Source organism: Mastigoproctus giganteus, chromosome 12 (genome assembly GCF_048544385.1).
Source record: "Mastigoproctus giganteus isolate SK-2022 chromosome 12, ASM4854438v1, whole genome shotgun sequence".
NCBI classification, from domain to species: domain Eukaryota; kingdom Metazoa; phylum Arthropoda; class Arachnida; order Uropygi; family Thelyphonidae; genus Mastigoproctus; species Mastigoproctus giganteus.
The window spans coordinates 99,296,787-100,262,429 of NC_143586.1; the positions used below are offsets into that span (position 1 = coordinate 99,296,787).

A 965,643-nucleotide genomic window follows, 5' to 3' on the forward strand; every position below is an offset into this window, starting at 1 on the left:
GGAACAATTTGCCCTTGCAGATAGTTGAGGCTGATAAGTTTGAATAAATTCAAAGAACAAATGGATTGTTAGTGTTGAGTGAGGGCAGAAGCACATACTTTATATTTTCCTAACCCCAAGGGCTCACATCTGGTGGGTATGGACTTGGCCAATCCAGGGTCCTGAGCTGGATATCATCATTCTTCTCTTTCTTGGTGATTCCCTTCTACTTTGGTTCTCTCTCTCTCTCTCAGGGTAACTTGGGAATTTTTTTTTTTTGGCTGGCACAGCATAAGCCTCAGGCTTCCTTGCACCATATAGCTAATAATAATAATAATAATAATTATCTGCTTTTTTTTTTTTTTTTTTAGCCTGTGCAGCAAAAGCCTGTGGCTTCCTTGCATTGTATGGCAAATTACTATTACTGCTAAAGCTAATTTGTCCAGTTTTTCTTCCTAAACTTTGTTCAAACTTCCATAACCCCAGATGGCACGTTGTTCCAACAGTTAACTACCCACTGATAAAACAAATTTCCACACATCTATCCTGCAACCATCCTTCTCATGTGATTGTTGTATGAAAAAAAGAGTAAGGATGCAATCAGCCTATTCAATCCATTCATAATCTTAAACACCTTTTGTTTCCCTCACAAATCTTATTGATCTTCTCTGTAGCTGTTCCAACATGTCCACATCCTGACTAAAATTAGGTTTCCAGATCAGCATTTAGTACTTAAAATGTGGCCTAATCATCACTATATACTGTACAATGAATAATTACTTCCTCATCCCTGCTGCCAAAATTCCTGTATATCATTGACAAAACCTCATGTGCTGTCTTAGAAGTCTTTTATCAATGCTCAGTGAACTTCATGTCTGACTGCATCTCGGTGTGGTACCACAAAATTAGTGTTATTCTGCAATAACTGCTACTCATATGCAGTACTAGCTTTTGTCAAGTTAAACTTCAACTGTCACTTCTCAGCCCATCTGCCTAATTTCTGCTACTCATATGCAGTACTAGCTTTTGTCAATGTTAAACTTCAACTGTCACTTCTCAGCCCATCTGCCTAATTTTTCTATATCTCATTGAAGTAGCATATCCTGATGATACAAAAGTTTCATCCTGAAACTTCTGTATCATCTACAAACTTAGACATTAGCCTGAGAAGCATTCATCAATAATGTTAATAAATATTGAAAACAACAATATTACACTGAACCCTGAGTTACTGCACTTATAACATTAGTTCAAGAAGAGCAGTAGCCATTGATAATCACTCTGTCTTCTCCCACTCAACACCCATTTATTCACCGCAGTAATTGGCCCCTAATCTCAAACTTCTCCAATTTGTATAGCATTCTTTTATTGGAACAGCATCAAAAGCTTTTTCAAAATCCAAATACAAGACATCAAAATTCCATTTTGCATCCAGTTCCTTTGTTACAGCATTGTAGTATCCAGTCAGACTGATCAGACAATATCATTTTTGACAAATCCAACAAATCTATGATGTGACTGCATTCTTGTCTACGTGGTACTGCATTATTTCTTTAACCAGTGACTCCATTATTTTACCTGGAACAGAAATGGAACTGACATGTCTGCAATTACTCACTTCACTCATTGATATCTCTTTGTGAATTGGTGATATATTCACACATCTCCAGTCCACAGGGACTCTACAGAATCTAAGGATGCTCTTATAATTATGGCTAAAAGTTGGCTGATCCCTTTTGCTGCCTCTCTTAATATAACTGGATAGATCCCATCCACCCCATGCACTTATTAACATTTAGCTTCAACAATCGCTCTTTTCCCTCCCTTCCTAGGTGTGACCTAGCGTGAGGGAAAGAGAGAGTGAATGGGAATGAGTGGAAGAGCAAATATAACTTGCCGAAAGAATACAAAGTTAAAAATAACTTACACTACTTTATATATACTAACTACATAAACACTATCACTGCACTTCCCCCCCCCCCCGGCCTGCAAAAAAACTTGCGGCTAGGCCTGCACCACAACTGAAGAATAACAGTAAGTTGAGGTGCTCAGAGAGTGCAGTGCAAAAAGCAAGAGTCGAATAAATGAAATGAGAGATAGAAGAATGAATGGAAGTGTTCCCCTCCCTGCCTTCCCCCCAGTCTTCAGTCTCCCCCTCTCACTAAACCAACCAAGTATACCCCTTAACAATGCTGCCAAATTCTAATCAACGTCTACATTCTACCAGTTTTGTGTAAATCTCTAAGACAACTAACACTATTATCTTTTATCCAGCATATAGCCTCACATGTCTAAATTTCATAAATCAAAATTTTGCCCGACTTATTAGGCCTTTTAACACATCTCAAGCATTCAACCCCAACCAGCGATTTCCTAACAGCAATCCCATTCATCATTAATGTCAAACAGGTAATTTTTTTTTTTTTTTTAGGTCCTAGCCACTGAAATCCCAGGAAACTAGGTGGCAGGACCTGCCAGAGCAACTTGTTGTGATACTGGACACACCCAGCTAGCCTCCACGTGGGGAGGTATGGGCAACATCGGGCCCCACTAGGGGCCTGGTGGCCAATAAGCCGGATAAACAATGGGCACAACACATCACACTGCACAGACATGGCCCACATACTTTCAAGTCTCTGGCTTGACAGTGTACTGTCCTCGATACAGCGAACACGAGCGGAGATGGGAGAAATTCCAGGTGCCATCTGACACAAACATACCTCATGCCTCTTCTCCCTTCCTCTCATTTATCATAAAATTATTTAGCCCATCTTGGAATTTCCCCAAATCTTCATGCAGAATTTGACAAATCATCTCTTTATTCATATTAAACTCAGCCATCATTCTGAGATTAAAATAACAATCTCTTGCCACAATTTATGAACTTTTGTGACTCTGTACTCATTTCAAAAAAATTGACAGATGTGTACCCCTTGAGTCATTGGGAATATCCTAACATCTCTTTCATTTTCTTATACCATTCAAACTTAACACTTCATTAGCATAAACATTTTTTTGCATTTGATACATTTCGATTGCAGATTTTCCAATCTTAAAGCAAAATTTGATATTTGTTTGTTGCCCCATTGCAAAATCATGACAAAGAATCTTAGATTCTTTGAACTACTAATGATGGTTAATTATTTGTATGATTTTAAACACAACAGCAACTTAGACTGTACTGCTTTGTATATATTATGTCTGTAAATTGCACATGTTCTGTGGTCGTTTTGCTGTTTGCTGGACAAAAAAACCTAAGTTTCCAGAGTAAAAATCCATGCTATCCTCACCTGAGATCAGCTAACTTAACCACCATTTTGAAAAAGTCCTATAAAAATTCCTCACATTATTGATGGATTCAAAAGTCAAGTCTTTTCCAGTAAGTGCGGGGAGATTGGTGATTATACCAACCATGCTACCCACAAGGGCACTACTAATAAAACTGGTTGTTACATGCCACCTGTCAGCCTACTGGATAATCTCTGCACTGTTGGAGAAAGTTTGAACTACAACATACCACTTCCATTATTTTAAAACTCATTGAAAATGACCACAACAACACCAGTCAGGAACTTTATTGCCACACCTTGCATGTCTATTCTAGCCAATCAAGTTGTCTATTAATCTCAGTGGTCTTTTACCAACACACACACTCTCTCTCTCTCTCTCTCTCTCTCTCTCTCTCTCTCTCTCTCTCTCTCTCAGGGTAATTCAGATTTTTTTTTTTTTTTTTCTTGGCTGGTGCAGCATAAGCCTCAGGCTTCCTTGCACCATATAACTAATAATAATAACAAATTATCCATTTCTTTTGAGAAGAAGAAAATTATGCTACTAGGGTTTTCTTATTTACACTCCAACTGTTAAAAGCATACAACTGTTCATTGTCATTTGTGGCCTTCAATAAATTTCTGGGCACCGTTAAGAAGAATAAGTTTACCTTTAACAAACGTTTGGATCGCCTTCATACAAAAATGAAAAACTACACTGCTGAGTTGATTCAGATTTCTGCCAATTTATTGCAGTCACAGTATGGCTTTGTGAAGGCATGATCTTGTCTGAAAAGTTTCATTGCATACTGGGATGCTATAACAAAGGAACATATACTTGTACACCAATGCTAGGAGCACAGTAAATAAATTTGATGAATTGAAGTGCTGGATCAATTCATCAAATGCAGGCATTGAGCTGTCATTCGGATATAAGGGATGCATGGAATGATGCAAGGGGCAATGTTACCAACAGCAAATTCTAAATAGGATATGCAGTAGAACCCTGATAAGAAATTTCTGCATAAGAAGTTTTCCCCTGTACTAGATTTGGTTTATTAATTCCCCGATTTCGACTCTATATATTGTAATGTATTATTTTCCTGCATAAGAAGTTTCCCAGATAAAAAGCTGTCCAGCATAAAAAGAACGTGATAAAGAACACACGGTGTATTATTATAATGACGTTTTTCCACTTAATACATTTTTTAAATATAGAAATTCTTTATTTTTATATTAAAAAATATAAAACAATATAAACATTTTGGTAATCGAACAAGTTAATGCATAGCATCATTTTAGTTCGTAGTAAACCACAGAAGTAGGTGAAATGGCATTGTTTTTTACATCTCATATTGTGAATGCCTTCACGAGTTGCCCTGATATTTCACTACCTCCAATAAGCAACACTTCACCACTGGACAAGACTAATATTACTTATTCTCAGAAGATACCACCACCCCTGGGTGGTGGTATCCACCGAGAATCCACTGGTGAAGTGTTGCCTATTCAAGAATCCACTGTTGAAGGTAGTTCAATATCAGGGCAACTCATTGTGAAGGCTTTCATAATGTGAGATGCCGACCGGGTTATCCGGGTGGGTAAAGTACCTGCCTGGCAACCCAAAGGTTGTGGGTTCGAATCCCGCCTCGGGCTTGGATCAAAGTACTGCAAAAAAACCTTGGGAGGTGCATTATGGCCAAAGAAGCTGATGTGCCAACAACTATAAAAAAAAAAAATAAATAAATAAAAAATAATGTGAGATATAACAAAGACGATGCCGTTTTACCTATTTTGGTGATTTACAAAGAACTAAAATGATGCTATGCACTAACGTGTTCAATTTGTGAATTTTCCATAGCCGGAGGCTTTCAGCACTAAAACCTTTTTAGTAAACATTTTGATATAATGGAAGTGACAAATTGCAATTGTCACATCCATTCAACCACGTTAAGCATTAAGTTCTGATGGTTGTGAACAGTTCTGAATTACTTAATGGATTGTTGCTCTGTCTTATTGTAAATGTGACCTCTTAAGGTATGTTTAAACTCCAAAGGAGCTCTTTCTTCCAAATTGGTAATGAGTTTAATGTACAGAATGTTAACCAATTAGAAATCCTCAGTTTAAAAATGTTTCCCATAAGCAGAGTAAAATATTTATAAATTCTGAAATAGTACTTAAAAATGATCTTTAACTTATGTATGTGTATCTTTTCATTTTTATTGGTGTAGTTAATGAAATGTCCTAAAGTCATTTTCCTTTCTAAGAAGTTTTCCCTTGTAAGAAGTTCTAAACCTCCACTCCCTTGGAAACCTTCTTATCTGGGATCTACTGTAATTCAGGGATATAATCATAGATGCTACTAGGTTTTTCATACTAACTAAGAACTACTGTTCAAGGCGATTAGACCTAAATGGATGTCACATAAATTAATGAGACTCCTAGCAGAAAAGAAAAATGCACAGGATTTGTATAAATTAGCAGGTGATACAGAAGACTGTGATAGATATAAATTAGTCTGTAATCAAGTCACAAAGGAGGTTAAGCTAAGTCAGATTATTAGAAGTCTTTGGTAAAGGATATAAAGATGCAGAATATGAATATGGGGTGTATATTGTGTATATAAATAGCAGACAAGACATAAAATCTAAGGCAGTGCATCCAGTTGACATAGATGGCCAGTGCAAAGTTGAGTCAGTTTATGTAATGTATAGAACTAAGAAAACAAATAAGAGCAGGAGTATGTTATAGGCTATAGGTTATAGTGATGATGAGTATAAAAAACAGCCATGCAGAGAATAGAGTGGGCCAGTAAATTAGAATAGCTTATAATGGGGATAATAACTTTCCAGATAGTGACTGGAACGTGTGGGGGATCACTCACACACTAGCTGGACTTCTGTGGGTTTACTGGACGACTGTTTTATTGCAGTATGTTAGAGAGGCAACAAGAGAGAGCAATACTCTTGATCTGATTATCAGCAGCAATTATTTATGCATTAAGCATCTTCAGATAAACAATCTGCTCAGCGGCAGTGATCACAGTATATTGAAATCGGATTTATTTAAAGATGTAACTACATCAAGGGTAAAGGGAAGGACTTTTGCTTTTGTAAAGGTGACTATAGTTGACTCAGACAATTTTTAAATTCTACACAGTGGGACCAAATGACAATACTATCAACAGTAAATTCTAAATGGAAGGTATTCGGGGATATAATCACAGTAGGCCTTTCACACCAACTCAGAAATACTCTTCAAGGCTTAGACCCAAATGGCTGTCAGATGGACTAATGAGACTTATGGTGGAGAAGAAAAATGCATGGGACGCATATATATTATCAGGTGATACAGAAACCTATGTTAGATATATACTAGTCTGGATTCAAGTCATAAAGGAGGCTAGGCAAGCTAAGACAGATTATGAGAAGTCTTTGGCAAAGGATGCAAAGGAAAACAGCAAAGCCTTCATTACTTATGTGAACACTAAAAGGAAGGGGTTGAATCACATTGGTCTGCTTGTTACCGATCGTTTAAGTTTTGACGATCCTGCTCTGGTTGCTGACAAACTGAATAGGTGTTTTAATCTACACTCACACATAAGGAATTCTTTAGGGAAGGGGATGCCAGAAGTTTATCACACTCTAACCAAGAAATAAATAGAGAAAGTGGAGGAGAAATCGTTGAAGTTAAACATAACAGGCACCTCAGAAAGTAAGCAAACCCTTAGCCATCAATCTTTTTAGGATTATTTGGGGTATGTCCGGATTCAGGAGAGACTGCAGTGGAGTGGACATGTATGAATGTTTCCCCAATTCACAAATGCAAATCAAAAGGTGACATGAATAATAGAGATTTGTTAGCTTAACTCCTGTTCAAGAGAAAATAATGGAGTCTGATTAAAGAAGTAATGCTGTACCATCTAGACAGAAGTGCAGTTATAATTCAGTCACAGCATGATTTCTTAAGGAGCGATCTTCTCTGACCAATTTATTGAATAATATGATGCAGTAACAAAGAAACTGGATGCAAAAAATAATTTTGATTTCATATAATTGTACTTCAGGAAAGCTTTTCATACTATTGTATATAAAGACTATTGTGCTCATTGGAGCAATTTGGCATTAAGGGCAAGTCACTGCTATGAATAAAGAGACGGGCGAGTGGGAGAAGACAGAGAGTGGTTATCAAAGGACACTGCTGCTGGTGGACTAATGTCATTATTGGAGTCCCACAGAGTTCGGTGCTGACCCCATTTTTGTTTTCTGTATTTATTAATGATATTGAAGAAGGTATATTAGGTTTAATGTCTAAGTTTGCAAATGATACAAAGGTTGGCAGGATGGTTAATGACAGTAATCAAGGTATGCTACCACAATATGATCTAGAAAAATTAGGTAGATGGGATGAGAAATTGCAATTGACCTTAATATTAAAAAATACAAGGTAACAGTAATTGCAGAATGATGTACCAACTCTGTGGTACTATACTGTGTAGTGGAAAATGATGAAACCTGGGGGTAACGTTGCAGTGGGATATTAAGTTCTCTGAGCAGTGCAGTCTGTCTGTTTGCACTGCTCAAACAGACTGCCAATTGAGTTTTGGCAATGATATAAAGCATTTTTGCTAGCAGGAGTAAGGAGGTGATTATCCCATTGTATAAGGCAATGGTCAGGCCATATCTTGAGTACTGCATACACGACTGGAGGCTTCATGTCAGGAAGTATATCTGCTGGAATGGGTGCAGAGAAGGGCAATGAGATTGGTGAAGTGAATGAAAGGGTGGTCTTACCACGAAAGGCTTGTTTTGCAAATTGCAGCAGGTACCTGCAACAAGATCTGATAGCTTCATGGACATTACACTTAACCCTACTTTAAATACAAAAAATAAAAGAGCTAAAATTTGGGATTTATTAATGGGTTATTGGCAGGATTGAAGGGCATTATTATTATTATTGAAAAATTTATTCCCAGTGCTCTGTTTGCTTCCCAGCATTCTGTCTCAAAATAGTTTATTCCTAATCTTTACACAATATCCTTGCTTTCTGGTCATGGATCTATAAGTGCTAAAACTGGTTCAATTTATTTTAAGATTAAAGTTTCCATTCTTGTGTGTCCCTTGAAAACTGAGAACATATTCTTTCCCACTGTTATTTTTATTCCAATCTACTCCAGCCTGTTGAAGCTTTCTGCGGGTCACTTGTTTCTGGTTCTGAAACCGTTTTTCTTGAAGCCAACAAAAGTGCTCTTTTCCTCTGTGGAAAAGTTCTGTTCACTTCAAGACTATGCTACCAAAGTGTTCTCCCATTGTTAGTTACTAGGAATGCCAGTTGACTCTAATAAAGACTTCTACTGTGTCTTTGATCCTGACTTTAGATTTCTACTCAAGATTTTGACTATAGATACCTGATCAAAACTTTTGGTACTAATACTGTATATATATATATATATATATAATCTTATAGAATAATTGAATGGAGAAGCTATTGGTATATGAGGGGGGAGGAAAGAAGACACTAAAAGAAGACACTGAAGACCTCTGAAGAAGACACTAAAATTATGAATGACACCGCAATGCTATTTCCACCTTGGTCGTCTCTTCAAAATTCCATTTGGTTTATTTTTCTATTGTTACATTTATCTTAATTTTGATTCCTTTCTTCCCCCCCCCTTTCGGTCAACACGTATATCGTTCCCAGGGTACACCGTATTTTCATTAGTCTAATTCTAAGCATAAATATCTACTTACTATATTTTATACTAATAATAAATATTCTTTATATATATATATATAGTATTAGCAATGATATATTATTAGCAAGGTATACAAAGCAATTATCACAGATTAGCAAGAGTGCTGTGGCTCGGAAGAAAAACCGAGGAGGGCGATTCTCCAATGCATCCCAGTCTAAAAAATACGTGAAATGTTTGTGGATCTTTCTAGAACAGGACATGATCTAACCAAGGTGGATGTCTTTGTGTGCTAGGTGCAGAAACTGTGAAGAAACTAGGTGCAACTCAGCATTCTAATGGGCATCTATGAGAGTTTGAGATGTCGGGTAGATGCCCTCGAGGAAATTAATATCAAGGCCCATCAAGCTCTCAGCTACCCAACTCAATGCCAGAGTTCACTCCTGTGCATCAGGCAACACAGTGGAAATCCCCAAGGCAGAATAAGCTGGTCCCACAGGAGCAAGTTATTGTTGGTGACTCTATTATCAGGGAGATGGGGAATATATAATGCAAAAAGGATAGGTGGATCAGGACCAGGGTATGGCTGCCAGAGGCAAAGGTTGATGACGTAAAGCAGATATCTTTTAAAGGCACAAAAGGTGATATTATTGTACACGCTGGCACTGATGACCTTAAGAGTAAGAGATCTGCAGATTTATTTAACAAGTACAGGTCAATGTTGAAAAAAAGCTGAGTTAGGGTTAAATTTGAAAGTATCTGCAATTCTGCCCAGACACAATACGAGAGAGTATATGATGAGAGCCTTGTCAATCAATTCGGCCCTGGTGAGATTGTGCAAGGCTCACAGGGTAGAATTTTTTTTCAGCATGGTCTGTGCTTGCTAACAGGAGAGACTGCTTCTACAGGGATGGGGTACACTTAAATAAGAAAGGGTGCAAGAATATTTTCTGATGCCATCGAGGCAGTGTTAGGTGGGTCAGAAAACTGCTAGCTTGGGGGAATTCACAGACTAAAAGATTAACAGTAGCCACAGGCAGAGGCGAAAGTGATCCTTGCACTTCTTTTATTGTAATAAGCAGCAGCCTAGAGATCAAGTTGCTGGGTATTTCAAGAGCTGTTGGGAGTCATCATGTAAATACATGGGCTATGTTAGGGTAACTAAGGATAAGAACAGGTGTGTATATATACTTGCATGTACATCAATGCTAGAAGTATAGTAAATAAATTTGATGAATTTACAGTGCCGATCAAGCCATCAAAGGCAGATATTGTAGGGATATCAGAGACATGGTGTCACACAGATATAAGCAGTGCAGAATTTGGGGAGTACAATGTATACAGAAAGTACAGGCAGGGGAGGAAGGGAGAAAGGGTTGTGCTGTTAGTTAAGAAACACATAAAATCTAAGGAAGTGCATTCAGTTGATATGGGTGTACAGTGCAATGTTGAGTCAGTTTGGTGTGACAAACAGTGGGAAAACGAAAATGAGAGTAGGAGTGTGTTATAGGCCTAATGACGCTGATGAGTACAATGAACAATTGTGCAGAGAAATAGAGTGGGCCAGTAAATCAGAATACAGGTAGCTCTCGTTTTATGCTGGGGTTAGGTTCCTGGAGGGACAGGCGCAAATGGAACCCTTTATATAATGGAGTCAATCAGAAATCACAGGATTAGGTTCCGGACACCAAAAATTTTACCTACCACTTTGCATCGATTGTTTTATTTTATTAGCATTCTTCATAGCTGTAGCAATAGTCGATGGAGGCATATTCATAGCCCTACACACATTAGGGCAGCTTTCGTCAGATTCTATCCTCCGAATATTACAATAGGATTGAATTAACTAATTTTACCAGACATGGCTTGTCTTTATTCTATTAAATTAAAAACTTTATAACATGATTGTAAAAAACTGCACACGGCTATCACTATTATTATTATTATTTAATTTATTAATAGCACAATTAATAAAAAAATGTTAGCGTAATAAATTTCCAACACGTGTAAATAGTGTAAACAACAACCAACTGAATGCTTCACCGCATGGGCCTTTACTACCCGCATCCACGAGTGGTTACTTTGAGGGTGGGAATCTTTCTCGCCTCTGATACAAATGCACTAATTGCTGATTGGCTGAGATTGTCCTAAATCATGTGAACAGTACACGATACATAGCACAGTATGATATCGATAAATTGTCTAATGATTTTAACTTTCCATTTATAAAAAAATTGCAAAAATAAATAAATAAAAATGGCATTGTGGTTAGTGATCGGCGCTATTGCAAATCGAACCAGCGCAAAATGAGGGCTACCTGTATCTTGTAATGAGGGATTTTAACTTTCCAGATATAGACTGGAACTTGTGGGTTGCCACTTACAGACTAGCACTTGTGGATTTATTGGATAATTGTTTTCTACAGCAAGATGAGGGAGTAACACTCCTGATCTGATTATCAGCAGTGAATATTCATGCTATTCATTAAGAATTTACAGATAAAGGAACCACTAGATGTCACAGTGTACTGATGTGGGATTTACTTAATGATGTAACTACCATCAAGTGTAAAGGAGAGGGTTTTTGTTTCGTAAAGCTAACAATAATGATCTCAGACAGTTTTTAAATTCAATACAGTGGGATCAACTCATGATGTTACTAACAGCAAATTCTAAATGCCTTCAAGGAAGTAATCTTTGAAGGTACTAGGCTTTTCATACAAACTAAAAAATACTGTTCAAGATTTAGACCTAAATGGATGTGAGATGAACTAATGAGGCTAGTAGCAAAGAAGAAAAATGCATAGGATGCATATAAATTATCAGGAGACACAGAAGAAAGGGAAGGGTTATTGCTTTCGTAAAGGCAACTACAATGGACTGAGACAGTATTTAAATTCTATACAGTGGGCCCAACTGATGATGTTACCAATAGCAAATTCAAAATGGGAAGCATTCAAAGAAGTTATCTTGGAAGCCACTAGGCTTTACATACCAACTAAGAACTATTGTTCACGGTTTAGGCCTAAATGGATGTCAGATTAACTAATGAGACATATGGCAGAGAAGAAAAATGCATGGGATACATATAAATTAACGTGTGACACAGAAACCTATGATACATATAAGTTGATCTGTAACCAAGTTACAAAGGAGGTTAGGCAGGCGAAGGCAGATTACGAGAAATCTTTGGCAAGGGATGCAAAGAAAAACAGCAAGGAGTTCTTTACTTACGTAAACTCTAGAAGGAAGGGGATGAATCAGATTGGTCCACTTGATATCGATGGGTCAACTGTTGATGATCCTGCTCAGGTAGCTAACAAACTAAATGAATATTTTGCATCGATATTTACACATGGGGAGTTGTTCAGCGAGGGGAATGCCAGAGGTGTATTCAACTCTGGCAGTAAGCTAGACAATCTTGTAATAACTGAAAGTAAAGTGGAGGAGAAATTGTTGAAGATATACACAAGAAAGGCAGCTGGGGTGGATGGGATCCATCCAGTTATATTAAAGGAGGCGGCAAAGGAAGTAAGCAAACCCTTAACCATAATTATGAGAGCTTACTTTTACTCAGGGGAGGTACCCACAGACTGGAGATGTGCAAATGTGACTCCAATTCACAAAGGAGGATCAAAGGCTGACACAAGTAATTATAGACCTGTGAGTTTAACTTTTCTTCCAGGAAAATTAATGGAGGCACTGGTTAAAGAAGCACTGCAGGATCATCTTGACAAGACTTCAGTTATAGCTCGGCACAGGGTTTTCTTAAGGGGAAGTCTTCCCTGACCAATTTGATTGGATACTATGATGCAGTCACAAAAGAACTGGATGCAGGGAATAACTTTGATAATATATATTTGGATCTTAGAAAGGCTTTTGATACTGTTGCACATGGAAAACTGCTGCACAAATTGGAGCAGTGTGGCATTGGAGGCAAATTGCTGCTATGGATAAAGGGGTGGTTGAGGGGGAGCAGACAGAGAGTGTTAATCAATGGACACTGCTCATTGTGGACTAATGTTATTAGTGGAGTCCCTCAGGGTTCAGTGTTGGGTCCATTATTGTTTTCTGTATTTATAAATGATATTGATGATGGTATATCAAGCTTAATGTCCAAGTTTGCAGATGATACGAAGGTTGGCAGGGTTTTCAAGGGCACTACTGACACTATGCTGCTGCAAAAGGATCTGGAAAGGTTGAGCAGATGGGCTGAGAGATGGCAAATGAAGTTTAACATTAACAAATGTAAAGTACTACATATGGGAAACAGCAACCCCAGAGCAACGTATCAACTCTGTGGTACTACACTGACAGTGGTAGAAATGAAAGGGACCTGGGGGTGGTTGTGCAGGCCAATATGAAGTTCTCTGATCAGTGCAGACGGGCTGCAAGAATGACTCATGGTGTATTGTCAATAATATATAGGAATTTTTCTAGCAGGGATAAGGAGGTGATTATTCCCTTGTATAAGGCAATGGTCAGGCCACACCTAGAGTACTGTATACAGGTCAGGAGGCCTCATTTCAAGAAGGATGTAGAGCTGCTGGAACGAGTACAGAGAATGGAACAAAGGGGTGCTCTTAAGAAGAAAGGCTTAAGTTTTGCAAATTACAGTGTCTGGAGACTAGGCACCAGCGAGGTGATCTGATAGAGGTGTACAAAGCCTCGAATGTTTGAGCATGCTCAATGCTGATGGGATTCTTCCTCTTGCTCAGAATAATCACCTGAGAGAGCATAAATTCAAATTGAGGAAAGACAGATGTAGGATAGACTTGCGGAAATTTGCCTTTAGCCAGCGGGTGGTTGGTTGGTGGAACAGATTTCCATCCCTTGTCATGGAAGTTGATAGCCTAAATAAGTTTAAGGCTCAGCTGGACAGGTATTTCAAACGAACAGAGGGGGGTGAAGTGGAAGTGGTTTTTTTTTTTTTTTTTTTTTTGTATGATGCTGTATAAGCTTGCTTTCTTGCATCAAATGCCTCTACTAATGCTAATGCCTATGGCAGATATAATCTGGTCTGTAATCAAGTCACAAAGGAGGTTAGTCAAGTGAAGGCTGATTACCAGAAATCCATGGCAAAGGATGCAAAGAAAAACAACAAAAACGTTTTTACTTATGTAAACTCTAGAAGGAAGGGGATGAATCAGAATGGTCCACTTGATGTTGGTGATTCGACTGTGGATGACAAAGTGAATGAGTATTTTGCATCTCATTCACACATGACGAATTCTGTAAGGAAGAGGAGGACAGAAGTTTATAAACTAACAGGGATCTGAATGATTTTGTAATAACAGTGGAGGAGAATGGAGGAGAAATTGTTAAAAATTAAACATAAAAAAGCCACCTAAAGGCAAATTTCCGCACGTCTATCCTACATCTGTCTTTCCTCAATTTGAATTTATGCCCTCTCAGGTGATCTTTCTGAGCTAGAGGAAGAATCCCATCAGCATTGAGCATGCTTAAACCATTCAAGGCTTTATACACCTCTATCAGATCACCTAGCTGGTGCCTAGTCTCCAGACACTGTAATTTGCAAAACTTAAGCCTTTCTTCGTAAGAGCACCCCTTTGTTCCATTCACTAATCTTGTTGATCTTCTCTGTACTCGTTCCAGCAGCTCTACATCCTTCTTGAAATGAGGCCTCCAGACCTGTATACAGTACTCTAGGTGTGGCCTGACCATTGCCTTATACAATGGAATAATCACCTCCTTATCCCTGCTGGAAAAATTCCTGTATATCATTGACAATACTCCATGAGCTACTCTTGCAGCCTGTCTGCACTGCTCAGAGAACTTCATATCTGCCTGCACAACCACCCCCAAGTCCCTTTCATTCTCTACCACTGTCAGTGTAGTACCACAGAGTTGATACGTTGCTCTGGGGTTGCTGTTTCCCATGTGTAGTGCTTTACATTTGTCAATGTTAAACTTCATTTGCCACCTCTCAGCCCATCTGCTCAACTTTTCCAGATCCTGTTGCAGCAGCATAGTGTCAGTAGTGTCCTTGACAACCCTGCCAACCTTTGTATCGTCTGCAAACTTGGACATTAAGCTTGATATACCATCATCAATATCATTTATAATGTTATACTATCATCAATACCATTGATATACTATCATCAATATCATTTATAAGATGGAATCTATCCAGTTATATTGAAGGAGGCAGCGAAGGAGTAAGCAAACAAACCCTTAGCCATAATGATGAAAGCATTCTTAGATTCAGGGGAGGTCCCCATGGACTGGAGATTTTCAAATTTATCCCAAACTCACAAAGGTGGTTCAAAGGGTGACGCAAATAATTATAGACCTATTAGTTTAACTTCTGTTCTGTGGAAAATAATGAATTCACTGGTTAAAGAAGTGATGCTGTTGTTGTTTTGGTTTTTAGGAGCATTAGCAACTAAGGCCATATTGCTCCGGGATATGCAGTGGTCATTCCCTGATCTTTCCACATCTTCCGTATTTGGTGGTGACGGGCTCGAACCCCGGTCTAATCAAGAAGCATGTGATACTGCTCCTTCCCACCTGGCTACGGAAGCACCCAAGAAGTGATGCAGGATCACCTAGACAAGACTGCTGTATTAGTTCAGACACAGCATGGGTTTGTTAAGGAGAAGTCTTGTCTGACCAATTTGATTGGATACTACGATGTGTTCACAAAGGAAATGGATGCAAAAAATAATTTTGATATCATACTTGGATTTCAGGAAAGCTTTTGATACAGTTGCACATGGAAGACTGCTGTACAAATTGGAGCGGTATTGCATTAAGGGCAAGTTTGCTGCAATGGATAAAGTGTTCAGTGGGAGACGGCAGAGAGTAGTAATAAATGGACACTGCTCTACACGGATTAATATTATTAGTGGAGTCACCCAGGGTTCGGTGCTGGGCCCATTGTTGTTTTGTGTGTTTACCAATGATATCGATGAAGGTATATGAGGCTTAATGTCCAAGTTTGCAGATGATACCAATGTTGGCAGGGTTGTTAATGATAGTAAAGACAGTATGCTACTGCAACAGGTTCTAGAAAAGTTAGGCAGATGAGCTGAGAAGTGTCAACTGAAGTTTAACATTGACAAATACAATGTACTGCATATGGGTAGCAATAAACCAAGAGAAACGTACCAACTGTATGGTACTACACTCAGGGAGGTGGAAAAGGAAAAAGACCTGGGGGTAATGGTTCAGTCATATATGAAGTTCTCTGAGCAGTGCAGACAGGCTGCCAGAGCAGGTCATGTAGTTTTGTCAATGATATATAGGAATTTTGCTAGCAGAGACAAGGAGATGATTAAATGTTTGTATAAGGCAATGGTTATGCCACACCTTGAGTACTGCATACAGATCTGGAGGTCTCTTGTTAGGAAGGATGTAGAGTTGCTAGAACAAGTACAGAGAAGGGCAACAAGATTGGCGAGACGAACAAAGGGGTTCTCTTACCAGAAGAGGCTTAAATTCTGTAAGCTGCAGCATCTGGAGATTACGAACCTCGAGGTGATATGATCGAGGTGTATAAGGCTATGAGTGGTTTGAGCAGGCTCAATGCTGATGGGATACTTATGTTTGCTCAGAATAAGTACCTGACTGGGCATAGATTCAAATTGAGGAAAGACAGCTGTAGAATAGATGTGCGGAAATTTGCCTTTAGCCAGCAGGTAGTTGATTACTGGAACAGAATTCCATCTGTTGTGGAAGTTGATAGCTTAAATAAATTTATGGCTAAACTAATCGAACATTTGGAATGACTGGATGTGTGAAATGGGAATGTTTTTTTTTTTGACTGTATAATGATGCTGTATAAGCTTCCTTTCTTGCATCATATGCCTCAACTAATGCTAATACACTCTTGACCCTGGGCTGCTACAGCTTTACACTGTACATTTTATTGCTCAACTTATCTTACTGGACTGAACTTTTCAAGAATAAGACAATGCTGATTATATCTAATTTCATTTGATATTGTATATAATTTTATGCAACTGTGTATAATTTTTATGCTTCTGTTGCTATCACTGGAGTGTGAAATGTTATCAATGTTTTTTCACTCAGTCTTTTTTTTTTTTTTTCATTTGCTCTCTCTCTCTCTCACTCTCACTCTCTGTCAGGGCCGGCATAAACTTTTGCCGGGCCGGGTTCAAAATTTGCGTGGGGCCAAAAAAAAACACATAAATAAATTATTTATTATAAACACATTATTACATATTTTATAGAATATTATTAAATAATTTTTTTGGCCTTTTTCGTTGCAAATTCTTTAATTACATCATCAGAATTTGCTACCTCGCTTTTGATAGCCAAAATAGCCAGAGAGGTAAAACGTTCTTGGCTTACTGCAGATCGAAGGTAATTCTTAATTAATTTAACTGCGAAAAACTACCCTCGGCTGAAGCTACAGTTACTGGCTTTGTCAACATTATTTGCAAGGCAATTAATAAATTGGTGTATGCTTCTGAAAGATTGTTTTTTTATGATATATTTCATTGTGTCAAGACTCGAACAATTTTCTGGCATAATCGTCCGGAACATCTTGATTTCTTCATATATGGGACCATCTTGATTTCTTCATAAGAGTGAACAGCTCTTTCACTATTAAAACGACATTCCCATCTAGTATCTGATAATATAGCTTAGGAGTAATTTCTTGAATATGTTTTTTAAAACATCCCAACGTGATGTTGATGCTGCAAATGTCGTATATATCTTTTGTAAAACACCAAAAAAGGTTAGAGCTTCGGGTGAATATTTTGCTATGTCTCCCAGTAACAAATTCAAATTATTACTTCCGTAGTATGGTACTTAAAATGCTTTTGTGTTTTCACGCAATATATTTGCTTGTACTCCCTGATGTATTCCCCTCATGTTGGCGCCATTGTCATATCCTTGACCACGACAGTCAAATAAATTTAATCCCATATTGCCCAAAATAACCTTGATTGTTTCAGAAAGCCTTTTCTTGTTGTATTGTGGACTACTTCAAATTTAATAAAACATTCTTTTATTTCAACATCATCATCTGTTATAGTGATGTAACGAAGAACAACTGACAATTGTTCTTGGTAGCTCACATCTGGAGTACAATCCAATAAAATTGAATAATATTTTGCTTTCTTTATTGCATCTATAATTAGACTACCTCCGTAGCCAGGTCGGCAGGAGCAGCAGGGCGTAGCACACGCTTCTTGATTAGACCGGGGTTCGAACCCGTGCCCACCAAATACAGAGGATGCAGAAAGGTCAGGGAATGACCACAGCATATCCCTGGAGCAATATGGCCTTAGTTGCTAATGCTCCTAAAAACCAAATAACAAATAACAGCATCTATAATTACTGTTTGTACTTTATTTGCCATTGCACTTATTAATTCATTTTGAATTGAATGGGATAAATAATGGTGTCCTTTTATGGCTGTTCTATTTAAATGATCATTTAAAACTGGGTCAAATTTTGCAATTAATTCAATTAAACCCAAAACATGACCATTGTGTGGTGAGTATAAAGTATCGGAAGTTCCTCGGAAAGCTAAATTATGTTGGGCCAAATATAAAATAGATGCAACTATTCTTCGAAGAACTTGTTTCCAACGTTCAGTTTCCAGTTTTAAACAATTTTCGAATTCTTTATCAATTAGGTTGTCAATGCGGAGATTTTGCTCTATTTGAAGCCATTTGTTTATAGCTTGTAGATGTATTGAAGATCGTTCGTGCATTGTGATTCGCTGAGTTAAATGAGACCAATCACAAAATCCATCTGCCCCCAATGAAACATCACTTGTAGAAAATAATTTGCAAGCGAAACAGTATATCTTATCTTTAGACTTAGAATAAATTAGCCATCTTCGTGTTTTTCTTTGTCCATTCACTAACGTTCTTGTAAAATATGTTGTAGAAAAACTTCTTTTGTGTTCATTTTTAGGGAAGTTAAATTGGCTGAATTGTACAGGACCATGTTTAACTATCAAACTTACTATTTTATTTGTTCTTTCAGTCGGCCACATACCAGGATCTTCAATGTGTCAAAATTCCTATCTTTTTCTTCCTCAGGACGGTTTCCAGTGTTTTCACAATTTTTGGTGGTAAATTCAATTGTTTCTCTATTATCGATATCTTCCATTTCTTCTTCAGAATGGTTCCTGTTTTCTCCTTCCACAGGACGGTTTTCAGTATTTTCACTACTATTGTTGGTAGAAAATTCGATTGTTTCTCTATTATTGATGTCTTCAATTTTTTCTTCGGGGTGGTTTACACAATCGTTCATAGAAAATTGTGTTGCGTTTCTGTTGTTTTTAAATTCATCTGTTTGATCTGTATACAAGTGTTCTTCAACATCATTTGGTCATCTTGTTTCAATAACGTATTTCATAATACTGTTTGTTTGATGCTTAACATAATCATCTTGCTTCTTCTTTCTTTTTTGATTTTTCAGTTCCACCCATGTATTTTCTTCCACGATCTCTATCTCTGCTAGCCATACTGGATACTAAAAAAATGATAATTTACAATTTAATTTAAAAAATAAAAACGGAACTTGCCGTAAAAAATTTACACGTAGCAGCTATCAGCAATAAATCTCTCGCAACATCACAACACAACTAATTAACGAAATGAATAAATAATCATAAATGCAACATGTAATGCATAGTGCACGCGCCCAAAAGACCAGTCGTATATTTAACTGATCATCATGACATCATGTTTTTAAAATACATGATGAACAAAATACAGTATTTTGTTTGTCTGGTCGTACGTAACGACATACTGTTGCGAAGTGATTTTCTAGTAGGTTGAATGGTGGGGATTTGCTTTGCCAGTCGTTAAGTGACACGGACACATTGGGGAAGTACAGCAGCAGAAAAAGCATACGTATTTGTAAGTTGTAACGCGACGCTTTAGAAAGCGTGGGGCCGGGTTGCGGGGAACGCACTGAACCCGCCTCGCGCCGGTGCTGCTCTCTCTCTCTCTCTCTCTCTCTCTCTCTCTCTCTCTCTCTCTCTCTCTCTCTCTCTCTCCCTCCCTCCCTTCCCCCACCCTATCTGCTTGCTCTCTCTATTTCCTGCTCTCTCCATTTCTTGCTCTCTTTCTATTTCCAATGGCTTGGGCCACCAATGGCACATGATTTGCTGATACCCACCAATATTGCACTACCTATGGTGAGTGTAGGATTTTGCCTCTTTCTCACGAGGCAGTAGGCAGTCATATAGCAGCCTGCTTCCTGATGGAAAGGACGGTTAACGAGAAGCAGCTTTCTAAGCAATCATTGTATTCCTGGTAATTAGGTGGCCAGAAACAACATAATCTTACACACACTTCACAAACACATATTAACACAACATCTGACTTTTTTATAATATTGTGTATCAGTACAGTGTATCATAGTAAAGTTAAACTAAAGTTTAAGGGCTACCCCCACCATAGACATATACATACATGCACTCCGTTCTGTACACCTTTACTCCCCGTATTCAAATTCTGCATCCCTTATGTCTGAGTGGCACTGTCACGCCAATATCCTTACAATTTCTGCATTTGATGATCTAACGAGTACTTCAAATTCATCAAATTTTTTGCTATATTTCCTGGCATTATTGTACACACAAGTATATATATGCATCTGCATTTACTCTTAATAATCCTAACACAGAACACATTTTTTTTCCATAAAGACTCCCAACAGGTCTTGTAATTCCTGACACATTTTTTTCTAGGCTGCTGCACATCCCAACAGAAGCATTGCAATAAACACTTACACCTCTGCTTGCAGCTACTATTAAACTATTAGACTGTGTTTCCTCTCCCCAAAAACCAACAGTTTTCAGACCCCTACACTGCTTCAAAAATATCAACAAATATTTTTGCACCCCTTCTATTTAAGCGTATCCCATCTGTGTAAAAGCATTCTCTCCCTTAAGAGAATGCTTTTACACAGACCATGGTGGGAAAAATTCTACCCCATGAGCCTTGCACAGTCTCTCCAGGGCTGAATTGATTGACAAGGCTCTCATCATGTACTCCCTCCGATCGTAAGTGGACAGAATTGCAGACACTTTCGGATTTGATCCTAACTTGCAACTTTTTTCTCTATATTGCCCTGTACTTGTTAAGTAATTCCGCCATTCTCCTACTCTTAATTTCATTAGTACCAAAATGTACAACAACATCACCTTTTGTATTCTTAAAAAATGACAGGCCCTACAACATTATTATTATTATTATTAGCTATATGGTGCCAGGAAGCCTGAGGTTTATGCTGCACCAGCCAAAAAAAAAAAATTTCCAAGTTACCCTGAGAGAGAGAGCGAGAAAAGTAGAAGGGAATCACCAAGAAAGAGAAGAATCGTGATATCCAGCTCAGGACCCTGGGTGTGCCAACCCATACTCAACAGATGTGATCAACCTTTGCCCCCTGGCAGGATCCTATTCCACCTTTCCTTTTTACAAAATATATTTCCTGTTTCACTGACAATAGAGTGCACTGACAACTTTCTCTGGGATCAGCACTCTGCCATGAAGATATGTTAACATGTTTAATATGGCCTAGCATGCCACAGGAATTCTGGGCGATATTAACTCAACTGCTACCCACAGTTGTTCAGAATTGGATGGTTGCAGATTTCTATTCAAAAGAGCTAGTTCCACCTCATCTCACAGGTGCTTGATTGGATTCAGATCTGATGACTGGCAAAACTACTGCAATAGGCTGAATTCACTCTCATGTTCCTGGAAACAGTTCTATAAATTCTGGCATTATGACATGACACATTATCCAGTTGAAAGAATCTATTTGTAGGTGGATACACTGCATCCTATAAACGGATATACCTGGTCAGATACAAATCCAAATTTTGCTCTATTGGTGTCAAGGGCCACAGTAAGGCATGAGGGTACGTAATTACCCATGATTTGAGTGACCGTGGTTCAAGCTTATGTAATTACTAAATATAGTGCTGTTTCTTGTATTTTTTTTTTTTTTTTTTTTTATGTGAACCCCAAACACGAGAGGTATTAGAACCTATAGTACTCAGTACCGTGCTTGGGTTGGAGGTTGAGAAGACGAAAGAAGATATTTGTTGACATTGGACTTGAACTTCTATAGATTGTAATTTTCAGGAAATACATATGAAGGAAGGTTGTTCCAGAAAACGGCAGTTGAATGAATAAATGAGGAAGATGAAAAGTTGGTTCTGTGGGTTTGAAGTTGGACAGTAAATGGATGTTGGCGGCACGTGTTCAGACTGTTTTGAAAGAGAGAGCGGGAATTATAGAAGCCAATTCAGAAGAACAGTGCCCATGGAAGTATCTGTAGAAGAGGCATGCAGCAGAAACAGTACATCTATGAGAAAGCGAGTGGAGAGACTCTGTTAGAGATGAATCATTAATTAACCTAATTGCCCTCTTCTGAATGGAATCAAGAAGCCTGAGAGAGCTTTTGGGGGCACCACCCCAGATGTGGGAACAATATTCCATGGCAGGGCGGATTTGTGATTTATACAGAGTGAGCAGCTGTTTGGAAGAAAAGTAACGCCGAGAGCGAAAGAGAAAACCAAGTTTTTTAGATGCAGAGGAAGCAATATTTGTAATGTGCTTGTGCCAAGAGAGATTTGAAGTCAGGGTAATCCCCAAAAGAGATATATCATTTTGCCTAGAAATCGGAGTATCACTAAAGATAAGCATAGGAGCAGAAGAATCCTTTTTGCAAGATATAACACAAGACTGAGTTTTAGAAGGGTTGAAATCAACTAAGTTGTGTTTGCCCCACTGGAGAATTACTTGAAGATCGGCATTTAAGGAATTGGCAGCAGATTTTCGAGAAGTTGAAGCTGATTGAGCAGGACAAGGTTTCTCAAAATGGAACGTGGAATGCAGTGTGCTATCATCAGAAAAACTATGGATGGGATTTCCAGTCAATGGAAGAAGGTCATTAATATACAAGAGGAAAAGAGTGGGGGAAAGAACTGAACCTTGGGGGACACCGGCATTAGTGGAGAAGTTAGAAGACAGAGAGCCATCTACCATCACCCTCAGTGAGCGATCACAGAGAAAACTGGATAAACAATTACTAAAAACAGTTGGCAAACCATAAGATGGAAGCTTGTTTAGAAGACCTTTATGTCAAACATGATCGAAAGCCTTTGAGATTTCAAGAGCAACTACTTTTGTTTCACCGAACCTTTCCATTGAATTAGTCCAAAAATGGGTAACATAAGCCAGAATATCACTAGTGGATCGAAACTGACGGAATGCGTACTGGCGATCGTTGATCAGACAGAAGGTTTCTAGGTAGTTTAAGAGTTGGCGGTTAATTGATTTCTCCATTACTTTAGAAAGAGTAGAAGTAATTGCAATGGGACGATAATTGGATGGGAGGGATTTGTCACCCTTTTTAGGAACTGGTTGGATATGAGCAAATTTCCAAGCAGAAGGGAAAAACACCTTTGGAATAAGAAAGTGAAAAAACGCGACAAAGAATAGGAGTAAGTTCAGGAGCACAGGTTTTGAGAACAAGTGGAGAAATACCATCGGGACCTGGAGCTTTCTTAGCATCGAGATTCGTCAAAATCCTTCTGATATCCTTTTGACGGAAGACCACAGGAGGCATTGAATGGAGCGTGTTGGGAATGGTGGGAGGTGGTTTACCAAGATGATTAATACATGAGCTGGAAGAAAAATGGGATGCTAGCAGGTCAGCTTTATCCTTGGCTGAAGTGACAACAGAACCATCTGGTTTGCACAGAGGTGGGAACAGACATGGACAAAAGTTGCAGCCAATAGCTTTGGCAAGAGACCAGAATGCTCTTTTTTTTTTTTTTTTTTTTTTTTATGAAAACCCCAAACACAAAAGGTATCAAAACCTATAGTACTTAGTACTGTGCATGGGTTGGAGGAGAAGTATGGGGGGAGGGGAATGCCGGAAACTTTGCTCTAGAGACTAAACATGGGTTTCACCACTTCAAGCCTCCAATAAGCAAAGTGGTGGTATTTCTCCGGTTGATGAAAGTCATCTACCACCGCTCGGCTACCATTAGGGCAAGAAGCAAGTTTTCTGCTCTTAGCCTGTTCAAACTCTAGTTTGGACTGATTAATAACTGCTTTACAATTTTTGCGAGCTTTGGTGTAGGCAGAAAATGAAACTGAAGAATTGGAAACAAGCCAGTTACGATATGCAACATTCTTCTCTTGAACAGCCTTAACACATTTATTGGAAAACCAAGGTTTAGAAAAAGGACGAGATTTTAAATTGGAGTGTGGGATAAAGGATTCCAATCCTGCAAGAATAATTTCACTCACACACTATCTGAGCAAACGTTGACATCAGAAGTTTTGAAACAGTAATCCGATGAAAGAAAAGAAGAAAAGAAGTCTCGCAGGTCATCCCATTTTGCATTCTTGTAATGCCAAACAACACGGGATTGGGAATAGCCATGAGATAAAGGTTCCATTGGAGAAGAGACAATCACCAAGTTGTGATCTGAAGTGCTTAAAGGACCTCTCACTTCGACCGTGTACTTAGAAGGGTTGTTTGTGAGAAAAAGATCAAGCATGTTGGCTGTATGAGTAGGATTGTCCGGTATTCTTGTAGGTAAATGAACAATCTGTGCTAGGTCATTAGTAATTGCAAAAGCCTCAGCATCTCGGTATTCTATCCTCAGCACCTCAGTATTCTATCTTGTAAACTACTCTGATGGTGTGGTCATCCCCAAGACAGAAAAGTTATTTTATTTAAGGGGCCCAATGTTCATCATAAAAACACTCACCACCCCACTGCACGAACAATATCAGCATGTAATATCGACACCTGGCAGAGTGGGTCCATGGATTCACGCTGTATCACCACATATTCTAGTACTTCATCAGCATGAAGTACTAGAATATGTCAAACGTGCCAAATTATTTTTGTCATGTTTAGTGAACGTGCCAAATTATTTTATCAGCAACAAAACAGTTTAGAAAGCAGTGACATACAGTTTAAATTCACTTTCATTTCCAGAAATTATGACAGGTAAGACATAATAAGTACAGCACTAGTGACTTTCTCATAACATCAATACTAAGAGGATGAAGATTTATTCATTAACCTACATTAAATTTATTTTATAAACATAAAATTGGATTTTTTTTTTTATTACAAGTACCTAGCATAAAATTCCCTCACATACTTAGCAAAAATATTTCATGGTACCAGGTACAAAGCTGATTCTAGTAGCTTCTAGATCTGCCCCTAGGTGGCATGCAACATTTCCAACATGTGGCAGATTGCAGCAGAAGGTTGGCCACTCCTGCAATAGACTGGGCAGTTGAGCAGCATTTCCCTTTTAAGTTACTAAAAGCTATAAATACTTTTATGTTTTTATTTTTTTTGAGGTCTGGATTTCACAGACTCAATGCCAGATTTATAAGAGGTCCAGTGGAGGAACCTACACTGGTGTTCAAAGAAAGTGCATTACCTAGGAATTTCATATTTCTAACCCTTTTTCGCAATGGTATGTTACATTAATAACTAGCATCACAAATAGAAATATAAACAAAAGATATTTATTAATAGTTAAGGCAAAGCTAAGTAATATTTGACAGGTGTTCTCAAAATATTCCAAAATGAGAATTTGCAACCTTTATACAACAGTTTTGGTAAACATGACAATTATGGTTGAAATGTTATCAAAAGCCCTCAATTTGCTTCAGTTCATCATTTTATATGGAAAACAAAATGAAAAGTTTACCAGGTGCAAACTAATATTTAGTTGAACTGCCTCTGGCCCCGATGATGATAGCAGCATACCGTCAAGACATTGACAAGATCAATTTCTGAAGTTAATCAACTGATAGTTTGTGGTTCCAAACACGAATTATGAAGTTCACAAAAGGTCTTTGGTTTCTTTCTGGTAACTGCAGATTCCACACGATGCCAGCAGTTCTCTATACAATTCAGGTCCGGCCGGGTGTTTCCTGCCCAGCAAAGAGTTGTAATGGACCGTTTTTTTACACCTGTAACAAATGTAAACACATTACTGTCGAAGCTCTATTGCAGAAATGAAGCTAAAGTAACTACAAAAGTGCCTACTTACACTTTTTGCCCGATGACAGGAGCAAAGTCATCCTGAAAGTTGCAGTTACTTTACAGGTTGAAATGGTCTCTAATGGTTGGCAGCAATTTGCTTTCCAGTATAGACAGGTATCCATTGGCATTTACGGAAACTTTTATAAACTGCAGGTGATACGAAATGCACCCCCATATCATTTGGCTGGTAGGGAATTTCACTGTAGACACCATACAGTCTGGATGGTATCCTTCACCACATCTACGGTGAATCTTTTGTCTCCCATCAGAGCCATACAGGTTGAATTTCTTCTGATCGAAGAAAATAACTGACTTCGACTGCTCGGGGGTCCATTTGACATGCTCCTTACACCAAATTAATCGGGCCTTTTTCATTTTTTGTGTGAGGAAGGGCTTCTTCTTAAGACGACGGGCTACAAGTCAATTTTTGAAAAGGCATCTTCTGACTGTTACTGCACTTGCTACCACTCCTGTATGTTCTTCCCATTCTCTTTTCAGCTCAGACAAAGAAGCTTTACTGTTTTTAAGGCATAAGCGCTTCAAAGCTCGGTCCTGTTTTGGTGTAGAGACTGATTTGCATCCAGTTCCTTTTTTCCTATCAGCAGAACTAGTATTCTTGAGTTTGGAAAGAAATCTACTCACTGTCGACTGATTACAAGACACTCTGTAAGCAATATGATGGGAAGAACATCCTTCCTCACCTAAAGCAACAATAGAACTCTTTCTTAGAGGCGTCAACTGCACGTAACTCGTGATCCTGACACAAGCAAGGAATGACTGCAACTCTTGCAGAGCGTGCTTATATAGCTGAAAGTAACAGCTGATGCAATATTACGTCATCACCTACGCATGCCAATCTTATCTGATGCAATGTGTAAGAAATATTGCCATATACTTACGTTATTCAGACTACAATTACAATTTTAAGGGGCAATGCACTTTCTTTGAACACCAGTGTATATCTAAGTACAGCCACATATTAAAAATTGGCATTGGCAACTCCACACCAAACTGATATCATGGATTAGAATATTGTATACTAAGACAAATGAATAGAGTGGTGGGCAACCCTCTCGCAAGTGTTCAATGTATAACTTCAAACTGACAGTGTAAAGTATAACTTAAAACATGATAGCGTAAGGTAAAATGCAAAACATGATGGCATAATACTATCACTGTATTGACAATACTACACTGCATGTAGTATTGTCAATTAATCAATTAAATTGCATTTAAATGGAAATCATGCCCCACACTAGAGCAGCAAAGTTCTAGTGTGGTTCGGGGAAGAACCAAAGGGGACAATTCTCCTACAAAACAGCTTAACAAAATGTGCAATATTTACAGACTTTTCTGGAACAGGACAAAATACGACCAAAAAGGATGACTATGCTCTCTACACTGAACACAGTGCAGAAAATAAGAAGAAATTAGTCACCAACTGAGCATTATGATGAACATTTATGAAAGTTTGAAGAGTAAGGTAGATGCCCTCAAAGGATTTAAAATGGGGAGGAGCCCATCAGGCACTCAGCTGACCAGCTCAATGCCTGAGTTTACACTCATGCTTCAGACAACACAGTGGCAATCTTTAAGACAGAATGTGCTGAACCCACAGGAGGTAGGTATTGTCAGTGGCTCTTTTGTCAGGGAAACAGGAAATATGTTGTACAAGAAGGATAGTTGGAATAGGACTGGGGTATGTCTCCAGTGGCAAAAGTAGATGACTGACATTGTAGATCAGATAACATATTTTAAGGGCACAAAAAGTAATAATGTTGTACACGTTGGTGCTAATGATATTAAGAGTAGAAGATCTGAAGACTTACTTAACAATAAAGTCGCGATTAAGATTAATTTGAAAGTGTCTGCAATTCTTCTTCAATTCACATTGTCCAAGAATTGAAATACTTAGGCATAATACTAGACTCGAAATTAACATTCTATCCACATCTGTTATACTTGGCCAAAAAAAAGTCCAAAACTATGCCAGAATCAGCCAATCCAATTAGAGTCTCAAGTGCAGAACTCATTTGCAGAGCAGTGTTTTTACTTGTAATCTCCTATGGTGCAGGTGTATGGTTCCATCACACAGCCAGAGTTAGAAACAGAGCAAAATTAAATAGCATTCAAAGAACAATCTTATTAACAATAGCTAGAGCATGCTGTACAGTTAGTATCCTGGCCCGGCAAGTTTTGGCTGGTACCATACCACTGCACCTTGAAATTGCAAAAAAAGGGCTATATATTAAGACTTAAAAAAGGAATCCTCATGGGTTTCCTAAGAACCCCAAACCTTGCCAATGACATCAAGACAGAGAAACAACAGATTGCCGCATGACTACATCAGATAGGGCAAACAGAATGGGAGCAAGAGACCAAAGGTGCTACTACCAAAACGTTTTTTCCACACATGTGGCTATGGTTAGCCCAAAACCACTGAAGTGGTATACTTTTCCCTCCCCATGCCCAGTGAATTTCAAGCCGGGGGGGCTCACATCTGGTGAGTATGGGCTTGTCACACCTAGGGTCCTGAGCTGGATATCATCATTCTTCTCTTTCTTGGTGATTCCCTTCTACTGTTCTCTCTCTCTCTCAGGGTAACTAGGGAATTTTTTTTTTTTTTTTTGGCTGTTGCAGCATAAGCCTCAAGCTTCCTTGCACCATATAGCTAATAATAATAATGGCAAAATCTCTACACGACTGAACATACCTGAATTGACTCAGAAATTACCGGACTTTACCAGATTTGATACTCTGCCTCTGGGGACTCCTTTGGCTCATTGCCAGGGGACCATAAAGGTAAGAAAATAACAAAATGTGACTGATGGGAATAAAGGCAGGCTGGTACTGCCCTCATCATAGTATACATCCAACCAAAACAGATTGAGTTCCCAAACATGACAACACTCACGGAAAGGATTTTAAAGAGGCTGCTATAGCAGCCAGGGTTACCTGTCAGCTGGTAAAAAATAGTAAGCTGCGGGTTTCTGAAGTAATGCTAGTATGAATGAGGATTGAATGAATGAGAACTGGAGTGAATGTAAAAAGTGAGAGTATGAAAGGAAATGCTAGGAAGGGTGAGTGAATAATAATTTATGCCTCTGAGGATGAATGGGTGAGAAAGTGTGAGTGCTAAAAGAGTAAATGTGGAAATTGAGATAAAATTAGTGAATGACTGTGAAGTCTGAGTGAATGTAAGGGTGAAAAGGTGTGTGCCTGGATGAATGAATGAATGCGAGAAATAGTGAATGTATAAATGTTGAAGGCAGAATGTAAAAGTATGACAGGAAGTTTGTTTATAAAAAAAAAAAAAAAAAAATAGTATTAGTATAATTGTTATATAAATGTATGTTTTTTGTTGAATTAGATATGTAGATAAATATTCTCCTAAATGATTTGTATGATTTGATTTGATTTGTTTTGTCATTTAAATTCTGTCATTTATTTGATTTGTATGTCATTTAAATTCTGTGTTTTCTTTAAATCATTTGCTTGTTTAAATTGTTGCTTGTCTTTAAAGCAATGGTTAACCAAGCATTGAATTATTTTAAAAGCAATAATTGGACAGGCATGATTGACAGCTTGATGTCAATTTTGCTTGTTTAATAAGTCACCCCCCCCCCCCCCGGTGTGAATGAGAATGATGGATGAATGGAAAAAAGAAAAAAAAAATGTATAAAAAAGTTGTAAAATATAAAATGTTGCCTTGAAATGTAGGGGCAGACTATAAAATATATATATATAAAAAAAAAAAAGTGTGCAAACGAATGTTATAAATTGCATGTTCTATTCCAGCCTCCCCACCAGATGGACATATGGCCATGGGAACCTTATGGACTCCAAGGTCATCCATGCTGTTGGCTGTTCCTAGCTGGCTTGCTATGAAATGTTGTCCCAGGTGTGACACAACCAAAAGCACAGCTCAGCTGCTACCATTAGGCCTTCCTAGCCATGCTCCCTTGCATGGTCCTTTGCCTCCACTCCCCGGGAGGGAGAGGGAGGTTATCCCCTGGTCTCCTCCCACCTCACCACCACCTCTTTCCCCTATGGTGGGGGCATGGGCCTACTCCACTGATTTGGGGATCTCTATGGACCCCGTATTTCTGTATTTTCCCCCAGCCTTCAGTCTCCCCTCCCCATAACTTACAACTACTACCATTCGAATCATTGTTAAATTGCTTGAGCCCTACACCCAAAAACTTGTATAACAAATCGCATAACTAGTACTCCTTTTGGCTGACCCCTATCTACAGAATGTTGTGTGTTTTTTTTTTTAGGTCCTAGCCACTGAAATCTCAGGAAATTAGGTGGCAGGACCTGCCAGAGTAAATAACTATAATACTCGTGTACCTGATCTGCCTCCACAGGACAGAGTGTGGGCAATGTTGGGTCCCATTAGGGGCCCATCAGCCAAATGACCAGAGGAAAAGCGGTACACAACACTACACATATACAAGATCCATATACACCTTTAAACCTCTGGCAGTGACAGTGTTCTGTTTCACACCTACAATGTATACTATGCAGAGATGGGGGAACCCCTGGTGCTGTTTGCACACTCTACACTCATCATGGAACAAGTAAATACATGGGCTGTGTTTGGGTAACTAAGACTAAGAGCATGTGCATACATACTTATTATTATTATTATTAGCCATATGGTGCAAGGAAGCCTGAGGCTTATGCTGCACCAGGAAAAAAAAAAATCTGAATTATCCAGAGAGAGAAAGAGAAAAGTAGAAGGGAATCGCTAAGAAAGAGAATGATGATATCCAGCTCAGGATCCTGGGTGTACCAATCCCAGATGTGAGCCCCCGGGGTTGCATGTACACCAATGCTAGGAGCCCTGTAAATAAATTTGATGAAAGTAGCAATTAAGTTATCAAATGCACACATTGTAGGGATAACAGAGATGTGGTGTCAGTCAGACATAAGTGATGCTGAACTTGAATATGGGGAGTATAATGTATACAAGAAGGGCAATCAGATGGAATGGAAAGACAGACAGGAGGTATGGAAGGGAAGGATGAGATGGGATGGAGGTCTGCCTCCACGGGACAGAGTGTGGGCAATTTTGGGTCACATTAGGGGGTCCCAAAATTGGGTCATTTTGGGTCCCATCAGCCAAATAACCAGAGGAACAATGGTACACAACACTACACATATACAAGATCCATATACACCTTTAAACCTCTGGCAGTGACAGTGCTCTGTTTCACACCTACAATGCATACTACACAGAGATGGGGGAACCCTTGGAGGGTTATGCTCTTAGTTAAGAAGCATGTTAAATCTAAGGCAGTGCATCCAGTCAACATGGGTTACCAGTTCAATGTTGAGTTAGTTTGGTGTGATATTAACACTGGGAAAACAAAACTGAGAGTAGGAGGGAGTATGTTATAGGTATAATGACTGTGATGAGTATATAAAATAACTATACAGAGAAATAGTGGGGCCAGTAAATCAGAATGTCTTATAATGGGGAAATTTAACTTTCCAGATATTTACTGGAATTTCTGGGTTTGTCACTCACACACTTGCAAGACTTTTGTTACTGGATGACTGCTTTCTACAAGCAGCATGTTAAAGATACTCTTGATCTTGTTATCAGCAGTGATTCTTCATGGATTAAGAATCTGCAGGTAAAATTCCCACTGGGTGGCAGCAAACACAGTGTACTAATGTAGAATTTAATTAAACACATAACTACTGTCAAAGGCAAAGGGAAAGATTTTTGCTTTCATAAGGGTGACTACAGTGGTATCAGACAGTTTTGAATTCTGTGAAGTGGGATCAAGTGATGATGTTATTATTATTATTATTAAAATCAGTTTATTACCACAAGAAACCTTGGGTAACCCTGGGATGGCATTGTGCCAGAAGGATGTGAATATTTACAGCCAAAGGTGCAAGGAACACATGTACAATATACAAGAAGATGTGGGCTCGACCTGAGAAATTTACAGGATTAAACATATAATTGAATGGAGACAAAATGAAGTCTTTATCATATATAAATAGACAAGTAAAAAAAAAAAAAGAGAGTGCAGTCAGTTGTGTCCAGGAGCAGGTGGTAGAAGTTCTTAAGGATTTCGTTCCTGTAGAGCTTGTCTTCACAGAAGATTGTTTGTTTGTTATTAGGAGCATTAGCAACTAAGGCCATATTGCTCCGGGATATGCGGTGGTCATTCCCTGACCTTTCCGCATCCTCCATATTTGGTGGTGATGGGCTCGAACCCAGAGTCTAATCTAGAAGCGTGTGCTACACACAGCTGCTCCTTCCCACCTGGCTACGGAGGCGCCCTTTCACAGAAGACATATCAATGCATATCCCAAATTTATTGAAGATCAGAAGACAACATGTCCCTCAGGGAATCAATGCTTGACAGCTAAGATGCAGAGGGAGACAGAAGTCTGGGTGCTCCCCTCTTGCCTTCTTTGGGGGCTGAGATTAGCATTAGCATTAGTAGAGGCATATGATGCAAGAAAGCAAGCTTATTCAGCATCAGCCAAAAAAAAAAAAAAAAAAACCCACTCCCATTTCACCCATCTGTTCGTTCCAAATACCTGTCCAGTTGAGCTTTAAATTTGTTTAGGCTATCAACTTCTACAACAAGTGATGGAAGTCGGTTCCACCAACCAACCACCCGCTGGCCAAAGGCAAATTTCCGCACATCTATCCGACATCCGTCCTTCCTCAATTTGAATTTATGCCCTCTGAGGTGATTATTCTGAGCAAGATGAAGAATCCCATTGGCATTGAGCATGCTCAAACCATTCAAAGCCTTATACACCTCTATCAGATCACCTCGCCGGTGCCTAGTCTCCAGACTCTGTAATTTGCAAAACTTAAGCCTTTCTTCGTAAGAGCAACCCTTTGTTCCATTCACTAATCTTGTTGCCCTTCTCTGTACCCGTTCCAGCAGTTCTACATCCTTCTTGAAATGAGGCCTCCAGACCTGTATACAGTACTCAAGATGTGGCCTAACCATTGCCTTATACAAGGGAATAATCACCTCCTTATCCCTGCTAGAAAAATTCCTGTATATCATTGACAACACACCATGAGCTACTCTTGCAGCTCGTCTGCACTGCTCAGAGAACTTCATATCTGCCTGCACAATTACCCCCAGGTCCTTTTCATTCTCCACCACTGTCAGTGTAGTACCGCACAGTTGATACGTTGCTCTGGGGTTACTGTTTCTCATATGTAGTACTTTACATTTGTCAATGTTAAACTTCATTTGCCACCTCTCAGCCCATCTGTTCAACCTTTCCAGATGCTGTTGCAGCAGCATAGCGTCAGTAGTGTCCTTAATGACCCTGCCAACCTTTGTATCATCTGCAAACTTGGACATTAAACTTGATATCCCATCATCAATATCATTCATAAACACCGAAAACAACAACGGACCCAACACTGAACCTTGAGGAACTCCACTAATAACATTAGTCCACGTTGAGCAGTGTCCATTGATTACCACTCTCTGTCTTCTGCCACTCAACCAACCCCTTATCCATAGCAGCAATTTGCCTCCAATGCCACACTGCTCCAATTTGTGCAGCAGTCTTCCATGTGCAACAGTATCAAAAGCCTTTCTAAGATCCAAATATATAATATCAAAGTTATTCCCTGCATCCAGTTCTTTTGTGACTACACCATAGTATCCAATCAAATTGGTCAGGCAAGACCTGCCCTTAACAAAACCATGCTGCGTCTGAGCTATAACTGAATTCTTGTCTAGATGATCCTGCAGTGCTTCTTTAACCAGTGCCTCCATTAATTTACCTGGAACAGAAGTTAAACTAACAGGTCTATAATTACTTGTGTCAGCCTTTGATCCTCCTTTGTGAATTGGGGTTACATTTGCACATCTCCAGTCTATGGGTACCTCCCCTGAGTTCAAAGAAGCTCTCATAATTATGGCTAGGGGTTTGCATACTTCCTTTGCTGCCTCCTTTAATATAACTGGATAGATCCCATCCACCCCAGGTGCCTTTTTTATGTTTATCCTCAACAATCTCTCCTCCACTTTCCTCTCAGTTATTACAAAATCATCCAGCTCACTGCCAATGTTTACTTTACCTATGTTTACCAATGTTTACTTTACCTACATCATTCTCCTTCCTGAATAACTCCTCACGCGTGAATGTAGATGCAAAATACTCGTTTAGATTGTTAGCCACCTGAGCAGGATCCTCAACTGTTGAACCATCAACATCCAGTGGACCAATCTGATTCATCCCTTTCCTTCTCGAGTTCAAATATGTAAAGAACTCTTTTCTGTTTTTCTTTGCATCCTTTGCCAAGGATTTTTCGTAGTCTGCCTTTGCCTGCCTAATCTCCTTTGTGACTTGGTTACTGACCAACTTATATCTATCATAGGCTTCCATGTCACCCATTAATTTGTACGTATCCCATGCATTTTTCTTCTCTGCCACATGTCTCATTAATTCATCTGACAACCATTTAGGCCTAAACCTTGAACAATATTTCTTAGTTGGTACGTAAAGCCTGGTAGCCTCCAAGATTAGTTCCTTGAATGCTTCCCATTTTGAGTTTGCTGTTGGTAACATCATCAGTTGGTCCCACTGTATAGAATTTAAATACTGTCTCAGACCATCATAGTCGCCTTTACGAAAACAAAAACCCTTCCCTTTACCTCTGATGGTAGTTACCTCCTTGAGTAAATCCCACTTCAACACACTGTGATCACTGCCACCTAGTGGTTCATTTATCTGCAGATTCTTAATGCATGAAGAATCACTACTGATAATCAGATCAAGAGTATTGCTCCCTCTTGTTGCCCCACGAACATGCTGATGTAGAAAACAATCATCCAATAAATCCACAAAAGCCTTGCTAGTGTGCGAGTGACCAATCCACAAATTCCAGTCAATATCTGGGAAATTAAAATCCCCCATTATAAGACTCTCTGATTTACTGGCCCACTCTATTTCCCTGTACAATATCTTATTATACTCATCAGAGTCATTAGGCCTATAGCACACTCCTACTCTCAATTTTGATTTCCCTATGCTTATGTCACACCAGACTGACTCGACACTGCCCTGTCCATCGATGTCGACTGGCTTCACTTCCTTGGACTTTATGTGTTTCTTAATTAATAGCATAACCCCTCCTCCCCTCCTGTCCTGTCTATCCTTTCTATACACATTGTATTCCCCAAATTCCAGTTCCGCATTACTTATATCTGTGTGACACCACGTCTCTGATATCCCAATAATATCTGCCTTTGATGTTTTGAGCAATACCTCAAATTCATCAAATTTATTTACCAAACTCCTAGCATTGGTGTACACGCAGGTATACATGCACCTGTTTTTATTCTTAGCTACCCTAACACAACCCATGTGTTTACTTGTACCGCAGTGACTACCAGCAGTCTCTGAAATATCCTGCATCTTGTTTTCCAGGCTTCTGCTCATTTCAATAGAAGCAGTGCAAGAATCACTTCCACCTCTGCCAGTGGCTACTGTTAATCTATTAGTCCTTGTATCCCCCCCCCAACTAGCAGTTTTCCGACCCACCTAACACTGCCTCGACAGCATCAGCAAAAATTCTTGCACCCTTTCTATTTAAGTGTATCCCATCCCTGTAGAAGCAATCTCTCCTGTTAACAAGTACAGTCCAGGCTGAAAAAAATTCTACCCCTTGAGCCTTGCACAATCCCTCCAGGGCCGAATTGATCGACAAGGCTCTCATCATATACTCCCTCCTATCGTGTCTGGGCAGAATTGCAGACACTTTCAAGTTCAACCCTAATTCACGGCTTTTTTTCAACAGTGACCTGTACTTGCTAAGTAATTCCGCCGGTCTCCTACTCTTAATATCATTAGTGCCAACGTGTACAACTATATCACCTTTTGTGCCCTTAAAAGATGATATCCGCTCTACAACGTTAATCTACAGATTAATGTGGATACCGACGGAGCATCAATTCACCCCGTTATAAGTCATGCAAGCGTGAGGACATTTCTTGTCATGATAAGATCTCTCCAGGGAGTGGTGCCCAGATTTGCTTATAGGATAGATCTGGAGATAGTTTGAGGGTGGCCTACCACACTGTTCATCCATCTAAGCAACCAGTACTCCAAACTGAAATACCTGTTTAGGTACAAGGCAGGGGCAGAGGACCAATTTTCGGATGCATAGAGAGGGATCAGAGTAATACACCTCTGGATGTGCCGAACAAGCAATGCTGGCTGATGCAAATGAGCTCCTGATGCACTGCCCAAAGTGCCGCACACATCTTCTGCCTCATCCTGACAAAGTGAAGCTGAGTGCATCTCAGGTGAGGCCAAGGTTAGTGTAAAGTGTGTTTAGGGTCTCACGGCACCAGGGGGTTTCCCCCCTCTCTGCATAGTTTTCATTTTGAGTGTGAGACAGTACTCTGTCAAGGCCAGAGGTTTAAAAGTGTGTGGGCTGTGTATATGTGTAGTGTTATGTACCATTGTTCTTCTGGCCATTTAGCAGTTAGGCCCCTATTGGGATCCACCGTTTCCATACTTTGCCCCATGGAAGCAGGCCAGGTACACAGTAGATTTATATTTACCCTGGCAGGCCCTGCCACCTAGTTTCCTGGATTTCAGTGGCTGAAACCTATAGGAAAAAAAAAGGGGGGGGGGGTTAAGTGCTGGGAAATGAAAAGGCCAAAAGAGTTTTATGCAGGCATGATTTAGATTTTGAGAGCTTGTGTGACAGCCTGGTGGGGGGACAGAAAACTGTCTCCTCCCCACCAGGGAAGAAAGGGATGATAGGGCCACGCAAGGAAGCTTGGCTTGGAGGGCCAATATGGCTGACAGCAGGGCTGTGCTAGGGTCTTTGTCGTTGTGATCTTCCTAGATTCAGGTATGTTTCCATCATTTGGACTGGAGTCCATCCAAGTCCAGGTGGGTTTTTGTTCCTGGGACTGGCTCCGATCCAGGATTGGTGATCTCTCGTCATCTCTTCTGGTGTTTCTGAATATGGCGAAGTAGTGCCAGTCCAGTGTGTTATCATTCTTCCTGGTCAACGTGTACTGTCACACATGGGGTTGAGTCCTGTCCGGAAGTGTGGTCACTTCCATGTGAAATCAGTGACGGTGTAGTGCCAGTCCATTGTCAGGTGATTTACAGTTCTGATGATGTCTCTCCCGGGATGGAGCTTAGGTCAGTATGGGAGGTCACTTTTTGCACCAGCACCCCACAAACAAAGATTTGGATATCATTTTTAACCCTCTTTTGGTTATCGGTAGTTCCGCTGATTTGGAAGGGCTCAGATGCAGCCCAATTGTGGCAAGATAATTTTCCAAGCTCAATATCTGCCTAGAAGCTTGTTAGTTGATATCATGAATCTGATGAGGATGATCAGAGCTCGCGTAGAACTTCAGATCATTGCAATAAGAGACAAAATTAGGATTCCAAGCTAGGAATGGATCCAAAACTGCTGCAAACAGGAAAGCTGAAAGTGCACTCCCTTGCGAAATGCCTTTTGAGACGTCAATAGTTACCTGGAAGTCACTGTGGGTCAAAAACAGGTGTCTAGGAAATAAAATTGACTTCAAAATTTAAAGTAAGGTATCTGCCAGACCAAAGTCGTGTTTCAGAATAGTAAAAAGAGTTGGAAGGTGTATTGTCATATGCCAATTTAATGTCCAGGAATATAATATCAATCTTTGAGAAGATTGGTAGTGTTCAATCTCCTGTGCAGAACGGCATGCAGGTACTCAGGCCTGCGTGCAAAGCTTAGGATACAGGCCTCACATTAGTAAAGAACAACTGATGGAGATTGGTCTCAAGTCTTTTGAAGATTTAGGTTTCTTGATCTTTGGAATGGGCTTAACATGGTAAGTTCTCCAAATTGAAGGAACTATTCCAGATTGCAGAATTTGTCTGAAAAGGTGAAGAAGAAGGTCAACTACAGGAACTCCCTGACTAGAAGACTCTTTGGTCCTTATCAAAGATTTGGTTGTTTATTTTCCTCTGGGAGCTCTCTTTGTATCTGCATGGTCTCTTGCTGAGTGCGAGGAGGTTCTGCTTCAGTTTTGCTTATTATTATTATTATTATTATTATTATTATTATTATTAGCCAATCGTGCAAGGAAGCCTGAGGCATATGCTACACCAGCCAAAAAAAAAAAAAAAATTCTGAGTTACCCTGAGAGAGAGAGGGGGGGTTCACCAAGAAAGAGAAGAATGATGATAACCAGCTCAGGACCCTGGGTTTGCCAAGCCCATACTTCTCAACCTAAATTGAGAGGTTGTTGCAGATACCCAACAACCTCTTGATGCAGGTTGTTGGGTTCACCAGATGTGAGCCCAACAACCTGCATCGAGAACTGAGTATCTCTAGGGGTGTTCTACAAGGTTGGATTGTCACTGTCTTCCTCTTTGCAGCTATCTTGGAGCCATTTCTCGCCACATCAGATAATTTCCTGTGCTATGTCGATGATATGAAGAATTTCCTATGAACAAGGGACCAGAGGTAATCCTACAGCATACTAAGCAAATCAAGCAGTTAAAGAATTACCTTGAAATCATTGGCCTAAAGCTAATCTCCCTCAAATCAGCTCAACTGTCCATTAAAAAAAAGTAAATCAGTGAATGAAGTTCCACCATTCATAGGGAACTCCAGAATAAAATCCATCAAACACCACCTCGACCTAGAGTAGAGGTAATGTTTGACATATCTCATCCTTGTAGTAAGCTGACCTTCTCTCAGTACTTTTCTCACAGAAAGCAACACAGCATTACAAGCCATTAACAGGAGCTGGTGAGATGTCGTGAATCAAATCTGGTCATGCATTATACACAAGTGTCTCAAGCCAATACAGCTCTATTCATCAGCTATTTGGTCCTCTGCAGCTGACACATACTTCAAAAAACACCTTAGTACTGAATACTGGAGCCATCAATGGATTAACAAAGTCAGAAGAAGGTCCTTCACCATCCTGTGTGCTATTCTTTGGATTTCCATGGACTGTGCCTACCATGGGCACAATCCATGGAAATAGTAGGTAATGACCAGGAACCTGCATATCAGAGCACAGCTGCTTATGAGGCCCTTGTGCTCTTCACTAATCATCTTGGATGTAGCCATGTCCTGTTATGGAGAAGAAATAAATATTGAGAAACAGTTCTCCAATACTCTGAAAGTCTTCAATACACTAAAAACTGATGCTGAGCAGTGGTGAAGGGGCCCAGACAACTAGGCGGTGATCATCATCAAAGCCAATAGAGTTTGTAGCGTGTTACCAATACAGAAAAAGGAGGCCAAGTTGTTGGGAGCCACCAGGGCCTGTAGAGGCCCTGCTGCAAAGAGACTGTAGACAAAACATAATCCAAGAAAATCCTAATGAATACCTATTTTGCTTTCAAGTTTAAACTGTTCGCTAGCAAAAACCTATATGCAGGGCTGTAGTGGAGGGTAAATACGGGTATATATGTGTATACCCAATTAGGCTGTTTCTGGTTTTTGAAAGACTTGAAAAAAAAACAAATCTTATTAAAATATTTAACATAATTACATTCATTAATAACATTTGCAGAGTATACTTTCTGCTAATTTTATGACTACAGCACTGCTTACATCCCCAGGGGCTCACATCTGGTGGGTATGGGTTTGGCACACCCAGGGTCCTGAGCTGGATATCATTATTCTTCTCTTTCTTGGTGATTCCCTTCTACGTCACTCTCTCTGGGTGGTTCAGGAATTGTTTTTTTTTGGCTGGTGCAGCATAAGCCTCAGGCTTCCTTGCACCATATGGCTAATAATAATAATAATATGGTAAATTCCATTCAATCTTATTGTCTTTAGAAAGTGCATTTAAATTTAGTGCCATTTTTCACAACTTCCCCTTGTATATACTAAAATGTATATACTAAATTATGTAACTATTTTGTATTTGTTTTTGTGCAAGTGTAACCCTCTAGCTGATATACTGTTCTGGATTGGGTCATACTTGACCCAGTACCGATTAAAATAAAAAATAAATAAAATAATATTCTAAACAGTTGCCAAAATTTTGTGAAGGATCAGAGCTGTTGTTTCTGATTATTGCAACGTTTCTGTAGGATAGAAGGAATCAGAAGTGGATTTAAAACCTCCGTGGGGCCCAACAAAACACGAGAGAAAATTTAATATCTGAATTTTTCTTTCAGAGTAATGCCCACAGCATACTTTCATTTATATAGAATCATTTGGAAGGGGACCTCTAGAGAGAGAGAGAAGGGGGGGGGGTGAGAATATGTAGAAAATGTTTGTTTGTTTGTTATTTGTTATTTGGATTTTAGGAGCATTAGCAACTAAGGCCATATTGCTCCGGGGATATGCGGTGGTCATTCCCTGACCTTTCCGCATCCTCCATATTTGGTGGTGACGGGCTCGAACCCTGGTCTAACCAAGAAGCGTGTGCTACGCACTGCTGCTCCTTCCCACCTGGCTACGGAGGTGCCTACCACTGTAGAAAATGTGATGTAGCTCATGCAGCTTGCAATGAAGTGTGACAAAATTTGGTATGGCGGTGTACCATAGAATAATGATGAAATAAGGAGACAACAAGAAACTTTGGACGGGTATAAGGCACATTTATAGGTGTTCATAATAGGTATGAGAATTACCAAAAAAGGTCACATTACAGAAGTCAATACATGCGGTAAAATATGGTCATATGATATCAGTACAGCATATGATCCCCTCCAACAGCTAAACAGGCCTGACATTGATGCTTGATATAAGGGCATCCTATAAGATTCTGTGGCAACAAATCCCATTCTTCCATCAGTGCCCCCTCGACGTGGGCACCTGTACGTGGTGAGGGGACCTCCCAGTGACGCTGCTGGACTTCCAGACTAGCATCACTGGGATGCAACGCCCACAGCCCAGGTTCCAGGCTTACATCAATGGAATCCGGCGTGTTTGCTGTGCGCTGCGACCCGTGGAAATTCGGAAAGGGGGATCCTGGTGGTTGAGGGGCCCAGCTTCAATACACCACTTTGGCCCCTGCTTCGACAAGACGGGTGGTCCTGGAAGGCCTGGCTAGAATCAATCGGCTAGTAGGCTCGCCTGCGAGGGTCAACCGTGTCAATGCCACACCCCTACCCTCATGGTCCGAGGGACAGGATTCAGGCTGGCGGCGGTGCGGGTATAGTGTCTGGGTAGCCCTGGCGTCCCACTCCCGAGCGCATTTATTGCATGCCGGGTAGTGGGCGTCCCTTTGGGCTCCATGGTGGGTGGGGAGCCCGGGCACTGAACAAATAAAAAACCTCTATGAATCCTGATAAACTTACTCCTTCAGGGGCCCCAACCCAGTCCCTATCTGAAAATTTAGACAGTGAAGCAGATAGCATTATTGCTAAAAGGAGGCAGCGAACCGAATTACCATCAGGGCCAGTCCCAAGGTTCTTAATCATGCATTCTACCAATGAGACACCGATTGGTAAAATGTCGCCCTTTTTCATTCAAAAAGGGTTAGATGGGTTAGCAGGTTCACCCAAATCAGTTAAGAGGCTTCGTTCTGGAGACCTCTTAATTGAAACTAAAAATGACAGGCAATCTGAACATCTCCTCCGAACAACATCAATCGGAGGAATCCCTATAACAGTGACACCACACAGAACACTCAATTCATCCAGAGGTGTCATTTCGGAGTGGGACCTTCTCGACGTAACCGAGGAGGAAATCTGCTCCAAATTAAAACCACGGTGAGTCATTGCCATCAAGAGAATTACTGCGCGAAGGGATGGAAAAATTGTTAAAACCAGGAGCGTTATCCTGACTTTTAACTCTCCTAAACCTCCTGACGAGATTAAAGCTGGATACATCAACTGTTCAGTGCGTCCATACGTTCCGAACCCTTTATGGTGTTTTAAATGCCAGAAGTATGGACATTATCAAATGGCCTGCCGTGGAGTCCTTGCATGCGCTCGATGCGGTGCAAAGGACCACGAAACAACAGCATGTTCAGCCGCAAAACCCACCTGTATTAACTGTGAAGGCGAACACCCGGCCTATTCACGAGCATGCCAGAGGTGGAAAGAAGAAAAAGAAATTCAACGGCTGAAGGCAGAGCTAAATATATCATACCAGGAGGCAAGGAAATCGGTCAAACCCCTGAATATCAACAAACCTACCTACGCCCAGAAGGTAGCAGGGAGATGTTCCGTCGAAACTCAGACGGACATGACCATTCCTCCAAAGGAGTCTTTCACTCCCATCGCGCGATATCTTTTAAGTTCTCAAAAACCTGCACAGAAGGACCAATCAGCTGCCACTCCTATATCGGTACCTCCTAACGCTCCACAAGTAACAAAGGTAACTATGAAAGAAAAGAATAAGAAAGGGGAAGTCCCCCCCCTAGTACCCAAGATAAGATGGATATTGAGCAGAAGGAGGTACCCGAAGATTCAGTCTTGGAACTCTTTGCGGAGGAAGAAATGGATACGGGACAGCGTACATTCTTCCCCAAAAAAAGATAAATCAAAGACTGATAAAAGTAAGCCCTCGGCACCTCGGAAGCCGCCTGATGGACCCACCAAGCCAAAATAATGGCTAAATTCCTACAATGGAATTGTCGTGGATTCCGGCGAAATATTGATGACATCAAGGCCCTCCTGCAAAAGCACGAGCCAGTTTGCTTTTGCTTGCAGGAGACATATCTAAAGACAAATGATGATCCCACCATGCACAACATCACATTTTTTTGAAAGGATAGAATTGCGGATGGCTCTGTACATGGGGGAGTGGCTATCCTTGTGGGTAACCAGACCCCAGTGCAGCCCTTGCTAATTACAACCAGCATAGAGGCTATTGCAATTCGCCTTTCAGTGGGATTTTTAATAACTGTGTGCTCCATCTATTTGCCACCTGGGACTGACATCACCCAGGCAGACCTTGATGATCTTCTAATGCAGCTGCCTCCCCCTTTCTTACTTCTCGGGGATTTTAACGGACATAACACCCTGTGGGGTAGTGCTAACATCAACGGAAGGGGACGAGTCATAGAGCGTATGCTCAATGACAATGACCTTTCCCTTCTAAATACTGGAACAAACACCTTCTTCCACATGCCTACCCGTACTTTTTCTGCCATTGATCTCTCTATCTGCTCCCCTTCTCTACTCCCTTCACTCACCTGGGAAGTGGAGGAGAATCCATACGGAAGTGATCACTTCCCTGTGATAACCTCGTTACACAGTGGGAGACCATGTCTTCCCTTCAAGTTACCACGGTGGAAGATTGATCAGGCTGACTGGACTGCCTTCCAACATCAGGCAATTTTTGATCTTAGCACGGTCAGTCAAGAGCCTATCAATGATGCAGTTAAGTATATCACAGAAAATATTGTCCAAGCAGAATGCTGTTCCAAAAACATCTGCCCGGTTTCCACCATTTCCCAAACCTTGGTGGAATTCAAAATGCACAGCAGCAAAAAAGGCTCAAAACAAAGCGTGGGGGATATTTCGCCGATATCCTACCACGAAAAACCTTATAGCCTTCAAACGTGCACAAGCCAAAGCACGCTACATCCATCGTCAGAGTCAAAAGGAATCGTGGATCCGTTTTACATCATCTATTAACCAGTCTACCAACTCTAAGGTAGTCTGGGATAAAATCCGGAAAATGAAGGGAAAATATACATCCCACCCTTCTTCAATCCTAGATTATAATGGATGTGCTATTGCAGATCCAACTGCAATAGCCAATGCTCTTGGGGAAACATTCTCTAACATCTCCGCAACATCCTCGTACTCCCCAGAGTTCCTGGTCCTGAAATATAAAATCGAAAAACAGGCACTTAGCTTTAAATCTAAGAACATTTAAGAACATTTATCCCTACAACGGGGATTTCACTATTCAGTAACTGGAAAGAGCCCTCACTCTTTCCAAAGCAAGTGCTGTTGGAGCAGATGGCATCCATTATGAAATGATTAAACATCTTTCACCAAAATCTATGGATTGTCTGCTCCTTCTGTATAACAGAATCTTTACTGAAGGGCAGTTTCCGGACTCCTGGCGAAAGGCAATCGTTCTTGCCTTTCCTAAGCCAGGAAAGGATCCAAAAGTCACCACCAATTATCGTCCTATTGCTCTGACTAGTTGTCTGTGCAAGATCCTGGAGAGAATGGTTAATTTTCGTTTAATTTGGTATCTCGAATCAAATGACCTTCTCTCCAACATCCAGTGCGGCTTCCAAAGGAACCGGTCCACTTTGGACCATCTTATTAGATTGGAAGCATCCATCCGGGATGCTTTCCTAAAACGTGAACACTTGGTGTCGGTGTTCTTTGACATGGAAAAAGCGTATGACACAACTTGGAGATTTGGCATTTTAAAAGATTTACATAGCCTAGGCCTTAAGAGGGCATCTCCCCTTTTTTTTTTATTCAATCCTTTTTAGCCAATCGATCGTTCCAAGTTCATGTGGGATCCTCACTCTCTCGCTCCTTTAGCCAAGAAGAGGGAGTACCACAAGGATCAGTATTAAGTGTCATGCTTTTTGCCATAAAAATAAATTCCATCACAGAACAACTTCCTCTGACTGTAAACAGTGCCCTCTATGTTGATGACTTTAGCATTTTTTGTCAGTCGTGCAACATGAGAGTTATTGAAAGACAACTGCAGAAAGCCATTGATAGTCTGAATTTGATAGTCTGAATTGAGGTATTACTCAAAACATCAAAGGCAGATATTGTTGGGATATCAGAGACATGGTGTCACACAGATATAAGGAATGCAGAACTGGAATTTGGGGAGTACAACGTCTACAGAAAGGACAGACAGGATAGGAAGGGAGGAGGGGTTATGCTATTAGTTAAAAAACACATAAAATCCAAGGAAGTGAAGCCAGTTGACATCGCTGGACAGTGCAGTGTTGAGTCAGTTTGGTGTGACATAAGCATAGGTAAATCAAAATTGAGAGTAGGAGTGTGCTATAGGCCTAATGACTCTGATGAGTATAATAAGATACTGTACAGGGAAATAGAGTGGGCCAGTAAATCAGAGAGTCTTATAATGGGGGATTTTAATTTCCCAGATATTGACTGGAATTTGTGGGTTGGTCACTCACACACTAGCAAGGCTTTTGTGGATTTATTGGATGATTGTTTTCTACACCAGCATGTTCGGGAGGCAACTAGAGGGAGTAATACTCTTGATCTGATTATCAGTAGTGATTCTTCATGCATTAGGAATCTGCAGATAAATGAACCACTGGGTGGCAGTGATCACAGTGTCCTGAAGTGGGATTTACTCAAGGAGGTAACTACCATCAGAGGTAAAGGGAAGGGTTTTTGCTTTCGTAAAGGAGACTATGCTGGTCTGAGACAGTATTTAAATTCTATACAGTGGGACCAACTGATGATGTTACCAACAGCAAATTCAAAATGGGAAGCATTCAAGGAACTAATCTTGGAAGCTACCAGGCTTTACATACCAACCAAGAAATATTGTTCAAGATTCAGGCCTAAATGGTTGTCAGATGAACTAATGAGACATACTGATACTATGCTGCTGCAACAGGATCTGGAAAGGTTGAGCAGATGGGCTGAGAGGTGGCAAATGAAGTTTAACATTGACAAATGTAAAGTACTACATATGGGAAACAGTAACCCCAGATCAACGTATCAACTCTGTGGTACTACGCTGACAGTGGTAGAGAATGAAAAGGACCTGGGGGTAATTGTGCAGGCAGATATGAAGTTCTCTGAGCAGTGCAGACGAGCTGCAAGAGTAGCTCATGGTGTCTTGTCAATGATATACAGGAATTTTTCTAGCAGGGACAGGGATGTGATATTCCCTTGTATAAGGCATTGGTCAGGCCACACCTTGAGTACTGTATACAGGTCTGGAGGCCTCATTTCAAGAAGGATGTAGAGCTGCTGGAACGAGTACAGAGAAGGGCAACAAGATTAGTGAATGGAACAAAGGGTTGCTCTTACGAAGAAAGGCTTAAGCTTTGCAAATTACAGAGCCTGGAGACTAGGCATTGCCGAGGTGATCTGATAGAGGTGTACAAGGCTTTGAATGGCTTGAGCATGCTCAATGCCGATGGAATTCTTCCTCTTGCTCAGAATAATCACCTGAGAGGGCATAAATTCAAATTGAGGAAGGACGGATGTCGGATAGATGTGCGGAAATTCGCCTTTAGCCAGCGGGCAGTTGGTTTGTGGAATAGACTTCCATCGCTTGTTGTTGAAGTTGATAGCCTAAACAAATTTAAGGCTCAGCTGGACAGGTATTTCGAACGAATTGAGGGGTGAAATGGGAGTAGTGGTTGTTTTTTTTTTTTTTTTTTTCTTTTTTTTTGGCTGATGCTGAATAAGCTTGCTTTCTTGCATCATATGCCTCTACTAATGCTAATGCTAATGCTAATTCCTGGGCACTTGCTAATGGCTTCAGGTTCTCGCCGGAGAAGACCGTTTGCATATACTTTTGTCGCAAGCGTAATCTTCATCCTGAACCTGAATTAAGGCTCGGACAAAATGCTATTCCAGTAGCAGCGAACACAAAATTCTTGGGACTCATATTTGATAAAAAACTGACCTTTTTGGATCATATCCGTCAACTCCGCACAAAGTGCATAAGAGGCCTTAATATGCTCCACTCGCTCTGCTCTTTATCTTGGGGTGCAGACCGATGCACCCTTCTACGGCTTTACCGTGCACTTGTGCGATCCAAATTAGATTATGGGTCCCAAGTATATTCTTCAGCCAGAGACAGTGCACTTCGATGGCTGGACTCTGTCCATCATCAGGCTCTACGTATGGCTACTGGAGCATTTCGAACATCTCCTGTCCAGAGCTTATACGTCGAAGCAAACGAACCACCGTTATCGCTTCGACGTAAGCAGTTGTCTCTAAACTACGCTCTAAAACTGAAATCCCTGCCAGACCACCCTATGTGGCTAACCGTTTTTGAGCACGATGGGAAAATTTGTACAACACCCGTAAGACTGCCAATCGTTCTTTTGGTATTCGTGTCCAAGAGCTACTCAAAGAACTTAATATAAAGGTAGACAAGGTTGCCCAAACATCAAAGCAACCCTTTCCACCCTGGCATGCTCGTGTTCCAGCATGCGACTTGTCGCTTAGAAACTGGGGAAAGTCGGACACTCCATCATGTGTCTACCTGCAGCTTCATTCAGCACACCGAACTGAATATTTCGACTTCGAGCCAGTCTACACAGACGATTCGAAGTCAGAATCATATGTGGGATCTGCTGCTGTCTTTACAGACAGCACTATATCAGAGCAGATTCCCTCTGAATGCAGTATATTTACTGCAGAGCTGCATGCTATAGAGTTAGCCTTGGACCACATTAGTGAATGCCAATACCAACGGTTCATTTTATATTCTGACTCTCTCAGTGTGTTACAGGCTTTAATATCCGTGAGGTATAATCCTCATCCGGTTCTGTCTAGCATTCAGCAGAAGATTCACTTCCTGCGAGAACGTGAATATGATATCCGCTTCTGCTGGATTCCCAGCCACATTGGGATTAGGGGAAATGATTTGGCTGACACCGCAGCCAAATCACCAATCCCTAATAATAATCGCTGCCTGTCAGTCCCCTATACAGACTACAGGCAAACAATACAGCAGAAGATACACTCCCAATGGCAGGAGTTGTGGAACAGACAGACTGGGAATAAACTATATCGTATAAAGCCTGTAATTGAACCGTGGCAGTCTAGTCTGCGCAGGAATCGTAAGGAGGAAGTTGTTCTTGCCCGGACCCGCATAGGACATAGTCATTTGACACATTCGTTTTTGCTGAGGGCTGATGACCCTCCTATGTGTGTGTCCTGTGGCACAATTTTAACGATCAGACACCTTTTAATTGACTGTCCAGATTTTAGCAGCACTCGTTCTACCGCTTTTAACCATCTGACTGAGCCGTATACACTCAGTCAGCTTTTATCCGACAATGACGTGTCTGCTGTTTTTAGCTATTTTAAATCAATAAAAGTTTTTAATTGTATTTAAAATTTGTGTTATTGTTATGTCTTTATTGGTTTATTTTTTATATCTTTGTTATTATGGATTAACATTGATTTTGTTATTGATATGGATTTTGTTATAATGGATTAACAGTAACCACTGGCAGAGGTGAAAGAGATTCTTGCACTGCTTCTATTGGAATGAGCAGAAGCCTGAAAAACAAGATGCAGGATATTTCAGAGACTGCTGGAAGTCATTGTGATACAAGTAAACACATGGGTTGTGTTAGGGTAGCTAAGAATAGAAAAAGGTGCATGTATATTTGCGTGTACACCAATGCTAGGAGTTTAGTAAATAAATTTGATGAATTTGAGGTATTGCTCAAAACATCAAAGGCAGATATTGTTGGGATATCAGAGACGTGGTGTCACACAGATATAAGGAATGCAGAACTGGAATTTGGGGAGTACAATGTGTATAGAAAGGATAGAAAGGACAGGAGGGGAGGAGGGGTTATGCTATTAGTTAAAAAACACATAAAATCCAAGGAAGTGAAGCCAGTCGACATTGATGGACAGGACAGTGTCGAGTCAGTTTGGTGTGACATAAGCATAGGTAAATCAAAATTGAGAGTAGGAGTGTGCTATAGGCCTAATGACTCTGATGAGTATAATAAGATACTGTACAGGAAAATAGAATGGGCCAGTAAATCAGAGAGTCTTATAATGGGAGATTTTAATTTCCCAGATATTGACTGGAATTTGTGGGTTGGTCACTCACACACCAGCAGGGCTTTTGTGGATTTATTGGATGATTGTTTTCTGCACCAGCATGTTCGGGAGGCAACTAGAGGGAGTAATACTATTGATCTGATTATCAGTAGTGATTCTTCATGCATTAGGAATCTGCAGATAAAGGAACCACTGGGTGGCAGTGATCACAGTGTGCTGAAGTGGGATTTACTCAAGGAGGTAACTACCATCAGAGGTAAAGGGAAGGGTTTTTGCTTTCGTAAAGGAGACTATGCTGGTCTGAGACAGTATTTAAATTCTATACAGTGGGACCAACTGATGATGTTACCAACAGCAAATTCAAAATGGGAAGCATTCAAGGAACTAATCTTGGAAGCTACCAGGCTTTACATACTAACCAAGAAATATTGTTCAAGGTTCAGGCCTAAATGGTTGTCAGATGAACTAATGAGACATATGGCAGAGAAGAAAAATGCATGGGATACATACAAATTAATGGGTGACATGGAAGCCTATGATAGATATAAGTTGGTCAGTAACCAAGTCACAAAGGAGATTAGGCAGGCAAAGGCAGATTATGAGAAATCCTTGGCAAAGGATGCAAAGAAAAACAGAAAAGAGTTCTTTACCTATTTAAACTCAAGAAGGAAAGGGATGAATCAGATTGGTCCACTGGATGTTGATGGTTCAACAGTTGAGGATCCAGCTCAGGTGGCTAACAATCTAAACGAGTATTTTGCATCTACATTCACACATGAGGAGTTATTCAGGAAGGGGAATGTCGTAGGTGAAGTAAACATTGGCAGTGGGCTAGATTATTTTCTAATAACTGAGAGGAAAGTGGAAGAGAAATTGTTGAGGATAAACATAAAAAAGGCACCCAGGGTGGATGGGATCTATCCAGTTATATTACAGGAGGCAGCAAAGGAAGTAAGCAAACCCCTAGCCATAATTATGAGAGCTTCTTTGGACTCAGGGGAGGTACCCATGGACTGGAGATGTGCAAATGTAACCCCAATTTACAAAGGAGGATCAAAGGCTGACACAAGTAATTATAGACCTGTTAGCTTAGCATTAGTAGAGGCATATGATGCAAGAAAGCAAGCTTATTCAGCATCAGCCAAAAAAAAAAGAAAAAAAAAAAAAAAAACAACCACTACTCCCATTTCACCCCTCAATTCGTTCGAAATACCTGTCCAGCTGAGCCTTAAATTTGTTTAGGCTATCAACTTCAACAACAAGCGATGGAAGTCTATTCCACAAACCAACTGCCCGCTGGCTAAAGGCGAATTTCCGCACATCTATCCGACATCCGTCCTTCCTCAATTTGAATTTATGCCCTCTCAGGTGATTATTCTGAGCAAGAGGAAGAATTCCATCGGCATTGAGCATGCTCAAGCCATTCAAAGCCTTATACACCTCTATCAGATCACCTCGCCGATGCCTAGTCTCCAGGCTCTGTAATTTGCAAAACTTAAGCCTTTCTTCGTAAGAGCAACCCTTTGTTCCATTCACTAATCTTGTTGCCCTTCTCTGTACTCGTTCCAGCAGCTCTACATCCTTCTTGAAATGAGGCCTCCAGACCTATATACAGTACTCAAGGTGTGGCCTGACCAATGCCTTATACAAGGGAATAATCACATCCCTGTCCCTGCTAGAAAAATTCCTGTATATCATTGACAAGACACCATGAGCTACTCTTGCAGCTCGTCTGCACTGCTCAGAGAACTTCATATCTGCCTGCACAATTACCCCCAGGTCCTTTTCATTCTCTACCACTGTCAGCGTAGTACCACAGAGTTGATACGTTGATCTGGGGTTACTGTTTCCCATATGTAGTACTTTACATTTGTCAATGTTAAACTTCATTTGCCACCTCTCAGCCCATCTGCTCAACCTTTCCAGATCCTGTTGCAGCAGCATAGTATCAGTAGTGTCCTTAACAACCCTGCCAACCTTTGTATCGTCTGCAAACTTGGACATTAAGCCTGATACACCATCATCAATATCATTTATAAATACAGAAAACAACAATGGACCCAACACTGAACCCTGAGGAACTCCACTAATAACATTAGTCCACGTTGAGCAGTGTCCATTGATTACCACTCTCTGTCTTCTGCCACTCAACCATCCCTTTATCCATAGCAGCAATTTGCCTCGAATGCCACACTTCTCCAATTTGTGCAGCAGTCTTCCATGCGCAACAGTATCAAAAGCCTTTCTAAGATCCAAATATATAATATCAAAGTTATTCCCTGCATCCAGTTCTTTTGTGACTACATCATAGTATCCAATCAAATTGGTCAGACAAGACCTGCCCTTAACAAACCCATGCTGTGTCTGAGCTATAACTGAATTCTTGTCCAGATGATCCTGCAGTGCTTCTTTAACCAGTGCTTCCATTAATTTTCCTGGAACCGAAGTTAAACTAACAGGTCTATAATTACTTGTGTCAGCCTTTGATCCTCCTTTGTGAATTGGGGTTACATTTGCACATCTCCAGTCCATGGGTACCTCCCCTGAGTCCAAAGAAGCTCTCATAATTATGGCTAGGGGTTTGCTTACTTCCTTTGCTGCCTCCTTTAATATAACTGGATAGATCCCATCCACCCCGGGTGCCTTTTTTATGTTTATCCTCAACAATTTCTCCTCCACTTTCCTCTCAGTTATTAGAAAATCATCTAGCTCACTGCCAATGTTTACTTCACCTACGACATTCCCCTTCCTGAATAACTCCTCATGTGTGAATGTCGATGCAAAATACTCGTTTAGATTGTTAGCCACCTGAGCTGGATCCTCAACTGTTGAACCATCAACATCCAGTGGACCAATCTGATTCATCCCTTTCCTTCTTGAGTTTAAATAGGTAAAGAACTCTTTTCTGTTTTTCTTTGCATCCTTTGCCAAGGATTTCTCATAATCTGCCTTTGCCTGCCTAATCTCCTTTGTGACTTGGTTACAGACCAACTTATATCTATCATAGGCTTCCACGTCACCCATTAATTTGTATGTATCCCATGCATTTTTCTTCTCTGCCATATGTCTCATTAGTTCATCTGACAACCATTTAGGCCTGAACCTTGAACAATATTTCTTGGTTGGTATGTAAAGCCTGGTAGCTTCCAAGATTAGTTCCTTGAATGCTTCCCATTTTGAATTTGCTGTTGGTAACATCATCAGTTGGTCCCACTGTATAGAATTTAAATACTGTCTCAGACCAGCATAGTCTCCTTTACGAAAGCAAAAACCCTTCCCTTTACCTCTGATGGTAGTTACCTCCTTGAGTAAATCCCACTTCAGTACACTGTGATCACTGCCACCCAGTGGTTCATTTATCTGCAGATTCCTAATGCATGAAGAATCACTACTGATAATCAGATCAAGAGTATTACTCCCTCTAGTTGCCTCCCGAACATGCTGGTGTAGAAAACAATCATCCAATAAATCCACAAAAGCCTTGCTAGTGTGTGAGTGACCAACCCACAAATTCCAGTCAATATCTGGGAAATTAAAATCCCCCATTATAAGACTCTCTGATTTACTGGCCCACTCTATTTCCCTGTACAGTATCTTATTATACTCATCAGAGTCATTAGGCCTATAGCACACTCCTACTCTCAATTTTGATTTACCTATGCTTTCGTCACACCAAACTGACTCAACACTGCACTGTCCAGCGATGTCAACTGGCTTCACTTCCTTGGATTTTATGTGTTTTTTAACTAATAGCATAACCCCTCCTCCCTTCCTATCCTGTCTATCCTTTCTGTAGACGTTGTACTCCCCAAATTCCAGTTCTGCATTCCTTATATCTGTGTGACACCACGTCTCTGATATCCCAACAATATCTGCCTTTGATGTTTTGAGTAATACCTCAAATTCATCAAATTTATTTACTAAACTCCTAGCATTAGTGTACACGCAAGTATACATGCACCTGTTTCTATTCTTAGCTACCCTAACACAACCCATGTGTTTTCTTGTACCGCAATGACTTCCAGCAGTCTCTGAAATATCCTGCATCTTGTTTTTCAGGCTTCTGCTCATTCCAATAGAAGCAGTGCAAGAATCTCTTTCACCTCTGCCCGTGGCTACTGTTAATCCATTAGTCTTTGTCTCCCCCCAAGCTAGCAGTTTTCCGACCCACCTAACACTGCCTCGATAGCATCAGCAAATATTCTTGCACCCTTTCTATTTAAGTGTATCCCATCCCTGTAGAAGCAATCTCTCCTGTTAACAAGTACAGTCCAGGCTGAAAAAAATTCTACCCCTTCAGCCTTGCACAATCTTTCCAGGGCCGAATTGATCGACAAGGCTCTCATCATATACTCCCTCCTATCGTGTCTGGGCAGAATTGCAGACACTTTCAAATTCAACCCTACTTCACGGCTTTTTTTCAACAGTGACCTGTACTTGTTAAGTAATTCCGCTGGTCTCCTACTCTTAACTTCGGTTCCAGGAAAATTAATGGAGGCACTGGTTAAAGAAGCGCTGCAGGATCATCTGGACAAGAATTCAGTTATAGCTCAGACACAGCATGGTTTTGTTAAAGGCAGGTCTTGTCTGACCAATTTGATTGGATACTATGATGTAGTCACAAAAGAACTGGATGCAGGGAATAACTTTGATATTATATATTTGGATCTTAGAAAGGCTTTTGATACTGTTGCGCATGGAAGACTGCTGCACAAATTGGAGAAGTGTGGCATTGGAGGCAAATTGCTGCTATGGATAAAGGGATGGTTGAGTGGCAGAAGACAGAGAGTGGTAATCAATGGACACTGCTGAACGTGGACTAATGTTATTAGTGGCGTTCCTCAGGGTTCAGTGTTGGGTCCATTGTTGTTTTCTGTATTTATAAATGATATTGATGATGGTGTATCAGGCTTAATGTCCAAGTTTGCAGATGATACCAAGGTTGGCAGGGTTGTTAAGGACACTACTGACACTATGCTGCTGCAACAGGATCTGGAAAGGTTGAGCAGATGGGCTGAGAGGTGGCAAATGAAGTTTAACATTGACAAATGTAAAGTACTACATATAGGAAACAGTAACCCCAGATCAACGTATCAACTCTGTGGTACTACGCTGACAGTGGTAGAGAATGAAAAGGACCTGGGGGTAATTGTGCAGGCAGATATGAAGTTCTCTGAGCAGTGCAGACGAGCTGCAAGAGTAGCTCATGGTGTCTTGTCAATGATATACAGGAATTTTTCAAGCAGGGACAGGGATGTGATTATTCCCTTGTATAAGGCATTGCTCAGGCCACACCTTGAGTACTGTATATACAGGTCTGGAGGCCTCATTTCAGGAAGGATGTAGAGCTGCTGGAACGAGTACAGAGAAGGGCAACAAGATTGGTGAATGGAACAAAGGGTTGCTCTTACGAAGAAAGGCTTAAGTTTTGCAAATTACAGAGCCTGGAGACTAGGCATTGGCGAGGTGATCTGATAGAGGTGTATAAGGCTTTGAATGGCTTGAGCATGCTCAATGCCGATGGGATTCTTCCTCTTGCTCAGAATAATCACCTGAGAGGGCATAAATTCAAATTGAGGAAGGACGGATGTCGGATAGATGTGCGGAAATTTGCCTTTAGCCAGCGGGCAGTTGGTTTGTGGAATAGACTCCCATCGCTTGTTGTTGAAGTTGATAGCCTAAATAAATTTAAGGCTCAGCTGGACAGGTATTTCGAACGAACGGAGGGGTGAAATGGGAGTAGTGGTTGTTTTCTTTTTTTTTTTTTTTTTTTGGCTGATGCTGAATAAGCTTGCTTTCTTGCATCTTGCATCATATGCCTCTGCTAATGCTAATGCTAAATAACATTTCCCCTTTTTATGTAATCCACTTTCTATATCCCCACTTACACAACAACTGACTTATAACTTCTCAAAAGATTTCAGGTTCAGGGGAAAACTTTAAATATCTGATAGAGGTGTATAAGGCTTTGAATGGTTTGAGCATGCTCAATGCCAATGGGATTCTTCATCTTGCTCAGAATAATCACCTCAGAGGGCATAAATTCAAATTGAGGAAGGACGGATGTCGGATAGATGTGCGGAAATTTGCCTTTGGCCAGCGGGTGGTTGGTTGGTGGAACCGACTTCCATCACTTGTTGTTGAAGTTGATAGCCTAAACAAATTTAAAGCTCAACTGGACAGGTATTTCGAACGAATGGAGGGGTAAAATGGGAGTGGTGTGTGTGTTTTTTTTTTTTTTTGGCTGATGCTGAATAAGCTTGCTTTCTTGCATCATATGCTTCTACTAATGCTTCTACTAATTATACATCTGGACATGGTGGCCTAACTACTTAGGTCACTGAATGTTTTAATTTTTTTACATATGACCGGTATTTGGCGCATTATAGCCTCAGCTGCTGATGCGCCAATAAAACTCAAACCAAATCAAACCAAAATCCATCAGTGCACATCTGATGTTGGTGGGATGGTACCACATTCCTCATTGTCTCTAGATGAAATAACATCTAGAATCTGATTTTAGGCTAAAACGGGACTCATCAGAAAACAGAACTGCACCCCCATTTGTAAGGACTCCAAGTCACATGATCATGGCACCATGATCAATCCAGTTTAGATGAGCTATGCGGTGGTTTGGGGCAAATGGGATACAAACCGCTGGCTTCCTTGAGTAGAGTCCACTTGAACTGAGCCTTCTTAACACAATTCAGTTGGAAATGTTTTCACTTATAGCTGCAGCAACCCCAAGAGACAGTTGATGACCGAACACTTGTTCTGTTAGAGCCAGATAGCAGTCTGTTCTGGTTGATGTAGCCCTCAGGCAATCTTGGCCAGTTCTTGTAATGGTTCCTGCCTCCTGAAACTGCTTCCATAGTGCAAAGATGACACTGCATGACATTAAGCTAACATATCACTTCCGCATGTGACTGCCCGGCTTCAAGTCATCCAACAACCCACCATGTCAAAGGATCATCTAAACGACGATGACTTGCATCCTGAGTACTGTAGATGCAGCAATCCCACTGGCCAAGCCAAAAAACGGGAAATGAAGTGATGTGGTCACAACCCATGTTTTTATAGGCACAAATAACTGGCATAAACTGAGGCTCTAAGGTGGTAGATCGATTTCTATTGGTTTCTCGGAATTTGCATGCCAGGATGCCTATTATATCAAATATTCGCCTTTGGGAACACTGTTCACAGTGAAATATTAATGAAAAACATTTTGTTCTGTTAATTTGGTCAAGCAATGTATATAGAGAGATAACTTGAAATTTTACAGAAAAAAAAAATTTTTTTAATTTTTATTGGCTCAACTAATGGGATGGCTTGACAAATCTGTCTAGAAGACCGAAACATAAAATTACATTGAAATTTGTCCAGTGAGAGTAATGGAAGGATTTCGATGGGAGTGGACGGACATGGTGAAGACAGTAGGCACATTACACATTTGTGAACGCATATTTAAAAAAGCTTATAGGATACACCAAAGAATGTAAGAAAACTAATGTTGGTGACCAGTGTTTATTATATATATTATATAATATAGTAACATATATTTCGTTAATGTTCTTTTTTTTTTTTTTTTTTTTTTTTGATTTGGTAGTTGTTGGCGCATCGGCTTCTGTGGCCATATTGCACCTCCCAAGGTTTTTGCAGTACTTTGATCCAAGCCCGAGGCGGGAATCGAACCCGCGACCTTTGGGTTGCCGGGCAGGTACTTTACCCACTCGGCTAGCCCGGTCGGCGTTAATGTTCTATTTGATATGCAAACAGTAAATGAACAAGTTGTCTAATATATGCAGTGCCTTACATTCCCGGTGTGTTAGCAAACAAAAATAATCCATGAATAAAAAGCAATGACTTTTATGTTCGACCCGATAAAAATTCATTTCTGTACATCCACTAATGCCCATTTGTCTCTTCAGTCAGCCAGCAACACTTATAATTATTATGCTCTGATATTATTTCTCCCTGATTGGGGGTTCCACCTCATGACGGTATTGCTACTACGTACATAGGATGGTTGTTGTTATGTCGGGTGTTACTGTTGGTCGAGGAACTCTCTGACTATCCTACAGGTGTTCGGGATTGCGACTTTCTGGAGTTCCTTGTTGGTGTTCACTGGAAGACCTATTGCTGCTAGGCTATTATGATCTTGATTAGATCGGGGTTTGAGCCCGTCACCAAATACAGAGGATGCGGAAAGGTCAGGGAATGACCACCGCATATCTTGGATCAATATGACCTTAGTTGCTAATGCTCCTAAAAACCAAATAACAAACAACAACAAGCTATTATGTAGGGTCTTTGGCACCATACCAGTGGTTAACACAATGATCAGGATGGTCGTTACTTGTTGCATATGTTAAGTTCATGTACTTCCTGACTATTCCTTATTATTATTATTATTAGCAGCCATATGGTGCAAGGAAGCCTGAGGCGTTTGCTGCACCAGCCAAAAAAGAAAAATGACTTACCCTGAGAGAGAGAGAGAAAACAAGAGTCAGAAGTAGAAGGGAATCGCCAAGAAAGAGAAGAACGATGATATCCAGCTCAGGACTCTGGGTGTGCCAAGCCCATACTCACCAGATCTAAGCCCTAGGATATATGGATGACCTATGTGATATATAAGAGAAAAGAAATAATAACTGTTGAATTTCTATTAGTCGATTTTCATGAAATTTGTAAGGGCTCAACAAATTGTTCTAAAAGAGCCAAATATAAAATGTCATTAAAATCCATTCACTGAAAGTTGAGTTATTTAGATGGACAAAAAATAATCACTGGATTTCTATTGGTCCGATTTTTTATGAATTTACTGATGGATCGACAAATCGCTCTGAGAAAGCGAAATATAAAATTTCACAGAAATCCATATACTGGGACTCGAATTATTAGATATAGATGGAGCTACATGGATATTGTAAAGACAATAGGTGATTTACACATATATATACTAAATGCTCTTAAAAATTTACATGGTTAAAACCAATATGAATTTGAATGTAATTATTCAAAACAATCCCTCAAACAAGAGTAACAGATATATATATATCTATATAATTTTTTTTATGAAACCCCCAAACATGAGAGGAATCAGAACCTATAGTACTTAATATTGTGCTTGGGTTGAAGATTGAGAAGATGAAAGAAGATACTTGTTGACATTAGACTTCAACTTCTGTAGACTGTAATTTTCAGGAAATACATATGAAGGGAGGTTTTTCTACAAAACAGAAGTTGAAGGAATAAATCAGGAAGAACATAAATTGATTCTGTGAGTTTGAAGTTGGGCAGTAAAAGGATACTGAGACGTGCAGCACGTGTTCGGACTGGTTTAGAAGAGAGAGAGAGAGAGAGAGAGAGAGAGAGAGAGAGAGAGAGAGAGAGAGAGCAGGAATTATAGAAGAACAGTGCCATGGAAGTATCTATAGAAAATGCATGCAGCAGAAACAGAACATCTATGAGACAAGAGAGTGGAGAGACTTTGTTAGAGATGGGCCATTAATTAACCTAATTTCCCTCTTTTAAATGGAAGCTAGAAGTCTGAGAGAGGTTTTCGGGGCACCACCCCAGATGTGGGAAAATATTCCGTGGCAGGGTGCATTTCCGATTTGTACAGTCTGAACAGGTATTTGGAAGGAAAAAAAAGTAAAGCCAAGAGCAAAATAGAAAACCCAGTTTTTTAGATGCAGAATAGAAATATTTGTAATGCGCTTTTGCCAAGAGAGAGATTAGAAGTTAGGGGGTAATCCCTAATAGAGATATTTGATCTTGTCTAGAAATCTGAGTGTCATCGAAGATAAACACAGGTATAGAAGAATCCATTTTTTTTGCGGGATAAAGGTGGGACTGAGTTTTAGAAGGTTTGAAATCAACTAAGTTGTCTTTTTCCCACTAGAGAATTACCTGGAGATCAGAATTTAAGGAATTGGTAGAGGATATTTGAAAAGTTGAAGCTGTTTGTGCAGGGTAGGGTTTCTCAAACTGGAAGGTAGAATGCAATGTGATGACATCAGCAAAACAATAGATAGAATTTCTGGTCAATAGAAGAAAGTCATTAATATACAGGAGAAAAAGAGTGGGAAAAAGAACTGAACCTTGTGGAAAGCCAGAATTAGTGGAGAAATTAAAAGCCAGAGCGCCATCTACCATCACCTGCAGTGAGCAGTCAGAGAAAAAATTGGATACCCAATTACAAAAAAACAGTTGGAAAACCATAAGATGGAAGCTTATTTAGAAAACATATGACAGTTTATGGCAAACACAACCAAAAGCCTTTGAAATGTCAAGAGCAACTGATTGAGTTTCACCAAACTTTTCTATTCCATAGATGGGTAACAAAAGCCAGCATATCACCAGTGGATCGACACAGGCAGAATACGTACTGGCGATTATTGATCAGACAGAAGGTTCTAGATTTCTCCATTACTTTACAAAAAGTAGAAGTGCAATAGGATGATAATTGGATGGGAGGGAATCATCACCCTTTTTAGGAACTGGCTGGATATGAGCAAATTTGCAAGCAGAAGGGAAAACAACTCTGGAATAAGAAAGTAAAGAACAGGAGTAAGCTCAGGAACACAGGTTTTGAGAACAAGTGAAGAAATACCATCAGGGCCTGGCACTTTCTTGGCATTAAGCCTGTTCAAAATTCTTCTGATATCCTTTTGATGAAAGAAGTGTATGGAAATGGCAAGAGGTGGTTTACCAGGATCATTAATACAAGAGCTAGAAGAAAAGAAGGATGCTAGTGCATTAGTTTTATCTTTACCTGAAGTGGCAATAAAATCATCTGGTTTGGACAGAGGTGGGAATAGAGATGTGAAAAAGTTGCCACCAATAGCTTTGGTGAAATTATTTTGGAATTTGGTGGACCAGAATGCTCGCCTACCATTTGGACTTAAAACCATTCCAAATGTCCATAGCGAGAGAATAATTATTCATTACTGAGATGTTCAAGAAATAAATCTACTAACCATAATTGAATGAATCGATTATTACCATTATTACCAGGGGGGGGGGGCTACAAATTTGTTAACAAGGCACTTGCTCGAACCTCTTCCCCCCCCAATCTCCTTCTAGCACATCCCTAGTTCAAAGGCATCTTATTCCACCAGACACTTCCAGGCCTCACAAAGACACAATAATGAATACCTGGCAGATCTGAAATAGGACGTACTTTCTCGAGCTGTGGAAGCATTTTCTATTTCAAGTTTGCGGATCCTAGACAAAATTTCTTTACATATCTCCTTACAGGGGAAGTGGGGGAGGGGGTATTGCAATAATGGTACGAGAGTGTTCAATAAATTATCTACCTACCTATGAAGGAAATGAGATAAAAGGTGAAATTCTGTTTTTATTTTCCAATGTACCTTCCCTGAACTTCAATACACTTGTTCCATTTTGTTGACAATGAGGAAATACCACATAAAATTCTTTGTCCTTTCCATCAGAGAACGCAGAAACAGTAAACTTCAGTTCATTATCATCAGCAAAGTGACGTCCACGTACGTTTTTCTTGAGGTGTCAAAACAGTAAAGTCGCTGTAAGTCAAAGTAAAACCAGATCCGGACTGTAAGGCAGATGGGTAAGTTCTGTAAAGTCACAGTTTCTCAAAGCAGTAGCAACAGAATATGACCTGTGCACTGGTGCGTAGCCAGAAAGAAGCAGCACACCTCTGGAAGTTTTCAATGGCATTTTTCCTTTATGACATCCCTTAGGTTGTACAGTAGGGTTGCATATGATCCCCAGTGACTATCTGCTTGTGTTTCAAATAGTTTATGTACAAAATTCCCTCAGCATCCCAAAAAATGGTGGCCATAATCTAGCCAGTTGAAGGTTGTGTCTGAAATTTTTTTGGGTAGGGGAGAACCCTTGTGCTTCCATTGCATTGATTCTTGTTTGGTCTCAGTATCCCAGTGATGAACCCACATTTCATCACCCATAACAATTCTGAAGATAAAAGTTTCAGGATCCCTTCCATAAAACTCTAAATTCTCCTCACAACACCATACTCTGAATTGCTTCTGCACAGAAGTCTGAAATCTGGGGACCCATGTTGCACTGACCTTACTCATTCTGAAATTCATGGAGGATGTAACTGTTCCCTCAGATATATCACATTCCCCAGAGATTTGGGACACCTTTAAAAGTCTGTCATTTAGTACAAGGGTTTCCACCAAAGGCAGACTGGCCATAAGACTTACAGGGGGGAACTCTGGTGGGCCGGAGGGATTTTGACCATAAATACTAGCATGAGGCCGCTGCAAGTTTTCCCCAGTAAGAATTCTTGATCCAGTCAGCCTCTGGTTTCCACAGGTTGGCATATTTCTGGAGTGGTCACTGTAGCAGGCCTTCCTGGATGTGGATCATCTTCGATGAACTCTCTACCCCCAACATGAATTAGTTTGACTAGAATTTCACCTGGTATGCCGAAGGTGCACTGTTGCCATACACAGGCACCATCCTTTCATGAATGGTCTTTGGTCCATTTCCTTCTTTGGCAAGAAACTTGATGACTGAACAATGCTCCAATTTCAGAAATTCCATAATTTGATAAAGGTGTCTTCCTTCTTTCTGTTATAACAGCATGACATAAAAATATAGTGGGATCAAAATTAGTATGATTAAAGTTGAGATATGTAGGAACGTGAAACATCATGGATCATTGAAATATAACTATGGAAAATACCTTAGGTAGACAATTTATTGCCACCTCTTGTATTTCAAGTATGTACCAATTTAAAGCAATTTTTATTTAAACAAGTTAGTTAATGTATGCTGTGCATTTCAGGCACATTAGCAAATAATAATCTAAAAAAAAAAGCAAAGCCTTTTATGAGCAAACTGAGAACATTTTGTTTCTGCCCATCCACCACACTGCCCATTCAGTCCTTCAAGAGCTCATGTTAATAAACATAACATCCAGTGCTTAAGTGACAATATACAAATCAGGGCCAGTTTTGGGCTGTTCGCCACCTGCATGCTGAGATATTTGGCTGCCCCTATCAATGCGGATCGTGAGTAGATTCATAACCTAACTCAACTCATAGGAGCCTGCTAGTATGTTTTTATGACAGTTCCATATAGTTGACAGGGGTAAAAAAATCCATAAAAATATTTGTTATATTTATTTCAATTTTATTCAAACCAAAAATGTACAACATATATAAAACAGCAGTAACAAAATGTACCCATAATGTACCCATTCTTCAGAACTGCACTCTTCTTGCTTTCTTTTTTGCCAATTCATCAATAACATCTGATAATTCTAAACTTTCACACAATTCCTTTTCTATAGCTAACAGTCCTAGATCATTAAACCTTTCTTGAATCATTGACGTTCTTAAATATGTTTTTATAAGTTTGAGTTTCGAAAATCTCCTTTCACCTGATGCTACACTAACTGGTAATGTCAGAAAAATTCTTAAAGCTATAAACAGATTAGGAAATGATGACATCAAGTTATTTTTTGTAATATATGTCAAGTTTTTTTAATGGGTCTGCAATTCTACTGCTCAAAATTCTATATGTTATCAGCTCACTCATTGAAGAGCTGAAGACCATCAATATCCTTAATACTTGTGCTTCCTTTATTAATTTGAAGGGAAACATCTAAATCAAAACAAGAGTTTTTAATTTCCTCTTCAGTGATTTCTCCAAATTCACAAAAAAATTTAAATACATTATTACATTCATTTAGATTTTCAAAACTTTCCTGAATGGAATTTAAGGCTGTATCAAATATGTTTACGGTCATGTTTGGAGAATACATGACCATAAACATGACCATAAAAAATGGCCGTACGGCCATTGGAGAATACAATATTATTTATTAAAAATGCCACATTCGCTATTTCATCGCCAACCACTATATTAAAATAATATTAAATTTGATTTTAATTTTATTCTTTAAAGTGCACTATCGGCCGCCCTAAAGATTTGGCCGCCTGCATGCATGCACCCACTGCACACCTACCATAACCGGCCCTGATACAAATACAGCATATGGGTAGCCTATGTGATATGTATGAAAAATTAATAAGTGGTGGATTTCTATTGGTTAGATGATTTTAATGAAATTTGAAAATGTTCAACAAATCATTATAAAATAGAAAGATATAAAATTTTATGAAAATTCATCCACTGGGAATCGAGTTATTACATGCAGATGGGGAAAATGTAATAATAATTGTCAGATTTCTATTTAACCTATTTTAATGAAATTTGGGATGGCTTTACAATATCTTTAAAAAAAAAAAATCCATCCACTGGAAGTCTAGTTATTACATACAGACGGTAAGGAGAGGAGAAAAAAGAAAGGGTAATTGCTGGATTTCTGTTGGTCCGATTTTAATAATATTTTGAAACAGCTTGATGAATCTTTCTAAAATGCCCAAGTATAAATTTCATGAAAATCCATCCACTAGAATCCCCAGTTATTGCATGTTTAAGACGAACAGACATGGTGAAAACAAAGGCGCGTTATGTATATATTTGCTAATGTGACCAAAAATGGTATAATGCAGCAACTGTTTGTGCACACCTAATTTTGCAACAGAACTTGGACCAATGGCTGTCTTGGGCCCTACAAAATTACGGGTCCTAGGGAATCGTCTTATTTGTCTTAGTGAAATTTGGCCTTGTCCTCAAGTCCAGAGTTTGCAACTCCTGAATTATCAATTGGAGGGTTGAGATTCATAGTGGTGTAAGTCAGTCTATTCTGATTTTTGAGAACATGGTGTTTTGTGTTTGCATTCATAAAAAACTCAAATAATTTAATTTAATGAATTGTGATACACCTGGAGGTTAAAAAAAACTTTAAAAATTTACACGAAGTTGACAATTTTTGTTAATATTAAATTTTTTGGTCAGCAGTGTTTATATAATTGACTAACACCAGGAGTCAGCAACCTGCAGCTCACGAGCCACATGTGGCTCTAACTTTTAGCCCACATGTACGACAAGCTATGTATTTCCACAAGCAAATATTTTCGAACACAGACTATAGTAAAAATAAATCACGAAATCGTCTGAACAATGCAAGCCTCTCAGCATGTTTAAAGATGAAAATTACGGCATACTCATCCGATGTTGAGAGACTCACTCAAGAAGTTCAGCAACAAAATTCACATTAATTTGTACCTAATTGGATGTTTGTTACATTTTTTCAGTATTAATAAATAATATTTCAAAAAATATATTTTTTAATAAAGCACCTTCCCAGTCTATTCCATTTCTTAAAAAACTCCGCCCCCCCCATCCCAGCCTGAGCTGAGGTGCCACTCTTCAGATTGTTTTTTTTTTTTTTAATTAAATCAAAAATGGCTCTTCACTCAAAAAAAGGTTGCCGACCCCTGACTTACACCATTATGTTTCTAAGTAGCTTACCTATTTTTAAATGGTAAATTACTGTAAGGAGATGACTGTGTTATCAAAACTATGATTAGATATGAAACTATATCAAAACAGAAGAGATTATATTTTTTCCCTTTAAAAAAGGACACTATAACAAAATTTTAAAAAACTTGAGTGATAGACACATTGGAAATTTTTGTCAAAATAGTTAAGATTGTTTTAATTGTTGTAGAATGATCATAAAAAAGCTAAGCTGAACATAATAAATTTAATGTAAAAATGGTCACAAAAATTTTAAAAAAATATAGTTGCTTTTTTGTTAATGTTCTCATTTTTTTTAAAAAAAGCAATTAAAAAAGTCATCATCACTAATTCAATAGTCATACAATGCTGCCACCAGAAACAAACTACTGTTTATACTTCATCTTCTTCGTAGTCAGATACGGGACCTAGATCAACTTTTTTGAGCTTCTAATACCTTTAAAGAAGGCATGGTGAACTGGAGGGATGTATTTGAGAAGGTATAGCATGTCTCTTTTCTTTAGAAAGTTCAGCACTCTGGGACCATCATACAACTTTTTTTGTTCAGTACTTTTCAAGCTCTTAGGTCAACCCTCCTTATTGGGTTTGACATTCAGTTCCCTGAAAGGTGTCTTTATCCAATATACATTTGTAGAAAATCATAAATGGGTTTTCCTTTTTCATAATGGAGCCACTGTATCTTCAACTAGTTTAAATTTTCGCCTTCAACATTCTTCTGTTTTGTTATGCCCTTTTCAAGAGCTTCTGTTTTCAAAAAGTTATCTTGTTGCATCTTTACAAACATAAACATGTTGTGTCTTCTGGCAGACTTCACACTATCGTACCATGCATCCGGAACATAGATAATCTTGTTTTTTCCAGCTTGCTCATTCAGCCCAAAGTCTGAGTCATTTGGAAAGTAAGAGTGGCCAGAAACCACAAATTTGTGGTCTATGACTTCAACTGAAGTTTCTTGAATCAATTTCATTAACGATAAAAATACCTTGATGTTCTGATTTTGGCAAGTACACGTGTCACTGTATATCATCACATGCCTTTTTTTTTTTTCAACTTAATATGCTTACTCAGGCAAGAAGCAATCTCTTGTGGACCTCTGGATGTATTGGTCTCATCCCTAACGTACATGTAGCCAAGGTTATTTGTGACATCATTCAAACCTAAATTATAACAGTACATATTGCACCTATAAGTAGGCCTCAGAAACAGTTAATTTTGGGAGTGGCAGGGCTTTTTATAAATCTATTGTGATTATATAGATGTCGGAATTCCCCATTAGCCCTTTAGTTGATTTCTTGCTTTCTCTGCTTTTGCCAAATGCAAAACATGTTGCCCCTCCAAATCACATGTCCTTTCTTTGTCCTTTTCTATATCAATCAACTGTTTGTACTTGCCACAGGCCTTGCAGTTTCGAGGAATGTGAAAATGTAAATTAAATTCTGTGTTGAAGACATGCCTCTCTTTCAGTCTCTCTTTGCTCACACCATTCACAATAAAGCACATACATTTTTCTTATGTTCAATTCTGGGCTAAGGAACTTCCTGTTCGGATTATCTTTTTGAGGGTAACAACTTTGAAATGCTGGGAAAATATTAATGTGATCCTTAAGTAACTTTTTTTGTTTAATCAGTTATCTTTTGTGCCGCTACATGTTTACCCCTTAAATATTCTCCTGCAGACTTCTCCTTCGTTACTTTTTCTAAAGCTCTTATCACCCTTCCATCATATCCAAAATCGAGAAAGAATTTTTTACAAACACGTAGTGTGGTATTTTTTTTTTGAACAAACTTAAATTTAAACTAGTTGAAGATACAGTGGCTCCATTATGAAAAAGGAAAACCCATTCTTGATTTTCTACAATTTGTACATTGCTTTCCTCCCCAACTGTCATTCTGAGTCTGCCTTTGCTTCATAGGTTCATGATGTATAAGGCTGCATAAATATGCATTCTGTCAAGAAATTAATATAAAATTAATATTCGGCCATGGATATAAAGTTACCAAATTGTTTTCTCCTTTTCTCTTTTGTTAAGGACTCTATAAGCCTTTTTTTACAACCACAATCTAAGTTTTCAAACTGCTTACACTCGTTAGCATTTTTTAGCATTAGCAAAGGCACATGCTGCAAGAAAGCAAGCTTATATAGCATCAGCCGTCAGCCAAAAAAAACAACACACACCCATCTCATTTCACCCATCCTCTCGCTCCAAATGTTTGTCTAGTTCTGCCTTGAATCTATTTAAGCTATCAACTTCTACAATGACAGATGGAAGTTTGTTCCAGCAATCAACCACCCGCTGGCTAAAGGCAAACTTCTGCACATCTGTCCTAAAACTATCTTTCCTCAATTTGAATTTATGTCCTCTCAGGCGATTCTTCTGAGTAAGAGGAAGAATTCCATCAGCATTGAGCATGTTCAAACCATTCAAGGCTTTATACACCTCAATCAGGTCACCTCACAGGTGCCTAGTCTCCAGACACCGTAATTTGCAAAACTTAAGCCTTTCTTTGACACTCACTATGATCTAAACTTTTTGCTCATGTTAGCATTAGCATTATTAGAATTAGTTGAGGCATATGATGCAAGAAAGCAAGCTTATACAGCATCAGCCAAAAAAAAAAAAAACCTTCCCATTTCACCCATCTGGTCACTCCAAATGTTTGTCTAGTTCAGCCTTAAATATATTTAAACTATCAACTTCCACACAACAGATGGAAGTCTATTCCAGCAATCAACTACCCGCTGGCTAAAGGCAAACTTCCACACATCTATTTTACAACTGTCTTTTCTCAATTTGAATCCATGCCCCCTCTGGTTCTTAATCTGAGCAAGTGGAAATATCTCATCAGCATTGAGCCTGTCAAACCATTCAAGGCCTTGTACACCTCAATCAGATCACCTCGCAGATGCCTAATCTCCAGATGCTGCAACTTGCAAGATTTAAGCCTCTCTTGTTAAGGGGTTCCAAGAGAGGAACAAAGGGGTTCCTCTCTTGGAACCCCTTTGTTCCTCTCACCAATGTTGTTGCTGCCCTTCTCTGTAATTGTTCTAGAAACTCTACATCCTTTCTAAAATAAGGCTTCCACACCTGTATGTAGTACTCAAGGTGTGGCCTGACCACTGCCTTATACAAAGGTGGCATTCTCAGCCCATATTGTTAACTATTCAAAATAACTGCTGACATCTCCTGGTTAGAACAATAGCTTTGACTTACTTTGCTATGAAACTAAACAATGGACATCTAGGGAAGGTGGGAAATATGAACAGCTCATATTTATAAAATTACTGACTATCACTATGATTCTCAACATCCTAACTGTTGGGATTATCAAAAGAATTCAGCTAGAGACTTGGTAAATTTATGTAAAAATGAATGAATAAATGAATAAACGAACCATTATTGTTGTGATATAAATTTAATACAGGGTTTCTCAAACTTCTTGATGCCGCGATCCCCACTCCATGAATAAAACTAAAACCAATCTTGTTGCCATTCTCTGTAATCATTCTAGAAACTCCATATCCTTCCTAAAATAAGGCCTCCACACCCGTACATACTATTCAAGGTGTGGCCTGACCACTGCCTTATACAAAGGTGGCATTCTCAGCCCATAAGCATAAAACTGTGCAATAAATATATATCCCAATAACTTTGAGAGATATTTTATAGGAAATAAACAAAAAATATCAAATTTGGAATTCTATAGTAAGAAATATGAATATGGTTAACTAATGAACAGATATCAAATAAATCTTCATTGGTTAATAGATTTTTTTTACCAAGACTACACTTACCAACATTAAGATAAAAATAGAAACCAAACATAATAACATAAATAGCACAAGTGGGCAAAGGGGCTTTAACCTTGTGATTTGGTTGATGAAACGAGTGTTAAGAACATATCTGTGATTTAACTATTATTTTTACTGTGAACAAAGATGATTTTTTTATACATTACATATTCAACCGTGTCCAGCGCAGACCCCCCATGTGGGACCACACCCCACAATTTGAGAAACACTGATTTAATATATATATATATATATATATATACAGCCACTCCCCGACTTAGGTAAGGGTTGTGTTCCGTGGAACTCTACATAAGTCAGAATTTCCCTAAATGCTTATGCAGCACTCACAAATTTGATTGAAGCAAAAAAGAAATGTTTGACGAACATGTAAATAGAATCATTTATTCCTTTTTTTTATCTCATGCGCAGGAAAAATTAATAAAGTGTACAAAATTATAAAAATTTCAAAATTATAAAATTACCAAAAGAGAGAGACAGTTATAATGTCAGCAAGTTTTACCTTTCGAGCATCGTTACCAGAATGAACTCTCCAGCGGATAAGTAGCCGCTGCGGAAGTTGAGGGCTGTGGAGATTTAGAAGGGTTTTTCCAACACATCACAAAATTTCTCTGCAGCTGCAGAATTAGCACTGGCAACTTCACTGCATACTTTGATCTTTTGGAAATCAGCGCGATGCTTGAATCTATTAAACCATCCATTGCTTGCCATGACATTGGCTTGGGGTTTGCCGTACTTATCCTTAATACCTTCATAAATACTTCTTGCTTTTGCTTGAATGCCCATTGGACTCAGGGGCACTCGCTTCTGAATCTGATTTTCCATCCATATTATTAATAGCTTTTCCATCTTCAATATAGCGTGTGATCACTGTTGATCTTAAATGCGTTGATCCTTTAACATGTTCTTTTATACACACACTGTCCCTTAAAATAATATTCACTGTTGAGGGAGCGAGACCTAATTCCGTGCAATAGATGACAAACTTTGTCCTGCTTCGTACTTCTTAACCATTTTCATCTTCATTTCTGAATCAATTTTGTTTCATTTCCTAGCACTGCTAGCACTTGCACTTTACATTGGTCCCTTTCCCTTCACCATTGTAATAAGTAAATAGGAATGAAGAGAAGATTCTGAAAATTTGTTTTTAATAGATTAACAGCAGCTACTGTTAATCTATTAGTCCATGTATCCCCCAAGCTAGCAGTTTTCCGACCCACCTAACTCTGCCTCGATAGTATCAGCAAAAATTCTTGCACCCTTTCTATTTAATTGTATCCCATCCCTGTAGAAGCAGTCTCTCCTGTTAACAAGCACAGACCAGGCTGAGAAAAATTCTACCCTTTGAACTTATTTCAAGTAATACCGTAATGTTCTTGTTTATACTCTGGCACGACCACCAGGTCAGTGGAGTTTACAATAAATCAATCAATACAAATGTTAATTGTATTTAGCAGTCATATTTCACTCGTACTCCTGACCACTCGGCTATGTCAGGCCTAATGTAAAAACCCATTCCGGCTATCAGTATTTTTCCAAATGCAATAAGATCGAGTTTTCTACCCATTTATAATACATTGCGCTAACAAAAAAATCCCATTAAACCGGAAAGTACAAACTGTTTTTATTGTTTTATGGTAGTGAAGAAATGTGTTTTAGAAAAATATCACAAAGGCATTCAGAATTGATTCTTATAACAGAACATATGATAATGATGAAAGTGTAATACAATTTCCATTATAAAAATGACCTTTTAGAGAGATGGCTTAATTATATAGCAAAAATTTCAACTTCCGAGGTCTTGGAACGAATTACCAAAAAAAAAAAAAAAAAAAACAATGTGTTATACATTATGATATTTTCACGATACCTCCATTTATTCCTACAGGATGAAAAACACATTTCCATGATTTTTTAAAGTTTGCACTGGCCAGCAAAAACTAAGTCCATAAGTCAAGTAGTACGTAAACCAAGGAGTGGCTGTATATTAAACCATCTTTATATTAAAACAGTCGTTATACTTTCGTCAAGAATGGTTAGTACACTTAGAACTGTTAGGATGCTTAAATTTAACTCCTGAATAATAAATTATACAATATAAATTAAGAATAAATAAAACTATGAGTAAAAATTTTCATAAAGTTTTCCATCTTCATCCAAATTTTCATCTTTCTATCTTCTTCTTTTCATTTTCCAAAAAAAAAAAAAAAGAAGGAAAGATAATAATTATCATAAACCCAACAACCAAATATGCTTAATGGGTGAAGAAGATGGGTAAAATTACAATGCGCACGTTCTATGATAACAAAACTGGATTGATGCCTGAATGAATAGAAGCAGCTACCCAGCAGAGCAGCGACACACATGCCGGAGAACCCCAATATTAAACATTGGGAACAAAATGGCTTAACCTTCAAAGAATTTGCAATGTTAAGTTATACTATTCTGTATTTCTGGGAGAGAATTAAGCAATAATCTCTCTATACATTAAAAACTTTTCCTCCTAGTGATCTTTATTTGAGCCAAAGGGAGAAGAGAGAACGAGGCAATTACGTCAGTACAAATGCAATTAATTATTGACAACAGCCTCTATAATGTTCACCAACCTCATGCACTTGCTTCCCTGTCAAACATTTGATGTTGCATTGTAATGTTTTTGTATATTAATGAATATTGTATACAGTATTTGTATACACTTTAGTGTTTTGTAAATATTTTAAATATTTGCACAGTTTGTGAATAATTCAGTTAAATATTTTAGTCCTGCTCTTTGGGATGCAACAATATTCCTCGTGCATTATGGAACCCAAAGCAAAAGGCCTTTTCCTAAGTGACATATGGAAATGCAGGATAATAATTAGATAGTGATATTTATTCGACTTTGAGAATTCCCAGCACTACAAATGCAGAAGTAAATAACTACATGGGTCATTACCTGATTAGAAATCGATCAGTGCGTATCGACAGGTGTGTCTTTTATGTAGAAAAGATTTGACTTGCTGTATACCTCTACATTTTATTAGAAAAGTGTGCTCGGGGGGTGGACGAGCAGGGGGCAAAGCCCCTAATAATTATTAAAGAAACAAAATTATGAATTTATTTAGCCTTAGTCGCTGATGCTCCTAAAAACTGAATAACAACAACGAATTTATTTAAATGATAATTAAAATGAAATTATAATATTAATCAATAATTTTAATTAGATTATAATGTTAATCAATAATTTTAATTAGATTATAATAAATAAAATAAAATAAATACATTATAAAAAATAAATAAAAACAATAAATACATTATAAAAATAAAATAATTTTTAAATTATATATAGTTAGGAAGAATATCCTATCCTCTCATGTTTTTTATTTATTTATTTATTATTATCATTTTATTTATTTATTTTTTTTTTTTTTTTGCGGCTACTAGGATTCAAACTGCTTCGGCATGCAATGGTCTCAATGTTTGACGGCAGAACGCACAAGCATGTGGCCATCCCAAACCATACACAGAAATCTGATTTATATTTTTAATATGCCATATTTTTAATGTACTTATTATGTACTTATTATGTACTTATAAACAGCAGAGAAGGCATAATTCAAATAGCAGAAGACTACTATAGAGAATTATACAAGGAGCGAGGGAATGATACCAGCAGTGAGGAAGATGGATTGCAAAGTAGCAACACATACGACATACCCGATATTCTTCCTGATGAGGTAGAACATGCATTGAAGAAAATGAAGAATCGGAAAGCCCCGGGGGAAGATGAAGTTACTGTAGAGTTGTTAAAATTGGGAGGAAGAGACATAACACAAAAACTGGCAAGGCTCTTCACAAAGTGCATTAGAAAAGGTGTGATGCCTAAGCAGTGGAATAATGCAATCATAGTTTTGCTGCATAAGAAAGGAGATAAATCAGAAATTGGAAATTATAGACCAATTAGCTTGTTATCCCATATCTACAAGTTGTTCACAAGGGTCATTACTAACAGATTAGAAAGAATACTTGATGAGAATCAACCGAAAGAGCAAGCTGGCTTTAGGACAGGATTCTCAACTATGGATCACCTTCACGTAATATCACAGCTAATGGAGAAAGCAAATGAATATAAAACACCATTATGCCTGGCATTTGTGGATTATGAAAAGGCATTTGACTCCATACAGCATAAGGCAATGTTTCGGGCACTGGAAAGACAAGGCATAGATACTCCATATATTATGATTTTGAAGAAAATATATGAGAGTGCTACATCCTTTATTAGACTAGACAAAGACAGTAGCAAATTTAAAATCGAGAAAGGAGTTCGACAAGGAGACACAATATCTCCGAAGCTGTTTACTGCTGCCCTTGAGGAAGCTTTCAGAAGATTAGACTGGTCGCAGAAAGGAGTCAATGTGAACGGAGAGCACCTAAACCATTTACGATTTGCAGATGACATTGTGGTCATAAGCCACGATCCCAAAGAATTAGAGGAAAATCTTAATCAGTTATGCACAGTTAGTAAGGATTTTGGACTAAAGATGAATATGGCTAAAACAAAAGTAATGATGAACAAGTATGCCACGGAAAGGGAAATAATGATTGAAGGAGCAGTAATTGAAAAGGTGGAGTCATATACTTATCTGGGACAAGTTATTAGCTGTAATAATGATAAATGGCTGGAAGTCAAGAGAAGAATAAATTTTGGATGGATAGCATTCAGGAAATATAGTCACATACTGAAGAGCAATATCCCAGTTTGTCTGAAACGTAAAATAATGAATCAATGTATACTCCCCACCATGACTTCTGGAAGTGAAACTTGGGCACTCACCAAAAGAATGGAAGAGAAGCTAAGAACTACACAGCGAAGAATGGAACGAATTATATTGGGAATCAGACTGTTAGATAAGAAGAGAAACACATGGATTAGGCAGCAAACTCAAGTAAAGGACATTCTTATCAAAACTAAAGAACTAAAATGGTCTTGGGCAGGACACATAGCTCGAAGACATGATGACAGATGGACTAAGAAAATAACAGAATGGTACCCAAGAGGAGCTAGAAGAAAACCTGGAAGACAAAGGCGGGGATGGATAGATGAAATTCATGAGTTTTTGAGTAGTAAATGGATAGCCAGTGCTCAAAACAGAAGGAACTGGAAAGTTGCTGGAGAGGCCTTCATCCTGCAGTGGATTGAAAATGGCTGATGATGATGATGATGATGATGATGATGATTTTTAAAAGATGAGTCAATGGCTACTAAACAGCAAATTAACCCTTTGGAGGGGTAACACCGTCTCTGAAATGTTAATCTACTCACTAGTTTAAAAGCAAATGTATTGGAAAGCAGGAAAGGAAAGCTCGTTGTGAAGGTAAAGTTTGTTCTGCGATTCGAGAAAACATTCATCATACTCTACTTACGCCATCGTAGTGATAAGGGAATGTGTCACAAATTGTACAGATCACAATAATTACCATTAATAGAAATATCTGAGGGAGATCCCACCCCATTCAGGTACTTATATACTGAATTACGTTCCAAAAAATTAGCATAGATTCCTCTTTCCTACATTAAATCATTGGACAGAAATTTGATACCTGAACAAACAGAATGACAGATCCCAGGGTAAAAGTTTTCAATTGTGCAACTTCTGCTCAGAATACAGGCAAATTAGAAAGGCTTCAGAGATATTAGGTATTCTAAAGCAGTGGTCCGCGAGAGAATTTTGGTGGTCCGCAGAGTAATCTGAATATATTTGCAATTTTCGTGTTTATTAAAATGTTTCATTATATTCTGATTCTACTTTTTTGCAATTTTCGCCTTATTACGTTGCATGTTTATAAAAGGCCCAGTGCAATATCCGGTATTAGCGATGTTTTTATTGTAAAAAAATATAGAAAGCTATTTCTGCTTCTTATCAGTGGCCTAGCCTGGACATGGCGCAGTTCGCAGTTCTTAGGTAAGTGATCAGTGATATTTTTATTTTAACTGTGCACAGTGTCATATTTAATGGCATCAAAGAGCTTTCTTGTTTGGTTTTAGATTCAAATAAAATAACCCCAATGAGTGAGAAAAAGCAAACAAGCATTTTGCGCTTCTTAGGTAATACATCGCCTTGTCATGAGTTGGTTAATGAATCAGAGCCACCGCAAGGCATTATCAGGAAGGACATTAGAACTGGAGGCAGAGAGAAGAAAAAGTTCACAGTTTCAAGAAAATATGGTGCAGACTACTTGAAGTTTGGATTTATCCAAGAACCTGGAAGTGAACTGGATCCACGGCTGCTTTGTATTATATGTTCTGAGAGTTTATCTAATGATGCCATGAAACCTTCGAAACTCAGCAGGCACTTGCAGTCAAAACACCCAGATTTAGCTAAAAAGCCAGTTGAATACTTAGCATTAGCATTAGTAGAGGCATATGATGCAAGAAAGCAAGCTTATGCAGCATCAGCCAAAAAAAAAAAAAAAAAAAAACCCTTCCACTTCACCCCTCCGTTCGTTCGAAATACCTGTCCAGCTGAGCCTTAAATTTATTTAGGCTATCAACTTCCACAACAAGTGATGGAAGTCTGTTCCACCAACCAACCACCCGCTGGTTAAAGGCAAATTTCCGCACATCTATCCTACATCTGTCTTTCCTCAATTTGAAATTATGCCCTCTCAGGTGATTATTCTGAGCAAGAGGCAGTATCCCATCAGCATTCAGCATGCTCAAACCATTCAAGGCTTTGTACACCTCTATCAGATCACCTCGCTGGTGCCTAGTCTCCAGACACTGTAATTTGCAAAACTTAAGCCTTTCTTCGTAAGAGCAACCCTTCGTTTCGTTCACTAACCTTGTTGCCATTCTCTGTACTCGTTCCAGCAGCTCTACATCCTTCTTGAAATGAGGCCTCCAGACCTGTATACAGTACTCAAGGTGCAGCCTGACCACTTCCTTATACAAGTGAATAATCACCTCCCTATCCCTGCTAGAAACATTCCTGTATATCATTGATAAGACACCATGAGCTACTCTTGCACCCCGTCTGCACTGCTCAGAGTACTTGATATCTGCCTGCACAATTACCCCCCCCCAAGTCCTTTTCATTCTCTACCATTGTCAGTGTAGTACCATAGAGTTGATATGTTGCTCTGGGGTTGCTGTTTCCCATATGTAGTACTTTACATTTGTCAATGTTAAACTTCATTTGCCACCTCTCAGCCCATCTGCTCAACCTTTCCAGATCCTGTTGCAGCAGCATAGCGTCAGTAGCTTCCTTAACAACCCTGCCAACCTTTGTATCGTCTGCAAACTTGGACATTAAGCGTGATATACCATCATCAATATTATTTATAAATACAGAAAACAATAAAGGACCCAATACTGAACCCTGAGGGACTCCACTAATAACATTAGTCCACGATCAGCAGTGTCCATTAATTACCAGTCTCTGTCTTCTGCCACTCAACCATCCCTTTATCCATAGCAACAATTTTCCACCAATGCCACACTGCTCCAATTTGTGCAGCAGTCTTCCGTGTGCAACAGTATCAAAAGCCTTTCTAAGATCCAAATATATAATATCAAAGTTATTCCCTGCGTCCAATTCTTTTGTGACTACATCATAGTATCCAATCAAATTGGTCAGGCAAGACCTTCCCTTAACAAAACCATGCTGTGTCTGAGTTATAACTGAATTCTTGTCAAGATGATCCTGCAGTGCTTCTTTAACCAGTGCCTCCATTAATTTTCCTGGAACAGAAGTTAAACTCACAGGTCTATAATTACTTGTCAGCCTTTGCAGCTGACACAAGGAATTATAGATTAGTTACTTCTGTCAGCAAATAACTAATCTATAATTTAATCTAAAAATTCTTCCATTCAACAGTATTGAATGGAAGAATTTTTACGCATCCTTTGCAGCAAAGGAAGTAAGCAATCCCTTTGTGAATTGGAGTTACATTTGCACATCTCCAGTCTGTGGGTACCTCCCCTGAGTCCAAGGAAGCTCTCATAATTATGGCTAACAAATTGCTTACTTCCTTTGCTGCAAAGGATGCGTAAAAATTTGCAAAAGCAAAAAAGTTCATTAGCAACAATGATCGTTGAAGTTAAGTGCTTAGTAAAATCCTCTTATTTGATAGCACTTCAAATCGCGAGATGTAAAAAGCCATATACGATTGGAGAAGAATTAATTAAGAATTGCTTGTTACAAGCCTGTGAAGAGGTTTTGGGGACACAGGCTGTCCAGAAACTGAAAGGAATTCCTATGTCCGCTAACACTGTGAAGCGTAGAATTGAAGACATGGCCGAAGATACTGAAAATCAAGTAATTGCACTTGTGAAAAATTCTACGTTTTATTCAATTCAACTTGACGAATCAACAGACATAACTAACAAGGCAGTTATTCTTTGTTTTGTGAGGTTTGATTGCCAAGGAGAATTAAAGGAAGAACTCCTCTGTTCGCTAATCTTGTCGGGTAGAACAACAGGCTCTGAAATTTTCAATGCACTCTATGGTTATTTCCTGAAGCACAGTATTGAATGGAAGAAATGTGTTGGGATATGCACAGACGGTGCTGCAAGCATGACTGGACATCGTTCAGGAGTTGTTGCAAAAGTGAAAAACTTTGGACACCCGGACATCTTGTTTACTCATTGTATTATACATCGTGAGCAACTTGTGGTGAAAAGATTATCTCCAGAACTGAACGAAGTACTCTCTCTCTCTCTGATGTAATTAAAATTGTAAACGAAATTCGCCACAAAGCACTCAATTCTCGAATATTTGAGGCACTTTGTGAAGAAATGGACTCAGCATACTCATGTTCTTCTTCACGCTGAGGTGAGATGGCTGTCGAGGGGCAAAGTACTAACCCGATTGTTCGACCTGCGCCAAGAAATCAAGTTATTTTTCCAGCAGCAAAATAATTCGACGTTTGGCCGACAATGTTGCATACCGAGCAGATATTTTTTCTCTGTTAAACGAGCTGAACACGTCCTTGCACGGACAGTTTACGGATGTGTTCACACTGCGAGGCAAAATGGATGCATTTCAAAGGAAGATATTGCTGTGGCAAACGCGGTTGGCTGAAGAAGATCTGCAAATGTTCCCAAATTTTGATAATTAAATGAAACAGGAGGCTGTCAACCGACAGGTAATAACTCTTGTTCGATTGCACTTACAGTCGCTCACTGACTCTTTTGGTTGTTATTACCCAAAGGAAGACGATCCCAGACACGGAAATACGTGGATAATAGATCTATTTTTGGCGAAAATCGAGGATAGTAATTTGAACATGAAAGAAAAAGAAAGCCTAATCGATCTACCATCCGACGACAGTCTCAAAGGTAAATTCCACTCGTCCCTAACAAGATCTCATTTTGGCTTTCGTAAAAAGTACGGAAAGCCAAAAATGAGCTCAAAATTTCACTCAGCACTTTCCGAGTGCTGAGTGAAAAGGCCATCAAAATTTTAATTTCATTCGCAACTACATATGTGTGAAAAGACATTTTCATCAGTTACGGCAATTAAAAACAACAGTAGCGGTGTCGGCTAGAAATACAAACGGTTCTCCGTGTTGCAGTAACGTCATTGGAGCCAAGAATCCAACAGCTTATTTCAAACAAGCAGCAACAAATGTCACACTGATTATTTTGCAATAATTAATCCTTTATACACATCTATGTCGAGGTGCACTCGATATTTGATAATTGTTAATGTTAATTCTTTTTTAATAAAATGAAATTTAAAATGTTTTTTGCATTTTTCATAATGAAGCTATCTGCGTTTATTTATTATACTTTTTTTTATCATTATAAGGCCATTATATCAACATTAATGATATCCAATTTTTTGCAATTAACTTGGAGTGCAAAAACAAGTGTAAGTACCATGTCATATTTAGAATGTTACTTTTATGGGAAAAATCATGGTAGTGGTCCGCAGGATTCAAAATTTTGAGTTTAGTGGTCCGAAAGGTTGGCGACCGCAGTTCTAAAGCGTTCTTTTAGAGACTTTTATGACACCAGCTATATGATTTAAGTCTAGCAAATAGTTGTGGCTGCAATTTTGGAGTATACCTCGCTCATTTGGTCACCAAAAATCAAGGGTGTGACGAAAGATGTAAAAATTATACATTAAATAAATACTGGTATTAAAGGACTCCAGGTGTGCACTTATAACCGTAAGTGTATTATGTTTGTAGAAGTGCATTCGAGGACCGATATTATTATTATTATTATCTATTTAAACATTAAAAAAGTTTTCATCCTAGTGATATTTATTCAGCCAATGGGGGGGAAGAGGGCGAGGCAATTACATCACTACAAATGCAATTAATTATTGAAAACTGCTTCCGTAACGCTCACCAACCTCCTGAACGTGATCCACTGTCTAACAGTTGATGTTGCATTGTAACGTTTTTTTGTATATTAATGAATATTATATATTTCGTTAATACTGCAGTTTAGTATTTTGTAAATACAGTATTTTCAATATTTGTATAGTTGTAAATATTTCAGTTAAATATTTTAGTCCTGCCCTTTCGGATGCAGCAATATTCCTCATGTATTATGGAACCCGAATCAAAAGGCCTTTTCCTAAGTGACCTATGTAAACTCAGGTAAATAATTATATATTGATATTGGCTGAAGTCCAGTATAGTATACACCGACAGGTACTCTGATTAAAGCAAGGAAGACGGCGATAATTGACAAGTGAAGGCACCTCCTTTTTCTCATTGTTTTGTTTCGTTGAGGAGGGGGAGGCGGGCTTAGCTTAAGTAGGATGTTTATCTCTCCATCCCGCTTTTTTAAAATGGTAAAACGAGTTGCCGATTTAAAAACAGCGGCAAATGTGGAGAAATACACTCTAGGCATATCAACCAAGGAGGAGAGTGGGCAGGGAAAGCAGTGGCATTGGCCAATCACTACTTTGTTCCTGTCTGTTTGTCGAAATATGGGAGTCACAACTTGTCAATCACTGCTTTCCCACTGTTTTGCTTGCCGCCATGTTGGAGGGTGTACACCGTTCTGCATTTTACTGTGATATTTATATGACCTTGAGAATGCCGCGCACTACAATGCACAAGTAAATAATTACATAGGTGATTTCCTCATTAGATATCGACCAGTGCGTTTCGACAGGTGTGTCTTTTAAGTAGAAAAGATTTGACTTACTCCGTATACCTCTACATTTTATGTAGAAAAACGTGCACCGGGGTGGGCGAGCAGGGGATGAATCCTCCTAATTATTATTATTATTGTTGCTCTTATATCATTTCTCCCTGATTGGGAAGCCCACTTCGTGACGAGTACTGCTACCAAGTACACAGGGTGGTTGTAATGTCTGGTGTTACTGTTGGTCGAGGAACTCCCTGACTATCCTACAGGTGTTCAGGATTGTGACTTTCTGAAGTTCCTTGTAGGTGTTCTCTGGAAGACCTAGTGCTGCTAGGCTGCTATATAGGGTCTTTGGTACCATACCGGTGGTTGACACGATGATCGGGAAGGTCGTTACTTCTTGCATTTGCCACATCTCCTTGACCTCATGTCTCAGGTTCATGTACTTCCTATTTTTTTTCCTCGTGGGCTTTCTGGACATTGCTAGTTTTGGGCATCGCTATGTCAATCAGGTAGGTAGACTTTTCCATCTTGTCCACAAGGGTTATGTCCGGTCTGTTGTGCGGGATGGTGTTATCCGTTATTATGGCTCGGTCCCAGTACAGCTTGTGGGTTCGGTTCTCTAGTACTGCATGGGGTTCGTACTTGTAGTATGGTACACTTTCTTTGGTCAACTGGTATTTCCTCGCTAGCTTCTGATGTATTATCATGGCTACCTGGTCGTGTCTATGAGTGTACTCAGTCTGGGTGATCACCTTCCATCCCCCTGTGATGTATTGAATCGTTTTTGAGGCCAGATGATATCGTCGACATGTGTTATCTGACATTCCGGGCTCCTTTGCGATGTATTTTCTATTGTTTCTGGTGTTGATTTCCTGATCTTGGATGGCTAGCATGACTCCTTCAGCCTCGGGGAAGAGCGTCCTGCTTGTGAGTTATGCATTGGAAGTAATGTTATCGATGTCATCTTGATGGAGGTCATTGTAGTGTCTGCCATGGAGAGCTGTCTTTGCCATCTTTCTAGCTTTGTTTCTTGTGTCGTCTGGGCGGGAGGGGACTCCTCGCTTAGGTTGAGTGGGATATACCACGTACGGTGGAGTGGTGCTGTGTTGTTCTCGAAGTAATCCTTCAGGTTAACTATCACTGTTTTCTGTTGCTATATCAGGCCCCTTCCTCCCTCTTTCCAAGCTATTGTTATTCTCTCCACTGCTGACTTCATGTGGTGTTGGCGGCTCTTAGTCACTATTGTTCTTCTTATTATTATTATTGTTTATTTTACTATTTTTTTTTATTATTTTTTTTTATTATCAGAAATACAAATATTAACTAGCAGATTCTTGAACAGGGGTTATCCCATTAACACAATAAATCGAATTAGGGTACAAGCTAAGGATAGGATACAAAATACTGCACCAATCAACAATAGTAATATCAAAAAATACTTTATTTCTGTCCCATACGTTGAACAGTGGCACAAACAGCTTAACAGATTCTTTAAAGATACCGAATTTAAAATTATAGCTAGGCCTATACGGAAGTTACACACTATACTGAACAATCGCTCGGTTCTTTCCGCGTTCGCAACACAAATTAATGATCTAGTATACAACATTTCTTGCGGTGATTGCGACTCGTCTTATCAGGGTTCGACGCGGTTTTCTCTTAATATTCGTGTAAATCAACACGAAGCCTCAGTTCGTGCTTCTCGTTCAGCAGCGTCAGAATTAGCCTTTCATGCCATTAACGAAAAACATACTTTTTTATTTAACGAGGCCAAAATACTTAACGTTCAACGTAATTATACGCGACTATTAATTGCAGAAACCATTGAAATTAAATTACACGAGAATTCTGTTAATGTTCGGCGGCCATATTTGATCTCCGATGCGTGGACCTTTACGCGCATGCGCGAAGACACATAATCACTATTTAAGTTGCAGGTTTAGCCTGATTCGGTGATTTTCATTCCTGTGATCACGACAGTCGGTCGAAAAGCATTGTCAGCTTCAGGAAGGAAGATCGTTTTGAATATTTTCGTTATTCTTTTAATTGCGTTAATTTGAATTTTAATTGTTTTGAATTGATTTTGAATTGTGTTAAATTGATTATTTAATTATTTATATTTTACTTTAATTATTTATATTTTACTTTAATGGACCGGTAAGTTGTCGATTTTTTCGTTTTTTCCGTTTTAATTTCTGGAGGGTATCATACGGAAGTGTTCCACGTACTATATTGAGGTAAACTCCTCTTATTAATTTACTACTTTTATTATTAGCCATATGGTGCAAGGAAGCCTGAGGCTTATGCTGCACCAGACAAAAAAAAAAAAAAAAAAAAAAATTCCCACGTTAACGTGAGAGAGAGAGAGAGAGAGAGAGAGAGAGAGAGAGAGAGAGAGAGAGAGAGAGAGAGAGAGAGAGAATCACCAAGAAAGCAAGAAAGAGAAGCATGGTGGGTTGAAATACCCGCTTGGAATGATGGCGATTTCAGAAATTTCTTCAGGTCTTAGATGGAAATAAAACAAAATTCTCTTCAAACAAAGATATCGAATGACTAGAGAAATTGCTTATTAAATACTTTTTCTTCAGAAAACACTGCAATTATCATTTTTTAGGATGGCAGGCCAACTTTAAACTCCTTTCATTAGAAGAACATTCCTAGATTTCAAGCTTTTAAATAAATTAATTAATAATGTGGAACAATCAAGTAAACTTCTGGAAAAAGTAAATTTTTATTGTCCACCTCGACATGAAAGAAATCCTGTTCTATTCAAACAGAATTTTTCAAAGATCAACATTCTATTTTATCAGTATTTTAATCGAGTAATGAAGATATTTGAAAGGCTTTGTTAACCTTTTTTCTTAACAAAGAATCATTTACTAAGTAAGTACTTCTATTCCCAGAACAGAAGTTGAACTAACCGGTCTGTAATTACTGATGTCACCTTTTGATCCCCCTTTTTGAAAATTCGCGATACATTTGCACATCTCCAGTCCGTGGGGACATTTGCTGAGTCCAAGGACGCTCTCATAATTATGGCAAAGAGTTTGCTTACTTCCTTTACCGCCTCCTTTAATATAAGTGGATATATCCCATCCACCCCAAGTGCTGTTCTTCTGTTTAACTTCAACGATTTTTCCTCCCAGGGGCACACCGTCCACCTGTGCAATGTGTGTGACGCACAGAGGCACTAGGAGGCCAAAGGTAAAATTCGTTGAATTTTAGAATTTTATTTTCTGATGTTTTTAATTAATGGGGCACTATATAAATTTTAGCACACAGGCGCTGCACACTCCTGGAGTGCTCCTGTCTCCTCCACTTTGCTCTTAGTTATTACAAAATCATTAAGCTCCCTGTTATAAACTGGTGTGCAAAACTTAAGGACCAACTATTTCTAAAGGTTACAACCACAAAATCTTTACTTAAGGTACTGGTTACTGATGAGAGTAGATTCAGCCTCAGCAACGATTCTGGACGTCAGCCAATCTGGCGAGAGGTTGGCACAAGGTATCACTCCGCAAACATCACTGAAAGGGATCGATATGGCGGTCGAGGTGTTCTCGTCTCTGGAGGCGTTATCTTGGATGGACGTATACAACTCCAGATACTGGAAGGCGGTACTGTAACCGGTGCACGCTACTGTACTGAGGTAATCCTTCCCCATGTGCGTCTGTTCCGAGGTGCCATTGGCCCCGGGTTCGTGTTTATGGATGATAACGCCATACCCATCGCACTGCAGCTGTGATATGCTTTTTGAAAGTGAGGACATCGTCTGTATGGATTAGCCTGCCCGTTCCGCCAATCTAAATCCCATCGAACACATATGGGACACTCTGGGGAGACGCCTAGTGGCACGTCCACACCCACCAGAAAATGTTCACCAGCTGAAGATGGCCTGACAGAGGAAAGGACGATGTTACTGCAAGAACTTATCAACAACATTGTTCTAAGTATGGATAGGCAGTGCAAAGTCTGCATCAACATTAGGGGTGGCCATATCTCCTACTGAGGACCACCTCTTCCCTTTGTTCCATCTCTGGCAGTGATTCATCTGTATCATGGCAGCCAGTGTATTGTTGCCATTTTTGAACAAATTCCCGTTTTGTTTCCGTTGTTGTGTCGGTGTTGTTTCCTTCATCATTTCTGTACCTCAAGAGGTTCCTTTTGTATAATTTTCCCATATCCAGGCCTCTCCTATGAGAAGCTACGGGTGAAAACCTGACTGGTCCTTAAATTTTGCACACCAGTGTAATTTAATAAGCTTCTATCCTTCACTTCCCTAAAGAATTCCTCATTCAGTTTGTCAGCTATCTCCGCCGGATCATCAACAGTCGAACTATCGATATCAAGCGAACCAATCTGATTCATCCCCTTCCTTCTAGAGTTTATATAAATAAAGAAGTCCTTGCTGATTTTCCTAGCATCATTTGTCAAAGATTTCTCTTAATCTGCCTTCGCTTGCCTAATCTTAGAAAGGCTTTTGATACTGTTGCACATGGAAGACTGCTACACAAATTGGAGCAGTGTGACATTGGAGGCAAATTGCTGCTATGGATAAAGGGGTGGTTGAGGGGGAGAAGACAGAGAGTGGTAATCAATGGACACTACTCATCGTGGACTAATGTTATTAGTGGAGTCCCTCAGGGCTCAGTGTTGGGTCCATTATTGTTTTCTGTATTTATAAATGATATTGATGATGGTATATTAAGCTTAATGTCCAAGTTTGCAGATGATGCTTAATGTCCAAGCTTAATGTCCAAGTTGGCAGGGTTGTCAAGGACACTACTGACACTATGTTGCTGCAACAGGATCTGGAAAGGTTGAGCAGATGGGCTGAGAAGTGGCAAATGAAGTTTAACATTGACAAATGTAAAGTACTACACATGGGAAACAGCAACCCCAGAGCAACGTATCAACTCTGTGGTACTACACTGACAGTGGTAGAGAATGAAAGGGACTTGGGGGTGGTTGTGCAGGCAGATATGAAGTTCTCTGAGCAGTGCAGACGGGCTGCAAGAGTAGCTCATGGAGTATTGTCAATGATATACAGGAATTTTTCCAGCAGGGATAAGGAGGTGATTATTCCATTGTATAAGGCAATGGTCAGGCCACACCTAGAGTACTGTATACAGGTCTGGAGGCCTCATTTCAAGAAGGATGTAGAGCTGCTGGAACGAGTACAGAGAAGGGCAACAAGATTAGTGAATGGAACAAAGGGGTGCTCTTACGAAGAAAGGCTTAAGTTTTGCAAATTACAGTGTCTGGAGACTAGGCACCAGCGAGGTGATCTGATAGAGGTGTATAAAGCCTTGAATGGTTTGAGCATGCTGAATGCTGATGGGATATTGCCTCTAGCTCAGAAAAATCACCTGAGAGGGCATAAATTCAAATTGAGGAAAGACAGATGTAGGATAGACGTGAGGAAATTTGCCTTTAGCCAGCGGGTGGTTGGTTGGTGGAACAGACTTCCATCCCTTGTGGTGGAGGTTGATAGCCTAAATAAGTTTAAGGCTCAGCTGGACAGGTATTTGGAACGAACAGAGGGGTGAAGTGGAAGGTGGTTTTTTTTTTTTTTTGGCTGATGCTGCATAAGCTTGCTTTCTTGCATCAAATGCCTCTACTAATGCTAATGCTAATGCTATATGCATCCCACGCATTTTTCTTCTCTGCCACGAGTCTCAGTAGTTCATCTGACATCCATTTAGGCCTAAACCTTGAAAGAGGAAACCTGGAAAGACATTTTAAAATGATGCATAAAAATTATGTAGTTAAGTAAAGCATGACAGTGAATTACGCAAGTCTAAAATTACAGAACTGAAAAGATGTCTTTCTGCTCAACAGTCCACTCTTACAAAGAATACATCGAAGTCAAAAGCAGCTACTTGCATTTTACCGAGTGAGTTATGCTCTTGCAAAAAATAAGAAACCTTCTAGTGATGAATTAGTATTTAAAGACACATTTTCCGAGGCAGCATATTAGCATTAGTAGGGCATATGATGCAACAAAGGGAACTTATAATAGCATCAACCAAAAAAAAAAAAAAAAAAAAAAAAAACACCATTCCCATTTCACTCCAAATGTTTCTCTAATTCTGCTTTGAACTTATTAAAGTTGCTGATCTCCACTACAACAGATGGAAGTTTGTTCCAACTATCAACCACAAGCTGGCTAAAGGCGAATTTCCGCACATCTATTCTACAATTGTCTTTCCTCAATTTGATTTATGCCCCATCAGGTGATTAATCTGAGAAAAAGGAAGAATCCCATTAGCACTGAGCTTGCTCAATCCATATAGCCCTTATACAACTCAATTAGATCATCTACCAGGTGCCTAGTCTCTAGAAGCTGCAATTTGCAGAACTTAAACCTTTATTGGTAACCCCAACGCTTTGTTCCACTCACCAATCTCGTTGCCCTTCTCTGTACTCGTTCTAGCAGCTCTACACCTTTCCTGAAATGACGCCTCCAGACCTGTATACAGTACAGGGGGTGGCCTGAACATTGCCTTATACAAGGGAACAATCATCCCCTTATCCCTGCTAGGAAAATTCCTGTATATCATTGATAAACACCATGAGCTACTCTTGCCGCCTTTTTTGCACTGCTCAGAAAACTTCATATCTGACTGCACAATTAACCCCAGATCCTTTTCATTCTCCACTACCCTGAGTGTAGTACCACACAGTTGATACGTTACACTGGGGTTAAACTGGGGTTAAGCATTACACTGCTACCCATATGCAGTATTTACATTTGTCAATGTTAACCTTCAGTTGTCACCTCTCAGCCCATCTGCTCAACTTTTCCAGATCATATTGCATTAGCGTACTATCGTTACTGTCATTATCGACCCTGCCAACCTTCATATCGTCTGCAAACTTAGACATTAACCCTGATATACCTTCATCAATATCATTGATAAATACCGAAAACAACAATGGGCCCAACACTGAACCCTGGTAGACTTACTAATAACATTAATCCATGAAGGACAGTGTCCATTGATAACCACTCTCTGTCTTCTCCTATCCAAACATTCTTTTATCCATTGTAGTAATAACTTGCCCTTAATGCCATACTTCTACAATTTGTACAGTAGTCTTCCATGTGCCACAATATTTATTTATTAATTTATATATACACGTTTCGCACAAATGGGGCACACAGACCTTAAATAAAGGTGAGAACGCTAGGAGTTACAGAAAATACAAAACAGTAATAATCAATACAAAACTAGAATTAAAATATATACAAAAGCTTTCCTAAAATCCAAGTATATGATATCAAAATTATTCTTTGCATCCAATTCCTTTGTAACCACATCATAGTATCCAATCAACTTTGTCAGACAAGACTTCCCCTTAACAAACCCATACTGTATTTGAACTATAACTGCAGTCTTGTCTAGATGATCCTGCATCACTTCTTTAACCAGTGACTTTAACCATTATTTTTCCTAGAACAGAAATTAAACTAAGAGGTCTGCAATTACCCGTGTCATCCTTTGTTCCCCCTTTGGGAATTGAGGACACATTTGCATATCTCCAGTCCATGGGGATCTCCCTTGAGTCCATGGAAGCTTTCATTCACAATTATGATTTAGTGTTTGCTTACTTCCTTTGCTGCCTCCTTTAATATAACGGGATAGATCCCATCAACCCCAGGTGCCTTTCTTAAGTTTAACTTCGATAATTACTCCTCCGCTTGGTTCTCAGTTATTACAAAATCACTTAGCTTCCTGTTAGAGTTTGATAAACGTCTGGCATTCCCCTCCTTGAATAACTCATCATGTGTGAATGTAGATGCAAAATACTCATTCAGTTTATCAGCTACCTAAGCATGATCATCAATAGTCAAAACATCTATGTTAAGTGGACCAATCTGATTCATCCTTCCTTCCTTTCCTTCTAGAGTTTACATAAGTAAAGGACTGTTTGCTGTTTCGCTTTGCATCTTTTGCCAAACATTTCTCGTAATCTGCCTTCGCCTGCCTAACCAAATATATATATATATTTTTTTTTGTTGTGACTTCAAAAATAAACCACAAATAATTTCTGTCATCAGTGACATGCAGTTGTCACGTAATACTGTGACACGGCGAATGAATGAAATGTCTCGATTTGAAAGAGAAATTAATGAAAGATATTAAAAATTGTACTGCATTTTCCATAAAAGCAAAAATCTACAGATGTAACATGTATCCCAGCTTATAATTTTTATTCGAATGGTTTTTAAAGACTTTTCAACCAAGGTAGAATTACTAACAATTATTCCACGCTAAAAGTTACAACTCGAAGTGATGATATGTTTAACAGTTTTAAGAGACCAACAGCATTCATTTACATATTTATAAGCTTGTCTGAATAACTGCAGATGGAGCCCTGGCTATGGCAAGTCGTCACACTGCATTTATCAGACACACATGGTAAAAATGACGATGGCTTTCCAGATTTTCGTTCCTACCACTGCATTATTCACAAGCAAGCCTTAGCATTAGTAGAGTCATACGATGCAAGAAAGCAAGCTGCAGCATCAGCCAAAAAAAAAAAAAAAAAAAAAAAAACTCCCATTTCATCTCTCCATGCGTTCCAAATGCCTGTCTAGCTCAGCCTTCAATATATTTAGGCTATCAACTTCCATAACAAAAGATGGAAATCAAATCAACTACCCGCTGGCTAAAGGCAAATTTCTGCACATCTATTCTATAACTGTCTTTCCTCAATTTGAATCTGTGCCCCTTCAGGTTCTTAATCTTGGCAAGAGGAAGAATCCCATCACCATTCAGCTTGCTCAAGCCATTCAGGGCCTTATACACCGAAATCATATCACCTCGCCGGTGTCTACACTCCAAGCGCTGCAATTTGCATTACTTAAGCCTTTCTTGGTAAGAGTACTCCTTTGCTTCCCTCACCAATCTTGTTGCCTTTCTTTGTACTCGTTCTAGCAATTCTACATTCTTCCTAAATTGAGACCTCCAAACCTGTACACAGTACTCTAGGTGTGGCCTGACCACTGTCTTGTATAACGGCATAATCACATCCATGTCTCTGCTAGCAAAATTCCTATATATATCATTGACAACACTCCATGATCTACCCTGGCAGCCCGTCTGCACTGCTCAGCAAACTTCATATTCGACTGCACAATTACCCCAGTTCGACTATAGTATCACACAGTTGGTGCGTTTCTCTTCGGTTATTGCTACCCATATGCTGTACTTTTCATTTGTGAACGTTAAGCTACAGTTGCCACTTTACTGTCGTTAACAACCCTGCCAACCTTTGTATCATCTGCAAACTTGGACATTAAACCTGATATACCTTCATCAATATCATTGATAAATATACAAAACAATAATGGGCCCAACGCCAAACACTGGGGAACTCCACTACTAACATTTGTCCACGAAGAGCAGCGTACGTTGATTACCACTTTCTGTCGTCTCCCACTCAACCATCCCTTTATCCATTGTAGCAACTTAGCCTTAATGCCATATCTTTCAAATTTGTACAGCAGTCTTCCATGTGCAAAGTATCAAAAGCGTTCTTGAAATCCAAGTATGATATCAAAATTATTTTTGGCATTCAGTTCCTTTGTGACCACATCATAGTATCCAATCAAATTGGTCAGGCAAGAACTTCCTTTAACAAACCCATGCTGTGTCTTAACTATTACTGCAGTCTTGTCTAGATGATACCGCCATTCTTCTTTAACCAGTGATTCTACTGTTTTTCCCGAAACACAATTAAACTAACAGTTACTTGTGTCACCATTTGAACCCCTTTGTGAATTGGTGATACATTTGCACACCTCAAGTCCATGGGGACCTCCCCTGAGTCAAAGGAAGCTCTCATAATTATGGCTAAGGGTTTGCTTACTTCCTTTGCTGCCTCCTTTAATATAACTGGATGGATTCCATCCACCCCATGTGCGTTTTTTATGTTTAAATTCAATAATTTCTCCTCAACTTTGCTCTCAGTTATTACAAAATCACTTAGCTCCCTGTTGGAGTTTAATAAACCTCTGGTATTCCCCTTCCTGAATAACTCCTCATGTGTGAATATAGATTCAAAATACTCAATCCATTTGTCTGCTACCTCAGCAGGATCATCAACTGTCGAATCACCGATATCAAGTGGACCAATCTGATCAATCCCCCTTCTTTCTAGTTTAAATAAGTAAAGAAGTCTTTGCTGTTTTTCTTTGCATCCTTTTCCAAGGATTTCTCGTAATCTGCCTTCGCCTGCCTAACCTCCTTTGTGACTTGATTACAAACTAGTTTATATCTGCCATAGGCTTCTGTGTCACCTGATACTTTATATGCATCCCATACATTTTTTCTTCTCTGCCACGAACCTCATTAGTTCATCTGACCTCCATTTAGGCCTAAATCATGAACAGTATTTCTTAGTTGGAATGAAAACCCTAGTAGCCACCAAAATAAAGTCCCTGAAGGCTTCACATTTAGAATTCAACGTTGGTAACATCATCAGTTGAACCCACTGTACGGAATTTAAAAACTGTCTGAGAAACCTGTAGTCACCTTTACGAAAGAAATAGCCCTTCCCTTTAGCCTTGATGGTAGTTACATGTTTAAGTAATTCCCACATCAGTACATTATGATCACGGTCACCCAGTGGTTCCTTTATCTGCAAATTCTTAATGGATGAATAATCATTGCTGATTATCAGATCAAGTATATTACTCCCTCTGGTTGACTCTCGAACATGTTGCTGTAGAAAACAGTCATCCAATAAATCCACAAAAGTCTTGCTAGTGTGCGAGTGACCAACCCATAAGTTCCAGTCGGTATCTCGAAAGTTAAAATCCCCCATTATAAGACATTCTGATTTACTCGCCCACTCATTTCTCTGCACAATTGCTCATTATACTCATCAGATTCATTAGGCCTATAACATACACACCTACTCTCATTTTTCCTTTCACAGTGCTTATGTCACACTAAACAGACTGAACATTACATTGTCCGCCAACATCAATTGGACGGACTTCCTTAGATTTTGTGTTTCTTAACAGCATAACCCTTCCTCCCTTCCTGTCTTGTCTATCCTTTCTGTACACGTTGTACTCCCCAAATTCTGCACTGCTTATATCTATATGACACCACGTCTCTGATATTCCAACAATATCTGCCTTTGATGTCTTGACTAGCACTTCAAGCTCATCAAATTTATTAACTATACTCCTAGCATTGGTGTACCTGCAAGTATACATGCACCTGTTTCTACTCTTAGTTACCCTAACACAGCCCATGTATTTCTTTGTTCCACTGTGACTCCCATCAGTCCTGGAAATCTCCATTGCCTTGCTTTCCAGGCTGCTGCTCATTCTAATAGAAGCAGTGCAGGAATCACTTTTGCCTCTGCCTGCGTCCACTGTTAGAGTTTAATATCTTTATTGTGAAGTAGAGTTACAGCACAATATCCCATCACGGCAACGAGCGCCGGGGGAATATGTGTGTTCCCCCAACCTACCAGTTTTCCGACCCACCGATCACTGCCTCGATAGCATCAGCAAATATTCTTGCACCCTTTCTATTTAAGTGTACCCCATCCCTGTAGAAGCGGTCTCTCCTGTCAACAAAGCACCGACCAGGCTGAAAAAAAATCAACCCCCTTGAGCCTTGCACAATCTCTCCTGGGCCGAATTGGTCGACAAGGCTCTCATCATATACTCCCTGATATCGTGTCTGGGCAGAATTGCAGACACTTTCACATTCAACCCCTAACTCGCGACTTTTTTTCAACATTGACCTGTACTTGTTGAATAGGTCTGCAGATCTCTTACTCTTAATGTCATTAACTTGCTTTTAAATGCTTGAAATTGCTTAAAATGCCTTGTTTGCTAAAATACCGAATATGAAAGATAACATGGACATACGTTTAAGATTGCTAATCCGATTCAAGACGACTTTTCAAATTACAAGTAGAAGAAAGTGACAACTTGGAGCACACTGAAGTGGCAAATTCTTGCAAAGATTAAAAGACCTGCTTCTTGAAATTAAGTTGTTCCTTGTCGCGAGAGGTGATGATTACAAGCAATTGAATGATGTTTGGCTTTTAGATTTAGCGTTTTTACTGGCATTAGAATTAAACTAAATGAATTTAACCTCGACATAAAAGGCAAGGATGAACTGATCTTCCCTATGAAGTTCCATAAATGCCTTAAAGCAAAAAAATTAAATCTACTTATAACCAAACTTAAGGATTAAACTTAAACTGAATTTACAAACATTTTCAGACGTTTTCAAAAACTTGACAGTATGATTTTATGTCTTATCCGTTCAACACAAGTAGAAAAAACTGCAGAAAAATTTAATCTTTGTTTAAAATTGATAATCTTTAAATCATATATATATATATATACTTTAAATCATGTATGATATATACTTTAAATCATGAGCTCAAAGGGAAATTTTCTGGAAACATTTATCAGAAGACAGGTATCCCAATCTGAAAAAATGCGCTGAAAATTTAATTGTGTGTTCCGGTTCGCCGTATTTATGCGAGTCAGCATTTTCGCAGATAAAAATGATAAAATGAAACTACAGAGCCACTCTGACAGCCGAGCATTTGGATTCATGTCTTAAGAATTTGTCTGAGCAGTTACACGCACCATGTTTCGAAGAAATTGTAGTCGAAATACAGTGCAGAACATCAAATCCTAAATCTAAAAAAGCTAATGGAAGTTCTAAAACGTGAATTTTTTTATGTTTTGATTATATTTATATAAGTAATTTTTGTGTAATTAAACAACTGTATTGTTTTTTGCTTTTCACAGTTCTTTATCTTTATGATTTAAAAATTATATTGTGCAATAAATGCCCTCTTTTTAAAGTAGATTGCTGTTAGGAATACATCAATAAATTAGACCTCTTTTTTTTCTTTTTCTTTTTTTTTTTTTTGTAAATACCAGTGGGCACACCTAATCTAAATGAACGAGCCACTCTGAGGTGAGCTTAATGCTTGCACCTACTCACGAGTTTGCAATGCCGACTTTACATACCGCACTAGCCAAATGTTGTCTGTTTATTGCCTTCTGTTGAACTTATCTGTGCAAGTCATTGCTGCCACTGACCTTTCAAATAACATCTTTCAAATAACATTTATATAAAGAAACACAGAAAATATCAATATAAACTGAGTGAATTCCTATCACTCTATTATTTATTTATTTGCTTGTCTATAATTTTCATAATGCAGGCCATGCACTTGGAAATAATAAATTTCGTGTTTATACTCCGGGACAACCACATGGTCAGGAGAGTTCACAGAGCAGAGATAGGATAACAAACAACACCGTATTTAGCAGTTACGAGCTTGAACCTCGGTCACTCAAAGTGCGTGTACTTATGCACTCTCGCGCCTGATCACTCGGATAAGGTGGCCTGTTGTTGTTGTTGTTATTATTATTATTATTATTATTATTATTTTATTATTATTAATTTAATTATTTCTAAGTGCCCTGCATATATATATTTCTTTATAATATAAATATATAGTTTTAAACTATGAAAAATATTTGACTTGGCAAATATTTTTGCTAATGCGCCATAAAACAGATGCTAATGCGCCATAAAACTCTTAAACAAACAAATAAAATGAAAAATATATGAATGACGGGACCCACACAAGACCTGCCAAGACTGAATGAAAAAACATGGAAATCACAACGAAATAGCACTGTACACTTACTGTTTATCTTTACAGTTTTTATTTCATTGGTACTACTTTTTTTTTTCTGTATATATATATATATATATATATATATATATATATATATATACTAGGGGGCTTCGCCCCTGCGCTCGCTTCTGTTGATAAAATAAAATACTTACAAAAGCTTTCGACTCTCTGTGTCTCTTCCTCAGCTATGAATACATAAATACGTTACTATATCTATATAATATCGGCGTAGATAGACAACGCTTAAACAGAGGCGGATCAAGCTAAGTGGGGGACCCAAGCGGTAAAAATTTCGGGGCCCCTTTTCCGAATTATGATCGTTTTTCTTACAAAAAAATCTCATTATGAAAAATAGCGGCCTGTCAGGGCAATTTGCTTTTAAACTGAAAAAAATTACAAACCTCAAATTTTTATTTTATATGTAGCCCTCTTCCCGCATATCATAAATCGTATTTAAATTTAAATCAAATTATTATTTTGGGAGGGGTCGACTTTTTTGTGTAATTAAAAAAATATATATTTACTTAATTTTTGCTTATTTATGCTATACTAGTTTCATCCCCTGATGTCCAGTTAAAAGTTAGAATCCCGCCAAAACTCAAATAAATTCCCTTCAAAAGCTTAAATAATACCGCGTTATAGGACGGTTGATTGTATACAAAAAAACATAATTTTCCTCGAATCCCCTTAGTATTCCGGGACCTACGCGGCCGCTTAGTCCGCTTACCGCTTAATCCGCCTCTGCGCTTAAAGAAAAACTGCGATCGTAGTGTGAAAGGTATTTCATCTATACCTCATATTGTACTTATCCTTCACAACGAGTTACCATGTGCTGTATTGCATTACCTCGAAGTTAAAAAGTTAACTGCAGCCATTATCAACCCACTGCAGGATGGAAGCCTCCTCAACAATTCATGCTGAGGGAAATGGACTATAATCTGCCACGCTGGTCCAGTGCGGGTTGGCAGATCGACGGTATTTAGCAATCACGGGCTTAAACCTCGGTCTACTCAAAGAGCGTGTGCTACTGCACTCCAGCCCCTGACCACTCGGCTACGGAGGTCGGGCGCCTCCGTAGCCAGGTGGGAACGAGCAGCAGTGCGTAGCACACGCTTCTTGATTAGACCGGGGTTCGAGCCCGTCACCACCAAATACGGAAGATGCGGAAAAGTCGGGGAATGACCACCGCATATCCCGGAGCAATATGGCCGTAGTTGCTAATGCTCCTAAAAACCAAATAACAAACAACAAAAACAACATACGGAGGTCGCAGTAATGCTTCACTAATAGAGAAGAATACTGTCACTTATTCTCGGCGGGCACTACCACTCAGACGGCACCGTTTCAAAGCTAGTTGGATTTTTATCGGTGGATGCCTTTCACACTACGATCGTAGCTTTTCTTTAAGAGTTGTTTATGGTGTATCTAAAATAAATAATTTTTCTGTTTATACTCCGGGACGACCAAACCGTCGGAGAAGTTTACAAGATACACAGAATACAAGAAACAGCGCCGTATTCAGCAGTCACGGGCTTGAACCCCGGTCACTCAAGGCACGTATACTTATCTTAAACTCTTAAAATAATATGCCTTGTTGCATTTAGTTTATTTAAATAAATACGTTACATATGGAATCAAGAATGGTACCGTGTGGTAATGTTAGATAAACATAGCGCGTGACCGCGCTTAAGAAGTTTGTTTTACCACAATAAAATAAGCTTCTCTTACGTATTTTGTACTTGTTACGTTTATCACGTAACCAACGGCCTCCGTAGTCGAGTGGACAGTAGCGGGAGTGCAGTAGCACACACTGTTTGAGTAGACCGGAATTCAAGCCCCTGACTGCTAAATACGGTCGATCTGCCTGCAGTGGTTTGATAATAGCTGCAGTTTACCTTTTTTCTTTTTTCTTTTTTACCACGTAACCCGCATCTCTCTTCTCCCATTGGTGAATAAATATCACTAGGGGGAAAATTATTTTAATGTATAGAAAGAAAAGATATAAAGAAAAGGAAAGAAAAGAAAAAACAATACGCGTAAATGGCAGTGTGGTCAAAAAAAGTCAGGACACATATTGATCTTGGTCTGAAATGGGACGAAAACCTAAACTTCACACTCCATTTCGGCTATGTAAAAAAGAAAACTGACGCAGCGCTATGGACCTCCAGACAAAAACTGGTGGGTATCAGGAACCCTGACCTTGTTAAACAATATATTTTAAGATGCGTCATCCCCATCCCTCTCTCTACGCATCTCAGATTTGGTCTTCTGCCCCAGATGCTACCATCAAGGCTTTCCTGGGTTTAGAGTACTGGATGCTGAGATGGTTAAACAGAATCACTACGCAGCCATTTACATACTCAAGAACCATTTTATATGCCAACTTGGATGTCACGCCTTGGTCTCACATTATTGTCACCAAGAACATTCTCACGCTTACAAAACTGCTGACCGGGAGACTCGACTCGCCGAAAACTGACTACCTGCTGACTTGGCCCCGCATGACGCAAAGGTGGGCGAATAGAACATCATCCCCTCCAATCAGTAGCGCGCTCACGCAGCTGGAAAGCCTTCGGCGATTTTTTCCTTTGAACACCAATAAGATGTTCAACGATCTTCAAGCAGACACAGAAAGGCTTTGCGCAGAGAAGAGATACAGGACTGAAGTGTTTCAAAATGCATTACTCCGCCTATAAATGTTGAGTGATGCCCACATATGAAAACAAAGGAGAATGCAGGAAATGAATGAACTGGTCAGGACTGTTTTTGCTCCGCACTGGTGCTCCTGTTATTTTTATATTGGACGTCTTGTCTTTCTGTTTTCAAGCTGTAAATAGTGGTGTAGATGAGAACATTCTCTAATTCATTGTAAAATTGCAAATTATGCTTGTGCTCTCTTTCTATCCGCCTGCCCTGTAAAATAAGGCAGTGATATGTATAATATAATTAAAATTAATTAGACAATGTATAATTTATAAAATGTATAATTTGTATAATTTATAAAGACGATGATTTGTATAAATTATAAATGGATAATTATGTATATAACTTATATTTGTATGTATGAATGTACACCCCCTGGTTAATAGCTGTAAGCGGGTGTCTCTTAGGAGAAAATAAAGATAATAATAATAATAATATGCAGAGTTCAGTCATTACTTGGGCCATCTAATAAACTGTATACATAGTATAGATTCGCAATGAAATGATAATTCCACTCCCCATACATTCAATCTCTTGTTGCAAAAGTGGGCCAAAACTGCTTCAGTTAAGCATTGATTTGCACATAACATAAACTGTTGCCGCATTGACATCAAAGGCTTCGATTTCATGGCCTGTTACAAGATAGAAAAACACGAAATTTTCTGGATATAAAACCGACCGCCTAACTTAGCGGACTAACTGTTCAGGTTTAGAAAAAAATTCTTTATTAATTAAATAATTTTTCTGTTTATATTCTGTAACCATCACATGAAGTCAGAGGAGTTCACAAGATAAATAAAATATATTATACCGTATTTAGTAGTCGCCCGATTTTGAACTACGGTCACTCAACGCCTGTGCACTTTTGGTTCCTTGCATTGACCACTCAGCTACGGACAGCTGGTTAGTTAGGGTACTGGAACTTCGATCTTTCGAAACAGGTGTCAAATGCCAAGCTCATTGTGACTGACTTGGAGGCAGTTTCCGTCCTTGACTTTCGTTAACCCTTGTGCAAATAATAAAATCGGTGAAAATTTCTAGTTTCTAAATCGTGGGATTGACGTCATCGGTGACATATTTCCCGAATACTACTGTCAACGACACCGGCATGACGTCAGTTCACGTTTCGTCAACTTTACCAAAAGGTATATCCGTCCATCTTCCTGCCTCTAATCAAAAAGTGAACGAATTTATAAAAGAATGCCCCATAATATCGGCCGCACATGCGTAATGTATATACTGTCTCCGTGTATAGCCTGTCGTGCTCGAGGTATCCCTCTACCAAGAAATCACTAGGTTCTTGCATAGTTACAAACCAGGGCTCCAAATGGAAAATTTTAAGAAACGCAACGCAGGATAAAACGCGCAAAAGGCATATACATGATATTGCCGATGCTTATGGCGAATCGGAATAAAATCTGGCTAAAATCTATTATTTGGGTACCACTTGTCTCCGCGCAGTGGGCATGGTCGTAGAACGGAGTGATTGTATGGTCGAGTTCTGTGATTGGGTGATTATTGTGAAGGCGTTTTGTTTCAGATTGTTTTGTGTCGTTGAGGTGGGGTTCTTAGCTTAGGTAGGGTGTTTATACCCCCATCCCGCTGTTTTAAAAACGAGTTCCCGATTTTAAAACGGCAGCAAGTGGGGGATAAACACCACAGAGAGTGGGCGGGGAAAGCAGTGAGTGGCACCTGCCAATCACTACTTTGTTCCTGTTCGTTTGTCGAAATATGGACAAATACCCAAGATCTGAATTTTTACCGAAACTTTTTCTGGTATCCATTCCGAGCTCGAGTGAATCTACGATTTCTTTCTGCTAAATTAATGTAATATAAACTATGTATAATGAACAGAAATATCTAAAAAAAGTCAGACCGTTTTCTTGATCTTCTTTCCCACTAAGGCTAAACTGGCAGTTGCGCTGAATTCTGTAATTGTGGTCATGGTCCACTGGGCTTTCTTCTTTCCCAAGCTGAAAAATGGACTCTACACGAAAATTTAGCAACCATAACAGGTTCTCTTCTCCAAGAGTTAAATCATCTGATTCTTGTCCAGAATCTCTGTCGTTGTCGTTTCTCAATTTAGTTTCAGAGGTAACGTTAGTGAGCTTGACATTCTGATCTGCGAAATTTGTGTCGCTAGTCTTTGTCGTTGATTCAGTAAATGAATATTTTAAAATAATTGGTCTATGTCTCATACCTTTCGCTGAACTATTTTCTTGGAAATAACTTTTGTCATTTTGCGAACACCTGCAAAAGTTTTTCACACACTGTCTGGTTTGGTCCAGGTAACTACTGAAGTCATCGCTATCTTCTAGCGAATCTGTCGAGTCCGATAAACTGTCAATTTCTGATAATGACTCTAGATAGGAACTCTCGATGAGATCCCAAAACATTTCATCTTCGCTAGATTCGTATTGCTCGGATTTGTTAGAAGTATATTTACTGTAACGTATCAGTTTACCACAGTGTCTATTTTTTTCCTTAGAAAACTTCTTTTTTCCAGTTTTAATTAGAGCAGCACTTTTCTTACACCTCTCAAGAGACGAGTCAGCATCTTCGTTAAACAGACGGCGTTTAGCGGTTTTTTTCTGCTTTGACGAATCCTCCATAGTAACTTATAACACAAGAAAATGTTTCTTCAGTAATCGTAAAACTATAACATGCAAATGAATGATAAAAATTTGTTTATTCTGCTATCTCGGCAGATCACTTTGCATAAACGAACGAATTGACAACCGAAATGGAACGTCACGCGTCACTCAGTTTACATGATCAAAATGCTTGCGCAGCGCTAAACTAATATAGCAGTCTAAAATAAAATGGCGTAAAATTAAATGAAATTCATCAAATTGAAAAATTATTTCATATTATACGAAAAAAATAAATAACCCAAAATATTTGCCTTTTTCACGCTTTTCGTTTTAAGTATAACAAAATATATATATATAAAACATAAAACAAAATTATAAATATATTAATTATATATAATTAAATCTATATTATATGTAATATATTAAATCTATATTTATTATGTAATGAATGTGTCTAATTTTCATTCGTATGTTAGCCGCTATTGAAGAAATAAATGCTTCTTACCAGTTCGCATTGCATAAAATACGATGCTAACTTTTAAATACTTTTGATGCTTATGTATTATACCAAGAATACAGTGCATACAATACATTAAGGATTCCTAACATTTTTGTACAATAACCACCTTTCCATTTTTCTCTGTCACCTCATCTCCCACAAAATTCTAGTTTCAAAATTTGTCAATAAAATACGTGGTCAGAAAATTCAATTTTTGTCATGGTCAGAAAATTCAATTTCTGGATCTTTCTTACTTCCCCTAGACTCCTGCCTCAGCTCCGGGGGGGGGGGGGGGGAGGCTATCCTGTTTAAGAACCCTTGCCGTACATGTAACTGAAACAATTATCCCTTATGGTCTAGAAAAGGATAGCGAATGCTTAGAAAGCGATACTCACCTTGAATTAATCTGCGATGGCTTTCTTAGGCAGCGTGGTTAATATTTAGGTTGAATTGTTAAATTGAATAAAATTAAAAGGGGGGAAGTAGGTAAGTGTTGACTGAGTTAAAATATGCGCAAGGAAACAGAAGCGTACACATCCAATCCTTGGTTGTCATTGAAATAAAGAAGCAAAAGAATAATTTAAAACTAAATCGGTGAATACGGTGAAGCCAATAGTCGTTACGGGGACTTTCGTTGGTTAAAACGTCTTCAGTTGGCAATGTGTGGAGAGTGAACGCGCATGCTATTTAAGAAATAAATTATACTCTCGTGATGCCTTTTTTGACATGTGGGAACTTTAATCGCGAGAGGTTCCAAATTGGAGAAAGATTGAAGGGGAGTTTGGAATTTAGAATTTTAAGGTTTGAGTGGTGCCGGTCCCAATCAATAGCTAGGGCTTCATATTCAAATATTCGGTAGCTGGATTTTAGTTTAATGATGGAAATGGCAGAGTCAATGAGGGGGGTGTGGTTGAAGGTCTGGGCTTGAATTGTAAGTTCTGTAACAGATTGGTTACAGAACTTACAGATCAGCTTTCGCTAATTTATCCTCCTTTCTGGTCAAAATTATAACCCCTCTTATTAAATTTTCCACATTCTAGATCAATAACACCAATCAAGCTTTTTAAAAAAAATCAATAATATTACAATATCCGATAGTCTGTATCGGATATTGTAATCTTAGCTACCTATGACGTCACTTCTCTCTACACTAATGTCCACATTCCATTTACTTTACAAGCCTTACGCAAGTTTTTAGAAACAGACAATACCTTAACAAAACGCACCTCCCTTTCTATAGACCATATTCTTGAGCTCACCACCCTTCTATTAGAAGCAAGAATTTTTTAGATTTAACAAAAAAAATTTTCAACAAATATTTGGCTTACCGATGGGCCTAGGCAATTTCGACCCCATTGTCCGAAATTTAGCTAGCCGCCATAGAGAGCCAAAATCTACACCCCTTTCCCCCTGAACTAAAACTATACATGCGCTACGCCGACGACATTCTTGTAATAGGCAACAGATCCATCATTGATAACCTCTTCGTAAAACTCAACTCTATACACGACAGACTTAAATTCACCCTTGAAATTGGACAAAACAATCAGATAAATTTTCTCAATCTCACTATCTATATAACAGGCACAAAATTAAATACGAAAATTTTCAGAAAAAATACAAACACCGGTAAATACCTACATTTTGCCTCTCATCACCCCCTAAACACTAAAAAAGCAGTTTTATATAATCAAATTCACAATGCACTTAAGTACAGCTCCTAACCAACTGACCTTTACAACGAAATCCAATATCTCACCGACAAATTTATATCCAGAGGTTACCCCCACCAACTTATTTTAAACACAATCTCCATCGCTAAAAATAAAATTAAATTTAACAATCCAACCAAAGACTACAATAAAGCAAACATCCGCATAGTCCTCCCTTATCACAATGAACTCGTAGGACAGTTCCACCGTCAATTTAACGATACTGATATCTCCCTTGTTTTTTCCGCCTACAACAAATTAGGATCCTTCTTCAGCGCCTATAAAGACACACACAAATATCCTACAAACGACCTCAATAATAAAATATACTTCATTAATAGTCAACCAAACTGTAATACATGTTACAGCAGAAGTACCACTACCAAATTTGGCTCATTTCCATAGTCTCATGTCTAACCAATCTGTTACAGAACTTACAATTCAAGCCCAGACCCACAACCACACCCCCCTCATTGACTCTGCCATTTCCATCATTAAACTAAAATCCAGCTACCGAATATTTGAATATGAAGCCCTAGCTATTGATTGGGACCGGCACCACTCAAACCTTAAAATTCTAAATTCCAAACTCCCCTTCAATCTTTCTCCAATTTGGAACCTCTCGCGATTAAAGTTCCCACATGTCAAAAAAGGCATCACGAGAATATAATTTATTTCTTAAATAGCATGCGCGTTCACTCTCCACACATTGCCAACTGAAGACGTTTTAACCAACGAAAGTCCCCGTAACGACTATTGGCTTCACCGTATTCACCGATTTAGTTTTAAATTATTCTTTTGCTTCTTTATTTCAATGACAACCAAGGATTGGATGTGTACGCTTCTGTTTCCTTGCGCATATTTTAGCTCAGTCAACACTTACCTACTTTCCTCCTTTTAATTTTATTCAATTTAACAATTCAACCTAAATATTAACCACGCTGCCTAAGTAAGCCATCGCAGATTAATTCAAGGTGAGTACCGCTTTCTAAGCATTCGCTATCCTTTACTAGTCTATTAACACGGTACTTGAAGATCTCTAAAACTTCGCATTATCCCTGATGGTTATTCCTAAAGCATGTTCTTATGTTTTGCTTTTTGCATTAATCCATAAATTGAACAATATTCACATGGTATAAGCTCGAAGTTTGGGCACCCTTGTTATTGTGTGTTATTACCTACACCCCTCCCAAAAAAAAAACTTGGAACGCTGATCTACCTTTGTCTGCTTGAGGCATGGAAGATATAGGTGGCAAGAAATATTGAAATATGAATATTTCCTAATCATTGTATTCTAATTTATCAACCCTACTCCCTTTCATACGAAAATTCTTGGCAAGTAAATTGAGTCTTCAAAAAACAATAAAATAAAGATAATATTCAGCATAATTATAATCCATGTGTTTCTTCTTCATTTCCTTCATCTATTTCTGGAATCCCTCCTTATGTTTACATATCCTTAGATAACAAAACACAAAACCAGTAGTATTGGAGGATGGTATGAACGAAATTGACTAATATTCTTTTGCGAATGAGAGGGACACGCGTTTTCCCCCAGGAGGAGGTGGGTACCGATTTGGCGGAAAACAGTATTTGGGAATAAAACGTTTTGTTTTCTCTCGATAGATGGCGCTAGTTGTAATTTAAGAATTTAATTTTAAATTTATTTTTACCTTTTGGGTGAACTGGAATTGTTGATGTCCAGCGGGCTTTGGCATTCCCTCTCAGCCCTGCATTGAAGGCTGGTTCGGGAAGTTTTATCTTATCTCGATTTATTGTCAATGTGCCCAACATAATGATTCTATTCAACCATTTGTGAACTATATTGATTCCGCCGTGAGAGCTTTACAGAATGAACAAATATTCCTGTTAATGGATGCTAATTATTATTATTATTATTATTATTATTAGCCACATGGTGCAAGGAAGCCTGAGGCTTATGCTGCACCGGCAAAAAAAAAAAAAAAAAAAAATTTCCCTATTACCCTGAGAGAGAGAGAGAGAAGTAGAAAGGAATCACCAAGAAAGGGAAGAATGATGATATCCAGCTCAGGACCCTGGGTGTGCCAAGCCCATACTCACCAGATGTGAGCCCCTGGAAATGGAAAGACTTATTTTATCTAACTAATTATTTTATTTAACTAATTTTATTGAAGATAATATCCAATACAGAATTCAGTTAAGTTAAATATTATTAAAAAAGAGAGAGAGAGAGAGAGAGAGAGAGAGAGAGAAAGAGATTAGCCAATATGATGATCTGAAGAAAACTCACCTAAAAAAAAAAAAAAAAAAAACAAGGAACCATTTAAAACTGGTAAGGGCTGGGTGTATAGATTTAAAATCCAGGGAGCAGCCGTAAGTGCAGATCAAGGAGCCGAAACTTTCAAAAAATAACTTGTTAAAATTATTGAAGAGGGGTATTATGTGTAATATTTCTCAACAAGTTTTTAACATAGATGAAGCAGGACTTTTATGGAAACGAATGCCTAAAAGAAGTTTCATATTGAAAGAAGAAAAAAACATGCATGGTTTCAAAGCAGCGAAGAATCGGTTGACTTTATTGTTGGGTGGTAACGCTGCGAGGGATTTAAAATTAATACGCGTTTTAGTTTATTTGGAAGAGGGCCAAAGTTCAACCCAAAATCGACACACTTTTCATGATTAAATTCATCAATTAAATTAAATCAATTAAAATCAATTTAGATCAATTAAATTCATGATTTTAATTGGAATCTTAGGTTTAATTTTGATACTTAAGTAGTTACCACATAATTATATACGTATGTAATGCAGAATATTTTATATGTACAAATATTTGAATATTAAATATTTTGACCAACATTTGTGCATCTTTTCGCTACCGTTTATTATTGATTAGGAAATATCCTATGGCACTGACACCAACTCACAAATACATGTTACCTAATGGGGATGCGGCGCTAGCTTACCGCGGATTCACTTAGCGCTCTGTTTTTCCGGAACGAATTATCAGCGTTAAGCGGCGGTCACCTGTACTGTTAATACCTAATTAATAACTAATTCATAACTTATTACATTAATTAATATGAATAATGTATTGATATTAATCGAAATAATGGTTTATCGAATAAGTAAATAATTTAAATCTAGATATTTCTAGATGAGACAAGAAACATGCTTATGACTTTCTTGTGGACAAGAAAGTCATAAGCATGTTTCCGTCTTTATCTGTATCAGTATCTTTCTTAAAACTCCAATACCAAAATTATCTGAGTTTTGATGCTCGAGTTGTAAGAAAGATACTGATATTTATATTAGCAATGCCCATTCGACACTGTGGAATGCTCAACAAACAAATGAAAAAGGGGAACTTTTAGAGGAAGTAATTATGACACATCGTCTAAAAATTCTTAACACACACATGGACATCCACCGACTTTTGTTTCCACACGTGGACAATCATTTACAGATGTCTCCTTGGCAACACTGTCTTTGGCCCAAAGGATCTCGGATTGGCAGGTTAAAACTGATTGGGTAACAAGTGACCATAATGTTATCAAGTTTACTATGACAGATATTGTTTCTCGTTCTAGATCGGATCCTTTTGATGTGCCTCGTTTTCACACTAGGTCTGCAAAGTGGCAGGTCTTTAGCATTAGCATTAGCATTAGCATTAGTAGAGGCATTTGATGCAAGGAAGCAAGCTTATTCAGCATCAGCCAAAAAAAAAACAAAAAAAAAAAACACACCACTCCCATTTCACCCCTCCGTTCGCTCGAAATACCTGTCCAGTTGAGCCTTAAATTTGTTTAGGCTATAAACTTCAACAACAAGTGATGGAAGTCGGTTCCACCAACCAACCACCCGCTGGCCAAAGGCAAATTTCCGCACATCTATCCGACATCCGTCCTTCCTCAATTTGAATTTATGCCCTCTGAGCTGATTATTCTGAGCAAGATGAAGAATCCCATTGGCATTGAGCATGCTCAAACCATTCAAAGCCTTATACACCTCTATCAGATCACCTCGCCGGTACCTAGTCTCCAGACTCTGTAATTTGCAAAACTTAAGCCTTTCTTCGTAAGAGCAACCCTTTGTTCCATTCACTAATCTTGTTGCCCTTCTCTGTACCCGTTCCAGCAGCTCTACATCCTTCTTGAAATGAGGCCTCCAGACCTGTATACAGTACTGAAGATGTGGCCTAACCATTGCCTTATACAAGGGAATAATCACCTCCTTATCCCTGCTAGAAAAATTCCTGTATATCATTGACAAGACACCATGAGCTACTCTTGCAGCTCGTCTGCACTGCTCAGAGAACTTCATATCTACCTGCACAATTACCCCCAGGTCCTTTTCATTCTCCACCACTGTCAGTGTAGTACCGCAGAGTTGATACGTTGCTCTGGGGTTACTGTTTCCCATATATAGTACTTTACATTTGTCAATGTTAAACTTCATTTGCCACCTCTCAGCCCATCTGTTCAACCTTTCCAGATCCTGTTGCAGCAGCATAGCGTCAGTGGTGTCATTAACAACCCTGCCAACCTTTGTATCATCTGCAAACTTGGACATTAAACTTGATATCCCATCATCAATATCATTCATAAACACCGAAAACAACAACGGACCCAACACTGAACCCTGAGGAACTCCACTAATAACATTAGTCCACGTTGAGCAGTGTCCATTGATTACCACTCTCTGTCTTCTGCCACTCAACCATCCCCTTATCCATAGCAGCAATTTGCCTCCAATGCCACACTGCTCCAATTTGTGCAGCAGTCTTCCATGTGCAACAGTATCAAAAACCTTTCTAAGATCCAAATATATAATATCAAAGTTATTCCCTGCATCTAGTTCTTTTGTGACTACATCGTAGTATCCAATCAAATTGGTCAGGCAAGACCTGCCCTTAACAAAACCATGCTGCATCTGAGCTATAACTGAATTCTTGTCTAGATGATGCTGCAGTGCTTCTTTAACCAGTGCCTCCATTAATTTACCTGGAACAGAAGTTAAACTAATAGGTCTATAATTACTTGTGTCAGCCTTTGATCCTCCTTTGTGAATTGGGGTTACATTTGCACATCTCCAGTCTATGGGTACCTCCCCTGAGTCCAAAGAAGCTCTCATAATAATGGCTAAGGGTTTGCTTGCTTCCTTTGCTGCCACCTTTAATATAACTGGATAGATCCCATCCACCCCAGGTGCCTTTTTTATGTTTATCCTCAACAATCTCTCCTCCACTTTCCCTCTCAGTTTTTACAAAATCATCCAGCTCACTGCCAATGTTTACTTTACCTACATCATTCTCCTTCCTGAATAACTCCTCATTCGTGAATGTAGATGCAAAATACTCGTTTAGATTGTCAGCCACCTGAGCAGGATCCTCAACTGTTGAACCATCAATATCCAGTGGATCAATCTGATTCATCCCTTTCCTTCTTGAGTTTAAATAGGTCTTTGACAAGGTAATAAAAGAAATGTTTACTCCTGAGCAGATGGGTATTATGAAATCTCTTCCTTTGGATAATCAAGTTGAATTTATACAGAACACTATTATACAGGCTTGTGAAGCCTCAATGAAATTTAGAAAGCGCAAACCATATCACGTTCCTTGGTGGTCTTCTACATTAACTGATTTAAAACAGCTTACTAGAAGGACTAGACGTGAATTCCAGAGGGCGAAGAGAAATCCATCGCGTGCGGTACTTGAATTGACGATTTTACAAAGTAGATACAAACAAGCAAGACGAAATTATCATAATGAGATTCGCAAACAAAAAAGGACTTCTTGGGAGAGTTTAATTAGCACCCAGGGAAATAGTGATCCCTGGGGACTTATTTACAAGCTTGTGACCAAAAAGATTCCACCAGGGGAAATTTTCACTTCTGTCACAACAGCAGAAGGTCAAAGTACCCTATCTTGGTCTTCTACTATAGATAGAACATTAGACGTAATTATACATCAAGATTCTGATACTAATATGTCACCGGAACAAATTGACATCGTACATTTAAATTCTAACTACACAGGATTGACTGAAGAACCTCCATTCTCTCTGGAAGAGGTCGAATGCGCAATAAAATCCATGCGCTCAGGTAAATCCTCTGGGTATGATAAAATTGAGGTAGATGTTGTTAAAAGAGTCTGGAAAATTGTACCAGCTTCAATATTAATTTTGTTTAATTCATGCCTACGAAGTGGTGAATTCCCTAGAGTGTGGAAAAGAGCTTTGCTCAAAATCTTGCTTAAGAATCCCAAAAAACCGGCTGAGGATCCATCATCATATAGGCCTATAGCCCTTCTCCCAGTTCTAGGAAAGGCGCTAGAGAAGGTTGTTGCCAGTTGATTAATTGCAGCATATGCCGACAAAAGACTTGCTTCTCGAGACCAGTATGTGTTCACCAAAGGACGAGGGACAGAAGATGCATTAGTTAGACTTCTAGATATTCAGGCTGATACAGATTCCAAGTATTTGCTCGGCCTCTTTGTGGCCTTCAAAGGGGCCTTTGACACCCTTTGGTGGCAAAGTACCCTGGCGAGGTTCCGGGAGGCCGAAGTGTCCATTAATATATATAAGCTTTTAAAGAGCTATTTTTCTGATCGTACCATTTCTGTCAAATCTGGACTGGAGGAGGTCTCTCGCAGTGTTACAAGAGGATGTCCACAGGGGTCAACACTTGGTCCCTTGTGCTGGAATCTGGTTTTTGATTCCTGGTGGGTTAAGAGTTTTCCAGCTATTCATATGATCGCATACGCTGACGATCTTACAATATTAATCCAGGGTAATTCTAGGAAAAGCCTTGAAGAATCAGCAAATGCTGTGCTGTTAGAACTCTCCAACTGGTCTTCAACACATAAATTGCAGGTTTCTATTGCAAAAACGTCTCAGATGTTGCTTAAGGGAAAGCTTGACCATGGAAGACCTCCAGTTATTAAATATAGGGAACAAACCATTAAGTACTTATCAAAGACCAAATACCTAGGAATTTATATTGATCATGCTCTCAGTTTCCTACCACATGTTCAGTATGTGAAAGAAAAGGCTAAATTGTTCCTGAGCCGAATTAAACAGATAACAAGACAAGACTGGGGTCCTAGAGGTCAAACCTTACGACTTCACTATAATTGTGTGTTTTTGTCGATAATTTCTTATAGAGCTGGTGCATGGGGCTTTAGAGCTAATAAAGTTGCTGTAGTAAAGCAACTGTTACAAGCACAGAGGGCTGCCCTCCTAACCATGTCAAGAGCTTGTCGAACTACCTCCACGATGGCTCTTCAGGTTTTGCTTGGGAAACTACATGTCCATTTTGAAGTTCAGTACCGCTACCTTAAGTATCACCTTTTGAAGAAAATACCATTGACCTATGATAACATCCAATTAGATCTAAGTGCTCCCATTAAGACTGAGAAGACAAGATTAAGGCAAATTTTTATTGCAAAATAGCAGCAGGAGTGGTCTTCATCTGATATTGGTGCGGTCACAAGGGACTTTCTGCCTGTAGCAAGTGAAATTAAAAAGGAGGAGTTAAAGTGGTTTTCGCCGAGCTTATATGGTATGTTTATATTAACTGGTCACGGAAGTATAAATACTAAACTTCACAAACTGGGACTTTCACCAACAACATCTTGTTTGTGTGGCCAGGAAGAAACTGTTAACCATATTCTTCATCAATGTCATTATTATAACGATCTTCGATGTGACCTACTTAGTGTAGTTCCTAACTTGGACTCCAGCAACAATAAAATTCTGGTTGAGTCTCAGACAGCTTTTAATGCTATGAATGTGTTTGCTTCTCGTGCATTTAAAAGAAGAACCGATATTAGGTCCTAGTTTTAATGTTCCTGCGATTTCTTGGATCCTTTCTTGGATTAGGAAAGAAATATCTCTCATTTTTGATTGGATTCTATATCTGCAACTGATTAGTATCATTAAGTGCTACATTATACTTTCCTGGATTTTATAATAGACTTGTTCTTGATGTGGAACTGTTTTCAGCAGAATAGGTATTTATTGTATAAGGAATTTTGCTCTACTCATCGAGATATTATTTGGCCTTTAGCGTTTCATAGTTTTTGGAATTAATATTTCTTTGTGAGTGACATGTGACCACTGTGACTTTTCATATTACAGACATTTCCTAGTAACTCTGTTATTAACTATCTTAGACTTTTTTGGCTCTCTTAGAGAAAGTTCTTGCCTAAATACATTAGGCAAGAACTTTTTAAAACATAATTTTGAACCCTGCCTAATGTGATCTCATCTAGGATTTGGACGTGTATATTACTTTTGCGTTACCCCTGAAACATTTTATTTATTGGGCCAGGTTATGGCATTACCCTGGCATTACATTGGACGAATCTGTACATAGTGTATATTCTGCTGTGTTCCTGAAGAAGAGGATATTGTACATATTGCACATAGTGTCTTTCTGTGGAGCTTTTCAGAATTCGTGGAATTTGCTTTCACTGTGTTTTTTGTTAGAAGATCAATTATTTCTTCAGCAACTGAAGACGTTCTGCCTACAAGGGGTTAGGCAAACTGTAAATTAAGATGTTTTGCTGATCCTAGTTCCTAGGATGGGATTTTCCATGAGATAAGTCTCCATGGTTGGAGAAGTTAGTCCACTTCTCCATTTCTTCCTACTTTATTCTTGCTTTACTTCTTCTCACTTCTAACTATTGGAGAGTCCCTCTGTTGATTCTCCTCTATTCTATCCATTTACCTCCCCAGATCTCAAACTTCTCCCTCTGTATTCCTCTTTTTCCACTTCATTCTCTTTTTCGGGCACTCTCAGGTGTTATGCCCTGGGCTTGCCCAGCAGGAGATAATTGATCCTGGCCGTCTCTACGTGGTGGGGATGGTGGGGTGAGACGTAGTGACCAGGTGTTACTGCTTCTTACCTGCTAAGAGCCAGGTACCGGCCGATAACATAACAACAGAACACATCATAACACTTACACGTCCAACACACTACATACAATTGGCCGGTTTTGGCATAAGCTTCAACACAAGAAGTACAATAGCGGCTTATAGGGGAAACCCTGGGATCCGCCACAACAACACATGAATATCCCTGAATATCCCTGAATTCCCTCTCAGCTAATGGGTCCAGAGAACACCCAACAAAATTTTACTGTTGTTTTTCCCAATGCAGTGACGTGACGTCACAGGGAAGTGGGAAGTGGCATTAGCAGAAATCCACTTTCCTAATTCTTCGAATAATATTTCCAAAGGCTGGGCAGAGTTTACAGCTTTCCAAAACAGTTTATCTTCTCGACAAACAGAATTTTATGTTTTGGAACCAGAGTACGAAAATTCATCCAAACTGGTCGAACATATGTGTAGTCTTAACAACAACATAGAATTGAAAGTTGTTCAGACTAAGTTAAGAGAGAGATTTACACTCTACGTCAAGAACGGAAGCGAACTGGTGATTCCCTACCAAACGGCCGAAGTTGTCGGTTTGGGTTGGAAATCAAAACTGAGGAAAAAGATTGATATCAAGCATAGAACTTTCAGAAGTACACACTTGGAAAATGGATACCCAAAAATAAAATTGTTCTTTCCCTGAAACCAGACGAAATAAATAAATCTTTATTTGTCCTACCAAATTTAAAATATAGGTGTACATTGGTAAGTGACAAATTCCCTTCACGGCAGAAAATGCCAGGGGATTACCATAAAATGTGAATAAAAGAATGTCTAAAATATACAAGAAAGGTTAAATATACACGAAAAGATGACATTTAAACTACATTACTCTTCACTACATTTCTGTCTAGAGTCCTGGCAATTGTAATACAAAAGTTCATCTTAACATCACATCCACTGATCAACTTGTGCGAGATATACATTATTCAATTGCGTACACGCAGTTCTTGACAGAAATTCACACAACTACTAGGCAACAGTAGCCTCAACGAGCCACACTGCTGTTTGTTTCCTATATTTCGAATGTTCTATGAGCCTTAGTAGGTCAATTCCGATATGTGTTAGGCACTGAATTGATTCTAACGCACTGGCGGGTATAAACCTGTCGGCCATCTTCAGTCTGTTGGTCTTCATTCTCAAGGATTTTGTGCCTCTTAATGCAGATGGCGGGATGTGCCACTCACAAAGCTGCCAGAAGCATGGTGATGATATCGTGCCAGTCATCATTTTGATTGTAGTTATTAATCGTTTCCAGGCAATGATGTCTGGTAAACGCTGCGGTTTAAGCTGTTCAGAGAGCTGCGTGGTCCTTAACTGTTGAGGGAGATGGTGCTTATGGCTTTTACACTTCAGCAGCCAGAATTCACTCTCATATATTCTCCTAATGTGGGTAGGGGTGGCTGACGCCCACAATTCGGCGCCTTACAAAATGGCCGAATACACTGTGCTTCTTAAATATCGTGCGGTTGTTGCAGTCTGTTTCAATGTGCAAAATGTGCTGTTTTGTTGCCCAACGTAAGTAGTTCATTTTCTTTACAATCAGGTCAATATGAGACTTGAACGTAAGTTTCGTATCAAATGTTACTCCCAGATCTCTATGCGTCTCAACAACTGGGATAGGTTTGCCATTAAGTTTCGGGTGTACGAGCGTAGGCGATTTTTTGAGCGAGTACACCATGATTACAGTCTTCTGCGGATTTAGGGCCAAGCCAAATTTGTCTAAGTACACGAATAAGTTCAGAAGCTTATAATTAATCTGCTCACACAATGCCCTATTGTTCATGGACGGTTGGATGGGTGTTAGGATCTTAATATCGTCTGCATAAGTGCATACATTAACCCTACCGTTGCAGAACGGAATCATCATGGCGGTAAAGAGGAGTCCAGATAAAACTCCACCCTGTGGAACTCCTGCATGGAGTTGGCGTTGGAGGATCTGACTATCTGTGCGGTAATAAATGGACCGACAAGTAAGTAGGGCCTGTAGGAACTTCAGCAAATTTCCTTTTATTTGGAAGGCGTGTTGGAGCAGATGAAGTAAGGCATGTACATCCAGACTATCAAAGGCTGCCTTTGTATCGGCATAAATTATTGCAATTTCCTTTCTGCTTGGAAAGCATTTAGTATCGCAGCTTGAACTGTGAGGAGGTTAGTTATTGCTGATCTTGCAGTTATTGAATAATGAATTTGTTGAGGCTGCCCAGCCAGTATCTGATTCGACAACTTTGGCAACAGCGCTTTCTCCAGTACTTTTAACAGGGTAGATGCAGTAGATGTTGGCCTATAGTGCTCCACAAGATTAGGCTTTGTAATTTTCGGCATTGGAATTACAGCGTACTTATTCCAGTTCTCAGGGAAAACTCGGCAAGCAAGGATAGAGCTATAAATTGCTTGCAGTGGCTCAGTTAGGTAAGGGCTGAGACACTTTACCATGAAGTGGGGGGGGACTCCATCAACTCCAGCTGTGTTAGTTGGCCTGAGGGAGTTAATACTCTGTATTAGTGCTTCTTTAGTGATAAGAACAGACTCCATCTTATTGTCAACTAATTGATCCCACTCAAACTCCCTGACTTGAGACTCATGATATATGCTGGAGAATCTGCTGATGTGGTCCATCCAAGCTTCTTTGTCAAGCCCCTGATTTGTGTCACTTTTATGTGTGCAACGAGGTAGCTTTCCCCTGTCAAGCGTGTCTTTCATGTAGCGGTTGATTGCTCTAGATTTTTTCCCTATTAAATATTGCTCTGGCCCTCGAGTAGTTAATTCTATTTTGTGTGTCATTAGACAGTTTCCATTTTCTGTGCAGAGTTTGCCTTAGTTTAAACAATGCAGTTAGGCTAGAGTTCCACCAGGTTTTAGATTTTGATGACTTCCTTACTACTTTGGAAGCCGCAAAGTCTGTAATAGAGTTGATCCAACTGGTTAAGAGAGTTGTTGCAAATAAGGCATCACATTTGAGTAGACAATCCCACGGGATACAACTGGCAGCAAATAAGCATTTATTTGGGAAAAAATTAAGAGCCAGCTTGTCACTTCCTTGCCATTGAAGTCCACATACGGTAGCATTATGAGCATTGCAATTGGGCTATGATCGGATGGAAAGAACATTTCGGGGGGTACATCAATTATACATTTACCAGAAGACAGAATTAGGTCAAGTCTATTTTCAGCTCTTGGAGGTTGGTCATTGATAAGAGAGATGGAGCATGGCTGTAGTTTATTTAACATGGTGTCCAGTAGGTTATTGAGCTGTGGTGAAAGGTTGAAATCTTCACATACTATATGGGTGGCTGACACATGTAATTTGTTGAGAAGCCAGTCTACTACATTATTTATCATTTCTAGACTAGGGACAGGTGGAATGTAAACGACTGCTATATCTAAGAGTGCTGAGTGGACGTTTAGAGTGACAAGTAATACCTCATAAAACTCTGAATCTGAGTAGGCGACCGAGATTATTTCAAGTGCTATGTCACGTACAAACAGGGCTACTCCTCCATCCCTCGCTACAGATCTGGATTTGAAGTAGGCATTGTATCCAGCAGCGTCAGCAGCGACTAGAGACTCTTGATGTGGCTGGAGCCAGGTCTCTGTAAGACAGATAACGTCAGCAGACCATGACAAGAGCATTTGTTCCAATGTGTCCAACTTGTTTCGTATGCTCCTAACATTCTGATAAAAAATCTTCCCTATGGATAATGGTTTTATCTGTGTCCTAGTAGGTCTTCTACGGGGTATAGTCTTACTTTGTATCATGTGTCGGGTAGTGACTATTGTAGGAATTCGATTGACATCTGAATGGCGATTCGGTAGAGGTTCAGTATCCTTTGTAACTAACGGGGTACATATATTCTGCGATGGTCTGGTTTCCTTCCTTTGGCGTCATACTTGTGTGGTTGTCTGCGCGGGTAACACAGTGGTATCATCACCGTCCTCTCCACACCGGTGGAAAAGGCCTGGGTTCGAATCCCGTCGATGACGCGAGGAACTTTAATGGGCTTTTTTCACTCCGTGGCTGAGTTAGTTGGTCTCAGGCGTAGATAGCAAAGTTTTTCTCCCCAGTAACTGGGGTTTTTTCGTCCAGCAAAACAGGCAAATCAATTGAACATACGCAATTTACAGACACAAATACGGGTTAATGTATTTAATTACGGGCAACCCTAAAATAATGATTTGGGTTTTTTTTTTTTTTTTTTGTGAGTTTGTGGTTGGCTTACTGGGATATACATAGCGAGGTAGTTTTAATCTCGGCTGGCCGTTGTGATAAAAAGGTCTGATGAGAGCTCCCACTGGCCAGAAGGAAGTGGCGGCAACATTATTAATATCTTTTTCATCACACTCAATTTTGAAGGACGCATATGTGGCTGCCCTCTTCAGTAGGGTGACTCTTACAGTTATATTCATGAGTTGTAGGCATTCAGACACAATTTGGTCTGGAGTAGTCTGAGGGTCGACTCGGGAAACAAAGATTGCTTTAGATTGTTGGATGGATCTTGTGATCATGGGTTTTATTCAAGAGGAGAATGATGCACCTGACAATCTACCGCAATTGTTATTGGTAGGGTATTGTGTACCAGCTGCCAAGATGGAGTTTTTTCGGCTGTACCCGCTACGACTAGATGAGTAGGAGGGGATGGGAGGTCTTTGAACAACTTTTCTTTTGAAGAAAGTTTCATTTCTGTTCCCATATGATTTGTTATTCAGTCTATTAGGCATAGGGCTACTGAGACAGTGTATAGCATTCTGGATTGGCGGGGAATCCGGCAGACTGGTATATGAGCGATCAGCGGACCATCGAGTGGCGCCCGGTGCGAGTGTAAAATTCCCCATGGTAATTACAGCAGTGTTTCCAAAATCCTATAGGCTATGATGAAAATTGTTCCCGTAATTAAGGCAAGCGTAAATATCCATGGTTTTGACTCTCCCGAAATCAAAAGGGCTTTGACAGCACAGGATGCAACTTAGAAGGGACTGTCAGAGCTAAGTTCCCAGCCGATATAAATAGAGGCGTCAACTCATACTTTGTTTACAGCAACGTGAACGTAGACCAGATTGTAGGCAATACTAAGGCGCCCCTTTTACGAGTTGTACCTTTTGGAAACAGAGGCGAATTCACACATTTAGATTATTATCCTTTGCTGTTTTTAACTTTCCACTCCCTATCTATTCAGAGTTCGTGTGTTTTATTTAACTCGCTTAAACCTACACATGGATGACAAACAACTTCCTAATACTGAGGAGTTTCTTTCGTCAGTATCTACGGCTGAAAGTTCTGGGTTATTAAATCCACATGTTGCCCTCGAGGGATCGGATGATTCTGAGTCTTCGCAAGATGAAGCTTTTCGTCAGAAATCTCTTTCCGCTGAACAGATGGAACTGGATGGCTCATTGCAGGACTCTACAACGCAAAAAGCACTGGCTAAAAATATACAGTCAGAGTTGAATAGTGATATCGCAAAAGGGAAGCCAACGAATGACAAGTTGGATACAGGCTCCGAAGGTGAATTGAACTTACAAACAAAGCTAAATGAAATGGACGCACCTGTCATTCTGGGAACCATATCGAAACTTCATAATGATTTTTCTGGGTTTCTCTTCCAAGAGGGAAACAAGATTACTAAAACAGCTGGTAACATCCTAAGAGAAAAGTGGCATAATTTGGAAACCGTGACAATGTCACTTCTCATTGAAAACGAAAAACTAAAGGCACTTAATCAGGAGGTACAAAACAGAACAGATCTCCTTGATAGGATTATAAATACCTGCCCGGCCTTTGTGATGAATTCAGATGCGGCCAGACGAGAGAAATCAAAGGATCTGATGCGATCCGAGGTTATCGATTCTCAGCTGATAAGGGAGCCACACCTGTCATGTTCAGAACCTAATCATTCTGGGTTACTACCTGCTTCTCCTGTTCCTGTTCGAATTTCGGTACAAAAGACTGGACAACCGAAAGTTAAAACTGATAATGTTCTTTTTCTTCGGGCTACAGACACCAGTGGGTGCAAAACAAGTGGCGAGTTAAAAATCTCGTTACTAAGACCCTCAAGTCTGATCTTAAGACTGTTAAAATTAAGTCCCTACGCATGATACGAAATAAAGGAGTTATTACAGAAACTGCTACCAAGACAGACTTAGAAAATTTATCTGCTTCTGAGTCTCTTACTTCGGCTGGCGTCTCTCTCGGTCGCCCTCGCATGGGAAACCCGTCTTTGCTTCTTTACGACATTCCAAAAGATTTAACTAAAGAAGAAATAATCGAAAATCTTCATGTGAAAAACTTGGCTGACAATGGATTTTCCTTAGAGGAATGTAAACAGGAAATTGCTCTCAGAAATTCCTCTCCCGTGCAAGATCATCGTCACTTGTGAATTGGGTAATAAGCTTCCCGCCAAGAATGTACAAACGCCTTCTGTCACAAGAAAGGATTTTCTTATCTTGGAGTTCTCACAAATTCCGTCGGTTTACAATTGTAACAAAGTGTTACCTTTGCTTAGGATATGGGCACACTACACAGTTTTGTTCCCACGAATCCCCTTCGTGCGGTCACTGTGCCCGCAGTGGTCATGTTTTCTCTGAGTGCCCTCATAAGGAAGAGGCGGCTTGCTGCGCAAACTGCAAGCGACGTAAACGGGAGTACAGCCATTCTGTAAAGGACAGTGAATGTCCTGAATATAAAAGAGCATTAGAAACCGCAAGAATAAGGACCGCTTATGAGTAATTTGACTCATAGGCGGTCCTTATTCTTGACTCATTACTCTGTACATAATGTAAACAACACTACCTCTCTAAACGGTTCTACGCCAGTTTCGTCTGTGAGGGAGAAAGGCTGTCTGAGGATTATGCAGATAAACGGCAGCGATCTCGGGCAGTAGCTGACGAGATTAGGCTTTCTGCCGAGACAAATTGTATTGACATTGTCAAGATATTGACATTGACAAGATTGATATTGTTATTGATATTGATATTGTCAATGTATTGATATTGACAAGAGCCTTATTTTGCACGCGTCCAGTCTGGACAACAGTCTAAAATCCTGGGTTACTCGTTAAAAATGAGAATAATACAACCCGTTGACCAGAATCGCAAATTATTATTATTATTATTATTATTATTATTACTAGCCATACAGTGCAAGGAAGCCTCAGGCTTATGCTGCACCAGTTAAAAAAAAAATTCCAAGTTACTCAGAGAGAGAGAGAGAGAGAGAAGTAGAAGGGAATCACCAAGAAGAGAAAAATGATGATATCCAGCTCAGGACCCTGGGTGTGCCAAGCCCATACTCACCAGATGTGAGCCCCTGGGGTAAATCTTGTATATTAATTCTTAATGACTCTTTAGACATCACGGTTCTTCGTGGATTTTGCACTCAGTTTTCTACCTGCGTTCTTGTCACACACTCCGTAATGAATTTTTACTTAAGTTCTCTCTACTGCCCTCCGTCGGAGGACTTTAATCACTCTCTTGCTTACCTCGAGACTGTGATAAATACTTTGGGACCGAATAGCAATATATTGATCTCATCGGACGTCAACATAAAATCAAACTTTTGGCACAGCTCTTCTACAGATGCACGTGGCCTTCTCTTGGAGGAGTTCATAATTAATCATTGTGTTTCAATTCACAACAAGCCTAATCACCCTAATACTTTCTCAATTTATGCAGGAGAATCTAATATAGATATAACGATGACAAACTCTCACTTCGATTTGCGGCTTACTGACTGGACTGTGTATATGGACAGTGACCACAGAGTCATCTTTTATATGCTTTCCCCTGATTCTGCCGTTCTATCTTCACACACTTTCTCACAGCCAGAATTAATAAGATTTTCCATTAGAAATATTGACTGGAATGCTTTTGACTCTTCCATTCTTCTGGACCTTAACGAACAGAAACTTGCTTCTTTTGTAACCTCACCTATCTCTCATCAAGTGAACTATATTCAAAATGCTATAATAAAAGCGTCATATAAGTCTTCTAGGAAAAAGAGGGTTAATCAGAAGATGTGTTCATGGTGGACGCAGGAGTTATCCCAGTTAAGAAGGGAAGTTCATCGAGCCCGTAGGTACTACCAAAGGCATAGAGACTGGCCCCAAGCCGACGTTAATCGTTTTTACCAGCAGTATTCTTCATTCAGGAAAAGCTACGTGAAGGCCATTGCCTCTCGAAAGCGTGAAACGTGGATGAATTTCGTTCACACCTCTGGAAATGCTAACCCTTGGGGTCTTCTATACAAGATTATATGTTATATGTCTATACAATATTATATACTATATGTTAGAACCTCTGGTTCTAACATATTTGGCTCAATTGTGGCGGACTCTGTGGAAACACTGAACTGGCATGATTCTGCAAATGCAATCTTAGATGCTCTTTTTCCGTTGGATGATCCTACCTCAGACTTAGCTGTTCATTCTAAAATCCGATCAGACAATGAATTTTATGTGTCCTCAACAACCACCGAACCTTTTTACGTTGGATGAACTGCAGGCTGTCTCGCATAAAGTTAATGTTCAGAAGTGCCCAGGACTAGATCTTGTAGAAAACATTTTTATTATCAGAGTCTTGAAATTAAAACCTTATGTTCTTCTAAACTTATTCAACAGATGCTTTCAGAAAGAAACTTTTCCGGAAATTTGGAAGGTCGCTCTAGTTAAGTTGATCAGAAAGCCGGATAAGCCTTCTGGAGCGGCTAGATCGTACAGGCCGATCGCTCTGCTGGCTAATTTGGGTAAATTGCTAGAGCGACTAATGGCCATTAGATTGAATACCCCACTGGTAGAACAGGATCTGCTTTCAAGGAGTCAATATGGATTCTGCCCCGGACATTCCTGCGAGGATGCTCTTGTGGACTTTGTCTCTTCAGTTCAAAACTTGGTACATAAATATACCCTGGCCGTTTTCATCGACTTCGAGGGCGCCTTCGACTTCCTTTGGTGGGAGAGCGTCCTGGAGCGTCTGCGATCGGCTAGGTGCACCAACCACCTTTACCTTTTAACCCGTAATTACTTTGCCAATAGAACCATAATAGTCAAGGCTAAACATAGCCAAGTATCAAGATCAGTATCTAGAGGGTGCCCACAGGGCTCTATATTGGGTCCTTTTACATGGAACATGGTGCTGCAGCAGTGGCCCTCTCGATCTTTCGATAACGTCAAAATAATAGCGTATGCAGACGATCTCACCATCTTGGTAAATGGTAACTCTAGGGCCGATCTTGAAACTACCGCAAATTTTGTTTTCTGGGATCTCTATGATTGGACTGTGGCCAATAAGCTTAAAATTAGCTTGTCGAAAACAAAGATGATGATTCTTGGATCAAAGTTGGATATCTCTCGTCCTCCGTTGGTCAAGATCAACAACATTCGTCTCCCCATAGTTAAAGAGTAAAAGGTTCTAGGAGTGGTAATTGATTCCAGTCTCAATTTTATTCCTCACTTGACAAATTTATCATCTAAAATACGTAGATTTACTGGTGCAATTGTTAGGGTGTCCCGTGATGAATGGGGGCTCTCCAGAAAAACTTTAAGGATCTATTACAATGCAGTTTTCCTCCCTCTAATCACATACTGACGGTGCATGGTTTCACAGGGCACGGCTCAAACACTTCAAAGCAAAACTCGCTTCATTGCAGAGAACCATTTTGCGATGTTTAGTTAAGGCATGCAGGACAGTCTCGACGCAAGCTCTGCAAGTACTAGCCGGAACATTACCTTTAGACTTGCAAGTTACTTATAGAGGATTTTTATACAGACTGAAAAAGCAGACTGAGACCGAATTTCTTGGAATAACCATCAACCTTCAAGATGATGCTAAAAGAGAAAGAAGGAGACTGTGGAACGAGTTAGTTAACATCTGGCAGTCTCGATGGGATACAGCTCCCGTTGGTGCAAAAACGAGAAAATTTATACCACAAGTTTCATTTCTCCTTGATAAGCGTGTTCGATTGTGGTTCTGCATGGACATATTCACGCCTACCTGTTGACAGGACATGGATCGAAGAACCAGAGTCTTCTTAGGTTCAATTTATCACAAACAGACCTCTGTTCGTGTGGATCACCAGAGAGTTGGGATCACATCTTGTTTCATTGCTCCCTGTATGACGATCTCAGACTTCCTCTTCAAGCATTTACTAATTTTCAACCAGGACAGGAGTCGTCTCTGCTTCAAAGATCTGAGTCATATCAGATTCTTCAGGCTTTCGCTCAAGGCGTATTTCTTCGAAGGCGTTCAGTGTCGACAGATCTCAACAGAATGCAGCATAATGGTCCTGCTGATGGTTAGATCTCCTTTAATAATATATAAACTCAAATCCTCAAAAAGTGAAATTTTTCCTTGGCCAGCAGACAAAATTAAGTGCTTTCTTTCTTTCTTTCTTTTATGCATTTATATATTATCATATATATTTTTTTTTTCTGTTTACTAATTTTTTTATTTATTATTATTTTTTTATTATTATTATTTTATTTATTTTATTTTATTTATTTTTATTATTTATTTATTTATTTTTATAAATGTTTTATTTTAATAATTTCGGTTCCAAATCCAGCACCATGGGTGATCGCTTTTTTTTCTTTTTTTTTTTTTTTTTCCTCTGGAATGATCCCCCAGAGGATCCTGGCCTACCTTCTGACAACATTAGGTGGGTCAGAGTCTCTCTTGAGACAGTACGTGCTTTACATGGACTGGCCCACCTTCCCGTGGTGTGGACGAGTACCCAGAATCATCTGTCCAGGTGACTGATGCTTCTGGGTAGCCAAGCGGCCAGAACAGAACAACAGAACACACGCATAATACACACAAACCGACGTCACACATATCTGGCCCATTTGTAGTGATACTGTTCTTCACAGAGATACGAGGCGGAGTGGAACAAACGTTCTAGGAGCCGCCCTTTACATATACACATGTCCCTATCTATTCAAATTCGCACAGATAGTGGTCAGCTTTACCCATTCAGATCAGGCGTAGATAGCAAGGTTGTTCTCCCCAGTAACTGGGGTTTTTTCGTCTAACAAAACAGGCAAATCGACCATAGAACATACGCAATTTACAGACACAAATACAGGTTAATGTATTTAATTACGAGCAACCCTAAAAAATAATAATTTTTTTTACCCATTCAGAGAAGGGAAAACCCTAATTAAGCTGCATTTCCGACCATAATGAATGCCTACGTTCCATACTGGTGGAAGTCCGTACTTCGCCAGGTCCCCGATTCAGAGAGGTCACGGACTGGACAGCCTTTTCCGTTCAGCCTATAGATTTCTTTCCCCACTTCTGAAACCAGCCCCTATGATCATAGGTCGCCAAGTGTTGTCGGCTGGGCGCAATATTGTCTACGATGTTATTTCTGGAGTGCCCGTGAAGCGAGCATTTATAAATCGAGCATCTGAAGAGAGAACAGCCATTAAACAAAAAGTCAGCAACCAGAAAGGAGGTAGCCGCCGGAAATACCAAGATATTTTTCAATTATTTCATTGATAATGTCTGAACTGGATCTGTTCGCCCAACATGCAACTAATCTGTGTCAAGCATTCTTCCTGCGTGATGTTCCTATCCATTGCTTCTGTGGACATGACAGGGCCAATTGGATGTTTCATTTCAGGAATGTTAGAAGAATATCTAGACCTGAGAAAAACTTATTTACGCCTCAAAGGACAGCTTACACAAGCCGATGGTGAAGAAGTGCAAGAGAATGTGGGCGTTATTAATAATTTCTTCCACCCTCTATTTAGCCACGTCGATCTTTTTGTAAAAAAAATAAGCTTGTCAACCCTGCTTCAAATACGTACGCTTATAGAGCCTATTTAGAAAAGTTTCTGAACTTTGACAGTGGTGCTAGAAACTCTCAACTTAGTACAGAGCTGTTTATTAAAGACAATGTTTGAGACGTGGGAGCGATGTTTTCCCGAGCTGATAGTGGCATGTACCAATGTATGAAGTATTTTTCAAAGTCGAAAACTGTTGAACTTTTGGGTCATCTCAGACTAGATTTGTGCCACCAAGCCAGATATATCGTTAACAACCTGTCACTTCGCCTTTGGGATTGGTTCGCAGTTCTGCGGAATTTTGTCTGTTATCTCTAGATGCCACTGCAAAGATACACATAGGAGAAGCGTGTCTTTTTGTCTGCAAGGTTAGGTTTAATTCACAGATTCAGCTTGCTCATACGACTGTTTTAGAAAAGAACCCACTTGTTTACCCAATTAATAGAGTCAACATTACTTATTTTTCTGTTCCCAAAGGGATGAGCGACTCGACCCAAGAAAACATGCGATTGGTACTGGACACAGTACTAATCGTAGGTACTGTGTCCAGTGAAAGATTCAATGGATAATTTAAAAGCAACTCTTTTAATTTTTCGCGTTATAATTTGTGTTACTTGCTTTTGACTGCAGGTGGAGTTCAGTTTCCATCAATACCTCTTATGCACGAATACAAGAACGGACATTACACGAGATCCTACCTGTAACTTTTTACAGCTCTAAACAAGTAGAACTTAGACTCTGGAAATGATGTGTAAAAGTTGGAATACTCAGAAGGCAACGTTCTTTATGCTTTCGACTTAACACCATATCAGAATGCAGTCGGCGAACATGTGACCTCTACACATCGCGGAAGTGTATGCATTGAAATGAAATTTGCATCTCCTCTTCCCAAGAACATAAGTTGATTCTGTATGCAGAGTTTGAAAACGTGCTCTTTATAATTAAAGACAGGTCCGTCCTCATTGGCAATGAACACTGAACAGATCGTAAGAGTTTTAGAAGCTGACGGTGCATCGGAGAAACTTCCAATTGGTATTTGTGCCCGTGACGAGTTACCATCAAGAAAGAAAGCTCCATTAGTCGTCAATACAGATTTTTCTCATCATTCGGGAACACACTGGGTGTCTATTTGCCTAGGAAAAAACGAAAGCCAATATTTTGATATTTTCGCATGACCCCCACCTGTGGATATTGCTACCTTTCTAAACAAACAGAAGAAGAAATGGACTTATAACAAGTTGCAAATTCAACACCCAGAATCTGTGTCCTGTGGCCTTCATTGTATATTTTTCTTAACTCATAGATATAGGGGCATTTCTATGCCAAATATTGTAAACCAATATTATTGTAAAGATTTGTGAGCGAACAATGTAATTGCCACTTTAGGCGTAATTCAGCATTTACTTACTAAATAAAATGTTTCGAAAAAAAAAGTCTGTTAATTGAAAATTCATACTCCCAGACCAATCCAGTTAAATTTGCTACTCAGGCGGTGAGACGAAATAACCGTTGCGTACTTCCGCTTAGATCCACTCTTCCACTCCTTCAGTTTTATTTGTAGAGGCGAGTGTTGCTGCGTCTGTTCCTCAAATGGAATGCTGGGTCACTATACAGAACGATGCATACCAGCATTCGCCTTTAGGCCTAAATAAGACTGAAGAGTTTGCAGGTATATTTTTACTTTGGAATCGGCTGGAATGTCTTGTTTTTTTAAGATGGTCGACATCTGTTCATCTAAGGACACTAGTTGTTGTTGTTTCGGTGGCTCCGTAACAAGCAGGAATTTATGGAATGATTTGCTCATTTTCTTAATAAGCCTGTATTAGTAATAGCGGCATGTGATGCAAGAAAGCAAGCGTATGAGCTTATGCAGTATCAACCAAAAAAAAAAATCACACAACCATCCCCTCTAAATGTTTGTCCAGTTCCTCCTTAAATTTATTTAACCTATCAACTTTAACAAGACAGATGGAAGTTTGTTCCAGCAATTAACTACCCGCTGGCTAAAGGCAAATTTCCGCACATCTATTCTACATCTGTCTTTCCTCAATTTGAATTTATGCCCCCTTAGGTTTGTAATCTGAACAAGTGGAAGAATCCTATCAGAATTCAGCGTGCTCAACCCATTCAAAGCCTTATACACCTCACTCAATCAGATTACCTCGCAGGTGCCTAGCCTCCAGCTGCTGCAATTTGCAGCACTCTCTTGGTAAGAGGATCCCTTCATTCCTCCTCACCAATCTTGTTGCCCTTCTCTGTACACACTCAAGCAAATCTACATCCTTCCTAAAATGAGGCCTCCTGACCTGTACGCAGTATTCAAGGCGTGGCCTGACCATTGCCTTATACAGAGGGACAATCACCTCCTTTTCCCTGCTAGCAAAATTCCAGTATATCATTGACAAAACTCCATGACCTGCCCTGGCCGCCTGTCTGCATTGCTCAGAAAACTTCATATCTGACTGCACAATTACTCCCAGGTCTTTTTCACTTTCTACCACCTTAAGAGGAATGTACCACACAGTTGGTATATTCCTCTGGGGTTACTTCTACCCATATGCAGTATTTTGCATTTGTCAATGTTAAACTTGTGATGAGAGGTATTATGATGCTACCCAAAAGTGGAAACAAAGCGCCACTTTGCTGTTGAATTAACCTCTGGCGGGTTTTAAATGTAACTTTTTTATTTGCGAGTGTCCTCAGAAGCTTTTCCTTCCGTTCAAACTGCCATTCTTCTTGAGCAGTTACAGGCATATTTCCCCGAATCAGGTTCTTAAAAATATCACAAAGTGAACTGGTGTTGAAGCCTTCAAAAGAGAGGTGGCTTGTTCGGCTTTCTCTTTTGAGAGATGTTTCATGAAATTAGCATGACGTTTTAATCTTCTCACCATGAAGTACTGTCTGCTACTGTCTCACCTACGTTAGACATATGCTACTATCTCACGTTAGGCAGTATGTGTGATAGCAGGCGTAATTTCTCTTCTGTGTCCTGACAGAAGTCAAACAACAATGAATGAACTTCCCGCGTCGCTTCTTTATAAATATCTACAAGGATACGTGATCGACCTGGCAACACCTGCGTAGCCATTTGCGAGATTTGGCGAGTCTCGAGGATTTTTAAATACTACCAAGTAATGAGAGCTTAAACTGTGAACGCTGGCAAAACAAGTTTTGAGTAAGAAAAATTACACTTAGATTTTACAAGGAGATTCCTGCCGGATGTGACTTTCCCCTCCTCTAAGTCAGCACAGAAGTGGCTCTCTCTAACTCTTGAGATATCATTCCTAGTCACTGGGCATGGCTCATTGAACGAAAAGCTCTTCCAACTAGGCCTGATACCCTAGACGTTTGCTACTGCGGGGGCCAAGGAGAATTGGTTCCACCTTTTCTTCGAGTGCGCTCTCTACGAGGACCTGAGGCAAGACGCAGCAAATACCATCCCTCTCACTGAAAACAAACTGGACATTCTGTTACAGACACCACAGAATCTTGCTGCCTTCCAGAACTTCTCGACGCAAGTATTCATGTGCAGGAAAGCCTCCTACAGAATAATACAGGCTACGAATGGGGATCCCCAGACAGCAGCTTAAAAATTTTATTTTACTAATCCAAAATTTTTAATTATCTATATTTTTGTTTTTATTTTATTAATTTTTTTATTTATTTAATTTTTTTAAATTTTATTTTTAATATCTTTTATTTATTATTATTTTTTTTTCTCTCATTTTCTCTTCGCGCTCTGCACTAACCAGAATTAACATTATCGCTTATCAGAGTATACACTCTGTGATTAACACGGCAGAAATTAGTTTACTCTGTGAAGATCTAGTTGTCATAAGTTGCTGGTCGTCAGTTGCAATTCCGGAATTCATTGATTTCTTCAATCGGACGATCTATATTTCCAGGACTATTGCTTTAACTAAATCAAATACCAAATAACAGGAATCTCCACGATACAGTCGATGGGCTTCATGAGTCATGTTCCAATTCTGACTCGTTTTTGTTGTTGTTGTTGTTGTTAGTAGTATGGAGTGGGGAGAGGGGGATATTTTTTCATTAACCACAAAGGGAAACCCTCTAGCAGGGGTATCCCCAATAGTTTTATAAACAATATAGAAAATGAAATCATAAAAATGTCATGTAATTGTAGTGAAATATAAAATAACATTTAACAAGTAAAAATATACGAGGTGTGGCAATAAAATTCCCTGACTGGTTCCCGGTTGCGGTCATATTCAACTAGTTTGAAAATAAACTGAAGTGGCATACTGTCGGATTCAGGGTAGGGGCAACAGGGAACGTTCCCTGTCGTCTTTCGGAGAATATACATGTACACCAATCGTTTAAATTCTCTTTAGCTACAAAACTTTTTTTTTCATCATTAACATAGGATTTTATCTATTTTTGCATTGTGGCTCAGCTATTTTCAACTGACTACAGTTGGCAACACTGATGCGGATGTGGTCGCCATTCTAGTTCGAGGCGTCACGCAGTTTTGACGTGCCTAATGTTTACTTCAAAATAATTCAGACTTTAGCTGTGTGCTAGTCACATTATGATTGAGTGTCATATTTGTTTTGTTCTATGCATTATTTTGTGCTTTGTTTGTGCACAAACAAGGCACAAAATGGTTCCCCCCTATCATAAATGGTGCCCCTCCTGTCATTTCTTTCTGGATCCGCCACTGCATACTGTAATTCAAACTTCCTCCAACAGATGGTGGTACAGAGAATGTCCAGTACGCTGACAGGTTCCAAGCAACAGCCAGTTTCGTTATTAGCGTTAACGTTCCGTGTCATGATTTTGCAATGGAGCAACAAACGAATATCAAATTTTTCTTTCAACTGGGAAAACCTGCAACAGAAATGTATGAAATGCTAAAAACTGTTTATGGTAATGAACTGTTAAATCTTTGCATGATGACACTCTTCGTTGCTTCTGCTCATCCTCGAGGCTGCGCAGCACAAATTTTGCATAGACCTCCCTTTTCATAAATTTTCATGCAAAATTTTACTAATCATCCAACTCGTCAACCATCATTCTGAGGGTCAAACGACCCTCAGAATGATGGTTGCCACAATTTCCGGAACTTTTGCAAATCTGCCCTCATTTAGAGAGGTCGACGAAACGAACGCCTACTTCTTGGGTCATTGCAGACATCCTCCCGTTGGTCTTTTAACCGATTATACCATTCCAACGCACTGGTAGACTTAATCCAGACTTCTCAAGGCAATCCTAATTTCCTCGACTGTATTATCACTGGAAATGAGTTTTGGGTATTTCAGTACAACCCAGAGACGAGACATCAGAGCATGCAGTGGACTTAAAAATAATCATCACCAAGGCCCAAAAAGTTTCGTTTACAGAAGTCTAGGATCAAGACGATGCTGATCACATTTTTTTTTGAAAAACAGAATGTGATTCACAAGGAATTTACAACTGAAAGGTTCAGTTAATTTATAAGGTTCTGTTAACTAAACTTCAATAGTCTTTGAAGAACGTGTACGTAGAACTCAGCATTGAGCTCTGCGTTCTTCAAAGACTATTGAAACGCATTTCCCGAGAGAGGCCGCAATTTCGAGAGAAATGCAGCTGGTTCTTGTCGCACGACAATGCCCCCCACCCCCGGCCATTCCGTTTGTTGTAGAGACATTTCTGACGAAACATGGCATTGTATATAGATGAACCAAGACGTTTCAAGACGTTAGTATGTTTATGTTGAGAATAAAGAAAAACGTAACCGCCAAACAGAACACATCTCTTTAAATCTTCCCTGGCTGTTTTCAGAAACTTTTAGAAACGTGTAATAAGCGCTTTCGATCAGGATGTGATTACTTTGAAAAAAAAAAAAAAAAATCCATTTTTGAGCTCCTTCACTTTGTGTTCTTTTTTATTGTACCAGTCCGGGAATTTTATTGCCACAACTCGTACATGTTTTCATGTACGAGTTGTGGCAATAAAATATTGTAAAATTTCAATGTACGAGTTGTGGCAAACCACTGATCAGTTTTTCTGATCAGTGGTTTCTTTTAGGGAGGTTTTCCTACCATAAATTTTGTCGGAGAACCCCTTGATTTTCTCTCTACTCCACTATATGTATTATAGGTTATTGACGAAACCACAATTTTTTTAAAATTTTGAATCAATATGATTAAGATTTTCTGTCATATATTTCAAATTCTCTTTCTGATTTCTTCTATTTCTGTTAAGTATATCTATATTTTCTTCTATTTCTAGATGTGGGGGATAAGATTTTCTATTCCATCAATTTTTTTATCAGAAGTGAAAGCAAGGGTTTTCTACCACAAATTAGTGTTAAACGTTCACTGGATGCAAAATTATTTTCTCAAAAACAGAAATTATAAAAAAAATGATTGTTTTATTCATGTTTTTGCTAAAATATGGCGAATGGTAAGATGTTGAAATTACGCCGATTTCTGTGGTAAAAAAATGTAACCTTTACTTTACATAACAGGAATATCGCCGTGTGAGGAAATTATTTATTTATTTATTATTATTATTTTTTAATTTCAGTAAAACGTTCAGTACGAAGCCATGAAAATTTTTCTAGAATTTTAAATGCTCTCCCAACAGGAATAAAAGGTGTGTCGTTAGTTTTCAGTTGTGAAAAGAGGGCGCTAAAAGGAGCAAAAAAGTATTGTCCTTTACTCTTGTACAATAAATCAGCGGGAACTTGTTGGCCTTAAGTCAGTTAAGGACCAAGTGGATAATGAGATTGTAGATGTGGTGCAGTTTGAACAATGTCGATAAATAACAAGATAGGCTCTACACACTTTGAACCCACATTTTTGCTGGATTTGCTTTTCTTTCGTGCTAGATAATCTGGCACTTTTCATGATTACGAATTGATGGTAGAAATTTATGACCTGGTTTGTAAATCGCGATGTAAATTCACATAGTTCCAGTGTTTGCTTGGATTTCATATTGTGAACAATCATCAAATAGTATGTTCACTGTAGAAAGTTGATTTCTGAAATCACTATGTAAATAATAACGAATAATAACATCTTTCCTTCATCATCTGGAAAAAGTAAATAACTGATAAATGATAAAAACAAAACTACAAGTAACATGTGACTTTCCACAAAAGAAAGATAATGCACCGAAGTTTACACTCGGCTGAATGCATATTATCTTTTTCTTGGCTTTTCGGAAGCTCCGAATTCCGTTGCTTCATTTTCTTATTATTTATACCGATTCATTCTCAGACTTTTCCATTCTCATTGCCAAATGCATTCTACGACTGGTGCCGGATCTGGTGAACAGAGGAGAAATTATCCCACCTAGCACCTGAGTAGTTAAGATCACGTTTGAACTTAATTCGAATTTCATTATCAATTAACCATTTATATATCAGAAATTTCCAAAGTGTGGAGGGACACACCTGGTGTTTTGAAGGGGCACGTGTTGTTTGTATTAAACAATTTTTTTAACAAAATATTGAAAAACTTTTTTTTTTAAATCCTTTAGTCGATGTAGTTTAGTTAAACGTGTTGAAGTATATAGCAATTTATAAAAGTACGTATGCTCAGTTAAATTTTTTGGCAAATCTATTTAGTTGAAAGAGAAACGTGAAATTTATGAAATACTGTATTTTAAGTGGAGCGCAAGGTATAAAAGTTTGGGAACCTCTGATATATACCATAATTGTTATACCGTCCCATCACTAGATAAATACTGCCGTCTGTACCCGCTCCTGCCGAGAGAATATATCTCGATGATTTATCTCGCATTCTTTAAAACAAATTATCTGTTTAGAGATGTAAGTTGATGAATCCAAGAGAAGTTATGATTAGATCACTTAACTTAATACCAAATAAAGAAGTTCCTCCGGTGTAGTCAAAATTTTATCCCCACGCTAAAATGTCTAGAAATTAAATATGAAAACGCATGCAATGGTAATCTATTGGATTTTTTTTTTTATTTAAGGAGTCAACAATTGAAGGTTAACCGACTAAGTCAAAGATTAATTTTATAAAAATAAAATAAATCGGGTACTTTCGAAGAGAGAGAGAGAACACGAGCCATTTTAAAGACTATCCGAAGAACTGCTAATGGAATAGTTTTAAAACAGTTTAGGAAACGAATTGTTCAAAATGACAACCTTAAGCAGATACAAGCTGCTGTGGTAATACAAAGTCTCTGCATTTTGAAAATTATTCTCCACGCCCAATCACAGACCTGTGACTAATTCGTTTGTTCAATTTAGATTTTGCATCAAGGCAACCAAGGCCATGAGACTTCAGTATAATACGCATATTCTGCGGTATGTTTTTCGGATGAAAAACTACAGTTTCTGTGAGAAAAATATGCAGTTTTCATCCGAGACCGACTAATTTGGCGACAGTTAAAAAAAAAAAGCCAATAAAAGTTCCTCCCGTCCAGAGAAAACATTCAAGCTCAGTCTTCTTCCACATTGTGCAAGAACAGCGATCGTAGCCATTATACCAGCTGCGAGGATACATGTGATTGGTATTTAGAGAGGATGAATCGACAACAGCAGACACCTTCATGTTATCATAATAAAAATTCAACATTATCTTTCTATAATCTTGCATTTAAGGAATTAATACAATGGATGCAACACTCAGGATAAATGCCAAAAATATTTCAGCATATTGAATATTTCGTAACAAATGTTATTTCTAAACGTTGTTTATTACCGAGCCATTAAAAATTAACCTTACCTCTGTCATAACAAATGTCATAACATAATCATTATAGTGAGCAATATTACAGTTTTCACCGCAGTTAAATAAAATTTGCATCTCAATTTTATATCTGTATCCACCGAGAAAATATATCTGGGGGCAAGAAAGCTTTCATGTATGTGAATACAAAGAAAAAGAAACCGAATCAGATCGACCCTTGCTTGCGTACGGGGAGTGGGAAAGTATTAGATAAAACCCAGCTGATGTTTCTGATGAACTGAATAGGTACTTTGAATCGGTCTTTTCTGAAGAAAAACCCTTCATGCCGAAGAGAGGCTGTACGAGTGAGCCTGAAATTAGTGATTTCGAAATTACTGATGACTGTTTATTAGAAAAACTTTCGAGCATGAAAGCAAGTAATGCTCCAGGAGTTTATGACATAACCCAATAATTCTAAGGGAGGCCCTCGTGTGTAGTACAGTTGGTAGAATCGCGGTCCTCCCCGCACCGGGTGGAAAAGACCTGAGTGCATGTCCCGTCGATGATGTGAGGAATTTTTATGGGCCTTTTTCACAACATAGCCTTTCTTCATATGGACGCCTTTTGCCGATCTCACCAGGCGAGTTACCCGTTTCTGGCTCCATTCAAGAAGCACAATGCGGTCTCCATACCTGAACACAGTATTCCAAGTGTGGTAATGGGATAACAATGGGATAATGACGTCCTTATCTCTACTAGCAGTTGTTCGATACATCATCGATAGGACACCATGGGCCTTCCTTGCAACCTGTCTACAATGCTCAGAGAACTTAAAGTTTGATCGTATCATAACACCCAAGTCCCTTTCCTCCACTACCGGCTTTAGTTTAGCTCCATCAAATGTATAAGTTATTTTGGGGTTACTGTTCCTCGGGTGCAATCACTTTGTTGGATTAAAGCATAGCTGCCATTTTTTTTACCATCCCTGAAGTCTATCTAGGTCATTCTGAAGAAGCTCTGCTTGGCAGCGATCATTAGCTACTCTACCAATCTTTACATCGTCTGCAAATTCAGACATCACGCCCTCTATTCCTTCATCGATGTCATTTATGAAAATCAAAAACAACAGTGGTCCTAATACTGATCCTTGGGGAACCTCACTTCTTACATCAACCCAATTTGAGGAATAATCGTTTATCATAACCCTCTGCCTCCTGCCCTGAAGCCATCCAGCTTTCCATCTAAGGATTTTCTCTCTGATTCAAACCTGTTCCAGCTTATAAAGTAACCGCTCATGTGGGACTGAGTCAAATGCTTTGCTGAAATCCAAATAAACAATGTCGAAATTATTCCCAAAATCCAGCTGTTGAGTGTCCCTGTCAAAATAGCAAACCAGATTAGTTAAGCATGATTTTCCCTTTGCAAAACCATGCTGAGTATCCTTCAGAATTCCGTTTCTATCTAAATGATCCTGAATTCTAACTTTGATCATTGTCTCCGTGATTTTCCCTACTACTGGTTAGACTAACGGGCCGGTAATTTCCCACTTCACTCTTAGAACCGCCCTTATGTATTGGAGACATATTGGCACTTTTCCAATCCAACGGAATCACTCCCAAGTCCAGTGATGCTCGCATAATTACCCTCAATGGTTCAATGCACTCACTTGCCGCCTCCTTTAAGATTATAGGGTATATGCCATCAACCCCAGGAGCCTTACTGGCCTGTAGGCTAGAAAGTTTTTTTATTAAATAAACATATGAAATGTCAACATCATTAATTACATTTCTTTCAACTTCACTCTCATAATTTCTCACTTATACAAAGGGTTTTTCTTCTGTAAATATCGATGCAAAGTAACTGTTGACTTCATCTGCAACTTCAGCTGGGTATCTAATACTATCCCACGTCCATTACATAAGGGTCCAATCTGGTTTGTTCTTTTCTTTGCATTTATGCATGTGATGTGAAGAATTCCTTTCTCCCCCCCCTCTTTGCTAGTGATTTCTCATAATCTGCCTTTGCCAGCTTAACCTTTTCCGTGGCACTGTTACAGATCTTTTTATTACTCTGTAACTTTTCCACGCTGTCTTTTTTTTTTTTTTTTTTTGGCTCAAGTAATCTGGCAACTTCATTATTCATCCAATGTGGAATCCTCCTCGTGGAGTATTTTTTTAATGGTATATACGCATTCAAGGCTTCTGTGATTAATGTTTTAAAGGTATACCATAATTCAATTGTATTCGCTCTCTGTGAGATATCTACCCAGTTAACAGAGTCCATGTAGCACCTTAAGGCATCGTAATTTCCTTTCCTGAAATTATAACCCATTCCTTTGCCTTTAACTACTGCTACCTTTCTCTCTCTCTCTCTCTCTTCATCGTCCACCGTAGAACTCCGTAATCACTTCCTTCTACTGGTTCCTGTACTGTCAGCCCTATTATGCCATCTGGTTCATGGGTGGTGATGATGCTAGAGTATTCTTTTCCCTAGTACTTTCCCTGACATTTTGATACAAATAACAATCTAGTTGATTAAGGCTAAGGCGCATTTAGGGCTAGAGCCTCAAGCTGCGAACAAATTTAGACTATGTATATAAAGTGCTTAGCATCATAATACACAGCCAATGGCTGTGTATTATGATGCTAAGCACTTTATATACACAATCTAGTTGATTTAAAAATTTTGTCCCCCATGTGGAGTTTCCCTCCCATTTGCTCCAGTCAATTAGAGGCAAATTAAAATCACCCATAATAAGACATTCACGCTTACTTGCCCTTTGCTTCCAACTGTCTCACACCATACAGATTCTATATAAGCATGCGAAACGTCTGAATCCGGGAAGGCTTTCGTCGCGCTCAGGCTGCTTTTGATAAGAAGCATAATCCCACCACCCCTTCTATCTTCCCTATCTCTCCTAAATTTATTATGCATACTGTACTGAAACTCGTCATCCCCTATCTCCGGGTAGTACCACGTTTCCGTAAGCCCTATTATGTAAGCGTTACTTGTCCTAACCAGCAGTTCGAATTCACTTATTTTATTGACGACACTTCTGACATTACTGCACAAACAATTAAGACTTAGAGTTCTTGTATAGTTAACTACCCTGACACACCCCTTAAATTTATTTAAGCTCGCTTCTTTGGTATTAGCTGCCCGTTCATTTGAAACGTTTCTGCCCTCAGAACATCTTGCTAATATGTTCTGTTGAGGTAACAAACAAGAAGTCTTGAGGTATGTGCAAGCGTTAACTTTACCAATATTATCAGATAAACGCGTATTTATATTACCCTTGTCCCCTCAAACTAGCAGTTTCCCTGAACCTTTAATGTATCCTCAATAATACTGGCAAAAACTCTTGCACCACCTTTGTTTAAATGTATCCCGTCTCTACAAAACTGTAGAGACAGTTTTGTAGAGACGGGATACATCCTGCGCTGTAGGATGGCTGCAGCGCAGAAGGCAAATAGTTATGATCAATGGATATTCTTCAGATTGATGTAAAGTCAAAAGTGGAGTCCCCCAAAGGATCGGGTTTTGGACCACTGTTGTTTTTGATTTTGATAAACGACATCGATGAAGGGAAAAAGGGCGTGATGTTGAAATTTGCAGATGACGTAAGGTTGGAAGGGAAAGTCGTTAATGATCAGTATCAAGCAGAGCCCCTTCAGTATGACTTGAACTGGCTTCAAGAATGGTCAGAAAGTGACATTTATGTTTTAATGCGGCAAAATGCATGGTCATATACTCCGTGAATAGCAATCCCAAAATAAATTATACACTTGGTGATGTTGAATTAAAAACAGTAGAGAAAGAAAGAAAGGGATCTAGGAATTGTGATACAGTCAGGTACGAAATTTTCTAAGCAGGCAGTCAGGAGAACCCATGGTGCCCTACAGATGATTTATCGAAGATAGGTCTACAGGATTTATTTATCCTGTAGACCTATCGGTCTCCCTATTTCTACAGGATTTATTTATCCTGTAGACCTATCGGGCTCCCTATTTCTACAGGATTTATTTATCCTGTAGAAATAGGGAGGTCATAATTTCAGTGTGTATGGGAATTGTAAGATCGCATTTGGAATATTATGTCCAAGTATGGAGACCTCATATAAAAAAGATAGTGAGCTTCTTGAAAGAGTCCAAAGACGGGCAACTAGCATAGTGAGATCGGCAAAACGGCGACTATACGAGGAAATACTTCGATTATGTGGGCTACACAGTTTGGCAACCAGGCACCTTAGAGGGGACCTGATTGGGGTTTATAAGGCTCTGAGAGGGGATTAGTAAAATTAGTGAAGGTGAAATTTTCACTGTTATAAAGAATTCCAGAACTGACACTTTAAGGCCACAATTTAAAATTACAGGGAAAGCGGTTTAGACTATAGATTGTATGAAGTTTTCTTTCAGCCAGCGAGTTGTTGATTGCTGGAACAAGTTGCCTCTGCAGGTGACTGAAGCTGACAGTTTTAAAAAATTCAAAGGTGAACTGGATAGTTATCAACATGAGGAGGAAGTGCACAATTATTGTTTTCTTATCTTCTTTTTTTGGCCGGTTGAGCAAAAGCGTGTGGCTTCCTTACGCTACTAATACTAACACCAATTAAAGCAATAAAAATACTTAACATGTTTTAATGCCATTCTAATAGAAATAACAGATAGTGCCAATTACTGAATATCAAAAGAATAATCCTTCAAAGTTTACAATATTATAATTTTAAAGTTGTCTTAAGGAAAAAGAAACACACAAAAATATATATAGATAGATAGAAAAAATAGCTAGATCAGCCAGTCAGATCTGTTCAGAACTTATGTTTTTATTCATTTTTTACTCTCTTACAAACTACATAAACAGAAAATGAAAAGCTTTGTATCCTAAGGTTTTCTTTCTTCCAATCTTGTGACTCCGTAATAGCCTTTAATGTTATCAGTAAATAAATGAACAGGTTGTAAACTGGGTCAGTGAATTACGGAGCAAGAAACTGTTGATGCCTTGTTCACCTTGGAAATAACTTGAAATGTATATAACTGTAGTCTTGATTTATTCTCTCTGCTATAAGTGCATGCGATTGAATCTTTCGAATGCAAAGTAAGGGAAATCATTAAAAGCTGTAGAATATTGACCATCAGAATAACGTACTAATTTAAGTTTATGCCCAGCTTAAATTACTTCAATGAATGTAAAAATTGTCCAGATATCTTGAGAAGGAGAATGCGGGAAAAACTATGGATAGGAAATTAGAGGAAAAAGATCAGGAGGAGGAAGAAAAAGAAGAGGAGATTCCGAGAAAGGAGAGATGATCTGAAGAAATACTCAACAATATGCCTGTTGTAGGCGTTTAAAAGAGGATGACTAAGGCAGGATAATCTAAGGGGATTAGCGTTATCAACAGGCTGCATTAAATTTTATAAAAAGAAAAGGAACAAGGAAGTTCACAGTTCAGGATTCCTTTATGAAATTAAGTTCCATCGAATTATAATATATCCCAAAATCGAGCTCTATTTTCTTTTTCTTCTTTCACAAAACATTTAATTATTTTTCATTCTATATTGCAATCTTTTTTTTTTTTTGTGCAATCTATATTTTGCAATATTTTCTATATGCAATCTACTATTTTATTGAAAAAGCAGAGAATAGCTGTTACTAATTTACAGTAACTGCTGTCCTCTACTTTTGCGGATATAGAGAAGTTGTAAATTAGGGAGAGCGGTGAAGAAGAGAAGGGTATGAGGCCACATGCGTGTGCTCGCACACACAATGCTCTTAAGCCAGTCATATCACAAGGCTTTAAGATCTTTCGCACATTAAATTTCTGCAAAGCGGAGCCCAACCAGAATGTGATGCATATCCCACAATTGTCAGGAAAATGCAGTCATAAAATAAGACTAATGCTTTACCCCTGATGCCCCATTCTTTCCTTTAAATTCGAACAATCATGCCCCAAACTTTAGAATTTTGTCCACAATGTATGCAATGTGGGTTATGAAGTCTATCTCCCTGTCAATCATCACTCCCAGATATTATAGAGTTTTAATTGATTGAAGACTGGCTCCCCCTAGTATTACCCTTGGATTCCTTGTTACTGATAAATGGCACTTGAGTAATACGGTTTTACTCTTTGTTTTTGAAACTTGAAGTCTGTGCAAATTGAAGCTGTGATAAAGCCAAATTAAATGCTCTTCCAGTTGTGATCAAGTGTCACCCTTCACTAGCATAACCTGGTCGTTAGCGTATGCTACCATATTTACATTGATGTAGATGCGTTTCAGCTATTCATATCCCTATATTCCGTATTCCACATCACAGGCCCAAATATGTGACATCCCTGTGAACAATTCTAGTAACTGATCCAAAGCAGAGTTAACAGTGACTTTCCCGTTATTGAAGTAATCCTTGATTACCGAATAAATCTGATTGGACCATTTAGCCTCGTAACATCATTAATACACTTTGCCAGTTTATTGTAATAAACGCTCCCGCAAAATCAATGAAGTTACCTAGACAGTATTTCGCCTGCAATTGCTGCACTATAATCACTAGTTGCCTAAGTGCATCATCCGTTCCTTTTCCTTGAATGAAACTGTATTGTGCATCTGACAGGATACCATTGTCACAGACATATCTCATTATTCTGGCAACCAACATACGTTCATAGATTTTTCCACAATCCGCTTGGCAATGCTATCGGATGGTAAGAATCCACCAATTCTGGAGGCTTCGACTGTGATTTCAAAATTAATTTCAACGATGCCTCTTTCAAAATATCCGGAAAAATCTCATCTCTCAAGAAGGAATTATGTATAGTAAGCAAATGTAATGGCATCACAGAAAAACTTCATTTAATTACCTCACCCTCAGCTAGATCCGTACCGGTATATCTATTGTTTTTCATTTTATGAATTGCCATCTGCAACTCCTCTGCTTGAAATTGGAGCTCATTTCCCACGCCCGAGTAATTTTAAGTTAAGCAACATCATATCTTCGTATGCTGAAATATTAGTTTCATTCTCATTGTGATGGTTCAAATCTCCCACCAAATGGTCAAGTATTAGTGTTGTACTTTCCTCCCAAGTACGAGTCGTCCTTCCTGCAGCCTAAATTGAATGTGTAATCACCAGCAGGGTGCCGTAATTTGTTACTACACAGTTTAATGTATATACCAGTCCCAGGGATTGTTGTTTCCACATTTGTACAAGACTCTTCCATCCATTTCTCTAACGATCATTCGTGTGTATTTCCATCTTGCTCGCCTGTATTCATTTTCGAGGCTTGTGTTTCATTGCCTCCCCGACAATTACACCTCTGTTGCAATTTTCTTGCTTTAATCGTTTCCTAACGGAGAAAGGAAACGATTATGATATCCACCACTGGACCGGAGCACTTCTTATCTAGGTGCGTCTCATAGCCTTCACACACCTCCAGTAGCCAATCTTTAATACTTGGGCAGCTGCAGCACCAATCTCTTACAGCATTACCATTCCAGTTTTTGAGCACAACTGCACATCAAAAGTATCCCAGTTTGTTGATTTTAATGAAAATCTACGCAATACACCCTGTATATTCCTAGGTTCACAACGGGAGATCAGTCTCAACTATAACTTGATTCCTCGATGATCACTAAATACTCAATCTGGTTCGACAGCCCAATTAGTGAATAGTTCAGTTGTCTGAACAGTTGACAGCATCATATCAACATTGGATTCTCTGTTTAATGTCCAAATGCGCTGTGTTCAGCAGGGTGACCGCAAGTGGGTAGGCGAGGTAAGCGTCGCTTACGGGCGGCAGTTCAGGAGGGCGTAAAAATTTTTTTTTGACATATAGAAGTCGGACCTCTGTTTAACGAACTTCTTTATAGAGAAATTTTCTATTTAGCGATTTTTTTAAAATTCCCCTGGGTAATTACATTTATAATAGTTTCAGTAGAACGAAGGAAATTTCCATATAACAAACGGATTACGAGAGACTTTACTGGGAACGCATTGTTTGCACCTCTGGCTTTCAGATAATTGAGTCAATTAGTGCTGCTGCTAAGCACGAATTAAGAGCCAAAGGGATCATCATACTGCAACTTAGTGCTACTCTTAAAACCTAACCAACCGCCTGTGCCACATACCCAGAAGTCGCTCTGGTCATCTGATTGGTTTTATACAATCAGATGATCAATGTGACTTCCATCGTTTACCAGTATTCAACAGGTCATGCAAATAATTCATTTGAAATAAATATAGCACATGAAATTGCAGACAGGTTAAGTTGCTTATCTGGATCTGTGTTTCATATATCTATATTTTGCAGTTATAAAATTTTTTTCTTCAAGTTCTCTGCCCTCAGGCAGGTTCAGGGCTCCATTAGCGCCATGCTTCTCTATCTTGTACTATACTTTTAATTCCTGCATAATTTCCTCTTATCATCCAATCCATCATTCCAATTCTATTCCTCCCAACGGTTCTCTTCCCACACATATACCTCTCAATCCCTTTCCTCTACATGCTTTCTCTTCTCAATGCATGTCCTATAAAGTTATTTTACATCCTTCGTAATTCTATACCAACGTTCTCTCTTCTACTTTCCTCAAAATCTCATTATTCACTCTGTCCACCCATTTCACCCTTTCCATTCTCCTCCACACCCACATCTCAAAAGTTTCTAGGCGTCTAATCTCCTCTTTCCCAGTGTCCATGTTTCAGAGCCATAGTACAACAGTCCATATTAATGTTTTCACCATTTGCTTTCTTAATTCATTCTTGAAATTTCTTCTCAATAGTTCTTTTCTATTACTAAATGCCCCTTTGCCCATTGCAATTCTTGTTTTTATTTCTTCCAGGATTTATCCATTTTCTGTCATTATGCTTCCAAAGTACTTGTATTTGTCGACCTGTTCCAATATTATTCCATCTAATGTTACATTGATTCTTCTTCCTGGCCTCTTTGAAATTACTAATTTTTTCCTTTATTAGCAATTTCTAGTCATCTGCAAATCTTATTGTCTTTATCTTCTCCCTTCCTACTTTTACACCTCCTTTCAGCTCTTCGAATTCTTTCATCAGTGCTTCTGCATACGAATCATATAGTATGGAGGACATGGAACATTCTTGCCTTACACCACTACCAATGGGAAATTAAGGAATATTTTCAAGAAAATAGAACAGAGGAAGCAATCCAAAAAATTCTCGATTCGGCTACTTTCATTGGCGTTGCCGCTTAGTTTTCCAGAAGTAAGCATTGTTAGGAAAAGATTGAAAAAACGTCATTTCGATTATGAAAGTAGAGAGGAAACTATTCAGGATCCGCAACAAAATTTCAAAGTAAATTTTTTCTTTCAAATTATGGACTCAACAATTTTCTCGGTAACTGAAAGGTTTAGAAATATGAAAGAACATGTAGAAATATTTAAAATATTTTATATTTCTGAATTTAAAAAAAATAGTCATATAACGATTTTCTAAATCTTTGCAAAGATTTACATAACAAATTAAGTGACATTGATCGTAATGAGTCTGATATTGGTTTAGCATTACTGAAGAACTTAAGAGTACTTCAAATTTATATTAAACAACATTACTCCATCTGAAGCGTCACAATATATTTTTAAAAACAATTTTAAAGATACTTTTCCAAATGTAGAAGTTGTATTAAGAATTCATGCAAATGAAGGGAACAAAGGGGTGCTCTTACCGAGAAAGTTCTGCAAATTGCAGCGTCTGGAGACTAGACGCATGCGAGGTGATCTGATTGAGGTGTATAAGGTCTTGAATGGGTCGAGCAGGCTCAGTTCTGGTGGGATTCTTCCTCTTGCTCAGATTGCGAACCTGAGGGTGCATGAATTCAAATTGAGGAAAGACAGTTTTAGAATAGATGTTCGGAAATTTATATTTAGCCAGCGGGTAGTTGAGTGTTGGAACAAACTTCCATCTGTCGTTATGGAAGTTGATAGCTTAAATAAATTCAAGGAAGAACTGGACAAACTTTTGGGTCTGGGTTTCTCCCCCATTTTTTTTTTTTTTTTTTTTTTGGCTGATGCTGTATAAGCTTGCTTTCTTGCTTCATATGCCACTACTAATGCTAATGCCAATTTTTCTGACTTTAACAGTTTCAGTTACCTGAGGTGAACGAACTTTTTCAAAATTAAAATTAATCAAAAATTATTTACGATCGACAATGACTCTCTAATTTGGCAATAATTTAAATAGAAAATGATCATTTGGAACAAATAAACATAAATGAAAAAATTAATAAATTCGCATCTCTTAAAGAAGAAAACATAAATTTGTATATATATATTTTAAAATTATAATTTTCCTTTTATTTTATTATTGCGATAGAATAGAATACGATTAATGTGATTTAGAATTTAAAATTTATTTCCAGAATTTCAGAATGATTTTGTTATTTTTGTTTGTTGTTTCATTATATTATATATGTAAGATATGTTGTGATTCTTTTCTTTTTCAATGAATTAATAATAATTATTTACGCTTTATTTTATTTTTTAATCGAAATATTTTGGGGCGGCAAATTTGATTTCGCTTACTGGCGGCACATAGGGTCGCAGCAGCCCTGGTGTTCAGTTCGGTTACGAACGGACAAGTCGTGCTGAGTCAGTTGGTATAATCACAGTCACTACACCGGGTGGAAAAGACCTGAGTTCGAGTCCTGTCGATGAGGTGAGGAATTTTTATCGGCCTTTTTCACAACGTGGCTGAGTTAGTCGGTCTCAGGCGATGGTAGCATGGTTTTTTTCTTCCAGAAACTCGGGTTTTTCGTCCAGCAAACAGAAAATCGACCTCAGAAGCCAAGCAATTTACAGACAATATACACGGAGCGATATAGCCTTAGTCGCTAATTCTCCTAAAACCCTACTACTACTACTCATGCTGAGTAATTAACTCCAACAATTGTCCCTGTTCATCAGTAGCTCTACTGAACCGTAATGTGTTTTTCGAGTTACAGTCCATGCAGATAATAACCCTCTCACTTTGCAAGTGGTCCAGTAAGCTTTCAATGTAATTCAAGTGTAATGCAATGTCACTATCACAATGAAAATAAAAAATAAATGCTCACCAAATAAAACTTCATCTCCTCTGTTTCAACACAAATACTTGACACCGTATCAAGGGTATAATATCAATGGAACAGAATGACCGACAAGTTGTGTTTAAAAACGAGATTTGTTGCACGTAAATTTCTCTGACTGCACGAGGCAATTTTGATGCTAAGTGAAAACCCATATCTCTGCCGTCGCGTTCGTACTGCTCCTGAATACAGGCAAGATCATTCTTTCGCAGTTGCAGGCTATTCGCAATTCATTTTGTGCTATAGTTTGCTGCATACCAATATGTTGCATGTTCTTAAATCTACTCTTACGTTTATTCTACTAATACATTATCATGTAAGGAGTAAGCCGTCCGTTCAATTATAAGTTTCAGCGCCTTTTCGTATTATGGACACTTTTTATCTTTAACCGAGTGGCCTGATCTATTCCGTCTCGATATGCAATTCGCACATGAGAGCAGTTTACAGATACTAGGACAGTTACAGTATGAATGCCCATTCTTAGCGCAGTGACTGCGGACTGGTTCACGACGATTACACGTTTTCGAAGTACAGTATGCCCGAACGATTGACAATTATAACAGATGGTTACGAGATAAAATGGATTTATTCTGTAGAACATCATTCCTAGGTATATCCGTCCTTGTTGTAATAAATAGTTGTACACATGCCCTGACACCTCATTGCCCAATTTCTAGCTGTTTTAAGTTTTTTTTTGATGCTCTTGAAGCAGATTAAAATTTCACTCTCCATTTCCATCTTTATCATCGTCATGTAACGTAAACTGCGTTCATAGAGATCATTCATGAAGTCACCCTTACTTATGTCCTCTTCCACATTATTGACTATTAGTTTTTGGCCTGGTTTTCTTGGTTTTGAAAAGAGAGCCCCCAGCCGGTTAATTCTCTAATTCTGTTTTATACGATCAACCTTTCATTGTGTTTTATACGATCTCCATTTTCTAACTCCAAAACAATACCTTTTCTCCGCCGTTTTCCTCACCTTACGTGATCTTACGGACTTTAACATACCAGTCAAAGCTGTGCCGACAGCTTTCTGAACGTCATTACCTGTTTTGAGGTGAGAATCCTTCTTAGCCTTAATAACAAGAACATGACAATCTATTCCTTTTTTCTTCCACAGATCACTGTTTTCTACAGTATTGTCCCCTGAACTTGTTGTCCCAGGATTCTTTTTAATAGTATTATCCCCAAAGCCAAAACTCTTGACTGCATCACTACATATAAGATGTTATTCCTTCGTAAACCCGCACTTTCACCCTGTTCCACTAATCGCAATCTCTGCAATTCTCTTATTTGAGTTTGATTTTCCTCAGCGATTTGCTCCAAACACGACACTTTTACCTTCACACACTCATGTGCTTCCTATATAATTGCCGTGTTTTCAATTTCACCCCACCTTGATTGGATTTCTGCTATATCCCTACGATTTATTTAATTTCCTTTATCAAATAGAAATTGCTGGATACTACTGTGGAGCATTCCAGTGACCTCCATCACAGACATAAACAAACTTGCCCATGTTTAATCGTAGGAATACCTTTAATTTTTCTTGCTTCACCTCTACACGATAACAAGAATCTCGGTTTGTGTGTTCGTGTGCTACTTCCGTGATATCGTTCGACCCTAAACTGTTTTCATCTGGTTCAAAGTCAGGTACGAAGGTATGTTCAGTACCAACTACGTGAGTTGAACCTGCAAGTGGGGATGTTGTACCTTCCAACGAGAGCTGTACCCAAACGACACAGTGAGTTTCCAATTCAGTATCATATTCACTATCAATTCACTATTCAGCTCCCACCTCGCATGAGTTTCATATCAATTTCCACATTCCGCTGTAATCGCTCTAACGCCAACGTCTCTTTTGTATGAAACAGTTTCCGTCTTATTATTCTTCTAGTGTTGATTTTTTGACAGTGCAGATCATTTGCATTGGAATGAGGAGTACATTATTTTCTAAAACATCCCGTTTAGTTATTTCTATATTTGTGCCTAAAAGTCGACCACTCTTGTACTCATTACAAGCACGATCTGTAGCAGAAAGGGGACTGTCCTCAAGCGCTGCTCCGGATACAACATCCTCCCAATCCTTGTCACTTATTTGCGTTACATTAACCTTATTTCCCCCACCATCATCAATCTTCTCCTTTCCAGAGGTTTTACCATCTCTGATTTCATTCTTAAAGTCTTTTTCCTCGCATTCTTTTTTTTAACCACTTGTCCTTTTTTTTTGAAGCATCAGTTTTGAAGTTTTTTTAATGTAGAGCTGATGTTCCATATTCTTTTTTAGCGTTAATATCTGGATGCATCAGTAAAATATCAGAGAGAATTTCCGTGATCCTTCTTCCAAAGTCAGTTACAATGCCACTTGGGATAAGATCATATTGCTGTGAAAACTCCATATCGTCAACGCTCTGAAATCCTTTAGGAGATCCCTATATTCCCTTTCTTGTGTTTTGTTTGTGATTCAATAATGTCCTTTTTTTTTTTCTTTTGCAGTCTCACAGTCAAGAATGAGCCAATACATCAGTACAGTAATGGCTAAAAAAACAGTGGTTTTCGACCTTTTTTTAACAATGGCACCCTTAAGTAATTTATTTTATTTTGTGGGACCCCTACTCAGTTTTCTGCCTGTTAGATCTGATTCTTTGTGTATGTGTATATATATATATATATATATATATATATATATTGACTGAGGACACTCATAGACATGACCAGGTAGCCAGAATAATACATCAGAAGCTAGCAAGGAAATACCAGTTGATCGAAGTACGAACCCCAGGCAGTGCTAGAGACCCCAACCCACAAGCTGTACTGGGGCTGCGCCATAATAACGGATAGGACAATCCAGCACAACAGACCGGACATAACCCTTGTGGACAAAAAGAAAAAGGCTACCTATCTGATTGACATAGCGGTACCCAACTCTGGCAACTGCAGAAAACACATAGGGAAAAAATCAGGAAGTACACGAACCTAAGACAGGAGATCAAAGAGATGTGGCATATGCAACAAGTAACGACTATCCCGATCATCGTGTCAACCACAGGTATGGTGCCAAACACCCTACATAACAGCCTAGCAACAATAGGTCTCCCAGCGAACACCTACAAGGAAACTCCAGAAAGTCGCAATCCTGAACACCTGTAGGATAGTCAGAGAGTTCCTCGACCAACACCAGGCAAAACAACAATCACCCTGTGTACTTTGTAGTAATACCCACGAGGAGGAACCCCCAATCAGGGAGAAATAATATAAGAGCAATAATAATAATAATAATAATAATAATAATTTTGAGATTTTTGCTGAAATGTCAGCATCATGTACATGTGAATAAATGGTGGAGAAGGTATAATGGAAGCCAAAAAATCTACACTGCTAAACGCATCAAATCAGATTTAAGAGCTGTTGGAAATTTTTGGGCAGAATATGCTGGAGAATTCAACATTATAGCTTGACTACTCCGCTCCTTTTGATTTTCATTTTCCACATTTATTAGACCAACAATTCAAAAGGGACATTGATATTCAGCAAGAAGTTTGCAACCGGTTATACGAGTATGCAGCCGCCCAGATTTCTCAAAGCATGAGCATTTTGATTAAACAATACGACAAAAGCATCAATCGTTTCGGTGATTTTGTGAGAAAATAGGTGGTAGTTTCATATGAATATTTTAAAGTTCCTCAATAAAGAATTCTTTGCATATAACAGCCCTTGAAACCAAAGACGGACCTCCTATTGTTTGGAGGGTATGGCAGGAACAGGAAGGACCGAGTCAGCCTTTATATGAAGTGTGACAATAAAGCTCCCGGAGCGGCGCCTCCGTAGCCAGGTGGGAAGGAGCAGCGCGTAGCACACGCTTCTTGATTAGACCGGGGTTCGAGCCCGTCACCACCAAATACGGAGGATGCGGAAAGGTCGGGGAATGACCACCGCATATCCCGGAGCAATATGGCTTTAGTTGCTAATGCTCCTAAAAAAAACCAAAATAACAATAACAAATAACAAGTTCCCGGACTAGTGCTGTTGCGATCTTTAGTTCAATAAGTTTGAAAATAAACGGAAGTGGTATATAGTAGTTCAAAGTTCTTCCAACAGGTGGTACAGAGATTGTCCAATAGACTGACAGGTTGAAGCAACAACCACTTTCGTTAGTAACGATAACGTTGCGTTGCACGATTTTGCAATGAAGCAAAGAACGAATATCAAACTTTGCTTTAAACTGGAGAACCTGAAACAGAAATGAATGAAATGTTAAAAACTGTTTATAATAATGAAATGTTAAGTCGTCGCCTGATAGAATATTAGGCAGGCCCAAAAAAGGGGGCGTCATCAACCTCCCCAAATGAGGACAGAATTAGGAAAGTTCGGAAACTGTGGTAAGAGACGTCGTTTGACCTCAGAATTATGGCTGATGAATTAGATATGAATAAGGAGACGATTCGTCAAATTCTGCATGAAGATTTAGGGAAAAGGAAGGAAATTTGCGCCGCACAACCTCACGGATGAGCAGAAGCAATGAAAAGTGTCGTTATGTGAACACTTCATCCAGAATTGTCATGAAAATCCCAATTTCTTCGACTATGGTCACTGTAGATGAGTATTGGGTGTTTCGGTACGACTTAGGGAAGAAGTGGACTTCGAAATCACTGCCAAGCCCCAAAAACTTTTGTTTACAGAAATCCAGGATTCAGACGATGCTGATCGTGTTTTTCGAAATAAGGGTGTGATTCGCAAAGAATTTGTACCTGAAGGGGAGATAGTCAATGTTGCGTTCTACGTACAGGTGCTTTGAAGCACCTGTACCTAGAACGCAACATTGACTATCTCCCCTTCAGGTACAAATTCTTTATGGAATTGCATTTCCCGGGTGAAGCCGCAATTTCTAGAGAAAGGCAGCTGGTTCTTGTCGCGCGACAATGCACCCTCCCTGCCCATTCTTCTTCTTCTTCTTCTTTGGTCCTTAGCTGGCAGCTGGGGGAGGCGGTTGGCCACGCAACCAGTATGCTGCTGTAGGTGCCGCAGGGTTTCGGACTTGCTCTGTGATGTTCTTCCATACCTTACGATCCATGGCTTCAGTCCTGGCCTGGTTAAGGTCGAGACGTCGGCTCTTCAAGTCATCTTCCACTTGCTTGGCCCACGTTTTCCTAGGCGCGGTCCGTTGGATGCTCCATTGGGTGGGTCGTTGTCTCCAAAGGAGTGTGGATGGTATTCTGTTCGTGCCCATTCTACATACGTGGCCAAACCATCTGAGCCTTCGCTTCTGGATTTGGTCGGCAATGGTTGGTTGCTGTTGGCATCTGGCGCGGATGGTATCATTAGTGATGCAGTCGCGAAGAGAGATGCCCAAGATCTGCCGCAGGCATCGCATTTGGAATACCTCAAGTTTGTTCAAATCTAACTTGAGACAAATCCATGTTTCCGATCCGTAAAGAAGAATGGGCAGGATCAAAGTCCGGAAGAGTCGGATTTTAGTCTTTGTGGAAATGTTGGTCCTCTTCCACAGACACCATTTGAGCGAGGCGAACGCAGTGGCCGCCTGTCCAATTCTGCTGTGAATTTCCATGGTGGATGCAACTTTCTTCTCCTGGACCAGCGACCCAAGGTATTTAAAGTCCTGCACTTGCTCGATCTGGACGCCTTCGAGATAGATGGTGGCTTGCGACCCATCTGTTGTCAGGGCCTTTGTCTTACCAGCATTGATCTTCAAACCGTATGGCCGGGCAATGCGGGCAATGTCGTAGAGGATTTCCGTGGCTTCAGCGTCGTTACCGGCAAGGATAGCACTATCATCAGCAAACATCAGGTCAGTCACATAGTGATCCTTGTCATATTGTATGCCCTGTCTGTTTCTGAATGCTTGCCTCATAATGGCATCGACCACGATGTTGAAAAGCAACGGGGAGGCTACATCACCTTGGCGGACTCCAGTTTGGATGGTAAATTCCTCAGATAAATCGTTCTGGATGCGCACCTGGCTGGTTAAACCGTTGTATGCAGTTTGGAGGAGTGTGATGACTTTTCGAGGTACATGTTCAACCTCTAGTAGTTTCCATAAGGCAGGCCGGTGGACACAGTCGAAAGCAGACTTAAAGTCAATGAAAACAATGACGGTTCGCTGTCCACACCGGATCCTCTCCTCCATCAGCTGACGAATGGCAAAGATTTGATCACAGCATCCTCGCCCGGGTCTAAACCCTGCCCATTCAGCTTGTTGTGAAGACATTTTTGACAAAACATGGCATTGTATATATAGATCAACCATCCAATCTTCCGATCTATCACCATCGGACTTGTTCCTCTTTCCCAAGATGAAAATGAAAATAGCCCTCAAAGGAAATGGATTTCAGGATTTTGAACATAAAGAAAAACGTAACTGCAAAACTGAACATCATTTCTTTGGACGCTTTAGCTGCCCTTTTTTAAGAAACTTAGAATGGTGTAATAAGTGCATTCCATCCTGTGGTGATCGGTTTGAATGAAAATAAAACCATTTTTGAGCTATTTCATTTTGCGTTCTTTTTATTGCATCAGTCTGGGAGCTTTATATAAATGCCACACCTCATATACAGGGTGTCTCAAAAATACATTGCATAACTTCAGGAATGAGTTCCTCATATGTAGACAATAAAAATATTTTATATCAACATAGTTCCAGAAATGCTTGGTTTCCGAGTTTTGAAGGTCAGTCTATGACACTTAACTGTTAACATCACCTTGTAGTAATTGTTCAAAATATCCATCTTCTGCCTGAATACAGGCCTCACATCGACGTCTCAGGGACTCTCGAAGACGATGCCAAATTCCTAACATGTTTCGTATTGTCTCACAGCCTGCCACAATTCGATTGCGGAGAGTTTCCAGAATATACCAATGACTTTAAATGGCCCCACAAGAAGAAATCAGTGAGCGTGGAGGCCAGGCAGTTGGTCCATCTCTACCTATCCACCGACCAGGAAACCTTCGATTCAGGTAATTGCGGGCTAGGTGGCTGAAATGTGCGGAAGCGCCATCGTGCATGAAGTGTGCTTCTTGACGAATGATCAGTGGCGTGTCGTCCAAGAAATCAGGCATGTTGTTTTCCAGAAAGTTTCTGTATGCCTGCCCTGTGAGTTTGTTTGGAAGGACATGGGGCCCAAATAACTTATCATCAAAAACGCCCAGATGTTGAGGCTGAGCCGCTGTTGGTGATGTGATGGAAGAATTGCATGTGGGTTTTCCTCAGCCCATACATGCTGATTGTGAAAGTTTTGGATTGCGTCTCGTGTCAACTGTGATTCATCTGTGAATATCACTGAGGTAGGAAAGTGAGGAGTTGTACCACACTGCTGCAAGAACCACTGGCAGAATATTACTCGCGCAGGGTAATCTGCCGGTGACAAGGCCTGTACCCGTTGCAGATGGTAAGGATACAGTTGGTGTTCTTGCAACATTCTCCAAATAGTCGAACGTTGAACAGCCAGTTGCATTGCTATTCTGCGTGTGCTGATTCCAGGAGTGACATGCACAACATCCAAAATCTCCTCCTCTACTTCAGGATTCGTAGATCTTGGTCGTCCTCTGTCGGCAGCACGAGGTGTAAAGGTCCCATGTTCATAAAGGTGGCGATGGATACCTTCAAACGTTTTCCTGTCTGGACATCTTCGTTCTGGGAACCTTTCGTGGTACAAACGACGAGTCCCCAGAGCATTGCCGTCCGCCAAACCGTACCTAAAGTGTATATCCGCTTGCTCCTGATTTGAGTAAATGGTCGGAATGGAAAACCACCAGATTCTGTCAATACTTTGTGATGAAGGAAATCACCTGCGGGAGATAAGACATTACGGTTAATAACTCGGAAACCAAGCATTTCCCGAACTATGTTGATATAAAATATTTTTATTGTCTACATATGAGGAACTCATTCCTGAAGTTATGCCGTGTATTTTTGAGACACCCTGTATAGAGATAACAGGAAAATTGTACTGTTTACAAATAACTTAGAAATAGAACGTGCAAAAATCATGGAATAATCGTAGGGAGATAATTACTTATTTATTCCCTACAGGGGGCGTATTCAGGGGTGGGCATAGAGGGCATATATCCCCCCAAACAAAAAATTGATATTAAAGGAACAGAAGGCAGGAGGCGTTCTAAAAATAAAAAAAAATAAAAAACTCAAAGCCTGGTCGCCATGCACCTCCTTACAATGATACCTGGATATGCCACTGCTTCCCTATGCCCCTTCTTTCCTGTCAACTTTCCTAAAACTACCACTACCTTCACTTAAACGATTGTTTTGTTGATTTTCTGTAGCAGAAAGGGAAACTTTTTTCTTTTTCTATAACAGAAAAGCCTGCATTTTAGACTTTTTTTTTTCTCGGTCCTTGCTTAGCGCTACACACACACACACACAAAATAAATAAATAAATAATAATTCTCGCTTTATTTATTCCTAAATGAAAATCATTTGTACAGTATTTGCATTTAGGAATAAATTTATAAAATGTACAAAAATAAATACTTATTATTGTACATTGCAAAAATAAGTATGACGTGTACACAGATGTTAATCGCAAAATTCGTTCTTAACTTGAAATTAAGAAATATGGACTATGCGAACATTATAGGTGTAGGATGATGATCATAAAGGATAGTGCATTGAGCTAGGCAAGTAGCAACGGTTGGATGCTGAAATATACTTACCACAAGTTGAATGGAATGCATCGCTCTCAGTTAGAGGTAACAACCCGTGACGCAAAAAACCTGCTGGTAAATGAAACGCACGATCGTTTCCATGAAGTCATTCGTATTCGTATGGTTATTCGTTTACCTTAAAAACACTTCTTTTTATTTTCTTTTAGCAAGGACGAAGGAAAAATAAAAAAAAAAACGGCTTCTGAAAGAAAAATAACTTTAATGGTGTGGTTTCTTTTGAGCAGAATTTCAGTTCTACTCAAAAGAAACCAAGTCATTAAAATTCTTTTTCTGAAGGAAATGATCGACATTGGAGACTGCAAAAACAGGGAGCCACACAAATGAAAGAATTTCCCAAAACAGAACTGCTCAAACAGGGTCACCCAGACAGGAAATAGCTTTACTTCCATTTACCTGGATGTTATAGACTTCCGGCTAGATTGATTTAAACGTGATCCTGTTTATTCATACCAAAGAGCACTAAAACGATTAACAGAATATGTCGGAATTGCAGCATCGGTTATGTGGAGACTTTAAGCTCTTTCATGACTTTTCAGCTCTTTCAAACTCAGACTACACATGTTTCTTGTGTAGTCTGAGTTTGATTCACCGCTGCGATCGTATTTATTCTCTCTCTCTCTCTCTCTCTCTCTCTGACCTGAAATCAGCTTGTAGGAAGTGAACCTAGCTACATTAGTAGCAAAAGTCCATGCAGAGTGCTAATGAACAGCTATTGAAATAGGCATAAAAAATTAAAATAAATAATGCATATAATTATCAAGCAGTTTCGCGAAGCCGCTTTAGAAATAAAGAACTGCAACGTAAAAAGAGAACAGAAAGTAAGTGAACTGCGCACTATAATCTTCCAAGAAGGTTAAAATTTTCGTTGAGTGCCCTTCATGTGCTATCAAATTTCTCAATGACAGGTTTACAAGCAATTCTTTCATAAATTAAGATCCTGCCTATCATACGGTGCATAAGCCCATTGTAAAGGAACACTTATTTCAATTTATACAATTTTTATAAACAAATTATATTCGTGGCTATTATTAGCAATATATAGTTAATGCAATTAGTTATAATATTTTAAAAATTTTCGACACTTGACCATATAATTTCGCATGAATTATACAGATAAAGTAATGCAATAGTGGACATTCATATATCTTGACGACTTTATCAATACCCGCAGAATTAAATAACTTTTCAAGCACCTATTAACTTGTCCAAGAATGAAGACAACCTTGGCCACTATTTTGAGAAGTGAACGTAGATTTGCTAAAGTGATAGTAGTAAAAATAATTGGAGCGAAACTTATAAGAATTGATAGCATAATCATGGACTGAAAACTTTTGACGATGAAAGAATGCTTTGACTGGAAAATTGGTATGCACTCTTCGTTATAGCTGTAACACTTACACAAATATCTTTAGCAGATAGTAATACGGTATTGCTACCGTATTACTATCTGGTAAAGGAATTCCCTTATTATTCCTGCTACCAGGAATTCCCTTATTATTACTAATACCCACAGCAGTAGGGAAATTAAACAGGAAAAAATAAATAAATAAAAAGAGACTGGAACCCATTCTGACAAAATTTACATTCAAGAGCACAATTAAAGATATGCCCAATGTAGAAACGTTACATGCGTATAGATATGTGCTGTAGCATATACAGGGCGGCTCCTGAAGCTAGTTCCACTTCGAAATTAGATTAAATTTAGTCTACTATATCGACACAGTAGCAATCCGAATATCTATATTACAACACAATGAGTGGCCACTCTTTTAGGTATGCCTACCCTTTTTCGTGAAATGTAGCGCTCCTTTAGTAAGAGCTACATATTTGTTTTATATCGCACGATATGAACACGTGATGTTCTTACTAAAGGAAAAGAAAAAGAAAGTGCGATAAAGAGCAAGATGAGAGATTTAAATGAATTTAAACCTGACACGGTACTCGGTTACAGCTGCACCCGCATGAGTTATCTCGTAAACTCCAATTCGCATACAACCTTGTCTCGAGTGTATCAAAATTGTACAGTAACCAAATAACGTCCTGCCAACAGCGATCCTGTAGTTGGAAACAGCTCGTTGAAGCGAGAGGCAACAAGACTTGTTCAAGACTTGTGTAGCAGAGAGGCTACAGTAAATCAAATATCAGCCTAATACAACAGTGGTAACCAACAACGCATTTCAGAAAGCACAAGTTGTAGTTCTTTGTCACGGATGCGATACCCCATCCGTTTCAAGGTGCTACAGGTTGGAGTACTGAAAAAACGTTGTCTGATCTGGAGAATCCCGGCTCTTGTAGTTTTTAGCTGACGGTAGGACCAAAATATGGCGTGAACAGCACGAGTTCATGAATCTATCCTACTAGGTGTTAATAATGCAAGCTGATGATGGTGGTGGTGGTAAGGAGTGTGTTTTCGTGGTGCACATTAGGCACTTGATATTAGTGGACCAATATGTGAGTGCCGCCGCAGATTAAGTAGACATGAACAGTATCTTATGTAGTAAGATGCTGTACGTATCTTACTACATAACTATATACGTTATATTGCGTGTCTTATCTTGTCAGAAATTAATGAGTATATATATATATATATATATTATTATTATCGCTTTTTACCCACAATCCAGATGACTTCAACTGGGGCCAACCATCCAGACTGAAGGCAAAAAACGACAAGAAGTTCTCTGTTTCTGTAATGATCAATATATGCTAAGTAATTTAAATCTAAACCAGATATAAACCAATATAGGCCGAATATAAATCAAATATAGTAATTAAAAAGTTTAGAAATTTTAGAATCAAAACAATATATCAAAATCAGCGCATGCTAATATCATTTTATCCCAGTGTCTGAGGATTGCTTATATTTGCAATAATAATAAAAACTGTTCAGCAAACATAATAGCATTGTACAACAAGTTGATTAATAATAATTTCCCTATCGCTTACCTGAAATACCACTTCAGGAAAGCGATAAGCATAATTAATTTCAAAAATTTGTTTTCTGAACCCATTGGTTCAATATAATTGTCATATTTAGTGCCATGTATATATGTACATAGGATACACTTTGCATTCATGGTGTCTTACGGCGTAGAAAACTTGTACCCACCGGCTTGCAATTTACAGTGTATCACTTTTTTTTTTTTTTTTTTTTTTTATACATAGTTAAATTCATTTATATAGTTAAATTCATTTAAGTTTACTTAAGTTCACGCTCAGGTAACATGCAAATTCAGCTCAGGGTCCTACCTACAGGAACGAGTTTGCGATCCCGGGCATACCTGAGCCACAACTTATATCTAGTAATGTCTTTAAGCTGTCCTACACTCTTTATTTTTATTTCTCCGAAATTATTAGGGCAATCCGAGGACGTAGGAGAAACTATTTCTTATCTATACCACTATTTTTCGCCTTTTTGGAGTTCAGGTTCTATTATTCCTACTCCTTGAGTTTTTCTTCTTACTATCTGCATGTTTCTCTTTGCGTTAACTTAGATTTGATTGGCTAATTGATTAATTATTTATTTATATTTATTTTTACCGTATCCATCACATAGAGGGCACCACATATTATTTTGACGACTATTACATTATGTCCTGGATACGGTAAATATGTAGTAGGTATTACAGTATATATTTAATCTTATTTTAATCATTAAATTACGTTCTCTGTCGGGTCAACGATGATTAATATATGCTTACATTTATAATTTACTTATATTTTCTTACTTTTGATTCTAAAATTTCTTAACTTTTTAATTACTATATTTGATTTATATTCGGCCTATATTGGTTTATATTTGGTTTAGATTTAAATTACTTAGCATATATTGATCATTACAGAAACAGAGAACTTCTTGTCGTTTTTTGCCTTCAGTCTGGGTGGTTGGTCCCAGTTGAAGTCATCTGGATTGTGGGTAAAAAGCGATAATAACTTTTTTTTTTTTTTTTTTTTTTTTTGCGTTTTTCTTAAATCCCTGAATGTATTATTTGACTGATTTACTTTTTCTATTATTTTCTATTATCTTTAATATTTTATAGACATTATGGGTGTAATGCATGATTACTCTCAACTGCATTGACCCATAAATATTAGTTACAGTTACAGTCGTTATAATTAATAACTTTCTTTTTTATCACTAATATATATATATATATATATATATATATATATATATATATATATATATATATATATATATATATATATATATAGTGTGTGTGTGTGTGTGTGTGTGTGTGTGTGTGTGTGTGTGTGTGTGTTCTGGCCTTTACTACCAGGAAGCAGCGATCATCTGGAAAGCTGCTTCCTAGTAGTAAAGTCCATGCTAGGAGGAGGAGGAGGCCACGACTATGAAACTACTGCCTTACCAAGTAGATAGTACTCTATGTAGATGAATTATGTTAGAATGTTGAACACTGACCACAACAATCAGGAAGCAGCGATCACTAGAAATGAAGCTTCCTGGTACCCGTCTGGGCCGTCCCTGCTAATGGTAGGCGTGAACTAGAGGTATCAGGAAAATCCCACCAAGAAAGATGTCAGCCACGAACAGACTCCCTCAGACGTATATTCCCTTATACAACAGAAAGAGTAATTGTATTTGTACCGAAATAATATATATATAAGTTATATTAATATATTGAATTAAGTATGCATAAATGATGTGAAAGTGCCAGTAACTAGAAGGGTGAGGAAAGTAGAAAAAGAAGTGTAGTAGATTTATGAAAGGTGAAAGAATGTTAATATCCTAGAGGTTATGATGAATTAAGAAAATTATGGGATGAATTGCCAAGCCAATATAAAGTGCGGGAACTGTAAGGTAAAATTAATATATCAAAATGCTAATAAAATACAAATAAAATGCAAATAAAAATAAAATGGTGTAGCTGTCATTAGATATGGGGGGAAACATTTTTAATGCAAAAATGCTTGATCTGATGTCAGCTGAAATAAATATTGATACATGATCAGGTATTTCATCAGGGGGACTACACCTGACTATGTATCAGGAACTGCGTTTCTATACTTGTCCATAGTAGTAGAAGAAAAGTGAAAGGCCAAAAAAAAGCAACGAAAATGAAATTAACACTTTCAAATTCAGTATGGACAAGACAGCCCCCACAGGGACTACCTTGTCCATACCCATTTATATATACAGGGTGTCTCAAAAATATTGGTACAAACGTTTAGGGGAAGTAGGTAACATCTAAAGGAATGTGAATCGCATAGGAATCCATAACCGGAAACGTCAGGGGAAATTGTAGCAGAGGCACAAGAAGCAGAAATGACACAAGACAGTAATTAGTGGCAAACATTTATTTGACATAATATTAACAATGGAGTACGAGATGGATGCATTTCATGATGTTACAACAGATGCTCGAAGGTTCCACCATGAGACGCGATGCATGCGTGACACCGACGCAGTATGGATTGGCGGACACAGTCGAACACACCTGGATTTTCTTTGACAGTAGCAACAGCGCAGACGAGTCTCGCCACGAGATCCATTTCCGTCTCCACAGGCGATTCATACACGATAGATCTGAGGGCCGCCCACAGAAAGAAATCAAGGCTCGGTAAATAAGGTGAGCGTGGGGGCCAGGCAACGGATCCGCCACAGCCAATCCATCGACGCCCAAAACGCCTGTTCAAATGGTCACGAACACACCTTCCATAATGGGTAGGCGCCCCGTCATGTTGAAACCAAATGTTGCGTCTCACATTTGCTGGAACATTATCAAGTAACACTGGTAGAACTTGTTCAAGAAAGATCCGATATTTAATAGAGTTCATGCGGGATGGTAACAGGTATGGGCAGACTAAGCAGTCACCGACCATACCTGCCCACACATTTATTGCGAAGCGATGTTGTGCCGCATGGGGGCACACACTGTGTGGGTTGTCGTGAGCTCACACATGAGCATTGTGCCGATTGAATAAGCCTTCCCGAGTGAAATAAGCCTTATCCGTGAACAAAACATAGGCTGGAAAATTCAAGTCTTGTTGAACAGTTTCTTGGAGAAACCACTGCGCAAAAGCCACACGTGCAGGATGATCTTGGGGGAGTAGTAACTGAACCCTTTGGAGATGAAAGGGGTGTAAGGAATCGTCGTGCCAGACACGCTGTACACTGCAACGAGACACTCTTAGGGCAGAGGCAACGGCATGTGTGCTGGTAGCAGGATTATTCTGGACGGTATTCAACACACTTTTTTTCATGGCGGGAGTTCGCGTCGAACGTGGTCTGCCCGTACTGCTCCTGTTACCTCTAAATGACCCATAATCGCACAAATTTTGATGCACACGAGCAAACAAACGGTGGTCCGGTACATGTCTGTCTGGGAAGCGTTCTCCATAAATTCGTTGAGTGGCTCGTCCATTGCCCTCTGTTAATCCATACACTAGGTGCATGTCTGCCAAGTCACAGTTCGTATATCAATGCATGCTCTTCGTGCGGCGACTACTGCTTGAATGAGTAAACCAGAAATTTTCCCTCTCGCGAACTGATGCACATTGCCGTCTACCGACTTACGGTGACGTTTCCGGTTATGGGTTCCTATGCGATTCACATTCCTTTAGATGTTAGCTACCTCCCCTAAACGTTTGTACCAATATTTTTGAAACACCCTGTATATAAAAATGGATATCAAATTTTACTGTGGCTGATATCAGATGTATTGCATATTTGCTTTATTTCCCCTTTTTTGAACCTTTGTCAAATTAGCATATCCCTATCTGATACCGTTAACTTATTTTTGATGTAATTTTATTTTACAGGTTATTATATATGTATTTCAGCCATATTTTTCTTTGCTTTTGGCTGTCTGTGTAACTTATTATAGACATATGTTTATTTTTGCATTCTTTGCTGCTGCTTTGCGCGCTTTGGTGCAACTGTCATATCCAGGTTATTTTTATTTGTCCACTATTCCTACAGTTGTTAATTTATTAATATTATATCTTTATTTTTTATATATATACAGTGGCGTATTCAGGAGGAGGCGGAATATGCCCCCCTTATCCATGAGTATAAATGTTCGTAGGTCTATCTGAAAAAAAAAAAAAAAATGAAAAACCTGGTTGTCAAGCCTCCTTACGATGATACCTAGATACATACGTAATATGTATATACATATATACAGTAGACTGTCGAAATAACGACACCCCAAATAACGGAATATTCGAGCTAACAACACATTTAGGTCGGTGCCGAAAAAAGAAAACGGCGTCACGTGAATACTGTATTTGTTTAAGTTCGCCATTTTGAAAGTGAATTCTGTACTGATATCATGGATTACACGCTGTTTCACATTCATTTTAAACTGAAAACCCCTCACTATGGCTTCTAATGTTAATAAACCTCATACAGAGAAGGAAGAAAAGAAAAATAACATTAAAGCTTAGTGTGTTACAGCGTTAATTCCGCCCCACTTTTTTCTAATTACAGTTAAGTAATGACTGAAATTACCATACCCTTGCCACCCTAGATACTTTTCAAAATTTCAATTTATTAATAACCTAGAGTTTCACCTAAGCAGTAAAAGTGGATTAAATGTCATTAAGAAAAGGGTGTGTGTTTTTGTAAAGAAGATGGCGAAATTATTCACTATAACTGTGCAATACAGATGTGTTTTAAAAGCCTACAGTTGTTTGTTTGTTATTTAGTTTTTGGGAGCATTAGCAACTAAGGCCATATTGCTCCGGGGATATGCGGTGGTCATTCCCTGACCGTTCCGCATCTTCCGTATTTTGTGGTCACGGGCTCGAACCCCAGTCTAATCAAGAAGCATTTAGGGCTAAGAGAGGGATTAAGAAACCGTGATTTTCACGTGAATAGATATCTGAAATACCTCTCAGACTATGTAAGCTCTTCACATATGTATGCTATAGCTTTACATTTACCTAAAAAGGAGATATGGAAGAGTGGCAACATGCGTTGCAGGGATATTTCTATACATGGCGTGATGAGGGGATAACTAGTTACCCCTTTGACTAAGATTCCATCACGTGCCGACCGAGTGTGTTAAGACTTGGATCTCCCCAATTAGAGCGAAGTGTTGAATAAACAGTTTGGGAGAACTTGGGACATAAAAGCGGATCCTCGGGAGTCAGTGTGTGTTAAAGAGAAGGTTAAGAGTGAGAAATGGTGTGGTAAAGACTACGAGATCTGACAAGGAGATCCAGCGACTCCCAGCCAAGGAAGAAGTCAACTTCTGATGAGATAACTCCCAGAGTCGTCCAAATCGACTGAGGAATCAACAATCGTTTGCTGATTGGGCCAGTGCGACATCTTAAGCTGGTAAGTCAAAATGATACAAGTATGAAAGTGTCTGTAAGCATGATGATGAAATGGTTTCTTTCTAGTTCATAGAACTTATATTTTAAGTGTAAAACACATAAGTTTGTTCATAGATTACTTGAATATTTTTGCAAGCATGAAGTGTCATATTATGCCTATATTAATGGAAAGAGTGAAGTGTGTATTTTCTTTCTTGTAATAAATCATGTTATGTTTTGTGTTATAAATGTTTCTCTTTTCTCTGCCAAAACCTCTCATTCAACCAGAGAACAATAGAGTTAGTGTTAAAATATGATTAAAAGTTTATTGAGGCGTCGAGTAAATTATTTGCATAATTGCTCGATGTTAATCACAACGCTAAAATCCAAACTGCGGGATGGAGAGGGGAAGTGAACTTCTCCTTCTCTATTCTGAGTAGAAAAGGGTGTGTGTTTGTGTGAGATTTTGTCCTATAATACCACTAGACGAAAACAGAAGCAGAAGAGTGAAAGTTGACACCATACCATACCATTAGGCAAACATGTTAAGTTAAAATAAGATAGCCAAAAACGTCTTAACTACACTAAGAACAAAAAGTATTAGTTGCGCCTAGTCTGACTATAGCTGTTACGGCCACGCCCTAGAGCACCACGAACAGTAGAGGATTTCGTGGCTGACAAGTGATAAACTTGATATAATAAAGAAAATAGAACGGGGGTAAGCAGAAGTGTATTAATGGCAGCATTAGATCGTCAACATGTTTATGTTTTTTATGTGCAGTTAATAAAATTGCATTCAATCTATTTCTTACTCAGCCTCATTATTTTTGCATTAGATATATTTAAAATAAAATTTTCTGGATAATGGAAAAATCGAAATAACTGCATCTTTAATCCCCCGAAGGTGCCGTTATTCTGAAAGTCTACTGAAAGTGTACTGCAATAAGCTGCCAATCAGTAGCGTAGGAACGCCTTGGCATTGGGGAAGGTGCCAAGGGCGCCAGTATCAAAAGGGCGCCACTGACAGAACATATCAGTTCTGTGCCAAGCTATTTCAACATCCGAGGCTAGCTGACGAAATGGCGCCCCTAGATGATGTTGCATCAGGATGAGAGCAAAGGGCGGGGTGAAAATTAATTTTCGCCAAATGGCGTGTTTACAGAGAGCGATTCAAGTCTGTATGTCCATAAATCTGAGTACATACTGTATAACAGCATTTACAGACCAGAACGTAGCTTTGAAGGGACCATTCAGGCGACCACTTCATCAGCGCATGCATAGCAGTTCACAATTCATGCATTGTGTCTGCGTGTGTAGTACAGTGGTATCTTCGCCGTCCTCCCCACGCCGGGTGGAAAGGGCCCGGGTTTGAATCCTGTCGATGATGTGAGGAACTTTAATGGGCTTTTTTTCACTCTGTGGCTGAGTTAGTCGGTCTCAGGCATAGAGAGCAAGGTTTTTTCCCCAAAAACTCTGGGTTTTTCGTCCAGAAAAACAGGCAAATTGACCCAGAGAACACACACACAAATATAGGTTTATATAAGAAATTACGACTAAGGTTTATATAAGAAATTACGACTAAGGTTTATATTAAGGTACTAGTGACCTTAATATAATAATTTAAATTCACGCATCGTGTACGTTCTACGATACTGAAAAAGTTATAAGTTACAAATAATGTGTGTGTATAGTGTTTTGTGGTTAAAAACAGGTTATCGTGAATATTGTGATTTATAATTTAAATGAAACAAAAAAAGCCCAACAAACCAGAGCCTACTGTCCGAATGTGGAATATGCCTTGATCTGCCCACTGGCTATGGATACATAGAAAGTAGTTGACCAGCTCGACTTCCTGGGATGTTGGATGGGTTTTATGGGTAACACTAAGTTGCAGTACTATTTCTTGAGGTATAAATTTCTTACCTAAATTTCTTGAAGGCCAGCAGTGCGACATTGCTACCCAGTTAAGTCTCTTATATTTGTTATATGGAAAATTTTCTTCGTTCTGTGGAGATTGTTTTAAATGTAATAACCAAGGGGAATTAAAAATTCGCTAGAAAGTTCATTAAACAGAGGTCCGACTGTACTTGTTATTATTTATTATAATTTTACCAATTATCGAAAAAAGGCGCGTAGCTATGAATTTGCCAAGGGCGCCAAAAACCTAGCTAGGCCTCTGCTGCCAATGAACGTTTCTTGCAGTAGCACAGTTGGTAGAATCGATGTTTTTTCACAGCGACTGAAAACGAAATGAATTCAAATCCTCTTGATGATATGAGGAATTTTAATAGACATTTTTCACAACATGGCTGAGTTAGTCGATCTCAGGCAAGAGTTTCGCTTCCCCCCCACCTTCAGGAAACTCGAGTTTTTCGTAAAGCAAACAGGCAGATCGACCACAGGACAGATGCAATTTATACCAATCCTTATTTATACCTATTGTTCAGGCCTGCCACTAAAAAGCAGGGACGGGTACCAGGAAGCTTCTTTTCTAGTGATTCCTGCTTCCTTGTAGCTAGTGGTTAGTGTTCAGCATACTTATGTAATTCGTATACCGCGCAATATGGCCTAAGTTGCTGATGCGCCTAAAATAACTCTACAACCAGCAACAATCCTATCGAAGGTAAGAATATATATTTCTGTATTTCCAAGGGGTACTCAATTTTTCACTACGCCACTGAACAGGGAGGGCCGGGATGTAGGTGTCGCGACTGAGGCACCTGTTTTAAACACAAGGCTAGAAAGGACGCAAGAGTTAAGAGATTTGGTGATGTTGGACCTTTGTACGTTCAAGTGATATAATTAATTGGAAAGGCGAGAAAAGCCCTTCCGAGTAACTTGCCTCGGGCGCAGAAATACCTTGTTTCGGCTTCGGAGTAGGGGATACTATGGCTGAGGTATTTTCTGTCACATTCCTCAGTAGAAGTTAAAAGTTTTCAACTGATTTGTTTTCTAATAGTTAGAGTAATTTACTTTGGACTGAGCTTCCACAGCCATTCCCTTTCTCCGATTTTATTCTTTCTTTTTAAGCTTGCATTGAAATTTCGAAAAACACTTGGTAAAAAGCGTTCTCTGAAAACACAATAGCAAGAAATGTAAATACTAGTATAAGCATTTTTTCAGATAAAAGAAAGTGTGGGGGTGGAGTGAGGAATGGGACAACTGTCGCCTTCTAGTCAGTTGCACACGAGTTAGTACAAACCAGTTGGAATAAATGCTACAACTAGCAATTTTTAACTGCTTTTCTTTCCTTGTTGATTAGCAGAAAATCAAGGAAATTATTGCTAATTGCATATAAATACTCGACTCGAGAATAAAAATCACTTTAACCATATAAATTTATTCTAGAGTAGTAGTAATTCTACAAAAAAAAAAAAAAAAAAAAGTCGATGTGGGATATAAACTTGGTGAACAGTTTTCTCTTTTGGAATCCCCAAATCTTTTCCTCGGCAATAATTTAGAGCTATTTTATATACGATCTTTTCTTCATTGCGTTTACTAACAAGTGTTCAAAAGAATGGTTGTTGTTGAAATTCTACTTCTTTAGAATAAGATTTTAACAGTCACGGCTGTATGCTATGTGTTATTTAAAATGAAATGGAGATAAAATAAACATTTTTCATTCCTTATACTGTATATGTACTTGTCTATGGTGGCACCCAGACTAACGTCCATCTCCACCTGTATATTCTGTGTTCAAATATTCTACTAATGGGCCTGTAGTGTAAAGTGTGTGTGTAATATGTTATAAGAAAAAAAAAAAAAAAAAACAGGCCCCTCTGCCACCAGGGAGCAGGCAATGGTGCCTATCCCTACGCATGTGAAGCCCGGTCAGGGGTCTCCTTCACTCTCTGTGCTATTTGCACTAACACCCCGCACCCACCGGTGGGTGCCAACAATCCCACTACCAGGCTGTCCATACCTGGAAGCCTAAAAAAAAAAAAAAAAAAAAACCTGCCTCGACCCATAAGGTAAGTCCTGCATCAGATTTCTTTCTGATGCCTGCAAACAAAAAAAAAAAAAAAAACACCAACTCAAACGAGTTTGAAATTGGAGAAAAAAAAAAACAAATAAATAAATAAAAAATAATAAAATAAATACAACAATTTTTTATTTATAAAAATAATAAATATAAAAAATAATTTATATTAAAAAATAAACACAGAAATAAATAAATTAATTAATTAATTGTAAATAAATAAATTAAAAATAATAAAGAAAGAAAAAAATTAATTAATTAAAAACATAAATTAATAAATAAAATAAATAAAAAAATAAATAAAAAACACAACCTGCAAGAGTTTAAATCCCACATCAGTTTTCTTTCTGATGCCTGCAAAAGCAATCGAAGAAGAGGTAAAAAAAAAACCTCCAGCAAAGTTGCAGGGAAAAAAAAAAAAAGTGTACAATTCTAATCTATATTAACCAGTACAGTTAGCTGTTTCCTTTTTTTAAATACATTTATACAAAATTCCTGGAATACTGAAAAATTTTCTGAACCGTGTACCCATTGAGCTTCAGCTCCTTGATTAAAATCTTGTATAACTGATCTTAAACTACACCTAAATTCCTCATAAAGAGGACAATCATAAAAAACATGTTCCCATGTTTCAGATAATCTACATATACAGAAAGGATCCTCCTCCAAAATTAGGACACATAACTTATATTTAAGCAAACCATACCCTGTGATTATATAAGAAGCTTCAATGCAGGGAAAGAACCATTTATTATGTTTATTTCCAATATTAAAACATACATCAGGAATAAAAACCCTAGTTACAGCACCAGTCACGCTGGTGCTCCAACGTTCTTACCATATTCCTGTTAACTTCAATAAAATATTTTTTTCTCTCTCTCTTCCGATTAATCAAAATATCATTCGTAATTCCCATGATCGTAGCTTGTCTGCCCTTCCTTAAAAAAAAGTAACTAAAAGCTCTATACACAATATACAAATCCAAGTGGAGTGCCCCAGCAAGCACCTGAAGAGCATTAGTCGATACTGTCATACACACTCTCAAAATTGTTAATAACATAATACGCTGTAATGAATTCAGCTTATTTTTAAACTTGACATTGCTTAAACCAGATAGAGGCAACGTAAGCTACAATGGGTAAAAATATAGCCTTATAGTAAAGACTGAGGACCCTTTTACCGAGCCCCCCCCCCCACTCTTTCCTGGTAATCTGGACTATAGAGGCTGTGTATTTCTTTACTTTACCACTTAAGTATTCCAAGTGGGGTGTAAAAAATAAATTGCCATCCAACAAAATCCCTAAGTATTTGACCTGAGACACCAAAGGTATCTGTTTACTATTAATAATTAATCGGGGTGGTCTCTTGTAGTCCAGTTTACCTTTCAATAACATCATTACAGTCTTATTAGAAGAAATTCTGAGTTTATTATTCATAGTCCAATTCATCAGGCTACCGACTACCACTTCTAGTTTACCTTCAATTACTCGTCTGGAATTCCCCTCACACAGCACCACGTCGTCCGCATGTGCCACCTTGTGACAATCCACATAGTCTTGTTCTAACCAAGTGTTAAGGACCAGGTTCCAAAAAATCGGTCCCAATACCGAACCCTGGGGGCACCCTCGATTAATTCCTCTCTCAAATTTCAAATGTTGAGAACTAACTATAATTCTTCTATCTGATAAATAATCTCTCATATTGTGGAGTTAATCTTTCGTACCTAAATTGTCACGATTGCAGCACTAAGGTATCTGCCAACCCATCGAAGAGGGGGGCAATAAGCTTTGAAACGGTGCCGCCTGTGGGAGCTTGATGCTGTCCGATTTACTGAGAATAGGTCTTCCCTAATGGGGAAGTGTTTAGTTAGTATTAGTAACGGCCGCATGGTGCAAGAAAGCCTATGGCTTATGCTGCACCAGCCAAAAAAAAAAAAAAAAAAAAAAATCCGAACAAAACAATGATAAAAGCAAAAAATAAATAAATAACTAAATAATAATAATTAATAAATAAAAAAATAAAATAAAAAATAAATAAAAAGGAAATTAAACCTATCATCCTATGCGCTTCCCTTACCCGAAAGTACTATCCAGATGACCTTTGAATTTCCCCAAACTGTCGGCCTCTACCACCCATGAAGGCAACTTATTCCAGTAATTTATAACTCGCTGGCTAAAATAAAACTTCCTGCAGTCCAATCTAAACATTTCCCCCCGTAACTTGAATTTATGTCCCCTAGTTCCAGCATCATTTATAATCTTGAAAATTTCGTCCTCATTCATTTTACTGATGCCTCTCAGAGCCTTAAACACCTCAATCAAATCTCCTCTAAGGTGTCTAGTTTCCAAACTCTGCAACCCACATATTCGAAGTCTTTCTTCATAAGGACGCCCTTTTGCCGATCTCACCAGGCGAGTTACCCTTCTTTGCACCCTTTCAAGAAGCTCGATGTCTTTCTTTAGGTGCGGTCTCCATACTTGAACACAGTATTCCAAGTGTGGTCTAACATAAGCCTTATATAATGGGATTATCACGTCCCTATCTCTACTTGCAAAAGTTCGATAGATCATCTATAGGACATCATGGGCCTTCCTTGCAACCTGTTTACAATACTCAGAGAATTTCATGTCTGACCGTATCGTAACACCCAAGTCCCTTTCCTCCAGTACTGGGTTTAGTTGAACTCCACCAAGTGAATAAGTTTTTTTGGGATTACTGTTTCCCAGGTGTAATACCTTAGACTTTGTTGGATTAAAGCACAGCTGCCATTTTTCTGACCATTCCTGAAGTCTATCTAGGTCTCTCTGAAGAAGCTCAGCTTGACAGTGATCATTAACTACTCTACCAGTTTTAACATCATCTGCAAATTTATACATCACGCCCTCTATCCCTTCATCAATGTCGTTTATGAAAATTAAAAACAACAGTGGTCCTAATACTGATCCTTGGGGAACCCACTTCTTACATCAACCCAATCTGAGGAATAGCCATTTATCACAACCCTCTGCCTCCTGCCTGAAGCCATCCTTCTATCCATCTAAGGATTTTCCCAGTGATTCCAACCTGTTTCAGCTTATAAAGCAACCGCTCATGTGGGACTGAGTCAAAAGCTTTGCTGAAATCTAAATAAACAATGTCGAAATTATTCCCTAAATCTAGCTCGTGTTGCTTGCCTATTCGAGGAATTTATGAGGAGTAACTGCCCCTACTAAATATATTTAGTAGAAAAGAGAAAGAAAAGATATATCCTTGAAAATTCAAATATTTAGCTGGAATTATACATTACAACCAGTAAAAATGGCTTCATCATGATCTATTGATGATTGTTGAAACTGAGTCTTTACATTTTGTAATTTTATATTTATTCTAGAGATTTGCGATTGGATAAAGTTTATTTATTCTTTCAGTGGCATATGTTATTAGTTATTGCCTTATTGAAGAATAGAAGTGTCCACCTCACTTTGAAGAAGACCCACTTTACAAGAAAAATCAATGCAGGACTCCCACAAGGTGGTGTCCTGTCTGGCCTTCTCTTCTCAGCCATTCTGATTCCTTTTATGCGTCTTCGTGATGATGCTATAATATATGCCGACGATATAAAGTTTCTGACCTTAATCCCACCGTCTGCAGACCCAATGGCAATTACGTCTTCCATCACAGAGAATTTGACCGACCTTTCAACTTACTTGAAGATGTTTGGATTAAACCTTAACCCTTCAAAATCTGCAATAATGATATATTCATTGAAACACCAACCAACAATAATTCAACCTTCAGTTTTAGGTACTCTCATCCCAGTAGTTACCTGCCATAAGGATCTCGGTATCTATTTTGATCCGAAGCTGAAATTTAATGTTCACACGGAATACCTCCGGAAGCGATTTAACACCCTACGCTGGAGAGCGAAACAACACCTACTTCATTCCAATGATGCCGCAACCACTACCAGATATCTTCAAGCCACTGTTTATCCGGCTATTTTATATGCAGCTGAGATCTGGGCATCTGCGTCGCCCTCTCTTCAAAAACCGGTGTTCTCGTGTGAATACTGGACCCTGAAATGGGCCACAAATAAGCATCGCCGACCCCCTCAATTGAGAACAACTGACATGGCTGAGCAGCTAAATGTACCCAGGCTTCCGAGGTTAATTGACAGCAGGCGTTTAATGACCTCAGTAAAAATGTACACAGGAGTGATAAACGCCCCAAACATCTGGGATTTCTGTCAGTGGCAATCCTCCGCCATCCTTGAGGTCAGAGCCCACACTAACCCTCAAATACAACCGGCTGAAACTGTGTAGTCGGTCTTACCTGCCCAGGCACTCCCCAAAATTCAGGCACTGCTCCGTCTTGGAGTCGACCTACAAAAAATGGCTACCGACTACAAATACCGTCACATGCTCCTCGAGTGGATTACATCGGTGGAACTGGGATAACTTCCTCCATATGACGTTCAGTCCTCATATTTTCATTATTATAATTTCATTTTTACATGTTTAATTTGTGTAACTAATAATTTCCATGTAATGGTAAAAAATGTTTTGCCAATTAATCTCAATATTATAATGTAAAACTCCTGGCCATGTCGCCGTGATGAGTATTATTGTCTCTAGTACATGTCCTGTACTTATCAGCAATAAAGAATTTATTTATTTATATATATATATATAGTTGGATGACTTGTTTAGATATGATTGGTTGAATCATTGTACTGTATCTTGCTTCTATACTTTGATTTGAGAGTGTTCCCGATGTAAACAAATCACCAATCTGATTGGACGGGCTGACACGCCCTAATTCCGGGTACTTGTTAAAAGTTACAGTAACCACATATATTAGCCATCGCATGTCTGTCTTTATCATCATAATAACCAATGCACAAATAATACAGTGGAAGCAGATGCTTAATTCGAAACGTCGTGTAAATTTTGATAAAGTTAATTTAAAACTGTTATTCTGATATAATATTATCGTTAATAATAACATTCACTGTATACGATGGTAGCAGACATCCATTGGTTACTATCTGAATTTATGCAGTTATGATAACAGAATTTGATCAGCAATCTCAGTCTTCACCCACAACCACATTCACAAACATAAGTGTTTGGCGACGTTAATAACATTAAACGTAGATAATGAAATAAAATTTATGAAATTAAATAAATTAATCAAACAAATTTTATTATTTAATTTTAATTGATAAATTATGTGAAATTATTAAATAAAATGGTTACTAAAATAAAATTAATACTACTCGTAGATTTATGAAATTGAACTGTTTATTACATTCTAACATTTCATGAATAATTACATTTTCCTATCAGAGAATATGCTATTAATTGAGCTTTTAAATTTGCATTCAGATTGTAGAAATCAGGTTTCCCCAAGCATAGTGTTAACAATTTCAGTGCAGGCAGGTAAAATAAGTGATTCTGCAATTGTATTGGATTTGGCTACCATTTGTGCGATCGATTTCATAATGTTGTTTTTTTTTGTTGTTATTTGGTTTTTTAGGAGCATTAGTAACTAAGGCCATATTGCTCCGGGATATGCTGTGGTCATTCCTTGACCTTTTTCGCATCCTCCGTATTTGGTGATGACGGGCTCGAACGCCGGTCTAATCAAGAAGCGTGTGCTATGCACTGCTGCTCCTTCCCACCTGGCTACAGAGGCGCTGCTCCTTCCCACCTGGCTACAGAGGCGCTGCTCCTTCCCACCTGGCTACAGAGGCGCCTCATAATGTTGTAATCGAATTCATAAAAGAACTTTGCTTCCTATTTTGCGTTTGAAGACTCTTAAAAACATTCAAATCTTTTTTCTGCACATGATGGATGTTTTGTGGTAAGGTTCCGGCGTAATTTACTGGTACCATTGCTTCATTTTATGACTGGTCTAGGCAAATAAGACATATGGGTTGAGAAAGAGAAGAATTATCGAAACACAAATCCATATTCGATATTTTTGGCTTCATTATATCCTAAAGAGCGGCTTTATCTTTATTTTTGGGCTACTTTGTTTGTCCCGTGAATCTGATGACTTTCTAGCTCCCTTCAAAAAGTTTCCATTATGGGTGGAAAATAAATATGTACAAAAGTTAAATTTGGTTAAATATAAAGTACTTAATGAAGCAATTTAATAAATATATTTTGAATAATTATTTGTTTTTAGATATAAACATTGATTTTTATTTCTAAAAGTAAGCAATAACTTATTATACGTACATCTTTTCAGTAGAAAAATGTGAAAGCTGGTGCAAAATAATTCGAAAAAACCAATGAGCAAAAAAAAAAAAAAAAAGAAACAAATCGCGTCTAAAGAAAGTCAAATCTCATTTTTTTGCGTTTAAGCGGTGATATGGAACTCGATTTTCACATTAAAAAATGGATTTTTATCAAAGGTAAGAGAAAAAACATTATTTAAAGTGTTTTCCACTGATTTTTTTTACTTTTCCACTGATTTTTTTTACTTTACCACTGATTTTTTTATTATTTTTAAATTATAGAAATTTTTCTTGCATAAGAAATGATTTAAATCGTTTTTTGCCTTGTATTAAAAAGATATTTTTCAAATTTAATGGAAATGGAAAAAAAAAAGAAAGAAAACGTGATTTTTATACTTCCAACAAAGGTCAAACTGAAGTGCTTATAAACTAAAATCAGTGGCTGATGAAATCGCATTCAGCTATATCCGGTTAGCGATGCCACAATTCATTCTAATTAGGCTATTAATTATATCTTTTCGTATAATAAAATTACAAACCAATAAAATTTTGAACGGTTGTACAAATTGCATTTGATTTTTTATAACTATGAAAATTTTATAAAATTAAATCACTCGCTGCACACCAGTAATCTTCACTTTGGGAAGGTCTACTCTATACGTGTAACGGCCTGCGTAGCCGAGTGGTCATAGCAGGAGTGCAGTAGCACACGCTCTTTGAATAGACCGGGGTTCAAGTCCCTGACTGCTATATACGGTCGATCTGCCAACCCGCACTGGATCAGCGTGGCAGATTATGTTCCATTTCCCTCAGCATGAATTGTTGAGGAGGCTTCCACCCTGCAGTGGGTTGATAATGGCTGCAGTTTACTCTATACGTGTAGTCCTACAGTTCTCTCCCCCCCCCCCCCGACTCTTCGGTATCTTGCGGTAACCATGGTAGTTATGTCACTACTGTAGTTTCGCCAATGGCGAAACTACCGTAGTGACATAACGTACCATGACTAATATGTATAACAAACTGACGTTTGTTATACATATTAGTTATACATTTTAACGCTTTACCCCAACTGAAATTTGTAAACTTTTTAAAAATCAACACTCTGGAATAATGTGTCAGACTATTGTCACAAAAATGTCAGACTATTTAATGCATATTCAATTCTTTGTGGGTTTCGCTGAAGGATTTCCATTACGAGATTATCCCTTTCCCTCCCACCCTCCGCCTTGAAGATGTCTTTACTTTCAAATTGCTTCCACCCATTATCAATCGATTTAAGTTCCGATAGCCTCTTTGTTCTGTAGCGTATGCGAAAATCATTTTGCACACTAGTTGCTGGATGACACAAAAATGCTACTTCTTTTTGTTGTTGTTGTTGTTTTCTTCCACGGAAAAGTCTTTTAAAGAACATCCCCCTCATCCCCGTGAACGGACGAAGATTACGTCTCCGGTGTGCATTAAAAAAATTTATTCTTTATATATATTTTAGTATTTAAGAAGTTACTCTTATATGCATGATTAGTATATCAAAGAAGCTGTAAGTAAATTATGATAATAATAGTAAAATATGGAAGAAGACAATACTATATACAATACATTTTGTTTTATTCGCCTATAAACACTTCCTAATTCATTTCACAAATATACGTGGTCTCAATTCCAATCTCAACGATGTCCATTTCCACTTGCAGTCTGCCAAACCCCATGTACTTTTTATCACAGAATCTCAGTTATCGGTTGATTCAACTACTGCTTATCTCAGATGCCCAAATTATTCGCTGTATGATTCCTTTCGCCTCAAAGGTGGTACTTGTGCATATGTCCGTTCTGATATTCCCTGTCAGAGACTTGGCATTTTGGAATCTCCTCTCTTTGATCTTCTCTGGCTTAAAATCTCTCTACCTCATTATGTCAAATTCATCTGTTGTCCCTACCCTTCTCCAAACTCCACTAATCACTTGGAGCTCTTTGACTTCCTCTCTTTGCAACTTGACTTTCTCCAGCCCAACATTCCTAACAGTGAGGTAATTTTCCTTGGTGATTTTAATGTTCACAACTCCAGCTGGCTTTCATTTTCTAGTCACACCGACCCAGCTGGTCGAGATGCTGAGGCTTTTGCAATTACTAATGACCTTGTACAGATCGTTCATTTACCTACAAGAATACCGGACAATCCTAATCATACAGCCAATACGCTTGATCTTTTTCTCACAAACAACCCTTCTAAGTACACGGTCGAAGTGAGAGGTCCTTTGGGCACTCCAGATCACAACTTAGTGATTGTCTCTTCTCCAATGGAACCTTTATCTCATAGCTATTCCCAACCTCGTGTTGTTTGGCATTACAAGAATGCAAAATGGGATGACCTGGGAGACTTCTTTTCTTCTTTTCCTTGGTCGGATTATTGTTTCAAAACTTCTGATGTCAACGTTTGCTCAGATCGTGTCAGTGAAATTATTCTTGCAGGAATGGAATCCTTTATCCCACACTCAACTTTAAAATCTCGTCCTTTATCTAAATCTTGGTTTTCCTATAAATGTGCTAAGACTGTTCAAGAGAAGAATGTTGCATATCGTAATTGGCTTGTTTCTAATTCTTCAATTTCATTTTCTGCCTACACCAAAGCTCGCAACAATTGTAAAGCAGTTATTAATCAGTCCAAACTAGAGTTTGAACAGGCTAAGAGTAGAAAACTTGCTTCTTGCTCTAATGGTAGCCGAGCATTCTGGTCTCTTGCCAAAGCTATTGGCTGCAACTTTTGCCCATCTCTGCTCCCACCTCTGTCCAAACCAGATGGTTCTGTTGTCACCTCAGCCAAGGATAAAGCTGAACTGCTAGCATCCCATTTTTCTTCCAGCTCATGTATTAATGATCTTGGTAAAACACCTCCCACCATTCCCAACACGCTTCATTCAATGCCTCCTGTGGTCTTCCGTCAAAAGGATATCAGAAGGATTTTGATGAATCTCGATGCTAAGAAGGCTCCAGGTCCTGATGGTATTTCTCCACTTGTTCTCAACACCTGTGCTCCTGAACTTACTTATTCACTTTCTTATTCCTTCTGCTTGGAAATTTGCTCATATCCAGCCAGTTCCTAAAAAGGGTGACAAATCCCTCCCATCCAATTATCGTCCCATTGCAATGACTTCTACTCTTTCTAAAGTAATGGAGAAATCGATTAACCGGCAACTCTTAAACTACCTAGAAACCTTCCGTCTGATCAACGATCGCCAGTATGGATTCCGTCAGTGTCGATCCACTGGTGATATTCTGGCTTATGTTACCCATTTATGGACTAATTCAATGGAAAGGTTCGGTGAAACACAAGTAGTTGCTCTTGACATCTCAAAGGCTTTCGATCGTGTTTGGCATAAAGGTCTTCTAAACAAGCTTCCATCTTATGGTTTGCCAACTGTTTTTAGTAATTGGTTATCCAGTTTTCTCTCTGATCGCTCACTGAGGGTGATGGTAGATGGTTCTCTGTCTTCTAACTTCTCCACTAATGCCGGTGTCCCCCAAGGTTCAGTTCTTTCTCCCACTCTTTTCCTCTTGTATATTAATGACCTTCTTCCATTGACTGGAAATCCTGTACATAGTTTTGCCGATGATAGCACATTGCATTCCACTTTCCATTTTGAGAAACCTTCTCCGGTTCAATCAGCTTCAACTTCTCGAAAATCTGCTACCAATTCCTTAAATGCCGATCTTCAGATAATTCTCCAGTGGGGCAAAGACAACTTAGTTGATTTCAACCCTTCTAAAACTGAGTCTTGTCTTATATCTCGCAAAAAGGATTCTTCTGCTCCCATGCTTATCTGTAGTGACACTCCGATTTCTAGGCAAAATGATATATCTCTTTTGGGGATTACCCTGACTTCTAATCTCTCTAGGCACAAGCACATTACAAATATTGCTTCCTCTGCATCAAAAAAACTTGGTTTTCTCTTTCGCTCTCGGCGTTACTTTTCTTCCAAACAGCTGCTCACTCTGTATAAATCGCAAATCCGCCCTGCCATGGAATATTGTTCCCACCACTGGGGTGGTGCCCCCAAAACCTCTCTCAGGCTTCTTGATTCCATTTAGAAGAGGGCAGTTAGGTTAATTAATAATTCATCTCTAACAGAGTCTCTCCACTCGCTGTCTCATAGACGTACTGTTTCTGCTGCATGCCTCTTCTACAGATACTTCCAAGGGCACTGTTCTTCTGAATTGTCTTCTATAATTCCCGCTCTCTCTTTCAAAACAGTCCGAACACGTGCCACCACCAGCCAACATCCATTTACTGTCCAACTTCAAGCCCACAGAACCAACTTTTCATCTTCCTCATTTATTCATTCAACTGTCGTTTTCTGGAACAACCTTCCTTCATATGTATTTCCTGAAAATTATAATCTTCAGAAGTTCAAGTGCAATGTCAACAAATATCTTCTTTCGTCTTCTCAACCTCCAACCCAAGCACGGTACTAAGTACTATAGGTTCTAATACCTCTCGTGTTTGGGGTTCACATAAAAAAAAAAAAAAAAATCTATATATATATATATATATATATTCAGGAAATATAAATCTAGCATCTCCAACAGGAGTTTCCAGAAAATGTTAGCTTCTTTTTGAATTACCTCGTATATACGCTGTCTTACCAAGTCGGGAAAGGTGTCCTACGACTATCCCACCACGGCTTGGTACATGACTATCAAAAGTCATGTCCAAAATGTTTCATGACGTTTGATAGGAATAGTGTATACCGATAAATTATGTGAATTGCGTAGGAATCCCTTCAGTCTGTAAAACTACACTTTTATTATTATTTTTTTTTCCTTTTTTTTTCTTAAATTTTTTTTTCCTTATCTCCTGTTAGAGATGCCAGATTTATGTGTCATGAACCTATCATGCGAATAACACAAAATGTATTGATATACAGTATATAGTATTATACCTTCTTCCGTTTAGTATTAGCATTTGATATTAAGGTAGTACGTATTTAAAAATATTAGTTTAATCGTTATAATTTAAAGTGTTATATGATAGTCTGTATTTTATGTTTATTTTCTGAAATTTCAGGTAGAGGCAACGGGTACACAGATTTTCACTACATTTGTACACAGATTTTCACTGATGTTATTTGACAGATTTTTGTAATATATTTGTTTTTTTTTTTTTTTTTTCTAGAGTGCCAGACATTGGAGAATTGCCAACTTTTAAAGCTATTGTTAACCTTATTTGAAGAACAGGCCATTCAGGTATTAAACTATACTTCGCCTAGAACAGATGACTGTCTCATTATGACGACTTTAACCTTGAACTTAGCTCAGATATCTGTCGGCATGCTAAAAGGAGTTGGCCCGTTCAGAAACCCACACAGCTGTATAGAGGTCAAATGCATACGACCTTTTAGTCTTTGGCGCTTATTCTTCAGGTGAGAGAGAGAGAGAAGGACTGAAGGAGAGCGCGTTCTTGTTCTTGTATAACAATAGAGAAGGCTGTCATTTATTTGGTGTTGATACTATAGGAAGATTGTGAAATATCACATTTGAATAGTGAGAAAGAAATATAACAAGTTTCTGTGTAAAACTAAGAGGAAGAAAGCACACGTAAGAACTGCTAACGGTATAATTGTTACTTTTGGATATTCTTCAGTCTTTTAGGATACCTGTACAGGGCTTCTTTTCCATAATTACATAATACAGTTAAGCGGGAATATTCTTCGTCGAGAACGAGTAAAAAATTGTAAAAAAAAAAAATTGACAATGCATTATTGTCAATTTACTGATTTAGCAAATATAAATAAATAAATTTTCTGTTTATACTCGGGGACGACCAAATGGTCAGAGGAGTTCACAAGATAGACTGAGTACAAGAAACAGCACCGTATTCAGCAGTCACAGGCTTGAATCCCGGTCACTCAAGGCACGTATACTTATGCACCCGCGCGCTTGACGACTAGGTTACTGCAAATTCAAGTTTTATATGTAGACATTTGTCAAAATCAGTAAATTGAGGAGTTTATGGACAGTAATAGTCATAATGAATTAGAGGCATGTGATACAAGAAAGCAAGCGTATGAGCTTATGTACCATCAGCCAAAAAAAAAAAAAAAAAAAAAAAAATGACACAATCATTCCCTCTAAACGTTTATCCAGTTCCTCCTTGAATTTATTTAAGCTATCAACGTCCACAACGACAGACGGAAGTTTGTCCCAGCAATTAACCACCCGCTGGCTAAAGCCAAATTTCCGCACGTCTATTCTACAACTGTCTTTCCTCAATTTGAATTTATGCCCCCTTAGGTTCGTAATCTGAGCAAGTGGAAGAATCCCACCAGAATTCAGCGTGCTCAACCCATTCAAGGCCTTATACACCTCAATCAGATCACCTCGCAGGTACCTAGTCTTTCCAGAACTTAAGCCTCTCTCTCTTGGTAAGAGGATCCCTTCATTCCCCTCACCAATCTTGTTGCCCTTCTCTGTACATGCTCAAGCAAATCTACATCCTTCCTAAAATGAAGCCTCTAGACCAGTACGCAGTACTCAAGGCGTGGCCTGACCATTGCCTTATACAAACGGATAATCGCCTCTTTTTCCCTGCTAGTAAAATTCCTGTATATCATTGACAAAACCCAATGATCTGCTCTTGCAGCCTGTCTGCATTGCTCAGAAAACTTCATATCCGACTGCACAATCACTCCCATGTCTTTTTCGTTTTCTACCACTCTAAGTGTAGTACCACACAGTTGGTACATTCCTCTGGGGTTACTTCTACCCATATGCAGTACTTTGCATTTGTCAATGTTAAACTTCAGTTGGCACTTCTCAGCCAATCTGCCCAAATTTTCTAGATCCTGTTGCAGTAGTACACTGCCATTAATGTCATTAACAACCCTGCCAACCTTTGTATCATCTGCAAACTTCGACACTAAGCCTCATATACCTTCATCAATATCATTGATAAATATACAAAACAACAGTGGGCCCAACACCGAACCCTGTGGAACTCCACTAATAACTTTAGTCCACGAAGAGTAGCGCCCGTTGATTACCACCCTCTGTCTTCTCCCACTCAACTACCCTTTTATCCAATGTAGCCACTTACCCTTAATACCACTCTCCTCCAATTTGTATAGTAGTCATCGATGCGCAACAGTGTCAAAAGCTTTCCTGAAATCCAAGTATATATCACTACTTTCTTTCTTTTATGAATTTATTTATTATTATAATTTTTTTAGGAGTGCCACTACTTTCTTTCTTTTATTTTTATTTGTTTACTTATTTATTTATTTTATTTTTTAATTTAAGTTTATTATTTTTTAGAAGCACCACTACCTTTTTTCTTTTCATGTTACTTATTTTTATTTTATTTATTTATTTTTTTATTTTTTTGTATTATTTTTATTATACGTTTTATTTTATTTTCTTCTACTTCATTTATTATTTCTTTTTTATTAATTTCTTTTCCATATCCAGCGCCATGGGTGGTCGTTTTTAAGTGGGGTTGTGCGGTGGCACAGTGGTATTGCCACCGTTTTCCCCACACCGGGTGGAGAAGGCCAGGGTTCGAATTCCGTCGATGATGCGAGGAACTTCAGTGAGCTTTTTTCACTCCGTGCCTCAGTTAGTAGGTCTCAGGAGTAGATAGCAAGGTTCCCCCCCCCCAAAACTAGGGTTTTATTCGTCCAGCAAAACAGGAAAATCGACCAGAGAACACACGCAATTAACAGACATAAGACACACTGCACGGCAGATGAATTTAATTATTCGGATGGCCTAAAAAATAATAATAGTTTGATTTTTTTTGATGATTTGTGCCACTGTCGCTCACTGTTTGGCAGAAATAAAGCGAGACAGACGTCGACGGCCATGTTCATCCACCATCTTTCTCCGCCCACAGCGCTGTCCACGATATGTTATTCCGGAAATGGCGTATTCCTGATACACTCTTGATAATTTCGAACCGGGATAATGCAATTTCTGAATCACCTTCGCGACAGAGTAACCCATCCGTCGGCACCCATTATCATCCCTATTTCAAATTTGGTTAACTCACGACGTTTATCCTTACTGTCATCGAATTACCGTCTGCGTAAATGCAGTGATTCAATTTACCTATATACCTGCCAAGCGGTGGATTCGTCCACTAGCGAGAGGGATGAGAGCGTTTCGTTTCCCAGGAACCAGGTATCCCATGAATTCTGTCTTTTCGGTGTATGTCAACGAAGGAGTGACGGAAATTTTCAGGATGAATAAGGGGAACTCTTGTTCAAGATTGGTAGACTACTTAATAATCAGTGCCAAATAACGCTTCTTCAGAACAACGTTCAAGGACGGTCAGAAAAGTGGTAGTTAAGTTTTAATGCGGCAAAATGCAGTCTTACACTTGGGGACTTCATCCCATATTGTAAGACCTTGCATTTGCTGCTTGGTGAGGTTGAATTAAAACCAGGAGAGGAAGAAAGGGATCCGGAGTTACAGTACGGTCAGACATGTTCTCCAAGCAGTGTAGACAAGCGGTAGGGAAGCCCATGATGCTCTATCTATGATTTATTGAACATTTGCTTGTAGATATAGTGATTGTCATAATCCCAATGTATAAGGCAATTGTGAGACCGCAATACTGTGCTTCCGTATGGATACTACACCTACAGAAAGACATCGAGATTCACAAATGGGTCCAAAGATTGGCAATGCGCCTACTGAGATCGGCAAAGAGACATCCATATGAGGAAAGACTTCGAATATGTCGGACTACAGAGCTCGGAAACTACGCACCTTAGAGGAGACTGAGGCATGTACTTTTTCGAGAGTTGAAAGTAATTTTAATGAGGGTGGAAATTTCATTGTTATAAATGGTTCTTAAACGTATTAATTTCAAATTACGTGGGAAAAGAATTTTCGGAAGTTTTCCTTCTGACGAGTCGTTGATTACTGGAATAAGTTGCCTCCGTGATGGGTTTGGCCTAGTTTGAGGAGATTAGCATTAGCATTAGTAGAGGCATATGATGCGAGAAAGCAAGCTTATTCAGCATCAGCCAAAAAAAAAAAAAAAAAAAAAACACAACCACTACTCCCATTTCACCCCTCCGTTCGTTCGAAATACCTGTCCAGCTGAGCCTTAAATTTGTTTAGGCTATCAACTTCAACAACAAGTGATGGAAGTCTATTCCACAAACCAACTGCCCGCTGGCTAAAGGCAAATTTCGGCACATCTATCCGACATCCGTCCTTCCTCAATTTGAATTTATGCCCTCTCAGGTGATTATTCTGAGCAAGAGGAAGAATCCCATCGGCATTGAGCATGCTCAAGCCATTCAAAGCCTTATACACCTCTATCAGATCACCTAGCCGATGCCTAGTCTCCAGGCTCTGTAATTTGCAAAATTTTAAGCCTTTCTTCGTAAAGAGCAACCCTTTGTTCCATTCACTAGTCTTGTTGCCCTTCTCTGTACTCGTTCCAGCAGCTCTACATGCAGCGGTCAGTTGGTTTAACGGTCAGTTGGTTTAACAGACAGAAATTAATACATAAAAAATAAATAATTTTTCTGTTTATACTCTGCTATGTCCACATAGGATCAGAGAAGATGGTTTTTTTATGAGCTAGAGAAAATGCTGTATAAGTGAGACGCTACTACAAAAAAAAAAAAAAAAAAAAAAAAAAGCTGTCACCCGCAGCTTCCCCAAACCGAGTGGAAACAGCCTGAGTTCGAATTTCGTCGATGACGCGAGGAACCTTAATAGGCTTTTTTCACTCCGTGGCTGAGTTAATCGGTCTTAGGCGTAGACAGCAAGGTTCCCTCCCTCCACCCCAAAAACTGCGGTGTTTTTTCATCCAGAAAAACAGGCAAATAGACCAGAGAACACACAATTTCCAGACACAAATACAGGTTTATGTAATAAATTATGGGTGACCTGCAATTTTTTTTTTTTTTTTTTTTTGTCACACACAGCTGAATAACTAACTTATTAAATTCTAACAGGGAGCTTAATGGTTTTGTAATAACTGAGGGAAAAGTGGAGGAGAAATTGTTGAAGTTAAACAGAGGAAAGGCACCTGGGGTGGTGGGATCTATCCAGTTATATTAAAGAACTCGACAAAGGAAGTAAGCAATCCCTAAGCCACAATAATGAGAGCATCCTTGGACTCAGGGGAAGTCCTCACGGACTGGATATGTGCAAATGTATCTCCAATTCACAAAGGGGGATCAAAGCGTGACACGAGTAATTACATATCTGTTATTTAACTTCTATTCTAATAATGGAGTCACTGGTTAAAGAAGCATTAGAGGATCATGTAGACAAGACTGGAGTAATAATTCAGACACAGCATGAGTTTGTTAAGTCTTGTCTGACAAAATTGATTGTATACTATGATGTGGTTACAACGGAACCGAATACAAAAAATTATTTTTATATCATATACTTAGATTTCAGGTAAACTTTTGATACTGTTGCACATGGAAGACTACTGTACAAATTGAAGAAATATTGTATTAAGGGCAAGTTGCTACAATGGATAAAAGGGTGGTTGAGTGGGAGAAGACAGAGAAGGGTAATCAATGGACGCTGCTCTTCGTGGACTAATCTTTTTAGTGGAGTTCCTCAGGGTACGTTGCGCCAACTGTTGTTTTGTATATTTATCAATGATATTGATGTAGGTACATCAGGCTTAATGTCCAACTCGTATGCAGATGTACAAAGGTTGGCAGGGTTATTGATGGCAGTAATGGCAATGTGCTATTTGCAACAGGATCAAGAAAAGTTGGGCAGATGGGCTAAGAAGTGGCAACTGCAGTTTAACATTGACAAATGCAAAAGTACTGCATATGGGTAGAAGTAACCCCAGAGAAACGTGCCACCTCTGCCATACTATACTTAGAATAGTGGAGAATGAAAAAGACCTGGGAGTAGTTGTGCAGTCATATATGAAATTTCTGAGCAGTGCAAACAGGCTGCCAGAGCAAATCAATTGACTTTTGGTAAAATAACCATATTGTCAATGATGTACAGGAATTTGGCTAGTAGAGAAAAGGAGATGATTATCCCTTTGTATACTGGCTGCCTCCACGTGGCTTGGGATGTGAGTCAGGGTGCGGGGGACCAGGTGTCCTCTGCCCCCTGGCTGCGAAATGCCAGGTGCCGGCACTTAACATTCAACACAACCCACAGATACACTGTACAGGGGATATTCAGGGGAATATTCATGTATTGTTGAATTGGATCCCAAGGTTTCCCCCATCAGCCGCCGTCGTACATCTTGTGTAGAAGCTTATGCCCAAACCGGCCATTTTTATGTAGTGTGTTGGATGTATAAGTGTAGTGATATGGTGTGTTGTTATGTTTTCGACCTGTCATTCCAGCAGATGGGAAGTAGCAACACCTGGTCACCACGTCCCAATCCCCATCCCCGCCACGTGGAGGTGGCCAGGATCTACTATCACCTGCTGGACTAACCCAGGGCAAAAGACCCTAGAGAGCCCAAATTAGGATGAAATGAAAAGGCTATGGAAGGAGGAGTTTGGGAGCTGGAGAGGTAGGAAATAATAGAAGAGAGGAGTATCAAACAGAGGAACCTTCCAATAGTTAGAAGGTAGAAGAAATAAAGCAAGACTAAAGGAGATAGAGGTGAAGAAGTGGACTGGCTTCTCATGTTATGGGAAATAATCCCATGTAGGATTCCATCCTAGAAGCTAGGATCAGCAAGATTTTTTGAAATATAATTATGTCTAATCTCTTATGGACATTGCTCCAAGCACTTATAATTTTTTTTTTTTTTTTTTTTTTACCCCAATCACGCTATAAACAGGTTTCACGTCTTCAGAAGAACACCAAGAATTTACACACAGTAGATACAGGAACACGTTCAATATCCAGCAGGGTATATTTGATTACAATGAGTGTCCAATCATCATCAACTTCTGATAAAATTATCCCAAATTAGCGAGTCTAAGCTCCTCTCTTCTTTTAAAAGCACATGACGCAAAGGTGTTCAGTGCTATAAATGCCGCTTCAGATCGGATAAGCGCAGGTTTATTTCCCGTTGTGAAGATATCTGAAACAAGCTGCAATTCACGCCTGTAGTCTTGATAATATTGACAATCGAAAATAATGTGGTCAATACTCTCTTCCTGCCCACAGAGACAAAGCAGGGAGTAGGAGACAATCCTAATTTGAATAATTCTATTAATACTCCCGTGGCCGGAGAGTAAAAATGTACCATTCAAGCCAGGTGCAAACCACAAAGATTCTCTCTTCCTGAACTCCATCACCGATGGTAAAAACTCTCTGGTCACGGCGCCAAGTTCCGAAGTGACCAGTCTCTTTGCCATTTATCTACATAAATGGAACGAAGCCTTCTTTTCTCAGATGTTAAAGAAGCATCTAGGTCGAGTTGCACATCATCCAAAGTGACAGGTATTGATTGCTTCAGGTGATACATCATATATCTGTATTGTATTTCATAGTGTAGGGGTAATTTTCCCAATAACCCCTGCAAAGCCATAGTAGAAGTGGTTCTATACGCCCGTGACATCACCAGGAGGGCAGCACGCTGGGCCTGCAGAAGCTGTTTCATAATTGAGGACTTGTTGGCCCTATGTTCCCACGCTCCAACCGCATAAGCAATGATAGGTAAAAAAACAATTATAGTATAACCTGAGTGAATGACCTCTCAGACCCCATTCTTGCCTGGTTACCTGTCTCAATCGGGATAAGAAAGACTTGCACTTCTCTTTCACATATCTTGCATGGGGTAAAATCTTAAGGCACCATCAAGTTGAATACCTAAATATTTTATAATGGCAGTATATTTAATTGTCTGTCCTCTATACTTTACAGGTGGCGGTCGTTCTCTATCTAATTTTCCTTTTAAAAGTATCTGCGATGTTTTAGTTGTTGAAATTTGCAGTTTGTGAATTGCAGACCAAGTTGAAAGTTCTTGTAAGACGGAGTTAGATATGTCACTGTACATTATTATTATTATTATTATTTTAGGGTTGCCCGTAATTAAATAAGTTAACCCGTATTTGTGTCTGCAAATTGCGTATGTTCTATGGTCTATTTGCCTGTTTTGCTGGACGAAAAAACCCCAGTTACTGGGGAGAAAATCTTGCTATCTACACCTGAGACCGACTAACTCAGTAACCGAGTGAAAAAAGCCCATTAAAGTTCCTCGCGTCATCGACGGGATTCGAACCCAGGCCATTTCCACACGGTGTGGGGAGGACGGTGACGATACCACTGTGCTACCCGCGCAGACTATGTCACTGTACAAAAAATTACTATATTAGGATTACCCGTAAATGATTACATTAATCCGTATTCGTGTCTGTAAATGCGTGTGTTCTCTGGTCGATTTGCCTGTTTTGCTGGACGAAAAAACCTTAGTTTCTGAGGGAAAAAACCTTGCTATCTACGCCTGAGACCGACTAACTCAGCCACGGAGTGAAAAAGCCCTCTAAAGTTCCTCGCGTCATCGACGGGATTCGAACCCGGGCCTTTTCCACCCGGTGTGGGAAGGACGGTGACGATACCACTGTGCTACCCATGCAGACTATGTCACTGTACATACCTACACATACATACACTTGTCGGTATTGGCGCTATGTCTTGTCAGATGCATCAGCGGCTTATAGGGGGAACCCTGGAGACCGCCGTACAATACACAAATACTTTAAATCCCTTTGTATAAGACAATAGTCAGGCCATGCCTGACCATTGCCTTATTGCTTCCTGTTATTGTTTCCAGTTATGGCTTCTTGAGACGTAGTATGCTTAATTTTTTTTCTAGTTAATACCATATTTAACCTTTAAATAAAATTTAGATCATGAAAATATGACAATGCATTCAAAAGGGTATCTGGGCAGTTCGACTGTTGATGATCCTGCTCAGATAGCAGCGGCGCCTCCGTAGCCAGGTGGGAAGGAGCAGCAGTGCGTAGCACACGCTTCTTGATTAGACCGGGGTTCGAGCCCGTCACCACCAAATACGGAAGATGCGGAAAGGTCAGGGAATGACCACCGCATTTCCCGGAGCAATATGGCCTTAGTTGCTAATGCTCCTAAAAAACCAAACAAAAGCTCAGATAGCAAACAAACTGACTGAGTATTTTGCATCTACATTCACACATGAGGAGTTATTAAGGTTTGAAAATGGCAGAAGGTTATCAAATTGTAGCAGGGTTAATGATTTTGTAATAACTGAGAGCAAAGTGGAGGAGAAATTGTTGAAGTTAAACATAAGAAGGGCACTGGGGTGGATGGGATCTATCCAGCTATATTAAAGGAGGCGGCAAAGCAACTAAGCAAACCCTTAGCCATAATTATGAGCATTCTTGCACTCAGGGGAGATCCCCACGGACTGCAGATGTGCAAATGTATCCCTAATTCACAAAGGCGGATCGAAGGGTGACACGAGTAATTACAGACTAGTTAGTTTAACTTTTGTTCCGGATAAAATAATGAAGTCACTGGTTAAAGATGCATTGCAGGATCATCTAGACAAGACTGCAGCAAGAATTCAGACACAGCATGGGTTTGTTAAGGGAAAGTCTTGTCTGACAAATTTGATAGGATATTATGATGTGGTTACAAAGGAACTGGATCCAAAAAATAATTTTGATATCATATATTTGGATTTCAGGAAAGCTTTTGACACTGTTGAACATGGAAGACTATTGTACAAACTGGAGCACAATGGTATTAAGGATAAGTTGCTACAATGGATAAAACGATGGCTGAGTGGGGAGAAGACAGAGGGTGGTTAGTAATTGGCGCTGCTCTTCGTGGACTAATGTTATTAGTGGAGTCCCACAGGGTTCGGTGTTGGATCCTCTGTTGTTTTGTATATTTATCAACGATATTGATGAAGGTATATCAGGCATAGTGTCGAAGTTTGCAGATGATACAAAGGTTGGCAGGGTTGTTAATGACAGTAATGGCAGTGTGCTACTGCAACAGGATCTAGATAATTTGGACAGATGGGCTAAGAAGTAGCAACTGAAGTTTAACCTCGACAAATGCAAAGTACTGCATATGGGTAGAAGTAACCCCAGAGAAACGTACGAACTGTGTGGTACTACACTTAAGGTGGTAGAAAATGAAAAAGACCTGGGAGTAACTGAGCAATGCAGACAGGCTGCCAGGGCAGGTCATGGGGTTTTGTCAATGATATATAGGAATTTTGCTAGCAGGGAAAAGGAGGTGATTGTCCCTCTGTATAAGGCAATGGTCAGACCACGCCTTGAGTACTGCGTACAGGTCTGGAGGCCTCATTTTAGGAAGGATGTAGATTTGCTTGAGCGTGTACAGAGAAGGGCAACAAAATTGGTGAGAGGAATGAAGGGATCCTCTTACCAAGAGAGGCTTCAGTTCTGCAAATTGCAGTGGCTGGAGACTAGGCACCTGCGCGGTGATCTGATTGAGGTGTATAAGGCCTTGAATGGGTTGAGCACGCTGATTCTGATGGGATCCTTCCACTTGTTCAGATTACGAACCTAAGGGGGCATAAAATCAAATTAAGAAAAGACAGATGTAGAATAGATGTGCGGAAATTTGCCTTTAGCCAGCGGGTGGTTAATTGCTGGAACAAACTTCCATCTGTCGTTGTGGAAGTTGATAGGTTAGATAAATTTAAGGAGGAACTGGACAGGAATTTGGAGGGAATGGTGTGATTTTTTTTTCTTTTTTCTGGCTGATGCTGCATAAGCTCATACACTTACTTTCTTGCATCACATGCCACTACTACTACCACTACTATGGTTCAGCCGTCGCAAGTAACGTAGTAACAACATAATAGCTTTCAATTCTCTCATTATGTCTTTTATTACTTAACAAAATACACCATATCAAATTTCATTATTTATTTTTTGATGAGAAGCCTGTTGCATAATTTTCATGAGCCCGCACCTTAACTAGTAACGGGTCGTGACTGTAGACGCTGACTAGATCTTTATTGCAAAATAAATAAATAAAATAAAATAGAATAAAATAAAAACTTATTGCAATATCCCATTACAGCTGTAGGTGGGGTGACCAACCATCCCGAATTTTGCGGGACATCCGGATTTTCGGCTCTCTATAGAGGCGTCTCGAAAGAACCCTAGGCGGGATGCCATTTGTCCCGATTTATCACATAACGCAAAATAAATAATATAAAATATAATAATAGATCGTACTAAAGTTCATTAACTAGCATAAGGTGAATGTGTATAGAAAGTTTAAATAAAATAAATCTGCATTTACAACTTCGATGTTTATTTGTCTTAGATTCCCGAATAGGAACAAAATCTAAGCGTCTAATTGGTACGCATATGTGTGTGTGTGTGTGTGTTGCCAAAATGAAAAAATCCCGATTTTTTAAAGTCGATATCCCGAAATTGCTTGATCAAGAGTTGGTCACCCTAGCATTGGCCTTCCACGGTATGCTATAACCGGAGAACGAAAATATTATTTATTTATTTTTTTGCTGGTTCGAAATATATTTTTCTGACCTGTATTTCACTTTTCATCTGAAATTCAAAAGTCAGCATAATATTATTATGATAAAATTTTATTTTACCGTTCTCCTCTGTGTTATGCAATTGTGAATGGCCTAACATTAACTAGCTGCTTGCTTTTTTTTTTCTTTTTTTCGGAAACTTTCATCCCTTACCACGTTTCAGCGAAAACGTTCGTTCCCAAGTTTCTTTTTAATTATTTGTAACGTGTTAAGAGAAAAAAAATTCTAACCGGTCTGATTTTCGAAATGCTCGGCAGAAAATAATCGAGATTTGCATATAAAGACCATCATACACGTTTAATCCTTTGATACCGTATCGTGTAAAAAAACGCTTGCTTTGCTTGCAACAGGTGCCATTTAGCATTCCTGAGATTTCTCCTCTTGTCAGTCGTTTATCGACTATATACGCCAGGTAGAAGATGACCAATCAAAGTTGGAAACATGTTGCGCTTTCAAGGTGAGGATCTTTAAGGCGATCTCTTCTGCTTGTTGATTCTGTTCATTGAAAGGGAATCGTTCACAATGCTATTAATAGCAGGGGTGATTACTGTGTTATGTTTACAAGCATATCGCATTATTTAAATGTTCAACTGATTTTAAGCTGACAGTGTTTCGAGCTCCAAGCAAGATACGTGTTTTGGTGAAAGTTTGTGACATTGATTACTTTTGTGTCACGTGATGTTGCGTTGCTTCTCACAGCAGCGTTTGTGATGGTGTACGGGTAGTGTTGTGTATAGAGAAAATGTTTAATCTTCGTACTACAGTTTTAACTCTATGATAATTGGAATACACAAGAATGGCATAACACCGCAGAGAAGAGATGGATGTCTTAGGAGAGGACCAGGCATTACAAGCCGTGTTAGGTAAGAGTGAAAAGTTAAAAGACTTTCAGTGGTTTCACCTCTTTCACTTGTTCCTCTCTGAGCTGTTAGGTTAGGCCTAAGGGTATGACGGGATCTTGCTGTCTTCTGTAGTAGTGCGGTCATTCACATTTCTCGTGTAAATTTAAAAGGACATTTCTTAGAATTATTGAGTATATGTGTATTTTTTCAGTAAATGCTGCTTAAAAAGTATATGTGACTTTGAAATGCAATGTAATGCCATAAAAAGGCATTACTATTTTTTAAAGATTTTTTTAGTTAAATTGGAAATATTTTTATATTTACTTACCTAAGTTTCATGGTGTTGTTAAAGGTATATATCAGAAGACATAGAAATAGTGTAATTTAATTATGCATGTTTTACATTGTCCATAAAGTTTAGCATCTCTGAAAATCACATAGCAGTTAACTTGATGCTTTTTTTCCTTGTTTAGCTGGTATAACCATTAACATGCTTTATCATTTCCTTCCTTTCTTTCCTGGATGTCTCTTGAAAGAACTTTACACTATACTCGCTTAATGAGTGTAATTTCTTCCGCTTATGTTTTGGTGGGGGCTAAATAAGTTTAAGTGTAATGGAGCCAGTGTTGTTAGTCGAATTCGTGAGTAGCGAAGTCTTATAAATATAGCAAGCCGCCGTAGCCAGTGGTCAAAAAAGAGGGTACAGGAATAAACGCATTAGAGTTAACCGTGGTTCAAGTCACGTGACTGCTAACTACTGTGTTCTTGTTTTTCTTTATTTTTCTGTTAATCCATCAGGCCCTTTGTGGGTATCGCAGAGTATAAACAGAAAATTTATTTTATTTTTTTACTAATTCAGAATGAAGAGAAAATAAATGTAATTTAAATGGGTAATGCTAATATGCACATCCTGTGATACTATATAATCCTATCATATGAATACTGAATGCGTCTTATACCGAAAAGTGTTTTTGTTTTGTATTGCGTTGTGGTTCTAAGTATACCTTGTTCTTAAAAGATGTTCTTATGATTGTCATCAGTAGACAGCAATGATTAGAAGAATATTAAATTTTGACTTTTGGTGAAATAATCATATCGCTAGCAAATGCCATTGGTTGTATAAAATTATTGGACCAGGTATTTCAACATTTGTTTCAAGCTTATAGCATACATCATATGCGTAACACTGTTGATGCCTCCGATGTTTAACCACCATGTCCCCATGTGCTTAACAAGAAATTTTACTCATATGTGAATACGGTATAAGAAAGAAGAGATTAAATCAGATTTCCTTAAAGTATCATGCCATCCTAAAGATGGCAGAACCTTCGCCAATGCTTACAAATGTTAAGGATTTATGCATTTTCATGTGAACATCTTATCTTGGGAGGTCTCTTCAGCAACATGTGCAATTTACAGACTCCGAACAGAAGTTCCAGATCCCAGCTTATATTCGAGTTAATAAATGTAAAATAAGGACATACTATACTGTACAGTATCAAATTCGGCTAACTGCGAGGTAGTCAAGAAGATGTGAATTGTAAGAAGAGTAACTCTGTCACCTCACAATCCAAGGTATTTGGACAGTGGCAAAACTATAAATTCTAGACCTCCTCCCAGATTGTTTAACGGCTTCATGCGATCTTTAACAGCCATGTCAAATCAAACCCCTCGGATCTCCGCGCGGTGACGGACCGGGAGGTTTGAGAGTTTTGCCAATGTGTTTGGGTTAATGTAGAGTAACTTAGCTTGTTCAGTATATTCGAACAACTATTCAAAATAAATTACAGGTATATAAAAAGAAAATTAGGTAGTAACGAAGCTATGACTTTTGATGATTTAGGTTGCACTGGAACCGAAGTTTATACTGCAGTAGATCCTTCGCTATTTCATATCACCTGTTGCACTGCTGCGATCGAGTCGTGAACTAAAGCTGCAATATTTTGGTAACTTTTGCCGAAGATTCAGTCTATCATACGTAATTGCTCTACTGAATAGTCGGCGCATAGCAGTGAGAAACTTAGTTATTCCTGCTTGTAATATGTATAATCCTGTGGGTTAAAGAAAAAAAAAAAAACCTGTTCAGGTTAGTTACTTTAAAATGAAGTAAGCAGTGGAGTTGGTCGTACATCATTTCTGTGGAGTGTGTAAACTATTTTCCAGACAGAACGTATCGATTGGCTTGATGACAGCAACAGGTGGTATTAAAACTCAGTGCCAGATTAAGGCACCGGCAAGTAGGGTCCCTTTCCCGGGGCACCATTCTTTAAGGGACGCCAAACACAGAAGAACAGCGAGGCAAGAAATATACTCTATATCCTTAGAAAAAAGGGTGCCGAAAATCTTTCTGCCCGGGGCGCGAAATACCTTATTCCGGGTATATTCAAATTGACACAATTACGCCCAAAAATATGTATATACAGTCGAAGCTCTTTATAGCGACCCTCTTCTTAACATCCCACACGTTATAAAGGCCCAAGGTATTTGGTCTCGTCCAATTTCCCATTAACATAATGCTGTTCTATGAACAATCGATATAACGCCCTTCCGATATAACGAACCCTTTTTTAATTCCCCCGAGGGGTCGTTATATAGAGCTTCGACTATAATAAGATATTCAAAAAATAGCACATTTATTCAGGAAATATAAGTAAGGACCGAAATAATGAGATCCGAATGTTATCAGTGCTTGTTTAGATAGCTACAAAAAAAAAACAACAAAAAACAAAATTGTGTAAAAACCCAAAATATGAAGCATAATTATTGATGAATGTCCGGTATTGGGGATTCACTTCATATTATATTTATTACTTATCATAGATATATATTTATTTTAATAGGTGGATATGGAGTAATATTATTTTCACCCTTTTTACCCTTGTATAAAACTCATTTACATAACCGATTTTATTATGTAAATGATTTCAGTATCCAACTTGGGGGAATAATAGTACATCTCTAAAATCTCCTGTTAAAATGAATTTTATGGTTGGTGTAGTACTGTACTAAATATTTCCTGAAACCCAACTTCCGTGATGAAATTTAACTTTACTGGGATCACAGACAAGCATCAAATGTATTATATGACATTTATATGAATCTTAAATTTTTTACTGATATTAATACTTTTTGCAATTATGTATTTACTAATTACCAGGTGATAGTTTACATTTATACTAAGAATATAGAAATCGTGCATACATGAATTACATTAGAACATCGATTGTCCGAACTACATTCGGATAATTGGAGTGAAGAAATTATGGGAGTGAAGTTGAAAGAAATGTAATTAATGATGTTGAAATTTCACATATTTATTTAATAAAAAAACTTTCGAGCCTACAGGCTAGTAAGGCTCGTGGGGTTGATGGCATATACCCTATAATCTTAAAGGAGGCGGCAAGCGAGTACATCGAACCGTTGAGGCTAATTATGCGAGCAACGCTGGACTTCGTTGTGATTCCGTTGGATTGAAAAAGTGCCAAATGTGTCTCCAATACATATGGGCGGTTCTAAGAGTGAAGTGGGAAATTACCGACCTGCTAGTCTAACCAGTTGTCAGGGAAAATCATGGAGACAATGATCAAAGTTGGAATTCAGGATCATTTAGATAGAAACGGAATTCTGAAGGATACTCAGCATGGTTTTGTAAAGGGAAAATCATGCTTAACTAATCTGTTTTGCTATTTTGACAGGGTCACTCAAGAGCTGGATTTTGGAAATAATTTCGACATTGTTTATTTGGATTTCAGCAAAGCATTTGACTCAGTCCCACATGAGCGGTTACTTTATCAGCTGGAACAGGTTGGAATCAGAGGGAAAATCCTTAGATGGATAGCTGGATGGCTTCAGGGCAAGAGGCAGAGGGTTGTGATAAATGGTTATTCCTCAGATTGGGCTGCTGTAAGAAGTGGGGTTCCCCAAGGATCAGTATTAAGACCACTGTTGTTTTTGATTTTCATAAATGACATCGATGCAGGGATAAAGGATGTGATGTCTAAATTTGCAGATGATGTAAAGATTGGTAGAGTAGTTAATGATCACCGCCAAGCAGAGCTTCTTCAGAATGATCTAGATAGACTTCAGGGATGGTCAGAAAAATGGCAGCTATGCTTTAATCTAGCAAAGTGTAAGGTATTGCACCTGGGTAACAGTAACCTCAAAATAACTTATACACTTGGCAGAGTTGAACTAAAGCCAGTAGTGGAGGAAAGGGACTTGGTATTACGATACGGTCAGACTAAGTTCTCTGAGCATTGTAGACAGGTTGCAAGGAAGGCCCATGGTGTCTTATCGATGTATCGAACAATTGCTAGTAGAGATAAGTACGCCATAATCCTACATCATAATCATATTATTTACCTACAGGAGGAGGGAAATGCTTAGGTCCATTTCCTTTTCTCTTATTTATTAATTATTATTATATTTTTTCTTCTTATTATTATTTTATTTTATTAACAGCAAGATACACAACAGGTAACCATTAACAGTGTATCTGAGAACAGAATAATGAACACAATTGATGACAATAACATGAAATCCAACAGGAAGATAAACATTGATATAGATTTAAATCATATGTACAAAAGAGGATTGCTTTAAGTTAAGTTACCAGTAAAACAAATAATAAATTAATTTCCAAACTTCTGCACATCTATCCTACAACTGTCTTTCCATAACCACCGAGGCTCCTGAACTGGATATCATCATTCTTCCCTTTCTTGATGATTCCCTTCTACTTCTCTCTCTCTCTCTCTCTCTCACAGGGTAATTCAGAATTTTTTTTTTTTTTTTTTTTTGCCTGGTGCAGCATAAGCTTCAGGCTTCCTTGCACCATAATACTAATAATAATAAATTCAAATTGAGGAAAGACAGATGTAGGATAGATGTGCGGAAGTTTTCCTTTAGCCAGCGGGAAGTTGATCAGTGGAACAGACTTCCATCTTTTGTTGTTGAAGTTGATAGCCTAAATAAATTTAAGGCTGAGCTGGACATGTATTTGGAATGAATGGAGGGGTGAAATGGAAGTGGTTTTTTTTTTTTTTTTTTTTTTGGCTGATGCTGCATAAGCTTGCTTTCTTGCATTGTATGCCTCTACTAATTCTAATTAGTTAGAGAATAGAAAAATAATAAATAAGAATAATAAACTATAATAATTAGATGAGAACTAGTCACTTTGCCGTTTAAGAGAAGAGGGAAACTTGTGGATGGAGTTAATCAGTGATTAGGAGTTGTCAATGAGAGTCATTTGCTGATTCTCTTCAGTGGACTGAACTTCATAAAGTCTCAGGTGGCAGAGTCAAGGCGAAACAGTGTAAGGCTCCTAATTTGTTTACAAAGAGCATTGAAGTTTATTTTACTAAGGATATCAGATGCTTCTTAAGTTCCAGTGATTACTTTGGCTAGAAGGATGATGTCAGCAGTAACTCTTTTAGTGCACAGAGGCCTGAGATGAAAGTCACTCAGCGATTCATAGTACACTGTGATAAAATAGAGGATTAAGGAACGTAAGGTAATGGACAAAATTTTTTTGGATTGCTTTAATTTTGTTAATTAAAGTTTTCGTGTGAGGATTCCAGATTGGTGAGCTGAATTCAAGCATTGGGAGAACTATAGTTTTATAAAGGATGACAGCATATCTGTAGTTTTTGAACTTGTAGGGGTTCCGTTTGATAAATCCCAGTGTTTTGAATGCTTTTGCTGGTGATTTTAAGGACATGGGCATCAAATTTTGCACTGCTGGAGAAGAGAATCCCCAAGTCGTTAACTTGGTCACACCTTTCGATGATCACAGAGTTAATAGTGTACTCCATATTTATTAGTTGTGGAAATCTGCAGGATGAGAAAGAGATTACTTTGCACTTCGGAGAGTTAGCAGACAAGCCATTCAGAGATAGTCCGAGAGAGAATTTATTGAGGGTGCATTGAAGATGCTGAGAATTGGTTATCACTGCTGAGTAGACCTTAAGATCATTTGTATAGAGAGCAACTTGAATATTGGAGGTGCAGATGAAAGAAGGAAGATCATTTATGAAAACAATGAAAAGTAGAGGGCCTAGGGGAGAGCCTTGAGGTACTCCCCTTAGTGATATAAAACGGTCAGAGTTCACTTGATTGACAATAACGATGTTATTTATGATTATTGTTATTTATTTATTTTTTTGTTATTTTATGATTGTTATTTATTTTTTTTATTATTATTTTTGTACTATTTATTATTTTTTATTTATTTTTTTTTGGCTGGTGCAGCATAAGCCATAAGCTTCCTTGTACTGTGTGGCCATTGCTAATACTAATTCATGTAATTGGGACCAAGGTTGGTCAGTTAATCAAATAGTTCGGATAATCAAGCATACACCAGAGCAGCAAAGCAAAAGGCTCAAGCTAATGGGAGTGCTGTGGCTCGGGAGAACTGAGGGGGGCAGTTGTCCTCTAAATCACAGCCTGAAGGTTGGCAGGGTTGTCAATGACACTACTGACACTATGCTACTGCAACAGGATTTGGAAAGGTTGAGCAGATGGGCTTCGAGGTGGCAAATGAAGTTTAACATTGACAAATGTAAAGTACTACATATGGGAAACAGCAACCCCAGAGCAACGTATCAACTCTGTGGTACTACACTGACAGTGGTAGAGAATGAAAGGGACCTGGGGGTGGTTGTGCAGGCAGATATGAAGTTCTCTGAGCAGTGCAGACGGGCTGCAAGAGTAGCTCATGGTGTATTGTCAATGATATATAGGAATTTTTCTAGCAGGGATAAGGAGGTGATTATTCCCTTGTATAAAGCAATGGTCAGGCCACACCTAGAGTACTGTATACAGGCCTGGAGGCCTCATTTCAAGAAGGATGTAGAGCTGCTGGAACGAGTACAGAGAAGGGCAACTAGATTGGTGAATGGGACAAAGGGGTGCTCTTACGAAGAAAGGCTTAAGTTTTGCGAATTACAGTGTCTGGAAACTAGGCACCAGCGAGAGGTGATCTGATAGAGGTGTACAAAGCCTTGAATGGTTTGAGCATGCTCAATGCTGATGGGATTCTTCCTCTTGCTCAGAATAATCACCTGAGAGGGCATAAATCAAATTGAGGAAAGACAGATGTAGGATAGATGTGCGGAAATTTGCCTTTAGCCAGCGGGTGGTTGGTAGGTGGAACAGACGTCCATCCCTTGTCGTGGAAGTTGATAGCCTAAATAAGTTTAAGGCTCAGCTGGACAGGTATTTCGAACGAACAGAGGGGTGAAGTGGAAGTGGTTATTTTTATTTATGTTACTTTCTTTTTTTTTTTTTTGGCTGATGCTGCATAAGCTTGCTTTCTTGCATCAAATGCCTCTACTAATGCTAATGCTATTAAAATGCACTACTTGCTTGATGTTTGTGGATCAGTCGGGTATGGGACATGATACTGCCATGGGGAATGTCTTTGTGTGTGCACGATGCAAGGAATGTAAGGAAATCAGGTGACAACTCAGCGTTGTTATGGGCCTATATGAGAGCTTGAAGGACAGGGTGGATGCCCTCGAAGGATTAAAAGTTAGGGGCCCATCAAGCTCTCAGCTGCCCACACCAATGCCAGAGCTTGCACTTGGTCATCACGCAACACAGCGGCAGCCGCCAAGGCAGAATGCGCTGGTCCCAAAGGAACTAGTAGTTGTTGGTGACTCTATTGTCAGGGAAACGGGAAACATGCTTTGTAAAAAGGATAGGTGGAACAGGACCAGGGTATGTCTGCCAGGGGCAAAGGTTGATGACGTTGTAGAGCAGATATCTTTTAAGGACACAAAAGGTGATATAGTTGTACACATTGGCACTAATGATATTAAGAGTAGGAGACCGGCGGAATTACTTAACAAGTACAGGTTACTGTTGAAAAAAAAGCCGTGAATTAGGGTTGAATTTGAAAGTGTCTGCAATTCTGCCCAGACACAATAGGAGGGAGTATATGATGAGAGCCCTGTTGATCAATTTGGCCCTGGAAAGATTGTGCAAGGCTCAAGGGGTAGAATTTTTTTCAGCCTGGTCTGTACTTGTTAACAGGAGAGACTGCTTCTACAGGGATGGGATACACTTAAATAGAAAGGGTGCAAGAATGTTTGCTGATGTTATCGAGGCAGTGTTAGGTGGGTTGGAAAACTGCTAGATTGGGGGCGATACAAGGACTAATAGTTTAACAGTAGCCACTGGCAGAGGTGAAAGTGATTCTTGCACTGCTTCTATTGGAATGAGCAGCAGCCTGGAAAATAAGATGCAGGATATTTCAGAGACTGCTGGGAATCATTGGGGTACAAATAAACACATGGGTTGTGTTAGGGTAGCTAAGAAAAAGAACAGGTGCATGTATACTTGCGTGCACCAATGCTATACACCAATGTGTACACCAATGCTAGGAGTTTAGTAAATAAATTTGATGAATTTGAGGTATTGTTAAAAACATCAAAGGCAGATATTGTGGGGATTTCAGAGACGTGGTGTCACACAGATATAAGGAATTCAGAACTGGAATTTGGGGAGTACAATGTCTACAGAAAGGATGGATAGGAAGGGAGGAGGGGTTATGCTATTAGTTAAGAAATACATAAAATCCAAGGAAGTGAAGCCAGTCGACATTGCTGGACAGTGCAGTGTCGAGTCAGTTTGGTGTGACATAAGCATTGGGAGATCAAAATTGAGAGTAGGAGTGTGCTATAGGCCTAATAACTCTGATGAGTATAATAAGAAACTGTACAGGGAACTAGAGTGGGCCAGTAAATCAGAGAGTCTTATAATGGGGGATTTTAATTTCCCAGATATTGACTGGAATTTGGGGGCTGGTCACTCACACACTAGCAAAGCTTTTGTGGATTTATTGGATGATTGTTTTCTACATCAGCATGTTCGGGAGGCAACTAGAGGGAGTAAGACTCTTGATTTGATTATCAGTAGTGATTCTTCATGCATTAAGAATCTGCAGATAAATGAACCACTAGGTGGCAGTGATCACAGTGTGCTGAAGTGGGATTTACTCAAAGAGGTAACTACCATTAGGGGTAAAGGGAAGGGTTATTGCTTTCGTAAAGGCGACTACGATGGACTGAGACAGTATTTAAATTCTATACGGTGGGACCAACTGATGATGTTACCAACAGCAAATTCAAAATGGGAAGCATTCAAAGAACTTATCTTGGAAGCTACTAGGCTTTACATACCAACTAAGAAATATTTTTCAAGGTTTAGGCCTAAGTGGATGTCAGATTAACTAATGAGACATATGGCAGAGAAGAAAATTGCATGGGATACATACAAATTAACACGTGACACAGAAGCATATGATAGATACAAATTGATCTGTAACCAAGTTACAAAGGAGGTTAGGCAGGCGAAGGCAGATTACAAGAATTCTTTGGCAAGGGATGCAAAGAAAAACAGCAAAGAGTTCTTTACTTATGTAAACTCTAGAAGGAAGGGGATGAATCAGATTGGTCCACTTGATATCAATGGGTCAACTGTTGATGATCCTGCTCAGGTAGCTAACAAACTAAATGAATATTTTGCATCGACATTCGCACATGAGGAGTTATTCAGTGAGGGGAATGCCAGAGGTGTATTCAACTCTGGCAGTAAGCTAGAGAATCTTGTAATAACTGAGAGTAAAGTGGAGGAGAAATTCTTGAAGATAAATACAAGAAAGGCACATGGGGTGGATGGGATCTATCCAGTTATATTAAAGGAGGCAGCAAAGGAAGTAAGCAAACCTTTATCCATAATTATGAGAGCTTCCTTGGACTCAGGGGAAGTATGCATGGACTGGAGATGTGCAAATGTGACCCCAATTCACAAAGGAGGATCAAAGGGCGACACAAGTAAGTACAGACCTGTTAGTTTAACTTCTGTTCCAGGGAAATTAATGAGGAACTGGTTAAAGAAGCACTGCAGGATCATCTAGACAAGACTTCAGTTATAGCTCAGACACATCATGGTTTTGTTAAGGGGAAGTCTTGCTTGACAAATTTGATTGGATATTATGATGCAGTCACAAAAGAACTGGATGCAGGGAATAACTTTGATATTATATATTTGGATCTTAGAAAGGCTTTTGATACTGTTGCACATGGAAGACTGCTGCACAAATTGGAGCAGTGTGGCATTGGAGGCAAATTGCTGCTATGAATAAAGGGGTGGTTGATGGGGGAGAAGACAGAGAGTGGTAATCAATGGACACTGCTCATCATGGACTAATGTTATTAGTGGAGTCCCTCAGGGTTCAGAATTGGGTCCATTATTGTTTTCTGTATTTATAAATGATATTGATGATGGTATATCAAGCTTAATGTCCAAGTTTGCAGACGATACAAAGGTAGGCAGGGTTGTCAAGGACACTACTGACACTATGCTACTGCAACAGGATCTGGAAAGGTTGAGCAGATGGGCTGAGAGGTGGCAAATGAAGTTTTAACATTGACAAATGTAAAGTACTACATATGGGAAACAGCAACCCCAGAGCAACGTATCAACTCTGTGGTACTACACTGACAGTGGGTAGAGAATGAAAGAGATCTGGGGGTGGTTGTACAGGCAGATATGAAGTTTTCTGAGCAGTGCAGACGGGCTGCAAGAGTAGCTCATGGTGTATTGTCGATGATATATAGGAATTTTTCTAGCAGGGATAAGAAGGTGATTATTCCCTTGTATAAGGCAATGGTCAGGCCACACCTAGAGTACTGTATACAGGTCTGGAGGCCTCATTTCAAGAAGGATGTAGAGATGCTGGAACGAGTACAGAGAAGGGCAACAAGATTAGTGAATGGAACAAAGGGGTGCCCTTACGAAGAAAGGCTTAAGTTTTGCAAATTACAGTGTCTGGAGACTAGGCACCAGCGAGGTGATCTGATAGAGGTGTATAAAGCCTTGAATGGTTTGAGCATGCTCAATGCTGATGGGATTCTTCCTCTTGCTCAGAATAATCACCTCAGAGGGCATAAATTCAAATTGAGGAAGGACAGATGTAGGATAGATGTGAGGAAATTTGCCTTTAGCCAGCGGGTGGTTGGTTGGTGGAACAGACTTCTATCTCTTGTCGTCGAAGTTGATAGCCTAAATAAGTTTAAGGCTCAGCTGGACAGGTATTTCGAACGAACAGAGGGATGAAGTGGAAGTTGTTGTTTATTATTTATTTATTTATTTATTTATTTATTTTATTTATTTTTTTGGCTGATGCTGCATAAGCTTGCTTTCTTGCATCAAATGCCTATTCTAATGCTAATACACGAGACTACTCAGTTTATACAAAACAAAGTGTAATTAGGTCTACAATTAAATTATTTTACACATGGTTATTACTTCTCTATTTTGAAATACAATGTATTATAAAAAATAATTTATTTCAGAAATGGTGTGTAAATAAATAACCACAATGTTTCGTGGTTATTTATACTTAACCACAATATTATATTTATTTTGAACTTACCTAATTGTTGTTCGTGGTTTCATTCAACTATAAATCACACTTTTTTTAACATAAAAGGAAATAAACAAACTCAAGTAATTGCACACAAACAAGAGTATAATGAATCTTGGGAAGGTTTATTTTTTAAAAGATATAACCTTGAATTTTTCTTTGAACCATGCGAGTTTGTCTTTTTTTCGTGGCGAGGTCTCATCCTCTCTAATAGCAGTGTCTCTGTAGAACTGCATTCAGACTGTTCCATTGCAGTTTCTAGCACAGCAAAGACCTTCGTGTGAGTGGGCCCGCTCCCTGCTTCCTCTTTGTCATCAAAATCACCTTAAACTCAGCACGTTTTCCATCCTGGGCTAATGCAACAATTTCTTCTTTGATTAAAATATGATAACCAGGATCATCAACATGATTGTTTAACCATGTCTCTGCATCATCTTGTCCTCACTCAGAAAAATCAGAAATCACTTGAAATAAAGTTACAATGTCACCTACAATTTCATTCAAATCTTTCACACGTGTGACCATCTCTTCAGCAGTACCCCAAAGTTTATGCCATGCCTTTTCAGATTTCCTTCCGACAACTCGTTCCAGGCATCTGTTAACATGTAGCAACAATCCTTAATATTGAGCTTCTTTGAAAACTCAACCATGCTTTCTTCATCTCCCTCTCATAGTAGCAAGCAACACAAGACTTGTTTTTAGTACATATTTTTTAATTTTGCTATAACACCCTGATCTATTAGCTGCAGCAGGGCTGTAACAATTGGCGGTAAAAACCTGAGAATGAAGTTCTCCTCGATTGAATTCAGTTTTTCAGTAGGGTGGAATGGTGCATTATTGATAATAAGCAAAACTTTAACACCTTTACCCCTGTTTTCTTGATGGCTCTTCATACTTGGAATAAAATCTTGGCTAAACCAATTCAAAAAAATGTTCGAATTCATCCAAGCATTTTTCTGTGCTTATATTGTACTGGTAGGCAAGTTACACCTTTAAAGCATCTTGGATTCTTGCATTTTCCAATTGCCAACAATGATAAAACATGTTGTCCACTTGCATTTGCACACATCATAACTGTAATACTCTGTTAGCTTTGAAACCAGGATCAGCCATTTCATGTCGCGATGCAAGTGATTTAAGAGGTATTGACTTCCAGTTAAGACCAGTTTCATCTGCATTGTAAGCATCATTCTTGGAAAACTTTCTTCATCTGCCATTTTCAGAAAAGACTAAAAGCTTTTTAACTCCTCTATTTATAAGATTTTTAACTGCTATAATGACAAATTCGGACTATTTCTATACTATACTGCATATATCTTCGAATAAATAATCAGAAACAAATGCATTTAGTGGCAGGAGTAATATTTCAGCATAATAACCAGTGCACTAAAAGTAGATACTCTAATTTTGGGTGAAGGGGGTTTGGATAATCTACATTCTGCTGTATTTGTGACTACTAATTTTTTTTTTTTTTTTTTTTTTTTTTTTTTATGTAAACCCGAAACACGAGAGGTATTAGAACCAATAGTACTTAGTACCGTGCTTGGGTTGGAGGTTGAGAAGATGAAAGAAGATATTTGTTGACATTGCACTTGAACTTCTGTAGATAATTTTCAGGAAATACGCATGAAGGAAGGTTGTTCCAGAACACTAGCTGGGAAACCTCCTAGAGAGTTACCAATAGGTTTGGTCCAGTATACTAACTGGCAGCTGGCCTGCGAACACCATTTTAGAGCTGTACTTTCGAAATGTAAGGGAGATTGGATCTCACCATGATGTTCATTATAACCTCAAAAGTCATATTATGCGGCATGATGGAAGAGATGGAGAATATTGAGTTTTGTGACTACTAATATTGATTAATCAAGACTAATTTATTATCACTGATTAAAATAAATTAGTCTTGATAAATCAGTAGTAATAGTTGCAAACCATAATTTTTACAAGTAATATATAATTTGGTGTCAAATGTGAAGATAAACACACAGAAATTCAAATTAAACTCGTAGTTAAAATCAGGTTCCAGCATTGCAATGAAAAACCAAAATGTTTTCCAAATTATTCATTCACATTTCTCAATCACTATAGCATGTTTATTTTCTCTTTGCTATTCATAATAACTGCACAATCCTACACCAACCATTATTAAATAAAATAAATAAATAGCGTTGTGTTATATTAAAATAATAATGATACAAATAAATGAAATAGAATGATATATTTACACCTGATAAAAAGGTAACTGTCGTACAATAAAATATGAAATTTGAAACTATGCTGCCCATGCTCCTGTAGAAACGCGTGCTGAGAACCGTGAGCCTGCTGATATTTAAGGATGTGCTGTATGATAAACCTCACTGTTGAAAAAGGAGGCAGATGTCTCTGAAAGCTACGGTGCTTTACCGCTTTTATCATCCTGTGTTTTATCTACATTGTTTATTGTAATTATTCATTGCAGTTTAAAATGTCATATTTTATTGTACAGATAGTTACCTTTTTATCAGTTTTATCTGGCGTAGTTATATATAGGGGTAATTATATATAGTGTGTGTGCGTGTGTATATATATATAGGGGTCCGTGAACTTTTTTGATTTTTGAAAGGGTCCGTAGATCTCAGTAGTTTGGGAACCACTTTACTAGATGATTATTTTCAATGCTAGCATGTTCGAGAGGGAACGAGAGATAGCAATTTGCTTAATCTGATTATCAGCAATGACTTCATGCATTAACAATCTTCAGATAAGTAAACTGCTAGGTGGCAGCATTCAAAATGCATTGAAGTGGGATTTATTTAAAGATTTAACTATTGTCAAGAGTAAAAGGAAAGGGATTTTGCTCTTGAAAAGGTGACTACAATGGTGGTAGTAGTAGTGGTGGCATGTGATGCAAGAAAGCAAGTGTATGAGCTTATGCAGCATCAGCCAAAAAAAAAAAAATCACACCATTCCCTCCAAATGCCTGTCCAGTTCCTCCTTAAATTTATTCAACCTATCAACTTCCACAACGACAGATGGAAGTTTGTTCCAGCAATTAACCACCCGCTGGCTAAAGGCAAATTTCCGCACATCTATTCTACATCTGTCCTTTCTTAATTTGAATTTATGCCCCTTAGGTTCGTAATATGAACAAGTGGAAGAATCCCATCAGAATTCAGCATGCTCAACCCATTATTCAAGGCCTTATACACCTCAATCAGATCACCGTGCAGGTGCCTAGTCTCCAGCCACTGCAATTTGCAGAACTTAAGCCTCTCTTGGTAAGAGGATTCCTTCATTCCTATCACCAATCTTGTTGCCCTTCTCTGTACACGCTCAAGTAAATCTACATCCTTCCTAAAATGAGGCCTCCAGACCTGTACGCAGTACTCAAGGCGTGGCCTGACCATTGCCTTATACAGAGGGATAATCACCTCCTTTTGGTCTTAGACAGTTTTAAAATTCTTTTCTGCACATATTTGCACAAAATTCTTTTTTGTGCAAATATTCTTGCCCCCTTTCTATTTAAGTCTATCGCATCACTGTTGAAGCAGTCATTCCTGTTAACAAGCACAGACCAGGCTGAGAAAAATTCTACCCCCTTGAGCCTTGCACAATCTCTCCAGGGCCGAATTGATTGACAAGGCTCTCATCATATGCTCCCTCCTATCGTGTCTGTGCAGAATTGCAGACACTTTCAAATTCAACCCTAACCTTGACCTGTACTTGTTAAGTAATTCCACCGGTCTCCTCCTCTTCATATTATTAGTGCCAGTGTGTATAACAATGTCACCTTTTGTGCCCTTAAAAGATGATATATGCTCTACAACGTCATCAACCTTTGCCCCTGGCAGACATACTCTGGTCTTGTTCCCACTATCCTTTTAGCACAGTATGCTCCCCGTTTCCCTGACAATAGTCCCTGACTATTGTCAGGGAAACATGGAACAGCAGTCTCTCCTGTTGGCAAGTACAGACCATGCTGAAAAATATTCTACCCCATGAGCCTTGCACAATCTCTCCAGGGCCGAATTGATTGACAAAGCTCTCATCATATACTCCCTCCTATGGTATCTGGGCAGAATTGCAAACTTTCAAATTTAACCCTAACTTGTGACTTTTTTTCAGCATTGACCTGTACTTGTTAAGTAAATCTGCAGATCTCTTACTCTTAAGAGAGCTTACTCCACATATTGCTATAACACCCACCAATTTTAAGGGAGAAGGGATTAAAGTCAAAAACTAAGTTTCTAGTAAAAATGATTTGATATATTTTAAGAAAATGTTACATACAGTACTAAATACTGAACAATGGGGTCTATTAACCTTATTCTATTTACAAAAATGTTTATCTGATAAAACACTTTTGTCATGTTTTGTCTTTTATAATTGTATATTCCCATACAAGAAGTGTCTTCCATACAAGATTCCAGCAGTAGTCGGTCAACATATTTGGACTACATTTTTACCTGGTATTTTTTTTCCATTTGAGAAATATCTTGGCGAAACCTTTCACAGTGTTCATTGGAGATCACTCCCAAGTTTTTAGGAAAAAAGTCTAAATTTGAATGTAGGATATGAAGCTTTAATGACAGGTATTGGTTTTCAGACATTTACCTATGATATTTGAAAATTCAGGGTGATGAGAACTTTTTAAGCACATATTTGAGGTGCTTGCTTAAATTTATTCCAACTACCCATTTCCACAACACCAGATGGAAGTTTGTTCCAAAATCAGTTACTCTCTGGCTAAAAGCAAATTTTCACACATTTGTCCTGCAGCCATTCTTTTTTAATTGAATTTTATGCCCGTGTGTGTTGCTCAAAAAGAATATGGTTGCCATCAGCATTTGGTTTACTCAATCCATTTAAAGTTTTAATTACTTCTAAAGGGTCTGCTGACATACATCTAGTTTCCAAGTTCTACAATTTGCAGAACTGAAGCCTTTCTTGGTAGGAGTACCCATTTGTTTCCCTCATTAATCTTATTTTCCTTCTCTGCACTGTAACTTGTATGCAATATTCAAAATGTGGTCTTATTCAAAATTGCCTTTTACAGTAGAATAATTACCGACTTTTTATATCTTCTGGCAATATTCCTGTATACCATTGCCAGAACCCCATGAGCTGTCCTAGCAAGCCTATCTGCACTGCTCAGAAAACTTAATATCGGACTGTACAGTTACCCCTATGTCTCTTTCATTCTTTACCACTACAATTGTATTTCCTACAACTGTATTTTTGAATGGCAGAAACTGTTACTTGTCTTTCTTTGCTTGGATGTGTCTTCTTTCATGTTAAATTGCCAATTATAATCAAAATCTCATTGGCAGCAGTGAAATAATTTGTTCTGAATAATGAATATTGTCAGAACATAATAATTTATGTTCTGACAATATTCTGTCTGACCCTGAATGCATTTCAATTATTCAGGATCAGACAGAATGTTTTGTATATCTTATTTTTTTTGTTATACAGTATATAGCCATTTCCAAATAGCAAAATGTAAATACAAAGTTTTTTTTATTTTATTATATTATTTTTTTTAGACTTACAAAGATTTCTAATTGGTTTATTTATCAGTGTTACAGTATGATTAATAAAATAGATTAGATTTTCTTCACTATGTGATCATTATTTCCCTTTTTAGCTGTATTTAAAGATGCAATTATTGCAAATAACTAAACTGTTTCAAATAATTCAGAATGAATGATTTGACCATACTCTGTAATTCTGAAAAGAAAAATAAGTGTCAAATTTCATTAGTAGTTAAACAGCAGATTCTCTTGTTTATGTAACTGTGTATATGATTGGTTTTACTTCTATTATGTAATCATGGGCATGATATAATAGATAAAAGTGAATGCAAAATTGCTAAAATATATATAAAATAAGCAGTGGTGGGATTCAAATAATTTAACAACCGGTTCGCTGCCCTAATGACCGTTTTAAGTTTAAAAAAACTATATTCCGAAAGGTAGTTTATTATTTCATGCAGTTAATACTTAAATAAGAACAATAAAAGAGGTCCACAAAACTAGATTATGTTATAAGAAAGAGTTTTTTTTTTTTTTTTTTTTTTTTTTAAAATATTAATGAAAAAATATTAAATAATACCTGACAAAAAACAATAAAACTGTTATTTAAGATATTTCCATATTGCTTCTTGATTGGCGTCCTCACTTGCAATTTTCTTTGCTTTTATCCGAGCATAATCGGCAGAGTGATTTATCCTTAACCATCTTTTCACTGTAGGAGTAGGATCTCATTCCTTTAGAGGTAGGCCGATTAGACTAATAGTCATTGTGTTTGATATATTAGAAACAGTTAGGCGACGTCTCTTCTCTGAACATATTATGTTCATCTTTGAAAAACCCCTTTCCGCTTCTGCTGAACTTATAGCAATTGTTCTGACAATATTTTTAGCTCTTTGAAAACTTTCCCAGAGTTATGCAAGGAATTTTTTAAAACGTTTTCCATGAAATCTCGATAATCATTAATATCAATTTGGTAATTAAAAAAATCATTAAATATGAGCAATTATTCTTCAGCTGCTTTCCATGGAACTAGTACTTCTTCAATATTCCAGTAATCTGGCTCCAAAAATTAAGAAATTGTAATTTATTCCTATCTTGAAATTGGCTACAACTTGCTTTTAAATGTTCATAATCCATTAGTCTTTTTTTCAAATTCGTTACGATGTTTTCTAAAAGTCTTTCCTGAGGAAGCCCGACAACGCGACAATTTTCTACAAATTTTATATTTTTGAAGGCTTCTGAAGTAATTAATTCATCAACTTTTTTTTTTATGGACCCTTTTCCTTTCCAAGCATTTGAAATGCTTTAATAGATCTTATCATGAGTTTTCCAGCCTTTATTATGTGTATATTTCTTGCTTGCAGTGCATTGAAAGAAGAGAAATTTCGTTTAAAATATCAATCATCAATGCCAAATCAGTTATAAAACATATTTTCAAGACGGGCAGCCATATCTAAGTACTTTTTATTTGAATAAAAATAGTGATGTAGCGCTGGATAAGCACACCACACAGCTAGGGTTGACCTTAAACTATAGGCAAGCCCATCTTGGTCCCAAAACTCTACCAATCTTTATAATTTAAATTCCAAGTCGTTCGGATATTTTGGAAAGTTCAATTTAGTTCTTATTGGATTGATGAAAAGTAGTATATATCTTATCAATAAATATTTTAAAATGATTTACTTGCTTTATTTCCTTTATTGAATCATCTAAAACAAGATGGAGGTGATGATTTAAACAGTGCCATATTATTATGTTTGGAAACTCTTTTGCAATCCTAGTGCTCACTCCAGATTTTCTCCCAAGCATAATGCTGGCACCATCGGAGCAAAATCCTATTAAATTTTTTTCTAGGTAGTTCTTAGTAAGCTCAACATTATTTAAAATTTCCATAATTGAAGAACATATTGTTTCTGCATCTCGTTTTTTCAATTCAACTAGTTCAAAAAAAATCGTTGGTAATGTAACTGAATCTTCAACTTTTAAGAAAAGTATAATAACTGGTTTGCAGGATATCGTTGAAGCTTCATCAATAATCAAACATATTTTCAGATTATTTTCAATAATTTTATTAAATATTTCTTTTTTAATTTTCTTCGCAATGAAATCAACTACTTTCACAGCAGTTTTATGAGAATGTAATCCTATTCCCATATATAATCCATTTTTAATTTGCAGTTCTATCTGAAAATGGTTTACATTTTTTTGCCAGGCTGTTTTTTTTTTTCGGTTTTTTTTTTTTTTTTTTTTTAGGAGCATTAGCAACTAAAGCCATATTGCTCTGGTAATATGCGGTGGTCATTCCCTGACCTTTCCGCATCCTCCGTATTTGGTGGTGATGGGCTCGAACCCCGGTCTAATCGAGAAGCGTGTGCTACGCACTGCTGCTCCTTCCCACCTGACTACAGAGGTACCTTTGCCAGGCTGTAAACTGTATTAAATACTCTACAAGTAGCACTTAAATATTTTTCATTCATCATATCTATTACTTTTGTTATTGAATCCTGCTCACATTGTTTTAAGTTCTCTTTACAAATGTTATGAGCTTTTGATGAAAAATGTTCTTTCATTTTTTTCCTTAGAGAAGTTTGTTGTACCTCTTTATTTTTCCCCTGATGCCTCAATCTGAAAACATTTCCGTTCTTTTGACACATGAACACTTTTCTCTTTTATAAAGTCATATTTTGCACAATACTCGCAACCTGACTTTTTGCTAAAAATTACCAGTCCATCATATTTTTCTTTAAAATTGTTATATTGTTGCACTGTCCAGCATTCAGGAAGATTATTTTCAATTTTGGAGTTGTTATTGTTTTTATTTCAATAATTGTTGTGCTGCTTTCTTCAAGTTGGAGTGGTTGTGCTTGTGAATGTTTTGTAGCATCCAAGGCCAATTCTGATTTTGGTTTCTTATTGAAAAAATCTGTCAAACTCTGTTGCCTTTTCATCCTTTTAAGGGCTACTGCAAAAATTTTAAAAAATGTTTTATTTTATTATATTATAGAGCAGGAGCGGATATGTGCCTATATATTTGAATATTTTTACTGGTTCTGTCCATGGTCATATCATAAACTTTTATAAACAAAGCACTGTGCTTATACCATTGATAAACATCAGTCAGAACATACATTTTCTTCATTTTATCGATACTAAACGAAAATTTCCTGTTTGTCACGGGAAAGTTGTGATAAAAACGTCTTAATTACCACGTGCACACTGGCACAAGGATTCTAGCATGGAAGAACATTCTTCCACGACTTCAGAAATGGGCGATAAGATAACCCTTGAAATCTATATTTTTGTTGGTTCGTTTTGTCCTAACTTCCTATTGTTTTTATTGATCGGAGAACACCAATGCACTCGTAATATCTAGTGTGAATTTAGGGCGTAACACAAAGCTAAAACAAATGACAGCGTTTCACTCCCTGGTTGTTTGGCACTTTTCTCTTTACATTAGTTTGTTTACTTAAGTAACAAATGCGAGGGAATAAAAATGTAGTATTTCATCAAAGGTATAATGAGTTTTATGAAATGAAAAAAAAAAAAATTCCGTCTAATTTTTTTCACCTATTGACGTAATGAACATTACTACTGGCACTTGTAATATGTTGTTGCATAGATGAACGTTAAAAAAGAGTAAGGAATTAAATTTGTTTTTTCCACATTGGGTGGCTGCCCAGTTGCCCACTTTAGAGAGAACCCTGATCACAAGTGCCATTTTAACAACTGGTTCGCCGAAATCAAAAAATTAGTTATCAGTTCTGCTGAACCGGTGCGAACCGGCTGAATCCCACCACTGAAAATAAGATAGTGTTACATTGCTTAGAGTGGAGGGGGGAACACCATTCCATGTTAGTCGGTCTTTCATCCCACTCACTAAACAATTCAGGTCGTGGCAACAGTAATCAGATTGACTGAAGGGACAAAAAATTTTCCCTCTAACAATAGCTTGTTACAATATTAATCCTGTAGTAATGACGCCAGTTGTTACGTGGTTTCTTTTGTTCAACGGATTTGTTAATTGATGTCTAGGGCATGGAGGGAGCAACCTTGCTTAGGTGTTCCTATTATTTTCCCCCATCAGTGAGTTTAGGGCATTTTTTGGCTCCATTGTTTCCGACTCCTATTATTCATTATTTCCCTTTTTAGTCTAGTAGTGAAGTAGGACCCGATCCTAAATATACATCTTGTGGTGAAGTAGGACCTGATCTTGTATATTCCCAGTCGCCAACAATGAAGGCTGTGATTTGGATTGGTGTGTCGTGTAAAACGTCGAAAATCTTGGTTAGATTTTGCAGCGTGCAATAACCTTTTAAATTTCCTCTTATCACTAGTTCTGTTGCTCTCTGTGTGGATGAGAATTTTGGCAGAGAGATAAACATTTCAAAAACACAACATCATTTATTGATAAAAAGAACAAACATACATCACATTTTCACTATACATGATGTAAGCACAATATGCCATTTGTAATTCATAAAGATAACATAGAAATTCATAATAAGGGTCATCTGCTTGTGTGTATACTATAGTAATTCCATAAAAATAGCTGTTGTTATTATTTCAACTTACTGCATAGAAATGTACTATTAAAACCATCTATTCCTTGGCAATATTTATCAAGTCACAGGAATACTAAAAATAAGAAACACCAGATATAACAGATTCACAAAATATTAAGAAACACAAAATATTGGAAATGTAATCCCCTCCCTATTCATATTACATATTAGCATCATCATCATCAGCCATTTTCAATCCACTGCAGGATGAAGGCCTCTCCAGCAACTTTCCAGTTCCTTCTGTTTTGAGCACTGGCCATCCATTTACTACTCAAAAACTCATGAATTTCATCTATCCATCTCCGCCTTTGTCTTCCAGGTTTTCTTCTAGTTCCTCTTGGGTACCATTCTGTTATTTTCTTAGTCCATCTGTCATCATGTCTTCGAGCTATGTGTTCTGCCCAAGACCATTTTAGTTTTTTAGTTTTGATAAGAATGTCCTTTACTTGAGTTTGCTGCCTAATCCATGTGTTTCTCTTCTTATCTAACAGTCTGATTCCCAATATAATTCGTTCCATTCTTCGCTGTGTAGTTCTTAGCTTCTCTTCCATTCTTTTGGTGAGTGCCCAAGTTTCACTTCCATAAGTAATGTTGGGGAGTATACATTGATTCATTATTTTACGTTTCAGACAAACTGGGATATTGCTCTTCAGTATGTGACTATATTTCCTGAATGCTATCCATCAAAAATTTATTCTTCTCTTGACTTCCAGCCATTTATCATTATTACAGCTAATAACTTGTCCCAGATAAGTATATGACTCCACCTTTTCAGTTACTGCTCCTTCAATCATTATTTCCCTTTCCGCGGCATACTTGTTCATCATTACTTTTGTTTTAGCCATATTCATCTTTAGTCCAAAATACTTACTAACTGTGCATAACTGATTAAGATTTTCCTCTAATTCTTTGAGATCATGGCTTATGACCACAATGTCATCTGCAAATCGTAAATGGTTTAGGTACTCTCTGTTGACATTGACTCCTTTCTGCGACCAGTCTAATCTTCTGAAAGCTTCCTCAAGGGCAGCAGTAAACAGCTTCGGAGATATTGTGTCTCCTTGTCGAACTGCTTTCTCGATTTTAAATTTGCTACTGTCTTTGTCTAGTCTAATAAAGGATGTAGCACTCTCATATATTTTCTTCAAAATCATAATATATGGAGTATCTATGCCTTGTCTTTCCAGTGCCCGAAACATTGCCTTATGCTGTATGGAGTCAAATGCCTTTTCATAATCCACAAATGCCAGGCATAATGGTGTTTTATATTCATTTGCTTTCTCCATTAGCTGTGATATTACGTGAAGGTGATCCATAGTTGAGAATCCTGTCCTAAAGCCAGCTTGCTCTTTCAGTTGATTCTCATCAAGTATTCTTTCTAATCTGTTAGTAATGACCCTTGTGAACAACTTGTAGATATGGGATAACAAGCTAATTGGTCTATAATTTCCAATTTCTGATTTATCTCCTTTCTTATGCAGCAAAACTATGATTGCATTATTCCACTGCTTAGGCATCGCACCTTTTCTAATGTACTTTGTGAAGAGCCTTGCCAGTTTTTGTGTTATGTCTCTTCCTCCCAATTTTAACACTACAGTAACTTCATCTTCCCCCGGGGCTTTCCGATTCTTCATTTTCTTCAATGCATGTTCTACCTCATCAGGAAGAATATCGGGTATGTCGTATGTGTTGCTACTTTGCAATCCATCTTCCCCACTGCTGGTATCAGTCCCTCACTCCTTGTATAATTCTATATAGTAGTCTTCTGCTATTTGAATTATGCCTTCTCTGCTGTTTATAAGTACACCCTCGCTATTCTTCAGTTTCAGTATCATTTGTCTTTCTGTATTACTGCTCATGGCTGCTGATTTAAATCCTTTGTTTTCCCTTGATGCTTGTTCTACTTTTCTTGTGTTAAACCTTATGTCCTCTCTGAGTCTCTTTCTAATGGCTTTGCATAACTCAGTATACTCAATTTTCTCCCTGTCAGTGTTTTTCTTGCTCTTCATTTGTCGTCTTTGGTTCATCATGACAAGTGTTTCTTGACGAATTTTTTCTTCTTTGGATTTCTGTTTCCCTATAGGTTTCTTGGGCTTTATCACTTTCAAAAAGTTGTAATATTCCTCGTCGATATCTTGGTCCTCAGCAGTCTGCAGAAGCTCATACTTGTTCTTAAGTTCCAGTACATACTGCTTTTTCTCCTTTTCTATTATCTCAAAGACCTTTGTATTATTTACTCAAGTCAGTTTTTTCCTTTCCTTTCCTACATCTATATCAAGTGTACATCTTACCATTCTGTGATCACTTCCAACATTTACCTTATTCAGGACGGTAACATCAGTCACAATATATCTTCTGTTAGTGAGGATGAAGTCTATTTCATTAGTTGTTAATCCATTTGGACTCTTCCATGTCCACTTTCTGTTCACCCTTTTCTTGAAAAAAGTGTTCATTACTGACATTCCTTGAGATTCTGCAAATTCCACAAGTCTTTCACCTCTTTTATTTCTTTCACCAATTCCAAAATTTCCTATAGTTCCTCTTTCTGCGCTGTTTTGCCTTTTTCCAACCTTAGCATTGAAGTCCCCCATAATAATAGTGTAGTGGGTTTTCTGCTCATCTAGAAGACTCTCAATTTCAGTGTACATTTCTTCAACCTCTTCATCATCATGGCTCGATGTTGGTGCATAAATCATTATAATCTTTAGCTTGTACCTCTTAGAAATCTTGAGTATTAGTCTTGACACCCTTGGTGATGTACTTTTGAATTCCAAAATGTTGTTTTTAAAATCTTTATGGACCAGAAACCCAACTCCACCTTCACTCCTTTCACTGTTTCCATTGGTGTACAGCAGATTTCCACTTGATAAACTTATGAGTGATTCATTTCTTCTTCTTGTTTCAGCCAAACCGATTAGCAGTCATCATTAATTCAATCATTAATGTTATTATTACATCTGCTCCCTGTTCCGACATTTATTTTAATTTCAAAAGCTATATAAGGGTTCCATATCTAATGTAGTTGATCAAAAAAGCATATCATAGTAACATTTGAACGTTTGAAATTAATAACACCTTATTAACTTACAAATACTGGGAATTTACTAGGCAGAAACCATTTTATCTCTATCATTAATACTCTTGCAGACATGGGCTCTCATATTTATAAAAAATAATTTGGCTTATTGAGCCTATGGTGTGCATTGCCTGGTCAGAGGGTCTCTAGGTTTTCCTGCCAGTTGAACAGTCTTGATCACTTCCTGTCAGTGACTCCTTCTCGGTGGTGCAGGCTTACTGGATCTGATTTGTCGAAAATCATGGTCTTCTCCTCTCCTCCCTTCCCTTTCTCTGCCCCTGGGTCTTCCAAGGGCAGGCTTTTATGTCAGAAATTCTCCCAAAATGTTTATAGAATGCCCGCTTCTTATTGGGTACTAATGAGACAGATTTGTGCCCCAAGACACTCGGTCGGCACGTGATGGAATAACAGCGAAAGGGGTAACTAGTTATCCCCCATCATGCCACATATTCAGTATGTCCGAAATGCATAAACACTATGTCCATATTTCCTCTTTTGGAAATCGTAGAACAATAGTATCCATACATAATCCCTTACATAGGCTCAGTTATTTGTTCACATGAGAATCACGGTCTCTATCCCCCTCTCTTAGCCCTATGTTGACGTTCCATACAACATGAAACTCCCTGATGTTTATAAAATTCGGCTAAACTTCTGACCTGTAAATGCTCAACGGAAAAAGTGGTTCCTTGATTAAAACCATAGGCTCTTAAAACAAATCCCTATTGCTCAGTTAGAGTGGAAATTTTGCAATCTTCATCACATAACACAACCACTTTTGAATGGCATTTAATTTGTTTTTCCTTTTACCTGAAAATATGGGTTAACAAGAAGTGATGTTTTGAAGGTACCCTGGGTAACAAGGGTATGATAATTTAGTAATTTACAGTAATCAGATTGACTGAAGGGGCAAAAATTTTCACTCTAACAATAGCTTATTACAGTACTATTGGCAAAAGAAATGAATGGACAAATATTTAAAAATATGGCGGTATTAATTATTATTGTCCTATTTGCACTTTTTTTTTTTTTAACTTTTGGGTACGTAAACATTTTACTGTCTTTGCCATTTGTGATTGTGTAGGGCTGTGCATTAAATACCTTGTCATTTCAAATTGAACTAGTATACCAAGCACACAAAGTGACATAAATTATTGCCACCAAGAGTGATGAACTTTACAGTATTGTATGAAAAATAAGCTTTGACAAAAGTTAACTATTTGAATTTTGTGGTTAATCCAGTGTCTTGTCAATTTTTTTCCCACTTTTTTTTGGCTGCTGTTGTATGAACTTGCTTCATTGCATCATTTGCAATACTAATGTTAAAGCTCAATTATCATATGTTTGTGTCATATGTCACAAATATGCATTACCTTAATGCTTCACATTAAGGTAACGTTTATTTGTCTGAAATTGTCAAGGTAGGGCTGTGTATATTTACCCTTATTAAAAATGGAAAATTTAAACACAGAATATCCTACTAGAAAACTTGAAACAGTGTTTTTATCTGCTTTTTAAATTTATTTTCTGCAAACCAAGTGGCTGAGTGCATTTCATTTAAATTTTTTTTTTTTTTTTTTCTTCATTTATTGAATAAAGTGGCCCCTAGCCAAAAAAGAAACCTCTGGCAAATCTGCTATACATATATGACATACATGGTACAAAATACAATTATTGACAATATCTTAAATACAATGTAGACAGAGTGGGTAGAAATCATGGGATACCTACCTAGTAATGATTAGGCCCACCTTTTGCCTGGATAAGGACAATCACACGGCGAGGCATTAAGTCCACTAGTTCACGAAAGTGTTCCACAGTTATTTCTATCCATGCTTGCTGCGCTGCTGTCCATAATTCCATCACATTCCTGGTGGGTGGAAGATCCAAAGCTCGAACGGACCTTTCCACAGCATCCCAATGCTCCACAGAGTTCGTGTCCGGTGAATGGGGAGGCCATTCCATGGTGGTAAAATCTTCAAACCATATTCTGGTCACCAAGTGTGCCTCCCCCAGGTATCTCTGGGGGGAGGCACTGTCCTGCTGGAAAAGTCCATTGCCCTGTAGGTGCACGATGACCATGAAGGGATGCAGATGGTCTGCAAAGTTGGACACATAAACCGGACCATTGAGAGATGTCTAGACATACCAGAGGTGTGCCAGTTGTGCATGCCCCAGACCATTACCGATTGTCCACCTGCCTGAACAGTTCCTTGTTGACATGACTGGTGCATAGCTTTGTGCAGTTTCTGCACCAGATACGCACTCTCCTGTCCTCTCGAAATAACTGGAAATGGGTCTCATCGGAGCAGGAGACCCGTCTCCAGTAATCTAAGGTACAATGCCAATGTTATTTTGCCCAGTTGAGGCATAGAGTCCTGTGTCTTGGTGTTAGCAATGCGACTCTGGTGGGTTGGCAGCTCCCATAACCTATTGTGGCTAATGATCTCCTTAAGTTCTTGGTGGAGACGTTTCGGGCACCTCTGTTGAAGTTTGGCGGTGATTTGTGCCACTCACTCTCTTTTTGGCTGAAACAATGTGAGACAGACATCGACGGCCATGTTCATCCACCACCTTTCTCCACCCACAGTGCTGTCCACGATAAGATGTTGTTATTTTATTATTATTATTATTAGCCATATGGTGCAAGGAAGTCTGAGGCTTATGCTGCAGCACCAGCTAAAACAAAAAAAATTCCCAAGTTACCCTGAGAGAGATTCAGTCAGTCAGAAGTAGAAAGGAATCACCAAGAAAGAGAAGAATGATGATATCCAGGTGAGGACCCTGGGTGTGCCAAGCCCATACTTGCCAGATGTGAGTCCAGGGGGTGATATTCTGGAAATGGCATATTCCCAATACACTACACTCTTGATATTGTTGAATGGAGATAGTGCAATTTCTGTATCACCTCCGCGATAGTGACCCCATGCGTTGGGCACCCACTATCATCCCTCTTTTAAAGTTGGTTAACTCACAACATTTATCCATACTGACATTGAATTACCATCTGTGTGAATGCAGTGTACTTATATACCTGCCAAGCAGTGGGTTTGTCCACTAGCGAGAGGGGGGGTGACAGTGTCGTGTTGCCCAGGAACCAGGTAGCCCATGAATTCTGTCCTTTCAGTGTACATCATCAATTAATTCAATCAGTATGAAATGGCAAACTAACTATACATTTTTAATGTTCAACCTGAACTGAATAAGCAGGATAAATAGAACACTGAAGTTTTTCCAACAGCTGCACAGCACAGGAAGGAAACATATTCTTCTGATTCCACTATAACACAAGAAGTTGTATGAATACTGATGGCAAACTAGATATACTTTGCAATGTTCATCCCAAAATTAGCTACAGCACAATGAGCTGGACAAGCAGGATAATTAAAATACTAAGGTTATTCCAACAGCTGGGCAGCACAAGATACTGCACAGCAACAATTACAGAAGCATGAACTGTATGTTAGTGAACAAATAGTCTAAATATACCAAATTACAGCACCACCAACTGCACAGAATCAAAATGCACAAAGTCAACATTAAGGTAGGGATTTAAACACATTCAAGTAGAAGCAGCTATTCAATATAATCAATCAAAACTGGTAGTTACAACAAAAATTGCCGAAGCGACACTGTCCACAGATGTGTTACATCCCAGAGACTGTAGACATGTATAGTATCTTATGTAAGGCGGCTCCCAAACGCTAGTTTCAACTCTGCCGTGGTACACTGATGTTACAAAAACTCTGCAGAAAGGCCAGAAATGTGTGTAATGCTATGTATGTGTTTGTTAAGTTGTTTAGTTGTTTCTGGCTGCTTTGCTATCAGGAAGCAACAAGCACTAAGGTGGTGCATCCTGATACCCATCTACGCTGCGAGGAGATGGGACCACAACTGAGTGCAAACTGCAGCAAACCTAGAGTGTAATGTACTGAATGTCGAAATTCAGTACATCCCCCCCAAAATATGAACAAATAAAATTAAATCTAAACAGTAAATTAATGTAAATTATAAAAATAAAAGTAATTAAAAGTTAAAGGAATAAAAAATTAAGTAAAAATAAATTTTTGAAAAAAAAATAAAAAAATAATCTGAAAAATTAAAGATAAAATAAAAATAAAATTCAGAAAAAATAAAGATAAAAATAAGTTAATGAAATGGGGGACGGGGGATCCCACACCAGTTTAAGGTGGTGTCAGCAGATTATCCTGCCTCAGAACCAGCCTGAGGCCATCAGGAGATAGAAGTCAAGAAGATACAGTGATATCATTTGCCCGTCGTACAAGTTTGATAACCAACTGTCCACATCGAAGATAGTACTTGAGCTAAAAAATGGTGGTAGTGATGATGGCGGTGGTATCACAAGATGGCAATGACAGAGATGCTGGTCTGGGAGAGGGGGAGGGAGGGAGGGAGGGAGAGGGAGGGAGGGAGGAGAGAGAGAGAGAGAGAGAGAGAGAGAGAGAGAGAGAGAGAGAGAGAGAGAGAGAGAGAGAATTTAGTAGAAAATTTTATTCAAGTACTGAGAAAGGAATAAAAATATTGCTTCTCAAATTGTTATTCTTCAATTAAGATTACAAAACAATAAAAAATGAACAATTACAATACAAAACCATTAATGAGAAGTACAAGCCTGGATAACCAGTAATATTTGCTCCATATTTGATGCAATGTTTGAAATTACTAATTTCATGTCATCTTGTGGATCAAGTCCGGAACGCTTCTTTTGTTTTTATAGCTGTTAATTTTGAGAAACCAACCTCACATAAATTTGTAGACCCGAAAGGTAGCAATGTTTGTATTGCCATTTTCGATAATTCTGGATACTCGTCTCGAAGAGAAAGCCAGAATTTTTCCCAAGTAGTCTTGAAAAGAGCACATAATGCTTCGTCAGATGACAAGATCTTCCTTTTGTTGCATGGTCATTTCAGGACATGAAGAAATATCAAAAGCAAAGGGATCACGAATCCAATACAGCTTTTTTCCTGGAGATATATTAAATCATTTGGAAAAATTCTTAATTAGCATTCTTAGGTGGGTGGCAATGATATTGTTAAATGTCACCATTATAACAAAATCAGAAAAGCATGGAACATTTCAGTATTTTTACTCTCAAATTCAGTTTTCCAAAGATGAAAATTATGTTAGATATGTGCAAAAGCCTGAGTCTTATGCTGCATCGAGAGAGAGAAGAATGATGATATCCAGCTCTGAGCCCATGGGGGTAAATTTTCTATGTTATCACTGAGTATTAATATATTCATTGTCTTTGAAAACTTAAATTTAAATCATTAAGTTTTTCAAATATATTAGCAAGGGAACTAAGTTTCCCAAGCCATTTTTGATTTGTAAACAATTGAGCAAGGTTCTGAATTTTATCCGATAAAAACAATAAAACTGTGTTCAAGGTCAAAAAGACGTTTCTACACTTTAACCACTGGACAACCACCTCTTTAGTATATAAAAGAAGCGTTTCATCCTATGTCATTACAAAGCATTGTGAAAAGTCTGCTATTTACCGTATTTCCCCATGTATAAGATACACCTTTTTTCGGAAAATTTGGGGTCTAAAAACTGGGTGCGTTTTATACAGTGGTTGTAGATTTTTTTTTTTTTACTTGCATTTCCCGCTTTTTGGCACTTGTTGTCTTTGCGCTCATTGTTTCGCACTTGTTACTGGTATATTAGGTTACGTTCTGTCACGTTCTGCCCAGAAATGGCTCAGAAAAGATTTTCATACAGTGCTGAATTCAAGTTAAAAGTGATCCAGTTGCAAAAGTGAATGGAAATCGTGCTGCTGAACTTAAGTTTGGTCCTCCTCCAACTGAGAAAACAATCAGAGACTGGCTACGGGAAGAAGAAACCCTACTGAAAACCCCATGGCAGAAGAAGGCCATTAGAGGCAAGTCAGCAAAATGGCCTGATTTAGAGAGGGAATTTTAAGATATGGATTGAGGAGCAAAGGGTAATTGGAATTCCTGTGTCCACAAAGATGGCTCAGCATGAGGCAAGAAGAATTGCTGATGAAAAAGAAGTTACTGATTTCAAAGGAGGACACAATTGGTGCTTCAGGTTCATGAAACGGAATGGACTAAGCATGCGTACATGCACTAGACTTGCCCAAAAGATGCCTGAAAGCTATGAGCAGAAGGTCTTTGAATTTCATCGTTTTGTCATTCAATGTTGGAAGACACATGTTTGAGTTGGGAAAGATTGCAAATATGGACAAAGTCCCCCTTCAATTTGATGTCCCAAGTAACAGAACTGTTGATAAGAAGGGGTGAAAACTGTAAATGCGAAGACAAGTGGACATGAAAAGAGCCATTATACCATTGTTCTAGCTTGTTGTGCGGACAGAACCAAGCTGCCTCCTCTGCTGATTTTCAAACGCAAAACAATGCCAAAAGAAGACATTCCTCGAGGAGTGATTGTCCACGTTCATGACAAGGGTTGGATGGATCAGGATGGGATGAAGATCTGGTTTGAGAAAATTTGGAGCAGGAGACCAGGTGGGCTCTTACGCAAACCTGCCCTATTTTCCTTGATCAGTTCAGGGCACACATAACAAAAAATACGAAGAAGATTGCTGCCGAGAAAAAAACAAAACTTGCCGTCATACCTGGAGGCTTGACATCCCAGCTCCAACTACTTGATGTCAGCATTAACAAACCCTTCAAAGCTGCCATGAGAGACGAATGGAACCAATGGATGAAGTCTTCTGGGGACAATTTGACACCAGCAGAAAGAGTGACGAAACCAACTATAGGAGAAGAGTGTACCTGGGTAAAAAGATCCTGGGATAATATCAAGATTGAGATCTTTGTCAAGTCATTTAAGAAGTGTGGCATTTCAAATGCATAGATGGAACTGAGGATGAGGCAATATATGAAGACAGTGATTTGTCATCAGACACAGATGAGGACAAGCTAATGGATGGGAGTTTTGACAGTGATGAGTTGTATGAATTTTATGATGAATAAAACTTGAGTTCAATAACTTTATGTAATACATTTTTTTTCAAATTTCGGGCCCCAAAATTAAGGTGCGTCTTATACACGGGAGTGTCTTATATGTGGGGAAATACGGTAAGTTCAGATCTAAAATTTATATTGTATTTTCTAATTCGTTTTCCAGCTTTAGTATCCAGTCTTCACCAGTGAGCGATCTTACGTTGTAACAGGCCAAGTTCAGTTTCTGTGCATGGCAGCCTGATCGTACCCAGAGATTCTTAGCACCCTCTGCTTCTACTCTGATCCTCTCGCTGCCATAAGAGGGTGAGTGAAAGCTGCTGGGGACTGGGGGCCATTTGATTTGTTGTGCTGTCATGTGCTCGAGGGTTTGGTCTTTTCCTCTTCACGCTGACCAGGCATCTTGAAGAGAACCACTACACGTTCGTTGCCACTAAGTGACATAACAGGACTTACCATCGAGTTATTCGAGAGAACCCCCTCCCATTCCAACATTTTCTCACTCACACCTCCAGAGACAGAAGCCTCAGAAGGTTCTTTGTTTACACTCACTGAGAGTTTACACTGTGACACACATGGATCTTGAAAATCTAGCCTACGTTGAAGAATTTCAGTTTTTCCTTAATTTATGTTTGAAATTTGCACACTTAGCTTTCTCTTCACCATCAATGAGATCTGACTGCTGAGCACCATTTTCAAAATTTTAAAACTTGCAACATCTTCCAATTCAATGCTGCAAGTATTATCACATCTGAGACCACCCATGTGTGTATCTGACTCCATTTGATAAATGTGTATCCCAAAAATGTAAAATAATGTGTAAAACCTCAGCAACAATAGAGACAATTCCAGACAATATACACATTTATACTAAAAACGAACAGTTCAATAAAATCTGTAGAACCTTTAAATTTTTTTTTTAATTAGAAGGAACCCAGGTGGCACCACAGATCATAGATGGCAGCACATGACCTCGTCAACAGGAATATGTTTTCAATATGTAACTATCAAAAACCCACTACCATACAACCATTCTCTTGGTCGATTTTACCAAAAACCCCATCAATCCACTGATCCCCAATGGTACCTATGCTTATTCGAACTTGATGGAAGACAAGTCTAGATAAGAGTAAAAAGTCTTAATTTCCAGATGCAATCCTATATATCCTCACACAGAAGTGGATCGGACAGATGGATCTCGGAGTACCCTACCAGGCTATAGCACAATACGAAATTCACTTAAATCTTAAAGATTTTTAAAGCACAAGTAGTCCATAGATAAAAACATTATTGCAGCCATTATAATATTACATTATCATGGGAATTTCCAAAAGGGAGCACAGAAATACCAAAGATGTCGCTGCATAAACAGACAGCCAATACTAATAACCATATAGGGGGCACTACAGGCCTTCTTCCTCCATTGATAATGGCTATATAGGCTTATACTAACTAAATTGCAAAATCTTTAAAATTTTATTTTTTTTAATATGAAGATATTTTGTCCCAAAATTAGATGCAACCAATCAGTTAGATATACCCTTTTAGCTAATTAAAGTCCCCCCCCCCCAATTCATATGTAGATTTTTAAAAAGTAGCTCTTTGAATTTTGAAGTACCAGTATTATGCTAAAGCATTGGCAGCTGGAATCGGCATCTAAAACAAAGAATGCTTTAACTGCCAAAACAGACTTCTTAATCATATCCCAAATATTATCTTTACTTGAATAGAAATAGTCAAACCCAATAGACCTTATTCACACTGTATCTGTGTATCACAAAAGAATTAAAGTAAACACTTTAAAACCATATTTATAAAAGCATTTAGCAAAAGCGTATATAATAGCAACCATTGGGGGGTGTAGAGTGGGAATATGCCCACCTTTTAACCATGTGTATAAATGTTTCTAGGTCTATCTAAAAAAAAAAAAAAAAAAACACCCAGAAACCTGGTCATCATGCCCCCCCCCCCCCCCATATAATGATACCTGTATATGATAGCAGCAAACCACTTATGACAGAAGCAGCCATCACAGCTAACCTGTGATGGATGCCTCTGTCATAACATTGTGCAGTCATTGGCTCAGTGCAACTGGCCTCAGAATATTCTGTCATCTCTAACAGTAGAGCAATTAGCTCTCAAATTTAGTTTAGAATAGCTCTCATTACATGAGCCACTGAAAAATTGTCAGGGTGCTTTGTATTTTATACATTGAGGCTATGGCTGGTGCCAGAGTGACCAGTCTTAACCATCACAGATTAAAATCAAAATAAATTTTTCATGTTTAAGAAAAAGTATACAGAGTAGTAATAATTTATGTAATTTATGCTATACTGAATTAAAATAGAAATAAAACATACGATCATTGAAGTGTTCCAAGTGCATTCTCTTCTTTCAGTTCAAATTTCTGTATATGATGTTTTTCACACAAGCTTTAATCTGTAACCACTAAGAGAAATCAAATATTATTCTCTAATTTTGGACTGTATGTCATATGTTATTCAGACAGCACAAGAGGTGTTTATTGTAACATTTGCTGTTATAAATGAAAATTCGGTAAGAGTAGAAAACAATTTTTAAGGAGTTCTTGAAATTGTTATTTCAACTTGGGAAGGCATAGTTGGTTCCATAATTCATAAATTTGGAAGTTTTTAATGGGAATATAAAAAATGAGATGGTAAATTGAATGATAACAGAATCCAATATGTTAACAAAAACATGTTCTTAATGTTAAATTTGCTATGTGTATCCTGCTTCTGCCTTACTCTTATTTAGTATTTACTCTTTTATTTATTCTCTGCTTTTTTTTTTAACTCTTTATTTATTATTCTACTTGTTAATTTACTCCTTATATACTCTTTACTATACACTAATAACATTATTCCAAGAAGAGCAGTGCCCATGAATATCTGTCTTCTGCCACTCAACTGTTCCTTTATTTATGGTGGTAGCTTGCACCTAATAACACACTGCTCCAATTTGTACAAGTTTTTCTTGAGGAACAGTATTGTTTTACCGAAATCGAAGTGTAGATGTCAAATTATTTTTTGAATCCAGTTCCTTTTTTTACTATATTGCAAGTAGTTGATCGGATTGGTCACACAAGGTCTCCCTTTAACAATTCCATGCATGCTCTGATTGCTCTATAACTGAATTCCTGTCAAACTTTGCCCTTTATGAATAGGGGAGACATTTGCACATCTCCAATCTGTAGGAATCATCCTTGAACTGAAGGATGCACTCATAATAATAACTCCAGGGGCTCACTTCTGGTAAGTATGGGCTTGGCACACCCAGGGTCCTGAGTTGGACATCATCATTTTTCTCTTTCTTGGTAATTCCTTTCTATTTCTCTCTCTCTCTCTCTCTCTCTCTCTCTCTCTCATAATAATAAGAGCTAAAGGTTTGCTTACCTGTTTTGCTGCTGTTAATATAATTGGATAGATTTTCTCAGCCCCAGGTGCCTTACTTGCTTTTAGTTTAAACAATTTGTCTTCCACTTTCTTCTAAGTTATCACAGAAGCATTTAGTTCCTATTTATAATTTGTTATATTTCTGATATACCCATCCCAAAAAACTACCTTCACATGTAAATGTAGATGCAAAACATTTATTCATTTTGCCATCAACCTTAATGGGATTACCAATAGTTATGCCATTTGTAGGATAGTGGACCAATGTGGGTTATCCATCTTCTTCTTCTGTTATTAAAATAAAAGAATTCTTAGCCAAAGACTTCTTGTAATCTGCCTTAGCTCACCTTAGTGACTTAATTGCAGACTAGTTTGTACTTAATATATTTTTCAATGTCCGTCTGTTAATTTATAATCATCCCACATTTTTCTTCTCTGCCACTAGTCTCAACAGTTCATCTGAGACTACAGGCAGAGAAATAACCGTTGTTTTTTAGTTGGGATAAAAAGCTTAGTTTCTGTGATTGTTTCCCTGAAAACTGCTGATTTAGAATTTGCAGTTGGTAATGTCTTCAGTTAGTACTGAAAGAAATTAAACTATCTAAGACCATTGCAGTCACCTTTATGAAAGTAAAATACCTTCCTCTTTAGGGTAGTTCTATCTTTAAGTAAATCCCTCATGGATGCACTGTGATCATTGCTGGCTACTGATTTGTTTTTGTGAAGATTCTTAATTCATGAAGAGTCGTGTCAATAATCAGATCATGTGTTTTTTTTTTTTGCTGATAATTAGAGCTTTCTTATATTGCTTCTCTAACATGCTGGTTAGAGAAAAAACAGTAATCCAGAAAGGTTCTCCAACCAACCAACCAACCAACCCACCCATGTTAGTATCTAGAAAGTTAAAATTTCCATTATAAGACATTCTGTTTCCTGGTCCACTATTTGTTTGTGTAGTAGTTCATGCAGCTAAGGTAAAGAGAGCCAACACGAGAACAATGAGAAACGTCGGATAACTTACGCGGAAAATTAGTTTCCTGACACTGGACTCTAGCGCTGCTCGCTCGGTAAACAGATGGTAGGTGTTATTGGTCTGGAGCCGAAATCGAGAAGGATATATTGATTGACAGGTAGGCTTGGCAAATGATCAAATTATTGGTGATGGGTGCAACAGACGACAAGCTACTATGTAGTCATTAGTTGGCATTATAATGGGTATTAAGAATGGTGCATAATAGTTTTGTGATGAACAGTAAACAGGTAATAGTAGTGATGAATCTTTTAAAGATGGAAGAAATTTGTAACGAAAATAAAACGGTTGATTTTTTGATGAAAACTAAATTAATAAAAGTTTCATTCTGTTCATTTTTATGTTCTTCATTATGTTTTTTTTCTCATTATTAAAAGCAGATTTTTCGAGTTCATGAGTGTTTTTACTATATTCTTGATTTAGGTTTGGTTACGAAAAAAGGAAAAGGTTTCTTTATTTTTCATTATATTTTGTAACCTGACCTTAAAAATAAAAGTACAGTAATAAAAAAATTAATATTTTGTTAATAAACAATTTATGCGCTAGTCCACCCATAATTCTAAAGAAAAAAAGGTTAGGTTACCCCTCCATTTCGAGAGGGGTTCAAGCCCCCATGAGATTCAAGTGGAGGTAACCTGACCTTTTTTTCACCATTACGGAAAGCGTTCATTAGGGCAAGTTACCATTAGTGCTTCTGAGTGCTACTAACTTGATACTAAACCAATGTTATCGTGTGTTGTGTTCGCACACCAATCAGCACATCTTTTGCCACGCCTACCTGTCAATCAATATATCATTCTCGACTTTGCTCCAGACCGATAACACTTACCATCTGTTTACCGAGCGAGCAGCGCTAGAGCTGTATCGGGGGAAACTAATTTTCCTCGTAAGTTATCCAATGTTTCTCATGTTAGCTTTCTTTGCCTTTGCCGTTCATGCATTTTACATTTGACCTGTTACATACTCCTACTCTCATTTTTATTTTCCTAGTGCTTATGTCATACTAAACTGACTCAACTTTACACTAGCCACCCCCATCCAGGTGCACTGCCTTAGTTTCTGTGTGCTTCTTCACTAAGCATAACTTCTCTCCTCCTGTCCTGTCCCTTCTGTGTACATTGTGCTCACAATATTCAAATTCTGCATCCTCTGTGTGAGCGATCTATGTTTCTGATATCCCTGTGACTGTTTTTTATAATTCAACCATTAGTTAAAATTGATGGTGGGCACGAATTTTAAATTTTCTACTATACTCCTAATGTTGGTGTACACAGAATTATATGTGCACCTGTTTTTGCTCTTAGTAACCTTAACACAGCCCATATATTTGCTTTTCCCACAAGGACCTCTACCAGGCCTTGTAATCTCCTACACCTTTCTTTTAAAGTGGCTGCTTGTCTCAATAGAAGCAGCATAAGAATTAATGTCACCTCAGCTCAGGTGTAGCTAGATTTTTGGTGCCCTTGGCAAATTCATGGCTACGTGTCTTTTTTTTTTTTTTTTTGGAGAATTGGTAAAATCACAATAAATAATAAATACAGATGGACCTCTGTTTAATGAGAGTGTAATGCACAGCCTGGCTCACCTCCCAGTCTTGGTGGCATGCAATGCGGAGTCCCACTAGTGGCCCTGCGGCCAAGCAGCCAGAGGCACAATAATACTCTGACACAAACCAGACATTAAACGTTTTCTGGCTTTTACAGAGATTGTGTACTTCTTCACAAAGTACTATGGTGCAGATGTGTGAAACCACTGGTGGCACCTTCCACAAAACGCTGTCACTATGATTAATGAACTTCTTTGTAGCAAATTTTTTTGAATTTCCCCTGGTAATTTCATTTAAAATAGTTTCTGTATAACGAAGAAAATTTTCCGTATAATGATGGATTGTGAGAGACTTAATTGAGTACACGTTGTTCGCACCTTTGGCCTTCGAGCAATTTAGGCAACAGTCCTGTTGCTAAGTGTGAATTAAGAGCTAAAGAGATTACCATATGCAACATAGTGGTATCATTAAACCTATCCAACTACCTGTCCCACATACTGAAGTCGAGCTCTTCAATTAGATTTTCTGTATACAGGTAACGTCATAAGGGGGGTCATGGCGACCAGGTTCGGGTATCATTGTGAGGGGGGCATGCAACCAGGCTTTTGAGGTTTTTTTTGTAGAATGGCTTCTACATTCTTTTTCTTTAATTTCAAATTTTTGGTTAGTTGGGGCTTACGTCTACTCTGCCCACGTCCACAGCCAGTGGCAGATCAAGGTTTATTCCACATTCAGACAATAGGCCTGGTCAACCTTCTACTGTATGCACCCTGTTAGAGATTCTCTCTCTCTCTGAGCAGCAGTGCACTTTTGCCACTGCGTTGATATTATTATTATTATCAATTTATTACCCCAGGAAACTGTGGGCCACCCTGGGACGGCAATGTGCCAGGAGGGAGTGAGATTTACATACTAAGGTTCGAGGAACCACACGTACAAGAGTACATGCGTGCTTGACCTGATATATTTACAGAGAGGAACTTACAAGAGCTCAAAATAAAAACAAAGTTTGTAATAAACAGCAAGATAAATGCAGCAGGCAGAAAGGTCCAGATGTAGGTGAACGTCATAGATTCATAGCTGGTAACACTTAAGTATTTCCTTTCTGTAGAGCTTGTCCTCACAGAACTTATCAGGGTGGATGCCTAATTTATTGTAGATCTGAAGGCAATTGGCCAGAAACATGTCCCTAAGGGAATCAGTGTTTGTAAGCATAAGCCGCAGAAGGAGGCAGGAGTCGGGGTGTTCTCCTCTTGTCTTCTTTGGCCCAGAGATTAATGGAGATATAGATGGAGCATCAATTCAAACTGTGATAAGCAGAGCCAGAGTGAGTGCATTTCTTTTTGTGATGAGAAGTCTCCAAGGAGTGGTACCTAGATTAGCTTGGAGGATGGATCTGGAGATAGTAAAAGGGTGGCCCACCACCCTGTTCATCCATCTGACCAATCAATATTCCAGACTGCGATACTTTTTTTTTTAGGTGGGAGGCAGGAGCAGATGACCAAACTTCAGATGCATTGAGAGGGATAGTGGTAATGCACCTCAGGATGTAGTGACAAAGCAGTGCTGGCTGATGCACACCAATGAACTCCTGACACACTGCCCAAAGTGCTGCGTACGTCTTCTGTCACATTCTGACAAAGTGAGGGTGGAAGATGCGTCCAATGTCCCAGGTGAGGCCTAGGTCTGTATGGGAAGTTACCCTTTGCATCCTTTCACCACTGACGAAGATTTGAAAGGGTTCAGATGCAGCCCAGTTGTGGCTAGCTTGTAGTTTACCAGTTTCATTATTTGTGTAGAGGCATGTTGGTTAATATCAAAAATCTGATGAGGATGATTTGAACTTGTGTAGAACTTCAGATCATCGGCATAAGAAACAAAGTTAGAGTTACATGCTAGGAAAGGGTCAAAAACAGCTGCAAAGAGGATAGTTGAAACACACTCCCTGCAGGATGCCTCTTGTGACGTCGAAAGTTACCTGAATGTCATTGACGGTAACAGACATGTCTGGGAAGTAGAATTGACTTCAAAATTTGTAGCAAGGTATCTGCCAGACTGAAGTAGTGCTTAAGTATGGTAAACAGAGCTGGAAGGTATATTCTGTCATATGCTGATTTAATGTCCAGGAAGATGATGATGTCAATCTGGGATTTGTTGTTGAGAGATTGTTGGATTCTGAAGAAACCGAGTGACCCAGCACTGCTTTGGTCACTCGGGCCTGTGACCAAAGCAGTGCTGGGCAATTGCTGACTGAATCGCTTTTATCAAGATTTTAAGTTAAGAACACCAGATGGAGATTGGTCGCAGATCTTTTGGAGATTTAGGTTTCCTAATCTTTAGAATGGGCTTGACATGATAGGCTCTCCAAATTGATGGAACGATTCCAGGATTCATTTGAAAATGTGAAGTATAAGGTCAACTATGTATGTGCTGCATATTTTTACTATGAATAGTGGGAAACCATCTGCTCCTACAGTAGCTTTATTGAGTAATTTGTCAATGACATCAGTCAGGGTCCCTCTAGATATTTCTATGTCATTCATCTGCACCCTAGGTAACCAGTCCTCCTGTGAGAGAGGAATTTGGATCGGGACAATCTGCCTGCAGGAAGTTGCACTGTGCCCATTCCTATTAGAGCTTTTTATCAATGACATGATTATTTGTATGATGTGAAAGAATCCTTCCACCCCCTCTTCAACTGATCGAGAACAACTTGGTTTAGAACTTGCCTTTTTCTTTTTTCAGGAAGTAAGCTCTTTCTTTCTTAAAGATGGTAAGGTTCTGAGGAAAGTTGTGATTTCTGCCATTTCTGATAGGCCTTCTGCTTCTTGATGAAGGCCAGTTTGGTTTCCTCTATAGAATCAGAATATAGGCATCCTCCAGTCAAATCCGTTCAGGCACTGTAAAATAGTGTCCGGCTTCAGGCATTAGCATTAGTAGAGGCATATGATGCAAGAAAGCAAACTTATGCAGCATCAGCCAAAAAAAAAAAAAAAAAACTTGCACTTCACCCCTCCGTTTGTTTGAAATACCTGTCCAGCTGAGCCTTAAATTTATTTAGGCTATCAACTTCCACAACAAATGATGGACGTCTGTTCCACCTACCAACCACCCGCTGGCTAAAGGCAAATTTCCGCACATCTATCCTACATCTGTCTTTCCTCAAATATTTAGTAGAGAAGGCAAACCTAGGCAATTCAGCAGCATACTCATCCGATAACTCAGGGAAATTGTCCTGTATGGATAATTGACATGCAATTGGCAGGTGATCTGATTGCAATTGGAAATTGCTAGGCAGGAGCTGGATGCCTGGTAGGTTATGGAATATTAGGTTAAGTGCTTGACCTCCTCTAGTAGCCGGTGCCAAAAACTGTGTAAGAGCAAAAGTCTGAAGAGTTGACCTCAAGACCCACAAGAACATCCTCATGCTTTGGCAAGTTGAAATCACCCGCAACTACAGTTTGAGTTCTAGGAACTAAATTTGTTGCCAGCCAGGTGAGCAGCTCAGATTTAGTCTTCATTGTGATCTGGGGGGGGATGTAAATCAGGCAGCATTGGATTTGGATAAGGGGGGCTCCTCAGCCTTCTACAAATTGCATTGAAGTTGTTAGACACTTACTGTTGTCCTTATTGGCTGGAAACGACTGCTAAAAAAGATTTCTATACCACCACTCCATCTGGTGTTCCTAGGATTTCCAATCTGCTTATAGAGGGTGTTAAGAGGCACAAAATCGAGCTGTGTATCTGCCAATAGCTATGTTTCAGTAAGACAAATGATATCAAACTTGTCAAGAAGGAGGATCAGGAGGGATTGGAGCTTATTTTTTATGCTGCATACATTCTGCCTGAACCAAAGAAGCTTTCCATCATGCAAATCTGGTTGCATCTGGCCCTTTTGTTGTGATGCCTGTATGTCCTGTCTGTGTCCGTTGTAAGCAATCACTGTACATCTCTCTTGAAACAGCTTAATGAGAGTACCTACAAACCAGCAGCCAGAATTCAAGACTATATGCTTCACATTCACTGGACAGGAGATGATAAAGGAAGAGTAGGTCGGAAATCTTGTTTTGACAGCCTTTGCACCAATCTTAATCCCATGCTCATGGGCAAAGAGTGCCTTCGATACTTTCCACTCGCATTGAGGGACCCAGTCTTGAAACAAATTCTTTCTCTGGTCTGTACAGTTGATATATTAAAAATCTCTTACAGCCTTTTCGGCTGAGTGACCGAAACCGGTTGGCCTAGGGCAGATACTTTTGTCTCCTGTATTGGTTGTTCCCTTGAGGTTGCACTGTCGAAACATCTTGGGCAGAAATAGCCATTCTGGAGTTACGGCTGGAAGATTGTGCTAGAGAGTCCATTTAATCAGGATGACTTAAGGCAACTACCTGAGCAAATGTTTGCCCCTCCCTGTTTTTGCGTGGGGTTCTCTCATGTTGTGACTGTGGTAGGACAGGTTCAGAACCTGGCCACCATGCTTATTCTGTTGTCTCCTGCAAGGTTGGTAGGGGTTAGGTTCACCTGAATTCGTGCACTGATCCTATGTATACGAGGACTATCAGCAACCAAGAGTAGGCCATGCTCAACAGGATAAGAATGCGAGGGATGTGTACCCAGTGGGTTTGACTCCACAGGTGGAGCAAAGATCTGCTGAGTCAACCTGTCTGCAACTAGTGATGGACTCTGTAGATTTTTTTTGATTAGTTTTCTCTTGCTGGAATCAACCAGTTTGGGCTGAGGGTTGTGGAGGGGTCTCATCCACTACACGTAAGTGCACCTGAGGTTTCCGATGGTCCATCACTTATGTCTGACTAGAGGGAAAACAGCATTCGTTAACAAAGATTTTCAGATCTCTGAGTTGTTCTTTCACAGCATGAGCACTTGATCCAGGATTTCTGTGTTTTGGGCTCTAAGCCTTCCATTCTCAGCATTAAGGCAAGCAAGAGAATCCATTATTGGAGACAGAACCTCCCTTAAGCTGATCTTGAGATCCTCAGGGAGGGCATTGAGTGTAGACATGTTCTCACTTAAAACGTTTTTAATTTCCAAAATTTCTGAGGGGGATGTTAACATGGGAGTCTGTCACGGAGGCAGCTGGAGTGAAATTGGATTCCCACTCCAAAAAGGCATCATCTGTCCCAATGCGTAAACTTTCCTCACGAGGCGTTCTTGGCACAGGCGCTTCCGATCTTCGAACCACACACATCAAACAGCACGGAGGACGTGGATGGACTTGCTTCGGTACGTGTGATAGAAAGTATATCTTCCTCCGAGATATCTGCTGGTTTTGAGTTACTTGCACAGAGGTGGCACAGCCATTTTCTTCTCCTTTGTTTGCTTAACTGTTTAACTTTAGGTGTGTGGCAATTATGGCAGAAGATTCTCCGACACAAAAAGCATGGGGCCTCTGGTTTACTCCCATAATCATTTGCACAGGACATTTGCTGAACACCCATTATATCCTTCATTGTATCAATCTAAATGGTGAATTGAAGGTGCACACTTAAGAGGAAAGTGGATTACTAGGTAGGCAATTTTCAGGAAAGTGAAAAAACAAACAGAGCTAAACAGTCTTGATGCAATTAGTCAGCTTAGCAGCTTGGAGAGCAGTATAAATTCTGAGAAAGCACAGACTAAAAGACTAGCAAAAGTAGTCTGTTGAGAGCGTTGTCCAGGCAAAAAGTTGACAAATTATTCAAAAACTTGGTTGCCAAGCAAATAGTAGACAAATAAACAAACACTTGATTGCCAAGTTTCTTCCAACTTGTTTACGAAGGCCATCTCATAAGTAATGGGGGGGCGTAAATAGGTCAGAATTGTAAATGGCGTGCAATACAAAGGGTCAACTGGCAAATTACTGCCAACGCAGTGCACCTTGACCTTGTGATATAGCCAGTAGTGGGCAGGAGTTAGCGAGCAATGAAGGCTAATAACCATGGAGTTAGCATCCAGGCCTTGAGACAAGCAAAGGCAGCGAATATGAATACAGTATAACTAAAAAACAGATCACGAAAAAAAAAATAATTACCTAAAGGTTCGTGGTAGTAATCTTCCATAAGGATGCAGAGGATAACTCGGAAAGTCACTATACAAAAATATTACTGTAACTCATGAAAAAAATACATTAAACACTAACGCACACCCTCCCATAATTGCTGTTAGCAGTTCTAGAATTATTCTGGCTAGATAGTATGGAGAGAATCTTGAATCTCTATATTGTTGTTGTTTTTTTTTTTTTTTTTTAGTTAGTTGTTGGTGCATCAGCTTCTGTGGTCATAAGGCACCTCCCAAGGGTTTTTTTTTTGCAGTACTTTGATCCAAGCCCGAGACGGGATTCGAACCCGCGACCTTTGGGTTGCCAGGCAGGCACTTTACCCACCTGGCCAGCCAGGTCGGCTCAATATTATGTAATATGTATGTATTTCTTATGTGTGCATCTCTTATGTCTGTATAGATAAATTATAAAGGTTGAGGTAAATATCTATTATAAACCTTTCTTAACACCATGACCAAGAGTGGTTTTTCTTTATCCAAAATGGTCATCTGTTGTTTCACGGAAGTGAATCATCCAAACTTTGCCATAAATTTCCCCTATTTTTGTTACAGTAGTTGAATATCCAAGTGACTCCGACATTTTGGACAGTTTCAAAAAAAAAAAAAAAAAATTCAAATTTAAGAACTAGTGACAATATGAATGGCATCATCATTTGTTTCATCCTCATTCGAATTATGTTCTTTTTCGTTGTCACTTTCAGGTTTGGAGTGGTTTATTGTAAGGCAGTTTTGTAAATTAGAATTTTTATTTTATTTCTTTCTTTTTTTTTTTTTATTTCCTCTTTATGCAGTCTTTCTATGTGGCACTGATGTCTTTTTTCTTTGTTGGCATGTCTAAAATTAATTGGGCTTTTGTTGTTTTATTTAAATTATAAATCACAATATTCACGATTGCCTGTTTATATAGCAAGCACAAAAACACTATACACACATTATTTATAACCTCTAACTTATTCAGTATTGTAGAATGTATGCAATGTGTGAATTGCAAACTGTTATGCATTCAAGCGTGCTGATGAAGTGGTCACTTGATTGGTCCCTTCAAGGTTAGGTTCTGGATGGCAAATAGAGGGATGGCTTAGTGTTACAAAATTTGGAATTCAAAAAAATAGGAAATAACAGGAAAAAACTAGGACATTTTTAATTTTAAGACAGAAGATGAAAAGAACACATTTTAAAAATTATATTTATTACAAAAAAATTACAATACTTATTTATCGTTACTGCCAATCATTTGCAGTAAGTCTGGATTATAAAGTAAGTAATCATAAAATATTTTGCAATCCATTTTCAAATTATAAGTAGCTAATAAAATACTATTCACAATATTTGTTTCCATTTTATTTCTAATGTTGCTCCATTTATTGCTGATTAATGAAAATACACTCTCTACATTCCCATTGTGGACAAAAATAGAAAATGTATATATGAGCAATTTTTAAAAGCTCAGAACTCTTGCATTGATTAAAATATTCAGCCCACTTTCTATGGACTAATAAGTTTTCCCCAATTATCATCTTTCTTTTTCTCAGAAACAAATTCCTTAAAATTCATAAATTGGTAAAATAATAACTATCAAATAACTACTGTCATCAATTTTTACTCCTTTTCATAAAAAAATCCAAATAACTCTGTATATCATTCCATTTTGGAACATCCTTTAATTCCATGAATTGTAAGATTTTAAACTGCTCCAAATTTTTTGTCCATATTTTTATATATGCTAATGATTGAGTATACATATTTTCAATTTGATTTTTAAATTTGTCAATGTCATAATCTTTTCCATTTTCATTAATTTTTTACAATAAATAATGAATTTTGAGTTGCACAAACTTGTATATTCTTCCTTGCAAATGTTATATGTGAGCTCTTCCAGGTATCTGGATTCTTTTCTTTTCCTGGTTTTTCATTTCCTCTTCTATTTTCTTATTGACGAGGTGGAAATATTGCAGGTTGAATGCACTCCCTGTTTTCTGTTGATGCTGAGGCTCCAAACATTTTTATGAGGAAGACTTCTTTAAATTTCCTTCTGTTGTTTTGGTTGTCTGTAGAGACAATTCTAGTGTTGTTGAAATCCTATGTGCCACCACATTGGAATGCATGTCGGGCTGTGTCTAACTTTAGGACTCTTCCATATTGTACATTTTTTTTTTATGCGGGGATTTTTTTTATGTGGGGATAATGTGGGGATGAGAAAGCATGGTGAGACAAATAAGGCTTGTCTCTTGGATGCTTCAGTGTGTTTCTGAATTCGCCAGATTGCAATTGGGTTCGATACAGATGGTAGAGGTTTCTGATCTTGTCAGAGAGAGAGATTGAGAGAGATTTAGTAGCGAAGCCATAATTTGATTTGTGTAATTTTGAGATAATGCAACCTTACTTCCATGGGCACTGTTCTTCTGAATTGGCTTCTTTAATTTCTGCTCTCTCTTTCAAAACAGTCCGAACACATGTCGCCACCAGCCAACATCAATTTACTGTCCAACTTCAAACTCACAGAACCAACTTTTCATCTTCCTCGTTTATTCATTCAACTGCCGCTTTCTGGAACAACCTTCCTTTATACATATTTCCTGATAATTACAGTCTACAGAAGTTCAAGTCTAATGTCAACAAATATCTTCTTTCGTGTTCTCAATCTCCAACCCAAGCACGGTACTAAGTACTATAGGTTCTAATACCTCTCGTGTTTGGGGTTTTCATAAAAAAAAAAAAAAAACCCCTCCACATTGTTTTTATTTATTTCATTATATTGACCGAAGGTGCAATGCACAGAATATTTAATGAAAATTCATTTTATGATGAGATGATTTTTTTTTTTTTTTTAAATTACAAAAAAAACTAGGACGCAATTGAAAAATCCCCGAGGATGCCCTAAAAACTAGGACGTCCTCAGAAACAAGGATGTCTGGTAACCCTATCTAAGCTGCTATGTAGTATGTACTCAGATTTAAGAATGCATGCAGGTTTGAATTGCCCTCTGCCATTTGGCAAAAATTAAATTAATTTTCACTCCTCCCTCTGCTCTCATCCTAATGCAACATCATCTAGTGGTGCCATTTCAACAGCTTACTTTGTGTGTCGAAATAGCTTGACACTGAACTGATGTGTCCTGTCAGTGCACCCTTCTGATACTGGCACCCTTGGCACCTGCCCCAATGCCAAGCAGTTCCTATGCTACTGCCTCAGCTAGCTGCTGCCGTTAAACTATTATTCTATGTACCCTCCTCAACCTAGCAGTTTTTCAATTCACTGCATGCTGCCATGATAGTATCAGCAAATATTCTCGTACCCTTTCTATTAAGTGCATCCAATCCCTATAAAAATAGTTTGTCCTGTTAACAAGCACAGACTGCTTAGAAAAATTCTATCCCATGAATTTTGTACAGTCTCTCCCCAGCCGGATTGATTGACAGGGCTCTTATTACACACTCCCTCCTATCATTCTGGAGAGAATTGCAGACACTTTCAAATGTCACTGTTTTAAAAGGAGAACATCAGTGAAAATGGAGGGAGAAAATATAAGAGCTAAGAGGACATTTATTACGTTAAATATTAAAATAAAATTTTTAAAATCATAGTGCAGTTTTTACTTCATGCTAATTCTTTTCGATTAAATAATATATTCAATCAATTTAATAAGAAAAATAATTATGGATGCATTCATCTTAATCTTTATTTTTCTGATGAATTTATTTTCGACATACCATTCTTGGAAAGATATTTGTGAAATGCAGACAAGATGATACTTGAAAAGAGATATGATATGATAGCACATAGCATTCCATGTGTCAGTCTGAAAAGTCTTGTCCTGCACAAACAGCTTCAATTTCTTGAAAATCCACAAAGTCAATATAAATCGTTATTTCCAGGTAATTCTCCAATGGGCCAAAGATAATTTACAGAGCTGGAACTAGGGTGGGGCAAGCTGTGTCAGCCCCAGGAGCAACGTTTTAAGGGCACATCCAACCAGTTATATATATTATAAAATTGCTTAATTTTTGATTTAATTACAGTCGGACCTGTGTTTAACAAACTTCTTTATAGCAAATTTTTTGAATTCCTTTTGGTAATTACATTTAAAAGTTTCTGTAGAATAAAGAAAATTTCCATATAATGAATGGATTACGAGAGACTTAACTTTGTATGCTTCGTTTCCATCTCTGGCCTTTAAGCAATTAGAAAGCATAAATTAAGGGTTAAAGGGATTACCGTTCCACAATGTAAGTGATATATAAGACGTATGCAGCCACCTATTCCATATAGCAAGAAGTCATGCTAGTCAACTGCTTTCTATAGCTAGTCAAAAGGATTAAGGTGTATTCCTGACATGGATAATAGCTTATGGTCAACTTGTGTTCTTTGTTTAAAATAAAAATAAAAATTTTATTAAAAGAAATACAGTAATACCCCGAAGTTACGCGATAGGTGGGTCCGACGAAAATCGCGTAAGTCGAATTCGCGTAAGTCGGGGTACAACTTTGCATATAAATACATATAAATTTTGCTTAATTGGGACCAAGGACTAACAAAAACACTAGTTTAGAAGAAAAATATTAATAAAATTGCAGTTCTTTATACATATTAATACAAAATATGTATTAAAAAAACAAATGACTTACATTAAAAAGTTATTTCGATGTCGATGGCTTCATAAAATCTAACAAATTCGTCTGACGACACAGCGCGTTCTTTTTTTCACGCAGAATTTCTTCGTAGCAAGCTAATAATTTTTTTATTCCTTGCTTTGTAGCTATAACGCGTTCTTCGTTGGAGTCTATGTTTTCTAAAATTTTTAAGCCCTTTACAATTGAGCCCTTTTCAATTTTCAACCTGTCAAGTTTGCAATTGTCATGTGCTTTTCGCCGTTGCTTCGTTTAGGCCTGTAGCACGTGCAATATCACATGGTCTTTCATTTCGCTCAAAGCGTTTCACAATTTCATATTTTTTTCTCTATCGACAGAGGCGGACTGGCCATAAGCCTTACAAGGGAAACCCCAGTGGGCCAGTGTGATTTTGGCCATAAACCATAGTATGAGGCCATTATAAATTTTCCCGGGTAGGAATTTTTGACCCAGTCCGCCTCTGTTTATCGATAATTGCTTTTCTTTTTCTCTCTGAATCTGCAGTGTCTTCACCAGGACGCTTCCTTTTCACACCTTTTAATTAAGTATTTTACTCATTTTTAGGGAATAAAGCACAATTACAAAACGAGGAGGCACGCTTGATACGCATAAACAAAGCTGCGCGCATGTAGCAACTGAATAAACAACACCATAAAGGCAGAGATACACTATTAACACCTCACATTTCTAGGGGTTACTACCATAAAACAATAAAAATCCAGTTGCGTTTCTGCTAGTGAAATCTGTTATAAACTGGTAGTAAACTCGATCTAATTGCATTTGCGATTATACCGATAGCTGGAATTGTGTTGGTTTTTACGTTATTATGGTGAAATGTGTTTCTCCTTCACTGATATAAAAAACATAAAAGCAGCAAAGTTGAATTTTGTTCATCTTTCGCTCTCATTCTCCGCCGTCGCACCGTATATCGATAACATATGAAAAACGACCTTGAAGATAGTGGGCGGCAGGGTTGCCGAACGAAAAAATCAGGAACCGCGTAAGTCGGGGTATTACTGTACTGCATTATCTTTGTACTGCTACTTATGATTCCAGAAATTTTTGTGAGAGTGGTAAAAATTATAAATTCGGGATTTATAATCACTTACAGAAAAAAATATCAGGGAGGAACAGTTATTTACAAATTTTGAAAATAACAGATAAACTCCAATTACAAACCCTACAAAGTATGGCCTGTTTTCTGATGTCACACCTCTGAGCTCTTTGGTTTGTCCTCCAGTGGTTAGCACTGGAGGTCGAACAATTTTTCAAATATCTGTTGATATTTCAACAGATATTTGAAAAGTGTTGATGATTAAGTTTCACACCAGCCAGAAGATAAATAAATTCAATACTCTAACTAAAAACACTTTATTTACGATAAAATAAGTATAAAATAGATATATATTTACAATAAAATATAAATAACACTGATAAAATATACTAAAAACCTAGAAATTAAAAGCAATAAAATTTGCTGTAGCTTTCGGAGGCAATAAAGTAAACGCAATAAAGTCCGCAAATTATGGGAAGTCTGCTGTGGCAGAACATTTCTGGGAGAAATAACATCAAATTTCCCCGGAGGATGCTGTCATCACAGATCATGCACAGGGGTTCTGGGACCGTAAATTGCTTGAGAGCTTACGTATTGGGGCAGCTAGCAATACTATTAATAGAGATAGGGGTGTATGTCTACACCTCTCCTAGCTTTCTTGGACGTGAACGGTTTCAGCTAGCACACTCCCGAGCCATTTCCGGTCCAGGTGCGCAAATGGAAAATTCCAACTGTGGAACCATGTTACATGTGCTGTGGATCTGTTATTTAAGGATGTGCACACAGTAGACATATGCTGCTGAGGAAGGGGACTGCTGCCTCCGAAAGCTACAGCAAATTTTATAGCTTTTAATTTCTAGGTTTTTAGTATATTTTTTCAGTGTTATTTATATTTTATTGTAAATATATCTATTTTATACTTATTTTATTGTAAATAAATTGTTTTTAGTTACAGTATTGAATTTATTTATCTTCTGGCTGGTGTGAAGCTTAATCATCAACATGAATTGTCCCAGCCTTGTAGGCCTATTTAGGGAGTTATTTGAAAAATCATGTTTGATCAATTCTGCAGGATATAAAATCTGTGACCCCTTTACAACTTCTCCAATTCGTTCACGAGTATTGTCTAACAGAATCTTATCTAAATATAGAAATAGCATTATGAATTTTTCTTACCCTGCCTGTAACAGTAGCTTCTAGTGAAAAGTCCTTCAAAGTGAGAAAAATTCAATTAAAATAATACATAATACACCTTCATTGTATATTTTTAGTTTGTTATAATGTTAAAAGTACTATATTTTGTTTCTATGATTTTTATACTAGATACATAAAACTAACTGGTTTTCTAATTTCTTTGTAGTTATATGTACTTTATTTGTAGTTTATATAGAATTAAATTCTCTGTAGATATAAACAAATATTTGTAAATTTCTTTTTCTTTAATATTTTTGTATTTTTACATTTCATTGTATTATTTAAATTATTTTATTAATAAACATATTCAAATTGCAGAGGTGTAGCAAGGGGGGGTGCAGAGGGGAAATTCCCCTCTGGGCACCGAACTTCACAGGTGCAAACCGAAGGAATTATCTATCACAATCAGGGCCACATGAAGACGTGTTGCCCTCTGGCATCAATGACCCTAGCTATGCCATACTGAAAGATTGATTTGACTACCTGCATATCATCATCAGCCATTATCAATCCACTGCAGGATGAAGGCCTCTCCAGCAACTGCATATAATGGGAACTTTTTTTTGATTGGTTGGTGACAAATGATGAATGCTGGGTGGACAACGAAGAAACCATTGCATGGATGCCACTTTGATTCATCTCAGGAAGTCATCAGCGAAGTGGAATCATGGTTTCAGGCAAAAGTGCCGACTTATATGATCAAGGCATTAAACAACTGATCCATAGATGGGAGAAATGTGTTACTAAAGATGGAGAGTACATAGAAAAGGATTAAAGTTCCTGTGAAGTTTCACCTTACTAGGGCTATTATTTCTAGGTAAGGGTACAAACTTTTTTGATATCCCCTCGTAATGTACTGCTTACAATTCTCTTTCCTTAGAATTTTTTTACCACTCAGAAAGTTTCTTATATTCCATTTTTCTTTCTTTTTAAGAAACTAACAGTAATATTCCACCACTGCAGCATCCCAGCAACCTTGGTACTGTATATATGTTTCCATTGTGGATGTGTTTTGATGAAAGTATTTCCCCTGCTCATCATTCACATCTCATAAAATTTGTAGCGAGATGAGAATGAAGATAAAAAAATTTTCAAAGATTTTCATCAGCCCACATCTTCATAACATTTCATAAAATTGACATAGTGGCATAGTATTTGGAGTCAGGGGCCACTGGTGACTTCCCACATCTGCACCGTATGTACTCTGTGATGAAATGCAGAAATACTGCAAAAGCCAGAAAAAGTGTAGTGTCTGGTTTATGTAGTATTGTGTTTTGTTCTGTTGTTGTCTGGCTGCTTGCCTGCAGGGCCTCTAGTAGGATCCTACATTACCCGACGCCAGCATGAGCCAGGCTGCCCATTATACTCTTGCTAGTCACTGCCAGGGTCACTTGGGCTTTGGGTAGATAGCATTGAGAGTGGGAGGAAGTTAGAAGGACAAGGAAGGGAGGCATCCTTTGGTGAGGGATGAAGAATGAGTTACTCCCTGTTCTGGGGCTCTCCCAGTAGACAGGGAAAAGTTGACAGAGAGCAAGACTAGATTGCCCGCATAGAGATGGTCACCATTTGGCAGCTGTTTTCTGTGATTCATCCAAGTGAGTTTTCTTCAATTATTAGTTTACTGGTCTTGCTGCTGGCTGAGCTCTAATAGAATTGTCCTCCTGATCTCAAAAGCAGCTTGTGCAAAGGCTGAGAGCGGTATGTAGGTGTCTTTGTTAGGAAGGAAGTGGTGCTCTTCCTCATTACAAGAAAGAGACAGTAGAGAGGTGAGCATGTGGCTTCTAGGTGCATGGTAAAGGTGGCAGTCGTAAAGCATATGCTCCCAATTTTCACCTTCTCCACAAACACAGAGGGTAATCATCAATTCCTAGTTCGATTAACTTGGCTTTGAAGGAACCAGGGCTGGTTAATATATATGTAACGTGCAGGCCAGGAGTGTACCAAGGTGGTGGGTTCAGATATGTCATCAATACCTGGTACAAATCTGTGGGTGACTCGTCCTTTGGTTGAAGTGATCCAGTCTAACTGCCACATATGGATGAGGTGGGATACAATGTTTTTTCTTTCCTGTTTCTGGTTGTTGGTGAGGTTGATTACATAGTCCATGGTTGTCATTGGCAGAGTTTTCCTATGGTGGTATAAGAGCCCTCTTGCAATCACTTCCATATGCAGCCTGAAAAACAAGCCTGAAAAACAAGATGCATGGTATTTCAGAGACTGCTGGGAGCCATTGCGGTACAAGTAAACACGTGGGTTGTGTTAGGGTAGCTAAGAATAGAAACAGGTGCAGGTATACTTGCGTGTACACCAATGCTAGGAGTTTAGTAAATAAATTTGATGAATTTGAGGTATTGCTCAAAACATCGAAGGCAGATATTGTTGGGATATCAGAGACGTGGTGTCACACAGATATAAGGGATGCAGAACTGCAATTTGGGGAGTACAATGTCTACAGAAAGGATAGACAGGATAGGAAGGGAGGAGGGGTTATGTTATTAGTTAAGAAACACATAAAAACCAAGGAAGTGAAGCCAGTCGACATCGCTGGACAGTGCAGTGTGGAGTCAGTTTGGTGTGACATAAACATTGGGAGATCAAAATTGAGAGTAGGAGTGTGCTATAGGCCTAATGACTCTGATGAGTATAATAAGGAACTGTACAGGGAAATAGAGTGGGCCAGTAAATCAGAGTGTCTTATAATGGGAGATTTTAATTTCCCAGATATTGACTGGAATTTGGGGGCTGGTTACTCACACACTAGCAGGACTTTTGTGGATTTATTGGATGATTGTTTTCTACATCAGCATGTTCGGGAGGCAACTAGAGGGAGTAATACTCTTGATTTGATTATCAGCAGTGATTCTTCATGCATTAAGAATCTGCAGATAAATGAACCACTAGGTGGCAGTGATCACAGTGTGCTGAAGTGGGATTTACTCAAAGAGGTAACTACCATTAGGGGTAAAGGGAAGGGTTATTGCTTCCGTAAAGGCGACTACGATGGACTGAGACAGTATTTAAATTCTATACAGTGGGACCAACTGATGATGTTACCAACAGCAAATTCAAAATGGGAAGCATTCAAAGAACTTATCTTGGAAGCTACTAGGCTTTACATACCAACTAAGAAATATTGTTCAAGGTTTAGGCCAAAATGGATGTCAGATGAACTAATGAGGCATATGGCAGAGAAGAAAAATGCATGGTATACATACAAATTAACACATGACACAGAATCCTATGATAGATACAAGTTGATATGCAACCAAGTTACAAAGGAGGTTAGGCAGGTGAAGGCAGATTACGAGAAATCCTTGGCAAGGGATGCAAAGAAAAACAGCAAAGAGTTCTTTACTTATGTAAACTCTAGAAGGAAGGGGATGAATCAGATTGGTCCACTTGATATTGATGGGTCAAGTGTTGATGATCCTGCTCAGGTAGCTAACAAACTAAATGAATATTTTGGATCGACATTCACACATGAGGAGTTATTCAGCGAGGGGAATGCCAGAGGTGTATTCAACTCTAGCAGTAAGCTACAGAATCTTGAAATAACTGGGAGTAAAGTGGAGGAGAAACTGTTGAAGATAAACACAAGAAAGGCACCCGGGGTGGATGGGATCTATCCAGTTATATTAAAGGAGGCAGCAAAGGAAGTAAGCAAACCCTTAGCCATAATTATGAGAGCTTCCTTGGACTCAGGGGAGGTACCCATAGACTGGAAATGTGCAAATGTGACCCCAATTCACAAAGGAGGATCAAAGGCTGACACAAGTAATTATAGACCTGTGAGCTTAACTTCTGTTCCAGGAAAATTAATGGAGGTACTGGTTAAAGAAGCACTGCAGGATCATTTAGATAAGACTTCAGTTATAGCTCAGACACAGCATGGTTTTGTTAAGGGGAAGTCTTGCCTGACCAACTTGATTGGATACTATGATGCAGTCACAAAAGAACTGGATGCAGGGAATAACTTTGATATTATATACTTGGATCTTAGAAAGGCTTTTGATACTGTTGCACATGGAAGACTGCTACACAAATTGGAGCAGTGTGACATTGGAGGCAAATTGCTGCTATGGATAAAGGGGTGGTTGAGGGGGAGAAGACAGAGAGTGGTAATCAATGGACACTGCTCATCGTGGACTGATGTTATTAGTGGAGTCCCTCAGGGCTCAGTGTTGGGTCCATTATTGTTTTCTGTATTTATAAATGATATTGATGATGGTATATCGGGCTTAATGTCCAAGTTTGCAGACGATACAAAGGTTGGCAGGGTTGTCAAGGACACTACTGACACTATGCTGCTGCAACAGGATCTGGAAAGGTTGAGCAGATGGGCTGAGAGGTGGCAAATGAAGTTTAACATTGATAAATGTAAAGTACTACACATGGGAAACAGCAACCCCAGAGCAACGTATCAACTCTGTGGTACTACACTGACAGTGGTAGAGAATGAAAGGGACTTGGGGGTGGTTGTGCAGGCAGATATGAAGTTCTCTGAGCAGTGCAGACGGGCTGCAAGAGTAGCTCATGGAGTATTGTCAATGATATACAGGAATTTTTCCAGCAGGGATAAGGAGGTGATTATTCCATTGTATAAGGCGATGGTCAGGCCACACCTAGAGTACTGTATACAGGTCTGGAGGCCTCATTTCAAGAAGGATGTAGAGCTGCTGGAACGAGTACAGAGAAGGGCAACAAGATTAGTGAATGGAACAAAGGGGTGCTCTTACGAAGAAAGGCTTAAGTTTTGCAAATTACAGTGTCTGGAGACTAGGCACCAGCGAGGTGATCTGATAGAGGTGTATAAAGCCTTGAATGGTTTAAGCATGCTCAATGCTGATGGGATTCTTCCTCTAGCTCAGAAAAATCACCTGAGAGGGCATAAATTCAAATTGAGGAAAGACAGACGTAGGATAGACGTGCGGAAATTTGCCTTTAGCCAGCGGGTGGTTGGTTGGTGGAACAGACTTCCATCCCTTGTGGTGGAGGTTGATAGCCTAAATAAGTTTAAGGCTCAGCTGGACAGGTATTTTGAACGAACAGAGGGGTGAAGTGGAAGTGGGTTTTTCTTTTTTTTTTGGCTGATGCTGCATAAGCTTGCTTTCTTGCATCAAATGCCTCTACTAATGCTAATGCTAATTTTATCCAGTTTTCTTTTATTTCTTTTGAGGATTACTTTGTGGCACCAGGCACCTGCACCATAGCACGAAGCAGGACAGCCTTGTAGATGATTGTTAACGTTCTTCTTTTTAGACTCCAGTCACATCTTGTAATTCTGAAAATCATGCCTGTGTATTTCCTGATCTTTTCTACAAGACGTTTAGATGCAGTTGTAAGGTAAGTTTACTGTCAATTGTAATTCCTAGATATTTGAATTTGGTTACAAAGTTTTACTAGTCTGCCATCAATCCTGATTGTTGATGATCTAGTGGCATTGAGGCTGCCTTTGATTAGAATGGCTTGAGTCTTTTCTGTTGATATTTTTAGTTGATGTGTGGTTGTCTAATCATGGATAGCTTTTAGTTCCAAATTTGTTCTTTCCTCAAGCTGAGAATGTGTTTGCATCTGTAATGATAATTAGGTAGTCCGCAAAGGCTAGAAGTCTTGTATACTCTGTTGGTATTCAGGAGCTCATCTAATACGATTGACCAGAACATTGGCCTGAACACAGACCCCTGGGGGCAACCTTTAGTGACAACTTTGGAGGATTATTTGTATTTTGTACAGACCATGACTGTGCGACTTGTCAGATAATTCTGTAGGCGGTAGAGATTTTTTTGGGAGGATGGAAAGCCTCAAATGTTAGGCCACCAGAGGGCATTTAAGGCCCCAGCAAAGTCTATGGAGATAGCAAGCTGATATTTTTGGTCATAAAGTTGACACTAGAGATTCATAAATTATTATTTTTATTATTTTTTTTCTTTCACGAAATCTGTGCACAATTCCTGTTAGCAATTGCCAATCTGCTAGTTCAGCCATCTTGTTGTTTCTTTATTTGAGGCTCATTGAATATTCCTTCTTTCAGTTTTCCATCTGTTAAATGGGGAACGCTTCTCTTAGGTAGCAAAATCCACTTCTTTATCCAGAGCCTTAACAAATTCATCTTTTAAGGGTACAAAAGGTGATATTGTTGTACACGTTGGCACTAATGATATTAAGAGTAGGAGACCGGCGGAATTACTTAGCAAGTACAGGTCACTGTTGAAAAAAAGCTGTGAATTAGGGTTGAATTTGAAAGTGTCTGCAATTCTGCCCAGACACGATAGGAGGGAGTATATGATGAGAGTCTTGTCGATCAATTCGACCCTGGAGGGATTGTGCAAGGCTCAAGGGGTAGAATTTTTTTCAACCTGCACTGTACTTGTTAACAGGAGAGATTGCTTCTACAGGGATAGGATACGCTTAAATAGAAAGGGTGCAAGAATTTTTGCTGATGCTGTCGAGGCAGAGTTAGGTGGGTCGGAAAACTGCTAGTTGGGGGGGATACAAGGACTAATAGATTAACAGTAGCCACTGGCAGAGGTGGAAGTGATTCTTGCACTGCTTCTATTGAAATGAGCAGAAGCCTGAAAAACAAGATGCAGGATATTTCAGAGACTGCTGGGAGTCATTGCGGTACAAGTAAACACATGGGTTGTGTTAGGGTGGCTAAGAATAGAAACAGGTGCATGTATACATGAGTGTACACCAATGCTAGGAGTTTGGTAAATAAATTTGATGAATTTGAGGTATTGCTCAAAACATCAAAGGCAGATATTGTTGGGATATCAGAGACGTGGTGTCACACAGATATAAGTAATGCGGAACTGGAATTTGGGGAATACAATGTGTATAGAAAGGATAGACAGGACAGGAGGGGAGGAGGGGTTATGCTATTAATTAAGAAACACATAAAGTCCAAGGAAGTGAAGCCAGTCGACATCGATGGACAGGGCAGTGTCGAGTCAGTTTGGTGTGACATAAGCATAGGGAAATCAAAATTGAGAGTAGGAGTGTGCTATAGGCCTAATGACTCTGATGAGTACAATAAGATATTGTACGGGGAAATAGAGTGGGCCAGTAAATCAGAGAGTCTTATAATGGGGGATTTTAATTTCCCAGATATTGACTGGAATTTGTGGGTTGGTCACTCGCACACTAGCAAGGCTTTTGTGGATTTATTGGATGATTGTTTTCTACATCAGCATGTTCGTGAGGCAACAAGAGGGAGCAATACTCTTGATCTGATTATCAGTAGTGATTCTTCATGCATTAAGAATCTGCAGATAAATGAACCACTAGGTGGCAGTGATCACAGTGTGTTGAAGTGGGATTTACTCAAGGAGGTAACTACCATCAGAGGTAAAGGGAAGGGTTTTTGTTTTCGTAAAGGCGACTATGATGGTCTGAGACAGTATTTAAATTCTATACAGTGGGACCAACTGATGATGTTACCAACAGCAAACTCAAAATGGGAAGCATTCAAGGAACTAATCTTGGAGGCTACGAGGCTTTACATACCAACTAAGAAATATTGTTCAAGGTTTAGGCCTAAATGGTTGTCAGATGAACTAATGAGACATGTGGCAGAGAAGAAAAATGCATGGGATACATACAAATTAATGGGTGACATGGAAGCCTATGATAGATATAAGTTGGTCTGTAACCAAGTCACAAAGGAGATTAGGCAGGCAAAGGCAGACTACGAAAAATCCTTGGCAAACGATGCAAAGAAAAACAGAAAAGAGTTCTTTACATATTTAAACTCAAGAAGGAAAGGGATGAATCAGATTGGTCCACTGGATATTGATGGTTCAACAGTTGAGGATCCTGCTCAGGTGGCTAGCAATCTAAACGAGTATTTTGCATCTACATTCACACATGAGGAGTTATTCAGGAAGGAGAATGATGTAGGTAAAGTAAACATTGGCAGTGAGCTATATGATTTTGTAATAACTGAGAGGAAAGTGGAGGAGAGATTGTTGAGGATAAACATAAAAAAGGCACCTGGGGTGGATGGGATCTATCCAGTTATATTAAAGGAGGCAGCAAAGGAAGTAAGCAAACCCCTAGCCATAATTATGAGAGCTTCTTTGGACTCAGGGGAGGTACCCATAGACTGGAGATTGCAAATGTAACCCCAATTCACAAAGGAGGATCAAAGGGCGACACAAGTAAGTACAGACCTGTTAGTTTAACTTCTATTCCAGGGAAATTAATGGAGGAACTGGTTAAAGAAGCACTGCAGGATCATCAAGACAAGACTTCAGTTATAGCTCAGACGCAGCATGGTTTTGTTAAGGGCAGGTCTTGCCTGACCAATTTGTTTGGATACTATGATGTAGTCACAAACGAACTGGATGCAGGGAACAACTTTGATATTATATATTTGGATCTTAGAAAGGCTTTTGATACTGTTGCACATGGAAGACTGCTGCACAAATTGGAGCAGTGTGGCATTGGAGGCAAATTGCTGCTATGGATAAGGGGATGGTTGAGTGGCAGAAGACAGAGAGTGGTAATCAATGGACACTGCTCAACGTGGACTAATATTATTAGTGGAGTTCCTCGGGGTTCAGTGTTGGGTCCGTTGTTGTTTTCGGTGTTTATGAATGATATTGATGATGGGATATCAAGTTTAATGTCCAAGTTTGCAGATGATACAAAGGTTGGCAGGGTTGTTAAGGACACTACTGACGCTATGCTGCTGCAACAGGATCTGGAAAGGTTGAACAGATGGGCTGAGAGGTGGCAAATGAAGTTTAACATTGACAAATGTAAAGTACTACATATGGGAAACAGTAACCCCAGAGCAACGTATCAACTCTGCGGTACTACACTGACAGTGGTGGAGAATGAAAAGGACCTGGGGTTGAATTGTGCAGGCAGATATGAAGTTCTCTGAGCAGTGCAGATGAGCTGCAAGAGTAGCTCATGGTGTCTTGTCAATGATATACAGGAATTTTTCTAGCAGGGATAAGGAGGTGATTATTGCCTTGTATAAGGCAATGGTCAGGCCACACCTTGAGTACTGTATATAGGTCTGGAGGCCTCATTTCAAGAAGGATGTAGAGCTGGTGGAACAAGTACAGAGAAGGGCAACAAGATTAGTGAATGGAACAGAGGGGTGCTCTTACGAAGAAAGGCTTAAGTTTTGCAAATTACAGAATCTGGAGACTAGGCACCGGCGAGGTGATCTGATAGAGGTGTATAAGGCTTTGAATGGTTTGAGCATGCTCAATGCCAATGGGATTCTTCATCTTGCTCAAAATAATCAGCTCAGAGGGCATAAATTCAAATTGAGGAAGGACGGATGTCGGATAGATGTGCGGAAATTTGCCTTTGGCCAGCGGGTGGTTGGTTGGTGGAACCGACTTCCATCACTTGTTGTTGAAGTTGATAGCCTAAACAAATTTAAAGTTCAACTGGACAGGTATTTCGAACGAACGGAGGGGTGAAATGGGAGTGGTGTGTGTTTTTTTTTTTTTGTTTTTTTTATTGGCTGATGCTGAATAAGCTTGCTTTCTTGCATCATATGCCTCTACTAATGCTAAATGCTAAATTCTTCATTAATCCAAGCTTTATATGCAAAAAGTGAAGAACCGTTTTTGGTTCAACCAGTGGAACATATTTTATATTACTTCTGCCTATTAAAAATTTCTTTCCTCTTTTCCCACTTTTGCACAGTGTAATGGAACTGATGGGAATGCATTTCCATTGTGCAGCAAAACAGCATTTTAAAATTAATTCTGATGCATCAATAAATATACACCTTTCATTAGGATTGTATTTAATGCACAGTTTGTTCAGAAGACCAATGACATCTTTACAGGAACACATGTAAAGTCTTCCATAACAAATTATTTTGAAAATACTTTGCGGTGTTTTTGATATTAATTTTAATATCAAAAACACATTAATTTTAATTTATGCTTCATGTTACTTCTATTGTCGTAACCTAGAACTAAGGAGTTATGCTTGCTCTTTAGATAAATTTAACTCACAAACTATATCAATCAACTTTTATTGCTTAATTACATGTGGCATGTTATAATTTTTCAGGTTGGTAGCCCAAATCTGTTGAACTAGCAACATATGCAACACAAGAAACCTTTGTAATTATGCTTCCGTTATCCCAAGAGTTTGGGAGATCTAGTATTGACAGGTCTTATTGCAGATGATATGTTAGGATATCTGGTGTTATGATTGTCTTTTTTCTGAACATCCCTGATATTTTTGTCATGCAGAAATAGCAATCATCGCCGTAGTTGTGTGGTGCTTGCCACACCATTGGAACAGCAAAATGCATACTTTTAATTTTCCCACGTTAGTTGCATCCTCAGATTTGTGGTGCATGTAATTCAACACATGTGTAGCCCGAGGTTTTTCCTGATCGGCAATCTTACAATCAAAGTATAGGGAATATGCACTTCAGTAATACCCTTGGTTTTTTCCCTCTGTGTTTTTGTTGCAAACCGCGCGCGCACACACACACACACACACACACAAAGCAGAAATTGTCAGGATGATTTAGACACTTTTTTGAATGAAAAAATATTTAATCTTTTGCTTCTGCTTAAACGTTTCACCAATACAATGCTGAGCAGAACACAGAAGAATAAACAATATGCAATAGATAGGCAGGTAAACTACATGTACTCTCACTACAACTGCCTTTCCTGAAAGACAAGAGGTGGGAAGCAGACATACTAAGTTGAATATATTAACCCTCCCAACATTACTGCCATCTTTATAATATTTGCATGAGCACATGCACATATCATTTGCATTAAGATCAGTGAAATGTTTACTTCCCTAGATGTAGTAAGATATATGTATTATGGGTAAACACAAAAACTTGGATATTAGCATTAGTACAGGCATATGATGCAAGAAAGCAAGCTTATACAGCTTGCGACGTGATGATATATGTCAGATTGTGACATCTGTTGTGATGATATGAAATTTTAAGAATTATTTTTGAAACCTATGTATAAAAATTAACTGGAAATAGCTTATATATTTGTGGAGGTAAAAATCATGTTGGCAAGTGTTATTTTCCCTGGCATGGAGGTTAAAAGAGTAGGAGACTGGTGGAATTACTTAACAAGTACAGGTCACTGTTGAAAAAAAGCCATGAATTAGGGTTGAATTTGAAAGTGTCTGCAATTCTGCCCAGACATGAGGGAGTATATGATGAGAGCCTTGTCGATCAATTCGGCCCTGGAAAGATTGTGCAAAGCTCAAGGGGTAGAATTTTTTTCAGCCTAGTCTGTACTTGTTAACAGGAGAGACTGCTTCTACATGGATTGGATACACTTAAATAGAAAGGGTGCAAGAATATTTGCTGATGCTATCGAGGCAGTGTTAGGTGGGTCGCAAAACTGCTAGCTTGGGGGTCTACAAGGACTAATAGATTAACAGTAGCCACTGCCAGAGGTGAAAGTGATTCTTGCACCGCTTCTATTGGAATGAGCAGCAGCCTGGAAAACAAGATGCAGGGTATTTTAGAGACTGCTCGGAGTCATTGCTGTTCAAGTAAACACATGGTTTGTGTTAGCGTAGCTAAGAATAGGAACAGGTGCATGTATACTTGCGTGTACACCGATGCTAGGAGTTTGGTAAGTAAATTTGATGAATTTGAGGTATTGCTCAAAACAACAAAGGTGGATATTCTTGGGATATCAGAGACGTCGTGTCACACAGATATAAGGAATGCAGAACTGGAATTTGGGGAGTACAGTGTGTGCAGAAAGGATAGACAGGATAGGAAGGGAGGAGGGGTTATGCTACTAGTTAAGAAACACATAAATCCAAGGAAGTGAAGCCAGTTGACATCGCTGGACATTGCAGTGTTGAGTCAGTTTGGTGTGACATAAGCATTGGGAGATCAAAATTGAGAGTAGGAGTGTGCTATAGGCCTAATGACTAATGAGTATAATAAGAAACTGTACAGGGAAATAGAGTGGACCAGTAAATCAGAGAGTCGTATAATGGGGGATTTTAATTTCCCAGATATTGACTGGAATTTGTGGGTTGGTCACTCGCACACTAGCAAGGCTTTTGTGGATTTATTGGATGATTGTTTTCTACATTAGCATGTTCGGGAGGCAACTTTTTTTTTTTTTTTTTTTTTTGTAGTTGTTGGCGCATCGGCTTCTGTGGCCATATTGCACCTCCCAAGGTTTTTGCAGTACTTTGATCCAAGCCCGAGGCGGGAATCGAACCCGCGACCTTTGGGTTGCCGGGTAGGTACTTTACCCACTCGGCTAGCCCGGTCGGCCGGGAGGCAACTAGAGGGAGTAATACTCTTGATCTGATTATGAGTAGTGATTCTTCATGCATGAAGAATCTGCAGGTAAATGAACCACTAGGTGGCAGTGATCACAGTGTGCTGAAGTGGTATTTACCCAAAGAGGTAACTACCATCCGGGGTAAAGTGAAGGGTTTTTGCTTTCGTAAAGGTGAATACGGTGGTCTGAGACAGTATTTAAATTCTATACGGTGGGGACCACCTGATGATGTTACCAGCAGCAAATTCCAAATGGGAAGCATTCAAAGAATTAATATTCAAAGCAACTAGGCTTTTCACACCAACTAAGAAATATTGGTCAAGGTTTAGGCCTAAATGTATGTCAGATGAACTAGTGAGACATGTGGCAGAGAAGAAATATGCATGGAATACATACTGCATAAATTAACGGGTGACACAGAAGCCTATGATAGATATAAGCTGGTCTGTAACCAAGTCACAAAGGAGGTTAGGCAGGCAAAGGCAGATTACGAGAAATCTTTGGCAAAGGATGCAAAGAAAAACAGGAAAGAGTTCTGTACTTATGTAAACTCTAGAAGAAGGGAATGAATCAGATTTGTACACTTTATATCGATGGTTTAATTGTTGCTGATCCTGTTCAGGTAGCTAAACAACTAAATGAGTATTCTGCATCAACATTCATACATGAGGAGTTATTCAGGGAGGGGAACACCAGAGGTGAATTAAACTCTGGCAGTGAGCTTATTGATTTTTTAATAACTGCGAGGAAAGTGGAGGAGAAATTGTCGAAGATAAACATAAGAAAGGCACCTGGGGTAGTGGGATCTATCCAGTTATATTAAAGGAGGCAGTAAAGGATGTAAACAAACACTTAATCATAATTATGAGAGCTTCCTTGGACTCAGGGGAGGTGCCATGGACTGGAGATGTGCAAATGTGACTCCAATTCACAAAGGAGGATCAAACGGTGACACAAGTAACTACAGACCTGTTAGTTTAACTTCTGTTCCAGGGAAATTAATGGAGGAACTGGTTAAAAAAGCACTGCAGGATAATCTAGACAAGACTTCAGTTATAGCTTGGACACAGCATGGGTTTGTTAAGGGGGAAGTCTTGTCTGACCGATTTGATTGGATACTATAATGTGGTCACAAAGGAACTAGATGCAAAGAATAATTTTGATATCATATATTTGGATCTTAGAAAGGCTTTTGATACTGTTATACATGGAAGACTTCTGCACAAATTGGAGCATTGTGGCATTGGAAGTAAATATCTGCTATGGATAAAGGGCCGGTTGAATGGGAGAAGACAGCTAGTGGTAATCAATGAACACTGCTCTTTGTATACTAATGTTATTAGTGGGGTATTCCACATGTTATTAGTGGAGTACCCCAGGGTTCAGTGTTGTGTCCATTGTTGTTTTCTGTATTTATTAATGATATATTTATGATGGTATATTAGGCTTAATGACCAGGTTTGCAGACGATACGAAAGTCGGCTGGGTTGTTAATGACACTAATGACTGTACGCTGCTGCAACAAGATCTAGAAAAGTTGAGCAGATGGGCTGAGAGGTGGCAACTTAAGTGTAACATTGACAAATGTAACGTACTGCATATAAGAAGCAGTAACCTCAGAGTAACGTATCAACTGTGAGGTTGATACTACACTGACAATGTACTGAGTTACTACACTGACAATTGTAGAGAACGAAAAGTACCTGCGGGTAATTGTGCAGGCAGATATGAAGTTTTCTGAGCAGTGCAGACAGTCTGCAAGCATGGTGTCTTGTCAATGATATACAGGAATTTTTCTAGCAGGGATAAGGAGGTGATTGTCCCCTTTTTGTAAGGCAGTGGTCAGGCCACACCTTGAGTATTGTACACAGGTCTGGAGGCCTCATTTTAAGAAGGATGTTGACCTGCCTCGAACGAGTATAGAGAAGGGCAACAAGATTAGCGAATGTAACAAAGGGTTGCTCTTATGAAGAATGGCTTAATTCTTCATAAGAGTATTGAATTAAGTATTGCAAATCATGGTGTCTGGTGATTAGCACCAGACACTGTGATTTGCAAGACTTAAGCCATTCTTCATAATTACATCACATCAGCCTGCAAGTTGATATGATTGAGGTGTATAAAGCCTTGAATGGTTTGAACATGCTCAATGCTGATGGGATTCTTCCTCTTGCTCAGAATAATCGCCTGAGAGTGGCGATTATGATTCAGATTGGGGAAAGACAGTTGTAGGATAGATGTGCGGAAGTAGATGTGCCTTTAACTAGCGGGTGGTTGATTGCTGGAACAAACTCCCATCTGTCGTAGAAGTTGATAGCTAAAATATATTCAAGGCAGAACTAGACAAACATTTGGAGCGGGTGGATGGGTAAAATTCGAAGTTTTTTTTTTTTTTTTTGCTGATCCAAAAATAAGCTTGCTTTCTTGCATCATGTACCTATGCTAATAAATGCCAACAACTAGATAGAGAATATTGCATTATTTCGTTGCCCCTTCAAACATGTTGGTGTAGAAGGCAGACATTAGCAAATCAGGAAACGTTTTGCTGCTGATGTGCTGCAAACGCCATGAGATTTAATTGAGTTCCAAATGCTTTCAGTGTAGAATATCTTGTTGGTAATATCATCAGACGGTCCCGCTGTATAGAATTTAAAAACACTCTAAGACCACTGTAGTTACTCTTACGAAAGCAATAGTCCTTCCTTTTACCCTTGACGGTAAATATGTCTTTTAGTAAAACCCACATTAGCAAACTGTGGAGGTCCGCATGGACCTGATCCTCGGAATTTGGACCGGGCCGATTAACACGAATGATGCTCGGGTCGGATACAAATAAAATAATCGTAATGAATTGTTATTTCAAACATTTCGGGCTATTTCTTACATATATATATATTTTTTAAATGTGTATTATTTGTGTGTTGACGCTTTTAATTGGACAATAAGTCGCACACTTCGTCAACGTCTTCAAAATTCACTGAATTTTGTACTCTTTCGTGGAGCACTGCAAGCCCTGAAAGAAATTTTCCCGGATTAGCAGTGCAAGGCGTCAAACCAATAAAAGTAGCGGCAGTGTTGACTATTTTATTTCTGCACAACAGTTTGCAATAAGAAGCGTGTGAAGAGAAAGTGCCTGGTAGAGGTGGATAATCGATATTCGTTTTTGAATTATTAAATATGCTAAATTGAAAATTTATTACATTTTCTTCTTTTTATAATTAATGCTGATAATTATTTTGATAATTGTTATGTAATTATTGAATTTTGAATCTGAAAGTTCACTTTTTTTATTATTATGAAACTTCAGAAACTAATGCTAGCGATTTTATTTACACTGGGGTTCAAAAAAAAGTGCATAACCCCTTAAAATTGCAATTATCATCCGAATAACGTGAGTATAGGGCAATATTTCTTACAGATTGTATCAGATCAGATTGACATGTGTAGGTGATGACTTAATATTACATCAGCTGTTACTTTCAGCTATACAGGGTGATTCACTGCCAGTGCGACAAACTTGCAGGAGGTGTAGGGGCACAAAGACGAATCGGAATCACATAGCATTGCAGGGTCCGAAATGCCTTCGTCATGCGGTAGAGGACGCTGAACGGGAGGTCGCGTGAACAGCGATCCCGCTGGAACTCAGCATTTGCGAACCGGTTTCCGAGGCAGTAGGATGGACGAGTATTCAAACGTTGAGCTGGCCGACATTCACCTCGTGTATGGAGCTGCGGACTGTAACGGGCGCGCCGCTCTGCGCTTTTACCAGGAACGTTTCCCGCACAGGCGTGCTCCTCATCATACGACTTTTGCACGTGTGCACAGAAGGTTACGTGAGACTGGTTGTTTCACGAGAGGTACCACGAATCGAGAGCTAACGACGAGGACGACAGACAATGAGGAGAATGTCCTACGTCTTGCTGAAGGCAATCCGAGTACGAGTACTCGAGCGATAGGCCAACAATTGGGTATTTCCCAATCCACTATATGGAGGATACTGTTAACAAACCAAATCAGTTCATACCATCTGCAACGCGTCCAATCATTGGAGCCTGCGGATTATCCACTCCTGAGGACTTTTGCTACTTGGTTTCTTCAACAGAAACGATTCGCAAATGCTGACTTCCAGCGGGATCGCTGTTCACACGACCTCCCGTTCAACGTCCTCTACCGCATGACGAAGGCATTTCGGACCCTGCAATGCTATGTGATTCCGATTTATCTTTGTGCCCCCTACTCCTCCTGCAAGTTTGTTGCACTGGTAGTGAATCACCCTGTATAAGCGCGCTTTGCAAGAGTTGCAGTCATTCCTTGCTTGTGTCAGGATGGCGAGTTTCGTGCAGTTGACGCCACATAGAAAGAGTGCTATTGTTGCTTTACGCGAGGAAGGATGTTCTTCGTCATATTGCTTATAGAGTGTCTTGTAATCATTCGACGGTGAGTAGATTTCTTTCCAAATTCAAAAATACTGGTTCTGCTGATAGGAAAAAAGGAACCGGACCCAAACGAGTCTCTACGTCAAAACAGGACCACCGCGTTTAGAAGCGCTAATTCCTTAAAAACCGTAAAACTTCTTCGTCTGAGCTGAAAAGAGAATGTGAAGAACATGCAGGAGTGGTAGCAAGTGCAGTAACAGTCAGAAGACGCTACTTCAAAAATGGACTTGTAGCCCTTCCTCCTAAGAAGAAGCTTCTCCTCGCACAGAAAATGAAAAATGCCAGAGTTATTAGGTGTAAGGAGCATGTCAAATGGACCTCCGACCATTGGAAGTTATTTTCTCGGATGAGAAGAAATTCAATCCCCATGGCTCTGATGGGAGACAAACCATTCGCCATAGACGTGGTGAAGAATACTATCCAGACTGTATGATGTCTACAGTGAAATTCCATACCAGCCAAATTATATGGGGGTGCATTTCGTATCGCGGAGTAGGCCACCTGCAGTTTATAAAATGTTCCGTAAATGCTAATGGATACCTGGCTCTATTGGAAGGCAAATTGCTGCCAACCATTAGAGACCATTTCAACCTGCCAAGTAACTGCATCTTTCGGGACGACTCTGCTCCTTGTCATCAGGCGAAAAGTGTAAGTCTGTAGTTACTTTAGCTTCATTTCTGCATTAGAGGTTCGACAGTAATGTGTTTACATTTGTTACAGGTAAAAAAAATGGTTGGAAGAACGGTCCTTTGCAACTCTTAGCTGGCCATTAAACAGCCTGGATCTGAATCCCATAGAGAACTGTTGGCATCGTGTGGAACCTAAAATTGCCAGAAAGAAACCAGATAACCTTCATGAACTTCAGGAAGCCATAATTCGTGTTTGGAACCACTATCAGTTGATTATCTTCAGAAATTGATCTTGTCATTGCCTCGACGGTGTGCTGCTGTCATCAGGGCCATAGGCGGTTCAACTAAATACTAGTTTGCGTCTGGTGAACTTTTCATTTTGTTTTCCATTTAAAATGATAAACTGAAGCAAATTGAGGACTTCTGATAACATTTCAACTATAATTGTTGTGTTTACCAAAACTGTGCTCATTTTGGAATATTTTGAGAGCACCTGTCAAATATTACTTAGTTTGCCATAATTATTAATAAATATCTTTTGTTTATATTTCTGTTTTTGATGCTAGTCATTAATGTAACATACTATCGCGAAAAAGGGTTAGAAATGTGAAATTCCTAGGTGATGCACTTTATTTGAACACCAATGTATATAAAAAGTTTCAGTCGGGCTGGGATAAAAATCGGGTCGGATTTGGGTAATTAATTTGAAAAACAAATTCCGGCTTGGGTCGGGTCATCTGGACTCCGGACCGGGCTGGGTAAAAAAAAAAAAAAAAAAGTCCCGTGCAGACCTCTGTAGCACATTGATCACTGCCACTCGGAGGGTTTTTTACCTACAGGTTCTTAATACATGAAAAATCGTTTCTGATAACCAAATCAAGAGTATTGCAGGCAACGAGCTGCTTTAATGCAGCACATGGACTGCATTAAAGTAGCCCGTTTTACAGGCCCACGTACCAGACTTTCCTCGATTATGGGAGAAATATCTATATATATGGACATCTCTATCAATATGTATATTTGAATAACATTTAAAATAGTTGGAAACGGAATTTTTCATAATAAAAATAAAATAAAAAGTACAGCATACATCAGAGGCAGCAAAAAGCATATTCCTCTACATGATGCTTGAAATATAACCATACAAATAAATTAGAATGAGAGTTAAAAATAAATAAAATAATGCCAGCAGTATGGAAAGACAAGAGCGAAAATAATCGAAATTAAACCTAAATTAAATCAAACCAAACAGGGAGGGAAGAGAGGTGTAACAAGAGTAAAAATATTGCAGCAGAAACTTTCTAAAATAATTTAGAAAATCTAAATGTAAGAATAATAATTCATTGAATTTTGAAAGCCAATTAAATAGAAATTTAACCGCGCCTCCCTCTGACGGGCACCAGGTCCAAATTTATGTGAAATATCACCAACACAGATGTAAACCATTACAATAAAACAAACCAAAAATAGACTGACCATTACGCCCCGTCTCGATGGGGCGTAATGTAATTTTCAGTAATTTAATTGCATATTTATCATATATATACAGTATAATGTTTGTATCCGGCCCGATCACGTAGTCAGAGGAGATCACAGCTAATCATTTTAACAGGGGTACAATCGGTTATGAAACTTTTAAACCTTGGCATAAAAAATGCATAGTGAGATTCTGAAAACAGGACCGGCTTGATAAAAGCTGAGCTGCCCTTTACCTTATACAAGCAGAACTAAATGTAAAGGGAAAATACAGTAGTTATATTCAGCCACTTGCTCACCATGATGTCTAACATGTATACAGTATAATTACCAAAAGGGTTACTAGCTACATTATGTTCTTTTCTTCCTATGAACGATGCCCCCATCCTTGATTGAGTGCGTGTTGTGTATCAAATTGCATGTAAGAATTGAATTTTGTGATATAAGAATCCAAAAGGATATTGCCATAGATAGTTTTAAATGTAAACACTCATGTCATTTTATGCCATCAGCAACTTTATTCTGCGTAATCGCTCTTGGTGGTGCCTGCTCATTCTTTTGAATGAGGTGGATACCAACTGGCAACAAACACTAACAGCAGTTAGTGCTCACATCGAGTGTTACAAGTATCAGGTATCGGTCTCGTTTAGTAATCAGCTTACTCTGTACCATGGACGATATATTCATCCACGTTAGCGTACGGTGTCAGCGATGCTATAAAGTTCATTTATCGTTGTCTTCTGACAACGATAAACACCCTTTACAAGAGAAAACAAGACCAAAACGAATTTAAAATTAATTTAAATTTTTTCTGTTTAACTTTTTTTTTTCACCTTTACTATCCAAGTCTAATTGATTACCTAATTAGACGTTATAAATATCCGATTCGCATAGAGTTTAATGTTGTTACAGAGAGAGAGAGATGTGTAGGCCTGTTGGACCAAATTAATTTCAGGCTACCATTTTTTGATTACTTCATGCCTCATGATAAAGATATGCAATATTAATACATATTCATTTTAAAAAATTATAAACGACAAGGACGGTATTGAATTGTTTTATTCACTCGCTATATGCACCTACCGTTGTACGCGTGTGCATTAAAAACATTTTATTGAATAGAACAAAACATGGCATGTAACAGATGATTGAACATAAACTAATCGTACTTTTTTCACGATTGCCCAATTTATATATAGTGGTGGACAAAAAAGGCTGCATCATTTGTGAATTTTGCAAGTAATGTGTTTTGCGCTGCATTGTGGGTTGCAGAAATATTCGAAATGCATTTGTTAGATGGGATATATATCTCTGTGAATGAAAGCCAATAAAGACTCCACCTGATATACCTAATTGCTATAAATATCTTCCCAAAGGGTTAAATGCGTAATAATGGAAATATGAGAAATCATGCAAATGGCAATCATGACAACCAAACATACATTTTATTGCATTTACGTGTACAAATTTAAATGACAAGTTAACGTAATAGTATTATATACTGTAAATCCGTAAAATAAGTCCTCAATATTTTGTTTTTCCTTCTCGAGCTGCAGTTACAGCCTTGCAACGACCTGTTTGCCCAATTTCGTGGTACCGCACCCTAACAATATTCTCCTGCAGCTGACTCTTGCTTGTTGGCTTCTTCTGAGTACCAGCAATTTTCAATAGGATTCAAATGTGGACTGTTGCCAGGCCAGTCCAACACTGTAATGCCAGCATTTCTTAGGTATGACTGCACCTTAAGGGAGAAAAACGAGGGAAAACATGGGTGTAAGTAAGTTTTAAGCCTTGTGAGACAAGAAGACAAACTCATCATTAAATCTGAATAGCATAAAACTTACCAATTTTGCAGTGTGGTAAGGTGCTGAGTCCTGTTGAAAAATGCAGATTTGGACGTCTGTGTGGTGATCCTTAATAATAACGGGGTTCAGGCACTCATCTAAGATAGCAGTGTAGGTTTCTGTATTCACCGTTCCTATAATAAACGTTATTCTCCCCACCCCTTTGCTTGTTATGCATCCCCAGACCATATGACCGGCGAGGAACTTTACAGTCGGTGTCATGCAGTCAGGATGGTATACTTCTGATTTTCGTCTTCTGACATATCGCTTCCCGTCCGAGCCATGCAGGTTGAATTTCAATTTTTCAGAAAAGATGACGATGTCCCATTGTTCTTTTGTTCATGAAAATTCGTTTTAGCCCAAGCAAGTCGCTTCTTCCTCATTTGTTGGATCAACAAAGACTTCTTGAGCTGATAGGCATGCAGACCACATTCCGAAAGCCGTCTTTGGATAGTTCGTGTACTTGTTTCAAAGTCCAGTTTTAGACGAGAGGTACTAGCATTGCGATTACGAAGGCATAGCCGTTTCAAATATCGATCTTGGGAAGGCGTAGTCGCTCTCTTACGGCCTTATCCAGGTCTTCTCTTCACATCACCGGTTTCACGTGTGGGGGGTGGGAAAAAATTTCAGATTCTGGGGGGATAGATGTTATATTATTATTATATGTTATTTATTATAATTAATTATAATTTTATTAATTATAATTCCTGTTATTAATAAATCTCTTTGAACTTTCAGACCCACCTCTCTTAACTTTGTATTTCCCCGTTTATTTTCCCCCTAATTTACACCCTCCCACATTAACACCTGACTTGTATATTGCACAGAAGATCACAGATTCTGGGGGAATAGAAGTTCGTGTATGTCTCCTCTGGACTGGCTGAGTATTCAGAATGACTCGTACTACACTTGATAAACATACAATATTGTTTATTCACAGTATATACATTAAAAGAATAATCATACATCATCGTTTGGGGATTATGTTAATTAATAGCATTATGTCTCTTCGTGTCTTTCTGCCTTTTTTCCTTCTGGTTTAGGTTACATCTCATAACATTCTCTTGTCTTCTAACAATTTAAACTTCCCAACAGGGATTACAGCAGTGAGCATAACACCTATATGTGTATTTTCCTACGTTTATAAATCCCCACTATAATCTTTCTATAATTATCCCTTCCAAAATAATTACATGTGTATAGAACAGGGCTTCTTAAACTTTTTTCATTCACGACCCCATTTATGATTGCGAGTTTCTTGGCGACCCCATATAAATATAAAAGAAAGATAAATTAATATTTTTTGATGATTTATTTATTAGGTAACAATATACATATGAAAATATATAGTTTTAGAATTCGTTTTGAAACATACAAAAATCTAAAATTAAAAATTGCACAAAAAATTGTAAAATTGTATTTATTATAGTTACAAAAATTATATGCCCTATTTTTCATCAAAATTGCATTTTTTGCAATAACATAAATAAAAGGGGATTCTGACCGTCTTAGTTCGCTCGAATATATTCGAAAGCAGTCGTTGAGTTTGAAGTATTAAATTAAAATTAAAGTAAAAAAATTAATGAGATGGATGTGCCTGTTTTTTATTGCATAACAAATTAAATCTTGGTGGAATGTTTGACACTGCTGGACGTAAGACCTCTTCAACATTTTTTAGCGCTGAACGATACTGGAATTTAATATGTGTTAAAGCTGAGAAAGTAACTTCACATAAATATGTAGTGTTGAATGGCAGAAGTACATTTAACGCCATATCAGCGATTGTGGGAAATTCAGTTCTAGTTCCGATCCAGAATTCAGTCAAGGACTTTTTGAAATTGTAGTTTTAAGTTTGAGTCACTCGAAAGCTCAGCAAATTCCTCTTGAGCTTTAAGTGGCAGGTGATCAATCTCACTTAAGCCAATCCAAAACGGCTTTTGAATCCAAACTATTTTTTGGAAATCAATATTTAATATAAAATATGTACGGAACTGTGTTTCTAGCGCTTTTAAGTGATCTACAATAATTTTCGCAATAAAAGTTTTACAATGAATTTTATAAAACGATTATAAAATTGTCGACACTGGAAAACATTTCGAACGAATTTTTTTCTACCCTACTTTTCCAAATGTTGATCTTTTTGATAAAACTTTCAATTTTATCATTCGAAGTAAATATATCGCAATTTTTTCCTTGGAGAGACAAGTTGAGATCGTTTAATTTCGCAAAAATATCTGACAAATAACACAGCTTGGATAGCCATAAGTCATTTTGAAAAAAAGCAGCAAGTTCACATTTTCGTTGGGTTAAAAATATTTCGATCTTGTCCTTTAATAGCAATAATCTTCTTAAACTTTGACCTCTTGACAACCATCTTACTTCTGCATGTAATAATAAAGTTGTGTAGTTGGAATCCGTATCCTTACAGAGATTTGAAAATAAGCGGCTGTTAAGGGCATGGCTCTTAATAAAATTTATAATCTTAGCATCCTGAAGCACATCGTTCAATTCTGGTGCTAATTTTTTTGCTGCAAGGGCCTCTCGGTGAATAAGGCAGTGAGTAAAAGTTATATGATCATAATGAGCAGCTTGAAAAAATGATTTAAAACCAAAATTTTTGCCGGTCATCGTCTTGCACCATCTGTGCATATTCCACAGCAATTTTTCCATTCTAAACCTTCAGTTTTTAAAAATTCGTCAACTTTACAATATATGTCTTTCCCTGTAGTATGGTCTTCCATAGGACGACAAAATAACAATTCTTCCTCCACGCTTTCTTTATAAACGTACCTGACATATACTAACAACTGAGCCAATTTAGTAATATCAGTTGTTTCGTCCAACTGAATTGAAAATTTTGGGCTTTCTTTAATTCTTGTAATAAGTTGCACTAATTGGTCCTTGTTAATATCAGAAATTCTATTCGAGACAGTGTCGTTCGACAAAGGAATTTTTCGAATATCATCGCCATATTTACTTCCATGTAGTATTTCTACCATTTTAATAGCAGCAGGTAATACAAGATCTTCTCCAATGGTGAACGGCTTTTTATTTTTAGCAATACAGTATGAAACTTCATATGACGCTAGTAAACATTTTTCACTAACGGTTATAAATTTTTCAAAGGATTTTTTTTCTTTATTTAAAGATTTATACAGTCTTTCAAAATATCTTTTGGCTTATTGACATACGAAACATGCTTTGATTCAAGATGTCTTTTTAATTTTGATGGTTTCATACTCTCCGGAGCCAATAATTCATTGCAGATCAAACAAACTTACAATTTTGAAATGTAAAGCCAAATTGAAGAAAAGACTCATCATATTTTCTTTTTCGCACATAAGATGCCTGTTTTTCAATATTTTGTCCTACCTGAGAAGAGTTTGTAGCATTATTATCTGCGTCATTGCTATTCTTATTTAAGTTCAGCCATTTATCCATGGCCAAAAATTATTTTGATCCTAAAATACAATAAATATATAAAAATAACATATTGCATATAATAATTGATTTATTAATTACCGAATAAATAAAAAAAAAAACTAAAATCTCGTTACGGCGGAACACTGACAATTGACTACACTAGAAGAGCGTCAATACTACACTAGTTCACATTACAGTCAGTGTTATTGAATCATAGTCTCGCTGCACGTGTGCGCGCGCATTCCTCCCTTTGTTTTTGTAAAGTGTGTTTAGGGTAAAGCGGCACCAGGGGGTTCCCCCATCTCCGCGTAGGTTACATTGTATGTGAACCAGTTTACTGGAAAAGCCAGAGATTTAAAAGTGTATGGACTTTGTATATGTGTGATGCCTTGTACCGTTGTTCATCTGGTCATTTAGCCGCCAGACCTCTACTGAGGCCCGACGTTGCCCCACTTTCGCCCCGTGGAGGCAGACCAGGTATCCACTTGAATATAGTTCAAGTGGATACCTGGTCTGCCTCCACGGGGGTTTGTTTGTGTGCAGGTGTGTGAGTGTGACTCTGCACAAATACACATCTAGATGTTATAAAATCGTGTATTTAAATATTTGACATTAAAATCTCTCGCGACCCCAGAATTTTGCTACGCGACCCCAAATGGGGTCGCGACCCATAGTTTAAGAAGGCCTGGTATAGAACATAATCTCAACTTAAAACACACTAGTCTCGAGTACATACATCTAAATCTTCCTTGCTTAATAAACTTATCTTTTGATGAAGTACTTATATCTTATGAACCTTTTCCTTCCTTTTATGCTAAACAATACCAAATCTACTATCAACTAAATAAAGACATTTCCTAAAGTCCTTTCCCTCAATTCAAGCTTAAAACTATTATCTGGTACTTACATAACACTTAGGGGATCACGCTTTACACAACCTTTTTCTCAGCTCAGGGGCGGCCACCATCATCAATATAGGGAATCATCAGACTCCTACTGGAATTAGTCATCGGCTAAAAACTGCTGTTCATCTACAGGAACTCACTCTTTTCTCCATAAATGGGTTGCTCTGGCCCGCTTTGGGCGTCTGGTCAGCTCGACGATACTGGGGTGCATAATAAAATTATCAGGACTCTCCTTACTGCTCTATCGAGAAGGCAGACTGGATAACTCTTCCTTATCTTTCTATACCGAGACTTTTCGATCCTTATCACTCAGCTCCAGCATAAGTGTTTCCATCTTTCATTGGGCATCTCCTTCCTATTTCTACGTTGCGGCTGACTTCTCCCCGAACTTGCTTAACGAATTGTCTTTGCGGCAAACTGCTTCAATTTCCACTACCACATTCCAGCGATTCTCCCGGCACTTCTCGGGATTTCTTTCCGGCCGCACATCACTCGGGCACACCCACAGGAACTCTCAAAACTTCCAAAACTGCCCAAATTGTCCAAAAAACTGGAACTCTCACTGTAACTCTCTTCTGTTGCATCTCCTTTTGTTTCAGCCACCCCTTCTATTCTGATCCAATCGCAGTTCGTTCTTCATCATCTCTATATTCTCATTTGCTCTCTCCCACTTCCTCCGTTTTCTTGGCCCTTCCCTTTCCTGGGGAAACATCCGAGTTCTAGAAGCTTCGATAAACTTCCGGAAGTCTAGAAATTTCTAGATATTTCTTTGTGATCATTCCGAATCACTTACCGCTATTAGTCCACTCTGTTTTTTCTCTACCGCTCCTTGAAATCAGTAAGTGCTCAAGGAGTCGGTTTGTTTTATCTAGCAGCTACATGGTGTATGCAGCATCCAGGGTTCCTTCCACCCTCTTAGTCTTTAAAACTCTTCCTCTGCACAGAGGAGGAGTCGGTTCCCTTGTTCTTTTCTTCCAAAGAGCTGCTCACTTTCTGTTTATACCGACTTGAACTGCCCTTACGTTGCTCCCATTGTACTTTGGTGCCCTGTCCAGCTACCCCCGTTGTTACGCTAATTCTCCCCTACTTAACTGTATGGTACAGAGCGATCGCGATCTAATCTGAAAATCATCCTATGTAAATAATATTATTTAATATATATATATATATATGTTATAATATTTATAACATAACATTCCCTGGGATAAGTGTAAGAATTTGGTTCCTACACACACTTTAATTTCAGCACCCGGGATACTGTTGACTGGTGGCAGCCTATTTTACGAGCGATAGCACGCATAAGTGTAAAGTGTATTCGTGTCTAGCGGCACCGGAGGTTCCCCCCAACTCCGCGTTGCTTTCATTGTAGGTGTAACAGTTCACTGTAAAGGCCAGAGATTTAAAAGTGTATTGGATTTTGTAAGTGTAGTGTTGTGTTTCGTTGTTCTTCTGGCCATTTAGCCGCTAGACCCCTGCTGGGGCCCAACGTTGTCCACACTTAGCCTCGTGGAGGCAGACCAGGTACCCAGTAATTGATATTTTACTCTGGCAGGCCCTGCCACCTAGTTTCCTGAGATTTCAGTGGCTAGGGTATTAAAAAAAAATAATAATAATAAATAAAAAAATAAATTAAAAAAAAATAATCGCTGAAAAAGGTTTAAGCCGAAAGAGTTTTGCGTGCGCGGTTTGAATTTGGACATATTTTAATTTTTAACACTGTGTGGGACATGCGCTGGTGTATAGACAGAGTAGGGGAGGGAGACTAAAGACTGGGGGGAAAAGCAAGAAGTATGGGGACAATAGAGTAGGTGTCCCCCAAAAGCAATGGGGCAGGCCCATGCCCCACCAGAGGTAGAGAAGCGAGGAGTGGCAGGGGGGAAACAGGAAACCGTCTTCCCCCTGCCTGGAGATTGGGAATTAAAGGTGAATAGGACTAGGGAGTCCTATTCAGACCGCCATATGGCGTAATGCAAGTACTTCCTGCATTTATGTCCAGTCCGGGCTTTTTGTCACTTGGTTTGTTTGCATGTAATCATCTTCGTCGGTTAGTTCCTATGGCAGTGTCTGACCAGGTTCCTTGTCACTTTGCTATTTTCTTGATCTTTGTAGTGTCCTGTTGGGTCCTTTGATCCATTTATGGCCTCACTTTGGTCGGGGTTGTCTTCTTCCACGCTCATTTTGATTTCCTCTTACTCTTTGCAGTCTTGTGGGGTGGTCGATTTTCTTCGAGCATGTAATTTACTTTCATTCATTGTGGATGGCAATTTCCGTTCTTCTTCGGTCGAAGACTTCTCGCGCAAATTGGCTGAAAGCTGCGTTGTCGTCTTCTGTGTCCAAGAGATGGTATTCTTTATTTTTTTGGTATGTACTGTATTTTAGTTATTAGCAGGCTTCTGTGTTCCTCATAGCACTCACAGTCGTGCATTATATGATGCCATGTTTCAGGCTCACCACAGGTGCAAGTTAGCTCCTCCGTTATACCTAGCATGTTCAATTTTGCCTTGAATGGGCCATGGCCCGTTAGTAAGTACGTTGCATTTAACCCCGGGTTAAACCACGGGGGGGGGGGGCTTTTGGATACGTCTTGGCAACCAGTGGTATGATTTCTTCGTCACTTCGCCTTTGTTTGATGCTGTCCATCTGTCCTGCCACAGCTGTAGCAGGTGAGCCACGATTCTATGCTTTTCTGCTTTGCGGTTGTTGTTTGGTTCTAGGGTGAGTCCATAGATGGTAGTGCGTGTTCCCTTAGACAGGTGGTACATGAGCCTGCAGCGAGTCACCTCCAGGTCCAGTGGGAGGACTGTCAAGACCTGGAGGGCGTGCGTGCTCACTGTTCTGCATGCACGAGAGATGATGAGCATAATGCTACGCTGGATTGTGTCCAGGTGTCTTTTATTTACTACTGTTCCTGCTTTTTTGTACCATATCGGGGATCCGTAGGTAATGGCGGGGATGAAAATTGCTTTGTAATACAGGGACAGGGTTTTTCTGTTTAATCCCCAGTCCCTGCGTGAGACTCTTGCTATTAATGCTGCGTAATTCCTTAGTTTTTCTTTCAGGTGGATGATGTGAGGGGTGAAGGATAAATTACTGTCGATTGTAATTCCCAAGTATCGTATTTGTTTTGCAAGTTTCATGGTTGCTCCTGCTATCTTTATTTGCGGTGGTCTGTGGATGTCAAGCATTCCTTTCAGTAGAACAGAGTTCGTCTTCGTGGGTGAGATCTTCAACATGTGTAGCTTTGCCCAATCCTGTAACACCTGTATTGCCTGGTTTGCATGAGTCTCCAGGCCCGATCTGGAGTCTGCCTCCACCATCAGGACCAAATCGTCAGCAAAGGCCTGGCAGCTCACTTCGCCCAAGTCCTGAGCCAGGAAGTCGTCAAAGACAATGTTCCACATGAGTGGCCCCAAGACCGAGCCCTGGGGGCAGCCCCTGCGGACCCATCGAGCCACTTTTCGAAAAGGTGTTACCACCTCAATTCTTCGGTCAGTTAGGTAATCCTTTATACACTTGTAGAGGTTTGTTGGGAGCGCTGCCTCCCGGAGCCGGCCGAGGACGCTCGGCCACCACAGGGTGTCGAACGCCCCTGCAAAGTCCACTGCAATGACTAGGAAGTACTTCCTGTCGCATTGGGTTGCTTTGAATATAAGGTTTTGGACTGCTTCTATGGTTGATAATCCCTGTTTGAATCCATATTGTTTTGGTGATTCTAGGTTTGCAGCTTTGTAGTGGTTCATAATTCTTTTATGCAACAGTCTTTCGTATAGTTTACTCAGGGTAGTCAGTAAAGCTATCAGTCGGTAGGAATCCGGTTGTTCCGGTGGCTTGTTAGGGTTCTTCAGGATCAGTTTCAGATTTGCGGTTTTCTAGGAGGTCGGAAATTTCCCCGCTTGCAGGCAGCAGTTTAGAAGTTTGAGCAGGAGGCCAGGTATGTGTTCCACAGCCTTTTTGATCAGCTCCGGCTCCAGGAGGTCCGGTCCCGGGCATTTCCTATTTCGCATCTGTGCCACAGCATTTTGTAGCTCCTCCATGGTGAAGGGCGGCTCCATTTGTTGCGATGCGTATGCTTCGTTCGCTTGGGAGATTTCTTCTTGCTTGTCACTGAGGTTGTCTGGGGGTTCTAGAATGATTGTATTTAGAATATTATTAATTGAATCATCCCATGTTTTAGTGAGGGATCCTTGAGGCGTTTTTGTTGCCGTCGTTATTTCCCCCCTGGGGAGCTTATTTGTGGTTATTTTGTATACAACCCCCCAGGGGTCCTCATTTCCGGTCGCAGAGACTAGTCGCTCCCAGGAGGCTTTCTTATTTTTCTTTATTTTTTCAGTGTAGGCATTGTGTAGCTGTTGGTATTGATGTCTTAGATAGGCTACCTCTGCGGGTGGCCAGGTTCTCCGCGCCCTCTGGTATTCTTTTCTCTTTATTTGAACTTGCTTTCGTAGTCTTTGTAACTCCGGGGTCCACCACGGCATGGCTCCTACGGAGGGTGTCTTCCTTTTCATCGCCATTTCCGCTGCAGCGGTTATAATGTGGGTAACTTTCTCCTGCATCCTGTCTACGTTTTCCATCCTGTCACTCTCCCATCCGGTCACTTCCTCTTGTGCTTTGCGGATCAATTGTTCTCGAAAGAGCTCCCAGTTTGCCTTTTTGATGGCGAACCTGCTCACCATGTATTTGCCATTTGTTGGTCTTGGCATCGTTCTCTTGATATTGAAGGTGATTGTGCGGTGATCCGATGTGGTCCAGGCGTTTTGCACAGTCCAATCAGTCACATGAGCTGCTATGTTTCTTGTGGTTAGCATGATGTCTATGGTTGATTCCCATAAGGTGTTGCAGTATGTCGGTAGATTGAAGGGTTGATTCTTTACAGTGAAGATAGAATTTGCTAGGAACTCCTCAAGCCTCTGTCCATTCCTGGTACCTCGTCGGTCTGGTGTAGTGCTGTGCCAGACAGGGGAGCGGCAGTTTACATCGGCGCTGATTACGACTCTTTGTCCTGCTAGGGTTTCTTGCACTGTTTGTAGGTAAGTGATAGCGAAATCTATTTCTATTCCGGGTCTGCAATACAGCGAGATCATATACAGGCTGCCAACAGAGCTAATAATATGGGCACATGCTGCCCATGGCGTGCAGAGTTGTGGTATTTTAGTTGTGGTTATCTCCGGGTTCCGTACTATCACCGCCGCCCTCGGAGTGTCTTCGTTGCATTGTACAATTTTATGTCGGAGCGGATAGCCCCTGACTTGCCCTGTGTGAGTGTAGGGCTCCTGTATCAGGATAACATCTGCATTTGCCTCATCAGCGCTTTGCCGTACTTGGTCGGCCACTGCTCTGGCCCGCTGCGCGTTTATTTGGTGCACCACAAGGATTCCATTATTAAATTTCTTATGGTGTATCCCCATAATTGATTCGTGACTGGTATGAACTCTTAGCTTTCTGGTAAGTGGGGCAGTTTGTGTCGCGTGTGGAATGGGCACGATCTAACCTCAGGGATTTGCAGTTGGTGCAGATGGGATCTTTTTCTTTCTTTGGGCAGCTGCTGTAATTGTGGCCCATTTCAGAGCAGTGGCCACATGTTGCTTCTTTTTGGGTGCAGGTATGTGTTGTGTGGCCGTACTTGCAGCATCCGAAGCACCTTGGTACATCCACACGTTCTCTAAATCTATGACTGCTCCACTCTATGTATATGGTGTTTTGCATTCGTAGGATCTGCCATGCTTCGGGGGCCAGCTCTACCACCCAGTTGCAGTTTCCACTATTTCTAGATTTTGTTCTGTACTTGGGTATGATTAGCTGTTTTTCATCCTTGTCAGGTAGTTGGTTTAGGAGGTTTTTCCTGTATATCTCTTCCCTTACACTTTCAGATGTCATATCCTGGTCAATATCAAAAATGATTACAGATGGCCCTTTTCTTTTGGGGGCCTCCGCGGTAAGGCCTAGGGTGAAGATCTTGGGGTTTGTTATTATCTGCTGTGCTTCTTCTCTGGTTGCTGTTTCAATAACTATTCCGGGGTTCCTGGTTTTTCGGATAGCTTTGATTCTAGTAGCGCCGAAGTCCTCTTTCAAGTTCTCTGTGACTTTCTTCTTTATTTCCTCACTGGTGGATTTTTCATTCCCTACTGGTCGTACAACCACAATGTTGGGTGTGGGCAGAAGGGTTTTTCTTTTGACCGATTGACTTTTGGTCTGTACATTTGTAGGTTTCCTCAGCATTTCTGCGTAAGTGGGTGCCCGCTGTGGCATTTGTTTTGCTCCACATTCCATGTAGGCCTCCAATTTGGCCTTATTTGTTATTGCTTCTACGTGGACCTTCTGTAGAACCGTTTCCAGCTTGGTCCAGATGGTCACAATTTCTCCTCTGAGGGCAGTGGTTATTCTGCTAAAGGATTCCTTCAACTTGTTTTCGAGCTGCACCCGGAGGACCAGCATCTGGTCCAGAACAGAACCTTCGGGCAGTGTAGGGTCCATGGGGGGGGGGATTCCGCATTTTTTGGTGCGTCATTGGCATCCCGTTTGTCCTCTGTAATGTCATTCTGTGTGGCAGCTACTTCATTTGTTTCCTTTTGCTCGGATTGCGAGCGTGTTTTCCTTTCTGATTTCGGAGCAGTCATTTTCCAATTTTTTCCTTTGGTCGGATGGGGGGGGGGCTCCTGGGTGGGGGTTCTCCGCCTCTTCTTGGTTTTCTATCAATATCGAATCATTATTTTGATCTTGTTCCCCAGCGACGGTAGTTCCGATTTTCTCTCCATTTTGTTGGTATTTCGGATTTAAGAGGTTTTCCGGATTATCGGGTTTTGGGCGTGCTAGTTGAAAGTAGGGCTCCAAGAGCTGTCGATGGACACTAACCACAAGTCCGTAGGTTTATTACTTGTCTTACAACTGGTAATCGCAAATTTAAGTTCTTCCGTTGGTCACGTGGTGGGGGAGGGAACAGCCAAGTGCTAAAGTGCAACCAGAGCGATGGGATTAGTTCCCTGTGGTGTTTTCGGGGAACGCCGAAGACGATGGTGACATCACGATTTCAATGTGTCGCACGAGTAAGAAGTTCACGCGTCATCATGGAAAGTTTATGGGAGGGGGGGGGGGAAGCACAAAAGTCATGATTTATGAAGCGTCAAAAGACAGCAATTCTGTCTGATGTAATAGAAGCATTATCTGACGCAATACCTTTGCTTAGCTACATACAAAACGACTAATCAAACAATATCTTATACGTTTCACTACAAATGTTACTTGTTTTTTTAAGGTGATGCAGTTTTTTTTGTCCACCACTGTAGAATGAATAATTTGAAATGTATATACTAATCGTATCGAAAATAAGTAATGTTCTGTAACGAAATTAGTTGTCATTCTATCGATATATATTTTTAAGAAAATAATCACACATTACTTGATACCTTCTGAACGTTTCGCGAACCCCCTGGTTCAGGAAACGTTCAGAAGGGAAAACTACTCTGGATCATGAATGTCTCGAGCTAAATGCCGAAAAATCTGCTCGGATGACGTTCACAAAGAAGAAAAGAATAATCCCAATACATGTCTCTATAAACGGACATCAAATCAAGTTAGTCAACTTTTACAGGGACCTCGGTTTGGTTTGGGATTCGAATCTGGCTTTTCTGGGGCACTTCAAGGAAGCAAGAAACAAATCCTATGCAGCCGTTTGGTCTGCGCGTCAAGAACTGGTTGGTTACGGCAATAAGAAGATAATATCTAAATTTATTCAAACTTGTGTTGTTCCCGTGGCTCCCTACCCGTCGGAAATCTGGTCCTCCAACCTACATGCAGCAGTTCTTGGGGCTTGAGTATTGGCTGCTGCGACCCTTCAGGACATCCCTTTACTATTAGGGCTATGCTACACTCACTGCATGGAATGACCCATTGGAAACACATAATCACTACTCGCAATACAGTCAGTCCTCGTATAGCACGATAGTTGTGTTCCTAGAAACCCTCGTGCAATGCAAAATCGTGCAATATAAACAATAGGCCCTATGGGAAAAATAGGGTTAGGTGCCGACCACCCAAGATTTGAACACACATTGGTAACCAAAATATTACTAAACACAATAAATAATCGTAATAAAATACTTACGTATTTTATAACGATTAAAATACGTAATAAAAATAATGTTATACTTTTTTATAAAATTTTTAATTATTATTATATTTTATTATAATATAATAAATAATACGTAACTATTTTTTACGAATAAAATACCTAAGTATTTTATTACGACTATGACGTATTAAAATGTTGCTAATGCTTTTGCTTCTATCATAAGAAAACTTGTTTTTTGTTTGATTTTCTATCCAAACAGATGACAGCCGTTCCATCTCTTCCAATTCTTTGTGTCTTAATCTAATGGATTTTAATTACACTTTGAGTTGTTCCTGCTATGAAAGTTGTTTTTATTTTCTCTGCATTCTTTGTAATTCTCGGGGTTGCCTCATTTAGGTCTGTAGCACGTGCAATATCACATGGTCTTTCATTTCGCTCAAAGCGTTTCACAATTTCATATTTTTTCTCTATCGACAGAGGCGGACTGGCCATAAGCCTTAACCGGAGAAACCCCGGTGGCTTGGAGGCCAGTGTGATTTTGGCCATAAACCATAGTATGAGGCCACTATAAATTTTCCCGCTGAAGAATTTTTGACTCAGTCCGCCTCTGTTTATCGATATTGCTTTTCTTTTTCTCTCTGAATCTGCAGTGTCTTCACCAGGACGCTTCCTTTTCATACCTTTTAAGTATTTTACTCATTTTTAGGGAATAAAGCAAAATTATAAGATGAGGAGGCACGCTTGATATACATAAACAAAGCTGCGCGCGTGTAGCAACTGAATAAACAACACCGTAAAGGCAGAGATACACTATTAACACCTCACATTTTACTAAAGCACATTTAGTAGTAGTAGTAGTGGCATGTGATGCAAGAAAGCAAATGTATGAGCTTAAGCAGCATCAGCCAAAAAAAAAAAAAAAAAAAAACACACCATTCCCTCCAAATGCCTGTCCTTAAATTTATTCAACTTTTATCAACTTCCACAACGACAGATGGAAGTTTGTTCCAGCAATTAACCACCCGCTGGCTAAAGGCAAATTTCTGCACATCTATTCTACATCTGTCTTTTCTTAATTTGAATTTATGCCCCCTTAGGTTCGTAATCGGAACAAGTGGAAGGATCCCATCAGAATTCAGCGTGCTCAACCCATTCAAGGCCTTATATACCTCAATCAGATCACCGCGCAGGTGCCTAGTCTCCAGCCACTGCAATTTGCAGAAGTTAAGCCTCTCTTGGTAAGAGGATGCCTTCATTCCCCTCACCAATCTTGTTGCCCTTCTCTGTACACGCTCAAGTAAATCTACATCCTTCCTAAAATGAGGCCTCCAGACCTGTACGCAGTACTCAAGGCGTGGCCTGACCATTGCCTTATACAGAGGGATAATCACCTCCTTTTCCCTTCTAGCAAAATTCCTATATATCATTGACAAAACCCCATGACCTGCCCTGGCAGCCTGTCTACATTGCTCAGAGAACTTCATATCTGACTGCACAATTACTCCCAGGTCTTTTTCATTTTCTACCACCTTAAGTGTAGTACCACACACAGTTGGTACGTTTCTCTGGGGTTACTTCTACCCATATGCAGTACTTTGCATTTGTCAAGGTTAAACTTCAGTTGCCACTTCTTAGCCCATCTGCCCAAATTATCTAGATCCTGTTGCAGTAGCACACTGCCATTACTGTCATTAACAACCCTGCCAACCTTTGTATCATCTGCAAACTTCGACATTAAGCCTGATATACCTTCATCAATATCATTGATAAATATACAAAACAATAGTGGACCTAACACCGAACCCTGTGGGACTCCACTAATAACGTTAGTCCAAGAAGAGCAGCACCCATTGATTACCACCCTCTGTCTTCTCCTACTTAACCATCCTTTTATCCATTGTAGCAACTTACCCTTAATACCATTCTGCTCCAATTTGTACAATAGTCTTCTATGCGGAGCAGTGTCAAAAGCTTTCCTGAAATCCAAATATATGATATCAAAATTATTTTTTGCATCCAGTTCCTTTGTAACCACATCATAATATCCTATCAAATTTGTCAGACAAGACTTTCCCTTAACAAACCCATGCTGTGTCTGAATTATTGCTGCAGTCTTGTCTAGATGATCCTGCAATGCATCTTTAACCAGCGACTTCATTATTTTACCCGGAACAGAAGTTAAACTAACTGGTCTGTAATTACTTGTGTCACCCTTCGATCCCCCTTTGTGAATTGGGGATACATTTGCACATCTCCAGTCCGTGGGAACCTCCCCTGAGTCCAAGGATGCTCTGATAATTATGGCTAATGGTTTGCTTAGTTGCTTTGCCGCCTCCTTTAATATAACTGGATAGATCCCATCCACCCCAGGTGCTTTTCTTACGTTTAACTTCAACAATTTCTCTTCCACTTTGCTCTCAGTTATTACAAGATCATTAAGCACCCTGCTACAATTTGATAACCTTTTGACATTTTCAAACCTTAATAACTCCTCATGTGTGAATGTAGATGCAAAATACTCATTCAGTTTGTTTGCTATCTGAGCAGGATCATCAACAGTCGAACCATCGATGTCAAGTGGACCAATCAGATTCATCCCCTTCCTTTTAGAGTTTATATAAATAAAAATCCTTGCTGTTTTTCTTAGCATCTTTTGCCAAGGATTTCTCTTAATCTGCCTCCCGCCTGCCGAACCTCCTTTGTGACCTGATTACAGATTAACTTATATCTGCCATAGGCTTCTGAGTTGCTTGATAATTTATATGCATCCCATGCATTTTTCTTCTCTGTTACGAGTCTCATTAGTTCATTTGACAATCATTTAAGCCTAAACCTTGAACAATATTTCTTAATAGGTATGAAACTTTTAGTAGCTTCCACGATTAATTCCTTGAATGCTTCCCACTTAGAATTTACTGTTGGTAACATCGTCAGTTGATCCCACTGTACAGAATTTAAAAACTGTCCGAGACCACTGTACTCGCCTTTACGTAAGCAAAAACCCTTTCTTTACCTCTGATGGTAATTAAATCTTTAAGTAAATCCCACGTCAGTACACTGTGATCACTGCCACCTAGTGGTTCTTTTATCTGCAAATTCCTAATACATGAATGATCACTGCTGATAACCAGATCAAGAGTATTACTTTCTCTGGTTGCCTCTCGAACATGCTGCTGCAGAAAACAATCATCCAATAAATCCACAAAAGTCTGACTAGTGTGTGAGTGCCCAACCCACAAGTTCCAGTCAATATCTGGGAAGTTAAAATCCCCCATTATGAGACATTCCGATTTAGTAGCCCACTCTATTTCTCTGTACAATTGTTCACTGTACTCATTCGAGTCATTAGGCCTATAACACACTCCTACTCTAATTTTTGCTTTCGCAGTGCTTATGTCACACCAAACTGACTCAACCGTGCACTGTTCATCTATATCAACTGGATGCACTTCTTTTTATTTTATGTTTTTCTTTATTAACAGCATAACACCGCCTCCCTTCCTATCCTGTCTATCCCTTCTGTACACATTGTACTCCCCAAATTCCAGTTCGGCATTCCTTATATCTGTGTGACACCACGTCTCTGATATCCCAACAATATTCGCCTTTGATGTCTTGACCAACACTTCAAATTTATCAAATCTATTTACTATACTTCTAGCATTGGTATACATGCAAGTATACATGCACCTATTCCTATTCCCAGCCACTCTAACACATCCCATATACCCACGATGACTCATCCCATGTTTCACGATGACTGACATCCGTCCCTGAAACCCCCAACACCCCTCTCTCCAGGTCGCTACTTATTCTAATAGAAGTTGTGCAAGAATCCCCTTCACCTCTGCCTACGGCTACTGTTAAACTATTAGTCCTTGTATCCCCCCAAGCTATCAGTTTTCCGACCCACCTAACACTGCCTCGATAGCATCAGCAAATATTCTTGCACCCTTTCTATTTAAGTGTATCCCATCCCTGTAGAAGCAATCTCTCCTGTTAACAAGTACTGTCCAGGCTGAAAAAAATTCTACCCCTTGAGTTTTGCACAATCTTTCCAGGGCCGAATTGATCGACAAGGCTCTCATCATATACAGTACTCCCTCCTATCGTGTCTGGGCAGAATTGCAGACACTTTCAAATTCAACCCTAATTCACGGATTTTTTTCATCAGTGACCTGTACTTGTTAAGTAATTCTGCCGGTCTCCTACTCTTAATATCATTAGTGCCAACGTGTACAACTATATCACCTTTTGTGCCCTTGAAAGATGATATCTGCTCTACAACGTCATCAACCTTTGCCCCTGGCAAACATACCCTGGTCCTGTTCCATCTATCCTTTCTAAAAAGGATGTTTCCCGTTTCCCTGACAATAGAGTCACCAACAACTAGTAGTTCCTTTGGGACCAGTGCAATCTGCCTTGCGGGTTGCCGCCGTGTTGCGTGATGACCAGGTGCAAGCTCTGGCGTTGATGTGGGCAGCTGAGAGCCTGATGGGCCCCTCAATTTAGATCTTTCGAGGGCATCCACCATGTCCTTCAAACTCTCATATAGGCCCATAACAACGCTGAGTTGTCGCCTGATTTCCTTACACTCCTTACATCGCGCACACACACCAAGACATCCCCCATGGCAATAGCATGTTCCGTTCCAGATAGTTCGGCAAACATTTCACAAGTTGCACATTTTTGAAGGCTGTGATGCGTTGGAGAATCGGCCCCCTCGTTGGAGAATAGGATTTCCGGTCAATGGAAGAAGGTCATTAATATACAAGAGAAAAAGAGTGGGGGAAAGAACTGAACCTTTGGGAACACCAGCATTAGTGGAGAAGTTAGAAGACAGAGAGCAGTCTACCATCAGCCGCAGTGATCGATTAGAGAGAAAATTGGTACCCAGTTACAAAGAACAGCTGAAAAACCACAGAATGGAAGCTTATTTAGGAGACCTTTATGCCAAACACGATCAAAAGCCTTTGAAATGCCAAGAGCAATGGCTTGAGTTTCACCAAACTTTCCAATTGAATTTGTCCACAAACTATCACCAGTGGAATGACAATGTGGAAATCCATACTGCTGATTATTGATCAGATGAAAGATTTCCAGATAATTTAAGAGTCAGCGGTTAATTGATTTCTGCATTACTTTGGAAAGAGTAAAAGTAATCGCCCACACATGAGCGAAAGAGTAAAAGTAAAAGCCCACACATGAGCATTTTGCTGATTGAATAAGCCTTCCCGAGTGAAATAAGCCTCATCCGAGAACAAAACATAGACTGGAAAATTCAAGTGTTGAACACTTTCTTGGAGAAACCACTGCGCAAAAGCTACACGTGCAGGATGATCTTGGGGGAGCAGTAACTGAACCCTTTGGAGATGAAAGGGGTGTAAGGAATCGTCGTGCCAGACACTCGGTACACTGCAACGAGACACTCCCAAGGCAGAGGCAACGGAACGTGTGCTGGTAGTAGGATTATTCTGGACGGCATTCAACACGCTTTCTTCCATGGCGGGAATTCGCGTCGAACGTGATCTGCCCGCACTACTCATGTTACCTCTAAATGACCCATAATCGCACGAATTTTGATGCACACGCGCAAACAAACGGTGGTCCGGTACATATCTGTCTGGGAAGCGTTCTCCATAAATTCGTTGAGCGGCTCGTCCATTGCCGTCTGCTAATCCATACACTAGGTGCATGTTTGCCAGCTCCCAGTTCGTATATCGATGCATGCTCTTCGTGCGGCGACTACCGCGCCGTCTACCGACTTACGGTGACGTTTCCGGTTATGGGTTCCTATGCGATTCACATTCCTTTTAGATGTTACCTACCTCCCCTAAACGTTTGTACCAATATTTTTGAGAAAATCTGTATATATTGTTAATTTGTTAGTTATGTTTATCCTCCTAGCAAATGTTTACTGTGTAGGGGTAGATGTAACTTTTTTTTTTCCTTAACTTGAATAAATAATAAATGTCAGATTTGAGGTCTGATGGAATTTGTGCAAGAATAATTGGTGGTACCGGTAATTCAGGTCCTTTGGGGTACTGGCCTTACAACTCAAGTAATGTTGGTGGGCACACAGTTTTCTGATTGTTTTTTTGCGTTATAATTATTAGGTTGACTGCTAGACAGAACCATAATGGGCTGAGGGTATCTCCCTAGAATTCCTCTTCTAATGGGGATCGATATGGTGTTAATGTTCTGAACCTTGATGGTGGTCCTCCATTTCGCCATGGTTTCTTCTAGAAAGTGCGTCAGTGTCGGGTTAGCTTTGTAGATCTTAAGTGCCTATCAGCCAACTATGGGGCAAGGAGTCGAATGCAACCTACGAGGAAAAGATCATGAAGTACACAGACCTAAGACAGGAGGTCAAAGAGGTGTGGCATATGGAATAAGTAACCACCATCGATCACCGTGTGAACTAGTGGTATGGCGCCAACGAACCTACATAAGAGCCTAGCAGCAATATGTCCAGAGAACATTCATAAGGAATTCGGGAAAGTCGCAATTCTGAACACCTGTAGGACAGTATGGGTGTAGCTCGATCAACAGTTATAACGGCCGGGCATAACAACCACGCTGTGCTCTTGTCATCAGGACTCATCAAGGTGTGTTACTTCCCCCCCCCCAAGGCGAAATAATAAAATAATAATACTGTTACAGTTAACAACCGTGGTGCTATTAGTCGGTCCTTTTCCAAACAGACTACACAGTATAAAACGAAGGAAATATGTTACTTCTCCAAAGGGGAAAAAAAAAAAAAAAAAAAAAAAAGGTAATGCTAGTATTAGATAGTGCATTGTAGATCTACTAGCATCTATTTCGCTGAGTTTCAGGACACTGAAGATGAATTAAATTTCCCTACTCACACCTCACCTGTGAAAAGTTTTGCGAATGGAAGGCTTTTGTCTGTGTTGTTATATTGTGGGGACTTCGTTTGATTCTCCATATGAAGAAGCTTATTATAATAAGCTTTTTTTTTTAAGAAGTATGGACATGAACACCAGCCATCAGCTTTTCCAAAGTATCATTATCATCATACAAGAAATGGTGAAATAATGGCAATTAGAGGGTTACCATTTATTTTTATATTTCTTTTCAAGTGCGCTAGAGACAGACTACAACTGTCTAGTTTTAGAATTAAAAGCTTGGGGATTAAAGAATTTCAAGTGCAGTATATAACTGAGAGATATCTTTTATATTATTTTTTTCCTCCAGTCAATTTTTCACTTGTCCTTTCACAAAACTGTACCATAATGCATAACTGTGCCTATAGAAACTGTGTTTTTGTGAAATCGATGTGCATTAATTCATCCATCCAACCATTTCCTGCAAATCCATATATTTTTTTATTCCGCTTACTTCTAGTCAGTCAGTATATCCTTTGTTTCATACAGGGACCTTAGCAGTGTAAACACCATTTTGATGTTATGCTGTTCACATCAATGCCTTGATTAATGTCACTGTTGTTAGAAACAACAGTAAGTAGCGTGGAAATCACACTGACGATATCTGTTATGTATTATTAACATATGTTTTCGGCAACTATTTATTTTATTACTTTTGATTCTTGAACTGCATGTTTTATGAAAATGTATTAAATATTCTTATAGGCTGAGACGGGCCGCAAAGAACGTTTAGGTGGGCAGCATACGGGCCGCGGTAGCGCATCACTTTAGAGCAGAGTTTCCCAAACTTTTTTTTTTTAGTCACGGAACACTTTTCATCTCACAACATATTCACGGAACACTTACGAAACACAAGTTTAGCTGAAACCAAAGAACTATTTGTTAATATTTTATTACATGTGACGCACTGTGCATCAGGAGCATCTTTATTTCCAACATATGTAAAGCCGAAATTCAAGTAACTATCATCATACTTACGCTTTGGTCTTTTCTTTTATTAGTTGGTTCCTGTTTTTTTTAATTCGGATTGTTGGGGAACAAAAGGCTGAGATTGTTCATCCACCCTTTGAAGTGTGACAATACTGTATTGTATTCGTTTCATCGACCACAATTACACTACTAGAAGTACTTTTTTTCTCGTTTTAAAGTTCCTTTTTTCAAGTATGCTTCTCTATGCAAAGCCCGCCAAAATATTGTTCCGCGGTCTATTTCATTATTAGTCTATGCCAGTATATTTATAACAGGAAAAAAAAAATTATGTTAAATATTATAATAATACAAAAGTGGTGTACGCTGCAAATATGCAAAATTTATTTATTTTATTTTTTAATTATTAATTACAATTTTTCGCGGAACACTTGTTCACATCTCACGGAACACACTTGGAGAAACGCTGCTTTAGAGTAACAATATTAAAAGCTAATTAGTATCATTAAAGATTCTGTTTAAAAAAAAAAAAACATCTTCAAACACTAACTGCTCAATTGGATTTTTGTGTTTGTAGGACCTGATGTTGGATTGTTCCAATTTTTTTTTACATAACAATATTTTATTTATTATTTTTTATATATTTTTTATTATTATATATTTTTTATTTTATTTATTGTTTTTTTTATTTTTATTTTCTTTTATCTTTTTGCTGGCTTCCAGGGTTGGGCAGCCTGGGAGCGGAATCGCTGGTCCCCACCGGTATAGCACTACTTCCGGTGGGTGCGGGATTTTAGTGCATGAGGCACTGTCAGAATAGTGTACACAGGCCCGGTTCTACGTGCCTGGGGACGGCCATAGGAGGGCGGCTACCCGGGTACCGGCTGCTTCCCGGTGGCGTAGAGGCCTTCCATACAGGCCCGTTTTCCAGAGGTTCTGCGTAAATTCAGTTTTTCAGGTGGAGATAGACGGAAGTCTAGGTGCCACCATAGAAATAATAATAATAATGCTCAATTGAATAAAACAAGAGTGGAAATTTTGGAATGTTACTGACTGTTGGGGTGGACGATTTTTCGTTAACTCCATCATTGTCACACAGGGTCATCATAAAACCTATATGCACTATGAAAAATGTAATAATTTAGGATGGAAGTATGACAGAATCAACCATGTAAATGGCTGATTCTGTCATCATTGTAAAAACAAATTTACTATAGTTTTAGAACAATAAAAAAATAATCACATCGCCAATCGTCGACGTAAGGACCTAGAGATCATTGAACTATCATATACAGACCGATTACTTATGTGGCACCCCCTATTATCATTCGGCGCCGGAATTCCGCCGATTACGGCAGTTTGCCTTCACAATCGTATTACTGTCTCTTCGAAGGCCTACGAGCATATTTATAATTGTCTAACCCGCGGCACTTGAATAGGATGTAGTCAACGAAGGGGTGTCCGATTATTAATGGTAGGATTGTTGTTGAATTTTAGGGGTATCAGCGACTCAGACTATATTTCACCGGATATATTACGTATATAAACTGCGCGTATCCTGTGGTCGATTTGCTTGTTTGCTGGGTTAAAAAAAAAAAAAATGCTATCTTCTCCTGAGACCGACTAACTCAGCCACGTTGTGAAAAAGGCCCATAAATATTCCTTGCTTCATTCATGGGATTCGGATTCAGGTCTTTTCCACCCAGTGATTGGTGATTATACCAACTGTGTTACACGCGATAGCAATAGTAGGGCAGTGTATGACATACAGCGCTTAGGTAGGACGCCAACCATCAACGGAGGAACGTCTCCAGATATTAACCATATTCCTCTTGGGATTTGTGATAGGGAGGTGTATGTAATCATGTATGACTCGCCACTCCAAAAAACAGCTTTTTATTGGGCTACAGTCTAAGAGCGACAGGCTTTACTGCAAATTGGACGGTGTCTGGCATTAGTCGGGGGTGATTAGTCGCTTGTGGACCACTGCACAACCGTATTAACCCATATCATGCAGCGTCCTGCACACTGTGCTGGTGCTAAAGTGTGTCCCAATCGTCTAAGGACTGTGCGTGCTGCGACAACGTCAATGTGCATTCAGAGAGGGCGATTCTTCTGTTAAGTTGCGTCAGATTCGGAGATTTTCCAGTACGTTTCGTGATGGTTTCAGTACTAGTTCACTTCTATTTGTAGATCACGTTACCCATCGTCAATCTAAGATTCCTTGAAATATCATGTACAGGCCGACCGCTTATGTGGCACTCTATTATCATTCAGTGCTAGAAGTATACTATGAGAACTACCTCAATCGCGGCATTTCGCATTCACAATCGTACAATCTTGAAGGCCTAATTTATAGTGGTGTTTAATACGTGGGGCTTGGATAGGACTGACAAACCATCAACGGACGGGTCGGATATTAATGGTAAGGCAGTGTTATATACTGTGGACATCCTTACAGAACTGTGAGCTGAACAATCACCCCCCCCCCCTCAGCATCCACTCAATTTTATCCATAGCAGGCAGTATGGATCCAAGACAGTCGCTAAAACATTCAATTTAATCCAAGTGCTGGTGTAGCTCCGAATCTTTAATTAACTATAATTAAAGGCGACCAAAGCCCATCTTGTTGTAACGCTTCAGTGAGAGGAAGCAATCTCATAATCAACAAGGAACCGAACTCGTTTATCATTTCAACCTTGTTCTCTAACTGGGCTATACTAACAGATGCTCATATAGCAAGTAAAATTCGACATTAATGAGGTTTCCCTCACCTAAGGATATATCACTCCTTGATACATCCTAATTCACAGACCCGCTTTCCACTGTCAGCTACTGCTGGCTCTAACCTCATACTCTTAATTCCTCATGAAAAACTTGTTATTACTACTTCCGGACATCTATAATTTCGTCTTGGAAGAACAACTTCCCTGCATCTTGGAATCCCCCATACCATAAATACACTTATAAAAAGCAATAAGCCTCTCATGTAATTGAAGTTCACCACTTCCTAGGCATCCTGCCGTTTAAACTCCTCGCAAAAGCCTTCACCTCAGAGTAGCAAAATATCTTATCTCTCACCATCCTCTCCAAATACACTTCCCATCAAGAGGCGCACTATAACTCTGCTGTTTTTGCGCCATAAAAATCAAATCCCATCAAGAAATGAACTGTTGCAGAACTCATACAAGATATATATTTTAATAAATAAAACATAACGCAGTAAACCCAGGTGCTTGTTCACGTGCGCAATGAGTAAGAACGAGAATTACAAATTTGCCTTTCTCAAATTGCTGACGTCATGTCATAAGAGGCATCTCTGATCTAGTGCCTGGTGTTCTCACATGCTGGCATTCATAACTAACCCCATCCTCCAGGGACTCAAAGAAAAAAGCGAAAATGGTTATCACTAAGGTTCGACAAATTTGTTCATGATCTAGTTAACAGCTTGAGGAGTGGATGGCATGCTTAAAAAAAAAAAAAAAAAAACTTTCTAGAACAGCCGTTACGCAGTAAACTAGTCACTTGAAGAAGTAAAAATAGCAGTCCACCTAGACTAGGGGTAAATTACATAACTTCCCAAAGCAACAGATAACAATCAAATCTCACGTTATGATACTGGACGGTCTGTTTATAATTAAACATTATGAAAAATAAAAGCTTTTAAATTTCTTTTATCTTTATGATTAACTTTTATCTATATATGAAATTAATTATAAGTGATATATTAACTATTTACAGCATACTGAAGCAATGCGAATCGAAAACGCACAAGAAATGTTAAATTACCGAATCACTTCTTGAGTTACAAACATCCGATTAATTGTGCATGTGAACAAAGCTACTTATTAATAGAAACCGTACAGAATGTTTGCGAACGCACAACCTTCGAATATTTATTATTATTTTTCCCTGATCAATTAAAAAAAGATAGTTTCTTATGCAGCAAACTAATTGCGAAATAGTTCAATAATTATTGCAGGGAAAGCGACCGAATGCGACTGATTTCGCTATTATTCTTCATCACGTTCCTCAATCAATATAATTCATTCCGTAATGATGTCGATAGTTTAGTGTCCGCACTAAGAGTCCATCGTGCTATAGCTTTGTCGAAAGTCGTACCACAGTGATCGTAAAACAAAGAACTGGCTGTTCAACCAAACAGTTGCTGGCATACTGACCTGTAAAATACCAGTTACTAAGCTGGGATTTTTAGCCGCCAAGGTGATCGTGTTTTTCGCGCTCTGGTCAACACGTATGTAAACTTTAGATTGGTTTTGACTTCATCAACTTGATATCCCTGCCTTGCCTTATAGAAAAATGCTCCATCCATGGAGAAAGAATTCACTTATGTCGAATGTCTGCTTGAGGAAAAAGATTCATAATACTGGAAAGTGTGTTTAGGGTCCAACGGCACCAGGGGTTTCCCCCATCTCCGCGTAGTTTACATTGTAGGTGAACCAGTTGACTGGAAAAGCCAGAGATTTAAAAGTGTGTGGGAATTGTATTTGTGTGGTGTCGTGTACCGTTGTTCATCTGGTCATTTAGCCGCGGGACCCCAGCTGAGGCCCAACGTTGCCCCACTTTCGCCCCGTGGAGGTAGACCAGGAACTCACTTGACTTAAGTTACTCTGGCAGGTCCTGCCGCTTAATTTCCTGAGATTTCAGCGACTAGGACCTTAAAAAATAATAATAATAAATAAATAAAAAATAAAAAAATAAAATTAAAAAAAATAAAAAAATTGAAGATATATACATGCAGTTGTAATTTATTTTTGAATGTTTGCATACAGCGCATAGCGTCCATGCATTCAAACGGCAGGAGCAGGGCAATGCATGTGATAGGCTGAGACTGGGCGAAAATTATTTTGGATTTGATTAATTTAGGATGTAGGGAGTTTGCGTCGTGTATAGATAGAGTGGGGGAGGAGAGGCAGAAGGCTGGGAGGTAAAGGTAGAAGTATGGGGGCGACAGAGTAGATGTCCCCAGGTGGTCAGTGAGGCATGTCCATGCCTCACCAGAAGGAAAAGGAGGGTCGGCGGAGAGAGGGGGGGGGCAGAGTGTCTCCCCTCTTCCCGCCTGGGTCTGGGTTTAAAGTAATCGAGTCAGGTGCTCGATTTTGTTCGCCAATATGGCTTGGTGGCAGCGAACTGCACGATTCAGGTCGGTGTGTTCCTTTGACAAGTCCAGGGTTGTGGTCAGTCTAATGGTTGTAAGCCGTGTCCTTTATTCTTAGTAGAATCAGTTTCCTTGTAGGGTCCACGATGCGGCAGTCATGATATTTTGTCGTTATCAGTTCTCAGCTTGAATTAGTTTTATTGTTGTTGATCACGGTTTGGTTGTACGATAAGGGTACGTCTCCCCTTGTAGAGGTCTTCTGCAAATTTGGAGAATGCAATGTATTGCTCTTTACTGTCGAGTAGGTGCTTTTCTCCTGGAGATGAGTTGGCAGCGAAGATCATCGTAGAGCCGGCAATCGTACATGAGATGCTGCCAGCTCTCAGACTCTCCACAGCAGCAGGCAGGGTCCTCTGTGATGCCCAGGGCTGTGAGTTTTGCCTTGAATGCTCCGTGTCCGGTAAGTAGAAAGGTTGTATAGATGCCCGGTGAGAGCCACAGCGGGGCCTTCGGAATACTGGACTGGTCCTTCCAGTAAGGTGACAGCAAAAGAAAAGTTCTTTTACCCGTCCTGTTCACAGCAGTTATACCCCATTCATGTGAACCGCCAAACGTAATCACTCATGTATATGTAAACATAATACTCATATCAAGATGCTAAACAGCGATCTAGAGGAATTCGTTAAATACCTGAAGTCGTTTAATGTCTATCAATCCTAACAAATCATCTTCTCATGGAAGCATAACCCATCCCTGGTACAGTTTAGAAAGATCAGCCATGACAAATGCCTAAGCTCACAAAGGCTTAGGAGTGATACTGGACTATAGATGTTTGTTCTTCAAACATACTGATTCCAAAATCAACATGCCTTAGATGGAAAGCAAAAAAAAAAAAAAAAAAACTTTTGCGTGTCGGCTGTCCTGCTCTGGTTCCAAATTTTATCAACGCCACAGATTTTCCAACAGCACAAAGATCTGAGCATCAGCAGCTCCTACGTTGGTCTAAGGAATATTCATCTCCGAAACAGCATTGAATTTGGACTTTTAGAAACTAATCTCCCACACGTTTTATTTATTTACTTATTTATTATTATTATTATTTTTTTTTATTAAACTTGGCAGTCCCAGCCAGCTTTCCTGCCACATATATAAAAAACCGCACAAGTAACTTATGTAATACTTATAGTACAACAATATCACACATATTGCCACCAGTTGGTTAAAATCCCATTTAAAAAAAAAAAAAAAAGCAAACTACAACTAGTACGACCCGAGTTATTATTATTGTTGCTCATATATTATTTCTCCATGATTGGGGGATTTCCACTCCGTGATGGGTACTGCTACCAAGTACACAGGGTGGTTGTAATGTCTGGTGTTACTGTCAGTCGAGGAAATCTCTGACTATCCTACAGGCGTTCAGGATTGCGACTTTCTGGAGTTCCTTGTAGGTGTTCTCTGGGAGACCTATTGCTGCTAGGCTACAATATAGAGTCTTTGGTACCATACCGGTTGTTGACACGATGAGTGGGATGGTTGATACTTCTTGCATATGCCACACATCATTGATCTCATGTCTCAGGTTCTTGTACTTCATAATTTTTTCCTCATGGGTTTTCTGGACATTGACATAGCTGTGCCAAACACTAGCAATCAGGTATGTAGTCTTTTCTGTCTTGTCCACAAGGGTTATGTCCGGTCTGTTGTGCGGGATGGTCTTATCTGTTATTATGGCGCGGTCCCAGTACAGTTTGTGGGTTCAGGTCTTTAGTACTACCTGGGGTTCTTACTTGTAGTATGGTACACTTTCTTTGATCAACTGGTATTTCCTCGCTAGCTTCTGATGTATTATCCTTGCACCCCGCGGTGATGCGTTGGATCGTTTCTGAGGCCAGGTGGCATCGTCGACATGTGTCATCTGACATTCCGGGCTCCTTTGCGATGTATTTTCTATAGTTTCTGGTGTTGATTACCTGGTCTTGGATGGCCGGCATGAATCCTTCAGTCTCGGGGAAGAGCGTCCCGCTTGTGAGCCATGCATTGGAAGCAGTGTTATCGATGTGATCTTGATGGAAGTCATGGAGTGTCTTCTTTGCCTATCTTTCTATCTTCGTTTCATGTACCGTTTGGGCGGAGTGGTTTCCTCGCTTAGGTTGAGTGGGGTATACTACTTATCTATCTTCCTTATGGCCTGGTGGAGTGGTGCTGTGTTGTTCTCGAAGTAATCCTTCAGGTTAACTATCGCTGTTTTCTGTTCTGTCAGGTCTATCAGGCCCCTTCCTCCCTCTTTCCGAGGTATTGTTATTCTCTCCACTGCTGACGTCGGGAGGTGTTGGCGACTCTTGGTCATCATTGTCCTTGTCTTTCGCATGATATCTTCTAGCTCGGTGTTAGTCCAATCTATGACCCCGAATGTGTATGTTATTACTGGAGCTGCGTACGTGTTTATGGCTTTAACTGTGTTCCCTCCGTTCAATTTTGCTTTCAGCAGACTTCTGAGTCTCTGATGATATTTTTCGGGCAGGCACTTCTTGATTTCCTTGTATTCCAACTGCTCAGCCTGCATCATCCCTAGGTATTTGTAGGTCTCCCCTTCTGTCATAGCCTCGATCTCTTTACCAGTCAGCAGCTGGTAGTTTCGGCCAACTAATTTTCCCTGGTGCAGTGTGTGGGTTTTGCATTTTTCTAGACCAAATTCCATCCTGATGTCCTTGCTGAATTCTTCGATGATCCGGAGTAGTTGCTGGAGTTGCTTTTCGGTTGCCGCGTAGAGCTTGATGTCATCCATGTACATCAGGTGGATGAGGGTATACAGGTTCTTTCTTCGAGGTTATATCCATACTTGCTGCCGTTGAGCATGTGGACAGCGGGTTGAGTGCTAGACAGAACTATAGTGGGCTCAGAGCATTTCCCTGAAAGATTCGTCTTCTAATGGGGATTGGCCTGGTTGTGATATTCTCGACCTTAATGGTGGTACTCCATTTCGCCATTGTTGCTCCTAGGAAGGTTTTCACTATCGGATTGACCTTATAGATCTTTATGGTCTCTATTAGCCAGCTATGGGGTACGCAGTCAAAGGCCTTGCGGTAATCGATGTAGGCCGTGTATTGGTTGTGGTGCTTCTTGAAGGCTTGCTGCATAATTGCAGCATCTATGGTTAATTGCTCCTCTACTTGCATCCTTTCTGCTGTTCGGCCATTATGTTCTGACTCTCTAAGTGGTCTGATATCTTCTTAGTTATGCAGCTGGTCTTGTACATCGTTGGGAGGCATGGGATTGGGCCTGTATTTTGCCGTGTTTCTTTTATCTTCATCTTTAGGCTTCAGATATGTGACTCCTTCAGTGAGAAACTTCGTGATTGTCTCCGGGTGCCTTATCATTCGATTGAACTGCTCTGCTAGGTGCTTGTGTGTGCAGGTGAGCTTCTTGTACCAGTAGTTGTGGATGTTATCAATTCCCGGGGTTCGCCAGTTTTGGGTGTTCCTGATCGACTGTTTTACTACTTCTCATATCTCCCACTCTCTCATCTCTTGTATGTCCTTGGTTTTCTTCCGTTCTACTTCTATCCAGGGTGCTTTGCTGTTATGTCTTACTTCACTGCTCCAGATATTTCCCCAGAACTCTTCGATCGTCTTCTTCTCGGGTGGTCCGTTTCCTGCTTTCTCATCTTCGCCCAGTTTCCTATAGAAGGCTCTTTGGCCCTCATCGAAGATTCGGTTGTTTATTTTCCTCTGGGAGCTCTCTTTGTATCTGCGTAGTAGATACAAAGAGAGCTCCCAGAGTTTAGTCTGGGAGTCTCTTGCTGAGTGCGAGGAGGTTCTGCTTCACTTTTATAATCTATATAAAAGATATATAATTTTTTATATAGATTATAAAAGATAGACAGTATAACACTCACAGGCTGATTCAGCAGAATGTTCATCAGCCAAAGCTCTGGTGAACATTCTGCCACTTGCATAATAAATATTTTCATATTCTCTGATTTCTGGTGTCATGTTTGATGTGGGCGCTGTCTCTGTTGGGGATGCTCTTCATCTTTCCTATCAATTTCTTACTTTTATTACCTTGTTGGTACTGGGTCAACTGACCTATCTTGACTCTTTTTGAACGGTTTGGAATTTTTGAATTAGCACTAAAAGTACACCCAGAAATACTATTATCAATTATCAAGAACCAATTATCCGAGGATAATTGGTTCCAGAAAGTTCCACTTAAAATGGGGACCAATTTTTGTAATGTTCATTATTTAAATAAAACTAAATGCAACTGGGCATAATATTTTAAGATTTTATATCTATATAATATCGGTGTGTAGATACGCCATAGACAACTCTTAAAGAAAAACTATGACAGTAGTGTGAAAAGCATCATGAGCATATTGTGCTCATCCTTCACAACAAATTGCCCATGTATTGCACTACCTCGAATAAGTAATGCTTTACTAATAGAAAAGACTATTGTTACTTATTCTCGGTGGGTACCACCACCCAGACTGCATCGTTTCAAAGCTAGTTGGCTTTTCATCGGTGGGTGGGCAGGTACGCTGGTATTGGAAGTGAAGCGTTACTTATTCGAGGTAGTACGATACACGGGCAACTCGTTGTGAAAGATGAGTAATATAGGTGTAGTATCTACACCGATATTATATAGTAATGTTTATATACTTGTACATAGTAAAAAATGGATGAAGAAACTGAAAAATGAGAACATTATTTTATTAAACATTTTTTATTATGATATGTCACACAATGTAAGGTTAAGTAAAGTTTATTAAAGATACACTATTTTTCAGTTGTACGAATAGAGTTGTTCGTGTTTTTTTTTTTTTTTTTTTGTCCTATTTTTTCAGATAAAATTGTGTCGTAGCATTTAGTTATGTCTTTAACTTCGCGCTTCACATTTGTTGCACGATCATAAAGAAAATCGTTCTCACAAAAAAAAAAAAAAAAAAATTGGTCAATTTTCTCAAGGGAAAATACTTTAATTTTCAAATCCTCGTAACTGCGGGGACTCGGATACTGGGGACCCTTGTGTGTGTATATATATGTATACTGTGCTGCCACTTTATTATGTGCTCCCCTGCTGAGCACACAAATGGTTTGTCCCACAGCGTTGCAAGTCACACGACCACAGTTGTGGATATAAATACAGCAGAACAACCTTTCTAGTATCAGTTAAGCGTACAAACCGTAGCAAGAATTTGGAAAAGGAGTGATCTAACGGACTTCGAACGTGGCATGGTAGTAGGTGCAAGACGTGCTGGACAAAGCATCTCTGAAACGGCAGTTCTGAACTTTTCACGCACCACAGTTTCAAGGGTGTATCGAGAATAGTGCAACGAACAGAAAACATCCTCTCAACGGCACTGCTGTGGAAGAAAATCGCTTGTTGATGAGAGAGAGAGAGAGAAAGAGAGAGAGAGAGAGAGAGAGAGAGAGAGAGAGAGAGAGAGAGGTCAGAGGAGGATGGCTAGAATTGTGCAAGCAAACAGACGGGCCACAGTGTCGCACATCACGTTAGAATACAACCTTGGTGCGCAGAACAAAATATCGCAACGGAGCACTAATTGCACTTTGTCTCGAATGGGCTACAACAGTCGACGGCCACATCGCATACCGTTGTTATCAATGAAGAACAAGAGAGCATGCCTCCTGTGGGCACAGCAACACCAGCACTGGACTATCGAGGTTTGGAAAACAGTTGCTTGGTCTGACGAGTCGAAGTTCCTGGTGCATCATGTTGATTGAAGGCTCAGAATTTGGTGAAAAGTACATGAAATCATGGACCCGTCATGTCTGACGACTACTGTGCAAGGTGATGGGGGCAGTGTTATGGTGTGGGGAATGTTTTCTTGGCACACATTGGGTCCATTAATATCCATAGATCCACGTCTGAGTGCCACCTAAATCTGAATGCGTCTGAATCGTACCTAAATATCGTTGCTGACCAAGTGCATCCGTTCATGTTGACAGTTTATATCAGTTAGATGGTTACTTCCAGCAGGATAATGAGTCGGTGCACAAAGCCCGAATCGCTATGGCACGGTTCCACGAACATGAGAATGAGTTTTCTTTGCTGCAGTGGCCCGTTCAGTCCACGGATCTCAATCCTATTGAACATCTTTGGAATGAGCAGGAAAGGGCTGTTCGCTACAGGCCTACACCCACGTCGAATCTCAAGGAACTGCGTGACACACTCATGTCTGCATGGTACTCCATTGCTGCACAACGTTTTCAGCATCTTGTTCAATCCATGCCTAGACGAATTCAGGCTGTTTTGAAGGCTAAAGGAGGCTCAACACGCTGCTAGGTAGGTGTACCTAATAAAGTAGCAGCACAGTGCGCGCGCACACACACACACACACAGAGAGGGTGTCTCAAAAATACACGGCATAACTTCAGGAATCAGTTCCTCATATGTAGACAATAAAAATATTTTTTATCAACATAGTTTTATCAACACGGATGGAAATGCTTGGTTTCCGAGTTTTGAAGATCTGTCTGACACTTAACTGTTCACATCACCTTATAGTAATTGTTCAAAATGTCCACCTTCTGCCTGAATACAGGCTTCATATCGACATCTCATGGACTCGCGAAGATGATGTGCCAAATTCCTGCCATGTTTCGTATTGTCTCACAACCTGCCACGTTTCGTATTGTCTCACAACCTGCCACAATTCGATTGCGGAGAGTTTCCACATCAGCTATCGGAGTCGAATACACCAATGGCTTTAAATGGCCCCACAAGAAGAAATCTGGTGGGTTTAAATCAGTGAGCGTGGAAGCTAGGCAGTTGGTCAACCACTACCTGTCCACCGACCAGGAAACCTTCAATTCAGGTAATTGCGGGCTATGTGGCTGAAATGTGCAGGAGCGCCATCGTGCATGAAGTGTGCTTGTTGACGAATGATCAGTGGCGTGTCGTCCAAGAAATCAGGCATGTTGTTTTCCAGAACGTTTCTGTACGCCTGCCCTGTGAGTTTGTTTGGAATACATGGGGCCCAAATAACTTATAACCAAAACTACCCACCCAGATGTTTTGAGGCTGAACCGCTGTTGGTGATGTAATGGAAGAATTGCACGTGGATTTTCCTCAGCCCATACATGCTGATTGTGCAAGTTTTGGATTCCGTCTCGTGTGAACTGTGATTCATCTGTGAATATCACTAAGTCAGGAAAGTGAGGAGTTGTACCACACTGCTGCAAGAACCACTGGCAGAATATTACTCGCGCAGGGTAATCTGCCGGTGACAAGGCCTGTACCCGTTGCAGATGGTGAGGATACAGTTGGTGTTCTTGCAACATTCTCCAAATAGTCGAACGTTGAACAGCCAGTTGCATTGCTATTCTGTGTTTGCTGATTCCAGGAGTGGCATGCACAATATCCAAAATCTCCTTCTCTACTTTAGCAGAAGTAGATTTTGGTCGTCCGCTGTCGGCAGCACGACAGAGGACGTGCTCCATTCAATGCCTCCTGTGGTCTTCTGTCAAAAGGATGCCAGAAGGATTTTGACGAATCTTGATGCTAAATAAGCTCCAAGTCCTGATGGTATTTCTCCACTTGTTCTCAAAACCTGTGCTCCTGAACTTACTCCTGTTCTTTGCCGCCTTTTTTTTTCACTTTCTTATTCCAAAGGTGTTTTTCCTTCTGCTTGGAAATTTGCTCATATCCAACGAGTTACTAAAAAGGGTGACAAATCCCTCCCATCCAATTATCGTCCCATTGCAATTACTTCAACTCTTTCTAAAGTAATGGAGAAATCAATTAACCGCCAACTCTTAAACTACCTAGACCCTTCCGTCTGATCAGCGATCGCCAGTATGTATTCCGTCAGTGTGGTTCCACTGATGATATTCTGGCTTATGTTTCCCATTTATGGACTAATTCAATGGAAAGTTTCGGTGAAACACAAGTAGTTGCTCTTGACATCTCAAAGGCTTTCGATCGTGTTTGGCATAAAGGTCTTCTAAACAAGCTACCATCTTATGGTTTTCCAACTGTTTTTAATAATTGGTTATCCAGTTTTCTCTCTGATCGCTCACTGAGGGTGATGGTAGATGGCGCTCTGTCTTCTAACTTCTCCACTAATGCCGGTGTCTCCCAAGGTTCAGTTCTTTCCTCTACTCTTTTCCTCTTCTATATTAATGACCTTCTTCCATTGACTGGAAATATTATCCATAGTTTTGCTGATGGATAGGACATTGCATTCCACTTTCCATTTTGAGAAACCTTGCCCTGCTCAATCAGCTTCAACTTCTCGAAAATCTGCTACCATTTCCTTAAATGCCGATCTTCAGGTAATTCTCCAGTGGGGCAAAGACAACTTAGTTGATTTCAACCCTTCTAAAACTCAGTCTTGTCTTATATCTCGCAAAAAGGATTCTTCTGCTCCTATGCTTATCTTTAGTGACGCTCCGATTTCTCAGCAAAATGATATATCTCTTTTCGGGATTACCCTGACTTCTAATCTCTCTTGGCACAAGCACATTACAAATATTGCTTCCTCTGCATCTAAAAAACTTGGTTTTCTTTTTGCTCGGCGTTACTTTTCTTCCAAACAGCTGCTCACTCTGTATAAATCGCAAATCCGCCCTGCCATGGTATATTGTTCCCACATCTGGGGTGGTGCCCCCAAAACCTCTCTCAGGCTTCTTGATTCCATTTAGAAGAGGGCAGTTAGGTTTTATTAATGATTCATCTCTAACAGAGTCTCTCCACTCGCTGTCTCATAGACGTACTGTTTCTGCTGCATGCCTCTTCTACAGATACTTCCAAGGGCACTGTTCTTCTGAATTGTCTTCTATAATTCCCGCTCTCTCTTTCAAAACAGTCCGAACACGTGCCGACACCAGCCAACATCCATTTAGTGTCCAAGTTCAGACTCACAGACCCAACTTTTCATCTTCCTCGTTTATTCATTCAACTGCCGTTTTCTGGAACAACCTTCCTTCATACATATTTCCTGAAAATTACAGTCTACAGAAGTTCAAGTCCAATGTCAACAAATATCATCTTTCGTCTTTTCAACATCCAACCGAAGCACAGTAGTAAGTACTGTAGGTTCTAATACCTCTCGTGTTTGGGGTTCTCATAAAAAAAAAAAAAGGTGACAACTCCGCGATACGAAATGCACCCCCATATCATTTCGCTGGTAGGGAATTTCACTGTAGCACCATACAGTCTGGATGGTATTCTTCACTACGGCTACGGCGAATCGTTTTTCTCCCATCAGAGCCATGCAGGTTGAATTTCTTCTCATCCGAGAAAATAACTGAATTTTACTGCTCGGGGGTCCATTTGACCTGCTTCTTACACCAAATTAATAGGGCATTTTTCATATTTTGTGTGAGGAGGGGCTTCTTCTTAGGACGACGGGCTACAAGTCCATTTTTGAAGTGGCGCTTTCTGACTGTTATTGCACTTCTACCACTCCTGTATTTTCTTCCCATTCTCTTTTCAGCTCAGACGAAGAAGCTTTACGGTTTTTAAGGCATATAAGCGCTTCAAAACGCGGTCCTGTTTTGGCGTAGAGAGTCGTTTGCGTTCGGTTCCTTTTTTCCTATCAGCAGAACCAGTATTCTTCAGTTTGGAAAGAAATCTACTCACTGTCGACTGATTACAAGACACTCTATAAGCAATACGACGGGAAGAACATCCTTCCTCGCGTAAAGCAACGATAGCACCCTTTCTTCGTGACGTCAACTAAACGCAACTCGCCATCCTGACACAAGCAAGGAATGACTGCAACTCTCGCAGAACGTGCTTATATAGATGAAAGTAATAGCTGATGCGATATTACGTCATCACCTACGCGTGTCAACTTTATCTGATGCAATCTGTAAGAAATATTGTCATATACTTACGTTATTTGGACGACAATTACAAATTTAAGTGGTGATGTACTTTCTTTGAACACCTCTGTGTGTGTGTGTGTGCACACACACGTATAGTGGATTGTACTTTTCTGCTCCCACTGATGTTAGCTTTTCCACTTTTTTTAAATTTCTTTTTAATATATTTTTATTAGTTTTTATCTCTATATTTAATTTTTGGATTAATTGGATTATATTTACATGGGGGTAGCTGACGATGTGCTAACGCTGCGTTCGTACCGCCATCTATAGCCAATTTGTTTCTATATATTTTCTGTTCAACTATTGTTTTGGCAGTGGTGTGGTTTGGCCATGCGAGTACTGTACTAGGCTTTCTGTTTTATTATTTTTCGCTTCTAAGGACCACTGCTATGCAAATTTATTGCATCGGCCGTTTGATCTTAGTATCATTCCGTCGTTGCATGGATTTGTTTAGCGTTCGAAATGCAGTGATTCCCTGACTATTATTGGCCTCGTGGTCCTCTGTCGAGATGGGGCATAATGGTCAGTCTATTTTATTAATTGTTTGGTCATGTAATGTTGTTAGTCTACGTTTCCACCTTAGTGAGATTTCACATAATTCGGAAACGGGTGCCTACTAAGTGGCGCCGCTAAATGTCTTTTAATTGGCTTAATTTTCTAAATTATTTTAGGAATGTTGCTTCAACGCTATGCTCTCCTTCTTTATCCCTCCCTATATTTTTCTGTTATTGTTATTTTATTTGGTTCAGTTCATTTTCACTCTTCTGGTTTGCTATGATACTGGCAATTATTCTATTTTAATTTAGCTTATATATACTGTATATAATAACTAGGCTTATCCTCTGACATTCTTGCGTATCACAAACATACTGTATGTTCTTAAAAAGGTTGGTCTGGTGAATTTTTTAGATGAAATCGGGAGATAGCTGTAAAAAGCCTCAGTGCCCCAGGTGTAGAAAAAGTTCTCCCGTCAGTGACGTTTTTGGAAATTAGATCTCAAACGGTAGGTAATTGTTTAGCAGGGCAGAGTAGCAATTTGAAGAATCCGAAATATTGGCATAACTATGCGTGAGGAGGGAGGGTGTTTAAATTCTATACAGTGGGACCAACTGGTGCTGTTACCAACAGCAAATTCTAAATGGGAAGCATTCAAAGAATTAATTTTGGAATCTACTAGGCTTTTCATGGCAACTAAGAAATACTATTCAAGGTTTAGGCCTACATGGATGTCAGATGAACTAATGAGACTCGTGGCAGATAAGAAAAATGCACAGGATGCATGTAAATTATCAAGCGACACAGAAGCCTATGGTAGATACAAGTTAGTCTGTAATCAAGTCACAAAGGAGGTTAAGCAAGCCAAGGCAGATTATGAAAATCTTTGGCAAAGGATGCAAAGAAAAACATCAAAGACTTCTTTACTTATATAAACTCTAGAAGGAAGGGAATGAAGCAGGTTGGTCCACTTGATATCAGGAGTTCAACTGTTGATGATCTTGCTCAGATAGCTGACAAACTGAACGAGTATTTTGCATCTACATTCATACAGAGGAATTCTGTAAGGGAATGGAGGCCAGAAGCTTATCAAACTTTAACAGAGAGTTAAATGATTATGTAATAACTGAGAGCAAAGTGGAGGAGAAATTGTTGAAGTTAAATATAAGGCACCTGGGGTGGATGGGATCTGTCCAGTTATAATAAAGGAGGCAACAAAGGAAGTAAGCAAACTCTTAGCCATAATTATGAGGGCATTGTTGGACTCACGGGAGATCCTCACGGACTGGAGATGTGTAAATGCGTCCCCAATTCACAAATGGTGACACGAATAATTACAGACCTATTAGTTTAATTTCTGTTCCTGGGAAAATAATGGAATCACTGGTTAAAGAAGCATTGCGGGATCATCTAGACAGGACTGCAGTAATAATTCTGACACAGCATGGGTTGGTTAAGGAGAAGCCTTGTCTGAACAATTTGATTGGATTCTATGATGTGGTCATAAAGGAATTGGATGCAAAAAATAATTTTGTTATCATATACTTAGATTTCAGGAAAGCTTTTGATATTGTTCCACATGAAAGATTACTGTATAAAATGGAGCGGTATGGCACTAAGGGCAGCTTGGTACGATGGATAAAAGGATGGTTGAGTGGGAGAAGACAGTGATAATCAGTGGACACTGTTCTTCGATTAATAATGTTATTAGTGGAGTCCCATAGGGTTCGGTGTTAGGCCTATTGTTGTTTTGTATATTTATCAATGATATTGATGAAGGTATATCTGGCTTAATGTTGAAGTTTGCTGATGATACAAAGGTTTGCAGGGTTGTTAATGACAGTATGCTACTGAACCAGGGTCTAGAAAAGTTAGGCAGATGGGCTGAGATGTGGCAACTGAAGTTTAACATTGACAAATGCAAAGTACTGCCTATGGATAGAAGTAACCCCAGAGAAAAGTACCATTTGTCTGGTACTACACTCAGGGTGGTAGAGAATGAAAAAGAACGGGAGTAATTGTGCAGTCATATGAAGTTTTCTGTGCAGTGCAGAGAGGCTGCCGGAGTAGGGTCATGGGGTATATATACAGAAAATTTGCTAGTAGGGAGAAGGTGGTGATTATTCCTTTGTATAAGGCCGTAGTTAGTCCACGCCTTGATTACTGTGTACAGGTCTGGAGGCCCCATTTTACGAAGGATGTAAAATGTGTTGCTAGAACGAGTACAGAGAAGGGCAACAAGATTGATGTTTGGAACGAAGGGGGCTCTTACCAAGAAAGGCTTAAATTCTGAAAATTTTAGCGTCTGGAAACTAGGGTGATCTGATTGAAGTGTACAGTAAAAGGCATTGAACCGGTTGAGCAGGTTCAATGCTAATGGGATTCTTCCTCTTGCTCAGATTACGAACCTGAGGGGGCATGAATTCAAATTGAGTCAAGACAGTTGTAGAATAGATGTTCGAAAATTTGCCTTTAACCAGCGGGTAATTGATTGCTGGATCAAACTTCCATCAGTCGTGGAGTTGAGAGCTTAAATAAATTTAAGGAAGAACTGGACAAACTTTAGAGCAGCGATTTCCAAACTGGGAGGCGCGCCTCCCTGGGGAAGCGCGGACTAGTGCAAAAGGAGGCGCGAAAAGTTTAACGGAAAATATAATTTTCATAACATATATAAATAATAAAATAAATATGTACATATAAATAAACTTTCATAACATTTAAATTTTATAACCTATTTTTTAAAGCATTTACCGCCACCTATCTCACTCTAATTTCGATTTATTTATTTCGTATGATGTGATCAATACACGAAGGAACCAGTTTTTTTTCTTGCTTCCTTCGTGTATCGTGGCCGGGATATCCAACCAACCGGTTGGTTCGGCACCATCCACTGTCCAGCCCGAGGCGGGAATCGAACCCACGACCTTTGGGTTGCCAGGCAGGCACTTTACCTACCCGGCTAGCCCGGTCGGCCCTAACTTCGATATAAACATGAGATAAACATTTATTTGGAAAAAAAAAATTATATTTTGCTGAAATAGATTGATGAATTATGATTGATATGATGTAATGTAATGTAATATATATAATTTAATGCGTACTATGTATGACATTTATAGGTAGATTGCCTGTATAGTATTAGCTGCATGGTTGAAAATATGGTTTCAGCGGTGTGCTATTGTGTTTTTTATTGTTTTTGGCGTGATTACTTACTGATAATAATCGTTAATTTAGAAGTTGTATTTTTTAAGAATATAAATTGAATTCTAATATTTTTAGACGAATGGATAAATTTTTGACTGGTTACAAGAGAAAATCCACTAATAATGAAGATATTGATGCTGATACAAGTAAAGGTAGTGGGAATACAAGCAACAGGGAACAAGGAGGTAGAACTCCCAAGAAAATACGATTCAACCTATTTATCATTAGTATTCACAAGTGTTATTATAGATGGCTTGGAAAAACCAATGTGTTTGTTTTGTACGAAAGTTTTGGGTGCAGATAGTATGAGACCAGGAAAATTAAAACGGCACCTTAAAACTATGCATTCTGAATAAGTTGGTAAGCCCATAGAATTTTTTCAAAGAAAATTAGACGAGTTTAATAAACAAAAGCAAACGCTAAAAAAAAAAATAGTTTCTGTTCCATCAAATGCATTGCTAGCGTTGTACCAAGTTTCTTACGGAATCGCGAAATGTAAAAAAAAACACACAATGGGAGAAACTCTAGTTTTGCCAGCAGCTATTGATATGGTTAAAATGTTCGGCGAAACAGTTGCGACAAATACCGCATGCTGATAATACAGTTGGCAGAAGAATCGATGATATATCTGAAGATCTTTGCGATCAGTTAGTTTCTCGACTGCGTACTTCGATGTTCGCCATACAAGTAGATGAGGCAACTGGTGTAGCTAAAGATGCTCATTTAATTGCATATGTTCGATATGTTGCAGAAACTAATATAATGGAAGATATATTATTTTGCAACCCCGTTCCTGGAAAGGCCACATCCAATGAAATTTTTAATATAATTGACACTTTTTTTGATGAGAACGACATAAAGTGGAATAACTGCATTGGACTCTGTACTGACGGAGCACAGTCAATGTCAGGACACAAGGCAGGTCTTCGAACATTAAAAAGAAAGCACCCGAAGTTATCTGGACGCACTGCATGCTTCACAGAGCAGTTCTTGTGTCAAAAAATATGAGCGAGGAACTTAACATTTTTACAAAAGTTACGAAAGTTATAAACTACATAAAAAAAAAAAAAAAACAGTCCTTTAAAATTTAGGTTGTTTGCAAAGCTGTATGGAAGCTAGTTATAACTCACTTCTATACTATTGTGAAGTGCGCTGGCTATCTCGTGCAAAAGTGATTCAAAGGATGTTTGAACTCAAAGAAGAGATTGCAATTTTTCTCGATGAAAATCATAATGAAGAGGCAAATTTATTTAGGAATGATAACTTTATTGTTAAACTTGCCTATTTGGTTGAAATTTTTGGAAAATTGAGTGTTTTGAATAAATCAATGCAACGACCACAAATGCATTCACTGATTCAAAAAGACAAAGTGAAAGCATTCATAAAAAAATTGGAGCTATGGAAATCAAATTTACAAAAAAATAAGTTCGACATATTTCCACTTTTAAATGATTTCTGCGCCAGAGTTAATATTGAAGCAAACAAAAATCTATTTACTGAACACTTGGATGGTTTGCTAATGCACTTTTCACATTATTTCGAAGATCTTGATTTTACAAAGTTCGCGTGGATACAGAATCCATTTGTCGATGAACAAGATAATGAATTTGGATTGACAAATATTGAAAAGGAAAAATTGATAGAATTATCATGTGATACTTCATTGAAACAAAAATTTCAGAGTGAAACCCTAGTTCAATTTTGGTTGAATTGAAGTGAAGAATATAATACTTTGTCAAGCAAAGCAAAGCAATGCAAGTACTGCTGCCATTCGTAACATCATATTTATGCGAAACGGAATTTTCTGCATTAGCTGCAATAAAATCCAAATATCGAGCCCATTTAATAGTTGAAAAAGAGCTACGAGTAGCACTCTCCTCAATGACACCCAGATTTGATATACTTTGCGCTAATAAACAAGCACATCCATCGCATTAAAAACAAAATAATTTAAAAAAGAATATATGTACAGTATATAGTAAAACCTTGTTTTTATTCTGTCAATTACGTTTTTTCATTTTTTGTATTAATACATTTTTTACCATTTAAAAATGTGTCTGTATTATTTTATGAAATAAAGGGGGGGAGGCGCCAAGATTAGATTTTTTTTTAAAAGGGGGCGTAGTAACATAAAGTTTGGAAACCACTGCTTTAGAGTGAATGGTTGTGGGAAACGGAAAACCTTTTTTTTTTTTTTTTTGGCTGATGCTGCATAAGCTTGCTTTCTTGCATCACATCTTGCATCTACTAATGCTAATACTAAAAGTTTTAAATACTTGAGACTGGTGTCTGGAAAAGATAAAAGTTCTGATGATCAGCGTCTAACATGCCTTTTGTGCTCGTATTTGGCTCTGATAAATAATCAGTATACGCTAAGATTTATGTTAAGTTTTATTGGCTGTAAAACTGTTAATCAGTACTATCCTAACCTTTTTTGACGCCAACACACTAAGCACGTGCTAAAAATAATTCGACACACCATAAAAAATGTTGCAATTAATCGGAAGCTCACCCTTTTGTTAAGTTGGTGGTAAATGCAACGGTACACAACTTCCATTTTTTTCGGGCTAAAATCGTGTAACCACGAGTATGAGAAGAGGAGGAGAATTAGTCAAGGCCATCTGAAATTGAAGGCTTCAGTTATTAGCTTCGAAAGAGATTGATTGATCAGTTATTTATTATTTTTTTTTTTTATGGCGAAATCAGCTTTGAAAAGAAGAACGTGTCCGGAGTTAACTGGTTGCTGCGTATAAAGCATGGAGAGAGAAATTTTTTTATTCTAATCACTCAGTATAATTGTATTTTAATCATTCAGTTCCATGAATTAAAGGAAATCTGGGTGATTGTTATTACAATGACGAAATTTGGCGACTCCTTTGAACACACCTGACACTAATAAACTGGCTAATGATGTTAATTAGTGAAACACGAGAGAGAGATAGATCTCCCTCTTACGTGATTAGTTGGCCCGTGATATTGATTGGCAAGAATTAAAATTTACCCTTCATTAGTACTATGGGCAAATAAATATCCAACATAACTATGCATGTTTATTTAGCCAAAGGGTTGGTTAGCAAGTTTGAATGCTTATTTTTTAGCGCTCTGTCTGGCTATGCTTTGCTTCTACGGAATGAAGAAGATAATTGGCGACGATTTGGTCGATCAGTATATACGCATATTGTAATTGTCAACCTTCTTTTAGTATTATGAGCTAACTAGTGATATCCAAGACGACGTCTTGTTTGGTTGAAACTGCCAAGTCAGTGAACGGCATCAATGTTCATTTTCGGTGCCGGGTATCAGGATCTATTTTTCCCTGGCGGTAGCACAGTTGGTATACTCACCGTCCTCCCAAATCAGGTGGAAAAGACCTGAGTTCCAATCACGTCAATGACGTGTGGAAATTTTATGGGCCTCTTTCACAGCTTGGCTGAGTTAGTTGGTCTCAGCGAGGGTAGCATGGTTTTATTCTCCTGGAAATTCGGGTTTTTCTTCCAACATATCAAGGGCAGAACACACGTAGTTTCCAGACATAATATATAGTACATGGTGCAATAAGTACTTGGACCATAATATACACTGGTGTTCAAAGAAAGTGCATCACCCCTTAAAAAGGCGCCTCCATAGCCAGGTGGGAAGGAGCAGCAGTGCGTAGCACACGCTTCTTGATTAGACCGGGGTTCGAGCCCGTCACCACCAAATATGGAGAATGCGGAAAGGTCATGGAATGACCACCGTATATCCCGGAGCAATATGGCCTTAGTTGCTAATGCTCCTAAAAACCAAATAACAAACAACAAACAAAACCCCTTAAAATTGTAATTGTCATCCGAATAACGTAAGTATATGGCAATATTTCTTACAGGTTGCATCAGATAAGATTGGCACGCGTAGGTGATGACGTAATATTGCATCAGCTGTTACTTTCAGCTATACAGGGTGTCCCAAAAATATTGGTACAAACGTTTAGGGAAGGTAGGTAACATCTAAAGCAATTTGAATCGCATAGGAACTCATAACCGGAAACGTCACGGGAAAGTAGTAGCAGAGGCACAAGAAGTAGAAATGACACAAGACAGTAATTAGTGGCAAACATTTATTTGACATAATATTAACAATGGAGTAAGAGATGGATGCATTTCATGATGTTACAACAGATGCTCGAAGGTTCCACCATGAGACGCGATGCATACGTGACACCGACGCAGCATGGATTGGCGGACACGGTCGAATACACCTGGAGTTTCTTTGACAGTAGCAGCAGCGCAGACGAGTCTCGCCACGAGATCCCGTCTCCACAGGCGATTCATTTTTTTTTTTTTTTTTGTTTTTTTTTATGAAAACCCCAAACACGAAAGGTATCAAAACCTATAGTACTTAGTACCGTGCATGGGTTGAAGGTGAAGTATGGGGGGATGCCGGAAACTTTTCTCTAGAGACTAAACATGGGTTTCACCACTTCAAGCCTCCAATAAGCAAAGTGGTGGTATTTCACTGGTTGATGAAAGTCATCTACCACCTTAAAATACACGATAGATTTCAGGTCCCCCCCCACAGAAAGAAATCAAGGCTCTATAAATCAGGTGAGCGTGGGGGCCAGGCAACGGGTCCACCACGGCCAATCCATCGACGCCCAAAACGCCTGTTCAAATGGTCACGAACACACCTTCCATAATGGGCAGGGCGCCCCGTCATGTCGAAACCAAATGTTGCGTCTCACATTTTCTGGAACATCGTCAAGTAACCCTGGTAGAACTTGTTCAAGAAAGATCCGATATTTAGCGGAGTTCATGGGGGATGGTAACAGGTATGGGCCGACTAAGCAGTCACCGACCATACCTGCTCACACATTTATTGCAAAGCGATGTTGTGCCGCATGGGGGCGCACACCGTGTGGATTGTCGTGAGCCCACACATGAGCATTGTGCTGATTGAATAAGCCTTCCCGAGTGAAATAAGTCTCATCCGTGAACAAAACATAGGCTGGAAAATTCAAGTCTTGAACACTTTCTTGGAGAAACCACTGCGCAAAAGCCACACGTGCAGGATGATCTTGGGGGAGAGAGTAACTGAACCCTTTGGAGATGAAAGGGGTGTAAGGAATCGTCGTGCCAGACACTCGGTACACTGCAACGAGACACTCCTAAGGCAGAGGCAACGGAACGTGTGCTGGTAGTAGGATTATTCTTGACGGCATTCTACACGCTTTCTTCCATGGCGGGAGTTCGCGTCGAATGTGGTCTGCCCGCACTACTCCCGTTACCTCTAAATGACCCATAATCGCACAAATTTTGATGCACACGTGCAAACAAACGATGGTCCGATACCCGTCTGTCTGTCTGTCTGTCTGGGAAGCGTTCTCCATAAATTCGTTGAGCGGCTCGTCCATTGCCCTCTGCTAATCCATACACTAGGTGCATGTCTGCCAGCTCACAGTTCGTATATCGATGCATGCTCTTCGTGCGGCGACTGCTGCGCCGTCTACCGACTTACGGTGACGTTTCCGTTTATGGGTTCCTATGGGATTCACATTCCTGTAGATGTTACCTACCTCCCCTAAAAGTTTGTACCAATGTTTTTGAGACACCCTGTATAAGCACGCTCTGCAAGAGTTGCAGTCATTCCTTGCTTGTGTTAGGATGGCGAGTTGCGTGCAGTGCACGCCCGAAGAAAGAGTGCTATTGTTGCTTTACGTGAGGAAGGATGTTCTTCCCATCATATTGCTTATAGAGTGTCTTGTAATCAGTCGGCAGTGACTAGATTTCTTTCCAAGCTCAAGAATACTGGTTCTGCTGATAGGAAAAAAAGGAACCGGACGCAAACGATTTTGAAGCGCTTATGCCATAAAAACCGTAAAGCTTCTTCGTCTGAGCCGAAAAGAGAATGGGAAGAACATACAAGAGTGGTAGCAAGTGCAGTAACAGTTAGAAGACGCCTCTTGAAAAATGGACTTGTAGTCCTTCCTCCTAAGAAGAAGCCTCTCCTCACACAAAAAATGAAAAATGCCCAATTAATTTGGTGTAAGGAGCATGTCAAATGGACCCCCGACCGACCAGTGGAAGTTAGTTATTTTCTCTGATGAGAAGAAATTCAATCTGAATGGCTCTGATGGGAGACAAATCATTCCCCGCAGACTGTATGGTGTCTATAGTGAAATGATATGGGGGTGCATTTCGTATCACAGTAGGGCACCTGCAGTTTATAAAAGGTTCTGTAAATGCTAATGGATACCTGGCTATATTGGAAGGCAAATTACTGCTAACCATTAGAGACCATTTCAACCTGTCAAGTGATTGAATCTTTCAGGACGGCTCTGCTCCTTGTCATCGGGTGAAAAGTGTAAGTAGGCACTTCTATAGTTACTTTAGCTTCATTTCTGCATTAGCGGTTCGACAGTAATGTGTTTGCATTTGTTACAGGTAAAAAAATGGTCGGAAGAACGGTCCTTTGCGACTGTTAGCTGGCCAGCAAACAGCCCGGACCTGAATCCCATAGAGAACTGTTGGCATCGTGTGGAACCTGAAATTGCCAGAAAGAAACCAGAGAACCTTCTTGAACTTCAGGAAGCCATAATTCGTGTTTGGAACTACTAACTATCAGTTGAGTATGTTCAGAAATTGATCTTGTCAATGCCTCGACGGTGTGCCGCTGTCATCAAGGCCAGAGGCGGTTCAGCTAAATATTAGTTTGCGCCTGGTGAACTTTTCATTTTGTTTTCCATTTAAAATGATAAACTGAAGCAAATTGAGGGCTTCTGATAATATTTCAGCCATAATTGTGGTGTTTACCAGAACTGTTGTAAATGCCCATTTTGGAATATTTTGCGAGCACCTGTCAAATATTACTCAGCGTTGCCTTAATAATCTATCCTTAACTAATATTAACTATCTTTTGTTTTTATTTCTATTTGTGATGCTAGTCTATCACGAAAAAGGGTTGGAAATGTGAAATTCCTAGGTGATGCACTTTCTTTGAACACCAGTGTATATAGTCGAAGTCGCTAATTCGCCTAAAATTCTAAAAATCAATCTCTCTCTATCTCTCTATGGCTTCCCCCCCCCCCCTATTTTCCTGTTTTCGCTTTCGTTCTGTGACTACTTTTACTTTTTGTTTCTCTGCCCTTTCTGAAGAACTATCATTTTAATTAAAAGTTACAGATTGTCTGCTTGAAAATAATCTTTACCAGATGTGTTGAGTGATACATGTGTAATCCTTGCATAATCTTTGTATTGTATTTGTAGCGGCGTCATGTGTTAAACGCCTATCGCAGCCGTCTGGTTTGCTTGTGAAGCACTTCGAGAACATACACCAAAAATAACGGATTACCCGCAGTGAGATCGACTACCTTGTAGTTACCAAATGATGCGCATGACTATACAACCGACTTTCCTCGCTGGGCACAAATCACGGCATTTACAGCTATGTTTACGTCCACTGCATGGATCTCTGGCGCCGTACTGCAAGATGCAGTCTTTCAGTTAACTACTCTAGTAATTCAAGGCCAAAGGAGTCAACAACCTATACGACTTGATATGGGCTTTTTGAAGCCCAGAAACGGAAGTTTAGACTTATAAAATGGAAACGTGATTCGTTTTAAAAAATTTATGTGACCCAGTTATTACAAAGGTGCAAATACGTTTAATCTGTTGTAATCACTGCCAGATTGTGTAATGGCCTAGATATTAATAGTAATACCAGCCTTAAATAATAACGTACTGTATTTCACAAACTTGTGGGTAAGGGCCTCATATAATTTTACAGCATAACAAAGAATTGTAAAAATGCCCATTGGCCAGAGTTACCCTAAAAAATGTTTTTTTTGTTTCCCCCCCCCCCATCTTATTTAAAACTTCTGGTATGGACCACATTTGAAAAAGCCATCAGAGTAATCTTACTATATAACTGCCCTGTACTACTTATTACATTCTCCAAATTGCCTTAATTTTACTAGGTTAAAAAAAAAAAAAAAAAAACTTCAATTATCCAAATTCCGCATATAAAAAGAATCAACGTAACCTAAGGTTGGGAAAACAAAGATACTTGTTGACATTAGACTTCAATATGTGTTGATTGTAAGTTTCAGGAAATAAATGTGAAGGAAGGTTGTTTTCCAAAAGTTGAAGTTAAAGATATAAATGAGGAAGAAAAGTTGGTTCTATACGTTTTGAAGAAATTGGACATTAGTCCAATTGCTTCAAAACGTACAGAACCAACATTTAATATTTAACGTCCAGTTGCTTGAAAAGCATAGACTGATTGCGGCATGTGTTCGGACTGGATTAAAAGAGACAACTTTGGCAAACACCAGCATTAGTGTAGAAGTTAGAAGATAGAGAGCCATCTACTACCACTCGCAGAGGGCGGTCAGAAAGAAAACTGAACACCCAATTGCAAAAAAAAAAACATTCAGCAGTCTGTAACATGGAAGCTTGCTTGTCAAGAACACCTTTATGCCAATCACGGTCAAAAATACAAATTCAATGGAACCAAACTGTTCCATTGAATTTGTCCATAGATTGGTAATATAAGCCAAAATATCACCAATGGATCGATACTGACGGAATCTATATTGGCGATTATTGATGAGATGGAAGTTTGCGAGATAGTTTAGGAGTTAGTGATTCATGGATTTTTCTATGACTATAAGTGCAATGGGACAAAATTGGATGGATGGAATTTGTCACCCTTTTTAGGTGACAAATATCAGCAAATTCCCAAGCATAAGGAAAAACCAGTGTGATAAGAAAGTTAAGAAAGATAAAATGGCAACATGGTTTAATTTTTTTTATGGCGCATTGACAGCTTAGGCCATAATGTGCCCAGTCAAAGTAAGTTCAGGAGCATTGGTTTTGAGAACAAGTGGAAAAATACCATCAGGACCTGAAGCTTTCTTGACATCAAGATTGATCAAAATTCTTCTGACATCCTCTTTGACAGAAGACTAACAGGAGGCGTTGAGTAGAATATACAGTACTGTATTGGGAATAGGAGGATGCGGGTTACCAAGATAGTCAATACAAGAGTTAAAAGAAAAGTAGGATGCTAGAAAGTCGGAGCGCCTCCGTAGCCAGGTGGGAAGGAGCAGCAGTGCGTAGCACATGCTTCTTGATTAGACCGGGGTTCGAGCCCGTCACCACCAAATACGGAGTATGCGGAAAGGTCAAGGAATGACCACCGCATATCCCGGAGCAATATGGCCTTAGTTGCTAATGCTCCTAAAAACCAAATAACGCTAGAAAGTCGGCTTCATCTTTAGCTGAAAAGGCAGTAGAACCATCAGACATTTTAACAGAGGTAGAATATACGAGAGATGGACAGTTGTGACCAGTTCTTACCAGTAGTTTGGTAAGAGACCAGAATGCTCGACTACTGTTTGGACAAGAAGAAATGTTTAAAATATTATCCTGTTCAAAATGTAGTTTGAACTGATTAATAACTGTTTTATAAGCTTGCATCAATAACTGATGCAAGCTTTAGTGTAAGTTTAGCATCTTTAGAACATTTATTGTAAAACAAAGGTTTATAAAAAGAACAAGATTTTAAGTGAGTAGTATTGGGATAGGCCAGGGTACTAACCGAATTTGAGGGTACCCAGGAGGAGGCGGGAAGATGGTATTTGGAAATAAAAAGGTATGTTTTTCTCTCGGTAGATGGCGTCAGTTGTAATTTCAGAATTATAATTTTTAATCTTATTTTCTTGGTGGGTTTTGATCCCGGATCTGTCTGGCTGTAGTCTATCTGCGTTTCCTTGGGAGATAGAGAGTAAAGGTGGTAATTGAAAGCAGCGGTCTGTGATGTCAAAAAAGTTTTTGAATGTGTGATATGGTTTGCACTTTGAATTGTGGGTCTTAATTGGGGAGGTGTATTCTGGAAAGTTTATTTTGGAGTGGTTATGTTGTGGAGGAAGGGCTGCCGCCCTGTCGCAGATGTAGCACCTTCTTTGTTTGCTAGAAAAAATTTTTTCTTCTTCTTTTTTTTTCCCCCTGAAACAAAAATTCCTTGCTATCTCCATCTGTTGTTGTGATCTGAAAATAAAATTATCTATATTCACAATATGATACACACCTAAAACGATGACATTTTCATCCGTTTTTGAGTTTTCTGCGCACTGACATGATGCTATTTCTCAAACTTGTACGTTGTTAAACTTTAAAGCAGCCTGTGGCCCTACTAGCGTTTTAGTCTGAAACCGTGGTTCCTTATTCCTCCCAGCACCTACGTACTTGCTTCCCTTGGAACACAGTACGTAAGCCTTTAAAGATAGGCTTCCAGCCGTTTCTCTGTGCTGTATAATCAAATACACTGGTCGGCATCAATTTCCTCTGAAATAATTTCGACAGATTCTCGTAGCGTAGGAAATGTGTTGAAAAAAGTTCTCACGCTCAGTTTTCAAATATCGTAGGTCAGTGACCGAAAGACAAGAACTGTAGTTGGTTTAATCATCTTTTTTTATCTATTTATTTTTTCCCAGAACATTCCGGAGATTTGTAGAGAAGGTACAACATTCGAGAAGGTACGAACGTTCTAGAATATTGTTACGTGCAGGAGAAAGATCGGGATGTTTCTGGAAGGTTCTAGAAATTTTGACGGAGTTCTCTATAAATATTGTGAGCCTTCTAGAAACTTCTCTATCGGTATATATACGAGTGGGTTCCACACCAAGCAAGCATTTTGGTATTTCAAAAATTGTTTCAGAGAGCAAGTGGTGATGGTGAAAAAAGTGAAGTGTTTGTGAGCAAGTGTTGTGTGCATTAGTGTAAATAGTGAACTGTGTTTAAATTAGAAATAAAAATCTACAGTTTCTTAATTTTGTGTTCTTATGTGCGCGTACCTCAACCGTAGATGAAATATGCCGCGTTATTGCTGAATAAGCCTGATAGCTTTTGCTACATTTGCGGAGAAGTGGTATTAAAATCGCAGCGGAAGCCACTGTCACAACTTGTGAGAAAAGCCTATGAACTCTATTTGATGTAAGGTCGAAGACAGTGCCGGACCAAGGTATTTCCGCGCCCCGGGCAGAATGAATTTTCGGCGCCCTTTACTGAGGATGCATATTTTCTTCCTCAATCTTCTGTTTTTGGTGCCCCTTAAAGAATGGTGCCCTGGGCACCATTCTTTAAGGGTCACCAAGGTATTTCGCGCCCCGGGCAGAATGAATTTTCGGCGCCCTTTACTGAGGATGCATATTTTCTTAATGTTCTTCTGTTTTTGGTGCCCCTTAAAGAATGGTGCCCTGGGCAGGAGCCCTGCTAGGCTGTACCTTAAGCAACGTCAGATATACAAGAATCATCCTGAATTTTAACAGGGAGCGAAAAGAACCCCCCCCCCCCATCAGTGATCTCTGCATCGATTGGAACCACAACACTGTCAAAGCCGTGATTTTGCCCAGTGGATGACTAAGTTGTGCAGATCCGGAATTGTTATTTAACGTTCTATGAACGGATGAAGCACTCTTTCACTTTGCTGTATTAGTGATCAGTATAGATGGGCCAATTTGGGCAGAGAAAAATCCTCATGTGAATGGATTTACGGTTGACGCTATTATTGGTCTCTTTTTCTTTGAAACAATGCATTGTTTTGATTCCATATGGACGCAAGCGACAAAAGAAAGCCATTTGTCAAGAAAATCCGCAAAGTCACATTGTTTTAAGTAAATAGATTTCACTGGACTTCCCATTATATATTACTATAACAAACAGTCATGGATGACGCAACACACATTCAGCGAATAGCGTAGAATTTGATCACGAAATATCTGCAAAATTGCAGATATGTTTTGTTGAGCTTAGTGATGGGTAAACTATTCTTTTAGCTGACCCGGGTAATTACAGAAAAGTGACTCGAGTTACTGTACTTCGAAATAAGTCAGCATTCAGCATAATCATCCTTTTGTCACATTTTGATTTAATTTTTTTAACCTGGACAATGTGGCAGGCCACTTTGTCCGGGTTACCAATGCTAGCTACCCACTTGTAGCAAAAATTTCGTTTGAAAACCTGACAGTTTACAATATTAGTTGGATTTGTTTGTTTATTTTGAAGCAGAAAATGATGTACATAATTGGATCAGGTCATTTTTCTGTAACTGGAGCACTGGTGTCAGTTAGGTGACTGCGACCGTGATCAATGAATCTAATCATTAGATAATTGCCGACCGAGCTAGCCGGATAGGTAAAGTGCCTGCCTGGCAACCCAACGGTCGCGGGTTCGATTCTCGCCTCGGGCCGAATATCACGATGGTGCCGAACCAACCGGTTGGTTGGATATCCTGGCCACGGTACACGAAGGAAGCAAGAAAAAACTGGTTCCTTCGTGTATTGATCACATCATACGAAATAAATAAATAAATTAGATAATTGATGACTCGAGTCATTCACTCGCTAGCCATCACTGATGCTTAACAACTGTGCAGTACATTACATACAGTACTCTGTTCTCTGTGTGTTAATCGAAGTGAACTCAGTTTTTTTCCCCTCCACAAAACTTCAAATATTTAAACATTAGATCAAGGGATAATCGCAAATTTTAAATGTTGTTATCGAAGACGAGTAATAGAGCGCTTAATCTGGACAAAGGCTCACACTGAAGGTTAGTATGAAGTTGTCATTGAAGTTCCTGTGGAATGCATGGAATGTCAAAGTATATAAAGCGCAGAATTGTTCTGGAAAGTGATTTTGCTACGTTGGAAATGAAGCTTAGTATTTGATGATGCCGATATGGAATAGCTGTGTGAAGTCGCCAGCCACAAATATCACTTCTGGTGATGCTGAATTTCTGGAACAAAGCAAATGTGCTATGAATGGTAGTAAAAACGAATTACCACAAGCAGTGTCGGATTTATGAAGTCCGAGGCTTTGGCGCATATATTTTAGTGGCCCTAAAAGTAAGGTCGCAGAGGCACCCCAGACAAACAGTAATTGTCGCCTTTACTGCAACCTTCAGGTTCTGGAGCATCTGGGGCTCTGAATCCGGCACTGACCACGAGTTGTCAGAAAACAGTGTTTCGACTGCAACAGCTGTCATGTTTAGTTGCAGTTTTGTTTTTCCCCCCCCACTAGGCATTTATGCTCAGAAAATTGTACGAGATAAAATGGATTTTATTAATCTGTGATGAATATGAAAATAGTGATTTTGATGTGGTTAAGTATTGAAATTTTAAAATTAAATTTAAAAAATTGAAAATGCACATTCACTTTTTGTTAATTTTGCTATAATTTTTTTAAAATTTTATATAATATTGTATTGCGTTTCACCCTTTTTGTTTAAGTTAATTTTATAAGGAATTAGTATTAGTAATGGCCGCATGGTGCAAGAAAGCCTATGGCTTATGCTGCACCAGCCAAAAAAAAAAAAAAAAAAAAAAAAAAATCCGAACAAAACAATAAAAACAAAACAAAAAAAATAAATAAACAATAATTAATAAAAAAAAAAAAGGAAATTAAACCTATCATCCTATGCGCTTCCCTTATCCGAAAGCACTATCCAGATGACCTTTGAATTTCCCCAAACTGTCGGCCTCTACCACCCACGAAGGCAACTTATTCCAGTAATTTATAACTCGCTGGCTAAAATAAAACTTCCTGCAGTCCAATCTAAACATTTCCCCCCTTAACTTGAATTTATGTCCCCTAGTTCCAGCATCATTTATAATCTTGAAAATTTCGTCCTCATTCATTTTACTGATGCCTCTCAGAGCCTTAAACACCCCAATCAAATCTCCTATAAGGTATCTAGTTTCTAAACTCTGCAACCCACATATTCGAAGTCATTCTTCATAAGGACGCCCTTTTGCCGATCTCACCAGGCGAGTTACCCTTCTTTGCACCCTTTCAAGAAGTTCGATGTCTTTCTTTAGGTGCGGTCTCCATACTTGAACACAGTATTCCAAGTGTGGTCTAACATAAGCCTTATATAATGGGATTATCACGTCCCTATCTCTGCTTGCAAAAGTTCGATAGGACACCATAGGCCTTCCCTGCAACCTATTTACAATGCTGAGAGAATTTCATGTCTGACCGTATCGTAACACCCAAGTCCCTTTCCTCCAGTACTGGGTTTAGTTGAACTCCACCAAGTGAATGAGTTATTTTGGGATTACTGTTTCCCAGGTGTAATACCTTACACTTTGTTGGATTAAAGCATAGCTGCCATTTTTCTGACCATTCCTGAAGTCTATCTAGGTCTTTCTAAAGAAGCTCAGCTTGACAGTGATCATTAACTACTCTACCAATTTTAACATCAATTTTGACATCACGCCCTCTATCCCTTCATCAATGTCGTTTATGAAAATTAAAAACAACAGTGGTCCTAATAGTGATCCTTGGGGAACCCCACTTCTTACATCAACCCAATCTGAGGAATGAGGAACCTGCCCTGAAGCCGTCCTTCTATCCATTTAAGGATTTTCCCAGTGATTCCAACCTGTTCCAGCTTATAAAGCAACCGCTCATGTGGGACTGAGTCAAAAGCTTTGCTGAAATCTAAATAAACAATGTCAAAATTATTCCCTAAATCCAACTCGTGAGTGACCCTTTCGAAATAGCGAACCAGATTTGTTAGACATGATTTTCCCTTTACAAAACCATGCTGAGTATCCTTGAGAATTTCAATTCGTTCCAAATAATCCTGAATTCCACCCTTGATCATTGCCTCCATGATTTTCCTTACTACTGAAGTCAGACTGACAGGTCGATAATTTCCAACTTCACTTTTAGAGCCACTCTTATGTATGGGAGATACATTTGCACTTTTCCAATCCAAGGGAATCTCCCCAGAGTCTAGTGATGCTCGGATAATTAGCCTCAATGGTTCAATGCACTCGCTTGCCGCCTCCCTTAAGACTATAGGGTATATATCATCAACCCCAGGAGCCTTACTGGTCTGTAGGCTCAAAGTTTTTTTCATTAAATAATCTTGTGAAATTTCAATATCATTAATTACATATTTTTTAACTTCGCTCCCACAATTTCCCATTGCCACAAAAGGCTTTTCATTTGTAAATATCGATGCAAAATACTTGTTGAGTTCATCTGCAATGGCAGCTGGTGTATTTAATACTATACCCTTTCCCTTACGTAAAGGTCCGATCTGGTTTGTCCTGCTCTTCTTGGCATTTATATATGTGAAAAATTCTTTATTCCCTCCCTCCCCTCTTTGCTCTGTTTGCTAGTGATTTCTCATAAACTGCCTTTGCCTGTCGAACCTTTTCTGTGGCTCTGTTACACATCACCTTGTAGCTGTTATAGGCTTCAGTACTTTTTATTGTTCTGTAACCTTTCCATGCCACCTTTTTCTGCTCAAGTAACGTGGCAACTTCACTATTCATCCAACTTGGAACCCTCCTCGTGGAGTATTTTTTTTTTTTTTAATGGTATATACGCATTCAAGGCATCTGTGATTTAAAGTTTTAAAAGCGTACCACACTTCAAATGTATTCATTTTCTGCACGATATCTACCCAGTTAATAGAGGCCATGTACCTTAAGGCATCGTAATTTCCTTTTCTGAAATTAAAACCCATTCCTTTGCCTTTTACTTCTGCTACCTCTCTCGTCATCATCCACCGTAGAACTCCGTGATCACTTCCTGCTACTTGTTCCTCTACTGTCAGCCCTGTTATGTCATCTGATTCATGTGTGATGATGAGGTCTAGGTTATTCTTTTCTCTAGTACTTTCCCTGACACGTTGATACAAATAACAGTCATCTAGTTGATTTAAAAATTTTGTTCCCCATGTCGAGTTTCCTTCCCATTTACTCCAATCAATTAAATGCAAATTGAAATCACCCATAATAATTTACGGATATAACGGAGTTTTCAACAATCCGCTTAGAAATGGGTTCAAGTATAAGATTGCAGTTTCTGTATTGTAATTTCCGCATGGTTTCAGTACCTTTTCAAATAAATAATACTATTCTTTCTTATAAAATGTGTTTATAACGTGAAGGTTTTCTTTTCTTGTTTCAACATAAAACTTTCACGTTGAATCTTTCCACAGTGTACTCTATTTTCTTCCAGTGGTAAAACAGTGTACAGTTCTGTTCTTTTCCGTTTAGAAAATATTGAAATTTCAAACGAGAACAATACCCATAATGTAGGATTTATAAATTTAAGAAGTGTGTTTGTGTGTCTGACTCATTAACACTTCATAGTTTCAAAACGTTTTCTTTCGCCACGTTACCATACTAAATTGCATTTATATATTAGTGCCAGATAATCGAATCTATAATAATAGCCGTCATAATTTGACGTGTGATTGGAAATTCTAAGATTACAACTTAGTCATGAATGATATTTACGATTCTAGTAGCAGTGGAGTTAAAGCCTGCCGTCTTAGTTATCAGTGCGCAGACGTTGCGCAACTGGAAAAACCAGAAAGATTAAATGAGTTGTTTAAAGAATGATCCGTTTACACTCAGTCTTCAGAGTCAAAAGAAATAAAGGCGGTTTTGCAATAAAGCTGGAGGACATCTGATTTATGATGTAACGTTGTAACACCGCGCAACCGAAAGTAAGATTTCGCCTGTAGTTTACCTGGAATCATTTTTACAAACAAAATCTGTCATATAATAAATTGCTTATTTCAAACGAACAGCCAAGTGCCAGCAGCGAATATTTTCTAGTTTCCGAAGCACATAAATTGGCTCGGTGCAATAGCGTAAAGTGCGGAGGACTTATTCCAACTTTTTTTAAACTATCTCCTCTCATATTTTGATGCTTTATTTCTTCCCATATTTTGATGCTACTCTATACCACTAACCAAGACACAACTCCCCACCAAAACTTCTCTACGCACTACGTCTATTCACGACCGCACTTCTCCATACCACACACACGACTCCAACACAACTCTAAAACACCACACCAAAATCGCCAAGGTCTCACCCGAAAGAACGCAAAATATCCCGCCACTCACTCCTTATATACTAAATTACGCACCCATTTCTTCTCCCCTTATTTTTCTGTAATCCCCGTTAATCCAGTCGACCTTGACTATCATATACCCTTTCAGTCCACTTCGTTTTGTAATTCGGCGCCTCCGTATCCAGGTGGGAAGTAGCAGCAGTGTGTAGCACACGCTTCTTGATTAGACCGGGGTTCGAGCCCGTCACCACCAAATACGGAGGATGCGGAACGGTCAGGGAATGACCACCGCATATTCCCAGAGCAATATGGCCTTAGTTGCTAATGCTCCTAAAAAAAAAAAAAAAAAAAAAAAACCAAACCAAACCTTATAATTCCCCTGACTCGGCCTTTTCGAGGAAATCGGTCTTGACCTTCTCTGGATCAAAGTTCTCTTTCCTTTCTGAGAAATTTTCCTCGCCTTTAGGCAATTTCTTTACCCGTTTCTATTTTATTCAATTATTTAGCGTATTCAAATAAATATTTGCTGAATTAAGCTAAGCTGTATTAAGATATAGTATCCAAAATATATATATATATATATATATATATATTTTTCTTTCATTACTAAATAAGCCAGAGCTTACAAGTACCAATTCGCGATGTCGTCTGATTTGTGCTTCTTGCAACTCCAGAAAGGCAGCATTGTTGATACCTCAAAGAGTTTACGAATATATCAGTACTGTATTCCTTTTATCTCCTGTTAAAATTGGAGATAAAATGTTTCCCATTCTGACACCTTTTGCTTTATTTTCATTGCGTTGTAATTTATTCTATATATATATATTTAGTATTAATATACTTGTTAGTGTTAATTTTGCCTTAGCCTCGATACTATACTAGAATCTTGGTTTTTTATCATGCAGTATGAGTGATGTCTTTTGAAACGAGATCTAATATTTCGTCAGTCTCGTCATGGCGAAATCTAATATTTCTTACAATTTCGAGAGTTCAGCAATAAAACGGTTTTTTTCAGGCCGGCCGCTAGATAGTCCACCGGACTTGAACCTATTGGTAAATTTCTAGAAGGCATCCGGATCAGCTAGTGATCGAAGGGAGTTCGAGTAGTGTGAATGCTGAAAGCAGGCATTGTCGAGGCCACGTTATGTCACGGAGCTGGATATATTCTTACTGTATATATGTATCCAAAAATTTCAATAATTTAATCACGTCTCCCACCTAAAGGATATTACATAACATGTCCCTCCCCCACACCACCACCACTTTTACATTACTACTGAATACATTAGGAATAGCTAAACCAATGGGGGAAAAAAAAAACTTATCTGCGAAAACTTCCTCATTCATTTCTCAAATATATATAGTCACAATTCTACTTACAATGTGCTAAGCCTCATCTCACTTGCTCTAATTATTTACTCTGATTCCTTTCGCTTGTTTTCACAAGCGAAAACAAGTTTTTCACAAGTTTTCTCTAGTGACATGATTGTATACAGAAGAATAGACATCCTTGTGATGCATTCCCTGCCTGATATTGACCTCGTCTTTCGCGGAATTCACTATCCGCGAACTTTCAGGACCGTTATACCCTGTTCTCCGCATATTTGTAGAATCCCTTAATAGTGTTTCTTAAATTCTGTCCTTGTTTGATTTTGATGTCAGCCTGTCGATGAGCTATCAGTAGAAAGAATAAGAAGTAATATATGTTTTTGATGACCAAGAACTCGTTATTGATGCTGCTGTATCAGAATTTTATGTTATAAAAAGAAATGTTTATAAAAAAAAAATGACCAGGTAAGAAATATTGCTTTTTATCCATACCTGTTTCTAAGTTTTATGATATGTTACTGTGGGGCAATAACTTTTTTTTTTTTTTTTTTTTTTGTAATTGCGTATTAACAAAACAGGTTGAGAACCACTGTATTAAGCTACTTCCTCATTTAGTATTCTGACGTAATTGTTTACATGAAATGTAAATTGAATGCTCAAGTGTGGACCGTCTTATTGAATCATTTGGCCTTGTTCAGTTTACGTGCTGTCTATCCGTATTTTCGGTTTTTTCACGAAACACTAAAGGATGTTACATAACATGACGTTGGCTAGTGTGGACGGCTATTGACAGTTTTGAGGTAAACTATAATACAGTCGGACCTCTCTCTTTAACGAACTTCCATATAACGAACTTTAATTTACCCTTGGTCATTACATTCAAAATACTTTTCGTGTAATGAATAAAATTTCTGTATAACGAAATGATTTAGAGGATTGGGTTCGCATTGTTCGCACCTCTGGTCTTCAGGCAATAGAGTTGACGCTGTAGAAAGCACAAATTAAGAGCTAAACGGATTAAGAATTAATCCCTTTAGCTTTAATTCCTCGAATTAAGAGCTAAAACATTTCGCAATTTAATGGTGCCTGTAAAATCCTGCAGGAGGAAACTGGCCAACCACGGCGCGGGATAGAAAAAGAGGCTTTGGACAAAGGCCTCTCCCAGAACCTTGCATCTGGTCAGCTGGGAGCTCCCAGCTGACCAGCATATCAGAAATATTAAGGCATATTCCCGACGCGAGCATTGGCTCTGATTAACCTATTTCCTACAGTAAGCATCCTATTATAGAATTAGGAGAGAGTGATTTTCCTCTATCTCGGAAATTCATCTGTTGTTTCAAAGAAATGAGTCATCCACACTTTCACTAAATTTCACCTATCCCTGTTTTCATGGTAACAACAAGTGGTCCTTAATTTCAGCTTTGTTTTAAGTGCTGTGCAAATAACTTTACAGGAGGAAATCCCCGAGTGTAGTGTGAAAAAGTGGAAGTGCTTAATAGTGTAGATCTGAGCGTTAAAAAAAAGAAAAATAAATCGCTTTAAAATTTGATATCTCTGCCAGTAGTGTGCCAACCATTCTGAAAAACCGTATTTCGATTTTCAAACTGTTTGAGGAAAGGGACCCAGTCGGAGTATGCATCTTTTCTGGGGCACAAAACATTTCAGCCGGTTCTGGTTGGATGGACAAAATTTAAAGAGCGGTCGTGGCTTACTCGAAAAAGTTATTTCTGATGAAAGTGGAGTTGCAATCGAAGAAGACTATACCCATTGGAAAGAAACAGTTTTGAAAAATATTGAGGATTAAGAGTCCAAATACATAGTCAACGTTGATGAAAGAGGTCTATTTTTTAAATATTTGCCAAACTTTTAAAGGTGATAAATGTGTAGGTGGTATAAATATAGGTAACCCTCGTATAACACGTTAGTTAGGTTCCTATAAAATGTCGTGTTGTGCGAAACCGTGCTATACGGGACTAAGAAAAAGTACAAAAGGGGGGGGGGGGTTACGTTCCAAAAGCTAACAAAACTACACTGTTTCGTTAACAAAATGTTAAAAAAACTAATGAAAATACACCATTCTAGATTTTGTGTATCTTCCAATATTCTCTTTAAAAAATCAGTAATCTAGGTTTGTTTGCTTTTGCTTAATAAATCTTTGTGAATTTCATCGTATGTAACTAAGCATTTTTGAAGCTTCCTTTTGAATTTTGGGCTCCTTTCATTCAAGAATCTGCATTCAAAAAATAAGATTCTAATTGCTCGTCTAAGTTTATGCCTTCCCGTATGCTTCTTAGTGTAAAATTTGAAAGTTTAGAATTTTCTTCTGCGCTCTCATCCTCTGAATTGATTTGGTTTTACCCCGAATGCCATTTCCACGAAATCCTCTTCGCCATCCTCATTTTCTACCAGTAATTCTTGAACATCTTCAGTAATCATATCTTTTTTTTTTTTTTTTTTTTTTAAGAGCGTAGGTGACTGAGGCCGTGTTACTCTGTATATTGTCTATAAATTGCGTGTGTCCTGAGATCGATTTTCTGTTTTGCTGGGAAAAAAACCCCGAGTTTCCGGGAGAAAAAACCATGCTGAGTTAGTTTGTTTTAGGCTGAGTTAGTCGCCTGAGACCGACTAACTCAGCCACGTTGTGAAAACGACCCATAAAATTTCCTCCCGTCATCGATTGGATTTTTAACGTAAAATTTTCAAGTTTAGAATTTTCATCAGTGCTATCATCCTCTGAATTGATTTGGTTTTACTTCCGATGCCATGTCCACCAAATTCAAACTCGAGTCTTTTCCACACAGTGTGGGGAGGAGGGCGATTCTATCAACTGTGCTACCCACGAGGGCTTCAGTAGTCATCAAAACCGTTCCCTCCTACCGACGTGGCAAATTCTGCTATCACACCGATTCCGTTTTCTGCCTGTTCGACCAGATTTCCTGAATGAACTGACTCTAGCCATACATTTTTCCACACGCATTTAATGTTATCGGTTTTACTTCTTTCAGCGATAAGCTATGATTCTGATACAGTCCCCAATTGAGAAATGTTTCCATGCCTCCATTACTTTAATAGATTCCGAATAAATTTTTTATAAAATCCATTATAACAATTTTCCGGTGTACAGTAATGAGTTTTAAAGGTGGATATAATGCCTACTGTTCCTACCACTACAGTTGTACTAGCTTAATACAATTGGTGTACTATCCAATAGTAATAAAACTTTGAAATCTAGATTTTTTCCACAAGTTCAACAAGTACAAGTTCAGAAGGTAACACGGGGATTTCCCAGCAAAATAAATACAGGGCTTTCTCAATTTTTTTTGAGTAGCGAGTCAACAGCGGAGATTCAAAAAGAGTTGAAATGTTGAAAAATTACATCCAACATAATAGCAGGGTTTCCCCCGCGCAAAAACTCAAAAATACCCTGTTATGCGAGGTTTACCGAAAGCTTTTGGTAATAGGCAAACGTAAACAACTCATGTTTCAAAGGAGTAAAATCGTTAGAGTTGGACTACAACAAAAAAACTTTGAATGACAAGCGAAATTTTTGAGCAGTGGATTTTAAATTTCAATAGAAAGATGACGAAAGAAAACAAAAATCGCGTTGATTGTCCGCAACTGCCCTGCCCACCTTCACTCGATAATTTCGAAACTTACAAGTGTGAAGCTTGTTTTCTTTCTGAATAATTCGCCTTAACTGCAGCCAGTGCCATGGGACCTTGCTCCATCGTAAAAAATCATTTTTTAAATATTTTCACATGTGAGTAGTAAGGGAGAAGCGCCTCATACATGTTATAGCTTAGGGCCGCAACAAGTTTAAATCCGGCCATGACTGCAGCCAATGGACCAAGGCATTATCAAGAGTTTGAAAATGCACTACCGAAGGCTCTTAATGAAAAAAAAAAAACATTATATTGAGAATAGAAACCAACCAACCTGTAGATTTGTGGATTTGCATATTAGAGTTGGCGAGAGTGTGGAGTTAAGATGTGATGGAAACAATAATTAAGAATTTATTTCGCAATAGCAGGTTTTGCTAAAATGCTAATTAACAAAAACGAGAGATATGAACTACTAGAAGACATTGAGTAATCTTGGGAATAGTTCCAAGCGAGGTTTGATCAGTGGGGAAATTGTTCTTGACGAATTTTTAGGAGTTGAGAATTTCATGGTAGCTGAATATCCGAGTGACTCCAACATTTTGGAGCGTATTTAAAGAACTAGTGAACTAGTGACAATATCGACGATGAGTTGGATGAAAATGACGGCAATATTAAACATTCCAAATAAGCAACGTTGCCAGCATTTGAAACTTTGCATCGAGGCCTTCAGTGGAAAGAAAATGTAACAAAATATGTCAGTGGTTAAAGTTTAAACAAATTCGAACATTTTTATGAACGGTGTACAGTAGAATCCAGTGTACAACAAAAAAAAAATAACCAAATATTTTACGACATAATTCTTAAAAGCATACTAACATATTTTGCGCATCATATACGTAGTCATTTCTTAATATCTATATGTTAATAAAATGTTAGAAAATGTAACCATTCCCACTTATTTTGCATCTACATTCACACATGAAGAGTTATTAAAGTTTGAAAAGGCCAGAAGGTTGTCAAATTGTAGCAGGGTGCTTAATGATTTTGTATTAACCGAGAACAAAGTGGAGAAGAAATTGTTGAAGTTAAACATAAGAAAGGCACTTGGGGTGGATGGGATCTATTCAGTTATATTAAAGGAGGCGGCAAAAAAAGTAAGCAAACCCTTAGCCACAATTATGAGAGCATCCTTGGATAGCACACCAGTTGTATTAACCTAGTACAAAGGGGGATCGAAGGGTGACACGAGTAATTACAGACCAGTTAGTTTAACTTCTATTCTGGGTAAAATAATGAAGTCACTTGTTAAAGATGCATTGCAGGATCATCTAGACAAGACTGCAGTAATAATTCAGACACAGCATGGGTTTGTTAAGGGAAAGTCTTGTTTGATAAATTTGATTGGGTATTATGATGTGGTTACAAAGGAACTGGATGCAAAAAATAATTTTATATCATATACTTGGATTTCAGGAAAGCTTTTGACACTGTTGCGCATGAAAGACTACTGTACAAATTGGAGCAGAATGGTATTAAGGGTAAGTTGCTACAATGGATAAAAGGATGGTTGAGTGAGAGAAGACAGAGGGTGGTAATCAATGGGTGCTGCTCTTCGTGGACTAATGTTATTAGTGGAGTCCCACAGGGTTCGGTGTTGGGTCCTCTATTGTTTTGTATATTTATTAATGATATTGATGAAGGTATATCAGGCTGTGTCGAAGTTTGCAGATGATACAAAGGTTGGCAGGGTTGTGAATGACAGTAATGGCAGTGTGCTACTGCAATAAGATATAGAAAACTTGGGCAGATGGGCTGAGGAGTGTCAACTGAAGTTTAAGATTGACAAATGCAAAGTACTGCATATGGGTAGAAGTAATCCCAGAGAAACGTACCAACTGTATGGTACTACACTTAAGGTGGTAGAAAATGAAAAAGCTCTGGGAGTAATTGTACAGTCAGATATGAAGTTTTCTGAGCAATGCAGACAGGATGCCAGGGCAGGTCATGGGGTTTTCTCATGGGGAAGGTCATGAATCACGTTTCCTGTTGCCACTGGTGCAACAGGAAACGTGATTCATCGGACCAGACGACCTGCTTCCAATCGCTCAGGGTCCAGTTTCGATGCTCGTGTGCCCATTGTAGGCACTGTCGTCGGTGAACCATGGTTAGCATGGGCACTCTGAGTGGCCTGCAGCTATGTAGCCCCATTTTCAATAGGGTTCGATGTACTGTGACATATTACTCCCTTCACGAGCATTCCAATTACCGGCGAGTTGCGCCACAGTCACCCTTCTGTTGGCATGTACCATCTGGGAGAGCCTTTGCTGACCTCGAACATTGATGAGCCGTTGTCGTTCAACACTTTGTTGGCGGTTCGTGCGTTTCCCCTCCTCGGATCACTTTCGGTAGGTACTAACCACGGCGGACCGTGAGCATCCCACCAGCCCTGCCGTTTCGGATATGCTCTGACCTAGTCTGCGCATGTAGCACAGTGGCAGCGTCACTGTCCTCCCCACACTGGGTTGAAAAGGAGCGGGTTCGAATCCCGTCGTCATCGCGAGGAACTTTAATGGTCTTTCTTCACTCCATGGCTGAGTTAGTCGGTCTCAGGGGTAGATAGCAAGGTTTCCTCTCCAGAAACTGGGTGTTTTCATCCAACAAAACAGACAACTCGACCATAGAACACACAATTAACAGTTATAAGACACACAGCATGGCAGATGAATTTAATTATTCGGGTGGTCTAAATATAATAGTTTGGCTTTGGATATGCTCTGACCCAGTCGTCTGGCTATTACAATTTAGCCTTTGTCAAACTCGCTTAAGTCCGCTGCCTTTCCTATCTAAAGAAAAACAGTAACACTGATTAATATAGCGCTCAGTATCAGGGGTTTTTTATATCGTGTCCCGACCCGTGCACGCTCCGTAGTTCACCTGCAGTTGCTAGATTTGCATAACGACTCGCTGGTCATAATGTTTTGGCTCATCAGTGTATAACATTCATATCTTGTGGGTCAATCTTTCTTCATCAGTTTCCTTTTTAGTGTTGACATAGGTAAATAAGTTTTTGATATTTTTATTTGTCAACGACTTCTCGTAATCATCATGTATTCGCGTAGATGTAGAAAATAAAAACAAGTATTCAATATATGATTTTTTTTCTTTCATTAAAAGCTGGGCAAACATTGATTGCAAAACCTTTTTTTAATGGTATAGCATCCTATGGAACAAAAGTATCACTTAATAAATAAATAAATAAATAAATTTTCTGTTTATACTCCGGGACGACCAAACGGTCAGAGGAGTTCAACGAGTACTGTATTCATTAATGTTTGTTTTTAGTATGCTTTTAAGTTAATTGCACAGTTGTATTATTCTTTCTTTCAGTTAGTTAAGAATCTGTTTGTTAACTTAAATAAATAAAATTACAAGGAATGTTATTTTATGATTTCCTGTAATCCAATTTTGCCCTGGTCTGTTTTATCACGAATTATCGAAACTGTGCTGAGAACTGTTATCTCCCAGTGTTAACAGATGGCAGCACTGAAATTGCATCTACACACTCTCCATCGAGGCGCTAACTATGTTGTTTGCTGAGAAGTGATGTGATGCTACATGTTATACTCTGCCGTGGATTCCTATAGAGAAGATTTCTTTCTCATATAACTTTGAGCTGGCCGTAGGCTAGTAGTTAGCGAGCGTGGCCATAAGTAAAATTCAACTGTTTTAATAATTCAATGAGTGCAATTACAATGAATTGTAAACTCTTCAATCTAGGCATCTCAGATCACAACTTGGCGATGGTCTGTTCTCCAGTCAAGCCTTTTTCTTGTGCCCGTTCTCAGCCTTGTATTGTTTGGATTTACAAGAATGCGAAATGGGATGATCTGCTCTATTTCTATTCTTCTTTCACTTAATTGGATTACTATTTTAAATCTTCTGATGTCAGTGTTTGCTTAGATCATGTCATTGAAATTATTCTTGTAGGGATGAAATAACACTGTTTTCCAGTAAGTGTGCTGAAGTTGTTCAAGATAAGAGTTTCCATATCGAAATTGGCTCGCATCGAAATCTCCAGGTTCATTTTCTGCTTACACTAGAGCTCGGAACAATTGTAAAATAGTTATTAATCAGTTCAAACCAGATATCGTTCCATTTCACTTAACTCTGCTCTTTCCAGATTAATGGAGAAATTCATTAACCGCTAACTCTTAAACTATCTGGAAACCTATTTAATCAGTATGAATTCCATCACTACGGATATTTTGGCTTATGTTACCCATTGATTGAAAAATTCAATGAAAAAGAGTTTTAAAACTCAAGCAGCTGTTCTTGACAGTTCAGGGTTGTTGTTGTTTGGTTTTTAGGAACATTAGCAACTAACGCCATATTGCTCCGGGGATATGCGGTGGTCATTCCCCGACCTTGCCGCATCCGCTATATTTGGTGGTCACGGGCTCGAACCCCGGTCTAATCAAGAAGCGTGTGCTACGCACTGCTGCTCCTGGCTACGTAGGCGCTGACAGTTCAGGGACATTTGATCGTGTTTTTCATAATGGTCTTCTTAACAAGCTTCCATCTTACAGATTTATTGCACTATTCAATACAGACTTCCATCTTACATTGCACTATTCAATACATTGTGGGCACTACTTGTTAATTTTTCCATAACTTTAAAATTTTCAATATTACTTGAAAATTTTCAACTAATATTGAAAATGTCTCCTTTTGGTCTATCACTCAACTCAGTGAAAACCAACTATATTATCGTCCTTTGGGCTAATCATCCTAAGAATTTAGATATTGTATTAAGAGTAGTCTGTTGATTACTGTTCAGTTTGTGAAGCTCTTATTTATTCTACTCGACGAAATCTGTTTTTTTTTTTTTTATTTAATAAAACGTAATTTTTACAAAAGCTAATGAACGGTTTTTTAAGGGCCCTCAAGAAGATTTACCTAGTAAATGTCAGTTGTTCTTTATATCAGGCATTTTTGTATGGACTCAGGAATGGAATTCTGGGTGACTAAATGAAAGAAAAAATTAAATCCCTCTCAATTCTGATAAAAGATCGTAAATTTAATTCCACTGAAGAACTTAACCAAGCACAAAATGTTTTCTGTTTATTGACTGGCCAGGACAATTTAAGCATTTGAACTCTATAGGATGGCGAATTCCTTCGAGAAACCATACAAGCCCGCTACGGCACCTTGTATGCGGGATGAAAAACCTTCCCCTCCCCCTGAAAGATAAATCAATTTATTTTGCAACCAAATTCCTTGCTGTTGCTGTTTCGATCTGTTGAAACCTGAAAATAAAATCTGTATTCTTAAAGTTTTTTTTTTTTCCTTCCAAAGTTCCATCTGTTCTTGAAAAGCTGAAAATTAAACCTGTTTCCATGAAGTCTTTAATCTGCAATGATTTTTTTTTTTTTTTCTCATAAGCAGTACTTTGTGAATATCGATAACTAGACAATTCAATTTTATTCTGGTTATATTGCTCTTCTTTGGAATTAAAATGGGTTGTTTCCATCTGTTTTTGAGACCTGAAAATAAAATTATCTGTATTCTTAAAGTTTTTCTTGACCAAAGTTCCATCTGTTCTTGAAAAGTTGAAAATTTAAACCTATGTGTTTCCTTGGAGTTTATCCAGTTTATCTGCAATGTTGATGTGTAAAATCTATTCCAAAGTAAAACTAAGCAGTTGTTAAAAGGTTATTACCTGTTCTTGAAAATTAAACGTGTGTGTGTGTGTGTGTGTGCGCGCGCTCATGAAGTCGATTTTATCTTCACCGTAAAAATGATTGCCGGGAGAGTCTCAGCACCCAACGTTTGGGACACAGTGTGCTGGCGGATTCCCCAACCAGGTCTCCGCTCCACTCCCAAGCTTCTTGCTCTTCCTTCGAGACTACATTTGAAAGATCGGTTCCTCCCTTATCAGAAGCTCCACCTGGTTCAATCCCTGGATGCTGAATTATTTAAAATCATAGATGATAAAAAGTATAGATGGATCATCCTAGATCTCACGTGGTCTCCAGAACTACCAACTGATCTCAGATCGTTATGGCGGGGCAAGAGACTCTCAGAAAACTGGACTTGAGGAAAAGCTTTTGTTATCACAATTTGTTATTTTGTATTAGTTTTCCTTTCAAGTCAATGTTATCTGCTATGAGTACTTTTTTTTATTTTATTTTATTTTTTATTTTTTTATTATTTTTTTTTATTATATAATTTGCTTATAATTAATCTTTACAATTCCTTTATCTCTGCCGTTTGTTAACCCCTGGCATGGTGCCTTGAAGGGTATTGTATGGTCGTGGTACCTGCGTGTACCGGTGAACTGTACAATAAAGATCTTATTTATTTAAAGATCTTATTTATTTATTCTGGTTATATTGCTCTTCTTTGGTATTAAAATGGATATTTTCCCCTTGAAAAGCTATACAGAATATATATTTCTATTGTCAACAGTTTATTTTTACTCCAGTACATCTGCCATCTCTGAGTGCCTTACACTATCTACCTTTTGAACTATCTACTCATACTTGTTTTAACATATGTTAGCCTATATCTTTTAAAAACTTTTTAAAAAATTTGTATTATGTTACTTATTTCTATACCCATTGATATAATGGGTACTTCTGACATTTGAAATTCAAATGAAACATGCTACAGAAATGACTAAAAGGTTCCGTGAGACCATTAACCTATTCCTAACTGTGTACAGTCCATCGTCCCGCTGCAGTTACTTTGTGTTACCACAACGAAACCACACTCTCTTGACTGCAGCCAAATATTCAACATGAGAAACTTGGACATATTTCTTGTCCATTACAGATCGAATACGCACTCTTTGAAGCAATTACTGTTTGTCAGTGAATGTTTCCTTCTACTAATTGTCATTGTCGAATGAAAGCTGATATTGTTAAGTGTTGCGTGTGTTAGAAGTCATGAAAAAGAGCAAGTAAAAGAGTAGTCACGATATTATGGAAAAAAACATCCTCTAATTATGACGATGTTTTTCGTATAGAATGTTTTATCGACTCATTAACATTTGTTTGTTGTTTATAAGCCAACGATAGCAAGTCCTCTGAAAGTAAGCAGTTTCTGTGCTGTATAGGTTTCTGTCGTCTTTTGCAGAAGTTTTTTTTTTTTTTTTTTTTTACCCCCCATATGAAAAAAACCCTCATTATTTGCATTATAGCTTGAAGTTGTTTTTAGATTTGTTGGTGCATCAGCAACGTAGGCTATAATGCGCAACAGGTTCAAGTACTAAAAGTATATTATTTTAGTAACTTATAATTATACAATACAGGAATACGAAATCCATGCATTATAAAGAAAATCGTATTTCAGGGTTTTTCAGAAATCATTAGCGAGACTAGTATTCCTAGCTTATGTAGGTCTGTTCTTTCTAATTTTGCAAGTTTTGGAGAGATTTAGATCTGATTTCTAGACTTTTTTTTTATTTTTTTTTTATTTTACCGATGGCGACACCATTAGTCACTCTTTACTGAAATTGATGCGACACCCTCGCATACTTTATTTATATTTTTACTGTTTTGTGCATGTGTAAGTCTCTCACCAATTTAGAACATTTGGGTCAGATGTTCTAAACATCTGACCCAAAAGCGTACAGACCAATTGCATTACTTGCCAACATGGGAAAATTGCTTGAACGAGCTCTCAGAATCCAGAAACTGTTCTACGACAAACAGCTATTCAAGGGTTCAGTGTCAGACAACGTTGACTACAAAATCATTTTGAAGTAAACGTTTTTGTAATTAACCAAGAAAAATTCATTTGACGTTTTCTTGGTTTACCGAAAATATGCTTTTTAACATGTGTATTGATTGATTTATTGTAAGCGCCACTACCTGGTGGTCGTGCCGGAGCATAAACAAGAACTAAAGAGAAGGATTGGGAGCTACAGTTTGCTGTTCCTAGCATTCGAGAGCGCTCTCCCACCAATGAGAATCTAACGTACCCTCGAAATCAATAAAAATGGCCAACTCGTATTTGGTGGTTAAGGAGTTTATATGTTGAATTAAGTCCACTACGGCGTCTTCACACGAGCTTTCCGGAGAAAATCCGTATTGCTTGTTTGATAATACGAGGGCTTAGTGTCAGATAACGTTAACTGCAAAATTTCATTTTTGTTTTGGGACAACTTCAGTTTAACTTTATACAAATAACAATGCATATCACGTCATAGAAATGTATTTCTCTAGTAGTTTACAAGTTAGCTTGGGCTTATTAATCGTATTTAGCAGTCACAGGCTTGAACCCCGGTCCACTCAAACAGCGTGTGCTACTGCTTTCTCTGTGCGCCTCCGTATCCAGGTGGGCAGGAGCAGCAGTGCGTAGCACACTCTTCTTGATTAGAGCGGGGTTCAAGCCCTTGACCACCAAATACGGAAGATGCGGAAAGGTCAGGGAATGACCACCGCATATCCCCGGAGCAATATGGCCTTAGTTGCTAATGCTCCTAAAAACCAAATAACAAACAAACAAGCTACTGCTCTCGCGCTCCTGACCACTTGGCTACATCAGGCCTAATTATTTCCAGGACAGACAAGTTCTAATAAAATCTAAACATCAATATATTACTAGAGCTGTTTACAGAGGGTAGCCCAGGATTCCATTCTTGGACCTCTGATATGCAGGCGATGTTACGATATTATCAGGGGAAAATCAAGAGCAATACTTGAATCCAACACCAAATCTGTTCTACAGGATCTTACAAATTGGGCCAAACTAAACTGAACAAGTTAAATATTAATCCACTTAAAACTAAAATGTTTCTGTTGAAAGGTAAATTAAATCACAACAGACCTCCACAAATAATCTTCAACTTCCTTTGATAACAGAAACGAAATATTTGGGATTAATATTGGATGAAAAATCAAATTTCAATGCCCATCTATCTCACCTGGCGATTAAAGTTAATTTCTCCAGAGCTCTCATACATATTACTTGACAGGACTGGAGTTTTTCGAGAAAACTTAAGTTTTTATTACTCAGCAGCATTCATCTCTATTGTAACCTTCAGTGCCAGAGCCTGGTTTCATAGGTTACAGAATAAAAAATTTCAAAATATATTAATTTCTATACAAAGGAGCATATAACTTGCCTTGGTGCGGGCCTGTCGTACAGTCTCATCAGCTTCTCTTCAAGTTTTTGTAGGATCTATTCCACTAGATCCTCGCGTAGCTTACAGGGAATTGTGTTATAGACTGAAAAAAGGAATTCCAACCGACTTCTTTGATATTAGAATCAACTTGAATAATCACACCAATGGTGAGAAGAAAAACATTTGGAATGAACTTGTTAACATATACTAGACACGATGGGAAACGTCGCTAACCGGGCAGGTTACTAGAAAGTTTTTCCCAGAGGTTACTTACCTAATGGATAAATGAAGAAGAAAACGGTTCTCCATATCCACGCAGATGTCATATCTCATCACTGGACACGGATCACTAAACATAAATTGTACACATTTGGACTTCATGCTAACCTCTGTTCTTGTGGACAACGTGAAGTCTGGCAGCATGTTTTATTTGACTGTGACATTTATGAGGACTTGAGAATTCCCTTAAAAATTGTTAGAGATTTTCGCCCTGGACTGGAATATCAACTCGTGGAAAATCAAAGAAATTTATTCCACCTTCCAGAACTTTGTGTCTCTTGTTTTTGAAAGACGCCGATCTATTTGACAAACACCAACTGCTTCCTTCTGATTTTTTTTTTTTTTTTTATCTACGCACTGTTTGTGTTATATGTTAGGTGTAAATATGTACTATATACTATGTAACCATATCAACTTAGTTTCAGTTCTAGTATTATGTTTTATGCTGAGTGTAAATATGTTCTTTTTACTGATGTAACCATATTAATTTAGTTTTAATGTTTTTAGTTTACCTTAACAGTTATTGAATGACTTGGTTTGTTTGTCCACATTTCTTTGCTCCGTTTGGGCCATATAAACTTGAAGATTTTTACCTCCCGCGTTTTCCCTTTCCTGAGTACGGGATCTCTGCGCCCCTGGGCTTGGGCCTCCCCCTTGGGGATGATTATCTGTCCTCATCTGAGGATCTACAGGGCTAGTTGTTGAGGCATTCCTCCGTGTGGACGGGATGGGTTACTGTAGAGCAGAGGTCGACAACCTGCGGCTCTTTAACTTTTAGCCCACATGAAGTAAAGTTTGAAATGGAGTTATACAGGATTTAAAAATCAAGGACATGTGGAACAAGACTTAAAATGCCTTAAAACTGAGATTGAGGATTTGGAGAGGTAAAAGGCTGCCCCTGCAATTCTACATAAATGGATGCCAATAGATGCGTTGGAAAAGCAAGACCAAATTGTGTTCGATGCGTGGTGTAGCTTACCGAACATGTATATAAATTTGAAAATATTTACGTTTGGACTTCTCTCAGTTTCTGGTTCGACGAATTTCTGCGGGCAAATATTTTCGAACATGAATTATATTAAAAATAAATCAAGGAACCGTCTGAACAATGCCCGTCTCTCAGCATGCTTAAAGATGAAAATTATAGCATACATCCCTGATGTTGAGAGACTCGCCCAAGAAGTTCAGCAGCAAAAGTCACATTAATTAGAAATATTATTAAAAAATAACTAGGGGGCTTTGCTCGCCCACCCCCGCGCACGCTTTTCTACATAAAATGTAGAGGTATACGGAATGAGTTAAATCTTTTCTACGTATAAGACCCAGCTGTCGAAACGCACTGGTTTAAATCTAATCTAATCAGGACATGACCTATGTAATTATTTACCTGTCCTTAGAGTGCGCGGCATTCTCAAGGTCGAATAAATATCACAGTAAAATTCCAGAACGGTCACCCTCCAACATGGCAGCAAGCAAAACTGGAAAAGCTGTGATTAGCAGATGCCACTGCTTTCTCCTCTCACTGGCCTCCTAGGTTGATATGCCTAAGATGGTTTTCCCCACATTTTCAGTTGATATGCCTAAGATGGTTTTTAAATCGAGAACTCGTTTTCCCATTTTAAAACAGCAGGATGGAAGGATAAACACCCTACCTAACCCCCCCTCCCCCACCTTCTGGACAACACAAAACAATCAGAAAAGAGAGGTGCCTTCACCTGTCAATTATCGCCGTTTTCCTCGCTTTCATCCAAGTTCCTGCTGGTGTATACTATACACGACTTCAGCCAATATCACTATGGAATTATTTACCTACGTTTACAAAGATCGCTTAGGAAAAGGCCTTTTGCTTTGGATTCCATAATACATGAGGAATATTGTTGCATACGAAAGAGCAGTACTAAAATATTTAACTGAAATATTTACAAACTATACAAATATTTAAATATTTACAAAATACTAAACCACAGTATTTACAAATATATAATATTAATTAATATACACTGGTGTGCAAAACTTAAGGACCAGTCAGGTTTTCACCTGCAGCTTCTAATAGGAGTGACTTGGATTTGGGAAAAGCATACCAAAGGAAGATCGTGAAGTACAGAAATGATGAAGGTAACAACACCGACACAACAACGGAAACAAAACGGTACAGAGGGACTTTATTCAAAAATAGCAACATAGCACTGGCTGCAATGATACAGCTGCATCACTGCCAAAGATGGAACAAAGGGAAGAGATGGTCCTCAGTAGGAGATATGGCCACCCGTAATGTCGATGCAAGCTTTCCACCGCCTTTCCATACTTAGAACAATGTTGTTGATAAGTTCTTGCGGTAAAATCATCCATTCCTCTGTCAGCACCATCTTCAGCTGGTGAACATTTCTGTGAATGTGCCTCTAGGTGTCTCCCCAGACTATCCCATATGTGTTCAGTGGGATTTAGATCGGTTGAACAGGCAGGCCAATCCATACGAACAATGTCATCACTTTCCAAAAGCATATCAATAGCTGCAGTGCGATGGGGTGTGGCGTTATCAATGATAAACACGAACTCTGGGCCATTGGCACCTAGGAACAGATGCACATGGGGAAGGATTACATCAGTACAGTAGCGTGCACCAGTGTACCGCCTTCCAGTATCTGGAGTTGTGTATGTCCATCCGAGATAACGCCTCCCCAGACGAGAACACCTCGACTGCAATATCGATCCCTTTCAGTGATGTTTGCGGGCAAATACCGTGTGCCAACCTCTTCCCAGATTAGCTGCTGAGACTGAATCTACTCTCATCAGTAAAGAGTACCTTATTCCATTGTGCTGCTGTCTGGTCCTTGTGTTCGATGCACCACTGTAAACAGTGTCTCTGATGGGCAGATGTTAAAGGGACACAGTGCACTGGCCGTAGTCCACCTTTGTGGAGTCGCCTGGCCACAGTAAACCGCGATATCCTGAGCTCCTATGCAGCTGGTTTGAAATTGATCCCACTCTCTGGTGTCGGTCCCACTTGGCCTGTAGGAGTGTATAGCGGTCATCATTGGGCGTTGTTTTACATGGACGACCACCACTGGTCCTTTGAACAGCTGTACCTGTAGGTTGTTATTTTGGTTTTTAGGAACATTAGCAACTAGGGCCATATTGTACCGGGGATATGTGGTGGTTATTCCCTGAACTTTCCGCATCCTCCGTATTTGGTGGTTACGGGCTCGAACCTCGGTCTAATCAAGATTAGCGTGTGCTACACGCTGCTGCTCCTGCCCACCTGGCTATGGAGGCACCTGTACCTGTCTGACTGAAGGCCGACCACGCATGTGAGACGATGCTATGGGCAATATCGAACTTTGCAGGCCCACTCCTTGCACTTTGACCTTCCTTGAGCTTCCCAATTATTCGATCCTGGGTAAAGTCATCCAGATGTTGTCTACTGGCCATTTCGTTGTCTGCAGCACTGTATGAAACTAATCGAACGTCTGTAACAGTCGTGCTCACCGTTCGGTAATTTACACATAACTGCTGAACTGCTGCTTTTATCTGTTTATGTGAGCCCTCTCATCACGATTCAAATTTTTGCATGTGCACCAGCTTTCTACTGAACCGCCACAGTTATGCAAATCGCCACAGGCTGTTTCGTTTGATTTTGTGGTTGTAAACTTTAGAAATAGTGCTGGTCTTTAAGTTTTTGCACACCGGTGTACAAAAAACGTTACAATGGAACATTAAATGTTAGATAGTGAATTACATGCACGAGGTTGGTGAACGTTATGGAGGCAGATGTCAATAATTAATTGCATTTGTAGTGACGTAATTGCCTTACGCTCTTCAACCATTGGCTTGAATAAATATCACTAGCAGGAAAACTTTTTAATGTATAGATAGATATTTCAAAATATATATTATTTTAATAAAACACCTTCCCACTGTATTCCATTTCTGAAAAAACTCTTCTCTCCCCCAGCTCGAGCTGAGGTGCAGCTTTTGAATTTTTCTTTTTTTAAATTAGGTCAAAAATGGCACCTCACTCAAAAAAGTTGCTGACCCCTGCTTTAGAGGCATTTTTGGCTTTGTCTCCTCTACATTATAAATTCACAGTGTTGTTTTGTATGAAAGCTGCACATTTAAACGGCGGAGTTGAACAAACGTTCCTGGTGCCGCCAAACCTGTGACTTACATACATATGCCAATGAGCCAAAACATTATGACCAGCGAGTCATTATACAAATCGAAGCAACTGCAGGTGAACTACGGCGCGTGCGCAGATCGGGACACGGTATAAAAAAACACCTGATACTGAGCTCCGTTAATCAATGTTACTTTTGTATTTCAGATGTTAAAGGCAGCGGACTTAAGCGACTTTGACAAAGGCCAAATTGTATGAGGTATATTGAGGGTCTAGCGGCTCCTGGGATTTCTCCCATCTCCGCGAATGTTCTATGTATCGGTGACAGTACCCTGTCAAAGCCAGAGATTTAGAAGTGTGTGGGTCATGAGTAGTGTTATATGTTGTGCCCATTGTTTATCCGGCTTATTGGCCGCCAGGCCCCTAATGGGACCAGACGTTGTCCATACCTCGCCACGTGGAGGCTAGCCGGGTGTTACCATTGAGTCAATTGTACTCTGGCAGGTCCTGCCACTTACTTTCCTGGGATTTTAGTGGCTAGGACCTAAAATAAAATTGGAACGACCGCGGTTGATTTTAAATCACTTACATTAAAGCACTAATATGGGGTTTGACGCTGAAAGCCTGTTTCTGAAGTGCCTAAAAGGTTGGGCGAAATTTTTTGGTGTATTTAAATTTGGACGTGTAGGGCTATACGCTGTGCAAGAAAAAGTGCTGGGAGGGGAGAATGAAGGCTGGTGGGTGAAATAGGAAGAAGAGGGTCGATAGGGTAGGTGACCCCCAATTTTTTCAGTGAGGCATGCCCATGCCCCACCAGAGGGAAGAAATGGTGTGGCAGGGAAGAGAGGCGACAGCAAGCCGTCACCTCCCTCCCCTGCCGGGTGTGGGAGTAAAAGAATTGCACTGCACAAGAGAGTGCAGAGCATAGAGCCAATATGGCTCCGTTGAGGCAGCAACTTGGAGTTTCTCTATCTTCGTTGGTCTTCTCTGTCATTGGTAGCCATATTTTTCCTCAGCTATGAACACTTGTTGGTCTGTTAGCTATGGCTGTGGTTCTCTTCATCATGGGAAGATCCGCAGCTCCATGGGGTTATTCTTGCGATCGCTGGTTTTAGATGATTAGTAGTAAGCAGGTTCCTGGGCGAGGTTCTCCTTGAGTCCTCTCCACGCATGTTCTGTTTTTTTTTTTTTTTTTTTTTACCTTCTGTAGATGGCTATCAATGTTTTACGCCTACCAAATAGTTTTTGGGCATATTCCTTTAGCTCCCTGTATTCCTCAAGTGAGTCCAATAGATGTGATTCCAAGTTCTTGGGGAGGTAGTGTATTGCAGTGATCAGTCTGCACCTGAGGTCCTCATAATGGGTGCAATCATACATAATGTGCTCCCAGCACTCAAGCTCCCCACAGGCACATCTCGGATCCACCTCAATCCCCAGCGCTGCCAGCTTGGCTGTAAAGGCCCCGTGACCAGTCAATAAATAGGTGGTGTATAAGCCAGGTTGAAACCAAGTTGGGGGACTGGGGTACATCCTGTCGATGTTCGGAATGAATTTCCTGGTGATATTTCCCTTATTTGAGTTGGCCCAGCGCTCCTGCCAAACTTGCATCAGGTGTTTTTGCAGCCTTGTCTTTTCATTTTTTTGTGGTGCATTAACGTCCACAGTATAGCCATGGTATGTACAAGGTATTCCTTTCTCTATGTGGTAGTTCATTCCCCTACGCATGATCTCTAAGTCAAGGGGAAGAGCTCCGGCCAAGACCTGCAGCGCGTGGGTACTGGTTGTCCTACAAGCACGTGTAACTGTCAGTAGGATTGTTCTTTGCGTTGCATCAAGGATGCGTCGGTTTACTACAGTTCCTGTTTTGGAAAACCATATTGCTGAGGCGTAAGTGATGATCGGTAGGAAGGTTGTTTTATAAAACAATGACAGGGTGCGTTGGTTTAACCCCCAGTCCCGCTTGACGATCCTAGCCACCAATCCAGAGTATCTTTTGATTTTGGCTCTGATATAAGTTAGATGGTGTTTAAAAGTAAGATTACCATCCAGTATAACTCCTAAATATTTTAACTGGGTCACTAATTTTATTGTGGTAGGTCCCACCTTTATTTGTGGCGGTCTACGTATATCAAGCTTGCCTTTTAGCAGGACGGAGGACGTCTTTGTTGTTGATATCGTCAGGCAGTGGGTTCTGGTCCAGTTTTGCAATATCAGCATTGCCTGATTGGCCTTTTCCTCTAGCTGGGCCCGGCTATCTGCAGCAATGGTGAGGACCAAATCATCAGCAAAGGCCTGGGAGCGCACATCACCAAGGCGCAAAGCCAAGAACCCATTCAAAACCATATTCCACAGGAGCGGCCCCAGAACAGAACCCTGGGGACAGCCTCTGTGGACATCACGATTCACTCTACCATAAGGTGCTTCCACAATGATGCGTCTCTCGGAGAGATAAGACCTAATTATGGAATATAAGTTGATCGGCACATGTGCCAGCCTTAGTCTTGCCAGTACGCTCGGCCACCAAATGGTGTCGAACGCCCCAGCGAAGTCAACAGAGATGGCTAGAAGATATTTATTATTGCAGTTTGCTGCTGATTCCGATAGGCTACGCAAGGCTTCCACAGTAGACGAACCCTTCTTGAATCCGTATTGCGATGTCTCTGTGAGTTTCGCTGCCTGGTAATGCTGATTTATCCTTGTACAGAGTAGTCTTTCAAGCAGTTTGCTTGCAACCGGCAGTAGGGCTATTGGCCGATAGGAGTTTGGCAGGTGGGGTGGTTTGTTCGAATTTTTGGCGATTAATTTTACCTTTGCTGCCTTCCATTTTTTGGGGAAGATGCCCTTAGCCAAGCAGCTGTTATATAGGTGTAAGAGGATTTCTGGAACGATCTCCACGGTCTTCTTAATAATTTCGTGTTCTAAGTAGTCCAGGCCTGGACATTTATTATTTCTTATCGTGGTTGCCATTTGTTGTAGTTCATCCCGTGTGAAGGGTGGCTCCTGAGTGTCTGTTGAGTAAACTTCATTATCTTGACAGATGATAAGTTGCTCTGGCAGTGATGGCTCTATTGGTTTCGGGAAGATGGCATCCAATATATTGCTTATAGATTGTTGCCACGTGGTGGTATATTCACCTTGTGGTGTCTGGGTGGTTGAAATGACTTCCCCCCTGGGAAGTTTATTCGTCACTATCTTGTATACCACACCCCAGGGTTCGGTGTTCCCTGTTGTGCTTACAAAGGTCTCCCAGGCCTTGCGTTTGCTCTTGACGATCGCATTTGTGTAGCTGTTTCTGGCTTCTCTATATCTTTCCCTTAAAGCTTCAACCTCATGGGCCGGCCATGTACGCCTTGCCCGCTGGAATTGTTTTCTTCTTGTAATTGTTTCCCGTCTGAGCTGTTGAATTTCCAGGGTCCACCACGGGACAGCCCCCCGGATCGGGCTTCTTCTTTTTATTGCTGCGTTGCTGGCTTCTGTTATTATCTTGGTTACTTTAGTTTGGGTTTTATTGGGTTCCTCAAGCTGATTTGTCTCAGTTAGATGTTGGGCCGTTGCTGGTATTAGGATTTCCTTAAAACGTTCCCAATTTGCTTTGCGGATGGCATATCGGCTCTGTATTTGCTTGGATATTGGGGCTCTGTCAAGTGACCTTGCTATCTGATAGGTAATCACTCTGTGATCGGACGTTGTCCACGAATCCCGAACAAGCCAATCCTTAATATAGCCTGCGACGTTCCTAGTGGACAGCGTGACGTCGATCGTGGCCTCCCACAGTGTGTTACAGAACGTGGGCAGTTGGTGTGGCCGATTTAGTACCATGATCGGGGAGTTAGAAAGATATTCGTCTAGTATTTGCCCGTTCCGAGTTCCGCTTCTGTCCGGAGTCAGGCTGTGCCAGGTGGGGGATCGGCAATTGACATCTCCCCCTATGATTATTTTCTCGTCTGGGAGCAAGTCTACCAAAACTTGAAGGTATTGTGTAGCTGGGGTAATGTCCTCCCCTGGTCTACAGTACAGTGCCACTATGTAGAACTGGCCTAGTGGCGTCACTACGTGGGCACAAGCTGCCCATGACGAGCATAGTTGTTTAACTTTCGTGACTGTGTAGTCTGGGTTGCGTACCACTACCGCCGCCCAAGGGGTATCTTCCTCATCGTGTACGATCTTATATGTGATTGGGTATCCACACACCCGTTTAGAGTGGGTGTACGGCTCCTGGAGTATGAGAATGTCTGCATTGATTTCGTCAGCTTTTATCCTTAGCTGTTCTGCCACTGCTCTGGCTCTTTGCGCATTTTGTTGGATGATCTCTATTTTGGATGTATTATATTTCTTATTGTTTGTCTCCATAGTCGGTTCTCTTTTGGTATTGACCCTTTGCTTTGATATAGACCGGGCAGTTTGGATCTCTGATCGAATGTGTGTATTCCATTTTGGCTGCTTTACAATTGGCACAGGTTGGATCCTGTTCCCTGTTGGGGCAAGTTTTGTACTCATGGCCCTTGCCAGAGCAATGGCCGCAAGTAGGCGTTGTCTGAGTACAGGTGTGGGTTGTGTGTCCGAACTTGCAGCACCGAAAGCATTTCGGCACCGCTGCATGCTCCCGGAACCGGTGGGATCCCCATTCTATATATATTCTGTTGCAGTTCTTCAGCTGTTGCCATGCAGATGGGTCTAGTTCAACTACCCAGTTCCTATTGGTTCCCGATCTGGTACCGGTTGAATACCTTGGTGTTACCGTGCATTTTTTTTGTTCTTCCTTCTCAATTCCTTAAATTTCTGGTGACAATTTCAGTTGCTAGTTGTTCAGGCGTTACGTGGTCTACATTAAATATTATAATTGAAGGCCCACGCTTTTTTGGCGGCTCCGCTGTTAGCCCTAACTTGACAAGTTTTGGGTTTTCCATTATTGCCTTCCAGTATATCTTCCTTATTTTCTGTTTCTATTGTAATGGCCGGACGGCTGGTGGGATGCTCACGGTCAGCCATCTTTAGTACCTACCGAAAGTAGTCAAAGGAGGGAAAACCCTCGAACCGCCGGCGAGGTGTTAGACGACAATAGCTCATCGATGATCGAGGTGAGCGAAGGCTCTTCCGGATGGTACATGACAACAGAAGGGCGACTGTGACGCAACTAGCCGGTAATTGGAATGCTGGTGATGGTAGTAATGTGTCACAACACACAGTACATCGAACCCTGCTGAAAATGGGACTGCATAGCCACAGGTTGCTCCGAGTGCCCAAGCTAACCACGGCTCACTGGCGACAGCGCCTACAATGGGCATTCATTTCACTTATTAATTACACACAATATACAGTCTCAAGATTATGTACATCAAAGTATATACGTGATTTTATATATTTACATATATTTAAAGCTCTGTACATCAAAGTATCCACATGATTTTATGTATAAAATATATTTACATATATTTAGAAACTCTGTACTTATCATTGAACACTCGTGTGTTTGCGTGTAAATGTGTTCTGTAAACAGGGTGGCTCCCAGACACTCCACTTTGAAAACTTGTGAATGTGTAGCGTCTCTACAAAGCGGCAGGCCTCTTCTCCACCAGGGAGCAGCTGCTGCCTGTTGTCCGTCCCAAGGCACGAAGAATCGGACCATCTGCCGTCCTATAAGGCACAAAACGACCACCGGAAGTAGTGCAATACCAGTGGGTGCCAGCAATCCCGTTCTATGGTTGTCCAAACCAAGGAGCCAGTAAAAAAAAAAAAAAAAATGCTAGTGGACGACTTAGTATTCACATTTAAATTACATTTAATTAAAATTAATAGTCAAATTAACATTTTCCAGACAACTTAATTTTAACTTTTACATATCACCTCCCGTGATAGTTATTGAATTTACACAATGCTATTTACATCTTATTAGCTATTATTAATTTGCATATTATATTTTTATTATTTATTTACATTATGTACAATTGTATTCCCTCAAGTTTCCCACATTAATACTCCTACTTACAAATTATGATAATGATATTATAATTCAATTTTTATTAATAGTAACTTAAAAGACACAAGGAGACGACTAGTCAAGATGAGACGTCGTCTCTTTGTCGTAACTGTTGAACCTTCTTCATTTCAACAGCAACCAAAGGAATAAAACCTAGTCTTCTTTGTCTCCCATAAGTTTGCAATGGATGTTCACCATGAGAACATTGCAACCACCTAACTTTAATTTCTCTACTTTAATTTGCTCTTCACATTAACTGCAGGTTAAATCACTTGTAACTTGATTATTTATGAAGATTTTTTGCTTGCAAGGAAGAATTTAATCCATAAAAGAAATTTGAGTTTGGTCCTCAACAGGAATTAAGGGAGCGACAGCCACCATGAGACTGTCCCCCAAAATAGGAAAACGGTAGATCTTGTCCCTTTTTCAACCAAGGCTACCAATCTTCTGTCAACGTCAATCTATTTTTCCTTCATAATGGTCATCATTAATAAAATTAATGAATGCTCATAATGAAAAAATTTCCACTGCTTGAATTGTCCTTAGTCCAGACCCAATCGATCTACATTTAGCAAATTAAGTAGACCAATTAACTGTGCACTAATAATCATTCTATTAGAATTTAACCTAGGCATAATGTCACCAATTCACATGAGTTTAACAGCATACTGGAAAATGCAGTTAAAAACCCAAAATTATGTGATGTCTCTTGCTGTATTAGTCAATTTCTGGTTTAAGTATCCAATTCCTACGATAAACAGGCAATAAAATTATTAAAAGGTCAATTTTCCTCATTTTTATTCATCTGGGTCTGTGTATATCCCGGGATGAAAAGTTGAAGGCAAATTTACGTTTTTTTTTTTTTTTTTTCAATATTGAATTTTTATATCCTCTGTTCTAACAGGCAGGGGCGCTGTAAAAATTACTAAAAGAAGTATTTGATTGGTCAACCTATATATCAATGTATGAGTCTGTAGCACCAGTGGGAGCAGAGATAGTGAGGTCATCTTTACTGCCAAAAACCTAGCTCAAATTTGCAACTTTCATATCTTGAAGCCAAATTATGCAATGAACAACAAATTTTCACAAACTACGGCAACTAGTGCACCTTTTCTTTTATTTAAACAATATTCTGAATTTGTTATGCGGGTGGCGTTAAAGTCAAGGCCTCCATTTTTTTCCCCAAGATAGTGTCCGTTTTGTATCATCATTCACAAATAGATCCTTTCCAAGAAATCGCATCGACATTAATCTTATGTGTAAGCCACTGACTGAAATAAGTAGATGACGCCACTAGTAAAGCATCCATTTTGATTTCACACTATGGGAACCATTTAGATGAGACTTAGTGGAACATCCAGTTAAATATACTATGAAACAACTTTGCTTCTATTTACTTTTTCAACATTAATACCAGTGGAAGGTGCTTTCAGTGTCCTTTATCATGAATCCTATTATGTGGGCAGCCATTTGGTGTTTGTCTCTCAATCACTGTATAGACTAGGCGTAAGTAAACACATTCAGGTTATAAAATATTTCGTCAGGAAGGAAAACCATTCTATTCAGCTATATCTAGTCATCAGATTACGGATGCACCAATAAATCTAACAAAATCATCAAATTAGGATATTTTTACATTTTCGCTTCCTCTTACGTAGGTTTGCCGCTACAATTTGAATATCCATGTTGTAGGAACTCCAAAAATTAAAACAAACCCAGCATTAACAGCTTGGGTAGATCAACGTTTTCAACGAAAAATCATATAACAGATCAATTTACTAAGATTCTCCATAGTCTCAAATCGATAAAGGAACTATTCAGTTCTAACTTAATTCTACCTTTGCTCTAAAAGCGAAGTCCTCAACTGTAGTCACTTTTGAAACACAGCCACAGAGAAGTCCTGGAAAGCTGCAAAATTCTCGGGACTGTCTACCAGGATCGATACATTTTCCTCCGTCAGGGTGGGAATTCTTTGACGAACACGTTGTCTCTCTTGACTATAAACACACAGTTAAACAAGACGTGTTCCCAAGTCTCATTCTGGCCGCAACTACAACAGCGGTCCGGTTCCAATCCCCTGAGCGAGTCATGCCCAGTTAAGAGATACGTTGTCGACATACGAGGATTAAACCAACCAGCAACAGTACAGGTAGCCGCAAAGTCAGCCTGTGACAAATATCTCTAGTAACTTCCCCGTGAATGCTTTGGTTCCACCTCTCCTGCCAACACTCAGTTATCGTTATCGAGAAAGATTACCAAATTCGTAATCTTTCTCGTTTACTGTTATTTGCTGGATCAGAAACTACATTTAAAATGCTCGTTGAGTTTCCTTTTTTTTTTTAATTCATGGCAGATGACAAGATCGATGGGAATCGAGCCAGCCAGAACCTGTAGGGCATTATTTGAAATTGTCCTTGGGGCATGCATAAAAGTAAGCAAAACCGAACGCTGTAAAGGTATTAATTTCGTCTTGACTTTAGATTTTATAGCAGCTCTAAACCATACATCCGCTGCATATGAAACTATGGGGATAAATATGGTCTTATAGTATAATATAAAAAATATACTTTTTTTTTTTTTTATTAAGCCCCCATTCTTTCCGTGAAATACGAACCAAAGCAGCTGTAAACTTTTTAAATTTTAACAGCAACGTTGCAGACATGCTCAAGAAATCCGAGTCTATCATCTATTTTTAGGCATAAGTATTTTGTCTTGGAGACGTAAGGCAATTGTTTTCCATACAAGATCACTCTAGGAGGCCTTCTATAATCAAAGTGATTTTTGAATACCATAAAGTTTGTTTTTGTGGCCGATATTTTTAATTTATTAACTTGTACCCATGCAGAAAGATCGTCCAGAACTGTTTGAATCTTTTGTTCCAGTGTGGCTGATCACACCAACTAAATCATCGGTATATGTACTATCTTCATATATTCATCACTCTCTCTCTCTCTCTCTCTCTCTCTCTCTCTCTCTCTCTCTCTCTCTCTCTCTCTCTCTCTCTCTCTCTCTCTCTCTCTAGTCAGCCATTGACCCAGGACTGCATTCGAGAGGAGAGGCCCCAAGACAGAACCCTGAGGGCATCCTCTGGAAACAGTCGCTTTATACGTTAGATGTTTAGCACATACTCTGATATGCCTGTTTGTGAAATACAACCTGAAGACCCGAAAAGTATAGTTATCACATTTTAACCATCCGCAATTTGAGGGCGCTTTTCCACCAAAGGCTTCTTCTGTAGAGTGACTTTTTTTTGAAGCCGTGTTGACAATCGGAGCATAAATTTTTATTTAAAAACACATCCAATATTCTAGGAGAAATTAACCTCTCAAACAACCTCCCCAAGTTCGCCAGAAGTGAAATTGGCCTGAACGCTCTGGGATCAGTTCTTTTCTTATTTGGTTTGTACAAGATTTTAAGTAGTGCAAGTTTCCAGCAATCAGGAAACAACCCTTCCAAATAACATTTATTAAATATGTTAAAAAGATTTTCTGTCTAGAAGCTGATTTTCTATAAGATTTATCCCCGGACATTTTTTTCTTATTTAATTTTGAAACAGCTAAGCCTAGATCTACCAAAGTGAATAGATTTACATCATGACGCCCAGATATTCATTATTTTCTTTGGGAATTGCTTTTGTTCTGCATTATCCGAATTTGGGTCATCTTTAGGGAAGAGAGAGTTTACAATTGTGTGCACAGAGGAAAACCAGTCATCGGTCTCTTGTCCTTCGCTTATAACTGTTTGGTATATTTCGCTACAGAGCAATTTATTTCTGGTAATTTTATAAATTATACCTCAAGGATCAGTGTTAGCCTCTTCTCTGACAAAGTTCTGCCAGCTATTCAATTTGCTTTTGCTAATTGCAGAGTGATATTGTCTCCGTTTGTTTCTATAGTCTTTCTTGAAGATTTCACTATCTTCATCAGATAAATGTCGATTTCTCTGGAATAAATCCCGCACCCACCGGAGATAGTGCAATACCGGTGGGTGCTATGGCAACGCGAGCATCGAAACTGGACCTTGAGTGATTGGAAGAAGGTCGTCTGGCCCGATGAGTCACGTTTCCTGTTGCACCATGTGGACGGCCGGGTACGTGTGTTTCGGTTCCTGGGGAAGTGATGCAGCCTGGATGCACTGTGGGAGGAAAACAAGCCGGTAGGGATCCGGTGTCATGCTTTGGACAATGTTCTGCTGGGATACCCTGGGTCCAGTCATCCATGTGCCGGGAACTCTAGCGTCTACTAAACATCGTTGCTGACCAGGTATACCCTTTCATGGCAACGGTTTTCCCATCTGGCGGTGCCGTCTTTCAGCAGGATAATGCACCATGCCACACCGCCCGGATTGTTCGAGACTGGTTTGCAGAACATCAGGAAGCCTTCCAGGTATTGCCCTGGCCTCCAAATTCCCTAGACATCAATCCCATCGAGCATCTGTGGTTTGTGTTCGAACAGCAACTCCGATCTGCGGCATCTCAAGCACGGACCTTACAGGAGTTAAAGGATCTGCTGGTTACATGTTGGTACCAAATACCACAAGACACATTTAGAAATCTTGTAGCATCCAGCCTCGCCGGGTACGAGCTGTTTTTGCTGCACGTGGAGGAGTATTTCTTATTGGGTAAGTGGTTATAATGTTTTGGCTCATCGGCGTACATGTGTAAATATGACATATACGTATTACACACGTGTAATATGAGGAATAAATAAATTGAGTAGGCGGAGCGTCCTGCCAATTTCTGTAACACTAGGCCATATTCAAAACGTTCCCGAAATGATTTATTTATTTTCAAAAATAATTATTGTTTTCTCTCTCTGATTGCTCAGATGATGAAATACTTCAACTTAGTTGTTAGTCAGTACAACTTTCTGGTATGAATTGAAATTGGACGATTCCTTTTTTGGTTAAAAAAAAAAAAAAAAAACCCAAAAAAACCCCTTCTAACATAATGTTTTTAAATTTATTATTATATATATATTTTTTTTGTTAGCTTCTTTCATAGACGAGGTTTAAACCGGACATTGTAGGCGAGTGGTCAAACGCACGGATAGAATTGTACACGCGTTTGAGTGACTGGTTCTAGCCAACGTAACAGTAATGTTTGCACCTTCACGATGGTGGGACTGTTAGTATTCCTGAGTATAACCTCCATGCACAAGTACATGGTGGGTGACCACCGAGGTGTGAGCCAACGTAAGCAGGGGTCGAGGTGTGGCGCCCACACTACATGGAGGAACGCCGCCCTTCTATGTTACCAGGCAGTACTAGGTGGTAGATGACTTTCATCAACTGGTGCAATACCACCACTTTGCTTATTGGAGGCTTGAAGTGGTGGAACCCATGTTTAGTCTCTAGAGCTACGTTCCGGTCAACCCTTCCCTATCTCTTCCATCATTCAGTATGATTGATGACTTTTGAGGTTATGATGAACATCGTGGCGAGATCCAATATTCCTTACATTTCGAGGGTACAGCTCTAAAACGGTGTTCGCAGGCCGGCCGCTGGTTAATACACCGGACCGAACCTATTGGTAACTCTCTAGGAGGCTCCCGGATCAGCTAGTGTGTAATCTTGCTACCTCTACTCTGCCAGATAGTGACTGGAGGGAGTCAGAGTAGTGTGTATGCGGGGAGCATTGTCGAGGCCACGTTATGTCAAAGATCTGTCAAGGGTATATTCTTACCCATGTGTACGCTATATCCAAAAATTTCATTACTTCATACAGCATGTCCCACCTACTTTTTCTTACTATTGAATACACCATGAATTGTCAAACTAATAGAGCAAGCTTATCTGCGAAAATATCTAAACCTCCCAAGCACTTCCTAATTCATTTCACAAATATACGTGGTCTCAATTCTAATCTCAACGATGTCCATTTCCACTTGCAGTCTTCCAAACCCCATGTACCTTTTCTGACAGAATCTCAGTTATCAGTTGATTCAACTACTGCTCATCTCAGATGCCCAAATTATTCGCTGTATGATTCCTTTCGCCTCAAAGGTGGTACTTGTGCATATGTCCGTTCTGATATTCCCTGTCAGAGATTTGGTAATTTGGAATCTCCTCTCTTTGATCGTCTCTGGCTTAAAATCTTTCTACCTCATTATGTCAACTTCATCTCTTGTCTCTACCCTTCTCCAAACTCCACTAATCACTTGGAGCTCATTGACTTCCTCTATTTGCAACTTGACTTTCTCCAGTCCAACTTTCCTAACAGTGAGGTAATGTTTCTTGGTGATTTTAATGTTCACAACTTCAGCTGGCTTCCCTTTTCTAGTCACACCGACCCAGCTGAAGCTTTTGCAATTACTAATGACCTTGCACAGATTGTTCATTTACCTTCAAGAATACCGGAAAATCCTAATCATACAGCCAATATGCTTGATCTTTTTCTCACAAACACCCTTTCTAAGTACATGGTCGAAGTGAGAGGTCCTTTAGGCACTTCATATCACAACTTGGTGATTATCTCTTCTCCAATGGAACCTTTATCTCATGGCTATTCCCAACCTCGTGTTGTTTGGCATTCAAGAATGCAAAATGGGATTACCTGCGAGACTTCTTTTCTTCTTTTCCTTGGTCTGATTACTGTTTCAAAACTTCTGATGTCACCGTTTGCTCAGATCGGGTCAGTGAAATTATTCTTGCAGGAATGGAATCCCTTATCCCACACTCCACTTTAAAATCTCGTCCTTTATCTAAACCTTGGTTTTCCAATAAATGTGCTAAGGCTGTTCAAGAGAAGAATGTTGCATATCGTAATTGGCTTGTTTCTAATTCTTCAGTTTCATTTTCTGCCTACACCAAAGCTCGCAACAATTGTAAAGCAGTTATTAATCAGTCCAAACTAGAGTTTGAACAGGCTAAGAGTAGAAAACTTGCTTCTTGCCCTAATGGTAGCCGAGCATTCTGGTCTCTTGCGAAAGCTATTGGCCGCAACTTTTGCCCATCTCTGTTCCCACCTCTGTCCAAACCAGATGGTTCTGTTGTCACTTCAGCCAAAGATAAATCTGACCTACTAGCATCCCATTTTTCTTCCAACTCATGTATTAATGATCTTGGTAAAACACATCCCACCATTTCCAACACGCTTCATTCAATGCCTCCTGTGGTCCCGATGGTATTTCTCCACTTGTTCTCAAAACCTGTGCTCCTGAACATACTCCTATTTTTTGCCGCCTTTTTTCACTTTCTTATTCCAAAGGTGTTTTTCCTTCTGCTTGGAAATTTGCTCATATCCAGCCAGTTCCTAAAAAGGGTGACAAATCCCTCCCATCCAATTATCGTCCCATTGCAATTACTTCTACTCTTTCTAAAGTAATGGAGGAATCAATTAACCGCCAACTCTTAAACTACCTAAAAACCTTCCGTCTGATCAACGATCACCAGTATGGATTCCGTCAGTGTCGATCTACTGGTGATATTCTGGCTTATGTTACCCATTTATGGACTAAGCAAAGGTTCGATGAAACACAAGTAGTTGCTCTTGACACCTAAAAGGCTTTCGATCGTGTTTGGCCTAAAGGTCTTCTAAACAAGCTTCCATCTTATAGTTTGCCAACTGTTTTTAAAATAAATAAATAAATAAATAAATCTAGTAATTGGTTATCCAGTTTTCTCTCTGATCGCTCACTGAGGGTGATGGTAGATGGCTCTCTGTCTTCTAACCTCTCCACTAATGCCGGTGTCCCCCCAAGGTTCAGTTCTTTCACCCACTCTTTTCCTCTTGTATATTAATGACTTTCTTTCATTGACTGGAAATCCTATCCATAGTTTTGCCGATGATAGCACATTGCATTCCACTTTCCATTTTGAGAAACCTTGTCTTGCTCAGTTAGCTTTAACTTCTCGAAAACCTGCTACCAATTCCTTAAATGCCGATCTTCAGGTAATTCTCCAGTGGGGCAAAGACAACTTAGTTGATTTCAACCCTTCTAAAACTCAGTCTTGTCTTATATCTCGCAAAAAGTATTCTTCTGCTCCTATGCTTATCTTCAGTGACACTCCGATTTCTAGACAAAATGATATATCTCTTTTGGGGATTACCCTGACTTCTAATTTCTCTTGGCACAAGCACATTACAAATATTACTGCCTCTGCATCTAAAAAACTTGGTTTTCTCTTTCGCTCTCGGGATTAGTTTTCTTCCAAACAGCTGCTCACTCTATATAAATCGCAAATCCGCCCTGCCATGGAATATTGTTCCCTCAACTGTGGTGGTGCCCCCAAAACCTCCCTCAGGCTTCTTGATTCCATTCAGAAGAGGGCAGTTAGGTTAATTAATGATTCATCTCTAACAATCTCGCCACTTGCTGTCTCATAGACGTACTGTTTCTGCTGCATGCCTCTTCTACAGATACTTCCATGGGCACTGTTCTTCTGAATCGGCTTCTATAATTCCCGCTCTCTCTTTCAAAACAGTCCGAACACGTGCCGCCACCAGCCAACATCCATTTACTGTCCGACTTCAAACTCACAGAACCAAATTTTCATCTTGCTCATTTATTCATTCAGCTGCCGTTTTCTGGAACAACCTTCCTTCATACGTATTTCCTGAAAATTACAGTCTACAGAAGTTCAAGTCCAATGTCAACAAATACCTTCTTTCGTCTTCTCAACCTCCAACCCAAGCACGGTATTAAGTACTATAGGTTCGAATACCTCTCGTGTTTGGGGTTTTACATTAAAAAAAAAAAAAAAAAAAAAACGTAGCTGGTGTTCCTTGTATTTTCTGCCGTTGTACATCTCTGTCGACTAGGGCTTACAGTACCGGTCAAAATCTTAATACCGATATTTCGGTATTTTTAATTTATTATACCAGTATTCCAAAAACAAACGCTTTTCTCAATAAATTTTGATGATAATTAGGTGCAATAAAGTAAGGAAAATAACAAGTACTGTAATTACTTGAATATTCCGAAAAAATTATTAAAATACAATTATTCTAAAGACAAAAAAAAAAAAAAAAAAAATTGTTACTGCAAGTTTAGTGATGTTTAAGCATTCACACTACCCGTCCGAATAAAGTGAGCTCTTCAGAAACATAAGCAATCAGTAGTATGATCGCTTAAAATGAATCTAATTATGGTACATACAGGTACGTAATTTTGGTACATATTTGATTAGCTGCAGAAAACGCCCTTTCGGATTCTATTCTGGTACTATTGCAAAAATACTCTTTTAGCAAAAATAGTTAAAAGTATTTCATCAATTTCCGTTTCAAGTTCATCTTTTACAATCTCATTGGAGTCAGGCAATTTCTTGTTTTGGAAAGAATTTGCGGAACACTGATGTTCTGTTCAATGTTTGTCTTCCATGGTTGAATTATGTTCATCATTTTCTGAAGGAGAAAGTTTTATTAAGCGAAGTATAATTTTCACTATAGTATCTTTACTGAGTTTGAGAGAGAGCAAAGAGTGGGGATAAGGAATAAAGAAAAGAGCAAAGAGAGTGAAATTAAGGAATTCTTCACATATATAAATGCAAAGAAAAGAAGGACAAATTAGATTGGATCCTTATGTAATGGGCGTGGGATAGTATTAGATACCATAATTGAAGTTGCAAATGAACTCAACAGTTACTTTGCATCGATATTTACATAAAAAAAAAAAAACCTTTGTGTCAATGAGATATTATGGAAGTGAAGTTGAAAAAAATGTAATTATTGATGATGAAATTTCAAATAATTATTTAATGAGAAAACTTTCGCCCTACAGGCGAGTAAGGCTCCTGTGGTTGATGGCATATACCCTATAATCTTAAAGGAGGTGGCAAGTGAGTGCATTGAACCATTAAAGCTAGTTATGAAAGCATCACTGTACAGGAGAGATTCCGTTGAATTGGTGTAAATTGGAACATAAAGGCGGTTCTAGGAGTGTAACGGGAAATTACCAACCGGCCAGTCTAACTTCAGTAGTAGGGAAACTCATGGAGGCAATGATCAAGGGTGGAATTCAGGATCATTTAGATTGAAATGGAATTCTGTAGGATACACAGCATGGTTTTGTAAAGGGAAAATCATGTTTAACAAATGTGGTTAGCCATTTTGATAGGTCACTCGTGAGCTGGATTTAGGGAATAATGTCGACATTGGTTATTTGGATTTCAGCAAAGCATTTGATTCAGTCTCACATGAGTAGTTACTTTATAAGTTGGAGCAAGCCGGAATCATAGGGAAAACCCTTAGATGGATAGCACGATGGCGTGAGGGCACCAGGCAGAGGGTTGTGATAAATGGTTATTCCTCAGATTGTGTTAATGTAAGTAGTGGGGTTCCCCAAGGATCAGTATGGGGACCACTGTTGCTTTTTATTTATTTATTTTTTATTTATTCACACACAACTGTATATACATTCTCACGATATATTAATCAATTTATATACAATATTTATATACAGATATACATTGATTGTATGTGTCCTGATATGAAGGGTGGCTCCTAGACATAAGCCCATCTCCACCTTTTACTCCTGTGAAAGCTCAGAACGTCTGCAAAACAGGCCTGAAAAAAGAGCGTTATGTCAGGCCATTTCGCCACCAGGGATTAACCAACACCTGGATCAACCATTCTCTATGTGTGCTGTAATGCACAAATCCTGCACCTACCGGAAGTAGTGCTATACTGGTAGGTGCCAGCAATCCCGCCCCCAAGGCTGCCCAAACTTGGAGGCCAGCGAAAAAATAAAAAATAAATAACAATAATAATAATAAAAAAAAAAAAAATTCCAACTAAGAACAATGTATACTTGTCGAAACAAACGCAACATTATACAATTATTTACATGTAAATAGCAAATACATACACTTAGAATGACATTAACTTAACAATAACACTTAGAAACATTAACATTAACACTTAGATTAACATTATCTCCACTTAGAGTCCATCCACAAATGCAAGCCTGCATTTGGGTATCCAGGAGCAGAAGATCATCTCGCACTGTAAACAAGAAACATCCTATAAAGATGACATTACACGAAGTGTTCTGTCGTCAAATGTGCAACACTTCCCTTAATTGGTATCCTGCAATAGATTTCTTAACTCCTGTCTTCTTTTAAAAACTTTGGCCGAGAATTCCTGAAGCAAAGCAAAGATGTCCCACCTCTGAACCAAGAGAGGTAAATTATTCTCCGTGAGGTTTGGTAACCTATTTAGTAATTCCTGCCTGTCTGAAGTATACAGTCCGCATTCAAGGATGACATGTCTCCAAGATTCAACCTCACCGCACGAACAGTAGGGGTCAGGTTCTAATCCTCTTTCAAATAGTTTGGCCCTTAAGCCATGTCCAGTGATTAAGTAACTCGTGGTCATGGTGGGAGCAAACCAAGAAGACACCCTCCTGTCCATTGCAAAGCTTACGGCTGGAATGAAGCCTCTTGTAATGGTTCCATACTCACTCAAATCCCAACGTTGCTGCCAGCAATTCATATCTTGGTTAAATAATATATGGCCATCAAATGTAAAAAGGTTCCTCACCCCTGGTGTAGAGTCTGTAGACCAACACGCTACTCTGGGAAAGAAGAGGTTACTGTCTCTTGAGTGGATACTGTCTCTTGTCAGGGTCAATATAGAGTTAGTTATGTTATAGCGACCTCAGGTGTTGGAATGCAGTAAGTCGTACGAGGTTAAAATTGCTATGTAATGGGAAGAACAACATTAAACACGATGAAGCAGTACCAGTTGAAGCAGATAAGTTTAGATACATAGATGACTTACTTGTAGTAAACTGCACCAATTTTTTACAACTACCTGGATATTGATACCAATATCCAGGTAGTGATGCCTTTAACTTCAATGTTATCAAATTCACACACTGGCACTCAAACATTTCAAAGGAAGTGCATGCAAATATCATTTAGATATTAATGGAATATTACGAAAGTGAAATCCCCTGCTTTCAGTCCTTGTATATATTGTACAGATTATACCCCATAACCTCTTTCGTGTTTCAAGGTCTGATAAACTTGTGCCCACCGATTAGCTGCCAAAAGGGGTATTAGTATTTCATTTTTTATTATCATTATGATATTAAAAAGTGGTAATTTTTAAATGGCATTCTAATGGTACTTATTTACCATTATTAACAAAACTGATTTAAACACATAGGCATACTCCCAGAACTACAATGTTCAGGGTTCTACTAAAGCAACGGGCTTTGCAACCCTGTTGCTGCACAAAAAAAAATTATAGTACTAAGTCTCCATAGATAATATAGTAATGAATATATATAAAGAATATAGTAATGATGTTTGATGATACTGCACAAAAACAAAAAAAAAAAAACTTTAGCGTTTCCTGAATTAATGAGAATTTGGTTTCTATGAAGTATGCTTTGTGTAATTACACCGATTAGATCACATTATAATTAACCGCGTTATGGTAATTGAGAACGCCTTCCGAAAGTAATAGGTTCTCACTCTCCTCTACGCCAGTTCAGGTTTTGTTTATCTCATTAGATCCGGTAATTGCAGAGGATGAACCAGGACTGCAGTTAGACCGTCTACAAGACCCTCCCAGCACTTTGAACAATATCTTTCCTTATTATCTGCATGTTAGAAACATATTATTACGGGAAGTGATAGAACCGCGTCATGTAATCACGGACTCTTAAATCACTGTGTCGATTTATTCTTGAGTGTTTCTACTTAATGGCATCTGAAAGAATATGTACAGTTGTCGCCTTACGATTAAAGTGTTAAATATTTCTCATTTTGTTCAAATGAGTACCAAGTGAGTATTAAACTTATACTCGCCGTTGCGCCTTTTTAACTTAGTTTCATTTTGACACACTTCTCACTATAAATAATGGTTTTTAGTTTTATTCTTACATCCGTAATACAAACATTTAGGAATGGTCCTCAATTTTACAGACGACGGAATAATTCACAGGTAAATGAAAATAGTAATACTGCTGTACTTTCAACCACGTTATCGAACATAATGTTCTGTTTTTAAATTATAAATGGTCATCTTATTGAACGTCTGAATCTTTACACAGCAGTTTCATCCAAACAGTATTCTATCAGTTTCATACAGCGCCAGTGCCCCGTGTTGGCTATTCTTGGAATTATTATTTTTTTGCACTTGCGATTCAGCATGCATTGAGTAGTGTCCATCCCAAATTTAATTTTTCTGCTATTATGTTTTCCACCTGCAGCTAGCTGAAGTGACAAACTGAAGGTCTTTAAACTCACAAGTGCAAGCATAATAAGCCGCCGCATATAACTGCTTTTTAAAGATTTTTTTTTCTATTCACAACCTACGAAACTGTGAATTAAGCAAATAAAATTTGCTTAATTCACAGTTTCGTAGTGTATCTCCTCGGTGGTTTAATTTTTTTTTTTTTTTTTTTTATCTCGTTACAAATTGTAGTAAAAACTGTGTTTTTTTTTTTTTTTTGTTTATTGGAATTTTAATATACAGAGTGACCAAAAAATTCAGGAAATGATGAGCTTACCAATTTTTCGGATGTATCTCAGGGAATGATGAAGCTTGCCGATTGTTCGGATGTATCTCCTTGAAGTAGGCTCCTTGACACTGTATATCACGGTACTAACGCCCCAACTTCTGGGATCATTCCTGACAAGCTTCTTTGGAATTGCCGATAGTTCCCGTCTCACATTCTGAATAATTTCCTTTGTCGTTGTAGATCTGACCTTTCAAAGGAGCTTTTAAGATTGTGTGTATGTGGGGGGTGGGGCAAAATCAGAGAGAACTTAATCCAGTGAGTATTGCAGATGGAGAATCACACTGATGCGAGTGCTGCAGAAGAAATTCTTAAATGGAAAGTGCAGGATGTGCAAGGGCAGTAATTCTGATGTGAGCATCAATTCCCCTGATGCCCACCTTTATCGACTGTTTTCTCCGAACGGCATCGCGCAGTTGCTGTAGAACAGTTCTGTAATATTGCTGGTTCACTGTTTGACCATTCAGGATAAATCCATAATAAACAATTTCCCACAAGACAAAATGCGATAAGCATGATCTTCATATTTTGATCGAGATTGTGTTTTTGGGGGACTTTGAGGGGATGAAGTCTTCCATTAAGATGACTAGGCCTTTGTTTCTGTGACATAGTTATATATCAACTATTCGTCACTAGTAATGATAGAAAAAACAAATCTTGGTTAGCAGCAGCATGTTGATGAAGATCCTAACATGTGAGAACTCGCCGCTGTCTGTAATCAGCAGTGAGAATCCAAGGCCCCAACTTAGCTGAAACGCGTCGCATTCCCAAATCTTGTGTTAAATTTATTGACATATCCCATAAGAAATAGTTTCACTAGCAACTTTATGGATAGTTAAATGTCGATCACTTCTGATCAGATCAGATCACGAGCAATTGAATTACTGTGTTTGACTTGAATTTGAAGGGTGGCCAGAGTGAGGATCATTTTGGAGACTAACGGCCCCGCTTAAACTTTGCGAGCCACTGAAAAGTTTCGAACAACACATATATTCTCCAAAAGTTGTTATTAATTTCATGGGTTTCTGTTACACCTTTACCTAATTTGAACAAATTTGCTGCTAGTAAAATCACTCATTTAAAATGCTACGAAACACGCAAAATACCTGTTTAACGTGTGCTCATTCAGACTGACTGCAGATTGCAGGGTGATCCATAACGTTACTATGTCTATAATAGATAAATTACAGAACAGTTTGCGACAAGTCTCAACTCTCTGCGATGCTGCTATTTCAAGATATAAAGCCAGCCCCCGACCTTTTTGCCCACATTTCATACAGTAGGCTACGCAACTAATGAAACGTCGGGATTATACCTAAAGCGTATACCTCAAATCATCATAATCCTCATTCATATTATGACTGAGAATTATGATGATTCGAGGCAATTTTGTGTAACATTTACACTATAGGTGCGTTAAGAAAAATGCATGGCTGTGATGAACTTTGTGTCAAATAAAAGAAAACAGTTAAATATCAGTATATCTAGGTATTTGTGTGATGCTGATATAACCAAAAGCTGTTGGATCCATTTGCAAAATATTTATCCAAAATACGTTAAATACTTTGACTAAGGTGTGAAGAGTGGGAGAGATCCGATAAATAGCATATCGGTTATAAATAATTTTGCATTTAATTGCTGTATTATAATGTTATGGGTTTTAATACATTTATTTGTTTTCTTATATTATTATTATCTACCGCTTTCATTTTATTCCAAGCTGACACTCCTTAAGTGCGGTAAATTTTTAAAAGAATATGAAGATCAACAGATGGCTTATGAGAACTAGGTAAACTGACTGGTATTTCCTACCACTTTCGAGGGGGGGGGTTTCCTGTTAAAGAAGTGGGGACAAAATGCCCGTAAAGTAATTTTTCTCATACGAGCGTCTGCCAACCTCTCTCTCTCTCTCATGCTTATCGCTTTCTGACTTACAGTTCGATCTGCCCATTATCTTAAATATTAGTCTTCATAGGCAGCCAGAACGCACGACTAAACATACCATTATGTATTATCTTTACCACTTACAGAACGGGGTGGGGTTGTAATTTTTTTTTTTTTTTTGAACGGAATCTTTTCCAGTATCGTTGCTTATTTCATTTATTAGTAATGAGGTCACAAAGTCTACAGTATGTATCTTACTTGGGAGGAGTAGGAAAAGAGGAACAACATATCAGATAACTGGTTTACAGGTAACTGCTGCCTTTTTCGATACTTATGGTTTTTGCCGATAATCTTTCCATGACATGTGTTCCTTAATCTCATAGATAGATAAATCACTATATATATATATATATATATATATTATTTTATTTATTTATTATTATTATTTTTTTTTTTTGCATTACACGTGGGCGTTTAGATGATCATCATCATCCTCCTTTCATACTTCATACTTCCCGTGTTGTCTGTTTTATGGTCCTGCAAAGGAATATACATGCTATTTATTTTGTATTTTTATTTCCTCTTATAAAGTATCCAACCAAAAAAGTGTCCATTTAATGTTCTGGTCGTAGGTGTGTGTTGGCAGTTGAATTCATGACATGCATAGCTCTAATAAATGGACATTTCTTTTCTTTTCTTTTTTTCTTTGAGATATTGCTTTTTATACGTAAAGTTGTCACATTTTCAAAATCTCTGACCCAAATATGATTTGTACGAGGGGCTGCTTATGAAGACCAGTGGTGTAATCGGACCGGAACGACGTTCTGTACTTTTTTCTAAAAGTCATAATAGAAAATCATTAAATTTATACACCTAATATTATGAAACAGTGGCATAATCAAAGGGTGGGGGGGGGGAGAAATATCTATTTTACCCATTGCTACTAAAATATATATTAATAGTAATCTTTAAAATTAATAGATTTCTTTAAAAATTTATTTAAAAACAAAAATATAAATTTCGCAATGAAACTCGAACGTTTCTTACTAAAGTATAATATGTTAGATAAAGAGATCCAACGAATGAGATATACTGTGATGCGTGCGAACGCTGCATTTTGATTCGCCATGAGCTGAACGCTAGAACTGGTTGTTCTATGAACCGTGAGTCTGAAGTCTGATTCAGTTACTGTACAGTCGATGTGGCGTTATCATAGTCTTCTGCAGAACGAGCGTTCCGGTGCTATTTTTTTTTAGCAATACACCACTGATGAAGACAAATAAAAATATGTATTGTAAACCACTGGCACTACCATGCTGTGACGGGACTAATTGTTTGTATGTATATCATGCTGCAATTAAAGATTCTATTCTATTAATATTTAAGATAATGGGTAGATCGAACTGTAAATCACAATTTTCAATTTTTGAAAATCACAATTTTCACCTTGGTGGTCAATCTTGAAAATTTTTTGGTAACTGAAAAAAGAATTTTCGCTCTGTTTTCCTTTTTGCTGAACGAAAAATCCTAGTTCCAAGAAACAAAACGATGTAACCCTCCTCTGAGCCAATTTTAAAAAATTGTGTATATATATAATTTGTGTACACGTTGTGTATTGTAGTTATAGGCAATTGTCTAGTTAACAGGTGGAGAAATTAGGATAGAAATAGACGCTCCTGACCTCGTATTACACTAATAGTCCAGAGTGTGGGTGGAAACATTTTAGTTGTAGGAAAGTGTCTGCGCGGTAACACAGTGGTAGCGTCACCGTCCTCCCCACACTGGGTGGAAAAGACCCGGGTTCTAATCCCGTAGATGACGCGAGGAACTTTAATGGGCTTTTTTCATCCCGTGGCTAAGTTAGTCGGTTCTGGCGTAGATAGCAATGTTTTCCCCCCAGAAACTGGGATTTTTCATCCAGCAAAACAGACAAATCGACCATAGAACACACGCAATTAACAGACATAAGACACAGCACGGCAGATGAATTTAATTATTCGGGTGGCCTAAAAATAATAGTTGTAGGAAAGTAAACAGTATATGATTGAAGAATATAAAGCTAGTGGTGGGGTTATCCGGTAACGTGAATTCCCTTCCACGTTAGTAACAGCTCTGGACATTTAGGCAAATACAGAAACCCCTCTCTCTCTCTCTCTCTCTCTCTCTCACACACACACACACACACACTTTAAATATATGTATTGTTTCGTATATATATGTGTATATATATATACATATGTATGTATATATATTGTTTCGTTCGTTCACCTTAGAACAACAAAAAAAAAAAAAAAAAAAAACCTTTCCATTTGTCTTCGTTCTAAAAAACAAAAATACTACAATTCAAATGAATGCATCATGAGCGTTTAATTTTAGTACAGATTCAAATAAATATATATATATATATATTTTCAAAATATTTCGGTTAATTCGGTGAAAGATTTCGCTGAACACCAGCATTCGGAGGAACGCAGGATGAATAATCCTGGTTTAAAACATTATGGCACATGATACAAGTATTGAATAGTTTCGTAAGTGACGTACATATTGTCGGGGGGGGGGCTATAATAATATCATAAATTATATTCGTCTCAAATGGATTGTAAATTTAATTTTTCTCTATCGTTCTTTAATAGAGAAAAATGGCAACAAAACCAACACGGAATCGAAAATATTTATTCGCTGTTCCTATTTATTCCACATTATTCGCTGTACGATTCGTTTTGCTTCAAAGGTGGTATTTGTGCCCTGATATTCCTTCTCAGAGACTACTAATGTGAATTCTCCTATTTTCGATCTTCTCTGGCTTAAAATCTCTCTACCCCATTTTGCAAATTTCATCTGTTGCCTGTATCGTTCTTCCAAATCTACTAATCACTTGGAACTCTTTGATTTCCTTTCTTTGAAACTCGGCTTTCACTAGCCCAGTAGTTCCCAACCTTTTTTGACTCGCGAACTCCTTTCAACATAATATTTTTATCGCGAACCCCTAAGCCTATATTCTCTGAAATCATATAACAGTACTGAATTTTCATTATAAAATATATCCAGTACTACGTTTTTATAAGCGACATTGCGTAATAAAAATTATTATTAAGTATTATTTATACTTTGTAAAGCAGTTATTAATCAGTCCAAACTAGATTTTGAACAGGCTATGAGTAGAAAACTTGCTTCTTGCCCTAATGGTAGCCGAGCATTCTGGTCTTTCTAAAGCTTGGCCGCAATTTTTGCCCATCTCTGTTCCCGCCTCTGTCAAAACCAGATGGTTCTGTTGCCACATCGGCCAAAGATAAAGCTGACTTGTTAGCAACCTATTTTTTTTTTTTTTTTTTTTCAACTAATGTATTGATGATCTTGGTAAATCACCTCAAACCGTTCCCAGTACACTCCATTCAATGAATCCTGTGGTTTTCCGTCAAATTAATGTCGAAAGGATTTTGATGAATCTGATGCTACGAAAGCTCAAGGTCTTGATGTTATTTCTCCTCTTGTTCTCAAAATCTATGCCCGTGAACTTACTCCTGTTTTGTGTCGTCTTGTTTCACTTTCTTATTCCAAAAATCGGTGGGTGGACAGGTACCCTGTTGTTGCAATAGCGACAGCCAGGTTATGAAGTATAACTCCACAATATGAGAGATACTTGATGGTGTGCATGGTTTAATCTTAAACTATTTCTTGACTAAACGTCCAAGAGTATGGAAAAGGTTGTTTATGCATGGGTCTACACTTCCATTATTTCTACTACCCAGGTAGTGTGCATGAATCTGATTATATCTTGCATTACCCATGCATAAACAACCTTTTTCATACTCTTAGACATTTAGTCAAGAAATAATTTTAGATATTTATTTAACATGATATACTGTAAGATAGTAAAGTAATTATAAGGAATTGTGGGAGATGTAGTTTATTTCTTTGGCAATTATTTACTTTTTATTTAATTTTATTTTACTTTATTGTTTATTATTAGTTATATTTTGTAGTTTACAATAACAGACGCCATTACAGAATTTTTAGTGCGAACCCCTAGGGGTTCGCGAACCACCGGTTGGGAACCCCTGCTCTAGTCCAACTTTCCTAACAGTGATATAATTTTCCTTGCCGCTTTTAATGTTCACAGTCACAGAGACCCGTCTGATCGAGTTGGCTTTTGCAATTACAAATGGCCTGCGTAGATTCATTTACCTACCAGAATACCAGACAGTCGTAACCACACATCCAATAATCTTGATCTTTTTTCACGACAACCTATAAAAGTACACGGTCGAGGTGAGTGTTTGTCTAGGGGCCTTAGATCACAACTCTGTCAGGATCTCTTCTCCAATAACCACTTTCTTTGTGGTTCCACAGTTTTGCAACAGATGACGGTTGCGTGTCTTGCGCCTCACTTCCCGTTCCAAAATATTTCAGCGATGTTAATTTAGATTAAGATCAGGCGAATTTGGAGGCCAATCAAGACGGGTGATATCTTTACTGTGTTCCTCGAACCCGTGCACAGTGCGAGCTCGATAACAATGCGCATTATCCACTTGGACGATCCTGTTTCTGTCTGGGAAAAAGTGCAACATGGCAGGATGCACATGGTCTCCTAAGAGCTGCTGGTAGACCTCACAAGTAAAACATTGATCTCTAAGCACCTAGGGTCTTAGTTTTTGCCAATAAAACAAAACGTGCCCCATAAACCGCCATCTGCCTGGATAGTGGGCAGCACCGAGCACGAAGGGTTCGTGGACTCCTGTTGCTTGCGCAATACGCGAAGGCGTCCGTCGGCGTGTTGCACCAGGTATTTTGGACTCATCCGATCAGCACAAATTTTATATTTCCAAAATCTATTTAATCTAATAGTTATGATTATCTGATTAACCCAGGCGCTAATGTTCCTCCTGCAAATGAATATTCACCAGATAATCGAAACCTCGTAGAGATCAACATTCATAACGCCTGTCTTCCATTTATAATACCACGGCTGTCCCAACTCGAGGAAAATTTTTGTCTCAAGTTTGAGCCAAGCTACAACGGGCAAACATCAAGACAGTGTTGGCTACTGAGGTCTCAGCACAGGTTGAAGCGAAACCCATCAAAACAAGGCGCCTTACTTATATCTCTTTTGTCATCTTCTGTCCTCCAAAAAAACAATGTATAATTCTAGATCTTACAATCTGGCTTCCAGGAACCCTGGTTAAATCATTTATTGACAGTGATCATAGAGAAAATTTCTTCACCAACGAAATCAACCATTCGGCATAGTAACCATCACACCAGGAACGTATAAAACCGAAATGCCTTCAGCTCAGTTGCTTCATCCAAAACGTTAGAAGTCTCCCCAACAAACTAAATACGCTGCAGTCCCTGCTTCTCGTGGAAGAATATGAAATCATATGTATTACAGAAACCTGGTTACCCGAGAACGATCACCTAGATACACTCATGCAGCCGACACCTTATGGTTCTCTAGAGAATTTCAGAGACGCCAGAAGAGGAGGTGGAGTTGCCCCGGTCTTCAGAGAACATTTCCCACCCACTAAAACCAGCCAAACACGCAAATTTGAAGATCTATCCACAGTGTTATCGAACAAGAGCACCCGGATACAAGGCCATCTTTCGCACTTGTATTACTTCAGGGTGGCAAGTTGCTCATTCGTATACTGTTGGCTTGGTGACATACATACAGGGCTAGGGATTCGCAAGTAAGGCACTTTCCACAGGCGCCGTCTAAATTAGGCTCCGCGCCGCATTGCATATATATACATCTGTTAAGATACGATATGAATTAGGCGCCGGTACAAGGTTTTGCCTAGGGCGCCACAAACTCTAGCGTCGGCCCTGGTTTTTTACGATACGGCGATGGATTGCAGCGAGAGAGATCTTTTGCTATAAGAAAACTGAAGACGCTGCGTTGCACTAGCCTGGACACACCTGTCACCAGATGCGGATTTAACGGCGGGCGCACCGGGCGCGCGCCCTGGGCCCCGACTTCTGAAGGGCCCACGCAAAACCCCAACAAATTAGTTGAACTAATATGTTCAACTATTAGTTCAAAACTTTGTGATTATTATTATGCTATTATTAATTATATTATACATATATTATATTCAAATTTTATTGGAAATAAAACATTAATAGTACATAATATTTTTTATTTATTTAAAAAATGGTTAACATGTATTTTTATTTTCCCTGTCTCTTTTTTTTAAGGGGCCCAATATTTTCTTCTGCGCCCTGGGCCTCAACCGATCTTAATCCGCTACTGCCTGTCACTATGAAAGCCTTATTGTCTCTCTGCTGCTGTTGTTGATAACTTCTCGCGTATATAAGGCAACCAACCAACTTGCCCTATTGTTCAGTCTAAACATTAGTACCAATACCTAAATTTTTACCCAAAGCGTAATCTAAATTTAGACAATCGAGGTCTCATTTTCATTTGGCTTGCCCTTGTGTTTATAGAAGTTAGTGCCAGATAATAACAATGCAGATTTAAATGGTGTTTGTGTTTCTCATCGTGAAATGTACGTAATATAATTTAGAAAAGATGAAACAATTGTTATTTTCAACTTTCTGCTTAGTTATCTTCGATTTATCAAGAAACCAGGACCCTCTATTTGGATTCTTCAGAATAATGTATCCACATGTAGATATTTTTATTATTTCGAATAATATGAATACAGTATTTCTAAAAAAAATTCTGCTTTCCCTGTCCGGAAGTATTTAATCCTTTTAATTGCATTCTAACGGGTGTTCTGATGGTGCGATTAAAAGACACACACACACACACACCAGAAATGCAAGTCTCTTAAATATTAACTGCGCTATGAGGAATTGCTGGGCGGATCAAACGTGTACTATTATGTGTAATTTACAAAGCCATCTTGTATCATGTCACACAAAATAGATTACTATCTGTAAAAAAAAAAAACACAAAAAAACCAACACACTAGTATTATATAAAAAGGATATCATTAATTTTACTGCGAGGGCGGACCCAGTTTCTGTTTTCTGCCTTACTGTATGTTCATAATTGTAACGTTATCTGCGAACCATGGTTTGGAGTTTTCAGCCATGCCCAAAGATGTTTATAGTCGATTCTGGCCACAACTTTCTATAGAATTAAAGAGTACGTTAAACCTAGGCCTTTGAAGTGCTGATATACGTAGTATTGCGTGTTTGAATAACCGAAACGTAAAAGGCCTGAACGTGATTTAAACACTTCTCGGACCATGCACGGCATTTACTATACTTGATGCATGACTCTAGGCTTTGGAAACCAGTAGGTGGAACTGGACGGATGGCAACTAATTTTGAATTAGCTTTGTGTAACTTGCTGTACATCGGTGGCAATTTGTGGACAAAATGTTGCGCCGGCCAGCTAAAGAAATGAATGGTTGTATTGCCGTTCTCTCTCTTTCTCTTCCCTCACTCCCCCACCCTCTATGTATATATAAACCACAGATAGAAGTATGGTGCGTTAAATCATTAAATGGGTGTCGCTGTTTATTAAACTTGCATTTTTAGATGCAGTAAAGTATTCAACGAAATAATTTATTGACTGCGTTTTTCAGGACTTCAAATTTAGAAGCTATTGAAGTATTTTTAATGGTTACGTTAGACGAGTTTGCTTGCATGGCTTAGCTTAGGCGTAAGTGCCAAGCAACTAAGATAATATGCCAGCATGCCATGTCTGTAATTGCGTGTTCTTCAATCGGTTTGACTCTTGTGGGTAGCATAGTTGTTATAATTACCGTCCTCCCCACATCGGTGGAAAAGATCTGAGTTCAAATCCCGTCAATGACAGGAAGAATTTTTATGGGTCTTTTTCAAAACGTGGCTGCGTTATTCGGTCTCAGACGAAGCTAGCTTGATTTTTCGTCCAGCAAACAGAAAATCGACCAAAATACACGCAATTCACAGACGTTATATACGCCTCAATATTGTCTAAGTTGCTGATCTACCTAAAACACTACAACAACGGTTGTCCGTTGGATAAAAAATCGTGAGTTTCTGGAAGAAAAACGATGCAGTGCGTGAGACTGACTAACTCAGCCACGTCGTGAAAAAAGCCCATAATCCTCGCTTCATATACGGGATTCGAACTCAACCCTTTTCCACCTGATGTGGGAGGAAGGTGATTATAAACCACTGTGGTATTCCCCTCTCCTCCTCCCAATGATGTGCGTTGGGTGAAATTTAATGCAAGTTGCACTTTATAGTTTACTTAAATACTACCTGGATAAGAGGACTCAACTCTGTATAAATGAAAATTTTGCATAATCTTCTATACATTAAAATAATTTTCCTCCTATTCAACCAATGGAGAAGAGGGATGTGGGTTACGTAGCAATATGCAACAAATACTAAAATACATAACAAAAGCTTGTTTTACTGTGGTAAAACAAGCTTCTGTTTAACGTGTTCATGCTAGATAAACCTCGTGCACGCGCTTTGTTTATCTAACATGACCACGCGGTGCCATTCTTGATATCCATATGTAACGTATTTATGTATTCATAGCTAAAGAAGAGACACACACACTGTCGAAAGCTCTGTAAGTATTTTATTTTGTTTTATTTTATCGAAAGAAGCGAGCGCAGCCCTCTAGTATATTAATCACCTAGTTTCTCTGTGGAAAGTATCTTATGTAGTATTTACTTGTACATCATTTTATTGAACTGTTGGCAATGCTAGTTATCTAGGTAAAATGTTTACCTAATATAAAGTCCAAATTTGAAGAACTATCGTTTATTAAATGAATATCCATTCCATGGACAGCGGATCAAATGTATATATATAAAAAAATCTGTAACTTTGACAGTATAATAAACAGTTGGTCTGCTTATTCAACGCTAAAGAGCAGTCTTATTTTGGCCAAAGTTGAAAAAACCGAGGAAATTCCGTATATTTAATCCTAATTAAGTATGAAGCATGTTTGTCGTATTAAGTCAAAATACACAATTTTCCACTATTTTAAGATCTAAAACGAATGGCATGTTCCCAACTATAAGATACGATATAGTAAGGAACACGCCCTTAGTTTGAAGCAGCTGCATTATGTGATACCACCGTGTTACGTAATACAGCTGCTTCAAATGCTTTTATGCTATATTTTATTTTGTCACAACAACACCCACTCATATAAAACAATAAAAACGCGAAATCCAACTGTAATATGCATATATTCGGCTTATTTCATGTATGGCGCAAGTGTAATAATAGATAACAGCCAGATTTTGTATTTAGTCTTGAATGAAGTGTTTCCCTTCAAAGGCCCATAAGTTATTTTTTAAATTATTTGTGGTTAGTATTTTCCTTCTAATTTTAACAACCAAGAAAAATATGTGCAGTGGGCACATATTTTTCCCAAATCCCAGTTCCAAATGTTAATGCTGCCTTTCGTAATTCTTTGTTGAATTTCGTCTTCGGGCCTCAGGGTGATCTCTAACCTAATTTATGCTGCAATATCGATACAAGTTTGAGGGGCTACTTAGATGGTACATGTTGCCCTGCTAAAAATTCTATACTTTTTCTTCAGTAAACTGATTTACTACACATGGAGAAGTGGATCATACTTAATTATAGTATACCATTTGTGTTATAGTTGTAATGAGAATAAATATTGAGAAGACAAGGGTGTGAGTTAAATATTGAAATAGAAGGAGAGAGAGGATATAAAACAGGTGAGCAAGTATAGATATTTGGAAAGCATAATGCCGGTAGAAGCGAAGAGCAGCACAGAAGTAATAAGAATAGCACGGTAAAAAGCTTTAGAGAAGCGTAGAAGAATATTATGTGGGAGAGTGGAACTGGTTTAAAGAATTGGTAAGGCGTCTGGTATGGAGCATAAACATGGACATCGAAAATGGAAGGTATGAGAAGATTGGAAAGTTTTGAAACGTGGATAGGTAGAAGGAGGTTTGAAAATATAAGATAGATTGATAAAGTTATAAAGTGAGGTTTTGAGAAGAGTGAGTGAGAGATGTTTGACTGAAATAATCGAGGCCGGAGGAGTAATTGCATTAGATGTGTTGCGATGTGATGGAGAGAAAAGTTGAGGGGGAAGCGGCCCCGAGGAAGATTGAGGGAAAACTATGATTGATGAATTCAGAGGGAATGGTGAATATGGGAAGATAAAGCGGAGGGCTTGAAGATAGGGAGATATAGAAAAGTGTTGTGTTATAGTATTTGTGTGTGTTTGTACCTGCCCCTGCCAGAATTCCGATGATGTGACTATGTACGTCCTCTTTCTATAGCTATACTACGGTTGCTAAAGAATGAGATGGCGGATCTGTGACACTTATTTATCTTCAGTAAAAATAATATTTAAGATTTTCATTGCATTTATCGATTAACCCTCGTATATATACAATTAAGTGTCGTACTCGGGCTGTAAAGTTTAGTGTTAAAGAGGCTAATGAACATGTTAATGCGACGTAAAAATTGTGGTAGTCTTTTTATAATGAGAATTATTACCAAAGGCCCACTATGTCAAAAATGTAATGCCATCGTTATTAAAATCCCCATATAGTAATTATGTTTAGAGAAAATCGGTAATATGCTGTGGTGGGTAAAAATCTTCGTATTTTAGCTGGGGATCGTTAGGTAAATGAGAGGATAGTGCTGGGTGATCCGTGTGAAACCAGGGAACTTGGATTACTACCAGATTCTTAAATGGGTGCCGCGAAATTACGAACTGATCCCGTCATACTAATGGAAATTAATCGCTCTTTTGTGTCGCGAATAGTATTTCATAACCCGTGTGCCTTGAGTGACAAATGTTCTTTCTTTTTTACTATTCTAATATCACTATTGAGAACTTTTCTCAGCACAGTGACACCACTATATTGATGATAAGTAAAACTTACGAAGATAATAAAATTTAATGATAATGGAGATCAGTTTTGATATACAGGGCTTTTCAAAATTGCATGGAACAAATGCAGGGGGGAAAAGAAAGTCTGAGTGGGTTGTCATCCACTTTTTCCAGTATCCATGCACAGTAACAGTTTCATTTTTCATAATATGCAGGTAAACGTTGCTCCTTAAGATTTACGATTTTTGCGGTAACAGTTTTAATTCGTCACCGCTGCGTGACAACTGCCGTAAGACACCCCCTTTCGTTGTGCAGGCCTCCATAGTTATTTATGTGGGAATGTGCTGTCAGGCTCTCTCGAACTAGGCGTTTCTCGGTCAAAACAGTCGACGTGCGAACAATATTTACACGATTCACAATATTTACATTTTTTTTTTTTTGTCTTACTGAACATTTTCACAAGTTTACATATCGCAGATTTTGGTGGCTCTTCGACATCGAAATTGCCTAGAAAAATTGAGTTTTTAAACGACTCTGTTTTGAGGTAATGTTCTGCCATGAACATCTACAATCTGTTGCATTCACATCTGTGTGGCTAGTTGGCGCCCTAATCAGGCCTTTTTATGAATCGAAAGACCCAAAACCATCCACTTCAACTTAATCTTGTGAGCAAAACCGAAGGATGACACGGTCCCCCCCCTGCATGACTAACTAATTGTGAAAATGCACTAGTGTCTGTCGACTACCACCGAACCACATGTCCAGCTCCAATCACTTTCTTGCCCTAGCTACTGCTTATAAACGTACTGATGTGACAACTCATAATTCTGCTTTTCAATCACTTTCAATTAACAGTATAATTTCCACTAGGCCTAATCTGTTGAGGTACTCAAAAGTATCTACAAATAGATCAGCACTTATAAAAATTCCCTTTCAACTCACCCTTAAGAGTTTTCTACCAAAATGTCCGGAGCCTCCCTAATAAGCTTGAAACCCTCGAACAACTCTTGTTGTCCAACAGTGTAGATGTAATTTTTCTATCAGAAACATGGCTTGAACCTGACCAGGAGTCAATAGCCTGCGCTCCGGCCGCTGAATTTTCATCGTTCTTCACATCAAGATCTCAATCTAGAGGCGGCGGTGTTGCCATCTTCGTCAAAGATTCCAACATTAAATTTGTGCCTGTCACATCTAGCAACTCTTTATTTTATGAAGCAATACTCGTGACTGAAGTTTAATGCCTGTTTAATCGATTTAGTGGCAATCTATATACCCCATCTCCAGATATTGCAACAATTGACGATGCTACCGGCTGGATAATGAGTAAGTTACACCCTTCTGCTACGCATATTCTCTGCGGCGATTTTAACCTTCCACCACATCTGAGCCCTCTCCTTCAGCGACTAATGAACAATCTCTGTCCATTAAAGTTTACGATTATCAATGAGGAGCCAACGAGAGGCACTAATCGTCACGACTTTATTCTGTGTTCTGACATTTGCCGAGTCGACATTCCACCAGAAACGTCCTTCAAATCAGATCACGACCCAATTGCATTACTTCTTGTTCTGCCTATGCCCAGCTTCAAGTGCCATAATACTGTGGAAAAGAAAATCATATTTTCTCCGACTTTTCTTGATCCCAAAATGTGCCTCGAGGCAGTACAGTCTATTCCATGGCATGTGCTTGATGGATGTGACCCAATCCTCGCAGTTGATCTAATCTCAAGATGAATAAATGCAGTCACCCTCTATGCATCAGCCAAAACCGTACGCATTTCTCCAAGGACTAGAGCTTGGTGGACCAAAGATCTAGCACGCAGTTTCCACAACAAGCAGTACCTTCACGGGCAGTGAAAAAGCTCTGGCACAACCCAAGATCGAATTCTATACTCCAGAGCAAGAGCTATTTTTAACAGACTGAAGGCAATAAAGAGATACACCGATGCTACCTTGTCTAAAGGAAAAGCGCCATACTCATCCAGACACAGTCTCATTAATTCAAATCTTGATCTATATAACTGGATGGACTACATTTCAAGATTCAAAGCCAATTCCGCTTCTGCTGAAATTCCTCTTCGAAACTCAATTTGTTCCTACTGACGACCTTTGCATAATTTCCTTCACAAGACAGCAACTGATATATGCTATTAACTCCCTGCGTCCATCTAGTACCACAGGCCGAGATAAGATACCTCATTTCTTAATTAATTGCCTTAGCCCCTACATCCTAGATACATTGCTCTCAATCTACAACTCTGTTCTTTGTACACGAGTTTTCCCTGCTCAATGAAATGAATACTCTGCGAGTCCGCTGCATAAGGTTCAAGTGCCAACAAGCCTAAAAGATTTCAGACCAATCTCAACTTCTTCCACCCTCCTCAAACTTCTTGCAAAGGTACTCCTTCCAGCATTAAACAAACATCTGATGCCACAGAAACCGAAACAGTTCCATTTCGCAGTCTAAAATAGATCCACCATAACAAACCTCATGGCCGCACAGACTTCTTCAGGCCTTCGAAACTAAATCCGAATTAGCTATTGTGTACGTCGATATTGAAGCTACTTTTGACAGTCTAGACGTCACAGCCCTTCTCAGTCTTCTGCAATTATTCTTCAGGATTAATATAGACCTACTAGCTTTCTTCACCGCCTTATTGAGGAATAAAAGTGTCCACCTCACAATGAAGAAGGCCCACTTTACAAGGAAAATCAATGCAATAGTCCCACAAGGTGGCATTCTATCTGGCCTTCTTTTCTCAGCCATTCTAATTCCTTTCATGCATCCCCGTGATGATGCTCTACTATATGCCGATGATAAAAAGTTTCTTACCTTAATCCCACTGTCTGCAAACTCAACGGCAATTACGTCTTCAATCACAGAGAACTTGGCCACTCTTTCGACTTACTTGAAGATGTTTGGATTACACCTTTACCCTTCCAAATCTGCAATAATGATTTACTCATTAAAAAAATCAACCAACAGTAATTCAACCATCAGTTTTTGGTACTCTCATCCCAGTGGTTACCTGCCGTAAGGACCACGGTGTCTATTTTGATCCGAAGCTGAAATTTAATGTTCACACAGAATACTTAGGAAGCGATTTAACACCCTTCGCTGGAGAGCGGAGCAACACTTACTTCTTTCCAACGATACCGCAACCACTACCAGATATCTTCGAACCACTGTTTATTCGGTTATTTTATACACTGCTGAAATTTGGGCATCTGCGTCGCCCTCACTTCAAAAACCGGTGTTCTCGTGTGGGTACTGGACCCTGAAAAGGGTCGCAAATAAGCATCGCCGGCCCCCCTCAATTGAGAACAACTGACTTGGCTGAGCAGCTAATTCAGTGCTTTTCAACCGGGGTGCCGCAAAAACATTCCAGGGGTGCCACGTAATTTGGGTTTAAGTTACTTAAACTTATTATTATTTTTTTATTTATGTTTATTTCATTATAAAACGGTGTACAGTATCTTTTTAATTTTGTGGTGATTTATAATTGATGTTTACTTAGTACCTCTATATAAAGAATAAAATTATTATATACCATATATATATATATAATAAAATAATAATATTAAGAAGCTAAGTAATCATAGAGTTTGGAGAGTGCGAAAATGAAGATAGTGTTGATTATGGATCATATATATAAAAATAAATTTTCTGTTTATACTCCAGGACGACCAAAGGGTCAGAGGAGTTCACAAGATAGACAGAATACAAGAAACATCACCGTATTCAGCAGTCAAGGGCTTGAACCCCGGTCACTCAAGGCACGTGTACCTATGCACCCGCGCGCCTGACCACTAGGCTATTTGTATTATGAAATGTAATTTTTATAATTATATTATTGTAATAACTATCATATAACACACACACACACACACACACACACACACACACACACACACAGAATCGGATGTAGCAGGCAGAAAATTGAGTAGGGGTGCCGCAAAATAAAATAAATTACTTAGGGGTGCCGTTATTCTAAAAAGGTTGAAAACCACTGAGCTAAATGTACCCAGGCTCCCGAGGTTAATTGACAGCAGGCGTTTAATGACCACAGTAAAAATGCACACATGAGTGATAAACGCCCCAAACATCTGGAATTTCCGTCAGTGGCACAATACTCTGCCATCCTTGAGGTCAGACCCCGCACTAATCCTCAAATACAACCGGTTGAAACTGTGTAGTCGTTTCCTACCTGCCCAGGCACTGCTCCATCTTGGAGTTAACCTACAGAAAATGGCTACCGACTACAAATACCGTCATATGCTCCTGGAGTGGATTGCATATAAATAAATAAATTATCTGTTTATACTCCGGGACGACCAAACGGTCAGAGGAGTTCACAAGATAGACAGAATACAAGAAACAGCACCGTATTCAGCAGTCACGGGCTTGAACCCCGGCCACTCGAGGCACGTGTACTTATGCACCTGCGCGCCTGACCACTAGGCTACGGCGGCTTCACTGGAATAAATTCTTCCAAACTGGGTTACGACGTTCAGTTCCTCTTTATATTTTCCTATTATTATAATTTAATTTTTACATGTTTAATTTTCTGTAACTCATAATTTCCCACGTAACTGTAATTTTTACCACTTTAATTCATTCCTTAATGTAAAACTTTTACTTAATGTAAAATTTTTCCATAATGTAAAACTCCTGGCCATGTCGCCGTGATGAGAATTGTTGTTTCTAGTACCTGTGCCGTACTTAGCAGCAATAAAAGTTTTATCATTGTTATTATTATATGTTGCTCTGTGTTGAATACCATGCACAATGCTATTTTGAACGTTCAGAGCCACGCACGCTTGCACCACGCATGCGTATCTGTACTTCTAAAGGTTATTGACAGTTAGCGAATAGTGCAACGCCACCTATATAATTTATCTATGCATTATATAGGTGGCGTTCCACGGTTTCGCTATCTGTTGACAACCCGCTTGTCTCTAGCGAATAGCACACCAGATGGTGAAAACACCATTTTGCTATTTGTTTCTGGCGTTCTTTTACTTGATGTTATTCGCATTTTCATGTGTGCCCATTAAACAATCACGCTGTATAAAATTTTCTGTTCATACTGGGGAACATCACATAAGGTTAGAGGAGTTAATACTACTTTCTTAATTAAATAGAGAGAATACTAAGACATCGCCATATTTAATAGTCAAGGTTCGACCCACGATCACTCAAACGTAGTTCTGTAGACTCTCCTACCCTTCTATACTATTGACTACTCGGCTATGCTCAGGCTTTATATACATCGTAAATATCCAGGCTATTGCAAGATGACTACACACTATAGCCAAAATATTCGGACACACACGATTAATTGCAAAAAGGGCTTTTAATTGAAAAACTTAATGAATTGGACTACTTTATCCAGCCTTGTATGACAATTTAAATCTCCTCCGCCCTCGGGGCGTTCTGCTAACACCCGGTAGGTATCGATATTAATTTGTATCCATTTCTTCTGCAAAATAGCTGCTTAACCTAATCCGGCGCTCCAGTTCGTCCACAGTTGTTCATTGCGGTCGAGATGCGGTTCTGAGCCGACTAGTTCTGTATGCTCCTCGCCGATGCTGACGGGACAAGTTTCAGTACTTCTGTCGCAGTGTAGGTAGCTCATAATTGTCTACGTCCAAGTAGGTCATGGACTTCTCGGTTTTAGGCACTACCACTTATGCAGCTCTTCAGGGATTGCTGTTTTACTGATGGATGGATGTTCCTGAGCGCTCTTGAATTCCTTACGTGATATTTTTCGCAGATGACATGCGTGAGTCACGAACTACAGTCTTTATGGTCCTTTGAACACATTCTTGGGGCTATATTTATTTATTTATTTATTTATTTATTAATTAAATCTGTTTATTGCTCTGCCAAAGAACGCCTCCAAAACTAGACGGGGCGCTTCTAAAATTTTATTGGATATCACCAGAGATTCACTTTTCCTATTACCAGTTTCAAGATGGATGTTTCAAGTTGGCTGTATTGCGCATTTATGTATTGTGTTGATTGCGAGTAGAAAGAGAAAACGACGATGGTGGATTCATCCAGCAAATTCAAATAGGTTAAAAAAAAAAAAAGTTTTACTGTATATTATGTTTGAAACACACAGGAAATGTCCTGAGAACTTTTTTAATTATTATTTTAAAGAATGTTGATACAGAGTCTTGAACTTCGGATGTTAATTAGTGGGGGGGACGCAAATTTTGATCCTGTGATGCAGAAATCAGTACCGATGTTTGCATCTATGCTTTATGTGCTGTACCGACTGGCCAACTCCCCCTAATTGAAATATTTGTGTTCTTCGTTTGTAAAATTATTTTATTTCTACCCGCTATTCTTATTCAGAGATTAAGGTACTGTATTTGTGAGACTCGGTGTCTTACGGAATTACTTTCGGGAACATAAAGGGTAACTTCCTGTTTGATTTTACCGCACGGGACTTCTCAGAATAAAACTCCGCTCATTACTGTCTTCCTACCAGTTGACATTATTTCCAGATAGAATATTGACAAGCACTTTTCATCCATTTGAAGCTGAAAACATTCCCCACTCCCCACACTAACGGAGTACTTTTCGTGCAATAAAGTACTGTATTAGTGTTGTTTGATTTTACGAATGTCCACGTGAAGACGCCAGTTTCAAAGTTTGCAACACAGCTATCAATAGAAATATTTTCTTGAAATTTCGTTAGAAGATTAAATATACATCCAGAAAAGGTGCTGTACCGATATTGATCCCTAAAAACAATTACAATAAAGCAAACTTTTTTTTTTTTTTTTTATCAAATGTGCATTGCATTTGGGGAAAAAAAAAACGCTTTTCCCCGTTTCCAGCGTGGCTACCAATGGATGAATTTCCTCGAAAAGTGTTAGTAGACACAATACACATTGAAGAAAGGAAGTACAATCTTTTCGTTTTTCAGAAACAATCCGTTCAATTCTTTCCGTCAAGTTTTTTATGCCAAGAAACAGCTGCGTGCATTATTATTTATTATTTTTTTCCCCCTGTATCACGCTGACAACGATTCTGTACTTTGCGGTCTTACTGCGTGTTTTCATTGCTTTCACAATATTTAAAAAAAAAAAAATAATAATAATAATAAATAAAAAAATACCCGAAGTTATGTTTGAAACGAAAGGTTCTCAAAATTCGTTTTGGAAGAAGACAGAGACCGCACGTGATTCTCATTTGTTAACGCCGACATTAGCTGTACTGTTGCAGTGGATATTCTTCAGCAGTTTTTCCAATTACTGTTTTCATCTTATTTAATAATAATAAGGTTCTTTATTAACTTAAATTATGTGCGTTCGTGATTCCGTACACAGATAACCAGAAGAATCTACCAATAAATTGTCTCTGCAAGTGAATAAACTTGTATTTCGTTAACTAATAAAATAGAAGTAATATTTCCAATAAATATAAAGTTCAGAACTGAGCTTTCTGATCCTTCTCATCATTAAACCCCAGGGGCTGACATCTGGTGAATATAGGCTTGTCACACCCAGGATCCTGAGTTGGATATTATCATTCTTCTCTTTCTTGGTGAGTCTCTCTCTTTCTCTCTCTCTCTCTCTCTGGGTAATTCAGAATTTTTTTTTTTTTTTTTTTTGGCTGGTGTAGCATAAGCCTCAGGCTTCCTTGCACCATATAGCTGATAATAATAATAATTACATAGTTCATCTCAGTTCGGAAACATTTATTTTCCGATTTCAATACAACACTCTGCCTTTATTTCTTTGTTGGAGTAGTCTTTTAATGACTTGTTGTACAAGGGAGGCCTCCTTTCCACCTCACAAATAAACTCCTCTGTCAAACATTGTCTGCCCCAAAGTATAATAAACAAACCAATTAAGGCCAACCACTCCATGCACGGGGAGAATATCTCCTCAGGCTATACAAACGCCAAGGCGTACGCGCTTGTAACGCGTCTGAAGGCGTTGGCAGGCGTTTTACGCCAGCTTACGTCGTCCTACGCGGCGTTCGAAGTGCTCGTCTAGTTTGCATGCCTTTACCCTGTGCTTCCTGTAAAACTGGGCGTTGGAAGGCGTCGCCGACGCCCGCGCTTCAAGCGCTCGTCTAGTATAGCCCTTGGAATACCTGTGGCTGTCCAGATTTTTTTATTTTTATTTTTTTTATTTTAAGTTGTTGACCTCTTCTTCAAGAGTGTTTCCATTTACAATGGGTTTCCTCAGCCTACAAGTCATTTCTTGTTAGGAATTTTTTCCCGCCATAAAGTGCGGTTCAAGGTGTCTTGGTCGGTTAAGCCTCGGGCTGTCATGCACTCCCGTACTCCATCCATCCATGTCCTCCTAGGTCTTCCTCTTCTCCTTCCTGTTGACCTATGATCATTAATCTTTCAATAAAATATGCGATAGTGGATTTTGTAGGTTTAGGTGAGCTGCAGTTGCAGACACTGAAAGGTTACTGATGTGGCATCCAACCACCATCCCGAATTACAGTCTAAGTTACCATCCACGATCGACATTGTTTTTGAACGTATTGCTGCTGCACGTGCAGACTCACGTGCAGCAGCAATACGTTCAATTTATATTGATTTATTTTGGGTCATACTGGTATACAGTATTGGTGGATGTGTTTACGCTGGTATACGTTTCGGTGCTAATCAATGAGAAGCTAGCCATTTTAAGAAAATGATATGAACAGACGAACTGAATGTCATCTTATACTATGCTGTACGAAACCATTCCAATTCCCAGGCTGAACCGAACAGTTCGAATGAGTGTTGGGGGAAGAATCGTTATATTAACCTATTATTCCTATTATTTAAATTAGACAAAAGGAAAAAAATAAGGCAATAAGATGGAAAGAACTTCACAATCCTCGTTTGTTTAATAGAATGGGAAGCGGAATAACAAAAGAATCAGAAAATTATGTAAAAATGATTGAAATGATTACTCGTGACTTTTGGATTTTCACCCATTGTTATTAGTAAAGGCCTTGGATGAAGAAATGAATAGTTATTGAATTTACGTTATTGCTACATTAATTGTAGTAGCTATAATAAATAAAAAATAATCAACATTTTTCCTGCTTTGCTTAAATAAATATTACAAATTAATTGGTTAAAGGGAGAATTTTTTTAGTAATTTCATGTCATAAAATTGCGATCCAGTAACCCAGGGTAGGTTGGTAAATAATACAAGAAGCATTAAAATTTTTATTACATTAGTATGTGTGTTTATATTTTTTGTTGCGATAGTAGTAGCATTGAGAGAATTCATTCGGATATCGTAGTTAGCCTCTTTTTTAAATGATAGAATAAATGCCATTCTATCAGTGAGAGTTAATTTTGTTTCCTTCTCTGCTCGAATAATAAAAGGGGGGAAAAAAAAGAAAAAAAAAAAGCGTGGACACGCATTTGTTATAACCGGGCATAGATAAAGCAGAGAGTAGGTGGATAAGCCACCTACTTCGCCTGAATAGCTTTTTTGTACTGATGAAATGTAACAATGGTGAAGCCAAATGCATAAAGAATTTCGAATTTCAGTTAAATATCAGGGAAACTGGTAAATATTGATACTGTAGTGAACAATGTGTTTTGTTTTTTTTTTTTTTTTCCCCCCATTCTATAAATTATTCTTATGGCAACAAAAGAAAGCACATTAGATTAGAAAAGTAAAAAAAAAATTTTTTTACTTTTAATGCAGGCTTAGGTCTTTCTGTGGTTTCTTACTCGAAAAGTAGGCCATTTTGAACCTGTTTGTGAAATAGCTTTATCCAAGGAAATTAGATGTTAGGTAGATATGCTGAAATAACGAAGAAAAAAAATAATACAAATATACAAGGTGCCATTTTTTTATCCTGCGATTACATTATTTTGTTATCGAAACTGTTAGTTTAAATGTAGCGCAACGCATTAAGGTCGCCGTAGCCGAGTGACTGTGTGACTGGGGTTCAAGCCCGTGACCGCTAAATACGTTGCTGTTTCTCGTATTCTCTGCATCTTGTAAATCCTCTGACCGTGTGGTCTTCCCGGAGTATAAACAGAAAATTTATTTATTTAACGGCACGAGAAAAATAACCCAAATTTCAGTTTTAAATCGTCGGTTTCTGACAAGATTGCACACCTTAACATGCATATACAGCAATCTCTATTTTTACATTTATTTTTCTTTGCATAACAAAATGTTTCCATTGAATACAAACATCAGAAAAATAACCATTATTTTGACTTTAAATCTTAAATATTCTAAGAAAACGTCTCGCTTTAGAGCCTATCAGTATAGACTAGTGCTCCTTATGAACGTGAGGAGCACTAGAAGAGTTATCTCCTATACTATAAAAATGTCATAGCATTTCGAAAATTATTATTTTAAAAAGGTATGTCTTTAGAAAAAAATATATATAACATCATCTAATATATCCCTTCTTTAACCCCCCCCCCCACTTTAATATGAAAATAACCTGAATTGTTGGAATATACGAGTAAATTTTGCAACAAAGAAGGTTAAATCTCTCTCTCTCTCTCTCTCTCGGAAATTCATGATAGGTTCATTAACATATGTATATAGCCAGGCTCTTCATCGTATCAAGCGACGTTCTGGAGTAGTCGACTAAAATGGAGAAGAGAATCACCAGAATGTGACCCGCCAACAGGATGACTGCTTCACATTTCTTCCAGAGTAATTCTGGAACTAATGGTGAAAGACAGACAAATAAAGGTCGCAGAGATAGTCTATGATACTGGCATATCAGAACCAAGTGTTTTGTGCATAATTCATGATAAACTATGTCAAAAGTTTTCTCTTTGGGTCACAAAGATATTGTTTCCACTTTATAAAGATAAACAGGCAACAGTTTCACAGAAAAATTTGAACATTTTCAAAGGAGACCCAGAAAATTCTGTCTAGATCCATCATTGGAATCCAGAAACCAAACAAAAATCTCTACGTTCGAAACACAAGGGGGGTGGGGACGAATGCCACACATTCTGAAAACATTTAAGACGGTATAGTCTGGGAACATCATAGCAATATTTTTATGGGATTCAAAGGGAGTTTTCCTTGTTGACAATATTCTTCACAAGACTGCAGTTTCTGGTGTGAAGTTTGTATTAAACAAATTGAGTAATTCCATAAAAAGGACCCGACTTGGAAATCTTTTGGGTTTCTGTTACTTCATGTCAATGCGCCGATTCGCGAGTTACTTGTTGCTGTTTCATTGAAGGATGTGGAGTCAAGATCTTTCTTTAAACGATTGTCTGTTTAGAAACAAACAAAAAACCTTCATAGACGTCTTTTTATATTGAAAAATAATTCCCCATAATTCATGGGCATTTTTGGCACACACTTGCAACTTTTGGTTAATCAACGTGAAACATCATTTTCCATTTTTTTAAACATAACTGCTTAAGGGACAATTAATCAATTTGCATATCACTAGGTTAAAAAACTTAAATTGAAATTTCTCTCTGAAGTATGTAGGGTTCAAAATATATATATTATCAGCTGTTATAATCTTTTATTTGAATCGAGATTTTTTAATTTTTTTTCTTTTTATTCTCTCTCTCTCTCTAGTTCCATTTCGAGTATTTGTTGTCCGTCAGTTCCTTGGTCGATCTTCTTTCTTTCTATAAAGTGGGTGGAGAAGCATTCTATGTTTTGATAAAATATGATAAATCTTTTAATTCATCACTGAGTAAGCAAGACCGTTTTAGAGGAGTTATTATTATTACTAGTTCATTTAGCAAAGGTTTACTTTCACCCCTATTACACAGTTGACCAGCTAGAAACTTCATCTGCTTAGGCTATTATATTGACTGAGCAGATCTAATATTTGGATAAAACAAGTCTGGATGGAATGTGCTTATTTGAGGATAAAATGTAACGATTTGCAGAGCCATTAATTAAGGTTGCTGAAGGTAGAGAGATTCTTGGTCCATAAATACATGGATTAATAACCGGGGAGAATTGGTAATTGGCAATGAATCCCAGTGATGCGAGAAATGTCTTGAGGGACCCTTAATCTTTTTTAGCTACAGGTGACCCTGCTGATCTCGAGGGACTGCTCACCATTATGAATGGAGAATTCTTAAATTAATAGGCAAAAAGAAGAGGATTAAGTTCCAGAAGAGTTGGAAAATACAGAAAACGCAATTTTTAAACAGGAAAAAGTTAATACTCTAATGTTAATTATAATTATAAAATTATGTTTTCGTGGATTAGTGGTAAGTATTTAGCTTACAAACAATTAAATAAAGCTCATGAAGCTTGACATGCTGGGAGATAATAGGGATTATTTTGTTGTTGGAAGAGCTAGATATAGAGTGTGGAACTTGACGCAGTTGAAGTAGAAATTGTCTTCAAGAATTGTTTGATTGAAAACTGCTAAGCTTTCCTTTTAATTTCTTTATAGAGTTATTTGTGGGATAATACGGCAGCTTCCAGTTTTTCAGCCACAGTGATGCAGATTTAAAGCCATGAGAAGCAGCACTATGATCAAAACAATCAGTGTGCCACAAACCAGGAACAGCCGTAATAAATGTATATATTTTTATCAGCATACCCCCCCCCCCATTAAGATGCGAAGTTTAAAATTTTTGTGATTGTACGCCTATTGGATATATATTTAATAGATCCTGCTGCTTGTGGCCCATGAGCTGGGGGAGGGGGGATCTCCCGGAAATTTCCCTTTGTCCTGCTGGTTCAATTTGCCTTTGATTAACGAGCTATGTACTCTGTAATACTATTGGATCACATGGGTGTTTCTGCCAGTAATAAATCAAATTAAAATTCGTACGCTTTATCTGCGTTCGATTTCGATCATGGAGAAATTTCTACTCTCACTGAAAAGACCAAGTCCTTCGGGTTGAGCAGCGAGTCCTTAGCCCCGAAGACCTTAGTCTCGTGATTATATTAATGTTATGGTTAAAGTTCCGTAGTTAATTAATAGACAAATAGAGTACCGTTATCCACGAATCTGCCTAAGAACAATGGATAACGAACGGTATTTTCTATACCTGTGTTTAACTTGTAGAAAATACCGTTATCCATTGTTATTAGAGAATCGTGGATAACAATATTCATCTCGAAGTTGAACGTACGCCAAGTCTTAGCTCCGAGGACTCGGTGCTTAGTGTTCAGTGAGTGCAGAAAGTCCCCTCCCCGTAATCGAACGGGGATACGAATTTTTATTGCATTTTTGTTGTCATGGTGGAGTTACGTTCAAAAACTTTTCCAAGTAACTTACTGACTTGAAATTAGGTGATTTATTGTCCTGTATAAATCGCTATCCATTTGTTGTACAGGCAACTCCCGTATAACACGATACTTCAACAACACGGTTTCGCTCTAACACAATTGATAAATTGCGGCTATCCTCGCACAACATGATACTTAAATAACACGGTTTCGCTCTAACACGGTTAGAGAATTTCGTTAAACCTCGCATAACAGGGTATTTAGAGCTTTTGTGCGGGAAAAACCCTGCTATTATGTTGGATGTAATTTTTCAAAATAACCACTCCTTTTGAATCCCCACTGTTGACTCGCTAGTCAAAAAAATTGAGAAATCCCTTTATTGTATTTTGTTGGGAAATCCCCGTGTTACGTTCTGTGCTATTGAACTTGTGCTTGTTGACTTGTGGAAAAATCTAGATTTCAAAGTTTTATTGCTATTGGATACTGCCATCCAAAAGATTTAAGTCATCCAAACGTTGAATTTATGTTCCTACCACCACAGTTGTACTAGGTTAATACAACTTCTTTCATTCAGCCATAAGATCAAGGCATTATGTCCACCTTTAAAACTCATTACTGTACATCGGAAAATCGTTACAATGGATTTTGGAAAAAAAATTATTCCGAATCTACATCTACTGAAGTGATGGAGGAATGGAAACATTTCTCAATGCTCTAACACGGTTAGAGAATTTCGTTAAACCTCGCATAACAGGGTATTTTAGAGCTTTTGTGCGGGGAAAACCCTGCTAATATGTTTGATGTAATTTTTCAAAATAACCACTCTTTTTGAAAGCCCCGCTGTTGACTCGCTAGTCAAAAAAATTGAGAAATCCCTGTAGTGTATCAGAATCATATCTTTATCGCTGAAAGAAGTAAAATTGTCAACTTTAAATGCGTGTGGAAAAATATATAGCCAGAGTCAGTTCATTCAGGAAATATGGTCGAATCGGCAGAAAATGGAATCGGTGCGATAGTAGAACTTGCTACGTCGGTAGGAGGGGAAGGTTTTGATGATATGACTACTAAAGCCCTCGTAGGTACCACAGTTGTTTTTGCGGGAGGAATTTTTATGGGTCTTTTTCACAATGTGGCTGAGTTAGTCGGACTCAGACGAGGGTAGCGTGGTTTTTTCTCCCGGAAACTCGGGTTTTTCGTCCAGCAAAACAGAAAATCGATCTCAGAACACACGCAATTTATAGACAATATACGCAGCACAACATGGCCTTAATCACCTATGCTCCTAAAAAAATAAAAACAGATATGATTACTGAAGACGTTCAAGAATTACTGGTAGAAAAAGAGGGTGGCGAAGCGGATTTGGTGGAAATGGCATAGGAGGTAAAACCATATCAATTCAGATGATGATAGCGCAGATGAAACTTCTAAACTTCCAAATTTTAAGCTAAAAAGCATACGGGAAGGCATAAAATTAGTCGAGCAATTAGAATCTTATTTTTTGAATACAGATTCTTGAATGAAAGGAACCCAAAATTCAAAATGGAGCTTCAAAAATGTTTAGTTCCATATGATGAAATTCACAAAAATTTATCAAGCAAAAGCAAACAAACTCAGATTACTGATTTTTTAAAGAGAGTAGAAGAGACACGAAATCTAGAATGGCGTATTTTTCTTAGTTTTGTTAACGAAATAGTGTACTTTTGTTAGCTTTTGGAACGTAACCCGTTTTTGTACTTTTTCTTAGTTCCATATAACACGGTTTCGCACATCAGTATGGCAAAAAATCAGTAACCAAAACAGAGTTCACATTCAATGGTGAAGCCACCGTTTTAAGGAGCATGTGGCTGTCCCCAAGCGTTTTAAGTGCTGCCGCTTCGGCCACACCACACACACACATGCACCCAGACTGAGCCAACCTGCGGGGCACTGTGCCGAAAAAGGGCACAAATACGACACATGCCCTAATAAATCCACCGAGCCCGTCTGTGCGAACTGCAAGGCACAGAAAATGCAACGTGACCACTCAATCATGGATAATAAATGCCCTGTCTACCTGAAATACAAGAGCATACACCAGGCCCCAACCGATTATGGTACGCCGCATAAATGCTATAACACCAAGGAGATTAAATTTTTACGAATTAACGCGCAGCGTGCTCGAGCGGTAGTATACCAAATAAGGAAAAAAGCTGACGAAGAGAACATCGACGTTATCCTAATACAAGAGCCCTACACGCATAATAAGGAAGTCAGGGGGTGCCCCCCCTAACTTACAAGATCGCCCAAGTGGATGGAGGTACCTCATGGACCGCTGTAGCGGTCCGTAATCCTAATATTACGATCACGAAAATCGTACACTTTTGCTCGGCCTCGGCTGCATGTGTGCACCTTATTACACCTCTAGGAGAATTATATGTCGTCTCGCTGTATTGTAGGCCAGGAGAGGACATCTTACCTGCAATCAGATATATGCTGATAGTCCTTGCAGAACTTCCCAACGCAAAAATTGTCATTGGCGCTGATGTTAATTGCCGCTCACAGCTGTGGCACAATGAGACTGAAGGCCGACGTGGGAATGGCCAGCGACTGGAGGAATGCAAATTCCACTTTCACCGTAATAAATCAACCAAACAATCCAGCAACCTTTTCCAGTACTCTTTAGGAGGCCACAATCGATGTGACCCTTGCGACCAGATCACTGGCACGATATCTCTCGAACTGGACGGTACATGACTCATGGATAACATCCGACATCGGGCTATTACGTTCCATCCCATTGCTTCCTCACCAACAATCAGACAGATAATGCATAGATATGCCCTCGCCAAGGCAAACCTCTTCAAGCAGGTGCTGGCCGACCCCTCTCACAGGCTTCAAGTAAGTGACTTCCAAACATTAAATCCAGACCAACACCAACGTGCTGTCACAGACATGATCACATTGGCCTGCAACATCTCCATCAAAAGGAAGAACCCCAAACCGGGTGCAGTCCCTTGGTGGGGCCCTGAGCTAGAAGCCCTAAGACGCGAAGTAAATCACAGACGAAAAACTTTCCAGCCAGCTCGCAGATCATGGCCAGAGGCTGAGGTAGAAGCCCTCAAGCAGCAGTACAGGGAAGTCCGGATTAGCTACACCGCATTAATTAGGAAGCCCAAACGAAAATCGTGAGAAGACCTTGTTTTTACTTTTGGCAACTGGGATCCCTGGGGAGTAGTCTTCAAGGTAACTACCAACAAGCTCCCCAGAGGTGATTCCATCCACAAAGATCCCTCTTGGAACTATAACCACGAGTTGGCACGCATCGATAAATAACATACTTGATGTAATATTCAAACAGCCAGCTGCTCCATCCACTCCGCAACAAATACAACTGTGTGAAGACAACAAAAGTTACACCACGCAAGCAGGAGCCTCCATTCACAGCGGAAGAACTCAGTATTGCAGCATCAAAACTGAGAGACAGAAAATCACCGGGACTAGATTTGCTAGAGCCGGAAATTGTGAAAAAGGTGGCGGAGTACAACCCAGAGCTTCTCCTTAATCTATTTAACCATTGTCTCCAGTGTGGATTGTTCCCAATAGACTGGAAAATGGCAAACATCATGCTAATTTTGAAAAATTCCAGCAAACCCCACGACTAACCAGATTCCTATAGACCCATCGCTCTCCTGTCAGTAAAAACAAGTTGTTTGAGCATCTTCTAAGACAAAGAATAGAAACATATTACAACAATGCCAACTTACTGTCCCCAAATCAATATGGATTCAGAAAGAGTCGTTCCATTGCTGATGCAAAGAGCACGGACAGAAAATATTTCTTAGCCATTTCAGTGGACTTTGCCGGGGTGTTTGACACACTCTGCTGGCCAAGCATCCTCGCCTGACTCTGTACAGCAAATCTCCCTAGCAACCTGTACCAATGCATAAAAAATTATCTTTCACAGCGGAGCATAACCGTCAGGACACCGTATAGAAAAGTTACGCGCCAAATCTACAGAGAATGTCCCCAGGGCTCTGTTCTGGGTCCTCTACTATGGAACATCGTACTTGATGAGCTCCTGAAGATAGATCTGCAGAATGTCCAATCTCAAGCATATGCAGACGACTTAGTCCTTACTCTTGCCGCTGATACTAGATCCCAACTGGAAGCCGCAGCAAATAGAGCACTCGGAACTTTACAGGACTGGGTCTGGCCCAATCACCTGGAAGTCTCACCAGTAAAGACAAACTCCATCCTGCTTAAAGGCTCTCCGAACGTAGCGAGGCCACCACAAATCAAAATCCAACGGAGAACAAATCCGGTTAACCACTGAGATGAGATATCTTGGAGTGATCTTGGATAGGAACCGCTCTTTCACACCACACCTGAAATATCTACATACCAAGATTCGAAAATATACTTCCTCCAACCACTCGCGCACAGTGCGGGTGGTTGGAGGAAGATTTTTGCCACATTAGTGGCAAGAATCGCACGTCGGGACTGGGAATTGAAGCGACGCGCGCTTACCCTCTTCTATAAGGCATAGAAGGCCTGGGAGCATTGCCACCAGGGAGCAGCTAACACCTGGATAGCTGCTTCCTAGTGACCTTCCCTAGGCACGAGGAGCTGGAACTGGGTCTACTTTCTCTATTGAGCGCTTACAACGCTCAAAATCCCACACACGCCGGATTAGTGCAATCCCGCTACCCGGTGGCCCGTACCGGGGAGCCAGCAAAAAAAAAAAAAAAAACTAGTGGTAATTACACTGGAGAGATCTACTGGTAGCTCTTAGAAGACTATGTGCACCTTGCCATGTTGCATTTTTTTCCCGGACAGAAACACGATAATTCGCGCTGTCATCGGGCCCGCACTGTGCGCGACTGGTTGGAGGAATATAGTGAAGTTATCACCCATCTTAATTGGCCTCAAAATTCGCCTGAGCCCAGTCCAGTTTAACACCTGTGGGATTTTTTTTTTAAACGAAAACCCCAAACACGAGAGGTATTAGAACCCATAGTACTTAGTACCGTGCTTGGGTCGAGAAGACGAAAGAAGATATTTGTTGACATTAGACTTGAACTTCTGTAGACTGTAATTTTCAGGAAATACGTATGAAGGAAGGTTGTTCCAGAAAACGGCAGTCGAATGAATAAACGAGGAAGATGAAAAGTTGGTTCTGTGAGTTTGAAGTTGGACAGTAAATGGATGTTGGCTGGTGGCGGCACGTGTTCGGACTGTTTTGAAAGAGAGAGCCGGAATTATAGAAACCAATTCAGAAGAACAGTGCCCATGGAAGTATCTGTAGAAAAGGCATGCAGCAGAAACAGTACGTCTATGAGACAGAGAGTGGAGAGACTGTTCGAGAGGAGTCATTAATCAACCTAACTGCCCTCTTCTGAATGGAATCTAGAAGCCTGAGAGAGCTTTTGGGGGCACCCATATTCCATGGTAGGGCGGATTTGCGATTTGTACAGAGTGAACAGCTGTTTGGAAGAAAAGTAACGCTGAAAGCGAAATAGAAAACCAAGTTTTTTAGATGCAACAGGATTTTTTGGAACAGGAAGGGAGGTTTATGGACACGCAACCGTCATATATTCCGACATCGTGGAAAGCTTTTCACAAAAAAGGAACAGCCGTAATAAGTGCATATCTTTTCTATCTATGTATCTTTATATATTTTATACTACGTACGTCTTCAGATCAGTTGCTAGGAGAATAGCGGCTGTTAACTTTGGGAACGGTGCCCCAAACACGGTATTAAGTAAGTAGGTTGTCATAATTTATTGATCACTCAGTGTATAAGTAGATTGTTATCTATTGTAGAAAATCCGTGTTGTCAAAGGCGCTCGAAATTAAAGGCTGCGCTGATCCAGTACTATGTTCAATACATTTCAGTATGGAAATGTAGTAATTTTCCCCTTTTTTATGAATAATAACTAGGGGCTCTGCCCCCTGCTCGCTTTGCTCGCCAACTCCCGCGCATGCTTTTCTACGTAATATGTAGAGATATGACGGAGTAAGTCAAATCTTTTCTACGTGAAAGACACACTTGTCGAAACGCACTAATCGATATCTAAACTAATATATAAAATAAAATAGAAAGTGTAAGAAAAAACTATAAAAAGTAAAATTGTGTGAATGTTGAGTGAATGAAAGTTATTATTAATTGCATGTTCTATCTTAGCCTCTTCACTGGACAGACGGATGACGATGCAGGCCCTCAGGGGGGCCTCATGGTTATCCAAGCTGACACTATGCTATAGCTTTTCCTAGCTGGTATGGTGTGGGATGCTGACACTGGCCATTAGGGTAACCCCCAGACCAGTGTGGGACAGAGCTGCAAAAAGCACCCTCCACCATAGGAATCTCTTTCCCTATGTTCTTTTATTCCTACCACCTGGGGTGGTTGAGTGTCTTTCCCCCAGTCTCCTTTCCCCACCCTGGGGAAAGGAGACTGGTGGCTCACTCCACCAACCACTTTCAACTACCACCTTCTGGACCAGGATGGGCGTCCTGTACCAGGGGTCCCCTTACTGTCTCCCCTTTCAAATCAGGAGTGCCTCAAACTACTTCCCTCCCTCTGTTATCTGCCCCTTTTATCCCACCCTCTTCCTATTTCCCCATTACTCCTTTCCAATAAAAGTTTTTTTTTTTTTCTTTCTTTTTTGGGGGAGGGAGAGCTCTCTTTGGATGCCTAGGCGACACCAGGGTTCACCTCGCCAGAGCTTTCTTCTCTCCTGTGTTCTGGCCCGCCTCTCCAGGGCGGTGATGGAAACTGCTGGTATTAGTGGCTCTCCACCAGCTTCCAGGCTAAGTGGCCAGAGGAACAACACAACCCACACTAATACTTCACAAAACACAGATCTGCGCGGTAGCACAGTGGTATCATCACCATCCTCCCCACACCGGGTGGAAAAGGCCCGTGTTCGAATCCTGTCGATGACGCGAGGAACTTGAATGGGTTGAGCACGCTGAATTCTGATGGGATCCTTCCACTTGTTCAGATTACGAACCTAAGGGGGCATAAATTCAAATTAAGAAAAGACAGATGTAGAATAGATGTGCGGAAATTTGCCTTTAGCCAGCGGGTGGTTAATTGCTGGAACAAACTTCCATCTGTCGTTGTGGAAGTTGATAGGTTGAATAAATTTAAGGAGGAACTGGACAGGCATTTGGAGGGATTTTGCGGGAATGGTATGATTTTTTTTTTTTTTTTGGTGCTGCATAAGCTCATACACATGCTTTCTTGCATCAATGCCACTACTACTACTTTAGTGGCTTTTTTTCACTCCGTGGCTGAGTTAGTCGGTCTCAGGCGTAGATAGCAGATTTTCCCCCCAGAACCTGGGGTTTTTTCGTCCAGCAAAACAGTCAAATCGACCAGAGAACACACGCAATTTACAGACACAAATATGGGTTAATGTATTAAATTACGGGTAACCCTAATATTATAATTTAAATTTCAGAAAACATACACTGGCCTTATGCTGCAGGGTATTGTATTCTACACAGAGTAAAAACGCGGAGTTGGGGGGGGGGATACCCCCGGTGCCGCCAGACAAAAAAACACAACAAGAGGATACTATGTCACTGTGATCGATATCTGATCAGGAAATAATCTGTGTAATTATTTACCTGAGCATTTGCAGTGCGCGGATTCATTCACTATGTAATTATTTACCTGCGTTTACATAGGTCACTTAAGAAAAGGCCTTTTGCTTCTTGTTCCATAATGCATGAGGAATATTGCTGCATCCCAAAGAGCAGGACTAAAATCTTTAACTGGAATATTTACAAACTATACAAATATTTTAAATATTTACAAAATATTAAGCTACTGTATTTACAAATATACATTAGTCATTAATATATAAAACGTTACTGTGGAACATCAAATGTTAGACGGTGAAGCACGAGGTTGGTGAACGTTATGGAGGCAGTTGTCAACAATTAATTGCATTTGTAGTGACGTAATTGCCTCGTCTCTTCTCCCATTGGCTCGAATAAATATGACAAAATAGGACATCTGGAAAATTCCAAAATCCCGCGGATTTCAGAGTTTCGACTGTACCTTATTTATACTCGCACCTCTACACATAATAGTAAATTGAAAATGAACAGGCTGCAGGAGGGGGGGGATTGTGCATTTCGTGAAGCCTTCTCACCATCCCTAGGGGAGGTGAGAATGAATGTATCTTTGTTGAAAATAATCTTAAACAACTAGTCAAGGATATGAGTGTAGGCAGAGGCGGATTTAACGGCGGGCGCACCGGGCGCGCGCCCTGGGCCCCGACTTCTGAAGGGCCCACGCAAAACCCCAACAAATTAGTTGAACATTAGTTCAAAAATTTGTGATTATTATTATGCTATTATTAATTATATTATACATATATTCAAATTTTATTGGAAATTAAACATTAATAGTACATAATATTTTTTATTTATTTAAAAAAATGGTTAACATGTATTTTTATTTTCCCTGTCTCTCTCTTTTTTTAAGGGGCCCCAATATTTTCTTCTGCGCCCGGGGCCTCAACCGACCTTAATCCGCTCCTGTGTAGGGGCATTGTTTCAGATTAGAAGTAACTGCCACATATATTGAGAAACTAACAATGGCAATTAGTGTCAAAATAAGTAGTATAAATAAAGTGTTAAAAACAGGCAAAAATCAGAAAGTTCTCAGGTTTGTTTATAACCATTGAATTTAGTAACCTTCATGCTCAAAAGATAAAATGATATCGATTGTAACATAATTTCAGTTGGAAATTGGAAAAAAATTAAGAGAACTTTAATGGAAACTAAAAGAAGTACGGGAGGTGAAAGTCTGTAAAGACGGGAAATTCAAAAAGCCGTGGGGGGACACAAGAAATTAAAAAAGGCAGTTAAAGAAAAGAAAATTTTGGCAAATAAATATGATAAATTATGAACGTGAAGAAAACTTATAAGGCTAAGATATGTGTGAAAGAAGCTAAAGAAATATCCTGGGAAGATTTTGGAAGAGGCGTGTAAGACAAGTGCCAGGAAGATAGAAAACGTTTTGGTTTAAAAATCTCAGAACAGGTTGACAACCATAACTAAGACAATTAAAAATAATACGGGTGAGTTAATAGAAGAGGATAATATAAGACTGAATACAGTACTTTAAAAATTGCTAACGAAGAGGAAAAAATTGAAATGAAGGAAATAATGGACACGGTATTGTTGAGGTAGAAAATGCTATTAACTGAGGTGGAAAATATCAAGTATGCCATACATGCTGTCTTTCCATACTTAGTATGGTGTAAATGAACAGGTGTAAATGAAGTTAAACCCGAAATGTTAAAAGCTGGATTAAGAACATTGTCACAGTAGCTGCATCGCATTGCCCAGAAGTCGTATTCCAAACGACAGGGCATTAAGCTGAATTTGGATATTATGGAATTTCATTGTTTAATGAACTAGGAAATATTTGGAGAACATTCAGATTTTTTGGATAAACATATGGGAAGGGTGCCAAGGTCGAATATTTTCGATAAAGAAAAGTCACGGGGCTGTATTATAAATGAGGAAATAAGAAAATCCTTGAGGTAATTGTTATTCAGTAAAAGGTAAGCGAAGCAAACTTCAGTAAAAGATAAGCGAACTGATGGTATGCGTATAGAGAAAGCAGATTAGCTAAAGAGAAATTTGGAGAAAAAAAAGTAAAGAAAAGAAAAAGATAATAGGAATAGAGCAGCAAAAGGGAACTTTTCTCTTTGCTTTTCAAAAATAAGCTGAAATAAACGTTACAATTTTTGCGTTTCTTAAAAGGGGAAAAAATTACATTCCAAAATCAGTAAATCGTCTTTAAACAGTTAAGAGAAATATTTTTTTTGCACGTTTCTAATGAAAACTTTGTTGCTGTATAACTTTGTGCACAATTATAGTTGTTCACCGCTTATAGTGGCTGAGAGCGTAAACCAAATTTGTGTTCCTCTGAAAAATAAAATTTTTTTAAATAGTATAAGCTATTTTTGAGTGGCCGCGTTCCTTTGGTTCTCCATCGCTGTGTCAGAGGTACACCAAGAGGAAGGCGAATCGATGTCAAGCAAGCATTAGAAGAAAGAAGACTAAAATCTAACAGGAAATTGGATAGTAGGAAAATAGTAAATGGAAGGTTGAGAGGATGCATTGGCTGCAACTGATTTGGACGATGATAATGATATTAATAACGATATAAGAGATGCAGTTGCTTGAATTATCTGTTTTATAGTAATTTATCACGTAGCAGATTTTTCTTGAATAACTGTGGCTGTTGTATTATTGCAGAATGATAATGGTAAAATTAGCATTCTCAGCCGATGCTTATAATTCTTAATCAAGCGTGTTTCACAGTAATTTTAACTCCTTTTTCCTAAGCCGAAGCCCTCAACAGGTATATTATTAACCTAAATTTTCAATAGGATTTGGGTTAACAGAAACATCTGTTCCCTGCAAATTTATTCTATTTAAAAATCTTGTATTTACTATTCCCTGGTGCCAAATAATTGATAAAAGTAGTTTCGTTATTACGCCGGCATCAATTAAAAATTTCCGCAAGCTGTTTAATGGGCTGAATTAGGTGGCTAGATTCGCCATGGTTGACGTAAGAAATGCATGTTTATGAAGTGTGACTAATTACCTTTTACTTCTTTCTCTTATCCTTAAAATACAGATTGTATCTAGTGCCCTTGTTTTTACGTTTTGTTTCCTGTTCCATCGTTAAAAATAAAGACTTGTTCTTGAATATTATATGGAAATAAAGATTCCATAACTGCAACTTATTACATAATATAACTTTTTGTAACAAAATGCTTTTCTCTGAATCATATATGACTGGCGCAAGATTTGTCTACAGCGACATCACAGACTTACGCTGCTGGTATTAATAATAATTAATATTAATAATGAATTCGTGATTAATAGTAGTAGTAGTAGTGGCATGTGATGCAAGAAAGCAAGTGTATGAGCTTATGCAGCATCAGCCAAAAAAAAAAAAAAAAAAAATCACAGTATTCCCTCTAAATGCCTGTCCAGTTCCTCCTTAAACTTATTCAACCTATCGACTTCCACAACGACAGATGGAAGTTTGTTCCAGCAATTAACCACCCGCTGGCTAAAGGCAAATTTCCGCACATCTATTCTACATCTGTCCTTTCTTAATTTGAATTTATGCCCCCTTAGGTTCGTAATCTGAACAAGTGGAAGGATCCCTTCAGAATTCAGCGTGCTCAACCCATTCAAAGCCTTATACACCTCAATCAGATCACCGAGCAGGTGCCTAGTATCCAGCCACTGCAATTTTCAGAACTTAAGCCTCTCTTGGTAAAAGGATCCCTTCATTCCCCTCACCAATCTTGTTGCCCTTCTCTGTACACGCTCAAGCAAATCTACATCCTTCCTAAAATGAAGCCTCTAGACCTGTACGCAGTACTCAAGGCGTGGACTGACCATTGCCTTATACAGAGGGACAATCACCTCCTTTTCCCTGCTAGCAAAATTCCTATATATCATTGACAAAACCCCATGACCTGCCCTGGCAGCCTGTCTGCATTGCTCAGAAAACTTCATATCTGACTGCACAATCACTCCCAGGTCTTTTTCATTTTCTACCACCTTAAGTGTAGTACCACACAGTTGGTACGTTTCTTTGGGGTTAATTCTACCCATATGCAGTACTTTGCATTTGTCAATGTTAAACTTCAGTTGACACTTCTTAGCCCATCTGCCCAAGTTTTCTAGATCCTATTGCATTAGCAAACTGCCATTACTGTCATTAACAACCCTGCCAACCTTTGTATCATCTGCAAACTTCGACACTAAGCCTGATATACCTTCATCAATATCATTGATAAATATACAAAACAATAGAGGACCCAACACCGAACCGTGTGGGACTCCACTAATAACATTAGTCAACGAAGAGCAGCACCCATTGATTACCACCGTCTGTTTTTTTCCAACATAACCATCCTTTTATCCATTGTAGCAACTTACCCTTAATACCATTCTGCTCCAATTTGTACAATAGTCTTCCATGCCAGCAGTGTCAAAAGCTTTCCTGAAATCCAAATATATGATATCAAAATTATTTTTTGCATCCAGTTCCTTTGTAACCACATCATAATATCCTATCAAATTTGTCAGACAAGACTGTCCCTTAACAAACCCATGCTGTGTCTGAATTATTGCTGCAGTCTTGTCTAGATGATCCTGCAATGCATCTTTAATCAGTGACTCCATTATTTTACCCGGAACAGAAGTTAAACTGACTGGTTTGTAATTACTCGTGTCACCCTTCGATCCCCTTTGTGAATTGGGGATATATTTGCACATCTCCAGTCCGTGGGAATCTCCCCTGAGTCCAAGGATGCTCTCATAATTATGGCTAAGGGTTTGCTTGGTTGCTTTGCCGCCTCCTTTAATATAACTGGATAGTTATATTAAAGGAGGTGCTTTTCTTATGTTTAACTTCAACAATTTCTCCTCCACTTTGCTCTCAGTTATTACAAAATCATTAAGTATCCTGCTACAATTTGATAGCCTTCTGCCATTTTCAAACCTTAATAATTCCTCATGTGTGAATGTAGATGCAGAATACTCATTCAGTTGTTTGCTATCTGAGCAGGATCATCAACAGTCGAACCATCGATGTCAAGTGGACCAATCAGATTCATCCCGTTCCTTTTAGAGTTTATAAAAGTAAAGAAATCATTGCTGTTTTTCTTAGCATCTTTTTCCAAGGATTTCTCGTGGATGCCCACTGGATGGTCATCCATTCGTTACCATTCGACTCCGAGTCAACACTTTCATGACATTTTCTTGGCTCTTTTCGAACGATTTGCCGAGCTGTTCCGAATTCGTTAAAATTGGATAAATAGAAAAAAAAATTTATTTTTATTTTTTTATTCATATCTGGAGCAGTAAATAACCCTTTGCTCTTTACTTGCAGATACAAATTTGCGAAGTGGAATGCAAAGGGTTAGTTGTTGGAATCAAATATTGGATGGACTGGAATTCTCAACAGTGTCGAGTAGTTGATTGCACGATGGCTAAATGGCCAACACTGAATCTTGGATTCCGTTGTTTTCTTCTATATTTATCAATGATATTCATGAAGATATATCAGGCTTAATGTGCAGATGATACCAAGGTTGGAAGGGTTGGAAGCGACAGCAATGACACTATGCTACTGCAACAGGATCTAGAAAAGTTGGCAGGTGGGTTGAGAAGTGGCAACTGAAGTTTAATATTGATTATTATAAAGTATTGCATATGGGTAACAGTAACCCCAGAGTAAAGTACCAACTATACGGTACTACACTGAGGGTAGTGGAGAATGAAAAAGACCTGGGGTAATTGTGCAGTGAGATATGAAGTTTTCTGAGCAGTGCAGACGGATTGCCAGAGTAGCTCATGGGGTCTTGTCAGTGATATACATGAATTTTGCTAGCAGGAATGAGGTGATTGTCCCTTTGTATAAGGCAATTGTTAGGCCATACCTTGAGTACTGCATATAGGTCTGGAGGCCTCATTTTAAGAAGCATGTAGAACTGCTACAACGAGTACAAAGAAGGGCAACCAGATTGGTAAGGAGAACAAAGGGGTGCTCTTACCAAGAAAGGCTTAAGTTCTGCAAATTGCAGCGTCCGGAGACTAGGCATCTGCAAGGTAATCTGATTGAGGTGTATAAGGCTTTGAATGGTTTGAGCAAGCTCAGTGCTGATGGGATTCCTCCTCTTTTTTTCAGATTACGCACTTGAGGGTGCATAAATTCAAATTGAAAAAGACAGTTGTAGAATATATCATGCGGAAATTTGCCTTTAGCTATTTATTCACTTTAGCCAGCGAGTGGTTGATTGCTGGAACAAATTTCTATCTGTCGTGTCGTTGTGGAAGGTGATAGCTTAATTAAATTCAAGGAAGAACTGGACAAACTTTTGGAGCGAGCGAATAGATAGGTGAAATGGTAAGTGTTTTGGGGGGAGCTAATGCTGTATGAGCTTCCTTTCTTGCATCATACACCTCTACTAATGCTAAACCTTGCAAAGCGTCTTACCATCTCAAGGAATATTCTCCATGTTAAACCTCAGGTTGGCGTGGAGAATACGCCTTGAACCATCAAGGCTAGCTGGGAGAATACTTGTTGAAATGTTTTACCTAGCTCATGTGGTTTATTTAGGTCATATGATGCTAAACCTCACACTTTTGTGAAGAGATTTTCAGGGCTGGAATTCTTAAATTTGACGATGCTAGATGGAAGTTACAAGCATTGCCGAGACTGTCCTTCACCACATGACTATCAACAAGTTCCATTGCAATAGTCAGGCCACCCTGAAGCCACACATTAACAAGATAAGGAGCCAGACATTTGTTCCCTTCCAACGCTGTCGGAATGTTTCCCGAACATTCGCATAAAGTAGAAAAATATTCTACTTTATGCGAATCAGATAAAGTAGAATATTTTTAAAACCGTATAAGACGTGCACTGTTGAATAGCGGAAATTGAACCGAATAAAGAGTAATGCAGTAAAACCAAGCTTTACCGGACTATGTGGAATGGGGGGAAAGGCCTCCAGCTAAATTCGATTATCCCTTAAACTCAAAAGAAATGCAAATTAATCAAATATTCATAGGAAGAGAAAGCAAGGAAGAAAAGAGAGAAAAACAAGGAAAACGTTCAAGGACTTAGAACGCGGAAAGATGCCCTGGCACATTCATAGTGTCTCCCGGAAATATTAAAATCCACCTGTCTAGCGCCTCACGTTTCCAATGTAGATCTTCCTGAGGTACTGGCATAGTGGTTAATGCCAGTAATCTGCCAATAACCGTACGCTACTGCAACAAAAGCTAGAGATTTCTAAATCTGTCCTGTGGTATCTGTTACCAACACATGACCAGTAGATCCTAACTGGTCATGTTACCAACACATGACCAGTAGATCCTAACTCCTGCGAGGTCCTGTGAAGTTCTGCGGCATCTCAACCTCGTGGCTGAGACGCCGAGCATCTGTGGTTTGTGCTGTTCCAACACAAACCACAGATGCTCGATGGGATTGATGTCTGGGGAATTTGGAGCCAGGGCAATACCTGGAAGTCTTCGGTGTGTCTCATCGGTGTATCTCACAGTTAGTAAAGCCTGTAAGACGCTGAGAGAGTCGGAATATAAAATGAACCGCTGGTTCATTGGCATTCACTAATGTGATACAAGTAAATGTGCTCTGCAGTAAATATACTGCATTCAGGGAGAATCTGCTCTGATATCGTGGTGTCTGTAAAGACAGTAGCAGATCCTACATGCTTCCTTCCTACATAGACTTCGACCTGTCTGTGTAAACTGGCACGAAGTCAGAATGTTCAGATCGGTGTACTGAATAAAGCTGCAGGTAGACAGACGATGGAGTGGCCGACTTTCCACAGGAAAAGTCACATGCTGCAACGTGAGCATGCCAGGGTTGAAGGGGCTGCCTTGGTGTGCGGGCAGCCTTGTCTAACTTGATCTTCAGTTCTCTGGGACACGAATACCAAAAGGACGATTGGCACTCTTATGGGCTTTGTACAAACTCGTGGCTGAAAAACGGATGGCCATGTGTGAAATCCTTGCCAGACCATGTAGTATGGTCTGGCAGGGATTTCAGTTTTAAAGCATATTTTAGAGACAACTGCTTGCGTCAAAGCTATAACGGTGGTTCATTTGCTTCAACATAGACTCTGGACAGGAGATGTTTGATTCGAACCGTGCGCAGACGCCATAGTTCATGTTGCAGACCTGCTGAGATGTGTGGCACATATAGATCATCCTGTGGTGCATATAGATCATCCTGTAACCACTATAGCTGATGAAGGCGGCCGCTGCTGCCGAAAGCTCTTATATTCGTGGTTCTAGTGATTTTAAACAACTTTTATCGCTTTTAATTTTATATATTTTATTGAATTTTATTCTTGTTATACAACATTTATTTTATATTATCATCATAATAAAGACGTTTTACAGATTCTAGTCAGTGCTATTTAATAGCATTACAGATGAATTGCAGAGTTCCTGACTCCAGAGGCCTTTCAGTATTACTGGGATCCGTAATCCAATCTGGATCGTAAAAGTGCACGCATTCGCAAATGGTGCATTGGTCTGCACCTCTGAATATTCTCCGCTCTCTCTCCTGCGGTGCGATATTCAGGCCTCTCGTGCACTTTATACGAAGTTGACGGATGTGATCCAGAAAGGTCAGCAAGAATTTTGTGCCTGGAATAGCATTTTTTCCAAGCGTTCAACAAAAGTGTTGCAGTTGTATTTCAACAAAAGTGTTGCAAGTGTAAGCGTAATCTTCATCCAATTTGCAGTTGTCTTTCAACATTGCGAAGGAGATGACGATTTAATGTGCATGTGGAAATGTCAGATATTAGATGACGCTGTACTGAGCAGATGACACACATTAGATGACGATTAATATGCAGATGACACATTAGATGACGATTAACATCTAGATGGAGGTGTGACTTGTTAGATAAATAAAATAAATAAATTTTCTGTTTATATTCCGGGACGACCAAACGCTCAGAGTAGTTCACAAGATAGACAGATTACAAGAAACAGCACCGTATTCAGTAGTCACGGGCTTGAACCCCGGTCAAAGGCACGTGTACTTATGCACCCGCGCGCCTGACCACTAGGCTACGGCGGCCTCATTGGATGACGAGGTGCTATTGAGATGACACACATTAGATGGCGATTAACATCTAGATGAAGGTGTCACTTAGTAGATGACGAGTACTATGCAGATGACACACATTCGATCACGATTAACATCTAGATGGAGGTGTCACTTAGTAGATGATGAGGTACACACATTAGATGACGATTAATATGTGATGGAGGCGTCACCTGTTAGATGACGAGGTACTATGCAGATGACACATTAAACGACGATTAACATCTAGATGAAGGTGTCACTTATTAAATGACGATGTACTGTGCAAATGACACACATTAGATGACGATGTACTGTGCAGGTGACACATTTAGATGACGATTAACATGTAGATGGAGGTTGTACTATGCATGTGACACATATTACATGGCAATTAACGTGCAAGTGGAGGCGTCACTCCATAGATGACGATGTACTGTGCAGATGACGATTAACACATTAGATGGCGATTAACGTGCTTGACATGTTTAACGCCTCCACTTTCACGTTAGATGACGTTATATCACACATTAGATGACATTGTACTGTGCAGATGACGATTAACATGTGACGTCACTGATTAGATGACGATGTACTGTGCAGGTGACACGTATTAGATGACGATTTAACTTTCACTTGACGATGCAGATGATGTCTTAGATGACGATCTAACATGCAGACTAAGATCGAACTGAAATCTCAGTTTCAATGAAGCAACCCTAGCTACTGAAATCAGTTCAGTGAATTCTCACGGTGCCTATAAAAAAACAAAAACAAAAGGGGTTAATAAAAAAAGAAAACGTTTGATAGATGTTAAAAGAAAAGGAGGAGAGGTCTTGAGCGTATTTCTCTTCTGTGTCCAGAGGAGAAATATAAAAAGATTTCTTGCCATCGTGTTAGGGCAGTTTTGAATGATTGATTTATATGGAACTGGGAAAGATTGTTTCTGGAGGCTGTTGATTTTACAGTTCTGTCAGCTTCTTCATTTCATTTTATTCCTTTGTGTCCTGGTATATTTGTGTCCCAGCCCAAAAGTATTTCCTGTTTTGCTTGTTGATTTTGCAGTTTTGTCAGCTTTGTTTCATTTTATTCCTTTGTGTCCTGTAACCAGCACAAAAGTATTTCTTGTTTTTCTTTAGTTAAGTCTGTTAGTATGTTTAATTTGCCCAAGACTGTTCTTGGGCAATATATCCCATCCAGTGATGGGATATATTGTTTGTGGTTTGTATGGCTTGTATTACACTTAATGAATCACAGTATAGTATTGTTCCCAAACGATATGTGGTTTTAAGTGTTCCAGTACTATTTGAACTTCTACTTAATAATTCAGTGTAGACCTGCATTCTTTTGGAAGTTGGGTTGGCAGTGTAATGTCTGGGAAAACTGCTGATGCTCCTACATGGTTCTCTGATTTTGATCAGACTGGAATATTGAGTTCTATTAAAGTTGATGTCTGACAAAGTATTTTTATTCCAGATTTGTGTGGAAAGTTCAAAAGCTGTTTACCCATGATGGTATTACGTGCTCTTCTGTAGTAGAAACAGAAACATTATAAGAAGAAGAAATCTTTATTGTACAGTAAAGCGTTACTTATTCGAGGTAGTGCAATAACATGGCAACTCGTTGTGAAAGAAGAGCACAATATGAGACACAGAGCAAATGATGACTACTACAATAACTACGATTTTATATAGATATTAAACTCTTAACTCTTAACGTATTTTGCCTTGTGCATTTAGTTATTTTCAAATATTACCATATAAACCTTTTGGCATCTCTCATATAGTGTGACTATCTTTACAACTGGGTTGTCATGTCTGTAATACCAGGGTACCTGCCAACCCACCGATGATAGGCCAATAGCTTTGAAACAGTGTCGTCAGGGGGGAGGGGCTGATATTCACGGAGTTTCCGAGAATAGGTAGCAACAGCCTTCTCTGCAGGGGAGGCATTGCCTATTCGAGGAATTTGAGTTTTTGAGTGGTGTGAGTTGAAGGAGTTACTGTCCCTTTCATTCTTCTACACTGTTTCTTTTCTTCTTGCACTCCTACTATAACTTTCCCTCTACTTTTTGCTTTTCTAAGTCTAATATGAACAAGAGGATAGTAGAGTTATTATCCCACACATATACAAAAAGCTTTGGAACGGTGCCGTCTGGATGGTAGTACTCACTGAGAATAACAATAGTCTTCTCTATTAGTGAAGCGTTAATTATTCGAGGTAGTGCAATACCATGGCAACTCGTTGTGAAGGAAAAGCACAATATGAGACACAGAGCAAATGATGCCTACTACAACCATCATAGTTTCTTAAGAGTTATCTATAGTGTATCTACACCGATATTATATAGACAGTAAAGATACAATAATGTGCCCGCCACAGCCAGGAGGCCAGGGGCTTGGCAAGGTTAAGGGGTAATATAAAAACATGTACAGTATAACAAAAAGATTAAATTAGGTGTCATGAAGAAATTTTGTTCCGCGAATAATCCGGGTTTAAGTTCTTCTAATTTATTTTTTCTATTCGGCGGAAAATCCGATTGGTATTTACCATGGAGTGCATTGAAGTGCCTTTCTAAATTTCCTTTTTTGGGTATAGCGTTCCACGGAAGCATTGCAAATCAAACAGCAACATTTTGCTTTCACCATTAGTATTCTAGTTCTCACTCTTGATGAAAATGATACGTTTTACTCTTTTTCGTAGTATTCATTTTAAATCTTATTCTTCTTCAAGAGGAGTGTTTCCATTTACAATGGGTTTCCTCAGCCTACAAGTTATTTCTTGTCAGGAATTTTTTTCCGCCATAAAGTGCGGTTTAAGGTGTCTTGGTCGGTTAAGCCTCGGGCTGTCATGCACTCCCGTACTCCATCCATCCATGTCCTCCTAGGTCTTCCTCTTCTCCTTCTTCCAGGAGGTATCCATTCCAGCATAACCTTTGGATATCTGTTTTCTTGCATCCGTTTTACATGTCCATACCATGTTAGACGCTTTTCTTTGATGGTGTCAATAATAGTCTTTCTCACTTCCATTTTTTCCCTTATGTCTTCATTCCGTTTTCTGTCTCTTCTAGAAGTTCCTGCTGAGCGTCTCCAAAAATCCATTTCTGTGGAGAGCAATTTGTTTTCCGCTCGCCTATTCAATGTCCAGGTTTCCGCTCCATGCAATAGAAGACTTTGTACAATCGTTTGAAATATAAGTTTCTTTGTTTTATTTAGGATCATTTTAAATCAAAAGGTATTAAATTAACATATAAGTACTGTCCAGTTATTAAAGGAGCAAAAGCAATGCTTACCGATTAAAACATTTTAAGTTGCGCGAACCGGAAAAATATTGTCTGGACAGCTAACGTAGGATAATTGATGAAGAGGATTCCCGAATGAGGAAGTTGTTTCCAAAATAACCGGACAAACACACCACCGTTTATTGCTCTGTTTGGTTATATCCTTATAAGAATCAGTTTTGAATACCTTTGTGATATTTCTTTGAAGCTATTTCTGGAGGTCACGACTATAAAACAATAAAAACAATTTGCGGTTTTCTGTTAGTGCAATCTAATTATAAACGGTTAATAAACTCAATCTTATTGCATTTGCAATAATACCGACAGCTGGAATTCTATGGTATTTTACATTATTATGATGAAATGCGTTTCTCCTTCAATGAAATCTTCAATCATGCAAAAAAAAAAAAATAATAAATAAATAAATTTTCAAAATCTGCTCTTCATTCCTATTTTTAAAGTTTCGTAAAAAAAAAAAAAAAAAAAACGTGCAGGTAGCGAAACCCTCTGCGCAATATAAAATTTTGGTAGTTTACCTGACCGGGCAAATCGACGGATGACTGTATATTTAAAATTCGTCGTGATCGACCGAATTTAAAGCAGCGGTCGACCTCGTTGGCCACCCTTCCTTTAGACTTACGCACTTGTTACATTACTGTTCATAGCTTTCTTTTCAACATCAGCCATTGGTTGTTTCGCCCTTTTACATGAAAGCACGTGCAGTTGGTAATGGTTGACTGGTTACGTCGTGCCCTGCCCACAGAACAGTACAATCAGGAACGTTCCGTTAGTAACTGTATATCTAACTGTACACGTTTTTGTCTCTGCGAACAAGCCGACTCCAAGCAAGCAGCTACTAGTGGTTATCTAGGTAAAACATTGAGCGCGTGCGTCTGATTTCCTCCCCCCCCACCTGTTGTATCTGCGTAAGAAGTGGTACAAATTTAACAGCTGAGTGGAATCGATCTGGCCTAGTATATTCCCCATCCATATTAGGTACAGAGCATTAATCCTTTAGAGGTGCTTATATTCATATATTTACGAGTATATCACATATAAAAAGTATATCATTCTGGCTTGCTATCCTGTTATGTTTGGTTCTTTGATCTGTAAATGAGTGGCTTACAAAGCTTGTGTTAAAATAGCAAGCTAAATCTGTCTTGGAACTTGTCATAGTATATCTAATTCATATATAAAAAATGTTCTTAACATATTGTCATCCCAGCTCTTAGTAGCCTCTAGTGATTGTCAGTTGCCTCCGGCTACACTACAGGGACAGTTCCTGGCAAGTAGCTGGACGGCGTGCTACCTGAAGCTTGTACCGTGTTATGTATTTTTCAGGTTAGTGTTTTAATTTTTCGTTCTATATACAAAAAAAAAAAAAAAAAAAACGAAGAAAAGAATTAATATAAAATTTAAGATTATAATATAAAGTCGAGAAAACGCTTGCTTATTTTAAGACAGTTATTGTCATCTCAGCTAAATTTATTAATATTACCATTAATATTACCAGAAAACGTTTGAGTCATTCGCAGTATTCTGGCATATGGGATATTTTAATAATAGTTTTAAAAAAAGTATTTCTAGTCCAGATTTCAAGTACGTTTTATCGAATATGAATTGAAAATTTTGATTTCGAAATACTGTACTGTATTTTAATAGTGACAAGGGCATGTCCAACTTAGTGGATCATCATTCTTCTCTTTCTTTGTGATTCCTTCCTACTTCTGACTCTCTTTCTCAGGGTAACTCGGGAACTTTTTTTTTTTTTTTTTTTTGGCTGGTGCAGCATAAGCTTCAGGCTTCATTGCACTATAAGGCTAATAATAAAATAATTATGTTTACTATGCTTATCCAGTGATACACGAAAACTATTTTAACTTTCGTGAAGTTCTTTATTTTTCAGCCGTTTGTATTGATTTTTACTGATTTGTCAGCTGTTATACGCACCCAAAATGGACAAAAAGTGAATTACACGGGTTTTCAGAATAATCCTGGATACTGTAATATTGTATGAAAATAAGACAAATGTGATCGTAAAAGTAAATTTTTGTTTCTCATTTTAACGCGCCAATTAGAAATAGCATAATTTAGAAGCTTTATAAATGTATTTTGTGTTTGCGTATTTATATACTTCCACGGTTTGTCTTCAAATATGTTGATCTATAAAGTTCAGAAAGTGAAAAAGAAGTGATTAAAGCTAGGTTTACTTCTCTTTTTTTTTTTTTGTTTAGTTAAAATTTTAGATATTTGACCGATAATAGCTAAAGTACTCTGTGCCAAAAAATAGTAATATATACCTAAAATATCTTGACGGTTTTATGGTCGTTATAGAAGTGCAAGATGTAAGAAGTGTAATGGCGAGCTGAAGTTTGACCTAAGAAATACAGTGTCAGGTTTTGGCAGTAAGTAATTTTGTGTACTCTGTATAACAATATAGTTTCGCCACTTGCCATAGACCGTAGGAATTTCTAAACGTATCTTAATTGGGATATGTAGTTAGTTGATCTCAGGCGGAAGAAATAAGGTGTTCCCCGTGAGTCCCTGCAGAGCATCTAAATACAAATTTGTATACACAGATGCAAACACGTTACGCTGCGCGTGCGCTTTAGCACAGTGCTTCATTAGGGGATCGAATGTATTATTTGTATACACTGTATTTTTATTTTTTGTTTTATAATGTTATAATTTATAATTTTATTTATAAAATTATAATTTATATAATAATAATATTATTATTATTATTTTCCATTTGTAAAATTCTCAATAAGTGTAAATGTGATACTTATAGAGAAGATTTACCGGTAAGTGTTGTTGGTCCGGTAGCTTTTTTTTGCAACAGGTAATTCCCAAAATGAAATAATGATTAATGTAAAGCACTATCTTCTGTGGATTTCTCCTTCTCGAAATACCTTGAACCTTGCCCTTGAACTTTACACACTTTCGCCACCGTCGTACCCACGCATTAAATGCTTTTTGCAAGCCATTTTTCGAAAGACTGCGAATTGCGTCCATTGTGCCTCTGCGTGCATCGTTGTGTCGGACGCGAAATGCTTTCCTTTCGCAGCTTTTCTCAGGCGTGAAACAGAAAGAAATCACACGGGCCAAGTCCCTTAAATGAGGGGGATGTGGCAGACCATCAGCATTCAGCTTGCTCAACCCATTCAAGGCCTCGTACACCTCAATCAGATCACCTCACAGGTGCCTACTCTCCAGGCGCTGAAATTTGCAAAACTTAAGCCTTTCTTGGTAAGAGCACCCCTCTGTTCCCTCTCACCAATCTTGTTGCCCTTCTTTGTACTCGATCTAGCAACTCTACATCCTTCCTAAAATGAGGCCTCCAGACCTGTTCACAGTACTCCAGGTGTGGGCTGACCATAGCCTTGTATAACGGGATAATCACCTCCCTGTCCCTGCTAGCAAAATTCCTATATATCATTGACAAGCCTCCATGACTTGCCCTGGCAGCTCGTCTGCACTGCTCAGAGAACTTCATATTTTACTGCACAATTACCCCCAGGTATTTTTCACTTTCCACTTCCCTGAGTGTAGTACCATACAGTTGGTACGTTTCTCTTCGGTTATTGCTACCCATATGCAGTACTTTGCATTTGTCAATGTTAAACTTCAGTTGCCACTTCTCAGCCCATCTGCCCAACTTAAATAGATCCAGTTGGAGTAGCATACTGTCTTTACCAACCCTGGCAACCATTGTATCATCTGCAAACTTGAATATTAATCCTGGTATACCTTCATCAATATCATTGATGAATACACAAAACAACAATGGGCCCAGCACCGAACCCTGGGGAACTCCACTAATAACATTTGTCCACGAAGAGCAGTGTCCATTGATTACCACTCTCTGTCGTCTCCCAATCAACCATCCCTTTATCCATTGTAGCAACTTACCCTTAATGCCATACCTATTCTATTTGTACAGCAGTCTTCCACATGCTACAGTATCAAAAGCTTTCCTGAAATCCAAGTATATGATATCAAAATTATTTTTGACATTCAGTTCCTTTGTGACTACATCATAGTATCCAAATTGGTCAGACAAGACCTGTGCTGTGTCTTAACTATAACAAACCCATGCTGTGTCTTAACTATTACTGCAATCTTGTCTAGATGATTCTGCAATGCTTCTTTAACCAGTGACTCCATTATTTTCCCTCGAACATTAGTTAAATTAAGAGATCTGTAGTTACTTGTCACCTTTTAAATCCCCTTTGTGAATTGGTGATACATTTGCTCACCTCCAGTCCATGGGGACCTCCCCTGAGTCCAAGGAATCTCTTATAATTATGGTTAAGGGTTTACTTACTTCCTTTGCTGCCTCCTTTAATACACTGGTGTGCAAAATTTAAGGACCTGTCAGGTTTTTAACTGTAACATCTCATAGGAGTGGCCTGGATATGGGAAAAATACACCAAAGGAACCTCGTGAGGTACAAAATTGATGAAGGAAACAACACCGACACAACAACGGAAGCAAAACGGTACAGAGCGACTTTATTCAAAAATAGCAACATAGCACTGGCTGCCATGATACAGATGCATCACTGCCAAAGATGGAACAAAGGGAAGAGGTGTTCCTCAGTAGGAGATATGGGTACCCCTAATGTCGATGCAGGCTTTGCACCGTCTGGGAAAAGTACACCAAAAAAGTCCATGCTTAGATCAATGTTGTTGATAAGTTCTTCCGGTAACATCGTCCATTCCTCCGTCAGCGCCATCTTCAGCTGGTGAACATTTTCTGGTGGACGTGATGTGCCGCTGGGCGTCTCCCCCAAAGCGTCCCGTATGTGTTCGATTAGATTCAGATCGGCGGAACGGGCAGGCCGATCCGTTTGAGTTATGTTTGCGGGATGATACCGTGTGCCAACCTCTCGCCAGATTAGCTGACTTCCAGAATCGCTGCAGAGACTGAATCCACTGTGATCATTAAAGAGTACCTTAAGTAAAGATTTTGTGGTTGTAACTTTTAGAAATAGTGGTGGCCCTGAAGTGTTGTACACCACTGTATAACTGGATAGATCCCGTACACCCCAGGTGCCTTTCTAATGTTTATCTTCAACAATTTCTCAGTTATTACAAGGTTATTTAGCTTACTGCCAGAGTTTAATACCTCTGGCATTCCCCTCCTTGAATAACTCCTCATGTGTGAATGTAGATGCAAAATATTCATTTAGTTTGTTAGCTACCTGAGCAGGATCATCAACAGTTGAACCATCGATATCAAGTGGACCAATCTGATTCATCCCCTTTCTTCTATAGTTTACATAAGTAAAGAACTCTTTGCTGTTTTTCTTTGCATCCTTTGCCAAAGGTTTCTTGTAATCTGCCTTCGCCTGCCTAACCTCCTTGTTGACTTCATTACAGACAAGCTTATATCTGCCATAGGCTTCTGTGTCACCTGATAATTTATATGTATCCTATACATTTTTCTTCTCTGCCACGAGCCTCATTAATTCATCTGACATCCATTTAGGCCTTGAACAGTATTTCTTAGTTGGAATGAAAAGCTTAGTAGCCTCCGAGAATAAGTCCCTGAAAGCTTGCTATTTAGAATTCAACGTTGGTAACATTATCAGTTGATCCCACTGTACAGAATTTAAGTAGTCACCTTTACGAAAGCAAAAGCCCTTCCCTTTAGCCTTGATGGTAGTTACATCTTTAAGTAATTCCCATATCAGTACATTGTGAACACTGTCACCCAGTGGTTCCTTTATTTGCATATTCTTAATGCATGTATAGTCACTGTTAGTAATCAGATCATTAGTATTACTCCCTTTAGGGCGCCTCCGTAGCCAGGTGGGCAGGAGCAGCAGTGCGTAGTACACGCTTCTTGATTAGACCGGGGTTCGAGCCCGTGACCACCAAATACGGAGGATGCGGAAAGGTCAGGGAATGACCACCGCATATCCCCGGAGCAATATGGCCTTAGTTGCTAATGCTCCTAAAAATCAAATAACAAACAAACTCCCTTTAGTTGCCTCTTGAACATGCTGCTCTAGAAAGCAGTCATCCAATAAATCCAAAAAAAGTCTTGCTAGTGTGCGAGCGACCAACCCCAAGTTGCAGTCAATATCTGGAAAGGTAAAATCCCCCATTATAAGACATTCTGATTTACTGGCTCACTCTATTTCTCTGCACAATTGCTCATTATACTCATCGGATTCATTAGGCCTATAACACACACCTAATGTTATTTTTCCTTTCCCAGTGCTTATGTCACACCAAACAGACTCAACGTTGCATTGTCCACCAACATCAATTGGATGTACTTCCTTAGATTTTATGTGTTTCTCTAACTAATAGCATAACCCCTCCCCCCTTCCTATCTATCCTTTCTGTACACATTGTACTCCAATTCTGCACTGCGTGTGAGACCACGTCTCTGATATCCCTATCTCTGATATTCTATCTCTGTGAGACCACGTCTCTGATATCCCAACAATATCTGCCTTTGATGTCTTGACTAGCACTTCAAGCTCGTCAAATTTATTAACTATACTCCTAGCACTGGTGTACATGCAAGTAAGTAGACATGCATTTGTTTCTACTCTTAGTTATCCTAACACAGCCCATGTATTTATTTGTTGCACTACGACTTCCAACAGTCCTGGAAATTTCCATTGCCTTGCTTTCCATGCTGCTGCTCATTCTAATAGAAGCAGTGCAAGAATCACTTTTGCCTTTGCCTGCGGCCACTGTTAACCTTTTAGTCTGTGTATCCACCCCTAGCTAGCAGTTTTCCGCCCCACCGAACACTGCCTCGATAGCATCAGCAAATATTCGTGCTCCTTTCTATTTAAGTGTACCCCAACCCTGTAGAAGCTGTCTCTCCTGTTAACAAGCACAGACCAGGCTGAGAAAAATTCTACCCCTTGAGCCTTGCACAATCTCTCTCCAGGGTCGAATTGATTGACAAGGCTCTCATCATATACTCCCTCCTATCGTGTTTGGGCAGAATTGCAGACACTTTCACATTCAACCCTAACTCGCGACTTTTTTTCAACATTGACCTGTACTTGTTGAGTAAATTTGCAAATCTCTTACTCTTAATATCATTAGTTCCAACGTGTACAACAGTATTACCTCTAGTGCCCTTTAAAGATGATATCTGCTGTACAACTTCATCAACTTTTTCCACCTGGAAGACATACCCTGGTCCTGTTCCACCTATCCTTCTTGCATAGTATATTCCCCGTCTCCCTGACAATAGAGTCACAAACAATAATTAGTTCCTGTGGGACCAGCGCCTTGGAGATTGCCTCTGTGTTGCCTCATGCACAGGAGTGAGCTCTGCCGTTGAGCTAGGCAGATTACAGCTTGATGGGCCCCCTGATATTAATTTCTTCGAGGGCATTTACCCTACACCTCAAGCTCTCATAGACGCCCATCAGAACGCTGAGTTGGTGCCTAATTTCTTGACACTCTAGGCATCTAGCACACACAAAGACATCCTGTTATTTATTTCAGTTCAGAAGCTTAGTTACATGTGATTAGAGAAGAGCAATTAGGTACCAGCTTAGGATGGAGCGTAAGAAAAGACTAACTGATACCATGTGATAACTACAGTTTAGTTTATTGGCTGGTGGTAAAAGCATTAAAAATTCTGATAGATACAGAATTAAAATTATTAAATTATAATTGACCACGTTTTTGATGGATTTGTTTACGGAATCTTGTCATCGGGCCAGAAACGAGCCCAAAACATATACTACCTACAGTATCCACATTAAAAATCTGTAAGTAGGTAAGTATTGTTTTTTTTTTTTTTTTTTTTCCTCCTGTTGATGATATTCCGTAGGCCAGTTGTTATTAACCCCCCCTTTTTTTTTATTTACGAACTTGAGTAGTAACAGTTTTTCACAAAAAAATATTGAAAATAAAGCTTCAGTAACACAGTATGTAACACAGAAACCTGAATGCAGCCAACGCTGCATGTATTTTACAAAATTTTCCTCTATCTGCTTGATTTATTGCGAAAACAAAATGTTAGAAACTAAACTCGGAACTTTCTACCCCCATCCCCCACGAAGATGCACCTTTAAGTGGTGGTTCGTCGAAGACACTGAAAGAAGTCAGGCTCTCGACAAAGCCTTCTAAATGTATTCACGTTGACTCTGACATACAGGCATACCTCGGTTAAAGTTACCTCTGATAACGAAGCTTCGATATAACGAAGTCAGCAATTTCAAGCCCCATTTAACATAAAAAAAATATTCCAGTTTAATCACCTGAAATCTAAACAAACTGAAGAAATTAGGGAAACCTTTGGAGCTTCTCGTGGTTGGTTCGAGAAATTTAAAAAACGGGCCAGGATTCATAGTGTAAAATTAACAGGAGAAGCTGCAAATAAGTTTCCAGAAAAACTAAAGGAAATAATTGAACGTGAAAATTTTCCAAATTTGGTGTTCAATGTTGACGAAAGCGGTTTGTTCTGGAAACGGCTACCAACAAAAAGCTTCATTTCTATTGAAGAAAAATCAGCTGCTGGGTTCAAAGCAGCCAAAGACCGTTTAACGTTACTCTTTGGATCAAATGCCTCTGGCGATTATAAATTAAAATTGTTATTAGTTTACCATTCAGAAAATTGGAGGGCGTTAAAAGGTAACATAAAAATGAATTTACCTGTAATATGGAAAGCAAATAGAAAAGCGCGGGTTACCAAGGAGTTATTTACTGATTGGTTTGTTAACCACTTTTGTCATGAAGTAAAACGGTATTGTCAAAAAAAAAAAACAACTTTGAAGAAAAAGCTCTTTTGTTGTTAGACAATGCTCCGGGACATCCTACTGATCTTAACACGTTGGACACATGCATTCCTGTCAAAGTTGTGTTTCTTCCAGCAAACACAACTTCCCTGATTCAACCATTGGATCAGGGAGTAATAGCATCATTTAAAGCTTATTATCTGCGTCGAACATTAAGCAGTTTAACTGAACTAGAGGTTAAAGAGGAAATGACAGTTAAAACTTTTTGGAAAAACTACACCATTAAAAACGCAATTGAAAACATTGATAGTTCTTGGAAAGAAGTCACTAAGAAATGCTTAAATGGAGTTTGGCGCAAAATATGGCCAGAAGTTGTACTAGAAGAAGAAAATAACATCCAAGAAATTAGAAATGAAGTTATCCAGATGGCTCAATCAATAGGTTTCGAAAATGTCGATGAAGAGGATGTTAGAAATTTATTGAATGCAGAAGATGATGGTTTTTCAGTGGAAGATTTAGAAAACCTTGTTAGCAATAAGACGAAGTTAAAGAAGTTCCTGCCGAAAAAGTGTTAACAACCAAAGATTTAAAAAGGTGCTTAAATGACACTGAAAACGTTTTAAATTTTTTTAGTGAAAATGATCCTGATTTAGGAAGAAGTGTTATAGTTAAGCGATCAGTGTTAAATGCAATAACTCCGTATAGGCAATTGTTAAATGAAAGAGAAAAAGAGCATAAACAATCAACTTTAGACTCGTATTTTAAAATGTGATTTCACTTTGTATGTAAGTTGACTGTTTATTTAATAAAACTTTTCTTTGTCCGAAAAAAAAGCTTTTCATTTTCTTTAAGTAGGAACGGTATCACTATTCTAGCCATAGTATTTTTACCTCTGAAAACGAAGTTTCGCTTAACGAAGTAATTTCGTGGAACGCATCCTATTCGTTATTCGAGGTATGCCTGTATTAATATTAATTAGTACATAGTAGTATCAATAATATAATTCTTAGAACAATTAAAACTAAAACTGTTAATTAAAATCGGGATTGTTCAGCTACTTTTGAAGAATACAATACATACTTCGACAGAAGATAGATGTCTTTAATCTGATTTTGCATCAAACTTGTTGCGGTTTTTTGACATTACTGAGGTTCAAGTTAAATGCTTTCTCGCGTATGTTACCCGAGAAGCTTTAATGTCATCATTTATTCTCCTCTCGGCTAGTTTGGTTCTGAGATAACGTATGCGGACATTGGTAGGAGTACCTACGTTGTGAATTAAAAGATCATACACTGCCACAAAAAAGTGCAAAGTCTATTCTTAACTGTTGTGCTGGTTGTAATAAAACATCTTCACTGTTAGAGCAGTGCACAATAAAAGACAATTTCGCTGTTACACTGTAACAGTGAAATTGTGAATTCCTCTGCTGCTCGTTGTACAGAGTATAAATGGAAATTATTTATCATTATTTAGTGATTTCTTGATCACATTACAGCCCAGTTTAGAACGTTGCGAATTTTCTTTTGACGAATTTGTAGTCGGAACAGAGAATTGCTAAAACTTCTATAAAAAGAACACAAGGAATCTTACTCCCCTCTCCATCTACGGATCACACATTTCATTTCTCTTTAACTCCTCGCTTGCATAAACCATATTCATTATCATTCGTAGATCAAATGTGCTAGTGGTAATTTAGGTCACAGTGCACATGAATGAAGTGATTAGGTCTTTGTCCTGTGTACGAAAAAATCTGATCATTGAGTCATTAGCGCATTGCATTAAATGGTACTTTGTCTCTCACATACACACTTCTCGACCTTCGTTCATTTTCACGTTAGATGATTTGCTTACGCTTGAAATTTGAGGGCGTCGATAGAAACCTTAATTGCAGGTAGGTGGTAATAAAGGGCGACACACTTGGCGTAGCGTAAAGATCGTATTGTACATTATGTTTATTTATTTTTTTTTCTCTCTCTTTTTAAAAGCCTCGAAGCTTGCTGTTTGTTTATTAGTTAAGAATAAAATTAAATTTATTTATTGCTGCTAACTACGGTACAAATACTAGGAACAATAGTTCTCATCATGGCGACATGGCCAGGAGTTAAAATGACATTGATAAGTTTAGCGAAACCTTTCTGTTATTAATGAAGATAATTATTTTTAATGCAGTTTTGGTGGTCTTGTTGTGTTCGATCCTTAATATGCCCTAATAATCACCCTATAATCAAGTAAGCAGGCATGTAAAGTCATTAATCCTCACCCAGAAATTAATTAATTGAAGGCACTGTTGATTCAACTTTCTGTAAGGGCACTTGCATTGTAGAACGTTGTTGATTGCAGATGGCATCAGTACCAAATTTATTGTTATTGTATGGAGAACATTATTACGACAATTTATTTATTTCAGTGCATATTACAGGACAGCAACATGCGAGAAGGTCAAATCACTTTCAACCATTTAATGCTAACAGAAGTTTCACTTTTTTAAATTAATACAAAATCAGATCAAAATCTATTAAAAGAGTCAGAAACGTGGATAATTCCAGTCAATTTGTCATGGACATGTGTTTATGTAAGGGGCGGCTCCTAGAACGTCAGTTCAACTCCGCCTCGTATCTCTGTGAAGAACAGTATCATTACAAATGGGCCAGATATGTGTGTGACGTAGGTTTGTTTGTTTATTATTTGGTTTTTAGGAGCATTAGCAACTAAGGCCATATTGTTCCGGGGATATGCAGTGGTTATTCGCTGACCTTTCCGCATCCTCCGTATTTGGTGGTCACGGGCTCGAACCCCGGTCTGATCGAGAAGCGTGTCTATGCACTGCTGCTCCTGCCCACCTGGCTACGGAGGCGCCTGTAACGTAGGTTTGTGTGTATTATGTGCGTGTTCTGTTGTAATGTTCTGGCCGCTTGCTACCCAGAAGCTTCAGTTACCTGGACAGATGATTCTGGGTACTCTTCCACACCACGGGAAGGTGGGCCAGTTCCAGTAGATGGGATACCTATGGTCTCAGAGTATGAGACAAAAAAAAAAAAAAAAAAAATTCCTTCTCTGGGGGCCCACTCTAGAGGGGGGGGGTGAAAACCCCGAAAGGAAGAGAAAGAAAAGAATAAAAATAAATAAATAGTCAATTTGTCAGTCACAATTGAATATAAGCAAATGCATCTAATCTTTATCCTGTATTTCTTTTGCGTGCAAAATATGAGTGGGTCGATTCACAGGCTATTAAATATGTCTTAGGTATTATGTGGAAACATGGCGTTAATATATTTGAAATTTGCCAGTTTGCTTCAGATATTCGATCCTTTTGAAGTCAGTTTTCCATTGGGATTGAAGGAGACAATTGTGGAGTTCGAAGAAGCATCGATTCTATACTTAAGAAGTTGGCACAGGATTTTGATGTTCGTTGATTTTAATTGAGATTCCATTATTACAAAACATCATTACAAAATTTATAACTTTATTATTATACTGTAGTGTGATGTCATCGAGTCAGTGATGAAAACAATATTGTTATACACGTAGTGCCATTTCATTACCAGTGTTATTTTATTTCATTGCTGATTTAAAGCGTTGTTTGTGATTGTAAAAGCATCGATATACGACATATGTAATTGTCAGGGAAATAAGGGCGTATAAATGGCAGTTGTACTTTTAAATAAAATTTTTGTGTGCGGTTCAGGACATTCACATCGGATCAGAGGAGTTTAAAAGATCGAGATCACAAGGTTATTACCGTATTTTATGATATCACGCAATTCAAACACGCGGCGTGATCAGTAGCACGTTTACGCATTAGCGCCCTAGTCGCTCCTAGTGCCAAAATATATTCATCCGAATACGCAAAATTTGTAGAGAAGTAGGGGTCCTAAAATTTCATAGCACCTCAGGGTCACAAGTAATGTGCATGTGCTATTCGATATAACTCCTGTACTTTCACTGACTATTGCTTTTTGGAAGGAAATTATTTTTTTTTCAGTCGTTGCATCTAGTAGCGATACTCTTCCAAAATGAGATCAAGTCCATTGCGAAAATATCGTATTTTCTTTCTAATGCAGGCTTTGGGTAAAAATACTTGTAGTAAAACAGGTTGGAGATGTTGATATTTGGATTCCAGAATACATTTTTAACTGCGGAATTAATTCCGTTTGCGCAATCACAAAATACTCTAGCACAGTGTTTCCCAACGTGGGTCCCACGCCCCACATGGGGGCAATTTGATTGTTCAGGGGGGCAATTCAAAAATTGCTCGTCTAGAGTTTAAAACAACCGCCTACTATGATTTAACTTGTACAAAAGAAGAATTGTTGGTATCTCAATTTTAAATAAGCATTCGTTAAATGTTGTACTTTCTATAGAGCTGCACTTGAAAGTTTGGAGTAATATCAACTACAGTTTGCTCGGAGAGTATTGCTTACTATGCGTAGTGAAGGAATAGTACATACTGTATCGGACGATTGCTTATGGCATATGCAATGTGCAAGCAAAGTGGTTGTCTACTGTAGCCTACCGCAAACTCAGCATGTTATATGAAATAGGTAATTCCTTTCATACAAACGCTCGTTTGGGCATCGTGACTGTACATTTGGATAGGTTTGACGATCTCAGATTAAAATAAAAATTACTTTGTCCACGCACAGAATTATTATTAATGAAGAACCGTGATATACAATGGTATGTATTTGTCATATATGTATTTCTGTGGTCTCAGTAAATAAGCAAATAAGTCCAAAAACTCGAATTTGCAGGAGAGGAAAAATAAACTTCACACTCTCATATAAACACGCATATATTCGAATATACAAATATTTATTACTCACGCTAAAACTACAATAACGAAGATAGCTGCGTGTCACATAATAGTAAATAATAAATACTTTATTATAGTGCACTTATCTCATTTTTGACAAATTAGACTTATCTGCTTGTTCACAGAGACCACAGATTTAATAGCCCGAATTCAGTAATTCGTGTGATTTATTCATTCAAAAAGCGTACTAATAATTAATTTTGATATATTAAAATAAAATTAAATTAACTTTAATGCATAGTTTATTTTTAGTTTTTGATTTATCTTATATTTATTTCTTTCAGTTGCGCAGTAAAATGAGTAGTGCAAGTAAAAAAAAAGTTCGTCAGTATTCAGAGGAATACTTAAAATTTGGTTTCATACCCGCTATCCACGATCAAAGGTCACCTTTTTGTCTTTTATGCCAACAATGCTTGACCAACGAATCAATGAAGCGAGGTCGTCTTGAGGCGCATTTGAAGGCGAAACATAATGCTCATGTAAATTCAGATTTAGATTACTTTCAAACTTTAAAGAAGAATTTTGAAAAATGAGCAACATTAAAGTCTCTGTTTATTGCTCATACTGCAACTGTCAATCGTACTCTTGAGGCTAGTTATGAAATTTCTTTACTCATTGCTAAATCTGGGAAAAATCATACTATAGGAGAGAATTTAATCAAACCATCAATATCAGCATTTCTTAAAACAGTTCTGGAAAAAGATGACAAAGACGTGAAAGCTATGCCACTCAATAACGATACTGTTAGCAGAAGAATAGATGAAATGAGTGAAGATATTGAAATACAACTTGTTGGAAAGCTGAAAACAAGAAAATTCTCAGTGCAAATGGATGAATCAACTTTGAGAGACAGTGAAGCCGTACTGATAACTTATGTGAGATATATTGATAAAGGTAATTTTGCTGAAGAAATGTTATTCTGTAAATCATTAGAGAGCACCACCACTACCTCCAAAGATATATATAATAAGCTAAAAAATTACTTAGATGACAATAATATACCAATGAAAAATATAACATCTTGCGCTTCAGATGGTGCTCCTAATATGATGGGCAAGAAAAATGGCTGCTTAAAATTGATGAAAGATGAGAATCCAGAAATGCTTCTTGTGCATTGTGTTATTCATAGGGAAAACTTGGTAGCTAAAAATATTTCGCCTGTTCTTCATGAAGTACTAAAATCAGTTATAAAATGTGTCAATGCTATTAAAGCTAATGCCAAATGTGAGCGTCTCTTCAAGCTTTTTTGTGAAGAACAAAATGGAGACCATGTGAGACTTTTACTTCACACTGAAGTAAGGTGGCTCTCGAAAGGGAACTGCTTGAAAAGATTCATGGAACTATTTGATACTATTAGTGACTTTAAGTGACAAACCTGAAATGAAGCATCTGTTAACGGTCGATGGTAAAGCATTTGTGAGTTATTTAGCCGATATCTTTGAAAAACTAAATATATTAAATAAACAACTTCAAGGAACAAATAAAACTCTCGTCGATGCAAAAGCGAAGATATTTGGTTTCATTACATTTATTGAATTATGTCAAAAATATATTTGTAACAAAAATTTTGAACAGTTTCGTTGGCTGCAAAAATGTGAAGTGACTGATACCGCTGTACTTGTTATTGTCGATCATCTGAAAATTCTGTCCGCTGATTTAAAAGAAAGGTTTTCTGATTTAAAACAAATTGATTTTCCAACCTGGATGATGCAACCAATGTTACTGGATTTGTCTGATGTATCAATGCAGTACCAAGAAGAACTCTCAGAAATGCAAAATGATGAGTCAGTTAAAACTTTATTCAATATAAAAGGGGCGATGGCATGGCTTTGTGATGAAACAGAAATTAAATACCCAAATTCAACCAACTTTGCAAGAGAGCTATTGTTACCGTTTCCATCTTCATATTTAGCTGAATGTGGATTTAGTGCCATAAATGATTTGTTCCTAAAGAAAAGAAATCGCCTGGATATCACAAAACGGGGAGACTTGAGACTGAAGCTGACTAAATTGGAGCCCAATATAAAATCTCTCTGCGGCAAGCATCAAGCACAAGGGTCTCACTAAATTTAGTTCACTCATCTAGAAGTGACTTCACATGGAATGTTGAAATTATTAAACAATTAAATAATAATTACTAAAAATTAAAATATTATAAAAAAATCTTTCATATAAATTATTTTGTACTTGAATTTTAGTTGTCCATTATATGTTTTGAAAATTTACTTACTGTTTTTTTCTTAATAATTTCCTAATGATTTCTTCCTAAAACCTAAGTTTTGTGTCCTGAACAAGTTGTAATTAGGCTTCATTTAGGGAATAATTCAATTTTTGAATATAAAAAATATGTATATCGGTGTTTCCCAACGTTACATAGGGGGCATCAGAATTTTAGAAAGACTTAGGTGGGGCATGGTAAAAAAAAGGTTGGGAAACACTGCTCTAGCATGTCCAAGTAATTGTTATTGTTTATGATAGTCTCAGTGAGGAAAAATGGGCCAATCACCTGGTTATAGGAAAGGGCGCACCCATTCAATTTTGTGGAATCCCGTTCATGCTCGCTGAAGACATGAGGAGGGGTTTCTCTGCACCAGATTCGGTAGTTGAACCGCCATATTAATGGTTATTGTGAGGCGCGTCTGTTATCAATACTAGCGACATCTACACGATGATATATAAAACCCTCTTTTTCAGATCAAAATCTATTAAAAGAATCAGAAACGTGGATAATTCCAGTCAATTTGTCATGGACATTATTCATATATATCAGCTCTAGTTTGCTCTTAACAATCGTTTGTAATGTGGAAATAATTTATGCACACCTTTTACTTTGCCCACGATTCCAGAGATATCAATGTCGAAGGAGGTAGCGATGGATTAGAGTTTAATATTCAAAACTCAATACTCAAAGTTTCGCAGAACATACTTTCAACACATTATATTAAGTGTAAAAGAACATACTTTACACTTAAAATAATCCTATTGCTCATGTTTAAATTTTATTTATTTTGTTTTTTGTATAAACCCCTTTTTTAGTGTAGATATTTTTGCTTATACTGTATACTCAGATTATTTCGCATAATTTCCTTGACCTCGTTCTTTCAGGAAATGCCGATTTGCCTTATGTATGATTGGGTGGTGAAGAGACGGTTGTCCCTCTGCTGGGACTTCAATTCACAACTGCTCATTAATTTTGCGTGAATACAAATTACGCAAGGTTATTTTCATTGTTTTCACTCTTTCATTGTCTTTACGAATCGGGTTTCGTTTTGTTCATATTCCAGTCAGTTGATATGGACTATGAGTTTCTTCTCAACTATCGTCGTCTATCTGTTATAAACCGAGTACTTGTGTACAGTATTTACTCCTTTTTAAGGAAGTTGTAATTTAAACAAACTTTAAATTAAAATTTCAGTGTTCATTCCATGTAACTTTTTTTCCACCTTACTTATGAATTAAACATCGATTTAATGCTTGTTCTACTTTTCTTGTACTTCTATTTCATGTTTTTACTTGCCTAGTCTCGAGAATAGGCACCCGCGGGGAGATCTGATTGAGGTGTTTAAGGCCTAGACTGGATTGAGTAAGCTGAATGTTAATGATATTCTTCCACTTGCTGAGACTACACGCGAGGGGGCATAAATTAAAGTTGCAGGATAGATGTGCACAAGTTGCCGTCAGCCAGCGTTGATCGTTGGAACAGGCTTCCGTCTGTCGTGGAAGCGAATGAGTTGAATTAATTCAAGGAAGAACTAGGTGAATTCTTGGAGGGTACGGATGGGTGAATTGTGTAAGGTTTTTTTTTTTTGGCTGATGCTCTATTTAAGCTTGCTTTTTTGCATCCTTTGCCATTACTACTACAACTATTTTATATTTAGGCCTTTTAAAAATATTTGTGAAGCCATTCCAAACAATTGAATAAATAGAAATTCTATTTCTATTTATTCAATAAATAGAAATCCTGCAATTATTATTTTTCCATACAGTTTTTATGTAAAAAAGAAATTCATTGATTACATGCAGTTTTTCTTTCTTTAGACATTCCGTGCATGCTTCGCGTGTATTGTTATGTAAAACTTGTGGAGGCTATAAGGTGAAAACAGACTTTGAAAATAGATTATATAGGAGTAGAGTAATAAATATTATACAGTTATAATTAAACTGAATGGCTGCGTTATAGAACGTAAAACTATAGAGTTTTATTTGAGTGTTCTATAAAGTTATAATCTTAGTAATTAATTGCTAAGGAGTAACTACATTTACTTTTTACTTATATTAATCTCAGAAAAAGAACAAAAATTCAATTAAGTTGAGGAAAAAAAATCGACGCGCCTGAAATGTAACGCATGCGTCCATTAATTTACATGTTTCTTGTCTATAATATGACCACCCGAAATTCTGAAAATTCCAGGATCTCGCAACGATTTACCATTCAGCGATATGAACGAAAGTTTATCATTAAGTTTCATGAAGAACAGACTCATATAGATAATATCAACTTAAGACCAAGGAAAGAGTCTTAAGTTCGATTCTTGTCTCCAAACTTTATTTATTTATTCTCTACGGTATAATAAACCCATGCAAAGTCGTATGTCCCCAACGCGCGCGCATGCACACAGAGAGAGAGAGAGAGAGAGAGAGAGAGTGTGTGTTCCTAATGAACATTTACCTTTGCTGCTCTCGGGAGGAAGCGTGACAATTCCTTCCAGCATTTGTGAGTATGAACTTTATACAGGAGAGATTAATCTGCTTTACTCCTGTCAAGTAACAGACGTGCATAGAGAGATCGTCATTGTCGAAGTTTCCTCCTCATAATAACGTCTGAAATCGTTACCCCATCCCCCTTTCTTTCTCTGAGACTGACAGCTTATTCTGGAAATTGTCCGAAAAGTCCTCCCAGACGCGAACAGAGCTATTTTGGATAAATAGCTCTGTTCGCGTGTGGCACTAACCCAATAAATTCTACGCGTACCAGTGGTGTTTATGACTGTTTTGAGGAAGGACAGGCCTATCCGTTCCTTCTTTTTTTGTGAGTCATGGGTGCATATTTCTGGTATGAGGTAGCTTATTCCATCTCTTAGCAGGGAAGGATCACTTCAAAATACTGGGTGATTATTTCCATAATGCAGCACTCTTCTCTGCTCATGGGGATATTTTCTGGTGCTGTGCGACAATTCTTTTGTGCGCATTGAGCACTTTTTCTTTTTCGTCATCATTAGTAGTAGAGTTGACTTGGGATATCCTTCCGTCATTTTTATCGCATACACAACTTAAAGACATGACACATTGACGCTTCATAGCCCGAGTTGTCTTGAATGTATTTCAAAACAACCAAACCATTTCAGAACAGCATCATGAATTGTGGTATCTGTCATGATACTATCACCTAATAATGCTACACCACTTGGATATCGAGTAATATTTTTGCTTCTTGGTTTGTAAGCGAGTTTGTACCATCAGTGAGACGCCACTTGCTTTCCAAAAAACTTGAAGAAAAGACTCTGTTACTGTGGGATCACTGTCCAGTTCATCATTCAGCTGATATCCTGAAATGGAAAGATGACAAGATTAGGGTTGCGTTTCTGCCAAGGAACACAACTGCGGTAATTTAGCCCATGGCTCAGGAATGGATTCGAACCTTCAAAGCCTACTAATGTGATTATTATCTGTCTATACGTTAAAATAATTTTCCTCCTAATGATATTTATTCAGCCAATGGGAGAAGAGGGATGCGGGTTACGTGTAAAACGTAACAGAAGCTTATTTTACTGTGGTAAAACAAGCTTCTCTTTAAGTTAAGCGTGGTTACGCGCGCTATGTTTATCTAACATGACCACGCTGTACCATTCTTGATTTCCATATACAGTACAGGGTGATTCACTACCAGTGCGACAAACTTGCAGGAGGTGTAGGAGACACAAAGACGAATCGGAATCACATAGCATTGCAGGGTCCGAAATGCCTTCGTCATGCGGTAGAGGACGTTGAACGGGAGGTCGCGTGAACAGCGATCCCGCTAGAAGTCAGCATTTGCGAACTGTTTCTGTTGAAGAAACCAAGTAGCAAAAGGCCTCCGGAGTGGATAATCCGCAGGCTCCAATGATTGGACGTGTTGCAGATGGTATGAACTCATTTGGTTTGTTGACAGTATCCTCCATACAGTGGATTGGGAAATACCCAATCGTTGGCCTATCGCTCGAGTACTCGTACTCGGATTGCCTTCTGTTAGACGTAGGACATTCTCCTCATTGTCTGGCGTCCTCGTCGTTCGCTCTCGATTCATGGTACCTCTCGTGAAACAACCAGTCTCACGTAACCTTCTGTGCACCCGTGCGAAAATCGTATGATGAGGAGCACGCCTGTGCGGGAAACGTTCCTGGTAAAAGCGCAGAGCGGCGCGCCCGTTACAGTCCCCAGCTCCATACGCGAGGTGCATGTCGGCCAGTTCAACGTTTGAATACTGTACTCGTCCATCCTACTGCCTCGGGAACTGGTTCGCAAATGTTGACTTCCAGCGGGATCGCTGTTCACGCGACCTCCCGTTCAACGTCCTCTACCGCATGACGAAGGCATTTCGGACCCTGCAATGCTATGTGATTCCGATTCGTCTTTGTGCCCCTACACCTCCTGCAAGTTTGTCGCACTAGTAGTGAATCACCCTGTATTACTTATTTATTTATTTATTTATTTTATTTATTATTCAATTTATTCCATATGCTTCACCCCTGAACAGCCTTCAGCTAGGAGGGTGCCTATATACGTTTGTACATTTTGACTTAGACAGCAAACATAGAAGTCGTACATAAATTACACATATTATTATTATTTCTATTTTATAGAAACAGTTTCTATATAATATTATGAACATTAGTTTCTTTATCCAACAAACATCTAAAGTGAGCAAATATAGCGGATAAAAATATATACAGTGACACGAGCAAAAGGTAGAGACATATAAACACATACGCGTCCTAATGTGTGCACATACAGCCAATACATATACATACAAAACACATAATGATTTAAAACAAATTAATTCTTCAGCAAAGTAGAGTTCATGGGAGATTCCATCCTGAAGGAGATAATCAGGAAACTTCTACAGTTGTATGTGGTGGTACATGTCCTGTATCTTCTCAGATCTGTACGCTTTCTCATCACAGAACTTGTGGGGATCAATCTTCAGGGTGTTGTACGTTTGGAGGATGTTAGACGGAAAACATCTTCTAAGCATAGTTAAATTCTGTAATAAGCTTCTTAGGGGAATCCATGAACTATTGCAAAGGACGCGGGAAAGCCTAGGACCTGCAACAAGATTATGGACATTTGGAGCGTCAAAGCGATCGGTGAGGAGTTGACAGAGATTACGCAGATTTCCTGTAATCAGCAACTGATTCCAAGGGGTGCAACCGAGGTTAGCATACATGATTGATCTCGAGATGGTGAAAGGGAGGCCATTAACACGGTTCAACCACCTTAAAATCCAGTACTCGATACCCATGAATTTTTTGATGTTAGTGAGGGAAGCAGAGGACCAGATCGTCGAGGCATACATGGGAATGGGAACAAGACATGTTTGTATGTAGTGAGTGGCAAGTTTTTGGTTGTTTACTCCAGTAAGTTCCTGTCTTATCGCCCACATTGCTGACAGAGTTTTTGCTTTAGTGTTGGCAAAGTGCTGTTGGAAGGTCAGGCCTTCATCCCAGGTGAGCCCTAGATCAGTGTGATGAGAAACCTTTTGCACTCTAATACCATTTATGTAGATGTTTATGTTCATCTTCTTCTTCAGGTTGGTGAAAGACATTTGTGCTGACTTGGTCGGATTTATGGATAGGCCAATATTCTCAAGATAATGGACAAGTTCTTCTATTAGGGCAGTGGCATGGGCGTTGATTGCTTCAGATTTGTCACCGTGTTTTGACGAGATGAAGAGTTTTATATCATCTGCGTAAGAGCTGCAGTCAGGATGCGTAGATAGGAAGGGGTCCAAAGCGGCAGCAAAAAATAGTGCGGAAAGGACGCCACCTTGGGGGACTCCTCTGTAGACGACGTGGTTCGATTGGAAGGTTCTATGTTCTACTCTCAAATGCCTTTGTTTGAGAATGGAAACGATGACTTTTAATAGGCCTCCCTGTATTCTGAAGTGCCTTTCAAGTATTGTCATCAAGGAATTGATTGATTTTTTTTTTTTTTTTTTTTTTTGATTTGGTAGTTGTTGGCGCATCGGCTTCTGTGGCCATATTGCACCTCCCAAGGTTTTTGCAGTACTATGATCCAAGCCCGAGGCGAGAATCGAACCCGCGACCTTTGGGTTGACGGGCAGGTACTTTACCCACTCGGCTAGCCCGGTCGGCGAATTGATTGAGACATTATCGAAAGCAGCTTTAATGTCTAAAAATACTACATCAATCTGTTCTTTGGCGTTCAGAGTCATTTGGATCCGAAATAGGGTGTCCATTAGATTAGTCACAGTTGATCTCTTTGGAATCACAGTGTGTAAATATGGTGGTCTTTTATGGAAAAAATGCATAACAAGAATTGGCAGCAGAGTCTTCTCGAACAATTTTAGTAAATTGCAGCTTATAGAGATTGGACGAAAATCCTTCTTGTCTTTCGGATGTTTGACTTTAGGCACAGGTTTTACAATATAATGTTTCCATATTTCAGGGATAATTCCAGTGTGTAGGGTTTCTCTAAATATGTGTAGCAAGACCTCGATGATGAATGGACTGCTTACTTTCATGATGAAGAGGGGGAACATATCAGGGCCAGAAGTGGATTTATTTGGGAGACTATTTAATGCCTGAATTACATTTTCTTTGGTTATGGTGATTTCTGTTAGTAGAGGTCTGATATCAAGATTGGATCCGGATGGAGTCATGTTATTCGTGTAATTTACCAGCCAACTGGTATTGTCTGGTGCGAGAGAGTTATTCTTTAAATTAGGGTCTGGAGAGATTCCGAAGATACTGTTCGCCCATTCCCTAAATAAAGTTTCATCCATGGTGAAGTTGGTATTCTTGTTGTTATTGATTCTTTTAGACTGTTTAAGCTTTTTAGAAATTGCAAGGTTGTACTCTTGGCGTTTGTGCTTTAAGAAACAGTCTCGTTCTTTTTTGTAAGCGATGTAGTCTTCAGCGGTTCTGGTTTTCTGCCATTTTCTGTAAGCCTTTTGTTTTCTTACAAACACAACCTTCATATTGTTGTTAAACCACCAGTTAGATCGATGTGAGATCCGAATCTCCTTAGACGCACCAACACAAGCTATTTGAAATAATTCTTCAGCCAGGATGGAAGCGGCTTCAGGCCCTGACTTTTCTAACAGACAGTTCCATTTATACGTAGTGAGGCGATGGAGGATTATTTCTTGCTTAATGAACTTGTTTGAAAAGACTCTTCTCGTATGCAGCGGGCCACATCCTTCAACCGAGGCATTAGAGAGGTCGGAATGGGCATAAAATTCACAATCTAACGGTTGATGATCTGATTTGAAGAAGATGGTTGGTTGGATAAGTTCCGCATGAGGTATGTTGTGAAAAATGAGGTCGAGCTGCTGATTTCCGCGAGTTGGGGGAGTTTGAAGAGGATGAAGGTCGAGCATATGTAGCATGTTTTCCAGAGAAGACCGAGCCGTTGAGTACCTTGGCAGGGGCATGTTGAAGTCCCCTACGAGAATAGTAGGGACGTTGGGTTGGAGATTGGTAGTAATCCAGGTCGCTAATTCCGTTCTAACCTCTAGGGTGTGTTCTGGAGGGAGGTAGACAGTGCAAACCTGTATTCTAATTTCATTGAGGTCAAGGATTACAGAGATGGCTTCAAAGTTTTCGGAACTACTTGAGTTGGTCCTATGTCGAGAAAAGGAATTTTTATAGATAATTGCAACTCCACCACCGCGGCGAATGGCGCGTCCATTAACTTGAGAAGCATAGTTCAAAGGGAGGCAAAGAGTGTCAATACATCTATTGTGGTTCATCCAGGTCTCCATTAAACAAATAATATCGTACTCTGCAGTAAGGAGAATAGATTGAAGTGTATGGAGTTTGCAACTTATGCCTCTTATGTTATGAATGTAGCATCTGATAGTTACAGATGCCAGTGTGGATGGGACACTCTGTAATTGCTATACCTGAGTATTATTATGCCCCCTCTGGAGCACGCTAGCTTTTCTGTTTTCATAAGGTTTAATTAGAGTATTTTGTGGCCATGGGTCCAAGCTTATTAGGGGTTGGCAGGGGTCAGCTGGCTTTGAGACAATGAAAGAGGCATAAGATGCGTGCCGCGTACGTAGTTGTCTAACATCTACTCTGATGGAGTATTCCTTCCAATACATTTCTATGATTGCCTGAGTAGTGGTTTTTGGATTTAATCTTGATACAAAGATTTGGTCCCGAGTCAGTACAGCCGTTATGTTATAGTTATGTGCTGGGCAAGTCTTTCGTTGATTGGGTTTCTGATTATGTCTTATGATACCCTTTTCATTGATGTTTGTTAGAGATGGAGGGATATACGACACAGCGCTGGGATTAAGAGGTTGGTTCTCTTCGTGGGTGCTGTTTTGATTGTCTCTACCTTTGGGTCGGATGCCAGTTGGGCTGATAGCGGTAACGTCGGCATAAGACCGCCAAAACGATTGTTTTTGCTTTGGCGGGTTTGGGCAGCAGCCGACTACCTCATTGACTGTATCTACTGAATTAGTGCCAGCAAGTGTTACACCCCTTATCTTCTGAGTATCCTTTTTCAACGTATGCTCTGTTGTCTTTTTTTTTCACTGTATGAATTTCAGATGAGGAGTTTTTATGCATTGAGATGCAGCTCTGAGAGGAAACGGTTGCACTGTTATGCGGATGCTTATCGATTTTTTCCTGTTCGAAGGTGACAAAACATTCTTCAGCTTGCGGTGTGTGTCCATTTGTTGCTGAGATCATCACTGGGAACTGTTTGCTACACGTGGATACTGGTACTCTCTCTGGCTCTAGTGTGATACTGCTATCAGTGACCCGTTGTCGAGTTTCTGTTGAGATCGCGTCTGAATCATGATATTCATTATCCTGTTGTTTGTACTTGCCATATGCTGTACTTTCAGGTCTCCTTGTATGTTCTGATAAATTCATTATGACTTGCTTGAGGGTGAATAGCTCTTGAGAGATTTCTATATTTTGCCCTCGAAGTATTTGGTTTTCGTCAATCAAAACCGCTAGATTTTCTTGAACGTTCTTCAGATTCAGAGCTATACTTTCTATTGCTGCTGAGAGTTGTTCAGGGGCTTTTCTTGTGTTCTGAAAATCCGTATTTACCGTTAGCAGTGCATGACTACTCTCGGCATTGCTTATACTTTCAGTTTGAGTACTTTTATTCAGAGAACGTGTACTGATTTCCTGATTGTCGGAGGCCCGATAGGACTCTAGATCTAAGTAATCTTGAGTGCTCAGAGGAAATTGTGTAAAATTATCATCATCCAGCGATTCATTTGTTTCTTCATTCATTTTTGAATGAAGATGACCACACGCTATTTCTGGTCATTCCTGAGAATGACCACACGCTATTTCTAACGTGTGGTCATTCTCAGGAGTATCGGCATCGATATCCGTTAGAGTTACAGAGAGTTTATTTTGTGGTTCTTGAATGAGAGCTTCATCTGGCGCCTTACAGGAAGTTATTTGTTTCGTATTTTCTTTACACTGATCGCAAATAAATAGCCGTCTTTTAGCTTTGGGCAGTTTAGTTAGGTTTATCTTGGTACAAGAATTACATATCAACCCGAGGCATTTAATGCATTTGATAATCGTTTCTTCATTATGGCCACAAATTTTACATATTAATAGACCCGGAATGATTTCTTTCTGATCCATAATGTGGACTAAATATGCAATTCTGTATAGTTCTGAAATTCCTCCGCTGCCTTTAGTGCACTTTTAAACTTACTAGTACTTTCAGTGATTAAGAGATTATTGTGCCACCTGTGGGGGGTACATTGTTTGACCATTATTGCTTGCGGCATTGTCTTGAGATTATCTGGAGCACTCGTCTTACTTCTTAGTTGACTACCTACGTAGGCAGCATTTACACGTGGTGAATCCCAATGGGTTTATCCCGACAGCGATATATCCTGAAAGTTCTTGTTGTTGGTAATTAATGTGCACAGCTCAGAGAACTGCCTATTTTCATCTTAAAATACAAATAATATATTACCTGGATAAATCCAATATTTGAGTGATGTATCCTCTTGTTCAGCTCACAATGATGAATCCAACCATACTAAATTATAAGTTAAACTTTACGGAAAAGTTAGTAGAAATACCTGAAAAACGAAGAGCACTAAAATCGGGCGACTGCACTAGCTGGCGCAAGCGCACCTCATCAATTTAAATAAACTAAATGCAACAAAGCATAATATTTTTAGATTCTATATAATATCGGTGTAGATACAGCATAGACAGCTTTTAAAGAAAAACTACGATCGTAGTATGAAAGGCTCCCACCGATGAAAAGCCAACTAGCTTTGAAACGGTTCATCTGGGTGGTGGCGCCCACCGAGAATAAATAACAATAGCCTTTTCTATTAGTGAAGCGTTACTTATTTGGGGTAGTGCAATACCTAGTAACTCGTTGTGAAGGATGAGCGCAATATGAGATACAGATTAAATGATGTCTTTAAGAGTCGTCTATAGTATCTGCACCGATATAATATAGATATCGTAACGTATTTATGCATTCATAGCTGAGGAAGAGATACAGTGTTAAAAGCTTCTGTAAGTATTTTATTTTATCAGAAGAAGCGAGCGCAGCCCCCCCTAGTTAATATTATTATTATTAGAAATAATTATAATAAATACAGTATTGGAAATTAAAAAAAAAATGTATACACATTAACACACTAGAGAACTGTACGAACGATGTTACGAATATTAATTTAAAGAAGCCGCTCTCCCCATCTTACAAAAAAAAAAAAAAAAAAAAAATCAGAGTGCTGGAAGTCCCCGATGGGATAGAAACACCTTTGGGATGTGAGTGGCTGTTTTCGGAGAACGAACATTTTCAAAAATTAGAACATCTTCCCCCCCCCCCCCAAAGAGTATTTTGATTTTCAGAATTGTGCGGGTTCCACAAATAGACCACATAACCACAAATAGAAATGATTGGTGCAGTATTCGCGACACATTTGACAGTTTGTTGCTGTGATCCACTTTCGGCAAAACGTTGCAATACTGATTTTGAAAATTGGGGTGTTATTATACATACTTTGTACAGTATGTAAAAGTGTAGCTATCCTTGAACCACTTTAATATACAAGACGCGGCTGTTAAATAACGAGACTGCGTGCAGAGCCACTACACACCAAGCGCCATCTGTGAAATAATGGCCAAACAATTAACCTTGAATCTTTGCCTAGTTGTCTGCCAAGTCACCTTCCACCACCCTCATTCGCTTTTAAGTGAGACTGGTTTTCATTACCTAGTGTTTTTGCAGTTTGTCGGAAAAGTGACAGACAACAGAATCGACGTCGAATCAACCTCAAATTTTTAACAGAACTAAAAAAAATACCAACTGAAAGTTAACTTGGTACATCAATTTAATTAGGATGTCAAGAGCACGCTCGTTTGAATGACAATAAACATTTTTAGAATGTGGAAGACGATGAAGGACCAGACCGTACGGTTACCGTGGAAACTGATGGAAATACACTAATTAGAAGTGATCATTATTTAAGCATCAGAAATAAGCATGGGCAAAGAAACAATAGACAAATTTTAACGGAAAAATTAGACATAAGAAAACTGTGTGCCAAGATTGTGACAAAAAGTTTGAATGAAGATTAAAGAATGAGAAGACTCGACGTTCGTGAAGATGTTTTGGAAAAAAATTGAAGATGCAGACTTTCCGAGTACTGTAATTACTTGCTATGAAAGTTGTCGGTTCCAGTGCGACCCAGAAACTAAAAGACAGTCAAATTGGCGGCCGCCGTAGCCGAGTGGTCAGGCTCGAGGGTGCATAAGGATACATGCTTTGAGTGACCGCGGTTCAAGCCTGCGACTGCTAAATACGGTGATTTTCTCGTATTCTCTGTATCTTGTGAATTCCTCTGTGGTCGTCAAGGAATATAAACAGAAAATTTAAATGCAGTGGAAAGCAAGACAAATCCCCATAACCACAAGAAGCAAGAATGTCAAAATCAAAAATAAAAACTATGCTTTTAACATTCTTCGATATTAAAGGAATTATTATGGTGAATACATCCCACCATGAAACCCAAAGCCTAGTCAATCGAAGCTGAACAAAACACGTAGCACATTCATATAGCTCAGAAGGATGCTACACAATTGCAACTTGGCCACAACTCATCCATAGATTATACCAAACTGAGAATACCACTTGCCCGCAGGCCCCCAGTCTAAGAATTGTGACAGCACCCTCACTACTGTAATCGACAGAACATCCTTACAGTTACAGCTTATAACCTGGGCCCAGATCGTGGCGACGCACTCGACAACTGGAATGAATTCTACGGCAAATAATCAACCAAAACACATCTTCCCTTCCAGACCAAGAGCAAGCCGCTCCTATTCTATAGGAACATCCACCACCTCTCGGCTCCAAGCAGTAAGCACTATGGGAAAGTCGAAAAGTAGCATATACGTCTCGAGACTCTCCCCCCCCCCATACCACAACCGATGACATCGCTACAGCTTTGAGAGATGAGTGGCAGCTTGATGTTGCACCGGAACTATGCCTCCTTCAAATAATGAAAAAATTGGAAATGCACAGGCCCAGAAGGAAACACAGCTGACTTACCTATAGCTATACTACCGATCATTTCACCCCAAATGTGGATGCTCCAGTATGCGCTCACCTGCTTCCCTGCCACCCGGGTCACCTCCCTGTAGATCCTCATAAACGACAACCCCAAAATCTAATCTACCCAACCGAAATGCTTATCACAACCAGAATCACATCTAGGGCAACAACCCGGCCTCGAAAGAACCAAACGACTAGAGCCAGGACAATTAAGAAAATCCCCTTGGCCCCCGTGGTCAATACTTTACCAGAATGTCCGCAGCTTAAGGAATAAACTTGAAACCATTGACAAAATTTTGTTATCTAAAAAATTTTATATGCTGCGCCTCACCGAGAACTGGCAGGAACCCACTGAGGATTACATTGCAGCTACGATTCCCGATGGCTATGGTGCCGTGCTCACATCCAGGAATAAAAGGAGGGAGGGGGAACGTCACTGTTCTACAATCAAGCCTTATCCTTGAGAACAGCATCTCCAGCAACTCATGATTTATGAAGCGCTCTACGCACTGCTTAAATTGAGGTCCATTTTCATTGAAGTCGTTGTCAACTTCTATACGTTTTCGGCCATTAATTTACGATGTTTGAAAACTGAGGGTGATGAGAACTTTTTAAGTACATATCTGAGTTTTTGAACACATTTCCTACGAGAATCTGTTGAAATTATTTCGGGGAGGAAATTGATGCCGACCAGTGTTATTTTGAAGGGGATGACTTGTAGGGTACGAAATATTTCATTATATTTTATTGCAACAGTCTGGCAAGAAATACTAGTCGATATTTAACATTAGATTTATAGTCTAAAATTAATTACTAACCCAATAAATTCTTTATTACAAAAAAAAAAAAAAAAAAAGTAACGATCTTCATGTGGGTCATTTTATTAGTTACCCTAACGAACGGTCCATATTTTGTAAGCGTAACTAACAAAATGTGGACATTTAATTTCAAAACAAAATAAAAATTTAAAACTGCATAATTTTAAATTTGCTGTAAAAATAAAAGCTTAACTTGCATTTATTTACTAAGTGTATATATTTAGTGAATTGAAATTTATTATTATTGCATAGAAACCGGTTAACTTTCATTGTTACGTTGTTATCGTGGAATTTTTGCCCTCGTACTTTTTTTTTTTTTTTTATGAGTAAGTAAATGCTAGAAGAATTCCTGGGGTATGGATATTTGTAGAATTTTATTTGCCAGTAGAACAACCCAAATGTGCATCTATGGGGAAACCTCGGAGACGCATCGGAGCCATTTTCGTCATCGTTGTTCACGGAAGAGTCCATGGTCAAAAATGTGAAGTTATTTCAACTAGTAGCAACCTTTCAGAGGCATGCAGAAGAGTTGCACTGGAATGCCACTGCACGGTTGCAGTGGCCTTCCTCATCACAACAGCTATATTTCGTAACTTGTATATAAGACGAGGGAGAAATGGTGACGAAAATAATCGCATATTGCTTGCAGCTGTAACCACAGGTGTTTCCGCGGAGCGGTGTGCAAAATGACCTAATAATAGGAATTAGCAGCAGCTGGCGTTGCAAATTAATGTGTGTATAGTACACTTCTTATTTCTTTCCCATGACAATTTGTCATGGGACAATTTGTCATCATAACTTATGACTCAGATCTTGCACTGGAAAATCAAATTTATAATCTTTTTACTGCAATAGAAATCTACTATTCATTTTATTTTCTGTTCCCTATTTATTATCAACGGCATGTTTACATCTTTAGTTAATATTGCCATACGTTTTTAATTGATTTGGCTGGCAAGCCTTCTTTAGGTATCCCAAGAAATGTACATTGGTCTTATTTTATTTCATAAATTTTTATCTTTTATTGTTACAGTAGGTTACTGGTAGCAGTTTCCTTCCATTTTATTTTGAAGAAAATGTAGTAGAGCAAAGAGATGAAAGTAAGATTGGTTAGGCATACGTGACCATCGTATTAAAATTAACTCTAGTAGTGGGGGTTGTGGGTAGAAACTTACTTTACAGCGAGATTGCTCTCATTACTGCAATGTATATATGACGAGACATAATTACCTTAACTTCTAACTGCTCTTGAAGTACTTATTGCCTTTCCTTGAAATTTTATGCGTCGCCATTTGTTAAAACAGAAAGTGTAAAAGGAAGATTATATTGCAACTCATCATACTGCCTGTGTCATATATTCATGACAGCGGCGATATGAATATGAAATCCCCCCCCCCCCCCCCTTTTTTTTTTCATCAGTATTTTTATCACGTTTATTGGGCGTAGTCTGAAGACAGAAATAATGACAACGGTTTTGCTAACATCCATATCGGATTGTGAAGCAGTACTGCATATGTGCTGGAAATACCAAATACACCGATGTAGCATTTTCCACACACATTGGTAAAAAATATAAATACCACTTTGCCGGATTTGTAATTTCTTAGTGAGTACATCTTATTTGAAAGTACAAAACTGTTCTGATATAAGGCGATTTTTATTCGACTTTTAGTGTATGCAGTCGGTTGTTATGGTATTTAAATTAGGAAATCCCATCATTCGTTTAGCAATTTTGTTCGATACCGACAACATCAAAAGCTTCCTAATCATGACTTTACACGAGTCATTACCTTCGCGGATTAATTCCATTAAGATATAGCTATAATTAAGAAACACTGTTACACCGCGATATTCACCTGTGTAAAGAGCATCACGTTTCGGAGCTTATACTGATCACATGCACAACAGCGATCATGACATGATTGTACCGATATAACTATAATGCGCACCTTTAGTGGCTTTGAAAACAGTAATCCTGCATGGTATGGATTCGATTAGGTCTCCCTAGTCTTTTCCTGTCTGAGAATGAACTGTGGATCTGTCAGATTCGTTGGTTGCTGAGGCTTATTCCCCCGATGCGTCGTTTCAGTTGGCTCTACAGATTCTCTGTACGATTCATGTCTGACAACTGTGGGGACCACGGATACTTGTATACTTGGATAAATCGAGGCGAATTGGATCACTCTTTTTTCCAAATGGAAATATTAATTCTAAAATGAATGAAATCAAAATAGTAAACACAGATATATATATAAAAAAAAAAGCTCGTTTTCTTTATGCAAACGATTACGTGTAAAAATTTGCAAATTAGTATTAATTGAGAAAATATTAGAAATACTGACAGTTGTTGGCTATCTTATTCACCCCAAGGCATAAAATGAAAAGGATCAACACTGAGGTGAATTGGATATTTAATTATACAAGCCATTTACCATAAGCGGTTTTTTTTTTTGTTTTTTTTTTGGCACGAGCATTACCATATTACCTTATTCATGACACCGGCGCAATGACGCAAAGGTGGGCGAATAGGACTCCAATCACCTCCATTCAGTAGCGCGTTCACGCAGCTCGGAAGTGTTCGGCGATTTTTTCCTTCTAACAACGATCTCTAACTAGACACAAAGGCTTTGCACAGAGAAGATATACAGGACGGAAGTGTTTCAGAATGTTTTTTCTCCACTCATAAATGCTGCGAGCAAGTGAAGCCCACAGATGGAAACAGAATGAAGGAAATGAAGAGTAAACTAAAATCGGAAAAACAAACTGAATGGCAAAATTAAACTCATCATACTGTTTTAGTTTCGCACTGGCACTTCTGTTATGTTTTTGTTATATGTCTTATGTTTTGTTATCTCGCTGTATATAGTCGTGCAGATGTGAACATCCTTAAATGTTCTTTAATTTCTTGCAAAATTACTAATTATGCTTGGAATGTAAAGTAAGATAATGATATATATAATATATTAAGACAATGATGTGTATAAATTATATGTAGATAATTATATATACAACTTATATTTGTATATCTGTATGTGCACCCCCTGGTCAATAGCCGTAAGCGATTGTCTCTTAGGAGATAATAATAATAATAATAATAATAATAATAAAGAGATAATAAGAAATAAAGATGATAATAATAATTACTTCATGATATCAGGTTCTGCACCGTCGGTATTGATTACAGAACCCATTGATTATGAAACAGTCAAATTGTAAAATGACTGCTGAGACCCCGAGTCACTCTCCCCAAAATCTGCGATATTTGTAGATTTATTAGAAAGTTTCTTTTCATTCATTTTATTCGTTAACATTTGCAATAAATGTTTACTTGGTGGTTACTGCTTGAAAGTAGAAGTTAAGATCTTTTTCACTAACTTTCTAGATGTAGAAATACAACCGATGAGCCAAAACATTATGACAACCTACCTAATATGATGTTGGTCCTCCACGTGCAGCCAAAACAGCCCTTACCCGGCGAGGCATGGACGCTACAAGATTTCTAAATGTGTCTTGTGGTACCTGGTACCAACACGTAACCAGCAGATCCTTTAACTCCTTTAAGGTTCGTGGTTGAGACGCCGCAGATCGGAGTTGCCGTTCCAACACGAACTACAGAGGCTCGATGTCTGGAGAATTTGGAGGCCAGGGCAATACCTCGAAGTCTTCCTCGTGTTCCGCGAACCAGTTTCGAACAATCCGGGCGGTGTGGCATGGCGCATTATCCTGCTGAAAGACGGCACCGCCAGGGGGAAGACTTGCTCGTTGAAAATTTTTCCTGCGTGTATTTACCTTATTTCGGAGTCTGGAGCTCCGGGCACCACCAGGCAACCACACCTGGGGATTGTTTCTTCCTTTTCATGGTTGCGTTTGCAGTCTCTATAATTATGTTTACAGTGGCACGTTGGTGTTGGTCCTGGGTAAGGGTTGCATAGTCAAAAATTTGGGCAGAACCAGTCAGTGCCTCTTGAAATTGTTCCCAGTTGGCCTTGTCAACGGCAAATCTGTTGAAGGTTTTTCTAGGTGTGGGTTGTCTGTTAAGAGCACGGTGCATTTGGAATGTAATAACTCTGTGGTCAGAGGTTGTCCAATCCTCTCTGACCTTCCATGAACATATATGTCCAGCGATGGAGCGGGTGGCAAAACTTATATCTATTGTTGCTTCCCATAATGTGCTTGAGAAGATGGGCGGATTGTTCGGCTGGTTTAGTATTGCCAAGCTATTGTTGGTGAGGAATTCTTTGAGGCGCTGGCCATTAGCAATATACCACGTCGGTCAGGGGTTGCACTGTGCCAAGCCGGCGACCTGCAGTTAACATCTAATACTAACTAATACTTTAGCTTTGGGGAACTCGTGGAGGACGTTTTGCAAGTAATTTATTGCAGGGAGAATTTCTTCGCCAGGTCGACAGTATAATGATATTGCATAGAATTCTCCTATTGGGGAGATGATTTGGGCACAGGAGGCACATTCATTGCAGGGATGTGTTATCTTTGTTACCGTGAGGTCAGGACTGCGAACTATCAAGGCTGCCCAGGGCGTATCTCCGTCATGCTGAACTATTTTATACGTGAGAGGATAGCCCCTCACCCCTTTCTTGTGTGTGTAGGGCTCTTGGAGGAAGAGGCATCAAGATTGTCTTCATCAGCCTTCTTCTTTAGTTGCGCGGCAACAGTTTTAGCCTGTTGTGCGTAATGTTGAGCAAGTTTCATTGTGTTTACGTCATTGCTTTTATGAAGAGTTCCCATAATCGGTTCTTGATTGTTGAGCGCTTTTGGCTTTTATGTAGACGGGGCAGTTCTAATGGAACTGCCCCGTCTACATAAAATGATCTGCTGGTAGTTTTAAGACTGCAGTTTGCGCATACTGGTCGGGCGGTTTTATTAGCGGGGACAGGAGTTGTAGTTGTGGCCTATGCTTGCACAGTGTCCACAAGTTGGGGAGGTTTGTGGTTGCGCACACGTATGTGTGGTGTGGCCAAACCGGCAACACCGGAAGCATTTGGGCACAGCCACGTGCTCTTTAACGCGGTGGCTGCCCCAATTGATGTAAATCCGTGTCTGTTGGCTGATTATCTTCCAGGCTCTTCCAGACTCAATCACCCAGTTTGTGGCGTTACCGCTCCTGGGTTTTGTCTAGTATTTAGGTGTGATTAGCTCTGACGGGTCAGTATCTGGAATGTCTTGCTGCAGGTTTCTTCTTTATATTTCGTCCTGTAGTTGGGTTGGGGAGGGGGTCACCTCGATGTCTGGAGAATTTGGAGGCCAGGGCAATACCTGGAAGTCTTCCTCGTGTTTCGCGAACCAGTCTCGAACAATCCGGGCCGTGTGGCATGGCTATGTTGGGGAGGAGTCACCTCCCCAACTTTGTTTATGACACTACAACATTATAGTGTCATAAACTACAATGCTCAGTCCCTTCCTCTTGGGGGTCTCTGCATGGCGGCCCAGGGAGGACACCTTCGGGTTTTCAATGATTTTGTTTGCCTCCTCCTGTGTCTCAGTCTCAATAATGATGCCGACATTGCGAGTCTTCCTTATCGATTTTATTCTGGTGATTTTAAAATCTTCACCAAGGTTGGTAATTACCGAGTTTTTCACCTCTTCGTTTGTGCGGTGAGTCTCTGGTGTGGCTGGCTTTAAGATGACCAGATGTGGGCGTTGTAAGGGGCCCTTCTTCCTGCTGGGGGTAGTGACAATCAGCTGTTGTGGTCCTCAGCGCTTGGGCGTATGTGAGGACGCGCTATAGCATTTTGTTTGCCCCACAATCAATATAAGTCTGGAGCTTTGTTGTTGCTATTTCACTCCCTAGGAAAGTTTCTGTCAGGAGTGTGCCCAGCTTATTCCACAAGTTGACGATTTGGGTTCTAAGCCCTTTGGCTATCCTGTTGGTTTGCTCCTTGAACAGGGTTTCCAGGGCAGCCTTGAGGAACATTGATTTCTCATGTACGGTGCCCTCCGCCAGGGTGGGATCCAGAGGCAGTTCCAGTTGTGTCTCCTCACTGGCATCTTTTTGACTTCTCTGGTTGTAGTGTGTTTCTTTTGGCTCCTTAGGCTCAGTCTGTGAGCATGTGTCCTGCTCTGACTTTGGCACTATTGCCCTCCTATTCTTTCTCTTGCTTGTCTGGGGGCCCCAGAGCGGGGGTACACCGCTTCATTGTGGTGTTCGATAATAATGGGATCATCGTTTGGGTTTTTCTGCATGGTGTCCTGGTTATACCCGTAATCAGGTTTTCTCTCCATATCTGGTAAAATCCGGATCATCGAGTTGATTCGGTTTAACGGGGTTTTATGGATTCGCGTGAAAGGGCTCGTGAAAAGATTGACACCTGTAGCAGGTCCGTAGGTTGAATAGGGGCTGAACAGTCCGTCAGCGAACTTTTCGGTTGACTCCACTGTTCACAGATGGTGTGTGTGTGGGGGGGGGGGGAATAGCCAAATGCTAGAATTAATTTTCTGTTTATACTCCGGCACGACAACCAAGTCAGTAGAGTTTACAATCAATCGTCAATACAAATATTTATCGTATTTAGTAGTCACGGGCTTGAACTCCTGTCCACTCAAGGAACGCGTGCTATGCACTCTTACGCTTAACCACTCTGCTACGTCAGGCCTTGAATGCACCTAGAGCAGTGGGATTAGTTCTCTATAGCGTTTTTGGGGTTTCTGAAGACGATGATGATGTCAAAAACACAATAGAATTCACGAAAAGAGCTTGTTTCTCACCATGAAAATTTTATGGTGGGAGGGGGAGTTCACTAAAAACATATTTCTCGGCTGTTTAAGATAGTTAAAAGGAGCTCTCTTTCAACCCAATAAAACCATTGTTGGGGCACCCTTCCCAGTCAAGTGCACACTACCAACGTGGCCTCCACGTTATAATCGTGCCTCTCTATGGCTCTGCTGCCAGCCACATGGTGACCTTTGTAGTCTGGCAAACAAAGGCACAGATAAAAACGCTGGTAATTTGCTAAATTCCCAAAAGTGACTTTTTTCTTTCTGTTCAACTAGTAACGTAATCCATTCGAACAAGCAGTATAAATAACATATGGTGTCCTCGCCTTATTCTAGTCACCTAGAGTACAGCCAAAGTATAACTGGTAAATTTTTAGAATATCCGTCATGATTTAGTTAAGAAAGAGTAGCACATAGCAGGATTTGTTACCGGAAACAATTTATAATTAAATTTGAAATAACATTGATATAGATACGGGTATAGTCTTTTTTTTTTTTTTTTTTTTTGGTAGTTGTTGGCGCATAGGCTTCTGTGGCCATAATGCACCTCCCAGGGTTTTTTCAGTACTTTGATCCAAGCCCGAGGCGGGAATCGAACCCGTGACCTTTGGGTTGCCAGGCAGGCACTTTACCCACCTGGCTAGCCCGGTCGGCCACGGGTATAGTCAAACAATTACACAAATACGAATGCATAAATAACAACAGCAATAAATAAATAATAATTATATATTCATATAGGTTGGCTGGATCGGTTGTGAAATGTCTCACCACAAAAACTAGATTTGTTAGAAGAAAACTAAGAACAGATTTGGAATCAGCGTCAAAGATATTTTTTTTATCAGCGTCCACATTTTATTTTTCCGATGAAAAATACAGCTGAGTCAGAATTATGTACACACACGCTTTAACAATCCATAATTTGTGAATATGATAATAAATTTAAATACTTTTTTTATTTAACAACTATTATGTGTTTTATTTATGTTTTAAAAGAACAAATTCATTTAATATCGTGGAATTCCTTGCCCAGATAGTCACGGACGGCAGCATGAAAACGTAGATGTGCGCCACCTTGTTGAAAACACATTATCCTATCCTATCCTATCCTATCCTATCCTATCCGAAAACATGCTTCTGATATTGGGTAACTGCATAATTCCTTAACATTTCAAAAGCACAGAAACTGCTTTTGAATCTGTAAGACCTTACAGTTCCACGAAAAGAGATTCCCATCCACACAGTTCTCCCTGGCAAGTTAACATCTCTCTGAAAGTTGAGGTGAGGGTTTTCATTGGCCTGATAAACACAGTTGTGAAGATTCAAATGTCAATTGTGAAGATTCAAAAGCTTGAACGTGACCATATAGTGGCATCAAAAGCACCGATTGCACAATTTTTATGATAATACCACTAACAAAATTGTGTTCGTCGATATGGATCATCTTCTGCACGCAGTAATCGAAGTCTAAAAAGCTTCAAATTTATGTCCTTTAAGATTCTTATAACACTCGATTGACTCATTTGCAGTTCTCGTGAACACTGACTCGTTAACTTCATGACAGTTTCAACGTTTTCGATATTTCTTCATGTCCTTTCCCTCTCGCCTCTTGTCTTATTGATATTGAGTACAGTTCCTTCCTTAAATTTATCACGCAGCACGTTTAAATTTAGCACGTTTTTGTTACACAAGTAGTGGCCGTTGTTCGATATTGTCTTCCAATGAAAATTTGGAAGACAATTTTCTCTACGACATTTTAAAATTTTCAGTACTATTTAAGGATCTCATTTCTCTCGTAAGAGCTTGATCGCCTGTTCTCCATCATTTTTATGGGTTTCAGCCAAGCTGAAAAAAATAAATAATAAAAATCGGTCATCTGAATCACGAATTAAGGTATGTATACATAATCTTGAATCACCCTATACTTTTGATGTGTGTAATCTTTTAACCTCACAGTTTTCGATTTTTCATCTTTAGTTCCTCTATCTAAGTAGGCATAAAAGTGTTCGAGAGAATAATTTTTGACAGAACCGCTTCGAATTTGGTAGTTGTTTTTTTTTTTTTTTTTTTGGTATAACACTTGGATTTCAAACTTAGAAGTCTTTGGGACTCTGACTTGCTGTTACTGTTTGACATTATTTAAAGAAAATAATTATTAAATATTTTATCGTATTTCGTGCACCACAAGGCATAGTCCCTAACTAGCGAGAAGTATTAAAATTCTCTATAATTTATGAATTCTGTTTTGAAAATTTATAAAATTCATTGTATTTTCTTTTAAAGTACCATAATTTATACATTACTTTCATATGGGTATAGCTCTACTTCAATATGAAACAGTACAAACAGTACAGTACGCTTGATAATTTTACGTGACCGAGTATTTTACATTTCTTATATAGTGGAGCGAAAATAATTCTTATAAAGGTTGGTAGTAATACGTATATCAGTGGCGTAGCTACCATTCAGGCAGGCAAGGCAATTGCCTCCGGGCTCGGGCCCTTTAGGGGCCCGGCGTCTTTGGCTGTCTCCTGTTTTTGCAATTTTCATTAATTAAGTAGGGTCCCGAACATTCTTTGCCTCCGGGCCCGAAAAAGGATAGTTATGCTAGTGCAGTATATTTATATTTATTTGGATTTTCTTCTTTTGAATACAATTGTAGTTTTCAAATTGATCCATTTCTAGTTTGGGAATGAAAGGGTTTATCAAATATGTAAGTTGTGACTTTTTTATTAGGAGCTGAAATACTACTACTAATATATGGTGGGGGGATATATATATATATATATATATATATATTGTTTTGTAATAATTGCTTTTTCTTTCTTTATTGTTCAGGCCGAGGGGACTTCGGTGGAATAGACAACGACGCATTAGACTTCAGCCAGCTAGAGGATTATATCAACGACGACAACGACAATAACATGTAAGTTTTTTATTTGATTTGTCTGTAGAAAATACAGTTCTTGGTGCATTATTCAGAAAATGGCCGCTTTGCTTTTTTCTCCCCTATTTCTCTCACATCTGGTGAGTTATGGGCTTGGCACAACCAGGATCCTGAGCTAGATATCATCATTCTTCTCTTTCTTGGTGATTTCCTTCTACTTCTCTCTCTCTCTCTCTCTCTCTCTCTCTCTCTCTCTCTCTCTCTCTCTCTCTCTCTCAGGGTAACTCAGAAATTTTTTTTTTTTTTTTTTTGGCTGGTGCAGCATAAGCCTCAGGCTTCCTTGCACCATATGGCTATTAATAATAATAATAATAATAAACTTCGTCGTGTCATGAAAACAGACTATATACACTGAATTGCAACTACACAATCCGTAATGGACTACATCAAAGCCTGACGTAGCCCAGTGGTCAGGAGCGAGAGTGCATAGCACGCGTTCCTTGAGTGGACCGGAGTTCAAGCCCGTGACTACTAAATACGATAAATATTTGTATTGACGATTTATTGTAAACTCTACTGACTTGGTTGTCGTGCCGGAGTATAAACATAAAATTTATTTTATGCCGCATAGCTCGCGGTATAAAAAGCCGAACAACTTCGGTCGCTAGACTAGAGCAATGATAAAGTAGCAGTTATCACGGTGTTTCAAAAGGACGTGATTATGGGAGCTCGTGCGTTGGATGCTTCCATATCGGAAACTGCATGTCGTGTCGGTTGCTCACGGCCCCCTGTGATTAAGATGTACAAGAGCGCATAGATGCATCTCCACAGACAAGGCACGAGTGCCATTCGTGTAAAACTGTATATTATTGTAAATTTATCCTCACATGTTGCAGCATGTAAATATAGTTAATACTGCATTATGTAAGGATTCATAATAGCATGTTACAATTTTTAATTTTTATAAGTAAAAAGTAATTATTTGTGTAGATAATTATTTAATTCTGATGTGAGTCGTTGGTCGTGACGGGATAGTTGCAACTCTACTTATTTATCTATATTGTATTCATCTAGTTGCAATAAAGATTCTCTCTTTCTCTCCCTCAAAGAATGGTATCGAATGGGTCAAACCACCTTCCGCCGACAGAATTGTGAAGGATTACGCGTGGTGGATGGTCTAAGTGAGCGAAGGGTGTGGCGCCTTTTTTTTTTTTGGGCTTAAGCAACAAGAAGCTCATTGCTTCCAGCGAATACAACATCCATAGTGTAACCTTTGGATCAAGGAATCATAAAGGTTTTCAAAACATTATACAGTGCTGCATTTCAACGAAAAATAATTGCAGAAATTGAAGACAAGCGATAACCCAAGCTATGGACATTGCAAAAAGAATTAACTTATTAGAAGCAGTGAATATGATGGCTAGTGTTGGCATTAATTTCCGATTAAAGAATCAAAAAACAGTTTTTGTATAGCTGGATTTATTTAGCCAGCTGTTGTGATAAATATTGAAGAAAGTAGTGCAGTGCCAACAAAGTATACCAGTAATTCATTTAATATTACACAAAATTTTGACGAGTTGGTAAAAATTGACGAAAATCTTCCGACAATAGGTGATCTGTCATTAAAGGACATAGTCGATGGAATTATTATTTTTTTATGAAAACCCCAAACAAGAAAGGTATCAAAACCTATAGTACCGTGCATGGGTTGGAGGAGATGGTGGGGAGGATACCAGAAACTTTCCTCTGGAGACTAACATGGGTTTCACAACTTCAGGCCTCCAATAAGCAATTGGATAAATAATAAATAAATTCTGTTTATATGCCAGCACGACCATACGGTCAGAGGAGTTTGCACGGTAGAGAGGATACAAGAAATAAATCTGACACCGAGATAAATGAAAGTTCTGATTACAAAGATATCCAGATCCAGAGAGTTATGCCAACGACCAGAGAAAATAGAAACCTTTTTGAATGTTACGGTGTGCGTTAGAACTTAAGGGAGAGAAAAGTAGACTACAAATTATTGTTCAGGTTATAAGAACGTATTTAACTGCTAGGGAGGCTGCCGTAGTCGAGTGGTAAGGCGCGAAGTACACGTGCTTGTGATCAGGGTTCAAGCTCCTCACTACAAAATACTGTGCTGTTTCTTGTATTCTCTCGACCTTGTGAACTCATCTGACCGTGTGGTCGTCTCGGAGTTTAAACAGAAAATTTATTTAAAACAGCGTTACCCAATCTTTTTCGACCCAACGTCCCCATACAAAATCTTTTTCTGCACAACGCGCCCCCCCCCCCCCCTCAGATAAAGTATATGCCAATGCTTCCTATATGAGTAATGCATAAAAGGTATTTTCAGGGATTATTACTGTTTGTTTTTATCATGGCTTTCTATTGCACTTAGATTACACATTGAATTCTTAGTATGTTTTTTTTTTTAAGATACATACATAGTTATAGAAAAGTAAATAAAATTAGATTTATTATAAAATTCAGTACTAGTGTGATCCTTGAGCTTGATGAGTTTTCGCTAATCACAATATCTGGAATATACTTGGATAGTAATAGTCTTAAGTCACCACGACTAACAATATCCAAACGGTTTCGATTCTTCACTAGTATGCGATTCACTGCACTAAATCCTCGTTCGACGAGATTAGAAGATGGAAAGGCAGTATAAAGAAGTTTTGCTTTTCTCCATAGAGAAGGAAATTTCACATGATGTTTTAGCCACGTAACTTGATGCCCTCTGCTGTTGAAGATTTGCTTCTATTCTTCATTTTGAAGCCCAACAATTTCTTCTTGCAAACTTAAATTAAACTTAAATGCTTCACTGTCGCATCAGACCGCCAAATGTCAACGCCCCCCTAAAGTTTGTAGTCACCCCAACCGTACACGTGCTTGGAGTGACCTGGATTCAGGCTCCTAACTGCTAAATACGATGCTGTTTCTTGTATTCTCTTGACCTTGTGGTCGTCCCGAAGTATAAACTTAACTTAAATCTAAAGGCTGTAACGACCCCCCACATGGCGCTACCGCCCACGTTGGGAATCGCTGATTTAAAACAACGAACATTGGAGAAAATTTTTAAATACAGGTAAACCTCGATATATGCATTTTCGATCAATGCGAGTTTCGGTTAATACGGTCACAGACATTAATACCATTCCTCTATATATGCCCTCTAAAATTTCGAATAGTGCAGCCGATTATGAAACAAAAAATTTTTAACAACGCAAAAAAAAAAAAAAAAAAAAATGCCCGAAAAGTTGACGCTGTCATTGAAGAAATTTTGAAGCCCAACAATTTCTTCTTGCAAACTTAAATTAAACTTAAATGCTTCACTGTCGCATCAGACCTCCAAATGTCAACGCCCCCCTAAAGTTTGTAGTCACCCCAACCGTACACGTGCTTGGAGTAACCTGGATTCAGGCTCCTAACTGCTAAATACGATGCTGTTTCTTGTATTCTCTTGACCTTGTGGTCGTCCCGAAGTATAAACTTAACTTAAATCTAAAGGCTGTAACGACCCCCCACATGGCGCTACCTCCCACGTTGGGAATCGCTGATTTAAAACAACGAACATTGGAGAAAATTTTTAAATACAGGTAAACCTCGATATATGCATTTTCGATCAATGCGAGTTTCGGTTAATACGGTCACAGACATTAATACCATTCCTCTATATATGCCCTCTAAAATTTCGAATAGTGCAGCCGATTATGAAACAAAAAATTTTTAACAACGCAAAAAAAAAAAAAAAAAAAATGCCCGAAAAGTTGACGCTGTCATTGAAGAAATTGGCGTCATTTTGGGAAGGTTCTTGGCTTTGAAGATGTTGATTCCCCTAATGTCAGAGAATGCCTGGATTCGCATTCACAGCCACTCACTGGCACGGATCTTATAGAATTGGGGCAACAGCGTGCTTACAAAGAGAAAGAGGCGCCTCCGTAACCAGGTGGGAAGGAGCAGCAGTGCATAGTACACGCTTCTTGATTAGACCGGGGTTCGAGCCCGTCACCACCAAATATGGAGGATGCGGAAAGGTCAAGGAATGACCACCGCATATCCCGGAGCAATATGGCCTTAGTTGCTAATGCTCCTAAAAACCAAATAACAAACAAACAAACGATGAGAAAGAAGAAATTGCGACTGAAGGAGAGGAGTGTGTCTGTTAAGAAATTTCATTAAAGGAACTCGAGAAGATTGTTTCGAAATTTGGAAAATGTTAAAAACAAATTATGGATTTAGATCCGAATGTGGAAAGAAGCATTCTAGTTCGCCGAACCCTAGAAAATAGAATTAGCTGCTATCGTAAATTTTATGAAGAGAAAAAGAAGGCTACAACTATTCAAACGACGCTTGAAATATATTTTTATAGAAAGTAGCATATCCATTTTTCACTCATTTTGTAGCTCATTTCTTTAATAAACGTTTTTTAGCTTACTTGCTTTTCATTATTCTTTATAACGTATAAAGAATAATGTACATTATTCTTTAAAACGTATTTTAAAGGCCTAAATTAAGTCTTCTGATGAATGTTCCAAAACATCAGGGATGAATTAGAATTTTTCCCATTGGCTTTTAACTTCGATATATGCGGTAGGTCGTAGGTCGGTAAAAAAAAAAAAAAAAAAAAAAAAAAATTTAATTTGTATTTTATTTATTTATTTTTTTAATTTCGACACTGAAATCGGTTGATATATATTCATATTGTAGTTATGTATATAGAGCACTATATATATATTGTACTGGATAATAAATAAAGACAACTTTTCATATTTCATTAAAAAAAATCCCTCTGTTTAATAAATACAAATAAATAAATGAACTGGTGTGCAAAACTTAAGGACCAACCCTATTTCGAAAGGTTACAACCACAAAATCTTTACTTAAGGTACTCCTTACTGATGAGAGTAGATTCAGTCGCAGCAGCGATTCTGGACGTCAGCTAATCTGGCGAGAGGTTGGCACACACGATATCACCCCGAAAACATCACTGAAAGGGATCGATATGGCGGTCTAGGTGTTCTCGTCTGGGAAGGCGTTATCTTGGATGGACGTACACAACTCCAGATACTGGAAGGCGGTACTGTAACCGGTGCACGCTACTGTACTGAGGTAATCCTTCCCCATGTGCATCTGTTTCTAGGTGCCATTGGCCCGGAGTTCGTGTTTGGATGATAACGCCACACTCCATCGCACTGTGGCTGTTGATATGCTTTTGGAAAGTGAGGACATTGTTCGTATGGAAATGCCTGTCCGTTCCATTGATGTTCGTATGGAAATGCCTGTCCGTTCCATTGATGTTCGTATGGATTGGCCTGTCCGTTCCATCGAACACATATGGGACACTCTGAGGAGACGTCTAGCGGCACGTCCACACCCACCAGAAAATGTTCACTAGCTGAAGATGGCGCTGACAGAGGAATGGACGATGTTACCGCAAGAATTTATCAACAACTTTGTTCTAAGTATGGACAGGCGGTGCAAATCCTGCATCGACATTAGGAGTGGCCATATCTCCTACTGAGGACCACTTCTTCCCTTTGTTCCATCTTTGGCAGTGATGCATCTGTATCATGGCAGCCAGTGCTATGTTGCCATTTTTGAATAAAGTACCTCTGTACCGTTTTGTTTCCGTTCTGTCGGTGTTGTTACCTTCATCATTTCTGTACCTCACGAGGTTCCTTTGGTATGCTTTTCCCAAATCCAGGCCACTCCTATGAGAAGCTACAGGTGAAAACCTGATTGGTCCTTAAATTTGCACACCAGTGTGTTATCAGACGCTTAATGCTATCAGTTTTTGTAAACCAAATGTGATCACAATAAGCGGTGTACCCCCCCCCCCCCGATATTCACATCGTTGTAAAATATTTTCACTTTTTACCTTTTACCTCTTTGGATGATGTAATTCCTTTTCAATATTATTCTTAGTTTTCATGCCCAGTAGCTGTTTTATCAAATCTTTTCCTTTCCCTCCTCTCGTATCCAGTGAAATGATATTGTGGCCGTGTAATTCATATCGTTCTGAATTGGATAAATTCCTTTTTAGAACAGAGTACGCTGACGACCGTCATTATTTTATGATGTGGGTGGAGTGAAAGAGAACTTATTCTTCCACAGGTTGGTCGAGTTCATCGACACGAAAGACGTGCATCGAATGTTCCAAAATATGTAGTTGGTTGGACTTTTTTGCCAAGCCCACTGCACGAATGTGCTGCTTTCTAACCATCTGCAATAGGTGGAGCAACCAGCGCCTGTATATTCATATTTTTGGAGGTCGTCTAGGTAAAGCTGTAGATCGTTTATAAACTTAATATATGCCGGCAGGAAGTGTTTATTAAGCAGTTGTGATGTGCATTTCTATAGTCTGTGCCCTTCGGTATCTAGGACAGTCACGAGCTTAGTCCCAGTGCCCTCCATACTGTGCCGACGAGAACTTCGTTTGTTTTCATGTGATACATAACAATGCTAGGGGAGTGTGACTTGGAGGTCTCGGCCCCGTTGTTGCAGGCCGCAGAGAAGTGAAAGCAAGCAAGAGAGAGAGAGAGAGAGAGAGAGAGAGAAAGAGAGAGCATACTCTTGTTCGGGCCCTTCCTCCACCCAGAACAATTATATCGCACACCCACAAGTTAGATCCTCACGCTGTACGACGTGGGAGATAGGCTATCTACTTATCCAGTCGTCACACGCATGGCTGCGTGTATGTTCCCATAATGCAGCTAATACATCACTCCCTCCGTTATTCTTCGAGCTGATACATTATCGGTTTGTGCTAAATATCTGAGCAGCCCTTTCTTCTAGCACTACCAGCAACTGATTCTTATTCTTTACAGGTCCTTTGGGCTTTACATGGGTAAATTTGATCGTCGTACGATTCGGTTGAACTTTAAAAAAAAAAAAAAAAAAAAAAATTTTTTTTTACAGACATTATGAATTTTCATACTCAGATTCTTGAGTACATTCTTATTTTACTACTTGTACACTACAAGGTTCTATGTTCTCCATTTTCACCAACAAATTACTGAAGGCATACACCAACGCATATAATGACGCGAGGACACATATCTTTGTCAATTTCACGACATGATTTTCACGTCTGTTATCCTTTCAAGAAAACTAAAAAAAAAACGTCATGTGGGTTCAAGTCTGGATTCAGAGGTGGCCAAAATCAATAACGGTAACAATATACGAGGTTCAAAATCAGTGAGCAAAAACATTAGCTGTAAATGACGTGGCACCGTCTTGTATGAACCACTGGGTGTCCACTAGAAGCAGAGTTACCATGAGCTGCAGTCGCAAGTCAATCTGAAGTATATGTAGGTACCAACCATTGTGAGTTAATAGTTTAGTTTCATTAAAGTCGAAGGCTCTAATATTAATCCATGACTTGACAGGACCATTACTTTTCCTACATGGCTACTTTTGTCATGAAGCTAACGGAGAGCTTCTGTTACCCAAAACCGTGCGTTCTGCTTGTTCATAGTATTCAAATTAAAATAAGCTTCATCTGAAAACAGGTGTTGGGTAATACTGCATTTTTCCCCTCTGCCCATGCAGCTAATTAAGTTTTTTTCTGTATATTATTTTCAGAAAATTTGTACAGCCTTATAAACTCATTTTCAAAAGCAGTCGAAGCATTCATTGACGAGAACGCATATTTCAAGCTTTTGCTGCTTTTCTCATTGGCTTTATTAGAAAATGCTGTATTGCAACTCCGAGATCCCAACGTTTTTACATTTTTTGGTGAACGAATACTCGCAGCACGAGGTCATTTTCGTTCCCTTACACAACCTTCTGACATAAACGAAGTACAAGAATCCCTCGGCAATTGCGGAGGTACTTTCCATAAAAGTATCGCGTTTGGCAAAAACGCGGTTGGAAAGATTAAAGTCCTATGGTAAATGTAGGGTTAGGGAAAAAAACAATAATTACGCCAATAAATGTATAATAAAAACGCGGTAAATTTCATTTTCCATTCATACAACATAAATATGATGCCAACCTTGATCATACAATAATAAAAACAAGATAAGATCAAAGTGACGAAATAAGATATATACATTCACTTTCAGAAGAGAGAGAGCCCGAATTATAGAAGCCAATTCGGAAAACAGTGCCCGCGAGAGTATCTATAAAAAAGGTATGCAGCAGAAACAGGTCTATGAGAAATAGAGTGGAGAGACTTTGTTAGAGAAGGGTGATTAATTAACCTAACTTGCCCTCCTTTGAAGGGGAATCCAGAAGCCTGAGTGAGGTTTTAAAGACACCACACCAAACGTGGGAACAATATTCCACGGTAGGGCAGATTTGAGATTTGCACAGAGTGAATAGCTGTTTGGAAGAAAAGTAACGCCGAGAGCGAAAGAGAAAACCCAGTTTTTTAGATGCAGAGGAAGTAATATGATTATGCCGAGAGAGATTAAAAGCCGGGGTAATTCCTAATAGAGAAATGTGATCTTGTCGAGAAATCTGAGTGTCATCGAAGTTACGTATAGGAGCAGAAGAATCCTTTTTTTGCAAGATATAAGCCAACTATGGTTATCTTTGTCCCACTAAAGAATTACCTGGAGATCAGTATTTAAGGAATTGGTAGTGGATATTAGAGAAGTTGAGGCTGTTTGTGCAGGGCAAGGTTTCTCAAACTGGAAGGTGGAATGCAATGTGCTATCATCGGCAAAACTATGGATAAGGTTTCCAGTCAATGGAAGAAGGTCATTAATATACAAGAGGAAAAGAGTGAGAGAAAGAACTGAACCCTGAGGAACACCAGCATTTAGGAGATAATTTATTTTAGAGACGCCTCCTAGATAATTTAGGAGTTAGAAGACACAGAATCATCTAGTCTCCAGCAGTGAGTGGTCAGAGAGAAAAGTGGATATCCAATTACAAACATTTGGCAAACCATGGAATGAAAGCTTATTTGCAAGACCTTTATGCCAAACATGATCAAAAGCCTCTGAAATGTCAAGAGCAACTGCTTGAGTTTCACCAAACCTTTCCATTGAATTTGTCCATAGATGGGTAACATAAGGCACTAATGGAATCCATACTGGCCATCATTGATCAGATGGAAGGTTCCTAGATAATTTAGGAGTTGGCGGTTAATGGACTTCTCTATTACTTTAGAAAGAGTAGAAGTAAGTGCAATAGAGCAATAATTGGATGGGAGAGATTTGTTACCATTTTTAGGAACTGGCTGGATATGAGCAAATTTCTAAGCCGAAGGGAAAGCACCAGTGTAATAAGAATGTATAAAAAGGCGACACAGAACAGGAATAAGCTCAGATAGCCAGATGGCAGTCTGATGTTATTCCAATTTTTATCATTTTCAGGAACTTCATCGTTGTGGCGCGTTTGTATCAAGTCCAAGGTGGTCGGTTCGCAGGATTCTTGTTTTGGTCTCTCCCAGGAGGAGTAGCCCTGCGCAGGTCTCTTGAGACTCAAATTGCGTGTCTATTTCATGCTGAGATGTTATTCTTTTGCTCTCCTTTGTGTTTCTCCTTTATTTTTAGTTGGTCCATTACATTTGTTGTGATATATCTATTGGGTGTTATTCTTCTCCCGAGGATAAGGTTGCATTGCGATAATTGTTTTCCTTCTTCTGAATAATTGTATTGCGAAGTTAGTCAGTGCGGTGTACTCTTCCTTAGTGTCCAATAGTCGGGACTCTTGGTGGATTGGGTTATACTGAATTCTTACAATGACTTGCTGTTATATCTTCATAGTTGTCGCAGTTATGTATGACATGGCTCCAAGCCTCTGGTTCTCCACATGGACAATTCCTGTCTTCTATTATACCCATTGTGTTTAGTTTATCTTTGAACGGTCCATGGCCTGTTAATAAGTAGGTAGTGTTGAGGCCCTGGTAGATCCATGCTGGTGCTTTTGGGTACATTTTTGTTACTAGGAGAAGAAATTTGTGTGTTATTGCTCCTTTGGTGGTGTCATTCCACCTTGGCTGCTAAATGTGAGTTAGGTGTCCATCAATTCTTTTTTGCTCCCGCTTCCAATCAGTGGTAACATTGAGGGTTAAACCGTTAGTTGTGATTGGTATTGCCTTTTTGTAATAATACATTAATCCAGTTTATACTACCTCTAAGTCAAGGGGCAGTACACCAGCAATGACCTGAAGCGCCGCCTTTACTAGTTGTACTGCTTGCCCTAGTGATGGTTAGTATTGTTTCTAGTATTTTTCTATTTGTTGCTGTGCTGGTCTTCGCCATTCATACGGGTGAGCCGTAAATAATTGTCGGTATAAATAAGGCTTTATAATATAAGGAAAGGGTTCTCTTGTTTAGTCCCCAGTCCTTTCGCGTTATTCTTAGTATGAGTCCTGTGTATTTGCGTATTTTCTTCCTGAGGTAATTTAGATGGAGTTTAAATGAGAGATTTCTATCTATAATTATCCCTAGGTACTTTATCTGGTTGGTTAGTCTGACAGTGGTACCTTCTATTTTGATTTGTGGGGGCTTGTTTAATTTAAGCTTTCCTCTAAGAAGGACGGAGCTGGTCTTTTCCAGTGCTATTTTTAGATTGTTTATTTTGCCCCACTCCTGTGGGGTTTGGAGTGCTTTGTTTGCTTGCTTTTCCAGGTTTGCTCTTGAGTCCGCTGCTGTGGATAAGATCAGATCATCAGCAAAGGCCTGTGCCTCCACGTCGCCCAGGTGCAGAGAAAGTCATCTAGAACTGTGTTCCACAGGAGCGGCCCCAGGACCGATCCCTGGGGGTAGCCCCTGCGGACAATTGTATTTTTGTATGGGCGGCTCCTAAAACATAAGTTCATCTCCGCCTCGTTGCTGTGTTCGGTTTTTACAGACTCTGTCAAGGTAAGGCCAGTGTGTGTCGTGTAATAAAAAAAAAAATAATAAATAAATAAAAAAAATAAATAAATCATCCCGCACAGGTCGGAGGGTTCTGCAGTGATCACCTAGACTTCCGCTTCCAGGTACTTGTCCCTAGCCGCGGGAAGGCAAGCCTCCCCTACTATCTGCTGCTCGCTCTCCTCCTTGGGGAACGAGTTTCCTAGGGAGGAAAAGAAAACTAGAGTAAGGTGAAGAGGGGGAAGGACGAAAGAGGAGGGGGACTCCTCGGCCCTGTGGAGTCCCAGTCCAGGATAAATTGTTAGGGAAGGGAAGAAAAAAAAAACCGAGAGTGGGCGAGAGGTTGCTAGCCAGACCTGGGAAGCACCAGGCCAGGGCAGAACACGAGAACAAAAAAAAAAAAAAAAAAAAAAAAATCTTCAAATCCCGATCGCGGAAAGGAAGGGAACATCGATCAGGTGCCAGCAACAAATAGATAAGGAGAAAAATAAATAAATAATACTAATAAAAAAAGTTTTTCATCCCTTGCGGGACAGAGAGGGAAAGAGTAGCAGGAAAGTGCTATTTCTACTCCGGATCCAGGAACTAGTCCCATACCCAAAGCAGAACGCGAAGAGAGAAAGAGAGAGCAAAAAAAAAAAAAGAAGAAGTTATGATAGGACATTTATCATTTTACAGTCAGCTCATGTCCTAGGTTGGTGGTCATTAGTTCTAGTCAGGTTTAGGGCTCTGCGTCTGGAGAAAACTTCCTTAGCAACTGTTTGGAAGGCCTTCAAATTGTCAGTCGTCGTAATAAGTTTGTCAATATGGCTAGGGTTTGTCACAATAGTTTTCAGTTGTGTTCACTGCTGTTCATATTGAGTGCAGTCGAAGATTGTATGGAACCAGTTCTCTTTTTCCCCACATCTGCATCGATCCGTGTTTGAGAGTCCCAGCTAAAATAGCTTCTCATTAAGGGAGCCGTGCCCAGTTACCAGGAAAGTCGTTTCATGGCTCAGTGTAAACCACATTCCCACTACTTTATTCATTGTAAATTTTACGTCTGGAAGGAATCTTTTAGTCACAGTCCCATCTGGTCTGCCACACCTTGACGAGCTCGTCGAAACGGCGAGTTTTTTCTTTAGTTATATCTTCCTCAAAAGAGATCTGCATATCAAGAATGGAAGGGGGATTCTTTTCTTTAGTCTAAAACAGAGCCCTCGGTAGATAATGAAAAGATCTAGGGGAAGTGTCCCTGCAATTACTTGGATGGCAGCCGCTGATACAGTGCGACAGATCCTGTGGGTAGCAAGAATCATGATTTTCTGGATGGTATGGAGTTTATTTCGCATTCTTACCAAGACCGCTCGGTGAAACCATGCTCCTGCAGCGTATGATACAATTAGGTAGAAAAACCGCTTTATAATATATCAGGAGTGTTCTTTTAGAGAGGCCCAGTCACTTCTGGATACTCTAACAATGGCTGCGGTGAACCTCTTAACCTTAGTGGCCATTTGCTGCAGGTGCGGCAGAAAAGACAGCTTGTGGTCTATTACCACTCCTAAGACTTTGGTTTGTAGTACTAAGGAAATTTGGACGCCGTTGATCTTGACCTGAGGGGACCACCTGATATCTAGTTTAGTTTTGAATATGATCATGTTTGATTTGGCAGGGTTTATTTGTAGTTTGTTGGTTCTAGCCCAGGTCATGAGATGATTAATTATCCGTTGGGCATTTGTTTCTATTGTGGATCGAGACCTTCCTGAGACTATGACGGTTAAATCGTCAGCAAAGGCTATGATTTTTGTGTTATCAAAGGTATGTTTGTGTTATGTAGCCAGTCTTGTAAAACCATATTCCCTATCAGGGGCCCAGGACGGAACCTTGGGGACATCCCCCTGCAGACAAGACGGGTGAGGCTAGCATAAAGCGTGAGGATCTGCACTTCTTGTTCTTCAGATAGGATTTTAGGCTGCCATACCAGTACCCATCGCGGGATGGTAAAAAACCGATTAGGAGAAGAAAGAGGAAAATAATAATAACTAGGGGGACTTTACTCGCCAACCCCTGCGCCCCCTTTTCTACATAAAATGTAGAGGTATGACGGAGTAAGTCAAATCTTTTGTTATTTTATATACAAATACAAATACAATACAAATTATACAAATATTTACATAAATACTAAACTATTTAGTATTTTGTAAAATATAATTTTTTATATTTTACAAAATACCGATATAGTTCGTATAAAAATATACAAATTATATTGGGTCTCTTAAAGAAATACGTAAAAGACCTGTCGAAACACACAGATCGATATCTAATCAGGAAATCATGTATGTAATTATTTGCCTGTGCATTTGTAGTGACGTATTTCCCCGCCCACTTGTACCACGTGACCCGCACCCCTCTTTTCCCATTGGCTACCCCACCATGCAGCATTCTCAAGATCGAATAAATATCACTATGTACCTAGCGTTTACGTAGGTCACTTAGAAAAGGGCCTTTTGCTTCGGGTTCAATAATGCATGAGGAATATTGTTGCATCCGAAAGAGCAGGACTAAAATGTTTACAAATTATACAAATATTTACATAAATACTAAACTATTTAGTATTTTGTAAAATATAATTTTTTTATATTTTACAAAATACCGATATAGTTTGTATAAAAATATACAAATTATATTGGGTCTCTTCATTAGCTGACATTAATATACAAAAAACATTACAATTGAACGTTAAATGATGCTGGGCGTGGTCATGTATTATACCGGGAATCAAGTGTACGAAGTTGGTGAACGTGGAGGCAGTTGTCTTTCATTGCGACGAACATTGGCATCCGTTCCATGTATGCGTTCTACATTGTCAACAGAAAGTGTCTGATTCTGCCCAGTAACCCGATGACAGATGGAACAGACTTCCAACTGTCGTTGTGAAAGTTGATAGCTTAAATAAATTTAAGGAATTGGATAAACTTTTGGAGCGAATGAATGGGTGGAATGGGAAGGGTTTTTTTTGGCTGATGCTGTATATGTTTTGTTTTTGTTTTGTTTTGTTTTTTTTTTTTTTAGTTGTTGCGCATCAGCTTCTGTGGCCATATTGCACCTCCCAAAGTTTTTGCATTTTACTGTGATCCCAGCCCGAGGCGGGAATCGAACCCGCTACCTTTGGGTTGTAACGGACAGTACTGCTAACAATCACCCGTGCCTGCTGTACCACCAGCACTCCCGCCCTACAGGTATTAACGGGGGCCCTTCCTCTGGACTTAGAGACTATTCGCTGCCTCATCACTCACAGCATTGCAAAAGGACAACCGTGCACCTTCCTTGGTTTTACAGTAAACACAGCTGCGAATCAGAAAGAAGAAAAAATCAGACTACAAAGGCACTTACAGCAGGTATGGCAGGATCGATGGACTGCCACAACCAAAGGCGAAATTACAAAGAAATTTCTGCCCACCATAGACAGGGTATACCCCAAGCCCCCACCCTGGTTTCAACCCGGTCTCTTCACAACCTATTTGCTGACAGGCCACGGAGCGTTCAAAAATTAGCATCTTTCAGAATCCTAGAGGACCCACGTTGCTCCTGTGGGGAGCCAGAAACCTGGACACACATAATGTATGAATGTACCAACTATGAAGACCTACGCTGCAGACTTATGACAGCAACCACATACTTCCCAAGACATCTCGAGTCGCACCTACTAGATTCATGCGAAGAGTACAAGGCACTAGCCAAATTCGCGCAGGAGTTGTTCACCCGGCGCAAAACACGAATTGCTGTCCACAGGGAACCACAATAATAAGGAGAAACTCGTGCAAGAGCTGCTTACCCCTCCAGTGCAAAACACAACTTCTGAATATAAGAAACTTCAATAAGGAGGGACCTCGCGGACTCTTAGCACAACGACCTATCTGATAGAGACGCGGAAATATGAATGACGAGTGTGAGGGAGGATACCCGCTCATGCATCGCCTGCACAAAAATGGATATACAGTACTAACTACTAGACAGGTCGGGACTGTCCCAGGAATGACGAACTTTCACGGCTTGGACACAACTACTGGGACTACACGCAGTTTTGCTGCCGACGCCACAAGGCGATCCTACACCTGTGCTCACTTGCACAGGGCTATTACTCCAATTCCTGGGCGGGGGAGAGAGGGGACGGCTCTGCTGCTTTTCTCTCCCTCTCGCCCACCCCTCTTTTCCTCCTGGTGGGGCATGGGCATGCCCCACTGACCTTCTCTGGGGCCGTCTTCCCTATTGGCCCCATATTTCTGACTTTTCCCCCCAGCCTTCAGTCTCCTCCCCACTTTGACTAAATATCATAGCGTATGCCCCACACTACCAAAATTTTAATTGTTCAAATCTAGTCACGCATGCCCTGTTGGCCTCTAATAATCTCTTAGCGTCTTACCCTGAAAATCGCCGGGTGTTGCATTACAATTTTTTTTCTTTTCTTTTTTTTTTTTACATAGGCCCTAGCCACTGAAATCTCAGGAAACTAGGTGGCAGGGCCTGCCAGAGTAAAGCTCCATACTACTGTGTACCTTGTCTGCCTCCACTGGGCCAAGTGTGGGCAACGGTGGGCCTCAGTAGGGGTCCAGCGGCTAAATGGCCAGATGAACAACGATACATAACATTACACTTATACAAAATCCATACACTTTTAAATCTCTGGCCTTCCCAGTGAACTGGTACACCTACAATGAAAGCAACGCGGAGATGGGGGAAACCCCCGGTGCCGCTAGACCTCAATACACTTTACACTTTACCTTTGGGTTGCCAGGCAGGCACTTTACCTACCTGGCTAGCCCGGTCTGCGATGCTGTATAAGCTTACTTTCTTACATCATATGTCTCTATTAATGCTAATACTAACCCATTTGTGTTCATTCCATTTAACGTTCCCGATATAGTAGAGTATGATTGTAAATACAGTAATGTAGTATTTTGTAAACATTTGTATACTTTTGTTATTAGGTATACTAACATTATAACGCACTGATCGAAATTTAATCAGGAAATTACCTGTGTAATTATTTATCTGTGAATTTGTAGTGACGTAATTGCCCCGCCCTCTTCTCCCATTGGCTCGAATAAATATCACTAGGCGGAAAGCTTTTTAATATGTAGAGAGAATAATAATAATAAAATTTTGGTATGCAAATATAAAACCGAGTTATCTCAAATCCTCGGTTTGGATGGCATTTCTTCCATTGCGTTTCTTGAAGGTATGCAATGAGGTGTATATACTGTTTGTTTGTTATTTGGTTTTTAGGAGCATTAGCAACTAAGGCCATATTGATCCGGGGATATGCGGTGGTCATTCCCAGACTTTCCGCATCCTCCGTATTTGGTGGTTACGAGCTCGAACCCCGGTCTAAATAAAGAAGTGTGTGCTACGCACTGCTTCTCCTGCCCATCTGGCTACGGAGGCGCCGGTGTATATACGTATAAACACATACTTATCGAGGGTCTAATGTCAAACAACGTTAACTACAAAAATCATTTTGTAACGGGCGCCTCCGTAGCCAGGTGGGAAGGAGCAGCAGCAGTGTGTAGCACACGCTTCTTGATTAGGCCGGGGTTCGAGCCCGTGACCACTAAATACGGAGGATGCGGAAAGGTCAGGGAATGACCACCGCATATCCATCGAGCAATATGGCCTTAGTTGCTAATGCTCCTAAAAAAACAAACATTTTGTAACTGATGTAGTAGTAGTGGCATGTGATGCAAGAAAGCAAGTGTATGAGCTTATGCAGCTTCAGCCAAAAAAAAAAAAAAAAAATCACACTATTCCCTCCAAATGCCTGTCCATTCAACCTATCAACTTCCACAACGACAGATGGAAGTTTGTTCCAGCAATTAACCACCCGCTGGCTAAAGGCAAATTTCCGCACATCTGTCTTTTCTTAATTTGAATTTATGCCCCCTCAGGTTCGTAATCTGAACAAGTGGAAGGATCCCATCAGAATTCAGAGTGCTCAACCCATTCAAGGCCTTATACACCTCAATTAGATCACCTCGCAGGTGCCTAGTCTCCAACCACTGCAATTTGCAGAACTTAAGCCTCCCTTGGTAAGAGGATCCCTTCATTCCCCTCACCAATCTTGTTGCCCTTCTCTGTACACGCTCAAGTAAATCTACATCCTTCCTAAAATGAGGCCTCCAGACCTGTACGCAGTACTCAAGGCGTGGCCTGACCATTGCCTTATACAGAGGGACAATCACCTCCTTCTCCCTGCTAGCAAAATTCCTATATATCATTGACAAAGCCCCATGACCTGCCCTGGCAGCCTGTCTGCATTGCTCAGAAAACTTCATATCTGACTGCACAATTACTCCCAGGTCTTTTTCATTTTCTACCACCTTAAGCGTAGTACCACACAGTTGGTACGTTTCTCTGGGGTTACTTCTACCCATATGCAGTACTTTGCATTTGTCAAGGTTAAACTTCAGTTGCCACTTCTTAGCCCATCTGCCCAAATTATCTAGATCCTGTTGCAGTAGCACACTGCCATTATTGTTATTAACAACCCAACCTTTGTATCATCTGCAAACTTCGACATTAAATCTGATATACCTTCATCAATATCATTGATAAATATACAAAACAACAGTGGACCTAACACCGAACCCTCTGGGGCTCCACTAATAACATTAGTCCACGAAGAGCAGCACCCATTGATTACCACCCTCTGTCTTCTCCCTCTCAACCATCCTTTTATCCGTTGTAGCAACTTACCCTTAATACCATTCTGCTCCAATTTGTACAATAGCCTTCCATGCGCAACAGTGTCAAAAGCTTTCCTGAAATCCAAATATATGATATCAAAATTATTTTTTGCATCCAGTTCCTTTGTAACCACATCATAAGATCCTATCAAATTTGTCAGACAAGACTTTCCCTTAACAAACCCATGCTGTGTCTGAATTATTTCTACAGTCTTGTCTAGATGATCCTGCAATGCATCTTTAACCAGTGACTCCATTATTTTACCCGGAACAGGAGTTAAACTAACTGGTCTGTAATTACTCGTGTCACCCTTCGATCCCCCTTTGTGAATGTCTTTGTAATTAACAAAAAATAAATAATAATAATAATTTGACATTTTCTTGGTTTACCAGAAATGTACTTACAGCCTAAGCTAACTTGTAAAGTACTAGAGAGATACTGTTCTATAACGTGATATACATTGTTATTTGTATAAAGTAAAACTAAAGTTATCGCAAAAAAGAAAAATTTTGTAGTCAGCTTTGCTTGACACTAAACCCTCGATATAAAAACGAAGTTTCGCGCAATAGTTACACACTGTTTCCCTTCTGCTCAATTGTGAGGCTTGATTTTTCTTCCATTTTGCTTAATATTTGGGGAATGTGAGATTCATAAATATGTAGTGCTGTGATTTACTGCTGCCCTCTAGCGAAATTACCAGAACTACTACAGACTTTCCTTAACTCATCGAAAATTCAACCAGTAGTTCAGTTCTCAAATGTATTAAATACGTGGCAGAATCGAAATAAAGCCAGATTAAACGAATAGAAAAAATAAATGTTTCCCATGTTATTTTTCAATACAGGGCCCTTACTTTTTTTAGGTGCGTTCGCAATGTGTAAATTACCAATTATCATCACAGTGTCCAACCATATGCAACAGCTCGATTCCCAGTGATTGGATTTCCATTATATTTCATATTTAGATCTTTCTATAAATATTTGTTGAGCCATCTCAAATTTCATTAAAATGAGACAAGTAGAAATCTGTAATTTTTTTGCCCCATTCCACGAATATACTGTATCGAGTTATCTGTCTACATCACACACACTCACACTGAAAAGTTATTGGCTGAAACTTTTAATGTCCAAAAGTCGCCATTCAGCAGTGTTTGGATTACTAGGTGTTCCTTCCAGTAATCCAAGCATTATTAGGTCATTTCAGCATGGTGGCGTGCCGTCTGACTGTAATGTGCTAGAAGTGGATTGGACATGGTGGTTGGGTGCCATGGCTGGTGCGATTCCCGGCTTCAATCCCGTAGATTTCTTTTTATGGGGGCACCCTAACACCCTGGTGTACGAAAAATTTATAGATAACGAGTAAGATCTCGTCACTCCTCAACCCCCCCCAACACACACACACTGACGTCCGTGATGCAATTCGGAAGACGCCTAGGATTTTTGAACGTGTCTTCCGGGCATTATCATGCCGATGCAGATTATGTTGCCAAATACGAGCCGCTACTTCGAAGCATCTTCAGTGATTTCTGAGCATGGCGACATAACACTTAAACCTGTATTAAAGAGAACTAATTCCGTTCACTCTTCCTATTAAAAGCATTTTCACCCATCACTAACCCAAACACGCAAAAGGGCCGTAACTCTCGGAAATCGAGTGTTTCTAGTCATATGTTTATATGATTTTTTTGATACATAGAATTATCCTTATAATTTTGTGTGTGTGTGTGTGTGTGTGTGTGTGTGTGTGTGTGTGTGTGTGTGTGTGTGTATTTTAGTGATATTCTGTGCGTATATAGTTATAAATGAAACTGTTTCGATGTTCGAGCATTGCTCAATAGAGAAATGTGGATTCGATATCAAAGTTTCACGTTACATTCCATTTAGCCATTGGGAACATTTCAGGCCCAATTTCATAGTTCTCCTCCAAAAAATTCACTCATATAAATTAAAGTGTATCTGTCGGATGCTTAGGCATTGTTCGGAGAGGAAAAGTCAAATCAGGTTTCATATCCTCCTCCAGTCTTCTACCTCTTATAGAAGTCTATGTAATCTAAAAATGAAATTATGTTTCGGGGTGTTTATCGAGCGTTAAACAAGAAGGAAAAATCAGATAGGTACCAAATTTTAATCGTATGTTTTGTTGGTCCTTTGGGAAGTTTTTAGGTATATTCCCCTTACAGAAACACTGATATAAATTTCGAGCAGCAGCTCCCGTTCTCTTCGCTATTTCAAGACTTGTTTAGCCGTGAAGTGGAATTTGTGTAGCAGTACTGTACTTCTTATGGCGAGGTGTATATCCTTCTGGGCTTTTGTATCAAATATCATGTTACATTAACCCAATTCTCTTGTGCATACCATAAGAAGTATAGTACTGCTACACAAATTCCACTTCACACGGCTAAACATCACATGGTGAAGTTTTGCTAAGCATTCCTTGAGTACACTATGGGAACTTTTAACCGCTGTGGTACGTAGCCCAGTGGTCAGGAGCGAGAGTGCAGAGCACGCGTTCCTTGAATGGACCGGGGTTCAAGCCCGTGACTACTAAATACGATAAATATTTGTATTGAAGATTTATTGTGAACTCTACTGACTTGGTTGTCGTGCCGGAGTATAAACAGAAAATTTATTTATTTATTTATTATTTGATTATCTTAAGTTTCAAATGTAATGCAATGTGTACATTACCTTTACGCACTTATTTACCAGCAGCTATACACATGCGGCAAGCAGAATTCAAAAGGCTGACAACCAAAAAAGAGTTACAGTACACAGTATATCAGTCACCGCAAAACGTACTGTATATCAACTCTGTCTAAAACAGAACACAACAACACCACATCTATAAATTGAACAGACTCCAACAAATGGACAACTATTCCCCAACTCCGCACTTAAAGCAATTAATCAACAGAGAATCGACTGTCACAAATTTGTCGCTAGAAAAACATATGGAAATCACTCTCTCAACCTGATCCAAAACAGCTGCAGACCTCATCACTCCAAGCCCTGTCAGAGGTATCACCTTAATCGCAATTGCCAGCGCCAGTTAACCAATGCAAGTTTATACCTGTCTGAAGGTTCGGAACTTTATACCAACTGTACGAGATCTTGCGTTCGTTAGTGGGAATTTGCACAATCATTGAACTATACAAATGTTACCTAAATATGAACTACCATTATGCCGCTACTGAGACTGGTGCATATGTGCAGTCAGTTCTAGGCTTTCATTTTAACATCATAAATTTCTCCATTTGCCACCAACATACCATCAAGCACTGTCGAATTATTGTACATTGAATACACCAGTAGAGTATATCCAATAGCAATTTGATCTAAGAAAGAATGGGTTACTAGTAGAACTCAAAAACTTTTTCATTTCGATTAAAAAGCTTGACTAGTCTGCAGTTACGTACTGAAATAAAGTTTGGTAATCTTCTGCTTTGTTGATGTCGTCCTTGTCCCTTAAAGTACGTACTGTTTGCATTGCTGCTGCCTGAATGGATTTAATCAAATGCATCGGGGCCACAGTTAGTTTAAGGCGGAACTAGCTTTAACCTTCGGACATGTATTGTATGGTAGAATACTGTGTGTGTGTCAGTAACTGTGAGAAATGACAGACCATAATTACTGACTGCGAATTTCTAATTACTGATAACAGTGCTGGTTTGTTTGTGTTCATATTCTGTAGTATCTGAACGAAAAAAAAATCCCTTAAATGCCGTAGATTTTTCTTCCACCCGCTACTAGTGAAGGACGCGTTAATGGATCCCAGACCTGCAGTAATTTGCATATTTAGCCTTATTCATTATGTGGTCAGAGAAGCCTCATCCTAACCGGTTGTGCGTAGTTTTGTTAGTGAATAGGTTTCGAACTCATTAATAAACCCACCAACTCGTTCTTCAGATAAAACTCGCTTTAGTGACATTGTCAACAAATTGTAAACTTTCAGTATCTGATAGCGCATATCGGTTAGTTTACAAACAAGGGTGACCGTCTGTTGGTAATAATTTTCTCAAAGATTAATAAATTTTACGATTTTCACCCACAGTATACATTGCATTTTTTTTTTGTAAACTAGTGACTGCATTCACAGTTAAATCGTAATTCTCGCTGCATTAAATTTGAACTTTAAAGATAGTTTATATGAACTCTCTTTTCTGACACGTTTTAAGCATTTTTTTCTGCTTGTGTTGTAGTCACAAGTGCACTATCTGAAAATATTCCCGGAGTTAATAAATATATGAACTAATACGAATATATACAGGAATCTTGCTAGTAGGGAAAAGGAGCCTTGAGTATTGCGTACAGGTCTGGAGGCCTCATTTTAGGAAGGATGTAGAGTTGCTTGAGCGAGTATAGAAAAGGGCAACAAGAATACGAATATATACAGGAATCTTGCTAGTAGGGAAAAGGAGCCTTGAGTATTGCGTACAGGTCTGGAGGCCTCATTTTAGGAAGGATGTAGAGTTGCTTGAGCGAGTATAGAAAAGGGCAACAAGATTGGTGAGGGGAACGAAACGGCGGTTTTACCAAGAAAGACTTAAGTTCTGCAAATTGCAGCGTCTGGAGTCTACGCACCTGCGAGGTAATCTGATTTATGTGTATAAGGCCTTGAATGGGTTGAGCAAGCTCAGTTCTGATGGGATTCTTCCTCTTGCTCAGATTACGAACCTGAGGGAGCATAAATTCAAATTGAGGAAACAGTTATAGAATAGATGTGCGGCAATTTGCCTTTAGCCAGCTGGTTGTTGATTGCTGGAACAAACTTCCATCTGTCGTTGTCGATGTTGATAGCTTAAATAAATTCAAGGAGGAACTGGACAAACGTTTAAAGGGAATGGATGTGTGAAATGTTTTTTTTTTTTTTTTTGTTGTTGTTGATGCCACATAAGCTTGCTTTCTTGCATCATGTGCCTTTGCTAATGCTAAAATCCTTCGGAACCGATCCAATAATTCATTGAAAAGAACTCTTAAACGAAGAGGTTTTTTTTTTTTTTATGTAAACCCCAAACACGAGAGGTATTAGAACCTAGAGTACTTAGTACCGTGCTTGGGTTGGAGGTTGAGAAGACGAAAGAAGATATTTGTTGACATTGCACTTGAACTTCTGTAGACTGTAATTTTCAGGAAATAAAACGGCAGTTGAATGAATAAACGAGGAAGATGAAAAGTTGGTTTGTGAGTTTGAATTTGGACAGTAAATGGATGTTGGCTGGTGGCGGCAGGTGTTCGGAGTGTTTTGAAAGAGAGAGAGAGCGGGAATTATAGAAGCCAATTCAGAAGAACAGTGCCCGTGGAAGTATCTGTAGAAAAGGCATGCAGCAGAAATAGTACGTCTATGAGACAGCGAGTGGAGAGACTCTGTTAGAGATGAATCATTAATTAACCTAACTGCCCTCTTCCGAATGGAATCAAGGAGCCTAAGAGAGGGTTTTGGGGGCACCACCCCAGATGTGGGAACAATATTCCATGGCAGGGGGGATTTGCGATTTATACAGAGTGAGCAGCTGTTTGAAATAGAAAACCAAGTTTTTTAGATGCAGAGGAACCAATATTTGTAATGTGCTTGTGACAAGAGAGATTAGAAGTCAGGGTAATCCCCAAAAGAGATATATCATTTTGCTGAGAAATCGGAGTGTCACTAAAGATAAGCACAGGAGCAGAAGAATCCTTTTTGCGAGATATAAGACAAGACTCAGTTTTAGAAGGGTTGAAATCAACTAAGTTGTCTTTGCCCCACTGGAGAATTAATTGAAGATCGGCATTTAAGGAATTAGTAACAGATTTTCGAGAAGTTGAAGCTGATTGAGCAGGGCAAGGTTTCTCAAAATGAAAAGTGGAATGCAATGTCCTATCCATCAGCAAATCTATGGATAGGATTTCCAGTCAATGGAAGAAGGTCCTTGATATACAAGAGGAAAAGAGTGGGGGAAAGAACTGAACCTTGGGGGACACCGGCATTAGTGGAGAAGTTAGAAGACAGAGAGCCATCTACCATCACCCTCAGGGAGCGATCACAGAGAAAACTGGATAACCAATTACTAAACACAATTGGCAAACCATAAGATGGTAGCTTGTTTAGAAGACCTTTATGCCAAACATGATCGAAAGCCTTTGAGATGTCAAGAGCAACTACAGTACTTGTGTTTCACCGAACCTTTCCATTGAATTAGTCCATAAATGGGTAACATAAGCCAGAATATCACCAGTGAATCGACACTGACGGAATCCATATTGGCGATCGTTGATCAGACTGAAGGTTTCTAGGTAGTTTAAGAGTTGGCGGTTAATTGATTTCTCCATTACTTTAGAAAGAGTAGAAGTAATTGGAATGGGACGATAATTGGATGGGAGGGATTTGTCACTCTTTTTAGAAACTGACTGGATATGAACAAATTTCCAAGCATAAGGAAAAACACCTTTGGAATAAGAAAGTGAAAAAAGGCGGCAAAGAACAGGAGTAAGTTCAGGAGCACAGGTTTTAAGAACAAGTAGAGAAATACCATCGGGACCTGGAGCTTTCTTAGCATCAAGATTCGTCAAAATCCTTCTGACATCCCTTTGACGGAAGACCACAGGAGGCATTGAATGGAGCGTGTTGGGAATGGTGGGGGGTGATTTACCAAGATCATTAATACATGAGTTGGAAGAAAAATGGGATGCTAGCAGGTAAGCTTCATCGTTGGCTGAAGTGACAACAGAACCATCTGGTTTGGACAGAGGTGGGAGCAGAGATGGGCAAAAGTTGCGGCCAATAGCTTTGGCAAGAGACCAGAATGCTCGGCTACCATTAGGGCAAGAAGCAAGTTTTCTACTCTTAGCCTGTTCAAACTCTAGTTTGGACTGATTATTAACTTCTTTACAATTGTTGCGAGCTTTGGTGTAGGCAGAAAATGAGACTGAAGAATTAGAAACAAGCCAATTACGATATGCAACATTCTTCTCTTGAACAGCCTCAGCACATTTATTGGAAAACCAAGGTTTAGATAAAGGACGAGATTTTAAAGTGGAGTGTGGGATAAAGGATTCCATTCCTGCAAGAATAATTTCACTGACTCGATCTGAGCAAACGTTGACATCAGAAGTTTTGAAACAGTAATCCGACCAAGGAAAAGAAGAAAAGAAATCTCGCAGGTCATCCCATCTTGCATTCTTGTAATGCCAAACAACACTAGGTTGGGAATAGCCATGAGATAAAGGCTCCATTGGAGAAGAGACAATCACCAAGTTGTGATCTGAAGTGCCTAAAGGACCTCTCACTTCGACCATGCACTTAGAAGGGTTGTTTGTGAGAAAAAGATCAAGCGCGTTGGCTGTATGATTAGGATTGTCCGTTATTCTTGTAGTTAAATGAACAATATGTGCAAGGTCATTAGTAATTGCAAAAGCTTCAGCATCTCGACCTGCTGGGTCGGTGTGACTAGAAAACGGAAGCCAGCTGGAGTTGTGAACGTTAAAATCACCAAGGAAAATTACCTCACTGTTAGAAAAGTTGGACTGGAGAAAGTCAAGCTGGCTTCCTTGCTTCAAAGAGCTCCAAGTGATTAGTGGAGTTGGGAGAACAGTAAAGACAACAGATGAATTTGACACAATGAGGTAGTGAGACTTTAAGCCAGAGAAGATCAAAGAGATGAGATTCCAAATTGCCAATTCTCTGACATATGCACAAGTACCAACGGACATATGCACAAGTACCACCTTTGAGGCGAAGGGAATCATACAGCGAATAATTTGAGCATCTGAGATGAGCAGTAGTTGAGTCAACCGATAACTAAGATTCTGTGAGTAAAAGTACATGGGGTTTGGCAGACTGGAAGTGGAAATGGACATCGTTGAGATTAGAATTGAGACCACGTATATATGTGAAATGAATTAGGAAGTGCTTGGGAGGTTTAGATCTTTTCGCAGATAAGCTTGCTCTATTACTTTGACAATTCATGGTGTATTCACTAGTAAGAAAAAGTGGGTGGGACATGCTGTATGAAGTAATGACATTTTTATATATGGCGTACACATGGTAAGAATATACCCAGATCCTTGATATAACGTGTGGTCGACAATGCTCCCCGCATATACACTACTCGGACTCCCTTCGGTCACTATCTGGCAGAGTAGAGGTAGCAAGATTATACACTAGCTGATCCGGAAGCCTCCTAGAGAGTTACCAATAGGTTCGGTCCGGTGTACTAACTAGTGGCCAGCCTGCGAACACCTTTTTAGAGCTGTACCCTCGAAATGTAAAGAATATTGGATCTCGCCACGATGTTCATCATAACTTCAAAAGTCATCAATCATACTGCATGATGGAAGAGATAGGGAAGGGTTGACCGGAACTTAGCTCTAGAGACTAAACATGGGTTCCACCACTTCAAGTCTCCAGTAAGCAAAGTGGTGGTATTACACCGGTTGATGAGAGTCATCTACTACCTAGTACTGCCTGGTAACATAGAGGGGGCGGCATTCCTCCATGTGGTATGGGCGCCACACCTCGACCCCTGCTTACGTTGGTTCACATCTGGGTGGTCACCCACTATGTATTTGTGCATGGAGGTTATACCCAGGATTACTAACAGTCCCACCATCGTGAAGGAGCAAGCAGAGGATTTGGCTGTCACAGACCGTCCGGACTTCGCCGTTTGGAGCAACAGTACCAGAAGAAGGGGGCCAATGGCCGTCATTCAGTGTAGCCACGTGTTCTGGAGCTCCTCAATGTTTCAGTTATTTTAATGCGTTTAAAGTGTTTTCTTCCACTGGAAAAGTGTACCAGCTAAAAGAACTTCGCAAGTGGATTAAGTGAGTGAAAAAATTTTGTTATTACGAGGGTTATCTGGTCTGTACTCTCTCGTCATCCACCAAATCCCTTTAGGCTTAGTATTCTGCTAACGCTTTGCTGTAGTAACACACGCATTGTTGACAGTTAGGCCTAGTGGATAATCCTGGGAATACGATACATAAAGTTTTGAATTGGAGAAAGTTCGTGCGCGTATAGTGTGTGGCAGCCTGCGAATGAGCTCCGATTAAAGTTAATAATTTGTGCTGTTTTGATTTGCTATTTGCCTGGCAACGAAGTTTTGGAAATTGTCAGCTTTTGCCTGGACAACGCTCTCAACAGACCACTTTTACTTTGACTACTAAACACAATTGTAATCTCTTTTTCAACCCACTCGTAATCCTTTTATCTGCGCCTAAAATCTGAAAATGCCTTTAAAGCAAGATCACCCAAATAATGAAAGCTGCGTAATCTGTGGCACTGTTCCGGACGTAGCTATAGAATGTACTTCCTGTCTCAAGACATACGGAAGCGAATGTCTCGCGTTGGACCTAAAGAGGCTCGGGAAGCAGCGACGGAAAGTATGGCAGTGTCCCCCCTGTAAGGGAGAAAATTATATGCAGTCACTAGGAACAACTGGTGAAACTTCTAACAACGACGTTAACCAAATTTCGGATTCACTTGAGCACAGGACCCAACCCGCACCTGAAGTACACACGGAAAAACTGAGATCGTCAGATTCACATGTGGAATTGACCCCTGACTCATTACTGGCAGAACAAAATCTCATCATGCAAAAATCAAGTAGTTCCCAACAGGATAACATCCTATCAACAGAGATCTCAGCAATAGTTAATCAAGCATCACTCGAACACAGTCCACTCTTTGTCTCGCTCCTCACAAATATCGAGACAACTTTATGCATGAAGCTATCCCCAATTCATAATATCCTCGCAGACCTACTGCTTGAAAACAAGCGACTACGAGAACAAAATGAATGCATGCATAAAACATTGGAGGTGTTGGGAAAAAACTTTGATGACCTGAAGCACTCTGTTTGTGATCTTGCTGTTAAAACTAACCATCATGAACAGCATCCTCCGGACGGACACGTCCATGCGAAACCGAGAGCTCCTACCCAAACCACCCCATCTTTATTATCACATGACTCCTCTCCATCCCCCATTCTTACAAATTGTGAGTCTGAAGTTGTGTGCCCTGAAATCACAGCAGATGCCAGCGAATACTCTGGAAATACTGCCTCCCAGAAGATCCAAAGAAGTCATCAGGAGCAAAACCTGCCAAATCGCCCCTTTTCGCGATCACAAAGCTCACATATGGGGTCCTCGCGCTCGAGACTGGATAATGCTCTGGCTGCGGAAGTACATAGCAATTGTGGCTCCACCTCAAACAACGTGAGGGGTAACCATTATACAGGGACTACGATTGTATCTAATGTACAGACCCATAGAGACACTACAACGTATGCAATGATTGCAAGCCAACGAACAAAAGAACAAACACTGACCCGTAATCCAACTCTTAAAGAACTGAGCCCCAATCTTAAAGTTATTGGAACCAATTTGCACTTCAGCAAGATGCAAATTGCGAACACTAGAATGAGGGACAAGCGGATGCGTAATGTCTTCATTAGTAGGCTCTCCCCTGCTACCTCAGTCGATGATGTGGAAAACCTTCTTGCTGCATTCAGAATGAATGGTAGAGTCACTAAGCTGTCCACGAAATATCCCACCTACGCCTCCTTTAAGATCGATGTAGCTGATGCAGATTTTGAAGCACTCTTCAATCCTGAAATCTGGCCTGCTGGAGCTCTTGTTATGCCATATCTCGGGCAGCGATATAGAAGTAATGGGAAAGACTCCCACCAATGGTACCCTGATTCATAGCAATCACAGATCTTGTTACCGCAACCAGAATCACAGACAAAGAACACCAATATGCCGATCCCTGTGCTCATCAGTCCTAGAGACACCCCGCTGAATCGAGTAGTGCCATGTCAGAGACCACCCGTCCGTATCAAAGTACCCAGAGTACCTGCCTGCACCATCTTTTATCAGAATGTGCGTAGTCTTAGGAACAAGCTTGATACTATGGAGCAAATTCTGCTCTCCGAACATTTTGACTTGCTCGCCATCACCGAAACCTGGCTGAATGATGATGAAGAATTCCTTGCAGCAGCTGCCCCAGCTGATTATGGGGTCGTATTCACATCTCGGATTGCACGCAAGGGTGGAGGCGTCGCATTATTCTACAAGAAATCCGCTTTCAAGCTATTGGATAATAAATCCAGTAACTCTCCTAACTATGAAGCAATCTTCGTTACGTTAGGATACAACTTCGTGACGTTTGACGTCTGTGTGCTGTATATACCCCCAAAGCCGTCCCAGCAAATCATCCTTGAAGTTTCCAACTGGTTAATCAATCAGCTGCATCCCACAGCTTCTCACTTAGTTTGTGGTGATTTCAATTTACCTCCTCAGCTATCTAATCTGAAAAAGGATTTTCTGACACACTTGAGATGTGCTGACCTACAACTTATTAATGAAGCTCCAACCAGGAGGAATAACCTCTTAGATCTAGTTCTAGCCTCTTTCCCTTGCACCCTTGATTACATTACAGAAACGTCATTTGACTCTGATCATGTCCCGATGCATATAACCGCATATCTGCCAGCCCCCAAATTAGAAGCCAGAAGGACAACAACAAAAGTTGACATTACTAGCCCCAACTTACTTGACGTAGATAAGTGCATCAGAGCCGCCTCTCTCATTCCCTGGGTGGCCTTAGAGACTTGTGACCCAGAACTAGCTGTGAACATTCTCACAAACTGGATCAACACGGTTGCCAAATATGCTGCTTCTAAAAAGATCACAATCAGTCCATATACAAGACTTTGGTGGAATTCTGAACTCAAAATGAGCTTCCAGCTGAAGCAACAGCTCCATCGCACATGGAAACAATCTCAAAATGTCAATAATCGTATCGTTTATTCAAGGGCACGGGCTCATTTTAATCGCCTGAAATCTGAGGCAATCAAATTATATGTTAACCGTGAGCTGGCTAAAGGAAAAATTCCTTACAAGAAAGTGAACCCTCATTTTCCTTTACAACTTGATCCTGAATTGTGGCTCGATTTCGTCACAAGATTTAACCGTAATCCTATGCCAAACTCAGATCTAGCTCTACTAACAGAGCCCATCCAGCAAGAAGTGTTGAACAACATTCAGATTACAAAACAACAGCTGATCGTAGCCATCAATTCTCTACCTGCCTCGTCTACCACCGGTGATGATGGAGTTCCCCAATTCATGCTCAAATGCCTAAGTCCGTACATTATTCAGTCACTTTTAATTATCTTCAACCAGTTACTCTCGAACAAAATTTTCCCACAGCAGTGGAAAAACTATCTCATCAAACCTTTAGCCAAAGTTCAGTCGCCATCGAAACCTAAACACTTCCGACCCATCTCCAACTCCTCCAGCCTGCTGAAGCTCCTGGAGAAGGCCTTACTCCCCATCCTCACTAAGCAGATCTTGCCCAGTAATCCAGTCCAAATTCACTACTCCCTTCCAAACAGATCAACGATCACCAATCTGCTAGCCACCACGAATACTATCTTGTCAGCATTGGAGAATAGGCAGGAACTAGCTGTGACTTACTTAGACATTGAGGCTGCATTTGATGCCGTCCAAGTAAACCACCTTCTCACTCTCCTGGAATGCCACTTCCAGATCACAGGGAACATATTATGCTTTCTCTCCTCTCTTCTGAATAACAGAGTTATAAAGCTTCATACAGGAGATCGCACCCTTACTAGATCCGTCACCGCATGAGTCCCACAAGGAGGGGTCCTTTCGGGCCTTCTGTTTTCATCCATTATCTTCCCACTGGTTGCACATTCTCGATGTCTACTGAGCTACGCGGACGATATCAAGATACTCACTCCCATTATTCCCGGTCAAGGCCTAGATCTGGTAAAAGTGGAAATTAACAACACTCTCACCACAGTCACATCTTACCTCTGCCAGTTTGGGCTCAAGATCAATCCTGCTAAGTCCGAATTCATGGTGTATTCATTGAAGCAAACTCCTTCTTCTCTCCAGCCTTCGGTCGGCAACACCCTCATCCCAATTGTGTCCAGCCATCGTGATCTGGGCGTTGTATTCGACCCAAAACTTCGATTCAACGCCCACATGGACATGCTCCTCACACGTGCTTCAAGACTCCGGTGGATAGCAAAACAGCATCTCCTTCATATCACAGATAAAAAGATAACCGTGAGGTACATAAGAACAGTTATCTTTCCACCTTTACTCTATGCTGCTGAAATTTGGGCGTCAGCGGCACCGTCAATAAAGAAACCACTCTTTGCCACAGAATTCTGGCTGCTAAAGTGGGCCAACAGGAAGTATAACCTTCCAGCTCTGATTCGTACCACACAGCTTGCCAACTCTCTCGGAATTCCACGGCTTCCCACCTTAATCGATGACCAACGCCTCCTAGCAACAGTCAAGATGATAACAGGCATAATGGCAACACCTTCATTCTGGGATACCTGTGGCTGGAGGATCCCCCCTGCTGCCCTTAGGGCCAATCCCGAGCTCTACTCGCATTCAGCACGACTCCATCTCTCGGACAGGTTCCTTCCTCAGCAGATGCTCAAGCAAACCCAGGCACTGGACGCCGACCTGAACAAATTCGCTGCTGACCGGACTTACCGGAAAAAAATTATGACGAGTAGGACTAATCAGCAATGACTGATGTATACCTTGCATCTGTTCCTGTCTGATTGAGCTGGTGCTCTTATCTCGATGTTAAGCCAGCTCAAGCAGATTTAACTCTCGTAAGGAGTTCTCTCCTTTGTATTATAATATGTTTTCTTTGTAAAATTACCTTTTTGTAAATAATTGTTCAATTAGTTTGGGAAACTGTAAGCCCCTGGCTTTATGGCCGTGAAGGGTAATAAAAGATTATCTCTCTCTCTCTCTCTCTAAGATTCTTTTTTTTTTTATTGCATTTTCCGACGTTAATTTTGTTTGTGGGGCTTGGTACAGAACCTTATTATTTGCAGGATTGACATCCCAGTTGATATTTCACGTTTTGTCCAGTCGCGCAGGGTCGGGTGCGTTTCGCCTCGTCTAGAACCGGTCCTGTTTCCAACCAAGAAGTTAAAATTTAACATAATAATAATAATATAACTGTAATTAGTGCCACTACTTCTGTCTCTAATGCCCCCAGTGTCATTTCTCTTTCCAAGACCTTTAAAGCCGACCGGGCTAGCCGAGTGGGTAAAGTACCTACCCGGCAACCCAAAGGTCGCGGGTTCGATTCCCGCCTCGGGCTTGGATCAAAGTACTGCAAAAACCTTGGGAGGTGCAATATGGCCACAGAAGCCGATGCGCCAACAACTACCAAATCAAAAAAAAAAAAAAAAAAAAAAGACCTTTAAACAAACTTGGTACAAAACCACAATTAAAGTTAAATTTTTTTTTTTCAGTTGAAATTATTGCTTATAAGATACATCAAATGAAACAATACAAAAACTTAGGAGTCTTAATTCTTTATTTCAGTTGAAATAAATTATTTTAAAATATGGCCTTTCCTCCCTTTTTTGTTTTCTTTTAGAAGAATGATGACTGGAATAAAATGTTCTTGGTGAAACTTTTTTTTATATATTTGTAAAACTAACTTGTTGAAAAGGATGTTGGATCCATAAATTTTGTATTTTTACAACTCTTTCCGTGGTTTGTTGTATTTTTACGAAGTCGAATAAAGACTTTCACGTGGATCATAATACCTTGGGTAGCTTATGTAATTTAGAAGCCCTCTAAATACAAATGATGGCTAGCACTTCCCTCTTGACGATAATTACCCCTGTGGATACATTAAAGTAATAAACAACTTTCAAAAAGGAATACAGTGGGATGGGATGGCTTTTCTTTATTCATTGTCTAAATATAAATAAAATAAATTTTCTTTTATACTCCGGGACGACAACACGGTCAGACGAGTTAAATATGTAGTGTATATAATTCACACTGGACTTCTTGTTACATATTGTGGCTTCTGCAAACCTGCCCACAATCCGGAAAGAGCATTTCATTAAACTGATACCAAAAAGTAGAAAATCAACACACTGCATGATTACGCTGGCCAACGTGATTTTTACTTCCATTAATAAATCAGCTGTTGGCAGTCAGTGTTTATTCGTAGATTTCGAAATAATTCTAAAACTTTAACCTCACGTCACAATTTCTACATATACAGGTTTTTCTATTTACCCATAATACGTATATCTTAGTACAACTTAGGGATAACCCCGGGGGCTCACATCTGGTGAGTATGGGCTTGGCACACCCAGGGTCCTGAGCTGGATATCATCATTCTTCTCTTTCTTGGTGATTCCCTGCTACTTTTGTCTCTCTCTCTCTCTCTCTCTCTCTCTCTCTCTCTCTCTCTCTCTCTCTCTCTCTCTCTCTCTCTCTCTCCCTCTCCCTCTCAGGGTAACTCGGGAGCTTTTTTTTTTTTACTGGTGCAGCATAAGCCTCAGGCTTCCTTGCATCATATGGCTAATAATAATAATAATAATATAGATATGACAGTGATCTGTTGCAAATAATAATGGTTACATGTGCTCATAGATGGCAGTAATGTTGGGGAGGGTTAACATGTTCAGCCTTTATTTCTCTTCCGCTATCTATTGCACATTGTTTGTTTCTTCTGTGTTTTGCTTGGTATTGTATTATCAACATGTTTAAGCAGAAGCAAAGGAAGTGTCTGAATCACCCTGACAGGTCCTATTACGGGCGTTTTACAATAGAAACTAAGAGGAAGAAAATTCAAGTATTATTTTTTGGTGATCAGGATAATAATTGGGCTTCACATATGTGCGATATTGTCTAAACTACAAATTGTCAATGTGGCTGAAACTGCGCAACCACATTGACAATTATATTTATGAGTATAAATATAATATAAATAAAGATATGAATATAAAGGTGAATATCTTTATTAATACATTGTAAATACTGTCAAAGCATAATAATTTGTAAATAATCTGTAAATAATTATATATATATAATTATTTACAGAAAGCCTAGCACTTGCATGGCCAAATAAAACAGAATGCTAGGCTTTCTGTTTTATGATTTTTCGCTGTATAACGACCACCGCTATGTAAATCTATTGCATCGGCGGTTTGATCTTAGTATCATTCCGTCGTTGCATGGATTTGTTTAGCGTTCGAAATGCAGTGATTCCCTGACTATAATTGGCCTCATGGTCCTCTGTCGAGATGGGGCATAATGGTTAGTCTATTTTATTTTATTAATTTTCAGTTTATTTGGTCATGTAACGTTGTTAGTTTACGTTTCCACCTTACTGAGATGTCACATAATTCGGAAACGGGTGCTTACTAGGGGGCGCCGCTAAATTTCTTTTAATTGGCTTAATTTTCTAAATTATTTTAGGAACGGTGCTTCAACACTACCCTTTTCTTCTTTATCCCCCCCATATATATTTTTCTGTTATTGTTATGTTATTTCTCTGTTATTTTATTTGTTTAAGTTCTTTTTCACTCTAATGGTTTGCCGTGCTACTGGCAAATATCCGATTTTAATTTAGCTTATTATAAGCAACGTGTAGTGCAGTGGTTTTCAACCTTTTTCTAGTAACGACACCCCTATTCAATTTTCTGCCTGTTAGATCCGATTCTCTCTCTGTATATATCCGTGTATATATATGTTATATGATATTTATTACAATAATATAATTATAAAAATTACATTTCATAATACAAATTATGTACATACAGTATTAGTAAATTAATAAGAGGAGTTTACCTCAATATAGTACGTGGAACACTTCCGTATGATACCCTCCAGAAATTAAAACGGAAAAAACGAAAAAATCGACAACTTACCGGTACATTAAAGTAAAATATAAATAATTAAAGTAAAATATAAATAATTAAATAATCAATTTAACACAATTCAAAATCAATTCAAAACAATTAAAATTCAAATTAACGCAATTAAAAGAATCTAACGAAAATATTCAAAACGATTTTCCTTCCTGAAGCTGACAATGCTTTTCGACTGACTGTCGTGATCACAGGAATGAAAATTACCGAATCAGACTAAACCTGCAACTTAAATAGTGATTATGTGTCTTCGCGCATGCGCGTAAAGGTCCACGCATCGGAGATCAAATATGGCCGCCGAACATTAACAGAATTCTCGTGTAATTTAATTTCAACGGTTTCTGCAATTAATAGTCGCGTATAATTACGTTGAACATTAAGTATTTTGGCCTCGTTAAATAAAAAAGTATGTTTTTCGTTAATGGCATGAAAGGCTAATTCTGACACTGCTGAACGAGAAGCACGAACCGAGGCTTCGTGTTGATTTACACGGATATTAAGAGAAAACCGCGTCGAACCCTGATAAGACGAGTCGCAATCACCGCAAGAAATGTTGTATACTAGATCATTAATTTGTGTTGCGAACGCCGAAAGAACCGAGCGATTGTTCAGTATAGTGTGTAACTTCCGTATAGGCCTAGCTATAATTTTAAATTCGGTATCTTTAAAGAATCTGTTAAGCTGTTTGTGCCACTGTTCAACATATGGGACAGAAATAAAGTATGAGTTTATTTCTGTCCCATATGTTCAACATATGGGACAGAAATCAGGCTCAAACCAATGGGTTTGAGCCTGAGTGGCTTAATGTCAGAGATCTATCTCTCAACGATTGAGCAGATACATTTGACACCTTTTCGTCCCCGTATCACATACTATGGGAGGTATTTAGACGATGTTCTAGTTATTACCGATAGTAGTACTATCCAAGATATTTTACATTCGTTTAATAATATTCATTCTAGACTCAAATTTACATTGGAAAGGGAAGATACGGATACTAAGTCATTAAACTTTCTAAATTTCACGCTTACCCGGGACTCGAACAAAATACAATTTAGCATCTATCGAAAACCCACAAACACCGGTATGCTTCTACATTATAATAGCTACCACCCGTTCACCTACAAAAGATCGATTATCTTTAATCAATTTCTAAATGCCTATAAATATTCAACGACGGATTCTGCTTTAGACTCAGAAATACATATATTAACTAGCAGATTCTTGAACAGGGGTTATCCCATTAACACAATAAATCGAATTAGGGTACAAGCTAAGGATAGGATACAAAATACTGCACCAATCAACAATAGTAATATTTTATTTTTATTTCTGTCCCATATGTTGAACAGTGGCACAAACAGCTTAACAGATTCTTTAAAGATACCGAATTTAAAATTATAGCTAGGCCTATACGGAAGTTACACACTATACTGAACAATCGCTCGGTTCTTTCGGCATTCGCAACACAAATTAATGATCTAGTATACAACATTTCTTGCGGTGATTGCGACTCGTCTTATCAGGGTTCGACGCGGTTTTCTCTTAATATCCGTGTAAATCAACACGAAGCCTCGGTTCGTGCTTCTCGTTCAGCAGCGTCAGAATTAGCCTTTCATGCCATTAACGAAAAACATACTTTTTTATTTAACGAGGCCAAAATACTTAACGTTCAACGTAATTATACGCGACTATTAATTGCAGAAACCGTTGAAATTAAATTACACGAGAATTCTGTTAATGTTCGGCGGCCATATTTGATCTCCGATGCGTGGACCTTTACGCGCATGCGCGAAGACACATAATCACTATTTAAGTTGCAGGTTTAGTCTGATTCGGTAATTTTCATTCCTGTGATCACGACAGTCGGTCGAAAAGCATTGTCAGCTTCAGGAAGGAAAATCGTTTTGAATATTTTCGTTAGATTCTTTTAATTGCGTTAATTTGAATTTTAATTGTTTTGAATTGATTTTGAATTGTGTTAAATTGATTATTTAATTATTTATATTTTACTTTAATTATTTATATTTTACTTTAATGTACCGGTAAGTTGTCGATTTTTTCGTTTTTTCCGTTTTAATTTCTGGAGGGTATCATACGGAAGTGTTCCACGTACTATATTGAGGTAAACTCCTCTTATTAATTTACTAATATTATTATCAACGTAGAACATATTGAGTATTACAGCTCTGATTCATACTATCTAAGTACATACAGTATATAATAATTTTATTCTTTATATAGAGGTACTAAGTAAACATCAATTATAGATCACCACAACATTAAAAAGATACTGTGCACCTTTTTATAATGAAATAAACACATAAATAAAAAAAATAGTAATAAGTTTAAGTAACTTAAACCCAAATTACGCGGCACCCGTGGAATGTTGTTGCGGCACCCCGGTTGAAAACCACTGGTGTAGTGGATTGTGCTTTTCTGCTGCCACTGATGTTAGCTTTCCTACTATTTTTCTTATTTATTTTTAATATATATTTTTATTAATTTCTATCTGTCTATTTAATTTTTGAATTATATATATATATATAGTATGTATGAGTAGGAAATGCTATAAAAATTAAAACAGAAAAAGAAACAAGAAACACAGAAAAAGAAACAAGAAAAAAAACAAAAGAAATGCAAGAAAAAGAAAAAAAATATATATATAAATGTGTGTGTGTGTGTGTGTGTGTGTGTGTGTATATATATATATTTGCATGACAATAGTATTAGGGATGTTACAGAAAAAGCAAACACAGCATCAAATACCCTAACCTGTCATCTGCAGTAAAGCCTCTTCCACATAATAAAGATCTGCCGATACTGGACCCCCTCCAAAAAAAAAAAAAAAAAATTAAGGCTCTGGATAAAGAAGGAAGTAGATTGTGCTTGCTCAGGGAAGTTCTTCCCAAATCAATCGGCGCACTGAAAGAAGGAATTTTCATTGGGCTTCAAATAAAGAAACTCCTCAAAGATGATGTATTTGAAACTAAGTTACATGATACTCAAACCATTATAATCAGGCCACCCAAAAACGATCTCATATGCCAATATGTATTATTTCCATAAATAGCACTTGTTCTCTGGTCCATCTGCCTGTTTTCCCTGGAAGAAACACCCGATTTTATGGGGGGAAAATATTGCTACCTACTCCTGAGACCGACTAACTCAGTCTTAGAGTGAAAAAAACCCATAAAGATTCATTGACGGGATTCAAACCCGGTTTTTTTTTTTTTATCCAGTGTGGGAGGGCGGTGATTATAGCGATTGTGCTGCACGCAGACTAAATCAGTCTTTCCACCGTTTTCCGTCTGTCGGCTCGTACAAGGCGAGACAACCTATGTTCATCACGTCATCGATGAGGCGCTGGTGCTTGCTATTGGCGTGGCATCTGCTGCTCTGTCCACCCTTGGAACACACCTTAACTACAGCATTCCACGAACAATCCACAAGATTCGCATTTTTCGTAATACTGCAATATCCTTCAACGGCTGCAATATCACATTTACCGGTTCTCACCGCGACATGCGTGCCATTAGGCGAGGAATGACCCATTGCTAAAACACAGGGGTTGTCATAATGTTTTGACTGGACATACAGTGCATACTGTGATTGACTAATTGTAAATAAACTGAAATCCTTGTTCCACATTCACCATCAGATTTGGCTGCATTATGATCCCCTGTATATTCTGAATTTGCGTAATGTACCCTGTCCTCCCGTATAGCATTATTTTGTACCAGGAGCGAAATATTTGGTTTGTATACTAGATTTGTAAATTTAATCATCATTATGGCTCTCGTTGGTAATAATCTTTTATTCTTTCAATTGTAAAAGAATATCTTTTTGCTGTAGTTCCTTTCCCTTTTACAAATCTTTTCTTATTAAAGGTAAATTTAATTATCAGAATCCCTCATTCCCAGATGGTAACTTTGACTATCTGGATCCCTCCCTTTTTGGCTTAGAGACAAAGTATTTTTCTTTTTTTTTTTTAAGCTTTTCCCCTGTCAAGTTATGAGCTCCAATGTTTTTATTGTTCGGTTTACCTGTTTTGCTGGATTAAAAATAAGAATTTCTAGATGAACTCAGTGATGGCCTCTCCTCAGAACGACTTAGCCATGGTATGAATAAAGCCTATAAAATTTTCTTTTGTCTTGACGTAATTCAAATACGGGTGATGGTTGAAGTACAGCCATCATACCCAGGCGGTGACGGGCTCGAACCCCGGTCTAATCAAGAAGCGTGTGCTACGCACTGCTGCTCCTTCCTACCTGGCTACGGAGGCGCCATTTATATTACTACTATACTTCCTAATATTACACCCATTACTCCTTTATTTAATTACTACTATACTTCCTAATATTACACCCATTACTCCTTTATTTAAGGTTTATAAACAGTCTTATGTAGGAAACTGGTCGCCTTCACTGTAGAGACTCTCTTCTGTTTCGTTTATACGAGATAGATTGTATCAAAAAGACGTTGATAAGTCAGGGAAGAGTTTCCCGTTATATTTTATGTATTTAGGAAAGATAGGAGGGGTGTTGGGGTTATATTTCTTATCAGAAGCAGCCTCAGTGCGACACAAGATTTAATAGATTCATTACTTTTCATAGAAGTACAGAATCGGGGTGCTGTGACGTGAGTTAGTTGGAAGCAAATTTACAGACTGGAAGATTGACGATGACGACGAGAGCCTCTACATGCATATGGAATGGTTGAGAAGGGTGAATATCTTATGGGTGACTTTAATTTGCCCCTTATTGATCAGAGGGAAGGATACTTACGATGTGGAACACAATCTGCCTGACCTTCACTCTAAGAGCGAAGTGGTTAACTGCAGACTGATCAGTTTGACTTCAGTGGTAGGAAAAATTATGGATGCAGTGATCGAGTGCAATATAAGGTCATCTAAATTCCTCCAGAATTCCATTTTAGATAGAAATTAGAATTTAGTTACTCTTCATAGTGGACAAGTGTATATGTAAGGGCAGCACCTAGAACGTCTGTTCAGCTCTGCCTCGTGTCGCTGTGAAGAACAGAATCAACTGTAAAGTGCCGGAAATGCGTTGGTGTAGCTTTTTGTGTGTGTGTTCTGTTCTGGCCTCTTGGCTACCCAGAAGCATAGTCACCTGGACATATGATTCTGGGTACGCGTCCACATCACGGGAAGGTGGGCCAGTCCCAGCAAAACACGTACTGTCTTAAGAGCGACTTTGACCCACCTAGTGTTGCCAGAAGGTGGGACAGATTCCTGGGGGGGAGGGATTACAGAGGGAGAAAGAAAAGAAAGATGAGTTATAAAAAAAAGAGAGAAAAAAAGAAAGGGGGAAAACCCACCCCTGGTGCAGTTAGGAAAAAAAAAAAAATAATAATAAGTTTAAATTAGACTGCACTAGAGGCAGAACGCGTGAAGAAAAAAAATGAAATAAATAAAAAATAAAATAAAGAATTAATAAAAAAAAATAAATAAATTGACTGCACTATAGTGGGAACTCAAGGCAGAGCGCGTGAAGAATAGATTAAATAAATAAAATATTAAATTAAAGGAAAAAATAATAATAAAATGAAAATAAATAAATAAAACTAGCTGCACTAGAGTGGGAACTCCAGGCAGAGCCCGTGAAAAAAAAAAAGAAGAAAGAAGGTGGCTGCCTGCGAATATAGATCCCTTAAGTCACTGAAGAGGTGCAGTTACAACAGTGTATCTCTGCTTCCTGCGCTCAAAGACTTGGGATGCATAGGATTGGAATGCCTTTAAATTGTCAGGTGTTTGGAGTAGAGGCTCTGATTGCTATTCCGAGATACCTGGCAGAGCCTGCAACAGGGTTCTTCTTAAGTCGTCGTACAACCTGCATTCGAAAAGAAGATGTTTCCAGTTTTCTGGCTTGCTGCAAAACAGCAATTTGTTGGTAGCAAACCCATATTAGAGTAGCGAAAGAAGTTTTTCACTGAGGATGCAGCCACAGTTAAGATGGTCACAGACTAAATCTCAACACCGTCCATTGGGTGGACGGTGTTGAGATTTACGAATCCCAAATGGACGGCGTTGAGATTTGTTGAGACCGAAGTTCTGGCTTGGGTCACTTCCCCGATTCTCTGCTCGAGGCATCGGAGACTTCATATCTCATATCGTTTCCTCCCAAATCAAATGCTGGAAGTACAGCACGTCGATGCCGACTTGAATATAAGTTTTGCACCAATCAAACCTATAGGAAAGAGGTCCTAGCAGCTTGCTCGAATCCTAGAAGCCAACAAGAACAAGCTCGTGCTCCTCTCCACAACATCTGCCAAGCTCTCCTGTGCTACGACAAAACTCTTTTGCTACATGTGGGGACAAAGTCTCACCATACCCACGCATCTCTATAAGAACGCATCGATGCGTCTCCACAGAGATAGTATGAGTGCCATTCCTGTATATTGTAAATATAAGCTTACACGATGTAGCATGTAAATACAGTTAATACTGCCATCATGTGAGGAATCATGATAGCATGTTACTTTTTTCATTTTTACTTTTTATATCGTTGTGAACATAATTAATTATTTAATTCTGATGTGAGATTTGGCCGTGACGGGACAGGTGCAACTTTATTTAGCATTAGCATTAGCATTAGTAGAGGCATTTGATGCAAGAAAGCAAGCTTATGCAGCATCAGCCAAAAAAAAAAAAAAAAAAACCACTTCCACTTCACCCCTCTGTTCGTTCAAAATACCTGTCCAGCTGAGCTTTAAACTTATTTAGGCTATCAACCTCCACCACAAGGGATGGAAGTCTGTTCCATCAACCAACCACCCGCTGGCTAAAGGCAAATTTCCGCACGTCTATCCTACATCTATCTTTCCTCAATTTGAATTTATGCCCTCTCAGGTGATTTTCCTGAGCTAGAGGAAGAATCCCATCAGCATTGAGCATGCTTAAACCATTCAAGGCTTTATACACCTCTATCAGATCACCTCGCTGGTGCCTAGTCTCCAGACACTGTAATTTGCAAAACTTAAGCCTTTCTTCGTAAGAGCACCCCTTTGTTCCATTCACTAATCTTGTTGCCCTTCTCTGTACTCGTTCCAGCAGCTCTAGATCCTTCTTGAAATGAGGCCTCCAGACCTGTATACAGTACTCTAGGTGTGGCCTGACCATTGCCTTATACAATGGAATAATCACCTCCTTATCCCTGCTGGAAAAATTCCTGTATATCATTGACAATACTCCATGAGCTACTCTTGCAGCCCGTCTGCACTGCTCAGAGAACTTTATATCTGCCTGCACAACCACCCCCAAGTCCCTTTCATTCTCTACCACTGTCAGTGTAGTACCACAGAGTTGATACGTTGCTCTGGGGTTGCTGTTTCCCATGTGTAGTACTTTACATTTGTCAATGTTAAACTTCATTTGCCACCTCTCAGCCCATCTGCTCAACCTTTCCAGATCCTGTTGCAGCAGCATAGTGTCAGTAGTGTCCTTGACAACCCTGCCAACCTTTGTATCATCTGCAAACTTTGACATTAAGCTTGATATACCATCATCAATATCATTTATAAATACAGAAAACAGTAATGGACCCAACACTGAGCGACTCCACTAATAACATTAGTCCACGATGAGCAGTGTCCATTGATTACCACTCTCTGTCTTCTCCCCCTCAACCACCCCTTTATCCATAGCAGCAATTTGCCTCCAATGTCACACTGCTCCAATTTGTGTAGCAGTCTTCCATGCGCAACAGTATCAAAAGCCTTTCTAAGATCCAAGTATATAATATCAAAGTTATTCCCTGCATCCAGTTCTTTTGTGAGTGCATCATAGTATCCAATCAAGTTGGTATTATTTAATTATCTTTAATTTTAATATTTAATTATCTATATTGTTGTTGTTGTTTGTTTGTTATTTGGAGCATTAGCAACTAAGGCCATGTTGCTCCGGGGATATGTGGTGGTAATTCCCTGACCTTTCCGCATCCTCCGTATTTGGTGGTGACGGGCTCGAACCCCGGTCTAATCAAGAAGCGTGTGCTACGCACTGCTGCCCCTTCCCACCTGGCTAGGGAGACGCCTATTTATATTGTATTCATATAGTTGCAATAAAGATTTCTCTCTCTCTCTCTCTCTCTCTCTCTCTCTCTCTCTCTCTCTCTCTCTCTCTCTCACTCAAGCGGGTCCCTCAAGTTATTGGGATCACTGTTGATTCTGTTTTCTGAATTGTCATTGACGAAGGGATGCAGGTGATGTCAAATTTGCAGATAATTTGTGAAGATCGGGAGAGTAGTTAATAAGCAGTGCTGCTTCAGGAAGGGTCAGAAAAATGGCAGTTATGTTTTGATACAGAAATATGTAAGGCCTTACACTTCTTCAGTAACAACCACTAAATACCTAACGCACTTGGTGAGTTAAATTAAAAAGAGTAGTGAAGAAAACGATTTGGTTAGTTTAATGCGGACGGATATTAAGTTTTCTGTGAAGTATAGATAGTCTGCTAGGAGAGCCGATGCTGTCTGATCGATAAGTTGTCGAATGTTTGTTTGTAGAGATAGGAAGGTTATAATTCCACTGTACAAGGCAATTGTAAGACCGCATTGAAGTACTGTATCCAGCAATGGAGACCGCACCTAGAGAGAGAGAGAGAGAGAGAGAGAGAGAGAGAGAGCATTTTGAAAGGGTACAAACTCTGACAACGCACCTGGTGAGATCAACAAAGGTACGTAGGGTTTAGGTAATACTTAAGCTACAGAGCTTAGTAACTAGGCACCTTAGAGGGAATCTGATTGAGGTCTATAAAACTTTGAAAGGAGATAGTAAAATGAATGAAAGTGAAATTTGCACGTTTACAAACGATATCAGAATTAGGGTCCATATATTTAAATTATGGGTAAGAGGTTTAAGCTGAAGTGTAATAAGTTTTTCTCAAAAGAAAGCTTGTTACAATCCAGTGAGTAATTAACAACTCGCTAGCTAAATGAAATGCTGCTGTTATAGAGTACTGCTTGGGTGGTTGATGCTGACATCTTGAGGAAATTGAGAGTTGAGATGGATGCGTGAGGAGGAAATGGTCACATAAGTTGTTTATTTTATTAATTATTTATTTATTTGAATGGCGCAGCAAAAGCTAAAACTTGATATTAATACTCCAGGACCGTCATGCCGCAGTAGAAACGTTAACATCATTGAGCATCCGCATACAGCCCTTGGTTAATAATTGACCGGTAGCATTTTTTGAAGCGTGCCGATTCCAAAGTGTATGCCTGAAAATAAAAACTACTACACAACCAAAGTTATCTGTTTATCTCGCCGATTAACTCTGAAGATTGATTTTCTTCCGGTTTGGACTCCTAACTATTTCAGCTTTATAAATCCATGTCATGCAACCCGTTCAATGAGGCAATGCGGAGAACAATACGAAGAGAAAATAATTGAAGCAACCGAAAGCCAGGTTGAGATACTTATTTGAATGAACTAGCCACTGCATTGGAAGAGGATGGCACAGAATTATTGTTTATCATACTATTATGATTTAAATTATTAGTTGCACACACACAAGCACAGAGAGAAAGAGAGCGTACACCCATGCACGTCCTCTTTCAAACGAAAGGTTTTTTGCTATTATAGGAAATGACATTTTAGGATTTTGCACACGTTTATCCAGTTTAAAGAAAGCTGTGTGCTATTGAACCAGTCGACGAGTTTTATCTGGAAATAAGAATAATAAAAAAAAAAAAATATCTTCTTCAGTTCTGAACGGATTGGCTGATATAAATTATTGCGTATTCGCAAATCTCCGTCTCGGGGGTAGAGTTACTCACATCTTCGTAATATCCTAGAAACCAGAGGAAACTGTAATGACCACCATTTGAGATTGGCTGATCACTAATGGCCGGAAATGTCTTGGGAAACATTATTTAAATTCCTCTATCGGAATTGAAACTTGGTATTCACGCAGCCCATCTCGATATGGAAGTCCTCCTTCGATGTTGATGCTGAATAACATTTTTAGTATAGTGCAGCATAGTATATACAAACCTAATTATGCGGTATTTTCGTTAATGATTTCAGATCCAATTAGACGGAACTGTTATCAAAGGTATTCATTTATTCTCAATTATTGAGAATGTCAGTTAGCAACCGGAAACAGTTTCAGTAATGTTGCAGTAACTCACCAGGCCCATCTAAGTGATTTCATTATCTAGGTACATTAGAAAATAAGACAATACCGTCTATTATTTTATTTTATTATTATTATTATTATTTTAATTAATGGCTGTTTAACAGTCTCTTTAATTCATTTTTACGGTTACGATTTACAGAATATTGTTACAGGAGTGAAAAAAAAAAAAAAAAAAAAAAAAGTTATTAGATCTGGAAAAATGCATTCTTTTATTCTGTGACTGGTGAATGAAGGTCGCTCTTGCTATTAGAAAACGCCAGAGAGAGAGAGAGAGAGAGAGAGAGAGATGATTATCAGAAGCAGCCAACTGAAACACGGCTTCATTATCATGCTGTACAACGTGTTTTTTACTACCTTCTCCTCATTCATATTACTATTTCGTTGGTATGCTTTTAGCTAACAGTGTGTTCGGAGCTCTCTGAAACACATCTCAAGTTTTCCCTAAAACATATTTATGTTACTTCAAAGAAGCTCACTAGAAATACAGTAAATATAGATTTTGATTCTATTTCTTATGTAAAGACACCATCAATTTATACTACCTTATTTCTTAGATAATCTCACTATCATAATTATATACTAGTAAATGAGGTGTTTGTTGTAAATATAAATTACTCCTCACCCTGCTAGACTCCATGCTGTATGGGAGTGTTTATCATATACAGAAAACAATAAGGAAATGAGACATTCGATATTTTTAAAATAATCTATAGAATGTCAGTAGAAGTGAAACGAAAATAAAGCTGCATACGTTTCAGTGCTGTAAGTGGCGATCTTTTTCAGCTTATATTGTTACGTCTTATAAATTCGTTTTATTTAAAAAAGTTAGCACATCAGTTGCTTATACCACTTCCTTTCTTTCATTATTATTTTTTTTTTTTTTTGTTGGAAAAACCGTTTTATTTTTAATTAATAAGATTATATTTGAGGAGCGGCTGGTGTTCTCATGAAGTTGTGATCTGACTCCAATCGATTCCTATTTGCTTACACCATTTGAGGCATCCCATTTCAAAATTTAGCTACCATGCTGGTCTTGCTCAATTTTTTGAGCTCTATCCGAATTCGAAATCGCAACAGACTTAAACTCGCTTATTGGTCCTAAAGTACATTAAACATACGGGTGCTATTCAAGAATTTGCCTTATCCAATGCTGCTTCTGTTTCAAAATTCACCATAACCATGTGGTCAGTGACGTGTCCTCGTTTTTCCAACGTTCCATACTATGTTTTCTTGTTTTTCTATTCTCGTGTTAACAAGTAGCTTCGTTCTGTGTGTGAGAGCTTATCGTTTTCTGATTTTTTTTTTTTTTTGGAAAAATGGCCATTCTTGTATAGTGGAAGGGTCATCCTCGCCCATGAATAGCGTGTAGCTGCTATAAATATACGATACTTATCTGTAATCTTACCGGTTCCACCAGAAATGGAGTGGGGAGAGTTGCGGGTACTGAAATTACAGGAGATTGTCATTTTTTTTTTTTTTTTTTTTTTATAAGCTTTTGAAAAGTGATTGATTGATAGCTTAAATTTTCCCTTGCTGGACACTATCGTGATTTTGACTGAGTTTAATTATTATAATTTTATTATTTTTTTTAAGTTTCATTGGACACAGTGATAAAAATTTTGTTTGGGTGTAGAACTTCATTTGTAGAATGAATTTTTTATGATGATTATATTGTCTTATTTTTTGTACACAGTTAATGTTATTCTGCTATTACTGCTAACCATGTGTAATACCTTACATTTGTCAACATTAAAATTCAACTGCCACTTCTCACCCCATTGACCCAATTTTCCTAGATCTTGTTGCAGTAGCTCAACCTGACGATTGTTATTAACCACCATGCCAACCTTTATATCATCTGCAAACTTAGACATTAAGCCTGGTATATCTTCATCAATATCATTGATAAATATTGAAAACAACAATGTACCCAACACTGAACCATGGTTAACTCCACTAATAACATTAGTCCATGGAGAGCAATACCCACTGATAACCACTCTGTGTGTTCTTCCACTTAACCATCCCTTTATCCATAGCAGTTACTTGCCCTTAATGGCACATTACTTTAGTTTGTACAGGAAGTTACATACTACTTTTTTGTTATCTTTTATGTGCAACAATATCAAAATATATGATGTCAAAATTATTTTTTGCATCCAGTTCCTTTGTCGTTGCATCATAATAACCTATCAGATTGGTTAGACAAGACCATCCCTTGACAAATACATGCTGTGATTGCTGTATAATTGCATGCCTGTCCAAATGATTCTACATTACTTCTTTAAACAGTGATTCCATTATTCTCCCTGAAACAGACGTTAAGCTAACAGGTCTGTAATTACTCGTGTCGCCTTTTGACTCCCCTTTATGAATTGGAGATATGTTCACACGTCTCCAGTCCATAGGTACCTTCCTTGAATCCAAGGATGCTCTCATAATTATGGCTAAGGGTTTGCTTACCTCCTTTGCTGCCTCCCTTAATATAATTTGATAGATTCCATCTATCCCACGTGCCTTTATTTTTTTTTGGCCATCCTGAACAATTTCTCCTCCACTTTCCTTTCAGTTATCATGAAGTCATTTAGTTTCTTGTTAGAATTTGATTAACTTCTGGCTTCCCCTGCCCTAAAGAATTCCTCAAGTGTGAATGTAGATACAAAATTCCTATTTAATTTGCACAGAACCTGAGCAGGGTCCTCAACAGTAAACCCATAAACATCAAATGGCCCAATGTGATTCAACATCTTCCTTCTACTGTTAATATAAACATAAAAGTCTGTGCTGTTTTTCTTTGCCAGAGACTTCTCATAATCTGCTTTAGCTTTGCTTAGCCTCCTTTGTGGCTTGAATACAGACTAATTTATGTCTATCATTTATATCTGTATCGCCTAATAATTTATACTCATCTCATGTACTTTTCTTCTCTGTCAAAATTTGTAAAAGAATAAGAGAAGTTTACCTCAATCTGATACGTAGAACATTTCCGTATAATACTCACCAGAAATTTCTGGAGAGTATCATACGGAAGTGTTCTACGTATCAGATTGAGGTAAACTTCTCTTATTCTTTTACAAATATTGTGATCACCATAGAACGGATTGAGCACCACAGCTCTGGTTTATAGTATATCTGCCAAATTGGAGAATGAAAAGCCTAGATTTCTTCTTTGAATTCTTCCCAGTTAGAATTTGTTGTGTGTAACGTCATCAGTTGGCCCCACTGCACACAATTTAGAAACTATCTGAGACCTCTGTAGTCACCCTTGCAAAAGCAAAAGCCCTTTCCTTTACCCTTGACAGTAGTTATGTCTTTAATTAAATTCCACATTAGTACTCTGTGATTGCTGCTATCCAGTGGGTGTTACAGGAGGGTGTTACCTGTAGATTCTTAAATAATCGTAATGAACCGTAATGTTATTTCCAAACATTTCGGACTATTTCCTACATATATATTTTGTTATGCATTTAAATTCTTAAAGGCTTTTTAGAAAAAATATTAGTTGTCTGTTGACGCTTTAATTGACCAATAAGACGCACTTCGCCAACGTCTTCAAAATTCACCGAAATTTGTACTGTTTCGTGGAAATGACCCGGTCTGTATTTTTGCTAAGTAGCCTTTTTAATGTGGGCACAGTTGCAATTTACATTACATCAAGGGTGTATGAGCCACTATGTCCCCCCGCAATGGGTTCCTTTTTATTTGTATGTGTACAGTAGACTGTCGAAATAAAGGCACATTGAAATCGAAAGTTTACATACAGCGCAGTGTCGAAAAAGGGAAACCGCAAGTCACGTGCTTAATGTATTTGTTTTACGTTCGCCATTTTCAGAGTGAATTCTGTACTGATAGCAGTGGCGTAGCTACCATGTAGGCAGGCAAGGCAATTGCCTCCGGGCCCGGTGCCTTTAGGGGCCCTGCGCCTTTGGCTGTCTCCTCTTTTAGCAATTTTCATTAAGTAGGGGCCTGAACACATTCTTTGCCTCCAGGCCCGAAAAAGGGTAGCTACGCTACTGACTGATATCATGAATTATACCGCTGTTTTACATTTATTTTAAATTAAAAACCCCACACTATGGCTCCAAGTTAATGCATGAAGAATCACTGCTGATAACCAGATCAAGAGTATTGGTTTCTCTTGTTGCCTCTTTAACACGCTGCTGCAGAAAATAGTCATCCAAGAAATCCACAAAAGTCTTGCTAGTGTGTGGTTGGCCAATCCCCAAATTCCAATCGAAGTCTGGAAAGTTAAAATCCCCCATTATGAGACATTCTGATTCGCTGGTCCACTCTATTTCCCGGTATTGCTATTTGGTATACTCATCATTATTTGATAATAGAGAGCTATTAAGTGCTCGATAATTCCTATATTCCATTATATTATGAATCAACAGGGATTACCTTTATTTTAGATATAGGAAGTTTCTTTTCCAACCAACACTCCTAGTCCAACTCGCTAATAATTCTTGGGGAAGGCGATATCAATGTTGCAAAACATGTTGGACAACTTCCCCACTGTCAGAACCGTAGTGTTCAGACCGTACGGTCTTAACAATGAGCGCTCAAGATTTCTGTCTTCAAACACCATATCTCTGGCAGCAAGGAAACCATTACGTGGATTGACATAAAATTAGATTTTTGAAGGTCTAAACTGCTTAATAAATATGTACCGATTATTTCTTTTGGTCCTGTAGCTTGACTTTAGAGATAAATTTAGGGGTCTAATTTTATGTCAATCCACGTAATGGTTTCCTTGCTGCCAGAGATATGGTGTTTGAAGACAGAAGTCTTGAGCGCTCATTGTTCAGACCCTACGGTCTGAACACTACGGTTCTGACAGTGGGAAGATGTCCCATATGTTTTGCAAAATTGATATCGCCTTCCCCAAGAATTATTAGCGAGCTGTGGACTAGGAGAGTTGGTTGGAAAAGAAGCTTCCTATATCTAAAATAACCTCATCATTATATACTATATACACTCCATTATGCCTATAACACGCTCCTACTCTCAGTTTTGTTTTCCCAATGCTTTTATCACACCAAACTGACTCAACATTGCACTCGTCACCCAAGTCAATAGATGCACTGCCTTAGATTTAATATTCTGCTTAAAAAGGGCCGGACCAAAGCGGGTTAAAATCAATATTTTATATGAAATGTATTGGAAGCTACTACTAATGTTAGAAAACTTCAGCAGAACTGCCCACATCAACGCCAGAGCTTGCACTTGGGCATCGAGTGACACAGAGACAACCCCTAAGGCAGAATGCGCTGGTCCCGAAGGAACTAGTAGTTGTTGGTGACTCTATTGTCAGGGAAACGGGGAACATGCTTTGTAAAAAAGATAGGTGGAACAGGACCAGGGTATGTCTGCCAGGGGCAAAGGTTGATGACGTTGTAGAGCGAATATCATCTTTTAAGGGCACAAAAGGTGATATAGTTGTACACGTTCGCACTAATAATATTAAGAGTAGGAGACCGGCAGAATTACTTAACAAGTACAGGTCACTGTTGAACAAAAGCCGCGAATTAGGGTTGAATTTGAAAGTGTCTGCAATTCTGCCCAGACACGATAGGAGGGAGTATATGATGAGAGCCTTGTCGATCAATTCGGCCCTGGAAAGATTGTGCAAGGCTCAAGGGGTAGAATTTTTTTCAGCCTGGACTGTACTTGTTAACAGGAGAGATTGCTTCTACAGGGATGGGATACACTTAAATAGAAAGGGTGCAAGAATATTTGCTGATGCTATCGAGGCAGTGTTAGGTGGGTCGGAAAACTGCTAGCTTGGGGGGAGACAAAGACCAATAGATTGACAGTAGCCACTGGCAGAGATGAAAGAGATTCTTGCACTGCTTCTATTAGAATGAGCAGAAGCCTGAAAAACAAGATGCATGGTATTTCAGAGACTGCTGGGAGCCATTGCGGTACAAGTAAACACATGGGTTGTGTTAGGGTAGCTAAGAATAGAAACAGGTGCAGGTATACTTGCGTGTACACCAATGCTAGGAGTTTAGTAAATAAATTTGATGAATTTGAGGTATTGCTCAAAACATCGAAGACAGATATTGTTGGGATATCAGAGACGTGGTGTCACACAGATATAAGGGATGCAGAACTGCAATTTGGGGAGTACAACGTCTACAGAAAGGATAGACAGGATAGGAAGGGGGGAGGGGTTATGCTACTAGTTAAGAAACACATAAAAACCAAGGAAGTGAAGCCAGTCGACATCGCTGGACAGTGCAGTATGGAGTCAGTTTGGTGTGACATAAACATTGGGATATCAAAATTGAGAGTAGGAGTGTGCTATAGGCCTAATGACTCTGATGAGTATAATAAGGAACTGTACAGGGAAATAGAGTGGGCCAGTAAATCAGAGTGTCTTATAATGGGAGATTTTAATTTCCCAGATATTGACTGGAATTTGGGGGCTGGTTACTCACACACTAGCAGGGCTTTTGTGGATTTATTGGATGATTGTTTTCTACATCAGCATGTTCGGGAGGCAACTAGAGGGAGTAATACTCTTGATTTGATTATCAGCAGTGATTCTTCATGCATTAAGAATCTGCAGATAAATGAACCACTAGGTGGCAGTGATCACAGTGTGCTGAAGTGGGATTTACTCAAAGAGGTAACTACCATTAGGGGTAAAGGGAAGGGTTATTGCTTCCGTAAAGGCGACTACGATGGACTGAGACAGTATTTAAATTCTATACAGTGGGACCAACTGATGATGTTACCAACAGTAAATTCAAAATGGGAAGCATTCAAAGAACTTATCTTGGAAGCTACTAGGCTTTACATACCAACTAAGAAATATTGTTCAAGGTTTAGGCCAAAATGGATGTCAGATGAAATAATGAGGCATATGGCAGAGAAGAAAAATGCATGGGATACATACAGATTAACACATGACACAGAAGCCTATGATAGATACAAGTTGATATGCAACCAAGTTGCAAAGGAGGTTAGGCAGGCGAAGGCAGATTACGAGAAATCCTTGGCAAGGGATGCAAAGAAAAACAGCAAAGAGTTCTTTACTTATGTAAACTCTAGAAGGAAGGGGATGAATCAGATTGGTCCACTTGATATTGATGGGTCAAGTGTTGATGATCCTGCTCAGGTAGCTGACAAACTAAATGAATATTTTGCATCGACATTCACACATGAGGAGTTATTCAGCGAGGGGAATGCCAGAGGTGTATTCAACTCTAGCAGTAAGCTACAGAATCTTGAAATAACTGGGAGTAAAGTGGAGGAGAAACTGTTGAAGATAAACACAAGAAAGGCACCCGGGGTGGATGGGATCTATCCAGTTATATTAAAGGAGGCAGCAAAGGAAGTAAGCAAACCCTTAGCCATAATTATGAGAGCTTCCTTGGACTCAGGGGAGGTACCCATAGACTGGAAATGTGCAAATGTGACCCCAATTCACAAAGGAGGATCAAAGGCTGACACAAGTAATTATAGACCTGTGAGCTTAACTTCTGTTCCAGGAAAATTAATGGAGGCACTGGTTAAAGAAGCACTGCAGGATCATTTAGACAAGACTTCAGTTATAGCTCAGACACAGCATGGTTTTGTTAAGGGGAAGTCTTGCCTGACCAACTTGATTGGATACTATGATGCAGTCACAAAAGAACTGGATGCAGGGAATAACTTTGATATTATATACTTGGATCTTAGAAAGGCTTTTGATACTGTTGCACATGGAAGACTGCTACACAAATTGGAGCAGTGTGACATTGGAGGCAAATTGCTGCTATGGATAAAGGGGTGGTTGAGGGGGAGAAGACAGAGAGTGGTAATCAATGGACACTGCTCATCGTGGACTGATGTTATGAGTGGAGTCCCTCAGGGCTCAGTGTTGGGTCCATTATTGTTTTCTGTATTTATAAATGATATTGATGATGGTATATCGGGCTTAATGTCCAAGTTTGCAGACGATACAAAGGTTGGCAGGGTTGTCAAGGACACTACCGACACTATGCTGCTGCAACAGGATCTGGAAAGGTTGAGCAGATGGGCTGAGAGGTGGCAAATGAAGTTTAACATTGACAAATGTAAAGTACTACACATGGGAAACAGCAACCCCAGAGCAACGTATCAACTCTGTGGTACAACACTGACAGTGGTAGAGAATGAAAGGGACTTGGGGGTGGTTGTGCAGGCAGATATGAAGTTCTCTGAGCAGTGCAGACGGGCTGCAAGAGTAGCTCATGGAGTATTGTCAATGATATACAGGAATTTTTCCAGCAGGGATAAGGAGGTGATTATTCCATTGTATAAGGCGATGGTCAGGCCACACCTAGAGTACTGTATACAGGTCTGGAGGCCTCATTTCAAAAAGGATGTAGAGCTGCTGGAACGAGTACAGAGAAGGGCAACAAGATTAGTGAATGGAACAAAGGGGTGCTCTTACGAAGAAAGGCTTAAGTTTTGCAAATTACAGTGTCTGGAGACTAGCCACCAGCGAGGTGATCTGATAGAGGTGTATAAAGCCTTGAATGGTTTAAGCATGCTCAATGCTGATGGGATTCTTCCTCTAGCTCAGAAAAATCACCTGAGAGGACATAAGTTCAAATTGAGGAAAGACAGATGTAGGATAGACGTGCGGAAATTTGCCTTTAGCCAGCGGGTGGTTGGTTGGTGGAACAGACTTCCATCCCTTGTGGTGGAGGTTGACAGCCTAAATAAGTTTAAGGCTCAGCTGGACAGGTATTTTGAACGAACAGAGGGGTGAAGTGGAAGTGGTTTTTTTTTTTTTTTTTTTGGCTGATGCTGCATAAGCTTGCTTTCTTGCATCAAATGCCTCTACTAATGCTAATGCTAACTTATTTGAATAATTCCTTTAAAATAATTTTGAGCGATATTCACTAGAACGAAGGGATTCATCCCCCCCCCCCGAAAGAAATTCATTGTAACTGGATTTTATTATAGTAGCAATAAATAAGTGTAGTATTCCTGTTATAACCCCCGTTTCCTTCTCGTTATGCAATTTGATTTTATTCGTCATTAACTTTTTAACTTTTAACTTACTGCATTAATGAACATTATTAGTGTTCATTGCATTTCAAGTGACATAAAGTCCGGGTTGTGCTGCAGATCATGAAACGATTTTATCAAGTAATTAATGCTTTGGCGTTAATTGTTAAACTTTCTTTCTGGGCGGAGCAGTGAAAAAGTCGTTGCTTGTGAAACTGCATTTCATATCAGGGTGATTTATATAACAGTACTCTTATTGTTCTTAATCGACACAAAAGCATCTGTGGAAAAAATGTCATTATATTTCCGTGGCCATGTGGAAAATTACATTGTCTCAGTTCAACATTGCAAGAATTGCTTAATAGAGAAGCCGTTTGTAATAGGTATGTATAAAGTTGGAGGGCGGTTGGAAATAGAGGAGTGTATTGTAATAAGGTACACTATTGTACATTAATTTTCGTTTGTTGGTTGTGACCCATATGACATTCGAGTAACCATACGAAATGGTCGTAATTAATCCTTTACGCTGTCCACTTTATCCGCCTTTTTATTCTGTTAATTCTGGGTATCGTCCATTTTGTGACAGCCATGACCGTGTTAAAGGAAGGGTTGATATCTTAATGATAGGAACGCGGACGGACACACCAAGATTTACAGATTATGTCAGCCAGGTGTGATTATATCTTGTTGAGTGCGCGTTTCGTATGTATACTAACGGCCATCAGGAAAATGAAAACTTTCCATACCATACAGGTAAAAACTAGTTTTTAGAATGGTGTCAAAAGTCGCTAATTCGATTTTGCTTTGGCCACAACCTATTCATAATTACTGGTGTATATGCGTAAATGTTCGATTGCTTTTTTTTTTTTTTTTTTTAACTGAATAATCACACGAAAGTTTTGCTGTTGCAGTATCAAAGCTGAACTTTTGTGATAAACACATGTGTATGTATACTGTAATGTGATTTGTATAAGCTACAATATAACAGACATGTCAAACTGGCAATTTGCGGACTGCGTGCTCGCAGACGTTTGTTGTTTTTTTTGTTTGGTTTTTTAGGAGCATTAGCAACTAAGGCCATATTGCTCCGGGATATGCGGTGGGCAGTCCCTGACCTTTCCGCATCCTCCGCATTTGGTGGTGACGGGCTCGAACCCCGGTCTAAGCAAGAAGCGTGTGCTACGCACTGCTGCTCCTTCCCACCTGGCTACGGAGGCGCCCTCGCAGACGTCTGTTGTGCGCTCCCTCCCTCACCGCAGGGTAGTGAGCTTTCAAAGGTCAACAGTGTTGAACCTATTTGAAAATAATAACATATACATAGAAGTACAGTATATGTACATTTACATATAGGTTCAACAGTCTATATACAATAGTAAATGGTGATGCTCAAGGGAGATATTCTAATATAAAATTTAAATAAACTTTATAACTTATACTAACCTTGATAAATGTTGATGATGATGAGATCACGTATTTGTGCACAAGCCCAAATTCTGTATATTGTATAATTTTATGTAGTATTTCTCTTAGTGATGATACTAGTGTGCTGTGTGCACACTACTGCCCCCAATCTCTTTCGAAAAGTGCGTGTGTGACCTCCCCTGATGAGTAGAAATTGTCTACAACTACATCAACCACTACCACCCTTGCGACTGGAAGTTATTGTTCACTGTGAACAAGTGGTCACAATGCAGAAACAGGCCTCAAAAGTTTATTTGCAAAATTTCATTTATAACAAATTTCATTTAGCTTAAAACATTTACTTTACATTAAAATAAATAATGGACAATTAGCATATATTTACTGTATATGATGTATTACTAAAATGAGTGGGTAACATTAAAAATTTTTTTAAAAGAGTATCTAAAATTTATTGAACAGTTTTTGTGTTCTTTGCAGTTATGCATTCACTTTTTTGCATTACTAACATATTTTAAAATTTTATCGTTATCTCTCATTGCTTTGCAATAAGAGATAGCAATAAGCTTTTTTAACATATACATTGTCTGAATGCTGGGTACCTCATGGTTAAAAACATCAGCTTTTTTTCTTTTTTTTCTAAAATTTTTGTTCCTGATCTTTGGCTTGCAGTTCGTTTTCTTCATTCAAATCATCCAATACTATATAAGCAGTCTTCATTGATCCTTTCAGGTGAAAACTTTAATATCCATGTTATAAGTGAAGTGCATTATAGCCGAAAAAAAGTTTACCATTTTTAGCCCAGTTTTTTTTTTTTTTTTTAAACATGAATACACAATAAAGTAAATACTTAATTACTTAGTAAATAAATACTTTTTTTACAAATGGTTTATGAGTATGCAGACTAAACGACAAAGTATTAAAGTTATATCATTCCCTTTATATTCTACTAATACACAATGCTGCTATGGACTTACATTGTATCCATCTGTTCTGAAATAGTCATGCAATTCATTTTGCTGGAACTGATGACAGTGTTTTTTTCAGTACATAATTCTTAATAGTTCTCATATGCAATAAATGAAGATGTTCACTATCACAATGATGTTCTAATCATGCCATCACTTCATCAATGTTTTCAAGCACTGTTAATTTCTTCTGCTTTTTCCTTACACATGCATTTACAATATCTTGAGTCACTCTCCATGTCAATGGGCTTCTGTTTGTTGATTATCTTCCTGTGGTTCCCTGAGGCCCAGAGCCAGCCCGTCCATTAGGCAAACCTAAGCGGTCGCCTAGGGCGAAAAGGTCCTAGGAGCACATTCCAACAAAATGTAATTTTTTTAGTGGTTAAAAAAATAATTATTTAAATTAAATAAGGTAATTTTTCTAAATAAAGAAATATATTGTAATTTATCACATTATACAATAAATCATAATGATATATAGCAAGCAGATAAATATTATAGATGAATGGATAGACAGAAGAAGAATGGGTGGGAATAGGTAAGCTTGTTGGTAGGCAGACTGATGGATGGTACAGAATACAATTGGGGCACAAATTTTAAGTCTCGCCTAGGGCACACGAAACCTTGAGCCGGCTCTGCAGAGGTCGCGATTTATTCCTCGCTCAGGTAATGCACATCCTAGCAGCAGGCCATTTGAACCAAGTGGTTTTATAATAAGCAGCATTTGCTTCTTGTTCCGAAAATGCTGCTAATTCAAGGTTAGTATTAGCGATCTTGTCTTTCCATTGCATTTTGAAAATAAGCTCAACAGCAATTGAAAATTGGTTTTGAGCTTATTTTCTCCCATGCCAATCCAATGTTTTGTATGCAACGTCTCTCAGTGTTAACGTTTTCAGAAATTCTAGAACTTGAATTTCTGAAGCCACCAGCAAGTAGTTGACCATGATAGTAGGCTTTGAAGGTTCGAATAAAGCCCTGATCCATGGGCTGAATTAGTGCAGTTGTGTTCCTTGGCAGAAAGTGACCCCGAATGATTAGCTGGAGAATGATCCAACAGTAACAGAGGCTTTTCTTCACGTTTTTTGAAGACAAGTGGCGTCTCACTGATGGTACAAACCAACTTTCAAACCATGAAGCAAAAATATCACTCTTTATCCAAGCGTTGGAACTGTGTTTATAATTCACAGCTAGATTTCATGTTGACCTGCTAAAACCATAGGAGATTTTGAAGTTTAGTGATTCTCTCTTTGTTAGTTTTCATGCCCGCTTTGTTGGCTACCTTTTTAATATTTGGTGATATGTCGGGCAGAAGTTTACAGCACAGCGCTGTTTTGTGACAGCTGTCCATCTGTGAATTTACCATCTTAATCACATTACGCAGAAATTCAGGAAACGCTTCTGCTGCTGTAATGTCACCAAATGCAGATTCCAGGGGTACATGTAATTTGGGTTTAAATTACTTAAATTTATTTCATTATAAAAAGGTACTCCTTATTATTGTGTTCCATAAACACACTGACAGTATATACATATGTCAACTGATCATTCTGTTTACAATTCCAAAATAAAAAAATACAAAAAACCTCGCATTATAAAAGATAACAGTTTTATTACATACAATATTGCGTTACAGTTAACCTTTTGTGCTCCTTTGTCAAGTGGGACCCGACATGACACAAGCATGTGCCCCAGGACTCATGTATAAAATTAAGCTTGACAATATGTGCATGCGTGCGCGAGTTGTGACATACGGTGTCCGTTTATGCTCCTGATATAAATTTAGTTTTAGATCATCATCAGCCATTTTCAATCCACTGCAGGATGAAGGCCTCTCCAGCAACTTTCCAGTTCCTTCTGTTTTGAGCACTGGCCATCCATTTACTACTCAAAAACTCATGAATTTCATCTATCCATCTCCGCCTTTGTCTTCCAGATTTTCTTCTAGCTCCTCTTGGGTACCACTCTGTTATTTTCTTAGTCCATCTGTCATCTAGTTTTAGAAAGTTATACTTAACTTTATAGAATGATTCACCCACCAGTGAATTCCTCTTCCTCTGCTCAAGCCCGATGTGGTATCATCTTCGTGATATAATGAACAGGTATTTCTAATTTTTAAATATTCCTGCTCACTTTTGAATTCCTCCATTACATTGTATGCATAGTGCTTTAGCCTTCATGAACCAGGCAAATGCCCCGTTACCCTAAAGGCATAAGGTGACAATGCATCAACCTTGACCAAGTCACAAAGCATCGCATTACCAAGATCCCTAGGGAAATGCTCCCTCTCTTCAATCTTTTGTGTTAAGTACACCTGTCTCAACCATATAAGCATTCTTGTGTTCTTACAGTCATCACTGTGGAACGCCATTATAAAAGCTGCAAGCTTAACAGTGCCAGAGAGAAAAAACTACTAGGAATTAAAGACTAACTCCTAAAAGTGAGCATTGTTTACTGCTTCCAAGTGATTTTAAACCCGAAATCAGGCATGTCACAAAAACAGAATAACTTGCAACAATCTGTCTGCCTAGCCTGCTGTGACGGGAAGGAACCAACCATTCGATGTCATGTATGCAAATTTACCTTTTGTGCCCACTCGGTTAAAACAGACATCACACATCTTTTCAAACAACGTTGGAGAAGGTTTGCGTGTGACAAATGCCTTGGAGATGTCTCTGAATTACCTGAACTTCATATCTCCCGGACTGAAACTAGCCCAAGCGACCAGACAATCCCTGATCCAAATCAATACTCTCAGTCAAAACTGGTTTGCCTGAACCTTCACTCATGACCATCGCATGTGTTGAAGCAGTGGGCAACGGAACGTCACACGACGGCACTGCCAATCACGTTATATGCAGCACTAATCACCCCAATTTCCCATCAGATCATAATAATGATCAAAATTGTGCCTCGAACACTAACATATTCTCCACTTGAAGTGGAGAATATGTCACTAGTCATAACAGGTACTTTCCAAGTCGAAGGCTGAAATTACAGTGTTTACACCTCCTCTACAGCCAGACAGTGCAGATTTCGTGATCCACCTAATTTATCAATCAAGGTCCCAAATTGAAGATCTCAAGAATGAAGTTTACTCACTGAGGAACCAAAATAAGCATATCACTTATATGCTCTCGGACCTCTGTTCTTTGGCTAGCCAAAATGGCAAGCTGACATCTCAGGCACCAATAATACCCAAAAGGACAAAAACTACTCATCCAGTAAAGCCTCCTAGCCTTATAAAGCCTGGCCCCCACACCAAAATCCAATCAAGACAATCACTAGGGAGTACCGCAGACACTCCGACTGAGCATGTTAGCACGGACTGCTCATGCACTCATCAGAAAGACACACACTCAGTGGCTGGTGAGCAACCACAGCTTCATGCTATTGAAGTATCCCAGCGAGAGAACCGACCAGGAAATAACAAAGACTCCCTACAGGCTCAATAACAAAACAATAATTTAAATAATGCCCATCACTTTCTGCCCACCTCATATGCTGGCGTGCTTACCAACAGCCCTTCTAGTCATACCTATGTCCCATCTGGAGATATACAAAATTCCCTCATTCCAGCAGCCAGCCAACCCTGCCCCATATTCCTCATGATGCCACTGAGCTACCAATATTGATTGCCCTCCCCATCATGCTGTTATCACTAACCAGACATCTTTATCCCACCAAGTAACAGCCTCCAAATCTCATCTGACACTGGCCGAGAAATATAATATCTCCGTCGTTCCCACCAGAGCTAAGAACTTCGCCTCCAGATTTGGACCTAGAACCTCTCCTGAATCTATTAGGAGAATGTTTATTAAGGAGCATAACCTCTCAGTTCAGGTTAAACGGCTTAAAAGTCAGTAAACATCCTATGCCTCCTTCCTTATAAGGTGTTCACCCGCTGTCTACCAAAAGGTTGTAGATCCTGACTCCTGGCCCCAAGGAATATATAACAGACCATTTTCTGACGAAAACAGACCCCCATCAACAATCTCAACTAATTCACTCTCCTCGATAGCAATCAAGGCCTCAAGGAGACAAGTATGAATGCTCCACGCTCCAGGTATTGTCTCAAAATGTGTGCAGCATAAGTCGCAGTTATACTAGTGGTGAACCACATCATCATCATCATCAAACTGTTTCCATCAGCCTGCGATCACCAGTAATAAACATTTTGGGAATGCTCATCCCAACATGGGTCACGAATCGACGAACTCGAAAGCCTGCCATCAATAAAAACGAGGTACGTGCCTTAAAAAAGATCCCCCGGAATTACGCAGTCAGTCTTGTACCACAATGTTAGAAACCTTCGCAATAAGCTGGATACCGTTGACCAAATTCTCCTCGCCTATGATATCGATATTCTCTGTGTCACCGAGACCTGGCTCGATAAAGACCAAGAATGTTTTATATCCTGTGTTCCAGCTGAATATAAATCTGCTTTCACTTCTAGAGTTGGGCAAAGAGGAGGTGGTGTTGCAATTTTCTTTAAGAGCTCACAAAGTTCACTCATTCATCAAGTCTCTAGCCAAACATCAGCGTACGAAGCGCTTGCTGTTACTTTCAGCTACCATAGGGTCCTCATAGATGTAGTTGTTATATATATACCCCCAGCACCTTCTTATGAAACCTTCCATGAAATATCTAACCGGATCATCAACCAGCTTCATCCACTTCATCTATGCAAATTTTAATCTTCCTTCTCAGCTAGCTAATCTTCAGCAAATGCTCCTATCAAACTTATCTTGGACAGGGTTACAAATGATCAACGATCTCCCGACAAGAGGTAACAACCAATTAGATCTCATCCTTGCTTCTTTTCCTTGCACACCTGATTACCTGCCAGAGACTTATTTTAATTCAGACCACAAGCCAATTGGTGTTCTTTTACACACACCTTCTCCAAACTTCAATGTTGCGAATTCGACTAATACCAAAGTACAGGTGACCCCCGCTTAACGCTGATAATTCGTTCCGGAAAAGCAGAGAACTAAGTGAATCCGCGCCAAGCAAGCGCCGTATTTGTGAGTTGCAGTCAGTGTCATAGGATATTTCCTAATCAGTAATAAACGGTAGTGAAAAGATGCGCAAACGTCGGTCAAAATATTTAATATTCAAATATTTGTTCTTATAAAATATTCTGCATTACATAAGTATATAATTATGTGGTAACTACTTATGTATCAAAATTAAACTTAAAATTCCAATTAAAATCATGAATTTAATTGATCTAAATTGATTTAATTTAATTGATAAATTTAATCATGAAAAATGTGTCGATTTTGGGTTGAACTTTGGCCCTCTTCCAAATAAACTAAAAGGGGTATTAATTTTAAATTCCCCGCAGCATTACCACTCAACAATAAAGTCAACCGTTCCTTTGTCACTTTGAAATCTGGCATGTTTTTTTCTTCTTTCAATATGAAACTTCTTTTAAGCATTCGTTTCCACCAAAGTCCTGATTCATCTATGTTAAAAACTTGTTGAGAAGTATAACACATAATACCCCTCTTCAATAATTTTAACAAGTTCTTTTTTGAAAGTTTCGGCTTCTCCCTGGATTTTTAAATCTATTCAACCAGCTCTTACTAGTTTTAAATGGTTCCACATTATTATTATTTTTTTTTTTTAGGTGAGTTTTCTTCAGATCATTATATTGGCTAATCTCTCTCTCTTTTTTTTTTTTTTTTTTATAATATTTAACTTAATTGAATTCTGCATTGGATATTATCTTCAATAAAATTAGTTAAAGTCTTTCCATTTCAATCCTAATAGCCGGCCTAGCCCTAGTTGCTTGCAGTGGAACAGCTATCTTTCTCATTGCTAAAATCAATTCTTTATTTTTTTTTATAATTGTTTTTACAGTTAAACTTGCAAGTCCTAAATTATGGCACACATCTGCTTGTCTTTGACCAGAATCGATTCGCTTCAAAATGTCTAATTTAATTTTCAAATTCAGTCTTTTTCTTACCTTTATAGTCTTTGTACTGCGCCCAGACGTTGCTTTTTCATTTTTATCGGCCATTATTAACTCTTCGAAAATGTAACTGCGTTGGTTTCATTAATTATGATACAATGTTCAAGTAAACTGTCCAGTTACGCAGGTGTCTAATACTGTACTGAGTGATGACTGGACTTCCGATAAATGCATATAACGCAAATATTACAAGCAATATACTTGATCATTTTTTTAAAAATGTTAATCTCGGAACTACGTAACAAGTCACTGTACTGCAATTAAATTAGCATGCGAGAAAATTTTACTGAGCGTGGGAAAATTTCTCAAGTCGGCGTGGGAAACATTTTAATGCTGTTTTGCTATTCATTTTCAAGTTATCGACTCCATCAAATGAAACGATTTCGTTAAATATTCCAAAAGAGCGTTATAGTGATCTGTGACAGCGTTATAGTCAGATACGGGTTATAATATATGAACAGTGTTATCGCGAATCAGCGTAAAGCGAACCGTGTTATAACGAGGGCCTGCTGTAATAGTAAGTCCCAGGTTTTTGAGTATTTCTAAATGTGTTGAGGCTGCCTCTGTCATCCCATGGACAGTCTTAGAAAATTGCGATCTAGAAATTGCATTGAATTTGCTTACTAGCTGGCTTAAGACTATTGCAACATTTGCAGTATCAAAGAGAATTTCAATCATGCCTCGGTTCAGAGCATGGTGGACTCCCCATCTTAACATGAGCTTCAAGTTAAAGCAGCATCTGCACAAAATGTGGAAGCAGTCGCACAGTATCCAAGACAGGATAGCCTACTCCAGAGCTCGCGCGCAACATTTAATAAGCAGAAATCAAAAGCAATTAAGCATTATATGGATAGAACCCTTTGTAGCGGAAAATGCCCCTACTCTGAACAGCCTTCTGATTTCCCCCTAAATTTTGAACCTGGCCAGTGGCTTGACTTCATATCTAGATTTGCCTCGAACACGGAACAATGTCCTGATCTTCATACTCCAACAACTTGAATCCCCTCTGACACTCTGTCGGCAGTATCAATCTCCAGGGAACAGCTTATTGCTGCCATTAATTCTACATCAGCTTCTGCTATGGCAGGTGCTGACAGAATCCCCAATTCATTATTAAATATCTTAGCCCATATATTTTGGATCCCGCTCTAACTATTTTTAATGCTGTTTTGTCAAGCTATTTCTTTCCCCAGCAGTGGAACATCTACCTTGTGAAGCCTATCCCCAAAATTCAATCTCCTACACTTCTTAAGCATTACCGGCCAATCTCCAATGCCTCAAGTTTTCTAAAGCTCCTTGAGAAGGTACTTCTCCCCGTTCTAACTAAACAACTTCTTCCACATCAGCCTCCTCAAATCCATTACTCCCTTCCTCATAGATCCACTATGACTAACCTCTTAGCCACCACCAGCTCTATCCTCTCTGCATTTGAATCCCAAGCAGAGCTTGCAGTCACCTATGTAGACCTTGAAGCAGCTTTCGACTCTGTAAACGTTCCTGCAATGCTGAAGCTACTTTCAGACCACTACCAGATCAAGGGAGACACTCTGCAGTTCCTCACATCACTCCTTCAAAACAGAATAATCCAGCTTATTGTCCATGGGCACATATACGAGCAAAGTATCTCTTCAGGTGTGCCACAGGGTGGTGTCTTATCTGGGCCCTTGTTCACAGCACTTATCTCTCCACTTGTTGAATCCAGGTATGATATCTTATGTTATGCAGATGATATAAAGCTCCTCACACCGATTTCTCTATACGATGATCTTCTCATGATAACAGGATCAATTAATAATACACTGACGGAAATTGAAAACTACCTCAACCAGTTCGGATTAAAAATAAACCCAGAAAAATCTGAATTTATGATATTCTCTTTAAAGAAAACACCTTCTTATATTCAGCCCATTCTGTGTAATTCTCCAATACCCATCGTCAATAAGCATACTGATCTCGGGGTTGTGTTTGATCCTAAGCTCTGCTTCAGTTACCACATAGACAAGCTCCTGACCCTGGCAGCTCGACTCCGATGGATTGCCAAACAGCATCTACATTATATCAATGAAGTCACAACTACTAGAAAATATATAAAAACCACTGTATACTCTCCGCTTTTATATGCTACAGAGGTATGGGCATCAGCTGCCACTAGCACAATCAGGCCACTTTTTCCTGCTGAGTTTTGGCTCTTAAAATGGGCCATAAACAAACAAACTTCCTCCACAGCTAAGGACAACTGAAATGGCCAGCTTGATTCAAATTCACAGGCTCCCCACGCTGATTAGGGTGAAACATCTTATCATGACTATCAAAATGATGGTTGGTGAGATTTCGGCACCATCATTCTGGAACCTGTGCTCATGGAGAGTCCCTCAGTCTTCCCTCAGAGCGACTCCAACTCTATGCCCACATCTCAGTTGTCTCCACCTATCCGAGAAGTTCCTGCCTTTTCAGCTACTTTCGTGTGCCCAGTCCTTGGATGCTGACCTTAATAAGTTCGCTTCTGACAGGGAATACAGACGTCGCATCCTTGAACTGTACTTCCCTGTCCCTGATCCTTCCCTGTCCCTGATCCTTGTCCGAAGCTCGTCTTAATGCTGCAAGCCATCACTACCACCTGATGTGAAGACAGCATACTAACTCTTCAGTATGACAGTTAGTAATGATGGACTAACTACAGGCATACCTCGAATAACGAATAGGATGCGTTCCACGAAATTACTTCGTTAAGCGAAACTTCGTTTTCAGAGGTAAAAATACTATGGCCAGAATAGGGATACGTTCCTACGCAAAGAAAATGAAAAGCTTTTTTTTTCGAACAAAGAAAAGTTTTATTAAATAAACAGTCAACTTACATACAAAGTGAAATCACATTTTAAAATATGAGTCTAAAGTTGATTGCTTATGCTTTTTTTCTCTTTTATTTAACAATTGCCTATACGGAGTTATTGCATTTAACACTGATCGCTTAACAATAAAACTTCTTCCTAAATCAGGATCATATTCACTAAAAAAATTTAAAACGTTTTCAATGTCATTTAAGCACCTTTTTAAATCTTTGGTTGTTAACACTTTTTCGGCAGGAACTTCTTTAACTTCGTCTTCATTATCTTTGTCTTCGTTGCTAACAAGGTTTTCTAAATCTTCCACTGAAAAACCATCATCTTCTGCATTCAATAAATTTCTAACATCCTCTTCATCGACATTTTCGAAACCTATTGATTGAGCCATCTGGATAACTTCATTTCTAATTTCTTGGATGTTATTTTCTTCTTCTAGTACAACTTCTGGCCATATTTTGCGCCAAACTCCATTTGAGCATTTCTTAGTGATTTCTTTCCAAGAACTATCAATGTTTTCAATTGCGTTTTAATGGTGTAGTTTTTCCAAAAAGTTTTAACTGTCATTTCCTCTTTGTCCTCTAGTTCAGTTAAATTGCTTAATGTTTGACGCAGATAATAAGCTTTAAATGATGCTATTACTCCCTGATCCAATGGTTGAATCAGGGAAGTTGTGTTTGCTGGAAGAAACACAACTTTGACAGGAATGCATGTGTTCAACGTGTTAAGATCAGTAGGATGTCCCGGAGCATTGTCTAACAACAAAAGAGGTTTTTCTTCAGTTGTTTTTTTCACAATACCATTTTACTTCAGGACAAAAGTGGTTAACAAACTAATCAGTAAATAACTCCTTGGTAACCCACGCTTTTCTATTTGCTTTCCATATTACAGGTAAATTCATTTTTATGTTATCTTTTAACGCCCTCAGATTTTCTGAATGGTAAACTAATAACAATTTTAATTTATAATCGCCAGAGGCATTTGATCCAAAGAGTAACGTTAAACGGTCTTTGGCTGCTTTGAACCCAGCAGCTGATTTTGATTCAATAGAAATGAAGCTTTTTGTTGGTAGCCGTTTCCAGAACAAACCGCTTTCGTCAACACTGAACACCAAATTTGGTGGAAAATTTTCACGTTCAATTATTTCCTTTAGTTTTTCTGGAAACTTCTCCTGTTAATTTTACACTATGAATCCTGGCCCGTTTTTTAAATTTCTCGAACCAACCACGAGAAGCCCCAAAGGTTTCCGTAATTTCTTCAGTTTGTTTAGATTTCAGGTGATTAAACTGGAATATTTTTTTTACGTTAAATGGGGCTTGAAATTGCGGACTTCGTTATATCGAAGCTTCGTTATCAGAGGTAACGTTAACCGAGGTATGCCTGTACTTCTGTTCAGTGCAAAGAACACTGCCTGTTTATATTACTATTATATATAAAATTATTTGTTTCCACCAATATCTTCTTTATATATTGTATTGTAAATAACTGTATGATACTTGGAGTTTTGAGTTGTACTTCCACATATGCATTTCCTATGTTTTATATATCTATGTTCCCTATTTATATTGTATTATTACTGTTAACCCCTAGCCTGGTGGCCGTGAAGGGCAACATTGCAATCTATTGAATTATATTATCATTATTATTATTATTATTATTGCAATAAATATTTCTTAAATAAGTTGCTTATGTATATTGAAGTATATGTGGATACTTGGAAGAATTTTCTACCTCTTATATATGTGAGTTGGATTTTCTATGCTTACCACTATAAAACCTAACAAGAGGGAAAGACTACAAATCACTGAGGAAGAAATGAGAGTATGCCTCTGCAATATTCCACCTAATATAAAAAAAAAATCTGCGAATCACACCGCTGACACCAGGCACAAAAATCTCATTGAACAGTTACTCAAACCATGTGTTTAAATGCCTTCCATTGTACGGAATCATTTTAATTTTGTGGTAATCTCTAATTGATGTTTATATAGTTCCTCTATATAAAGAAAATTATTATATAAGTACATATATATAATTTGTATTATGAATTGTAATTTTGTTTATAATTATATTATTATAATAACTACTAGGAGGCCTGCTCACTTTGCTCGGCAACTCCCCGTGCATGTTTTTCTACATAATATGTAGAGGTATGACTGAGTAAGTCAAATCTTTTCTACTTAAATGACACACCTGTTGAAACGCACTGATCAATATCTAATCAGAAAATTATCTATGTAATTATTTACCTATGCATTTGTAGTGTGCGGCATTCTCAAGGTCGAATAAATATCACTATGTAATTATTTACCTGCGTTTGCATAGATCACTTAGGAAAAGGCCTAGTAAAAATTTAGATCTTGGTTACCACTCCATACTTCGACTAAAAGTCAGGAAGAAGGCAGTGATTGGCAGGTGCCACTCACTGTTTAGCCCAGTTCCCTATCCTTCTAGGTTGACATGCCTATGGTGTTTATACCCCCCCCCCACTTGCCGCTGTTTTAAACTCGGGAACTCTTTTCAGAACTCGACCGTACAATCACTCTGTTCTGCGACCACGCCCACTGCACAGAGACAAGTGGTACCCAAATAATAGATTTTAGCCAAAGGCCTTTTGCTTCGGGTTCCATATTACATGAGGAATATTATTGCATCCGAAAGAGCAGAACTAAAATATTTAACTGAAATATTTATTTAAAATATTTACAAAATACTAAAATATTTACAAACTATACAAATATTTAAACTATACACAAAGTATACAAATATTTCAAATATTTACAAAACATTAAACTTTTTACAAATATACAATATTCATTAATATACAAAAAATATTACAATGGAACATCAAATTGTTAGACAGTGAAGCACGTGCACAAGGTTGGTGAATGTTATGGAGGCAGTTGTCAATTAATTGCATTTGTAGTGATTGCCTTGCCCTCTTCTCCCATTGGCTCGAATAAATATCTCTAGGAGGAAAACCTTTTTAATGTATATATATAGAGAGAGATTATAATTAATAATTATAAACAAAATTACAATTCATAATACATTCATTACAAGTCACTTTCGAAATTGTTCAATTTTTCGACATTTTGCAAGAGTTATACGCTTTCTTTTTTTTCTGCTTATACAGATGGGAAAAATTAATGGAAAATATTACAAAATTCACATTAAAATCCGTGAGTGATACGCGTTGGGAAAGTAGAATAAAAGCAGTTTGCCATTAAGATTTTAACTTGGTGATATTTATGACATATTGTTACAATTAATATCTGACCAAAATAGGGGGACATAAATACTAAAAATCTTGCTCAAACCCTTGCCACAAAGATACATTCTTTTAAATTCGTTATATGGATTATCATATGGTATAATATTCTAAATAAAGTCAATGTTGTTAGTAAGGTGTCGCAAAATCTTAAAATAAATATTGCAGAATGTACAGAAGCCTAGAACAGTTTAATAAGATACAGTATTTTAAAATGAAAAGGCCTGACGAATACATTGAAAAGTGTATTTCTGGGGCTCTCTCATTATCAAATGACTGGGATTTGGAAACCACATTTCCTGCAGCCAGGGCCGGATTTACATATAAGCTAAACAAGCTACAGCTTAGGGCATCGCTCCATCTAAAAAGTCCTTTTTTTTAATATTGTCACAGGTGAACTGTAAGAGAGGAGGGCCTCATACATGTTATAGCTTAGGATCACCACAAGTTTAAATCTGGCCCTGGAATCAGCTTGGAGAACAACACGCACAAAAAAAATTAATTTGACTGGCATTTAATTCCACAAGATTAGCTGTTAAATAAAGCTTAGAAAATCGAGAGCATATAAGAAGTTCATCGCATGGAAATTATTGAAATTTTTTCAAATATTGTTTTAATCAAAATAAATTTTCGGAGAAATTAAGAAAATACCTGTTAATCAGCACATAAATGTATTACATCTATATAATATCGATGTGATACACCATACATAACTCTTAAGAAAAAACTACGATAGTAGTGTAGGAGGCATCATTTCCTCCACATCTCATATTGTGCTCATCCTTCACAACGAGTTGCCATGGTATTGCACTACTTCGAATAAGTAACGCTTCACTAATAGAGAAGGCTATTGTTACTTATACTCAGTGGGCACCACCACCACCCAGACGGCACCGTTTCAGAGCTGCTATTGGCCTATCATTGGTGAGTGAGCAGGTACCGTAGTAAGTACCCTCTTATGAGTTATGTATGGTGTACCCACACCGATATTATATAGATATAAAACTCTTACTCTTAACATATTATGCCTTGTTGCATTTAGTTATTGTAAATGTATTATGTAACAATACCTTCATCTGATGATTTCTTAATATCTATCTCAGGATTCTTAGTTATGAATATTATTAGCTACATGGTGCAAGGAAGCTTGAGGCTTATGCTTCTGATGTCAGCCAATATAAAAAAAAAAAATTCCCAAGTTACCCTGAGAGAGAGAGAGAGAGAGAGAGAGAGAGAGAGAGAGAGAGAGAGAGAGAGAGAGAATGTCAAAAGTAGAAGGGAATCACCAAGAAAGAGAAGAATGATGATATCCAGCTCAGGACCTTGGGTGTGCCAAGCCCATACTCACCAGATGTGAGCCCCTGGAGTTAAAAGTAATTTTTGTCAGGAGTGGGATGGAATGAAATCTGTAAAAATTACAACAATTATGTACAGAAATTTCTTTAAAATTATACATGTCCCATTGTAGTTAGTTAATAAATAGGAATTTAATTCTGCGAAGTAAAATGATGCTGCAAATTGAAAAACCAAATTTTACTTTTATTATTTTGAAAGCATAATTTTCTTCTGGGATCGAAATGACAATAGTCTTCCTGGGACTTAATAGTTAGTAGAAAGAAAGTTTACCATATTTCTCTAAGTCAAACGATTTTTAAAATAGAATGGGGGACAGACGGGCGGAAGGACACTTCATAAATTATGTGTAGGATAGGATTATTATGTAATTTTGTGTATCAGTGTTAGTAAAAATTTAATTTAAATTTGTAACGTTGTATTCATTTTTGAAAAACTGCAAGTTTTTCGAAAATGATTTTTCCTTTTAAAATATGACGTAAAGGGACGCCAAATACTTACTGCATGCAGGTGGCCAAGGAGCCATGAACAGCCCTGCAAGGAAGCCTGAGGCATTTGCTGCCCAAAAAAAAAAATGTTCGAGAGAGCGAGAGAGAGAGAGAGAGAGAGAGAGAGAGAGAGAGAGAGAGAGAGAGAGAGGGGGGGGGGGAATCACTAAGAAAGAGAAGAATGATAATATCCAGCTCAGGACCATGGGTGTGCCAAGCCCATACTCATATATATATATATATGTATATATATAATGAATTAAGCAAAATTATAGGGTTAATTGAAAAGCCAATTAGAGAGAAGGGAACTGTAAAGCAAAAAATGATTAAATTAATATAAGGAGTAATAGCCAGCATCAGATATGGGTGGTTGTAGTTCTAAAAAGGGGTAAAATATCAAAAGTAAATATTGATATTTTATCAGGGACTAAACCTGATCAAGGACTGTTTGTGTACTTGTCCATAACTGCGTAAGAAAAGCAAATTTAAGGATAAAACTGAGTTAGATTCAGTGCTGATTGGATTCTTCCTCTTGCCCAGATTAAGAACCTGAGGGGGGCATAGATTCAAATTGAGAAAAAGCAGTTGTAAGATAGATGTGCAGAAGTTTGCCTTTAGCCAATGTGTAGTTCATTGCTGTAACAGACTTCCATCTCTTGTTGTGGAAGCTGATAGTTGATAAAATTAAGGCTGAACTAGATAAACATTTGGAGTGACCAGATGGGTGAAATGGGAAGGGTTTTTTTTTTTTTGGCTGATGCTTTATAAGCTTGCCTTTTTGCATCATATGCTCAACTAATGCTAATACTAAAAAGGGTCCAAGTAGTATAACTTTCATAAAATATGGACAAAGTAGTCCCAATACAGCATATGTTTTATAACAAAATTTGTAAAATAATAAGAGAAGTTTACCTCAATATAGTACGTAGAACATTTATGTATAATACTTTCCAGAAATTAAAACAAAAAAATTGAAATCTTACATTAGAGCAGCGGTTCCCAACATTTTTTTGACTGGCGAATTCCTTTCAACTTTATATTTTTTATCGCGAACCCCTTTCAACACAACATTTTTAATGCGAACCACTGAGCCTGTATTCTCTGAAATCATATATTTCTGAATTTTTATTATAAAATATTTCCAGTACTACGTTTCTATAAGTAACCTTGCGTAATAATTAAAATTATTATTAAGTATTATTTATACTTTGTAAAGCAGTTATAAGTACAAACTAGATTTTGAACAGGCTAAGAGTAGAAAACTTGCTTCTGGTCCAAATAGTATCCGAGCATTCTGGTCTCTTGCCAAAGCTAATGGCCGCAATTTTTACCCATCTCTGTTCTTACCGCTGTCAAAACCAGATGGTTCTGTTGCCACATCAGCCAAAGATAAAGCTGACCTGATGGCATCCTAGTTTCCTTCCAACTCATGTATTGATAATCTTAGTAAATCACCTTAAACCTTTCCCGGTACACTCCATTCAATGCCTCCTGTGGGTTTCCGTCAACAGGATGTCAGAAGGATTTTCATGAATCTGATGCTAAGAAAGCGGCAGGTCTCAGTGGTATTTCTCCACTTATTCTCAAAACTTGTGCCCGCCCCTGAACTTACTCCTGTTTTGTGTTGTCTTGTTTCACTTTCTTCCAAAGGTATTTTTCCTTCTGTTTGAAAGTTTGCTCAAATCCAGCCAGTTCTTAAAAAGAGGGACCAATCACTTCCATCCAATTATTGTCCCGTTGTGATTACTTCTACTCTTTCCAGAGTAATCGAGAAATCAATTAACTGCCAACTCTAAACTATCTCGAATCTTTCATCTGATCAACGATTTTTTTTTTTTTTGTTTTCAATTGCTTTTGCAGGCATCAGAAAGAAAACTGATGCAGGATTGAACTCTTGCAGGTTGTGTTTTTTTTCCCCTTTCTTTTTCTTGGTTTTTTATTTTAATTTTTTATTTTTAATTTTATTATTAATTAATTTTTTAAAATTATTATTTTTTTCCCTTCCAAATTCGTTTCAGTTGTGTGTTTTTTTTTTTTTTTTTTTTCTCTCCTCCCCCCAGGCATCAGAAAGAAAACTGATGTGGGATTTACCTTACGGGTTTATAGTGGTTTTTTTTTTTGTTTTGTTTTGTTTTGTAGGATTCCAGGCATCGGTAGCCTAAAAGCAGGGTTGTTGGCACCCACCGGTATTGCACTACCTCCGGTGGATGCAGGGTGTTAGTGCAAACAGTGTAGACAGTGAAGTAGATCCTGGCCGGGCTTCACGTGCATAGGGATAGGCACCAGGTAGCAGATACTCAGGTGTTACCTGCTCCCTGGTGGCAGAGAGTCCTGTTTTTTATATATATATCTACAGGTAGTTCTCGACTTTGCAAGTTAATTCGTTCCTAGCATGCGCTCGTAAAGCAGGAATTTCTTTCCCATAGACAATGTTAAAAATAGGGGTTGCGTTAATAACAATGAAATAAGTCAGCTAATTAGTTTGTTTAAACAATGATTGATTTATCCCAAGAAATAAAAACGTTGCCTGTAAAATCAAGCAAATTATAATAATAGAGAAATTATTTATAACTTACAAATGTTAAAGAATGTTTATTCTTCATCATCACATCAACTAAATGGACACTCGTTGATCACTCATTATTGGCTTGGCACTCGTTGGTTTGTTGCATAAGGAGTCGTCTTCTTCCGAAATGCATCAAGAGGTGTTTCTTTACAAGATAATCTTCTCTTTTAATTATAAATTTCATGTTGCACATGCATTAGCATTTTTTAACGGCAAACATAAATTGCAACTAACACGATTCGTGTGGAGTAACAAGTTTACGAATCTTTAAAAAAAAGGAATGAAGAGAAGATTCTGAAAATTTATTTGTTCTTTATATGATTGAAGATTTCAGTAAAGGGAAACACATTTCACCATAATAACCAAAAAACCCACAGTATTCCAGCTATTGGTATTATCGCAAATGCAATAAGATCGAGTTTACTACCCATTTATAATTAGATACACTAACAGAAAATCCCAATCAACTGGAAAGTGCAAATTGTTTTTATTGTTTTATGGTAGTGACCTCCAGAAAGGTGCTTTAGAAAAATATTACAGAGCATTCAAAATTGATTCTTATAATGGAACATATGATAACAATGAAAGTGTAGTACATTTTAATGATTTTAATTGGTAACTAATACAATTTACAAACCACGCTTACGACCTTTTATATGGTCTTAAGGTTGCGCTCGTGACTTTAAAAATGACATTTCAGAGAGATAAATAGCTTAGTTATACAGCTAAAATTTCAAGTTCTGAGATCTTGAAACAGGAAACTATCAAAAAACAATGTGTTATTGGGTTCACATTACAATATTTTCACGATATGATGGTGTCTCTGGAACTATCATAAAGCGGGGTATAGCTATGCATTGTATAGTATAGTATCCAGTACTAGATTGATCAGTCCTGAAGCTATTATAATGGTAATATGCTCGTGTGTTGGAAATTTTTGAGGAACCGTATTTTGTGGTAGTGCTCCTGATATAGCATGCGTTACAACCTTGCTGACAATTAATTAAATATACAAAAATAAATGACATGAACAATATTGTATATTTAATTAATTGTCAGCAAGGTTGTAACGCATGCTATATTGGGAGCACTACCAAAAAAATATGGTTCCTCAAAAACTTCCAACACACCAGCATATTACCATTATAATAGCTTCAGGACTGGTCAATCCAGTACTGAACTCACCCAACACGTACGTTCTCATAACCATAACCCCCTAGTTGATTCGGCCATCACAGTCGTAAAATTAAAATCCAGTTACAAAATCTTTCAATATGAAGCTCTTATTATAGAATGGTGCCGTCATAATACCACACTTAACTTCGTAAATACAAAACTTCCCGCCAACCTCTCCTCGGACTGGAATCTCACGCACCTAAGATTCCCACATCACAAAGTGCATCACGGGAACATAGAAGTCTTTAAAAACACCGATTCCTTTCCTTTTAGTACCTGGGACGAAGTTGTGCATTCTACTTTCTTGAGCATATTTTATTTCGGTGTTCACAATCTTAACTTATTTTAAATCATTTAAAATTATTTTAACTACCTTAAGCCTCAAATTATTCTTCCATCCTAACTTCATGTAACATAGCAGATTTATCTAAGGTAAGTACCGCTCATTAAGCTTTATGCTATTCAAACTTTGTGTATTGTAGTTAAAAGTCATTGTATGGCTGTTTAGCTAACTGGAGGTGAAATTAGGAAAGTAATTAGGATAGAAGCAGCAGATTACACTAATAGCTCAGAGTTTAAAGAATTTTAGTTGTAGGAAAGTAAACAGTATATGGGAATTTTAGTTGTAGGAAAGTAAACAGTATATGGGAATTTTAGTTGTAGGAAAGTAAACAGTATATGGGGGCTTAGAGGGGAACAGGTATCCTGTGTGTTAACGGACACTCAGTCTAAAACACTGATGGATCCAATATCTTTCTATTACAGAAGATTTAAGAGAAGTCCGGTTGGCCTGCCTCCCTAAAATCCACTCATGCACACCTTCTCGATGGTAAGCCCTGTTACGTCACTTAGGTGGCAACGAACGTGTAGAGTGGTTCTCTTCAAGATGCCTGGTAAGCATGAAGAGGAAAAGACAAAACTCTCCAGCTTATGACAGCACGACAAAACAAATGGCCCTCAGTCCCCAGCAGCTTTCACTCTCCCTCTTATGGCAGCGAGAGGATCAGAGTGGAAGCAGAGGGTGCTAAGAATCTCTGGGTATGACCAGGCTGCCATGCACGGAAACTGAACTTGGCCTGTTACAATTTAAGATCACTCATCGGCGAAGACAGGATATTAGAGCTGGAAAAGGAATCAGAAAATATGAATTGGAATATCATCGGTTTGGCTGAAACAAGAAGAAGAAGAAATGAATCACTTATAAGTTTATCAAGTGGAAATCTGCTGTACACCAATGGAAACAGTAAAAGGATTGAAGGTGGAGTTGGGTTTCTGGTCCATAAAGATTTAAAAAACAACATTTTGGAATTCAAAAGTACATCACCAAGGGTATCAAGACTAATACTCAGGGTTTTTAAGAAGTACAAACTAAAGGTTATAATGATTTATGCACCAAGGAGAGCCATGATGAAAGGGTTGAAGAAATGTACACCGAAATTGAGTCTTCTAGATGAGCAGAAAACCCACTACACTATTATTATGGGTGACTTCAATGCTAACTTTAGAAAAAGACAAAACAGTGCAGAAAGGGGAACTATAGGAAATTTTGGAATTGGTGAGAGAAATGAAAGAGGCAAAAGACTTGTGGAATTTGCAGAATCTCAAGGATTGTCAGCAATGAACACTTTTTTCAAGAAAAGGGTGAACAGAAAGTGGACATGGAAGAGTCCAAATCGATTAACAACTAATGAAATAGACTTTGTCCTCACTAACAGAAGATATATTGTGAATGATGTTACTGTCCTGAATAAGGTGAATGTTGGAAGTGATCACAGAATGGTAAGATGTACACTTGATATAAATGTAGGAAAGAAAAGAAAAAAAACTGACTCAAGTAAATAATACAAAGGTCTTTAAGATAACAGAAGAGGAGAAAAAGCAGTATGTACTGGAAATCAACAAGTTTGAGCTTCCGCAGACTGCTCAGGACCAAGATATCGACGAGGAATATTACAACTTTCTGAAAGTGATAAAGCCCAAGAAACCTATAGGGAAAAAGAAATCCAAAGAAGAAAAAATTAGTCAAGAAACACTTGTTATGATGAACTGAAGGCGAAAAATGAAGAGCAAGATAAACACTGACAAGGAGAAAATTGAGTATACTGAGTTATGCAAAGCCATTAGAAAGAGACTCAGAGAGGACATAAGAAGAAGGTTTAACACAAGAAAAGTAGAACAAGCATTAAGTGAAAACAAAGGATTTAAATCAGCAGCCATGAGCAGTAATACAGAAAGACAATTGATACTGAAACTAAAGAATAGCAATGGTGTACTTATAAACAGCAGAGAAGGCATAATTCAAATAACAGAAGACTACTATAGAGAATTATACAAGGAGCGAGGGAATGTTGCCAGCAGTGTGGAAGATGGATTGCAAATTAACAACACATACGACATACCTGATATTCTTCCTGATGGGGTAGAACATGCATTGAAGAAAATGAAGAATCAGAAAGCCTTGGGAGAAGATGAAGTTACTGTGTTAAAATTGGGAGGAAGAGACATAACACAAAAACTGGCAAGGCTCTTCACAAAGTGCATTAGAAAAGGTGTGACGCCTAAGCAGTGGAATACTGCAATCATAGTTTTGCTGCATAAGAAAGGAGATAAATCAGAAATTGGAAATTATAGACCAATTAGCTTGTTATCCTACATCTACAAGTTGTTCACAAGGGTCATTACTAACAGATTAGAAAGAATACTTGATGAGAATCAACCGAAAGAGCAAGCTGGCTTTAGGAAAGCAAATGAATATAAAACACCATTATGCCTGGCATTTGTGGATTATGAAAAGGCATTTGACTCCATACAGCATAAGGCAATGTTTTGGGCACTGGAAAGACAAGGCATAGATACTCCATATATTATGATTTTGAAGAAAATATATGAGAGTGCTACATCCTTTATTAGACTAGACAAAGACAGTAGCAAATTTAAAATCGAGAAAGGAGTTCGACAAGGAGACACAATATCTCCGAAGCTGTTTACTGCTGCCCTTGAGGAAGCTTTCAGAAGATTAGACTGGTCACAGAAAGGAGTCAATGTGAACGGAGAATACCTAAACCATTTACGATTTGCAGATGACATTGTGGTCATAAGCCACGATCCCAAAGAATTAGAGGAAAATCTTAATCAGTTATGCACAGTTAGTAAGGATTTTGGACTAAAGATGAATATGGCTAAAACAAAAGTAATGATGAACAAGTATGCCACGGAAAGGGAAATAATGATTGAAGGAGCAGTAATTGAAAAGGTGGAGTCATATACTTATCTGGGACAAGTTATTAGCTGTAATAATGATAAATGGCTGGAAGTCAAGAGAAGAATAAATTTTGGATGGATAGCATTCAGGAAATATAGTCACATACTGAAGAGCAATATCCCAGTTTGTCTGAAACGTAAAATAATGAATCAATGTATACTCCCCACCATGACTTATGGAAGTGAAACTTGGGCTCTCACCAAAAGAATGGAAGAGAAGCTGAGAACTGCACAGCGAAGAATGGAACGAATTATATTGGGAATCAGACTGTTAGATAAGAAGAGAAACACATGGATTAGGCAGCAAACTCAAGTAAAGGACATTCTTATCAAAACTAAAGAACTAAAATGGTCTTGGGCAGGACACATAGCTCGAAGACATGATGACAGATGGACTAAGAAAATAATAGAATGGTACCCAGGAGGAAAATGCCTCCATAGCTGAGTGATCAAGAGCGGGAGTGCAGTAGCACACGCTATTTGAGTAGACCGGGGTTCAAGTCCCTGACTGCTAAATACGGTCGATCTGGCAACTCCACTGGACCAGCGTGGTAGATTACGGTCCATGTTCCTCAGCATGAATTGTTGAGGAGGCTTCCATCCTGCAGTGGGTTGATAATGGCTGCAGTTTACCTTTTTTTTTTTTTTTTTTTTTTATATCCAAGAGGAGTTAGAAGAAAACCTGGAAGACAACAACAGAGATGGACAGGTGAAATTCATGAGTTTGTGGGTAGGAAATGGATGGCCAGTGCTCAAAACAGAATTAACTAGAAAGTTGCTGGAGTGGACTTCATCCTGCAGTGGATTGAAAATGGCTGATGATGAAACAGTATATGAATGAAGAATATAACCTGAGCACCCATTTTATATTCTTCATTCATATACTGTTTACTTTCCTACAACTAAAATTCTTCCACCCTCTGAGCTATAGTGTCACATGAGGGCAAGAGTGTGTATTTTTATCGTAGTTACCTTCCTAATTTCGCCTCCCGTTAGCTAAACAGCCAGACAATGATTTCTAACATAAATGTTAAAATTGTTAATGTAAATGTTGTAAATACACAACATTTACATAAAAATAAATGTACTCGAACTTGGTTATAATGAGCATCAAGGGACTGACATATTTTTCCTCGTTATAACTGTTATTCATTCAAAAGATATTCAAAAAACAAAAGAAATATTAGAGAGAAAATAATAATACAGTATTAGTATATACAGTACCTACATATTATTTGTATTATAACTTGTATTCGGTTTTTAAATTGATCCAGCGAGCCATTGTTACATACAAAATCATCGCATCCAAATTGAGCCTTCAAGATTTCCCCCATCTCCACGTAATTTTCATTGTAACACAGTACTGTTAAGGCCAGAGGTTTTAAAATGCGTGGGCTGTATATGTGTAGTGTTGTGTACCATTGTTCTTCTGGCCATTCTGCCCCTATTGGAACCCACCGTTTCCATACTTTGCCCCTTGGAGGCAGGCCAGGTACTCAGTAGATTTATATTTATGCTGGCAGGCCCTGCCACCTAGTTTCCTGATATTTCAGTGGCTAGGACCTAAAAAAAAAAAAAAGGGGGGGGGGTTAAGCGCTGGGAATAGAAAAGGCCAAAAGAGGTTTATGCAGGCGTGATTTAGATTTGAACGTTATTAAATTTTTATAGCTTGTGTGGGCATACACTGGCATGTCTCTAAACTGAAGTATGGAGACGATAGAGAAGACAACCGCAGATGGTCTATGAGTGATTGTATGGGAATACGCGTAAATTAAAATTATTATGACTTTTTGCTTGTTACAACTATCATCTCATTATTTCCGTGCTCGTTATAACCAAGTTCGATTGTATTTATATATATTTTTTGCCTCCTTTACTGCTGCCCTGCGTGTTTTGGAGCATTTGACATACGATACATTTCAAAAATTTCTCTGTTTTTTTCTTATTTGCTTAGTTTGCTTACAGAACTTATAATTTTACTACTATATATATAACCTAACAGAAAATATTAAAAAAAAAAAAAAAAAACAATACTATAAAATGTAAGAAAAAAAAAAATTGAAAATAGAATGTAAGTAGAGTGAGATGCAGATTATGAATGAAGTAAATATGTCTCTGCTACCAGCACCATTTGGTGATCTGTATCACACTCCCTTGCAAGGTACCTTTTTGCTACCTTTCCCCTGGTGGATGGATTCCTGTCTCCTCCCCTATCTCTTTCCCTAGTGGACTTATCCCCACTGATATTTCTGGGGCTGCCTTCCCTGTCATCCCCATAAGGGGCTCACATTTGGTGAGCATGCGCTTGGCAAACCCAGGGTACTGAACCAGACATCATCATTCTTCTCTTACTTGCTTTCTTGGTGATTCCCTTCTACTTCTGACACTCTCTCTCTCAGGGTAACACAGGATTTTTTTTTTTTTTTTTGGTTGATGCATCATAAGCCTAAGGCTTTCTTGCACTTTATGGCTAATAATAATCATAATAATAATCAATTCTATCTGTTCCCCCAGCTTTATCTTTTTCTCTACTCTTAACTTACCCAACCATCGTGCTTGCTTTTAATCTAAATTTAAACTTAACTTAGCTTCTAAGTTTAACTCTACCCTAACATAAACTCCAATTCAGCCTTAACCTAATTTCCAGCACTTAATTTTTATTTTTAGGCCCTAGCCACTAAAACTTTTGGAAACTAGGTGGCAGGGACTGCCAGAGTACGAACTTCTACTGCGATCCCTCTATGCCTGACCTGCTTCCTTGGGGCAAAGTTTGGGCAATGGGAGATCCCACTTGGGGCCCAACGGCTAAAACATCAGAGGAACAACACAACAAGACATTACACGACACAACAACACTTACTCTTTTTATTAAAATCTTTGGCCTTTACAGAGTACACAATGCGAAGATGGAGGGAACCCCTGGTGCCATTAGACCCAAAACACTATACATTGTACTCTCAATATTCAAATTCTGCATCCCTTATATACGAGGGATATCATGTTTCTGATATCCCCACAAAGTCTGCATTTGATTACTTGACCAGCACTTGAAGGACCTTCCTATCTGAGAACTCATAAGCCCAAATATGGCCATGGCAGTGTACCCATTTCTTCTCAGTCACCGTTTTGTATAATTTTTTTCTCTCAAAAGCAAAGGTGGGAGATCTACGTTATATTTAAAAAAATAAGGCAGAAATATGGTGTTCAAGTTGATAAGAAATGGGATGGGCATTATGATTTTAGTTTAATGTTAGACGAATATAATATTTGTTTATTTATGAACATCAGATAAATGTATATTCTCCCTTTAACTCTGAGTTCTGTTTGTAATTTTCACCAGGTGGAAGGTAGCATACTATATGATATATTAATAAATGAAATGATTTCACTCTTTCTTTTATTTTTTTGTTTACAGTTACTTCCATGAGGCACTGGTAAACAGTGATCTGAAAGTTGTAGATTCTCCATCCAGTAAAAGCAGCTCAACTGGAACTTCTCTCACAGATCAATCTGGAACAAGTGGAACAAAAATCTTAGCATCAAACAATATATTATTACCACATATAATAGGAACATCAGTATCTACTGGAAATGTGTATCGAATAACAACAGATTCCTTATCAAATGGCACATATGGCACTTGTTATCCTCAGCAGTGAGTGAGGGATTTTTTATATTTTTAAACTGAGCTAAAGTTAAATAATTTTAAAATTAGCAAGCATCATTGAGGTATACAGTGCAGTAATAATAATAATAAGTATTTCTGCAGTATAAAACTAGGTATATACAGGAATACTGTAGAATTTAAAAACATAATAGGATTGAGCATAAAGAGTAGTTAGGTAATACCCTCTTTTTACGATTCATGGCACAACTTCCATCTGTTTATAGCCAAAGTGCTAATTTTATGAATGAAGAACTTCAATATTTACATTATATATCTCACACAATAAATTTATTTCTCAGTTGTTTTAGTATTAGTAGTTGCAAAGTAACCCCCCCCCCCAAACACACACCACTCATATTACCTTTCCTACCACTCTAATACTTTCTCTAGTTGTTCCTTGAATTTATTTCAGGTACATATTTCTACAACACCAGATGAAAGTTTGTTCAGTCAGCTACCCACTCACCAAAAATTGCTGAACATCTATCGTGCAGTCATCTTTCCTGAATTTGAATTTATGCCCTCTTGTGTATGTAGACTTGGTAAAAGGAAGGATTTCATTGACATTGAGCTTACTCAAGTCAATCAAAGCCCTAAAACATCTTAGTCAGATCTCCCTGCATGTGCCTAGTCTCCAGACACTGCAGTTTGGAGAACTGAGTCTTTCCTGTTAGGAAAGACTCATTTCATTTAACATTGTCAATGTTAAACTACAATTGTCATTTCTCGGCCCATCTGCTTAATTTTTAAAGATATTGTTGCAGTAGCATACTTTGATTATTGTTATTAACCACCCTATCAACCTCTGTATTATCTGCATCTTAGACATTAAGCCTAATATACTTTCATCAGTATCATTAATAAATACAGAAAACAACAATGGGCTCAGCACTGTACTCTGTGGGACTCCACTAAAGGCATTAGTCCAAGAAGGGTAATGCCTCGTCTTCTCCCACTCAACCATTCCATTATTTCATAGCAGTAACTTGTACCTAATGCTACACACCTCTAATTTGTACAGAAGTCCTTCATGTGGAACAGTATCGAAAGTTTTCCTGAAATTGAAGTATGTGATATCAAAATTATTTTTTGCATTCAGTTCCTTTGTTACTGTGTCACAAAGGAACTTTCGTGACACACTTCAGCGTTATCAGTCCACTGCAGGACGGAATCCTCCTCACTGATTCATGTTGAGGGAAATGGACCATAATCTGTCACGCTGGTCCAGTGTAGGTTGGCAGATTGACTGTATTTAGCAGTCATGGGCTTGAATCCCGGTATACTTAAAGAGCGTATGCTACAACATTCCTGCTCCTGACCACTCGGCTACAGAGGCCATCACTGTGTCATAGTATAGTATCCATCAAATTGGTCAGAGAAGGTGATCCCTTATAAATCCCTGCTTTGCAGTATAATGTATTCCTCTCTTGTCCTGAAATACTTTTTTAACCAATAATAGTTTTCATTTTTTAACCAGTAACTGTATTATTTTTGGAACAGAGGCAAGCCAACAGATCTGTAATTACTGGTATCACCTTTTGATCTCCCTTTGTAAATTTAGACTACATTTGCACATCTCAAATCATAAGGACCTCCCCTGAATCCAAGGCTGCTCTCATATAAGTATGGCTATTGTTTACACCTTTTGTTTTTCTCTTTTTTTAAATTAGTTTCCTGCCTCCCTTAATATAATTGGATATATCCTATCTACCTCATGTGCCTGTTTAGTCACGTTAGCATATATGCATAAGTGCCTATTGTATTCACCATGTCTGTCCATCCATCTAAAGAGGCACCTCCGTAGCCAGGTAGGCAGGAGCAGCAGTGTGTAGCACATGCTTCTTGATTAGACCGGGGTTCGAGCCTGTGGGCCACCAAATATGGAGGATGTGGAAAGTCAGGGAATGACCACCACATATCCCCAGAGCAATATGGCCTTAGATGCTAAGCTCCTAAAAACCAAATAATAACAACAACCACCATCCATCTAACTGTCTGTTCATCTGTCCTTCTGTCTGCATATAACAGAGTGACCCTACAGGGGACAGATTTTCATAAAATTTTAATATTTGGTTCATATAGAAAGATTTGTCAAGCCATCCTAAATTTCATTAAAATTTTAAAAAAATGGAAATTCAAAAAATTATTATTTTTCAGTCCAGTTTCTATGGTAAAATGAAATTCATAGATTAAGTGTAGTTTTAATGCAGCATTGTTAGTTTTAGATAGTCTGGGCATGCTTTGCATGTATTATTATCTAAGACGCATGAATGTGGGTGTCTCTTGTGAACAGATAAATATATATAGAAAGAAAACAGACATAAAACTATATGGGAAAGAGTGATAAGTATTATATCACTCTTTCCATAATTTGTAATGAAATTGAATGGCTCAATTCCAAGAACTAAAACTATAGAGTTTTATTTCAGTGTTCTGAAAAGTTATAATCGTAGTACTTATTAATTGATAAGAAGAAAACTATACAGGCAACCCCCGTATAACACGGTACTTCTACAACATGGTTTCATTCTAACAGAATTGATAAATTGCGGCAGTCCTCACACAACACACTACGTAAATAACACGGTTTCACTCTAACATGGTTAGAGAATTTCGGTAAACCTCGCATAACACAGTATTTTTGAGCTTTCGTGCGGGCAAAACCCTGCTATTATTTTGGATGTAATTTTTCAGTGTTACCACTCTTTTTGAATCCCTGCTGTTGACTCACTAGTCAAAAAAAAAAAAAAAAAAAAAAAAAATGAGAAATCCCTCTATTTTATTTTGTTGGGAAATTCCTGTGTTGTGTTCTGTGCGATTGAACTTGTGGTAAAATCTAGATTTCAAAGTTTTATTGCTATTGGATAGCAAACCAGGCCATCCAAAAGATTTAAGTCATCCAAACATTGAAGTTATGTTCCACATAACTTCAATGTTCCACATAACTTCAACTGCCACAGTTGTACTGGGTTAATACAACTTCTTTCATTCAGCCATTAGATCAAGACATTATATTCACCTTTAAAACTCATTATATCAGAAAATGTTGCAATGGATTTTGGAAAAAATTTATTCCAGATCTATTGAAGTAATGGAGGCATGGAAACATTTCTCAATTGTGGACTGTATCAGAATAGAGCTTTATCGCTGAAAGAAGTAAAACTGTCAACGGGTGCATGTTGGAAAAATGTATAGCCAGAGTCAGTTAATTCAGGAAATATGGTCGAACAGGCCGAAAATGGAATTGGGGTGATAGTAGAACTTTCTACGTCGGTAGTAGGGGAAGGTTTTGATGATATGGCTACTGAAGCCCTCGTGGGTAGCACAGTTCATAGAATCGCCCTTCTCTTTACATTGGCGGAAAAGACCCAAATTCGAATCCTGTCGCTGAAGAGAGGGATTTTTATGGGTCTTTTTCACAACTTGGCTGAGTTAGTCGGACTCAGGCGAGGGTAGCATGGTTTTTTGTCCAGCAAAACAGAAAATCAACCTCAAGAGACACGCAATTTATAGACAATATACACAGATTAACATGACCTTAGTCATCAATGCTCCTAAAAAAATAAAAAAAGATATGATTACTGAAGACATTCAAGAATTACTGGTAGAAAGAGAAGCCAGCACAGCGGATTTGGTGCAAATGGCATAAGAGATAAAATCAAATCAATTCAGATGATGATATCGCAGGTGAAAATTCTAAATTTCCAAATTTTACACTGAAAAGCATACGGGAAGGCATAAAGTTAGCCAAGCAATTAGAATCTTATTGTTTGAATGCAGATTCTTGAATGAAAGGAGCCCAAAGTTCAAAAGGTAGCTTCAAAAATGCTTAGTTCCATACAATGAAATTCACAAAGATTTATCAAGCAAAAGCAAACAAACCCAGATTACTGATTTTTTAAAGAGAGCAGAAGATACACGAAATCTAAAATGGTGTATTTTTGTTAGTTTTGTTAATGAAAATAGAAGTAGTGTATTTTTGTTAGCTTTTGAAGTGTAACCCCCCCCCCCCCCCGTGTACTTTTTCTTAGTCCTGTATAATATGGTTTTGCACAACACAACATTTTTCAGGAACCTATTAACTGTGTTATTCGAGGGTTACTTGTATTTACTTTTCACTTCAGTTAATTGCAGACAAAGAAAAAAACATTCATCTAATTTTAAGAAAAAACAATAGAATGTGCCTGAAATGTAATGAACTTTGTATGATACCTAACTTTTAATGGAAATGTGGTATCGGATATATAGACATTACTCAATAAGAAAAAGTTCAATTGATTACCAATAGTTTTATTTAAATTTTAACAATTTAAACAAGCCTATCTTTACCTTAAACTTTAACAGTCCTCTAGATCCTGAATCTGAACTATTTTGCCTCTTGTAATGCAGGATATAAGAAGATCTTCAGTTTTGTCAGAAAAGAAGGACCTCAAATGTAATTTGATGTTTTGATGTGTGAATTCAATCATGTGTAACATAGAAATCAAGGTCAAAATCAAGCTTTTATTTTATTAAAGTAAGATACAAAACACATAATAATATAAAATACCAAATCAGAAACGATAGTGCTCAGAGTTGTCATATTTCTGATTTAGCAGAAGAAAAAAGAGTGGGTAATTCCTTTTCGTTTGAAAGTAATAACGCATTCAAATCTACGTTGGTCTAATTATGTTTATTTCTGAATTGGAAATATGTACATAATGGAGTCAAATGTTTTGTGTTTTGTTACCGCCTCTTCAGTGTTAGCTGTCTTTGTAATGTCACCATCACAAAAGGTCACTTCAGTCACAAGAACTTGTTATTACCTGTTCGACTTTGTCCTGATAATGGATACCTAAAGTTGGGTCCAAAGTATCAGTAAGAATGCAATATTGTTTAGTATATTGGACTTGACTTTTGGTAGAAAATGGGTTTAAATATATTTTGTAATTTCTACTTTAGGGTTTCAATAAACCAATTAAAAACTGCGCAAATAATGTAGTCAAGTGGAGAGTCATTAAAAACAATTTAATATAAATGTTTAACCTTTATACACTATGTGAAAGACATTGCCTGGGGTGATTTAGTTCAGTTTGATAACAATATTTCCTCGCACACTCTTATTTGCACTTTTATTTTCTATATGACAAAAAAAGAAAAAAATAGATTAGAAATTTCTTTCTTTTTTTTTTTTTCATTAATATTGTCATGACTTTGCATTTTAGGCATAATTTACCAGAAAGTCCCCCTGATTCTGGATCTGAACCACCTTTCTCACCTCCAAATGAAGGTTAGTACCACTATACTCTATTTGGAAATTATTCAGTATTATATTGTAACAGTAGTAGTCAGGGTTACTACCTTGTTTATTTGTAATTAACATTTCTAAGTATTTTAGTAAGTAACATATATTGAGATAAATATGTATTATTGCAATATTGAAATAAAATCGAGATAAGGTATAGTTAACTGTGTTTACCTCCCCCCATCTCTGTTTTGAATTAATACAGTACATACCATGTTACAGAAATTTAATGCATTTTTGATTCAAGAATTAATAAAATTTTTATTCTCAGAATGATTCATTGGATTTAGAGATTTGCCTGATAATGCAGTATTTTACAGGTGTACACTGAATTTCAATACAGCAGGCCCCCGTTATAACGCGGTTCACTTTACGCTGATTCGCTATAACACTGTTCTTATATTATAACCCATATCTGACTATAACGCTGTCACAGATCACTATAACGCTCTTTTACAGATTGCATTTTTGGAATATTTAACGAAATCGTTTCATTTGATGGAGTCTATCTTGAAAATGAATAGAAAAACAGCATTAAAACGTTTCCCACACCGACTTGAGAAATTTAGGACTTGCAAGTTTAACTGTAAGAACAATTATAAAAAAATAAAAAATTAATTTTTAGCATTTTTTAGCATTAGTAGAGGCATTTGATGCAAGAAAGCAAGCTTATGCAGCATCAGCCAAAAAAAAAAAAAAAAAAAACCACTCCCACTTCACCCTCTGTTCGTTCAAAATACCTGTCCAGCTGAGCCTTAAACTTATTTAGGCTATCAACTTCCACGACAAGGGATGGAAGTCTGTTCCACCAACCAACCACTCGCTGGCTAAAGGCAAATTTCCGCACGTCTATCCTACATCTGTCTTTCCTCAATTTGAATTTATGCCCTCTCAGGTGATTATTCTGAGCGAGAGGAAGAATCCCATCAGCATTGAGCATGCTCAAACCATTCAATGCTTTATACACCTCTATCAGATCACCTCGCTGGTGCCTAGTCTCCAGACACTGTAATTTGCAAATCTTAAGCCTTTCTTCGTAAGAGCACCCCTTTGTTCCATTCACTAATCTTGTTGCCCTTCTCTGTACTCGTTCCAGCAGCTCTACATCCTTCTTGAAATGAGGCCTCCAGGCCTGTATACAGTACTCTAGGTGTGGCCTGACCATTGCATTATACAAGGGAATAATTACCTCCTTATCCCTGCTGGAAAAATTCCTGTATATCATTGACAATACTCCATGAGCTACTCTTGCAGCCCGTCTGCACTGCTCAGAGAACTTCATATCTGCCTGCACAACCACCCCCAAGTCCCTTTCATTCTCTCCCACTGTCAGTGTAGTACCACAGAGTTGATACGTTGCTCTGGGGTTGCTGTTTCCCATGTGTAGTACTTTACATTTGTCAATGTTAAACTTCATTTGCCACCTCTCAGCCCATCTGCTCAACCTTTCCAGATCCTGTTGCAGCAGCATAGTGTCAGTAGTGTCCTTGACAACCCTGCCTACCTTTGTATCGTCTGCAAACTTCGACATTAAGCTTGATATACCATCATCAATATCATTTATGAATACAGAAAACAATAATGGACCCAACACTGAGCCCTGAGGGACTCCACTAATAACATTAGTCCACGACGAGCAGTGTCCATTGATTACCACTCTCTGTCTTCTCCCCCTCAGCCATCCCTTTACCCACAGCAGCAATTTGCCTCCAATGTTACACTGCTCCAATTTGTGCAGCAGTCTTCCATGTGCAACAGTATCAAAAGCCTTTCTAAGATCCAAGTATATAATATCAAAGTTATTCCCTGCATCCGGTTCCTTTGTGACTGCATCATAGTATCCAATCAAATTGGTCAGGCAAGACTTCCCCTTAACAAAACCATGCTGTGTCCGAGCTATAACTGAAGTCTTGTCTAAATGATCCTGCAGTGCTTCTTTAACCAGTGCCTCCATTAATTTTCCTGGAACAGAAGTTAAACTCACAGGTCTATAATTGCTTGTGTCAGCTTTTGATCCTCCTTTGTGAATTGGGGTCACATTTGCACATCTCCAGTCTATGGGTACCTCCCCTGAGTCCAAGGAAGCTCTCATAATTATGGCTAAGGGTTTGCTTACTTCCTTTGCTGCCTCCTTTAATATAACTGGATAGATCCCATCCACCCCAGGTGCCTTTCTTGTGTTTATCTTCAACAATTTCTCCTCCACTTCACTCTCAGTTATTACAAGATTCTCTAGCTTACTGCTAGAGTTGAATACACCTCTGGCTTTCCCCTCGCTAAATAACTCCTCATGTGTGAAGGTCGATGCAAAATATTCATTTAGTTTGTTAGCTACCTGAGCAGGATCATCAACAGTTGACCCATCGATATCAAGTGGACCAATCTGATTCATCCCCTTCCTTCTAGAGTTTACATAAGTAAAGAACTCTTTGCTGTTTTTCTTTGCATCCCTTGCCAAAGATTTCTCGTAATCTGCCTTCGCCTGCCTAACCTCCTTTGTAACTTGGTTACAGATCAACTTGTATCTATCATAGGCTTCTGTGTCATGGTTAATTTGTATGTATCCCATGCATGTTTCTTCTCTGCCATATGCCTCATTATTTCATCTGACATCCATTTAGGCCTAAACCTTGAACAATATTTCTTAGTTGGTATGTAAAGTCTAGTAGCATCCAAGATAAGTCCTTTGAATGCTTCCCATTTTGCATTTACTGTTGGTAACATCATCAGTTGGTCCCACTGTATAGAATTTAAATACTGTCTCAGTCCATCGTAGTCGCCTTTACGAAAGCAATAAATGGTAGTTACCCCTAATGGTAGTTACCTCTTTGAGTAAATCCCACTTCAGCACACTGTGATCACTGCCACCTAGTGGTTCATTTATCTGCAGATTCTTAATGCATGAAGAATCACTGCTGATAATCAAATCAAGAGTATTCCTCCCTCTAGTTGCCTCCCGAACATGCTGATGTAGAAAACAATCATCCAATAAATCCACAAAAGCCTTGCTAGTGTGTGAGTGACCAGCCCACAAATTCCAGTCAATATCTGGGACATTAAAATCTACCATTATAAGACTCTCTGATTTACTGGCCCACTCTATTTCCCTGTACAGTTTCTTATTATACTCATCAGAGTCATTAGGCCTATAGCACACTCCTACTCTCAATTTTGATCTCCCAATGCTTATGTCACACCAAACTGACTCGACACTGCACTGTCCAGCGATGTCCGCTGGCTTCACTTCCTTGGATTTTATGTATTTCTTAACTAATAGCATAACCCCTCCTCCCTTCCTATCCAGTCTATCTTTTCTGTAGACGTTGTACTCCCCAAATTCCAGTTCTGCATTCCTTATATCTGTGTGACACCACGTCTCTGATATCCCAACAATATCTGCCTTTGATGTTTTGAGCAATACCTCAAATTCATCAAATTTATTTACTAAACTCCTAGCATTGGTGTACACGCCAGTATACATGCACCCATTTCTATTCTTAGCTACCCTAACACACCCCATGTGTTTACTTGTACCGCAATGACTCCCAGCAGTCTCTGAAATATCCTGAATCTTGTTTTACAGGCTTCTGCTCATTCCAATAGAAGCAGTGCAAGAATCTCTTTCACCTCTGCCAGTGGCTACTGTTAATCTATATGTCTTTATATCCCCCCAAGCTAGCAGTTTTCCGACCCACCAAACACTGCCTCGATAGCATCAGCAAATATTCTTGCACCCTTTCTATTTAAGTGTATCCCATCCCTGTAGAAGCAATCCCTCCTGTTAACAAGTACAGTCCAGGCTGAAAAAAATTCTACCCCTTGAGCCTTGCACAATCTTTCCAGGGCCGAACTGATCGACAAGGCTCTCATCATATACTCCCTCCTATCGTGTCTGGGCAGAACTGCAGACACTTTCAAATTCAACCCTATTTCACGGCTTTTTCTCAACAGTGACCTGTACTTGTTAAGTACTTCTGCCGGTCTCCTACTCTTGATATCGTTAGTGCCCACGTGTACAACTATATCACCTTTTGTGCCCTTAAAAGATGATATCTGCTCTACAACGTCATCAACCTTTGCCCTTGGCAGACATACTCTGGTCCTGTTCCACCTATCCTTTTTACAAAGCATGTTCCCCGTTTCCCTGACAATAGAGTCACCAACAACTACTAGTTCCTTTGGGACCAGCGCATTCTGCCTTGGGGGTTGCCGCTGTGTTTCACGATGACCTAGTGCAAGCTCTGAATTTTAGCAGCGGGAAAGATAGCTGTTCAACTAGGGCTAGGCCAGCTATTAGGATTGAAATGGAAGAACTTTAACTAATTTTATTGAAGATAATATTCCAATGCAGAATTAAGTTAAGTTAAATATTATAAAAAGAGAGAGAGATTAGCCAATATGATTATCTGAAGAAAACTCACCTAAAAAAAATGTGGATCCATTTAAAACTGGTAAGGGCTGGTTGAATAGATTTTAAATCCAGGGAGAAGCTGTAAGTGGAGCTCAAGGAGCCGAAACTTTCAAAAAAGAACTTGTTAAAATTATTGAAGAGGGGTATTATGTGTTATACTTCTCAACAAGTTTTTAATGTAGATGAAGCAGGACTTTTATGGAAATGAATGCCTAAAAGAAGTTTCATATTGAAAGAAGAAAAAAACATGCCAGGTTTCAAAGCGGTGAAGGGTCGGTTGACTTTATTGTTGGGTGGTAACGCTGCGGGGGATTTAAAATTAATACCCCTTTTAGTTTATTTGGAAGAGGGCCAAAGTTCAACCCAAAATCAACACATTTTTCATGATTAAATTCATCAATTAAATTAAATTAATTTAGATCAATTAAATTCATGATTTTAATTGGAATTTTAAGTTTAATTTTGATACATAAGTAGTTACTACATAATTATATACGTATGTAATTCAGAATATTTTATATGTACAAATATTTGAATATTAAATATTTTGACCGACATTTGTGCATCTTTTCACTACCGTTTATTATTGATTAGGAAATATCCTATGGCACCGACCACAACTCACAAATACATATGTTACCTTATGGGAATGCGGCGCTCGCTTAGCACAGATTCACTTAGCGCTCTGTTTTTACGGAATGAATTATCAACGTTAAGCGGGGGTCACCTGTACTTATGTTGTGCTGCTACGACAGATTTAAATTCAGCATACCACAACACACACTGCGCTTTCTGTTGCATGGCCATCATACTGACACTGACTGAGGCAGTGCATGTAGAAGTCATTCTGTGCACAGCCAAGGTCATTGTTGAGGTATCAAATAAAACTTAATGAATTACTACACTTTTTGCCGCTACAATCACAGCAATCGATCAAATATTTCCAAAGATAATTAAATGGGAAATCACAGACACCTTTTTCAATGACTCTGTATTTAAAAAAAAAAATGTTTATGTCACTTTCTCTTTTCATTTTAACCTCCCTCCCTCCTGAACTGGTGGGAGCACCAGTTCAGGAGCTTGGTGCTGCTTCTGTGCTATAGGATGATACAGCACCACTGAACTGCAATAAATATCAATGGGCTGTGAATTTTTGTGTAGTGGTATACAAGCCCAGTCTTGCAGTAGAAATGTCTGTCACCCTAAGTCTTCAATTAACAATTCCTTTTAGGAAAACTTGGAAAAGTGATAGCTATAAGTATGTAATAATTGTGCAGTAATAGCCTAGTTTATCTGAGAGGGTTGCATAATTAGTCAAATGGCAATGATTTAGAGATCCCTGAATTTTAAGAAGTGCACAGCAGCTTTTGAGCAGTTTCTAACGTGATATTCATCCAGTTTTATTACAAACCTGTATTTAATGTTGTTACGTGTTATTTTTTATAGATGTTTCTTGATTTTTGAGTAACTTGCATAGAGTATAATCACAAGCAAATCATAATTATCATCATTATGTATGTGAACAAATATGGTATTTTAATACACTTCTTGACAAAATTAACAGAACAAAATGTTTTTCATGAATATTTTATTGTGAACAGTGTCACCTATGAATATTTGACAAATATTCAATATTTTATCAGTATACTAAACATATGCACCCATTTGATAATGGGTGCGTATTTGATCAGTATACTGAACATTTGATAATGGGTGAATATTTGATATAATAGGCATCTGGCCTGCAAATTCCTAGTATCCATTAGAAATCAATCTTACAGAGCCATACATTATGCAAATTATTCATGCCTATAAAAACACGGGTTGTGACCACATCATTTCATGTTTTTTGGCTTGCTCGGTGGGATAGCCACATCTCCATTACTCAGGGTGGCAATTCATTGTCATTTAAATGATTCTTTGAGATGGTGGCATGCAGGATAAATTGAAGCTGGGCAGCTGCAGGTGTAGGTGACACGTTGGCTTAATATGTCATGCAATGTCATCTTGGCACTATGGAGGCAGTTTCAGTAGACAGGAAATTACAAGAAGAGATGGCCAAGGTCACCTGAGGGCTACATCAAAAAGAACAGACTGTTATCTGGCTCGAACAGCAAGATGGAACCTATGATGTCCTGTCATGAACTCTCTTGAGGTTGCTGCGGCCACAGGTGAAAGCATTTCCAACCAGACTGTGTTAAGTTCAATTCAAGTGGACCTACACAAGGAAGCCAGTGGTTTGTATCCCATTATATCCCTGATCCTCCCTGATCTACTTGTTCATGACAACCATATTTACTCATGCCCTGCAAATATTCACTGGGACCCTCCCCCTTGACCTTGAAGTGGTTCGCCTCGGCATGTTACAGCAGCTTGGATGCAGAAATCCAACTACCTTCCAGAATCACACCACAGACCCAACTGTAAATCGGACAGTGCAGAAGAAAAGACTCCAGATCTATTTGCAATCAATATGGCAGCAGCGCTGGACAACTTCCACAAAAGGGAAAGTCATGTGGAAGTTCTTCCCTAATCTACAGCAAATGTACCACGGTATCCAGCATGGCTTTGCCCTGGATTGTACAGCACGTATCTCCTAACAGGACACGGAGTGATCCGTCACAAATTACACCTTCTGCGACTCGAAGACAACCCAGTGTGTGCATGTGGCTCTGTGGAGACCTGGGGACATCAGATGCATGACTGCGAACTTTATGAAGATCCTTGTGTTCACTTAATTACCCAACCCGACTTACTGGAAGACGAAGCTTCATATATAGCACTTAACAAGTTTGCCTAGAACCTGTAGGCCAGACGATTGACCATTCCTTTGCCTGCAAACCTTGAATAGACGTGTCAAGCACAGCTTCCCAGAGACCCCCAACCACACGTCAGGTTTGACTGCCTGATCCATCATGCAGGACAAAACTGGAACTCTTCCGAGAAGTGACAAAACTCCACTTCCCAGAACATTGGCCTACAGATGAGACGATCCCACGAGTGACTCCCAACTATGACATTTTGCACAACCTACATGGATGATAAATGGACTGATGCAGAAAACTGAATATGTCCAGGCATCTCTGAATGTTACCTCATGATTGGTACCCAATGAAAGTGACTGATCCTCACCGTTCCTGAGCAATAATCCAAGGATGAGACTTGGGTCTCAGGTGGGACATTTCCTATTAAGACCAAGACCTGCCTAGACATGATTGTTCTTGGCCAAACCAACATTGGATCGCCTCTGCCAGGCCTCAAGTTCTCCTGGACAGTGCGGACCTGACGAGCCTCAAGTTCTCCTGGACAGTGCGGACCTGACGAGCCTCAAGTTCTCCTGGACGCTTCGGACCTGACGGGCCTCAAGTTCTCCTGGATGGTGTGAACCTGACTCCTCGGTCTGGTCTGCTCCCACCCCCTGCACACAGGCCACATTGGCAACCTGAGCTAGCTCCCTTGTCTGGCTCCCTGTTTTACCTCTTCCTGGCAGGGAGGAGAGGGGACAGTTTGCTGTCCCCTTCCCTCCCTGCCACCCTATTTCTTTCCTCTGGTGGGGCATAGGCATGCTCTCACTGTAAACTGGAGTTGCCTTCCCTTTCGGCTCCATATTTCTATCTATCCCCCCTTGTCTTCAGCCTTCTCCCCACTCTATCTGACAACAATGTGAACACTCCCCACACAATCTAAAGTCATCAATCTAAATTAATTTCGCCAAACATTTTGGACTTCTAGCACTTCCTGCGTGTCGCAGGAAGTGCTTAAAAAAAAAAAAAAATTTATGATCACGCACGTGATCATAAATTTTTTTTTTTCTTTTTCTTTTTTAAGGTCCTAGCCATTGAAATCTCAGGAAATTAGGTGGCAAAACCTGCCAGAGTGAACTATATACTAGTGCCTCCATGGGGCGAAAGTAGGGCAATGTCAGGCCTCAGTACGGGTCTGGTGGCTAAACAACCAGAAGAACAACAGTACAAGGCATCACACATATACAAGTCCACACACTTTAAAATCTCTGGCTTTTACAGTCAACTGGTTCACCCACAATGTAAACTACACGGAGATGGGGGAAACCCCTGGTGCCGTTTGACCATAAACACACTTTACACTTTATATCACAACCAGCGGCTAAATGGCCAGAAGAACAACATGAAGAACATGTGATACAATGTACTGTATCACACGACAATGTAAACTACACAGAGATTGGGGGGGAACTCCTGGTGCCATTAGACCCTAAACACACTATACATTTTATCACAACCAAGTGGATCCAACATAGCTGCAACCCTACTGATACCACCACCAATATGTGACCACAAACTCTGACACCCCTGACTACCAAGCAACTAATGGACAGTATCTCAACATGTGGACCCAATATAGCCACAACCTCGCAGATACTACTATCATCAAGTGACCACAAAGCATCCAAGACTGCTATAAAAATTGCTATGAAATACCTGAAATTCTGGGCCAAGTTTATGGGCACAGTATAAAAAAGGCTAGATCTTAGTTACAATGTTATCAGCACATTGGATGGACTTGATATGTTTACTGTGCTGTTGTTGTTATTTGGTTTTTAGGAACATTAGCAACTAAGGCCATATTGCTCTGGGGATATGCAGTGTTCATTTGGTGGTCACGGGCTCGAACCCCGGTCTAATCAAGAAGCGTGTGCTACACACTGCTAATCCTGCCAACCTGGCTACAGAGGTGCCACGTTTACTGTGCTGGAAGAACTAATTTTGGATAATAATGATTGACGGAAAACATGCATCCCAACTGTGACTAATCTGTATATCCCTGACTTGGACCTTACCGATTGTCAAGTGACAACTGGATGGGACATACATCCCAAGTGTGACCAAACCAGATATCTCTGATATAAACCTTACCGGATGGGACCTTCTTCCCCTGTGGGTGACTTCCTGAATCTTGGATGAGATTACCACAACAACAAAGACTCAGCACAGCTCTGCTGTTGGCCATCTTGGCTCTCCAAACCATGCTCCCTTGCATGGTCCTATCTTCCCTTCCCCCCGGTGGTGGTGGTGGGGGGGGGAGATGGGGCCCTGTCTCCCCCTCTTCTTCCTTTGCTGGTGGGGCATGGCCCTGTCTCATTGACCATTGATACTCTGGGCCGTCTTCCCTATTGTCCCCATACTTCTGTCTCTAACCCCCCAAGTCTTCAGTCTCCTTTCCCTCTCTAGCTATCTCAGAACTAGCATTTGACCCTTGTCAAAACTGCACAAGCCCCACACTCAAAATTTTTAACTCTACCCTGCATAACTTATATTGCTTTCTGCATGACCAAATTTCTAGTGTTCCCCCCCCCCTTTTTTTTTTCAGTCCTAGCTACTTAAATCTCAGGAAATTAGGTGGCAAGCCCTGCCAGAGTAAATATCTACATACTAGTGTACCTGGTCTGCCTGCACGAGGTATAGTGTGGGCAGCAGTGGGTCTCATTAGGGGCCCAATGGCTAAAATGCCAAATGAACAATGGTACAAAACATTACACAGCACAATATCCATACATTTTTAGATCTCTGGCCTCTACAGTGTTCTGTATCACACCACAATGTATACTACCTGGAGATGAGGGAACCCCCTGGTGCCGTTAGACCCTAAACACACTATATACTATGCACTATCCTTCAAACCACTGCAGAGCTCTTTGAAACTGGTGCCATGAACTTGTGACTTGGAGCCCTGACAAATGGGGTATGGTTCTTTTCTCTGATGAGTCCCATCACGATTATGCCACTACACATAGAGCTCAAGTGGTGGAAGAAAATCTTCAAACTGAAAATATCCAACGACTGCCAGGGCTAGCACGATTACCAGAAATAAATCTGATTGAACATGTGTCGTATGCCTTTGAGTGTTACATTTTTTGCCGACATCCAAATCCTCGGTCGCTTGGTGAGCTTAGGTCTGGCAGCTAATGAAGAATGGTATTTGTGGTCACAGAATCTTATAGACACCCTTATATCGAGCATGATTCACTGCTGTCAGGCCTATTTAACTGTTGGAAGGGATCATATACCATACTGATTGCATATGATCATATTTTCAAGCATCTTGTATTGACTTATGTAATGTGACCTTTTTGATAATTCTTATACAACCCTTATATATGTCACTTATTCCTGTCTACTCATTTCATTATTATTTTATGGTACACCACCATACAAAATTTTGTTCCACTTCATTGCAAGCTGCACGAGTTACAATGTTTTCTGTGTTTACAGAATTTTAAGTAATTTTGTTGAGCAGTGTAGTACACTAAAATCCCATTACAGTGTACTTCTTGCTAGTGCATGAATCATTTCATTGTATCAGAATTTTGTTGTAATGAATATGTCTCAAAGTTATTTTAAATGAACCATTATTTTCAAATAAGTTTTTCTACACTTTATTGTTGTTGTTATTTGATTTTTAGGAGCATTAGCAACTAAGGCCATATTGCTCCAGGAATATGCGGTGGTTGGTCATTCCCTGACCTTTCCGCATCCTCCGTATTTGGTGGTGACGGGCTCGAACCCCGGTCTAATCAAGAAAGCGTGTGCTACGCATTGCTGCTCCTTCCCATCTGGCTATGGAGGCACCTACACTTTATTAATGTATGGAAATATCTGTTTCTAACCAGTCATGATTTTCACAGAGTTCTTCATTCTTTTTGAAATAAATGCATTTCATACTTTGGTGACCTTGAAAATAATTCATTGTGTCGAAATTTTTTGTCAGTACTATTTCTTTTAGTGAGGCTTACAAAGCACTTATTAGAGTCACTTGGAGTGTGGAAATGTTTGAATTGTAAAAAAATAATATTCATTGTGATGGAATTTTACTGAATAAATATTTAGGTGTTAATATTATTTTAATTTTATTTACAGAAAACAGGGTAAGCTATAGTGGTCCATCTCAGACTGATGCAATGATGCAGTCTCCTGGAGAAAGCTTGAAGCATTTCATCGGATATAATAGTACTCAGCCATTGAAGCATCTTCCTGAAACAAGTCTCACAATCACACCTCCTCATCCACATTCTGTAAGGATACTTAAGACGATAATTTTCATTTTTTTTTTGACTCTTTATTTTGTATTTTGAAGAGTATTATACTATGCTTGAATTGGACAGCATTTGATAACAGCATTCTCATTAATAAGTTTATTCTTTAACATTAAATCCAGATCATTCCAATTGTTTTAAACTCCAAAAAACCATTTACTTAAATGCTGTTGGGTTCATTTCCAGTCACAAGTTAATTATTGCATTCTTAATTAATCAAGTTTACCATGTCAGAAACAACAAGAAGAGGGATATAATGTTCCTTTGAATTGCATAAACTTTTGACAAAAAATATATTTAATTTTGTTTAGGTTTCCAAATATTAATATATATATATATATAGTAGTTAATATTTTCCAATTTCATCATTTGTGTCACAGGCATTTATCATAATTACAAATTTAGGTTATCAGCATTTGTATTAATTTATTTTATTTATAATAAATTAATACAAATCGCTGTTATTGCTGTTATAGGAAGCTAGTCAGGGTCCTCTTCCAGCACATTCCACTAGTCACAGTGGATCGCATTCTTTGACAGCTTCAGGAACATCAATATCACCTAGTAGTCAAATTCTAAACCACCTTCAACAGCCACTTTCTAATCCTCTTGGTGCAGGTGTTGTCATATCACAGCAGCAGCAGCAACAGCAGCAGTCTCGACAAACTCCATCTCTGGTGTCAGCAAGCAGTCATCTCTCAAATTTGTATGGAAGGTAACAAAAAACACAAATATTTTGAAATGGTTTAATTTTTTAATAGTGTAATGTTACTTCTAAATTAATTAGCTTTATCTGATAACCACAAACAGAAAAGGTTTATGAGAGTGTATATACTCTAGTACTGTGACATGCATTCAAATATAAGGAATGTTCAAAAAGTTCCAGGGCAATTTTTTTATTTATTTATTTGAGTGGTTGAGTATGAAAGTGCAACAGCATACACCTTTCACTTGCCTGCAGCTCAAGCCCACATAACTGATAAATGTGATTAACGATTGCATTGTCAAAATGATTACTTCTGACATAGTAGACATGCTTGTGTACAAAGAGAACATTTGACTAAAAAATCCTTGGAGGTTGGGAATTGGATATATGAATAATTCTTGATTCCTCCGATCAGATTTCAGAATATATGTGTATATTAAAAATATACAGATAATATCAAAATAATTTCAGTTAAAATATACAATGAACTATTACTGTAAAATATTTAAAACATACTGAATTAAAAGCATTAAAAATATAATGAAATAAAATCTAAAACACAGGAGCTTTTGGCATTTGTACATGCCTCTATCAACTGTAACATTTGTTTTCAAGGAGGTAGTGGGTATAAATACATGGGGGAGAACCCATAGAAGTGTGAATGTAGACTAAAAGTAAAGAAGAAAGGAAGGAAAGGAAAGAGTAATTCCCAACTATCCTGAGGTTAGTGTAATCTCCGGTCACTCACAAACTACTCAAAAGAAGGGGAGGAATGAGGGAAAGATGATCAAAGTGACAACATCCATCCAAATTACACAGACCTGTAGATTCAAAAATGAGATGTATTTGCATACCATCATTTCTGTTTAAAGTATATCTAGTGCTATGTATATGGGCTGATTACAACCAGCAACAAACCTTGAAATCTCATGCAATATTAATAATTTGAACGTCACTTTGCTGGGGGTCATATCCATCCTGCCAATAGTGCACAGCACTTGCTGATTGGTTAAAATTAGCGTATAACGGTGTGTGGAATATCATCATTCCTCTCTTTCTTGGTGATTCCTTTCTACTTCTCTCTCTCTCTCAGAGTAACTCGGAAATTTTTTTTTTTTTTTTTTTTTTGGCTGGTGCAGCATATAGATGGACAGTGCACTGTTGAGTCAGTTTGGTGTGACATAAGCACAGTGAAAGCAAAAATAAGAGTAGGACTGTATTATAGGACTAATGACTCTAATGAGTACAATGAATAATTGTACAGAGAAATAGAGTGGGCTAGTAAATCAAAATGTCTTATAATGGGGAATTTTAACTTCTCAGATATTGACTGGAACTTGTGGGTTGGTCACACACACTAGTAAGACTTTTGTGGATTTATTGGATGATTGTTTTCTGCAGCAGCATGTTTGAGAGGCAACCAGAGGGGATAATACTCTTGATCTGGTTATCAGCAGTGATCATTCGTGTATTAAGAATTTGCAGATAAAGGAACCACTAGGTGGCAGTGATCACAGTGTACTGATGTGGGATTTACTTAAAGATATAATTACCATCAGGGGTAAAGGAAAGGGTTTTTGCTTCCGTAAAGGTGAGTACAGTGGTCTCAGAAAGTTTTTAAATTCTGTACAGTGGGATAAACTGACGATGTTCCCAACAGTAAATTCTAAGTGGGAAGCATTCAAGGAATTAATCGTGGATGCTACTAAAAGTTTCATACCTATTAAGAAATATTGTTCAAGGTTTAGGCCTAAATGGTTATCAAATGAACTAATGAGACTTGTGGTAGAGAAGAAAAATGCATGGGATGTATATAAATTATCAGGCGACACAGAAGCCTATGGCAGATATAAGCTAGTCTGTAATCAAGTCACAAAGGAGGTTAGGCAGGCGAAGGCAGATTACGAGAAATCTTTGGTAAAGGATGCTAAGAATAACAGGAAGGATTTATTTACTTATGTAAACTCTAAAAGGAAGGGGATGATTCAGATTGGTCCACTTGATATTGATGGTTCGACTGTTGATGATCCTGCTCAGATAGCAAACAAACTGAATTCTTGTATATTAAAAATGAAATAAAATCACTGGTGAAAGATGCATTGCAGGATCATCTAGACAAGACTGCAGCAATAATTAAGACACAGCATGGGTTTAAGGGAAAGTCTCGTCTGACTAATTAAATTGGATATTATGTGGTTACAAAGGAGTTGTATGCAAAAAATAATTTTGATATCATATACTTGAATTTTAGGAAAGCTGAAAGAAAGACACTGTTGCACGTGGAAGTACTGTACAAATTGGAGCAGAATGGTAAGGGTAAGTTGCTACAGTGGATAAAAGGATGGTTGAGTGGGAGAAGACAGAGGCTGGTAATCAATGGGGCGCTGCTCTTCATGGACTAATGTTATTAGTGGAGTCCCACAGGGTTCGGTGTTGGGTCCACTGTTGTTTTGTATATTTATCAATGATATTGATGAAGGTATATCAGGCTTAGTGTCGAAGTTTGCAGATGATACAAAGGTTGGCAGTGTTGTTAATGACAGCAATGGCAGTGTGCTACTGCACACTGCGAAGTATCTAGAAAATTTGGGAAGATCGGTTGAAAAGTGGCAACTGAAGTTTAACATTGACAAATGCAAAGTACTGCATATGGGTAGAAGTAACCCCTAGAGGAACATACCAACTGTGTTGTACTACACTTAGGCTGGTAGAAAATGAAAAGATCTGGGAGTAATTGTGCAGTCAGATATGACGTTTTCTGAGCAATGCAGACAGGCTGCCAGAGTAGGTCATGGGGTTTTGTTCAATGATATACCGGAATTTTGCTAGCAGGGAAAAGCAGGTGATTTTCTCTCTCTATAAGGCAATGGTCAGGCCATGCCCTGAGTACTGTGTACAGGTCTGGAGGCCTCATTTTAGGAAGGATGTAGATTTGCTTAAGCATGTACAGAGAAGAGCAATAAGATTGGTTAGGGGAATGAGGGGTTTCTCTTGCCAAGAGAGGCTTAAGTTCTGAAAATTTCAGTGGCTGGAGACTAGGCACCTGTGAGGAGATCTGATTGAGGTGTATAAGGCCTGAATTGGTTGAGTATGCTGAATTCTGATGGAATTCTTCCATTTGTTCAGATTAAGAACCTAAGAGGGCATAAATTCAAATTGAGGAAAGACAGCTGTAGAATAGATGTGCAAAAATTTGCCTTTAGCCAGCGGGTGGTTAATTGCTGGAACAAACTTCCATCTTCGCTGTGGAAGTTGATATCCTAAATAAATTTAAGAACAAACTGGACAAACATTTAGAGGGAATGGTTGTGTGAATTTTTTTTTTTATTTTTTATTTGGCTGATGCTACATAAGCTCATACGCTTGCTTTCTTGCATCACATGCCATGATTACTATAAGCCTCAGGCTTCCTTGTACCATATGGCTAATAATAATAATAATAAAATAATAAAAACTGCAGTTCAAGTCAGATGTAGGTAATGTGATGGGGAAAAAGAATGTTTCTGGGTTAAAAGCAACTACCAATAATTTAATTTTTCTTCAGGAAAATCAGATTTCTGATTCTCTATTTCTTCATGTCTTCTGATTGACAGTGTGACCATGCCCTATCTGCTAGTGTGTGAGTAGTACTGTCGTGGTGTGAGTGGGGACATGACACGACATGATCTGTAATTGGTATATTGGCTGATGCCCATTCTTTAACGATATACTGAAATTTGTGAGCCTGCCCTCTCTTACCTTTACCGTTATGTCAAGGAATGGCAGGGCATGGTCATTCTCAATCTCTAAATTTTAGAAAATTGGAATATTCATTGAGATAAGCTAAAAATGGTTTCACATCCAGGAGAAAATATGAATATATAATCTATATATCTCTTGCATAGGGTAATAGAAAATGGGATATTACGGAGGACTTAAAGCTGAAAAGTTTCCATAACTAAATTGGCAATCTGTCAATTACTTCGTGAATCCATAGCTAATAGATTGTCCCCTCCCCTAATCTATTCAGTGAGGGAAGATGTGCTACTATTTATGAGGTGTTGCAATAAATTTCCCACACTGGTGCTGTTGCAGTCTTGTTCGATAAGTTTGAAAATAAATGGAAGTGGTATGTCGTCGTGCAAACTTCCTCCAACAGATGGTGGTACCAAGATTATCCAGTAGGTTGACAGGTTGCAAGTAACAACCAGTTTCGTTAGTAGCATTAATGTACGGTGTCACGATTTTCCAACACAGAAATGGATGAACATCAATTTTTGCTTTAAACTGGGAAAATCTGCGACAGAAACACACGAAATGTTAAAAATTGTTTATGGTGATGAAATGTTATGTCATACCAGTGTGCTTGTATGGTATAAATGGTTCAGAGATGTGCATGAGGATGTTTGTGATGACCCAAGAACTGGGTCTGTCAGCCTCTTGAAATGAGGGAAGAGCTGCAAAGTTTTGGGAAATTGTGGCAAGAGATTGTTGTATGATCGTCAGAATGATGGCTGATATGTTGGACATAATTAAGGAGTCAATTTATTGAATTTTGCATGAAGATGCAAAGAAGGTCTGTGCAAAATTTGTACCACACAACCCCATGGATAAGCAGAAGCAACAAAGTGTGTTATTATGGGAAGATTTCATCCAGACTTGTCAAGACAACCTAATTTTTTCAACTGTATTATTACTGGAGATGAGTGCTGGGTGTTTTAGTAGTAATTCTCATCACATTTTTTTAAAAATGGCATGATTCACAAGAAATTTTTATTTGAAGGGTTGGGAGTCAGTGCCGCATTCTATGTATAGCTGCTTCAAAGACTGTTGAAGTATATTTTTCTGCTGAGCCCACAATTTCGAGAGAAAGCATTTGGTTCTTATTGCATGACAGCGCCCATGTCCATTCTGCACTTGTGAAGATAATTCTGATGAAATATGGAATCGTGCTGATCAACCATCCTCCCGATCTAGTAGCAAAGTGTAAAGTGTGTTAGTTGTCTGATGGCACCAGGGGATTTCTCCCATCTCTATGTTGTGTACTCTGTTTGTGTGACACGGAACTCTGTGAAAGCCAGAGATTTAAAAAAGTGTGTGGGGAGTGGTTTGTTGTGTAGTGTTATGTTCTGTTGTTTCTCTGATTATTTAGCCGTTGGGCCCCAATTGGTACTTACTGTTGCCCGCACTTTGCTGTGAGGAGGCAGGCCAGGCACCCAGTAGATTGTTTAAGTACTCTGGCAGGCTCTGCCACCTAATTTCCGAGGATTTTAGTAGCAAGGCATATATAATAAAAAGGGGGGGGGTGAATACTGTAATTCGGAATGGCTGAAAAAGGTTTACGAGAAAGCAGTTGAATTTAGACGTTGATTAGAATTTGGCGGCATTGTTAGGTGTGTACTTGGTCGGTTTAGTTAGAGTTGGGGAGGGAGACTGAAGATGAGGACTATTGGCATCCCCAAAGATGTCAGTGGGGACTAGCCCCACCAGGCAAAGTATGAGGGGGCATAGTGTTTTGTGGAAGGTGCCACTAGCAGTTTCCCACATCTGTGCCATGGTACTTTGTGAAGAAGTACAGAAACTCTGTAAAAGCCAGAAAAAGTGTAATGTCTGGTTGCTGTCAGAGTAGTGTTATGTTTTGTTGTGTCTCTGGCTTCTTGGTCGCAGGGCCACTAGTGGGACCCTGAGTTGCCTGCCACTACCACTGGGAGGTGAGCTAGGCTGCCCATCATACTCTGGCTAGCCTCCGCCAGGGGTCACCTGAGCTTCTTGATGGAGACCAAGTTAAGAAAAAGAAAAGAAAATAGGAGAACATGAAGAATGGAGTATAGAAGAAGAAGGGATTAAAGGGGGAAGAGTGTGGGTGGTTAGACAGGTAGGAGTTAATCAACCCAAGTTTAGGTAAAATGAGGGATTAGGGTGAGGGTTGAAAAGTTGAGTGCCATTGGCCCTGAGCTTTGCAAATTCTGCACTCTGAGAAGTGCCAGCAGTCCTGCACCAAGGATGGTGCAATCAGAGAATCATACCCATAATGGGTTAATGTTCGCTTTGCAAATCCTGCACCTCGAGGGTTATCAGCAGTCCCTCACCTAGAATGCCAGCTGTATATTCTACCTTAAATGGGTTTGCTTGAGTTCAGTGTTATGTCAGAGGTTTGGAATTTTTCTGCTCAAGCTTGATTTGGTCCCAAGGGCATAGTGTTCAACATTTTGTTGAGTTCTGCTATTTTGGCTCTTCTTATGGCAAAGACTTCCTGTGCATAGGATGCAAGTGCCTTGTAGGAACTTTCTTCTAGTAGTTGAGAGGATGCATTGTTTCGTGGATTGTTCTGTATTTCGGTGAGGAACTTAACCCTGCTGTTTTTATAGGTGAGGCACTCGTACATGAGGTGCCCCCAGGACTCCTCTTTGCTGCAGTGGCCTCGTGGGTCTCTTTCTCTCTCTCTCTCTCTCTCTCTCTGTTCCCATGGCTGTCAACTTTTGTCAGAAGGAACCATGTCCTGGCATTAAGAAGGTTATCTGCAGCCCAGGCGAATACTAGGGAGGAGGCTTTGGATGGGTTACTTTGATTGTTGGTATGAATCATCAAGTGATTTCTCCTCTCGGTGAAGTTTCCCATGGCTGTTGCTATAATTCCAGTAGGTGTTGGGTGATGTGCCTTTTCCCTTGTTTCACATTGTTTGTTAGACCTAGCTGTAAATTTAGTAAGCTTGTTTGTACTCCTTTTTTTAACCAGTAGAATAAGCCTCTTTTGACAACCTCAATGTACAACAGTTGACATCCAGTGAGCACCTGCAGTGCAAGGGTGCTGACAGTGCAGCACGCCCTGCAGATTGATAAGAGCATAAACCTTTATATTGAGTTTAGCTTTCGCTTGTGTTTCTTCAGTGTGGCTTATTTACGCCAGATGGATGCTCCATAATTGACGATTGGGACATAGATGGCCTTATAGACAAGTGCCAAGGCTTTATGCTTCAGTCCCCAATCTGCCCTGCTAACCCGTCTTATCATGGCAGCATACCTCTATATCTTTGTTAATAAATACTTGAGGTGGTAGTGAAATGTGAGTCCCGAGTCAATATAGATGCCTAGGTACTTTACTTCTGTATTTAGACTATGAGGTGACATTTAGTTTAATTGTTGGTCTTCTTATTTGAAGCCTCCCCTTTAGGAGGATTGATTTGGTTTTTTTTCCCTGAAATCTTCAGGTTATGCATGGCTGCTCAGTTTTGCAGTTTGTCTAATGTTGTGTTAGCTATTGTTTCCAGTGCTGTTCTGGTATCTGCATGTATAAGAAAAACCAAGTTGTCCACTAGGAGCAGAGGTTCAGCCCCTCCTAGGTCCATCCCCAGGAAATCATCAAGTACTGTGGACCAGATAAAAGGGCCAAGGACAGAGCCCTGAGGACAGCTCTGAGAGATGTACCTTGATACTGTCTGGAACTTGTTGATAACCTGGACCTTTCTGTTAAGTAGGTTTTCAGACTGTTGAAAAGGTTTTTAGAAACATTGGCCAGGTGGAACCTCCGCAGAACACTAGGCCACCATAGGCAATCAGAAGCCCCTGCAAAGTCCACAATAATGGAAATGGGAGTACGTTAGTTGGGTGATTAGGGTATCGATAGCATCTTCCATACAGCAGCCTAATTTGAAGCCATATTGCTTTACTGATGAAAGTTGGTGTTCTTCCCAGCAGGCAGAGAGTCGGAATAGGAGAAGATGTTCCTGAAACTTAGCCAACATGGACAAAACAGCAGCCGACCGGGCTAGCTGGGTGGGTAAGGTGCCTGCCTGGCAACTCAGAGGTCGCGGGTTCAGATCCTGCCTTGGGCTTGGATCAGAGTAGTGCAAAAACCTTGGGAGCTGCATTATGGCCACAGAAGCCGATGTGGCAACAACTAACAAAAAAAGAAACAAAAGAGCAATTGGTCAATACAATGTGGGTTTTTGTGGTGGCTTTCCCAGATTTTTTAAGATCAGTTTTAGAGTTGCTGTTCTCAAGCTCTTGGGAAGATACCTTCTGCCAGGAACCAATTTAGAAGACTTCAAGAGAGTAACTGGGTAATTCTCCACAAACTTTTTTTCCACGATCTCGAGGAGCAGCACCAGGTGTTTTTCCTTCCCTCATTTTGTTTATTGCCAGATCCATTTCTATTAGTGTGAAGGGTGGCTCTACAGATTCCGGGCTGTAATCGTGGTCTTGGTTGATTATTTCTTGCTGCTGTATTGTCACGACAAGTTCCTCAGTGGAGTATATGGTGTCAAGGATGTTATTAATGGAGTCTTCCTGGGTGAGGGTCGAAGAGCCATCCAAATGGAGCATGGTGTCAAGCACTTTGCAGTGAGGTAGCTTGTTCATCACTATGCAGAAAACGATGCCCCAGGGGTTCTCGTTTCCAGAGGTAGCAACAAGAGTCTGTCAAGATTCCTTTTTGTATTTTCGGATTTCTTTGGTGTAATTATTTCTGATGATACATTATATTTCCCTCGCAGCAGCCACATCTTTGGGAGGAGAGCTAATTCGTGCCTGCTGGAAACTTTTTCTGGCATGATGAACTTGCTTCCCGAGACTCTGGAGGTTTTGATTCCACCAAGGAACTGCGTGGTGATATGGCCTCCTCTGTGGGATGGAGAGATCGCAAGCATTTCTTATAACGTTTGTAATGGTCTGAACACAGTCATCTGGGGAAAGTGCGGTGGGGAGTCCATTGTCCTCAGGAGAGCTCCAAGAGAGCTCCAAGCAAAAGCACTGCTAGCCAGCTTTTTTGGTATTATATCTAATTATGTCTTTGATGATTGGAGGAGTATGTTCCACAGAGAAAACCAGTGAGAATGAGATAGCTCTGTGGTCTGACATAGTCCATGATTCTTTGACAGTCCATTGAGCCTGCTTATTGGCTAAATCTGGAGTGGCAGCAGTGGCGTCAATGGTGCTCTCCCCGAGGGGGCTGCTTAAAGTGGGAAGATGGTCTGGGTGATTTAAAACTCGGAGACCTGTGATGAGGAAGAAGTCTTCTAGTTGAGGTCCGTTCCTTTGAGTAGATCTATCTGGGGTGAGACTGTGCCAGAGCACCGAGCGACAGTTTGCATCCAAGTACCTTCCCATTCCCCGGAACCAGATGTGTTACTTGTTTGTCTCCCACTAATAAAGTCACGTGCAGACTTGTATTTAAAAATTTTAATTTTTAAATGAAAAAAAATTTTAATTTTTAAATAAGCCATACTACAAAAATGTTACAGCAAAGGAGATAACAGTATATGAACTAGATAAAATCTTTCATATTGCAGAGAACCTCAAACAAAAGGTTTGAGGTTCTCTGTGATATTTATTTTTCCAGGGCCTAGAAAAGATTGTTGTCGGCTGTCGGAACTTAATGATGAAAAAAAGAAAGCCAATGCTGTTCAAAAGACTGTTCAAATATTTTGAACAAAGTTTACACAATGAGCAAACAGTTTCCTCATTGTGTATTTTATGCAATAAACACTTAATTCTAATTATTTTCATTATCTTTTGCGTGGTATACAGTTAAAAAGTTATTTAAAAGGTATTTTTAAAATTTTTTATGGACATTCTTGAGGTTCACGAACCAATTAGAATTTTTTTTATTGATTTTTATATTTGATTAACGTGTTTCCATTTTGGTGAATGAATCGAGGCCAGCCTGTACATACAATAAGCGTCTGTTATAGTGATCACTGGTTATTAGAATCAGCCACTTTAGGGAATCAAATTTTAAAGAATGGATTCAAATCAGTAAAATGCACTACACTTTCATTGTTTATTCGAATCACATTTTTTGGTTATAAGAATCAATTTTAAGCACCTCTGTGATATTTCTAGAGGTTATAACTATAAAACAATAAAAATAATTTATAGTTTTCGGTTTATTGGGCCTTTTTGTTTGTACAGTGTTATAAATGGGTAGTTATTACGGTTTTAACAGAAGAAGAAATTGCCCTGATAATTTTGCCAAGGAGGATGAAAATGAAAATAAATCTGAATGAATTCCAGTTACAAAATGGCAAACTTGTGAAGCTATAGCCATCCTGAGAAGAGCATTGGAAAAAACTGGTGCAAGTGATTGTGAATATAGACTGTTATATAATATTGAAAAAAATCTATAAATAGAATTTGTAGTGATAATTAAAGCAATCTAAAATAAGTGACTATTTAAAATTATAATCATATTACAAAGTGTTGTTTAATTAATATCTATATTAATTGAGCTTTGTACATAAGTATAAATTTATTTTTATTTTGCTAACCTGTGGATAATATTCTTCTGATTTTCAAGCATCATTTAATTGGTAATAAAGTGTAAATTTGTGCTGTATATCTTTATTTTTATAGCTTGTGGATAATATTCGTCGAGTTTCTCGCTTATTAGAATCAGAATTCAATTTGCAAACATGATCATTATAACTGGCGCTTTCTGTGTGTATACAGGTAACCCTCGCTATTCGCGGGGGTTACGTTCCTGAGAAATGCCGCGAATACCGAAAACGCGAATACTGAGTTATGGCTCCCATAGTAATAAAGGGGTTCCGTTCCAAAGTATGAAATATATAAGAAAAACTAGTCTAAAATTTTTTCTATGTATGTATTATATGTACCTTCATAATATGACTATATACATAGACAGTACATAGTGAAATGCAAGCATATGGCATCGAAATGAAAATAAGAAACAATTTAATATTAAATGTAATATTTATTAGAAATTTCAAACAAATCTTTCAAACCAGCGTCTTTGCTAGCTAAAAAACCTATCCCGCCAGTGCTATCACCAGTTTCGCTAAAGCGTTGATAAGGAGTTTTGCCTTTTCACGAATGATGAGTGAACTTAGTGGAATTTGATTTTGAGTTCGGTCTTCTATCCACAGATTTAAAGCCTTTTCCATTTTTTCTAATTTAACATCACGAGTTACAGAGCAAATTTTTGAAGCAATTAGCGCGTTTTCACGGACACTACGGCGGATTTTTTCTTCCGATTTCTTGATTGATCGTACCGTTGACTCATTGATTTTATAATGTTTTGCCACTGAGGAATTAGAAATTTTATCTAATAACTCAATTTTATTCGCTAATGTCATCACCTTCTTTGATATTTTCACATTTCTCTTGTTATTCGTAGTGATATTTTTGTACGGGTTAGAAAGAACTTGTCCACAACAAAGTCACTTTCTTCCGTTAACACACTCGAAAAAGTCTGTTTTTCACCGCAATTTATTGAACAAAACAATTTATTCAATTTATTATAAATAAATTGAATAAATTGTTTATTCAATTTATTTATAAATTGAATAAATTTATAAATAAATTTATAAATTTATTCATTTTATAAGCATATAAATTAAAAGCAAACGACGAAACCTTCCATAACAAGCGCATAACACATATTGAACAAGGATTAGCGAGAAACATTCACGCTCGCGATTTTGTCACCCCTCTCCCCCCACCCACTGAGCGCTGTTTTGACCGGGAAAGATAATTTTAGCCACTCCCATGTTTTTTTATGGCGGAAAATATTCACGGCGCTTTAAAATTCACATTTTTTAGGTTTCATTTTATATTAAATCGGCGATCGCGAATACGCGAAACCGCGAATACAGATACCGCGAATAGCGGGGGTTTACTGTATATATATATATCTATATATAGAGTAAATGCTCACTAATCCGGATTAATTGGTGGGAGAGGGAGGCCATCCGGATTAATGGCGCAAAAGATAGCCTTAAAAGAACAAAAACTTAGAATACAAATAAATGGAAAATTTCATAAATAAAATATAGGGAATGCTGATGAAAATCAATAAAAAAATATCACTGTAGAGCCTTTATTCAAAAACTATAAAAAGACACATTATCCATCAATAAATGGATAAATGTCTTTTTATACGTTTATCAGGTGTCTTTGGTGTCGCACCCCAATGCCACTTAATCATTGCTATGAATAACACTTATATACAGCTTATTTTGGCTTTTTTAATGTCTGTCTATTTGATACTCTGCTTTTATCACTTCCCATATCGAATTTTGAAGGAAACTCCTTTATAGATTTGTTTTGTTTTTTAATATCTGACGCAGTCTATTTATTGGCCAATACCAAATTCTTCAGCAATTTTTTTTTTTCCAGGAACACCATTTTCAAGTTGTTTTATCACTTTGAGCATGTTAATGATAGTTAAAGTAACATGTTTTCTTTTTATTCTACTTTTCAATTCTTTAAAACCCATAATTGCACTGAAAGGACAAAATTCATGGGATGCCTGGTTTCTGGGCAATGCGACGCTGTCACCCCTCTTGCTAGTGGACGAACCCACTGCTTGACAGGTTATATAGGTACACAGCATTCATGTAGACGGTAATTTGATGTCAGTATGGATAAACATCATGAATTAACCGACTTTGAAAGAGGGATGATAGTCAGTGACCAGTGCATGGGTCACTCTATTGTGGAGGTGATACAGAAATTGCACTATCCCCATTCGACAATATCAAGAGTGTATCGGGAATACAGAATTTCTGGAATTTCCCCAGGGGCTCACATCTGGTGAGTATAGACTTGGCACACCCAGGGTTCTGAGCTGGATATCATCATTCTTCTCTTTCTTAGTGATTTCTTTCTACTTCTGACTCTCTCTCTCTCTCTCTCTCTCTCTCTCTCTCTCTCTCTCTCTCTCTCTCTCTCTCTCTCTCTCTCTCTCTCTCTCTCTCTCTCTCTCTCTCTGGGTAACTCGGGAATTGTTTTTTGGCTGGTGCAGCATAGGCCTCAGGCTCCTTGCACCATATGGCTAATAATAATAATAAATAATATAACATCGTGGACACCAATGGCTAATAATAATAATAAATAACATAATATCGTGGACGTCGTTGGTGGATGAATGTGGCTGTCGACGTCTATCTTGCATTGTTTCTGCCAACTGTATAGCAACAGTGGCACAAATCACTTTAGACTTCAATGAGGGAGGTGCCAGAAATGCCTCCCTCCACGAAGACCATCAGGTAATCATTAGTTGCAGTAGGTTATGGGAACTGCCGACCCACCAGAGTCTCATTGCTAACACCATGACACAGGACTACACTGCAGCTGGGTGAAAGAACATCGGCACTGTACCTTGGATGATTTGAGAAGGGTCTCCTGGTCTGGAGTCCTGTTTGCATTTATTTTGAGCAGATGGGATGGTGCGTATCTGGCAGAAACTGCACAAAGCTATGCACCCGTCATGTCGACAAGGAACTATTTAGGCAGGTGGATGGTTGGTAATGGTCTGGGGCATGTTCAACTGGCACACGTTGGGACCTCTGGTACATCTAGATGCATCTCTGAATGGCCCAGGTTACGTGTCCATTCTTGCAGACCATCTGCATCCCTTCCTGGTCATTGTGCACCCACTGGGCAATGGACTCTTCCAGCAGGACAATGCATCTCCCCACAGAACTGTGGTGACTAGAACATAGTTAGAAGAGAGCATTCTGCAGATTTTACCACCATGGAATGGCATCCCTGTTCACCAGTCATGATCTCTGTGGAGCATCTTTGGTATGCTGTGGAAAGGTCCTTTGGAGCTTTGGATCCTCCACCTAGGAATGTGACAGAATTATGGACAGTGGTGCAACAAGGATGGATGGAAATATCTGTGGAATGCTTTCGTGAACTAGTAGACTCAATGCCTCTCCACATGACTGCCCTTATCCAGGCAAAAGGTGGGCCTACCTGTTACTAGGTAGGTATCCCATGATTTCTGTCCACTCAGTATATATAAAATATGTTAACTTATGTACACATACAGGTATAAAGAAGTACACAGATGAAGCGATATAAGCAGTAATATCTGTCCGACTGAGACATAGTCAACAACAATAGTAAACAACATGCAAGACAATGTAATGTATGTTCCATCTTTCTCTGCTCAGTCAGAGGTACTCAACTGTGAACAGAATTGTTCATATTTTGATCCAGATTAGCTAGGGTTTACGGTATTTATATAATTTTTTAAATTTTTTGAAGGTATTTATACACACAACAAGAAATGCATGCACACTTTGAAAATTTGGGAGCTTAAGAGTGTTTAAGCTAGAAAATGGAACAGTCTAATAGATGCATGTTTATATTTTTTATCCAAAGTGTTTTTTTTTTTTTTTTTTAATTTTCATCGGAATTAATATTTTTTTGCATTTTTGAAAATGAGATGCAAAAAACATAGCATTGATGTACATAACTTTTTTTTTAATAAAAAAAAAGTTGCATAAAATAAGTACTGCAATACATTAAGAAAGGATAAAAGGGTAGAATACAAATAATAATATTGGTATTCTACAAATAGAATGCAAAAAGTCCCAAAACATTTTCCAAAAATTAAAAAGAAAATTGGTCACCTGTCAGGTGACCCATTACCATTTTTTTGCTACATTTTGAGTGCCACTAAATATACCGGTGGTAAACTCAGTTAGTGTGCAATATCACATGTGACATTTCTAGATTGTGTAATTTTAGGAACTCTGAAAAGTCACGTTTTTAATAATCCTTATTGTTAAAATGGTTATCCTTATTATTTCATTCCTTGAGATCCTTATTATTTTATAGGTCATGTAGTTTTTGCTGTAATAAAATTACTAGACTTTTAAATTAATTTATTATTTATCTTTTCAGCAGTGAAGACTTCTTATGTGAGGGTCTTAATAGTCCAAGTAATAATACTAACAAAAAACGTAAACTTTCAGAATCACCAAAGAGTACCATTAACAGCAGTCTTTTAAATGGCATGGTGCATGTTAAACAAGAACACGGTATGCATAAGAATATCTTTATTAAATTTAAGTAATAGCATTACCATTGTTATTACCCACTTAACATTAGAGTACCATCAAATTAATAGTCACTCTTCTCATGACTTTTATTTAGTTCCTTTTTTTTTGTTTAACATTCAAAGTTTCATATGACTTCTTGTTAGTCAATATTGCTTAAATTATATCTATATGCTGATCCAATTTATGATATAAGCTCCTCAATACTGTAAACCTACTTTCTACTTTACTACCTTGATCCCCATAACTGAATATTAGAATTTAATCCAATATCCTGTTTTCCACTGCTTCTTGGTTTTACTGGAAAGTTGAGAATTCATGGGTTATCTATGAGAACAACAATTTCATATCATTATTCTTTTAGAATTAATACTTATTGATTTGCATAACGATAAAGGATTGGATTTTTTTCTTGGATTAGAATGCAAAAACCTCTCTTTCTAATCTAGTCTTTTTATAAAATATAAAAAGACTAGATTATATTTTTTATCTTTTATAATGAATTTCTACTAAAATATTAATATTTTAGTAGAAATTAGTTATAAGTACAGCCAGTGAACTTCTGGTATCAATGATATCACTTAATTTTTTTTCCCCTCTTTTACTTACTCCAGATACAAAAAAATTCTTGAAGTTTGTAGTATTCTAGTACTGTAGATGGGTTGAGAAATAAACTTGCTGATATTAATTTCATATATTGTTTTTTTACAGCATCATGCAGGTTTTAGTCAATACCTAGGAAGAACTGTTCACTGTGTTAACAAAAAATACTTTATTTGATTAGAGATACTTAAAGTTGAACATTTCAAATTGGAATAAACTGTTTTTCGGTGTGAGTTACCTTCAGATATGGTGACATAATGTAACACAGATAAGCAATTGGAATCTAGAATTAGCTGTTATATAACCCAGTATGGCTGGTTCACAATTTCATTAATGAAAGAGAGTTGTATATAAAAGGAACATTTGAAAAAGATAAATGTGTGTGTCTCTGTGTACACTGATTTGGCTTTGTATTAGCAACAATCCCTTATGTAGAAATGGACTAGTCTGTGATGCTGGTGAAGACTTAGTTGGGAATGGCTGATGTAAGATTGTAGTTTGCACACATGGCACTCAGTTTTCTGTAAGAATGGCTTGACATTGAGACCTTTCTGACTTGAACCCGGTCAAATGTCACACATGAGACAGCTGTGTGTGTGATCAACGCCCATGGTGAGCACCATGTGTCTCATCTCATAATACAGCAGTGACACGGCACAATGGTCAGCTAACCATGCAATAGCAAGACCAATATCCACACGGACAGAGCTGGATATCAGCAGTATAGATTATGGCAGTCGATGACCATCACATCATGTGGCCTTGCATGGGCACGGCAGCACTAACACTTGAACACAGATGTGCAGAAATCTGTTGCTTCATTTGATGAATCCCATTTAAGGCTCTATCATACTGATGGGCATATCTGCATTTAGAAAAAGCAACATGAGGCTGTGGCACCTGGATATGCACATTATTGGTGTTTAGCAGGATGGAGGTAGTAGTGTTATAGTTTGAGGACTATTTTATTGGCATACCCTGGGTCCTCTGATCACCATTAATCAGTGGCTCGGTGCAAGCACCTATTTTTCTGTTGTTGCCAACCAAGTACACCCCTTCATGATGACAGTGTATCGCAATGATTATTCTGGCATTTGTAAACAAGGCAGTGTGCCATATCATAAGGCCTGACAGTTTGCTAACTGGTTTCCGGAATATGACAATGAATTCTCAGTCTTCCCATGGCTGCCCAACTCACTTGATCTCAGCCCAACTGAGCATGTTTGGAACCATCTGAAAAAGGATATTTGGTGCTATTACCATCCATCTGACAGTGTGTGGGCATTACTGAGATACATTGTGAAATGTGTGGGTAGCACTATTCAACATCTTGTGAGTCCATGCCAAAATATGTATTGAGCTGTATTGTGGACAATAGGTGGCATTAGATAGGTGTTGCTAATGTGAAGCCAGCACTGTGTGTGTGTGTGTTTGTCCGTCCATTCATCCTTTGCTACTGTGTCCTTATATATATATATATATACATACAGCAGACTCTCGATTTTCCAGGATAGATGATAAAAAACAAATCCCAGATAATCGATTTCCCTGTTAATCCAAATTTACAGAAGTAAAAAACACATGTAAGAGATACTTTCCAAGACTTCTTACTTCGTCGAGTTTTACGTAAATCGGGAATGACTAGTAACATATTGCAACTATTGTATATTATTATTGACAAATCTGAATTTAGCGTGATACTTGTTAATGTTTGAGCATTTTCTTTGACCATTGTTTGACCACATCCTTATTTGATTGTTTTAATTTTCTGATCGAAATCGATTGCTTTCCTTTTGTTGGTAGATTTACTTGTAGCTGCGCTCTCTTAGTCGGCACCATGATAACATGATACAGAAATCTTCATTTTGAATGTTATGGTCAAAATGAAGATTTCTGTAAAGAACTTCACAGGGTTAAGGCGAAAACTTGCTATTATCACCCCACGCGAGCTCATATTTTACTAAAGCACATTTCTGGAAGTCACGACCATAAAACAATAAAAACAATTTGAACTTTCTGGTTTATTGGGCTTTTCAGTTAGTGCATTTAATTATAAACAGGTAGTAAACTCGATTGTATTGCATTTGCGAAAATACCAATAGCTGGAATTCTGTGTGTTTTTATGTTATTGTGGTGAAATGTAATAATTTGTAAGAATCTTCTCTTCTTTCCTATTTTTTGCTTGTTACTCCGTATCTCACTTGTGCGTGCCGTGATTGTTGTTATTGATTGCTTATTTTATTTATTTATTTATTTTGTTTTGTTGTTTTGAATTTTACAATCCTAAAAAAAAAAGAAAAAAAAAATTTGAGTGCAAAAAAATTTACGTAACTCCATAGTTGCGTAAGTCGGAGACTTACTGTATCGAAAAAGGTTCAGCAACCTACATAAAAAATATGCCGATAAATAAAAAAACTTACTACACACTACTCGTGTTTCCAATACGATGTTTCTCTTTATTTTTTGCGATGTCGATTTTAAACCTAATAGAACCTAATTTTAAACCTAAATTTATTTTTAATGACGTTGCATATGGTTTGGTTACTAACATTATAATGGTTCTTTAAAGATTTAATGGATGCACCATTTTCAAACTTTTCAATAATTTAAAATTTTTGTTTAATTTGAAAGCACAACTCTTGCATTTGCCCATCATTTTTGCAATTTCTAAACAAAAAAAAAAAATAAATAGATAAATAAATAATTACTATTAAAAAAAATTTCGACATTCCTGACATAAATAAAGAAACAAAATTTGTCCTTTTGCGGTGCGACGGAACACAACAATTGACGTGACACACTAAATCAAACTAAACATTTTTTTTTTTTTTTTTTTTTTTAGCAATAGGTGTGAAGACAGCAGGGGTTACAAGATAATAGGTACACTAATCTTCCAATGACGACTTATAATACCAGTTCTTGTCGCTTATTTACGAGATGCAAAATATCTGTTTATACCTATTCTAGTTATTACTTGAATTTTATGATTTCTGATTGATTTTTTTTTTTTTTTTAATTTGAAGTCTTGAAATGTTCCAGTTAATCCGATCCTGGTAAATCGAGAGTCTGCTGTATTTATACATATATTTGAATAATGTTTGAAACAGTTGAAAACTGAATCTTTCATAATAAAAAATAAAAAGGTAAAGCAAACATCAGAGGCAGAAAAAAGTATATTTCTCTACATGATGCTTGAAATATAAAAATAAATTAGAATGATGATTAAAAAAATAAAAATAATGCCAGCAGCATGGCAAGACAGAAGAGCGAAAATAGTCAAAATTAAAAATGTTTAATTTTGACTATTTTCGCTCTTCTGTCTTGCCATGCTGCTGGCATTATTTTTATTTTTTTAATCATCATTCTAATTTATTTATATATACCCTGAGTGATCACTGAATTATGACCGTCTACCTAATACTGTGTTCGAGCATCATTCCCACAGATAATAGCCACTATGCATTGACTCTACTGGATGTCTGTAGATATCTACAGCTGTGCTGCCTGCAGTGCTTTCCATAGTGTTAGAATAGATGATGGTTGCATGTACTTATCTCACTTCCCATTCCAAAACATCTCCGGTGTTCAATTGAATTGAGGTCAGGTGAATTTGGAGGTCAGTTAAGATGGGGTATCTTCACTGTGTTCCTTGAACCACTTGTGCAAAGTGTGGGCCAGATGACATAGCACATTATTGTCCTTGAAGGTCCCATTTTTGTCCAGGTAAAAAATGCAACATGGCAGGGTGCACATGGTGTCTAAGAGCTGCTGGTAGATGTCACCAGTGAAACATTTTGTCCATATTCACCTCCGGTCCTAGTTCTTGCCATCTAAATTTTCCCCATATTAATCAACCATTGTCACCTTCCTGGATGGTGGGCAGCATGCACAATGGGTTTATGGACTTGTGTTGCTTGCACCGCACTCAAAGGTGCCTGTCAGCACGTTCCACCAGGTATTTTCACTCGTCTGACCAGCACATTCATTACCAGTCCTCCAGTGTCTAACTAGTTTGTTGTTGACATCACAGTATCCACTGTTGACAGCGATCAGCAGTGAGGAGAGGTGTATCTTTGTTCATCTGCTGTGGAATCCCCATGCGTCTGAGGATGCGGTGCATCATCATCATCATTTGGGACATTGTTCTTGCATTTGTACTGTATTGCAAGTCAGCTGTCGCATAGTGACCTGCTGTTGAGCCCATACAATGCAGCGCACCCTTTGCTTGCCACAAACACCCATCTTGTGTAATCTTTTACAGTTCTGTCATCAGAACGTGTTTTGATCTGTTCATCACTATTCTTTGTACACCTTAACCAGAGTGGAAGCATCTGATGCACAAGCTCCCACAATCTTGTCCCTTTGAACATGATTGTGGGAGCTGCTACTTTATCACTTTGACATAACTGCTTTATCACTTTGACTTGCTTGACCAGATGCAAAATACCACTACTCTAGTATAGAAAGCTGTTTGGCTTTTTATGCTGTGAGCTGTGCAGCATACTCCATTACAGATATCATGGTCATGATCCAGTGAGCACTGTGGGGGGGGCACACATTGAAAGTACAATCAGTCACAAGAGAGTAGTTCTCCAGTATTACAGTATGTGAATAATGTAATTTTTTTTTTTTTTTTTTTTATTCAGGATTCTGATCATTATCGCGTATGTACAAATATGTGCATTGACTCTGGTATGCATTTGTTTGAAGAGGCATTGATGTCATATTGTGGTATGTCTTCCCAGCCATGTTCTGTTTGAGCTCTTAATTGAAGGATCTAAAGTGAAGGTATCAAACTTTAGGTCGGGTCACTGGAGGACATTCATACTTGAGATAGTGTAATGGCACTGTTTAGACGAGCATTGTCCTATGGAACAGCCCATTATCCACTTTCTACAAAATCACGTACTTAGATTTCAGAAAAGCTTTTGATTCTATTGTGCATAAAAGATTGCTGTACAAATTGGAGCAATGTGGCAATAAGGGAAAGTTACTGCTATGGATAAAAGAATGGCTGAGTGGAGGAAGACAGAGTTGTTTTCAGTTGGCACTGCTCTTCATGGACAAATGTTATTAGTGAAGTTCCCCAGGGTTTATTGCTGGACCCATTGTTGTTTTCAGTATTTATTAATGCTCATTAATTTATTAATACAGCAATTTATTAACCTGATTATTAGCCTGATGTCCAAGTTTGCAGATGATATGGAGATTGGCATGGTGGTTAATGACTGTAAGCAGGGTATGCTACTGCAACGTGATGTAGATAAATTAGGCAGATGTGCTTAGAAATGAATTTTAACATTGACAAATGGAAGATACTTCATGTGGCCTGCAGTAATCCCAGATTAACATACCAACTGTGTGGTACCACACTCAGGGTAGTGGAGAATGAAGCCGACCGGGCTAGCCGGGTGTGTAAAGCGCCTACCTGGCAACCCAAAGGTCGCGGGTTTGAATCCCGCCTCAGGCTTGGATCAAAGTACTGCAATAAACCTTGGGAGGTGCACTATGGCCACAGAAACCGATGCGCCAATAACTATCAAAAAAAAAAAAAAAAACGTGGAGAATGAAAATGATCTGGGAGTAATTGTGCAGTCAGATATGAAGATCTCTGAGCAGTGCAGACAAGCTACCAGGATAGCTGTGGGGTTTTGTCAATGATATGTGAGTTTTGCCAGTAGGGATAAGGAGGAAAATATTCCATTGTAAAATACAATGGTTAGGCTACATCTTGAATACTGCATACAGGTCTGGAAGCCTATTTTGCAGAAGGGCGTGTATCTGATGGATTGTGTGCAGAGAAGAGCAATAAGATTTGTGAGGAGTGTAAAAGGAGTATAATGATGCCAATCTTATAACTATTTAGTAGTTAGCTGCAAGCAGATCTGATGCATTTGCACTAACTTGTAAGCATGATAACTCATTACGCAACATGATGCTTTTGCATTAAAATACGATGTAATAAGAATAAGGAATAATAAAAAAATAAATAAGAATAAGCAGATACTTGCCTAGGATGAATATGCATTTTACTAGGTACATGTTTGCATTTTCTGTTTGGTTATCTTTGTATTTGATATTTTTCTCTCCTTGGAAATTAATGCACATTATTGCACTGAGAGAAAAATATCAAATACAAAGATAACCAAACATAATACCTGGGAAGTTAAAATCCCTCATTATAAGATAATCTGATTTACTGGTCCACTGTGTTTCTCTATACAGTTGTACTCATCAGAGTCATTAGGCCTATAACAAACTCCTACACTCAATTTTGTTTTCCCAGTGCTTATGTCACACCAAACTGACTAAACACTGCACTGTCCACCCATGCGAACTGAATGCACTTCCTTAATATAGATTGGAACTTGTGGGTTGGTCACTCGCACACTAGCTAGACTTTTGTGGATTTATTGGATGATTGTTTTCTGCAGCAGCATGATCGATAGGCAACCAGAGGGAGTAGTACTTTTGATCTGATTATCAGCAGTGATTATTCATGCATTAAGAATTTGCAGATAAGGGAACCACTAGGTGGCAGTGATTACACTGTACTGCTGTGGGATTTACTCAAAGATGTAACTACCATCAGGGGTAAAGAGAAGGGGTTTTTGCTTTCATAAAGATGACAACAGAGGTCTCAGAGATTTTTTTTAAATTCTATACATTGGGACCAGCTGATGTTACCAATAGCAAATTCTAAATGGGAAGCATTCAAGGAAGCTACTAGGCTTTTCATACCAACTAAGAAATTCTTGGTTGCTATGAAAAAAAAATAAATGGATGTCTAAGAAATAATGAGACTTATTTCTTAGACTAATGAGACATTTCTTAGACAGATGAACTAATGAGACTTATGGCAAAGAAGAAAAATGCATGGGATGCATATAAATTATCAGGAGACACAGATGCTTATGGCAGATGTAAAATAGTCTGTAATGAAGTCACAAAGCAAAGGCAGAGTATGAGAAATCTTTGGCAAAGGATGCAAAGAAAAACAGTAAAGACTTCTTTACATATGTAAAGAAGTCTTTACTGTTTTGAATATGTAAAAGCTTACATATGTAAAGAAGCTTTACATATATAAGCTCTAGAAGGAAGGGGATAAATCAGATCGGTCCACTTGATATTGATGTTTCGGTTGTTGAGGATTCTGCTCAGGTAGCCAACAAACTGAATGAGTATTTTGCATCTACGTTCACATGTGAGGAATTCTGTATGGAAGTGGAGGTCAGAAGCTTATCAAACTCTAATAGGGAATTAAATGATTGTGAATTAACTGAGTGCAAAGTGAAGGAGAAATTGCTGAAGTTAAACTTAAGGAAAGCACCTGGGGTGGGTGGATGGATGGGATCTATTCAGTTATATTAAAGAGGCAGCAGAGGAAGTAAACAGCCATGATTATAAGGACATTTGCAGATTCAGAGGAGGGGCCCCGCAGACTGGAGATGTGCAAATGTACAGTCAGTCCTCGTATAACACGTGTTTGCACTACACGAATTCGATCATACACAATTTATAAATAGGGGAACGATATCTTATATAACACGAACCGAATTTGCTTATGCATGATTCGCCTTTGTGTTTACAAGAAATGGCAGTTGAACGCAAAATCACCCCAACTGAATGCAACACAATAGGAATGAAGAGAAGATTCTGAAAATGTATTTATGTTTTTTATATCAGTGAAGAGGAAACACATTTAACCATAATAACGTAAAAACCAACACAATTCCAGCTAACGGTATAATTGCAAATGCAATTAGATCGAGTTTACTACCAGTTTATAACAGATTCCACTATCAGAAACGCCACTGGAAATTGTTTTTATTATGTTATGGTAGTAACCCCTAGAAATGTGCTTTAGTAAAACGTGAAGTGTTAATAGTGTATTTCTGCCTTTACAGTGTTGTTTATTCAGTTGCTAGACGCGTTGCAGTTTTGTTTATGTGTATCAATCGTGCCTCCTTGATTTGTAATTGTGCTTTATTCCCTAAAAATGAGTAAAATACTTAAAAGGTTTGAAAAGGAAGCGTCCTGGTGAAGACACTGCAGATTCAGAGAGAAAAAGAAAAGCAATATCGATAAACAGAGGCGGACTGGGTCAAAAATTATTACCCAGGAAAATTTTAGTGGCCTCATACTATGGTTTATGGCCAAAATCACACCGGCCTCTGGCCCACCGGGGTTTCCCCAGTAAGGCTTATGGCCAGTCCGTCTCTGTCGATAGAGAAAAAATATGAAATTGTGAAACGCTTTGAGCAAAATGAAATACCATGTGATATTGCACGTACTACAGACCTAAATGAGGTAATGCCGAGAATTACAAAGAATGCAGAGAAAATAAAAACAACTTTCATAGCAGGAACAACTCAAAGTGTAATTAAAATCCATTAGATTAAGACACAAAGAATTGGAAGAGATGGAACGGCTGTCATCTGTTTCGATAGAAAATCAAGCAAAAAAAACAAGTTTGCTTACAATAGAAGCAAAAGCATTAGCAATATTTTATTACGTAATAGTCGTAATAAAATACGTAAGTATTTTATTACAATTATTTATTTTTGGTAACGTTTTGGTTACAAATGTGTATTCAATCTTGGGTGGTCGGCACCTAACCCTATTTTTCCCATAGGGCCTGTTGTTTATATTGCACGAGGGTTTCTAGGAACACAACTATCGTGCTATACGAGGACTGACTGTATCCCCAAATCACCAAGGGGGATTGAAAGGTGACACGAGTAATTATAGATGTTAGTTTAACTTCTGTTCCAGGAAAATAATGGAGTCACTGGTTAAAGATGCACTGCAGGATCATCTAGACAAGACTGCAGTTATAGTTCAGACACAGCATGGGTTTGTTAAGGGGAAGTCGTGTCTCACAAATTTGATTGGATACTATGATGTGGTCACAAAAGAACTAGATGCAAAAAATAATTTTGATATCACATAGTTTCATTTGAGGAAAGCTTTTGATACTGTTGCATATGGAAGACTACTGTACAAGTTGGAGTAGTATGGCATTAAGGACAAGTTGCTAGAATGGATAAAATGATGGTTGAGTAGGAGAAGAGAGAGTGGTGAGTGGATGCTGCTCATCACAGACTAATGTTATTAGTGGAGTTTACCCAGGGGTCCACATTGGGCCCATTGTTGTTTTCTGTTTTTATCAATGATATTGATGACGGTCTATCAGCCTTAATGTCCAGGTTTGCAGACAATAAGGTTTGTAGGGTTGGTTATGACAGTATGGACAGTACACTACTGCAACAGGGTCTAGAAAAGTTTAGCAGATGAGCTGAGAGGTGGCAACTGAAATTTAACATTGACAAATCCAAGATACTGCATATGGGTAGCAGTAACCCCAGAGTAATATACCAACTGTGTAGTACTTCACTCAGGATAGTGGAAAATGAAAAAGACCTGGAGTAATTGTGCGTCAGATATGAAGTTTTCTGAGCAGTACAGACTGGCTGCAAGAGTAGCTCACACGGCCTTGTCAATGATATGTAGGAATTTTGCTAGCATGGATTAGGAGGTGATTATACCCTTGTATAAGGCAATGGTTAGGTCACATGTTGAGTACTGCATACAGGTCTGGAGGCCTCATTTTAGGAAAGATGTTGAACTACTAGAACGAGATTAGTGAGTTGAACAAAGGGTTGCTGTTACCAAGATAGGGTTAAGTTCTGCAAATTGCAACGTCTGGAGACTAGACACCTGCGAGGTGATCTGATTGAGGTGTATAAGGCATTGAATGGTTTGAGCACACTCAATGCTGATGGGATTCTTCCTCTTTGCCATGATTATGAGGCTAAGAGGAAGAATCCCATCAGATTCTGTACATGAGGGGGCATAAATTCAAATTGTGGAATGACAGTTGTAGAACAGATGTGCAGAAATTTGCCTTTAGCCAATGGGTGGTTCATTGCTGGAACAAGCTCTCATCTGTTGTGGAAGTTGACAGCTTAAATAAATTCAAGGCTGAACTAGATAAACATTTGGAGTGAATGCATGGGTCAAATGAGAAGGGTTTTGTTTTTTGGCTGATGGCTTTATAGTTTTTAGTGGAACTTGTGATGCAAGAAAGAAAGCTATATAAGCTTCTTTCTTGATCATATGCCTCTGCTAATGATTAGGTCAACTTTTGGAGTGAATGGATGGGTGAAACAGAAAGGTTTTTTTTTTTTTTTTTTTTTTGTCTGATGCTATTTAAGCTACTTTCTTCCATCAAATGCCTCCACTAATGCTATATTAAAAGAGCTGTAATTTATTTATTTTTATACCTATGTTTAAGTTTAAGTTTATGGTTATATGTAATGTTTTTATTCATGTAATTATGTCACATTTATTTTCTATTTAAAAAAAAAAGAAAGTTCCCTTGAATGCTGGGTTGCTGCTACCTTGTGGATGGTTTACACTTAGCTTCAAATGGTTAGTTTGCAGATTTTTTTTTTTATTTTTTTTTTTTACTGCAAAATTTTGCATTCCAACTGTAGTTTGCTGGGCAAACTCTTTGAGTTGGGCCTACTCTGGGGATGTCGGTTCTGTGTGTTGCCAAATGGTAGTGTGGAGGGGGGAATTATGAGTTTTTTTTTTTAGAGACAGTCTGTTTCCATGTTTAGTTTGTAGATTTGAAGCCACGTCAGGAATCAGTATTTCATATTAGAAATTTATTGAGATAGGCTGTGTGATGAAAAATTTCCTATTTAATTAATAAAAAAAGAAGTTATTACCAGTTATTCCATCTTGTGACCCTTGTGATCCTTTAGGAGACTTGATACAGCAAGGCTATATATATATATATATTAAAACTTTTATTTATTTAAAAAATAAATTTATATAATAATTTATTTAAAAAACGTATACATTAATTCATTATAATAGTCCGTAACTAATAAATAAAGCAATTAGTAGTAATTTATTAATACATATACCTGTATATATATTGTAATATTAGATACAAATATTCAATTATCATTGTTTAAAAAAATATGCCATATATATATATATATAAAAATGAATTTATTTTATTTACATTTCATTTTCAGATTCACTGCATTCGACTTTTTTTACTGAAGTATGCCTTGATATTCATTTTAGCACATTCATTTTTTTGTTGATTTTTTTTGTCATCTTTTCTGAGCTCTGCTTTTTGGCTTATTCATTATTATAAACTCATTTGTGAATGCCTACGTTTCATGATCACCAAGAAGACATTCCATGAATCACCAAAAAAAAATAGGAGATTAAGCGTAAAGTAGGGATGTATTTGAAAAGCATTGTTTACTCATTTAGTAAGGGGAGGCGCAGTGAACAGTATCGATACCTCGACGTGGGCACCTGTACGTGGTGAGGGGACCTCCCAGTGATGCTGCTGGGCTTCCAGATTAGCATCACTGGGATCTAATGCCCATACCTTGGTTCCAGGGTTACAACATTGGAATCCAGCATGTGCAGCCGTGCGCCGCGACCCGTGGATTTCAGAAAGGGGGGATCCTGGTGGTTGAGGGGCCCAGCCTTAATACACCACTTTGGCCCCTGCTTTGACAAGACGGGTGGTCCCTAACCGGCCCGACTGGGATCAATCGGCGGGTGGTTCTTACTGCTAGGGTCAACTGTGTTCCAATAAGTCTCCCTCCCTTTGGTCCTGGGATGGGATCAAGGCTTATTGGAAACGTGGGTATGGTGCCTCTAAGCTAACTTGGCGTCCCATTCATGTACGCAGTACCTGCTAGTTCACGAGTGGGCATCCCCTCATAGGGCTCCGTGGTGGATGAGGTACTTAGGGCATCTGAAATTTTTATCTTACTCATATGAGTAATTTAAATCCTTCTTCTTCTTCTGGGGCCCCAACAAGGCCCCTACCTAATCGATCATCAGAGGATAATGACACCAATTCTGCTAAAAGAGCCAGAACTGAGGAGAAAACACCATCTGTGACACCTCTTTTCCTCGTTCTCCATTCCACCGGAGAAGGGATGGCAGGTTCACCTAAATCAGTAAAACGGCTGCGTTCTGGAGATATTTTAGTCGAAGCATCAAATACAAAGCATGGCGAAAAAATTTTGAATGCCACATCTGTAGGCGGAATACCCATCATCGTAACCCCTCATAAAACTCTGAACTCGTGACGAGTTCAGAGTTTTATGAGGGGTTACGATCTTCTTCATATCAGTGTGGGATCTTTTTCACGTTTCTGAAGAAGAGATCTGCTCTGAATTAAAAGAACAAGGTGTGACAGCTGTGAAGCGAATATCCATGCGAAAGGATGGGAATCTCGTCCCTACCCGAGTCATCCTAACATTTAACACCCCACGGCCTCCAAGTTCCATCAAGGCAGGGTATTTAAACTGCCCAGTGAGAATTTACGTTCCAAACCCACTGAGGTGTTTTAAATGTCAAAAGTACGGCCACTCACAAACAGCTTGTCATGGTAACCCTGCCTGTGCTCGATGTGGTGCTAAAGATCACGAGAGCAAGGAATGTATAGCTCCTAAGCCTAATTGTACTAATTGCCAAGGAGAGCACCCTGCATACTCTCGAGCATGCCAGCTGTCGAAGGACGAAAAGGAGATTCAAAAATTAAAAACAAAGCTGAACATCTCCTACCCAGAGGCCAGAAAACACATCCAACCAACAAACAGCAGAAAGTTTCTGGTAAAATTACCATTGGGACCCAAACTGATATGACTGTTCCCCCAAGGGACTCTTTTACTCCCATTGCCCACTATTTATTGAGTTCACTAAAGCCCACCCAAAAATCGCAGTCAGCTGCCACTCCGATATCGGTACCTCCCAGTGCTCCAGCATTAACAACAGCGATCACTAAATTAACATCACAGAAAAGTGAACTGCCCACTTCAGGGCAAGAAATAATGGATGTCGAGACCAAGGAGGTACATGATGAGTCAGTCAGTCTTGGATCTCTTTGCAGAGGAAGAAATGGACACAGGACAGCGTCCATACTTCCTCAGGAAAGATAAATCCAAGACTGACAAAATTAACCCCTCAGCACCTCGGAAGCTGCCTGATGGACCCACCAAGTCCAAATAATGGCTAAATTCCTACAGTGGAATTGTCGTGGATTCAGTCAAAATACGGATGACATCAAAGCACTCCTGCAAAAGCACAAACCAGTTTGCTTTTGCATACAGGAAACTTATTTAAAGGCAAATAATGACTCTGCCATGCATAACATTACCATCATTCGTAAGGATAGAATTGTGGATGGTCCTGCTCATGGAGAAGTTGCAATCCTCGTCGGCAACCAGATCCCATTTCAGCCTTTGCAGCTTACAACTAGCATTGAGGCTGTAGCAATTTGCCTTACAGTGGGGTTCTTATTAACTGTCTGCTCTGTTTATTTGCCACCTGGGATTGACATCCCCCAGAAAGACCTTGATGATCTTATCATGCAATTGCCTTCCCCTTGTTTAATTCTTGGGGATTTCAATGGACATAACACTATGTGGGGTAGTGCTGACATTAATAGAAGGGGACGAGTCTCTCCCTCCTGAATGTGGGAACAAACACCTTCTTCCACATGCCTACCCGTACATTCTCTGCCATTGATCTTTCTGCCTGCTCCCCTTTTCTCCTTGCTTCACTTACTTGGGAGGTAGAAGAAAACCCATATGGAAGCGATCACTTCTCCGTGATAACTACCCTAACTAGTGGTAGACCGTGTCTTCCATTTAGTTTACCGCAGTGGAAGATTGATCAGGCTGACTGGAATGCCTTTCAACAACTGGCAAACCTTGACATCGCTGCAGTCAGTGAGGAGCCAATCAATGATGCAGTCATGTATGTTACAGAAACAATTGTCCAAGCAGCTGCAATTGCAATCCCAAAATCATCCAGACGGTTCTCACTATTTCCCAAACTTTGGTGGAATTCCGAATGTACAGCAGCAAAAAAAGCACAAAACAAAGCCTGGGGGATATTCCGCTGATATCCCACAACTGAAAATTTAATATCATTTAAACGTGCACGTGCGAAAGCACGTTATGTATGACGTCAGAGCCAAAGGAAATCTTGGATTCATTTTACATCTTCCATAACTCAGGCTGCTAGCTCAAAAATAGTCTGGGATAAGATCCGGAAAACAAAGGGAAAATATCCACCATGCCCTTCAGTGATCCTCGAGCACAACGGATGTCCAATTGCAGATTGAACTGCAGTTGCAAATACTCTAGGGGAAACATTTGCAAAAATCTCTGCAATAACATCTTTTCCCGCACAGTTTTTGGCCCTGAAAAAGAAAAATGAGAAAAATCCACTGAACTTCTATTCAAAAGGGCTTGAATTGTATAACAAGCCCTTTTCACAGGAGGAGTTAAATGCAGCACTCTTTCTCATGCATGCAAGTGCTGTGGGCCCGATGACATCCACTACAAAATGTTAAAACACCTCTCACCACAATCTAAGGGATCGCCTTTTAATTTTGTTGAACAGAATTTTTCTTAATAAACAATTTCCGGATTCCTGGCGGAAAGCAATTGTTCTTGCCTTCCCAAAACCAGGAAAGGATCCTACAAATCCAAGTAACTACCGTCCTATTGCTCTGATAAAGCTGTTTGTGCAAGATCCTGGAAAGAATGGTAAATTCTCGCCTTGTATGGTATTTAGAAACAGATGGTTTGCTTTCAGGACACATGCGGCTTCCGAAGAAATAGATCCACTCTGGATCATTTAATACAATTGGAAACGTCCATTCGTGAAGCATTTATTAAATCCGAGCATTTGGTAGCAGTTTTCTTTGATATTGAAAAAGCGTATGACACAGCCTGGCAATTTGGAATATTAAAAGACCTCTATAACTTTGGTCTTAGAGGTAACCTTCCTCTTTTTATTAAAAACTTTCTTTCGAATCGCCAATTTCAAGTCCGTTTAGGATCCACACTCTCACGAGTATTTTGTCAGGAGGAGGGAGTCCCACAAGGATCCGTTCTAAGTGTCACGCTTTTTGCAATCAAAATAAACTCTATCACAGAATGACTTCCTCCCACGGTGAAAAATGCCTTGTATGTTGACGATTTTACTATATTTTGTCATTCATGCAATATGAGGGTCATTGAAAGGCAACTGCAGAAAACCATTGTACACTTCTGTCGCAAATGTAATCTTCATCCTGACCCAGAATTAAGGCTTGGGCAAAACAACATCCCAGTTGTAGCAGAATTCAAATTCCTTGGACTTATTTTCGATAAGAAGCTGACATTTTTACAACATATTCGTCAGCTGAGGACAAGATGTGTTAAAAGGCTAAACATCCTTCGTGCCCTTTCGTCAACTTCATGGGGCGCAGATCGTTCTACCCTTCTTCATCTTTGCCGAGCACTTGTCCGTCCCAAACTCGATTATGGGTCTCAGGTTTATGGTTCTGCAAGAGATAGGGCACTTTGGTGGTTAGATCCAATCCACCATTAGGCCATCCGGATAGCCACTGGAGCATTTCGGACATCTCCTATCCAAAGCCTTTACGTTGAAGCAAATGAACCATCTCTGTCTCTCCAACGTAAGCAGTTGTCCTTACAGTACGTCTTCAAATTAAAATCCCTGCACGATCATCCCACGTGGCCATCCGTTTTTGAGTTGCGCTGGGAACACCTCTATAACACCCGTCGGACTGCCAACAAACCTTTTGGTATTTGGATTCAAGGGCTGTTTAATGAACTAGACCTGACGGTAGACAACGTTGCCCAGTGACCAAGGCAATTCCTTCCACCCTGGCATGCCTATTTTCCAACTTGTGACTTCTCCCTTAAGATCTGGGAGAAGGCTACTGCACCACCATCTGTCTACCAGCAACTCTTTGCATCACATAGACAGCAGTATTCTGACTTTCTGCCAGTCTATACAGATGGCTCAATGTTAGAATGTTATGTGGGATCTGCTGTTATGTTCCCTCACAAAACATTATCCTATAAGATCCCACAAGAAACTAACATTTATACTTCAGAGTTGCATACAATACAAACAGCCCTAGATCACATTAAAAATCGTGACTACCAGAGGTATATGATTTATTGCGATTCATTAAGTGTGTTACAGGCTCTAGTATCGGTGAGGTATAACCCTCATCTGATCCTGTCCAGGATCTGGCACATTCTATTTTCTCTTGTAGAATTGGAATTTGATATTCGCTTTTGCTGGATCCCAAGCCACATTGGGATCCGGGGAAATGAATTAGCTGATACCGCTGCCAAATTAGCCCTTTCCCTGGATAGTCATTGCCTGTCAGTCCCCTATACAAGACTACAGGCGAATAATATGCTCTAAATTATATTCCCAATGGCAAGATTCTTGGCATGGACAGGCCACAAATAAACTACATCACATAAAGCCTGTAATTTTGCAATGGCAGTCCAGTCTATGCAGGGTCCGAAGAGACGAAGTTGTTCTTGCTCGGCTCCGCATAGGTCATAGTCATCTAACACATTCCAATTTGCTGAGGGCGGATGACCCACGTATGTGCGAGATGTGTAATGTCATTTTAACCGTCAGTCATCTTTTTATAGAATGTCCTGTTTTTATAGAAGCACGACACTTGTGTTTTACTGCTTTTAATAATTTGACTGTGTCATTTACACTCAGTCAGATAATAGGTGACAGAGACAATATGTCCAACGTTTTTAACTTTTTACAATCCATTAATCTTTATACAAGGATCTAAGTTTTACAATTTTTATGCTTTTACTTTGTACCTTTTTAACAATAATTAATTGCTTGATGTGGTAGCATTTTAAAAATGTTTAGTAGCATTTTAAATTTCACTTGGCGCATTATGGCCTTAGCTGCCAATGCACCATTAAAAATCAAATCAAACCGATATATATTGCATATGTTCTGGAGCATAGCAGACGACTATCTCAAATGAAATGAGCGTGGAAATTCAAATATCGGAATATGTTTCATACATAAAAAACATGAATAAAATAAAAAATATCTATTTTATTATTTAAATATTTATTTATTTTAATTCTTTAGTTTTTAAATTTGACTACAGCAGGCCCCCGTTATAACGCCGTTCGCTTTACGCTGATTCGCTATAACGCTGTTCTTATATTATAACCCGTATCTGACTATAACGCTGTTATAGATCACTATAACGCTCTTTTACAGATTGCATTTTTGGCATACTTAACGAAATCGTTTCATTTGATGGAGTCGATAGCTTGAAAATGAATATAAAAATACGGTTAAAACGTTTCCCACGCCGACCTGAGAAATATTCCCACGCTCAGTGAAATTCTCTCGCGCGCTAATTTAATTGCAGTACAGTGACTTGTTACGTAGTTCGGAGATCAACATATTAATAAATGATCACATATATTGCTTGTAATATTTGCGTTATATGCATTTATCCGAAGTCTAGTGATCACTCAGTACCGTATTAGACATCGTGCGAAACGGACAGTTTACTTGAACATTGAATCATAATTAATGCAACCAACGCAGTTACATTTTCGAAGAGTTAATAATGGCCGATAAGAACGAAAAAGCAACAATATCTGAGCGCAATACGAAGACTATAAATGTAAGGAAAAATACTGTGAAAATCAAATTAGACGTTTTGAAGCGAATCGATTCCGGTCAAAGACAAGCGGATGTGTGCCAAAATTTAGGATTTGCAAGTTTAACTGTAAGAACAATTATAAAAAAAAAAATAAAGAATTAATTTTAGCAGTGGGAAAGATAGCTGTTCCACTGCAAGCAACTAGGGCTAGACCGGCTATTAGGATTGAAATGGAAAGACTAACTAATTTTACTGAAGATAATATCCAATGCAGAATTCAGTTAAGTTAAATATTATAAATAATAAAAGAGAGAGAGAGAGATTAGCCTATATGACGATCTGAAGAAAATTCACCTAAAAAAAAAAAAAAAAAAATGGAACCATTTAAAACTAGTAAGGGCTGGTTGAATAGATTTGAAATCCAGCGAGAAGCCGCAAGTGCAGATCAAGGAGCCGAAACTTTCAAAAAAGAACTTGTTAAAATTATTGAAGAGGGGTATTGTGCGTTATACTTCTCAACAAGTTTATAACATAGATGAAGCAGGACTTTTGTGGAAACGAATGCCTAAAAGAAGTTTCATATTGAAAGAAGAAAAAACATGCCAGGTTTCAAAGTGGCGAAGGATCGGTTGACTTTATTGTTGGGTGGTAATTAAACTGCGGGGGATTTAAAATTAATACGCCTTTTAGTTTATTTGGAAGAGGGCCAAAGTTCAACCCAAAATCGACACATTTTTCATAATTAAATTAAATTAAATTAAATCAATTTAGATCAATTAAATTCATGATTTTAATTAGAATTTTAAGTTTAATTTTGATACGTAAGTAGTTACCATATAATTATATACGTATGTAATGCAGAATACTTTATATGTACAAATATTTGAATATTAAATATTTTGACCGACATTTGTGCATCTTTTCACTACCGTTTATTATTGATTAGGAAATATCCTATGGCACCGACTGCAACTCACAAATACATATGTTACCTTATCGGAATGCGGCTCTCGCTTTACGCGGATTCACTTAGCGCTCTGTTTTTCCGGAACGCATTATCAGCGTTAAGCGGGGGTCACCTGTATATGTTTTTTTTTATGATTTAACAAAAATGTTTGACAGCTATGAAGGCCCCCTTCAAGATTTCAGGGGGCCATGGTATGCATGCCTATGTGTTTGATTCCACACAAAATAGCCTGTAATATTTTATTAATCTCCAGAAAGTTGCTTGTGAAATCTTGTATGTTTAGTGCAAATTTTAATTTTGTGAACATTTAGCATTAGCATTAGTAGAGGCATTTGATGCAAAAAAGCAAGCTTATGGAACATCAGCCAAAAAAAATAAATAAAATAAAATAAAATAAAAAAAAAATAAAATAAAAAAAAATAAAAAATAACCACTTCCACTTCACCCCTCTGTTCGTTCGAAATACCTGTCCAGCTGAGCCTTAAACTTATTTAGGCTATCTAACTTATTTAGGCTATTATTTAGGATGAAACAGAGTACAACAGCCATTTTTTATGTATGTAATATGCTTATAAAACAGCTGATGTTAAACAGTTTTGTGATGATGGATGTCCTTTTTTGTATTGATATCAGTAAGCCCTTTCTTGATTCTCCACAGTGTCATGTATGTTTTGGTTCTTGTTTCACTGAAGTGCTGAGCAAAGGTGAGATCTTCATTACATCTTTTTTAGATTTGATTTTTATACTTTTGTGCTTTATTGACATTGGCTGTTATGTTGCTCTTCTGTTTTATTTTAGTATAGGTCATTTGAGCTGATTTGGTAAGTTTAATGCTAGGCCTGTTGATTTTAGCTAGTGTTTGAAGTCAATCTTATCTGGGCAACTTATCTGAGATTGGGTATTTGATTATTCATAATAAAATGTTATGGACTTCAGATCATCAGTATATGGTTTTGGCAATATTGGTATAAGTGAAAAGAATCCCTTCTTGTCAAACGCCTAGATACAGTGAATTCACAAACTGATTGTTTTTGAGTAACAATATGATGGCAGTATGATGAGTCACAATAGGATGGCTGTCAGAATCTTGAGTGCTACTTTGCATGTATAAGAATTTTTGAAGAATATGTAGGAGAGTCAAAATGGACACTTTATTGAAGGTAGATTTAACATCTAAAGATATGATCTGGCTTCCTTTATTCATGATTAAAATTTATAGACCATTTATTCTTGACCTGTTACTATGTCACTTTTAAGAAATGTATCAAACTAGGATGCTTCCAAAAAAACTGGAAGCAATATTTCATTAAGCTAGTGCCAAGAAATAAAAGACCAAGTTAGGAAAGAACTATTGGCTGATTACAATAAACTGCACACTACTCCAGGCCTTTAAAAAGCTGCTACCTTCCTCAATTACTGATCAGTTACTTTGGCCACAATCTGCACAGCCTTCAGGATGATTAAAAATTTTAAAAATAAAACTGAGCACTTAATTACACATTACAACAGCACCACAACACAAGCAAGATAAAAAAAATGTGAATTAAAAATTAACCAACTAAAATATGTATATTTATCCAGTATCAATATAAATTGCTTTAAAGAGATTAGCATCATGTAAATTATCTTTTGTCTATAAAGTATTATGCAGTTAATTTCATTTTAATATATTATTGTTTCCTAGGAGTTATGTCTCCTGAACCCCATTCTGGGACACAGGGCTTATCAGCCACAGATGATGAATATAGTTTTGATTTTGGTGGACCTGATGGAACAGGAATGTTTGTAGATTCAGTATATCAATGTATTAGATTTCAGTCTTTCCAGCAGAACTCTTGGACTGTTATCTGTGATAGCAACTTTAAAGAATTGTATGTCATTGTTTTCTAGAGTTTGGTATTCTGGTAATGAATTATTTATATGTTGCATGCATGCATCCAAATATTACAAATTCTATTTTAATTCTAGGAGATTGCAGAAGTTATCACACGAGAAATAAATAGTTGTGCACTTTCCTTGGTATTTCAGTAATAATAATAATAATAATAATAACTAGGGGCTTTGACCCCTGCTTGCTTTGTTCACCCACCTCCACGCACACTTTTCTACATAAAATGTAGAGGTATACAGAGTAAGTCAAATCTTTTCTATATAAAAGACACACCTGTCAATACGCATCGATCGATATCTAATCAGGAAATGAACTAGGTAATAATTTATCTGTGCATTTGTAATGTGTGGCATTCTCAAGGTTGAATAAATATCACAATGTAATTATTTACCTGCGTTTACATAGGTCACTTAGGAAAAGGCCTTTTGCTTCGGGTTCCATAATGCATGAGGAATATTGTTATTATTATTATTAGCTGTATGGTGCAAGGAAGCCTGAGGCTTATGTTGCACCAGCCAAAAAAAAATTTCTGAATTACCGAGAGAGAGAGAGAGAGAGAGAGAGAGAGAGAGAGAGAGAGAGAGAGAGAGAGAGAGAAAGAAAGAGAGAGAAAGAGAAGGGAATCACCAAAAAAGAGAAGAATGATGATATCCAGCTCAGGACCTTGGGTGTGCCAAGCCCATACTCACCAGATGTGAGCCCCTCAGATCGAATCCAAAAGAGCAGAACTAAAATATTTAACTGATATATTTGCAAACTATACAAATATTTTAAATATTTGCAAAATACTAAACTATTTACAAATATAAAATATTCATTAATATACAAAAAAAGGTTATAATGGAATATCAAATGTGAGACAGTGAAGCATGTGCACGAGGTTGGTGACCGTTATGGAGGCAGTTGTCAATAATTAATTGCATTTGTAATGACGTAATTGCCTCGCCCTCTTCTTCCATTGGCTCGAATAAATGCCACTAGGAGGATCTCTTTTTTCATGTATAGAGATTCTGTAATTTAATATATTGTATATTAATAAACTTTAATAATCAAAGTTGAATATTAGCATTAGCATTAGTAGAGGCATATGATGCAAGAAAATAAGCTTATACAGCATCAATCCAAAAAAAAAAACCTTTCCCATTTCACCCATCCATTCGCTCCAAAAGTGTGCCCGGTTCTTCCTTGAATTTATTTAAGCTATCAACTTCCACAATGACAGATGGAAGTTTGTTCCAGCAATCAATAACTCGCTGGCTAAAGGAAAATTTTTGCACATCTATTCTACAACTGTCTTTTCGCAATTTGAATTTATACCCCCTTAGTTTCTTAACCTGAGCAATAGAAAGAATCCCATCAATGGATGGTTTGAGCCTTCTCAAACCATTGAAGGCCTTAAAGACCTCAATCAGATCACCATGCATGTTCCTAGTCTCCAGATGCTTCAATTTGCAGAACCTAAGTATTTCATGGTAGGAGCACCCCGTTTGTTCCCTTCATGAATCTTGTTGCCCTTCTCTGTACTTGTTCTAGCAACTCTACATCCTTCCTAAAATGAGGCCTCCAGACCTGTATGCAGCACTCAAAGTGTGGCCTGACCATTGGCTTATATAAAGGGATAATCACCTCCTTTCCCTACTAGCAAAATTCCTGTATATCATTGACAAGACCCCATGACCCGCTCTCGCAGCCTGTCTGCACTACTCAGAAAACTTCATATCTGACTGCACAATTAATCCCAGGCCTTTTTCATTCTCCACTATCGCTGTGGTTACTGCTACCCAAATGCAGTAACCCCAGCAGATGACAAATACTTTGCATATGTCAGTGTTAATCTTCAGTTGCACTTCTCGCCCATCTGCCCAACTTTTCAAGATCCTATTGCAGTAACATACTGTCATTAACAACTATGCAACCTTAGTATAATCTGCAAACTTAGACATTAAGCCTGATACACCTTCAAAAATATCTTTGATAAATATAGAAAACAACAATGGACCCAACACCGAACCCTGGGAAACTCCACTGTTAACATTAGTCCACGAAGAAAAGTGTCCATTGATTACCTCTCTCTGTCTTCTCCCACTCAACGATCTGTTTATGCACTGTAGCAACTTGCCCTTAATGCCATACCACTCTAATTTGTACAGTAGTCTTCCATGTGCAACAGTATCAAAAGCTTTTCTGAAATCCAAGTATATTCTATCAAAATTATTTTTTGCATCCAGTTCCTTAGTGACCATAATATAGTATCTAATCAGATTGGTCAGTCAAGATGTCCCCTTAACAAACCCATGCTGTCTGAATTATTACGGCAGTATTGTCTAGATGATCCTGCAATGCTTCTCTAAACAGTGACTCCATTTTTTTTACCTGGAACAGAAGTTAAACTAACAAGTCTCTAATTACTCGCATCACCCTCTGATCCCTCTTTGTGAATTGGAGATACATTTGCACATCTCGAGTCTGTGGGGACTTCTTCCAAGTCCAAGAAAACTCATAATTATGGCTAAGGTTTTGCTTACTTCCTTTGCCACCTCCTTTAATATAACTGGATAGATCCCATACACCCTAGTTGCCTTTCTTATGTTTAACTTCAACAATTTCTCCTTCACTTTGCTATCTGTTATTACAAAATTATTTTATTCCCTGTTAGAGTTAATAAGCTTCTGTCCTCTAGCTCTCTACAGGATTCCTCATGTGTGAATATGGATGCATAGTACTCATTCAGTTTTTCCGCAGCAGCATCATCAGCAGTCCTGAGCAGTAGCATCAACAGTCAAACCATGAATATCAAGTCAACCAATATGATTCCTCCCCTTTTCTCTAGAGTTTATTTAAGTAAACAATTGTTTGCTGTTTCTCTTTGCATTCTTTGCCAAAGATTTCTTGTAATCTGCCTTCACTTGCCTAACCTCCTTTGCGATTTGATGATAATTTCTATGCATCCCATGCATTTTTCTTCTCCGCCACAAGTCTTATTAGTTTATCTGACGTACATTTAGGCCTAAACCTTGAACAGTGTTTCTTAGTTGGTATGAAAAGCCTAGTAGCTTCCAAGATTTAATTCCTTGAATGCTTCCAATTTAGAATTCACTGTTGGTAACATCATCAGTTGGGCCCAATGTATAGAACCTAAAAAATCTCTGAGACCTCTGTAGTCACTTTTACAAAATAAAAAACCCTTCCCTTTACACCTGTTGGTAGTTACATCTTCGAGTAAATCCCACAGCAGTACACTGTGATCACTGTCACCTAGTGGTTCCTTTTTCTGCAGATTCTTAATGCATGAATAATCACTGCTGATAATTGGATGAAGAGCATTACTCCCTCTAGTGCCTTTCAAACATGCTGCTGCAGAAGACAATCCTCCAATAAATCAACAAAAGTCTTGCTAGCGTGCGAGTGACCAGCCCACAAGTTCCAACCAATATCTGGAAAGTTAAAATCCCTCATTACAAGACATTCTGATTTACTGGCCCACGGTATTTCTCTGTACAATTGTTTGTTGTACTCATCAGAGTTATAAGGTTTATAACACACCCTACTCTATTTTTCCTTTCCAGTGCTTATGTCACATTAAAGACCCATGTCACTGGATGCACTGCCTTAGATTTTGTGTTTCTTAAGTAGCAGCATAATCAGTCCTCCATTCATATCCTGTCTACTCTTTCTGTACACATTGTACTCCTGAAATTCCAATTCTGCAGTGTTTATATCTGTGTGCATGTCTCTTATATCCCAACAATATCTGCCTTTGATGCCTTGAGCAGTACTTCAAATTCATCAAATTTTTTTACTATTCTTCTAGCATTGTTATGCATGCAGGTATACTTGCACCTGTTCTTATTCTTAGTTATTGTAACATAGCCCATGTATTTACTTGTTCCATAATAACTCCCAGCAGTTCTTGAAATCCCTAGCAACCTGCTCTCCAGGCTGCTGCTTATTCCAGTAGAAACAGTGCAAGAATCACTTTCTCCTCTGCCTGTGGCTACTGTTAATCTATTAGTATGTGAATCCCCCCCCCCAAGCTAGCAATTTTTCTACCCACGTAACACTGCCTTGATATCATCACCGAATATTCTTGCACCCTTTCTATTTAAGTAGTAGTAGTGGCATGTGATGCAAGAAAGCATGTGTATGAGCTTATGCAGCATCAGCCAAAAAAAAAATCACACCATTCCCTCCAAATGCCTGTCCAGTTCCTCCTTAAATTTATTCAACCTATCAACTTCCACAACGACAGATGGAAGTTTGTTCCAGCAATTAACCACCCACTGGCTAAAGGAAAATTTCCGCATATCTATTCTACATCTGTCCTTTCTTAATTTGAATTTATGCCTCCTTAGGTTCGTAATCTAAACAAGTGGAAGGATCCCATCAGAATTCAGCGTGCTCAACCCATTCAAGGCCTTATACACCTCAATCAGATCACTGCACAGGTGTCTAGTCTCCAGCCACTGCAATTTGCAGAACTTAAGCCTCTCTTGGTAAGAGGATCCCTTCATTCTCCTCATCAATCTTGTTGCCCTTCTCTGTACACACTCAAGGAAATCAACATCCTTCCTAAAATGAAGCCTCCAGACCTGTATGCAGTACTCAAGGCGTGGCCTGACCATTGCCTTATACAGAGAGATAATCACCTCCTTTTCCCTGCTAGCAAAATTCCTATATATCATTGACAAAACCCCATGACCTGCCCTGCCCTGGCAGTCTGTCTGCATTGCTCAGAAAACTTCATATCTGCCTGCACAATTACTCCCAGGTCTTTTTCATTTTCTACCACCTTAAGTGTAGTACCACATAGTTGGTACATTTCTCTGGGGTTACTTCTACCCATATGCAGTACTTTGCATTTGTCAAGGTTAAACTTCAGTTGCTACTTCTTAGCACACTGTCATTAACAACCCTGCCAACCTTTGTATCATCTGCAAACTTCGACATTAAGCCTGATATACCTTCATCAATATCATTGATAAATGATATTTTGTGCACCAGTTTTCGAATTATAAAATTCGAAAACTGGTGCACAAAAGGAAAAAAAATCATCTGCTATGAATAAAGATTGCTTTTTGAAATATGTATTGTTCACAAAATTGCAATATTTTCTAACAATACAAAGCTAACAGATTCTTCAAAAAGTATTGCTAGAAAATATTTCAATATTTCCTTGGTATGCTTTGATGCTATCACAAAGGGAGAAATTCTTTTTTAGTATGCAAGCCGAATAAATTCACCATCCACGGTCATATGCTGTTTGAAGTTTGCATTTCCTGTCTGAGCTGCAATAAAAATATATACTCTATTTAAAATAGATTTACTCCCTATCTCTTCTTTTGTTTTTACTGTGGGAAGGTTATTTCACACAATCAAGCTGATGACTGCTAAATGTGGTGCTGTTTCTTGTATTCTCTCTCTCTATCTTGGGATCTCCTCTGACCGTGTGGTCGTCCCAGAGTATAAACAGAAAATTTGTTTGTTGGAATCCTGCCCAAATGGCACCAATTATCATCTCTTTTACTGTCCTTCTAATTTACATTATGTTCAGATAATCTGCTTTGGGAAAATCGAAAGTGCTACATCAGTTAGGAGCAAAAACCGTTTCCATTCCCCCACCATAACGAATTACTTTAGGTACAATAAAGGACTACTACTGATTGATTTTACTGCAAGGAACTTTTCACAAAAAAACATCTGTACAAGGTGAAAACATGCAGTCTCTCGAAAGAAAGTAACCGTAGTCATTTTCGTTCAAGGACAAGCTATACAGCAATGTTTGAAATTTATAATGAAGTTCACTTGCTAATATTTCCACAGGGATTATTGACAAGTACATGTTAGAAACAGAGAAAATGTTCTCCAGTACCCACACAATAACGAATTATTTTATCTTTATTACTTATCTTTATTTATAACTTATAACGCAGCTATTAATTGAAATATTTTCTGAAAATTTTGTTAGAAGGTCAAATATACATCCAATAAACATGCTATACCAATATTGTTGCCTGCAACAATTACAAAGCAAAATATTGTAACAGCAAAAATGCGCAACTGTTTCTTGTCCAAGAAACAGTTGCACACTTTTTTTTCCTCCCTGTATCAGCTTGCTAATGGCGAAATGATCTTAGCTGAACATCAATAATTGCTCAGTGTAATTCGATTCATTTTAACCAGCGGTGCCGCGATGATGTGCAAAATTCAAAATAAATGCGATGTCGTGTTTTATAATCAAGGTGAACGGCTGCTTGTTTTTTGCGGTTATTGTAACCGTAATTACAAAAATTAATACTTGATTATACATTTTTGCTGTTTTTGCGTTAATTAATAGTTTTTGATGAAATTTAAAAGTAGGAAATCAAAGCATTTCTTTGATTTCCTGAAACACTTCGGTATTCATAAACATCTATATTGAGAGTTTCAATTTTGTAAATTAAGTAGAAATTACAGAAATAATTAGTTTTTTTCAAGCGGGGAGGATTTTCAAGTTAGGATTAAAAATTTAGGCTTGGGGGACCAGACCAAGACTGGGAAAATTGTTGTTTCCATCACATCTCGACTCAACATTTTTGCTAACTCTGATACAACAGATAGTTTTCTGAGATTCTGAGAGTAACAATTAGCAGTGAAGGTGGGAGTTGCCAGCAGAATATTTTTAAAATTATAATTTTTTAATTTAATTTTTTAAATTTCTTAAATTTAAAAAAATATATTATTATTTTAGATTTTTGAATTTTATTTTTATTTCTTTATTTATTACTTTTCAGTTTTCTTTTTTAATTTTTTTATATTTATTTTTATATGCATTTATTATTTTATTTTATTTATTTTTTAACACCATGGGAACATTTATTCTTTCTTTGTTTCTTTCCTTATTTTTTTTATTCTCCTCCTCTGAAGTGGTCCCATCTTTTGGCAACATCAGGTGGGTCAGAGTCTCAAATTGAGACAGTGCAAGCTCTGTTGGGACTGGCACACCTTCCCATGGTGTGGACGAGTACCCAGAATCATCTCTCCAGGTGATTGATGCTTCTGGGTAGCCAAGAGACCAGAACAGAACACACACACACACACCTACATTTATCACATATCTGGGCCTTGTGCATGGTACTGTTCTTCACAGAGATACGAGGCAGACTTGAACTGACATTCTAGGAACCGCCCTTTACAAAACACATGTCCACATGCACATCCACAAATAAATGCAAACTGGATGCCATACAAAGATTCATGCTGCTGTCCATCTGCAGGGTGTGTAGAACAGTCAGCAACCCTACACTTCAAGTTATAACAGGCTGCCTCCCACTCTACCTCGAGGTAGTTAGAAGAGGACTCTTCACCTGACTCAAGAAAGGGATCCCAGCACAAGTTCTTGATTTGCAACTCAACCAAAGCGAGAAAGGAGGAGAATTGCCGATCACCTCGTGGATCTGTAGCTATGCCCTTGGGAATCCACAGCAGAAGGAGTCATCACAAGACGCTTCCTGCTGTGTATTGACCTGACTTATCCAAAAGCCCTTCCCTGGTTTACGCCTGATCTCTACTCAATCTTCATCATTACAGGCCACGGATCATTCAAACAGAAACTGACTGCACTCAGTGTGGAAAGTGATCCCTTCTGCCACTGTGGAGAGGAAGAGTCACGGAAGTGTCAATCCAATGCAAACACCGGAACCAAGAATTTCTCCTACTCCAAAGCGAGGACACATATAAATATCTTACAATATTTGCGCAAGAAATTTTCACCCTAAAGAAAGATGATCACTGAACACAGAGTGATGCAAGGACTGCAGCAGATCTAGGCTGATGTGGGACAATACCCCCCCCCCCCAAGGAAACACGTAAGACAAGCCTATGCCAACCCAGAGAGGGTATGATCCATTACTAGCTTAAAATTGTTCAGAAACTGCTGGCACTGGAGTGCAGGATAACTTGCAAACCCATAAGGGTAGGATTGCTGGCACTCTCTGGAGTACGGGACCAGCTTGCAAGCCCTCGGATAGAATTCAGCTGGCACCATTGTCAGCACGGGACACCCCCCCCTCCCGAGTGCCCTCAGCCTCTGCCGATCATGTCCCTGTGACTTTTATTCCTTTTCCCCACCCTTACTTTTGGGTGGTCTTAACTTCTCCATCGAGCCACCCGAAGCTTCACCCTTGTTCGGACCTACCTTTGCTATCTCCCCATGCAACTTTCACACCTTTTTTTTTTTTTTTTTTTTTTTTTAATCATCTTGTCAGGAAGCTCAGGCGACCATGGCAGAGATCAGCTAGAGAACTAAGGGACTGCCTGGCTCACCTCCCAGTGGTGGTGATGGGCAATGTAGAGTCCCACTAGGGGCCCCTGTGACCAAGCAGCTAGAGACATAACAACAGAACAAAACACAGTACTACCTGATATCATCATCCTTCTCTTTCTTGGTGATTTCCTTTTACTTTTGACTTGATTTCTCTCTCTCTCTCTCTCTCTCTCTCTCTCTCTCTCTCTCTCTCAGGATAACTCAGAAATTTTTTCGCTGGTGCAGCAAAAGCCTCGGACTTCCTTGCACCATATGGCTAATTATAACAGTAATAATAATAAACCCGACATGACACTTTTTCCCGGCTTTTGCAGTTGTTTTGCATTCCATTACAGAGTACATCCGGTGTAGATGTGGGAACCACTTGTATTCCCCGACCCTAAATACTATGCCACTATGCACATCTGCAAATCTATTACAGAATCTATAGGTTGGATGGTTTCTATTTTCAGCGTAATTTTTTTTTTTTCAGTATGTGCCTTTGGTAGTGCATTTTCAAATTCTTGATAATCCTTGGTACGTTAGCTGCAGTTTAGAAGAGGTATTTGAAGGGAACAAAACAAGCTTCACACTTGTAAGTTTTAAAATTACTGAGTGAAGGTGGGTAGGGCAATTGTCGAAAATAAACAATAAAATTTAAAATCCACTGTTTAAAAATTTCACTTGTCATCCAAGGTTTTTTATTGTAGTTGTAGTGCAGCTCTAATGACTTTACTCTTTTGAAAAATCGGGGTTGTTTACTTTTGCCTATTACCAAAAGCTTCAATTTTCCATTATCAGTCATATTTACACCAACCAAAACTATAATTGTATTCTTACTATTTTTACCACCCAAACATTTATCACCTTTAAAAGTCAGTGTCTTGTTCAGCAAACATTTAAGAAATAGACCTGTTTCATCATCATAGAATATGCCTTTGGGTTCGTAGTCCATAATTTTTTTCAAAACTGTTTCTTTCAAATGGGTAGTCTTTTTCAATTACAGCTCCACTTCCACCAGAAATTAGGTGCCTCCGTAGCTAGGTGGGTAGGAGCAGCAGTGCATAGCACACGCTTCTTGATTAGACCGGAGTTCGAGCCCGTCACCACCAAATACGGAGGATGCGGAAAGGTCAGGGAATGACCACCGCATATGCCCAGAGCAATATGGCCTTAGTTGCTAATGCTCCTAAAAACCAAATAACAACAACAACCAGAAATTACTTTTTCGAGTAAGCCATGGCACTTTTTAAATTTGCCTAGCCAACCAGAACTGGCTTTATGCCCCAAAAAATATGTATACTCCAGAACTTTTCTTTTTATTAATGCCCTTGATTACTGGCATGATTTGGTCTTGAATCAACTTCACCCACTTAGAAATCGCTTCATCTACAGTTTTATACAGACATAATTTCCCATTCTTACGACTGGGTCCCATTTCTTCAAACAGTTTGAAAATCGAAACATGGTTTTTCAGAATGGTTGACACACTACTGGCAGGGATACCAAATTTTAAAGCAATTTCTTTTGTTTTTTTAACTCCCCGATCTACACTATTAAGCACTTCCACTTTTTCCACTACACTCAAGGATTGTTTGGTCTTGCCTCATTATAGCCTTAGTAGCTAATGCGCCAATAAAAACAAAACCAACAACAACAACTCAAGGATTTCCTCTTAGAGATTGTAAGTTTACTTGTACAGCAGCTAAAACAAAACTGATTTTGGGTCCACTTGTATCTACAATGTAAACAGAGACAGGTGAAATTTAGTGAAAGTGTGGATGACTCATTTCTGTGAAACAACAGATGAAGTTCCAGAATAAAGGAAAATCACTCTCTCCTAATTCTCTAATAGGGTGCTTACAGTAGAAAATAGGTTGACCAGAGCCTTTGTCCGTGTCAGCAGTATGCTTTCATCTTTGCCAATGGCTGTGGACACAGATAGCAGTTGACCAGCTCGACTTCTTGGTACAGTATAGTCAGCTGAATAGGTTTTACAGGCATCATTAAATTGTGGAATGTTTTAGCTCTTAATTTGTGCTCTTCAGAATTAATCGTTTAGCTCTTAAAAGCTGAAAGGATTAATTCTTAATTCTTCTAGCTCTTAATTTGTGCTTTCTACAGCATCAACTCTATTGCCTAAAGGCTAGAAGTGTGAACAATGTGTACCCGGGTCTTGAAATCAGTTTGTTATAGGGAAATTTTTTTTCATTATACAGAAACTATTTTGAATGTAATGACCAAGGGGATATCAATAAAGTTCACCAAATAAAAAATTTCGCTGTATGGAAGTTCGTTAAAGAGAGGTCTGACTGTATTTTCTATGTTTTACCTCATTGAGGCGAATTGACATACAATAATTAACTAAAGACAAATACTGTCAGTAGAACAGTTTTGAATTGCATAATAGGTTCTGTGCTATCAACTGTGCCCTTCTTCCTATTTATATATGAAAAAAAGGATAAATATTTATAAATAATCACAAATAATTAAAACTGTTCTAAGTCATGTTCCTTCAGTTCCCAAATATTCAGTATACTAATTCAATGGCCTGTGTAAAATCATATAAAGACATTCTTATTATAACAAAAAAAAAAAAAAAAAAAAAAAAAACCACACGCACACAAATGCGAAATTATATTAAAGATAACATATATGGTGAAAGAGGCCTATGCGCTCCGGATTCATATTATTGAAATGAAAAAATTATAATCCCTCAGAGCGGTTAATACTAGAATATACATATAGAGAACGGTTAGTATACAAAAGAGCTTTCGGCTGGGTAGACAGCCTTCTTCAGTTAAACATTAAATGACAGTTAGAATGGAGATGTGCACTGCCAAGTTGGTGTGTGAGGCGCGTGGCTAATTGTTTGAGGTTGAAGTTTGTGGCTGTGACGTATGGTGGTGGTGACGCGGCCAGCATTTGTCTATGGACAGAATTATTGCTTCTGTGATGGGGTTAACTTGACAACCACTGTTCCTGTTCAAAGAGGTATCCGAGCATTTTATGTTTAACGATTCCAACCAGGTGCGCCGTAGGTAATGGTGGGACCTGTCCACAACCACGACATCGCTGTGTGGGTCAATGTCGTGGTGGATTGTCCAGACATGCTCGGCAATAGCTGAGTGTTCCACATCTGCCAAACGGATTGCCCTTTTATGTTCTGAGAGACGTTTCTCGAGCCGACGTCCAGTCTCTCCAAAGTAGCAGCTAGTGCAGTCAAGGCAAGAGATGCGATAGACCAAACCGCTCTGCAGAAGGGTGGGGACAGGTGTTTTCACGTTGGAAATGAGAGAACGCAGTTTCTTGCCTGGGAGTTGGATGCACTTTATCCCGTGTGATTTTAGGATTCTACCGATCTGTTGTGTGACAGGTTGGGGTAGTATGGGATAAATGCCTTCGTGGATGACTCACCACTGTTGACGTTACTGTTGGTCGCCAGGTTGTCACGTGCCTGTAGGTCACAGCTGTCAAGGATGTCGATGGGATAGCCACACCTCGCAAGGTCCACTTTGACCCTGGTGATCTCTGTGCGTCTTTCACCTGCAGAGCTAGAGTGTGTCCAGGCGCGAGTTAGCAAGGTTCGGGCAGTGGTGAGGAGGTGACCCCGTGCGTGTGCTGACCGGAAGTTGGTAAATTGGCCAACACACATAGATTTACGATAAACTGTCGTCTTCAAGCATGTGTCTTCGCGCCGGACGAGGGTATCTAGGTATGGTCTCTCAGAACATAAAAGGGCGATCCGTTTGGCAGATGTGGAACACTCAGCTATTGCCGAGCATGTCTGGACAACCCACCACGACATTGACCCACACCGCGATGTCGTGGTTGTGGACAGGTCCCACAATTACCTACGGCGCACCTGGTTGGAATCGTTAAACATAAAATGCTCGGATACCTCTTTGAACAGGAACAGTGGTTGTCAAGTTAACCCCATCACAGAAGCAATAATTCTGTCCATAGACAAACGCTGGCCGCGTCACCACCATACGTCACAGCCACAAACTTCAACCTCAAACAATTAGCCACGTGCCTCACGCACCAACTTGGCAGTGCACATCTCCATTCTAACTGTCATTTAATGTTTAACTGAAGAAGGCTGTCTACCCAGCCGAAAGCTCTTTTGTATACTAACCGTTCTCTATATGTATATTCTAGTAGTAACCGCTCTGAGGAATTATAATTTTTTCCTTTCAATAAGATAACATATACGAGGGTACATAAATATTAACTATATAATATCAGTGTAAATACACCATAGTTAACCCATAGATTTGAGCTACGATTGTAGCGTAGAATGCATCATTTTAATTGTTTCTCATAATGTGGTTGCCTTCACAACAAGATAGCTACTATTGAATTACTTCAAATAAATAACGCTTCTCTAGTAGAGACGGCAACCACATTATGAGATACAATTAAAACGATGCCTTATACGCTACAATCGTAGCTCAAATCTATGGGTTAACTATGGTGTATTTACACCGATATTACATAGTTAATTATCAAAACCCATAAGGATTATGCCTAGTGCATTTAATTTTCCAAATACATTACCACCACACCCTTCTGGCATCTCTCATAATGTGTATATAACTTCGCAACTGAGATGGCTTGTTGTATTACCTACCCACCCACTGATGACGAAGCCAAAAAGCTTCGAAACGATCGTCTGGGTGGTGGTATGCTGAAAATAAATAACACTAGTCTTCTCTACTAGAGAAGTGTTATTTATTTGAAGTAATTCAATAGTAGCTATCTTGTTGTGAAGGCAACCACATTATGAGATACAATTAAAACGATGCCTTCTACGCTACAATCGTAGCTCAAATCTATGGGTTAACTATGGTGTATTTACACCGATATTATATAGTTAATTATCAAAACCCATAAGGATTATGCCTAGTGCATTTAATTTTCCAAATAAATATTAACTCACAGAACAGAGTAAAAAAAAAAAAAGTAAAGTGCAGCCATTATGAACCCACTGCAGGATGGAAGCCTCCTCAACAATTCATGTTGAGGGAAATGGACCATAATCTGCCACGCTGGTCCAGTGCGGGTTGGCAGATCGCCCGTATTCAGCAGTCAGGGGCTTGAACCCCGGTCTACTCCAAGAGCGTGTGCTACTGCACTCCCGCTCCTGCCCACTCGGCTACGGAGGCCGGAGAACAGAGTAATATTGCTCTAATTTTGTTAGTTGACATATCTATAAGAGGTAGGCACTGTTCTGGTTTCTAATGCTAAGCTTATACTACATTTAAATTTATCAACTCTCCATCAATTAAAATCAGAAGAGCATTAAGAAATTAATTTATTGAAGTATTATCTTTACGCTTGTTTTCTTCTAAGATAATTTCTGTGGTCCACTGTCCCACATTTAATTCTTTCATAAATTTTTGAATTTAATGGGGTTGTGTAGAGTGTAGAATACCAAAGTAGATCCTCACATTAACTTTTCCTTTAACAGTAAAAACTAATTAAAAGAATTTCAACTTTATTATATGATCTGTATAATTCATTATATTTTGTCATCTTTTCATTACACAGTACATTCCATTACAGGGTACATAGAGTGCAGATGTGGTTCCCACATCTGCACTGTATGTGCCCTGTAATGGAATGCAAAACAACTGCAAAAATAGCAGTTTCTATTTTGCCGCTATGTTTCATGGTCATAGCTTTAAGAATGTAGGATGTAGAGTTGCTAGAACGAGTACAGAGAAGGGCAACAAGTCTGGTGAGGGAAAAAGGATACTCTTATGAAGAAAGGCTTCAAATTGCAGTGTCTGGAGACTAGGTACCTTCCAGGTGATCTGATTGAAGTGTATAATGCCTCGAATGGTTTGAGCAGGCTCAGTGCTGATAAGGTTTTTTCCTCTTGCTCAAATTGCAAACTTGAAAGTGTCTGCAATTCTGCCCAGATACGATAGGAGGGAGTATATGATGAGAGCCTTGTCGATCAATTTGGCCTTGGAAAGATTGTGCAAGGCTCAAGGGGTAGAATTTTTTTCAGCCTGTTCTGTACTTGTTAACAGGAGAGACTGCTTTTACAGGGATGGGATACACTTAAATGGTGCAAGAATATTTGCTGATGCTATCGAGGCAGCGTTAAGTTGGTCGGAAAATTGCTAGCTTGGGGGGATACAAGGACTAATAGATTAACGGTAGCCACTAACAGAGGTGAAAGTGATTCTTGCACTGCTTCTATTGGAATGAGCAGCAGCCTAGAAAACAAGATGCAGGGTACTTCAGAGACTGCTGGGGGTCGTTGCGGTACAAATAAACACATGGGTTGTGTTAGGGTAGCTAAGAATAGGAACAGGTGCATGTATACTTGTGTGTACACCAATGCTAGGAGGTTGGTAAATAAATTTGATGAATTTGAGGTATTGCTCAAAACATCAAAGGCAGATATTGTTGGGATATCAGAGACATGGTGTTACACAGATATAAGGAATGCAGAACTGGAATTTGGGGAGTACAATGTGTACAGAAAGGATAGATAGGAAGGGAGGAGGGGTTATGCTATTAGTTAAGAAACACATAAAATCAACTCTACTCAGTTGGGTGGATGCTGCATTATGACAATGCAAAACTTCACATTGTCATGCTGTCATCGGGTACTTAACCAGCATTAATGTCAGATGTGTTCCTCATCTACCCTACAGCCCTGTCCTTGCACCCTTTGATTTTTTTTTTTTTTTTAATTTCCAAAATTAAAGGAGCTGTGAGGAAAGCATTTACAGTCATCAGAAGAAATTGTATAGGTGAATCTCAAATGCAAAGGCGAATCTAAAATGGATGTTAAAAATGGCTTCCAGCATGTTTTTAAAGAATGGTAGAAACTTTTGTTTGTTTGTTTGGGGTTTTATTAGGTGCATCAGCATCTGTGGCTTAGTGCGCCATAGACACATTTGAGTAAGTGCATTTCATCAATTACGGATTGCTTTGAAAAGGACCATCAAAATATGGATGATTAATAAAGGTATGTGAGTGGGAAAAAAATGATCATTCTGAACAGCCCTCACAATACATAACAGATCAAATGCAATATGTGCTCTTGGGCAACCAAGAACTAAAATGACGCTAGTGAGAAAGGGTATATCGTGGTGGTGCATGTAACTCTATTGTCTACATAATGGCAGATAAGATGTCAAATAAATATATGCATAAATTGAATTGTACATTAGAAAATAATATGTTACAGCGGGATATACTGTCTTTATTTGTATCTATAAAATAAACATACCATGGGTCTACAAGCATGAACTTCTTTTCCCTCCATTTTGTTACTACTCACTGTGTAGTTTGTGCATTTATGTCGTACAAATATTTTTAATATATTGATAGAATGGATTGTTTCACAGGTTACCTTGATTTAAATATTTGAAATTAAGGCATTTCGCCTGTGTAAAGTTAAGAATCTATTTATTACTAATAGAGTCAAACAATCACGCCTTGAATACTGCGTACAGGTCTGGAGGCCTCATTTTAGGAAGGATGTAGATTTGCTTGAGCGTGTACAGAGAAGGGCAACAAGATTGGTGAGGAGAATGAAGGGATCCTCTTACCAAGAGAGGCTTAACTTCTGCAAATTGCAGTGGCTGGAGACTAGGCACCTTTGCGGTGATCTGATTGAGGTGTATAAGGCCTTGAATGGGTTGAGCACACTGAATTCTGATGGGATCCTTCCATTTGTTCAGATTACGAACCTAAGGGGGCATAAATTCAAATTAAGAAAAGACAGATGTAGAATAGATGTTCGGAAATTTGCTTTTAGCAGCGGGTGGTTAATTGCTGGAACAAACTTCCATCTGGCGTTGTGGAAGTTGATAGGTTAGATAAATTTAAGGAGGAACTGGACAGGCATTTGGAGGGAATGGTGCGATTTTTTTTTTTTTTTTTTTTGGCCGATGCTGCATAAGCTCATATACTTGCTTTCTTGCATCACATGCCACTACTACTATTATACATTTTATGGTTGATTTCTCCTCTGCTTCTTCAGTGGTTGTGAACTTGTTGTTACACCATTACAAAAGCAGAAAAAGTAGAAGCTGACAACAGTTATCAGTTTGGCTTTTTGGTGTTTGTGTAACAGATTGATCACAGTGGTATTTCGGTCTTACGGTGTTTTCTCAATAGCTGTCAGCTTGGTTGTTTGTGGTTTTTGTGACTGTCTAACAGCAAGATCACAATTGCTGAAAAAGCAGAGTGGAAAATGTATGATTGTTAGATTCTTTTACTAATAAATACATTAAAGACTTTACACAGCTGAAGAGATTTTATTTTAAGTATTTTGACAGATCTTTTCATTATATAATTTTGACTGTAAATGTGTTTTCTATTTATGGAAAATTATAACTTAATACACACACAAACAATTTCAATAGTAAAAAACAAAAACTAATATCAGATTTATTTCCTGTAAGTTTTATTTTCTATTCTTGTTTAAAAAAAAAAAAAAAAATTAAATTAGTTGCGTGCACAGATAAATTTGCCTTGCCAGTATATATACAATTCTCTGCATACAAATTGCGCATTTCATGTGAATAAATTGATGAATTTTTTTTTGTAATGATTATATTGTATGTATCTTTATTTACAGAAATCCACAATATACAAATTGTCAATTTTCTGTGAAAAAATTATATTTTTTGATTAGCTATGTTTTTTGATTAACCAGCATCCCACTCACCATCATTTGCATGGATAAATAAGGTTCAATTATAGGTGGTACTGCTTTTTTGATATCGCTGCAGTAGCAGTTTACAAAAATTTTAGTAAATTGTTATTTGAATCATGTCGTTATAGAAAAGTAACACTGACATAATAGGGCTTACGAAAACGTGGTGCCACCCGGACCTAGGGAATGATGAGATTCAGTACGGTATGTATGATGTATTTAGGAAGGATAGGGAAAATAGAAGGGATAGTGGGATAATGCTACTCATCAAATGCAGCCTGAGTGCAATGAAAACTTTCCTGGATTCAGACATTTAGCATACTAATATAGAATCTGTATGGTGTGAGATAGTTGGAAACAAAGGTATAATGAGAGTGGAAGTAATCTACAGGCCACGTTATTGTGAAGATTATGATGAGAGCCTCTGCATGCAAATGGAATGGTAAAGTAAGCCTCAATGTCTTATTATGGGTGATTTTAATTTGCCTCTAATTGATTGGAGCAAATGGGAAGGAAACTCCACATGGCCAAAATTTTTAAATCAACTAGATGATTGTGATTTGTATCAGCATGTCAGGGAAAGTACTAGGGAAAAGAATATTCTAGACCTCATCATTCACCCATGAACCAGATGACATAATAGGGCTGACAGTACAGGAACCAGTAGCAGGAAGTGAGCACAGTTCTGTGGTGGACGATGAAGAGAGAGGTAGTAGTATAATGGGTTATAATTTCAGGAAAAGAAATTATGATGGCTTAAGATGCTACGTGGCCTCTATCTGGGTGGATATCTCACAGAGAGCAAATACAATTGAATTATGATATAACTTTAAAACATCAATCACAGACGCCTTGAATGCTTATATACCATTAAAAAAATACTCCGCAAGGAAGATTCCAAGTTGGATGAATAAAGAAATTGCCAGATTACTTGAGCAGAAAAAGACAGCATGGAAAAGTTACAGAGCAATAAAAAGTACTGAAGCCTATAACAGCTACAAATTGATCTGTAATAGTGTCCTGGAAACAGTTAGGCCAGCAAAAGCAGATTATGAGAAATCGCTGGCAAAGAGAGCAAAGAGTGTGGATAAGGAATTCTTCATATATATAAATTCAAAGAAAAGAAGGACAAACCAGATCGGATCCTTATGTAATGGATATAGGATAGTATTAGATTCTCCAGCTGATGTTGCAAGTGAACTCAACAGTTACTTTTCATCAATATTTACAAAAGAAAAACCCTGTGTCAATGAGAAATTATGGGAGTGAAGTTGAAAAAATGTAATTAATGAGACTAATTTCACTCTTTGTGTAATTAACACTAAGAGTGAAGTTAGTAATTACCGGCCAGTCAGTGTAACTTGTAGTAGGGAAAATCATGGAGTCAATGATCAAGGGTGGAATTTGGGATAATTTAGATAGAAATGGAATTCTGAAGGATATTCAGCATGGTTTTGTAAAGTGAAAATCATGTTTAACTAATCTGGTTAGCTATTTTGAGGGTCACTCCTGAGCTGGACTTAGGGAATAATTTCGACAATTGTTTATTTGGATTTCAACAAATTATTTGACTCAGTCCCACATGAACAGTTACTTGATAAGCTGGAACAGGTTGGAATCACAGGGAAAATCCATAGATAGATAGCCGGATGGCTTCAGGGCAGGAGGCAGAGGGTTGTGATAAATGGTTATTCCTCAGATTGGGTTAATGTAAGAAGTGGGGTTCCCCAAGGATCAGTACTAGGACCACTGTTGTTTTTGGTTTTCATAAATGACAACGAAGAAGGGATAGATGGCGTGATGTCTAAATTTGCAGATGATGTAAAGATTGTTAGAGTAGTTAATGCTCACTGCCAATTTTCAGAGTGACCTAGATAGACTTCAGGGATGGTCAGAAAAATGGCAGCAATGCTTTAATCAGCAAAGTGTAAAGTATTGCACCTGGGGAACAGTAACCCCAAAATAACTTATACATTTCGTGGAGTTGAACTAAAGCTGGTAGTGGAGGAAAGGGACTTGGAGTTGCGATACAGTCAGACATGAAATTGCTCTCCGAACATTTTAGTCAGGTTGCAAGGAAGGCCCACGGTGTCCTTTTGATGATTTTTCAAACAATTGCCAGTAGAGATAAGGATGTCATAATCCCATTATACAGGGTGTCTCAAAATACATGGCATAACTTCAGGAATGAGTTGCTCATATGTAGACAATAAAAATATTTTATATCCATATAGTTCCAGAAGTGCTTGGTTTCCGAGTTTTGAAGGTCTGTCTATGACACTTAACTGTTCCCATCACCTTATAGTAATTGTTCAAAATGTTCACCTTCTGTCTGAATACAGGCCTCACATCGACGTCTCATGGATTTGTGAAGAGAAGACGATGCCAAATTCCTGGCATATTTTGTATTGTCTCACAACCTGCCACAATTCAATTGTGGAGAGTTTCCACATCAGCTGCTGGAGTCGAATACACCAATGACTTTAAATGGCCTCACAAGAAGAAATCTAGTTGGTTTAAATCAGATGAGTGTAGAGGCCAGGCAGTTGGTATACCTCTACCTATCCACCGACCAGGAAACCTTTGATTCAGGTAATTGCGGGCCATGTGGCTGAAATGTGCGGTAGCGCCACTGTGCATGAATTGTGCTTATTGACAAATTTTCAGTGGTGTGTCGTTCAAGAAATCAGGCATGTCGTTTTCCAGAAAGTTTCTGTACACTTGCCCTATGAGTTTGTTTGGAAGTACATGGGGCCCAAATAACTTATCACCAAAAACACCCGCCCAGATGTTGAGGCTGAACCGCTGTTGGTGATGTGATGGAAGAATTGTATGTGGGTTTTCCTCAGCCCGATTGATTGTGAAAGTTTTGGATTCTGTCTCATGTGAACTGTGCTTTGTCTGTGAATATCACTAAGGCAGGAAAGTGAGTAGTTGTAGCACACTGCTGCAAGAACCACTAGCAGAACATTACTCATGCAGGATAATCTGCTGGTAACAAGGCCTGTACTCGTTTCAGATGGTAAGAATACAGTTGTTGTTGTTGTTGTTCTCGCAACACTCTCCAAATAGTTGAACGTTGAACAGCCAGTTGCATTGCTATTCTGCGTGTGCTGATTCCAGGAGTGTCATGCACAATATCCAAAATCTCCTCCTCTACTTCAGGAGTCATAGATCTTTGTCGTCCTCTGTCGGAAGCACGAGGTGTAAAGGTCTCATGTTCACAAAGGCAGCGATGGATACCTTCAAACATTTTCCTGTCTGGATATCTTCATTCTGGGAACCTTTCGTGGTACAAATGACGAGCCTCCAGAGCATTGCCGTCTGCCAAACCGTACATAAAGTGCATATCCGCTTGCTCCTGATTTGAGTACATACGGAATGGAAAACCACCAGATTCTGTCAGTACCTTGTGATGAAGGAAATCACCTGCTGGAGATTCTGGACATTCTGGTTAATAACTCGGGAACCAAGCATTTCCGGATCTATGTTGATATAAAATATTTTTATTTTCTACATATGAGGAACTCATTCCTGAAGTTATACCATGTATTTTTGAGACACTCTGTATAAGACTATTGTTAGACCATACTTGGAATACTGTGTTCACACATGGAGACTGCACTTAAAGAATGACATTGTGTTTCTTGAAAGGGTCCAAAGATGAGTAACTCACCTTGTGAGATTGGCAAAAGGTGTCCTTATGAGGAAAGACTTTGAATATATGGGTTGCAGAGCTTGGAAACTAGGCGCCTTAGAGGAGACTTGATTCAGTGTTTAAGGCTCTGTTGAGGCATAAGTAAAATGAATGAAGATGAAATTTTCACAGTTATAAATGATTCTAGAACTAGGGGCCATAATTTCAAGTTACGGGAGAGATGTTTAGACTGGATTGCAGGAAGTTTTGTTTTAGCCAGCAAGTTGTAAATTATTGGAATAAATTAGCTGTATGGGTGGTAGAGACAGAGTTTGGGGAAATTCAAAGGTCAGATGGATAATTACCTACAGGAGGAGGGAAAAGCATAGGTTGTCTATTTTATTTTCTCTTATTAATTATTATTTTTTAAAATTTTTTTTCTTATTATTATTTTATTTTATTTTAATTCATTTATTATGATTATTTTTTTTCTTGGCTGTTGCAGCATAATCCATAGGCTTATGGATTATGCTGCAACATGTATTCTTCATGCTGCAACATGAAGAATACATGTGGCAGCATATTCATCTTGCACCATGTGGCCATTACTAATATTAATGTTAACCCAGAACTTTCAGATGCTATACAGGGTTATTTCTTATTTGAATGAAGATGGGTTGGATTCGAATTTTAAAATTACCTTATAATGATTTTGTGATTTTGAATTTGTGACAATTGCTAATGGTCAGGTTGCAGGTTTGCCAAATACCAAATTTAAAAAAAAAATCTTAAAATTTTTAGATATCAAACTAATTTATAAATCTGTTTGATATAAACTTATATGGTAGAGCCTGTGACCACTAAATACGGAGGATGCGGAAAGGTCAGGGAATGACCACCGCATATCCACAGAGCAATGTGGCCTCAGTTGCTAATGCTCCTAAAAACCAAGTAACAACAACATACTGAAGCCACTCTGGAAAGTGTTTCACATATTTGACTGATTTGCTTAGACCTTCCACTTGAGCAGCTTCTTGGAAAGTCTTGTACACTACTCCATTCACAGTCCTCACGTCTTCGAAATACATCAGACATTTTGCTTCACATAATAATAATTTAAAATGAAACCTCTCGTCATGTCATGGTTAGGCGCTATTCAACAGAGCAACCACTTTACAATTATTTTTACGTTGATGCCATTTATTTCCTGTTTGCCCATGTAAAATGTAGAGGTATGACAGAGTAAGTCAAATCTTCTACACTCCTACACATCTCGTGGTGAGACACTATTCCTTCACATTTTCCTTCATTTTCAACTGAGCAACCACTTTACAGACATTTTTACGTCAACGCCATTTAATTCCCAGTTTGTCCCACGTAAAATGTAGAGGTATGACAGAGTAAGTCAATCTTCTCCACCCCTCTCGTATTTATACTAATATACTAACATTATAACGCACTGATGGAAATCTAATTTGGAAATCATCTATGTAATTATTTACCTGCACATTTGTAATGACACAATTTCCCCACCCACTTGTACCACGTCACCCGCATCCCTCTTCTCCTATTGGTTTGAATAAATATCACCAGGAGGAAAACTTTTTTAATGTATAGAGAGATAATACTCATATTTAATCAGCTATTTTTAAAGCATTCTGTCAGCTGTTCTGAAACACCTTGATTATTTTATTTTCAGACCTACACCACATTACAGAGTAGATGCCGATAAAGGTTTTAACTTTAGCAATGCAGATGATGCATTTGTTTGCCAGAAAAAGAACCATTTTCAAGTAACTGTACATGTTCAGTGCTTAGGGGATCCCCAGTATGTCAAATCATCAGAAGGCTTTAAGAAGATTGACCACTTCTACTTACATTTCTATGGAGTTAAGGTTAGCATTTAAGTCTGACTCTTAATTTTTATATATTGCATTTTGTTTTTATTAGAATGTTATGTACATTGGTGGATAAAAATTGCAGTCAGATTTTCACATTTACTCTTTGTAAGTTGAATTAAAATTCTTCACCTCCAATTCAAGGGCATCAATTCTTCAAGCCCTCATATAAGCTTAGATGCATAAGAATGCTAAATCAGCTGGAATACTACATACTAGTCTGTATAATGAATTTAGAATGCATCAGTTGGCAAGTGATATGCAAGTGGTAATATGCAATGAAGGCTGTTCATTAAAAAATAAAAAAGATGGTGATAAAAAATGGGCACATGAAGAGTGTATTATGGTTGTGTTTCTATTTCAGCAACAGAATCTTTTTTTTTTTTTAAGTGAATGTCGCAAGTACCTTGGAAAAATGGATATGAATCATTTAAAGTTACTATTTTATGTTTATAATAGTTGTCATACACTGGAAAAATTAATGGAAATTTATTGATATTTTTCACTGAGATAATGTTAATTTCTAAGTGCTTTTTTTTTTTTTTTTTGTAAATATTGGCTTAATTTGTTGTGTTGGATTACGCCAAAGTTTCATGAAATTATTGCCTTCAGTAAGTTAAATTTGGTAGAGATTAAATTTCTGTTTTTATGTTTTCAAAATTTTTCTGAAAATTTAAATATAAATAAACTTTTTAGTGGAAAAAAACATTTGTAAAAAATTTTAAATTATTATTAAAAAATGTAGAACTGAAATTAAGAAGCATTGTGGTCTACTGGTAAAACATCAAGCATTAGTACAATAAAAGCACAATTCAAAAAAACCAAATACTTATTTTTTCAAAATATTAAAGTTAAAATCTGGGCCTGTCAGGAGACAGTGTAACACTCATGTTACAGCAGAGAGGTCCTACTGCCAGGTTAAATAGAAGGGATGATAGAATATTTAGTTTAAAAGCAACCACAAGCAGAGGTGAATTTGATTCTTATGCTTCTATTGGGACATACAGCATCCTGAAAAGCAAGTATCGAGATTGAGGCCTGCTCTGTGTGTGTGTGTGTGTGTGTGGGGAGAGGGGATGAAAGTCCTTCGTGGGACAAGCAAATACAAGGGTTGTGTTAGGGTTACTAAAACCAAAAACATTTGTGTACTTGTGTGTACATTAATGCTGGGAGTATAGTAAACAAATTTTATGAATATGAAATATTGGTTGGACCATCAAACATGGACATTATAGGGTTATCGGGAGACATGTTGGTGCTCAGACATAAGGGATGCATAATTTGAATATGGGGAGTACAATGTGTACAGATATAACAATTTTTTTTTTTTTTTTTCATTTAATTAATTGTTTTTATGTGAAGACAGTCCTGAGGCTCACTATGGCAATATACTACCATATGTATGTAGAGGTACAGTACCCAGCAAGGCTGATCAGTGCAGTGGTAAGTGTATTTTAGTAGTGTGATGTTGGGTTATGTTGTCTGTGTTGAGTGAGTGGCCTTTAATCGCAGCAATGAGAAGTAGTATATGAAATTTGTTGGTTTCCGTCCTTGCTCCATGGAGCCAGACCATTATCCCCAATGCTCATTACTGATAAAAGATCTGACCTTGTGTGCCATGGCGACAGGGTCAGCAAAAAAAAAAAAAAAAAACCCACCTGTGTGATCAAAACCAAAGAAAATGAGATTCTGAACTAAAAACCCAACTTCAAAAGCTAATGCAGAGAAAAATATTCCAAGAATAGTAGAAGTAATACAGTCTTCTAAGCCCATAGCTGAGGAGTTCCAATAATGAACATGATCTTTCTTATCACATGCAATTAGGAAATGACATTACATGGTTATTTTCCATGAAATTTTTCTCTCTAAATAACCACTCTTATACCATGTGGGTTTTTAAAAATTTAATTTATTTACCTTATTAAATAATGTACTATACAATTAGGTAACATTTTGGGAACTGTACCAGAACCCATCGTCAGACCACACTTGGCTGTACTAAAGGACAGAAAAGCAAATTGTTACAGTTAATTATTAATTAATTTGTATGTTGCTACAAACATATAAATATCTATAATTTGTAAGTTTTATACAAATATAGTAAAAATAAAGTCAAAACAAATAAGATGCTAGCTTACTCATTAACAGCCTCTTGTCTTGCCAAATGACTGTCTCCTTTATTTGGTCAAGAGTTGCTGTTAAAAGCTCATTTTATTCCTATTTTGGGCGTGGGTCTGAATGCTGACATTTTATTAATTGGCCAGTGGTCAGTTATCCTGGAACCCAATGCTTCTTGTTGTTCAGATGTTGCCTCAGACTTTATTTTATTCACAATCGTTCAGTTGCAATTATTCCTGTCTTGGACTTGTGGTGGTGAGGGGAAGGATTGGCTGTGTTTCTTGTCTGGAGCTTTTTTTTTTTTTTTGAGGCCTTCCTCTACTGATCCTTTAAAGATGTTGAAATGTTGATTGAATTTTATTTTATACCTTGTTTCCTGTTTATAGATTTGTCCCCAAAATTTCATGAAGAAATTCTTTAAATTTTCTTCTATTGCACTTTTGGTTGGTCGAAAGGACTGTTGGGTTGCTAAATTGCCAACTATCTCTGTACTGACATGGAAGGCAGTGTTGGATTTGTTTATTCTCCAATTCTTTTTTAGGTTCTTTTAGTCTGGAACTGACGCATCTATAAATTTTTGCTATGTAGGTACCATCGCAGTTACAATCTATTTTATAAATCGGTCCTCTAGAATTGTTGGTGTTGTTGGTTGCGTATGTTATTCTGTTTCATGGAAGATGTTACTTTGAAATATGTACTGACTCCATATTTATTTGCTTCTTTAGTTATTTTTTTGCTGATATTAAGTAAGTATGGTATACAGATGGATGGTCTTTTTGTAAGTTTTGGTTCAGGTTGTTTGAAGTTCTTCATACAATTCTCTTTTGTTGTTTTCTTTATGATATAGACACCGAAGATTACATCGAAAAAGGCCAAGACCTGCTTAAAGACTCACACATACAAGCATTTGAAAGCTGATTCTACAAATTGTTATTCGTTTGTTATTTGGTTTTTAGGAGCATTAGCAACTAAGGCCATATTGCTTCGGGATATGTGGTGGTCATTCCCTGACCTTTCCGCATCCTCTGTATTTGGTGGTGACGGGCTCGAACCCTGTTCTAACGAAGAAGCGTGTGCTATGCACTGCTGCTCCTTCCCGCCTGGCTACGGAGGCGTCCCGATTCTACAAGTGAGATAGAGAAGAAAGTCAAACAGAAGCTAAACTCAGTGGCTAGCCATAAATACAGGCTGACCTCAATTAACGTGATTAATTCATCCTGCGAGCGCATCACGCAAAATGGAAACACATTAATCGAATATAATAAATCAATAGGAAAAATTATAATTGGTCCTTGACCTTCAGGAATGTCCATAAACAATTTTAAAAACTACCTTTTAAATAACTTTTTAATTGTATACCATGTAAAAGATAATGAAAATACTTATGGAATTAAATGTTTATTGCATAAAACAGCAGTTCTCAAACTGTGCGCCATGGAATATTTTAAATTTTCAAGGGAAACACAGCGATACTCGACATCTATTGGACACCGTGCGAACTACTAGCTTGAGGTAGTTCACAGTTTCAACATTTCTTCTTAAGTTGTTTGGACCTAACTGCTTAATAAACGGAACTGTTAGGTATTTCTTTTGGTCTAGGTGCGCCGTGAACCGAGAAGGTTTGGGAACCTCTGACATAAAATACACAATGAAGAAACAATTTTTTACGGAAATATTTGAACAGTGTTAACTTTCTCTTTTCATTAATCAATTTCCGATAGCTGACAGCAATCTTTTCTGGGCCCTGGCGAAATAAATATTGCAGAGAACCTCAAACCTTTTGTTTGAGGTTTTGCGTTACAAAAGATTTCGTCTAGTTCTTTTACCGTTATCTTCTTTGTGGTAACATTTTCATCTGCCTCATTTAAAAATTAGAATTTTCAAATGCAAGTCTGCATTGACTTTATTAGCGGGAGACAAACAAGTAACACGTCTTCTTCCGATGGTTGATGGAGCACACTGAGGCTGGCAGCAGGCAAATGTTTGTTTATTGCCTGTCCAACGCACGGTAAGTTTAATGCACAATTCAAATCTTTTTCAACTATCACATAAAAAAAAAAGATCGCAGTAACTGAAAATTTGCATTGTGTAAAGTGAAAAGTGGTATAATTTTTTCAAATAGCGTTAACTGAAAAACACGTTAATAGAACTTGTGTTATGCAAGGCCTGGCTATGCATACTTCATCCTGGAGAAAAAATTTCTAAATGACTTGTACAGCTCCTCTCCCAAATAATCCATAGTAACCAGCACACCCTGAAGAACCCATTGGAACAGTATGGCATTAAGGGCAAATTGTTACTGGTCTCAGACAGTTTTTAAATTCTATACAGTGGGACCAACTGATGATGTTTCCAACAGCAAATTCTAAATGGGAAGCATTCAAGGAATTAATCATGGAAACCACTAGGCTTTTTGTACCAATTGAGAAATACAGGTAATCCTTGTATAACACGGTTATTAGGTTCCTGTAAAATGTCGTGTTGTGCGAAAACATGTTATATGGAATTAAGATAAAGTACAAAAAGCGGGGGTTACATTCCAAAAGCTAACAAAAATACACTATTTTGCTAACAAAATGTTAACAAAAGTAACAAAAATACACCATTCCAGATTTCATGTATCTTCTGCTGTCTTTAAAAAATCAGTAATCTGGGTTTGTTTGCTTTTGCTTGATAAATCTTTGTGAATTTCATTGTATGGAACTAAGCATTTTTGAAGCTCCCTTTTGAACTTTGGGCTCCTTTCATTCAAGAATCTGCATTCAAAAAATAAGGTTCTAATTGCTTGGCTAACTTTATGCCTTTCCCTATGCTTTTTATTGTAAAATTTGGAAATTTAGAATTTTCATCTGCGATATCTGAATTGATTTGATTTTACCTAAAATGCTGTTTACACCAAATCCACTACGCTGGCTTCTTTTTCTACCAGTAATTCTTGAACATCTTCAATAATCATATCTTTTTTAATTTTTTAGGAGCATCAGTGAATATACACATGTTACTCTGTGTATATTGTTTATAAATTGTGTGTATACTGAGGTCGATTTTTCTGTTTTGCTGGACAAAAAACCGAATTTTCTGGGGGAAATGCCATGCTACTCTTGTCCTAGCCCAACTAACTCAGTCACATTGTGAAAAATACCCATAAAAATTCCTCACTTCATTGATCGGATTCAAACTCAGGTGTTTTCCACCTGGTGTGGAGAGGAAGGCGATTCTATTAACTGTGCTACCCATGAGGGCTTTAGTAGGCATATCACCAAAACCTTCCCTTCCTACGAACATAGCAAGTTCTACTATTGCACCGATTCCGTTTTCTGCCTGTGTGATCATATTTCCTGAATGAACTGACTCTGGCCATACATTTTTCCACACACATTTAACGTTGATGGTTTTACTTTTTTCAGCAATAAAGCTATGATTCTGATACAGTCTTAAATTGAGAACTGTTTCCATGCCTCCATTACTTCAATAGATTTGGAATCAAATTTTTTCCAAAATCCATTGTAACGGTTTTCTGATGGAATGAGTTTTAAAGGTGGGTATAATGCCTTGATCTAATGGCTGAATGAAAGAAGTTGTATTAACCCAGTACAACTATGGCGGTAGGAACATAACTTCAATGTTTGGATGACTTAAATGACCTGGTGTGCTACCCAATAGTAATAAAACTTTGAAATCTAGATTTTTCCACAAGTTCAACAAGTACAAGTTCAATAGAACAGAACTAACACTGGAATTTCCAAACAAAATAAAATACAGGGGTTTCTCAATAATTTTTTTTTTTTTTGACTAGCGAGTCAACAGCTGGGATTCAAAAAGAGTGGAAACGTTGAAAAATTACATCCAACATAATAGTAGGATTTTTCCCCGCACAAAAGCTCAAAAATTAGCATTAGCATTAGTAGAGGCATTTGATGCAAGAAAGCAAGCTTATGCAGCATCAGCCAAAAAAAAAAAAAAAAACCCACTTCCACTTCACCCCTCTGTCGTTCAAAATACCTGTCCAGCTGAGCCTTAAACTTATTTAGGCTATCAACTTCCACTACAAGGGATGGAAGTCTGTTCCACCAACCAACCACCTGCTGGCTAAAGGCAAATTTCTGCACGTCTACATCTGTCTTTCCTACATCTGTCTTTCCTACATCTGTCTTTCCTCAATTTCAATTTATGTCCTCACAGGTGATTATTCTGAGCGAGAGGAAGAATCCCATCAGCATTGAGCATGCTCAAACCATTCAAGGCTTTATACACCTCTATCAGATCACCTCGCTGGTGCCTAGTCTCCAGACACTGTAATTTGCAAAACTTAAGCCTTTCTTCGTAAGAGCACCCCTTTGTTCCATTCACTAATCTTGTTGCCCTTCTCTGTACTCGTTCCAGCAGCTCTACATCCTTCTTCAAATGAGGCCTCCAGACCTGTATACAGTACTCCAGGTGTGGCCTGACCATTGCCTTATACAAGGGAATAATCACCTCCTTATCTCTGCTGGAAAAATTCCTGTATATCATTGATAATACTCCATGAGCTACTCTTGCAGCCCGTCTGCACTGCTCAGAGAACTTCATATCTGCCTGCACAACCACCCCCAAGTCCCTTTCATTCTCTACCACTGTCAGTGTAGTACCACAGAGTTGTACTTGGGGTTGCTTGTAGTTGGGGTTGCTGTTTCCCATGTGTAGTACTTTACATTTGTCAATGTTAAACTTCATTTGCCACCTCTCAGCCCATATGCTCAACCTTTTCAGATCCTGTTGCAGCAGCATAGTGTCAGTAGTGTCCTTGACAACCCTGCCAACCTTTGTATCGTCTGCAAATTTGGACATTAAGCTTGATATACCATGAACAATATCATTTATAAATAAAGAAAACAATAATGGACCCAACACTGAGCCCTGAGGGACTCCACTAATAACATTAGTCCGCAATGAGCAGTGTCCATTGATTACCACTCTCTGTCTTCTCCCCCTCAACCACCCCTTTATCCATAGCAGCAATTTGCCTCCAGTGTCACACTGCTCCAATTTGTGTAGCAGTCTTCCATGTGTGACAGTATCAAAAGCCTTTCTAAGATCCAAATATATAATATCAAAGCTATTCCCTGCATCTAGTTCTTTTGTGACTGCATCATAATATCCAATCAAATTGGTCAGGCAAGACTTCCCCTTAACAAAACCATGCTGTGTCCGAGCTATTACTGAAGTCTTGTCTAAATGATCCTGCAATGCTTCTTTAACCAGTGCCTCCATTAACTTTCCTGGAACAGAAGTTATGCTCACAGGTCTATAATTACTTGTGTCAGCCTTTGATCCTCCTTTGTGAATTGGGGTCACATTTTCACATCTCCAGTCTATGGGTACCTCCCTTGAGTCCAAGGAAGCTCTCATAATTATGGCTAAGGGTTTGCTTACTTCCTTTGCTGCCTCCTTTAATATAACTGGATAGATCCCATCCACCCCAGGTGCCTTTCTTGTGTTTATCTTCAACAGTTTCTCCTCCACTTTACTCCCAGTTATTTCAAGATTCTGTAGCTTACTGCTAGAGTTGAATATACCTCTGGCATTCCCCTCGCTGAATAACTCCTCATGTGTGAGTGTCGATGCAAAATATTCATTTAGTTTCTTAGCTACCTGAGCAGGATCATCAACAGTTGACCCATCAATATCAAGTGGACCAACCTGATTCATCCCCTTCCTTCTAGAGTTTACATAAGTAAAGAACTCTTTGCTGTTTTTCTTTGCATCCCTTTCCAAGGATTTCTCGTAATCTGCCTTCGCCTGCCTAACCTCCTTTGTAACTTGGTTGCATATCAACTTGTATCTATCATAGGCTTCTGTGTCATGTGTTAATTTGTAAGTATCCCATGCATTTTTCTTCTCTGCCATATGCCTCATTAGTTCATCTGACATCCATTTTGGCCTAAACCTTGAACAATATTTCTTAGTTAGTATGTAAAGCCTAGTAGCTTCCAAGATTAATTCTTTGAATGCTTCCCATTTTGAATTTGCTGTTGATAACATCATCAGTTGGTCCCACTGTATAGAATTTAAATACTGTCTCAGTCCATCGTAGTCGCCTTTACGGAACAATAACCCTTCCCTTTACCCCTAATGGTAGTTACCTCTTTGAGTAAATCCCACTTCAGCACACTGTGATCACTGCCACCTAGTGGTTCATTTATCTGCAGATTCTTAATGCATGAAGAATCACTGCTGATAATCAAATCAAGAGTACTACTCCCTCTAGTTGCCTCCCGAACATGCTGATGTAGAAAACAATCATCCAATAAATCCACAAAAGCCCTGCTAGTGTGTGAGTGACCAGCCCCCAAATTCCAGTCAATATCTGGGAAATTAAAATCTCCCATTATAAGACTCTCTGATTTACTGGCCCACTCTATTTCCCTGTACAGTTTCTTATTATACTCATCAGAGTCATTAGGCCTATAGCACACTCCTACTCTCAATTTTGATCTCCCAATGCTTATGTCACACCAAACTGACTCAACACTGCACTGTCCAGCGATGTCGACTCGCTTCACTTCCTTGGTTTTTATGTGTTTCTTAACTAATAGCATAACCCCTCCCCCCTTCCTATCCTGTCTATCCTTTCTGTAGATGTTGTACTCCCCAAATTGCAGTTCTGCATCCCTTATATCTGTGTGACACCACGTCTCTGATATCCCAACAATATCTGCCTTTGATATTTTGAGCAATACCTCAAATTCATCAAATTTATTTACTAAACTCCTAGCATTGGTGTACACGCAAGTATACCTGCACCTGTTTCTATTCTTAGCTACCCTAACACAACCCATGTGTTTACTTGTACCGCAATGGCTCCCAGCAGTCTCTGAAATATCATGCATCTTGTTTTTCAGGCTTCTGCTCATTCTAATAGAAGCAGTGCAAGAATCTTTTTCACCTCTGCCAGTGGCTACTGTCAATCTACTGGTCTTTGTCTCCACCCAAGTTAGCAGTTTTCTGACCCACCTAACACTGCCTCGATAGCATCAACAAATATTCTTGCACCCTTTCTATTTAAGTGTATCCCATCCCTGTAGAAGCAATCTCTCCTGTTAACAAGTACAGTCCAGGCTGAAAAAAATTCTACCCCTGGAAAGATTGAGCCTTGCACAATCTTTCCAGGGCCGAATTGATCAACAAGGCTCTCATCATATACTCCCTCCTATCGTGTCTGGGCAGAATTGCAGACACTTTCAAATTCAACCCTAATTCTCGGCTTTTGTTCAACAGTGACCTGTACTTGTTAAGTTATTCTGCCGGTCTCCTACTCTTAATATCATTAGTGCCAACGTGTACAACGATATCACCTTTTGTGCCCTTAAAAGATGATATTCGCTCTACAACGTCATCAACCTTTGCCCCTGGCAGACATACCCTGGTCCTGTTCCACTTGTCCTTTTTACAAAGCATGTTCCCTGTTTCCCTGACAATAGAGTCACGAACAACTACTAGTTCCTTCGGGACCAGCGCATTCTGCCTTGGGGGTTGCGTCTGTGTCACTTGATGCCCAAGTGCAAGCTCTGGCGTTGTTGTGGGCAGCTGAGAGCTTGATGGGCCCCTCAATTTAGTTTCTTCGAGGGCATCCACCCTGTTCTTCAAGCTCTCACATAGGCCCACAAGAACGCTGAGTTGTTGCCTGATATCAATACACTCCTTGCATCGCGCACACACAAAGACAGCCCCCATGGCAGTATCATGTCCCGTACCCGATTGCTCTGCAAACATCAAGCAAACAGTGCATTTTATAAGGCTGTGAGTCAGAGGACAACTGCCCCCCTCAGTTCTACTCTGAGCCACAGCACTTCCATTAGCTTGAGCCTTTTGCTTTGCTGCTCTGGTCTGAGTCATGATTCTATTAATTTATTAATTAATTATGTTATTAATTATGTTAAATATAAATTATATTACGTTTGTAATCTAAGTCGTTATATGTATTTATTTAAAAGTACAATTTAACTGCTAACAAAGTTCAACTAACGCTATTTAGTACGGTATATAACTATCGTATCACAAAGGCGGGAAAGGTACGAACGGTAATCTACGGACACTTAAGTATTAATTAACTTTCAAATCTCGCTGTCTCAATTCAGAATAAACTAACGAGCCTTACTAGGTCTATAAGCTACTTACAGAAATAATTCGATGATAAAAAATATTCAATCAAGCGGCTAAATATGGCTAAAGAACTTCTCGTTCAGCGGAGTTGCAAACACGTGGATACCCTTACCGATACTTTTATGCAATTACAAGGCAGAGTAAAGAATAAATACACCAAATTAAACAGAAAATCACAAAATAATGTTATACTACTAAATTTAAATCAAAAGTTTTAGAAAAACAATAATTTCAAATCAATAAATAAGAAAATCCACTTAGCGGCTTTGAACACGACCGTCTCCTAGTAGCCTCATCAGCAGACTCCGAAATACCCTGTTATGTGAAGTTTACTGAAATTCTTTAACCGTGTTATATAAGTAATGTGTTGAGCGAGGATTGCTGCAATTTATCAATCGTGGTTGAGCAAAACCATGTTGTAGAAGTACCGTGTTATACGGGAGTTGCCTGTACTATTAAGGTTGGCAGGGTTGTTAATGACAGTAATAGCATATGTGTGCTACTGCAACAGGATCTAGAAAAGTTGGGCAGATGGGCTGAGAAGTGGCAACTGAAGTTTAACATTGACAAATGCAAAGTACTGCATATGGGTAGAAATAACCCCAGAGTAACGTACCAACTGTGTGGTACTACACTTAGTGGTAGAAAATGAAAAAGACCTGGGAGTAATTTTGCAGTCAGATATGAAATTTTCTGAGTAGTGCAGACAGGCTGCCAGAGCAGATTATTGGGTATTGTCAATGATATATAGCAATTTTGCTAGTAGGGAAAAGGAGGTGATTATCCCTTTGTGTAAAGCAATGGTCAGGCCATGCCTTGAGTTACTGCGTACAGGTCTGGAGGCCTCATTTTAGGAAGGATGTAGAGTTGCTTGAATGAGCAGAGAAGGGCAACATGATTGGTGAGGGGGAATGAAGGGGTGGCCTTACCAATAAAGGCTTAAGTTCTGCAAATTGCAGCATGTGGAGACTAGGCACCTGCGACTAATTGAGTTGTGTGTGGTCTTGAATGGGTTGGGCAGGCTCAATTCTGATGGGATTCTTTCTCTTGCTCAGATTATGAAGCTGAGTGGACATAAATTCAAATTGAGGAAAGACAGTTATAGATGTGCAGAAATTTGGCTTTAGCCAGCAGGTAGTTGATTGCTGGAACAAACTTCCATCTGTCGTTGATAGCTTAAAAAAATTGAAGGAGAAACTGGATAAATGTTTAGATGGAATGGATGTGTGAATTTTTTTGGCTAATGCTACGTAAGCTTGCTTTCTTGCATCGCATGCCTCTACTACTACTACTAACAGTCAAAATTTAATCTCCAGATTAAAAATTTGCAAATTAATATGAACGACATTCTGGTATCTTTTGATGATGACTCTGTTCACACCAATACCTTTTAATGAAGCAAAAACATATCTCCTTGTTAGACAGCCACATCTACCTTGGTAATCAAGACCATACCAATCTTGGAGGTATTAGAACTCATTGATCTGTCAGTGGTCGAAGTTTATTTCTTCTTCAACAAGTCCTACTCCCAAACTTCAGGCCTGAGCATGGGATATGCTCTTTACCAACTCATTGCCAAAACATTCATGGCTCACTTAGAAAATAAATTTCTAGAAAAACAGCCTCTTAAACCAAACCTAAGATTGTGGAGCAGATATATGGATGATATAATTTCTGTCTGGGGCCATGGGGCAGAACAATTGAACAAATTTTACAATTCCCTCAACAGCTTCCACAAGAATATAAAATTGAAAATGGATATTGAAAAAAAAGGCAGCATACCTTTTCTGGAATCTTACTTTCCAGAAAATCCACAGAAATACAAATGGAAGTCTACAAGAGACCAACGTATACATGCATCATTCTGAATTATGAATCACATAAACCCCACTCTGTAAAGATCAGAGTAATGAAATCATTTATTTTAAGAGCCCACTGAATTTGTAAAGGGGGAACCTCCAACGGAAATTGTAAGCAAACACGAAATTTGCCTTAATTATAATGAAGTGAATTCCCTTTCCATATCATAAATAAAACAATAGAGAATAGCATCAAAGCCTTAAACCAATTTGAAACAAAACCTATAAAATGCCACCCATCTGCATACCATATATAGACATTGGCCAAAAATAGCTAAAGAAGCAAGGAATTATGAAGTCAGTACATGATTTCAAAGTATCATCTTCCATGAAACAGATAGTAAAACATCCAGCCGACAACCCTAACAATTCTAGAGGATTGATTTATAAAATAGATTGTAACTGTGGTGTCTACGAAGGGGAATCTTATGAACACCTCAATACAGATTAAAAGAACCTAAAAAAGACATCCAGTATTAGAGAATAAACAAATCTGACTCTGCCTTCCATGTATTTCAGTGCAGAGATATTTGGCCATTTTGCAACCCACTTACATGGCCACTTACTAACTGCTTGCAGAGGAGTTCCTGTCTGCTCCAACTGTGAGTCCTCAGATCACATACAAAGTGACTGTACAGCTACAAAAATGACCTGTCCAAATTGCAAAGGTAACTATCCTGCATATTCTAAGACATGTGAAAAGTGGAAAACTGAGAAAAAAATAGTAAAATATAAGGTTGAGAATAAAGTCAAGAATTTCATTGCAAGAAGCGAAAAAACTAGTTACACCTACTATAATCAAAAAAATATGACCTATGCCAATGCTGTAAAAAAGTATCGAACAGTCTCCACTCAAACTGATGTCACAGGTCCCACTAATAAATCAATTTCTGATTGGGCTAGAAATATTCTTTCTGAGCAACAACCAAGCGTATGCAAGCAACAATCCAAGACCCCTCAGACCAAGCAAATAATACTCCTCTGACAATACCAACAGTACCTCCTTCTCCAGTGATTGCTACCACATCCTGTGTTACAATGGCGCCTCCGTAGCCAGGTGAGCAGGAGCAGCAGTGAGTAGCACACGCTTCTTGATTAGACTGTGGTTCAAGCCCGTGACCACCAAATACGGAGGATGCAGAAAGGTCAGGGAATGACCACCGCATATCCTCAGAGCAATATGGCCTTAGTTGCTAATGCTCGTAAAAACCAAATAACAAACAACAACCCGTGTTACAAACTCAAATGCTATGACAAAATTCAGGACACAATCATGGACACAGATGGCATCTATACAGGAAGATGTGTTTTTTAAAAAATCCATGCCAAAGAAGAAGAAATGGACACTGGTTGGCCAGTTTTCTTAAAAAAAGACAAACAATAATTGGAACATCATCAACCAGTCACCTTCAAAAAGCGGTCAGAATGAGCTCCATCAACTAAACACAATTAATGCCATGTATTTTACATGCAGAGGTTTTTGTTGCAATATAGATGGTGTCCAAGATCTAATTAATCGATTTTCTCCAGTTTCCCTTTGTCTTCAGGAAACTTACCTAACGTTGCAAATTTCTCCTTCGATAAAGAACAGTTGCCTTTATCAAACAAATTGTAATGCAGTAAAAGCTGCCCATGGTGGTATAGCAATCCTGATAAATTCAAAGATCCCAACTAAATATATTCCACTTCAAACTGAAATAGAAGCTGTTGCTGTGCATATAACTCTCCATATTGCAATTACACTAGTCTCAATCTACCTACAGCGAACCGTACTTACTGTTTAAAAGATCTTGAAGACTTGCTCATACAGATACCTCCACCTCTCTGTATCTTAGGGGATTTTGATGGGCACCACACTTTATGGAGTGATCCTAAATTAGATAGACTGATCGACTCATTGAAAGCTTTTTAGAGGCACTAAACCTTGCCATACTCAATACTGGCACACTCACTCACGTTCAGCTCCCAACTGGACATACCTCAGCAATAGATCTCTCCATTTGTTCTCCAGTACTGGTCCCTACCATAGAGTGGTATGTTATTAATGCAACCTGTTAATAGCACAGACTCCTCTATCTCAACCCTGCAGAAAATGGAAATTTGCCCAAGCAAACTGGGCAAAATTCCAGTAAAATTCCAGGCAAAATTCCAGCGAAGTGATGTATTCTGTCACATCATCACTATTGATGATGTGACAGAATACATCACTTCGCATCTCCTAAATGTGGCTAAAGACACAATACTACTATCAAATCCCCCAGACCGAAAGCATTATAATTATTGGTGGAATGAGGAATACACATAAGCAAAAAATAAAGCCTGAAATTTGTTTCAGCAATATCCAACAACAGCCAATCTGATAAATTATAAGAAGTCAAAGCAAAAGCACGTTTCATACAAAGGCAAGCCAAGAAAGAATCCTGAACCCGTTTTGTATAAAGCATTAACAAAATCACTGATGGCAAAATAATATGGAAAAAAATTAGACAGCTTTCTGGTAAGTTTCCATACCTTCTCCAATCCTTTTCTGGGATGGAGGGTATCTATCTAGTCCTTTAGATATTGCAAATGCTTTGGGTAATGTTTCAGCAACACTTTTGCCGAAGTCTCAGCGCACTCAGCTTATATTCCATCATTCCAAAAAATTAAAAACGCTGCAGGACAGCATTCTGTTAACTTTCAAACTGTCCTCCTCCTACCATGTAACAAACCTCTGCAATACTCTGAACTCTTGCATGCCATTGGAACAGTTCACAGTGGTGCTGCCAGACCAGATAGTATCTATTATGGCATGCTACAACATCTTGATGACAAAGCTTTGCGCCTCCTGGTCTTTTATAATCAAATTTTTCTAGAAAATGTTTATCCAACTTCTTGGTATCATTCTACTGTTTTGGAGTTCCTAAAGCCTGGAAAAGATCCAACCAATCCCCATAGCTATAGACCAATATCTGCCTCAGCAAAATCCTAAAAAAAATTATCCATGGTAGACTCGTCTGGATCATTGAGTCTGAACAGTTGAGCCCTAGTCAATATGGCTTTTGTCAAAACAGGTCATACTTGGTCTTATGGTTAAGGTTGAATTTGCCATTCATGTCTTTGTTAAACATGAACATGTTTAACAAAGCTTTCAATAGATATAGAGAAGGCTTTTAAACCACCTGATGGCATGGTATACTTAGACATCTTTACTCTCTTGGTCTGCAGGGCAACCTTCCTATATTTGTGAAGAATTTTCTACATACTAGATTGTTTCAAATTCGATACCAACATGCCCTTTCTCCAACTTTCATTCAGGAAGAAGGTGTTACACAGGGATCAGTACTGAGTGCCACTCTTTTTGCTTTTAGAATAGATTCTATCACTAAACAACTTCCAAATACTGTAGAGACTTACCTTTATGCCGATGACCTTTCCATCTCCTGTCATTCCCAAAACATGAAATCTCTTGAACAGCAGCTGCAGATATCACTAAATAAAATACAGCAATGGGCCAGCATCAACGGCTATCGATTTTCGCAGCAGAAAGCAGCTGCTATCCATTTTTGTAGACAGCACAAGTTTCATCTGAATCCAGAACTTCAAATCTCTAATATCTCCATCCCAGTCACTAATAACATCAGATTTCTAGGATTAGTTATGGACAAGAAGCTAAATTTCTTAGAGCCTATTAAAAAGTACATACTGCCTCTCTTAAAATGATAAACATATTTAGAGCACTATCTGCCTTGACATGTTGTGCAGATCGTACCTCCCTACTTCGATTATACTGGGCATTAATCAGATCCCGTCTTGATTATGGAGCTCCCATCTATGATTCTGCCAGAAGTGAGTACATTACGCTGGCTTGATCCAGTTCAACACAGTGCATTGAGGATTGCACTTGTTGATGCTCATGAGCCCCAACTATCTTTACGTAGGAAATCACTATTGCTAAAGTACATTGTCAAGATAAAAAGTTGTGCTTCACATCCCATTCAGTTATACCTTTTCAGTCCACCATTAGAAAACCTCTACAGAAATAAACTTAGCATAGTAAAACCAGCTGGTCTTCACCTTCTTGAACTGATGCAGGTTTGGAATGCTTCCATCCATTCCTTACAACAGTTAGCAACTTGTATTCAACCACCATGGATTCCTCCTCCTATACCAATCTGTGACACTTACCTCTGTCAATGGGGAAAGAATATTTTGCAGGCTTCAAATATCAGACAACTTCATGCTGTTCACAATCAAAGATATATTGATTTTTCTCCAATATACACAGATTGCTCTAAATCTAATTCAAATGTTGGAGCAGCCGAATACAGTTGTATCAGCATCCCTTCCATCTGAATTCAGTATCTTTTTTTCAGCCGAATTATATGCAATTAAATTAGCTTTAGAAAACCTCTGTTCTGACTGTTCTTTAAAATATATTATTTACACTGATTCCCTCAGCTCAGTCTTAGCATTATGTAATTCTTCAGATAAAGTTCACCCTGTTCTTAATGAAGTTAGAAAGTTGTTACTTAAGATTGAGAAACGCCACCAACTGGTCACCTTCTGTTGGATTCCAGTATATTCCGGTATTTTGGGCAATGAACTTGCCAACAAAGCTGCAAAAAATCCAACCACTTTAGATGTAAAGAATATCCTGTTCCAGCATCAGACTATGCATAAATCATTCATGCTGCATGCCTATTAGAATGGACAATAATCTGTCACTCTCAAACTAATAATAAATGCTTGCGGTTTAAACATGATCCAAAAATTTGGCACTCCAGTGTCTTACATCAAGATGAGAAGTAGTAATCCTTTCAAGGGCAAGAATAGGTTATACTCATCTGACCCACCTTTATTTACTCACAGGAGACGATCCACCACAGTGTCCACATTGTGGTGGACTGCTAGCTTGGGGGGGGGGATTCACAGACTTTCTATAGATTAACAATAACCGCATGCAGAGGTGGAAATGATTCTTGCACTGCTTCTATTGGAAGGAGTAGCAGCCCGGAAAGCCAGTTTCTGTGGATTTCAGGAACTGTTGGAGGTCATGAAACAAGTAAATAAATGGGCTATGTTAGAGTAACTAAGAGTAAGAACAGGTGCATGTATACTTGCATGTACACCGATGCTGGGATTATAGTAAATAAATTTGATGAATTTGAAGTGCTGGTTAAGACATCCAAAGAGATATTGTTGGGATATCAGAGATGTGGTGCCATAAGGGATGCAGAATTGAAATTTGTGGAGTAAAATGTGTAGAAAGAATAGAGGATAGGAAGAGAGGGGGGCCTATGCTATCAGTTCAGAAATGCATAAAATCTAAGGAAGTGCATCCAGTTGACATAGATGGACAGTGCAATGTTGAGTCAGTTTGGTGTGACATAAACACTAGCAAAGCAAAAATTAGGGTTGGAGTTTCTTATGGCCCTAATGACTCTGATGACCACAATTAACAATTATTCACATAGAAATAGAGTGGGCCAGTAAATCAGGGTGACCTATAATGGGGGATTTTAACTTCCCAGATATAGACTGGAACTGGGTTGGTCACTCGCACAGTAGCAAGGCTTTTGTGGATTTATTGGATGATTGTTTTTTTCAGCAGCATGTTAGAGAGGCAACAAGAGGGAGTAACACTCTTGATGTGATTATTCATGCATTAAGAATTTACAGATAAAGGAACGACTAGGTTGGCAGTGATCGCAGTGTACTCATGTGAGATTTACTTAAAGATGTAACTACCATCAGGGGTAAAGGGAAGGGTTTTTGCTTTCGAAAAGGCGACTACAGTGGTCTCAGAGATTTTGTATGTTCTATACAGTGGGAACAACTGATGATGTTACCAACGGCAAATTCTAAATGGGAAGCATTCAAGGAAGTAATTTTGGAAACTACTAGACTTTTTTGTTCCAACTAAGAAATACTACTCTAGGTTTAGGCCCAAATCAACGTCAGATGAACTAATTAGACTTGTGGCAGAGAATAAAAATGCATGGGATGCACATAAATTATCAGCCAACACAGAGATCTATGGTAGGTTCAAGCTAGTCTGTAATCAAGTCACAGAGGAGGTTAGGCAAGCGAAAGGCAGATTTTGAAAAATCTTTGGCAAATGATGCAAAGAAAAAAAGAACAAAGACTTCTTTACTTATATAAACTCTAAAAGGAAAAGGAAGGAAACTCTAAGGAAGGAAAATCGTTTTGAATATTTTCGTTAGATTCTTTTAATTGTGTTAATTTGATTTTTAATTGTTTTAAATTTATTTGAATTGTGTTAAATTGATTATTTAATTATTTATAATTTACTCTAATGTGCCAGTAAGTTGTAGATTTTTTTTGGTTTTTTCTGTTTTAATTTCTGGAGGGTATCATACGGAAGTGTTCTACTTACTATATTGAGGTAAACTCCTCTTATTATTTTACTAATATTATTATCAACGTAGAACATATTGAGTATTACAACTCTGATTCATACTATATAAATAGGGATCAAAGGGTGATGTGAGTAATTACAGACTTCTTAGTTTAACTTCTGTTCAAGGGAAAAAAATGGAGTCAGTGGATAAAGAAGCATTGCAGGATCATCTAGCCAATACTGCAGTAATAATTCAGACACAGCATGGGTTTGTTAAGGGGACGTCTTGTCTGACCAATCTGATTGGATACTATGATGTGGTTGCAAAAGAACTGGATGCAAAAAATAATTTTGATATCATTTACTTGGATTTCAGGAAAGCTTTTGATACTGTTGCACAAGGAATACTACTGCACAAATTGAAGTAGTATGGCAAGTTGCTACAATGGATAAAAGGCTAGTTGAGTGGGAGAAGATAGCAGTAATCAATGGGTACTGCTCTATATGGACCAATGTTATTAGTGGTGTCCCTCAGGGTTCGGTGTTGGGCCCATTGTTGTTTTGCATATTTATCAATGATATTGATGAAGGTATATCAAGCTTTCAGATATACCTTCAGTCCAAGTTTTCAGATGATACAAAGGTTGGCTGGCTCGTTAATGACAGTATGCTGCTGCTGCAATAGGATCTGAAAAAAGTTGGGTAGATGGGCTAAGAAGTGGCAACCGAAGTTTAACATTGATAAATGCAAAGTACTGCATATGGATAGCAGTAACCCCATAAAAATGTACCAACTATGTTTTGTTACACTCAGGGTAGTGGAGAATGAAAGAGACCTTGGGGTAATTGTGCAGTCAGATATGAAGTTTTCTGAGCAATGAGTACTGTGTACAGGTCTGGAAGTCTCATTTTAGGAAGAATGTAGAGTTGCCAGAAAGAGTACAGAGAACGGCAACAAGACTGGTTAAGGGAACAATGGAGTGCTCTTATGAAAAAAGGCTTAAGGTCTGCAAATTGCAGCTTCTTGAAACTAGGCACCTGTGAGTTGGTCTGATTGAGGCCTGATTCTGTATAAGGCCTTGAATGGATTGAGCAGGCTCAATGCTGATGGGATTCTTCCTCTTGCTCTGATTATAAACCTGATGGGTCATGGATTTAAACTGAGGAAAGACAGTTGTAGAATAGATGTGCAGAAGTTTGCCTTTAGCCTAGATAAATTCAGGCAGAACTAGACAACATTGGGAATAACTGGATCAGTGAAATGGGAAGGTTGTTTTTTTTTTTTTTTGGCTGATGCTGTGTAAAGCTTGCTTTCTTGCATCATGGTCCTCTACTAATGTTAATGTGCTTGTGAATGATCCTATTTTGCAGTACTAGAAGCAGCTTCCTTACTACAATGTTTGTCTGTGTTATGGCCATAATTTAAGACTTGGAGGGGGTAGGGGAGTTTTGCTCTTAGTTAAGAAGCATAGAATCTAAGGCAGTGTGTCCAGTGCAGTGTTCAGTTAGTTTGGTGTAACATAAGCACTGGGAAAACAAAAAAGAAAGTAGCAGCGTGTTACAGGCCAATCGACTGTGTTGAGTATAACAGACAACTGTACAGACAAATAGAGTGGACCAGCATATTTCAATGCCTTATAATGGATGAAGATTTTAACTTTCTGGATATTGAATAGAACTTGGGTTTTGGTCACTCACACAGTAGCTTCCAACTATCTCACACCATACAGATTCTATACCAGCATGGGAAATGTCTGAATCCGCTAAAGCTATCATCACGCTCAGGCTACTTTTGATGAGAAGCATGACCCCTTCTGTTAGCCCTATTCTTCCTAAATATATTGTACATACCGTACTGAAATTCATCATTCTCTGTCTCCAGGTGGCACCATGTTTCCTTCAGCCCTATTATGTCAGTGTTATTTGTCCTAACCAGCATTTTGAATTCACTCATTTTATTGATGACACTTCTTTATAAACAATTAAGACTTAGTGTTCTTTTATAGATAGCTACCCTGTACACTCCTTGAAGTTATTTAAGCTTTCTTCTCTATCAGTGGTTACCCGCTAGTTTGAAACATTTCTGCCCTCAGAACATCTTGCTAATATGATCTGTTAAGCTGCCTCAGTAGCGCAGTAGGCAGAGCGTCAGTCTCATAATATGATCTGTTGCAATAACAAACAAGAACCCTTGAGGTATGTACAAGTGTTGCTTTGACCAGTATTTATGAGGTTAGCACATATTGATATTACCATTGCCCCCCCCCCCCCAAACTGGCAGTTTCCCTGAACCTTTAAAGTATCCTAAATAATACTGGCTAAAATCCTTGCACCCCCTTTGTTTAAATGTATCCCGTCTCTACAAAACAGATTCCTTCTACCTACGAGTGTGGGCCATGCTGATAAGAATATCCTCCCAAATGCCTTGCAGAGCCCTTCAAGTCTTGAGTTAATCCACAAGGCTTTCAACATATAATCCCTCCTATCATGCCTGGATCGATTGCAGACACATGGACATTCTGACCTAACTCACGGCTTTTCTTCAGCATGGTATTATTTTCAATATTCTCTTTACCCCCCCCCCCTTAAAATCTGACAATCTGTTGGTGACCTCATTAATTGTTGCTCCCGGCAGACATACCTAGGTTCTAGTCCACCTATCCTTATTACAAAAAATATTTTCTGTTTCCCCTGACAGTGAACCAGAACACTTTGTACTTGGTTATTCTGCTCCGGGGCCCGAATCAGGAGTGCATCACTTGGTAGGTTGCTAGTGTCTTGAGTCACTTACGAGCTTCCAGTTACATTTTTCTTCTGGGCAAGTACCCTGTGTTTCAATGACCCAACTTCTAGCAATGCACCAAATTTTAACTTTAGATCGGTACACTCCGTACAATGGTGACAAAGAAAAGGATTGCCAAGTGAGCTATGATTATCCACTAGGTTGACCTTGGAATACATAGCACAGGATCTGCAAATGATAAAATCATGAATCACCTGGAAATCGCCATTGGCTATTTCTGTATGAGTCATGATACCCTCTGATGAAGTGTTCAAGGTGGATCTTGTCACAATTACTAAATATCACAGTAAATAAAAATTATATTTATAATATTATAGAAATTAAATTTACAAACTATTACAGGGAAAAAAAAAAAACTTATATCAAAATAAACTTAACAATATATTGAATAAATTATTTAAATGCAATTATCTAACCTCTCAGTCCTAATGTATTCCTCTAATCCTCTCTAATCACTATGCTCTCCCTCCTCTTTACAAATGCATCTACTGACTATGAATGCCTAGTTGATATGCTGAGGCTTTTGCAATTATTAATGACCTTGCACAGATTGTTCATTTAGCTACAAGAATAGCAGATGATCCTAACCATGCAGCCAACATGCTTAATCTTTTTCTCACAAACACCTCTTCTGAATACACCGTTAAGGTGAGTGAACCTCTAGGCACTTTAAGACTACAACTTGGTGATGGTCTCTTCTCCAATGGAGTCTTTCTCTCGTGGCCATTCTAAACCTAGTAATATCAAACATATATTACAAGAAATGCAAAATGGGATGATATTACAAGAAATGCAAAATGGGATGATCTGAGAGATTTATTTTCTTCTCTTCCTGGTGGGATTACTGTTTCAAATCTTTTGATGTCAAATTATTCTTGTAGATATGAAATCCTTTATTCCACACTCCATATTAAAATCTTGTCCTTAATCATTAGCATTAGCATTAGTAGAGGCATTTGATGCAAGAAAGCAAGCTTATGCAGCATCAGCCAAAAAAAAAATAAATAAATAAAATAATAATAAATGAATAAATAAAAAAATAACCACTTCCACTTCACCCCTCTGTTCGTTCGAAATACCTGTCCAGCTGAGCCTTAAACTTATTTAGGCTATCAACTTCCACGACAAGGGATGGAAGTCTATTCCACCAACCAACCACCCGCTGGCTAAAGGCAAATTTCCTCACGTCTATCCTACATCTGTCTTTTCTCAATTTGAATTTATGCCCTCTCAGGTGATTATTCTGAGCAAGAGGAAGAATCCCATCAGCATTGAGAATGCTCAAACCATTCAAGGCTTTATACACCTCTATCAGATCACCTCGCTGGTGCCTAGTCCCCAGACACTGTAATTTGCAAAACTTAAGCCTTTCTTCGTAACAGTAACCCTTCGTTCTATTCACTAATCTTGTTGCCCTTCTCTATACTTGTTCCAACAGCTATACATCCTTCTTAAAATGAGGCATCCATACCTGTATACAGTACTCAAGGTGTGGCCTGACCATTGCCTTATACAAGGGGATAATCACCTCCTTATCCCTGCTAGAAAAATTCCTGTATATTATTGACAAGACACCATAAGCTACTCTTGCAGACCGTCTGCACTGCTCAGAAAACTTTATATCTGCCTGCACAATTACCCCGAGGTCCCTTTCATTCTGTACCACTGTCAGTGTAGTACCACAGAGTTGATACGTTGCTCTGGGGTTGCTGTTTCCCATATGTAGTACTTTACATTTGTCAATGTTAAACTTCATTTGCCACCTCTCAGCCCATCTGCTCAACCTTTCCAGATCCTGTTGCAGTAGCATAGCGTCAGTAGTGTCTTTGACAACCCTGCCAACCTTTGTATCGTCTGTAAACTTGGACATTAAGCTTGATATACCATCATCAGTATCATTTATAAATACAGAAAACAATAATGGACCCAACACCGAACCCTGAGGGACTCCACTAATAACATTAGTCCACGATGAGCAGTGTCCATTGATTACCACTCTCTGTCTTCTCCCCCTCAACCACCCCTTTATCCATAGCAGCAATTTGCCTCCAATGCCACACTGCTCCAATTTGTGCAGCAGTCTTCCAGGTGCAACAGTATCAAAAGCCTTTCTAAGATCCTAGTATATAATATCAAAGTTATTCCCTGCATCCAGTTCTTTTGTGACTGTATCATAGTATCCAATCAAATTATTCAGGCAAGACTTCCCCTTAACAAAACCATGCTGTGTCTGAGCTATAACTGAAGCCTTGTCTAGATGATCCTGCAGTGCTTCTTTAACCAGTGCCTCCATTAATTTTCCAGGAACAGAAGTTAAACTAACAGGTCTATAATTACTTGTCGCCCTTTGATCCTCCTCTGTGAATTGGGGTCACATTTGCACATCTCCAGTCCATGGGTACTTTCCCTGAGTCCAAGGAAGCCCTCATAATTATGGCTAAGGGTTTGCTTACTTCCTTTGCTGCCTCCTTTAATATAACTGGATAGATCCCATCCACCCCAGTTGCCTTTCTTGTATTTATCTTCAACAATTTCTCCTTCACTTTACTCTCGGTTATTACAAGATTCTCTAGCTTACTGCTAGAGTTGAATACACCTCTGGCATTCCCCTCACTGAATAACTCCTCATGTATGAATGTCGATGCAAAATATTCATTCAGTTTGTTTGCTACCTGAGCAGGATCATCAACAGTTGACCCATCAATATCAAGTGGACCAACCTGATTCATCCCCTTCCTTCTAGAGTTTACATCAGTAAAGAACTCTTTGCTGTTTTTCTTTGCATCCCTTGCCAAAGATTTCTCGTAATCTGCCTTCGCCTGCCTAACCTCCTTTGTAACTTGGTTACAGATCAACTTGTATCTATCATAGGCTTCTGTGTCACATGTTAATTTGTATGTATCCCATGCATTTTTCTTCTCTGCCATATGTCTCATTAGTTCATCTGACATCTACTTAGGCCTAAACCTTGAACAATATTTCTTGGTTGGTATGTAGGGCCTAGTAGCTTCCAAGATAAGTTCTTGGAATGTTTCCCATTTTGAATTTGCTGTTGGTAACATCATCAGTTGGTCCCACTGTATAGAATATAAATACTGTCTCAGTCCATCGTAATCGCCTTTACGAAAGCAATAACCCTTCCCTTTACCCCTAATGGTAGTTACCTCTTTGAGTAAATCCCACTTCAGCACACTGTGATCACTGCCACCTAGTGGTTCATTTACCTGCAGATTCTTTATGCGCCAATAAAACCCAAATCAAATCAAATCAAACCTGCAGATTCTTAATGCATGAAGAATCACTACTGATAATCAAATCAAGAGTATTACTCCCTCTAGTTGCCTCCCAAACATGCTGATGTAGAAAACAATCATCGAATAAATCCACAAAAGCCTTGCTAGTGTGTGAGTGGCCAGCCCCCAAATTCCAGTCAATATCTGGGAAATTAAAATCCCCTAATCTAAACCTTGGTTTACCAAAAAATGTGTGTGTGGCCCCAGGTGCCAAGCGATTTTGTGATCAAGTGTCTTTGCCTGTGAATTAGTGCTCTCTCTTGAATAAATAAAATCGTTTTCTTTATTTAGTGTTACACTAACAATCAATTAAATAATCCTCGGTAAAGAAATCACTTTACTTGATCAGGAGGAGAACTAACCTTCTTTCTTTTTATCCTTTTATTTTCATATTAACCCCACGGGCTCACATGTGGTGAGTATGGGCTTCACAAACCCAGGGTCCTGAGCTGGATATCATCACATTCTGATTCCCTTCTCTCTCTCTCTCTCTCTCTCTCTCTCTCTCTCTCTCTCTCTCTCTCTCTCTCTCAGGGTTACACAGGAGTATTATTATTTTTTTAATTTTTTTTGGTTGGTGCAGCATAAGCCTCAGGCTTCCTTGCACCATATGGCTAGTAATAATAATATTATTATTATTATTACTAACCAACTAATGCTTGGTCGCAAAGGTGGCACTGCTCCTGCCTCTATGTAGCGGGCCGGTAACCCAGGTTTTTTGCTCCCTTCCACATTTCCCTGTGGAAGGGAGCAAACAGTTCCCAAAACCCAGAAAACCACTGGGTACACAGAAGAAACCCTGACAAGGCAATAAAAGAAGATTCTGTTTCTGTCACAGCAAAGTGTCAAAAGACTGACGTCATATCCCTTAACAGCGTATTCAAAGAAGTGTCCCCTTTAGTAATGTAAAAAAAGATACAGCGGTACAAAACTGAACATGACATAACCTACCAAGAGGCTAAAAAATTCTTACCTGTTCTGAATATTAACAAGCCAACGTATGCCCAAATAATGCAAAACACACATCAATTGCTACCCAAATGGAGGTAACTATAACACCAAGCAAATCACTATCCGAATGGGCAAGGTCAGTATTGTCCACAGTACCAGCAAACCAAATGAAAAGAAAACAGAGCGAAGCTATTAATACACTGATCACAGTACAACCAGATGCCATTCAACAGCAGAATACTACAATATCTACCACTCCTGACTCAAATCAAACATGGATTCAGAAGATAATGTCACTTAGATGAACAGGTTTTGGAACTGTTCACCAATGAGGAGATGGATACAGGGAAACCTTATTTCCTAAAGAAGGACAAAGGCAAACTAGAGCAACGTAAACCTTCTCTTCCTCGAAAACAAATCAAAGGCTCCACTAAACCCGAATAATGCTTACTTTCTCACAGTGGAACTGTAGAGGCTATTGTAGCAATTCGACTGACATCCGAGATCTCCTTTCACAATATGACCCAATTGCTTCTGCCTAAAGAAACCAATCTAACACCAAATAAAAATGTTTCACTTCGGAAATACATTTTACATCTGCATGATCGTGTCGCACAAAATCTGAACAATCTTGCACTTGGAGGAGTAGCACTAATCATCAACTCCTAGATACCCGCAATGCCACTCCCTCTAAAAACAAGCCTTGAGGCAGTGCTGCATGAGCCAATGTTAACTTCGATTTGACCATTTCTCATTATACTTGCCACCTAACCAAAATATAAGCTATGCCGACCTAGAAGAAATAGTGATACAACTTCCCAAACCTTACTGCATCTTAGGAGACCTCAACAGTCACCATCTGCTGTGGGGAAACAGTAACCTGGACGAGTGTGAACAAACTATTGAAAAACTACTTGATCAACATAATCTGATAACTCTCGATAAGAGCTCACGCTTATATGCATCTTCCTACAGGATCTACATCAGCTATTGATGTTTCTCTATGCTCAGCAACCATATATCCTCTATTTGGATGGACTATTCACAGCAATCCACTGGGCAGTGATCATTATCCTGTGATGTGACTCATTGACAAAGAATTGAGCAGGCTCAATGCTGATGGGATACTTCTGCTTGCTCAGATTAAAAACATAGGGGGTCATAGATTCAAATTGAGTTGTAAGATAGATGTGCGGACGTTTGCCTTTAGCCAGTGGGTAGTTGATTGCTGGAACAGACTTCCATCTCTTGTTGTGGAAGTTGATAGCTGATAGTTGATAAAATTAAGGCTGAACTAGACAAACGTTTGGAGTGACCGGATGGGTGAAATGGGAAGGTGTTTTTTTTTTTTTTTTTTTTGGCTGATGCTATATAAGCTTGCTGCTTTCTTGCATCATATCCCTTAACTACTAATGCTAATGCCCAAATGGAACTTTTCCAAACCTGAATGGGACATGTACAAGCATCTAGCGACACTAGAAGAAAACCAAGTTCAACAAACATCCATAAACCTGGTAGTAGAATATATATGCAACCAAATACTGCAGGCTGCGGACAAAGCAATTCCAAAATAATCCACAAAAATATCAGCAGCTCAAAAATGTGGTGAAATGAAGAATGTAGTTCAGCTAAAAAACAAAACAGAGCATGGAATATCTTCAGGAAGTTCACAACAGAAAGCCTCACCCACTTTAAAAAGGCAAGAGCAAAGGCAAAACGAGTCAGGCAGACTAGCAAAAGTGAAGCATAAAGGTGTTTCACTTCCACAATTACAAGAACGACAAAAACAAAACAATATGTGCCAAAATAAGGCTGATGTATGTAAAACGCCCATGCATCAACTGTCCCATGCTCACTGTTAATGGCTATGATTTCACAAAACCAGAGAAGATTGCAAACACCGTGGGTAGATCCCTAATGGAAATCTCGGCCACATCATACTCTCCATATTTTCAGGCACACAAAGCACAATCAGAAAAAAACTCAATTTTGAATCAGCATCGATTTCTGCGTACAATCTCCGCTTCACAATGTTAGGGTTGCACCATACTCTAGCCGCTACTAAACTCAGTGTAGAAGGGCCAGGTGGAATCCACTACATTATGATAAAAATAACAAAACTTACCAAACTGGCCCTCAAGACTCAGTTACTCCTCTAAAACAGAATATTCAGAGAAAACACTTTCCCCCAACAAATGGCATCATGCTTACGTTCTGGCATTTCCAAAACCATGTAAAGACCCTACAAATCTGCAACATTATCGACCTATTGCACTCACCAGCTGTATGAGCAAAGTCATGGAAAAAATGGTCAACGTCCCCGGCTAACCTGGTTTCTGGTTTAAAATGACCTCCTAAGTCCACTGCAATGTGGCTTTCACAAAGGTAGATCCACTCTTCACCTTTTGATCAAGACAGAAATAAATGTCTGTGATGCCTTTTTCTGGAAAGAACACCTTGCAATGGTCCTCTTTGACATCGGAAAAGCCTTTGACACTGCTTGGAGATATGGTTTAATGCAAAACCTATACGATCTGGGGTTATGCAGACATCTACCACAATTTATCAGAAACTTCCTGCACCCTGCTCATTTCAAGTTAAGAGTTCACAATCAATTATCTTCAAAATTTATCCAGGAAGAAGGGGTACCACAAGGGTCAGTGCTAAATGCCATTCTCTTCAGTAAAATAATGAATTCAATAACACATTACCTACCACAAACAATATCCACTACGCTGTATGCTGATGACTTCAGTATTGCCTGCCATTTGCCTAATATGAGAATGATAGAAAGACAGTTACAATGTGCCATCAACAAAATAGCAAAATGGTCCCAAAACAATGGATTTCGTCTCTCACACCAAAAAACGGTTGGGATACACTTCTGTAGGACCTACACCAACATCTGGAACTTCGACTAGAAAATCAAGTCATATCAGTTGTCATTAGTGTCTGCTTTCTTGGTGTGATATATATTCGCCAAAAAATTGAACTTATAAAAATGCTCTGGATTAACTGTCTTAAAAAGCTTAACATCTTAAGATTTCTATTAGGCACAACGTGGGGGAGCTGACTGTTACACACTTCTACATCTCTACCATGCATTAATATAGTCATGTCTGGACTATGGTCCTGTAGCGTATAGCTCTGCTAGACCAAGCACTTTACGTTGACTTGTTCCTGTGCACCACAGTGCTCTTTGTCTTGCATTGGGGGCATACAATACATCATCAGTTCAGAGCCTATATGCTGAAGCACATGAAACATCCTTGCAGCTGCACAGACAAATCATTTTATTAAATTATGGAGCCAAACTCGAAGGGCATCCAAAACATCCCATTTGGAATGGACTTTTCCCTCATAAATGGGAAAACCTTTATAGAGCCTACCCATCTATAAACCCACCAACCGGGATACTGCTTCACTCACCACAAGCTGACTGGCAAATTGACCTGAGTGCCTCTCATACAATCCCACCTTGGATGTATCATATACTGCTGTGTGACTTTTCATTCACAGCCTGGAGAAAACACCCCATGTCCAGAACATACTATACACACATGCCACCCTCAGAACCCAGCATGGCCAATACATACCGATCTACACAGATGGATCTAATACTGACAAGCATGTTGGTAGAGAGCAGTATTTCCTAACATTACCATATCCAAAAAACTCCCCACCAAATGTAGCAGCTATACTACAGAACTCTGTGCTATCCACATATCCTTAAACTATACACTCTCAAGAACCATAGTGCACAGCATTATATTATTGACTCCTTTAGTACTATCCAAGATATACAACACAATACAAAGAATAATAACCCCCTTACTTAGACAGATCTAGAATACTCTGACTAAATTAAACCAGAAGAAACAAGTTCTCTTTTGTTGAATCCCTGGTCACGGTGGAATTTCTGGAAATGAACAGGCCAACCTAGCTGGCAAAACTGCTACTGATCCTATATATTTTTACTGATCCTATCCGTATTGCTACTGATCCTATATATTTTTATAATATACAAATATATTATAAAGAAACGATGCCTTGAACAGTGGCAACAATAAACTACTTAATATAAAAAAAGAAATTTCCTGTTTATATTCAGGCATGACAACCAAGTCAGTAGAGTTTACAGTAAATCGTCAGTACAAATATTTATCATATTTAGTAGTCACGGGCTTGAACCCCGTTCCACTCAAGGAACGCATGCTATGCACTCTTGCTTTTGACCACTCGGCTATGTCAGATCTAAAACCATGGAGATCTAGTATAAGTGAGAAGCGACATGAAGAAGTTATATTAGCCCGATTATGAATAGACCACATGCACCTGACACATCTTTATTTGCTTGCAGCCACTGACCCACCACATTGCACAAACTGTAACACTCTAACATTCATCTTAGAGTCCAGCATATACTCATTGATTTCCCCATTTACAGTAGTGAATAACAATCTCGCTTTGCCTCATTTTCAGCAATAAACACTCTGAGTATAGCTCATCTCCTAGCAGATACACCACAAGTGGACAAAATCTTTACTTTCCTTAAACAGATACAAATCTATAACACTCTCTAAACTTTAACTGCAATCCATATTGACAAATTGATAAATGGTAGAGTTCTGAACTCTACCATAGTTAGACATGTTATGTCCATGTTGCCCTTGCATCGTAAAGCTCATAAACAAACAAACAAACAAACAAACCAATAAATGTGCTAAGGCTGTTCGAGAGAAGAATGCTGCATATCGTAATTGGCTTGTGTCCAAATCTCCAGGTTCATTTTCTACCTACACCAAAGCTTGCAACTATTGCAAAGCAGTTATTAATCAGTCCAAACTATATTTCAAACAGGCTAAGAGTAGAAAACTTGCTTCTTGTCCAAATGGTAGTCGAGCATTCTGGTCTCTTGCCAGAGCTATTGGCCACAGCTTTTACCCATCTCTGTTCCCACCTCTGTCAAAACTAGATGTTTCTATTGCCACTTCATCTAAAGATAAAGCTGACTTGTTAGTATCCTATTTTCCTTGCTACTTATGTATTGAGGATCTTTGTAAACTACCTGCCACCATTCTCAGTACACTTCATTCAATGTCTCCTGTGGTCTTCCGTCAAAAGGATGCCAGAAGGATTTTGCACAATCTTGATGATAAGAAAGCTCCAGGTCATGATGGAATTTCTCCACTTCTTCTCAAAACCTGTGCTCCTGAAATTACTCCTGTTCTGTGTTGTCTTTTTTCACTCTCTTATTCCAAAGGTGTTTAACTTTTTGTGTGGAGATTTTCTCATATCCAGCCAGTTCCTAAAAAAGGGTTGAAAATCCCTCCAATTCAATTATCATCCCATTGCAATTACTTCTACTATTTTCTAAAGTAATAGAGAAATCAATTAACCGCCAACTCTTAAACTATCTAGAAACCTTCCAATGATTTCCAGTATAGACTCCGTCGGTGTCGATCCACTGGTGATATTCTGGCTTATGTTACCGATCTACGGAAAAATTCAGTGAAAAGTTTGGTGAAACTCAAGCAGTTGCCCTTGATATTTCAAAGCATTTTAGCATAAATGTCTTATAAATAAGCTTTCTGCTTATGGTTTGCCAACTGTTTTTTTGTAATTCAGTATCCAGGTTTCTCTCGAATGCTCATTGCAGGTGATGCTAGATGGCTCTCCATATTCTAACTTTTCCCTTGATGCTGATGTTTCCCAAGGTTCGTTCTATCTTTCACTCTTTTCCTGTTGTATGTTACTGACCTTCTTCCATTGACCAGAAATCCTATCCATAGTTTTGCTGATGATAGGGTGCCTCCGTTGCCAGGTGGGCAGGAGCAGCAGTGCGTAGCACACACTTCTTGATTGGACCTGGGTTCGAGCCCGTGACCACCAAATACGTTGGATGCGGAAAGGTCAGGGAATGACCACAGCATATCCCCGGAGCAATATAGCCTTAGTTGATAATGCTCCTAAAAGCCAAATAACAACAACAACTGATGATAGCACAATGCATTCCACCTTCCATTTTGAGAAAACTTGCCCTGCTGAAACAGCTTCAAATTCTCGAATATTTGCTACCAATTCCTTAAATGCTGAGTCCAGGTAATTCTCCAGTGGAGCAAAGTTTTAAAACTAGGTAGACAAATTATTAGAAAGGATGGGCAGATTATGCAGAATTTTTTTTTTTTTTTTTTGTTTGGTTGGTCTTCTATCAGCTTGCTTTCTTGCTTCATTTGTAACTGCTAATACTACACCTTAGTTTTGAACAGGTAGATCAAAATAAAGGTACTCTTCATGCTCCCCATTAGGATAACCCAGTATCCTCTCATTTCCACTGTAAATTTGGAATGGGGTCTAATGGTAGCCCCATAAATCCAGATTAAAAAAATAAAGAAAGAAACGACTCACTGGAACCTAATCGGTGCCTGTGTTACGGGTCTAGTGTGCACAAGTTCTGCATGCTTAGGGCATGTAAGTGATAGTAAGCTAATGTTTGATATTTTTAATACTTGTTCAGGCATTAAAACATTCATACACCAAAATAAAATTTTCCCTGTTACTTGCAATCACTCTAAGGCGCCCCCCGTAGCCAGGTGGGAAGGAGCAGCAGTGTACAGCACATGCTTCTTGATTAGACTGGGGTTCGACCCCCATCACCACCAAATACGGAGGAAGCAGAAAGGTCAGGGAATGACCACCGCATATTCCCAGAGCAATATGGCCTTAGTTGCTAATGCTCCTTAAAAGAAAAAAAAAAAAAAAAAAAAAGCAATCACTCTAACCAAATAAAGTGAAGGTGTGGGGGGGGGAGAGTATGCTCTTAATGGACTAAAATAAAATAAAGCTGTTAGCTATGTTTATTTGAAGTAATAACCTTCCAGCATAAATGCTTGAGTTGCTGTCATTTGCAGAAGTATCATTCATGGTTTCGGCATGAGATATGACACTGCATAAGATTTTTTAAAATTATATTTTATTTTTTTATTTAATGTAGCATAATAGTACAAGATGGTAGAATGTTACCACTGGGACCTAAAGATATTAGAAAGCGGATGGATAATTGAAAAAAAATGAGAGAAGTTTGAAAATGAAGTTTGATTCTTTTACTTTCTTCCACAAGAGATCTATAGATGTTAAATGTGAATGGGACAAGACAGTGGGAAGATTTCATAAGGGATGGTTGAAAACTCACACTGATATGCAGAAGCCTGGAGTTAAAATGATTGATTCCTTGGATGGATGAAGCCAAATGGCAATTCAATGATAATCTATGATTAAACTTCTAGAGACTTAATGGAATTTAAATACAACTATTGAAATATTTGTCTAGTCCTGCAAATGGGGTGGGTTTACTTGAGAAGTTATGTACAGGCGGGCCTCGATTAACGCGATTAATTCGTCCCGCAAAACGGAAACGCGTTAATTGAATATCATAACCAATAGGAAAAATTATATTTGGTACTTGACCTTCTGGAATGTCCATAAAGAATTTTAAATAACTTTTAAATAATACCTTATAAATAACTTTTTAACTGCATGCCATGTAAAAGATAATAAAAATTATAGAATTAAATTTGCTACAGAAATATTTGAACACAGTCGTTTGAACAGTTTTGGCTTTCGTTTTTTCATCATACAATTTCCGATAGCCGACAACAAGCTTCTCTAGGCCCTGGCTAAATAACATGCTTCTTTCGACATCCATTACCTTTTGTTTAAGGTTCTCTGCGATACGAAAGATTTCGCCTAGTTCTTTTACCGTTATCTCCTTTGAGGTAACATTTTCATCTGGCTCACACTCTTTTTCTTCAGCTTCTTCGTGCGCACGCTGTTGCTCTATTTGAAGGAGATCATTGTCACTTAGCTGTTCTAAATGCGAATTCAGTGATTCTCGAACGTTAGCCGCATCCAAGCCTTTGAAACCAAGTTCATTACCAATATTAGTTATGTCTTCAATAACTTTTTGAACTGCATCTTTGAAGCAAGTAAAATCGTTTGCGCGGGGTAAAAGATGCTTCCAAACTGCTCTCATATTGCTTGGATGGATGAACTTCTTCCCATGCTGCATGAATGTTTTCAATGGCCAATCGTATGTTATATTTTTTCCAAAATTCTGGTACAGAAATTGCATTATCTCCTGTTATAGCTTCAAGTGCCTGTGCAAAGGTTCTGCGGAGATAGTAAGCCTTGAAAGTTGCAATCGTCCCCTGATCCATGGGTTGCAATAACGAAGTCGTATTCGCCGGTAAAAAAACAACTTTCACATTTTCATTTAAGTCACCAAGTGCAGAAGGATGTCCAGGTGCATTATCTAAAAGCAACAGAGCTTTAAAAGTAAGATTATTTTTCTTGCAATAGGCTTCAACTGTTGGACAGAAATAAGACGTAAACCAGTCTTCAAATAGGGCTTTGGTCATCCATGCTTTTTTATTTGAACGAAAAATGACTGGAAGAGTGCGGTGGCTGTATCCTTTTAAAGCCCTAGGATTTTGTGCACGGTACACAAGCATGGGTTTCTATTTAAAATCACCTTCAGCATTACCTCCTAATAAAAGTGTTAGTCGATCTTTTGAGACTTTATACCCAGGTTGTGATGCTTCATTTGCAGCCAAATAAGTTTTAGTTGGCATCTGTTTCCAAAATACGCCCGTTTCGTCTACATTAAATATTTGCCGATCGTCGTATTCAGCATCTTGAATGATTTTTTGCAATTCTGCAGGAAATTTGGCTGCAGCATCTTCATCAACACTAGCAGCTTCCCCTGTTACTTTAACATTATGCAGTCGTGCTCGATTTTTGAAACGTCCAAACCACCCTGAACTAGCAACAAACATTTCAGTCTCCCCTTGATATTTTGTTTCTTTGAGCTTAGTAAAAAGGTTAATAGCTTTGCTCTGAATATTGTCCTTAGATAATGGAATTCTTTTTTGATTGCAATCTTCTATCCAAATTGATAAAAGAGTTTCCATTTCAATCATTATTAGAGTTCTGTTTCTGGTATTTTGTAAGACAAAAGAAGATGATGAAACTTTACCTTTCTCTTTATATTCGTTCTTACGGCTCAAGATAGTTCGTACGGTAGACTCACTGTATCCTAGATCTCTTACGATTTTCGCATGGTTTGCACCACGTTCATGTTTTTTAATAACTTCAAGTTTATCAGCTAAAGTAATAACTTTTCGTTTTTTTTTTTATTACAATCACGTTGTTTTTCACTCTTTCTTTTATCCATAATTAACAGGGGTAGAAAATTAGAATTTTTAAATACGTCTGCACGTGACTTTATTAGGTGGAGACAAACAAGTAACACGTCTACTTAGTTGATGGAACACACTGAGGCGGGAAGCGGACAAACGCTTGTTTATTGGCAGTCAGACATTTAGTGCGCGATTCGAATCTTTTTCAACTATCAGAAATAAAAGATCGCGTTAACTGGAAATTTGAATCGCGTAAAGTAAAAAGTGGTATCATTTTTTCCAATCGCGGTAACTGAAAACCGTGTTAATCGAACTCACGTTAAGCGAGGCCTGCCTGTATATGAATTTTGTTAAAAATTCACTTTCTTTATAAATTACAAAATTAATATCACGTAGTTTGTAATTCTTTTAAAATTATAAAAAATAGTGAAAATTTTATTTCTTTTAGGTTGAATCTCAAAGCCAGACTGTAAAAGTAGAACAATCCCAATCAGACAGAAGTAAAAAACCATTTCATCCTGTTTTGTAAGTGCAAATTTTATTTAAACAGTAATTTGATATTATAAATTTTTATTCTTAATATAATTTTATTTAAGTTAACATATTTGTTGAACATGTACACTGGTGTTCAAAGAAAGTGCATCACTTAGGAATTTCACATTTTTTAACCCTTTTTCGCGATGGTATGTTACATTAATGACTAGCATCACAAATAGAAATATAAACAAAAGATATTTATTAATAGTTAAGGCAAAGCTAAGTAATATTTGACAGGTGCTCTCAAAATATTCCAAAATGAGCATTTGCAACCTTTATACAATGGTTTTGGTAAACTCGACGATCGTGGCTGAAATGTTATCAGAAGCCCTCACTTTGCTTCAGTTTATCATTTTAAATGGAAAACAAAATGAAAAGTTCAAGTGCATACTGATATTTAGTTGCACCACCTCTGGTCCTGATGACAGCAGCACACCATGGAGGTAGGCGCCTCCGTAGCCAGGTGGGAAGGAGCAGCAGTGCGTAGCACACGCTTCTTGATTAGACCGGGGTTCGAGCCCGTCACCACCAAATACGGAGGATGCGGAAAGGTTAAGGAATGACCGCCGCATATCCTGGAGCAATATGGCCTTAGTTGCTAATGCTCCTAAAAACCAAAACAACAAAACAACACCATGGAGGCATTGACAAAATCAATTTTTGAAGATAATCAACTGACAGTTCTTGGTTCCAAACACGAATTATGGCTTCTTGAAGTTCATGAAGGGTTTGGTTTCTTTCTGGCAACTGCAGATTCCACAACTGCAGATTCCACAATGCCAATGCCAGTTCTCTATAGGATTCAGGTCCGGGCTGTTTCCTGGCCAGGTAAGAGTTGTAATGGACCGTTCTTCCAACCATTTTTTCACCTGTAACAAATGTAAACACGTTACTGTTGAACCTCTAATGCAGAAATAAAGCTGAAGTAACTACAGAAGTGCCTACTTACACTTTTCACCCGATGACAAGGAGTAGAGTCGTCCTGAAAGATATAGTTACTTGGCAGGTTGAAATGGTCTCTAATGGTTAGCAGCAATTTGCCTTCCAATATAGCCATTGGCATTTACGGAATCTTTTATAAACTGCAGGTGACCTACTCCGTGATACAAAATGCACCCCCATATCATTTGGCTGGTAGGGAGTTTCACTGTAGACAACATACAGTCTGGATGGTATTCTTCACCACGTCTATGGTGAATGGTTTGTGAGCCATGCAGGTTGAATTCTTCTCATCCGAGAAAATAACTGACTTCCACTGCTTCGGGGTCCATTTGACATGCTCCTTACACCAAATTAATCGGGCCTTTTTCATTATTTTTTTTCCCTTCCCTGTTAGTTGTTGGTGCATCGGCTTCTGTGGCCATAATGCACCTCCCAAGGTTTTTGCATTTTATTCTGATCCAAGCCCAAGGCGGGATTCAAACCTGCGACCTTTGGGTTGCCAATTTTTTGTGTGAGGTGGGGCTTCTTCTTAGGATGACGGGCTTCAAGTCCATTTTTAAAGAGGTGTCTTCTGACTGTTACTGTACTTGCTACCACTCCTGTATGTTCTTCCCATTCCCTTTTCAGCTCAGATGAAGAAGCTTTACAGTTTTTAAGGCATAAGTGCTTGAAAACATGGCCCTGTTTTGGCATAGACACTCTTTTGTGTCCGGTTCCTTTTTTCCTGTCAGCAGAACCAGTATTCTTGAGTTTTGAAAGAAATCTACTCACTGTTGACTGATTATAACTTGGGGTGTTCTTCCCAAGCAATATGTTGGGAAAAACATCCTTCCTCACGTAAAACAACAGTAGCACTCTTTCTTCTTTCTTCATGGTGTCAACTGCACATAATTTGCCATCCTGACACAAGCAAGGAATGACTGGAAGTCTTGCAGAGCATGCTTATATAGCTGAAAGTAACAGCTGATGCAATATTATGTCATCACCTACACGTGTCAATCTTATCTGATGCAATCTGTAAGAAATATTGCCATATACTTATGTTATTCGGACGACAATTACAATTTTAAGTGGTGATGCACTTTCTTTGAAAACCAGCGTATTTTTGCATTTCTATTACCTGTTCTTATGGCAGTCAGCATTGTACATCTGATTCCTGCTTTATCTGTGCCCAAAGTATTTCTGTTAATCTTTCTTTCTCTCTAGTAGCATTTAAAGAAGTTTTTAACTGATTGATTCCTTGGAACTTGGAAATATTAGAACATACCTCCCAACTGCTTATGTATTAATGTGTGAGATTCATTAAAGGGGTGTGGATTATAACTGGTTAAAATTTAAATTGCATAGAGGAAAGTGTACCTTTCTCAGTGCTTGGAATATGGGTTTCACTATATAAGATCACTGTTGAACCAGGAGTCTGAATGGAAAACTTTTCAGCCATCATCAGTTAGTTTGAAAATGATAAGGAAGGATGGAGAATTTTTATCTGTTTCTAGTTCCCGTGGTGCAATTTGATTGTGTATGTTGAAAATCTCATGTTATTCAAATTCCATACTGCTGAGAATGTTGTGGAGAATTTGGTATTAAGAACTAAAAACTGTGTGTTTTTTTGAACCATTCTATTGTAAGAGCTTCAAAAGTGGTTAATTTTTAGGTTAAAGGTAATTTGATTGGTATTATTGTCAAATCAATTTTCGACTGATATCCAGTGTATTGAATGTGTTGGCTGAGTTGAGTTGTATGGTATTGTGTGTGTAAACTGGGTTGGTGATAATAGACTTCAGTATTAGATATGTTTGGGGTACCATGTTTAACTGTATATTCCACTCTTCATCATCCGAAAATGAATTCGGCAATAAATCTGATCACATTACCTTCCAGCTATAAATTAAATGCTTTTGAAGTGCTTGCAATAGAATGGTTCAAATAAAACATACAATTTTTAGTCCTTAATACCAAACTCCCTACAACATTCTTAGTAGTATGGAATTTAAGTAATGTGAGAGTTCCAACATGCATAATCAAATTGCACCACAGGAACTAGAAACAGAAAAACTCTTCTTCCTTCCTTACTATTTTGAACCATCTGATGATGATTGAAAAGTTCTCCCTTCAGACTCTTGGTTCAATAGTGGTCTTATATAGTGAAACCCATATGGCAAGCATCGAGAAAGGTACACTTTCCTCTATGCAATTTAATTAATTAATCTCATCCCTTAATACGTAAGCAATTGGGAGATAATTTCCGGTATTCTAGGTTTCCCGATCTTTTTATTGTCATTTCACCTAGGAACTAAAGGATTATAACATTAATATAGTCCAATTATCCAAGCAATATTTTCATGGGGGGAATGCAATGATGTGTAGTGTAAATTTAAATACTAATGAAAACTAGGGTTAGTGTGTACTTAACTGTAGCATTTATGGTTTGTGTTCTTTTTCTCACACACTTACACATTAATTCTTCTGGCTTTCATTTCATTTATTCAACTCTCACCTCCTGCACCGCCCTCTCCGGGCACTCTAACCCACTGCAATTTCTCAGTCATGGTGCAGGCCTAGCCGCAAGTCCCCTGCAGGCCAGGGGAGAATGCAGTGTTTGTGTTAGTATATATAAAGTAATGTAAGTTATTCCCAACTCTGTATTCCCTTGGCCAACTACATTTGCTCTTCCACTCATTCCCATTCACTCTCTCTTTCCCTCATGCTAGGTCACTCTTTCTTCCACCAAAACTGCCATTTATTCCCTTTTACCATAATTCCTAGTTGTTTATGTATACCAGAACATACCACTTGTAGTTCAGAACTTTCAGTCCTGAACTACAAGAAGACAATGAAGAACATATTTTATTAACTGATTTTAGTCAAGTTGAAGGTTTCCAAAAATTTACAGTAAGAAGATGTACAAAAATTGTTTCAGTGATGTTTTCCAACAAATAATCACTGATTTGTTGGAAAATAAAATTATAGATGATGCAGAAATCATACACTCTGAGATAGCTACATACAAATCTAAGTATGAAGAAGAACAGATTGAATCAAATTCAGAGCCAGAAATTCCTTATGCAGATTCCAAAAGCTCTCTAGGTACAGATTTACATTGTATGGAACAGTAGTCTGATTCAATAGTCAGTGATGTAATGTTTATAAGGGGGGAAAAACAGTGGAGGGACTGTGCTGCAAAATGTCACATTTTTGTTATCTAAAATGGCTGAAAATTGCTGATTATATATAAGTGAATATACACGTATATGTTTAAAGTGAAAACAAGAGGTCTTCTACAGCATATATCAAAAACTTTGATTTTTCTGAGGAAAATTTCTGAGATGTTTCAAAAAAAACAAAGCAGTGTGCAACTTTATTTAAAGTAAAAATTAAATAATTTTCCAGTCTCTTTGAAGATTAATGTATTTCATAGTCTTATATATTTTCAGTTCATGTTGTTTCCATAACATGAACTGAAAAATGATTTCAAATACATTAGTTGTGTAGATTGGATACATTATGGAAGTTACTACACAAGATACATAAAATGTTCACCACCAGCATGTATGCATGAATGGTATAATTTTTCCAGCAGCCTGACATATCGTGGTACACATATCAGCCTTAATTTTACCTGCTTTCTGTTATATGATTACTCGCAAATACTGTAATGTTTGTGGTTTACAAGCATGCGCTTTATTTTTCAGGTATACCCAATCAAAAAAATTGTAAGGAAGTGAAGTTTAGCGGCCTTGAAGGCTATTCAAAGAAATTCCACTTATCCATTGTTTGGGAAATTGACTAACCAGATAGGCATGACATTAGAGTAAAAATGTGGAAGTGCTCCATCCTGGTGAAAGTACACCAACATATCTAGAAACATTTCTTATTATGCTCTGCTGTCTATACATTATTTGGTAAATTGACTTTCCAGATAGCCACATGGACATTAGAGTGAAAATGTGCAATTGCTTTATCCTGTTGAATTCGCCAGTGTAATCAGAAATGTTTATTATGAGAACTGCATCGTTCATTAATAGTTCAACATAACCTTGGTCAGCAACAGTGTCATTGAATCTATAAGATTCACTTATCTGACAAGTAAAGTGAGGTGAGGATGGTCACTGGTCCTGTGAAAACCCTCACTCGCTCTGCAGAAAGTATTAAGTTGTAATCACTCAAACAACCATTTAATTTTGAATGTTTCTGTACCTGATTATATTAGCATTAGCATAGCCAAAGGCACATGATGCAAGAAAGCAAGCTTGTATAGCATCAGCCCAAAAAAAAAAAAAACAACCTTATTTCACCCATCACTCGCTACAAATGTTTGTCAAGTCCTGCCTTGAATCTATTTAAGCTATCAACTTCTACAATGACAGATGGAAGTTTGTTCCAGCAATCAATCACCCACTGGCTAAAGGCAAACTTCTGCACATCTATCCTACAACCGTCTTTTCTCAATTTGAATTTATGCCCTCTTAGGTGATTATTCTGAGCAAGAGGAAGAATCCCATCAGCATTGAGAATGCTCAAACCATTCAAGGCTTTATACACCTCTATCAGATCACCTCGCTGGTGCCTAGTCCCCAGACACTGTAATTTGCAAAACTTAAGCTTTTCTTCGTAAGAGCACCCCTTTGTTCCATTCACTAATCTTGTTGCCCTTCTCTGTACTCGTTCCAACAACTCTACATCCTTCTTAAAATGAGGCCTCCAGACCTGTATACAGTACTCAAGGTGTGGCCTGACCATTGCCTTATACAAGAGGATAATCACCTCCTTATCCCTGCTAGAAAAATTCCTGTATATCATTGACAAGACACCATGAGCTACTCTTGCAGACCATCTACACTGTTCAGAAAACTTCATATCTGCCTGCACAATTACCCCCAGGTCCTTTTCATTCTCTACCACTGTCAATGTGCTACCACAGATGTAGTACTTTACATTTGTCAATGTTAAACTTCATTTGCCACCTCTCAGCCCATCTGCTCAACTTTTCTAGATCCTGTTGCAGCAGTGTACTGTCATTAGTGTCATTAACATCCCTGCCAACCTTCGTATCGTCTGCAAACTTGGACATTAAGCCTGATATACCATCATCAATATCATTTATAAATACAGAAAACAATAATGGACCCAACACTGAACCCTGGGGGACTCCACTAATAACATTAGTCCATGAAGAGCAGTGTCTCTGTTGATTACCACTCTCTGTCTTCTCCCACTCAACCATCCCTTTATCCATAGCAGCAATTTTTGCCTCCAGTGCCACACTGCTCCAATTTGTGCAGTAGTCTTCCATGTGCAACAGTATCAAAGGCTTTTCTAAGATCCAAATATATGATATCAAAGTTATTCTTTGCATCCAGTTCCTCTGTGACTACATCATAGTATCCAATCAAATTAGTCAGACAAGACTTTCCCTTAACAAACCCATGCTGTGTTCGAGCTATAACTGAAGTCTTGTCTAGATGATCCTGCAGTGCTTCTTTAACCAGTGCCTCCATTAATTTCCCTGGAGCAGAAGTTAAACTAACAGGTCTGTAATTACCTGTGTCTCCCTTTGATCCACCTTTGTGGATTGGGGTCACATTTGCACATCTCCAGTCCATGGGTACCTCCCACGAGTCCAGGGAATATGATTTCTTCCAGGTGAAAATAACCAGCTTCATTGTTATTCTGAGAGTACCACTCACAGAATTGTGCTTGTTAATCTGTATTGTCTTTCTGGATCGCATGCAATAGCCAAGGTACAATAGGTTTTGAACTTTGCCCTTTAAGATTCTTATAGTACTCGATTAACTCAAAATACAGTTCTTGGAACACTGTCCTGTTGACTTCTTTGATCACTGCTCTTATGCACATATTCAATGTTTTTAGCCCTTCATGTTCTTTTCTCTTGTAATGTAAGTTTTGTTACATTTGGTTGGGTTTTTGTTAGATGCATTGATGCCTTTGTCTCTTATTAATATCCCCATATTATGTGCTGAACGTCATATTCCACTGCCATTTCAGAATGAACTTTCTTTGAATGTTAGTGTTATTCTTCAGGATACAGTGCCAGGACACAGAGTTTTGAGCTTGTGGAAACGGATAATTTTTTTGGAAATTTTTACCATCTTTTTGATTAATTAGTATATTTAATTGTGTTGTACAAATAGTTTAAACAGTCTTAATCATAGTCATGTTTGTTAGCTTATTTTTAAATTTAGCTAGTGATTTTGCAAGTTATGACTTGCTATTCATACTGCTATTATATCAGTGTTTTGGCACGAATGAATATCGTAGCCCATATGAGTAGTGCAGAGGAATAGTAGGGTTTTAATTGCAATAAATAAGTAGCTTGAAGGTTCTAATAACTTGTTAGGCATATATCTGTTTTGTGTTTAGCTAAGGAATTTTTACTTTTTAGCAAGATTATAACGAATTTAACATTGCAATTGTTACAGTACAGCGTAAGGCATAATATAAAACTAGATAGAATAATACATATCACTGCATTTAGGAATCTATTAGCTTAGTGTAGTATTGTCAATTGATCAATTAAATTTATTAATCTTATTAGTTTTCATTGTTAAGCAATTAAATTCTATTTAAATGGAAATCATGCCTCAGACTAGAGCAGCAAAGCAACGGATACAAGTGCCTTGGCTCAGGGGAGAACCGAAGGGGGCATTTCTATAACACATCACAGCCTAAATAATGTGCAACTTGTGAAATGTTTGCAGACCTTCTGGAACAGGACATAATCCAGCTAAGGAGGATGTCTTTGTGTATATGCTAGGTGCAGGGGTGGGAAGAAATTAAGCTGCAAGTCAGTGTTCTGATGGGCATTTATGAGAGTTTGAAAAGTTGGATAGATTTCCTCAAAGGAATTAAAATGGGGTACTATCAAGCTCTGAGCCGCTCAGCTCAACGCTAGAGCTCACTCTTGGGCATCAGACAACACAACGGCAATCTTCAAGACAGAATGTGTTGTTCCCACAGAAACTCTTTTGTCAGGTAAATGGGAAACATGTTGTGCAAGAAGGATAGGTGTATGTCAGCCAGGGGCAAAAGTAGATGACATTTTAGAGCAGATATCTCTTAGGGGCATAAAAGGTGATGTTGTTGTTGTTGTACACATTTGCACTGATGATATTAAGAGTAGGAGACCTCAGGGTTTATTTAACAAGTACAGGACAAAATTGGAAAAAAAGTCGTGAGTTACAAGTGAATTTGAAAGTATCTGCAATTCTGTCCAGACACAATAGAAGGGAGTATATGTTGAGAGTCATATCAGTCAGTTTGGCCCTGGAGAGAATGTGCAAAGCTCATGGGGTAGAATTTTTCTCAGTGTGGTCTGTGCTCATTAACAGGAGAGACTCTTTTTACGGGGATGGGATACACTTGAATAGAAGAGATGAAAGAATATTTTCTGATGCTACCAAGGCAGTGATAGGTGGCTTGGAAAACTCCTAGCTTGGGTAGCTACACAGACTAATAGTTTACCTAGAGCTGCAGACAGCTGTGAAAGTGATTCTTGCATTTATACTATTGGTACATGCAGCATCCTGGAATGCAAGGTGTCTGGGATTTTAGTCCCATTGTAGAGCAGATATCTCTTATTTTAGTTCCATTGTAGAGCAGATATCTCTTATTTTAGTCCCATTGTAGAGCAGTTACCATGAAACAAATGAATATATGGGCTCAGTTAGGATAACTAACTGTAAGAACATGTACATGCATACTTGCATGTACACCAATGCTAGGAGCATTGTAAATAAATTTGATGAATTGAAAGTACTGATTAAGTCAACAAATGCAGACATAGTAATAGAATTTGCCATGTAGTGGTGGTAAGGAAACCAGAGGCTATTGCTGCACGGGCAAAAAAAAAAAAAACCCAAGTAGATAAGAAAATACATATTATATGCTTCCCTCCTCACACAGGTAACTATCCAATTGACCTTTGAATTTATTCAAAGTGTCAGTTACCTGCAAGGACAACTTGTTACTGAAATCAACAACTTGCTGACTAAAAGAAAACGTTCTACAATCTAATCTACACCTTAATAAGTTTGAATTTATGACCCGTAGTTCTGGAATTCTTTATAACAGTGAGAATTCCACCTTCATTAATTTTACTAATCCCTTATAAACCTCAATAAGTTTACCTCTGAGGTGTCTGGTTGCTAAGTTCTGAGCCCACATAATCTGAGTCTTTCCTCATATAGTTATCCTTCTGCTGATCTCACCATTTGAGTTACCCATCCTAGCACCCTTTCAAGAAGCTCAACATCTTTTTTCAGACAATGTCTCCTTACTTGAACACAGTATTCCAAATGTAGTCTTACAATTGCCTTATACAATAGGATTATGATCTCTCTATCTCTACAGGAAAATGTTTAATAAATCATTGATAGGACATTGTGGGCTTTCCTTGCTGCCTGTTTACACTATTCAGAAAACTTCATATCTGTCCATATTGTAACTCCCAGATCCCTTTCTTCCTCCACTGTTTTAAATTCAACCCCACACAAAGTGTTTAATTTATTGGTGGATTGTTATTCTCAAAATGTACGGCCATACATTTAGCTGCATTAAAATATAGCTGCTGCTTCTCTGACCATGTTTGAAACCTGTGCAAGTCCCAGGGGCTCACATCTGGTGAGTATGGGCTTGGCACACCCAGGGTCCTGAGCTGGATATCATCGTTCTTCTCTTTCTTGGTGATTTCCTTCTACTTCTCTCTCTCTCTCTCTCTCTCTCTCTCTCTCTCTCTCTCTCTCTCTCTCTCTCTCTCTCTCTCTCTCAGGGTAACTCAATTTTTTTTTTTTTTTTTTGGGTTGGTGCTGCATAAGCCTCGGGCTTCCTTGCACCATATGGCTAATAATAATAATAATAATAAAAAAGTCATCTTGAAGGAACACTGCTTGGCACTGATCATTAATGTCTCTGCCAATCTTTAGGTCATCTGCAAATGTTGACATCATGCCTTCTGTTCCTTCATTGATGTCATTTATGAAAATGAGAAACAGCAGTGGTCCTACCGGTTCCTGAGGGACCCCACTCCTGATGTTACCCCAATCTGAAGAATAGGCATTAATCACAACATTGAGAGTAGGAATGTGTTATAGGCCTAGTGACTGTGATGAGTATACCAAACAGCTATACAGGGAAATAGAATGGGCCAGCAAATCAGAATGTCTCATAATGGGGGAAATTTTAAATTTCCAGATGTTGACTGGAATTTTTTGGTTGGTCACTCACACACCAGCAAGACGTTTGTGGATTTCTTGAATGACCGTTTTCTACAGCAGCATGTTAGAGAGGCAGCATGTGGAAGCAATACTCTTGATCTGGTTATCAGCAGTGATTCTTCATACATTAAGAATCTGCAGGTAAAAGACCCACTGGGTCTTTTACCTGCAGATTCATTTTACATGAGATGTACTAGCGTGGAATTTAATTAAAGACATAACTACTGTCAATGATAAAGGGAAAAAGGGAAAGGCTTTTGCTTTTGTAAGGGTAACTACAGAGGTCTCAGACAGTTTTTAAATTGTGTGTATTGGGACCAACTGATGATGTTACCAACATCAAATTCTAAATTTAACGTATTCAGGGAAGCAATCAAAGAAGCTATTCGGATTTTGATACCAATGTAAAAATACTGTTCAAGGCTTAGACCTACATGGGTGTCAGATGAACTGTTGGGATACGTTGGCAGGCAGAGAAGAACAATGCATGGGATGCATATAAATTGTCAGTGATACAGAAGCCTGTGGTAGATATAAATTTGTCTATAATCAAGTCACAAAGAAGGTTAGGCAAGCCAAGGCAGATTATAAGAAGTCTCTGGTTAAGAATGACAAAAAATATAGCTAAGACTTTTTTGCTTATATTTAACAGTAGAAGGAAAGAATTGAATCATATTGGACCACTTGATGTCTGTGAATTAACTGTTGATGACTCTAGGCGCCTCCGTAGCCAGGTGGGAAGGAGCAGCAGTGCGTATCACACCCTTCTTGATTAGTCCGGGGTTCGAGCCCGTCACCACCAAATACGGAGTATGCGGAAAGGTCAGAGAATGACCACCGCATGTCCCGGAGCAATGTGGCCTTAGTTGCTAATACTCCTCAAATAACAAGTTGATGACTCTGCTCAGGTTGCAGACAAACTGAATAGGTATTTTGCAGCTACATTCATACATGAGGAATTCTTTGGGGAAGGAGATGTCAGAAGTTTATCAAACTCTAACAAGGAGCTATTTTGGCGCATTATAGCCTTAGTTGCTAATGCGCCAATAAAACCCAACAACCAACCAACCAACCAACCAACAAGGAGCTAAATGACTTTCTGGTAACAGAAAGGAAAGCAGTGTTCTACACATGACCTATCAAATGGGAGCACTGCCTGGTGAATTTAACTGACCGCCTGGCTAAATAAGCTATTCTCACAGTACCATACAGTACTACTCACTGATCTCGATAAATATTAATTCGAACATACTATGCAATTGATGTCAATGCGACAGGAGCATATAATGTTAAATTATTCAATTAATTTTTGCTCTGGATTGCTTAAGTCAAATTTATAAATAACATCAAATTTTATAATATTGTGAAGTATTACACTTCCCCACTCGGCTACTTCATAATGCCTCCTGGCTAGGCGGCTCCGTAGCCAGGTGGGCAGGAGCAGCAGTGCGTAGCACACGCTTCTTGATTAGACCGGGATTTGAGCCCGTGCTCACCAAATATGGAGGATGCAGAAAGGTCAGGGAATGACCACCGCATATTCCCGGAGCAATATGGCCTTTGTTGCTAATGCTCCTAAAAACCAAATAACAACAACAATAACAACCTCCCCGCTAGGCACCTGGGGAGAACACTGGAAAGTGGAAGAAAAATTGTAGAAGACAAAAACAGCACATGGTTTGGATGAATATATGTGCATTGAATATATGTGCGTACAACATGAGTAATTACAGACCTGATAACTTAATGGCTGTTCCAAGAAAATAATGGAATCACTGGTTAAAGAAGTAATGCAGGACCATTTGGATAGGGTGCAACTATACTGTAATCACAGCATGGATATGTCAAGGGGCGATCTTGTCTGATAATCTGATAGGTTACTATGATGCAGTGACCGAGGAACTGATTGCAAAAATAATTTTGACATCATATACTTGGATTTCAGAAGGTTTTTGATACTATTGCATGTAAAAGACAGCTGTGCAAACTAGAGTAATGTGGTATTAAGGGCAAGTTACTGCTATGTTTAAAGGGATGGTTAAGTGGAAGGAGACAGAGAGTGGTTATCAATGGGCATTGCTCTTTGTGGACTAATGTTATTAGTGGAGTTCTCCAGGGATCAGTGCTGGGTCTCTTGTTGTTTTCAATATTTATCAGTGATATTGATGAAGCTATATCAAGCTTAATTTTTAAGTTTGCCGATAACAGAAAGGTTGGCAGGATGGTTAACAACAGTCATTACTGTCAGTTACTGCAACAGGATCTAGTTAAATTGGGCAATCAGCTGAGAAATGGCAGTTGAAGTTTAACATTTAGAAATGCAAGGTACTGCACATGGATAGCAGTAACCCCAGAGTAACTTATGCACTCAGGGTAGTGGAGAAAGTCTGGGGGTAATTGTGCAATTAAACATGAAATTTTCTGAACTGTGCAAACAGGACAGCTCACGAGATTTTGTTAATGACATACAGAAGCTTTGCTACTAGGGATACAGAGGTGATTATCCCTTTGTATAAGGCCATAGTTAGGCAGCATCTTGAGTACTGAATATAGGTCTGGAAGCCTCACTTTACGAATGATGTAGATCTGCTGGAATGGATGCAAAGAAGAGCAACCAGATTGGTGAAGGGAACAAAAAGATGCTCCTACCAAGAAAGGCTTCAGTTCTGCAAATTGCAGTGCCTCGAGACTAGGCACCTGCAGAGTGATGTGATTGAGGTGTTTATAGCCTTAAATGGATTCAGTAAGCTCAAACTTAATGGTATTCTTCCTCTTGCTGACACTACTTACACGAGGGAGCATAAATTCAAGTTGAGGAGGAATGTTTGCAGTATATGTGTGTGGAAGTTTGCCTTAAGCCAGCAGGTGGTTGATCGTTGGAACAGGCTTCCATCTGTTTTTGTGGAAGTGGATGGGTTGAATAACTATTCAAGGGAGAGTTAGACAAATTCTTGGTACTGGGGTTTTTTTTTTTTTTTTTTTTTTTTTGGCGATGCTATATAAGCTTTCTTTTTTTCATCGTTTGCCACCAGTACTACTGAATTTTTGCTTTCTCTTAAAGATGTTTACCTTTCTTAACTAGATCACACAGAACACGTGAAGGTTCTCCATTTTTGGCACAGGTGCTCTTACTATATCCTAGGAATTAAATCCCCAAACATATTATTTTGTTAGATTTAGAAGTAAACTGCCATAACTAAAATTGTCTCTTGTCTGTCAATGCAATAAGGAAATAACTACTGGATACCTCTTAATTTGGGAGGAGTTAAGTGGATTTTCATTCAATAAATTTTGATTCCTGTCAGCACTAGCTGATAAGTAAGCCACATTCAACTCTTTAGATGGCTTCCCTCATCTAACCTTGCATGTTTGTCTTGCATTGTAACTTGCATTGAATTATTTCACTCCAAATGCTTTTGATTGAGTGTATAATTATTTCTTTATGTCCTTATTTATATTTTTTGGGAAATGATTTAATTTGTAATAGCCAAGAATACGAAGTGCAGTGTTCTCACATAAGCTTACTTTGCTATTAATAATAACTGTAATAGTGAACCTTATAAGGCTTTTGACCCTATTAGCATCTTTCCCTTTGACTAGCTTACAACATGTTTAACTGATAAGATAAATTCTATAATTAATCATGCACCCTAATTGAAGCATAAAGCTTTTCATAAATCTGTTAATTTTCCAAATCTTTTCTTTCCATTTTTTTAAATATTCTATTATCTTCTGTCATGTTTTGATGATTTCATATATCACACACCCCCAGAGTATTTAAACAACAAAAGATCAACAATGGCATTCTGGGAGTGTTTTGGCACAGTAACAAGAAGGCCTGAGTTACAGGGTCTTCAATGAATAGGAGCTTGAAGTTTTTTGTCCTTCAGTGAAGAGTTATCTTGAGAAAAATAAGCTTCCTATGAAGGCACTGCTCCTGCTGGATAATGCACCAGACAGTGATCCCATCCTTGTTCAATCTCTTGAGGCACAATTTGACTTTGTTCAAGTCAAATTTTTGCTACCCAACACCACTCCTCTTCTTCAATCAAACCAGCAAGTGATTGCAAACTTCAAGAAAATCTACACTGTGAAAATGTTAGCAAGTTACTTTGCAGCAATCTTTGGCGAAAATGCTCTCATCCTCAAAGATTTTTGGAGGTCGAAGTTCAACATGCTGGACTGTGTGAGGCTGATTGTAAATTCTTGGAAGGATGTTTCCACTCGGTGCTTAAGTTAAGCCTGGAAAAACATCTGGTCTTTAATTATCCATAGCGTTGAAAGATTTGAAGATGATGGTGCTTTGACAAATGGCGCCTCCGTAGCCAGGTGGGCAGGAGCAGCAGTGTGTAGCACACGCTTCTTGATTAGACTGGAGTCCGAGCCCGTGACCACCAAATACGGAGGATGCGGAAAGGTCAGGGAATGACCACTGCATATCCCCGGAGCAATATGGCCTTAGTTGCTAATGCTCCTTAAAACCAAATAACAAACAACAAACAAGCTTTGACAAATGATATTGTCATCTGACGGACCTTTTACAAAATTAAAAGAGAGATTAGCTAGAGGGGATAAAGGAATTAATAGAGTTGACAAAAGCTGTAAGAAACATAATATTGCATTTAGTAAAACTAAAGATACAGCTGCAGATCAAGAATTATTAAATGATTTAGATGCTATACAAAACCCAACTTTTGAAGAATGTATAAGTAGGTGGACGATTAAGCCTACAATTAAAACTAAAAAACAATTCAGATTAGGAATTGATAAAATTTCTTCTGTAATAAATACAATGAAGTTTACTGCTTAAAGTGTAAAGCTAAAACAAAAATTAATAATGTTATGCAAACAAAAACAACAACTGGAAGAATGAAAGGTATTAGCATTAGTTGAGACATATGATGCAAGAAAGCAAGCTTATACAGCATCAGCCAAAAAAAAAATATCCTTCCCATTTCACCCATCCGATCACTCCAAATGTTTGTCTACATCAGCTTTAAATTTATTTAAGTTATCAACTTCCACAACAACAGATGGAAGTCTGTTCCAGCAATCAACCACCTGCTGGCTAAAGGCAAACTTCCGCTCATCTATTTTACAACTGTCCTTTCTCAATTTGAATCTATGCTGTTATTTTCTAGATAATCCAATGTATCAAAGTAGTGCATCATTTCTTCATGAAAGGTGTCAGTCTTAATATCATATATAAAACTGTGTACACAATGTTTAGATTTTCATCATCATAATGAAACATATACAATTCGAAAATTGTAGATCTCTTAAAGTACCATTTATAACTGACACAATATAATAGCTTGGCTTAATTTAATTTATTATGATACTCACCTTTTTATAATCTGCATTGATGTTGGAATAAATTGGATGATAATTTTAAATTTAAGTTAGCATGAATAAGTTAGGATTTAAAAACAGAATTAAAATGTGCGCAAGGAAGTAGAAGTGCACGTCTTCGTCCTTGGTTGTCAATGTTGAAAATTGAAATGATTTTAGTTATACGGTTGGAAACAGAAGGCCAATAGCCATAACAAGTGGCTTTCGTTTTATCTGTCTTCAGTGTGGTGCCTCCATAGCCAGGTGGGAAGGAGCAGCAGTGCGTAGCACACGCTTCTTGATTAGACCAGGGTTCGAACCCGTCACCACCAAATACGGAGGATGCAGAAAGGTCAGGGAATGACCACTGCACCGGAGCAATATGGCCTTGGTTGCTAATGCTCCTAAAAACCAAAATAACAACATAACCCGTCTTCAGTTGGCAATGGTAGAATGAGAGTAAACGCATGTATTTAAGAAGACTAGGTTCCCATGATGCTCCGGGATACACGTGGGAATCTCAGGTGCATGAGATTCCAGACTGGTGCTATGTTATAGGGTAGTTTGGAATTTAATACTTGAAGAGTGGAATGGCGGCGAAATTTCAACATTGACAACCAAGGACGAAGACCTGCACTCCTACTTCCTTGCACACATTTTAATTCTGTTTTTAAATCCTAACTTATTCATGCTAACTTAAATTTAAAATTATCATCCAATTTATTCCAACATCAATGCAGATTATAAAAATGTGAGTATCATAATAAATTAAATGAAACATATACATTATCTGCTTAGATATATCTAAAATACACATTCCAACATAAATAGGTATATCTAAAGTTACTAATGTTTTTTTTTATATGAACTGCACATAATTTTTTGTCAAATATATCTTGTTTCTTAAAGTAGTTAGGTTTAGGTAGTAATTTTTCAACTTTATTTCCATCATAACATAATCTAACATCAACTCGTTTCCTTACATTTTCCATAGTGTTTCTCTAAACAGAATTATTTATTAACTTGTTGTTGTTTGGTTTTTTTAGGAGCATTAGCAACTAAGGCCATATTGCTCCGGGGATATGCGGTGGTCATTCCTTGACCTTTCTGCATCCTCCGTATTTGGTGGTCACGGGCTCGAACCCCGGTCTAATCAAGAAGCATGTGCTATGCACTGCTGCTCCTGCTCACCTGGCTACAGAGGCGCCTTATTAACTTGTAGAAATCTTTCTCAAATGCGTTGTTAGATTTAGTTCTTTTATTTCTATTAAAATCTATGTATGTGTTAACCAGCTAGATTGCTTGAATTCTAAATACTCTAAAGTTTCTGTAATGTAATATGTACTTTTTTTTGTTATAGAACATAGTCATTAATTTTGGATATTTTTTATTTATACTTACATGTGTAATTCTCTATACTTGCACAGTAATTGTGTAATTCTTTGGGATATTACAAATCTACCTTTATAGTATATCCAATTTCATAATCAATAGTTATATGAGTTTCATCAGTATTTGTGTCTACCCATTTAAATCCTCCATAGGCAAATATTCACTCATCACCCATCCATATAAGTAATTTGCATCTAAGTACATTAAGAATGTTGAATTAATAAGTATAAGAGCAAAAAGGCTCAATATGTTTTATGTTATAAGTCAATTAACAAATGAATAAAATGGTTACCTCAATAATTACTTGTAGAATGCTTTTATGTTGACACTCTATTTTCCAAATGAATTGAGTAAAATTACTTAAACGTATTTATATACCCGAAGGAAAATTGATGATCCAACATATTTGGTATCAATAGTTTAAGAGATTCAAATGCAAAATACATAAAATCACCAACCAATACTTATGAGTGAAAGAAGACATTAACATCATAAATAAAAACGAACCTAAATATGATGTAATTACAATACTATCCTAAAGTGGACAAAACGTTTTGACGACTGTCATGGTCACAGGGTAGTGCAATGCAAAAGGTGTGACAGAATTTAAATGTGAGAGATTAGTTGTTTCCTTGGCGCATGCATATAAAAGACCAAAAGTCTGAAATGGGATAGGGGTGATGCACATTAATCAAGTTTTGATGCAATTTAATTTCAATGGTTTCCTGTATTAAGAATTTTGTATAATTATGCTGATTATTAAGAAACTTTGCTTCATACACAGGAAAGTATGTCCTTCATTAACTGCATGGAAAGCTAATTCAGATGAAGAAGAACGAGAAGCAAGAGTGATTCTCTTGCTTCTCATTCTTCGTTTTGATACAATTTGAATTCTACAGAATTTAAAATATTATCAAAACCCATGCATCTTTGAAAAGTTTGTTCAAGTGCATAGGTCATTGTTCTATGTATGGAAAATAAATAAAATATTTTTTATCACATTGCAATTGATTGCAGGTATAGGGTTATGCAGCTGATTTTCCACTTGTACTTTTATGTGATTTGTTACAGATAAGGGATAGCCATGGTTTGGGAATTTATCTGTTAATACAGTCGGTCCTCTTATAACACGTGTTTACATTGCACGAATTCGATCATACACGATTTATAAATAGGGGAACGTTATCTTATATAACACAAACCGAATTCGCTTATGTACGATTCGCCTTTGTGTTTACAAGAAATGGCAGTCGAACGCGGAATCACCCCAACCGAACGCAACACGATAGGAATGAAGAAGATTCTGAAAATGTATTTATGTGTTTTATATCAGTGAAGGGGAAACACATTTCACCATAATAACGTAAAAACCAACACAATTCCAGCTATCGATATAATCGCAAATGCAATTAGATGGAGTTTACTACCAGTTTATAACAGATTCCACTAGCAGAAACGAAACTGGAAATTGTTTTTATTGTTTTATGATAATAACCCCCAGAAATGTGCTTTAGTAAAATGTGGGGTGTTAATAGTGTATCTCGGCCTTTACGGTTTGGTTTTGTTTGGTTTTGTTTTTAATGGCGCATTGGCAGCTAAGGCCATAATGCGCCCTTTACGGTGTTGTTTATTCAGTTGCTATACGTGCGCAGCTTTGTTTGTGTATTAAGCGTGCCTCCTCGTTTTGTAATTGCCCTTTATTCCCTAAAAATTAGTAAAATACTTAAAAGGTGTGAAAAGGAAGCGTCCTGGCAAAGACACTGAAGATTCAGAGAGAGAGAAAAAAAAAGCAATATCGATAAACAGAGGCGGACTGGATCAAAAATTCTTACCCGGGAAAATTTATAGTGGCCTCATACTATGGTTTATGGCCAAAATCACACCGGCCTCCGGCCCACCGGGATTTCCCGGTGGGCCGGAGGCCGGTGTGCCATAAACTTTTAAGGTTTATGGCCAGTCCGCTTCTGTCGATAGAGAAAAAATATGAAATTGTGAAACGCTTTGAGCGAAATGAAAGACCATGTTTGGTTTGGTTTGGTATTTGGATTTTAGGAGCATTAGCAACTAAGGCCATATTGCTCCGGGATATGCGGCGGTCATTCCCTGACCTTTCCACATCCTCCGTATTTGGTGGTGACAGGCTCGAACCCCGGGCTAATCAAGAAGCGGGTGCTACACACTGCTGCTCCTTCCCACCTGGCTACGGAGGTGCCCGAAAGACCATGTGATATTGCACGTGCTACAGACCTAAATGAGGCAACGCCGAGAATTACAAAGAATGCGGAGAAAATAAAAACAACTTTCATAGCAGGAACAACTCAAAGTGTAATTAAAATCCATTAGATTAAGACACAAGAATTGGAAGAGATGGAATGGCTGTCATCTGTTTGGATAGAAAATCAAACAAAAAACAAGTTTGCTTACGATAGAAGCAAAAGCATTAGCAATATTTTATTACGTAATAGTCGTAATAAAATACGTAAGCATTTTATTACGACTTACATATTATAATTTATACTTACGTATTATAAAATATGTGAGTATTTTATTACGACTATTTTATTTAATATAATAATTTTTTTACGAATAAAATACGTATTTTATTCGTAAAAATACTTTTTTAGTATTAAAAAATACTAAAAATACTTTATTATAATATAATAAATAATAAAAAATATTTATTTTTTATTATTTATTATATTATAATAAAAAATATATTATATTTTTTATTACATATTTTAATCGTTATAAAATACGTAAGTATTTTATAACGATTAAAATTACCCGATTATTTATTGTGTTTGGTAATGTTTTGGTTCCAAATGTGTGTTCAATCTTGGGTGGTCGGCCCCTAACCCCACTTTTCCCATAGGGCCTGTTGTTTATATTGCACGATTTTGCATTGCACGAGGGTTTCTAGGAATACAACTATCGTGCTATACGAGGACAGATTGTACTTGTATTTCAGTATTCAAAGCAAATTCAGAAGTAGAGTATTTATATGCATTAAGGAACTGATTTAGGAATATCAACCTTTTGTAAGTGAAAGGATGGTAATTATTGTAGCACAAAAACATACTAGTATTAATTGATTTCCTCTAAATACTAAACTGAATATCATCAATATCACGTGTAAGAGTAAAATTTAAAAAAAGTTAAGTTAACTTATTATCAGTGTCTTTAGTTCCTAACATGAAACAGTCTAGAATGAATATGATTAAAAGTGTGTAGGATTTCTGGATGATACATGAATCTGTACTCACGAGCAAGAAGCTGTGTTAAATGAAATTGTTCAATTTTTAGAGAGTTAGATTTCAGACATTAGACCACTCAAACCCATTGATAAACCAAAAATCTGTTTATAGACTTTATTTTTAAAAGTGATGTAATTGGTCTCAATTAAAAGATTGATTAAATTGAAAATTACTTTTGTTGGGGGCTTGTTATGATTTTTTAGATTTTAGTCATTGCTCAACAACTCCCAAATAATATCTAAAGTATAATCTACATTAATGTTTGCATATAACGAAGTGATATTGAGTGAAAATAACATATTGCTATTGACTATGTATATATTAAGTGCTGCAGTGTGCAGAAGCTCAAACTTTAAGAACAAGTTTGAGCTTCTGCAGACTGCTCAGGACCAAGATATCCATGAGGAATATTACAACTTTCTGAAAGTGATAAAGCCCAAGAAACCTATAGGGAAAAAGAAATCCAAAGAAGAAAAAATTAGTCAAGAAACACTTGTCATGATGAACCGAAGACGACAAATGAAGAGCAAAAAAAAAGAGAGGGAGAAAATTGAGTATACTGTGTTATGCAAAGCCATTAGAAAGAGACTCAGAGAGGACATAAGAAGATTTAACACAAGAAAAGTAGAACAAGCATTATGGGAAAACAAAGGATTTAAATCAGCAGTAATACAGAAAGACAAATGATACTGAAACTGAAGAATAGTGGTGGTGTACTTATAAACAGCAGAGAAGGCATAATTTAAATAGCAGAAGACTACTATAGAGAATTATACAAGGAGCGAGGGAAGGATGCCAGCAGTAGGGAAGATGGATTGCAAAGTAGCTACACATACGACATACCTGATATTCTTCCTGATGAGTTAGAACATGCATTGAAGAAAATGAAGAATCAGAAAGCCCCGGGGGAAGATGAAGTTACTGTAGAGTTGTTAAAATTGGGAGGAAGAGACATAACACAAAAACTGGCAAGGCTCTTCACAAAGTGCATTAGAAAAGGTGTGACACCTAAGCAGTGGAATAATGCAATCATAGTTTTGCTGCATAAGAAAGGAGATAAATCAGAAATTGGAAATTATAAACCAATTAGCTTGTTATCCCACATCTACAAGTTGTTCACAAGGGTCATTACTAACAGATTAGAAAGAATACTTGATGAGAATCAACCGAAAGAGCAAGCTGGCTTTAAGGCCGGAATCTCAACTATGGATCATCTTCACGTAATATCACAGCTAATGGAGAAAGCAAATGAATATAAAACACCATTATGCCTGGCATTTGTGGATTATGAAAAGGCATTTGACTCCACACAGCATAAGGCAATGTTTCGAGCACTGGAAAGACAAGGCATAGATACCCCACATATTATGATTTTGAAGAAAATATATGAGAATGCTACCTCTTTTATTAGACCAGACAAAGACAGTAGGAAATTTAAAATCAAGAAAGGAGTTCGACAAGGAGACACAATATCTCCGAAGCTGTTTACTGCTGCCCTTGAGGAAGCTTTCAGAAGATTAGACTGTACACAGAAAGGAGTCAATGTGAACGAAGAGTACCTAAACCATTTACAATTTGCAGATGACATTGTGGTCATAAGCCACGATCCCAAAGAATTAGAGGAAAATCTTAATCAGTTATGCACAGTTAGTAAGGATTTTGGACTAAAGATGAATATGGCTAAAACAAAGTAATGATGAACAAGTATGCCACAGAAAGGGAAATAATGATTGAAGAAGCAGTAATTGAAAAGGTGGAGTCATATACTTATCTGGGACAAGTTATTAGCTGTAATAATGATAAATGGCTCGAAGTCAAGAGAAGAATAAATTTTGGATGGATAGCATTCAGGAAGTATAGTCACATACTGAAGAGCAATATCCCAGTTTGTCTGAAACGTAAAATAATGAATCAATGTATACTCCCCACCATGACTTATGGAAGTGAAACTTGGGCACTCACCAAAAGAATGGAAGAGAAGCCGAGAACTACACAGCGAAGAATGGACGAATTATATTCGGAATGAGACTGTTAGATAAGAAGAGAAACATATGGATTAGGCAGCAAACTGAAGTAAAGGACATTCTTATCAAAACTAAAGAACTAAAATGGTCTTGGTCAGGACACATAGCTCAAAGACATGATGACAGATGGACTAAGAAAATAACAGAATGGTACCCAAGAGGTACCATTCTGTTAGAAGAAAACCTGGAAGACAAAGGCGGAGATGGATAGATGAAATTCATGAGTTTTTGGGTAGTAAATGGATGGCCAGTGCTCAAAACAGAAGGAACTGGAAAGTTGCTGGAGAGGCCTTCATCCTGCAGTGGATTGAAAATGGCTGATGATGGTGATGATGATATTAAGTGCAATAGCATCATTAATACACAGCCATTTCTGAATGAACAGAATATTTATAAGGGGCATCGTTTTAAGTTATCTCATATTGTGAATACCTTCACAACGAGTTGCCATGATATTGCACTACTTCGAATAAGTAACGCTTCACCTAAGGAGAAGACTAATGTTACTTATTCTCAGAGAGGTACCACCACCAGATGGCACCGTTTCAGGGCTATTTGGCCCTTTTTCGGTGGATAGGTACCCAAGTGATGCAATGATGGCAAAACAGTTATGAAGTATAACTCCAAAATACGAGAGATGCCTGATGGTATATGATGTATTTAGACTAAGATGCATTTAGGGCTAAAGCCTCAAGCTGCGAGCAAATTTAGACTATGTATATATTAAGTGCAATAGCGTCATTAATACACAGCCATTTCTGAATAAACAGAATTTTTATAAGGCGGCATTGTTTTAAGTTATATCTCATATTGTGAATACCTTCACAATGTTATTTGTTTGAAAAAACAAATAATGAATAAACTGAAAATAGTTGATTTCTGTTTTTTCTGTTTATTGGGAATTTATTTTCTAAATGAAATTGACAACCTCAAAAGTTTACTTTTTAAGAACTTGAAAAGTAAACCCAAACACAATTCCCAATGAATTCCGTGAAATGTTTTTGTGTGATGAAATAGATGAACAAATTCTTTGGTATATAAAGGTGAGCAACGATGTATATTCATATGAAAAAATATATATAATAAATTTGAAATATATTGATCTTAATGCATGTCATTAAACTCAAAGCAGGGTTTTTAATTTAATTATAGGATTTTTTTACTCAGCATAAAAGTTGACTTAAAAATTTTAGTTCTCCAAAAATTGACCTCTGTGCTAGAATATTTGATAATATTGGTCTATGATAAACTGGTTGATAAATACTAATATGGTATAAAATATGGAATTTGATATATTACTGATTGGCCTTTTCTATTTTATAATTTAGAGTTGATTTGACACCTGATCAAGTTACAAAGTTAACAGTTGGAAGACTTCATTTTAGTGAAACTACTTCTAACAATATGCGCAAAAAAGGGAAACCTAATCCTGATCAGAGATACTTTTATCTTGTTGTGAGTTTGTGTGCACGCATTGGTGAACAAAGTTATACAATTGTTGCTCAATCTTCAGAAAGGATTATAGTTAGGGTATGTAGCTTTGGTGTAAGTGAATTTTTACTTTATAATTACTGCTTTTAAATAATGTATTATATTATTTAATTGTTTAAAACTTAGTATTAGTATCAGCCATGTAGTGCAAGAAAGCCAGAAACTTTTTCTGCACTGGCAAAAAAAAAAAAAAAAAAAATTATATAAATAAATAAAAAGTAGATAAGAAAATACAAAACCAATAATGCACTTCCCTCCTCACATAGGTAACTATCCAGTTCACCTTTGAATTCATTCAAACTGTCAGCCTCAACTCTCTGCTTCCAGTAATCTCTGATTTGCTGGCTAAAAGAAAACTCCAACAATATAGTCTAAACCTCTTCCCCTGTAATTTGAATTTATATTGCTCCTAGCTCTGGAATGCTTTATAACAGTAAAAACCCTGCAGTCATTCATTTTACTAACCCTTCTCTGTGCCTTATAAACCATAATAATGTCCCCCTCTTAGATGTCTAGTTCCCAAGATCTGTAGCCCATGTAATTGAAATCTTTCCTTGTACAGTTGCATTTTTGCTTATCTTACCATGTGAGTTACCTGTCTTTTGGGAACCTTTCAAGAAGTTGAATATATTTTTTATATGCGGTCCTACAATTGCCTTATACAGTGGGATTATGACCTCCCTATCTCTACAGGATATTTGATAAATAATTGTTAGGGCACCATGGGCTTTCCTGGCTGCCTGTTTACACTGCTCAGAAAACTTTGTCTACCCATGTCATAACTCCCAGATCCCTTTCTTCCTTTATTGTTTTTAATTCAACCCCACCAAGTGTATAATTTATTTTCAGGTTGCTATTCCCGAAATGCACCTTGCATTTGGCTGACACTTTTCTGACCATTTTTTTTAAGCCTGTTCAAGTCATCCTGAAAGAATTTTTCTGCTTGGCACCGCTCATTAACGACTATCTCAATCTTTACGTCACTGCAAATTTTTGCATCACATCCTTTATTCCTTCATCGGTATCGTTTGTAAAAATCAGAAACAACAGAGGTCCAAGTACTGATCCTTGGGGGCCCCACTTCTAACATTGCACCAATCAGAAGGATATCCATTAATCACAACCCCCTGCCTTATACCTCTGCAGTCCATCTTAGAATCTTTCCAGTAATTTAATCCTAACGTGTTCCAGCATATACAATAATCTCTGATGAGGGACTGAGTCAAATGCTTTGCTAAAATCCAAATAAACTATTTTGAAAATATTCCCTAGATCCAACTCATTAGTAACTGTGTAAAAGTAGCTTATCAGGTTAGTTAAATATGATTTTCCCTTAACAAAATTATGTTGGTCGTGTCTTTCCGCATGCCATTTCTATCTAAATGCACCTGGATTGCACTCTTACTCATTGCCTCTAAGATTTTCCCTACCACTGAAGTCAATCTAACTGGTCTGTAATTACTTAGAACCACCTTTATGTATTGGCATTGGCACTTCTCCAGTTCAAGGGAATATCTTTTGAGTCCAGTAATGCCCTCATAATTAACCTCAGTGATTCAACACAGTCTCTCTCTTGCTACCGCTCTCAAAATTGTTGGGTAATGCCATCAGCCCTAGGAGCCTTACTTGCCTTTAGGCTCAAAAGTTTTTTTTTTTAATAAAATGTCATCTGTAATTTCAAAATTACTAATTTCATATGGCTCTGCCTCACTCACATAGCCTCTCCTCAGCATGAAGGGTCTTTCGTCAATAAAGACAAATGCTCAATACCTGTTCAATCTATCAATAACATCAGCTGGGTTATTTAAGACTTTACTGCACCGATTAAAAATGGTCTGATCTGATTCTTTTTTCTTCTTTGTATTCACTTACATAATAAACTCCTTGTCCCCATTCTTTGCTTTCTTAGCCAGAGCTTTCTTATCCACAGCTTTGGCCTCCTTAACCTTATATGTGGAACTATTATAGATCAGCTTGTAGTTCTTGTAGGTTTCAGTAGTTTTCATTGCTCTATAACTTTCCCATGCTGTGTTTTTCTGCTGTATTAGACTATCTGGCTCTGTATTCATCCATCTTTCCATCCTCCTGCTGCTGTTTTTCCTTCATGGTATATATTTGCATTTAATCTGTCTGTGACTAATTCTAACGTATTCGTCCTCCCTCTGCAGTTTGCCCATTAATAGATGCTACACGGTAGTATCTTAAACCAAGTGGCATTTATTAATGTCATGGTCCCCTTTTCTGAAATTAAAACCTGTTCCTTTACTTTTAACTACTGCAACGTCTTTCTTCATCATCCAACTAACTGTGTGATCACTTCCTACCAATGGCTCCTGTACTGTAAGACCGGTGACACTCCTGACGTTACTGTAGACACAGTTAAGACTGACCATTCTTCTGTAGGTTACTACCCTGACACACCTTTTGAAGTTATTTAGGCTTGCTTCCCTAGTTTTATGTTTACACTCATTAAAACATTGCCATCCTCCAAACATCTTGCCAACATAGGCTATTGCAGCAACAAACAAGAATTGCCAATATCATCAGATAAACACGTGTCTAAATTACCCTTCTCTCCCTAATTAGCAGTTTCCCTGAACCCTCAGGGTATTTGCAATGATCAAGGCTTTCAGCATATAATCACTGCTATCGTGTCTGTGCAGAATTGCAGACACATACACATAGTGGCCTAACTCGTGGAATTTTTTCAGCCTGGTCCTATATTTAGCCAACAAACGGTCAGGTCGTGTTCATTTAATATCGTTAGTCCCTACGGGAATAATAATGCTCTCTTTACACTTCCCCACCCAAGGCACACTATAGCCAGTGTAGCTTATGTGCCATTAAACACCCATACCCCCCTCCCATCTGACAGTCTGTTGGCAAACGTACCCTTGTTCAGGTCCACCTATCTTTTTTACAAAAATGTTAACCCACTTTTCCTGACAATAGAGTCTTCCAATAAAATTAAATCTTCTTCAACCAGAGCAGTGTGCATTTAACTATTCTTTTCTGGCACCCAAATTGGGGATTCATCACTTGGCAGGCACAAGATTCCTGAGTCCCTTGTTTTTAGGGCAAGCATCCGTTTCCTCAGTGACTCAAAATCTTCTCGTAATGCACCAAGTTTTAATTTGAGATTAGTACACTGCTTACATTGGGTGTAAAGAAAAGAATTACCATTTGAGCTTGATTTGTCTACTAGACAGACCTTAGAATACATGCCACAAGCAACAAACTCATGACTCAACCTGGAAATTACTGCTGGCATTTTTGTCTAGGTCATGATATCCTTCGACTTTGTATCGAAGGTTGATCTTATAACAACCATTATTTAGGTAAATTTTGAACTTTAGAAGGATTGCAGAATTTAAATAAAAATTTACTGAAATAAGATTTAAAAAGTTTAGAAATTAAATTTAAACAAATTTTTAACAGAATTTTCTCTACCAGGCACATGAAATTAATCTCCTTTGTTTAATCTGCTGGAGCACACCCATATCATTTTTTATTTTTATTTTTTTATGAAACAATGAGAGGTATTAGAACCTATAGTACTTAGTACCATGCTTGGGTTGGAGTTTGAGAAGACGAAAGAAGATATTTGTTGACATTAGACTTGAACTTCTGTAGACTGTAATTTTCAGGAAATACGTATGAAGGAAGGTTGTTCCAGAAAACAGCAGTTGAATGATTAAATGAGGAAGATGAAAAGTTGGTTCTGTGAGTTTGAAGTTGGACAGTAAATGAATGTTGGCTGGTGACGGCACATGTTCGGACTGTTTTGAAAGAGAGAGCGGGAATTATAGAAGCCAATTCAGAAGATCAGTGTCCATGAAAGTATCTGTAGAAAGGCATGCAGCAGAAATAGTATGTCTAGTGAGTGGAGAGACTCTATTACAGATGAGTCATTAATAAACCAAACTGTCCTCTTCTGAATGGAATCTAGAAGCCTGAGAGAAGTTTTGGGAACACTGCCCCAGATGTGGGAACAGTATTCCATGGTAAGGCAGATTTGCAATTTTTACAGAGTGAACAGCTGTTTGGAAGAAAAGTAACACCGAGAGCAAAAGAGAAAACCAAGTTTTTCAGATGCGAAGGAAGCAATACTTGTAATGTGCTTGTGCCAAGAGAGATTAGAAGTCAGAGTAATCCCCAAAAGAGATATATCATTTTGCCTAGAAATTAGAGTGTCACCAAAGATAAGCATGGGAGCAGAAGAATCCTTTTTGCAAGGCATAAGACAAGACTGAGTTTTAGAAGGATGGAAATCAACTAAGTTATCTTTGCCCCACTGGAGAATTACCTGGAGATCGGCATTTCAGGAATTGGTAGCAGATATTCGTGAATTTGAAGCTGATTGAGCAGGGCAAGGTTTCTCAAAATGGAAAGTGGAATGCAATGTGCTATCATCGCAAAACTATGGATAGGATTTCCAGTTGATGGAAGACGATCATTAATATACAAGAGGAAAAGAGTGAGAGGAGAAGAACTGAACCTTGGGGGACACCAGCATTAGTGGAGACGTTAGAAGGCAGAGAGCCATCTACCATCTCCTTTAGTGAGTGATCAGAGAGAAAACTGGATAACCAATTACAAAAAACAGTGGGCAAACCATAAGAAGGAAGCTTGTTTTGAAGACCTTTATTCCAAACACGATCGAAAGCCTTTGAGATTTCAAGAGCAACTACTTGTGTTTCACCAAACCTTTCCATTGAATTTGTCCATAAATGGGTAACATAAACCAGAATATCACCAGTGGATCGACACTGATGGAATCCATACTGGTGATCGTTGATCAGATGGAAGGTTTTTAGGTAGTTTAAAGAGTTGGCAGTTAATTGATTTCTCCATTACTTCAGAAAGAGTAGAAGTAATTGCAATGAGATGATAATTGGATGGGAGGGATGTGTCACTCTTTTTAGGAACTGGCTGGATATGAGAAAATTTCCAATCAGAAGGAAAAGCACCTTTGGAATGAGAAAGTGTAAAAAGACAGCAAATAACAGGAGTAAGTTCAGGAGCACAGGTTTTGAGAACGAGTGGATAAATACCATCAGCAGAAGGATTTTGACGAATCTTGATGCTAAGTAAGCTCCAGGTCTGTCAAAATCCTTCTGACATCATTTTGACAAAAGACCACAGGAGGCATTGAATGGAGTGTGTTGGGAATGGTGGGTAGGGTGTTTTACCGAGATCATTAATACATGAGTTGGAAGAAAAATGAGATGCTAGCGGGTCAGTTTATCCCTGGCTGAAGTAACAATAGAACCATCTGGTTTTGACAGAGGTGTGAGCAGAAATGGGCAAAAGTTTCGGCCAATAGCTTTGGCAAGACACCAGAATGCTCGGCTACCATTAGGGCAAGAAGCAAGTTTTCTATTCTTAGCGTGTTCAAAATCTAGTTTGGACTGATTAATAACTGCTTTACAATTGTTGCAAGCGTTAGTGTAGGCAGAAAATGAAACTGAAGAATTGGAAACAAGCCAATTACGATATGCAACGTTCTTCTCTTGAAAAGCCTTAGCACATTTATCGGAAAACCAATGTTTAGATAAAGGAAGAGATTTTAAAGTGGAGTGTGGAATAAAGGATTCCATTCCTACAAGAATAATTTTACTGACACGATCTGAGCAAACGTTGACATCAGAAGTTTTGAAACAGTAATCTGACCAAGGAAAACAAGAAAAGAAATCTCTCAGGTCATCCCATTTTGCATTCTTGTAATGCCAAACAGTATAAGGTTGGGAACAGCCGTGAGATAAAGGCTCCATTGGAGAAGAGACAATCATCAAGTAGTGATCTGAGGTGCCTAAAGGACCACTCACTTTGACCGTGTACTTAAAAGGGTTGTTTGTGAGAAAAAGATCAAGCGTGTTGGCTTTATAGTTAGGATTGTCCGGTATTCTTGCAGGAATATGAATGATCTAGGAAAGATCATTAGTAATTGCAAAAGCCTGAACATCTTGACCTGCTAGGTCAGTGTGACTAGAAAATGGAAGCCAGCTGGAGTTGTGAACGTTAAAATCACCATGGAAAATTATCTCACTATTAGGAAAGTGGAGTTGGGAGAACGGTAGAGTCAACAGATGAATTTGACGCAATGAGGTGGAGAGATTTTGAGCCAGAGAAGATCGAAAAGAGGAGATTTCAATGTGCCAAATCTCTGACAGGGAATATAGGAATGAACATATGCACAAGTACTACCTTTTAGGCAAAAGGAATCATACAGTGAATAATTTGGGCAACTGAGATGAGCGTTAGTTGAATCAACCGATAACTGAGATTTTGTCAGAAAAAGTACACGAAGTTTGGCAGACTGCAAGTGGAAATGGACATTGTTGAGATTAGAATTGAGACCACATATATTTGTGAAATGAACTAGGAAGTGTTTGGGAGGTTTAGATCTTTTCACAGATAAGCTTACTCTATTATTTTGACAATTCGTGGTGTATTCAATAGTAAGAAAAAGTGGGGGAGGGGGGGACATGCTTTACGAAGTAATGAAATTTTTGGAAATGGTGTACACTTGGTAAGAATACCCAGATCCTTGACATAGCGTGACCTCGACAATGCTCTAAATCTCGGTGGGGGGACATGCTCTTCGAAGTAATGTAATTTTTGGATATTTCATTTTGGATATTTCCCACTTGGTAAGAATACCCCAGATCCTTGACATAACGTGACCTTGGCAATGCTCTTCGCATACACACTACTCGGACTTCCTCCAGTCTGTCTTCCTCCACTATCTGGCAGAGTCGAGGTAGCAAGATTATACACTACCTGATCTGGAAACCTCCTAAAGAGTTACCAATAGGTTTGGTCTGGTGTACTAACAAACTAGCGGCCGGCTTGCGAACACTATTTTAGAATTGTACCCTCGAAATGTAAGGAAGATTGGATCTTGCCATGATGTTCATCATAACCTCAAAGTCATCAATCATACTGCATGATGGAAGAGATGGGGAAGGGTTGACTGGAACTTAGCTCTGGAGACTAAACATGGGTTCCACCACTTCAGGCGCCTCCATAGCCAGGTGGGAAGGAGCAGCAGTGCGTAGCACACACTTCTTGATTAGACCGGGATTCGAGCTCGTCACCACCAAATACGGAGGATGAGGATAGGTCAGAGAATGACCACCGTATTTCCCGGAGCAATATGGCCTTAGTTGCTAATGCTCCTAAAAACCAAATAACTAACTAACTAACCACCACTTCAAGCCTCCAATAAGCAAAGTGGTGGTATTGCACCGGTTGATGAGTCATCTACCACCTAGTATTGCCTGGTAGGTAACACAGAGGGGCGGCATTCTTCCATGTGGTGTGGTGGTGTGGGCACCACACCTTGACCCCTGCCTACGTTGGTTACACCTGGGTGGTTACCCACAGTGTGCTTGTGCATGGAGGTTATACCCAGGATTATTAACAGTCCCACCATCGTGAAGGTTCAAGCAGAGGATTTGGCTGTCACAGACCGTCCGGACTTCGCCAAAATTGGGTCCATTTGACTTGAATATCACCCGAATATCAGTTCCATCAGCGTTTCAGACTCCCAGGTAGCAAGTACAGCTTATCTGTCATATCTGAGAGAATGTCTGTGACAACCTTAAGGACGTCGTGTCTACTGTCTTCAGTTGCCTCCGACTGAGTGAACCAAATTTATAATTGAAAGTGAAGTTTTCTTCAAAATTAAAGAAACAAGCTATGACACCCCCCCCCCCTCTCCCAGTATTCTTCTTCTTCTTTTTTTAAGCATGCTGCTTGTCTGGTGCCCAATATTTTTAAATATTGTATATTAACGTGAAGAAACTTATTTTTATCTGTTTATCAATTAAAATAAATTTGTGAATGCTAAAATTCTTAGAAATTTCCTGTATGTGATTGGTATACCACCACAAGAAGAGGCAGTCAATAAAATTGATATATCACGATATCTGCATCTATCCTTTTTCAGTATACACTATAATGATTAAATTCCCTTCTCCCATTTATGAAGCAGATGATCAATTGCAGCACTATAAACAAGCATTCTCATGGAATATAATGATTCTTTCACAGCTTTGAAAATAAAGCTGTCAGAGAATTTCTTACGGAGTTTGATAAATTGTAGTCTGTGGTGAAGTCTGTAAGGAATTGATATTTGTGTCAATTGGCTCTTTCATCTGAAGGAAGAAAAAAGTAATCACATTTGGGAATAGTCCTGACCAATAAAGAGGGTGTGCCAACACTTCCCCACTCCCAGTCTACAGCAGTTACGCTGGACAACAGATTTTAAGGTCTGCCCCTGGGAAGATAGTACATCTCATGAATTTTGTTGAGCAGAATCTAACTTTGAAGGTCAGATTGAAGCCACAGATTTAGAGGGGAATAATGCAGGTTATGCTTAATGGAATGTTGAATAAATTTTTAATAAGTATTACAATAAACTGCATAAAAATATAGTAAATTTTTGTTGTTCATTTGCTCTTTCTTTTGTAATAATCACGAGTCTCTGTGATCAGTGTCCAGCAGTAGTCTGTTAGCATATACTTGGCTTTCACCTTCCTTGGTAACATTTCTCCATAGTAGTAATATCTTGATGAAAATTTTCAGTGTGTTCATCACCAGTATTTCTGAGATTATCTGGGAAGAAGTCTAAATGGGAGTGGGGGAAATGATTTAAAGACATATTGCAGCTGAGGCTTTGGTAGGATTGTAATAAATCCTCAGTCTGAATTTTATAGTTGTCTGCTCTGTTGTTGCCCAAAAAATTTCACAAACTTCCAATTACAAAGGATTTGACATTTTCAAAATGTTCATCTTTCAGTAACTTTCTGATGTGCAGACTGACTAATGCACCTTCTTTGATTTTGATATCACTAATGCATAGAAACTTTAGTTTTAGCTATCGAAAGTTAATTCCCTTCCTGTCCATAGTTTTTACAAAATTCTTAATAGACCTAACTTTTTGTATGAAGCAATGGTAAAAATATGTTTCATCATCTAGTGACTTATAGATGACATTTTTTTTCCCCGGTACAAGATTCGTGAGAGGGAGCTAAATGTTAGTTTCACAATGGATGATTTCAGCTTGACTGTCTCGTACAAAAAAGCAACACTATTTTGTAAAGCTAGGTTGTAGGTCTAAAAGGATTCCAATAACTGATATTTCCCACAGATGACCTTCTTCTAAGAGAAGTTCTGCATTCTATATGATTCTTTCATGTGGACATGAGTGGATGCTTTTATTGTGGAGTAGCACAGCATTTAGACTTAATTTCGGAGTTGATGAAAAGCCTCCATTTTTCTGGTTTCTCTTCCAAAGGGCATCAAGCAGTCCACCAACATCATTAAAGAGCAAAGTGAGTCTTCCATAGCAAATATGAAGAAAGCTCTTTTTGTAATTTATTCTGAAATACTGGTATAGTTGTATCTTTTTTTTCCAGTAAATTCAATTCCTCTGGCTTAGATCCTGAAAGCTCTGTCTGTGCCTTGAAGAGATTCAAATCATGCAGAGGTCATTTAATTCACTTTGAGTAATAAGATGAGGCTTGTTTGTATCTGGGTGTTCATATTCTGATTCAGAACTCATGTGGGCTGTTTCCATTGGGTTACCTATGTTTTCTTCTTCTGGTGACTGACAAACTACCAGGGGAACAGCTGGTTTATCCTTGTGATTCATTGGTCTAATGGCCAATGAGATATTCAGATACAGTCAGTCCTCATATAGCACGATAGTTGTGTTCCTAGAAACCCTCGTGCAATGCAAAATCATGCAATATAAACAACAGGCCCTATGGGAAAAATAGGGTTAGGTGCAGACCACCCAAGATTGAACACACATTTTAACCAAAACATTACCAAACACAATAAATAATCGTAATAAAATACATAAGTATTTTATTACGACTGTTACATAATAAAATATTGCTAATGCTTTTGCTTCTGTCGTAAGCAAACTTGTTTTTTGTTTGATTTTCTATCCAAACAGATGACAGCTGTTCCATCTCTTCCAATTCTTTGTGTCTTAATCTAATGGATTTTAATTACACTTTGAGTTGTTTTTATTTTCTCTGCATTCTTTGTAATTCTCGGCATTGCCTTATTTAGTTCCGTAGCACGTGCAATATCACATGGTCTTTCATTTCGCTCAAAGCGTTTCACAATTTCATATTTTTTTCTCTATCGACAGAGGCGGACTGGCCATAAGCCTTACCGGAGGCCAGTGTGATTTTGGCCATAAACCATAGTATGAGGCCACTATAAATTTTCCCGGGTAAGAGTTTTTGACTCAGTCCGCCTCTGTTTATCGATATTGCTTTTCTTTTTCTCTCTGAATCTGCAGTGTCTTCACCAGGACGCTTCCTTTTCACACCTTTTAAGTATTTTACTCATTTTTAGGGAATAAAGCACAATTACAAAACGAGGAGGCAAGATTGATACACATAAACAAAGCTGCGCACGTGTAGCAACTGAATGAACAACACCGTAAAGGCAGAGATTAACACCTCACATTTTACTAAAGCACATTTCTAGGGGTTACTACCACAAAACAATAAACACAACTTCCAGTTGCGTTTCTGCTAGTGGAATCTGTTATAAACTTTGGAATCTGTTATAAAATTTCTCAAATTCCTTTCTCAAATGTAAGAGACTGAAGATTGGCTTCTCTAAGTTCTTTAATTAATTTCTCAAATTCCTTTTGTTTGTCTACCATTCTCGCTTCTAAAGCTTTAAATTCCTCACCACGTGTTTCTAAAGAAACTTTCTGAGATTCTGATTCTTTCAGCCTGTCTTTCACCTGTTGCTGAATACTTTCTACTTGTTCCTGCAAATGCCTTTCTTGTTCCTCGTATTCTTTCTTTTCCTTTTCTTCCCTAAGAGTCTGCAGGCATCGTTCCTCAGATATCTCCTCTAGAAGAAGACGGATGCGCTGCCGACATTGTAGTAGATCTGTCTCACAATTGGCCAGCTGAGAGCGGGCCAAAGTGAGTTCTGATCTCAATGTACGTTCTTCTTGTCGACCAAGTTCTGTTTCTTCATTTAGAGAATGCCTCTCAAATTGTAAGAGCTCACCCTCTTGTTCATGTTGAGTATGTTCTAAGTGTCTTACTTCCTCCTGAAGGGCCACATTTGCGATTATACCGATAGCTGGAATTGTGTTGGTGTTTATGTTATTATGGTGAAATGTGTTTCCCCTTCACTGATATAAAAAACATAAATACATTTTCAGAATCTTCTCTTCATTCCTATCGTGTTCTGTTCGACTGCCATTTCTTGTAAACACAAAGGCGAATCGTGCATAAGCGAATTCGATTCGTGTGATATAAGATATCGTTCCCCTATTTATAAATCGTGTATGATCGAATTCGTGTAGTGTAAACACGTGTTATACAAGGACTGACTGTACTTGATTTTTTTTTTTTTCTTCTGTTTTTCCCATTATGCCTACAGTTTGGACTATGGGGAAATAGCTGTCATTGACATGACTGGTTAGATTCTCTATTGTGGGGATAGTGAATGCAGTAATACTTTACATTTGTTTTTTAAGCAGCTTCTGAGATGCGAAGCACAATTAGTGCAGCCTGAATGAGGAGCCGACTTCTTGTTCTGGTCATCTAATTGCAGCCAAAGTAAAGCCATTAGAAAGAGACTCAGAGAGGACATAAGAAGATTTAACACAAGAAAAGTAGAACAAGCATTAAGGGAAAACAAAGGATTTAAATCAACAGCCATGAGCAGTAATACAGAAAGACAAATGATACTGAAACTGAAGAATATTGATGGTGTACTTATAAACAGCAGAGAAGGCATAATTCAAATAGCAGAAGACTACTATAGAGAATTATACAAGGAGCAAGGGAATGATGCCAGCAGTGGGGAAGATGGATTGCAAAGTAGCAACACATACGACATACCCGATATTCTTCCTGATGAGGTAGAACATGCATTGAAGAAAATGAAGAATCAGAAAGCCCCAGGGGAAGATGAAGTTACTGTAGAGTTGTTAAAAGTGGGAGGAAGAGACATAACACAAAAACTGGCAAGGCTCTTCACAAAGTGCATTTGAAAAGGTGTGACGCCTAAGCAGTGGAATAATACAATCATAGTTTTGCTGCATAAGAAAGGAGATAAATCAGAAATTGGAAATTATAGACCAATTAGCTTGTTATCCCACATCTACAAGTTGTTCACAAGGGTCATTACTAACAGATTAGAAAGAATACTTGATGAGAATCAACCGAAAGAGCAAGCTGGCTTTAGGACAGGATTCTCAACTATGGATCACCTTCACGTAATAGCACAGCTAATGGAGAAAGCAAATGAATATAAAACACCATTATGCCTGGCATTTGTGGATTATGAAAAGGCATTTGACTCCACACAGCATAAGGCAATGTTTCGGGCACTGGAAAGACAAGGAATAGATACCCCATATATTATGATTTTGAAGAAAATATATGAGAGTGCTATCTCCTTTATTAGACTAGACAAAGACAGTAGGAAATTTAAAATCAAGAAAGGAGTTCGACAAGGAGACACAATATCTCCGAAGCTGTTTACTGCTGCCCTTGAGGAAGCTTTCAGAAGATTAGACTGTACACAGAAAGGAGTCAATGTGAACGAAGAGTACCTAAACCATTTACAATTTGCAGATGACATTGTGGTCATAAGCCACGATCCCAAAGAATTAGAGGAAAATCTTAATCAGTTATGCACAGTTAGTAAGGATTTTGGACTAAAGATGAATATGGCTAAAACTAAAGTAATGATGAACAAGTATGCCACAGAAAGGGAAATAATGATTGAAGAAGCAGTAATTGAAAAGGTGGAGTCATATACTTATCTGGGACAAGTTATTAGCTGTAATAATGATAAATGGCTGGAAGTCAAGAGAAGAATAAATTTTGGATGGATAGCATTCAGGAAATATAGTCACATACTGAAGAGCAATATCCCAGTTTGTCTGAAACGTAAAATAATGAACCAATGTATACTCCCCACCATGACTTATGGAAGTGAAACTTGGGCACTCACCAAAAGAATGGAAGAGAAACTGAGAACTACACAGCGAAGAATGGAAGAGAAGCTGAGAACTACACAGCAAAGAATGGAAAGAATTATATTGGGAATGAGACTGTTAGATAGGAAGAGAAACACATGGATTAGGCAGCAAACTCAAGTAAAGGACATTCTTATCAAAACTAAAGAACTAAAATGGTCTTGGGCAGGACACATAGTTCGAAGACACAATGACAGATGGACTAAGAAAATAACAGAATGGTATCCAAGAGGAGCTAGAAGAAAACCTGGAAGACAAAGGCAGAGATGGATAGATGAAATTCATGAGTTTGTGGGTAGTAAATGGATGGCCAGTGCTCAAAACAGAAGGAACTGGAAAGTTGCTGGAGAGGCCTTCATCCTGCAGTGGATTGAAAATGGCTGATGATGATGATGCTATAGACTGTGTGAGATTTAATTGTGTAAGCACAATTTTTTTAAGAAAAATCACTTCTTTTAACGTAACTGATTCCAAAAACTATAAAAATAACATGTTTGCTAATATGTAACTGCATTATCTGACATGTTTAACTCCCACTGATTGACCTGTGTGTGAATTTTGCTTTTTATATCTGCCTAACTTGCAGGAAGCCTGTGGGGTGTGGGAAAGAATACTATAAACTTACCACAACAAGCTCTAGAATTCTTCTGACTTTAGAATATCTCAATCATCAGTCCAATAGCATAGAGCCAAAATCTAAGTACAAAAATTAAAATATGAGATATTTTGAAAACTGGGGATGTAGGAAAAAACAAACTGCACATTTCAAAATCAGCATTAAAAAATTTGCAGTCCACCATATTTTTATTGAAAATTTTTTTATTGTTGTGCAATGTTATTTGAACAACTTAGTAGTGATAGGGATGCTGCATTGTACTGAAGGTCAGTAATCCCATATTGCAGCAGTTAAATCTTTTTTCAAGTGCGATGTGGATTACAACTCATGTCACATTTCTGTTATCATTAATGTAGTGTCATGAACTGTGATCATTAATAGTGTTGCAGTAAGACACTGAATAAGACAGGAATACGGTCAGGAATAAGACACTGACATGTGAGCTCTTGATGAGCACCACTTCCATAGGGCTTTGGCTATTAACAGATTTTCTCAGTGTCCACTGCTGGGTTAATATACCAAAGTGATTTAAATTTGGAAATAAAAATATTTGTTAAAGTGACATTAGTATGAATTTTAGTATTTCTTCTTTATTGGTTTGACTTTGAATCTGTATCATTAATTTTTTTTTTGTTCAAGAAGTTTGGCCATGAAAAAAGAAGTAAAGAAAAGGAGAATTTTTGTGAGACTTTGACTTTGAAGTAATTTCTTGCATATAATTATCAAGTGGTCTAAATAAGAATTTAAAATTAGTGGTATATTTAGCATCCAGTACAAGAAGCAAATTAGTATAACCTTTGATCTGAAGCAAGCAAATGGAAATTTTCAATAGTTTCAAAGTGCTGTTTATATCTACAGTAAGCGTCTGCATGAAACCCATCTACAGTAAGCACTGAGGGTGTGTAGGTGTTTCAAATTTTCTTTCTTTCAGGTTTTGCTTGCTGACAGTAAAAATATTGCCCAAATGTGGGCATTAAAACAAACTTTATCTAAAGCCTGTCTGGGTAAGTATGGGGCATTTAAAAAAATAATTAAAAATATGTTTCCAATATATATATATATATATATATATATATATATATATATATGGATTTTTCATAGTTGTGTTCATAAAAGATTGAAAATTAAAATGCCATCAAAAAATGAACAATTTTTAATTATTTCCCTTTTTTAACCTGCAAAGTGAGTGGTGTACAAGAGGCAACATGCTTGCTGTTTTATAAATTCAAACAAAGGGTTAAAAGCTCTTTTTGAAGTTTTTCATAACAGTGCATGAAATGTAATTACTGTTGTTGTTGTTATTTGGTTTTTAGGAGCATTAGCTACTACGGCCATATTGCTCTGGGGATGTGCGGTGGTCATTTCCTGACCTTTCCACATCCTCTGTATTTGGTGATAGCGGGCTCGAACCCTGGTCTAATCAAGAAGCGTGTGCTACGCACTGCTGATCCTGCCCACCTGGCTTCAGAGGTGCCTGTAATTACTGTTTGAGCAACTGCATAAGTGAAACTTGCTCATGCTTCTTTCATGACCTGAATATTGAATGAAGGCTGAATGAGTGAATATTTGCTCCATGTCATAAAATAGATATTTTGCACTGTCTACTCCCAGTGGTACCTCACTCACACAAGTCATTTAAATGTTGGTACCCTCGTACAAGGGTGTATCAAAAAAAAAGAAACCCTAACCTAGAAATAATAGTCCTAGAAAGGTGAAACTTCGCAAGAACTTTAATCCTTTTCTATGTATTCTCTTGTATAGTAAGACATTTCTCCCATCTATGATCAGTCTGCACTTTTTGCCTGATATTTTGTACTGGTATTTTGCACTGGATGGTGATAGGTCAGAAGAATAGGGTAGATGCTGCAGTAGTTCAAAACTGCGCTGGGCAACAAAGTTGGTGCTGGAAATGGCCGTGTGAGCCGGTTCATTGTCTGACAGAAGACAGACACCTTTGGTTAACATTCCACGGTTTTTTTACCTTCAAAGCATCGTGTAACTTTTTCAAAAGATTTCTGTAGTATTCTCCAGTAAGTGTGGAACCACAAGGTAGGCTGTCAGGATAATCCCTTTTCTGTCCCAAAACACTGACAGCATCACTTTCTTTACAGATTGAGGTTTTTTGCCTTTTTGGGAGGTGAAGAGGAGGTGTGCTTCCACTGCTTTGACATGTCTTTAGTCTATGGATCATACTGGTACACCCAGCATTCATCACCAACTGATCAAAAAAGTTCTCACATCTGCATTACACAAATTCAACAGTTGGCAAGAACATTGTATTCTGCAAAGGCATCAGCAATCTTGGAACAAGCAGCATCGGATCTCCCCTGAAGACGCGGTCATTACCGACCGCGCCCATGGATTTTGGGAACGCAAGTGGCTCGAGAGCTTGCGAATCGGTTCATCCAGTCACAATACTATTAATAGGGTCAGGGGGATCCGTTTACACCCCCTGTTTGAGGCAGTTGTCCTCAGAAGGGATGACCGTTTCTGTTTGACACGCTCCCGAGCCACTTCCATTTCCGATACGCGCATGGAGAATGTAGATCATGTGTCTGATGATCACGTGCATGAGTGCCATGGACCGGCTACTTAAGGATGTGTTGTAGCACTGGTAGTATGCTGAAGAAGGAGACGGCAGTTCTCCGAAAGCTCCAGATTGTATTGTTTTATCGCTTTTAACCTAGTTTATTTTAATTAATTTTAATTTTATTGTTTTTAACTATATTTTAACTATAATTTAATCAGTGTTTTATTTTATTTGCATCATATTTCATTGTATATTATTTCATTGTATAGTAAATTTTTAGTTTAATTCCTGGCTGGTGTCTATCATTAATTATTATAGTAATCTTGGAACTCATTGTGTGAAGACCCTAGACATGTGCAGATGGTTATGTAAATGTTGTGGGCAGAGCCATAATTAATTCCCACTGCAAATACAATGAAATGAATTGTCACATGTCTGTTACTGAGCACCAACTGCTCAACCTTTGCAACCATCTCACTGTCTGTAGATGCTGATGGCCTTCATTCTCTTGGCTCGTCAAAGACATTTGTATGACTGCACTGGAACTCCCATTTCCAATTGTTTTCAGTGTCATAGGATGGACAATTCTGCCCATACACAGCTTCTATTTCTTTGTCAGTTTCCTGAGCTTCCTTGTCCTGCAAATGCAAGAACATGATCATTGCTCGATACTCCACTTTGTCAACTATAGAGTGCTAAGATTCCGGGCTCCACCTCTGGTGTATGATCACCTACAGGTGATCATACACCAGAGGTGGAAATTTCACATGTTAGTTACTGAATATGTAGAAAACTTATGGTAAAAACCTCATCTTCCTACTAATGTTTTAGCTAGGTCAGGGTATGAACGTTTTGATACCCCCATACAGAAAACTCTAGTCATTAGGCCTGTAACCCACTCTTACTCACATTTTTGTTTTCTCCAATGCTTATGTCACACCAAAGTGACTCAACATTGCACTGGCCACCCATGTCAACTGCCCTAGATACCTCGGTGGATTCCAAGAAACCTTGGTGGACTCCGCTACTAATAGCAGTCCAAGAAAAGCAGTGTCCATCGATACCCACTCTGTCTTCTCACACTCAACCGTCCCTTTGTCCATAGCAGCAACTTGTCCTTAATGCCACAATGCTAGAGCCTCAGACTATAGAGCAGCAAAGCAATGGCCACAAAGTGGCAGGAGTGCTGTGACTCGGGAGCCAAGGGGTGCAATTCTCCGATGCATCACAGCCTAAAATAAAAAAAATAAAAAAATGTGCAGCTTGTGAAATATTTGTGGAACTTCTGGAACAGGACATGACCTAGCCAAGGAGGATGCGTGTGTGTGTGTGTGTGTGTGTGTGTGTGTGTGTGTGTGTGTGTGTGTGTGTGTGTGTGTGTGTGTGTGTGTGTGTGTGTGCGTGCGCGTGCGTGCATGCATGCATGTGCATGTGTGTGGGCTAGGTACAGAGAGTGTCAAGAAATAGGCTCTAACTCATATTCTGATGGGCACTAATGAGAGTTTGAAGAGTCGGATAGATGCCCTTACAGGTATTAAAATGGGGGATCCATCAAGCTCTCAGCTGCCCAACTCAATGCCAGAGCTTACTCTTGTGCATCAGACAACACAGCAGCATTCTCCAAGACAGAATGCACTGGTCCTACAACAGTTAGTTATTGTAGGTGACTCTGTTGTCTGGAAGAAGGGTATTATATATATAATGTGTGTAAAAAGTGTGTAAATAATGTGTGTAAAATGTGTGTAAATACTGTGTAAAAAGGATAGATAGAATAGGACCAGGGTATGTCTGCTAGGGACAAAAGTTGATGATGTTGTAGAGCAGATAGCATCTTTTAAGGGCACAGAGGGTGATATTGTGGTACATGTTGGCACTAGTGACATTAAGAGTAGGATATCTGCAGACTTACTTAACAAGTACAGGTCAATGTTGAAAAAAATCGTGAGTTAAGGTTAAATTTGAAAGTATCTACAATTCTGCCCAGACACGATAGAAAGGAGTACATGATGAGAGCTATTGTTATTTGTTTTTTTTTTTTTTAGGAGCATTAGCAACTAAGACCATATTGCTCCGGGGATATGCGGTGGTCATTCCCTGACTTTTCCGCATCCTCCATATTTGGTGGTGACGGGCTCGAACCCCGGTCTAATCAAGAAGCGTGTGCTACGCACTGCTGCTCCTTCCCACCTGACTACTGAGGCGCCCATGATGAGAGCCTTGTCAATTAATTCGGCACTGGAGAGAATGTGCAAGGCTCATGAGGTAGAATTTTTCGGGGCATGGTCTGCTTGTTAACAGGAGAGACTGCTTCTACAGGAATGGGATACACTTAAATAGAAGGGGTTCGAGAATATTTGCTGATGCTGTCGAGGCAGTGTTAGTTGGGTCGGAAAACTGCTAACTTGGGGGGATTCGCATACTAATAGATTAACAGTAGACACGGGCAAAGGTGAAAGTGCATCTATTAGAATGGAGGGCGGGGTGCTGGGGTTTTCAGAGAATGGTGGGGTCATCACAGAACAAATAACATGGGCTGTGTTAGGGTAACTAAGATTAAGAATAGGTGCATGTATACTTACACCAATGCTAGGAGTATATTAAATAAATTTGATGAACTTGAAGTGTTGGTTGAGACATCAACCAACACTTCAAGTTCACTTGTTGTTGGGATATCAGAGACGTGGAGTCACACAGATATAAGCAGTGCATAATTGGAATTTGGGGAGTACACGTGTACAGGAAGGGAGGAGGGGTTATGCTGTTAGTTAACAAACAAAATCTAAGGAAGTGCATCCAGTTGACATAGATGGTCAAGTGCAATGTTGATTCACTTTGGTGTGACATAAGCACTGGGAAAGCAAAAATGAGAGTAGGAGTGTGTTAAAGGCCTAATGACTCTGATGAGTAGAATGAACAACTGTACAGAGAAATAGAGTGGGCCAGTAAATCAGATTGTCTAATAAATGGGGATTTTAACTTCCCAGATATTGACTGGAATTTGTGGATTGGTTGCTTGCACACCAGAAAGACTTTTGTGGATTTACTGGATGATTGTTTTCTATAGCAACACGTTAGAGAGGCAACCAGAGAGAGTAATACTGTCGATCTGTTTATCAGCAGTGATTGATTAACTTGTATGAAGAATTTATAGATAAAAATGATTAGGTGATAGTGATGGCACTATACTGATGTAGGATTTACTTAAAGTTGTAACTACCATCAAGGATAAAGGGAAGGGTTTTTGCTTTCGTAAAGGTGACTCCAGTGGTCTCAGTCAGTTTTTAAATTCTGTACAGTGAGACCAACTGATGATGTTACAAACAGCAAATTCTAAATGGGACACATTCAAGGAAGTAATCAGAAGCTACTAGTCTTTTCATACCAATCAAGAAATACTGTTCAAGGTATAGGCCTAAATTGATGTCAGATGAACTAATGAGACTCATGGCAGAGAAGAAAAAATCAAGGGATGCATATAAATTATCAAGTGACACAGAAACCCGTGGTAGATATAAGGTGGTCTGTAATCAAGTCACAAAGGAGGTTAGGCAAGCCAAGGCAGATTACGAGAAATCTTCGGAAAAGAATGATAAGAAAAACAGCAAGAACTTCTTTAGTTAGCATTAGCATTAGTAGAGGCATTTGATGCAAGAAAGCAAGCTTATGCAGCATCAGCAAAAAAAATAAATAAATAAAATAAATAAATAAATAAATAAATAAAAAATAACCACTTACACTTCATCCCTCTGTTTGTTCGAAATACCTGTCCAGCTGAGCCTTAAACTTATTTAGGCTATCAACTTCCACAACAAGGGATGGAAGTCTGTTCCAGCAACCAACCGCCCGCTGGCTAAAGGCAAATTTCCTCACGTCTATCCTACATCTGCCTTTCCTCAATTTGAATTTATGCCCTCTCAGGTGATTATTCTGAGCAAGAGGAAGAATCCCATCAGCATTGAGCATGCTCAAACCATTCAAGGCTTTATACACCTCTATCAGATCACCTCGCTGGTGTCTAGTCTCCAGACACTGTAATTTGCAAAACGTAAGCCTTTCTTCGTAAGAGCATCCCTTTCTTCCATTCACTAATCTTGTTTCCCTTCTCTGTACTCGTTCCAGCATCTCTACATCCTTCTTGAAATGAGGCCTCCAGACCTGTATACAGTACTGTAGGTGCGGTCTGACCATTGCCTTATACAAGGGAATAATCATCTCCTTATCCCAGCTAGAAAAATTCCTATATATCATTGACAATACACCATGAGCTACTCTTGCACTGCTCAGAAAACTTCATATCTGCCTGCACAACCACCCCCAGGTCCCTTTCATTCTCTACAACTGTCCGTGTAGTACCACAGAGTTGATACGTTGCTCTGGGGTTGCTGTTTTCCATATGTAGTACTTTTCATTTGTCAATGTTAAACTTCATTTGCCACCTCTCAGCCCATCTGCTCAACCTTTCCAGATCCTGTTGCAGTAGCATAGTGTCAGTAGTGTCCTTGACAACCCTGCCAACCTTTGTATTGTCTGCAAACTTAGACATTAAGCTTGATATACCATCATCAATATCATTTATAAATACAGAAAACAATAATGGACCCAACACCGAACCCTGAGGGACTCCACTAATGACACCGGTCCACGATGAGCAGTGTCCATTGATTACCACTCTCTGTCTTCTCCCCCTCAACCACCCCTTTATCCATAGCAGCAATTTGCCTCCAATGTTACACTGCTCCAATTTGTGCAGCAGTCTTCCATGTGCAACAGTATCAAAAGCCTTTCTAAGATCCTAGTATATAATATCAAAGTTATTCCCTGTATCCAGTTCTTTTGTGACTGCATCATAGTATCCAATCAAATTGGTCAGGCAAGACTTCCCCTTAACAAAACCATGCTGTGTCTGAGCTATAACTGAAGCCTTGTCTAGATGATCCTGCATTGCTTCTTTAACCAGTGCCTCCATTAATTTTCCAGGAACAGAAGTTAAACTAACAGGTCTATAATTACTTGTCGCCCTTTGATCCTCCTCTGTGAATTGGGGTCACATTTGCACATCTCCAGTCCATGGGTACTTTCCCTGAGTCCAAGGAAGCCCTCATAATTATGGCTAAGGGTTTGCTTACATCCTTTGCTGCCTCCTTTAATATAACTGGATAGATCCCATCCACCCCAGTTGCCTTTCTTGTATTTATCTTCAACAATTTCTCCTCCACTTTACTCTCAGTTATTACAAGATTCTCTAGCTTACTGCCAGAGTTGAATACACCTCTGTGTATACACAGAGGTGTATTCAACGTTGTATTCCTCTGTGAATACAACGACATTCACACACTCCTCGTGTGTGAATGTCGATGGAAAAAAATCATTCAGTTTGTTAGCTACCTGAGCAGGATCATCAACAGTTGACCCATCGATATCAAGTGGACCAGTCCGATTCATCCCCTTCCTTCTAGAGTTTACATAAGTAAAGAACTCTTTGCTGTTTTTCTTTGCATCCTTTGCCAAAGATTTCTCGTAATCTGCCTAACCTCCTTTGTAACTTGGTTACAGATCAACTTGTATCTATCATAGGCTTCTGTGTCACGTGTTAATTTGTATGTATCCCATGCATTTTTCTTCTCTGCCATATGTCTCATTAGTTCATCTGACATCCACTTAAGCCTAACCCTTGAACAATATTTCTTAGTTGGTATATAAAGCCTAGCTTCCAAGATAAGTTCTTTGAATGCTTCCCATTTTGAATTTGCCGTTGGTAATATCATCAGTTGGTCCCACTGTATAGAATTTAAATACTGTCTCAGTCCATCGTAGTCGCCTTTACGAAAGCAATAACCCTTCCCTTTACCCCTAATGGTAGTTACCTCTTTGAGTAAATCCCATTTCAGCACACTGTGATCACTGCCACCTAGTGGTTCATTTACCTGCAGATTCTTAATGCACGAAGAATCACTACTGATAATCAAATCAAGAGTATTACTCCCTCTAGTTGCCTCCCGAACATGCTGATGTAGAAAACAATCATCCAATAAATCCACAAAAGCCTTGCTAGTGTGTGAGTGACCATCCCCCAAATCCAGTCAATATCTGGGAAATTAAAATCCCCTATTGTAAGACTCTCTGATTTACTGGCCCACTCTATTTCCCCATACAGTTTCTTATTATACTCATCAGAGTCATTAGGCCTATAGCACACTCCTACTCTCAATTTTGATCTCCCAATGCTTATGTCACACCAAACTGACTCGACACTGCACTGTCCAGCAATGTCGACTGGCTTCACTTCCTTGGATTTTATGCATTTCTTAACTAATAGCATAACCCCTCCTCCCTTCCTACCCTGTCTATCCTTTCTGTAGACATTGTACTCCCGTACAATGTCTACAGAATTCCAGTTCTGCATTCCTTATATCTGTGTGATACCACGTCTCTGAAATCCCCAAAATATCTGCCTTTGATGTTTTGAGCAATACCTCAAATTCATCAAATTTATTTACTAAACTCCTAGCATTGGTGTACATGCAAGTATACATGCACCTGTTCTTTTTCTTAGCTACCCTAATACAACCTATGTGTTTATTTGTACCCCAATGATTCCCAGCAGTCTCTGAAATATTCTGCATCTTATTTTCCAGGCTGCGGCTCATTCCAATAGAAGCAGTGCAAGAATCCCTTTCACCTCTGCCAGTGGCTACTGTTAATCTATTAGTCCTTGTAACCCTCCAATCTAGCAGTTTTCCCACCCACCTAACACTGCCTCAATAGCATCAGTAAACATTCTTGCATCCTTTCTATTTAAGTGTATCCCATCCCTGTAGAAGCAGTCTCTCCTGTTAACAAGTATAAACCAGGCTGAAAAAAATTCTACCCTTGAGCCTTGCACAATCCTTCCAGGGCCGAATTGATCGACAGGGCTCTCATCATATACTCTCTCCTATCGTGTCTGGGCAGAATTGCAGACACTTTCAAATTCAACCCTAATTCACGGCTTTTTTTCAACAGTGACCGGTACTTGTTAAGTAATTCCGCCGGTCTCCTACTCTTAATATCATTAGTGCCAACGTGTACAACTATATCACCTTTTGTGCCCTTAAAAGATGATATCCGCTCTACAACGTCATCAGCCTTTGCGCCCCTGGCAGACATACCCTGGTCCTGTTCCACCTATCCTTTTTACAAAGCATGTTTGCCGTTTCCCTGACAATAGAGTCACCAACAACTACTAGTCCCTTTGGGACCAGCGCATTCTGCCTTGGCGGCTGCCGCCGTGTTGCATTATGACCAAGTGCAAGGTCTGGCATTGGTGTGGGCAGCTGAGAGCTTGATGGGCCCCTCACTTTTAATCCTTCGAGCGCATCCACACTGTCCTTCAAGCTCTCATATAGGCCCATAACAATGTTGAGTTGTTGCCTGATTTCCTTACACTCCTTGCATCGTGCACATACAAAGACATCCCCCATGTCATGTCCCGTACCTGACTGCTCCACAAACATCAAGCAAGTAGTGCATTTTAATAGGCTGTGATTCAGAGGGCAACTGCCCCCCCCCTCAGTTCTCCCCTGGGCCACAGCACTCCCATTAGCTTGAGCCTTTTGCTTTGCTGCTCTGGTCTGAGTCATGATTGCGATTTAATTTCAATAAAATTTCAATTTCAATACAAAATTAAAACCCTAAACTTATATCCCAACACAGTTATAACGCTATATTTATGTTTCAGTATCGAGTGTTATCTACGAAATCCGTTTATATAACTTCCGTATCAAGTTAAGTATTAATTATTTATTTTTTACTAATTATTTATGTTACGTAACCTAAGTCATTATATGTATAGTTAAAAGTACAATTTAATTGACAATGAAGTTCAACAAGATTAATTATCTGATTAATTGACAATATTATGTACTATACTATACTATATTAAGCTTATGCTATCTATTTTGAGATATTTTGTATCACATTACAATATCGGCAATTACGAACGGTAAACACGTGGATTTGATACCCTTTCCAATACTAAGTAATACCTACAAAATCTCTATCTAAGTTAGTTTAATCTAAGTATCGTAAATAAGAATATAAAACTACTCTAGAAAATAGCTTAATATGCCAATTTAAGCTAATAAAACAGAAAATAAATCAGAAAAAACTTCTCTGTTCCAGGAGCGGCAAAAATGCACGTCTGCACAGGATACTCTCGTACTCAAAACTCATGAACTCTAGAAGGAAGGGGACGAATCATATTGGTCCACTTGATATCAATGGGTCAAGTGTTGATGATCCTGCTCGGATAGCTGAAAATCTGAATGAGTATTTTTCATCTACATTCATACATGAGGAGTTATTAAGGGAGGAGAATGCCAGAAGTTTATCAAACTGTGACAGGATGCATAATGATTTTGTAATAATTGAGAGCAAAGTGAAGGAGAAATTGTTGAAGTTAAACATAAGAAAGGCACATGGGTGGATGGGGGATGGGATCTATCCAGTTATATTAAAGGAGGCAGCAAAGGAATTATGAGAGCATCCTTGGACTCAGGGGAAGTCCCCACCAACTGGAGATGTGTAAATGTATCGCCAATTCACAAAGGGGGGGGATCTAAGGGTGACACAAGGAATTACATACCAGTTAGTTTAACTTCTGTTCCAGGGAAAATAATGGAGTCACTGGTTAAAGATGCATTGTAGGATCATCTAGACATGACTGCAGTAATAATTCAGACACAGCATTGGTTTGTTAAGGAAAAGTCATGCCTGACAAATTTGATTGGATACTATTATGTGGTTACAAAGGAACTTGATGATAATAATATATTTTATATCATTTACTTGGATTTCAGGAAATCTTTTTGCACTGTTGTGCATGGAAGATTTCTGTACAAATTGGAGCAGTACTGTATTAAGGGCAAGTTTCTACAGTGGATAAAAGGGTGGTTGAGTGGGAGAAGGTGGAGTGTGGTAATCAATGGATGCAGGTCTTCGTGGATATTTAAACATAATAAAATGTTATTAGTGGAGTCCCCCAGGGTTCAGTGTTGAGCTCACTGTTGTTTTGTATATTTATCAATGATATTTATGACGATATATCAGGCTTAATGTCAGAGTTTGTAGTTGATACAAATGTTAGCAGGGTTGCTAATGACAGTAATGGCAGTGTTCTACTGCAACAGGATCTAGAAAAGTTGGGCAGATGGGCTGAGAAGTGACAACTGAAGTTTAACCTTGACAAATGCAAAGTACTGCATATGAGTTAAAGGAACCCGAAAGTAACGTATCAACTGTGTAGTACTACGCTTAGGGTGGTAGAAAATGAAAAAGATCTGTGAGTAATTGTGCAGTCAGATATGAAGTTTTCTGAGCAGTGCAGACAGGCTGCCAGAGCAGGCCATGGGGTATTGTCAATGATATACAGAAATTTTGTTAGTAGGGAAAAGGAGATGATTATCCCTTTTTGTAATGCAATGGTCAGGCCATGCCTTGAGTACTGCGTACAGGTCTGGAGACATCATTTTAAGAAGGATATTGAGTTGCTTTAGCAAGTACAGAGAAGGGCAATAAGATTGGTGAGGGGAACGAAGGGGTGGTCTTGCCAAGAAAGGCTTAAGTTCTGCAAATTGCAGTGTCTGGAGGCTAGGCACCTGTGAGGTGATCTGATTGAAGTGTATAAGGCCTTGAATGGGTTGAGTAGGCTCAATTCTGATGGTATTCTTCCTCTTGCTCTGATTACGACCCTGAGAGGGCATAAATTCAAATTGAGGAAAGACAGTTATAGAATAGATGTGCTTAAATTTTCCTTTAGTCAACAGTTTGTTGATTGCTTGAACAAACTTACATCTGTCATCGTGGAAGTTGATAGCTTGGATGTATGAAATTGTTTTTTTTTTTTTTGGCTGATACTACATAAACTTGCTTTCTTGCATCATATGCCTCTACGATGCTAATGGTAATGCTAATTTGTATAACAGTTTTATAGTTTTATATGCAACAGTATTTCAGTCCCTTCAGAAATGTTGAAAAATGCTTTGAATGGATTGAGCAAGCTCAGCGCTGTTGGCAATTCCCCCCCCCCTTTTGTTTAGACTACACACACACTTGAGAGGCATAAATTGAAATTGTGGAAGGATGGTTGCAACATAGTTGTTGAGAAGTTTGCCTTCAGCTAGCAGGTGTTTGGTTTTTGGAACACACTTCCTTCTGGTGTTGTGGAAGTTGTTAGTTTCAATAAATTTATGGAATAACTAGAGAGACTATTATAGGGGATGGACAGGTGATATGATTTTTTTTTTTTTTTTTTTTTTTACCGATGCTATATAAGCTTGCTTTCTTGTATAATTTACCACTACTAATCTAGTAATACCTATCTTTTATAACTTTTTTTTTAATAAAAAATACATATCTAAAAATGCTGTTTTTTTACACTAGTTATTTTAAAAAAATAATAATTCTACTGTAAATTAAAAAAAAAAAAAAAAAGCATTTTGCCCTAAAAATGTAGACATTATTTTATTAATCTAGTGCATTCTTCAAATTAAGTGCACAAAATTTAATATTTAAATTTATGCCTGTGCATATATTCTTATTATGTTAGTAAATTAATAAGAGGAGTAGAACATATTGAGTATTACAGCTCTGATTCATACTATCTAATTCTTATTATGTGTACAAATATTTCGAAAAAAATGTGCATGTGGTACTATTATTCACTTATCTTTTTTTCCACAGATAGTTTCCATTTTGTGAAAGCTCACAAAATGGAAACTATCAGATGCAAAGTTAAAAATTTCGTAGGAATTCAGGCTCCTATGATCAGTTGCTAGGCTTATTAGAAATAGTTGCATAAATGGCGGCATGACACCTCACAGGTTCACATGTTTTTGAGATGTTCACATACATCTCAAAAACGGTATTTTTGAGTTGTATCTGTCAGGTGCTGTGCCACCACTTCTGGGTTGATACATGATGAATCATTGGTGATGATCAGATCAGGAATAGTGCTTTCTATTTTTGTCTTTTCTAATATGTTGGTGTAGAAAACAGCCATCCAGCATCAGAAATATTCTTCTATTAAGTGAGCTGTTAATCCATGAATTCCACTCAGTATCTGGAAGGTTAAAATCCACCCACGACAAGACATTGTGATTTGCTGCCCAACTCTGTTTGTCTTTGTTTTTCCTGTGTTTATGTATTAGCTAGTGTCTAATCGTATACTGTTTTTAAATCTGTGCTTCTTAACAAAAAGCAGATTTCTCCCCCCTCCTCTTGTTACGTGCATTCTTTCTGTACATATCACATTTGTCATATTCAGATTCTGCTTTCCTAATATCAGACTGACACCACATTTCTGTAATACCTACCATTTGATAATGTAATACCAGTACTTAAAATTCATCTAATTTATGGCGCACTATGGCCACAGTTGCCAATGCACCCAATAAATCCCGAAACAAACAAACAATCATCAAATTTAGTTTCTGTGTTCCTACTGTTAGTATACATGCAAGTAAATATGTGTTTTTTTTTTTTTTTTTTAAGTAATGTTTAGAGATCCTTTGTAATTGCTAGTTCTGTATGAAACCCAAAAATGCTTTATAATGCACACCTTACTTTCCAGGCTGCTGTGTTCCCAGTAAAAGCACTGCAAGGATCAGTTTTGTCTGTACTTTCAGCTGCTGTTACGAGCTATTAGTATGTCCCCCCCCTTTCCGAAACTAGCAGTTTCTAACCCACCTATCATTTGTCTGATTCAAGTGATAATAAATACCAGAACTACTTCTACTGCATCCGTTCATTAGAATACTGCAAACAAGAAATCATTGCTCGTGTTGCTTGGAGTGATGATCCATCACCGATGAAATCTGTCTACCAAAATGCAGTGTGTGTATGTTATACTGCACAAGAGAAGTTATCTGGTTAATTACTCTGAGCTACTTGCAACCAATGGATTTTATTAATTGTTTGTCAACGAAACCAATGTAAATGATCATTGCATTGAATCGGGTGTTGTCTGTTCATTTTATTTCTTGGTGCATCAGCAGCTAAGGCTATATTTCACCTATCACAGTGTTAGATGGAGACACCTCCGTAGCCAGGTGGGAAGGAGCAGCAGCAGTGCATAGCACATGCTTGTTGATTAGACCGGGGTTAGAGCCCGTCACCACCAAATACGGAGGTTGCGGAAAGGTCAGGGAATGACCACCGCATATCCCCGGAGCAATATGGCTTTAGTTGCTAATACTCCTAAAAACCAAACAACAAACAAACATTGTTAGATGGAACATATTTTTACATGGAGCGCATGACGATTCAGATAAGCAGACATTTAATATTTACTGATTAGTTTCAGAAAAATGACAGATTGTCAATATCCTCTTGATCTCCTAGTATGTCTTGTAATGTCATCAGATCATGACAAGAAGAGTATGTTATTTTCCACTCTTAGATACAGTGGACATTTTAAGATGTGTTTTATTGTTAGTAGAGATTGACAGTTATTGCAGTGGGGAGAATCATCTTTTGTAATCAAGTAACTATGTGTTACATGAATATGAATAGTGCCTCATCCAAAATATATGACCTCTTCTTTTCTGTTCTTTATTAGGCTTGATGATAATTGTTTTGGCCAGTGCTTTTTTTGGTACGGTACGCAATGGTATGGCATACCGGCACCTTTATTAACAGTAACGTGTGACATTTGGATGCAGTGCACTTCGAAATTTGTAATACTGTATTCCGTAAATTTTTTCGCATGTTTATCTACAGTTCAAATAAGCTTAAGATTATTTAACTAAATTTTCATTTTTTACTGTCTATTGTTAAGATATTTACTATATAAAAGTGTATAACCATTTTTATAATTCTAAATTAATCAGTCAGACCTCTGTTTAACGAAGTCCTTTTATAGTGAATTATTTTGAATTCCCCTTAAAGTTACATTTAAAATAGTTTCCATTGAGCGAAGAAAATTTTCATATAGCTAATGGATTAGGAGAGAATTAACTTGGTGGGCACCTCCGTAGCCAGGTGGGAAGGAGCACACGCTTCTTGATTAGACCGGGGTTCGAGCCCGTCACCACCAAATACGGAGGATACGGAAAGGTCAGGGAATGACCACCGCATATCCCGGAGCAATATGGCCTTAGTTGCTAATGCTCCTAAAAACCAAATAACAACAATTAACTCGGTACGCACTGTTTGCATTTCTGGCATTTAGACAATTAGTGCTGCTGCACGAATTAAGTGAGCTAAAGGGATTACCATTCTATAAGTGTACCTGGTAAAACCGATCTGACTACCTGTCCCACGCAGGTCAAGAGTGAGCAGTTCAAGGTGTATTCCCAATGGGCTCTGGTCCACCTTCTACCGTAGCGGTGTCCTTTTCCCGTATAGTGGCCATATTCAAAGTTGGATTTCTTTAGTGTGTTCTATTTTCCATATCTTGCAATGAAAAATTAAAATTGAAAATATTCAAAACTTTTATTAAGTACAGTACACAATTACAATATAAATTATTTTTACTTATGTTATTATTTTTTACTTATTTTACTCACATTTTACTTATTTTTTTTTATATACGTGAATAATAAATTTATGCTTAATAAACTGTGTTCATATACAGTGGATTCCGGTTATTTGGGCCACTGGTTAATCGGGGACAGCCGTTTATTTGGGGCAAATCTTAAAAAACAGAACCCAACCGAGAAAATAGCCAGGGTTTACTTTGCTTAATTGGGACAGCATGCCATTTAATCAGGGCAGGAGACCGCAGTGCTGGAGATTACCCTATGATTGTCTCCAACGGTACCATGTGGTTTGGTCGAAATTCTGGAGGTCACAACCATAAAATAATAAAAACAATTAGCAGTCACCTGTTTATTGGTCTTTTCTGTTAGTGAAATCTATCATAAACAGACAGTAAACTCGATCTTACTGAATTTGTGATAATACCGACAGCTGGAATTCTGTGGGTTATTATGGTGAAATGTGGTTACACTTCCATGAAATCTTCAAACATATAAAAAAAATTAATTTTCAGATCTTCTCTTCATTCCTATTTTTAAAGCTTTGTAACTCGTTACTTCGTTCTCACTTGCATGTATCATGTTACTTGCAATTTGTGTGTGCCGTGTTCTTTGTTAATGATTGCTTATCTTTTTACTGTTTTAAATTTTAACCCCCACCCACAAATGTCAGTGAACAGAAATGTCAACTAGTTAGTATGTCCATATTATAGTACGTATTAATTATTCCGATTATCACTTATATTCTTCCGATTTTCACGTATCATTTAATTTTTTAATTGGTAAGGTAATAAAGGGTAAATTTGTGCTCTTAATATATCTTTACTTTTATAGCCTGTGGGTAACATTCCTCCTATTTTCTCTCATTAGAATCGCTGTTTAATAGAATTAAAATTCAATTCACAAACGTGATCACAATGACCGGCGCTTACTACACATCATATAGAGAACGGTACTTTACTATGGTGAGTTTGTCGTAACGTGATTTGATTGTACAGTGAACCAATTGTAAAGGGGGAGGTCCATTGTATTTTTAACTATTTAGGTGAAAGTTTGGATAATTGGGGCAGCCACTTAATCGGGCCAAAATGCACTAGTCCCAATGTGTTCCAGATAACCGGAATAGACTATACTTAATTTGTTGTTGTTATTCTAAAAACATTACTACTAAAGTAACAATACCAGGAAAAAAAAAATTTAGAGTACTTTTCATATCCTTTTAATTTTCAGTTTTTCCTGATAGCAAAGAATCAATACCGGCACCTATTTTTTTTTTTTTTTTTTCAAAAAAACCACTGGTTTTGGCTCAGTTTTGATCTCAAGTCATTTATTATTCATTTGCTCTTACCAAATAAGTAACTTTTTCCTTTTTTTCAGGTCTGTTGTTATAATGGGTTTGTAAGGTATCTTGAAGGAAGATGGTTGGGTTGGAGACACTTATGGCAGCAGAGTCAGCCTGTTTCGTGGGATCCCAACAGTCCCAGCGATCTAACTAAAAATTATGAGCTGATCACAATAAAAGCATTTTAAGAAGCAATTTAGTGACAGGTCTAGGCATAATTTTGAAATACATGAAATACAATGGTTCATTTAATTCTCTTATAAGACAAATAATTAGAAATGTTTGTTGGAAAATAGGATTCATCAAAAGATTCAAAGGCCAATTTCATAATTTGCATTCGAGAAATGTATCGTATACCATCTGTATTTTACCACAAATGCAATTCGCATGTCAGGTATGGTTATCAATTTTGCCGAACTCATTGAACAGTATAAAAAATATAGATCTTATTATGAAGTATATGCTAAGGTAGCTATCACTCTTACTTGCATTAATGGACACTGCTCTTCCTGGACTGTGGAGTGGAGTACCCAAGTGTTCAATGCTGGATCTGTTTTTGTTTTCTGTATTTATTAATGATATTTTGAAGATGATACCAAAGGTTGGCACAGGTTAATGACTGTAATCAAGGTATGCTACTGCAACATGATCTTGAAAAATTAGGCAGTGGGCTGAGACAGGGACATATTCAGGGTGGGCAGAGGGGGCGTATTCCCCTCCTTAACCAAAAATATTAAATTAAAGAAAAAGATCGCAGGAGGAATTCTGAAAAAACTCAAAAGCCCCTTACAATGATACCTAGACCTGGTCACCATGTCCCCCCCTTACGTGATACCTGGATACACCACTGGGCTGAGAAATGACAGTTGAAGTTCAGTGTTGACTAATGCAAGATACTGCATATGGGTAGCAGTAATTCCAAATTATTGACCAACTGTGTACTACGACACTCAGGGTAGTGGAAAATGGAAAAGAGCTGGGGATAATTGTGCAGTCAGATTTGAAGTTCTTTGAGCAATGCGGACAGGCTGCCAGCACAGCTCATGGTGTTGGTCAGTGATACACAGGATCTTTGCTAGCAGGGATGTGGAAGTGATTATCCCTTTGTACAAGGGAGTGGTTAGATCACTTGTTGAGTATTTCTTACAGGTCCGGAGGCTTCATTTTAGTAAGGATGTAGATCTGCTGCACTGGGTGCAGGAACGGCAACAAGATTGGTGAAGGGAACAGAAGGGTGCTCTTAACAAGAAAGGCTTTATTTCTGAAAATTGCATTGTCTGGAGACTAGGCACGTGTGAGATGTTTAAGGCTTTGAATGGATTGAGCAAGCTCAGTATCGATGGCATTCTTCCTCTTGCTCAGACTACAGACATGAGGAGGGGGCATAAATTCATATTGAGGAAGGCTAGTTGCAAGATAGATGTGTGGAGTTTTGCCTTCAACCAGTGGGTGGTTGATTGTTGGAACAGACTTTCACCTGTTGTTGTTGTTATGGAAGTGGGTAGTTTGAATAAATTCAAGGAACAATTAGACTGATTATTGGAGAAGATAGGCAGGTGATGTGGCGTTTTTTTTTTTTTTTTTTTTTTCTCTTTTGCTGATGCTTTATAATTGTTGTTGTCATTTTAGTTTTTAGGAGCATTAGCAACTAGGGCCATATTGCTCCGAGATATGCGGTGGTCATTCCCTGACCTTTCCGCATCCTCCGTATTTGGTGGTGACGGGCTGGAACCCCGGTCTAATCAAGAAGCGTGTGCTACATGCTGCTGCTCCTTCCCACCTGGCTACGGTGGTGCCGGATGCTTTATAAGCTTGCTTTCTTGCCTCATATTCCACTACTAATGCCACTATTTCAAACTGTTTGTTGTTTATTATTTGGTTTTTAGGAGCATTAGCAACTAAGGCCATATTGCTCTGGGGATATGCGGTGGTCATTCCCTGACCTTTTTGCATCCTCTGTATTTGGTGGTCACGGGCCTGAACCCTGGTCTAATCAAGAAGCGTGTGCTATGCACTGCTGCATCTGCCCACCTGGCTACGGAGGTACCTTTGAAACAACTAATTGTAAGAAGACAAACCCAAGGGTTGAAGTTATTTACTATATGATCATCCATAATTTTTGTCTTAATTCATCACTTTTATCTGATATCAAATTAGGAATACTCCTCAGAATTGCCTACAATAAAACCACTTTTAATTTGATATACTGTGGCAGAAACTGCCCACATATTTTACTTTATCAATGTATTCTCTTACTCTATCCAATGTATATAATTATGATACTCGATGTACAGTATATTAGCATTAGCATTAGTAGAGGCATTTGATGCAAGAAAGCAAGCTTATGCAGCATCAGCCAAAAAAAAAAAAAAAAAAATCCACTTCACCCCTCTGTTCGTTCAAAATACCTGTCCAGCTGAGCCTTAAACTTATTTAGGCTATCAACCTCCACTACAAGGGATGGAAGTCTGTTCCACCAACCAACCACCTGCTGGCTAAAGGCAAATTTCTGCACGTCTATCCTACATCTGTCTTTCCTCAATTTGAATTTATGCATAACATTTAACATAATATTTATGCATAATTGAATTTATGCATAATATTTAACATAATATTCTTATGTTATGTATTTTGTGATTAATGTTCTGTATACTCAATTACTGTTTAGTATATCCAGTTCATTTCTCTATTTTTCTAATACATTATTTAACTTATTCATTATTATTGTATTCTTTTACTGTTTTGGTTTATTCAGGCAACTTTGTCTTTACATTACATTGTTAACCCCTGGCCACTGTACCGTGACAGGCAGTTGCAACTGCATGACTGTGTACATCACTATCTCTGTGTTGCAATAAAGATTTCTGTCTTTTATTTAATGGGTCATTAGGATATAAGATCTTTTATTCAGTATCCAGCTTACCTAAGTGTCATTCTGATTTATGAAAAATAAGTTATATAGGATAATACAAGAGGTGATGACTTAATTTGCAGACTGGTGCAAGATCTTACTTTAATTGTCATCTGAATCTTTTGTGTTTTTCTCCTTCTCGAAAGTCTCTCCCTTGAAGTTTACACACTTTTTCCACTGATGTACCCAAACATTAAATGCTTCTTGCAAGCCATTTTTCAGAAGACTGCGAAGTGCTTCCTTTGTGCCTCTCAGAGCATCATTGTCGGATGCAAAATGCTTGCCTTTCAGAGCTTTCTTCAAATGCGAAAACAGGAAGAAATCACACAGGGCTAAGTTTGGTGAATAAGGGGGGTGTGGCAGAACCTCTGCAGCTATGGCAGTGATCACTTCTGCACAATATTAACTATATGGGGCCTGGTATTATCTTCATGGAAAAACCGCTTGACACTGGAAAGTTCTTGACATTTCTCACAAATGCAGCGAAGTTTGACTCTGAGAACATCAGAGTACGCTTCCGTATTCATAGTTGTTCCACAAGGCACAAAATGTGTAACAAGAAAGCGTTTTATGTCAAAAAACACAAGAACCAGTTGTTTGTCAGCCGAAAGAGAAAGCTTGAAATTTCTTAGGTCTTAGTGAATCAGAATGCTTCCATTCAGTCGGTTGTTTAGTCTCTGGATCATAGTGAAAAATCCAAGTTTCATCATGTCACCATTTGATTTAAGAAGTTTTGACTCAATTTCAAAATGATCAGCCATTTCTTTGCTGTTTTTGTTCTGGGGTAAAATTGTGTGGAATGCAGCAGGCACAGATTCGTGACACGTTTAGGTGTCTCTCACACGAAACAGACATTCTAACAGCTAATTCACGAAGTGTAATTTGCTTGTCTTTATCCAAGATTTCCTGGGCTTTTGCCAATTGCTCAGGAGTTGTTGAGGAGGAAGGCTGACCAGGTCTTGGGCCATCTGCAACAGATTTGTGCCTTCCACTGAATCGCTTGTGCCATTTGGCTGTACTACCAAGACACTCATTACCAAATGTTTCATTCATCTAACCGTTTCCGATGCATTTAAGCTCCATCTGACACCTTTAGCTTTGAATGTAATAGAAACCATCAGTTCACAACAGAGGTGGGAGTACTGATGGACAGCTGTTGCAACCAATATCTTTAACAAGACTAAAAGAAGGAAGAAACAAGTTTGCTTCCCTTATAAAATTAAGTTTAACCTGATTAATAATTGTTTTTACAATTGAACTTTAGTGAAACAGTAAATGAAGTTGGCAATCTGGTCACAGAACAACTGTGTTATACATTCTTACATTGAATAGCTTTGGCACATTTATTGGAAAACCAGGGTTTAGTTATGGAAGGAGATTTTAGGATGGAATGCAAAATAAAGGATTTCATTCCCTAGAATATTAATTTCACTATCATGATCTAAGCAAACATCAAAATCAGAAGACTTAAAACAGTTAACAAAAAAGAATAATCATGCAGATTATTCTATTTTTGCATTCCTGTAATTCCAAACAACACAAGGCTGAGAATGGCCATGATAGAGGCTCCACTGGGGAAGAGACCATCACCAAACTGTGATCTGAAGTGCTCAGAGGACCACTTTGAAGGGTTGTTGATGAGAAAAGATCAAGAGTGTTTAGTATGGTTAAAATTTTATGGTATTATTCTGGTAGGTAAATGAACAATCTACATGAAGTCATTAGTAATTGGAAGAGCCTCAGCATCTTGACTACTAGGTTCTGTGTAACTGGAAAAATGAAACCAACTGAAGTTGTGAACATTAAAATCATGCAGAAAAATTACCTCACTGTTAGTAAAGTTGGACTAGAAGAAGTCAAGTTTTCTGTGTGATTAGTGGAGTTGGGAGAACAATTGCCTGTCTTCGGTAGAACAATAGAAGCAAAAGATGAATTTGGCAGACTGAGGCAGAATTCATAATTTCAAACAGGCAAAAAATGCCTGTTGAAAAGCTTTTAAAGAATGTTTTAATTTTGCCCATCAATTCAAAACATCCAACAAAGAATGGCAGTTCTATCAACAACTGAAATAAATTTTCAAAGAAAGAATATAAGGATTAGTGAACTGATGAGACACATATCTAAATGCTAGGAAGTTTCAAAAAATTTTAAAAGCCTTGTATATGTTTTAATGTTATGATTCGTGGATTTTTTTTATTGATGAACTGCAGTAATGATTACATTTTAGCATTAGCAATGGCACATGATGCAAGAAAGCAAGCTTATATACCATCAGCCAAAAAAAAAAAAAAAAGAGAAAGCACACCCTTCTCATTTTACCCATCCACTTGCTCCAAATGTTTGTCTAGTTCTGCTTTGAATTTATTTAAGCTATCAACTTTTACCATTCAAGGCTTTATACACCTCAATCAGATCACCTCGCAGGTGCCTAGTCTCCTGACACTGTAATTTGCAAAAAATGAGCCTTTCTTCATAAGAGCAACCCTTTTTTCCATCCATTAATATTGTTGCCCTTCTCTGTACTCATTCCAACAGCTCTACATCCTTCTTAAAATGAGGCCCCCAGACCTATATACAGTACTTGAGGTGTGGCCTGATCTTTGCCTTATACAAGGGGATAATCACCTCCTTATCCCTGCTAGAAATATTCCTGTTCCTACACTGCTCAGAAAACTTCATATCTGCCCGCACAATTACCCCTAGGTCCTTTTCAGTCTCTACCACTGTCAGTGTAGTACCACACAGTTGATATGTTACTCTGGGATTACTTCTTCCCATATGCAGTACTTTACATTTGTCAATGTTAAACTTCAGTTGCCACCTCTCAGCCCATCTGCTCAACTTTTCTAGATCCTGTTGCAGCAGTGTACTGTCATTAGTGTCATTAACAACCCTGCCGACCTTTGTATCATCTGCAGACTTGAACATTAAGCCTGATATACCATCATCAATATCATTAATGAATACAGAAAACAACAATGGACCCAACACTGAACCCTTGGGAGACTTCACTAATAACATTAGTCCACAAAGAGCAGTGTCCATTGATTACCGCTCGCTGTCTTCTCCCACTCAACCATCCCTTTATCCATAGCAGCAATTTGCCTCCAATACCACACTGCTGCAATTTGTGCAGCAGTCTTCCATGGGAAAATTTTATAGGCAATTTTCCTATAAAATTTAAGTGAACACAGTAATGCACTATACAGTTCATTCAATCACAAATGTAAACAACAGACTATAATACAGTAATTGGCAATTCTATAATTGTAGATTTCTTAAAATACCATTTTTAATTGACTCAATATGATAGCATAGCTTAATTTATTATGATACTCACCTTTTTTTATAAATATGTATAACAGCTACTATTAAAGACATCGAACTTAGACATAACCTAAGGAACCTAAGGGGGCATAAATTCAAATTAAGAAAAGACAGATGAGAATAGATGTGTGGAAATTTGCCTTTAGCCAGCGGGTGGTTAATTGCTGGAACAAACTTCCATCTGTCGTTGTGGAAGTTGATAGGTTGAATAAATTTAAGGAGGAACTGGACAGGCATTTGGAGGGAATGGCGTGATTTTTTTATTATTTTTTTTTTTTGGCTGCATAAGCTCATACACTTGCTTTCTTGCATCACATACTACCACCACCACTACTACTATAACAGGAAATGGAGAACCCTCACACAGAAACCTCATATTCCCCAAAAATCTTCCACAGTAAACATTTCATTATACCCTTTTTCTCCTACCGAACTCGCTAGCCTTGATTACGGTTTTAACTTTGCTATCAAAGGTGACCAATATCTATATAAAGAATGTATAATAGAACTACAAACTAAATTAAATAACCACCCGGATAAATGGCAATTAATACACGAAAGCAATTCAATTCTTAATTCTAGACTTAAATTTCAACCCAACATAAATAAACAACAGTTAAGTAACTTACAAAAAATACATAACAATCCAAACATAGTTCAAAAAACCGACAAAAGCGACACCATAGTAATAATCAATAAAAATAAATACATAGAAAAAATGGAATCGATACTTTCCGACTCGGAAACCTATAAACTAGATAATACATATAATATTTCTAAACATAAAAATAAACTAGACATCATTCTAAGAAAATTAAGGTCAAACAATGAAATCATCTTACACATCTTACAGCAAATTGGCATCCGGAACAACATCTTACCGCATATGTTTGGAATTACCAAGCTGCATAAACCCAACCACCCACTACGACCTATAATATCTTTCTGTAAATCAGTATTCACTAATTTATTTTCTTTCCTAGTTAAAATCATCTCCACCCTCACCAGATTTTCGAAATTCAAAGTAAACAACACCTCCCAAACATTTGATAAAATAAAACACATTACAATAACCAACAATGACATAATAGCATCATTCAACGTAGTCTCATTGTACACCAATGTACATTTACCTTCAACATTACAATCTCTACTTAATTTCTTAATAGATGACAATACCTTATCAAATCGCACTTCCCTTTCAATTTATAGTATACTAGAACTTACAGCCTTTTTATTAGATGCTAGATACTTCCGATTTCTCAATCAGATATACCAGCAAACATACGGATTACCTATGGGACTAGGGATCTCAGCCCCCCCCCCCTCTGAAATTTACCTAGCTTCAGTAGAAAACTACGTACTACAACCATACCCCCCAGATATAAAATTATTTATAAAATGTGCAGATGACATCCTTTTAATAAGACAAAAATCCACAATAGACGATCTTTTCATTAAATTTAACTCGGTACACAATAGATTAAAATACACCCTAGAACTTGAAGAAGACGGACAAATTAATTTTTTGAACCTCACCATATATAGGATTGACACCAAACTAGGAAAAAGAATTTTCAGAAAAAATACCCATACTGGAGAGTACCTACATTTTGATTCGCACCACCCCCTTAACATAAAAAAAGCAGTTCTTTATAATCAGATTTACAATGCTATAAAATTCAGTTCTACACAAAATGATCTTAACTATGAACTTCAATATCTCACAACAAAATTCATATCTAGAAAGTATGAAGCCCTAGTCATAGAATGGTTCCGCCGCCATTCCAATCTCCAAGTATTAATTCAACTCAATTAATTCGACAAACCATTTTTACCATCCAAAATAATATTAACAATCCACCCAAACACACCTCTAATAATAATTTACGTATTATCCTACCTTACCATAGTAATTTTTGTGATCAGTTCTGCCGCATGTTCAAAGGTACTGACATCACCCTCACATTCTCAACTTATAATAAACTTGGCTCGTTATTTAATTCATACAAAGACACACAAAAATTTCATATCAGCGATATGAACAATATTATTTACCTAATAAAATGTCAACCTAACTGCAATGCATGTTACATTGGTAGCACAACTTCAAAATATGGTTCTATCAAAACATCAAACACATGCGTACCACTACATTAGTTTTAGGACAGGCCAAACCAACACAGAACTAGCATCACATGTTCAATCTCATAATCACACCCCCTTAGTAGACTCAGCCATTCCCATTATCAAATTAAAATCCAGTTTTAAAATTTTCCAATATGAAACCCTAGTCATAGAATGGTTCCGCCGCCATTCCAATCTCCAAGTATTAAATTTAATTTAATACTTGGAGATTGGAATTGGAATACTAAACTACACACATCACACCGGCTTGGAATCTCATGCACCTGAGATTTCCACATGTACCCAGGAGCCTCACGGGAACTTAGCTTTCTTAAATACACGCGTTCACTCTCAACCCATCATTGCCAACTGAAGACGTGAATAACAAAAGCCACTTGTTATGGCTATTGGCCTCCAGTGTTAACCATTTATTTCAACTTTAATATTGACAACCAAGGACGAAGATGTGCACTTCTACTTCCTGGTGCATATTTTAACTTCTGTTTTTAAAATCCCAACTTACTTACTCCCAATTTAAATTAAAATTACCATCCACCCTATTCAAACATCAATTGCAGATTATAAAAAAAGGTGAGCACCATAATAAATTAAGCTATGCTATCATATTGAGTACAGTAATTGGCTTAACAGTGCATCACTTAACATATACAACATTTTTAAAGACTAAAAAAAAAGAACCAAACTGATTGTAATTCATGATACTGAAGGTATTTATGTATTTTTTTATTTATTTAGCAGCACTTTATAGGTTTATGTACATTAGCAAAGTGAAATAGATAATTAAAATTATTATACAGAAGGTGTACAATGAGTGGACAGAAATCATGGGATACCTACCAAGTAATTGGGTAGGCCCACCCACCTTTCACCCAGATAAGGCCAGTCACACGGAGAGGAATCGAGTCCACTAGTTCATGAAAGCATTACACAGGTATTTCCATCCATGCTTGATGCACTGCTGTTCATAATTCCGTCATCGTGGGTGGAGGATCCAAAGCTCAAAAGGACCTTTCCTTTTCACAGCATCCCAAAGATGCTCCACGGGATTTGTGTCCGGTTGAACAGGGAAGCCATTCCATGGTGGTAAAATCTGCGGAATGCTCTTCAAACTATGTTCTAGTCACCATGGCTCTGTGGGGAGGTGTACTGTCCTGGAGGAAGAGTCCATTGCCCTGTGGGTACGCGATGGCCATGAAGGGATGCAGATGGTCTGCAAGGATGGACACGTAACCTGGACCATTCAGAGATGTGTCTAGAGGTTCCAACGTGTGCCAGTTGAACATGCCCCAGACCATTACCAACCGTCCACCTGCCCGAACAGTTCCTTGTTGACATGACGGGCGCATAAATTCGTGCCGTTTCCACCAGATATGTACCCTCCCGTCCTCTTGAAATAACTGTAAACAGGACTCATCAGACCAGGAGACCAGTCTCCAATCATCCAAGGTCTAGTGTCATTGTTCTTTCACCCAGTTGAGGCGTAGAGTCCTGTGTCCTGGTAAAGCAATGGGAATCTAGTTGGTCAGCGGCTCCCATAACCAACTGTGGCTAATGATTGCCTGATGGTCTTGGTGGAGACATTTCTGGAACCTCCCTCATTGAAGTTGGCAGTGATTTGTGCCGCTGTCGCTCTCTGGTTTCCTTCTGCTTGAAAATAGCTCATATTTATAGCCAGTCGCTAAAAAGGGCGACAAATCTGTCTCCCAATTATTTCCCCCACTCCAATTAACTCTATACTCTCCAAATTGATGAAAAAATCCAATTACCAAACTTTGAAAACTTCAGTGTGGTCATATGGATTCTTTTGGTGTCGATCCACTGATGATATATCGGCTTATATTACCCACTTTTGGACAAATTCAATGGAATAATTGGTTAAACTCAAGCAGTTGCTGCAAAAATTTGTAAGGCTTTTGTTCATGTTTGACATAAGACCTTCTAAACAAGCTCCCACCTTAAGGCCTGCTGACTGTTTTTTGCAATTGGATGTTCAGATTTTCCTCTATATGCACAATCTAACAATGCTAACATCTAATGTCTGTATTCTCCAATGTTCTATTCTTTCTCCCATTTTTTTCTTCATGACCTTTTACTGACTGGAAATGCCATCCTTAATTTTGTTGATGATATCACACTAAATTCCACCTTTTAGTTTGAGAAACCTTGTCCTGTAAGGTTTAACTACACAAACTGCATATTTCTGGGTAATTCTATAAAAGGGCGGTTAATTTAGTAAGTTCAATCCTTTTGAATCTCAGTTTTCTATAATTTCTTGCAAAAAAAAGTCTACTGGTCGTACTCTCATTATTGATGATGCTCAGATTACTAGAAAAGATCACATATCTTCACTGAGGAGCACCCTGATTTCTAATCTCTCTTGGCATGAGGAAGCAATTCACAAATATTGCTTCCTCAGCATCAGCACTGCATCAAGAAAACTGTATTTTCTTTTTCACTGTCAATGTTACTTTTGTCCTAAACAACCTATCGCTCTCTACAAATCTTAAATGTGCCTTATCACAGAGTATTTTCCAAAATTTCAGGGACAATATTCCATTGTAAGGTGCGATAAAGTTTTCTTGCTCTGAAAACTCCTCTCAAGCTTCTTGACTCCATTCAAATGAAGGCAGTCGGGTTAATTAATGGGCCACCTCTTGAAAAGTCTCTCTACTCTCTGTCTCACTGACATTCTGTTTCTGTTGCAAACCTTTCTGTAAATATTTCCACCAGCATAGTTCTTCTGAATTGACATCTGTAATTCCCTCACAATCTTCCAAACTAGTCCGAACATGTGTGTGTGTCTTAAACAGTCAGCATCCATTCACTGTACAGCTCTAAACTTGCAGAATCAACTTCTTTTCTGAACAACTTCCCTTCCTATGTATTTCCTGTAAACTATAATCTACAGAAATTCAAGTATAATGTCAAGAAGCCTGTCTCCTCACCTTCAATCCATGCACACTACTAAGTACTGTAGAGGTTGTGATACCTTTTGTGTTTAGGGATTTTCGTAAGAGAGAGAGGGAGAGATGCTAATGTTGATATATGCAAAATGTATGATTTACCCAATTAAAGAAGTTGTAATGAACAGTATTATGTGTAATTATCATAGCTTTTAGAGTTGCTTCTGGTAGCATACCTTTTTTTTTTTTTAAATTAAAATCACACAGGATTTAAAAGTAAAGAACAATGCATAGATTTAAATCTTAGTTACCTTGCTTGCCTTCTTTGTACTTTTAGACTTTAAAACATTTTCCTCACAAACAGTGAGAATCAAAATAGTACGTAATAAGCATTAGCTTTGCTTTATTTAACATTTTTTAGTATTTTCTTCCAACAGCTTTTTTTTTTGTTTGAAATGTATATTTAACTTGCTGTATTTTTTATATATCACCCTTCCTTCCTCTTCTTCTCAGAGATCACCAATCGTGAACACTCCATGAGCATCAAAAGCAAGAGTCAGACTTCACTTGTTCTGATAGGCTAATAATACAATCATATTACTCAGAGAGGGCGGACAAATAATGTATGATGCTTTATCTATGAAAGAATAACTTTAGAAAAATTATTATTCAAAACTAAATATTCTGACAGTTCTGCATTAGGAACTACACAACTGCACATGTTTTTTAATTTTTTAATAGAATGAAAAATCTGTTGAATATTAAACTGTATATCTAACCCAAAAGCAGATGAACCCCCTCCTCACAGTGACAAAAATAAAAAGAAATACTTAATTTAAAATATCAATTAGGTTCTGTCTTTATAGACCTTAATATTTTTCCTTGTTACTTTTTATCTGCATTATTGTGTTAGAATTGAAGAAGTGTGGCTATAAAAAAAATGTATAGTAATGGTATTCGCCATATAGTGCAATGAAACTATAGGCTTTTGCTGCAATGGCAAAAAAAAAAAAAAAAAGTTCATCAGTTCATTATATAGTTCGTAACATTTCAAAAAAAAAAAAAAAAAAAAAACAGACAAAAAACAACTAAATGTTGATGATTTTTCTTTGAAAGGAAGATTAAAAAAATCTCCCTTTCTACACCAACAGCTTTTATATTCTAATGGTCATTTCTGTACCTTCCGCTCCACTTGTGCATATGTTTTTATTTATTTATTATTATTATTTTTTTCATGACTACATATTCATTACTCGTGTTTCTTATACTGTTAGAAAATAGTTACATTAGGGAGCAAACATAGTACAAAAGATGCACCAGGTATTTCACTTTTAAAATAAAAAATGACATTACAAAGTACATACTTTTATACTATTTCTTGCCTTTTCCAAAAGTAGTGAATGTGTAATTTATACACATTCATATGTATTCATTGATTTTGGAAATTCCTGCTCTAGGATCAATCCAGTTTTACTAAAACTAGCAAATAATTATGATATATTAAAAAAATTCAAGATTATTTCCTTAAACTTTTAAAAAATGGTATCAGATTCATTCTATTTCCAGTTATATAAATTATTATTCTATATATTAATATATGAAAACAATGTATGCTTTGATTTTTCTACCTTTAGGCATCTAATCCAGGACAGTTTGAAAATGACATGGAACTCTCATGGCAGAAAGGCCACAGTCCTGATTCCATATACCATGCTGTAAGTATAATATATATTGACTGGCCAGTTCATCACATATACTAAAAAGTGACACCTGTTTTGCCCCTCACAACAGCATTAAGTCATAAGGGCATGGATTCCATGAAATGCCAAAAACATTTCACAGGGATGCTGGCCCAGTCAGACTCAGTTGCTTCCTGCATTTGTCTCAGATTGTACCCCTATGGGATTCCTGCAGGGGAGAGCTCATTTTATCTCAACCCACAGATGCCCAATTTGAGATTAGTGACTGAACAGGCCAGTAAAGTATGGTAACACAAAGGGTGCATTGTGACACAGCACATTATCCTGCTTGGAAGTAACAGCAGGTTAATGTGGCTTGATTGTCTAATAGTAAAAAAGACAACCAAGCAATGGAGTGACTTGTTTGAATGGCTTACAAAATGCTGGAATGCAAAATGTCAATCCTGTAAATAGAAGCTTTCTGAAGAGTATAGATTCATGAATTGACATTTCTTTCTTTTTCATTTTTATTTTTCCTGCTTATTGCAGACTTCATATTTACACTAAACCAAGATTAAAACTTTAATCTTGGTTTAGTGTAAACTAAACCAAGATTAAAAACTTTCCCATTGAGTAAAACTTTCCCATTGAGAAAAAAGAAATTGATTAGACAAAATTTTAATTTAAAATGTTTTTTTTTTTTTTTTTTTTTTTTTAATTTATTATATTTTTGTACAAAATTTTGATCTTGATTTTATTTTTAACAATAATCTTGTTGTGATGTTTGACTCTAAAGTTAAAATTGGAATAAATTAATATTTAAAAACATGAGCTAATAGCAAATAAATTTCCTCCACCTGAATGGCAGTGAACATTTTTGAGGTTTTATTTGTAATATTTTACAATCTTTCTGTCACTCTCAAATGACAAAGTCAATGCAAATTTCTCCTGCCATCTCATTTGTGTATCGCCTGTAATGCTGAATTTTATATAATTGAATATTATATTGGATGTTATATAATTTAATGCATTGGTGAATTTTTTCCAAACAGGGACATTTAATTTCTTTCATGATACGTGAAAGAAACTCGATTAAATAATTGATTATTAATAAGTTTAATTTAAGTAAATTTGATTAAAAATGGTCCTTACCTTGAAAGTCATCTTGTATATGTATCATAGATAGCTTTGATTATTTAAATAATATAAAGCTACTGCCTGGAATGATCAAAGCTGAATATAGTCTTGTTCATTCCTCATTCTCAAACATGTATTGTCTGATGTGCATGTACCACAATAAAGATCCAGATTTTTGCTGTAGGGGCTGGTGCTCCTACCAGTGAATGTCAGCTGCTGCCCCTTGTGGCCATTACAATGTGATGTTCAACTATATACAGTAAACCCCTGCTATTCGCGGTATCTGTATTCGCGGTTTTGCGTATTGGCGATCGCCGATTTAATATAAAATGAAACCTAAATAAATGTGAATTTTAAAGCGCCGTGAACATTTTCTGCCATAAAAAAACATGGGCGTGGCTAAAATTATCTTTCCCGGTCAAAACAGCACTCAGTGGGTGGGGAGTTAAGGGGTGACAAAATTGCGAGCGTGGATGTTTCTCGCTAATCCTTGTTCAGCATGTGTTATGCGCTTGCCATGGGAGGTTTATACACTTATAAATTGAATAAATTTATCAATTTATAAATTGATATGCTTACAAAAGTGATAAATCTACCGTTTTGCAGTGTAAAACAGACTTTTTGGAGTGTGTTAACGGAAGAAAGTGACTTTACTGTGGACAAGTTCTTTCTAACCCGTACAAAAATATGGCTACAAATAACAAGGGAAATGTGAAAATATCAAAGAAGGTGATGACATTAGCGAATAAAATTGAGTTATTAGATAAAATTTCTAATGGTGAAAGTGTCTCCTCAGTGGCAAACATTATAAAATCAATGAGTCAATGGTACGATCAATCAAGAAATCGGAAGAAAAAATCCACCGTAGTTTCCGTGAAAACGCGCTAATTGCTTCAAAAATTTGCTCTGTAACTCGTGATGTTAAATTAGAAAAATTGGAAAAGGCTTTAAATCTGTGGATAGAAGACCGAACTCAAAATAAAATTCCATTAAGTTCACTCATCATTCGTGAAAAGGCAAAACTCCTTTATCAACACTAGCGAAACTGATGATAGCACTGGCGGGATAGGTTTTTTAGCTAGCAAAGGCGCTGGTTTGAAAGATTTGTTTGAAATTTCTAATAAATATTACATTTAATATTAAATTGTTTCTTATTTTCATTTCGATGCCATATGCTTGCATTTCACTATGTACTGTCTATGTACATAGTCATATTATGAAGGTACATATAATACATACATAGACAAAATTTTAGACTAGTTTTTTTTATATTTTTCATACTTTGGAACGGAACCCCTATGGGAGCCATAACTCAGTATTCACGTTTTCGGTATTCGCGACATTTCTCAGGAACGTAACCCCCGCGAATAGCAGGGGTTTACTGTATATCTAAGTGGGTATTCAATGTAACTCTATAAAGGTAATGTTTAAAGAGTAACATATGAAAAAGGTATACAGGTGATGAAATGGTTTCAGTGAATGCAAAATTAATAAATAGGTATGACAGATGCACCTAAAAGCACAAAGCAGCATTAAAGGATGCAAGAGTAAATATAAGTTGTATTAATATATTGAATTAAATATGCATGGATGTGATAGTTATGCAAAGTGCCAGCAACTAGCAAGTTGAGGAAAGCAGAAAAGGAAGTGTAGCAGATTTATGAAAGGTGAAAGAATGTTAAACTTCTAGAGGTTAAACCTCACTCTCCACAGGAATAAGATAAATTAAGAAAAATGGGCTGAATTACCAAACCAATATAAAGTGAGGAACTGTAAATGAAAATTAGTACATCAAAATAATAATACAGTAAAATCTCGTTAGTACAAATTCGGTTTATACAAAGTACTCGTTTATATGAAGCACATACCATTCCCCTGTGAAAAGATAGGCTTTTATATGTAAATATATTTGTTTATTACAAAATTCAGTTAATATGTATTACAAAGTTCTTTTTCACCCCATGAGAAATAAATATTGTAATTTTTTTATGAAAGGTGAAAGAAATTTTGTATGTATAATACAAATCTTGGCAAAGTGATCTGATTGTTGCCCCGGCCACCTGGCTCCCTACTTCCTGAAGGATGGCACTGACTTGTTAGAAATTAGTTTTTTGTAAACAAAAGCAGTTTACGGTAGCTACAACATCAAGTGCACTCTGAAAAACATCTTTCTGAAAGATGAGTTGTTAAATTAACAAAAAGAATAAAAAGTTTTTCTAAGTTGTTTACATGCACTCCCTCACTCTCCACAGGAATAAGGTCAGTTGCAATTGTTACCCCAGTTCAAAGAGTCTTGCTATCATATACAGCAATCTAATTTTTGTGCCATTTTATCTGAGCTGATGTCTTTTTCGAAACTTGTCTTTAAATTAATTTAAAATTTGTATATATTAAATCTTATCTAGCAGTGTTATCGAGACAAAACATAGACGAACAGAATTAAGCCTGGAAATTAAACTAATAATTATACAAGAGGCTGATAGGACGGAAAGAAGCAAAATGAACATTGCAAAGGAATACAACATTCCTTTACCTACTTTATCTACAATACTGAAAAACCGAAAAAGACTTGAAGAAGTGTGTGACTCTGGAGCAGCGATGAAAAACAGCAAACGAATTCGTGGTGCAAAAGACGAGGAGCTTGAAACAAAACTTTTCAAGTAGTACCAACAAATGCGTGCGTCTAATTTGCCAATATCAGGTCTAATTTTGTAAGAAAAGGCAAATTATCTAGCTCAGCAACATGGGATTAATAACTTCAAATGCAGCAGCGACTGGCTCCAAAAATTTAAAGAGAGGAATAACTTGGTTTCGCAAAATGTTTGTAGTGAGTCTGGATTAGTTGACAAAGAAAAGGCTACAGACTGGTTGTGTTCTGAACGGTCCATTCTTGAAAAATATGAGGGAAAGGATATTTTTAATCTTGATGAGACAGGTTTATTTTATAATTTGCTGCCAAACAAAACATTTGTTGTTTGAGGAAAGTCTTGTCATGGTGGAAAATTAAGTAAAAATAGATTCACTGTTCTGTTATGCTGAAAATGGCAGTACAAAACTATGCCCACTTGTGATTGGTAAGTTTCCCAAGCCAAGATGTTTTTAAGCATTCAACCAACTTCCCTGTGATTATGAGGCCAATAGAAGTGCGTGGCTTATGGTCAAAATTTTTCAGTCTTGGTTATCAAAATTGGACAGAAGAATGGCTTCAGAAAAAAGGAACATTTTGATGATTCTAGACCGTTGTTACAGCATATTATGCCGAGACACTTAAGTTGACAAATATATGGCTGTTGTTTTTACCCACAATACCACCAGTTTAATGCAACCACTGGATCAAGGCATTATTTATGCCTTGATCCAGTGGTTGATCTCTTTATGCTCAAGAGAGCATAAAGAGCCCGCCTGATAAGGTACTTGATCTGCAACATAGAAGGAGGGAACAATTTGCAGCTAAATAGGATGTCTTGGATGCTATCTGTAATCTTGTTATTGCTTGGGAAAGTATTACATCAAGTGTAATAATCAACTGCTTCAGAAAGAGTGGCTTTGGAAAGAACATCATTGAAAAACATGGTCCAGCAGACGAATGTGATAGCAACAGTGAGGAATACAGCAAGTACAGGTCACTGTTGAAAAAAAGCCGTGAATTAGGGTTGAATTTGAAAGTGTCTGCAATTCCCCAGACACGATAGGAGGGAGTATATGATGAGAGCCTTGTCGATCAATTCGGCCCTGGAGGGATTGTGCAAGGCTCAAGGGGTAGAATTTTTTTCAGCCTGGACTGTACTTGTTAACAGGAGAGATTGCTTCTACAGGGATGGGATACACTTAAATAGAAAGGGTGCAAGAATTTTTGCTGATGCTGTCGAGGCAGAGTTAGGTGGGTCGGAAAACTGCTAGATTGGGGGAATACAAGGACTAATAGATTAACAGTAGCCACTGGCAGAGGTGGAATTGATTCTTGCACTGCTTCTATTGAAATGAGCAGAAGCCTGAAAAACAAGATGCAGGATATTTCAGAGACTGCTGGGAGTCATTGCGGTACAAGTAAACACATGGGTTGTGTTAGGGTAGCCAAGAATAGAAACAGGTGCATGTATACCTGCGTGTACGCCAATGCTAGGAGTTTGGTAAATAAATTTGATGAATTTGAGGTATTGCTCAAAACATCAAAGGCAGATATTGTTGGGATATCAGAGACGTGGTGTCACACAGATATAAGGAATGCGGAACTGGAATTTGGGGAATACAATGTGTATAGAAAGGATAGACAGGACAGGAGGGGAGGAGGGGTTATGCTACTAGTTAAGAAACACATAAAGTCCAAGGAAGTGAAGCCAGTCGACATCGATGGACAGGGCAGTGTCGAGTCAGTTTGGTATGACATAAGCATAGGGAAATCAAAATTGAGAGTAGGAGTGTACTATAGGCCTAATGACTCTGATGAGTATAATAAGATATTGTACAGGGAAATAGAGTGGGCCAGTAAATCAGAGAGTCTTATAATGGGGGATTTTAATTTCCCAGATATTGACTGGAATTTGTGGGTTGGTCACTCGCACACTAGCAAGGCTTTTGTGGATTTATTGGATGATTGTTTTCTACATCAGCATGTTCGTGAGGCAACAAGAGGGAGCAATACTCTTGATCTGATTATCAGTAGTGATTCTTCATGCATTAAGAATCTGCAGATAAATGAACCACTAGGTGGCAGTGATCACAGTGTGTTGAAGTGGGATTTACTCAAGGAGGTAACTACCATCAGAGGTAAAGGGAAGGGTTTTTGTTTTCGTAAAGGCGACTATGATGGTCTGAGACAGTATTTAAATTCTATACAGTGGGACCAACTGATGATGTTACCAACAGCAAACTCAAAATGGGAAGCATTCAAGGAACTAATCTTGGAGGCTACCAGGCTTTACATACCAACTAAGAAATATTGTTCAAGGTTTAGGCCTAAATGGTTGTCATATGAACTAATGAGACATGTGGCAGAGAAGAAAGATGCATGGGATACATACAAATTAATGGGTGACATGGAAGCCTATGATAGATATAAGTTGGTCTGTAACCAAGTCACAAAGGAGATTAGGCAGGAAAAGGCAGACTACGAAAAATCCTTGGCAAAGGATGCAAAAAAAACAGAAAAGAGGTCTTTACCTATTTAAACTCAAGAAGGAAAGGGATGAATCAGATTGGTCCACTGGATATTGATGGTTCAACAGTTGAGGATCCTGCTCAGGTGGCTAACAATCTAAATGAGTATTTTGCATCTACATTCACGCATGAGGAGTTATTCAGGAAGGAGAATGATGTAGGTAAATTAAAACATTGGCAGTGAGCTGGATGATTTGGTAATAACTGAGAGGAAAGTGGAGGAGAGATTGTTGAAGATAAACATAAAAAAGGCCCCTGGGGTGGATGGGATCTATCCAGTTATATTAAAGGAGGCAGCAAAGGAAGTAAGCAAACCCCTAGCCATAATTATGAGAGCTTCTTTGGACTCGGGAGGTACCCATAGACTGGAGATGTGCAAATGTAACCCCAATTCACAAAGGAGGATCAAAGGCTGACACAAGTAATTATAGACCTGTTAGTTTAACTTCTGTTCCAGGTAAATTAATGGAGGCACTGGTTAAAGAAGCACTGCAGGATTATCTAGACAAGAATTCAGTTATAGCTCAGACGCAGCATGGTTTTGTTAAGGGCAGGTCTTGCCTGACCAATTTGATTGGATACTATGATGTAGTCACAAAAGAACTAGATGCAGGGAATAACTTTGATATTATATATTTGGATCTTAGAAAGGCTTTTGATACTGTTGCACATGGAAGACTGCTGCACAAATTGGAGCAGTGTGGCATTGGAGGCAAATTGCTGCTATGGATAAGGGGATGGTTGAGTGGCAGAAGACAGAGAGTGGTAATCAATGGACACTGCTCAACGTGGACTAATGTTATTAGTGGAGTTCCTCGGGGTTCAGTGTTGGGTCCGTTGTTGTTTTCGGTGTTTTTGAATGATATTGATGATGGGATATCAAGTTTAATGTCCAAGTTTGCAGATGATACAAAGGTTGGCAGGGTTGTTAAGGACACCACTGACGCTATGCTGCTGCAACAGGATCTGGAAAGGTTGAACAGATGGGCTGAGAGGTGGCAAATGAAGTCTAACATTGACAAATGTAAAGTACTACATATGGGAAACAGTAACCCCAGAGCAACGTATCAACTCTGCGGTACTACACTGACAGTGGTGGAGAATGAAAAGGACCTGGGGGTAATTGTGCAGGCAGATATGAAGTTCTCTGAGCAGTGCAGACGAGCTGCAAGAGTAGCTCATGGTGTCTTGTCAATGATATACAGGAATTTTTCTAGCAGGGATAAGGAGGTGATTATTCCCTTGTATAAGGCAATGGTTAGGCCACATCTTGAGTACTGTATACAGGTCTGGAGGCCTCATTTCAAGAAGGATGTAGAGCTGCTGGAACGGGTACAGAGAAGGGCAACAAGATTAGTGAATGGAACGAAGGGTTGCTCTTACGAAGAAAGGCTTAAGTTTTGCAAATTACAGAGTCTGGAGACTAGGCACCGGCGAGGTGATCTGATAGAGGTGTATAAGGCTTTGAATGGTTTGAGCATGCTCAATGCCAATGGGATTCTTCATCTTGCTCAGAATAATCAGCTCAGAGGGCATAAATTCAAATTGAGGAAGGACGGATGTCGGATAGATGTGCGGAAATTTGCCTTTGGCCAGCGGGTGGTTGGTTGGTGGAACCGACTTCCATCACTTGTTGTTGAAGTTGATAGCCTAAACAAATTTAAGGCTCAACTGGACAGGTATTTCGAGCGAATGGAGGGGTGAAATGGGAGTGGTGTGTTTTTTTTTTTTTTTTTTTTTTTTGGGCTGATGCTGAATAAGCTTGCTTTCTTGCATCATATGCCTCTGCTAATGCTAATACAGGAATTTGAAGGAGCATATGGATTTTGTTGGCAAATTTGAAGAATTTATGAAGGTGGATGATGAAGTTGCTACCAATGCAATGCTAACCAGAAGAGCAGATGGGTACCAAACAAAACAATGATGTTTTTGTTACCAGCGACAGTGAAAGTGAAGAAGCTCACACACTGCCATCTAAAAAAGATGCCTAAAATGCATTGAACATAATAGAGAATATGTTGGTCTGCAGTAACGTTAGTTGTTGTTAAAGATTCTTTATACAGAGATTTCTTTTCTTTAAAGATACAGAGAATTTTCTTTTTACAGATTTAACAGGCTTCTTTCTGGGAACCTCTTAATTGAAACAAAATAAAACGATAGACACTCTCAGAGAAATACCAATTACTGACACCACACAGAATACTAAATTCATCAAGAGGTGTCATCTCAGAATGGGGTCTCCTTGAAGTTGTTGAGGAGGAAATCTGCAATGAAATGAAGCCACAGGGAGTGAAAGCTATGAAAAGATCTCCATGAATAAGGATGGAAAGTTAGTACCAACTAGAAACCTCATCCTTACGTTAAATTCTTCGTCTCTGAACTCTATAAAAGCTGGGTACATAAATTGTGACATAAGGCCACATATCTCAAATCCCCTGCGATGCTTTAAATGCTAAAAATATGGGCATGCACAGATGGCCTGCTGTGGAGAGCCTGCCTGTGCTCACTTTGGGGCAAAAGTAAACAAAAGCAAATCATAAACTCTGACGAAACCCACTTGTGTCAACTGTGAAGGCAAACACCCTGTACACTCAAGGGCATACCAGTGGTAGAAACAAAAAAAAGCAAATACAACAATACAAGGCAGAGCTGAATATCCCATATCAGAAGCAAAAAACTGGTTATGCCAATAAGTAGCAGTAAGCCTAAATATGTTCAGAAGGTAGCAGGGAAGCAATCTGTTGGAACTCCAACTGTTATGACAGTCCCACCAAAAGAATCGTTTGCTCCCATTGCACACATGTTATATTCTTAGCATATGACATACTTGCCTTTCTAGAAAGTGAAGGGCAGATAGACATCGTATGCTACATCGATCCTGGAATATAATGAATGTGTAATTGTGACCCAACTCCAATTGCGAGCACTCTAGGGGAGACATTTGCTAAAGTGTCTGCTAAAACATCTTATCCCCCTGAGTCTCTGGCTTTCAAACAAAAAGGTGGAAAACAGCATTTGAAGCTGTCCTCAAACTCTGAGGCATACAATCAACCTTTCACACAGTTGGAACTGAAAGCGGCTATTTCAATCCCAGGAAAGTGCCATTGGTCCAGATGACATCTATTATGAGATGATTAAACACCTTTCATCTGAATTTATGGATTGGCTGCTCCTTCTGTACAACAGGATCTATTTTGAAGATCAATTTCTGGACTCCTGGCATAAGACAATCATGCTTGCCTTTCCCAAGCCAGGGAAGGATCCAAAAATTCTGACCAATTACCGTCCAATTGCTCTAGCAAGCTGTCTGTGCAAAATCCTGGAAAGGATGGTCAATGCCTGCGTCATGTGGTATTTAGAAACAATTGACCTATTTCCAGAATTCAATGTGGCTACTGAAAAAAAAAAAAAAAAAAAAAAAAAGCCAGTCAATACTGTTATCTTTTAATAAGATTGGAAACATCTATCCTAGATGCTTTCCTTAAATGCAAGTGCCTGGTGTCGCTGTTCTTTGATATGGAAAAAGCATATGACATAGCTTGGAAATTTGGAATTTTAAAAGATATCTATAATCTTGTTATTAGCGGTCATAGAGCCCTTTTTTATTAAAACGTTTTTTGTTAAACTGCACATTCCAAGTCCGTCTAGGGTCTTCTCTCTCTCTTGACCTTTCTACCAAGAAGAAGGCATTCCTGAAGGGTCAATTCTTAGTGTTACGCTTTTTGCTATCAAAGTTAATTCTGTTACTGAATAACTTCCAACTGTTTACAGTTGGAAGTTATTCAGTAACAATATTCAATAACATTGCGCTCTTTGTTGATGACTTTAGCATCTTTTTACAATTATGCATCATGAGGGTTATCAAAAGGCAATTGCAAAATACCATTGACCATATAACTCTTAGGCAATGAGTAATAGTTTTAGATTTTTGTCTCAGAAGACTGTTTGTTTGTGCACTTTTGTCGCAAATGGAATCTTTACCCCAAACCAGGACTCAAGCATAGACGTTCCAGTAGCACTGAAGACAAAATTCTTGGGGCTCATATTTGATAATAAGTTAATATTTTTACCATCCATTTGCCAACTATATAGACAAAGTGCACAAGGTGGCCAAATCTCTTACACTCCATCCGGGGTCGGTGGAAGCGGGCCTGCATTGCAGAAAGGCGTCACTACAAGGTGGGTGCTGTTTCGAAGTGTTAGTATGAAGTTTAGTATGTTTGGGGGCATCCGCCTTGCAATGCAGGGGCGCCCATTTCAGCTTTGCAGACGGGCGGCGTCCAGCCTAGTGCCCACCCTGACTCCATCTCCTCTAATAACTGGGGGAGCTAACCGCTGTACTTTACTCAGCCGTTATCATACACTTGTCCAATCGAAAATTAGGTTATAGGTCCCAAGTGCACTCATCAGCTAGAAACAGTGTACTGCGATGGTTAGATCCAATTCACTATCAAGCCATCTGTACTGCCTATTAGAGCATTTAGAACATCCCCTGTCCAGAGTTTATATGTTAAAGCAAATGAATCACCTTTGTTAATTCAGCAAAAGCAATTGTCACTCAAATATGCTTTTAAACAGAAGTCCCTGCCAGACAACCCTACATGGACATCTGTTTTTCCAGCCACAATGGGAAATCTCTATAACAGCCGTCAGACTGCCAACTGTCCCTCTAGTATTCATGTCCATGAACTGCTCAAAGATCTTAACATCACGGTAGGCAGTGTTACCCAATCACCAAGGCAACCCCTTCCATTCTGGCATGCCTACGTTCCATCTTACAACTTTTCCCTTATTAATGGGGGAAAGTCAGTCATACCACCTTCTGTCTTCGTACTCTGATTTCCTGCCTGTCTTTATGGATGGTTCAAAATGAAAGTCATCTGTAGTATCAGCTGCAGGCTTCTCATGCTGTACAATATCTGAGAATATTCCCTATGACTGCAGTATATACACAGCAGAGTTGTATGCTATAGAGCTAGCTTTGAACCACTGAAAACTAATAATTATCAAAGGTGTATGGTATACACAGATTCTTTAAGTGCATTACAGGCTCTATCGATGATGAGATATGATCCTCAACCAGTCCTGTCCAGGGTTCAGCAGAAATTGCATTCTCTTATTGAATCTACATTTGACATCAGCTTCTGCTGGATCCCAAGTGACATTGGGATCAAGCAGTTGCTGCAGCCAGATCAGCACAATCCAAAGAAATTACATCCTGATGGTCCAATATGCAAACTACAGGCAAGTGTTACAAAATGTACTATATTCCCAATGGCATGGGCAGGCCACAAAGAAGGTGTATCAGATCAAGCCTGTAATCCAAACATGGAAGTCTAGTCTGTGCAGCAGCCGTAGAGAGGAAGTTATTCTTGCTCACCTCTGCATATGACAAAGTCATCACGCACGCTTTACTGCTTTACACACACTTTACTGCTGAGGGCAGATGACCGTCTTATGTGTCAGGATTGCAACACCTTTTTAACAATTAAACATATTTTAACCGAATGTCCGTGTTTTAGACATGAACGGTGCATATCATTTACCACTTTTATCCATCTGACTGACCCCTATCCACTTAGTCAGATACTATCTGACAATGACCACGTGTCAGCTGTTATTTCATTTTTAAAATTAATTAACCTGTTTCATTTTACTTAACATCTACCCTTTTCATTACGTATACTTTTAACTATCGCTTATACTCTTATGACCATTTTATATTTTTTATGTACTAGATATACCGTACTAGATATACCGTAGGTTATATACCGTACTAGATAGCGTTAGTTGAACTTCGTTAGCAGTTAAATTGTACGTTGGCGCCTCCGTAGCCAGGTGGGAAGGAGCAGCAGTGCGTAGGACACGCTTCTTGATTAGACCGGGGTTCGAGCCCGTCACCACCAAATACAGAGGATGCGGAAAGGTCAAGGAATGACCACCGCATTTCCCTGAGCAATATGGCCTTAGTTGCTAATGCTCCTAAAAACCAAAAAAAAAAAAAAAAAAAAAAAAAAAATTGTACGTTTAAATAAATACATATAACGACTTAGATTACAAACGTAATATAATTAATAACATAATTAATTAATAAATTAATAGAATCATGACTCAGACCAGAGCAGCAAAGCAAAAGGCTCAAGCTAATGGAAGTGCTGTGGCTCAGAGCAGAACTGAGGGGGCAGTTGTCCTCTGACTCACAGCCTTATAAAATGCACTGTTTGCTTGATGTTTGCAGAGCAATCGGGTACGGGACATGATACTGCCAAGGGGGATGTTTTTGTGTGTGCGCGATGCAAGGAGTGTATCGATATCAGGCAACAACTCGGCGTTCTTATGGGCCTATATGAGAGCTTGAAGGACAGGGTGGATGCCCTCGAAGAAACTAAATTGAGGGGCCCATCAAGCTCTCAGCTGCCCACATCAACGCCAGAGCTTGCACTTGGGCATCGCATGACACAAAGACAACCCCCAAGGCAGAATGCGCTGGTCCCGAAGGAACTAGTAGTTGTTGGTGACTCTATTGTCAGGGAAACGGGGAACATGCTTTGTAAAAAAGATAGGTGGAACAGGACCAGGGTATGTCTACCAGGGGCAAAGGTTGATGACGTTGTAGAGCGAATATCATCTTTTAAGGGCACAAAAGGTGATATAGTTGTACACGTTGGCACTAATAATATTAAGAGTAGGAGACCGGCAGAATTACTTAACAAGTACAGGTCACTGTTGAACAAAAGCCGAGAATTAGGGTTGAATTTCAAAGTGTCTGCAATTCTGCCCAGACACGATAGGAGGGAGTATATGATGAGAGCCTTGTCGATCAATTCGGCCCTGGAAAGATTGTGCAAGGCTCAAGGGGTAGAATTTTTTTCAGCCTGGACTGTACTTGTTAACAGGAGAGATTGCTTCTACAGGGATGGGATACACTTAAATAGAAAGGGTGCAAGAATATTTGCTGATGCTATAGAGGCAGTGTTAGGTGGGTCGGAAAACTGCTAGCTTGGGGGGAGACAAAGACCAATAGATTGACAGTAGCCACTGGCAGAGGTGAAAGAGATTCTTGCATTGCTTCTATTAGAATGAGCAGAAGCCTGAAAAACAAGATGCATGGTATTTCAGAGACTGCTGGGAGCCATTGCGGTACAAGTAAACACATGGGTTGTGTTAGGGTAGCTAAGAATAGAAACAGGTGCAGGTATACTTGCGTGTACACCAATGCTAGGAGTTTAGGAAATAAATTTGATGAATTTGAGGTATTGCTCAAAACATCAAAGGCAGATATTGTTGGGATATCAGAGACGTGGTGTCACACAGATATAAGGGATGCGGAACTGCAATTTGGGGAGTACAACGTCTACAGAAAGGATAGACAGGATAGGAAGGGGGGAGGTGTTATGCTATTAGTTAAGAAACACATAAAAACCAAGGAAGTGAAGCCAGTCGACATCGCTAGACAGTGTAGTGTGGAGTCAGTTTGGTGTGACATAAACATTGGGAGATCAAAATTGAGAGTAGGAGTGTGCTATAGGCCTAATGACTCTGATGCGTATAATAAGGAACTGTACAGGGAAATAGAGTGGGCCAGTAAATCAGAGTGTCTTATAATGGGAGATTTTAATTTCCCAGATATTGACTGGATTTTGGGGGCTGGTTACTCACAAACTAGCAGGGCTTTTGTGGATTTATTGGATGATTGTTTTCTACATCAGCATGTTCGGGAGGCAACTAGAGGGAGTAATACTCTTGATTTGATTATCAGCAGTGATTCTTCATGCATTAAGAATCTGCAGATAAATGAACCACTAGGTGGCAGTGATCACAGTGTGCTGAAGTGGGATTTACTCAAAGAGGTAACTACCATTAGGGGTAAAGGGAAGGGTTATTGCTTCCGTAAAGGCGACTACGATGGACTGAGACAGTATTTAAATTCTATACAGTGGGACCAACTGATGATGTTACCAACAGCAAATTCAAAATGGGAAGCATTCAAAGAACTTATCTTGGAAGCTACTAGGCTTTACATACCAACTAAGAAATATTGTTCAAGGTTTAGGCCAAAATGGATGTCAGATGAACTAATGAGGCATATGGCAGAGAAGAAAAATGCATGGGATACATACAAATTAACACATGACACAGAAGCCTATGATAGATACAAGTTGATATGCAGCCAAGTTACAAAGGAGGTTAGGCAGGCGAAGGCAGATTACGAGAAATCCTTGGCAAGGGATGCAAAGAAAAACAGCAAAGAGTTCTTTACTTTTGTAAACTCTAGAAGGAAGGGGATGAATCAGATTGGTCCACTTGATATTGATGGGTCAAGTGTTGATGATCCTGCTCAGGTAGCTAACAAACTAAATGAATATTTTGCATCGACATTCACACATGAGGAGTTATTCAGCGAGGGGAATGCCAGAGGTGTATTCAACTCTAGCAGTAAGCTACAGAATCTTGAAATAACTGGGAGTAAAGTGGAGGAGAAACTGTTGAAGATAAACACAAGAAAGGCACCCGGTGTGGATGGGATCTATCCAGTTATATTAAAGGAGGCAGCAAAGGAAGTAAGCAAACCCTTAGCCATAATTATGAGAGCTTCCTTGGACTCAGGGGAGGTACCCATAGACTGGAAATGTGCAAATGTGACCCCAATTCACAAAGGAGGATCAAAGGCTGACACAAGTAATTATAGACCTGTGAGCTTAACTTCTGTTCCAGGAAAATTAATGGAGGCACTGGTTAAAGAAGCACTGCAGGATCATTTAGACAAGACTTCAGTTATAGCTCAGACACAGCATGGTTTTGTTAAGGGGAAGTCTTGCCTGACCAACTTGATTGGATACTATGATGCAGTCACAAAAGAACTGGATGCAGGGAATAACTTTGATATTATATACTTGGATCTTAGAAAGGCTTTTGATACTGTTGCACATGGAAGACTGCTACACAAATTGGAGCAGTGTGACATTGGAGGCAAATTGCTGCTATGGATAAAGGGGTGGTTGAGGGGGAGAAGACAGAGAGTGGTAATCAATGGACACTGCTCATCGTGGACTGATGTTATTAGTGGAGTCCTTCAGGGCTCAGTGTTGGGTCCATTATTGTTTTCTGTATTTATAAATGATATTGATGATGGTATATCGGGCTTAATGTCCAAGTTTGCAGACGATAAAAGGTTGGCAGGGTTGTCAAGGACACTACTGACACTATGCTGCTGCAACAGGATCTGGAAAGGTTGAGCAGATGGGCTTCGAGGTGGCAAATGAAGTTTAACATTGACAAATGTAAAGTACTACACATGGGAAACAGCAACCCCAGAGCAACGTATCAACTCTGTGGTACAACACTGACAGTGGTAGAGAATGAAAGGGACTTGGGGGTGGTTGTGCAGGCAGATATGAAGTTCTCTGAGCAGTGCAGACGGGCTGCAAGAGTAGCTCATGGAGTATTGTCAATGATATACAGGAATTTTTCGAGCAGGGATAAGGAGGTGATTATTCCATTGTATAAGGCGATGGTCAGGCCACACCTAGAGTACTGTATACAGGTCTGGAGGCCTCATTTCAAGAAGGATGTAGAGCTGCTGGAATGAGTACAGAGAAGGGCAACAAGATTAGTGAATGGAACAAAGGGGTGCTCTTACGAAGAAAGGCTTAAGTTTTGCAAATTACAGTGTCTGGAGACTAGGCACCAGCGAGGTGATCTGATAGAGGTGTATAAAGCCTTGAATGGTTTAAGCATGCTCAATGCTGATGGGATTCTTCCTCTAGCTCAGAAAAATCACCTGAGAGGGCATAAATTCAAATTGAGGAAAGACAGATGTAGGATAGACGTGGGGAAATTTGCCTTTAGCCAGCGGGTGGTTGGTTGGTGGAACAGACTTCCATCCCTTGTGGTGGAGGTTGATAGCCTAAATAAGTTTAAGGCTCAGCTGGACAGGTATTTTGAACGAATAGAGGGGTGAAGTGGAAGTGGTTTTTTTTTTTTTTTGGCTGATGCTGCATAAGCTTGCTTTCTTGCATCAAATGCCTCTACTAATGCTAATGCTAATGTAGAGGCCTACGACTTGCAAACGTTTTTTGGACACAGTGAGGAATTTTAATGGGTCACTCTTTTCTTTAATTACCGTTGTTTTTTACTGATTTTATTACTATTTGGTTTTAATTTGGAAACATGCCAGGAATTTGATGTCGTCTTCACTAGTCCATGAGACGTCGATGTGAGGCCTGTATTCAGGCAGAAGGTGGACATTTTGAACAATTACTATAAAGTGATTAAGTGTCATAGACAGACCTTCAAAACTCGGAAACCAAGCATTTCCGGAACAATGTTGATATAAAATATTTTTATTGTCTACATATGAGGAACTCATTCCTGAAGTTATGCCTTGTATTTTTGAGACACCCTGTATATCTATATGAATGATTACCTCTGGAAACCAGGTGAAAGCCAGTTGTAATCAGCCTTCTGCACTAAGCTAGGGTTCTACTGTAGTCACCCTTCTCTTCCTGAGCATCTTGTGGGATACATAATGATTCTTCCTATGATTAAAACCAGCCCCTTTCAAAATTGGCCATGTGGTATGAAATGGCATGCCACCACATTATATGATGCCACAGAGACTGTGTACCCTGCGAAATTAAATATAAGGAAAAAGTGGGTAAATGTAGCCACGTGGAATGTAAAAAGCTTAAAAGAGGGCAAGATGGACATTGATCATCAATGAAATGGATAGGTACAAAATTCAAAATTCACATTTTAGGAGCAACCGAAGTCATGTGGACAGGACAAGGTCATTTCAAAACTGGAAATGGGTTTTTGGTTGTTTTTTCTGGAAATGACCAAGTAAAAGAACATGGTGTCGCTGTTATTTTGAATAAGGAATGTTTAAGTTGTACAATCTTCTTGGATACAATCTTATTAATAGTAGAATGATGATGGTTAGACTTCAGAGCCAACTGGTAAATCTCACAATTTTAGATGCATATGACCAACATCCACAGATGATGATATGGATGTTTATTATGAAAATTTCCAAGCAACTCTTAATCTGGTCCCAAAAAAGGATGTTTTTATACCCCTGGGCAATTTCAATGCAAAAATAGGTAAGACAGTTTCTTCTAGTCTGGAATGTGGTAGACTTGGTCTTGGCACTAGAAATGAATGGGGAGAAATTTAATTGAATTTTGTCATCTGAGCAGCCTTGTCATATGTAATACCTGCTTTCAGCAACACCCAAGAAGAGACTACATGTAGAAATCTCCTCATCATAAAACAGGGAATTAGATTGATTACATCCTTATTCAGCAAAGGTGATGTTTGAATGTAATCACAGCAAAGACACTTCCTGGAGCAGATTGTGGTAGTGATCATCAGCTACCCCCAAGTCATTCTCAAGCTGAAGCTGAAAAAGATCATGAATACAGTTTTCCCTAGGATGTAGAAAATATTCCAAATGATTATATACTTGAAACAAGCAATCATTTTCAAGCACTATTAGAACTTAGATGACGATATGCTGCATGAGGAAATGTGGGAAAATACAAAAAGCATTATTAAGGATTAAGCAAATAGATACATTAGAGAGAGAAGTCAAAGATCAGGAAGCTATGGATTACAGAAGCCACTTTCAAACTTATTGAGCAGAGAAGAATTGCGAAAGCCCAGGGCGTACGTGGAAACAAAAATTACCAGGAACTGAGCAAAGTCATCAAACGCTGTTTAAGTTAGGACAAACAGGATTATATCAATCAAAAGTTTAAAGAGATTGAATACCACAACAAACGAAATAACACTTAAGAAGATGCATAATATTAAGTCCTTAAGATAAAAGTTCCATCCAAAACAATGTAATTAAGGACTCCAAGGGGGAAATTTTAACAGAAGAGTATGCAATTAAAGGAAGATGGAAAAGTACTGTGAACAGCTCTTCAGAGCACCTGATAACACTAATTATCTGCCACCCCATTTTCAAGAGTGTGATCATGAACCAGTTCCACTGAAGGAAGAAGTCGAAAAAGCCATCAGAGAACTGACGTGTGACAGGTCACCCGAAATTGATGAAATCCCAGCGGGATTGATTAAAGTTACAGGTGTGAAGGAAACCGAGGTTTTTTCATAAAATGTTTTTAAAGATTTAGGAAATGGGATGGTGGCCATCAGATTGGAAGAAATCAATTTTCATTCCCTTACCAAAAAAAGATCTGAAAATTTGCTCAAATTACAGGACTAGTAGCCTAATTTCTCATGCTAGCAAGATTCTTCTTAAAATCATATTAAACAGAATTTCAAGGAAACTTGAAGAAGAAATGCCAGAAGAGCAGCAGGTTTCAGAAAGGGCAGAGGAACCAGAGATCAAATCTTCAGTCTACGACTGATTAATGAAAAATGCAAAGAATTCATTGTTCCAGTTGTTTTGTGTTTTATAGATTATTCAAAAGAATTTGATCAACATGAGAAAGTATGGGAAATAATGTCTATTATGGGATTCCCAATTCACATAATTCAGCTACTGTAGCAGGATCAGGAAGTGAGAACCAATGGGAAACACGGACTTTTTCAAAATCAGTAATGGTGTCAGGCAGGGCTGTATTTGTCACCTCGTCTTTTAAATCTTTATGCGTGAAGCTTTAGAAGATTTAGAGACTGGCATCAAAATTGGAGGACTGAAGATAAACAGCCTTTGTTATGCAGATGATACTGTGCTGATTTGCAGTTCCAAGGATCATCTTAAAGAAACTCTAAGGAGAGTATGTGAAGCAGGCAGGAAAAAAGGATTGTTGCTGAATGTGTGTAAAACTAAAATTATGGTGATTGGTGATAATCACGGTTCCAGTAAGTGAAGGTTAAAGGGAAAGATGTTGAAGAAGTTGATGAATTTGAGTACTTAGGGTCAAGAATAAATAAAAATGGTGACTGCTCAACCGATGTAAAAAGACGACAGGTGATGGCTAAAACATTGGTCACTGATCTGACAAAATTATGGAGAGATCAAGATCTGCCCCTATAGACAAAACTGAGAATCACTGATTCGTTAATTTTTCCAGTTGCCTCTTATGGATGTGAAGGATGGAATCTGAAGAGAGTTGACAGGAAGAAAATTGAGGCATTTGAAATGTGGTATTACAGGAGAATACTGTGTATTTCTTACCTTGATTGAAGAACAAATGAGTGGGTATTGAATAAAATTGACAGGCCTAAAATTCTTCTTCATAGCATCAACAGAAGAAAACTTAAATTTTTTGAACACATAGTAAGGAGGGAAAACTTTTGTTGAAGAATATAATGGAAAGAAACATTGAGGGGAAGAGATGCAGAGGGAGACCTGCAATTAGGTGGAAGGATGGGATCAGTGAACTTTTGAGCATGACATTTTGTGATGCCGATCGTATAGCACATGATTGATTCAGTTGGAGGAATTTGTTGGTGACCGCAACAGCTCCTCAGGGCTATGTGACTGGAAGAAGTGTGGGTAATGTGGTATGTAAATTTTATTTTACTTCAAAATCTATCCTTTTTTAATTCCTCAATTAGGAAAATGTACAATCTTTCTTTAAAAATGTTTTTGCTTACAGCTCATTGATACCAACCAAAGCACAGACTACATATTTTCATAACATTAATCAAAATAAAATTGACTGAAGGAACATCTGTATAAGAACTTTTTATCACATCTGTGTCCATTTTCTGTCATTTTTTAACTCTGGCTGCTCTGCCAATCTGTTTAGTTAGGTGACCAGTAATGATGCATGTGTTATCACACTGTATGATTTTGGGCTCAAACACAAACGTAGTGTCTGAAATCCCCGAGATAGGGAATAGTTACTCATAATTGAAAAATTTACAAAGGTTATCAAAAGGATATGAGAATCGGCCAAATTAACAAAAGCACAGTGCATCATGATGACACATTTGCTTCTGATTTCAATCAGTTATATAAAAACAACATCAACAGCTAATATAAATTTATTGCATTTATTTAAGCTTGATACCTCTTTAATTTTTTTTTTTATGTACTATCATTCAGCCAATGGAATAAACATATTCTCTTATTTTTGTCATATCTGTCCCAGGGAAATGCCATTATGTGTAGTAGTCTCCCTGGGACAATATTAATTTCATGTAGAGAGTGTACAGAGTGATCCATTCAAAACATAAAAGTACAATGATGTTATATCACTACGCTTCTCTTTATTATTATTTGTTTTGTTAAAGATATGAAAAAGAATGTTGGATGTTTACTGATACTACATCCCTGCTAAATACAACCAACAGGGGTGCTGTTGTAACAGACATTTCCAACTATGAACACATTTCAAAGTGTTACACTTGTACAATGTGAATACGGACCCAGTGTACGGCATATGCCACAATGGAACCAGTTTCTTCAAATGTTTGAGGAAACCGTTTCCATTGTAAGATCACACCATGGGGGAAGACAGCATGATGAAGCCTGTGTACAAAAAGTTAGTTATTGCGGCAAGTCTTAAAGAATTTGTCAAGGAAACAGGTGTGCCTTATGCCACCTGCCAATTCATAGTGCGATATTTTCTGAAAATGTATCTGTATCGCATGCAGTGTATGCAGGCTCTGCAACAGCTAGAACATGTATCCTGTTTATTCTTCACAATGTTTGTGTGTGTGTGTGTGTGTGTGTGTGTGTGTGTGTGTGTGTGTGTGTGTGTGTGTGTGTGTGTGTGTGTGTGTGTGTGTGTGTGTGTGTGTGTGTGTGTGTGTGTGAAAAGTTAAGAGGCAGATGAAAACTTTCTAAATGGGTGGGTGTTTAGCAATGAGCCCAAGTTTCATGTGTCTGGAAGGGTAATTATACCCTCATGCTTTCTATGAGTTGGAAAGGGAAAGTCCTAAAGTTAATGGTTACATGGAGTAAGGTGTTTGGGCCTTTCTTCTTTGCTGAACAGACAATATAAATCAAGAGGTGGCGTCAAATGTTTCAGGAAACTGGCTGTGTTGTAAGATCACACTACAGTGTACAGCTTGTACAAAAAGTTAGTTATTGTGGCAAGTCCCAGCAAATCTTTAAGGCATTTGTCAAGAGAAACAGGTGTGCCTTATACCACCTGCCAATGCATAGTGCAGTATTATCTGCATCGCATGCACTGTATGCAGGATCTGTAACAGCGAGATCATGTATCCTGTTTAGTCTTCACAATGTTTGTGTGTGAAAAGTTAGAGGCAGATGAAAACTTTCTCAGTAGTTGGGCCTTTAGTGATGAGGCCATGTTTCATGTGTCTGGAAGGGTCAACATACATAATGAATCATTTGAACCATGGATAATCGTCATGCTTTCTTTGAGTTGGAAAGGGCAAGTCCTAAAGTTAATAGTTACACACAATAAGGTGTTTGGGCTTTTCTTGTTTTCTGAACAAACAATTTGCTGGGCCCCTTACTTGGACATGCTTTAGCTGTTTTTCATTCCACAGTTGCAAGATGATGATAATGAAACGAATATTGTAATTTTCCAACAGGGCGGTGCACCTCCACACTGATCTGTTGAAGTGCAAAATGTCCTTAATCAAACATTTCTTGAAAACTGGAATGGTTGTGGAGGAATCATTGTTTGGCCCCCAGCCAGATCCCTACCCGACTGTTTTGTGTGGGGTTACATTAAAGAACCTTGTATACTCTCAACATCTGAAAGATATTAATGACCTTAAAAGCAGGATAACTGCTGCATTTGAATTACTCACACCACAAATGCTGGATAGCACCTGGAAAACTCAGGCTGCCTGATATCACGGAGGCCATGTTGAGATCCAATAAAAACTTCATTTTCAGCTGTCTTCGTTTAAAGTCTTTTTTACTTTTATGTCGTTTTGAGTGGATCACCCTGTATATTAATAAAAATGAAACTAATATTGAAACCTGGAATGTTTCATAGATTGATATCTTCTTCTTTGTCTTCGCCTTTTCCCACGTTATATGGGGTCGGCATTCAATGTTCCCAATTCACACTTTACATCCTCCTCTTTTCCTCTAGTTGGATTAACTTCTTAACTGGAACACATCTATTGGTTTTGGCATAGTTTTTACGACCGGATGCCCTTCCTGACGTCAACCCTCACCATTTATCCGGGCTTGGGATTTAAGCTGCCGATCTACTAAACCTGCCGCAGGCCATATAAATGGAGTAGCTCTTATTCAGTGATGAAGCTTCCTTGTGATGTCACAATTTAATAATTTTATGCAATTTATGCCAAATTTCTAGTCACCACTGAACAAGCAGGTGGCACTGCTGTAGTTCTTTTATCTCCTGGAAACATCCAAATGGCTGACTCGGTAGAATTACTGTGACCTTCAAAATACCAATAATGTATAACTCAGCAACACGTGAGTATTTTTAAATACAATTTGGTATCCCGAAAACTTCTACATCAAAGCTATCAGGTAGCACAACTATTCTACTAAGGATTCCCAGTGACTGATTATAGTTACTTAAAAATTTAATGACCTTGAAATTTCCTATGTCCGAACATAACAATGATAGCTGTTTTAAAAAGTTCACAGTCTGAAAAATAAAATCACCTTTAGGTCCCAAATCTTAACCTATCACTCACCCACACTTATTTTATCTAAAATATAACTTCTTTTTGAGCAACACTCCCGAAAACCTTCTTTATTAATTCATTTTAATAGCGCACTAATTTAGCTAGCATACAGCTGGTGACACCAGCGCCACACATTAATGGATTATAATATTTATGAATTATAATTATAATTCATAAATAGATTGATATATAGAAGGTATATAGTATATTAAAAGAAAAGGAAGAGGAAGTGATAAAGCTAAGAGCGTTTCCACTGATAGACAGAAAAAACCCAATGGCCGTAAGGAATACCATAATGTATTTAATCTGTAGGATGATGGTGCAGCCTTCAGAAAAAAAGTAGAGTTTTATGATAATGTAATTATTATTCATAAATATTCAAAGTGACTACCCTTTTTAAGCAAGATGTGCATATGCATGGCACATAGGTAGGGCCTACATGCTTTAGAAAACATCAATGACATGACCACGATCCACCAACATCTTGGATAACAGTTGTTCGGGAAGTATATTACTTATTGGATGAAGTGTGTGGTTGCACCGTCATGTCTAAGCTGCATTTAATCAGAGTATATCCAATATCTTTGAAAACCCATTTAAAACAAGGGCAAGTGAGGCCAAATATTTACTGCCATCAATGCAATCTAGTAACATGTGCAGACCGATAAATAACTAATGGTATCTGATATACATGGTATGTACATTTTGGATGTTGCAAAGAACATTTCTTCTAAGCATGTTCCATCGATCCACAGGGTATTGGTAAAGAATATCCGCTCACCTCGAATGCCAACCTCAATTCGAGGTTGGCATTCGAGGTGAGCGGACGCGCTTAGACAGGGCTCCTCAGTTAAGTGGTTTACTTTTGGATAGTGCTTTTAAATATTTGATTTATTTAGATATTGTTGGATTATTTTGTTATAGGTTTTCCTGTAACTGTTTGATTTTAATAATATTATAGATATAATTTTTTAAAGTTACTTTCATTGATATTTATTTAATTTTATAATGGTAGTTACGAGATCTGCCTTAAACACGTCACAGGGTATCGTGACTCACACGGAAATAGCAGATGGCGATTTACGGGTGAGTCATGATTTAATCCGTTGTGGAACCTGTGGAATGTTTTCCAAGGTCGACCTGGTGACTAATCCTAGCTCACCTGGGGATTCTTTTCTTTGTGATCGATGTAAGGAGTGCACCGATCTTAAATTACAATTTGGTGCACTGAGGGAACAATTTGAGTCCCTGAAAAAACGAGTGCTTGCCCTCGAAAATAATGCATCTGGGAGCTCGTCAGGGACTCAAAACTCCAGCAGTCTACCAAGTGATGCACACCCGATTCGAGCCTCAAAACAGAAAAACCAAGTGCAAACTACTCTGGTTAAAAAGGACATTGTATTATTAGGAGACTCCATTGTCAGGGAAACGGGGAATATTTTTTGTAATAAAGATAGGTGGAGGAGAACCAGGGTATGTCTGCCGGGAGCAACTATTGATGATGTCACCAACAGACTGTCAGATTTTAAAGGGGGTAAAGAAAATATTATTATTCATGTGGGGACAAACGATATTAAACGTACACGATCTGACGATTTGTTGGAAAAATACAGAACCATGCTGAGGAAATGTCGCGAGCTAGGCCATAATGTCTATGTGTCTGCAATTCTGCCCAGACACGATAGGAGGGATTATATGTTAAGAGCCTTGTGGATTAACTCAAGACTTGAAGGAATCTGCAAGGCTTTAGGGGTTAAATTTCTATCAGCATGGCCCACACTTGTAGGTAGAAGGAATTTGTTTTGTAGAGACGGGATACACTTAAACAAAGGTGGTGCAAAGGTTTTTGCCAGTATTATTGAGGATACCTTAAAGGTTCAGGGAAACTGCTAGTTAGGGGGGATGTGGGTAATACTGACACGCGTTTATCTGATAATATTGGTCAAAGTAACTCTTGCACATACCTCAAGAGTTCTTATCTGTTACCCCAACTGGACGTATTATCTAGATGTTCTGGGGGCACAAACGTTTCACGTGGGCGGGTAGCTAATGCCAGGGAAGAGAGCCTAAAAAACTTCAAGGGTTGTGTTAGGGTTGTTAAATATACAAGAACAGTAAATCTTAATTGTTTATACAGTAACGTTAGAAGTGTCGTAAATAAAATGAGCGAATTCGAACTGCTGGTTAAAACAAGTAACGCGGACATAATAGGGCTTACAGAGACGTGGTGCCACCCGGAAATTGGGGATGATGAGTTTCAGTACGGCTTGTATAATGTATTTAGGAAGGATAGGGTAGATAGAAGGGGTGGTGGGATAATGCTTCTTATCAGAAGCAGCCTGAGTGCGACGATAGCTTTCCCGGATTCAGACGTTTCACATGCTAGTATAGAGTCTGTATGGTGTGAGATAGTTGGAAACAAAGGTATAATGCGAGTAGGAGTAATCTACAGACCAGGTGATTGTGAAGATTATGACAAAAGCCTCTACATGCAAATGGAATGGGCAAGTAAGCGTCAATGCCTTATTATGGGTGATTTCAATCTGCCTCTAATTGATTGGAGTAAATGGGAAGGAAACTCGACATGGGGAACAAAATTTTTAAATCAACTAGATGACTGTTATTTGTATCAACATGTCAGGGAAAATACTAGAGAAAAGAATATCCTAGACCTCATCATCACACATGAATCAGATGACATAACAGGGCTGACAGTAGAGGAACCAGTAGCAGGAAGTGATCACGGAGTTCTACGGTGGATGATGACGAGAGAGGTAGCAGAAGTAAAAGGCAAAGGAATGGGTTTTAATTTCAGAAAAGGAAATTACGATGCCTTAAGGTACTACATGGCCTCTATTAACTGGGTAGATATCGCGCAGAGAATGAATACGATTGAACTGTGGTACGCTTTTAAAACATTAATCACAGATGCCTTGAATGCGTATATACCATTAAAAAAATACTCCACGAGGAGGGTTCCAAGTTGGATGACTAGTGAAGTTGCCGCATTACTTGAGCAGAAAAAGGTGGCATGGAAAGGTTACAGAACAATAAAAAGTACTGAAGCCTATAACAGCTACAAGGTGATGTGTAATAGAGCCACAGAAAAGGTTCGACAGGCAAAGGCAGTTTATGAGAAATCACTAGCAAACAGAGCAAAGAGGGGGGATAAAGAATTCTTCACATATATAAATGCCAAGAAGAGCAGGACAAACCAGATCGGACCTTTATGTAAGGGAAAGGGGATAGTAATAAATACACCAGCTGCCGTTGCAGATGAACTCAACAGTTATTTTGCATCGATATTTACAAATGAAAAGCCTTTTGTGGCAAAGGGAAATTGTGGGAGCGAAGTTAAAAAATATGTAATTAATGATATTGAAATTTCGCAAGATTATTTAATGAAAAAACTTTCGAGCCTACAGACCAGTAAGGCTCCTGGAGTTGATGGAATATACCCTATAATCTTAAGAGAGGCGGCAAGCGAGTGCATTGAACCATTGAGGCTAATTATGCGAGCATCATTAGACTCTGGGGAGATTCCCTTGGATTGGAAAAGTGCAAATGTATCTCCCATACATAAGGGTGGCTCTAAAAGTGAAGTTGGAAATTATCGACCTGTCAGTCTGACTTCAGTAGTAGGGAAAATCATGGAGGCAATGATCAAGGGTGGAATTCAGGATCATTTGGATCGAATTGAAATTCTCAAGGATACTCAGCATGGTTTCGTAAAGGGAAAATCATGTTTAACAAATCTGGTTCGCTATTTCGAAAGGGTCACTCACGAGCTGGATTTAGGGAATAATTTCGACATTGTTTATTTAGATTTCAGCAAAGCTTTTGACTCAGTCCCACATGAGCGGTTGCTTTATAAGCTGGAACAGGTTGGAATCACTGGGAAAATCCTTAGATGGATAGAAGGATGGCTTCAGGGCAGGAGGCAGAGGGTTGTGATAAATGGCTATTCCTCAGATTGGGTTGATGTAAGAAGTGGGGTTCCCCAAGGATCAGTATTAGGACCACTGTTGTTTTTAATTTTCATAAACGACATTGATGAAGGGATAGAGGGCGTGATGTCTAAATTTGCAGATGATGTTAAAATTGGGAGAGTAGTTAATGATCACTGTCAAGCTGAGCTTCTTCAGAGAGACCTAGATAGACTTCAGGAATGGTCAGAAAAATGGCAGCTGTGCTTTAATCCAACAAAGTGTAAGGTATTACACCTGGGAAACAGTAATCCCAAAAAAACTTATTCACTTGGTGGAGTTCAACTAAAGCCAGTACTGGAGGAAAGGGACTTGGGTGTTACGATACGGTCAGACATGAAATTCTCTGAGCATTGTAAACAGGTTGCAAGGAAGGCCCATGGTGTCCTATCAATGATCTATCGAACTTTTGCAAGTAGAGATAGGGACGTGATAATCCCATTATATAAGGCTTATGTTAGACCACACTTGGAATACTGTGTTCAAGTATGGAGACCGCACCTGAAGAAAGACATCGAGCTTCTTGAAAGGGTGCAAAGAAGGGTAACTCGCCTGGTGAGATCGGCAAAAGGGCGTCCTTATGAAGAAAGACTTCGAATATGTGGGTTGCAGAGTTTGGAAACTAGACACCTTAGAGGAGATTTGATTGAGGTGTTTAAGGCTCTGAGAGGCATCAGTAAAATGAATGAGGACAAAATTTTCAAGATTATAAATGATGCTAGAACTAGGGGACATAAATTCAAGTTACGGGGGGAAATGTTTAGATTGGATTGCAGGAAGTTCTATTTTAGCCAGCGAGTTATAAATTACTGGAATAAGTTGCCTTCATGGGTGGTAGAGGCCGAGAGTTTGGGGAAATTCAAAGGTCATCTGGATAGTACTTTCGGGTAAGGGAAGCACATAGGATGATAGGTTTAATTTCCTTTTTATTTATTTTTTATTTTATTAATTATTATTATTTAGTTATTTATTTTTATTTTTTTTTTTTATCATTGTTTTGTTCGGATTTATTTTTTTTAATTTATTTTTTATTTTTTTTTTTGGCTGGTGCAGCATAAGCCATAGGCTTTCTTGCACCATGCGGCCGTTACTAATACTAATACTAATATAGGATCTCGCTACTCTTCTGTAAGTAGACTGTCTGTGGCCAAAAGAACATCAGTAGAGCAGCACATGGATTGTTGGAATGTGATAGGGATGCATCCTTTGTTCCTTTGATGCCCTCCCATACACACAATAGTTTTATGATTCTTCCACATGTACTGCTACTGTTCTTCTGCTTTGGTCGTGATTAATAGCATCCATTAAAGAGGCTGTTCAAATGAAAACAGCAAAAGGAACATAAAATGCATATTATGCAAAAATTGATGATAATCTTAAGGATATTTCTTGGCTAGATGCCTAAGAGTATGAAGAAGTTTGTTTATGCATGGTTAATGTACACACACATCATTTCTACTGCCAAGGTAGTTTTAATACATCATTTTAATTATATCTCATATTGTGCCATCTGGGTAGTGGTATCTGCCGAGAATAAGTAACATTAGCCTTCTCCATAGGTGAAGCGTTACTTATTCGAGGTAGTGCAATACCGTGGCAACTTGTTGTGAAAGTATTCACGATATGAGATATAATTAAAATGATGCTTTAAAACTACCTTGGTAGTAGAAATGATGTGTGTGTGCAGCATTAGCCATGCATAAATAAACTTCTTGATGATAATCTTGTGTCAGATATTTGATCTTAGGGATGGTAACTAGCTTATGGCAGCTTGCTGTAGTGAGCTAGGCTAAGTAGCCAGTCATAACATATACAACACAACTTGACACTACGCATGATACACCTAAACCACTATACTGATTGGCCTTTATCCATACGGTATCTATACATATAACGTGGAGTTGTCATAGTTTGGCTGGGGCTGCTCACACCAATAAATAAATAAAGTTGGCAATATTGAGTGCCCTCTTTGTACCATTTGCTCACATTAAATATTGTGATGAGATGGTGCTCATAACAGTCAATTTTTAAGTCGGCCTTGCAATCATGCATCAAGGTAGTGATGTGGACAGTAATCTGATTTTGAATGCAGATGGAATAAAACCTATTAAATTGATCAGAGTGTTGTCTCAGTATGATGAAGCATTCCTGAGTCAGCATCAAGTCATCATCAAGTCTGAGTGGATAAATAAGTTTAAGATTGGTACTAAATGTCTTGAGGATTCTCCTTGACCAGGCCAAGCACATCACGTCATGACATAAGAATTCATAGAGGCAGTGGAACAACTTTAGCATTAGCATTAGTAGAGGCATTTGATGCAAGAAAGCAAGCTTATGCAGCATCAGCCAAAAAAAAAAAAAAAAAAAAAAAAAGGTTCAAAATACCTGTCCAGCTGAGCCTTAAACTTATTTAGGCTATCAACCTCCACCACAAGGGATGGAAGTCTGTTCCACCAACCAACCACCCGCTGGCTAAAGGCAAATTTCCGCACGTCTATCCTACATCTGTCTTTCCTCAATTTGAATTTATGCCCTCTCAGGTGATTTTTCTGAGCTAGAGGAAGAATCCCATCAGCATTGAGCATGCTCAAACCATTCAACGCTTTATACACCTCTATCAGATCAACTTGCCGGTGCCTAGTCTCCAGACACTGTAATTTGCAAAACTTAAGCCTTTCTTCGTAAGAGCACCCCTTTGTTCCATTCACTAATCTTGTTGCCCTTCTCTGTACTCGTTCCAGCATCTCTACATCCTTCTTGAAATGAGGCCTCCAGACCTGTATACAGTACTCTAGGTGTGGCCTGACCATTGCCTTATACAATGGAATAATCACCTCCTTATCCCTGCTGGAAAAATTCCTGTATGTCATTGACAATACTCCATGAGCTACTCTTGCAGCCCGTCTGCACTGCTCAGAGAACTTCATATCTGCCTGCACAACCACCTCCAAGTCCCTTTCATTCTCTACCACTGTCAGTGTAGTACCACAGAGTTGATATGTTGCTCTGGGGTTGCTGTTTCCATGTGTAGTACTTTACATTTGTCAATGTTAAACTTCATTTGCCACCTCTCAGCCCATCTGCTCAACCTTTCCAGATCCTGTTGCAGCAGCATAGTGTCAGTATTGTCCTTGACAACCCTGCCAACCTTTGTATCATCTGCAAACTTGTACATTAAGCTTGATATACCATCATCAATATCATTTATAAATACAGAAAACAATAATGGACCCAACACTGAGCCCTGAGGGACTCCACTAATAACATTAGTCCACGATGAGCAGTGTCCATTGATTACCACTCTCTGTCTTCTCCCCCTCAACCACCCCTTTATCCATAGCAGCAATTTGCCTCCAATGTCACACTGCTCCAATTTGTGTAGCAGTCTTCCATGTGCAACAGTATCAAAAGCCTTTCTAAGATCCAAGTATATAATATCAAAGTTATTCCCTGCATCCAGTTCTTTTGTGACTGCATCATAGTATCCAATCAAGTTGGTCAGGCAAGACTTCCCCTTAACAAAACCATGCTGTGTCTGAGCTATAACTGAAGTCTTGTCTAAATGATCCTGCAGTGCTTCTTTAACCAGTGCCTCCATTAATTTTCCTGGAACAGAAGTTAAGCTCACAGGTCTATAATTAGGTCTAAAACTTATATGAGGAAATCATCACAACTACTATTTACACATTATTATGTAAATAGTAATTACTATTGCACATTGTGTATTCCTAGACAGGCCCATTAAAATGAGCAGGAATTACATAATCAATTTGCAGACAGTAAGCCTTGAGGGCAGAAAAATTTACTTTTGTAGTAATAAACTTTGGCAATAAAAAGGGTGCACTTTTAAATTTACATGAAGGAATTTTTTTTTTATTGTTATTATTATTTATTATTTTTTTTTTAATCGGAACCCCAAACAATAAAAAAAAGTATTAAACCTATAGTACTTAGTACTGTGCATGGGTTGAAGGCTGAGAAGACAGAAGATACTTGTTGACATTAGTATAGAATTGGTATGGATTAAAAATTTTGGGAAATATATAAGAAGGAAAGCTGTTCTAGAAAACAGAAGTTGAAGAGATAAATGAGGAAGAGTAAAAGTTGATTCTGTAAGATTGGAGTTGGACTATGATTGGATGCTGACTGGTTGAGGCACATGTTCAAACTAGTTGTAAGAGAGTTAGAGAATTGCAGATGCCAATTCGGAAGAATAGTGCTCATGGAAGTATCTATAGAAAGTGCACACAGTAGAAACCAAAATGTCTGTGAGACAGAGAGGGGAGAGATTTTGTGAGAGACAGATCATTAATTAACCCGACCACCCACTTTTGAATGGAGTCAAGAAGATTGAACGAGATTTTGTGGACACTATCCCTATATGTGGAAATATTATTTGATGATAGGGCTGATATGTGAAGAAAAGAAACCCCGAGAAGCGACACAATTTGACCTCAGTAGCCCTTGCGTTGTTAAACCAAATACCAGGAATAGCCTTTGCCATTGACATTTCCATATGTTCACCAGTCCACTTATTGAATAGACAACACTTAATAGTGACTGTATGCAAAATATTAACAAATAATGCTATGCATCACTATGGCCAAGAAATATGAAGTTTTCAACAGCAGAGCTGAAGCTAATCATGCCTGTTTTTCTCTTTTATTCATAGCCCCCTTAAAATCTCAGTCCTTCATCAGTTTGAAAATTTTGAATTCCAAAAAAAAAATGCTTGTTTTAGTTTCTTTTGGGTGATCGACGAGAATTTAGTACAAAGGTATTTGAGGCAGGGACCTTTCCGAGGTAAAGCTTTCACAAACTGTTTCATCAAACCTAGTTTAATGTGCAAGGGTGGAAGGAAGACAGTTTCGGAGTCTACCAGTAGTTTATGAACTATATCCTTTGATCCAGGCAACAAACTGCCCCTCTTTGGCCAGACCTTGACATCCCAGTGCTTACTCCTTGCCCGACTGTCCCACTCACATAAAAAGCAAGGCATTTTTGTTTAGACAGATTGCTGTCCAAGTAACATGCCTATCGCTTTAAAGTCAGCACAGACCAACTAACCATATTCTTCATACTTAATATTTATAAACAACTTCTTCATAGTTTTCATATGTTTCTTTAAAATGCACAGTGAGCTATTTATTTATTTCCATTATGGAGAAACACACCTTTGAGACTCATCTTTAATGAGTCAATGAAAAGTCTCCACTGTGTAGGATTGTAATTAATTCTTAAACAGTTCATTAAGTCATTTATACTACTGCAAAAAACCATAGAATCATCCTTGGAAAAGTAGGGGACTAGTTCTCATTCTGTGTGTCTGTACCATGAGAAAAATGTCCTGTATGCTAGAAGATTTTTTGACTTAAGTCTAGAACCAAGGAGTGGACTGCTTTTGTAAATTTAAATCTCTTACCAGATCATGAGTTCATGCTGTGAAAACAGGTGAGGGCTGGACTCAGTGTCTCCAGGCATGTAGAATTCAGTTTCATCTTCAGAAGCTTCACTTTCAGCACTCTCTGCTGATACATTCTCCAATACAAGTGGGCAGAAATGAATTGCCAGGTTATCTCCATGTGGGATTGGATTGATGGCAGATGGAATATTAGGGTACACAATGACCCTCTTATTCTTTGTGGTGTATCCCTATATGTTAAGCAAAACTAAGCAAAAAACTAAAATTAAAAATCTAAGCAGAAGTGTAACAGTCATCATGGTTTGTAGGCTCCTGCCAAACCATGGGAATCGCAAATGGCATAGCCATCTTTTTATCATTTTTCCACAGTCTCAGTGCTTCAGCACAGGTTTGGCTAACTTTATATGGAGCCCATTGTTTATCTTGATCACCGAGTTTCACTTCAAAATGAGCACAATACAAATTTATTCCTAATTTTGTAATATGTTGTCTTTGCTTAAGGACTACATAACTTCCACAAATATAACAAAGTTAGTTCAGATTGTTCAAACACTCAGTATAAGTTTGACTGATAACCTCAAAAATAAACTGAGCTCATACTGATAAACCCTGCTGCATGGAACTGTGAAGATCAAGAAACAAATGACTGAAGACAGCATTGTCAACATGTGAAGATTTAGTTTGCAAATTCCCAGCACAGTTACTGCTAACTGAATATCCATGATATATCTTGGACATCAATTAAGTTATTTGTGGAAAAAAAAAAAAGAAAAAACATTTCTGAAATCAACATATAAAACCTAGTTAAAAACAACTGTTAGTTTACAAACATCAAAAAACATGCAGTTTGGTGTAATAATAAGAATATTTCTTTCTCTCATTGCTTTTCTAACATACTGCTGTGGAAAACATCATCCAATAAATCCAGAAAAGTCTTTTAACTGTGTGAGCAATGCACAAGTTCCAGTCAATATTTGGAAAGTTAAAATCCCTCATTATAAGACATTATGATTTACTGCCCTAGTCTATTTGGCTTTATAATTGTTCATCATACTTATCAAAGTTGTTTGGCTTATAACATACTTCTACTCCCATTTTTTTTCCCAATGCATGTGTCACAACAAACTGACTTCCCTTGTCAACTGAACTGGGTGCACTGCCTTAGATTTTATATGCTCTTTAACCAAGAGCATAGCTTCTTCTTCCTTCTGTACACACATTTTACTGACCATATTCAAAATTCACATCCCTTATGTCTGAGTGGAACCATGTTTCTGATATCCCTACAATGTCTACTTTTGGTTGTGTAACCAATATTTCACATTTATCAGATTTGTATAGGTGCAGCCGTTTTTGCTTTAGTAGCCCTAGCATAGCGCCTACATATTTGCTTGTCTCACAAGGACCCCCCCCCCCCCCCAGCTGGCCTTATAATTTCTGACTGCTCACTTTCCAAGTGGCTGTATGTCTTAATAGAAGTAGTACAAAAATCATTCATCTCAGTTTATGGCTGCTATTAATCTCTTACTTTGTGTATCTCTCTCACCCCCCAAGCTAGCAGTTTTTTGACTCACCTAACAGCTCTATAGCAGCAGCAAATGTTCTTTTTTCCCTTCTATTTAAGTGTATGCTATCCATGTATAAACAGTCTCTCTTCTGTTAACAAGCAAAGACTATGCTTAGTAAAATTCTATCCCATATACCTTGATAGGTTTTCCATCACAAAATTCTCTCATATAAATGAAAGCATTTGTATTTAGAAATTTTTAGTTATCCCCATTACTATTACAATATAGAACAGAATCTTGCTCTGTGATACTATATTAGTCTGAGTGAGTGAGTTATTTTTGTAATATTGCATTGGTAGCATAAGTTGGAAGTTTGCTTGCCTGAAGATATGAAAACCAGGTTCAGATTTAAAGCAACTAAAGTTTATAATTGTATTTGTGCATTTTTATAGATGAGTTGTAGTTAATATCTAATTCTTTTCAGTTTATTCTACAAATTTTGTGTGATTATCAGTAAAATGCATTTTTTTTTTCTGAAAATGCTCAGCAAATCCATAAAAAGCATATACATATATTAGCCTTTTATAATTTCATTAAACTTCATTTAACGTCAGTAATTATGATTAAAGTGCTTTATTTGAAGGGTCGAGTTGGGATTAATAATGACAGACCAGATGAAGCACTAGTTGTTCATGGAAATGTAAAAATAACTGGACATATTGTACAGCCATCAGATTTAAGAGCCAAAACAACAATTGAAGAGGTAAGATTATTTTTTCTTTACCAGTTAATCACAAATGACAAATATATATTAATATTGCTTACTACTATTCAGAAACTGTTAACTGCTTTTCAAATATGTTGTAAAATATTAATTATACTTTATGCATATATTGTCTGTATATTTTTGTAAAGTCATTTTGAACTGTTATTACCAGTCTATTCTGAGTTGATTTTAGTGATTCAGTAAGAAATGCTTATGTGCAAAAACCACACATGCACACATTCAGATTTATCATGTATGAAAAATTCATTAGATGGCACTGTTCATACCATATTGATATAGGATTTATTCATTGTAATAACTATGATCAAGGGTAAAGACAGGGAATTTAGTTTTCATAAAAACGATTATAATGGGCACTTTACTCTTTAAAATAGGAAAAGTGATGTGGGGAGAAAAAAAAAGGTAACTGCCAAAAGGGAAGGATTCAGAGAGATAATCATAGTGACTGCTTAACGTTTTATACCGACTAAGAGATACTGTTCAAACCTTAGATCAAAATATATGTCAAATAAAAACTGATGAGTTTAGTGGCAGAGAAGAAAACTGCTTGACAAAATAAGCTGTCAAGGTATGCAGAGTCCTATAGTAACTACAGATTAGTCTGTATTCAAGTGGTTATTCAGGAATAATTGGGCTTGGAAGGGCAGATTATGAGAAGTCTTTGGCTAAGAGTGTGAACAAAAATAGCAAGAGATTCTTTGTTTGCATTAAGAGTAGAACAAAAGGGATGAACCACTTTGGTGTACTGGATATGAAAGACATTAATGGTTGATGATTGGTCCCTAACAGGTTTCTGACAAACTGAATAAATATTTTGCATCTGTGTTCATACATGAAGTTTTAGAGATGTGGTTAAAAGATGTCTGTCTAATAATGATTAGAAAATAAATGAATGGAGACAGAAAAGAAATTCATGCAGCTAAAAGTGAACAAAGCACATGTGGCTGATGGAATCTATCCAGTTATGTTAAAATAAGCTGCAAACCAGGTAGTCAAACCTTTAGTCATAATAATGAGAGCATCTCAAGATTTAGAGGAACTACTTATAGATTGGAGATGTACAAATGCATCTTCTATTCACGAGAGCAGATCAGATGGTAAAGTGGGTAAGCTGAGACATATAAGTTTGATCTCTGTGCCAGGAACAGTAATGGAGTTAATAGTTAAAAGGAAATAATATAGAAGAAGTGGACAAAAGAATGGAAACACCTATGATTAAAATAGCTTGTATTCTATGTGGAATAGAATTCAAATAAATCTTGAACTATCTTAAGAGAAATATTGGACCATTCTTGACAGAGGAACATTTCAAGCTCCTTGAGCGATGAAATTGGAGGAAATGTGTTTCTCACTCTTCTCTCCAAATATGCCCATAATGGCTCAATGACATTTAAGTCTGGTGATTGTGCAGGCCATGGGGGTTGCTTAACTTCAGTTTAAAATTTCACACCAATATTTGACACATGGCTGCATGTATTGGAGTGTTATCATCTTGAAATATGATAATGATTTGTGGGATATAGTATTTGCACCTGGTCATTCAGAATATCAAGGTAATAATTTGCCCATTCAGGGTGATAGGACCTAAGAATACCAAGATATTGCTGGCCAATCTGTTGTTGATCCTCCTCTATATTTGAAAGTTGGCACAAGACAGTTAGGATAATGTGCTTCTTCTTTAACATTTGCCAAATGCAAACTCTCTATGATGTTGGAAAAGGTGTGAATAATGATTTGTCTTAAAGTATGAAGTTTCCAATCATCCAGTGTCCAGTTTTTGTGCTCCTTACACCATTGCATCCTCTTAATCCTCTTTCTAGCATTACCATCAATAAGAAGTGACTTGGCAATAGTAGCTCCTCCATAAATTTCAGCTTTATGAAGTTCTTGCCAAACTGTTTTTGCTAGAAACTGAATTGTTGAGACTTTTCTTTATTAAGTTCTGCAGTTAGTTTAAATGCTGTAGCTTTATATTTTCGGGGTACAGTCCTTTTTAGTGTTACAGTGGTCTCTTTCGGTCAGCTTCAATTTTCTGCCACAATTCATCCTATCAGATTTTGTTTTTCTATACTAGTAGTGGTGGTAGTAGTAGTAGTAGTAGTGGCATGTGATGCAAGAAAGCAAGTGTATGAGTTTATGCAGCATCAGCCAAAAAAAAAAAAAAAAAATCACGCCATTCCCTCCAAATGCCTGTCCAGTTCCTCCTTAAATTTGTTCAACCTATCAACTTCCACAACGACAGATGGAAGTTTGTTCCAGCAATTAACCACCCACTGGCTAAAGGCAAATTTCCGCACATCTATTCTACATCTGTCTTTTCTTAATTTGAATTTATGCCCCCTTAGGTTCGTAATCTGAACAAGTGGAAGGATCCCATCAGAATTCAGCGTGCTCAACCCATTCAAGGCCTTATACACCTCAATCAGATCACTGCACAGGTGTCTAGTCTCCAGCCACTGCAATTTGCAGAAATTAAGCCTCTCTTGGTAAGAGGATCCCTTCATTCCCCTCACCATACTTATTGAATGCAGACCACTTTCGTTACAGTAGCTTTGGGTTAAATTAAATAAAGCATCAGTTTTTGCCACTGATGCTCCTGCTAAACATACAATGACAATTTGACCTCTTTGTAATTCAGACAGGTTTGTTTATTTTCTTCGTCCACATTTTTACATCACCTCTAAATAAACATTGACTTTTATCGTCATTCCTTCACGGCAGAGATTCCCAAACTTTCTTCGTTCACGGTGCCCTTAGTGTCCCAGTACTTTTTTCACAGCACCCCTAGGCCAAAAAGAAATACCTAATACAGTGGTTTTCGACCTTTTAATATTAGCATTAGTAGAGGCATTTGATGCAAGAAAGCAAGCTTATGCAGCAGCATCAGCCAAAAAAAAAATAAAAAAAAATAAATAAATACATAAATAAAAAATAACCACTTCATCCCTCTGTTCGTTCGAAATACTTGTCCAGCTGAGCCTTAAACTTATTTAGGCTATCAACTTCCACGACACGGGATGGAAGTCTGTTCCACCAACCAACCACCCGCTGGCTAAAGGCAAATTTCCTCACGTCTATCCTATATCTGTCTTTTTTCAATTTGAATTTATGCCCTCTCAGGTGATTATTCTGAGCAAGAGGAAGAATCCCATCAGCATTGAGCATGCTCAAACCATTCAACGCTTTATACACTTCTATCAGATCAACTTGCCGGTGCCTAGTCTCCGGACACTAATTTGCAAAACTTAAGCCTTTCTTCGTAAGAGCACCCCTTTGTTCCATTCACTAATCTTGTTGCCCTTCTCTGTACTCGTTCCAGCATCTCTACATCCTTCTTGAAATGAGGCCTCCAGACCTGTATACAGTACTCTAGGTGTGGTCTGACCATTGCCTTATACAATGGAATAATCACCTCCTTAACCCTGCTAGAAAAATTCCTATATATCATCGACAATACACCATGAGCTGCTCTTGCAACCCATCTGCAGTGCTCAGAAAACTTCATATCTGCCTGCACAACCACCCCCAGGTCCCTTTCATTCTCTACCACTGTCAGTGTAGTACCACAGAGTTGATACGTTGCTCTGGGGTTGCTGTTTCCCATATGTAGTACTTTACATTTGTCAATGTTAAACTTTATTTGCCACCTCGAAGCCCATCTGCTCAACCTTTCCAGATCCTGTTCCAGTAGCATAGTGTCAGTAGTGTTCTTGACAACAATGCCAACCTTCGTATCGTCGGCAAATTTGGACATTAAGTTTGATATACCATCATCGATATCATTTATAAATACAGAAAACAATAATGCACCCAATACTGAACCCTGAGGGACTCCACTAATAACATTAGTCCACTATGAGCAGTGTCCATTGATTACCACTCTCTGTCTTCTCCCCCTCAATCACCCCTTTATCCACAGCAGCAATTTGCCTCCAATGCCACACTGCTCCAATTTGTGCAGCAGTCTTCCATGTGCCATGGCCCCCGTAGCCGAGTGGGCAGGAGCGGGAATGCAGTAGCACACGCTCTTTGAGTAGACTGGGGTTCAAGCCCCTGACTGCTGAATACGGTCGATCTGCCAACCCGCACTGGACCAGCGTGGCAGATTATGGTCCATTTCCCCTCAGCATGAATTGTTGAGGAGGCTTCCATCCTGCAGTGGGTTGATAATGGCTGCACTTTACTTTTTTTTTTTTTTTTTTACTTCCATGTGCAACAGTATCAAAAGCCTTTCTAAGATCCAAGTATATAATATCAAAGTTATTCCCTGCATCCAGTTCTTTTGTGACTGCATCATAGTATCCAATCAAGTTGGTCAGGCAAGACTTCCCCTTAACAAAACCATGCTGTGTCTGAGCTATAACTGAAGTCTTGTCTAAATGATCCTGCAGTGCTTCTTTAACCGGTGCCTCCATTAATTTTCCTGGAACAGAAGTTAAGCTCACAGGTCTATAATTACTTGTGTCAGCCTTTGATCCTTCTTTGTGAATTGGGGTCACATTTGCACATTTCCAGTCTATGGGTACCTCCCCTGAGTCCAAGGAAGCTCTCATAATTATGGCTAAGGGTTTGCTTACTTCCTTTGCTGCCTCCTTTAATATAACTGGATAGATCCCATCCACCCCGGGTGCCTTTCTTGTGTTTATCTTCAACAGTTTCTCCTCCACTTTACTCCCAGTTATTTCAAGATTCTGTAGCTTACTGCTAGAGTTGAATACACCTCTGGCATTCCCCTTGCTGAATAACTCCTCATGTGTGAATGTCGATGCATTCATCATCAGCAGGATCATCAACAGTTGACCCATCAATATCAAGTGGACCAATCTGATTCATCCCCTTCCTTCTAGAGTTTACATAAGTAAAGAACTCTTTGCTGTTTTTCTTTGCATCCCTTGCCAAGGATTTCTCGTAATCTGCCTTCGCCTGCCTAACCTCCTTTGTAACTTGGTTGCATATCAACTTGTATCTATCATAGGCTTCTGTGTCATATGTTAATTTGTAAGTATCCCATGCATTTTTCTTCTCTGCCATATGCCTCATTAGTTCATCTGACATCCATTTTGGCCTAAACCTTGAACAATATTTCTTAGTTGGTATGTAAAGCCTAGTAGCTTCCAAGATAAGTTCTTTGAATGCTTCCCATTTTGAATTTGCTGTTGGTAACATCATCAGTTGGTCCCACTGTATAGAATTTAAATACTGTCTCAGTCCATCGTAGTTGCCTTTATGGAAGCAATAACCCTTCCCTTTACCCCTAATGGTAGTTACCTCTTTGAGTAAATCCCACTTCAGCACACTGTGATCACTGCCACCTAGTGGTTCATTTATCTGCAGATTCTTAATGCATGAAGAATCACTGCTGATAATCAAATCAAGAGTATTACTCCCTCTAGTTGCCTCCCGAACATGCTGATGTAGAAAACAATCATCCAATAAATCCACAAAAGCCCTGCTAGTGTGTGAGTAACCAGCCCCCAAATTCCAGTCAATATCTGGGAAATTAAAATCTCCCATTATAAGACTCTCTGATTTACTGGCCCACTCTATTTCCCTGTACAGTTCCTTATTATACTCATCAGAGTCATTCGGCCTATAGCACACTCCTACTATCAATTTTGATCTCCCAATGCTTATGTCACACCAAACTGACTCAACACTGCGCTGTCCAGCGATGTCGACTGGCTTCACTTCCTTGGTTTTTATGTGTTTCTTAACCATATCCCCGTCCGCTGGGGTACGTACCAGCCCCAACTGGGTTCAGCAAGTTAATTCTATAATTTTTACTCTAATTACAGAGCTGAAACTCGCTATAGTTGGAGCCAGAACTGTTTTCTTGAATTTTCCCACTTAAATTTTCAAAACCTTCTATTGAATTTCACGCAAATGACAAAAATGTGACATCAAGTATGCAATTTTTTAGGCCTTTTCAATGAATTTTTTTACCCCCGCCCTAACCAGCCTAGAGCTTATGAAACCCGACATTTGATTCGTTTCTTGGTGTAAAGCGCGCGAATTTCTTTTTACGGAGAGGAGCAGTTCTGATAAACAACTCCGCGTGAATACGAGCGAAGCGTGGGAGGTATATATCACGTTACCAGTACAAATACATTGAGACGGTAAGGGAGAAGTGTAAATAAACAAAAGACGAACAGGAGCTACTGTTTTTGACATAAGAGGCAATAAAGCCATACAGTACCAATAACAGTTTATGGAAGGTGAACAGATCGTGTATCCTATCTTCAACGTGTATTGCTCCTACAAACAGAAGATCAAGGAAATTCATCTGTTGGAAATGGGAAAAACTGGTGTAAAACTGATATTTCACTGCATTATACTGATATATCACAGATAACACTGCAATGCGCATTTGATAAAAAAAAAAAAAAGTTCGCTTTATTGTAATTGTTTTTAGTAAACAATATCAGAACAGCAGTTTCCATCTTCTAACCAAATTTCGAGAAAATATTTCCACCCATAGCTGCGTTATAAACTTCTAAACTTCGAAACTGGTGCATCAAAAGAAAGAAAAACAAAATCATCCGCTATGAATTTCTTTTTTTCTTGAAATGTGTATTGTTCATATTTGTGAACTGCAATATTTGTAACAATACAAAGCTAACAGATTACAACTAATGGCTGCTCAAAAAGTATCGTTAGAAGATATTTGCTTGTTACGCTTTGATGTCATTATGTTAGAAAGTAAAAATGCGAAATATTGTTCTCTAAAACAATTGCAGTTTCGGCATCCTAGGATGAAGCTGACTTAGAGCTGCAATGCTGTTTTTTTTATTATTATTTATTTTCTTTATTTATTTTTTGTTTTTGTATGGGCGGCTCCTAGAACAAAAGTTCATCTCGGCCTCGTTGCTCTGTTCAGTTTTTACGCATTGTCAGGGTAAGGCCAGTGTGTGTCGTGAAAAAAAAAAAAAAAAAAATCATCCCGCTTAGGAATATCCCATGTTGGATGAAGACAGATGAAAAGGAAGGCAAGAGAGAGAGAAAAAAATTTTTCATCCCGCACTGGAGAAAGTGACAGGAAAGAAAAACTGTTTGTGAGCTTATGTGTGTGTGTTCTGTATTGTGATGTTGTATTTGGGCATTCTGGCTACCTGGAAGCAGCGATCACCTGGACGACTGCCTCCAGGTACTCGTCCGTAGCAGGAGGGCAAGATCTCCCCTACTAACTGCACGCCCTCCTCCCTGGGGAACTACTAGTAGTAGTCGTAGTAGTAGTGGCATGTGATGTAAGAAAGCAAGTGTATGAGCTTATGCAGCATCAGCCAAAAAAAAAAGTTCCCAGGGAGGAAAGAAAAACTTGTATAAGATAAAGAGAGGGAAGGAGAAAAGAGGAGAAGCACTATCCCGGCCCAGGGAAGCCCCAATCCAGGATGGATTGCTAGAATAACACAAGAAAAAAAAAAATAATAATAAATAAAATAAATGAAAGTTAGCGCTCTTGACCTTTGACAATCTCTTGGCCTTCTGCCCACCAAAAGGGTATTTTTCATTTCTCTCTCTCTCTCTCTCTCTCTCTCTTTCTCTCCAAGGTCGGACTAGAAAGGGTGGACTCCCTCCCCTAAGGAGTTTTTTCCCCTCAACTGAAAGAAGGGAATTGGAAATTTCATGAAAATGAACCCTGTTTTTCTTCATTCGGTGAACGGCTACTCTGTCAGCGCAAGAGAAGTGAAATTACATTTGCAGCTCAGAATGGAATTCAAACATTGAAACACATGACATTTTATGTTGAATTTTTCGGGCGTTGTGTGATAATGAAAATTCAATTTTTCTCTGGAAATTTTTTGATGATATCAAATGCATATCAAGGAAATATTGAAGTATTCAATAACAATTACTTACAATTCCCAATCCCTCACTACGAGTAACGGATTGTTCTCACAATCTGTTACTAGCTGCGCATTTTTTTTTTTTTAGTTTGTACACCAGTGAGATGCATGTGAAGTTCCTTCGATATCAGTTTTCGAAGTTTATAACGCAGCTATGAATAGAAATACTTTCTTGAAATTTCGTAAGAAGATCAAATATACATCCATGAAACTGCTGTTCCGATTTAGTCCTCTAGAAACAATTACAATAAAGCGAACTTTTTTTTTTTTTTTCTGAAATGCGCATTGTGCTGATCAGTTTTATGACAGTTTTTTTCTTTCTGCTTCCAGTAGATGAATTTCCTTGATTTTTTTTTAGTAGATAATACATATTGAAGAAAGGAAATGCAATATTTTAGTTTTTCAAAACCAATTCGTTGCAATTCTTTCGTACAACAATTACGAAAAGCAATAAAGCTACTGTTGTGAGTGAGCCATGCAAATTAGTGTTCGCAAGTAATGATGCTCAACTGTTTGTTTTCCACGAAAGTTGTTTACAGTTTCATTTTCTACTTGGATCACCTTGGTAACGCTAATGACGTAAGCTTGACCAGTCAATTATCTCTCTGCGTGCGTTGATTCGTTTTAGCCAGAGGCGCCGAGCTGACGTGCGAATTTTGAACTAATGAAGTAACGCGTTTTATTTTCAAAGCTTGGATCTTGTTTTGCCGACATCAAAATTTAATAAATTGAAATGTGATTGTACATTTTTGCTGTTTTAGAGTGAATTAATAGTTTTTGCTGAGCGCTAAAGGTAGGAAATCAAAGAATATACTTCTGTTTATGTATATTGAGAGTTTCAATTTGGAAAATTGAGTAGAAATTATGAAAATTATTAGTTTTCTTCGGGGGGAGCAACTTTCGAGTTAGGGTTAAAAATTAGACAAAAACAGGGCGGACCAGGCTCGGGTTAACTAATAGCATAACCCCTCCCCCCTTCCTATCCTGTCTATCCTTTCTGTAGACGTTGTACTCCCCAAATTGCAGTTCTGCATCCCTTATATCTGTGTGACACCACGTCTCTGATATCCTAACAATATCTGCCTTCGATGTTTTGAGCAAAACCTCAAATTCATCAAATTTATTTACTAAACTCCTAGCATTGGTGTACACGCAAGTATACCTGCACCTGTTTCTATTCTTAGCTACCCTAACACAACCCATGTGTTTACTTGTACCGCAATGGCTCCCAGCAGTCTCTGAAATACCATGCATCTTGTTTTTCAGGCTTCTGCTCATTCTAATAGAAGCAGTGCAAGAATCTTTCACCTCTGCCAGTTGCTACTGTCAATCTATTGGTCTTTGTCTCCCCCCAAGCTAGCAGTTTTCCGACCCACCTAACACTGCCTCTATAGCATCAGCAAATATTCTTGCACCCTTTCTATTTAAGTGTATCCCATCCCTGTAGAAGCAATCTCTCCTGTTAACAAGTACAGTCCAGGCTGAAAAAAATTCTACCCCATGAGCCTTGCACAATCTTTCCAGGGCCGAATTGATCGACAAGGCTCTCATCATATACTCCCTCCTATTGTGTCTGGGCAGAATTGCAGACACTTTCAAATTCAACCCTAATTCTCAGCATTTGTTCAACAGTGACCTGTACTTGTTAAGTAATTCTGCCGGTCTCCTACTCTTAATATTATTAGTGCCAACGTGTACAACTATATCACCTTTTGTGCCCTTAAAAGATGATATTCGCTCTACAACGTCATCAACCTTTGCCCCTGGCAGACATACCCTGGTCCTGTTCCACCTATCTTTTTTACAAAGCATGATCCCCGTTTCCCTGACAATAGAGTCACCAACAAATATCTCAACATTTTGAGATATTCCAGATTACTAGATGTTTTCCTGAAGAATTCTTCAAGTAATCCAAAATTTTTGGTGTTTGGGTGTTCTGTGTGCTATTTTATATCTATATTATATTTTATCTAGATATTATTTTATGCACAAAAATAATAAAAATACATAAAACTGTAAGTTACCGAGTCAAAGTTAATACTTTGGAATTCACAATACTATTCTTAAAAAATGATACTTAAATTTAGATTCTAAACTTGTGGCACTTATTATTAAAATGAGAAGTCTTTATTTACTTTACTATTAATCCAGTAGGGCTTTAGATCTTACACATATCTCCATACTTTACTTGTTGCCCTCTTAACATAACTTGAATGTCTGCCTGCTTCTGTTTTTGCTTCAGGAAAACATTTCGGATAATAGGTAGGGTGAGGATGATATGAAGTTCAAATTATTATTTTAATGGCGCCTATGTAGCCAGGTGGGCAGGAGCAGCAGTGCATAGCACACGCTTCTTGATTAGACCGGGGTTAGAGCCCGTGACCACCAAATATGGAGGATGTGGAAAGGTCAGGGAATGACCACCGCATATCCCCGGAGCAATGTGGCCTTAGTTGCTAATGCTCCTAAAAAAAACAAATAACAAAAAAAATTATTTTAATGGCATTGGATCTTGTCAATCATATCCATTTTATGTTGTCTATTTGTTTTTATTTTTTTGTAGACCAATTTGTTGTGCTTTACTGAAAAACCCCACTTCCTCTGCATGAGACTGGCTAACTGAATTGAAAAAGATTTTAGAAAGGTTAATGAGAATTGGCCCCAGATCTTCCCAAATGAGTAACAGTGATATATCATGCTGACTAAAGTGCCACAGAGGAGAATAATATGAAGTTAGGTGGACTACCTTGACAAAAACACCTCTCTGATGTTTTTGCCATCTGGTTAGATTTAAACTGCCTAGTTAGTGAAGTGGTTTCAGTGCCCACAGAAGAACAAACTTTGCCTTCACAGTGAATTGGCATTTCCAGAAGGTTAATCTGCCATTTACTTAAATTGCTATTGCATTACTTTCAAACAAATAGCACTACCAAAAGGTTAATTTGGCATTTGTTTGAAAGTAATGCCATATCAAGGCAACTCATTGTGAAGGCAAAGTTTGTTCTTCTCTGGGCATTGAGAACTAGGCATTTTAAATGCATTAACTAAACATTTTAAATCCTGCTGATTGTAAAAACACAAGAGAGAACCAACTGGTTCTCCTAACATCATATCATTCCAGTAAAGCCAAATAGCATTAACTGATTTATAATATTCAGCTGCATAATTTCAGAAGTATTATGGAGACTTCTCTTAGCAGAATTGAATAAATCTGCTGTTGTGCTCAGAAGCTTCACTCCAAAATTTTAACTCCTTCAGCATTGGTTTCTCTTCTCTGCTATGGTTTCTTCTTTTTATAGAGAACAAACTACAATTTTTATAATAGCAGAATCACCAAGAATTTTTACATCTTTATCTGCTTCTACCCATTCCTCTACCTTTTCTTCAGTTAGGTCATTGAGTAGATTATTAGCTGGTGTTATAATGCCATAAGATATAACAGACTTCTAACATTTCAATTGTCAGTTACCTCATCAGATGAATGGTCAGAGATAAAAGCAGCAATTTTAACATATTTCCATGCTAATAACAAGATTAAAAATAGTGCCTTTATGTAATTTTGAATCCAGAAACTCTTTACAGCATTTAAAAGTTTTCTACAAAAGGTGGTTCACACATCTGTTGTCGTATTAATGAAGTAACATTTTGGCTGGAGGTAGGTGGTGGATATGTTCCCTGAAAGTAGTTCAGACTCATGTGGATGGATCCTATAATTATCTAATAACAGGACAGCATTGCTGTCTTCAGGCAGACCATTTTTTTTTTACATAACAGACAGGAGCTTAAGCTTTTAAAAGCTATTTGTTTATTAAATTTGCTAATAAGTAAAGGTTTACAACCGTGCATTCTTATGACATTGGCACAATCAGTTAGCCTATTTTTAAACTGTAATTTTAAAGCTGTGAACATTAGTTTCATAACTAGCTCTAGCTGAAATTTTACCAGGTGAACATCAGCATAAAAGTCCAGTGTTATCAAAATTATAATAATTTATCAGGAGTTAAAATAGCTAGTTAACTAAATCTCTAAAAATTGTACAGTATTTTCCTGGAGCTTTAGTTTCATCTGATTTTTCCTCACTTAAAATGCAGAATTTTCTTATACATGCTAAAGTTTAAATTTTATTAAATATTGTCCATTTCTGTATGAGAAACTTTTGTATTTCAGTAAGTATTAGTCCAGGTATAAACATACCTTCAAAGCATTTATCGATGAACTGTTTAAAAGGCCCACCATCTAGTTTGGAGTGCTTAGATTTTTAATGATTATCTTTTATCAATACTTTTATTTGGTTCAGAATTACCAAAAAAAATAGTTTTATTTGTCTCTGCTTTCTAATAGATAACCTGACACTGCTGCAATTCTATGGATTGCTGGATTATGAGACTTTTATGTATAACATTGTTAGCTGATCCTCTCAGATACTGGATTATTGGATTTTCTGAAAAAGCATATGTCACAATATCAGATTATCTGATATTTACTGCATAGATATTAGGTAAGCTGCCCTTTAAAGTTGGGCAGCTCTAAATGAAGCCATTCTTTTCCACAACTCAAAGCATTTCTGGTACTCTTACTGATATCAATTTTACTGCCATTGATGTAGTTTGCTGAATTCCTCTAGAAATCCAACAGTATTCCTTTTAACAAAATTTTGATATTTGGGAATAGAAAGAAGTCAGATAGAACCATATTAGCGAAATAGTGTTCATGTGAAAGATCTGATTATCCATCAGAAATTGCTTGACAATGTAGTGTCAGCTGGTGCATTGTTGTGATGTAACACTCGCTTTTCTGTTCACACTTTTGCATCTTTTTTCACAATAGCTTTTCCTCAAATGCTTCAGAACACGAAGATAAAATGTCTGATGGAAAATTTATCCTTGGAAAATGCCCACTGAGAATGAATTATTAGTGGACATGACCGTTTTTGTTGTATGTATGCTTTCTTCAGAACAAAAATAAGATGGAATGCTGTTGAAATAATTTTTTGCCATCATGATATTCAAAATGTTGAAGAAAGGGAGAATAGATTTTTTACTTCATTTTTGAAGCTGATGCTTTCAGTTACTGAAGAAAATGATCTGACATGTGAGGATTATTCAGATTGTGGTTCTAGATGACAAAAATATTGTACACATATCTACAACAAAGTTTTTGTTTTAGATTATGGCATTAAGGGCAAGTTGCTACAATGGATAAAAGGATGGTTCAGTGGGAGAAGGCAGAGAGTGGTAATCAATAGATACTACTCTTTGTGGACTAATTTTATTAGTGGAGTCGCCCAAGGTTCGTTGTTGGGCCCATTGTTTTGTATATTTATCTGATATTGGTGAAGGTATATCAAGCTTAATGTCAAAGTTTGCAGATGATACAAAGGTTGGTAGGGTTGTTAATAACAGTAATGACAGTATGCTGCTGCGTAGTGTCATTACTGTTATCTAGAAACACCTTTTTATGATTTATTATAGATATTTTATAAGATGAAATTGCACTGTAAACAGGGATTTTTATTAATATGGGTCTTGTGAGCCAGATTACACTGTGCATACCTTCTTATAGAACCATATGCCGCCATCTTTTGGATTGTTCCACTTTATTCTGATTTGTATCTTAACAAGTAAATAATTAATTTTTTTATTTTATTTTTGTCTGATTATTTTAACTACAGTATGATTAGTGTTGAAGAGAGCCACCATGGATTTCAGGTCCAACCCAAGAGGAATAAATCATCAAAGCACCGAAAAACCTTTATCCCCAATGAATAACACAGAAGGCATTGGCTTAGTGCTAATACATTACACATTGTAAGTTTTTTTTTTTTTTTTAAATGTAAACCCCAAACATGAGAGGTGTTAGAACCTATAGTACTTAGTACCGTGCTTGGGTTGGAGGTTGAGAAGACGAACCTTCTCAACCTCATGTTTCTAAATACATAAATCATGAATAAAGATTTATGTATTATGAATCTAGATACATGAATTATTGCCGCTTGTTTATTATATTAATCACAGCATAAACATTAATGTGGGTTATATTTTCATTTGTTATTAAAATCCAGGAAAATTAAGTAAATTGCAGTATTGACAGTATAGTACAATTGTTTAATTTATTAAATAACAGAGTTTTAAATACAGGTTTACCATAATTAAAGTATCCCTATTCAGAGCTCTCTCTAGCTCTAAGTAATAAGCAGAATGCCACAAAAAATTAGTAAATAAACTATTCAAGGAATGGGAAGAAGTATCCCGTGAAAAAAAAAATTGGTTCCAAAATCTGCTGATATGGGGATAATATGACACTGTACAAGAGGAAAGACATGACAAAGTACCAATAAATAAATAACTAAGACAAACCTTAATGAAACTACAAATTTTTATTTATGCTCTTTGCAAAAATACAGGAAGAAACTCAACTAAGCTTCCAGAGGAAATGGTTTCACCGCTCGAAACTCACTAACATTTTACTCCCGATGGTCGATGGTGTTACTGACGGTAGAGTTGGTTTTTGATGTGATTACCTTTGGTCCAGAACAAAGTGTGCTTGACTGCAGAATGCAACATCTCTGGGTGCCTCCATAGCCAGGTGGGAAGAAGCAGCAGTGCGTAGCACACGCTTCTTGATTAGACTGGGGTTCGAGCCCGTCACCACCAAATACAGAGGATGCGGAAAGGTCAAGGGAATGACCACCGCATATTCCCGGAGCAATATGGCCTTAGTTGCTAATGCTCCTAAAAACCAAATTACAAACAAACAAGCAACATCTCTGGAGTAATGTTCTGTACATGCTGTGTTAAGTTGTCCTTTAAGACAGCCAGGCCAGGGACACTTCCTCGATAGACATTGGCCTTGAGGTGATCCCACAGCCAAAAATCACACAGTGTAAGGTCAGGCGAACGTGGTGGCCATGCAATGGGAAACAAATGACTAATGGCTCTTTCTGCAGTAAAGTGATGCCAAAGAAGCTGCTGTACTTGTCATGCAATATGAGGAGGATCCCCATTTTGCATAAAAATTGTCTCATACAGGCATCCTCTTTGCTGCAGTTGAGGAATAATGAAACTGCTCAGCATGTGATGATATCTTTGTGCTGTAACAGAACAGGTGGCTGCTGGGTGCAATTCCTCGAAAAAGTATGGCCTTAGGATGAAATTTGAAGTCACACCAGGCAGTGATTTTCAGCAAGTGCAATGGGATTTGCTGAATATCATATGGTGCTTCTTGAAGCCCATATTTGGCAGTTTTGAGTGTTGACAGTCCCATCGAGATAAAAATGAGCCTCGTCTCTCCAAAGAATGTTCCATGGCCAGGCATCGTCCACTTCCATTCTGGCCAAAAACGCTAGAGCAAATGCCATTCGTGTTTCATTCAGGATCATCTCTTTGCAGCTGCTGCTGGCGATTGATCTTGTTTGGATAATAGTGGATTAGTTTCTGAAGAAGAATTTTCCACACAGTGGAATATGGGACATCCAATTGCCGTGCTACTCCCTGTGCACTGCTACTAGTTCCAGAATCTGTATCCATGGATTGGTTGATGATAGCCGCTGCAACTTCCTCTGCTACCTGAGGTGAAACAGGCTTCCTTCCTCTTCCAGGCTTAACAGTAAAGGACTCAGTTTCCTCAAATTTGTTAATCATCCTTCTAAACTGCCACAGCTGATAAAGTACCTTGACGTATGTTCTTACAGCATATAAATCCACCAGAGCAATTGCTGTATTGCATCCATTAATGTAGAAGAACTTCGCAATTAAAGTGCAATCAGGCAGAGTGAGACACATTGTTAACATTAAACTTAGAGAATACGCTTTCAATGTTTGAGTTGTGCCTTTATAACTTTCTGCTGCTGGGAAAATTAAATTACCTCAGATTTATGCAAATTTTCTGCTCGCTTAGATGTCTTATTTTTTAGTTTGGATTTAAAACTTTAGTGCAATTCAGTTTCTTTCTGTTTTTTTGCAAAGAGCATAAATAAAAATTTGTAATTTCAGTAAAGTTTCTCTTAGTTATTTATTTGTTGGTACTTTGTCATGTCTTTCCTCTTGTACAGCACCATATTATCCCCTATCAGCAGATTTTGGAACTAATTTTTTTTTTCACAGAATCCTTCTCCCCATGCCTTGAATAGTTTACTTACTAATTTTGGTGGCATTCCGCTTATTTTTTTAGAGCTAAGAAGAGCTCTGAATAGGGATACTTTAATTACGGCCACCCTGTATGTCTTGCATTTCATGATCTGTTGATTATAAAGTATTACAAACCATGGAGCAGTATTACATTTGGAGGTTGGTGCAGCAAAGTGAAAACAATTACTTTTATTTATTGTTAGTTAATCAGTTAGTAATTAATTACTTACAAGGTAACTGTTTACTTTTCACTTCTGTTAATCACAGAAAAAGAAAACATTTAGTTCATTTACGAAATAAAAATCTAATGTACATGAAATGTAATGCACTGTGTACATTAACTAAATTGTTTGTAACCACTATCACTATGAAAAATGTTAAAAACGTCTGTTGATCTGTTATTAAATAGGATAGCCAACAACTTGGTCTAAACCAGAGTAAGTGCTGAAGTAATTACTATTATATTACAAAAATATATAAAGTGTGAAATTGTATAAAAGCCTTAAGTATTCAGATATAATTATGGTCTATAAATTTAAATTTAAAGATGCTGCATGCTTAGTTTACTTCAGCCCCCCCCCCCAAATTTCACACTTTATATACAAAAATATATAAAGTGTGAAATTGTATAAAAGCCTTAAGTATTCAGATATAATTATGGTCTATAAATTTAAATTTAAAGATGCTGCATGCTTAGTTTACTTCAGACCCCCCCCCACGCCTCCATCTAGAAGTGGTCACTGTTGAAATTGTTCATTTACATTATCAAATTAGATTTTAAAAATGAGTAAAAAAATTAAGCATTAAAAAAAAGTTTTTGGGGCAACATTTGGGCTGATATAAAATGATATCTCAATTTCCAATAGCAATTTACTAAACTTTTTATAAGGGGAATAATTTCAACTTATTATATTAGCATTATTATTATTTTTTTGATTTGTTAAGCTGTTTTATTGCAATCCAGTTTCTGCTTTATTTTCATTGTTTTTGTTAATATTATAGGTAGATACCAAAGAACAGCTAAAAAATGTTGCTAATATGAGGATTGTGCGGTATCAGTATCTCCCTGAGTTTGCCCAGCATGCTGGACTATCTGAAGATGAATTGACAGATACAGGTATTTTAGCTCAAGAAGTCCAAACGATACTTCCAGAAGCTGTTAAAGAGGCTGGAGATATTGTGTTGTCTAGTGGGCAACATATCGAAAACTTTCTCGTTGTAAATAAGGTGATTGAATACTTTAACAATTCTCATAGTTTATTATGTAGATGATAAAAGTCAAAGACAGTAGTTTAAGTATGTTTCTTCTGAATTACAAGGAGTGGCAGTAAAAATACTGGACTGATGCAACAAAAATAACACAGAGTGAAGGAGCTCAAAAATGGTTAAATTTTTATTCAAGTAATCGTCACCTGATTGAATGCACTTATACACCATTCTAAAAGTTTCTGAAAAAGAGTCATTGAAAGTGTTCAAAGAGATAATGTTCACTTTGGCGGTTATGTTTTTCTTTATGTCATCAACATCTTGAAATCTCTTTCCTTTTGAGGGCAGTTTTCAGCCCAAGAAAGATTGGGAGATTAGAGGGGATGGCTGATCTGTACATTGCAATATTTCATCAGAAATTTCTTCACAACAGTGTGGAATAGGCACAGACGTTGTCATACAGTAAGAACTAGCAGTCTTTTTCTTGAAATTGCAGCCCCACCTGAGAAATACACTTCGGCAGTCTTTGAAGCACCTGTATGTAGAATGCAGCATTGACTCTCTCTCTCTCTCTCTCTCTCTCTCTCTCTCTCTCTCTCTCTCTCTCTCTCTCTCTCTCTCTCTCTCTCTTGTGGGGTACAAATTCCATGTGAATCACACCATTTTTTTCAAAAAACATGACAGTCATTATCTTGATCTTGGATTTCTGTAAACAGTCTTGTTGGGCTTTCATGATTTTGAAGTCCACTGCAAGCTCTGATGTGTCATTTCTGGGTTGTACTAAAATATCCATTGCTCATTTCCCGTGACAATACAGTAGAGGAAATTAGGAATTGCCTTGACAAGTCTGGATGAAGTCTTCACGTGATGACACTCCATTATTGCTTCTGCTGATCTGTGAGGCTATGCAGCACAAATTTCACAGACCTTCCTTTTCCTTAAATCTTCATGCAGAATTTCACAAATCATCTCTTTATTCATATCCAGCCCATCAGCCATCATTCTGAAAGTCAAAAAAACCATCTCTTGTAACAATTTCATCAAATGTTTCCAACTTTGTCTTGATTTCAAGAGTTTAACTGATGCCTACTTTTTGGATCATCACAAACATGCATCTTTGAACTGCTTTTAACATTCCAACACACTAGTATGATATGACTTAACATTTCATCACTATAAACAGTTTTTAATATTTCATATGTTTCTGTTGCAGATTTTCATATGTTTCAGATATTCCTAGTTTAAAGCAAAATTTGATATTTGTTTTTCCATTGCAAACTCATGACACAAAATGTTAATATTGTTAACAAAACTGGTTGTTACTTGCAACCTGTTAGCCTATTGTACAATCTCTGTATCACCATCTGTTGGAGGAAATTTGAATTACAACATACCATTTCCATTTAATTTCATACTTATTGAACATGACTGCAACAGTACCAGTCCAGGAATTTTATTGCCAAACCTCATATATGTAGGACCTACAGTTTTCAAATAGCAGTTTTGCATAACATCTGAAAGTTTTTATCCACTGTTTTACATTAACCATCCACAATAATTGTTTGTTTTCCACAGCCTGGCACTTAAAGTTGCTGTATGACATTCATTTTATGTGGAAACAGTTTTAATTTTGTAATAATGCATTTTAAGTTAACTTTAGTTTTACTTTATATAAATAACAAAGTATATCATGTCATATAAATGTATCTCTCTAGTACTTTACAAGTTAGCTTGGGCTGTAAGTACATTTCTGGTAACCCAAAAAAATGTCAAATGACTCTTTCTGGTTAATTACAAAAACATTTTTTAACTACAAAATGATTTTGTAGTTAACATTTGACACAAACCCTTGGTTATGACATTCAGTTTATGTGGAAATAGTTTTAATTTTGTGATCACAGCTTTACAGCTTTATTACAGCTGTCGTAATAATAATGATGTAATAACCATTCTAATAACTTTCCTTTTTGTTTTGCAAACCTTCATAGTGACTTATTTTGATGATGCCTAATGACATAGAAATTGCTACAAAAATTACTTTGAGTAGTTTTAAATGATTCTGGTTTAAGGTAATTTCTGCTTGTGAATACATGTCGCTCTGTGCTGGATGCCATATTTGTTTGATACTTGCACTGCATATGTACATTCATAGTTTCACAGTTTGTTAACAGATTATGACACCATTCACAGAATAAAGAATGCTACTTGTAAATTTCATGTCTCATGCATTTTTACATGTCCAGGTAAAATGGTTGCTCTTTGATGACCAACAGATTGTTACAAGTAGTAACCTGATATAAAGCAGTGCTTTTCTGCTATTTTTCAATCACAGAATTCTTTTGAAAACTCAAGTTTGTTGCAAAATTCCAATATATTAAAAGACAGTTATATATACTTGTACAAATTAAAAAAAAATCTATAATAAGATGTTTTCATAAGCTCTGCTAAGCCGTAGTGAATTGGATACATCTCTCTCTCTCTCTCTCTCTCTCTCTCAGATTCAATATAGCAATTTCTTTTTAAAGTTGCCATATCATATCAATAAATCCTTTGTTCGTAGCCTGCCTAGCTTTTATTTCAATACAGTTTTGAATCACTCAGACTTTTATCAATACCCTATTACAGAATTAAAACAAAAAGGTCTTTCCTATTAGGAATCATGTTATTTATTCCATACTTTGCAATATATAGCATGATTTGTTTTTCTGGACCATTTAATATTACTTGACACACATTTGTGATACTGTTGTTAAGTCAGAACTTTTGGGCCCAGTTTTCTTTGAAATTGTGAAAGCATATGATATGATTTAAAAGTTTGACCTATTAAAAGACCATACAACTTTGGACTGAGAATCCAGCTTCTTTTTTTTGTGAAAAATTTTTTTAGTAATCATGCGTTCGAGGTGTGGATTTGATCCACCCTTTTTCATCATTTGTGTCAAGCAGGTGTTCTGCATGGGTCCATTTTGAGTGTTTTTGGCATAAGAATTAATTCAGTCCTCAAACAAATTCCCTTCTGCTGTTCACATTGCCATCATGTGAACTTTAGCATCTTTGTCCAATCATGCAAATGATTGAAAGATAGGTGCAGCAATTGATTAACTGTCTTTGCCAATGGGTACTAGTAAATGGATTTAGGTTCTCCTTACAGAAGACCATTGCTGTACATTTCAGCTATAAGTGGAACAGTCATCTGTACATAGAATCAAGGTTAAATGGAAGCATGATCCTGGTAGAATCAGACGTGAAATTTTAGGGCTTCTTTCTCCTCTTCTCAGACAGATTTATTATTATATAATATAATAGTCTGACAGATTCATTATTATATAATATAATAGTAAATCTAATAATATTAAATAACAATAAATAAATAATAATAAAAATTGGAGCGATGGCCCAGTGGTTACAGCACTGGACTACCAACGTACTGGAAGACCGGCATAATAATAATACTAGTAATAACTAATAATAATATAAAAGGAAAAAATCATGAAAGTTGCTTCAGCAGACCTATCTTTGCAAAGGTCGAAGTGACAGCTGAGGCAGGTAGTGGTGCCATTTGGTATTCACTCCAAAGAACTAACACCAGCACTGGATGCAAGCCAAAGCTAAACAGGTCCACCTCCATATAGATGAAGTTGATGTCGAAAAGAAGAAATGAACATACTGCATCAAGTGTGGTGCAGGGTAAAGTCACTCGCATTCAGGCTCAGGCAGAGGGGTCGGGTCAAAAAGTCAGAGAGAGTCAAGGAAGACAGTGGAACAAGTGGCTACCACAGGAGAAGGGCAAGACCATCCAGTTAGACCAACTGGAAGTGCTTCTTGCTAAGCTGCACCAGTGACCACCCAGGAAGGAAGAAAATGCCAACGAATGAAGTGGAGCATCAAAATAAATACATTCATCTTGTGAACATACTATGAAGTAACAAAGCTAAAGACTGATATGTCATCCAGAGTGGTTGGAATGATTCCCGGATGTTCAGGTCACTGTTCAGTGACCTGAACATCCGGGAACAGGGTCCTTCTCTGGTCAAAAAAGTCAAGCAGAATGTGAGCAACCAACTACAAAAAACAAAGAATATGGGGAATATGGAATAAGATGAGGAAGAACAAGAAGAAATACAACACAGAGCAGCTGAAGTAGAAACATATGGGGTCATGATATTCAGAATAGAAGACAAGTGTAAGAAGACTCTAACTGTTAGGGCCTTCGTCCACTTTGTGGGGGTCCATTCCCTTGAATTTTGTTAGGGCCTAACAGAATTCAAGGGAATGGACCCCACAAAGACCCAGGCCATACCGAAGCAGAGACCTAATAGAATCCTCTGGCAAGTCCCAGACCACCTGAATAGATAACTACCATATTACCTTGACAATAATGGGGCAGTGCTAGAGGCCATCTACACAGCCATATACTGTGCTGCTGTAACAGTCACTAGGATCAACGGAAGAGAAACGAGAGACCAGACAAAACGGGGGGGAGGGAAAGGAATTGCCCACTTGAGAAAGAAGGCTTCAGCAGACGATAGAAGATGAAGAGTCAAGATAGGCCAATTGACTGAGTATAATGGGGTAATACGAGTAAGAAGTTGATGGGAAAATTGAAGGGCATCCTCAAGAGAGACAATGTCCACAGCAAACATGAGACCAAAAATCAGAGCATAGGAGAATACTTAGACACACTAAGGCAGAACATCCTTGCAATCAGCAAGAGACTATGCCAATACAAAAAGAGCTCCCAGAGGAAAATAAAGAACAAGAGCCTTCAATGAAAATCAAAGAGCTTTCTACAGGAGTATCAAACAAGACAGGAAAGATGGCAATGGACCACCTGAGCAGAAGATGATTGAGGAGTTCTGGGGCAACATATGGAGCAGTGTAGTAAGATGTAACAGCTGACCTGGATATAACTAGAATGGAAGAAAACCAGAGGACATACAGGAGATGACAGAATGGGAGATTCAGGAGGAAGAAGTACAATAGTTGATTAGGAAGGCCCACAACTGGCAAATCCCAGGAATATATAACATCTGTAACCAGTGTTGTACCTAGATTTCTGTCGGCCCCAGGCAAAATATTCATCTGGGTCCCTTTGCAAAAATTAAAGGGGAAATTAGTAAAATTGAAAAATAAAGGAAACACCCAAAAATTATTCAAATCATAATTACTTATTTAAACTTTAATGACTAGTACATTATTTATATAAACTTTAATGACTAGTAGATTATTTATATAAACTTTAAAGTTTTCCCATCATTACTCTACAATATTTACTTGATATATTGTCTGTAATATCTGATGTTTTTATATCTTTTAGTACAACTTGTTCTATTGACATAATAGCCAATTCATTAATTCTTTCTTGGCCAGTTGTTGCTCATGAATATGTTTTTATCATTTTGAGTCTTGTAAAACTTGTCTCTCCAGACTGAACTGTAATTGGCAGTGTAAAATTTTTAAAAAAGATGGTTCATACAAGGCTCACTTGGTTCCTTGAGTCACAGAATCTCCTGCCAGATCATCAGTATGGCTTTTGGAAAAATAGATCAACTCTAGACATGCTCATCAAAGCCGAATCTCATATCCACAGTACTTTGTAATGAAGCAATATCTAGTCATGGTTACTGAGCTGGATTTGGGGAATAATTTTGACATAGTTTATTTGGATTTTAGTAAAGCATTTGACTCAGTCCCTCTTGAAAGGTTGCTGTATAAGCTTGAACAGGTTGGGATTACTGGTAAAATTCTAAGATGGGTCTGGGTGGTTGCAGGGTAGAAGGCAGAGGGTTGTGATTAATGGATATTGTTCAGATTGATGTGACATCGGGAGTGGAGTCCCTCTAAGGATCAGTTCTTCGACCACTGTTGTTTCGTCAATTTCATAAATGATATCAACGAAGGAATAAAAGGTGTGATGTCAAAATTTGTGGATGATGTAAAGATTGATAGCATTGTTAATGATCAGTGCCAAGCAGTGCTCCTTCAGGATGACTTGAACAGACTTCAAAGATGGCCAGAGAAGTGGCAGCTATGTTTTTATGCTGCTAAATGCAAGGTCTTACACTTGGGAATAGCAACCCCCAAATAAATTATACACTTGATGGGGTTGAATTTAAAAGAGTAGAGGAAAGGGATCTGCAAATCACAGATACTGTATCAAAGGCCAGTGCTGATATACTGAACACACGTGAAGAGAAATTATCAATTAGATGTACTACATGCGATGCCCAGTAGTATTGAGTCCAGTGCACATATTCTTAGAGGCTCTAAAAATAAGTGTGGGGACTTTAGGCCAAAAGTAATTGCTCTTGACACACATTAGTGCCTTAGAATAACTGCACAATTACATTTTGGTAAATCTGTCCTTGATTATGTGCAACTGATAATATAAAATTCTTTTAGTTGCTTTTCATATCAATAAATCCCATTCTTGTTAACATGTATAGCTTTCATTTCATACCAATTTTAAAGTATGTGGATCTATTATTAGCACTTTATTATAGGCTAAAATAGTACAGTACTTAGAAAATGTTTGCTTAATAGTGATGTGGGATACCATACTTTGGAATAAATAGCGAGATTTGTTCCTATGTAATGGCAGTTTTAGCATTTTTATTGTGATATTGTTTATATGAAGATGATGTTCAGCTTATTAAAGAATTATAAAATTTAGATATATAATTTTTAAGTCCTTTTGTTAACATGAATCTGCATAATCTTAAAAAATTAATTTACTGGTATTAAATTTTTTAAAAAATGCACATAATAAAAGGGAGCAATACTGTTTTCAGGAACGCATATTTATGGAAAATGTTGGAGCTGTTAAGGAATTATGTAAGGTCACAGATAATTTGGAGAACAGGATAGATGAACTGGAGAGAATTAATAAAAAGCTGAGCAAATTAAAAAGATTTGATAGCCTAAAATCAACATCTAGTGGAAGCACTGTTACAAGGTAAATAGATTTAACATTTTGCAGGATAATTATACTATATTTATATCAAGTACTGTTGTTTGTCATGGAAGTAATAAAAGGAGAATATAAATGAACTTCAGAATTTCAAAATAAAAAGAGAAGAAGAGCGGCATGACTTTAAATATGGTGTTTAGATTAATGTAAATGTAAGAGTGAATTTTAAATAATAACTTTTAATTATTGAAACTAGAACAAATTATCTGAATCATCCTCCTTGCCAAGTATTTACTCTTGTCACAGTACTTCAAACTTTGCTGTATTTTTGATTTTGGATAATGCAATGCCATTATGTGGATATTGGGGAACATCAGCAGTCTTTGGTTTAGTGAATTGGTGTAGCATCATTGCAATAAATTGATAATATTAACTTTGTGATTAATATTTACAAATGTAAATATTAAGAGTGGTGTGTGTGTGTGTGTGTGTGTGTGTGTGTGTGTGTGTGTGTGTGTGTGTGTGTGTGTGTGTGTGTGTGTGTGTGTAAATTGTAAACTTTAACTAATAATGATAAAAAGAAAATTAGTACGGCAAGCATCAGTGGCTGCATTAATGCATAATCTACCACATGCTGCTTATAATAAACTAAAATAAGGGTAAATAAGAAGGTAAAATAAAACATATGCCAGTAGCATGGCAAACCAGTAGAGCGAAAGTAAAAAATAAAACGTGCATAAAGAAACTAAACGGGGAGGGGGGGGGAATCAAGATAAAGGTATTGTAGAAGGAACTCTCCTAAAATAATTTAGAAAAGCCAAAATACAAAACCAATTAAATAAAATTTAGCTGCACTCCCCAATGGCACCAGATCCAAATTATGTGAAATATCACTATTAATGGAGACGGAAACTAACTACAACACTGGGCCAACAAAACTAAAAACAAAATAAAATAGAATGACCATCATGCCCATCTCAACAGAGAACCACAAGGCTAGTAACGGTCATATATTCATAATGGTCAATAATTGACCATTATTGGTCTATTTTATTTTCATTTTTAGTTTTGTTGGTCCAGTGCTGTAGTTAGTTTCCATCTCCATTAATAGTGACATTTCACATAATTTAGACCTAGTGCCATCAGGAGGGGGCCACTAAATTTTATACAATTGTCTTATCTAAAATATTTTTGTTACTTGGTTTTATATTTTGCCTTTTCTAAATTATTTTAGGAGCATTCCTTCTGCAATACCCTTTATCTTGATTATCCTTCCCCTTCTTAGTTTCATTATGTAGATTTTATTTTTACTTTCTGCTGCTACTGGCAATTTTTTATTTTACCTTCTTATTTACTCTTATTTTAGTTTATTATAAGCAGCATGTGGTGGATTATGCATTAATACAGCCAGTGATGCTTGCGATACTAATTTATTTTTCTTTTGATCATTATTAATCTTTATTATTTTCTTTTGATCATTATAAATTATTTTTGATCATTAAAGTTTACATTTTATTTACATGGTAGTAGTGAGACAAAGTGCTTGTACTGCCCTCTATAGCCAAATTTTCTATATATATATATATATATTCTGGTTTGACAGTGATTTTGTCAGTCATATGGTGTTGCCATGTGAATGCTGGTTTCTGTTCTGTTATAATTTTTCATTCAATAAGGGTCACCATTATTCAAATCTATTGCATTCGTGGATTGATCTTTGTATCGGTTTGCCTTTACATGGATTTGTCTAATGTTCAAAGTGCATTCCCTGCCCATTGTTGGCTTTGTGTTCCTCTACTGAGATGGGACATGATGGTTAGTCTGTTTTATTTTCAATTTTAGTTTTGTTGGTGCAGTGTTATACAGGAATACCTCACATAGTGCAGTTAATTCGTGCCAAAAAAATACCACGCTATGTGAAACCGCACTGATCAAGGTATTATTAGTATGTATTTTAATGTAATGGGTTCCAACAGTTTGATTATATGGGGTGAGTTGCGAAAATATATAGGTGTTTGTTTACTATAAATTGATGCCCATGAAATTCTTGCAAAAAAAGAAACTAAAATGAAAAGTACTAGTAAATACAGTACAAATGATTTTTATTGTCTTATGTACATACCAAAAAAATATAAGTGAAGTATGTACTGTATTTTTCTTTTTAAAAATAACTGATCAGCTTAGTTTGCACAGTTTTTTTTCTTCTTTTTATCTTTACTTTATACTAATAGAGCAAGCTTATCTGCAAAAAGATCTAAACCTCCCAAGGACTTCCTAATTCATTTCACAAATATACGTGGTCTCAATTCTAATCTCAACGATGACCATTTCCACTTGCAGTCTGCCAAACCCCATGTACTTTTTCTGACAGAATCTCAGTTATCGGTTGATTCAACTACTGCTCATCTCAGATGCCCAAATTATTCGCTGTATGATTCCTTTCGCCTCAAAGGTGGTACTTGTGCATATGTCCATTCTGATATTCCGTGTCAGAGACTTGGCAATTTGGAATCTCCTCTCTTTGATCTTCTCTGGCTTAAAATCTCTCTACCTCATTGTGTCAAATTCATCTGTTGTCTCTACCGTTCTCCCAACTCCACTAATCACTTGGAGCTCTTTGACTTCCTCTCTTTGCAACTTGACTTTCTCCAGTCTAACTTTCCTAACAGTGAAGTAATTTTCCTTGGTGATTATAATGTTTACAACTCCAGCTGGCTTCCGTTTTCTAGTCACACCGACCCTGCAGGTCGAGATGCTGAGGCTTTTGCAATTACTAATGACCTAGCACAGATTGTTCATTTACCTACAAGAATACTGGACAATCCTAGTCATACAGCCAATGCGCTTGATCTTTTTCTCACAAACAACCCTTCTAAGCATGGTCGAAGTGAGAGGTCCTTTAGGCACTTCAGATCACAACTTGGTGATTGTCTCTTCTCCAATGGAACCTTTATCTCATGGCTATTCCCAACCACGTGTTGTTTGGCATTACAAGAATGCAAAATGGGATGACCTGAGAGACTTCTTTTCTTCTTTTCCTTGGTCTGATTACTGTTTCAAAACTTCTGATGTCAACGTTTGCTCAAATCGTGTCAGTGAAATTATTCTTCTACGAAAGGAAAACTTAATTCCACACTGTAATTTAAAATCTCGTCCTCGTTTTCCAATAAATGTGCTAAGGCTGTCCAAGAGAAGAATGTTGCATATCGTAATTGGCTTGTTTCTAATTCTTCAGTTTCATTTTCTGCCTACACCAAAGCTCGCAACAGTTGTAAAGCAGTTATTAATCAGTCCAAACTAGTTTGAACAGGCTAAGAGTAGAAAACTTGCTCCTTGCCCTAATGGTAGCCGAGCATTCTGGTCTCTTGCCAAAGCTATTGGCCGCAACTTTTGCCCATCTTTGCTCCCACCTCTGTCCAAACCAGATGGTTCTGTTGCCACTTCAGCCAAGGATAAAGCTGACCTGCTAGCATCCCATTTTTCTTCCAGCTCATGTATTAATGATCTTGGTAAAACGCCTCCCACCATTCCCAACACGCTCCATTCAATGCCTCCTGTGGTCTTCCGTCAAAAGGATATCAGAAGGATTTTGATGAATCCTGATGCTAAGAAAGCTCCAGGTCCTGATGGTATTTCTCCACTTGTTCTCAAAACCTGTGCTCCTGAACTTACTCCTATTCTTTGCCGCCTTTTTTCACTTTCTTATTCCAAAGGTGTTTTTCCTTCTGCTTGGAAATTTGCTCATATCCAGCCAGTTCCTAAAAAGGGTGACAAATCTCTCCCATCCAATTATCGTCCCATTGCAATTACTTCTACTCTTTCTAAAGTAATGGAGAAATCAATTAACTGCCAACTCTTAAACTACCTAGAAACCTTCCGTCTGATCAACGATCACCAGTATGGATTCCGTCACTGTCGATCCACTGGAGATATTCTGGCTTATGTTACCCATTTATGGACTAATTCAATGGAAAGGTTCGGTGAAACACAAGTTGTTGCTCTTGACATCTCAAAGGCGTTTGATCGTGTTTGGCATAAAGGTCTTCTAAACAAGCTTCCATCTTGTGGTTTGCCAACTGTTTTTAGTAATTGGTTATCCAGTGTTCTCTCTGATCGCTCACTGAGGGTGATGGTAGATGGCTCTCTGTCTTCTAACTTCTCCACTAATGCCGGTGTCTCCCAAGGTTCAGTTCTTTCCCCCACTCTTTTCCTCTTGTATATCAATGACCTTCTTCCATTGACTGGAAATCCTATCCATAGTTTTGCCGATGATAGCACATTGCATTCAACTTTCCATTTTGAGAAACCTTGTCCTGCTCAATCAGCTTCAACTTTTCGAAAATCTGCTACCAATTCCTTAAATGCCGATCTTCAGGTAATTCTCCAGTGGGGCAAAGACAACTTAGTTGATTTCAACCCTTCTAAAACTCAGTCTTGTCTTATATCTCGCAAAAAGGATTCTTCTGCTCCTATGCTTATCTTTAGTGACACTCCGATTTCTAGGCAAAATGATATATCTCTTTTGGGGATTACCCTGACTTCTAATCTCTCTCTTGGCACAAGCACATTACAAATATTGCTTCCTCTGCATCTAAAAAACTTGGTTTTCTTTTTGCTCGGCGTTACTTTTCTTCCAAACAGCTGCTCACTCTGTATAAATCGCAAATCCGCCCTGCCATGGAATATTGTTCCCACATCTGAGGTGGTGCCCCCAAAACCTCTCTCAGGCTTCTTGATTCCATTCAGAAGAGGGCAGTTAGGTTAATTAATGATTCATCTCTAACAGAGTCTCTCCACTCGCTTTCTCATAGACACACTGTTTCTGCTGCATGCCTCTTCTGCAGATACTTCCATGGGCACTGTTCTTCTGAATTGGCTTCTATAATTCCTGCTCTCTCTTTCAAAACAGTCCGAACATGTGCCGCCACTAGCCAACATCCATTTACTGTCCAACTTCAAACCCACCGAACCAACTTTTCATCTTCCTCATTTATTCATTCAACTGCCGTTTTCTGGAACAACCTTCCTTCATACGTATTTCCTGAAAATTACAATCTACAGAAGTTCAAGTGCAATGTAAACAAATATCTTCTTTCGCCTTCTTAACCTCAAACCCAAGCACAGTACTAAGTACTATAGGTTCTAATACCTCTCGTGTTTGGGGTTCACATAAAAAAAAAAAAAAAAATCTGCATACATCTCTTTATAACATTGAATGTCATTTTGCAACACCTGCCTTACTTTCATACATCGTTCGATGTTTCGATCTAGAACACTCGGTGCTATTACATTTCTTCTTTCCACTCATATTTGCATATAAATGTGTAACATTTAAAAAAAAAAATCGTTAATAAAAATACACAGCAAAAAATATTTCATCGACCTCACTGCTCGGAATCTAGAGTGTTTACTAATCTATCAAAGCTTGCAGAGTCCATATATAATGGGAGTTGTGACAACAGTCAGCCTGGCCTTGAATCCATAACTCATTTGCCTACGCGTTGGCATTATAATGCATACATACATATCAAATGTATTGGTGCATAACACAATTAATTTTTTTTCAATTTGTAAACCGCACTATAGCAAAACCCGCGCTGTTCGAAACCGCACTATGTGAGGTATTCCTGTAGTTAGTTTTAGTCTCCATTAATAGCGATATTTCACATAATTTGGACCTGGTGCCATTGGGGGGGGTGCTGCTAAATTTTATTTAATTGGTATATATAAAATATTTTGTTACTTGGTTTTGAATTTTGGCATTTTTTAAATTATTTTAGAAGCATGCCCTCTACAATACACTTTATCTTGATAACTCCCCCCCCCCCCCATTTAGTTTCATTATGTACATTTTATTTTTACTTTTGCTCTAATGGTTTGCCATGCTACTGGTATATGTTTTATTTTACCTTCTTATTTTAGTGTGTGTGTATATATATATATATATTAAGTAGAAATAGAGGAAGGCAGGATTAAATAAAATAAAAAGAAAAAGAAAAAATAAATAAAGTGGAAAGAATATATATTTAAAAATCTTTTGAACATATTAAAAAGAGGCAAATAAAGCCAAGATTATGTGCCAATAAATAACAAATTTAAATTTAGACTAGCATTGTCTTGATAATGCTCAGGCCAAAAAATGTGAAATATCACAAGATACAATAATCCAACCACAAAAACAAAACAACTAAATGAAATGACAGAAAATGGAAAGCTAAGAATAAAAGGACTGTGGAAGGAGTAAGTATCTAAATATTTTGAATATTTAAGATGGCAGGCAAATGTAGCCAAGTTTATGTGCCAATAAAGAACAAAGTTAGACAGTGCCCTAACACTAGTGCTGAGGCCAAAAAATGTGAAATATCACAAATATGATATGGTAAACCAACGACAAAAGAATGACAAATAAATAAAACAACCAAACAGAAGACAGATGGCTATTGAGTCCAATCTCATAAGAGGACCACTGGACAATGGTCATATAAAATACGATATGCTTCTTGTGAATAAACAATGAACAGACACAATTTGGCCTTAGTAACCCTTGTGTCATTAAACCCAATACCAACAACGACAACAGAAAATACTGCATTTCGAACACTTCAGTCATTGCAACGGACAGCGATCAACAAACAATTGTGAGCCTGCCGAAGCAATAGATCTGCACTATGGACATCCTAATGCAATAAAGAAATAAAATGAGGAAAGCTTATTTGACTCAGTCCCTCATGAGAGGATTGGAATTTTTGCTGTTTATTTTATAAAGTTTATTACTTTATATGCTGAAACATGTTGGGACCATGGGTAAGATTCTGAGATGGATCACAGGGTGGCTACAGAGCAGAAGGCCAGAGGGTTGCAATTAATAGTTAGTCTTCAGATTGATATAATGTTAAAAATAGGCCCCCACCCCCTTAAGGATCAGTTCTGAGACTACCATTTTTTTCTGATTTTCATGATGATATTGACAACAGGTTAGAGGGTGGGATGTCTAAATTTGCATATGATCTGAAGGTTGTGAGGGTAATTAATGATCAGCACCAAGCAGTGCTCCTTCACGATGCCTTTGATAGGCATCAAAGATGGTGAGAAAAGTGGCAGCTATTTTAATGCTGCAAAATGCAAGATCTTATACTTGGGGAATAGAAATCACAAAATATTTTATTCACTTGGTGGTGTTGAATTAAAAACAATAGAGAAAGGGATTTTGGAGTTATGATATAGAGAACCATGAAGTTTTCCAAGAATGTAGATAGGCTGTTGTTGTTTGTTTGTTATTTAGTTTTTAGGAGAATTAGCAACTAAGGCCATATTGCTCCGGGAATATGCGGTAGTCATTCCCTGACCTTTCCGCATCCTCCGTATTTGGTGGTGACTGGCTCGAACCCCGGTCTAATCAAGAAGAGTGTGCTACGCACTGCTGCTCCTTCCCGCCTGGCTATGGAGGCACCTGTAGATAGGCAGCAAGGAGGTTCCATGGTATCCTATCAATGCTTTATGTTACATTTGCTTGTATAGGTAGGGAGGTCATAATCCCACTGTATAAGGCATATTTAAGATTGTACTTTGAATACAGTATCCAAGTATGGTGACCAGGACTAAAAAAAGATATCATGCTTCTTGAAAATGATGAAAGACAGGCAACCTGGTTGCTGAGTTTTGTTATCCTGTACAATTTTCCTGTAATGTAACGTGTGTTCAATAGTGAAACATACAGCAAAATAGGAACCACAGCAAAGGCACCTTTAATTGAATTTCTTGTGATATTCCCTGGATCATGGCACAGAATTTTGATCAGTAGTAATTATGAGACCTAGCCAGAGACCTGGCTAGGTCTCAATAGCATAATTACTAGCCAGATCTTAATTCTCATTAAGATGTGACTAGCTTTTATAGAATATTAATTAACTCATTGCTCAGTATGATCTTCATTAAGGCTCTAAACATTTGGAGAGAAAGCAGATAGAATAAATAAGTAATATTTTTTGTGATTCCTCATTAAAAACTTCAAATGATCAAAAATGTCTGCTTTAATATTCTCATTAGTTTTTACACTAAAAAATGAAAATCAGTTTAATTTACTTAACTACTAAAGCAGTCATTTTTTTTGTTCAATAATTAAACTTTATTTAAATCTCTTTTCTGTTTCAGCCGAGCAAGTACATTTACAGCTTCAAGTAAAAAATCTCGCCATAAGCATACTCGACACCATCACGAAGAACATCAGTTATGTACAAACCGCTTTGTTCAAGGAACTATAGTTATTTTGGTCCTTGTGATGGCATTTTGGTAAGTTTTATAGTATAATATTTTTTTATTGTAAATTAAATTATAGTTAAACATTATAAATCTGTTATTTTGAAAATCTAGCACTTTTTGAAGTGCTTACATGAAAAAAAAAATTTTTTTTTCCATGTAAGCATTGAGCATGCTGAAACCATTCAAGGTTTATATACCTCAGTCAGATCACGTCACAGGTGCCTATTCTCCAGACGCTATAATTTGCAAAACTTAATGTAAGAGCAACCCTTTGTTCCATTCACTAATCTTGTTGCCCTGCTGTGCACTCATACCAGCAACTCTACATCCTTCTTAAAATGAGGCCTTAAGACCTGAATACAGTACTAAAGGTGTGGCCTGACCATTGCCTTATACAAGGGGATAATCAACACCTTATCATATCCCTGCTAGAAAAGTTCCTGCATATCATTGACAAGACACCATGAGCTACTCTTGCAGACTGTATACACTGATCAGAAAACTTCATATCTGCCTGCACAATTACCCCAGGTCCTTTTCATTTTCTACCACTGTCAGTGTAGTACCACACAGTTGTGGTACTACACTAACAGTGGTAGAGAAGGTTAAACATCAGTTGCCACCTCTCAGCACATACTCAACTTTTCTAGATCCTGTTGCAGCAGCATACTCTCATTAGTGTCATTAACAACCCTGCCGACTTTCTTATCATCTGCAAACTTGGACTTTAAGCCTGATATACCATCATCAATATCATTAATAAATACAGAAAACAACAATGGTCCGAACACTGAACCGTGGGGGACTCCACTCATAACATTACTCCACGAAGAGCATTGTCCATCAATTACCACTCTGTCTTCTCCCACACAACCATCCCTTTATCCATAGCAGCAATTTGCCTCCAATGCCACACTGCTCCAATTTTTGCAGCAGTCTTCCATGTGCAACAGTATCAAAAACCTTTCTAAGGTCCAAATATGTGATACCAAAATTATTTTTTGTATCCAGTTCCTTTGTGACTGCATCATAGTACCCAATCAAATTGGTCAGACAAGACTTCCCCCTAACAAACCCATGCTGTGTCTGAGCTATAACTGAAGTCTTGTCTAGATGATCCTGCAGTGCTACTTTGCCCAGTGCCTCCATTAATTTCCCTGGAACAGATGTTAAACTAACAGGTGTGTAATTACTTGTCACCCTTTGATCCTCCTCTGTGAATTGGGGTCACATTTGCACATCTCCAGTCCATGGGTACCTCCTCTGAGTCCAAGGAAGCTCTAATAATTATGGCTAAGGGTTTGCTTACTTTATTTGCTGTCTCCTTTAATATAACTGGATAGATCCCATTCACCCTGAGTGCCTTTTTTATGTTTATTTTCAACAATTTCTCCTCCAGTTTCATCTCAGTTATTACAAAATCATCTAGTTCACTGCCAGAGTTTAATTCACCTCTGGCATTCCCCTCCCTGAATAACTTCTCATGGGTGAATGTAGATGCAAAATACTCATTTAGTTTGTTAGCCACCTGAGCAGGATCATCAACAGCTAAAGCCTCAATATCCAGTGGACCAATCTGATTCATCCGTTTCCTTCTAGAGTTTACATAGGTAAAGAACTGTTACCTCTCACTGTGTGTGTGTGTGTGTGTGTGGTTGCTTGCTCACTCGCTACCTACTTAGGCTTTCCCATTCATTCGCACTCTTTTCGCCTTCACGAGCTTCAGAGGTATGGCTGTAACAGAACTAGTCAGTCTAGGCATAACTCATACTTTTCGTTCTAAGTGTAATTAGTTCGGTTTTTTTTTATCTTTTTCTTTAGGTTGGTCATTTTAATTTACTTTAACATATTCGCCTCGCCTATCTGGTATCTAGTTCTGCTTTCGTCTAGTGGTTTTCTATAGGACAAAGCCTCGTATACCCTAAAAATGAAGAGAGAATGCTATTTTTTCTCTCCATCTTGCAGTTTGGGCTTTTGCGTTGTGATCATTATCGGGTAATTATGTAAATTGATTACTCCACACCACCGTTAACTTCTAATCATGTTTTAACTTTTAGCTTTACTACTTTAGTGGTTGAATGTGAGGTTTTGGCAGAGAACCAGAAAACTCCTATAGTGCAAAACATAATAAAGTTTAATTCAAGAGAAAGTAAATCTTACATATTTTAGTTCTTCCAATAATGTAAATTCATTAAAATATTACAATAATGATAGGATTATGATTTTTAGGATTATCATTCTTAAATAAAGGTACAAGTTACAAGATTATAAGAGGCTAGAAAGAATCCATCTTTTCATCATCATCATTATGCTTTACTAACTTTTCATACTATACCTTCCCAACTAACTTACCAATATTAGATACTGCCTGGGCTCTGGCTAATGCTCCTCGATTCTTCGTTATTCTCCTGGCGTCTCTTCGCAATTGTCTCCGTAGCGGGCGGCGGCCTTTCCCTCCGTTCTTCAGCGACTGGAACTCCTCTTTTCTCTTCTATTCTCTCTGGCTTCCTTTTCTCTCTCTCTTCTCCCTTCTGGGTCTCGAGGACCCGCTGTTATAGCTCTAGTTCTCCCTTTTGTTTATACAATTCCCTTTCTCTTATTGGAGAACTCCACGTCCTCGCATATTCGGACTCCACGTCATGGGACACTTAATCAAAGGAGTAACCACCATCCTCGATTACGCCATGTACCAAACATTCTGGTACATGTGTAGCCACTCTTCACCAGCTCCTTATTAGGAAAATGAAGAGTCTGTAGCTTACATATTCACCGCGTTTACGAGGCTGGGAGGGATCTACGATATCTGTTCACACGTGTGTTTGTATCTCTCTCTCCCTCTGATTCTTCCTCCCCCCCCCCCTTTGTCGTCATCATTTGCATGCCAAGCTAAGTGCATTTTCCTGTGTTTATGGAAATCTAACCCATAAGTGGCTCCCGAGATAGCCGTCCAACAACTGTAGGCTTCTGTAGAGTTTTGCGTAGGCTTTCTTTTTAATGCATAGTTGCTGTGGCTGATTTCGCCATATTTTTAGTCACCATTAAAACAGGTTCCAATTTAAGGATTTGAGGACATCTAATTTGCTTTAATACTCAGTTTTAATAACTCTAAAATTGTTAAAACGAAGTTTTGGGTAATAACTAAGTAGGGGAATTATGAGAAATTAAAATGAATATTCTTATTATAAGTTTAGGGGAAAGGTGGAATTAGCATTGCAACAGAACTCTACTGTTTTTCTTTGCATCCTTTGCCAAAGATTTCTCATAATCTGCCTTTGCCTGTCTAATCTCCTTTGTGACTTGGTTACAGACTAGCTTATATTCTATCATAGGCTTCCATGTCATCCATTAATTTATATGTATCCTATGCATTTTTCTTCTCTGCCACATGTCTCATTAGTTAATCTGACATCCATTTAGCCTAAACCTTGAACAATATTTCTTAGTTGGTATGAAAAGCCTAATAGCTTCCAAGATTAATTCTTTCAATGCTTTCCATTTTGAATTTGCTGTTGGCAATATCATTAGTTGGTCCCACTAAATAGAATTTAAATACTGTCTCAGACCACTGTAGTCTCCTTTACGAAAGCAAAAATCCTTCACTTTATCCCTGATGACAGTTAGCTCTTTGAGTAAATCCCAGTTCGGCACACTGTGATCACTGCCAACTAGTGGTTCCTTTATCTGCAGATTTTTAATGCACGTAGAATCACTACTGATCATCAGATCAAGAATATTACTCTCTCTAGTTGCCTCCTGAACATGCTGATGTAGTAGTAGTAGTAGTAGTGGCATGTGATGCAAGAAAGCAAGTGTATGAGCTTATGCAGCATCAGCCAAAAAAAAAATTTTTTTTTACACAACCATTACCTCTAAATGTTTGTCCAGTTCCTCCTTAAATTTGTTCAACCTATCAACTTCCACAACGACAGATGGGAGTTTGTTCCAGCAATTAACCACCCGCTGGCTAAAGGCAAATTTCCGCACATCTATTCTACATCTGTCCTTTCTTAATTTGAATTTATGCCCCCTTAGGTTCGTAATATGAACAAGTGGAAGAATTCCATCAGAATTCAGCATGCTCAACCCATTCAAGGCCTTATACACTTCAATCAGATCATCGTGCAGGTTCCTAGTCTCCAGCCATTGCAATTTGCAGAACTTTAGCCTCTCTTGGTAAGAGGATCCCTTCATTCCTCACCAATCTTGTTGCCCTTCTCTGTACACACTCAAGCAAATCTACATCCTTCCTAAAATGAGGCCTCCAGACCTGTACACAGTACTCAAGGCGTGGCATGACCATTGCCTTATACAGAGGGACAACAGCTCCTTTTCCCTGCTAGCAAATTTCCTATATATCATTGACAAAACCCCATGACCTGCCCTGGCAGCCTGTCTGCATTGCTCAGAAAACCTCATATCTGACTGCACAATTACTCCCAGGTTTTTTCATTTTCTGTCACCTTAAGTGTGGTACCACACAGTTGGTACGTTTCTCTGGGGTTACTTCTACCCATATGCAGTACTTTGCTTTTGTCAAGGTTAAACTTCAGTTGCCACTTCTCAGCCCATCTGCCCAAATTTTCTAGATCCTGTTGCAGTAGCCCACTGCCATTACTGTCAATAACAACCCTACCAACCTTCGTATCATCTGCAAACTTTGGAAAATAATGGAGTCACTAGTTAAAGATATATTGCAGGATCATCTAGACAAGACTGCAGTAATAATTCAAACACAGCATGGGTTTTTTAAGGGAAAGTCTTGTCTGACAAATTCGATTGGATACTGTGATGTAGATACAAAGGAACTGGATGCAAAACATAATTTTGATATCATATACTTCAGAAAAACTTTAGACACAATGGAAGACTACTGTACAAATTGGAGCAGTATGGTATTAAGGGCAAGTTGCTACAATGGATAAAAGGGTGGTTGAGTGGAAGAAGACAGAGTGTAGTAATTAATGGACGCTGCTCTTCATGGACTGATGTTATTAGTGGAGTCCTCCAAGATTCGGTGTTGGGCCCACTGTTGTTTTGTGTAATTATCAATGATATCGATGAAGGTATATCAGGCTTAATAGTTTGCAAATGATACAAAGGTTGGCAGGATTGTTAATGACAGTAAAGATAGTATGCTACTGCAACAGGATCTAGAAAAGTTAGACAGATGGGCTGAGAAGTGGCAACTGAAGTTTAACTTTGACAAATGCAAAGTACTGCATATGAGTAGAATTAACCCCAGAGAAATGTACGAACTGTGTTTCTAAACTTAGAGTGGTTGAAAATGAAAAAGATCTGGGAGTAATTTTGCAGTTAGATATGAAAGGAGGTGATTATCCCTTTCTTATAAGGCAATGGTCAGGTCTCACCTTGAGCACTGTGTTCAGGTGTGAAGGCCTTATTTTAGGAAGGATATAGAATTGCTTGAATGAGTACAGAGAAGGGCAACAAGATTGGTGAAAGGAATGGAGGTGTGATCTTACCAAGAAAGGCTTAAGTTCTGTAAATTGCAGTGTCTGTAGACTTAGGCACCTGCAAGGTGATCTGATTGAGGTGTATAGGGCCTTGACTGGTTTGAGCAGGCTCAATTCTGATGGGATTCTTCCTTTTGGTCAGATTACAAACCTGAGGGGCCATAAATTGAAATGGAGGAAAGACAGTTATAGAATAGATGTGCAGAAATTTTGCCTTTAGCTAGCAGGTAATTTATTGCTGGAACAAACTTCCATCTGTCATTGTGGAAGTTGATAGCTTAAATAAATTTAAGGTGGGACTGAACAACAAATGTTTAGAGGGAATGGATGTGCGAAATGTTTTTTTTTTTTTTTTTTTTGGCTGATGCTACATAAGCTTGCTTTCTTACCTCTTCTACTACTGCATCTCAGAAATTTTCTGTTTAAACATTTCTATTTTATTCTTTTATTATTATTATCCAATAAAACTCTGTGGGTACACAAGAAAATTGGGTCAGTGCATAATGCAAGTCAGTAGTTTCTTGGATGGAATTCTTTACCTTGATTATACTATTTTGCACAACTTTGATATTTATAATTTGTTTATTAAATAAACCAAGAATGTTTAAGAATTGCATGAAAGTATGCTTCTTTATTAGTGATTCAAAAAATTGCACAATAAATTTTGGGGAGCCTTTCCTCAAAGAAATATATTCTTTCAGTACTTCCAACATTTTTAATATTCTTTTAATATACCACATTGTACAAACTCAAACAGCGAATTTTTGAATGAGGCAATAACTTTTCATACTGCATATCTAATAGAGAACAAACATTTTTCGGTATGTACTGTATAAGTTGAAAAGTATAACAGTATTTTTATCCCGACCATTTCTACATCACAGGATCTCTCAGCTCCTGGTTTCATTGCATTATTCAAAGTATGTGCAGAATATCTAGTAAATCGAGATTGATTTTCTCATGTAATTTACAAAGACATTGTTTGTGCTATTTCTTAATGGTCCCTCAAAATTTGTGTTAGCATTATCTGCTCCATAAGCAGTGCATTTTTTTTAACATCAACACCGTACTCACAAAGCATGTTAATTATGAAATAAACAATGGAAGTGTAAGTTTCATTTGGCAGTGATTCAATTTTTAATATTTTTTATCAGAATTCTTTTGGTTTTGCAAAACTAGTAAACAACTACACAAAATTTTCTGTTTTGTGCTGTTCGCATCTATAGATATTCCGAAACAAAGTCACTTTTTTAAATCTACCAATAAATCTTGCAATACCCTATTAACGTTTTTGATAAGCAGTGCAGTTTTAGCTCACGAGCATGAATATTTACCAGCTATTTCTGAGTCACAAAATATTTCTTTAAATAGTTAATCGTTGCAATCAGCTGATCTAAAGGCATAGTAGTAATAGTGGCATGTGATGCAAGAAAGCAAGTGTATGAGCTTATGCAGCATCAGCCAAAAAAAAAATTTTTTTTTACACAACCATTACCTCTAAATGTTTGTCCAGTTCCTCCTTAAATTTATTTAACCTATCCACTTCCACAATGACAGATGGAAGTTTGTTCCAGCAATTAACCACCCGCTGACTAAAGGCAAATTTCCGCACATCTATTCTACATCTGTCTTTCCTCAATTTGAATATTATGCCCCCTTAGGTTCGTAATCTGAACAAGTGGAAGAATCACATCAGAATTCAGCATGCTCAACCCATTCAAGGCCTTATACACCTCAATAAGATCACTTTGCAGGTGCCTAGTCTCCAGACACTGCAATTTGCAGAACTTAAGCCTCTCTTGGTAAGAGGATCCCCTGATTCCCCTCTCCAATCTTGTTGCCCTTCTCTATACACGCTCAAGTAAATCTACATCCTCCCTAAAATGAGGCCTCCAGACCTGTACGCAGTACTCAAGACATGGCCTGACGATTGCCTTATACAGAGGGAAAATCATCTCCTTTTCCCTGCTAGCAAAATTCCTGTATATCAGGGGTGGCCAACAAGTCGATTGCCGCTTTAATTTTGGTCAATCACGACGAATTTTAAATATATATAAAAAATAGATTAGTCAAAATCTAAATGTTAGTATTATTATGTGCCCCGCTGCACACGCTTAATACAAATCCTTCAACCATGTATCTACTGTTGTCGACGACCAGCTGCTAGGCTTGTCTAGTGAAAATTCACTGTTACATTGTGGAGAGTATAGTGTATGTGTCGAATTCTTATTTAGCTTACTTAATATTAATAACTGGACAGTACTTATATGTTAATTTAATACCCTTTGATTTATACCCATTGATTTAAAATGAATACCATGGAAAAGAGTAAAATGTATTATTTTCATCAAGAGTGGGAACCAGAATACTTTTTTGTAATGATAAAAGAAAAATGTTGTTTGATTTGCAAAGCTTCCGTGTTGTTGTTGTTATTTGATTTTTAGGAGCATTAGCGACTAAGGCCATATTGCTCCTAATTCTTCATGACACCTAATTTACAATCTGAAGAAGTAACTGTAGCATTATTTAAAGTGAGTCATCTTCTTGCAAAAAAAAATGAAAACCATTTTCTGATGGTCAATTCGTCAAAGACACATTTTTGGAAATAACACATTCTCTTTTTAAAAAATTTAAGGACAAAAATGAAATTAGAAGTGCTCTTCAAGATCTGCAATTATCTCAAAATACTCATTTTTTTTAACTCATTTTTCACTCATTTTTAACTCACAAGTTTACTCATTTCGATGAGTTGAAAAATTGTGTGTTCATATTGCTAATTGTGTGCCCTTTTCTTTACAACTGGATGAATCTACAGACGTCAGTGATACAGCACAATTGCTTTTTTTATTCGTATGGTTTTTGATGATTCTGCCACTAGAGAAGAACTGCTGGGTATGGTTTCATTAAAAGAAAGAACTAGAGGTGTGATATATTTAATGCATTCAAAAATTTTATTGAAAAAAACTAAATTACCATTATTTAAGCTCATGTCAATAACAACAGATGGAGCTAAAGCAATGCAGGGGCATCTTAACAGATTCATTGCATTGTGGCAAAAGGATGATGAATTCCCAGATTTTTTGAGTTACCACTGTATCATCCACCAACAAGTGTTAACCAGAAAAAGATTAAATTCTAAAAGAGTGATGGACATAGCTTTCAAAATCGTGAATTTCATCAGAGGACAATCTCTTCAAAGGAGTCTTTTCAAAATGCAACTCGATGAAAATCTGATATTACACACAGATGTGAGTTGGCTGAGTCAGAGTAAGTTTCTACAGAGATTTCGAAATTTGCTGAATGAAATTAAAAAATTTGTTGATCAAAGGGGAGATGATTAACAGCAGCTACAAGATACGGAATGGTTATGTGATCTGGCTTTTTTGGCTGATTTTACCCGTGAATTAAGTGACTGAATTTGGAATTACAAGGTATAAAAATGTGGGTGACATGATTAGTAGTATTTCTGCATATAAATATCAAATTTTGGCAATGGCTAAGGATCTCAAAGAAAAAAAATTCGATCATTTTGCAAATATTTGAAAGCATTTGAAAAAATATCCTGTTTTTGAATTTAATAGTGAGAAATATGTTTCTGAAATTGAGAAAGTTGTGGATGATTCTGAAACCAGATTCAGTGATTTTAAAACAATTGAAGACATTGTTCAAATTTCTTATCCATTTAATGTTGACTTAGATACGAAACAAATTGCAGAAAAAATTGCTGAGATTTTTCACATGCAGAAAATATTACTTGAAAATAAAATGATTACATTGCGAAAAGATATCTTCCTAAAAGTGAGATCATCAGAAAAAGACTTTTGGAAATATGTTTGCCGAGAAAAGTACGCAAATGTAAAAAAATGCAATGAACTTTTAAATTCCTGTTTTGGTTCCACATATCTATGTGAATCGGCCTTTTCATATTTGAAACGAACAAAGACGGAGAATCGCTCTAATCTTACGGACTTGCTTACAGAAGATTCTTTACAGTTGGCCTTATTACAGTATATCCCCGATTTTGAAAGCATGCCAGATGACACGAAGACAACTTTCACATAAATTAAAATTTTAAATATATGAATTTAAAATAAGAATTCTGAATTGTATTTAATTTTAAATTTTATAAACAACATTTTTCAACATGTGTTGATTAACTTTTTTAACCATGTGCAATAAAATTCTTGAGATGGTAGATCGCGGCACATTTTGAAAAAAAAAGTAGATCGTATCACAAATTAAGTTGGCCACCCCTGCTGTATATCATTGACAAAACCACATGACCTGCCCTGGCAGCCTGTCTGCATTGCTCAGAAAACTTCATATCTGACTGCACAATTACTCCCAAGTCTTTCATTTTCTACCACCTTAAGTGTAGTACCACACAGTTGGCACGTTCCTCTGGGGTTACTTCTACCCATATGCAGTACTTTGCATTTGTCAAGGTTAAACTTCAATTGCCACTTCATAGCCCATATGCCCTGATTTTCTAGATCCTGTTGCAGCAGCACATTGCCATTACTGTTATTAACAACCCTGCCAACCTTTGTATCATCTGCAAACTTCAACACTAAGCCTGATATACTTTCATCAATATCATTGATAAATATACAAAACAACAGTGGACCCAACACCGAACCCTGTGGAACTCCACTAATAACATTAGTGCACGAAGTGCAAACACCCATTGATTATCACCCTCTGTCTTCTCCTACTCAACCATACTTTTATCCATTGTAGTAACTTACCCTTAATACCATTCTGCTCCAATTTGTACAGTAGTCTTCCATGCACAAGAGTCAAAAGCTTTCCTGAAATCCTAGTATATGATATTAAAATTATTTTTGCATCCAGTTTCTTTGTGACCACATCATAATATCTAATCAAATTTGTCAGACAAGACTTTCCCTTAACAAACCTATGCTGTGTCTGAATTATTGCTGCAGTCTTGTCTAGATGATCCTGCAATGCATCTTTAACCACTGAATCCATTATTTTACCCAGAACAGAAGTTAAACTAACTGGTCTGTAATTACTCGTGTCACCCTTCGATCCCCCTTTGTGAATTTGGGATACATTTGCACATCTTCAGTCCTTGGGGACCTCCCCTGAGTCCAAGGATGCTCTCATAATTATGGCTAAGGTTTTGCTTACTTCCTTTGCCACCTCCTTTAATATAACTGGATTGATCCCATCCACCCCAGGTGTCTTTCTTATGTTTAACTTCAACAATTTCTCCTCCATTTTGCTCTGTTATTACAAAATCATTAAGCACCCTACTACAATTTGATAACCTTCTGGCATTTTCAATCCTTAATAACTCATGTGTGAATGTAGGTGCAAAATACTCATTCAGTTTGTTTGTTATCTGAGCAAGATCATCGACAGTTGAACTGTCGATATCAAGTAGACCAATCTGATTCATCCCTTCCTTATAGAGTTTATATAAGTAAAGAAATCCTTGCTGTTTTTCCTTGGCATCCTTTGTCAAAGATTTCTCAGAATCTGCCTTCACCTGCCTAACCTCCTTTGTGACTTGATTACAGACTAAATTACTTATATAATCCATAGGCTTCTTTGTCGCCTGATAATTTATATGCATCCCATGCATTTTTCTTCTCTGCCACGAATCTCATTAGTTCATTTGACAACCATTTGGGCCTAAACCTTGAACAATATTTCTTAATAGGTATGAAAATTTTAGTAGCTTCCACGATTAATTCTTTGAATGCTTCCCACTTAGAATTTGCTGTTGGTAACATCATCAGTTGATCCCACTGTACAGAATTTAAAAACTGTCTGAGACCACTGTAGTCACCTTTATGGAAGCAAAAACCGTTTCCTTTATCCCTGATGGTAATTATATCTTTAAGTAAATCCCACATTAGTACACTGTGATCACTGCCACCTAGTGGTTCATTTATCAAGACAAATCCGGGAAAATCAAGATGCCTGGTTGCCCTCCTCAAGCTAAACAATTCAAGCACATATTATTTAATATTTTAGAACGTGATTGAGTTATACTTTCTGCACATGTTTACTACAGATCGTAATTAAAGGTTACACATTAGCATTTAAGAATATGGAAAATTATAAAATTAGGCTATTTACAAAGGATTATGAAGATTGAAATGTGGTATAAAACTGAATTATGGATAGAATTAGGAGTTTACACTGGGGACCAAAAATTACTTATAAACTAAGAGTTACTTGTAAACTGAGCAGAGAGAAATTAAAAATGGTTCAGGATGAAGAAGACTTGGCATTGTGATGCAATCAGATATGAAATATACCATGCAGTGTAAAGAGGTGGCTAGTAAAGCACATACTGACCTATTTTGGTTAATAGGACCTTTTGCCAGTAGGTAGACAGATGTCAGTGTCTGTCTGTTTAAGATTATGTGAGACTGCATTTAGAATATTGTGCTCAGGTCTGGAGGCTACACATGAAGAAAGACATATAGCTTCCAGAAAGAGTTCAAGGAAAGGCATCCAGATTGGTGAGGGCAATAATTGATGACCATATGAAAAAAGGCTTAGACGATTGCAGAGCTTGGCAATGAGTCTTCTTGTGGTGAGGGAGGTTGAACCTACCTATATAGGTATATAAGGTATATAATTTTACTGAAAGGAATCATTAAAATGAATGAGGGAGGTATATTTTCATTGGTAGAAGAATAGAAACAGAGAGCCAGGGGCACAAATACAAACGTGTTTGTGTCCCCTGGTTCTCTGTCTCTATTTTGGGAGTAATAGAGGCTGGATCTTATGAAGTTTGCTTTCATGCAGCATTTTGTATATAATTGGAATGAATTGCTGAGAGTTTGGTAAAGTTCAAAGCAGAATTAGCATTGGCTATTTGGTGCAAGGAATCACAAGGGTTGATGCACCAACCAAAAAATAAAATAAAATAAAAATCACAAATACTAATACTAATTCACCTTTGAACTTCTCTCTCTCTCTCTCCCCCCCTTCCTCCCTCCCTGTCCCCTCCTGTAGGTATCTGACCTACAGGAGGATATTCAGCTGACCTTTGAATCTCCCCAAGCTGTCAGCCTCATCCACCCTTGGAGGCAAGTTATTCCAGTAATCAACAACTCAGGATTTGGAGTGTCAGTTTTTGGTAATGGGAAAGATATGAATGACAGAAAAATTTTTGTCTCTATTTTTAGTAGATGCAGAAAAAGTTCACTTACTTGCATCATTTAGCACTTATCCTGTAGAGCTACCAAATGTATAAGTCTGTTAAAAGATATAATTATTTTTTTTTTAACTCTTTTATCTAACTATTTTATATGCTTTGTGTATATCTTTTATGAAATTTTTAAAATTGTATTGTTCTCTTTAAACAGTTTGGTTGCAATGGCAACTTTATATATTTTGGAGTGGCAGAAAAGGCATTCCTCGTCTACTGTGTTGAATTTACTAAATGAAGGAAAAGTGTGAGTAATTTGAAATAATTTTTTTTATTATTGCATGTTTCTACAGTGGCAAAATTTGATATATACTTTAATCTTTTAAATAAATTAGATTCCTAATTAAGATTCTACTCAATCCATTTAAACCTTTGGATTGAGTAAGCTGTATGTTAATGGCATTCTTCCACTTGCTGAGATTACACACGTGAGGGGTCATAAATAGAACTGGAGAAATTCTTGGAGGGAATGGATGGGTGAACTGTGTAGGTTTTTTTTTTTTGAATGATGCTATATAAGTTTGCTTTCTTGCATCATTTGCTATTACTACCCTGCTATATGTAAAAGAATATTCTGACCCTTCATGGCTTTTTAGGTGTATTAGCATAATATGCTGATGGAATTCTTTCTCTTGCTCAGATTACAAACCTGAGGGGGCATAGATTCAAAATGAGGAAAGACAGTTGTAGAATAGATGTGCGGAAGTTTTCCTTTAGCCAGCGGGTAGTTATTACTGGAACAAACTTCCATCTGTTGTGGAAGTTGATAGCTTAAATAAATTCAAGGCAGAACTAGGCAAACATTTGGAATGAATGGATCAGTGAAATAGGAAGGGAGTTTTTTTTTTTTTTTTTTTTTTTGGCTGATGCTGTATAAGCTTACTTTTTTGCATCATGTGCCTATACTAATGTTAATATGCATATTGTGCCTATTGTCTTTGCTATACCCATCTGTGGGTATGTATGTAATAACCCTGTATATATGTAATTTTATATTTGTGACTTTTAAAAAGATGTACTAAACCAGCCCAAATGAAATCTGATAATTATTTCTTTGTCCATCTACACGTAACAACTCAATTCCAGTGGATGGAATTTTATCAAATTTCATTTTTGGGTAATTGAGAAAGATTTGTCAGGCCATCCCATATTTTATTACAATTGGATCGATAGAAATCCATTAATCCTTATATTTTTTTTCATATGTATCACATAGGCTATCCATATGCCATATATTGGCTGAAGCACTGGTTATAGCCAGTTCAGAACACCGTGATTTAGTTCATTGAATGTCTTCGATTTCTGCCTTCCCAGGGAGGGCAGAAATTGAATTAATTGGCTCAAACAAGTGACAATCACTAGGGTCTAAATCCAAACTCTAAGGAGGTTGATTTTTCCAGCCTAAGGTTTCCAATGTTATCATTGTCAAATTTTCCATATATGGATGTGTGTTGTCCTGCAGCAGAGTGATTTCCCCTTTGAATGTTTTCTAGGCCCTTTTCTTGTGAACCGCTACGTGTACATTAGCATTAGTAGAGGCATATGATGATGCAAGAAAGCAAGCTTATTCAGCATAAGCAAAAAAAAAAAAAAAAAAAAAAAAAGCACAACCACTACTCCCATTTCACCCCTCCGTTCGTTCGAAATACCTGTCCAGCTGAGCCTTAAATTTGTTAAGGCTATCAACTTCAACAACAAGTGAAGGAAGTCTATTCCACAAACCAACTGCCCGCTGGCTAAAGGCAAATTTCCGCACATCTATCCGACACCCGTCCTTCCTCAATTTGAATTTATGCCCTCTCAGGTGATTATTCTGATCAAGAGGAAGAATCCCATCGGCATTGAGCATGCTCAAGCCATTCAAAGCCTTATACACCTCTATCAGATCACCTCGCCAGTGCCTAGTCTCCAGACACTGTAATTTGCAAAACTTAAGCCTTTCTTCGTAAGAGCAACCCTTTGTTCCATTCACTAATCTTGTTGCCCTTCTCTGTACTCGTTCCAGCAGCTCTACATCCTTCTTGAAATGAGGCCTCCAGGCCTGTATAGAGTACTCAAGGTGTGGCCTGACCAATGCCTTATACAAGGGAATAATCACATCCCTATCCCTGCTAGAAAACTTCCTGTATATCATTGACAAGACACCATGTCAATGCAGATCGTCTACACTGCTCAGAGAACTTCATATCTGCCTGCACAATTACCCCCAGGTCCTTTTCATTCTCTACCACTGTCAGCGTAGTACCACAGAGTTCATACGCTGATCTGGGGTTACTGTTTCCCATATGTAGTACTTTACATTTGTCAATGTTAAACTTCATTTGCCACCTCTCAGCCCATCTGCTCAACCTTTCCAGATCCTGTTGCAGCAGCATAGCATCAATAGTGTCCTTAACAACCCTGCCAACCTTTGTATCGTCTGCAAACTTGGACATTAAGCTTGATATACCATCATCTATATCATTTATAAATACAGAAAACAACAATGGACCCAACACTGAACCCTGAGGAACTCCACTAATAACATTAGTCCACGTTGGTAATCCATTGATTACCACTCTCTGTCTTCTGCCACTCAACCATCCCTTTATCCATAGCAGCAATTTGCCTCCAATGCCACACTGCTCCAATTTGTGCAGCAGTCTTCCATGCGCAACAGTATCAAAAGCCTTTCTAAGATCCAAATATATAATATCAAAGTTATTCCCTGCATCCAGTTCTTTTGTGACTACATCATAGTATCCAATCAAATTGGTCAGACAAGACCTGCCCTTAACAAAACCATGCTGTGTCTGAGCTATAACTGAATTCTTGTCCAGATGATCCTGCAGTGTTTCTTTAACCAGTGCCTCCATTAATTTTCCTGGAACTGAAGTTAAACTAACAGGTCTATAATTACTTGTGTCACCCTTTGATCCTCCTTTGTGAATTGGGGTTACATTTGCACATCTCCAGTCTATGGGTACCTCCCCTGAGTCCAAAGAAGCTCTCATAATTATGGCTAGGGGTTTGCTTACTTCCTTTGCTGCCTCCTTTAATATAACTGGATAGATCTCATCCACCCCGGGTGTCTTTTTTATGTTTATCCTCAACAATTTCTCCTCCACTTTCCTCTCAGTTATTAGAAAATCATCTAGCTCACTGCCAATGTTTTCTTCACCTACGACATTCCCCTTCCTGAATAACTCCTCATGTGTGAATGTAGATGCAAAATGCTTGTGTAGATTGTTAGCCACCTGAGCAGGATCCTCAACTGTTGAACCATCAACATCCAGTGGACCAATCTGATTCATCCCTTTCCTTCTTGAGTTTAAATAGGTAAAGAACTCTTTTCTTTGCATCCGTTTTTCTTTGCATCCTTTGCCAAGGATTTCTCATAATCTGCCTTTGCCTGCCTAATCTCCTTTATGACTTGGTTACAGACCAACTTATATCTATCATAGGCTTCCATGTCACCCATTAATTTGTATGTATCCCATGCATTTTTCTTCTCTGCCATATGTCTCATTAGTTCATCTGACAACCAATTAGGCCTGAACCTTGAACAATATTTATTGGTTGAGCCGACCGGGCTAGCCGAGTGGGTAAAGTACCTGCCCGGCAACCCAAAGGTCGCGGGTTTGATTCCCGCCTTGGGCTTGGATCAAAGTACTGCAAAAACCTCGGGAGGTGCAATATGGCCACAGAAGCCGATGCGCCAACAACTGCCAAATCAAAAAAAAAAAAAAAAAAATTTCTTGGTTGGTATGTAAAGCCTGGTAGCTTCCAAGATTAGTTCCTTGAATGCTTCCCATTTTGAATTTGCTGTTGGTAACATCATCAGTTGGTCCCACTGTATAGAATTTAAATACTGTCTCAGCCCATCATAGTCGCCTTTATGAAAGCAAAAACCCTTCGCTTTACCTCTGATGGTAGTTACCTCCTTGAGTAAATCCCACTTCAGCACACTGTGATCACTGCCACCTAGTGGTTCCTTTATCTGCAGATTCTTAATGCATGAAGAATCACTACTGATAATCAGATCAAGAGTATTACTCCCTCTAGTTGCCTCCCGAACATGCTGGTGTAGAAAACAATCATCCAATAAATCCACAAATCCTTGCTAGTGTGTGAGTGACCAACCTACAAATTCCAGTCAATATCTGGGAAATTAAAATCCCCCATTATAAGACTCTCTGATTTACTGGCCCATTCTATTTCCCTGTACAGTATCTTATTATACTCATCAGAGTCATTAGGCCTATAGCACACTCCTACTCTCGATTTTGATTTACCCATGCTTATGTCACACCAAACTGACTCGACACTGCCCTGTCCATCGATGTCGACTGGCTTCACTTCCTTGTATTTTATGTGTTTTTTAACTAATAGCATAACCCCTCCTCCCTTCCTATCCTGTCTATCCTTTCTGTAGACGTTGTACTCCCCAAATTCCAGTTCTGCATTCCTTATATCTGTGTGATACCCTGTCTCTGATATCCCAACAATATCTGCCTTTGATGTTTTGAGCAAAACCTCAAATTCATCAAATTTATTTACTAAACTCCTAGCACTGGTGTACACGCAAGTATACACGCACCTGTTTTTATTCTTAGCTACCCTAACACAACCCATGTGTTTACTTGTACCGCAATGACTTCCATCAGTCTCTGAAATATCCTGCATATTGTTTTTCAGGCTTCTGCTCATTCCAATAGAAGCAGTGCAAGAATCTCTTTCACATCATTGAGAAGCAACTTGCTACAGTAGTGATTATTAAATGTTTCATGAGGTAGCAAAAAAATTGACAAGAATCAACTCTTCTAAATCCCAAAATATACTTGCCATAATCTTGACAGCTGAAGGCAGTTCCTCAAATTTTTTGGCTGGTTTCAGTTCTTTGTGACAATATTCCATACTAGACTGCTTTTATTCTGCAGTAAAGTGTTCTTATTTTTATCACAAGTCACAGTTAACTTCAGAAATGTATTTCTCTCCACTTTGACCAGTTCAGATGTTCAGAAAAATAGTAACATATTGATGTTCAACCTTAAGCCAGCTGTCACAGATGTGACAGCTGGCTATATGTGAGCATGCATTAGGTTTGAAACTTCTTTACAGCCTCTCAGTTCGTGGAATCTTGCAGTGATATTCAGGAATTTTGCTAGCATGGATAAGGGGGTAATTATCCCTTTGTATAAGGCAGTGGTCAGGCCACACCTTGAGTACTGCATGCAGGTTTGAAGGCTTCATTTAGGAAGGGTGTAGACCTTATGGAACGAGTACAGAGAAAGGCAGGGCAAACTTGGACACGAAGCCTGTTATACCTCTCACTCAGAATAATCACCTGAGAGGGCATAAATTCAAATTGAGGAAAGACAGATGTAGGATAGACGTGCAGAAATTTGCCTTTAGCCAGCGGGTGGGTGGTTGGTTGGTTGGTGGAACAGACTTCCATCCCTTGTCGTGGAAGTTGATAGCCTAAATAAGTTTAAGGCTCAGCTGGACAGATATTTTGAACGAACAGAGGGGTGAAGTGGAAGTGGTTTTTTTTTTTTTTTTTTTTTTGGCTGATGCTGCATAAGCTTGCTTTCTTGCATCAAATGCCTCTACTAATGCTAATACCTTCATCAATATCATTGATAAATACACAAAACAACAATGGGCCCAGCACTGAACCCTGGGGACTTCACTAATAACATTAGTCCATGAAGAGCAGTGTCTATTACCACTCTCTGTCATCTCCCACTCAACCATTACTTTATCCATTGTAGCAACTTTCTCTTAATGCCATACCACTCAATTTGCACAGCAGTCTTCCATGTGCAACAGTATCAAACGCTTTCCTGAAATCTAAGTATGCGATATCAAAATTATTTTTTGCATCCAGTTCCTTTGTGACCACATAGTAGTATCCAATCAAATTGGTCTGACAAGACCTCCCCTTAACAAACCCATGCTCTGTCTGAACTATTACTGTAGTCTTGTTTAGATGATCCTGCAATGATTCTTTAACCACTGACTCCATTATTTTATCTGGAACGGAAGTTAAACTAACAGGTCTATAATTATTTATGTCACCCTTTCAACCCCCTTTGTGAATTGGGGATACATTTGCACATCTCCAGTCCACCCCTTTGTCCTTTTGTCCTCCCCTTCCTTACAGAATTCCTCATGTGTGAATGGAGATGAAAAATACTCATTCAATTTGTCAGCTATATGAGTATGATCATCAACAGGCAAACCATCAATATCAAGTGAACCAATCTGATTCATCCCCTTCCTTCTAGAGTTTACATAAGTAAAGAACTCTTTACTGTTTTTCTTTGCATTTGGTTACAGACCAGCTTATATCTATTATAGGCTTCCGGGTCACCTGTTAATTTATATGTATCCCATGCATTTTTCTTTGCCACATGTCTCATCGGTTCATCTGACATCCATTTAGACCCACATCTTGAATAGTATTTCTTAGCTGGTATGAAAAGCCTAGTAGCTTCCAAGATTAATTCTTTCAATGCTTCACATTTTGAATTTGCTGTTGGTAACATCATCATCAGTTGGTCCCATCGTTTAGAATTTAAATACTGTCTCAGACCACCATAGTCACCTTTAAAAAGCAAAAACCCTTCCCTTTCCTTTAGCCCTAATGGTAGTTACCTCTTTGAGTAAATCCCACTTCAGCACTCTGTGAGCACTGCCATCTAGTGGTTTGTTTATCTGCAGATTCTTAATGCATGAAGAATCACTACTGATAATCAGATCAAGAGTATTACTCCCTCTAGTTCCCCCCAAAAATGGTGCTGTACAAAACAATCATCCAGTAAATCCACAGAAGTCTTTCTGGTGTTCAAGCGACCAACCCACAAATTCCATTCGATATCTGGAAAGTTAAACTCCCCCATTACAAGACATTCTGATTTACTGGCCCACTCTATTTCTCTGCACAATTGTTTGTTGTACTCATCAGAATTATTAGGCCTATAACACACTCCTACTTTCAATTTTTCTTTCCCAGTGCTTATGTTACACCAAACTGACTCAACATTGCATTGTCTGCCAACGTCAACTGGATTCACTTCGTTATATTTTATGTGTTTCTTAACTCTGTACACATTATACTCCCCAAATTCCAATTCTGCACTGCTTATATCTGTGTGGCACCATGTTTCTGATATCACAACAATATCTGTCTTTGATTTCTTGAGCAGCACTTCAAATTCATCAAATTTATTTACTATACTTCTGTCATTGGTGTGCATGCAAGTATACATGCACCTGTTCTTATTCTTAGTTACCGTAACACAGCCCATGTATTTACTTGTTCCATGATAACTCCCAGCAGTTCTTGAATTCCCCAGCAACCTGCTCTCCGGGCTTCTGCTCATTCCAATAGAAGCAGTGCAAGAATCACTTTTGCCTCTGCCTGTGGATTTTACTGTTAACCTTTTAGTCTGTAACCCCCCCTCCCCCAAGCTAGCAGTTTTCAGACCCACCTATTACTGCCTCAATAGCATCAGCAAATATTCTTGCACCCTTTCTATTTAAGTGTATCCTATCCCTGTAGAAGCAGTCTCTCCTGTTGGCAAACACAGACCATGTTAAAATAAATTCTACTCCACGAGCCTTGCACAGTCTCTCCAGGGCCGAATCGATTGACAAGGCTCATATACTCCCTCTTATCGTGTCTGGACAGAATTGCAGACACTTTCAAATTCAACCCTAGCTCACGACTTTTTTTCAACATTGACCTGTACTTGTTAAGTAAATCTTCAGATCTCTTACTCTTAAGGTCATTAGTGCCAATGTGTACAGCAATATCACATTTTATGCCCTTAAAAGATGATATCTGCTCTACAACGTCATCAACTTTTACTCCTGGCAGACATAACCTGGTTCTGTTCCACCATCCTTTTTACATAATATATTCCCCATCTCCCTGACGATAGAGTCACCAACAATAACTAGCTACTGTGGGACCAGTGCATTCTGCCTTGGCGATTGCCGCTGTGTTGCCTGATGCACAGGAGTGAGCTCGGGCATTGAGTTGGGCAACCCAAAGGTTGTGAGTTCGAATCCCGCCTCGGGCTTGGATCATCAAAGTACTGCAGAAACCTTGGGAGGTGCATTATGGCCACAGAAGCCAATGTGCCAACAACTACAAAAAAAAAAAAACAAAAAAAAAAAATTGAGTTGGGCAGCTGAGAGCTTGATGGGCCCCCCTCATTAATTTTTTTGAGGGCATCTACCCTACACCTCAAATTCTCATAGATACCCATCAGCATGCTGAGTTGGCACCTAATTTCTTCATAGTCTCTGCACATAGTACATAAAGACATCCTCCTTGGCTAGCTTATGTTCTGTTCCAGAAAGGACTGCAAACATTTCACACTTTGCACATTTTTTTAGACTGTGATGCATTGGAGAATCAGCCCCTTCATTCTCCCCCAAGTCACACTACTCCCGCTACTTTGTGCTCATTGCTTTGTTGCTCGAATCTGGTCATGATTCTGTTTAAGTACAATTTAATTAATTAACAATGAAATTTAATAAGATTAATAAATTTTATTGATTAATTGATAATACTATAGTAAGGGGGCTTAGAGGGGAACAGATATCCAGTGTGTTATCAGACACTCAGCCTGAAACACTGATGGATCCAATATCTCTCTATTACAGAAGATTTAGGAGAAGTCCGGTTGGCCTGCCTCCCTAAAATCCACTCATGCACACCTTCTCGATGGTAAGCCCTGTTACGTCACTTAGGTGGCAACGAATGTGTAGAGTGGTTCTCTTCAAGACGCCTGGTCAGCGTGAAGAGGAAAAGACCAAACCCTCCAGCAATAAGAGCACAACAATACAAATGGCCCTCAGTCCCCAGCAGCTTTCACTCTCCCTCTTACGGCAGCGAGAGGATCAGAGTGGAAGCAGAGGGTGCTAAGAATCTCTGGGTACGACCAGGCTGCCATGCACGGAAATTGAACTTGGCCTGTTATAACGTACGATCACTCATCGGTGAAGACAGGATATTAGAGCTGGAAAAGGAATTAGAAAATGTGAATTGGAATATCATCGGTTTGGCTGAAACAAGAAGAAGAAATTAATCACTTATAAATTTATCAAGTGGAAATCTGCTGTACACCAATGGAAACAGTGAAAGGAGTGAAGGTGAAGTTGGGTTTCTGGTCCATAAAAATTTTAAAAACAACATTTTGGAATTCAAAAGTACATCACAAAGGGTGTCAAGACTAATATTCAAGATTTCTAAGAGGTACAAGCTAAAGATTATAATGATTTATGCACCAACATCGAGCCATGATGATGAAGAGGTTGAAGAAATGTACACTGAAATTGAGAGTCTTCTAGATGAGCAGAAAACCCACTACACTATTATTATGGGGGACTTCAATGCTACGGTTGGAAAAAGGCAAAGCAGCGCAGAAAGAGGAACTATAGGAAATTTTGGAATTAGTGAAAGAAATAAAAGAGGTGAAAGACTTGTGGAATTTGCAGAATCTCAAGGGCTGTCAGTAATGAACACTTTTTTCAAGAAAAGGGTGAACAGAAAGTGGACATGGAAGAGTCCAAATGGATTAACAACTAATGAAATCGACTTCATCCTCACTAACAGAAGATATATTGTGAATGATGTTACCGTCCTGAATAAGGTAAATGTTGGAAGTGATCACAGAATGGTAAGATGTACACTTGATATAGATGTAGGAAAGGAAAGGAAAAAACTGACTCGAGTAAATAATACAAAGGTCTTTGAAATAACAGAGGAGGAGAAAAAGCAGTATGTACTGGAACTTAAGAACAAGTTTGAGCTTCTGCAGACTTCTCAGGACCAAGATATCGACGAGGAATATTACAACTTTCTGAAAGTGATAAAGCCCAAGAAACCTATAGGGAAACAGAAATCCAAAGAAGAAAAAATTAGTCAAGAAACACTTGTCATGATGAACCAAAGACGACAAATGAAGAGCAAGAAAAACACTGACAGGGAGAAAATTGAGTATACTGAGTTATGCAAAGCCATTAGAAAGAGACTCAGAGAGGACATAAGAAGATTTAACACAAGAAAAGTAGAACAAGCATTAAGGGAAAACAAAGGATTTAAATCAGCAGCCATGAGCAGTAATACAGAAAGACAAATGATACTGAAACTGAAGAATAGCGATGGTGTACTTATAAACAGCAGAGAAGGCATAATTCAAATAGCAGAAGACTACTATAGAGAATTATACAAGGAGCGAGGGAATGATACCAGCAGTGGGGAAGATGAATTGCAAAGTAGCAACACATACGACATACCCAATATTCTTCCTGATGAGGTAGAACATGCATTGAAGAAAATGAAGAATCGGAAAGCCCCTGGGGAAGATGAAGTTACTGTAGAGTTGTTAAAATTGGGAGGAAGAGACATAACACAAAAACTGGGAAGGCTCTTCACAAAGTGCATTAGGAAAGGTGTGATGCCTAAGCAGTGGAATAATGCAATCATAGTTTTGCTGCATAAGAAAGGAGATAAATCAAAAATTGGAAATTATAGACCAATTAGCTTGTTATCCCATATCTACAAGTTGTTCACAAGGGTCATTACTAACAGATTAGAAAGAATACTTGATGAGAATCAACCGAAAGAGCAAGCTGGCTTTAGGACAGGATTCTCAACTATGGATCACCTTCACGTAATATCACAGCTAATGGAGAAAACAAATGAATATAAAACACCATTATGCCTGGCATTTGTGGATTATGAAAAGGCATTTGACTCCATACAGCATAAGGCAATGATTCAGGCACTGGAAAGACAAGGCATAGATACTCCATATATTATGATTTTGAAGAAAATATATCAGAGTGCTACATCCTTTATTAGACTAGACAAAGACAGTAGCAAATTTAAAATCGAGAAAGGAGTTCGACAAGGAGACACAATATCTCCGAAGCTGTTTACTGCTGCCCTTGAGGAAGCTTTCAGAAGATTAGACTGGTCGCAGAAAGGAGTCAATGTGAACGGAGAGTACCTAAACCATTTACGATTTGCAGATGACATTGTGGTCATAAGCCACGATCCCAAAGAATTAGAGGAAAATCTTAATCAGTTATGCACAGTTAGTAAGGATTTTGGACTAAAGATGAATATGGCTAAAACAAAAGTAATGATGAACAAGTATGCCACAGAAAGGGAAATTAGCATTAGCATTAGTAGAGGCATTTGATGCAAGAAAGCAAGCTTATGCAGCATCAGCCAAAAAAAAAAAAACCCACTTCCACTTCACCCCTCTGTTCGTTCAAAATACCTGTCCAGCTGAGCCTTAAACTTATTTAGGCTATCAACCTCCACCACAAGGGATGGCAGTCTGTTCCACCAACCAACCACCCGCTGGCTAAAGGCAAATTTCCGCACGTCTATCCTACATCTGTCTTTCCTCAATTTGAATTTATGCCCTCTCAGGTGATTTTTCTGAGCTAGAGGAAGAATCCCATCAGCATTGAGCATGCTTAAACCATTCAGGGCTTTATACACCTCTATCAGATCACCTCGCTGGTGCCTAGTCTCCAGACACTGTAATTTGCAAAACTTAAGCCTTTCTTCGTAAGAGCACCCCTTTGTTCCATTCACTAATCTTGTTGCCCTTCTCTGTACTCATTCCAGCAGCTCTACATCCTTCTTGAAATGAGGCCTCCAGACCTGTATACAGTACTCTAGGTGTGGCCTGACCATCGCCTTATACAATGGAATAATCACCTCCTTATCCCTGCTGGAAAAATTCCTGTATATCATTGACAATACTCCATGAGCTACTCTTGCAGCCCGTCTGCACTGCTCAGAGAACTTCATATCTGCCTGCACAATAACCCCCAAGTCCCTTTCATACTCTACCACTGTCAGTGTAGTACCACAGAGTTGATACGTTGCTCTGGGGTTGCTGTTTCCCATATGTAGTACTTTACATTTGTCAATGTTAAACTTTATTTGCCACCTCTCAGCCCATCTGCTCAACCTTTCCAGATCCTGTTGCAGCAGCATAGTGTCAGTAGTGTCCTTGACAACCCTGCCAACCTTTGTATCATCTGCAAACTTGGACATTAAGCTTGATATACCATCATCAATATCATTTATAAATACAGAAAACAATAATGGACCCAATACTGAGCCCTGAGGGACTCCACTAATAACATTAGTCCACGATGAGCAGTGTCCATTGATTACCACTCTCTGTCTTCTCCCCCTCAACCACCCCTTTATCCATAGCAGCAATTTGCCTCCAATGTCACACTGCTCCAATTTGTGTAGCAGTCTTCCATGTGCAACAGTATCAAAAGCCTTTCTAAGATCCAAGTATATAATATCAAAGTTATTCCCTGCATCCAGTTCTTTTGTGACTGCATCATAGTATCCAATCAAGTTGGTCAGGCAAGACTTCCCCTTAACAAAACCATGCTGTGTCTGAGCTATAACTGAAGTCTTGTCTAAATGATCCTGCAGTGCTTCTTTAACCAGTGCCTCCATTAATTTTCCTGGAACAGAAGTTAAGCTCACAGGTCTATAATTACTTGTGTCAGCCTTTGATCCTCCTTTGTGAATTGGGGTCACATTTGCACATTTCAAGTCTATGGGTACCTCCCCTGAGTCCAAGGAAGCTCTCATAATTATGGCTAAGGGTTTGCTTACCTCCTTTGCTGCCTCCTTTAATATAACTGGATAGATCCCATCCACCCCGGGTGCCTTTCTTGTGTTTATCTTCAACAGTTTCTCCTCCACTTTACTCCCAGTTATTTCAAGATTCTGTAGCTTACTGCTAGAGTTGAATACACCTCTGGCATTCCCCTTGCTGAATAACTCCTCATGTGTGAATGTCGATGCAGAATATTCATTTAGTTTGTTAGCTACCTGAGCAGGATCATCAACAGCTGACTCATCAATATCAAGTGGACCAATCTGATTCATCCCCTTCCTACTAGAGTTTACATAAGTAAAGAACTCTTTGCTGTTTTTCTTTGCATCCCTTGCCAAGGATTTCTCGTAATCTGCCTTCGCCTGCCTAACCTCCTTTGTAACCTGGTTGCATATCAACTTGTATCTATCATAGGCTTCTGTGTCATGTGTTAATTTGTAAGTATCCCATGCATTTTTCTTCTCTGCCATATGCCTCATTAGTTCATCTGACATCCATGAAATAATGATTGAAGGAGCAGTAATTGAAAAGGTGGAGTCATATACTTATCTGGGACAAGTTATTAGCTGTAATAATGATACATGGCTGGAAGTCAAGAGAAGAATAAATTTTCGATGGATAGCATTCAGGAAATATAGTCACATACTGAAGAGCAATATCCCAATTTGTCTGAAACGTAAAATAATGAACCAATGTATACTCCCCACCATGACTTATGGAAGTGAAACTTGGGCACTCACCAAAAGAATGGAAGAGAAGCTAAGAACTACACAGCGAAGAATGGAAGGAATTATATTGGGAAGCAGACTGTTAGATAAGAAGAGAAACACATGGATTAGGCAGCAAACTGAAGTAAAGGACATTCTTATCAAAACTAAAGAACTAAAATGGTCTTGGGCAGGAGACATAGTTCGAAGACATGATGACAGATGGACTAAGAAAATAACAGAATGGTACCCAAGAGGAGCTAGAAGAAACCCTGGAAGACAAAGGCGGAGATGGATAGATGAAATTCATGAGTCTTTGAGTAGTAAATGGATGGCCAGTGCTCAAAACAGAAGGAACTGGAAAGTTGCTGGAGAGGCCTTCATCCTGCAGTGGATTGAAAATGGCTGATGATGATGATGATGACTATAGTAAGCTAGCACAATCCTAATACAGTGCTACGTATTACACAATCTAGTTTTACGTTATACTATTTAGTTCAGGATAAGTGTTACGTTATTCGTATCGATCTAATATACTATAAGAAAGGCTGCAAATTACAAATGGTACAAGGCTTTGCGTTGTTGTTATTTGGTTTTTATGAACATTAGCAACTAAGGCCATATTGCTCCGGGGATCATTCCCTGACCTTTCCACATCCTCCGTATTTGGTGGTCACGGGCTCGAACCCCGGTCTAATCAAGAAGCGTGTGCTACGCACTGCTGCTCCTGCCCACCTGCCTACGGAGGCACCAAGGCTCTGCAGATAGTAAGTGTTAACTTGTAAAATCACTATCTAAATTCAAAATAAAATGGAGTGTGACTAGAACTATAAAGCTACTTCTTGAAAATAAATTATGAAAATTAAGTCAACAGAATGGCAACAGTATAGCCAAGACTTATCCATTTACCGGAGCTGTAAATTCTTCTCTTACACATGGTTAATCTTGTTCTCAAAAAAAAAAGGGGGGGGGTGACATTTAGTCCATATTCTGCAACAAAAAATGTACAACCCATTATAAAATTGTAGATCTAATATAAATATATTATTAGCAGAATTTACCTTTACCCAATTGGTGGTTGATTGTTGAAACAAACTTTCATCTGTCATTGTGGAAGTTGATAGTTTTAAATAAATTCAAGGAAGAACTGGACAAAGTTTTGGAGTAAATGGATAGGTGAAATGATGCCCTTTTTTTTTTTTTTTTGCTGATGCCGTATAAGCTTGCACCCTTGCATCATATGCCACTACTAATGCTAAATCTTGATTACAATTGTTGTATTTAGCAATCACGAGTTGAATCATGGTCTACTCAAAGAGCATGTGCTACTGCACCCTCAATCCTGAACACTCGGCTACGTCAGGTTTTCATTAAATAGTTACTAAAACTTTATCTACTACTGAACTTAAAAATTTAAGCTCTTAAGATACTGAAAAGAATGTAACTTAAGCAGAATTACTTTTGGGAAAGGTAAGAACTAAATTTACAAAATAAATCAAAAATTTAAAAATTTCAGAAATTAACGTTTACGTGATATTTAAACAAATTAAAAAAAAAAACAAAAATTTTTTCTACTGAACTTGTAACCCAGTCTTCCTTAAATCCAGCAGAGCTAACTCACATTCCTGCTTCCTTTGACTGCCATCTGCCAAAGAACCGAGTATTATATTCTGAGTGGGTTGTATCCAGATCTTCACTTTCATTTTTGCTTATCCTAAAGTTTGTAACATTTGTAAACAAATTTTTAATAAATCCAAACTATACTGCAAAGGCTAAGAGGGAAAAAAATAGTCAGAATAGTTCACAAGACAGAACAAGAAACAGCACCGTATTTAGTAGTCAAACAGGCTTGGACTACGTTCACTCAAAACATGTACAGCAATACCTCACTTAGCATGGCTTCAAACAACATAGGTTTCACTATAATGCGGTTTTCAATTAAATTTAAGTTGAAAATTTACTGTACATATTAAAACTCATTCAATTGCCTAGACACATACTCTACATATATGTTGTGTTGTCGTAGCCTAGGTACGGGTACATATATGCTGCGATGCCAACTGTATTGTCTCATCCCCAGGGAGGCGCCTCCGTAGCCAGGTGGGAAAGAGCAGCAGTGCGTAGCACACGCTTCTTGATTAGACCGGGGTTCGAGCCCGTCACCACCAAATACGGAGGATGCGGAAAGGTCAGGAATGAGCTTTTTCCGGAGCAATATGGCCTTAGTTGCTAATGCTCCTAAAAACCAAATAACAACAACAACAACAATCATCCCCAGGGGCTCACATCTGGTGAGTATGGGCTTGGAACACCCAGGGTCCTGAGCTGGATATTATCATTCTTCTCTTTCTTGGTGATTCCCTTCTATTTCTCTCTCTGTCTCAGGGGTAACTCAGAAATTTTTTTTTTTTTTTTGGATAGTGCAGCAAAAGCCTCAGGCTTCCTTGCACCATACGCTAATTATAATAATAATATATGCTGCACATATGACAGTAGTCCCCTCAGGCAGTCAGTGGCAACAGTGTCCACTTTTCTTAATTCCATCCTGATGAGACGACATGATAGCTTTTCATTTCACAATTTACTTTTTATCCCTCTAAATATGATTGAAAATATATCTGCATCTTGGTTAGAAATCATTGCCAACAACATGTGTTATGTTTGGCAGCATGTTTTGCCCCATTTGGCAAATGATTTCATTGGTTTTGAATTGCGAGTTCAGACAATTGCCGAAGACATTGTGAAGATCGGAAAAGACTTGGGATTCGAAACTTTGGACACTGTCAATGTACATGACTGCATTGACTCACATGCAAATAACTTAGATGATGCAACTCTCCTTGGTGCCTCCGTAGCCTGGTGGGCAGAAGCAGCAGTGCATAGCACACGCTTCTTGATTAGACCAGGGTTCGAGCTCGTGACCACCAAATACGGAGGATGTGGAAAGGTCAGGGAATGATCACCGCATATCTCCGGAGCAATATGGCCTTAGTTGCTAATGCTTCTAAAAACTAAATAACAAACCAACAACAGCAACTCTCCTTGAAATTGATAAGTAAATTGCATATGAAAAAGAGGAAAACAATTCTGAAGTGGATAACACCGAAATGGCACCAAAAGAATTTTCAACAGAAGAATTGAAGAAAGTTTTTTGGGACTTGACATTGCCTGTGAGGCAATTATGAATGGAGATTCAAATGTTGGATGTAGCATTCAGATACGGCAAATTTTATAAGATAGGATTCAATGCTACAAAGTCTTGTATACTGAGAAAAAGAAGAGATGACTTCACCAAACTTCATTTTTGAAATACCCAAATAAACAATAAAGCTTTTTGCTCATCTCTCATGATTTTACCTTTTCATTAATAAAATTTTTGCAGTATTTTTTATTTCAAATCCTTTTAATTGGCTATCAAGTGCAAATTGTTTATAGATTTATTATAATTTGTTTATAGACTGTTTCTCTGGTACGCATTCATTTAAAACCCATTATAATTATACCTCAATCAGCACGGTTTCACATAACATGGAACAGTTTCGGCACCAATTATCAGTGCTATGCGGGGTATTGCTATGCTTATGTACTCTTGTGCCTGACCACTCAGCTATGGCTAGAAAGGAAATTGCTAATTTAGTTTTGAATTGCTATTACCTTTATTATGCTTTTTAGAGTATATTCTTTGTCTTATTAGCTTCTCTATTTGTATATGTAACATATAGCTACTTCTCTTGTCTTGTGGTGTAATGTTGATGATATGTTGTTAACAATTTACAATTTTTAATGCATCTTTCTTTATGTTTAAATCTTTTTTTTTTTTAATTTTGTAAGAGTTTGGATATTGTGTTGAAATTCTCTAATGCTAGTTTCTCAGGCCTTATGTTCCAATACATTTAATATTATAGATGCTATATGTATATCTTTCAGTTCTTACAATTGGTGAATATTTATTTAAATTAATGTGGAGTTAATCAATATATATATAGTAAACCCTTGCTAATGTTGTGGAAGTTGATAACTTAAATAAATTTAAGGCTGAACTAAACAAACATTTGGAGTGACCGGATGGGTGAAATGGGAAGGGTTTTTTTTTTTTTTTTTTTGGCTGGTGCTGTATAAGCTTGCTTTCTCGCATCATATGCCTCACCTAATGCTAATCCAGTTACAGTTAATCCGGATCGAAATATGAAAAATTCTGTTCAGTGTTGAGTACTTTGAAAGACACGGAGATTTAGGAAGGCAGGTGAGTCACTCTGATTGCGCAATGACTGACTGCACAGAGAAAGATGGAACATAACTGTTACATACTTCATACTTCTTTATACGTATAAGTTACCATATTTTATATAATTATAGGTTTTAAAGAATTGAAAAGTGGAATAAAAAGAAAACGTGTTACTTTAACTATTAACAAGTTCAAAGTGATAGGAACAACTTGAAAATGGTGTTCCTGAAAAAAAAATTGCTGAAGAATTTGGTATTACCCAACAGACTGTGTCAGATATTAAAAACCAAAAAGAATTTATACAGGCATTTGCTTTAAGATTTGATGTGGGAAGTGATAAAAGCAAAATATCAAATGACAGACATTTAAAAAGCCAAAATAAGTGTTGCTGGAAGAAGTCTGTATTTAAGTGGTATTCACAGCAACGATCAAGTGGCATTGCCACCTGATGAATGTATAAAAAGACAATACAGTTTATCCATCTTTCTATGGATAAATGTATTGTCTTTTTCTAGTTTTTAACTAATGGCTCTACAGTGATATTTTTTTATTTATTTTCATCGGTACTACATATATCATTAAATTTTCCATTTATTCGTATTCTAAGTTTTTTTCTTTTAAGGCTATCTTTTGCTCCACTAATCCGAATTATCGCTTAATCTGGATGACCTCTCCCCCAGTTAATCCCGATTAGCGAGGGTTTACTGTATATATATATATATATATATATATATATATTTTGCTTACAATAAGTGAATATTTATTTAAATGAATGTGGAGTTAATCAATGTCCCTTCTAAGCAAGACAAATATGGAACCTTTACACTAATGTTTAAAAATTAAAATTAGCATCAGCTTTTTAGGGACGGGTAATAAATTTTAATTTATATAGTTTCTAATTCATTAATTTGATGGTTTTTTTTTGAGGGAGACCATATCTGGCTTGTGTATTCTCATATAGATAAAAAATATTATAAGAACCATCTTATAAAGAACAATATTAATGAAAGTCCTTTTCATATTAAAGCTTAGGTTTTTATAAGTGTTCTTGATATTTTCCATACCTCTGGAGATGGATATATTAATTTCTTTTTATTGTTAATATTTCCAATAAGAGGAGTTTACCTCAATATAGTACGTGGAACACTTCCGTATGATACCCTCCAGAAATTAAAACGAAAAAATCGACAACTTACCGGTACATTAAAGTAAAATATAAATAATTAAAGTAAATTATAAATAATTAAATAATCAATTTAACACAATTCAAAATCAATTCAAAACAATTAAAATTCAAATTAACGCAATTAAAAGAATCTAACGAAAATATTCAAAACGATATCCGTGTAAATCAACACGAAGCCTCTGTTCGTGCTTCTCGTTCAGCAGCGTCAGAATTAGCCTTTCATGCCATTAACGAAAAACATACTTTTTTATTTAACGAGGCCAAAATACTTAACGTTCAACGTAATTATACGCGACTATTAATTGCAGAAACCGTTGAAATTAAATTACACGAGAATTCTGTTAATGTTCGGCGGCCATATTTGATCTCCGATGCGTGGACCTTTACGCGCATGCGCGAAGACACATAATCACTATTTAAGTTGCAGGTTTAGCCTGATTCGATAATTTTCATTCCTGTGATCACGACAGTCGGTCGAAAAGCATTGTCAGCTTCAGGAAGGAAAATCGTTTTGAATATTTTCGTTAGATTCTTTTAATTGCGTTAATTTGAATTTTAATTGTTTTGAATTGATTTTGAATTGTGTTAAATTGATTATTTAATTATTTATAATTTACTTTAATTATTTATATTTTACTTTAATGTACCGGTAAGTTGTCGATTTTTTCGTTTTAATTTCTGGAGGGTATCATACGGAAGTGTTCCACGTACTATATTGAGGTAAACTCCTCTTATTAATTTACTAATATCATTATCAACGTAGAACATATTGAGTATTACAGCTCTGATTCATACTATCTTGTTAATATTTCCATAATTTGTAATTCTGGTAATTTCTTTATCTAGACTGAAAGTGGCCCCTATTGATAATTATACTGTACATAATGCTGCTTCAACAACGTTTTCTACCATAGTTGTGGAGGGGAATTCTGGCATGAATTCTTTATCTGGATCAACTATTAAGTCCAGTACATATAGAAACAGATCTGATGGTATGTTTTTATATTGATGTTGCATAGTTCTAAGGATTATGCATCAGTAAAGTTTCAGATATATGGAATTATTGGAAAATTATAATAATTGCCTCATTTGTAAGTAGCCTTCCAAATAACTATAGTAATATAATAATATAAATACGGTCAAACTTTTCTTTAACGAACTTCCATATAGCGAATATTTTTTGATTTCCCCTTGGTCATTACATTGAAAATAATTTCCATATAGTGAAGAAAATTTCCATATAACGAACTGATTTCAAGAAACACGGGTATGCATTGTTCGCAACTCTGGCCTTTAGGCAATAGTGCTGATTCTGTAGAAAGCAGGAATTAAAAGCTAAAACATTCCATAATTTAGCAGTGCCTGTAAAACATATACAGCCACTGCCACCTGTTTTTTTAAAGGTGGCAGTGATACAACTGCATCTACTATACCAAGCTCTGGTCAACCTGTTTTCTACTGTAAGCACCCTATTAGAGAATTAGGAGAGAGTGATTTTCCTTTATTCCAGAAATTCATCTGTTGTTTGGCAGAAATGAGTAATCCACACTCACTAAATTTTACCTGTCTCTGTTTACATGGTAGGTTCGAGTGTCGCTAAAACAGTTTTGTTTTAGCTGCTGTGCAAATAACTTTACAATGTCTAAAAGGAAATCCTTGAATGTAGTAGAAAAAGTGGAAATGCTTAATACTTTAGGTTGGGGCATTTTAAAAAAAAAAACTCTTTAAAATGACAGTTGTCTCAACCATTCTGAAAAACTGTGTTTCAATTCTCAAACTGTTTGAGGAAACAGGACCCAGTCCTGTGCATGCAAAATCGTAATGTAATCGATTAAGACTGCACCCATTGGAAAGAAACAGATTTTAAAAACATTATGGAGGACTACGGGCCCAAAGACATATTCAGCATTGATGAAGCAGATCTATATTTTTAAATGTTTGCTGAACAAGACACTGACTTTTAAAGGTGATAAATGTTCAGGTGGTAAAAATAGGAGAGAATTACAGTCTTGGTTAGTGCAAATATGGCTGGTAATGGAAAACTGAAGCTTTTGGTAATAGGCAAAAGTAAACAACCCCGATCACCCCAGGGTCCTCGGCTGGATATCATCATTCTTCTCTTTCTTGGAGATTCCTTTCTACTTCTGACTCTCTCTCTCTCTCTCTCTCCCTCCCTCCCTCCCTCCCTCTCTCTCTCTCAGGGTAATGTGGGAATTTTATTTGGCTGGTGCAACATAAGCCTCAAGGTTCCTTGCACCAAATGGCTAATAATAATAATAATAATAATAAAGAAGTAAAGTAGTTAGAACTGAACTACAACAAAAGATCTTAAATGACAAGTGAAATTTTTGAACAGTAGAAGTTAAATTTCGATAGAAAGATGATGAAGGAAAACAGAAAAATTGTGCTCATTGACAACCACCCTGCCAACTTTAATTCGGTAATTTCGAAACTTACAAGTGCAAAGCTTGTTTTCTTACCCTGAATACCTCATCTAAACTGCAGCCAATGGACCAAGGCATTATAAAGAATTTGAAAAATGCACTACCGAAAGTGCATACTGAGAATAGAAACCAACAAATTTATAGATTCTGTTATAGATTTGTGGATGTGCATGTCAGAGTTGGCGAAAGTGTGGAGTCAAGATGTGATGGAAACAACGATTAAGAATTATTTTGCAAAAGCAGGTTTTGCTAAAACACCAATTAACAGCAATGAGAGGGATGAACTAATGCATGATATTGAGTGATCTTTCTTGGGAAGGACTCCAAGTGAGATGTTTGATCAATGGAGAATTTGTTCTTAACAAATTTTTAGTTAAGAACAAATTTAGTTTAGATGATAATGATGTCATAGTAGCTGAATATCCAAGTCACTCCAGCATTCTGGAGCATATTCAAAGAAGTAGTGACAATATCAACGATGAGTTGGATGAAAATGAGGGCAATATTAAAACTTCTAACAATGAAATGTTGGCAGCATTTGAAACTTTGTGTCATGGCCTTCAGTGAGAAAATGTGCCATAAAATATATGTGTTTAAACAAATGTGAACATTTTTCTGAGTGATGTACAGTAAAATCCAGTGTACAACAAAAAATAACCAAATATTTTACGAATTAATTCTTAAAAGTGTACTAATATCTTGTGCACCACCATGTAAGTAGTCATTTCTTAATATGTATGTATTAATAAATTAATTGTTTTAAAATGTTAGAAAATTTATTCATTCCCACTTTTTCTAATTTATTTCCCATCTTTTGTTATATTTCTGAATGTTGAATTATAATATTTTTCATTGCTGAAAAGGTCATAGTTCTGTTTAACAAATTTTTTCAAGCAAATGATTGATTTCATTATATAGTGGTCCAACTGTGTGTCGATTCTTCTATGTGACAAAAAAATTATATAAAAACTACATTCAGAGCCAATTCTGGGTGTAGACACCACCAAGAGGAAAGCACTTAATATGGACAATGTAGAGCAGGGATTCTCAATGGGGTGATATCGCCACAAGGAGGTAAAAATCGTGTTTTTGGGGGGCGAAAAAATCATGGATATTACGATGATTTGTAGCCCTTGAAAGTTCAACCCTACCCAATGACATCTCATTTCTTAATATTTAATTACTCTCATCAGGGTTTCTTTTCCCCCGATACAACTAACTATTAACATATAGATATATTATATCAGGAGTGAGTGAGAAATTTGGTAAAAGGAAGATAGTGGGCGTGATTTAATTTAAACACTTTTGCTTTTCATAGGCATTAAATGCTTAAGCTACCAGAGGTAATAGCTCTGCAATCCTTGGCATTGGCACCTTTCTGGCGGCTGCAACCTTGGAGGTGGCATGGTGTAGTTTATTTATTTATTCTTTTGTTTCATTGGTCAATATATGAGGCATGGATGGGATGAGGAAATGTTTCAGTCTATTGTTTCTGATTTATAAGTGACAATTAGTAATGTGTTTTTTTTTGTTTTTTTTATGAAAACCCCAAACATGAGAGGTATTAGAACCAACAGTACTTACTACTATGCATGGGTTGGAGGTTGAGAAGATGAAAGATGATATTTGTTAACGATAGGCTTGAACTTCTATAGACTGTAATTTTCAGGAAATACACATGAAGGAAGGTTGTTCCAGAAAACATCAGTTGAATGATTCAACAAGGAAGATGAAAAGTTGGTTCTGAGTTTGAAGTTGGACAGTAAATGGATGTTGGCTGGTGGCGGCATGTGTTCAGACTGTTTGGAAAGAGAGAGCAGAAATTATAGAAGCCAATTTAGAAGAACAGTGTCCATGGAAGTATCTGTAGAAAGACATGCAGCAGAAACAGTATGTCTATGAGACAGTGAATGAGAGACTCTATTAGAGATGAGTAATTAATAAACCTAACTGCCCTCTTCTGAATGGAATCTAGAAGCCTGAGAGAGGTTTTTGGGACACTGCCCTAGATTGGGAACAATATTCCATGGTAGGGTGGATTTGCGATTTGTACAGAGTGAACAGCTGTTTGGAAGAAAAGCAACGCCGAGAGCAAAAGAGAAAACCAAGTTTTTTAGATGCAGAGGAAGCAATATTTGTAATGTGCTTTTGCCAAGAGAGAGATTAGAAGGCAGGGTAATCCCCAAAAGAGATATATCATCTTGCCGAGAAATCGGAGTGTCACCAAAGATAAGCATAGGAGGAGAAGAATCCTTTTTGTGAGATATAAGACAGAACTGAGTTTTAGAAGGATTGAAATCAACTAAGTTGTCTTTGCCCCACTGGAGCACCTGGAGATCGGCATTTAAGGAATTGATAGCGGATATTCGAGAAATTGAAGTTGATTGATCAGGGCGAGGTTTCTCAAACTGGAAAGTGAAATGCAATGTACTATCATCAGCAAAACTATGGATAGGATTTCCAGTCAATGGAAGAAGGTCATTAATATACAAGAGTAAAAGAGTGGGGGGAAAGAACTGGACTGTGGGGGACACCAGCATTAATGGAGAAATTAGAAGATAGAGAGCCATCTACCATCACCTTCAATGAGCAGTCAGAGAGAGAGAGAGAGAGAGGGAGAAAACTGGATAACCAATTTTGCAAAAAAACAGTTGGCAAACCATAAGATGGAAGCTTGTGTAGAAGACCTTTATGCCAAACATGATCCAAAGCTTTTGAGATGTGTAGAGCAACTGCTTGTGCTTCACTGAACTTTTCCATTCAATTTGTCCATAAATAGGTAACATAAGCCAAAATATCACATATAATACCAAATATCCAGTTAGGATCAACATTAATGGAATCCATACTGGCGATCATTCATCAGATGGAAGGTTTCTAGATCGTTTAAGAGTTAATTGATTTCTCCATTACTTTAAAAAGAGTAGAAGTAATTGTAATGGGACAATAATTGGATGGGAGGGATTTGTCACCCTTTTTAGGAACTGGCTGGATATGAGCAAATTTCCAAGCAGAAGGAAAAACACCTTTGGAATAAGAAAGTGAAAAAAGCCAGAAAAGAACAGGAATAAGTTCAGGAGCACACGTTTTGAGAACAAGTGGAGAAATACCATTGGGCCATGGAGCTTTTCTTAGCATTGAGATTCGTCAAAACCCTTCTGGATATCCTTTTGACAAAAGACCACAGGAGGCATTGAATGGAGCGTGCGGGGAATGATGGGAAGTGTTTTACCAAGATCATTAATGCATGAGTTGAAAGAAAAATGGGATGCTAGCAGGTCAGCTTTATCCTTAGCTGAAGTGACAATAGAACCATCTGGTTTTGACAGAGGTGTGAGCAGAGATGGGAAAAAGTTGCAGCCAATAGCTTTGACAAGACACCAGAATGCTCGGCTACCATTAGGGCAAGAAGCAAGTTTTCTACTCTTAGCCTGTTCAAACTTTAGTTTGGACTGATTAATAACTGCTTTACAATTGTTGCAAGCTTTGGTGAAGGCAAAAAATGAAACTGAAGAATTGGAAACAAGCCTAGTACGATATGCAGCGTTCTTCTCTTGAACGGCCTTAGCACATTTATTGGGAAACCAAAGTTTAGATAAAGGATGAGATTTTAAAGTGGAGTGTGGAATAAAGGATTCTGTTCCTACAAAAATAATTTCACTGACACGATCTGAGCAAACGTTGACATCAGAAGTTTTGAAACAGTAATCCAACCAGGGAAAAGAAATCTCGCAGGTCATCCCATTTTGCATTCTTGTAATGCCAAACAATACAAGGTTGGGAATAGCCATTGGAGAAGAGACAATCATCAAGTTGTGATCTGAAGTGCCTAAAGGACCACTTACTTAGACCCTGTACTTAGAAGGGTTGTTTGTGAGAAAAAGATCAAGCGTGTTGGCTGTATGGTTAGGATTTTCCAGTATCCTTGTAGAAATATGAACAATCTATGAAAGGTCATTAGTAATTGCAAAAGCCTCAGCATCTCGACCAGCTGGATCAGTGTGACTCGAGAAAGTCAAGTTGCAAAGAGAGAAAGTCAAAGAGCTGTACCAGGAGTAATTTACCAGATATTGACCAGAATTTGTGGGTTGGTCTCACACACCACTAGCAAGGCTTTTGTGGATTTATTGGATGATTGTTTTCTACAGCAGCATGTTGGGGAGGCAACTAGAGGGAGTAATACTCTTGATCTGATTATCAGTAGTGATTCTTCATGCATCAGTAGGTGGCAGTGATCATAGTATGCTAAATTGGGATTTACTAAAAGAGGTAACTACCATCAAGGGTAAAGGGAAGGGTTTTTACTTTTGTAAAGGTGACTATGGGGGTCTGAGACAGTATTTAAATTTTATATGGTGGGACCAACTGATGTTACCAACAGCAAATTCAAAATGGGAAGCATTCAAAGAATGCTTCCCATTCTTCGAATCTTGGAAGCTAATATTCTTTTCATACCAACTAATAAATATTTTTCAAGGTTTAGGCCTAAATGGATGTCAGATGAACTGATGAGACAAGTGGCAGAGAAGAAAAATGCATAGGATACAAATAAATTAACAGGTGACCTGGAAGCCTATGATAGATATAAGCTGGTTTGTAACCAAGTCACAAAGGAGGTTAGGCATGCAAAGGCAGATTACGAGAAATCTTTAAAACAGTAAAGAATTCTTCACTTATGTAAACTCTAGAAGGAATGGGATGAATCCGATTGGTCCACTTGATATTGATCGTTCAACTGTTGATGATTCTGCTCAGGTAGCTAATAAACTAAATGAGTATTTTGCATTCAGGGAGGGGAATGCCAGAAGTGAATTGAACTCTGGCAGTGAGCTATATGATTTTGTAATAACTGACAGCAAAGCGGAAGGGAAGTTGTTGAAGATTAACATAAAAAAAGCACCTGGGGTAGCTGGGATCTATCCAGTTATATTACTAGATTTTAATTCTTGCATCCAAACTCCTTGAATGCTAAGGCATTCCAGGAGTTTATATATACAGGGTGTCTCAAAAATACACTGCATAATTTCAGGAATGAGTTCCTCATATGTAGACAATAGAAATATTTTTTATCAACATAGTTCCGGAAATGCTTGGTTCCCGAGTTATTAACCGGAATGTCTTATCTCCCGCAGATGATTTCCTTCATCACAAGGTACTGACAGAATCTGGTGGTTTTCCATTCCGACTATGTACTCAAATCTGGAGCAAGCAGACATGTACTTTATGTATGGTTTGGCGGACGGCAATGCTCTGGAGACTCGTTGTTTTTACCAAGTAAGGTTCCCAGAACGAAGATGTCCAGACAGGAAAACATTTGAAAGTATCCATCTCTGCCTTTGTGAACATGAGACCTTTACACCTCGTGCTGCCGACAGAGGACCAAGATCTACAACTCCTGAAGTAGAGGAGGAGATTTTGGATATTGTGCATGCCACTCCTGGAATCAACACACGCAGAATAGCAATGCAACTGGCTGTTCAACGTTCGACTATTTGGAGAGTGTTGCGAGAACACCAGCAGATTACCCTTTGCAAGTAATGTTCTGTGAGTGATTCTTGCAGCAGTGTGGTACAACTCCTCACTTTCCTGCCTTAGTGATATTCACAGATGAAGCACAGTTCACACAATACAGAATCCAAAAACTTTCACAATCAGCATGTATGGCTGAGGAAAAACCACATGCAATTCTTCTATCACATCACCAACAGCAGTTCAGTCTCAACGTCTGGGCGGGTGTTTTTGGCGATAAGTTATTTGGGCCCCGTGTACTTCCAAACAAACTCACAGGGTAGCCATACAGAAACTTTCTGGAAAACAACATGCCTGATTTCTTGGACGACACGCCACTGATCATTTGTCAACAAGCACACTTCATGCACAATGGTGCTCCCGCACATTTCAGCCACCTAGCCCGCAATTACCTGAATCGAAGGTTTCCTGTTCGGTGGATAGGTAGAGGTGGACCAACTGCCTGGCCTCCACACTCACTGAATTAAACACACTAGATTTCTTATTGTGGGGCCATTTAAAGTCATTGGTGTATTCGACTCCGGTAGCTGATGTGGAAACTCTCCGCAATTGAACTGTGGAAGGTTGTGAGACAATACGAAACATGCCAGGAATTTGGCATTATCTTCGCGAGTCCATGAGACATCGATGTGAGGCCTATATTCAGGCAGAAGGTGGACATTTTGATCAATTACTATAAGGTAATGTGAACAGTTAAGTGTCATAGACAGACCTTCAAAACTCGGAAACCAAGCATTTCCGGAAATATGTTGATATAAAATATTTTTATCGTCTACATATGCAGAACTCATTCCTGAAGTTATGCCGTGTATTTTTGAGACACCCTGTATATTAACTCTAACGGGAGTTGAGCACGTGTTTGTGATGCTATCTAAAATCCTTTTCAAAACTCAAGGACACGAGGCTATGTAAAATTTAATGAACAATTGCAATGTAAAGTTTTAAATGTTAAAAGTTTTCCACTGCATTACTGGAAAAAAAAAAAAATTGTTTTTTGTTAAGAGACCTCTTGAGTTATGCAATTAATGCATTCCCAGAAATTGCCAGGCATTACTGAACTAGATGATATCTAGTTCAGTAATGCCTGGGTGCGCCAACCTCATTCTCACCAGATGTGAATCCCTAGGGTTACATTGTGAAATTGACATTGGGACTGCCCCCCCACCCCCCAAAGGGTGTATTTCTTTGGGCTGTAAACACCAGAAATTAATTTTCCATTACCAAGTTTAATTATGGAGAACACTAATTGCATTAGCAAACTATAAAAATACGCAAATTGCACATCAGTTCTTTAAAAATTGTATTATGCCTTTAACAATTTTTTTCTGTTCTAAATATTGTTTCATAACCTTTTCAAGTTATAAAACCATATTTTTTGTTTTTCAAAAAATGTTTAACTGACAAATGTTTAACAACTTACAAATATGGTAGCTGTTTTCCCCTTTCAGGGGAAAATGTTTTCTTTTGCAACTTTCTCACTTGCAATTAAATGTTTCATCAATGTATTTCTTTACTGTGTCTTTAATTGAGGTGAGATAGGAGAGAAACTGAACACCTAGAGGAATTACTTTTGGATAAGTTATTGTTTATAAAAATTTAATTCTCTATTTGTAAATATACCACAGAAGAGAACGCAGTAACTCTGTTCTAAACTTTAGGAAACCACCGATAGCTGGTTCCCTTCTCTGAGATGTATAGTTTGCTTTTGCCAGTGGTTCTTGTGAAATTTATGTTTTGCCATAAACTGCATGATCCCCTCATCAGTGGGCATTAGGTACCTGTAGGTGTAAGATCTGACAACCCAGTTGTGACTTACTTCCACAAACATGAGAGATGCTAGTGGTGTTGCTGAATATTACATGAACCATAAATCTGCATTTTCAAGTTTTTTCTGATTTTAATATGAATAAGTGGTCTAATCATATTAGAGAGCAATAAAATAAAATTCTGAATAGAATACTGAAGTTTCTACAACTCCAGCTAAAGAAGTCTTTAAGAATTTTTCATCTTTGGCAAGCTTTCAACCCAAGACCTCTGCAAAGTGACAACAGGTGAACCCATTTTGTACCACAGAGGACTCTAATAATTTCAAATGTTTACATAAATCAAACCTAAAAATTATACCTAGAAAGAAACAATTAAAGTGTGATAAATATTTTCACTTTTTGATATGTTTTACTACTCTATATAATAATATTTGTAATAAACATTTCCCTTGTATTACATGATTTTCTATTTTATGTACTCTTAGGTAAGTTGTTTATATTTCTTATTTCTTTTTAAATAGACTCAAATGATTCCACTCTACAAAGCACTGATGGCAATGATACTTCTACATCAAAACAGCCACTTGTTACATCAACTGTCCGATTTGTGCCAACCTCCATACCTATTCTGAAACCTCGAATAATTGGCACCCACCCTAATTGCCTGGATAATTATTCATCCCAACCTACTTGCACTATTCATTGTTGTGGAACATCTAATGGATACAGGAGGCCTACAAATTTAAATGACGGTGATAATAACTTTCAAAATATATCAGTCCTGAGGGCTGGTACTACAGGAAGATCTGAGTCTGGAGCTCGGGCAATGAGTAAGAATTGCACTTTGTTTTTAGATTCTTTTTCCATAATTTATGTACTTACTTTATTTGATAATATTGCCGTCTTTTCATGTACTGCCAAAGTGCTTTTTTTTTTTTAAAAAAAAAAAGCTATTTTTTGCTCAACGTATAATTTGTCATTTTGTTTTCAAAGAATTGCTACAATTACTTAATGAAATTAACATCATCTTGTAAGGGGTAAAATCCTGAAAGGATATTAAGTTTTCCTTTAAAAATTATAAAAGCAGAAAAATAAATTGTACATACATTTTATGATCAGAACTTCTAATTTTTACTTTAGCAGATGGAGGAATCGGTACAGTTTTAAGATAAAAAGCATTATATTCCTTCAGGCAGCAGAGTCTGATCAACGATCGCCAGTATGGATTCCATCAGTGGAGACCCACTGATGATATTCTGGCTTATGTTACCCATTTATGGACTAATTCAATGGAAAAGTTCGGTGAAACACAAGCATTTGATCTTGACATCTCAAAGGCTTTCAATCGTGTTTGGCATAAAGGTCTTCTAAACAAGCTTCTATCTTATGGTTTGCCAACTGTTTTTTGTAATGGGTTATCCAGTTTTCTCTCTGATCACTCACAGAGGGTGATAATAGATGGCTCTGTTTTCTAACTTCTCCACTAATGCAGGTGTCCCCCAAGGCTCAGTTCTTTCCCCCCACTGTTGTATATTAATGACCTTCTTCCGTTGACTGGAAATCCTATCTATAGTTTTGTTGATGATAGCACATTGCATTCCACTTTCTATTTTGAAAAACCTTACTCTGCTCAATCAGCTTCAACTTCTCGAAAATCTGCTACCAATTCCTTAAATGCCGATCTCCAGGTAATTCTCCAGTGGGGCAATGACAACTTAGTTGATTTCAATCCTTCTAAAACTCAGTCTTCTCTTATATCTCACAAAAAGGATTCTTCTGCTCCTCTGCTTATCTTTGGTGACACTTTGATTTCTAGGCAAAAGCACATTACAAATATTGCTTCCTCTGCATCTAAAAAACTTGATTTTCTCTTTCACTCTCAACGTTACTTTTCTTCCAAACAGCTGCTCACTCTGTACAAATCTCAAATCCGCCCTACCATGGAATATTGTTCCCACATCTGGGGTGGTGCCCCCCAAAACCTCTCTCAGGCTTCTTGATTCCATTCAGAAGAGGGCAGTTAGGTTAATTAATGATTCATCTCTAACAGTCTCTCTCCACTCACTGTCTCATAGATGTAGTATTTCTGCTGAATGCATCTTCTACAGATATTTTCATGGGCACTGTTCTTCTAAATTGGCTTCTATAATTCCCACTCTCTCTTTAAAAACAGTCCGAACACGTGTCGCCACCAGTCAACATCCATTTACTGTCCAACTTCAAACTCACTCACAGAACCAACTTTTCATCTTCCTCATTTATTCATTCAACTGCCGTTTTCTGGAACAACCTTCCTTCATACGTATTTCCTGAGAATTACAATCTACAGAAGTTCAAGTCCAATGTCAACAAATATTTTCTTTCGTCTTCTCAACCTCTAACCTAAGCACGGTACTAAGTACTATAGGTTCTAATACCTCTCGTGTTTGGGGTTTACATTAAAAAAAAAAAAAAAAAAAAGTATAAATTCGTTGCTTTTTATGCATGGAAAATTTTAATGAGAGGTTAGAAATTATCTGCTTTTAAAAACGTGTTCATATATCAATAATTTATCAGTTTTAGAAATGCAGTAAGCATCAGTTATCCGGAATAACTGATATCGGACCTCTTCCAGATAATCTGGTAAGATTAAATGAAATAATTAAGATTAATTAAATAAAAAAATTATATATATGGTAGGGGAGTTGGGCTATAAGGTATAGTAACCATGGAAGAATAGGGAGAACCTGTAAGTAAAAAATCAGTTTACCTGAAATAAAAATAAAATGTAATTAATAATTGTAAGAACCAAAAGCTGTGGGTCCTGGGACTTTAACTATTTCTTCAAAAGGGTTGGCAGCGAAAATCGTAGGAGCCACAACAATAGTCCAGGTCTCTGTTTCTTTTATGATGTATATGTATACATCACAGTCAACCCGGCAGAGACCAGAAGGAAGAATAAAATAAAAATAATAATGAAAAATAAAATCCTGTGAAAGTATGAAATTTAAACTCAAAAATATCTAAGAGATGGGGCAAAAAACACAAAGTGCCGGTAACTAAAAGGGTGAGGAAAGTAGAAAAAGAAGATATTTTTGAGTTTAAATTTCATATTTCTCTTTCCACAGGATTTTATTTTTATTTTATAGTTTATGTATTATTTTATTCTTCCTTCTGGTCTCTGTCGGGTCGGCTGTGATGTATACGTATACATCATAACAGAAACAGAGACCTGGACTATTGTTGTTGGCTCCTATGATTTTTGCTGCCGACCCTTTTGAAGTAGTTAAAGTCCTAGGACCCACAGCTTTTGGTTCTTACAGTTATTTAATTGCATTTTATTTTTATTTCAGGTAAACTGATTTTTTACTTACAGGTTCTCCCTATTCTTCCATGGTTGCTACACGCTATAGCCCAATTCCCCTACATACACAAATATACTGATTTTTACCTTTTTTGTCTATTATTCATTATGGTTGCGAGTCCTTTCTGCGTTTACCGTAGTTCCCGGATTTATAACCCGTCTTATATACATTTTATCAATTTTACATAAACTCTAATAGCTCTTTCCGGTTTTATAAGACTTTCATAATTTCATTGCATCTTTATCTTCATATATATATGTGTATGAGTAATGACATTAAAAATAAAATAGATAAATAAGAAAATAAAATAAATATGAAGTAGTCATTAGAGGCAGTAAAATACACATCCTCCACATGATACCCAATATATTAATGAAATTACGTATTAAAAAATTAATACAAATGCTCGTAGTATGGCAAAACTTTAGAGCGAAAATTTAACATAAACCTAACAATTAATCGTAATAGGGATGGAAGAGAAGGGATAACAAGACAGAAACTGTAGCCGAAAGCCTCCAAATAATTTAATATATAATTTAAATACATGAGGATAGCTATATACATATTTACAGCCTCCTTCAATGTGAATTTTCACCGTCTCTCTAGGTTTTATACTGTTTTTGTAATTAAATGAAGGAATATAAACGTTATATGTTTAAAATACCTTAGGCACGATTATTCTGTTGTTGAGAGTTTGATACAAGTGGATAAATTACCAATTAGATTGTCTGTTTTGGGTGGGGGGGATTTTTGGTCAGCCGGGTTACAGTGCAGTCAGACGACAAGCCTCTTCTGAGCGCAATAAACCTGGGAATCAAAATTGGGAAGTCATTATCTTAGTTTGATGAAGGACATTGGTTTTTAGAAAACCAGGCAAAGATGGGCTACGGGTCATTTATTGGTGTTATAGTTCTAAATTGGTTCAGTGTATTTTCAATAAGTGTATTGGGATTGGCATTGGGGTGGTGTAGGTTGAGGTTCGCAAGTATGGCCGCTTTAATATGGTGTCTGCTGTAATTGGCAGGTATATTATTCTTGATGAGAATATCTGTCAGTTTTTTTTATTGCTTCTGTCATGTTATCTAGATTATTGCAGATGTGTATTAACCTGTTTTCAGATTTCTAATAGTGTTGCCATGGATTGCCAAGCCAAATTGCTCTCCCAGTTGGTAAGCTTTATTGCTGGGAAGCTAAAATGGTCTCTCTTATCATAATGTCGAGTGTAAACATTCATTGGTGATGGTGATTTGACTGTCGAGATAGCAAGCTTGTAGGTTGCTATCTGGGTTGGTACATTCTATGGTTAAATCTGTGGGATGAATTTCCTGGGCTATAATATCGAAATTGATAACCAGGACATCATATCTGTACAATATAATTTCTTCTTTGATATTGTTTTCGAAATAATGCAGGTAAAGGTTGGCTATGGAGCAAGAACTACTAGCCCCCATAGCCACTCCCCTACTCTGCACTTAAATGCTGTCTCCCATAAGTACGTAATTGTTTTTGACACTAAGATTAATAAGGTCGTGCCAATATTGTTTATTACATACCATTATATTCTGATAAGTTTCGTAGTAGTGTAAAAGAACTTTTTTTTAAATTGTTGTGTGATATATTGGTGAAAAGGTTGTTAAAATTGTAAGTGTATAGACTTCTGATTCTATTGTTTTTGTTTTTGATGTAGTCTAAATATTTTTTGTTATTGGAGATAAATTTAGTAGTAGTGAGTTGGTTGGCTATAATATTTAATTTGTCCTCCATTAAATTACTGGATGGTTTTATGTAGCTGTTTCTGCTAGAGGTGATGAACCTTTTTCCACTTGGGACTTTATGGAATTTGGGGATCCAATATATGAATGGTTATCTTGTATTATCTATTTTTAATTTGATTTTTTTGTGAATGGCTATAAGTTTTTTTGGTAATGCTGCTAGGTGTGGAGTTTACAAGCTTATATGTATCGCTAAGGTTCATCTCCTCCTCCTTAAGCATGTCAATGTAGAATTTTTTGCATATAACACTGAAGTTGTTATTGGCCTTATTCACGATATTACATTAATACACCAACCGTTGAGTTAAAATAATTTAATACTGTATATGTACCAACAATACAGAGGATACTGTAACATAATCTATTTACAATAACTGATTGTGAATAAAGCCTGAAAATAAAATACCAAAATTTAATATATAAGGTTAAAACTGTACAATTATAAAATACAATAAAATATATAAGGTTAAAAGCACTAAAACTATTAAAACTGTACAATTGTAGCTTTCGGGGGCATCCGCCTCCTTTCTCAACTTGAGAAAGGAGGCGGAACATGAGTTTAAAAGCTAGGAACACGAGTGCAGTAGCACACACTCTTTGAGTTGACTGGAGTTCAAGCCCGTGACTGCTAAATGCAATTAACTTTTGTATTGATTGATTGATTTATTGTAAACTCCACTGACCTTGTGGTCATGCCAGACTATAAACAAGAAAAAAAATTTAATGCCAATAGCTGCTATTATACTATTAATATAAATATATATTAATAGTATAGTGGTTTTGCCACTTGTTGCTCATTTGGAATTCTTAAAAGCTTCTTCTTTTGCTTTCCAATCTCAGGCAAAAATAGTAGGGTTCTCCTGTGAGTGTTTTTTGATTTTTGAGGCTGCCACACAGTATGGTCTTAGATGCTAATGTGCTATATAAATAATAACAACTGTGGCAACCATTTATCAATCTCTGAAAGTAAAATGATAGCTGCAAATTTATTGTATGTTTCCCAAACTGGGGTCCTTGTCTATTTTTTATGCAGGATGTTTCATAACATGTGGGACCCACTTCAGGGTTACTTTGTTTCCGAGTCACAGTCATTTTTGTGTTCCAGCAATTCTTTCCACAAACTGAATTATCATTGCTGGCTCCATTCAGTTTACGAACGATGCTCAATAACCTATAGAGGGCATTGCTGTAGTAATATAAACAAGATCCCATAGATTGTATGTTCTTTGAGTGATTTTAGTTAGTTCTCCTGACAAGGACACTACATTTGGAGCTTGTTATTAACATTTTCATACTGTGCATTTGCTCTGATAATAGAGGCTTATTCAGATTGAGAGGTGGCATACCTGCATCTCACGTCTGGACTTGCTAGATGCAACCGAGGCAAGATGTCTGTATGCAGAAAACTTCCCTAATCATCATGTACCAAATAAGACCTCAGAGAATACATGAATGCCTTGCTGCAACTGCTTCACTTAGAAAACAAGTTTCAGATGGTCATATTCACACAGCACCAAAATTGTTGATTTGGAAGAACAGATCCTCAATCACATTGAAGAAAATGATGGTGACAGCACCTGAAGGATAGCAACAGTAGAGAATGTGGGGGACATATGATTGTGTGGAGAATTTTATGGGACCAACAGCTTTATCCATATCAACTTCAGAGAGTACAAGGACTTACTGAAGCTGACGTCCTGCCACAAGAAGCTTTTTGTACTTGGTTCTGCAGATGTATGCTCACGATCAGCATTTCCTGTCCACTGTATTGTTTAGTGATGAAGCTGTACTTACTAGGGATGGTTTGGTCAATTTTCACAATGCTGCATTGATTGGCTCAATAAAATCCCCATGCTGTTGTTCAATAAAGACACCAATAACAACTCAGCATGAATGTATGAGCAGAAATAAATGGCGACAATTTAATTGGCCCTATTGTTCTACCTCGGAGATTTAACAGGAGCATCATACGGTATCCTACTTTTTAAGAGAACATTTAAATGAGTTATTGGAAGAAATTAACTTTAACTGATAAAATTTCACAGCAACTGGTGAAAGTTTGTAATAGCAATAACCCACCCCTGCTGACTAAAGACAAACTTTTCAACATCTATTTTGAAACCATCCTTCCTCCATTTGAATTTGTGCCCTCTCGTGTGTGTTTTGAGCAAGCAAGGGGAAGAATCTCATCAGCATTGAGCTTGCTCAATCCATTATACACCTCAATCAGATCTCCTTGCAGGTGCCTAGTCTCTGGACACTGCAATTTCCAGAACTGAAGCCTTTCTTGGTAAGAGCACCCCTTTGTTGCTTTCACCAATCTCACTGCCCTTCTCTGTATTTGTTCCAGCAGCTCCACATCCTTCCTAAAATGAGGCCTCCAGACCTGTATGCTCAAGATGTGGCCTGACCATTGCCTTATACAATAGGATAATCACCTCCTTATCTCCACTAGCAAAATTCCTGTACATCATTGACAAAACCCAATGAACTGTCCTGGCAGACTGTTTGCATTGCTCCGAGCACTTCATATCTGACTGCACAATTAACTTCAGGTCTTTTTCATTTTCCACTACCCTGAGTGTAGTACCACACAGTTGGTACATTATTCTTGGGTTACTGCTACCCATATGCAGTACTTTGCATTTATCAATGTTAAAACTTCAATTACCATTTCTCAGCCCATTTGCCTAACTATTCTAGATCCCCTTGCCAACCTTTGTATCATCTGAAAACTTGGACATTAAGTTTCATATGCCTTCATCAATATCATTGATAAATACAATAAACAATGAGTCCAACACCGAACCCTGGGGGACTCCACTAATAACATTCATGTGTAGACTCCTTTGGCTGCATATATTTAATTTTAATGGGATATTCAAGTGTTAAGGAAGCTGCAAGTTTTTTCTATAATAAAAATATGTTGAGCAGAATCAGATTGTCTGCCTGTTGAGAAAATTGATTAAGTTAAAAAACTATTTTGTTAATTCGCAGGGAAACTAGAGGGAGTATGCTTATCCATGAGAATTAATGACATATGAGAGGGATTTGAAAAAATCGTGGGCTCATTAGCATTAGTTGAGGCATATGATGCAAGAAAGCAAGCTTATACAGCATCAGCCGGAAAAAAAAAATCTTCCCATTTCACATATTGATCACTCCAAATGTTTGTCTACTTTGGCCTTAAATTTATTTCAGCTATCAACTTTCAGCTATCTCAGTCAACAACTCAGCGTTCTTATGGACCTATATGAGAGCTTGAAGGACAGGGTGGATGCCCTCGAAGGAACTAAATTGAGGGGCCCATCAAGCTCTCAGCTGCCCACACCAACGCCAGAGCTTGCACTTGGTCATCGCGCAACACAGCGGCAACCCTCAAGGCAGAATACACTGGTCCCAAAGGAACTAGTAGTTGTTGGTGACTCTATTGTCACGGAAACGGGGAACATGCTTTGTAAAAAGGATAGGTGGAACAGGGGCAAAGGTTGATGACGTTGTAGAGCAGATATCATCTTTTAAGGGCACAAAAGGTGATATAGTTGTACACGTTGGCACTAATGATATCAAGAGTAGGAGACCGGCAGAATTGCTTAACAAGTACAGGTCACTGTTGAAAAAAAGCCGTGAAATAGGGTTGAATTTGAAAGTGTCTGCAATTCTGCCCAGACACGATAGGAGGGAGTATATGATGAGAGCCTTGTCGATCAATTCGGCAATGGAAAGATTGTGCAAGGCTCAAGGGGTAGAATTTTTTTCAGCCTGGACTGTACTTGTTAACAGGAGAGATTGCTTCTACAGGGATGGGACACACTTAAATAGAAAGGGTGCAAGAATATTTGCTGACGCTATCGAGGCAGTGTTAGGTGGGTCGGAAAACTGCTAGCTTGGGGGGAGACAAAGACGAATGGATTAACAGTAGCCACCGGCAGAGGTGAAAGAGATTCTTGCACTGCTTCTATTGGAATGAGCAGAAGCCTGAAAAACAAGATGCAGGATATTTCAGAGACTGCTGGGAGTCATTGCAGTACAAGTAAACACATAGGTTGTGTTAGGGTAGCTAAGAATAGGAATAGGTGCATGTATACCTGCGTGTACACCAATGCTAGGAGTTTAGTAATAAACTTGATGAATTTGAGGTATTGCTCAAAACATCAAAGGCAGATATTGTTGGGATATCAGAGACGTGCTGTCACACAGATATAAGGAATGCAGAACTGGAATTTGGGGAGTACAACATCTACAGAAAGGATAGACTGGATAGGAAGGGAGGAGGGGTTATGCTATAGTTAAGAAACACATAAAATCCAAGGAAGTGAAGCCAGTGGACATCGCTGGACAGGGCAGTGTCGAGTCAGTTTGGTGTGACATAAGCATTGGGACAATAAAATTGAGAGTAGGAGTGTGCTATAGGCCTAATGACTCTGATGAGTACAATAAGAAACTGTACAGGGAAATAGAGTTTGCCAGTAAATCAGAGAGTCTTATAATGGGAGATTTTAATTGCCCAGATATTGACTGGAATTTGGGGGCTGGTTACTCACACACTAGCAAGGCTTTTGTGGATTTATTGGATGATTGTTTTTTCTACATCAGCATGTTTGGGAGGCAACTAGAGGGAGGAATACTCTTGATTTGATTATCAGCAGTGATTCTTCATGCATTAAGAATCTGCAGATAAATGAACCACTAGGTGGCAGTGATCACAGTGTGCTGAAGTGGGATTTACTCAAAGAGGTAACTACCATAAGGGGTAAAGGGAAGGGTTATTGCTTTCGTAAAGGCGACTACGATGGACTGAGACAGTATTTAAATTCTATACAGTGGGACCAACTGATGATGTTACCAACAGCAAATGCAAAATGGGAAGCATTCAAGGAACTTATCTTGGAAGCTACTAGGCTTTACGTACCAACTAAGAAATATTGTTCAAGGTTTAGGCCTAAATGGATGTCAGATGAACTGATGAGGCATATGGCAGAGAAGAAACATGCATGGGATACATACAAATTAACACATGACACAGAAGCCTATGATAGATACAAGTTGATCTGTAACCAAGTTACAAAGGAGGTTAAGCAGGCAAAGGCAGATTACGAGAAATCTTTGGCAAGGGATGCAAAGAAAAACAGCAAACAGTTCTTTACTTATGTAAACTCTAGAAGGAAGGGGATGAATCAGATTGGTCCACTTGATATTGATGGGTCAACTGTTGATGATCCTGCTCAGGTAGCTAACAAACTAAATGATTATTTTGCATCGACATTCACACATGAGGAGTTATTTAGCGAGGGGAAAGCCAGAGGTGTATTCAACTCTAGCAGTAAGCTAGAGAATCTTATAATAACCGAGAGTAAAGTGGAGGAGAAATTGTTGAAGATAAACACAAGAAAGGCACCTGGGGTGGATGGGATCTATCCAGTTATATTAAAGGAGGCAGCAAAGGAAGTAAGCAAACCCTTAGCCATAATTATGAGAGCTTCCTTGGACTCAGGGGAGGTACCCACAGACTGGAGATGTGCAAATGTGACCCCAATTCACAAAGGAGGATCAAAGGCTGACACAAGTAATTATAGATCTGTGAGTTTAACTTCTGTTCCAGGAAAATTAATGGAGGCACTAGTTAAAGAAGCACTGCAGGATCATTTAGACAAGACTTCAGTTATAGCTCGGACACAGCATGGTTTTGTTAAGGGGAAGTCTTGCCTGACCAATTTGATTGGATACTATGATGCAGTCACAAAGGAACTGGATGCAGGGAATAACTTTGATATTATATACTTGGATCTTAGAAAGGCTTTTGATACTGTTGCACATGGAAGACTGCTGCACAAATTGGAGCAGTGTGACATTGGAGGCAAATTGCTGCTGTGGATAAAGGGGTGGCTGAGGGGGAGAAGACAGAGTGTGGTAATCAATGGACACTGCTCGTCGCGCACTAATGTTATTAGTGGAGTCCCTCAGGGCTCAGTATTGGGTCCATTATTGTTTTCTGTATTTATAAATGATATTGATGATGGTATATCAAGCTTAATGTCCAAGTTTGCAGACAATTCAAAGGTAGGCAGGGTTGTCAAGGACACTACTGGCACTATGCTGCTGCAACAGGATCTGGAAAGGTTGAGCAGATGGGCTGAGAGGTGACAAATGTAAAGTACTACACATGGGAAACAGCAACCCCAGAGCAACGTATCAACTCTGTGGTACTACACTGACAGTGGTATAGAATGAAAGGGAACTGGGGTTGGTTGTGCAGGCAGATATGAAGTTCTCTGAGCAGTGCAGATGGGCTGCAAGAGTAGCTCATGGTGTATTGTCAATGATATATAGGAATTTTTCTAGCAGCGATAAGGAGGTGATTATTCCCTTGTATAAGGCAATGGTCAGGCCACACCTAGAGTACTGTATACAGGTCTGGAGGCCTCATTTCAAGAAGGATGTAAAGCTGCTGGAACGAGTACAGAGGAGGGCAACAAGATTAGTGAAGGGAACAAAGGGATGCTCTTACGAAGAAAGGCTTAAGTTTTGCAAATTAGAGTGTCTGGAGACTAGGCACCAGCGAGGTGATCTGATAGAGGTGTATAAAGCCTTGAATGGATTGAGCATGCTCAATGCTGATGGGATACTTCCTCTCGCTCAGAATAATCACCCTAGGGGGCATAAATTCAAATTGAAGAAAGACAGATGTAGGATAGATGTGCGGAAATTTGCCTTTAGCCAGCGGGTAGTTGGTTGGTGGAACAGACTTCCATCCCTTGTCGTGGAAGTTGATAGCCTAAATAAGTTTAAGGCTCAGCTGAACAGGTATTTTGAACGAACAGAGGGGTGAATTGGAAGTGTTTTTTTTTTTTTTTTTTGGCTGATGCTGCATAAGCTTGCTTTCTTGCATCAAATGCCTCTGCTAATTCTAAATGCTAATGCTAACTTCTACAACAACAGATGGAAGTTTGTTCCAGCAATCAAATACCTACTGGCTAAAGGCAAACTTCTGCACATCTATTCTACAACTGTCTTTCCTCAATTTGAATCTATCCCCTCAGGTTCTTAATCTGAGCAAGCCGAAGAATCCTATCAGCATTGAGGCTGCTCAAACCATTCAAGGCCTTATACAACTCAATCAGCTCACCTCGCAGGTGTCTAGTCTCCAGATGCTGCAACTTGCAGAACTTAAGCCTTTCTCGGTAAGGCACCCCTTTGTTCCTCTCACCAATCTTGTTGCCCTTCTCCTTACTCATTCTAACAACTATATATCCTTATTAAAATGAGGCCTCCAGACCTAGTATTAGTATTAGTAATGGCTGCGTGGTGCAAGAAAGCCTATGGCTTATGCTGCACCAGCCAAAAAAAAAAAAAAAAAAAAACTGAATAAAACAATGATAAAAAAAAAATAATAATAATTAATAAAAGAAAAGGAAATTAAACCTATCATCCTATGACTTTCCCTCACCCAAAGGTACTATCCAGATGACCTTTCACTTTCCCCAAACTGTCAGCATCTACCATCCATGTAGGCAGCTTATTCCAGTAATTTATAAATCACTGGCTAAAATAAAACTTCCTGCAGTCCAATCTAAACATCTCCCCCCATAACTTGAATTTATGTCCCCTAGTTCTAGCGTCATTTATAATCTTGAAAATTTTGTCCTCATTCATTTTACTGATGCCTATCAGAGCCTTAAACATCTCAATCAAATCTCCTCTTAAGGTGTCTAGTTTCCAACCTCTGCAACCCACATATTCAAAGTCTTTCTTCATAAGGACGCCGGCGCCTCCGTAGCCAGGTGGGAAGGAGCAGCAGTGCGTAGCACATGCTTCTTGATTAGACCGGGGTTCGAGCCCGTCACCACCAAATACGGAGGATGCGGAAAGGTCAAGGAATGACCACCGCATATCCTGGAGCAATATGGCCTTAGTTGCTAATGCTCCTAAAAACCAAACAACAACAACAACATAAGGACGCCCTTTTTCTGATCTCACGTGTGGTCTAACAAAAGCCTTATATAATGGGTCACATCCCTGTCTTTACTTTCAAAAGTTCAATTGATCATCGATAGGACACCATAGGCCTTTCTTGCAACCTGTTTACAATGCTCAGAGAATTTCATGTCTGACCGTATCGTAACACTCAAGTCTCTTTCCTCCAGTACTGATTTTAGTTGAACTCCACCAAGTGAATAAGTTATTTTGGGATTACTGTTTCCCAGGTGTAATACCTTACACTTTGTTGGATAAAAGCATAGCTGCCATTTTTCTGACCATTCCTTAAGTCTATCTAGGTCTCTCTGAAGAAGCTCAGCTTGACAGTGATCATTAACTAATCTACAAATTTTAACATCATCTGCAAATTTAGACATCATGCCTGCTATCCCTTCATCAATGTCGTTTATGAAAATTAAAAACTACAGTGGTCCTAATACTGATCCTTGGGGAACCCCACTTCTTACATCAACCCAATCTGAGGAATAGCCATTTTTCAGAACCCTCTGCCTCCTGCCCTGAAGCCATCCTGATATCCATCTAAGGATTTTCTCAGTGATTCCAACCTATTCCAGCTTATAAAGCAACCGCTCATGTGGGACTGAATTAAAAGCTTTGCTGAAATCTAAATAACAATGTTGAAATTATTCCCTAAATCCAGCTCATGAGTGACCCTTTCAAAATAGTGAACCAGATTTGTTAAGCATGATTTTCCCCTTACAAAACCATGCTGAGTATCCTTGACAGGTCGATAATTTCCCACTTCACTCTTAGAACCACCCTGTATGTGCTACTCAAGGTGTGGCCAGACTATAGCCTTATACAAAAGGATAATCACCTCCTTATCTCTGCTAGCAAAATTCCTATGTATCATTGAGAAGACTACATAACCTGCTCTGGCCTACATAATATCTGACTACACAATTATCCCCATGTCTTTTTCATTCTCCACTATCCTGACTGTAGTACCATAGAGTTGGTACGTTTATCTTGCATTACTGTTACCCATACGTAGTATTTTGCATTTGTCAATGTTAAAGTTGCCAGTTTCCACTTCTAAACCCATCTGCCTAACTTTTCTAGATCCTGTTGCAGTAGCATACTGTCCTTAATGTCATTATCAACCCTGCCAACCTTTGTATCATCTGCAAACTTGGACATTAAGCCTGATATACCTTCATCGATATCACTGATAAATACACAAATCAACAATGGGCCCAGCACCAAAACCCGGGGGGGGGGTCTCCACTAATAACATTAATCCATGTAAAGCAGTGTTCATTTATTATCACTCTCTGATCTCCCATTTATGATTTATTTATTATGATTTATTAGATGATTTATTATCATCTCCCACTCAACCATTTCTTATTTCCATTGTAGCAACTTGCCCTTAACGCCTTACCACTCCAATTTGTACTGTAGTCTTCCATGTTCAACAATATCAAAAGCTTACCTAAAATCCTAGTATATTATATCAGAATTATTTTTGCATCCAGTTTCTTTGTACCCACATCGTAGTATCCAAACAAATTGATGATACACAACCTCCTCTTAACAAACCTATACTGTGTCTGAACTATTACTGCAGTCTTGTCTAGGTGATCCAGCAACACTACTTTAACCAGTGACTCCATTATTTTCCCCGGAACAGAAATTAATCTAACAGGTCTATAATTATTTGTCACCCTTCGAACCCCCTTTGTGAACTTGTGATACATTTGCACATCTCCCATCCAATGGGGGATTCAAAGGATGCTCTCATAATTAGGCTAAGGGTTTGCTTACTTCCCTCGCTGCCTCCTTCAATATAACTGGATAGATTCCATCCACCACAGGTGCCTTTTTTATGTTTAACTTCAGCAATCTCTAGTCCACTCTGCTCTCCATTATTACAAAATCATTTAGCTCCCTGTTAGAGGCTATTCAACTTCTGTCCTCCCCTTCCTTACAGAATTCCTCATGTGTGAATGTAGTTGCAAAATACTAATTGTTTGTCAGCTATCTGAGCAGGATCATGAACGTCAAACCACCAATATCAAGTGGACCAATCTGATTCATCCCTTTCCTTCTAGAGTTTACATAAGTAATGAAGTCTTTACATCCTTTGTCTGATTGGCTTATATCTGCCATAGGCTTTTGTGTCATCTGATAATTTATATATATCCCATGCATTTTTATTCTCTGCCACAAGTCTCAGTAGGTCATCTGACATCCATTTAGGCCTAAGAAATACTAAGAAATACTCGAACAGTATTTCTTAGTTGGTATGAAAAGCCTTGTAACTTCCAAGAAATATACCCAAATTCTTTGAATGCTTCCCATTTAAAATATGCTATTTTTAACATCATTACTTGATCCCACTGCATAGAATTTAAAAACTGTCTGAGACCACTGTAATCATCTTTATGAAAGCAAAAACCCTTCCCGTTACCCTTGATGGTAGTTACATTTCTAATTAATCCCACATAAGTACACTGTGATCACTGTCACCTAGTGGTTCCTTTATCTGCAGATTCTTAATGCATGAATAATCACTGCTGATAATTATATCAACTTCCCTCTGGTTGCCCCTCGAACATGTTGCTGTAGAAAACAATTCACAAAAGTCTTGCTAGCGTGTGAGTGACCAACCCACAAGTTTCAGTCAATATCTGGAAAATTAAAATCCCCCATTACAAGACATTCTGATTTACTGGCCCACTAATTCTCTGTACAATTGTTCATTGTACTAATCAGAGTCATTAGGTCTATAACACACTCCTACTCTCATTTTCTCTTTCCCAATGTTTGTCACACCAAACTGACTCAACATTGCACTGTCCATCCCTGTCAAATGTATGCACTTCCTTAGATGTTGTGTTTCTTAACTAACAGCATAACCCCTCCTCCCTTTGTACTCGTCTATCCTTTCTGTACACATTGTGCTCCTCAAATTCCAATTCTGCACTGCTTATATCTGTGTGACACCATGTCTCTGATATCCCAACAATTATGAAAGGATAATAGTGGTACAGTGTTAAAAATTTCTGTACTTATGCATAACACTTCAATAGTAACCCACCCACCAAGTTATATACAGGTCCTGAAGTCAGCATAGTTGTGTGAATGAAGAAAGATGGACATAATCAGTCACTGTGCAGTTATTCAATATTTGGAACATAAGGGACTAATGCCAAAGGCATTACATGAGGATATGGGGAGGATGCCTCTTCCTATTCTATGATTAAGAAGTGGACAGCTGGAAGATAAGCCACACTGTAGAAGACCCGACACAGCCACCACTCCAGAAGTTGACAGTGTGCATTATCTGATGATGAGTGGCAGTTCAGTTCATTGCCAGTGTCTTGGGCATCTTATCTGAACACGCGTACTATGTAAATAACAGAGGTTTTCTCTAAAAGGATGTCAGCATAATGAGTCCGAAAGTTGTTCTGCTGTCCCTGCTTTTGATCTGCTGTCCCAAAGTTGACAGCAGATCAAAAATTTACGAGCGTTTTCAAGTCAAGTGAATATTGCATCATTTTCAAGCAGATCCAGTGAATTCCTTTGCAAGGTTTGTGAACACTGATGAAATGTGGATTCATCACTTGAAAGTAAAAGAAAAAGGAGTGGTTGAAACAGTGGACACATAGCTCACCTCTCCCTCTAGAGAAAGCCAAGTCAATTCCTTCTACTGGCAAGGTGATTGTGTAAGTTTTTTGGGATGCTGATGGAGTGTTGCTAGTGGATTACTTTCAGAAAGGCCAGACAGTCACGGGACATATTTTGCAGACATTGTGAGGTGTTTTCATGAAAACATCAAAGACAAATGCCAAGGAAAACTCTGGAAAAGGAGTCATGTTCTACCAGGACAATATGCCTGGTCACAAGTTTGCAATGCCATGGCTGCACTGCATGAGTGCTTTGAAATCTTGGAGCCTCCCCCATATTAATAAAATCTAGCACCATTAGACCTTGTAAGATGTTTTCACAAAACGTTTAGCTGGAATCAATGCATTGCAGCACTGGTGGCAAAAGTGTATGGATTCCAAAGGGGACTATGTTGAAAGTAACATGTTACACACTCTTCAAATAGGTGCCTCCGTAGCCAGATGGGCAGGAACAGCAGTGCATAGCACATGCTTCTTGATTAGACCAGGTTCAAGCCTGTGACCACCAAATACAGAGGATGCGGAAAGGTCAGGGAATGACCATCGCATATCCCCGGAGCAATAAGGCCTTAGTTGCTGATGCTCCTAAAAATGGTGCCTCCGTAGCCAGGTGGGCAGGATCGGCAGTGCGTAGCACACGCTTCTTTATTAGACCGGGATTCGAGCCCATGACCACCAAATACGGAAGATGCAGAAAGGTCAGGGAATGATAACCGCATATCCTCAGAGCAATATGGCCTTAGTTGTTAATGCTCCTAAAAACCAAATAACAACAACAGCTCCTAAAAACCAACACACTCTTCATATAAACCCTACATACTCAGGCCCTGAACTTTACAAATGTCCCTTGTAAAGCAAAAACAAACTTAGTTTGTTACCCATCCATACCCTCCAAGAATTTGTCTAGTTATTCCTTGAATTTATTCAAACCACCCACTTCCACAACAACAGCTGGAAGTTTGTTCCAACAATCAACCATCCACTGGCTGAAGGTAAACTTCTGCACATCTATCCTGCAACCATCTTTCTCAAATTGAATTTATTCCTCCTGATAAGTGTAGTCTCAGCAAGAGAAGGAATACCATCAATATTTGGCTAATTCAATCAATTCAAGGCCTTAAACATCTCACTCGGATCTCTCTGTGGGTGCCTAGTTTCCAGATGCTGCAATTTTCAGAGCTGAAACCTTTCTTGGTAAGAGCACCCTTTTGTTCCCTTCACCAATCTGCACCTCATTCCAGCAGATCTACATCCTTCGTAAAGTGAGGTTTCCAGACCTGTATACAGACTCATGATGCGGCCTAACCATGGCCTTGTACAAAAGGATAAACACCTCCTTATCCCTGCTAGCAAACTTTCTGTATATCATTAACAAAACCCTGTGAGTTGTCCTGGCAGCCTGTCTGCACTGCTCAGAGAACTTCGTATATGACTACACAATTACCCAAGACAGCTTCAAGGCACAATTAACAAGCTTGTTGAGTAGGCAAAAAATAATGGTTATTGACTCGCAAAGCAAAAAAAACAACAGCATTTCATTTTTGCTGTAAATGGAACTTACACCCTGATTTAGGACTTACAACTCAATAGTCATCCAGTTACTTTGCAACATAGTACAGTAATACCCCGACTTACGCTACCCCGACTTACGCGGTTCTTGATTTTTCGTTTGGAACGCTGCCGCCCACTATCTTCAAGGTCGTTTTTTATATGTTATCGATATACAGTGCGACGGCGGAGAATGAAAGCGAAAGATGAACAAAATTCAACTTTGCTGCTTTTATGTTTTTTATATCAGTGAAGGGGAAACACATTTCACTATAATAACGTAAAGACCAACACAATTCCAGCTATCGGTATAATCGCAAATGCAATTAGATCAAGTTTACTACCAGTTTATAACAGATTTCACTAGCAGAAACGCAACTGGATTTTTATTGTTTTATGGTAGTAACCCCTAGAAATGTGAGGTGTTAATAGTGTATCTCTGCCTTTATGATGTTGTTTATTCAGTTGCTACATGCGCGCAGCTTTGTTTATGTGTATCAAGCGTGCCTCCTCGTTTTGTAATTGTGCTTTATTCCCTAAAAATGAGTAAAATACGTAATTAAAAGGTGTGAAAAGGAAGCGTCCTGGTGAAGACACTGCAGATTCAGAGAGAAAAAGAAAAGCAATTATTGATAAACAGAGGCGGACTGGATCAAAAATTCTTACCCGGGAAAATTTATAGTGGCCTCATACTATGGTTTATGGCCAAAATCACACTGGCCCACCGGGGTTTCCCCGGTAAGGCTTATGGCCAGTCCGCCTCTGTCGATAGAGAAAAAATATGAAATTGTGAAACGCTTTGAACGAAATGAGAGACAGTGTGATATTGCACGTGCTACAGGCCTAAATGAAGCAACGGTGAAAAGCACATGACAATTGCAAACTTGACAGGTTGAAAATTGAAAAGGGCTCAATTGTAAAGGGCTTAAAAATTTTAGAAAACATAGACTCCAACAAAGAACGCGTTATAGCTACAAAGCAAGGAATAAAAAAATTATTAGCTTGCTACGACGAAATTCTGCTTGAAAAAAAGAAGGCGCTGTGTCGTCAGACGAATTTGTTAGATTTTATGAAGCCATCGACATCGAAATAACTTTTTTACGTTAGTCATTTGTTTTTTTAATACATATTTTGTATTAATATGTATAAAGAACTGCAATTTTATTAATATTTTTCTTCTAAACGTGTTTTTGTTAGTCCTTGGTCCCAATTAAGCAAAATTTATATGTATTTATATGCAAAGTTGTACCCCGACTTACGCAAATTCGACTTACGCGATTTTCGTCGGACCCACCTCTCGCGTAACTTCGGGGTATTACTGTATTAGATTTCTTGGACTAATTCTGGATAAAAAATTAAGTTTTTTAAAGCATATCCATACAAACTGTCTAAGGAAGCTGAATAAACTGAGGACTTTCTGCCTATGTCACGTGATGCTGATCAGTACATGCTGCTACACCTATACCATTCATTAATTAGATCTAGAATAAACATATACAGGAGACTATGGTCTCCTGTATATGTCTCAGCTAGACAAAGTGAATTAAAATGGATTGACTCTGGACATCACAATGCCCTCCGAATTGCACTAGGAGCTTTTCATACATCACCAGTTCAGAGTCTCTATACAGAAGCACACGAACCACACCCTACTCCTTCGTCAGCATGATCTGCTATTAAACTATGCAGCTAAAATCATATGTTTCCCACATCATCCTATATGGCAATAGCTGTTGACACCAAAATGGGATAACTTGCATAAAAATAAACCTTTGTAAAATAAACCATGGTAAACAAAAGTAACACATTAGGTAAACAAAAGCTTAAACACATGTTGGGGACTAAATATGGATAACATAATTCCAGATGAAAGCACAGCCACATTGCCATGACAGAAACCCTTTGCGAGGTGATCTGATTGAAGTGTATAAGACCTTGAATGGGTTGAGCAAGCTTAATTCTGACGGGATTCTTCCACTTGTTCAGATTACGAACCTAAAGGGGCATAAATTCAAATTGAGGAAGGACAGATGTAGAATAGATGTGCAGAAATTTGCCTTTAGCAAGCGGGTGGTTAATTGCTGGAACAAACTTCCATTTGTCGTTGTGGAAGTTGATAGGTTAAATAAATTTAAGGTGGAACTTGACAAACATTTAGAGGGAATTTAAACAAATCCATCCGGCTCACTCTTTTGAATTCTCTGATTTCACCCAAATTTACACTGACGGCTCCAAGACAGACAGTAAAGTTGGTGCAGCTGTAGTTCTACAATATATTACAATATCTCAACAGCTCCCTTTGGAGTGAAGAACTATGATATGCAATCCTGGCAACATGGTACAACATACCTCCTGCAATGTTCAGAAGTTTTATAGAGTCATTCCTTGTATGGCTTTGGTAGTAACAGCAAGAGGAGGACATACTTACTATTACATAGGTGGCCATAATATTTTGACTGGACAGTGTACATCCTTTATAATAATATTATATAATATCGGTGTGTAGATACACCATAGACAATTCTTAAGAAACTACAAAGTAGTTGTTGTAGGCATCATTTGCTCTTTCTCATATTGTGCTCTGCCTTCACGACAACCCACCCACTGATGATAGGCCAATAGCCTTGAAACATGTCTGGGTGGTGGTACTCACTGAGAATAAGCAACAATAGTCTTCTCTATTAGTGAAGCGTTACTTATTCGAGGTAGTGCAATATCATGGCAACTCGTCGTGAAGGCAGAGCACAATATGAGAAAGAGCAAATGATGCCTACAACAACTACTTTGTAGTTTCTTAAGAGTTGTCTATGGTGTATCTACACACTGATATTATATAGATATTAAACTCTTAATGTATTATGCCTTGTGCATTTAGTTATTTTAAATATTGTCATATACACCTTTTGGCATCTCTCATATTGTGTGATTATCTTCACAACTGGGTCGTCATGTCTGCAATACCAGGGTACCTGCCCACCCACCGATGATAGGCCAATAGCCTTGAAACATGTCTGGGTGGTGGTACTCACTGAGAATAAGTAACAATAGTCTTCTCTATTAATGAAGTGTTACTTATTCGAGGTAGTGCAATATCATGGCAACTCGTCATGAAGGCAGAGCACAATATGAGAAAGAGCAAATGATGCCTACACCTACTTTGTATTTTCTTAAGAGTTGTCTATGGTGTATCTACCACCAATATTATATAGATATTAAACTCTTAATGTATTATGCCTTCTGCATTTAGTTATTTTAAATAATATTATAATAATCAAATTGTATTGGTATTATAACTATATATACAAATCATTGCAGTAAGTAAGAATTTATAAATTGAATCCTTATTATAATCAGGTATCATAATAAAAATTCAGGGCTAAAGTCTCAGACTACAGGAAAATTTATACATATAAGTTTGTGCAAATACATCATGTCTATGTGCAGTAAATTAACTGAATTTATTAATAGTGGCATCATTTCATTACATCTCATAATGTGAATACCTTCTTGAGTTGCCTATCTGATTATACTTCAAATAAGTAATGCTTTCCCAATAGAGAAGACTATTGTTACTTATTGCATATAGACATGATGCATATGCACTAACATATATGTCTGTAATAATCAGGTATCATTAAATTAAGATTTTCATCCCTGTTAAAATGCTATTATTTTCTACACATACTTATGACTATTAATTGTTTTGTTACATATTTTAATGTACTTATTTTTCTACACAGATCTTAGTAACATCTTGGATGATGATACCAACAGCAGTATGCTACGTGGTGTAGAACATAATCCATCACTGATTTTTCATGGAGCTGATGCTTCCCTTCCATATGAACCAACTCCATCTCTTAACACTGTTGGGAAAGCAGATGCAATTGCAGTTCAGTATAATAATCATCATGGAAGGAATGAAAATAAGCCTGATTCATCACTTGTTGATCATTTGGGTAATGATCATGATATATTAGAAGTTGTACAAGATAACAGTGCCACATCGTCATTATTAACAAAGTCCTCTCATCTGTTGCCTTATAACAATAATAGTCATTCAGATTTTCAGCAATCTGATTTGAGAAGAAATATGTTTGTTCATAAATTAAGGGAAATGTGGAAAGAACCAGACTCATCAGATATGGATGCCTTTAGAGAACGCAGGCAGAGAAAAAGAGAAAGTGGAGACATCCGAGGACAGTTAGTTAAAACGCAAGCTCGTAAAGGTACCATTTTCCAATCTTTATTTTATTAATAATATAGGAAAGATTATCAAGACATTTGCATTAGTATTTTTATTATCTACATTTATAAAAATTGAAAAAAGAATTTTCTCTGCTCTCTATCATTAGCAGAGGCATATGATGCAAGAAAGCAAGCTTATGCAGCATTAGCCAAAAAAAAAAAAAAAAAAAAAAAACCACTTCCATTTCACCCCTCTGTTCATTCGAAATAGCTGTCCAGCCAAGCCTTAAATTTATTTAGGCTTGGCTGGACAGGTATTTCGGTGTTTACATCTGTCTTTCCTCAATCTGAATTCATGCCCTCTCAGGTGATTATTCTGAGCAAGAGGAAGAATCCCATCAGCATTGAGCATGCTCAAACCCATTCAAGGCTTTATATACCTCTATCAGATCACCTCGCCAGTGCCTAGTCTCCAGACACTGTAATTTGCAAAACTTAAGCCTTTCTTCATAAGAGCAACCCTTTGTTCCATTCACTAATCTTGTTGCCCTTCTCTGTACTCGTTCCAGCAGCTCTACATCCTTCTTGAAATGAGGCTTCTAGATCTGTATACAGTACTCAAGATGTGGCCTGACCATTGCCGTATACAAGGGGATAATCACCTCCTTATTCCTGCTAGAAAAATTCCTGTATATCATTGACAAGACACCATGAGCTACTCTTTCAAACTGTCTGCACTGCGCAGAAAACTTTATATCTGCCTGCACAATTACCCCCAGGTCCTTTTCATTCTCTACCACTGTTGGTGTAGTACCACAGAGTTGTTGATACGTTGCTCTGGGGTTGAGTCTGAGGTACCAGCCACAACTCATTTCAGTTTTTATGCACCTGCTTCTAAATTCAGTTTGTGTGTGTGTGTGTGTGTGTGTGTGTGTGTGTGTGTGTGTGTGTGTGTGTGTGTGTGTGTGTGTGTGAGAGAGAGAGAGAGAGAGAGAGAGAGAGAGAGTGAGTGAGAGTGAAGTACCAAAGCAAATATGAGTTGTAGAATGCTGGGTCTGTATACCACACATATTCTGTCATCAAATTGTTTGCTGGATGAAAACCATACACCCTTTGCCTGAGACCAACTACCTCAGCCACGTGTGCAAGTTCTCATTGTAGTAGTAGTAGTAGAAGTGGCACATGATGCAAGAAAGCAAGTGTATGAGCTTATGCAGCATCAGCAAAAAAAATCACACCATTCCCTCCAAATGCATGTCCAGTTTTTCCTTAAATTTATTTAACCTATCAACTTCCACAACGACAGATCGAAGTTTGTTCCAGCAATTAACCACCCGCTGGCTAAAGGCAAATTTCCGCACATCTATTCTACATCTGCCTTTTCTTAATTTGAATTTATGCCCCCTTAGGTTCGTAATCTGAACAAGTGGAAGGATCCCATCAGAATTCAGCGTGCTCAACCCATTCAAGGCCTTATATACCTCAATCAGATCACCGCACAGGTGCCTAGTCTCCAGGTACTGCAATTTGCAGAACTTAAGCCTCTCTTTGTAAGAGGATCCCTTTATTCCCCTCACCAATCTTGTTGTCCTTCTCTGTACACACTCAAGTAAATCTACATCCTTCCTAAAATGAGGCCTCCAGACCTGTATGCAGTACTCAAGGCATGGCATGACCATTGCCTTATACAGAGGGACAATCACCTCCTTTTCCCTGCTAGCAAAATTCCTATATATCATTGACAAAACCCCATGACCTGCCCTGGCAGCTTGGCTGCATTGCTCAGAAAACTTCATATCTGACTGCACAATTACTCCCAGGTCTTTTTCATTTTCTACTACCTTAAGTGTAGTACCACACAGTTGGTACATTTCTCTGGGGTTACTTTTATCCATATGCAGTACTTTGCATTTGTCAAGGTTAAACTTCAGTTGCCACTTCTTAGCCCATCTGCCCAAATTATCTAGATCCTGTTGCAGTAGCACACTGTCATTATTGTCATTAACAACCCTGCCAACCTTTGTATCATCTGCAAACTTCGACATTAAGCCTGATATGCCTTCATCAATATCATTGATAAATATACAAAACAACAGTGGACCTAACACCGAACCCTGTGGGACTCCACTAATAACATTAGTCCAAGAAGAGCAGCGCCCATTGATTACCACCCTCTGTCTTCTCCCACTCAACCATTCCTTTTATCCATTGTAGCAACTTACCCTTAATACCATTCTGCTCCAATTTGTACAATAGTCTTCCATTCGCAACAGTGTCAAAAGCTTTCCTGAAATCCAAATATATGATATCAAAATTATTTTTTGCATCCAGTTCCTTTGTAACCACATCATAATATCCTATCAAATTTGTCAGACAAGACTTTCCCTTAACAAACCCATGCTGTGTCTGAATTATTGCTGCAGTCTTGTCTAGATGATCCTGCAATGCATCTTTAACCAGTGACTCCATTATTTTACCCGGAACAGAAGTTAAACTAACTGGTCTGTAATTACTTGTGTCACCCTTCATCCCCCTTTGTGAATTGGGGATACATTTGCACATCTTCAGTCCGTGGAGATGTGCAAATAAAATACAACAAATTCTTTCTGACACTCAAACCTATAAAACAGACAACAATTACGCCAGTTCAAAGCTTAAAAAACAAGTTAGATACTCGGCTTAGTGGGCTATGAGCAAATCATGCAATAAACTTACACACCTTACAAAAATAGGTATCCGTAACAACATTTTTCCCAACATGTTTGCTTTTATCAAAGTTCATAAACCTGACCATCGTTTACGTTTGATCGTTTTCTATAGCACAACATCCAATAAGATCTTTGGTATGACATCACAACGCCCGCCATTACGCTCGTTTGGATCCCCATCTTAACTACTTAATGCTATCATAAACACCTCTCGGATCCCAGTCTAATATAACTGATATAACGTAAGTTAAAAAAAAAATAATCCCTATATTATTATCCAAAAAGCTGACAAAGGCGACATCATCGTGACAGGATTTAAACCAGTGGTGGGATTCACCGATTCACACCAGTTTGTATGAACCAGTTTCTAAAATGTCCTGAGTTTTCCGACCTAGTCCTTAATCCTTGTAGTCCATGCAAAATTTTCTTTGTATGGAATATTTTTTTTTTTATAAAAACACAGTAAAATATTTTACATGTATTCATTATATTATTGACATGGCAGGGCATCATGGTATTTGTGTAGACTCAGTAGTGGTTACTCTCTTGCACATCTACCCTTTACATTTGTGTTATTCATTAATTTGTTTTGTGCAAATATAAATAAGTTAACAAATGTAACACAATTATATAATTGTTTAATGTCAATTTTAAGATTTAGTAATTTTTATATCTACATTATTATCATATTATTACTGTAATACTATTATTACAATTTGAAATTTATCTACACATATTTCAGCCACAAAAATGAAGCGAAAACATGTTTTTTATAATTTTTTTTAAAAAAGAAACCAAAAAACGAAATTCAAATGAAGATCAGAGTGGAATTCTAACACAGGTGATGAAGTTTCCACATCTAATACTGTACAAACAGGAGGTGAATTTTCAGCAACTGTTCCTCCTGATTGCTGGAGCACAAAGGTGGTTGAGGAATTCCAGAAAAAATATGATTTATTTATTCTCAACAGGAAACTGGGTTGTAATACCGTACAAAAATAGATTCAATAAAAATGAAGGGAATTTATGTATCAGTGGAATGGAGTAACTGCAATATTGAAGAATCTGAGAAAAATAAAACCATCCAGCAAGCATCTCTTCAAAAGAAAATGGATGAACACCTTTCATCGAAAGCACACCAAATATGTTTACAACTGAAATACATTACATTTGATAATTACATCACATAGATGATGTAATTATCAAATGCATAGATAAAATAAATCAAAAATATACCAGCTCTACATGTAAAGTCTTTAATACAATTTACAGTATAGCAAAAAGAAGCCATTTTCTGACATTGAAAATGAGATTGAACTATAAGCGAAAAATGGGTTGGACATGGGAGTGGGACTCCATTCTTGCAAAATCACTGTTAAAATAGTTGATCACATTGCATCAGAAATTAAAAAAGAAATATGTAATAAATTAATCAAAAAAAAAGATTTAAAGCTTTGTATCATCACTGATGAAGCTTCAACTGTACCTAGTAAATCAATGCTCATAATTTTTATAAAAGTTGAAGATTCTGATCTTTTGCCAACAATTTTCTTTGATTTGGTTGAGTTAGAAGCACAGGATTCTTAGACTATATAAACAGATTTGTTAGAGTTTACACAAAATTGGATTCAATACTGGATATTTGAAAAATAATTTGGTAATATTTTGTTCTGATGGTGCTTGGGTGTAAATCAGTAGTGACCACCAGACTTTTAAAAGATTTCCTGACATTTGGCATTGTTTAAAGCAGCATTTCTTAAACTGTGTTTGTTTGTTATTTGGTTTTTAGGAGCATTAGCAATTAAGGCCATATTGCTCCTGGAGAGGAATATGCGGTGGTCATTCCCTGACCTTTCTGCATCCTCCGTATTTGGTGGGCACGGGCTCAAACCCCTGTCTAATCAAGAAGCGTGTGCTATGCACTGCTGCTCCTGTGGCGCCTCAAACTGTGTTCTGCGGAACTAGTGTTCCGTGAGATGTGAACAAGTGTTCTGTGAAAAATCATAATTAATAAAATAAAATAAAGTTTGTATATTTGTAGTGTACGTCACTTTTGTATCATTATAATATTTAACATAATTTTTTTTTCAGCTATTAATATACTAGCATTGACTAACAATCAAATAGACCGCAGAACACTTTATTTTGGTGGGCCTTGCATAGAGAAGTATGACACCTATGAAAAAGTAGCAATGTAGAGATTTGTATGCAATTCAGTTGGGAGTACATCGGTTGAAAGAGAGGAGGAAGCGAACCGATATCATAACTAAACTTATTTCCTAGTATAAATCTTTTTGATAATTATTAATATTTTGAAATATTATTATTAAAATATGTGACCATAGATTTGTGGTTGTAAAAAGGAACTTTAAAACGAGAAGCAAAGTACTTCTAGTAGTGCAACTGTGGTCGATGAACACAATACTGTCACACTTCGAAGTGATGATGAACAGTCGCAGCCTTTTGTTCCCCAAAAATTCGAAGTGAAAAAACAGGAACTAACTAATAAAAGACCAAAACGAAAGTACAATGAGAGTTATTTGAATTTTGGCTTCACATGTGTTGGAAATTAAGATGCTTCTGATGCACAGTGTGTCTATGTAATAAAATATTACAAACAGTTCTTTGGCTCCTGCTAAACTTGTGTTTCATAAGTGTTCAGTGAATATGTTGTGAGATGAAAAGTGTTCCATGACTAAAAAAGTTTGGGAAATGCTGGTTTAAAGCATCACTTGAAACTTGTTTTAGCTGATTCCATTGTTGAAATAAAACAAGTGAATCATTTCAAAATGTTCATAGATAAAATTACACGATTTGTCACTAATGAAAAACAAAAAAAAAATCAAAGAACTTTTCAACGTTTTGAAAACACTTGGACTAGAAATTATAAAAGATTGGTAGAGTCTTGGGGGCCAAGATGGACTGTTTGCTATTTGCTGTATGGCATGCTAACCAGCTTTATACAAATATTATCGGGAATGGCTCCCTGTCTTTGCAACAAATTCTTCTTACATGATTTAGCAATAAAGATAGACACCATCATCCAAGTTTCTTGCGACGACCGACTAACTGATTAAAATAAATTTATTAATATAAAAATAAAAATGATATATACATAAGATAAAACAGAAATAAAATAAGATAAAAGCGTTAAAATACAATAAGATAAAAGTGTTAAAATATAATATAATAAAAGCGTTAATATACATAGTAGCTTTCAAAGCGAAGTGCCTCTTCATCAGCTGACGAAGAGGCACTCATTCTCCTGATGCCTTTGTTGTTGTCTCTTGTTGCCTGGTATAGAAAACAGTCATTCAGTAAATCCATAAATATTCTGCTAATGTCCATCCTACAAGTTTCAGTAAATATCTGGAAAGTTAAATCCCAAGTGATAAGATATTCTGATGTACTCACCCACTCTGTCTGTATAGCTCCCTCTGGCCACATGCTATTCAAGGCAGGTCACTCTTTATTGTCAGTATAATTTCTTTGATGAGTGACTAATAAACTTATATTTATTTTCTCCTATTCTGATTTCATTATGTAACATATGTTCAAAAAGGTATTTATTTGCATTTCGTGGTGTTTTTTTATGTAATTTGGGTTTGCCAAGTATGAATATGACCTTAGTTTTTAGTAGTGTGTCAAGAAATGAAATGAAAGAAAACTAAATATGTAATAGTACTGTATTACATCAGATTTATTAACAATGTTTAACTTCTGTACAAAACAGAGTATTAATATTTGCCAGAAGTAAACAACAGCTTTATCCCACCTTTGGTATCTCTTCTCCATTGATTGTATGTCCTGGTGGAATCTCTCTCTCGCTCTCTCTCTCTCTGTTTATAAAAATAGCAAGACAAGTCTGGAGATTAACTTACATAAAATACATATAAGAAATAATTACATGACTGCCATAGGTGAGTGTATTTATTTAATTATTAAATAAAAATATTTTCAAAGCTGCCACCTGTTATTTGTTTAAAATCTAACTCTGTATACAATTACTTGGGCACATGGAGAAGAGATAGTTCACTGTATTACAGACCATACCATCTGTATGTATTTCTTCCTTAAATCTTGTAGAAAATTCACATTTCTAAAAGTTGGCAGATAGTATACTATTTGGATTCAACAAATGATTTTGGCAGAAGCATCTTCAAGTTCACAAAAAAATATGAAAGTATTAACAAATTATCATTGCCTGATGCACCAATTAAAAACATTTGTTATAACATGTACATTTCACATAGGTTTCTTCAATATAAAAGAGAAGAGGGTTTCATTACTTTTTTATGTGCATCTCAGTAATAATGTGTGTGTTTTATAATTTTATATTATTCGCCACTGATGGGGAATCAAAGAGTTCCAAAATCTTTGTTATATCTCTATATGACTTTTAAAGTTTTATAAATTATTATTTCTTTCCAACATAGCATAGTGCATTTATTTTGCAAATTGCATAGGTTTATCATAAATTAAAAAACTGAACACACTGTGTTAAATACTAGGAGTCAGTACATAGGTGACTTTCAACAGAGAACGTCAACTAGTTAATAGTCTATGAAAAGAAGCATATACAAAGTAATAAATAGAGATAGCATGCATGCAGTAATTAAACAGGTAGATTGTGAAAGAATATTGCAATCTATGTGCCAAATGGATGAAAACTAGAGGCAGCATTAAGAAGTTTAGAGTTAAAAACTTTTGTTTATAACAGTTAATAATTAGAGATTCCAGTATCTGAAGTTGAAGTTCTAAATTAAACTTAATAATCTGAGCTTTATCAATACAGTTGGAGATTGTGAAAACATCAAACATACTCACATATCCACATATTGATGAGGCTAAGTTCAGGATTAAGTTATTCTTCAATTGCTAACATTGGAATCTCTGGTTATTATTTGATTTAAATAACATTTTTGTATCTCTCATCTTCTTATTCTGGATTTCCTTACTGATTTTCTTCTGTTTGGAATTGGAAAAAAAAAAAGATTTAACTCAATTTCATAATCATTGCATGATAGGTCATGCTCTCTGTTTATTACTTCATAGACTTTTCATTGACAGTTAATAGCTAAAGGTGTCTAGTGCTTTCACCAGATGTTCTGACCCCTATATTTTAATAAGTTATAGCATTATTTGGAAATTGCTAACTTAATAATAGTTCAGTAATTTGAATTTATTAGTATAGTACTGGAAAAACTCTTCATGAAATCAAAGCTCAAGTAAACATTAGTCATAAAAAAAAAAAACCTTCTAAATGTAACTCATGTATCCTTTATCTGTCTTGTCCAATTCCTCTTTAAATTTTTGCCTGTTCTCTAGTCTTCATTTATGCTTTATCAGTTTAAACCTATATCTTCTCATTTGTGTGTTGCCTGTAAAAGAGGAAAGATAGCTATGATATTTAGTTTACTTTTACCTAACACTTTTAAAGCCTTAAGTGCCTCAATCAGTTATCAGGAAGGTACTTGGTTTCTCTAGATGTTGAAACAGAAACAGATGAAGATACAAGTTTGTAAATCAAATGTCTGATAATAAAAATTTTTGTTCGTAGACTAGGAGTTCACTATATTATTGTTAAAAAAAAAAAAAAAAAAAAAAAACTTTTTAGTAATGTAATTTTTTAAACATTATTTTGAGTTTTTGATGATAAATTTACTCTGTTAGGTACAGGGCCAGCTCAAGGGTTAATGGTGCCCCTAGGCCACACTGACTGATGGCACCTCCAACCAATGCGAAGATTTTAATTTTTTAGAATGATTAATTTTATCAATTTGTGCCAGGTTTAGGGGGTTTTGGCATGCCTAGGTCAGTGCCTACTCAGTTTTACCATAAAGTCAGCCCTGGTTAGGTAATAAAGAAAAATATTGAAAAGCATAAAAAAGCACATAATAAATTTAAAAATATTTTTTAAATTTATATGTGCTTTTATATGCTATTTATATATTTTTAAAAATAAAAATATATACATTTATATATATAAAAGCATTTATATACATAATTTTAATTTTTACAAAATTTCAAAATTCTACAAAATATACTGCTATGGGCAATTCAGCACCAGAAACCAATGCCAGATTTAGGTAATCTGCAGATCCTAAACTCTGTCCTTAACCAAGAGGATTAATATTGATCCAATTCCCCCTGCCTTGCTAGAAGCCCACACACATTTGGAAAACTCTCTTGTGTATTGGTTAATAACATAAAATCTAAATTAAATTCACATATTGGTTTATGTTATTCAATCTAAAATGTTATAACTTGAATTTTTCCAAGGTTTATGTTTATCTCCAAATGTTTCCTTTTAGTTCTCATATAATGAACATTGTGTACATTTTCTTGTTATAAAATTTTTAATAATATGCAAATGAATTTAATTTGTATATTTTAGATCTACCAAGGTGTGTAGAATCATTGAAATTGTTGGAGCTGAATGTAACTGTTGGCCTAGAGTACTGCAACACGCTACAGTGTGTTCGGGGTACTGGACCTCGCCTGAGTTACCACATTCCTATATCCAAGTATATGTCATTGGAATATGTTACATTGCAATTCAAGTAGGTTTAGACATTGTTTATTTTAATTATTGAATTACTAACAAATGAAAAACAAGCAGATTTTATATAGTGATATCTGTTTATTTTCTCATTTGTAGTTTCATTTACTACATTAAATAAACTTGTAAAAATAAAAAAAGGGTACAGGATACAAGAGGATCCCTGGCAAGAGAAAATGACAGAATAACAATTCATTTAGAGTTTAGTACATTTGGATTTGATGAGGTACGCAACAAATCGAAAAGCTGTTGAGAGGTTGTACAGCATAAGTAATCAGAAAATTAGATAATACAAGATGTGGCCATAGAAAGCTCAATAAAAAAGGTAATATTTTGATGTCAGTATTCATGAATTATATCTTAGATTACATAAAAAAGTATAGGTGGTTATAAAATAACTCCTGGGTTTTTTATTTTCAAGATATATTTAGGAGGGATCAGCAGAAGAAGGGAGTAGGTTTTTGTCAAAAGTAATCAGTGAATAGCATGAGTAGTTAAGAATTATTTAAAGCACTGTAATCATTAATAGAAAGAACTAAGTCAAATTATAGGGGATGACACTGACTTAAATGAATTTTTCACTTGCTTGATTCTTCACTCTGAGCACTGAGAGCAAAAAAACCTTTCCCATTTCACCCATCCATTTGTTCCAAATGTTTGTCTAGTTCTACCTTGAATTTATTTAAGCTATCAACTTCCACGTCAACAGATGGAAGTTTGTTCCAGCAATCAACTACCCGCTGGCTAAAGGTAAATTTCTGAACATCTATTTGACAACTGTCTTTCCTCAATTTGAATATCTCCCCTCAGGCGAATCTGGGCAAGAAGAAGAATCCCATCAGCATTGAGCAGGCTCAGTGCTGATGGGATCAGATCACCTTGCAGGTGCGTAGTCTCCAGATTCTGTAATTTGTTTAACTTAAGCCTTTCTTTGTGAGAGCACCCCTTTGGTCCCCCTCATCAGTCTTGTTGCCCTTCTCTATACTCATGTCTAAGAATATATAAATTCATACACCGACCATTGAATAAAATTTAATATGACTACAATCTTTACACAAAAAAAAAAAAAATTTACAATAAACTATTACGGAATGCTAAAAACTGTAATAAAAGATCATTTACAATAAAATTTGCTAAAATATAAAACATTAAAAGCGCTAAAAATCTGAAGCTTTCGGGAGCGTCAGCTCCCTTCTTCAACAGTGATATGATTTCCTGCAACATCTCCTTAAGTAGCAGGCTCACGGTACCTCCACACGTGGTATTTCTCCACGTGGTTCAATCGGCACATGGTCAGAACTGGAAGCGGAAATGTCTCGGGAACGTGGCAAAGAAAATCGTTCATCCGACCTTAATATAATTGTTTCAAAGATAGGATTAATACGTATACCTCTATCTCTGTTTATTGTATTCCTACTGGATGAACTAATCCGTAAACCCTCGAGCCATTTACGCTCCCAGTATCCATGTGCACGATCCAAAATAATAGCGTCCTCCGGGGAGATTTGATGCTGCTTCTCCCAAAAATGTTCGGCCACAGCAGACTTGTTGTATTCAGCGGTTCTTATGGCATTTAAATGTTCCCCCAGACGATCCCTGAGCCGCCGTTTTGTTTCCCCCACATAACACTCCCCACAATCCGGGCATTCTATTCTATAAACCACTCCACTACTAAGATCTTTTGGTACGCGGTCTTTGACCTGAGACACAGCTGTGCACAGCCTCCGCCCAGGAAGCTGTACACAGCGTGTCCCATAACCCCGTAAAATTCTTGCTAGATGTTCAGTAAGGCCCGGATAGTAGGGGATGTATGCGGTGGCTACCGGAACGAACGACTCCCTACGTTCGGACACTCCTCTACTATATCTATCCAGGATCCTCTGGGGGTATCCGCACTTTCTAAGTTCTGCCGTGACACGATTAATTTCTTTTTCTTTATCCTCAGAAGTGGTACAGTGTGATCTTACTCTGTCAAATAAAGCTTTTGCAACACTATTCTTATATTGTCCAGCTTGTGCTGAATTGAAATGGGTGTATTGACCTCTACACATGGGTTTTTTAAAAACTGACGTCTTAAGTCTAAAACCCACCCTGGAGATCAATACATCCAAAAATGACAGGGTACCACCCGTTTCCACCTCTGAGGTAAATTGTATAAATTGGGAGAAGCTATTAAGCCAGCAAACGGCATCATCCTCCCTCCCCTTCTGGACCAGGGCAAAGGTATCATCAACATATCTTCTCCAATTCCTAATAGGAAACGAACACCCACTAAAAACCCTACTTTCCAACTCCTCCATGGCCAGATTGGCCACGGTGGCACTAATGGGTGAACCCATGGCAGTACCGCGAACCTGCTTATACATAGTTCCTTGAAACAACATGGTAGTACTAGCTAGACATAATTCTACCCCGGTGCAAATGTCTTCCACACCGAGAAGTGATCTATTACCAAGGGAGACATCCCTGGTCAATGCCATTTTTACACAATATACTGCATGACTAATAGGAATACATGTAAATAAAGATATAACGTCAAAAGAGATCATGCTCTCATCATCATTTATAGTCAAATTCCCCACAAAATTCACAAACTCTCTACTGTCTTTAACAACATATTCGGACTGCCCCACTATGGGTGCAATTAATTTAGCCAAGTACCCTGATAGCGCATAGGAAGGACTCCCTATAAATGAAACTATAGGTCTCAAGGGCACTTCTGCCTTATGAATTTTTGGCAGTCCGTAGAATCGCGGCAGTTGACTACCTGTAGTGTGTCCGATGACCAGTAAGTCTCCTTGGTAATCTTCTCCGTGTTCAACCAGGATTGTATCAGTTTATTGACTCGCTGTTCCAGCCCCACCAACGGGTTCCTCTGGATCACCTTATAAGTGTTATTATCTTGCAGAAGATCCAATGCCTTCTTATTATAATCTTCTGTATTCAGGACAATACACCCATTTCAATTCAGCACAAGCTGGACAATATAAGAATAGTGTTGCAAAAGCTTTATTTGACAGAGTAAGATCACACTGTACCACTTCTGAGGATAAAGAAAAAGAAATTAATCGTGTCACGGCAGAACTTAGAAAGTGCGGATACCCCCAGAGGATCCTGGATAGATATAGTAGAGGAGTGTCCGAACGTAGGGAGTCGTTCGTTCCGGTAGCCACCGCATACATCCCCTACTATCCGGGCCTTACTGAACATCTAGCAAGAATTTTACGGGGTTATGGGACACGCTGTGTACAGCTTCCTGGGCGGAGGCTGTGCACAGCTGTGTCTCAGGTCAAAGACCGCGTACCAAAAGATCTTAGTAGTGGAGTGGTTTATAGAATAGAATGCCCGGATTGTGGGGAGTGTTATGTGGGGGAAACAAAACGGCGGCTCAGGGATCGTCTGGGGGAACATTTAAATGCCATAAGAACCGCTGAATACAACAAGTCTGCTGTGGCCGAACATTTTTGGGAGAAGCAGCATCAAATCTCCCCGGAGGACGCTATTATTTTGGATCGTGCACATGGATACTGGGAGCGTAAATGGCTCGAGGGTTTACGGATTAGTTCATCCAGTAGGAATACAATAAACAGAGATAGAGGTATAAGTATTAATCCTATCTTTGAAACAATTATATTAAGGTCGGATGAACGATTTTCTTTGCCACGTTCCCGAGACATTTCCGCTTCCAGTTCTGACCATGTGCCGATTGAACCACGTGGAGAAATACCACGTGTGGAGGTACCGTGAGCCTGCTACTTAAGGAGATGTTGCAGGAAGTCATATCACTGTTGAAGAAGGGAGCTGACGCTCCCGAAAGCTTCAGATTTTTAGCGCTTTTAATGTTTTATATTTTAGCAAATTTTATTGTAAATGATCTTTTATTACAGTTTTTAGCATTCCGTAATAGTTTATTGTAAATTTTTTTTTTTTTTTTTTTTTTTGTGTAAAGATTGTAGTCATATTTAAATTTTATTCAATGGTCGGTGTATGAATTTATATATTCTTAGACATGAGTTTTCCCGACCTCAGAGGCCTCTTTCAGGATATTCTCTATACTCATTCTAGCAACTCTACATCCTTCCTAAAATGTAGCTTCCAGTACACAAGGGGTATCTTGACATTGCCTTATACAAGGAGATAATCATCTCCTTATCCCTGCTTGCAAAATTCCTGTATATCATTGACAAGACCCCATGACTTACTCTGACAGTCTGTCTGCACAGCTCAGAAAACTTCATATCTGACTGCACAATCCCCCCAGGTCTCTCATTCTCCAACACCCAGTTGGTACATTTCTCTAGGGTTACTGCTACACATATGCATACTTTACATTTGTCAATGTTAAACTTCAGTTGCCACTACTCAGACCATCTGCACAACCTTTCCAGTTGAATAAAAGAGTCGTCGAGTAGGAGGACATAGAAAGTGGTAATCAACAGATGCTCCTCTTCTTCATGGACTAATGTTATTAGTGGAGTCCCCCAGGGTTCGGTGTTGGGTCCACCGTTGTTTTGTATATTTATCAGTGATATTGATGAAGGTATATGAGGCTTAATGTCGAAGTTTGTAGATGATACAAAGGTTGGCAGGGTTGTTAATGATAGTAATGGCAGTGTGCTACTGCAAAAGGATTTAGAAATTTTGGGCAGATGGGCTGAGAAGTGGCAACTGAAGTTTAACATTGACAAATGCAAAGTACTGCATATGGGTAGAAGTAACTGCAGAGAAATGTACCAACTCTGTCGTTACTACACTTAGGGTGATTGAAAATGAAAAAGATCTGGGAGTAATTGTACAGTCAGATATGAAGTTTTCTGAGCAACACAGACAGGCTGCCAGAGCAGGTCGTGGGGTGTCAATGATATACAGGAATTTTGCTAGTAGGGAAAAAGAGGTGATTATCCCTTTGTATAAAGCAATGGTCAAGCCATGCCTTGAGTGCTGCATACAGGTCTGGAGGCTTCATTTTAGGAAGGATGTAAAGTTGCTTGAGCATGTACAGAGAAGAGCAACAAGATTGGTGAGAAATGAAGGGGTCCTCTTATCAAGAAAGGCTAAAGTTCTGCAAATTGCTGTGGCTGGAGACTGCATCTGCAAAGTGATCTGATTGAGGTGTATAAGGCCTTGAATGGGTTGAGCACGCTGAATTCTGATGGGATTCTTCCGTTTGCTCAGATTACAAACCTAAAAGGACATAAATTCAAATTGAGGAAAGACAGTTGTAGAATAGATGTGCGGAAATTTGCCTTTAGTCAGCGGGTGGTTAATTGCTGGAACAAACTTTCATTCGTCGTTGCGGAAGTTGATTAGTTAAATGAATTCAAGGAGGAACTGGACAAACTTTTAGGGGGAATGGGTGTGTGAAATTGATTTTTTTTTATTATTTTTATTTTTTTTTGGCTGATGCTACATACGCTGGCCTTCTTGCAATGCATGCCTCCATTACTACTACTAGATCCTGTTGCAGTAGCATACTGTTATTACTATTATTAACAACCCTCCCAACCTTTGTATTATCTGCAAACTTTGACATAAAGCTTGATATACTTTCATCAATATCAATGATAAATATACAAAACAACAATGGACCCTGCACCAAAACCTGGGGGACTCCACTAATAACATTAATCCACAAAGAGAAGTATCCATTGATTACCATTTTGTCTTCTTCCACTCAACCATCCTTTTATCCATTGTAGCAACTTGCCCTTAATGCCATATTGCTCCAATTTGTACAGTAGTCTTCCGTGGGCAACAGTATCAAAAGCTTTGCTGAAATCCAAGTACATGATATCAAAATTTATTTTTTTGCATCCAGTTTCTCTATAACCATATCATAGTATGCAATCAAATTGGTCAGACAAGACTTCCCCTTAACAAACCCATGCTATGTCTGAATTATTACTGCTGTCTTTTATAGATGATCCTGCAATGCTTCTTTAACCAATGACTATTACTTTCCCTGGAACAGAAGTCAAACTAATAGGTGTGTAATTACTTGTGTCACCCTTCGATCCCTTTTGTGAATTGGAGATACATTTGCACATCTCCAGTCTGTGGGGAATTCCCCTGAGTCCAAGGATGGTCTCATAATTACGGCTAATGGTTTGCTTCCTTCCTTTGTCACCTCCTTTAATATAACTGGCTAGATCCCATCCACACCAGGTGCCTTTCTTATGTTTAACTTCAACGATTTCTCCTCCACTTTGCTCTCAGTTATAACAAAATCATTTAACTCCCTGTTAGAGTTTGATAAATGTCTAACCCTCTCCTCCTTGAATAATTTCTCGTGTGTGAATGTAGATGCAAAATACTCATTCAGTTTATCAGCAATTTGAGCATGATCATCAATAGTTGAACCGCTGACCGGGCTAGCCGGGTAGGTAAAGTGCCTGCCTGGCAACCCAAAGGTCGTGGGTTCGATTCCCGCCTCGGGCTGGACAGTGGATGGTGCCGAACCAACCGGTTGGTTGGATATCCCGGCCACGATACACGAAGGAAGCAAGAAAAAAACTCGTTCCTTCGTGTATTGATCACATCATACGAAATAAATAAAATAGTTGAACCAACTATGTTAAGTGGACCACTCTGATTCATTCTCATCCTTTTAGAGTTTATACAAGTAAAGAAGTCTTTGCTGTTTTTCTCTGCATTCATTACCAAAGATTTCTCATCTGCCTTTGCATGCCTAACCTCCTTTGTGACTTTATTACAGACTAACTTATATATACCACAGGTTTCTGTGTCGCCTGATAATTTATATGCATCCATGCATTTTTCTTCTTTGCCACGAGCCTCATTAGTCATCTGACATCCATTTGGGCTTAAATATAGAACAGTAGTTCTTATTTGGAACAAAAAGCCTAGTAGCTTCCAAGATTACTTCCTTGAATGCTTCCCATTTAGAATTTTCTGTTGGTAACATCATCAGTTGGTCCAGCTGTGTAGAACTTAAAAAAATCTCTGAGACCACTGTAGTCACCTTTACGAAAGCAAAAACCCTTCCCTTTACCCCTGATTGTAGTTACATCATTAAGTAAATCCCACATCACACTGTGATCACTGCCACCTAGTGTCCTTTATCTGTAAATTCTTATTGCATGAATAATGACTGCTTATAATCAGAGTGTTACTCTCTCTTGTTGCCTCTCTAACATGCTGCTGTAGAAAACAATCATCCAATAAATTGACAAAAGCCTTGCTAATGTGCAAGTGACCAATCCTCAAGTTCCAGTCAATATCTGGGAAGTTAAAATTCCCCATTAAGACACACTGATTTACTGGCCCACTCTGTTTCTCTGTATAATTGTTTATTGTACTCATCAGAGTCATTAGGCCTATACAAACTCATATCCTCATTTTTGCTTTCCCAGTGCTTATGTCACACTAAACTGACTCAACATTGCACTGTCCATCTATGTCAACTTGATGCACTTCCTTAGATTTTGTTTCTTAACTATCGGCGCCTCCGTAGCCAGGTGGGAAGGAGCAACAGTGCGTAGCACACGCTTCTTGATTAGACCGGGGTTCGAGCCCGTCACCACCAAATACGGATGATGCGGAAAGGTCAGGGAATGACCACCGCACATCCCGGAGCAATATGGCCTTAGTTGCTAATGCTCCTAAAAACCAAACAACAACGTTTCTTAACTATCAGCATAACCCCTCCTCCTTTGCTATCCTTTCTGTACATATTGTACTCCCCAAATTCCAATTCTTCATTCTTATATCTGTGTGACACCATGTCTCTGATATGGAGAAGTGCCAATGTATTGCCAATGCATAAAGGCGATTCTAAGAGTGAAGTTGGTAACTACATACCAGTAAGTCTGACTTCGGTGGTAGGGAAAATCTTAGAGGCAATGATTAAAAGTGTAATCAAGAAACAATTCAGTTAGATATGGCATTCTAAAGGATACACAACATGGTTTAACTAACTTAATAGGCTAAAAAGGGATTTAGGGCTGAAAGCCTCAGACTATGGGAAATTTACTAGACAAACAAATTAGTGAAAAGCATCAGTTTATTTTGTAGTAAATCACCGAAGTATGTGAAATGGCATTGTTTTTGTTACATCTCATATTGTGAATGCCTTTACAAGTTGCAATGATGTTGCTCTACCTCGAATAAGGTGCTTCACTGGTAGAGAAGACAGATGTTACTTATTGTCAGCAGATATCACCACCCAAACGGCACCATTTCGGAGCTTGTTGGCCTCTCATCGGTGGGCGGGTAGGTGCCCTGCTGATCCAGTGAGCGACAACCCAGTTATGAAGTATGATTCTACAATACGAAGATGCCAGATGGTTTGCGATAGTAAAGACTAAAAAGTAGTTTAGGGCTGAAAGCCTCAGACTATGGGAAATTTAGTGATCTAGTCAATTAGTCTACAAAAAAAACCCAGTCTTACCTTGGTTGTTTTTGAAAGATTTGTTATTGTTTCACATAATAAAAAGGGGAACATGAAATATGATATTTTTTCCAGATGTTCATTACCCTGCAGAAAACAGGATATGTAGTTTCAAATTTAATATGCTATGAATCAAGCCAAATTTGAAACATGAAAAATGAAAGAAACTAATAGTATCAAATATATATAATAATATTTATATACATAATAAGCATCATTATATGCATAAGAAATACACAGTATTTCTTATGCATATAATGAGTGCAGTATATCATGCAGTATATCTCATTATGCAGTATATCTCATGTGCATGTTTGAAATTTTGTCTTTTAATCGTCTTTAAAACTAGAAAATGAGGAGAAAGTCTGATGTCTAAAAAAAAGTTTTTTTGCCATTTTCAGCAGAATTAATTTTTTTTTTTAAATTAAAAAAACATACGTACAATAAGTATTTCAATGCATTAAGAAAAGATGAAATATTGGCATTGTTCAACCAGAATTCAAAAAACTGAAACGATAAAATAAACTCGTAAAAGTTCATTGTTAAATTTAAAAGTTGCAGTAAAAGTTTGATTTGGACACCTGTCTGGTTCCCTACCATCCTTTTTGCTACACATTGAGGTGCTGCCACTGCCAGGTTAAGGAGTAATGAGAGTGGTAGGAAACAGGTAATTTTTAACTAGGTGTAGTTATATAGCATTACATTCATTTAGAAGTTTATCAAGTTAGATTTTCTACTGGCACCAGAGGTACTAGTATGCATTGGAATAGACTGTAATTGTTTATCAAAAGCAAATAACCTCTATCCCCTCAAAACTTTATAGTGCAGGAGGCAGAAGAGTGAGGAACACATAATAGAAGGAAATTGAAAATGAAATAGTGACACTATAAAATTAAATATAACTCAGATTTATTGGAGTTGCCAGTCCCATCTCAACAGTTAGGCCCTGGATACTAACCAGGGCATATCTTTTCTCAACATCACAAATAGCACTGGCTAACGAAAATGACTGGCAAAACACTAATGCAATTCAAAAGTCACAAAAATTTGAATGTAGTAGAATATGTTGCTTGAATAATTAACATGTAGCATGAGTTAACATTAGATTCAAAACGGGGGAAAAAAATAAAATAAAATAAAAGTAAGAAAATTTTGAGCAAGGGATTATTAGGAATCTATGCTTCAGAATGTTGTAGTTGTGAGCACAGTGCAACGTGGTCTAGCTTTTAGAGGAGAAAATTTTGGGTCACACTTTCTTGGCTTGATATATCTCATTGTTGCAAAGTTTGGCCAATTTCTTGTTAACTATATAAAGCATTGTGGAAGTAGGGAATCAGAAAAACCATTATACCTGTCTAAAACAATGTGTTCAGATTTTTTTTTTTATGAAAATCCCAAACACAAAAAGCATTAAAACCTATAGTATTTAGTAATGTGTATGGATTGAAGGCTGAGATGACAAATGATACTCGTTGATATTAGACTTGAATTTCTGTAGATTGTAATTTTCAGGAAATGCATCGGAAGAAAGGTTGTTCGAGGAAACAGAAGTAGGGAAGAAATGTAGAAGAGGAGATACTGTTTCTGTGCACTTGGAGCTGGACAGTGAATGTATGTTGACTGTTTGTGGCACGTTCACATTGGTTTAGAAGAGAGTGGAAGAATTATAGACGATAACTCAGGACACAGTGCCCATAAAACTACCTACAGAAAAGGCATGCAGCAGAAACTGGTCATCTATGAGACATATGGAGAGACTGTTTAAGAGATGAATCATTAATTAATCTGACTGCATTCTTTTGAATGGGGTCAACCAGATGTGGGAACAATATTCCATGACAGAACAATATGCAATTTATGCAGAGGAAGCAATATTTACAATATTCTGATGCCAAAAGAGATTAGAAGTCATGGTGATCCTTAACAGAGATATGCCATCTCATCTATAAATCTGAGTGCAGTCAAAGATAAGCATAGAAACAGTAGACTTTTTTACAAGAAATGCAACATGGCTACATTCTAGAAGTATTAAAGTTAACTAAGTTCTCTGCCTCATTGTAAAATTAACTGGAGGATATTCAAGAAGTTAAGGCTATTTGTGCATGGCAAGTTTCTCAAACTGGAAGGTAGAACACAGTGTGCTGTCATCAGCAAAACTATGGATCAAATTTCCAGTCAGTGGAGGAAGGTCATTAATAAATAAGAGGAAAAGAATGGGAGAAAGAGCTCAACCTTAGAGAACATCAGCATTAATGGAGAGCTTAAAAGATGCACCATGTACTATCACCTGCAGTGAATGGTCAGAGAGAAAGCTGGATACCCAATTGCAAAAAACAGTCGACAGGCTGCAAGAACTTGTTTAGAAGACCTTCATGCCAAATCTTTGAGACCTTTCAAAAGTCTTAGAAATGTCAAGTGCAACTCTTTGAATTTCACCACATATTTTTAATAGAATTGGCCAGAGATGAGTAACATAAGCCTATATATCACCAGTGGATCAACACTGATGGAATTCGTATTGGCAATCATTAATCAGATGGAAGGTTTCAAGATAGTTGACAAATTTCTGGTTAATGGATAACTTTGGAAATAACAGATTTCCAAGCAGAAGGAAAAACACTAGCCAAATAAAGTGTAATAAGGCAACATGGAACTGGAGCAAGGTTTTGAGAATAAGTGAAGAAATGCCATCAGCACTGGAGCTTTCTTGGCATCAAGATTGTTCACAATTCTTCTAACATCTTTCTGTTGGAAGACCATTGAGTGAAGTGTATTAGGTATGACAGGAGGTGGTTTACCAAGATCATCAATACCTGAAGATGCAGTAGAACCATCAGGTTGTAATAGAGGTGGGACTAATAATGGACCAGAGTTGCAGCCAATAGCATTTTGGCCCCAGTGCCAATTTATAGTGCAAATCTGCAAACTCTTATTGCTTTTCTCACTTGCAGTGCACTACCTTATTCTGTTTGCAACTTACTGCTTCACTGGCAGTGTACTGCACATCTCCGCCTCTCCATGCACAGCAGGGCTGGAATCTTGAGGAACAAGCTTTCCCTCGGTGTTAAAGGAGAAACATTGGTACAGATTCTCTCCAGTGCTTAAATCATCACTAACTCCCAGCATGGATGGGTACCTTAATGAACTTAAAAATGACAATCCTAAGGGACTGAAGACCAATCAAATGGAGCAACCCTGCCCACCTTTTCCAATTATTGACTCTCTGACTAGCCAACCTACGAGTAAAGTGCCTCCCTTCCTTATTCAGAAACATCTGTAAATTTCAAATCACAGGATCTGAAATTTCCTAAAATCGTTAAGAGATTGCAATCAGGAGGTCTACCAGTGGAAACCGTGAACCACAGGCACTCCAGAAAAACTCTTACAACTTGGAAACTTTGCTGGCATCCTAGTAAAAGTATTTTTCCATGCAATTCTAAACTTCCCTAAGGGTGCTATATCCAATTGGGATCTACTAAATGTTACATAGGGAGAAATAACTAAAGAGCTACAGGAACAAAATGTAATTGAGGCCAAATGAATTATGATTAAAAAGATAATAAACTTACCTCTACACGGAACATTATTCTCACATTCAATACCCCAACATACCCTTATCTATAAAAGCTGTTTATAGACGATTTAATTCATGAAACTATATTCATGAATTACTGTGCACAATTAATAAACATCATAACTAGGAATTATTTGGTGCAAGGAAGAAGTCTGCTATACTATGCCAATAAATAAGAAATATGTGGTAAATTTTTTATTGTTTTTTTTTTTTTTTATTTATAATAATCCTTTTTTGAACAGTCCTATATAATAAATTATTCTTTATTGCTTCATAGGCACTGGGTTAATTTTTAATTAAAAAAAAAAGTGCTAACTGCAGTTCTAATTTGCAAAAGTCAATTTATTTTTCTTCTTTTAGTGATTTACATAAATAGATTTCTCATATAAAATGTATCACTCTCATATATATGAGGGTGATACATGCAAGAAGCCTATTATATATGTATTCACAAATGTAGTAGGCTTCTTGTGCTTAAAAAAATTAGAATAACAAAGTCTTACCATGTATCAGGTATACTACTCATTTACTAGGCAACGATAATTTCTGCTGTTTTTTAACTTTGTGAACAAAAAACATGTTAATAATTTTCTGTTTTATTTCCAGAACAAATGAATGCCTTAATACATGCGAAACCATTTGTATGTGTTAAGCACATACAAATCACACAAATCACTTCCACCTCAGCCACTGGCAGAGGTGGAAGTGATTCTTGCACTGCTTCTATTGAAATGAGCAGAAGCCTGAAAAACAAGATTCAGGATATTTCAGAGACTGCTGGGAGTCATTGCGGTACAAGTAAACACATGGGTTGTGTTAGGGTAGCTAAGAATAGAAACAGGTGCATGTATACCTGCGTGTACACCAATGCTAGGAGTTTGGTAAATAAATTTGATGAATTTGATGTATTGCTCAAAACATCAAAGGCAGATATTGTTGGGACATCAGAGACGTGGTGTCACACAGATATAAGTAATGCGGAACTGGAATTTGGGGAATACAATGTGTATAGAAAGGATGGACAGGAGGGGAGGAGGGGTTATGCTATTAGTTAAGAAACACATAAAGGCCAAGGAAGTGAAGCCAGTCGACATCGATGGACAGGGCAGTGTCGAATCAGTTTGGTGTGACATAAGCATAGGGGAATCAAAATTGCGAGTAGGAGTGTGCTATAGGCCTAATGACTCTGATGAGTATAATAAGATATTGTACAGGGAAATAGAGTGGGCCAGTAAATCAGAGAGTCTTATAATGGGGGATTTTAATTTCCCAGATATTGACTGGAATTTGTGGGTTGGTCACTCGCACACTAGCAAGGCTTTTGTGGATTTATTGGATGATTGTTTTCTACCTCAGCATGTTCGTGAGGCAACAAGAGGGAGCAATACTCTTGATCTGATTATCAGTAGTGATTCTTCATGCATTAAGAATCTGCAGATAAATGAACCACTAGGTGGCAGTGATCACAGTGTGTTGAAGTGGGATTTACTCAAGGAGGTAACTACCATCAGAGGTAAAGGGAAGGGTTTTTGTTTTCGTAAAGGCGACTATGATGGTCTGAGACAGTATTTAAATTCTATACAGTGGGACCAACTGATGATGTTACCAACAGCAAACTCAAAATGGGAAGCATTCAAGGAACTAATCTTGGAGGCTACCAGGCTTTACATACCAACTAAGAAATATTGTTCAAGGTTTAGGCCTAAATGGTTGTCAGATGAACTAATGACCAACTTATATCTATCATAGGCTTCCATGTCACCCATTAATTTGTATGGGATACATACAAATTAATGGGTGACATGGAAGCCTATGATAGATATAAGTTGGTCTGTAACCAAGTCACAAAGGAGATTAGGCAGTCAAAGGCAGACTACGAAAAATCCTTGGCAAAGGATGCAAAGAAAAACAGAAAAGAGTTCTTTACATATTTAAACTCAAGAAGGAAAGGGATGAATCAGATTGGTCCACTGGATATTGATGGTTCAACAGTTGAGGATCCTGCTCAGGTGGCTAACAATCTAAACGAGTATTTTGCATCTACATTCACGCATGAGGAGTTATTCAGGAAGGAGAATGATGTAGGTAAAGTAAACATTGGCAGTGAGCTGGATGATTTTGTAATAACTGAGAAGAAAGTGGAGGAGAGATTGTTGAGGATAAACATAAAAAAGGCACCTTGGGTGGATGGGATCTATCCAGTTATATTAAAGGAGGCAGCAAAGGAAGTAAGCAAACCCCTAGCCATAATTATGAGAGCTTCTTTGGACTCAGGGGAGGTACCCATAGACTGGAGATGTGCAAATGTAACCCCAATTCACAAAGGAGGATCAAAGGCTGACACAAGTAATTATAGACCTGTTAGTTTAACTTCTGTTCCAGGTAAATTAATGGAGGCACTGGTTAAAGAAGCACTGCAGGATCATCTAGACAAGAATTCAGTTATAGCTCAGACGCAGCATGGTTTTGTTAAGGGCAGGTCTTGCCTGACCAATTTGATTGGATACTATGATGTAGTCACAAAAGAACTGGATGCAGGGAATAACTTTGATATTATATATTTGGATCTTAAGAAGGCTTTTGATACTGTTGCACATGGAAGACTGCTGCACAAATTGGAGCAGTGTGGCATTGGAGGCAAATTGCTGCTATGGATAAGGGGATGGTTGAGTGGCAGAAGACAGAGAGTGGTAATCAATGGACACTGCTCAACGTGGACTAATGTTATTAGTGGAGTTCCTCAGGGTTCAGTGTTGGGTCCGTTGTTGTTTTCGGTGTTTATGAATGATATTGATGATGGGATATCAAGTTTAATGTCCAAGTTTGCAGATGATACAAAGGTTGGCAGGGTTGTTAAGGACACTACTGACGCTATGCTGCTGCAACAGGATCTGGAAAGGTTGAACAGATGGGCTGAGAGGTGGCAAATGAAGTTTAACCTTGACAAATGTAAAGTACTACATACGGGAAACAGCAACCCCAGAGCAACGTATCAACTCTACGGTACTACACTGACTGTGGTGGAGAATGAAAAGGACCTGGGGGTAATTGTGCAGGCAGATATGAAGTTCTCTGAGCAGTGCAGACGAGCTGCAAGAGTAGCTCATAGTGTCTTGTCAATGATATACAGGAATTTTTCTAGCAGGGATAAGGAGGTGATTATTCCCTTGTATAAGGCAATGGTTAGGCCACATCTTGAGTACTGTATACAGGTCTGGAGGCCTCATTTCAAGAAGGATGTAGAGCTGCTGGAACGGGTACAGAGAAGGGCAACAAGATTAGTGAATGGAACGAAGGGTTGCTCTTACGAAGAAAGGCTTAAGTTTTGCAAATTACAGAGTCTGGAGACTAGGCACCGGCGAGGTGATCTGATAGAGGTGTATAAGGCTTTGAATGGTTTGAGCATGCTCAATGCCAATGGGATTCTTCATCTTGCTCAGAATAATCACCTCAGAGGGCATAAATTCAAATTGAGGAAGGACGGATGTCGGATAGATGTGCGGAAATTTGCCTTTGCCCAGCGGGTGGTTGGTTGGTGGAACCGACTTCCATCATTTGTTGTTGAAGTTGATAGCCTAAACAAATTTAAAGCTCAACTGGACAGGTATTTCGAACGAACGGAGGGGTGAAATGGGAGTGGTGTGTGTTTTTTTTTTTTTTTTTTTTTTTGTTGGCTGATGCTGAATAAGCTTGCTTTCTTGCATCATATGCCTCTACTAATGCTAATGCTAATGCTAACATACAAAAAAAAAAAAAGCTGTAGCCTAGTGGTCAGGCGCGCGGGTAAATAAGTACACGTGCCTTGAGTGACCGGGGTTCAAGCCCATGACTGTTGAATATGTTGCTGTTTCTTGTATTCTGTCTATCTTGTTAACTCCTCTGACTGTATGGTCGTCCCAGAGTATAAACAGAAAATTTATTTATTTATTTAAATGGTTTTGTATGTGCTTAACACCAAAAAAGGAACATCGATAAATAAGTAATTCATAAACATTTAAGTATAATTATGATAATTTATAATAGCTGAGTTATAACATTATCACTATTTTATAATTATATATTCTGTATGTTTTTTTTTTTAAGCTTTTTGTCACCACTCATTGTGGATCACTGTGAACCTGATGATAAACCCGTATCCTGTATCATGCCACAGGAAGGAGTAGGAGACTTACCTCATGTGTATACAAGAGAGCAAAATCTTACTGAGGTAAGAATGGAATGAAAAAAAATTATATAATCTTCTTTTTAGTATTAAGTAGTGGCAAATGATGAGAAAACAGCTTATACAGCATTAGCCAAAAAAGAAAACAAAAAAAAAATGCCATTTCATCTATTCATTCCTGCAATAGTTGCCTATTTCATCCTTGAATTTATAGACTGTACAAAACAGTCATCCATTAAATTCATGAAAGCCTTGTTAGTGTTTGAGTAACAAATCTACAAGTTCCAGTCAATATCTGGAAAGTTAAAATCCCCCATTATAAGACATTCTGATTTACTGGCCTACTCTGTTTCTCTCATAGTTGTTCATTGTACTCATCACAGTAATTACACTCCTACTCTCATTTTTGTTTTCCCAGTGCTTATGTCACACCAGACTGATTCAGTGTTGCACCAGACACCCATGTCAACTGGATGCACTGCCTTAGATTTTAGGACCATTTTGTTACTTAATTAGCTCTTAGTTACCCCACCCGTCCTGTTCTTTCTGTGCACACTGTACTCCCCATATACAAATTCTGCACCCCTTATCTCTGAGTGACACCACATCTCTGATATCCCCACAATGCCTGAATTTGATGCTTTAACAGCAATTAAAATCATCAAATTGGTGTACCTGCAAGTATACATGCACATGCTCTTACTCTCCCTAACACGGCCTGTGCATTTCCTTGTTCCACAATGACTCATAGCAGGCCTTCAAATTCTGGATACCTTGCTTTCCAGGCTGCTGCATGTTCCAATAGAAGCAGTAGAAGAATCACTTTCACCTCTGCCTGCAGCTATTGTTAATCTATTAATCTGTATGTATTATCCCCCCATTCATCTAGCAGTTTCCAACCCACCTAACACTGTCTCAATAGCATCAGCAAATTTCTTGCACCCTTTCTATTTAAGTGTATCCCATCCCTGTAGAAGCAGTCTCTTCTGTTAACAAGCAAAGTCCATGGTGAGAAAAATTACACTCCATGAGCCTTGCGCAATCTCAACAGGGCTGAACTGATTAATAAGGCTCTCATCATGTACTCCCTCCTGTTGTAACTGGGCAGAATTGCAGACATTTTCAAATTTAACTAACTCGTGAGTTTTTGTCAACATTGCCCTGTACTTGTTGAGTAATTCCTCAGATCTCATACTCTTAATGTTATTAGTGCCAACATCTACATCTTTTGTGCCCTTAAAATATGATATCTGCTCTATATCATCAACTGTTTCCCCTGGTCCTGATCCACCTATCCTTTTTGCACAATACATTTCCTATATCCCTGATAAAATAGAATCACTGACAATAGTTACCTTCTGTGGGACAAGCACATTCTGCCTTCAGGGTTGCCACTGTGTTGCGTGATGCTCAAGTGTAAGCTCTGGTGTTTAGGTGGGCAGGTGAGAGCATGAAGATCTCCCCAGTTTAATTCCTTTGAGGGCATCCACTCTGTGCTTCAAGCTTTCATAAATGCCCATCAAAATATTCAGCTGGCACCTAATTTCTTCACAATTTCTGTACCGAACACACCCATTAGCTGTATCATGTTTCATTCCAGATAGATCTACAAAAACCAAACAGCAGTACATTTCGTAAGGCTGTTTAGAGGTGAACTGCTGCCAAAGTTCTCTCCCAAGCACAGCACTTTGCTGCTCTGGGCTGAGGATTTCCATTCAATTTAAATTTAATTGAGAATACTACACTAAACTAATATACTTAAATGCAATAATACACATTACGATAGCATTATGCTTGTAAAGTTATAAGTCAATTATAATAGATAATTTTATTATCTATTAACACCAATCTATGTGATTCATGAAAAAATCACCTACGAGGGGTTTCTGAAAAGTAATGTAACACATTTTTTCTTAATAATGGTGGAAGGGAATGAGATAAAATGTAGTGGACAGATAAACTCGTCAATGACGTTCAAAAAGACCTCCAGTGCAGTGTTGCGGTACTGTCGCGTCACAGCAGATTCCAGTCCAAAATTGGTAGCTGCCTTGCAAGTGTTGTCCAAAACACATGGTCGTGAAGTTATTCGCTTTTTACAAGCAAAAGGGTCTTCACCAAATGACATTCACCATGAAGTGGTTGCTGTATGGCAAAAAGGTGGACAAAGAAGCAGGTGTGTTTTTGGGGCAAGGAATTTAAAGTGGGCAATGTTGACGTTGAAGATCGACATCGGGCAGGCAGGCCTTCATAAAGCAAGACAGAAGCCATTTCATGCATGAAATTGCACAAATAGTGAACTTGAGTAAGTTGACTGTTCACGATGTCCTTGACTTTCGAAAGGTGTGCTGCCACTGGGTGCCCCGACAATTGTCAGAGGACAAAGCAAAATACATGGGGATGTGTCTGGAGAACCTGTTGTGATACAGCGATGAAGGAGAGGATTTTCTCGCTTGCATAGTCACAGCAGACAAAAGGTGGATTCATCACTTTACTCCGAAGAGCAGACAAGACTCCATGACCTGGAAACACCCACAATCTCCTGTGTGCAAAAAATTCAAAACTGTTCTCAGTGTCTGAAAAGTCATGGCCACAGTGTTCTGGGATCGCCAAGGCGTTCTGTTGGTGGATTTCTTGCCGAAGAGAGGAACAATCAATGCACAGTGAAGCTGTGCATTGATTGTTGGAAAAACTGAAAGTCAACATTCGATACAAACGACAAGGACTCCTGACAAGCGGTGTGATTTTGTTGCATGACAATGCAACTCTAAACATACACACATTGCCCACACCACTCGTGAGTGGTTGTGCCGTAATCATTGGGAAACTGTTACATCCCCCCCCTACAGCCTAGACATAGCACCTTCAGACCTCCATTTGTTTGGCCCTCTGAAAAAACACCTTTCAGGAGAGCATTTCACCATGGATGAGGAAGTTTATCAGGCGGTGAGATGTTGGTTACAGCGTGTGGGCACAGACTTCTTCAGTACTGGTATTGATAAACTGATCCACCATTGGGACAAGTGCATCAATAAAACTGGAGGCTTTGTGGAGAAGTAGTGCATGTTCAACTATTTCTCAGTGTGTAATTTCAACTTCGTATTATTAAACATCATCGAGAGAAAAAATGTGTTACTTTACTTTTCAGAAACCCCTCGTATGTGATTTTTAATATAAATCCAATTATTATCACTAGACTAAGTTTATAATGTAAATTCATGTTATATAATAGACAGTTGATAGGTGATTAATGCAGGAATTGCACATGTTGATTATCTTAAACATCTCTGAGTTTCTCAATTTTTAAAGAAAGTACTGTCAAGAGTCACATTTGCTTGCATAGACTACCATTTCCCTTGCTGCATCAGCAAAAAAATAAAAAAAAAAAAGTCTGTGCAACCCATTATTCATTCTTATACTGTTCCCACTGCCAAAAAGTACTGATCACAGTTATCCCTTAAAGTTTTCCAGACTGTCATATGCAATCACCAGGAAGGCAGTTCATTACACTGGTCAACAGCATGCTGACCAAATGTAAACTCTTGAATTTCAGTCTATTGGCTTTATCTTTCTTTGGTATTCACCCCCCCCCCCCACAGTACCTTATTTACCTCAGTCAGATCTCACTTTCAGGTATCTAGTTTCCAAACCTCTACAGTCTCTCTAGATTTGTATGCATCCCTTTATTATTACCATTTTTGGAATCTTTGCAGAAGCTTAAAGTGTTTTTCTTTAGTATTAGTACAGTAGACTCAAAATAACAGCATCCCAAATAACGGAACATTCAAGATAATGTCACATTGAAATTGGATGTTTGCTACAGTGCAGATGTCTTGCAGTGCAGGAAAAAAATAAACAGCAAGTCACGTGATTACTGTATTTGTTTACATTCGCTATTTTGAAAGTAATTCTGTACTGATATCACAGATTATACCACCGTTTTACATTTATTTTAAATTAAAAACCCCTCATTATGGCTCCTAAAGTTAATAAACTACACACAGAGAAGAAAAGAACAACATTAAAGCTTAGGGACAAACTTGATATAATCCAAACCATTACATTAGGATCACCCGGTAATTTCTTACATATAACCAGGTGTAATGTATCTGTAAATTGTGTGTGTTCTCTGGTCAATTTGCCGGCTTTACTGGACGAAAAAACCTTACTATCTATGCCTGAGACCAACTAACTCAGCCCTTAAAGTTCCTCGCGTCATCGACAGGTTTCGAACCCAGGCCTTTTCCACCTGGTGTGGGAAGAATGGTGATGATACCATTGTGCTACACTCGCAAACTGATCTTGATATAATAAAGAAAGTAAAAAGGGGCGTAAGCAGGAGTGTATTAATGGCAGAAAGTAACATTGGATCATCAACATGTTTATGCTTTTTATGTACAGTTAATAAAATTGCATTCTTAAACTCTATTTCTTATTTGGCCTCATTATTTCTGCATTAAATACATTAAAAATAAAACTTTCTAAATAGCAGCACCTTGAATCTCCGAAGGTGCCCATATTCTGAAAGTCTACTGTAGTGGCAAATGATGCATGAAAGCAAGCTTACAGAACATAAGAATTAAAAAAAAAAAAAAAAACCCTCTGCCCACCTCCTCCCATCCATCCCTATTAAAAATTTGTCTAGTTCTTCCTTGAATTTATTCTAACTACCCACTTCCATAACAGATTGAAGTTTGTTTCATCAACCACCCACTGACTAAAGGAAAACTTCCACATATCTGTCCTGCAACTAACCTTCCTCAATCTGAATTTATGCCCCCTCATGTGTTTAGTCTCAGCAAGAGGAAGAATGCCATCAACATTAAGCTTACTCGATCCATTCTAGGCCTTAAACACCTCAATCAGATCTTGTAGGTGCCTAGTCTCAGATGCTGTAATCTGCATAACTGAAGCCTTTCTTGGTAATAGCAATCTTTTGTTCCCTTCACCAATCTTGTTGCTCTTCTCTACTACCATTCCAGCATAGCTATGACCTTCCTAAAATGAGGTCTCCAGACCTGCAGGGCTCAAGATTCGGCCTAACTATGGCCTTGTACAAAGGGATAATCACCTCCTTATCTCGGGCGTCTCCGTAGCCAGGTGGGCGGAGCGTAGCACACGCTTCTTGATTAGACCGGGATTCGAGCCAGTGACCACTAAATACGGAGGATGCGGAAAGGTCAGGGAATGACCACCGCATATTCCGGGAGCAATATGGCCTTAGTTGTTAATGCTCCTAAAAACCAAAAATAACAAATAACCTCCTTATCTCTGCTTGCAAAGTTATTTTATATTATTGATAAAACTCCATGAGATATCTTTGCAGCCTGTCTGCCAGGACAGCTCATGGGGTTTTGTCAATGACATAAAGAACTTCACATCTGACCACACAATTACCTTTCTTTTTATTTTCCACTGGGCTGGGTGTAGTACATGATTAGTATATCAATCTGGGGTTACTGCTACCTATATGGAACATCTTGTATTTGTCAATGTTAAACTTCAACTGCCATTTCTCAGCCCAGCCTAATTTTTCTAGATCTTGTTGCAGTAGCTTACCTTCATTACTGTCATTAACTACCTTGCCAACCTTTGTATTATCTCCATACTTAGAAATTAAGCTTGATATTAGCATTAGCATTAGTAGAGGTATGCGATGCAAGAGAGCAAGCTTATGCAGCATCAGTCACAAAAAAAAAAAAAAAACACGCTCTCATTTCACCCCACCATTCGTTTCAAATACCTATCCGGCTCAGTCCTAAATTTATTTAGGCTATCAACTTCCACAATAAAAGATGAAAGTCTGTTCCACCAATCAACTACCCGCTGGCTAAAGGCAAACTTACAACTGTCTTTCCTCAATTTTAATTTATGCCCTCAGGTGATTATTCTGAGCAATAGGAAGAATCCCATCAGCATTGAGCATTCTCAAACCATTCAAGGCTTTATACACCTCAATCAGATCACCTCGCAGGTGCCTAGTCACTAGACACTGTAATCTGCAACACTTAAGCCTTTCTTCTTAAGAGTAAACCCTTTGTTCCATTCACTAATCTTGTTGCCCTTCTCTGTACTCATTTCTACAGCTCTACATCCTTTTTAAAATGAGGCCTCCAGACCTATATACAGTACTTAAGGTGTGGCCTGACCATTGCTTTATACAAGGGGATAATCACCTCCTTATCCCTGCTAGAAAAATTCCTGTATATCATTGACAAGACACCATGAGCTACTTTTGCAGACCTTCTACACTGCTCAGAAAACTTCATATCTGCCTGCACAGTTACCCCCAGGTCCTTTTCATTCTGTACCACTGTCAGAGTAGTACCACAGAGTTCATACATTACTCTAGGGTTACTGCTTCCTATATGTAGCCCATCTGCTCAACTTTTCTAGATCCTGTTGCAGCAGCACACTGTCATTAGTGTCCAATCAAATTGGTCAGACAAGAATTCCCCTTAACAAAACCATGCTGTGTCTGAGCTATAACTGAAGTCTTGTCTAGATGATCCTGCAGTGTTTCTTTAACCAGTGCTTCCATTAATTTCCCTGGAACAGAAGTTAAACTAACATGTCTATAATTACTTGTGTCGCCCTTTGATCCTCCTTTGTGAATTGGGGTCACATTTGCACATCTCCAGTCCATGGGTACCTACCCTGAGTCCAAGGAAGCTCTCATAATTATGGCTAAAGGTTTTCTTAGTTCCTTTGCTGCCTCCTTTAATATAACTGGATAAATTCCATCCACGCTGAGTGCCTTTTTTATGTTTATCTTCAACAATTTCTCCTCCAGCTGACTGTCAGAGTTTAATTCCCCTCTGGCATTCCCCCTCATGTGTGAATGTAGATGCAAAATACTCATTTAGTTTGTTAGCCACCTGAGCAAGATCATCAACAGCTGAACCATCAATATCCAGTGGACCAATCTAATTCATCCCTTTCCTTCTAGAGTTTACATAGGTAAAGAACTCTTTGCTGTTTTTCTTTGCATTCTTTGCCAAAGATTTCTCATAATCTGCCTTTGCCTGCCTAATCTCCTTTTTGACTTGGTTACAGACCAGAAATGCACAGGGCATAATCACATAGACTTATGTGATTATGCCCTGTGCATTTCATTTTCAAAATACATTACCACCACACCCTTTTGGCATCTCTGATATTGTGGATATAACTTCGCAACTGTGATGGCTTGTTGTATTACCTGGGTACCTGCCCGCCCACTGATGATGAAGCCGGATAGCTTCGAAACGATCGTCTGGGTGGTGGTACCGCTGAAAATAAATAACAGTAGTCTTCTCTACTAGAGAAGCATTATTTATTTGAAGTAAGGCAATAGTAGCTATCTCGTTGTGAAGGCAACCACATTATGAGATACAATTAAAATGATGCCTTCTACGCTACATATGTAGTTCAAGTTTATGAGTTAACTATGGTGTATTTACTATATATACACTTATTATATCATTCTAAAAGTTTCTGAAAAGAGTCAGTGATGGCATCTGAAGAGAATGTTCGGTTCAGTGTTTATGTTTTTCTTCATAACCTCACATCCTGAAATTTCTTTTCTTTGAGGGCAGTTTTCACACCTTGGGAAAGAGGAAGAGGTCTGTTGGTGCTAGATTGGGAGATGAAGGTGGAGGGTTGATAAGTACAATGCTTCATCAGAGCTGTCTGCACAACACGTGTGGAATGGGTGGGGGCACTGTTCTTGTGCAACAAGAACCAGCTGCCTTTCTCTCAAAATTGCAGCCTCACCTGGGAAATGTACTTCAATAGTCTCTGAAGCAGCATTTACTCTCTCTCCCCTTCAGGTACAGAGTCACTGCGAATCACGCCATTTGCTGAAAAACATAAGTATTGTCAACAGTGCTTCTGGGGGAAGGGGTACCGTACTATCCTCACTTAAGTCCATGAAAAAATTCTTTGCATCATTGATGGGATTCAGACTCAAAAGAGTTTTCCACCAGATGTGAGAAGGAGGATAGTGATTATATCCACTGTGGTACTTGTGAAGGCTGTGAGGTAGGTGGGTGGAGAATAGTCTAGGAACTCCAACCCAGAGTATTGCGATGGTCTCATTGGAAAGGCTGCCTCCATCTTTGTCAAAGCAGAACAATTTGGCATTTATTGTGACACTGCTCAACAAAATCTGCATATATAAACCCATGAGTCCCAGATTAATTAAATCAACCTTATTAGCAGACTTCTGTGCTTAGAATTTTTTTGGACCAATATCTCATCACATTCTGGTCAACAATGAATTCTCCTTCCTTCTTGTAATATTCCAAATGCTTAGAGCAGCAGTTCACAAACTGGGGTCTGTAGACTAGTTCCAGGGGGTCCGCAACCCTCTGACCAGTTCTAGAACTGGTCAGATTATTCGTTCTATGTATAGCAAGTTGATGATAAATAAAATTATTACATATTTATGTAAAAATAAGAATAAAGTTGAGTGTTTTAAACATAAAACTGAATTTTCTTTTCAGAAAACCCAGTGTTCGTACATATATACAGACGGACGAACCTCTCTTTAACAAACTTCCATATAGCAAAATTTTCTATGTAGCAAACTCTTTTTTTTATTTCCCCTTGGTCATTGAAAATAATTTCCGTATAACGAACTGATTTTGAGAGACCTGGGTACATTGTTTGCACTGCTGGCCTTTAGGCAATAGAGCTGATGCTGTAGAAAGCACGGATTAAGAATTAATTCCTTTAGCTTTTAATAGCTAAAGGCATTAATTCCATGAATTAAGAGCTAAAAAAATTTTACAATTTAATGGTGCCTGTAAAACTGTGATAGAAAAAGATGGAAAGTTCTGGGAGAGGTCTTTGCCCAGCAGAGGGTCAACAATGGCTAAAAAGAAGTAAAACCTATACAACTTATACACTACTGAGAAGTCCTGCTGGTCCACAGCCATTGGCATATTCCCGATGTGGGCATTGGCTCTGGTCAACGTATTTTCTACCATAAACATCCTATTAGAGAATTAGGAGAGAGTGATTTTCCTTTATCTCGGAAATTCATCTGTTGTTTCAAAGAAATGAATCATCCACACTTTCACTAAATTTCACCTGTCTCTGTTTACACGGTAGCTACAAGTGGTCCCTAATTTTAGCTTTGTTTTAACTGCTTTGCAGGTAACCTTATAGTGTCTAAGAGGAAATCCTTGAGTGCAGAGTGAAAAAGTGGAAGTGCTTAATAGTGTAGATCGGAGCATTAAAAAAGAAAAAGAAATCGCTTTAAAATTTGGTATCCCTGCCAGTAGTGTGTCAACCATTCTGAAAAACCATGTTTCAATTTTCAAACTGTTTTAGGAAACGGGACCCAGTTGGGAGTGTGAAATTATGTATTTGGGAAGATGTAGATGAAGCAGTTTTAAAGTGGATGAAGTTCATTCAAGACCAAAACATGCCGATATCAGGTCTATTAATAAAAGAAAAGGCTTATGGAGTATGCATCTTTTCTGGGGCACAAAACATTTCAAGCCAGTTCTGGTTGACTGGAAATTTAAAGAGCATCATGGCTTACTTGAAAAAGGTTTTTTTTGATGAAAGTGGAGTTGCAATCAAAGAAGACTATACCCATTGGAAAGAAACAGTTTTGAAAAGAAATTATGGAGGACTAAGAGTGCCAAGACGTATTCAACGTTGATGAAACATGTCTAGTTTTCAAATGTTTGCGAACAAGACACTGACTTTTAAAGGTGAACAATGTTCAGGTGGAAAAAATATTAAGGGGGAATTACACTGTTGCAACTATGACTTGTAGTGAAAAACTGAAGCTTTTGGTAATAGGCAAAAGTAAACAACCCCTATGTTTCAAAGGAGTAATGTCGTTAAGAGTTGGACTACAACTACAACAAAAAATGAATGACACGTGAAATGTTTGAGCAGTTGATTTTAAATTTTGATAGAAAGATGACCAAAGAAAACAGAAAACTCGCGTTGATTGTCAACAACTGCCCTGCCTGCCTTCACTTGGTAATTTCAAAACTTACAAGTTAGATAGTATGAATCAGAGCTGTACTACTCAATATGTTCTATGTTGATAATAATATTGGTAAAATAATAAGAGGAGTTCACCTCAATATAGTGCGTACTGAAGAACACTTCCGTATGATACCCTCCAGAAATTAAAACGGAAAAAATGAAAAAATCGACAACTTACCGATACATTAGAGTAAAATATAAATAATTGAATAATCAATTTAACACAATTCAAATCAGTTTAAAACAATTAAAAATCAAATTAACGCAATTAAAAGAATCTAACGAAAATATTCAAAACGATTTTCCTTCCTGAATCTGACAACGCTTTTCGACCATATGTCGTGATCACAGGAATGAAAATTACCGAATCGGGTTAAACCTGATACTTAAATAGAGATTATTTGTCTTCGCGCATGCGCGTAAAGGTCCATGCATCGGAGATCAAATATGGCCGCTGAACATTAACAGAATTCTCGTGTAATTTAATTTCAACGGTTTCTGCAATTAATAGTCGCGTATAATTACATTGAACGTTAAGTATTTTGGCTTTGTTAAATAAAAAAGTATGTTTTTCGTTAATGGCATGAAAGGCTAATTCTGACGCTGCTGAATGAGAAGCACGAACTGAGGCTTCATGTTGATTTACACGAATATTAAGAGAAAATCGGGTCGAACCCTGATAAGACGAGTCGCAATCACTGCAAGAAATGTTGTATACCAGATCATTAATTTGTGTTGCGAACGCTGAAAGAACCGAGCGATTGTTCAGTATAGTGTGTAACTTCCGTATTGGCCTAGCTACAATTTTAAATTCTGTATCTTTAAAGAATCTGTTAAGCTGTTTGTGCCACTGTTCAACATATGGGGCAGAAATAAAGTATTTTTTGATATTACTATTGTTGATTGGTGTAGTATTTTGTATCCTATCCTTAGCTTGTACCCTAATTCGGTTTATTGTGGTAATGGAATAACCCCTGTTTAAGAATCTGCTAGTTAATATTTGTATTTCTGAGTCCAAAGCAGATTCCGTCGTTGAATATTTATAGGCATTAAGAAATTGATTAAAGATAATCGATCTTTTGTAGGTGAACGGGTGATAGCTATTATAATGTAGAAGCATACTGGTGTTTGTAGGTTTTCGATAGATGCTAAATTGTATTTTATTCGAGTCCCGGGTAAGCGTGAAATTTAGAAAGTTTAATGACTAGTATCCATATCCTCCCTTTCCAATGTAAATTTGAGTCTAGAATGAATATTATTAAACGAATGTAAAATGTCTTGGATTGTATTACTATCGGTAATAACTAGAACATCATCTAAATACCTCCCATAGTATGTGATACGGGTTCGAAAAGGTGTCAAATGTATCTGCTCAATCGTTGAGAGATAGATCTCTGACATTAAGCCACTCAGGCTCAAACCCATTGGTAATCCAAAAATTTGTTTGTACACCTTGTCTCGAAAGGTGATGTAGTTAGCCTCAACTAACAGTTTAATTAAGTGAAAAATTTCCTTAATAGGTAGCTTCGTATAATTAATCGGTGTTGAGTTTTTATTTAACATATCTCAAATAATATCTAATGTGTATTCAACGTTTACATTCGTATATAATGAGGTAACATCTAGTGAGAATAAATTGTCATTGTCGCCGAGTCTACAGTCTTTAAACTTATTAAATAATGTATCGTAGTTCTTAATCCCAAATTGTATTACCTGTCTAAAGGGGTATAGGTCGAATAGGAAACCCAGTCTTGTGTAATTTTACCTGACCGAAAAGTGCAGGAATATTGTATGTTCTGGACTTCAATTCCTTTAACTGAACCATAGTAATGTAGTCGTTTTTTCGATATATGGTTAACGTTTTATTTTTGTATTGATTGACCAAATTGGTAAACGGTGCCGGGTCTACTTCACGATAAGTGGAGGTATCTGACACAACTGAATCTAACTTATTAATATAATCATGTTTATCTAGTATTACCACTGTATCTCCTTTATCTGCCCTCTGTATAATAATGTCCTTATTTCCCCGAAGTTCTCTTAAAGCTGAACTGTCATGTGTATTCAATTTAGGAAGTCGCGTTTCTTTTATGTTATTCACTACTTGGTTAACTTGTCGAATAAATACATCTTTTTGTGGAACATTACGAAGTCCAAATTCAATATCAATTACGCATTGTTTTTTAGGCAGTTTTCGAGGCGGTAAATTATAATTTAGTACTTTGGATAAAAGCGAAATCTGGTCCTGTGATAGTGTATACGAGGAAAGATTTGTAACCTGTTGATATTCGTTAGATTCTTTTAATTGCGTTAATTTGATTTTTAATTGTTTTAAATTGATTTGAATTGTGTTAAATTGATTATTTAATTATTTATATTTTACTCTAATGTACCGGTAAGTTGTCGGTTTTTTTCTTTTTTTCCTTTTAATTTCTGGAGGGTATCATACGGAAGTGTTCTAAGCACTATATTGAGGTAAACTCCTCTTATTATTTTACCAAAACTTACAAGTGTGAAGCTTGTTTTCTTCCTTCTGAATAATTCGTCTTAACTGCAACTAATGCCGGATTTACATATAAGCTACACAAACTAAGTTCCAAGGAGCCTCACTCCATCTTAAAAAAATCCTTTTTTTAATATTCTCACAGGTGAACAGTAAGGGAGAATGGCCTCATATATGTTAAAACTTAGGGCCACAACAAGTTTAAATCCAGCTATGACTGCAGCCAATGGACCAAGGCATTATCAAAAATTTGAAAATGCACTACCGAAGGCTTGTACTGAAAAAAATTATACTGAGAATAGAAACCAATCAACCTATAGATTCTGTTATAGATTTGCGGATATCAGAGTTGGCGAAAGTGTAGTCAAGATGTGACGGAAACAACGATTAAAAATTGTTTTGCAAAAGCAGGTTTTGCTAAAATGCTAATTAACAGAGATGAGAGGGATGAACTACTAGAAGACATTCAGCAATCTTAGGAAGAGTTCCAAGCAAGGTTTAATCAGTGGAGAAATTGTTCTTGACAAATTGTTAGGAGTTGATAATGATGTCATAGTAGCTGAATATCTGAGCAAATCCAGCATTTTGGAGTGTATTTAAAGAATTAGTGACAATATCAACGATGACTTGGATGAAAATGAGGGCAATATTAAACAAATGTTGCAGCATTTCAAACTTCATCAAGGCCTTCAATGGGAAGAAAATGTAATAGAAAATATATCTCAGTGGTTAAAGTTTAAACAAATTCGAACATTTTTATGAACGGTGTAAAGTAGAATCCAGTGTACAACAAAAAAATAACCAAATATTTTACGACATAATTCTTAAAAGTGTACTAATATATTTTGTGCATCATGTACATAGTCATTTCTTAATATATATGTATTAATAAATTGTTTTAAAACGTTATAAAATGTAACCATTCCCACTTATTTCTGATTTATTTCCCATCTTTTACTGTGCAGCACTCGCAGCTGTGCTCGCTCAATTGAATGAATTGAAAAAGAACATGTAAATAGAATTATTTATTCTATTTATTCAATTTTTTTTTATCTCATGTGGAGGAAAAATTATAAAAGTGTGCAATTTAAAAAAGTTTCAAAATTATAAAATTACAAAAAAAGAGAGGAGACAGGCATAATATCACTAAGCTTTTACCTCATGAGCATCGTTTCCAGAATCGACGTCTTTGGCTGATAAGTACACTGCTGCAGAGGTTGGGGGCTGTGAAGATTTAGAAGGGGTCAGCCGTCAACCTTACAAAAGAACATATTGATGGATGACTGGACGGTGGCTTTTTTCTTTTCATTGTAGATTTCTTTGTAGCAAGCAAGCATATCATTCACCCCTCTGTAAACTTTTAAGAATCGTTTGCTGTCAGGATCCATCTTCTCAAACCTTACCATTGCCGATGCAATTTCACAAAATGCCATTCCTATCTCTCTGTTGATGAAGTGTCTTGGCTCCTCATTGGTTCATCTTGAGCTTCGTCAGCATTTTCTTCTTTTACTATCACTGCCTGCAAGTCAGTAAGTTCTTCATTAGATAATTCCTTCTCTTTTTCCTTTATTAACTCCTCCACGTCTTTGGCATCAACCTCTAACTGAAGTACGGCGCCTCTGTAGCCAGGTGAGCAGGAGCAGCAGTGCATAGCACACGCTTCTTGATTATTAGACCGGGGTTCGAGCCCATGACCACCAAATACAGAGGATGCGGAAAGGTCAGGGAATAACCACCGCATATTCCCGGAGCAATATGGCCTTAGTTGCTAATGCTCCTAAAAACCAAATAACAAATAACTAACTGAAGTAGCTCTGTAACCTTTACAGTCTTATCTGTAACCTCTTCATATGATTTATCTTTTTCAAATCCTTTTATGTGCCATGGGCATATTTTCTTCCATGCACCATTTAAACAACTTTTAATAATTTCCGCCCAAGCCTTATTAATGTTTAAGATGGCATGGTAAATACTGTAAGATTTTCAAGTCTCATAAAATTTTTCTCATCATCTACTGCAGATAATGCCTGAGCAAATATTGCTCAGGCATCTGCATTACATATGGATGAGTGAAGTAGTGTTTGGCGGTAGAAATATGACTCTCACGTTCGAATTGAAATCATCTAGATGAGTAGGATGTCCAGGAGCATTATCTTGAAAGGAACGTCATTGTCTTTACAATATTTTTCAACCTCTGGAATGAAGCAGCATTTAAACCAGTTCTCAAAGAGAGATATTGTTATCCATGCTTTCTGGTTCGATCAGAAATGCACAGATAGGGTGGCTTTATCGATGCCCTTAAATGCACGAAAATTTCCAGAATGTACACAAGCAGTGGTTTTAATCTATAATCTCTTGCTGCATTAGTCCCAAGCAAGAGTGTGGCCCTATCTTTTGATGCCTTGAAACCTGACATTGTCTTTTCCTCTTTGGCAATGTACAGGTGACCCCCGCTTAACGCTGATAGTTCGTTCCTGGAAAACAGAGCGCTAAGTGAATCCGCGCTAAGCGAGCGCCATATTCCCATAAGGTAACATATGTATTTGTGAGTTGCGGTCTATTCCCTAGGATATTTTCTAATCAATAATAAATGGTAGTGAAAATATGCACCAATGTCGATTAAAAATATTTAATATTCAAAATTTTGTACATATAAAATATTCTGCATTATATACACATATAATTATGAGGTAATTAACTAACGAAAATCATGAATTTATTAATTCGATGGCCCTGTGCTCTCGAGTTTTCGTATCTTTGGACTGAAAAATGTGTCAATTTTGGGTTGTGCTTTGGCCCTCTTCCTCTCATTGTACAACATCATGTAGGGATTCATTTCTTTTTTCAAATTTCTTATTACCTTGGCACTTCGTTCCATGTCAGGGTCGTTCTCCCGGAAATAATCACACATTTTTTCGAAGTGTTCAAAAGCTTCACTAAGTCCTTTTGCAGTCAGCGACTTCATCGGTTCTTCATCTATAGTATCTTGATCATCATCTCCCTCAATAGCAAGCTATTGTTCTTTTATAATTTCCATTAGTTCTTCATTAGAGAGGCCATCCTGTCGTTGTCGATCATCTCTTGTACGATGTCTTCGTTAATTTCGTGTAATCCTGCTTCTTTTCCGAGCTCAACAATTTGTGTTTTAACATTTTCAACGGAATCATCAGGTTCCTGGGAATGCTTTATGCAATTTTTCCAAACTTTCCTCCACACTCCATTCATGGTTTTCTGAGTCACCTCATCCCAGGCACTTGAAATGTTGTAGATGGCGGTTTTAATGTTATAGGATTTCCAAAACTCCTTTAAGCTCGGTACATTTTCAGTGTTGATGGCTTTAATAGCTTGGGAAAAGGTGTTCCTTATGTAGTACGCTTTAAATGTTGCAATTACTCCTTGGTCCATTGGTTGGATCAGAGACGTAGTGTTTGGAGGCATGTAAAAAACTTTTATGTGATCGTTCAAGTCTTCTAAGCTCGCTTTGCTTGGGTGTCCTGGCGCATTGTCCATGATTAGAATAGCTTTATAACCAATGTTATTTTTTGCACAATATTTTTCCACTGCAGGACAGAAGAACTCAGCATACCAATCAATGAAAAGCGGCCTGGTTACCCAAGCTTTTTTATTAGCCTTCCAGATTACAGGTAGGTTTGATTTAGCTAAACCTTTAAGAGCCCTTGGATTTTCAGAATGGTAAACTAAAAGGGGTTTTAATTTAAAATCCCCCGCAGCGTTACCACCCAACAACAAAGTTAACCGATCCTTCGCCGCTTTGAAGCCTGGCATGTTTTTTTCTTCTTTCGATATGAAACTTCTTTTAGGCATTCGTTTCCAAAAAAGACCTGTTTCATCTATGTTAAAAACTTGTTGAGCAGTATAACATCCCTCTTCAATAATTTTAACAAATTCTTTTTTGAAAGTTTCGGCTCCTTGTTGATCTGCACTTGCAGCTTCTCCCTGTATTGCTACGTTGTGCAGGTTATAGCGCTTTCTAAATCTATCAAACCAGCCCTTACTAGCGTTAAATGGTTCCACATTTTTTTCGGGGTGAGATTCCTTTAAATCTTCATATAGGCTCTTCGCTTTTTCTTTAATAATAATTGAACTTAAAGGAATTCTACGTTGAATGTTGTCTTCAATAAAATTATGTAGAAGTTTCTCCATTTCAATCATAATAGCCGGCCTAGCCCTGGTCAATTTAGTTGCCTGCAGGGGAACAGCTGTTTTTCCAGCTGCTAAAATTGATTCTTTATTTTTTATGATTGTTCTTACAGTTGAACCTGCCAGTCCTAAATTATTGCACACATCCACTTGTCTTTGACCGGAATCAATTCTCTTCAAAACGTCTAATTTATTTTTCATTCTTATCCGCCATAACTCTCTGCAAATGTAACTGCGTTGCACTGATTGTGATACGATGTTCGAGTACAGTTAACTGTCTGTATGTCTAACACTGTATGCACTGAATGATATCTAGAATTCCTCTGGCAAGTGAGCTGAAGACGGTGACAAATGTTTTATTTATCTGAAAAGTCCGATTTTACCGTGCAGTAAAATCAAATGGTTGTTTATTGCAGGAAAAGTACTGTAAATCAATTATGGTGTGACTCATGGAGAATGTTTATGGAATTTCCAAAACAGTAAAACAAACAAATTTTATGTACTTCGGGTAACCACAAGGTCAGAGGAGTTCAGAAGACAAGAGAATACTGTACAAGAAACAGCACCGCATTTAGCACTGATGGGATTGATTGTGTGAAAAACATTTCGCAAGTTATAGTTCCCACAGTAAAACAAAAGAAGAGATGGGGGTAAATCTATTTTTAGTATCTTTCTATTACAGGTCAGAACAGAAAATGCAGACTTCGTAACAACATATGACACTGGATGGTAAATTTTTTCAACTTGAGTACAGTACTAAAAAAGAATTTCTCCCTTGAAACTATCCACACCAAGAAAATAAGGGCATATTGAAAGTTTCAATTTTGTACATAGAGTAGAAATTATAAAAAATAATTACTGTAGTTAATTTCATGGTGGCTATTTTCTCCTTTTGCCAAAAAAAAAAAAAAAAAAAAGGCTCAAAACAGACTGGACTGAAGACGGATTTGCCAAAAATTCAATCTGTATGCTAGTAAAATAGCGTTACAGTGAGTTTTGACAGCGTTATAATCAGATACGGGTTATAATGTAAGAACAGCATTATAGCGAATCAGCGTAAAGCGAACCGCGTTATAACGGGGGCCTGCTGTATATTTGATCCGGCATTTTTTTCCAATACAGAACAGTCGCATCAAGGTTAAAAATTCTGCGTTGAATAGCCACCTTCATCAATAATTTTTTCCAGTTTAATTAGATGCACTAACAGAAAAGCCCAATAAACGAGAACATGCAAATTGTTTTTATTGTTTTTTTGGTAGTGACATCCAGAAACGTGCTTCAGAAAAATATCAAAAGGGCATTCAAAATTGATTCTTATAATGGGAACATAAAATAGCAATTGCACTACACTTTCATAAGATGAAAGTGTAGTGCAATTTCCATTATAAATATGACCTTTTAGAGAGAAAGTAGCTTAGTAATATAGCAAAATTTTCAACTTCCAAGGACTTGGAATAAATTACAAAAAAAAAAAAAAAAACAGTAATAATAAATAAATAAAAAATGTGTTATTGGGTTCATATTACGATATTTTCACGCTTCCTCCATTTTTTCCTACAGGATGCAAAATACATTTCCACGATTTTTTTAAGTTTGAACCGGCCGGCAAAAACTTACATAAAGTTGAATTACTGTAAGTCAAGTATTACGTAAGTCAGGGAGTTCCTGTATTTCTGAATTTACAGTATTTTTCATTTTTGAAAAGATCATATTTCTTTATTTATAAAGAAATTTCTATATACCAAATTTTTTTCAACGGAATCTTCTATTTCATTATATAGAGGTCCAGCTGTGTGTGTGTGTGTGTGTGTGTGTGTGTGTAAAATCATATCATCATGTGATTTTATGTAGAAAAATATGGAATTTTCAAAATAGAAAAAGTATCAGAACAGCTTAATGCCATCAAATAATGATTGAACATTATATCAGTCTGTAAAACATATATTACATTATTTACAAAACTGAATACCAAGGGAAAATTATACAAGTGATGAAATTTAATAAGAATTTTGGAATATAAGTATTAGGGGTGAAAAAATATACCTATAAGGCCATAGTGCCAAGTATTTAGGTAACCTATGTTGGACTTCATTGTTGTACCCTCTAAATAAACACATAAATTATAATAAAATTAAAATGATGATGTAGCAAATTATTGATTAATGGATACATTGTATGGAACGTTAACTAGGGCTAGCTCCACTCAATACATCCTATCAATAATTTGCTGAGGCTTTCTGTTTGTGTTTGCCAGTTTGTCTAGGTTCAAATATACTAAGAATATAATATAAATATATTCTTATATAAATTTAGCAGCAAACTGGCAGAATAACCGCTACCCCGACATATATCAGTGAAAAAAAATAACGGAATGAATCAAAAATAATGGAAGTAAGTACTAACTATTAATTTTTATTAGAGCAATTTATTTATTTATGTAGTGAAAAAGAAAGGCTTATGCCAAAATTAAGGCGAGGAGGAATAAAGATAGCAGTAGAATTCAATTTCCCTCGAATTGCTCTAATAGATTTTGAGGTATAAAAATTTAGAGTTAGCAAGCTGAAAGCAAAAGCATAGAAACAGCACCGACCTTTTAGTAAGGATCCTGGTATTATAGTATGTAGTGAAATTTGAAGTAAATTAAAAGAAATTTTAGAATATAAAAATACCTGATATAATAGAAGTTTTTTAAATAAGATAAAAATAATATAAAAACATAACATTGAACATTAGTTTTTTGGAAGTAATAAGAATAAATAGGCTTTTACAAAAATCATCATCATCATCATTAGCCATTTTCAATCCACTGCAGGATGAAGGCCTCTCCAGCAACTTTCCAGTTCCTTCTGTTTTGAGCACTAGCCATCCATTTATTACTCAAAAACTCATGAATTTCATCTATCCATCTCCGCCTTTGTCTTCCAGGTTTTCTTCTAGCTCCTCTCGGGTACCATTCTGTTATTTTCTTAGTCCATCTGTCATCATGTCTTCGAGCTATGTGTCCTGCCCAAGACCATTTTAGTTCTTTAGTTTTGATAAGAATGTCCTTTACTTGAGTTTGCTGCCTAATCCATGTGTTTCTCTTCTTATCTAACAGTCTGATTCCCAATATAATTCTTTCCATTCTTCGCTGTGTAGTTCTTAGCTTCTCTTCCATTCTTTTGGTGAGTGCCCAAGTTTCACTTCCATAAGTCATGGTGGGGAGTATACATTGATTCATTATTTTACGTTTCAGACAAACTGGGATATTGCTCTTCAGTACGTGACTATATTTCCTGAATGCTATCCATCCAAAATTTATTCTTCTCTTGACTTCCAGCTAATAACTTGTCCCAGATAAGTATATGACTCCACCTTTTCAATTACTGCTCCTTCAATCATTATTTCCCTTTCCGTGGCATACTTGTTCATCATTACTTTTGTTTTAGCCATATTCATCTTTAGTCCAAAATCCTTACTAACTGTGCATAACTGATTAAGATTTTCCTCTAATTCTTTGGGATCGTGGCTTATGACCACAATGTCATCTGCAAATCGTAAATGGTTTAGGTACTCTCTGTTCACATTGACTCCTTTCTGCGACCAGTCTAATCTTCTGAAAGCTTCATCAAGGGCAGCAGTAAACAGCTTCGGAGATATTGTGTCTCCTTGTTGAACTCCTTTCTCGATTTTAAATTTGCTACTGTCTTTGTCTAGTCTAATAAAGGATGTAGCACTCTCATATATTTTCTTCAAAATCATAATATATGGAGTATCTATGCCTTGTCTTTCCAGTGCCCGAAACATTGCCTTATGCTGTATGGAGTCAAATGCCTTTTCATAATCCACAAATGCCAGGCATAATGGTGTTTTATATTCATTTGCCTTCTCCATTAGCTGTGATATTACGTGAAGGTGATCCATAGTTGAGAATCCTGTTCTAAAGCCAGCTTGCTCTTTCGGTTGATTCTCATCAAGTATTCTTTCTAATCTGTTAGTAATGACCCTTGTGAACAACTTGTAGATATGGGATAACAAGCTAATTGGTCTATAATTTACAATTTCTGATTTATCTCCTTTCTTATGCAGCAAAACTATGATTGCATTATTCCACTGCTTAGGCGTCACACCTTTTCTAATGCACTTTGTGAAGAGCTTTGCCAGTTTTTGTGTTATGTCTCTTCCTCCCAATTTTAACAACTCTACAGTAACTTCATCTTTCCCCCAGGGCTTTCTGATTCTTCATTTTCTTCAATGCATGTTCTACCTCATCAGGAAGAATATCGGGTATGTCGTATGTGTTGCTACTTTGCAATCCAGCTTCCCCACTGCTGGTATCATTCCCTCGCTCCTTGTATAATTCTCTATAGTAGTCTTCTGCTATTTGAATTATGCCTTCTCTGCTGTTTATAAGTACACCATCGCTATTCTTCAGTTTCAGTATCATTTGTCTTTCTGTATTACTGCTCATGGCTGCTGATTTAAATCCTTTGTTTTCCCTTAATGCTTGTTCTACTTTTCTTGTGTTAAATCTTCTTATGTCCTCTCTAAGTCTCTAATGGCTTTGCATAACTCAGTATACTCAATTTTCTCCCTGTCACTGTTTTTCTTGCTCTTCATTTGTTGTCTTCGGTTCATCATGACAAGTGTTTCTTGACTAATTTTTTCTTCTTTGGATTTCTTTTTCCCTGTAGGTTTCTTGGGCTTTATCACTTTCAGAAAGTTGTAATATTCCTCGTCGATATCTTGGTCCTGAGCAGTCTGCAGAAGCTCAAACTTGTTCTTAAGTTCCAGTATACTGCTTTTTCTCCTCTTCTGTTATCTCAAAGACCTTTGTATTATTTACTCGAGTCAGTTTTTTCCTTTCCTTTCCAAATCTATATCAAGAGTACATCTTACCATTCTGTGATCACTTCCAACATTTACCTTATTCAGGACGGTAACATCATTCACAATATATCTTCTGTTAGTGAGGATGAAGTCGATTTCATTAGTTGTTAATCCATTTGGACTCTTCCATGTCCACTTTCTGTTCACCCTTTTCTTGAAAAAAGTGTTCATTACTGACAGTCCTTGAGATTCTGCAAATTCCACAAGTCTTTCACCTCTTTCATTTCTTTCAACAATTCCAAAATTTCCTATAGTTCCCCCTTCTGCGTTGTTTTGTCTTTTTCCAACCTTAGCATTGAAGTCCCCCTTAATAATAGGGTAGTGGGTTTTCTGCTCATCTAGAAGACTCAATTTCAGTACATTTCTTCAACCTCTTCATCATCATGGCTCGATGTTGGTGCATAAATCATTATAACCTTTAGCTTGTACCTCTTAGAAATCTTGAATATTAGTCTTGACACCCTTGGTAATGCACTTTTGAATTCCAAAATGTTGTTTTTAAAATCTTTATGGACCAGAAACCCAACTCCACCTTCACTCCTTTCACTATTTCCATTGGTGTACAGCAGATTTCCACTTGATAAACTTATAAGTGATTCATTTCTTCTTCTTGTTTCAGCCTATCCAATGATATTCCAATTCACATTTTCTAATTCCCTTTCCAGCTTTAATATCCTGTCTTTATTGATGAGGGATCTTACGTTATAACAGGCCAAGTTCAGTTTCCATGCATGGCAGCCTGGTCGTACACAGAGATTCTTAGCACCCTCTGCTTCCACTGAGGGCCATTTGTTCTGTCGTGCTGTCATATGCTGGAGGGTTTGTTCTTTTCCTCTTCACGCTGACCAGGCGTCTTGAAGAGAACCACTCTACACGTTCGTTGCCACCTAAGTGACGTAACAGGGCTTATCATCGAGAAGGTGTGCATGAGTGGATTTTAGGGAGGCAAGCCAACCGGACTTCTCCTACATCTTCTGTAATAGAGAGATATTGGATCCATCAGTGTTTTAGGCTGAGTGTCTGATAACACACAGGATACCTGTTCCCCTCTAAGCCCCTTGGTTATTATATGACCAATTAAGTATTTAATTAATGTAATAACTGAAAATGTGGAAAAATTAAATAATTAATTAAACTACCTACGATGTTATAAAAAGACGGAAAATAGTAAAAATTGATTTCTAGTATATAGTAACAATTGATCAATTTATATCAATTCCAACAATTTTCTATCATTATCTTCCATTGAATCAATTATTTATTTAATTGGTCTTAAAGTAATCAACAATAAGAGGCGCTACTATCTTTTCTTTTCTTATCTTGCTGCATTTTCTTATATTTTCACAATTTCTAATATTATATGCTATGGTCAGTTATTTATTTATTTTGATTTTCAATTTTTACTATTTTCTGCCTTTTTCTAACATTGTAGGTAGTTTAACTGATCTATTATTTTAGTAAAGGCTGATTTATTATTCTTATTTTTATTCTTATTATTTCCAAAACTAATGTTCAATATTATTTTTTTATTGCGAGAACAAATAGAGACACGTATAGTTACTATTCGTTACTATTATGTTTATCTTATTCAAAAAACTTTATTACATCAGATATTTTTCTATTCTAAAATTTCTTCTAATTTACTTCAAATATCACTACACCTACATACTATAATACCAGGATCCTTACTAAAAGGTCTGGCAGTTACACTGCCAGTAAATCCGAAGTATCTATATGATATGCTGTTTATATGCTTTTGCTTTCAGCTTGCTAACTCTAAATTTTTATACCTCAAAATCTATTAGAGCAATTCGAGGTCTATTGCTATCCTTATTACTCATCCTATGCAACTTAATTTTGGCATAAGCCTTTCTTTTTCACTACATAAATAAATTGCACTAATAAAAATTAACAGTTAGTACTCATTTTCATTATTTTTATTATTATTATTATATTTTTTTTCACTGATATCTGTCAGGCTAGCAGTTATTCTGCCAGTTTGCTGCTTAACATATATTGCATTATTATATTAAAGTAATTGATATTATATTCTTAGTACATTTGAACCCAGACAAAATGGCAAATATAAACAGATAACCTCAGCCAATTATTGATAGGATGTATTGAGTGGAGCTAGCTCTAGTTAACATTCCATTCAATGTATCCATTAATCAATAATTTGCTACATCATTTTAATTTTATTATAATTTATGTTTTTATTTATAGGGTACAACAATGAAGTCCAACATAGGTTACCTAAATACTTGGGCACTATTGCCATATAGGTATATTTTTTCACCCCTAATGCTGAATTCCCTTGGTATTCAGTTTAATATATATATATGGACAAATGTATTTTATCAGTGTATTGGGTAGGGGTGCTGACATGTCAAATGTATTTACAATGGAAAAAAATTGAGAATGCCTGCAAGGTAAAAGCAATCTACCTGAAATTAAATGAAATTAAGATTAACACAAAAATAATAATAACTACAAGTTATTATTATTTTTATTATTAATATTTTTTATTTTTTGTAGTCTTAGGACCCACTGCACTGCATTAGTTACCATTTTTGTTATCATTGTTATTTTTATGTTAATCTTAATTTCATTTAATTTCAAGTAATCTGCTTTTACCTTGCAGGCATTCTCAATTTTTTCCATTGTAATTACACTTGACAGGTCAGCACCCCTACCCAATACACTGATAAAATACATTTGTTTATATTTTGTTATGGTTGCTGGGTATTTCTGTTATTACTAGTAGTGCCCCAGATCCATAACTCAGTTTAATAATTTAATACTTTTTCTTCCTTGCTTAGACATTCCTTAATGTCATTAAATCTTATTATTTTTATCAATATTATATATATTAGTCAATTTTATTTAATGGTATCTATCTGTAGGGATATATATATATTAAAGGGTTCCGTGTACTTTTTTTCATTTTTGAAGGAGCCCGTAGATCTCAGTAGTTTGGGAACCACTGGCTTAGAGGAACCTTCATACCTCCATGCTTTCTGATTGAAAGTCAAAATCTTTGTAACCCATTTTGCACTGAAAGTGAAGCTGCTAGTAAATGAACATCTAGCTCTATACTAATGCCAACGATATTCACTTCTCATGATATTTCATGCACAGAAATGCAGCACTGTCCAGAGCAAGCTTCTATTTTCAATGTTCACATCATAGGACTGTTGTTTGCAGCTGTGCAACATGGGACAGATTGCTGCCTAATGACTGTACTTTAAAGTACACCCATCATAAACTTGTATTTTCAACAGGAAATCATTCCTGAACTAAAGTCTTCAGTAAATATTAGCAGGTTTTGAGCCTTATTTTCACCAAAAATTTGATTTACACATTGCTGTTCCAACTTCTTACTAACTTCTATGGATATCATTCATCTGTTTGTACGATTGTGTATATGATGGTTGTGAGTACAAAAATTACACCATTCTGCAAGCATTTTGGTGAAATTTGCACATCATATATATATTCAAAATCGGTGTTCTTCATACTAATTTTCATTGTCTCCTAATTTTTAGTTTTTTTTTTTTTTTTTTCTTCTTCTTCTTTTTGCTAAATCAGAAACAATCCTAATTCAATAGGATTAAGTTTCTGGTATTAATAGGTGGTAGATGACTCTCATCAACCGGTGCAATACCATCACATTGTTTATTGGAGACTTGAAGTGGTGAAACCCATGTTTAGTCTCTAGAGCAAAGTTTCTGCCCCCCTCCCCCCATACTTCTCCTTCAACCCATGCACAGTACCAAGTACTATAGGTTTTGATACCTTTCATGTTTGGGGATTTCATTAAAAAAAAAAAAAAAAATTAGCATAATCCTAATACCAGATATCAGGATTTTTAGTGTAAGCATAAATTAATTAAAACATAAGAAAATACAGGCAATTTTTTCTAACATGCAATTCTGGAATTGTTTTCTTGATAAATATTGACTACTCATCAAATTTAACAGAGAAATAGAAATTTTTAATAGAGCTCATGCAGCTGTGAGATTGCAACTCATAGACAATCAGTTTGATGAACAGAAAAGTACTTTTTAATAGAGCTCATGCAGCTGTGAGATTGCAACTCATAGACAATCAGTTTGATGAACAGAAAAGTACTTTTTAAGACACCCTCATGTCTGTTGAGGTGATACTAAAATTAATAATTTTATTAGCTAAGCAGCTTGCATGTAGATACAATATCTGCATGCATGCAAACACTTACACACACAAACTGTTATTGAATAAACTAGCTGACTACTTTGTTCAGTTCTCATATATATATAGTGGTATTTATTCAGTTTATGGAAAAACTTAATCTTAAAATCAAAAGGTAAATTAATGGTATCATTTATTTGTAGGAAATGAACCCAAGCTGGAGACTACCAATTGGTTTATATTTGAGAAGTTCCTATAGATTCAGAATTTTGGCTCGTGGTATTTTTGTTGATACTGTAAGTATACTTTTTATGAATATATATTGAAGAAAGCAGTTTTAAATAATGTAATTTGTCAAATTACTTGAAATGAAAGCACTTCACCTGTGTAGCATTTAGGATCTATTATTGAGCGTCTAAAAATCATGTTTCATGGATGCTTTCTCCTCCACTTCTTTGGTGACCGTAAAATTAAAAATAAGCTGAATTACGTACAATTAATTTTCTTGACTTATTATTATTAATTTTGGTTTTTAATTACCATAATTTTTAATCTTAATTTTACTTTTTAGCCTTTAATGTAACCTTAATCCCTAAAGTTGTTAAAAAAATTAATAATGATAATATTTAATTGAATTAATACTAAAGTAACCATTTACTTGTAATCATGCTGTTACACTGTAAACATCAAAGGACCACCAAACTCTTTCTTATAATATGGTCACAGCATTATATATTTGGCAAGGTGCTCTGGTTCCAGGTATCACATTTTATTTGATTGGTGCTAAATTAATTATTATCAACTATTGATATCAGTACTTAATACTATCGAGTATTAAGAAATGGTTTTGTAAAGATCTCCAGGTTCCAAGGTTCTAGATTTCTTCAAAGGTTTTTTTTTTTTTTTTTTGAGATTATGATTTGCCAAAGAACTCAGGATCAAGACTCCCTCAGAGTTTTCCATTGCCCCAATTGTAAGTGCTCCTTTTATATAATATTCAATTGAAATAGGAGAAAAGGCCCCTAGATAGACAGCAATAGTTGAAAAGTAATTTAAATACATCTAGACCTGATAGTTTATAGCTTTGTTGTTTCTGCTTTGGTCAGTTGCAGAAAAATGTTTTAAGATGCACTGGAGATCAGGCATCTAATCAACTACTGAATCCAAACTTCTCATAATAATATTTTAATTACACATAATTGTTAATATATTGTATTTATCAATGACACATCTTACAGAATAATTGGATGCAAATTGGATGGTAATAAAATTTAAAATACTAATTTACAGTTGCATAATCAGCTTAAACAAATTACACAATAATATAAAATAATAAATATAAGTCAACATCTTATAAATACAATTTTACTTTTAGTAATATTCAAAAGTATATTTCTGAGATTCACACCATTAAAATGGTGAGAACCTCAGAAATCTCATTAAAAATAAAAGAAAAAATTAAATAATGAAATAAAATTCGATACTCTTCCACATGAATATAACTGCTCTACAAATTGGAGCATTGGGGATAAATTACAGCTATGGATAAAGGGATGATTTAGAGGTGGGCGGATGGAGAGCAAATTTTTAATCAAATGTTATTAGTGGAATACCCTCTGTGCTGGGTCCCTTTAATGTTTTCAATATTTATTAATTATACTGATGAAGGCACATCAAGTTTGTTGATAATACAAAGGTTAGCAGGATGATCAATGACAGTAATCAGAGTACGTTGCTTCATAGAAGACCTGGATAATGAGGCAGATAGGCTGAATAGTAGCAGTTGATGTTAAACATACCAATTAGGTGATAACATACTCAAGATAATGGAAAAAGGAAGCAGACATAGAGGTAAATGTACAGTCATGGAGTTCTGTTGGTGATATACACAAATTTGGTCTCAGACAAGGTCATTATCCCATTAGATATGGTGATGGTTAGGCCACAACTTCAGCAGGTTTGTAAGCCCCATTTTAGGAATTATATGAATCTGTTGAAATAGGCACAGAGAAGATTAGTCAGAAGGCACCAAAAGGTATTCTTACAAAGACTTGAGTTCTATCAATTGCAGCATCTGGAGGGGACCTGTTTAAAGCATTTAACTTTAAATGAGTTGAGTAAAACTAAATGCTGATGGCATCTTATTTTTAAATCGATGATACACGAGGATAAAAATTTGGTAGTGAAAGCTAATTTTTGCACAAATTTTAGCTTTCAGCCAGAGAGTGATTTTTGGAATAAACTTCCATCTGCTGTTGTGAAAGTGGGTACATTGAATAAATTTAAAGAAAGATTACACAAATTATTAGAAGGGATGGACAAATGAAGTTGGTAGGGGGTTGTTCTTGGCTGATAGTGTACATGCTTACTTCCTTGCTTCAATTTGTCACTGCTAATACTTAAATAAAATAAATAAATTTAGTACCAATATACAAAACATATTTTAAACATTTTATTTTTATCCAATGACGTCACAAAAATGGAAGGACTTAACTCTTAGAGAACAAGTCACTCTTATCAAGGATTTGGCTGGTACGCTGTTGCAAAATGAAAGAGCAAAGAAGTATGGAATAGCACAATTGCAAGTGGCACAAATCAGGAGGCAATCGTGGATCAATTTACAGGAAATTGCTAATCCAAAACAGCCCAGAATTGTATAGAAGATAGGTGGAGGTATGTGGCTAAGCATCAACAGAAGGGGAACTCATATATAAGGAATTATGTGCTGCTCTTGGAAGCAAGGAAAATGAAGCAAAAGAGGAAGAAGTTGCTGATCCATCAAAGCTGTGAGCGATTTATACAGCTTTCTGACAAATATACCACTTTATTTAATTTTCATCCGTAATCCCACTTCTATTTTAGTAAAATAGCTCTTTACCTTACAATTAGTATGTGAAGGCACAGAAAAGAAACTCACCTTTCTTTTTTTCTCTTATTTTCACTTTTACTAATCTAACTAATGCAGTAGCCACTTGATCAACTAAGTGGCACTGCTCTTGCCTCCACATGGTGAGACTGGAAACCTGGAAGAGGAAAGTAACACTCCCAGGGTCAAAAGAGCAAACATGAGTAGTAAAATAACTACTTCTACAGGGCTTCAAGAGAAAGCCATACCTAGTAATGACACAGATAATACAAAAAACACAAAAACAAAGAGACAGAAGACAGATATGGACCCACCAAAAATACCAGCATACCCTGTGATGCAACAAACATTAGGATGTCTCTGTTTGTCATCCAAAAAAAAAAAAAACACACACACTGGAAGGTCTAGTAGAATCTCCCAAGTCGGTTCAACATCTTAGATCTGGGGTTATACCAGTAGAAACATAAAATTCCAAACAACTCTCAGAAGTTGTTAGCAACAACAATTTTTGGAGGAATAACAGTAGTTGTAACACCCCACAACACACTGAATTCTTCCAGAGGAGTGATCTCTGAGTGGAAGCTCTTAAAAACGTGTCAGAGGAAGAGCTAACAGAAGAACTGAGAAACCAAGGAGTGACAGGGGTGAAGAGAATTAATATAAGAAGAGATGGAAATATAATTCCAACAAGAATCCTTATTACCTTTAACACACTGAAACCTTCAACAAAGCAGGAGTACGTACCAGATCCATTACAATGTTGCCAAAAGTTTGGACATTCGGAATTGGCATGCAGAAACACAGCTATCTGTGCAAAATGTGGGTCTAAGGAACACAAGACTACTGTTTGCTCTGCCAACATCTTAAAATGTACAAACTCTAAAGGGGAACACGCAGCTTGCTGAAAACCATGCAAAAAATGGAAGCAAGAGAAACTGATTCAGAAATACAAAACAGAACACAATACTATGTACAAGCAGCAAAGAAAATAATACAAACAAGCCAACATATGCCCAAGCAGTGATCCAATATAAATCAGTAGATGTCCAAACTGAAATTTCCATACTACCAAAAGAACCATTTACTGGATTGAAACCACAAAAACAAGATAAAAACAGTGAATACTCCAATTGTTATTCTTGCAAAACAGATATCCATAAATCACCACAACAAAGACCAACATAAACCTACAAAAATCAAAACAACTGAACAGATGGACATAGAAAAAATAAAAACCAGTACTAGAAATCTTCACAGAAGAAATTTACACGGATCAATCTTTCTTTCCAAAAAAAGAAAAGACAAAACATAAGAATACTACACTTCGGAAGCAATCTGAAAGCCCTAGAAAAACCAAATATTGAATTAGTTCATCTAGTGGAATTGTACAGAACTACATGCCAATTACAACGATGTTCTGGATCTAATAACACACCGTATGCCAGTATGCTTTTGTCTTCAAAAGACATACCTTAGACATCAAGACACCCTTTCAAAGAATACCAATTTACAGGAAAGACAGAATAAGAGAAGGGCCAACACATGGAGGAGTAGCCATCGTGATCCATAACTGAACACATCCCTTTAAACAGTAATCTAGAAATGATAGCTGAAAGAATAGCACTAAGATTTAGGATAAACAACTGTTCAATGTACCTGCCACCAGGACCAGATATACCATTTGAAGAAATAGACCAAATAATCTTCCAACTTCTGTCACCTTTCTGTATAATGGGACATAGCTATCTATGGGGAAATACTGACTCAACAGATGAGGACGAATAATAGACCATCATAACCTTTCTCTACTCAATAATGGTAAACATACTTATTTTCACTTTCCTAGTCATACACAGATCATTGAAGACGAACTGGTTGATGAAGTACTGAAACATGTCACAGATACCTTTACAATACAAGCAGCTGAACAAACAATACATACAAATTCAACTTGTTTTCCACTACATTCAAAATCCTGGTGGGATGAAGACTGCATGAAAACAAGAAGACAACAAAACAAAGCTTGGAATAAGTCCCGGAGATATACTACAATGCTAAAACATAAACAAGCACGAGAACTAGCTAGGTATACCCTAGAAACAAGCCAGAAAAACTTCCTGGATCAAGTTTACTTCCTCAATAAATAAAACAACAAACACACAGATAATATGGAATAAAAATAAAAAATTAATGGGAAATACAGAAAATGAACCATCCTCACTGGAATGGAGAAAGCATTACCGAACCAAGCTAATATTAGGAGAAACTTTTGTCAAAGTATCAATCAAAACAATCTTACACTGCATAATTTTGACCTACAAGAAGAAAAGTGAAAAAACAGAATCAATTTTTAAGGATTTAACCCTATAATCAACTAATTATATTACATGAATTATTATCACAAACAGAATCAAGGCAGTTGGACCAGACAATATACACTATGATATGCTTAAACATCTAAAGAAAAAATAAGTAGAAAACCTTAAATTGTCAATTGCATTTTCCTAGAAAACCAATATCCTGAAGCGTGGAATCAGGCAATAGCTTTCAAAAGAGGTAATAAAGATCAGAACAACCAGATCAATAACCCTCACTAGCTGCTTAAAAAGAGTTTTGGAGAAGGTAATCAACAAAAGATTAGTCTGCTATTTAGAAACAACCAACTGGTTTAACAGTATGCAATGCAGGTTTAGACATAACAGATCCACCTTAGATCACGAATAAAAAGAAACATAAGAGATGCATTTATAAGCTCAAAACATATGGTTGCCATGTTTTTAGATCACAAATAGAAAATAGACATAAGAGATGCATTTATAAAGCTCAGAACATATGGTTGCCATATTTTTTGATATAGAAAGAGCCTAGGACACAGCATGGAGACACAGTATACTACAAGCCATCCACGATTCTGATCTCAGAGGACATTTACTTCTATTTGTCCAAAATTTCATGAAAAACAGAACATTTAAAGTTAGAGTACATAACACCATTTCAAAATCATATAAACAAGAAGGAATTCTCCAGGAGTCTGTCCTGAGTGCCATACTATTCGTCATAAAAATAAAAAGCATCACAAAACAACTGCATCTACAGTGTCACATGCATTATATGTATCTGACTGCAGTATTTCTTATCAAGCACAAAATATTGGAACAATAGAAAGCCAACTACAATGTGTAATTAACAATATCAGTAATTGGGCCCAGAAAAATGAGTTTAGAATTTCACAATAAAAAACAGTATACATACATTTCTGTAGAAAATGAAATTTACACCCTGACCCTGAACTAACACTACCAGGTCAAAGAATACCAATTAAGCAAAGTGAAAAATTTCTTGGACTCTAGACAACAAGCTGATCTTTGAACAAAGTTTGAATCTGAGCACCTTAGAGTATGCTTCCTTATTCATAGTTGGGCCAGGCAATCAAATCTCCAGCAAGCCATTCTTGGACATTTTTGTATATCACAGTTGTTGTTATTTGGTTTTTAGGAGCATTAGCAACTAAGGCCATATTGCTCCATGGGTATGCGGTGGTCATTCCCTGACCTTTCCACATCCTCCGTATTTGGTGGTCACGGGCTTGAACCCCGGTCTAATCAAGAAGCGTGTGCTATGCACTGCTGCTCCTGCCCACCTATAGCACAGCTTTCAGTAGCCACTGTAGTGGTTTTTTTTTTTTTTTTTTTGGATCAATAAGTTAGCTTAGTAGAAGAAATACTTGATTTTGTCAATGCCAAAGAACATAATGATCAATTATTTTGACTTTTGAGTGAACATGCTCACACCATCCTGATGTGTAACAATTCTGCCCTACAAGTGACAGGCCATAAGGTAGGGGGGTTTAGCATCCCATGATTTTTTCTTTTTCAAATTAAAATTCCCTTTAAGGGGATGAGGAAAGATTGCATAGCATTTCAGAGATTCATAAAAATTGTAGGACATGAAAAGGGGGGGGGGACCAAGGGCTCCAGAAATGTTAGTGGTAGGTTAGCAAAATAGTGTAAGGAGAAAAACTTATACAGCATCTATAGCATTGAAACTACCCACTTTCACAACAATCACTTGGCTGAAAGCAAGTTTCTGTCCATCCTTTTCCAACCTAGATTTGTCTCTTTATGTATGTTGTCTGAGAAAGATTAAGTCATCAGCATTTAAGTTACTCAACTTCTTTAAAGCCTGAAAAACTTAAAGTAGTTCTTCACTTAGATGTCTAGTTTCCAGGTACAATTTATAGAACTCCAATCTTTCTTGCTGAGAAGAATACTCTTTTATGCAATCTTGTTGCTCTTCTTTTGTACCCTTTCCAACCCAATTTGCTTTGGTAATAAAAATGAAAGAACTGCAGAGTGTACAATTACTTCTTAGTCTTTTTCATTACAAACTACCTTAAGAATAACATACCTGACATTTATCAATGTTAATTAAACTTTGTTTGCTATTTTTCACCAGACCCTGTGGAAGTAGAATACTCTGATTAATGCTATTAACCAAATTGTCTCATTATATTATCAGAAAACTTGGACATTAAACCTTAAATAACAGCATCAATAAATATTAAAAACTGTAGAGGGCCAACACCAAACCCTGTATGGCCACTCATAATATTAGTTCATGAATAGCAATGGCTATTTGCGATTTGTTTCCTACCCTTTAACCATTCATTTGTTCATAATAGTAACTTTTCCCAATTTCCACATTGCTCCAGCTCATACAACAATCATTCGTGTGGAATAGTTATTGAAATCAAGCTCGGTAAAAACCCCCAGTGACTCACATCTGGTGAGTATGGGCTTGACACACCAAGGGTCCTCAGCTGGATATCACCATTCGTCTCCTTCTTAGTGATTCCCTTCTACTTCTGACACTTTCTCTCTGAGGGTAACTCAGAAAAATAAGGCTGGTAATATAATACTATATGGCTGGTAATAATAATAATAATAATAAAAACCTCACCAGTTCAGATCCACTTTGACTACATCTATTATTAGTAACAAATGATGTAAGAAAGCAGCATCAGCAAAACAAAAAAACCCACCCACCTCTCATACATTTGTCTTATAACTGTCTTTCCCCCACCCCAATTTACATTTGTTCCCTTTTGTGCATTGTCCAAGAAATAAAAAAAAATGCCTCTAGCAGTTAAGTTACTTAATACATTTAAAGCCTTAAGCACTTCAATCATCTCCTTGCAGGTGCATGGTTTCCAGATGCCACAAATTTCATAACTGAAGTCTTCCTTTGTAAGAGTGCTCTTTTTTTGCACCCAACTGATTTTATTCTCTTCTTTGCACTGTTTCAATAGATCTAAATTCTTCCTAAAATGAGGTTCCCAGACTGGTATGCAGTACTCAAGTGTGGAAGTTTCATTTTATGTATGTTCAATAAATCCTTAATTTCATAGACCTCGACTTAGCAGACTTTGGATTAAAGAATAAAAAAATTTGATTGTCAACAGTGTATTCTGGGTGTGCTCATAATATTGGGAAAAATGGGGACTTGTGAGTCACAGTAGACAACAGCAAGCGTCCCAGTCTTTTTATGGGTACATTCTTCACATCCCCTAAGAAAATTGGCAGAAAGATAAAGCGTGTGCATCTTGGTATGCATAGAAATTAAAACTATTAGAGAAGTTAGACTCTGATCTGTGAGGAGCATGGTGGAGAGGGACATGTGTGAACGGGTCAGATATTGTAAAAAGCAAGGCTAAACTTAAGGAGTTTAAAGAGTCTGACTATGCAGATTCATTCAATGGTGTCTCAACTTCACCTTAGCACCGACTCTGAATAAAATTTTTCCAGTTATTGTTAGGGTAAATTATCTTCTGTTAACTATGTATTAACTAATAAAGTCAAGGTAAATAAAAGCACATTTTTTACTGTTCAAATTATGTGGGGTGCAAATAGTCTCGAAAGTAAACTTTAGATTTTACAGACATCCCCTTCCCCAGGGGTTCCCAATCGTGAGCCCACAGAGACTGCCCAATTCTTGTATTTTTTTTTTCTTGACAAGCATATGGCCACACCATTTGAGTTGTAGCTGACAAAGTTGGCAGAACATGTTATGACTTTTTTTTTTTTTTTTTTTTATTAGGAGCATTAGCAACGAAGACCATATTTCTCCGGGGATATGCGGTGGTCATTCCCTGACCTTTCCGCATCCTCCGTATTTGGTGGTCATGGTCTCGAACCGCGGTCTAATCAAGAAGCATCTGCTATGCACTGCCGCTCCTGCCTACGGAGGCACCGGTATGACTCATGCAACTGGCATGAGTCATACTGTGTTCTGCATAGCGTTTGGTTTCTGGGAGTTGCTGACAACTTATTCACTTGTGTTTTGTGGTGCACTTGAGTTAGACATGCGTGTCACTCTCTGATATTTATCACCTTCCAAGACACTACTTCTAGGTAAATTATCTTGTTCATATATTTCACGGTAACAACTTCTATAGTGAAGAATATGTATATTATAATACACGTATATAATGGTGAAAAGATACATAAATGGGCTTGTCCCTCAAGTAGCATCAATTCATTGCATGCTGATAAAAAATGTAGAGCCATGCTACTCAAACTATTCCTGGATCTGAAATCTGATCTAATAGCTATGATCATATGTCCATTTTTTTGGTCTTGTTTTTTTTTTTTTTTTTTACATTATTTTTTATTTGCTGTTTCTTGGGTATTTCCAAATTTTACTCCAGAAACCCTTCTGAAATGACAAAACAAGGATATGATTAGCAGTATATAAAGTTTGAATTCACATCCTTTTAAGTTTGTGAAGAATTAAAAGGGACAATGCGTCCTGTGCCAGAAAATTCTTGGAAATCACTCTTTCTGCCTATTGAAGTTGAAGCTCCATCCACAACATCAACATAAGGATGTGGACTACTTCAAGCAAATGGAAGAGAAAGTGAAGTGCCAGTGCTTGGATCAAAGTGGAGCATTGTTTCAGCAAGACAAGCATCTTACGAAGACTTCTTATGCTGTCAGCTTCATCATTGCACAACAGAAGAAACCTCACACAGTCGGAGAGACTCTGATCAAGCCATGTGCTCTGAGGATGGCTTGTAATGTGCTTGGAGAAGCTGAAAAAAGTTCAACAAAATTTCTTTATCAAATAATACGGTTCAAAGAAGGGTTGCCGACTTGTTTAGCGACATAAAAGAACAGGTGATTGTTGAAATCAAAGAAGCTGCATTTGGATTGTTCTCAAATCAGTTGGATGAATCCACAGCTGTTCATCCTGTTCCCAGCTTCTTGTCTTTGTTCAGTATGTGAAGGGAAGAATTCTTATTCTGCCATCCAGAGCTGTGGATGTGATGGAAATAGTATCAGAGTTCTTTAACCATGAGGGACTGAACTGGCACAATCTATGTGGAGTGTACACCGATGGTGCCCCAGCTATGCTAGGAGCAAAAAGGGGCTTCCAAATGCTTGTTTGAGATCGATCTCCAGGCATCATTGGTGTTCATTGTCTGATTCATTGGAAAGCTCTTGCTTCAAAAACCCTTCCATCTCATCTTCAGGATGTTCTTGAACGTCATAAAAATTGTGAACTATGTGAAAAGCAGTGCTTTGAATTCCCGATTGTTCAAGCAATTGTGCACAGAAATGTATACAAAGCATAAGAACCTGCTCTACTACAGCAAGGTGTATTGGCTATCAATAGGCAGTGTTCTGGCATGAGTGTTTGAACTCTGGGAAGAGTTAGAGTTTCCTACAGATGCAAGAAAAGCACAAACTTGAAGCTTCCTTCCATGAAAAGCTGTGGGTCTTTCGCTGCATATTCCTTGTGAATTTTTTTGATCAACTGAATCTAAAGCTGCAAGGAAAGGGAACAACTATCATTCAGTTCATTGATACTCAGTGCATTTATACTGCAAGGAAGCTTAAAAACTGGAAACAAAAGGCTGAGGAAGGGAACTTTGCCATCTTTGAATCTCTTTCAGCGGTCACCATTAATGATCCATTGGATCCTGGCATTGCAAAGGATGTTGTGACACACCTCAACCCGAGAAGAATTTCTGCAGTACTTTCCAGAAATTGGGAGAGAAGGACTGGTGCTCATGAGGAATCCTTTTCTTGTTAAAGTCAGTGATGTCCAAGATGACCTGCAAGATGAACTGATTGAAGCTTTCTCTATCTATGAGTTTTGGCTAAAAATGATGGGAAGCTACCCCGACATTGCAAAAGAAGCTCCTGCCTTTTGCAACAACTTATCTTTGTGAATCAGGCTTCTCAACATTGATGCAGCTAAATACAAAGGCTCGGAACTGCCTTGAATGTGAGGCAGATCTTCAGTGTGCAATTCTACAACAGAACCCCAGATGTGGAAACAATATTCTGCAGTGGGGCAGGTTTGTGCAGGGTAAATAGTTGTTATTGTTCAGAAATAACATAATACTCAGTATAACAGGAAAAAATGTTATATACACCAAGGTCTCCAATTCCCACATAAGATTTGTGAAAATAACTGCTATTTTAAAAAGTAGAAATCCTAAATTTTTATAAAACTGTAATTCAGTTATATTAATAAGAAAAATAAAACATCTGGTTTGATGAATTATTTTATATTAAATTTTTCCTCCTTTTTTTTTTCAGCCTTGTTCTTTACCAAATGGAGATATTGGCCATACATTCATTGAATATAACTTGGTTTTCCAAAGAAAATGTGACAAGTGAGCAGTGACCATAATAAGAGGTGTTGGGGAAGGGGGAGATACAAAGCCAGAAAACCATGAAGATATACATTTGCTGCTACTGCTTTGTGTTCTACATACAAATGTGTTGTGCCATTTCTATTAAAAATAAGAATCTTTATAAATAATATGACAAGTGAACTATGCAATGCTGGATCATTTGCATAAACTATTCTCAGATATTCCCATAAAGGTGTTGTGTTTAGCTGAAGTGTACTTCATGAAGATCTTTTGGAAGAAGTGAAAACAAAACCCTCCAGGTGTTTAGTAGGAATGAACAACATACAAGTCAGTGGTTAGAGATTTAACATTGAATGTACTGAGCTGTAAAACTGTTTTGCAGTTCCAAACATTCCCGTGTGTTGTGTTTATCACATTACTCTTATAGGTGGGACCAAAAGAAAAATCCTTTTTTATATATATTGTAAAAAGTTTACTTTCATTTTCAAAATTTTCCATAAACAGGATGCTGTGCATTCTCACGTGTATTGAAAAGCATTATGAACTTGTTCACATTTTTCATCATACATCCTTTCCATTCCCTTTTGCTACAAAATATTCTCAAATTACTGCATTTTGCAGCTTTATTGTGCACAAGTCACATCGGACCAGCCTGCTTTAATGTGATCTTGGATCATTTCCAGTGCAATTACAAAGAGTGAGAAAGAAAAAAAAAAAAGTTAAACAAGAATTATCTTGTTTTGTTTATTTTTTAAGAATTGTCTGTCTATAAATGTGCTGTTACTTTTATTGTATGAAATGTAAAAATGGGGAAGGGAGGGTAATGCTCTGCAAATGATAATTCTTGTTAAATTTTGGAAAAAAAAAAAAAAAAAAAAACAATGAATTTTAACTTTCATTGTGCAAATACCAAGTTCAGGTATATTTAAGATAAAGTAACTCTGTTTTTGTATATTTTTATAGTGAAAAGTTTGTACAGATTTTTTGCTTTTATATCTTTTAAGATATATAACACCATTCAGAAAGAATATTTTGTTGGATACTGAGTACAATTAAATTTTAAGATTTACAATATAAACAAATTACAAATGCAACATCTTCCAGTATAAACTTGCTCAAGTGTTGTTTTATTATTTCTTTTTTCTTTTGAACAATTGATGTGCTGTACTTCATAACCAATTTCATATCCTAATTAAATTTTAATTTGTTTGGAAACATGTTAAAACCTACCCACGGATCTTAATGGAGGCACAGCTATTTAACAAGGTAACTATTGATATTCAAGACTGTAGATCTTCGTTAACTCTTTCACAAGTAAACATGTGAATATATATATTTTGAAGGCTGCTTCAACACAATATGAACAGTAATGTTTTTACGTTTATAATAATTTCAAAAATTAGCATAGGTAGGCACAACGTGTGTGTGTGTGTGTGTGTGTGTGTGTGTGTGTGTGTGTGTGTGTGTGTGTGTGTGTGTGTGTGTGTGTGACTATATCAAGCTTACACAAACTAAAATTAAAAACATTCTCCAAAATTATGATCCAGAAGCTGAATTGAATAATAAACATATAAATGAAATTTAGATTTTCTCACAATAATTGCACTCTGATGTTTGGCTATAAAGTCAAAATAGGAACAGGAAAAAAAGGAATCTTTTAAATGTGCACTTTTCAGTGTTAACCTTCCAAATTCCTAAAAAAAAAAAAAAAAAAAAAAAGCGCAAATATTTTTGATGAATCTGAAGTTTATATACTCTGTACAGATCCAAAGATATACTTGTGAAAGAGTCAAATGAAGATCAGAGATCCTTAAGGAACTCAGACTCTTTAGAAGTAATTAACTTTATTGTATAAGATGTTCATGTCCCTAAAACAATGGGTTAGTTGTATTTTTTTCATTTTAATAACAAATCCGTCCACTCTTGTTTTGAAGTGCCATTAAGACAGCTATTTTGCTATTGAAAAAAATTTACAAACGTATGGTTAGAAAACTTCTGTAAAAAATTCCATATACTTTTCATTCTGGAATTAAAGTACCACAGTGTCCAGAAGTAGCAGGCTAGTATTTATTTTTTTGTGATGTTTTTATCTGGTACAGATGAAAAAAATTAAAATTAATTTTTATAGTTGTTCATGGAATAAAGAGTGGCATACTAGCATTTTTCATGTTTCTAAATAATGTTGAAAAAGTGCAGCAGACATAAGCATGCCCAGTTCCACTTCAAAATAGATGTTCATGCATTCTCAATTGGGGATGGGACTGCAAAAATGAAATTGTTAAAATTTATTTTTTTTATTTTTAAGGTAACTGTGTATTTACAAATTAACCAATTCCCACTAATTTAATATTGGATTGTCATATAGTAAACTCCCACATATATATATATATATATATATATATAAAACAGTTGTTTTAATAATGGGGAGAAAAATTATTATGCCTGTTTGACCATTAAATTCATTGTAAATATCAGGGCTTCTATCCATTTCTAGCTGATCTTCAACAAAATGGTAGAAGATATAGTATGCCATTCATACTATAAGTACTCCCCACCTAGCACTCTAAATTGGTTTTATGGGCGTGCTGAGTAAATTCATGCTAAGCAAGAAATTTCTTCCATAAGAAATAACATACTAAACTATACTAGTTTCCCTGGCTAGTACTGATAACAGATTTTAAGGTTCTCTCAAGTACCATTGTAAAATGCCATTACAATAAGTAACATTTTTTTTTTTTTAAATTTCACCATAATGAATATATTTCTAGGTTCAAAATAACTTCCCTTAACAGTTGGACATCTTATCTTTGTATATCTTATTTGAACAAAACAGCTTTGAAGAATTATTTTCAAAGTCCTCCTATGCATAAAATATATTCATTTACAAAGAGAGAACTGTGTATGAAAATCATGAATCATTAGTACAAAAACACACACACACACACACACACACACACACTCTCTCTCTCTCTCTCTCTCGTTTGGCTTCCTCATTTTCTCAAACATTATGTCAAGTATGCCACATGTTTAAAATATTACTAATGAAGGAATAAAGAAATTCCAACACCATTTGCTTAAAGAAAAAATTTCAAGTTTTTAAAGGCATGGCAAAAGAATTTAGTATCACATCCTCTATGATCGTTTCCTTTCCTGAATGATCATGTTCAAATCTGGTTGTTTATTCCCCCTTCTAATGTGCAATAGTGATCTTTTCATTGTATATAAAAAGCAACAGAATTAGTAGTTCATCTTTAGTGAAACCTGAAATCACACATTTTAGATTGCACTAAAGCTGAATTCTTTATTACCATGCAAAATATAAAGTTAAAACATAAAAAACAAAAATTAATATTGTATTTCTGAATGTGGAACTTATTAAAATTTTATAGGTACTACTATATTTCATTTAAATAAAATATGCTTTCAAAATGATTATAAAAATATATTTGCTTTTATAGTACATATTTTGCCATTTTGTTAATATTAATATTTAACTAAAATAAAGTTGAAATTGCTTTTTCTATATATATATATGTGTGTGTGTGTATTAAAAAAGTACAACAGAAAAAATTTAAAATAATTAAATGAAATCCATTAGAACACAATTTCATAAAAAAATGATTCCTACATCCCTGAGAGGTGGCGTCTCCGTAGCCAGGTGGGAAGGAGCAGCAGTGCGTAGCACACGCTTCTTGATTAGACCGGGGTTCGAGCCCGTCACCACCAAATACGGAGGATGCGGAAAGGTCAAGGGAATGACCACCGCATATTCCCGGAGCAATATGGCCTTAGTTGCTAATGCTCCTAAAAACCAAACAAACAACAACAACCCTGAGAGGTCTGTAATGGGATTTTACTGTATTATTATATAGTAAAATAATATTAAATGCAACAGAAGCATTTAAATAAATTTTTACAAACATTTAAACCTTAGCCCATTAACATCAAGAAAAATTTTGTAATTTCAAAGACAGATCCCTAATGTCAGCATTTTCTGACATATGAGTTCTATCTTCTCAACCCATACTGAGTGCTACGGATTCCAATATTTTGTGTTTGTAGATGCAAAAGAACATAGCAAAAGAAAATTTATTTAGAGATGAAAATCTCTAAATAAATTTTTTCTTCCATGCTAATAATTAATGCTAAATTATCAAATCATAACAGTATAGTTATTTAATAAAAAAAAACTTTTGTAATGTAGCTTAAAAATGGTTTCAATTTTTATGCAATATATTTAGTCACTTACACAGCATGGCAACCAACACAGATTTCTACCTTAAATAATTTTTTTATTTTTTTTCTGGTTAAATGCACACTGTAATGATATTGTTTTCAAAATTCAGTCCATTAGAATAGAGTTAACTGTCTAGTTTTGTTTTTTTAATATCAGTGGTACCATAGGGATCTTCTTGAATTCTAGAATTGGAAGCTCATACTGTAGCTGCCACTAAATATATGTTTGAAATTTTTTTTATTGTGTCAAATATACATTTAAAAGATATGCTATAATAATAAAGTTTTCAGGAACTTGTTTTGGTAAAAAAATAAAGCAATGAACAAACCTATCTTTTGCACCCATATTATTCTCTGGACCTTAACACAAGACACAAGGATAGTAATTCAACACGCAGCTACCATAGGCGTAATGAGCAGCATAAATAGCTAGTCACCAATGTGCTTTAGAAGCCCAACAGACCTACATCAAAAAACATTAAATTTCACTACAGCAGGGGACAGTTGTCCCACCACTATAGAGGAGGATCTTTTTCTTTTAATTCCCTAACTTGAAACAAGATTAAAATAACTCCATAATCCAAATAGAACTTGTTCAGAATAAAGCTGTTTGAAATGGGAAAGAAAGGGTCTTTTTGGAGTGTCATGCAAAAGTCATGTCATAAAGTGTTGCACTACAAATAAATAGCAGCTAAAAGAAGTATAACTATTTATTTGCAATGTGGCACTGTCCAAGTGAATGGCAATAACCAGCCATTATTGCTATCTCAAATGGAAAGCTAGGCACCTTATCATTTGATATCTTTTATTAAATTGGATGGAGAGATACTGCATTACAAAAAATAATTAAAATGTAAGTATCATTTAGTAGTAATACTACTGGGTGACTCTTTGTGGTTGTCTCACAAAATGAGAAATCACTTTCATCATAAAAATTCAGTCTTTCCCACTGCAAACTTCAGTTCACAAACAGCCGCTCTATAAAGAGAAAAGGGACACCCAGCAGTCCCTTTATTTACGCCCCTTTATAGGTACTAATAGTAGTACCTATAAAGGGGCGTAAATGTTAAGAACACCCTTCAAAGACAGGCAAATTATGCAGTGACCCGTTTGGCTTTTAAATATGAAATTGTCTCTCATGCTCAAATATATATATATATATATATACTATAAAACTTTATAAACATCTAAAAGTTTACCGAAATGTTTTATCAATATTTAACAAAATACATTATGAAAAATTTAGTTAATCAAGACATTCTGTTATTAGCCACTCTAAAAAGGAATACTGACAAGTGGTAAGATAGCCTGACAAGCAAAATGTAAAGCTTTTGTGCATGTTTTTTTGTTAAAATTATTATATATTGTAGGATTTCTGTAAAATAAGTGTTACATACTGATTTTTATTCATTATTGAAATAAAGAGTTCTTTATCATATTTTTTAGATATGTGTAAATTTCACATCACTAATTTCATGAACTAATGAAAAACAGTATTTAAACCCCTAAAACAATATGCATTGCTTTTCATTATAGGCTGTGTGTTTCCTATTTTTATCTAGAACTAAATTTACAGCTTTCAGGACATTAATTATAATTTACACTTTTAGCATTTATGAGAAATATAGTAGTGCTCAAAAAATCATCACTTGCAAAATTCATTGAATTTCTGTAAAATCTGACAATATATCATATATGTTTTGTAATAGCATTATCCTATTGCATCATCCATCTGGCAAACTCTCTTAGATAATGTCACGTGCCATACTCTATTGCATCAACCTAGTGGCAGTATAAATATAGTGCCTATGCCACAAGCCCAACATTTTGTGCTATTGCAACAGCTAAGTTTTCACAATTAACACCACATAGGAAAAGTATTGTTGCTGCGTTTAATCCTAAGGGACATTCTACACATTAAATAGCTAAAAGGATTCACTGTAACATGTTTACTGCAAAAATTATCAAAAACTGGCAGTCTAGCAGAAAGAAAGGAATCCACAAATATCTCCTGCAGCACCAGTGGTAGATGACTTTCATTCAAACCGGTGAAATACCACCACTTTGCTTATTGGAGGCTTGAAGTGGTGAAACCCATGTTTAGTCTCTAGAGCAAAGTTTCCGGCATCCCCCTCTCCCCATACTTCTCCTTCAACCCATGCACGGTACTAAGTACTATAGGTTTTGATACCTTTCGTGTTTGGGGTTTTCATAAAAAAAAAAAATATATCCAAAACAGAAAATACTCATTGACAGATCTCTAAACAGCATGGGAGGAAGTAAAGGCAAGTAAAAAGCCACTTTTGACACAAAAAATGAAAGCCAAGCTTTAAAGTGGGTGAAAGACATGCTAATTGGTCTGAGAATCAGTGGAAATGTGTTATTTTCTCTGATGAATCAAAATTCAACTTGCATGGTTCGGGCAGTCAGCAGACGATTAAATGAAGAGGGGAAGAATTTCATCCTGACTATTGTCTCCAGAGTGAAACATTCTATATCTCAATGATATGGGGCTGTATTTCACATAGAGGAGTTGATTGCCTTGAATTCGGTACAATGAATGTCGAAGTGTACAAAGATATTCTGAGACAAAATTACTTCCTACAATTAGAGATCACTAGGAAGGTTGTCGATTGCATTTTTCAGGACAAGACTGCTCTGTGTCAGTGAGCCAAAATCTTAAATACTACTTCATAAAATTAGCAAAAGTTTTAAATTTATGAAACATTGCACTCTTGCTTAAATAAATGTAATTTATTTTGCTGTCTTTACTATCCACAAGTGCAAACATGGTTGAAGGATAAATCAATTCTCACAATAACATGGCCTGGGAACAGTCCAGACCTCAATCAAGTTGAAAATTGTTGGAACAAAAATGGGATGGCTGTTTCAGTAATACAAAAGAAACCAAAAATACTTAGAGGTGCAGAATACATTAATCCATGTTTGGTATCATGAGATTTCCCAAGAATACATTCAGCACCCTATCCAGTTGATGCTACAATGATATGCAGCAGTCATCAAAGCAAGGGATGGACCAGCGAACTATTAATGTGAACTTTATGTTTTCTGTTTATATAGCTGCCTGTTGTCCTAGTATGAGCAAGTTAAAAAAAAAAAAAAAAAATCACTGCTTTCATAGAACTTTTATTATATGAACTATAAGTAACATGCTGTCATTTGTAACTTTACCCATAAGGCATAAAAAGTACATTTTTCTGCAATTAATAGTTTATGTATATTGTTATTGTTTATTTATATCCTTGCGGTTATTTCTAGAATATTAACCTAAAAAATGATATGATGCAATTTTGTTGAGCACTACTATATCAATATATTAATACACTGCAATGATTTCTTCTAATAATGGTTTTGACCACTTTAAAGCAATTGTACTTATCTTAGAAATGTAACAAATGAAAATTTTTACTCTATAGATTTTGCTGAAAATTATCAAACTTTTGAAAACTCAAACAAGATCTAAGTTTAAAGTGATGTATGCATGCCACACTCCATGGGTTTGACATACCATGTCAGATTTTTGGTGTAATTTCTCCAGGTCAGCGAATAGTAAAAAAACTAAATCAATAAAATTTCCATTCCACTTTGAAGCAAATCTGATGTTACTGCAGAAAAAAAGAATACTACAGTAAACTCTCCGACATAAGAGATACGTTCCAGGACTTCTTAAGTAAGTCAAGTTTTACGTAACTCGGGAATTTTCATAAAATATTGCTACTATATCCCTGATATGCCAAAATTACAAAAACCACATAATATCCTCAGAAGAATGAAGAAAAATAGTTATATATTTTTCAATTAATTAGTTTAATTAAAAACTATCCGGGGACAGCAGTGAAGTAGCCAGAGTGGCACATAAGAAAAGAAAACATAAAAAGGAAGAAAAACGCATGTTATTGTACTGTAAATACTGATATGTATTTCGTAGCCCTGGTTATTATAGTTGACTTGCGCCGATCCCTTCACTGCTTCTCATATTCTGTTTTTGTCCTTTATTATTGTGTTCACTGTTGACATTGACAAATATAAATTCCTTGCAATACTTGTTAATGTTTGACCATTTTCATACATCCTTATTGTTTTAATTTTCTGATCCAAATCAATCGCTTTCCTTTTCTTGGTAGATTTACTAGTACCACTATCACTTAAGGCAGAATCACACTATTATCAGCTCACATTTTACGAAAGCACATTTCTGGAGGTCACTACCACATAAAACAATATAAACAATTTTCAGTTTCCGGTTTATTGGGTGTTTCTGCTAGTCAATCTGCTGTAAACGAGTAGCAAACTCGATCTAATTGCCTTTGCAATAATACCAATAGCTGGAATTCTTCAATCATAAAAAAAATAATAATAATTTTTAAAAAAAACATATAAATTTGCAAAATCTTCTCATTTCTATTTTTTTAAGTTTGTGCCGTGTTATTGATTGCTTATATTTTTTTTTTCCAGTTTTAAAATTAAAAAAAAAAACTTTAGTGAACAGAAATATCAATTAGTTAGGAAGTATATACAGCCACTCCTTGACTAAGTTAAGGGTTGTGTTCTGTGAAACTCTAGTTGCATTTTACATAAGTCGGAATTTCCCTAAATGCTTATGCAACACTCACGGCTATGTGTGCTGAATTTGATTGAAGCAAAGAAAGAAATGTTCAACGAACATGTAAATAGAATTATTTATTAAATTTTTTTTTCTCACATACAGAAAAAATTACAAAAGTGTGCAATCAGGTGACTACGGGTGTGCAGGGACGAGAGCATATTCAGCATTTCATTTAAAACAGATGAATTACAACGAATGTTGTATGTACTTTTTTTAAGGCACTTGGCTTATGGAGTTACGCCGTCTATGCATTTTACGTCGGGTCCTCCATTTATTTCCTATGGGATGCAAAATACATTTCCACGATTTTAAGTTTGCACTAGCCGGCAAAAATTTGCATAAAGTCGAGTATTACGTAAATCGGGGAGTGGCTGTATAACAGTATTAATTAAGCTATGTACTTAAGTGCACATAGCTTAATTAATAAAAATAAATTTACATGTCATTTTGAAATCTCTTCCTATTTCTTACCAAGCTTCTTGCCACATGTTGATCTTAATAATTTGGTGACTTAATATTTTATAGCACCTCATACAATCTTACTTTTTCTATTAGCATTTCCTCCTTTTCCTCTGCTCATGTTATCATGCCTCACGAAATTTCTGTTCGAGCAGAAAAATGTGAGTCACCTTCTAGTCCAACACTGATATCTTGTGAATACAGCCAATGACATGTCTCCGACCAATAAACCATTGACATGTTTACAAATGATAGTGTGTTTCCGCCCTTATTTTATGGTCAAAATGAATTTTTTTTTTTGTAAAGAACTTCACAGGGGCGGAAACACACTATTATCATCTCATGCAAGCTTACAATGCTAACATTTTACTAAAGCACATTTCTGGTGGATTTTCATGGGTTTTTACATTATATGGTGAAATGTATCCCAATATCCCAGATATATTGTGAATGATGTTACCGTCCTGAATAAGGTAAATGTTGGAAGTGATCACAGAATGGTAAGATGTACACTTGATATAGATGTAGGAAAGGAAAGGAAAAAACTGACTCGAGTAAATGATACAAAGGTCTTTGAAATAACAGAGGAGGAGAAAAAGCAGTATGTACTGGAACTTAAGAACAAGTTTGAGCTTCTGCAGACTGCTCAGGACCAAGATATCGACGAGGAATATTACAACTTTCTGAAAGTGATAAAGCCCAAGAAACCTATAGGGAAACAGAAATCCAAAGAAGAAAAAATTAGTCAAGAAACACTTGTCATGATGAACCCAAGACGACAAATGAAGAGCAAGAAAAACACTGACAGGGAGAAAATTGAGTATACTGAGTTATGCAAAGCCATTAGAAAGAGACTCAGAGAGGACATAAGAAGATTTAACACAAGAAAAGTAGAACAAGCATTAAGGGAAAACAAAGAATTTAAATCAGCAGCCATGAGCAGTAATACAGAAAGACAAATGATACTGAAACTGAAGAATAGCGATGGTGTACTTATAAACAGCAGAGAAGGCATAATTCAAATAGCAGAAGACTACTATAGAGAATTATACAAGGAGCGAGGGAATGATACCAGCAGTGGGGAAGCTGGATTGCAAAGTAGCAACACATATGACATATCCGATATTCTTCCTGATGAGGTAGAACATGCATTGAAGAAAATGAAGAATCGGAAAGCCCCGGGGGAAGATGAAGTTACTGTAGAGTTGTTAAAATTCGGAGGAAGAGACATAACACAAAAACTGGCACGGCTCTTCACAAAGTGCATTAGAAAAGGTGTGATGCCTAAGCAGTGGAATAATGCAATCATAGTTTTGCTGCATAAGAAAGGAGATAAATCAGAAATTGGAAATTATAGACCAATTAGCTTGTTATCCCATATCTACAAGTTGTTCACAAGGGTCATTACTAACAGATTAGAAAGAATACTTGATGAGAATCAACCGAAAGAGCAAGCTGGCTTTAGGACAGGATTCTCAACTATGGATCACCTTCACGTAATATCACAGCTAATGGAGAAAGCAAATGAATATAAAACACCATTATGCCTGGCATTTGTGGATTATGAAAAGGCATTTGACTCCATACAGCATAAGGCAATGTTTCGGGCACTGGAAAGACAAGGCATAGATACTCCATATATTATGATTTTGAAGAAAATATATGAGAGTGCTACATCCTTTATTAGACTAGACAAAGACAGTAGCAAATTTAAAATCGAGAAAGGAGTTCGACAAGGAGACACAATATCTCCGAAGCTGTTTACTGCTGCCCTTGTTTACTGCTGCCCTTTCAGAAGATTAGACTGGTCGCAGAAAGGAGTCAATGTGAACGGAGAGTACCTAAACCATTTACGATTTGCAGATGACATTGTGGTCATAAGCCACGATCCCAAAGAATTAGAGGAAAATCTTAATCAGTTATGCACAGTTAGTAAGGATTTTGGACTAAAGATGAATATGGCTAAAACAAAAGTAATGATGAACAAGTATGCCACGGAAAGGGAAATAATGATTGAAGGAGCAGTAATTGAAAAGGTGGAGTCATATACTTATCTGGGACAAGTTATTAGCTGTAATAATGATAAATGGCTGGAAGTCAAGAGAAGAATAAATTTTGGATGGATAGCATTCAGGAAATATAGTCACGTACTGAAGAGCAATATCCCAGTTTGTCTGAAACGTAAAATAATGAATCAATGTATACTCCCCACCATGACTTATGGAAGTGAAACTTGGGCACTCACCAAAAGAATGGAAGAGAAGCTAAGAACTACACAGCGAAGAATGGAATGAATTATATTGGGAATGAGACTGTTAGATAAGAAGAGAAACACATGGATTAGGCAGCAAACTCAAGTAAAGGACATTCTTATCAAAACTAAAGAACTAAAATGGTCTTGGGCAGGACACATAGCTCGAAGACATGATGACAGATGGACTAAGAAAATAACAGAATGGTACCCAGAGGAACTAGAAGAAAACCTGGAAGACAAAGGCGGAGATGGATAGTTAAAATTCATGAGTTTGTGGGTAGTAAATGGATGGCCATTGCACAAAACAGAAGGAACTGGAAAGTTGCTGGAGAGGCCTTCATCCTGCAGTGGATTGAAAATGGCTGTTGATGAATTAAAAATTAAACTCTGTTAAAAATAAAAACAAATTAATTAAAATATAAAGTTGGATTAAAAACATAAAATGAAGCAAAAGGGGGCCAGTAGTTGAGGCGATGATTCTTTGTCAAACTTAACGTGACAGCAGGTCAATAATAATATAGAAAAGTAGCCTTGCGCATTCACACAGATACTCGAATGTGCACCGTACTTGGCTAAGAAATAAAAAGAAAGGGAGGGAAGGAATAATGGAAAAGGATATTAGCTGCCACCCTCAGTTTTCTTGCTGTGACATACATTAGGCAAGTTACTAATCACAACCTCTCATCTCATTGTAAAATAATAGCCTCCATAATAGGATGGATGGATGCAGGTTCCAGCATCACGACTGACAGACATTCACACACTGTCTGCACAAAATAGCAATCCTAGCACTAGGCAGTTCCAAACAGCCTATACATATTGACTGTACTATCGAAACACGACAATGTCTCAAGGAAACCATTCTGCTTATTTAAAGGACTGTGACCAATGGAAAAGCGAAGCAAATACAATATAAAAATCATGCGTTACTTATTAAGAAGAAGGGGGAAAAAAATTATACTGCCACTCTCGACTAAACATGTATGCTCAGATTGGCCACAGACAAAAAAAGTAAAGCATTTCAAACTGAAGTCTCTCTAAAAATATCAATAGCCAAATGGGCCCATCGCTTCTGCTCTACAGTAAAATATGGTATACAACAAAACATAATGCACTAATATCAATTCTTTCAGATGTGGGACATATCTCACAAAGAAAGCAAAATTAAAATAAATTGAACAAGGAATGTAAAGAACATGACACAGCATGGGCATAGGGAAAAAAAAAAAAGTTTCTAAAAAGGACAAATCAAATAAACGTAAGCAGTCAATATTTTGGGGAAAAGAATTAAAGGGTACGTCAAATGAAAATAATGAATACATTATAACAATGAAATTGTAGAGGCTTCCACAGCAATCCAGATGATGTACATGGTCTACTAGATAATATGCTTAGAGCAAACTAACTTGCCCTCAAATCAATTTAAAATAAAACATATAATTTACAGAAAATACAAACTACCGGTAATAGTATACCTTCTGAAACACAGCTGTCATTCTGGCCATAAACATTCCAGTGCAAACATTACTAGAAGCAGTTATAGATGACTGTTGATGCAATGCAAATATAACAGTCATTTAAATTCTGCAAATTGTAGTGTCTGGAGACTAGGCACCTGCAAGGTGATCTGATTGAGGTGTATAAGGTCTTGAATGGGTTGAGCAGACTCAATGCCAATGGGATTCTTCCTCTTGCTCAGATTACAAACCTGAGGGGACATAAATTCAAATTAAGAAAGGACAGTTGTAGAATAATGTTTGGAAATTTGCCTTTAGCCAGCAGGTGGTTGATTGCTGGGACAAATTTCCATCTGTAATTGTGGAAGTTGATAGCTTAAATAAATTTAAGGAAGACCTGGACAAATTTTTAGGGTGAATGGTTGTGTGAAATGGATTTTTTTTTTTTTTTTTTTTTGGCTGATGCTGTATAAGCTTGCTTTCTTGCACCTAATGCCTCTGCTAATGCCCCTTTACCCTCTGCCAAATTACATGTATGCATATGAAGATCTATGTAAGCTGGTACATCAACTTCCCACACTTCTGTATACTTGAGGACTTCAAAGAGCATAATCCGTTTTGGTGAGATTGCTTAATCAGGACAAATGAGGGCAACTCTAGTAACCTACTAAAAAAGCAGCTCTCACTTTCTTGAATATTGGTATATGTACATCTCATAGTGACAAGTTCAGAGATTATCAGTGTATGTTCTCCATTTCTCTATCAGATAATAGACCGGACAATTCATGATGTCCCATTAAAAGAGTAATTGCCAATGTTCTCTCTAAGCTCTGCCCACAAAAAATTAAATTGCAAAAAAATATGATAATAAAACAAACAAGGTCATCCATTGAAAAATGTGAAATTGACCACATGACAGGCTGAGAGAAGCCCAACTTGGCTGTGTGCATTATTATTACTACTACTCAAGTAGCTCCTATTTTCTGTTGAAACACAGATATAATAGTAGCTATGAGAATGACTACATTAACAAAAAATAATTTCAGGTTTACAATTTTACACACTCTCAATTTAGTGTGCACATGTTTTTGTCACTTGGGAAAAAAATTGCAAAACTTGAAATTTTTCAATACAGGCCATTAAAAATTAGAGGGAACACTGGTAAACGCTAACCAACAGTCTGTAAATTCTTAAAGATCACCCCAAATTGTGACAAAAAATGAACAAAATGAAGATTTCAAACAATTTGCTGTTTTCAACAAGCAATATATTCTTTCCTCCTCAATAGACATTACAACTTGGTTATGTAACTAAACAGATAACCAGTGTGGCAGAATCTGCAGTCACAAAACATTTAACAAACATTCTATAAAATCAAAACCTTGGTGGAATGCAAACTAATTAAGGCCTGGAACTTGTTCCATAAATTGCCAACAATTTAATCCAATACCAGAATAAGTTAGGACAAATATATGATCTAGATCAGATGTCCCCAACCTTTTTTCATCAGAGGACCACATAAAAAATTCATAAGAAATGGTGGGCCGGAGTCGGTGCAATTTTGATGACTAAAAACACTGTAAACCAAAAAACGCAATTTTAGCGACTTCACCAGGTCAAACGGGGTGTACAAGATAGAAAAACTATAAAAAATTATAAACAAGGGATATTTATTGTAAATAAAGACATAGTCATATTAAAAATCACAATTTTTATTATTATAATCACATTTGATATTACAGAAATAGCAAATCAATGAGATGTTTGTAGTTGTTTTGATTTAGCAATAATTGAAATGTTAGGTTTAATAGTAGAAGTTCCCAATCTTAAAAAGTCTTGCAAATGTTCATCTGTCATTCTTGATCGATGTTTGGATTTTATATATTTCATTTTTGAATATGTTTGTTCACATAGGTAAGTGCTACCAAAAATAGAAATTATTCTTCTTGCTAATTTTTTTAATTCTGGAAATTCATTTTTCTGTCAGTTTTATAAAAGTTAATTAATGTTTCATTTTTCAATAATGTTTTCGGGTTATCGTTACTTTGAAGATCTATGATTTCCAATTGTAGATCTTTATCTATTTGTGAAACATTTATTAACATCAAATGGATTCTGAAATAATGTAAATAATTTTCTATTGTTTTCAAAATCAACAAATGCTTCCATCAATAATTCAAGATTTCGGACAAAATTGTCAGTAGAAAAATCACAATTGGACATATTTGTGTTTCCCAACACAAAAAAATGGGAAAAATTATTTTGTTCAATTTGATTTTTAAATAATTCTAATTTTGTCTGAAATGCTTTAATATTGTAGAACAAGTCATTTACAAGTAGATTGTGACTTTGAATAAAAAACTTCAATGTATTCAAATGTTCACAAATATCTGTTAAAAATGCAAGTTCCCATAACCATTTAGAGTCTGTTAATTCTGGGACTGGATTTAATTTATTTTTCATTCATGAATATGTCTATTTCGGTTCTGAGTTGAAAAAATCTTTTTGACACATTACCGCGACTCAACCATCACACCTCTGTATGATACAACAAATCACCATATTCGCTTTCCATTTCCTCCAAGAAAATTTTAAACTGACGATGGTTCAGGGCATTTTTGCGTATAAAATTCACAATGCTAATTATAGTCAACATGATTGAGTTCGAAGACAAAAATTTACCACACAAGGATTGCTGGTGAATAACACAATGAAATTGCATAGGTCTTTCAATGTTTTTGGAATCAAAATATTTATTAATATGGCCGATGAAACCAATATTTTTTCCAACCATATTCTTTGCACCATCAGTCATAATTGCTGTCAACAATTCCCAATCAAGCTGCAGGTCTTCAAACACTTTTGATACGCTATAAAACGTTTTCACCAGAGGTTCTATTCTTCAAGCTTTCAAGTGCAGCCAGTTCTTCTGTGACTTCAAAATTTTGATTTATACCACGTATGTAAATGAGTAACTGTGCTGTGTTGGTAATATCTTCACTTTCATCAATTGCAATCAAAAAATTTATAAAATCTGTATAACTTTTTATTTCAGCTGATCTTTAACATTAGCAGACAAGTCTTCAGTTCTTCTTGCTAAAGTTGACGCTGATAAACTTATAGCAGCGAAGGGCTTAACTTGATCAGGACATATTTCTTCTGCAATTGATAGGCACACTCTTTTCACAAACTCGCCATCAGTAAAAGCCCTCCCTTCTTCAGCAATGATTTGAGATGCTCGCAAACTAGCTCTAATTAAATTTAAATTCTGATTAGTGAAACATGTCATCTGTTTTTTTTGTTGCCTCTTGAAATCAAAGCTCAGCTCTTGTAATTTCTTGTTTTGCAACTCTCCTTGAAGTTAATCAGTATAAAATTATATTCTTTCAACACAGAAACTGCTTCCTTACATATAAGGCAGGTACATCGGTTACTGTTCCTTATAAAAAAATAATTAATCGACCAAAGTTCATTGAAGACTACATTCGGAATCAATTTTTCTTTTCCTTGACATCTTGATTCACTAAAATTAAAAATAATATGCATTTATACAAATAGCTCTAATAAATTGTTGCGATGATAATCGGTGCAGCGGCCCAACGACTACGGTCTAAATGAGAATAGCTGACCAGGAGAAAGATTAATGCGTGTACTCGTCTTTACATTGCAAACTGCAAAGAACGTATTGCATACAATTCTTTCACTAATACTTACTTGATTAATATTTAGATTAGCGTTTAGCAATTGTTTTAACAGTCACTTATTTTAACTTTACTATTTCACTTTTTGACAACTCGTGTTCGCCGGAAATACTCGAGGCTATAAACTTATAGCCTTGGGCACTCGCGCTGTTGGGATTTCTGACATCACAAGAAACACTGCTGCCAAGTGGAAGCGCACAGAGTTGCAACAATGTTATAAAATTATATTTGGACGCATTTACATTATATTTTGATTAAAAATATCCTTATATACGATATGTAGCAACCAAAAAAGATTTCTATAGAATAAATTTCACGAGACGGATGAAATAGTCTTTCGGGCCAGATCCGGCCTGCGGGCCATAGGTTGGGGACCCCTGATCTAGATGAAGGGAAAGCAAAAGGGAGTTATTGCAAAAGTTTGCCTCTGCAATCATGAGATACATGGATACTCAAATGATATGGGAAAGAATGTGCAAAATGTTAGCTATATTCTCTGTCTCCTACGAATCCAATATTGGGCTGGAATGGACAGATCATCACAACCCCTGACAACTTTGCAAGTGCACTAGTGAAACATTTATGAAGGTGTCACAAAAAACTCATATCTACCTACTTTTCAAAAGTCAGTCACAAACAGAAATTTCAACACTTCTGATCAAATTCGATATAATCGGTCCTTCATAATAATTGGATGCATAGAAACGCAGTAAAAAATAATAAATGCACGGTTTTATTCAGTCCTAGCAGCTTTGTAAGAAGTCATTATTTGGGGGCATATTTAATTGCATATGTGGATGAGGAAAGCAGAAAGCAAAATTATGCAAACTGTTGCTTTTTTTTTAGCATTTATAATTATTCTTTTTATATAACCCTACAGAAAATACCAACAAAATACTTATATATACAAATTTGTGTATATATATATATATATATATATATATATAAAAGCTAAAATAGGATATTCGCCAGCAGCATTTCTTATTTTTAATATATATTGGATTACACACACATACATACAGTGTTTTAAACTATCTTCTCATGCATTCTCCTCTGCTTTTCTAATGATTTCTCATAGTTGGCTCGTCGGTTCTCTTCTCTCTAAAAAAAAAAAAAAAAAAATATATCTTTCTATGTCTGAATTTATATCCATATGATTTGTATTGAGAAAATGTAGAAAAACAACAATTATATTTTGAAATATGTGAAACATGCCAAGTGTAGAGTAGTTAAGCACTTGATCAGAAAATCAAAAAACCAGAATCTAGTTGTTAGATTTGCTGAAGTATTTGTAAACAACATAAAAACAGCAATTTATCTATTTGCATTTGACTAGGAAAGGAATATATTTGAAATTGTTCATTCATGACAACATTATACTACGATTAAGCTTAATATCGAGAATAAAGAATTAAAGATTAAGATCGAGAATAAAGCTCAGATCTGATTATATCAGATCGAGCTTTATTCATAGATACATATATTTGCAATTTAGCCAGTGCTCCTATAATTTATCATCTCATGATTTTTTTTTCCCCCCCTCTCCTCATGTTGCTTTTAACTTGTGGGTAACAAAAAAAAAAAAAAAAAAAATGCACCAGGGCCCAATCTTAAAATGATATATCACTGGTATAAACAAACAAAACAAAAAAATAAACCGGGCATACGTGGGCAAAGGTTTTACAAGGACTATAACGGGGAAAATTTTAAAAGGTAACACCTTTTAAAATTTAGTAGAGGTACATGATGCAAGAAAGCAAGCTTAATAGCACCAGCCAAAAAAAAAAAAAAAATTATGTAATATGTACCAGGTACATAACAGATAACCAGTGTGGCAGAATCTGTAGTCACAAAATTGCTGCCACTCTACTCAGACTGATAATGTCATGGTGGCAGCTGATAAAAATTATTTCATAATGAGTTCCTTTACTGCAGGAACTCATTATGAAATTAAAATTATGTGTAAAGTTACCATTTCGTGTATATGTTCAAGAAGACATGTTGTATTATAATTCCAATACCGAATTAATTTAGGAAATTGTCTTTTCACCCACCCACCATTTCCTTTTTGATAATAAGCAGTAAATTGTGCAAGAGTTATATCTTTTAATGTTTCGCCCCGTTTTCATATTTATCAAAAATACTATCTTTCCATATATCCAAAGACTCACTATCAACTTGTTGTTCATCCAATTCAGCTTTTGATTTACATAATTTCTGACGTTCATGTGGCCATACCGTTGGCATGTATTCAATCGCTCTTGAAGACATGGACATTGGGTATCGTAATAAATACCAAGCTGCGTCTTGTGAACTCATCTCCACAGTATTCAATACATCTACACTTAATGCCTGTGTTAGATCAGTTATATCCATATCAGAATATTCTTGTAGCTCTATAATTTTCCTTTGTAGGTTGCTTATTCCTCTGTTAGTTTTATTCACATATTCAACTACATATGCTGCACATGAATATTCTTCATGATAAATTGTAGATCTGAATTAGACTTGAGTAATTATTCTCTTGAGTAATAAGTGCTCAAGTAATTATTCATAAATTTCTCTTCTATCTTGCGTTTAAGAAATACACGTGGTTGTTTGATACCAGCCCTCAAAATATTTTGATATTCTTCTTCTGATTGGCATTAATTTGACTTAAGCAATTCTTCGAAATTAACGTGATGATTCTAATGAGTCGTGCATTTTATATTTTTTGCGATAAGCTAATCTTCGATTGTCATCTGTGGCCATTTTTTTTTTTTTTTTTTTTTTTTGATTTGGTAGTTGTTGGCGCATCGGCTTCTGTGGCCATATTGCACCTCCCAAGGTTTTTGCAGTACTTTGATCCAAGCCTGAGGCGGGAATCGAACCCGCGACCTTTGGGTTGCCGGGCAGGTACTTTACCCACTCGGCTAGCCCGGTCGGCCTGTGGCCATCAGTATCAATAAACAAGTTTGCAACATTGGCCAAAAAGGTGCTTCAAATCGACATTCGCGTCGATTTGTATTATTATTTTTATAACAGTTTTTAAAAGTATGTTTATGTTGCTGTAAATTTGAATAAGCTGAAGTTTTCTCTATAGAACGTAATGCATCTATTATGTGGATTTTTTCTTCCATCCCACCTTCTTTTTCTTCTAATGGTGCAGAGGGTGCATTGTACATCCATAATATATGTGCATGTGCACTTCGTCAATGTTAAAATTAAATGCATTTAAAGAAATTCACAACATAATGTTTCGCAAAAGGACTATAGGTTTTTTATTTTAAAATTGAGTATACTCCCAACAATTTTATTAAAGTATATGGCACACGTTACAGGGTCTTCATTTATTAATGTAGCTCTTTCCATGTAAGGTATGGATCCATAACTTCGTTAGTTGTAATTTCTCGTTTATATCTGATTTTGTATAACATACGTAGTAATATGGAATTATTCAAAATTAACATGATTGGCACGCACTCAATGTCAAGAACACTGTAGGTTTTCCTAATTGACGAATCATGGCAAACACATCTTGTTTATGTCGACTCCAATAATATGCTGAATTGGGAATTGATTTCAGAAAAGTTAGACTCTAATGACTTTATTTATGACAGCTTCCTTGGACTTGGGGGAGGTAGACTTAAGATGTGCAAATGTGACCCCAATTCACAAAGGATCAAAGGGCAACATAAGTAATTATAGACCTGTTAGTTTAACTTCTGTTCCAGGAAAATTAATGGAGGCACTGGTTAAAGAAGCACTGCAGGATCATCTAGACAAGATTTCAGTTTTAGCTCGGACACAGCATGGTTTTGTTAAGGGGAAGTCTTGTCTGACCAATTTCATTGGATACTATGGTGTGGTCACAAAGCAACTGGATGCAGGAAATAACTCTGAACAACTCATATATTTGGATCTTAGAAAGGCTTTTGATACTGTTGCACATGAAAGACTGCTGCACAAATTGGAGCAGTGGTATTGAAGGCAAATTGCTGCTATGGATAAAGGGATGGTTGAGTGGAAGAAGACAGAGTGGTAATCAATGGACACTGCTCTTCATGGACTAATGTTATTAGTGGAGTCCCTCAGGGTTCAGTGTTGGGTCTATTGTTGTTTTCTGTATTTATAAATGATATTGATAATGGTATATATCAGGCTTAATGTCCAAGTTTGCAGATGATATGAAGGTTGGCAGGGTTGTTAAGGATACTAATGACAGTACGTTGCTGCAACAGGTTCTAGAAAAGTTGAGCAGATGGGCTGAGAGGTGGAAAATGAAGTTTAACATTGACAAATGTAAAGTACTACATATGGGAGTGGTAACGTATCAACTTTGTGGTACTACACTGACAGTGGTAGAGAATGAAAAGGACCTCGGGGTAATTGTGCAGGCAGATATAAAGTTTTATGAGCAGTGCAGATGGTCTGCAAGAGTAGCTCATGGTGTCTTGTCAATAATATACAGGAATTTTTCTAGCAGGGATAACGAGGTGATTATCCCCTTGTATAAGGCAATGGTCAGGCCACACCTTGAGTACTGTATACAGGTATGGATGCCTCATTTTAAGAAGGATGTATAGCTGTTGGAACAAGTATAGAGAAAGGCAACAAGATTAGTGAATAGAACGAAGGGTTACTGTTACGAAGAAAGGCTTAAGTTTTGCAGATTACAGTGTCTGGAGACTAGGCACCTGCGAGGTGATCTGACTGAGGTGAATAAAGCCTTGAATGGTTTGAGCATGCTCAATGCTGATGGGATTCTTCCTCTTGCTCAGAATAATCACCTGAGAGGTCAAAAATTCAAATTGAAGAAAGACAGTTGTAGGATAGATATGCGGAAGTTTGCCTTTAGCCAGCAGGTAGTTGATTGGTGGAACAGACTTCCATCTTTTGTTGTGGAAGTTGATAGCCTAAATAAATTTAAGGCTGAGCTGGACAGGTATTTGGAATGAACAGAGGGGTGAAATGAGAGCATTTTTTTTTTTTTTTTTTTTTTTTTGGCTGATGCTGCATAAGCTTGCTTTCTTGCATTGTATGCTTCTAGTAATGCTAATTCATGTGATATAAGAGTGGTCATTACTAAAAGTAAAATTCTACGTCTAGGTAATTCTGAAACATGAATTTTGTTTTGTTGTTAAGTTTACCTATACTTTGTAGTTGTATTTTTAATTATTTTATTATATTAAATAATAGTTCAATGAGATATAAGATAAATAGCAAATTGATGTGTAGTCAAAAACCTTCTGTTATTTGAAGACCACAAGTATTTTTTGATAAATATCCAGTATACATAAATATATAATGTTCAATTCTTTGCTGGAACAAGTTGCACTAAAAAGTCATAAATCAGAGTAACAAAGGGTGAGGTCTTTCAATAATAAGGTTTCTATTCTGCAAAAACTTTTGCCCATGCTGGTTTTTTTTAGTTTGAAGCATGGAGACAATACGTTTGCCATGTTCCATGGCTATTAATAGAAGAATGAATAATTTGTGAAACACACCACACTGTTTTGTACAAGGGCTGTTCAATAAAGAACAACAATAATTTTTTTTTCACAACATACCTTTATTAATCATCCATATTTTGATTGTCCTTTTCAAAGTAGCCCCCATTTGATGAAATGCACTTACTCCAACATTTCTTCCATTCTTCAAAAAACATGGTGGACACCATTTTTTTACGTGCGTTCAAGTCTCTCTTCCAACTTCTGACAACTGGAAACATTTTCTTTGCAGCTCCTTCTTTAACTTTGGAAATAAAAAAAAAAAAAAATGCATGGTGCAAGATCGAGGCTGTAGGACAAATGAGGAACACATTTAACAATAATGCTGGCTAAGCACATAATGACAGTATGAGCTATGTGAGGTCTTGTATTGTCGTGATGCAGCATTCACACACCTAAATGCAGTTGTGGTCATTTGCGATGAATGTGATCCAGCAAAGTGTGCAGTACAGTTCTGTAGTAAGGTCCTAACAACAGTTGTATGATATGGCACAATGTGCTCATACTGTCATCGAGTACTTAGCCAGCATTAATGTTAAATGTGTTCCTCATCTGCCCCTACAGCCTACACTTCGCACCCTGAAATTTTTTTTTTTATTTCCAAAGTTAAAGCACAAATTTTGCTTTTTTTGGTGTTGGTGCAATGATACAGACTTCCAAACAGAGCTTTGTTGCTTACTCTCTGGTTCGAAATGATAAAGCCTTGTCTACTCCACTGTTATCACCTTGTCCAAAACCATCTTCAGTAACCATCCGTTACAGCTTCTGACAAACTTACATGAGAAGTTGGTGTTGATTAAGTAGTAGTCTTGGAACCTGCATGCACAAACACGTGTCATATGCAAATGGTCATGGAGAATACTGTGCATGTTTCCTACTCAACATCTCTTCCAGTTGCCTTATTGTTATACGACAATCTTCTCTCACAATTATAGAAGCAGTGTCTATAGTTTCTGTGGTGAGAGCAGTGGTTGGAGCTCCAGGACTGCCAATTTTTGTGATAGAACCAAATCCATCTTTAAATATTCTAAACCACCTGAAAGGTGCACTATGTGGAAGCACAGATTTGCTTATTTTAATATGCTTCAGATGATGTTTACTTGAGATGAACACAAAATTTGAGAGCAGCATATTGTTCCTTGCGTGTCATGTCCATTGTCACATAGGAAAAACTGAACAGGCATAAAATTGACTGCATGCAAGGTCATGCTATGCGCATGAATCAATGGTAGCATTGCTATGTGATGCAGCTTGGTTTGGTTTAAAATTCTGCAGCTCAGCGAGAAATACCAAGCAGTACAGTTTCTCAAAAAATTATGATCATTCTTTATTGAACAGCCATCGTAGAATCATAATTAAGATAACTTTAATTAATTTATAAATATATATATTAAGATATTCCACGTTAATTTCAGAACAGTATGGTGCCTTGTTCTGTGAATAAAAGAAAATAAATTTAAAATTTTAAAATCAAAAATAACTCTTATGTTTACATCTTGCCAGATGCAAAAGAGACCACTGTTTTTTTTTTGTTTTTTTTTTAAATCAGCAACATGCAAGCATTGGAGTTATTCTTCTTTTAATGTAATAAAATGTATTAAATATCTTTTTATGTATATGTAACCTAATTAGTTATTCAAATTATAAATCTAGACTCTACAATGCAGTGCCGTAAATTTGTTTCACAAATTTGCAAATATACTTAAAATGGATGCTGACATTGAGATCGTAAAATCATAAGTATCAATGCCATAACTTAATTATATATTATTTTCTTAATGGTGTGTTTTTGTTACTTTGAAATGGAACAGTCTAACAAACAAGATGAAAATTAAAATGTTTACTTCCATACATCAGTGGGAACTTCAAAATCAACACATCAAAGAACAATTTTGCGAAAACTTAAGTGGGGATTTCATGTGCACCAATGTAAGAATTAATGCACAATGTAATATTTTTTGCTATTTCTCAACTTCTAGGTTCACTTGGCTTAAAATCTTATTTCATCTTCAAAAATCTCTACCACAAGTGGTCAATTAACAAATTTAGGAGGTGCAGTCACTCCTAAAATGGAGCACAATTTTCTTTTTATTATATAATTAATTTGTATTTCTTTGGGTGAACTGAAAACAGTCTTTTATTAAATATGATTTACATAATTTATCATAATGTGTGTGTGTGTGTGTGTGTGTGTGTGTGTGTGTGTGTGTGTGTGTGTGTGTGTGTGTGTGTGTTTATTATAGCCTTAGTAAAATAGGTACGTGCTGTTTAATCGGATTTTAAGTTAGCTATGTTGGTAAAGGCCAAAAATATAAAACCTAATCTATATAAATGCACGAATATAAGTAATTTAACATGCTGACCAAATTTTACCTGTAGATTAAATCACCCAAGTAACTCTAAAATAGCCGATACCAGCCCCCGTGGCCAAACCTAGTGAAGAATAATAATTAGCAATACATGTAATTATAATATAATACCAATTGTTAATTATATGTAATAGGGTACATTGAAAGGTTCTTACCTCATGAACTATTAGAGCAATTCGAGTGGGATTGAGGTACTATTACTATACTTAAACCTTACTTCCGTTCTCTTTAATTTAGCGATAGCTTCTTTTGTACCAATCTATATGAAAATTATAGATAAATATTTGTTCTCTCTTCCTCTTCGTTCTAAATAATTGCTTCTTCAAGTTTTCTATATATATATGTGTGTTGTAGCTATCGGTCGGGCTAAATGTCATCCTGCTTGTTAACTGCTAAATTACAAACTAACTACTTATCTAGTTAACCACTAAACTTTTAATATTACATATTTGACCTTGTTATACAGGCAGATGATAACAGAAACAGATAGCTCTGTTAATTATGGGTGGAATCTATTGAGAGGGTTAGCCCTCGATCAAGTCCTTTTCAATGTATCCTATTACCTATAATTAATAATTGGTATTGTATTATAATTACATGTATTGCTAATTATTATTCTTCACTAGGTTTGGCCACGGGGGGCCGGTATCGGCTATTTTAGAGTTACTTGTGTAATTTAATCTATAGGTAAAATTTGGTCAGCACATTAAATTACTTATGTTTGTGCATTTATATAGATTAGGTTTTATATTTTCGGCCTTTACCAACATAGCTAACTTAAAATCCGATTAAATAGAATATACCTATTTTACTAAGGCTATAATAAAATATTACCACGGATGTAATAACTTAAAGTACGTACGTATACGTATATACGTACGTACGTACGTATATACGTACGTACGTACGTATATACGTACGTACGTACGTATATACGTACGTACGTACGTACGTATATACGTACGTACGTACGTATACGTATACACGTACGTACGTACGTACGTATACGTATATACGTACGTACGTATACGTATATACGTACGTACGTATACGTATATACGTACGTACGTATACGTATATACGTACGTACGTATACGTATATACGTACGTACGTATACGTATATACGTACGTACGTATACGTATATACGTACGTACGTATACGTATATACGTACGTACGTATACACGTACGTACGTATACACGTACGTACGTATACACGTACGTACGTATACACGTACGTACGTATACACGTACGTACGTATACACGTACGTACGTATACACGTACGTACGTATACACGTACGTACGTATACACGTACGTACGTATATACGTACGTACGTATATACGTACGTACGTATACGTATATACGTACGTACGTATACGTATATACGTACGTACGTATACGTATATACGTACGTACGTATACGTATATACGTACGTACGTATACGTATATACGTACGTACGTATACGTATATACGTACGTACGTATACGTATATACGTACGTACGTATACGTATATACGTACGTACGTATACGTATATACGTACGTACGTATACGTATATACGTACGTACGTATACGTATATACGTACGTACGTATACGTATATACGTACGTACGTATACGTATATACGTACGTACGTATACGTATATACGTACGTACGTATACGTATATACGTACGTACGTACACGTACGTACGTACACGTACGTACATACGTACGTACATACGTACGTACGTACGTACATACGTACGTACGTATACGTATATACGTACGTACGTATACGTATATACGTACGTACGTATACGTATATACGTACGTACATACATATACGTACGTACATACATACATATACGTACGTACATACATATACGTACGTACATACATATACGTACGTACATACATATACGTACGTACATACATACATATACGTACGTACATACATATACGTACGTACATACATATACGTACGTACATACATATACGTACATACATACATATATATACGTACATACATATATGTACATACATACATATATATACGTACATACATATATGTACATACATACATATATATGTATGTACATATATATATATGTATGTATGTACATATATGTACATACATATATATATGTACATACATATATGTACATACATATATGTACATATATGTATGTATGTACATACATACATATATATATGTACATACATACATATATATATGTACATACATATATATATGTACATACATATATATATGTATGTACATATATGTACATACATACATATATATATGTATGTACATATATGTACATACATACATATATATATGTATGTACATATATGTACATACATACATATATATATGTATGTACATATATGTACATACATACATATATATATATGTACATACATATATGTACATACATACATAATATATATATGTACATACATATATGTACATACATACATATATATATATGTACATACATACATATATATATATGTACATACATATATGTACATACATACATATATATATATGTACATACATATATGTACATACATACATATAACATACATACATATATATATATGTACATACATATATGTACATACATACATATATATATATGTACATACATATATGTACATACATACATATATATATATGTACATACATATATGTACATACATACATATATATATATGTACATACATATATGTACATACATACATATATATATATGTACATACATATATGTACATACATACATATATATATATGTACATACATATATGTACATACATACATATATATATATGTACATACATATATGTACATACATACATATATATATATGTACATACATATATGTACATACATACATATATATATATGTACATACATATATGTACATACATACATATATATATATGTACATACATATATGTACATACATACATATATATATATGTACATACATACATATATATATATGTACATACATACATATATATATATGTACATACATACATATATATATGTACATACATATATGTACATACATACATATATATATGTACATACATATATGTACATACATACATATATATATATGTACATACATATATGTACATACATACATATATATATATGTACATACATATATGTACATACATACATATATATATGTACATACATATATGTACATACATACATATATATATGTACATACATATATGTACATACATACATATATATATATGTACATACATATATATATGTACATACATACATATATATATATGTACATACATATATGTACATACATACATACATATATGTACATACATATATGTACATACATATATGTACATACATACATACATATATGTACATACATATATGTACATACATATATGTACATACATACATACATATATGTACATACATATATGTACATACATACATACATATATGTACATACATATATGTACATACATATATGTACATACATACATATATATATGTACATACATACATATATATATGTACATACATATATGTACATACATACATATATATATGTACATACATATATGTACATACATACATATATATATGTACATACATATATGTACATACATACATATATATATGTACATACATATATGTACATACATACATATATATATGTACATATATGTATGTATGTATGTACATACATATATGTACATACATATATGTACATACATATATGTACATACATATATGTACATACATATATGTACATACATATATGTACATACATATATGTACATACATATATGTACATACATATATGTACATACATATATGTACATACATATATGTACATACATATATGTACATACATATATGTACATACATATATGTACATACATACATATATATATGTACATACATACATATATATATGTACATACATATATGTACATACATATATGTACATACATACATATATATATGTACATACATACATATATATATGTACATACATATATGTACATACATACATATATATATACATATATATATGTACATACATATATGTACATACATACATATATATATACATATATATATGTACATACATATATGTACATACATACATATATATATACATATATATATGTACATACATATATGTACATACATACATATATATATGTACATACATATATGTACATACATACATATATATATGTACATACATATATGTACATACATACATATATATATGTACATACATATATGTACATACATACATATATATATGTACATACATATATGTACATACATACATATATATATGTACATATATATATGTACATACATACATATATATATGTACATATATATATGTACATACATACATATATATATGTACATATATATATGTACATACATACATATATATATGTACATACACACATACATATATATATGTACATACACACATACATATATATATATATACACACATACATATATATATATATATACACACATACATATATATATATATATACACACATACATATATATATATATACACACATACATATATATATATATATACACACATACATATATATATATATACACATACATACATACATATATATATATATATCCAAATTATATAAGTTATAGTGTAATGTAAGTACCTCCATCGTTTGAAAATCGATATATATATATATATATATATATATATATATATACATACAGGGTGATTCACTACCAGTGCAACAAACTTGCAGGAGGTGTAGGGGGCACAAAGATGAATCGGAATCACATAGCATTGCAGGGTCCAAAAAAAATGCCTTTGTCATGCGGTAGAGGACATTGAACGGGAGGTCGTGTGAACAGCGATCCCGCTGGAAGTCAGCATTTGCGAACCGTTTCTCTTGAAGAAACCAAGTAGCAAAAGTCCTCCGGAGTGGATAATCCGCAGGCTCCAATGATTGGACACGTTGCAGATGGCATGAACTCATTTGATTTGTTGACAGTATCCTCCATACAGTGGATTGGAAAATACCCAATCGTTGGCCTATCGCTCGAGTACTCTTACTCGGATTGCCTTCTGCAAGACGTACGACATTCTCCTCATTGTCTGGCGTCCTTGTCGGTCGCTCTTGATTCATGGCACCTCTCGTGAAACAACCAGTCTCACATAACCTTCTGTGCACACGTGCAAAAATCGTATGATGAGGAGCACGCCTGTGCAGGAAACATTCCTGGTACAAGCACAGAGCGGCGGGCCCGTTACAGTCTGCAGCTCCATACGCGAGGTGCATGTCGGCCAGTTCAACGTTTGAATACTCGTCCATCCTACTGCCTCAGGAACTGGTTCGCAAATGCTGACTTCCAGCGGGATCGCTGTTCACGCGACCTCCCATTCAACGTTCTCTACCGCATGACAAAGGCATTTCGGACCCTGCAATGCTATGTGATTCCGATTCGTCTTTGTGCCCCCTACACCTCCTGCAAGTTTATCGCACTAGTAGTGAATCACCCAGTAATTGAGAGACTTTAGATGAGCAGAAAACCCACTACACTATCATTATTCACCCAAAGAAATACAAGAAATATGTATTTCTTTGGGTGAACCAGAAAAGTCTTTTATTAAATATGATTTACATAATTTATGAAAATTATACATGGATATTTGTTTATTATATTATGATAAATTATGAAGAATGATTGTTTGAAATTTCTTGTACTGTGTGTGTTTACACACACACACACACACAATTGAGAGACTTCTAGATTAGCAGAAAACCCACTACACTATCATTATGGGGGACATCAATGCTAAGGTTGGAAAGAGACAAAACAATGCAGAAAGGGAACTAAAGGAAACTTTGGAATTGGTGAAAGAATTGTAGACTTGTGAAATTTGCAGAATCCCGAGGAATATCAGTAATGAACACTTTTTTCAAGAAAAGAGTGAACAGAAAGTGGACATGGAAAAACCCAAAGGTGTTAACAACTAATGAAATCGACTCCTTCCTCACTAACAGAAGATATATCGTGAACGATCTTTCCGTCCTGAACAAGGTAAATGTTGGAAGTGATCACACAATGGCAAGATCCATACTTGATACAGATGTAAGAAAAAGAAAGGAAAAAAAACTGACTGGAGCAAATAATATGAAGGTTTGAGATAACAGAAGAGGAGAAAAAGCAGTATATACTGAAACTTAAGTTTAAGTTTCAGTATATACTGCTTAAGCTTAAGCAGACCATTCAGGACCAAGATATCGACAAGGAATACTACAACTTTTTGAAAGTGATAAAGCCGAAGAAACCTATAGGTAAGAAAGAAATCCAAAGAAGAAAAAAACTAGTCAAAAAACGCTTGTCATGACGAACCGAAGATGACAAATGAAGAACAAGATAAACACTGACAAGGACAAAATTGAGTATAGTGAGTTATGCAAAGCCATTAGAAGAGACTCGGAGAGGACATTAGAATATTTAACACATAAAAAGTAGAACAAGCATTAAGGGAAAACGAAGGACTTAAATCAGCAGCCATGAGCAGTAATACAGAAAGACAAACAAAAAACAAACAAACTGAAGAATAGCAATGGTGCACTTATAAAGAGCAGAAAAGGCATAATTCAATAGCAGAAGACTATTATAGAGTTATACAAAGAGCGAGGAAAAGATGCCAGCAGTGGGGAGGTGCATCACAAATTAGTAACACATACGACATACCTGATATCCTTCCTAATGAGATAGAACGTGCGTTAAAGAAAATGAAGAATCAGAAAGCCCCGGTGGAAGATGAAGTTACTGTAGAGTTGTTAAAATTGGGAGGAAGAAACATGACACAGAAACTGACAAGACTCTTCACAAAATGCATTAGAAAAGGCATGATGCCTAAGGAGTGAAATAATGCAATCATAGTTTTGCTGCATAAGAAAGGAGATAAATTATAAATTGGAAATTATAGAACAATTAGCTTGTTATCCCACATCAACAAGTTGTTCACAAGGGTCATTACCAACAGATTAGAAAGAATACTTGATGAGAATCAACCGAAAGAGCAAGCTGGCTTTAGGACAGAATTCTCAATTATGGATCACCTTCACGTAATATCACAGCTAATGGAGAAAGTAAATGAATATAAAACACCATTATGCCTGGTACACTTGTGAATTATAAGAAGGCATTTGACTCCACACAACATAAGGCAATGTTTCGGGCATTGGAAAGAAAAGGCATCAATACCCCATATATTATGATTTTGAAGAAAATATATGAGAACACTACCTCCTTTATTAGACTAGATAAAGACACAGTAGCAAGTTTAAAATTGAGAAAGGAGTTCGACAAGGAGACAATATCTCCGAAGCTGATTACTACTACCCTTGAGGAAGCTTTTAGAAGATTACACTGGTCGCATAAAGAAGTCAATGTGAATGGAGAGTACCTAAACCATTTACGATTTTCAGGTGACATTGTGATTATAAGCCACGATTCCAAAGAATTAGAGGAAAATCTTAATCAGTTATGCAGAGTTAGTAAGGATTTCAGACTAAAGATGACTGTGACTAAAACAAAAGAAATGATGAACAAGTATACCACAGAAAAGGATATAATCATTGAAGGAGGTAATTAAAAAGGTGGAGTCATATACTTATCTGGGACAGGTCACCAGCCGTAATAATGATAAATGGCTGGAAGTCAAGAGAAGAATAAATTTTGGATGGACAGCATTCAGGAAATATAGTCACATACTGAGTAGCAATATTCCAATTTGTCTGAAATGTAAAATAATGAACAGCATTCAGGAAATATAGTACATACTGAGGAGCAATATCCCAATTTGTCTGAAATATAAAATAATGAACCAATGTATGGTGAAACTTGGGCACTCGCCAAAAGAATGGAAGAGAAACTGTGAACTACGCAGTGAAGAATGGAATGAATTATATTAGGAATCAGACTTTTAGATAAGATGCGAAACACATGGATTAGCAAACTCAAGTAAAGAACATTCTTGTCAAAACTAAAGAATATAGTCAAATTCACAAGTTCGTGGGTAGTAAATGGATGGCCATTGCTCAAAACAGAAGGAACTGGAGAGTTGTTGGAGAAGCCTTCATCCTGCATTGGATGGAAAATGGCTAATGATGATGAATTAAAAACATGCATTTTAAAAGGGATGAAATTAATGAAACAAAAAATTCTGAAAGGAATGTACATTTGCATCCAGTTTCTTTACATCCAGTTCCTTTGTGACCACATCATAGTAACCAATCAAATGGTCAGACAAGACTTTCCCTTAACAAACCCATGCTGTGTCCGAACTATAACCGTATTGTGTAGATGATAATGCAGTGCTTCTTTAACCAGTGCCTCCATTAATTTCCCCAGAACAGAAGTTAAACTAACAGGTCTGTAATTACTTGTGTCACTCTTTGATCCTCTTTTGTCATATTAGAGTCATACTTGCACATCTCCAGTCCATGGGTACTTCCCCTGAGTCCAATGAAGCTCTCATAATTATGGCTAAGGGTTTGCTTGCTTACTTCTCTGCTTTAATATAAGTGGATAGATCCAATCCACCCCAGGTGCCCCCTCTTATGTTTATTTTCAACAATTATTGCTCTGTTTTACTAAATTATTACAAAATCATTTAGCTCACTCCCAGAGTTTAATATACCTCGGGCATTCCCCTCAGTGAATAAATCCTCGTGCGTAAATATTGATGCAAAATACTCATTCAGTGTTAGCTGCCTGTGAAGGATCATCAACAGTTGAACCATCGATATCAAGTGGACCAATTTGATTCATCCCCTTCGTTCTAGACTTTACATAAGTAAAGAGCTTCTTGCTGTTTTTCTTTGCATCCTTTGTCAAAGATTTCTTTTAATCTGCCTTTGCCTGCCTAACCACCTTTGTGGCTTGATTACAGACCAGCTTATATCTATCATAGGCTTCTGTGTCACCTGTTAATTTATATGCATCCCATGCATTTTTCTACTGTGCCACAAGTCTCATTAGTTCATCTAACATCCATTTAAGCCTAAACCTTGAACAATATTTGTTAGTTGGTATGAAAAGCCAGTAGCTTCCAAGATTAATTCTTTGAATGCTTCCCATTTAAAATTTTCTGTTGGTAACATTATCAGTTGGTCCCAGTGTATAGAATTCAAAAACCGTCTCAGACCATCATAGTCGCCTTTACGAAAACAAAAACCCTTCCCTTTACCTCTGATGGTAGTTTCAGTAAATCCCACATCAGCACACTGTTATCACTGCTGCCTAGTGGTTCCTTTATCTGCAGATTGTTAATGCATGAAGAATCACTACTGATAATCAGATCAAGAGTGTTACTCCCTCTGGTTGCCTCCCGAACATGCTGCTGTTGAAAACAATCAACCAATAAACCCACGAAAGCCTTGCTAGTGTGTAAGTGACCCACAAGTTCCAGTCAATATCTGGGAAATTAAAATCCTCCATTATAAGACAATCTGATTTACTGGCACACTATTTTTCTGTACAGTTGTTCATTATACTCATCAGAGTCATTAGGCCTATAACACACTTCTCTCGATTTTGCTTTCCCAGTGCTTATGTCACACCAATCTGACTCAATACTGCACTGTCCACCCATGTCGACTGGCTGCAGTTCCTTAGAATTTGTGTTTATCAACTAATAGCATAGCCCCTCCTCCCTTCCTATCCTGTCTGTACACATTGTATTTCCCAAATTCCAATTCTGCATTCTTTATATCTGTGACACCACGTCTCTGATATCCCAAACAATATCAGCCTTTGATATTTTGACCAACACCTCAAATTCATCAAATTTATTTACTAAGCTCCTAGCACTGGTGTACACACAAGTATACATGCACCTGTTCTTAATATTAGCTACCCTAACAGAGCCTTGTATTTACTTGTTCTGCGATGACTCCCAGCAGTCTCTGAAATCCCCCACGCCATGTTTTCCAGGCTGTGCTCATTCCAATAGAAGCAGTGAAGAATCACTTTCACCACTGCCAGCGGCTACTGTTAATCTATTAATCCATGTATTCCCTCCCCCCAAGCTAACAGTTTTCCGACTCACATAACACTGCCTCGATAGCATCAGTAAATATTCTTGCAAAATTATATAAAAATATGATATATAACGTCATATAACACTAAATATACATGAATAAATTAGCATTAGCATTAGTAGAGGCATTTGATGCAAGAAAGCAAGCTTATGCAGCATCAGACAAAAAAAAAAAAAAAAAAAAAACCCACTTCCACTTCACCCCTCTGTTCGTTCAAAATACCTGTCCAGCTGAGCCTTAAACTTGTTTAGGCTATCAACCTCCACCACAAGGGATGGAAGTCTGTTCCACCAACCAACCACCCGCTGGCTAAAGGCAAATTTCCGCACGTCTATCCTACATCTGTCTTTCCTCAATTTGAATTTATACCCTCTCAGGTGATTTTTTTGAGCTAGAGGAAGAATCCCATCAGCATTGAGCATGCTTAAACCATTCAAGGCTTTACACACTTCTATCAGATCACCTCGCTGGTGCCTAGTCTCCAGACACTGTAATTTGCAAAACTTAAGCCTTTCTTCGTAAGAGCACCCCTTTGTTCCATTCACTAATCTTGTTGCCCTTCTCTGTACTCGTTCCAGCAGCTCTACATCCTTCTTGAAATGAGGCCTCCAGACCTGTATACAGTACTCTAGGTGTGGCCTGACCATCGCCTTATACAATGGAATAATCACCTCCTTATCCCTGCTGGAAAAATTCCTGTATATCATTGACAATACTCCATGAGCTACTCTTGCAGCCCATCTGCACTGCTCAGAGAACTTCATATCTGCCTGCACAACCACCCCTAAGTCCCTTTCATTCTCTACCACTGTCAGTGTAGTACCACAGAGTTGATACGTTGCTCTGGGGTTGCTGTTTCCCATGGTTGCTGTTTCCCAGTACTTTACATTTGTCAATGTTAAACTTCATTTGCCACCTCTCAGCCCATCTGCTCAACCTTTCCAGATCCTGTTGCAGCAGCATAGTGTCAGTAGTGTCCTTGACAACCCTGCCAACCTTTGTATCGTCTGCAAACTTGGACATTAAGCCCGATATACCATAATCAATATCGTTTATAAATACAGAAAACAATACTGGACCCAACACTGAGCCCTGAGGGACTCCACTAATAACATCAGTCCACGATGAGCAGTGTCCATTGATTACCACTCTCTGTCTTCTCCCCCTCAACCACCCCTTTATCCATAGCAGCAATTTGCCTCCAATGTCACACTGCTCCAATTTGTGTAGCAGTCTTCCATGTGCAACAGTATCAAAAGCCTTTCTAAGATCCAAGTATATAATATCAAAGTTATTCCCTGCATCCAGTTCTTTTGTGACTGCATCATAGTATCCAATCAAGTTGGTCAGGCAAGACTTCCCCTTAACAAAACCATGCTGTGTCTGAGCTATAACTGAAGTCTTGTCTAAATGATCCTGCAGTGCTTCTTTAACCAGTGCCTCCATTAATTTTCCTGGAACAGAAGTTAAGCTCACAGGTCTATAATTACTTGTGTCAGCCTTTGATCCTCCTTTGTGAATTGGGGTCACATTTGCACATTTCCAGTCTATGGGTACCTCCCCTGAGTCCAAGGAAGCTCTCATAATTATGGCTAAGGGTTTGCTTACTTCCTTTGCTGCCTCCTTTAATATAACTGGATAGATCCCATCCACCCCGGGTGCCTTTCTTGTGTTTATCTTCAACAGTTTCTCCTCCACTTTACTCCCAGTTATTTCAAGATTCTGTAGCTTACTGCTAGAGTTGAATACACCTCTGGCATTCCCCTCGCTGAATAACTCCTCATGTGTGAATGTCGATGCAAAATATTCATTTAGTTTGTTAGCTACCTGAGCAGGATCATCAACACTTGACCCATCAATATCAAGTGGACCAATCTGATTCATCCCCTTCCTTCTAGAGTTTACATAAGTAAAGAACTCTTTGCTGTTTTTCTTTGCATCCCTTGCCAAGGATTTCTCGTAATCTGCCTTCGCCTGCCAACCTCCTTTGTAACTTGGTTGCATATCAACTTGTATCTATCATAGGCTTCTGTGTCATGTGTTAATTTGTATGTATCCCTGCATTTTTCTTCTCTGCCATATGCCTCATTAGTTCATCTGACATCCATTTTGGCCTAAACCTTGAACAATATTTCTTAGTTGGTATGTAAAGCCTAGTAGCTTCCAAGATAAGTTCTTTGAATGCTTCCCATTTTGAATTTGCTGTTGGTAACATCATCAGTTGGTCCCACTGTATAGAATTTAAATACTGTCTCAGTCCATCGTAGTCGCCTTTACGGAAGCAATAACCCTTCCCTTTACCCCTAATGGTAGTTACCTCTTTGAGTAAATCCCACTTCAGCACACTGTGATCACTGCCACCTAGTGGTTCATTTATCTGCAGATTCTTAATGCATGAAGAATCACTGCTGATAATCAAATCAAGAGTATTACTCCCTCTAGTTGCCTCCCGAACATGCTGATGTAGAAAACAAACATCCAATAAATCTACAAGAGCCCTGCTAGTGTGTGAGCAACCAGCCCCCAAATTCCAGTCAATATCTGGGAAATTAAAATCTCCCATTATAAGACTCTCTGATTTACTGGCCCACTCTATTTCCCTGTATAGTTCCTTATTATACTCATCAGAGTCATTAAGCCTATAGCACACTCCTACTCTCAATTTTGATCTCCCAATGCTTATGTCACACCAAACTGACTCAACACTGCACTGTCCAGCGAAGTCGACTGGCTTCACTTCCTTGGTTTTTATGTGTTTCTTAACTAATAGCATAACCCCTCCCCCCTTCCTATCCTGTCTATCCTTTCTGTAGACGTTGTACTCCCCAAATTGCAGTTCTGCATCCTTTATATCTATGTGACACCACGTCTCTGATATCCCAACAATATCTGCCTTTGATGTTTTGAACAATACCTCAAATTCATCAAATTTATTTACTAAACTCCTAGCATTGGTGTACACGCAAGTATACCTGCACCTGTTTCTATTCTTAACTACCCTAACACAACCCATGTGTTTACTTGTACCGCAATGGCTCCCAGCAGTCTCTGAAATACCATGCATCTTGTTTTTCAGGCTTCTGCTCATTCTAATAGAAGCAGTGCAAGAATCTCTTTCACCTCTGCCAGTGGCTACTGTCAATCTATTGGTCTTTGTCTCCCCCCAAGCTAGCAGTTTTCCGACCCACCTAACACTGTCTCGATAGCATCAGCAAATATTCTTGCACCCTTTCTATTTAAGTGTATCCCATCCCTGTAGAAGCAATCTCTCCTGTTAACAAGTTCAGTCCAGGCTGAAAAATAATGCTATCTGAATGCAAGTACCCTGAATCCACAATTTAAGAAGCTACTGGTAGATAAGACACTGGTTAAGTAGTGAAATGGGACCTTTGGAATGAATTCCAAGAAACCAAAGTATTATTAAGAAAAGAACAAGACCATCCATTCATAAACATACCAAAAGAGAACTGCTATCCTATCTACCTTTAGTTGCTTGTTCGAAATGATGGCCGAACATTATACAACTGCAAGTGAGTCTTCTGTTCACAAAAAGATACACATGATCTCTCACTACCCAAAATCATTTGCCAAAGAGAGCTTTGTGTGCCAACCAATGGTTTGCATTCAACTCACTGCATATCACTACAGTGCAATAGGTCAAGAACTTTTAAGAACATTCTAGTTGCACCAAGAACTGATCAAACCATGTTCTCTTCAGAGATAAGTTCAATGGAACCAACTTCTCTTGATGAATCCTTATTGAATGCTTATGTTGAACCCAACTTACCTTGTGGAAATGAAGTCCATGTGTTAGGAGTCATATGGATCTCTTATAGGAGGGTCTCATTAGGAGATGAGACCCTCAGCCCAAGAGTTCTTACTGTAGCAATTAAGATTCATTTTCCATTTATTAAATAACCTATTTCAGAGAAATTGGCTGGTTAATATGCTGAATGAAGAAGGTTTTATAAATATGCATGGATTGGTCATCGTGCTATCCTGACTTTACCTCAATTTAGCATATGTAGGAGTATTAGGCAGTTGTACTGCTGCTTAATGTATCACTCCAACAGCTGGAGACTGTCCTCAGTGGAGCGGTCAAATTCCCCAATGCCCTCTAGACAACCTGATTAGGTTGATGCATAAACACAGTATTATGAATCCAACTTCATGATGCCTCTGTGGGTTACTACTAATTACACATTGCTTTCCATAAACTCAATTTTCTGCTATTTTTCAATAAAATGAAAACTGAAGAACAACATGGTTAATGAACAATGAGGTTGTTCTTAAATGTATTCACTAATTGTTTCAATCTCAAGAATAAAGTTTCATATTAAAAAAATTTTACAGCATTAGTGAATTATAAATATTACCTCTTTCTTTAGGCACTTTAGGACTTTATTATCAACGTCATTGCAGTAACCTAGGAATTTTCTGACTTTATGCTGAAAAAAATAAATTTTATTAAAATAAGTAAAACCGTATGATTTTAAAAACAATATATAAAATAGAATTAATAACCACAAAAATATTTAATACACAAAGTTATTACAAAAGTATACAATTTAAAATATTTCTTGTGATCAAAGCATAACCTGATATAAAATGTATAACATTATTGGAAACAGACACAAAAGTGTTTTTTTTATTTATTTTTTTACAGATTGAATATGACTTCAGTGAATAACACTGACAATATATAAATACTATTCACAGTCTTCCAAAACTTCCAATCCACTTTTTCAAATCTAGAGTAGCTGGCAGAGGGGGTAGCACAATTAAGTCAATAATAAAATCCCATAAAAAAGAATTCTGGAATTGAATCAAGAGATTGAATCAGGATGAGGAGGGAAGCTATGGTTTGAAACTCCTAGCCAATCCCCCATTCAGGTAGTTTTCCACTGAGGGAAACTTATTACAAATAAGTGGAAATGTGAAGCTCTGCCTTTTAAAGAACGACTGTCACCAAAATTGTCTTCAAGCTGATAGACTGACATTTCCAACATTAAAAAATAATAATAATAATAATAGTTAAACAGATAAAAAAAAAAAAAAAGACTGCACTGTGTTAATTTTTCAAGTTTGGTTTCAATTTCCATTCTGCTTACCTCATGCCACCAACAACTGGATGTGAAATAGCCTGGAATTTTATTTATTTTTAATAACAGGATTATTGTTTCTAAAAATATTTTTGATTTTATTATCCAACACAGAATCAAGATTAAGAATAAAATTATAAAATATAAACTTTTTTTTGATGCACCTGCTGCTGTGACTTTTTTGACACACCTGCTAAACTATCATATCAAAAAAATCATGTCTAGCAAGCAGATCAAAAAGAGGAATTCATTTTTCAACAACATACTAGGATATGATATATTTCCTGCTATATTTTAGCAGGAAAAGCATTTCCTGCTAAAATATAGCAGGAAATGCTTTTCTTGAGTAGATAAGTGAAGTAACTTAACATATAATTTTGTGATAGATGCATGGTGAAGAATCTTCTGAATACTGAGTAAATGAAGAATTTTTTGGGAAACCTTTTGTTATAAAGTCCAGTTTGCTTGTAATCCCTGCATGTTGATGGGGAGGTACTTGAACTGGATTAAGACTAATTACTATCAGTACTGTCTACATGCTCCGAATAGGACATAGTCATCTAACACATATCTATTTGCTGAGGGCGGATGACCCACCTATCTGCGAGATGTGTAACGTTATTTTAACCATCAGTCATCTTTTTATAGAATGTCCTGTTGTTACAGAAGCACGCTGCTTGTGTTTTACCGCTTTTAATAATTTGACTGAACCATTTCCACTCAGTCAGATAATAGGTGACAGAGACAATATGTCCAATGTTTTTAATTTTTTACAATCTATTAATTTGTATACAAATATCTAAGTTTTATACTTTATATGCTTTTACTTTATACCTTTTTTTTACATAATAGTTAATTGCTTGATGTGGTAGCCTAGGCTACCAAAATGTTTAGTAGCCTTTTAAATTTGACTTGGTGCATTATGGCCTTAGCTGCCAATGCGCCATTAAAAACCAAATCAAACTGTCTGCATATTGCATATTTAAGCTGACTGTACATCTCAAGAACAGTCTTGTTTTATGGACCAGTATGTTATGTTTTTCTGCCCTTGCAGTGTTCCAAATTTGTTTCCTCTTTTATATATCCCATATTTTTCAAGCTGAAAAGTGTCCTGTTTGTTAATCATGCTGATCAGTATTCACTGAAGTCTACATCAGAACAACCCTCCATGCAAAGAGTGCGTAAGTAGCTTATATACTCTTTGCTCTGGTTACAAACACTACTTGTATTTGATGACATCATAAAATTAATCCATTACTTCTTGCATAATACAGCTGAGCATGAATCCTTCATTTTTACAACTGATGATGACACTAAACCAACTCTTCAAAGACCAACCAAAAAGAATCCTTGAGTTTATGGCCAAATAGTGTCACTACGAAAGATCACATAGGTCCTTCTCCACAAACAGTACATAACTTGCTCCATCTGGAATACTTCTACAGCCATTACAATTAATTGCAGTCCTGAGTACTTCAATTTCTTTGTTTTCAAACAGTTGTTAAGTAATTAAAGCAATTCTCCAAAGCCCAACAGTGTAATTTTTCTCTGTTTAAGTAAATAATATATTCTATCATTAGAATCATTTAACTAGCTCAGAAACGCCTTACAGATATCAAAAATGCTGGGAAAAAAAAAAAACGTGTTGAATGAATTATTAGAAAAAAAAAAAATCCATTTTTACAGAAAGCAAGTATATGTGCCTCTATTTATTTTTTTCTCCACGATGGTAGATCAGATTTCATTCAGTCTTCCAAACAAACAACGTGATGCTACAACAGCCTCTAGCTTATTTCTGACATACTACACAAACACCTCCCCTCAGTTCTTAAGGGACAAAAAAAAAAAAAAAATAGCAGCAAAAGGTTGTTTTGCTTACCACATATTATATCACAACCAGTAATTCCGTTCAAATGATTGCACAGTACTTACAAAATTATCCATAAATATTTTAATTTGAAATACTCTTATACAGGACGAAAATGCAAACAACTGTACAAACATTTTGCAATATATTCTGTTAATTTATTAAAAGAAAGTCAAAGCAAAATAAACATTTTTGCATTTCACTTTGACACATCAAATCATAAAAATATTAAGCTTTGTCCTATTTCAATGAATTTTTTTTGTTCCAACTAAAGGTTTTGAAGTGCTAATCCTGGAGCTAGAAAAAATTACTGATGATATCTCTAATATTCTTTCAAATTATATTATTAAAACCAAGTTTTATATGGCCATGTACAATCTTATGCCATTGCCCTAACAGTAAAATAATTATTATTAAAAGCATAATTTGTGAGAACAAAACTGTAGCCTTATGTGCAGATAATGCTAAATAACTTTGGAGGAGCTGAAAGAAAATGCAAGAATAATCTGTACCTTATAGTGCAGAATATGTTATGCAAACAATTGAATGGTGTTAGACATGTGTGGCTTGTGCTACTCAAACTCTATAAACTGTGTTCAAAACATACTCTGTCTTATTAACAAAACATGCAAATACTTAAAATAATATTGTCAGTTAAAAACTTACAAAAAAATTATAAATAAAAATAACATAAACTTGCACATTAGATTTCGCAGACCCACAAAATATTGTGGGTCTGGGAAATCCAACGTGCAAGTTTACGTTATAAGTAATAACTTATAAACTGAAAAATTATGCAATCGCCGAACCAAAACTGATTAGCACAAATGATGCCATTTGAAGCACTGTTAGTGGATAAATCGTTAACGTGCCCCAAAATAATTTTTTATTTAATTTTGTTATGGTCTTCCCGACTAAGCATATCTAGTTAAGGGATTAATTAATATTTCAATTATTTCACAAATGATGTACTATTTACACTATTTCAAAATACAGGAGATTATATATATATATTATTACCCAGATTTGAGCCCCTGGGATTGGTGGGATATACTGAATGGGGTTAGCCCTTGAAAAAGTTCCATTCAATGTATCTGTATATCAATAATTAGCTACATAATCATTATTGTATTCTATATTATATATTTAGATTATAGCTACTTATATGTTTATTTCTAGGGTATGGCAATGGAGACCATCACAGGCTATCTTAGTCTTTAAAAGTTCTATTGGCCTTACGGCCAGCTGTATACTGTTATGCCTATGTTTAAATACACTTTCAGTACCTACAGGGTACATATTATACTCTTACTATAGTAATTAGTAGGGTTCGGATTTTTATGTATTATCATATTCATTTTTCGTTTAGATAAAGGCAAGAAACTTAGTGAGTTGATGTTACATGGTCTGAGGATTCTAAAGAAGCATGTTTGTAATTTCATATTTCATCATATTTTACACATTAGGTCATAATTTTAAAAAATATATGAAATATATTTAATAGCATATTTTATACTTGTCGACATAAAATTTTCATATTTCGTCTTACGATAATCAACAAATTATTTATCAAATTGATTTAAAATATATTTCTAAAAAACCGTGGGAATTTACATTTAATACATTTCACATTCCGGCATGGGCAGGCACAAGTGGCTAAATCCCAAATTTATTTTGATTGGCTGGTTAGTCACTCATAACGACACATTAGCATAATTTTAGCTTTAATTTAAAACTTTACAGTAGTTTCGCCTTATACTGAGTTCAACGAATTATTCGGCGAAATGAAGCCAAAATCGAGAAAAATTGAGCTTTTTAGAAAATGGATTTCTTCTTTGGTTAAAGAAGAGTCTAAAGACACATACCAAATGGATGGAAAAATAATATATTGCAACACGTGCAATAAAGAGGTACATATATTAATTAATTACCTGGTAATAGATCTATCATAATTTTTATTTTTGGATGCTTCGATATATGGACATTCCAAATTTAATGCTCATGCATATTAGTTTTTTTCATATAAATAAGAAAATAATAATAATTTTTATAAATAATCTTAAATAAATATATAAATACCTTTTTAAGGTTCCGTGTGCAAAAGTATCCCAATTACAACAGCATAACATTACTGCTTTGCATGAAGCAAACGTAAGAAGGAGAATTTCAGGGATGCATACCTGAAAAACACCAGATCCATTTTTTGCCAATTTATGCCAAGCAATGGTTGCTGCAAACATTTCTTGGAACAAAATGAACAATCCGGTCTTCAAAAGCTTCTTGGAAAAATATTGCTCCCGAAAAATTCCTGACGAATCAACATTATGGAAAAATTACCTTGAGGATTGCAATAAATCAGTATTCTCTTATTGATTTTATTAAATTATTAATTATATGACCAAAGACTGAATGCTGTGTAGGCAATATTTTAATTAGTTTATTTATTTACTTACTTGCAGTCTAAACAATATTCGCAAAGATACTGGAAGCAGCTGCGTGTGGGGTTCAATTGATGAAACCATGGATTGTGAAGGCAGATATGTAGCTAATTTTATTGTCGGAAAACTTGATTCAGATGGACCATCTAAATCGTATCTCCTTGCATCAAAGGGTCTGGATAAAACTAATCATGCAACTTTTGCTAAATTTCTTAATGATTCTCTCTGTAAGTATCGTATCTCTGTGATCGACTGATCGCTGCTACATTGGAATGGAAGTCTACGCAGTTAAAATTAAACTAAAAAATAATATTTTTGTATTTTTACTTATTATTTAATTATAAATGTATAATTTATAAAATGATAAATTAAATTAATATACAATTACTTATTTGTTTCAGGTAATCTGGGGCAAATGGTGTAAAAGCTGATCGTTTTCTTCTTTTCAGCAGCCTACATGCTCAAAGCCCAGAAAGCATTGTAGATATTTTTTCTGAGCATAATACATCTTATTTGTTTGGCCCATGGTCTCCACCGTATAGCAGAAAAAGTGCATTTGGAATTTCCATTTTAAATAAAACTTAAACACATGAATAATTTTATTGTTATTTACAGGTAATTGACAACTTGGTACCCAAGGAAGCTAAATCCATATCTGAAGCACAGGAAATTTTTGCTAAGGAGAAGGTATCCCACGATGTCACTTATAATAATCGAGGAAGAGAAATTCCTTAACAGGAATTTCTCTTCCTCGATTATTAATCTGGAAGCGAAAGATATGCCTCTAATTAAGGCTATAGAGATCGTTCGAAAACCAGAGGACAAGATGAAACAAGTTCCAGGGAGATCGGAAAGAAAATTATTAATAAACTAGATGCACTTTTCGCTAGAAACCCGGCTTATCCCACCATATGCAAAATTTCCCAAGTTTTAGAGGGTAGGGCTGTTGAAGGACTTCCTCTAGCTCCTGATGTCAATTTAATTTTGTCCCAATCACATCTTGTGATGTTGAGAGGTCCTTGTCTGCTCACAAGCGAATATTAGCAGATGATAAGAGATTAACTCCAACATTTGGAGTGGATACAGGTATGCAATGCTATGGAAAGTGCTTAGCAAATAAAGTGTTAGTAGCCTAGTACCTTAGCCTATACATTTTGGTTTTTGTATGTTTAAAAATTTTTATTTTAATCTTTATACTTTAAAAAAAAAAACTTGCATATTGTGATATTTTCATTATAATACTTGTTAGAAATTTGTATAACAAATCGTTGTACAACTTTAAAAGAATAAATAAAATAAATACTATCATTTATACAGTATAAAGGTAAATTATTTTGTCATATTTGGTTAAATTTAATGACATATTTTCATCACATTTTGATATTTTTAAAAGGTCATAAAAATCCGAACCCTAGTAATTACATTACATGTAATTACTAGGGTTCGGATTTGTACTGATGTAATGTTAAATCTACTATTGATAGCATTAATCTGATCTGACAACTTTTACATTTATCCCAATTTTTCAAAATATATTATATTAAGAGAGAGCGAGGAAATGAAAATTACCTCTTTGTGACAGTTAAGTAACTCTTTTATTAATGAATTGCATTCCTCGGAATGTAAGTTTTCAGCAAGATTTGGATGCATGTCTTTCCAATAAGTTATGAGCACAATTTACCGACCATATTCCAAAGAGGGCGCAGCACTAGGACTTAGACTACTCTGCGGATTAGGATAACAGACGATATTTACTTTATGGGGAAGATCGGATCTACAGAGTAACAGGGTGAACAGATAAATGCGCATATGAAAAAAGCCCTCACAAAAATTCCACATATTAAAAACCACACTGTCATAAACGCACACATGAAAAATACCCACACGGAAGAATGCTCACATTACACATTCTTTTTAGTTTACAAAAAAATTATTTCATATTTCAAAATATATAAATTCAACAAAATGTTCAATTTATATATTTTACTACTTCTACACGATGTATTTTAATATAACTTTCGATTTTTATATAAAATAGAATATTTTGATGTAAATGTTTGTAAGGGAAATTACAGGAAATAAAATTCTCTGGTTTTATTACAACTAAAGCTTTTTATTTTATTTATAAAAATAAATTATTTTTTCTCTGTCTTACAAAGTAAACAGTCAACACTTTTTGGTTTTTTATCAACAAACAACTAATTCAAACATATTTCAGTGATTTATTTATTTGTCAAGGATTTTCATAGAATTTTCATGACGTGAGTTAGCCAACCTCTGCAAGTATTTCAGTTTGTCTTCTACCTGCTCATATTTCTGCACAAAATGGCAACCAAGTCATGTAGTGCATCATATCTTCTCATTTTCACCTCTAGACGACCTGCCTATGCATTAACCAATGTCAAGCCAGGTCCCTCTTCAGTCCATCAAACAAAACCGCACGCTGGGATGACTGCAGTGGAATAGGGAATTAAGTGCATTGTGAAATCCCTCAAAGCAGTTTGTAGTTTTAGGCGACCGTTCAAAAGCTGCGTCATGATTATTCCATATTCTTATTGGAAACTGGGGCTCTCTACCTGCTGCATCATCAATGTATGTGTAAAAGGAAGTATGTGGGCACCTCATTATAGCTATCTTCGTCTGGAAATGTGGCGGCAAGCTCATCAAAGACACTCCTCACATCATGGACTGGGACAAAAGTTAATGAAGCAAGACAGTTTGAGTTTTATATTTATATCAGTTTCAAATTCAGTCTTCAAGCCAACATTGCTGAGTTTCCTGGTGAGACTGACACAGATAGAAATAGCATCCTTTGACCTCAGCGTGTGGAGAGGCAATCCTCACTGCAATTCATGCAAGCCTTCTCAAAATCCACTAAAACCTTTTGAGGCATCAGATTTGGAACCAACAGCTTCATGATTTCAAACTTTCTGTTATAAGTATCCAAGTTCTTTTGCTCTAACAAAATGTAAATACATGGCAGATATAAGTTATCCACCTTGGCATGCCACGTATAAACGTGGTAAAACATGTTTGGAACTTTATCAAAGTTGCCATCTCCATAAATTTTATCTTTGTTCAATTCAACCAAGAGTTCTTTATCACCTAAAACCAGAATTCTGTCTGGGTCATCCACACCTGAATCATGAAGTATCAGTTGACGGTACTTCTCAGGAATGTAAAAATTTATTGTTTTTGGATTAGGCAAATGGCCGTCTTTTCTGTGATTGAGAAGATTTCTCGCAAGGGATGATTGTTTGGTCATATGGACCAGTACATCGTTTCTCAACTCTGGGAGCACATTTCCCATAACATTGCGAGGAGCAGAACTAACTACTCTCATTTAGCTTCTGTCAACGTTGGCTCCTGATTTTTGAAGACAGGAATCGTGACAATGTTCGGTTGGTTGTTGTACTATGGTGCCATCTTTTGTCTTCATAACTGAATGACAATTGAGGGTGCAGCAGGTAGATATCCCCAGTTTCCAATAAGAATATGGAATCATCATGTTGCAGCTCTTGAACGGTCGCCTAAAACTATAAACTGCTGTGAGGGATTTCACAATTCACTTAATTCCCTATTCCATTGCAATCATCCCAGCATGTGGTTTTTGTTCGATGGACTGAAGAGGGACCTGACTTGCCACAGATTGACACTAGCTAATGCACAGGCAGGTCGTCTATAGGTGAAAAAGAGAAGATATGATGCACTGCATGACTTGGTTGCCACTTTTCTGCAGGAATACGAGCAGGTAGAAGACAAACTGAAATACTTGCAGAGATTGGCTAACTTACAATCATGAAAATTCTATTCAAATCCTTGACAAATAAATAAATCACTGAAATATATCTGAATTAGTTGTTTGTTGATAAAAAAAAAAAAAAAAAAAAAGTGTTGACTGTTCACTTTGTAAGACAGAAAAATAAATAATTTATTTTTATAAATAAAATAAAAGGCTTTAGAATAAAACCAGAGCGTTTTATTTCCCTTACAAACATTTACATCCAAATATTCTATTTTATATTAAAATCAAGTTTTATATCAAAAGTTATATTAAAATACATCGTATAGCAGTAGAAATAAAATATATAAATTCAATATTTTGTTGCGTTTTGAAATATGAAATAATTTGTTTTTTGTAAACTAAAAAAGAATGTGTAATGTGATCATTCTTCCGTGTCATGTGTGCATTTATGACAGTGGGATTTTTTCTGTGCGGAATTTTCGTGTGCGCTTTTGTCAGGGAACCGACTCACAGAGTAGTAAGACATTACTACTCTCTGGACGGATCAACATAAAACCACAAGATTTCAAACACAGAGTAATCTGTGGTTAGGAGGTCGTGGTGGTGAATTTTTGTTTTTTTGTGCGATGAAACTAATTCGAAGGAGAAGTGGCGCATCCAGCAATTCTATTTGGGGGAAGGGGGATCGTAAATTCCATATCGGTAGCTTTAGAAGGTAGTCGCGTCAACGAGTGACTACAATTGTATAATATGCAATACTGTATGCTTTGTGGGGATTAGCTTCCACCTCCTTTCCATGGGTGTGCCCAATTCAGTGTTGCCAACTCTTAATAATATTTCCGGCTAGCCGCATGCTCAAAATCCGCTTTTTTTAACACTTAAACCGCCAAATTTTTTAAAATTTTCATTTGTTTGTACTTTGTAGGGATTAAAAGCAAACAAACAAATAGTGTATATAAATAGTTATTTATTTTCTGTTTTTAATATAAAATCAATATCTAAAAATCGAAAATAAAATCAGTATCCACTTCTTCAGGTAAAACATAATTTTTACAATACAGTACTTTTAAACTCTTTTGAGCCCGTATCGTGCTGATAAGATAGATTGCATTAACCATGCTAACACTCATTCTGTTGCGTGTTTTGTTTTTTACTAGATTTAAGTTGCTGAATATTCTTTCCACATCAGCATTGGATAATGGCAAAATTAAAATACCCAATGCAAATTGGCTAATTTCTTTAAATGGATTTTCACCGCTTGTATCTCGATATTGTATCTTCATTGTATTGTTGATGTTTTCCCATTTAACAAGAGTAATGTAAGATTTCTAAAAATTTCGTATTGTCAAGAGTAATGTTTATATACTGTTACTCAATTTTTTTCAATTTCGACTCCAGACAACTTTAAATTTTGTAATAAATTTATCAATGGTTCTTTTTGTTGCTTTAATTAATGATATTTTTTCTAATTCTTTTATGTTGTCCGGAAGGCGTTGTTTTAATTGTTGATACAAATCAATCAAGAAATTACGGCATCGCTCTCTTATTGCCATTTCATCTGTTGTGATAAGTTTATTCATTATTAATTCATTTATTTTTCTTTCAAATTGGTAACCTAAATATGGCTTAAGGTCTAAATAATTATTAATGTCCTCTTCCATCCATTCAATATGTGTATTTGGTAAAAAAAATTTATTGGCAATCATCGACAAAAGCATGTTTAAATCATGTAGTAATAATGTAATATCAGCCGTATTTGATTCAAAAGATTTGTTTACTCTTTGCACTTCAGATAAGATAAGTTTTAAAAATAGAAAGATACGCTAAATTACCTTTATCCGTAGCCGAGTGGGCAGGAGCGGGAGTGCAGTAGCACACGCTCTTTGAGTAGACCGGGGTTCAAGCCCCTGACTGCTGAATACGGTCGATCTGCCAACCAGCACTGGACCAGCGTGGCAGATTATGGTCCATTTCCCTCAGCATGAATTGTTGAGGAGGCTTCCACCTTGCAGTGGGTTGATAATGGCTGCACTTTACTTTACCTTTATTATTACATTGAATAAAGAAGTTCTGCAGTATAACATTTCTCAGTCAAACGAGTTATTTCACAATGGGCTTTTAATTCAATATACTGTTCTAAAATTCTTGTTCAATGGATAAACACCTCGTTTGACACGAGTGAACTATCTTTTTCGGATCTGCACCATCGTTTATGGCACTGTATAAATATTTAGATTGATTTTGTCGGTTAGTGGATTTACTAAACCAATTATTAGTTTCAGCGATCATGAATTCTAGACTTCTAGGGAATGTTTCGCGGGTTGCATGAGATACGGCTAATTGCAAAGAATGACATACTTCAAATGTGTATAAACGCTGTTATTAACTCCAATCATAACGCTAGCATTATCTGTCCCAATTCCCACAAGATTATTTAAAGGAAGTTTAAAATTTTTCAGCGTTACATTGATCTAATTCTACAAGAGCTAAGAATGTAGAGTCTTTTATCGAATTGCTCATCATAATACACAATTGCAATACCTAATAGTTTTGTTACATCGTAACAAATCGTTTGATTCATCTAGTAACAAACTATAATTTGAAAAGCCATTGAGCACTAACTTCAATAAATCGTTCTGAAAGTGGGGGTGTAGGATATATTTTATAATGCCGCTGCATTTTGTTCGATGAATTTTTAAAGTTTTGGCTGTTTGATCTTGGAATGCATTCTTACATAATTCACCAAGGTGGTCTCTTGCCAGTATTGACAAGTGAGTACCAACGAACAAACTTAACTTTGCTTCAGCTTCCACTGTTTGTAAATTCTTAGTGGGAAAATTTAATTTAGATTGGTTGCCTGATCTATTAGGTGAAAATGGTTCTGCTGACTTAATATGTTTGAAAGTTTTTAAATGACTTTTAATGTCCGAAATTTTAGCAGTAAAATTTGCCTTGAAATATTTACATCTTGCTCGAGTTGGATGTCCTGGAATCTCTACTAACCAGTCCTTGAATTGTGGAAAAGCTAACCATTCCTTCCGAAAATTTTGAGTATATTTCGTTTTGTTTTTGTCCGCCATCCCTAGAAAATTTTTTTTATCTATATTTTAATAGTTAACCCGAATAAAAATTATTATTACTATTTTAAAGTCATATTAGATATACAAATTTTTTTGAAAAATATGATAAAAACAGTAAAGAATTATATATTCTTTATAATATTCTTAAATATCTTACTTTAATTTTTGAACAACATATTATTTAAATTTAATGAATATATTTTTAAGTAGTATTAAAACTCATCTGTGAATAGTTATTAGAAGCGTTGAACTTAGTTATTTTAGCACAGAGTACTAAGATATTATTACTCTGTGGTTATTAGAAATAATTATTACTTCTTACTCTTATTACTCTGTGGTTATTAAAAACGTTGAAGGAGAAGTTATGTCGGCAATTCGGATCGCATTTCTTGTAACCCAATCAAATACGACGAAGAAAAATTATCCAATGTTATTCCTTCGCAGTTTCAAAAAAAAAAGGCGTCATTAGAATTTTTCCTACATTTTTATATTTGATTCAACAATTTAAAGCTATGACCCAATGCGGTCATGTCGTTTGACCGCGAGCGTAACTATGAATTGATTTTGCTGGGGTTCTCCTCAGGGAAATTCCAGAATATAAAACCGATTCTTTGCTTTATAAAAAAAAAAAAAAAAAACTATAAAATAAGATATCCTTACTATGTTTACGATGTATATCAATAAAACATTTCAATTATGCAATATTTATATTGTTAATTAAATAATTAATTTAATTGTTAAATAAATATTTCTTAACTTAAATGTTACATTGCCAAAATATTAGTAAAATAATAAGAGGAGTTTACCTCAATATAGTACGTAGAACACTTCTGTATGATACCCTCCAGAAATAAAAACGAAAAAATCGACAACTTACCGGTACATTAGAGTAAAATATAAATAATTAAATAATCAATTTAACACAATTCAAAATCAAATTAACGCAATTAAAAGAATCTAACGAAAATATTCAAAACGATTTTTGAATATTTAAAAAATCCACTATCCGCTATTACATTTTAATCCACCAAACCTGAAGCAATTCCGCTAAATCTAGCGGGGAAACCGCTAAAATGGCAACACTAGTGCCCATAGATAAGATTTAATTTATATAAATACATTGTAATGATTACTCTACATAAAATTTCCTAATTATGAACTTTAATCGAAATATTATTAAATATTACATCGCTGGAATGCACGCTATGTAGACTAAGTGTTATACTTTTCCTATAGAGAGAAAAACGGAAAAAGAAAAAAATAATAATAAAAGGAGCAAATTATGCATTAAAAAATGTCTTAAAGGCTAAGCGCAATCTAGCTTATCGTTTATTCAAACATTCGCATTACAGAGTAAAGGGTATGGTGAGTATCGCCTCAGCCATAGAAGCTGAATGAGAGTTAAAAGACTTAGAATACAGTGCAACCTCGATCTAACCCCAGGGGCTCACATCTGGTGAGTATGGGCTTGGCACACCCAGGGTCTTGAGCTGGGAATCATCATTCTTTTCTTTTCTCTCTCTCTATCTATCTCAGGGTAAAAAAAAGATTTTTTTTTAATTGTCTGGTGCAGCATAAGCTTCAGGTTTCCTTGTACCATATGGCTAATAATAATAATAACGCGGGTATCAGGCAACAATTTTAATACCCGCGTTATAAGCGAAGAGCAGTATATCCGAAAAATTTATCAATTTTTCCAGTTTATTAAATATAAATATACTTTACTTAGTAAATAAATAGTTTATTTATTTATCTTTTATAAGTATACAGACCAAAAGATGGTAGATGACTTTCATCAACTGGTGAAATACCACCACTTTGCTTATTGGAGGCTTGAAGTGGTGAAACCCATGTTTAGTCTCTAGAGCAAAGTTTCCGGCATCCCCCTCCCCCCATACTTCTCCTTCAACCCGTGCACGGTACTAAGTACTATAGGTTTTGATACTTTTCGTGTTTGGGGTTTTCATAAAAAAAAAATAAAAAAAAAAAGACAAAGTATTAAAGGTAACATCATTCCTTTTACATTCTACTGATACAGATGCTAATGCTCTTACGGACTTACATTTTATGCATCTGAAATAGTCTCATTTCTGAAATAGTCGTAATTTAGTTTTCCAGAACTAATAGCGAATCTCATTATACTAAAGGAACCATATACCCACGTGCGATGGGTCAGAGGGTACCCATTAAGATATAAAATCATTCAGTCGGACGATGACACACCCTGGGCTACCATTGCAGTTCGAAATCCAAACCTCATGGAAACCAAGATTTCCCAACTCTGTACAATCTGGGTAGTGTGGCCACATTATCAATCCAATTGGAAAGTTCTATGCCATCTCCACGTACTGCAGGCCGCGGAAAGACATTGACCCAGCCATCAGACAGCTAGAATCTGTCCTGCAAAAACTCCCAAATGAGATCGTCATTGGGGCCGATGTCAACTGTTGCTACCCAGCTTGGAGCAGCTCCACACTGGATAGAAGAGGAAAAAGAAATGGTTAGGGGCTGGAAGAGTTCCTTTCCAACTCTCCCTTTGCAATACTCAACCATCCAAATAACCTCAAAACATTCTGTAACACCCTGTGCGAGGCAATGATTGACATTTTGCTCTCGATCAGAGAGCAAAATGTCAATCCTCTGGCAACATTACAGATTGGATGGTCCAAGATTCGGGGACCACATCAGACCACCGAGTCATCACATACCAACTGAATAGAAACCGCCCGGCAGTGCCCACCCAAGCAGATAATACACAGATATGCAATCCAGAAAGCGAATTGGGAGCTCTTCAAGGCTCTGCTGACTGTGGATGCAGCAACATTGACACCAGATTACTGCTCTCAAAGGGATCCATATGAGCTCCAGCAAGAAGTCACAAAGATTATCACAAATGCGACGGATAAGGCAATTAGGAAAAAGAATCCAATGCCTGGCACTGTCCTGTCTACGGAGAGAAACAATTTCAAAATTTAAGGCTTTCCGAGCGCGGCAAGAATATTTGCTGATGCTAACGAGGCAGTGTTAGGTGGGTCGGAAAACTACTAGCTTGGGGGGATTCACAGACTAAAAGGTTAAAAGTAGCTGCAGGCAGAGGTGAAGGTGATTCTTGCACTACTTCTATTAGAATAAGCAGCGGCCTGTAGCAAGGGGTGCTGGGGGTTTCAGGGACTGATGGCAGTCATCGTGAAACAGGTGGGTATATGGGATGTGTTAGGGTAACTAAGAATAAGAATAGGTGAATGTATACCAATGCTAGAAGTATAGTAAATAAATTTGAAGTGTTGGTTAAGATATCAAAATTGGATATTGTTGGGACAGCAGAGACGTGGTGTCACACAGATATTAGGAATGCAGAATTGGAATTTTGGGAGTAAAATGTGTACAGAAAGGATAGAAAGGGAGGTGGTGTTATGCTGTTAATTAAGAAAAACATAAAATAAAAACAAGTGCATCCAGTTGATATAGATGAACAGTGCACTATTGAGTCACTTTGGTGTGACGTAGATTCTGCTGAATTAATGTGCAAACTTATTTTTTTTACACTGATATGTCACTCCACTTATTTTGAGCTCAAAGCTTGCAGTCTTTACAGGTGGATCAATTTCAGTAACAAGCAGTGTATTTATAACTTAATGGTGTATAGGACTAGCCTTTACTACCTAAATGCAGACAAATGTGCAGTAGTTTATTGTGCACGCCCTTGGGTGGCATGGCAGATCAGAGTTGCCTATAGTCGTTATGGCTTACATATGAAGAGCAGTGAACTGTTTAATTTAGTATTTAGTATTATAATGTTTAACTGAATCAAGGAAGATAACTTTTATCTGCATGTCAAACAAAAAAAAGGAAAAAATTCTCTATTTCTCATACCTTCTCCATCACCAAGAAAGTGGCTGTCCTGCTGAGCTCAAAGCATACACATTTTACAGGTGGGTCAAATACGATAAAGAGCAGTGCTTTGTAATTTAATGGTGTTTAGAACTATTCTTTTCCTACGCACAGACAAATATGCAGGGGTCTACTGTGCATGCCTAGGCATGGCAGCAGCTCAAAGATCGACCCATTTAAAGGTCGTAAAGAACCTCTTGCAGTAAACTAGTAGCAGTCTGCAGAGAATCTCTGCTTTTTTTATAGCACAGCTAGATGGTTTGAAAAATTGACACAAGTTAATACCAGCACTAAGTTTTCAAGCTTCTACAGTAGTTGATAAAAACATCAATAGCTGCTACTATAGGGAAAACGTTTATTATAACTTTGAGAAGCCAAGCCAATTTTTGTTTAGTATTTGTACTATAGTACATTACTAATATTAGCATTAGCAGGGCATATGATACAAAAAAGCAAGCTTACATGGCATCAGTCAAAAAAAAAAAAAAAAAAAAAAATATCACCCTTCCCATTTCACCCATCAATTCACTCCAAATTTTGTCTAGTTCTACCTTGAATTTATTTAAGCTGTCAACTTCTACAGCAGATGGAAGTTTGTTCCAACTATCAACCAACTATTAGCTGGCTAAAGGTGAATTTCCACACATCTACTCTACAATTGTCTTTCTTCAATTTGAATTTATGCCCCCTCAGGTGAGTAATCTGAGCAAGACAAAGAATCCCTTTGGCATTGAGCTTATTCAATCCATTCAAAGCTTTATACACCTCAATTAGATCACCTTGCAGGTGCTTGTCTCCAGAAGCTGCAATTTGCAGAATTAACAACACCAACCCTTTGTTCTACTCACCAATCTCGTTGCCCTTCTCTGTACTTGTTCCATCAGCTCTACATCCTTCCTAAAATGAGGCCTCCAGACCTGTATACAGTACTCAAGGTGTGGCCTGACCACTGCATTATACAAGGGGACAATCATCCCCTTATCCTTGCTAATAAAATTCCTATATATCATTGACAAGACACTGAGCTATTCATGCAGACTTTTTTGCACTGCTCAGAAACCTTCATATCTTACTGCACAATTACCCCCAGGTCCTTTTCATTCTCCACTATCCTGAGTGTAGTACCACCCAGTTAATATGTTACTTCGAGGTTACTGCTAGCCATATGCAATATTTACATTTGTAAATGTTAAGCTTCAGTTGCCACCTCTCAGCCCATCTGCTCAACATTTCTAGATCCTGTTGCAGCAGTGTACTGTCATTAACAACCCTGCCACCCTTTGTATCATCTGCAAACTTAGACATTAACCCTGATATACCTTCATCAATACCATTGATAAGTATTGAAAACAACAATGGGCCCAACACCGAACCCTGGGGGAATCCACTAATAACCTTAATCCATAAAGAGCAGTGTCCATTAATAACTAACTACTCTCTAGCATTAGCAAAGGCACATCATGCAAGAAAGCAAGCTTATGTAGCATCAGCCAACCCCCCCCCTTATTTCACCCATTAACTCGCTGCAAATGTTTGTCAAGTTCTGCCTTGAATCTATTTAAGCTATCAACTTCTACAAAGACAGATGGAAGTTTGTTCCAGCAATCAATCACCCGCTGGCTAAAGGCAAATTTCCGTACATCTATCCTCAATTTGAATTTATGCCCTCCCAGGCGATTATTTTAAGCAAGAGGAAGAATCCCATCAGCATTGAGCATGCTCAAACAATTCATGGCTTTATACACCTCAATCAGATCACCTCACAGGTGCCTAGTCTCCAGACACTGTAATTTGCAAAATTTAAGCCTTTCTTCGTAAGAGCAACCCTTTGTTCCATTCACTAATCTTGTTGCCCTTCTCTGTACTTGTTCCAACAGCTCTACATATCTTCTTAAAATGAGGCTTCCAGACCTGTATACAGTACTCAAGGTGTGGCCTGACCATTGCCTTATACTAGGGCATAATCACCTCATTCCTGTATATCATTGACAAGACACCATGAGCTACTCTTGCAGACCATCTGCACTACTCAGAAAACTTGCACAATTACCCCCAGGTCCTTTTCATTCTCTACCACTGTCAGTGTGGTACCACAGAGTTGATTCTTTACTCTGGGATTACTGCTTCCCATATGTAGTACTTTACATTTGTAAATGTTAAACTTCATTTTCCACCTCTCAGCCCATCTGCTTAACTTTTCTAGATCCTGTTGCAGCAGCATACTGTCCTTAGCAACCCTGACAACCTTCATATCGTCTGCAAATTTGGACATTAAGCCTGATATACCATCATCAATATCATTTATAAATACAGAAAACAACAATGGACCCAACACTAAACCCTGAGGGACTCCACTAATAACATTAGTCCACAAAGAGCAGTGTCCATTGATTACCACTCTGTCTTCTTCCACTCAACCATCCCTTTATCCATAGCAGCAATTTGCCTCCAATGCCACACTGTTCCAATTTGTGCAGCAGTCTTTCATGTGCAATGGTATCAAAGGCTTTTCTAAGATCCAAATTATTATTATTATTATTAGCCATATGGTGCAAGGAAGCCTGAGGCTTATGCTGCACCAGCCAAAAAAAAAAAAAAAATTTCTGAATTACCCTGAGAGAGAGAGAGAGAAGTAGAAGGGAATCACCAAGAAAAGAAGAATGATTATATCCAGCTCAGGACCTTGGGTGTGCCAAACCCATACTCACTAGATGTGAGCCCCTGAGGTCTATATGATATCAAAGTTATTCTTTGCATCCAGTTCCTTTGTGACTACATCATAGTATCCAATCAAATTAATCAAACAAGACTTCCCCTTAGCAAACCCATGCTGTGTCCGAGCTATAACTGAAGTGTTGTCTAGATGATCCTGCAATGATTCTTTAACCAGTGCCTCGACTAATTTCTCTGGAACAGAAGTTAAAACTAACAGGTCTGTAATTACCTGTGTCTCCCTTTGATCCTCCTTCCCCATTCCCCTCCCTGAATAACTCCTCATGTGTGAATGTCGAGGCAAAATATTCATTTAGTTTGTTAGCTACCTGAGCAGGATCATCAACAGTTGAACCATCGATATCAAGTGGACCAATCTGATTCATCCCCTTCCTTCTAGAGCAGGGGTTGGCAACTTTTTTCGTCAGCGGGCCGAATGAAATTTTCGCATCATGATGCGGGCCGGAATAGATTGAACGATTTAATAAAAAAAAAATCAGAACCTATAAAATGTTATATTACTTGAATTACCAAATTATTAATGTATTTTTAAAAAAAATATCTGAATGTCCAATTATCATTGAAAATGCGGCATTCGGCATCAGTTTTTCTTTTTTTTTTTTTAATTGGCTCATTTTATGGGCTATAAATTATATTAAATTAAAAATTGTAATAATTAGAAAAGGCATAAAACATAAAATATCTTGCGCCAATATTATTTTTTTCAATAAGAAGTCAAACCCAAAGGGACTTCGTTCGATCGATGCTACAATAATAATTAGGAAATAACTCTTTGACGCTGCGTAGAATCACTTGGTTACTGTTGTACTGGCCGCGATTCCCGATTGAACCGAATTAAGTCGAACGTTTACGGCGAGTGTAGTCAGGTATGGATTTTCTATATTTATGCATTTACCGAGGGGGCTGGATTCAACATCGTCGCGGGCCGGCTGTTTCCCACCCCTGTTCTAGAGGTTACCTAAGTAGAAAACTCTTTGCTGTTTTTCTTTACATCCTTTGCCAAAGATTTCTCGTAATCTGCCTTCGTCTGCCTAACCTCCTTTGTAACTTGGTTACAGACCAGCTTATATATATCATAGGCTTCCATGTCACCTGTTAATTTATATGTATCCTATGCATTTTTCTTCTCTGTCACACGTCTAATTAGTTCATCTGACATCCATTTAGGCATAAATCTTGAACAATATTTCTTTGTTGGTATGAAAAGCCTAGTAGCTTCCATGATTAATTCTTTGAATGCTTCTTATTTTGAATTTGCTTTTGGTAACATCATCAGTTGGTTCCCCCGTATAGAATTTAAATACTGTCTCAGACCACCGTAGTCACCTTTACTAAAGCAAAAACCCTTCCCTTTACCCTTGATGGTAGTTACCCCTTTGAGTAAATCCCACTTCAGCACACTGTGATCACTGCCACCTAGTGGTTCCTTTATTTGCAGATTCTTGATGCATGAAGAATCACTATTGATAATCAGATCAAAAGTATTAATCCCTCTAGTTGCGTCCCACACATGCTGCTGTAGAAAACAATCATCCAATAAATCCACAAAAGCGTTGCTAGTGTGTGAGTGACCAAACCACAAATTCCAGTCAATATCCGGGAAATTAAAATCCCCCATTATAAGACACTCTAATTTACTGGCCTACTCTATTTATTTGCACAATTGCTCATTATGCCCATCAGATTCATTAGGCCTATAACACACACCTACACTCATTTTTACTTTGTACACATTGTACTCCCCAAATTCCAGTTCTACACTGCTTATGTCTGTGTGACACCATGTCTGATATCCCAACAATATCTGCCTTTGATTTCTTGACTAGCACTTCAAGCTCATCGAATTTATTAACTATACTCCTAGCATTGGTGTACATGCAAGTATACATGCACCTGTTTCTACTCTTAGTTACCTTAACACAGCCCATGTATTTACTTGTTCCACTTTTACTTCCAGTAGTCCTGGAAATTCCCATTGCCTTGCATTAGGCCTCTTGTCATTCCAGAGACCTAATAGATAAAGAATCTTCTCACACGTTGAATTGGCTGTAAGTGTTGGATCTCAATAATGTTGATTTCACATCAAAAATGTGCCAGAATTGAAGAAAGCTGATCACTGAAAGTGGTGACATGTTCTTGGCAAAGATTATAACAGCAGATAAGACATGAATACACTACTGCAATCTAGAAAGCAAATAGCAGAGCTCTATATTAAAGTCTCCAACTCCAAACCTACAACGACATTTATCAAGAGAAAAGAAAACCTTTTAGTTATCTGCTGTAACATTATGATCATAACTTTTTTACCCTTATCAAAATGGGGTACCAGCATGTGCCTCCCAGAAATTACTAGCCAGTATTATGTTTATGTGCTTAAGACCCAAGAAAAACATAACGTGGATACTACATGGCAGTGACTTGGATGAGCTATCACAATAATGCTTTAGGCCTCTTGTCAGTCATGGAGTCCTAATCTCTTTCCTGTAGACTGAATGGTGAGCTATGGTCATTCCAGAGACCTATGTGAAGCTGTACTATGATTATTTACAACTATTCTTTTTGCAGTGATCTTGGACAACTTCCTGTGGCTCTCCTCAAGTTGGGAATCTAGAACAACTTGCTCTGCCCCTGTGAGCTATATTCAATATAGGATACTCCCAAATATCGATATATTATTTTTCATTTTCCTTATAATTTTCATTACTTGCTGAATTTACTGAACACTTATGAAACAGCATGTTTTCTATAACTGAATCATGCTTTTATTTCTCTCTTATGTTTTTGCAATTTATATTTTATTTGTCATTGAATAAGTAAAATGAGTCAATTAATATTAGTTAATAAAAAGTTTTAATAGGTAGACAATCTTAACAAAAAAAAGGGTGTCTAGAGGGAAAAAAAGTAATAAAAAATTAAATAGATCATAGACGGAAATCACTGTTATAAATATTCTGGTCTGATACTACAGGAATATTTTTTTGAATTACAGAAATATAGTTTAAATGGTTTCAGCAATCTCAATGCTGATAGGATTCTTCATCTTGCTCAGACTGCTCACCTGAGGGAGTATAAATTCAATATGAGGAAAAGACAGTTGCAGATAGATGTGTGGAAATTTTCCTTTAGTAAGTGGCTGATTGCTGGCATAAACTTCTATCTGTTGTTGTGAAAGTTGACAGCTTAAATAGATTTAAGAACTAGACAAACTTTTGGAGCAAATGGGGAAGTTTTTTTTTTTTTTATTTTGGTTGATGCTGTAAAAGCTTGCTTTCTTACATCATATGCCACTACTAATGCTAATATTAGGGAGGATTTTACCATGCTCTTTTCATGTTGATCTGCTGACTGCACTATATAGATAGCCCAGTTCTCTCTAAATTTCCTGCATCTAAGATTGTGCTATGTTGCAAGAGTGACATTTCTATAGCCTGAAAAAATTGTTCTCTGATATTCTTAACCTCCCCCATTACTTAGCCTAGTATCATTTTTTTTTTTTTTTTTTGTAGACTACTGGAACCAGCAGTAGGACTACCCTATGTAGGGCTTTATGCTGTGAAATTACCTGGTTTTAGGAGGTAGGCCAAGATCACTAAGAGGAGGAGGGAAGGCACAAATAGCTCTAGCAAAGCTCCCACATTTCCTTCTTAACCTATACTGCTTGACAAAATTAACATAACAAAATATTTTTCATGAATATTTTATTGTGAACAGTGTCGCCGAAGGAAGATATTTGATATGACAGGCATCCTGGCATGCAAATTCTGAGTATCTAATAGAAATTGATCTACCACCTTACAGAGCCACACATTATGCAAATTATTCATGCCTATAAAAACATGAGTTGCAACAACATCTGATGGTAAGTCATTGTCGTTTAGATGATTCTTTGAGATAGCGAACCATTGGACGACTTGAAGCCAGGCAGAGGTGGCAAGTCAGCTTAATGTGTCACGCAGTGTACTCTCGGCACTATGGAAGCAGTTTCAGGAGACAGGAACCATTAAAGAAGAGCTAAGATCGCCTGAGGGCTATGTCAATCAGAACACTGCTATCTGGTTATAATAGCAAGATGGAACTCTATGATGTCCTCATCAATTGTCCCTTGAGGTTTTTGCGGCCGCACGTGAAAGTATTAGCATTAGTAGAGCCATATGATGCAAGAAAGCAAGCTTATACAGCATCAGCCCAAAAAAAAAAAAAAAAACACCCTTCCCGTTTCACTAATCCATTTGTTCGAAATGTTTGTCTAGTTCTGCTTTGAATTTAGTTAACTTATCAACTTCCACAACAACAGATGGAAATTTGAACCAGCAATCAACTACCTGCTGGTTAAAAGCAAATTTTTGCACATCTATTCTACAACTGTCTTTGCTCAGTTTGCATCTACGTCCCCTCATGTTTGTAATATGAGCAAAAGGAAGAATCCCATTAGCATTGAGCCTGCTCAATCCATTCAAGGCCTTATGCACCTCAATCAGATCATCTTGCAAGTGCCCAGTCTCCAGAAGCTGCAATTTGTAGAACTTCAGCCTTTCTTCATAAGAGCACCACTTTGTAACCTTAACCAGTCTTGTTGCACTTCTCTGTACTCGTTCTAGCAACTCTACATCCTTTCTAAAATGAGGCTTCCAGACCTGTACACAGTACTCAAGGTGTAGCCTGACCATTCCCTTATATCATTGGAAAGACCTCATGATCTACTCTGGCAGCCTGTCTGCACTGCTCAGAAAACTTCACATCTGACTACACAATTACCCCCAGGTCTCTTTCATTTTCCACTACCCTGACTGCAACACCACCCAGTTGGTACATTTGTCTGGGGTTACTGCTACCCATATGCAGTACATTGCATTTGTCAATGTTAAACTTCAACTGCCATTTCTCTGCTCAACTTTTCTACATCCTGTTGCAGCAGGATACTGTCATTACTGTTATTGATAACTATGCCAACCTTTGTATCATCTGCAAACTTTGACATTAAGCTTGATATACCTTCATCAATATCATTGATAAATATACAAAACAACAATGGGCCCAACACCAAAACCTTAGGGACACCGCTAATAACATTAGTTATTAGTATTGTCCCACACAGCAGTATCTACTGATTACCACCCTCTGTCTCTCACTCAAGCATCTTTTTATGCATTGTAGCAACTTGCCCTTAATGCCATACTGCTCCAATTTGTACAGTAGTCTTCCATGTGCAACAGTATCAAAAGCTTTCCTGATATTCAAGTATATGATATGAAAATTATGTTTTGCATCCAGTTCCTTTGTGACCACATCATACAGTCCAATCAAATTGGTCAGACAAGACTTCCCCTTAACAAACCCATGCTGTGTCTGAATTATTGCTGTCTTGTCTACATGATCCTGCAATGCATCTTTAAACAGTAACTCCATTAATTTTCCTGGAACAGAAGTCAAACTAACATGTCTGTAAGTTGTGTCACCCTTTTATCTCCCCCCCCCACTAGTAAATTGGAGATACATTTGCACATCTCCAGTCTGTGGGGATGAGTCCAAAGATGCTCTTATAATTATGGCTAAGGGTTTGCTTACTTACTTTGCCACCTCTTTTAATATAACTAGATAGATCACATCTAACCCAGCTGCCTTTCTTATGTTTAACTTCAATAATTTCTCCTCCACTTTGCTCTCAGTTATTGCATAATCATTTAACTCTCTTTTAGAGTATGATAAACATCTGGTCCTCTCCTCCTTGAATAACTCATAATGTGTGAATGTAGATGAAAATACTCATTTAGTCTGGCAGCTATCTGAGAATGACCATTTTTTTTTTTATCCCAAACATGACAGTTAGAACCTATAATACTTAGTACTGTGCTTGGGTTGGAGGTTGAGAAGACGGAAGAAGATATTTGTTGACATTAGACTTGAACTTCTGTAAACTGTAATTTTCAGGAAATACATATGAAGGAAGGTTGTTCCAGAAAACAGCAGTTGAATGAAGAATATGAAAAGTTGGTTTTGTGAGTTTGAAGTTGGACAGTAAATCGATGTTGGCTGGTGGTGGCACATGTTCGGACTGTTTTGAGTGAGAGAGAGAGAGAGAGAGAGAGAGAGAGAGAGAGAGAGAGAGAGAGAGAGAGAGAGGGGGGGGTGGATAGACTCTTTTAGAGATCAGTCATGAATTAACCTAACTGCCCTCTTCTGAATGGAATCTAGAAGCTGAGAGACAGTTTGGGGGTCACTGCCCTAGAAGTGGGAAAAATATTCCACAGTAGGGCGGATTTGAGATTTGTACAGAGTGAATAGCTGTTTGGAAGATCGACATTTAAGGAATTAGTAGTGGATATTCGAGAAGTTGAAGCTGATTGAGCAGGGCAAAGGTTTCTCAAACTGGAAAGTGGAATGCAATGTGCGATCATCAGCAAAACTATGGATAAGATTTCCGGTCAATGGAAGAAGGTCATTAATATACAATAGGAAAAGAGGTGGGGGGGGGAGATATGAACCTTGAGCAAAACCAGCATTAGTGGAGAAGTTAGAAGACCTCTGTGCCAAACACAATTGAAAGCCTCTGAGATTTCAAGAGCAACTGCTTGTGTTTCACCAAACGTTTCCATAAATGAATAACATAAGCCAGAATATCACTAGTGGATCAACACTGACGGAATCCATACTGGCGATCGTTGATCAGATGAAAGGTTTCTAGATAGTTTAAGAGTTCGAGGTTAATTGATATCAGCATTAGTTTAGAAAGAGAAGAAGTCATTTCAATGGGATGATAATTGGATGGAAGGGATTTGTCACCCTTTTTTGTACTGGCTGGATACGAGCAAATTTCCAAGCAGAAGGAAAACCACCTTTGGAATAAAAAAGTAGAAAGTGAGATAAGGTGGCAAAGAACAGAAGTTCAGGAGCACAGGTTTTGAGAACAAGTGGAAAAATACCATCAGGACCTGGAGCTTTCTTAGCATCAAGATTTGTCAAAATCCTTCTTCCGTCAAAATCCTTTTGACGGAAGACCACAAGAGGCATTGAATGGGGCGTGCTGGGAATGGTGGGTAGGGTGTTTTACCGAGATCATTAATACATGAGTTCGAAAAAAATGGGATGTTAGCAGGTCAGTTTATCCCTGGCTGAAGTAACAATAGAACCATCTGGTTTTGACAGTAGTGGGAGCAAAGATTGGCAAAAGTTGTGTCCAATAGCTTTGGCAAGAGACCAAAATGCTTGGCTACTATGCAAGATGCAAGTTTTCTACTCTAAGCCTGTTCAAAATCTAGTTTGGACTGATTAATGACCGCTTTACAATTGTTGCGAGCTTTGGTGTAGGCAGAAAATGAAACTAAAGAATTGGAAACAAGCCAATTATGATATGCAACGTTCTTTGCTTGAACAGCCTTAGCACATTGGAAAACCAAGGTTTAGATAAAGGATGAGATTTTAAAGTGGAGTGTGGAATAAAGGATTCCATTCCTAGAAGAATAATTTTACTGACACAATCTGAGCAAACGTTGACATCAGAAGTTTTGAAACAGTAATCCGACCAAGGAAAAGAAGAAATCTTGCAGGTCATCCCATTTTGCATTCTTGTAATGCTAAACAATACGAGGTTGGGAATAGCCATGAGATAAAGGCTCCATTGGAGAAGAAATAATCACCAAGTTGTGATCTGAGGTGCCTAAAGGACCTCTCACTTCGACCATGTACTTAGAACGGTTGTTTGGGAGAAAAAGATCAAGCGTATTGGCTGTATGGTTAGGATTATCTGGTATTCTGATAGGTAAATGAACAATCTGTGTGAGGTCTGTGTGAGTAATTGCAAAAGCCTCAGCATCTCGACCAGTGGTTGAATCAACCGATAACTAAGATTGTGTCCGAAAAAGTAAATGGGGTTTGGCAGACTGTAAGTGGAAATGGACATCATTGAGATTAGAACTGAGACCACTATTTGTGAATTGAACTAGGAAGTGTTTCAACATGTATTATGCTATCTAGTTTTACGTTATACCTTATGCTATCAAATTTGAGATATACGTTATGTTATTCTGTATCGATACTACACAATTGCGGCAAGTTTCGAACAGTACAAATTTTACCTATACTAAGTAATAACCTACAAAATCTTTATCTATGTTCAAAATAAATTAAGTATCGTAACTAGGAATATAAAGCTACGTCTAGAAAATAAATTAACATGCCAATTAAGTCAATAAAATGGTAAATATTTAAGAAAAACTTCTCTATTAGCTGGAGCTGTAAAAACTTCGCCTGCACAGAGCTAATCTTGTTGACTGTATTAAGAAGGCTGAATTCAAGGATGCCAGTGGTGGTTTGTACCCCATTAATCCCAAATCACTGCCGAGCTTGTCAAAACTAGTGCCATGAACATATATATATATATATATATATATATAAGAGGGGTATCAAAAAGTTCGTACCCTTACCTAGAAATAATAGTCCTAGAAAGGTGAAACTTCACAGGAACTTTAATCCTTTTCTATGTACTCTCCACATATAGTAACATATCTCTCCCATCTATGGATCAGTTGTTTAATGCTTTGATTATAGAAGTCTGAACTTTTTGGCTGAAACCACGATTCCACTTCATTGATGGCTTCCTGAGACGAATCAAAGTGGCATACATGCAATGGTTTCTTCATTTCTTGAAACAAGAAATCTGATGGTGAATAGGGTTGGTGATGGCAGTTTGTAGCTGCTGGGCAACAAAGTTGGTGGGAGCGATGGCCATGTGAGCTGGTGCATTGTTTGACAGAAGACAGGCACCTTTGGTTAACATTCCATGCCTTTTCACCTTTAAAGCATCGTTTAACTTTTTCAAAAGTTTTCTGTAGTATTCTCCGGTAAGTATGGGACTACGAGGTAGGTAATCTGTCAGGATAACCCCTATTCTGTCCCAAAACATGGACATCATCACCTTCTTTGCAGATGGAACAGTCTTTGCCTTTTTGGGAAGTGGGGAGGAGGTGTGATTCCACTGCGTTGACATGTCTTTAGCCTCTCGATCATATTGGTTTATTTATTTATTTATTTATTTTTTTTTTTTTTTTGTTAGTTATTGGCGCATCGGCTTCTGTGGCTATAATGCACCTCCCAAGGTTTTTGCAGTACTCTGATCCATGCCCGAGGCGGGATTCGAACCCACAACCTTTGGGTTGCTGGGCAGGCACTTTACCCACCCGCTAGCCCGGTCAGCGATCATATTGGTACACCCAAAATTTGTCACCAACCAATCAAAAAAAAAAAAGTTCTCAACATTCGCATTCAACATTGCTTCAGCAAAGGCGTCAGCAACCTTGGAAACCATTGAGCGGAGACCTTAGACATGTGCAGATAGTAATGTAAAATGCTGTGTGCATTTTACATTACTATCTGCATAACTAATTCCCACTGCATTTGCGAAGATTATCATCTGTCACTCAGCACCAGCAGCTCAACCTTTGCAACCATCTCACTGTCTGTGGATGTTGATGGCCTTCTTTGGTTCATCAAAGACACTTGTACGACTGCACCGGAATGCCTGTTTACACTTTTTTACAGTGTCATAGGATGGACAATTCTGCCCATACACAGCTTTCATTTCTTTGTCAATTTCCTGAGCTTTCTTGCCCTTCAAATGCAGGAACTTGATCACTGATTGACACTCAACTTTGTCAACCGTAGCATCCTTCCCCTGATTCCAGGCTCCACCTCGGGTGTACAATCACCTATGGGAATGAAATTTCACATGTTAATTATTGAATATGTAGACAACTTATATTAAAAACAGCATCTTCTTACTGATGTTTAAAAAAGACAGGGTACAAACCTTTTGATACCCTCTCGTATATGTTACTTTGCAAAAATGGGTGTAAACAGAAAATTTCCACTGGTACCAGAAATCCTATACCAAAGTTGAATTAGCAAAATTAAAGATTTTGACATCCATAGGCACAAATCATAAGACATACACTACTTCTTGCTGAAACCTATGAGAGTAGTTCAGATAAAAAAAATGATATATTTGTGGTTTGAGAGTTTTTTCTTTTTTTGGTTTTTTAGTAGGTGCAGAAAAAAAGAGCTTCATTTAGCTATTATAATAATAATTAATGGAACACAGATCATGAGTTTCCTCATGTAAAATCGATATCTATTACATTCGAATTCTGATCGAATGTGTGTAGGGAGAGGATGGAAGTATTTTCAATGCATTTGAGGCTTTGCTTTGAAGCTAACGGGAACACTCCTGTCTTTGTGGAGACTTTCATAATTATGTAAAATAGTTTTGTGGTGCTATATGGAATACTATCAGATAACATCGTTAGTACCTGAGACCCAGGTTGCTGATCTCTGATCTGGACAGTTAAATAATTAATTATTTCAATTATTTAAATGTGAGCAAAACAAATCCAATTTTAGTATTTATTTTAAAAATAATATGATTCATTTATTCAACTAAGATACATTAATGAAAAGGTGCAAATTACTGAATACAGCTATGGAATCAGTTTTAAATTAATTTTTAATTTTACAAGTTAATAAAAATATTTTTTCATCACATTCAAAAATATTACAGGTTAGGTTCAAAATAGTAAAATGTGACACAATCAACACATAAACAAGATCTCAACTTATATTTTGTATACCTAAGAAAAGTAAAAAAAAAAAAAAAAAAACCCGAATAAATAAAATATGTACAAAGTAATAGCAGTTACAGAAAATACACTCATCGCAGGAAATAATCTGTTCTGTTTTCCTATTTATCATTGCTAAATTCACACTCAACATTTAGAGTTGCCACAAAATGAACATTCAAGAACTCTCAATCAATTGATTTACATATTAGTTTAGGTTTATAATCTTTAATTTTCCATATGAAAAATAACTACATATCACAAAAACGACCTGGTTTCATTTTAAGTCATCTTAAATAACAATATTGTTATTGAATATTGTTATTCAATAACAATATTGTTATTGAAATCCAATGATACATTGGACTTAAATTTCTGTTAAGCTGCAATTTTTATGAAAAACACTTAGTTGAAATTGTTAGTTGGATTCTGGAACAAACTTCCATTTGGTGTTGTGAATAAGGATAGTTTGAATAAATTTAAGCAAGAACTACACAAATTATTAGAGGAGTTGGAGAGATGATGTGGGAAGTTTTTTTTTGTTCAAGCTGTACAAGCTTGCTTTCTTGCATCATTGCCACTCCTAATACTAATTTCAATTTTTACAAGTATGGCTGATAATATGCAACATTAGCATTAGCAGAGGCATATGATGCAAGAAAGCAAGCTTGTATAGCATCAGCAAAAAAAAAAAAACAAAACCTTCTCATTTCACTCATCCACTCGCTCCAAATGCCTGTCTAGTTCTGCCTTAAATTTATTTAAGCTGTCCACTTCTACAAAGACACATGGAAGTTTGTTCCAGAAATCAACCACCCGCTGGCTGAAGACAAATTGCCGTATATCTATTTTACAACTGTCTTTCCTCGATTTGAATTTATGTCTCCTCAGGCTAATCTGGGCAAGAGGAAGAATCCCATCAGCATTGAGCTTGCTCAAACCATTCAAGGTTTGAATACACCTCAATCAGATCATCTCGCAGGCGCTTAGTCTTCAGACACTGTAATTTGCATAACTTAGGCCATTCTTCATAAGAGTAACCCTTTGTTCCATTCACCAATCTTGCTGCCCTTCTCAGTACTCGTTATAGCAGCTCTACATCCTTCAGAAAATGAGGCCTCCAGACCTGTATACAGTATTCAAGGTGGGGCCTGACCATTGCCTTATACAAGGGGATAATCAACTCATTATCCCTGCTAGAAAAATTCCTGTATATCATTGACAAGACACCATGAGCTACTCTTGCAGACCATCTGCACTTACTCAGAAAACTTCATATCTGCCTGAACAATTACTCCCAGGTCCTTTTCACTCTCTACCACTGTCAGTGTAATACCACACAGTTGATACGTTACTCTGGGTTTACTGCTTCCCATATGCAGTACTTTAACTTTACATTTGCCAATGTTAAACTTCAGTTACCACCTCTCAGCTAATCTGCTCAACTTTTCTAGATCCTGTTGCAGCAGCGTACTGTCATTAGTGTTATTAACAACCCTGCTGACCTTTGTATCATCTGAAAACTTGGACATTTAGCCTGATATGGGATATGGAGTTTTTTTTTGCTATAATGAGTACTCTACCAAAATAATATACTTTTTCTCAAATATGTTTTTGGCAAATAATTTTGTTTAATTTTTGTTTAATTTTAACTATTGTTGGTACTGCTTAATAAGTGCTCTCATGATTTCATTATTCAAAGGTAAAAAAAAAATATTTTGAATGGAGCAAGGGAAAGCAAGTTTAAAGCATTCTACATTCCATGTTTCAGAATGATGTGTGGACTTATAAAAGTCAAGTACATATGGCATCTGCTAGATTCCATTTTTTATTATAAAAAATTAATTTTTGGTCTTTTTGTTTAATTATGATTTACATAACTTATTTCATTTTTTGTTAATTGAAATTTCTTATGCTGTACACATTTTCACTTATTACCCATCAATTCCCAATATTTCATTTGGCTCCCCTTGCATATTTTTCAGACAAATGCAGTGCATGATTAAAAAAGCTAAATTATAATATGCTGCCGGTACAGATAAAATTACATTATGTTACATAATTACAAAAATTAAATTTAAATAAAAAAAAGAAAATTATATATCTGCTTTGTTGTATGATATCACATTTGAAGGGATGGTGATACGTTCCCTACATCTTACTGGAATTGTGAGCTTTTGTTCCCAGTTGTATTTAATTTTTTTCCCCTCTTCCTGGATAGTTTCTCTACTTATATATGTACATCTGGATACCTATTAAGCAGATTTCTTACTATGGCATTCATCTTCATAAAGTTTATCTGCATGTATTGCACACTTGTGAATTTGCACAGAACTATCAGTTGATTTGTCTCTTACCATGTACTTTTTGTACCTTAGTTAATCATGTGTATCGCGTAATTACTTTGGGAGCTGTTATCTATTCAGAGGTGATGAGTACGTATCCTGATCCTTTATATTGTTAGGAGCACTATATGACAACTTTTGCTTATTCTTAATCTTGCTTAGTGCTCATTCATTTAGGTGTCTATAATGCCAACTGTAATTCGTAACTGCTTGTTCAGGCGAAACTGTAAATATTTGCTTTTGTGACATGTATATGCCTTGTATTGTGCTACAATTATTTGGTAATTACTTTTCTTTTTATTGCAGGAAAATTATTACAATTTTTACCAGGTAAATTCTCACAAAGATGCCTAGATATCCCAGATCACATAAGTCTCAGCTTTTAACTCAATCTCCCACATGGTGTATCCTGCATTGCATCCTACACTTGGCTTTTAATTGATTTATTTTTAAAACTACTGATATGGCACTAGTTTTACATTTGCAATATCTCCACCGAATAATATAATAATATTTTAAAATGGCACTGCTTCATTTATGTTATTATAAAATTTATTCACTTATCATTTACATTTATTTTTCATAGAATTTTATTCCTCATTCTATGCTGATATTTTTAAAACTATATAGCAATAGTTTTACATTTGCAATATATAATATAACCAATATATTTGCAATATATATAATATTTTAAATGGTGCTTCTACACTGAGGTGAGGGGAGTAGTATATTGCACACATCACATATCTTAAGAATAATGAAGTAAACAGAAAATACATTTCTTGTAATGTTGGACAATGTGGCAGTAAATGGAGTGCCTGATTATAAAGGGTTGGCATAAGAGATATGATTTTTCATTGTCTACTCCAGCAATTCTTAATCGGGGGTATTCATACCTCTTGGGGGTATGGGAACCAAATGACACGGGTATGGGACTCGATCTCTGAACAATTTAAAAAAAAAGCCCGTTGTTAAATTAGATTATTAACTATCATCATTATCAATATGGATTGAGGCGGCGAGGCCGCTAACCAATCAGCGATCAGATCACTCAACGTGGATGTCTTGCCATTTCCCAGTATTGCCAATTGATACGTTGGAGTGGTCGGAGTTAGACTGCTCCCTCTGTCCAGCCCTTACTTACACTTTCGTTTTGTTACAATTGAGTGACTATTTCAAAATAATATTTTTCAGATACTGTTACTTAAAAAAAAAATTTTTTTTTTTCATTTGAAATTTAAATTTCCATTTTGCATTTTAATTTTTTTATTATTTTTTCACAGAATGTTGTGAAATGTCTGTCAAAAAATGGAAGTGGAATGATGAATATGTTGGTTTTGACTTCATCTGTGTGACAGAACAAAATAGAACTCAAAGACCCCAATGCATGATTTGCAATTTGGTAATGAGCAATGGAATTTGAAGCCATCAGGATTCAGAGAACATCTCAAAACAGTAATCATGTTGGAAACTCAATTGATGCTTTCAAGTTGAAAAGAATTTGTTATGATCAGAAAGGAACTCTTTCATCATATGGGTTTTCTCCTCCTGGGAAACCTCTTCTGGAAGCCTCCTACAAAGTTTCGTACATGATTGCCAAAGAAAAGAAGCCCCACACAATTGGAGAAAGCCTAGTGAAGCCCTGTGTGCTGGAGATGGCTAAAATTATGGTGGAAGAGGATGCCATGAAGCGACTGAGTCAGGTGTTATACAATGACACTGTACGCCAAAGAATTAGACATGAGTGAGGACATAATAACCCAAGTTGTAAGCGAGATTAAAAACAGTCCTGCAAAAATCAGCATGCAGCTCGATGAATCAAGTGATGCTTCAAACCACAGTCAATTGCTCGTATTTGTATGCTATGTTCACAAAAAGAACATCAAGGAAGAGTTTTTATTGTGCAATCAACTAGAAACAACAACCAAAGCAGTTGATGTCTTCAAGTTGATCCAACTGTTCTTTGATTGCCATGAGTTAGCATGGGATTTGATTGGGTCTATTTGTATGGATGGAGCTTCTGCCACGATTGGCAAGAACTCTGGATTCATTGTTCTGGTCAAGGAAAAAGCTCCACATGTGTTGATCACACACACTGTGTTCTACATCACCAAGCTTTGACATCCAAAACATTGCCAAAGAAACTTAAAGAAGTGATGGGAATAGTTGTGGAAATAGTCAACTTTATTTGTGGTGTGCATTAAATCATCAGCTATTTCAAACATTCTGTGATAAGATTGGAGCAGAACATAAAAGTGTTTTACTGTACTAGACAGAGGTATGTTGGCTAAGTCATGGCCGTGTTTTTGCATGTGTAGTGAAGCTCCACATGTGTTGATCACACACACTGTGTTCTACATCACCAAGCTTTGACATCCAAAACATTGCCAAAGAAACTTAAAGAAGTGATGGGAATAGTTGTGGAAATAGTCAACTTTATTTGTGGTGTGCATTAAATCATCAGCTATTTCAAACATTCTGTGATAAGATTGGAGCAGAACATAAAAGTGTTTTACTGTACTAGACAGAGGTATGTTGGCTAAGTCATGGCCGTGTTTTTGCATGTGTAGTGGAACTTTGGGATGAAATTTTTAAATTCCTCAAGCATCAACAATCCCCTCTTGCAGATCATTTTGAAGATGAACATTTTATTGTTAGACTAGGATAATTGGCTGATATTTTCAGTCTCCTCAATGATTTGAACATGTCGATTCAGGGAAGGGATGTGGATATTATTCAAGCCAGGGGAAAGCTTGTGGCATTTATGAGGAAATTAACTATTTGGAGGCACTGTGTTGAAAGCGGAAACCTGGTGAACTTTCCAAACTTTGACGACATCCTTAGAGGAGATGGTAAAACATTGCCTGTGGAAATACTTCAAGGAGTCAAGAACCATTTGGAAGTTCTAAGTACAAATTTTGAGGGTTACTTCTCAGATATTAATGATCTTAGCATGGGATCTGTTTTGATCATGAACCCTTTCACATTTGATGTATCTACAATGAGTGGCAATGATTCATCATACTCATTCTCAAGAAGCATGAGTATGATGATACCAACAGCATGTTACTGGTATTATACAATGAATAAAAGCTTCATTCTATGCTAACATTTAGTTTAGTAGGCATTTGTAAATTTGTTTCAATATTGGCAGTGGCAGTCCCAGATAGTAGTTAAAGGGATAGCCCGCACCTCCTCATAATAAAAGTAATATTTTTTTATTACTACACCAAGATTAAAGCTAAGTGATTCTCTGGCACACTGTTTTAGCTACCACTCCAAAAAATTCCCGAACCAGTAAACATGTTCAATAAAATATTTTTCTCTAAAATTTGTCTAATGAAAATATGGGTGCATCTTACTGCCCAGAAAATATGATAATTCTACAAATAAACAAACGAAAAAAAAAAAAAAAACCTACAATTACCTCTTCTTATGCCTGCTGGGTAACTTATTTTACAACTGGGAAACAGCAACCCCAAAACAGCATTTGGTAGTGTTGAATTAAAAATAATAGAAGAGGAAGAAAAGGGATTTGGGAGTTACAATATAAGTAGACAAAGCTCTTCAAGCAGTGTAGACAGGCAGCAAGTAAGGTCCATAGTGCCCTGTCAATGATTTATTGAACATTTGCTTGTAGAGATAGGGGTCCATAATCCTGTTGTAGAAGAAAACTGTACGACTGAAACTGGACATGGAATACTGTATCTAAGTACAGAGACTGCACCTACAGAGAAACATCAAGCATCTTAAAAAGGATCCAAAGACAGGCAACCCATTCTGTGAAATCTGTAAAGGGTGCTCATATGGAGAAAGAATTGTTATGATTCCAGAACTAGAAGACATAAATTCAGAATTAATTATGGGGAACAAAGTTTAGATTGAATTTTAGGAACTTTCTTTTAGCGAGTAAGTTGTTAACTACTAGAATAAGTTATCTCTGTGGATAGTTGAGACTAATATTTGGGGAAATTCAAAGGTCAATGGATAGTTACTTATGTGAGGAGGGAAACACATAGGTAGTTGGCAATTTGGCTCAGGAGGCTCTTGTGCCATTAAATTCTAAACAATCAAATATAGGTAGTTTAATTTCTATATATTTTAATTTTTATCATTATTATTTTATTTTATTTTTTTTGCAGGTTTAACAAAAGCCTGTGGCTTCCTTGCACACTATATGGCTAATCTTAACAGTGTTTTCATTCCTAGCCATTTTCCATTTAATCATTTTCAATTCACCTGAACTCCAACACTAGTCCTTTTATTTATTTAAAATTATTATTACAATATATATTTTCAGATTGGGATTGACCTGCCTTGAGCTTCAAAAGCTGCTACAGGCAATATACTCTTTGGAAAATGAAAAGCATGTATTCCAACTAGATTGTTTACCACCTTATTACACATGCACACAAAAGAGGCAAAATTTTTCTTTATGAAAGTTTACTCATATTTAACTACGATTCAGGAATATTAAAGATATTTTTAGTAATATTTCAAACAATTATTCCAGTCTAACCAATTTCAAAATTTATATATTAACATTTTTTTTGCTGGATAAAAATGATAGTATTAATGTGAAATTTTTAGGTTTTTTTCACTTCACTGCATGAAACTCTGATTACATGTAAAGAATTATGCTTGAAACCAAGGTTTCCTTAGTTGTTGTAAGTGAAACATTTTAAGTTGAATACAAATAAGTACATTCTAATAAATGGTTTTCTACTCTTAAAAATACAACATTTAACACAATCACAAAATAAAGAATGAATTGTTGATGTTCAGAAATTCTCTCATTTTAATTATTACATTTTTGAGAAAAATGATATATTTCATTCTAAGAATTTTATTGGACATATACCATGGCAGTTGTTTAACTGACTCAGCTTTGCTAAAAAAAACATCTGTTTCTATTCTTATGTTTTAACAAAGGCAAAGAGAGACTTTTCATTAGTTTTTAATTCAAAACAACAGTCAGATGATCAATTTAGATTATCAAATTAGGTAGTCTGTAAAAAATTAATGATAATAGATATGATGTGACTGCACACAATTGGAATAATTTAATCATAATTTATCTTTGATTGTGGCTAAGGATAATGTATACTTAAAAAATTGTGGAATAACTCCAGAATTTTTTTTTTTTAGCAGGAATGAAAATTAAACAAATGTTTAAGACAAAAGATTTGGATAGTCGATATAAACAATTTAATTGATATTCTATATGGGTACAAAATAACTAAGTATATGAGCTACAAGAAAATTACATTACAATGAATATAATTCTAATGAAAATTTCACTATAATGAAAATGTTTCTAGACCCTGACAAACTTTCCTTAATGTTAGTTTTATGTCTTGTTTGAATGAAATAGTACTGACAAAACATTCGGCATGATGAATTATTTTCAAAGTACTGGTTTATACTGAAATAAAAACTTCATTGAAAAATTATGAATGGCACTCTGCGAAGTCCATATGTAAATGAAAGGAGGCAATTCACTCAGAGAGCAAAAGAGAGAGAGAATTTGCAATTTTAAAATATGTGCTAAAAGAATTCATATCACACTCTTTACTATGTTTTCCGCCCTTTATGAATGATTGTCTTTTTTTTTCCCCTTTTTTTCCTCACTCCTGTGGTACCCACTTCAAAAAAAGTTAAGCATTAAAAACAAAACTGATGTATTAATATGTGGAAAGTAACAATAAGTTGTATCTACTGTACCATATTTCTGAATGTGTGGAATATTTTATATTGTTACTGTTTCTCATTTCTGAACAAAACACTTACTTTTGCAGTATATGTATTTTGTTATTTCATTTATTAAGTATTGACTTAAAAGATGATGTTGAAGTAAAATAAAACAGATTTTATTACTCATGTACATTAATCTTCCAGATAATTTTCTTAATTTCTTTCTTATAGTGATCCCACATTTCCAATTGAGGCATTGTTTACAGGGTAACCAATTTACAGTGCAGCATATAAATAGGCAACAAGGAAACATTCAACTACATAATTTAAACTGCATATTGCAGGAGCAGAGCTCATTCATAAATTTGTGGACCCGAAACAAAAAAAAAAAAAGTATACAGGCTGCAAAAATGGAACCTGGGAAAAAAAAAAATTGTGCAATTACTGTAGTTTAAAGCAACCAATTACACTCTCCTAATCTCAAAAGAATCTAATTAATATGACAACTGATATGGAAGATGTAATGGCCCTAATCAAATTTGTCAAGGGCCTTTCCTTATTTGTTTAGCCTTATATTTGGCCCTGTCATATATATATATATATATATATATATATATATACATATATATATATATATATATATAACATCAATAAGAACAATGTCACATGGTCACGGTGCTGTAAGTTTTGGCTTCTGTGAGCCTTCATAAGGTGGCAACTCCTTTCCACTTACTGCTTTTTCTATAGTTTACTGTGTAGTAAACTACAAAGAAAGATTTATTTCAACTCTAGATTTATGACAATGTAAATCTAGAGTTGAAGGATGATATGAGGAGTGTAATAATCTAATGTAAGCTTTGTCAAGCTGTTTCCGCTTAGCATAACTGAAAAAAACTGAAAAGACTACTGTACAAATTGGAGCAGAATGGTATTAAGGGTAAGTTGCTACAATGGATAAAAGGATGGTTAAGTGGGAGAAGACAGAGGGTGGTAATCAATGGGTGCTGCTCTTCGTGGACTAATGTTATTAGTGGAGTCCCACAGGGTTCGGTGTTGGGTCCACTGTTGTTTTGTGTATTTATCAATGATATTGATGAATGTATATCAGGCTTAATGTCGAAGTTTGCAGATGACACAAAGGTTGGCAGGGTTGTTAATGACAGTAATGGCAGTGTGCTACTGCAACAGGATCTAGATAATTTGGGCAGATGGGCTAAGAAGTGGCAACTGAAGTTTAACCTTGACAAATGCAAAGTACTGCATATGGGTAGAAGTAACCCCAGAGAAACGTACCAACTGTGTGGTACTACACTTAAGGTGGTAGAAAATGAAAAAGATCTGGGAGTAATTGTGCAGTCAGATATGAAGTTTTCTGAGCAATGCAGACAGGCTGCTAGGGCAGGTCATGGGGTTTTGTCAATGATATATAGGAATTTTGCTAGCAGGGAAAAGGAGGTGATTGTCCCTCTGTATAAGGCAATGGTCAGGCCACGCCTTGAGTACTGCGTACAGGTCTGGAGGCCTCATTTTAGGAAGGATGTAGATTTGCTTGAGCGTGTACAGAGAAGAGCAACACGATTGGTGAGGGGAATGAAGGGATCCTCTTACCAAGAGAGGCTTAAGTTCTGCAAATTGCAGTGGCTGGAGACTAGGCACCTGCGCGGTGATCTGATTGAGGTCTATAAGGCCTTGAATGGGTTGAGCACGCTGAATTCTGATGGGATCCTTCTACTTGTTCAGATTACGAACCTATGGGGACATAAGTTCAAATTAAGAAAGGACAGATGTAGAATAGATGTGCGGAAATTTGCCTTTAGCCAGCGGGTGGTTAATTGTTGGAACAAACTTCCATCTGCCGTTGTGGAAATTGATAGGTTAAATAAATTTAAGGAGGAACTGGACAGGCATTTGGAGGGAATGGTGCGATTTTTTTTTTTTTTTGGCTGATGCTGCATAAGCTCATACACTTGCTTTCTTGCATCACGTGCCACTACTACTACTACTACTATTACTACTACTACTACTACAAAGCTTATCTTCCCTTCCTGATCTCTGCTTCTAGCTGTAAGTTAACAATACATAATTAGAATAAAATGTATCAACATTCAATACTGAAGTTCTTTTCAGAAACACATAATTGTTATAGACTTCTTTCAACAAACAGGTAATACAGTATATTAATGCTAAGCAGAATCAAACAATGATGGCACTTTCTGAAATCTTTTTCAAACTTCAGAAATGCAGAGCTACATAAAATCAACCATTACAGCAAACCAAACTTTTGGACTTTTCCCCCATTCTTTCTTTTCTTTCTTTTAAACACATGCAGTTCTTTGTATTATGAACATCACAAGACACAGTATAATAATTAAGAAAATACCAGCTGCTATCAGGAAACGAACTCCACCAGCAAGCAAGCATGCTGTTTATCAGTTCATGCTCACTTTTTCTCAAATTATTTGCAGTTTTTGCTAATTTAAATACGATTTTATAGTTTAGGAAAGGATGCTATGTGCTGTTGTTTACAAAACTTTATTCTGTAAGAGAACATACTGCAATTGACAAATAGCAACTGCAAATTACCTCTGATAGTAATATCCATTTGGGAACATGGTCTTATCTGCAGTATATCTAAACACAAGAT

The 965,643-nt window shown here is 38.0% G+C and overlaps 4 protein-coding genes across 7 annotated transcripts; 3 read left to right on the forward strand and 1 right to left on the reverse strand.

The window, feature by feature from the left end:
* Positions 1 to 184,770: 184,770 nt before the first annotated feature.
* LOC150077296 (uncharacterized) lies at positions 184,771 to 886,937 on the forward strand. 4 transcript variants are annotated; one of them, XM_090386557.1, is made up of 24 exons: positions 184,771 to 185,148; positions 434,446 to 434,533; positions 514,639 to 514,878; positions 520,095 to 520,159; positions 531,482 to 531,636; positions 532,134 to 532,372; positions 546,997 to 547,133; positions 567,927 to 568,113; positions 590,440 to 590,635; positions 625,793 to 625,869; positions 649,386 to 649,602; positions 693,516 to 693,596; positions 727,977 to 728,096; positions 745,093 to 745,317; positions 752,088 to 752,251; positions 760,358 to 760,495; positions 773,292 to 773,381; positions 792,764 to 792,909; positions 802,178 to 802,486; positions 823,691 to 824,179; positions 833,244 to 833,409; positions 849,476 to 849,599; positions 875,454 to 875,546; positions 886,723 to 886,937. In XM_090386557.1, exons 1-24 carry the CDS (start codon positions 185,106 to 185,108, stop codon positions 886,801 to 886,803), a joined length of 3,870 nt encoding a protein of 1,289 aa, XP_090242683.1. In that variant the 5' UTR covers positions 184,771 to 185,105; the 3' UTR covers positions 886,804 to 886,937. The 4 variants fall into 4 exon arrangements, with proteins under 4 accessions (XP_090242683.1, XP_090242686.1, XP_090242685.1 ...); XM_090386560.1 differs by having other exon boundaries at positions 649,386 to 649,587; XM_090386559.1 differs by having other exon boundaries at positions 547,000 to 547,133.
* Positions 830,575 to 932,614, reverse strand: LOC150077297 (COX assembly mitochondrial protein 2 homolog). Its single transcript, XM_090386562.1, has 4 exons — positions 932,474 to 932,614; positions 925,874 to 925,945; positions 904,536 to 904,616; positions 830,575 to 832,227 (listed from the first exon to the last, which is right to left on the reverse strand). Exons 1-3 carry the CDS (start codon positions 932,552 to 932,554, stop codon positions 904,542 to 904,544), a joined length of 228 nt encoding a protein of 75 aa, XP_090242688.1. The 5' UTR covers positions 932,555 to 932,614; the 3' UTR covers positions 830,575 to 832,227; positions 904,536 to 904,541.
* Positions 932,615 to 958,717: 26,103 nt separating this feature from the next.
* LOC150077298 (protein ZBED8-like) lies at positions 958,718 to 959,053 on the forward strand. Its single transcript, XM_090385848.1, has one exon. The coding sequence runs from the start codon at positions 958,718 to 958,720 to the stop codon at positions 959,051 to 959,053; it is 336 nt and encodes a 111-aa protein (XP_090241974.1).
* Positions 959,054 to 960,009: 956 nt separating this feature from the next.
* Positions 960,010 to 960,414, forward strand: LOC150077299 (protein ZBED8-like). The gene has a single exon (XM_090385850.1). It carries the CDS (start codon positions 960,010 to 960,012, stop codon positions 960,412 to 960,414), a length of 405 nt encoding a protein of 134 aa, XP_090241976.1.
* The last annotated feature ends 5,229 nt before the right edge of the window (positions 960,415 to 965,643 follow it).

Bases quoted from the DNA above. Each gene is read 5' to 3' on its own strand.
- LOC150077296 (XM_090386557.1), top strand. From the start codon at position 185,106: ATGGATGTCTTAGGAGAGGACCAGGCATTACAAGCCGTGTTAG. The intron at 531,637-532,133 runs GTAAGGATACTT...TTGCTGTTATAG, and splicing joins CACCTCCTCATCCACATTCT to GAAGCTAGTCAGGGTCCTCT. The intron at 547,134-567,926 runs GTATGCATAAGA...ATTGTTTCCTAG, and splicing joins GCATGTTAAACAAGAACACG to GAGTTATGTCTCCTGAACCC.
- LOC150077297 (XM_090386562.1), bottom strand. From the start codon at position 932,554: ATGCATCCAAATCTTGCTGAAAACTTACATTCCGAGGAATGCAATTCA. The intron at 925,946-932,473 runs GTAATTTTCATT...TATTTTTTTCAG, and splicing joins TACTTAACTGTCACAAAGAG to CATAAAGTCAGAAAATTCCT. The intron at 904,617-925,873 runs GTAATATTTATA...TTTTTTTTTTAG, and splicing joins TAAAGTGCCTAAAGAAAGAG to AGAGAAGAGAACCGACGAGC.
- LOC150077298 (XM_090385848.1), top strand. From the start codon at position 958,718: ATGGAATTTGAAGCCATCAGGATTCAGAGAACATCTCAAAACAGTAAT.
- LOC150077299 (XM_090385850.1), top strand. From the start codon at position 960,010: ATGTCGATTCAGGGAAGGGATGTGGATATTATTCAAGCCAGGGGAAAG.